At 41.4% G+C, this 1,153,433-nt stretch overlaps 1 protein-coding gene across 1 annotated transcript; it reads left to right on the top strand.

Annotated features, from left to right (window-relative positions):
* The first annotated feature begins 561,921 nt into the window (after positions 1–561,921).
* Positions 561,922–1,076,684, top strand: ADGRL3 (adhesion G protein-coupled receptor L3). The gene is made up of 28 exons (XM_074823334.1): positions 561,922–562,870; positions 653,655–653,721; positions 736,292–736,416; positions 745,478–745,724; positions 802,145–802,165; positions 802,894–803,107; positions 860,636–860,745; positions 901,153–901,953; positions 934,116–934,196; positions 977,255–977,560; positions 979,757–979,860; positions 986,577–986,762; positions 990,561–990,599; positions 1,003,343–1,003,526; positions 1,004,332–1,004,454; positions 1,006,512–1,006,720; positions 1,007,413–1,007,589; positions 1,018,298–1,018,507; positions 1,019,020–1,019,240; positions 1,026,506–1,026,572; positions 1,027,990–1,028,081; positions 1,042,242–1,042,268; positions 1,045,570–1,045,738; positions 1,048,550–1,048,675; positions 1,051,274–1,051,370; positions 1,068,190–1,068,318; positions 1,071,770–1,071,787; positions 1,073,822–1,076,684. Exons 4-28 carry the CDS (start codon positions 745,670–745,672, stop codon positions 1,074,625–1,074,627), a joined length of 4,572 nt encoding a protein of 1,523 aa, XP_074679435.1. The 5' UTR covers positions 561,922–562,870; positions 653,655–653,721; positions 736,292–736,416; positions 745,478–745,669; the 3' UTR covers positions 1,074,628–1,076,684.
* Positions 1,076,685–1,153,433: the final 76,749 nt, after the last annotated feature.

The following is a 1,153,433-nucleotide window of genomic DNA, read 5'->3' as shown; positions in this document are numbered from 1 at the left end:
ATGATGATGATTTATCTAGGAGGTTAGAACATAGCATTCCAGTTCATTATGTAGTTTACGCTTTGGCAGATAACAAAAATGTAGATGAAATGCACACATCAAGTATACAAATCACATTAGCCTGATGAGATTTTAAAGGCTGATCAGTAAAAAAAAATTCCATTAGCTCTAATTGCAGCTCAAAATATGGAAGACATAAGAGTTCATACTTCAGAGTGTACTTTAAGTCCAAGGACACCTCAACCACAAGTCTTCTTTTAACGATTATCTGCATTGTTAACCATATTTCTACCTTATAGAAGTTTTGTGGAAGTAGCTTATAAAACTGGTTGTGATCTTCTGGGCTCTACAATGACTGATCAAGTCTTTTCAGTCCTCTGCTGGCCCAGAGCTGCCAACCATCTGCAGGTGCAGTCCTCAGCTCCATTCCTCAACTGCAATCCCAAGGGACTCTGTAGTTAGATCTGAGGGTGACCCAACCTTGCTCACTCCTTTGTCTCTCCCTTTCTGTGAATCAAATAAACTGAAAAAAGTCCATTCACAACAGTCCTATAATTCCTGGCCCCTAAGTCCTCCCAGGCCTCCTTCCTAACTTTTGACATCCAGGCAATAACAAATCCAGAAAGAGAGAGAGAATGCCTAAATAGACTCCTGAAGAAGTTCAGAAGAACCTGAGACGCATTTAAAAATAAGTAGACCATTGCCATTACTTTCAGTGTAAGCTACAAATTGCATGGCAGAAGAGAAAAAGCAATTCACATGATTTGGAGGACGTTTCTGGAACACCAGAATAGGTGAACTTCGGCTGAAATCAGTAGATAACGACTTGGTTTACACTGGGAATGTTTTACAGACAAGTTATAATGAAATATATGTATTAAAAATGTTAAGGGTTCACCTCAGAGAGTGGGGGAGTGCAAGAGTGAAAGGAACTCCAGTACAAGTGGGAGTTAGTTCCAGCAATTCAGAGAGATGACGACCTGGTGCCAAAATAGCGCTCAAGTTGTGGAAGTCCAAAGCACTCATAGCTGTGGATCCATGTTAGCTGTAAACTGCATGCATAAAAATAAGGAAACAGAAAGTAGTGTGGTGCACACGAGAGATTAAGGACTGTTTTTTGGAAGAGGGGCATGTGAGGAGGTGGGGGCTGTGTGTGTGGTTGGGGGGGGGGGGCTATCTGTGTAGGGCCCAGAGGAGGCAGTTCAATCTTCTACATTCAGTGCAAAACAAACTTTTGCACTCTACCAGGTGTTATCACTTAAGTCAGACAAAAATAATTAACTTTGTTTTTTTCTATTTTCTGAAGAAAAACATTATGCATGTCTGGCAGTGGTCTTAGTTTTGACACAACTTTTTTACCCCAGTGCAATGAAATGAAAAGATACATGTCCAGTGCTTCCCAGTGTTTAAGTGATGATAAAGACAGTTAAAGATTCATCACATCTCTCACTCATTATGACTGTCAACTGCTGTAAGTCAATAAATTAATCATTTCATTCATAATTTAAACTAGTCCTTTTTGTCTTCTTTTTGATCCCCCTCAGAGTTAGGATTTTCTTTTACTGCGGGATACTTCAGTTTGTTTGAAGATGAGGATGAAGCCACAAGCAACATTAAAAACTTCACATACAGTAGTCTTGCTGATTCCTTTTTTGCTACAACACAGTTTATATTAAAATACCGTTTGGGCATTACTGTCTCAAATCAAGTGAAAATACTTCAAAAAGCCAAGTGTTCTGCAAGGTAATATATTTCACATGTAAATCCCTTTCTTTTTCTTTTCTTGAGGATTTTTCTATAAACCTCAAAGAAAACATTCTGCTTCTTCCAAAATAGTTAAAACCTATCAAGGTTCCCTTTAAGCTATTTATCCAGTACAGTCCCATCGTAACAACTTTTTCTGTCTGAAAGCTTCTGTGGGGTCTTAGGGGGTGATCTATAAATTTCCCAACAGCAGAAAATTCAAAAACTCTAATTTAAAAGCTGGAGAAAGCATGGGTTTTGTTCTATCTAATTTCTATGTACTAAAACAGAAAATTACGATATAAAACAGAAGTTGAAGATCCTTCAGAAATGTTCTAGAGAAATGAGTGGTGGATCTGGATTTAAATTTTAGAGTTGGTTTCTACCAATAAAAATCTGCAACCTTTCCATACTGACTATGATGTCTTGTCATACCAGGGCTGTGTAAGGAACACATACGTACAGATTATAGTGGAGCTTTGAGATGTTAGCACCATCACTTAAATTACAGATTTACCAGTGAAGACATATACAAAGTGATGCCTGCAGGTTTTCTGGCCCTGGTAAATCAGGGTTTTTTTCTCTATGCTTGTACAGCAACTAACACAGAACAGTGCGTACCCACAATAGGGCTTTCCCACCTGCTGTGACAGTGCTCAAAATTAACAACACAAGTTTCAACAGTTGTTCAGAGAAATATCTCTTCATACGAGCATGCACTGGGTATGCACAAATTTAACAAAACAAGAAGCTATCAGGATTGGGAGAAGAGGGGTTGTTTTACAAGTTATTGTGACATTTTTACAGTAACATGGGTCAAAACAAATAATAGAGAAGGAGACATGAAGTTTTCTAAGAACAGCAATAGGTTTTATGCACTTCCAAGTTGTCATTATCTTCAAGTTTGTTATTGCCAGCTCAGAGGAGTTTCAGATGCAACTGAATTTGGTCTGGGCAAAACAACTGCTAAAAAGCTATTTCTGGCATGCCATGCTCCCTGTCACATGCTGCTCCTTCTTCCAGAAGTTCGTGTACCAGTGGTGACTCACAGCACACTATTCCCTCCTCCCTCACCCCATCTTGCCCATTTGATATGAGATGGAATAGTCCATTGAATTTATATCAAGGTGGAGATGTCCTTTTCCCCAGCCTGCCTGTCCACCGTACTTGGGCATGATGATGAAGAGAAAGAAGGGTCCAACAAATCCCAGCATCCATGCTCCCCTCCTACACTCCTGGAAATGCCACCTTTTCTCTGACAGCACACTTTGCAGCCCTGCCACATCCACATCTCCTCTGGGATTGCTCACTGCTGCAACGCAGGCAATAGCAAAACAGTAGTCTGTGCCACATGTACATGGTAATGAAACAAACAGGAGTAATGGAAAAACCTGCACTCATTTAAGGCCAAAACTCATTTAAGATTCTAATTTCCAAATTCAGGCATGAATGTTTGAAGACTTCAGTCCAAGAGCATACCACTGAAACATGATACATAAATAGTTCCATAACAACATTAAAGCAAGATAAACACTATTTCCTTGCACTTAAATCTTAAACTGCACAAGATACTCTGCAGCCAATTAAAACCTGTAACATTACTATGGGAATATAGCACTACACGATTATACATACAGCACTACATGGACAGTGATGGAAAGACACTGGGAGATGGATGGTAGATGGACAGTAAACTGTTTTCCTTGTTTTTGACAAGCTTTCTAATTCAGTGTTGCTAAAAAGCAACATTAATTATTTTTCACTATTGAAGAACCACTATAAAAACCCCAGACAAGATAGTTCATACTATTTTTTAGGATACAAGTTCTAAGAACTTTAAACCCCCCCCCCCCTTTTTTTTTTTTTCCTAGCAACAAACCATTGTTCAACTGTTATTCTCTATAAGTGTGCCAGCAGTCTCTAAAATTACATTTGCAGGTCCCGATTTTGAAAGGTTACCTGGAAGTTCAGTTACTACCACTTTCATCCTATGAAAAAGCTCTTCCACAATCTTCTTTACCAGCACAACTTAGATCTTCCCACTATGTTCAAACTTTTCCTAGTACAAATTTGTTTTAGAGTACATAATTGCATACATAAAATTGTCCTAGAGAATCTATTCATCTCCTTAGATCGTGACAGTGCATTATTTGTAGGGATAAGAAATGTCATGGAGATTTTCCTGAATGGCTGTGTGGAACTGGAACTAAATAAAATCATGCATTTAGTGAAATGAATAATAACTTTGTTCACACTGTGAGGTTTTACCCTGAATATTTCCATTTAATTTTAAGCATGCGCTGCATATTACACAATATACAAGTCATAAATGGGAAAGACCCAGGTAGTATTGATTTGAACTGACATAATCTTTTAAATTCTTTCCAGCCACAAAGAAAGACCAAACATTTAAGTTCATGGAAAACATACCCATAACTTTCTTATTATGTGCAGTTGTAAAACCAAGTAGCATTTCTAAACAACATTTTATATCATTCAGGATAACAAGAAGAAATGTTCCTCTCAAACAACCCGGTTTGTTGCAGCGTTATCCCTTTGAGATTGTCCTCTTCCTTTCTCTTGAGCTTTGCTTCCACTCAATTGCTCAAATAAATTTAGAAAAAGATGCCAAAAGTAAAAGGTCCTCCTGTGTTATAATGGGCCAAACCTTTATTATTACTATGCAATGCTTTAGAAGCGCAAAAGTTCAGGGAAAGATCTACTACTACCAATTTAGTGAGCATGCTGATTTCTGTCCACTACTGCACAGGACAGTTCGCAAAAAGCAGCATTTCCCTACAAACTTAGGCCATCAGTTCAATGGCAAAAAGGCTTTCACATGGGGCACTAAACACCCACAGATGACAAACTGTAAAAATACAATGTGTAGCAATGCTCCTTACAAAAGAGTAATAGGCGTAATTATCTTTCACTTTACATATTCCTCAATATACTCTCAGGTGTGAGCCCTTATCAACCTAACCGGATTGACAATTAGGGCTATGAAGAACAAAGCAAACAAAATAAGCTCTTTAGTTAATTATACCTAGATTTGTCTCACAGGTGTAGAAATCAGCTGACATGAAATCTAAACTTTTGTTTTGCAAAAATTTTATGCACATGTCTTTACTAAATTATTTTCATTTTTAACAACACAGTGGAACTTCTAAAACTTCTTGTTCTTCAGCTTCCTTCAGAGAATGGAATACAAGCATAATGAAATATTCCTCATAGTGGGAATGACACAGTGTCTATCAACAATCATGTCCACACAATTTCATGCATTTGACTCCTTGACATAACAGTAAGCACTTAAAACATTTCACATGGAAGTCTGAAATTAAATCAACTAGTGAGGTTAATCTACAGGTTCCAGGTGAAAAAAAACCCCACAAGTCTGACAAAGTCTCTTCTTCTGTAGTCATTTTTCCCATGTTATGGTAAGGATACTGCAGACTACTTGTTTCAGTGCCATAAAGAAACAAACAAAAAGTTTAAATATCAGAAGATATCTTCAAAAAGTATAATTTAATATAGAAAAAATATCTAAGCACTTTTTATAACAGACCACTTCGAGAAAATTTTGTTGCCTAGACAACTGATCAGAAGATACTGAAAATAATTCATACCATGCTATAGTTTTTAAATAGAGGAGGCAAAATTCAAAAGATAATTATCTTGTGTTAGGCCAGCTGATACAGCAGCCAAAACCAGACAAAATTTTGCAATTAGCATGCTGTCATAAATTCATACAAAAAGCAGAACAATCCAGCCTAAATACAGGTTAAGGATTATAGCTCTTAGTATAATCTAATTATATAAATCAATTGGACCTCTGTCAATAGAGAGGAAGAGGAGCTGTTAGAACCCCTGTGAAAGAATGGAGGCAGCATAAAAATTGCTATGAGCAATAAAACCAATATCTCTGTCCAGTTCACAATTTTAGGTATCTTAGTTATGAATTCATGTTCGGAGCTTGGCTTTTCAAAGTATTTTCTATGACCTTTCCCCACAAGTTTTTCCTGACTTTTATCCTTAGACTATCAGAGAGAGAATTACAGCATTGTTATTTTAAACTGGTAGTTCTACAATAAGAAACTTAATGCTCACCTTTAGCACAGACAGATTAATGAAAGACCAAAAAGCCTGATGGGCAAAAGAACGGATGCTATCAAATGCTATGACGAAAAGAAGAGATGAAGCTCAAAAATCATTTGGTTAGTCAAAAAAAGCAAGTCTAAATGACAAGAACAACTTGTCAGCTCACAAAATATAAAGGTCCTTACGTGAAAAGATCCTACGAACTTCATCACAGAAGGCAGAAAATCACAAGTATTGATGTAGTAGAATATCTGCAGCTATTTTAGAACATTTCATTAGTTATGCCTGCCTGAAGACAAATCAAGCAACTCAATGAAATCACTGTATTGTATTGCATGACAAAAAGACTGAATCAGACAGAAGACCCTAGAGATAGCTAAACTCAAAACACAGCTAAAGCAGAAGCCATAACCTGTTCAATTCATGGCCAAGAAAGCACAAGACATTTTCCAGGAACAGAAAAATTCTCCAGACCAAGTTTTTAAAAAGCCACAGATAGCATGCTGTTTTACAGTAAGGACACAGTTCAAACCAGTCAGATTAGAAAATTCTTTCACCAGAAGCAGAAGACACTGTCCGGTAAGCCACATCACCTTGGCCAAAAGGTGAAGCACCTTGTTCAACAGAAAGTAGAGCTCAATAATATGCTCAATACATTTCTACATATGAGAATACAGAAGACCAGACATCACTATTCGGTTGAGTCCTTCTCCCCTCTTTTCCTGTCTTTTGTTGATGGTTAAATAATGAGATCTTTCCACTAGTGATCTTTTAACTATTTTTAAGCCCCATCTTCAAATTGCTATGAGATCTGGAAAGACAATACGGCTCCATAATGCCGGAGCTAACATCCTACTGGAACTCATGATCTGTGTTGGGAATCCAGCCAAAGCAAGAAGGCACACATAATCAGAAAAAAATACTTTTTCCTTACATGTATTGTTTAGTCCAGTAATGAGTCAATTATGATAATTATTCTCAGATTTAGCACACCTTAATAAAGGCCTGCTGAAATATTTATGTGTATTTTACTAACAAGTTAGTAGCTCCATAAAGCTTACTTTGAATTAAGTTACAATTTGAAATAATTTCGTTAATCTTGATGTTATTTCTAGAGAAATTAAATCAAAAGATTAATCTGTCTCTTTACAGCAAAGGTTTGCAGCAAGAAAACAAGCTGAAGCTTTTCTAGAGAAATTACTTAAGAGTTTGTGACCAAGAGAATGAATAACATCTTCCTAGTGACAAAAAGCAGGCTTGTAATTTAGCATAATCATGTAACTATCTTAACAGCTTTTGTTAGCACAACATTAGAAATGTTCTCTCATAAAAAAAAAAAAAAAAGAAAATTCAGAAAACTAGAAACCCGTGGAAACTACCATCATCTTTATTCTTCTGATTTAATGCATGATATTTGCACTCATACAGATAGCACAATCTGGGCAAACATCACCTTGGCCTAACAGTGATTCTAAATTAAATACTTAGTGCAACTCTAAACTATCTTTGACTTAATTGAATGAAAAATCAGTTCATAAAATAAAGACTTACTTCCAAGGATTAATTGTCCTCTATTGGTCATTATATAATCAGCCCTTTGAAAATAAATAAATTCAGACACTGAGGAAAAGTGGCTTTTAAATCTTGGGTAACTGAAGGGTTTCTATTCTCCTCAACTAGAGCAGGAGAGGCCTAGGTGAGAAAACAGAAGAATTTCAGTATAATAGAAATTTTGAAACACTTCTTCTTCACAAAGCATGAAGATCAGCTTAAAGATTTTCTTTCTAATTTGTCTAAATATTTTCTTTGCATACTATAATACAAATTCTAAAGATACAAACAAAACATCAGAAAACTGAAACAAGAGAAGGAAAGACAAGCCAAAGTACATTAATGCAACTTCAGATAGAATGCATTTTAGCTAGGAAAAAAGTGAAACTGAAGCACAGTCAAAAGTTGCACTATCTAAAAGTTTTAGCACAAAGTTTTCAACCGACTTTAGCTGCTATATTTTTCAGCAACAATTCTGAAGAATTTTCTGCCACAGTTGAACAATAATCAGATGTTTTTTACCTTGAAGTTGTGTTAATAACAAAAACTCAGAAGTAGAAGAAACTACTTCAACTGTGAAAGCAGCTATACAAGTTCATGTGGGCAAAACAGTGGGAATGAAGCAGACAGGAGGTCTGGCATCACAGGACCAGGCCAGAAGACACACTTGACCCTTTCTGATAGCACCGTCAGCTCATGTTTGGACATTTGTAAAATAAGCTTTGTGATACCAAATATTTTAAAAGAGTTCTCGCTGCTTCAGTTTTGGAACTGTGAGCAACACCAACTACCATTTAAAAATGGAGGTTTTTAGTTTTGCAATGACAGCAATTAAAAGTTCTCTGATATCACAAGTCAAGCAAAGTCAATTTTTTTAAGTTACTCTTGACAGGAGAGTTCATATTTTCTGAGCAGTTTGGTTTTCTTTGTCACTAGAAATGTCCACAAATTCATGTCCGGTCACTTTCTTGTTGAATAACAAAATCTAACTTGACCATTGAGCTGAAATGTTAGGCTAGTTCATAATCTCTCACCCTCTAAGGCTTCTGAAATCTTTACATAACAATGAACCAAAAGAAATGCATGAAGTGTGGTGTCCGAAACCTGACTTTCTACATACTTTGATACATGTTCAACAGCTTTAAAAAAGGGGGCTGGGAGGAAAGGGCAGAAATGGGGAGCCCACCAAACCAACCCCTACAACTTCCATACAATCTGGGAAAATCCTGAGCCTCTGGAACTGCAGCATCTTTCTACTCCAACCTTTAAAGTTATTTTCAGCAAGACATGGCAAAACGTCTGATGAAGCTGCTACCACACATTTGGCCACAAATGTCTTTATTTTCATCTACCCATCACCTCTCTTTCAGATGTTCATAACCATATGGCTTCTTCAAACTACATGTTAACTAGGAATAGTTATCCTGATTAGGAAACACCAACAATCCCACCTGCCTTGGGATTCCAATCACATAACTCATTGTGCCTTGATTTCTGGAAAAGAAGTGTTGAAACTTCAAAATGAGCTTTCTTAACCGACATGGTAATTTTAAAATTTTGAAAACAATGCTTGAAAGAAAATATCTTTTAGATATTTTGGTCAGGATTACCCAGTAATTTGGAAACTGAAAGGTAAAAGCACCAAAGATCACCCTTGGGACAACTACAAAAACTTGGGTTTACCTTCTTCTTTATGCAAGATAAATGAATCAAAGAATATCAGTTTGAGAGATATAGGCCCAGTTTTGGGAGATATGAATCTTTCTGGTTTAAAATGGTTTAAACAAATACAGGTCTAGATAGTTATAAATGCTTAGATTACATCTGAATGCATCTGTCCGCAAGGAAGGCAGGGCAGGGTTATTACTGAAAGCAGAATTCAGCTTCACACCTGTGCTTCTTGAGAGAATATGTGTCATTAGCATAGAAAGTTTGTTGAAAACTGCTTGTTAACGCAAGAATCAATCCTAGGGTGTATTATTTAGACTGGAAGCACAGAGCTAACTGTAGAAGCCAAACAAACTCTTAAACATGACATAAAAAACATTTTGAAGACAAGAACACAAACAGAATGAAACCCGATTTCCTTCATAGCAGCAATGATTCCATGAAATTGGAACAGAAGTTCAGATTTACAAATAAGGCCCATGTCACAAGTCAGATGGAGAAGATAATTTGACAGCTCACAAAACAGCATGGTCTGGGGGGTGACTGTTGCAGATGTATTTATTTTATATTGAGAGGGGGCAAGCATTCAGTTTACCAGAGAAAGAAAAATAGTGATTTGCAGCAAGGATACAGGGAAGAGTGAGTAGAAACAAGGTTTTTACTTCAGAATAGCCATGCCCCAACCTTTGAACCTACCCCTAGCTTAAAAAAACCAAAAACATATCAATGAGTTAGTGTTAATTTACAGCTATGTCTCTCTATAATGGTGGTTTAGCAACTAAATGCCAGGAAAAACGGTATTGTAAAATCAGAGCAATAGTTCCCATCCTAATTTGCTTGAAGTGTCACATTTCTGTTTCAGATCTAAAAGGGTTCGTGTGCTCAAAAGCTTGTCTGATTTCCCTCCAATTATATCAGGTACTGTGCTTCCAACAGAGCTTCATCTTGCTTATATTCCCAGTTCACCACAACTGTGACAACCTTACTATCCTGAATTTGAATTTTTTTCTGAACCGTCCAGATTATATGACAAATTAGCGTAGATCCTTTCAAAAAATATTTAGCAAATGTGAAGTAATATAACCACAAATGACAGTGTGTATGAGCAGTACCACTCCACTTCTAAAAACTTTGTTTGCTCTTTGTCATGGTTTAAACCTGGCTGGCAGCCAAACACCACGCAGCCACTCGCTCACCCTGCCCCATCTGGGGGAATGGGGAAACTAATTGGAGCGGTAAAGGGAGACTCATAGATTGAGATAAAAACAGTTTAATAATTGTAATAAAAGAACAACAACAATAGAAATTACAAACGGCTAATGCACAATGCAATTGCTCACCACCTGCCAACTGACAGCCAGCCTGTTCCCAGCTAGTGATCCTGAAATACCAAGATCCTGCAATCTCAGAAGTAAGAGAGAACCCCCTCCTTCCTAGCCACCCCTCCGTTATATACTGAGCATGATGTTACATGATATAGAATATTTCATTGGCCAGTTTGGGTCCAGTGCTCTGGCTGTGCTCCCTCCCAGCTTCTTGTACACCTGCGCACAGGCAGGACATGGGGATTTGGAGAGTCCTTGATCTCATAGCAACAACTGAAGACATCAGCGTATTATCAGCATTCTTCTCATACCAAATCCCATACTGAAACCAAACCACAGCACTACTCTAGCCACTAAGAAGAAAAATTAACTTTAACCCAGCCGAAACCAGGACACAGTCTCCTTGCATGCCAACTGCTGGCATTAAAACCCTAGAACATTAAAAATGCTCCAGACTCAGCAATTACACCAGATTTGATGCATAAGCAAGTTTACCAAGGAACCTGACTATGAACTTCAGATCAGCTTTTCAAAACAACTTGCTATGCTAAGATTGTATAAGAATGTTATCAAAAAGCACACAGAAGTCCTGATGGTTATAAAGAACGTTTATACTGCTTAGAGCAATGGACAGAGACACAGAGAAATCATTATACCTTTGTGAAGCCTTACTAAACACTCTGATTTCACAGCAGCCATAAAGAGGGCTAGACATTGGACATGAGTTAAAAAGTATACAGAGCTTTCATTACATTAAGCAAGATTACTTTATTCACCTTAATAAGAACTGAGCTTGCAGTGCATTTATAATCTGGTTTGAGATACTTGCAAATTAAGTAATAAATGTTTAAGCATTAGATGTTCTTACGTGACACTTCCGAGGCCTGATTGCATTTTTCAAGGTATTCGTAAGGAAGTTTATACTTAACTACATTAGTGATGGAAACATGTTATCCAGCAGAACACAGTACACCTAGCACACAAGTATGTAATAAGTACATATAGTTCACATATACTATAAGCATTACACAGATTAGGGATCAAGATAAACTGTATTCTTGAGATGACCCCGTCAGTATCGTCTCACCACTTGTTGCCTAACTCTACTTCATTAAAAATATAAAGAGTTTTAACATAAATTACTGATAGAAAATTTATTAATTTACTTCATAATTAATAAAGCCAAACTATGGCATGGATTTTAAGAGGAATTATGTCTACTGAAACAACAAGTTACCATTTGAAACATTATTTATGAAGACTTAATGAAACATATCAGTGTTAGTAACAAATACTTTGAAAGCAGACTGCCCAATATACCTGTGAAGATCACATCCTACTATCAAGGTTCACTGGCTTACATGTCTTCAAAACTCTGCAGCTAAGTCCAACTGAAAAATATGACAGAAATTCAGAAGGTATGCTTTAAGGATCTGCAGGTAAGGCATCACAGAGAGAATTAATTCTCTTTCTTGATATGAAAAAATTATTCCATTTCAAAACAAAAAATGAATACTTTTTACTGAATAGAAAGTCAGTATTGTATGTAAAACAGAATTTTAACTTGTCAAATTTAACTTGTTTTGGAGACCAAATTAATTTTTCAGCTTTACTTTTTAATCTTTTCATAAAGAATTTTTTAAAAGCCAAAAATACATCAAAACAGATGAAACAGAACAGATGCATGTTGTATGGAAAAAAATGCAGTATTTTACCCTCTGAAAAGCAGCCACTTTAGTATCCTTAGTACATCTGCATACACAGACACTTGAGCACACAAATAAAGGTAATATAGAAATTAAATTAACATTTTGCAGCGTCACACTCACTGCTACCTGGGTCAGCAGGGGCGGTGAAATTCCCTAGCACCAGGCTAGGTTACTGACTTAGTTTCCCCTCCTCTTCCAAGCTAGCCACATCCAGACAGACAGGATTTCAGTTTAACTCAGACAAAAGTCACCACACAGCTTTTTAATCACATTGAGTCAATTTTTTCCAACAGTTTTTCTGATCAGCTCCAGTTTGGAAGTCAACCTATACCTGTATTGAAGAAAATGTGTGCTACTGTCACAGGCACTTTTGGACATATTTTTCTCTTTACACATCAGTTCCCAGTACTTAAATTGGAACAAACATCCTTCCTTCCTCTGTCTTGTCATCTAAGATTTTAGTTTCTTGAGTGCAGTGACTTATGAGCATTTCCAAGCCTTCCTGAAGAGAGTTCTGAATTCAGCTGGGGCCTCTGGATCCTGCTGAGACTCTGCGGTGGGTGGCAGGCACACAAAAGTACAGTGCAGGATCCAAAGCAGAAGTGATTCATGCTGAATTAGAGCTCTTAAGATGTCCTCATTAAAAATTCCACAGTGGCTCTGCTTACCATGCATGGAATTCCCTAAAGTACTTGCATTGCATCTGCCACCCAAAAATAATTAACTTGCATGCAGCAAATCAGATTGGTTGTTCCCACTATGTTCTGTTGTTAAAGGGATATGAAAAGGGTAAAAACACCAAGACAGATCAGCAATTACATCACCACACAAAAGCACAAGACAGCAAAGACTGTTTACATTTCAGCACTGAAGGAACAGATGAACACAGCTACCACACAGCAACACTGCAAGCTCTGAAATGATTTACATGTGAAAGCATGTCCTAAACTCCCTCAGAGCTTTCCTGCCAACACAAATTGTAGTGGCTTAACTACAGCGGTATTGCCAGAACTCTATAGCCCAGTCCACAGCGTACACGTCGTTACAGGAGCACAAAGATGCTCCTACAAACTGACGTAAAGCCACACAAGGACAAGGGATCGTTACAACAATGTAAATGCATCCAACTTAGGAAGACTGTGCTGCTTTAACAGAAAAATCACAACCATAACTAGAAGCATCGTATTTTCACACAAGCAACCTGCCTTTCAGATAACAGATATGCTCAGGCAGCCAACACAAGGCAAAAGTTCAGAGAAACAAGCAAAAGGATCCTGAAGTAGGAGCAGCAGCTCACAAAAGATGAAAAAGAAGGGAGGTACCCAGCACAGCCATTATGCAAAACTCACCTCATTGCTAACCAAATATTATTGTATTAAAGCTACAGGATGTCACAGAGGTGCAGTTTTCAGCTGACTAGCTGCCAAAAAATATAGAAAAAAATTAGAAAAATTTATGCACGGACCAGATTCTTACTGAAAAAAGAGAACACATGAAACACTTGGCAAATACCTTGATTATACGTTGGAAGAAACAAAACCAGGAAACCAAGATATAGTGTGTGCCCAGTGTGAAGGAAAAGTATTTGTACTTAATATGTTGATAGCATTATCCCATAGCATTTCAGTAAATACAATCAGCTGAATTTGTAGCCAATTGAGTTATCAGTTTATGAAGAGCTGCTTAATAGAGGCAGTGCCATCCAGGCCAATTACAAATCACATATCTTAGGCATGATGGAAAATGATTCCAAATCACTATGTTAAAATCCAACATAGACTTCCCTCAGCTTGCTTTTCCATCACCTGTATATTTGCACTTTTCATCCTGCTTATCTGTTGCCTAAAAAAAGCAACGGTAACAATGATTTTGGCTCAGTCTAAACATACAATAGTGCTGGGATAATTTCCTGTCTACTTAATTGAAGGGATTTGGATGCAAATGGTTATAAGGGAAGAAGTTAGCATCATTTTCTGAAAGTTTCAGCATATAAAAAAAAAACAGTTTTGGGCTTGTCTACTCATTACACACAAAGTACTCATTTGGGAATAAACAGACTAGAACGCACAAAAAAGTTTTCACATCTTTAGTATATTCAGATCACATGGAAGAAATAAAAAGAAAACAAGCTGTAATGCCAACAACATACCATTACAGCAAAGCCTATACAATAAGCCAGGATAAAATAGAACTATAAGGACATGAACATTATTACACTCCTGATGCCCAATTTGCCAACATTTTGTGTCAGCACAACTGATGTACAATTTATGCCTTTTTTTTGTTTTTCTTCTAACAAATTCTGTTTAGGCAAAACTAAATCATATGTGAGACATGTCCTTTGCACTCCCAGTAGGACTGTAATATGCAGTTTGTCCAATATAAAAACAATATTTATTTAAGAAAAAACTAATGTTTATAGCCACCAGGTGACCTGTAAAGGAATTTGTTCTGAAACAAATCCTATATTCAGGGTTGCTCATTGGTTGTAAATAATTTTCTGAATATTCAGCGGTAAGAATTTCAGTGGGCTACATAAAGCTACTTTTTACCTTAACATCCTAAGGGCGAGTTATCCTGTCTGCCGAGAATACTGGGAACTTGTCTTCTTTCCTTTGAGGAACACTGCAAAAGAACAATCAAACCACTGAAGTTAGCCTTTTAGCCCCACCGTGTTGCTGCCCTTGAGAGCTGCTCCTTTTTCACCCCTAGCAGAAGACACAGCAATGACATAGGTGGTAGATATGTTCAGTACATGTTCAAATAGATACCAAAGTATTATCACAATGATTAAGTAACTGAGCCTTCCTGTTGTAAAATTGCCTCAGAGAAGTGCTTCATTCCAGTGCTTCAGTTTAAATTTGCAAGAACTCACCCGACAAATGTAAAGCCAGCAGTGGTCAGTAGGGAGCTGCTACCATCTACCTTCAGTGATTGACTTAGTAAAATAATTGCTTCTTCACTACTCTCCAGGAAAAAAAAAAGCTAACAAAAACATTAACACCCCTGTTTTGCAGTAACTTGTATGATAACAAATAAAATTTATTTTTACTATACTGATTAAGGTTTGTATTGTGTAAATCTATGAGCAAATAGGTACATGCAATACAAAGAGGGCTACTGTTAAGAAAAAAAAAAAATCATTCAAAGTAAGCTAGTGAAGTCTTAGGACATGTCGATCATTGATGGAACAATAGAACAAAATTAAAATAAATTATCCAAACACACTGACGGAAACATTCCTGAAAACACAGATATACAGAAAGATATTGGTTTATGGTACCAAGACGTTTTCATCACCAGTACCATTAGATTCAGTTTTGCATCTTGAAATGAATATTCCAATTGGACGTTGACATAAAGCTGAACTAAATGAAGCATGAAGTTACAGGCGGGTATTCTTAGGCTATTTGCTACTTAAGAGCATCTGCATTTTTTCCACGAGGAGTTCTCAAATTACTGTATAAATATCAAGACTATATTTTACAGATGGGGAGACCAAGATGCTGAACGATGAGGTTTGCTGTATAGGAATAACAAGAAGTTTAGTAATAGTAGTTTCACACCTAATAGGGCTTAATTCTACCTCACCTTTCACATGAGCCATGCTCACATGGCATGACTATGCAAATACTTCACGAGTGGCAGGGGATGAGTTGCCAGCCAAGATTATCAACTCTTGCATGTTTTTATTTCTCTGCCAAATCCTCTCTCTAGCTGTAAGTTGTCAAACAAAGACCATTAAATTCCCTTTGTCATAATAAGCAAGAGAGACTAGTGAAATGTTCTTGCAGAGTTCAACCTAATCAAAAAGAGGTGTTTTGGTTTTTTGGGGTTTTTTTTGTTTTGTTTTGGTTTTTTTTTTCCTTTGTTTTGTTTAAAAGGATTAGACAGGTGATTATTTTCTTTTCTATTTTATATGTTCTCCTTCACCCACCTTTATGGCAAGAACATTAAAACAACTTCACCATGGAAGGGAAATAAAAAAGGATTTAAGAAGTTAGCTTCTTGGAGACCACACTGCAACAATATCCCAAACCCTGAATTTGGTAGCTAGACAACTAGACAGCTGGGGAAGATGGAGAGAGTCACATTCAGAGTCCTCACCCATGGACTGTTTTCATTGATTAATCATTTGCTATAAAATACAGAAATAGTCCCTGGTACACAGAGAAGAATAAAGGATTGATTCCAACTTTCTGTTTTATTTTTAACACAGAAACATTGTTATGCTTTTGAGCTTTTTCTGTGCTTTTTGAGGTCTGTAAAGATATATGCATACAACAGTAAAGGAAGTAAATAAGTAATCCTCTACATCATAAGGTAGGAGAGAAAGCTAATTCTAGAAGTTTCGCAGCATTAATCAGTACTTTCAGAGCTGCACTTTTGCAGATTATTTTATAGTAAACTTAAAAGATGAAGCATCCAATGGCATAGCATACTGAAGGAGATATCTTTTTTTTCTGTAAGAAATAATGATTGTTAATTTAAAGAATAATTCATGAAGATAGAAGAAACTATCTTTCCTAAGAAAGTCTTCATGTCAGGAACACGTTAAGTAAGAAAAATTTTAGGAGAGATGGAACTGCAACATCTGCAAAGTGAGTAACAAGACTTTGGGATAAGTGAAAAAACAGCTACTTCCACCAGTATGCATTCTCAGAGATTAAAAAACTTCACTAGCTGCTATGAAGTGCTGACAGGAACCACGATCAAAAAAAAACCCCAACAAAAAACCCACAACAGATGTTTGCATCAAAATGAAGTCTAAAAGCTCAAAGTTTGAGAGGGAACAGACTTCCAAGAAATAGAGCTTTTACATAATGAAACCTACTGAATATCAAATAATTTTTAACCAAAAAAAGGAAATAAAATAAAAAAAAATAAGATATCAGAAATGTGTATCATTGTCGTTTTTGTGGAAAAAGTTAATGCCAAAGCCATGAGTTTAGGGTAGTAATTTCTCTTTACTAGCAACAGTATCGGTGTTTCAGACTATGAAAAACAAAAAAGAAGTTTGGACTGTCACGATGTTTGGGGTTTTTTTAGCCTTAATTTTCACCAACAAAAAACGGATCTCCAAAGTCAATGAAAACCTTCAATCCATTCTATTTGCATCCACAGGTATTCCAATCCTGCACATTTCCCTCATTTCTTTACATGAAGCTCCTCCAACAGCAATTTCATGTATTATTTCTAGCTGATGCCACCACCTTTGGCAAAGAACAAGCAAAAAGCCAGAACCAGCAAAGGTCTGAGGTCACACAGAATCTGGCGAGATGCGTTTTTTTCAGTCTGTTTTGCAACTAGATGCAATATTTTAATGAAATATCGAGACAGCCTCAAGTCCTGAAAACTTCAGGCACAGTCCGCATCAGAACAGTTACTCAAAAATCTGAAAGACGAGTCTGTTAAGGACAAGACTGTTGTGAAGAGGCGGAACCAGAGGCAATACAGAGTAACATTAGCCAGTCCTATCATGAGAGGAATCTGCCCAAAATCTTCAAGAAGGGTTTGTAGTTTCTGGTACTTTCAAATTTGGGAGGTCCAACTAGAGACACGCTTTACAGCTTCAAGAAATGTTGGGGTCATATATGAAAAAAAGGGTGAAAATCTTCCCTGAGTAAATTTTATGTCATCCTGAGTTTTTATAGTCAGGATTTTTTAGATTGGGAGAATGAGTGGCAATTAAAGCTTTAAGATCCCTGAATCTGGCCTTCCACCTCTGCATCCTTTCAGCTACTCTTCTCTGCATTGTTAGTTATAGAATACCATATTTATTAACCCTTCCTCATAAATGCCCTATGTAAAAGCAGGGACAAGATCAAACAGGAAAAAAGTTACTTTTTTTTTTTTAAACTCAAAGCAATCAATTATCTCTTAAGAATCAGAATGTTCATTTCCCAAAAAATGGTGATGCATTAAAAATTAGGTTAAAACTATTACCTATTTTTTTTAAAGCAGCAAGAACAAGCTAATTAAGAAGTACAGATTTGTTTACACTCTTTAAGACAGATATACAACAGACGAGGGAAAAGTGCAGCAGTTTTACTTAAAGCATGAGATAAAAGGATACATTTTATATACAAATAGCAGTCAGGCAATAAGATATACTCTGTGTTAAACAAAGACAGAACAACAAATCTATAGGCAAGATTTATAGCTGTGGGGCACAGTGGTCAACTTATGAATTCCTGAGAACAGATTGAGGAGATAAAGCAGCTTCAAAGAAAGACAAGGCATTGTTTTCTCAGCTAATCTTTTCACAGAGGGTCTTTCAGTACAAGGCTACCCACGAAATACAAATTTTATCTGGGAGTTGGACTTGATGATCCTTATGGGTACCTTCTAACTTGAGATATTCTATAATTTATAAAATAATTGCCTTTTTTTCAGTATTAGCTTCAGCAAGATACCCTGGAGGTTTTTGACACCAATTTCTCTTAACCATCTACCTATATTTAGACCATGGCAAGCCCCTAACCATGTAAAGGAAGAAAATCACAGATTTTACCACACAAGAAAGTTCTTAAAACAACCCTGAGCAGACTCAGCTCTCCAGGGTGCAATGAAAGAAAAAAATAGGTTCTTTAATTAAGCAAGTTGTCTGGTTCACATGCTGTAATCATTTAATCATGGAGTACTACTCAACACTTTCATCAACCTGCCTTGTCTCTTATTACCCATTTCAAAGAATCATAGAATGGATTGGGTTGGAAGGGACCTTCAAAGATCATCTAGTTCCAACACCCCTGACAAGTGCAGGGACATCTTTCCTTAGATGAATTTGCTCAAAGCCCCATCCAACCTGAATTTGAACACTTCCAATGACAGAGCATCCACAACTTCTCTGGGCTCCAATGTCTCAACACCCTCATTGTACAAAGTTTCATTCTTATATCCAACTTAAATCTCCTCTCTTTCAGTTTAAAACTGTTGCCTCTTGTCCTGTCTCTACAGGCCCTGGTAAAAAGTCTTTCTCCATCTTTCTTATAAGCATCCTTTAAATATTGAACAGCCACAATAAGGTCTCATCAGAGCTTTCTCTTCTCCAGGCTGAACAGTTTCAACTCTCTCAGCTTTTCTTCATAGAAGAGGCATTCCAGATAATTTTTGCATCCATCCTCTGGACTGGCTCTAACAGGTCCATGTCTTTCTTGTTCTGGGAACTGCAGAGCTGGATGCAGTACTCCAGGTGGGGTATCATGAGAGCAGACCAGAGGGAGAGAATCCCATCCCTCGACCTGCTGGTCATGCTTCTTTTGATGCAGCCTGGGATATGCTTGACTTTCTGGGGTGCAAGTGCACATTGCCAGCTGATGTCCAACTTTTCATCTACCAGTATTGTCAAGTCTTTCTCTCTAGGGCTGCTCTGAATCCATTCATCTCCCAGTCTGTGTTTATCATGGGCATTCAGTACACATTTCAAGGCCACAAGCCCCTGCTCTACAACTTGGACCCTTCAGTGTTATCACAGCATATATAGCTTACCTCATCAGAAAGGAAAATAGCCACTGTGCCTCTTTTCCATCTGATCATTTTGCTAGCATGCAATAAAACTCACCAATTACCATGGTGGGCAGGACAGATGCAACTTTAGGGAAATTAATTTAATTTATTGCCAATTAATAACAGAGTAGAATAGTGAGAAATAAAAAACTAAAACCACCTTCCCTGCCACCCCGTTCTTCCCCAGCTCAGTGTCACTCTTGACCCTTCTACCTCCTCCCCCCAGCACAGGAGGATGAAGAATGTGTTTCACATCTGAGGAGGATGAGGAATGTGCTTCATGTTCGCTGCTCCTTCCTCCTCACACTGTTCCACTGCTCCAGTCTGGGGTCCCTTTCACAGGATACAGTCCTTCATGAGCTGCTCTAGTGTGGGTCCTTCTCTAGGGCTGCAGTCCTTCACAAACTGATCCAACATGTGTCCCCAAGGGGTCACAGGTCCTGTCAGAAAATCTACTCCTGCATGGGCTCCTCTCCCTGGGCCACAGTTCCCACCAGGAGCCTGCTCGTTATGGACTTTAAGTACCCCATCCTCAACTTTACTTGCTGTTGTATCATGTCTGAACTCTTTAGTCACTCAGAGAAAGCAGTGTTAAGTGCTCAGTCTTAACACTGGATGCATATTTCTCACAAGACAATGCAAGATATTATAAAAGCCAGCAGAAAGCAGCTGAAAAGAAAGGTTATATGAAAAATAGAGCATGTTAATTGAGATAAATAAATGGCCTTTAGGAAGCAAGAGAAAGGAAGTAACTGCTGCCCTTCTGCTCCTTTTTCATAAGCAGTTCTTCCACAAATAATTACAAGGCACTATGTCAAGCATGAAGCAGCAAAACACTTGAGCACCAGCAAGCACTTCTTTAGTCCTGTTCTCATACAAATCCTGAGCTGTTCCTTTAAGTAAAGATGGTACTTCATATGGCAGCACTCTGCCTCCGATAGCATTGCCCTTGCCTTACTGGTGCGTATTTTGCAACAGTTTGGAGGCTGGAGACACATGCTGAAATAAGAGACCTGCACATTCATCTGCTGATGTAGGCAGGTTTTTGTTCTCTAGCTATAACATATTTGGTAAAAGTAGCACACCATTTGACACCACGGATGCCCCCTTGACAGAGTCCAAAATTCCTATCTGCAAATGGCACACAAGAGGTTTAATCAACACCTGAAAAAAGGAGAAAGGAAGCATCTGCTGACCTGGTCTAGCCAAAATATAGACAGTTTCATTCTTGAGATGAAGCACCCATTGATGTATTTCAGCAAGCAATCACCTATTTTGTTGCAGAGAAAATGCAACGCAACCAACTGTCCCTACTAAATCAATCTATCCTGAACTGCTTTCTTGAAGCTGCAACCCTCAGTGGAGGCTGGGACCTGCTAAATTAAAACATTAAAATATGACTTAAAGATTTTAACAGTAATCACCATTTTATAAATAGTATAACGATTTCCCCTGTAGCCAAATCTCCATATGTGAAACAACAAGCAAACATTTCTGTATTTTAAATGTTAACTATTCTGTAGGCATACCTCATTAAAGATAGTATCTTGTTAACATGCCAAGTCTCAAATAGCTGTACTATAAGAAAGAATATTGGGTCATATCCTCAGCTGCTGTAAATCATTGACTTGCTTCAACAGAAATAACTCAATGTATATCGGCTACAGATCTAGCATGTTGTTTATTGCTGAACTCGCATAGATAGAAGTGCTTTGAAAAAGCACTGAATATAATGGCCCTGTCATTCATTTTAGGATTGTATTTTCATGATGACTGGTGAAAGCTGGTTTTTTCTTTGCATTTTCTCAGCTTTATTGGTAGCAATTATGGGTGATTTTATGTCTGTTTATAGAAAGTTGTAATTGAAATAGAAAACATCTTTAATTGATGTGGATATTTGTTGTGCTGAGGACTTGATTGCTGACTCAGAATTTGATTGAGAACACCCTTCCTAAATGACTGGCTTCATATCTCATAGATCTTAGATGATAGCAGAAAGTCTTTTTTGACTAACATTTGCTTACACTCACACACACACCCCCCCCAGAAATAAATGCAGTACTGGAACAAATTTCCTGCCATCACCCGTGCTGTTTCTATTCCTTTCTACTGCAGTAGTTGCACTACCCCTGACTTCAGAGCAGTTTTTGACAGAGAAGAAAGGCTGGTTCTATAAAATAGGTCACCTGCAAACTTTGAACACTATTTCTATCTCAAAGTGCATCAGATGTCTTCAGCCCTTCAAGCAGGTATTAGTATACACTAGGGAGGCATAGGGAACACCATCTTCACCAGGTCAAGGATCCTGGTAGCATGATAGAAAAGCAAAGACAAGTTTGATCCATGCGACCTATACATGTGTCTTCCTTCTACCCCTACCATTTCCATTTCAGTTCCAATACACAGTGAGACAACATACTACCTTTAGATGTCATGACTGCAGAGAAAAAAGCCAGAAGATTGTTTTTATGAAGCTGGTCTCACAGGACATCTCCCCACCTGCAACAGTAGACTGTGACTAAGGGGATCAGGCTCTTCCACAAAACATCCAGAACAAAACGCGTGCAGGATATTCACAAACACCAAAGGTGCTTCCATATTTAGAGGTGCCCATACCACAGAGACATTAAATAAGGAACTGCAAGCACACAAGGCCAAATTTCAGGCCATATACCTTCCTAATTCCAGACAGAGGCAGGTGTTCCTACCACTGGTAGATTCACCCCTCATTCAGTGTACACACAATTCTTTTCCTTTAGAGAACTGATATGCTCCCTTGGAATTACTGCAAGCCTGTGCTTGCTAGTGACTGCTCTAAGATCACCTTGATCAGACATACTGCCTAAGAACTTTATTTCCTCAAAGATGGTAGAGACTTTCTTGGTCAACTGGAGAAGCAACAGCCTGCAGTGCGATCTGGAATCAGCAACAAAAGACTATGGGTCTAACATATGCAAAAGGACTTGCACTGCCAGGAGGTCTTTAAAACGTCTTCATTTTACCCTGATGCACTGCAAGAAACTAGGTACAAAGGAATGAAGTTCTTTATTCAGGAGCCACCATTCACTACATCTGCATTGCTGAGGTATGAGAGAGGTTCCCACCTGTGGTAATCCAGCAGTAATAAGTCCCTGAAGTAATTTTGCAGGGCAAATATCTATGCCTCCAGAGAAGATTAAGACAAAATGATTGAGTGGATTTCCTTGGGAGCTTGCAGCACATAAATTTCCTGTTCTTTAATGACAGGATTGATTATAAATTTGTCTTCAAAATGTGGCCTTGTTTAAATATGTGTGATTATAGAAAGAACTGTAAAATAATAAAGAGATGCATGATGAAATTTAATAAATAAAAAAATTATGATCTATAACCATCTTGGTTTAAAAAAAAAGAAACCACAACCATGAACAGATCCTTCCAAATTTCAAACTGAATTAATGAAATAAATTACCAGGAAAGCACTATCTGTATGTTTATTTAGACACTTTCTTCCAATGAAATACCTAAGTACTTCTCACAGCAGTTGGATAGCACATCAACCAAATCCACTCTTCACTGCTGAACTTTTAAAGACAGGTTTTGGAGGTCTTTTCTGCATTAAAAAAACCACCAAAGCAAGAAACAAAGGCTCTGTCTGCATACCACATGATTTGGAACAGGTTTCAGAATTCAATCTAATGCAAGTCTCCTAACCTGACTATCCCTAGACTATCCACTGTAAATACCTGGAGGTAATTATCAAAGTCCAAAATTGCATTTTCAAGGCTCAGCTCAGAACTTCTCCCATGCTGTCTTTTTTCATATTGCACAAGTCCATCTGTTTTAACAGCAGAAGTAGGCATGCTGTCAGGCAGATGGCATTCAAACAGACTGAGCATCTGAAAAAATGTAATACTGTGAAAGAATCTTGCTTTAACACCACCTCCTTTACTGACGATCTGCTGGAGGCAGATAAAGCTCCCATCTGGGATGAGGGAAACCCCATCTCTCCCACTAATACTCTTAAATAGTACCCTGAAGGATTCTTCCTAACAACTTTTCTCAGGCACAATTTAGCAAAAGCTGTGAAGGGGAAGAAACCTTGTTTGGTGCTTGTATGATGTCACCTGCTTTCCATTCTCCTATTACTTTCTACCCTTTCCTATATCACCTCTTGAGTATCTAAGAAGGTGTATGGCTTGTCTTTCCTCCTCTTTGTACAGGGGGCAGGCTCATATGATCTGTTTAGATCTAGAAAATCTTTTCATCATGCAGCAATGAGTAGTTTCAGTTGGAAGGGATCTACAATGGCCATCTAGTCCAACTACCTGACCAACTCAGGGCTGACCAAAAGTTACAGTATATTATTACGAGCATTGTTGAAATAACTCTTAAACACTGACAGTCCTGGGGCATCGATCACCTCTCTAGGAAGCCTGTTCCAGTGTTTGACCACAGTCTCAGTAAAGAAATGCTTCCTAGTGTCCAGTCTAAACCTACCCTGGTGCAACTTTGAATCATTCTCACATGTCCCATCACTGGATCCCAAGGAGAAGAGATCAACACCTCCCTCTCCACTCCCTGTCCTCAGGAAGCTGTAGAAAACAATGAGGTTACCCCTCAGCCTCCTTTTCTCCAAACTATCAAACCCAAAGTCATCAGCTGTTCCCCAACAGACACGTCTTCCAGCACTTTCATCAGCTTTGTTCACCTCTTTTGGACACATTCAAGTACTTTCAAATCCTTAATTTGTGAGGCCCAGAACTGCACATAATTCTCAAGGTGAGGCTGCACCAATGCTAAATACAGTGGGATAATCACCTCTTTTGACCAGCTGGTTATGCTGTGTTTGATGAACCCCAGGATGCGGTTTGCCCTCTTGGCTGCCAGGACACACTGCTCACTCATATTGAGGCTGCTGTCAACCAGCACCTCCAGATCTCATTCTGCAGGGCTGCTCTCCAGGCACTCATCTCCCAACTTATACTTTTGCCCAGCATTACTCAGTCCCAGGTGCAAAATCTGGCATTTAGCCCTGTCAAATTTCATGTCATTGATGATTGTCCAATGCTTCAGTCTATTTATGCTCCCTCTGCAAGGCCTCTCATCCCCCGCAAAAGTCAATACCACCTCCCAGTTTAATATTATCAGCAAACTTGCTAATGGTGCATTCAACTCCTGCCTCCAGGTCATTGATAAAAATATTGAACAGAAACAGCCCTAAAACTGAGCTATGAAGAACAGCACTGGTAACTGGTTGCCAGCCAGATGTAGCTCCATTCACAACAACCTTTTGAGCTCTGCCACTCAGCTAGTTCTTCACCCAGCTCACTGTGTACCTGTTCCTCTCTCCAGTTGGACAACTTGTCCAGAAGGATGCTGCGAGGGACAGTATCAAAAGCCTTACTAAAATCCAGAAAAAAACCCTGCATCCACTGTCTTCTCTCATCCACTACATGGGTGACCTTATCATAGGAGGAGATCAAATTAGTTAAGCAGGACTTGCCCTTTGTGAACCCATGTTGACTGTGCCTGGTGATTGCATTGTCCTTTTTCCAGGAACTGAGGTCAGAATAACAGGTCTGGATTTCCCTGGGTGTTCCCTCTTGCCCTTGTAAATTGGAATAACATTAGCTAGCTTCCAGTCAACAAGGACCTCCCCAGACTCTCCAGAACTTTGGTAAGTGGTCCTGCTGTAACATCCACTATCTCCTTCAGTACTCTGGGATGAATCCCATCAGGCCCCAGGGACTTGTGAACATTCAGCTGATACAGCTGGTCCCTTACAATCTCAGTGTCCACAAAAGGAATGTCACTGTTCCCACACTTGTGGTCCTCCAACTCAGAGGTCCAGAAGCCTAAGGTCCATCAATATTATTAAAGACTGAGGCAAAAAAAGGATCGAATGCCTCTGATTTTTCTTCATCCTATTTGTCAGGTGACCATCTTCAGCAAGTATTGGTCCAATGTTTTCCTTGGACTTCCTCTTGCTATTAACATACTTAGAAAAGACTTTTTTGTTTTCTGACATAACACTGGCCAGTTTCAATTTTAGTTAAGCTTTGGCCTTTCATGTCTTCTCCCTCTCTCTGTAACCTTCTTGTGAAGCCTGATCTCACTTCCACATATCACACAATTTCTTTTTTTCTCCCGAGTTCCAAGAGGAGTTCCCTGTTCAGCCAGACAGATCTTCTGTCCCAATTGCTTGATTTGAAATGCATTGGGATTGCCTGGTTCTTAAAAACTGACAAGCACTCATGGACCCTTAAGCCCTCAAAAGAAGATTCCCAGGGAACACTGCAAAGTAGCTTCCTGAGCAGCTTAAAATTTGCTCTCTTGAAATACAGGTTAGCAACTCTGCTGACCTTTTTTCTCATTACACCAAAAATTTTAAACACAGCCATTTCATGATCACTGTGGCCAAGACAGCCACCTACCATCACATCTCCCATGAGTCCTTCTCTATCCACAACAACAAGTCTAGGAAGGCACCTTTCCTCATTGACTCACTGAGTACTTGTGATAATTTATCTTCCACAAACTTCCAGACTTGCTTGTCACAGCAGTATGGTATTCCCAGCTGATGTCTGGGAAGCTGAAGTTTTCCATAAGGCCAAGGGATACCAATTCTGAGTAGTGTAAATGCTCCCAGTAACATTGCCAGCCTCAGGTGGTGCCACACCATCCCTACACTTACTTTCAGCTCTCATGATTGTATCTACTTCCCCCAACAATTCTAGTATAAAGCCCACTCAATCAATCTTGCCTGTTTTCCAGAAAAGAAACATTTCCCCCATTGGGACAGGTGGATACCATCAGGCCCCAGCATACCTTGTGTCTCAAAGACTCTCCATGATTCTAAAAACCAAAGTTCTAGCAGAGGCATCAGTCCTGGAACCAGGTCTTGATCTCTTGGACATGTCTGTTTCTTCCAATGTCTCTTCCCATTACAGAAGGATTGAGGAAAACACTATTGGTGCTCCTGAATCCATTAGCATTCTTACCAGGGCACTGAAATCTCTTTTGGTTGACCTTGGACTGTTGCAAAGTCAGTAGTACCCATGTGAAAGAACAGGAGAAAGTAATAATCCAAAATCTGTACTAAGCTCACCAGTTTTCTGGTGAGTTCTCTGATCCAGACCCCAGGGAGGCAGCAAACTTCCCTGAAAAAATGGTCTGGTCTGCAGATGTGTGCCTCCCTTCCGCTCAGGAGGGAGTCACCTATGACCAGAACTTGACATTATTTCTTCTTGGTGCTGGTCATAATGCAGCTCTTGATGCAAGGGGTTGGTTGATCTGACCTTGGTGAGAGAACTTGCACAGATTCCTCTTCCTCCATCTCATCATGCCCTTTGTCCACCATATCCAGAGCGTCATACCTATTCTATGAAGGTAGCTCAGAGGGCAAGGAGGGGCTCTTCTTACAGCTCTGTGCAGTAACTTGCTTCCGCTCCTCCCTATCCCTCATATATCACTGCCTTCGTCCTGGCACAAAACTGATATTGGACCTACCTCAGTAGTGACCATGCTGAGTTGGCAAGTGTGTACCAGAGATGGCAAGGTACAGCTCTATTGGTCTATCTCTTTTTCAGACTCCCAGATGCTCCTCAGTCAGCCCACCTCCTCCTGAAGATCAGCCACCAGGCAGAGCAGTTCATCTACTCGGGCATACCTCCCATAGGTGTGCTTGCTACCATCCTTCATCTCTGGGGCTAGTCCCAGGCACACCCTGCAGTCTGAAACCCATGTGGTGGCATGCTCTGACTGGAGCTCTGTCTGTGTGGCTGCATTGGTCCTGCTGGGTGCTGGAAGCTCAGGAGAAGCAGAGGACATTCCTTTTTGCCAGGTGGTCACCATGCTGTCATGCACCTGCTTGCCTGGAGATACATATATGGGTCCACTACATCTAGTGGCATTGTTTATCTTAACCTGTTTAAATCAGTGGAATTGGAGAAAGTTTCAGGTGGGTTTTAGGGACTCTTTCAGGATACTTATACAGGAGGGCTCCTTAAACATTCTGCCATTTTTCCTCCAGTGAACCCACCAACAATTAACATGTTCTTTCCCTCTCTTGCATCAAGCATCAGCCAAATTTTCATGTGCCAAAGTTCAAACTTCAACAGAAGTACAGTAATTTAGAGCAATGGAAAGCCTAGACGGACCTAACGCTACAGATTTCAAAGAGGTTACTGCAACATTTGTCAGGAAGCAAGCCTGTTGTTCACTCCTGTGCCCTTGAAATCTACTTTAGATAAAAACAGCAATGGTATCTCTCTCCCTCTTCTTTCTCTCAATTCTTTTTAATGTCACATTGAAATCCTAAACTAGAGTTAAGGAAGACATGGCACAGCAGCAGTGTAGAACTCAATGGACAGCACTGCTGCATGATTTATTATCTAGTCACAACAGCCATGGAAGCCAGTCACCACCTCACTGCAGAAAATATTTAGTGTTGACAGCACGGCCATCTTTCCCAGCTAAAGCATCCTTTTAATAAAAGGCCAGACTATCCCACCACAAACCTTAATTCTCTTCACCAGTCTAGGCAAGGAATTCCCTTCTGTTAGTTTTATCCCTGCACTACATTCATCATTTATTCATAATAATGCTATGGCATGCAAACAAATCAACAGCACAAGACACTATGTGAATGCATTTCAGCTTTTTCCTTAATACTTTTGTGTTTAACCAATACAGATTTATGTTGTTTTCTATGAAGGCATATTTAATAAGGCTTAACAACAACTGGAAAAGGTCCACAGAAAGTCACATAAACAAGATCCAAGGTGTTTTGACAACCTTTTAATAGCAACTAGCACCTTCAGAAGGCCTTGTCAGAAAGATACTCAACTACAAACCTCTTTCCATAGTACTTTTGGTTGTTTTATCCTCTCTCTTCTAATTAAGCTGATAAGGACTCTCCCCATGAAATAACATGCTCAATGTAACAAAAAAAAGCCTCAAGACCCCTCAAGAAATCTAGCCCAAACAAGTGAGAACACTAACTCTGCAGGAGTCACATACCATTTCAAATGTTCCAAAAGTCTCATCCCTTAATACTAATAAACACATATTTCTTGAGATATTTTTAATTAGCTTCATGTCATGAGTGGGGGAAAACAACTGCAACAATCATAACCATTATTTTCACATAAATTTTTGTAAAATTATGAGTCATACTAGCAACAAGCTTTTCTGGACTAAGAAAACAACATTTCCTGCAAAGACAGTAAATGTCTTAAGACACTGTTTCAAAAGTGAGCATGCTTATTTTTTCTGGCAAAGAGTGTGCCAGAAAGAGTGTTCTGTTTTTGTGCAAACAGCTTATTAGAAAATAATTTGTACCACCCTTACAACTTTTTGAACTAAACTGTAATGTTTTCAGTAGATGAGGAACTGTAATAATTAAAAAAAAATAAATTCTGCTAAACTGTCTGAAGTCTTGAGCAAGGTATCCTATTAACTTCAGCTATGTCTCCTGGTGAACAGTAAAATTCAAGCAATACTGTCTTTTAGTTTCGTTTTACAATATTTGCTCCACCTCCTTTCAAAGACTTGATTGATACATAAATTCAAAGACAAAGTACTTTAATCTCCTGTAGAAACACAGGAGCATTTTTTTTAACAGCTCTTGGCTTACTGTAGAAGGATGGCTCTTCCATTAGATAAATAACTGAAATAATTTTATTTGGTACAACTTCCTTTGGGGATGCCCAAGATCTTTTGGGGATATTTTGGGTCTTGTCTAGGTGTCCCACCAAGAGTTAGCATGTACTTTCTCTCCCACACATCAAATATCAGATAAACATACTTTAAGAGGGTGCTTAGGAGATGGGTGACACAAATTATGCCTAAGAAGAAAGCTGAAAAAAAGCAGGACAAACATCACACAAATTGGAGCAAACATACCTGAGTCCTGCCACCTGTTACAAACAGAAATTGAAGGGAGGCAGAGCGGGATACATTAGGCATCATAATGCTTCATTCAGTCTTCTACTGAGTGGGAGAAAGAGATCCCAAGCTAGTGGAGACCCAAACAAGTAGACCTGTCATCTTTAAGAATACATAGCTTTTCCAGAATCAGCACCAGCACATTACCACCTATATACACTGCTGGTAGGCTTAAGCTGACTGATTACACATCTAGCCTGCATATTCCTGCTTCTATCTTAGAGGTCAACACAGACAGAACCAGTTCAATTGTGCTTGCCTGCACTATACGGGCATGCCTACAAGTCACTCTCTTGTTTAGCATGGTCATCTGTAATGGTTTAAACCCACCTGGCAGTCAAACACCATGCAGCTGCTTGCTCACCCTCCCCCACCCCCAGAGAATTGGGGAAAGAGTTAGAGGGATAAGGGTAGAGAGACTCGTAGGTTGAGATAAAAGCAATTTAATAATAGAAATAAAACTAAAATAATAATGGCAATAATAGTAATTATAGAAAATACAATTGAGTAATATAGTGGGATTGCTCACCACCCACTGACCATGGTCCAGCGCATTCCGGGCTAGTAATCCTAGAGAAGAGAGAATCCTGAAACCACAATCCCAGAAGCCAGATTGAGCTTCCTGATCAACCCTTATCTATATAGTGAGCATAACATTAGATGATACAGAATATTCCATTGGCCAATGAGGGTCCATTATTTTGGCTGTTCCCCCCCCCAGCTTCTTGTGTACTTGTGCACTAGCAGGACATGAGAAGTTGAAAAGCCCTTGATTTTTTAGCAACAACTAAAGTCATGAGTGCATTATCAACATTCTTCTCGTATCAAATCCCATACTGAATCCAAAACACAGCACTATTCTAGCTACTAAGAAGGAAGGGAAAAAAAAAAAATTAGCTCTATCTGAAGCCAAAACCAGGACACACCAAAATCTTTTGGCAATGGTCTGGAGGTTAAGTTTAAAAAAAAAAGACCACAGAAAATGGGGAACAAGGTCCACTTTCTGAAGCAGCTTCTCCTAGCAAGCTTGGTGCAAAAGAGCCTGCTAGAATCTTTTGATTTTGAAGAGAATCACTGCTTCAGTAACACATTACCAAAACCCTTGAAATACACAGGTCAGAGCCTGCGATACCCCCCAGCCAAAGTCCAATATATATCTTACAATCTTATCAGGTACATCCAGAGGAAAGTAGCTCAATAAACTATAAACTGTGTACTTCATGAATTATGTTGTGCAACTGCAACCTTTAACTCCAGCTCGTCAAGACATTTACATAAGTTTTGGATTCAGTCTATCTTAAATCTATACTGCTGAGTGCCAAAAGCCCAGACTGCTATATTCCCTCAGCCCTATTGCTCTTTTGAACATAACATGTTAATCAATGACAAATAGCTGACTGAATAATCAATGTTTCATTGCTACTGATGGCTTTTTCAGATAGCTCAGGAGAAAATTCATAATTAAGGGTAATCAACTCTGAAAGGCAAGGATTCGAAGGAAAGATTTATATTCTTGTCAACTAAATATTGAGAAATTCCTGGAAGTGAAGAAGTTAAGCATGAGCTAAGTTGCAACGAGATTTATGTAACCTGCCTTTTCTTTAGGTCTTGTTGGCTATTACCCTACAAAATAAGGAAGGCCAGCTCCTTAGCCAACTTGGAAGCAGACCGGAAACCCAGGGTTTTTTTTCTCTGTGCACAATTAGACACACATCACTTCATGGGAAGTTTGAAAAGGTCCTAGAAAATCAGCATGATATCTGTGCAGAACACAGTCCTATGACCTACAGCAAAGCACAGGCCCAGTGCCCCTAAGATAGCAAGGACCATAATCAGTTAACATCCAACTTTATATTTTACCAGCTCTAAACCGATCATGTGATCACACCTGGTTGGAAATGTGTCTGAACTCACCTCTTAGGTTTTGGGAAAAGAGATTTGTGCCCAGTTCTCCACCCCTTCCTCACAAGTTCTCTAATCCCTAGAGTATTCAGTCTCTATCCATTTCAGGCCTGAAATGAGTCCTCCAGCCTCCATCCATTTCAGTTCTTCTCTATACTTTGAGAACAACTTCCCTGGAGAGAAGAAAAGGAGAGAACTGAATCCAAATCCCTGATGTCCTGATACACATGAATCACTAAACCAGCTCTTGCCAAACCAAGTTGAAACCCCTCCAGGAATCAATAAACTTTAAGTAACAGCAGCAGCTCAGTTCTGCAGGGACAGAGAAATAGCAACAAGCTGGCAGTGGTGAACAGCAGTCAGGCCTTGCTAACTACCTTCAGCTGGGGCAGTGCTATTTCCAAGGGATAAAAGGTTTCAGCTTGTAATCATTTCACACTTACTTCCCAAAATATTAACCCTGGGGGGTGGGGGGAGGTGACCTGGAGACAGAAGCAAAGGGAGGACAAAAGAGCACAAGTAAACCCCACATATTATGGAGGTGTTGGAATTAGCACCACTTCCCCATCCAGGCACGTTTTCTGGTAACCGCAGCTCGTTTTGTTATGGAAAAGAATGTGGCTACTTAGTATCGGGGGAGGATTTCACAACTGCAGGGGGCAGTAGCAAGACACCTCAGGCCAGAATAAGGTATGATTTAAAGTATGCGTCTTTTCTTATTACAAGATGTGTAGTTATCAATCTCTCTGACCATATAAGGGATTGCTTTACAATGCACTCCAACACTATTTGTTCTTTAAAAGCAACCTAATCTTTCTTGTTTCTCTACTTCCTAGAAGGGCAATACAACTAGAGGCAGAACCCACCCCCACCTAATATGCTCTTACTGAAATCAACAGTAAAGTTCATAGCTGCCAGACATGATCTCAGAGGGATGTTTGGAAACAGTGAGGTTAGAATATTTCCAACAGGTAAGCAAAGGCTGATAAAGACAGCCTTAAAGTGGGTCTCACAATGACTCAAAAAAAATAAAAGAACAACATAGAATCATAGAATAATTTGGGTTGGAAGGGATCTTTAAAGGTTATCTCGTCCAACCCCTCTGCAATGAGCAGGGACATCTTCAACTAGATCAGGTTGCTCAGAGCTCTGTTCAACCTGACTTTGAATGTTTCCAGGGATGAAGCATATACTACTTCTCTGGGCAACTTGTTTCAGTGTTTTACCACCTTCATCATAAAAAATTTCTTCCTATATCTAGTCTGAATCTACCCTCTTTTAGTTTAAAACCATTACCTCATGTCTTAAGAAGAATGTGAGCCCCATGTCACTCTGAAGAGAAACCTCATGGCTCATTTGGGGTCCATGGGAGAGATCAAATTGGGAGAGAGTAACGATTAGAAAGAAGAGATCAAATTGTGTGAAATGAGCAGAAATAACACCTAGTCAACTAATTAACCTGATCCTAAAGTATTTTTATCACAATTCTGAGCCAGACATGTCGAAAAATGGGACAAAACAAAGCAGTTCCACCACTGAACAACCCATGGTTCACTATTCTGGCACCAGGAAACAGCTACAGGTTAAACAGGAAAGTCCACATTAAACCCATTTAATCTGTCTACATTTTGAGGGATTACTAAGAACCACAGGAACAGTCCCTCAGAGTTTCTGCAGAACCGAACTATGTCAATCAGGTTAAATACTGTTTGAGACCAGAAAAATAATAAAAAAATGGTTACCAAATTCAACCCAGCTTAAACAGCACTGTGTACACAAACTGCAAGTGAGAAGTGGAGAAAGCATAACACTGTACTGCCTGGAGGAGCCTGTGAGATCTTCTACATGTCCACGTGCAATTGCATATTTCAGAAATAATCTGTAGGTACAAAATATTTGAATAACAGTCCTAAACCATATATTTGTGTAGCAACACATTTTTGTTTAGGAGAATATAGGAAGAAGATAAAATAACTTGGGTCAGAACTCCAAAAAATAGACTGTTGAATGAGCAACAGACAATATTTTTTGAAGAGTAAAAGGTCACTCCTTTGCATTTTTAAGAATATTACTGCCAAGACAGACAAGTCAAATACAATGAACATGAAAATAATATAAAACCAACACATGGGCAGTTCTGCTTCAAAGGCCAATGTAAAAAATGAACAGTCAGAGTACAGCAGAAAGTTGTTTGTGGTTTCTTTGGGGTTTTTAAAATGAAAATTGATCTAGGGACAGGAAAGAAAATGAGCCATAATACAATAGAGTTCAACACAAAAGGATTATTCTGAATACAGGGGAAGACTCCCAGTAACTAAACTTTTATGATTTAGACTCTGTAAAATTACAACTAACAGTGACTTTCATCCAAGAAACTGCAAAAGAGAATAAATGAATGTAACCTTTCAAGGCAAGCATTTTTACCCTTATTCTGATGGAGGACAAAACACTGCACAGTATGATAAATGGACCATTCATATGCATCTAGTATTTACATAATATTGGACAATGATGACTCTTATCAGACTTCAATGAGTGCTTAGTTTACATAGTCATAAGCATATCTGAAAATACAGCCCTAGTTTTTGGACTCCTCCCATTCTCAGTACTTTGGTTCACACTGACCCAACTGAAAATAGCTTGGATTCAAATTTTCAGTCCAGAGTCACAGAGACCTAAAATCCAGACATCTCAGTCTAGGCTCCCAAGGCTGTGGAAATCAAGACACTATACCCTTTTAAGACCTACTACCTTGTTGCACTGAAGAGTTCAAAGATCAGGCAGATAGCAGGACCATAAACTCATATGGATCAAGTAGAACAGAGGACAGCGTATTTCCTTGTTACACATGAACAAGGCCTCAGTTGAGCAGATGCAACATGCAGCAAAGGTAGTTAGAGAAACAAGCTACCCTTGATACTCCAGGCTTTTCTGTATGCAAGTGATAATATCTTTCCATTCATAACCAAAAACATAGGTAAACACTCCCAGCGTGCCTCCTATGAGTTACAGACATCTTTGTACTTGGAATAAAGTTGCCAAAAGTGCAGAAGTATTTCAGAGTTTGTAAGAAGAACTGGCAAGAGTTCAGGCACTACAGATAAAGAAAAAACAATGATGAATTCACCACTAAGTTCAGACACTTAGAAGCTTAGAGTACAATGAACACATAAGGAAAAAGAACCTCAGGAAATTTTGAAAAATACTTTTATACATTTATATAAATATATATATAATATATATGGTTTTCCTCAAATAATAGCCCTGAAGTTTAAAAAACAATTCACTGAAGCATGCCAGTTGTTAGTAGACCTATAGAGCTTGTCCAGCAAAAGTCCAGTGAAGTTAAATTGAGTATTTGGTACAACTGGCAAACAACACTAAGAAACAGAGCATGAATGGTAGACTATTTTGACAGGGGAAAAAAAGAAAGATAAAAGTAGAACAACCATTCAAGTCCCTGAAGATCATGTATTCATTGCTGATGAAGTAGAAAGTCCACTTACCTAACTTAGCTGCTTAATTTAATTCATACTGAGACCAATCTGAATTGTCATAACCTGACTGCAGAACTACCTTAAAGTGATAGGAATGACAGATTCCTGATTACATGACATCACCTCTCAGAAATTTGTAAACAATTAGATTTTGACATTGGCAGTGCTACCTGCTAGGACACCACCTGATGTCTCTTTGCTCTGGACAGTCAGCTCTGGAATATAATGAGAAGCAATACCTGCCCTATTTATTTATCTGGACTTTGAATACACATGATGAGTATCAAACATCTACAAAGGAAATGCTCAGTTGCAGCAGCAGTATTCTGACAGGACTTAAAACTTCAGTCCTCACATGCTTGACTTCTGGAGCTCTTTTTGCTTTGCTTATTGTGGCCATGCAGAAACAGCTTGTTATCTGTCATAACTGTGCTATTCAGAACAGGAACTGAATAGTTGCCCATCCCACAGAAAGCAGAATGCATGCAAAGAGTGGCTGCCGACTTATCAGAAATATATTTCAAGGCACCAGTAGTGACAAACATGAATAACCTATCCTCTTCATGAAAAACTGCTGGCAATATTTCAAGCCTAGCAATTGTTTTACTTTGTCAAGGCTGTCTTCAGAAAAAACAGAGGGTTTGAAACTTAGGCCAAAGTGTTCCAACTTGTATGCTTTAAGATGTCACTGACATAAATCTGTATTTTGGCACCTAAGTCCACATGGCTTTATTTCATCACCCACAGCTACTAAAGGCTTTGACACGAGACAGGTACAAGACGCAACACCTCTATAAATCACAATATTTTTTATTTACACACCTACTTTCAGTATAAAACCTTAAGGAAAAAAAAGCTTCTGAATCAGGAAAGTGCAATTGTCCTCCACCAATTTTGTCCCCAAACATATGATGCAGTTAAAAGAGAAAAAAACCTCATGAATACAGTAGAAACATGTTAAAGGTATTTCAGAGTTCTTATGAAATTCCTTCAGAGACAAATACAGAAGTCAAGTCAGGTCTCTAGGTGAAAAATCACTCTGAATTAACTCATTTACAAATGTTAATATAAACATGTAGCATAAATATGCTGTGAAAGATTACTGTAGTCCAAATACTTCAAGACAGATCACAATGCATGACATGTAAAATATTCTCTTAATAATCCATTACACAGGTAGGCTTTTGTTGCTAGAAGTACTGAAAATCTAGTAGGAATCAGCAAAAGTATGTACCACTAGACAGAAGCTTACAAACTCAATTTTTTAACACGAAGAACACTTATCTAAATAGAGATTCATCATGTTATACACTTGTGTTTCTTTAATATCTAATAAAACGTTAGATATCTACATATAAGAGAGATTGATGTACATTTAATAGTACAGATCCACAATAAAACGTTCACTGGATTTCAGTGTCAATCACAGCAGACAAGTTCAAACAAGTCGGGAAAGAAAAACTGAGCTCCCTTGTATCCTTCAGCTAAAAATCAAAACAAGCTTTTCCCTGAAGTTGCCAGAAGCACCAGGTTCTCCCATAGCACAGCTGTAGACAACAAATACAATCAGCTTACCTGCACTGAAAGTAGAAAGCAGGCCTAGTAAGAGTGCCTCTGTGTTGCTTTTGAGTAAAACCTCTGTGGACAAAACCAAAGAGCAAACAGGAACCACCACTGAGGGGTACAGAAAACTTAGAAAAGTCACTGAAATCTGTGGCAGCTGCAGAAATTGAAAACAGTTGAAGGGGTCTCTATAGCCTCTTAACTACAAAATCATGTGGTGGCACTGCAAACTGTACCTGCCAGCAATTTAACTTCCCAGACACAGGGAGTCAGGGGGAAGGACACATCAGAAGCATATGTTCTATTAGGCAGAGGTCTTTGGAAGCTGTCATCTAATAAAGAGCACCTCTTTCAAGCACCTTAGGCATGCATAGCATTATTTCCAACTTCCACACATGCTTCCTATCTGCTTTGAATAAATCATAAATTCAGTTAACTTTTACAGGATTGCTTCTTCAACTCCATGCTTTGTGTATTAGAAGCAGAAGCACTGACATCTCTTCTCTCAGGGTACTTCTGGTTGCACAGGAAAGAGCAAATAAAAGATGCTTTCTTGCCTGTTTTTGCATTCCAAGGAGATTTAGACACTTATCTATCCAAATATGCAGATGCCTAGGCAACCTTACCATGAGAATGGCTGGTACATCTGCCTACACTAATCAGAATGTATACTTTAACACTCACTTATTTGAAAGAACATGATTAATACAATAGAAATATTTGTTTAAAATGTTACCTTGGTTAAGCATGTTGAAAATTAACCTCACATTGAATTCCTGCAGTTGATGCTTTCATTTACATTTCACATGAGACTTAGATCCCTTGTAAGTTTGGGAAGTGGTGTGTGCATCTTTGGTTTTTTATAAAGCTTTTAGTGTTCAGGGGTTTCCTCCCAAGTTTCACACTTGGCAAGCAGTTGCAGGCCTCTCAGTGATTTCCTTTTTGACATTTTATTTATTAAAATACTCTAGACACAGTTTAGTTTACTTTGCAAATATTTATTATTGTTTCACCTGCCTTTAAATGAAAACTGTGTGCACTTGAAAGCTGTCTATTGCTACAGCAGCATCTGCAAATATCTGTGTAACCTCTGTTGAAATTCTATTTGGTAATTTCTTGCAGCAGTATTTCTTCAGGTACCATAGCTGATACTCTTGTAAATTCTTCAGTAGCAACTGCTTTAATGGAATAATTTTTCTTTGCTCCTCCAAGCTCTGGGCATAGAAAAACCCCAATGCCACTAAGTTTTCCTAGATCAATTTCATTGTGTATTTACAGATTTAAAAAGTGAGGAGAGAGCAAGAGTAAAAAGAAGGTAGCTTAATTTTCTAGTACACACTATTTTGTGTAGCAGAGACATGTGTTGTCCCAAAACATTTCTTAACTTAAAGCATTCAAGATCCTCCTGTGTCACTCCAAAATTATAAGGAGCTTGCAACCAAGAATCAGTTAAGCCAGTCTAATAGGAGTCAGGTTTTTTGGATTATAAGGTACTCATGAGATAAAAAACTGTCTAGTTTTACACTAGTTTTACTTTCTTTAGTTTTACTCATCTGACATACAACTTAAACCAAACCCCTGTGATATGTTCAAATCCATGTCATCTAGCAGTTTCCTAGCTGTTAACAAGGTTAACATCTTCATAAAAGCCTCCCTATTACACATTGTATTCAGTATTAAATTCTTACCAAACTTCTGGTAGCCCTCAACCTCCCCTCCACGGTTGATGGTATATTCTCTGCTCACAGTTTCCCTTTCCTATCCCCATTCCACTATGGTCTGTTCAGCTTCTATAGAAATTAACACAGTAATCTTTGGGTTTTACATCTCTTACATTGTCTTCACTTGGGTTAGATACTTGCAAAAGTTTTATTTAAAGTTACATAGTTTGTGAAGGCAGCTCAATATAAGCATCTTCCTTTCCATACCAATATTTTCTAAAGTTTGTCTGATCAGAATCTTGAAAGTGTTTTCTGTGTTGGGTGTGTGGTGGGGTTTTGGTAGCAGGAGAGGAGGCAACAGAGGTGGCCCCTGTGAGAAGCTTCTAGAAGCTCCCTGGGGCAGGTAAACCTGCCCAATGAAAATAGGGCTTGGCTGCTGAAGTGTAGCAGCTCCTGATTGCCTTTGCTCTTGGGGCTTCACGGTAGTTGGGGCCTTTGGCCAATGGGAGTCGCTATTGACCACAGATCAGATTCACCTGCGTATCAATGGAGTCCCTTGGGGGCACCATTTTGAGCTTGTTCTCTAGAGTAGTATGCTGTGGTCAAGGACTCTCCCCTGAGGTTAGGATGCTGCCCAAGGAAATTCCTTGAGGTGACTTGGGTTGAGATACTGCCCTGAGAAGTTCCTTGAGGTTAAGAACCCTCACTTGCTAGGTGAGTGATAGAGTGTTTTGGTTTGTTGTTAAACTCTAGGAAGTTGTTCTGTTCTCTTTGCACAGACATTTGAACCTGTAATTTGTGGAGGGCTAGTTAATTGTGTTGACAAACTGAATTTTTGGTGGTTAGTAGTTTGAGAGCCTCTGTAACACTCCCCTAGCTCCAAGTCAGACTCACTTCTGGCCAAGAATGGACCAGTTACTTACGGTGGCTGTACCTCTGTGATAACATATTTAAGAGGGGGACCCTGGGAGGAGGAGTGTGAGGGAAATACCTATGTAAACATCAAGATCAGTGGAAGAAAGGAGGAGCAGGGAAGGTGTGCTGGAACAGAGATGCCCCTGCAGCCTGTGGTGAGAGGGCAGGCTGTGCCCCTGCACCCATGGAGGTGACCAGTGGAGTAGATGCCCATCTGCAGCCCATGGAGGACCCCACACCAGACGATGTGCCCAAAGAAGGCTGGGACTCTGTGGGAAGAAGCACTTGCTGTTGTAGTTTGTCACTGGGATCACTGCAGCATGCAGGGGTGACCCACACTGGAGCATTTTGGGAAGAGCTGCAGCCTGTGGGAAGGACTCATGTCATAGGAAGTTTTTGGAGGACTGTCTCCCATGAGAAGAATCCCATGATGGAGCAGGGGAAGACTGTGAGGAGTCCCCTCCCTGAGGAGGAAGGAGCAGCAGAGACAATGGGTGATGAAATGACTGCAACCAACATCCTCTGTGCCACTGGGAGGAGGAGGTAGAGTAATTGGGAGCAAAGCTAAACTCATGAAGAAGAGCAGGGTGGGAGGAAGGTGTTTTTAAGATGTGATTGTATTGCTCACTGTCCTACTGTAATTAGTAAATTAAGTGGTGGTGGTGTTCAAATTTTATGTTCTATTTTTCTTCTCTGATTGAGTCTGTCTTTTGCCTGTGACCATAATGGGTGAGTTATTCCTCCCTGTCCTTCTTTTGATACGAAGTCTTTTATTTTATTTTCTCATTGGCATCCCTGAGGGGAAAGGAGTAAGAGAACAGCTGTTTGGTGCTCAGTTTCCCTCTGGGCTTAAACAACAACAGTTTCCATTTACACATACAAGAAGTCTAAGCTAACATAATTCAAATATGGTGCTGTATGTTATGGACTGTTATGATTGCTCTGAGCACAAGTATAGTGAAGATAAGGTGGAGTGTCTTTGCGCTAGAATCAGGGGGAAGGACAACAAGGCAGATGTTGTAGTAAGAGTCTACTATAGGCCACCCAACCAGGACAGAGAGGTGGATGAAATATTCTACAGGCATTCAGGAGAAATCTCATGATTGCTTGCCCTTGTTCTTGTAGGAGACTTTAACTTCCCAGACATCTGCTGGAAATACAACACAGCAGAGCGGGACCAGTCCTGGAGATTCCTGGAATGTGTGGAAGATAACTTCCTGACACAGCTGGTGAATGAGCTGACCAGAGAAGGTGCCCTGCTGGATCTCCTCTTTGTGAACAGAGAAGGACTGGTGGATGATTTGGTGGTTGGAGGCTGACTAGGGCACAGCCATCATGAAATAATAGAGTTCTCTATTCTTAGAGAGGCCAGCAGAGGGGGCAGCAGAACTAACATCCTGGACTTCCAAAGGGCTGACTTTGTCTTGTTTAGGCAACTGCTTGACAGGATCCCTTGGGAGATGGTCCTGAAGGGTATAGGGGTCCAGGAAGGCTGGGCGCTCTTTAAGAAGAAAGTCTTAATGGCCCAGGAGCAGGTGGTCCCCAGGTGCTGTAAGAGACACCCGTGACTGAGAAGACCACCCTGGCTAAACAGGGAGCTTTGGCTTCAACTCAGGGAGAAAAGGAGAGTTTACAGCCTTTGGAAGAAGCGGCTAGGCACTCACAATGATTACAAAGATGCTGTGAGGCTATGCAGGGCAGAAATCAGAAGGTCTAAAGCCCAGCTGGAAATTAATCTGGCTTCAGCAATCAAGAAATGTTTCTCTAAGTATGTCAACAGCAAAAGAAAGACCAGGGAGAGCCTTCCATCCCCTGCTTGATGTGGGAGGAAACATGGTAACAAGTGATGAGGAGAAGGCTGAGGTACTTAATGCCTTCTTTGCCTCAGTCTTTAATAACAAGACTAGTTGTATTGAGGGAATCCAGCCTCCTCAGCCAGAAGACAGAGACTGGGAGAATGACCCCCCCACAATCCAGGAGGAGATAGTCAGTGACTTACTGCATCACATAGACATACACAAGTCTATGGGACTGGATGGGATACACCCGAGGGTGCTGAAGCAGCTGACTGGGGTGCTCGACAGGTTGCTTTCCATCATTTACCAGCAGTCCTGGCTGACTGGGGACGTCCTGACAGATTGGAAATTGGCCAACATGATGCTCATATATAAGAAGGGTCAGAAGGATGATCCGGGAAATTACAGGCCTGTCAGCTTGACTTTGGTGCCTGGGAATCTGATGGAGCAGCTCAACCTGAGTTCCATCATACAACACGTGCAGGACAACCAGATGATCAGGCCCAGTCAGCATGGGTTTATGAAAGGCAGGTCCTGCTTGACAAACCTGATCTCCTGCGACAGGGTGACCTGCTTATTGGATGAGGGAAAGGCTGTGGATGTTGTCTACCTTGACTTTAGTAAGGCCTTTGACACTGTTTCCCACAGCATTCTCCTGGCAAAACTGGCTGCTTGTGGCTTGGAAAGACATACGTTTCACTGCGTAAAAAACTGGTTAGATGGCCAGGCCAAAAGAATTGTGGTCAATGGAGTTAAATCCAGTTGGTGGCTGGTCACAAGTGGTGTCCCCCAGGGCTCGGTTTTAGGGCCACTCCTGTTTAACATCTTTATTGATGATCTAGATGAGGGGATTGAGTGCATCCTCAGTCAGTTTGCAGATGACACCAAGTTGGGTGGGAGTGTTGATCTGCTCGAGGGTAGGGAGGCTCTGCAGAGAGATCTGGACAGGCTGGAGCGATGGGCTAAGGCCAACTGTGTGAGTTTCAATAAGGCCAAATGCCGGGTGCTGCACTTGGGCCACAACAACCCCCAGCAGCGCTACAGGCTTGGGGAGGAGTGGCTGGAGAGCTGCCAGTCAGAGAGGGACCTGGGGGTGTTGATTGACAGCTGGCTGAACATGAGCCAGCAGTGTGCCCAGGTGGCCAAGAAGGCTAATGGCATCCTGGCTTGTATCAGAAATAGCGTGGCCAGCAGGGACAGGGAAGTGATCTTACCCCTGTACTCAGCACTGGTGAGGCCGCACCTTGATTCCTGTGTTCAGTTTTGGGCCCCTCACTACAAAAAGGACATTGAATTACTCGAGCGTGTCCAGAGAAGGGCAACAAAGCTGGTGAAGGGTCTGGAGCACATGTCATACGAGGAGCGGCTGAGGGAACTGGGGTTGTTTAGTCTGGAGAAGAGGAGGCTGAAGGGAGACCTCATCGCCCTCTACAACTACCTGAAAGGAGGTTACAGAGAACTGGGGATGAGTCTCTTTAACAAAGTAACAAGCGATAGGACAAGAGGGAATGGCCTCAAGTTTCACCAGGGAGGGTTTAGACTGGATTTTGGGAAGCATTTCTTTACAGAATGGGTTGTTAGGTGTTGGAATGGGCTGCCCAGGGCAGTGGTGGAGTCCCCATCCCTGGAGGTGTTTAAGAGTCGGGTCAACATAGAGCTGAGGGATATGGTGTAGTTGGGAACTGTCAGTGTTAGGTTAATGGTTGGACTAGATGATCTTCAAGGTCTTTTCCAACCTTGATGATTCTGTGATTTTGTGAAATATGGACAAAGCACATGAAGGCTTATAAGGTACTTACACAATAGATCCTTTTAATCAATCTGTTATTTGTTTCTGTGCACTAACAACTGATACTATTAACAATCCAGCTCATCTGATGTGGAAGTTACCGGTTTTGCCTCTTCATGGACTTCCTCCCACCACTTCTGTTCTTCTATGCAGTTCTGAAGACTCATAACCATGTAGAAAAAGATTTAACTAGTACCATGTAGTACTAGAATAATTTATGGGCTATCATTACAAGAACTAGTTTTAAACTGAAGCCATAGTGAGAACACTCATATAGTGAGAACACCAAAACCAGACATCTACAGATCCATGCTACACAGGAAAATATCTGCTGGATTGACTGCAGAAAAGAACTCCACACAAATAAACATCCAGATAGCTATGATTTAAGCATCAATTTGTCTGGTCTGTATACCAAAACCTGCACTGTGGTGACCAGAATGGAGCATTGGTTTATGAGCAGAAAACAGGATCTCTCCTGTAATATGTTTTAATTGTTTCAGGTACTGCCACAATATTACTAAAAAAAACTTGCTACCTAAAAGCCAAAATGAGACATCAGCCACTGGTTATGCTTCATCAATTGAAAGTACTTTTCTGAAGTACCAAACCTTTCTGTTGAACAAGTTTTGTTTTCATCCTCCAGTTTTCTTAACTTCAAGTGAACAGTTCATACAAAAGCCATTCCCATCCCATCAGTGAGATTGGTCACAGAAGTAAAGTTGTCCATATATACAAGGTGCACAGAATACATTAGTAATCATCTATCATATATGGTGTGTGCAAGTTACTGCACAGGCCCTCCAAAAAAGACAACAAATCTTTATGTAAGTGCAGAACTGCAAGATTAGAGCTGAAGGTCATGATCTGCCACTGGATTACTGCAACAAGGAGCATTATGTTGCACAGACTTATAGTGAGTCTGAATTTGGCTCAATGTATTGTGAAGGCCACAATATTCTGTCTGTAAGCCTCCAAATAAAATTATTTTCTCTCTGCATTTGTACATACATGTAAATTAGGCTATTTCAAACCAAATGAATTCTATCTTACAATAAGTGGTTTGGGCCAAGAGTTATGCTGAAGATATTTCCCATATGAAAATACTTAGCAAGAAAAACTTCTGTTTCATTAAATGTACCTTAAATTAAACCCTAAATACAGTATAAGAAATCGATCTGATAACTTCAGTTGAGGAATACCCTTTGAAATTATTTTTCTTATGTAACATCAAGAAGTATTACAAAAATACATTTTTATGTCCATTTTACTAACTTGCCACACTTTTTATGAAGTTGCTGATTAAAAAAGAAAAATCTAATTTATCAAGTCTCAGGTAAGAACACAGTAGTACTCCACGTTTAAAATACACCTTTAAGAGAATTAATTCTGTTTAATAAATAACTTTCTATCAAATTATTACTCTCTTGATTATTTTAATTAGAATTTGTCAAATATACATTATTTCTACTACTAGAGTAGGCAATAAATTATTTATGCACTTAGTTTTATATGGCTTACAGGCTTGACAAATTGCTTATTCAGAATGACTAACTACTCTATCACTTTCTAAGTATAAAGAGGGCAAAGCGTAAAAGAATCTTAATAAACTTACTAAACATTGTCTATGTACAGAGTGAAATTAAACAAATTAAATTAAAATTTCAGTTGCACACATGACTAAGCAGGAGAATGTTCTCAGGGTACCAGAGGTTAATAATAAAGTGCAATGAATTTAATGACTAATTGTTTCTTGCTTCTAGAAATGTCTGCATTTTAAAGTAATTTCCAATGCAAGCTCAGGGCAAAATGTGTTCTTTTTGCTTTTTCTGGGACACTTGTTCAATCAAAGCAACACAAGTAACAGAAGTTACTCCACCCTGCTCCATATATGTCCTCTACATATTAGTGCCAGGTGTCAAACAGCCTAGTTCCTCAATGTAAAGGTCAACATGGTAGGTGTACTTCAGTAGACTGTCTCTTAGGTTACCAATAAATGCCTTCACGAAGCTCTAAAAGGAGGACCTGTACTGTAATGTCTCCCCAATATGTGCTTCCAAACATCATCACCTGTTGTTCCAGCTGCACAGGGAACAACAGACAGTAGAAGGTCTATTTTCACATTGTCAGTACACCACTGGGTCTCACCCACTCTTACTTCCAAAGGAATATAACCACATCATTTTGTTGTGGTTAGGCCCAGCCAACAACTAAACACTACACAGCCGCTCGCTCACTCCTCCCTCGTCTCCCAACAGGATGAGGAAGAACTGGAAAAAAAAGGAAAACTCGTGGGTTGAGATAAGAACAGTTTAATAACTCAAAATATAATAAGATAATAATAATAAAATATAATAATTGCAATGAAAAGTCATACAACAAAAAATGAGAGAAATAAAAACTGAAGGAAAAAGGAAAAAAAGTGATGCATAATGCAATTGTTCACCACCCCCTGACAGATACCCAGAGAGTCCCCAGGCAGTGATCCGCCCCTGTGGCCAACTCTCCCCAGTTTATATACTGAGCATGACATTCTGAGGTATGGAACATCCCTTTGGTTAGTTCAGGTCAGCTCTCCTGGCCATGCTCCCTCCCAGCTTCTTGTGCACCTGCTTGCTGGCAGAGCACATGAAACTGAAGAATCCTTAACTTAAGATAAATGCTACTTACCAGCAAAACATCAGTGTGTTATCAACATTATTCTCACACTAAATCCAAAACACACTGTACCCGCTACTGAAAGAAAATTAACTCTGTTCCAGCCAAAACCAGAACATATTTAAAAAGCCAAAGGCACTTCAAGATCATGCTCTTTTATTCCCTACAGAGAAAAATCAAGCCAATATAATATTTTACACATAAGACTGAAATCTTTTCAGAAAAAAAGGACAGAAAAGAACTGGAAGATATACAAGAAGGATATCATGACATCCAGATATGGTAATAAAGCCTTCCAAGGACAGTTTCAGCTGGATGGGGTAGCTAGAAAGAGTAAAGCAACACAGACTGTAGTAATGAGCTGTAGACTGACACACAGAAACAGTTCTGTCCTTGAAGGGTGAGCACCAGAGCACCAAAGGCAGCCCTGGATCTCATTGTGCCCTTTCTGTCAAATTACAAATCTGTTTACTATCAGAAATCTCCATCATATCGGTTCTTTGGCCAATAATCAAGTTACCTCTTATCTTTCTCCTGGATAGACAAGCAACCTATTTGATTTAGTTTTTACACAAGGCATGTTTTCCAAAGACCAACTCAGTTTTGCAATTCTTTGGTGAAAAACAGTACATCTATTTGAAAGTTGACAACTAGAATGTGCCCAGGTATCAGTAGTTTGCCGTACATATTTAGTTAATATTTCCTTGCTCAGTCCACTCAAACTGGGGTAGCATGCCAGATAATATTTACAGGTTCAGAAAGAAACAGAAGGAGGTCCTAGTTATACCTACTACTAACACTGCTATTTCTCCTAGCAGCCTCTTTAAGTAGCCACATTAATTTCTCATGGAGGGTGGTGAAGACGTGAGTAAATAAAGTATTAGAAATAACATCTGCTTGATTTTATTTTTCTTGACAGAAGTTTAGCAACTGAAGGAGAGCAGGAAATGCAAAATATTTTCTTTAATCCAAAACAAATTACTTAAAAAAGTTCTCAAAGAAGAGTGAGAAATCATATGTTTGGGTTTGCGTGGCAAGGTTTTGGTAGTGGGGAAGCTACAGGGGTGGCTTCTGTGGAGTGAAGCTACATGGGTGGCTTTGGTGAGAAGCTCCTAGAATCTTCCCCTGTGTCTGACAGAGCCAATGCCAGCTGGCTCCAAGATGGACCTGCTGCTGGCCAAGGTTGAGCCCATCAGCGACAGTGGTAGTACATCTGTGATAACATATTTAAGAAGGGGAAAAAGTTACTGTGCAACAGCAACTGCAGCTGGAGAGATGAGTCAGAATATGTGAGAGAAACAACCCTGCAGACACCAAGGTCAGTGAAGAAGGAGGGGAAGGAGGTGCTCCAGACACCAGAACAGAGATTCCCCTGCAGCCCATGGTGCAGACCCTGGTGATGCAGGCTGTGCCCCTCAGCCCATGGTGGTCCACGGTGGAGCAGATCTCCACCTGCAGCCCATGGAGGACCCCATGTCGGAGCAGGTGGATGCTCGAAGGAGGCTGTGACCCTGTGGGAAGCCCACGCTGGAGCAGGCTTCTGGCAGGATCTGTGGACCCACGGAGAGAGGAGCCCACGCTGGAGCAGGCTTCTGGCAGGATCTGTGGACCCACGGAGAGAGGAGCCCACGCTGGAGCAGGTTTGCTGGCAGGACTTGTGACGCCGTAGGGGGCCCACACTGGAGCAGTCTGTTCCTGAAAGACTGCACCCTGTGGAAGGGACACATGCTGGAGCAGTTCGTGAAGAACTGCAGCCCACAGGAAGGACCCATGTTGGAGAAGTTTGCAAAGGTCTGGGTCCTGTGGGACGGAACCCTAACTGGAGCAGGAGAAGAATGTGAGGAGGAAGGAGTGGCAGAGACAACATGTGATGAACTGACCGCAATCCCCATTCCCTGTCCCCCTGCACTGTTTAGAGGGGAGGAAGTAGAGAAAATCGGGAGTGAAGTTGAGCCCAGGAAGAAGGGTGGGGTGGGGGGAAGGTGGCTTAAGGTTTGGGTTTATGTCTCATTACCCTACTCTGATTTAATTGTTAATAAATTAAATTAATTTTCCTCAAGTCAAGTCTGTTTTGCCTGTGAGGTAATTGCTGAGTTATCTCCCTGTCCTTATCTCAACCCACGAGCCTTTCATCACATTTTTTCTACCCCTGTCCAGCTGAGGAGGGGGAGTGATAAAGCAGCTTGATGGGCACATGGCATCCAGATGCGGTCAACCCACCATATCACTCTAACTTCAAAACAGCTTTGTTAAAGACCGTCACATACTAAAATCAGGCCCACCAACTGTAAAGATGATGCATGAGAGAGAAGATGCCACATGGATCCCCTGTGCTGCCAATAGGAATCAACTTCACATCTGCCTTCTTTCAGCATCCATGTTGTTGGAGACTCTTGTTTTTCAGGAGGACACTGATCATCTTGGTGAGTAGAAACAAGTTCCAAAGAAGGCTTCCACAGCTCAGGCTGAACTGTCTCTCCCATGACACTTGCTCTAAAGCCACCCTAGGCCTTTCTTTAGCACTGCAAGGAACGTAAAAGGAAATGTTCGTTCAGGTCAAAGACTGCAGTTTTGTCTTGATGGGGTACTCCCCTTGAAGCTTCATGTATGCTCAAACCCTGCAGTACACTACACCAGAGAAGTAGCTACAGCCTTTGGACTGCCCTTTTACAACAAGGGAATCACAGCCAGCCTCAACCTGCTGCTTTAGGAGCTGCTACTTCATCTTCATCAACCAAAACATTTCCTGAAGTGTGTCTTGGTTTCTCCTTCAGAGATGCCAGCCCTCCTCCTTCTTTCCTTAGCTTCTCAACATGAGTTTCTAGGCCTGTACAGAAGAGACTAATACTCCCAAGCTTCACTGAATGTTGGCTAAGAGCTTCCACCAATAGCTTCTCTAAACCAAAGATCCAATGGAGGTTGCCTGCCTAACACTTAAGATTCTTTTTAAGCCTTCAGTAAGACTGCTAAACCAGATAAATACCCTTAAATGAGTGACCTTCACCATAAAAGTGGATACAAGGCCAGAGATGCAATGAGAGTAATTTTTAATGAGCTTGAATGATTCCTTACAGAACACCCTGATTTTTCCTCTCCTGTGTTGTACCCAACCTCTTCCTTCACCATTCACATATTAAGCAGCTCTGCCTCAGAACAGTCTGTTTTTCTAGTGAAATTTGAGCTGTGCTTTAGGGCTCATTTTAACCAATAATACCTATGCCAGAGCCGCTGAACTATCCAAATAGTTAACTGGTCCTGGATGACTGTTTCTCTTGCACTACAACCAAGCAGAATCTCAGTATTTCTAGAAAGAAATAAAGATTATGTCTTAAATGCTGTCAGTGAGTGTGAAAAGGAGCAAAACCCAATTTCTCCTTCCTTCCTCCAAAGCAGCTAAGCAATAAATTGGGATTTCTGTTTGTGCTGGATTACAAATTCACACTAATGCAAACTAGCGCTAAAATCAATCACCTGGGTGCCTGTTCAGATAAGATCCCTTGACCTCTAATCCTGATTTTCTACTACTTCTTAAGAAGACACAGACATAGAAACATTCAACTAGCAGGGAAGCTTCTTCTTTCCAACTGAAAAATAAAGTGGTAGGGTGCAGAAGGAAAAAAGTGCAGGAAGGTAGAAGGAAAGAGCTCACAATAAACAAGGCAGAGGACATCTTAAATGATCAAAAGACTATTCAGTTAATTTCCCTCCTCCGCCACCAAGTTTCTCTACGACCTTGACCAAGTCAGTCATGCTCAGATTCACAGGCAAGTAACTACAGTTTGTGCCAGTGACAGTTCCGAGACACTCCCAGTGCTTCCTGACAAGCCAAACCAGAACTGCTTAAGCCATGGCTTATGTTAAACTTCTGACCAACCACTTGACTAAATGTCACCACAATTCATAGGCCAAGATTTCTCCCAGCTATAGGGTGAAGTCTCATCTTATACGTAATTTAAAACACGCTTTTTATACGGGACACACAGAAGACAGCAAAAGTAAGGTCAGCTGCTACTCATTTCCCAGCAGACAGATCATCCATATAGAAAGCTGTCAGCCCATGTTTCAAATCCTTTTTCTGTCTGGTGGGATTTGAATTCAGAATTCTCAAATCTCCAGTGAATGACATTGCTTCTATCACTTTCAAAACTGTGGAGAAGGCCTGTGATGAATATTCCATACTGTACAGAATATTTAATTATTCATTGACTCCCTAAATCTAGTACACAAGATGCTCACTAGGGAGATCTGCACCCCAATCCCTACTGAATTCACTAATTAATTTTGTAAAAAGAATTCAAATTAGAGTGTCTGAGAAAAGACCAGCTCACAGTTCTTCATAGCCAAGCATTAAAAGATTGTACCTGTGAACAAGTTGACATGAGCTGAAAGCCCACAAACAAGAGTTTGGAATTTGTGTGTCATGAAAGCTGATAAAAACACCTCTGATCACTAGACTTGTAGGAAAACTGAGAGGTGGAACAGAAGGTTGGAAAAAAGACAGGGAAGAGGATGTGTATTCTGAAAGTCACTTACAGACTGCAAAAATGCAGGAACTGATGCAAGCCACAGATCTCTATAATCGGCTTCCTCCTGATTAGTTTAAACAGGTTCTGCCTCTGCTTCAATGCTGATGTCCAACACATGCTCAACTATATCTGCTATATGTAGACAACAGTGGTATCTTTAAAGACCATTTGCCATATATGGGACAAATTACAACAGCAGAGGAATTGGCACAGGCTGAAATTTAGATCTATATCTTGACTCTATCTCTCTCTCACACAAAGAGAGAGCCTAACAAGCCTTTCACACATAAGTATAACAATACTTTGAGATACTCAGGATATAAACCTGGACTTGGCATGCTGTCACCAGTGAGGTAACAGCTCCTTTCTACTGAAAAAGAGTCTCATGTCGAAGTCTCAGAGTGCTCAGTGCTCAAAAATTCACAGTGATGAGAGCCAAGTGATACTCTTAAAGCTGAAATTAAAAGCAATATATTGGTTTTAGCTATCTGTTCCACAAGCAGCATAATTAATTCAATCTTTTATATAGATTGCCGTGAGATTTAGCCACAAATCCTCTGACAGGTAGAATCAACTTTACATTGGAGACTTAGAAAAATATGGAAGTGATGGATGGACTGCTAGATGGATAAGGAATTGACTGAACAGCTGCATACAAAAAGTTGCAGTCAATGTCCAAGTGTAAACCAGTAATGAGTGGAGTCCCTCAAGGATCTGTAGTGGGACCAATACTATTTAAGATCATCATTAATGACATAGTGGGATTGAGTGCACCTTCAGCAAGTTTGTGGAAGACACCAAGCTGAGTCATGCAGTTGATACACTTGAGGGAAGGGATGCCATCCAGAGGGACCCTCACAGGCTTCAGGAATGTGTCCATGCAAACCTCATGAAGTTCATCAAGGCCAAGTGCAAGGTCCTGCACTTGGGTCAGGGAAATCCTCAATACCAGTACAGACTGGGGGATGAATGCATTGATAGCAGCCTTGCAGAGGAAGAGTTGGCAATACTGGTGGATGAAAAGTTAGACATCAACTGGCAAGATGCACTTGCACTCCAGAAAGCCAACTGTATCCTGGGCTGCATCAAAAGAAGCACGTTGAGGGAGAGGATTCTCCGCCTCTACTCTGCTCTCACCTGGAGCACTGCATGCAGCTCTGGGGCTCCCAGCACAAGAAAGACATGAACCTGTTAGAGCAGGTCCAGACGAGGGCCACAAAAATGATCCATGGGCTGGCATGTCTCTCCTATGAAGAAAGGCTGAGAGAGTTGCGACTGTTCAGCCTGGAGAAGAGAAAGCTCTGAGGAGATATTATTGCAGCCTTTCAATATATAAAGGAGGCTTATAAGAAATATGGAGAAAGACTTTCTATCAGGCCCTGTAGTGACAGGACAAGAGGCAACAGTTATAAACTGAAAGAGGGTAGATTTAGATTGGATATAAGGAAGACAATTTTTACATTACAACTGGTGAGATACTGGAGCAGGTTGTACAGAGAAGCTGTGGGTGCCCCATCATTGGAAGTGTTCAAATTCAGGTTGGATGGGGTTTTGAGCAACCTGATCTAGTGAAAGATGCCCTTGGCAGAAGGGTCGGATTAGATGATTTTTGAAGGTCCGTTCAAACCCAATCCATTCTATGTTTCCACGATTCTACATGGTACAAACATTCCCTAAGTGAGGGCACTACATTGTAGCTAGTGAGACTTTCTTTTTTTTCCCCAAAACTGGTACAAGCTATGTTGAGTTCTGATATTACCCTGTGAGACTTGGTTAACACTCATTAGGTGGGAACTTGTACAGAAAAAGACAGACAATATAATTCTTTAAGCTTTTTTTTTTTCTGGAGGAGGGGTGGGATATCAACAAACTAGAATTCCAGCACAAATACAAAAAACAAACCAAACCAAACAAAGATGATTTACGTCTCTTCTGAAAGAATCCTAAGAAATATTTTCAGAAGGCATTACTGTTAGAGAGAGAAGAGTTCTAGTGATAAGGGGTCCAAGAAAACATTACTGCTCCAAACCACTGAAGTACCACATGGTTTTCCAAAATTCCGTCAGAGCCGCCCTATTTTTCCTGGCATGAACTAGTTGCATAATTTAACATCATGCTTCTGATTTATAGTGTTATGTTGCTTGACAATCCTATTTTATTATTTACAAGAAAAATAAAAATAAACCAATAAACCACTACGCCTATTTCAATTAATACAAACATCATGAAAACACTTTTCAAAAACTGTATTCTTGCAGACCTGATAGGTGTTACCTACTTGTCACTGAATGCAGACTAGTATTGCTGAGCTTACACAGCAGGAATGCCTATGATTTCATTTCATCACCAATGCTGTTGTACAAGGGGCAAACAGGCACACTAGGAAATGTACATGTGAACAGCAGGGAACTAAAAAGGAAATGCAAACCATCTCCAGCAAGTTCCAAAGTTGTTCAACAGTATTTGGCACCTCAGACATCTTTTTCTACAAAAAACATTTTTCTACAGAAAAAGGAAAGCTTCTTCTACCTTCATGTTTTTCCATATGAAATTATATAGAATTTTCTGGCTACAATTTCCCATTTCTGAATCATTTACAATTTTCTGCTACAACAGGCTTCACCCACAACACTGCAAGGTAAAATACTGCTGCTGAAAATTGTGCAGATAAGTGCACACTAGAACTATTGATTTAAAATTCATTAGGCAGAACCCAGAAAAAATGATTTAGCACAGTCTAGAATGCTGACTTCAGAAATCATTTACCTTTGATTAGCAATCCCTTTTTTTTTTTTTTCCTTTTTTCCTTTTTTTTTTTTTTTCTTCCACTGGGGCACATGCATATATACCTCTCCCCTGAACTGTGTCCAATCTGGCAGTTTAGCATAAACTGCTGCCAATAGCCCAGCCCTGCAGCATTTTTCATTGCATCAGGCAGCAAGTGCTCTGGTTTCATTATCTATGCTTCACTACACATGCTGGTGACTCTGACAGAGCCCCTGACTTGTTTGACTTCTTTCAACAATGTTTATGCTATGCTTTGCAAGACTTATGTTATCTGACATCTTTCAAACCTCTGTTTTGTACTTCCGTATACAATTTTCTGATATCAGGCAGCTCAAAAAATGTAGACTTTTCTCTGATGATCTCCAATCTCCTTGTAAGAAAATATTTCAGTGCTGCAAAGTCTAGAGTGGACTTACAATGTGTACTATTCATCCTAATCCTTAATGTAACAGGGGTTCCAGGAATATAGAAATAGTTTCTCTAAGGCAAACTAAAGTATGTATCTCCATTTGTAAAAACATGAATCCAGGGAAAATAAGTGAAGAGTAGAAATCTTCATAAGCACTGAGTTCCCACTGCTGTGTCTAACACAACTACAAGTATCTACGACAGATTCAAGAACCAGTGTTTCCCAGCTCTCAACCCCCAATGCTGCATGCACAAAGGCAAATTTTCCTCTTATCTTTCCTATAAAACACATATTTGAACAAGAAACAAGTTCTAAATATCTGTCCAGCAAGTCTCAGAATCTGAAACACATGAGCAAGTTCTTAACTCATTTAACATTTACCCTCTCCTGAAGATATCGACAAGGAAAACTACACGTTGCCACAATGCTTTTGGCTTTGTTCTTCTGGAAGTCTGTGTGGCTGACAGCTTAAACAGGCCAGCTTCTTGTTTCATGTGGGGGAATGGAAAATCTGAATACAAAACTTTGATCAGGCACTGGTGAACACTTCAGGACTACTTCTTTAAGTTGAAGGAGCCCACAACACAAAACATTTTGAAGAGGACCAAATGCTTTGTACTGTGCAGGGTTAACCACCTTCGGATAAATGGGGAACACACTTCCCTATGAGCATCTCTTTGTACAAATGTTAACTCTCACTCTCAGAAGACGCTCTGCCCTTAGGATTATGAAATCATAATAAGCTAATAAAAAAATTTGCTATCCAAATGACCTCCAAAACAGTATCTGATTCAGAGAGGGACTACTGAACAGGGAGAGAGGAAAATCTGAACAAAGGGGATCAGCAGTTTAAATACAAGGGTTCATTTGATCAAATGAATTTTGATGAAAGGATATAGCACTGAAAGTCAGGCACATCTGCTAGAATTTGATTTAGGAAAAAAAGCACGGGTTCCAGCTCCATGAAGGAAATGTATTTTTGTCTACTTCTGAATTAAGTATGGAGTTTTAAATGAGCAAAATTTAGAAAGGATATACCTAAATTTCTCCTCAAGAGAAGTAGTCTAAACAAAATTTTTAGGGTAGTAGGGTGACATTAGAGAAATTGAGGAGTTTGTTCCAGCTTATAAGAAGACCAATTTTTAAGTCTTACGCAAGCAGAATATGCACCCTATACATGGATCTTGAAATGGTCAGGTCCCACACTCAAAACACACTGACATGATGCACATTCAGAATCTTTAGGACACCATCACATTTCCAGCAAGAGGATAATTAAGTTGCTTTCCTGAGAACTCCTAACTAGGAGTCAGTAGAGTTGCCTCTAAGACAAAACAAAATAAAGCCCTCTCTACTGTAATACTTGAGTTTTACTTGGAACTTAAAGGAGAAACAAGAACTATGTTGACAGTATCATGCAAGCACATAGTGATTCTCAAGAGATATCATGGATAAGCACAAACCCATAGGTCTTTATTCTTTGCATCAATATAATTATTTCCAAATACTAGAATTAAAATAGGATTACACATAATTATTCAGTAGCACTGAGGAAGCATAAAGAATGCCTATGTTTTCCTAAGCAATTCTCTTTACACCCATTCCCCTCTGGCTGAATTTAGTTCAGAGAAGCAGCATAAATGTACCTAAGAAGAGACCTTCATCAGTCCCAGCAGGATTCATGCATGTTTACACTCCCTCTTCTTTGATGCTGTCCCTGTCTATAAGGCTTGTAAAACTGAGTGAGCACTACACCAGAATGGAAGCACATGTCCTCACTACCAGTTTTCCTGTAAAATGACCATAAAATGGCCACAGATGGCCACAAAATGTCCATTTCCAGTTCATTTAGTCCATGACTTTGGGCTCCATCTGTTATGGTGGTCACTCAGGACAGAGGAGGTGGTGTGTTGCATGGAGTTATTGGGCACCAAAGCCAGCTCAGATTGAGTCACTCCTGCACTGCTTCTTGTAAGGCTTGTCCTCCATTGGTTAGGGTGGTTCCTGCTATAGTAGTTCCCATAACATGCAACTCAAATCCCAGGTTACAACAATTTAGAGGTATTTCCATTACAATCTCCATACCTGGTCCCTTTGGACCAGACCACAGGGTTTAATATTGCAATGAACTCCTCTCCTTCCTCGTCCTCTGGCTTGGACTTACCCACAGACTGCAGTCCCTTAGGGGTGTACCTGTTCCAAGAGGAGCCTTATCTATGAGCCACAGTCTCTTCAGGGGTATCCCTGCTGCAGCATAGACTTATCCACAGCCACAGATGCTTTCAGGTGCACCTGCTCCAGTGTGGCCTTACCCACAGCCACAGTCCCTTCAGGAATGAACCTGCTCCAACACAGCCTTACTTGTGGCTGCAGGCCCTCCAGGGGTGTACTTGCTCTGTCCATGGCCACACGCTTTGAGGTGCTCCAGCATGACCTCATGCATAGCCACAGATGCTTTGATGTGTACCTTCTCCAACATGGACTTATTCTTGGGCCACAATCCCTTCAGAGGTATACCTGCTGTGGCACAGACATAACCACAGCTGTGGCACAGACGCTTTGAGGTTTATCTGCTCTGTCATAACTTATCCAGAGTCATGGTCCCTTCAACTTGAGTTCACACTGTAGTTCAAGCCTGTCCAGTACAGCAGCACAGAAGTAACAGGGATGTCCTGGCCATCTTCCAGACCAAGCGCATGGCCACTGCTGTTATCAAAATGTTTCCAGGCACAGCAGAGTAAGGGGATAAGCAGTACAGCAAGCAGTGAAAGCAAAAAGCAGCCACTAATGAGCACTAGACTCTACTATAATGTAAGGCAAACAATCCCCATGGCAAGAACAGAAGCCTGCCAATTAATAGCTAGACAGCAATAACAGCTATGAATTTGATCTAGCACATTCCTATCAAATATGTCATTATCTTGAAATCTCTGAGCCCAACATTGGGTGCCAAAATGGACTGTTGTGGTTTATCCCCAGCTGGCAACTAAGCACCACAGAGCCACTTGCTCACTCTCCCTGAGAAAACTCATGGGTTGAGATAAAGGCAGTTTAATAGGTAAAGCAAAAGCCAAGCATGCAAGCAAAGCAAAATAAGGAATTCATTCACCACTTCCCATGGGCAGGCAGTTGTTCAGCCATCTCCAGGAAAGCAGGGCTCCGTCACGCGTAATGGTTACTTGGGAAGAAGAACTGCCATAACTCTGAGTGTCCCCCATTCCTTCTTCCCCCAGCTTTTTATTGCAGAGCATGAGGTCATATAGCAGTGAATATCCATTTTTGGTCAGCTGGAGTCAGCTGTCCCAGCTGTGTCCCCTCCCAACTTATTGTGCACCCCAGTCTACTCATTGGAGGTGTGGTGTGAGAAGCAGAAAAGCCCTTGACTCTGTGTAAGCACTGCTCAGCAATAACAAAAACATCCCTGTATTATCAACACTGTTTCCAGCACAAATCTAAAACATAGCCCCATACCAGCTGCTATGAATAAAATTAACTCTATCCCAGCCCAAACGAGCACACCCTGTCACCCTGTAAACCTGGTCCTTTTATTGTGTTTGCATGGCAAGGTTGGGGGGGTTGCTGCAGAGGTGGCTTCTGTGAGGAGATACCAGGAGCTGCTCCCATGTTGGAGAGAGCCAGTTCCATCTGGCTCCAAGAAAGATCTCGTGATCACCAAAGCTGAGCCCATCAGTGACTGTGGTAGTGCACCTGTGGTAACATATTTAAGAAAGGGCAAAAACCACGGTGCAACAGCAGCTGGGAGAGAGGAGTGAGACAAACAACTATGCAGACCCCAAGGAAGATGAATTCCAGCCACTTGCCTGGAGACACATTCATACTCATGAGACAGTCTTCCTCTTCCATACACACTTTTATTTTGGTATTCCTCAGCAAGTTTTATGCAACAAAACTAGTGGTTAGAGAAGATAAATATCTTCTCCAGCTGTGTTCAGTGTCTACTGCGTTAAAGGAGAGCTAAGAAAATAGCTAGCCCCAAAGCTCTGTCACACCTAAACGTGGGTTAGGCTCCGTGATGGTCATCCATGCCAAACTGTTTTGATCTTAGGGACACTGCAGACAAGCAGAATTTTACTCTCCTGGCTAGCTACATGACTACACAGTTTCTATTTCAGCAATAAACGTGAAAGTTTTGGACACTTGGAGTAATGAACTAAAAAAGCCAGCATATTTCATGGCAACTGAAGAAAGATACTGGGACACAAGATCATGGGAAGGAAGTGGGCATACAGTAATTTCATCCTTTATGTTTTTAGACACAGAGGCTTTGTCATTCCCTTAGAGGTACTCTAAAATCCAGAGAATTACAGTGTCATTCAAAGAGGGAAATTTCATTTGAAGTCTTCCCGTGTTGCTGCTAATTTCCACAAAAGGCAGAGAAACAGAAGATTGCACCCTGCCTGTTTTTATCCTTTATTTATTTAAAGCATTCTAAAGTTTAGAAACAACATTCTAATAGTAAAAAAATAAAGCTTATGAAAGAAATAACAATGAAGGGCTGTGTTAAATTGTGGACTTTCATGCAAGCTGCCTTCATGTTTTTTAAGAACTGGGACATAACAGACTATGGCATCCTATGAGAGCTCGTAGTTGCTGGCATATTACCAAGGGACCAAAGATAAATAAATAAATCATAGGCTGTAATTAGGTGGTTTACGTGCAAAATAGCCCTCTGAGCAAAGTTTAGCACCTGCTGCTGTAGTTGATATAATTTTTCTATTTTTGTTCACCTTCAAGGTTTGGTAAGCATGCAGGAAGATCAAATAAATCACCATCTCACCTTCACATGAATCTAGCAGAAATCTCTTTAAATCCTTAATTTGGTGGAGAAGGCAGGCTGCAAACTACAGCAGTTACCAAGTGTCAGCCTCACTATGTCATTCCCCATTCCTCTTTCACACAGTAGGAAGAGCCAGTCCCATGATGTAAGGGACTCCTCTACCGTCTTTCATGTTAACGTACAGAGAGCTTGTACTTAACTATCAATTTCTTATTCAGTCATATGATTTCTAGAGTCATGCCTCATATAGACATTCTACAGAAGCTTAGAAGCAGCCCCTTCTTCACACTCCACAACTATTTGGCCCTTGCTGACAGCGAGTCACGCAGTGACGGTGTCCTAGACTACCATGTGATTCTGGGCAAATAATGGCAGGATTTACATCAACTGCATAACAGTTGGGATATTTTGATTTTTTTTTTTAAACACTTCGAAATATTCCATTACAACACAATCCCACACAGAAGGCTATAGTTATTCCACTGCAACACTCTCTCCACAATATTCTGGGGTAGTGTAAGTTTTCTGTAGCCCTGACAATTACTCCATGCACTGAGGTAGTAACAGACTTGTACAAGTTGCCTGTCTTATCATGTCCCCAAATTTCCCTTCCAATCAGTGGATGTGAAATTCCCATAAAATGAAATCTATATAATGTCTACCTTGATGGTAGACACTACCCGCTGTCTACTTGCTGGTGTCTACCTTGCACTAGCAGCAAAACATATCGTGGAGAACAGAGATTTACAGTACACAGTGAACAAATAGTTCCTGTATATAGTAAATCCAGTGAGTCATTGTCACACTGACTCTTGGTCTTTTGGAACCGGCACATGTAGATCAGCAGAAAGTCTTCTGACACCAATGGGGTAGAATCATGATGCCGCGCTTCTCCTAGTAATAAGTATTTTTGAAGAAATTAAGCAATGGACATTAAAAAGACAATGTTGTGACAGTGTGGGTGTCAGCAGATACGGTTAAGTTAAAGCTGTCCATTGCAAATTCTCAATTATTAGCATCCATCTATGGCTTATATGTATAAGCTTTCAAGATGTTCTTATACTTACTTTGCCCCTTCTTCACAGAGAAGCTTTGCAGGTAAACGGCTTTTCTAGTTGATAGCTGCTATGAAATCAAAAGCTTTCCAAGATGTGACATATCGTCTTGGGCATTTTAAAGGCAAATACCACCCCAGTGAAAACCACCAGAAACTTCTGAAAAATCAGGAGAAACGGAGCTTTTCCAAGCCATTTAATTTACTTAGTCATGGTAACATTGCACATTTCAGCTGCATTAACTGAGACTAAGAAACTAAGAAGCTGGGAGATAACCAAGACTCTTCTTTATAAGAGGGGAGGAACTTTGCCAAACCATTGCAAACTGAAGACAGGTAAGAAACATGTTGTTATCCACAGCTGTTCTTTTCCTTAATCCTTCTGGTGTTTCTTCTTTTAGACAAATCAAGCCTAAAGCTTAGATTTATATGTGCATTTAAGCTACATTTGAGTATCACAAGGTACTCCTAAAGATCTACATCTCTTCTAGAATTAGTCTGCTTTCTAAAAAATCTGACTGCACCTTAACTAACTGGAGAATGGGGTCCTCTCAGGTTTTGATCTGAATGTAGCAGAAGACCTGGATAAAATATATATATATACATACACACACATCTTATTATATATATATATAAAAACATAAAAATCTAAACCCTTATGATTATTAAAAGAAGTAAGCTATATAACCATAACAAAATGTAATGAATATTCAAGTCTAGTTCTAATTCTGGAACAAGTTCTCACCTCTTTCACTTCAGTCCTTAAGAGAGTTAATCCTAAAGTTACTGTGATCAGTTATATTGTAGCTAGATATGGTTAAAATATTGACTTCCTCAAAGTTTGTGTTACAGTTGTCTTTGTTCAAAAAGAACTCCAGATATTTCAATAAAATGTTCTGAGAAACAAGAACAATATAAGTATCGAATCAGTTAACACTGTGGTCTTGAAAGACCATAGTTTGTCACCATAGTTTAAAATAATATTTAAATTTCATTAGATTAAAACCAGAAAGCAAGCACTGCTTTGAGCACAGGAGAGATCTAAATGACCTCCAGAAGATTTCTCTTCCACCCTAAATACTGTGACTAAGAAGGAACACAGAAGTTGTATTTCAAGCAAGTTTTCTGGCAAACCTGCTGTGTATTCATTCTTGACCAGTCCTACATTTGAGTTGTTACATTCACAGCTAGGCAAAATAGTCTTTTCTGTAAAACTAAAGTTAAACAACAATAAGCATTGAGGAAAATCTAGGGATTTTTTCAGATTTTTTCCAATATTTTCTTTTTTTCCTAATTTTTCCCATTTACCCAGTATTCTTCACCTGCATCTCAACTGCATATGCAAGAAAGCAGGATTCCTGATCACTGTTAACTCTTGCTGGTCAAAGCACATCCCACTTTAGACCAGCTGAATATGCCATGTTTCTTATAGACTTATCTTTTAACCCAAGATGAGGAATTTCAGTGTTATATGGAAAGACACAGGCAAAGAAGATGAGCCACACTTTCAGATACAGAGGAACAGCAGCAGGCCTCTGTAACAGAGCAGCACCCTACAGTACAGGGGTGCTTTAAGGCTTCTAGAGAAAGTGAATTTACAATTTCCATGGAAATGAAGTAACAACCCTGCAAAATTAACTCATTCATACAGTGTTGTCCACAGTAGCTGCTCTGGTCAGGCAAAGCCATCCTGCCAGAACCTGACTGCATGTCTGACAGTCTTTAGGTCATTCAGCAGCTAAACTGCCCAGGGTTGGTAGGGGAATAAACTCACACAGTACACAAGGTGCACATCCAAACACTAACTCAGTGGTCTGCCAGCAGTCATTTATATCACATCTTCTGAGAAACTTCCAGAGTTGTTCTTCCTCATTTGTTTCCCAACACACAGGCCTAAATTTAGCTGAGCTTCAGAGCTCTTCTTTATAGGGCTCTGACCATGTCGCTACCTCTGGCCATGTTGCCCAATATATGAGATATATGAGAAAAGAAGGATTTGGGTATGTTATAATCCATAACTAAACTTTTTTTACAGCTTGTGGAGCCCTAACGGTGTGTTCAGGAACCCTGGGGAAAAGCATTAGACAAGTCAGCTGTACAGCAGGTGAAGCAGAAGACTTTCATACTATATAATTCTCATCCGAAAGCCTGGGTTCACGTTTCCTGTAAGATACCTGCATGAATACCCACATACGCAAAACGATTCTGTAAAGGAAATGTAAAACTAACCCTCCACCACAGATGTTTTTTCCTTTGTGCTGCCACTGGCTGGGATTTCTCCTTAAAACATACCATATTGCCTGAGGTTACAAAAAGGGTCATTAAACAAAAATCCTTTCTGGCTCAAGAATGTGAGCCCACAGGTTTGTGGTCAGGTAGGAGAAAACTGCTGGGACACTCTTCTTTGTCATCTTACCCCAACCTGGCCCTAAACAAACATATTTTGAATTACAGCACATTGGCTAGTTTCTAACAGTTGTGCAAGTCTGAAACAATAAGGAAAGACCTGCTCATGTGTTCAAGGGAGCTGAAGCAGTTCAGTGTTAACAAAAACACAGGACTCTTCTCTCAAAAAAAAAAAGTCTTCTGAACCTCAATCAAAACTTGCAGTTTGGTTTCTTTTAATGGTTCTGGACTAAAATGTATAAAGATTTTAATTAAACCCTAAACTTTTGTTGGAACTAAGCTGATATTGCTGCCTTATATTAGATGGATTCCTTAAAATTAGAGGTGGGGTGATTACATTTACGTGTTTCTTCTGCCACATTAACACTTCCTTTGTTGCGAAGCCTCAGTAATCTAAGCCTCAGAGAAAGCCAGCAGTTCAATCCATGCAAAGCATCTGAGCTATGATCCTCAGATCCCAGGCTAAAGAATAAAGGGCCATGACACATGAATCATTCCTCATACCAGATCTGGCCCAATTCTCAGATGGGGTCAGTGTGCTCAACCCAGTAGTTGGTGTAAATTGATATAGCTCTGTTGATATAGCTGCTCTAAAATGCAGCTGTCATTGCTGGAGTCTACAGGATTTCTAATCTTATAGAAGACGGTTTTATAACTGCTGTCTGCTTCATTGACTCACAACTATAATTTGGCCAAGCAAATGAGTGCAATTTTGACATCCACCCCTCAAAATCCATTATCTCTTTGCAACAGTGTACAAAACACTGAAACATACAATGTGGGGGGGAGAAATCAATGCAACCCTATAATCATATTATTCCAAGCATCTATGTTAAGTCTGCACATATCCTTTTCCATTCCCAGTTTGCTATCAATTGCTATCAATAGCCTGCTGAATACCACAGGCAGTGGGAGGGGAAAGATGATAAATGCACACAGCTTTCTTTGTAAGTGGGCAATATTGTGGACATACTGTTGGAATAACACTGGGATCGGCAGTCCTCTGCTTATTACTGAAACTTTTGTTGTATGTTTAAAGGACAAGAACTGATGGCAATAAGTGTTTCACACATTCTATAACAGCAGTCCATCCAGCTTTATGTATTTATGCAACTAGGAAAAAAACAAAAGTTAAAAACTTTTAAGAAGTTTTGAAACTTGTTTGTAGCTACATGGGAAATAGGTTGATGAAACAGTTCAACGCTGAAATAACCAGGCTTTGTGCAAGAAAACAAAGTATATTTGCACAATTCTAAGGGCAGAAATCCTGTTTTAAAGAAAAATAGACACAATAGAACCCAAAGTCACAAGTGGAAAGGACAGCTCCATGCTAATTCTTTTTTATCTCCAGAGACAGACAGATGTTGACATTGTTTGACCAAAACGTTAGCAAAAGCACTTGCAAGAGAGTTGCCAGGATGGGCAAATTCAGTATCTTCATCATTCTCCCATGTTCCACAAATTTCATTAGTAGCCAAGTTTGGGTTTTTTTTGAAATTCTAAATCATTTTTTTCATGTTTAAACTTTTATTGGGAAACAGAGAATTAAAATATTCCCAGAAAAGTATCTTTTGAACTAGCTTAAGGTAAAATATCAAGTCCTACTTCTAAAAGTTTTCCCACCACCCAGAACCAGAAGGCCTGCACAGGGCAGTTAACTGACTGGGTAGCAACCAACATTTCTAGTTTCAATTCTCTTCCAGAAAAGAAAATAATTGCTTCACTTTTTCATTTTATCTTTACATACTCCGGGCATGTAATAGCTATGGTGAACTCCAGATTATTCATGTCCTGGTACTTTATGACCTGTTGGGTAAAGAAATCTCAACCCAACAGCCCCTACATAGATTTTTATTTGCCAGGAAATATCTAACCCTGGAATCAATTATTGGTTAATTATTCTATAAATTTAAATCCATATAATTAAAGAGACTTGTTGGGCTGGACCATGCCACTTGTTCTTAGCCAACTTTTAGGAAGAGCTGTCAAAGCACTGAATTTAACTCTTTCCTAGGAACTTTTTTTTGGTAGTATTTTCTACATACATATGACCAAGCTGTGAAGATACAGTCGTCTCCTCCTTGCATTTTTTGTGGTATTTCTGTGCCTCGGGAGGAACAGTCGGTGTTAATTCCAGTGCTGCACTGAAGACTACTTTATGGCCAGATTGCTGCCTTTGTCCTGCCAGAGGAATCAGCCTCACCTGCCTTCTCCTTCACTTTTCTGACAGCCTTGAGAAAGTTGTGTGTGCCCCCCTCCCCCATTTAAGAAAGAAATCCTACAGACAACCTCACTGTCCTTTCATCTTTTCTTTTACACTTCACTTCTGCCATGACAACCAAAAGTACTTTCCCAGACACTTTTTTTCAACTGCTCACCACTGCCTCAGTGCAGCTAGCACCACCTGCCATGTCTGAGTTTACCTTTTGGGTCTCTGCAAGTCTTAATTTTGATTAAGTTTATACACTTCATAACACTGTAGCTTTGATAACTCTGTAAATATGGAAGATTCCCTTGATAAGACATGAGGTATCAGCCCCTTTGTTGGAATTTAAACAGGTCTACAACAAGTAGATGAGTGGAAGGTATCAAGAGCCATCAGCATCTGTGGAAAGACGCAGTTTCTGTTACCAAGGGCTGTTTAATTTAGAACATTTCAAACTACATGACAGCAAAAATCCTCTTTTCTTTCCACCATATCCTAAGAGTGGAGGACTAGCACTGAGATGTTGCAACTTCTGCGTGTCCTTTTTCAGCTTCTTCCTTTTTGGCCTTTTGTTAGGGATACTGGGCAACAGACATCCACCTTTTACAGAAGCAATGTAGTCTCCTGTTTTCTGCACGCTCAACACCATCTTAGCTATTGAAGCTTCTCTATTTAGAGGGCATGGTCTTTTAGACCAATACTTTTCCTGTCACAGCTAATAGGGAAGCCATTTTTTAAGCATTGCCTTTATACTTCTGCCAATCTACAACCCACAACAAGAGCTTCAGTACTTAGCAGTTCTCACTCCTCCTAGTGCTTTTACCCATCATTTTCCTCCAAAGCTTGGTGACAGAAAGAACAGTTTTCTTGTTAGCAGCTCAATCACCATGGTCAAAGCTCAACCATATTCCTCTACCTCACTTCTTTCTTCTTCCTTTCTTTCTTAGATACAAGCTTCTACAGCACCTTTTATCTTTGTCTCCCATGCTTATCCTTAGTGTGACTTCTGTGTTCAGCCAGCATTCTGTAATCCTTGCTGGGCAAAAGCATCACAATTATCCTTCCCAATGCACTTCTCAGACTGGCTCCCCTCTGCCACTTCTTTTCACTTTTTTTTTTTTTTTTTCTCTTTACTTCTCCTTGTCCATTGTTGCTCAGCATTTCTGGACAGAGTTCTGACAAAAATCTCATCTAAGCTCTTAACTTCCCTGTTCTGTTAAAACAAATTAATCTGTAGAGAGTTGGATGACCTTGAAGGGAATAAAGGTATTGAAATGGGGGGCAAAGGGGTGAGAAGAAACAGCTTGCTGGTGGCAGCTTTTCTCAACCACTTTCTCCAAGGGAAGGAGGAAATGATAGAACACAGTGATTTTTATCCTGCAAAAATACTTCAATCATTTTAATATCCATCCATGGAGAATGGATATTATGATACAGTCTGTTGCATATTGTAATGTCTTATCAGTATGTACCTCTTTTACTAGGGAGAGTGGTATTCTATTATAGTCCACTGGTGAACATGCATTAAAAGGCCTGAGCTGCAGAGTATGTGAGTGTGGCCATGCCCCAGCAACACTAATTCTTTTGTTTATGCAGTTAAAGACCATTCATTTTGCCTGGAAATTCCCATTTCAGTCCTTGGTGTTTTGGCCACCTTCTCATTCTCACACAGTTCAACTAACTTATGCCTGATTCCTTGTGCAAAGACATCAATGTTTGTTAGGAGTTGCAGTATTTTTTGTTAGACCAATTGATACATCTAGAAAACACAGATGATCTTTCAGGAAAAGCCTTTAATTCTTATTCGATTTTTCACAATTTATCTCAAATAGGATATTCTTTCAGGTGTTGCCCTAGTTATATCTTTAGAACATCTTGTCTGCACTCCTTGTACCATACCAAACACAAAACTTCATGCCTAGAGGAATGTGGACAGGCTAAAAAAAATATACTGCTTTAAGTGAAAGTGCATTTTTCATGCTTGTGTTCAAGGAAGAAGAAAACACCAGCTGGAAAACAAACTTCTGTTAACTAAGCCAGCTTGAAACATTTGTACTTTGTTCTTTGAAAACATGCTGTCTGGAAACACTGACTTACGAGATATAGAAAGGAAAGAAAAGAGCATTGGAAACTAGATGAGAGGGAAGATGCACACATCAGTAATTTATAGATATGTGTTCAGTTTGATGGGCTGGCTTGGATCCAAAGTTTCTGCAACACCGTTATTCTGTGGAGAGCCCAGGGTTCTCTGAAATCTGAATGTGGAAAGGAGATAATTCACCGTTACATATTGCTATCACCTCAAAACTGAATATCTCCTGATATGGCATAAGCATGAGAGCAGGCAGGAGGGCTCCATTTGTGATAGCATAAACCAGTTCTGAGTCTGATCAGGTTTCTGTATGGTCCCACACGGTCATAGTTGTGAATTTTGATATCCAGAGGTCATCAGTCAATCATTCAATTGGTTTTACTTGGATACTGTTGTGATGTCTGCATATTCCCCTGGACTTTAATATGCATCTCTGTGAAGCAGGAAAGGATAATCTCCAACGGGCTGACAGCTCCTAGCAGCACAGACAGGCTTAGTGACTTCCCAAATATCAAACAGCTCTGTGGCAGAGCAGAGATGGTTACAGCTGGGGCTTTCCAGAAGATATAGGTACAATAAGGAAACAGAAGTCCCTGCTCGTAATGTTTTGAGGCTCTTTTGTGTCACCTTGGGTCATTGCTTCAGGAATTCTGAAACCACAGAATCCCATAAAAAATTACCAATCAATCAGTATTAAACTGTCCCTCTTCAGGGCTCAGCAGCAGGTGCCAGAACATACTCTCTGAAACATAAAATTATTTGAAAAGATTTGGATTTTTTCCCCAAAGAAAGAACATTTGTCTGATAAAAATCATCAGAGTACCAGCGATGAGGTAATACCATGTTGGGGAGGACAGGCTCATGACACTCTTTCACAAAAGGCTCCCTATCCTTTCAAAAATCATACTGAATTGACACCTGCTATTTCAGAAAAGCTTAGTACTAAGCAACCTTTGCCCTTAAGTCTAAACAGCAGAGAGCTCATCATTGCAGACAACTTACTGGTTATCATTCAAGGAATTTGAATTCTTTGAAAATCTAGTTAAATGTTCTGGTGCTTTTTCCTTCATAAAGATCCATCATAATCATTGCCTTTTCATAACTTAAAAAAATGCAAATGAAACAATTAATCTTTTTTTCAGTTTAATACATATATGATTCCCTTACCCACTCTGCCCTTCCTCAAAAACTTCCAGTCCATAAGGAAAAGCTGAGTTGTAGTGTTAAAAGATGTGTGAAAAGTATACTATCTCTAATGAAACATTTGGTTTTGAAGTATATGTCAAAAATGCAAAATCCCTCTTGAAATGGGATTATGAACGTTTAGGAGCTGTGTTAGGTTGAACAGATTCAGCTAAAAATTAAATTACCCGCCATAAGAGCAATCTTTCTGCTGAATGCCCTGCTTAAAGCAACTCTGGAAGAGCACAACAAAGAAATAAACACATCTCTTGCTTCAGAAAGAGATGATTAAAAGCTTTTTTCACTCATTTAAAGCTCAGCTCCATATGGAGTTGAACAGTTCTATGATGTGTGGAGCATTCTTGAGGTCTACCAAGTCTTAAAGGGAGCAAGGGAGCTCATTGGCATTTCAGAAATGAGCACATTTTTTCAAAGCAGAGGCTCCAAAAGGACAAGGCAGAATGCTTTCTATTCTTTGCAGTATTCAGCTTCTTAAAGAAACTATTTGTTATTGATTTTCATCAACTCCACTGGGCTTGCAACTCAAAGCTTGAGCATAAGGGTTATTTTGGAAGCAATTATTAAAAATAATATTCCACAGGAGTGCAAGACTGCAATTCAGATCATTGAAATTATTTATTTCTTCGTAACTCTGTCTGATTTTGCTTTCAGCAAAGTCCTTCTCAATTTTATCACCTCTTGCCTTACTGTAGATTGTGGTTTTTTTCACAATTTTGGTGAGTGCTTGTTTCTTTTCAAGTCCCATTCCTGGACTCCTATTTTGTGGTACTTTCAGCTTCATTCAAACAATAAAAACAACGTTCTGGTGGAATAAGGTTTCAAAGAGATGGGCAAGGGTGATGTGCCTGTGAAACTCAGGGAATAATGAAGGCTGTGACTGACCACAGCTGTTGCAATAAAGCTGACTTACCTCAGCACAAAGGGGACTCAAGGCTGGCTTTTGTTTTAAAGAAGCAGCTACCAAGAGTTGAATGGATGAACTGGTGGTGTAAATGTTTCTCTCTGAGTTCACTAAAGAGCCGTGACCCTTCTGAGTTAGCCAGACTAGCAAGAGGGGTGTTAATATACAGCTCAGCCCAACATAGAGTATGAAACCTGAACAACTAACAAAAGAGTTTTGAAGAGGGCTTGAGCTGTCTTCAACCCATGTATTCCTTCCAAGTGACTGAAGATGCCCAGCATCATGATGATAAGCATATTATAGAGACCAGTAATGGAAATCAAAATGGTATTGTGATTAAACTGTACATTGCAATTGCTATATATTTTGCTAAGTGTAACTGACATTGATATTGCAATATATTCTGTCTCTCTTCAGAAATCCAGTGTAACATTCACTATCTTTAAATAAGTAAATTTGATATTAAATATTACACCCTCTACATGTGGAATATCTAAAAGAACCTGGTCAGAGGGTATTGAACTCTGACAATGGTTGTGAATAAACAGCTGAAAAAACCCAAAAGGTTTAAAAACAGCTCAAAGAGGTTAAAATCTAGAAGAAACAAGCTTTCAAATTTTTTGTTTAAAATGTTATGGTTATTAAATTAATTTCATAACTTTGTGAGTCGTGAATGCTTGTCCTGGTGGAATAATATTCTGCCTGGTGGGAGCTGACTTATGGACATGGCATTTTCCCCCCATCTGAAGCAAACTGCACAGCAGTACATGTCACTTTTTGAACTGACTCTAAATTATACTATATTTTCAAAGGCACTTTTTATTTCCTTTATATCCACTGTTAAAATTTCTTGCTTAAATAACAGATGACACAGTAACTTTGGATATAAATATATCTAGTAATATAAATATTAGTAATAGTAATCTAATATATATAAATGTATACTTTGCTAATTTAAGCTGTTTATTTTACTCCTTGGATAACTAGACTGAATTTAGACAGTTCTATGTACAACTGGTCAGCAGCTGCAGCAATTTTTGTGTGCAATGTTTGACACAAGTTCTGAAACAAATGCTTTCGCATTTCAAAGAAATAATTTATGAGAAAAATGTCTCTTCATGGCCTTGTGTTATTGTTTATTCTTTTGATTTCTCGCCAGGTGATGTGCCATAATTAAAGTAAGTTCTAGCTTATTGTATGGGAGGGAGAGAGTTTGGGAACCTTGTACTCGATTTATTTTTCACAAGCCTGATAATTAATTCAATGTCTAATGTAGGTCTTCTGGGAAAAAAAAAAAAAAAACAAAACAAACAAAAAAAAAACCCCAAACAAATTCAAAGTCTGTTAGACTTTTGGACCAGGTCCTCAGCATCATTCCGCTAAAGTCAATGGAAATGTGCAGAAGAACATCAGCAGAGGATTTTCTATCCATGACTTGGTTTTCATGTAAAGTCCCACCTTTGTGACTAGCAACATATACTGTGCAAAGTTTTTTGTCCATTTGATTATTTATAACAATTAAATGGTTGTAAGGGATGAATCTAGTTCTCTCTTTAAAAAAGTGTAATTGAATTAGAAGTGTAATGGAACTAGAGTACTTTTATGTTGTTTTGAGAGTGGAACATAGCTCCATTCTGCCATGACCTTTGACTTAGTCTTGGTTCAAATCAATTATATGATCAGTTAAATTGATTTCTAGAAAAGAACATAAAGGAGGCAAAGAAAAATGACTTCTACTTCTCAAAATGCTAATTTTTGAGAGCAGCCTAGACATTTGGACAGTGTTCCTGTCAAGTTGCTGCCAACTATGTACAAATATATCCTGACACAGAGAGACTGTGATGAGGCACAACAATGCAAACATCTCTTACGAATATGGTTGCCCAAGGGAGTTAGGCTGCTTATACATTTGTGGAAGCAGGGCTTTATGCTGCTGACCATTTGTGAATTGTCATGCCTTAAAAGAAGAAAAAAGGAAACCAAAGGTTGTCATTATGGTCTACTTTCTGTCTCATCTGTTTATCTGTAAGACAAAACAAGCAACATTTAACCTGAGAAGTTGTCTAGATTCATTTAAGGAAATCAGACACTCAGCACTGCTTTTACTAAGTAGGTCAGAAAATTCTCCAGGGCATCCAACATGCATTTTGTGTAAACATGAGTTGGTAGGCAAATGAACTAAAAAAATGGACACAGCTGATTTAGCATTTACATCATGATCTTTTCTTCGGATTAAAAGGAAACAAGAGAAGCTGTAAGAGTCTTACTACTATCTTAGTTAAATATACCTCTTCCATGCTGTGAAAGGGTTTCTCAGAAGTCCTGTGCATTGTAAGCTTAAGTGTAATAAGAGTGTACATTTCTTAAAGCTGCACCTTTAAGATGTAAGGTGTGTTGCACCTCACCCCCGCTGACACAGGCTTTGGATATTAGCAGCCCATGTGAAGGGGGTTCGAGCTCAGCTATCACACCCAAAGCATAAGGACAGTTTGTTTTTCCAGATGCTCCTGGGTTGATAGTGTCTGTTAGGAGATAGGACATAAATCCATAGGGCATTAAAGGCTTCGTACCCCAAGCCAGGACTCATCAGTCAAAGCTCTCAGTCTCTCACACATTGTAGGTATACCTCTGGCTAATATATGCAGGGTTTATGATAGTTCTTCCAACAGCTGGGTTTTGTGTGGCTAAGCTGATTTCCCTTCTTACTCCAGAAGAGAGTAATGGAAAAGGATTAGCAAAATCAATGAGTTAGGTGAATTTCAAACCATGACACTCCTCTCAGAATGTTTCTTCTGATTTATGTGGGCTTTGGTGAAGGGAAGTTTCTACAGGTATACTTGAAATTGCTAATGTACAGGGACCTGTAAAGTAGGACATTTAGTTCTAACATTAACCATCAGTTTTGTTTTACTAGTTTTTATTTTTCCCATATTTTACTGCAATGTATGTAATTTCATTTATACTTTTTTTTCCTAACTACCCTCTGTAGTCATTATCCACTTGTAAGATGATTTGAAACCTTTAACTCCTTGCCTAGTGAAGATAAGACAGACCTCGGACAGTCTGAAAAGCTCCCTGAGTAGATCCCTAGTAGCAGGAACCTAAAAAAACAAGTGTCTAAGAAGACGCCGGTGTCAAGATAAGCAACTGGAAGCTGGTCTAAACTAACTTACTTGGAACAAACAGGAGCTGAAGGACAGATGAGGTAACTCTATGACATATATGGACACGAGAAAACTGAAGCTAACTAACAGACAGTGTGAGGAAGACTATGTGGACCACTAAAGAAGTGGAGAAGACCCTCACTCTATTTTTACTACGCATGCTCAGACTATGTAAATGAATTCTGATAATTCATTAGCATAAACCTGCCTTTTCTAAGAAATCTGATGAATATGTATGCTTTTTGTGTATATTAATCAAGAGTGTTTTGTTAGTAGGTGTGGCACTCGTGGTGGAGCAATCCCCAGCGTTGCAAATAAAGAATATCCGCTTAACAGTTATACTCAATTCTGACTGTTGAGTGAAGCTCTTTGTTTCATTATTGTGATACAGTCAGAGCCCAGCTCTCTTTAGGCTCAGGGGCTTGTTTGAGGTGGTGGATTTCACCAGGAAGCAGGACCCCTGTGGGGAAGTATTTGTAGAGCTAAGCCTAGATCTTTCTTCTTGTTAAGTTGGCTGTATAACATCAGACTAGCTCCCACTGAACTGGATTCTGAACCCAGTACAATTAAATCCACTTTATTATACTAATTTCTTGGTAATTTACTAAGCAATTTACTCAATAATTAACCTATCCAACTGTCAGTATTTTGGTTTTGATGTCTAGATTTTTTACTTGCCTTACACATTAGTCCTGCTGTACAGTACCAATCTGAGACCTGCTTGCAAGTCTATTGTGTTATAGACACTTTGTTTTTCTCAGAAACAATTTCTTAAATGTGCATTTCTGAGTAATAAAAGTTGGTTTTATTAAATTTGAGTGTGATACTGTTACAGAGGCTCTCAAATAAACAACCAACCACCAAAAATTAAAAGTTTATTGTCAACACAATTAACTAAGCCTCCACAAATTACAGGTTCAAATGTTTGTGAGAGGAGAACAGAACAACTTCCAACAACCCAAAACACATAACAAAGCACAAATCCTTCAGGTTTAAGGACAACCCAAAACACTCCATCACTCACCTAACAAGTGAGGGCTCTCAACCTCGAGGATCTGCTCAGGGCAGCTTCCTGACCCAAGGCACCTCAAGGAGTTTCCTTGGACAGCATCCCAATCCAAAGGGAGAGTCCTCAAACACAGCCTGCTGCTTCAGGGGACAAGCTCAAAATGGTGCCCCCAGGGGACTCCATTTATACCCAGGTGAATCTGATCTGTAGTCAATAGCAGCTCCCATTGGCCAAAAGCTCCAACTATCATGAGGTCCTGAGAGCAAAGGCAATCAGGAGCTGCTACATTTCAGCAGCCAAGAAACCCTATTTTCATTGGGCAGGTGCACCAGCCACACAATCCACCCTGTGACTATGGTCATGATTTGGCTGATTTCCTTGAAGTGGTGGTGCAGTCACCTCTTGCTTCCAAGGTTAAAAGGGAGTGCGGTCCTGGTGAGCCTCCATACTCATTGTGGATTGTCATCCTTAGATGATTATACAATCAAATCTTAAAAAAAAACCTCCAACCTCCAATACAATACAATGTATTACAATCAAAACTGAAGGAAGCTGATTAACCATTCGAACAAGGAAGATTCAAACATATCCAATTAACCAATTAATGCTTAATATAGCAACAATTACCTCGGGTCTCTTGCCACTTTCTTCATTTATTGACCTAAAGTGGCATTAACACAATAGCACCAAGTTCAATTACATTCTTCTGAATGCTGCCAATTTCACAAGATTCATTCACCACCACGTTGCCATCCAAGTCTTGATTGTCCATATCGATCACCATCATCATTGCCAATCAGAATGCCCAAGTCATCTGTTCCTCCAGGATCCTAACAAAAAAACAGAACTAGGCCTTGGATTAGAAGCTGGGCATCAAGTTAAAAATTAGTAATTATCCATTGGGCACTAATACGGTGAATTCTTCCACCTTTCCCTAAGGCTTCCCAAGCATGTCAACAATGTCATTAGCCTGAGGATAGTATGGGGAGTGCAAACCCACTGTATTCCTTGTGTGCTCGCTCCTCGACCACCCAGGTAGTAAAGTGGCTCCTGTTACCTGATTAAATTGATTTGGGTGTTTCTTTCTCTATCTGCCGTGTGTGGCAATAATGATCTCACTACACACAGCACTTCCTCGCAGTTTTTCACTGCCCGACTCCCACAGGAGGGTGGGGTCTAGAGATGTTAGCCCAGATTTTAGCGAGCTTTTGAGCCAGTGTATAGCAAGCAATTGTCGGCGAGTGCTGATATCCCTGGACAGGACATGCAAAGGTAAACTGCCCGCCGTCCCCATTCCGACAAAGGCACCAGTCCCAGACCTAGCGGGTGGCTCCTGCAGGCCGTGCCCAGCCCAGCCAGGCCCTGCAGCTGACAAAAGGCCTGGATGGGCATTCAGCTGCCCATAATCGACTGCTAATTGTGACCTTTTGTTTGTTTTGCTTACTGGTCACACCTGAGAATTATAAGGGAAATGTGTACAATTTATAATCTTTTTTCAATATCATTAATCACCTCAAAAATACCCTGTTTGGCAGCAGCTGGCAATGGACATTGAGAGACAAAGGTAACTTCTGTCCCCTTAACTCTAAAACTCCACACTCTGTCAAATTCCACCAACTTCCCCGGCTTTGTTCCAACTTTCTCACAACTGCCCCGGATCAAACCACTTCTCCTTCACCCATTACACCCATTACTCCCCTGTGGGGGAGAAGGGACACAACTATACTTCTGTAATAACTCCTCTATCAACATCCTGCTGACTATGCCAATTTGTTACAGAGTTCTCAATAAACAACCAACCACCAAAAATTAAAAATTTATTGTCAACACAATTAACTAGCTCTCCACAAATTACAGGCTCGAATGTCTGTGAGAGAACAGAACAACTTCCTATGGTTTAATGACAACCCGAAACACTCTATCACTCACCTAACAAGTGAGGGCTCTCATCCTCCAGGATCTGCCCAGGGCAGCGTCCCAACCCAAGTCACCTCAAGGCATTTCCTTGGGCAACATCCCAACCCAAGGGAAAAGTCCTCAACCACAGCATGCTGCTCCAGGGGACTCCATTGATACCCAGGTGAATCTGATCTGTGGTCAATAGCAACTCCCATTGGCCAAAGGACCCAACTACCATGAAGCCCCGAGAGCAAAGGCAATCAGGAGCTGCTACACTTCAGCAGCCAAGAAGCCCTATTTTCATTGGGTGGGTGCACCTGCCACAGATACATTCTCTCCATACATTCAATGGGCATCTTCTCTGAAGGTCTTTCAAGTTACACAAAGTAATGTAGCAGTTAACAAAAAAAATACCCCAGATTAGGAGATCTAGAGGAAAAACCCTTTTGTTTCTTCATTATTCAGACAGTATCACATGTGCTAAAGTTCTGAAGGAATAAACAGCTGAAATGATTCACAAGGAACACATTTCAAGAAAGGGTGTCTCAGAATACATTCCTGTTCAGAATAGCATATGTTGGTTGGGCTTTATGTTAAACTTTAGCCCTGTTGAACTCTACCTGTTAGGCTTGAGCAGATGCTTACAAACAAATACATGTTTAGTTTAATTTACTATCCTGAACTGCAATGGACTTCAGCATAAGAGGATGCCAGACTTGAGATCCAAACTACAGCACTTACATAGGGAATCCCACAATATCAGGAAGACATTAATTAGGCATAGATAACATGAGAACTCTGGTTCCTCCTACAGTTAAAAATCGAAATAGGAAAGAAAAATCATCTCGTAAAAGCAGCTCTGATATCTTGTCATTAAGGCATAGGTAGCATTATTGACAGGCACAATGGTTGGTACAGTGATCTGAGGGAAGACTGAAGCAGATGTGGGACAAGACATGGGCTGCTGGAAGAAGCTTTAAATATCCATCAGGTTAGACCTGCAGGAGGCTGTCACCTTTTATAGTGGTATAGTAACTGTCCTTGACTATGAGGTAGAGGGAGACACAGGGGCCTGTAGTGATTGCAAGAGTTGCCACTCTGCTTGAGGTAGAGCAGTATCTGCAGTTATGCCATGAGATTTGGGTTTTAGCCTTGCAGATCCTTTCTTACATGCAAAGTCATTTGGTAAGCAGATTGGTGACCTGCCAACTGGCTACATTTCACATGAGATGTCACAGAGCAGGAGTCAGGCTATGCTGCTGAGCAGCAGCTGAAAGTGCACATTTCCAAGCTGCACTCCATGCTCACAGGACCCCTTCCGGAAAAGGCCACTGCAGAGGTGTCATTTCATGCCCCACCCCCAAACAACATTGCCCTGACAGTGTGCTCAACTATGCTCCTGCAACTAGGTTAATCATATATTATGTCTCAGAGGAATGTGACTGTCTTGCATGGCTAAAAGATGTCGTTGTATTGTTAAAGCAAATCAGTCTTTAACGGGAATATGAAGAGGTTATTAGCTTGGCCTCTTTGAAAGATGTTTTTGAAAGCAGGTTCAAGTTAATGACTATGCAAAAGGATAACTGAAGGCTCCTGACTTCCCCTTCCTCTCTTGTGAAAAACTGAGACTACATCCAAAAGTCTTTCTTTTTTCTTGGCTCGGCTCTATTATTCAAATACAAATGTCAAAAGTAGCACACACACACACAAAAGCTACCTCAGGCCCAAAGCAGGCTGCAGAAGACTTTCTTCTCTGCTGCTCCAAAGACTGCTAGAAACCCACTTGCTCCCTGTAATTCTGCATTTTAACTGTGCTACTTTCTACATTTATTTGCTCAGTCTCAACTGAGATTGGCCCAAAGAAGAGAACTAGGCCCTTGATATGTGCTGCTTAAGTTCCACTTTGCATACAGGGAAGTAACTAAACAAGGAGCAATTTTGCATAGCTAGGTACAAGCAGACTTTCCAAAGGTCCAAGCACCTAGGATCACCAGTAATTCAAACAGCTGCTCAGCCCTTCTGAAATTGTGACCAATTACTTCACAGCCTAAATACATGCAAAGTTCTCTGGAACATCCATACCAACAAATTAATTTCACTAAGGTTCATACAGCAATCATTTGTCCCTGTACACATAGTACTTTCATTCAAGTACAGAAAGAGCTAAGATAACATGTTTCTAGGTTAATGTCAGGGTTTAGTTAACATTAATAAATTAGATTCCAATTTCTGCTTTTTGCTTGCAACGGTTGGTGTACCCTGAAATAGAAGCTTCCTGATTCAGTGAAGTAAGATATGCAGCTAATGTTTATGGTCTGCATTGTTGATGTTTGGTATAAAGCAAAAGCATGTCTAGAGAATAGGAACATGCTTTCTTATGATAATGTGGTAGAAATTATTAACAAAAGCATGAATATGTGTATCATTACCATTTCTGATCTGAACAGATCTGCAGCATTTTGGACTTTACAGGTGTTCACTACCAGAGGGCAGAATTCATGAAAATTCTTTCTTTGATGTGCTTTGGTTTCTTTACAAAAAAATTATGAAGTCCCAATTCTCTTAAAAAAGCAGACAAGCATTTTTCCTGACAGTGCAGGAGTCACTTATTGCCTCAAAGGGTGCTTCTCTTCCAGGGCATTTCAGAGCTGAGTTACCAAATTTTTCCATGGCTGTGTATTATGAGTCCCTGCATTTTCCTCTTATCTTTGTCCTTTCACAGACAGAGAAGGATTTGCAAAACTGTACTCCATTGGCTCTACCTGAATTTGGCAGTGACATATGCATGTTGTTTGATTGAAGGATACAATTTTTCTGCTTTCTGGCTTTATTAAAGAACTCGGTGCTATGTAAGACAGACTTCAATAGCAAATAGCAGCTATATCCAAGTTGTAACAGTTGAAACTGAACAGTTTGTTAGTTTGTCTTCCTCTTTACATTGAAACAAAAGGGATGCCATGATTGACCAACTTCCAGCTGGTGAAAGTGACAACCAAGTGTATAATTTTCAAGTAAAATCTTCCAGATGGTCAGCTAAAATGCCAGTTGGGGCATGTTAAAGCATTATATTTGGACTTTCATATATTGGCAGTTGCTGAGCTCACATTACATACTTTCAGCACCAAAGTATGCAAGCATGTGTAAACCATGGTAAAGGAATACATAGCTAACTTTAACTAAAGCTTTAAGTTAAAACAATAAGCTAAAGATTACTTGAAACAAGCCACTGGGAGGATGTGCTGAGGTTCCTCTCCCATTCAAGGCAGTGAGGATTTTATTATTCAGTATGATTAGAACCATATCTTAAAGTAGCATATTTACTACATATTGCATATAAGAAACATGACCAGCATCACAGTTTATTGCAGTCTGAAGGCAGCCATGCAAATCCTTCCTCCTCTGTAAAGAAATGTAATCTAGCTCTTTTTGCTGACATACAAATTTCAGTTATGGTGGTGGGACTTTGTGACAAGGAAACTAAGCCTATGATTTTCAAAACATCTATTTCCCATGATTTTTCATAACATTTCTGTACTTGTTGCTCTCATTTATCTTTGAAATCCTAGTCTGACTTCATGGATAGTCCAGCCTGACCTAGCTGAACTGAGAACTACAAATTAATTACTAGAATGAAGTGAGCAATTAATCATCAACAAAAATCTGATTTTTTCTTGTTAGTATATTGTCCACAAACAAGCTGCAGTTCTCTTAGCTGTACTTGATATTAAACATAATTTAGTAAACAGTTTTGATGAATAATTATCATTTTATTATAGGTGACTCACAAGCAGTTCATAGTAAATATTCAATAATCAGAAGCTGAGAGATTTTTCAGTGGGTACCCAGAAAACATGGCTTTCTGAGCAGGTGAGGATAGCTCTTGAAGTAAATTTTCAGTGTAACTACTCCCTTTCACATTCTTTTCCTGTGGATGCACAACTGTTGACAAGACCTAAGTGTCTTATCCTTTTACAAGCCACATGACGTCAGTATCTACTGACATCAGCCATTCACTAGCCTTGTTCTAGGAGCATTCTTATTTTGTGGCTATCTAGGATGATGCATAGAAACACAATTTAAAGTTCTCCAGGATTTTTAGGCAGTCATAGTTCCTTCTGCCCCATTACACAGGCCAGAAACAAAATAGGATGTCAATAATTACCCCACCTTATTGCTAGTAACCACCTGTGCGATGGATTAGAAATTCATTACATAGTTCTTTAAAATTAAGTAAAGCCCCTAATGGAACTTAACTGCATCAAAGCTGCAGAGAACTGTTGCCCTAATAAATGAGATCAGTTGAACTGAAGTTCTGCTCTCTAGCATGGAACCCCCTCCTTATCATTATAATAGGTAGGCTTGTACTGTCATCCATTAGCTCTGTTCTCATTGACCTGCTAATTGAATCCTTTGCTAAGTAGGAATAAACTAGTAGCTAACCCATAAAATACAAAATGTTCAGAAAGACAATAAAAAAAAATACATTTTGTCTCAGTAAAAGAACTGAAATTAGGCACATTGTAATTCTGAATCTATTCATAATAAGGGCATATAATTACAAGCAAGCTGGGAAATATACCAACTTTCATTTCCAGCCAAGTTTCATCAACCAAACATTTTCAATGATGTGCACAAAGAGCAGAAAGCCACTTTGTAAATATTTCCATGTACTTGGGGCATTGCTGTGCCCTTCTGGGCTCTTTCATGGTTAATTCCAGAACATGGATGCTCACAGATGCAGAATGGGCAACATCATTTCTAGTTCAGTGTCCATGCTGTGTTTGTCAAGCCATTGTCAATAATCTTTGCATGCATTGCTTAACCTCAAACAAATTTGGCAGATGAGTCAAATGTACAAAGATATTAAGGCCTTACAAGTTTCATGAAAATAGCTATGCCTTTGGTACATGTAAGCGGGCTTTGCATCCTATTTAATACCGAGTTCACTGACACACGCACATGGACAATCCAGCTTCCTTCTCTGAGGTTCTTATTCCTTTAAACATAAAGTATAATTGTGAAGACCAAGCAAGATGTTTATCAAAGATGAGTTGCTATCCAAGTAACTGGATCCTCTGTCTTCAGCGTTTATTCATTTTAAGATGAGAGAGCATCTAGCATAGATGAATCTAGCACAGATTCATCAAGGCACTAGCATACAACCCAGATCAACCCAAGTTTGTTGTCCTCTTCTTACAGAGAATTCTTGTGGAAGTTCTGGTAAAGTGCAGAACCTCTCTGGGCATCCGAGTTTGAGCTTTTCCTCACAAAGAGGCAGTCACTGCATCCTTTAGTCCTTCATCTAGTCTGTCTCTCTGCATCTGGTACAGCCAGAAGTGGAAACCACTGTTAGAGTCAAGGACAAGCTCAGTTCTAGAAGCTGAGGAGCCAGGACATGTACCAATTCACAGAGGGAAACAGAGGCACAACTAGTGGCCAATCAAAGCTGACTTGAAGCTAGTGAATTGGAATAGAAAAGTGCAAGCTAGAGCAAAGCACTGAGACAAGACCTGGCACAGCCACACAGTGTTGAAGATGGCCTTGGTGTAAGAGTCTGAACAGCAGTTAAACCTACACCAGGCTTCTCTAAATCCCAGTAGCCATGCAACCTAATCTCTCATCAGATTTTCCTTTTAATACCCTCCTGTCCTTGTCAAGATATTTGGCCAGATATGACTGCTTTTGGAAATATTCAGATGAGTGACAGAGAATTCAAATACCTTTAGGTTCAAAAATGAAAAAAAGATGAAAAGTAATTCTATTCAAGAATTAATATTAATTCAAGAATTAACTACATATACTTAAAAGTGGGAAAAGAATCAGCTCCCCATGATTAGTAACTTACCAATGGAGGTAAAATTTTAGATTCAGAAGTTTGACAGGAGAACAGAACACATGTGACATGATAAGGTGGCTTGGAGTCTATTTGTTGATGAACATAAGCATTTTACACTTGTGTGTCAAACAAGCTCTTCACCCCACATTTTTTCCCATGGCCGCTAGGTATCTGAATTGCAAGCTCTTCTTACAGTAGGTGGGAGGACTGAGAACTTGAATGACTTCCAAGCGGCATCCAAGTTGGCACATCTTGAAAACTTAAGCACTTATGAAAGTTGGTGGCCATAAGAGTAGGGCCATATAATATGTGTTCCTTTATTTGCTGCAAATGAATTATTAACATATACAAATTGACCATGACAAAGAAACCAAAAAACAAACCAACCAAACTTCAACCCTCCCATCTCCCCATTTGGAGCAATACAGGTTGATGTCAGGAAATTATACTTCCCATCTCCAGATGATGCAAATGCATCTAAATACATCAGATCATCTGGGCCAAATCCCAAAGGGCTGGAGGAATGGAAAACCCCTCACACATGCAGTCTGTGTAGCTACACTCCTTCCTGTTTCTCTCTCTGTGCCCCCTGGGTCTATCAAAGGCCATTCAGGCAAGAGTAGGAATGGAGATGCCAGTCATGCACCTCCAGTCCCTGTGTGCTCACCCCTGCATTTGCCTCTAATGATTCTTTTACCAACCCAGTTTCCCTCTGGCAACATGGAGGTCTGGCTGTGACCCACTCAGTTGTGATTGCTGCCACACTTAGTAACACCTCTACCCTTAGGCCTACCATTGCTCGACCTTAAGTTTCCTCTTATGCAAGTAAGTTTGGCATTCAATTTATTTATTGGAAGCCAATATTCATGCAAGACCCATAGAACCCAACAAGAAATGAGTAGTAGGATTGTTGTGGTTTGAACTCAGCCGGCAGCCAAACACCACGCAGCCAGTCTCTCACCCTTCCCCCGCCCAGTGAATGCGGGAGGAGACTGGAGGAACACAAGGACAACTTGTAGGTTGAAATAAAAAAAACAAAACCACAACAGTTTAGTGTTTGTAATAAAACAAAACAATAAGGGAAAGTACAAATGGGTAATGCACAACACAATTGCTCCCCACTCGCCAACTAATACCAAGCCCGCTCCTGACCAGCAGTTCTGACAGAATGAAGATCCTGCTGTCGCAACTGAAAGCAAGAGAGAATCTGCCACCTTTATATACTGAGCATAATGTCACATGATATGGAATACTCCAATGACCAATCCAGGCCCAGCACTCTCGCTGTGCCCCCTCTCAGCTCAAGGAAATTAACTCTATCCCAGCTGAAACCAGGACTCAGCCAGAACGTGTATACATGACCGCTTTTTATCTCACTGCTCTACCACCAAGGCACCATCAACAATTCAAATCCTGTTGCAAATGTTCATCCTTTGACACTGCCTGGCTCCCAGGGGCTTGAGCTAATACCTTTTCAGTTCTGTCTGCTTCCATCTCTCACATTTTCCCCAGAATACATGCTCTTATGGGTACTGGTTTTCCCTCTACTACAGAAAATGCAGGTTCCCCATTTTTTTGGGTAGTGATTCAGTCCTAGCTACTGTTTGCAATATGCTTTTGAGACACTTGGAGAAAAGCCAGTTTCTAAACGCTAAGTATTATTTTGTTATTGTAATATTATTGTTAATTTTGTATAATTTTGTTATTGTAATATATTCCCTTCACTTTAAAAAAGGCAGCCACATTTCCCCTCTGAAACAGAAGTTTCCATATTAAATTTATCTATTCTATCTTTAAAAGGTGTCTAACATTCCAAGAAGAAAAGAATAGAAATGTCACAGCATAAAATACAATCTCTTCTTTGTGGAAAATTCTGTCATATATTATCTGCATACTAAATCTGCATGTGAATGGACAAGTATTCATGGTGAAATCATTAAGCCTTCGCAGGGTGAAAAGAAATAGAAATAGTTTGAAAAATGAATACAAATACACATGCAATATGTGGGTTTTTTTCAGCATGGTATGTGGTATTTTTCTGCTCTGTATTAGTTCAAAATGTGAGGACAGGGGCTTAAAGATTTGGAAGCATTCAAAAATATTCTGATTGGAACCAGAACTAGATCAGAAAAACAAGTAGGCTTTGATCTACTGTACCTTAACTCCAGCCAAACTCAATGAGTCCTCTGTGAGACCATTTAAAGTGCACGTGTAAATCCCTGCTTGCCTGAGGCAGTCCAGAGTAGCCAGAACTGCAGAATCCCTATCTGCTTATCATCTCATCCAGACCAATTCTTTAGCCCTCTTTCACAGGAAAACATTATTTTTCCTATCACAGATCTTCACAGCATGATTTATTAAGTGTCTCCCCTTCTTTAAGCTGTAGCCCTGTAGTCATACCATAGTTGCTATGCAGAAGTGGTTGTATTGAAATATCAGCACTGTAACTTATCTAACAGAATATCAGTCTCATCTTGTTCTGAACTTTAAACAAAACCTGTCAAAACTGCCAAAAATTTTAGGTCAGCTCTCCTGTTGCAAAAGCCTTTTAAAAGTAATTATAGTGGTGGGAATGTGTAAGGAGTTCAGGTGGATAAGAATCCCACCTTTTAGTTGCTGTTATATTTGTATTCATTGCTCTGATCAAATGTTCACAGTCCCACTGCTCTGGAATGACTGAGACGCAATTTATTTCATCTTAGTGATTTTATTTCACATATTTGAATATAAAACACACAGGAACCAATTTACCACCTACTAGGAAAAAATAGTTTAGAGACAGTCATCCTCAACATCTGCAAAAGGTAAGAAATGTGCAGGTTATTCTCTAAAACATCAGACTACTTATCAGTTAAAGAATTACAGGTGCTAAATACAGCAAATTCTCATTTCACCCAGATCATGAGACAAAGTTTGGTTCTTTACATGTTTTGCCTGTTAGCAGCAGAAAGCAAGTTATGTTTCAAATGTAATATTGTTTATGTATGTGCTCCTGTTTCCTTGAGGATGGAAGAAGTCAAGTACTGGAAGATAACTCCTTTGTTCACAACTATAACCCTTTTATTCATCATCCTCTCTTGAAATGTGCTTATGCTTCCTCTCATTGTTGCTCCTTCTCTCAGACTTATTTCTCAGAGCCATGCAATTCACATCTCAGCAGCTGGGTTTTGGGTAGAACTGTCTCCTGTTTTGAGAAATGATATACAGTAGAGAGCTCATGAATAGAGCTGCTTTCTGTTATTCCTTGGTGGAAAATAGCTGTTAGACTTCCCAGCTTCACCAAGTTTGTCTCATCACACTGAGAAGGTAGACCACAACCCTTACACACAAAGAATAAAGAACAAGTGTCAAGGGATGTCTTAAAAGGAGCTTGCTAGGCCTTGAGTGCACTAATAGGCTCTAACTGCCCTGAAGTCTCTCACCTGGGACTGCTACACACATTCTCTTCCCCTGGACCTGTGAGTTCCTGGCCTATAAGCCTGGTCTGAGCTTTGCTGTAGGTGACTCTATGTCTGCTCTTGCTGTCTATTGAGCATGGCTCGCTCACTATTCTTTCTGAGTTATTCTCAGACCTGCCTTTTCACCTTGTATTTTTCCAAAGGTCACTCCCTGTTATTGTCACTGACTCTGTATGGGTGCTACGGGTTTATGTCCTTGCTGGTGAGGTAACTTCCCTACATGTGGGGTCTCATAACTTGTCTTGGCTAGTAGAACAAATAATGATTTCAAATGACAGCTACTAGGTTATCTTTATAACTAAATGCCAGCACCCAATGGTACAAAGATGTTGCTGTAAACTAGTGGGTGGGGTTCTTGAAATGTTTCATATCAACAGCACTCTAATCATAATGGTGTGTAACTTTAGGTCAGCATATTATGAGTGCATCTCTCTGAATCATCTGGTCCCTTTCACCAGTTGAAATGGGTTGAAAGCACTTTTTAAATTTTTCTTCAGTGGTAGCTTTACTCATTAACTGCTCTGCTCTCATGTTTCACCTTGTAGATGCAAGACCACATTTGTAATATTTGTTTCACTGCTTATAAGTAAAACACAAGAGTGAGATTGTCAAGTAGCAAAGAAACTGTTTCCCTGTAGGGGCTCTCTAGAAAGAAAGCCTTCTACAGAGCTAGAAAAGCAGTAACAAGCAGTGTCTTGATGGAGGAAAACTTCAGGTGTAACCTGGAGATAGTTCTTGTGCTAGATACATAATCACTGATATCTTAAGAGTAGCATCTGTTTTGTTCACTGTTTAAAAGCACTGTGAAAGCAAGGACTGAATTCTGCACTTCATTTTTTTTATGGCATTAAAAGCCCTTGCTTGGTTTGACACCTGCCACCCTTTCAAGATCTCACTTGTCTTGTAGCTACAGCTATTTTACAAGGCTGTCCCCATGCCTTTTCTGGATTTCCTTATGATTTTTGTTCTGAATGATCAACAAGGTAATTTTAAAAGGATTATACTGAATGGTGTCATCCTCTCAGCTGCAAGAAGGGTCACTGCATGGTGTAAAAGCACATTATAAAGTTATGGGACTTGGTTTGAAAACAGATGAGGGAGTGAAGCAAGGTAATGTAAGTAAAATCATAAAATGAATTTTATGTATCATTAATTCTGATAACTGGTTTTATTACTTTGGAAAATTATTATGGCAGTCTGCTACAAAATACTTAACCTAATTTAAATTTCAGAACAAATTTTTTTGGCAAATCACTGTAAGCTATATTTTTAATCAATGGAGTGGAGCTAATTTAGATTTCAGATGCTTCAAAAATGATGAGTTTGCTAAGATAAGCTTTTTGTATTTTCTTGCTGCTATATTTTAATGTTGTTATTGGGAGAAGAACTTAAAATGTGACAACTATATTCTCACTCTGTATGTACAAAAACCCCCTCAAAACCCTGAACACAAATTCTAGCAATGTTTTTACATAAAATGCTGTATTTATGTAGTGGCCTCAACTGAAGTTCAAAAGCTAATTACTTACCCACTAACTGAGTTGTTGGTAGATTCAGATCATTCAGGGTCTATTTCCTTTTTCCTGCCATGACTGGCTTATGTCCAAAATTGGAGTAAAGCTTAGGAAATGAATGTTTTCTCCCCCCACCCTAGAAGTGACTGTCTTCTCCCATTTTCTACCAGAATTGTTCTGTCCAGCATAAAACAGCAGAAAGCAACAGAGGCAGCTTTGGGTCTTCTGTCTTACTTCTGTAGTAACTTTCTAGTAATGAAAATACTCCTTCTGATATAAGGCAGCAAGGCCACTTCGTATCATATCCTCATTCATATATACATTGCCATTTAACCTGAGACTATGTTGTATTATGCTAGCACAGTCCTTACAAATGGCTGCAAGACCCTTTGACTTTTTGTATATCGTGAAATATGAGGCATTTGTACAGAATGGTTTTGTCCGGGGAAGGCAGAGTTTCCCTAATTTCTCACTACCTATGTGACATCTAGTAAAACAGTACCCATTTTATAGGAGCAGGCTCTATTTCTGCATGCTCAGAGAAAGTCTGAAGCTACTGTTCCTGTTTTCATCTCCTTTCAAATAATTGGGATTGCTCCTTTTGTAAGTTCTATGCCCAAATGCCTGGTGTTTAGGACTCTGCATCCTTGATTTAAATGCTTGTATGAAGATCTGAGTTCCCATACCTCAAAAGATATTTCTTACTAGTACTGCCTTTTGACTTATTTCTTTTAAATGGGCTTTCAGTTATGCAAACACAGGGCAGATTATATCTCTCTTTTAAGGCCAGTTGGAAAATTTATAGATACCTGAAGGATATTAACTTTGGGTTTTTATAGTTTGTTTTTTTTTTTTTTGTATTCAAGGTCAGAACTATTTTTCCTCTCTCTGCTATAGCATCTAAAACATACAGGTCCCCAGTTTTTTGGGGGCTTCTAGAAATGTCGTTAATAAATTCCCTATTACCCCTGAGAGGAAGTTGTTCAGCCTGTGAAAAGAATCTCCTTTTTCCCACATCTCTAAACAAACAGTAGCTCTTTTGTATGTTTATACCAATTCAAGGAGCAAGCTCCAGCCTGCAGTTAAAGCTGAATTGAGGTGTTGATTTAAAACAGGGTTCAGCTTTGCCTAACATAAAGATACTTGGTTTATCTATGAACTATGATGCTGTGAGCCAGAGAACTCTGCAGCGTACCTATTATAGTTTTAATTTTGTTGAGGATTTGGAAAAAAAAATATTTGGTTTTCTTTTCTGGGGGCTATGTGGCAAGGGTGATCAGAGTGCTGCATTCTTTTCTGCTTTTCTCAGTGTATCAAAAGCACATGAGATCAGCTCTTCTTGCCATAGTAAATGGAAGATAATTAATGGAAAGCCTAGTGTATAATCACTCATGCCAGCAGCTGACAGTCCTTGTGAGAAGGAATGTTCTTTAATATACTGCCTGCCACATGTCACCTGTACTACTTCATATCAATTTCAGTCTTAGAGGGCAACATATAAGCACCAAACAACATGTTTCATCCAAAATAGATCCATAAAATACATCCCACTCTTATATAACTATTTTTGTCATTGACACTTCTCTGTAATAAATGCATTCATGGAAAGTGCTTGTGTGTGTGAAAATCAAAAATAAGAAAAGAAAAAAGTTTTAGACTGAGATAGTTGTTGGGAAAAATTCAGGAAAGTTATCTCCTATCATACTCAGCCTGTTCTGATAAAATGTAAAGCACTCTGTTAGGTAGGGTTTTCTGCTTGTTAACAAGAGTGCTCAGATTACCCAACACAAACAAGTTGTAGATGAAGTGTCATGAAACTTTGCTCTTCATAAAAAGTCACCATCTGCCTCACATTCCATTTTTGATTCAATTACTGTTTTTTTGATGAAGGTCCAAACTTTCAATCCCATGCTTTCAATGAGGTAAGTAACAGCACTTAGCTTCCATAGCATTCTTCTACCTAGAATATTTATGTTCCTTCACCTTTTATATTCCTGGTGTAGCTTTGGGGCTTTTTTTAGGCAAGTGTTAACATATGATGAGGAAATACTCTTTTTTTTCTCCACTGTGATTGTCTAGATGTGGGGTCCTTTTTGCCTCAAAGTTTTTGCAGGTGGAGAGTCCTCAGTCTACTGCAGAAGGAATGGTATCAGCTTCACAGAACGCACAGAAGCCAGTGAAGGAGAAAGATGGTTCTGGATACCAGAGTGTCTTAAGATCCCATGCTGAATGCCCTTGGGAGTGATGTTGAATTTTGCCACCAGCTTTCTCTGTTTCTGTCTGTCTTCCACCCAGATTGCTCAAGGGCCCATGAGGGATCACATAACCATTTCATGCCTGAGAGAATTCAAGCGCATAAGAACCATATACAGTCCTTGTTCCTGCAGAGCTATGGTTTCACCCCTTACTAAATTAATCCAGTCAAACAACTGCACCTAGGAGTAAGTGAATTTGATGGGTCCCACACTTCTCTTCTGAAGGTTTTTTCAGAACATTATTGCTGTCTTTGCTTTCAGTTAGCTAGCTGTTAGAAAACTGTTCAGTACAGTGTGAGACCTCTATTTCCCAATAAACAGGAATTCCTTCCTCCCCTGTGACTCCGTGAATACAAAGGCACTGTGGCCTCCAAACATCCTGAAGGCTGGATCTATGTTGAGATAGTTCCATCTTGCCCACTTCCTTTTCCTGGGACAAGTGTAGGAGGAGTGGTGGTAGTAAAGGCATACACCACAGGAGGAGTGGTGGTAGTAAAGGCATACATCTTACTATGCTGCATGTGCTTGAATGATATTCTTGGTTGCCTGTGGGGATGGATCTGAAATTAGACTGTTCAGGCATATTTAATGCACTGGAATCTTTTCTGAGATGCTGGAAGAACCTTAGGTAAGTGTTTTCACCTCTCTGTGCCTCTGAGGCACCTCATGCTGTCTGAATTTTTTAGAGAAATGGAATGCATTTCAGGCCAGGGCTAGACTTGACTTTATCCTGTTACAACTAACCTGAAGGAATTCCCTGCAGGAATCTCTTTCTTTCTGATGAGTTAAAGAGTAGAGGAACATTCAATCATTCATGGATGAAAAAGAGGCACTGGAAAATCACACAGGAGTTATTGTTGTCTTTATGTCTGTTGGTTCATGACTGAAACCATTCCTAATACTACCTGGTCACTTCTGCATCCTGAGTTACTCTATAATGTCTCAGTGTATCTCTACCCAAAGTAATGAGCTGACAGCGTTTGAGATCTCAAGCCACTGACAACTAGTCTTTGGAAAGATGCAAGTGTCTAAACCTATTAATCTTTCACATAATGTGATCTGGCTAGCATAATTTTTTTCCCTTGGTCTTTTTGTCTATACGTCTTTATATTCAGCCCCCTGGCTTGGTTTCCTGTCTCAGTGTCACTCTGAATTAAATGTATTCCCTCCCTTTAAATCAGTCATGTTTGTGTTTGGGATGTGCTGTAATTCTCTTGCATGTCTGATGATCATAGTCTTCACTTGCCTTCATTTGCCCTCCTCCCCAGCTTTTACAGATGAGCTTTCCTGCCTTCATCCACAATGATGTTTGTACAGGTGAGAGTGCATGTAACTGCTGAGTGGCACTCCTTCGTTAACATAAAGCCTAGAGGCTTGTGTAAATCCACAAGATTCACTGATTTCACCACATTTCTGTCAGTTTACATGAGATGAACTGGTCCAGAGTTTCTCTTCCTGTCTCTCCCATACAAACCTCTGGAAAATCTCTTGTGTGCAAGTCATGAAGAAACACTTAGCCTTGTCACCTCTTTAAATTGAAGATTAACATAGACAGATGACACTGTGTAAGCAAAAAAGGAATGTCTAATTCCCACTCCTAAAATTATGCAATAGAAATACTGCTTCCATGTGCGAGCTGACTCAGAAAGAAACTTAAAGGTGAATTTTAATTTAATCCTAAACCGGAAGCTCTGAAATCTGGAAGCTAAGCCTTTCTGAAAGGCTGTGGGACTGTGGCTCTCAACACTGGAGTTTTAAAGGCAGGAGACAATTAAGCCTGAGTTCTGTTTTCTTTCAGTATCAGCTGGGCTTCTACTGCACAGATCCTCCATGTTACTGAAGTGGTAAATCCTCTTAAAAGCCACAGAAGTTATTTAACAAAATGTTGACTTCAATCAGAGCACTTAAATTTGGATGCATCCATTGAAATCACTTGCAAACTCTGAGAGTATTACCTATGTACCTTCGATAATCTGTGACTCAGTACCTGTAGCACAGATTTTTGTCTGACTTAACATGGTCAATACCATCATGAAGTGAGTGTAGCTGTGTGAACTTACATCTGTGTGTCCCAAAACCTAGCTATTAAACCAGCCAGTTTCAATCAAATTTGACAGAATAGAGGAGTAAAAAATGTTGTATTTGACAACTTTCATGAAATTATTGGTTTAGGCAGTCAAGAAAGAACCTCCTAAAACCTTCAGGAGGGAAACACAGCAGTACATTTTCTGCCTTGTTGGATACTTAGAGAATACACCAGAGGGCAGTTCCCCTGCGGACACGAATCTCTCTAAGACTAGGCTTCACTGTTTCTGTAGTCAGAAATCTCATGGTAAAATTAGCCATTTAAAAATTCAGGCATAGGCCTCTGAAAACGTTTCAGTGGCTCTGCATCATTTCTGACCCAGTCTAATACCTTGGGAAAAGAGTTGTTAGGTCTTTCTGGAAAATGGAATGAAGAACTTAAACATTTACCCACTGAAAGGTGATTAATTAATTTTCTGGGATGTTTTCTATTTGGTATAATTTACTGTAATGCATCCATCAGGACAGTTAATTTAGTGACATGAGCACAACTTGAAAAAATGCCATGTCAGTGAAAGTTAACATCTTTCCCTACCTTATGCTGGAGATTACTACAAGTGGTTCATTGTTAGATGTTGTGGTTCCCAGTGTCACCATAGTTCACTTGAGGAAGCAGAGGTGCTGACTGACTAACCAGTGCCTGTGTGCTGCTTGATTGGTACCTTTTTGGATTAACTATTTTATAACTGCCCTTTCCCTCTAGGAAACCAGGCAAAAAAAGCAGTTTCACCTTCTTGATGCATACCGCAAATTGTCTAAATTAGAAGAGGATAAATTCTGTTCGCTCAACAGGTAGTCAACAAAACTTGACAGATCTTAAGCTCTATCTTTTTTTTTTGAGTTGATGATGTGTGTACAGCAGGACAACATACAGCAAACTCAGGAACCTGCTGCTGCCATAGGTGTTCTAAGAGATGCAATTTAGTCCATCAGCTGCAGTGTTTCCAATCATGTTGGCTAGTTCAGCAGGATATACAAGGAGTGAGGCATCCTCAAGCAAGATGCCACCTCAGTAACATCTTTGGAGATTTGCAGTGGGACCTTGAGGCTTAATGTGAGGGATGCACTGTAGAGTGGAGTGTTAAGAGAGCAATTCTCATTCCTTCGCTCATGATGGTCATTGGAAATTGCTTGCTTTTCTCTGTCTTGTGTAGTTGAAGGGCTGGTGAAGAGGGTCTGCATAAGATTCCACAACTGGCAGAAGTTGTGGCAGGGGAGCAGATTCACAACTGCTCCATCCCTTAGTGTAATGCTGTATGTTGTTATAGATCCTCAAAGTAGCTCTGAGCTAACCAGAAGAACTTTGTGGAACAACACAGCCCAGCAGCTTCTTGCTACAATCGCAGTGCAGCTGCAACATAGCAGCACTGCCCCAAGTAATTTCCCTCATAGGTGGGCTATGGAACATAGCGCATAGAAGAAATGTAATGAGCAGTCTAGAGGCTGCTGGTTCCAGCGTACCTGAGGCAATATATGGAATAGATTGCAGTGATCTTGTAGCTTTTCCTTGCCTAGACCTGCACAGTTGATTAGTTGCTTAATTTTCATTAATCTAACAACACCTTTGTACTCTTCGCACTTTGTCGTACTTCCATGTATTAGCATGAGTCAGTTAAGACTCTTGGCTTAACTCTGTGCTGCATCTGTGCTTCAATTTCTGTATCTAGGTGTTATTTACCACACAAATTTTTTTTTTGTTCTCAGACTTATTCAGTTTCTATTTTACTTTGGTTTCATTTTCTATCTTTTGGCAATCTCCATTGCTTTGCTCCTTCAAAACCTCATTAGTATTATTTTTCCAGAAAAGAATTTTGCGTTCTGCCAATTTTTTTTTTTATTGTTGAGAGGAAATATAATTTGTCCCCAAAGCTATTATCTTACATTCCTCTTAAATTAATGAAAGTACTGTGGATATGAACTGGCTTCCTGGACAATGCATTTTAGCCTTTGGTTCCTACATTTTTCTGAGGGATTTTGTGGAGTGATGAACTGAAAAACATAAATAGGACAAAAGTTCGAGTGTCATCACATTGTTTTGTTTATTGATAAAACTTGGCAAGGCAAACACTAGACATTTTAAACCAATTCAGATTTTGGAAGTGTTTCATCTTGTTGGAAAATTCTGTTTATTTTTTGCTTAGTTCAAGAGTAACATCTTCAGAGATTGGACTGCAGACTAAAATGTTAGATCTGTGTAACCTCTCTGAATGGAGACAGCTAGCAGTGGCGTCCTTCAGATGTTTTCCATTGCTTCTCTCTTCTGAGGAAATGATGATAGTAGCATCTCAGTTCTCCAGGATTCTCGCCTTACTGCGTGCCATGCAAGACCTCCTTCCTCTCTAAGCAATGTCTTTTAAACGGATTTGAAAATGACCCACAATGACAGCTCCTTTATTGCTTTTAGAAAGTATGAAAATACATATCCTTAAAACATAGTTCTCCTGGGGTGGTTTGAATAATGTACTTCTACTTTACAAATGGTTTCCAGGTAATGTACCACAAGGGAAACCCTTTACGCCTTTGAAAGCATATCCCTTGCGTGGTATATATCAGCCCTGAGATACATATCATTTTTTAACAGTATCCATTGTGTTTAAACTTTCTTCTGTGCACACACCATTTCCTTATTACTTACTTTTATGGGCAGTGCATCTGCAGTGTCCATTGCATAGATTAGTGTTTACTATCTCTCTTAATGTGTTTCATTTAGAGTACAGCTTTATAGTACATCTTCTTTTTTTTTTTTTCTCCACTGCCTTACTATAAAATACTGCTGTTTGGCCTCTGCTCATGCATGCATCAGGACTCTGCATTTTTTAGAAAAAGCCTCTTCCTGTTGTAGTGACCTGCTCTTTTCCAGTGCATTTTTTTTTCCAACACTGTAAGTCAATTCTTGGAAGAGTTAGCTGAAAGGATAGGTGAGAGAACACAACTAAATGCAACCTGGGATGATGTAGTGAAATATCAGGCCTGTTGTACTACAGTAAAAATCATTTTCAGAACTCAAGATCAAAATTACTTACAACTCTAGTGTAAAGAAGCTGAAAATATGAATTGCAGCACAAAAATCTCCCTGTGTTTGGGCTGAGGTTCCCTCTCACCAAGTGCTGCTGGCAATGTATTAGTACCCCACTAATCTGGTCATCTGACAGACAGATTAAGTGATCACATTTATCTAAGGAAAGTAATGGTTTGCATCTGGCTTCTCCTTGTGACATGAAAAGGATCTGAGTTCCCTTTTTGCCATTAGGGCTCTAACACAAGTACAAGTGCAGACTGTAGGTTATTATACCCAGGACAAGAATAGGTGAATAGTTCACACAGTATTTCCTGAGCCTTTAAAGTTAAGCTACATAGCACACTTAATCCTATCTGGATAGGGCTCAAATTGCTATTCTGAAAATAGTGGTGGCTCAGGACCTGCTGAAGATGCTGTTGACCGTTCAATGCTACAGTGGCAATCTCTACTCTGTTGCTGGGGCCAAAACTGATGTTGAGTCTTGGTCAGAGGCCACAATCACATCAAGAACTTCAGTTACCAAGGAAGGGCAGGGTGGATTTTCTGAAATTACTGGCATACTAATAAAATAATAGATGTATACAAAGAAATTGAGTTGCTAGGCATTGGCATATGTGATGTATTTGGAGAGGAAAGATCCTTTAATACTTAACAGAAGTAATTATTCATGCTTTGTAACTGAGGCTGAGAATGCATTCTAAATGATTTCACAGTTGCATTATCTTTTACTATTTTGTCTGAATTGTCTTCTTTTTAAATAAAGAATGGAACATACCAGAAAAGGTAGTACAGATACTGCTGGTCACCTAACCATTATGGGCATGGAGTTCTTTCAGAAATACTGTCTGTATGGAAACTTCGAGATATGAATGCTTGTCTTCTGTCTGGTTCAAATCAATGTGCTTAGAATAGGTAGATTTTTCCAAAAACAGGTGGACAGGGAATGTCTCTCTCCGCTCAGCTTCAGTTCTGTGCTGTCTTTCTGACTCATCACATTATCTTACCCTGGGGTAGGGCATGCATTCTTGCCTTGCATGTCATGGTGCAGTGGTTTTTCTCCTCCAGTACTGTTAAGAAAGACCTTAACATGGAGTATGCCATTTCTTGGGCGGGACACTTAAAAAATGCCAAAAGATGCTTCTGACTTGCAGCAACTTCACAGTCAGCCTTGAACATCAAAAATTAGAACGTTGTTAAATCTCTCCTGAATGGCTCAAATACCAGTCTGCTCTTTGCCATAAGGTAACTCAGGATATTGCTATATTTTGGTAGCAACTGTGAAAATTCAAAGCCAGAGCATTTTCTACAGGGGTGTAAAGAACCAGCATTTTGTGGCAACTTTTCTCACAGTTTCTGGTGTGGATACTGTAAAGGATATAACAGATGAAAAACCCAACTACCTATCTGTAGTCAGAATACTTATGTGAGGACTGGACATGGAATACATAAAAATAGTCTACAGCAATGTTGAGTATCTGACAGACTGAACGCATCACAGAAACTTGTGATGCACGTATTTCCTAGTAGCACAGGAACAGAGTGCACTAGGGGCTGTCACTTTTGCCATTTGTCCAAAGGAAGTATTTTATCCCCAACCTGTTTTCCTTTGTTTGGAAGACTAGAAAGTGCAGGATTAACTTTGTGTTATAGGAGAACCCTGAGAAGATGAGGTCGAACACACCTCTGTCATCCCACGTAAGCAAGAAGGTACATGAAAGGTGACTAAAGGAGAAAAGCCGTCTTCTGTCAAGCATTACTCTCACTAAAGGACTTATGTAGTCCTGGTCTGTTATATATAAATTTTGACATAAAACTGGAAGACCTGTCCTATAATATATGTGCTAGTGGAAGAAGAAAATGGCTGGTGCCATTGCACTTCCCAAGGCTTTTCCAGATGCTGCTTCTGTAGTGGCAGAAATGGGAGCAGTCTAAACTCATTTTGTCATTGCTTCCTGCAAAGGAAGGAGGAGAAATATTAAGACCTTTAATTCTTTCCTTTAGTTTTTCAGTAAGACTGAGGTTTTAGAGTGTTCCCATTTTTTCAGCAAGGCGATCTTTCCATGGAAAAGTGTTCCACTGGAAAATTTCATGACCAGCTCTACCGCCTACTAGCCCTAACTTCTTTAACACCCACCATTACATATGAGGTTGAGAGTTTCTTCCAAATGGGAAGACATAAAAATCTTGTCAGTCTCAGCAGCCTTAGTTTTGGTTTTACTAGATTCTCAGTAGTTTATCAGCTAGCAAACTTTTTCAAATAATCTCTGAGAGACCAAAAGATCTGAAGTTGTACACAGTTATTAGGCTGACAGAAGTTATACATCAGGGAAGATAATTCAGGGATTAACCAGGGCATATCTAATACTAAGAAAAATATGTTAATGCAAACTCAAATCTTAATATGTTCCCATTGAAGTTTTCTCCATGTTGTCATTTTCAGGAAAATGTGCATATCAGATTCAAGTCATTTTATAGTTATTAGTTCTTATTCCTTAAGTAGGACTTTAAGTATTTCTTAATGCTGCAATTTTTCAGTTTTGAAGAACCGGGCATTTCAGTTCACTATCAGAAGAGAAAGTCAAGGTAATAGCTATCTGCATGGAATGAAATTTTAAAGATGAGAACAGAAGAGTTTATGTAAAAAAACTAACATCACACTCTCAAACAATATTTTGAAATGCCTATACAAAACAGTATTTTATGCTTCAGGTCTCTTCAGTGGAGAATAAAAATGTTATTGGCTTTCCACATAATTAGTCACGTAAAAAACCCACACTTTCATGCTCAAAGTTGCAGTTAGTTTTAGGCCTGAATTCATCCACTACATTTATGCACCACCTTGAGATACTGAAGCCAAACAACCAGCCATTCAAGGCTCATTCCATCAGTGGAAATACATGGGCACATGTGACCATACATATATTCATTTTCATTTGCCCTTTGTACATGCCAGAGTCTCTCAGCTGAGTTTATAGGGAGCTGAGGACAGGTATGTTCTCCTTCTACAACAGGGTGACCCACTTATTGGATGAGGGAAAGGATGTGGATGTTGTTTACCTTGACTTCAGTAAGGCCTTGGACACCATTTCCCACAGCGTTCTCCTGGCAAAACTGGCTGCTCGAGGCTTGGATGGGCACATGCTTTGCTGGGTAAAAAACTGGCTGGATGGCCGAGCCCAAAGAGTTGTGGTGAACCAAGTTAAATCCAGTCAGTGGCCGGTCATGAGTGGTGTCCCCGAGGGCTCGGTTTTGGGGCCACTCCTGTTTAACATTTTTATTGATGATCTAGACGAGGGGATTGAGTGCACCCTCAGTAAGTTTGCAGATGACACCAGGTTGGGTGGGAGTGTTGATCTGCTCGAGAGTAGGGAGGCTCTGCAGAGAGATCTGGACAGGCTGGAGCGATGGGCTAAGGCCAACTGTAGGAGTTTCAATAAGGCCAAAGGCCGGGTGCTGCACTTGGGCCACAACAACCCCCAGCAGCGCTACAGGCTTGGGGAGGAGTGGCTGGAGAGCTGCCAGTCAGAGAGGGACCTGGGGGTGTTGATTGACAGCCGGCTGAACATGAGCCAGCAGTGTGCCCAGGTGGCCAAGAAGGCCAATGGTATCCTGGCTTGTATCAGAAATAGCGTGGCCAGCAGGGACAGGGAAGTGATCTTACCCCTGTACTCGGCACTGGTGAGGCCGCACCTTGATTCCTGTGTTCAGTTTTGGGCCCCTCACTACAAAAAGGACATTGAATTACTCGAGCGTGTCCAGAGAAGGGCAACGAAGCTGGTGAAGGGTCTGGAGCACATGTCGTACGAGGAGCGGCTGAGGGAACTGGGGTTGTTTAGTCTGGAGAAGAGGAGGCTGAGAGGAGACCTCATCACCCTCTACAACTACCTGAAAGGAGGTTGCAGAGAGCTGGGGATGAGTCTCTTTAACCAAGTAATAAGCGATAGGACAAGAGGGAATGGCCTCAAGTTGTGCCAGGAAAGGTTTAGACTAGATATTAGGAAGCATTTCTTTACAGAACAGGTCATTAGGCATTGGAATGGGCTGCCCAGGGCAGTGGTGGAGTCCCCATCCCTGGAGGTGTTTAAGAGTAGGGTCAACTTATTGCTGAGGGATATGGTGTAGTTGGGAACTGTTAATGTTGGGTTGATGGTTGGACTGGATGATGTGATTCTGTGATTCTGTTTTATGAGCTGACTAAGGCTATATCAGATAAGTCTGGGCCTTGTGCACCTCCTTGGTCTTGGATTAGGTGTTTCAAGAGATCCTTCACATGAGTACCCAGTTCCTATTAAGTTTGTTTACTTTTGTCCTCAACCACCGGTTTTTGCTTAGGCAGGATTTCAGTAAGCAGCCTAATGGGTGAAGTAACGCCCTTTCTATTTTAGCTTAAGTCAGGACACTTTAGTCTACAGCTTCCAAGCAGAATCTCATCCAGGTGCTAGACTGGAGAGTCTTTAGAAGGGTATAAACCAGTCCCTCTTTATCTTAATCCTGTTATTAAATTTTGTCTTCCACATGTTTAAGACTGTCCTAGCAGCCTTAAAGTGCAATCTCACAGTGTGGAGAAAAGGCCAATGCAAGAAACTCTCCTGGCTGAGGAAGGAGGGTTGCATTCACCTGCTTTCATGTTCCTTGCCTTTGAATGAAACCAGTAAGGATAACAGCCTGACCACCAACTTCACTGCAGATTAGTTGCTTGTTTAGTGGGATTAAGGTTCAGGTGGCACCTGCTGTGTGAGCAACCAAGGTCTGTAATGCCCATCTGCTGTTCAACTATTTTATTTAATAACAGCTGATGCCAAGCTCTAGACAAACTCTCTGGCATACTCAGTCTTTGGATCACAGCAGGTTTCAGATAAAGAAAAGAATTGAAATTGGGATGGCTGATACAAACAGATACAGTGAATCAACAGCCTCCTCATACAGCGGGCAAAAGGCAAACCAGAATTTGCTGCAGATTGCAGGTGGGCTAGAAGCCAGTGGTCTGTGCCAATTGATAACAGCAGAGATTTGGAGTCAGCTTGTGCTTTTTTTCTTTCAAGATGCACTGAATTCTTCATAGAGTCTAAAAAATATTCTATGAGAATGCAATTCAGCTAACATATCACTTAGTAATTAATGACTCTCAGTTGTTTTTTCCTCTTAAACAGACACATTTGCATGCAGACAGTATTTCTCTTTATGTGAGCCCTTCTGTTCCTACTGATCCCTCAGCTGAAGTCGTAACCCTTTGTTTGTGACATCAACATGGGTTGCTGTGTAGGTGATTATGATGTTAAGGAGAGCACATTATGACTTCAGGTGAGGAATGAACAGCAGGAGCAGACAGAATCGTAACTCACAAATGTACTGCCTGCATGCAAATACCCCCATTGTCATAACAAAAATGTTACAGTGAAAGATTTGCAGAACATGGAACATGAAGGCAGAAAAAAATAGTAAGCAGAGTGGGTCCCCAAAATTCTTCAGGAACCATAGGCTGTTTAAAAAACCAAGGTGAATGTGCATGGTTTCTTTGTGAACATGAGTTGCTAGGGTTTCCCATTTTGTTTATTCTTCTCTGAGGAAATACCTCTTCAGCCCAACTTTTATAGTTTTCAGTGTTTTTTCCACTTTTACAGTTTTCACTTCTTGTGTGCTTCGGTCAGCAGGCAGTTCTGTTTGAACACGACCTGGTTGCTTGAAGTCTGTGTTATATCTCAGACTTCTTCCTTGGAAATTAAACTTCAGAAAGTTTGAAGCCAGACTTCAAGAAGATGCACATCATTGTGTTAGGTGTTTGCACACAGAAGGTGCAGGAAGCGCAGGAAGGCTGTCAAAATTTTTTCAAATGTGTGCTTTTTAAAATTCATCACAGGGTTTTTCTGCAGCTGTGATGTACCAGTTAATTATCATACACCATCTTGATAATCAGGTAGCACAAATGGACCTCTGACACTTGCTTACTTTACTTAGCTGTCATATATTTTTGTTTTCTCATGATATTTTCTTGCTATTAGTAATAATAATTGGTAGAAATAATTGTGACTAGAAAGATCAAGGCTTCACTTCACTAGATATGGACACGAAAATAAATTATTCATTACCTTAAATAGTTTAGGATTCTGAGGATACCAGAATAGTGTTTTACTGAGAACTTACTACAAAAATATAACCCATTGAGACTGAGGTTTTCATCACAGCATTCCTACTGTCTTAAATGGAAATTATGTTCAAAACCCTATTCAGAAAACAGAAACTAGTTTGTTCATCAAGGATGAGGGTAAATGAAATCTCTTTAGCATATGTGCCATATCTTATTTGTATTGCAGCAGCCTATTGACTGTATTTCTTACTACCTGTGTTGATTCCTTACTTCTCTTTTGTTTGCTGGTGTTGCCTAGGAGACATTTCTGATTTTGTTACAATAAAAACAGTTCTCAAAATGAAAATAAAGTTGAAAAGCTTCAGAAGCACACTTTTTAGCACTGATTACAGATGGGTGGAATTCAAATACTGTTCTACACCTCGATCTTGAGTCAAGGTCACTCTTAAATCTACACAGCTGGAAAATTCTGCGGCTGGGGAAGTCATGAGAAATAAGGTCTGTTCCCCCTCCAATGGTGGAACAGCAAACACTTTTCTCCCCTCCTATTATTTGGAAAGCTTGCAAAATATTTACAACCAAACTGAAAAAAATGGAAAAATTGTCAATTTTCAGGTATACTCATACCTAAAGTTGATTGGAGTACCAATACTTTTATCTTTAACCTGTCCCCTATTTCAGGTGGGCTGAATATGTTCTCTGGCTTTGTACATAATGAAGTGACTCTCTTTTTGCAACAGTACTCCTTGTTGAGTTTGGCTTTGCCATTCTAGGTTTGCTTATACAAGGAACTCTTCCCTGATTCCTAGAGGTTATCCTTAGACAAACAAAGAATAGTGCAGAGATAATTTTCTGGTGAGCCCAGTCATGATTTGTAATCCCTGTACTGCTCCACACACTGCAAGACCAAACCAGAGTGCTGTGCTAGAATGCCCTTAGCTTCCTACTGTCTCCTTTCATTACTTTAGACTTTTTATCTAGCACGGTCAGAAGTAGCTCCCTTTTTGGAGGAAAATGCATAACACCTTGGATTCCTTTAGCCATAAAGCCTCCGGTATTAATATAACTGGACCTGTGATATAAAGTATGATATTGCTTCCTCCTGCTAAAATATCTCTTAATCTCCTTACCCATGGGTCAGAACCCCTTGATGTATCCTAGCAATCACCTGTGAAACGGGACCTTATGGGAAATGTAGTTCAGATGAGGAGCTCAGGTCACCAAATGAAACAGGGACCATTAGGTGGCTGAACTAAAACTGCCAGAAGGTACCACAACAGCATTTTAGAATCAGCTGAGGTACAGTTACACACCAGAACATATATTTATATTAAGATGTATTTGTGATTATATAGAGAATATTCATTACCCAGGGTCAGTGGCTTTCTATAATCTAGCTACAAAACTATCACTAAAACCTGACTTGAAAATGACCTACCAGCAGGTTTGGACATAGGGCAAAAATATTTGCATTTAAAATATATTCAGAGGTGGCTAGCTCATGCTTTCTTTACCCATGTAGTATTCTCTGCTTGCACAAAGATTTACCAGCCCTAGATGACAGGTATTAGTATATGTGGATGTATTGCACCACTGGCTTAAATGTTAAGTAGACCTCTTCACAGGTGAGCTCAAACTAGTTTTTGAACTGACTAGTATCTACTTTTTTCCTTTAATAGGAGTGGGGGATGAATGGGATGGTTATGACGATACTAGTTATTTTTTAGTTGGAAAGAAAAGGAAGATGGCGGCTGAGACTGAAAGGAAAACTTAATTCAGCTTGACTGAGCTGGAAATGGAAATGGCTTATAATGGAGACAGGACTTACTTAATGAATGACAATATTCTTTCCAATTAAAGGGGCTGTTTCACTGCTATTTCTGGCTCTGGATAGCTCCACTAGTTCCCAATACCCTTTGAATTGTGTAATAGAGAAAAGAATGAGCAACTTTCAACTTAAACAAAGAAGAACTCCCATTCGGCTATACTTTGGCTGTTATTATATGCCTACTAAGTCACACCGAAAGAGGTGAAAACATTGGCAACGATTTCCTGGAAGAATCTTGCACCTTTTGTTCTCTGCTGGAGAGAAAGCATTCTTCCTCTAAAAGAAGTAACAATATCCACAGGCTAAGTGAGATAGTCCCATAGGACACAAACAAAAGTAGGACTTATACCAAGAGCTGTTGGAGGATTAATGGTTTTTGAAATTGGATCAGTTATTTCAGTGTCTAAACACAGATTTTTTTTTAAACACATCTCCTAACTTTTCTTTTGGCCTCCTATAGCTAAACAGACAAGTAAGCCCAACTAAACAGAGCTTTGGGATAGTTGGACAGCTTTAACTGGTCTTGAAACTTCTGGATATAACCTAATCAGTGTACCAATGCTGAATATTAGAGGCCTTCTGGGCTGCTTTAAAAACCAATGAGATCAATTTTATTTCATTGTTACTTGGTATTTTCTCCCAAGACTTTAACTATCTCCTGATTATTGTTAGGGTCAGTCAGGTCTATAAATATGGACAGCTTGGCAAAAACTGGAAGATAAGGGTATGGCATGCTGTACAGTGTGAACTAATAGGCTGGACATTTCAAAACTGTCCACCAGGTTTGGATGCTCAGTTCCTATTAAAACTAATGAGAAATTGGACTGCTAGCTCATCTAGGCAACTGCAGGGATTGCAGCCATAGGACAAAGGGAAGTAACCAGGGATAGTGGCCAAAGGATTTAGAAAGACCAATCTTTCTTTGATGCATGAGTCGTAGGAGCAGAGCATCCAGGGCATGACAAAATGGGCCTTTTATCCAGGGGAGTAAGGATGGGTTGTCTTCTGCAGTTACCAAGTGGACAAAGGGCCTAGCAGGAGGATTTTTTTTCCAGAGAACAGATGGAGCCTTTTAGGAAAGAGGAAGAAAAGCGAATAAGTTTTGCAGAGCTGCTTTGTGTCAGCTTACATTGCACTCAGGGGCAATAGGCACTAGCAGCAATTAATGCAAAATAATTGCAACTGGTAAGTGGAAGGCAGGTATCAGACTCCACATGAGGCCATGCAAGACTTGCCCCAGGGAGGCTGATTTGAACCTCATTACAGCCCAGGCCCATCATGGTACTGAGATGCTTTCAGGCAACATTAGGTGTGCCACTTGATGAACAAAGGAAAAGCCAAGAGACTAATTTGTGTTTTGAATAAGTGTATTTCCATCCATTCCAGTTATTTCTGTAATATGAGGCTCTGTCTGAAGAAAGTAACTGAGGCAGAGGAATGTTGACACTTTTGTTTGAACCAGATACCTGTATGCTAAGACAAGCATGTGAAATGAGAGCTTAATGGCTTTAGAAAACAATTGAGGAAAAAATAGACAAAATGTTCTTCCATCTTCAGAACAAAAATGGCTGAGCTGTTCTGTCAATACCAATATATTCAAATACTTTTAGCCTTTTTTCTCATTGTGCACAAACTGTGTTTTGCATTTTCTTTGTGACTGACAGCCACTTTATTGGAAATGCATTTGAGCTTGACAAATCATGAGTTATATTCTCAAAAGTTCACAAAAAAAAGGCAGCCTTTTTTCTTGAGTTGCTGAATGTCATCAAGCTATTACTGAGAAAGAGATCCTCATGTAAGGAAAATCCTGGTTTTGTTGAAATTGCTATGTTGTCGGGCCCTAGCACTGATCATAAGAGGAAATGATGAATCCATGATGAATCTTATGTGCATGTGGAAAGAACTGTTACATTTTGCAATGAGAAAGACACTTAATAATAAGGAAAAAAAAATAATCCATGTAGAAGTCTAAAAAGTTTAGAAATATGATTTTTAAAATGAAACAGAGCCTGGGCCCCAAGTACGATGGTCAGAGAGTTCATTTGTTCCCATGGCATGTAGTTTTCTTCCAGACTTCAGACAGAATAGAATAGAAGAGAATAGAACTAGTTCAGTTGGAAGAGCCCTACAATGACCATCGAGTTCAACTGCCTGACCACTTCAGGGCTGACCAAAAGTTAAAGCATGTAATTAAGGACATTGTCCAAATGCTGCTTAAACACTGACAGGCTTGGGACATTGATCACCCTTTAGGACAAGACTCAGCCTCAGGCCTGTTGGGAAACTAGCATATATTTTCATGACATGTTATGCAAACTCCTGAACTGGATTTGTTAGGTACCAAACTGGACTTAAAATAGCAACTGAACAAAAAAGCAGGTGCATCATGGTTTGAAATGCTTACTTTGGACATGTTGATAAAATGACTGTGTGAAGCTGATGTTAATCTACTAGATATAGATTTTGATATCTTCAGGTGGGTGTCTCTCCCTTACATAACATATTAAGGCTTTGCTGTTAAGTCATTTTGTAGCAGTTCTGGTGCAACCTTCTTTTTTAGGTATAACTAGGGGTTTTTGGCCTGACAACTCAGATCTTCTTACTAATGTCTGTGGTTAGTCACTGTGGATGTGTAGATGGGAGGCTTCCTATACAGCATCACACTGATGTCATATGACCTTATTAAGCAATACATAGGCCATTCTGTTCTCTAGATCTATGGCACTTGTTGTCCTTCAGCTCATGTAGTCTCTCATTAATTGTCTGGGAAATTTAGAGGTGTAAAAGCAGTGGTCCTCATGTGTGCTGTGAGGGTTTATTCCTGTTTTGCAGAGGAGGAGCTTGATGATGTTAGAAGTCAGGTTTCTCCCCCAAATAAAATAAAGTACAGTAGATACAGCAGCTTCCAAAATAGCAATCTTCAAAGCTCCATCTTAGTATTTGGCTTCTTGGATGCTTTGTTCTTTGATTTTAAATCTTTCTAGATGCCTAAGAATGGATCTCTGTGCAGACTCAAAACTTCCTTTGTCTTGACAGGTCTGACTATGTTAAAGTTCCTGAATAAATCTGGGATGTTGAAATGAGGTCACATGATTCCTCTACCCATTTCATAGGCTGTCCCTAACCAGAGGGTAATATGCCTCTTCTGTGGCTCTTGTTCTAGGTCCTCAGTAGGTTGGTTTGTTTCCTAAACAGACTGCTTCATACACAATTAGAAAGTATCTTAAGGAAAACAGTCTGGGACTTGGGATTCACCCTCTCAGAAGGATGAATTGTCTGTTGAGGAAGGTCTCCCTTACGATTTCCTTGGCCATATGAATCATTTTTTTGCACAATGAACCAAATTAAGTAACAGTCTGGTGACCAGAACCTTCTGGAAGATGAGAGGGGAAATAAATCTGTGCGTGTTTTCCAAATGTGTTTTCTGATCATTAATTTTGCATTTACTTTAGTGATTTCCTGTTGAGTCAAGGTCAAAGGGATGTGTTGCCTGCCTTTTGGAAAGATTTCAGATCTATGCATTCAAAAAAAAGGAGGAGGTGAGGGAGTACAAGGTATGAGGTTGACCTCTATCCTCACTGCCTTCTGCTCAAGCAACAAGTTACCCAGAACTTGCCAACGTGTTGGCTGTTTTGAACATTATCCAGATGTATTTAGCTCCCACAATATCTTTTGCAAATGCTGTGTTTGAGCCTGAAAGTTAGGTGCTTTGGTGTCAAAGGCACTTGCATCTTTCTCAAAATGGCATACAATGAGCACCAAGGAAGTCTAGGTTCCACTCTAGCATTTTAATAAGTTTGTCCCACATAGAAGTTCTGAACTCCGAACAGAAAAGGAAGTGCAAAGGCTCAGAATCCTGTAGATCATTGTAGTACTGCTTTTTGTCACCTGAGAGGAAAGTGTTCACCACATGGCTTGAAAATTCAGTGCGATCATCAGTGTACTCTGCCATATTAGATATAGTTGCAAATTGTCCTGCATTTCTTTTTCCTGGTTATAATATGCAAAAGGTGTGGGAAATGTTTATAGTGGAAGCAAGGTACATGTTTTCTCATAATTCAAGCCAGTTCTGTGATCAGTATGACAATTGGTTTTGTTGTCAATTGACAGCAAGAGAGTTTGGATCTATTTAGGGAGAAAATTAATCTTTTAAAAGAAGATAAGCAAGAAGAAATGCAAGTGGCATTTTAAGATTAATCTTTAAAGGATTTATAATAGATTACTATAATTAAAATTATTGTAACCAGTAATCAAAGTAATTGCTATACCCTGGCCTTTCTCAGTCCTGAAAAACACCAAGAACTTCTCTAAAAAATAGACACTGCTTATTCTAGCTTCCTCCACCTCACCTATTTGGACTGATAATTTAATTTCAAAATAACACAAGGAAGAAATACTTCAGTCTAGATCATTAATTTAATACTTAATAGCTCCCAGAAACTAGGAAATACCTGCAGATAACATGATATACTCAGTTCCCAGCAGATAAAAAGGAGTTGTGAGCAACCAATCTAATTATTTAAATCTGCCTAACCAGGGAAGACTCTTCCTGTCCCTCATTAGGATTCTGAGCCACAGCTGTAGCCTGAGGAGAACAAAGATACAAGATGAAGGGGTAATGAAAGGAAAGTAGGGAAGTGTATACAGTTTCTTATTTTGTTGAAGGAAAGGAGGATAAATGACATAGCCAGGGGTCACAGAGGTCCAGGTGAAAGTTGTATTCTGTCCTTTCTCTGTGACTGACGTTGTGTGCTGCATGCTGTTTAGCATTTCTTTGTGCTGAAAGCCTTGCATATTTCCTAATGACACCTGCTCTGCAACTGGGCTAGGCAAAGGTGTCACATTAAAAAACTGTCTGTTGTGCAGTGACAGTCTTTGGCCAATGAGTCCTGCATCTGCACAGATAGAGTTGTGACAGTTCCTGTCTCTTCCTCTCAAACTTCTCATCACCCCTTTTCAGGTACACTCCATGCTGTCCAGGAAATCTTGTTTCCACTCTTCCTCTTGACAAAGAGTAGGTGTAGGCTCTCTGTTCAACCAGAATCCGTGCATTGTATCTTGAATCTGTGCATTGTATCTTGCTGCACCTGATTGGCAAGTTGTTGTTAGCACAAAATCCCTGTGCCTTGTTTGAATGCTTCTATACAAAGGAAGACCTACAACTTGAGAACACGGCCCTGAGTTGAGGGAGGACAGACAGATGTTCACCTTACTGATTTCACTCCTACTAACAGAAGAGATACCAAGGAGGCTGCTTAGAGGTGGGAGAAAACAGGTCTTCAATATTCCTTGCAGAGGAGGAAAATGGCTAAGTGAGGTAAAGGAATTTGGAAATTTAAGAAGGTAAACCAAAGTGGGACATGACCCAGAACATGGAAAACAACAGATGTCATCTCTTCTGGGACCCAAAGTTGGCTGGACTGCATGCATCTGTTCCATAAAGATAATGCACAGAAAGGACTTTAAATTCCTATAATTGCCTTATTGGAACAAGAAATAGGGAAAATTCAGATGTGCATTGTGAGATAATCAAACTTGTCCACTTTTCCTTACAGAATGTGGTCTTTCTTTCATGGTTCAAGTCCAGCACAGCAGGTTCCTGGGCAGGACTAATTCAACTGAGTGCACTCAGAGCCTCTGGGAATTTTCTTCCTCTTGTCCAAAGACCTAGCTGGGCATTTGCTCGTAGCAACCTACCTGGGGCGCTCTCAGTTGGCTCATCCTTGCTCTCCACTGCTAAATAGTGGTACCGGTGCTTTCAGGCAAGGCAAGTCACCCTTTGGAGAACAGCAGCATGAAAAGGCAAACAGGCTTTTGTGCTGCACAGAACAATCCACGAATGGTGAGCTACCAACCTGGGAGCCAAAGCCTGTGTAAGTAGGAGGTTCAGCATTGGTCTGAATATATAACATTGTTCTGAATATATATCCATATAGCAGGGATGGCTATATGGAAGAAAGGTCCCTGCAGCCTGAGTAGGACTGTGGACCCAAGGGAGACTGGCCCAAATGCTGCAAAGCACTGAACAAAGCTGGGCATGATGTGTTACTTGGTTTGTGTGAGCTTTATGACCTCTTCTGCTGGTGCTATGTAAAACAAAGAGTTGCGTAGAAGTTGGTTTTGAAAAGCCTGTGCACACACGGTATACTAACAGCTATTACATGCTGATGAAGAAATGTGCTCTATCCAGCTGGATGGAGGTCTATGTGGTGTTGCATTTAAACCATGTGAGAGTAGCAGACTGATGCTGCATATCCAACACTTTATGCCATGTCTCTCTGCTCTGTTCTAGTACAGGCTGGTGCATATGGCCTTTGCTAATGATGCTTGACAGCAGTTCCTCATTCTGGTTCAGTCCCAGGTAGTGATAGCAATCTAACAGCACTTCAGCACAGGCAGTGAGCTCTTACAGGTACATATACACCTATCAGTTTAAAGCTAACTTTATACCTGGGAGACATTAATTGTAGGTGTATTACACGTTCCCTCTCTCAATATATGTGCTATCAGACTAATTATTTTATATCCAATTTTGGAAGATGAAATTATTTTCTGTGGCTAGTGTTTAATATTTCTCCCTGGAGCCTTTCTTTATTTTTTTCCTCCGCAAATCTGAGTGCCCATCTGTTTGGGACTTCTAAGGTTTTGGACTTCTCACAGTGCAGTCATGGGATGCAGTTTAATATGCTAGGCCAGCCCAGATTTATCTTTTTCAAGTGATCACTTTCGTTAGGTCTCTTGTTTAGCCTGCTTGTTACTCTTTACTATGGTTTCCCTTGTATATGCATATGTGAGAGAAAAAAAGAAGACTCTACCCTGCCCAAATTTAGGCTGCTGACTTGCAGGTTTAAGGTGCAGGCCCAAAGAGATGTATTTCCAGTGACAGCTTCTTGTTCTGTGCAGGGTGCTGAGGAGGGAACATAGGGCATGCCATCCCACAAAACTGTGAAGGAGTGGATTAGGAAGGCTGAATCGAGTTTTCTCTGCACTGGGGCAAATCTGAGGTAAATAGACAAACATATTAGTTTCAATCACATTAAGTTCTTTGGGAATATGAAACATTTTCATGGGTCTGTGTCTCAGCCACAGTTTATTGTCATTCAGCCATTTGTCATTAGGATAAATGACTACACAACCACAGAGTATAGTCCTGGGGGTGATTTTGTGAATGGGGAGTCTACCCTGACATGCAGGAGACTAAGCCTATATCTGTTAAATTATGTAATTTGGGCTTGAGCTTGGATGGTAGTTGAGACTCTCACATTACTGGTGTTACTTGTTTGGCTTATGACCTGGTTCATTTGATGAGGGTGGTCCTCCAGTCCAGGAAACCTGGACACAGGGCTGGACCAGAAGAATCATACTTTACCATCAGCATAGAAATAGTGAACTCAAGAACTTGAGTCCAGATTCTAGCAGTATCAAGAGTAGAGAATGTCAGATGGGAGGTTCTGGGGCATTGTCCTAGAATGAGAGATGGAAAGTGAGAAATTCAGGAAACATTAGGATTGAATTTGGTCAGTCTTTCAATAGGGTTGTGATTTAATGGCTCCCGCTCATGAGTTCTGGGTCACTTGATAGATTGGTCCAGCTCTGTGACCCATGGACTATCAGAATCCTCCCTTCTTGATGCTCTCTGTGAGTCTTCCCTGATCTAACAGAAAAGAGTAGTAGCTGTGTGGCATGTGACTCTTGAAAGGATTTAGACAAGAGACAAGTGAGTAATTTTCTGCAGTTAAACTAGTGTACTTCAATGTGTTGGAGCCAGGATTTTCTTTTTCTAGCTAAGTCTTTAACAAACAGGACATGAAACAGCAGGAAAACTGGCTTCCTGCCAAGAAAAGGGCTCTATAAAGTTCAATGTATTTGCAACTTTTGCTATTCTAGAATGATAGCACTTTTTCATATATATGACTTGCTTTTAAATAAAAAACCTTCACTTTACATCCTACTTAATTCTGTATGTAAAGGTCTGAAAAATATGTCAATTATTTATTAATGTCAAAGTTAATTTTAATAAGTAGATGAAAAGGCCAATTGGTTTAATTTTTATGTTTTGCCAGTGGTAAGGACTTCTTAAAAATGTTTTTGTTTACAGTAGGAGTTAACATTTTATATAACTGCTTGAAATTTATTGCTCATAGGCTCTGAAATCATTACCATATTATTGGCAACAGGTATCGGAACATACCTGTGCTGAAGGGTTAGCAAATCATTACAGTTAAAATGACTGAACAAGATATTCAACATCATGGCAGGCTTCTCTCTCAGTCACACTTTAAAAAGAAAGTCTGAAACCCTAAATCTAGTCCTAGAGAAATGGATGCTGCTTTCTTTTACTCAATTGAATGGGTGCGCTGGTCAAATATCTGAGGATATCAGGAGACTGGGTGCTCAGAGGCGAAGCAACGATGTATACAGGTGTGCTTGCTGCCAGCGAATTTCTTGGTGTTGTTGGTGCTTCTGCTTTGTTCTGTGCTAGTAGAGGTTTCAGGGCTATGGCAGGACTTGATCTGGGTCTGATTAACAGCCAATACATGTTAAGCACTGCTTGCAATTCAGAGCTGGGAGCTGTGCAGAGTATTGAGTGCTAACTAGTAGAGTGGAATTGTCATGACAGATGTTGCATTAACTATCTGTGATTCTTTTAATTTCTGTTTTCCTTTATCAGTTCTGACACCAGGTGGGGCAATACTGATTTTTTAATTTTCTTTTTTCCCTGCTCTGATTCCACAAAACTTGTCTAGGAATCGGAGCTTGTGGTTTGTGGGCCTGTTTATAGAAGTGTGCCTATTTACAGCTAATACCAGCATGCTTGAAAGAGTTTTGCTTTGGGACATGGATTCTTTCTTTAACACTCTGAGATCAGGAAGGTCCTGACCTGCAGTGGGAGACCACTAATACAATGCTGGGAAATCTGGCAGTTTGGTTTTCGGGACTATGTTCTGTCAGTTTTAGATCCCCTGTGAAGTCCCATCTTAATGGGACCCGTATGGAACCCGATTGATGCTTCTTGCTGTACAGCCCCAGCTGATGTACAGGACCGCTCCACTAACCTTAAAGAGCTTCATTTCATGTACCCATGTGACTACTGGGAGCACAGAAAGTGCCACTGTTGCTCTGATTCTCTGCCTGGCAGTGTTCAGTAGCAGAGGATTCAGAGCAAAGTGCACGAAACTTCTCGGTAGGGAACTGTGTGATATCAGGTAGCTAATTGAAGGCCTCTGGGACTTATGCTGTTAAACTGGTTAAGGACTTGGGAAAATCATACGCTAAAGCCACATGGTGGCCACATGCCATATGCCTGCACATATTCGTGAGACTGTGAAAAACATAATAAACATGTATCCTCAGTATATTTTCTGTCTCTAAGTAGTATTGTTCATAGCTAGTTCATTACTTAAACTGTCTTTCTGACAGCAGTGCTAAAGCAAAGAGTTGCCTTTGGTATACATAATGGAATCTGTGGCACTGACATTTTTGAAGTGATTCAGGTGGTTAAAATCTGATATTAATACCATGGAAATATCTCAAGACTGTGACTTTCTCTGAGTGAAACTCTAAAATATGTCTGCATTGCAACTTACTGTCATGGTTTGAGCCCAGAGGGAAAATGAGCACCATGCAGCCACTCATTCACTCCTTCTCCCTCAGGAATGGGAATGAGAAAATAAAGAAGGCGGCTTGAGAATTGAGGTAAGAACAGAGAGGGATGATTCACCCATTAGGGTGATAGGCAAAAGACAGACTCGACTGGGGAAGAACATCAAGTTAATTCAAACACCACCACCACTTAACAAGCAGAGTAGGACAGTGAGAAATAACTCTGGTGTGGGGTACTCCATAGGCTGCAGGGGCACAGCCTGCCCTCTCACTGTCAGCTTCAGGGGAGTCTCTGCTCCAGTGTACCTCCTCCCCCCACTCCTCCTCTTTTCTTCCACTGACCTTGGTGTTTGCATAGGTGTCTCCCTCACAACTCCTCCTCACAATTCCAACTCCTCTTGTCAGGTTCCCCTTCTTAAACATATTATCACAGACGCGCAGCAACCATCACTAATTGGCTCAGCCTTGGCCAGAGGAGGATCCGACTTGGAAATGGGCGATCTTCAAGAAGCTTCTCACAGGGGCCACTTCTGTAGCCCCTTCTCCTGCTACCAAAACACCCCACCACACACACAAACCCAACACACTTGGTTACTCAGTCATCTATTTTGGCTCTTCAGAGTTTCACAGTGTGGTCAATTGCTTGATGCAGCCTGGGGTCAGATTGCCTCTGGCAAGCTGCTTTTATGGCAAAGACTTACAAAAACTTACCTAAACTCAAACTCTCCCTGCTAGAGCCTCAGAAGATGTCGACATCCAACTTCTCCTATTAAGAATAGTGGAAGCATCTGATGCTGCTGTTTGGCTGCTTCTTTTTGACTTGCCACATGGGAGTTGTGCCCTTTCAGAAATCTGGTCTGTGCTGTGTTGAAAGGCAGGTATAAGGAATTATAAGTCTATGTTATAATGTGAGCAAGGGCACAAAGCAGGACAAGCTAACTGTTTTTTCTGGCAGCTAACAGCTCCCATTAATACCTTTTTTAATCTTGTGTCAAAGATACAAAAAAAAGAGTATTAAAACACTAGGAATACCAAATGCTAAATAAGATTTCTGGTTTTTGTAATGTTCCTTATTCTTTTTCCTTTTAGAGTCAGGGACTTTTTACAGGAAGAAAATGTTTAGATCACTTTTAAAGCCTTCTAACTGCATTTTTGGGAAGAAGGGAAGAAATAATTGAGAAGGCCTGGAACTGTTCCAATGCCTATCATTAAGTCCTTGATGACAAAATAAGACAAGACCTGGAAGATGATGGATAAACATAGCAAAAGTGCCAAATGTGTTGCTGTTTGGTATTTTTTTTCCTTGCATAGTCGCTGCTGGTAGAAAGGTTCACATGAGGTATTCTCAGTCACCCTCTAGTCTGAGTTCCAGCAAACATCAGCTGTTTAGGGCATGCCTTTAGATAACCACTTGAATTCATGCTTGTGCTGCAAAAGATACATATGTGATATAGCCAGCTAAGGTAGTATTGACAGAAGACAAGGGGTAGGAGTAGGGAAGAGAGAAAAAAGTGGGGAAGAAAGAGTATACATGAAGGAAGCACAACAAGAACTCTGGATGCTGGCTGTTATTACACACTGGTCTCAGATATTAGTTTTGCTCAAAAAAACCTCTGTTTGCCTGAAATTGTTCTTTTTGCTGAGACTTTTTCACTCTTTCCATAAACAGCAGGCAATACTCCATGCTGTAAACTTGGGATAAGGACTTAGTTGGACTTTTCTTTTGAGTTGGAATAGGTACACTTAGCTCCTTGTGTCCCTCACTTCCTCCATTTCCCTCACTTAAATAGAGCAAGAGAAAGTGTCTTGGGTTCCCCCTTGTGCAGCCTGTTCAAGATGCTGTTTGGGATTGAGGCAGTGATGCCTCACAGAAGACTTCCAGATTGCAGGGGTCTCTAGGAGATTGTGCGTGGGAAGCCAGGAATATAGATCCTGCTCCTTGTCATCTATCTACTTCTAGTATGTGATCTCCCAAAGTCATCTTTTCACTTATGAGCTTCTGAAGAGGTTGGTGGTTTGTACAGCTGCCCCATCTCTTGCTGGTTTTGACTGTTGATTAGGTTGATTCTTTCCCAAATATTCATATATTATTTCACTCATTTTCTTTTTTCCTCCTTTAATTGACTGCTTGTCATCTTAACAAAGCCCTTGAATAATGTAAAGAAAATTTTTGTCTGGTCTGTTCCAGAAAGGATATTTTCCTCTGCTATTGTTGTTCTTAATACTGTTCTTTGTGGCTGTACTATTTGAACTTGTCCTCCTCACAACAAACTACAGAACAGTAGCTTAGCCCACCAGAACATAAAGAGCAAAACTTTTCCATAAACTTTAAATTCCTCTGTAGAAGGATGTCTCAAAATAGAGGGTGATGGTTCAATGGGTCCTGCTGAATGCTTGTTGCTTCTGGAAAATCCAACTTTAAATATCAGAGTCTCATTGCCTTCTCTCATTTCTATAAATTAGAACCAAGTCTGATAAACTAAGGATCTCTTAGTTGTTTTAGCTTTCTTGCCTCTCTCTCCTTTAGCCACTTTTCTGTCTTGGTTTTAGCTTTGAAGTCTTTGCTTGTATGCGTACTTCTGTGTACCCCCAAAAGACTTCTAAATTAAGTGAAAGATGTTTTATCCATTGTATCTCAGTTTATTTCTTTCACTCAAAAGCAACATTTCTCACACTTCAGATTTTGACACGCTTCTCCCTTCTCCCTGTGTCCCCTCCTCCCCACCAAAAAAAGGAAAATTGGCCAGCCTTTCAAGAGCTTTATGCTAGCAGCGTGACTGATCCTGTCTTGAATGGAACAGCAGCTTAGGGGTCATGACTCTTACTGATATTCCATGGGATCTGGATATTTTTGTATCCAGATTTTCCTTTCCTTGGACAGAGAAGGGTGGGGGGAAAAGCTGTCATTTTTTGAGAAGTCAGGATGTCAACTAATGACCTTTTTGTCTTCATGATTCTTGTGTGGAGTCAGCCCCAGACTGTAGGCAGCAAAAGGTGTGTCTGATGGGTATTAAGGACCTCTGTGGAATGAGTGTCTAATAGCATATCCTGTGAGCAAGTCATGGATACCATAATCAAATTTGCCTATAAATCCTTGTCCAGCTGGTAGATCAGTAAGTGTTTAAGCATAAAGGCTGCTTATTAGCAGTCAGTCTCCAGTAAACTCAGCAACTAATTAATTTAATGCTTAACTTTGACACTAGCAATTCAAACTATTTTTGTTTATATGGGTAAGTGACACTGTTCAGGCAGCATGCAGGACAATTAATTTAGACATGTCAATGGCTGTAAATGTTCTGACATAGTTAAATTAAATATTTTTTGCCTGTTGCACTGCTTTAGGCATGTCTATGCAATTATGATAAGTATGTCTTGGCTCATATGCTTGCCAGTCTGGAGTGTGATTTACACCATAGGTGCTGAAACAGACTAGGTTTACTCAGTTTTGCTTGGTACATAAACTTTTTGAAATTTGACCCAATTTAACTATGAATTTGCTAGTGAAGCATGTACATAATCAAAGTCCTACAAGCATAGGGAAGTGGTGTCATGAATCACATGGCTGATCAATGTGTTAGCCTTTCCTTAGGCATTTCTCAATTGGAGAACAAAGATGAACTTGGTATTTTGTGGCTAGAATTGCAGTAAATATCCATGGACGGGGTGAAAAAAACCCCAATGTTTTCCTTTCCTTCCTCTTCATTTGAAGGTGCTTCCTCAGTTCCCTAGCTCACTGGGGTTTCCACTGGATTGCCTGCTGTTTCCCAGATTTCTAGAGCGCAAGAGTGGCAAAGGATAGATATAGAGTTGGTATGTTGTGAGGATGTTTCTCATTTTCTTTTGAGAGAAGGTGTCCATGGATTTTTTTTTTAGGCTAATAGAGTGGTAATGGGATTTATTTAGAAAAGCCAGCAGGTGTAAAAGTAGCTATCTACAGAGCTGCTCTCTGTCACCTAACATGCTTCAGATATTCTAGCCATATCTCCTGGGACTTGAATAGAGAGGAGCGGTCTGATCTCTTCATCATGTTTTTGCAGGTTTGGGTTTCCAGATATCTAAAGAGAGATGCTAGATCAAAGTGTCTCATTTGGGAAATTGAGATTATAAAGGATGTTTGATCTGGGTGTTCCCAGATGTATTAATCTTGTGGGATGTTCAGGGTGAACTTCCTGACATGTAGTACTGAAAAGAATCTGCAGGGAAGATGGAAGACCTTATACTGTGCTTCTTAATGCACTGGAGGAAAACAAATGGCACAATGTTAAATTAAATGACCACAAGGGATGATTGAATATGTAAGCTGTAATTTTAGATGGGATCCTCTGTACCTAGAAGACTAGAACAGGATGAATGATTGATCATAGGATGAATATTGTCAGTCCTCCTTCTCTTGTCTTTGTTCTTATATTCTATTCAGATACACCATCTGGTTTGCTTTTCTGAATTTTTTGTTGTGAATTTTCTTCAGGTCTCCTGTAGGTTCACACATCAAAAGTATTAAAAATAGAGTAGAAAAATTTACCAAGTAAACTTGAAGTCCATTAATATGAAATGTACATACCTGGAAATGCAAATGAAAGTCAAGCAACTTTATTCTTGCTTGTTCTGTCATTTTAGAGGATGTCACCGCAGTAGAAGTTAATGCGTATTTGGTATATGCCCATATGTTATGGAAATGCAAAGCTGGATCTGTGCAGTTAGTGATTTCACCAGTGTGGTGGGTTAACCTTATGTGGCTGCTAGATGACCACCAAGCTGCTCTCTCACTCCCCCTCCTCAGCAAGACAAGGGGGAAAATATGATGGAAAAACTGGTAAGTTGAGATAAGGACAGGGAGATCACTCACCAATTAACATCATGGGCTAAACAGACTCTATTGGGGGAAATGAATTTAATTTACTGCCAATCAGTAACAGAGTAGAATAGCAAGAAATAAAAACCAAACTGAAAATGCTTTCCTTCCACTCTGTCTTCTTCCCAGGCTCAACTTCACTCTTGACTCTTCTACCTCCTCCCACCAGAGGGATGAGGAATGGAGGTTGCAGTCTGCCCATAACACTTCATCTCTGCTGCTCCTCTCTTCTCACACTGTTTCTATGCTCCAGTGTGAGGTCCCTCACAAGGGATACAGTCCTTCATGAACTGCTTCAATCTGGGTCCTTCCCATGGGTTACAGACCATCAGGAACAGACAGCTCCAGCAAGGATACCCCATGGGCCACAGGTCCTACCAGAAAACCTGCTGCTGTGTGGGCTTCTCTCCATGGGCTGCAGCTCCTGCCAGGACCCTGCTTTAGCCTGGGCTCTCCATGGGTTGCAGCTTCCTTCGGGTTACATCCACCTACTCCAGCATGGGATACTTGAGTGGATGCAGTGTGGCTATCTTTTCCACCATGGTCCTTCACTGGCTGCAGGGAGGACAACGTGCATCACGGTCTTCACCATGGGCTGCAGGGGAATCTCTGCTCTGGCACCTGGAGCACCTCTTCTCCCCTCCTTTTTCACTAATCTGCGTGTCTGCAAGGCTGTGTCACTCATGGTTTTTTCTCACTGCTCTCTCTTACAGGTTCTGTTCACGTTTGTTTCCCCTTTTCTTAAATATGCTAGCACAGAGGCACCACCAAAGTCACTGATGAGCTCAGCTTTGGGCAGCAACAGGCCTACTCTGAAGCTAACTAGAACTGTCTCTGTCCAACATGGCGGCAATTCCTGGTGTCTTCTCACAGAAGCCACCCCTGCAGCCCCTTCCTGCTACCAAACCTTGCCACATAAACCCAACTGCTTGTTGTTGTACAACTTGTTATTTGCTTTCTATTTTTTAAAAAAATAAGATGTGGTTGGTGAAATAGTGGCATGTAGCAGAGTCAAGTTAGAGAGCAAGAGGTAGATATTGGAGCTTAGAGAGGAAAATACCAGGCAATTGCAAGAGCTGATGATACGTACTATGTCTACAGTAGCCTTGGCCAAGGCTAGGGAATGATATTCAGAAGGAAATATGGGAGGGAAACAGGGAAGTGTGACCATCCTGAAAAGTAGACCATGAGCTTCAGTGTTGATGTGCCTTAAGAGTTAGCTACATGAAGTAGTCCTGCTGATTGCTCTGCATCATCCACAATACTTACAACTGTATCCCAGGCTCTTGCTCTTGAGTTTTTTCAAACACCACAATATTGCAAGACTTCCAACTGAAATCTGTGAGTCAGCATCCTGGGAATAGACCTGTCAGACAGACAGGACACGTGATACAGAGGATTCCTTATCCTCTCTCCACCTGGTAGAATGTTGTGACTTAAGGAACAGGGGGAAATGGTGACAAGTTCCTGCCCAGTGTAACAGACACATCTTCTCCATGACTACCCCACCTTCTCAGGTGCCCTTGTATAATAGGTACCAGGCTCTACAAGTGGATCCAAACAATAAGGACAATAGTCCACCTAGGTTGGAGGTGTTGCAAAGGTTAAGACGGCCTATGTGCCACATCAAAACCACTTCCATAAAGAAAAAAGATGGGTCATTGTCATAGAAGACTCTCTTCTGTTGGAAACAGAAGACTCAGTATGCTGACCAGACCCACTTCTTAAGGAAGTTTGCTGCCTCCCTGGGGCCCAGGTTAAAGATATGTCGAGTAAAATTCCTACCCTGGTATGACCTTTGGATTATTGCCCATTATTAATTTTTCATGTAGGCAGTGATGAAGTTGCAACAAGAATCAAGAGAAACTTCAAGACCTTGGGACAACTGCTTAAGGGTTCAGGAGTACAAGTAGTGTTCTCCTCTATCCTTCCAGTTGCAGAGAATGATGAGGGAAGAAACAGGAAGACCAGCTGATCAATATCTGGCCCTGTGACTGGTGTCACTGGCAGAATTTTGGGGTTTTTGATCATGGGTTGGTCTACATGATACCAGACCTGCTGGCAAAAGACAGGGTACACCTTTCTCAAAGGGTAAAAGAGATCTTCGCACCAGAGTTATCAGGGATCATTGAAAGATCTTTAAACTAGATTTGAAGGGGTAAAGGGATAAAACCAGGCTCACTAGATATAAACCTGGGGGCAGCATGCCAATGTTTGAGGGACGGTGTGCTAGTGAGGTCCGTCAGTCTGTTCCATGATGTGTTGAGTACACTGGAGCACATTTGAAATGTCTCTGTACTAATGCGCACAGCACATCTCGGTGGAGGTAGGGGATGGAGATCCATGCGGTGGGAAAGATGTAAGGGTTGTCAATGCATTAGAAGCCATGGAAGCACCTGAGAAGAGTCACATATAAATTAAGGCCTCTTCCCAAAAAAGGGTGACAGGATCAACAGCCCAACTGAAGTACATCTACACCAATGCACACAGCATGGGCAACAAGCAGGAGGAGTTTGAAGCCATTGAAGCCATCACAGAAACATGGTGGGATGACTCATACAATTGGAGTGCTGCAATGGATGGCTATAAACCCCTCAGAAGGGATAGGCAGGGAAGGAGAGGTGATAGGGTAGCCGTGTATGTTAGGGGGAGTTTTGACTGCCTAGAGCTTGATGATGGTGTTGAAAGGGTTGAATATTTATGGGTCAGAATCAAGGAGAAGGCCAACAAGGCAGATACCTTGGTAGGAGTCTGTTATAGACCACTCAACCAGGATGAAGAAGCAGATGTAATATTCTATAAGCAGCTGGGAGAAGTCTCACAATAGCTAGTCCTTGTTCTCATGGGGAACTTCAACTTACCAGATGTCTGCTGGAAATGCAATACAGCAGAAAGGAAACAGTCTAGGAGGTTCCTGGACTGTATGGAAGATGATAACTTCCTGACACAGTTGGCAAGTGAGACAACTGTGTAAGGTACCCCACTGGACCTGTTGTTTGCAAACAGAGAAGGACTTGTGGGTGATGTGGTTGTTGGAGGCCGTCTTGGGCACATCAATCATGAAATGATAGAGTTTTCAATTCTCGGAGAAGTAAAGAGGGGAGTTAACAGAACTGCTACCTTGAACTTCTGGAGGGTAGACTTTGGCCTGTTTAGGGGTCTGGTTGATAGAGTCCCTTGGGAGGCAATTCTGAAGGGCAAAGGAGTCCAGGAAGGCTGGACATTCTTCAGGAAGGAGATCTTAAAGGTGAAGGAGCTGGCTGTCCCCATGTGCCAAAGGATGAACCGGTGCAAAAGGAGACTGGCTTGCTGAACAAACAGCTTTGACCGGAACTTAGAGGAAAAAAAAAAAGAGAGTTTATGAGCTTTGGAAGAAGGGGCATCAACTCAAGAGGACTACAAAGATGATGTGAGGTTATGCAGGGAGAAAATTACAAGGGCCAAAGCTCAACTAGAGCTTAATTTGCCTCAATTTGTGCCAGGGGAGGTTTAGATTAGATATTAGAAAAAATTTCTTCACCAAATGTATTATCAAGCCACATGAACAGGCTGCTCAAGGAAGTGGTTGAGTCACCATTGCTGGAGGTATTTAAAAGGCATGTAGACATGTCACTTAGGGACATGGTTTAGTAGTAGACTTGGCAGTGCTAGGTTTACAGTTGGGCTTGGTGATCTTAAGGGTCTTTTCCAACCTAAATGATTCTATGATTCTCTTGTAGTGCTACACAGTCAGTCTGATAATCCAGTAAGATGTTTAAGAGTTATTGCTCTGTATTTAAGGAGTTAAAAGAACACCTGTAGGTTCATGAGATGTACCTTTTCTTTATGTTATTTCACATACTCATATCATTCCTGTCACGGGGGCTTTTCAGTGAAACAGGAATTGTGAAGCTCAGAAAGAAAACAAAACAATGGATATGGTCTGTGCTTGTGTCTGAAAATGAAGGAAAGGAATAAAGTGTTTTCCTTTAAAGTGTCTGGTAAAAATGTTTAGGCTTGTCTGACTGGACTGAAATATTTTCCAGTATAAGAGCCACAGAAGCAAAAATGCAGATGTGAGACTCTGAAGTCCTGCAAAGTACTCCCTGGAACCTGTTGCAGCAACATGATACAGAAGGACAGGAAGAAGGAGGGGGAAAAAAAAAAAAAAAAAAAAAGAAAAGGGCAGCATTCTGCATGTAAGAAAAAAAGGAGATGCTTGTCTGAAGGAGAATATAAGAACTGGACCTCATACATTAAGGGAATAGGAGGACAGATGCCTTTTATTCTTTCAAGGGTTCAGGCATTTTGATAAAGACTAGAAAGAATTTTACATCTCAAGACTTCTGGTTTTTTTTAAAAAAAAAAGTTAAGCCTGTACTTTTAAAAGTAAAGCATTTGTCAAAAAACTTCAGAAATGCTTAAGATATGAGTCTTTCAAACATTTTTTTTTTTCTTTTTTTTTTGCTTTCTAGGAGTAAGAACTACTTTCACCTTTCTTCCAACAATGAAACATGATATTTCATGATATGGTGGGAAACTTGCTGTTTTTCCCTGAAAATGAATTGAGAGACCATAAATGTGTTTCAGAAGCATCTTATCTTTCAGCAGCTGTGAACATCTCTGGGTAAGTGAGCATGTACAACTTGCCAAGCTATCCATGTTGGCTGTGGGATTTCTGGAAAGGTCTCTGTGATGCAGCAGTCAGTCTTCATGTTAACCTTCATGTCTACTTGTGATGACCATCTGTGCTGACAGTGTCTTGAAAAGAGAATTCTCCAAGGGTCTGTGCAGAAATGCAATTTTTTTACTTTAACAGAGATCTAAGCAAATACCTGATGAGGTATCATGGTGAGAATATTGGCTTATGTCAGGCACATCTAAAGCAGATAATCTTCATCTCTCCTTCATGCTCAAATAAATTAAGTACATAAACATGCTTTGGAATATCAAGATGAACAGGAGTGCTGGCATCATATTGTTTGACATATTATCCTTCTGCCCACAAGTAGATGACTAAACTATAGACTAGACTAGAGTAGACTAGAATAGGACTATTTCAGTTGGAAGGCACCTACAACAGTCATCTAGTCCAACTGCCTGACCACTTCAGGGCTGATCAAAAGTTAAAGCATATTATTAAGGGCATAGTCTAAATGCCTCTTAAACACTGACAGGCATGAGGCATTAACCACATCTCTAGGAAGCCTGTTCCAGTATTTGATCACCCTCTCAACAAAGAAATGTTTTCTAATGCCAGGTCTCACCAATACCAACAAGGTCATGTTTCTGTGAATTGACCAACACTTCCAGTTCATCCTGTTTGTTTCTCATATTGCATACGTTGATGTACAAACATTTCAGATGTGCTCCTAAACCCCTGGAGTAGCATAAATGCTCCCAGTAGCATTGCCAGCCTCAGGTGGTGCCACACCATCCCTTACTTTCAGCTCTCATGATGGTATCCCCTTCCCCCAACAATTCTATCCCACTCAAGCAGTCCTGCCAGTTTTCCAGAAAAGATGCATTTCCCCCATTGGGACGGGTGGATACCGTCAGGCCCCAGCATACCTTGTGTCTCAAAGGCTCTCCATGATTATATAACCCAAAGTTCTGACAGAGGCATCAGTCCTGGAACCAGGTCTTGATCTCTTGGGCATGCCTGTTTCTTCCAATGTCTCTTCCCATTACCAGAAGGATTGAGAAAAACACTATTGGTGCTCCTGAATCCATTAGCATTCTTACCAGGGCACTGAAATCTCTTTTGGTTGACCTTGGACTGTTGCGAAGTCAGTAGTACCCATGTGAAAGAACAGGAGAAAGTAATAATCCAAAATCTGTACTAAGCTCACCAGTTTTCTGGTGAGTTCTCTGATCCAGACCCCAGGGAGGCAGCAAACTTCCCTGAAAAGATGGTCTGGTCTGCAGATGTGTGCCTCCCTTCTGCTCAGGAGGGAGTCACCTAAGACCAGAACTTGACATTATTTCTTCTTGGTGCTGGTCATAATGCAGCTCTTGATGCAAGGGGTTGGTTGATCTGACCTTGGTGAGAGAACTTGCACAGATTCCTCTTCCTCCATCTCATCATGCCCTTTGTCCATATCCAGAGCCTCATACCTATTCTATGAAGGTAGCTCAGAGGGCAAGGAGGGGCTCTTCTTACAGCTCTGTGCAGTAACTTGCTTCCGCTCCTCCCTATCCCTCATATATCACTGCCTTCGTCCTGGCACAAAACTGATATTGGACCTACCTCAGTAGTGACCATGCTGAGTTGGCAAGTGTGTACCAGAGATGGCAAGGTACAGCTCTATTGGTCTATCTCTTTTTCAGACTCCCAGATGCTCCTCAGTCAGCCCACCTCCTCCTGAAGGTCAGCCACCAGGCAGTTGGGTTTTCGTGTGTGCACACGTGTATGTTTCAGCAGATGAACAGAAAGTCTCTGCACATGTTTAGTTTTCTCCCTCTTATTCTGTAAAGAGCAACATTTCTTGGCTGACACATTTTAGTTTGGCTTGGTTTTTATCCCTCTTTCACTTTCTTCTATTCACAACTGTTGTCATGAGTCCTTGAAGTACTATTTTTCTTGTTGAGTTCCCAACAAGAATGTAGAATGGTTATCCATCAGTAAGAGGCTCACATTGGGTTGACCCTGCTCACCAGCTAAGTCTCCACTTAGTCTCTCACAACAGGACTAGGAGAGAATCAGAAGAGCAAAAGCAAGAAAAACTCATGGGTCTAGATAAAGACAGTTTAACAAGTGAAGGGGAAAAAAAGAAAAAAACTCCAGTGTTGCAAAGGCAATCATTCACCACCTTGCACCAGCAGACTGATGCCCAGACAGCATATGAGCAATGGCTACCTTAAAGAAAAGCCTTCCCTCAGTTTTATTGCTGAGCATGACATTAGATGATATCAAATATTCCTTTGGCCAGTTCAGGTCAGCTGTCATGGCTGTATCCCCTTCCACCCTCTTCTCCATCCCCAGCCTTCTCACTGTGGGGGGCACACTGAGAGACAGAGAGAGCTTTGACACTGTGCAAGCGTTGTTCAGCAGTAGTCAAAACATTGGTATGTTATCACTACAGTTCTGGTCACAAATCCAGAACATAGCACGATACGGGATGCTATGAAGAAAATTAACCACCCAGTCAGACCCAGTACAAGGTTGACATCAGTGAGGAGGATACCTTATATTTCCCATAACAAGAATATAATGTTTTATTAAATGTACTGTTTGTCAAATTAAAATTGGATATTAACCAATCTTTCCAGATGGAAAAAAAATAGAACAAGGAAGAAAAACATTGTCTAGAGTCATATGCCTTAATGTAAGGTTTTCTTTCTTCTGTTTTTCCATTTATAGTTGTCCATTGGGCAGTCAAGTGCCACCCTTTAGCTGACTTTGGATTGGTGCTTTCTGGAATAGTATGAGTTCTAAAACTCACTCTGAAAATGTTTCATGGATGTTACCTGAGCTTTCTAATCCTGGTGGCTTCACACAGAATTACATTTCAGGCAGGAAGATGGCTATCATATCCAGTGATGAGCTCTGGCTCCATTGGGACCCTGGAATACAGGGTTTTTTTTTTTTTTCTTCTGATCTCCTCTCCCCTTGTCATCTGCTATAATTTTTGAACCTGTTGGTTTAATTTGATTATGAGGTGAAAAACCTCTATGTTAAGCTTGTATCTACTTTTATGAGGATAAGTGGACAGGTAGGAGAGGGATACCCTATTATGGAGAGATTGCAGAGTGAGCTCAATTTTTTCAGATACCAATGGGTTTAAGTAGGGCAGAGATACTATAAATACTTTAAATATAGACAAAACTTCAATGGCTGTATTATTTACCAGAGAATTCATCCAAGAGATGCAAGGCCAAGAGAATCAGACTGATATGATTCAGTTCTCATAGTGATACGTTTCTTTGAAGAGAGAAGTATGCTGCCATTTAAGTTTCCATTAGAAATATTCACTTTTGTTGAATAAACAGGTTTTCATTCTCAGCCAAAAGGTTATAAATTCTTCTTTTTGAAAATTAGAGTTTTCCATAGAAATTTGAGATGCTTTATGAAAAGCAATTTCTTGTTGGTAAGACAGCTATTTTGACTGAATGTTTACTTGAAAAAAAAAATAGGGTAAAGTCCCTCATTGCCTTTGAGTTTGAATGCCAAAGGATAAAACCCTGAATGTTAGGAAAGCCAGAAAAAGAAAAAGGAAGCAGCGGATGATGAAGGAAACTGAATGGAGGTAGGACGTGCATGCCAGTGTGATAAAGGAAGAGCTTGCTTTCCTTCTGTATTTTGGCTCATTGTGAAATATTTTTCACTTTTGGTCTAGAAGATATGGTCCATATTTTACTTATTAAATGGTATGAAATAATAATTCAGCTCAACTGAAAAGAAAACAAGTCAAACTTTGCAATGGGAATATTATTCCTGTTTAAGTCTTCTATTGGTTACCTGAATTTACAGGAGAAACTTCAACCACTTAAATAGGTTGTGCAGTGTGACTACAATCAAATTGCAAACTGCCCAAGCAATTTATATGGATAGTACATGCTAATAAAACGTCTTTGAGCATAGACAATGAAAGCAGGTTTTCTCTCATGAGATGAAGTCATGTTGCAGATCAAATTCTTTGAGAGATAGAAGCCCAATTTGAGGACCGTATTTATGGCTAGATTTGTTTGTTTAGCCAGAAATGGTTCATTTGTCCCTTACAGGTTTATAGATGGTGTAAGATGACAGATCATCTTTCAGCCTGGACTGCTTCCCTAGGTGAAGTGAGAGTATGTGTTTTTTATAGTTGCCTGTGTCTTCCCATTTAATGCCCATGTAAGGTTGTTCAGATTTCAAAAGCAATATATATTTGCGATGTCTTCTGTTTTTCATGGGAACTGCCACCTGCTAAGGTATCTTAACTAAGCACCCATAATCAATCAGACTGCTCATCTTTAAAATCTTTGTCTAAACATGATACTTCAAGGTGTGCAGTTTCTAAAACCCCAGATCCAGATCTGTGGTCTGTCCCATACATTTTTTTGTTTCTTACGTATCTAGTAACCTACATTGAGTGAACTTGCTGCTAGGGAGGCTTGCTGAAATGGAAACTCATGTAACAACTGGTTCCTAATGGAACAACCTGCTCATGCTGGATACTGGTTTAAATGTCATGTAGTGAGAACAACCCGAGAATCACAACAAATTCCCCATTAGGTTTCCAGAGCTGTACAATTTCTGTGAGATCACTGCATTTTACATGGTTGCCAATGTAGCACACAAGCTAATCACACGCTGCTGGGCTATTTGATATATTTAGTGCAGAGATGTGGACAGAAGAGTGGGCCTTAGAGTAGAACTGAACAGGGCTTTTAAAGAAATTGAGCAATGAAGTATTGTAATTGGCACCTGTCATTTGGGTTATGTTTCCTGGGTTGCTAATGAGATGAAAGGCAGTCAGAGGACAGAATGGCAACAGTTATCATTGAACTTAATATCCTGCAGATAATACTACCTCTTTCTCCCAGGAGATGACATTTCTATTATCTAGGCCACCAGATAATGTAACAGTTGTTTTGGAGACCTTCCTCCCAGACAAAATTGCAAGCAGTATTTAAAACTAAAAATACAGATGCAGCTACTCTTGTAAATACCCTTTTCTGTCTTCAGTTGTAAATTTTTATTAATTATTGAGAAATGTGTTTTATTCACCCATTGTCACACAGGAAACACCAATGAGTGGATTAAGTTCTCAAGAGCTGTATAATATTGAAAATTGGATCAGGCTTTTACATGTTTTCCAGGTTAGGAGAAATGCCCATATTCAAATTGGGGAGCAAACCTCAGACACATTGAAGGCTGGAGATTTTAAGGAGCTTTACATTTGTGTATTGTAGAAGATGAAATTGTATGAAAGTGCGATTTGGCATATTTTATTGATGATTCAGCAAAAGAAACTCGAAGCAAGGACTACAAAGGGAAAACTGATAGATACATGATTAATGATATTTCCTGACTTTGGTGCTCAATTCAGCACAAAGTTCTGGAACTGAAATGTAGACATTTCACATTATCCTGGTCCTATCCCGGTCCTGAGATATTCTGGGTCCCATATGAATTACTTATGCCTACAAAGAGGTGGACAAAACCAGATCTGGATTTACATCAGTTGCTAATTGTGCAGCATAGAATATTCAGTACCAGTAAAGCTACTGATCCTCACAAAGCCTTTGCAGGTAGGATGGCTTGAAAAAAAGACACAATAAGCAGACCCTTAACCTTCATGGCCAGGGGAAGTCATAATCTTCTTTTAATCCCTGGGATTATTTTTTGAAATAAACAAATTTGCTACTGAAACAAAACTAGGCAATCCAATCTGTCCAGTGAGCCTTTCTCCTCTGCTCATTGAAGGGGAAGACACTATCTCACACATCACCTCTGACACTACAGCAGTATTGCTATACTTGTGCTTCCTAGGAGCTGGGGATTGATTTCAAAGCGTGCCACATCTACAGTTAAAACCTGAAATGCAGAAGGGTGGGATCCCAATGTGCTGGTTCTTCTGGAAACTGGCCTGGCTCTCAGGGTCTGGATTAAGTCCCTTTCCTCTCATGCTACTGTTTTCCTGGCAGAGACATGTCCCCAGCTATCTACATATGTATGACTATGGTCTTCCAAAGGGTACTGAAGCATATGTGAATCTTGAAAGCTGGTGCTTTCTTGTAGTAAGAGGGCAAACAACCGTAAAATCTCTTCCCAGTTTCACGAAAAAACATCTTCTGACTTTCTTGATGTGCCTTTTCAGTTGCCTTACCTTGCCCTTAATTTACTGTTGAGGGTGAAGGACATAGTTGTGTAATTATTTATTTATTTACTATTTTGGCAAGCAGACTGTAGGTTGTCTGGAACAGAGTTCCCACTATGACAGCCATTTTTAATTTCTTTGAGTGAGCAGTCTCTCCTTTCTGACACTTTTCTGTTTGAAAGATATGATACAGTGTGATTGAGGAGGCAACATGATTAGCCATGGCACAGCCAAGATCACTAGATTTTTTTTAGCTTTACACAAACTCGGCTCTCCCATTTTCTGACCTATGCATATTTCATCACTTATTCAGTCACATTGGAATAAAGTGTCCAGATATAAACAATTAAAAGTCTTTTTTTTGTTTTCATATTATTGGGTTTTAAAATGATCTCGTAATCACTTAAATGGTGAGTGTCTAATATTTTGCTTTGTTTTTCTCAAGGCTCAGGACTGCTAAATACTAGATTGCTGCAAATTATTTATTTTTCTAGGTTTTTCTGTAGTATGATGGTCTCCTTTTAGACGAGTCTCCTATTAGAGGACAGGAAAAAACCTAATTTAAACCCATTCCATCCCAGAAAGCTTGGCCAATAAAATAAAGTTTGAAAGAAAAGACATGTTCTTCTATTCAGTGTTTTACATCTGGGAGAGTAAAATAGACTACGTGTGCTAGCTATGCAAGTTTGTAGGTGGATAAACTGAGAGGAAGTGAGCCACACCAAAGGTTGCTTACTGAAGGTCCTACAAACATAAGGGAGTAAGTACCTTTTCGCTGATGACCTCCTGACTGGATGTTTCATGCCTCAGGCTATAATGCCGTTCTTGTCCTGATAGGAGGATATCTACTGCTACTACTCAAAAACATGTCTCTGAAATATCGATGAACAGGTGCACTTTGGGATGAATGCATAATAAGAACAAGAAACTTATTAGGACAAAACCATTTTAGTGTCTGATTAATCTAGGTAAAGTTTGAAGTAAGGGGTGGATGCTGAAGGGGACTAATCCATTTCAGTGAATATGCAAGACAATATTGCTGAAGTTGATAAAGATGGGTCTATATTTAAAGTGAACAGGATTCAGAACACGTTTTGTGACTTATTATGCAGAGAAAATTATTACTGCCCATTAAAGAATTACCTTTCACACAAAATGGAAAAGTTGATTAGTGCACCTCAGAGTGGCTAGCTTCTAAAATTATAAAATTAATGAATGTATGAAATATTTAATTTCATACATAAATATCTGTGAATAGGAATTAATTACTGCATGCAATAAAAGTCATTTATTGCACATAGAGGATCAAATATTAAACATGTGCTGAAGTAAAAATGTGAGCATTTTCATAACTTGTGTGTATTTGATTAGTATTTCTGTTGAAGTTTTTTGTTACTGTATAAAAAACATAGATCAAACTCAGTAATAAGATAAACTCTCTATATATTTTCAGTATCTGTGGAAGGTTAATAAAAGAAATCCTTGTTCCTGGAGAGGATAACTTGTAAGTGCAATTGACCTCAGATATCATTGGGATTGCAAGAAATTAATGAAATGAAAATTATGCTTAAGAGTTTACAGGACTGTAGCCTATGCTTCCATCATAATGTAATTTCATGCTCTTGGACTGTGAGAATACATACAACATCTGCAGCTTTTGCAACTCTCTCAGATAAATGGTACTCTCATATTTTGATTTTTGATGCATAAATTCATTGATCTGGCAAACATGTACTTGATATGCCATGGCTTAGGTTGTGCTAATCTTTCAGCCAAATCCTTTCATTTGTACTGGATTTACACATATGTTCTTGTATATCACCTCAACTCCCAGTCTTCCTCTACTACATGAAAACTTTTCAAGCAGTGCATGTAGCTAGTTCTGCTTACAACTCCAACAATGCAGGTTAAATATTATGTAGGTTGAAATGTGCAGGAATAAGTTAGTATTCTTTTAAACAGCTTAAGCCAGGTAGTGCTAGTTCCTGTGTCCTATGAAATTTTTAGAGGGATTGGTAAGAACAGCATGTCCATATGTATTTAATTGGCAGTATTATTTGGGATTCAGCTGTGCTAGTGTCATTCTTTTATTGTGTTTAACAAAACAACAACTGAAGGTGAAAACAGATGCAGTGGTCTTATGAAAACAGAATTGCTGCCTGCAGCTACTGGGCATGCAAGAAAATTGATCATTTTGGGGAAAAATAGGATTACAAAATGTCTGACTGCTTTGGGAAAATGGACTTGCTGGTGGATGTCTGCTGAAATAAACAATACAGTAAGGCTTTGAATGCTCTTAATCATTAATAGTGTAAATGATAAGAAATGTTGCTGGTTTATTGATTGGAGTGGCTGGCAAAAAATTGTAACTTAGCTGCTCTTAAGCTTGAAGAGAAAACATTTGCTGAAATTGTAGAGACTGCATTTCCTCTGCTCTGCTGTCCAAAGCCTTGGAGGTCCCCTGTTATAAATGAAATCCAGAAAAAGAAATAGTTTCTAGATGGTTTTTTTATTTAAGAAAGCTAATAAAGCATTGATGGTGCTTGAATAATTTGTCAGGTTCATCATTAGTCTCTGTAACCTAGAATAGAGAAAATAATTGCCTTATTGACTGGTGGCAGTCATATCTTGAAGCTTACCTAATTAAAGCTTATCTGAAAATTATAACATACTTCGAGTCACTGTCTCCAGAGGAGAGACTTTTGACTGTAGTTACAAGTTATCATTTGAGCTGTTGTATGCAGTTCTATTTTGAATGAGACGTAGCAAATATCACAGGATGGTAATAACCTGTGTTAACATGATGGTCTATAACTAGAAGCTAACAGCAAAAACACCCCAAGAAGCACCAGAAGTTACTTGCAATTTCTAGGCATAAAACAAATGAGACCAAACTGGCATTTTTGTGAGGTTCAGTTGTGTTCTGTGGCAATGCCATGTTCAAAGGTAACTTCAACAAATCTTGCCATTTAAGCAAACTCTCTGACATCCTGATCATAACATATATCACAGGTATGGGGTTTTTTTCTGAGGATGGTAAATTATCATCCTGATACATAACTTAACAGCATTACATCCTACAAACAAGCTCTCATGGCAGAGACTGTAGTTCTGTGTTCATGAACTTTTATTGAGACTAAGAAACTCAGAATACTTTGATGGCAGATTTTCATATAGGAGGTGGCTCACAAGGCTTCTCATACAGAGTAAAAGCAATCAACATATGAAATGGATGCTCATAGAGGAAGTCCTTTGCAAATTTCTTGCCTCCTCAGGACAACACTGTGCTTCAAACCATAGACAAGTTCTGAGGTTAGTTTTCAAGGAAAAGTTTCACCACTGTCTCTGACTACAGTTTATGAATTGCTAGCCTGAATCCTTAATGCAATGAAAGGAGAGCTAATATTGATTGTTGCCTCCTTGCAGGGATGGAGAGATTTTTGGGTACACCTTGTAATAGTAACAAATTAGGGTGCCAGCTAACAAGAGAATAGATACTGTGGTGGGAGGTACACTTGTGAGACTGGAGCCAGAGGCAGCTGATATATTTTACTTGAAGGTGATTAGGGACTTTTTAACCCACAGGTATTGTGGTGTTCATCGAGGCTGTCAGCAAATGTTACACACATTTAAACATACTCCATTGTTTTTCTGGGAATGGCCGGGTACCCTGTGGCAGTGAATATTAAACAGTTTCCTCTGAAGCATTTAAATAACATATGTTTTAATTGCAGTAACTGTTCATTCTAAATACCCTGCAGTATCATCTTTGAATTCAAGTAACGTTACAGACAGTGATGGTGTAAGATTTATTTTCCTGTACTGATGGTAAGTGGAAATGAAATTTGATTCCCATCTACAGAAGTATCACTCTTTGCACCTTGATTCCTGTATTCAGTTTTGGGCCCCTCACTACAAAAAGGACATTGAATTACTCGAGCGTGTCCAGAGAAGGGCAACGAAGCTGGTGAAGGGTCTGGAGCACAGGTCGTACAAGGAGCGGCTGAGGGAACTGGGGTTGTTGAGTCTGGAGAAGAGGAGGCTGAGGGGAGACCTCATCGCCCTCTACAACTACCTGAAAGGAGGTTGCAGAGAGCTGGGGATGAGTCTCTTTAACCAAGTAGTAAGCAATAGGACAAGAGAGAATGGCCTCAAGTTGCGCCAGGGAAGGTTTAGACTAGATATTAGGAAGTATTTCTTTACAGAATGGGTCATTAGGCATTGGAATGGGCTGCCCAGGGCAGTGGTGGAGTCCCCATCCCTGGAGGTGTTTAAGAGTAGAGTTGACATAGCACTTAGGGATATGGTGTAGTTGGGAACAGTCAGTGTTAGGTTAATGGTTGGACTAGATGATCTTCAAGGTCTTTTCCAACCTAGATGATTCTGTGATTCTGATTCTGTGATTTTCTGAATAAATGCTATCAAAGTTATCAGTTAAATGCCACATTACTACAAATGGTGGAAAGATATATCGAGGCAATCCAGAAATTTATGTTGTGTTATTAGCAAAAATAGCCTACAATATGATGTAAACTTCTTAATAGACTACGTAAATTTAACATCAGCAGTGATATTACAGCATATTATTTAAGGTTCTGAAGTATGTGTTAAACTGGACTCACTTAAGGGCTTTATTATAAAATAATGTGAGGAAGAAAACTGGATTAAACCTGGAGCTGAAGTGAGGTAGGAAATGGGCTTCCCCTCTGGAGTGTGTGTCTGAAGGAGGGAACCAGCAACTGCAAAACACAGGGAAAGATCTCTCACTGCTTGTGGATTAGTATGGTTACCTACTTGTCTTGGAGGAGACTTCATTTCAAACAAGTTGCTCAGACAAACCAAGCGCTTGAACCTTTTGTCTTATGACTCATTGCTCTAACCCCTGGCTAGCCTGCAGTTGATATTTGCCTTTGACTTTTACTCCAAGCTCCATCTTAGAGTCAAGAATTCATTTCAATCTAAAGATTAATCAAAGTGGTAGACTTCTACAGTTGCTTATCAACATTAATCAATTTTTTTTTTACTAAATAAGCTAACTTCTCACTCATTTTGATAGGTTTGTCAAGTGGAAAAAGACCAGAGATAGTAGAAACTAGTTTTTGAACCCCAGGTTTTCCTTTTTTTCCTCTCAACTTTTTGTTGGATTATTTTTTCAAGAGGTGAAACACCATGCAGCCTTATCGACTCTTTTCCTCCTTTTAGTTCCATTGATAGCCCTGTCATGCCTTGACTGTTACTCTTCCAGTGAACTGATAGCCTTGAGGAAGGGATTTCTTTTAAACTACATTTATTAAAGACCTAACATCAGCAACTAGGATATTAAACCTTCTTGTTAAAAGCATTACAACATTCTGTGCCACATGGGGGAGAGAGGATGCATAGTAAACAAATGTGCTCTGATGGGTAGAGAGTTGAGCTTTATGAAGCATTGTACAAGTGGATTAATTTCATGGAGAAAAGTGTGTTAAGTACTATTCAGGGTAGAGCCAGATCCTGGATTTTGGGTTTTTTTTTCTTTTCTTCTTTGTCCCTTCAAAGGGTCCTGATAAACCTGGGTATAAGAGTCCTGGAAATTACATAGGTCAATAGCTTTAGCAACAGAAGCCTTCTGGGCCCTTTCTAGCAGAAATTCAGGCAGGATGGCCTACCCAGGGCTGGATTAGTAGCATGTGAACAATTGTTATGCTGAAAAAGGAGGTATAGACCTGTTCTGGGTGAGAGGTGTCACATCCAATACAAAACCATAGTGTTTAGCGAGAAGGATGGCATAGCACTATACTACAAAGCAAGATACTGAGCTAAATCACAAACCCATTGTCAGGGTCAGTGTGTGAGGATATAGCCATGCCAGCCTTCCTGATGATGTCTGGCCATAAAATGTGAAGGGTTTTAATAACAATGTTGATCATGGGGAATTGAGGAATTGGGAGAAGAATGATGGAGATACATTCTGCTATCAAAGGACTTAAAATAGATCCAACATATGATCATAGAATGGTTTGAGTTGGAAGGAACCTTAAAGACCATTTAGTTCCACCCACCCTGCCATCAGCAGGGACACCTTCCACTAGACCAGGTTTCTCAAAGCTCCGTCCAACCTGGCCTTGAACACTTCCAGGGAGGAGGCAGCCACAACTTCTCTGGGCAGCCTATTCCAGTGCCTCACCACCCTCCCAGTAAATAATTTCTTCCTTATATCTAATCTAAATCTATTATCTTTCAGTTTAAGACTGTTACCCCTTGTCCTATCCCTACATTCCCTGATGAAGAGTCCCTTGTCACCTTTCTTGTAGCCCCCTTTAGGTACTGGAAGGCTGCTATAAGGTCTCCCTGGAGCCTCCTCTTATCTAGGTTGAACAACACCAACTCTCTCAGCCTGTCCTCATAAGGGACATGTTCCAGCCCCCTGATCATCTTCTTGGCCTCCTCTGGACCCAGTCAAGCAGGTCCATGTTCTTGTTATACTGGGCGCCCCAGAGCTGGACACAGTCCTCTGGGTGGGTTCTCAGAAGAGCAGAGTAGAGGGGGAGAATCACCTCCCTTGACCTGCTGGCCACACTTCTTATGTTTAGCTGCTTTGGGAAGTTTACAGACATAAAACAGTAGAAATCCATGTGGTTCCAGGTTGTTTCAAGTCACTAGACAGTGGTTTTGGACTTTGAAGCTGAATATCTCAGAGACACTAAGAGAACTCAAAAGTACTTGTTAATGCTGCAAGGCCCTCTGATGCCAACTGGGGTGACACAAGCTTTTGAAAAGAGGTTGTTTTATAAGAGGCACTGTTGCTGACATGCAGAAATAACTTCAAAGTGCACTGAAGTGGGGATTTTGGTAGCAGGGAAGGGGGCTACAGCTCGAAGCTCCCCCAGCTCCAAGATGGACCTGCCTCTAGCAAAGGCCAAGCCAATTAGTGACGGTGGCTGCACCTCTGCAGTGACATATTTAAGAAGGGGAACCTGGGAGGAGAAGTTGGAGTTGTGAAGAAGAGTTGTGAGGGAGACATTTATGCAAACAATGAGGTCAGTGGAAGAAAGGAAGAGGAGGAAGAGGGGTAGATGTGTCAGAGCAGAGACTCCCCTGCAGCCCATGGTGAGAGGGCAGGCAGTGCCCTGCAGCCTATGGAGGTCACTGGTGGAGCAGATGCCCACCTGCAGCCCATGGAGGACCCCACGCTGAAGGAGATGGCTGCACCCAAAGAAGGCCAGGACTCTGAGGGAAGCCCATACTGTATCAGTGACCACTGGGAGGACTGCAACACACAAGGAGGGACCCATGCTGGAGCAGTTTGGGAAGAGCTGTAGCCAGTGGGAAGGACTCATGTTGGAAGAAGTTTGTGGAGGACTGTCTCCCTCGAGAGGGACCCCATGCTGGAGCAGGGGAGGAATGTAGGAAGTCCTCTCCTTAATGAGAAAGGAGTGGCAGAGACAACAGTGATGAACTGGCAGTAACTTCCATCCCCTGCTCCCTTGCTCTGTGGAGGAGGACAAGGTAGATAAATCGGGAACAAAGCTGAGCCCAGGCAGAAGGGAGGGGTGAGGGGAGGTGTTTTTAAGATGTGTTTATACCTCTCACTATTCTACTCTGTTTGATTGTTAAATTGTTAGTGGTGGTGCTGTTTGAATTAAATTGATGTTCTTTTTCTTCCCCTAATGAGTCTGTCTTTTGCCCATGACCATAATGGGTGAGTCATCCCTTTCTGTCCTTATCTCGATTCCTGAGTCTTTTGCTTTATTTTTTCATTCACATTCCTAGGGGGAAGTAGTGAGAGAGCGACTGTGTAGTGCTCAGTTTTCCTCTGGGGTCAAACCATGACAGTCTGCTATCATCTGGGATGACTTTCAGATCAGAACAGCTAAAAGGATAGTCCCAGCAGCACTAGAAAGGTTTATACTTAAACAGTGTTTCATATGATAGGAAAAAAGCTATGCATACCATTATGGCTTCATGCCTGCTAACAGTCCTCTGGCCTAATGCTATCCTTTCCCCTGACTCTGGAAATTATGATCTTTCTCATGTCTTGTTAGAGTACATGAAATTATGTTTGTAGACACTTGTGTACAGTATAATTGCATCTGCTCATAAGATATAATTCAATGTATATTCCCTTTCACACCCTCCTTTTTTATTTTTCTGTGAAATGGCCTCACCAAATGTTCCAGAGCAAAGACAATCAGCCTGTTTCACTTCCAGTTGTCTGCTTCTGAAACTTGGAAAGTAATGGCCATGCATGATCTGATTAGCTTCCCGTTGATACCATCTAGCAGCAGCTTTTTCAGTATTTGTGTTTCTTAATCTAATCCAACATATAAAGTCAAGCTCAGTGAGGGATAATTAAATTCATCTCTTTCTTGCAACCAGCTGCCCAGCAATGTCCAGCACATCTCAAATGTGAGAATGTCAGCTACCAAAAGAGAAATACTGTGTAAATTCTTGGGCTGGGTCCCATGCTGATGTTGGAAATCCTTCTGGTCAGTACAGACTGTTCTGTGTGGAATCTAAATGTACAGCAGCAGTCAGAAAGAGACGACAACACAGTGGAGTCCGTGCTGGATCCCCCTGTAGCTTCCCAAATGGATGTGTACAATATGGATTTCATCATGATGTTTCCTTTCATCCTGCAGACTATCTCTGTGGAAACTCAGAAGGGCTCTGGAAATTTGGTATGACAGATTTGAATGGGACTAATTTTTTAATTGGGTCTAAAAAAATGCCTGTAGTAAGGGTTAAATGAAGGGCTAAAGTTATACTTCACAGATAGCAAAAGTGTAAGTAATCTGTGACACATGTCATCTCAGATATTCATGAAGAAGTCTCTGTGGTGTTCTACTTAAATTTTAAAGTAACAAATTACTTCAGTACTAATGGACAGGACTTAAAAATGAATAAAATTAATCTTGAGGTGGGAAGGGAATTAGAACAAACTACTCTGGACTCTGTGGTCATTGTTATTTTATTTTCATCCAACAGTCTGTATGGAAATTATTATTTCACACATGTGCAGCATTGTCTCTGAATGGATCTTTAGTTTTGAATCTGTGGTATGACTTGTACGTACAACTAAAGAGCTAAAAGGCAGCATTGCATGTTAATGGCTTGAGACTACACTCTTCATGGTTACAGTGAAAGTGTAGAAAAATCAAAATTTAATATTAGCTTTTATTATTTGGACCTGTTTGCAGTTATTCAGTAGTTCTTCCTTTTTACAATCACATATCAAAGCATGAGTGTGGTGGGGTTCACTTGTTTCCACTTCCCTGGTTCAGGAAGACTGCCTTCACTGAAGGCTTTGGAGGCATGCTAGGAACTCAGACTGTGTGTACTGAGTCAGTTACATTGCAGTTAAGTAGTATCATGCATTATGGCATCACTCTGTACATTACTATATGTACGTAGTATCAGTAATGACCTCATGCATGAGCTTGTCCTGGAATTTGCATGTGAGATCAGACTAAAATTTATAGACAGGTTTTGCTCTCTCTCCCTTCCTACTCCAAAGAAATGTGTCTTCACAAAGAATGAGCAATCTTTTGAAGTAGCATTTTGAATTTTCAAATATGTTGCATTTCTGAATGAGAGGGAAGGACACTGAAAAAGATCACAGCAAAATAATACAATCTATCACAGAAACAGACACACACAATCATCAACCTTATCAGAAACTTACAATTCATACTCTACTAGTTAAACACTGACTCCAAAGTTAGTAAATAACGGTTCAGAGCATTCTCTGAACTCTTCAACCTTCAGACTGAATTGTTCAGTAGCTCATTGTTCAATGTTTAGGTTCCTTGCTTTGTTTTTTGTTGTTTTTCTTTTCTCCAAGAGTAAGATTTAAAGCATCCTCCTTTTTCAAAGATAAAAATCTTCACACAACACACTGAAGGCATGGAAACTGCCTTTGCTCAATGGTTAAATATGTAGTAAAATTAATAAAAGATGAAATATATGCTTGCCTGAGCCTCACATAATTACTGCCTGTGTTTTTTCCCCTTATGACAGCTCCTTAGAAGATTAAAATTTGTTTTTATTAGAAATTTTGGCATTATCTATCAGTTATGGCAAATGTCAGAGTCTCAGGTTGGAGTTCAGGCTTTATATGGAACTGTAATGCAATTTCAATTCATTACTTATATCTGAGTTTCTGGTTGGCTGTCACATGGCATAAGTGTAATATTAAGCACTGAAGACAACACGAACATGGGAGGTTCTCCTGAGCCTGGGTTGCCATGTTGCCCTGATCTGTTGCAGAGCAAGGAGCACATTTTTCTTACAGATGACCTGTCGTGATTTGTGCAAGATATAAGGGCATTTACTTTAGGACTGTCTCAACTCTGCATTCCTAAAATAACCCTGAAAAATAACCTGTATCTGTCTCATTTATGTTGGTGTAAATTAAGGGACGTGATATTAAAACAGGTGAAATAAGAATCTGGCCCTTGGCATGGTGTAAAACGTTAGAGTTTTCTTATGAGATGTGCAAGTTGTTACAAAGACTGTCCTTCAGAGCATGACCTGACCTTTTCCTTGAGAAATGCTTATGCAACATATCACTTAAATACTAAATTACAGCTACAAATAGATTGTGCATAGAGCTATTAATTTGGTTGAATGTCTAGTTGACATCAATAAATCTAACTGACATTATGAGACCATTGTAATAGTCCTTATTGATGGGTTGCAACAGAAATTTTCACGAGCTCCTTCATTAGTAGTAAGTCAGTTAACAAATAAAGCTAAGTACACTTGATTCTGTTCTGCTCAGGCAGATGCTTGTGTGCTGTCCACTGTAAGCTTACCAATTGCTAAGGGAAAGAAGACATATCCTAGCCTAAAGCAAAAAAGTGACTTGGCTAGCCAGGTAGTGTATGTCTCCTCATGGAGTATGCATGCCCACCATATTAGCTTCTACCTTGAAGTTGTGGGCTCCAAGAGGAGGGACCAGGGAAGGGAATTACTTGGAATTTCTCTACCATCTGCTTCTAACATATGTCAAGGACTGAGGCAGTGATAGGAAAATCCCAGGACTTCATCTTTGCTCTCCCAAACCCTACCCCTTGCCCTTTTTTCCTCTAAATCTCTCTCTGCCTGGTCTGGTATAAATTTGCAGTTATCTTAGACAAACATTACAGCAAGTGTTCTTTGCTCTTGTTCTCCTGACACCACAGCTGCCCAGTCCCCCTGACATGTTGTGCAATGACCCTGAATACTAGATGGTTCAAGAAAGAGCAGAAAAAAATCCTACTTTGGTCTGTTTCTGCTAGGGACATGCTCTCCATGACCAGTTTACCCCTAGGTCTTTTCCTGACCTTGATGTATCCTGCAGAGAGGTAACTGCTGCTTTCATCAAGCAAAGGTCTGTAGTACTCTGGTTTGTGAAAGCATCTGAATGTCAACAGTTGTACCAGGACACAGCTCTTTCTGATGGGAAGCTATGAGGAAGCAAACTTCTCATGCCTAGGTGTGCAAAAAGAACTAGAATTGCCGGAGCATGAACTGTGAAAAGCTTGCATGTTACTCCATCTCATGAGAGAATTTTCCTTAGTCTGAACAGGGGAGTTTGATAGCTTTCACTATAGAAATTTTCTTGAAGGAGGAAGGCATCACGCAATTCTAAACAGAGTAATCTTCGCTACATGAAAGAATGACAACAGGAGATCTAGGCACTTATGGTTTAAGTACATTCCAATCAGGGAGATCTCCTGAATGCAAAGAAAACTGATGGAACAAGTTCCTCTAGGAGGTTCTGGAGTTTGTATCCTTGGAGAGAGTCAAAAGCCAGATGGACGCAGTCCTGAGAAACTGGATCTGTGTGGCCCTGCTTGAGCAGGGCGATTGGACCATATAACCTCCAGAGGTCTGTTCCAACCCTAACCACTCTCTGATTCTGTGATAAACTACATTTATGTCAGCATGGCAAAGGCCTGAGGATCACTGTTAGAATTACAGTGTTCAGAGACAGAAACAAACTTTTGGATATATTGATGTAAAATACATATTTATATATACAGGCTCAGCTAAAGCTATATATGCTTCTTTCCCTCATTATTCAACATTGAGATAAATGAGCAAAATAGTTTAGCAGGATATTTTAGCATGCTCCTAAGTTTAAATGTCTGAATGGCTATTTCACAAGTGCTCTCAAATCAACTCGGTGATTTTAGATGCCCAAGTATAGCTTTGGAAGCCTGACCTGAAAGGTTTTGGTTTTATTTTTGAAGGTTTAAGATTTTTGGAATGTTGTTTCTTCATGTACATTTCCTTTCTTTAACTGGCAATTAAGTCTTTATCAGTCATCACTACAAAGACAACTAAGAGCATTACAGGAAAAAAGCAGTATCTTTTTCTGTTCTTTGTGGAATATTAATAACATAGCAGGCTAAGGTCTCATTCCAGAACCTCTTTTGTTGGCAACAGTGTATATGCTACAAGCTAGAAAATGAATACTACAGGAGGCAAAATAGATGAGGTCATCTCAGGCTTTTTGGTGGTTTGAGGTTTTCTTAGGTTTGGTTCTTTTTTCTTCCAGAAAAAATGGACAGGTAGTCACAAAAGTAGCTGCCATCTGAGTTTGTGGGGAATAAATGTTGGGCATCAGTTGTGTCAGTTTTTCATTTTCTGTCTAGAGGAGTATATCTGAAAATATTCACTGCTGCGGGGGAAGAAACATATCTAGTTGGTCCTTGTTGCAGCTTTTCACATTCCTGTGCAACTAAGACAAAGTAATCACAATAAACCACAGATTGCAGTGTCACTTTGACATCTTTAAGTATTCTTCTTTGAAAGCAGATACAGAATCAAATGCCAAGCCTAGCCTTGATTGACACAATATGCTGACTGGCAATGTTGTACAGTCTCATTTCATTTGTTAGATTTGCTCTGATGGAAGTGAAGATACCTCAGACTAAAAATAATAACATAGTTCTGTCGTGGCCTCCAGGCTTCTCAGTTCCCTTTAGTGAGACACAGAATGTGAAGTTTTTAGTTGTAGGAGGTTGGACCAGGTCCCATTCTGTTACTCTGCATGGTTGTTGGCATGATAACATGGCATGACATGTTGCCACAGCATGCAGTGATATGCTTGCCTCTTTCTGTCATAAGCCCTATAAATGCCGTATGAAGATAATTTTCTATATCTATCCCTCTGCTTCTTTTATTCTTTGGAAGCATTGCCTCCTTTAGCAAAATGATAACTTCAGACAAAAAAGCTGATAGGACTGTGAATGTATGAGAATATATATATACATATGTGAATGTATGAGTACATACATGTGAATGTGAATGTATGTACTGTAATTTTAAATAGATTGATACTTTCTTGTCTGGATTTTTCTCTGGTCTGTCAATGCTATAGTCAAGAGCATTTTGGCTAAAGGTTGATGCACATGTGGCTAGGCTGTTTCTTTCCCTATTTTACTTCTTAGCATGAATTCCTCAGATAAGCTCTGAAATTAAAGGAGATGTCTTGTCAGTGAATTAATCTGTCCTTAGTTGAGGTCAAGGCCCAGATAGCTCTTTTAAGGAGTTAGGGAAAATGTTATGAAAACAAACCAAGGAAAAACTTCGATAAATTGGCTTGGTTAGTTGAGGTTCTAAAGAGATCTGAAGCTCCTGTGAATTACTTAGGTACTGCTGTTGATGGGTGCAGGGGCACAGCATCTGTTCCATCCCTCTCAAGCCCTGCATGCATATTCCCTCTGTACCTTGTGACAGTTGGGTATAGTAATGCTGAAATGTGTCAAGGTGATCTGCTGCTTCTGCCCTTTAAGGAAGCTGTATATCTAACTCAGCACTTACACTGAACCTGACTAAGCAGGACACCTTTTTAATCAATCTATTCTTCTTAGTGAGAAGCATTCCTTATTAAGTTTACAAGATGACAAGAAAAACTGATTTGTTACCAAAGTTAATGTCATAATTTCTGTGAAGTAAAAGCACTATAGTTAATGCTATGATGAGGTATCACTAATAGCATTACTAATTATAACTGCTGCAAATTTATAAATAGCAATAGAATATCATTAAGTATGTGAATCATGAAGAGCTAGCTTAATTGTGTCTTGTCTTGTTATCAGATACACCAAAATTAGTCTTAGATTTGCAGTGGTTGGTAGACATCTTGATCTTTTGCTTCTTGAATTTTCCATAAGGCCTTACAGTCTTAAAAGGAACACACTGCTTTCTTTACATTAGCATTGCCTCTCCAAATATTCTTTATGGAAGTTGCGCAGCTTCAAATATACAATGGGGAATATATTAAAATGGGGAGGGGGGAAGTTTACAATACACGCCCACTATATATCATCTGTGAGGCAATAAAGTGCAGTACTAACAGTTAAAAGCCAATTGATTCAAAATAAGATAGTTCTTTGTCTTATACTTAAAATTTCTTATCCATGAAAAAAACGTCAGGATTTCATTACTTTACACAAATATTTCAATATTGCTGCAGGATAGATATCGTCATTCTCTCCTCTCCTGACTCTGCTCTACAAATGTGGGGCTCCTTTTTATATATTGCTGTACAGATCAGCTTCTGTCTTATACAGATTCTCTGTAATCTTCCATGCTTCAACCCCCAGCAGTACTCTTTGCCTTATTTTGTTTAATTCACATGTGAGGCTGTGAATGTGGCCTGAAAACACCCTTCCAAACGTGCCTCTTGATCTCAGTAGGATTTCACAAAGAGGCACAGATGCAACTGTGATATCAAGATTGTAATTTGCCAGGCCCCTTTTAGAGGTTATTTCAAAATTTGCCCATGGGCTTTGGGAATTATTTAGTGTCTCTGTATATCCTCTACTGTTCATAATCTCCTCAGAGCTAGCAAGGAAGTAGATTGCATGGTCATTTACACTGCAAGCACAAAAGGAAATTTAAGACCTTTTATGTGTACAGCAGGAGCTAGCTGCTGATAAGGAAGGTCCAACAAAGAGTTTGAGTTGTATGTTATAATCTGAATTCTGTATGATTTTTTTTCTTTTTAATTTTTTTTTCCCTTTCTTTTTTTCTTCTTTTTTTCTTTTTAAACCCTTATTATCTTTAAGTATGTTTTCCCAAGGCCTATAATCCTTGAATATCTGTTCTGAGAATAGGATAGGTCCTTACTATATTATTAAAAAAGAAAAAGATATGTGAAGGACAAGCTGGGGCTGCAATTACATACTCTGAGGTTACCGTGCATGTTGTTTTACAGTTACAATGCATTTCTTTAAACACATTTGTCTCAAAGTTAATGTCAACCAAGGCATTAATACCAAGACTCCAATTAATTCTAGTCACAATCCAAAATCTTGGCCAAGACAATTTGAAATTATGAAGCAAAAACTGCACTGATGTCTTTGGGCTGCTCTCAGAGAGGTTGAGCAGTCTTTTTAGATGGGGCCCTCAGGTGAATTGACTTCTTCCATCTAACCCTGAGAAAATCAGTGTGAAGATTTCTGGTGATTTAAATAGGAGACATGAAAGGTCTTGCCTACAAATCAACTTCGCAGCTCCCAGTTTATGAACTTCCAACCACATATTGCCCTTGTGGTAAGCAGAATCTTAAAAGAACTTGATGTTGCCAAACAAACCACATAAAGATAATTTTTGATACAAGTTTTCAGGTTCTTCTATAAGCCTAAAAGCACTACATATATCTTTATGTAGTTTATTTGAAAACCTCAGATTCTTTTAAGATCCAGTTTCTTCTCTAGCTAAGTTTCACCAAAGCAAGCCATGGCACATATGTATGTAAAGTACTATAAAAGCAGAGTAAATGAATGCTGGAGATTCAGAGGAACAAAACTCAACAACCCAAAACAATGTGCATGTACAGTGGGTAACACTGCCCGATGATAGAGTCCAGCAGAAAAAAAACAGTGTTTTCTCAGAAAAGTCTGTCATAAGCTTGGTTCTACAGCTAAAAAAGGGATCAAACTTTCTGAAGGGCTCAATCAAGGCTAGTCAGCAGGGTTATAGAACTGGAGATATACCACAGTACCATTTTATTAAATGGGTAGAATATAAAGTGCCATCCCCATTTCATATTCATTCCATGGAGGTTTAATGAAGCTTCACATACCAGTGTCTGCAGTCACCGACACTCGCATGAATTACCGGCATTTCCTTAGATAGCAACTTGTTGAACCATCTGTAAAAGGGTCCAATAGGTTTCTTCCATGCTTAATGGAAGAATAGGAGTTGAATTGCCATGTTGCTAACCAGGCAAATTAGTCCAAGCTCATTTCAGTCCCTGAATGGGAAAGTAAAAGACAGGGTGGTGATTTATGGGGGTGGTTTGCTCAGCCTTTTAATTTCTCCAAGTTCAGGCCTATCCAGACATGAAGTGATTTTGAACATTCATTAATGGTGACACTTCCCAGGATGTCACCGTCATGGATTAGAGGGGGGGGGAAAGAAGAAAAAAGACATGTTTCCTTATAGACATTGCAATCCAGGCACTGAGAGCTTTGAATAAAATGTGTCTTGTGGTCTGGGAAGAGAGAAAGGATTCATAAAATTAAATATTATTTGTTCATTTGCACTAATGGCTGCAAAGCTACAGAAACTGAGACCAGGTTGTAAAACTGGTCCTGTGAACCAGCTGTGAAAGTGACTTGTCCCAGTTACACACTGCTTCTGGTTTCCTCTCCATTACGCCAACAAGCAATGGTGTGTATATTCTGTTATTCCACAGGCAGAGGAAAGTCCTTTAAATTCAAATCAGTTATGCACGCTTGTTTCACCTGCAAGATTTAAGCACTTATATATAAAATTATTGTTTGCTTTTAATTAAGAAAATATGCAATGTAATTTGTTAATGTGCTTTATATTGCTAGACATTTTAAAAAAACATACAATTTGCATATATAAGTGCAGGACTATTGTATATCATACTGGAAAATAGAATTGGGTTATGGTGTACTTCCACCTTTCATGATATTTGAAGTTATGGAGTTATGGAATTATACCACAAAAGAAACAAGTTTCAAATAAGCTTCATGGCTAGACGTTGATGAAAAAGATTGGACAGTTCACCTATAAATTAAGCTAGCAATTTCTCTCTCCTAGTTTGACTCCTGTCACTTAAGGATCTAGGCTTCCTTAAGCCAAACTGTATGAATAATGCTGCAATATGTTCTGAATTAATGAAAGAATACTTCATTCTCTCACTACTGCTGGAGCAGAATTAAAATCAGTGCTTTGTAAAAGAGCACTTGGGTTTAGATTTCTTGAATACCTAAAAGCTTTTTTTTTAGCCATAACTTCCAAGATGTTAACAAAATACCTGAAATACACATCTGTCATGTTAGCTATACTGCAACAGTTTGGGGCAGGCATTTCTGTACTGAAAAAAATATCCTGAATAGTTGTGCTGGAGATTGCAGTGCTAAAAATCATGTTCTTTTTTTCAAAGAGAACAGAAATGCAATTTATCTGATTAGATTTATTTGTTATTGAACTATTTGACCTATTTCATCCATATTAACCAGTCCAAAAGAGACTTGTTAACAGCCTGCTACTTCTCAGTCTGAAGTCAGTGATGACTATACTTGCTTTTCCTGATACCACACCTAAATCTTCTATTTTATCATAAAGCATGAAGAAAGAGAACTCTGGTAAAGTTTCAAACAGCTTCTGCTAAATGATCAGTTAGTATTTTCTTTCAAAGACTGAGATTTTAAATGCATCTATGGTTTCAAATAAATGAGAATAACTATGTAATACATAGATTTAGTTCACTAAATTTAATTGGTAAACATCTTTCATATATATTCTGCCGTGTAAGAAGTGTTAACAGAATTTTTGCTTTATTTGTTCCAATACAGCTATAATTTGGCTATATATGTATTTTTAAATTTTGACCAAAATTTTAAAAGAAAACTCTAATTAATATTTTCAAAATATTTCTAAGAGGAAAAAGCAAAGAGAACTGGGGTAAACTTGGTGTTTGGTACCAGTATGTATCCGACCAAAGACTTTGTTTATACCTTGAAAATTTTGGTCTGCTTCTTAACAAATCTTCTAGTGCTGCTGACTTCAGTAGATGAACTTCCTCTCTCACTTCTCTCCTCACAAGCCTTGTGATTGTTTTTCATGTAGGCACAGCAAAATATGGTCTGAAAAATCTCAAACCCAATCAAAACAATACACTTGAGCATGCCAACCCCATTCCCCCATCTCTATTCCTCAGCACGCCCTGCTCCATCTCATCCCATTCCATCTTGCACTCTGATAGCCTTCTCCAGGATGAGTCAGGTAACTGTTAATCACAGCACTTAATGCAAGGTACTCTAATGCTGCTATGAATGAGGGGCTCAGTGGGATGAAAAAGATTTCAGGGGCTTGGCAGTCATATGAGTGTCTACTCTTAATGCTTATTTTGAGCAAACATCCGCACTTACTAGATACTTGTTTGGACTTTGCTGTAGATGCTCTTTGAAAGCAGAAAATGGGAAAAGAATTTAAAGATAAAACAAGTATCCTATCAAAGCATTTATAAGTATTTGAAGCTTGAGGCTCTGAAAACATTGTGTGTATACTAAAACAAATGCAACTAGTTAACTGCAGGCATTACTTTTAGGTATAGATATAGCAGAGTAAGCAGATATGATGCTTAAACACATGCAAGGCTAGTTTTTCAAGAAGGAAACTTTGAAACTTAATTTTCACATTAAATTTTCTGGTGTGAGTATTCAGTTTTTCAATTTAAAAATATCATTACACTCACACTGTTTGTGATCTCATCCAGAATATAGAGTTTAAGCCTCAGAGAGTGATATGTCTTCAAAGAGACTTAGAATCAAAAGTTTCCACATCCTACCTCTAAGAGTCAAGCTATTGCTATTCTCAAAATTGCCAAGGCTGAAACAACTGTATCTTTTCTTCTTTCATGTATGTTTTCTGTCTCAGTGATGGCACAGAAGAACTGACAGGCCTCGGAAGAAATTGCATGTGTGGGGTGTTACATTCCTTTTCCAGGCTGATGAATCTCACTCTTAAGCTGTTCCTGTTGCTAAAGCCTTTGCTCATCTTGTCACCATCTTCTGACCCCTTTTTGCAATGCTGTTGTGTCTTTTCTGAAAAAATCAGAGCTCTATACAGTGCTGAAGATGCAGATGCTCCCCAGATTTGATGCCATAATCTACTCTTTACTCCTTTCCTAATAATTCTGAACTTTTCCTTTGCTTTTTGACCATTGCTGAACACCGAGCTGATATTTTCATGCAATTAGCTGTTACTACCTTACGGTTCCTTCCTCAGCGCTAACAGGCAGTTCAGAAGCTGCCTTTATATACTTGTGTTGGGGTTGGTTTTTCTTGTTTCACTTTACAGGGAATTTTATCTGCAATTTCATTGCCTAGTCACTCAGTGTCCTTCCCCCACTCATTCGTTCCTCAATATATAATTAGATTTGTAGGTTATAGGCTGTACTAATCAACCTCCCACAGAAAAGGATGTTGATTGTAGCGTGGGTTCCTTAGATACAAGCTATGACTCTAGATGGAGTCAGCAGTTTTCGTCTGGGTCAGGCTGACAAGTGCAGCTGAGTTGTTTTGCTTCTCATCAGTATTGGACATGATGGACTCCTTAAAAGCAGCTGGACACTAAGAGGCTTCAGTAGGGTTTTTTTCACCCTTAATTTCCCCTGCTCCCTTTCTATGATACAGGATCTTTCATAAGCATTGAGTTTGTGGGGAGAATACAGGTTAAGTTTGGAAAAGGCAGAGTAGATTTCCAACGCATCCTTCTGGACCTCAGACTTGGATGTAGTTAACAGACAATTAGAGCTATGAATTAGAGCTGTCCTTAGTGGTTTGCCACAAACTCATCCAGTCCCAGTTTATTCTGTCTTCTCATGTGTCTTTTGCTTCTTATTATCTCAAAATGAAGATTACAGTAGATGGGCTCCAACTTTCACAGAGTGTGTCTGTAGTACATCGCTGCTTATTTGTCCCAAGTCTTGATTTCATCAATCACTTTCAAAGATTAGCAGATCCTCTTGCTAAGTTATTTGTACAGAGTTGCTCTGCAGGCATTAGGAACTGTTTCTGCTTTCCATTTAAAACCTCCTGTGGCAAAGGGCACTTACATAAGACTTGTTGCTTTGTGATATTTTCTGCTATAAATATAGATGTTACATTAAGTCAAACCTCAAATGTGTAAGTGGTGTCAGTCAGAGGGGCTGGTTTCATGCCAGCTGCCACAGAATGGGCAAATCTGTCCCATCTCTCGGTGACAGAGAGAAGGACACACAAACAGGTAGATGAGGTCTGCCATAGGAACATGTTGTACTGTAATATCTGTCAGGGATGAGGATACTTTAAACTATGCTTCTGTATTGACAATATCTCTAGTGAAGATTCAGTAATTGCTGGCATAGGAGAATGTGTTCTGGCAGTGAAGCTAACTTATTTCATAGAAACACGACATATAAAGGGAAACTCCTCTTCTGCGGGCATAAGTTGCACTGGTGGTAACAGGACTTGCTGGCATTGTTACAATCCATCCAGTGCAAACCAGGCCCTAGAAAAACAGACATTACTGAAGGAACAAAATAGCAAGTAATTAATTGCTAAGTGGAGAATAATACACCCAATGTTTCCAGAAAATGGGAGGAATGCTTTAAAAAAGCAACACATGGCACCGAGTTGTCCAAAGGGTGGAGCATCTTGCGTGCCTGCTTTTCCACCTGTTTTCTGTGCTTTTCTTCTCATAGAATTAGAGAATCATAGAATGGTTCGGGTTGGAAGGGACCTTAAAGATCATCTTGTAAACACACACCGCTGAGTCATATTCATTTCCCATCCACTAATACCCCCAAGTCTTTCTCTGCACGGCTGCTCTCAATGCACTCATTGCCCAGCCTGTATTTGTGCTTGGGATTGCCTCAACCCATGTGCAGGACCTTGCACTTGGCCTTGTTGAACTTCATGAGGTTTGCACGGGCCCACCTCTCAAGCCTGTCCAGGTTCCTCTGGATGGCACATCCCTTCCCTCCAGCGTGTCGACTGCACCACACAGCTTGGTGTCACTGGCAAACTTGCTGAGGGTGCACTCAATCCCACTGTCCATGTTGCCAACAAAGATGTTAAAAAGTGTCAGTCCCAATGCTGACCCCTGAGGAATGCCACTTGTCACTGATCTTCACTTGGACATTGATCCATTGGCCACAACTTTTTGAGTGCGACCATCCAGCCAATTTCTTATCCACCGAGTGGTCCATCCATCAAATCCATGTCTCTCCAATTTAGAGACAGGGATGTCATCTGGGACAGGGTCAAATGTTTTGCACAAGTCCAGATAGATGACATCAGTTGCTCTTCCCTTATCCACCAATGCTGCAACCTTATCGTAGAAGGCCACCAAATTTGTCAGGCATTATTTGCCCTTAGTGAAGCCATGTTGGCTGTCATCAATCACCTCCTTATTTTCCATGTGGCCTAACATATTTTCCAGGAGGATCTGCTCCATGATCTTGTTGGGCACAGAGGTCAGACTGACTGACCTGTAGTTCCCTGGGTCTTCCTTTTTAAAAATGGAGGTTATGTTTCCCCTTCTCCAGTCAGCAGGAACTTCACCAAACTGCCATGACTCCTCAAATATGATGAATAGTGTCTTAGCCCCTTCATCCAACAGTTCCCTCAGGACCTGCAGATGCATGTCATCAGGTCCCATGGACTTGTGCACCTTCAGGTTCCCAAACCTGATTTTCTACAGTGGGCAGTTCTTCATTGTCCCAGTCCCCGCCTTTGCCTTCTGTGACTTGGGCAGCGTGGCTGGAGCCCTTGTTGATGAAGACTGAGGCAAAAAGGTCATTGAGTGCCTCAGCCTTCTCCATATCCCAGGTGACAAAGTCTCCCTTTTCCTTCTGGAGAGGACCCACATTTTCCCTAGTCTTCCTTTATCATCGATGTGCCTATAGAAGCTTTTCTTGTTGCCCTTGATGTCCCTGGCCAGATTTAATTCTATCAGGGCTTTGGCCTTCCTAACCTGATCCCTGGCTTCTTGGACAGTTTCTCTGTATTCCTCCCAGGCTACTTGGCTATGCTTCCACCCTCTGTAGGCTTCTTTTTTTGTGTTTGAGCTTGTCAGGAGCTCCTTGTCCATCCATGTAGGCCTCATGGTGTTCTTCCCTGACTTCTTTGTTGTTCCTGAGCTTGGAGGAGGTGATCTTTGAATATTAACCAGCTTTCTTGGGGTCCTCTTCTTTCCAGGGCTTTATCCCATGGTACTCTGCCAAGCAGATGCCTGAAGAGGCCAAAGTCTGCTCTCCTGAAGTCCAGGGTAGCAAGCTTACTGTGCTCCCTCCTTCCTACCCTAAGTATTTTGAACTCCACCATTTCATGGTCACTGCAGCCAAGGCTGCCCTTGAGCTTCACATTCCCCACAAGCCCCTCCTTGTTGGTGTGAAAAAGGTCCAGCATAGCACCTCTCCTCATTGGCTCCTCTGTCACTTGGAGAAGGAAGTTATTATCAGTGCATTCCAGGAACCTCCTGGATTGCTTATGTGCTGTTGTGTTGTCCCTCCAACAGACATCGGAGGGGTTGAAGTCCCCCATGAGGACTTGTGAACGTGAGGCTCCTCCTATCTGTCTATAGAGGACCTCATCTGATTGGTCCTCCTGGTTGGGTGGCCTGTAGCAGTCCCCCACTACAACATCTCCTGTCCCTGCCTTCCCTTTAATCCTGACCCTCTCAGCTCTCATCTTGGCTTCTCATCCATCCCCAGGCAGAGCTCTATGTACTCCAGCTGGTCACTGACATAGAGGGCAACCCCTCTCCTTTTCTCCCCTGCCTGTCCTTCCTAAAGAGCCTGTATCCTTCCATTCCAACCCTCCAGTCACAGGAGTCATCCCACTATGTCTCTGTGATGCCAATAAGATCATAGCCCTGCAGGTGTGTGCACATCTCTAGCTTCTCTTGTTTATTCTCCATGCTACATGCAATTGCATAGAGACACATATTGTCCAAAGTATTCCTCAAATATTCTCCAATGAATTCTGGTATCTGCAAACCCTGTCTTTTACTGCATAAAGAACAAAAATGAATGCTTTACTCTAGAACCAGTAACCTGGGGCTCAACCAGTCACACTATCCTGTATGCTATATGTGGAGCAAGAAGCAGACTTATATCACTGGCTGGCTCCTGCTTGCCCCAGTGCTGCTGACACACAGTCTGTTTTACTAAGTGGCAACAGCAGCTGGAGAATCATGGACACATTTGCTCCCTGGTAAATGGGAGCATATGATTAACAACCTTCTGGCCCTGTCCTCATTATGGGCCTTACAGCAGAGTTTCCAAGAGGAGAGTTTAAGCCGAGATGCTGCTAGATGAGGAAATTGTGTGACATGATCATATAAGGTGGTCTTTGTTGTTTCAGTAACATCATAGACTTTTATGAGGTTTCCCTGTGAAGACTGAAGGTGTCTTTAGGTCTCCAGATGCACTTTTAACCGGAGATACACCTCTGGATTACGCAAAAGCCTTTCGCACAAAATAGGCTATGAAAAGATGTTGGGAATTTGGAAAGCATCAGAAGGTATATCTCAGTGACAACATCCTGAGACATTGCTGACAGAGTGCTGCCAAAGCAAGCTGAGGAACTGGACACAGGGTAATGGCATCAATGCGTCTCACTGAAGGGTGCATTAGTGACTCCAGCAGGGAGAAACCTGGTCTCATATCTGTGCTACTTCCACATGGCAAACACACCCAGCAGAGTGACCGTACACTGGGAAAGCTTGAAGTCAGTGTTCCAAGGACAATGGAGACTTTTAGAAACATTGTTTTTAAAAAGACATAAAACCAACAAAAAAACCTCACCAAATAACTCAAACCCCCCAAACCCCAGAAAATTAACAAAAACCCACACCCTGTTCATGTCAGGGAAGTTCAGAAGCAGGGAAAAAAAACCCATACCCAAATATTTATGAACTTTGATTATTTCTGGGGAGGGTGGTGGTATATGTTTTGTTTTTCATTTTTTAATGTCACTTGGTGATAAGCCAGCAAAAGTGCCAATGCTTAACATTGGAGCTCCTTGGCTGCAGCAAATCTAGAAAAGAGATCATGCTTAAATTGATGTGCAGGCACAGCTGTACTTAATGGTGTTAAAAGAAAAAACCAGCATAATGTTTTTGGCATTTGTATTATACCCAGCAAACATGTCAATAGCAAGAGTGTGAAAAATAATGGAAAAATAAAATTTATATTAAAAATGAAACAGCCCTTTGGAACTGAAAATTAATAAAATAATTGATTCTTTTATTTTTCTTCCTTGCTGGACTATTTGTCAAAACTGGCACTTTTTTTAATAAAAATGAGAACACCAGCAAATCTATATTTATTTTTGGTTAGAAAAGCAACAACATTTAGACAAATAGATGGCTGGTTCAATTCTGGGTGTGGCATCACCCTCAAGAGCATAAAGACAAGCTCTACATTCACTGTACAGGACAATAATTTGTGTTAACTTCCTATGGGGACAAGACATCCCAGTAGCCAAAGTATGGTCAGACCTAAGAATGCTCCTGTAGCTAAGTGCTTTCTATACTCCTAAACCTGACAGTATACTCTGTGGTTGGGCATGTTGTAGAAATTCTTCACCGCTCCTTACTGAAGAAGGAGTTTGGTGGAGCTTGAAGCTGTCGTGTTGTGCCAACTGCCTGTCTACATTGCCTCAATACCTAACATCTAGGTTAGGCTTGCGAGCAGGCACAGCCCCATCTTGGTAGATATGCATGAGTGAGAGCAGCCTGGAGACCATGTATGTGCAGCAGGTAGGGATCATAAGGTCAGGAATGCCAATGGGGAAACTCAAGAGGGCTTTTATTATGGAGCTCAAGTGATGATAGAGAAGGCATAGGGTATCAAGCACTCAGAAGTCAGATTTTTCTTTGAAGTGACAAATGAATGGTTTCTCTGCTTGTGAATCTAGAACTGAGAGGCTATTGAATTTCTGGATTTTGAGGAAATGTTGAAGGGATGAAGTGAAATCTTGGTAGCTTTGACTTTAGATATCTCAGGAAAGAGCAGCAGTATGAACCTGTATAGACATACTGTTGATTTCTTTATGTATTTAATTGGTTAGTCAGGTTGATGTACTAAATCTTTGATTGTGTGTTATTTTTGCATTGTTTTCCATTGCTAAGCATGTCATAGTGTGTCATCTCAATGCTATAACTGGGCTGTAACACAAGTCAGGTACAGAAGAGCATAGAAGTTTTCCAGCCAAACTAGAGCTATGAAAGAGCTGTTAAGACAGAGACCAAAGGAGGCTGTTTCAGAGAAGAAAGTTTGTGAAGGAAGCAGCAGGATAGTGTGATCGTCCAGTGGGAACTGAGTAGGGGACAAAATTAAAAACCTGAGAAGTCAGGACTGATTTAAACAACAAATATTGAGAACAAAGAAGAGAGTCTTTTACTTTGTCACCTGCAGGCTAGCATTTTGAGGGGTTATGTTGTGAAGTTTTCTTTCCTGCAATCAACATGACTGAAAACGCTGTTAAATTTCTTGATAAAATGTGAAAAGCGAGCAATGCTGCAATGTCTGCTTCTAAGGACACAGGCAGGAGATTTGCATGAGGAGACGAGAAGCTATGATCCTCTTTGAAAGACAAGTTTTCAAAAGGTGTGTGCATTTGTATCTCCTATTAATTTCAATGGGAAATATAAATATACATCAAGATAGTATATGCCTACTAATTTAAAATGAATGTCTGATGCTATAATGCATACAAGGAATCTGATTTATTATATTAGGAGCAGAGCAGATAGACAAAATTTTAGAAGATTAAACAAATACATTATGTAACTTGATGAATAATCAACAGTATAAAGTTTGTTTATGTCCCTATAGCTCTGGTTAGTACCCAAATATTATGCAAATTTATATCCTAACACTGCACCTAGCTTAACAATGTATTTTTATTTCAGTGCTTTGCTGCTTTGTACACAGCTTTTGCTGTTCATGCTGTCACACAATAGGTCTTCTGATTGCAGCATGCACCGTAATTTAAGCCTTGATTAAAAAATGCACTCACTAATGGATCTTTAATGGAGTTCCTCTTTAACAAGGAAAGTAGAAGTGATAATTAATATTGAACACAGGAAGGCTTGATCCTTATTGATGTTGAATAATTTTACACCTCTCCAGCATTGTAAAGATTCCTTAATGTATGACATGCATTTCCAGCCATGCTAAGATACACTTGTACTAAGAGTAAGTACAGAGGCTTGGGGAAGAGAAAGTCTCAGATATTTTTTATTTTGGGGCTTTTTTCATGGGGAGAGTTGGAGGCAGTAACTATCTCTCATGGAGTTAGCAATGTGTGAAAGGAAGGTAAGAAAATAAGCCTTCTACTCTGCCTCCTGGGGGATTTAGTCACAACCACACAAATGTGTGGAAGCATGCTTCAACCCAAAGATGGGCTCCTGAGCTGGTCAGAAAGTGATATTTGTTACAATGAAAAATCTCAGTAAAATCTAATATTATCTTTTTGGTCACACCAACAACTTCCCTTATGAAATTATATTTTAAGATCAACTTTTAAATTACATTTTTACTTTAAAAATATCTTTTAAATTAAAAAAAAAACCACAAAAAAACAAAAAAACAAAACAACCAAACCAAAACAAACAAAAAACCAAACCAAACCAAACCAAAAAAAAACCAAACCAAAAACCAACAAAGTTCTGGAGGAAAATGTTAACCAACTGTTGTTTTTTCATCCAACATGTGGAAACCTATACATGGCAATACTACGAGGGACTCCTCTGCTCCCCCTAACCTCATGCCTGGCAGTACAGACATTGTGGACAGATTCCTCAGCAGTTCCTTGCTTTGAGTTACTGTCTGATGTAAGTCAATGCTTTGTGCACTGCCTAGAGCAGCACTGGTGAAAGTGAGAATCTATCTATGGTTTTTATATAAGACTGAGCTTATGTTATTTACTATATTATCATTTATTTGATTTGATACCATGTATACATATCTATATATACAATCTTTATATCTGTGCTTCCCTCCTTTCTGTTATTACTGTCTGTCTTTTAAGATGTCCAGACAAATCAGTAGAACAGCTTTGAGACGATTCTATGTGTTCTGCAGCTAGACAGCCCCCATGCAGTGAATGATCCAGAGCTCTTTCTATTGCCAGGTCCTCTGGTCTCATTCACTGTTCCTTATTGTTATTGCCTGCCTATTAGTGTCATGTTGTGAACAAGTCAGATGCCTTATCCTTTTTCCTCCTTGCTGAAAAATGATGGAAGCTTTTGCATGACTTCTCATAATTTGCTGAATTTCCACAGGGACTAATATTCCCTGCGTTGGTTCGGGCAACTCTGTCTGGATACAATTATCACAATCATTTCCCCTGGTACCATAGGCATCCTCAGAAGATCTGGGGTGAATAGATTTATTTATTGCTGTCAACAAAATCCTTTCTATTGATGGAAAAAAATAGTTCACATTTATCTGTGGCTGTCTTCTCCATTTGAGTCTGTGTAATCCTTCCTCAGTTCTGTTTCTCTATGGAGAAGAAAAGTTGTTTAGATGAACACCCTGTCCTTTCATAACTGAGACCTGTAGCAACATGCAAACATCCACAACTAAATTAAAGACCTATACTTTTGGGAACAGACATAATGATTACAAATTCAGAGACTGGACTTAACAAGTACTAATGAGGCTGCCTAACTAAGCAACCCTCTAATAGGAAGACTTGTGTGTTCTGATCTGTACGTATCAAGGTTTCAACATAAGGGTACAGTGCCAACTTAGCATACTGAAGTTGTCTCAAATATGTTTGCTCTGTTTTATTTTGGGCCAACAGTAAAGACAGAAGTGAGATGCTCTACCTGAGAAAGACTCAATCCAATGTGTGTTGGCTTGCAGACAAGAACTGGAAACTGGGGAATCATTCTTCTTCAGAGAATTCCTTCAAGCCAACTCTTTGTGTCTTGGTTTTCCTGTTAGAGTGTGAGTGTACATCATATTTTAATATTCTCATTTGGTTACAATTCATTAAAAATATGTGTGTGTACATCTAAGCGTGTATAAAGGCAGAACACAAAGAGAAGGATGGTGAAGCACTTGACATTCTTCTCTTTATTGCTCTGCTTTTTCCCCTCTGCCCAGCTCCCCATTTTACAACTTTCCATTCACATTTCATCTGTTTCCTGGGACAGGACTTGAAGAAATGAGGTCCCTGTTAGGTTGTCCAGTTTGTCAGCGTTCTGGCATGGCTTCTGTATATTTCCTAAATAAGGAAAAATTTAAATAAATAAATAAATAAATAAGCAAAGAAACATTTTCAGGTATGTAAGATTCAGATGTGTTTCTTATATCACCTCAGTCTGAGACTTTGTTATGGGGAATCTCACTTGCAGACACAAGCTTATACACATCCTTCAAACAACCATGGCAGCAGCATTAAGTTAATTTTGTAACTTTAAAAATTATTTTAAAATAATTGTGGCTTATCTTTCCTTTCGCTTTGTTATTAAATGGAAAGTTCCTAGAGGTAAAACATTCACAGAAGAGTTAATAAATGTATTTGATGCAAAATGAATTTTGCCTCTCTCGTCTGCCTCTCATATCCTGCTGGTTTGTTAGCAGAGTATCTAAGCATCTAAGAGAGTGTTTGCCAGAGGTGGCATTCATTTTCTTTGGCAGCAACACTTCCTCCTTTTCCTTCTTTCTCCAAAGGGAATTTCTTTTTTTGCTTCAAATCCTTAAATAACTTCTCTGTGCAGGTATTGGCATATGTTGTCATCTTAGTAACAACACTCAGATTTTCCCAGTATTTAATTTTTTTTTCCTTTCAAGCTTGTATTCGAAGTTGGTTTTATTTTAGAGCTAGCAAAAGTAACAACACTCCTTCCAACCCCCAACTGCTTGTTTTCTATTTAAATGACAGAATATTTTTGAACAGTGAATGGCTAATTAGAGCCATTGCCTCAGGGTCTACTACCTCTTTCAGGGAATTTGAGTTACAGGCTTCAGAAGGATTCAGCATACAAAACAAGTAGATTTTGGTCAAATCAAACAGCACCAGAAAAACAAATAAAGCAGTTTGAAAAAGTTTTTTAGCTTTATTTTTGATGCCTATAGGACAGGAGATGACTCTTGGCTTCCGCAGAGAAGTGAGGATTTAATAGAGGCAGGGAGTCTAGGATCTCCACTGACCACCTGGTTATGATGTGTTTTATGCACCCCAGGATGGGGTTTGCCTTCTTGGCTGCCAGGACACACTGCTGACTCATACTGAGACTGCTGTCAACCAGCACCTCCAGATCCCTTTCTGCAGGACTGCTCTCCAGCCACCTCTCTCCCCATTTATACTTATGCCCGGCATTACTCTGTCCTAGGTGCAGAATCTGGCATTTGGACTTGTTAAATTTCATCCCATTAATCATGCCAGTAAAAGAAGTTTATGTTTTATTCTTGGTTGTCAATAGACCAAATGAGTCTTCAGGATTTTTTGCATGAAACGGTACATTCTTTCAGGTTCGTGCTCCAGCACAAATATTTCAGGGGATGCCTAGGGCAAGAAACTGGTATTTAACATATAGGTAACATACCATACCAAGCAGTTGTATACCACCGCTGCAAGCAGCTTGAAGTTGCTTATTCCAAGCCATCCTTTCCACAGAGTACAGATGGCAGGAGAGAGGAGCAGCAAGCAGTCAGACATCATTTGGCATCTGGGCCTCAACACCAGCCACATTGGAGACACAAGCAAGGCCAGTTGTTAGCATGTTCTTACTGCCTGCCCGCTGCCAAGGGAAGATGTCTGCTAAACCATTGAGAACAAGAGCAACCAGGAGCTCATCCCACTTCCCCTTCCCCTGTGGAGATGACACAGGCATACTGCCAGGTTGATGTTGCGATGTGGTGACTCCTGTAGCACTGCAGGTATTTCAGAGAGACTCAACATCTTAGTGGTGTGCTACCTAAGTCCAGGCATGATGTATAGAGTCTGGAAGTTCAAGACATGCAGAGCATCAGTAGAAGTTCTTTTGTGAGGCTGTAGAAAAGGACATAATGGGCTTTTCTAAGCCAAAAACATTCCCTGGAAAACCAACATATACCCCAGTAAAAAAATAAGCACAATAAACATTTATGGTCTAGTAAGCAAAGACTTTCTACATCATGAGCAGACTAGAAACAGAGATATAGGTTTCTTAACAATGATCTATAGAGAAGAAAACATAATTGTTGGGTTAGCAAGCAGAGAAAAAGTATTACATAGCAAGCCTATTGAAGACTTTTTAATGACCTGAAAGAGAAAACTGGATTAATCTAGTGAAGTTAATAAAATTTGAGAATGATGTAAATTTACTTCAGAATCTGCTTTCTTCCATACATGCCATAAGCCTAGGAGGGTTACAGTCTGCTCTAGAGGCTAGTATCTCCACAGTTCCCTAGGCTTTACTTACTAAGCTGCTCAGCTAATGAATCAACACTTTTGACCCCTCATATGTGAGAGGAATAGCGTGGGAACCACTGTTCTCCCATGCCAGACCTTATTCACACATCCTTACTCAGCGACAGCCAACTGAAAAAGGTCACTGGTCCTATTTGCAAGAACTTGATCTATCAGCTTTCTTAAGATCTGGTGTCGCTGTTGCTCCCCAAAGTGTTTTTGCATAAATCAGTGTTTGCTCTCTTTAAAATAGTAGGTCTTCACTAGCTCAGTTGTTTTCAACCAGAATGGGTTAAGGAGCTCTTGTACTGTTGTATTGGATGCTTTGAGCTTGTTGCATCTGTTGAGTTGTGCCTGTCGGAGAGCCTTCAGCTGATACATCAGCAACTAAATGGGAATATGTGGAGCAACAATAGGTGGTTTCTACTGCACAGAGTACAAAACATCAAGTGATGCTGTGAGAAATGCTTAGTTCTATGGCAGCCTGAAAACACGTTAGACTTCATGGCTGCAAAGTCTGTCTCACTTCTGAGCTGTTAAGTCTCTGCAGGATTCAGGCAAGCATTAGTCATCCTATATTTGGTCTGTGTTTACAAGATTATTACTGTAAATAGAAAAGCATATAGCAGGGTTTGTTCTCAGTTTTGGTTTGTGTGTGTTGGGTTTTGTCTCCATCCCCCAAAAGCTAAAATTCTGGAGCACAATTCTTTGTACTTCTGTACTCTGACACACTTGATAAATGCTAGACAAAATCAGATTATAAATTTTTAGTCTGATTTTTTTTTTTACATTGACGCAAGATTTATACTCTTTCTTGTCATTTACATAGCCCTCTTCATCTCTATTATGAAGTATGAAATGAGTAGAGTCCTCACTGTTGTAAATGGGTGATATTTTACAGAGGCTTTTTGAAGATACATGTCTAGAAAAAGATAGGACTGCTATATGTAGTTTTGGTCTAGTCTGATTAGGCAGCATGTGGCTCATATTGCAGGAAGAAAGTCAAGGGAAGGATGATGAAAATAGCTGGAGAAAAAGCAACAGTACAGATATTGAAAAGTTTCAGGGAATAATAAGCTTAGAATGCAGAGCAGAAGGTCTGAGATGGTCAAAACTTGAGTATGTAATGAAAATTTGATGTTTCTTTCTCTTTATCTTGTCATGTAGTGACAAAACAATAGGTATATATTAAGTAAGGAAGACAAGGAGGGTAAAAGCTTCTTTTAAATGAAACAGCAAGCCTATAGCATCCATAGTTGCTATGAGAGCTGGCAATAAAATTTAAAGGATTTAATAAGAAATAGCCCCATCTCCCCAGTGCCAAAGCCATTGCTAGTAAACTGAGTCATATTAAGTTAGAAGTTTTGAGATATGACTGCCCTTTTCAGGACAGTCAACGGATATCAGTTTCTTAATGAGAGTCAGCTGGATGAATGATGTATAATATGGTACACTTAAGTCTCTCATTCTTTCCTTTGGTAAATGGCCTGCAATTGTGTTGAGGGTTGTTCTTGCTCAAAATTTAAAAATATCAGTGGAATTTTCTTGAGCCATGACTCAGGAAGAGGTGAACTCAAGTACTCAGACCTTAACCTGCTCTGCCTGCGTAATCGTCACCTGAATTCTTTCCAAATGCAACAGTCAGATTTATGGCTGAACATTTGGCTTTCTGCAAATATCTATATACAACTTCTTTTTTTTGAGAATGGTGACTGTTCATGAAATGTTTACAGAAGGTTACTGAAAATACCATCTAAGGAGCTGTCTAACAGCTGTCCTATTCCTTTGTTGTGTGTTTGATCACAGAAATTTGTCAAGATGGGACTGGAAAATGTTACTGACCATATATGTATAAATCTAGCTGTTTTTATTTGACTTCTACATTTTATGGTAAAAGCAAATTTACCCCTTCTGTACCAGGATGACCCCAGCTACCCACAAGTGACACCCCACTCTTCTCTCACTTTCACCCCCATGCTTTTTCACAGCTCTTATACATAGATGAGCAAACACTTGTGTTAGGTGTCCTTTGGATGTTGATCTGAAAAGTGAGCCATATTCATTTGCAGTCAAATATTGTCATGAGTAGCCTGAGGACAGCCTGCCATGGCAAACAAATTTTTGAGGCTCGCTTTCCAAAAATTAATTCTCTTTCCATAAACTAATTTTCCAGGTGCAGCAATTTTGAAAAATTCAACCTTTTTATTTTATCTCTCCAGCAATATCTATTGAAATAGTAGTAAGAATACCCTTGTTTTCCAAGTTAAACATTTGTACTCAGTTACCATTAAGATATGGGGGCTGAACTGATTGGTACTTCCTAGCTTGAAGGGGCTGCTGAAAAATCCAAGGAAGTCTGGGACACAAAAGGTAGAAATTGTACTGAATGAACTTCATTTTGGTGACTGCAGTTTACTGCAAATTGAAGATGGAAAACTGGTCCCTTTTGGCCTTTCCAGAAGATATAAGTGATCCTCTATTCATGGTTTTTTTTTTTTTCCTTTGCATGATTTTGTTACAATGTCCTGAATACAATATTTTGCAGGACCTAGCAAGAGGAAAGCCAGATAGAAAGATTTATTTTTAAGCCCAGAGGACACGATTTTCAAGAGCACCTAACTTTTTAATGGGATTTCAGTATCTAATTCCTCTAGGTGTCTTTTACTGTCCCACCCAAATACCTCTGGTATTCATAGTAAGTGAAATTGCGAAACCCAGTAATATTTCACTTACAATAGGTGGAGTTCTTGGCATCAGAGATTATATTTAGAGATTTGCCAGTATGACTATTCCTGTCTCTTTTTTTTCCTTTGAATTGTCTGACCTTTATTGTACTTCACCTGAAGCTCTCCATTACTCCAAAATATAAAAGCAAAATCCTCAAGTGATTACCAAAGTATGAGTAATTCAGTACTCTCTTCTACCTGACATCCACACAAATAAGTTAAAGCCAAGTAGCTACACTCACAGGAAAGTGAGCAAGGGTATTTGAGCTAGGAAAAATATATGATGCCAAGAGAGACTTTTCTCTGACTTGCTGAAGTGCAATATTAATTTCAATTTTCAAACCTCTTTGTTTTAATGATTAGATGGTCCTTTGAGGATAGTTCACCTAGAAATCCTATACAGAAGTAGCTTGCTGTCCCTTGTTTGGCTTATTAAAATGCTGATGTTTGCAATTTAAAGTATTCCTGATTTATATATAGAGTGCAGACTGCATGCTGCTACAGAATTATTGATACTAAAAATAAACAAGAAATTACAGAGGAGAAAACACATGTTCAGAGACAAATACAATTAAATAGCTAAAGAGTTGCCTCTCCAACCCTATTCAGAATATTTGAAATAAAAACCGGTGTCCACTGACCTCTTCCTTTCTCTTGCAGTTCAGAAGATAGTAAGCTATGACTAGTCATGACCTCCTGGACTTTCACAGCACAGCCTTCACCCTCAGTATGGAGAACACCCTACTCTCAGAAGTCCACAGGTAAGGTGAGCTTGGTGCAAGGCTACTACCAAAGTTGAGGTATGGGTATGTGCTGGGAATGCAGAGGACCTACAGGCCCAGCTAAGGCAATGGCTGCATTCCAGTAATGAGTACTTTTGGCTGCATACATCTGCAGCACAGGCAAGAGTATTTTGGGGCCCCAAAGCTTCCCCCATTAGCATGTCCTAATTCTTTCCTCAGATCTCTGCTTGAGCACATGTTAGTTTCCATACAGCTTTGATGCATGACAGAGACTGCTCATATGGACTTGCTGACAGAATTCCTGGAATTTTAGGGTGAAACTTTTTCTCTTGTCCTTGCTTCTGTCAGCCAGTTGATGTCAACAGTGGCTTACAAAGTTTCTGACAATACTGAAATGCTGGGGGCTTCTGCGTTCGCTACCTTTGTCAAGACACACTACAAAGTTGTGCATCTTTGTAGACCTATCTGCAGATCATTACCAGTGAAGAACTCACAGAATATGCAGAGGGAAGGTGATCAGATTGGGGGAATTATAAAAATGAACTCAATCAAAAGTCAGGAGCTTGCACTAATAGGCAGGCAAAATGACAGAACACTCTTTGGCCAGAAAGTGGTTGTTTATTGTACAGATACTGTGCATGTCACCTCCTCTTTCCCACTTCTCTCCTCGGGAGACTTTGCATAGCAAACCAGTTGCAACTAAAAAAAAGAACACCTTATTTAATGATTTCCATATATTTTTAGATAAGAATTCCTAGCTTTCAGATAGGGAAAGTATTGGTTGTTACCATGAAGAAGGTGAGCCTTAGGGTGAAATGCCAGGAATACTGAATAAACAACAGAGTGAGAACTCACCTGCAGAATGCATGTGTTATTAAAATATTGCGTAATGCATCCCAATCCACCATCTCAGACATACTGAGAACTCAGGGAAAGCTGGGAGATAAAAACATGTTCTCTTTTTGTTATTAAATTCTGAACACTGTTCTTGAAGACTGGAAGAATATTACATACAGTTTCACCCTGACACGTTTTTAGCAGCTTCATATCCATATTGCATGTGCATACCTGATATCTATGAGACTACAACACACACAGTTGAAAAGAAAGGCAATGTAGCTTGTGAACCAAAATGCCCTTAAATCCTCTTTAAAGAAGCTGCTATCTCGGATTTCAGGACCAAAATTATGCCTTTCATACTAGAAAAGCTTAGTTCCATATCAAGTCTGAGGGGTATTCCCTGTGCTTAACTCTAGCACTTCACTGGGGTCCAAAGACTGGGAACCATTCTCCTCTATCAGCCACAGAGACAGAGTTGCAGGGGCAGTTGAGAGCACCTGAATTAAGCTTCTCTTCTCAGTTGTCTCTGGAAAGTCTAGGATGACTTAAAAGGACATTTAAAGATAGGAAGCATGAGTAACCGCTCTAGGTGTTCTCATTGGGGCTGAACTTTAAGGGTAATAATTATGGATGAAACAAGGAGGCAAATGAAAATAAGTAAATTTTAAGTTTAAAAATATTTCGGCAAAAAGCAGTAGTGATGAAGGTTCCTCTCAAACTTAGGGTTTGCTTTGGAAAGGAATAGGGTCACGAATGTGGTAAAAGCTGAATCAATAAAACTTTCTGGTTTAGACACGGCTTGTGATGATAACTTTGCTTTTCTTGCATAATGCATGGCAGGTACTCAAATGGTGCCAAAGCGAAGCTAACAACCAGAACTTCTGAAACTGTTTGTCAGAGAAATGTACTTTGTAGATGTATGCCACTGCTTCAGGAATGGAGAGTATTCATGTGGCCTTATGTCAAAGAATTGCCTTAGCTGGCTAAGGTAGCTGGGCAGTCTTAGACTGCTTCTCTGGCAAATGAAGAGAGAGTATCTTTACTGAAATGCCATTCCAGATGACCCAAAATAGACAGTTACCTCAGTCCTACTGCTTCCTGGGATGAGTCTCTCTCTGCAAGAACTGGAGAGGCAGTCTTAGAGAAAGCAGCCAGATGAACCTGTGCATTGCTGTTAACCTCCTATAGTCTAATACATAATGGGGGTAAAATAAGTTCTGATATTTTTGTCTCATGAGGGCTTGATTTTGCAAGCTTAAGAGCATTTTTGTGTTGTTTGTTCAATTGTTTGATGCAATGTTAAATAAAAAGGGCAGTAACCATTTAAGACTTTTCAGATTCTAAGTAGATATTACAACCAGAGAGAGCACATATTGAATTAAGATTATAGTAATCTTTAGCTTTCAAGATGAAATGAAAACCTGCCCAGGGAATCCTTAATGGATACCATTACAAAAAGCATAATGTGAGCATTGCCTTAACTTTAAATTTCCTGCTGAATGTTTACTAGAACTCTGTCAACATATCTTTCATGTTTCCTTGCCTATTTGTTCTGCTCCTTCTTTTTAATAATAACTCAGGAACTTGAAAATTAAATATGTTTTATTATTAAAATGGATTTCCTCTCTTTTTTTTTATACATACATTTGCTTGTTGTTACAGTATTTCTTCAGAAGTGCCAAGCATCTGGCTATAATATGGCTAGGGCTTTTTAGGGAGCAAGAGGAGTTATGAAGAAAATGTTTGGAAAGATATAAGGAACTACAGCATAAATACTTTATAAGCAATGCCTAGGTCAGCTTCAAGACATAAAATATGAAGGTGCAGACCCCACTCTGACAAGGTTACAGAGTTGAACCCTAATCCTATGACAGGTTTTTTTAAAGTTGAACTTAGTTCTGCAGCCAAGGTGGTTTTCAAATAGATTTTGGGTTTGTATTATTGAAAAAAAGGAAGAAAGTAAATATGTGTAGACCAAAAAGTGCCATGTTTATCAAGGACATTTGTAAATAATATTATTTGTCCAACCAGGAAAAATATCTCCCCTTTTATTTTTCGGCCTTGTAGGGTTTTGCGTATGTAACACTGACCCTTTCATGATTCTGAACCACTCACTGTCACACAGATCCCTTATATTTACCCATTTGGAAAAGAATTGTCATTTCCTACCTTCTTCCTAGTAAGATGGGCAAAATAATTTAAATGGGAAAAAAGGATCTAAAAGTCTAATATTAAGAAGAAGGTCCTTTTGAAAACATACATCTTCTAAAAGAATAAGATATATTTTTAGTCACTTGATTGAGACCATAAAATTGGTATTCTTAAATAATATTAATTTCTTATAGTATGTATTTTAAACCTTTTTTTAAATAGTAATGAGATTTTAGGATCTGCAGTGTAATGCATGGGATAGCATGTGATACTTGTGTTAAAATATCTCGAGAATCTTAGGTTCACAGCTGCAGCTGTAGATTCACATCAGTTCATGAATTTTTCTAAACAAATGGGTCACATCCTAAAGTGTTGTATGTCAATGAGATAGTATTGGCTTTGATGAAGCTCAGAAGGGAAGTTGTGCATGATCTGTTCAGTTAAACGTTCAGTTGGAAGGGACTGCTATCCTCTTCATCAGATTCCAACCTCTACCACACAGAGGCCTTTAGCGAATGCCTTGGAAGAAAAAAACCCTTCTATCTCTCTGTGATATATTTAGCTAAATGGGTGATATTACACAGTACAGGGAAAGACTTGTCTTATTTGAGAAGCAAACAGGAATCATTTGTTCCTGGAAGAAAATGCAGTTTTATATTGGTTGTGAATTTTCAGACTGTGACATTTGTGTTGCACAGACTTTATGCTGGTCCTCTCCATGGGCGAACTTTATCCTTTAAGATCTTATTCTCTTTTGGATCTAGAGTGTGCACTGTTTTTGCTGTGTTTACATACCTGTGTCATTGATTGTGCTTTCTTTCTCCTGGTGTGAAGTTGATGGGAGTTGTGGGACTTGATTTCTAATTCTATGCTGAATCTGTGTCTTGTTATCAAGAGAAAACGAGGGCATGTATCACCTGACTGCTTTCACACAACATTATAATTTATAAATATAAAGGTTTTGCAGTTCACTGGAGATAGAAGGACATTAAGGTAGTGATAGATGCTGTGGAACTTGATATTTAGCAATTGCCAATCATCTGAATGTGCTTGTTCCTGAGCATTATAAACAGTTTATTGGTTTTGTACTCCAGACAGACAGAATGTTCCTCTGGCTGAGAACTCCCCAGATATTTCCTTCCTTTGCTTGGTAAATGAGACCGCCTCATCTGAGCAGCTGTCGTGAGATGAGACATTCCATTTAACTCGTATCTGTAAGCAGTGAGGTGAGGTACTTTGAGAGTTTAACCTGCTATCCCAGTTGAAGGTGCCTGCCTGTTTTGTTTGGAAAAAGGCTCCTAAAATAGTAGACACGTTCAAAGATCCTTTCCCATAAGAGAGGAATATTTTGCAAGGCCTTTCTCCATGGTAGGAGCCAGGATAGAGGTGAGTTGAAGGAGCTGTTCTGGTTGACAGGTTGGTTTTTGTTACACCTGAAATAAGTTGCCTCCACTGTAGCCCCTGGGCAACACACAAATAATGAGTAGAAAGCCTATTATAGCATCAATGAAGGAGGGAGGGAAAGGGAAATGCTCTACCCATCAACAAGGGACTACAGATTTGCACATAGAGGAGACTCATCCAACAGCTCACGTAACACCTGGGGCAGAAATGGAGCACAAATTCAGATCTCCTGAGTCCCAGCCAGTATGTCTGGGCCTGTTGCATGGTACTATGCATCTTCCCACCATTAAAAGGTTGCTCCTTGATTTGCTTCTCTCCATCATGGCACATTGTGGAACTTCTTTACTACAAAGTGTTGTTAGAGTAATAATAATTTATCAGTCTTACTCAGGCAAAAAATTGCTTTGAGTTACAAGCTTCTAAGCACTTCATAAATATATATTCCTCAAAATCATGTCCTTCCATACATCTCGTTCCCAGGATAACAAAGGGGAAATAGTGTGCTAACTATGCTGGGAATATAGAAAGAGTGTCCTGTGAGTTGTCACCATTGTGTCATGCTGCTGGGGAGTGGACTTGATGTAAATGTCCCAGATCCGCAGAGATTTGGCACCCAAATGTGCAAACAAGGCATAACTCTTAGCAAAGTAATGCTTTTATGAAATGGAGAGAGTATAAAGATAAATCGTGGTCCCAGGCCAATTACTTTGTTCATATTATTTCACTCAATTGTGAAGCCCATTGTGTATTCCAGATTAATTGAATATTTGCATCCTTAATTAGAGTCACTATTAGGGAAATTAAATGGCCATTTTTAACAGAGGACAATAACTGTAAACCTGCCTTTGAAACCACCTCTTATTCTTGACCTTGGGGAAAAAGATAAACACATATACCATTGACATGCTATAGTTGATGCAGAGCCCATGCAGGAGACAGGATGATGCGATAAATGTATTGGGGCCATGAAGGAAAGGTGAAAGTGCAGAAATGCAGAAACAAGCTCAGTGAACAGTGAATTTTTTTTTCTTTCTTTTTTTTTTTTTTGTTTTGGTGGCCAAATAAAAAAAACAAAGAAAGAAATAAAAAACAACCTAGGAGGGAGGAATTAGTTTTACTTGGACTGAAATAGCTATTTCTGGGGACTTGGACTGAAGTGAGAGAACAATGACAAAACAAAATATGTATCGATCTGGAAAGTTCTATTTGACCTGAACAAAAAGATTCTAGACATCTCCAAAAAAGAAAAGTAGCTTTATAATGAAGGCATACTTTTTGAAACCAAAGTCTCAAAAATATAACTTAGTGTCAAAATGAAACAGCCCACATAGTTCATGAACTAAGCCCAAATTAATGAGAAGAAATCACCCAGTTTTAGAACATTCACGCAATGCTCCTTCCTGGCTACCAGCAGTTTTTCTATCACTTTCATTGTAAGGTCCCAGATTTCTTGAGTGCTCCACAAACACCCCCTAGAGAGCCATGCTGTCCATCTCAGACATGTTGTGTCCATCTCACCACCCATTTGACCTGGGTATTGATAAAAAGCTCTGTGCAACTGTGCCTTCAGACCAGTTCGATTCCTCTGCCCACAGTGACAAGGGTCTTCTGTACCAATTCCTGTCTCGTCCTGAGAAAATACTGATTTCTTCAGAGAACTCAGGGACTGATCAGTGTGCAAAATCCACCTTGACAATCACAGATTGGAGACACTTTGTGTACTTTGCAGTTTTATTTTCCATGTTTGCGGATAAGCTCTTGCATATGAGAGAACCTCTTCCTTTCCTGATCTAGTAATGCTTCCTAAGAGGTTTTGGTAATTTGCACATGTCTCATGCTAAAAGGTTATTTCCCCATACCACACCACCTTGAATTCCACGACTGGGGGATCACGTGATTTCTTGCAAACGATATTTACCTTTATTTGGTTTTAAATCAAGCAGATTTCTAATTTTGTTGTGAAGAAAAAGCTTTTACAGGTTAGTCTAAGTGCTCCCTCAAGGCACAAAACTCTGAAAGCAATGATAAAGGAAAATTGCGGAGTTTTTAAACATGATTTGTGGAGGCAAATGGGTGATTTGTTAAATTTTTATTTTGAAGAGTGTATTGATGCTGGGAAGTCAGGAGGTGGAGAATAAAAGAGAGTTTTTTTCCTAGGGTTGTTCATCAGAGGAGGAAGAAATAGGTGGGATTACTCTTTGGATCATTTATCCATACCTGTTTTTGATATTCCTTATTAACCACTATTTTGGTTACAAAACCGAACCACTGCAAACTACTGTGAAGTGATCATTCATAAAGTCAGGCTACTCCTGTCAGGCTACTCCTGCCATGACTTCACTGTCAACACCAGGACTGGGGCCAAATACAAATTCCTATAGAAATTTAGCCTGAAATAAGGTTTCTCTGCTTGGAAATATTTTCATCTTCTTTTTCATGGAGCATGGTATATGGTAGATCCATCTTTATCAAGTGGTATTAGCTCAGGAAGAAGGGACAAATTAAAATAGGCTAACACACTGGTACTCAGAAACACATGGTATCTTGTGGAATGATTTACTTTCTCGGTATCTCAGCTGCAAAACAAACAAAAGCAACCCCCCTAAAAGTGCTTGTTTCTGCAGTTTGCTGCCATGGGTCAGGTTAAGCTGGAAAACAAGAATTTCACTTTGGCTCCTGTGTTGACTGTATTCCTGGAGGAATAAAACATACTTCAAGTGTTATACAATCCACTGACTGAACTACAGATTTGGGGTCAGAACAAAATGTCTGAAAATTTACTGAATGACCTGAAGGAGTAAATAAGGGAAGATGATGACTGCGAATATGTATATGCAAGAAGCATACTTTAAAGTGGTGCTACTGATAAAGAGATGAGGTGTTACAAATTTCATTGCTGTGTAGAAACTCTGTGGCTAAATCATTGTGCCCTGGGTTTGAAAATTTATCAATATAAAAAGTGAAGAAGTCTTGTTTCCTTCAATTATGCCTGTAAAGCCAGAAATAACAGCTCTGAAATACCAGTGAGTCTGAGACTACGATCACCGTTAGCCTGTGCAATGATGGGATGGAAGCACATTCTCGTGTGTCAGCACAAGTTATGCTGTTCTGATGAGTGAAGCTGTCAGCAAGGACACATTAAGCCAGCTGAGTTAAATATCCTCATTTTCTACTGTGCTCTTTGTCTCCTTTTGCCAGTGAATTTGGACAGCAATCATGCAGATGCCAGCAAACAAGTGTACCAGTTTCCCAGCTGGCATAAGCCAGCTTCATTCCCTTGACCCTAACAGCAAAGGGTAGATTTACATGATCATAGTGTCTGACTTGCAGAAGATGTTGGTACCTTGAGTGAACATCTTGGAAAAAAGCTATGCTTCAGCTACTCAAAAAGTTATTTTTAAGGAATAAGAATTTTTTCTTTCAGCATGGAGCTTAGGAAGGAGTGTTTGATGAAAGGAAGGAGTTTAGGAGGAGTGTTTGATGAAAAAGTTCTTCTTTTCACTGGAAAAAAAGCAACAGCTTTCTTCTAATAGTTAAAAGCCAAACAAATGAAAAAGAAGTCCCTTGATTTTAAATAGAAACTTGAAAAAGTTTTGATGAAAAGAGTCCTTCCTTTTAATCTAATTTAGGCATTAAAAAGTGCAGATACTATGCTTTCCTTCCCCTCTACTATATGATCTTTACCCTCACCACTGTTAAGACTACATCTTAAGTAGTGTGTCCAGTTCTGGGCTCTCCAGTACAAGAGAGACATGGACATACTGGAGAGAGTCCAGTGAAGCTCTGCACAGATGATGAAGGGACTGGAGCATCTCTCATATGAGGAAAGGCTGAGAGAGCTGAGATTGTTCAGCTGAGAGAACGGAATGTTTTGGAGGAGATGTTATTAATGTGTACAAATATATGATGAAATATATAAAGAAGAAGGAGCCAGGGTCTTTACAGTGGTGGCCAGTGACAGGATCAGAAGCAATGAACACAAACTGAAACACTGGAGATTCCTCCTGAACATGAGGAAACACTTTTTTACTGTGGGGGTGACCAAGAACTGACCAGAGAGATTCTGAAGTCTTCATCCTCTATGATATGCAAAAGCTATCTGCACGTGGTCCTGGGCAACTGGTTCTGCGTAGCCCTGCTTGAGCAGGGGTGTTGGACAACATGATCTCCAGATGTCTCTTCCAATCTCAACCATTCTGTGATTCTGTGATTATTATTTTTGCCCCCTGTATATTTCACCACCTGTCAATTCCTTCTCTTGAAGCAGCAACAACTCAACACCAGATAGGATGAGGGACTGACATAGTGGAACAAGACAGAGCTTCTGAGTACATATTATCACAAATGTGTGAGGCCACTGGCACATGCAATCTTAGGGGTGTCAGCATGTTTCAAATAAACCCATTTGTACTGTGATTCACACATATGAGAAGATCTAATGTAATTTAACCCAGTTCTGCATTTTGGAAGGCTAGGTTCAGTAAGGGCTGGGACACAGGTTATATCCAGCTGCCACAAAAATATATTCTTCAAATGTTGCAGAAGAAAAAAAACATGCTGAAAGATGCTTTCTTTTCCCTTTAAAATTGTAGCAGAGAATGAAAAAGTAGTAATTTCTTACCTATGCGAAATCTGAATCAAGTGGGAATCAGATCAGAGTGACACATTTCAACAAATGTGTTTAAATTTAAATTAAAAATAACTTTCAGCACTTCTTTAAGAGGCAGACTTCCTTGTTTTTCAAAGTAATAAGGTCAGCAAAAGAAGCATAATATTTATTATAATGAAAACATATCCTGCCCCCTCTCCCAACTGCTTTAGCTGCAATTAGGTGTAAGGGATGGGGACATGTAGTGACATGGGGACAGTTGCTAGGATGAAAGAAAAGAGCAAAGGAGATGTATCCTGATGGAGAAGGTAAGGAGCTCTTCTCTTAAAGTGCCTCTCTTACACATTGTGTGATGATTTGCTTCAAAGGTAAATGTCAAGAATTATCCATATCTAAAGCAGAAATCTCTTGATGAAAGGAGGTGAAGGTGTCAAGTTAATGGAGAAGCATCAGTCCACAAAGCCAGGCTTAATTTGATGGCTAATTTGTTCCCTTTTCCTTCCCAGGAATTTGATGGGTTTGCTTTCTGGCATGTTGTTTTACCCTTTAGTGAGACAGGTCTTTTTGAAAAAAATCCCTTGACGTTGTTCACCTGCCCATGAGATTGGTTAAGTTCTTTGCACTTCTTCAGCACTGCTTTCCCCAAGCATCCAGTAGTAAAGTGACTCAAGAGACTCTGAGCAACAGTTTCGTAGGAATGAAGTTGTAGCATCAAAGAGTAGAAGTGAGCACCCAACCTGAAGCACACAGACTCTCAGTGTCTTTGGATACACAATTCCTCCTGTGTTCCACCTCTCCTGAAGCCCAAAACTAAACCCTTAAACCTGCTGCCTGATCTTTAGACCTGGTTAGCACTGAGTCTTTAGACCTAGCTGCTAACATTCATGAGGGGAAATGTGATTCAGAGCCCCAAGTCTTTCAATCTCATCCCAGAATTACATAGATTTGTTCTTTGTTCTTTCAAGTATTTTCATATCTTTACTGAAGTATCATGATAAAAGCTGGTGGTAGTATTTTAGATAAGACCTTACTAGTGCTGAGTATACTGGAAGCAGTTATGTCACAAGAGATCTGTCTCTTGTCTGTGTCTCCACTGTCATGCTGTATTTTACCACATTGCTCTGTGCTTTCATTAGGTATTATAACAAAATTAAGCAGATATATTGGGAAGTAGAAAATTTAAAAGCCCTTAAGTGTTTTTGTTTTTAATGAAAAGATATAAAGCAATGCAATTAACGATAAGTTTCACACAATGTGAGATAAGTTAGGGAAATTTTGATGTACAGATTCATAGGTATCTGGCTTTCAAGAGCAGAATTTGGATAGCAGTTGTATAAAGAGGACAGCTCCTTGAAGATAAGGGAACAGCTAACTAGCTTTCCCTCCTCTCTACTTCCTAAAGATAAGGAATTATCTTTCTTCTGATCATACACTTAAAACATATGTAATGTAAGATAGGGGTAAGTTTGTCCTCTTTAATAGAACAAAAATGCTGATTAAGTTTTGCTTTTCAAGAAGTTACCATAAAGGGGGTATTTTTCTTCCATTTATAAATGCTGAAGAACAGAAAAGGAAAACAAAAGGGAGCATTATTTTACAGGTTTGCCCTTCCAAAGTTTAATGTAAAGAAAAATAATATTGCCCCACTAAGGCTTAAAATGAAGGTTTTCTATTAAATGACACTTTTTAATGGATTTTGAGAGAGCTGATTGATATTTTTAAAATGCTTTGGTACAAGTGGTAAGCTGAAGCAAGGTACTATACTGCATTTACAGTTTTAGTTTTAAATATTGAATAACTGTGTACAAGGATTATTAATAGAAAGGATGATTAAATAATATATTGCAAGCTTAAAGGGAAATTACTACAACGTTGATCATAATGTGCTGAGTGTCATTGATTTTCTATATATGAAATGTAGAAAAGGAAAATTAATATAAGCTGCAAACAAGGAACAAGTAAAAATATTTTGAAAATCTGTAAGCAGATGCAGAGATTTCTTTGAATTGCTTGATGTCCAGCTTTTCCCACTGTAGATGGTACAGAGCATTCATTAAGAACTGGCTGTTAATTATGGTGACTGAATAATAGGCAATGACTATGATGTCTAGAGAGGGTTAATTAGTTAAATTAAAAAGCTTTGAGGAGATTTTTATATGCCTTTAATTTTTACTAGAGGGATCTAGTGAGTGGAATAAGATGTTCTTTGCTTCTCGCTTTCAAAACTTAATCATGATGAAGACTAGCAAGGGCAGAAGGGACACTCTGTTTCTACATAAAGAGAGGAGATTTGAATGGTAGGTACATGATCCCCATACTGCAGAGTACAGGTGATTTGGCTGCGTTGCTATAACCTTTCATTCTTTTCAAAACCAAATAAGGAGTCAGTGCACAAAAAAACCACTGACGGGCAGCACACAAAAAAGTTTTATGCAGAGTCCTTCAAATGCTGGGGTTTGTAACTGATTTTCCCTAGAATTTCATTGGCATGCTGCAATGTCTTCTTTCATTGGTGATGGTTTCTGTTCTTTTTTCATGTCACTCACTTTCCAAAGGGGGAAAAAAAGTGAAAAAAAGGGAAAATACGAAAACTTAGATAGGCTAACATGAATGACAGCTGTTGAAATGCAAGACACTAGGGAGGGATCATCAGGGTGAAAGAAGTTGTATAAAAGCAACCTGGTTTTTAGCTCAGCTTACAGCAGTTCTTGCTGCAAGGGCAAGGAGTGAGATACAGAAATCACTCTTAGGCTTTTCTTTCTTTTTCTTCTGTGGGTAAACTTACTCCAAGACAAGCATCTGAAAATAACAGACTTTCTCTATATCTCTGGTTCAATTAAGCACAATATTATTCCTCAGTATTCTTGATTCTTTTGCCTATGGTCCAGAATTTGTCATGGCCCAGTGCACTCTGACTCTTTGTATGTCAATCACCATGCCTCAGTCACATGAGTCACCCCAGAGAACGGTTATGCCTCTGAGTTTGTAACCCCTCTTGAATAACGTGGGGTTTTCTGCACATGTCCAATGGTCACCTGACTCAGATCCAGCCTTGAAATCAGACTTCCAGCTCTTTGGAATCTCACCTTACACCTAATGGGTGGGTAAAAAGAAAGTGTCCATGTCTTTCCATAAATCGAGAGCTGTCATGGTTGGAGCCCAAAAGGCAACTGAGCACCACCCAGCCACTCATTCACTCCTTCCCTCTCAGGAATGGGGAGAAGAAAATACAACAAAAGGCTTGGGAATTGAATTAAAGACAACGAGGTATGACTCACCAGTTATGGTCATGGGCAAAAGTCAGATTCATTAGGGGAAGAAAAAGAACATTAATTTAATTCAAACACTAACAACAACACTTAACAAAACAGAGTAAAACAGTGAGAAGTATAACCACAACCACATCTTGGAAACACCTTCCCCCCACGCCTCCCTTCTTCCTGGGCTCAGCTTTGCTCCCAATTTCTCTACCTCCTCCTCCTCCCCAGCAGCAAAGTGGAGCAGGGGGTGGGGGGTGCTGTCAGTCCAACCACTCCTTCCTCCTCAGTCCTCTCACACTTCCCCTGCTCCAGAGTGGGGTCCCTCTCACGGGAGACAGTCCTCCATGAACTTTCTGTGACATGAGTCCTTCCCATGGGCTGTAGCCTTCCCAAACTGCTCCAGCATGGGTCCCTCCCACATGTCACAGTCCTCCCAGCACTGAACTACAACAGTGGGGCCTTCTTACCACAGAGTCTCGGCCTTCTTCAGGCACAGCCACCTGCTCCAGTGTGGGGTCCTCTACGGGCTGCAGGTGGGCATCTGCTCCACCAGTGACCTCCATGGGCTTCAGAGGGACAGCCTGCCCTCTCACCACAGGCTGCAGGGGAGTCTCTGCTCCAGTGCACCTTCCCTGCTCCTCCTTTCTTCCACTGACCTCGGTGTTTGCATAGGTATTTCCCTCACAACCTGTCTTCCTCTAAGGTTCCTCTTCTTAAATACTTTATTGCAGAGGCACAGCCACCATCACTAATTGGCCTGGCCTTGGCCAGAGGTGGTTCCAACTTGGAGCCAGGGGAGCTTCAAGAAGCTTCTCACAGAGGCCACCACTGTAGTCCTGTCCCCTGCTACGACACACCCCCCCACACACACACACACACAAACCCAACAAAACAGCACATGCATCTAGCTAAATTAGAGGCTCCCTTACTTCTCTTTCTCCTTTTATTTTACCCAGAAAGCCCAGCACTGTTATCTGTGAGGAATAAAGTGTGTCTGAGTTTTCTTATATTCAGGCAATCCACCCAGACAATGTGCACACATATTTTAATGACAAAAACACTTGATGTGCCTCTGTTTGGCAGAATACTCTATTACAGGTTTGTCAGTCATATACAAATTGCTATCTGGAAATTAGGATTCAGCTAGCAGGAGGAAATGAAATGATCTCACAACAGGCCCATAAAGGTGCAAAAAACTGATCTGCTGATAATAGAGTGATGGCATGACAGTAAACAGCAGGACTGGAATAGCTAGATGTCCCTGGCCAGGTGAGAACTGGCTTTCTATGTTATGAACTAATCCTGCTCCTATTTAACTCTACAGATTCATTTGGACCAGAATTTATTCTGTTTCATTTCCTACTGGGAAATTGGACCAAGGGGACTCTTTATGAAGGCAGTCTGCCTTCTTCATGGTTAAATGCACTCTTTGTTATCTTTGCTTTAGAGAGGAAAACTTTATCCTAAATAATAGACTTTGGTTATGAATTAAGAACTCTGTTGCCTAGGCTTCTGCTACTCACTTCCATGATAACATGGACTCTCATCATTTTTCCTTTCCCTGAATTCCAGAAGGTAAAACACTTCAAAAAAATCTTGGATAAATCTCTACTTGTCTGGCCCAAACAGCAAACTGTCCAGACTGAGAATGATTATGAGTAAAGTCCTTGGTGAATATGAATGAGGATTGCATTATTCATGGTACCTGAATGGCATTATTTAACTGATTATAATTATACAACAAATTAGAAATTTGTTTAATGTAAATTTTCCCAGGGCAACATTTCACAAATTTCTGGCAAATCTGGTTACTGTTAATCTTCAGTTACTGTGAAAATATAAAACAGCTCTTTCTGCTCCTGGCTTATTTCCTAGTTTGCTGATGCATTCAACTTGATTTAAAAAAATAAAAGGAGTATTTAATTGCAGTGAAAACATTGTGAAGGCCCAGTGACATGGATATAGAAAGTGTAAATCCATGAGCGCTTCCCTCATTACTCAGAAATTCAGAGAATGCTTGCCTTTTCAGTACTTGTCTCAAGTTGACAGGTATCAACATTTCATCTTGAATATAGGTAGCTGTTGCTTGCATTCTGTATTCCATCAGTCCATGGGCCTTTCTCTCTGCTTTTGTTAACTTCGTAAGAATTCTTCTTCCTTATGAATTAAGTTTTGTGTTGTTCTTTGAACTATGAGCAAATTTTCATGCAAGTTTTGAACAGAATATCAATTTTGCATACACTGATTTCTGAATTCTCAACTTCAGATGCTGTAAAGGAGGTTGTTCTTTCTCAATACTTGTTCTTTACATCTCTAAATATATGACATATTTGGATGTACCAAGTTACTAGTATTTTTTTTTTTTTAATATAATTCTTTGGTATGTATGTTTGTCACCCTCCACTGCACAGTCCACTGCTCCTCAAATGTGATTTATACCCAAATATCTAAACCCCAGCATGCAAGATGAAGATAGAGAACATCACATCAGCTGTGTTACAGGATTATCCATATGCCTAGATTTTTGTATCTATCTGTGGGTCTAATCAGTGATGTCTTTTAAAAAACAGGATGCTTAGTTTGCTTAATTTTGTTTCTAGATAGAATAGCAATCATCTGATGTTCTCCATGCCTTGATGTGTTTTTCAACCTGTGTGCCAAATTTTGGCGTAGATGGTATCTTACCTTTCTTCATAGTTCATATGAAAGTAGAGGAACAACTGTTTCTTAAAACTCAGAAAATGTTAACATTTTGTATAATAATAATAATAATATGCTTGAGCATTTGTTGGAATTTTCCTTATTTCATTAATGGCTGAAAGGAACTATGATTGCATTGCTGTGTGGCAGCCATTCTGAAATCAGCTGTTGATCATAGACTGTTTCTCAGTTCACAGAAATCATCAAACTTAGACTTTACATGCTTAAAACTCTCAAATTCTTAAAACTAGTGTACTTATAGAGGATGGCAAATTAAATGTGAGACACAGAATGAACTGGTTTGCCATTGGTAAATTCAGTGTTTAATAGCCATCAGTTTTTAGCTAAAAGAATGATAGAGCACTTGGTGAAATCTCCTACTGCTACATGTATTTTTGTCTATCCATTAAAACCATGTGGAAGCTATGTCTTTAGCTGAGTTTTGTAATTTTGAAATGCTTTTTCTTCTGCAGGAGAACAAAAGCTTTTTATGTAAATGTTCTGTTAACTGAAATGTCCCTCAAATAATGCAATTAAGGTTGAAAAATCAATATATTTCATTTCATTTTTGAGGCTTTTCTTCGTGATTTTCTTTACTTATGAAGTAAAGAAAATAATGAAATGAAAAGTAATTTAAAATAGAAGATTAGAATGTTTTGTTCCACAAAGGTCAAAATAAAATGTTTTTACCTACCTAAACATTTTTTTCAATTTTCATTTAAAAAAAAAAAATAAATCACAAAACACCTTACTTTTGATGAACTGTCATTTTTTATATAAAATCTATACAGGAAGAAGAAATCTGACTAAATGTGTAGAACGGTAGAAAGACAGTTTTCGTTGTGGTCAATCTGAAGACTTGCACAAATGGTTAAAGGTTAAAAGAATTAATAACTGCTACTGAAGTCAAAGAAGGGAAATGTGTGAAAGGATTGTTATATATCTCAGCAATCTCATATATGGGGTGAGGTGGAGGCCTGAGGACAGCAGGTGGAAAGCCACAGTCTGCAGAAAGAGACCTTCCTACAGTGACCATGAGTAGCACAATAACATTTAAATACCAACATCCAACTTGGTTTCTCTTCACGAAAGGAACACAGAAGCAAAATGTTATGATGCTATATACCATGCAAATGCACTTCATGATCACTGTTTTAGCCACAGCAATACTGATTTCAATACACATGTCCTGGGGTCCTGCTGTGTCAAGGCCTTGCAACACCACCGCACAGTTTCCTGTTATTTACTTTTAAAAATATTTTTTCCCATAAGTAGCATGTTATATGTTTAGATGTGGCAGTACCATGTTGACATGAAATTGCTGTACTCCCTGAGATTTCAAATAGATATGTTTTATTTTCCACATAGAAGCAATAAAGTCCATGAAAACCATTTGGAAGATACTAGTCACCATGACTCTTTTAGATTGACACAACTTCTCCAAGCCTTGCTAGCATAGTTCTCCCTAGCTGACACCCTTCTCAGTCTGTCCACAATGCTATAAAACCCAAATAATTGTAAAGGGGATGATTGTTCTGTTTTTGGCAAGAAACCAATTGAGCAAGCTTCAATTAATTTACAAGCAAGACTTAATTCTGAATATGAGTATTTTTTCTCTGTTTCTCATCACTAAATATATAAAACACAGGACCTGGGATCTGGTCTGGGGAATGGCAGATAGACCCCAGCTCTGCCCCAAAAAGTTAAGTGAATTTTTGCAAGTCCACTTTACCATATACTGTCTCAAATTCCCCATCTGTAACGTAGGGTATATTATTCTAATCTTCTCTTGTGATGCTGTGAATGCAAATGTCTTCACACAAAATAAGTTTTGCTGTAACTGCCATCACTGAGAGCACATGCCATCTGTTTCCTTAGCCACTCTTAATAACTATTTCCTTACACACTATAGATCAGGCTACAAAGCTCATCCCAAGATTTAACAAGGTAGATGGAGTGGGTTTTGTTGGCAATGGTATATACGGCACATTGTTTTGGAGAAACAATTTGGGCTACTCTGGGCATTGAGATTAAACATTACATAGGTATAATTTTACACAAAATGAAGGGTCTTCACTCCAACTGTGGGAAGAACTGGTTGCCTATTTGTGGAGCCCTGGGAAGGAGGTGCTTCCTCTTTCCTATCTTACAGTCCTCTTGGCTTGCTCTTATGAGATATACAGGTACTGCCCCACTTACTCTTCTTTTCATGTTTTTAATCTCCTTTTTCTCATTTGCTTCTCAGATTTTTCCTCCCTTTACCATCTCCTACTCCTTGTATTCTTCTCTTTTTACCCTGTCGTAGTGTATCTATCTCCCTGCTTGCACTCCTTTTCTGCCAGCCTTTCTTCTATGTCTTTCCTGACCTTCTACTCTGAATGCCAACTAATAGAACATAAGAGAAAAGGGGACCCATTTTAAATGGGGGCAAGCTTCTAGCTTGTTAGAACCAACAGGAGAGAGATGCTGTCTTTATTTAGGGACACACTGAAATCAGTAATGATCTGACCAGATGGTGTTGTGGGAAACATGAGCAAAGTGACCAATGTGAGGTGAGGTGAAAGAAAACCAGCTCAGAAGAGGGAGGATGAAGCAGGCTTGTCTGCAATCTATTTGCAGCATGCCTTCCACTTGCACACCTCTGGATGAACTGTCAGTTTGCCTTCTCATCTGAAAGCACATCTATTTCCACACATTTTTATTAGAGCTGGCAGCTTGTCACTCCAGTGCATCCTTCTTTTGCAGTGCATTACATGGCACAACATAGTAGCGTGATGAAATGAAATGTCAGACCCGCATCAGATATATTTAAAGTTATATGTGCCTGTGTCCAGCAAGGGAAAAACTATTAGATCACAGAGTCATTTCTCTAGGTGATATGTATGGTTATGAATCACGCATTTGCCAAGACTAGCTAGCCTTATTGTAACAGGAGGCTCATCTATGTCACTTACGGTTTCAGTACCATGAAATCAACATGAAATAATTGTTAGACAATTTCGCATTTGTTCATCATTATGTCACTGGCAAAAAAGAACAGTCATAGTCAGGAGCCATATGTGGAAGTTGCATAATGAGTGTATTGGATTGAGCCAGACAGTCAATCAGATGGGATTCCAGTCTTTGCAGAATTTTTATTAGGGAGCTACAAGAAGCTGAAGTGACATTTTCATTAATAAATTATTCTATTGACATTGCTGGGTAGGTTTCAGTCATGGGAACACAACAGTGAGTGAGGGTCACAGAGTCTAGCATGTAAGTCTAGTCTCAGAAGGCTCATGCTCTGTTTCTGGTTCTGGCTGTGACCTGCCCTGGGCTTTAGAGGAGGCCCCTCAATTTTCTGAGAGGGAGATTCAGTTGCAAGTGAAATTTTATCATTATTTTTAAAAGGCACTTTTAATCACAAAACCATTTCTTGATGATTAAATTTTCCTATTTTCAACAAAATGTTGTTTTCATGTTTGTTTGATGTTTCTGTTTTGTTTCTTTATTTTCTTCTTCTTTGTTTTTCAACAGAAACAAAACTTTATTTTTCCAAGTACCTCTATTGCTTAGCTAGTGAGACTGCAGAGGAAACTTTTTCAGTGGTAGTTTGACCAGTTTTATAACTGCACATGAGGACCCAGCTTCAACCCATGCTTCTGAATACTGCTGTAATAGTCTAGAAGCCCACGTCACTGAAAATGAAAAGAGTGACGATGGATAAGGAAAATACATCATTTAGGACATTTGGGCACATACCTTCATCAGAGCTGCATGGGATGACAATGCATAGCAGGCTCATCAATGGCTGCAAGTATAGCAAAATAAATTACATCACTTATTCACTGTAAAGGTTCAGTGAGGACACACCTGCACAGCCCTGGTTCATCTCCCTTTGCCTGATTTCCTGCAATTATATTATATTTGTTTTCCCTTACTATTGACAAACTTTACATCTTTTAAAAAGTTTTACAAATCTTTACAAACTTACTTCTACAAGAAGGATAACATTCCCATACTCTTTATTTATTTGGTTGTAGTTAGATATCTTTGTTTTGAAGGCAAGTTTGAATTTTGAAAAATTGAGCTGAATTTGCTTTTTTCCCTATTAGCTTTATCTGTAAGGCTGACAAGTTTTTGTGAGAAACAGCTGACTGTCTCTTCCTGTTAGAGTGGCAGTAACTCCTTTATTTACAAGGGGTAGATAAAATCTAAATGTACATAGACTTGTTTTAAAGTTGATTGGAGGGTTTGACATAAATATTAAAGTGTCAGTGTGTGTGTGAAAGATCAAAGTCTCAATCCTGAATATATAAGATATATTCTTTTTAGCGATGGGAAAAGAGGTAGTGATATATAACACTGCTTGGGTGTCTCATTTCACAGTGGCTGTTGGAGGAACTTCTGAGAAGAGAAGCCTGCTGGACCACTTACACCACCTGTGAGAGAAGTAGCTGGACTGAGGGATATGGGCAGTAGTCAAGGCATAGGAAAAAACTCTCACCTGTGAAAATCTGAGATCCAACAAACAATTTCATTAGATATTCAGCCTTTAAAAAATTAAGCTATACCCTGCATATAGGTATTCCAAAAAGCCCAGATCCTACTTAGACAAGCAAATAAAGTTTTCAGATGTGAAAAGGTCTTGCATGCTGTGCCCAGCCTTTTCATTTAGCTACTTAAACGCTGAGTGCCTTTAAAAATTTGTCTAACTATTTAGGTGCCTGTAGTGTGATGACTCTCCAGTATCTGACTCTGACCATCACCTTGCTCCCAGTGTCACCAGCAAACTAGAAACTCTACAGCAGCCTCAAATAACTAAAAAGGAGAGGTTTCTATTAGACCAACGATAAGAGCAATCTAATTCAATATCCCCCATTAGGTGTAATTTAATATTAATCTTTGAAGGACTGCAGCCTTTTGATTCTCAAAGTGTAGTGCGGTGCAGACATTTATATTCAGGAACTATAACCTCACTGTGGAATTTATAGAGAAAATGCCTTGACTTTATGATACTCAGGAGGTGGTATATTTTGAAATTTTTGTCATCTGCAAAGTTGTGGAAGGTGGTTCGAGTTTACAAGATACACATTTTAACTGAGTATTTTTATTTTTATAATTATTTACCTGTTTATTGGTGGTGAATGGGGCAGGTGATACCTCCCAGCGTTTTTCAGCTTGTTTGAAATTTAGGAAAACAAGATATCAACACAATATTCAGATGTTTTCCGTCTCAGATATAAAGGGTAGTTATGGTTAGATTTTTTGTCATGATAAGCTTGCAAATGAGCAAGTGCAGCACTACTGTTTCCCTTAAGCTTTCCCTCAGAAATCTGAAATTTTGAGGAAAAAAATCAACATTTTGCACAAGTTACTGCAGCACAGTTGCAATATGGCTGGCTTCCAGCCGATTGTTTCCAGTGAGGTGCAGGCCAGACTGACATACTGCAGCCTGCTTTCCCCTGGACCATAGGAGTAGGTTTTTTACAGGTGTAAATCAGCATTCAGAATTATGCCAGCTGATACTAACTTACTTTCATCACTCTGAAGACCTTTTCAAGTTGCTTTTATAATTAAATACCTTTACTTTTCTTTCCCATACTTTGTCTCAACAATGCCAACTCTGTTTAGTTTTCACTCTCCTGGAGACAGCAGTAAAGGGGTGTGTGCTACATGTTCCCCTTAAACAGCCTTGATTTTTTTTCAAGGTTCTGAGTTACACACTATTTGAAGATACCAGTTTGTAGAAGAGGAGAAGCTCAGTGGTACTGTAGCAGACTTTGATTATAAGCCAAGATCTGCCCTTTTGAAACACCAAAATAAGATGCTTTTCAGAGTGTGCACCGTCACCAATACAGAATTTAATCTGTGATTGTTGTTTAGCTTCAGTACCTTTCTTTCTAATGGTATAACAGAGCAGATCTTAATCTTTAAGTGAATGAACACCAAAGTGGAGCAAAACTCCCTAGTTATCCCTCCTTGTTAATGGTAACATATTCTTCAGAGCTTGACATTAAAGGGGTTCTCAAGTCGTGCATAGAGTCAAAGCAAAGGGGCTGGAAATGACCTCACAGAGCCTCATATTCATTTTTGTACTTGCTCATGCTATCCTGAGAAACATGGATGTTTCATCTCTAACTTGCATTTTCTTTTCTTTGGAATGAATGGTTGAAAAGTCCTTTTCTGTAGTCATTCATCCTGACTTTGCCAAAGAGAAATCACAGTTATTATAGAATAGTCAAAACCTGTGTAAAAAGGATTAGACAAAAGTGCATCTGAAAGTAAGCATATTCAGAAAAATAAAGCTACAGGATAGTAAAATTCCAGAATTTTAGAGATTGCCTGAAATCTTAGCATTTATCAGGTTTTCAGCTTTGCAAAAATGTAGGTGCTTTTAAAATGTATAGATAGATAGATAGATAGATAGATGGATAGATCGTTGCATTCCACTCTCCCCTTTTAACTTCAGGTAAAAATAGCATGATAACTCCTTCTAACCTTAAGATAAAAACAAGATTTTATATTTCAAACTATTTTCCATAGAATGTCTTTCATCATCATATATGTGCTCCCAGGCATCTTACACAAGTGTATTTATGTATGGGTCCTGTCCTGAACTGGATTGAGTGCTTTGAAGATGATAAACTTGGGAAGCTGATTTGGAGCACAGTTACATGGAGTTCTATATAAAAAGTGTTATGAAACAAAGCAACTTCATACGTAAGACAGAAAAAAGTGACTCACCTGATTGATTGTCTCACCTCCCTCAAGAGAAGATGATGGAAAGGACTTTTCAACCATTCATTCCATGCTCACCTTTCCATCATCTTCTCTTGGGGAGGAAACATATAATGACATTTAATTTTCCATCATTTCTGCAGAGTCCTTCCAACTGAGAAGCAGGCAAGGATGTAATTTAATAGCAGGTACATTTGTCCACAAATATTTAATTAGATTCACAATTAAAGGTCTTTTTGATGACCATGTTCTGTAGATGTGCAAGAGTGGAATTTTACTGACATAAATACTGTATTGGAATATATCATATATCGAGGTTGCTATGTTTAAATATTCACCAACAATAGTTTGTTTTGAAGTCAGGTTTGTGAAATTTCCACTTGTGTCATGCTCATTACTTACATAAGCCACACAATAAAGGAATAGCATATGAAATCACATAGCAGAAGTGATTAACCAAGAAAGTAACTGAATATTTTGGCTGGTTTGCCATCCTGACTCCAAAGATATTAAAACAGCTTTGAATATTAAGGTAAGAATTTTTAGTATGTCTTTTATCAATTCATGGAGAAAAAAATGGAAACCAAAATTTATCCCAAAATATATTTATTGGTAATTTTTGTTTCTCTCAGCTCACAGTATGTAAATGCAATTTATGAATTGCTCTGAAATCAGAGTACAAAGGTAGCAAATACATGTTTATTTACCTTCATTCAACTCCCATGTTCTCTTCAGTAAAATGTTTCTCTGTTAAAACTTTCAAAGCAGTGTAAGAAAGTTAGTTTGCGATTCCATTGAGTCCTTTTAGGACCTAGCATATCCAGTATATAGATCTTAAATTCTCAGTGTTTGGTGGCTTATGCCAGTTTTGTATTTTTCCATTAAAAAGAAACAGAAATTGTTTTTAAATGAGTGTGTCACCCTGAATGTCACTGCACAGCTCATAAATCCAGACCTTGTTTTAATTTAGTGTGTCAGAAAATGACTCATTTGTTCATTACGACATTAATTCATTCAGAACTCTACTTTGTCAGGAAGCCCAGCTACTATAAAACTAATAATCTCAGACTATTTACTCTCTGAAAAAACAAGTATTCTTCCTTCTCATGATGCGTGGAAGCATACCTGGACTAGAAAAATGGGTTATGCTTTAAATTCTGTTGGGGTTAGTACCATCAGTAACAAGTATTCTTAGAAAGCATGATCTCTCCCTACCCAAATTCATTCTGGTAGGTTAGTTTAAAACAATCCTACCAGATTATTAAAATGTGATCACTGTATTAGGATATTTCTTTATTAGTTCTTTGTTTTCTGGGTCTTTGCAATGAACTGTGATTATGTTTCAAGCTTTTCTTCATTTTCCTAAAGGGTAATAGTACTAGGAAATTTTGTGTTTTGATGAAAGTTGAGATTCTTAAATAGTATTTCCTTGACAGATGCAGTGCTTGTATAATATTTAAGCATCGTGAGAAGTATGGTGATATCATAAGAGTTGGCAACACAATAGTGAAGTCATTTCAAGAGATACAGTTATAAGTGGGCATTGCGTGTAGTATAGGCAGGGAAGGTTGGTTACATTCATATATCTTTCAATATTATTTATTATCAGTACTCATCACCAAAACTTGTAAATAGGTATACTTTCAAACCCAGCTTGTCTTAGTTGTGCCTCCTCTATTACTAGCTGTATATAAAATCTGGAAGAAAAATCTCCCCTTCCTAGACCAATGCAGATCCACTCTGGTAAAATCTTTTGTTCTTCTCCACCCCCCACCCCCCCCCCCCCCTTGTTCTCATCAGAATTTCAGTGTAGGAAATTCTGTGCTTTGGGAATATTATACTGCAGTTCAGGAAGTCGTGGTCAAGTTCTACTCCAAGCATTGTTGTTTTAAATGCAGAAAAACATTATTGACTTTGGTGGAATTTTTCTGGCTTTACTCCAACACACTGGAGAGCAGAGCTAGCCCTTTGCTGTTTCATTTGACCATGGTAATCTCTTTGACTGTGGATTCCCAACTGTTTGACTCTCAGAACAACATCTTCTATCAGGATTTCAAAGAACTAATCCTGTTGCTCTTCTCAAGCAGCTGAAGACCTTCTCAGCTGTCAGTTCTGCTTCCAACCTATCACTGCACTGTTGTGAAGGCTATGTTCTCCACAGGAGGAGTTCTTGCAGAGAAGCAGAATAAGCATATGTATTTGTGGATTTTGCCTGTTCTGCCGAATACACACAGCTCTGAGGAGAACTGATAATCCTCCCATTCTGCCACAGAGAAAACAAAGCAGGCAGCATGGATCCCAGTAATAGAACTGACAGATTCAGGATGTATAAAATGCCTCCAACTGGAATAAAAAAGACAATCAGTACCCTTTGTTCTTCTTGCTGATATATGAGGTGCTTTGGTTATCTCCTTTGTAGTTTTGTTGGAGAAACAGAACATTACTTCTAGAAAAGAAGAGGTAGGGGCTTAAGGCTGTCAGACTCGTTCTTGACCCTGCTTCATTTGGAAAGGTGCAACTGATGGATGCCCTTGGAGAATGATTAGGACAGCAAGGTCTTTTAGCTGGTGCCCATGACTAAGATAGAAAGCTTAACGTAAAGAATGGAAAATGGTGATCTTACCAAAAGTTGTTGTCAGTAGAAATGCTGCTGGTATAGTGATGCATAGTATTTTTAAAGACGTTGCATTTTTTTCCAGCAGGTGCTGCATGGAGAATAAACTTCAAAATCTTTGGTTTACACCCTTCATCTGAATCTGCCTCAGACAACACTGTGCTTATGCAGAATGTGAACCTGTGTGAGATTTATTTTGATCTAGGCACATGAAGTGCTAAGGCTTGGACAATAAGCCCAAGCCAGAGTTGACCTATAGATGAATCCTGTACATTTTATAACTGATAACCATTGTGCTATTAGGTATTATACTAAGTTATAGCAAACCAACTGTTCTGATATAAAAGGTGGGAATACTGAAGCCTGAGCAACAGGCCCTGAACTGAAACTGCTAACTCCGCATGTAGTCATTAGTGAAATATGCATAGAAGATGTAGCTTAAACATCATAAAACATGTCTATCCTGAATGTATCCTTCTATTTCTTTATGTGTGAGCAAGATAACAAGGCCACAGAAACAGTTGTCTGGCCTTGTGACCTTGCTCATAAATTAACTAGATAAGCAGGGAAACTCCCTTAGCTTCTCCCTTAAGCCCTGGCCAGGCTCTGGGGGGAACCTAACTGAGATGAAAACCAGACATTTCCGCTTAAAACAAAGGTGTCAGCTATTCTGGCTTACTGATTTTTAGGTATATAAGGCTGGGCCCGCTCACAGCGACTTTGGAAGCCTCACCTGCGGGTGGACGCACCGCGTAGGATTTCCCACTTGCAGGGAAAGGTTCTCCAAATCCTCGCTGTAACCGGGGCTCCCCAGCGACTGCGGATCTGGATGATGGTAACGTATGCAAGTGGTGATGTATCTTTCTTAATCACTATTCTCTCTCTCAGGCAGTAATGATTTGATGTATTACCCTGTATTTTCCTATTTGTTTAAGCGCGCTACTTTGTCTTCTCTTACTGTAAGTTTTCTATATTATTCTGTTATATTATTTAGTTATTTCTAGTAAATACACCTGCTCTTTTCACTCTGGTGTCTGAGTTTAATTGATATCCCTGATCAGCAAAACATAAATTGGTGTCAGAAGTGGGATCCGACAAAAATGCCATTATTTAAAGTAACCATTGGATGTTTTAAATTGTATGAAAAGGTACCTATTGAAAAAGGAAAAGAAACTACAAATTCAAGTAAACGAGGGTGGATTTTGTTAACTGCATGTAGAAAACAACACCAGAGTGAAGAGAGGCTGTTGTTAGAGTGCTCCCAGATGGAGCGACAGAGATGTGATTTGCAGAGTCAAATAGTGATGTTGCAATGCCAGAATAAGTTGTTTGCTGATAAGCTGGATACTTATCAGACAGTGGCAGAGAAAGCTGCGGTGCGAGTAGCACAATATAAGTATAGGAAAAGGAGAAAGTGTAAGAAAGTTCATGCAGTGATTGCAGAAGCGAGTGTGCAGTGGGATCCTGGTAGAGATCCTAATATTGGGCAAGCTGTGAGGAAGGATATGATAGAGGATTATACACAGTATGAAGTAAATTATATAATTGAAAGATTTAAGCAGAGACCGGGGGAATCCTTGCTCTCTTGGATGGTGCGTTTGCAGGATCAGGGAGTAGCAGGGGTAACCCTAGACGCAGGAGATTCTAAAAGGTTTTTGATTTTAAGTTCAGATTCTTTTGTGCAGGATGCATTTCAAAACAACACTGAGGATATTAATTTGTTAACACTGGCTGCTCTGGGATGTAATACCAAATATCCTACAGAGAATGATTGGCTGGCATCTGACCGTCAGTGGTATACTTTGCGAGATTGTATACAGCGAATGAAAGAGGAAGGGATGAAAGCAGCTGTTTTTGTAGGAGACGCTGACTTTATGATGTGGCATCCTTTGTCGGTCACTATGAGAAACAGAGTGATTCAAACCGTTCCACTGGCATATAAAAATGTAATTATGCCCCTTTGCATTAATGAAATGGGGGATCCCCTCGATGAAGTAATAGAAAAAGTGCAACAGTTACGTGACCTTGAAGAGTGGAGCCCCCGAGGGAGTGCAGGGAATCGAGATACTCGAGACAGCCCTAAAGGCAGTGAAAACAGGATTTCTCATAAGGAAATGTTTACGGCTTTGTTAAAAGACAGCATGTCTCATGAAAAAATTTATGGTATTCCAACTAACGAGCCGTGGCGAATATATACACAGAGAGGGCTGAATAAACCTAGCAAGAGAGTGCAGAGTGCTAAAACTAAGGATCCAGGGACAACTCAGCCTATGGCACCCCTTCTCGAACCTCAATGGGACCCTCCATCTGCCCACGGAGGGCCCCCCGTGAGTGGATCACTGGTTCCGGGGGTGAAAGAGGATGGGGCAGCATTTTCTGACTTGTACCCTTTGCAGGAGGCAAGGGAGGGGAATCAATATTATAATCAGCACATATGAATTAATGGCCAAGTTCCAGGGCAGTGAGTGCAGAAGGACCGATGGCCCCATGTAGAACTTAAAGTTTTGGTTTGTTTTTTTTTTATTTTTTTTTTATTTTGTTGTTGTTTGTTTGTTTTTTATCTAGAACAACCAGTTCCCACAAACTGTAAATACCCTGATTGAGGATGGAGCAGAGGCCTCCTTAATATATGGGAATCCCAGGAAATCTAAAAGACAACCTGTAATTATTACAGGTTTGGGAGAAAAATAAATTAAAACTGTACAAACACAAATGGAAATGAAAACAGGAAACCTCCCAAAATTATTATATTCAGTCATGATTGTCCCCATTCCTGAATATAAAATCAATATAGACATTCTAAGAAGACTAACTTTAAATCTTTCTGATAGTCAGTATCAATTTGGAGTTAAACCCTGTATTAGTACCAGACCTGTTACGGTCAGCAAAGTAAAAAAAAAAAAAAAAAAAAAGCCTCCTGAGCAGATCCTGGCTGCAACTAAGTTAGTTACAATGAGGCAATATAGAATTCTGGGAGGACATGAAGAGATATCACAGACAATTAGAAATTTATTAGATGTAGAAGTTTTGAGGTGGCAGTCTGGTGTGGCCTGTCAAGAAAAGTGATGGATCCTAGAGAATGACAGTGGATTTTAGAGAAGTAAACAAACATACTGCACTGCTTGCAGCAGCTGTGCCAGACACTGTCACTTTAATAAAAGAAGTTCAGAAACATCCAGGAACTTGGTACGCTGTAATAAATTTAACTAGTGCATTTTTATTTTTTATTTTTACTATCCCAATTGCAGAAAAGCATTTGCTTTCTCAAGGGTGGCTGCAGAGCCCCACTATCTGTTATAGAATTGTAGCTGAACACTTAGATAAAATACAGCTGCCTTCTCACACACAATTAAGCCACTATATAGATGGTATTTTGATTCAAGGAAATGATGAGGAGGAAATACAACAAGTTCTTGAATTAGCAGTAGATCATATGAAACAGAAGGGTTGGGAAATTAACTCTGCAAAAATCCAAGGACCGTCTGAGACAGTGAAGTTTCTGGGAATTCAGTGGCATTGTGGGCATCAAGCCAGCCCCATATGGCCCTGACCACACCAGAAATCCATCCTATTTTACAGGACAACCTGTCTTAGTCAAATTCCCCATGGTGGGAGCAGTACTATTAGTATTGGATACCCAAATAAACAAGTATACCTGGAAAGCAAAGATGCTCATGGAAAGGAGCACGAAATTAATACAATGTGGATTATCCCATCTTTCTAATTATAACCCACTTCCGGTTCTCAAAATGAACCGAGAAGCTTTTCTTTCCTTTTTCTTGCAGGTAAACCCCCCGGAGAAAGATATCCTGAGTCACGACAGGGGATCCTTATGTGAATTTAAATTTTTGTATAGTGTTGATGTTCATTGTCTTATTAATATTTCTAAGATGTATTGTCTATCATTGCAAAAATTGCTTTGGGTGACTGTTCCCCTCTCCCTTGGTTCTGGGGGAAGCACCGGCTTCCTAAGTGTTAACCAAGAATGGGAGGAAAACGAATTTGTGGATTTAAGTCAGTTACCAGTATTATGAGCAAACAACAGACACCAAATCAGGGGAAGGTCCCTTTGCTAATGGGGCCTGGGCTTTAAAAGGTCATTACTGGGCCCATGAAGGCAAGATGGAAATACCAAGACCTAAACCACACATGCACTCTGGGCTGGGGGCATGGAAATTCATTTTCCTGCTGCAAAGGCAGACCCCAGCTCCAGCGAGCCAGACCATCTTCAGCTCCACAATTGACAACAACAACCAGAATATTTTCCCTTGTGATATGTATGTGTTAGTCTTATAAGTGTCCATGTAAAACATCCTGTAATTGTACTTGTTCATGCAGACAACCACCTTCTTCCCCCAATCCCCAAGGACCGGGAGTACATCCATTAGGCCCAGCGTGGGACACATTTTAGTTAAATATGTTTGGTTAAAATATTGTTAATTGACATTGTTATTGTCACTGTTACCTTTATTATATGTTTGGTTAGGATGTTGTTAACCATTGTCAGTGTTAATGTTGTTTTATTTGTTATTTGTAGTGTTATTGCTCATTTACCTTTGTTTAAATCTGGGATAGAAGTTTCTAGGCCCAGATGACACATACGCTTTAGGATAAAGGGGCGTGGAAAGAGATTTTCCTGCTGTGTATGCTGACCCCAACTTTGTCAGAGCAGGGCAACAGACTGCGTGGACTACCAGAGCCACAAACACTCAGTGATATATTACCAGAATCACGGAGAAATAATGGATAATATGTTAGTAATAATTTCAATGCACTTTATAGCCTGAGCCTTGATAATAATTTTCTTATTTGTTCTTATAATACAACTTTTTTGTCCCTGTGAATGTCAATCATGTAAACTGCCGTTGTGTTCTTCTACTGATTCCTTGCAACCTTAAAATCGGTTTGTAGAATGTTTTGGTTTTGTAGAGTTAGTTAATTTTGAGCATGACATGTTTGTTAGAGATGTTGTTAGCTATGTGCTTGTTAACTGAAGATATTCGTATTTGTTAAAGATATTGTTAGTTACATGTTTATTAATGGAAAATTTATATATCTGTTAAAGATGTTATTAGTTATATGTTAGTCAGAAATATCGTTAGTTGTCATGTTGCACGCTATTTCTGTCCTTTCTTTCTCTTTCTCTTTATATCTCTATCCTTTGTGCCACCACGAGGACAGCAATGTCAAGCCATGGGGCAGTGTGAGAGACTGTATTGCCTTGACATTGCTGCTGCACCACTACCACTACCTGACCTCAACATCCTGTCGCCGTGAAGGAGTACGCTCTGAAGGAGATGAATTGTCCCCGAAGAAACCACTATATCTGCCTGAAGCCAGAACAACATCATCCTTGGCAGTGCCTGCCAAGCTGCGCTTGTGCACGAGCCAGGTGGAGAAGAAATCAGGGTGAGGAAGGCGTGCGGAAGCTGAAGACACCACAGGCCGACACCCCTCCTCCAGTACGACCACTGAGAACACCTGGACATGTGCACCTGGAGGAACACGGAGCGGCACGTATGACAATGAGCTCCGTGGAAATGGGTGGACTCTTTGGAGAAATTGTGGGGACTTGGACAATAAAAAGACTGCGTACTCCTCTCTCAGGGCTCAGAGATGAGATTTCAGGAGAGACTGAACCAACAGGACATCACTGGATTCGTGGTGGTAACTGATTTTGCTGCATCTCTTCTGTTTGCTTGCTTAGGTATTCTGACTTTTTCTTTCTTCTTCCCTCTGTCCTATTGCTATTATTGCTTGTTACAGGAAATAGAGTTTACAAGGTTGCATGGTATCTAACCTCGTTTGTGTCTTAAGATCACTACTAAGATCATTTAAGAACCCTCCCTGATATTGGATCGGGACACGCCTGACAAAACATCATCAACTGATGAATGAAAACTAATGTCACTAACCATAGAGATGGTTTGAGAGCCATGATTCACCTATAGGTCAAAGGACCGAATGAAGTGCTAAGGCTTGGACAATAAGCCCAAGCCAGAGTTGACCTATAGATGAATCCTGTACATTTTATAACTGATAACCATTGTGCTATTAGGTATTATACTAAGTTATAGCAAACCAACTGTTCTGATATAAAAGGTGGGAATACTGAAGCCTGAGCAACAGGCCCTGAACTGAAACTGCTAACTCCGCATGTAGTCATTAGTGAAATATGCATAGAAGATGTAGCTTAAACATCATAAAACATGTCTATCCTGAATGTATCCTTCTATTTCTTTATGTGTGAGCAAGATAACAAGGCCACAGAAACAGTTGTCTGGCCTTGTGACCTTGCTCATAAATTAACTAGATAAGCAGGGAAACTCCCTTAGCTTCTCCCTTAAGCCCTGGCCAGGCTCTGGGGGGAACCTAACGTGAGATGAAAACCAGACATTTCCGCTTAAAACAAAGGTGTCAGCTATTCTGGCTTACTGATTTTTAGGTATATAAGGCTGGGCCCGCTCACAGCGACTTTGGAAGCCTCACCTACGGGTGGACGCACCGCGTAGGATTTCCCACTTGCAGGGAAAGGTTCTCCAAATCCTCGCTGTAACCGGGGCTCCCCAGCGACTGCGGATCTGGATGATGGTAACGTATGCAAGTGGTGATGTATCTTTCTTAATCACTATTCTCTCTCTCAGGCAGTAATGATTTGATGCATTACCCTGTATTTTCCTATTTGTTTAAGCGCGCTACTTTGTCTTCTCTTACTGTAAGTTTTCTATATTATTCTGTTATATTATTTAGTTATTTCTAGTAAATACACCTGCTCTTTTCACTCTGGTGTCTGAGTTTAATTGATATCCCTGATCAGCAAAACAGCACACTAGATTATTTGTTATAGCACTCTCTAATCTTGATGTGAGTTACATGCCTCAAAATGTTGTTTGAAAAAGAGAAGCTTTTTTTTGAAAACCAAAATGCCAGGGAAAGAGTGGGTGTGTATCAGGATTAAAATCAGTCCCCTTAATATATTTAAATAGTGAAATATTTTCTTTTAATTTCTAATGTAAATGTTAATATATTAGTCTGACATTTTCACACTTGTTTACAGAGCAGTACTTGTTGAGAAAGCAGGGAAAGGCACATCACATGTGACTTTTAAACAATACGGAAACATTTGCTCATTGACAACATCTGGGCAAATTTGGATGCGATGTTCTGTAGCCAAAGGTGCTGACACTGCAATGAACATATTGATGCTGGTGTGATGCAGCCTGCTTTTTTCCCCTTACAGAGAAGATGGGGAAGAAGAGAAGCAATCCTTGTTTTAGAGTGGAAAGAGGTAGGAGGCAGAGATGGTTTCTTTACAGAAGGAAAGAGAAAAAGAGATATAGCAATGTCCTTTCCTATGCAATACTTCTGCTCCCCTATTAGAATATGTGGAACCTACATTGAGATCTGGTAGTCAACAACTATGGCATGAAAACGGTCATTTTCAATTCGGCACTTAAAAAGACACTTATATAGTATTATTTTAATAGGCTAAAACTACCCATGTACTCAAACAACTACTAATCAAGCAATCTCCTCTTGTCCGTTATTCTGGAAGATTAACAGGCTTGGTATGAAGTCATAACCTTCCCAAAGAATAAAACCCCACCCTGTTCCCTGCAGAGGATGGCTGATTTTGAATTGTCCTGCAATGAGCTGTATGTCATGAGTCATTGACTACTCTATTGTCTAGCCTAGTTCAGCTTGCTACCCTGCAAGAGACAGCCATGGAGGGGGGTCTAATTCCCCATCCTGCTTAGATGGAGGAATCCTCTTGTCTTTCTAGTATCTTCTTGCTGAGCCAGGGCTGTTTCCTGTGGGAAACTGTGGGAGGTGACTGAAGGAATGGTGAAACCTTCTCTGTTACAAGCTTGGGCACCGGTGGTATACACAGATGCATTCACATCACTTCTAACTATTTCTGTAGAGAGTAAGAGAACCATTTTTGTCAATATTGTCACTTTCTACCATTGGTGGGGCAGAGGGTATGTCACTTACTGGGGTAGCTGGTTAGGCCCTGCTAAAAAGCTTAAAAAAAGCCTTCTTCATGAAGACTCCAGCTTCAGCAGCTATCCCTGTGCCGTGCAGTCAGTTGTGGTAATTACATGGCATGGTAGTGCTGGCAATATTTAGCCCCCTTGGATTCTTCTGCTTACCAACCATCCATTTTTAGGGTCATTTATCACTTACTCTTCCGCCTAAGCAGTTGCATTGCCTGGTATGGGGAACATTACTGTCAGAGGAGTCAAACTTGAATGCAGGTGAATGAAAGGACAGTTCCAACTGTGAGAGTGAAGAATGGGCACAGTGCAGAAATGCACAATTTCCTAAGCTATGGATCAAATTTTGAATTTGCAGCTGCCTTTGATATTGGTTATATAGGCTGTTGTTTAGTTATCTCAGAATAGCATCCAGAAATCTCAGCTGGGATTAAAGCCTCTCAGTTATACATGAAGCACAAACTTCAAGGCAAGTAAAAAAGATAGCCAAGACATGTACAGTTGAAGCTGGTGATCAGGTAGCTGCAAGGCTCTGCTATGCTAAATAAAAAGTCTATCTCTACAGCTACATTTTTCTCCAGCTACTCAGACCAACTGTGAAACATGCTAATAACCCCTGGTCTGCCAGGGAAACCAAAGGAAATGCAGGGTTTTCCTTGGAGAACTCTGCAAACTGTTTCTTGAGTGTCTGTCAGGCCTTCTAACTTTCAGGATGTTCTCAAGAATAATTCTTCTGGTAGATGAGGAGAGGTGGTTAATTTAGTCTGCTTAAGGACTGTGGGTTAGAAAGGTTTATTGTCCTTCTGTTGTAACATGTTTGTATTTCCAATTTGCTTAATGTGCCTGGAGAGTTGTGATAGACACTCTGCAAATCAAGGTAAGGCAATCATATACTTAGTTTTTGCTATGAATTAATCACCTCAAAGATTATGACAACCTCATCTTTCCCTCTTCTCCTCCCACACTGTTTCTCTCTACTTACAGTACCATTTTTGGTCCAATGAGCTGACATAAAACAAAAAGGTGCATGGCTTGAAACAAAGAATAAGAACCTGCAACAGTTAGGGTGATGAAAGAAATGGATTTTGACACTAAACACAATTAAAAGTTGCCACGAAGATAGGTGAGTCCACTGATATTTAGTTCAGATACTGGCAGAGTTTCATCAGGTGTGTTCCTGTTAAAGAGGGAAATGCTTCAGCTGAGTTTCATACTAACAATCCTAAGGCTACTTTTCTCCCTCATTTTAAATTCAACCACAACACAGATTTAGTTTACGTTGACAGAAGCTGAAATTTAGGGCAGGTATGGTGGTATATCTTCTGTTCTGGAAATTTTCAAGGTTTGCTTTCTAGTGCAATAAGGTAACCTGCAGGATAGAAAAGAGAAATGAAACTCATTAAAAAAAAAAAAAAAATCAGTTTTTCTAAGCCTGTTCTGACTTCTACATTTAAAAAGTGAGGGTTTTGGTTGGTGGGGTTTTTTTGGGAGGGTACCTTTTTTGTGTCATCAGTTTGTGTCCTTGTGCTCTCTGAAATGTATTTTTCAAGACTGCTTGCTTTCATTGGATGCCAGTTATTTTTCTACTCTCAGAGCAATGGCTTTCTAACCAGAGGCAGACCCAGAGTTAAATCCCAGATCCAGCCACTTCCTCAATACTGTGGATATTTAATATCTGAATATTCTTCTTGTAAATGAGCCTTCCATTTTTGAGTGTATTGAATACATTGACCTGGGGATTTTGAATAAAAAAACCACACAAATATGCTAGCTGGTTGGAATCTGTTCTTCAGAGAATTAGCATCTACATTTGAGTATTAAATGACCCAATAAAATTTGTTAGCATGATCCTCATTCTGTAGCAGTTCTGATTACTATGTTCACAGCAAACGTGAATTTGCAAATAAGGGGAGGTTCTGTTTGGTTCTCTGAGTTGATGGGATGCCAGATTTCTATTACAGATGGACTGTAATAGAAAGTATGTTTTCCTATTAGAAGAACTATATTCTGTAGCTGTAGGAGACAGCAAAAAAGTGGTCTCTCATTACCCCTTTCTACAGATAAATCCATGATGCGTATTCACTAGAGTTTATTCATATTGATTTTTCATTTTATAAATCACTTCACCATTGCAGCACCTTGACAAGCTTACATATTAAAGCACAATATATTAATATTTACTTGCTGCCTAAAAGCCACACACAGACTCTCCTTACTGTCTAATGATATTCAAGCCTGAATGAAAAGAGGTTCAAAAAGGTGATCTTTACAATGGGACTGCATCTGATTTATAGTCCTGAAATGGGAAATTATTATAGTAGTAGTAATATTCTTTCACATAAGCTGTCACAAGTGGAGAGATGCTTGGCCAGTAAAGACCCGTTTTCTAAAAGGGGAGAAGTCAAATGATTGGTCCTTCAACACCCAGCCAAAAAGCAGTTATAAAAACTTGGAAAAGTTTCCTCAAGATGTCAAGAACAGGAAAGGATGTCTAAAGAGTGCAGGAGAGTAGGGAAAGGTTTTATTCCCAGATGTTTTCTTTAGATGTGAGCTCTGTCTAAAATAACAGAGATTTTTTTTTTTCCCTGGAGCTTGTACTTCACGTCTTAGCTGTTTAAGACAAAACCTCACAACTGTGGATGCCCCAGATGCACTGGGGGTTGGTGCACTTAGGGAAGCCAGCCCCAAGGAGTGGGACTGGAGACCTTCTCTCGTTGTCTTCTGGGGAATCATCTGTCCCTCTCTTTTGTCAGGGGCTGCAGGAGGTTGCCCTGTTTTCACTTGTTCCTTGGTACAAAGGACCGTGCGTTCCTTTCATGAGGTGGTTGTAGCCTGGTGAGTGGGGTGTTATGGTCTCTTCCCTTCTCCCAAAGAGGGGAAGTATGGCAAAAATGTTGCCTTTTGCGTTAGTGCATGAGGTAAGGATATCTGCTGGGCACAGAGGTGTCTGTAGAGCTTTCCAAAAGCTTTTTTGAACATGTGCTCAAACTATTCTCCCCCACCTGGTCACACATTTATATTTTAAAATTAACTTGTGGATGTGTAAGGTTTATTTGAGTCTGTGTTAACACTTCTGTGAAATGAGTTCTTTACTCTCTGCTTAGAATAATGTGTATGTTCTGAGGAAATTTATGAGTTTATCTTTTTCAAGTAGTTAAGGGTTGCAAATGAAGCAGTAGGATAGAGATGCTACTTTTATTCAGTGATTTGTAGCTATTTATAAATTTTCCAAGATTTCTGCTTCTTTGTTTTTTTTTTTTTTTTCATTTGTGTAAATGAATGAAAATGTAGTTTTAGTGAAATGGTGTAAATGGTATTATGGTTGAGAGAACTGTAAAAGGGTTGGTTGAATTGATGGTAACAGCATTCAGGATTTGTTAGGGATCTTGATTGTCCTGCCATCCCCATGGTCTGCTAGTGACTGCCTCCCTGGGGTCAGGGCTTTGTAGGCCCATGGTGTACTTCTAAAAAGAGGATAAAGTGGCTGGCCAGACTGTAGATTAAATCCTAGACAGAGTTGGGACTCTCTTCCACCCTTAGCTGAGGTTAACCCTACCTGAAGCTTAGCTGTCTAAAATGCTAAGTTTCTTAGGCTCCCTCTGTAGCTGATGAATTAGTACAAGTTCTGTCCAGAGTGCAATTCCTCCTAACCATGTCAAGGAACTTGCTTTTCTAATAAATGAAGGAAATTAAAAGCTGAAGCTCAGGGACAGGAAGCTTGTGCTAATAACTTGGAGAGCACTCTTGCAAGGCAGGAGACTGGATGAAAAATATGTTCAGGAGCAATGCTCAAAGTCCTTTCTCATCTATAAAGCTAAAAGTACTTCACAAAAATCTGTTGTTTTTTGGTTTGGTTTTTTTTTTTTTTTTTTTAACATTCTATGTGTATACAGACACTAGAAGCAATTGATGCAAAAGCTGTGTTATAGTGGATAAAATCTGTGTATTAAATTGGAAATCAAGTTCTTATTACCAGGTTTGTTACAAATTTTTGGCATCACCTTTGATGGGATGTTTGGGGCCATGCTCCCTGGAAAGTATACTTTCCACCAAGGCACTTACATGAAGTGATTAGGGGTTTCTGCTCATTCCCTGCACCCAGCAAGGATTTCTTTAGAAATCTGCTCATGTTATTCTGCTTCCTAAGAAGTAATAAAGTGCTTGCTGACCTATGGCCTTTCAACTGTCTCTTCTGCTATTGCCCCACTGGGAAAAAAAAAAGTCTCTTTAGCTGGGGATAGTGAGTTTTCAGGCTCTTATTCCTTCATGCATAGGAATAACTAGGTCCACAGGGTTCTCTTATTGAATTAATACTTTCTTTTTTTAAATCACTGCAATTACAAGAGTTTTACTGTCAGTGCTGCCAGCACTTTTTCTCCTTCCTAGATGTTACAAATACTTCGGATTTTTGTCAGAAGGGTTGTGGTCCTGGTGTTTCTCCTTCTGAGAACGAGATCTCGTGGTCTGGCTACTAACAGAAGTTACTGTTGCCTATATGATCTGTAGTTACCTCTTTGATCACTAGAGGTTGTTGTGTATATGCAGACTTAAAAACTGCTGGCTCTTCAGAGATGCCACGGAAGAGGGCTGAGGAATTGAGGGGTTGAGGGGGGAGAAGGAAGGGATTTTGTTCATATGGGCTGGGGAATTTTGGTCTTTAGGGGAATGGTCAGTAGTATACTCTGCATTTTGTGTTCTTATCTTGTAAGATTGAAAATTCAAGCTTCCTGCTTCTTTGTACACATATAACTGCACTGGAGCATTAAGGGACAAGTTACAAAGTCAAAAATAGCATCCTCTGCTCTAAAATTATTTTTAATAACTTTGTGGCTTTGGAGAGAATTTTCTCTACACCGGACCTTGAAATGTGGTGTTTCTTCTCACAAGACTGAAAACATTCTCCACTGGTCACAATTTTTGGTTCTTGTGATGACCTCATGTGGGCTTTCCTGGATCAAGAGCAGAGATTCACAGGATGAAATAGTGTAACTTCTGACAAAAATGGCCATTTTTTTTTTTTTTTTTGCTTAAATGACCAACATATTGAACTGTAAATGCCAATTTGAAAACAAACAAACAAAGCAACCCAAAACCCCACCTAACCCTGCATTTTCATCTCTTCACCCCCACCCCACCCTTGATCCTCCTAAGCAGAATATAGGTCTATTAGGTGCTGTTCTGTAGTGGAAACCCAAAGGTCAAAACTTAACAGGGGAGAGGCTTTTATCCATTAACACAAAGTGAAGACAGATTTTGTTGTTATGAACCGGTATGGGAGCAAGCCGTTTGCAGGGAGATAACAGGTAAAACCTATTGGACAGACAAAGAGTTCCAGGAGACAGGTGCAATATTACTCTCTCGTTATTTCAGGGCGGTTGAATGACAACTTTGCTTACATACTTACCACAGGTGCTGGTGCTTCACTACCTATGGCATTGGTTAGGCAAAAATAAATGGGCTTATTCACCCCTGATGCTATCTGATTTGTTTCCCTGTAAAATGAGAGGAAAATGCCACCCTCTTCCTTCCAAATAATAGTATTTTTTTGTTCTGATGGTTTTGTTACAATGTCTTTCAGAGCTATGATGCTACATTTGAGGCAAACCTGACTACAGTGTCAGTGTGGAGTGTGTTTTGCATCCACCATGGCCTATGACCTTAATTTTGCTATCAATCTGCAATCATTTTGTGCTTGGGCTAGTTTAAATCTAGCAAAGCCATGCTAAAATCAAGGGAAATACATGTCCTAAACCAATCATAATCTCCCTGTTTGTTCTTACCCTGCTGTATTTGAGGAGTTCTGAGGCCAAATTCGTTTCCCACCTATTGTGTCTGTTTTAGAACATACATCTGAGGCTACCTGGGGGGCCATCAGATGATTCTTAAGGTTGTGCATGTGCATCTGGGGGCTGTTTGATGGTGTGCTTTAAAGCACACTCATAGCATCTCTTACCTGCAGTGTTGCTAGACTTCAATACTGCTATCTTTATATGTCTCCTCCCCCCTTGAGGTGGTGGTGTTTACCCAGGGATATGAAGAGTTTGGGAGCTGCTGAGGAAGCCTGAGTTAGAACAGGCAAAGTGGCACCTGGTCACCAGAGGAAGGTGACCAAGAGATGTGGGTCTCTCCCTGAGCCTCAGACCACACCAGAGCTGGTTTGGGTAAGCAGAAGAGGACAATCTACCCATGGATGCACATGGTAGTCTCTGTGCTGTCCCACTGGCTATGTGCAGTTGCACAGTTATTATCCTGGCTCAGACAGAGGCTCCCATTATAGCTGTCAATATGGGTGTCTCTTATACTGAGAATGGTTTCATTTTTGACAGCTCAGCTACAGCCTCTCTGAAAGATTTTATTAGATAAAGGTCTTGTTTTACAGCTTAATTTAACTAATTTGGATCAATATCTAACAGGACTTCCTCTGGTTTTCTCCTTGCAAGCACAGCTGTGACCCAGTCCGTAGCCTGTCCTATCTCTTCTGAGCTGTTCATTTCACAGTGTCAGCAAGTAAATTTGTATGTTGCCAGGTCAAAAAAACCCGCCTTTTTAAAATTTAGAGTAATGAGTAGTACTTGCTTGGAAAGTGAATGACACCTCAGGAAAGACCTCTTATATTTCAGAAGAGCTGTGTCTGATCTTTTCATAAGCAGTTCTGTCTTGCTCAGGAAACATATATTTTTTCTTTTTTTTTTAAAACCAGATTTGTGACTAGAAGGATTTCTAATTTTTATAAATGTTTATTAAAAAAAGAAAAAGTCATTCCAACATTTAGCCACTAAGAGTGGTACCAAAATTGATTGGCCTTACAGATTCTATCTGGTTTTAGTCCCTTTATGGTAAAACTGTAAAATTAAATTGTTCTGTGTAAATAAAGCTGGCCACACATGTGGCTGGCTAGCTGCTAGGGAGGTATTTTTGGAGTGACCTTGAGGCTGAAGACATCTTGCAAATTCTGCAAAGCACAAAAATGCAACTTCGTGGCCTGTTTGGAATAAGCAGGCCACCTGCCTGTCTCTGAATAACTTGCTTCTAGTAGTATCTGATAATTATATAAATTAGAATAAATAAATAAATGAGTAGCACAAAGGAGTTCCAGCCAGTAAGTCACCTTCTTTGGGGGACAACTTAAATGCCTCTATGCAAACACACATAGCATGGGGAATTAACAAGAGGAGCTAGACACATGCACACACCTGCAGAGCTACGATCTCATTGGCATCACAGAGACATAGTGGGATGACTCCTATGACTGGAGTGTTGAATTGAAAGGATACAGACCCTTTAGGAAGGACAGGCAGGGGAGATGAGGAGGGGGGAATCACCCTCTAAGTCAGTGACCAACTGGAGTGCATGGAACTCTGCCTGGGGATGGATGAGGAGCCAACTGTGAGCTTATGGGTCAGGATTAAAGGGAAGGCAGGGACAGGAGTTGTTGTAGTGGGGGACTACTACAGGCCACCCAACCAGGAGGACCAATCAGATGAGGTCCTCTATAGACAGATAGGAGGAGCCTCACGTTCACAAGTCCTCATGGGGGACTTCAACCCCTCCGATGTCTGTTGGAGGGACAACACAACAGCACATAAGCAATCCAGGAGGTTCCTGGAATGCACTGATAATAACTTCCTTCTCCAAGTGACAGAGGAGCCAATGAGGAGAGGTGCTATGCTGGACCTTTTTCACACCAACAAGGAGGGGCTTGTGGGGAATGTGAAGCTCAAGGGCAGCCTTGGCTGCAGTGACCATGAAATGGTGGAGTTCAAAATACTTAGGGTAGGAAGGAGGGAGCACAGTAAGCTTGCTACCCTGGACTTCAGGAGAGCAGACTTTGGCCTCTTCAGGCATCTGCTTGGCAGAGTACCATGGGATAAAGCCCTGGAAAGAAGAGGACCCCAAGAAAGCTGGTTAATATTCAAAGATCACCTCCTCCAAGCTCAGGAACAACAAAGAAGTCAGGGAAGAACACCATGAGGCCTACATGGATGGACAAGGAGCTCCTGACAAGCTCAAACACAAAAAAAGAAGCCTACAGAGGGTGGAAGCATAGCCAAGTAGCCTGGGAGGAATACAGAGAAACTGTCCAAGAAGCCAGGGATCAGGTTAGGAAGGCCAAAGCCCTGATAGAATTAAATCTGGCCAGGGACATCAAGGGCAACAAGAAAAGCTTCTATAGGTACATCGATGATAAAGGAAGACTAGGGAAAATGTGGGTCCTCTCCAGAAGGAAAAGGGAGACTTTGTCACCTGGGATACGGAGAAGGCTGAGGCACTCAATGACCTTTTTGCCTCAGTCTTCATCAACAAGGGCTCCAGCCACGCTGCCCAAGTCACAGAAGGCAAAGGCAGGGACTGGGACAATGAAGAACTGCCCACTGTAGAAAATCAGGTTTGGGAACCTGAAGGTGCACAAGTCCATGGGACCTGATGAGATGCATCTGCGGGTCCTGAGGGAACTGTTGGATGAAGGGGCTAAGACACTATTCATCATATTTGAGAAGTCATGGCAGTTTGGTGAAGTTCCTGCTGACTGGAGAAGGGGAAACATAACCTCCATTTTTAAAAAGGAAGACCCAGGGAACTACAGGTCAGTCAGTCTGACCTCTGTGCCCAACAAGATCATGGAGCAGATCCTCCTGGAAAATATGTTAGGCCACATGGAAAATAAGGAGGTGATTGATGACAGCCAACATGACTTCACTAAGGGCAAATCATGCCTGACAAATTTGGTGGCCTTCTATGATGGGGTTGCAGCATTGGTGGATAAGGGAAGAGCAACTGATGTCATCTATCTGGACTTGTGCAAAGCATTTGACCCTGTCCCAGATAACATCCCTGTCTCTAAATTGAAGAGACATGGGTTTGATGAATGGACCGCTTGGTGGATAAGGAACTGGCTGTATAGTTGCACTCAAACAGTTGTGGTCAATGGATCAATGTCCAAGTGGAGAGAAGTGATGAGTGATGTTTCTCAGGGGTCGGCATTGGGATCAGCGCTGCTTAACATCTTTGTTGGCAATATGGACAGTGGGATTGAGTGCACCCTCAGCAAGTTTGCCGATGACACCAAGCTGTGTGGTGCAGTCGACACGCTGGAGGGAAGGGATGTGCCATCCAGAGGAACCTGGACAGGCTTGAGAGGTGGGCCCGTGCAAACCTCATGAAGTTCAACAAGGCCAATTGCAAGGTCCTGCACATGGGTCGAGGCAATCCCAAGCACAAATACAGACTGGGCCATGAGTGGATTGAGAGCAGCCCTGTGGAGAAGGACTTAAGAGTATTGGTGGATGGAAAACTGAATATGACTCAGCGGTGTGTGCTCACAGCTCAGAAAGCCAACTGTATCCTCAGCTGCATCAAGGGAAGTGTAGCTAGCAGGTCGAGGGAGGTGATTCTACCCCCCTACTCCACTCTTGTGAGACCCCACCTGCAATGCTCTGTGCAGTTCTGGGGACCCCAGTATAACAAGGACATGGACCTGCTTGAGCAGGTCTGGAGGAGACCATGAAGATAATCAGGGAGCTGAAGCACTTCCCTTATGAGGACAGGCTGAAAGAGTTGGGGTTGTTCAGCCTAGAGAAGAGAAGGCTCCAGGGAGTCCTGATAGTGGCCTTCCAGTACTTCGAGGGGACCTACAGGAAAGATGAGGAGGGATTCTATCAGGAGTGTAGTGATAGGACAAGGGGTAATGTTTTTAAACTGAAATAGGGTAGACATAGATTACATATAAGGAAGAAATTCTTTACTGCCTGGAAGTGTTCAAGGCCAGGTTGGATGGGGCTTTGAGCCACGTGGTCTAGTGGAATGTGTTCCTGCTGATGTCAGGGTATTTTAAAACTAGGCTATCTTTAAGGTCCCTTCCAACCCAAACCATTCTCTGATTCTATGAAATTGTGAGCACCAAATGTGGGAATTTTGAGAGACTCTCTGTGGTAATTTTGATGGAAGGAACAGTGTCTCTCCAGAAAGGACCTCTGCATGATATGCCTGACTGTCCTTCATATATCATTCTGGGACCCTAGATCTGTTAACCTTCAAGATCAAAGAGGATGCTTCCCAAACCTTTTGGTCTGCTCAGAGATGAGAAGAGAGCATTCTGAATGTACTGGTTGTTTCTTTCAGCATGGCTTAAAAAAAAAAAAATAGAATGCATCAAGGCAGCTGTTCTCCCTATGTCTTCTTCCCCTCCAGTCTTTCTCTGTCCCCTCTCCCCCTGGTTTAGGACAGAAATAGATTTGCAATATGGAATTGCAGACCTTTCTTTGTAAAGCCCATCTTTGACTCATGCAAGATGACAAGGAAACATGTGTTACAGATCAGTGGCACAGAAAGTCATCCTTCCTGTACTAGAACTACAGGTACGGGGCAATAGAAGGAAATGTGGAGTAATCCTGAAGTGAATCATGGCTGAAGAATGCCCACAAAATAAAATAAATTTGGGAGTGAAACAGAGGCATAGCTAAAAGGAAGGAGGAGGAGAGGTGGTACTAAATGACAATTTAAAATACTGTAGGCTTCAAAGGACAGATCAGTTTGAACAACACACTGCTGTTCACTCGGGTGCTTGTTCAGAAAGCAAACAGGCTGCCACGTATCTTTGCGTTAATTTTGACCTTGCTCTGGCCAATGGAGAGGGATCACTGTGTCATGAGTGGCAAATGCTTGCATTTTAAAGCAGTTTACAAACTTTTTCATTACTTTGGTTTTCTTTATAGAAGCCCAGCCTGTAGAGGAGGACGTATAAAAGCATGACAGAATTTAAATGAAAATCCACAGTAGTCCATGTAGAGGTGTCCTGTCTCCCAGTCTGGGTAGTAAGGCCCCCTCCTAAATCAACTACATTTATGGTAGACCTAAAATGATGTAAGAGCATTTTACATTCTATTTTGTGTTCATTTTTATTAATGCTCTGAATAATAAATCCCTCCTTTTAATCTTTATGCCCTTAGCTCCTACTTGTTTACCATTTTAAACTTCATAGGTTTTTTAGTGAAGTTTGCTTCTTTAACCGTGAAGTAGTCAGGGTTTTATGTAATTATGAAGTCCTGTGTTTCCTTAGAAAACTAGGACACAGATTTCCCGGGAGGAATTAGCAAATAATTAAAATCTTGAGGAAAAGAAAATAACAATGAAGCATCAGCCAACAGGGTTACAGGTCTCTGATGTTTGACAGCATTTTGATTTGGTTTGTTAAGTATTTCAGCTAAGGGATGTTCTGCACTTGACTCTGTGCTGCTGTGTTGGGGTTTAGGAAAGTAGATGCACGAAGAACTGAGCTCAATGAGTTCTGCCCTGCATCTTCCAAGGTTACTATATACCCACCTGCTTCATAGTTTGTCATCTCTTTCCTATTCCATGTTGTTCATTTCTTTGTCCTCTCTTTTCATTCACTTTAGGCAATCAGTATTCACACCACTGTTTGATACCTCCTGTGCTTCTGCCAGAGGCAGAATGACATATTTGTGCCAGTTTTGCCTTTCCTTGTGCTCACCTCTGTGTTTATAACTCCAGAAAACAAAGTTTAAGGTGACCTTTCTTCCTCTTTCATCTTCTCTGGATGGGACAAAGGTTATGTTTTCATTAATCTCTACTGTAAAATCTGAATTCTGGGAAATTTTGCTGTGGTGTCTCTTGGGAATATTTTTATATAAGATGCTGTATTAAGTTTATGTGGCAAGGCTTTTGTAGCAGGAAGGCACTGCAAGGGTGATTTCTGTGAGAAGACACCAGGAGCCACCCCCATATCTGACAGAGCCAGTTCCAGGCAACTCCAAGACAGACCTGCTGCTGGCCAAAGCTGAGCCCATCAGTGACATTAGTAGCACCTCTGTGATAACATCTTAAGAAAGGGTAAAAACTACTGTGCAACAGCAGCTGGGAGAGAAGAATGAGAAAATGTGAGAGAAACAACTCTGCAGACACCAAGGTCAGTGAAGAAGAAGGTTGAGTTGCTCCAGGTGCCAGAGCAGAGATTGCCCTGCAGTCCATGGTGAAGACCATGGTGATGCATGTTTTTCCCCTTGCAGCCCACGAAGGACCACAGTGGAGCAGACATGCACCTGCAGCCTGTGGAGCACCCCATGCCAGAGCAAGTAGATGTGCCCTAAAGGAAGTTGTGACCCCATGGAAGCCTGTGCTGGAACAGACTCCTGGCAGGAAGTGCGGCCTGTAGAGAGGAGCCCACGCTGGAGCAGGTTTTCTGGCAGGACCTGTGATCTCGTGGGGGACCCACACTGGAGCACTTTGTTCCTGAAGGACTGCACCCTGTGGAAGGGACAACACTGCAACAGTTCGTGAAGAACTGCAGCCTGTGGGAAGGACTCATGTTGGAGAAGTTCACAGAGGACTGTCTCCTTGGGAGGAACCCCACTGTGGAGCAGGGGAAGAATATGAGGAGGAAGGAGCAGCAGAGACAATGTGTGATGAACTCACTGAAACCCCCATTGTCCATCCCCCCATGTTGCTTGGGGGGAGGAGGTAGAAAACTCAGGAGTGAAGTCGAGCCTGGAAAGAAGGAATGGATGGGGGAAAGTGTTTTGGGGTTCATTCTTATTTCTCATTATTCTATTCTGTTTGAATGGCAATAAATTAATTTCCCTGAGTCAATTCTGTTTTTCCCATGATGGTAATTGGTAAGTGATCTTCCTGTCCTTAGATCAACCCATGAGTTTTTTGTTGTATTTTTCTCCCCCTGTCTTGTTGATGGAGAGGGAGTGATAGAGTGGCTTGCTGAGCCAACCAAGGTCAATCCACCACAGATGCCTTGTTTCATTTCTCCTCAGGACTCTGAGCTCTGAGATCAACCTATATATCTCATGGTGCCCATATCTCCCTGCAAGATGAGCTTTCTTTTTGCAAGTATTGCCAAGGGAGAAGATAGAGCAAATACTAGAGACATAAGGCATCTGAACTACAGTGCCCATATGCATAGAAACAAATTGCTATCTTAAAAGTTCAGATCTCATACAGAACTTCTTGTGGTTTGGTTATTTGTGTAGTTTTTCCTTTTTTTTTTTTTTTTGTGGAAAGAAAGCACTTTAGATTTAATATTTTTTTTTACATATTGTATTATGCCATCTACCTGGTAGTGCTTAATTTCTGTAGAAGCAGGTGCAGTGGAGATCAGTATTACAAGACTTACACTTTGCTGGAGATCATACATTGACTGTCTTTTCACCTAATTACCTGTGACCATCTCGTCTTAATTATTTAAAAAAAAAAGAAAAAGGGACTTGGTAATCACATTTGGAGATGACAAGGGAATATCTGTCCATGCATTGCAACAGGCTGCATATTACATGTTAAACCACTGCACACCTCTGATGAGAAGCAATTTGAAAGACAGTTAAAGTTAAGAGGTCTGTGCGTTTATATGTGCATAATAGCTATACATCTCTGAGGTTGTCTTTTATTTTCTCCTCTAAAGAATCATCATTCAGTGATCGCAGTCTGTCATGTTGAAGGATTGATGTAGAAAAGCCAGCTAAATTGTAACATTAGAAAGGTAAGAAGCAATGAACTGAAGAATAGGCTAAATTACTGACCTTAATTTCTACACTGAAGTGTGTGACTAAGAACACATCAGTGAATTATGCTCAGATTTAATTCTGAACTCAATATATTGTATTAGTGATTTTTGGAATCCAACCCATCAAACATCAGTTATGTGTGTTAGTGAGAGGTTTAGATAGGACTCAGTAGCCTTTTTTGTTTTAGCAGATGAATTTATTGCTCCCATGTGGAAAAAAAGGAGTGTCCTTAGCTGTAGCATTCAGGTAAGAATACTGCTGGTCTTCTGCTTCAGCTGTGAAAATCTGTGCCTGAAACTGTATTACATCTTTTAGTTGTCACTGTTCCTTATACACTAACAAGACCTCCTTGCTTTAAAGGTTTTTGTAATACCCCAGGTAGCCATTGATGCTAGGAGGTTGAATTAAATGTTTCCTATATCCTAATAATCTCAGAGATTCCCTCTGCACTAAATAAAATCCAGCTCATTTTGCTTCCACACTGAATTACTAATCAAGTTAGTGAAAGGCAAAATGGCTTCAGCTTGCATGGAAAGCTGTAGAGCTTTTGGTATGTTGTAAGCAGAGTAGAAGGAAATCCAGTCCATGGGCCTGATGAAATGAATGCTGATTCACTGTTAGCTTTGGTCTCTGGCTGGAAAGGTTGGCTTATTCCTTACAAATATTCTTTTTCATCTCCTTTACAACTCCTTTCCTGAAAGTATGGGTATGAGTTCTCAACTGAACATAACTGAGTTATGGTGACTTAAAAAGCGTCTGCTTGCTGTGGCTGGGCCTTGGTAACCAGCTGTGTGATTATTCTGACTCTGCTCCAATTCCAGAGTAAAATATTGTTAGCCCTAATGACATCACTGGTTTTTGAGATAAATGTAGACTGAATGTAGACTATTATTTCCTTCCTTTTGAGAGTATGGATATCTACATGTATCCTGAGGACTTTTTATTGAGAGGCTTGCGCAGATCAGGATGGAAAGAAAGGCCTGCTGAACTGCAGAGGTTAAAACACCACTGAGGATACTTATGGGATGCTAAGTCACAGAATAAGGTTTCAGTCACTTATTGCCTCTGCTGGTGGGGTCCACGTCTGCTGCAAGACTTTCATCAGAATCAGGCTCTAAAAGGTTTGATAGGACATGGATATTAATCATGTACTGCCTTTATTACTCAAGGGGAAAAGCTATTTTGTGCTCTGAGTAATTAAGTTCTCATAAACATTGACTTTTTGTTTGCTGCCTGATTTACTGAATCAGAGATTGAAGAGAGTGCATAGCATATGCCATCTTTTTACTTAGCAACAGTCTGCGTAGCTGCTACATGTACAGGGAGTTTGTTCTCATATATGCTGCTGGATAGGTGTTTCAAGAATCAGATGCATGGGATTTATAAATCACACCCACAGACAGTGATTATCTTCTGTACAAAGTAAATCTAGTATAGTCTAGAATAAATATTTATTAAGATAAAACTTTTCTGGAATCTGAAATTGCAGTAGAAATAGCTTGGCTAATATCCTGCATGAACCTCTCCACCTTTTGATTACACAAGCATTTTTCACCCCACCTTACTGGCTTTTCTTGACCTGTGCTTTCCCCGTGGGCCTGAGCAGTGAAAAGTGTGCCACCACAGTCCTATGCAAGAACAACTAATCAACTACTACAAATTACCATTCAATTACTGCTGACGTCTGTATATTAACCATGTCCTGCTGTGTTAGCCAAGTCCTGTCAGCAATGGTAGGAAGGTTTGGTCTATGTGGGATCAATTCTTTTCTTTTGGGGTTGTTGTGTGTGTTCTACTATGACAAGACCATCACATGCCTCATGGAGAGCATGTGATCTTGGAATAACTCTCTAAGTTGTGTGCAATGAAGGACTAGCAAAATAACTGAATAACTAAAAGAATACCACCACCTCACCACCCCCCAAAGCAAATGTCAAAAAAGAAAAAATAATAATAATTTGCATTCTTGCAACAAAATATCAAATCTGAGATATTTGCTTGTGTGGTCATCGGCTGCTGGAGGAGGAGTTTTGGTAGAAAACTTGCAGCCATTGCCAACAAATATGGCAGCACCTACTACATGCTGATGGGATGTTGCACAGTTGTTACTCCAATGAATTATTTGAGGTCATCTGCATTGAAAGGTTTTCATGTTATTAGAGGGATGTAGGCCATATAACAGAGTCTGCTACTTGTACCTTCCTGGGTAAGAATTTGAATGCCAGCAAGAGATGGAAATTGCTTGCTTTATTAAAAAGCTGGTGCGTAGTGGGAGAGGGGGATTGCAGGCTAGTTAGAGAATCTTTTCAAAGGCATCGGTATGACTTCTATTTGTCTGGCCTGGATGAAGATATTTTTCAGTCTGTAGAATTCAGGTTTTTTTAGGCAATGCATTAGTGGAGACAACAGCAAGGCCTCAAATGAGAAAGTCTTCCATCTGAGAGAGATAAGCTTGTCCAGGTGTCATGAAGAGGAGTATTATTTTTGAGGGAAGTGCAATCCATAGGCTGGCAGTGAAACATGACATGAACCTGCTCTGTGACATTCAAAAAGGAGATGAATGAGGAAAAGTTGTAGCAGTTTCTTTTTCTACTGCTTCTTTGAAGACAGCAAGAAAAATCTTGTCTCACCAGTCTCCTCACTCTCCAGAAGTTAGGTTAGTGTTCAGTTTGCTTTTGTGCTGTCTGGTGTAGGAATTAGACACTTGAAAATGGTAGACCTGAGGAAAAATACCCTATGGCCTGAGTAGTAGAGTTTTTTTAAAAATTACAAAAAAAAGTAGATGAAAAGAAAAAAGGAAACCATCCGGGTTCTTTGCAGAAACACCTGATACTTTAATGTCCAGCGTTTTATCTTCCTGTTCGTACCTTGTCCTGTGGTGAAGACCTCACAGTTTGTCAACACAATAATACTTCAGAATGGAAGCAGAAAGGACAAAGAAAAATATGAAGAACAAGTCACCAAGTATTATTAAACTTTCTTAAATGTGTTAGGAACAAGAACACAGTCAGGAGATTTTTACATTACTTCAGAGACAGCTGGATAAGCAGGTACAGAAGGGGGGGGGGGGGGGGTGTAGTTGCTCCTAGCACCCGTTGAATCGAAGGTTCAGTGGCTTGTCTTGAAGAAAGGAAAGTTTCAAGATTTTCCTGCATTGCCTTCAGCACCCCCTCTGAAGATCTTCTTTACCATTGCTTTAATTTTAATGGTACAGATTAAGAGTAAGTAATATATGGTCTCCAGAGCAGAGAGAATTTAGCAGTGCTATCTCTGGTATGTGTATGAAACTGAGACCTGCAGCTGTTATTGTTCGAGTAGCTGGTGAATATCCTAGTAATTCTGAGTACGTTGTGATATCTAGTCAAAATAAAGAGGAATTTGGGGCACTTTGGAAAGCTTGTTTCTCATCATCCAAGTTCTTATATTTGAGTATGATTATTGCTTATGAAGAAGCTGACGCTTGGTCTCTGATCACAGAATCACAGAATAGTTGGTGTTGAAAGGGTCCTCTAGGTATTTTCTAGTCCCACTCTGCTGCTCAGAGCAGGGTCAGCTAGATCCTGATATATATTTGGTATGAAAACAACAATTCTGGAAGGGAGTTATGTAGTGTGACTTGTCCTGAAAGTTAGAAGGCAAGATTTAATGCTCCAGGAAAACTTGACAGTCTCTGGTCCTACATTACTAATTCTGCAGGTAGAAAAGCTGAAGTTCCCATCTCAGGAGTCCAGTTTTGATGATGATTCAGATTTGTCTCTAACGTTGCTCTCAAGCACACACATGCTGTCTCGATCCAATGTCGGGGGAGGTTTCGATATGATCCCAAGAGCGAGATTAAGACACAAACGAGGTCAAACACCGTACACCCAAAACAGTTTTTATTATTAAAAGTGAAGAGGGGTAGCGATAGGACAGAATGGAAGGAAAAGACAGAAATAAAGCAAGCAAGCATCCAGAATAGAGTTGCAAGAATAGTCACCACCATGGATCCAGTGGCATCCTGTTCGTCCTCAGTCTTCAGTTCTTCAGTGGTGGGTGCACACAGATCTAGCTTCGATGGTGGGTGCACACAAAGTAAAGCTTTCTGTTGCTTTTAAGTTCATCGTATCAGCTGATTAGCATATCTGACCACCTTTAGTTTTTCCTCTAGTCCCACAGGTTTTTGCTGACTTCATGCTTCTTGAGCAATCATCCAGCTTCTGGGGCAGAAATGCTCACCTTTTATCAGTTCATTAGCAATGCATGCATGGTGTCTGGCTGTGGTGGCTTGACCTTGGCTAAATGCCAGGTACCCACCAAGTCACTCTATGACTTCCCTCCCTTCCCCCTTTTTTTCTCAACAGGGCAAAAAAGAGAAAGAAAATAAGATAGGAAAAAAACCCAACCCTTGTGGGTAAAACAAAAGCAGTTTTAATGTAAGCAAAGCGAAGCAAAGGTCTGCGCATGGAAGCACAAAGAAAACAGATTTATTCTCTACCTCCCATTAACAGGCGATGTCGGGCCTTCTCAGGAAGCAGGGCTGCAACACGCATAGTGGTTGCCTCGGAGGACCAAGGGTGACCCCACCCCCTTCCTCCTTTTTCCCAGCTTTATACTCGAGCAGACGTCATATGGTATGGAATATCCCTTTGGTCAGTTCGGGTCAGCTGTCCTGGTTGTGTCCCCTCCCAAGACCTTGCCCACTCCGTCCCACTGGGAGGGAAAAATGTTGGAAAGAGCCTTGGTGCTGTGTAAGCACTACTCAGCAGTAGCCACAACACCAGTGTGCTGTCAACACTCTGCCAGCTCCCAACATAAAACACAGCACCATGAGGGCTGCTACAGGGGAAAACCAATTCTGGCTCAGCCAGACCCAGTATACTGGTGTACACAATAGAGCCACAAATGGCTACACGATGGAGCCAGTGATGAACATTTGGCTTCACTCAGTCCGGTCTCCCCCTTTGAGGCTTATCTAAGGAGTTTCACAATGCAACTGCAAGGGAGTGGGGGGGTGCATCCTTCGATACACTCTGGCTTCCTTGGGTGAGATTCCTTAGACTAATCCAAAGGCCACAGCTTGTCCTTGAGGTTTGCACAGACACAAGCAAGCTTTGAGACAGTCATTTGACATTTCAGTCTCTCACACATGCCTGGAGATAATGCCTTGTTTGGGGTCCAAGATTAAATTGTTTTGCATTACATCACATCCTTCTCTAGGTCACTCTGTCAATACAAAGGGGCCAAGTAGAATTTGTTTCTAAACTGAAGTACTCTTTACAAAGTGACATAGAAAAACAGGCAGGGTTGTTATTCCTACTATGAACGCAACATGGAAAATCTGTGACTAGTATGACATGATGTTTGTTACCTGCATAAATGATTTATGGTCTTTTAATTCTCGTGTTTAAGCTTGATTGTAACCAGGCCCTTGTGGTAAGTCAGATACTTCCTAGTATCCTGAAAGAAAGAAGTCCTCCTTTAGACCCCACTAGTTTTGTTCTGGAAGGAGCTTTAACTGTTCAGGAGCACTAAATGACAGGCTTGCAGATTTCTGGATTGACTGAGGAGCCAGTGATTGATAGGAAACCCTCTACCTTGAATTTGTCTTCTCCCTTCTTCCCCTTAAATAAATAAATGGCAGCATGACAATGATAGCGCAAAGCAAATGAGTTTCCTTGTTTCTCTGCCAGAACTAGGAAGGCAGAAGATTATAATACAAAGTGACTGTCATGTTTCAAACCCTGTGTGCGACAGAACTATTACTGGCCTTGCAGTCCAATGGGTATCTTGCTAGCAGGTGTGGATTTACACTCCTTTAGAGTTTAAAAATACTGTGTACACATTCTTTAATATGCAATTTGGAGTTCATAAACCACTGGGTCATCCACATTCAGCTGCCATGTGCCTCATGTTCTCAGGCTGTCTTCTGCTTCTCTGACTTCCCCATTCTCCTCCCATCCTCACTCCAGTTACATTACATTTTTGACCTTCAGTGTTTTTTCTCCAAAAAAATATATACAGCTGTCTACCCATCCTTGTCACTAAACTGCTGTTTTACCTTGAGGCAGATACTAATATGCATATGTAATACATGCCAGGGCTGAGGTTCCTACATAGTTTATACTCACAGCTCAACAGTGTTATAGAGCTCTATTTTACAGAGTGCTGACAACTTTATGAGTTCACTTTAGTTTGTATTCCAAAGCAGTTGCTTAAACCGCAAATTTTCCTTGTTTGCTTACAAATAAGCAATTTATTGTTTAAATGAACCCTTTTTAGCACTTACTGTTACTCCCTTGATACAGGGTGTTTAACAACTGTCATGGGTTTGTCTTGCTATCAGAAATTATCATAAGAAAGGTACTACTTTCTTAAAATGACAGAAGCCAAGATTGCTATTTTCCCACTGTACGTTGCAGCCCAAGCCGTTCAGGCACATTCTACTTACTTACATGAGCAATCTGATTTCGAGGGGACTATGCATGGGAAAATGATAGTGCATATCTGGGTGTTGGTGTGATTCTGACTATGATTAGACAGCTATGCAACCTGTGTCATTTTGTTCAGTTCCAGTTGCTGAAGCTTCATGTAACACGAGCTGTTTTAAATCCAAGTAGAGTGGTAGGTGCACAAAAGCTACAGGTTTGTTGTGAAACAACTCTCTACTGGCTACCCTTCTTGTGCACTCACTACATTCAAGAGTTAGGGAGTTTGCCAAGGGCTGGATATTGAATACTATCAACAAAATCCTGCACCTAAAGCAGGGGAAATAGTCCTCTGCTTTATACCTGATGGACTGCATTTCATTGAGTCTGGTATATTAAGGTTTCAAAGTTCAATCAAGCTTTGATTCAGATATTTTCTTAGCCACATTGAACACAAGAACTCCCCAGGTACCTTTGGTATTACCACATTTATTACGGTGGATGGTACAACTTCTTATCAGTAAGAATAATAGAATCAGGTCCTTGATGTTTCTTCTAAAAATAACAAAACAAAACAACCACTTTGCAGCTTCAAATGTTCTTCCTTAGTAGTTCCTGAAAACCAAGCATTAGAAGTATTAAAATTACGAAGACTAAACAACACATTGTGAGTTATTCTAAGGCCACCAAATTGCCCAATAGGACAGATAGTTGTAGAACTGACTTGCATGGAATATATCCTCCATGAAAGCATTTAGGTATTAAACATGAAAATCTATCCTAAAAAACTAGATGTTTGGTGCTCTTCTGAAATGTAACACACACTTCAAGACATCTTGTTTTCCTGGCAATAGAGAATAAAAATCTTAAGATGCATGGATGTGTTTCAATAACATCCTAAATGGAATGATAAAAATTGGCTCCTTCTGGAAAAGTGCTTTTTCTTTTATCAGGTACATTATGCTCGGTATAAGAGATATGCTGATACTGTGCTTGTTTCTCTGACTGCTCCTTATTTCCTTACCAGTATTAAAGATTGACATGGAGAAGGGGGATGGCTGTTAACAAAATCACCATGCTGGGTAAAACTGGTGTCATGATGAATCTGAGTTGAGGCTCTCAGAACTCTGACAAAAATGTCCATCATGAACCGTTGATAAACTTGCTGCCCTGCAATGGTAAAAGGATAATTTGCTGTTGTTGCATTAGGTTAAATACAATATTGTCTTTTCACAGTACCTTACTTATTCTGAATTAGATTCTGTCTATCTTTCAGCTAGTGTAAACCTGGCATAAACTCTGAATTACTAGTTTGGCTAGCTAACGTCACACTTGTGTTGAATATATCAGATCTAAATCAAATGCATATTGGAAATGCACCTACTGGATAGTTACAATTACAAAGGGACAGCCTGGGAATGGAAAGGATAAAATTGCTAGCTGGCAATATCAATCCTTTTCTAATCAAATAAGCAGGTGACGAAATGACTCAGAAACGTCTGATAATGGGTTTATGCCAGGTCCTAGAGGAGTTACTAAACGCATACCTTTGAAGTCCTTGAATCATTCTCATTCTGTCAAGGGACTGCCTCAGGGTGGGTGAAGTAGTTTTATTTCATAATATTTTCAGAGTACTAAGCTCCAGGAACTTGCTGACCTGCAAGCTGGGGAAGGAAATCAAAATAAACATACAGTTGCCTGTGTACTCCTAAAATACTGTGTCTGCATTGAACAAGCCAGGAGATCTCCTTCTGCTCTTTTCCAGCTTCTTCACCGTTTAACACTTTCTCCCGTGTTTTCTTGATTATACTGGCACAGCTGGTTTTGCACCTCTATGAAAAACGAGACCCAGGAAATGGATCTCAGCGAAGCAGTGTGAGCAAAGCATGTGAGTGGGTGTGGTATGTGGGTTTGGGTTTTTTCTTTTTTTACAGACCCCGCTTTAAGAAACTTTAGCAGAGTCTCTATAAAATGTGCAAGTTTCTGAGATCAGAGCTTTGCCAGCTGAGGGAATTAGAAACTAGGGGGTCCTAAATGTTGTTTGATCAACTGGAAGCTGAAGATTACTTACGCTCTCTCAGCTACAAACGCTGGTTGTTAAATGCACTTTGCATTTAAAGATTAAGCATTAAGGATTAAGCATTAAGGGTTATTATTAGTTTAAAAACAGATGGGTGGCCAGATATATTTTAATGACAATAAACAATAGGAAGGTGATGTACACACAAATGTAGCCGTTTACAAGTGTATAGGGGGGGTCTTTTAACTTCCTTCTGTCCCTCATTATCAGGAGATAATGGCAGCTCATACAGTGTTTTCACAATGAAAGGGACCATTTGAAGGCAAGCAAAGTAACCTGCAGCTACCATGAACACTAAAAGAAACACTTTTTACTTTCTCACTACTGTTAAAAGCTCAGCTTTAACTTGAGAGGGGAAGAGGTAATTTTGGAAGCCTGTTTAGCTTGATTTATTTGTGGCTTGAGAGCTCAAATACAAAGGCATATTTGTCATTTAATTCTTGCTACAGGGCTTGCCAAATACCCCGGGACTTTAATGAACCTGGTGGGGAGACTTCTTTACTTATGAATATGCTTTAAATTAAAAGTACCAACTGGCAGCAGAATTTTGAAGGCTGGGTGCACAACAGGGGGAAAGAGCAAATGGTAGAGCAGTGCTCATATCCACAATTGAGGACATTTTTTATCCCTGGAAAGGTGTGCCCTTATGGAGACTTTGAACAGATAATTTTTTCCACCATGCTGCTCCTTGTCCTTTTTCCTGAATGCTGGAGTTAAAAGCCTGCTTTATTGTTTCTCCATTTTTATGTGTGCTGTGTATCAGAGTCAGAGCACCTTAGGCAGTGTGCACTTGGCTGCCAATGCAATGGGAAGCAGAAGGAACTTTGGAAAAAGTTGACAAATAAAATTCAGCTCTGGAAATTATCTGCCACATAAGTCACTTCTTCCTTCTTTGTTATGGTAAAACTGAACTCCTAATGATCTGTTGAAAAACAGAGCAAAACAGAGAGCCCAATCCTAGCAAAGACACAGGCAGGGTCCTGTTGTGCAGGTGGGCAAAACCAGTCAGGTTTTCTTTGGTAATAATAATCATAGAAACGACTTCACTCCTAAGGTTGAAGGCAGTCATGTTTCCTCTCTGGGGGAGGGAAGAACTAATTCTTCTTTTCTTCTCCTCCCCTTTTTGGACCTGTTGTTTGAAACATTCACTTGGTGCCTCTTGCCTCTGCTGTGCCTTGCTGTAGCCTTTGACATGGAATTGCCGCAGCATCAGTAGCAGTCAGCAGTATTTGCAGGCAGCAAGCCCCGTGCCCCAGCTGCCACATTGAGGCTTTCCTATTTTTGGACTCTGACTGGTCCCTTGGGTTGGTGCAGATCACAGTGCATGTGCGAGCCCCGTGAATGTACTCCAACCTCTTCTGCCTCCCAGGTAGATTCCCACATTTCTCTCAATATAGGAATCCTCTACACTCCCAGAGGGGACAAATGGTTATTTCTCTGCTTCTTGAAAGGTAGTAGGAAACCATTTCACTTCTGCCATTGTAGCTAAACAGGGAAGTCAAGGGTAAGCTCCTGGAGGTCGGTGATAATTATCCATTTGTATCTTGTTCATAAGCATCTCCAAGCAACTGGTGGGCAAAGGGATCATAGATCTTCCTTCATTCATCAGGTTTGTGTCACTGATCTAAGAAAGCCATTTTGATTCCTACCATTATAAATACATGATACATCATTCAGCTTGCTTTGAAGACACAAGTCACAAAGATATGAAAGGAATTGCCATTGCAAAGTAGGTAATATTATGCCTTTGTTCTGCCCTAATCCTTACAGAGGATGAGTGTCTTGTGCACCTGGTCTTTGGTTACAAATATCTCAGAGCATGGCTAGTAATTTCCTACTTATTTGTGAGGGCCTTCTAGCCTGGTCAAGTACTCACCTGATTCATCCACAAGTGCTACTGCAGAGGTGTTATGTTGCTACTGCAATGTGTAGTTACTTTGCTTCCTTTACAGGAGAAAGTTAGTTACTTGCTTTGTTGTCTTCGTATCGTAAAGAAAATGTACAGTGAAAAAAAAATGTATGGTGAAGAAAAAAGATATTTAAGAATCAGTGGAACAATTAATAAAGCAGCAATACCTAGAACTTTGTAGCAGTTTACCACATGGTTTCTGGAGGTTTTTTGGGTGTGTTTCTGCACAAGTGTGAGTTTACTTGTTTATTTTCTTCCTTTACCTAAAGAATGTTTGCAGGTTTAAATCACCATTTAGGCTAATGTGTAAGTTCTTTCACCTTGTTACAAAGAGCTATGAATGAAAACTAAGTAGCTGGTGAGCAGGTATCATTAATGAGGTCAGAATTCTCAAATACTCTATGTTTCCTAGATGGCAATGGAAGAGAGTGTCATGGCTTAACCCCAGCTGGCAACTAAGCACCATGCAGCTGCTTGCTCACTCCTCCCCTCCTCCTGGTGGGATGGGGAGGGGAATTGGAAAAAAAAGTAAAACTCATGAGTTGAGATAAGAATGATTTAATAATTGAAATAAGATAATAATAATAATAATTGCAATGAAATGAAAGATAACAAAAAAAAAAAAAAAAGATAAGTAAACCCCAGAAAAGACAAGTGATACACAATGCAATTGCTCACCACCCACTGACCGATGCCCAGCCAGTCTCTGAGCAGTGATTGCCCCTGGGCCTGCCAACTCCCCCCAGTTTATATACTAAGTATGACATTCCATGGTATGGAATTTCCCTTTGGCCAGTTTGGGTCAGCTGTCCTGGCCATGCTCCCTCCCAGCTTCTTGTACACCTCCTCACTGGCAGAGCATGGGAAACTGAAAAGTCCTTGTCTTAGGCAATACTTAGCAGCAACTAAAACATCAGTGTGTTATCAACATTATTCTCACACTAAATCCAAACCACAGCACTGTACCAGCTACTAGGAAGAAAATAAACTCTGTACCAGCTGAAACCAGGACAGGGAGTGAAATGACAAGGGAAGCTCTGAGAAGTAGAGATGGCTTTAGCAACTGGAGAAAATTCAGCACAACAAAAAGATGAGCTCTTGGAACAGACAAGAAAAGAAAATGAGATTAAAGTGCAGACGCTTTGCCAGACCTGCATGTGTGTGGCTTAAATGGGGCTTTCATTCATAAATGGATACAATTATGTATTTATTTGTGCATTTTTCAGAAAAATAATTGGCTTCAAGTTGAATAAATGCAGGAAGTTTGAGAATGACAAGGGATGATGCAGAATATTTTTCAAATAAACTAACATAAAATAAGTGCTAAGATCTCTAGATGTTAGCATGTTGAGACAGATGAAAAGCTGTATCTTTGAGTGTAATAGTATTAATCCTTTATTAACTCTCTCAACTTTTAATTTGAGGCACAAGTGAAGGCATTGGGGAGAGATCCTTTTTTTGAGGGGTAAGTGTTGTTTCTGAGATGTAGTTAGGGTAGCATTAACCCTCACTCTACTTGAAGTCAGGCACTCCTGATGACCTTTAAATTTAGGGATATTCACCTTCATCCTGCTGCTAACCACATTCATGCTGCTTCTGGATTCTGGGCTGAGCAAGCAGTGGGGTGTGGCAAAGCAGTGAGAACCAAGAGCTGAGTTTTGCTGCTCTTCCAAGAAGCATTTCCGCCTCTATGTAGGTACCCAGGTAGTGCTAAGCAGCCAAGGCCTGGCCAACAGGTGATTTGCAGGGTTAAGATGGCAGTTCTACAACAGTCAAGAACAGGACTTGCTGAGGATGTGCATATTTTGCAAGTCTCTAATGTTTAGATGAGCTTTTGGACGACAAACTGAACTGAAAGGAGCCCCTCTGCACTTTAAGTAGCACAAGAGGCTGTCCTGTAGAAACTGGTTAGGTTGCTACCTCTTCCTCAAAGCTGGTGCCTGTTCTTTTTTCTTTTCCCTCTACTTTTCATAGGAGAACATCTAAATAGTCACATCAGCTGAGGAGAAACATTGAATAAAATGAGCCAGGATCATCTGCAGAAGTTAATTCTCTGCCAATTTTCATCAGTTTGATTTCATTGTAGCTTCATTCGTCCTCATGGAAAACAATAACTCTGTTCTTTACCATCAAACATCCCAGCTTCCAAGCATCCAGCTCAGACTGAAGGGCATAACTGAAATCTGTAGTTGACGCATGCTGTGAAAGAAATCCAGATCCATTTAAATAGCTCTAGGAAAACTGCCTTTTCCTTGTGCATTAAGCTTTACCAGCTGCAAAGCTGTAAGGACACTTAAGGATTCAGTAGTTGCGACTTCAAAGACAGACAGACAGGAGAGCTGAACTATCCATCTCCACATGCTCCATCTACAGTCTGTTTCCCTTTGACATAGTATATTAACATCTGGGGCTGCTAATTGTGCTTCATAAGTGCACATTGTAACTGAGTTGCCAAAACCAAAGGTATTAATCTCTCTAAGCTTCCCACTGGAGGTTTATGTTCCCACAGTTGTACTGAATTTCAAATTGGCTATTGTGTGGCCACAGTAAATGAGGGGACAGAGATTTCCAGTAGGGAACTGTGACCTTTTTTAGAGGTTAGTAAATAGATAAACCAGTCTATTGTCTGTGAACACAACTACTAAACCAGTTACTGCTCCACAACCTTAATAAAGGATCAGTGGATAGTTTTGTTTCTGTTTTCAACCTCATAACCTGTTATTCACTGTAAGATTTACATGAGTTTTCAAACAAGTTATCTTATACTGACATGGCAGGAAATTCACATGGGAGTTGATCGTAGTGCTCATATTATCTGTTATTCAACTGCACCATGCTAGCACAGTGACTAACATACCGGGTTGGCATGAGGTCTGCATTTAAACAAGTTTCATAGAATTATAGAACATATCATTTAGGTTGGAAAAGACCCTTAAGATCATCGAGTCCAACTGTAAACCTGACACTGCCAAGTCCACCACTAAACCATGTCCCTAAGTGCCACATCTACACATCTTTTAAATACCTTCAGGGATGGTGACTCAACCACTTCTCTGGGCAGCCTGTTCCAGTGCTTGATAACCCTTTTTGTGAAGAATTTTTTCCTAATATCCAATCTAAATCTCCCCTGGTGCAAAATGAGGCAGTTTCTTCTTGTCCTATCACTCATTACTTGGAAAAGAGACAAACACCCAGCTTGCTACAACTTCCTTTCCTGTTGCTCTTCTCTGGACTTGCTCCAGCACCTCAATGTCTGTCTTGTAGTGAGGGGCCCCAAACTGAACACAATATTCAAGGTGTGGCCTCACCTGTGCTGAACACAGGGGGACGATCACTTCACTAGTCCTGCTGGCCATACTGTTTCTGATACTGATTCTGATACAAGTCAGGATGCTGTTGGCCTTCTTGGCCACTTGGGCACACTGCTGGCTCATGTTCATCTGGCTGTTGACCAACACCCCCAGGTACTTTTATGCCAGGCAGTTTTTCAGCCACTCTTCCTCAAGCCTTTAGCGTTGCACGGGGTTGTTGTGTTCCAAGTGCAAGAGTTGTTGAACCTCACACGATTGGCCTTGGCTCATCAATCCGGCCTGTTCAGATCCCTCTGTAGAGCCTTCCTACCCTCAAGCAGATCAACACTCCCACCCAATTTGTCATCTGCAAAATTACTGAGGGTGCGCTTGATTCCCTCATCCAGATAATTGATAAAGATATTAAAGAAAACTGGCCCCAATGCTGAGTCCTTTCAATGCAAGTTAATTGATTGTTCTAAAACATGTTTATAGAACAGCCAACACATAATTCTGCATCACTGGCAACTTGTCCTCAGGACGTGAATGGAAGAGTTTTGAAAGCCAATTTGCTTCCTGTTATAAGTTGGGCTTCATGCCTGCATGATGGGGTTGTGAGTATGGAGATCTGATGCTCCCTGTGCTGAGGATGAGCAGAGCTACAGCACCACACGTTAGAATGGGAAATTTCACAGCATCTGCCAAGCTGTGCAGAACCTCATCCCAATCAAACTGCATTTATGGAGCCTGTGGATTCAGGAATACCAAAGATGCTCTCTTCAGATTTTCTTTCTTGTCTTGCAATACATTGGTGGGTTTTAGTATATGATTTTTTTGCTTGTTGTTGGTTTTTAGTCTGGTGCTAGTCTTGTTCTTTGACCCCACAGGATCAATCTATGGTAACTCTCTCATTCAGATATGAATTTCCCCAGGACTGCTTTTTCCTCAACTAATTCAAAGATCTGCAGTATTAACAGACAGGAAAAGTTGCTTATGCTGTTATGAGCTCATCTGGTCAGGAAGTATTTAATTCCACTGCTGGATCTCTCTCTAATCTGCCCTGAATCATGCATACATGATTGCTCATAATAGAGATTTCCAGCAAACCACAGACAGTAAGTACTGAGGGCTGCTATGCCTATTTGTCACACATCTCTATTTTATCAATTTATATCTTCTTGATAGTTTTATTTTACATCTCAATTCAGTTGTACTTGTCACTTCTCTGCCTTCTTCATGCACTCGCTATTTTCTCCTATTGATTTTCTCACCTACCCTAGAATCTGCTTTGTATAAGAAAATATACAGTATCCGTGTCTCTAGTTGTTAAGTTTATGCAGTGCGAAAGAGCTTTTAAGATACTTGAGAACTATTCAATCTCTTCTTTCTGTACTAATGGCATGGATAATAAGCGTATAGGCACATCTTAGGCAAATCTAATGATAAAACAGTTTACATAGGTATCCATAATATACATGAACAGTCAGCTTTTAGCTGTAGCACAAGGTTATATAGAATAAAGCTGCAGTTACTGGAGTAATAGTTTTTATCAGTATGTCTTAAACCAGGGTCAGGGATTCTGAGTGGAGTTTTGTATAGGTGCAACAGTTTTATTAGCACAAGTTTATTGTGGATAACTTCCTGTGTTGTAGATGATGGGTCAACCTGCCTGGGATATCCTTGAGACTATATGTTTTGTGACTTTGTAAGGTGGTCAGTATTGTCCGTGCTCAGACATCACTTTACTCTGTTAAAATCTATTGTAGAAAAATAGTCTGGTTTTGAGAGCGTTTGGTGGTTTTTTTGGGGGGTGGTTTGTTTGTTTGTTTGTTTGTTTAGTAAAGCCTAACAAAGTGAGAGTTTACCTTCCACCTCCTGAAAAATTACATATTTCAACATCTTCTTTCAAAAGATATACTTCCACTAGGAAAAAAAAAAAATCTCAGAATGCTGTAAGCTGATAAATTCTCACCTCAAGAAAGGAAGAGCACTTGGGGTGAGGGAGATTAGTTGCCAAAGTCTTTAGCTGCCAGAGGCAACTAAAATCCTAGATGTGACCTGGAAATCTGCTAATCATGTGCTTCTGGTGGTTGAAGCTTCTTGGTATGTCACTGGATCAAAAGTAACCTATTCTATACCAGGACAAGCTTCAATGTGAAACTGTTACAGCCAAGAGGCTGTGTGGAGGGGAAAAATAAGAGAACTTTTTGAGAAAACTCAAGCTGGTGCTCCTGGTGGGCTGAAGACAGAGAAGAATAGAGGAGAATGTTTTGAATGTCCTGGCAATGCTCCACTTCTGTGGTCATACTGTAATCATAGCATCATACATACATTTATTATTAATTAGCACTAGCTTTATACCATAATTCAGCAGAAACTGCCTCCATTTTTTTCTCATAAAGGGATGAAAAAAAGCTGTGTTTCTAGTCCCCATTCTAGTCTCTGCTTTACACATCCTCAGCCAACATGGGTCAGGTGTGTCAGAGATCAGATGCTAGTACCAAGGATTAGCTTCAAACCACTTGGGAGAAAACATATTACTCTACTTTGACATACCTGCTTTTCCAACAGTCCCAAGACTAGAGGTAAAACAACTTAACTAATATATCTGTTTTATTCCCTCTCTAGTTGCTTCAGAAATCCAATAGCAAAAAGCATCTGGGAGGATTCAAAGACTGAGTTTAGCCAAAAGTGAACAAGAACTAGCTAGCTTTTGTAACCCAGACTGGATTAGCAGTTAAGGCTAAATCAACAAAGCAGTCAGGAGGCAGACAAGACATACCCTATAACACACATCTGAGTGACAGAAGAGAGAAATTTTCTTTTGAAAACATACTAAAATATTTAGGCAAGAGAAGCTTATGTTAGAAAGAAGATAATGGGCAGCTGGGAGACTGATACTTTTTGACAGTAGCAGGAATTAGTCCATATTTTAGAGCCTTTCTTTAGGATAAAAACTGGAAAGTTTCAAGGAATCAAATGTATATGCTATTAAAGCAAGCAGTATAATTTTTGCTGTAAATCTAAAAATGGGAGGGAAATCCTGAAGGATAGAAATGAAGAGATGAAAGAGATGAAGATTACAGATAAAGAGTATTCTATTTCTGAGGCTTTTCTTGTGCTCTTTTAAATTTAATTCTTTGTATTTATAAAAACCTCCTACAAACAGTGGCTCAGGCAGTGGGTCAGCTGTAGAGAAACAGGCAAAGGCTGAAGGACCTTCACATATCTATATTTTCTTTCATATAGATAATGACTATGCCACATCCAAGGTCTGGCTACATCTTTTCTACACTCTCGTATGTTGTGATCTGCACCCCACTAAAGGAAATAGCCATAAGTGATCTGCATGAACTTTGGATCATCCGTGTTGCTTGATGCTTAATTCATCCTGCACTATGGACAGTAACTGGCTGAGTTCCTTCCTGAGAAAGAGTCAGATATAGCATGGCTACAAGGAACCAATGTGCAACAGCATACTGTGCACTGTAGCCAGCCCCTTTCCTTGAGGCTGATGACAGCCAGCTGCAAAAAAGATCAAGGAAAAGTGTGTGGTAAATGGGCAAGGAAGTGAAAATCAAAGGGCAACAGGCAAAAATCTGCGTGGTATTGTCATAGAGAAGATACAAATGAAAACCATACCATGTCTGTATCTTTCACCATTTCAGTGAGGTGATGGGAACTAGTAATTCCCTCATGTGCGTTAGGCTGAAGATGATGAGTAGACTTTTCCCCCACTTTCCCCCCAAGCTAGATGTGCTTGAAACTGTTATGGGAGCAGAGCCAAGTATGTTGATCCCTAACAGACAGGATTATCCATCTGGAGACAGGCTCAGTAAGCTGAGTTTGGAATTTGATTGTTAACTTGCCCTTCTAGGAAGTAAGTAAATTGAATGGGATCAGTTCATTAGCATGACAGTTCTGATGCCAAGAACTGGCTGGAAGTTGAAAAAGGAACTGGGTCTTTCTGTGGGTCTTTCTGTACATGTCATGAGTTGTCACAGTGAACAGCAAAGCAGTCTAGAAGAGATGCCAAACCTGGAGTTGAGTCTGTTTATTAGAGATCAGCAAACGGAGACAGATGTAGATGACTCCTAAATCCTTCCACAGATGAATCTGATTCTGTCTCCAGTAGGAAATTGTATTTGAAGAAGCCTAGGCCAGGCATGTGCTCTAAATTGAGTGACCTAAATCAGAGCTGGTGGATCTGCCTGCCTGTCTGGGAGGAAACCCTGTTTCCATGAAATTATCCTGAAAACTGAGGAAGGGTGCAAGTATTTCCAAAATGCATTTGTTAGCTGCAGTTAGAAGTCAGATTCAAGGCTTTATCCAACAGATAGTCATCTATCTTTTATCTTGAGAACTGAAAGCATTGTATTTGTCTGCTTGTTTAAGAAAGAAAAAAGAAAACCAAAATATTTGGGAGTGTAATGATGTGGCTGCTCAACCCAAAATGGGGCTCTGAACATTACTGCTTTTTTTCCCCCGTGTTTTATAGTGATTGTTTCCATTTGTATAGTTGTGAAAGGACAACAATAGAATTTTTTGATCCTGTCTCTTATGTGTGTCTCTGTATTTCAGGTACTACCTTGCTGCTGTAGTTCTCCTGTATCTTGTGCCTTATTTGCAGAATACCTTTCTTGTTGAACTGTGGTATCCTCTTGAACTTAGACACTAGGTGAATGCTGCTGTCCCTACTCAGCTAGTTGTTTCAGTCCTCTCTTATAGAGGCTGGTTTCAGTATTTGGTTTCACCTGCATTATGCTCTTTTGAAGGGTGAAAGTTCTTTAGGCAAACAGATAAGCATTAATGGTGCTAATCACAGATACCTTTTTGTAGTCATTGTTTCCAAGTTCAACTAAACTCTTGATGAAAAGTGTGCAACTTCTGAGTTGTAGAGAAGGGCAATGTTATTTTTGCTCAAAAGATGCACAACAGTTAAACATTTTTGTCCTCTGCAGCATGAAGCAAGTCCCTCGTCTAACTGTTTTTCCTTTTCCTTGGGAAATAATATTACAAAGAAAGTATTGAATAAGATTGTACCTGGGATGCCACTGTATACACCATGAAAATATAGATAGTGGTAACTCCCCAATTCTGAAGTACTCATCTGATGTTTTCCCACATTATTTTCATTAACCAACTAGTCAGAAAATGTATGCAACCAAGTTCATGTATAAATACTTCAATAATCCCTACTGAGGGAGAATAAAAAGCTGACAGCAGAGTGGATAACAGGTTTCCTCTGCTTTCTGGAAAAAAAAAAAAAAAAAAGCAATAAACTATTTTATCCCTAAATAATCTGGAGCACATTTAACATTGCTCTTAATTCAGATGTAAACTTCAGGAGTTCTATATCATGCATATTCCCCAGCAGGTTTCAAGTACGTTGCTGAATGGGCCAGAATTCAGGCAGCTTTCCAATAGCTCTGCTAACACAAATCATTACCACCTTCATAGTGACAGATTTTTGGACAGTGGCATTTCTTTCTCTATGGAAGGTACAGCCTTAAGTCCCGCAACGCACCCTGGGTACTGATCAATCTGGACTTTGATGGCTGTTTCACTGTGCATGTGTCACTCTCCAGGTTCATACAATCACTGCAGAATGGGTTAGGGATGCCAGTGTGCTAGACAGTCAGCTATCTCCTTTCCGTTTGCTGTTCCTTCCCATGCAGTAATGCAATATTTGTGGTTTTAATTAACTCTAAGCAAATTCATTACATGTCCATCCTGTAAAAGCATAGTTAAAAAGGTGCAGATGGGTGCATAGATAAGGCCTTGGGTTTTTTAGAAGGTGGAGGAATGTTCATGCTGAAAATTGCAGATTTTGTAGGAACTGTGCATGTACCTGGCTGGCTTTCAGGAGAGTTTAATGCATTTTTGCGTGCCATTAGGTGTTTTTGTTCTAGAACCTGAGGTTCGTATGTGGTCTAAATGGCAAGATGTCAAGTTTGTGACCATGCTGGATGCTTTAGTGTGGACAAACTTAGGATACTCTGCTTTAAAATGGAAACTCTGTTGTCCATGTACATGTGTCAGATTTTTTTTTTAAACTCCATACCCACCTGGTTGTCTGTCCATTATGAGTCCTCTGATTAACTCTTTTAATTAACTCTGGTTTCTATGGAGAGGCAGCACAAGTACATGGGTTGCAGACTGGATAAGAAGCACTGAATCGTTGCAGGCTGTCCCAGAGGTAGGCACCCAGAGGTGAAATTACTCAGAGGTGAATCTGTATGCATCCAGACAGATACTGGGTCTCACTGGGTCATGAACTGGGAGCATGCAAGTGGTGGCAGCAGCTTCCTAAGGTGTTGCTCAACTGCAGCTGATCATGTGGCAGTTTGTTCCAGCTCTACTACAGGACAGAACTGAGCTAACACAAAACACAGCTGAAAATTAAGGTGCTTAAATGTTTCAAAGTATTTCCTACTGCTACTGGACTGAGTTGGGTTCCCTTTGTTCTATGTCCTGACCACTGTTACAGTTTCTGAAAAGACCCTGAAGGAGTGAGTGTAAGTTAACAAATCTGAGTTCTTCCTATCAGTGGAAGAATCCTATTTTATGTGGATCGCCCTATGAAAGTCAGATGCACACGTTTATTTTGTAACATATAACCTGTAAAATAGGAAGTGTTTATATCTGTGGGCATATAGATGGATATTTTAAAGAAATCTCTATAGATATGTACACACAGAAAATTAACAGAAGCATCCATGATGTCACAGGCATTTTTCAGTCCTCCTGCATGTTGATGCTGTAAAGCTATAATAAAATATGCTTGCAAAGAGAAGCTAAGTTTAAATGAAGAATCCACAGTCATCAGTGAGAATATTTAGATGAATGCTGCACCCAAGAAAATATGGATATGACAGATCACCAGTTATCTGTGAAAGGCCTGATAATACATCATGGTCTCTAAGCCAATCTAGGAAGCCAAACTAAACATGGATACAAACAGTAGAAAAGACCACATTGAATGCATGAAGAGATGTTATTAAATGGCTGTTTATCTCAAAGACGCTAGGCATTGAAATACTATGTCTAGTATTTTTCTAGCTAACACCTGCTTGAAGGAGCCTGTTTGGTCATACTGATCTCACAGGCTGTAAAAAAGCCTTGGGCAGGGAATTTCTGAAGAACAAAATGCCAAAGAAAGGTTGTTTCTACTTTGTGGGTTTTTTTAATTTATTTTTTTTTCCCTAAAGGTCAGTTTATCTGCAACTTGATTATTCATGGTGTGAGGGAAAGCAAGAGATAGTAACAGGTGGTGTACTTTGGCTTAGCTCTGACTTGTGGGAGGGCAGTGTGGAAAACGCTCTGACCTGTGACATTTGCTGCTGAAGCTCCAAGGACTATTCACTGGCTGCAGGTAGTTGAAGGCATATATCTTCTTGACCTAGGTGTTGCTAAATCAGTTGTAGTTAGTTGCATAGCATAGTTAAAATGCAAGACCATGTGGCACAGTGTAATTTGTGTGACAGAGGGAGTTTCTTTGGGACTCAGGTGGAAAGCACTGATCATAGTAGATCTTGCTAAGAGTGAGGGAATCTTTATGTTTGTTTTGAAAGTGGGTACTTGGTAACCAGGTATTTCTGGTAATCGTGGGAATACCATCTGGTTTTGTTGCCTTAAACTCCCCAGGGTCTTGATATGACAGGTCAGTGATTTGTTTGAAGCTCTTAACTAAAGAAACTGCATAATCCTGAAGAGGCATGAGCACTAATAGAAGAAGTACTGGATTTCAGGAGAGCTGAGATCAATTCCTGGCCTTACTACTGTCCTACTAAGTACCTGGGTACCTCATATTTACTCTGCACTTCAGTTATACCCCCAAGAAAACTGGCAGAGGCAGCCTATTTCTATAAAGCCTCTGAACATCTCTTCAAGTTAAAGCATCTTCTTAACATCGTGTGTTGCATGAAGGTGATAGTGAAGCTGCTCCTTTAAATGAATCCCAGGCAGAATCTCCTGGGTTGCTCCTGTGGCATTAAGTCTTCTAGGAAAGAGAATTTAGGTGCTCAAATGGAAGCACTGCAGAGCCCACTGAGAGGGCAAGCGCAGGCATCTCATCCTAGAGTGGCCATCTAAAATAAGTCATCTGACTCCAGCTCTGGAAGTACCAATTTATCTCCACTGAGTGGAAAGGATTGTAGAGGACTACAGCAGACATTCCTAATGGTGTTTGCCAGTATCATCATCTTTTTGTGAGACTTCCCCCTTTACCTAATTCTAGTGCAATCCTCCACTTGTGGCAGTTGTTACTTTTGGGTTTTTTCCAACCTAACATGACAGTCTTGCAACAGAACAGTATTCATGGGACCTCTATGCTTTAAAGGATCAAATCCTACCCTGTTCCCTTATTTAGGCTCTGACTCCCACTGAAGGCTAAACCAAATCTGAAGGAGGAATTGGGTAGGTTTTGTCTTTTTTTTTTTTTTTTTTTGTCTTCTGTGAGGGGAGAAGGATAAAGACCAAGTTCTAATAAGATACAGTCAAAAATTTAAATGTATCTAAATGCAGGAGGAGTGAATTTTTTGCTGCTGTGGGAGTTTTACATTTGCATATCACCAGAGACTGTATTTCCAAGTTCAGCCGTCCCTTACAAACATGCAGAATATAATTTTTGCACAGTGCTGTGTGATGAAAGATGGAGAATTGAAAATGTATGTCCATATATGTTCCCGGGGCTGTTGTCTGCATACCAAGCCTTATGGATTAGTTGCCAAATGATGCTGCCATTTGATGCCTCATCTGACTTCATTAAGTGAACAGCAGTCCAGTAGACTTCAGTAAGAACTGTGCGTGTGTATAACCCTGGGAAAAAATTGTCTCTCAGTCTATCAGAATCCATTTTATCTTCTGCCCTCTCTTCAAACCACAATAAATCAGGGACAGTATATATAATACTGTAATACAAAGAAGAAAACTGAATCTGTGGCTTTGTGTTCCTTTGCTAAAGTATGGGCTTCAGAAAGAAATTAGAATCGATTTCTTTAAATGTCTTTGTCAAGAAAGAGATGGGTCTTGCATACAGAGGTTTTGGGTCTTCCTTTTTATTGTAGCTCTTTTTATCATCACAAACTAGCACTGAAGTTTCTCCTAAATAACTTTGGTAACTACATCCACACCAAAAAAAAAATGGAGCTGCCTTTCAATTTAGGCTTCTAGAAATAGTCACAGATTTTTATGAAAGTCTGTTTACCTGTAAAGTCTGCTTTACTGCAGACCAGTCCAGGCAGTGGTCATTCATCTATAATAAAAAGAACACAGTTTGTAACCCCTTTTAAATATGGATGAATGACAACCCCCCTTTCATTATGACTTGTTACTTTGATTTCTCACTTTAAACCAAGTTTAACACCAAGGTCCTCCAAACTCTTCTTGCCACATGACACCCCCCCACACCACACCCCACCCCACCCCACCCCCCCTCCGGGTTGACTTGTTGCTTTCTTGTTTATTTATGGTTGTTCTTGCCATGTGCCTAAGCTAGAAGATGTCAAGCATTTTCCCTAATGGATAAACTGGTTTGCAACAACCTCACAAGAATCATCCTCTCACTGGTGGTGCATCAAGCATGTGCAGCTGCTGGGCCTGTGTGGCAGACAACACAGAAGGGACAGGTGAGCAGGATGAACACTGTGAAACATCAGCTGAAGGTGTTCACCAAGTGAAAGTGTTCCTAGGGCTCCTGTTAGGCCATTCCATCACAAATCTTGTTGCAAGCCTGTTCTTTAATGCGTACTGAGCAACAGAGAGGTATTTCTTCTGAAGCAGTTTCACTTGGTGAGCAGCTATTGACTTAACTCCTTAATATTAAAGTTGCATTGCAGACCTGGGGTGAATGAGAAAGCTCTGACATACTTAGTCTCACAATTTGCCCTGGACCTCCAATATGAGAATATCTATGTGATTACCTCCTGCAGTGCAGAGTAGATGAATACTGCTGTCTACAGGTTCATTTCCTTCAAATGCTAAGTATGAGCAGCTGACAGGTTGAAGGTGACAGATCAACCATCAGGGCTTCTGTGGTGCTGTTCACTATCCTTAATTCTGAAAGCAAAACTTAGGATGTTAATGGATTTTTGTTGCTGGGGATCCTCAGTGATAACGGTTCTTTCCCCTTACATCAGTCTTTGTGGTTTGCCAAAAAGAATGCAGAATTTCTCTAGCATGTCACAAAGCTAAATTTGGTCAGTCTGAAACATATAGCAATGTTAAATTGGGAATGGCTGGAAGTAACCAGGGCTTTCAGGAGCAATGGGATCATACAGCAGTGCAAAATTAATTTTTTGCTTGCTGAAGATGCTGGTAAAGCCATTTTTCTAGTCACTGTAAGAAACTTAACCCCAGCTTGTGGAGCTTTTCCCTTGGCAAATAATGTAAATAAGTTTAGTGGGAGTAGGTGCATGATGGCTGTCAAAAGTGCATTGAAAGGTAGAAAGACAACTGGAAGGACTGTGTAAGAAAGTTGATAAGGTAATATTCTTTTACCTTATGTAATAGCTGCTTGTCAGTTCTGCATGACCTTTGAGAGAGGAAGAAGGAGTCTTATGTAAGGGTGGGAGGCTGGGAAGTGTGAGGCTGGGAAATGGCAGCCTGGATCACAATACTGAACAGAACAGCTGGGGAGGCTGAAGTTCAATGGGTGCATAGAGCAAAGAAGAAAGGATGCTCTGTGCTCCAGCCCTGTAGGCAAGGACCACTTGTAAATGATGTTATACAAAGCTCTGATCACCACTAGTGCTCTTGTGTTGATCTCCACGTGAAGCTTTCATTATCTTTTACATTATGATTTGAGCGCAATTTTCTTTGCAGTGATGCCCTTCTATAGGGATTTTAACAATATGCATGTTTGGATTTTATTATGGTGAAGGTAGGCATTTGCATGAACCATTCAGAAAGTTGAGCTATGAATAAAATGCATTTGGAATATGTATAGCACCGTATCACCTATGTAAATGCTGGCAGTTGTCCCAGTCATGAGACATACTTCTATCGATGATATGAGACCTTATTGCAGTCAGTGTATTTAACCACAGTCTGTCGTATACAGTAGTTGGCAAGAATGCTTAGTACATGTTACCATCTAGAGGTTAAAACATAAGCCAGCTTGCAACTAGAGTAGTAAATATACTTCTTATAGATATGGTAGTAACAGTGAACTTAGCATCTTGAAAGAGCCTTACAAGCATAGAAGGTTGCTTTAAAACTCATACCTGTCATACAGCCCAGCACTGGTACTTACATCACCTTTCTTAGAAAAACTCTAGAATAAACGTGTCACTAACTTTTAGACCTATTCTGAGGTCAGGTGTGAAGGATATTTCATTTAGGAGAGGAGCAAGATCCCAAAGTAAGGACTGCCTCACTGGAAATACCATCAGTCAGCCCTTGCTCCTGTGAGCCTGAGGGCTGTTAGCTTAAATGCATCAGCAACTGCTAATTGCTGTAGTACAGTAGGAGGAGAGAGTCAGTCTCCAGAGCACTGCTGTAAGTTAAATAATAATGTCAATAGTGGTGTGTAAAATAGCTAGATGCCAAATCTACATTAGGATTTACTTGCTTTGCAGGTGTTAAAAGGGTGGTGCTTCTCAGTATTTTTTTGTCTGTGATTCTGGCATTAAGCAGCAAAGAAAACTTTTAACCATGAGTCTCCCAGCATATGTAGATTTTATGTGATTACTTGGATAGTGGTGCTTGCAAAAAGCCTTAATTCTGGAATTTACTTTTTTTTCGCCCTACGAACGCCTATACTTGCTGATTATTGGGTCATGGTCAGAGGTCACCTCTATTGTTATTATTCATTCAATGAGCAAATAAGGTTAAACCCTTTAACTGCCTGCAAGTTCTAAATGAGCCTGAACTGATTTTTGTGCAAAATTCTGCTGTGGTCTCAGAGTTAGTCAACTACAGCAGGAGTTGCTGGTTGCTCTAGAATTTCAAAATGGAACCACTTTTTTTTGGACTCTCGGTATTAGGAAAAGAATCATGGATTCATTAGAATAAAGGTGAGGCATCATTGCCTTAAGAAAGAAAATTAAAAAAAACCCAAAAAAAAACCCACCCCTGGGATTCTCTTCTAGAGCTGTTTGGGAAAACATGCTTTTTTCCCCATGGACAAGATACTTATGAATGCTTAGTTTTAAGAGGAGAAAGTGCTGCTTTAAGGTGACATTTTGAACAGAAGTTATTTTTGATGAAAAACTTTTGAAGCAACTCTAATATATACAGATTTGAAAGCTTAACTTCACTCTACTGTGTATACAATCTTGACTTATGTTGTTTTTGAACTGTCTGGATATCAGATGATAAATATTTTTCATTGCTGTATGCAGGTATAGTCCAGAAGGATTTGTTTTGTGTTTGGGTTGTTTTTAGGAATATTGCTGACTGAATTGTATAATAACCTTAGATTGATACCATGGCTTTATACAATCAAATACTGTCTTGCTGAATAACTTGGGGTGAGAGTAAAAACATGCAATAAATTGTAGATTTGCTCTGTTTTTTGCTTTGTCACTATACTGTGCTTGAAGGAGTCCTGAAGCTCAGACTGTTGTGTTTGGCAGATCGCTTCTAAAACAGCAACTTGAATAAAATCATCCCTGGCCTCTCTGATTCAAAATGAGTCCTGGTCATTGGGGAAAACTCTGCTCAGTAGACTGGATAATGTCATCTCACACTGTTCATTGGAGGAATTAGGGAAGGAAGTTAGATACCTTTCTATATCAAACAGCTTTCTAATGGGCATTAAAAGCTGCTTTACTAGTTACTGTTCTCTCTTTAGAAAACACTGCTCAATATTTATAACTTTATCATGGAATTCTCCATATTTTTAAGGGCTAGATTCTCAGCTCTGCCTAACTGCACTGTTGAATGAGCACGTGTTTGGGGTTAAATCCCACACTTGCTCCATTCATTGCTGCTGTAAGGGATCAATTAACGAAGGGTAGGATTTTCTTTAATCTACACCTGGCTCCAGCCTTTATGTGTGCATGCATTTGAATATTCTTGGACAGATACAGGCTGTACCTAACCTAGCATATAAGAGATTTGAGTATGAAGTAAAATAAATTTCTATTGTATTTCCAAATTTGTCTTCCTCGCTAATTAGCATAGCCACAGGCAAACACAGATAGGACTTTAAGGCAACCCAGAGAAAACCTCAGAAGATATAACCATTAGAGAGGCTGTGTCATTCCAGCTAATAAGGGTTTTTTTTTTCCTCCTCTCCATTTCCTATCCTATTAACCGAACTGTGCTTGTGAATAATGGTTTTAGAAGTGGACCTGTACTCAAGTATATCTTGCCAAAAGTAATCCTAATTAGTGTACATGAAACGCTGCCTATTTGGAAGATCACATTTCTGGATATATATTCTTTGTAAGTGTAGCAATTACATATTCAACAATCAGTTACTGTTACCTGGCCGTAATATTATAACACGCTGACTTTGATGTCGTCTCTTTACATTGCCTGCCTATTCACAGCATGTTGTTTTAAGGCAACATAGAAGACCAATTGATGTGAAAGTGTTTTGGAGTCTTTGATGTTCAGCTGCCACACAGAAAATGACTATAAATCTGTCACTGAAACAGGAACTTTTGCTGCTTTTTTTTTTTTTTCCAAAAAGCTACCCAATGTTTAAATGAATTAACTAGGTTTGATGCACTTTTTTCTTTATGGAACAGCTGTCCATCATCACTAGTGTTACTCAAAACACTTTTCTGACAATGAAGCAATAATATTTGTAGAACGCTCTGATGCTAGGTGACTTGTAAACCAGCTGCACCTAGCACATGGACCATGGAAATGGAGATGCTGCTGCACTTCAGTAAGAAGTGTACTGCCTTCTGGGATGCCAGACTGCAGAACAGAGTCAAGCTGAAACGTAACCAAGTGCATGAAAACAGATACTGAATAATGCAACAGGGAAAAAATCTACATGTTTCTCTGCATGTGGCCAAACACATGCTCCCTCCTTCCTTTTTGTCATCATATGACTTTTTCATGTTAAAGTGTCTCCATCACATCAGCTAAGCCTATATGCTACATTTTGCAGCAAGGGTCCATCTGCTCAAATACTCTGCCAATCTGAGTTGGTGGGGAATAGGCTATATCCTCCTACAGTTAATGTAGAAGAGACCAGTCATTAAGAGAACCAAGCATATCACTATCCTGATGTGGGAGCCTGGTGTGCCTGTTCCTGCAGGTACCTCCGATATACCCATGAAGAGGATATCCCAAACACACTAACACTTATGGCTGTGCCTCCCTTGCATAGCGGCTCTGCAATAGTAACAGTCAGACAAGTTTCCATGTTGCTTATTTTGAGCAGCTCTTGCAAAATGCATCCAGTGGATCCAGCACTGATGGAGGAGTCTGGGAATGCATCCTAACTTTCTAGGTTTGACTCAAACTTCCTCTGTGGCCTCAGGCCTGTCTTTGAGATCCAGATACTTAAAGCATTTGAAGACTTACAGGCTTGGGAGAATCTGAGATTAGTCTTTATCCACTCTGTCTCCAGCTTTCAGAAGGGCAAAACCAGCTATTGTCTCCCTTTACCTCTCTGGCACAGGTTTTGTAATGTTTGGTATCACATGGGGAATCAGTGTAAACTGGAAGCTTTTCACTGAGGAGGACTCACAACACTTGCCATTCTCTTCTGCTTGCCAACAGACAGTAACTAATGCTACTGGAGACTGTGCTTTTTCCTGTTCCCTTTGATATCTACTGCCTGCACTCCTGCAGCCTCTCCAAGGAGGACAACACACAAATGAATGTTGGTTTAGCTTTGACTGTTATATGACAGATTCAAGTAAATGTTCAGACTACTTACTAGTTCCAGATGCAGTGGCTGCCTCCTATTAAAATATATAATCTGTAAATGATCAGTGTGGTATGGAATTGAGTAGGCTGCCTCGCTGGGCTACTGTTAGACAATAAAACAGTATCTGCAGAGAAAGAAAAAAAATTAAAGCTGTTTTGGGATTCTCTGCTGTTGTTCTTGCTCTGACCTGCTCTTCCCTGCATTCAGCTCATCTCTCATGATGTGGCTGTGCAGACTATGACCTCCTATTTCTCTAAGCAGATTTCAGTAGACAACTATATGAAAAGGCACTGCAGAGAGTGCATGACATTCCTTTCTGTGTGTTGACTAAGAAATAAAAAACAGCAGAACCTTTGCAATACATCTTCAGCTAATGGAAATTGGAATAAAAACTTGCCCCAACTTGCCACATCTGGAAATCTGGGAGGGAACATGAGCACTATTTCATCCCAGCTACCCTGCTTAAATTCCATGCTGAGAAGCAGAATGGTCTTTCTTCTTTCACTGGGATGACTGCAAGGAGTTCCCAATTCTGGCAAAAGTAGTGGTCAGCTCTTTAAAAGTCTGTAACTGTATTTGATGATGGTGATGATAATTTTGTTCTGCACAATCTACTTGCCAGTCATGTCCTTATTGGGAGCAAAGAAGATCACAAGTATCTCATGCTTTCCCCAAACACACATTTTTGTGTGAAAGCAAAATCCATGTAGTGGTGTAGCTCTCACTGCTCTCCTTCTCTATCACCATCAGACCATGCTGTATTGGGCCTTGTAATTTTGTAATATGAATTCATGACAGTCCATAGGCTGCTCAAGGGAGCTCACTTGTTTGCTTCCATACAAGGCAAAATACTTGAAAATGCATCTTTGATTTCTGTGGTCATCTGGTCAGATCCATGAGAAAACTTATAGCCCAGCAAGCAATACCTCCTCTAATGCTCAGACGCAGCGAATGTTTTTCTTACCGTGTCAACAGCCCTGCTAAATAGTTTCCAGCATAACTGGGGCAACTGGCAAGCTTGGTGGTTTGTGCTCACTCCTGGCACCTCTTGATAATCAAGAAAAGTTGCAACCTAGAAACCCTACAGAAGGTAGCTGTGTATAAGTGTTAGGACTGACGAAGTGCTCATTTAGAGTGGTTGGCCAAAATGTGACTTTATTTAGAAATTATTCTGCGGCGAACAGCACTGTTTCAGAGCATAAATGTAGTTTCATTCAAAACTAATCCTTTCCTTAAAGGAAAGATAACTTTGGATTGTGTACTAAAGGTACAGCATAATAATACGAATGTGTTTTGGTTAAAAAAGTGCATTGTGATTGTATTTCCAAAAAAATACCTCTCAACTTTGTGGATTTAAAAAAAAAAAAAAAAAAAGAGTTATTCCTAATAACTTTAGAAAAAGGACTTGAGGGAGGAGTTGTAGATAATCGGCTTGATTGTTAACCTCATGTGAATGCATTGTGGTCACATTGGTCACATTGCTATATCAGACTGCCATGTGACAGGACAGGGAAAGTGATGGAGTAGATCACTGGGAGCCCTGCTAACATGTTTCTGTTAGAGTTCTTAGATCTGAGTTGCCATTTCAGTCACCTTGGCTGCAGAGTGACACAGTACCACTAATTTTATGGAAGCTAGATGTAAAATGCAAATAAAACAATGATGAATCAGAGCTCTTATTCTAGCTAATAAAAGTTGGGCTTTATAGTGGGTTTAGGGCTTTTTTTCTTGAAGGAACTCAAGAAATGAGCTCTTCTGGTAAGTTGGGGAGCAAACAAAAGATGTATCAGATTGTCCTCTATAACTGATCTGGAGACAGTAAATGGTCACATCTAAATGCAAGTTTGTACTAAGATAGCTATACTAGGTTAGAAAGAGATGTCTCTGAAGCAGTGCAACTCTGCTGTGCGAGTAGTCTGAAATCAGTTTTGAATGTCATCTTGTGATTTTTAGTTTTGAAGAAAATGCTTCCAAGCTGAATCCCACTGTAGCAGTAGTCAGACCCCTCAAAGGGAACTGTCCATATTTTCTACAGCATTGCAGGGAGCAGTCAGGGGCTGTTAGACCAATAAATCCATTTTTAAAATTTGCTGCTCTTGTGTGTCCTTTGGGAAAGCGTGGCCTAGAGTAAAATCCCTATCCAGGCATGTGGGGGAAGTGAGCAAGCAGCGGTGTGGAGCTTAGCTGCCTACTGGTGTTAAACCACAACAAGGAGGTTTTAAGATGTGGAACAGTTTAGAAAGTTCTCACTTGCTTTGTTTCTTCCACCACCAGGAGTTACTCTTTGTACCAGCCACTGATGTTGATCTAAGTCTGAGCAGCCATGGATCTGTGCTACACTCCTCGGGCAGATCTGCCTGAAGGCTGAGCCACTTTTTCAGCATAGGGTTTAGTTTTTGTGTGGACCTACGTCAGGAATGGATTCAGCACCCACCCTTGTGAATGTTGTGTGGAATCAACTGAGTCTGCCTGGAGGCAGTTGAAGCAGTTGGAGAAGAGACCCTTCACCTGCATGAGTTATCTGTCTGTACAACCACACACCCAGCCAGGGCTGTGGGACTTGGTTCATTTTTAAAAATCTGTCGTCTCATTAGCAGTTAGTTTGCTTTCTTTTTCTTCTTTCTGAAGAAAAATAATAACTATTCCCGAGGAACAAATATGAGCTGAGGCACTCTTACACTTGATTTCACAGCCCAAGTATTGTACATTAACTTTTTATTTTTAATTTTAAACTACACTACTTCTTAAGCTGAGATAAACTAATAACAACTCACATTTAAACAAGGTGTCTATCCCATCTCCTGTGTTGCTTTGACAGGGAGATAATTAGGACAGCTCATGATTCAATAGACGACTGTTCACTGGGACTTTGAATGGAGACACCAGCACCCTCTTCGCCCAGCACAGTCCTCAAAAAGCAGTTGGATGATAATTACTTTCCCTCACTAATAACTCTATCTAAATTTCAACCAAATACCCAAAGATGAAAAGCTTCATAGTCTATTACAATTCACTGACCTATCTAGTTCAGACATTTAATTTTGCTTTAGTGCTCATACTTCCTGCCAAAATATCTGACACTTGAATATTTTTTTAAAGTAAATTTACTTGGAGTGGAAAAATGTAGTGCAACATAGTAACGCTGAAAGTATGCTTGAATCATGAATCCTTCAGTAGCGCTACTGGAAATTGTCCCTGTCTGTGTTGCTGTTTGATTGTTTTTAAGTAGGTTCACATAAGGCAATTTCTGCTGGTGTCCCTTGAACTGAATCAGGCTTTGCATCTGAGCTTCAGCTCAGTAAGCCCGATGCTGCATGTTACAGAGTTTACATACTATTCCATGCTTTATCATGTTGCCTTGCATATTCATAGGCTTTAACACTTTTTGGGGCACGCAGGAAATTTTATGGAATTGGTGGTGTCAGAGCTGTCCCAGGACTTGAAATACTTGCTGCTCTGAGGTGATTCTGCAGTATCACCAGTACTGGTAAATAATTCAAATTAAAGTATTTTCCTCTATAGGTACCAGTATTAAGGGGACTTCATTTACTTTCTTTCAATGGTTTCATCCTGTGCTGTTCTCACCCTGCATTATTCATGTGCAACCTTGCAAATTGCTTCTAGTTCTTACAGCACTGATATAAATCATAGGGCCATTTTCTCTGGAGGACTTCAGCCTTAAGCTCCACAGCTTGTTTTCAAATGAAAACCATGTTCAATTAAGGTGATTTGTTTGCTGCACAAAAATTTTAGTATCTCATACTGCCATTTATAGAGAGGGAAAACTGAGATGGTATAAACACAGCATGAGTATTTCTTGGGTTTTCTGCCTTCACCCTTCATGTATTTCTTTTCCAGACATTTCCAGCTGAGATACAGTCTGCTGGAAGAGGGGTGTGATGACAGTGCTACCAACAGTGTAGGCTGTAAGGTGATCTACTTTTGTAAATTACTATAACACACCACAATACATGGTTGCTTGTCTTATTCTATTCACAGAAGTGGTTAAAAAACTACGATGCATCTCGTACACACTGGCTTGAAGTTAGGGTCCTAAATAAATAACCTTGTTTTCAAGACTGCTTGCTAGATACTAACCAAAGGAAAAGTGGAGCAGGAAAAAATGGTCCTTCACTAATACTGTTGGCGGGGGGGGGGGGAGGTGGGGAATAAAATTGTTTTGAAATAAGATATTGTCTGCTTTTTTCTATCTCTTTCACGGGAGGAGTTAGAAGGATATTTGGTAAATGAAAGTTCAAAGTGCTCCAGGGTTTTGTATGCTGGTGGTCCCGTATTGGTCTGCTGGTTCTTAAGGTTTCTGCAGGGACTGCCAGTGGCTTAGCTCATTGCCCTGCTTTGGGAAGCTCAGCCCCCTGCTTTGGCCTTGCTGTAAAAACAAATTGCTTTGGCAAAGCATTGGCCTTGCTCAGAAAACTTCTGGCTCTCATTCCTGTAAAACTGGTCAGGTTGTCACTGCTTTGCTTCCAGACACAGCCCCCATAACAAAGCTTGTTTGGCTGAAAAAGGTGGAATTTCTCTTTCTCCTGTCTCAGGGCATATCATCTGGCCTGTGAGATGCTGTGGGATCAGGAGACCTATCTGACATGTATCCCTGGCACTTCTTGCTGCATGGGTGGCTTTTCAGCCAATACTATGCAGTTTACCAGAAGGGAATACCACATAGCTTCACTCAGACCTTTTGACTTTCAGCAACTCTTTCTTGGCTCTGTGTGTTCAAGCCTTTTGCTTCTCACGCTGTAGCTAAGCTTCGTTCTCTGTTGCCCTTGCCTCTGCTCTGTTTGTGCCAGAGTCAATGACTACTCTGGGGCAGGTAACAGAGAGTTGGCCAGGGCATATTCCTGGGTGAACCTGTCACAGGTATGATCTCTGGGCCAGCTCCTCATGTGGGAAAAGCAAAATTCCTTCATGCCTAATACTCGTGAACTTCCAGATCTTACACTTCAAGAAAATAGTTGATCATTTTTTTTCTCTCTTCAAGAAAACTAGTACTGTTTTCAGGCTTTCTTTTCTATACACTGAGGCGTTTGGTTTGTGGGTTTTTTTCCTGATTTCACTATTATCTTCCAATGTTTACCATCAAAAATCACAATTAAGGGGAGTTGACAGGGTGAAAGAAATTGTCACCATGTCCCATGAGGAGAGAGAGAAGTATATTCAGAGTGTGTGTCAAGTCCATCCAAGCAAGAGCCCTTCAGTGTTGTTAGAAATTATTTCAAATTACTTTTTTTTAAGAAAAACAATTATATAAAATAATATATGAAACACTGACTTGAGTTAATCATATAAGATATTAATTTTGAAATTAGAGTAGACTTTGAGTTTTGTTATTCAAATTAATTTAAATACATTTCTCTTGACTCAATTTTTTTTACTGTTGTGTAACAGATATGACCCATTTAATATCATCACAACTTCTTGTGGGAGGGTGAAATGTTGAATATATCCACATATGTTGAATACTGTCAGTTGTCTTGTGAGGTAGTAGCATTAACAGAGCTATTCTGATGTTGTATTCCATGTCTAGTTAAATGGGAAAGACAAAATACAGGGGTCCTTCAGCAATTAATGTCTCACTGGATTGATAAACAATTTCTACAGTATGCAATAAATAAAATTCCTGTCTTTTTATATACTATCAGTATTATGTCCCTTGTCCTGACTGGACATAGAGTCATGGTTTTGAATCTGATTCACTATGATTGTATCTTTAAATCTTGTATGTCTGACTTGCTGAGGGCTTGGAATTTAGTACAACATATGAAACTGGGAGTGGCCCTTCTTATGCTAATAATATCACTGACTCTCAGTTGTAATTGTCTTGGGCATAATAGAAGTAGATGGATAAACTGAAGCAGTAAACCTTGAGGGTTTTCACATCCCCATTACACGTATCCTATGGGATTTACTTCAGGTTACATTTTGCTTGGTCCCATGGTCCAGACTTCCTGACTCAGCACCTGTGGCTTTGCTTGCTCTACACCACAGAACACAGTTTGAGTGCCCATGTTATTCCATGCTGAGTTTGGACAGCATTTGTTGCTAGGTGTTGTGAAGGGAGAGGTGAAAGATTTAATGCTGAAGCTGTATCAGCTCATCCAGAAGAACAGGCAAGGGATGGTAGGGGAAAGAAGAGCTCAGAGGGCACAGAGAGCCTAGTAACAGTAAAAGGAAGCTAAAATCATCTCAGGACCCTGCCATATAAAGGTGTGATGGGGCCTGAAGACCCAATTGCAAGGATGGAATTATGTATGAGGGGTCTGTGAAAGGTCTGCAGAGCAAATGACTCTTCCAGGGACATGGTGTAGAGAGCTCATGGTGTAAGAGAAATGAGGGCTTGGTAGGTATGGTGTGAGGGAAAGAGGCAAAGGCTAGGAAATCTCTCAGCTGTAAATTCCTGGAAGCGATGCAAGTACCTTGAGAAAGTATTACTACAGGCTTGCCTTGTTCTTAATTTTTTCCAGTCACCTGCTGTTGGCTCTATTAAAGATGGGACAGTGGGTCTTCCCTGACACTTGTCCAGCTCAGGATGAACATTTTTCTGTTTTTCCTTCACTTGAGGTGAGGAAGTGGTTCTAGTGTGGGAGATATAGAGGTGGCATTTGTATATGCCCTCATGAGAGGAGCAAGTGGATGACTGGATCAGGTAGGACTGGTATGTTAGCAGCAAAGAAATGAGGACAAATGAGGTGGGAAGATGGTGTTATTGGAGGTGGTAAGTACATAAGTGAATGGCAGGATACAGAAGAGAAGCATGCGTGATGGCCAAGTGTATGAGCTGAGACATGTCTGTATGCTGGGAGCCGTGTTGCACCTTAGTGTAGCTGTAACATTCAGGTCACAGTTGCAGTCATGTTTTCTGCCCCACACTCCACACCCCACCCCCTCCCCACCCTCATTTTCTCTGCTTTTTTGAATTTTGTTGTATAAACTCTGTCTCTTTCACAAAAGTACCTAGCCTGCATCTTGGGAAAATGGAAAGTGCAACAAACTAACCTATACAGCCAGGGCTGTTCTTGGATGCTTCTTACACTTTTACCCAGTTACGCAGTGGTCTTTAGCTAACAACAAAACCAAACCATAGCAAAGTTCATTCTGACACTGAATAAGGGAACACATCACTCACATATACACTGAAGCTTTTTGAAGAGTAAGGAAAAGCAGTGGTGCACACAGGTCTGTGGCTATAGAGCTGTACAGAGGCTATAGTACTGTGGCAGCCTGAGTTGCTCCAAATCCTGCTGCGTGCATTTTCAGCTTTAACACGCTTCTGTGCACACTTGATTGATTACTTTGTTTGTGCAAATCTCCGAAGAAAGAGTCAGTGAAGTCCGGCAAAGCACGACAAAACCGATAAAATGTGGGAGGCTTGATAAGGCCATTTGTTGTCACAGTCCTAGGAGGATGATCATGGACTAAGACTAAAAGGCGGGGGGAAGGGAGTGGGTGTAGAGGAGGACATGAAAACAGGTTGTTGGGGAAATGCACTGATGGGTAAGAGACTCACTTATAACTAGCCTATAGAATTAGTACCTATTGTGTGTAAAAAGAAGGGTAATTAGGATACTGTGATCAAACTTAAATATGTATTAGATATATGAAACTGTTATTTTTCTCTAGACATGATAGATGTGAGCTTAATCTATATGTTTCTGTGAAATTTCCCTTTCTAGATGAGCCATTGTGTTTATGTATATATGTATGTATATTATCTCTGCATCTGTTGTTAATCACTTGGTATTAATGTGACCAAAGCCACCAAGCTCCAGTCAGAGACTGGAGGAAAATCTATAGGGTGCTAGAGGGAGTTTATAGAAAGCTGAAGGGAGTTTTATGCAGCTAATTAATATAATCAGTTTGTGGGGGAAATAACAAGACAGAGACCATTAATATTTAATGTAGGGTAAAATGTAAGTGTGTTTCATTATTTAAAAAAAAAAAAAAAAAAGAAAAGTTGGGTGGAATATGTATTTGCCACTAAACTTCTTTTTCATAAAAGTCTTAAAATTGCTGAGAAGCTGTTGTGGGTTGGCACCACCCAGCAGCCAAGCACCCACACAGCTGCTTGCTCACTCCCCTATCCCACAGAATGGGTAGAAAATAGAAGGAAGGTGAGAAGACTCGTGGCTTGTTATAAAGACAGTTTAATAGAGAAAGTGAAAGCTGCCTACACAGACAAAGCAAAATAAGGCATTTATTCTGTATTTCCCATGATCTGGCAAATGTTTAGGTACTTCCTGGAAAACTGGACCTCAGTATGCTGATCTGTTCATTGAGAAGACAAGTGCCATAATAACAACTGGTCCTCCCTCTTTCTCCTTCTTTCCCTGAGCCTTGATTGCTGAGCACTGTGTTATATGGTATGGGATATCTCTTTGGTCTGTTGGGGTCAGCTGTCCTGGTTATGTCCCTTCAACTTCTTGCCTACTCCCAGCCTACTCGCTGGACAAGCAGAATGGGAAAAAGATAAAGCCTCAAACACTGTTCAGCAATAGCCAAAACACTGGTGTGTTATCGATACTGTTTTAGTGATCTTTTGACACAGCACCATACGGGCTGCTGTGAAGAAGGTTATTTCCTTCCCAGCCAGAGGGGGAAAATGCCTTCTTAAATACAGGAAACTCTTGATGAGCAAAGAATGATTCTCCTGTACTGCCGCATGACGTGACCCTGACTCCTCAGTGTAACATTGCAGTAAATTTGCCCAAAGTCAAGGCAAGTTGTTAGGTAGAGTCAACAAAAGGGTTCTGGCTGGGATTACCAACCAGCACTTTGGGTAGATGATCACTCCAGTCAAGGGGAATGAGGCACTTTATCCTGAGGATATTGGTATGTTACCCTCCTTGGCTACCAGTCAAATCCAGTAAAAAATCATCCTTTTTCACCAGGATGGATAAAAAACTCAACTTTTATCACTCAGATCCTCATCTTGAACAAAGTGGCTTGAAATTTGTCTCCACACTGGACTTCTGGAAACTTACTGTCAATGCAGCATAGTTTGGGCCTCCACTAAAGCCCGTTCTCAGCTGGGAATCCTGGCTTGAGGAGGAGGGTTGTGGTGCATTTTCAGTTCCAGAGGCCAGTATAGTAACAGCAGTTACTTCCCCTGGGAACTGGGTCCTAAGTGGGATCTTGGACAGCTCAGCATTTCTCTAAGGAAAGGGAGAAACAGGCTCCCCCATTTGTGAATGAGAGATCAATATATGGTTGCCACAGCATCCTGGGGAGACATTCATCTTGCAAAAGGCTTGTCTTGACATGAAAGTTACTGGTGGGTTGTGGGGGTGAATTTAGAACACTAAGGGTAGACACTGTAAGGTAACATGTAATTGTGCTATTAGTGGAAACTGGAGATCTGCTCTTCCTAAGATTTCTGTCTTGTCAGGACACATAGGCTTTTTTTGTAGACATCAGTTCATAGCAGGAGCCTAACTCAGAGACCATCTAAATTACCCTCTGTAGGAGTTATTCTCCCCTCAAGCAGGAAGAGATCCACCTCCCAACTTGAGTGGAAGTCTGTGCTTTGTGTTGTGCTAGGTAGAAATAAGTACTGTGTGGCTGTAGTGTTTCCTTAAATAGTTTGTGAGATCTCTGACAAAGACACAACAGCCAGTATTCTCAAGGGGTGTGTATATGGGGTTGGTTGGTTTGTTTTATGCAGTGTTAGTCTTTACAGAGCCTTTACAGTATTCACTTAAAATAGTTTGTGACCTGACTTGACACAATACTTAACCTGCAAGTAAGATTTGGCTCTAGAGCTTTATTTGCAATAGTAAACATATTACTAGATAGTAGTACTTCTAAACTGATGTATATTCTGCACTCAAAAACTATCGATGTCTTCAGCTTTAGGCAATTGCCTCTAAAATCTAAGAAGTTTGAGGAGAAACTTCTAACTGAAGTAAAACCCACTGTTTACCTTCAAGTTTGCTATACAATTTTGCTTGTTCATACTGAAACAATCACTTTTTCTTGTTTTTTGTGAGAACACTGTGTGTTCAGGAAAATAGTTAACTCTCAAGACTTGGGCAAAAGAGAATGACAGAAAACAAGGTATTTACATTAGATATTTGCCCTCAAAGTCAAACTGTGATCTGTGCTGTACTTCTCTTATCTTGCTGGTTTTACTGGAATGGCAACTGTAGCTCCACAGCAGAATTTGGTATATCTCTCTGAAGAGTCACTAACTTAAAAACCATAGGTTTATAGCATACCTTTGTTTTAATATGTAGTACATCTTCATGTACTTCATGTCTATGAATACACACATCCCTAGATTCACACATTATGCTTGTTCCTATATATGTAGTTTCAGAATAATCTCACTCACTGACCAAGATAAAGAAAAATTGCCACAAAACCCAAGGACTGGTTCAGCTTTTTCTGTAGCAATGCATGGTTTGAGCACCTTGACCTTTAGGTGCAGAGTATAACCCTCTGACAGGGGAAAAGAAGATAGATGATACAGAAATCTTGCTGGCTCTCAGCATACATGTCTATGCACACCATGAAGGTATGGGCTGAACCCTTTGAGCTCTAATTCTTTAAGGATTTAACCTAAACACTGCTGTCCAAGGAGGAAATAATTTCATCATGGCTTTTGACTTTTCATATCATGTTCATAATTTAAAAGACAGCTGCTTCCTAACACCAACCAGAGGACAGCCAAGTTTTGTGCAACCCTTGTGCATAAGTAGTTATTTTCCCAAGTCAGGAAATACAGCTTTGTGTTGAACAATGATGTTAGTTGGTTCCATGATCTCAAGGCAGCATGACTCTTGCATGCTTTCAAGGATTAGTTGTAAAAATTTGAACTCAGCCCATGTTCTTTGGAAAACATATCTGGCCAGTCCCCAGCAGAGAATGCTGGATGTAATGGTTAAAATTTTGCATTTAAATTTTGGGGCTGGGTTTCTAGAGGAATTTGAGGTACAAAAAAGGATTTCCAAAATGGGCCAAGGACCCATCCCCCTTAGAAATCTTGATGAAGTTGAAGTGACTGAATGATTTCAGGTAAATGTTCTTGTTCTCACCCCATGAGGTGCTGGGCTTGATGAATGTGAGTGCCCTGGCACACAGCAGGCTGTGTTCAGTCTGCTGCATTTTCTCCTGCCAAATAAGCACCACAGTTTTTCTGCTGGGCCTTTGGTAGCTGCTCCAGATGAGGGTTCTGCAGCACTCTGTGCCCTTGCCCAGAAAAGCTGCTCCCACAGGCCTTGACAGGTCCCTCAGCACAGTTCCTGTCCTACTGGTGTGACACTGGACTGTCGTCAAGAAGCTAACATTGTGTTGTGAGCATTCATCTGTCCAAAGCTCCTGCATTCTTGTACAAGGTGATCATCGCTTTCAGGAGATGCAATGCCCCCTTGCTCTCACCTCTCTTCCAAATAAAAGCTCTTGTCAAGTGTCCTGTAGCAGGTGTCAAAGCATTCACTGGCATCTATTGAAAGGGGAAGTCAAGTCTGAACATGTGTTCAGTCTCTGAGACTGGTCAAGGCAAGTCAAAGAATGCATGAGAAGGCCAGCGCAGTTGTTAGCAGCACTACACTGATGGCCCAAAATAGCTAATGCAAACATCTTAGGAAGAACTCAGAATGGCCCAAAGGAGGCATAAACATCCCTGCACACAAATGCTTCTGGGATGTTTAATGCCATTATTCTACATAATACTTCTAAGAAAAAAAGGACCAGTCTAGGAGGGCTGCCAGAAAATTAACATAATGTTTCTGCTTCCTTTATGCAATAGTAACCAAGGGGATACCAGGAGGCCCTATAAGACAGTGGTGCCATTTGATGTCAAGTCTCATAGTTATGAGTTGTGCTACAGATTATCACACACTCTGGTTCCAAGGCTGCCATAATTTAAAGGGGGAATATTAAGGTCTTGTCCATTTCTACACCACAGATGACTTAATGTCCTGCCAGTTATTTTGACATGGGATTTTGGTTTTCTCTAAGGAATGGCACTACATTATACATGGGCCCATAAACACTTGTGGAAAGGTGCTTTACTTTTTTCACACAGATTTTCTTTCTACTTTACCGAGATTCTGCTTGGAAAGGTTGTTTGTGTGAGCAAGTGTTTACATGATGGCTGCCTAAGGATATTGTCGTTCTACTTGTCGACCTCACTGCAAACTGGAAGCTTATGCCAAAGCTATGAAAACCAATAATCTTCTTTTTATTATATTATAAAGCAAACTGTACTAAACACATATTTCCTTTAAAATAAAAGGTACTGTTCTTTATTGCATTTTCCTAGTAAAACCAACTTCATTAGTTTTATTGCACCATTTTTACTCATTAAAATTTAATAACATTTGTTGATCAAGGAACGGAAGCTAACTACATTTTTAAATAATTCAGTACTAACTTACTCCCTCTAATATATGAAGATGCTACATTGCTTTCTGGAACATTTTGAGCTGAATTCCTAAAGGCACTTCAAGATTTTACTGGGCTCCCTTGAATTCATTTAACTACCAGGTTTTATCCTTCATTTGAGGCTCACTTTGTGGCTGGAAGAGTCTCTAGAGGGAAGGAAAAATGGAAAACTTCAATGTTCTGTTCCTGTCATTGCCCAGACTCCAAATGCAATTGTGGATCTCTCCATATTGGCTAAGTGGGGAAAAAGAGTCACATCCCCTTTTCTTGTATTAACTGATGAGGTGCTTTTTTTATGTGATCCACATACTAAAATACTTATTTACAGTGGAATTTTCAAAGGATGAGGATATCTTAAATAAAAGGAAAGGGTCTGATATCACCAAAACCCTCCTCCTCTCCTGCAGCATGTAAAAACAAACTAAAGTTTTGGGAAGAAACAATGTCCTGGTCCAGTCAGACTATTTGAAACTGGTTTTGGCCTCTTTGAGCTTCAGAGTTATTTCTTAATAAAGATCTTTACAGGCAGTCTGAACAAGATCTAGGGTAAGAAATAAGTACATGTTCTCACATGCTAAGGGAAACTTGTCATTGGTGGAACTCGGTTGTGATGCTGGTGGGTGGGCTCTTTGTCACCAAGTCATTTACACTGATCAGGATATCTTCCTAAAAGACATACGCTAGCCTCACAGAGCATTTACTGAAAGACTGTGGCATGCACTTTACTGAGGAGAGAGACTTTATTGATTTTCAGGGTGATGACTGGCTACTAACATTGTGCCATTAAAATGTCAGCTCAGGTGGTACGATCTGCTCATTAGAGTATTTCTGGCAGACTGATAAGTGTTGTTGACATTTGTGGGAGGTGCAGCAAGAGCTGCTCTAGTGCTCCACGAAGAGTTCTGGTCAAAGATGAACTTGGAGAGGACCTGATGAAAGAGGAACTCTGTGGATGAGAGGAGGGTGGAGGTCTCCATGAGGAGAAACAACAAGAGCCTCACCAATTTGGACTGGCAAATCAAAGACTGAGGAAACACTATCTGGCTTTGTAAACGTCTCAGATGGAGCAGCACCAGAGGATGCGAAAAGCCTTTGCAGACAAAGGGCCAAGCTGTTACAAAAACAGGAGGGTTATCATGTGTTTTTGAAGTGCAGAAATTAGGAGGAGGTTCCTGCTACCTCAACGACAAGTTTCAGGAATGGCTACCCAGTGCAAGTGCTTGGGGCAAAGAAACAAAATAGTTCTAAGGGGAAGCATTTTAGGCCTTTGAAGAAAATCCTTTGAGACCAGACTGTCAGTAGAAAGGTGTTGCCTTCAAAAGGAAGTCGCTTTCAGTTTCATGTTCTCTATAGTCATGAGCCTTTTGGCCTAAAGCCTGGCATGTCCAGGGTATGTACAAGGCAATATTACTCATTTGCTCACAGTGAAATCTTACTGTGAATCCACATTGAAGCCTAAGAGAGTAGCTACATTTCTACCACAGCTTTGCTTCTGTTAGAAGATTTCTCATTGTTTTGCTCCACTGTTGCACACCATCTCCAGAAGTGATGTTGCAGCCTTCAGATTACTGATTGACTGGCACTTTGACAACACTCCCATAATTAACAGTCTTTTGTGGGTGATAGTAGTAGAGATATCATAGCTTAATGATTCAGCAAAACTCACTAGGATTTTATAGATACCTGGGGTTACAGATGTGTAATAAGTGCTTCTATTCCAGCTCATTTCACTTTGAAGCAGTAACACAGACTCTACACTAAAAATGTTGTTTCTTTGAACCAATTTGCTCAGTTGAACCAATGTTTTCACTAAGAAAACATGTCACGTGCTTTTATTTGAAACAGACCTTGAATGTGCATAGCTTCAAGAAGGTTAATAACATTGGGACTTTTGGAGAATAAATAAGAACAGAGTTCATTTTCTCTCCTAGCTGTCAAATGATGCAAATATAGCTTGGAATTATGTAATGATTTTAAAGGAAATAGATTGTCTACATGCCAACTTTTTAGACATTCATGGAATTATCTCATGTCCAAATTTACACTATCCTTCAGTGCAGTTGGTTATTTCAGGTGATGCTTGCTATTTTCTTATACTTAAAAAGGATTCTGTTAAATTAAACAAAGAGCTTCTTTGGGATTTGTGTTTATCTTCTAGCTCTTTAAAGGAATTCATTAAGGTGTGTAAGAGAAATAAGAGTAGTCTCTCTACTAAGCATCTTCAAATAAGAGGTGGTGAACAAATACACCATATTGGTTAAAAAAGGGTAATGCAAGATGTTTTCAAAAAGACCTGCTTACAAATTAACTTCCTTTTTTCAGGGCTGATCAGCTCATAAACCTAAAACTTCCCAGCTTTGGCACTTCCATATTTGTAATGTTAGCCTGTGTATACCGTTAGTTGCATCATAATCAGTTGTGCTGTTTGTTTACAGAACTTGGGTTCCAATATGGCAGGATTTGCACAGTGACAAGTGTACCTTTTCAAACAAATAGGGATGAAAATCGAGGTATATGTGTTTGTATTTGATTAATAAAGATGACGCTGTGTAAGCTTATCACACTTGTTATGAAACTATAAATTGGGAGCTGTTCTTACCCACTTACCAGTTTGGAATTAGATAGTAACAACATGAGGCTGTTATATTAACAGGCAAAATGAAGTCTATTTGCTGGGCCCAAACTTAGTTCGTTGGAGTCTGACAAACACTTCTAACTTAAAGAAAATGAAATAGTAAAATTGTAAGAATTTAGAGGGACTCAAAGGCATTCTGCTTACACTATGTCATGGTTTGAACTTGGCTGGTAGCCAATCACCACATGGCCAGTCGTTTACTTCCCCCCCACTCCCTGGTGAAATAGGGGAGGGACGAAAAAAAAGAAATTCATAAGTTGAATACAAAAAAATTTAGTAATAGTAACAAAACAACAGTAACAATAGTAAGTCCAAACAGGTAATATACAATGCAGTTGTTCACCGACCAGCGACCGGCAATGCAGCCCGTCCCCAGCAGCGATCCTGAATGCACCAAAAATCCCACCACACCAACTGGGAAACGGAAATGAGAGAGCATGCGTCTCCTTTATATACTGAGCATGACGTCAATGATATGGAATACTCCAATGACCGATCCGGGCCTGGCCCTCTAGCTGTGCTCTCTCTCAGTCCCAGAAAAGTTAATTCTATCCTGGCCAAAACCAGGACACACTGTTTGAAGCCCGTGGCAAATTAACAGTTGCCATTGTCATGTGGGACAAGTACTGCATTGTTCTAAGTGTTGTATTCTAGAGTATAAATAACTCGGTAATTTTAAGAAGTGGTTACTTAATTTCCATGCAGGCAGTGTTAGGCCTTCATCAGTGCTTTTGAGTATGCTCTTTATCTTCTATCTCTTTAGACAAATTCAAAGTCTTGTGCACCAGAGCTCTGGCTATCCTCTGAGGGTGTTGAAGTGATATTTTCATTTCTGTGAATACAAGACATGGCAAAGAGTCTATAGGTGGCAGCCACTTGCAACCTAGAAGGGTCCTCCACAATAAGTCTTCAATGAAACATAAAGTATTAACACAGTTGTGATGCTGAAATGGCTGTGACACCATAAAAACTAAAGAATTAAGTCATAAACTCTATGGCTCTCACCTCAGGCTTTTCATTTTCATTATGAGGAGACCCCTTGAATTAAAAGAGTTCAAAATGAACCTCTTCTATGTCCAGAAGAGTAGATCATCTGGAACTAATGACTACCAGTCTACTGGATATTGTTACTGCCAAACCTTTCAGACTGAATGCTGGATCTCTTCAGAGTGTATTTTACAGCTGACTGCTAATACAGTCATTGCTTTGCCTATGGTCCAGATCCAGGGATTTCTACTGAAATGTCCAACCAACCTCATAAAGGCCCTGCAGATGCATTTGATGGTGATTTTTCCAAGCACAGCAGCGACTCTGTATATTGGCTTGATAGTGCAGAAAGGTTTTATTCAGCATTACTAATGAAAACAGGTATTTTGATTGATTTTCCTCTATTTTCCTTTTGGTTAAGAAAGAATATTCTTACACTTTTGAGTCAGGAATTAAAGGTCTCATCTGCCTCTCCCAAATGTCTGTAACCTGGTGGCACAACAAAATCAAAGCCTAAAACTAAATAAATAATTTTTTTTTTTTCCCTGGGATACCATGGTAGGTGTTTGTCACACAATTTGAAGGAAAGCCTTCTACAAAGTGGTGTTTTCTTAGTACTGCTAATCCAGTAATATAATTATACAGGCCCCTATTTCAGAGGAAGTGATAAATTGCAGCTTATGTGTCTGAAAACTTTGACAATGAATCTAGCATTTGATTAAAGCTGAGTATCAGCATTTTAGAGTCAGACGTTTAAGTGCACAGTGGTAAAATAACTGGGCGCCTGGGTACAAAGCAGATCAAAAATGGGTTTCTTCTTCGGGGACCTTAACAAGTATTGAGTGCTGCTGGAAATGTGTCTCCACTGGGGATAAAGACATTTACCATCTGGCCCATGTAGATATACAGAGTGCCCTGGGAGACTGGAAAGATCAGGTTTTCTTCCTGTGTTTGGCTTTGGGTAGGTACCTGTAATTGCTTACTAATGTACTTCCCACCTGCAGAGCCAAGGCAGGGAGAGGAAAATGACAGTTCTTTCTCCTAGGAAAGCTGGGGAAGTGAAAATGGTCTTGATCACCTTGTGTGGTGGTACTATGCTTAAGATGACCTGGGACACATGACAGCACAACTGTATTTTTCAGCTGTACTGGGTCATGTGTGTGATGTCCTGCAGGGGCACATATGAACAGGCTTGAAGTGTACTGGATGATGACTTCAGGTGTCCTGTACACACCACTCAGGTTTTACTTAGTCCACTGGTGGCACTAGAGATGGAAAGCAAAAGCAACTATGACATTTAAACTCATCTGATGTGGGTTTTTAAAGACAAATAAAAAGTGAGATAAGGTGGCATCTTCAGCTTGTCTATCACAAAAGAGCACTGTTAGAAGAGGAGGGTGCTTCAAACCATGCAAGGTGGAAGAAGGTATAAATGGTGAATGTGAATGGAGACAAGTTGCTATACTGTATGAGTTTTGATCTAGAAAGTGCTGAGGGCCTACACAATGCTGTGCAGGGGTATATGAAAGGTAATTGAGTAAAACAAGCCCACTATTGGCAGACGTTATGTGCTGCAGCAATTTGCATCTTAGAATCGTAGAATCACAGAATTGTTTAGATTGGAAAAGACCTTTAAGATCATCTAGTCTAACCATTAATCTAACACTGCCAGGTCCACCACTAAACCATGTCCCTAAGTGCCACATCTACATGTCTTTTAAATACCTCCAGGGATGGTGACTCAACCACTTCCCTGGGCAGCCTGTTCCAGTGCTTGATAACCCTTTTTGTGAAGAAATTTTTCCTAATATCCAATCTAAACCTCCTCTGGTGCAATGAAACGGTTTCCTCTTGTCCTATCACTCGTTACTTGGAAAAGAGACCAACAACCATCTCTCTACAACCTCCTTTCAGTTAGCCGTAGAGGGTAATGAGGTCTCCCCTCAGCCTCCTTTCCTCCAGACTAAACAACCCCAGTTCCCACAGCCACTCTTCATAAGACTTTTCTCTCGACCCTTCACCAGCTGTGTTGCTCTTCTCTGGATGTGCTCCAGCACCTCAATGTCTGTCTTGTAGTGAGGGGCCCAAAACTGAGCACAGTAATTGAGATGTGGCCTCACCAGTGCTGAGCACAGGGGCATGATCACTTCACTAGTCCTGCTGGCCACACTGTTTCTAATACAAGCCAGGATGCTGTTGGCCTTCTTGGCCACTTGGGCACACTGCTGGCTCATGTTCATCTGGCTGTTGACCAACACTCCCAGGTCCTTTTCCACCAGGCAGCTTTTCAGCCACTCTTCCTCAAGCCTGTAGCGTTGCATGGGGTTGTGATCCAAGTGCAGGAACTGGTGCTTTGACTTGTTGAACCTCACACGATTGGCCTTGGCTCATCAATCCGGCCTGTTCAGATCCCTCTGTAGAGCCTTCCTACCCTCAAGCAGATCAACAGTCCTGCCCAACTTGGTGTCATCTGCAAACTTACTGAGGGTGAACTTGATTCCCTCATCCAGATAATTGATAAAGGTATTAAACAAAATTGGCCCCAGTACTGAGCCTTGGGGAGCACCACTTGTGACTGGCTGCCAACTGGATTTAACTCCATTCACCACAACTCTTTGGGCCTAGTCTTCCAGCCAGTTTTTTTACCCAGCAAACAGTACACCCATTTAAGACATGGACAGCCAATTTCTCTGGGAGAACAGTGTGGGAAACAGTGTCAAAGGCTTTACTGAACTGCAGGTAAACAACATACACAGCCTTTCCCTCATCCACTTAACTGGTCACCTTGTCATAAAAGGAGATCAGGTCAGTTAAGCAGGACCTGCTTTTCATAAACCCAGGCTGACTGAGCCTGATCACCTGGTTGTTCTGTATGTGCTGCATGATGGCACGCCGGATGAACTCCATAACCTTCCCCAGCACTGAGGTCAGACTGCAAGGCCTACATTTCCCCAAATCCTCCTTCCAGCTCTTCTTATAGATGGGCATCACATTTGCTAACCTCCAGTCAACTGAGACCTTCTGGGTTAGACAGGACTGCTGATAAATGATTGAAAGTGGCTTGGTGAGCACTTCCGCCAGCTTCCTCAGTACCACTGAGTGGATCCCATCTGGCCCTGTACACTTGTGTGTGTCAGGTCACTAACCATTTCCCCTTGGATTATGGGGGCTTCATTCTGCTTCCCATCCCTGTCTTCCTGCTCAGGGGATTGGGTACTCTGAGGACAACTGGTCTTACTATTAAAGACTGAGGCAAAGTAGGCATTAAGTATTTCAGCCTTTTCCTCATCCTTTGTCACTATGTTTCCCGACACATCCAATAAAGGATGGAGATTCTCCTTAGCCCTCCTTTTGTTGTGAATGTATATTTTATTGTCTTTTACTGCAGTTGCCAGATAAAGCTCTAGTTTGGCTTTGTCCCATCTAATTTTCTCCCTGCATAACCTCACATCATCTTTGTGGTCCTCTTGAGTTGCCTGCCCCTTCTTCCAAAGGTCATAAAATCTCTGGTTTTTTTCCTAATTTCTGGTGAAGGCTCTTTCTTCAGCCAGGCTGGTCTTCTCCCCCACCAGTTCATCTTTCAGCACATGGGGATGGCCTGCTCCTTCACCTTTAATATTTCCTTCTTGAAGAATTTCCAGCCTTCCTGGACTCCTTTGCCCTTCAGGACTGCCTTCCAAGGGACTCTGTCAACCAGACCCTTAAACAGGCCAAAGTCTGCCCTCCAGAAGTCCAAGGTAGCAGTTCTGTTAATTGCCCTCCTTACTTCTCCAAGAATTAAAAACTCATTTCATGATTGCTGTGCCTAAGATGGCCTCCAACCATCACAACACCCAAAAGTCCATCTCTGCTCGCCAACAACATGTCCAGTGGGGTACCTTCCCTAGTTATCTTACTTGCCAACTGTGTCAGGAAGTTATCATCTTTCACACACTCCAGAAACCTCCTAGACTGTTTCCTTTCTGCTGTATTGCATTTCCAGCAGATATTGAAGTTGAAGTCCCCCATGAGAACAAGGACTAGCTATTGTGAGACTTCTCCCAGCTGCTTATAGAATATTACATCTGCTTCTTCATCCTGGTTAGGTGGTCTATAACAAACTTCCACCATGGTATCTGCCTTGTAGGCCTTCCCCCTGATTCTTACCCATAAACACTCAACCCTTTCATCACCATCATTAAGCTCTAGACAGTCAAAACACTCCGTAGCATACAAGGTTACTCTACCACCCCTTATTCCTTTCCTATCCCTTCTGAAGGGTTTATACCCATCCATTGCAGCACTCCAGTTGTGCGGGTCATTTCACTATGTTTCCATGATGGCAACTGTCAGTTTTCACACTGTACAATGGCTTCCAGTTCCTCCTGTTTGTTGGCCATGTTGCATGCATTGGTATAGATTCACTGTAGTTGGGCATTGATCCTGCCACCTTTTTGGGGGCAGAAGCCCTAATTCCTACATGACCGTTCTCAGGTGCTTCCATAGTTTCTAACACATCAATAAACCTTTCATCTTTGCTGTCATATGGATCTCCATCCCCTACCTCCATTGAGACAGCAGAGTGAAGGACCTTGCTAGCACATCATCCCTCAAACCTTGGCATACCAGCTCCAGGCTTATCTCTAGTGAGCCTAGTTTTATCCCTTTCCCCCTTCAAATCTATTTTAAAGCTCTTTCAATAAGCCCTGCTAACTCCTGTGCAAAGATCCTTTTCTCCCTTTGAGACAGATGTACCCTGTCTGTTTCCAGCAGGCCTGGTGTAGTGTAAACTGACCCATCATCAAAAAACCCAAAATTCTGCTGGTGACACCAGGCATGGAGCCAGGTATTGATCTGCTGGTTCTTCCTGTTTCTTCCCTCATCATTCCCTGCAACTGGAAGGATAGAGGAGAACACTACTTGTGCTCCTGAATGCTTAACCAGTCATCCCAAGGCCCTGAAGTTGCTCTTAATTGCTCTCAGACTTCTTGTTGTAACTTCCTCTCTGTCTACATGAAAAATTAATAATGGGTAATAATCCAAAGGCTGTACCAGGGTAGGAAGCTTTCTTTTCACATCTTTAATCCAGGTTCCCAGGAGGCAGTAGAATTCCCTGAGAAGTGGGTCTGGTCTGCTTATTGGGCGTTCTGTTCTCTTCAGAAGGAAGTCTCCTATGACAATGATGACCCATATTTTTATCTTTATGGAAATGGTTTTGACATAGGACATAGGCCAACTTAACCTTGGTGACACCTCCAAGCTAGATGAACCATTGTCCCTGTTATAGTTCGGTTCCATTTGCAGTGCTCACTGCTGCCATCCGATACTGGCATAAGAGTAAGGAACACACTGAAGCCTGGCACCAGGATGGCAGCATGTTCCCACCACAGCTCTGTCTGGACAGCTGAGTCACTTGTGGTGGGTGCAGCACTTAGAGAGGCCATAGCTTTTTTCAGGGTGGATACCATTGCTCCCTGGTCAAGCTGGCAGGGCTTCAGTGCCCTTCCTGCATGCCCTTCCCAGCTTGTTTTATAAATTGTGGGGGAGCTTGGCCACTGTTGCTCCTGGCCCTTCCCAGATCCTGCCAGCCACTGTTATGTGACCTGTGGGCTGCTGGCAGCTCTCTTGGCTCTCCCTGAGGTTTCCCTGGTTCGGGAAACTGCCCTGTGCACCACACTGGAGCACTCCGCTGAGGGTCATACCGGTAGCAGATCTGCTCACCTTAGTGACTGAGTGTTTCACTGGAAAAAGCCTGTGAACTGCAAAAGGTGGAAGATCATGTCTGCAGTAGGCACTAGTGAGGCTTAGGAGGGGTCTTGGCCAGGGTTTGACATATGCCTGACTTTGTGTTTCTGCTTCAGGCTCCCCAACTGAGAACCCTTACATAGACTGCCACACCCATGTTTTGAAAATCTAGCTATGTTGTCCCTTCTCATCTCATGTGTATTCTTATTCAGAGCATTTGTGGGATTAATTTTCCCATGTTGCCCTGCTCCACACCCCCTCCCCAAGATTTACTGCACTGTTAGCTCACCCCACATCTGTGGCAAAAAGTTCCTTGAATGCAATAGGAAATCCCAGCAAAAAGAGACTGAAAGCACTGCAAATGGCTCAAGATAAAACAATTTGCTTGTGGATTATTTAAATTATTCTCAACAGCTCAGGCTGTACTTAGATACCCTTAATTTTTGTTTATTTAGTATTTATTTAAACTTTTCCCCAATGTAAATTCCTATGATGTACAGCTGCCCTTTTGCCTTAGCATCCTTGGAAGATCCAGTATATAGGAAGCATAATTTATATGACCAGAAGGCACATGTATGAAGGGGGCAAACAACTGATAGCATGTCTGCATTCTTGTTTAATTTGGTCAAGGAACTGGAATAAGTTTGGATGAAAACTTTCCACATTTTGCAAACCAGTTTTCACTTGAAATACTGATATATATATATATTTTTTAAGGTAATGACAAATTATTTGTACTTGAGAAAATTATTTCTGAGGTGAGGAGGAGTTCTGGGAGATTTTGTGTGTGTTTTATGGAATACTTACTTTGGCTATTCAAGAAAATAAGTATTTCACCCAAGTGTGGCATCCTTGTGCTATAATGATTCCTAGGAGCTATAGTTCTGTTATTTTCCTCATCTTTTTTTCTGATTCAGGCTTCCCCATGATACCGCTTTTTCAGTGTCTGATGCAAATGTCTCATCACTATGAGACAAGGGTCAAGAGGGCAAAAGACACTGAAGCCATCTTGGTTCATCAGATGCCATGTAGTAGTTTTCTGAAATGACTGTTTCAATTTTCAAACTATTTGGAGTTTCAAACTGTCACTGGAAAAAAGAAATCTCAGTTCTGTAGATGAAGAAGCAATAATTATTTTTTCCAAATGGTTTTAGTAGTATAAAAGCTGCACAAGTCATTTTGACTATGACTGCTATAACTTTTAGAGAATCCTTTAGCTCTTATTGTGGGACTCTTTTTTTTTTTTTTTCTTTCCACCTTTCAGAAGATGTCCATAACAGTCTGTGGCAGTCTGGCTGTACCAGCCTAATCTCCAAGGGAAAGTGTTGGCAGACATTTTCCAAAGGTTTGTTTTGTGAGCTGTTTTTTTTTCTGAGAATGTAACCTTTAACACAGGCTCATCATTAACTGCGGTCATTTAACATGAAATGCCAATAACAGGGTATTTTTCCCAGTTACCATAGCAACATCATAGAACATCAGAGGGTGTCAATAAAGAAAAATCCACTGAAACAGTATTATTTTTGGGCCACCTCTATTAAGACAGTTTAGTTTATCTAGGATCAGGTGGTGATGAGTTTAGCTTGTATTTTTGTTCCTTCATGTGACATTTGGAATGTTTGTGCATGTGTGGCCCTTGGTGTATATTGCCTGCCTAGTCATCCCCCTGCTCCTCTCAAGGACTCCTGTGCTAAAGTGAGTTTGTAAGGACTCATAAATCCCCCTGCCTTTCAGCTACCTGCAATCACTGCAGTTCTCCTGCCCGATGAGAGGGAATGTCATTGTGAGGGGAAGGGGGCTGCGTCCAACAAGCCTTTTCTTTTTCTCTCTGCCACTTAATATAACATGACTAGGAAGTAGCTGTCTCTGCACTTCTCCAGTCCTTATATCTCATCAGGTATTCAGGACCCTTTGCCCTTATCCTGACTGTGCTTGTCAGGCAGGTGTTTATTTCGGTTCAAGACCACAGACCTGCTTTTCCTTCTGGCACATGGAAGACCAAAGATGAAAACACCTGTATAGTTCTCTATAGTTTTCTCCCCCCACCACCAATGAACTACCGTCTGGAGGAGGTGAATGGAAGAGAGGTCTACCTTATTTCTTGAAAGGGTTTGAGACAAAACATCTTCAGTATAAGCCATCTGACAGCATCAGTTCCTATATTGGAAAAGCTGTGCAAACATTTACATAAGTGACCTCACTTCTTTTATGAATGTTGTCCTTGCCCATTAACCGCATCTCACGATACTTAGGGTCCCATGGAAACAGAACTAATTAAAGCAACACTCACAAAAGCCAATGTAAATGTTACATTTCAATGCAAGCATCCAGTACCTGGATACAAAACCACATGCAGAATTTAGACTACTACAGAGAAACAGAGTGATTTCATTCTAGTTTTTTGATATACATGATGCTTGGAAAAAAATCACTGAATAACTAAAAATTATATGTGAGTTCTCTGTAAACACTGGACGTTATTTAGAACAAGATGTTTTCCTCCCACTGTCATAAGGAAATACCAATGCTCAGAAAAACCTAATTAGTGATGGACCACTAGGCAAACTCAGTATAGTTCTGTGTTCACCTGCTCCCATATATAAAGTAATTCAGTTGCAAAACTGTGATGCTGACATAATTTCTACAGACTTTCCAACAGTAGTGCAAAACATTAGAATAACTGTGTGCAGTTACATGTTGTTTCCTATTTTTCTATCATTTTCCCACCTGATATACTTCAATATATGTATTCTAGATGTCAAATTTTCAGCTTCTTTTTCCACTACTATGCATATACCTCTTGAATATAGGGGACAGTACGATCTCTGAGACAAGATTTATTTACTAGAATGTGTCTTCTTACTACCAAAAATTTCAGCTTAGGATTTTTAAGAAGTCCCCTGAAGTACTACCAGAACGGGAAAGGTTTGTCCATTTTGAAAAATAAAAGACTTCAGTTTTGTATGCTAGAAGCCAGTCTCATTGTGATACCAATATAAAGAGGCAAGAGCTTAAACTGTCCTCCATTCAGAAGTGTGTATAACTGTCATAAAATGGAGCACAGCACACAACAGTATGAAGGAAATTATTACACAACAATTGGAAAGAAATCCTAGTAGTTATAGTTATTAGGACTTGGGGTTAAAAATGAAAAAAAGACCATTTTCCAGTTTAGCCTCTAATTCCCCCATGTACACTTCTTGCCTGTAGGTATATAAACAAGCTTCAACTACAAGTGGATTACCATACTGATAAGGTGGTGTCAAAACACTTTGTTACTGTATAATTTGATCCAGAGAAACATTCTGAATTCAATTCAAGTGGTCACAAGTTGTTTGAGTTTCTGCAGAGAAGTGCATTATGAGTTCAGAAAGTCTCACTGCTGAAAGGCAGAAGAAAAGCTAAATAAATTCATAGTCTGAACACAAGCTGGATAAATTACTAAACAAAGTGTTCTTTCCACCAACAAATTAGAGTTGCTAGTCTGCTCCTGTGTAAGTAAAATTGCAAAAGTGACCTCTCTTTTTTTTTTTTTTTTTTCTTTTTTTAATATGCTTAACAGAAGAAGAGATAAGTTCCACTTACGATTTTATATAGAGTCATCCAGGGCACAACTGAAAACTGAACTTTAACTGTAGCTGACTGAGTTAATGGAGACTGTCAGTTATTGAATAAATGACTAGGAATCAGTGGCCTACAGAATATCACAAAAAACTCTGAACCAATTTATTCCTGAGCTGTTCTTTAAGGGGCCTCATATCAGGGATGTCACCGAGAGATTACCGAGTCTTGTACAGTCCACTGACTATTATCTGCTGCTGTTGTTTCACGTGGGCACCAGTGATACAACCAGAAGCAGTCTGAAGAGTATCAAGAAAGATTACAGAGCCCTGGGAATGGCAGTAAGGGACTCTGGAGTGCAGGTAGTTCTTTCATCAATCCTCTCGATCAAAGGGAGGGGTTTTAAAAGGGCCAGTTGAATCTGGCAGATCAACAGTTGGTTACAGGACTGGTGCCACAGCCAGGGGTTCAGCTACTTAGACCATGGGACTCGCTTTGAGAAACCTGCTCTACTGGGGGCTGATGGGGTCCATCTGTCAGAGAAGGGGAAGAACATCTTTGGTCAAGCTTGCCAAGCTGGTGAAGAGGGGTTTAAACTAAAGTGGCTGGTGGAGGGGGACCTCAGTCCATTCCACTCCTATGAGTTTGATGCCAGTGTCAGCAATAGATGCCTGGAGCCTGCAGAGGGATCACAGGTCAAAAGGAGAGCACCTGAAGAGCAGCACAAGGGAGTCCCAGTCAGTAAGTCAGCTTCATCAAGGGCCCAAATTAAATGCCTCTATGCAAACACACATAGCATGGGGAATTAACAAGAGGAGCTAGACACATGCACACACCTGCAGAGCTACGATCTCATTGGCATCACAGAGACATAGTGGGATGACTCCTATGACTGGAGTGTTGAATTGAAAGGATACAGACCCTTTAGGAAGGACAGGCAGGGGAGATGAGGAGGGGGGAATCACCCTCTATGTCAGTGACCAACTGGAGTGCATGGAACTCTGCCTGGGGATGGATGAGGAGCTGCCTGAGAGTTTATGGGTCAGGATTAAAGGGAAGGCAGGGACAGGAGATGTTATAGTGGGGGTCTGCTACAGACCACCCAACCAGAACGACCAATCAGATGAGCCCCTCTATAGACAGATAGGAGGAGCTTCACATTCACAAGCCCTGGTCCTCATGGGGGACTTCAACCCCTCCGATGTCTGTTGGAGGGACAACACAACAGCACATAAGCAATCCAGGAGGTTCCTGGAATGCACTGATAATAACTTCCTTCTCCAAGTGACAGAGGAGCCAAGGAGGAGAGGTGCTATGCTGGACCTTTTTCACACCAACAAGGAGGGGCTCGTGGGGAATGTGAAGCTCAAGGGCAGCCTTGGCTGCAGTGACCATGAAATGGTGGAGTTCAAGATCCTTAGGGCAGCAAGGAGGGCGCATAGCAAGCTTGCTACCCTGGACTTCAGGAGAAGAGACTTTGGCCTCTTCAGGGATCTGCTTGGCAGAGTACCATGAGATAATTTCTGAAGGGAAGAGGACCCCAAGAAAGCTGGTTGATATTCAAGGATCACCTCCACCAAGCTCAGAAGCAATGCATCCCAACAAAGAAGAAGTCAAGTAAGAATACCAGGAGGCCTGTATGAATGAACAAGGAGCTCCTGGACAAGATCAAACAAAAAAAGGAAGCCTACAGAGGGTGGAAGCACAGCCAAGTAGCCTGGGAAGAATACAGAGAAACTGTCCAAGAAGCCAGGGATCAGGTTAGGAAGGCCAAAGCCCTGATAGAATTAAATCTGGCCAGGGACATCAAGGGCAACAAGAAAAGCTTCTATAGGCACATCGATGATAAAGGAAGACTAGGGAAAATGTGGGTCCTCTCCAGAAGGAAAAGGGAGACTTTGTCACCCAGGATATGGAGAAGGCTGAGGCACTCAATGACTTTTTTGATTTAGTCTTCACCAGCAAGGGCTCCAGCCACACTGCCCAAGTCACAGAAGGCAAAGGTAGGGACTAGGAGAATGAAGAACTGCCCACTGTAGGAGATCAGGTTTGAGACCATCTAAGGAACCTGAAAGCGCTCAAGTCCATGGGACCTGATGAGATGCATCTGCGGGTCCTGAGGGAACTGTTGGATGAAGGGGCTAAGACAGTATCCATAATATTTGAGAAGTCATGGCAGTCTGGTGAAGTTCCTGCTGACTGGAGAAGGGGAAACATAACCCCCATTTTTAAAAAAGGAAAAAAGCGAGACCCAGGAAACTACAGGCCAGTGAGTGTCACCTCTGTGCCCAACAAGATCATGGAACAGATCCTTCTGGATAGTTCTGGAAACTATGCTAGAGCACATGGAAACTAAAGTGGTGATTGGTGACTGTCAACATGACTTCACTAAGGGTAAATCGTGACTGAGAAATTTGGTGGCCTTCTACAGCATTGGTGGATAAGGGAAGAGCAACTGACGTCATCTACCTGGACTTGTGCAAAGCATTTGACACTGACCTGCACGACATCTTGGATTGTGAGCAGACCTGTGGAGAAGGACTTGGAGGAATTAGTGGTGGGTGGAAAACTGAATATCAGCCAGTAATGTGTGCTCACAGCCCAGAAAACCAAACGTATCCTGGTCTGCATCAAGAGAAGTGTGGCCAGCACATCATGGGAGGTGATTCTTCCCCTCTACTCTGCTCTCATGACAATGAGTATGGAGTATTTTGCCCAGCTCTGGGGCCCCCAACATAAGAAGGACATGGACTTACTTGAGCAGGTCCAGAGAAGGCCATGAAGATGATCAGAGAGCTGAAGCACCTCCCTTATGACAACTGGTTGAGACAGTTGTGGTTGTTCAGCCTGGAGAAAAGAAGGCTCCAGGGAGACCTTATAGCAGCCTTCCAGTACTTAAAGGAGGCCTACAGGAAAGCTGGGGAGGGACTCTCCATCAGGGAATATAGTGATAGGACAAGGTTTTAAACTGCAGGAGGGTAGATTTGTATTAGATATAAGGAAGAAATCCTTTACTGTGAGGGTGGTGAGACACTGGAACAGGTTGCCCAGAGAAGCTGTTGCTGCCCCCTCCCTGGAAGTGTTCAAGGCCAGGTTGGACGGGGCTTTGAGCAACCTGGTCTAGTGGAAGGTGTCCCTACCCATGCCAGGGGGCTTGGAACTAGATTATCTTTGAAGGTCCCTTTCAACCCAAACCATTCTATGATTCTATCATATAAAATATCCAGTGCCCATGAACATGATGATCTGAGGCTTTTTCTCTGGATAACAGAAGCTGGTTTTCAGGAGCTGAGATTGCACAAGTGAGGAATGATCATTCTATGTTTACCTTAAAGACACCACACTGAGTTGGACTGACCTTTGATCTGAACTATTGGGGCTACTCTTGTGTTTTCCCATACTGAACATGGATATTTCTATTCTTTTTCTGTTCCTTGGTCACTGTCTTTTAAAATGGAGAAAAGATGTCATGAAAGTTCCCTTAAAATCTTATGGTCAAGGTGTGAGCACAAAGACAGTGTAGACAAGTACCCACTGCTGTTTAAAAAAACAACAACAACAAAAAAAACCCAAACAAACAAAAAAACCAAACAAAAAAAACCCCGAAGGCATGAGAATTAGACATGTAAGGCAACAACTTATTTCCTGCTTTGCATATAATGTTGCAGAAAGTTCTCTGAATCATAAAGATGCAGGCCACCAAATTTTTAGCTTTCCAGATTACTCAGGAAGTGTCACCTGTCATCAGATCTGTAAACACAATGCTGACTGCAGAGGAGCTTTGTATTAACATAAAGATAACAAAAATTTTTTCATGATGCAGTACTTTTTCAGGTTGTTATAAAGGATTGTGCATTCAAATATGAACTTCCAGTGAAAGAGACAGACTGCATGCAGTTTACAGTTTTCCTATAGAAAGTGCTTTTATTTATTTTGCTAGCCTATACATAATATCAAACTCACAGTGTCACTTCATGCCAAGAAAAGTGTTAGCACATGCGCATCTTCTCCTGTCTTCTTTACCCAAAGAAATCACTTTAGAAGAATGCTGAAATTAATAATTTCAAGGAGGAAACCATTGTAACTGCTAGAAATTAATCTATGTACCTGTAATTTCATCCTTACTCTGACAGTGAATCTAGTTACATTATCTAATGTAAACTAATAGTTCATGGTATCCATAGGGATAGAACAGGATAACAATGAATATCATATAAGTAACTATTACAGGCTATGTGACTAAATCAGTGTAACTAATTCTTAGCATAGCTAAAGCTATAAAATTACAAAATATCAGATATATGAGGCAGAGAGGAGTTAGCAATTTTCAGTTGCAAAAGGGGAGAAGGCAAACCATGGGTGCCCTCTAACCAATAAGTGTAATCAACAGAGAATGGAATGGTCATATTGAATTATCTTTTGTAGATATCCTTTTATTGGTAAGGGTAAAGGTAATAGAAAAGGGGTCTGCCACTCAAGTGTATTTCCCATCCGCAGATGTCTGAAGTGTTACTGAATAGGTGAGGTGGGACTTCTGTTCTAATAAGTTTTTCCCCTGCTATTCTTCTTGATGTCATAGTCATCACTGACTGCTTTTCATTTTCATTCTACAGGGGCATGATCATCATACACATCATGACCTTGCTGTGTCATTACATATGCTGCACTATCCTGTAGTCACTGTATTCTATGATTAATAAAATCCTTTTCATACATTATCATGAAGATCCAGTTTTCATGGGTAGGTTCTTTGAAGTCTCCTGATTTTTCAGCTAATATCTGTCCACAGTTCTGCTGTGGTATATGTGAAATTATTCTGATAGGTAGATTAAGGATGAATTTTAGGAGCTGGAAATGTGACCATGGATAGCTGTAAGCACTGGTAGACGCATTCATCATGGTGTGGACCAGGGAGCCAACTTTTCTGGCCCAGAAGAAGTATACTTCACTGTAAGAAGCTCTAAATCTGAATGGAGGTGCCTGCCCTGCCTAAAGCCACTAAACTGTGCCACATAGTAGTATAGATCTTAAACAAACAAACAAAAGAAAGCCCTTCAAGAAGCAGCTATAGGTACTGTCATAGACTATTGCTTGCTGCTTCTAATAGGACACTTTGTTCTCAAAACTTCTGTGACTGCTGCAACTTTGAGTCCAGGCACATTGTGTTCTCTACATTGTTTTATTTTCATACTACTTATGGGGCTAGGCTGTGATAATTCCTCTTTGTACAGTTGGGAAGAAACAGGCTGAGTAATTTGCCTAAGATCAAAGTAGGTTGTTGGTGGGGAGAAAGGGCAAAGATCCAAACCCACATCTCAAACAGTAAGCTACAGCTTAAAACACACAGACTTTTCTTTTTCCTCATTAAGAGATATCACTTGCCTCCCTCCTTTGAGAACTGTCTGGGTTTTATTCTACATTTAAAACTGAGATTCACCATTCAGGTTACACTGGAAAAACATGATTCCTCCTTAATTTACAGCACTTATTTTCTCAGGGCAGAATGAACTTTAATAGAATTTACAAGCAAGCCATTAATTAGTTTAGGACTGAAAATTAACTTTAAGTTTCGTCTTTTAAGAAATTTAGCATCTGTGCTAGTATTTTTTTGTCCTGAAGGTTGTTAGTCAGAGAGTAACAAAACCTCTTCAAACTTTTCACACCATTAAAAATAATTGAAAATTTGTGTAGAAATTAGTTTGCAATTAAGTGAAATTATTGATGATAATTTCTTGACTCTGTAATGATGAGTTTTAGAGAATGTATAATGTCTCAGTAATGTGGGTTTTTTACCCTTAAGTTACTCTCAGCCTTAAAACTACCTTAGCTTTGTTTATCTGGTAATTGGCACCAAGGGGAGAATTTGGAGTACATCATCCAACTGAATTTGCTCCCGGTCCTTTTCTCTCTCCCAGTCTCAGAAATGATCACAACACTTCTTCTGGGGTTTGAAGTAAGGCTGGACTTATCTGCATAACACTCCTTCCTTCTCTTTCTTCCCCTAACCAGCCCTGGGATGCAGAGCCCCAAGTTCTGCTACAAGTTGCTATGAAAGCAACTGAATCATGGGCTGGAATTATTTCAAGTACCTTAACAACAAAATATACTGCTCCTTTCTAAACATAAACTGGGTGGATCACTTGTACAGCAGAGTTCACAGCCAGTGTGCTGACAGTTCTCCTTTGTCCTGCCATGCATCCTTCGATTAGCTGCATAAAGACTTTAGATCCCTAAATTGAGCTTGTACTGATGCACTCAAGGTGCTGTGCCTTTGAACATGTGATTGTCACACAACCAAACTAGGGCACAGCGATCATGAAGTAAGAGAGTTCTCTATTCTTAGAGCGGCCAGGAGAGGGGGCAGCAGAACTGCCATCCTGGACTTCCAAAGGGCTGACTTTGTCTTGTTTAGGCAACTGCTTGACAGGATCCCTTGGGAGATGGTCCTGAAGGGTATAGGGGTCCAGGAAGGCTGGGCGCTCTTTAAGAAGAAAGTCTTAATGGCCCAGGACCAGGCTGTCCCCAGGTGCTGTAAGAGAAGCCGGTGGCAGAGAAGACCACCCTGGCTAAACAGGGAGCTTTGGCTGCAACTCAGGGAGAAAAGGAGAGTTTACAGCCTTTGGAAGAAGGGGCTAGTGACTCAGACGATTACAAAGATGCTGTGAGGCTATGCAGGGTGGAAATCAGGAGGTCTAAAGCCCGGCTGGGAATTAATCTGGCTTCAGCAGTCAAAAATAACAAGAAATGTTTCTATAAGTATGTAAGCAGCAAAAGAAAGACCAGAGAGAGCCTCCGTCCCGATAGACACAGGAGGAAACATGGTAACAAGTGATGAGGAAAAGGCTGAGGTTCTTAATGCCTTCTTTGCCTCAGTCTTTAATAACAAGACTATTTGTACTGAGGGAAACCAGCCTCCTCAGCCAGAAGACAAAGACTGGGAGAACGACCCCCCACACACAATCCAGGAGGAGATAGTCAGTGACCTACTGCATCACATAGACACACAAAACTCTATGGGACCGGATGGGATACACCCGAGGGTGCTGAAGGAGCTGGCTGGGGTGCTCACCAAGCCGTTTTCCATCATTTACCAGCAGTCCTGGCTGACTGGGGAGGTCCCGACAGATTGGAAATTGGCCAATGTGAAACCCATCTATAAGAAGGGTCAGAAGGATGATCCGGTAAATTACAGGCCTGTCAGCTTGACTTCAGTGCCCAGGAAGCTGATGGAGCAGCTCATGCTGAGTACCATCACACGACACATGCGGGACAACCGGATGATCAGGCCCAGTCAGCATGGGTTTATGGAAGGCAGGTCCTGCTTGACAAACCTGATGTCCTTCTACCACAGGGCGACCTGGTTATTGGATGAGGGAAAGGTTGTGGATGTTGTCTACCTTGACTTTAGGAAGGCCTTTGACACCGTTTCCCACAGCATTCTCCTGGCGAAACTGGCTGTTCGCGACTTGGATGGGCATACACTTCGCTGGGTAAAAAACTGGCTGGATGGCCGGGCCAAAGAGTTGTGGTGAACGGAGTTGAATCCAGTTGGCGGCCAGTCATGAGTGGTGTCCCCCAGGGCTGGGTTTTGGGGCCACTCCTGTTTAACATCTTTATTGATGATCTAGATGAGGGGATCGAGTGCACCCTCAGTAAGTTTGCAGATGACACCAAGTTGGGTGGGAGTGTTGATCTGCTCGAGGGTAGGGAGGCTCTGCAGAGAGACCTGGACAGGCTGGAGCGATGGGCTAAGGCCAACTGTAGGATTTTCAATAAGGCCAAATGCCGGGTGCTGCACTTGGGCCACAACAACCCCCAGCAGCGCTACAGGCTTGGGGAGGAGTGGCTGGAGAGCTGCCAGTCAGAGAGGGACCTGGGGGTGTTGACTGACAGCCGGCTGAACATGAGCCAGCAGTGTGCCCAGGTGGCCAAGAAGGCCAATGGTATCCTGGCTTGTATCAGAAATAAGTGATCTTACCCCTGTACTCGGCACTGGTGAGGCCACACCTCAATTCTTGTGTTCAGTTTTGGGCCCCTCACTACAAAAAGGACATTGAATTACTCGAGCGTGTCCAGAGAAGGGCAACGAAGCTGGTGAAGGGTCTGGAGCACATGTCGTACGAGGAGCGGCTGAGGGAACTGGGGTTGTTGAGTCTGGAGAAGAGGAGGCTGAGGGGAGACCTCATCGCCCTCTACAACTACCTGAAAGGAGGTTGCAGAGAGCTGGGGATGAGTCTCTTTAACCAAGTAATAAGTAATAGGACAAGAGGGAATGGCCTCAAGTTGTGCCAGGGAAGGTTTAGACTGGATATTAGGAAGCATTTCTTTACAGAACGGGTCATTAGGCATTGGAATGGGCTGCCCAGGGCAGTGGTGGAGTCCCCATCCCTGGAGGTGTTTAAGAGTCATTTTGACATAGCGCTGAGGGATATGGTGTAATTTCTAAAATCACATCAGAATCTTTCCCTCTCTACCCAATAGACTAGTTTCAATTGGGTCAAAAGGAGGTGGCCTCCAGCAGGAATTTGAAATAGTCTTTTGGTTTCACATACTTGAAATGCTTCAGTGTCATGGCTCGACTTCCTGTTAAAGGCCAATACAAAACCACGGCACAGATCATTCTCAGGACAGACATGTTTTACAAGTCCCACACCACCCTGCACCTGTGCTGTGTGTTACAAAATGCCAAATCTAGGCTCTCTGACTGTTAGCTGCATTGCATTTGTTGTAGTAGAGTACTTGAGAAGCCACTGTGCAAAGCATCTCCAAAGCTTGCCATGGTTCAGTGTGTCCATATGCCCTCTACACATGTTTGGAATGGAAGAGCTGTGAAATTGGAGATAATGAGTATCTTTAGCCCAAAATGCTGTGCCAGTGAAAATAACACATTTGTGAGCTCTACAGTGGAGCTGCACCTGTCTCTGAAAGAACACAACTTTACATCAGAAGGCTTTGGGCTACAGACTTGTCCCAAGTCAGCTGAATTAGCTCCCATGAAGATATTAAACCAGAAAATGCTCTTCTTTCAAATAAAATATAACAACTGTAACAAGTGAAGTGCCTGTGCTCTGAGGATGGGACAAATATCAAGGGTAGTTTAATTATGCCATGCAGGCTGAGCAATTTTTTTGCCTCAGCCCTCTCTAACAACAGTGATGGAAGCTCGTTATGACAGGAAAGAGAGAATATGAAGGGCAGGGAAATGGAAATTACTATATTCAGAATGTACAGAAAACACCAAGGTTTTAATTAATTTATGGGATACTCAGATGTTCATCTCACACCACGTACTACTCTTTCACTGCTAATACTTACAGTTTTCAAGGGTTGAACATCCCCCATGGAGGACCTTGAGGCATATTGTGACAGCAGCAGTAAAGTACAACCCAGTTCTCAGTCTAATTTTTCTAGTTCATCATCTTCCTTTGGAGCTGGCTACCCCACAGTGTGAGCATAGATAGAGGCAGCATGCATTCCCTTATCTTCTTATACATATTTCCGAAACATCTGCTTGTGGCTAACACTATCAATGCAGTGGCAGTGTCCAGGGGAAGAACTCTATTTCTCCCTGAGGCTGAGGTCTGTCGTGACTTATGACTTTCAATGGGACCACATAAAAATAATCTATCTCCAGATGAAAGGTAGCAGATTCTGAATTTAAGGAACTAATCTCTGGTGTGCAAACATGAGATATACAGATTAATAACAGATTAGTGGAGAAACTTACTTGAGACTAAATGTGGAATGAAAGGCTACATCAAGTGTATCATACACCATCCTATCTAGATGCCTGTCATACCTGTAAGTACAGTATTTCAGGAAGGCTGTAATTGAAGGTTTAAAGAACATAAGTATACTGTCAGTTTGTAACTTCCTCATGCATATGCAGTGCTAAGGGATTCCCTAGAGTTTCAATTTATTTCAAACCAGCAAAATAATTTGGCTGAAGAAATAAATGCCCAAGCCGGAATACTGAAGAAACAACCCAGTTGGAAGTGATGTATAAAATGCATCCCAAAATTAGGACTGCAGTTTCTAAGGAATCCAATGAAAAACTTATATAGGGCTGTTTCCCTACAACCATATGATTTCATGCTATGTTCTCAATCCAACAACAGTGACACCTTTGAAATTATGACATCGGATGGAAAGCATCACATATAGGCTATGAAGAATCTTTGGGTGTTTTGTTGTATTCTTACATGTCATTTGTGTTTAGTACCTAGTATTCCTATTTTCAGGAAGGCTAGAAGTGTACATTTGGAATAAATAAATAAACCTGTCAAAGAAAGAAAGCTGGCAGGTAATCTGAGAGACTTTAAGAGCATTCAGAAAACCTGGAAATATTGCTAGGCCTGCAATTAAACTGTGATAGTTAGTGACACTGGTTTAGCTTTTTCGTTTTGTATCTGATGTCCTTAGCACCTAGTCCATCTGACACATGAAATTTTTGCCATGAAAAGACCAAGTTATGAAAGCCCACCAAGGTAACTCTTGGATGTGAACTAGTTCAGAGTTTAGAGGTAGATATCATGATCTAAATCTATGTCAGGAAGATGGTACAAGCAATATTGGTTTAGAAGAACAAAGCAACAAGCAAAAGGGTGTTGTCAGTACAGCTGAATTCACATTTGACTTACCCTGAAACCTCATAGTTTGGTACAAAGCTGAAACAGATTCAGTTCTGGTTTTACACAGCTAAACCTGATCAAAGCTTACAAAAGCCAGATGGCCATGGGCATTCCCCATTCTTAATATGACAAAAACAACATGAAAAAAAAAAAATTCTGGTATTAGAAACAGGCAGTCATTTGTTCATATTTTCTATACATTCTAACCAAGAGGAATTTCTTAATAAAAACATGGGAGATGCCTTTCTTAGTAGTGTGTAGGGGTTTTCATGTGGCTATTTACTCATCTGGAATGAATCAGTCTGGTTGCCCTAATTTCAGTACTGCAAGCAGAGGCAGAAAAGACTCTTCTGATTCTTTACAGCAGGACATCATGCTTTCTGTGTATAAACATGTGACTGAATGGAAATAAGGGAGTATATGCTCCAAAATAAAATGTACTGTATACCAACAGGAGGCATTTCAGCTGGTGTCAGTAATGGTTGATGTTCAATTTGGTGTCTTCAAGTAATCTAGAGATGAATGTAGCTGGCCTTAGGGGTGCTTCTTAATTAGAAACACCAATGATCATTGCTCTGAATAAGAGGGGCAGCCGATTGCTTAAAAATTGCTTAGGAAACTCAACAGAAATATGTAACTCCTGCAGAAAAGAAGTGGATTAAGACTTTCTTTTCCCAGTATTGCAGACCTGAGACTTACGAATAGAACACCACCTCTTTTCGTTGGCTGGATCTGAAGTTTTCTGGCAGATCAGCCTGTGTGTCAAATTCTGTAGCTGGCTAAAAAACCTTCAATATGCAGTAAGGAAAAATTTTCTAGAAACATCTAGATGTTTAACCCTATGTTAGCATTATGAAAAAGTTAGTCCTGGTGGTGTGGTTCTACTGCCAGGTGGCTTCACAGTGAAGCAAACTGAAATAAGCTCATGCAAAATTATAAATCTAAGCCATTTGGCTGGTGGTGAAAGGAATAAAGATAGATACTTGAAGTAAATCATCTTCCTCTCTGAGCTGTGAGAAACGAGGTTTAGATTTAACTGATAAACAATGCCAGTAGGAGTGTTACTAGTTTTTGGAGATGTTAGGTTTGGTTCAAAGTTTCAAGTGCAAGAGCTAAGTAGTTGATGCATGTAGAAAATGTTCATTTGGTAAAACTTTCAGTGACATTAGTGAGGAACAGTAGTTTGTACTCACCATGAGACTTTCCTAGGAAGGTGTCAAGGAACCTTGCCAGTCAATAATTAGGTGTAATAGTGGCTTCTGTGCAGTTTAAGAATTTTACTAGCTTGGATATAAGCATACTGAGATAAAGCAAACATTCTTCTCTTGTCATTATTGCTTCAACATGCAAAGAAGGAGATATTTTCAGGACAGATGGGGACATTGTCAACTACTTTGTTGTCATCTTAGTCTGCATGAAGGATAAATCTGGAAGACAGAATAATATTTACTAATGTAGAGCTTAGCTACTTTTGAACAGCTTTGTCCTATTCCTACAAGAAAAAGTTTTCTACAGATGGTGCCCTTGCTATGCTGTGGCACTGTTCTGTGAAGATGACAGAGACATGGATAACTATGTCTCTTTCTCTACATTCACAGGGACTACATTCATTTTAACCATAGAGTCAGTCTTCCTGGGCAGTTAGCAGATGCAAAACTCTTGGTATGGGTCTCAAGTAGTAATTGTCCTGTGAGATTAGACTCACCAGGAAAAAGGCCAAGCAAGCTTACAGGAAAACACAGAAGAGGTCTTTGCTTTAATTGGGACAACACAACTTTCTTCCCAAACTTCCGTCTCTCCATGGCTTCTCTCCTACCATGTAGCAAGGACACTAGAGAAAGGCACACCGTTAGAAGGTACTATGGATCTTAATTTGAAGAAGTATCATTCACTTCTTAGGGGACAGAGAATTAGGTTCATTTGACCAGGTAGAGATTTGTGTGTATGAGCTGGTCATCTAGACTCTGTAGAGGAGAAAGATGGTTCTAGTGCATAATTTAAACTCAACAGAAACTAGACATTTGAATTAGGTCATATGAATGAAAGGCTAAAAGTGCACATTTTTCTTCACTAACAAAGGTATCTAGACCTAAAGCAGATATATCTACCTTTTAAACATATCACATGAAGCAAGACATCTTCCACCTACTAAATTCCCTTTCTCTTGAAGGTCATCATTGCCTGTAAGCCCTAGTGGACCTCAAACTAACCCTGTGTTACATTACCAGAGAGGAAGAAGATGAAAAAAATACAGAAACATGGACTAGAGTTTTCTAAAAATGAGTTTCTGGGAACTTATTCTTGGCCCCACTGTTACCATGGGAAGTTCTGACACTGACCTTGCTAGGGTCATTAATTATCAATGTCACTGAAGACAGAACAGGTGCCCAGCCCTGTCTAATACAGCTGTATCTAATCTAGCTCAATTTAGCACAGCATATTGCCGTCTACCAGTTGCTCAAGGGAAGTTCCATTATAGATAGAATAGAGATGCAAATTTTATCTTTAACTTGAAAAATAGTAGACAGATGTATCTTACTCCAAGGCCAGTCCTGCTCCCCTCCCAGCTCTGCCACTGTTTGTTATTATCAATGCTGTTGATATTTTCCAACACTTAGTTTACCTGCCCCTGCTGGGCTGGAGGTAATTTATAAGAAAAATTGTAATTAAACTTTTTACATAATAAAGTAACATTTCAAGCTCTAATAAAGCACGTAAAGTGTATAGGGGATTTGAGAAAAAAAAACATATCAAGGCCAGCAAAATTCTTTACTTAACTCAAGAGAGTGTCAATATAGTTTTCTTGGATCACCTGCTGAGTCCAACGAGTCTAGTATTTTGGCATGGCCAGTCATGACTCTTTCATTGTAGTCTCTAAAAGATGAAGAAGGGCTTATCCCCTGATTCATGATGGGTCTAATGTGCTGTATGCTTTTTTCCTAACATTTGGCCTGACTTCCACCATTTCTTTCCCTTCTTGTTCACATTATACATAGTGCTGGAACTGGAACTTCTTGCTATTAATTCTTATATAGGGTAAATGAGCATTTAAATTTCTTATGATCAAGAAAAAGGTCCTATAAAGTTTGACATGTTGGAAAAGAAGAAATGAAACTCTCTTGATGATAGGTTTTAAGACAAGAATGGATCTGCTTTAATACAGTCTCCAGTAAATAGTTCTCAGCAGCCTCAGCAGTTCAGGGAGTTGCTGTCATCCTTGTTTTGCAAGTGAAAACTTTGAAATGCAGAGAGCTACCCAAAAGAGAGCAACTGTATTGAGAACAGTCACAAAGACTCCCTGCTTTTTGTTCCCAGTTAATCCAATAGCCCAATACAATGTGCAGAGTGGGCCTAAATTATGTTTACAAAAATTAAGTGCCTGACAAAAGGGAAGGTACCTAAATGGCATAGGAGGAGTTACAAAAAATTGTGTTAGTCATTGATAGCAGTGAGAGGCTGCAGGACACTGAGATGTCTGAAAACGTGGCTTTTCCTTTAATTCTTTTTCAGATCTGATGCAGATTTGAAACAATAATATTAATCTAAAAATGAAAGCAACCTTAAAAAAAAAAACAGTAGGCAAAGCATCAACATTGTCATAAGAAATAACGTGGCCTTCTGATTTTAGTCTTGAGCAGGAAGAAGTAACAAGGGAAAGATGTTGTTGCATGTATTGGGACAGGGAGTAAAGGGAATGCTCAGGTCTCTCACCTGTAATGTCAAAACCAACAGGAGAATTGAGACAGAAAATGGCAAGTTATGTATGGCTGTCCTTTCATTGAATGAGGAGGGAGAGCAAGAAATGTTTTAGGAAGGCTGGTGGATGAGATGAGCTATCTGCAAAGTGTAAATTCCATTGTTGTTGAGTGGGTGGAGAGGAGAGACCTCTCTTACCTGGACAGAGTTGGCAGATTTTTCACACCACTCTACCTGGTGAATTTTTAGTGGAAGGTGATACTGTTTTTCTAGTGCTCTTGACCTGGGTGACTGTGTTGCCAATTCAGTGAAAACCATATAGAAAGAACAGATCTGGTTTCATATAATTTAATGAGCTTGTGAGTTTTAAAAAGGAGTCTAATCTCCAGGGTCATCTTCTGTTGAACATAACAGTCAGTAGGGCAAGGAAGCAAGTAATGGGAGGAAGAAAGAAAGAAAGAGATGGGAGAAGGAGAGAAGAAACAGAGGGAAGAATAAAGGCAAGAAGAAGAGCAAAAAGGAATCATCAAGAACGAGAATGAGTAACTGTGGGTGCTGTTAGGAGCTTGGAAGCCAGGTTGTTCTGAAGAACAGGGGAAGTTTGCCATTTTGATACCTTCTTCTTTCCTATTGATACTGTGAGTGCAAACATGCTGGAAAGTCTGTGCATAAGCATGCTGTAAGGGAAGAACAGAGTATGGTGGGCAAGGTACTGATTACCTCTGTCCGGAGAGATCATTACAAACCCTTCAGTAGGAAAATACCTGCCAAACATAAAAGCTCTCCTTGTAAACTCTTCTTCTTAGAGGCTGCACTCAAGACCTGCAGCCTAGACAGGTCACCTGATCCTAGTCTCAGGATACAAGAAGCTCTGAATGCATCAGAGGGTTAAGAACCACAGCAGGATGGTACTGTGTGCTCTTCATTTCCCTGGGACATCTTGTTGATGAGGCTTGCCAGAATCAGTGGCCAGGAGGGTTTCAATCCATTTGAAATAAGCCTGATTGAAAACTTTCCACTGAGATGTTGAGGGATTCTCCACAAGGAAAAACAGCTTTAGCAAAAAACTTGAGGTTCATGTGTATGTTTCTGCAAAAAAATTATCTCTTTCTCAGGAAAGGGGGAGAGAAATGTTGAATGAAGGCACTTTTTGTCACCAAACCAGAAGTAATTTTTCAAAGCTTGTAGCTGCCTTCGGCCAAAAGGCTTTTATGGGTGTTTGTCTTTTTGGCAGCTGGTAATACGCTGAACAGTTTCATGGGGAATGAAATTCTAAATGTCTACAGATTTAATATTTCTCTTGCTGTTATCAAACTATGATTTCAGGTCAACTTAATGGAAACTTGATGTGATAAGAGTTTTGTACTTGGAAGATTAGTATTTTTATATTACTTGTGGTTTTCTTTTGTTTTTTAGACTTTGCTGCTCAGCCAGGAAAATAGTGTTGAGTGAATTTAAATTAAGAGGAAACATACGTGCACAGAGGTTAACACAGGAAAAAAAATATGTGTGGGGGGGAAAGATTTAAAAACTGTGTCTATATTGATGTTTGTGATTGTGCTCTAAAGTTACACTTCTAAGTTCTAAAAAAAAAAAAAAAAAAAAAAAGGAAAGATTGGCAATGACAGAGCGAGAAAGGAAGATAAACACGAGATACAAGCAAGTCCCTTCTAGTACAATTTCTTTAAAATAGACTGCTGATTTAGATTATTTGCAGGCATCTAGGCATTGAGGTTATCAACACAAATATCTTAATTACATTCCCACAGCTGTTACAAACTACTGCTTCTTCTTTATCTACTTTTTCTTGAAGATGTCTTGTTGAATCTTTCCTAACCAATTTACTTTCTACCAGTTTGGAATTCTTCTCACTTCTAAAACTTATTCCATTTCCTATAATCGCTTTACATTAACCCACTAAGTTCTTTGTTCTTGGTTCAATTGTTACTGGAGTGGGAGAACCTCGTATCTGTATGGTCCATTCATTAGTCTGAATAAATGAGAAGGAATTTTCTACAGGTGATGTGCTTGCGATTATTATTTTCTCTGCTCGAAATTGTGAACAAATCACAGAAAAAATCAGCACATTGATCATGCAACCTTATTCCTCCTGCTGAATAGAGGGCTGAACAGAGAAAGATGTTGGTTGTAGCAAACCACCATAGAAGAGAAATAACAGTGCAGTGGAGAAGTGCATACATTAAATGTGACTTACACCTATTCTGTTTGCTTAAGTGCTCTTCATTTTTTGGGCCTTGGCTGCTGTGTGCTGAGTTTTTCTGAAAAATCTGGCAACTTTACTGAGATGAATAAATAAGGAAAGATTTCAAAGGGATCTTGGAAGTATTGTTCAGTTTTCAAAAAACACTGTGTTTATTTCTCTGTGGAACTGTGGAGTGGAATGCTAAAATTTGCATGTTCAGTAGGTCTGGTTCAAAGTGATGTTAACTATTTATTGCTTTTGTATATGCCTGTGTAGAATGTATGTTTTATACTTAAAAAGAATATGCCAGATGAAATCCTCTTTTTTTCTTAAGCATCTTTGGTGCATTTTTTGTGAGAAAAACAAGAATGTGAACATTTGTGAACATAAATTGCCTCATCCTCAAAAAACACAAGTAAATCAAGACTGTTAGTGGAAATGTTGCTCCCAGTCTTTACATTAATATAAACATTTGTTAAGATTAACCCTCCTGCCTTACTCCAACATGATGGAAAAAGTTTTTTAAAAAAAATAAACTGCTGAGAAATGCCACAGCATTGCTGTCTGTGTATTAACATAGATGGGGAAACACAAGAAGCTTTGAAAGGGTTATTGTATATAAATGATGAATCAGGAAATACATGTACTTACAGTGAAATCTTCAGAAAAGTTGGATGCAGCAGCTGACTGGGAAAACAGGATTTCTGTTGTGTGAACAAGTGTTTCAGTGCTTGTTTTCATCCTAAACATAAGAGACAGAGATGGCAGAAGTGTTGAAATATTGAAAATGGTGTTATAAATACTTCTGGGGGGAAAAAAAATGTTGGGCTTCATGCTGGTTGATGCTAATCTAGAAAGGACAGTTTTGCTCCAGTATGTCAAGTGAGCTGTAATGCTGATACTGCCACCCCTTCTCTTCTCTGAACCAGGCTTTCTGACCACAGTCTCTCATAGGAATACTGCCATGTCCAGTCTTGTCTCACGAAAGCCAAGCAAACAGAATTTGTTTCAAAATACCAATTTTTCTCAGTATTTTCTCCATTCATATTTGTCTGTTACTCCTTCTCAGCAATTTTTTGTTCATTCTTACTTTTTATTTTCTATTTTAAAATTTTTTAAAAATTGCAATTAAAGAAAATAAAATAAAAAGGGGAGAATGTGATTTTTAAGTGAACATAATGTTAAGGGTTTTTTCAGTGATTGAGGAGACTATAATAAAAAGCTTGATATTTCTGCCAAGAATTTAACTGTCTGTACAAACGTGTTTGCAGTGGAGTGGTGTTGTATGGTGCAATAGAGTACTTCTTATCCAAGGGGATGTTATAATAACAAAACTGTTTTCCTCAGATGATGTGTTGTCATAAAACTCAGTATTATCCATATGAGCACCAGTTCATAATAAAGAGTAATGGGTGTATAAAGTATTTTAAACACATTTTGATTCTGAAATGGGTCATGAACAAATATATGGGATGTTAACTTTTCACCTCCGCAACATTTCTGTAACCATGAAATCAGATTAATTTAATGGCATGTAAAGTTGTGTAGCCAGGATATGGAGTGAGGAACATCATGTGAATCTGAAACTTAGGTCCCTAACTGTACTCCCCAGGGATTCCTAGGGTATCTCAGGTAGCACTTTCAGCACACGTTGGTTCTCTTGCTCTTTGCAGTTTTACCTTAGCCAGGTGATGGAAATGCTTTCTTTGTTGTCCCCACCATGTTGCCCTTGATCTGGAGGGCTTGAGCTTGGAACCTCAGGCCTCCCTTTCTTCTCATAGCATCTGGCCAGCTGAGAGATGTGGAGTCCAAGCCCAGAGCATCAGGATCTGACCCAGGAGTTTCCACCTGAAAATAAGCTTGTGAGGCACCCAGCAATACCAAAGTGAATGGAGCAAAACTGGCACCTCTACTTCGGGAACAGGATCCTAGGTAGTAATGTTTACTGTATGAAGAAAGTGTCAGAAAAATAAGATTGCTGGCAATGTCAGTTATTACCTAAATTTCTTGACAGCAGTCTTCCAGATTTGCAGTGCTGTTTATTTCTAAAATACTTCACCCATCTCTCTTCTAAACAGAATTGTTGCTGCTTTGAAATAGCTCATAGTCATATTAAAAGGTTGGTTAAATGTTTCCAAGCATTAACAGTATTAAGTTCAAAAATTTTTGAGCCATTTTGTAGTAAAAAGAACTTCTTTTCAGTCCCAAAATGTGACAGAGGCCAGTTCAGTTCCCCCAAGATATATTTTTGCCAAACTGTAAACAAACAAACCAACCCCTCAAAATCCAAGAGTTTCCAGTGTTGAATGACAGCCTTTTTACTTGTTCCCACTAAAAGAAGGCCTGTGGTTCCTGGTTGGATCCCAGCTCTGTTTTGTTACTCTGTACTCGGCACATCCAGCCCTGCAAAACATTTTTCCTACTTTCAAACCACTTAGATGAATAGTATGCATCTCCTCGAATGCACTCAGCTAATGTACCATTAGCCGCTGGCATAACTACTGTAGATCAAAAGTGCTTTGAGAATATTATATTCTATAATATTTGCTCTGGCAAGGCTTTTGCAGATTCTATTTGTGGCTTTCAAGCTGCTCAGCAAAGAAAAAGAAACAACCCCCTGTTACATGCAGGACTTTTTGAGTCTCAGAGAGCAGAAGTTACTCCTTGGCTCTGAGGGACCTGTTCTGCAAAAAAAAACTAACCTCCCCCTCCACCATCATCACCATTTTAATATCACTACTATGGTGCTGATTAGACTTTTTAAGCAACTTGTGTTTTTAGCATCCATGACAGAGAATTTAACTGTTGCAGCAGTGTTCTGTTAAGTAACTGAAGCAGCCACAAGGGACTGCCTGGCTCCAAGCTCTCTGTGGAGACAGGAGGAGATCCTCAACAGCTTGTCCACAGTAGCTGATGATCTTATCCCTTATGTTTGTGTTTTGCCAAAGTGTAAAGCTGTGGGCAAACATAATCTTTCAGCTTCAGCTGTGCTGTGTGAGCAGGGTACTTCCATGAGCTCCTCATGTCTGAAGGAAAGCCTGTGCAAGGTTTAGCTAAGGGCTAAAGTACAGGCAAACCTCCTCCTCAGACCAGAAATGCAGCAGTCACACAACAAAAAATCATTAATCTGGTGTGAACATGATTGTATTTGTTCAAATAGTTTGACTCTGTAGGCACAGGTGTAATGCCACATCAGGTCCCCTCACCTGAGGGGAAGCAGTGTGGTGCTGCTGTATGACCCAGCAAGATTCCATCCTGATGCTGAGGACTTTGTGCCAGCAATAAGGCTGTGATTCTAAATCCACTGCTGGCTTCATGGTTCAGACATCATTTAAAATATAAAATAAGCACAGAAATCACTATTTTGTTTTGGGGTTATTTCTTTTTTAAAAAAGAAAGCCCTTCTTTGAGGTCAGATGAAGAATGTTTCTGCTCAGATTTACTCACCCAGGAAGCTGATGGAGCAGCTCATCCTGAGTACCATCACACGACACATGCGGGACAACCGGATGATCAGGCCCAGTCAGCATGGGTTTATGAAAGGCAGGTCCTGTTTGACAAACATGATCTTCTACGACAGGGCGACCTGCTTATTGGATGAGGGAAAGGCTGTGGATGTTGTTTACCTTGACTTCAGTAAGGCCTTTGACACCGTTTCCCACAGCATTCTCCTGGCGAAACTGGCTGCTCGTGGCTTGGATGGGCACACGCTTTGCTGGGTAAAAAACTGGCTGGATGGCCGGGCCCAAAGAGTTGTGGTGAACGGAGTTAAATCCAGTTGGCGGCCGGTCACGAGTGGTGTCCCCCAGGGCTTGGTTTTGGGGCCACTCCTGTTTAACATCTTTATTGATGATCTAGATGAGGGGATCGAGTGCACCCTCAGTAAGTTTGCAGATGACACCAAGTTGGGTGGGAGTGTTGATCTGCTCGAGGGTAGGGAGGTTCTGTAGAGGGATCTGGACAGGCTGGAGCGATGGGCTAAGGCCAACTGTAGGAGTTTCAATAAGGCCAAATGCCGGGTGCTGCACTTGGGCCACAACAACCCCCAGCAGCGCTACAGGCTTGGGGAGGAGTGGCTGGAGAGCTGCCAGTCAGAGAAGGACCTGGGGGTGTTGATTGACAGCCGGCTGAACATGAGCCAGCAGTGTGCCCAGGTGGCCAAGAAGGCCAATGGTATCCTGGCTTTTATCAGAAATAGTGTGGCCAGCAGGGACAGGGAAGTGATCTTACCCCTGTACTCGGCACTGGTGAGGCTGCACCTCGATTCCTGTGTTCAGTTTTGGGCCCCTCACTACAAAAAGGACATTGAATTACTCGAGCGTGTCCAGAGAAGGGCAACGAAGCTGGTGAAGGGTCTGGAGCACAGGTCTTATGAGGAGCAGCTGAGGGAACTGGGGTTGTTGAGTCTGGAGAAGAGGAGGCTGAGGGGAGACCTCATCACCCTCTACAGCTACCTGAAAGGAGGTTGCAGAGAGCTGGGGATGAGTCTCTTTAACCAAGTAATAAGCGATAGGACAAGAGGTAATGGCCTCAAGTTGCACCAGGGAAGGTTTAGACTGGATATTAGGAAGTATTTCTTTACAGAACGGGTTGTTAGGCGTTGGAATGGGCTGCCCAGGGCAGTGGTGGAGTCCCCATCCCTGGAGGTGTTTAAGAGTTGTGTTGACATAGCACTTAGGGTTATGGTGTAGTTGGGAACTGTCAGTGTTAGGTTAATGGTTGGACTGGATGATCTTCAAGGTGTTTTCTAACCTTGATGATTCTGTGATTCTACCCCATTCAGATTCTTCTAAAACCACTCAAAAGTGGTTTTTCCCAGCCATTAAGCTGTTTTGTTTTAGATCAGGTGCATGTTTCACTTCCTTGACATTATCAGATGACTTATAGGGAGAACAGCTAAATGGGAAAGGTGAGCTTATGCATACAATAGAAAGCTCAAGGCCAATTCCCAGGTATATAACAGTTGCTGACAATTTCACATTAATAGGCTTATTCACCACAGGGGTCTTCTGTGTATTTTCTCTAACTATGCAGTCAAGTAAAACTGCAGTCCTGAGCACTTGGTTAGTGTGATTGTCTCTTTGACACAGCACATAGATAAGTAAATTTTGCAGTAGTGTAAAGTTCATGTCCCAGCATTATACTATCACTTATGAGAGTATATGTAATGTGCTTCTTAAGGAATTGCTGTTCAGTTGGAGTTGATGAGCTCAAGATAAATTATACACTCTGTGTCTTATAATTTTCCCTTAAATTTTTGTTTCCACAAAATATAAGAAGGTTGAACAGTCTTTTCAGAGGCCCAGCTCAACTTCCATTGCCCCTCACTCTAACCAGGTATTTTAACAATGACTATAATCAAGAAAATAGAGGTGGTTTGCACACTGCAGCCTCTTGTATTATCACATCTCCTTTATGGATAATAAACGCTGACAGGGCCTACAGGCTGTTAGATCCCATCTATTTCTGTTCCCTGCCTTCTTAAATGTTGTCGAGGCTGATTGCACACCCTTCCCTGACATGAGATGAGTTCTTTCTTCCAGCAAAGTGTGAACCACACATAAGAAAGAGTGTCTCCTGATGTTACTCTTCATTATATCTTTCTTTACCATTTGCTGCAATAAAACATACAGTGAAGCAGGTATCTGAAAGATAGCAAGGTAAAGGACAGTATCTGTAGAATGTTTTCAAAATCAGTTGCATTCCTTAAAGGGAGAGGGTGTGTAATATTGTTCTTTTTTTTGCTATAAAATCCTGTAGACCTTAGGTGTAATGCTTTTTTTTCTGTTTAATCCACCTATATGTTGATTTATTCTATAGATTGATTAATTCTCAGAGATGTGCAATTATTTTCAACCCAGACCTCAACTAGTGTGAGCTGTGTCTTGACATGAATCAGTGAGCAGCGTCCTGACATCAGTCCAGCTATTCTGCTTTGTGCTGGCCAGGATATGGCCTGTTGTTTCTGGTTAGAGGAAAGGAATTACATTTTTCACTGGGTGGTGAAATTTGACTTCACTCCAAAGCTCAGAACATGGTCTAACAATTTTCCACAGAAGATTTTTTTTAGTGGAAAAAATTAATCATTTAGGCTTGTCTTAAAATGTTTTGCTAGTGGTATCAATTCAATGTTGACTTTATAACAAATTCATGTCTAACAAAGGAATTGAAATGAAAAACTTCTTCAGACTGAAAAATCAATGTTACGATTAACAATTTTTCAGAATGTTTTCTCTCATCAAAAAGAACAAGTGAATATTTTTTGCTCTATGTTGTTTCAGAAATATGATGCTCATAGCCTCTTTGTCTTATGGTTGAACTTCTGGATAGAGAGGAAATGCCACTTTCCGGGAGGCTGTAATATTTAATTATGGTTAGGAAGAACTTGACAAGCCATGAAATAAAGCAAGATGCTGGGTTTTTTTCTTTTTTTTTCTCTTTTTCTTTTTTTTTAATTTAAAAATTTTTTTTTCATCCCAGGTGACCTGATTTCTCAGAAATCTCAGGATTTGTGATAGCCTGTCTTTTGTTCCCCTTCTCCTTCATCTAATCATATTCTTCATGGTATAATTATTCTTGTGTGGAACTACTCCTATAATATATGATGAACATGTAAACTTCAGTGCTAATCACTGAGCCGTGAAATGTTTCTTTACAGATCATTCCTCCTCTCTCTACCAGCAATGAACCCATATAGTCAGTTTTTCAGTCTCTCTTGCTGAAGGAGAAAGACTGCAATTTACAGCTCACCCTGGCTCAGGAGTGGAACAACATGGCTTCAACCAAGGAGCTCTCTGAATCATCCAGAAGCAGTGGGCAAGGTTCTGGCAGTTCTAGTTGTGTGACTGAAATCTAATGAACACACTCTAGGGTCTTTGGCAGATTGGCTGTGTGGGCTTAATATGCTGTGGTCCTCCTTCCCCCATGGCATGCCTTGTCCTCCTGCCTGGGTGTACTTACCTTTGTGCCATGATTCCCACACTATTGCTCCAATTTGGTAGGACAGGGTAAGGTCCTCAGCCCCTATAGCATAAGGCACCTTGGTAGATCTGTGGGATCAAGGCAAGACCAACGTGGAGGCAAATTTGCCTGCCTCTGCCTTCATTGGTTCTTTCCGGCCCTGTCTGAAGCAGCTGGCGTTGGCCCTTCTTAAAAAGAAGGGACTGAGCTAAATGAATGCAGTCTGGCACATCCTGTGTTCCCAGCCAGCACTGTTTGTTCATGAACAAAGAGGGATCTGCTGTTTGTTCACTTTTCGCAATGCTTTATCATTTGGGGATGCATTTTTCACGGAGAAAAATATATATTGAAAGTACCTGAGGCATTCAGACAGGCTCAAAACTCCAAAGAAACCTTTTTGCTTAGATGTTCTGCTGGCTGAATCAAATAGAATGATAGAGATAATAGATGTTAATTTATACCACAGGGTGTCCATGCCACGTTGCCTCCAGGTATTTGGGGAAAAACCCAACATTCAGTTAAATCCAAACTCGCTTGTGTAGAAGCAATCCATATATCAGAATCCTGCAGATAACGAATGAAAGGAAAAAGGAAACACTTGATGGTTGTTAAAGAGGGCATGTTTTGCTGTATACATCCAGTGTGCTTCAGGGTGTTGTGATGTGAGTGCCATAAATTTTTAGAAAGAAAATTCACCCTTTCCTAACTTCCTGTGAGGCTTTAGCACTGTTTATACCCCTCTGAATCAGATGCCTGCCATATGGACCTGGTATGTGCTCATACCAGCGCTCACAACAGCCAACCTCCTGCAGAGAGGGGTGATGTCTTTTCTGAAGGATGCACTGATGCCAGGACAAGGCACCCATGTATTCTGGAGAAGGATGGCTGCTTTTAGTTGCAGGGACAGTGTACCTGTACCAATCCTTGTATTCCCCTGTCCCAAAACCCTCTGTTCTGCTTCACTGCAATATATCCTGAGCCTGCCTTCCTCCCCAAGTCCGTCAATCAAGGAGTGAGTCTGCAGCCCAGGTTGCATCCTGAATGTGATGAGCAGAACTGGGCAAAGTTGTCATCACATCAAAATTCACTCTGCAAACTGAATCTGTCCTTAGTTTCTTTTGTATTCTGGAAGCTCAGGTCAAAATCACTAAAGTTCCAAAATGCTTTGAGGAATCCCACAGTTAAGTGAGGTTGGTTTGGAAACTGTTCAGAATCCAATCCCTGTGTAGCCTCAGCCTGATGTTAAGTTAGAACACTTGCTTTGAGTTTTGCTGTCCCAAGAGGGTTTGGGAACTATGAAGCACATTTGTGGCACAGGCCAGGTCAAGATGCTTTATTGTGTGTGCACTGGGAGACCTACCTCCTCCTCCAGGTTTTAAAGAAAAGAAAAAAAAAGAAAAAAAAAAAATTTGTGAAATCACTTGCGATTTCTCTCTAGGTCCTGGCTCTGCAGTTTTACCTATTGTAAATAATGGTAGACAGCTTTTGGTTCTCCCTGCATGCGACTATCTGTCAAGAAGCCGTGGTCTTACTCTCAGTCACTGGAAGTTCAGATATCAACAGTAAGCACTGGCTTCTGGAATCCTGCTTTCTTGGATCACAAGAGGGAGAAGATTATACCTTTTGGGAGGTAAGTGCATCTGTCCTATACTCCCACTTGTTAGGGAAAGGCTCCAAGCATAGAGGAGAACATGCTCATGCTGGATCTGGTCAAAAAATATACCTGATGGTTTGGGCTGACTGGTATGCATTGGAGTCAGTTTGGAATCAAAGAAGAAAGACAGATGAAAAATGAAAGACCATCTCAGGAACTACATCGGGGAGGTGATTATTTTAATCTCATTTTTAAAATTTGGTTTTATTATATCAGAAGGTTTTATGGTTATGTGCTAGCTTTCTTATTGTCTGTAAGAACATGTGTGTATGTGTTTAACCAATGTCATCATTTCTGTACAAGGAAAAGAAGTTGGGTTTTACTACATAAAATGACTGCCAGCAGTAGGATACTGGAGATGCAGAAATAAGCAGTGTTGTAGTTTGGAGATGACTGCATGAGGAAAAGGGAGAGCAAGAACATAAGAGAGCAAAGGTTTTGGACTGAAGCATTTTTCTATTAAAAATGAAAGATTTGGCAGTGTAGTACATGTATATCTAACAATCTTGCCAACTTGTCTTGGATACAAAAGTATGTGAAAAATCAAAATGTTATGTCAACATTAAGTGCAACTTTTTGGAGTTGCAATAGTTTCATTCTGTTGATTCAGAAAAAAACAATAACCAAATCAGTTAAACCAGTGGCACATAATCATTCACATGAAAATGGAAGCTCAAGTGCTGATTCCACTTAAGCATGAGTCTCCTTTGTGGAATTTGGAAAGGCCTGGGGACCATATAAAGGACCCCAGGAGAGCTATGCTGTGAAAAGAGCTCTGAGTGAAGAGACAAAGCTTAAAAAAAACATGCCAGGCTTCAAAAGCACTTGGTTCAGCTTAGGCTCATCTGAAGAAGAGTTTTGACTCCCTAGAGAGTTTTGAGAAAATCTAAGGAAAAGGGACTGTGTGATCCATGGAGAAACTGAATGCACACCTACCTTTTTTCAGGAAGGACTATCTCCTTCTCTACTCTTGCTAGCTACGTGATAATTAAAATACATCTATGCATAAGAAAACTTCTATCTTCCCTGAATAAGAGAAGCCTTGAAGACCTGGAAAAGGGCATTTAATGTATTTTTGAAAGTATTAAACAACTTCCCATGGGATCCAAAGCGATTTTTAACTTGTCAGTGACTACAAAAGGAGTAAACCTCCAGCTCTTGTTTTAGATTTCCTCAAAATTACTATCTTCTAGCAGTTATTCAGAACTCCCAGAAGGATGAGAACCAAAGTTCAGTTTTATCAAAAGTTCAGTGTCATGAAGGGATGAATAGGAGTGCTAGAAGGATGGTTAGGGATGATGGTTGATTGGCAATGATGATAATGGTAGGGGATGAATTAGCTGGCATGTAGAAAGAGTGTTCTGCGCTATGGCAAAGCTTGTGGGGCCAGCTACAACTAGCTGCCACATAACAGCTGTCACTCCACATGTCTGGCTGACTCGCTTTCTCGAGACTGAATTAAACAGTCCTTGGCTTGTGCTTCCATTTCTAAGGAGCAAAAATATCTATGTGGCAGCTTTCAGACTTGTCTCCTGCAGCAGGGATAGCCTGTAGGCAGGCTCCCTGTTATGGGGGACTGATCTTCATCCCAGCAGCAGCTCCTGCACCAGACAAAGAGCAGTCCCCATGCTCAGGACTCTGCACTGAGGCAAGGTGAAATGCTAGTCTTTCCAGTCTTGCCAGTTGTGGTAACCCCTCAGCTTGTTTGTGCTTACTAACCTGCCAGTGTACCCCAAGAGCAGTATTTCCCCAGCCAGGTGTTTAAATCAGGATTTCAGGCAAGTGAGCTGCAGGTGACAACCTAGATAGTAGGGTATTTTCCAGGAATATCTTTTGTATGCTCATGTTTAATAAACTGACAGACTGTCTTTTATTACTATGAGTTGTTTTTGCAGTGTTTTGTTTCAGCTGTTCTGTCTTACCACGAAGTTTTTCTCACCTGGCTTAGGAGAGGCAGGAACTCTGAAACAATCTGTGAGAAATGCAAATAGCCTCATCCAGACTTGGATGTGGATTTTCATTACTCCAAAAGGCAATCTTCTTTCAAACTGGGGCTTTTTCTCTGTCCTTGAAAGAGACGGGAGCTAGTTGCAGAATGCAAATCTGTAGGAAAGTTTTCAACATCCTGCTGTGTGATGGCCTATACCTTGGATTTAATTTCAGGTCACTTTCTAGCACTGGGTATTTCATTTCTCATCTGTCCTATGAGTCCTACTTTACTGTACAATTGTTGATGCCTCTGAAAGCTCCTGCCAACAGTTTACCATCTGTTTTAAACTAAAACCATTTAGTTTCTCTCGATGTGAGACAAAACCATCTGATATGAAAATATGAACAGTAGGTGGCCAACTTATCTCTATTTAATGTAAATGAAAACTCACAAACAGTATGCAGGGGCTTTGGTAATGTTCTCCATTCATAGACCCTTCCAGAGAGTCTCATTTAAAGCTAAGTGCAGTCAACTCCTAGTGTGCAGGATTACAGCTCCTCTCCAGCTCAAGAGACTATTCTTTCATCATCACCACTGTTCATTTAAAGTACATGTGAAACTGTGAGAAAATCTTGTTTTCTTGTTTGAAAGAATTCTCAGATTTCTTATTTTGTGAGTCTTTAAGTTGTTTGTACTTATGCTCTTGGATGTTCCTTAAGTGCCCCTGGCATGAATGGAGAGGGAAATGATGGCTCAATATGTCTCTTACAAGAGAAATGAGGACTGTCAGGTAAAATTAGCAGGAGGTAGGTTGAAAACAAACAAACAGAGGCAGTTCTTGTGTGTGGCACTCCTGGTCAAAGCTGCACTGGCTGCAAAGAGTTTAGGGAGTGACAAAGTAGAGACCAGAAAGGTTAATGGAGAGAAGTACACTGTGAGGGTTTCTAAGGCATAAAAATAATGTCCAGCTCAGGAAGCTGGAGGTTGGGGAGCGTATGACAGAAACATCTCTATATGTTTGATTTATTCTGATATTCCTCCCTAGAATATCTCATTTGGCCACTCCCAGGATCCAGAGGCCCTTGGTCAGAGCTAGCACAGGCTAGGGATGCAGGTTGGGATGAAGAGTGAGTCACAGGATTGACTGCGCTTGTGGATGGGCTGTGTACATCTCTGTTGGACATGGCATGGAGGGCAGGCGTTGGTCCTGCTGCTGTAGACATGAACTGTGCTAGGTCTATGCTGTCATCTGGGGGAAGAAAGTTTTCCTTCGGATGAACTGACAGTGACTTCTATGTGACAAAGAAATCCTCCCCAAGCCTTCTTTGGCTGAAAGTAGCCTCGGCTTTCAAAAGTGCTTTTCATTACTTTAGGCCATTTTCTCATATTAGGGTTCTACAATAGAGGCAACAGTGAGTTACTTTATATCAAAAATACACAATTCAGTTGAGGTGAATCAATGTGAAGCAACAGAGAAATCAATAATGATGCATCATAAAAGCTAAAATCTGTAGGAACGCTGTTTTCTGGTGGTGCTGGATTTTAGCTGAAATAGTGACTCATCGTTTGAAGCACTCCAGCAGCAGGGGAAAAGACCTCAGAGCAGGTCCCAAATTAATTAATTTTGCTGGGCTTCTTAGTTGGGCTCCCTGCTGGTACAGCTGGAACAAGAGGCAGGAGTAAAGAGGAAGGTGAGAAGGGCACTGAGGCAGCTAGAAATCTACAGAGAAACAGAAAGGTGTCCAGAAACCGTGTCAGTTAAGAAAAAAATGTCCTGGAAAAGTAGTTGAATAAGGGAGGATGAGACCAGTCCATGGTGTGTTGCATTGTGATGAAATAAAACAGCCGCAGTCTGCAAGCTCTGGTCACTTAGGAATCAGGTCAGATTTATGGCTTTACATGCTACTGCCCTCTATGTTTCTGTCATACTTTTTAAAGTGATCTAATGACTTAAGGGAATATTTTTCAAAAGCTACCATTGGGAGATTTAGGAGCACACATCTCAGTTCCTCTCAAAGGCTCTTGTGCTCCCAAATTAAGCTCTCTTGAGATCTCCCTAGTAACCATTATTTATAATACAGCTCAATTGTAATGGTTGCATCTTAATTTTTCCCTTTCATTTATGAAATATTAGTGATCATTTTAGCTGCTTGAAAGATAAAGGACAATGGCAGAAATCGTATTTCTTCCAAGTTGCATTTTTAGTATTAGTTCCTAGCCTGCCTTTTTCATCATTCCTGACTTGTGAAATGTAACTGAACCAGTGATAGAAGGAGGGAAGAAAGGGAAATCAAGTATGTGTTTGATCAGTATTGGAATACATATCAATTCCAACCCAAATGCTTCTGTCATTTTCCAAAAAAAAAGCATATGAAGAAAGAAATTGTATAAAAGGAGAGTCGTCTGCACTTGCAATCAAGATCATCATTAACAATAATTAACAGCACAAAATAAGGGATTCTCAGGGGAGTAAACATCTTCCAAAGATAAGGTAATGGTCTTGTATGTTGTGAGTGATTACAGTACTTGATGCCTTGATGACAGCACTTCAGAGAAGGCACTGACAAATCAGTGCATTATGGTAACATTTTGAAAAGGCTGTTCTATTCGCATGTGCACACATATTTCTAGAGCAGAATTTTCTACCTGACCTCTCCTCCTGTTTCCAAGATGCAATATTTTATTCAGCCTGATGGTTACATCTTAATTTGCTGGGTTTTCGTTTTGGAAAGAGAATATATCTGTCCTTACTCTTAAGCAGAAAAGGCCAAACTTTCAGTCATCTGCAAATCAAGTGTCCTTCAGTCTGGTTAGCCCAGTTCACTCCAGGTGACGATCAGGTCTAGTGACTGATTTATTTATGATCAACAGCAAAATCTGAATCCAGTTTTGAAGCCAGTCTGTCTGTTTGAAGTTGGGGGCTGGAGAGGAAGGGGAAAGAACTAGCTTTCTATTCATGATGTCAGATAGCACCTGACTAAGCTGTTTCAATATTACACTGTGCCTGAGCGCCATGCTGCTCAGAACTGTGGATCAAATACATGTGCTGAACAATAAATATGTACCAAAACAAAAGCCCCCAAAGTAGTATTGACATGGGCTGCATTTGATAGCCATATAAAAGCATAACAGAAGTGTAATCTTATTCTCCTTTATCTTTTGTATGCTGATAGTCTGATTTCTCTTTCCTACCATGATTAAAATGTCATGTTCTATTAAAAAAAAAAAATCCAGATAGATGAGTCAGCAGGTCACTAACAGTGGGTTTGGTTTTTGATTGTTTGAGGTTTTTTCCTAAGGTTTTTGTTTTGTTTTGTTTTGTTTTTTTTCCTAAGGAGATTTATTATTTTAGTTAGGAAAAAAATTGGAACTAACATCCAAAGCACCACAGCCCAAGTTGAGAACACAAGCAAGAAACAGGTTGAATGGACAAGCAAGGAAATTTTTCTCCCTGAACATCTCTATCAATGGATTGAGTCCCAAGTAATCACTTAAAATTCCTACTGCACCCATAGGTCCCTCTTTAATATTACACCTTACCTCATCAATTGAAAATATTCTCACTTTACACTTATGTTCCTGAAATTACTTCTCTGTGTGGTCTGTTTGTCACAAATGATACAAAATATAATTTGATTTCAGTTCTTGGCTCATATACTAAAAGCTTCTTGTGCTCCTGAACTATCCTCTAGTGCTTAATAATGTCACCTCTTTTTTTTTTTTTTTTTTTTTTTAACTTAGGTGAGGTACTAAGTCAACTTTAACATTACTTCTTTTTCCTCTTCAGAGATCAGAGTATGAAATTTAAACAGACCCTTCATGGTGTAAGGAAATGATGCTCTGAACACTGTTCCACATGTGAAGCTATAAATTTTGAACATACACCCCACACCCACTCTGAGAAGCTCCAAGAGTTTCTCATAATGGCTGATACCACTGCAGATCTAGTGAGAAGCACTGTCCTAAGACCATGCATATTGTTATTGCACTCAAAGGTATTTAAGAATGCATTTAGAAGTCCAATGGAGCAGGACTCATTTCTCAACTCTCTCTTGCAACTGCTGTCCAGAAAACATATCACAGAATCACAGAATCATCTAGGTTGGAAAAGACCTTGAAGATCATCCAGTCCAACCATTAACCTAACATTGACAGTTCCCAACTACACCATATCCCTCAGCACTATGTCAACACGACTCTTAAACACCTCCAGGGATGGGGACTCCACCACTGCCCTGGGCAGCCCATTCCAACACCTAACAACCCGTTCTGTAAAGAAATACTTCCTAATATCCAGTCTAAACCTTCCCTGGTGCAACTTGAGGCCATTCCCTCTTGTCCTATCGCTTATTACTTGGTTAAAGAGACTCATCCCCAGCTCTCTGCAACCTCCTTTCAGGTAGCTGTAGAGGGCAATGAGGTCTCCCCTCAGCCTCCTCTTCTCCAGACTCAACAACCCCAGTTCCTTCAGCCGCTCCTCGTATGACATGTGCTCCAGACCCTTCACCAGCTTCGTTGCCCTTCTCTGGACACGCTCGAGTAATTCAATGTCCTTTTTGTAGTGAGGGGCCCAAAACTGAACACAGGAATCAAGGTGCGGCCTCACCAGTGCCGAGTACAGGGGTAAGATCACTTCCCCGTCCCTGCTGGCCATGCTATTTCTGATACAAGCCAGGATGCCATTGGCCTTCTTGGCCACCTGGGCACACTGCTGGCTCATGTTCAGCCAGCTGTCAATCAACACCCCCAGGTCCCTCTCTGACTGGCAGCTCTCCAGCCACTCCTCCCCAAGCCTGTAGCGCTGCTGGGGGTTGTTGTGGCCGAAGTGCAGCACCCGGCATTTGGCCTAATTGAAACTCATCTGTCTACCAAGCAAGACTCTTTCCTTTTGAAAGCTCTCTTGGATCTTGATGTTTTCAGCTGTTAGAGATAGAAGAAAGCTATACTTCTGAAAAAAACAGCTTCACAGGGTGCAGAAAAACACTAACTCCCTCGGGTGCCTTGCAGGGAGTGTGTGTGGGGTCTTGGTCCCCTAGCTGTCCAGACTGTGAGTTTGGCTGGAGCACGCTAAATATCCTTTCTTGTCTGTATGTCCAGCTGCCCCTTCGATGGAAAGTAGGCTATGCGTGACATATTGCTCCTCTCCTAAGAACTAGTATAAAAGACACTTGACAGGGACTCATATGTGAAATTCCTTATGTGTGACTACAGTTAGCCTGATTTAGTGTAAATATAGTCCATATAATTCATACTGATAACCACTTTAATGTCTGCTAAGACTATTTTCTCTACGTGTAAATTGAAAGAGCCAGTTCTGCAATACCTTTTAATTAACTCTCCTATAGAAGCTGCAAGAATAGTTTTTGTTGATGATTGCTTGTTGATAATTGCGGTGTGAAAAGCTCTTTATACAGTAGGCTTTATATAAAACCTTTCCATTTAGCCACTCTGTAAGCAAAGTGTAATAAAATAGGAGTCCTCTCAGGATGTGTAGTACACCTATTTGCCAGTTGGATTTTCAAAGGCATAGGCTGGTCCCCAGTTTACCCACCTTTGACTTGATACAACTTGTGCTGCACCACTAAAGCCCGTCATTCTCAGCTGCCATGCCTGATCCTACTGTGCATTCAGCACAGAAATAGCTTCCTGAAACACCCAAATAATTTTCTCATCATAAGCACATTTCAAATGAAGAGTTTTGCTGAGGGGATTTGATGAAAACTTCATTCTCAAGCTCATGTTACTATTCCTCCCTTGCCAACATTCAGATCGGACTGAGGGCTACATGGTTTTAAACATGAAGACATGAAGCGTAAGGCCATGAGCCTTATCTGTGCTTTCTTGTTCATACACATTCATGACTCAAGAGATGTTTTTCAGAAAGTCATAGGGGCTGTGTCACCCTTAGCAAAATCAGGTCACTTCTGAAAGATTTCCGTTTGGTACTTAGGAACTGAATTGCAAGCAGCTTTTGTAATTAGCAGCAAGAAAATCAAAATTTTGGAGGCTGCTCCTGGTCAGATAAAAGTTAAGCACATGCTTAGATTTAATAGGATATACTGAAAACCCACTTGTGTCAGCTAGAATGCTTATTTTTATGCATATATTTATGTTTAAGCATATGTTTACTGTGAAATGGAAAACTTCAAATAGTTCTTTTAAATGAATTGTGATTTCATTAAGAAATAAAAGATCTCCTTATGATAAGTGTGGTAAAAACCCCCTGTGTTTAGATTTGCTGCTAAAGGAGAAAGAAGAGTGTCTTTCTGCAGTGTCACTACTACACTGAATGTTAAAAATAACATGTAACCAACTTCATGTCAAAATGTCTGTGAAAGCATCAGAGTGAAGACATGTGGGAGGGAATGAGTTGTAATTACGATCAGATGAACACTCAGTTTTCACTTTACAGAGAAGATGGGGCCAAACTCTTCTTGGAGGTGTGCAGCATAAGGACAAGCAGTGCTTACATATTGCAGCACAAGCTAATTATTACTACATGTAAAAAAGTCCTTGCCAGTGAGAGCAGCTGAGCACTGGAGCAGGCTGTGGAGTCTCCATCCTTGGAGAGTTTTGAAACTCTACGTGACAAGATCCTGCAAAATCTCATTTAATGGAGCCCTGCTTTGAGCAGCTTTGAACTTGAGGCCTCCAGAGGTCCATTCCACTCTAAGTTATTCTGTGATTGTGATATTAACATCAAGCAAGGGAGAACTAAATGCAGGAATGTAAGATAATGCAGCAGGGCGCTGAAAGTGATGCATAGCTGGACATAGACTTCATTATTGAGGGGACCATAAGATATCTGAAATTATTAGAGTGAACTTCGTGAAGACTTTGGGCTCCTGAAACTGCACAGTATGTGCCAGGTGTGATTTTCTGAAGTGCTTAGATGTCTGTTGCTGGAATTCAGGCCAAGAGGGCCCTCTTCATTTGGAGGCATTTTGGATGCCTTTAAATATATTTGGAACTCATTATTCATGCAGGGACCTGAGGGAAGCAACCACGTTTTAAAAAGTCATCAGCCTTTCCAATCATACTGGCCTCCCTCAGGAAAAATAATTCATTTGGAAGCATCTATCCCATCATCTGCTACCCCAAGAGAGCTATGTTGGGCTGGGTGAAAATTTTTCATAAAAATCATTGGATTTTTTTAAGAAACACATCATCCGCCTAAAGAATGTCTCTCTGGAAAATCTGGGCCTGCACACATAACACCTCCTTCTCTACAATTTCTTATCTTCCTTTAAGTAGTTCAAAGTCCTACTTCATCTCACCTGAGGGACAAGAAGTTTGGGACTCACATAGTAAGTCAAGTCAATAGGAAAATTTTGGCAATTGAGCACCAGTTCTGCCCTCTTTGTTAAAAAGTCACATTCATGGAGGTTTTTGTGTCTCTGTGAAGGATGTGGGGCCTTTACCAGAATATTAAATATTTCAGAAATCTTTATTTCAGTTGTCTCATGCATTATGATATTTAGGATATAGATCCAGCCAGATAGTCTGGGCATCTCAAATTCTTTAGGCCTAAGTCTGCCAGAGCCTAGGTTGCTCTTAGGCTCATGTATTGATAAAGTACAGCGTAGAAATAAATTCACAGCTTGCTGAATTTGGTTCTCTAAGATGAACTGTGATTACACACAACTAAACGAGCACCTCTGTCTACGGAAGTGTCTCACAGGATCATTCTAAAATGCTTTAGGAATATCCTAAATCTGACTGAAGTCAAAAAAAGCTTGACAACTAGCTTTAAGAGTCTGAGTAATGGTAGGAAATTATTTTAGGAATCCCACTTGAAGCTTCTATTTTAGGATCAACTGCTACTGGTGGATTGATGCAGAAAAATATTGGGAATATTTTGAAAAACTGAGAGTAAAATTTTGCTTTGACCTTGTTCACATGCCTTTTGATCTACTTCTCAGCCATAGATAAAATTTATACAGATGTCCATGAAAAGCAGGTTTTTAAATAAATCCATTTGCCTTGGTAACTATCCCAACATGAGAATAATTAATCATTATTTCATCATCCAGTTGGGGAAACAGAATCTGAATTGTGTTACTGTGGTAACTGCTCTTGCTGTTTGACTACACATTTGGGAATATCACATTTTGAAAAAGACTCTTTACATCATTTGTGGGCCAAACAATCCTCTTCTTTCCTGTTTAAAAAAGGAAATTTTAATGTAAATATGCCAAGAGAAAAGCCAATGCTACCCTTCTAAAGTGTACACCACATCACATCTGGTAGGCTTGGACATAATTAATTACAAGTGGAATGTAAAGAAATGACATGCCAAATTCTTTAATGTAATTCCAAATCATGCCTTATGCCAATCTCTCACTCCCTGCCAGTATGAGCTGATGTATCCTATGGATGGAGTTTGATGTATTCTGGCACCTGAAAGAAACTGTCAGTAGAATTTGGAGATAAAAATGGAGAACAGGTGCACAGCTCCTAATAGAATTTACCAACTCCAGGATAACACTTGCTAAGGGTTGTTTGACAACAAAAATCAGTGTGCGCTCCAGGAGAGAATGGTAGCGTTATCCAGAGAGGAGACAAAAATTCAACTCCTAGACGTCTCCCTGCCCCTATTTGTCTGTGAGCAAGCCGCCTTCTTTTTTTTTTCCTCCCTTCCTCCTACTTACTTGCCCTTCTATTCCCTGGTCCTAACACTTATCACTGACATCCAGACATGGTGAGAAGGACCATGCTGAAGTCTGTAGAAATCCTATTGACTTTGAGAATGGTCAGATTCTTACCAAACCCATGTACCTAGATGAAGTGGTCATGATCTGAACCATGAAGATAGAGTACTGAGGCTGAAAATCTGCTCATTTGAGTGGACAAGCCAGGTAGCAGAGAGCAGCAGAGCTGCTTAAAGTCAGGATCTGAGCCTGGATCAGAACTGACTCATCTGAAGCCCTAACCCCTATACTGCAAATTCCTGGGAGACAGTTCAGGCTTCAGGTCAAGCATGCTACCCAGTTTGACACCCTGTCTAAAAATGCAGTTGGTGTTACTGGAGGGGAAGCCATGTATGTATTCAAGAACACCCTTATCTCCTCTTTGGTTCGTATTGGAGCTCTGTACTTAGTCCAGAGACAATGATGTATCCCAACACTTGAGCAATAAGACAACTTGAAGCCCTTGAAGGACCCCAGCATCACCTGCCACAAGGGCATCCTGAGCTTGAACAGACATAAAACTGCATACAAGGGCAACATAGACAGAAGGTATATTGTCTTGCAAGCCAACAGCTTCTTTTCAGTGCAGCTGTAGCTTCTGTGTACACCAGAAACAATTAGTAATTCCCATCAGTTGAACATGAGCCCTACGAGGTTTTCTTACTCTGGTTTCCACCAGTCTCTTTCAGAGACAGACTGGCTCCATGTTGTGTGTGTGCTAACACCTAAGCTTTAGCTTCCTTTAATTTCAGTGGTGCCAGCTCCTGAGTAAATGTATGGAGAAGCCCATGTTGGTACATGTCATCTTTGCAGTCCTGTTCAGAGGCATCTGCAGTTTCTCTTTCTCTAGAGCAGTGTCCTCTATTCTTATTGCTATCACAGTGATAAACCAGGACCAATAACAATATTCACCCACTTCACTGCCACGGCAACTCTGTGAGACTCCAATAAAGACCACGTTTCCCCTAAAGCTGCCTTCCATCTTGTCTATTTTAGGCATCAATTCAGGAAGCTCTTCCCAGTTAAAAAGGCATATACACTTCATGTCTTAGGGCTTTCTGAATATAGATGCTAGCATAGTAAAATTACAGAGGAAAGGTAGTTACATGAAAAAAGGCCTTTTATGTATTTTGGCTCAGATCAAATGTTGAAGGGAGCATCAGCTGGCACGAATTCTTTCAAAACCATTTTTTTTAGATTTATGTTTAATACCTGGCAGTGCAAGCACATAGATTTGTGAGGACCAGGTCCTGCGCTTCACAGCTGTCAAACCTTAGGCAACTCATTTCACCTCTTAGCTTTGAACAGGATCTACTGAGGCCAAGGATTTTCTTTTCGTATGTGTTTTTTGAGTGCCTTAGGGACTACAGCCCTGACCTCGGATAGGATTTGACATTCACACCTAGACAGTGTGTAACTGCTGTTCTAATAGCAAAAGCTGTCTGGTGTCTTTTTAAATCAAGCAGTCTAGTGCACCTGTATTAGCTTCTCTAGAAATGCCATAGGTTTCTGTGTGCAGAACAAACTCTGCTCCATTGATTTCAGTAAGCTGATCAGTTCCTTGAAGCACTACTTTTTAAGGCAACTAAAATAGAGGTTTTGCTATCTAAATTCAAGCATCTAGTTTGACAACAGTGATTACTTTGTTTTACCTCTGTCATGAATGTAAGATAGCATGAACTGTGTTTAAATAGTTGTTTTATGCCTGCTTTACTAGAAGTACTGACCAATAGAACTCTACAGTTGGATATCGTTCTGCTTTAAATCTGTGAGTCCTTCAGAAAGTGATATAGAGTGGCACTATAGGGAGATTGGATACTCTAAAGGTAGTAAAGGTTTGGTTTAGGTTAGACCTGCATAAATGATATTTCCTTGATAATTGAGTAGTTGAGGAGCAACTAATAAAAACAATAACTTGTTCTAGTTCTGAAAAGGGCACTACAATGAGAAGAGCTGGAACAGTGGATAAGGACACACACATATCAACAGAGACCAATCTTTCCAGAAGGTACCATGACACCTTAGAGTTCCTTATAAGCTCTTTTTTGTTTCTACAGTTTGAAGGGTATGACAGATAACTATTATGTATCTATCTCCCAAATTACAAGTGAAAATGTAATCAAGCTTGAGATGATTTTTGTCTTTGTCTACCATATCTGGTTCAATCTCCAAAGCTCCTGGATGTATCAAAATATGGAGTATCACCTGGCTTCACTTTCTTGATAACATCAGCAAGACACCAGGAGAGTTCAACTTCTTGCTTAATTGGCCACATTGGTGAAAATAGATGTCCAAATTTCTATATGTGAATATTTGTGGCTATAGCTGAGCAGCAACGTGCGCTCCTGGTGTCCAGCCAGTCTGAAACCTTAACTTACTGAGCACCATATGGCTCCTGAAGCACAAGTCACTGGTTGCATCCTAAGTAGCCACTGCTATGTGCTCAGTACTGCTCCTGTCATGTATATCCCTGATCCAACTGCTTTTAAGAGCAATTCAGAGCAATTAAGCTCTGAATTAGAATTTCTGAAAAGAGCTCTTGGTAAAAACTGACAAAGTACTATGGGTGCTAGTTCTTGCCTCCATTTCCTTTCTGCAGGCAACCTCATTGTCTTCTGACTTTCCCTTCTCCCCGTCTTGATGATTACTGTGTCCAGGCTTTCAGTACGACCAAAATGTAGCCTTGACTGCCTATCTCTCTGCAAAAGCACTTGACAAAAAGGAGTGTTCTAGGGAAGTCCATGCATTCAGACAACCAGGACACATCTTGTTCCTTACTCAGCTCCAGTATTACTCCTTTGTGTGCAATGTTCAGCATTATACCTTCTTGGCTCCAATCCAGCAGAGCACTTAAACACTAGATCTGGGCTTAGTTTTTCACCTTCAGTTTATTTTTATTTGAAAAAAAAATATCTATTTAGCAATACAGAAAAGTTTCCAAAATCTGTTCCAGGTTTGCTGAATTGTTCCTGTAAAAAATAAAGTAAAACCAATTTTTAAACCAATGTTTATTTGGCATTTTTAAGGGTAATGTGTTTATTTCTCTATTAAAAACAACTGTGTCTGATAGAGGAGAAAAAAGCTTAATGGAAGATCCTATATGGAGGACCAGGAGGCAGGTGTCCTCCAAAAAAGGAAGGAGGCAAGAACTGCTAACTCTGAGACTGCCCCAAAATGACATTTTTGTAGGACTTTTTTCCATGGTGATATAAATACGCAGACTCATCTCACTCTATCACATGAATAGCATGTTCAAAAGTACTGAAAAATATCATGGGTCAATTTTTTCCAAAACAGTTTCTGCCAAACATATTTGCCAAAAACTTTTTAATATCTGGCTGTTTTCTGAGGCACATGGAAATGTATTCATTTGGAAACTTCTCCTTCAGCCCTAGAAGAAAGAACCACTCAGCCAGTAGCAGAGCTACCTGCACACAACAAAAAAACATGAAATTAACCATTTGGTAATTCAAAACCATGAGTAACAGAGTATACCAAGCCTTCTTAGGCTTATTAAATAATTTATTTTCAATTTAAATTACATCTCTGCTCATAAACTCGTTTCTCCCCACTGACGCTATACAACTGATATTTTGTCTGTTGAGGCAAATCCATCTATTTCTGGCACTGTTCATCTTTGTCCTCATTCAACACACTCCCCGTGACTCAGTGCCAAGTTACCCTGAATGCAAACAATGTGTCTGATATGCTGATGATGTGTTATCTTTCTAGCCACTGCAGCAAGGCATGTGATTTTATATGCTGTGTCTATAATATCAGCCTGTTCCCACAAGAATCAGTGACAGCCAGAAACGGGGAATGTGTTTGCATTAAATCAGGAGTGTGCTGAAGCTAAAGTCTGCCACTTCATGTGGCTCTGGCCCTTGGTGGTCTCTTCTTCATTGAGTGTCTGTTTGAAAAATGATTGCTCTTGCCACCCATTGATATGGCAGATGTTACACCACGATACTTCAAAGAAGGGCTTCCAGTTCTATCAGTTTCCTGGGGTCTTTCCAGTTTCCAGGGGTCACTGGAGTGAGGTTCTTTGCCTCATCACAATGGCCCTAATGCAATTTTAATCTTTGAGAAATATTTGTCCTGCATGTTTATCATTTTGGGACCCAGAGAAGCAAAGATCAAGCAAGTAGGAATGCACAAGGTAATGACATTAACCTGGGTGGGATGAAGCCTAGCTTTGGTCCTTGTTCCAGGAACAGTCTTTGCAGTTCGAGTGAAAGTCTCTGGATCAAATGCAAAACAGGAAGGATCCTCCTCCCTTTAGTTTTAGTGTCTCCAGGCTTTTGGTGTGGCTCAGGGTCTGGTCCAGATCACTGACTCTAGTGCAGCATCACCCTGTGGGAGAGTTCACTCCTGCATACAGGCAGAACCTGAGAGGGTTGGGCACCATGTGGATCAGGTGACAGCTACGCAGAGGTTTGGTGTCTGTTGCTGGTCACTAGATGATGGATGTAGGGACTTTATGGAGCAGATGAGTATGTAAGGCAAGCAAATCAGTTAAGTAATTATAGAAATGTTTTTCCTGTTTTCTAAAATCTTGGCATTGCTACTACCTTCCAATTATTTTTTTTTCCCAGGCTGTGATTCTTGGGCATCTTTGTTATGCTGTAGAAAGTTTGCTGTGTGCTGTTTCAGGCAGTTAGGCTATGTTGTGGGCTGGCTTCCTGCATGTTCTGATGTGATTAGTTGTAATGCTGAGCCTGAGATTTGTAGGCTGTTTATCAGATTGCCTTTATAGACCCAAGATGTCATAGAGGAATGAGCTAAAGGAGACAAGGAAAATGATGTTTTACATTCTAACAGTCTGTGAAATCCAAAACTAGCATGAGAGTAACCAGAAAGACAAAGCTTACAAAAACATGGTTCCTTGAAACATCTTATGACTTCACCTTTAAAAAAGTATTCTATACCATTTCAGAAGGAATTATCATCTGTGCTAGATGTGGATCTGATCTGTGATAACAGATTAACTTTCACTGACTTCAGTCACGTGACAGTGTGTTCCCCTGAGCTCAGTCCTCGTTGCTGTCTTGACTTCCCTCAGATTTGTAGGAATGCATTGAGACAAACACATTTAGCTGACTGTTCCCACTCAGAGCTTGGTTATGTTTATCTCAGTATTAACACAGGGTGTCATGTTAATCTTAATGTAGTTTTTCCTCAGCTAGTGATAGCTCCAAATCAGATTATTGTATAAAAATGTACTGCTTTGAAATGTTTCTCTAGATGTTTTATGTTAATTCCATTATAATGGACCACAATCAAGGCAATCATGATGGTAGCAATTTTCACTGCTTTTATAGAAATTGAAGATAGCTTGGCATGTGCCCAGAAAAATGCTTCTCCAAACACAAACAGACATCAACTCCTGTGTTCTTCGTAACAATAAATGTTCTATAACCTTCCATAAGTCTGGAGCCCACACTGGAGCAGGTTTTCTGGCAGGACCTGTGACCCCAGGGGGGCCATTCCTGAAGGACTGAAGCCCATGGAAAGAACCCACACTGGAGAAGTTCATGAAGGACTGTCTCCTGTGGGAAGGACCCCATGCTGGGGCAGGGGAAGAGTGTGAGGAGGAAGAATTGGCAGAGACAAAGTGTGATGAACTGACTACAACCCCATTCCCCATCCCCCTGTGCTGCTCAGGGGAAGGAGGTAGAGAAATTGGGAATGAAGTTGAGCCTGCGAATAATGGAGGAGTGAGGGGAAGGTGTTTTTAGATTTGTTCTTATTTTTCATTATTGTACTGTGATTTGATTAGCTATATATTATATTAATTTCCCCAGGTCAAGTCTCTTTTGCCCATGATGGTAAATGCAGAGTGATCTCCCTGTCCTTATCTCATCCCACAGGCTTTTTATATTATTTTTCTCCCCCTGTCCAGCTGAGGAAGGACACTGAGAGAACACCTTGGTGGGCATCTGGCAGCCACCAAAGGTCAGCCCACCACAGCATGGTGTCCCTGTTTTGCCATGGAGAGGAGAAGAGCTGGAGGTGGAACTCCTCCTCTGGACCATTCTCGTTCATCAGCAGTGCCGGAGCAGAGCTGGCCCTCAGCTGCATCGAGTGGTCAGGAGAAAACAGAAGGAAACTTTCTCCTATGCTGGACAAAGGGATCCCAAATGCTTGGATAGGGAGGAACTTCAGAGCCACTCAGCACCATCTTGAGCTATAGCTATTACCATGGGTGAAATCCTCCAGGGACAGTCCACACCTCATAAAGAGCTTAAATTACTTTACCAGGGGATCAGAGATCAGGGGGAGAAATTTCCCACTGCCTGCACTGCCCCTTGAAATAACTAACCTTGATGAGGACATACTTGTAGCAGGATGCTCTTTTGATATGACACTTATGAAAACTCTATTTCCCCCACATTGCCCACTGCTAGCATGGCCTCATGAGAAACCACCATATTTCTCCTACGTCCTTTTGTACTGCTTATGCAGGTCAGAATTTTTTGTTTGTTTGTTTTAATTGTGTTCAAAGCTGATGACATTTTTTCACCAAGTAAGCAAGAGATAATGGCAATTTGTAAAAAGGTTCACTTATGGCAAATAGGCTCTATTTTGCATTTGTTACAAGCCAAATTGTCTTGTTGTTACCCACTAGTATTAAGTGGCTTTGTTTAACAAAGATTTTATTGTTGTTCAAACAGGTCCATGGTAATATCTTTGAATAGGGTGAAAAACCAATGCCATAATTGTGAAGAATTAACTCCAGACTAAAGCAAGGAATTTTACAGATGCAGATTAATACTTGGTGGTACACACAGCTTTTGGCTCCCAAGGTTGTAATGGGGATTAAGTACACAACCTGCTTTTATATCAATGTATGATCACATATTATCAGCTTTGTCACTTCACACACTTACAACTTCACACACTTGTGTGTAATTTCACACACTTGTAGCACAGGTGTCTTGTTTCAAGTGCATTTCAAAATGGGGGAACTGAAGCAAAATGAAAATCAGATGACTTGTCCAGGGTTGCCCAGCTGGTAACTTCATGGTCCCAGGACACTGTTGGGCCAACAAGCTTTCTGCTAAAAAAACCCAGGATATTGCCCTGAAAGATTTTCACAATCTTTATTAAGCTCAAACAGTCAGAGAAAACAAGGATGCACTTGCTGATGGCACAACACCACCAAGGTCCACATACTAAATTGAGTTATGGGAAGGGCAGGCAGTGATTGGTACATGGGTCTTCCATTTAATTCCTCAAAGTAAGGCTCAAGAGAGCTGCATTGCACCAAAGGACAGAAGCAGAAAAGAGCAGATGTATGAGAGATCTAGAATTACTGGAGGTGAGGTCTGTGGAGAGTAAATTATTCTCTCTCTACAGATGAAAATATTTCCTTACCTTCCATTTACTACAGTTTATAGTAATTGAGCTTACAAGCAAAATTGAAATATGTTAGAGAGAAAGCTGACTTCTTTTGTCATTAGTTTAATCATCTGTCTAGTCTTTACAAACCCCAACGGTTTGTAAAGTAACTGGTTTCACCTCATAATTTCTTTGGCCTTTTGCACATTGTCTTACTTTGTTTTATTTTATCTTATTTTCTTGGGACAGTCCATCCCTGAATTGATTAAATCAATGCAAGGAAAGTATGGTAGGAAGGAATTAATTTTTTTTTTTCCTATGGGAAGGCTAGAGAATCAGCCTGATAAATCCAGGGGATCCTTAGGACTAATGCAGATGCAATTAAGGTTATACACATTAAGGTCTATGGCCACGTATCTGCTGTCTCATGTGTGTGAAAGCCAAGAGTGCTCTGCAGACTGTCTCTGTACAACTTCTGCAGGTAGGGTTCGAGACCAGACTGGACTAGGACAGACACCATTCAGGTTACCTACATGTTTCATCGGCATTTGCTGGAGGGAATATGAAGCCTTACTTCCCATAATTATGCAGCCACACAGATTTACTGTGAGTGTTCAGAAGACATGTGGTGGTGTGGTGGTATTCATCCTGGGCATGGCACACCCAGTGTGTCTACACCACAAGTAGTGTCTGTCTGTGTGAAGGGGTAGCAGATTTCCACTCACCTCTCATGCTCTGAAGTTTTTATCTCACCTTCACTGCTGCATGGTCAAGGTTAGGTTTGAGCAACATCATTGGAAAACCCAGGTGAGTCAGTCTCACCTCTGTGACCAGCAAGATCATTGAGCAGAGCCTCCAGGAAAGTATGCTAGGGCACATGTAAATTAAGGAGGTGATTGGTGACAGTCAGTATGGTTTCACTGGCAAACCATGCCTGACAAATTTTGTGGCCTTCTACGACAGGGTTACAGCATTGGTGAATAAGGGAAGAGCAACTGACATAATCTTCCTGGACTTGTGCAAAGCATTTGACACTGTCCTACACGACATCCTTGTCTCTAAATTGGAGAGACATGGATTTCATGTATGGACAACTTAGTGGATAAGGAATTGGCTGGATGGTTGCACTCAAAGAGTTGCAGTCAACAGCCCAATGTCCAAGTGGAGAGCAGTGACAAGTGGCATTCCTCAGGGGTGAGTGTAGGGACTGGCACTGTTTAACACCTTTGTTGGAGACATGGACAGTGGGATTGAGTGCACCCTCAGCAAGTTTCCCAACAACACAAAGCTATGTGGTGCAGTTGACACGCTGGAGGGAAGGGATGTGCCGTCCAGAGGGACCTAGACAGGTTTGACAGGTGGGCCCGTGCAACCCTCATGAAGTTCAACAAGGCCAAATGCAAGGTCCTGCACATGGGTCAAGGCAGTTCCATGAACAAATATAGGCTGGGCAATGAGTGGATTGAGAGCAGCCCTGCGGAGAAGGACTTGGGAGTATCAGTGGATGGAAAACTTAATATGAGCCATCAACATGTGCTCACAGCCCAGAAAGCCAGCCATATCATGGGCTTCATCAGGAGAAGTATGGCCAGCAGATTGAGGGAGTTGATTCTCCCCCTCTACTCTGCTATTGTGAGATTTGAGCAACCTGGTCTAGTGGAAGGTGTCCCTGGTAATGGCAGGGAGGTTGGAACTAGATGATCTTTAAGGTCCCTTCCAACCCAAACCATTCTATGATTCTATGATTCTGTGATTCTATGATTGGAGTGGAGATGTTCTCTTAACCTCTTTACCCTTCAGTCCTTCTAAAGATGGAGCCTGGAGGAGTTGGAGAAAGAGAAGATAAGTGTGATCTGATACAAATGATCATGTAAGACATGCATAGGATTCCTTTAGGCCAGTGGATGACAGCTTTTTCAAGCTCATACATTATCACTGAAATGGAGAGAGCCAATAATGAAAAAAATTGAACTTTTCCCTCTTTGTGCCGTAATTTCATAGTTTTTTGCCTGAAACACTGGGGTTTTGTGTTACTGCAATCAAGGACAACAGTTATACAAACAACTTCCATCACTTGCTAGTGGCATCCATACGAAAACAGTTAAGAGTGTGTTTTCAGGGCTTTTTCCTTATGTTTATTCTGATGATCAGAGGGGAAAACTAGGCCAGTCTTTCTACATGGGCAGACTGGGAATACTTTTAGCATCGTGCAGATGAAAATAGCCACTGACATACACATTGATAGCCATCATGTCTGGAGTCTGTAAGTAAATGTGTGTTTCTAACCCTAATGGTAACAGGGAATAGATGCAGTCTGCATCTGAAAAGACCATCTGGAGACTGGGTCAGTGCTTAAGGATGTGGTCAAGACAATGGAGCTGTTACACAGGAATAACTGACTAAAAAAACCTCAAAACCAAACAGGGACTGCTTTCCCTCTTATGTCTGTCTAAACACATTGGAGACATTTCTACTTGTGGGACAACCTGACTGCTGGGAAAGGCAGACACCCTGTCAGAGAGGTCATTGCTGGAAAGAGTGTTTTACTTTTTGATTTTTTTCTGAAACCTCTATTTCCTTGCTTTCTGAGAACAAGCACCTTGTGAAACCTTCAGGAAACGGAAGCAGAACAAAACCTCGGCTCAGAGCAAAATTTTGGGGTGGCAGAATTAAATCAATGAGGTGAGGTTGCAGCAGGTTGAAGGCAGTTTGCACTGCCAGAGCAGACAGACCCAGCCCTGGAACAGACTGCTTAAGGGACAAAATTATATTGCATTTGATTAGAACTAAATTCTAATCAGAAAGAGCAGAAAATCATCTAGGATATACCCTAGCAGTGGGTTTTTGAATATTTCCCTGCCAGACTGCCATCAGACCTGCACATGTTTAACTTTTGCTGACAGTTTGCACTTCAAGGATTACCCATATAAAAACAAAGACCATGTACATACAGAACACCTTACTGTAAAAGACTCTGTAAAATAAAAGGAAAGCCTTCATGGTCAATACCTTTTTCAGAACTGTATTTAACACTAGATCCAGCAGCACAACAGGAAGTAAAACTGTGGCTATCTTTACTTGAGGAAACCAAGACTGTAAGAAAAAATAGACATAAAAAAGTAGACATGTATAATTCAGTAATACAGTAATTTTTCAAAACCTTAAGAATAAGGCTCCTCTAATAATCTCAGGAGATCAAACACTTCTTCCAATCATCATAATTACAGGGTAAGGATTTAATGTTACTACTGTTCTTATTCTTAAATGGACATTGCTTTGCACAAAATAGAGATTGGTACAAAATAGAGATTAAAAACCGTGAAGAATCAAATCTTCTATCTAGCAGCATCATCTTTATTCCTAAAATGGGGTAAAGGAAATTTACAAAGTTCAAAGATTCTGATGAGTCATTTTTCAAATACTTTGCAATTAAGTCTTCTTAGAATTAATCTCTAAATTTCATCTCAAATTAGGATGAAGAGTCCATTTTTCTTGTGAAAGAAGTAATCTCAAAAATGTTGCTTCAGGAATTTAAAAAACTATCAAACAGTTTTCATTTTTTTCCTCTTTGAAAGACTGAAACACTTCCTCAATACAAGATATGTGAGGAATGTGGGGTTTTTTCCCTTACCTTTTTCTTGTCAAAAAAAATCCCTTAAGAAACAGCTTTGTTTGTAACATTGAACAGCTATTCATATTAAAAAATCTTGGTGGCTTTTGAATGTAATACTGCTTGTTAAAATTACACCTTAGTGAGCATTGGTTTCCAGCCTACCTCTGTGTAAAACAATCCCTTTCTCTTAAACACTCCTCCCCCCTATATTCTTTCACAGTCTAAAGCTGACATAAAGGCTAGTACTGATGAAGAGAGAAACTTAATCTCATAGGTCTAGGTGACAGTGAACTTTGATGTGGTATCTGAGAGAGAGGTGGATCAGTAGTAGTTAAGCAGTTCAGAGAAAAACAGATACTAAATCAGGATTCCCCTTCCCCATCTGGTGAGCTGTGGAGTTCTTCATGTTGGTTGCTTTAATGTATTTTTCAGATCTCTGCCTTCCCATATGAAGAATATTTATCTCATACATTAATGTGCTAGTAAGCGATTTTCTCTTAAATTGTACAGATTCTAATCACTGCAATTTTTCAGTGAATTTTTGAAATTCTTTTTCATTACTTCTGGTTTTCTAACCACAGAATGAATGCAGAAATCAATCCAGTTTAAAGTTGAAATCTTAAAAATCCTCTCTTAACCTCTGAACTGCAAAAAACATGAGGTCTGATTCACAGCTTGTGTGGATCAGGAAAAACAACACTCCCACACAAACCAGACCCTTAGTACCAGATTTTACCAGTGTAGTCACTGAGTATTCATGGTGAAATCAGGAGAAGGAGTTACTGAGGCAGAGTCCGACCCCAAAAAGGAGAAATAAAGAGCAACTCAAGAAATTCTGACACGAAAGAATGTCTTCTTGCATTTCCTAGAGGTCCTTTAGATGTCACACCATATTCAATTATAATGTATGTTCCCATAGTAACACCACTTTTCTTAGTCAGTTTTGTTTCTGAATACTTTTATTAACTTTTTGAGCTTAAATGCAATGATGATGAAATATATTGCATCAGTCAAGCCGAACTGAGGGAGAGGGTAAAAAAAATCACAAAAAGGTTTAAAAAAAAGAGGGAGAAAAAGAAGCACAACAAGGCAGTTTTAGGAATGGGCAGTTTAAACAAAAAGAGTTAAACATTCAAACTTAAGTCATAAAGCATTTTGGACCTCCCACCAAACATTTTTTGATGTGTAAAGTTACCAAAGGTTAGCATAGGAGCACGATAAATCTCTGGTTATAGGAATAGTGGGTTTTTTTAATCTCCATATTGTATGTAAACAGTAGTTGATAGAAAGTAGCAAAGCATATATAGCTTTGCTTTTGGACTTTGTACGTCCAGTAAAATTGCTTATGCTGTTCTGCAAATAGTTTCCCATGCACAGCCTTTCTACACCAAGCTTCCAGCATATTCATGCTAGACAGTCACAGCAGTTGCTTCAGTGAAGATAACACCAGCATCTATCAGAGGCGGAGCTCTGCATCTCTGCTTGAATACCCCTGGTCTGCAGAAGAAAGAACCAGATGTTCCTTGGGATCCTCTTTTGAAGACAACTCTTCCTGTAGAAGTAGGAACATAAGGGAGAGAGCCCTTTTCTGAGTGTTGCCAGCTGTAGCAGAAGGAATATACATACTTGGTTCACTTCTTATTATTGTAGCACACAGTACAGTGGATAAAATAGAATAGGATAGATTATATGAGTATGCAATTTCTCCTTCTTTGAGGCCTTAGAATATGAAACACTGAAAGATGAGATTACATGGAGGCCCACAAAAGTTATATCTTGTTTACTTCATATGACATCAGGTGAAATCAGTGAAACAGTTAATGAAGTTTAATGAGATACATGTGTGTCAAGGATAACCCCATCCTCACAGTCACTCCTAGCTGGAAGATAAAAACATGTGTGAGAGTTTAACATGAATTATCATGGTCTGTGGCATCTCATGCAAATCATACACCTGGGCAACTTTTCCCCACCTGGTAAATTCCCACCAGGAAGAACTTGCCATATCCTAGCAGCATGTCACTGTCTACAACTGGGATTTTCTGTAATATATTTAACCTTCCCAGCTGAAACCTGCTTTTTTGTGGCAAGATCCAGCATTAGCTTGTTAGAGGAGAGAGGGTCAGCTTCATCTCAGGCTTAAGCTTCCTTCTTGAGAGATGTGGAAGACACTTGAGCAGCTTTTCATATTGCTTCATCACCATGGTGTCTGAGTCCTTTGATTGAGAGGGAATGGTTACTTGAACCCAAACACTTTCTACAGCTAAGTCAGATGGTTAGCATTGGTTATGTCCTCTAGTTCTCCCAGTTTTCTATAAGAGAGAATGACCAATAGTGTGTTCCTCTGGTAGGCAGCTTTTAAGTGTACACAAGCCTCTATGTGAGTGAAGACAAGGTCAAAGGAAGGTTTCTTGCACTTGGAGGTGAAAACACTGAGAGTTTTGATGGTTCCTGGGCTTCTCTGCAAACTTTTTTCCAAAGGCTGAGACAGTTCCCAGGATGTCTGGTCTTGCATGCAAATAAGTTTTCCTTTTCTAAGGAATCTCTAATGGAGCTCTTAGGTTGCAAAAAGAAGTTTTACACCCGGATGGAAGGAATGTGTTTCCAGACTCTCTGTTTGACACTCTCCAAGTGAATGAGCTGATCTGGGTTTTCTGTCACAAAGCATATGGTCAATTAGGCTAAAATGATCAAATTCATGTTGCTCCAGCTTTGTAGTGTAAAGTGTTCCTCACCTTCACTGATATGTTAAACCAACATACTAACTCCTTGGGCTTTCAGAACTGCTTCCCTTTTTGTCTCACACCTCTCCAAAATACTGATGCTTTCAATACAAAAGAAGTATCCATCCAGGCATGCATGTTGCCTTGGGACTCCACTGAATGTCAGCAGTCAACAATTACCATCATTACAGTGAGGGAATGCTTTCTGGTATACTGTCCTGTTGCCATGCCAACTCCAGGCAACCCAAATCACACACAAAAAAGAGAACTTACTTAAAACTTTGCAACCTATCATGGAGGATATGAAAAGGATTCATTCATTCATATTTTTGGGGAAAAAAATAATGCAAGGCTTTTGCTTCCTTGTTTTGATATCTGTAGAGTTCAGTATCATTTTCAGTGGTTACTAGAGTCTTTAACAGCTCTAATGAGACAGAAAAAGACAAATCCCCTCTGCTCACTAGCCCCCATATAACTTTTCAGGTCACTACTATAAAGCTATTTATCAGTGATTTCCCTTTCCTCAACCTGGGGGATTTAATAGTGCTAGCAAATTGATGTTTAACTCACTGGCTATTAAAAGTACTTGGGTTTTGTTTAGTTTTTTTTATTTTCAGTTTTCACTCTGAGTTTGCAAAAAGTCTTGTATTGTCCTACATGTCCACAACAAAATGTAAAGACAAGATGTATTTTCTCTGAGAAATAAGCAGATCTGAAAACTTTACTTGTTTGTATTTGTGAGTTTAATAATGTTCTATGTTTCTTTAAGGATGATGTAGCTATGCTGGAATGTTTTACTGAAGTATGAAAAAAAAGGAAGTGACTTATAGATACCAATAAAATGGCACCCTATGTCCCCAAGCTAGGAAACAACACGAATTTCATTAAAAATTATATATATACCCTTACCTGATGCAGTCTATTAAATTAATCAGGTGCAGAATGCTCCATGCAGATTAGCATCATCCCAAAAGATCTAAAAATAAACACAAGAGGCATTTTAAATCCCTGGTATTTGCTAGTGAAATATTGTTCTATGATGTTTTGCTACAAAAAGGCACATGCATTGGCAATCAGTTACTCATTGCCTCAGATAGTATCCCCAATTTGCCTTAATTTTCTTGCTTCTCTGTGTTCATAACAACACATTCCAACATCGTGTGAGTGAGCTGAAGCCATGACCTAGAGCCGCTCCACCTAAACCTCCCATTTCTGACTTTCTTAATAGCAGGCAGGGTGCAGCAGGGCTTTCACCATTACCTTCCCAAACACCCAGTTGCCCAGGAATTAGCAAATGGGATTTGGGAGCAGGGAGACTGGGAAACGGGTAGGGTCACAGGGAATTGTGCACCATGACATAGCTGGCATATAGGCCTTGTGTGGCATGCTGACAGAAAATATACCCACCACCACCACTGACAATGGGGACCTCTAGGCTCTCAAGGACAGAGCAGCAGCTTTGAGCTCCTCTGGGGCAGTCCAAATACCTGCTAAGTTCTGCTTCCTATTTATATCCTTCTCAGTTCCTCACAACGTTTGATTATGGTAGGGAATCATGTTTTAAAGACAGAGATGCATTAAATGAAAATTACCTTATTTATGTGCTGTGCTGGGTAGTAAGTTGCCATAGCCTGATCTGTTGATAAGGTATTACAAATAACTTCTCTAAGAGGTTTTCTAATAAATTATTGGAAAAGGTAGCTATATTGAGTGATCATTTTACCATTTTGTGTTTTTAAAATAATTTTCAAAGGGAAAATGGTATTCTGTTGTAAGTTAAGTTACTTAAATATTTGTGAATGGGATTCTAAATCTTTGGGTCTGTTATACTTGTGTGTGTTTATAAATATATGTATCTATATATGTAATTGACGAGTCCTCCTGTGTTTAGTCATGTCACAGAGGAAATCGCTGCTACAGAATGCTGTACTATAAAACAGCATGGAAACACATATAAAGATGTGAATATATATCAGGGAAAAAATTAAGCTTGAAACATTTTCATTTGTGTTTAGGGTTTAAGAATAAAAGCTGAGAAACTTGTATTCTCCCCTAAGGTTTCAAGGCATCACATCTAGATTTACTGGAGCTCAGGCTTTTATTCCCATCAAGTTTCAATCTCTGTTAGTAACATACAGGCAAGTGGTGTTGCCACATTGTTCACACTACTAAAAAGGAGTCATTTTACATTAGTGGTTTTGTTCTAAACAACCACCTGTTTCTAGATGAGGAACAAATCAGCTTACCTCCACAATCTGGTGCACCGAGCTCCTAAAATTAGACAGAGATAAATATGCATGGCCAGGCTTCAAGATTTTTTCAAAAACTCACATCAGCTGCTCAGCTTCCTGTGAGTTGAAAGGCACTTTATAAAAGCGCTTCCCACTCCTTGGGACTGACATTGAATCAAAAGGCCAGAGAGTTGGCACACAACTTGAAAGGTATTAGGCAGGATGCACTATAGAGCAGAAAGTCATGGCAGAAAAAATCTACTTTTGCCTGAAGGGAAAACCACCTAGAAACTTATCCTCTTCTGTACTATTTGGGACGCTCACTTTTTACCTGGTAAATTGTCAAACCAATCCATGGCCCATGAGATTGCAGCTTCTGTACTGTGGCTAATGGTTTATTACTGTGGCTAGGGGATCAGGCCCTTTATCATCACTTTTGCATAGCTGCAACATGACAGGTAGGTAGAGGAAAAAATGGGGGATCTTCTTCCTGCTTAGCATGTGCAAACACTAAGGTATCTTTACAAAACTTCTTTCTGTTTATGGGGGTTTTTTTTAAAGTTTCAAATTACATTCCTAGAAGAATGTCAAGGTAAGTTCTCTGGAGATGAGCTCTGAATAAGAAATGCTCTTTTGGAAGGAAATCTCATTTGAAAGGGTGCTGGAGGGAATAATTCCAAGTGAGTGGGTATTTCTTAAGGCTCTCTTCTGTTCTGCCATCACTGTTATAGCTTTGCATGCTGCATCTTGCTAAGGAAGCCAACTTCATCATGCCATTAAGTCCAGGTTGTCAAAAATTGCCCCTTTGGTGGTAAAAACTAGCATTGACCATCATTATGGAAATATTTCAAACATGTTTTCCTGTCAGCTGAAATGGGACCTTTCTACTTTGTGCCTCCTGCTCTCCCCACAGTTATCCTCTGTTACCAGCCAAGACAAGGCGAGCAATTTCAACACTGTAATCCTGGTCACTCACCCAGCCTGTTTTGCTCAGTAGTCATTCTTGTGCCTTAGTTAACATTCATTAGCAGATAATTGTTTGCAGACCAAAGGTGGGTATACTGTAATTAGAATCTTTCTGTCAATGAAGGTTTCATATCCTCTAATGAGTAGGTAGATATGTACACTGCTACGCTCCCTGCATAAGTATGAGTATTCCTATCTTGCCACAAAATAGGCCAATTAGTTTTGCTGTTGAGGTTTTTTTTGCGCATATGTGTCTGTTTTAATAATGAAGCACCCTCCATGAAATCCTTCATTTTCCTGATAATTTTGTTTATTGAATGCATCTTTGCTATCATGTGGCTGTAAACACTCAAACCTTTATCCTTTATCCTGCTCTCGATGCATTTTTTATTATATACTCTGATAGTGCTTACCATGGTAATGCCATGGATCATGACTGTAGCACATGCTGTCTTAGCAAGTGACCAGTGTTTTGTGCTGCAGTGTGACAGGTGGCAAGGTCACCTTCTCACTTAGCTTCTCACTAGCTCTTCTGCAACAGTACTGTATAACTCGGGGATTTTTCATGTATAAAAAAAATGTGTGTGTATTATAACACTTGCCTCCTCTATGCCACAACAGAACAGCAATATAGTAGCATGCTGTAAGCTACCCCAAGTTCCTTTTCTTTGTATGGTCAGCACTGAGCATGTGAGGGACAGAGAGGTATTACTGAGTGACACTGTTCCAGCCATCCTTGTTCTTTTGAACAACTTCAAAAAGCCACTGGAGTGGTGAGTGGGGATTCAATCTGCTAGCAAAATAGATCACTCTAGCAACAGATATTCTTCTTCCCCCAAAGTGCCATCCTCCAGAGACCCACTTCAACAGTGTTGAGTTCAGTGCTAGGAAGGTCTTCACAGGCTTAATGTATGTCAGCTTTTCAAGGCTAAAAAGATGATCTTAAAACTTTTGGGAAAGCTTCTACAAACTAATTCCCAACACTGCAATAGAACTGCCAGAAGTGAGTATACTTGGATATGAGACCTTAAAACTCTAAGCTTTTGAGTATAGTGTATTTTAGTTGTTCTAACATCTGTATCATTGGATTTTATGTTAACCTTACACTTGATTGCCATGAAAGTCTGCATGTTTAAGTCTTTTGCCAAGTCATGTCAGGTCCTAACACTTGTGGTGTAACATTCTAGACTGAATTTGAATAGGGGTCTCTTGAGGATTTTTGTATGGAAATCTAAATAAATGTACATTGTTTCTAGTGAGCAGGAAATCCTATCCTTCCTTTCTGAACCAAACTGAGCTATGATTAAAGTGTCCCTATTTGCAGATCCCAGCAAGGGCAGTTCAGTGGAAGAGGTAATTATCTGGGTGTGCTTTTAACAACTTTGCAGCTCCATGCAGTTGAGGGGAGTGAGGAGGTGCAATTACTGGACATCCAGTTCTGAGTAAGGCACAGTTCTCAGGTGAGATCATAAGACAAAACACTTCACCCTTGTCAGGCTGGCAATTTTCAGCAAAAGTTTGTGGTTATATTATTCCTTATCTGAATTAAATTAATGTTTCCCTCTCCCTCCCCCCCCCCCTCCCCTTAGTGTTTCTCAGTATCATTTGAGTCTATGAGCAGGCAGAGAGCAGAGATGTGGGAGGGTCCAGAGGTGTTCTGGGGCAATTTAGCCCTCATATGAGCACCAGCTTGTGCACAAGCTGCCCTGGCACACCATGGCACCAGCTGGCATTCCAGTCAGACAGAGGATGTCCCTGCCCTTCTGCCACCTTCCAAAACTAGATGTCTCAGGCTGTTTCTTCTACCTCTTTCTGGGAATTTTTCTCAGCTGTGTTCTCCATTCTCCCTCTTCTGCACACAGAAGTGGCATTATGCTTCAGCACTCAGTAATTTAATTTCTCCCGACTAAGCTCTAGGTGGGAAAGATATGAAACTCATTCTCAAAGCAGATGAAGGCTGCACAGCAAAGTGCCCCTCTAAGGCCCACAGGAACCTGACTCACCAGCTCAGCCCATTTTTATGGGGTACAGGTGCTTGCACACAATCCAAGGGCAGCACTTTTGCCTTGAGTTGGACAACAGTAAATAGCACAACTCAAACACTGTTTTCAGGTGGATGGAGGTAGATTTAGAGCAGAGGAGAGCTGCTTATCAAGGGGATCTTTATCATCTGTCTCTGTGGTGGCCATGAATGTGCCATCTGAGCTCTGAACCTGATTAGCTGTAGCAGCAGTGCCCTCCCAAAGGAACATCCAGTCTAACTAGACAAGGCAGCTTGATATGGTGGATAGGGAATGGATCTTGGGCCCTCAATTCAAAGGCCCTATTTCAGTGCTGGGAGAAGAAGGGAGTTTGTACACCACACCAATAATTTGGTACAAGGTCTTATGTGGGACTGGCCCTAATTCATTTGCCCAAAGACTTGCCAATAGAGTCCTCCAAAGGAAGTGATCTAAGCAGTCCCATGCCCATTGCCTGAACTGCACAACCACCTCTGCAGTAAAGCAGTAATATTACAAAAGAGGAGAGATCAAACAGCACTGCAGACAATCTTTTCCTCCACCTCTGCAAGAAGTCTGTGACTAAAGATGAGTAAATCATTTATAATTAATTTTATTGATAAATTTTGGCTGGTTTCCATTAGTGAAGGGCTCACAACATGACAATTTTCTCAAAGGTACTCAGAATTACTCACTGAATAGTGTCTGTAAATAATCCTTAGTCTTTAGCTTATTCATGAACTTGCAAATCATAAATGTCAGAAAATAGAGCAATTTTGACTGGATACACCCATCATATGGCATAGTCTTGTGTCCTGATGAAATCTGTGAAATACTGCAAATTTTTGAAACAAACTCTTTCTATGAGATATTCAGTCTCCAGCTTTGGTGAATATTCTGGTGCATTCACTATTCTGAAACAATGAATCTTCTTGTAGACAAACTCATTTGCAAGCCCACTAAGACCACTGGACATCTCATTTGTTTTGAGTGTCATGTCTGAGATGGTTCCTAGCTTCGAGCTGATTACCCTCTGTACCTGCTAACTGTGATGGGGCTGATTTCCTGTTGTGGCAGATATAGTGAGGAAAGGGTCACAAGAATCCACTGATTTCTCCTCCACTTTTGTATAACTCAAACCCTCTTTAGACTTCTAAGAAACCTAAATACCTCTAAGAAGTGCTACTTCATCGATTCCAAATAATTTTGCTCCCTCATCCTTGTTAATCCCCTCTCTCACTCAGCTTCATGCCATCCTGGCATTTACAGCATGCCAATGCTCTGTCTCTTTGGGGCTATGTTTAACAATAAAGCAGATGACTGTACACTTTAAAAGCTGCATACTTCACATCCACTTAGCACACAGTTTAGGGTCCCTGGATCCTAATACCCATCTCAGAGAACTGAGGGGGAAACTGCAGGGGTACTTCACAGATGGATGATGCCAGAAGCCTCCTGGTGTAGGACTGATTTGGAAGGATGGATTTTCTGAGGCATCTGTCACCTGACCCACCCCAGACATCTACCTTAGGCAAGCTAAATACAACCCTTGAGAACAGTGGGAAGAAGCAATGCCATCTCTCACCTGTCTCAGTGTCTGCATCTGTCTGGTCTTCTGGCTGCTCTTGCAACTGAAACTGTCCCCCTGCTCTGCCCAGAAATTTTGCTTCACATCAGGAATACTGTTACAGATTATGCTGTCTGTAGGTACGAGAATAATTAGTTCTAATCATGGTTATTATCTTTAGCATTGCTGTTGCTTGCCCTGGACTTTTCAATACATTTGCCCCAGAACCAGATGATCTGGCTAGCTATGAAAGGGTGTGGGTTCCTTCATTTTTTTAGTGAGACACAAAACAAGCAGTTAACTGTGAGAAAAGCAGATGTACTTAAAAATGGCTATATTTTTGAGAGAGAAGACAGCTATGCTTGTACACTAAACCCTAGACAGGAAAAGCAGAAAAATATGGTTGCTCTTTGGGCTCTAAGGGTCTCTTGTTTACAAGGCAAAAGCACTCTGGCTCCTTGTTGCAACAGGGAACAGAAAATGTTTCCATCTAAAACCTTGCCTGTCCCTTTCACTCTGGCACAGAGCTCTGCAACTAATGACCTAATTATCTGTTTATTTTGAACCACATATGGCTTTGTGCAGCGCAAAAAGCAAACAGCCAAAGGTGGATGACCCCTCATGAAAGGAATCAGGAGGTCCCCTGGAAAGGCTAGACCAGACCCGTGGCATGCTTTAATCGTGCAACTCACCCACTCGTGTCTTTCTTTGCAATATTATCACTTCAAGGGTCTTCCCAAGCTTACATTGACTTAGTGAACATTCCCTCACTGGCAGCGTTTCTGGCTCTTTGCAGGATTGAGAGACCTATTTTACTTTCATTGCTTTTCTTTGCTAATCTATGTTCTTTCTGAGTATTCAAGTGCTTGACTGGAAGCTTAACTAACTTAACTGTTAGGAACCATGCTCCACTTCTGCACAGAGAGTCATATCAAAGCTTGGCATAGCCAGTGAGAAGTCTGCTTTGGCTGAGATTCTTAATAATGAAACTTAATCTTTTCCAGTCTGGTGTGGTGGTCATCAGGGAATCATGTAAATTGATCATTTGGGTCACATACAAAACCAAGCTGATGGATAATACTGTATCCATCTTACTCTGCAGCTATGACAAGTTACTGACCCTTTTAAATAAAGTTGAAAAATATCTTAGTAGAGTAGGTGAAAATTTGTGTTGTTTATTTGTTTGGGAATTTTGATCAAAAAGAGCCCTGTAGCAATGATATTTCTTTCAATTACCTTTTGTAAAAGAACTAATGTTCCTTTGAATGCCATTGATTTGCAACAACATTCAAAACGAAATTATTTCGTCAACCATCTTTTGCAGTTTCTGAATGTTTTTGCTTAAAAATAAATGGGAATAGCTCATTTTATCTCAGCTTTTCATTCTCTTGCCTTTTTCTAGAGAAAGAGAGTCTAACAAAGGAAAGGCAGTTAAAAAACAAGAATAAGTAGGTCTTGTACATCAAAACAAAGTGAGCCATATTTAAAGAACTCTTTATAAATTAAAACAGTCAGTGAAAAGTTTCCAACATTGCAAATCATCTTTGAACTGTTAATTTTCTCTATAAAATTTAATTGTCCTTTTTTACTCTCTCTTTTTGCAGTCAGTGAACATACACCAATATCTCCTTTCTTTTAAGCTAAATAAGGAAAATTCATGTTCTCAGTATTTACCTTAGAGATACACTTTTAAAAATTCTTACTGTCCTACAGTTTTTAATGCGTAGCTGTCACCAGATGAAATAGTATGAAATCTTTATGGATTTGAAGGCCCAAAGTTACTAAATGGACCATTTAATTAGTCTACTTTTGCTTTAATTTCATATACCACGTAGCAAAGAGAAAAGAATTCCAGGACAGTTCTCCTAATGTCACCGTGAATTACTGCAAATGAACAACATCAATTCCCCTCTGAAATCCCTGTTCCTAGGAACAGTGGCAGAATCAGACCTGACTTCAGTCAGTATTTAACTCAGTCTGGCAGTGTCTCTCACATCCTTTGAACCTGCATCACATTTCTCAACAAATGCCCTCAAAAAAGTTCAGCCAGGAAAAGGGATAATCTTATGAGGAAAAGTCTAACTGTGATACTCAGTTACTATATGTTCCCTAAAAGAATTCATAAGTCACCTCAAATAGAAATTGTTTCTTTTTAATTTATTTTTTTGTATATATATAAATGCTTTCTGTATGTTTCATGGGCAGCCCCATGGGGGTTTTTTTGTCCACCACAAAATCCTTAAATGTATGTTTGTATGTAGCCCAGTGGTATCTCCCAGGGATGTAAGCAATAAGGGAACCTTTGGTGACTGCCTTAAGAGGTAAATTGTGTCTCCCTCCTGTGCAGATCAGCAAAATTGCAGTGAAGTGAATTTGTAATGTAAAGAAATAGCTTGCCATTTCTTCTCTTCTTTGAGAAGCAGATGTACAATGTTAGTTCCATTTGTTACAGTCTGTAAACACTAAAAATCTCCACTTTTAACATATCAGTGCCTCTCTAATGGCTCACTGGAGAAGGAGCTGAAACTACCAATTCATCTTCCAGCAATTTGCTTTGTAAAGACAGCATTGATAAGGACTCTCAACAAAGTAAACAAGCTTGTCTTTTAAAAGACAACTGTCTCCCTCTTCCAAATTTCAGGCCAAATGTTTCCTACAGATTAATTTTTATGAGGGTATCATGACCCTCCTGTAGCATTTATTCTTCATCTATCATGCTCCTTGCTGAGAGTGTAGGAAAGAAATAAAGGAACCAGAAAGAACCTCTCTCCTATCAAGTTGTGGTCTTCTCTTGTCAGGGTTTTAAATGCCACCACCAGTGTGGTGTAACTGCAGGCTCAGTAGGATGCTCTCAGGCTTCTGTGGTAATGTGCATATACCTAGGTGACACTCACCACAAGAAAAACATTAAGGTGATGGAGCTTGTCCAGAGAAGGGCAACAAAGCTGGTGAAGGGTTTTGAGAACAAGTCTTACGAGAAGAAGCTGGGGGAACTGGGGTTGTTTAGTCTGGAGAAAATGAGGCTCAGGTGAGACCTTTTTGCTTTCTACGACTACCTGAAAGGAGGTTGTACCAAGATGGGTGTTGGTTTCGTCTCCCAAGTGATAGGATGAGAGCAAATGGCCTCAAATTGCACCAGGGGAGGATTAGATTGGATATTAGGAAATATTTCTTCACTGAAAGGGTTATCAAACATTGGAACAGGCTGCCAAGGGAAGTGGTTGAGTCATCATCCCTGGAGGTATTTAAAAGAGGTGTGGATGTGGACATGGTTTAGTGGTGGACTTGGCAGTGTTAGGTTTGTGGTTGGACTCAACGATCTTAAAGGTCTTTTCCAACCTAAATGATTCTATGATTCTATGACTCTGCTATCTGTACCTGTGTGCTTTCTTGGGAGGAACTCCAGTCAGTTCACAAACAGCCCTGCTGGAAAGCCAATATGCCCCAAGTTTTGGCCCCATGCTACTGTCCTGTTCCCTGGGAGTGTGCTGTTTGTCAGTGCTAATTACAAACATAGCAATGCTCGATTCATTGGGAGGTAAGAGAGGCAGATGGCATGTTCATTTATTAAAAACCAACCCACTCCTTCTATCTGCTATAGCTCTTTGTGCCTTCATTAGGATTTACATTCCAAATGATCAGGGATCCAATAAGCCAGCATGGCACCTCATTATCAAGGACATATCTTCAGGTGTCTACCTAAAGGGAGAGTCATGGATTTTTTCCACTTCATATCCTTCATTTTAAGAACCTGCCAGCTTGCTTTATCTCTGCTTACTTCAAAGTTTCTAGTTGTGTGAATGCAGCCTCCAACTTGGCAAAATGCAAACTCAAAACTTTCAGCTAATTTCAAATGGTACGCACTGAGAAAAGTGTGGAATTACAAAGCTCTGACTTGCTCAGTGGAAGTGTTTAATTAACCATTAACCAAATATCTTTTTCATGCCTGGGACCAAGAAGGAGGAGAAGACAGACAAAGCTTTGTAGGCTTCCAGCTTATTCCGGAAATCAGTGGAAACACATTTAGTTCTGTTCTTAAACAGATGCAACAATGTTAGTTATGGCTCAGATATGAGATGCTGAGAGCAACAGGGGAGGGTAGGACCACACATCCTCTCTGTGAAGATCAGGTGCGGGACAATAATTAAGGCATAATCAGAGTATCTTCCTGATGCTTTCCAATCACCATTCAGCTAATAATGGTTTTATAGATTAAATAGCAAGTTGCAGCTAAATTATGCAAGTGCAACATAAAAACAATACTGAGATTTAAAGAAATTAGGTAAACTTAGTGAATGAAGCATAGCATCTCATTCATATTAATCTCCAGCAGACACCTGGTTGTTTCAGTCACTGATTTAATCATTTGCTTGCCTAAGTATTTTACTTCCTCCTGTGCATTCTCTGTTACATTCTTCCCTTCAGCATTCGCCTCCTTCCTTGCAGGTGTTCCCAAGGTTAAAACCCCAGCCCTCACCCCTGTTCCTCATGGTAGCTTCTGGGGGGGAAAGGGGTTAAGGAAAAAAAAAAAAAGCAGGAACTAGAAAACTGCTAGAGAATGTGTACATACACATATACATGTACATATACACACACTTACATTAAAAAATATCTGAAATGTACCATTGTCCTGGTTCAGCTAGGATAGAGTTAAGTTTCCCCAGCAGTGGGGGAGAAGCTGTAGCCGGGTTATTCAATACCATGCTGACGTCACCTCCTGGCACCCAAGCGCAGGAGCGTGGGAGAATCGGTGAGCGCATGGGCTATGCAATCTCTCTGCTCTCACTGCTGTATTGGTAGATATCTTGCTCTGTTCATTGTTATTACTGTTATTGTTATTGTTGTTGTTGTTGTTTGGTTTGTTGCTGTTGCACTGCTGTATTAAACCTGTCCTTATCTCAGCCCTGGGGCTTTTGTATTTCACTCCCTTTGTGGGGGAGGGGCAGCGGCCGCGTGGTCTCAAACCCTGGCGGGGACTAAACCACCACAACCATTAACCTCCATTATCTCTGTAGAGCTACATCCACTGGTAGAGGTTGGCAGCAAAATAAAATGCTTCTGTGTTTGAAGACTGTTTGGTAGTTATGCTCGCTGCAGAGACCCACAGCAGACTGGTCTGCACTGCCAGGAAAGTAGCTGGAAAACCAAGCATAGTCAAATCTGGGCAACCATGCGGCAGCAAAGACAGACTAGTGCCTCCACTACTATCCAGTATGTCCTTGCACTGGTTATGTAGGATAATGGAGTGCAACTCAGAGTGAATGGCAAGTCAACCTTTGCACATCTTATAAGCACAAGCCCCTTGCTAAATGCAGCCCTAAGCTAACAGCATGAAAACAGGCAACTACCAAGGTTGGGTTGATATTGGCGTGTTCCCTTGCTTCTGTCGTCAATGTTTTTGCTTGTATCCTTAGTGTCTTGAATAAATATACTTGGGAAATTTGGGCAGGACGTCATCTTCTTGTCAGACAGCAATACTGAGAGCAACAACACAAGTCTTTTAAAAGGATCACATTGCTTTAAGCAAGTAGCAGGGACCAAACTACAGCTATGGAGGCTCAGTTCTGGTGCAGCTCCTATTAAGGAGCACATGACTGTGCTGCCAACAAAGCTCTGTAATTGCAACTCCACTCTCTGACAGAGCAATGAAAACATAAGAAATGTTAACTGATCATAGTTGTGAACCCCTTTACCTTGCTGTCTGAGATATTTGGTTTATGTCTCTGAACTCTTGGTTGTATGAGGATTTTAACTGCTGTCACAGGCTTAGGAAGACTGGTAATACTGAGAAGAGATGTTATTGAAATGTGAGAGGTTTGAGAAGAATCAGGAGTTATAAGAAAAAATTCTCTCTGCCATCCTCCTTTTCAGTATCAATCTTTTACATGTAACTTGCACCAGGGAAGATTTTTTTTTCCTAAGAAGAAAGAAATTATGCATAAGTAGAAAAAAGAATGGCATTAAATTAGCAAAGATAAAATACTAATTATGGGAAAATGCAAAGCAGGGAAAGAAATCAATTGTGAGAAAACAGCATAAGAAAAGAACCTCTTAGTCTTGTCAGATGCTTTGTGGGAGAAAGTCTTCAATCAGAAATGTGCTGATACTAAATTATCCCTGGATCTGATCTAGCTCTAATAATTGAAAACTCCCACTGCTGGAACAGAACCAGCTTGCTGAATGACCACTAATTTCTCAGACTGGATATTAAGTAGACAAAGCTGTTGCACGTATCTAACCAGATTTGTATTTTTATTCCATGACACACTACATCCTAGACTATGTTATGATTAAAAATTATCAAAGCATGCTCTGTGACATACATAGATGAGATGTGCATTTTCTTTAGCACTGAAGCATTTTCTTTTCTGTATTTGCAGCTGTGATTATAAGCTCTGAAAGCAGGTTTTCAGAAAGATATATTAGGAGAACTGTCCAGATTAAACCATTTGTTTGTTTATTTAATACCTTAGTAACAACTCTAGCCTCCAGATTTTGTAGTTCTGTGTCTGTCAGAGAGCTCAGTGTGATTTTGTAGGTAAGGCTTGCATATGAAGAGGAACATTCTTTACTCTTTCTCTCCACCTGATATTTGTGTGTGTCATTCCCCCAATACCCAAAAGAAAGACACACTATAGTAACTGTGGTCCCAAAACTTCTGAACTACCTTTGTCTTTTTTTTTCCCCAGAAGGAGAAAGATACTCAATTTGAAAGACAAACTGTCTGTTCTGCTTGTGAAATAATATATAGGAAAAGGGAACAGAAATAAGGGCTACAGATAGAATAAAAATGTTGCTCACTATCATACACTTAAAATTCTTGAAATATTTTACCTACTGTGACTCCAATAAAATGTTAAAAATTCAGTAAATAGTTATTACTGCAGGGGGACTTGGTGTTTATCCTTTTTCTCCCCACTAAGTTGTTTCAAACTTTTCTATTATCTTACCGCTTACTCATTCTGAGGCAGCTCTTATTGCACATTGCTCCCTGTCATCACTGGAAATTTTCCAGCGTCACCACTGAGAGTTGGATTTGTCCTGTGTATCCTGATTCAGGGCAATATGTGCATTTATATCAGTATAGATTAGCTTTAAGGTGAGTGCTTAATTTTAAGCATGTAGTTATGCACACATTTGATGCTGGGTTACCTTGTTGGATTACAATTTGAGTAATGTAGATTCAATGCCACTCTGTTCAACCAAACATGTGAATCTGCATTGGAAAGCAGTCAGGGAAAGGTGATGCCAAGAATTACTGCAGCTGAACAGAAGCTTAGTGCTCTATCTCAATACTGTCAATTCTCCTCCATCAGGAAAACTTCTTCAGTGCTGTCTTCCTGATTAACTGATTCTCTAAGGGAGTTATGCACTTGCTACTAACCTTGCTAGTATAAGTGGCTGAAACTGAGACTTTATCTCACAGTGCACCAACAGGTTCTCATGTGAACATCCTTTAGGAATAAAGCTGTTTTCTTGCAAGAAATTATATACAATAGCTTGAAGGAGCAAAAAGGAGGAACCCCTCTCTATGAACAAAAAGCATCTGCTCTGCACATTGTGCTGTGGGAAAATCCATCCAGGGTCTGCCCACTGCTGCATGAAAGTAGAGTTCCCAGCATCTGAAAGGATGTAAGGTTTTCTCGCTATCAGTCTTAGTTTTATTCTTATTAAAACAGCTATTTTATTAAGCCAGTTGTTGTCAGGCCTTTCTTACTGACATCCAGGCAGAATCTTTGCCATCCTAGAATCATCATAGAATGGTTTGGGTTGGAAGGGACCTCCAAAGATCATCTCGTTCCAACTCCCCTGCCATGGGCAGGGACACCTTCCACCAGGTTCCCATCCGACCTGGCCTTGAACTCTTCCAGGGAGGGGGCATCCACAACTTCTCTGGGCAACCTGTTCCAGTGTTTCACCACCCTCACAGTAAAGAATTTCTTCCTTATATCTAATCTATATCTACCCTCTTTCAGTTTCAAACCATTACCCCTCGTCCTACCACTACACTCCCTGATAAAGAGTCCCTCCCCATCTTTCCTGTAGGCCTCCTTTAAGTACTGGAAGGCTGCTATAAGGTCTCCCCAGAACCTTCTCTTCTCTAGGCTGAACAACCTCAGGTCTCTCAGCCTGTCCTCATAAGGGAGGTGCTTCAGCCCCCTGATCATCTTCATGGCCTCCTCTGGACCCACTCGAGCAGATCCATGTCCTTGTTATACTGGGGGCCTCAGAGCTAAATGCAGTCCTCCAGGTGGGGTCTCACCAGAGAGGAGTAGATGGGGAGAATCACCTCCTCCATGTGCTGGTCACAAGATATGGTTAGCTTTCCAGGCTGCCAGTGTATATTGCTGGCTCATACTCATTTTTTCATCCACCAATACCCCTAAGCCTTTCTCCACAGGACTGCTCTCAATTCAACCATCGCCCAGCTTGTTTGGGATTGCACTGTTTCTCTCTCTCTCACTCTTACTCCCACCAGTGCAAAACAGTAGTCCACAGGGAAGTTCTGCTGGGAGCATAACAAATGCTTCTTCATGCTTTCTGGCACACAGCAGAGCCAAAATAAAATTTAATTATCAAATATACTTTAAAAATTAAATGTTATTTGTTACTAAACTTTTATTCCAACTTTGATGAGCACAGCTTTCATTATACTCTTAAGAGAATGATTTATGACTGCAAAGAAAGCTTTCTGAACTGGGATTTTTTCACCTGCTCTGCAAAAGAATGCAGTCTAAAGTAAATAATGAATGAATGAGAGGAAAGTTCAGGGAAGAGAGGATTGTGGGCATCTTCTTGTCATATGTCTGTTGCCAGGGAGACTGTCTATAGTGTGTATCTATAGTGTGATTGACAAGTGCAAGAAGCATTGTCCACTTGATGTACTCCTAGCCTGATCATGGAGACCTCTCTGGGCTTGACTAGTGCCATACTAAGTTACCAAATGCAAAATATATTTCCAATAACACTTACCACCTGCACCTGGAGAACCACAGTTTGTATAGAGAATAAGTCCGAACTTGAAAGCAGGTTTAAAATTATCCCCAGGATGTAATGTAGCTGTGCCTGAATATCATGCAGCTGGAAGCCTTTCCCACTGAAGGGTGATGCACAAAGAAGGCAGAGCACAAGAGGCAGGATATACAACTTTCATCTTGCCTGAGTGCTTGACACTGAAGAGGAAAACATGGCAATGGGAGTTATGAACTTGTGTCTAAAATATAGACTCAAGTTGTGCCTTGAATGCAATGGAGATTGCATTAACAAGGATCAGCACTTGTGAAATTAGATAACAACCCTTATGCCATGCCCTGCATCAGCTGTAGGGGCTTACAATAACATTGAGGTGTATTTGACCCTGGTCAGCTGACAGGACAGCAATATTAGTGACAATTTGTATGTTGCTTGAATCTTCCTGGGTCTAGAATACCTGCTGGAGATATTAGAGAGGTTGAGGAAAGAAAGGCCTCAGACACTTTAGTTTCAGGCTAGTGAGTACACCAGTAAGGGCTCAGTTTGTAGCAAAAAACACAGAGCTGTTTATGTTGGGATACTAAGCTTTGAATTGAACTGAGATGGAGGAATAGCAGCAGGGTATCACACAAAACTGAGCTGTTACATTTCATCCCTTTCCCTTTTCTGCTCAATAGACCAAATCTGCTCCACTTGTAATTCCACTATGGCCTCACTGCTGGATGACATGTAGATAATTATGTCTGCTATGAAAGTAACTTGGCTATTTCATTCCATACCTTGGGGGAGATGTTGAGGAAAGGGATAGTGCTGTGTAATGAGCCTCTCCTGTGGTGCCAGGGGAAAAGAAGGATTCAGAGCTTGAGATGGTTCTGGATGGCTCAGGATGAAAACAGATGCATGCCTCCAGGGCTTGCCAAGCTGGAAACTCTCCTCCTCCTTTATCATGGTTCAATCTTACCCATATGTAACATGCCAAGGCTGCTCAGTTTCATGTTTGCCAGTTGGGAGAGATGAGGCCACAATTCTCTTCCAGTCTGTGAAGCCTGATCCAAGGTGTTTTACTTTGACTGACAGCATGCTAATAGCACAGTCTCCCAGGACAACTGCCATCACAATTTGGTCCATTTCAAATACAGTTGTTCTTGTAATTCTGAACAAACACTGTCCTGTTTGCTGCTCTGTTATGTGTACAACTTCATGTGGCCAGACAGTAGGAATGTTTGATAAGCCTGGCTACTGTAGAGCTAGCCAAAACAAGGGACTAGTGAAATGGGTCAATCCAGACTGCAAGTTCTGAGGCATGCTCAACTACTAATGTCATGTTATGTCTTAACACACACATGGCCACTGCTTCAGCTTTGCCCTGACCTCCATCAAACCACCGTGCCATTCTGTGTGTTCCATGAGGAAATCCAAAGAGTAAGTGGTGGGTGCAAATTTGCATAACATTAGCTTGCATGAAAGTGACCCAGATAGATCTTATTCTGTTTAATTCAAGCTGAAATTGCTGGGGGTTATTATGTAAGAGTTTTTTCCATGGCACCATGTGGATGAGAGGTATGATATGGAGCTGAGCTGCAGAAGCCAATGTAATGAAATTATTGTCATGCTCCTGGGCCTCTCTGCAATATGGGGTGGTGCCATCTGTGAGACACAGCTTGCAGCTGGGAATGTTGGGTGAAATTCCTTGTGAGTTAGCAGCTAAGCAGGAGGCTAAATGGCTTGCTCCCTAGCAAGATCCGCATGCTCCACAACCTGTAGCTCCAAGACAGCCCTGTCTGACTCTCTCACTTCAGAGATCTCCATGTTCTCAGAGTCTGCAGAGACAACGCTGCTGCAAGGCATTCCCGCCAACAAACCTCTGTTCCTCATTACAAAAGGTTTCAAGCAGGGCCACAAGTGTTTATTGTTTCAGCTAAAAATAAACAATTTTGAAAACACTCCAAGAAACAACTTTCTTCATCCAATGTCTGTAAAGTTTTTAAGAGAAAATATTTCAGTGATCTTTCTCTTCTATCAGCTGGAATTTGGGCAAGTTACATTTAAAAAGTATTTGAAAATGTCATTCTTGTACTCCTCACCTTGACTCTTGTCAAGACAAGGTTCTTCACATCTTGTATGCATTGTCAGCATTCATTTTTCCTCTAAAATTTTGGAACCATTATTACTCATCTATTTCTAGACACTATTTCTCTAACATGACCTTTGATGTCATGAAACCTAGTTATGGGAAAATAAGGGAACAAATCTCTGCCCCAAAGCAAGAAAATCAAACCCAAATACCATTTTTTAAATGTTCATTTTCATGTTTGCAACAAACTATACTGTTCATATCTCGGGACCAGTTAGGCCTGAAGAAGACCAGACGGACATATTACAAATACAGAAAACAGTTCTTGTCAAGTTAACATTTTGAATGAAGTACCAAGATACCTAGTTGTGAATTCATTTTTATAAATTCAGAAAATTTGTTAAGATAAGATTTAGAGAAACAAGCAAACCTTAGTGTCCTTACCTAAGTAGACTTCCCAGAATCATTGAGGTTCTGACATTTACTAAATTATCTGGAGAGTAGAGGCTCAGGGTAACAACCAATATTCTTAATGGTAGTAGTCCAGTATTTAGTACAACAGGATGTCATACATTACTACATTTTATTACTGGTAATCTTTTTTATTATTATTGATATTATTACTACATGTATAGTATAAATCTATCTCAAGTTTTAAAAAAGAATAAAATGGAAATCCTTCATAATTCCACTGTGGAAACCAGTGAAAGCTACAAAATGTTACTTTCTAATGACTCAGAAAGTTTCAGATCATATTCAAAAAGAAATCATGGTCACTATTCATGCAATGGGTGCTTAGAGTTTCAAAACCACTATTACTTTCAAGGATTCTTCTACACTGTGATAATATAATACCTTGGCCTTTAAATATCTAGGAGATCCCAAACTTGAGGAAAGGACTGCTAGTCCTTCAGAGTGCCATGGGATGGTAATATGAAGTAAGAGCAATAATGGGTGTTGAAATGAAAAGTTTGCTTTCTATCAGGACACCACCACATGTTTCTGTGTTCCTCCACTGCAACAAATGATGAATGATTTTTTTGTAGCTTCAGAAAATTGCTTCCAGTAACAAAGGAGAAAAGAGAGTAAATATGAACTGCAACATAGAAGCAGGTCCTGCTTGACAAACCTGATGTCCTTCTACCACAGGGCGACCTGCTTATTGGATGAGGGAAAGGCTGTGGATGTTGTCTACCTTGACTTTAGGAAGGCCTTTGACAACATTTCCTACAGCATTCTGCCGGTCAAACTGGCTGCTCATGGCTTGGATGGGCACACGCTTTGCTGAGTAAAAAACTGGTTGGATGGACAGGCCAAAAGAGTTGTGGTGAATGGGGTTAAATCCAGTTGGCAGCCAGTCACAAGTGGTGTCCCCCAGGGCTCGGTCTTGGGGCCTCTCCTGTTTAACATCTTTATTGATGATCTAGATGAGGGGATCGAGTGCACCCTCAGTAAGTTTGCAGATGACACCAAGTTGGGTGGGAGTGTTGATCTGCTCGAGGGTAGGGAGGTTCTGTAGAGGGATCTGGACAGGCTGGAGCGATGGGCTAAGGCCAACTGTGTGAGTTTCAATAAGGCCAAATGCCGGGTGCTGCACTTGGGCCACAACAACCCCCAGCAGCGCTACAGGCCTGGGGAGGAGTGGCTGGAGAGCTGCCAGTCAGAGAGGGACCTGGGGGTGTTGATTGACAGCCGGCTGAACATGAGCCAGCAGTGTGCCCAGGTGGCCAAGAAGGCCAATGGCATCCTGGCTTGCATCAGAAATAGCATGGCCAGCAGGGACAGGGAAGTGATCTTACCCCTGTACTCGGCACTGGTGAGGCCGCACCTCGATTCCTGTGTTCAGTTTTGGGCCCCTCACTACAAAAAGGACATTGAATTACTCGAGCATGTCCAGAGAAGGGCAACGAAGCTGGTGAAGGGTCTGGAGCACATGTCATACGAGGAGCGGCTGAGGGAACTGGGGGTGTTGAGTCTGGAGAAGAGGAGGCTGAGGGGAGACCTCATCGCCCTCTACAACTACCTGAAAGGAGGTTGCAGAGAGCTGGGGATGAGTCTCTTTAACCAAGTAACAAGCGATAGGACAAGAGGGAATGGCCTCAAGTTGCACCAGGGAAGGTTTAGACTGGATATTAGGAAGCATTTCTTTACAGAACGGGTTGTTAGGTGTTGGAATGAGCTGCTCAGGGCAGTGGTGGAGTCCCCATCCCTGGAGGTGTTTAAGAGTCGGGTTGACATAGCACTTAGGGTTATGGTGTAGTTGGGAACTGTCAGTGTTAGGTTAATGGTTGGACTAGATGATCTTCAAGGTCTTTTCCAACCTAGATGATTCTGTGATACCCCTTGTAAAATTATCAGTAATAAAATACCAGAGATCTGTGCTAAACATGGCATTATGATTTGTAATCAGGACAAACATGACAACAGTGATATCAAGCAATTGACAGTTGTTTTTTGGTTCCAAACCAAGGGAGCTCTATTCATGATCCACTATTAACATTCAGGGCATGATAAGGTTGCACAGCTTAATGGATTCTTTCATGGTGGGGTAAGCATTGTCCTGCAGATGTTTACCACTGCTAAGTATTATCACCACATCTTTAAACACTCCTGCATTGCTTGCTTTGAGAAAAGGAGAAAATGAACCCCCCCACCCCATCCCACCCCACCCCTCACATCTTGTTAGAAGAGTAAACTCAAGTGACCTGCATCTAACAGCTAACCTTGTTTATGGTCCCTGGGAGTTGGCTTTGTAGTCACAGACATGAGTCTCAGAGCTTCTGACCCTGAAGTGATCCACCTAGAAAACTCTAGAAGTTCAATTAAACTTAGGTAGCCCACCTCAGAGAAATTTGTCTCACTGGACAAAGAAACCAAAGTAGACAGCTTTGTATATATTTTCCTGTGTGCCTCCATAGTCATTCAGTCTGCCTAAAACTTGCTTGGGCAACAAGAGACAAAGCTCCCCAACAGACCTATGAAAACCAAACTGGTTGTATATAGGGATGCTCATTTGTTGCTGTACTAGTATTTTTCCTTTGCAAGAACAATTTCCCAGCTAGGACCTGAATGCTGTAATCACTGCCATAATTAGTGAAAATCACTTGCTTTGAAAATAACAAAAATGTTATCATAATCGTCAAAATGATGGTTTGGTAATTTAGGAATACTTGTTATCTTGCCAGCAGTAAGTTGTGGGCCTGATCTAAAGCCCAGGATGCTCAATGAGAAGCTTTCCATTGGCCTCAGCAGGTCTTGGATCAGGCCCTGCATTAAGATATGGGAAGAAAACAGCCATTGCTGTAGTGCTGAGATGGTATGCATGAATAAAGTACAAGTGCTCAGGATAGTGAAGTGGTTCCTGGATGTAACATGTGAAGTATAATAGCATCCAAAATGTTACATCAACGCAAGACAATATTATTATTCCAGCTATTAGCAACTGGGATTCACAGGCATACCTACTATTCATTGGATGTGCATTCTGCTTTCTGGCAGCATTTTAAAACTCATTAAATAGAATATTAAACTAATCATGATAAACAATAAGCCAGATTTCATTACATTCTGTTTAATTACGAAATCATATCTACTTAGTCTTATAAAAGCAAATTAGTTGAAATGCAAAGTGTCTTTACTGAATAGCCATGTAAGGTAAAAGCTAAAGTGGGAAGGCAGGAGGTAAATCACCCAGTCAGTGCAAAAGGATTTAGGTTCACCCTTCTTGTTGTGTCCCATAATAAAAATGCCTTCCCCCCAGATATCAGGGGAATGTAACATCTAAAAGTCTAAACATCTAAAAGAAAGAACCACTCATTTTTATACTGGGGTTTGGTTTTATGACTGTATCTTAATCCAAGCAATTCCCTCACTGCTGTTCTACTGATTTATGACTGGACTGCTATTTATTTAGTGGAAAGACATCCTATTAGGAAATGATTGTGTCCTAAGGAAACAGCAGACAAATCACACCGAAACCATTTTTGAGATTACTTGGTAACACTTATTAGTGAAATTAAAATTCAGGAGAAAAGATTTTGATAACTGCTGAAGCAGTGGCTTGCATTTCCAGATGGTCTGCATGAAAGTGACATTCTACGCCCCTTGTGATAATATTATGGGTTGGCAAGTGATTGTGCACAACATTTGCTTATTTAATTAATAGAGGGTTGCACATCATTCAGCAGCAAAGCCTGTGCACTCAGCTTCACTCAAAGTCATATGTCTCAAGTAGGGATTTTGAAGGATTTAGGCTCTCCTGTCAAAACCTGCACTCTTCAAAACCCTCATCAGCTGCCATCTCCCACAACAGAATTCACAATTTTCAACAAAAGGCACAACGGGACTCTCCTGGCATTATATGTGGAGGAGGAAAAGTATTGGTAGACACTGCTACCTTTTAAAGCACAACAGAGAAGGATGGATCCCATTTCAAAAAAAAAAAAAAAAAAACCCCAAAAAACAGCTAAGGTGTTGGAACATGCATACTATTGGGAAGAAATGGCAGCTAGACAAATTATTGTGCTTTCATAAAGTCCAGCCCCTTAGCCACTACCTTTCAGGACAGTAAGGTTAAAGGCACTCCTGCTTGCTTCCTTAGCCTCTTACAAAAAAAGCTTTAGACCTTCTATTTCCACTAACAACCAGTGGAATAGTTAGCAAGCTGCACATAGGCACAAACTCTTAATGATTGGAGTAGACTTACAGACAACCCAGAAGAAAGAAGAAAAGGTGATAAATTCATTTGCAATGGGAGCAACACCTATGTTATGAGATAGTGAAGAGCAACATGAATGCATGTGCATCATAGCTGTTTCTACAGCATGTACTTCATACTTCCATACCTATTTCTGTCTAATAGATATCTTTTGTGCTTTGTTCTTTTCTTGGCTCCCCTACATCACTAGCATTTACTACAGAGTTTGCTTTTAGTGAGTTTTATGTTCTGGGATTTTCAAAGTGGCTTAAGGCTATTGACTTTCAATAGGATTTGGGTAACTAATTGCCTTTTCCTTTGTACTTTACAAATTCCAGACATAGCTCTTCTATGAGTTCATTTTAGTTTTTTATGACTGAACTTCCTGAAATGTTACACCCCCCTTGAAAGGAAACAAACAAACAAACAAACAAACAAAACAAACAAAAAAAACCACAACAAAAAGTGCCTGTGTTTCTTTTTAATGTAAACCAAAGGAAATAGTTGTCCTTCCTTTATATGTCCAAAGCTCTTGGTCTCTTATCTATTTCAGTTAAACAATCAGACATCAAATGCATGAATTCAAGTCTCCTTGAGATCTTGATTCCAGCCTGGCAGAGGTCTGGGTGATAGTCTTTCTCTGTAGTGCCTTCTCAGTGTGTGCCATGCAGTGGTGGTTTAGAGCCTGTTAAAGGGGCCAGAATGCTGAAAACAAAATAAATATAGTCTTTGGGCTGCCCATTCAGCCAATGTGCTTCTGACTAGAAACTTTCATTTAATTCTTTCACAGCCAACCTACAAAATCTATTGCTGTCTGTCAGATTTGACAAGCAGCTTTGACCTCTAGCTGACATAGTATCTTGTCTTTTGTCTCACTACTGGTTAGCTATGAGTTAAACCCAGCTTACTGTCAATCTCAGAAAGCAAAAAGCAAGATATGGTCAGTACAAAACAGAAGTAAATCATTCACCTAACACTGTAGATAGATACAACAATAAAGGGAAAAAACAGATATTTTGTAATGGTAGCAGAAGTTCTCCAAAGGCATTCAGAAAAACAGAACAAGAGACAGAAAGATTGCATGAAAAAAACAAACTGCAGCGTAAGCTTTTGTGAACTGCTACCTCAGCAAGAGTGAATCAGTTAGATGCACAACTGAGAGAATAGCATGTATAAAAGAAAATAGTAGAAACCAAAGGTTGTAGGTAATGGATAAAATGCAGGAGGAGGTGGAGACAAGCATTAGTCACTGGTTATAGTTTGTCCTTTTTCCTATTTATCTCTGCCTTTACTGATCGTGTGGACCATGCTCTGGCTTCAGGCACCTCAGTGCCCTGCTCTGCAAGGGATGGGGATAACTGCAGACACCACGTGTGCTGTAAACAGTTTTGAAAACAATTTACACAGAAAGAGACTTCACTGGAAATGGAAAAGGAGTAGGAATAGAAAAGAAAATAGAATATTCTGTAGCAGCTTTTTTGTGCAACACGTTAGTGCTGTGTGACTGTCAGAGGAAACACTAGGACAAAGACACCTCCCTTAGAGTAAGAATTATTTAAACTCCTCCAAAAAGATGTTAAATGCAGTTAGCAACTTTTTTAAGGTCACACTAGCTTATGGAGGACTACGTTTGCCTAATAAAAGAAAACTAGCCTCCTATTCTGTTGATTAAATCATATAGAGGCTACAAGATGACCTTGTGACAGCATAACTTGTGTCAGTTTTAAGTTTCCCATTCTTTTACCTTAAAAACCATCTCCAGACACAGGGATCTGCAGAAAAGCAAGTATACCTGAACCTATGCCTAGTCAAGGGCATTACCTCTCCTATAACCCAACTACAGTAACAATACCACTAAAGGATGGGTATGAACTGTTTATAGATAAGAAATTATTGATGCCAATACTGGCTCCTTTTCCCTTCCAGGATTCCCTGAGTAATGTGTCTCAGCATTATCTGTCATATACTTTGGAATCATGGTTGCTGTTTCTCAGCTTCCTCGGGCACAAAATGTGACACTTGCTGATTGAGCTATCAAAAGAACTTCTTTAGAGTCACATGTTTTCAAACCACTGTGGCACAGGTTCAGGAAATCACCCTTATTCAGCAAAGCTCTATAGCCCTTTCTGACCATGTATTTCTTTCTTGTAAAGGTTAAAGGTGTACATCTCCACCAGAACTCTGCAGTTTGAAATAAAGAGCCAGCATTTGTAGGCTGGATTATCACAGGTTTGGAGCTCTTGTGAATTAAACAAAGAGAATAAGTTAAATACACACTAAACAGCATTTTACAGACTGAAATTCCTCAGAACATTAGAAGGTCATCTAGAAAAAAAGAAAAAAACAATAACCACCCCCCTCAACATTCCAGTTAAAAGTCTACTTATATGGCATCTACCATTTAGGTCCTAATTTAATATTGACCATGGCACCTTCATACCAGGTTGTATTAATTTCCAGAACTTAAGCTGAACAGTCATGCTGTCCAGCTGTCTTGAGAAAAACATAATGTAGAACATGGGTAACTGCTAGGCTAATCCCATTCTCAAATCAGAGCCTGTTTAATACACAGGGAAGGACCTGTAGTTTCTGCTAAGTAAATGGCAGAGGAATTGATTGCAAAAAGATACATGATACATGACAGATTCCACCTTGATAATAGCATTCATGTTGGGAAGGAAGAACCTGAGATGAGAGAAACAATGACAAAGTAGTTTTCCTCAAGTGGATATCCCCAGGTTATAAAGCTCACCTTGTTCAAAATGGCACAGACAATTTAATTACATTAGTAAGGAATTTCTGGTAAGTCACTTTATAATTAGGCAAATTTGAGCAGATATGTCAGCAATTACCAGCACAACTACATTCACAAATTGCAATTTAATTGCTTTATTGAGTGTCAATGCTCTATATTTGGGAAACTATCACATTTCAGGTAATCGTAACGTACCAGCATGACAGAAAGCTAATAACACATATAAGCACATTCCTTGTATTATTCCTTCCACAGTATTATAATGAGCTCTGAGACTAGAAGTAGCTGATCAGCACTTCATGATTTGTGATCATATATTAACATTCCAAACAATGCCACTAAAAATAATTCATTTTGCTAAGGTTATGCCTAAGAGTCTTGGACAGAGGAAACTTCCATCCTTCATACCCATCTCATCTGCCTCAGTAGCTCAGAGCATCTCATCATGGAGTTTCATGTCTCCTCAACTCCATGTCAGTTTAGGGCAGAAAAAACATCCCACTAGCACCCTCACTGGGTCCAGTGACTCCAGACTGGTCCATACCTATATGCTGGACTACACCACTGCAGAACAAATCTTGTCCTAGAGGCTAACGCAGCATGAAAGTCAAGGGCCTGAGTCAGTCCATCATCAGCTCTGGAGTCAGCCCATCCTGTTTCCTTGGACAGGTGTGCCAGATGTGTTGGAGGAGAGGAGCCTTAGCAAATTCATCTCCTGTGCAAAACCACATGCTCTTGCTTCCCAGCCATTTAAATTTTACGGTCTGGCCTCTCAGACCAACAACTATGTTGTTGTAGCACACCTAATGTAAGGAAGATGGGATTTATCTCAGGACAGGTCTCTGAGGAGGGCACTATAAAGACAATCCTGTGCTGTTGTGGAATGAGGGAAAATCTTTCCTAAAGTTGCTGAGTGAGTTCTTACCCACCAGGACAGCAGAGGACATTGAGACCTGTAACCTTTTTGTGCTTCAGAAGTGTAAATATTGGTAGGAGGGGTGCTTGAATTTACAGTCACTGTTAGAGAGGACCCAATACCATTTCTTTTCTGAGGACATCAAGCCTTAAAATGCATTTGAAGCTAGGAAATTGTTTCTAAAGAGGGACAAACTGAGCTTTAGAGGCTTAACTTATTTAGGGTCAGTTAGAAGGAAATTTTAAGATAGAGTGAGAGAAGATCAGTATTTATTAGCAGAAGGTAATATTTGCCAGAGATCACTGGTATGGCATGCAGTTCAATCTAGACCACCTAGACCTTAAAAAGCTGCTATATCTTGCTAGTGCTTAGTCCAATCTGTGAAATCACTGGTAAACTGATGTTATCTTATGGGGAAAGTCATGCTCTAAGGGAGAGAGAACTTCTGCATTTGTGTCAAGTACACTCCACTGCCAAAGTGCAGAAAAAGTGCAGAAAATTCCTACCACCAGCTAATAACCACATTGTACTTTGCCAAACCATGGCTAAAAATAAATAGATTAATAAGTACTCCTAATAGGATTCAAACCTAAAGAAAGCTCTAACTTCTTTCCCCCAAAAAAGACTAAGGAATAAGAAGGTGTCATCCAGCAACTAATCACCACACAGCTGCTTGTTCACTCCCTACCACGTGGGCTGAGGGAGAGGATGAGAAGGGCACAATTAAGAAAACTTGTGGGTTGAGATAAAGACAGTTTAACAAGTAAATCAGAAGTTGCACGTGCAAGCAAAGCAACATGGGGAATTCCTTCAGTACTTCCCATCTGCAGGCAGATGCTTAGGAGAGCAGAGCTCCACCATGTGTAACAGATACTTGGGAAGACAAATGCTGAATGTCCCTCCTTCCTTCTTCTTTCTCCCAGCTTTTATTGCTGAGCATGATGTCACGTAGTATGGGGTATCCCTTTGGTCAGTTGGGGTCAGCTGTCCCAGCTGTGTCCTCTCCCAACTTCTCGAGCACATCTTGCCTACTCACTGGCAGGACAGTGTGAGAAGGAGAAAAGGCCTTGACTTTGTGTAAACATTGCTCAGAAGTAACTAAAACATCTCTGTGTTACCAACACTGTTTTCAGCACAAATCCCAAACACAGCCCCACACAAGCTACTATGAAGAAATTTAATTATTTAATTTAAAAGCAGCATTTTCACTTACTAAAAATAAGAAAAAACAAACTTCATTTCCATATCCACTTTTTAGTTTTGGGGCTTTAGTTCTTTAAATGTCTTCCATCATTTAATGAGTTTCTTCATGACAACAAATTGTGATTGCATCTTTCAACCCAAGGGCATATCAAAGTCTAAAGCTGTTTCATCCTCTAGGGAGTTAGCACCTAAATAATCTGACTGAATTTTAAGTTAGGAAAAATTACAAGACATTTAAGCCCTGTACTCTTCTGACCCTACCCAAACACTTCTGATCTTTATACGCCTGCTACTTATCCAAAATCACACATTGTCTTGATGTCAAAAAGCATTTTCATTAAAAATCTGGAACGTCTATTACAGACATGCCACCTTTGCGTCTGCAGGCTGAAATTAAAGTTATTCTAAGTGGTTGAATAATATGACTAGAGATTTTACAAGCAATCAGGAGCTGGTAGGAGTTGTAAATTAGAATAATTATGACACAGATCAGTGTAAATTCTTGTACTAACCAATTACCAACAGACAAAGTACAAACTTTATTCTGTACTTCTGTCTGCGGAAAAGTATGAACGACCTGGCAAGAATTTATGCTCTAGAGAAAGGCTGATTGGAAAGATGATTGGAGAGAGAAGAAAATATTAATAGGATACAAAACCCTCTGCTGTTAGGATATTGATACTTATTTGGTCCAGGGTCAGCTGCCACTGAAAGATGCGCTCAGGCTAATAATGTTCATGGATGTTGTAGTCTCCAGTTTTGTTCATAACAAAATGGTTTATAATGACCTATAAAATCATAAAGTCATTAATTAACATCTACTTTGGAAATCTGAAGAAAGAATCTGAAAGATGGAACTAGAAATCTGCTAGGGACTGCCTGGCTACTCCAAACAGGTCCAAACCATACAGATGTTAAAGAAATACTTTGAAAGTGAGTTATATAGTGCCCTAAGTCTACTCACCAGACCTATTTGACGTCCATCATTGTCGCTTTCAGATAAGATCTGGATATTTGTATTTATCTAACAAAGAACCATGCAACTTTGAGAGCCAAAAAATCACCTTCACGTAAAAACTGTGCTTTGCTATGCAACAGCATCTAATACACTCTCTTGTCCTGGTGCATTTATAATCCCATTTTTCATTGCTAGCAGTGCACATTTCTGAGACTTCTTCTGAGGATGGAGCTTCAATTGTAATATCCGTCTGTCGGGGTAACAATAGACACAATGCCAGACATCTGATGTTATTTGCTTAGCAAATGGGAGTTTGTTTTGAAGTGAAAATTCTGCTAATTTTCAGAAATACTTACATTATGAGAATCATCTTGACAATTTAGTGTTTACTCTATCAAAAGATACTTTTATTTATTTTCTCAAATGTGTCTCCTGCGTAGTTTTCCATAGGTCTTGACAATCTTTCTTGTCTTAGTTTTTTCTGCTAACATCAGTCAGGAAGAGTTTTTCCAAATATGAACTTTGTGTTCATTCAACAGGTACTCTTAAGAGCTCTCTATGATAATTGCATTAAAGTTATATTTTCCCCACTTGTGACATTCAGTTCCTCCCTCCATTTCTCAGCTAAAATTTATTTCCTATTTGTGACTAAGCACATTCATATAATTTTGAGTGTATGAGTCTGCACAAATGCATGCTCAGGAATGAATTAAACAGAAAAGGAAAACACATTATTTATGCACGCAGACCCTATATCATGTCACTAGTTACAGTATTTTAGAAGTGTCTATAAAAGAAACATAATGCTAAACTATATAATATGCTTTGAATGTGCTTACAATTCATTGAACACATTTCTATTTGTAGCTGAACTAAAAGTAAGACCACAAAAACCTTTAAGATATACTATTGATTAGTAAGAATACAACTGATTAGTAAGATCTTTTTTGTTATTTAATTTTAGTCTTATTACTCTAAAATTGATTCTTTCAATACAAAAAACCCCATGTAAATTCCACCTACCAGCTATATCAACTATTCTACAGATCAGCTTGGTGAAATGAAAGGAATAGAATAGCAAATAAATTTGCTGCAGACAGATGTCAAGTGAAACAGTCTTACCTTCAGACAGAAAGTGATGGCTTTAGGCTCACACCAGCCAGGAACAAGACCTTGGGCTTGTAGCAGGTAGATAATTCCATGAAAATATCAGTCTGATATTTCATTCTTCAATAGAAATAGCAGACAAACCAGCAGCAGTCAAAAAAGCAAATCAGTTTTCAGGATTTTTTAGGAAAGCAGTAAACAGGAAAGATAATTATGCCACCATATCTATCAATGGTTCTCACACCCTTTTAATACTGCATGCAACTTGGAAATGGAATAAAGTCTGAGAAAGGCAGCATGGGATATTGAAACTCTGGAGCAGCTCCCAAATAAGGAATGACTGACTGAGTAGACTAAATGTCTCCATCTTGGGCAAGAGACAACTGAAGGTAAATATGTTAGTGGCTACAAAACCATGAATAACATGTGGAGGACAGAGACTGGCTTCACTCTCTTCTAGTACAAGCACCAAGAATAATCAAATGAGGACAACAAAAGCCACCTGCAACACAAATTAAAGGAGGTGGTTCTTCAGGCAACAGGTAGTAGAACTACCTGTTCAACACCCTTCCAAAGGACCTTGTGAATGAAAGAAGTTTACATGAGTTCAGGGGAAGACTGGATGAAAGACTTGGAAGAAAACCATGAAGGCACTTCTAAACAAACAAAATATATCAGGAAATGCCCTGCTCAGCAAGTGGTCCAAGATCAGCGAGGTATCATATATATTTTGCTGGAGACAGAAAATGGGACTAGATGGGACCTGTGAGCTGAACTAGAAAAGCTGTTCTTAACAATGCTTTCCACGATTTAATTTATCTGCATATATTTCTCTACATATAGTTACACTGCATAGTTCTGAGGAGTTCAAAGAGCACCTCTCTCAAAAAACTGCAGGCAATAACCTTTCCCAGGTTTCATAGAACCATAGAATAGTTTGGGTTGTAAGTGACCTTCAAAGATAATCTACTTCCAACCCCCCTGCCATGGGGGAAGAAACCTTCCAGTAGACCAGGTTGCTCAAAGCCCCATCCAACCTGGCCTTGAACACTTCCAGGGAGGGGGCATCCACAACTTCTCTGGGCAACCTGTGCCAGTGCCTCGCCACCCTCACAGTAAAGAATTTCTTCCTTATATCTAATCTAAATCTACCCTCTTTCAGTTTAAAACTGTTAACCCTTGTCCTATCACTACACTCCCTGATAAAGAGTCCCTCTCCATCTTTCCTGTAGGTCCCCTTTAAATACAGGAAGTCTGCTATAAGGTCTCCCTAGAATCTTCTATTCTCTAGGCTGAACAACCCCAAGTCTCTCAGGCTGTCCTCATAAGGGACATGTTCCAGCCCCCTGATCATCTTCATGGCCTCCTCTGGATCCGCTCAAGCAGGTCCATGTCCTTGTTATACTGGCGCCCCCAGAGCTGATCACAGTACTGCAGGTGTGGGGTCTCATGAGAGCAGAGTAGAGGGACAGAATCCCCTCCCTCAGCCTGCTGGCCACACTTCTCTTGATGCAGCCCAGGATACGGTTGACTTCCTGGTCTGTGAGTGCCCATTGCTATCTCATAGACAGTTTTCCATCCACTGATACCCCCAAGTCCTTCTCCACTGGGCTGCTCTCAATCCACTCACCACCCAGCCTGTATTTGTGCTGGGGATTGCCTCGATCCATGTGCAGGACCTTGCACTTGGTCTTGTTTTACTTCATGGTGTTCACACAGGCCCACCTCTCAAGCCTGTCCAGGTCTCTCTGAATGGCATCCCTTCCCTCCAGCTTACTGACAACACCACACAGCTTGGTGTCGTCAGCAAACTTGCTGTGGGCGCATCCAATCCTATTGTACATGTCAAAAACAAAGATGTTAAACCGCACGTGTCCCAACACTGACCCTTGAGGAATGTCACTCATTACTGCTCTCCACTTGGGCATTGAGCCATTGACTGCAACTCTTTGAGTGCAACCATCCAGCCAATTCCTTATCCACTGAGTGCTCTGTCTGGCAAATACATGTTTCTCCGATTTAGAGACAAGGATGTCATGTGGGACAGTGTCAAATGCTTTGCACAAGTCCAGGTAGATGACATGAGTTGTTCTTCCCCTATCCACCTATGCTGTAACCCTGTCGTAGAAATTTCAAATTAAGTTCTTTTGCCACAGTGTTCTTGCTTACTCCTCTCAGAAAGAATGCCACAGCAAGGAGATTCCTGTGTCCTGAGATTTTCTGAACATGTCAATTCCCTAATTTCCTGTATTGAATAAATACATTGCTTTTATTTATGATGTTGACACCCTAAGCACTTTGTCCATGGGGACCTGTTCCCTTCCCCTGGGGGAGAGAGGGGGAATGACCCTGTTTGAGGAGATATAAGTCAAACAAATTTTTTTTTCTCTCCAGAGTATGGGTTAGGGCTTTTTACACATATGAAGAAAAGTTATATACTATTAATAAGGTATTATTATTATAATCAAATGAGCTCAGATTTTACTTCAAGCACTTTTCAGAGATTCAATTCTATTACATTTTGCAAGGATAATGAAACACAATTAGTAGAACTTTTCAATAGTATGGCTTTTCCAGATCTAGAAGCTTGACCAGGTGCAAAAATACTATGGGAGAATCTTGGTGTAAAGTGAGGGAAAATGGAGTTGGTGGATGTCATTAGCTCCTAAATTTCAATGTTCTTTCAGAACACAGCCATCTTCCAGATCCTAATGAGACATTCAATGCTTGATCTGGGCTCTGAATACAGTATCAGGAGGGCAACCAGTAGTGTAAGGCTAAATGTTGTTATGGAAGATTGTCAGTCATAAACTTCTTCTCATGCCTTTTGATCATGACCCTCTGCTAACATACCCAGGTTTGACCTGCCATAAAGGCTAATTACACTCATAATGCCTGTGCCAGTACTGTCAGACATGGGTCCCTTGCTCAAAACTGAGTGGGTAAGGTCAAAGCAGAAGTCAACAGGAGAAGAAACACCAACAAAAAGAGCCTCTGCACCACCACCAGGGAAAAAAAAAAAAAGGCACACCAGAGAAGAACAGAAACTTTTCTGGGAGGATGCACACAAGCTAAAAAGGAAATTTCTATGGGAAATGCAGAAGTCACATCCACACAGCCTGCCTCTACAAAGCCCTAATCCTAAACCCATCTGATGTACATAAACCTTAGCAAGCCATAGAGAGAACTCTGCTAGTCCAAATACTGCCAGCGACAGGAAGACAGAGCAGTCCAGATAGCCTTGACTGCACCAGGATTGTTGTACAGTGGCAGAAAGATGTTGTGCAGAGCTTGCCAAGAATTTTATGCTCTTTGACATCTGCCCCAGCTTGTACAGTAAAATGCATTGTTACTCTTGCCCTTGTTCACCTTGACAGTGTGCATAAGGTTGTTTCATGAGCCCACACCATAACTAAAAATCACCATCATGTGTGATGTGTTGGATAGAGAGCCTGAGCTTCACAGGCAGCTCAGTTCTGACCCACATGTTGGACGGAAAATGCCCCCTTACCCAAAGTTTAGTGGTTACCAGTTGTAAAGGGACTGCACAGGTTAATGGTAATGGGACCTAATAAATATGTGCTTTCTTGTTCATGATCTGATGGATTTCAGCTGAAAGGAATAGTGGGATCTTGGTAATTCTGAGAAGTTTGGGTGATCTGTGAAATCACTTGTGGACACAGAAATCACATGTGCAACACAGGAGAAGGATGAGGTTTTCATTTTGACAGATGTGATTAAACTGCTGTATGACACAGACCTCTGCTGACATAAAGGTTAATACTGTTAAGTTCTACTGTCAAATGTGTGGAATCTTTTCATGTGCTGCTTTATAGTTTTCTTTGTTATTTATCTGTTTACATCTCTCAGTTTCAGAACTGATTCTAGGTGAAAACTAACAGCCATGATAACTCCTCATTTTATCAAGATGTTCAACCTTGTCTTCTTACCCTGGTTCCTGGATTCATGTGATTAGTTAAATACCTTTTGTTTTATCAGTAGAGTTAGTTTCACATTCTGGTGACAGGATTGAAAACAGCCACCTCACTACCACCAAAAAAAACCCCACCTCACCCTGAAAATCTGAGTAGAGAGACAGTAGAGTCCCTGACCACTACTATCCAAAAAACTGACAGGAAGCATAGCAGTCATCTTTTGCAAAATGTACCCAAAACTTACATATTCTTATAATTTGAAGTACTTAATCTATTGTTTTCTGAAGATTTGGTGTGGATAAAGTTGCACTTAAGTTGTTAACTGCTACACAGAATTTTTCTGATACCTACACACAGTATTTGCAATGAAGATTACTTACTTTGGACTGAAATTCTGAATAAGACCAATGTGCCACCAGTTGTCACAGTGCCAGGATCTGACAACTAAGGCTGATACAGCATAGTATCACTTTCAGGGCAAAGTTTTTTTAGAGATGGAAGAGTCTTCGATCAAGAAACCTGATGAATTGATTCCATTGTGATACATGGGCAGAGAGTGAAAGCAGCATACTAGTCATTACTGAAATGAGATTGTGGAGTCAGAGATGAGGTGGAAGGGAAGAGTAATGAAATCAAGGAAGTTAAAAAAGGGGGGGGGGGGGGAGAAAGAAGGACAGGCAGCTGCTTATTTAAAATATTACAATTGATCAGAGTTGACTGAAATTATCAGTCACAGTGGGAAATAAGGGTGTGGGGAAGATGTTTTCTATTACTTCATGTAAAAGCTGAATGCACCTGCAAAAGGGAAGAAAGGGAAGTAGTATTGGAAAATACCTAGAAAAAATCATGGTCCAAACAAAAAGCCTTTTATTTTTCAGAGTTTGGGATTTTCTGGTTTTGTTTGGGGGAGGATGGGAGTGGGCTTTTTTTCCCTGCAGGAGTAATAGGAGCCATGGGAGTATTTTCTAAAGTAAGAGTATACAGATTACATCATCACAATTATTTCATAAATAATCCCGGTCTTTCTCAGAGCAAAAAGGTAAAGATACATCAACTATCTTGACTTACAAACATACAAGTCAAATTCAAGACAGATTCACATGTGTGTGTTCAGTGGGTCTCTAAATAAGGGCTATATCCACCCAGGTGCTTCCATCTTTCAAACAATAACATAATACAACTCTGGCATTTCAGGTGGTAATGTGCACAGTGAAATTAAAGTACCCATTGATAAATGTGGATTCAGTTACTCATTTGACAAAGCAGCATCAGGATGGTCAAGGGGAAATAAAATATGTATTTCTTTGTGTCCTCTCTTTAGCAAGTCAGCGCTGGCTCATGAAGTGCCACTGGCAAGTGTAGCTGGTGGTTCTCACTAGCTGTCTCAGGCCAGTGGCCACAGAAATGTACAGAAGTCCACTGCAAGTGAGGACATACTTCCCCTGGGAAATGGGTAGACTCAGGAAAAATCAATGTCCATCCAGTCAAGATGGGATACACTGAGAGACAGTGATCAAAAACGTTCTCAACAGAGTCAAACTGTGAGATTTCCAGTGAGACATCTAGCATGTAGAAGAGTTTGTGAAGCAAATGGATTTGACTCCCAAAAGAGCATGAAAGGTAATAAAAAGAGCCATGAGAGGTTGAAAGATTTTATTACAGTCTAAGCTGAGCGAATCTCCCTGCATAACTTAGAATAAAGGTCAGGCTTTCTTTACCAAACTCTTGAAACATGTACAAATCAAGTAGACAGCATTTATCTCTGTTATCATTTCTATTCTGATAGTAAAAGTAAGAAGGCTGAAAAAGAAAAAAAAAAAATGGTAACATAAAAAAGAGCTTCCAAAACGAAAAGTTAAGAAAGGCTTATCCAGGAGATAGCTCACTATGGAAAAATGATTCAATAAATGAACTTAACACACGTGCTTGCATTAAAACATATATTTACTCCATACTGTCCTGGTTTCGACCAGGATGGAGTTAACTTTCATTGGAGTATTGCATACCATGTGATGCCATGCCCAGGGATATAGGGGGGCGGCCCGGGATTTTCTGTCTGGCCGGGTGTGTGTTGCTGTGGGGGGTGGTCGCCGCGCTTGGTAAGCCACTGCTGCATTTTACCCATTTGCTTTTTGGACTCACTATTGTTACTGTTGTTCTTTTGTTATATTTAGTAAATTCTTTCTTTTTACTCAGCCCACGAATTCTCTTCTTTTGTCCCTCCCCTATCTTACCAGAGGGGGGTGGGGGTGGGGTGAACGGACAGCCACGTGGCGCCTGGCTGCAGGCTGAGTTCAAACCTCCAGTTTTTGACGCCCAATGTGGGGCCCGAAGGCTTTTCTTTTTTGTTTGAGATAACAACAAAACGGGTAAAATGTGGATTGCTTGGCTCCTTAAGATCTTATCACCTCATTTGCAATATGTGTTTCCCATGTTGTTGCTCACCTTCCGTGAGAGCTGGGTTAAGATTCTGTTTCTGTTGTACTACGTGATGGCTCATCTATGATAGTGTGCAGTCATCGGTCCTGGGGCTATGGGGAGGCCTGGCAGACTGATTATATCACGCTTCCACAAATTCAGCATGGCAAACACTATGTGCTTTCAATGGTGGAAGCAGCCACTGGTTGGTTGGAAACTTATGCCATGTCCCATGCCACTGCCCAGAACACCATTTTAGGCCTTGAGGAGAAAGTCTTATGGTGGCATGGCACGCCAGAAGGAATTGAGTCAGATAATGGGACACGTTTCTGAAACAACCTCATAGATGCCTGGGCCAAAGAACATGGTATTGAGTGGATATATCACATTCCCTACCATGCACCAGCCTCTGGGAAAATTGAGTGATACAATGGATTGCTGAAAACTACACTGAGAACAATGGGTGGTGGAACTTTCAAACACTGGGACGTGCATTTAGCAAAAGCCACCTGGTTAGTCAATACCAGAGGATCTGCCAAGCAAGCTGGCCCTGCTCAATCAAACCTCCTACATACTGTGGATGGGGATAACGCCCCCGCAGTGCGCATTAGGAATATACTGGGGAAGACCATCTGGGTTACTCCTGCATTGGGTAAAGGTAAACCCATTCATGGGATTACTTTTGCCCAAGGACCTGGGTGCACTTGGTGGGTAATGCAGAAGGATGGAGAAGTCCGATGTGTGCCTCAGGGAGATTTGATTTTAGGTGAGAATAGTCAATGAACTGGACTGTCAAATAGCCCTGTTATGGCAATTGGTGCCTTGCAACATCCCCGTGCCACATCCACAGCCTCCTGCTCCACTGACTGGGCCAACTCCACCTCATTCCTCCAGCCTTATAGACTGTCATGACAGATGGAACCCAAACTTATAGACTAAGTGAACTCAGAAAACATTGTGGAAGGATGGCCCATAGACTAAGGGAATGACATCTGTGAGACCTGAGAAACAAAGGGGTGGTGATTCCTTAAGATGTACTTGGAAACCTGAGCATAACGTCAATGGTATGGAATAAGGGGTGGAGACTGTCCTGATTTCGACCAGGATGGAGTTAACTTTCATTGGAGTATTTCACACCATGAGATGTCATGCCGGGGGATATAGGGGGGCAGGCTCTCTCGGGCGGGCGCAGGATTTTCGGGTCCGGCCTGGGTGTGTGTTGCTGTGGGGGTGGTCACCGCGCTTGGTAAGCCACTGCTGCATTTTACCTGGTTTTTTTTGGACTCACTATTGTTACTGTTGTTCTCTTGTTATATTTAGTAAATCCTTTCTTTTTATTCAACCTACAAATTATCTTCTTTTTGTCCCTCCCCTATTTCACTGGGCGGGGGGGGGGGGCGGGGGGGAGGTGAACAGCTGGCCACGTGGCGTCTGGCTGCCGTCTGAGTTCAAACCTCCACACATAATTATTAGAGAAGTTAAGTCTGTGCTACATACCGGTTCAGTGGAACCAAGGTATACATACAAGATTAAACATAGGTTCAAATAGTTTGCTGAATCAGGGCACAGTTTAGATGTCAAAGAAGTGTGGTTCTGCTCTCTCTGTGCTTAGTAAATCTGATAGTGGTGTGCAGGTTATCTCCCTTCCGTGCCTCTCAATTATCATCTGTGGGAGTACCACAGTGTAGCTCTGACATACAGACAACTAATGAATAATTCATGAGACTCTCAGTTATTATTTAATCACGGCTCCTTTATGAGTTGATGGAATTTGTGTTGACTTGATACAAAGGGAAAATAGCACAGCACTTTCTGACATGTAACAGTGAAAACAAAGCTAAAAATAAACTAAGTTAATATTAAAAATATGAGAAGTTCAGAAGAGAGATATAAAGTGATGGTTGAAAACTAAACACAGACATTTGAAAGACTTTATCAAAAAAGATCAATGTAAAAGCATAAGACAAAAATGTTTATTTCTATGGTATGATACTTCTATTCATATTCATGTAGAGGATCAACTTCCATGAATGTCCCATGAAACTAGTGATTAATCTAAGGGTCAGAACTAAAATGAATTGCAAGCAGAATGAATAAGAAAAACATGTAAAAATCTGGCCTAAACAATTTTTTTTTCTAAATCTTTTTTTCTCTAAGAATATTAGCAGCAGTATGGAAACTATAGGCACTCAAAGATGAAATTTTTTCTTTGGCTACTAAACTCCTATCGTCAAAGTTAACAATCAAGGCTATGAACTCTAAGGTTAACAACTTTAATAATTTAGTTATTTGAATTAATTTGATCCAAGGTTTGTTCTTCCAGACCATTGTTATTATGTCCAATCTTATGTAGAACCACTCAATACTTCAGATTTCATAACATCCATGTGCCAAGCCTCAACTCACTGTGCTCATACTGCATTATTTAAACTGTTGTAACAGGGCCTGATCTAAAGGCCTTTGAAGTCAATGAAAAGACTCCCACTGACTTCAAAGGACTTTGCATTAGGCCCAGAGTAATTTTTTTGCAAGGCTTTTGTACTTGATAATATCTGATGTGGTATATGGTAGGGAAAGAAGGTGGAGGGAAATTATTGGCAGTTTTAGGAAGTCTTCTTCAGAAAACTTATTTGTGTACCTGAATATTTCAGGTCATTCAGTGGTTAATCCAAAACTGCATTTAATTTAGTGTAGGTCCTTCTGAAACAAACCCCAACAAGACTATATGGCATTTCTTGGCAAAACCAAAAAAAAAAAATCTTTTGGACACCATGCTTAGTTTGTCATGTCTCCCGGGGTAGTATTTTTTTATACTTATGGGTTACTTATTTATCTGGATTTTTTGTTTTATACAAAGGTAATTTTTAATGAATAATAATGTTTTAAAATTAAAAGTCTGAAAAAAATCATTTCAAGAGTGTCAAATTCAAATATTTTGGGAATTAAAAATTCATTTTGAAAGAATTCACTGAAAAGCTTTAGATATACAATAAAATACTTGCCCAAGCTTTTTGCCTATATTTTCCACAGGTTTTACTTGATTTCTGAATAGGTTTGATCTCCCCCAAACTATATTTCTGTTAGTGAGTTTTCACTGGGTGCCAAATATAATACTTAGCCATAAAAATCTAACTGCAGCTAATTTCAGTGGAAATCCAACTTGTGTAATTCACAGAAATCTTTGCCCTTATTAATCTGTCTGTCTGTGACTGATGTATATTTTGAAATTGGTTTCTTTAGACCTGCCGAAGCTCCTATGTATCACAATTGAATTTTATAACTCTTACACTTCACAGTGAGTCTGCCTTTGTTTCAGACCTTTGGGATATATGTATCTTTAGCTTCCCATCTTTTCCTTCCCTTCTTCTAAATTTATGTGCAGGATTCACATACAGCATATGCTGAAGTATTTAGCGGATTGTAGCATGGGCTGGTAACCTTCCACCTTATCACCCTTCTGCCTTATGTGTAGTAAGATGGGGGTCTTAGCAAGAATTAAGAATATTTTACTTTCCCTTTTTATCCAGCTAGACCCTCCAAAATTATTTGGAGGAGGTAGTTTACCATGCAATATACATGCAATCTTCATAACATTTTCAAGAACATAATTTTTCATCAGTAATTTTCAGGTCAGCAACTTCTTTCCACAGGTATGTTTATGTATTTTATCTCTTACACACAAAATCTTGAGCAAATGCAGATCAGTTCTTTCAAGATCAGCAATAAAAAAATTTATCCTTTTAGGTGTGATTTATAATAAAACTATATGGTTTGTTTTCTTTTACTTCCACTAGATAAGTGCCTGAATGAGTCCTTGGTGTTTAGATTACAGTTTAAAGGGTGTGATCCAAAGTGTACTGAAATAAGTAGAAATCTTTCAGTTGACCACAATAGGCTTTTGATCAGAATTCAACACATCCAACAAAATAATTTCATTTACTGTCAATCTGGTGTTAAAGGCTAAATTCTCTAATGGGAAAACTGTGAGCTAACAACTTCAGTTTCCAATTGTTAAAAGGCTTATATATAATTTATAATGAAATCATAAATACAAGGCATTTCAAACAGGAAGACTCATAGGAATGCAAGTCAAAAACGATATGTTAAATATTTCCTAGACCTAGAAAAATAATTTGGATGTGTGTGCCTGTTTTGCAGGCTGTGGAATCTTCTTCAGTAGTGGGCACTGTCATGCAGATCGCATGGTCTAATGACCTCCCCTCCCACGGTAAAGGTAACGTCAGATAAAAAGCACCTTTCACAGCACTTGCAAAATAACACTGAATCCAGTCAATTTCTTAAATAGAACAAAGCAGAGGAGTGGAAAATGTGGTTATTCAAGGACTCAACAACCCCACATGCTGCAGTTCCATCCTGGGGAATAGTGTCCCCCTTGCTCTGGCACTTAGCACCTTGCAAGTGTGCTGACTTCCAGCTAACATGGTGGCTCCTCAACTTGATCACTGACAACAAGCACACCCCGTTTTCAAACTGTTCCTGTAGCACCAACTGAAGCTGACAGCCTGCTGAAAACCATCTCTGGTAAACAGCCATGCAATTCCAGTCACCTTACTGGATTGACTTTAACTGATTCAACTACCTTGGATTTGAAGATGACAAAAGTTTCAGCTCTTTCAGGTATTGATGCTATTCTGTGTCCTAAAGGCTGTCAACTGGAGGGAAATTATCACAAGCAGACCACCTGGAATTAAATTTGAGACTGTGGAGGCTGATATTTTTTCCTGCTGAGAACCAGGACAGTGCACACTGATTCATGGAAGAGAGAAATGTTATTATTCCCAAAGAGCTTCCTCGTTATGCTCAAATGCATATGCCATTCATCACTTTCAATCAGTATTACTGACAAAGAGAGGGAGAGCTCAGGGCATAGCCACCATGTACAGCCTTTTTACAATTTCTAATTTACCAAACACAAGATATTTGTTCCTGCTTAGCAATGACCTTGAGGTGAAACAGGTAACTAAAAACACCCATTCATGTCATATATTCCAGGGCCTCAAAATACTGTATCGTAGTCACAACAACAAACCATCAAAAGGAACTTGTTCGTACAAAGGGTTGGAAAATTCACCAGAATAAATATAATCATCTACCATAACTTGATGACCACAAAAATCTAATAAATACAGAAATATGTATAGGAAAGGCATAGAGAATTAAGATGTCCCTAACACCTGCATTTTTCAAAAAACAGTGCCCAAAACACTTCACAGAATCAAAGGATAACTGAGGTGGGAGGGACCTCTGGAGATCATGTAGTCAACACCCCCTGCACAAAGCAGGGTCAGCTAAAACAGGTTACTTAGGACTGCATCCAATCAGGTTTTGAATATCTCCAAAGATGGAGACTCCACAATCTCTCCGTGCAGCCTGTTCCCATGTTTGATCAACCTTAGAGTAAAAAAACTTTTCTTATGTTTACACAGAATTTTCTATATTTCAATTTGTGCCTATTGCCTCCTGCCCTGTCACTGCATACCTCTAAGAAGAGTCTGGCTCCATCTTCTTTAGCCCAGCCCTCCCCCCCAGAAGATATTTATGCGCATTGGTAAGATTCCCCCTGGGAGTATGTCTTGATAGCTACATCTATGTGGTCAATTTACCTTGCTCCCTTTTTTGTACTACAGCGCTGTCCTCAGACTATGCTACATGAAGGTCTAATGGGCAAGGCTACATCTTATCAGATTAAATCAGTTCCTGCTTCCATTTCTAGCTTTGTGGATCATGCTGAGCAATTCATTCCATCTTCATGTTCTTTGATTTTCCTTTCTGCAGTTTGAGGATGAACTGTTTTGGGATTTTGTCTGAAAAGTGCTGAACAACAGGCCCACATCTGTCTTGTCAGAATAACATCTAGCATGTTTACAGAAGACCAGCTGTCATGGACATTCTGGGAAACCAAAGAATATCAAAACATCAGGTCCTTGAGAGAAGGCCTGAGAGGTGTGTAGATTTATCATCTTATTGATCAAAAATAGGACAAAGGAGTCCACAAAAATAAGGCTTAACCATGAAGAAGTCCCTGGTATCTCTAGAGCCATGGCTTCCAACAGGCGTATGTCTACTATCAACTTAAAAACTGTCAGTTTCTCTCCCCTCCTACATTCTGTAGCTTATTGTTTGTGTCAATGTCCCTGGAACTAAAGTTTTTGCTAATATTCAAGTGAAATTTCCATGATTGTAATTGCAGCTTGCAAATCCTTGTCCCATCCTGAATGAACAAAGAACAGTCTATTCTCTTGCTCTTTTAAATATTTTGAAGACAATTATAATGACTCCTTTTTCTATAGAATTTAGACTTTATCACCTCAGTTCTTTCAGGCTCCTGGGATGTTTCTGAAGATCTCCTGTCACCCTCTATCACATCCTGTGCCTTTTTTGAAGAGTAAAACCTAAAACTAGAACAGCATTTAAACTGGGACCTTGCTGCTAGAAGAATGGAAGATTTACTGTTTTCGATATGACAACCCTTCCCGGAAGTATCAGATGCCTCCTGCCAATAGGAGAACAAAGATGGAGAGCCTTCAAACAGGATGAATAACCACCTGTTGATCTGGCTTATGAAGGAACTGTGATATCAGCATGCACCCATACTTTCACACATTTACAAGATGGGGAGGATGTCAGTTTTCTGAAAATGCATGGGAGGTTGAGTAGAAGTTGCTTCTAAAGCAGCATGAATCACTTCTTTTTAAGGGATGAGGGATCACTCAGAATATTATAATGAGACACATCTCAGTCAGTGCACAAATACAGGTCACCCATCACAGATATCTTTGTCCTTCCTGAAGGAAGAAATAAATTCATTATACAGCAGGTTTCTCAGCCCCTGGGTAGGCTAGGCAGACCAGCAGCAGAGTGCCCAGCAACACAGACTATGTCACACATTGTTTCTATTGTTGTCATAGAGACTACAAGTCTCCAAGTAAGTGCAAAAATCGTTGTGGGTACAGACAATGAAGACGGTGATTAGTATAGATCAGAGCAGGAGCGGGTACTCACTTCTTTGGGTGGCTGTTTTCTAAGATTTTTATGCCAAGTGGCAATGAAACCTCATGCCCTTCTGCAATGACACATGAAGATGAGACCCCATCCATAAAAACAAATTTGTCCGTGGGTGGGTACATACATACATGGAGAACATTGGGAGTTTTGGTGCAGATTAAGCTTTATGTAGTAATGTTTTTACTTCATCATCCACCAGGCACTAGAATGTGAGCTGAGAGATAAGGAAGAGCAGAGTTAAGGAAGCAGCAGTAAGTTGGGCCTGGCTGTGCCAACTTGTTTCACACCAAAAATTGGTATCTAGTTCAACTTGGTCACTTCCTTGAAAACAGAGAACTCTACAAACTTAATAGTCCACTGTATTTGAGTAGAAGAGGTATTAAACAATGTCTCACAAGAGCTGATATCCAGGTGTCCAAAAAGAGAAAAGCCTGTATTTTTTTAAATACACACTTTTTATTACTTTTTTTTTTTTTTTTTTTTTTTTTTAAACTCAGAGCTGTCTAACTTGATGATGTTTTCTAGCCCAGTTTTGGATAGGTGGAGCAACAATATCTTTAACACAGGTAGCCCTCTCAGTAGGCATGAAAGGGACCTTGAATCAAACTGTAAATCACATCTATATATCTCATTGGTTCTCTGCCTTTGAGGTGTGTCTAGCAGAACAATTACTTGTCATCTCCAGCAACACCATAGCTTCTTTATTGAGCAGATAGCAGCTGAGAGAAACAGCCACAACATCATGGGGGCAAATGGTTTATCCAAAGCCCATTGCAGGCTATTTCAGATTCTGTACATCAAAGACCATGCAGGGAGCCATCACTATTTTTCTCAAAACAGTGTCTGTTTTTTCAGTCCTGGGTACCTATACGTACCAGTCTCCGAGTGTAATAAAACTCTCTCAATACATTTAAATAACAAATTCCCTCAGTGAGTCCTAAAATGCTACATTTTGGCATTAGTATTACAAAGCATCCTCTTCTGGGGTTCAAGCCTTTGGTGAGCAATTTGAAGTGTGCTATGACTAACACTGTAAGTTTGATGCCAGTTGTATCTTGAGACATAATACTTGTGTCATGCACGCATAATAAGCCTAGTTCATGGGATCCACCCTACACACAAACAATTGCACACAGAACTTCTGGCTGCACAGGGCCCTCTATCCTCACAGCATCAGTGCCAAAATACAGTCACCCCCATTACTATCCTATCTATAATAAATCCCTAACCCCGTCAAAAGTAACGTTCCCAACAAAAAATGAGGAAGATATTAGATTTCTGCATAGAGTGACTATTATAATTTACCCAGTTAGCTCATACAGTATCATAGAACAGCAGTGATGTATCATTGATTATGTAACATCATAGACCAGATCCCTCCTTCAAGTCCAAAAATTAAACAAGCACTTCTCAGTTAATGTTGTTTAGAGGACCCTTCTGTGTCCCACTGAAAATAATTTCACCTTTTTCATCTCAATCCACAACCTTGCCTCTTCAGGTCCTTATCAATGCCATCATGATTGTGCTTCTATCATCACGCACTGCAGTTTTTACAATATAATTTTGTAAGAGGCACAGAAAACATGGTGCTCAGGAATATGATATGGAAGGGATGTTCTGCATTTGCATGTTATGAGCAGAAAATGACCTTGCAGTGAGAGACAGAATGAAATATTGCTTGTTCGAGTAAGATAGATTTTCCCTTTCACCCTGGCTGTGAGGATGAGAGGTTGATACTATCCTCTCACATCACAGGAGAAGATCAGGTTTGAGACTACCTGAGGAACCTGAACATACATAAATCCATGGGATCCTGAGTGCCAGGGTCCTGAGGGAATTGGCTGATATAGTTTCCAAACCACTCTCGCTCATATTTGAAAAGTCATGGCAGTCAGACAAAGTCCCCAGTGACTGGAGAAAAGGGAAACATAACCCCATTTTAAAAAAGGGTAAAAAGGAAGATCCTGGGAACTACCAAACAGTCAGCCTCACCTCCATGCCTGGTAAGATCATGGAACATATCCTTCTGGAAGATGTGTTGAAACATATGAAAGACAGGGAGGTGATTAGAAACAGCCAACAGGGCTCCACAAAGGTCAGATCATGCCTGACTAATCTGGTGGCCTTCTACAATGGAGTGACTGTATCAGTGGGCAAGGGAAGAGCTATGGATGTCATCTATCTGGGCTTGTGTGAGGCCTTTGAAGTGGTGCCCCACAAAACTCTTAACTCTAAATTGGAGAGATATGGTTTGATGGATGAACTGTTAGATGGATAAGGACTTGGCAGGATGGCTGCATCCTAAGAGTTACAGTCAATGGCTCTATGTACAAGTGGAAATCAGTAATGAGTAGTGTTCCTCAGTGGTCCATACTGGAACCAGTACTATTTAATATCTTCATTAACACCATAGTGAGATTGAGTGCAGTTTCAGCAAGTTTGCAGATGACACCAAGCTGAGAGGCACAGTTGATTCACTAGAGGGAAGGGCCATTCAGAAGGACCTTGACAGACTTGAAGTGGGCCCATGTGAGCCTCATGAAATTCAACAACTCCAAGGGCAAGGTCCTGCACTTGAGTCAGAGAAATCCCCAATATCAGTACAGACTGGGGCATGAATGGATTGAGACCAGTCCTGTGGAGGAGGACTTAGGGATACTAGTGGATGAAAAATTGGATACAAGCTGGGAATGTGTGCTCACAGCCCAAAAAGCCAACTGTATCCTGGACTGCATCAAAAGAAGTGTGGCCAGCAGGTCAAGGGAGGTGATTCTCTCCCTCTACTCCGCTCTCGTGAGACCCCACTGGAGCACTGTGTCCAGCTCTGGGGCCCATAGCAAAATAAAGACATGGAACTGTTAGAGCAGGTCAAGAGGAGGGACACAAAAATGATCAGAGAGCTGGAACACCTCTCCTATGAAGAAAGGCCAAGAGAGTTGGGGTTCAGCCCGGAGAAGAGAAGGCCCCAAGGAGACCTTGTTGCAGCCTTTCAATATATATGTAAGGAAGATGGAGACTTTTTACCAGGGCCTGTAGTGACAGGACAAGGGGCAACAGTTTTAAACTGAAAGAAGGTATATTTAGACTGGACTTAAGGAAGACATTCTTTACAGTAAGGGTGGTGAGACTCTAGAACAGGTTGCCTAAAGAAGTTGTGGATATTCCATCATTGGAAGTGTTCAAGGTCAGGTTGGACAGGGCTTTGAGCAACCTGGTCTAGTGGAAGGTGTCCCTGCCCCTGGCAGGGGGGTTGGAACTAGATGATCTTTGACGGTCACTTCCAACCCAAAACATTCTATGATTCTATGTGAACATGTCTGATCTAGCCCATGTTTTGATTTATCACCTTCTGGAAAACTCTTACCTTCTGCTTCACTCAGATGTATTCTAAAGAACAGGATTTTTAATGAGAAGAAGGAAACTGACACATTCGTGTTTGCACAAATCACTCCTCCTCCACAATGGAGATGGGGGATAGTATTTAAATGTTTTTTCTGCACCAATAATTTGGATTCCTGTAGCAAAAAATTAATTTGTCTCTTCTCTGTTGAAAAGAATCCAATGTGTTTTCCTGGATCCCAGCTGGACTAGCAACAGAGAAAGAAGCAACAGCACACCTAGCTGAAAAAACAGAATACAGAGCTCTTCCAAAAGGCAATTATATTTTCATCAGATCCCCATGGCAAACATGTCCCTGTTGTGCTAAACACACTACAAGAAAAACTTGAAAGACAAAGAAATGTCAAATAAGTAATGAGCAGAAATAAGTTATAATAACCATATTCATGCAACACAGGACAGTGCAGTGCTATTCATGGAGAGTGGATTAAACAGCAGAAGTAGTGTAGCTTCTCAGTGGATCCTAGCAAGAATCTCTCCTTTCCTCTTCTTTTTCATATTCTTATGTAAATATCTTCTGCTGATCAGCAGCGCCAAGGATGAAAATGAGGTTACTGGGCTAGAGGGATCTTCTACTATGAAGCACTCTCCTGTGTTATTAAGACCATGCTTCTACTCAGGTTCAGAGCCATGGTTATATGAGTACTCTACTTTCAGAGCCAGGATAAGTACCTCGAGCACAAGATCAGTTGTCTTTGCATCATGGACTACTGTAGCAAACGTTCACAATGATCTTCCTGCTCCCTTCCCCCAATATAAGTATCCATCACACAGTTCCATTTCTGTTTAAAAAAAAAAAATAAATAAATCACACTTATACTGGCAAAATATGCACTTGAATCTTTTTACCTGAGTTTTGAATTGCTGGTTCAAAGCAGAAACTGTACCTGCAAATGCCTATCTTGTGCTTACAGAAGATAAATGTAAAGGCACACTGCTTGGCATTTCTTATTCAAAGCTTGGGTACAAAGATACAGGTGCTAATATCAGTGGCACATAATTCATTCCTGCAGTGATATTGCCTGATTAACCATCTGCTACTACATCAAGAAATTTGTTACCTTTAGTTTAACCATGTTGTGTTCCAGTTGATCTGCATTTTGGTTTATGAAGGAATATTGTGGCAAAAGCACTAATGGTTTATAAAGCTGGTAAAAACAGCAATGATTGTAGCAGGAAAGGAAAAAGGCAAGTGAAAATATTTTCCTGTTGCCTGCTGTCTGAAAATAACAATAATACTTTTAATGGTGAATTCTTCCTATCACCTCTACTTACATATATCATTATTTGGAAAAAGGAAGCTGAGCTTAAAGCAGAGTGATTGAGGTTTCTGTCAAAATTAAGCAAGTTCAGGTACTGAGTAAGGAATTAATTTAGTTCTGATGATATTCAAAAAGGAGGGCAGAATTCAGACTAGCATACAAGCAGAGGCCTTCTGGCAGGGAGATATAGTACAACCACAAGGGACCCAAAGAGATCGAGAAAAACTGTCCAGTCCAAAGGAACAGAAATATTAATGCTTACATCAGAGTTAAGTCGACAGTTCCCTTTCAGCCGTTCTCCTCACAGCCCTTGCTTGCCTGAAAAGTTATATATATTATTGAATAGATTTGTTTCAAACCATCTGTTTAAGAGCAGGAGCTAATGAAAAATAGAAATGGCCTTGGAACAATTAATGGAAATAGTGCCATTGAACGAGAAAGGACTGAGAAGCCAGATGGCTGATGTCAACTCTGACTTACAGCAAGAGAAACTTGCCTGTCTTTCCCCGCAGAGAGAAGCAATTAACTATGGTGAAACTACATTGTCAACTGTCCTCTCATAGCCTGCATGTGTTGGAGGGGAGGAAGAAGACAGGCGTAGCTCTCCTTAGATTTAAGGCCTGTTGTGTGCTTTCAGAGCTTAGCAGAGATTCATAGACTAATCTTCACAAGGTGGATGAGCAACATTCTGAGCAGACCATACAGTTTCCAGGAGAAATCAAAATATCATCATGATCTGATCATACATACCCCATACTCTCCTTAAGATAAAGTGCAATGAGGAGTGGTACAGAGCTTGACTGCTCTTGCTCTGTACTAGCGGACAATTCAGCTTTTATATTGGGCTAAATCCTTATGTGGATGCCAGTTGAAGCCTTTTTTGAGAATTTGGGTTGTGTTTGCCTGCAGGATAAGATCTGTTGAAATTTCCAGTCATTTTGGCAGAGCAATTCCAGAACTACAACAAAGAAGCCCATCAGAGAATACTATAATTTTTTAAGCTAGATTTTCCTTTCACTTTTTTTTAAATTTTTTTCCGATTCCTAGTGTCCCCTCCTCAGCTCAAAATCAAGGAAATTAATAGATCCATAACAGAGATAGCCCAGACCACAAAATTTGGCTCCTGGCATCAGTATTAAAGTATTACAAATCCAAACTGTTGCTGTTACACCCTCAGGAAGATGCCATTCACCTCTATGTTTCAATATAAACATTTATTCTTTCACCTATAAGGTTCTGCCTGAATCTTAAATACTATTTATCATTCTGCAGGGCTCATTTCTGAAATGCAGAATGCAGTCTACAAATCAAATAAATCTTTTGGAACAGAATTTTAACTACATATAAAATTTTATATAAATATGTAAGAATATATAAATATAAATATATATATAACATGAAATTAAGAACTCACTAAAAGAAATTCCAACAGTTACTTGACAAGTGCAATCTAAGCCATTAATATATCATAGAATGTATTAAGATACAAGTCAGGATTCCTATGAAAGGACCTTGAATTTTACATCTTTGTGTTCATAGGTTTTAAATTGATATCAGAATCAACATGTTAGGCTGTAACAGAGTTTCCAGTTGAATTTCAAACACATCCATTCCTATAATGAAAAATATGGTATTGAAATATGCCATGGAAAGAGATATAAGGGACAAAAGAAAACGAAATAAGATTTTTTATTTCCTGCAGAGAAGACAAGGAAAACACTGACTTTTTTTCCCAGTAATGCAAACATTAATATTACAAAAATACGTAGCCAAGACTACAGTGTACTTTTCCCAAGGGTAAGAAGGAAACAGGAACAGAAGAAAAAGCCCAGATGAAACAAATGAATAGCCAGCTCTAGCACATGGAAAAGAAGCTAGTGTAAACTAGTAGGATATTTAAAGAAGCATGTCTTCATGGGGAAGGTAATCCATTTTTCTCCCATGCTTGGCCATGCCATTGAAATATCAGCAGATCACACAGCTAAAAAATAGGGAAAATAGGAGTCTGCCAGAGGTTACTCTGAGTAGCTATTGTTCCTGTTGAAAAGTAATTTTTCATGTACTCTTGTCATGACCATCAGGCTACAGCAACTAGCAGTGCATGCTCTGGGTGTTATTATTCCATGAACACAACACTTTTCATTTGTCATGTGATTATTAATCACATGCTTCTGCTCTCTGGTAGTGACCAGCAACTATCCTTGCATGAAACTGAGCTTATGCACACAGAATACTTGAATCTTTTGGCCTCTATAGTAGCATGCATGACTACGGTAGGGATTATGAGCAACAGTAGCTAGAGGTGTTATAGATAGTATAGTTCTTCCCCAAACGTAAGTGATGCTCATCCTGCAAAAGCATGACTTGCAGCCTTCAGTTTTGTGTAGTGTATGTTTTCATCAACAGCAGTATTAGAAAACACCCAGTGAAGTTCCTGGGAAAAAATTCCATGGAGTAGGAGGAGCTGATGAACGTATTCCACCAAAATGCCCTGTTTTTCCCATAAAAGTTGAACCCTCCAAGTTATATTCAATAATGTTTCCATCAACATGAATCCAAACAATCTCTGCTGCAAACTTGCCAGCTACTTAAGAGTCCCTTCAAATCAACTGTCCCAAGCCCAAGAGCCTAATCAGAAGGGTGTATAATTACTGGTTGTTGCAGGAGACAAGTTAATATTTCTTCTTTTACAGGTACGTTGATGATAAAAGGAAGACTAGGGAAAATGTGGGCCCTCTCCAGAAGGAAACAGGAGACCTGGTTAACAGGGATATGGAGGAGGCTGAGATATTCAACAACTTTTTTGATTCAGTCTTCACTGGCAAGGGCTCCAGCCACACAGACCAAGATGCAGAAGGTAAAGGAGGGGACTAGGAGAAGGGAGAATCGCCCACTGTAGAAGATCAGGTTCAAAACCATGTATGAAACCTGAAGGTGCACAAGTCCATGGGACCTGATGAGATGCATCCATGGGTCCTGAGGCAAATGGCAGATGAAGGGGCTAAGACACTATCCATCATATTTGAGAAGTCGTGGTAGTCCAGTGAAATTCCTGCTGACTAGAAAAGGGGAAACAACCCCCATTTTTAAAAAGGGATAAAAGGAAGACCTGGGGATGAGTAAGGAATTAGCTGGGTGGTCGCACTCAAAGAGATGTGGTCAATGGTTCGATGTCCAAGTGGAGTATGCTAAGGAGTGGTGTTGCTCAGGGGTCAGTGCTGGGACCAGTGCTGTTTAACATCTTTGTTGGCAATATGGACAGTGGGATTGAGTGCACCCTCAGCAAGCTTGCCAATGACACCAAGCTGTGTGGTGCGGTCAACATGCTGGATGGAAGGGATGTGCCATCCAGAGGGACCTGGACCGGCTTGAGAGGTGGGCCCATGCAAACCTCAGGAAGGTCAACAAGGCCAAGTGCAAGGTCCTGCACAAGGATTGAGGCAGTCCCAAGCACAAATACAGGCTGGGCAATGAGTAGATTGAGAGCAGCCACTGATACTTGGAGGTATCAGTGGATGGAAAACTGACTATGAGCCAGCAATGAGTGCTCACAGACCAGAAAGTCAACCATATCTTGGGCTGCATCAAGAGAAGTGTGGCCAGCAGGCTGAGGGAGGGGATTCTGTCCCTCTACTCTGCTCTCATGAGACCCCACACCTGCAGTACTGTGATCAGCTCTGGGGGCGCCAGTATAACAAGGACATGGACCTGCTTGAGCGGATCCAGAGGAGGCCATGAAGATGATCAGGGGGCTGGAACATGTCCCTTATGAGGACAGCCTGAGAGACTTGGGGTTGTTCAGCCTAGAGAATAGAAGATTCTAGGGAGACCTTATAGCAGACTTCCAGTACTTAAAGGGGACCTACAGGAAAGATGGGGAGGGACTCTTTATCAGGGAGTGTAGTGATAGGACAAGGGTTAACAGTTTTAAACTGAAAGAGGGTAGATTTAGATTAGATATAAGGAAGAAATTCTTTACTGTGAGGGTGGCGAGGCACTGGCACAGGTTGCCCAGAGAAGTTGTGGATGCCCCCTCCCTGGAAGTGTTCAAGGCCAGGTTGGACGGGGCTTTGAGCAACCTGGTCTAGTGGAAGATGTCTCTGGTGATGGCAGGAGGGTTGGAACTAGATTATCTTTGAAGGTCACTTCCAACCCAAACCATTCTATGATTCTGTGATAAGGAGCCTTAATTCTATGATTCTGTGATTCTGTGATTCTATGATAAGGAGTAGAGAAACCAGTAAGTACCTAGGAATTTAGGAAACACACATTGAGATCCCTGTAATGTATCAGGCAGAGGTAAAAATTGACATTGTCCTTCACCCCGGATGAATACATAAGACACCAGAATCAGTGTGCCTCTTGCTGTCTACATTATTATTAATTACTTATGAAATAGGGCACAGCTGCAACAAGGAGACAGGAAAAAAAGAATCATCCTAAAGCAATCATTAGCCCAGCAGTTCAACATCCCCAGGGAGTGTTCTGCCCTGGCAGTTTTCAGGTGAGTCCGCCATTCCCTCCTTCTCCTTATTCCACAGCCTGTCTATGCTGGGTTTGTGTGGCAGGCTTCTTGGTAACAGGGGAAGGACTACAGCAATGGCCCCTGTGAGAAGCTTCTTGAAAGCTCCCCTGGCTCCATATTAGACCTGCCTCTCCACCAAGGCTGGGCCAACTAGCAGTGGTGGCCACGCCTCTGCGATAACGTATTTAAGAAGAGGAACCTGAGAGGGGATTGGGACTTGTGAGGAGGAGTTATGAGAAGGACACCTATGTAAACACTGAGGTCAGTGGAAGGAAGGAGGAGGAAGGGAAGGAGGTGCGCCAGAGCAGTGACCCACCCTGTATCCTGTGGTGAGATGGCAGGGCTGCCCACCCTGCCACCCATGGAGGTCCACGATGGAACAGAGATCTTCCTGTAGCCTGTGAAGGACCCCAGGTCAGAACAGGTGGCTGTGCTTAAAGGAGTCTGGGACTCTTGAGGGAAGAAGAAGCTCCCATTGTTGTAGTTCAGTGCTGGGAGGACTGTAACATGCAAAGTCCATCCCAACCCGTCCTGGGGAGGAAGAAGTGGCAAACTGACTGCATCCTACATCCCCTGCCCCTGTGTTGCTGGGAGTAGAAGGTAGAGATATTGGAAAAAAACTGAGCATGGGAAGAAGGGAGGGGTGGGGGGAGGTGTTTTTAAGATGTGGTAACACTTCTCACCATCCCATTCTGTCTGTTAAGTGTTGTTGGTTTTAGTGTTTTAAATTAAAGTGATGGTTTTTATCTTCCCCTAACGAGTCTGTCTTTTGCCCATGACCATAATGGGTGAGACACCCCTCCCTATCCTTATTTTTATTCCTGAGCCTTTTGATTAATTTTCTCCTTCCCAGTGCTGAGGGGAGGGGGTAAGTGAACAGCTGCATGATGCTCAGTTTCCCTCTCGCTCAAACCATGACACCATCACATCCTCCTAAAGAATGTGGTATGGAAATGAAGAACATCCCTCTAGGAAATTTTTGGTTTGGTGTCATCTAATGAGGTCTCTCAGATCTCTCTCTCCCATTATCCAAATACTCAGAATGTAGAGAGACAGAAATCCAAGTTACAGAAACATCCCACTCCACATGCCCAAACTGCTAGCCACTTTTGTTTACAAGACATTATTCATTGCCAGCCACTGAGCCTTATCTCCACTAGTGTTTGTCTTCAACACAGTGGAGGATGAAACTTGTCTCTCTCGCCTCCTTGCTGGTATGACAAGGAGAAAGGTTGTACCTGCCAGCATGGTGAAGCAGAAAGCCCAATTCCTGAGCAATGCACAGAGGTTTTGGGAAGAGAATGGGCAGGTCAGGTACCATTACTTGGTTTCTGACATTTCTACTATGATATCCAATGGGCAACACCTTCTACAAATCATTTCCTGTGGTTCTATGACCACTGGCAGTTCAGAAACATTACTCAAAGACCACATTTTCAAACTCCCCTCCCAGCCTTCCCCTGTGAAAGTAAGGAATCCATAAAACAGGGCCAAGGTATAATTTTCCTTAGTCTCACAACTTGCGTTTATGATATGTGCTTATGCAAAGCACTGACAAAGTACTAATAAGGAACAATGACATGTATCTAAACAAAAATGCCAGTCATGGAGAACCAGAGACAAACTCACAGTCACAGCCCGACACAGACAGGCCTGCCATTGTCACCAGAGACAACACTGGGTGGCAGTCCTATGAAATGATAAGCCTGCAAACACAGGCCTTAAAAAGATGGACACGTGTTTGTTCTTGAAAAGACTTTCTACCTGGCCTAGTCACTGGACTCTAAAGCATGCCAGGTCCTGGTGAAGAGAACATGTGTGTTTAAACTGTGTGGAGGCAAAACCCTAAAAGTCTGCTAAGTGGGTAAGTGGATTCTTCTGCTGCTGAGGTTTTCCCTAGATTCATCTAAATTATGTTACCAGTTTCCAGGTTTAGTGAAAAATACTGACCATAACTTGGTCATTTCCAGCAGGAGAAAATTTCAGATTATTATTGTAAATGCCTTTCTATACTGAGAAGTAATTTACTGAATGCATGAGTTATTGTTGTCTGGGTTTGGGGAAGCAAATACCACAGTGAAGTGAAACTCTCATTTTACTTGCTGTCTTCCTTTTTTTTCCCCATAAAAAGTAAAGTTGTTGAACCCTCTGAAGGAGGCTGCTGTCCTTTTGAGAATACAGCTGGAAGCATGCTTTCTCTTTTTGACAAAACTGTTGTGGGGAGGTTTTTTTAACTTTCTGAATTTAGTGGAAAATGGTAAAAATAATGGGGCAGCGGAAATAGTTTGCTAAATACAACTGTTTTTTGGTTTGATTCATTCCTTTCCTCCTTAGCCAATAATTCTTGATAAATGTGGTGGGGGCTGAAAATTAGGGTTGAATTGAATGGGGTTAGTAAAACAATGAAAGAGGAAGTGGTTTCAGTCTTGAAAGACCACTTTCTTTTTGATCTACAAGCCAGAGCATTTCTGGAAACAATGGTTTTGTTTTGTCCTTTTAAAATTTTCAGTGAAACAAATTGTAATAATTCTGACGAGTTCTGCAATGTACCCAGTTACTGCTTTTGCACATGGAGTAGAGGCATACAGTAGAGGCATGCACTTGTTGCAGAAATATCTGTACCATCTGCTACAGGACTCAAGATCCGCCAGGTAAGAGAGGGCATGAAGCTGGGAAAATTGCAAGTTTCCTAGACATCAATCAATAAAGATCAAAACTCCTAAGAAGACATCCATGTTATCTTGGAAGAATAGTGATTTGAACATAACTCTTCTTTTTGGGAAACATCCTTTCATTCTCTGAAGGATCTTCACACCCTCCTTATGCCCAACACATTATTCAAAATAATTTGTGCTTAACTGGAGTCATTAATGTGAATGTCTACTATGAACAATCCCTCTTTTACCCATTATGTACACTTAATTATTAACTGCCGGTTTTATGCTCTGATCAATTCCCCCTCCCTTTCTGCTTTCTTCCTCACTCCCCACCTCCAGTTATCAAATATATTCTTTTGAGACTATCACTGAGCTAGGCATTTACTGAGCAGAAACCTTCTGTTTAGAATAATGAACCACCAAGAAGTTGTTTGTTTGAACATATAGAGAAGTCTCTTCATCTATTGTGCATATGGGTGATTCCCTTTAGTATTAGTGGTCATATTCTGAGTGCATTGAAAAGTAACAAGACTCCTATGGTCACTCAAATGCTAAGTCTGCCATCCACAAAACAAGGAAAATGTAAACCCTGTTTAATCTTGTTTTCCAAGCAAGTGGTTTTCTAAAATGGCAAGTCAGCCCATAACAAGTGCTGCTTAACTGCACATGACAGGTTATAAAGCACTGATCCCATCTTCTGAGTGCTTTCAGATCTACTTTTCTGACATTCTTTAAAAATGGTGAAGAGAAAGCAAAAAGAAAGAAAAGAAACGTTAAAAAAATGAAGAAGATCCTCCACACTTTGTGCTTCTCTGTAGACAAAATGGTCATTGGTTTTCTGAACTGTCTTTTCAGATGCCACTTCCTGAAAGGCATCTGTATCAAGGAATTCCAGGAATTATCAAGGAATGTTTTTTATTCATTCTGGAAATTGAGAGTTAAGTACTGCTCTATGCATGACTTCCAGTTACTACAGTTATTTAGGAAACTAGATAAACTACTTTATATATTCCTTGAATGGATTGCTGAAATACTGGTTTCTCAATTTTTTTTACTTCTTTTTGCAACTCAGAGGTTTTTTTCAGTCTTACTTTGCTAAAATCCTCAGAGTATCAGTGGAAATAAACTGAACATTGAAACATTACCCCATGAGAAACAGAAACTCCTGTGAAAATAACAAGATGAACACTCTAAGATGCAAAATCCAGATCCATTAAAGGTGTGGTGCTCTACAGAGGATGCTGCCAACAAATTAGAGCAGTAAAGCATAGATAATGCTGTGGGATCCTGGGTCTTGAGGCACTTAGCACAATTAAATCCTACATACTGGGAACTTGCTTGGCTTACTCCTATCAACAGGAGGACTGCTTTCTACATTTTTCTTCAAGCCAGTCTGTGCTAAAGATGGGAAAGCACATTTGCCATAAGGAATGGACAGTTTGCTAATCACCTAGTCAAACAGAACAGAGGTGAACACCTGGTCAGCTAAAAGGATATTAGCACTGACAAAAAGGTAAATATTCCATGAAGAAAAGGTTGACTTTGTTATTTTGGAGCACCCTAGTTAAAAATATTTGATCTAGTAGATTCTAACTGTGTCCTGGTACCACACTGTTAAAGATTACCACTCAGAAACATGGGGTGCCTTAAGAATAAACAATCACCTTGACATAATGTTTATCTCAAGTCATATTAGCATAAAAGAAATAAAAATATTCATTGACAAAATTCCAAATTGAAAATGCAGTTATGAGAGTTTATGAAGTCACAGGAAAAGAAACCATAGAGAAACTGCTCAACTTAGTAGATTTGTCCTAAGAGTTTCCCTTACTGTGTGTGGGCCAGTTGATGAACTCAGATATTCACAGCTTTCAGATTGCCAGTCTAATTCTCAGCCATTTCTGCTTCCTCTAGTTGTGCTTAGAAAATAAGACTACTAAGAGTAGACTAGCTCTTGTACTCCATTTAGATCTTCACTGAGGGGGAAGTGGCATTAAATCAAAGTGTCGTCTTCTGCATTCAGCTGCCCACTGGCTTAACCAAGATTAAATACATTGAACCGATCCAGTAGGTAGCTTCAACATCATAGTCCTGGACTATTAACAGCTGTCAGAGAATGAGGCACCTTGGACACTGGTGACCCACAAAAGCAGGACTCTACTTCAGTCCCCACACTCCAGCATTGCAATCAAAAAGGTATGAAACTTTAACAGCTGTAGACACTTATGAGCAAGGTCTGTAAGGGTAAAGTGTACCAGCTGCCCACAGTGGATACTGCAAAAAGAAACAATGAATTCTCATAGTGGGTTACTCTCAGTTAAGGGGCATTGAGGTGCCCATCTGCTGGCCTGACAGGGAATCATGAGAGGAATGCTGCCTTCTGGGAGCTAAGGTCCAAGATGATGCCCAGAGGGTGCCACAACTTGTCAAGAGCACAGACTACTTTCCATTGCTACTCTTTCATGTGGGCACAAATGACACAAGCCAGAACCTGGGCAGAATCAAGGAAGACTACAAAGCCCTGGGGGTGCAAGCAAAAAGTATTGGTGTTCAAGTTATCTTTTCTTCCATTTTACCAGTTAGAAGAAAGGGTGCACCCAGAAATAGATGTATAATGCAAACCAGTTTCTGGCTTCATGCCTGGTGCCATCATGAGGGTTTTGGCTTTTATGAAAATGAGACATTCTTTGATGACTATAGCCTGTTAAGGAGGGATGGGATCCACCTGCCTAGAAGAGGCAAAGGAATCTTGGGCAACAGGCTGGCCAACTTGGTGAGGCAGGCTTTAAACTGAAGTACTTGGGGTGCTGGGTGCAAAGTGGCAACAGTCACGCCATTGCAACCAACTGGGGAATAAGCCAGACCAACCAGAGCAGCAACAAATATTCATTAGCTGCCTCCCAAGATGAGAACCAGAAGACCAACCACCTCAAGTATATGTATACCAATTCATGCAGTGTGGGGAACAAACAGGAGAAACTGGAACTCTGCATCCAAGTCAGAAAGTTATGATATCACAGGCATAACTGAAACATGGCGGGACAACTCACAGGACTGGGAAGATCATGATGGATGGCTATAAGCTGTTTTGTAAAGACAGGTACAGAAGAAGAAGAGGAGGACTAGTCATGCTCTACGTTAAAGAGAACCTTTAATGTGTAGAAGTTAGCTACAGTGATTGTGAAAGCCCTATCAAATGTCTCTGGGTAAAGATCAGAGGGGTCATCTCCAAGGAGGATCTTACAGTAGGCATCTGCTATCAACCTCCAAACCAAGACAATAAATCCAACAAAAGAATATTCAGGTCACTTAAGCGAGCTTCAGGTCAACAGAACCTGGTTCTTATGAGTGACTTCAACTACCCAGACTTTTGTTGGAAGAACAATACAGCAGCTCATGTATCATCCATCAAGTTCCTGGAATGCGTAGAGGACTGCTTCCTTATACAAATGTTAGATGTGCCAATCAGGAATGAGGCACTGCTGGACTTGCTACTCACAAACCAAGAAAACCTGCTTTGTAATATCTCTGCTAGTAATAGCCTTGGCTGCAGTGATCACAATATTGTGGAGTTTGGGATCTTGCTGAGCATGCTGAGTGTTAGTACTAAGACAAAGGTTTTAGATTTTAGAAGAACAAACTTCAGCTCACTCAGAGCTCAGCTGGGAGGGATTCAATGGGAAGCTTCCATGGAGGATAAAGGAACTAGCAAGTACTGGGAGTTTTTGAAGAACAGTCTCCTGGAAGCACAAAAACAGTTCATCCACTTTAAAAGTAAGGGAAGTAGGGCTCAACTGTGAGCTTCTGAGTCTGCTCAAAACCAAGAGAAGCATACCAGAGATGGAAAAGCGGACAACTACCTATTGAGAACCACAAGGACATTGGCAGGATATGCAGAGATGCAGTTAGAAAAGCAAAAGCTCAGCCCAAATTGAAATTGGCCAGAGATGTCCAAAACTACAAGAAAGGGTTCTTCAGGTAAACAGCACAAAAGAGAAGGAAAATATTGGCCTGGTGTTAAATAGGAGAGGTGAATTAGTCACCAACAACACTGTAAAAGCAGTTTCTCAACACTTTTTTCATCACTGTCTTTACCAGCACCAGGCCTTGGGAACAAAAATCCAGGTTGATGTAAACACAGACCCACCATCAGTGAAGGAAGAGTTGGTATGTGAACTATTACAGGAGCCTGACCCCTACAAATTGATGAGCCCTGACATTATTCACCCAAGGACATTAAGAGGGCTGGCTGACATCATTGTGAGGCCGCTCTCATAATCTTTGAGAAGTGTTGGAGATCGGGGGATGTTCCAGAAGACTGAAAGAAGGCTAATGTCACCCCCATCTACAAGAAGGCCTTAAAGGAGGATCCAGGAAATTACAGTCCATCAGTCTTACTTCAGTGCCTGAGAAAGTTATGGAGCGAATCCTCCTGGGGGCTATCACAAGTCAGATGAAGCATGTGATTGGGAAAAGCCAGCACAGATTCACCAAGGGCAAATAGTGCTTGACAAACCTGATCACCTTCTATGACAAAGTATTCTGCTCATTTGATGTGGGGTAAGCAGTGGACATTATCTATCTGGATTTTTCCAAGGCTTTCGATACAGTTTCCCACAACTTCCTCCTAGAGAAACTGATTCATTGCCATCTAGACAAGTGGTCTGTGCAATGGGTGAGGAACTGGCTGACAGGCCTCACCCAGAGGGTGGTGGTAAATAGCTCCTTTCAAAATAAGCTAGCTGTCACAACTGGGATCCCCCAGGATTGATATTGCGCCCAACATTGTTTATTATCTTCATAAGTGATCTGGATGATGGGATCAAGTGTACTCTGATGAAATTTGCTGATGATACCAAACTGAGTGGGGAAGTAGACACTTTGGAGAAGAGCCACCCTGCAGGAAGACCTGGATAGGCTGGAAGAGTGGGCTAACAAGAAACTTATGAAGTTCAACAAGGACAAGTGTAAGGTCTTGCACCTCGGAAAACACAATCCAGGAGTGCAACACAGTGTGGGATCTTCCTATCTGGGGAGCGGCTCTCTGGAAAGGGACCTGGGGGGTCCTGGTGGACAACAAGCTCAATATGAGTGAACAGTGCACTGCTGCAGCAAAGAAAGCCAACAGGATGCTGGGTTGCATCAACAAGGACATCACTAGCAGAGATAAAGAAGTCATTATCCCACTCTACTCAGCACTCATCAGGCCACTCCTGAAATCCTGTGTTCAGCTTTGGTCCCTGTTATACAAAAAAGACGTGGACAGGCTGGAGTGGTCCAGAGGAAGGCCACAAAGATGATCAAAGGGCTGGGAAGCCTGCCATATGAGGAAAGGTGGAGAGAACTCGGTTTGTTCAGCCTTAAGAAAAGAAGACTTAGGGGAGACCTTATCACCATGTTCCGGTACATAAAGGGCAGCTACAAAGAAGGTGGAGACTTCCTTTTTACAAGGAGTCCCATAGAAAACACAAGGTGTAATGGGTACAAGTTGCTCCTGGGGACATTCTGATTGAACACAAGAGGAAAATTTTTCACAATGAGAAAAATCAGCCACTGAAATAATATCCCCATAGAAGTGCTGGATTCCCCAACATTGTACACTTCTAAGATTCAGCTGGACAGAGCACTGGGCCATCTTGTCTAGACCATGATTTTGCCAAGAAAGGTTGGACCAGATGATCCTTGGTGTCCCTTCCAACCTGGTATCCTATGATTCTATAATTCTATTATTTTCTTTGGCAATGCTGATATTCGTCCATCAGTTGAATTTTCAGCAAATTCTTATTTCACTGAAGGTAAGTGTTCACTCTCAATACAGTGCATACGTTCACTGTAAGGCCTTCCCATAACCAAAGCACTGTGGTTTCATCTAAAATTAGATAATTTTTTTTCTGTCTACAAGCATGTGTGGCTCATTACTGGATCTTAATAGAACCAAGGCAGGATCAATTAAAACACATGTGACCATAAAGTGCTTGGGTTGATTGATCCCAGCTATGCTTCTGAAGTATTCCCTTACAGCATGCAAATCCAGTAATCCAAAACCTGATTATCCCAGTGTCATAGTTTGAGCCCAAAGGAAAACTGAGAACGACAAAGCCACTCACTCACTCCTTCCCCTTCAGGGATGGGGAAGAGAAAATAAAAACAAATTTTCATTTTCTTGGGAATTGAGATAAGGATAGGGAGGGATGACTCACCCATTATGGTCACTGGCAAAAGATAGATTCGATTGGGGAAGAAAAAGAACACTACCACCACTACCAACACTTAATTTATCAATCAAAGAGAGTAAGACAGTGAGAAATACAGCCACATCTCAAAACACCTTCCCCCCACCCCTCCCTTCCTCCCGGGCTCAGCTTTGCTCCCAATTTCTCTACCTTCTCCCCCACAGTGTTGCAGGGGGGCAGGGGATGGGGGTTGCTGTCAGTTCATCACCTGTTGCCTTTGCTGTTCCTTCCTCCTCAGGTGAAGCACCCCTTGCACTCTTCCCTTGCGCCAGGATGGGGTCCCTGTCATGGGAGACAGTCCTCTATGAACTTTCTCCTATGTGAGTCCTTCCCACAGGATGCAGCTCTTCCTGAACTGCTCCAATGTGGGTCCCTTCCATGGGGTGCAGTCCTTCAGGAACAGACTGTTCTAGAGTGGACTTCCCTCAGAGTCCCAGCCTTCTTTGGGCATAGCCACTTGCTCCAGCGTGGGGTCCTCTATGGGCTGCAGGTGGGCATCTGCTCCATCAGTGACCTCCATTGTCTGCAGGGGCACAGCCTGCCCTCTCACCATGGGCTGCAGGGGAGTCTTTGCTCCCCCACTTCCTCCTCCTCTTTTCTTCTAATGACCTTGGTGTTTGCATAGGTATGTCCCTCACAACTCCTCCTTACAACTCAACCCCTCCTTCTCTCAGGTTCCCCTTCTTAAATATGTTATCACACATATCACACACAGAGGTGCAGCCACCGTTGTTAATTGGCTTGACCTTGGCACAGAGGCAGGTCTGACTTGAAGACAGGGGAGCTTTGAGAAGCTTCTCACAGGGGGCCACCAGTGTAGCCCCCTCCCCCCCTACCAAAACCCTGCCACACACAAATCCAACACACCCAGACAGACACATATCCAGATGAGAAAGGATGATATATAAAGGAATGAAATCAAGAGTCCTAGATGATTTCAATCCACTATCATTTGCAATTGCTGTACCTCTATTCAATTTAGTGAACACTCACTTGTCTGTGACAACACAGTAAACTGTCGTCTGAGTCAAAATTTGAATCAGATAGGCTTAGTCCTTAGGTACTTTACAGGCAACCACTGCAGGAGTTTCTCCAAGAGACTTACCAAAGTGAAAACTCAATAGTGGCGTATCAGGGGGATTTCTGCTCCTATATGCACAATGCTGGCAAAGTTCTGTGATGTTCACAATACCTGCAATTCTATTGAGAGTTTGAAGCATAAGCATGTCATCCCTGGCATTAAGCAGCAGAAGAAAAGGCAAAAAACACTGCCAAATAAGCAAGCCCAAAAGAAATAATTCATGCAACTTCAAAATAACCTAAAGCCAATCTACTGTCAGTTTGGGAGATTAATGCATAGAATATGCATCTGAATGCATCCCAGATTTGCAATCAAATTGCAATTCTGTAGGGCACTGTCATTATAACCCATTCACAATGTGATATGTGAAGAATTTTCTTAGAGCAGCTCAGAAATAATTTCCACCTTGAATCTTCAAATTCCTTTGGAAGCATCTCAAACAAGGAACTGTCTGTAGCTGTCTAACTTCAGTACTGAACCACTTGTCTGAGACAAGGGAGATACAATGCAGCCATACAACTTGAAGTCATGCAGATACCTAATGTTTGCAAGGACTGAGGAGATGCTGCAGCTTTATTGGAAATACTGTAGAATAGGTGGGCAGCTGGATGTGCTAGTTATTACTAGTTTTACTTCAGAGCATAGAGAATAGTGGAGCATGTATGTAATGTTTACACACATGGTTCTGATGGTTAGACTCTTCATCAGAATCTTCATGCCCAGATGACTAAATAGAATTACCTTCTTTTTTTTTTCTTTTTTTCCAGATACCTACAGAAAGAATGAGGTTGTAAATACATCAGAAATGAAGTAATTTTCAGAGGAGATGAGAAATTATTTGGAAACATATTAACTATTGCTTGAAGCAGAAAGTTGGAGACCAGAAAAGAATCAACAAATCTCACAGCCACATTCATAATGCATGGCAGCATCAAATGGATTGTTATGAAAGAACCCAAAGATAGATAAAGAATCTGATTCCTGATGAAACCATACCAAGCCATCTGTCTGTATTATTGATGAAGTGAATCTAGTCCAAAGAATAAATGGTGTTTTTGCAGAGCCTAAGGAATGTGCCTGGTCATTGGGACTACATGGAGAAAGTCATACAACCGATGACTGATTCAATATTTGGAGGGAGACATCAGTAAAGTTGCTTGGAGATACACCTGAGGACCTAACCAAAGCATTCATTCCAAGAACATAATGACAGGTCACAAGAGCCAGTTTTCAATTAGGCCCAACAATACACCCACCTCCACAAATTCACATTTGAACAATAGAAAAAGAAATGAGGGAGGCTACATGACCAATTTCTAGATGTCACATGCAAGTTCCTTTAACATTTAATCAAGACCACTATGAGGAAAGTAACTTTCCTAAATGATCTCATAAAAAGACCATGTTATTGGGTTTATTTCCCATGCCTCTGTAATGGCCACAGAAAAGTGAATCATAATCACTGCAGAAGGTACAACTACCTTTGTCTCTATTATGGCTTTTACTAGAGTGTATTTGCCCAACACAATCCTGGTATCTGAATAATATTCACTAAAATTAATGGATAGCACCTTTCTTTGGGATAAACAAATGGAACATACATGCTGTATGACTGCCATACATTTTGGGGTACAAAATGCCAGTTTTGAAGACAAGAGAAAGGTGGCACCCTGGAACTCATGAAAAGAAGTCACACTTAACAGATCATGTCCAAACTGGGAAAAGAATGAGAGCTTTTAACAGGAACTCTTTCACACATTGCAATAATTCATTTGCAATCTGTAATCCCATACAAGAACACCAGCTGGTGTCACTGAATGACATTATCAATTCTGCAGCAAGGATGAGGAAGTTGGCTCTGAACAACTTCCACCTTGCAAAGGCTGCATATTCTAGTACATACCACACATGCTGCATGCAAGTCATTCAGTAAGGATGCTCTGCCATGCTCTGTCTAACAAGCTGTGGCTGGGTGATTGTTGCCAAAAGACTCAGAATAATCATCAGACAGGGACCATCAGCACCTACAGCCATCCCAAAGTTTAACAGATGCAGTTCCTGTTGAAGCAATGAACACACATGCTTTGGGAAAGGGCTTGTGCATGGACTATAAAAGTTAAAAAACAGTGCTCACAGAGTTGAGGTTAACTTTTTACCATAGTGTGTAAGGTCATTTCAATGAATGTTTTGAGGGAGAAATAAAAAAGGGTAATTATGTAATTTAAAATAATCCAGATAGGCTGAGGTTTACATCTCTGAACTTTAACTTCAGACTTTCTTTACAGACAGAATGAGACACCAGCCCTCCAGATGGTGATTCATCCCATCTCTGTTGGGAGGGAATGAATCAACCTCTGGTTTTAGTGCTCTCTTTGCTAATTACAAAGAGATCCTAGATGATTAGCTTATAGTTACCACTCTTTTAATGTTTTAAAATTAGATGAGGTGAATGCTACTCATTCTTTGTTCCAGATGCCATACGGTTCATCCAATATTTTTTCATAATGGAAAAATACTCTTAATCCGTATAAGTATTATCTGCCTACTGCTGTACAGAACCTCTTTAGGACAATAAAGGTACACCTTAAGCAGTAAATAAATAATTAAATAAATTTATTAGCAGATGAGACTATAAAAATAGGTGACTAAAGATTGTCTCTGCTAATCTGTTATTCTACAAAGTTTACTCTGATTATTAGAAGTTAAGATATACAAAGGCTTCATGATGACTTCATCTCAGGTGGTATCAATACTTAAAATTTCTGGCCTAGGATCACTGACTGCTGAACTACATCAATTCAATAGTGTTTCATCCCCACAGTGAATTTGGGAATCATGAAAGATGCTTCATTAGTAGCCATGGTTGCTGTCTTTCTGGAGTCCATCCCCCCTTTCTGTCCCTTTCAAATTAAGAATTCAAAGAGGAGTTCAGTATAAACATTTCCTGTAGGAAGCTAGCTAGCACAGCCCTAGCAAGTCACCTGTATTGCTCACTGCAATTAGAAGGAATAGTGTGACTGAGAAAAGCAAACTGTTTTACCTAGGCTTTACCAATTTTTGTCAAGTTTCTTCTTCCCTGAGAGAATTTTTCCTATCTCAATATTTTCCATATTTATTCAATCAAGTGTTATTTTATCCAAATTTATGGTAGGTAAACTAGTTATACTGAGCAGAGCATGATTCTTTTCTCATGGTTTAAAGCATTGCTGATTTTTATTATACACTCCATATAAAAGAATCATCTTTCTATTGTGAACACACTCAAGTACTAGCTTCTAGTTATTTCCATTTTTCTCCTCTAGTTTAGGATGCAGCTCCTCAAAATGGATGACATTTATTGTCTCTTCTTCTCTTCTAACTTATTTTTCCACTTCAGCTGCACCTACTGCAATGGAAATTTGAAACAGCACAGCAAGAAAATGAAGCACAATATCTTAAGTTTCCCTGTTACCTCTCTAATTTCTTTACAAAAAGCAGGTCTTCTGCTCCATTATTATTATTTAGTGGTTTGTAAAAAATAGATTCATCATCTTTGAAATTTGTTCTACAAACAAGTCATTCCTTTTTAAAAGAAGTTCTCCATTAAAATATTTTATATATTTGTTATTCTGTGAGACATCCTGATATGTACTATTTAGGGAAAAACCTTTCCACCAGTTCCAAAACTAAAGTAGCATACTGCAAAAGCTCCATCCTCCTGAGTTCACATGGTCTGAAAGAGGGTGGGATTAGGTGGTCATGTATATAGCCGACTGATGTTAATAGCGTGAGAGTTTGTAGATTAAAAGGGAACTAGAAGACAGGCAGCTTTCTTTCCCTCTGCCCTTACCTCCATTTAGATTCCTCTACTTGGACAATTCTGAACTTGCAGCAAGATATGATGCCCTCCTTATGTGGAGTGTGGCTGCAAGAATGTGGTAAGAACACTTACAAAAGTAAATTTCTCTTTAGTCTTTAGGGTTGGGGTTTTGTTTGTTTGTTTGGGGGTTTTTTGGTGCAAGTTTTTTCTGTTTTGCTTTGTTTTTTCAAATCTCCCTAGTTGTTAAGGATGGGGATTACAGTTCCTCTGATGTTCCTGTGCATGTGCAGTTCAAAATTAAAACTTCCCTTCTAATAAACCCAAATGTTTTCACTGGAAAACTGTAGTTGTGGTGGACAAAGTTGCCTTTCAGAGGAAAAATGGAAACTGGCAGGTTGCTACCTGCAAGCCTGACTGTTTCTATTTTCTTGTCTTGAGACAGACTCCTGGAAAGTCTATGCATGTATTCTCTATCATCTTCCTCACTTGTAGTTTCCAGGAGAAGATGGAAAAAGGCATATGAAGGAGCACAAAAGACAGGATTCAGTCTCCTGGAATTTGCCCATGGATGTTTATTGTCTGTTGAAGAGTGAAAAGGCAGTAAATTGAAAACAGATATCCTGATTATTTTGAAAACTTTCTCCAATTAAAATGTGTGTGTGTGTGTTTCTCATACAAAGTTACTTCAGAGGCAAAGAAATGCTAATGAGATTGCCTGATGATTTCAGAGTAGTTGTTCAAAACTATACTAATCGATGAGGACATAAAATGGGAAAACATTCTCTTTTTCTTACTGATTCAGACTACAACCCAACTTCCCCACCTTTAGAAGTTCTTGAAAGTTTTTCTGTTTGTTTCTTCACTCTGGACTGGTTTTTGCAAAACTTGAATATGTGGCAGGCTGTCCCTATAGTTAATTCAGATGTGCTGGTGTCATTGCTAGCTCAAATGGATATGAATCTATCTAGAGTCATCTAGTTCACTTGACGTAAAGTAAATGAATTTTTGATTAGATGGTTTCCTGTGAATCAGAAACTCTGCTAATTTTCTATTTTGAAGTATCTCTATTTTTTTTTTTCATTTGAATGAGGGGTGAAGGATTTTCTGCTTCAATTATAAACCACTTTTAAAATTTTTAATTTAGATGTGGGGAGAAATATTTTGGTGGCATTTTTCTAGTCCTGATACTCATGCATACTCTGAGCATCTTTGTTATATAGTTGCAACACAGAAAGGTCTGAGATAAATTTCATGCAAGAGAAGTTCTGCCCCCCAACCTAATCCCCTTCTCTTCTGAAAACAATTGCTATAAACTGGATAGCTTCCACAGCAGAATATATGTATCTCAAAGAAAGAAAACTGAAAGCAGAATCTATATACTCTAGTCTATTATTATTTTCTGGGGAAGTAATTATGCAGAGATAGCTAGGTGCTTTCACCTTTCTCTCTTAATATTTCCTGCCAGGAACAGCTTCTCTCTGTTATGCTACCTATCCAGTGGATAGAAAAAGATATTTAATAAAAATGTCTTTCCAGCATAAAGTGGTTTCTTAAAAATCTTCATTTCATTAACTCTCCTACTTCCCATCCAAAAATGTTATACGTATCAAAAAAACTGGTGTTGTTGACCAAGTTCTGAAAAACATCAAAGAAAATTAAAATGGGGAACACAGTTGGTCTAGTAATTGCTGAGTTCTTGTGAGTACAGCCTGCACCTCAAATAATTCCCATCCTAGTGCTTCTTTGGAACAACACCTTCAGTTCTGTCTCTGTTTCCCTTTTGGCCCTGCTCTCTCAGATCCATGAAGACTTTGTATGATAGCATTGTCTTATGCTTCAGCAGGTGACCTTCAGATCCCTCACTGTCCAGCCTATGGGTATAGGAAGGGAGTGAGGGCTTTTCTGGGTGTGAACAAGACAATTATGGAGGACAAAGATCCAAAACTGGCCACATGAAACAGTTGTGCCCACTTTGTGGGGGAGGCAATGACCCAATCAAGCCATGTCAGTGAGATTCATGGATGTGATGTGTGAGGAGCCTAGACATGCATGGACATAGCTGGTGATTGCAGTAGGATTCTGATCACCACCTAATGTCCACCATATGGACAGCTGTACCTATTGTGGACACAGAGCCAACAGGAATGAGAGACATCTACAAAAAGAAATGAACTCTTCTGACCAGTGTCAGAGACAGACAGTCCATACCCCAAACTGCTGACCATCGCCATTGGAAAGGTCCCATTCACATGGATTACTGTTCTTAAATGTTTCTGACTACTCTCATTAAAACTATTATTAAAATCATAGGGCTACCTAAACAGGATGAAGAGGTAAAATTAGCATTCTTTATTATTAGGATCAAAGACATACTTTCACAAAGCTAGTCTAACAGCTTGTTATCCCTTCTTTATTCACAACATCCTGCCTTTGGCAGAATAGTGTGTGCAGATTTTAAAGGTATCTCTTCTGAAAATGCTTATATCCCATCAGATACATTCTCTGGTACCTTTACAGCTTCATATTAATTTACAACACGAAATTGTCATATATATACCACTACACATGAGGAGTATTTATTTGACTGGTGAAATATTAGTTCATATTTGTTTAATTTGCTTCCACAATAACACTACTAGTAACCTCACACAGACCTTATAAAAATCTCAAAATCTTCAGCATCAGAGCAATCCAAATTCATAAGTGTTTCAAGAAAATGTTTTCATAAGGCACTTTAAGCCACTTCTAATCTAATCAGTCTACACAACCCAAAGTGGTCTCACCATATCATCCCATTAGCCAAAAGGAAGCATTGCCTTCCAAACCAGTGACAAATCATTACATATCAACTTACCCAACTTCCTTTATGTGGTCTAGGAAATCTCCCAAACATCTAGACCTCCTGAGAGATCCACTTTCTCTTCACATGCACTGTTTCAGGTGCCAAATTTGGTAATTATAGAGCATTTTGGGCTGGAAGGGACCGGACAGTTTAGTTGGCAGATGCAATACTATTGGTGCTACAATAAGGATTTGTCTGTATTCCCATAGTGTCCTTACAATTCAGAGTTAGATTAAAACAAACAAACAAGCCCAACAAAACCAACAAAACCCAACCTCCAGGGAATTGATTGCATCTGCTATTTTGCTTTTTGCCAGAAGAGGCATAATTCTCAAAATTTTTATTCATTTTAGTGAATAAAGCAGTGCTATAGAAGTTCCTCACTGATATCAGCTTCCTGTCATTATGGAAGAAAGATAAGCCTTGCAAGATGTTTTCCATTACTTTTACGCGTGTTTTCATGTAAGCCTGGGATTCACTATACATTACCCAAGAAGGATAGTCATCACACTGCTTGCAAGAAAAGGTGAATTAGTGCTAAATTTGGGCAAAAAAACAACACTTATAAAGGGACAGTTGCTTTTCCAAAAATTTTCCTGCCATAAAATCTTAGCACCTCTGGAGAAGGGGAAGGCACGGAAAGAGCGCTTAAGGAAAGCTGTATGATATAATAATTTTAGATACATTAAAATATATAATATACATATTTTTATATATTATATTTATATAATTCTGAGCTTCAGTAGGGTGCAGCAGTGAAGGACCATATGTTTTCCTCATAATCATCACTCACTCACCTCTGGCTTCTGTATTTCCTATAGGGAACCAGTTGTTAAAAAAAATTAAAAATCTGATTTTTCAAGCAAATTGTGCCGTGACGGTGTTGAGGGAAGGTAATGCCCAGAAATTCTGAGCAATATAATTAGAGTTAATAGAGAGGGATCAGCAAAATCATGTAAATTGTAATAATTTGAACAAAATGAGAGAAGCAGCAAAGACATGTCTGTTGCCCAACACAACACAAGTCAGTGTGCTAGGAGCAGGATATCCACCCAGTTGCACTTTTCAGCCAAGAATGAAGGTCCCAAAGCCTTATTTCCTTTAATGTGATCCTTCCTGTAGCTGTAACCTTGCATCCTCTTTCCTAGATGTACCCTGGAAATCTCCCAATAGCAGGGTTAACATTGTTTATAGATGCATAAAGCCGTGTTCCCCTTCAGAGCTACTGTTCCCATTGACCTACCAATTTCAGTCACCTCTTTTAATCGTTTGCACTTAGGTGAGCAGAAAAGGAATGTGAAGCCTCTGTTGTAATCATACCTATAGGGGTGCAAATATTTACATGCTGTGCCTGTACTTTCAACTGGCCCTACTTCAGCATTATGGTGAGGCTGTGGTTCCTTGGTTCCTTCTCAAGAAGGATCCTAAAGAGATGACCAGCATGGGCCAAAACATTAGTCTTGATATATAGGAAAGATCATGGACAATTCACACATAGCAAGCCATAGCCAATTGGGCTTCAACAGTTTCTGGTGAAAACTTGAACTTATTTTCCTATTCAAGAGCTAAGGGATTGTTATGCATTTTCTTCCTGTAGTAGTAAAGCTACCCAGGAGGCAACACATTTTGACAAAAGAAGGAGGTCCAATTTTAGTTGCTTTCTGTAGTGTGGATAAATCTGACCCTATGGGACAATAAAGGTGCGAGGCTTGTTCAATATGCCATACAAGAAAGACTTTTTAGATACAGAATAGCAGTTTAAGTATTCTTTGAGAAATCTGTAGAACTGTTCAATAATACAGTTACAGAGATAAACAATGAGTAAATAGCCAGCAGGAAAGAGAACTAGGAATATGTGAAAAAGAGGAAAAAAAATGTGTTTTCAGATTAAATTAATGGAGACAGATAGGCAGGAAGATATAGACAAGAAGACTGCTAGAGATGGCCAGTGAAACAAAGGAGAATGCTCCAGCCATGAGTATCCATACTTTTTTCCTTTTGCTGCAAATCCCAGAATGTTTTTTTCAAAGGCAAAAGCATCATCACTGCCATTTTGCAGGTGAGCAAACTAAGGCAGAGCAATGTGAGGTGACATGACAAGAATTGATAAGCAGCTGAGTCAGAAGTGAGATATAGGTTTCCCTGCCTGATACTTCTACTGCCATGGAGGAAGAATATAAGGGGAGCTACAAGTCCTCCTCAGGACCAGAAGTGGGACAAATATATGTGACATATGACTTCACCCTATTTTCTAATCCTATATCTCAACTCTCTTTCCCTGAACATTTCTTGCGGCTCCCAGAAAATACAAGATACAGGGCTGAACAGATAATTGATCTGATCCAGATTCTCTCAGGCTATACTAAGGTACAGGGGCATTTGTCTGATGCTTTGAGAAATAGGCAGGATTCTTCCTAGACATACTTTCTTTAAAGTTTTGAGAAGACAATGTTTCATTACTTCATATTTTAATGACTGCAAATTTCAGAATCTTGAGACCCATCTATACTGATTTCTGGGAAAATGCTAGTAATCAGCCTGAGGGAAAAATCAAAACAAACTCTTCAAAGCAAATATAATACAAATTTACAAAAATCAATTCCAATAATGTGACATTTCTACCTGTGGCTGTTCATATCTTGTATAAAAGAAAAGGCAAATAATTTTTTTTAATCACCTCAAAAAAATAATAATAATAAAAAAAGCTGATTGTGAAAACAAAAGTACTTGAGGGAACAAAGTGTCAAGGCACAATATTCTCATATCAGCACTGCCAGTCTGCACTCCCACTTTTTGGGGCAGCAGATGTTGCTTGTTATCGGGATCTCCAACAGCTGGGTAATCTCTCTAGCCTCATCCAAAGCACACCAAAGGCTATGGAACACTCTCCTTAGTGGTATTTTTAATCATCTTTTTCACAGCCAGTTTGACAGAGGTAGGACCCTGGCGGGGAGGGAAGGAGGCATGGAAGTGTTCATGGTGCTGTACTAATCTGACAATCTGACTTCTCCATGCAAACCACGTGCTACTGAATACCACTGAGTTCTTCTGAAGAGATCACATTTTTCTGAAATCTTGAAATTGTTCTGAAGAGCTAGTTCAAGTTGTTAATTGTTGTGAGCAGATGCACAGCAATGTCTTCTTTCAAGGAAATGCATTGATCTTTCGTATGCATTTTGAAATGCTTTGACCTTGTCATATAGATAATGTACTATAGATTTTATACATATAGTACATACAGGTTCATAAATGAACAGCCCCCTCCCGGGAAACATTTTTACATACACGTTTTCTATAAGATAATATATATAATGTAACAGAAGTTTTTTCTCCAGTTGGCCATTTCTCCCACATTTACTGAAGGTATTCCACCAACATTTTATTTTCTTCTGTGACTCCATTTTATGTTATGGACTTGAGTAAGCAGGTCATGCCTTACTGTGGGATGGGGGAAGCAGTAACACTGGTTGATTCTGAAGAGTAAGTGGCACACTGATCAATTTGATCTTTGGTGAAGACAGGACCCTAGAAATACATCTCATGGTTTTACTAGCTCACAGTTTTTTGTTGACAAGCCAAAGAGTCACTGACTCAGACTCGATTCAGACAGTGGCTGGACTTGCAGCAAGCTTTACTGATGTGTTAGGACAAACTGTGAACTCAGAAGACTAAGAACGATGCAGGCCATTCCTGACATATGTACAACTCAACAAGATAATGTACAAAGATGGGGCACTCAACTTCTGTTCAGTGATTGGATATGATATTACATCTAACTTAGCTATACAATGATTCCTAACTAGTCAGAGCAAAGTGCTTTCTTTATCAGGAATCTCATCTGATAATCTGCTCTCATGCCACATGCTCCAGATAGGAGCAAATGCAGTGCTCTTACTAAATTTGTCACTTACAGTAGGTGAGTATCTAAGTTTTCACTCACCATACCCATTGTTATTTTACCTGCAATGATGCCCTTTTGCCCTGATTCTGGACTGCAGGACAAGAACAAGGGCATCTAGCCTCTCTTATTTTAGCTACATAAATTTGAAAGCTTTTCAGGCATAAGAAAGTGCTTCTTCAGTCCCTATTCTTCTGCCTTTCTAAGGGCCCCTCCAGCATTGTGTCTGAGCTGTTGCAGTACGCCTCCCACCCTAACGGTGGCAGAAAAACCCTACACTTCACTCCATTGACTGCAACTGAAGCAGACTACATCAGGGAAAAGTAACAGGTTAGGTATATCCTGCCCTAGGGTTTCAAAAAACCAGCCAGAAAACATCAACGAAGTGAGAGATGCTCAGTATATCATTGTAAGGGAAAAGACCGCAACTGTATAATTTAGAGGTGAACTCGGAAGTTGCATAAAAGACTGAGCTAAATCTATAAATGGTGAAATCAAGAGGCCTTATTGCTCATATCCCCCAAACTAGAAGAAATGCCATAAAATTGTCAGGCACTACACTTTACACAGATAAAGGGAGGGAGGTCTGGTTGCTTGTCTTTTGTTTATTTTAAACACAGTTCTTTCCTAACCTTTGGAATTAATTGTCAGAAGACTTGGTATTTTTAGCAAGATCTAACAACAAAACAGAGTTGATATCTTTGTGGATGCCTCCTGAACAATTACAGTAGATGGGGAATGAAATGAACATGTTCACATACTGATTTACAGGCAAAAGACTGACTATGTAAATACAGGTGTTTGCTTAAGACTGGAGTAAAAATTTGGCAATATTTTTTAAAATTCACTTTCTTCTAGTAGCAAGTTATAAAATTCCCTTGGCACAGTCACCTTCTGAGTCAGCCAAAGCTAGTCATGCATCTCCTACACTCATCCTATGGTTACATTATACAATGTGACAAGTAAAACTAAACTGGAATCAAATCAATCACCTGATGCTAACACAGAACATTGTTAAAAAAAGAAAACCAAAACTGTTTCTGATTACAAGTAGCAGTCGCAAACTTAAGGCCTTGCTACAATAAATCAAGTGTATCATCCTGCATTTCATGGAGCCAGGAAAGAACTTTGCTTTGGTTTTTTTTGAGGGGAAAAAAAAAAAAAAAAAAAAGGAAGACGAGAGTTCAGCATAAGCAACTCAGGAATCTGTTTGGTTTTGGGTTTTTTTTGATCCACCTATGGTGAAATAGAGTCATCACTAACTAATGTTAGTCATATTTTCATTGTTTATAAGTTTATACATATATCAGATAAATTGATCTATTGCAGCAGTGACAAGAGCAGCATTGAATTTTCTCATTATGACCAAAATACACCAAGTGCTTGTAACTTACCAAATTTGATACTAAGCCTCCACTCTCAAAAATGTGTTGATATAATTTATTCTTCAGAAATGCTGAAAATAGGGTAAGGGAGAATTTATGCTAAACTGGAGCTCATTCACATCAGTAACAGTAGCGTGATACTGCTTCTGTAATCACTGGGAAGACTCACAGAATTCATGAGTCAGGTTAAGTTGAAGAGAAATTTGGAATGTGTTAAAATTGGGTGAAATGCAAAGACAGTGTGCAAAAGAAATCCTTGTCCTCTTGACCAGGTAGTAACCATACTGCCCAAATGCCCATATGATAGCTACATGATATGATGAAATACAGATTCATCTAAAAAGTTAGTTTGGAAGGGACTTCTGGAGGTTACCTAACCTGACATTTGTCTCCAATCACAGCCACAGGCAATAAGAGCCCCCATGTGATGCCAAGAGCAGGAGCCTGTAAAGCTGACATCAAAGAATGCCTCATCCATGTCTGAAAGGTGCAGACAGGGGTCACTTCTGTTACTCCTGGTGGTGATTTAATACACATATGTAATTGAAAACACAAATGGGAGCTTGTGTTGTTTGGCTTTAACAGGGCCCCTTTTGAGAATGGTACCATGTGACTGGACAAAAAGGAATGACACCAATCAACCCTGCAAAGATAGAGTTACAGAGTGGGACAGGGGAGCAAATACAATTTAAAAGTAAGATTGGAGTGTGGCTGTGGGGAGGGGGTAAGGGCCAAGGAGGAGAAGCAGACCATCAAAATAAGGAGAGTCATGAGAACTAACATTGCTTCTTTTTCCTGGCCAAAAAACAGTCCAGGTGGCCACGACTTCCTTTCCATCTGTCATGGTTTAACCCCAACTGGCAACTAAGCACCATGCAGCCGCCTTCTCATTCCTTGTCCCCCAACACCCCATTCTCCCCCGTGGGATGGGGAGAAGAATCAGAAAGAAAGGGGAAAAAAAAGAAAAACTCATGGTTTGAGATAAGAACAGTTTTATAATTGAAATAAAATATAATAATAATAATGGTAATGAAAAGGAAGACAACAAAAAGAGAGTGAAATAAAACCCAAGAAAGACAAGTGATGCACAACACAATTGCTCAACCCCACTGATTGATGTCCATCCAGTCCGCAAGCAGTGATTGTCACCTCCCAGCCAGCTTCCCCCAGTTTATATACTGTGTGTGACATTCTACGGTATGGAACATCCCTCTGGACAGTTCGGGTCAGCTCTCCTGGCCATGCTCCCTCCCAGCTTCTTGTGCACTGGCTTGCTGGAAGAGCATGAGAAACTGAAAAAATCCTTGACTTAAGATAAGCGCTACTTAGCAACAACTAAAACATCAGTGTGTTATCAACATTATTCTCATACTAAATCCAAAATACAGCACTGTACCAGATACTAGGAAGAAAATTAACTTTGTCCCAGCCAAAACCAGGACACCATCCTTATTGAAGCCTCTTGAGGAATTTCTTAAACTACATTAGAAATCAATAAATGCACAAGTGCGGTGTCCTCAGCTGAATGGCAATGGCTTCAGGAGAAACTGACTCCAGAAGAGTTTTCGTCTGCCAGGATGTAGAAACGCAAGAGCTGCCTAGCAGATCCAGAACGCCCAGCACAAACTCCTGTTCCTGGGAGAGGGGCTGTCATCTTACATGTAAGAATCCATAAAGTGATAGATACAATTTGAACCTTAATAATGTTTATCCTCATCTCTCAGGTGGAAGATATTAAATGCTTCAAGGTCTGAGTGTTTGGAAGAATCCCAAAGACTTTACAATTTGATGCTCCTTTAGAAGTGCCACTGTAACACAGGACCTCTGCCTTCTTAATAAAGTGAGCATTCTTCTAACCCCTGTTAAGGCTGCTAGATTTCAAGCTTCTGATGGTCATGGGAAGCATAATCTTAGTGTGCATGTTGTGCAGAAACATTCATTTCATCAGAGGGTTTACGCTTACTTGCTACTGTCTAGAGTTCCTAGTTGCTCCTCTGCAGAGCAGTTGCAGGTTCCCCTTCATAATATTCTTTTTTTAAATTATTTTCTGTGTTTTTATTGTGTTACCTTTGATTGCTTTAGTCATTGAAGTTGTTCAATTAAAATCAATGGCAGTTTCAGCATTACTTTGAACTGCATCAGTCACACACCTAGCCTGTAAGCCTCAATTAATACAACCTCCTTTTTTACAAACATTTTTCCACACTCCTATTCATTCTTGTTGAACCTCAATTAATTCTGCATTATGCTTTTTCAGATGAAGTACCCAGAACTGAACATAACTTTTGAAGTAAGGTTGAGCTACTAATATAAATAATGGCATTTATAATTGTTTCTATATTATTCTTTATCCTCTGGCATCCTTCTATTTTGTTGTCTTCTCTTACCAAAGCTGCAGACCAAGCAAAAGACTGTATTGATCTGTCAAAAAATCTTTTGTTAAATTGTTTTAAAATCTCATTCTTCTAACTTTACCTCATAGCCTAAGGCAAAGTCTTTATGATTCTGAATTCTTAAAAGCCCCCTAGACAGCAACCATACCTAATACTGCTGCAACATTCATTCAGGAGATGATCAATAGGGTTGCACAAGCTAACCACAACATTTTGAAATACCATCCCTTGTACCATATGACTAGTGTAGAGGCTGCCAAAGGAGAACAGAGTGTAGGAGGAAGATCTTCAAAAGCTCTTAGCTTTGGACTGAAATCCATAAAATCCAGTGGGAAGCTCTTACAACTAAAAGGTTCTCCATGTCTAATGCATGCTTCTGGAAAGGGAGGATTCTACTCCCTGGATTCCTTCCTGTTTCAGGACCTGTTAAGGTCAGGTAATTTTAAAAATTTAAGCCTAACTTGTGCTTTCTTAAGCAACCATACACAAAAATGCTGCTTTCTGTAAAGAAAGTCTTTGCCAAGAACTTGAAACATATTACTGTGCTGCGGCTGCTTTTCAACATCAAGGACCTTCTCCCATCTCCCGGTTTTCCATGACTGTGAATGCTTGTCTCATGTCACTAGAGTACTTTGGAGGGGGAAAAGGGATAGGCTGAGTATTGAATTTATTAGCTTTCTCCAGGGAAGGGAATTATTCTTCTTATGTGTTTCACTTTGTTTGTTCATGTTTGAGCTGAATATATGAAAGTGATGTACATATTTCTGTACCTGTGGCTAGCTTTAGAGAAACCCAGTCCTTTGCCCAGCCTTGGTGGGACTCAGTTTTGTATCCACACTTGATTTTCCTGGAAGTTGGAATTTCCTTTTGTCTGATATGAACTGTGTGGATGTGGCAAAATCACCGAGTCCAGCATGAGGTTGGAAACTGTTGCTATCACAGTGCCAGGAGATAATTAACTCAGCAATGTTAACACACATGCTTGGCATTCGGTTATCAGACAGGGTGGGAACAGAATGTGACAAGATTTCCACCACAGTCATCTACTGACCCCGCCGTCTGCTCTGTCCCAGCTGCCCACGCATCCATTTTTCCTCTGCAGCCATGCCATCAGTTTGTTCAGATATCAGTGAGCAAAAATAGAAAACTTAGGTGCCAGGAAGCACTATGAGAAACCCATGCAACTCTACTTCATCCTCTTTCAGGGCCCCATTCCTTCCCCTGGATCCCCAACAACTATCCACTGTCCAGCTCCCCTCTTCTCTTCATGTTGACCGACAGAACTCTTGAAGCTGATTTCCCACTTCCTAGGAAGAACAAGCAAATCTCAGAAAGATGCACATGATGTGAAAATCTCTGTCCTTAAAATGAAAGCTCATTGAAAAGGACAGCAGAAGTGATATTTAAATGTCTGTGGTTCAAAAGCTCTGTGTTAGAAACCCACCATTTTCCACGTTTGGTGCATTTGGCCAAGGAAGACTGAAGTGAGTTGTCTAAATCAGCTTTGCACACAGGGGGTCTAAATGGCTTGCAAATATTTCATTAATGACAATGTAAAATGCTCTGTGCCTCAGAAATGGCTGAAATTTATCTTTTTGGAAGCAATGTCTGTGGGATTTAGGGTCTCTGGTCACAAATCTTTCCTTCAAAGCAGCATCTTTTAGCCCTCGATCATGATGTTAAAAATCCCAAGAGAGGCCTGCCACTGTATTTGTTATTAATTATTATTCATTCATCTCTTTACCATCTCTCGCCCTGAGAAAAGTGTTGCCCATTACTTGGCGAAAAGTTCAAACGACAGAGCAATTTCTTAGACAGCCTGGATGATATAACAGTTACCTGAATGAATAATTTATGCACAGTTCCACCTATCTGGAGGATGTTTTATAAAGTAGAAAGGAAGAAGACAATACCTCAAAAAAAAAAAAAAAAACAAACACCAAAAAAAACCCCACAAACCAAAAAAACCCACCCAACCAATAACATCCCAACTCTTAAAAAAAAAAAACAAAAAGCAACCCAACATATGTCCTCAAGATACTTTGTATTATTTCTGTTGACACAGTAATAAGTTTGGTTAATTCTTGTGAGTGCTTTATATTCTGTAAACAGTAATTATTGTTATATGCTAAATTTTCTAATGTATCCCAATTAAACAGTCTCCCAAGGGAATAAAGAGGACTCTCCTCCCTGGAGGAAAGTAGAACCAGTAAACCAGATTGGAAGTCATAGTATGAATCTTGAAGCAACAATATTGTTTAAAAACAACCCACAACATACTTTCCCTGGCTTGGGAACAACAACAAATCAAGTATGTTACTATCAATGGAAGAAAAAAGTGTAATGCTTCTAAAAAAGATATGTGAAAGGCAGATTTTAAAAAATACTTAGCATTCCCAGCAATTCCAATGGTATCTTATGTATGAATCTGAAATGGCATTGAAACCCTTTGAAAATCCGCTTCTAAATGCTTGTGTCAGAGATGTTGGGCAGTGAGTCCATTTGGAAAACCATTGGCAAGTCCTAATTTTTGGAGTTGGTGTGCATCTACAGTTCTCACCCCTTTAACTTGGATAAAGAAATGATTCTTGCAGTTTGATTCTTCCACATACAAAGTCCAAACTTAATCACCTAAACCAGGGCTTCTTCATTTTTAAAAATACTATAGAGGGCTGCCTAGAATGGCTGAGCTATGAGCAGGCAATCTGGTCTCAGAAGGGGAGAAAGACAGCTGCATTTCAGGATGCAAGTGATGTTGATTTCATTGGGCAAATGTGAGATATTGCATGAGCCAAAGCCAACACCAATTTCATAGGAGAAGGGCTAGAATTGGGACAAAGTCAAGTGACACAGCTGGAGAGATGGTGATACTGTGGGCTGGGATCTGAGCTTATTACAACAGATATGGAAGTGGGTTCTAATACCTCAGTGTTTGCTAGAATAAAATTGTACATTTAATCTTGGAATACACCCTCAGCTACAGAAGCAATGATTGCTAGTAAACTCCCAGCCTAATCTTAATCAATATTTTTTGAACAAAATGTACAGAACTGTAAGAAATTCATAATATCTCAGAGAAACTGACCCATTCCTATGCATGTGTGTTTGACTATTTTGATGATATAAAGCTAATATTTAGTTTCGATAGAAGGGAGGGAGTTTCAAAGTGAAAAGGGAAGAATTAAAATGAAGAAATGGAAATCACTATGACTTGCATGATGAAAATATGTTCATTGCATGTCAAGAAGGTCAGTCTAGTTAGCAGCATCAGTGTGTGCAAGGTTTGGAACAACTGCATATCAAGTAGAGTGCCACTACCTGGAGGTCTAAGGCAAAACAGAAGTGAAAAACAGACTCTGATAGTAAATCCTCTATGCCCTTCTTTGCAGTGCACCTTCTTTATATTCCAAGCAGATACAAACAAACCCCATATTAGTTCTCTCTGTAGTAATATTTGTTATGAAGTGGGATCAGCAGTATTCCCTAATCCCCATTTTTATTAGTAGTCCACAGTAAAATATCAAAGTGACAATTATAAAGTACTGAACCCGACTACATCAGCAGAAAGCACATCAACATGCCAAGCAACAGTTCTTCCCCTAAACCAACACTGCTTTTTGTAGGAGACACTTCTTTTTCAGGCAGCCTCTTAAAGAAGTGGACAGTATTTGGGATAATTCCCAACTATCAAAGACTGCAAAGCAGGCAGAAGTTAAAGAAGACAGTCAGCCAAAATATTTCTTTCTTTAACCCTGAGAAAGAATCCTTTGAAAAGTGCCAGGGTAGATTTTGTCCATCCTGATTATTTTGAATAATACTTTGTTCCCCAAGTCTACCCATTGAAATGGAAGTGGAAATACTAAGAATTTCCATCAATGTTGCTGGCTGAGGGGACTAAATATGAGAAGAATGAAGATCATGTTATAAACTTAAAAAAAACAAACACAAACAAACAAGAAATTGATGGACTCAAGATAAATATATTACAGGGTAAAATAAAATGAAAATCTTCTTTCTTCTCATTTTTATTTTATCCACTTCCTGTATTAAGAGCAGAGGGCTCTTTTCCACTCAGAAACGCCTCTTTACAATAAAACGTGCTAATGTCCAGACCCAATTAGAAAAGTGTTTTTCCCAACATCATTTGGCTTTAGTTGGATTGCTATGGTTTGCTACCTTTCTTATGAATCAGCACTCCTTTTCCATTGCCCATCGCTTTCCATACAGTCTGGTCTGTTCTGCCTACCCTGGGCCTAAAAGGAATAATGTGAGTAGCACTGGCCCTACATCTGCCTTCACTGAGGATCTCCCTACCCACTAATGTCTGTACATCTGACAAAACAAGAAGATGTGTTTTTCTCACTTTGGAGAATTTAGGACACATTGAATAATAAAATATTTGCTCAGAGCTATGTAAAATATTTTAATATTTAAGTATTTACATATAATAGTAGAACTTAGAGGTTCCAAATAAGTATGAGAGATACTCTCCTGGGGCCCTATACAATGCAGCTGAAACTCAAACTGAAACACCTTAGGATGATAACAAACAACAGATGGATGGAATAGAAAAAGTGGAAAAAGAAAAAGAAAAAGGAAATAAAATCACATAGAAGAATAATTAGAAGGCTAGTGTGCTATGGACCTTGTTCTTATAATTTTGCAGTACTCTGTCCCTACCAAAGTAACACAGAGATAGAAGGAAAGTATGAGGTGGATTTGTGACATTTGTGAGTCCGCCCCACAAATTATAGTTAGATGACAGAAACAAGTCAGAGGACAGGGCAAGCAGAAGCAGAGGTTTCAGATAAAATGGCTTAAGAGATTAAACCTTTTAATGGAAAGAAAAGTAAGCAGAAATAGTAGAATAGGTGATTTTTCCTTGTAAAAACCATCTCTGGTACTTCCAGGGTGAAACTGTTTCACCCTGCACAGGTTTAGCCAGCTATTGGGAGAACATAGGCTCAGTCTCTGAAGAGACTAGTGGCAGAAATGTACAGCATGGTCTGATTCTCTAACAGGTGAAAGAAAATCCAGAGGAAGCTTGGGTCTTCTTTTAGCTGACTGCTGACTGCTGCTTTCTGAGAAGCTCAGACAGGAGCCCCAGGTTACATCGTACAAACTCGAGTGGGCAAGAAAATCAGGACTGTAGAGAGAAACACAGCCAAGCATGGGACAGGATAGAACAAAGTTAGAATAAGAGGGGAGCAATACTAAAGGGGAAGGCTTTGAAAGAGCAACAAATATACTGCTAGGCATCTGTAATGCTGAGGACAGAAAGAGAGAAAAAAGCTGTGGGAGATCAGCTTCTACAGAAGTAACAAAAGGCAGTAGCTAGAATGAAAGAAAACAGGAGGCATAAAGAGAGAAACTCTTTAAAATAATGAATTCAGGTTTCGCATGCAGATGTCATTGCTGAAGGCCATGTTACCAACGAATGCCGCAGATAGGCATCTTTTAAAATTTATTCAGTTTCGTGAGGTTGAAATTGGCATTAAAGAGCCAAAACACTGTATTTTCCTTCCACTGTACTATATGATCCTTACCCTCTACTTAACACAGGTAAGGCCACACCTGGAGTATTGCATGCAGTTCTGGGGTCCCCAGCACAAGGGAGACATGGAGTTATTGGAGACAGTCCAGCAAAGGGTCACAAAGATGATTAAAGGACTGGAGTATGTCTCATAAGGGAAGCCTGAGAGAGCTGGCACTGTTCAGCCTGGAGAAGGGAATGTTCAGGGGGACCTTGTCAATATGTACCAATATCTGATGGGAGGGTAGAAAGAATATGGAGCCAGGCTCTTTTCAGTGGTGCCCAGTGACAGGACAGGAGGCAGTGGGCACAGACTGAAACACAGGGGTTTTTTCACCCTCTGAACATAAAACACTTTTTCACTGTGGGGGTGAGAGCACTGGCACGGGTAGCCCAGAGAGGTTGTGGAGACTCCCTTTTTGGACATATTCATGTCTGGACAGGGTCTTGGGCAGCCTGCTCAAGGAGGGAGGTTGGACGAGATGACCTCCAGAGGTCTCTTCCAACCTCAACCATTCTGTGATTCTGTGATTCTGTTTTACTGTAATGAATAAACCAATGGATCGGTTAATAAATTTTCATTTTAAAGAAAAAGCAGTAATGTTCTTAGAAACTGTCCTACTTTGTCTCTTTAAACATGATGTTACTTGACACAGGTTGCCTTTAAACTCATTAGTACTGAAAAAAGAGACAAAAGAACATGTTTAAAACAGATGAAAGAGCTTACACCAATACTTATTCCCATGGCTCACTGCAATTTTTAGGTCATATACATTTTCACATGACAACTATGCTCTTTTTGGTTTCACTCTGTATTGCTAAGGAAGTCATAAAGGCTTTTGAAGGGTGAATAGTTGATTAGTAGATCTTTTAGGGTATGTATGTTACCAACATGAGCAGCATGCGTTTATGAAAATATCAGCATGAAAAGTTATATACAATTATAAGGAACCTCTTGACTTCTTAGAACTTAAAACAATTTGCTGGACATCTATGAGTAATTATTAATTTTAAACAAAGTATTTCTGTACACTTCCTTAATACTGTGTACAGCTACCTTCTCATACCAATAGCTGAAAGGATAACAATACATTCAGTAAAGGAGGAAAGGTCTGGCAATTTTGAGAATGTCATGCTAAATCTGTTACAGTGTGACTCAGAAACCCAGAGGTATTATGGCATTAAAAGGTACAGATGCTGACCAAGATTTCCAGAACAGCCTAGAGGCTACAGTCAGTTCCATTACAGGCCCTAAAATTAGAAGGGCTGCCTAAGGACTAGGGCTATCTATTGACTGCATAGGAAGTCAGGGCTTGAATACTCATGGAATACTCAAACAAATGTTTGAATCAATCACCACATGGGAATAGAGTCTTAGGTCCCTAACTCCTTTAACTTCCCTTAGGCTTCTGTACAAACAGTCTTTTCAGAAAATGTAGGTAAATTTTTCAAACGTACACATAAACTACACAGTTCCCAAGTTGGGAGTGAATGCAGTTTTCCCAAGTGTTGTCGGTAGAGGCATGTCACAGTTGGCTTCCTGTACTTTTTGCAGCTCCTGCAACAGCAAGAATATAACCTCCTAATGTTGCCTTTTGAACCATTCTTGCTTACAGTTCTATTTTTATTGAATATTTGATCCAATTGAATTTTTATCCAACATCATCAAGTATATCACTCATCTCTGGAGTTATATACTGTAGGGATTTTCATAGCTTACCAGTAGGCTGGGCATAACAATAATTCAATCTTTCCTTTATTTTTATTTACTCTTCTTATTTCATGCAAGAGATTTAAATAAAGTGTTTCTAACTGGAAAGGTGAATGCCTAAATTGAAACCCTTTTCACTTATTTTCTTTTCCAGACCTCGTAACATTACACTTCCAGTGCATCCTCAAACTAAACACAACATCCCTGAAAAGTGAAACATGGTCACTTTTCAGGGATGTCTGTTACACTTAAGAACAAAAGAAAAACATCATGGTAGGTCTTACTCAAATATCTTCTGCTTGTTCTTAAAAATATCTGTTAATTTAGCATGACAGCATTGAGGACTACTAGGATATTTTTGTATTTGTATTTGAAAATATTAGTAAAATGAAATAGTGTTTAACCTTTCTTTTTGGTGAACATATATCTTACTATCAGCTTTGGAACCGATACAGCTATGATTTATTCAGAGAACATGATCGGTAGTGACAGAATACAGGAATCCTTGGGGTTGGACTCACTGATATAGCGTGAGGTTTAAGAGGAAATTACTTCTAATGTGTGCCATTAAAACCTACAATAGGTCTTCTTCTGTTGTCTCAAATCTTGATAAGGAGAATGTAATAATGCTGTTGTCTGATCTGTGGTTTGGGTATAGGGAAAGGGTGGCAGCTAGGTACCGGCCCACTCTAAACTAAACACTTGAGTTTGATGCTAGGGTATCCTTGCATTTCCATACTCCTCTTTCAAATCCCAAAAAGATAGTACAAGAGTAATTAACCAGAAGTCGCTGGTAAACAAGAACAGAATACAGTTTGCACTGAAGAGATGAAAAAGAAGGTGTGTGTAAGAGGACAGGGTGAAAGACTGAACGAATCATAGAATGGAAGGGTGGGAAAGTGAATGCAAAGTGTCTTCAGCACATCCTTATGGTCAATCTGCACACAGAGTACAGACTTTTACATTAAGTAAAATGATAATTACATAGTTTTATACAATATTATTATCACAAAGTTACCACCTTTCTCGACCAAGTATTCCTAGCAACAGTTGTTGTAATCTGGAGCACAGGAAAGGAGAACAATAGTGATGTTGTCATTGCATATTTATTAGGTTAGCTCTGTTAAGTGCATATAGCTAGAAGGCATTGCCCAGGCTAGACACTCACAACAATGGTTAATTCCTGGAAAACATTAAAAAAAAAAAAAAGAAAAAAAAAAAAAAGAACTGTTTTAAACAACTGATTTCTCTCCAACAACAATAAAAACCCTGTAACCAAATTCCAGGAGTACAGACTTCTCTTTTTTTCTGCCCTGTGGTACACTGTCCTATGCCAACCAGACCTCTCAACACTTTCATGAAGAGTGACTCCTTCACCCCTTGCTCCATAACCACTGAAAGAAAATAAGGCAGAAATCTTGTAAAGTAAACAAAAAGCTTTTTATCGGTTCACATTCACTTCATTTTGTTTAAATAACTATGATTTTACTGCTATGTTAATGAATGCTATGTAGAGCCACCTGAACATTTTTGTAGTTACTTATTAAGTCACCTAACAAAGAAATGAAACTAGCCAAGGTGCCAAACGGTTAGCTAGTCCTCAGTTAACTGATATCCATGTAGCTAGGGGAGAGGGGTGATACAGACAGATTTTATGCACAGAATCTAAATAAAATAAAAATTATCTAGGCATTTTTTTGTGTATTATCAACTTATTCTTTCCTGATAAGCGGGACAGCTAGAACTCCCTCAAAATTTTGCAAAATAGGAATGCTTCTTTTCTTCAGATGTTCCGTGCAGATGGAGGTACATGGGGAGAGATACAGATGAATAAATATGTACAGACATATAAACTCACAGAGAAATATGTGATAAAGTGGTGTGATAGAAAGACTTGAATTCATATGCTACTCCCAAGAGGCGGACACCAGAAAAGTGGCCATTACTTTCTAAACATATGTGTACAAATTTCTCATTCTATACAAGCCTCATTACGAATTCTGTATGTACCATCTGTTTACACTTCATTTATTTTTAAAAATTTCAAGAAATTATAGTTATTATGTGTCACCCTACCTAATCAGCAAGTGCCTTAGATACTATCAGCTCAGGTACATTCGCTGCAGCCAGAGAAAAATATGTATCCAATACGTTTTTGACGTCTCCAACTTTTTGACATCTTGCTAATAATTAATGGTATGAGCATACCAAAAGCGATACCTTTGATGCTGTCAGGACCTAAATCATATGCAGTGCATTGGTGTGTGGTATACACTTCCACCACCAGTCAGAAATTCCTTCATTTAGGATTTTGGACTTTTGTTCTGTTACTAGGCAAGGAGAGGATTTTGCCTATCCTGGGCCCCAGTGAGCTTTGGTGGGAGAGAAAGGAGAGAAATTGTGCCAATTAGAAAGAAACTGAAGTTAAAGTTGCTGGGAGGGAAATAGTCTGGGCAGAGTTTAATGAGAAATGTTAAGTGCAATACTTAGTCTGGCCTTGCAGCTTATCACTGCACCACATTCTCAGAGACACACACACACTCTAAATCATCAGTGTAAAAATGTGTCATATGTGGTTCCTAAAATTCAGAATAGTTAACATTATTCTTACTTTCATGATTGTGTTAGAAATATTAATGTAGCAAAGATTGCAAAGCAGAGCATCAGACAGTTCAGAAATATCAGAACTCACTGGAATTCCTTTTATACATGAGCAGTACTGTCTAGTGGTTAAATACATGGCAACAACCTGTTTGCTAAAACAGCCTGTTGAATCCTAAACTTAGTTTAGCAATCTGATGCTCTGAAGTTTTTTAAATGACTTGGAGAAAAATCACCACCTTCTGGAAATGTATTGCCCCTGTGAGTATCCAGCACGTGCTCAGAGCAGTGAGAGTCCTCAGGGATTTCAGCACAGCACACAAGAAAACCTCTGTTAAGCTCACATGGAGGATGATTTGTCAGAGACTTTAAACCTGGACACAACTTAAAATTTGCCTAGGGATGCCAGAACGTATCTCTCTGAGACCAGACAGCTGTGCTGAAAGTTCCTTTTGGAGGTAAAAAAGAGCTATGACTTTCCAGCAAAAAAAGCCAGAGAATGAATGCTCCCTAATTTAATCAATCATTTTAGCTGAGACTTTAAAATAAGGAAAATGTAATAAAAACATCAGACGGAGACAAACTGCTGTAGAAAGTGTTGGCTGGGAGTATTAAAATATGTCAAAGTTGCACCTAGCCAATATAGGCTGCTATAAGGTAAACTGTAAGGTAAACTGAAGCTGTACTTGCTGTGTCTGTTTACAGCACCACTGCCATAAAATGTGCTGTGCATTACAGGCATTTTAAATAACTGTTTACTCAGCACTGTCACCCACAGCAGTCTTGGTTTCTGAAGGCTTTGCAGGGAGGATCTGTTTTTGTAAGAGCTGTGCGATGACCGTGTAGACGCCTGCAGTCTTTCCAGTCCTGAAATCTCTTAACAGTTCCAGTGGAGAAAATACATTATTAAAAGTGAAAGGCTGGTTAAAAATATCCACAGACTGACAATCCTGTTTATACCAGCAGTGTAGAAATCTGAAAACATGGGAATTCCCATTGAAGTAGAGAGCTGACCCCTCAAAATTCATATTAACATCTAAAAATGCTAAATATCCCCAACTAAACAGCTAAAAACCCCAACTGCCGCCCCCACCCCAACTGCCCCCCTGCCCCAGTGGCAGCACCTGCCCCAACCACTGCCCAGCAGCAGCTCCAGCTACACCAGCCCTGCCTGCACCCATGCCAGGTGCCACCAAGGTGCCCCATCCGGCAGCCCAGCCCAGGGAGAGGGCTAGCCCCAGCTCAAAATCAACCGCACAGAAGTCAGCAGGAGAGGGCTTTGCAGCAAAACAGGCTTCTGGTGTTTTTTACCCATCAAAGCAGAGTTGAACTTTAGGGCAGTCATGCCAGGTTCCTGCTATGCTCACAGTCATTCCATCTTGGTGCTTGTGGGCTGGACAACACAGGAGCAGGAAGTTGGCTGCGAGACACAAAGGGAAGGGCAGGAATAAATGGTTTCCTTGGGGCAGAGAGCTAACAGAGGAGAATGCTGAGGTGCTGTGCCAGGGTCAGCCCAGCTTAGTGCATTTGTTAATTTTCTAACAGAAACTGTGCCAAAGTGACAGGAAGGTTAAAAGCACACTGAAGCAATTTAAGGAAGAGACCAAACAAACATCAGAGAGTCATTGTAATTATCTCCAACTTAGACATTATAAATCCAGGAAATTCAGAAGTAAGGTTTAATTTAAAATAAGTAAGCTGAGGTGTGAAAATGTCCTACACCAACAACACAGAAACTGACTGATTTTACTGAAGCTATGCAGTAACAATGCAGTGATGATTAATGCATAATAGATACTGTGACTTGAGATCAGAATACAATTACTTTAAATGATACATTAGATTTTAAAAAAAAATATAATTTTGCCCCATTTTGACTCTAGAGCTTTCAATGAATGCATAGAACATTTGAAGAAGCTGCATAACAATATTTTTTCCTGGCTTAAAAGGTACTGATGCTTAATACTATAGCTATAGGAGAATCCAATTTTACATTAGTTTCATCTCATAAATATGTTAATGTTTTCACTTAGAATTTCACATAAAATTAATTCTTTGCCCAGTCAATGCTATAATTCCAAAGAAGCAAGATATAGTCTTCCTCTGTAGTGAAGAGACCAAATCACTGCTTAACATGCAAACTCATCTTGCCTTAATGAAGAACCAGGACTTTTGTAAAATTTGAAAAATGGAATGAACAGTCACATGAAAAAAAAGGAGCTCACCTTCCTTTGTCTAAATCAGACCTTATCAGCAATTTCAAAGAGACATAAGCAAACTAGGAGAATGGGAAATGCAATACCAAGTGAAATTTAATGTTGACAAAGTAATGTATGCAGTAGAAATAATTTGCATTCCTACTAAGATTTAAATTTGCTATTTAAACCTAAAAAAAAAAAAAAAAAAAAAAAAGCTAGACTATTCCTCCTACCCAAGAGAAGCAGAGCTACAAAAATTTTAAGATACTAAGGAAACCTATTCTGAAAACACTACACCAGTGGTGGGTCTTCATCAAAGGGGTCACAAAGCACTATATGCCAGAGATAGAAACTGACCCTGGGAATTAACTAAGTGTAAAGAAATGTCTCTTTAAGGAGAGCCAAACACACATGAGCTCTTAATTTTAGAAAACAAAAATGCAAGACCTGCCATGCTAAAGGTACTCACAGTATCCAAGGGTAAGGGATATTGTTGTAAAGTTGCTGTAAAGGGAAGCAACTTTTTTTCACAAGCAGGAATTGAAATCTAAAGATGGACAATTCAAAGTTGATTATGAGAAAAACTTTCCCACCCTACACACTCCCTTGTGAAACTCATTGCTACAAAGTGTTGGTAGAATCAAGAACTCAGAAGCATTTAGGGTAAGATGTGGCTATGGAAACAGCTCAGGATTTTATACTGTATCAACAACAAAGTGCTTTAGAAGGGATATAGGCCTGCCTGGCTGTCTGGTCATTAGCCTTCTATCTCTCTGAAATATCAACTAAAAGCTGCTGTTGAGGAGAAATACAGGCCTGGATGGACCAATCATCAGATTCAGCACCACAAGATGGTGCTCACCCCACCACTGCTTCTCTGCTGTGTTTCTATGGCATAGCCACCAGTGACTTTTTTTTAAAACCTGTTCTTTAAAGCATGGCAACCTTCTCACCATCCATATATCCAAATATACCTCACATACGAGACTAATTTCTCAGATCAATCTTTTTGATTTTGGACATGAAGGCAACAAATCTTCTGTAATCATCTTCCATCTAAAGCATGGCTGTAATGGGATGATGCTATCTTTTTCTTAAAATGCATCCTAATCACCAATCTGTTTATTTCTTAAAGCAAGAAGAGACCATTGGATGATGTAGTGTTACTTAACTTATTATGCAGGTATATAGCATTGGAAGGAGCCTTTTTTGCAGTACAGTTGTCTTTTTACTTTTCACTGATTCAGAGAAGTGTTTCACATGTTCATGCAAGAGATTAGCATCTCTGGATGTTGTCTTGTATTTGTAACAAGCATGTTTGGACAGTTCCTTTGATATCTGTTGACCAAGGCTATTCTTAAAGTAATAACTTTGCTAAACAAAATATGTCCACATTTAGAGATTGTTTGTGACGAGGAATTTAATAGATCTTTCAATGTTATATGTTAAAGAAACTTAATTGACCATGAGAATAAGCACAAGTGTCTGCAAAATGAGAAATTTGGGTTCAGTTCCCTGCTTTAAATGAAATAAGATTTCTTAGCTTGAGCTCAGAGTTATGTTAATACGGTCATCTAATCCTCAAGACATCCACCTCCAAGCATGGATCCTCTGATATTTTTAGACTAACTCCAAGGCAGATAGCCAGCCTCTCAGTGATGACTTTCTACCAGTCTCTTAGCTGGATGCCAATACCTGCACAAAACTGCTAAGCTGCCATTAAAGTGGGACTCCTGGGAGAAGGCAAGACAGGGAGAGCAACACTGCAGTGTCTGGAAGGAAAAGAGACATTGCAGGTTGCTTGCCACAGCCTTGTTGACACAGTACCTCCCTCTGAACGTGTGTTGGTACACCCAGGGTTAGAATGAATCAGCACCGCAATATCAACACCATATGACTCTCCCCATTAGTGAACACCTGTTGATAATTTAATAGCCTGAAGAACAGCTGAAAAATGAGACTCAGTGTTGGCAGCCAGCACATCTATTCAGCAGTAAATCTTTCCTCTTCAGTGGTTATTCAGGGCACTTGCTACTACATTCTTGTTTACAATGGCTTAGCTCTGTTGATATTTGTGTGTGAAAAGAACACAAGAAAAGGAGGCAAGGTATTATCATCCTAGGTATGAGAAAGCTGTCTACCTCCATGGCATGTCAAAACTAGAATTAATCACAAATATGTAAAAAAAAAAAAAAAACAAACAACAAAATTTAGCAAAAATTTTTTCCATAATAAAAAAGTCCCCCAAAGATATTTTACATGGAGGACAGAACTGAGAGGCAAAACCAGATACTTCCCACCACAAGAAAAACTAGAGGGCTGATCTAATCCCCTTCTAGTCCCTGAGGAGAGAGAAGTGGACATGTCCCTTTACTGAGTCCTTTGATGAAAAGTGTTGAAAGGTCTCACTTCATTTCTAATGTGGAATGAGAACATATATTAAATAATCTTCAGTTCCTTAGCAGTATGGATGCCCTGTTTACCAGTTTTCTAACCCTCCACTGATGGGTGAGCAGGGGGCTGAAAGGCACCTGTATAACTCAACCTAGTTGCAAAACTTCACAAAGATGTTTGCAGACATGTCCAAAAGTAATAAAAGTGCAGTCCAGATATGATATCTAGTTTGAGGTTGCTGTTGTGGCTCTAGCCAGATTGAGTTAAATCTAAACACATTTAATCTCTGAAAATTCTGGACAAATGTCCAGTTGTGAAATTTCACCAGAGTATATTTTGGAGATTTAAAGGAGGGAAATTCATTATAAAGATAGCACTATTATGAAGGGAGGGGACACTGGTGCAGATAGTCAGCAATAATAGCTGTACATCACTATATTTGCTTGTGGTTTCCTAAGTCAGTAGAGAGTTATTGCTCCTCTTTTGGAAGCCCTCCTACATCAAAGGACATACTTCATAAGTATGTGAGCAACAAAAGAAAGCGCAGGGAGAGCCTCCATCCCCTGCTAGACGGAGGAGGAAACATGGTAACAAGTGATGAGGAGAAGGCTGAGGTGCTTAATGCCTTCTTTGCCTCAGTCTTTAATAGCAAGACTAGTTGTATTGAGGGAATCCAGCCTCCTCAGCCAGAAGACAGAGACTGGGAGAATGACCTCCCCCATTCCCAGAGGAGATAGTCAGTGACCTACTGCATCACATAGACATGCACAAGTCTATGGGACCAGATGGGATATACCCGAGGGTGCTGAAGGAGCTGGCTGGGGTGCTTGCCAAGTTGCCTTCCATCATTTACCAGCACTCCTGGCTGACCGGGGAGGTCCCGACAGATTGGAAATTGGCCAATGTGACACCCATATATAAGAAGGGTCGGAAGGATGATCCGGGAAATTACAGGCCTGTCAGCTTGACTTTGGTGCCCGGGAAGCTGATGGAGCGGCTCATCCTAGTACCATCACACAACACATGCGGGACAACCAGGGGATCAGGCCCAGTCAGCATGGGTTTATGAAAGGCAGGTCCTGCTTGACAAACCTGATCTCCTTCTACCACAGGGCCACCTGCTTATTGGATGAGGGAAAGGCTGTGGATGTTGTCTACCTTGACTTTAGTAAGGCCTTTGACACCGTTTCCCACAGCATTCTCCTGGCAAAACTGGCTGCTCGTGGCTTGGATGGGCACACGCTTTGCTGGGTAAAAAACTGGCTGGATGGCCGGGCCCAAAGAGTTGTGGTGAACGGAGTTAAATCCGGTTGGCGGCCAGTCACGAGTGGTGTCCTCCAGGGCTCGGTTTTGGGGCCACTCCCGTTTCACATCTTTATTGATGATCTAGATGAGGAGATCGAGTGCACCCTCAGTAAGTTTGCAGATGACACCAAGTTGGGTGGGAGTGTTGATCTGCTCGAGGGTAGGGAGGCTCTGCAGAGAGATCTGGACAGGCTGGAGCGATGGGCTAAGGCCAACTGTAGGAGTTTCAATAAGGCCAAATGCCGGGTGCTGCACTTCGGCCACAACAACCCCCAGCAGCGCTACAGGCTTGGGGAGGAGTGGCTGGAGAGCTGCCAGTCAGAGAGGGACCTGGGGGTGTTGATTGACAGCCGGCTGAACATGAGCCAGCAGTGTGCCCAGGTGGCCAAGAAGACCAATGGCATCCTGGCTTGTATCAGAAATAGCGTGGCCAGCAGGGACAGGGAAGTGATCTTACCCCTGTACTCGGCACTGGTGAGGCTGCACCTCGATTCCTGTGTTCAGTTTTGGGCCCCTCACTACAAAAAGGACATTGAATTACTCGAGCGTGTCCAGAGAAGGGCAACGAAGCTGGTGAAGGGTCTGGAGCACATGTCGTACGAGGAGCGGCTGAGGGAACTGCGGTTGTTTAGTCTGGAGAAGAGGAGGCTGAGGGGAGACCTCATCGCCCTCTACAACTACCTGAAAGGAGGGTGCAGAGAGCTGGGGATGAGTCTCTTTAACCAAGTAACAAGCAATAGAACAAGAGGGAATAGCCTCAAGTTGTGCCAGGGGTTTAGACTAGATATTAGGAAGTATTTCTTTACAGAATGGGTGGTTGGGTGTTGGAATAGGCTGCCCAGGGAGGCGGTGGAGTCCCCATCCCTGGAGGTGTTTAAGAGTCGGGTCGACTTAGCACTGAGGGATATGGTGTAGTTGGGAACTGTTAATTTTGGGTTGATGGTTGGACTGGATGATCTTCAAGGTCTTTCCAACCTAGACAATTCTGTGATTCTGTGATTCTGTGATTCTATGACATAGCCACAAACTTCATCATGGCAATTACAGTCATCATTAACAGTTTGTGAAAGCTTCTGACATGTAGCTCAGTTTAGAAACACAGCACTAAAATAATGTCCTGTCCATATGACTTTTTGATGATACTAGACAATGTTATCTATTCTATTTATGCAGTAAAATTAAAAACTAAAAAAAAAGTTCATAAAAGAATATTTGAACCATTTTTCAAAGCTTTAGAAAAGTCACAGTTCCAGTTTCTACATATAAATCTCAATGATTTTGGAAAAAAAAACCCTAAAAATGCTAAGAGCATAATACTTCATGAAAAGCTTTGCACAAACTAGGGCGACACCTTCAGATATATCCCTCTCCATTAATTTCGCTTCTTGATAGAAAGGTTTTCATCCTATATTCAGATCATGGGCCTTTACTTACACTTTGAGTGTAGACAGAAGTTTTCCTGAAGTTCCTCATTCCCAAAGATAAGGATTCATAAGGATTTCAACAGTATGATCAGATTGATGGGTTCAAAAACTCAAACCCCTGAATCCAGATTTTTATAAAACACTGTCAGGTAATTGCTCTGTTTACTTCACAAAAATAAATAATACCATTTAAAAATACCAGTTTAAAAAATACTTTGGAAGATTCTTAATGCAATTTTTGTTCCCTTAGGGTAGGATTCATCTCATCTATATTTCATCATCGGAAAACTGGTGTCTTGTCTCAGCTAGACACTCTTTGGATGCTTGCTGAAGGAATTTTGAAAATCATAGAGGCAGTTCAGCCTACTGAGGTACGATGGATTGTTTTGTCCACAGACTGTAAAGGGAACAGCAGAGGGGAATAGTTTGGACAAGATGCCTAACATTCTAGACTAATCATGTTAAGCGAAAAGAACACAGTTCTCCATACAGATGAGAAAAGCCTGCTTTAAGGTGCCAAACAGTTACAATTGAAGTGCTGTCTTACAGTTGTGCAGTTACAGAGGAAATGGAATAATCAAATAATAATACAGGAACTTAAAAAAGTTCTCGGAAATCATTTTTCAGTCTGTTCTTGTTACAGGAAAGTCTGTTATCTCTAGCCATTTCAAGGCTTTTAGTAATGTACAATTTACAGATTGCCTTGGGTCATGAGGATACACACCTTAAAAATAAAATAACTAGTGGGAGACTGAATTGAAGGTTACAAGTATAGGTGAAAGTGGTTTTTTCTGATCTCATTAGATAATGGTCTTCCTCAATTTTGAGACCACTCTCATTTGTGGACACAAAGGCAAAATCTTTTCTTGGGAAGGGAGATAGATGTGAACACTGGGGCAGTCCTGCTAGGAATAAACTTTGCTTTCCATCCACACCAGAGGAAAGCTTTAAATCCCCCAGCTGTTTAACCCTGCTCTTCCCTTAGAAAATCAGAAAGGATGGTAAACTCCAGCAATGGAATGGGTGGCTGCTAGCAAGAAATACAAACTTCTTCAACCCTCGCAGTCTGCTCTAGAAGAGAAGAAGTGCTCACAGCCCTAGACTAAATGCAGGGTGAAGGAATTCATGGGTACATGCAGCAGAAAGTCAAAGACTTGTGTTCAGTTGAACAGAACACATGATTGTGACCTTTCTAAATGTGACTTGAGTGAGCAGTTGCTGATGGGAAAGAGAAATTAATTCTATCACAACACTTGGTGTAGTTGATATTACTCACCCACACTTAATTTCTTATTATTTCTTCATAATATTTTGTTGTGTTTCTGAGAGAAGATTCTCAGGCAAGACAAGAGAGTATCAGTCATGGTGTCAAAGGAGAAAAAATGTTAATTATTCTCTTTAAAGTCACAATGAATAACATCAAAGTTAATGTTATTTCAAACAGTTCTGTAGCTTCATGGATGATTTAATGATGATTGCATTCTAGTGAATTTTACCATGCATGATGCCTCTATTTGAGTTTTGATTTAGTTGATAACATATCCTCTGCTAACTTCCATCCAGGAAATTGTGATTAGTAAGGTGAATTCTGAAGCGAAATATAAACAATTCTTTCGAACAAATTAGCTTTAGTCCAAAAAAAAAGAGAGAAGTAGTACATTGAAACTAGATGGTTCATAATGATCCCCAGTCCCTGGAAAAAGCAGAGTGAGGATGTATATACTACCTTCATTCACATTAATAGCTCTCCAGTAAGTTATTATCATCAGACCTAGAAAAGATAGTAGAGAAAATTCTGAAAAAGGAAGAGCAGATAAAACTGGAAACAACCAGGCAATACTACTTCATCCCAGGCAGGTAGCATATTTGCTGGCATTATAAATGGAGATTTCACTAGTACATTGAAATTAACCAGAAAAGTTCCCATTCAGTAGGGTCTCTGGTTCAGTATTTACAAGGCAGAGGTCTTTCAGACGGTGCAACTTTCTGTCTTTAGTGGCAACGGGGCACTACAGCCAGATTAGACTACGTTAATCACCCCACTGTATGTCAGGCAGCCATAGAAATGCTTTGATACTAATGGGCAAGGACAGCTGTCTCAAAGGTTTCTGCAAAACCATGATCCAGGTACGACATTAGGATGGCTTGTTTGCATAGAAAAGTTGGCAGCTATAGCTACTGCAGGTAAGGAAAAAACAAAACTGATTCTATTTTAGTTATGCTGATATAACATCTGCATCAATGATTACTATTCTAGAGAAAAAGTCACTCTGTTCAGCAGTAACAACACTTTACTCACTAGAGTAAAAACAGACCAATGCCTGATTTTTTCAAACTAGAGAGTGAATGGTCTCTTTTTTTTAAAAAAAAAAAAAGAAAATAAAAGAGAAAAGAAAAGAAAAGAAAAGAAAAGAAAAGAAAAGAAAAGAAAAGAAAAGAAAAGAAAAGAAAAGAAAAGAAAAGAAAAGAAAAGAAAAGAAAAGAAAAGAAAAGAAAAGAAAAGAAAAGAAAAGAAAAGAAAAGAAAAGAAAAGAAAAGAAAAGAAAAGAAAAGAAAAGAAAAGAAAAGAAAAGAAAAGAAAAGAAAAGAAAAGAAAAGAAAAGAAAAGAAAAGAAAAGAAAAGAAAAGAAAAGAAAAGAAAAGAAAAGAAAAGAAAAGAAAAGAAAAGAAAAGAAAAGAAAAGAAAAGAAAAGAAAAGAAAAGAAAAGAAAAGGAAAAGAAACCAAAAACTGTTCTGCAAGTTTCACCAAGGGGAATAAAGAAAGAAAAAAGGGGAAAATCAATTTTTTTCTGTGTTCTTGCCATTGCACCCACACACTAAATAAAGGAATATGGAGGAAAGACAGGTCTAAATCACAGGGGAAAAACATCAAAGCCAAAAGTAAATCTTCTGATTGAATTGTAATGTTCCCATGCCCTTTCTGTAACATTTTATAATGAAAATGTTTCATTTACTTGTTCTGGGATTTTTTTGGTTTTGTTTTGTTTTGTTTTGTTTTGTTTTTTTGTATGGAACAAAAAGGACAGGAATCTGGGGGAAACATTATTCCCTTGGTGGCCCCAGGCGAGTGGGAGCCACGGGGGAACCACAGGTGGACAGAAGAGAGGAAGTTGTGCTGCCACACATGTTAATAACATCCATGCTTATACGTAGGCAATGCCTCTTGGATGTGCAGTTGGTGAGGAAGGAGAAGAGGAGGAAAAGCATGGAAGCCCATCTGACTGTTGACTAGCCCATGCTGGCTAATTAACTGACAAGCCAGCAGTCTGACAGACATAACTTATGAAGAAGCTGAAGTGAATGCATTTGTTGTGATAATGAAGTTAGGGACATTAATTTGATAGAGCATCTGTTTAAGGACTGTAAGTCTCCCTGATGACACCGCAGTTTGGTGGGAGGCTAGAAAAGCACCAAGATGCTGTGAAGAGTAGCTGCTGTTAAGAGGAGCTCTGCCAGGAATAGGTAAGTGTGGGTTGAAGCAATCATGATTCATGATTAACTTATGAAAACTAATCAAAAGTCCTGTGGGCTATCCCTGGACCCCTAGTGTATTCAAAGTCTCTCACAGAATATATCCACAAAGTCTCTCAGTATGAAAAGGGTGTTACATAAACACGGAGAATGATTTCTAAGGGACCTGAATGTGAATTTGATGGAAAGGGCTCCTGTACAATTCTGGGATTGGTAATATCATTGCCTTTCCCATGACAGATGCCTGTGAGATTGACTTGTTTGCCAAATCTAATCCAGCAGGTTAGGATATGGTATGCTTTCAGATGCAAAATCAGATTTTAATAGCAAATCAGAGTGATTAGAACTCATCAAAAAAATCTTCCCTTGACATGCCCAGGAGCAGAGAGATGTTGGGTGTCCTGCCTTTCTGTTCTCATTTCCCTCCTCCCCTGCTGCAGTCAGATGCGTGTGAAAAGTAGACAAGGTCAGACAGAGATGCTCCACGTGGGTCACAGTGGGAGATGCTCTCAGACTGGTCAATATTAAGGTGGTACAGCAAGAAACAGGAACAGTAGCTTTAATGTAATCATAATCCGTACATTTTCCCTTGAAGCCTGAGAATCTGATAATACTCAGTGCTTGCTGAGCTTTCCAGTTTGGCCACAGAGCACACAAGGTTTATGTGAATCACTGTCAGAGGGCAAGTTTAAATTGTGATAAGTAGCCTATATGTAAAAGCAGTATTTCTGCATCAAGTAATAATGCTGTGTTTCCTGGGAAAGGAGTAGTTGAAATCCATCCCTTGTCACACAGTAACACGCACAATAAATGTAATTTTAAATCCATTACAATGCTGCCAAATACATTAAACAAAAATATACAGAGGATTTATCCACCAGAAGATTTACAGATTTCCTGAGTAGTACATCATTATCAGAACTGTCAATTTGAAAATAAAAATTGTCAAACCATCACCGGAACATAATAAAAGCTGTGACAGAAATACACAATAGCTACTAAGTTTTTTTAAAAAAAAGCCCTCAGCAAACCCACTCTACACATAATTATCACCTCTGTAGACTGCCAAGGAAGCAGTAAAGTACTGAAGGATACCAAAAAGAGAAGTGCAGTATCCAACATAGTTAATATCAGCACCACACCAATTATTACGTGTAAGTGCCATTGAAAAGCAGACTGTTGTGCATTTAATGATGGAATCCAGAGGGGCTTGCATCCAAAAGAGATAAATTTCCAGCTAAAACATGATCATTTGTTCTCATATTTTTTCATCTTGAATTTGGATCCCTCGCTGGACTCCTGACTGGTCAGCCTCACACTTGTTAGCCTCCTTGGTTAAACTGAGAGAAAGGCAAGAAGTAGTTTTGTCACAGTCTGTAAGTAATTATAAAATAGAGATTTCTGTCACATAGCTGTGGGTGAACGTTTCTTACCTAAAAGCTTACCAGGTTGATGTGCTCAAATTCCAGGAAGCTAGTCCCATGCCTTCCCTTGATCTGAGAATACTGCCACCTTTCCCTTCCACCTTTCCCTCATGATCCTTCCACCCCATTATTTCCTGGTAGACACAAGATTATATTGCAGTGCTGTTCCACAAGACTAGGGCTGTTGTTCCCTGATTGTCTAGTAACTTAAGCACACCTTTCTCAGCTCCCAAATCTTGCAGGTTCTCCAGATTTATAAATTGACCCTCCAAGGACATGTGGTAGTTAAAAACAAACAGGCACAATGCCCACAGAAGTTATTCTATACATAGTTGATCTGAAATCTGATAGTATAAGATATATACAGTGTTGTTCTATAACCCTAACTCAATTTCTTCATCATGCCTGGCCATTCTTTGAAGATCAGTGAGGATTTCTGAAGGAGCTTAGAATCATTCACTTTGACATATCTTCCTCTCTGCATCACATGAGCTCTTTTTTCCTAAGATGCCCACTTCTTAACTTGTTCACTAGTTGAGACAGATCCACTTACAATAAAAGCATGCCCTGCTCCCTGCCCCTTATCACTTCTTTGTCATTACATTTTTAAGATGATACACCAACAGCTGTTTACAAGGAATTCTTTTGCTGTAGACCTGGTCCCTTGCAGGGAAGGGCTTACCCTGTGCTGTTACCATCTCACTGCTTCACTGGGCTTCTGCTTGGATAAGAGTCATTTACTGCATTATTTTTCATGTTAATTACATGTCAACTCTTGGTAAAGTTTCACTTACCACAGAAGTAAAAGATAACAGAGAAAGCAGCCAGTGTTCCATTCAAAATGAGAGTTTACAGTTTCACACTTAGAAGCATAAAGAGATCTGAATAAGTGGTTTATTAACAGATCAGGAGGAGTCATAATGAACTCTTATGGCTGAGAGCTAAAGCAAGACTATCCCAAATTAAAAGCAGCCTTTTATACATGGAGGAAATGTAACCATTTAAATGACTTGGCAGGGGCTATGATTTCTGTGTCATTTTAAATCTTCATGATAAGCTTGCAAGTCCTAAAAGATCTGTGTTGGGTCCTCTTCTCAGGCCTGTACTCAGAAGCAGTCTGGACTGATTATCAGAATATTTCCTGGCTTAAAAAACAGTAGATTTACTTTATAGTGTGGTATGGTGGCAATTTCACTGAAACCATAGAGAGCTGGTCTATTAAATGACTGACCAGATTGAAAGAAAATAAAGGGACTTCTGTTGGGTTAGTATTTCTTCAAGAGTTTGGAGATTCAGATGTGAGGGTCTTCACTCTGGAATTTAATGAAGGCAACATTAAGTTGTATGTCCCCACTGAATTTCCTGTGCTGGGGATGCAGAGTTTTGAAGTCAGTGCATAAACCAATATTGGCTTAAATGAAACCTGGTGAAAAGTTTTATGTGCTGTGACACAAAATTAAGTGAAATTACTGCAGCGTAGCAAGTTCACTGTGGTTTAGATTAATGCATTTTAGATATTTAGATATTTGCTGGTGGCAAAGAATGCTGCTATAGCCAATTCCTGTAGCTCAGCTGATGTGTCATTAAGCTGTGGTACTTCTTCTGTACAACTTCATGCTAAGCTTTTCCCAGCTGTTGGTGTATCCTACGTTATGATCAGCTTTGTATTATTAGACTGCAGCAAGTGCCTTTCTGTTTGCTTGTAACTTTATTCAGCTTTGTAAATTGCTATTTGGTCTCTTAATACCATGTCTTGTTAATGTCATCCTTAAACTGTTGTACTCAGTAGACTGATTTGAGTTAATGCCCAGAATGTCCTTAGCTATCCTGATTATTTATTCTTGCTGAACCTGTATCCCAGGTACAGGGACCTGTATGTCCTGTGTATGACCTGTGTATGTCACACTGTTACCTTTACAATATCATTATTTATTAACACCACTTTACAGATGGTGAATTGAAGCGATGACGTGGTAATGATTGGGACTTTGAAGAACCCAGCATACTTACTCCTGCTTTAAAAAGGAAAACTGCAGTATGTCAGGTAACAGAATCAAACTCTCTCAAGCACAAATACCACTGAAGCCATGCAAGCACCCTCACTTATGTTACTACTCCCTTTTACACAGGAAAATCCCAAAAGCTGAAGCCATTTTTGCAGTACCAATATAATTTGGCTTTATTTGCATATTGTTGTCCTATTGCTTTTGAAATTCTGGCAGCCACAGATAGGTGTCCTGCTTTGGCTGTGGACATCTAGTCACCCTAGAATGGAGCCAGCAATGCTAATTAATTCTAGCAGTACACAATGCCTTGTTCTGTACTGTCATAATTCACTGAAGGCAGTGAAAGCTACACCCTTCTCTGTGAGATTTCAAGCAAGCACTTGATTGGAATATTACTCTATATGTATTTCACGTTCTTCTTTAACCCTGATTTACCTCAAAGAAAAGTTCAATTGCTTATAATTGGAATAAACAGCTGGTTAATTTAGCTTGCTGAATAGACCTTTAACCACAAGGAAAGCTTAGTATTTATTGAAAACACCACCAATTTTGTGTATTGCATATTCACTGCAAAATAGTTTAAATAAACCATTGCCTTATCTTCACTTCCTCGACACCCACCCCCACTTCAAAACCCCACAAACAAACAAAAATCAAAGCCAATATTCTTCAGTTCCAGTAAGGTTTAACTGCCTGATAACCTTAAGTGCCTTTGAAAATACCTGGTTTAATGGAAGCAGTGTTTTAATAAGACGGGTAGCAAATTCTTCACATCAGCGGAAAAAGATAGTAATTTACAAATTTCAATTGCTCTATTTTAACAGTCTTGGGGTAAAGTGACATTTTCAGTACAGGTGCCAATTATTTATGTGTTCAGCTTCTTCCATCACTGGATTCACCTCCATTTCAGATTGTTGCATAACATGCTTTTAAAAGAAAAGTTCAGCTAGTGGAACCCAAAGCTGGATAGCAAGACATGGCTAAGTGAAAATATAATTTCAGTGACAAAAGTGATATACCAGAATATTGTGGGGTGAGAGGAGGGATGACGACAGAGGGGACTCAGTAAACACACCCACAGACTTAATTCATATGCACACCAGATCATATCATTAAAGCCAATTTACTGGCTTTCTAAATTTTCCTGTTGGATAACACAAGTATTGTGATGGCAGCAGCAAGAGGAGGGTGAGTAATAACTCAACAGTAATTTCCCTAGTGCCTGTAAATAACAAACATTGTTAGCAAATGAGTGATGGAGGTCAATGGGCCATACAGTCATTAGATGGTTTAATGATATGCTGCAGGTTATCTCAGGGCACAGTGCACTAATGACATTCTCAGCCTTCCCTGCAGCAAGTAACCTCTGCAACCTGAGATAAGCAGTCACACTGCACAATACAATACAATAGCAAATGACCCCAACAAGAAAATTTCTCTTCTGGTTGACATTTAATGTGCTAGCATCCATCAAAATCTGTTGTGAGAAGAGCGCTGTCTTTCTTAAATCTGTTTTTACTAACTGAGAAGCTATTAAAGGGCAGAAACCAAATGTCCTCAGACTTGTGCTTATGGGTAGAGAGGTAATCAAGTCAGCTGGAGAAGAATACCTAGCATGTAGCATCTTGTTTTGTTTTCCTGGTTGTTGCTTGCTTCTTGTAAAGGCATAGTCCAAGGAGAAAAAGTATGAACAGTATGGTCTGTTTTGTGCTGGAGGTCATATTAAAAGATCATAACAGACCCCATAGTCTAAAAGTCTTTGAATTTATGAAGACTGCGGGGTCACTTGTCAATGGCAGGTTTTAGAATGAGATGGTAGCCTAAATTATCATAGCAGATTTGACATCAGTGTGTTAGGTAGGTATAAAATGGTAAAGTAACTTCAGTTTTACCCCGGAGCTGAAGGGAAACAAATAGCAGGGACCAGGTAGTCAGCCAGGGTAGGGAAACAGTGATTTTTTTCATCCTGACTATAGCATCAGTAACACCATACTGTGGACATAGACCCTGCTTTGCTTAAACCAGCAGACCTCATGCAGCTTTTTCTCTTTGTTACCCCTTCTGTGTCAGTACAGAGAGGTGACTGTTCAGAGCCTCAATTACTGTGGATGGGATACAGTAAAACTAGGGATGTAACACCTTGTAAAACAAAGGCATGAATGACACTGTGGCAAAGAAGGAACAAGACATCCCAGACTTGGAGTTTCTCAGGAGAGACACTAAAAATGGAACAGAAAAGACTCACTTGAATTCTTCCATGACAAGAACATTTAAGTATAGGCAGTATATCTACTATTTAATTGATTTAAAATAACTTCAATATTTAATTATTTCATAAAACTGCATTTATTCAGTGTTAACAGTACTGTAATTTAAAAGCAAAAAATGTAGTAGAAAAAGGGTCTGAGAGCACAAAGGAGATGGGGAGTAGAGACTGGAGAACCACTGCATAAGTTACAGGAATCTCTTTTCTCTTGCAATGGAAAGGCTAACCAGGAAGGTCATGAGCTGGAGGCCACTTCATCTGACTTGTATTGCCTGTTACTCTGTCATTTTTTAATATGTGATCAGTTAATGTATGACTGCAGTAGTTTGGGTTCCTACCTATTATCACTGCCTCACGCCTAAAAGTAGTAGATATATATAGCAAGGAGACTTAATAAGCTGAAGTTGGTGTAACCACGTTAAATTTCCAACTGTCATGGTTTAAACCCATCCAGCAGTCAAACACAATGCAGCTGATTGCTCTCCCTCCCCCACCCAGGGGAATGGGGAGAGAATTGGAGGGATAAAGGTAAGGAGAATCATAGGTTGAGATAAAAACAATTTAATAATTGAAATTAAATAAAGTTAAAATAATAATTATAATAATAATAGTAATAACAGAAAATACGGACGAATAATGTACAGTGCAATTGCCAACCACTGCCCAGCCCTTTCCTGGCTAGCGATCCCAGAGAAGAGAGAATTCCGAAACTGCAATCCCAGAAGCAAGAATGAGCTTCACGGTCAACCCTCATTTATATACTGAGCATGACATCGTATGATATGGAATATTCCATTGGCAAATTTGAGTCCATTGCTTTGGCTGTGCTCCCTTCCAGTTTCTTGTGTACTTGTGCACTAGCTGGACATAGAAGTCGAAAAGTCCTGATTTCTTAGTAACAACAAAAACCATTGGCATATTATCAACATTCTTCTCATACCAAGTCCCATACTGAATCCAAAGCACAGCACTATTTGAGCTACAAAGAAGAAAAAAATTAGCTCTATCCCAGCCTAAACCAGGACACCAATGTCTTAATATCAGACTAGACTAGTAAACTCTGTAATACAATTGTATCAAAGTCTTAAAATGAAGCAATATTCTGATAATGAAATACAGTCTTTGTTCCCTGTTCAGAGCACATAGGTACTATTAAATTTCCTTAAATTACTGGAAAAGCCAAGCAGTGGGTGTTTTCCATAGTAGTATCCTCTGTTACCATTATCCTGATGAACTTTGTGAGAAATAATAGACAAAGTTGCAACACAGATCATTTATTTTTGACAAATGTTATGCTAGAACATTGTTGGGAACACCAATGTGCAATTTGCCTGACTTTCTGGGAGGAGGAGTGAAGAAAGGAATGTGCACACCCAACATCTTGCACACACAGAGTTGGTGAGACGAATATAAAGAGGACAAAAACTGAAGTGAAATTTTAACATATGCTATAGAGCAGACTTGTCCATTTATCAGGCTTCTTGATGGGCAAGATTTCCAAAGGGCTCAGCACTCAATAGATCCCATTTAGAATAATTGAACCATTTCACTTTGGTGCCAGATAACATGATTAAGTTTTTGAATATCTCACTTGATTCACTTGATATTAACACTTCAAAAATTTCCCAAAGACCAGAAGTAACACTTTGCATGCCCATCCTGGGTGCCACTGCATTGCATATACGTTCCTGTAGCTTTGAAGATCTTATTGAACTCTTGCTTTGGCAAAACTAGTGGCCATTCCAGCAACAAGATGATACAACCTTTTGTTGATAACTACATTAATTTTTGTTGCTTTTAGTAAAAAAAAAAAAAAAAAAAAAAAAAAAAAAAAAAGGTAGACCAAAGATGCAGAGAAATTAACCAGAAAATAAATAGTTCAGGTGAAATATGGTTCTCTGTATGTCTGTGTCTCATAACTGGTTTACTTGGGTGAAATAAGCACAATCTCTTACTGAAGCCTTTCTCACACCTGTAGTACCTTCCTCTTCCGCCTACATTCTCTAGGAGTTTAGCTAACACTGCAGTCATATAGAGTCTGTCTCCTTCAATGAGCACCTACTTCCAGAGAAGTCATAGGAACACCGCTCTGCTGGAGACTTTGGATTCCTTAGTCACATTTCGTTGACATCAACCAAAGTGTACAAAAGTTATCAGAGGACAATAGACATATAGACTCATGCTGACAGCATGATCACCCAAGTCTTGTTTCCATAGGTTGTCAGGCTACATAGTTGAAGTCAGGCATCTGAAAGCTAGAAAATGACATATCCTGCTAACTGGGCAAAAGCATGTCTTCACAACTGTAGATGACAAATACAATTAGCTTTTTCTACTTTTTTTTTCTTAGATATTCTGAAATTTTACAATGCAACGAACAGGGACACTCAATTCACCACTGCACCTCTGAAAATCAGAAGCTTCCAAACCACATAACACCTTGTTCTTGGGTTTTGCAGGATTAACCCAATTACTTGAAAAACACCTGGGAGCAGATGAGAATATGACTTCCAAAACAAAGCATGTATCATGTTAGTGGTTAAGTACTGTCTATCTCTTGCAAGTGAGATTTCATTCCTTTATAGTGCTAATTCCCACTAAAAATAATGATAGCCAGCAAAGACTGGGTGTCAAGAAAACATTAACATACTGCAAGTGCGTTGCCAGCAAATAAAATAAGGACTTTAAGGCCAGATAGTCTGCAAGGATTAGACTATCTGACATGGAAATGGGAGCTTTCATGTCAGAGCATGAACAGGGAAGACACCTAGACATACCAGTCAAAACACCTAGATGTCAGATCCAGGAGCAGTCTGTTGCAGTGGGGGCTTTTTTCCAGTGTGGTATGCACAGGTGCCACCAAACTCCCCCTCACCTCTCCCCTCACACATGTTTTCTCTGAGTTCTTTTTCTGTGTAGCTAACATAAATCTTTCAGAGGCTTCCAGAGCCATGACAGAGCTCTGCAGAATGGGACTGTGACCCTGACAGTGCTGCTCATTTAACACCCTTGGGGAGTCAGGGGAGATAAGCTACGGCTGGTACACACCACAGCAAAATGGAGCAAGCCCTTGGAGTGCAAGTGGATGTTTCTTATTTTAAAACTCTGTCCAGAGTCCTAATTGTGTGGACCAGCCTTAGTTTTTATGAAGTCCAAATCCTGGACTTCACTCAACTCTCCAGCTCCTATGACTGAAAGGAAAAGAAAAGCCTTAGGTAGAGGTTTGACAAAACCCCACAAGCTTATCCTTATTATGTTGCCTCCCTACAAAGCTGATATCTGTCATATCGATGGACCTTCAGTTTATTTTGTTTAATTACCTCTAAGTACCTGTTCCTAAGTGCTGGAAGTTCCCTCTTTTCTCCCTCCTCTGTTTCTCATTAGCTAGATGAGGCACCAAGTGCACGAAAGGCAGATTTAGGAGATGTTCCCTGGTTTTGCATGCTTTGCAGGACACAAAGTGAAAGCTATTGAAACATCCTGTAGCTTGGTGAGAAGCACACAAGAGGTTTTTGTTTCCTGAGTACAATGACAGGAGTCACTGTGAATAAAAAGGAGGACAACCCAATAGGATGACACATATATGAGACAGTAAACAGGGTAATGCCAACCATAGATGTCCCTTCTAATGTGAATGGGATTTGCTACAATAATTTAATGTCCTGCTCTGGAACTTACACAGTTTTTTTATCAAAGCTTTCTTAGCTGCAGGGCTTAATTAACTGGGATTTTATTTTGGAGGGGAGGAGGAGTATGGAATTGTCTTAAACGGGAGTCATTCCTTTTTAAAATCCCTCTTACTCTACAGCAATCGATCACATAATTATGTGTAATACATTCTGGTGTAACTCAACCTTTGGTCTGCACTACATGGGGGAAATTAACTAGCAGAAGTAGTCTGTAATAACTTCCGTTATTGCTATTTTGGTATAATTTAACTATTCTGGAATAACTCCCCAGTGCAGACATTCAGTTCCAGAATAAAAGTAATTTTATTCCAGAATAATTACTTTGCTTCCGAGGGAGAATAATCATTCCAGAATAGTCACTTTTATTTCAGAGTCATATGCGGGGAGTTACTTGGGCATAGCTTCCCAACAAAGTTATTGTAGTGCCAGTAATTTTCTCATGTATGCAAAAATGTTAGTAGACTTCAGCAATGCTGTGTCTTATCATACTTATCTGTGTTTACATGTAATCTGCATAAAATTAGGCACAAAGATTTAAATTAAGTGTGTTAAGCTGTGTGAATTTTCTTTTTTACCTTATCTCACACATAGACTGTCCTCTGCATAAATTCTATGATATAATCTGTCAGTGTAATCTGAAGTTTATTTTCTACAGTTTACAAAAATAGTCAAACAGAGAAACAAGCGTACATGCACACACAAATCTGGTTTGAATTTGGGAACTGACTTGGTAAACATGTAAAATGACTGCAAAGGCAAGTTTAAAGCAATTATATGGAAAAAATCCTCCTAGAATATCCTCCTAGAACCTATGCTAAGGCATATGGAGGACAGGGAGGTGATTCAGGACAGACAGCATGACTTCACCAAGAGCAAGTCTTGCCTGACCAATCTAGTGGCCTTCTATGATGGAGTGACTACATCAGTGGACAAATGAAGACCTACAGATGTCACCTCTCTGGACTTCTGTGAGGCCTTTGACATGGTTCCACACAACATCCTTCTCTCTAAATTGGAGAGAAATGAATTTGATGGATGGACTGTTCAGTGGATAAGAAATTGGCTAGATGTTCACATCCAGAGAATAGTGGTCACCAGCTCAATGTTGGGATGAAGATCAGTAACAAGTGGTGTCCCTCAGGGGTCTGTGCCAGGAGCAGTACTGTTTAATATCTTCATCAATGACATAGATAGTGGGATTGAGTGCACCCTCAGCAAATTTGCAGACAACACCAAGCTGAGTGGTGCAGTTGACACACCTGAGGGAGGAGATGCCATCCAGAGGGACCTGGACAAGCTTGAGAAGTAGGCCCAGTGAACCTCATGAGGTTCAACAAGGCCAAGTGCCAGGGTTGGGACAAACCCCAGTATAAATGCAGGCTGGAGAATGAAGGGATTGAGAGCAGCCCTGCGGAGAAGGACTTGGGGGTACTAATGGACGAAAAGCTGGACATGACCCAGCACTGTGCGCTCACAGCCCAGAAAGCCAACTGTATTCTGGGATGCATCAAAAGAAGTAGGTCAAGAGAGGTGATTTTTCCCCTCTACTCCATTCTGTTATGACCCCACCTGGGGTACTGCATCCAGCTCTGGAGTCCTCAGTACAAGAAAGACATGGACCTGTCGGAGCAGGTCCAGACGAGGGCCACAAAAATGATCAGAGGAGTGGAACACCTCTCCTGTGAGGAAAGGCTGAGAGAGTTGGGGTTGTTCAGCTGGAGAAGAGAAGGCTCCAGGGAGACTTTATTGCATCTTTTCAATAGTTAAAAGGGGGCTTGTAAGAAAGACGGAGGACTTTTTAGTAGGGTCTGTAGTGATAGGATAAGGTGTAATGGTTTTGAACTAAAAGAGGATAGATTCAGACTAGATAAAAGGAAGACATTTTTTATGATGAGAGTGGTGAAACACTGGAACGGGTTGGTCAGAGAAGCAGTAGATGCCCCATCTCTAGAAACGTTCAAGGCCAGGTTGTGCAGGGCTCTGAGCAACCTGATCTAGCTGAAGATGTCCCTGCTCATTGCAGGGGGGTTTGACTATATAAACTTTAAAGGTCCCTTCCAACCCAAAATGTTCTATTATTCTATGATTCTATATTTCAGTCATAGTAAGCTTGCAGTCTGAATGAGCCAGAAGTACAAAAGCTGAACCTTGGAGATAACATTAATTCATTGATTTTCATAAGTGTAAAGAGTAATCATCTGGTTTTTTCTGTCTGAAGAAATTTTTCAGCAGGATTCACTAGCGGTTTGGCAGTGCTTTAGACAATGCTGTGACAAAAGTTGAAGTTCTGATGTTTAGCATTTGATTATAGTTCAGATTACAAAGGGCCAGCAGAAGTTTGGAGACACATCCCTACCTGGTTAGCCAGAGACTTCCTCCGAACTGGTTTGATGTTAAAAGAACATTCGCATTGCATCTCAGTCAAATCCTGACTCTGGGCCTAGATGCAAATTAATAAAAATTTCCCGAGAATTTTTCAGTTCCCATACTTTCAGTGATGGGAAACTGCACATAAAAGCAAACAAACAAACAAAAATGTTACTTAACCTTAAACAGAATTCTATCTATAAATTCAAAGTTTAAATTAAAAAAAAAAAAAAAAAAGAAAAAAGAAAGGAAATCTCTTATGTATAAACAATAATGTTTTCTTTCAAATCATATCAGAAAGTGAAGTTGGTAAACCAGTATTTATTTGAGGTTAGAAACATTCTTTCATAGTTATCCTGATGTCTGTGAAAACTATGTATTTTGAGTAGGATCCTGACAGCTCCTGAGCTTCTTCTGTCAGGCACTCAGCACCTGTCAGAAGCAAACCCTTAGGTACTTCTTTTTAATACACAAATTTATACATACTATATGTTAAGGGAGTTGGCAGGTAGATAGATTGCTGTGTATTTTGAAGAAATAGTAAATTTTTCTTCCAGTGTAGTTATAGACTGCTTTCACAGTCATTAAATCCTATTATAACTTTATATTTCATTTCTATTGGAAAGATAGTTTTAGACTGAAAATTGCCCAATCATGCTGAAAATGAATGAGGACATTTCTGCAAAGTTTGAGGAAAAATATTTAAGATTATTCTGGAATTATTATAATAAATTTTGCCTGGATTTTAATCATCTGTTCTTCAGTTCCTTCAAATTTTCAAGTACTATCACCTTGGGATGAGGTGACTGTATTCAGAATGCAGAGTTTATATTTAAATTAATTAAGGAGTTGAATTGGATGAGTTGGGGACCTTTTGGGGGATTTGGCCAATGATTTTAGGAACAAAATCTCAAGCCGTATGTATGATGCCTACCTTCTTTTTAAGTTTGTCAAGACACAGAGTATACTGTTGTCACATGACAGTCTAAATTGAGTTAAAGCACAACGTAATCTTAGTCTGTAGATGTAATCTAGAGTATGTCTTCTGCACATCTCTTCATTCTATAATTGAATGTATTAATTCAAAATCTCAAAACATCGCACCTGGGAACCATGAGATATTAAGTTGTTAAAAAAAGATACTTTACAAGACAAGGAGGTTTCCTCTGGATAATCAGCATAGTTACAAGAATACGGAAGAATTTATTTATATGGGTATTTAAAACAATTTACATTCTAATCCATTTCATTCAGAGTTGTTTTCATTTAACAGATGGAGACAGTTTTGCAAACAGCGTTCGCACCTGCAGTGTGAAGTACCTCTTTTTGACTATACATTTTGGTGGCAGTAGACCTACAAAGTGATATGAATGACATTACTGTGATGTCTCAGAAGTAACTTTCTAAATGTTAAAAACAGGAAGCTGACTGAAAAGCCTAATAAAACAATATGATGGACCACTCCCTTGCCAACTTATATTTTCTGTTTTTCACAATGATGCCTGAAACTGGCACATGTATTCTGACTTTAGCTGTAACATTCAAAAATAGCCCATTTCTTTTGCTTTTTAATTGTTTTTGTTTTGCCTCAGAATTTTGCATGCCTACTTTCAAACCAGAATGAGTTTTTCTATCCCAGATTTAAGAGTCAACTTGATAAAATATCATTATTATTGCAACAGTTTTACTTTAAAGCTGAACTAGCATTCATTAAATTTCATAAATCTTTATTTTTACAAAGCTTGATACTAGTTTGCTATACCAGTAAGAAACGTAAAAAAATTGCATGAATCGAGGATGTGCTATTTACACAGAGAAAATACAAACTTGTAGGGCAAAATACGTGAATAATCTAAGGCCTGTTAAGGGATTTAGGGTTCTTTTTAGATTTATGGCTGGTAACAGCCCACTCTGAACAGTACTCCTGCCATGTACAAACACATTCCTTCACTCATGCCTGATAAAACATACACCAATTCACAACTGCTCTTTTTCAATAACTTGACTGGGATGTTTCTGTGTATTGCTGAAGATCACAGAATTGCTGCATTTACATTGCAGACCGATGGTGATACTAGAGTGTGGCGCAATAGTAGAGCAGCCACACATTTTCTTTCAGTGTTTCCTGGCTAGAAATGTGTACTTGTGCTGTGTACTTCTGAGCCCAGTGCTTTGTGAAGTGTCTGATTTGCTGTGTGCAAGCACTACCTTTGCAGGAAATCCCAAAACGTCAGATTTGTTGAGTTTGACTGGCAATTCTGCATTTTCAGAGTCAAGCCAAAGCTCTGCTGATCTGATAGGTTGATAGGATTCCAGCAATCCCAGGTATGTACCTACATTCCTTCTTCCAACTGGACAAAAAATTTCAGCTGGAGAAAAAAAAATGCCATTTAGAGAAATCTAAATGTTCCACGTCCAAAATTGATGGATTTGTACTATTCAGCAACTCTTTTTCTAGGTCAACATCATTCTTGAAGGCTTTGAGTCAAGTCATGAAGTGTGTTATATGTGGGAAATGGCGATTTAGTTATATGCAGTGAAGAAAGTATATGGGTGAAGAAAGGGGGGAAAAATTTGCAAACTTACCCAGAGACGAGAAAGATAAAGCAAACTCTATGTAGACTCTTGTAAGAGTGCTCTTTTCATTTCAATCACATACACATCTCAAGCATAATCCACTCAGCTGCAGTGCATAGTTGTACATCCATAGTGCCTGTGGATACCCATGCTCAAAGTGTGGGGCTAGAAGCACCTAGGCAGTAAATACCTGGATGATTTCTTCATAAGTTTCCCCCAAAACCCTGGCAATAGATATGGGGTCTGCTGCTGGTTGATATAGCAGACCTTATACAAATGCTCTCCCTAATAGGGGCAGAATCACCCTTTCTCCAGTGGCTGGTTGGGCCAATACCTGCCTCTAGGAGCTCTTGGAAGCGTAAAGACACTATAGATCCCTATGAGTGGTTGACAAGGGAATCCTGAAGGTTCAACAAGCCATAGCTTCTTCAGTCTCACCTCCAAAACCCGGCTGGATACACTACAGGGTGAAAGATGGAAGAGGCTGGTCAGGTTTGGACACTGCCCACTGTGGATTTTTTTTCCCTTATACTTTGAAAGGGATTTACAAGAAGTAAATTGAGCAGCTGGCTAGAGCTACATTATCACAGCACCGGGAAATTTGGCAGGTATCATCATATTTTTGTGTACTAATGTCAGGCTTTCTGAACTGCTGCATTATTTGTGCCCTGTGGGAATGCAGCCAATATTGTCTCGGTATCACTGGAGCAAATCACAGAACAAAACCTGCTGATGATTTCCTGTTTCATACTCCTTATCTGCCACTCTGTTGCCAGTGATTTCATGAAAGAGATATCACAGCCGATCCAGATGTACTGGACACCTGATTTATACTTCATTACAAGCCACCCCCATTGCCTGGTCTATTTGCCTTGCTCTGGTATGCATGCATGGTTTTGATTTTTTTTTAAAAAAAAAAAAAAAGAAGAAAAAAAGAGCATAAATTTTCAAAGGCACTCAGCATGTGTTTAAGCCTCTAGATAAAGTGTCTGCATTTTCAGCGAGAATTTGGTTCCTAACAGCTTCCACTAGCCTGCATTAAGCACCCCTAAAATATTGGGGCCTTACTGTGGAGAATGATCTTTTTAGACATTCCTGTCCTGTACAGTTAAAAAACAGACTGTTGAACAACCACCCCCAAATTGTCCCTTTTCCTATCTGGTGCAAGGACCTTACTTTGCAGACTATCACACATACAATGCACCTGTCCTTGCTTCTCATCCTGGCTACCCTCGTGAAATTCAAAAGCATATCTCCTTTTCCATATTTCCTCTTGATGTCTCTCCCCCTGGGACACTGTGTCATACAAGTTGAAGAAGCAACCTATGTAACAGAGAGGGATACGGAATAATGCATCATGTTAAATATGTTAAGTATTCCAAGGCATTACAGACCTGAAGGATTTCAAATAAAAAGAAACAATTGCCTGATTCCTAAAAAAAGTTATAAAAATCCACAGGGAATTTGATATTTACACCTGAGCTTTAATAATGCCTCCAATATCTGTTTGATGTGGAGGAATGTGCACAGTTATGGATGTAATGTTAAGGCTGTAATTGCCATCAGTTTTTTAAGAGTGTCGTTTTGAAAGGTCAGACTTAACATTGTGTGCTTTGGGGATTTTTCACTCTTTTCTTTTTCCTGTGGACATTGACAATGGCAGCAGGGTTGAGCCAAAAGATATCAGTATCTTCTGGTAATTGACTCTCTGCCAAGTGACAGCAAAGTAGGATTTTCTTTGATTTTCATGTTGCTTTAGCTTCATGGCTTCCCTGATTTTGCTGGTTGTGATGCTGTGTGCAGCTGGACACACTCAGTGCTGAGGACTGATCTACAGAGGAGTTCTGGAGAGCTACAGTGAACCACCTAGAGGTTTTAACACAAATTCAGGTAGAGGGATGCAGGTCAAAGACCATGTGATGTACTATCAAGTTACAAGAAACCTCCCACAATATCTTCTTCTTTCTTTTTGCCTAGAAATTTATTCCCAGAATGCACTAAGAACAGTACCAACATTGATTAGACTAACTAGGAAACAGAGCCACATTCTTACCCCTTTATAAATTTTTTTCTGACTTTTATATTATTTAATGTTACTCTGATGGACTCGTTTGTAGTGTGCTGAAAAACAAAGTTCACCACAAAAGACCAGTGCCTAATCATAAGAAAGAGAATCACTGGGGAGAAGGTAATGAGGAGAGTCTCCAGTACAGCCACAGAAATCCAGTGGCTGTTTAAGTATGAAAATTAATTGACATTGGAGAGAAAAGATAAATGAAGAGGACCTGTTAAATTTAGCATTCTCAAGGCAGTGCCACCAGATCTGTTTAATGGCCAAGTGTAGGTAAGCAAAAGGAATTTTTTTTATCAGATATGGGTCCCAAGACTTCCTGCATAACCAGAAAGAATACCAGCTTTGAGAGATAAGTTTTGTACATGAAACCAAAAGGAAGCAACACTTCAAGCCTTTATAAAAGTTCTGGGATTTTTGAGTCACACAAGCAATGTTTTTACAGGAAGAGAGAGTTTGCACCACTCATAATTTAATGTTAGTCTCTGGAGGACTTCTGAGGGCTCATATACAAAAGACAATTAGAAGGTCTTGACTAAAGCTTAGGAAAAAAACTTAAAATGGTGTCAGTCTGCAGAGCAGAGACAGATCAGTCTCAGCATGTTGGAGAGAAAGCTCAGTGCTCAGTGGATTAGATTACCAAATCACAGAGTCAAAGCAAAATCAAGAGAGCATAAGGAGCCTTAAAAAATCAGCCAAGACTGGACTAGAATAAGGAGCATGAGAGATTGCTTGCTTCCCATTTTGAGCACAAACATAAGTAGCATCCAATCTTGAGACAGAGCTAAAAACAAATCTTGAAAAAAGGAAAGGTTGTTGTTTTTGTAGAAAATGGATGGTGGTTGAAAATATGACTGAAACCAGCTTTCACAGAAATAAAATGTACTGTAGAGGGACAGGAGTCCACATTAAAAAAAAAAAAAAAAAGATAGAGGAAAGCTGAAATAAATGTAAATCTGGAAATAATGAAGAGAAGGCAATTGTCCAGTATATATGAAAATTTCTCATGGAAAAGTCCTAAAATAAATATTTTCAGTATAATTAAAGTTTGATAACAGGAGAAGAGGTAGAATAAAGAACACAATATGATTTTGTACATATAACTCTGCTCAAGAGAACATAAGATCCATGACCCAGCTTGTCAGAGATTTGTATACATTGCATAAGGAACTTGCAATGTTATCCCAGCTATCCAGAAACGATGGTGTTTAGGGTTCTGATGCATGAAACGGATATTTTCTAGATAATGCATACCAGTTATGATAATGTCAGCTAAAGGATTACAATCTGACAGTTCTGAATCTAAGAGTTTTGCAAGGTTTATTATCTTAAATACACTATATTAAGTGCAAGATAGCTACAATCTAATAATCTGTTTGGAAAACAGTGTCTGAATTGTTAAGGGATGCTTTTCCTAAAAGGCTGGAAAACAAAGTTCCAGTCTAGTTAGTACTCTAGCTAGTCCTATTAAATCACTGGGCAGCACCTTTGAAATGCACCCTGTCCCTTCCTGAATTGTTCATAGACAGTTGAGAACTCAGTTACCTGGTAGAATGATCACTTGTGTGACCTTAAAGACTATTGTAAAGTTTTATAATCACAAAGAAGAAAAAACAAGTTGAAAATGTGTTTTGATGGAACGTACATATAAGTCTGTCATTGAACCAGCAGCTGGAGTGAAATGTAAGTGTGAATACAAGCACTTCTCACAGAGATTTGCCTTCTTTTTAAGAGCTGCATTCCGAAAAATTGAAAGACTTCAGAGAAACACCTTCACCTTTTCGATCACAGTACACAAAGGGAGATGGACAGAATTTTCTCTGGCCCAGTCTATGCCAGCTCAAAAATAGGTTGTCTAGCCTGAAACAGAAAGGATTCATTTAGAGATGATTCAGAAAGGATTCAGTCCTAGAGAAATGTGTAAATTAATCTCTGCAGAGAGGCAGCTGCCAAACTTATTTGACAATAAAGGGAGGCTAGAGAACAGCTCAGATTGTATGTCTAATATGAAGATGGCTAAAATTAGCTGTGATGGATCCCATTAAGAGTTTTGAAGTTTCAGATCTCATGAAGGGAACCAAAGTATCAAACAGCATTGGTAGAGGTTGCTAACCAGCGCAGTATGGGACTAAACCCCACAAGGTACCTCAGGTATCTAGGTGATGAATGAGACCTATAGAGATGTACCCAAGAGTTCTTAATGCATGAACTACATTGCCTGCACTAGCTGTCACTGTAAGGGGTAAGTGTAAAATAATTGTCCCATTGAGGGGATGAAAGATTTTGATTTGAGCCAGTGGCTGTTAGAGCTCCAACTTGTTTTATAGGCTCTAGAATAAGTGAAGCAACACATAATGTTGCTTAGTTATTATGAACAATGAACAAACATCTTCAAACCCAGCAAATTCAGTGTTAAACATGAAAAAGCTCAAACACATTAAGACTTGGAAGTGCATGCTCTTGGCACTAATGAAATTTTAACTTGTCCCTTTGGAATATCATGCAATACCAATGTGATTTCAGCAAAAGCACTTGAATACCTTTGACTCAGATGAAACGAAACCATTTTGTTAAAGACACCATGATTTATTTTCCTGCCTTCCACTTGCATCAGCAAAGAGAAATTATCTTGCATGGCTGCTCTAATCATGCATGCCCACACCGTGAAACTTCACCTGCGTTTTAAAGAGTTTGGTTTAATTCATTGGAACATGTAAATTAATGGTTTACTTGTAACGCCCTGGAAAACTCATCCTGTGCCCAGAGAATAAGTGCTGTCAGCTTGCAGAGGTTACACTGTGGTTTTATAACCCCGCCCTTTGTTAAGAACAAAACTTCAACTTTAGGACGCCATGAGCAAGTGCCTCCAAAGCCTAGAGTAAGGTTTCTGAGGTCAGAGTCCACTGCTATGCTCCCTCCCCAAGCCTAATCTGAAAAGAGTTTCTTTTCTAGAAGTCTTTTACTGCTGTTGACAGCCTGTATCATATGTCTTCATTTAATAGCTGTGGCTTCTGCTAAGTTTATTTACTTGCCCCTGCAGCTTTGAATGAAGGACTGCTTAAATTTAATTACTTTCTAATGTAGCTTGAATAGTAAATGTTCAGCTGCTAATTGATAGCTCCTTCTCAATGAGGCTTTGTATCTCACCCTGGCCTGTCCCCTCGGGTGCTCTGGGTAACCTCATTGTTAGGATTGTTGATTCAAATGGAAATGGATACAGAAATTCAGATTCTACACTGTGCAGTGTAGCCTAGCAAATGCCATCCACTTCTAACTTTCAGGGAGATGTGTTCAGAGGGGAACAAACAACTGTGCTGAGGACAGGAGTGCATGGATTGCATGTCTGAGAAGCTAGATTGTCATTGCCTACCCATCCCTTACAACCTAATCCTTGTTTAAAATAGGTATGGGTGAATTAACCAGAAATTCAACTGAAGACTGAAGCAGGTACAGTCACAAGTTCAGCCCTCCAGTAGCATTGTCAAGGGACAACTGGCCAGCATGAAAAACATCAGCATAAACTTTGCCACTAAATTGAGCAATAATGAGCCCAGGTGCTGTAAACAGAACTGTGAAATGATTTTTCCTACTTTTGAAAAATTCTCAACCACAGATTGCTTTGTTCAATATTAGGATAAACCCAAGCATCACACCAGAAGGGTGTTTCCTACTTTCACCTGGGATGGGGGAGACTGAAGTGCAAGGCTCTGGTCTGAATCAGGCCCTCTCAGACATGTATTCCACTTTCTAGAAGTGTGTCCTGACTACAGTGGACCTTAGACTGTTCAAGAGCAGACAACCATCTCACCAACAGTTCTGGAGGAGGGAAGGACAGTACAGTTCAGACAAAAGGTAAATAATAATTTAGGGCCCATACAGTTGGCCAGGTTTTAGTCCAAAATTAAATGATCTTGCCGAAACAGAAGTAACCATTATGCATTTTTTTAAATGGGAACTCAGTATCAGAAGATAAAATCTTTGCTGCAACAAGCTTGGGGAATTGTTCAGGTAGAAGCAGCAGCTACTGGGTGATGCTGCAGGATATGAGTCAGCACCCAGAGATCTGGATGAAACTTTTCATATGAAGTGCTAAAGAGATGCACTGTGCAATAGTAGCACAGACAGACTACTTCAGATGTCATTGACTGCTAAAGTACTCAACAGTTTTTCCCTTTGAAAAAAAAAAGGGCATGTAGAAGTTCCTGTACATGTCACACTTACAGAGAAGCAAGTAGACACAGCTTATTCTTGTACGCTCAAGTTTTGCACTGAATGCCTGATAGGAATACTCCAGGAAAATCAGAAGTGCAAATACAAACCTTATAACTATTTCCAGATGGCTGAAGCTATCATTTCACTCAGAAAGCCTATTATGAGGTCTTTGTGTTATTATTCCAACAGATGTAAAATCAACATCACGCTAGGCACTACACTAGAGAATATTCAAAGGCAATTGTCCAAAGTTACTTGGGGGTTTGGCATAAATCGTATTCTCAAAGAAAAGGAAAAGCTTGTTCTTTGTGTCGTAGTATAAGTAGTCTAGAAATGACATCCTTATACTGTGATTGTAAGCTCCAAATCTATAGCAGTGTATCCATGCAGTTGTGGAATCTGCTTCCTGTACTCTGGAAGTACATAGATATTTATGGGGCAACCTTGCTTGTACTGAGTATAACATACAGCGCTACATGAAATATTTGCTTGTTCTGGTTTGCTGGAGCAATGGATAAACAACAGCAAGCATCCATTTGTGTAGTAAGATTTTCAGTCTTCTGTGATCATGCACAGAATATTATTATTGTATACGGATTTAACCAGACAACATTTTCAAACAAAAGTAGTAGCCAGACATTCTTGTCAGAGATCAAGATTAGTCAGAAACACATTCACAGTTTGTTACTATACTTCCTATACTTTCTGCAGTTCAGATGAATTGCCAAGCAGGTTTGTTTGGGTTTTTTTTAAGAAAAGCTGTTCTTCAAAAATTCTCTCTTTGCTTTATAGTTTCAGTGGAGGTAAAACAACTGTGCACATGTATGTTTCTGAATGTGTATCTGCACTTTCTTGTAACTGTATTTATTTGTTTAGTTCATTCATTTCTTCCTTTGTCTTTTCATATCTGCCCCCAACATGACAGAAGTTGCTGTGCTCAAACAAACTTGTCTCATCTCATTGTCTTTCTCGGTTCCTCCTTTTCATATGACCTTGGCATACTTTCTTCTCTGTTGCCATTGCTAAATATTGTTTTCTCTTTCAGGTTCAACTTTTTTGACTTCTTTGCTCCCATCATCACTTTTATGATTCTTCTTTTAAAACCTATCATAAAAATCTTTCCTTTGTTTTCTGTTTTATGTTCCTGTCTTCCCTTTCCTTCTTGTAAAAACACTGCCTGTTTTCTCCGGGAGCTATTAGGTGTCATTTACTGTTTTAATGCTCTATTCCTTTGTTTCCTTTATACTACAGCTTTAGATAAAAGAGGATATATAAAAATATACATAGTTTTGAAATAATTAAATATAGTAATAGAAAAAATACAACACAAAAAAGGGGGAAAATAGACTCCAGTAAACTGTACGGTAAAGGGTAAATGCTGTTAGCTTATTTTGGTACTGGACCCTACTGAGATCCTACTTTGCTCCACACAACAGCTCTGATAATGCAGTGAACATCTGTGGCTGTATTCCTGTAGCTGTGTGGATGCTGTGTATACACTGTGTATACACCTCTTTCTGTGTGTAGGAGGGAGGCAGAATGAGAAACTATGAGCAACTGTTTAGATCAGCCTTTACCTCTTACTACAATACTTTTCTTAAAAATATAAAGTGGAAATGCAGGTCTGGCTGTATAGACAAGAGTCTTTACAGCATTCAGCCCTTACAGTTTAGGATTTTAGAGGTCCTGCTGACAGCCTTTCCTCTGATTTTCAGCCTCTGGTTTCTGGGCTGCTGTTAGCACTCAGACTTTCATTTTACATTGACTATGTTAATAAGGGATTTCTGACATCAATAAATCACAATCACAATAAATCACAGGCATAATCCAGTTGGTCAGAAAACACCTGAAGTATTTGAATTCATTCCTTCCAGTGGCAAATACCTTATTGCAATGTGTTGTCAGCCCCAGAATGTAGTATCTTCATCAGAAATTTAAGTTCTAAGATGACACAATATTTTTATTATTAATGATCAAGTCTAGGTAAATGTGACAGAATATTTCAGCTGAATATTCAGCATTTGCAAGGATGTTCTCTGATTGTTTTCCACCATTAATTTATCAAAGACTGATCACCAGAAATGATGAAATATGGATAGTCAGATTGGAGGGAAAACTAAGATTAAATTCATGTTACATGAGGTGGTTTTTTAAAAAAAAAAAAAAAACCTTTATTTTCAACCACTAGATGAACTTAAATAGGGTCTAGAGCTCAAATTGTCACTTGGCCTCCATTAAGACCTGTTGTCCAAGTGGGTCCAGTGGAGTAAATGAATAAATGTAATTAATTGAACGACACAATCCAAACTAAGTCTGGAGTTCAGCCCCATGTAAAGCATCCACTCAAAGCAAAGTACCCCTGCCTGAAGTGGAGATTAAGTAAGATTTTAAAAGAGCATTAATTCATTAACGTTGCCTGAAATCTAACTGAATACTTTCTAGTAACCAACAGATTAAACATTACATTTTACAAACTGCTCCACTGACTAAATGAGTCATTAGATGAAATCATGCATGGTAGTGTACTTCACAAGTTCTTAAACTTTAACTTTCACAGTTTTATCCAGTGATTGTTTAATGTAAAAAAGAGAACATCCTTACCCAGAAAGCATGTGCCCATTTCCCAGCTGCTGTACATCACTTAGCATTAACTATCCAGGGTGACTGCCCAAACCATTAGGAGAGAAGGTCACATCTGTTTTCACTCTCTTTTTCTGGTTATAGGCTATGCTGCATAAAGCCAAGAAAAAAGAGTGGAAAACACCCTTTCACACAGACCACCTCCTTTCTGAAAAGCAGACAGCCTGATGGCTATGCAGTTCTGTTGGGCAATAGAAGACATGGTGCTGAACCCCAAGAGGCAGAATATTATTTTAATATTCATCTGCATCTGCTGCACTTTGTGGGAACGTACACACTTCACAAGCATCTGATCATCTCGTGCGGTAGTGGGTTTCCTGGTAGACCTCCCCATGTGAATCCTTGTGGAACGTACAGAGAGGAGTACCTGATTTCTGGATCAGGTTAGTTATGAGAAGATATGTGCCCTACTCAAACAAATCCATCTTCACTTTCCATGTCCTATTATTCTGTTTCGATTTACTCCTAAATCAGCTCTCTGGAGTCCCAGGTTTCTTCCTGTCTTTCCATGGTGATTGGTATTTTCTGGTACAGGAATTTCAATTGCTGTATTCTCCACTGTCCTGAATCTGCCTTGGGGGCTAAAATTCGCCCTGTATACATTGGAAGACTTGTTTACCCTAGTAGAGCTGTACTGCTTTACGGCAGCTGAGGACCTGACCTACCTTTAAGAAGTATAATTTGACAGCAGGCAATCTTTTCAGAAAAAAAAAAAAAATTGTTTGTTACCTAGCTGTACACTGATATGTTCTTTCATTTCTGCAACTGACACCTAAATGTTTAAATTCAACACCCAGCAATAACATAGGTGGTGATACTAAAAGACTTTATGTACTCCAAGTAGTGCCTTGGCATAAATCCTTGAAGGCTCGGAGCCTTAACAAATACAACTGACGTACATGTATTGGTTCATAAATTCTGTTTATTACATCTTTGACTGCCCTCTGTTTGGTTTCAATACTGTCCTCTGCATGCAGAAAAAGATGTTCCCTTACAGCTTATGCATACTTTGGTCCATTTTTGCTATAGTAAACTGAAATACCAGAATAGTTTGGTAGCAGTAATTTTTTGAGTTTTGTCTTTACAGTGACAACAAACATATTCTACTGAATAATCAAGTAAGCAGATATAAATAATTAAGAGTTTTTCTTAATATTTTTAGAACTTGCTAATTCTGGATGGATCCTGGCATATAGAACAAGAGAATGCTTTGTAAAATCCCCTGTTGTATAATAGTAATGTTACCATTTTTTTCTTCTCACTTGACTCACTGCCTCTTAAAGTGCAACATAACAAAGTCAACCTACCATAGTAGATTTTTAATCAATGACTAATTAACCATTCAGCTTCAATTTAAAACTAAATTGTTTCCCAAAATATTTTTTAAAATTTCCTGGATTAATTTTTCCTTCAAAAAGGGGAGGGTTATTTAATTAAACACCACAGGTTTTGCTTTCCAGGTTTTTGTCATTTTTTTGGATGTGGTCTTACTTACTGTGGTAACTGGCAAGCAACCCTGCTACAATAAATCAAAAAGTACAGCTGGGTGCCAAAAGAAAACACTTCCAATGCAGCTCTTCTGTGTAGCCACATGATTTTAACTGATATTGACAAGCAGTACATTATGTCTTGGGTGAGAAAATTCAGTTGATATTGAATCACACAAAAATGAAAAATAAATGAGAGTATTTTTCAAAAATAAAAAGAAAAGTAATTTTTTTTAGAGCTCCCAAGGCTTTGAGGGTGACCATTTTTCTACTTGTGCATATTCTAACAATAACTCAGAGAGATGCATTTGCCATTTCTGCCAAGAGGGTACTGTGAGCAGGGCACATGATATTTAATAATGCTGGACTCTCATTCTGACCGACTGTTGTGACTTTCTTTTCAAACCACTGCAGGTCCTTCATTCATGAGTGCTTTACGCACTTTGGCAAGGATGAGATGGTTGAATATATGACATCATTGCTGCTAACACCAGGAAACAAAAGAGGCACATTTGCATGAGAAAGGTGTTTTTTATGTAGCAACTGAGAGAGGGAGGGTCATAGGTTCATTCCTCTGTTTCCAGGCCATGGATAGCACTATAAGCTTACCATGCCTTATTGTGTGGAGCTCAGAGTCAGCAAATACAGCGCTGGGCCCATTGCTGACTACAAAAAGACCATTATCCCCTGATAACAGTTGTGCTGGCTATGACTTTTGCATGACACTAGGAGTTCATTTCATGTTCAATGGCTCTCTGAGAGAAGCACAGACCATTCTGCCTCTTCTTTGTATAGGTTTCTTCAGTGAGGGGAAGGGACTGAGAACAGGGGGAGTTGGATTGGTTACTGTTACTGTCAGCTAGTCTCCCCCACACAGCTACTGACTTCATTTGACCTCTTTATGGTAGCAGATGCCATGCACATGCTGTGCAGGAATGAGTAGATGAGGCCTTGAATCACAGGAGCAGCTCAAAATGCCACGAGGACCCAAAGATACTGCTTCCTGCAGCTCAAGAGGCCCATAGTATGCATGACCCTACATCAAGAGGGGATATTTTGGCAATTAAAACATTTCAGAAATCTTGAATTTCTTTTTAATATATTCCTCCTAATACAGAAGTCTTGGATCATACAATAGCCTTGAAGAAAAGCCTATGGATTTGCTTTTGGTTTGAGAAAAGAAGTCATGATATGAGATGACAGTTACGGATGTTTGGAAATATTTTTGAGTGGCTGCACAAGCAGATATTCTTCTCAGCTTCAGGGAGAAAATGGGAAGCGTGCTATTCCTTGTCATGAATTTTGTGTGACTAGGAGGGAGAGGAGCACTTTTAGGGATGCTCTGCAGGCTCAGGAAGCACATTCTCTGGACATGGAAATGGGCAGAATTTGAGCCAACTCACTCCCTTTCAGCAGCATCAATGTGATTTAGTATTGTGCAAGGTGTATCAAAAGGACTTGGTGAAATTGCAAAGAAGAGGTACATCTAGGCTTTTTCTATAAAGTGACATAGTTAATAGGAAGGACTATAGCTCCTCACAAGATTATAGGTAACTCCAAAGTTATTTCTTTAAATGGATATTGAATGGACGGTACTCTTTAAAGTTCAAATCAGGCAGCTTTAGACCATCAAAAGATTTAGATTAGTCTCTTCTTCCTGCATACTCTTACAAGCTGGAAATGTCTGTCTCCGTCAAAAAAATGTCAAAGCCCTTTCCTAGCATTTTTACTAGCTAGTTGACCAGAGAGCAGCCCAGATATTGCTGCATCAGTAAAGTACTCTGAAAGGGACACTGTCATCTTAAAACAACAAAGGCTGTATCTAAATTAAGAGTCATAGTAATATTCTACTCTAGTGTCTCAATGAAATAAGATCAGCGATTCCTCCCTATGCACAAAAATCCCAAATGGGCCACAATAACCACTTGATTTACCACTGCACCCTCGGTGACCCTACCACAACAAACCAGCACATGTTATTGTTGCTGTAATCATAAGCACAAGACAGAATGCTTCACAGAGCAGGATATTTATATAGCCAATGTGTTCGACCGGCTGCTCAAAAGAGCAGATGAGCACAGCATTAGAAAAACACTGGGTGTGTTTGTATGATATGCCTGTGTATGTAAGACGACTCAAAACACTCTTCCTCACTTGAACTCAGGCAGTTTCCAGTATTTATTTACCTGTTTATGTATTTATTTTAGTGGCTATTTGAAATCCCTTCTTAAGCTTAGAAAATCAAGCCTCCTATTTCATCATTCAGCTCTCTCCCTGCCATATGGTCTCTCTGATTCATCCCAGCCATCAGCTGGTGCAATGCACAGTTCAGGGGTGTTTTAAGTTTTACCATATTTAAGGGCAGGAGGATTTATATGTTGCTCATCTTTTTGATGTTCTGGACTTGGATGCACCAATAACAACACTCATTACTGTCTGAATTAAGGCTATTTTTTTCTCTCAGAAGAGGAGTCGATGCAGGAGATGGGAAGGAGAAAATGGGCAAGCACTTATCTTTAGGTTGCTTTTGTAAAAGTATTTCAATTCCAATTCTCTTATGCTCAAGGCTGTGAGACCTGTAAATGTAGTGTGGCATACTGTCTCTGTTGCAAATTTAACCTAATTCCTTCACAGTAAATGAAGCTCCATTAAGAAGGAATAGACCATGCTGTGTACAAGTGATTTAAGCTGCAACTGCTGGTGTTTGGTGTTATATTTACTCCCCAAAAAGTTTATCCAAATGTGTTTTGAAATGTAGAAAATAGATGACATTAGACAGCATTATACACTGGCCTGTTCTGTAAGTACCAACAAATCATTCAAATAAATAGCTCTACAGATGGAAATGCAGACAGGAAAAGCATTTTTATAAAAGGCACAAGATAGGGTGTTCCCACTATGGAGACTCGGTGTTCACACTTTCCCTGTTCCCCAGAGGCAAGATAACACTTCTCTGCCAAGCCTCAAATCTTGAAGTCCAGAAGTAATGCTACCACCAAGGCCAACACCAATATCTCCCATGTAAACAGTAACTAGCAGATAGACCTATCTTTGTATTCACAGCTGCTTCAAATGTTGTGCACACATCTTTCAGCCACCAAATTCACTGAGATTCAAAACATAGCTTACACTACAACATCAGGTGGACCCATATTGGAGTTTTAACCAGTCACCAAACAAACCACAGAGAAGAACAAGTAAGCTGGATCAGAACCATACAAATAAGTGCAACCACTGGAAAAACAATGTGTATTTTCACTCTGTTTAAAAGTATAGGCCACAGAGGGCTTTATCCAATTTAACAAATTGTTTTCATGTTCAGAAATGTTTGCAAGGGGAAGAAATCTGTTTTCTGATGAATAAAAACTGTTTGAATGGTCTGACTGATTAACATTGTGTAATGTTTACACAATACTTTCTGCACACATTTGAGCATTTAAAAGATTTGTGTATGTTAAATTGCATCATTCAAATATGGCCTCATATGGTTTATAAAATCCATGTAAGAAAACAGGAGGCAATTATCAGAGAATTTTATCCTCTTTAGTCTTTTGGACAGCAGTATAAACAACTTTATAACTATCTTTGCACCCTGTTTCAACTAGCGAGGAAAGATATGATTTTGGATGTCCCTAATTCAAAGGATAGAACATATTTTTTTCTTTCTTATTGTGTATCCAAGCAGAACAAAAATCTCCAGTCTTTTACCATATAGAATTTACCTTATATATTTGACTCTGTCTAAAAAGGTAGGTATGACCTCCATGGTCAAGTGGAAGACAAGATATTGTAGCAGTTGAAAAGATGTGTTGCACTTGTTACTTTTGAGATTCAGCTATTATTATGAGTCTGTTTAGTATGTGTTTGTCCCTAAGAGTGCTTCTACAGTGATAAGTTTAGAAAAGATCCATACTGAGGGTTGGAGGGCTGTTGAAGGAGATGCCTCTAGACAGGGGGACACATTGCATTTATAGTGGATTTCAGTGAAAGACTCTAGATCATAAATGTGTCATTTATATAGTCTTAGGTAGCGCATAAGTATAAGCATAAGCATGGTGGAATAGACATTTAAAATATCTTCCTCAAGGTGGCTCATTAAAATTCAGCCATATTGCAAGACCTTCTGTGTGATACAGCTGTGCCCTCACTGTCATATATGAAAGGTGAAGTTATGTGTGAGAATGAAAAGAAGTTGGCTGATTTGAATTTCTGAGGGTTAGTCTCCACATTGTACATACTCAGGGTAGGTTTGGGAGTGTCAGTATGTGAACAGGTCACAACTAGGTTGATCCTGAAGTTGGGATTATGTTGTGTGGTTTATGAAGGAAGTCTGCTCTGTCCTGCAGCAAACATGCCCCTTTGGCAAGCACAGGCTGGAGGACAGTAAGAGTGCAATGAGTGGGAATGCAAGATTTTCCTTGATGGAGTACTGGGGACAGTATAGGAAGTCTTAGGTGCAGGAGGAGATGCTACGTAAGATGACATGTAGCATCCTCTTCAAGTTTTATCAGCCTGATCAATGTAGTCTTTGTGGATCAAGATGTTATAGAACTTTGTTCATCTGCTGGCTTAATCACTATGTAAGGACAGTGTTTTAAGCACTGCTCAGGATTGTTTTCAGAAAGAGACTGTGATGCTACCTTTTTATGCTGGATATTTCAATGCTCATTCTTATCCTAAAGCAGTTACTACAGCAGCCCAAGGTGGGATTTCAGCTAGGCTTGTCAGTCAGGCTCCTTCTATAAACTATGGAGAGACACATTTACCTGCAGAGGCAGAACCATGCTGTTCTGTGTAAAGCAGATGGGAAGTATTATTTGGGGATATCCATGATACTTCTTTAGGTGCCTGTAGTTAACTGAAAAGATTCCGTTTTCTTATCAGACATCCTTTTTCCAGCGAGCTTCTTCATGAAAAACTGAACTGTTACTCCTTCATAGATTGAGATTTACAGGTTTCCCCTTCCAACCCATTGGCATGAAAATGTTTAATGGTGGTATTCCTCCAAGCTCAAAGTGTACAGTATTTCACAAGGAAATGCAAGTCCTCCATAATTTCTGACAAAAGTCTCCTAACAGTCTTCCACCAGAAAGAGGACTGAAGAAAAACCCACTCACAAAATCCAGGAGTAAATTACTATGACTCCAGGAGAGTGGATGTTTCCAGTAGAACTCTTTGATTAGTTGGGCAATTCATCCACAAATATTTACTGAAGAGGAGTGAGCTGGCATTGGTGTTTTGTAGTCAGTCTCTATCCAGATGGTCTTGCTTCAGTCACTGGAGCATGACTGTCGAATTTCTCTTAATTTGCAGCAGCTAGAGTTGAGCTAGGGCAACATAAGCTTCCTGCTCATTCTTACATCCAGGCTATCAATCCCTGGTCTTGCAGTCTTGGCTCAACTATTCCTTTTTCAGCATCTTCCCAGCCAAGAGCTTCCTCTTCTGATGGTCTCTCAGGGCTGAATGAAATTCATCTGGAGTGAGGGAGAAAAGGAAAGGGCATCTAAGCACAAGCAGCTCAATCACCACGCTGTTATCTGTGACAGATTACAGTAGTCTGATTCCTACGAAATACTGCAGCATACACTGTCTAGCTCTGTCCTGTTATCTTGTCTGTACAGTTTGACTGACTGAAGCATTGTCCATCAGCCCTTTTTTAACATCATTGCAAGCCCTCTGCAGATTTAGACCATATCTGGTATGCCTAAACTACATTTTTTAGACTTTACTTCAAAAAAAGGCAAAAACCTGACTGTTTCCTTTCAATGGAAGCTGAGATTAAGACAGCCATGTAACTTTAGGAACTGGAAGACTTCTGAAGGCCCTATAGTCTACCCTAATCCATCTTTGCAGATCATTATCTCTTTTCATGAGTTTATCAACAACAATCACTATTCCTTTAAAAACCTGAGATGCTCTGAAGGTAACACTGTCAAAGTAAACTCTGCATCCAGTGCTTACTAAATATCAATAATTTCCAAACCAGAAAAAGTATACTGTACTGTTCCACATCTAATGTTTTATAGAAAACTAGTGTATTACTTATATACAACAGCAGTTAATAGAAAAATAAAACATGGAATTTGCTGATAAGCTGTTGGTTATCCCAGTATTCTTGTCAATTGGACAGAGATCTACATGGTGGTGAAAAATGAGAGATAAATTGCCAACCACAAACAAATTTTGCCAGTTTATCTTGCTATCGGTGATCAAGCTGCTAATATAACATGGCACTTTACTTCATTAGCAGTGAATATGATACTAATAAGTACCTCAGGCAATTAAAACAAATGCTATATTCTATTAGGTTGCTTGCAGTCAGCACTTCAACAACCTAGTGAGCATATATTTCATGCAGTCCACACAGTAGTGGTGGACCAGGATGAAAACATGACCCCAGAATGAAAACTGGCTACATTTTTGGTACTTCTCATTTTGCTGGTTACAAAATCCTGTCAGGTCTGTGTAAAAATCTGCTGAACACAAGAAAAAAAGGTAGGTGGGTGTTAATAAGAATGGCTTGAAAGCTTGTTAATCTAAAATCCAGATGATTTTTATTAAAGAATTTAGAAGTATTCTCAAAGTCAGCACCAGCTGCCATAATTGTTTAGATGCTATGGCAACAGACACTGTGAAAAGCACCAAGACAGATAGCTTTACATCACTTTTCTTCATTTGACCATTACATTCACTTTGATTCATATGCACCTACCAGCTGATGTTTTAGATTCAAGTTCCAATGAATTCAAAATCTGAAAAAAAGCTTAGTTAAAACATCCATGCTTCACTCGGTTAAAATGGAAATGCAGCATACGCTGCTAGTCCATGCCTTATATCTCACTAGCTATCATCCCTTTGTCCTCTAACCCAAACACAACTCTTTTACAGCTTCAAAGAATCCTCATGAAAAGTTTTGATAACCAAGTGTGAAAAAAGACATGATTTCAAGATTAATCCAAGTAGGTCTTGGAGACCTAAGAACGGTCCTGTCACCGGTCTACTAGCAAAAAAAAAAAAAAAAAAAAAATTAAAAAATTAAAAACTAAAAAAAACCCCAACAAACCTTCACAGGTGTTCCTCCCTAGGTACACTGATAGTAACAAATATCTTGTATGGCAAGGTAAGAGTTACACATATCTCAGATGTTTTGTATGTGGCAAATTACAGGTTGAATAATCCTCTAGCACCCCTACCTTCTAGGCTCTGAAACTAACCCTATTGCCCCTTTAGCTTCAGTCTACCTCTAGAGAGTAAAGAAAGGCACTGCTAATCCAGTGCTAACAAAACAAGAGCAACTAGGCTAGCTGGTATCTGAGCTCAAACAGGATTGAACGAACCTATCAGCAATGCAGTTAGGTGGTGACTACAATTTAAATTAGATAAATGTGAAGTGATACGGAATGGGAGGAAGACCCTGAGTATTTTTCACATGCTGCTAGGATCTAAATTACCTAGAGCTCTAAATTACTTAGAGTATTTCAGGAATAGGATCTAGCATTCATCGTTAGCAGGCTGATGTGCTGTTGAGAGTTCAGAACAAGGAAATGATTGGGCAAAATAATTAAATTGGCAAGGTTTCCTAAAGGAAATATTGAAACAGACTAGGATTTTATAATTTGGTGATACATTTTTGTTTCCCTTAATACTGTATGCAGGATAGCCTGTCTCAACTCCAAGCTCCGGTGTGCCACAGACAGTAAAGCTTTATATGGACAGGGGATAAGAGAATAGAAGAGAGATTAAATATTGAGAACAATTAAAATAACCAAGGCTGTTTATTTTAGAAAGCAGGAGTGTAAGAAGGACCACCTAAAATAATGAATAGTTTAGGGGATAGAGATCTGGTACTCCTCCACAGCCAGTCCCAGCCCCATAACACAATTACAAGAGAAGAGTTGATTAAATTGGGAGGCAGAAAATGTGAAATAAACAGAAGGGAAAGTATCTTAAAGTAGCACATTACGAGCCCCTGGAATTCAATGACACAGGAAATCATTGAGAACAAGTATTTAACAGGATTTTAAGAGGGTTGAGTTATTTATACTGACAAGTAAAAGTTTTGTGCCTACATGAAGTTAGGTCAAACATGTAAGGGACTTTAACCCTTCATGGGGAAGGAAGCTGTAGGTAGGGGCTTGCAGAGAGGCATCTGGATGCGTGAAGCCATGGGCGATTCTGCCTTCCTTTGAACTTCAGGGATGACAGATACATTAGGACAGCCTTCATATTTATAGCTCTCAGGAGCTGCTGAGGAAGGAAGCAGGAGAAGACATTCTGGCACTTTGCTCAGATTTTGACTGTAGTCAGGATAACATGTAAGACACATGTGAGTTCTTCCTAAAGATACTAAAACTCTGGAGATGTAATACACATGCACCTAAAACTCACTGGATGCCAGGTGCTTGCCTGTGAAAGCTAGACACCTGCTAACTGGCAATGCTGTCCCTCCCTGCTGTTCCCTCAAGGTACACGTAATCACGTACACTCGGCTACACAGAAAAGACTCTGAAGAATAGACACCTGGATTATTTTTTTTCAAATGATCTGCAAAAGTTGGTTAGACACTTGCACACAAAAAAAAATTTTGCCAGGTCATACAACAATGATGAGAGATTTAGAAAAACTGAGTGAAATTGCCTAAACTTCATAATTAAAATAATGTGGTTTCTGTATTATAGGACTTTGTCCTGAACAACAAAAGCAACATGATGTTGGCTGTCTTAGTACACTACCCTTTTTCAACAGCTTTCAGCTGGGCCCTCAGAAGGAATCCACAAATATCCTTTAAAATAGGTAGGTAACTCTGCTAGCACATTGGTCTTGATGCCCAGATCTTGATATGTTCAACTATGTCCTTGCCTTGATATGCTCACACTGTCCATCTGGTTTAATGTCTCATCAGGCCAAAATGTCTGGCTGTGGAGTTGAAACAGCTCAGTTCACGTACACCAGCATTCAGACAGATGATGAAAAAACTGGTACAGCTTCTGAACACAAATGCCTGAGAATGTCTAGGTTGGGATTTTAATCCATTGTGGCCTTCACTATGGCTAAGTGTTCTGCTGTCATACTTTATCCATAAATTTATGTTGTAAAATGGTAAAAAAATATAAAAGCTATAAATGCTGGTATAAATTAAACAAACATCATTGTGTTTTCTGATACAAAAACATAAAGAGGAAGAGAAATAGCAAACCAGAACTAGAGTTTGAGAGGAGGAAAAAAAAAAACAAACAAACAAACAAAAAACGCAACAGGAAGTGTAGGTCACTAAACAAAAATCTAAAAATGTAACAGAACTTTTGTTGAGCTCTTTTAGTTCAGCTAAAAGAACAAGCCAGTTCTAAAAGGTCCTAATGATTACCAAAACTACACATGGTAAGGAGAAGAGCTATAGAGCTGCGCTCTCCCTTGCAGCAGCTGGAAGGAGGATATCATAGGGCAAAGGATTTCCTAAGCATTTCATTAAAATTTTAAACTTTCTATAGAAAATTACTGGCTTTGAGAAAAATTACAAGAAAAAGCAACTCACTCTCAATGCACGTCTCTGTGAGTGAAAATAGCTGGCCTATATCCTGTTGGTGAGCTTATTTAAGCGGGCTGTAGGAAGTTCAAAATGCTGCTCTTCTAAGGTGTCTTTTTTATCTCAGGCAGGTGGCCTTATCAGAGCCCACAGAGATATGTTTGCTTCCTTGGTGGCTATCAATCTTCATATCAAGTGGAAAAGGATCAATTAGCAAGGCTGCTTATGTAGCTTGGTGGCCAGGGTGCATTCTTCATAAGACTCACATTAAATGATGGATCTGTCCCTTATGACTACATAGCTGCTGGGTATTTTGAACTGCACTTTCAAAATTTTGTGAAAAGTATGGGAGAGCCTAGATTTTGTTTTGTTAAAATGCTGTTTTGTCCACTCTTAAAATGGAGGCAATGATATGGTGACAACTGCAATGTTTTTAAATATGAAATGGCACTTTTCCTATGCCCTTCTGTGGTGAGACACTCCTGACCTCAGGTATAGCATGGGACAATGAAAAGCGCTTAAATAATGTACTTGCACTGCTTGCATAGGTGCATGGACTAACTCACACAAAGAAACCTGTATTCAACTGCATATAACTATTTGCAGATCACCAACATTTTTAAGACATGTCCAGCTTTGTATGTAAAGGACATGTGTATGTCAACCTGTCAATCCTACAGTTGAACAGAGAAGGTTCTATCCCATAAATAAGGCACCCCAATGCTAACTTGGGGTAGCTCTTGTTGGCTGGTCCAGGGGTGTTGCCTGGCAAAGGAGACATCCTTACGTCATGACAGAGAATATGGGAGGTCAACAATTTCCCTGATGTTCATCATCAGATAAGCTTGATCATTAACAGTGTTGTATCTTGCCTACGTAGCAGGTGAGCTTTCCCCTTTTCCCTTTTTCTCATGCTTAGATGGCTTGAGTTCCGTTCAGGCTTAATTATACTGATTGATTTTCAACTTATTTTATTATAATAAAGTTGGTTAGACTCAGTCCTTAGTCCATTGCCATTTTATCATCTGATATCCAAAGAACCCTTTGTCATGTGACACCTTCTCAGTCTTCACGGGGTATCTTCACTTCAGGGAAAGTCAGTTGTAGTCCCACTCCCAGAGTGTTGTCTTGACAAGACCTAACTGCCCACATGAGAGGCAGGCTGAAGGAAAGGAATCCAGTAGAAAGCAGTCCTCTGTCCTTCCAGGTTGAAAATTGAGCCTTATGTCAACTATCTGCAATGCTGGCAAAGGCCACGACAGAGCATGTGTGCTAAGTGCCCTCTCACAGCAGGGAAGGGGATCCACAGTCCACTGGGATGGAAAATGTCTGTGGGGCATTTCAAGGTGGATAGTGCTGTAAGAGAAAAATTAACTCAGTGGGCAAGAAACAGCTGGATGTGGATCTTTCTGATGCTGCTCCATGTCACTTAGGATGTGTATGAGACACTGTTATAGTAAATCAGGCTGTTTCAGCATCTTTCAGCTGGGATCACAAGACTTTAACTGCAAGTTAGAAGGCCTGCATAGATGACTTGGTAGGCAAGCTGCTTCTTGCCTTTTGCTACTGGGTTTATTTTTATAAGATGTTTCATTTGATATTTGTCCTAGTCTATCAGGTTTCAAAAAGTTAAATGTAATATGTTTGTACAGATTTTAAAATGTATGTGCAAGGTGAATGCTAACTAGTTTCAGATTCCTGAGGTGATAAACTCTGTGAATCAATACAAGCTCTGTTGCCTGCGTGGCTTTGCTTTATGGAAACACAACGGTATCTCCATAATGATGAGCCTGTACCTGATTTAAAAAAAAAAAAAATAAAAGAAGGGAAAATAGATGGTGTGGGTGGCAACATGCTGCTCTTCTATTGAAATTGTTTCCAAGTTGTTGAAATGGCAAAGTATTGTCTCATCTTGTACACATTACTTATATCACACCCGATACAGAGCCTGTTTTAATGTGGTTTTATTCAGGGTTATATTGTTTAGCTTTTGCAAATCAACAGTTATGAGAAAAGGAGAAATCAAAGTACTGCACACTGTCTCACATTCCATTAACCCAACTGAAGCTACAGTGAACAGATGTGCAGCATGTTATTATACAAGTCATATGATACTTATTTGAATGGGACACTTTCAACAAGAAAGCATTCATAATGCAACATTATCGCTGCTATAAGGAATGTGACTTACTGAAATGCAATATATTTTTTTTAAAACCAGCTGAAACTAGGTACATTACCAAGTTTAGAAATCCTATTAGGCAGTGTGGTATACACCATTAGCTGCCTAAATACCTTTGCACTGTGTTGCTCTGGCTCTTGAGAGGTATTTAAATGTCTAATTCCCAGTGACATCGCTAGGACCAAGGTGCCTACATACCTGCGAGTGTTCAGGTTTCCTATAGCATAAGGATAATATTTTAAAGCCCAAGAGGCATACTTATTGCGTACAGCCTTATGAAAAACCTTTGCACTTACATATCTGCTGCATCTCACAATGGCTTTTGTATTTTTCATATTTGCTGTTAACTTAGGTGCAGATTTAACTCCCAGTGAAATCAGCAAGGCCTAAACTCAGACCTAGGGTTAAACACATGCTAATCTATTCTGAATGAGAAGAGAGTACTGAGTTATGGCATCACAGAGGGGTAACTACCTGATATGGACTTTGTGGATTTTCATTTGGGTTTCTAAATTGCTTGGTGCATTGTCAAAGTGTCCCTTTTAAGAGCTCTGGAGAAGCATATTTCCTTCTTTTTCAAGAGATTGCTTTCATCAGCTCCTGCACAGTCCCTCTAACTAAATCAGTGCCTCATTTTAATACATTTGACACAATAATGCTCTGCAGCTGCACGCAGAAGCCACGGATAAACAGAGCACTGAATTAACAGGCCTCTGAAAACTTCCCAACTAAAATTCTTGACAGATTTTCTCAGTTACAGAAAAAAAAGGTAAAAAAACCCACAAAACCCTAATAAAATTTCCATCAGTGCTTTATCATACATTTACAATACAGATCCAAACAAGTTTTGTTTTTTCAATCATTCTGATTTTCTCAAAGGCATTTCATTGATATTTGACCCTTCTGACACACATTTAAAGGCACTAATTACCAAGACTTGGGACATTTCTAAAGGATAGGGGAACAGCACTATTAAGGCTCATCTTCACACCTACTTGCCAACTACTCAGATACAAAAAAAGGATTTTGGCATTTTAAGCAATTAGAATTGCCTTCAGTCAAGACACAAGCCTGTGTCAAGGTTGAAGTTTCAATTTAAGTAATATTCCTATATTTAAATATCCTCTTTTATATCACTTGAAAGATTATATTTCCAACCTGAACCCCTCCACTGTCTTCTGTATGTTGCTAAAGATTTCCCAGTAATGCCTGATTACTAAGTCTGAGGTCCTTCAGGATGACAAGTGCTGTGGTAGATCTGTATTATTGTAAGAAAATAATTTTTATTTAATTCGGTTAAGTAATTGTGTGAGGAATATTTTTTTCCTATGAAAAAATAACTTTTCAGTTAAATGGAAACTTGCACTAATTATATTTATAATCAAAATACATCCAGTTTATGGTAAAAGCTTCATGTTTCAATTGCAATTGGCTATGAAATACAAGATAAATTGCTTTTGGTTAAGACTTTTGTAGAGGAAAAACATTACTTCCTAGCTATTTCTAAATTTGCTCCTGATCTAATCAGGGTAGTACAAAAGAAACAAAAGCCAAGAGAATGTAAAATTTAGCCATTAATAATGCACATGCAGTTGTCCCCCTGGAAGGAAGAATAACCTGAGAGATTCATGTCAGATTACTTTATGTACAAATTTGCCAGATATCACGACAACGGGTGTAACATAGAAGCTTGTGTAAGAAACTTTGCCACCCTTGCAGACAGCTGCACCGCTTTAATGCAATGTGCTAAATGAAATTTTATGCCCAGAAGATTCAGTTAACTTCTGAGCAATGTAGTCTCAGCAATATTTAAAACTCACTCTGAAAGTCTCTAGCTGGCAGCTGTTTTCCCCTCACCAAGTGTATTTCTTTTCCACGTTTTAGGTCAATTTTCAGTTGCCCCTCTACTGTGGTGGGTCATAGCATGTGAATCTCTCTCCTTTCCTGATCTTTGCCTCCTCCAGTTTTAGACAAACACCTGCAGGTATCCACTGGCAACTTTCTCTCCCTTTCCTCTGGCAGATAACTTTTGCTTTGGCAGCTATTTTTCCAAGGTAGTGCTTGAGTTCAGGAGCCTATGCACTGCACTGTAAAAGAGGTGTAGGGCAATGCCAGTGGCATATAATATGGAGGTATCACATGTTTTTACACAGTCAGTACTGCTGTTGTTGCTCCCCTAATGTGTAGTTTCATTCATATCTACTTTGTTCTTCTGTATCATATTTGTTGCTGTACTCTTCTGCTACAGAATAAGAGGTTACGAGGGCACAATAATAATAATTCTCTATAGTTCCATGCATATTAAATCTCAATTATCTTCCACTTTTCAGCAAGGAAAATTTGTGCCCTACCAGGTCCGGGGACGAATGCTTCCCAGTCCCTAAAATCCATGGCTACCTGTCCTGGCAGGGCCAATTTATACCTTTATTCTGCAAAAGTAGGTAAACAGTGATTTAGAATCTGCCACATAAGAGTTCAAAAAGTTATATCCTAGCCTCTTTACATGGATATTAAACTTCTCATGAGATAATAGCTAAGAATGGGGATTCATCTTGATGTTCTTGCTCAAAGGTTCAACTGAAGCAACTGTTCAGCAGCTCAGCAACTGGTGTGTGACAGTTACCTACCTATTTTCTGCCAAGCAGAATTCACTGATACATTCATTTGTTCATCAGGATATCCAGGTGCTCCATGTATAGCCTGAGCATATTTATACTCTTTGGGCTGGAAGATGTTAGGTAAGTGTGCAACATTTGTGGTGACAGTAATATTATGCCTTTAAAATTCCTGTTTAATTTTCCAGTTTTAAAGGAAATGGATTCACTCAAATAAATGGATTATAAGGCTGGGATTTTCAGAAGTACTTAACTTTGGCCTGTATCAGCTATGTGAACTCCAGGGGGAGTCTTCTATTGACACCAGTGCCAGCAGAGTCAGGACAATGATGAGTGCTTTGAAAGACTCCATGTACACACACATTTATTCAAATTTATTGTGTAAGGTTAAGTTGAAGGTGCACATATCAGAAGTACTCAGCAACCACAACTGGGAACAGCTTCTTTACAGAATACAGTCCTTGTCTAGAGAAATCAATTATCATTAATAATAATTGTTAGCACTACTGGAGTACCTAGATGTTCTTCCCGAAACCAAGTCCTACACAATGGGCTCTGCCCGAGCCCCTGTTAAAGATAAGATAAATCTCCTAGCTTCAGTGGCTCAGAATTGGACCCAGAGAAAGAGAGAGTCTGTGACTCAAAAACCTTGTCTTCTAAATCAACAAGACAGACAAAGACTGACTGAAAACAAATTTGTCAAACTCGCAGAGACACCCAACACCTGCTGTCTTCTGTTCACCGAGCCAAGCTAAACCAGGGCTCTGATGTGACTACCTGAGCAACTGAATAAAGATGTAAGCACATGGCAGTGTATTTATCTGAATCCTCGGTCACTGTTTTTGTGTGCAGAGGTCCAGAAATATTGCATGTCTTTGTTGCAGGGATATGAGACTAGGACTCTGCACGCATCACAAGCCATTAGAAAGAATGTGCTTGATCATCCCAAGATATCATTGATCACTTTTATTAGAATGCTTTTATTTCTTAATTAATATTTTTATTTCAATCTTAGCCAAGAAAATTTTCATCAAAGGCTACATACAGAACATACCACATTTGAACTTCTAAATGAAATTTTTTTGACTAATAAAAGCCCATCTGAACAACATTCTCAGAGCAAGAAAACAACTGCAGATTCTCCCTTATACCCAGAGATGTTCAGCCTTTTCAGACCTTGACAAGAAAACTCTCTCTAATCTTTCACCTCTTCTCCCTCTCCTCCTTCAATTTTAAAAAATAATGTCTGAGTAAAGAAAGATACTCAAATAAAACTCTTGAGTGTGCACTAAAAAAGAAAAAAAACTCACAACAAAATCTTCACTGGGGAATTTCTCAGCAGAGAAGTTTGCTATGAAAATATAAACATACAGAAACCAGTTCCTGGCTTATTTTCCCTGTCTGAAGGATAACTCACTTGCACTTTTGTGTTCCTCGTTAGACTCAGGTGGAACAGTTTGACCTCTGGTCCAACTCCAGAAATGTGCTTGAGCTCTCCTTTTGTCAAAGGAAATCTAGAAATATGTCTACTTTCACTTTCATTCAGTAGCAGGATGAGTGGTGGCAGGCAAAGAGAGCATTGTCAAGAAGTGGTGGGTTGGTATGGGTGTCTGTGAATAGCTCTTGGTACATGTAGTGATCCTTCCTTTCCTCTCACCCTTCTGCTGACAACAGAGGGGAATCAGGTCCCCTGAAGGACAGTTCAGGGCCAATGAGGTGTGAACTTGGTTTGAACTGCCCTTTTCAGGAGTCTTCATCTTTCTCCACAGGCCACAGAGGGAGCTGACAGACACTGTCTACTAGTAGTCACTGTGAATATATTCACAGTCATTCAAAGTGACTGTGAGTCCCTGGTCAAGACCCTTGGGGGGTCCTGGGCTAGCTGGATCACTGGTGTGACCCCTTAATGCAGTTTTTGTGTCCTACAACCTCACCTCTTACAGGTGCCTCTGTGGCACATCCCACATTACTGATGGAATACAGCCAATGCAAGGTAACTACAGCAAGAGGAAAGCAGCAGATACTGGCATCACACTGCTATTTCCAGCCCCGTCTGGAGGCACCTACATTGTACCAGATCAAATCCGGCTCTCCTTTGAGAGAAACAGTCCTTATTAATTTGATGACATGCACACACAAAAGTTCTGGATTCCTAAACAACTCCCCCAGTGCCTCCCCCATAAGCTGAATAATAACCATCTGGTGGAGCAATTTTTAAAAAAGTACAGAGATGCCAGAATTTGCTTGGCAAGGTTTTAATCAAATTGAAGGAGGCAAACCCACAAACAACAGTCTCCTTCACTCCACAAGTCTGATTCATCCACAGACACCATCCCTCCTGTGCTCTGGAGCAGACAGGTGTCCTGTGGGATAAAAAAAACAACACAGTGTGTAATTGTTTTGTTAAAAATCATACTCACTGGGGAGCAGAATAATTTCCACAGATACTTATATTTCTAGCATTCCTCAGCTCCCAGTTCTTGATTCTGAAAACACTTAAACCTTGTGCATGTTTGGTGTTTTTTTTGTGTGTGTGTGTGTAACTGTAATTGCTAAAGACTCCCCCAGTTTTATTTCAGTTTTGATTTTCTGTAGTTTACTTGCATTTCAAATTTTTATCCAGTGAGTTTCTAGGTGAATACCAACTATTCAGATTTGGAGTAAGGATGTTTACAAATGAAGTCTTTCTTTGATAGTGTTTCTTTCACAGTCCCATGTGAAAAAGGACCATTTTGATGCAGTTTGGATCAGGCTCCAGCAGCTGGAAAAGATGACTCTACAAAATGTACATTGACATCAAGGTCTTATGCTTTAAAAATTACCTTTGAACAGATCACATGTAGACTATTCTGACTCCTTTCCCAGAACTAAGTCTTTTATAGGGAATATTACAGAGTCACAGTTGCAAAGATGCTTGTATGCTCTCAGACCAGCTTTGAGAGAGACAGAATTATAGCATACTCTGGAGTTGCTAAGCCTTCCAGAGCTGCTTCTATGCTCACACAGGCAAGTGTCTGGATTTTTTTTCTGCTATTGCTTGATGTTGAGCTGGAATGAGAATGCTGTGTTCCTTTATATGAACAGGCATTGTCTGTTTTCATACTGTAACATCAGTGCAGCTAGAGTCCTGCCTGAGAACTGAAACTGTCCTGCACTTGTGTAAAGGCATAAGGGTTCCTCCACACCACAAACAAGGCTTCTCTAGTGTGGACAGTGGGTTATAGCAATCAATCCATCTTCAGTTCAGCTCCTCCCATTCCAGCCAGTACTTACACTACCACTGCAGAATGATAGGAAGGCAGATAGATGAAACCAAGGGCTAGTCTTCAGTAATTGGCAGCATTCAACAAATATAAATGTTAGAAAAGATGTTGTGCTTGGCTGAAAGGTCAGGCCCCTGCTATCTCTTTATCTCGATGATCAATTTGCCAGAGTTTGCATTTCGAGGATTTTAATCTCTTCCCTACACAAGGGACACAATATTTCATTTAAGATAAAGGCCCTTCTTCAACACCCCTCCCACAGCAGGGTGTTTATTTTAATACCACATGTCAGAATTAATCAATCTGGGTTTCTTTCAAGGTTAGCTAAAGGAATTTTATTGCATTTGAGTAGAGAATTAATGCTACAGAGCAGAAATAGCATATCCACTCAAAGCAAAAGTGCTTTGGCCTCTGGAGTTAATGGAGAGCCCTCAGCAACCTGTGACAGATTTTGTTAATCTTTTGCCTAAATTTAAAAGAGCGTAGAAATAATTTGACACCTGAATCAGAAAATGAGGTTGCCCCCTTTCCCCTTTTTTGCTCAATTTCAGAAGATGTCTGCTCTGAGCAGCTGGATTCAAAGTCTCTCTTAATATTTAAGTTATATTAAAAAATCCACAAGTCATTGACAAAATGTTTTCAGTAAGTCCAATGAGTTGGCTGTTCATCTTGTTTCCTCCATACAGTAGCTTAAGAAAGCTCTATTTGTACAGCCAGGAACACAGCCCATTGAATTTGTACTCCTGCAAATTGGGCTGAATTGCTGCACATGCTACATCCACCTTGATTACCCTTAGGTACAGTGACTGTATTTCTGATGGTCAAAGTTGAGAAACTTTTGTTTCAATGCTTTACCTGAACTCCAGAGAACAAAACTACCCTTGCTTTATACTTTTTAAGTGCCACTACTTCCCCCCCATTCAAACTCTACAACCACATCAGCATGGTGTAGGATGGGAAGATTTTTCCCAGTAATGGGTCATCTGACAGAGTTATCAGGAAACTCCAAGCACATCGTTTACATTTTCTACCAGAAAAGCCTTGACAGTGTCTGTGCTCATTCATCTTTTTCCCTCACCCCACACCCAATTCATCATACTGAATATTCATTCTACCGGGCTGCTGGTTCCTGATAAAAAACAGGGGCAGCACAAGTTGCCTCAGGAAAATGTCTTAAATCCATTTCTTACTTGAATGAAGAAAAGAATGTTTTGTTTGAGGAGCTAAAAAGTGAGGGAACATTCCAGGCATCCTAAAAGTAGTTACCAGGTTTAGGTTATGTGAGCTTGGACCATCCAAGTGAAATCAAGAGAGATCACCCTTGCCATTTACTATTGACACCCCTGACAGAGTGACACCCATATTTTTACAAATGTAACAGAGATTTTCACAGCGAGATTTACTGGGATTGGTTGCAGAACAGGGTAGGAATTTTTCAGTAGTACAATTTTGCCTACTTCTCCCCCATAATATAGCTGTATTCTCAAGGTTAAGTGCAGCCAGGTGCTACTAACCTATATTGCTAAATATAAAAGTCCCAAGTGGTTGACGGCCTTTTGTATTGTGTTCTTCACTTCTGTGTTTGCCTACTGTGAGTAAGTGATGAGTAAAAACCTAGTAAATATTGAGCAATTATGGTGGAATTAGAGGTTTTTTTAAAAAGCATTTCATTAAAAAATTGGGGTTTTTTTCTTGAAATATACTTGGAGGAAGTGCTGATGAACCAGATCCTCCATGCGACTAGATGGTTTGGGACTTGGTTCAGATACTGTCTTACATTTAGCTGAAAGGATTTAGTCTAATTTTTTATTGCTAGGAGTAGTAGTAGTATTTCACTGCTTTGGTTTGTTCTTGTTTTGCTTTAGTTTGAAGTCAGTTGCATCCCTTTCTTAGACTAATACCAAATCAGATATCCTCTATGTAAGTAGTGCAGTAAAATGCTTTGGGGGGAAAGCAGCTAAAAAACACTTTCCTTCTTGCATTGATTCTCTTTCTCCTTCTCACATGCATGTCAGCTATTCTATAGACTGAAAAGCACTTGTGTCCCAGAAAAGATGAAAGAATTGTATGTGTGCCATAATATTAATCATCCTTCTAATATTACAATAACATTTGGAAAAACTCCCATAACACTGGATCACTTCTAAATGACTATGTTATTTTTCTTAATAAGAGCTTTCATAAACCACTGTTCAGCCATTAACAAAAACTGAGTACTTGTGCATGCCATGAATTCAGTCTGCTACAAAAAATGTTAGTTTTCATTGACTGATAGGATACGTGATTGAAAAATGTACTTCTTTGCCATAAGAAAACTTATTCTGTGAACTGAAGCAATGTTTTATAATGCTTCTCCACAGCTACGATTTTGGCAATACACTCAGCAGAACAAGCTCTGAGACAGGTGCTTGAAAACTGTTGTGTTATTTGGTATACTACTTCCATAGAACTTGTTTAGCATAACTTGCTTAGCATTAGTAGCTAAATTTGCTGAAGCCCTAGGCCACAAGCTGTGAACTTTCACCTAAATATGTTGAACGCTTACCTAGTTAAGTAAAAGAAGGTCCCAGAGCCTGTTCAAGCTGGAAGGAAGCTACAATCAGCAGCAGAAGCTGCAACCTTAAAGATAAGAAACCTGCTGCCTAGAGATAATGAAAAGGACCCAATCAAGAATGGGAAGACCCCAGGCCCTAATATTACTGTTGATCCAAACTGTTGCATGAGGTGTGGGGAACTTAGATTGTAAGGGTATAATTTCCCAGGAATTTCTTTGTTCAGTGTCCCTCTTTGGAGGCACTCAGCTTGAGCTGTAGCACTAATAAAAGAAAACTTTATAGAAAATATTTTTTTTTATGGCTTACGGAATCAGAGGAAACCTAGAGTCGAACCCTGTTATGGTGGCTGCCATGCATAATTTCCATGACAAAGTTTCAAGCACTACTTCAGGAGTTGGCTCCATCACTGAGCTTCATTGGCAATGTAATTGGTCTCTGGTTTAGATGGAAGAATTGCAGTATTCTATGCAGCATGGTAGAAATGACGTTTAAATCAGGTTTCTTAAATATGCACATTTAGTGTACTTAATTGACTGTAAAATAATTATTCTGTGCTGTATAATTATGTTGTGGCAGGGAGCAAGGCTTCTAAACATCTCAAAGGCAAATGATTACAGGCCCAGAATGAAGACATTATTCTCTCCTAAAATATACAGTAAAACAACAGAAGTGTTTTATCTCCACAGTGAGGTCTCTGCATCTGACTTGAGGCTATATTTAAGAAGATCCTCTTAATGTTTTCTTCCTCTCATTTTCTACCCTTCCTCATACTATTTTAATTTAGCAATACAGATGGAAATACACTTCAAACTATGGGCAGGAATGAGGATTAAAATCATTGTATGGCATCAGTGGCTTCAGCTAGATCAGAATATCTTTGTCTAGTCATGTGAGAATTTCAGTTGATCAGAGAAGCAGGCATCTCCTGAGTGTAATTCAGGACACAAGTTTGACGGTGAAGGCAGATGATGTAGCAATATCCCTTTGAACACCTATCTGTGGACTGACTAGAGTTAAAGATTGCTTGCAAGGAAGATAGGAAAGAAATCTGTTTTCCTTTTCTTTGAGAATGTTAGCCTAACACTAGGGGGGAAAGTGTAGGGTGAGGGTGTATGAGAGGGAGGAAAGATGGGAGGAAGAAAGTCTCTTTTCCCTAATGTGTCTTGCCCATGTCCCATGGGGAGGGTTGAAGTTGGTGGCTTGAAGGGAAGTGACTTTGTGTGCTTGGACAGAAGCACCATTAGCCCTTTTGGCATGGTAACTGTGCTGCGAACTGAGCTGTGATCTTCAGCAGCACTTTATACTTATTTTCCTATCTACTTTTTGCTGGCTTAGAGCAGTCATGGTGTCATTAATCAAATTGCAATTCCTAGTGAGGAGTTGGACACTAGGGATCAGAGGAAACACACTGAGAATCAGAAAATAATTTTGTCAAAAGCCGTTTTTTTGCCTTGCCTTATTCTCTACTTCAAATCCCCCCTCCACCCCCCCAAGCAGCAGAAATTACATTTTTCTTTGAAATAGGATCCCTCCCTTGAGGGAGAAAAGCCAACTGGGATCACCAAGCACCGTTATATTTCACAAAAAATGTAGTAGTCTGATTTCCACAGCCCTCCTCCCCATCTGACACTGTTGGTTTATTTGCAAAAGTATCATCAATCCAAAGCAGTGTTTCTTCACATAAGTGTTGCCATATTGACCTCTATAAAAGGTTCATCAGGTCTTGTATCCTCTAACTGGATGCTTAGGGAGGAGCACAGAGTGTTGAACAACAGTCACATTTCCAACTTGCTTTCCAAGAGGTACTAGGTCTTTCCAACTGCAAATCTTTTGTTGCCTCCAATAGTATTTCCTAGCAGTCACATTCTACGGACCACATCATTCTGACTCCTGAAAGCTTTTTTGGTATGATTTGACTTTCTTTCACCACACTACAAGACCCACCTTGTAACTAACTAGCCTTATGTTCTGCTCATCAAGAGAATGTGAATTCATGGAATTAGGGCTGCCTCTGCTTATCATGTGTACATGGGGATCTGCATGCTATCATCATGTTAAGAAGAGAAAATTAGCAGATACAGCAGTGGGAACAGCTGTATTCTAGGTTAATCTTATCATGAAGATTTAGTACCTCTTTCTTTCCACTTCTGAAAAGCTTGGGAGATATCAGTTTATTAGAGGAAATGTTCTTCTGGGATACTCTGCAAAACAGTGTGCTCACCATGAACTGGACGGGATGGGAGCTATTGTCTTTCTTCCACTACAGATCACAGCTGGAGAGAGATCTTTAGCACTGGAACTAGCATTTTTGTTAAGTCCCATGTCTGGCCTGAACTCAGCTACCTCGTTGCGCTTGTAGGTGGCTCATTGCTGCACAAGAGTATGTCTTGCCTGGCCAAAAGGGTTTTTTTGGAACAGGAATATGTTCTCAAAAAATGTAACATGGACATTGAAAACTAGAATATTATGCTGTTAGCATGCAGGTTTCAGCCTTGAACCAGAGAAAGCATCTGTCCCTTTTCTAGGGACCTAGATGTAGAATTGGTGAAAACTCTCTAAAACCCTTCAGGAGCAAAAACATCTGGAGCTCCACTAACAATGAGATGTGAGAACTGAAATATTTGCAACCCTTTTAACTAGACAAGGATTGCCATAGGAGAAGAAAACCTGATTTATTCTTTTGATTAATAATAAATCATGTTGCCCTTTCAGTAGACATCTTTAATGCTTAATATTTGTCACATATCTTAGATAATAGAATACCCCAAATATAGCCCATTAACTTTAAGTACTGGAGGACATTAGCAGAACAGTCTTTTCTATGTGAATAAAAAAACGGAGACAGATTTGATAAATTATTGGTCATGGAGAATTTGAACAGCCCATCTTCTCCATTCTCCAAATGCAATAAATTTTTTAAGATCAGAGTGTATGTCAAATGGAGTTCATAAAGTGGAAAATGACACTATTTACTTTCATCAAATAAAATGCTGTCAAAATTTATGGCTCTGCACCTCAGAAATCTGTCTGAATGCTACTGCTATTTTGTGTAACACTTTAGCAACCCAAGCTAATAGGGCTATAAACCAAGTTACACCAGCAGAAGTTCTTAAAAAAAAATAAATTAAAAATTCCAAATTCATAACTTGAAGCAATACTCCAAGTTTTTGACTGCTGAATAAAGGAAAATGGTATAACTTTTCATAATTAGCAGAGACAGAAATTTCTTCTAAAGTCAGCTGAGAAACCTGACCTGTATCAGGACTATTATACACCTTGGAATGAGATGTGGTGACTTTAACCATCTTAACATGCAGACATTCACATGTAATGGTAATAAAACAGTCCTGTTTCAGCTTTGTCAACGTGATATTTCATTGCACTGTACCAGCAGGATTTCTTTAGTATTCATCCAGAAATCACTAGATGTGGCAGGTACATCCGTCCAATGAAAGCAGAGCTTCTTGGCTGCTGAAGTGCAGCAGCTCCTGGCTGCCTTTGTTCTCAGGGCTTCACGGTAATTGGGGCCTTTGGCCAATGGGAGCCGCTATTGACTACAGATCAGATTCACCTGGGTATAAATGGAGTCCCCTGGGGAAAGCCATTTTGAGCTTGTCCCCTAGAGGAGCATGCTGTGGTTGAGGGTTCTCCTCTTGGGTCAGGATGCTGCCCAAGGAAACTCCTCGAGGGGCTTTGGGTTGGGATGCTCCCCTGAGCAGGTCCTCGAGGTTGAGAGCCCTCACTTATCAGGTGAGTGATAGAGCGTTTTGGGTTACTGTTAAACCCTGGGGAGTGGGGCTTTGTTCTGTGTTTTGGGTTGCTTTTAAACCCTAAAAAGTTGTTCTGTTCTCCTCTCACAGACATTTGAACCTGTAATTTATGGAGAGCTAGTTAACTGTGTTAATAATTAATTTTTCATCAATGGTGGTTGGTTGCTTATTTGGGAGCCTCTTTAACACTAGAACAGTAACAGGTACTGTATCCCTGTTCCAACATTGAGGCATGGGCCTATTGAGTCCCCAGTCTCATATTTCCAACTACAATGGCCTTTTATACTGTGATAATATAGTCATCTTGATCCACCACAAAACTTTTTTTTGTGCTTTTTTTTCCCCTCTGCCTGGCAATGGCCAAGACTGATTGGCATTTACCATGATTTTCCCTTAGTCTTCTAACTTCTGTTCTACTTGTCCATAACTATACTATTATTTTAAAATTAATTAATATTACCATTATTGTTAAAAAATAATTAACATTATCCTTGTTAAAAAAGATGGATTTAACAGGGGAAGACCCAAAAATACCCTTGCCTACTCATGAAAGCATCCAAATTCACCAGATGCGGTCTCCAATGTCATCACCAGTCCTGAAAATAAGCTTTAGAGACTACTGTTGGGAAGTGCTCACAGCAAAGTGAAGTACTTATAGGTAGGGTTTACTGTCCTCTAACTGCTCCTTTTTAAGGATGTCACAAACTTTTATTCTCTTCTTTCTGAAGTCTGGAAATAGATATGTCTACTGCAGGTGCACTTTGGAGTGAAGCTGATTTGTCTCTCAGAAAAGCTTGGATGCTCTTAATAATAGCAGAATGTATGGAATAATCCACGTGTAAAAGGACTGATGCACGGTGGTGGCTCTATCTTCTGCATCTGTCCCCAGATTCCCTTATTACAAATGCCTTGATTGGAAGAATCCAGCTTGAATACAGGTTCATCTAGTTAAAAATTCCAGGTGTAAGATTAATGCCATTGTGGGTAATATTCTGATCTACCTTGATAGATGCAGCAGCCTGGTAAAACATCAGTAGAAGTCTCAGTTAAAAATCTGTGCCCTATATTAGAAAGATAACATATATATAGTCATCCGTACTTGTGAGGAGTACAACTACAAATACAGTTAAGTTTCCTTCTGTAATGTGATGCACTGAGCAGCTGGAGATCCTTAAAAGTCTAAATGGTGAGTTGGCTGTTGTTTTTACTACCTGACTCTCTGACTAGCTCCCATTTCTCTCCTACAGTCTGTAGTCAGATCATCCACCCACTATATGAGCAAAAAGCACCAGACTGGGTTCTATGACCTGACTTTCTCTCCAGTAATGTATATCAATCTGCTACAAGCCCAGAAATGAACCATCACTTGGCCAAGAGGCAACAGAAGGGAGACAGAGTAACCTGCATGAATGCAATAACTTTTGGTACAGAGCCTCCAGCAGCAATAGCTCCCCTTGATGTTAAACAAGAACCAAAGTCAAGTTAGGAAAAACATTTTTTTTTTTTCCTTTTAAAACAGTTAGGACTGAGGCCTGTCTTCTTTTTTCTGTGCTCTAGCTAGGAATTCTCAGTTAGCATTCTTGCTGGAGGAAATATAATACCTGTGCTTCCTACTGTCGAAGAGTCTGGGCAGAGATGAGCCACCAGCTCCACCCACACATATATACACAAATCCATCTTTAAACTCCCTGTTTAATTTGACTAGTAATCAGCGTGGGTAGCTACCGTCTGATAATTATATGGCATTGAGATGTTGTTAGCCAGATTTGTCCCATTTCAAGACACTTTATAGATTTGCATGATGATAGGCAAGGGATTACAGCCAATCATGGGCCAGAGAGTGCATAACATACCCTCTAAAATGAGTCTGACACTTATCGGCAACTCAACAGGGCTCAGAATTTCAAGTGTGAGCAAATAAGGTTGCATCCAGAAAATATGGGCCTGTGTGATCGAACAGCTTTCACATTACACCAAACAGAATGCTACCATTAATATTTATACACTGAAACTTGAGATCTGTGACTCAAGGAAGGACAGCAAGTTTATTATTAATCGGTGAGAAGTACTGTTTGTGGTTCTGCAAAAGAAAAGTAAACAAAATGCCTTTTTTCGATGCATGATCTTTGACAATAAATAATTATACTTAAGATGCATATCCTACAAACCTTTGTAAACTAATGCAACATGCAATAAGGACTTTCTTTCTTACCTTGGGATTAAAATTCAGCTTTTTGTGGTGAACTTTCTCAGCAGCACTAGAAACTGAGACAGGGAAAGACTCAAAGCCTAATTTATCAGATTGTAACCATAAGAAGAAATTCAAGACACAGGGAGCTATTAGCTTGACCTGTCCATACTCTGTCATGATGTCCTTCATGCCCTTCAGAAAACATCAGGCATGTTTAACATACACTCTCACTTCTGAAAACCAAATCCATCCATGCTGAAATCAGTGTGGCTCTTGCCGTGTGGAAGCACTTGCACAGTACAGGAACAGAAGAATGCTGTCATGGGTGTGCACAATACTGCTTGCTCAAGTGATGCTTGGCCTGACCCACACAGCTCACTGACAGACTACTGGCTATGGATCATACCTTTCCTTCTCCTTGTAAGTCCAGGGTGTTTCCATTCATACATCACACATTCTGAAGCTCCAGCTTTTCATATTATTAGTATACCTGCAGGAAATTATTTTTGCAATTATCAGCTGCTTCAGATTCACTCTGACATTTAATCAACTACAAACACAGCTTATTGCTTGATGTGTTCAAGTGCAATGAACATTATCCCTTAAATAGCACATCTTGTTTTATGGTTTAATTAGTTACTGTTAAAAGACATTATCTTATTGTATTCATGCTTGTCTAGATTTTCTATTTGCTGTAATTAGCAGATAAAATAGAGGTATAGAGCATTAGCACAAATCAAGTGTATATAATTTCATCCATTCTAACAATTTACAAATAAAGACATTTTTCTAGGGTAATGACAGAGTAAGAAGGTTCTGAAACAATTAACAGGTTCTGATGTTATCTTAGAGCACGCAGGTGGAGCCAAAGCAAAGAGCATTTTTTTTTATAAAAAAAGCACAGCACAACAACTGTTCAGAAGTACAATGTGTTGTCACCCACTACATTTTTCAAATAACTAGGACTGAAGTCATGCAAAAGGGAGATATTCTGATCTTATTTCAGTGATGGAACACAATAGATGGGATTTTCTGGAGGGCTTCATCTTGCTCTATCTAAATCTACTCCAGTCAATTTTGGGAGAGGGATCAGGCTTCAACAGTCTTGTCCATAAAGGTTTGCTGGCTGTGTGTTTGCTGCTACCTCAACAGTCTGTATAGTTTACCACACTCACAGTGCATAGTAAAGCTGGGAAGGCAAATATTGATCTTCTCTCTTTATGCTGGAGGTGGTATAATATACATTGAAAGAGACAGATTAGGGCTCCATTCCAATAGTTCCTACATGATGTGCTTAAATATAATTGTGAATTATCCCAGCTGGTCAAATTGGAGCACAGAGTTTTTGTTCTGCCTAGCTCAGATGTACTGCAGCCATTGGGGAACCTATGGACTATTTGCAAGTCTTGCAAAAGGCAAATAAAAATAAGCTGGTTTTCAGTAAAATAAACTCATTTAACAGCAACCTACATCTCCATTGGAAAATCTAGAGGTACTGCAACTCAGAGATGGATGAAAACTACATGTCTAATTCAGTATGGTCCTCTTCCAGAATTGCTATCCCTAGAAACTATTATAAGCAGAAGTGCTTTGTGGATTACAACACAGTGCATGAAACTTGCTGCCAGTGCAATGCTATGGAGATGTTTAAGACATCAATTCAGCAAACATTCATTGAGACTTGAAGTATGTATTCTTTATCACTGAAGTTTGAAAATACTCCTGGGCAAATTTTTTTCAGAGGATAGTAAACTCAAAAATGTGGTTTCATGAATTTTTGGGCTGAAGTTGACAAATTGTTTTGAGGAAAAAATTGCAGGCTGTAACATCAAAGCATTTCAATGTTTTATAAAGTAGAGTTTTTTTATTTGGAAGTGCTGTTCATAATTCAAAAAGGAAAAAAAGATCAACAATCTGAAGCCCTAGGAGAATGTATTTACTTTGAGGATTGCCAACATGTTGCAAATGTACTCCACTGTTTCCTGTTGGATTTTTGGCTTAATAAAATTTGGTTTCTATCTGCCCAAACCAACACTTTCTTTTTTATTTGAACACCACCACCACCTTTTTTCACTCTATTCTTTACTTTTCATTCATTTCCAATGTTTTCATGTTGCAACCAGGATATAATAGAGTTTCAAAACCTAGCAAGTCACAAATGAGTCAAATATGCTAATGCTAACGTTAATCATTTTAAGAGGTTTGCAGGCAGGATTAAAATGCAGCAATTCTTTTAACAAAGGAAAAAAGGTTGATCGGTCCCCGCAGCCAAGCTTATGCACCACCAGCTTTTTTGTAGGGGAAGTGGTTTTTACTCGGCAATATTCTCTCGCACATGCAGGCTGAAGACATTCATTGCACTTATTTCCTCTCTGTCCCTCTCCTCCCCTAGCTTCCTCCCAGTTTATATCACAGTTCATGGCTGGCTGCAGTGGCTGCGTTCCCATAAATCCACATTTATCACTCTCTGCCCACCTATTGGAGTTGCTTCTGTAGTCACAATTGAGTGATTAATTAGAATCATCTGGGGACACACAGCTCATCACTGTTCCCTGTTCTGGGAATTCACTTGAGAATAACATCCATAACCAGATCTTCCAGAACATACATACATGGAAATGCCTTGAACGGTACTTCTTGCATACATTTTTCTCTCCCACGGGCATGCTGTTGACCTTCAAGCTCTAGCTTATTTATCTCATTTCAGACTAGTTCTGCATGCTATTTATTTTGCTATGTAGGAGAATGCAGTTTGACCCATCATTGTAGCTCTGATGTAGAAAATACCCTTTCTTCTTCCTTCCAAAAAGGAAAAGTCAGATGGGTTTTATTTTGAGAGATTAATGAAATATATTAAAATCATCTTTAAATAAATATGTGTTATAAATTTAGACCACAATGGACTATAATTCACTCTTTATTAATTATAGCAAGTAGAATATGAGCAAAGACAGCGCTGGACGGCAGGGGAGTCTGCGCTCCGCCAACTGCCGTGCTGAGTAGTTCAAACAGTCCCCTTTTTATACATCTTTACTTCCCTGCTCATGAGGTAGTGGAGGTACTCCGCGCATGCTTCAGTTGTTGTTAGGGGGGTCGTTTCCTGCCTCCTGGTATTTGTTGAGGCTGAAGTAAGAAGTCTTCCCTCTTTGTCTCATAGTTGATCTTTTACTCATATATCCTTATATGGGCTGTCTTGTCCTGTTTCTTGTCGCTTTCCTGGAAATCTGGTGTTTATCTTGCATGAGCAGTATCTGGTTCAGTTTGTGTGAGCGATTACAGTTATCTTATCTCACACAGGCGGCGTCCAGTGGTTGTTTGCATGAGTGGTTTCTGTCGTCTAACTTTACCTTGAGCTTAACATAAATCTTAATAAACAATACCTTAGTCCATAGTTTCTCACAATCCCCCCTTTTTCTTTTTATCCTATTGTTTATTAGGTGCTACTTTCATCTTCATTCTTGTAAACAATTTCTTTTTCACAATTTTGACATTTATTATAGCACTCACAATAATGATTTTCGCGTGGCATAATACATTCACAATAATTTTCATCTTCATTATTAGATACACTTTCATATTCTACTCTCGAGGTTAAAATAAGCAATTTAGCTGTGTCAAACCGTTCTTTAATAAAATGAAAAATATAGCGTAATATACAAGGCCCAAATATAAGTCCCAGGATCAACATAATAAGCGGTCCTGCTAAAGCCGACAACAAAGTGGTTAGCCAAGGTGAAACATTAAACCAGTTTTCATACCATGACCTGCCCGCTTCACGATCCTTTCTACGTTGGTCTAACCTTTTCCGAAGTTCGGACATGGTGTCTTGGACAACTCCCGTATGGTCAGCAAAAGAACAACATTCTTCATTGAGAGCTACACATAACCCTCCTTCCTTCAAAAATAATAGGTCTAATCCTCTTCTATTTTGTAGTACTACTTCTGATAAAGACTTTACTGAAGTGGCTAAATTTTGGATAGATTGTTCTATTTTCGCTAAATCCTCATCTACAGCCATTTGCAAACCTTGTAATTCCTGACCTTGTACTAGAGAGGCTATACCTGTGCCTGCTCCAACTCCACCCGCTATCAGTAGTGTAGCTAGGGTTACCGCTGTAATTGGTTCTCGTTTTTGTCTATTCCGGTCTCCCTCAAAGTGATGCAATATTTCTTCCGAGGTGTGATAGATTAGACGAGGAACAATAATTACCTGCACGCAAAACTGAGATTGATCAAACGCACTTAGAGATAGACAAGGCGTTATTCCGATGTCTGAACAAACCCATTTAGCTCCTGGTGTCGGGATAGCCCATTTGTCCTTTTGATTTTTGTGTTTCTCTATATTGGTATTAGTGACTGTTCGGTTGCATAAAGGCTGATACTTTTCGGGCACTGTACCTATACATTTTCCTTGACCCGTTACTAATTGAATAGTAATTCCTTGCGTATGATTCCTCCGGCCATCCCATGGACATTCTCGTGGGTTTGAACCGTTAGACCATCGAATCCTTCCTGGTTTTCCAATTGCCTCAAAATATGGTGGTCTAATATTATAACATAACCAGCATTCTTCAGTTAAATTTGGTTTGCTTTCATTAAGGGTACGATAAGAGGCTTGCATTAGATTCCATAAAGGGTCTTTGGATTCTAACAACTTTAAATCCCTGGATAAGGAGAATTCAGTCATGGTACCATTAGCTGTTTTCAAGAAGGAGTCTGGGGAAGGGGTTGCGATGTTCACGGGGACAACCTTTTTTTTAGAGAAAGTGGGTGGATTCAGGACCGGATTTGGTCCTACTGGTAAAGGATCGTGGGGTATCCTTTCTTTTATTATTTTGAAAAAGCTTCCTCTATCTGCTCCAGGTTCCCAATATCTAATTCCCCAGGTACGGCCAATTAACCATGTGTCATCTTCTGGTTGTTTAACTTCAATTTCTATTCTGTCGCATTCTGATGGAGATGATTTCACCCCCCTTACAGATCCCCAGACCCCGGAGCCGTCAGATCCATGTTGTGGTGGAATGCAACCTGGAGGTCCCCAAGTGATACTTATATATTTGTCTCCTTTTGTTGGCCAGTCTGAGGCTATTGTCTCGCAACCCCAATAACCGCAATAAAAATGGCCTGGATAGTTGCAATAACTCTTTCCAGGATTGGAAGCTGGACACACATAGAAGGCTTTGGAGTTGGCTTCCGTCGCCTCCCAGCCTCTCTGGATATCGACCGGAATCATTGAGACTAATTGGACAGTAAAATTCCAATTTCCCGGAGAGGTCTGATTTTGTATTAGTCTAGATTCCTGTAAGTTATATAGTTTCCAGAGCATTGGTTCATGGGGGTTTCCATTTGCTTGGGTTATTATCAGTAACAAAACTAGCGGTATACCAGAAAAAAAGGTGTCTGTCAATTTTGCCAATTTAAGTATATTTTTATCATCCCTGGGGAAGTTTGGCCATTGTTGCTTTTGTGTCCCATTGTTCTGATTCTTTTCTCCACAGTTTGTTCCTCCTCTGCCTCGCCCGTCGACTCGGTTGCTTCGAGCCACGGGGTGTACCATCTTCTCGGCAGCAAGGGAATTCTTCAGGAGAACAGCTGTTTTGGGCTTTCTGCCTGTTTATATAGGCTCCCCACTTTACAGCTTTAACTAATGGGATGAGGCAAGGCACAGTTGGTACTTCCCTTCTTACACTTTATAGCCAAGATTTCAGTTACAAAGGGGATTGGTTCATTGGAATAGTAACAATAATATTGGGGGTTTATTCCTTTGGTAAAAATTTCCCACCACTCATGGGATTCTTAAATAATTTCTTGTTTAGATTCTGATTGCTTTGATTTTCACTCAGTGAGAGTTCTTTGGATTTTCCAACACTGCGTGCAAACCCCTATTGAAGGGTATCCACATTCACAGTGAGTCCACCATTTATCCTGGCATACCATACACTTGGAACAAGCAAACGGATAACAATTGCGGTTCAAATTATTATACTTAATTCGTATATCTAGAGTGTTTATATCAACATATTTTCTATATTCAATATTGTGTGGTTGCATGAGTTTAACAATTTCCTTTAGTACATTTTGTATGCTTCCATATATAATATACGAAGAGAGAAATAATTATTGCGAATATAAACAACAATACACACTTTATACCAAAAGGTAATGCGACAAAATAATCAAGCAAAGTTTTTATCATTACTTTATCTTTTCAGGGTTATCTTGGTGTCACCTGGAGTACTGATTACTTTCCAGTGGGGTCTTGTCACTGGGCCTTTAACGCGACTGGCATGAGTCCATCCACGCTCAGCAGTCCGGACAGCTGTTTCTGTTGTAAGCAAAATAAGATAAGGTCCCTCCCAATTGGGTTTTAGGGTTTCTTCTTTCCATGTTTTAACTAATATCCAGTCCCCCGGTTTGAAAGTGTGAATTTTTAAGTCCAATGGAGGTCGTTGCACAATCAGCCCATGTTCCCAAAGTTTGTTACGATGCTCTGCTAATTGTGAAACATATTCATTAATTACATGATCTCGAATTAAAACATTTGTTTGTGGACTTTCAATTCTATAGGACATTCCATATACCATCTCAAACGCTGATATTCCTATATCTGCTCGGGGTCTGGTTCTGAGTATTAATAGTGCCATGGGTAGGCACTTGATCCATGATAGTTTGGTTTCTATCATTAATTTAGTCAAAATAGTTTTGATTTCTCCATTCATCCTTTCAACTTTTCCCGAACTTTGTGGATGCCATGGCGTATGGTATTCCCACTTAATTCCCAGGTTTTCTGCTAGATCTCTAACAATTTTTGACACAAAATGTGTTCCTCTGTCTGAGTCGATTACATCAGGTACTCCATATCTAGGTATAATGTGTTCAAGTAATACCTTAGTAACCTGGTTAGCAGTTGCCTTGGAGGTAGGAAAAGCCTCAACATAATGTGTTAAATGATCCACCATTACTAATAAATATTTGTAACGCCCTACTCTGGGTAGTTCAGTAAAATCCACTTGTATGTGTGAGAAAGGTCTGTATGCTGGGGAACGTCCTCCAAGAGGTTTTTGTCTCGTGTTGTTTCGATTAACCTTTTGACAGGTCTCGCAGGCTGCTGTGACTGTCTTTGCTATATTATATACGCCTATACAGGCAAACTGTTGATTGAAATGATCAACTAACGCCTGGGTTCCCCAGTGGGTTTTACTGTGTATTTTTGAAAATATTTCGAGTGCTATGCCCTTCGGCAAGACTTCTCTCCCATCTGGTAATATGTACTTACTATCCCGTTCCTTAGCTCCCATTTGTTCTAGTTTTTCCTTTTCTGCAGACTCAAAACTCAAATTTTTACTAACAGGTACTGGTTGTATAGTCAAAATCGTATTATAATTGCCTGCCACTCGTTTTGCTTCTATATCAGCTGCGTTATTTCCCCTGACTTGATAATTTGTACCTCGCTGGTGTCCCTTTATATGTACAACTGCTATTTTATTCGGCACTTTCAATGCCCCCAGAACTCGCCGAATTAATTCCGGGTGTATCAATTCTTTTCCTTGTGAGTTAATAAATCCTCTTTCCTCCCATATTTTTCCAAAGGTATGTACCACTCCAAACGCATAGCGTGAGTCTGTATATATAGTTCCATCCTTTCCCTTCAGTGACACTAATGCTTTCCACAATGCATACAGCTCACAGGCTTGAGCTGACCAGCTGGCACTCAGGGGGCCTGATTCTATTGTCTTAAATTCTCCTTTTTCCAACTTAACGATGGCATATCCGGACAATCGTTTACCTTCCACTATTCGTGATGACCCATCTATAAATAATACTTCCCCACATTGTAGTTCTTCTTCTTCTAAGTCTGGCCTAATGCGTGTCTGTTGTTCAATTGTTTGAAAACAATTGTGTAATAGTTCATTACCTTCTCCTGGGTACAAAAATTCAGCGGGGTTAACTGCTCCAATAGTTTTTAGAGAAAATTTAGGGGATTCTATGAGTATTCCTTCATACTTCAATAGTCGGTTATCTGTAAGCCATTTTTCCGCTTTTTGTTGTAACACTCCCCTGATGTTATGAGGTGCATATAAGACAACTTCTCCATTAAAGGTAATGCGATTCGTTTCCTCAAGTAATAAGGCAGCAGCGACAATGATTTGTAAACAACTTGGCCAACCCCTGCTCACAGGATCCAACAGCTTCGATAAGTATGCCACCGGCTTCTTTTGTCCGGCCCATTCCTGAGTTAATACTCCGAATGCCGTTCCTTCATGTATGTTAACGAATAAGTGGAATGGCCGCTTTAAATCTGGGAGGCTTAAAACCGGTGCTTGACTTAGCTCCCTTTTGAGATTAGCAAACTGCTCTTGATCCCGAGGGGTCCACTTGAGTATTTTGTCTTTAGACAATTGTTCGTATAAAAATTTAACTTTAAAGCTGTAGTTCTCTATCCATTGTCTACAATACCCAAATAGCCCTAATGCCTGCCGAATTTGCCTCTTAGTGACAGGCATAGGTAATTCTAGAATTCCTTTAATGCGCTCTGGGTCCAATATTTTTTTGCCATTAAACAAATAATGTCCCAAATATTTCACTTTTTCCTCCACAAATTGTAACTTTTCTTGTGATACCCGTAGTCCCTTTTGTGCAAGAAAGTTTAGGAGTCGAATGCTTTCTTTTCTTACATCCTCCTTATTGTTCCCTGCTATGAGCAGATCATCTACATACTGTAACAGCACGTTTCCCGTTTGTACCTGGTATTCTTTTAAGAGTTCTTCCAGGGCCTGTCCAAACAGATTAGGGGACTCAGTGAACCCTTGGGGGAGCACGGTCCATCTCAATTGCTGTCTTCGGCCTGTCTCTATGTCTTCCCATTCAAAGGCAAAATAATCACGGCATTCTTCTGCCAATGGACAGGCCCAAAAAGCATCTTTTAAATCAGCCACACTATACCAGGAGTTATGGGGTCCTAGCTTGCTTAACAGTGTGTATGGATTTGCTACTACAGGGAACCGGGTGATAGTTCTTTTGTTTATTTCCCTTAAGTCATGTACAAGCCGATATTTTCCATTTGGCTTCCTTACAGGCAAAATAGGAGTGTTAAAGGGTGACATACAAGGTTCTAAGATTCCTTGTGTTAACAATCGATCAATTTCTGGTTTTAATCCCCTCCGTCCTTCTAAGGATATAGGATATTGCTTTACCCTTACAGGTATGTGGGGTTCGGAAATTTGAATTTTAATCGGTGGGATTTTTAATTTACTTATTGTATCCGGAGAGTACCAGACATCGGGGTTGATTTGGTTTTGATCATCCATGGTCAAGGGATAAGCAGACACCGTTAGCTCTTGATTTTCTACTTTGATTTCTAATTGTAGTTCAACAATTAAATCCCGTCCCAACAGATTAAATTCTGCTTCAGGGACGAGCAAGAGTTCACCCATTCCAAATTTATTTTCAGTTTCGAATATCACATTTTTGATTTTGCTTACTTTAAAGGGTTCTCCTTTTGCCCCTATTACTTGTACTTTTTCAGGGGAAGCTTTACATCCCTCAGGTATTTGCCTAATAGTCGATTTCTCAGCCCCTGTGTCTACTAAAAAGGTGAACTCTTGTTTATGGGGACCTATTTTTAACTTTATCAAGGGCTCATGATGACTCCGGTCCCCTAAAATATAGAGCCCCTGACTCTCCTATTCTGCTTTCAATATTTCCTCATCTCTGATCCTTTCTCTGCAATTCTTCTTTATGTGTCCCTTCTTTCCACAGTAAAAACAACATCTCTGTTCCTTCTTTACTACTGCGTTCCCTTGTTTTATTCCAGCAGATCTGTGTTCACCAGTCCGCCCGTTGCGATCCTCTCTGACAGCTGCTACCATCATTTTTACTTGTCGCTTGCTGCTCTCTTCTTCCCGCCTTACGTAGACTTTCTGAGCTTCCCTCAATAATTCATCCAACCCTCTATTTTGCCAGTCTTCTAGTTTTTCAATCTTTTTTCTGATATCTTCCCATGATTTTGCTACAAACTGAGTTTTTAGGAGCGCTTGCCCTAAAGGGTCGTCTGGATTTACCCCAGAGTACAGTTGAAGGACTTTCCTCAGTCGTTCCAGCCACTCAGTAGGGCTCTCATCTTTCTTTTGCATTTCATTAAATGCTTTACTGATATTCTGGCCACGGGGTACTGCTTCTCTAATCCCCTGAATTACTATAGTTCTCAGATCTTGCATATGAGTTCTATGCACCGGATCCTGATTATCCCAGTTAGGTCTTTGGAGTGGCCATTTGATATCTGCTTGGGGTCCCTGGGCATGCTGAACATCCCACAGTCTCATTCCTGCTCGTCTAATCATATCTCTTTCCTCGGTAGTAAATAATTGACCAAGGATAGATTGCATCTCATCCCAAGTATAAAGGTTTGGTCCCAAAAATTGATCTAATCTTTCTGCCACTCCAAGTGGGTCCTCAATCAAGTTTCCCATCTCGGTTCTTTTAAAATCTCGTAGGTCAGCCGAGTTTAGGGGTACAGAAATATATCCAATCATAGGCTGAGGTCCCCCCATGGGCATTTCCCTTAGAGGATACATCTGAGCTGCCCCTTTTTGACTTCTAGTCATGCGTCTAGGAGGAGGGGAAGACCCTTGTTCCGACTCCGGTGGGGGAGTGGGAGCTCTGGGGACCTCGGGAGGGGCTACGGGAGCAGGAGGAGGAATGTAAGGAGGGGGGGTTAGAAGGGTTTCGTCTAACTCTTCCTGCTTTTTCTTTTGTTTAGTTTTTACTTCATTCAGTGGGTAAAGTTTAGCTCCCGGTCTTTTTATCCATACTTCCGCATACTGACTCTCCTCCGGGTTAAGGGGTTTTTTATTATTGACCCAGAGGTTTAATTGCTGTCTTACCCAATCTTCTTCTGACCCATAGACTGGCCAAAAGGTATTTTTAGAAATCTTCTTCCCTCCCCATATCTTAGTACAGTATTCTATCATTTTCTGCTTATCTTTCCCTAGGGTTCCAGGGAAATACCTCCAATTGTTTAAGACATATGCCAAAGGGGTATTTTTAGGTACAGTGTGTACCCTTCCCATGGGAGTCGAAGGCTTGCTGCCCTTCGCCCCCATCTTCTGGAATATCCACAAACATACACTCACTCACTCCCCTTGTTCCTGGCCCAATCCCTCGCGGGAGATGGGAAACGCAGTACTTAAGAGTCCACACTCGCTTGGTTCAGTATATCGAACCTCTCATTTGTTATATTCCAGGAAACCCAGTCCCGCCCGAACGGCAAACCTGCGAGCAAATTCGCAATATACTTACGCGTCCTGCGTCTTCGTCCGGACTCCCGTGCACAGAATTTTTATGGGATTTTACCGGTTTTCTCCTTTGCTCACTATTCTAGAATTTAGGTTCGTCGGTAAGGTTGAGGTAGGCTGTCAGTCGCGGGGCCGCGGATTGCCGCGGGGCGCCTCCCCGGAGGACAGAAGCCCACCGTTCCTTATCCGAGTCACGGCACCAGGAATTGTTATAAATTTAGACCACAATGGACTATAATTCACTCTTTATTAATTATAGCAAGTAGAATATAAGCAAAGACAGCGCTGGACGGCAGGGGAGTCTGCGCTCCGCCAACTGCCGTGCTGAGTAGTTCAAACAGTCCCCTTTTTATACATCTTTACTTCCCTGCTCATGAGGTAGTGGAGGTACTCCGCGCATGCTTCAGTTGTTGTTAGGGGGGTCGTTTCCTGCCTCCTGGTATTTGTTGAGGCTGAAGTAAGAAGTCTTCCCTCTTTGTCTCATAGTTGATCTTTTACTCATATATCCTTATATGGGCTGTCTTGTCCTGTTTCTTGTCGCTTTCCTGGAAATCTGGTGTTTATCTTGCATGAGCAGTATCTGGTTCAGTTTGTGTGAGCGATTACAGTTATCTTATCTCACACAGGCGGCGTCCAGTGGTTGTTTGCATGAGTGGTTTCTGTCGTCTAACTTTACCTTGAGCTTAACATAAATCTTAATAAACAATACCTTAGTCCATAGTTTCTCACATATGTTTTAGGACTCTGTAAAAAAAAAAAGCAACAGTGAATACATTAAGTGGAATATTCTAATTTCAAACTAGTTAACTTTGCAGATGTTGACAATCCATATTGTAACATAATTAGTCAATTTATTATACACATTATAAATATCAAGAATCACAAGGTTAAGAGCATGGAATCCCTTATAGTCTGTGTTGCATTCCAGATTATATTTTTTTCTATTGTTTTAATCTGAGAACTTCAATATACTGAGTTTATTAAATCTTACTAAATAAACTGCATATGGGTAGAGGGGAGATATGGTAGATGATATAAAGATCTTGTGCTCACTCCTTCTGAAAATATTAGTATCTCTTCCCTGGTCTTTTAGCCAACTGTCCTAATTCATGGTTTAAAGAGATGAGTTGAGCATCATCAAGATCCTGTATAGGAAGCAATGCCATGGAAAGTGTTTATGCGCTTGATGGAATCTTTCTCACATTGTTAGCAGGCTTTTTTCTATAATGAATTGATATTTATGTTTTGCTCCTTATTTACTGGCATATGGTGGTATTTTCTACTCTTTAATTGCCAAACATGATTCAGATTTCCAGGACTATCTGTTGGAGCTGGACACCTAGATCATAGAAAGGGGTTTCAGCAAGGCACTCTGCAGAAAATCCTCAGAGATCCTACCACAATCATAAGTGATTCTGAAAACTGCTAACCCCTAAATCAGCTACAGCTTTTCTATCTGACCACATAGGTCTCTTGAGTCTCAACAGCTGCATGGTCATGGCAGGTTTATTCTTTCATGCATCTTGTTTTGGACAGCGGCTTTGTGAGCAAAAAGTTGCTTGTGTAGGTGTTCAGAGAAATCAGGCATCAGAAACTGGGAATATCACTGAAGTCAATGTGAGTTTGGGCACATGAATGCATAGGGAACAAACACCCTTCTGCCTTCTTGTTTTAAATTTCCTTTGACACTATATAGACTAATACCCTCAGAAAGCCCCAATGACAAAGCCACAGGTTTCAAACCATAAAATCCTTCCAGTCTAGTGTCATTTACACAACTTCACTAAAGTCGTCTTCTGCTGATTAACTAGTTTATCACTTAAACCAGTCATTTAATAGTCCACAAATGTCTGTGATAAAATGTTCTGCTTGCAATTATTGTAATTAGGCATATCTATAATTTTAAATCTGATTCTGCATGCATCTCCAGAGATTTAATGTTTCAAGGTAGATCACCAAATATCTGGTTGAGTTAATTATTTGAATAATCTACAGTTTAGACACTTAATATTATACCTACGTATTCCTATGTGTGCCTGCATTTTCTGCTTGGGTCTACATAAGTTTGACAAAGCTACAGGGAGGTTTTGCTGTTCGTTGCAACGGTATGATACAAGGATGTTGTTAATCCATTGCTGCTGTGGTTTCTTCTGTCCCTGGGTAAAATACATTGACATGAAGACTGTGGGTCTGGGCAGTCAGGGCCTGCAATCGAGAGATGAAAAGCTGACGCTACATGAAATTGAACAATTAAGTTAAATCTCAACTTGTCACTTTTAGCATTGAAAATAAAGTGACTCTGTATCTTAGCTGTGGTTCCTATCAACAAATCCAAGATTCCTTCAGGTTTCAAGGGGGAATATTTCAGTCTAGTGGTAGAATCTGGAATTAAAATTAACCCAGATGCCTTTGAAATCAGCCACCTAAGCATTTAAAGGAGGCCAGGGAGATCATCACTGTAACTTTCTTGTTTAATGGTCTTGTCTCTAATACGTCCTTTTAGGGAGGAGAACTGATCACCTAAACCAGTTAGCCTAATAAACATATGAATCCTTCACTCTTAGTCTGCTGAAGGAAGAAACAACCCGAATGCCCACAAAATATCTTTTTTTGTTGAGAAGATATGGATGGAAGAATAGCACTTAAAGATGAATGACACAGATTTTTGGAGATGACTGTTGTGGTTTAACCTCAGCCAGAAACTAAGCCCCACACAGTCACTTGCTCACTCCCCCGCAGTGAGATGGGGGAGAGAATCAGAAGAGTAAAAGTGAGAAAACTCATGAGTTGTGATAAAGCCAGTTTAATAAGTAAAGCAAAAGCCATGCGCACAAGCAAAGCAAAATAAGGAATTCATTCACTGCTTCCCATCAGCAGGCAGGTGTTCAGCCATCTCCAGGAAAGCAGGGCTCCATCATGCATAACAGTTACTTGGGAAGACAAACACCATCACTCCGAATGTTTCCCCCCTTCCTCCTCCTTCCCCCAGCTTTATGTGCTGAGCATGACTGCATAAGGTCTGGGATATCCTTTTGGTCATTTGGGGTCAGCTGTCCCAGCTGTGTCCCCTCCTAACTTCTTGTACACCCCCAGCCTACTCACTGGTGGGGTGGTATCAGAAGCAGAAAAGGCCTTGACTCTGTGTAAGCACTGCTCAGCAATAACAAAAACATCCCTGTATTATCAACACTGTTTCCAGCACAAACCCAAAACATAGCCCCATATTAGCTACTATGAAGAAAATTCACTCCATTTCAGCTAAAACCAGCACAACGTCAAAACAGCAATATGCTGTACAGTAGCTGGAAGCATGTAAAACTTGTGGATGGCAGACCAAAAATGGAAGTGAATAATACTTTGAATTTGGTGTCAATGTACAGATAGATTTGCAAATTGAGCCTGACACCTATTAGTGTGATGTGACTTCAAAATGCCACTTTCTTCCTACATCTCATGTCATGGAAAAGACTGGCAACACTGCATTGTAGCTTGCTTGGTGTAGCATTGGGAGCTTTCTGCCTTCTACTGTTTATCAATATGGTCTCATCTAAAACACTGAAAGAGTCATTGGCACTGTCACTCAGAAAATTTCAGTGTCCTTCCTCTTCCTCACTCCTCTTCTTCCTCTGCCTTGTAGGAGATACAGCCCTTCCCTTCCTTCTAGATACAGATCACTGAGATCAGGAACAGGCAAGGCAGCTCCTGAACTGTACTGAGAAGCTTTAAGTACAAGATAGTTATGATTCAAGATAGCACTGGAAGAATGACTCCCTTGAAATGAAGGGGACATAGAAGACTGCAAAATCTATTCAAGAAAAGAAAACAACAATCCTCATGATCAGTCAGTCTTGTGATTTGGGGAGGGAGAATAGAGCTGACCTGTGATCTGTAATGTCTGGAGGTTGTTGTTTATACTTAATCTTCACTTCCATTAAGAAGAATTTTGTCTTTCAAAATAAGATATGAAAAAGATTCCAGTGACTGCTTTCTCCCACACAATAAAGGTAGTAAAACATTAGGTTCATAAAGGTCACTATGCCTTAGCAGAGTAGGAGGGATGGATTTCTATTACTGGCTTTCCCTCCCCTCTTTGTTTTTGAATGAATCACATGCTGACATAATTTGAACTCAGAAGACACTTGATGAAAGGATAAAGCATTTGCTTTACCCCACTGTGCTTGCAGGCTACATTGGACTGACAGAGGCATTTCTATTTACAGAGAGGGGAGTGACGCAATTCACCCCTGAAGATTTTAGCAAAGGCTCAGGAATGTTGAAGGGGTTGGGAGTAACATGAGACATTCTCCCTCATCTGTGCATCTTGGGGCTGGGAACAAAGAATATGTCTGCCACAGCCTTGTGTGCCCTTTTCCTGATGTGCATCAGTAAAGAGGGCAAGGGCTAATCTGGGAAACTACAGAGGGGTCATCTCATCCTCAGCTTGTTTACATGTGTCTTTTGAAATTGCAGCTAATCCTCAAGCAAGCAAAAGCCTGCAATAACCCAGCCCTTCCTCACTACACATCAAATAGACCATCTTTTAAGTTCTCACATGTGAAACTGTACTTTTTAACAAGTATTTAGCATAAAATTTTTCCAAGCGGTGATGTGCAGCAGGCAATTCATTAAGATGTATATTCATCTAATTGAGTGTTTTCCACTTACAGTTGAACTAAGGTATCATTTGGCCAAAGGCCAGATGTGAACTTATGAAGTAAGGTATGTGTCACATTCAGCACATCCTAAGTCCTGCAGTACAGAACTATGTATTGCAAGGCTGATGTGAGCTTGGGAGAAGGGCTCAAATTGAACAGTTATGATCTGCATTTTCATTGCTACCTTATGCACTCCTGAGGCTGTAGGCACACAACTCAAGTCAAAGGCAGTCTTTGCTATGGTCATTATTTTTGCCAATAGAGGTAGATGAGAATAATATACATATCGCCTCTGTTGAGGCCAGATGTTAAACCAGTTGCATACAACTATAAGTATGTACATCTCTAAAGAGAAATATGAATAGCAAACATATTGTTTAGCACAGAAAAAGGTAGGAGAAAGCAATCTGAAAAATTATGGATGCCACCTGACAAAAGGTAGCTCAGAGAAGTTCACTGAACCTAAAATTTTGACAGCACTCTAAAACCTGACCCTTGGAAGATGCATTCTTTACAGCTACTATACATCTATGGAAAGGTTGTGTTTTCTGTGGTGTGACTGGCTTCTTGTTGCATCTTTGTGTTTTCCTTCCTGTAGAGAAAAGGAAATAGAGATTCCCAAGATGAGATTTTGAAAACAGTCAGCATGGGTCTATGTTTGATCCTGTCAAGGCAAATAGAAGCCTTATGTCTGATTTTTGGAAAGGAGCAGAGTTGCATTTGCATTGGAGGGTTTAGAAAACACTGCCCTGCTGTTTTCAATCAGTTCTTTACAAAATAATTACCTGTATTTTATGTTCTACATGTTGTTTCACAGCCTTTGTAAAACATTCAGAAGTTTACCATTGGAAAAGGCTGGCTTGTGTTTTACAACACAGAAAAAAAACCTACCAAAAGGTAGTATGTCTAAACTTAATAATATTTCCAATTTCTATTTGCCTGGCCAGTCAACTGATAGCTGGTCAGGCTCACGAAGTCAAAGCACATGTGTCTCTACAGTTAAATCCCATCAAGCCAGTTTTTCAGGGTCCTTGCCCAAGGAGCTTGAGTCTTTTTCCTGTTTCCAGCAAAAGTGACTCTCAGATGGAGCCCAATGCACTCTTATTTTCCATAAGTAATGTTTTCAAATTGACAGCCTAATGTCTTTGGAAAAAAAAAAATTCTATAATTTTTTTCACAGCACTTGCTCAGATAGCTCTAGTCTCCCTGTAAAGCATATAATAAGCAGTAATATTTATTGCAGTATAAATTTTAAGATACAGCAAAACTCCTAAGGAATAAAAGCTGTTCCTTTGCTTCTGGTCACACACAAAATACCTATTATGAATTTCCACTTTCTGTGTGTGTCAGGCTATTCTTTGGTTCTAGCTTTGCCCTCAAAACTATACATGTAATTCCCAAGCAATGCAAGGAAAACCTGTTAGCTCAATGGGAATCAATGGGCAAGGTAAAAACATCAGCCTCAGTAGGAGCAAATGGTCTGATGGGAAAAAAATGCTGGTTTTTTTTCTCAAAAAGGCCAAAAGGGAAACCAATGGCACAGTTAAGAGAACACTGTGCAAAGGAACTAGCCCAGTCTTTGACAGATCTTATTTTTTGCCATCTCCCACCAAAAAAAAAAAAAAAAAAAAAGATCTAGTCTATTTTAAGTGTCCTTAGGACAGCTAAATACTTCAGTCTTCCCAAATGAGGGATGTGATCATCTGAAGCATTTCGGTTGCTAAGAAACTTGCTAACACTAAAGCCAGGACAATGCATTCATCAGGCTCCTGCATTCATTAAGGCATCCTTCCAGTGTCCTGTGCCTTCTGTGCTGTTGTGAATTGGCTGGAGGTTGAAGCTAATAAGCTGGTTCCATGCTCTGAAGGGGCTGCAAACAGCAAACTAACCATTTCACTTCTTTGCAAGCTCCCAAGCACAGGGCTGCCTGGGTCAGTGAAGTAAAGCTTTGGCTTCTCATAATAGGGAGTTTCACCCAAAGTGAACAGAACTGAAAAATACTAGGTAGTTATTTCAGTGATCTTTCACAAAACAGTCCTGCAGAACTTCAGTGTTCATCACTTGTCTGTAGCTGGACAGGACTCAATACAGTTCATTAAATCAGCAAATTTAATAGAGAACGAAACTTTTTAAGCCACAGTATCAAATGCCAAAAATGTTGAAAAGAAAATGCACAGCATGGACTGTATAAAAGGGTTACTTAAAGGTAATATGATTTCCCCATATATTACTGATTACCGTGGCACAGGTTCAAGGAGTTAAATGATGCTTGCTTGAAGAAGTGGCAGCTGATTTTTCCAGAGAATAAGTAGGATACTAGGCTTTTAAGACTGGAGAGTTCACTTGGGTAAGTCTGTAATTGGAGAAAAACATCAGGGGTTAGTAACCTGAGCACAGGACTGGTCACCAGGATCACTTGATAAATGTATATTCCCTGCACAGCTTTGCACAAATTTTAAATTTCTTCCCTTAATTGGGGGTGGGGATAATCAAGGCATTGTGAACAAAAATGCATTGAGAATAATGCATTTCAGTCTATGTAGAGTTTTCCAAGAGATCAGTGATATCCTTGAAATGGCTGAAATCTGGACCCATTTCCAATTATTCCCTGCTAGTAAAAGTATTGTATTTCTCTGAGGCTGGTACGCACTGACCTGTACTCCTGTCTCCACATATGGTGTCCTTTTTCCAGAGAAACGCAGTAGCAGCAGAACACCTTGTGATTGATCTCCTTTGAATGTTAACAAGCAAAGAACATGCCATTAATAAAATCTAAAGTATGAAAATCTATCTGTCATCAGTATGATGAATCTAGCCCATAATTCCTCAAATCAAATCCCTCAGTGAAAGCAATGGCTGTTCACAGATCAATTTGTCTGTGGATTCAGAGTAAATCAAAAATGAACTGCCCAGAAGCTAAACTTTGAGTCTGTCTAATTGAAAAAACATTCCAGTTGCTAGGCTGGATTATTCACATAGCGTAAGTGTATGGCTTGCTTATGCCTACAGCTACAGATTGGAGTCACCATTTTTAAACACTATTTCCAGCAAAAGTGGGTGCTCAGCGCAGAAACGAGCCATTGCACAAGGAGTGAGTTTGATGTGGACATTTGCTGTACGCCCCACCATAGCCTCTGTGGGACCACTACAGTTTGTTCCTTCAGAGATTTCTTTGTAATTGAGTATTTTGCTCCCGAGCTGGGGAGAGAACAAGATCTCTACCTTGCAGTGGTGGAGACAAGTGAGAGATTGGTGGGCTTCAGTGAGATCAGCTCCAAAGGTTGAAATAAAATGGCCTTCTGAAGCCTATTCTGACCCACACATCAAATGTTCCCCTATAGCTCCAGAGTCAAGGGCCTTAGACTTAGCCAGTGAGCCACTAATGATATGCAGCTTACAATTAAGATACCACTAATGAAAGGATTTAAGATCAGAGGGTCTCTTGGGTTACAATCTATTATAGCTGATTTTTTTGTTTTGTTTAATTTTCCAGCCAAAAAGAAGACATTAGGAATATTGCCTTACTGTAATGACAAAAAAAAAAAAAAAAAGAAAAGAAAAGAAAAAGGGCAATCTGCAATAGAGTTCTTTAACCTCTAAACCAATGATGAGTATTTAACCACCTTTCACTATTCTTGTGCAGTAGCTTTCTTTTAAGTACGGACATGAAGCATGAAAACCAGTAGATACATGGGTGGTGATCTTGTTTTCCCATGACTTTCCTCCTTCACCCCAGGAAGTATTTGTGATCCCAGGTAGCTGTACTTATGCTGCCTAAACAGTGCAGGAAGAAAGGCATAAAATTGGAAGCAGAAAAAAAAAAACATTTACAACTTTGCTGTTAAGAATTAGCTATTAGGAAACAGTGCCCTGGGTTTGTTCCAGTAACTTTTTCATGTAAAACTTAGAAATAACTCAATGAGGACGGACAGGACTTGCACCTTTGCTACCTGAGCACTCTGCCTGCTATGCTGCCTCTCCTGCTATTACCAGTCCCTGAGACTTGAATTCCCTTCTGCTAGATGGAAATTTTCAGCAGCTCAGCTACTCCAGCTCAAATAGTCTCTTGTCAAGTGATTAGGTAATTTACTACAGGTCCAGCCCTCCTCCTCCACCCTCTGCTGCGTACCTTTATTGACAGCTCTAACCTCTACACTATTACAGAAATGTCCAACTTTTCATGGAAAAGACTGAGCCCAGCATCTTATCCTAAGTACAGGACAGCTTTCCAGTCCTTCTTTCTAGCTTTTCAGATGCATCTGACTAAAAAAGTGTTCCTGTCAGTCCCCTCTCTCCAATATTTGATATTAGATGGTAGAAGTATTCCTCATCTACGTTCTCTGTTGAAAATTTTCTACTGAGACATGCAGAGGCCTCATCTCTGGTTCCTATCTCAACATTGTGGGCTTCTACTCCTGGGGCCTAGCTATTAAACTCTAAGGTTTTATACAAATGAGCAATGCAAAATTGAAACTACTTTTTTGTTCTGTCCGTCTCCAGGATTGTCCCTCTTTAAACTCTCAGAAAGCATTTAGTGTATCTTCATGCTACACTAGCCTGTGCAAAGCCTTCTGTTGTTCTTGCTACAGTGTTGAGTATGAACAAGCACCTTTTGGGGAATGTGGAGACACCAGATGATACACGCCTGGGCCAGCTGAGGATCCAGCCCGTGATCCCCAACCACACTCCTACAACAAATCCTGGCACCTGCGTAGTCCCAGCCAAGCCATGGCTCTTCTTTAGTGCATGTGTGCAACAGCAAGGATACCCTGTAGATTATCTTATATGGTTCAAGCTGAACTATATCAACATGCACAGGGGGAGTCCTGTCCACCCAAGGTGGTGATTAGCTCCAGAATGATCTTTGGACTTTGCAATGCTTCTGGCACTTTTGAGCATGAGGTGCTGTTGGCTAGGAGGGAAGACTTGGCGGAAGGATGGGAAACAGCACTCTGATGTCTCTATTTAATCACAACCATATTTTGTTCATTTTCATCTCTAGAAACCACTTAATTCAATATGGATACACAGCTACAAGCAAGAGGGAATCAGGCTCTTATTTTACAGATCAGGCACCAGTGGAACTGAACACTTACTTAACTTCATGAGGATTTCATGTGTTAGACTGTGCTTGCCAGAAACAAAGAGTGGGAGAATCCCCAAAATTAAAAGCCAGTGTCCAATTCAGCCATTAAAATCTTGCAGAAAAGCAGAAAAGTTTGTACTGCTAAAACCCAACTGCTAGAGAAAAGAGGAGTAAGGCAGAGGAAAAGAGAGGTGAGCCCTGAGAAGCAGTTTCCCAGTGCAACAAAAACACATTAAGAAATAAACTTTTACTAAGAGTAGTGAACAGCAAATATGGCTGATCAGGGAAATGCAGGGATGGATAAAGAAAAGAAGTATGTATGAAGACAATAACCTTGTAGATGAAACACTAACCTTGTGTCGATCAGGGAACACAAGTTACAGCCTTAGAAAACCACTAGTGAAAATGATACCAGGACTGCACAACCTGTGAAGACAAATAAAAGCTTTTGCAGTCATATAAAGTAGTAATCTTGCTGAGGGAACACTGTAGGCTTTGAAAGACAGGGCAGGCATACAGAACCAGGAATCTCAATGACTTCCTTGCATCTGCACTCACCAGGGAGATTGGAGGAAGCAGGAATAATTTTGCTGCATGCAGACAGGGAAGGAGAAAAATAACTAGCAAGTGAGGAAGGTACCGGAAGAATCAGAAAGGAATTAGATCAGTCAAAAAAACTTCAGATAGCTCCAGGTGAAAAGGATCTCAGAAGGAATTAGAAACAAAGCATTTGCAGACATTTGCAATGGTTTCATTGATGTTAGCTAGGGACTGGAGAGAAACTAATCTGATACCCCCTATTTAGGATGAAAATGAGGGAGGAGCCATGAAAATACAGCCCTTTACCAAAAGGTTAACAGATGTTTTCTAGTGAATTAGCTGATTTTGCTATCTGCTGGGTGAGAAAATGCAGATTGAACTCTTTGTTCTTAAAAAAAAAAACCAATCCCACTACAACAAGCCTCAAAAGAATAGAATTTTTAGGTCCAAATGAAGTTCAATTTTTTTTTCCTCAACTGCCTGTCTGCTCTTATTTCAGAAACCTGGCCTTTAATAAATGTCCTCATGGCCCAACCCTGCTTTCAGTTGGAGACTGCAGTGAAGTCACAAATCTGTGATGATGACATCAAATTGTTGCTATGGAAACAATAGTTGCGTCACAGATTCAGTGTCAGTATTTTGCCAAGATTCAGAAGAGAACAAGAAAGGCTGTGAAAGCATGCCCTTTGTGAGCAAGTATATGAAACAATAGTTGAAGGATAACACCATAGTCACTGTTAATTGGAGACACAGATATTTTTAATCTTGATGCCTCACGAAAATGTAGTAACTGCCTATGAAATGTGACAGAGCCCTGGTTTGTCTCTTTGCTAGGGAACATGAATACCATGGAACTTGTGCTTAAGTGCTACAAGGAGTATGTGTTTTGCACATTGGATCTAAGATCAGATATTGCCTCTGACACATTGATGCCAGTTTTTTGCACTTATGTTAAAATATGTGAGATTTTACTTTAAACTTTAGTTCCTGGCAACACACGGTTTTATATTAAGATCATAGCTTTTGCTTAAAATACATCTATGAGGACAAATTTGAAAGTATGAACCAAGCATGCCCTGAAGGAAAATAAAGAGAGACACAAACTTCAAATTTTTTTCAAGAGAACTCTTTTGTCTTTTAATTCCATTTCATTTTCTCTAGGGCTGGCTTCTGATCTTTTTTTCTTTGCTGTTAACAAAACTGCTTGTATGAATTCATGTGAAATAGAATTTGAACATTACAAATAACATACCTGCACTTCTTACTTTCAGTCACCAAGGATAGAAGCTGACACTTTCTAACATAGTTGCTCTAATTGCTGCATACAACTTTGTTGCTTGGTTCTGTCCTGCTGTGTGACTGCTCTAACCTTGGTGGGTTTCTGTGATATGTAAAAATGGATAAACCAAAAGAAGAAAAAGAGCAACTTGGCAGACCATTGAGCTTTACTTGGGACCTTAGTAGGTTAAAAAACATCTACATGAGCTTTTCTGCCTGCTTCAGAGCAACTTGGAAAAATACAGCACAGAGCTCATATGTGGATGGAAGTGATGCCATTTTTAAACTATGTTTGTACCTTCCAACTTTTGGGGACTTCCAGTGAAGCAGAGACAAGCGCAATTTCTATAGCCCTAGGGCCCCTTCTGAATTATAGTGGCTTCCTCTGGTTGCTCTGTAAGAATTAGCACCATCCAAAATCTCTGCAACACTGCAAGGAGGTGTCAACTGTCTTCTGCAATGTCTGTTCTGATGGACCCCACAGTGGTCAGAAATGGGGTGGTGTACACCTACATCCCACCACATCAACATTGCTACCCAGGACTAAAGGCAGGTTGAGGAGCTCTCCCTGCAAAACCCAGTCAGTCTGAAGGCATCTTCTGCAGTTGCCAGTTCTCCCAACCATGCCACTGGTGAATATGCCAGCAACATATTCCAGCTGTCTATCATTTTAATTAAAAAAATGCCCAAAATGCAAACAGACTGGAAAACTTTATTCCATGTGCTATGAAGACTACTGAGTTGAGGCTGGTATCTGGTTTTCCTCAGAGTTTATTTAAAAAATAACTTCTTTTTTTCTTTTTAGAAAATTTACTATTAGCCCACAAATCTATTCATTATCGGCTCAGCTAGTACCTTCTATTTGCTGAAGTCAAACTTTTATTCACTAAACCAAAGGGGTACTAGTTTTGCAACATCCCTGGCTATATGCAAAAACAACAGTAACAGAAAACCCTTGTTTTCCTTTCCGCAAGAATACTTGAAGAGTAAGCATCTTGACAAGCCTTGGAAAGGATGCAAGAACAATCATGCACATCTACCAGAAACTCCAGTTTGTCCATCCAGCAATGACAAAACAGCCGGGCTCTGAATCCTGGAGAGTACCACTCCATTATGGCTGTGCTGAAAGGAACACATAAGAGCAAGCATCAGATCTGTGGGAGAAGCAAAATCAGCCAGTAGATATATGGAGAGAATACAGCACACTGAAATGTGGTGAAACATTGTAACTATTAAATAAAAGGCATGTGAAATTTATTTTAAAATATAATCTGTAGAAGGGGTGTTCAGCTGTACTAATTTCTCTCAAAGCTTTGTATTTAAGTGTATGTGTTTAACATTAAGTCAGATTTTCCAATGCCAAAAGCAAAAAGTGACATTGTTTCCAGATGTAGATTTTAGTAGATCATGTCTTGAATAATTAAGGGCTGTCAGATCTGAGCAGGCTAGTAATTGAAGCTCTATAGAATACAGTTTATTGCCAAACAATACCAGGCCTTCAGTGGAAAGCAGAAATCACATCTCTCTGACACAGGCTTTTTATTCTGGGAATAAACTTGGAGGTATGGATTGAAAACATCAGATTTTCATTCCAAATGGAAAAGTTAAACCAAAAAAAAAGCAGTTCCAGGGAACATTCTTTATATGTGTTGTATTATTTGTCTCCCCACATTCCAGTGTTTGCTTGTTATCTTCTGTTGGAAAATACATACAAATTATGTACTTTCCCTAACCTACTCTACTTAGTCAGAGGAGACAGACCTGAACATCAGCTGTTTGTATTCAGCTCAGTGCTGCTCAAAATAGTTTACAGTTGAGTATAAACTGAACCATCAGAAATAGGATCTCAGTCCTTTGAAATGTCAGCAGATCAAGTTCACTGCACAAGCAGGAGCTGAATTTTCAATCCAGAAGGCTGCATCATTGTCAAAAGCTCAAGATTATTTAGGTGAGCTGATTTACTAACATGGCAACTAACAAGATTTGTGCTCCAAAGTTTGATTTATAGTTTGGATTCATCTTGTCAGACCAACTGTAAATAATATGTGCTAAGAGCAACATTTTAAATGGTCCATTTTCAGTTTGCTCAGATTGCTCATAAGCCCACAGCAAGGCTATAAGGCATCTCAAACATCAGACCTAAATTCTGCTTTGTCCTGGGCTACCATGTAGAAAAGCAAAAAAGGGATACTGGCAAATGGGATGCAGGTGGCTTGCAAGAACCTGACCCAGCATCTGCAAAGGCTAAGCATGTATCCCAGCTCAGGGTATACTGGCTCACCTGCTCCACTAGTTGGACAGGCCCATGATGGACGGAAAGGATCAGACCAGTGGCTGGTCTCTTCCTCTTCTCTTTACTGACACCTAGGAGTAGGAGCATCTAACACTGATGTCATGACTTCACTGAAGCCAATGGCAAAATGGTCTTTAACTGCAGCAGGTCTTTGGTTTTACCCTAGGGGAGAATAAAATGCACATGCTGTTCTCTCAGTCTGCCACACAAAAAATGAGGTGACTTGGGCAGATTTGTCACATCAGTGCTGAGGCTAAATCAGAGAGCAGAGAAAGGCAAAAAAAGGCTCGCTCTTTCCAAATCCTGTCAGACAGCTTCACAAAGTTGTTCTTTCACATGTTCATGCCTTTACTCTTTTATTGTTGACTAAATCTGAATATCACAATGAAAAAACCAAAGAAGTGTTGAGATGAAGAATCTTTTGGTTTTTCTTTTCATTTTCTAACTTTAAAAGTTGCTGTGAATGTTAATGAATTAATAAAATAGAAACACATTTTAGAGAGAAGGCAGTGCATTTTCAGTCAGGTTTGGAAGTACAAATTACAGTTCAGGTACATAACATGAACTTAAAGTAATGATCTGCAGACAGCTTCCCACAGGGAAATCAGTGCTATATATAACAAAGCCAGTTTGCTACGTGTTTTTCTGTCTTCAGCATGCTTGAATAGGTAGAAGTTCATCAGGGCGTAATCAGAAAATGTAGCAAAGGCAGACAAAGCTCCACAAATGGTTGCATTAAAAGGCTGCATGCCACAGGAAAATGTGCCCCATTTTCTTCTGGATCCAGTGGCTGAATGGGTTAAGCATGGGGTGTGTTCTAGGCTGCATTTTCATACCTGCACTGGACTCGAGCTCCTATAAAGAGATGCCACGTTTCTTCAGATGGGTGGCTTCATTTCAGCAGCAGGCAGACAGGTCCTGTATGCAGCTGCCGGATGCTGCCGAGTTGCAGTAACCCAAGACAGGAGGAGCTGTATCGCCTTTAAAGCCCGTTTGCATGTGATCAAAAGGAGAGCCAAGGCTCAGCATCCCAGAATCTGCTCTGCAACATCCCCACACCCCAAAACAACTTCCCTAGCAAACCTTGAATCCTTAGTACAAAGGAGTCATTGAAAAGCAAACTATTTTAATCTGTGAGATAGGAAGAGCTGACAATTCTTGGTCTTTAGTATTGATTAGATAATCAGTTGTTATAATGATGGTTAAAACAGTCAAGCAGGTGCTACAAATACCACGGTTTTGATTTATGGATGTGGAAACCTCTTCATCTGCATGCTACAGAAGAATGCAAAGCTTTACAGTATTTGTTCTCCAACCAGAGAAGTGGCCAGGTAGATTTTTGTGGGATATTTTTCCATTTGCTTTTTGTGTTGTAAAAATGGAATATATCACAGACTGATGGCTAATTTGTGAAGGCTAATGATATGGTGCCAAATGTCTACCCCAGATCTCCACCTCCAGTGCTAGGGGAGATGACTGTATAGTCTGTAACCCAGGATAACTCACCAGGCTTGCTAACTTACCATGTCAACAGGGAATGTTTATCCTGCACATACGGGATCAGTTTTACCTCAAGCAGTTTGGCACAGAAGAGCTGATAAATTCACAGCATGTGTGCAAACACTGCTTTCAGCAAAATATTTTCACTTGTATTCTGGGGATGCTCAGATGTGGCTGAAGAAATCTCCACGAAGTGAAAGAGGAGATGAAGCCATGGAGTACACATTAAGGAGAAATCACAGCTGAATCATGCATGATCTTTCAGCTGCATCAAATATCAAGGGCTTGCCTATTGCAAGGCAGGAAGGAGGCAAATTAATGTGGCTGTAACATGAACAAAGTCTGGACAATAGTAATGATAATGATAATAACTAATAAAAGGAGGCAGTACAAACACAAGAAAGCAAATTAGCATGATGTTGCTCAGAGCAGCTTCAAAATAGTCCAAGAAAGATGCAAAGATCTGTGTACATAAGGAAGTAAAAACACCATTTTATCATGCTAAACCAAGAAACTTATCCCCAAAAATTAAATGTAGAGCTCTAATTGATGCGATTGAGAGACAGTGATGATAATCCGAGTACATAATGACTGTGATGGGAGCATCACAATGTAATTGCAATGTACTTTTTTGCCACAATGTATCATTACACCACCTCTGTTCCTTCGGAACAAATATATTTATTTGAATTGAAGCATGTAGATTCCCAAATCCATTTGTTTCATGCCAAAAGCTGCATGCCGTCTCCTGTCATTGTGTCAAGGGCTGCAGTTGTGAATAGCTGTGACTGTAGCACAGTGTTTGTTTTTGGCTCTGTTTCATATCTGCACCCTGAAAATCAGGAATTTGCTCAGTTTGTTAACTTATCTTAACTGGTCGAGGGAGATCAGAAAGCCAGCCATATCCTGGGCTGTAGCAAAAGGATGACCAGCAGGATGAGGGAGGTGATTCTGCCCCTCTACTTTGCTTTTGTGAGACCCCACCTGGAGTACTGTGTTCAGCTCTGGAGCCCCCAGTGTAAGAAGGACATGGACCTGCTCATGCGGGTCCAGAGGAGGCCACGAAGATGGTCAAGGGGCTGGAGCACCTCCCTTATGAGGACAGGCTGAGACAGTTGGGGTTGTTCAGCCTGGAGAAGAGAAGGCTCCAGGGAGACCTTATAGCAGCCTTCCAGTACCTAAAGGGGGCTACAGGAAACATGTGGAGGAACTTTTTACAAAGGCTTGTAGTAAGAGGACAAGGGGTAATGGTTTTAAACTGAAGGACAGTAGATTTAGAGTAGATATAAGAAAGAAGTTCTTCACCGTGAGAATGGTGAGACACTGGTACAGGTTGCCCAGAGAACTGTGGCTGCCCCCTTCCTGGAAGTGTTCAAGGCCAGGTTGGATGGGACTTCCAGCAACCTGACCTAGTGGAAGGTGTCCCTGGTAATTGGAACTAGGTGATCCTTAAGGTCCCTTCCAGCCTAAACCATCCTATGATTCTATGATTCTATGACCTATGGGGAATGTCCTGCAAGGAGCCATAATATTTCTTCCGCAAATGCAGGTCCCTTGTGTATAACAAAACTACCTTAGTTGAGATGCCTGATGACAAACCTCCTCAGTGAAAGGGGAAGCTGATTTTTCCCTTTCATCATTTAAATGCTTCATCTATCATTTTCATCTTGTGTAAAATGAAGACAACACTTGTCGTCTTCCCAAAGGCATCATTAGACCCAGCTCACTAGTTTCCTCTATGAGATTCCCCAGATTAAAGTATAATGTAGAGATGTGTTATTATTATTATTATTTCACCACTATCAAGAAATTACATGCAGTCATAAGGCAGATACCCAAGAAGTAAGGGAGAGGCAATATACTTTTCTCTGGTATATTTTTATTTCTGTTATATATGTTCTATAACTAGTCCTGTCTCTGCTAGACACATAGCTGTATGCTTGCCGCTACTGTCCTGTGACATGTTACATCACTAGTGAAGATATGTAGTTGAAAAAACATTGTTTCTTGCCATATTTTCCAATGGAAATTTTTTCACCTCTCTTATAGCAACTTTCCAAAGATTGCTTTTGTTCCTGTTGGTGGAAATAAGAAAGAAAAAGGAAAACTGACATCCCTCCATTTTATTTTTTTGAAAGAGAAATGGTTGGCTTCTAAAACACTCCTGAAATATTTCTGCCAAAGTACTTTTCTGCTATGAACTTGCAAATTTTTTCTTAAAAAAATATTTTCTCTTAAGAGGGCTTTTTAAATAAATGAAAGAAAGAAGCAGACAAAAATTTTAAACTGCTTTACTGACCACATATGTGCTACTATTAAAATCAATAGTATGTGTTTGTAATGCTGCTTGCTATTATTCATTAAATCTGTACATGCATTGCAAATCATTGCTGTGAATCAATGACAGACCTTTCTAAACTTTTTTTATATAGAATTATGGGAAAAAGTAAAATATCAGGACTGGGAATCCTCAAGATGCCTTCTTCAGCCATTCCCAGAAAGAAATTATGATAAAATAAGGATTTCCAGCAGAATACAGGCATGAATAAACAGAAACAACCTATTTCTGTGGAAACAACTCATCTAAAACCTGGACAAAGGAAGCAAATGAGTGCCTACCTGACTATATATCATTTATAACATGAAGTCAGTGAGGTTAAGCATTCACTGATGGGATGTGGCTGGCTCCCCAGAGCAGGAGCACTGTGATCCCCAGCTAAGGACAAGCCCAGACACATGGCCCAAGTGTGCCGAGGTGGGCAGATATCTCCATCCCAGTGTCCTAGGCCCTTGGAGGCTGGGAATTAATTTGCTGTTGTAAAAGGGATGGTGACAGTAGGAGTATGCCCTTAGGTACTTCTCTTGTGATTCAGGACAGGGCAGCATGCTTGAAAGACTTATTAATGACTGTAAATCACCTGGGTGCTTTGCCCTAATGATTTTATAAATTTTATATTATTTATATTATTTTATAGATTTTATAGAATTATATAGAACGGCTAGGGAAAGATGCAACTGTATTTATTGCAGCTAAAATGTTACCGGCACTCAGAGTGAAGATCCTAGAGCATTTGAATTATATATTTCCTGAATTAGCACTTTTGTTATTTCCCCCTGAATTGAAATTTTCTGGAAAGCTAGAGCAAACACAGAGCAAATATAATTCATATTGAAAACATGAATGCATGTTGTGTTTGAGGGAGAAAGAATGCACTTCTCCTCATCCTTAAAATAATCTTGAATTTTTAAGAGGTTTTATAGGCGGTTTACAAGAGCTGGGTACCAGCAGATCCTACTTGGCAAGGGAGGCAGGCCTCCTTGAGAAACCCCTGTGAGTGGCCTGATGAAAATGAGCTCAGGTTTGGCCAAGTGATGACTCTTTGAGAATAGCATTTTGCATACATGTGGCAATTTTATTTTTTTTTATATAACAAAAGCATTCAGAGTGAATATAAGCTGTTCTCTGCATGCATGAGCAGCTAACTGACAGGCAGGCTGAATGTTCACATCTTCTGAGGTAAGTGCTGAATGAGCCATATTCTTCTTTTATTCACTGCTTAATAAAAAGCACATAAAGAGCCATATTGCTCCACTTGGACTCCTGCAATGATTGAAAAATGAGGTTAAGCAAGCATGGGGGGAGCACTGTGGTGATTTAGAGGTTGCCACAGACACAGAAATCTCAGAAGGCCCTGCTGTTTTCTCTCCAGATCTGCTAAATGCAATCCTGCAATCACCCTGTGCTAAGGCAGAAGGAGGTGAGAATCCTCCTCCCCCTTTTGAAAAGCAGAAAATACCACAAATGTCCAAAATCTGGCCTCGAGACCATGGATTGTAGCATTCAAGCATGAATATGGTCACTATGTGGATTCTCTTTGTGGATTACTGAAATTGCCAAGTGTAGAGGGCTTTAATAACTTGCCATGGCCTTAGTGCTAAAAAGACATTTTTTTTACCAGTTCTGTGCTGGATGTACTAGAATATGACTTAATCTTTGTAACATTAATTCTGGATTGCTGTGCTCTTGATTATGTAATTTGTCAAGATGTGCTACTTAAGGAAAAGCAGGCTCTCGGCACAGCTTCTCACATCACAGAGTTCAGCAGCCAAATTCCCAATGCAAGCACTGATTTTGTATCAGCTGAAGGTGACAAAAAAGTGATACTTTCCACTTCTGTGTCCAGTTTGAAGTGTCCAGACTGATCATTTTGCAGCTGACTGGTTTTTAATGGCCAGGCTCCAGGTGACATCTGCATGGGGGAATAGAAGAGGAGGGATGCTTCCTGTGGGGACGTCCTCGGGGAAGGAGCTCTTGTAGATGCTGGACTCCTCTGAGTATGACCACTTAAGGCTGATGGGATTTTGTTGTTCTTAATGACTTCTTGGGCATCCACAACCCTGGTTAGGTATATTTGCATTTCTGAGAGCCGCATCCTTTTCTCATAGCAGGGAAGGCCAGAACATATACGAACTGGTCCCATCTGCTTTCCAAAATGTGACAACACCTGGCAGTGCTAGGACTCAGAAAAGGATGGAGAATCAGTACATTTGGAGGTCATTTCACTAATTTACCCCAGGCTTTCACACACATCCTGACCAAGCAAGCTGCAATGGAAATTAAATACTAAAAGCTAGCATGCTTACTGTGCTTTACTTTCATAGATTTCCAAGAACTTTCCATAGACAGGTAAGCATTATCTCCATTTGACCGAGAATGTGTCTCTGGGGCACTCAGAGACTAAGTGGGCAATCCAAAGCATTAGGGGCTATTATTACTATTTGTTTTCATATTGTATCACCGTCAAGAGAGACCCATTCCTTGGTCAGTTCCCTATTCAATACACAGTTACAAAACTAAATGACAGTTCATGCACAAATGAGCTCATAACCCAAGTAACGACATGTTTTAACAGCAAATGTATTCAGAAAAGCCTTCTGTCTTTTCTGGTTAGGAGGAAATGAGGCTTTTTTCCCTCTGTCAAAGGCCTGGCAGGAGTCATCTTTCACTTGGACACATCCGTAACAAACAGCTCTCCCTGAGACTGACCACAGACAGTACAGCAAGAAATGAACCTGGTTGCTGCATTGAAAGCTATTTTGGGGTGCAGGGAAGCAGAGGCATTGCATCAGCCTGATGTACTCCTCACCACTGGGGATATCGGAGACGGTCCTTTGAGCTCCAAATATTGAGCTGTCTCAGACTCACCTCTGCTTTCACCTGTCCAGCCATGATCAGGACAGGGCAGGGAAAAGCAAAAAGAAAGTGTCGGCAAACATCACTGTACTGTTTTTCTAAAAGTTAGCAGTTAAACTCTTAATATGACTGGATATGCATATAAGCACAGGTAGAATGATATCTCAACGTATGTCTGTATTGTTCCAAAAAGAGACAAAAAAGAAATCCCAGGTGGCCTTGAAATTACAGAGTGTGTGCTGGTGGGAGCTTTTAAATTCCTTCGTAAAATGCTTCACATCCAGAACAAAATCATGTCTAAAAATAGGTCCATACGAGATATGTGATGGCATTACTCTATGCGAGTTCATGTGCGTTTGACAAACATGAGAATCACCAAGCAAACTATAGGTTTCATGCACGATGCTAAGTCATTTAGTTTTTGTGACTGATCCAAGTTCAATTCTTACCCTGGAAGAGAAAACATTGATAGATCACAGAGCAAAGCAATTGTTTCAATATAGTAAATTGAATCCAAACATGAAAATAAGATGGAAGACCTATGTTCCAGAGCTGTAGGCACACCTAATTAGAGCTCTCGGCTGCAGACTCCAGAGAATCTAAATGAATGGGGAATGATATATTGCTAGAGGAAGTAAAATAATCTGAACAGGAAAACAAGGCATAATTATGTTCTAACAGCTTACTTCAAGATATGTAAAGATTATACTGATAGTTAAATGATCTGAAATTCTACCAGTGGAACCAGAAACATTTAAGCACACTGCTGTCCTCTCAGGCACTATAAAATCACAGTATTGCTAAATAATATTATTACTTCCCATATATAAGCCAGCTGGTTTGCACAATTGCTTTAAAGTCCTTGTTACCATACTTTGCTATGGTATGACAAGCCTGCAGTATCTGACAGATGAGAACTGCAGACCTCAATGCAACCAACCAATGCAATGAAATGTTTTCAGGTTTTGAATGGACATTATTTTTGCCCACAGCGTATTGAGAGCACTATAAAATTGTAAGGAGTTATCAACAGTAACACTATACTTATGGTTGCGACATAGCTCTCTCGCAGGTAACTTTGCTAACAGGACTGACACCTGGTTCTTGTGAATGCAAATGGAGACTGTTTGTGACTTAGTGTTCATAAAACACTGGGCAAAGGAGACAAAGAAAATATTAATTCCCTTTTGACAGATGGGGAAGAGGATAGAGAGACTAAGAGCGTCCCTACCAGAATCACATTAGGGTTATTCACACTAATGGCAAATAAGTCTACATGACTACACAGCAAAGCTGGGCGCTGGCCAAGGGTAATTAGCATGGGTGCCAGAAGCAGGATGGCCATGTTGGAACGGCACCCAAACTGGGCCCCATTGGGGAGCACTACCAGACTGACACTGGCCAGCTCAAGGGCCTCTTCATGATGCTACACTGGGCAATGCAGCCATCTCCTAAACAATTTTCCCAATGTGAACAAAGCCCAGATCACTGAAGCTTCAATGCCTTTAAAATAAGAGAAGCCTTTTCATGTTGACCTGCTTAATTTTGATGAGCATCCTGCTCATCTTTATTCTCCTGTCCTTTTCATGTCTGCCATCTCCAGCCTTGCAGCAGTAATATTTGAACATGTGGGCTGTTTCCAACCAAGCACGGTGGAAGTGCAAAAGAGATATGAAAATGTCTTTTTGTTTCATGCAGACAGAAGAGCAACCCCCTAAGTACCCTCTGATGGGGGCCACAACATGAACTCAACCCTGTGATTAGGCACTGCAGGAACCAGGACTTTGTGTTTCACCAAACACAGAATGACTTATGTTACTCTGGCAAAATTCAGAGGGCTGCTATAGGAGAGATACCTACAATGGCTGTCTTGTGAGACTTCTCCATCCTACCTTCCCTGACTTTCTAGATATGCAGTAAAGGCAACAAACAGCTATCAGCCAGGACAATGTTGATAATGCTACAAGGCACAGGTAGCAATGCAAAGAATGGATAACCTGAAATCAATCTGAAATAAAAGTCCAACAAGAAAAATGTGGGATAGACACTGATTTCTCCTGACAGGCAGCGAGTACCCAAAGTGGATGGAGTGCTGTCACACAAATAATTAAGAGGAAAGATATTTGCAATAGAAGGAAGAGAAAAGTAAGTAGATGGAGCTTTAGTCCATGTTAGGGGGATGACCTAAATAAAAAGAAAAAAAGGAAGGTAAATTAAGCTGAAACTAAAGTCTAAGGGAGAAATGCTGACGCTGATCTATAATTAATTGACAAATACCTTTTAAAGCCAAGACATACCAAATAATAATCTAATGTGATGTCCTGCATTAGAGCTGTGAGGAGGACAGGATTTTGAGATTTTTGACATTCTCCTTTTTTCCAGTTAAGACCTAAAGCTGACTATTTGAAAATTCTCCATGGGAGAAAATGCTGAAAAGGTTTGTCTGAACTCAGGAAAATGGATTAAGAAGAAATAAACTAATAAAATAATGGAAATTTGTTTTGATTCACTAATGTTATTTGAAAAAAAATTTTAAATGTCATCATAGACCCTAGCATGAAACTTTTGAGAATAAAAAACTGACATTAGGTTTTGAAAACATTAAAAAGATGAAATTCAGAATTATGGGAAATTTTTCCCCTGTAGGAGAACATGTGTGAAATGAGCTTATTTGCAGAGTACTTCAATTCTTATGAGAATAAGTTTTCCCATGAAGAAAGATGCTACTCAGATTCTTCTAGGCCCACCTTTATCCCACATAGGTCAGACTAGAAAATCCTGCCCACAGCTCACATTTTTCATCTGTGCAAAGGTAGACTTTTTAAAAAGATATCTCATAGGGGCAGAAAAGCATCAAGGGATAAAGAATTCAACATATTCTCAGCATGACACTGAAAGATTATGAACCAAGCACTTAGGAAGCACTCCAGGGGACAAATGGATGAGAAAAAGACTGACCAAAAAAGGGACAAAATTGTATCCAACTTCTGCAGGCTTTTTAAGAAGAAAAAAGACCTCGTAAAGGAGGTCTCATGCAGAAGGATTCAGGCCTTGTCGCAAGGATAGCACACAGTGATTTCTCCCAAGTGGCTGAGAAGATGGTAGACCACAGTGAGGACTTCCAGTGGAAATGGTTTTGCTGATGGCTGGGCTGTGCACTGTTGTCTCCAAGTTTATGCCACAATGAGTCAGGGAATATAGCCTCAGGATGGTGCAGAATTCCTGGATGGTGTGGGTTTGTTGGGGTTTTTTTCCCTCTCTCTGTCAAAGACTGGCAGCAATAACCCACCCACAAAGTTGTGGAGGTGACTGATGGATGGGAGTGCTGCTGAATCCCTAGAGAAGGCTGAAGCAGCAGGTGGTGACAATCAGGGTCAAGAATCACAACACTGAATGTCAGGTCATCTAAGGACCCGCTATGTGAATGGGACACCTCAGGAAGAAGCATTTGCAGCAGCAAAGCTAAAAAAAGCTAATCTGTTTTACTTTGCATGTAAACAAATGAAGAGCTCCCACACTGGTACTTACTACAGTACACAGGAGAGTAAGTAACTGAGGGGTTTTTAACTCCTAATCCTCTTGAATGAGATCACAGTTACATACCCAGCTGTGCACCTTGCCTGCACAGGGTTTTCTGTTGAGCTGGGAAGAGTATATCCCTTTTAAAAGCTTTTTTACATTCAGACACTGTTCCAAGTTGCTTAATACAATAACAGAGTAGCCAAAAAAAAAAAAAATCCTAAAAGAGTAATGCAAAAAAATGAAATTTGCACATTGGAGAATTTAAAGGAGTGAAAGATTCTCTAGAGTTTCTCTGGTTTTGACCCATTCTATAATTAACTGCAGTATAAAACGTGTTCCAAAATAATTGCAATCAGGTTAGAAAATGTCAGTTGCTCACCTGTACATTCTAAAGAAGTGTCTGGGTTGTGCTTTTAAAGCCACATGAAAAGAAACTCAGCTAGAACCTTTTGCAATTCAAAATATTTAGCTGAATGACATGAAAACTAATCCTTGGTTTATTATTAGACATGATAAAAGATTTCTGAACATCCTGGATGTTCATATTTTTCTTCTGCTCTTTTAATGCAGTGCTACTCTGAAAAATGACTTTGTCAAAAATGTAGCTGAAGCTTTTAAAAGTGAGAAGTGGTTGTGGAGAAGCAATACAAAATGCTTTGAAGAGGTCTAATGTTTGGAGATGTGTGCTCTGCTCTTTCTCATTTACACACCCTTTGAGAATGGCATCAAGTCTAATGTCCAAAAATTGAGGTGCTCAGAATCATTAGTCTCCCCTGAAAACCTGAGCCAGCTTCTCGCTCAGTGTATCTGTCCTTGGTGCATAATCAGTTAAAATAAGAGGCTTATTTCAGACCCTGAAATAAATTTTACTGCTCCCATCAGTTCCAGAGCATCAACAAAGCAGTGAGAGAGTGCAGTAGATGTACTGGCTTTTTGTGTATACATTATCTATTGAGAACACTGCAAAACAGATGAACTACTTCTGCTTTTGACTGTGGAGGTTCCTGGTCTTGCCCTTAGAATCACACACCACCAGCAGAATTGCTAAAGTTCTGGCTGATACCTTCAGTGAAAATTTGATGACAATGGCATCCATGTGCCTCAGGACCCAAAGGCCATACCTATACCATGGGACCAGCAGCTCCCATTCCTAGAGAGATGGGGATAGCAATAGCCTCCCTTCCCAGCTCTGAAAGTCAGGGCAAGGAAGGTAAAAAGTGTGACTGCTGAGGAAGGCAGGAGCTATCCCTGGCCTTAGGTGGAGGGAACCAGCATCCTAGGACATGACACTGATCGCATTCACAAGGCGATTAGAAACAGTCAGTGAGGCCTGCTGGAAATTCATTACTCACGAAGATGTGTGAAAAGGAACAAACAGATGATTCACAGGGAACAGACTGCTAGCAAGGCAAGCAGCTAAGGAAAAGGAACCCTTTTACTTGTAAAGGGAGCACTTTTGATGCAGGATTTAGTAAGATACAATAAACATAGCACTCCAGAATGATATTTTGACAGAGCCAGTTTTTGGAACCAAATCACATGCTAAGGGGCATGCTTAAGCAGATGCTGAGCAAAATCAAATTAGGGCTGGATTAAAATGATGCTTTGAAATTATTTTAGTGGTTCTTATTGATTAGGAAATGTAATTTTATAGGACAATATTATGTATAATCAAAATGCGGTCATAAAGAAAAAGGTCAGGATATTACTGAGAAATGGTCTTTTATCTTTACAGTAGTTAGCGAAGAAGACTAAAAAGAGTAAAACTAAGCATCTTTTCCCAAGCACAGGCTACTACTTACCCTTAATTTTGTTAGCAGAATTAAAAGAATTTATTCAAACCACCAAGAGCTGTATGCTTCTTTGCCCTTCTGTGTATACTTCTGTCAAGATAGATGGAATTTCATGCCACTATCTTAAATATTTTTCTGATTTCACTTTAATAGAGAGGTGATAAATTCTGTTTCATCACATCTTGTACTGAACAGTCATGTGCTGAATGTATTTGGCTTAATTTTATTAATTGTGAATAATTCACGCCCCAAATTTGGAAGATTTTCCAGGTTACAAATCTACCTAATAGGTGCCTCAGTGAAGGCAGCTCTGATTCGTAGGACACAATGGGAACAGCATCACACAGGATGGATCCCTGTGCAACCCCTTTCTGTATCTGTGCTCATGTACCCAGAATTTTAGCTGGCATTTCATAGATCATATTCACCCACTGAGGAGGAGAAGACATGTCCTGCTGATAAGGGAGTCCCAGGAATTAACATTATGGAAAAAATGGTAGGAAAAACACAGGCAGTGTTTGAACCCAGTGCTATTGGGTTCAAACAAGGGCAAAGAGGTGGTTCAACCTGGCCTGAGAAAGATGGTCCACCTTCCATTGGCAGAACCAGTGGTTTTCGCAGATTGCTAGCAAAAGAAAGGTCACGGAGCAAAAATGGTGGTAAAAATGAATTCTGAAATTTCAGAAAATGTTTATCTAGATGGGTACTACTCCATTCCCTCAAGTTGTATGAAAACATCTAATTCAGTAAAATATAAACGTTTCATTTTGATAATAGCTGAACTACATCATTTGTTATCAAAATTATATGCTGGATACATGTAATAAAGGAGGTGTGTAAATTCAATATTATCATGCATATTTTATTATGCCATGCAAGCTGAAATGAACAGAACTGGAAAAGTAGAAACAAAACACATTCACGTTATTGAAATGGAACATTCATGCCTTATCAAAACAAAACAAGAAAATAGAAATGGTTCATTTAAACATTCTCCTGTCAAAAAAAAAAAAAAAAAAAAGCTGAAATTGACATCCTCCTGTGAAATGTTTTGATTTTAAAAATGCTTCCTTCTCTGCTGGGAAAAAGCGTTCTGCAAAAGATGTCTGCCTGCTCTCATTGCCAGATACACGCAATGTAGCATTGATTACAATATTTTCTAAAATGGAGATCAGTCCCGATGGATATGACTTGTTCCAAGCCTCTCTACTCCAATTTGGAGATGCAGGCTGAGGTGCTAGCAGTGTCCTTGTGAGAGGTGATTCTTGAAATGGTACATCTGGACTGGTCAGGCTATGCACACAGCAGGTCCTCTGCAAATAGTAGAAGAAAGGATCTCAGCATAATGCAATTGTAAATTAAAATTACTGCAAGTGAAAGCATTCTAACTTCTCTGAAACTACCTGACACTAGTGAGCAGATATTTTAACATCTACTCCAAAACACATAGTTTTCAAGTTATGGAGAGGCTGGAGGACCTGATTCAAAGCCGTTGGTCTGTTGGTTTCTATTTCCTGACTTGAAAGGACTTTGCACCCTAAGAAAATATGATAAAAACATGCATGTTTTTCTATGATGCTTGTTCAGCCTGCTGCTCCCTTGAAACTGGTCCTCCCCAGTCACATCCTACCAGCCTGGTTTCCCCCTCCCCTTGGCCCATTAACATCAGGTGATAACTACACCTGCTCAAACACCCAGGCTGAATGTCTGAGAGAAAAAACTTCTCCCAAATCCATCCAGAGAAACAAAGTCGACTGAATAAAAATAAGTGGGAGTCCATCTGACAGCTCTTTGTATGAGCTCCATAAATTAGTTTATTTCGCATCACTAGCGCACTTCAGGAACAGGAAAGACGAATGTGCTTTCCTATCCCTCTGAGGGGGCTTGTAGCTATAATTAAGAGGGTATTATTGCTGAAGTCTAATTACATTCTTTAAAGTGTCTGATAAGAGCATGCGAACAAGTGTTTTAAAACTTGATTCCACCACTGGCTCTTTTATCCACGCTAAAACCAGCCACCAAACAAACAAAATCTGGTGGAAGGCAATCTCACATGATAGCTTTTTTACTGTTCTTCCCAGCAGGAAATGCAATGGGACAGAGGAGCAGGGAAGAAATAGGCAGAATTTTAGATGTATTTTTGTGCAACTGAAGGTTTCCTTTTGGTTTTTTTTTTTTTGGTTTGTTTTTTGGGGTCTTTTTCCAGTTCAAGAGCTTTTTCACTTTAGTAACAGTGATTTACATTTGTACAACACTCTCAGTAGGGGCTAGCTGGGTTCATTGCATGTTAATCTTAATCTGATTACTACCACTGAAGTCTCCTTTGACTCCTCTTTTATGTCCACTAATGTGATCAGATCGTGAGCAGTTTGAGATCAGGGCAGCATACCTCCTTTTTGTCCTATAGCATGTAGCATATGAAGACTTTATCCTCTGAAAGAGGTTTCCAGACACTATCAGAGTACGACAAATAATTCGCACAGTGTTTGCTATCCAGATGGATTGTATTCTGCATGTTCATTTGCTTGAACGCTGATTCTTTGTATGCATTTTTCTCAGACATACCCAGGGAATGTACTGCAGTTTACCTATTTTTTCTCTTACTTTTTTTTCTAACGAAATGTTTCTTTGACCTTTAAAGACTAATGAAGGCAGACGACAATGTTCACAAAATGTTTGTCTTAATTGTTTTGGGTGATGTGGCTTCACTATGAAACTTATTTCAGAAGCTTAATTACTCCCAGTGCTGCATTTACAGCAAAGGGAAGTTATCAAATGAGACAATGAACGGAGTTCAGTGGTTTTGATCTTATTTTCTGAAATCGGGCGATCTCACGCTCTCACCATTTATTAATACAGATCATTTCCTCCCATTTCTCACAATTGAATTGAGTTGCTGTTTGCATGCTGATGGGGCAAGTAAGTGGGGAGCTGTGTTTGTCGCTGCCTGATAATGGATGAGAGCCGTTCGTCCAGAGGCAGGCGGTTCCTCTGGAGGCCCTGCAATTTGCCAGAATATATTACATTTTTCCAAGATTATTGCACGGCAGATGATTAATATTGCATGCTCAAATGGCCTTTTCAAGGACTGAGCGGGGAGTGGAGGGGACTAAGGGAGAGCCTCAGAAGACTAATTTCCTATCTGCACGTTGTGATAGAAACGCATATTTGCAAACAGCATTTTGTAACTTGACAGTATAAAAAAGGGAAGCCACTGAGCAATGTGTAGCCAGAGGAAATATGTCTTCAGTTGACAAAACCAGCAGAGCCCTGTTGAAATCAGTGTGGCTCCAGTGGTTTGCATCAGTGAAGAATCTAGCCAGAAAGCTTACTAGGGAGGTGCAGCAAGGAATTACAATAGGTAAAGCAGTAGTTTCAGCAGGATGGGGAAATACAGACCCTAAATCAGGGCCAGCCTGTGGTGTGGACTCTACAGGAGTATGCAACTGGAAGAAGGATGCCTAGAAAAGGTAGGTGCTGTCTGATCTGCAGTAGCAAAGGAGTGCGCTGCATCTCAGTTTGAGTGGGAGAGGTGAGGAAGAGCTGGTAGCCATGGGCTGTACAGAGTGGATGAAGGGCTTCAGCTGGTTTAGGGAGGCTGTGAAATATGTTAAAGATGTGCCTAAGACTACATTGGCCTTCGTAGTTAGCAAAGACTTCTGCAAAACCCATAGCAGGGGGATGTAATACCAGTGGAAATGCTTTAGCAGAGTTGAGTGGTGTAGGTTTGACAGAGAGTTGTACAGATCATTTCTCAGCTCTTGCCTCTTTGGTGCAGTTCAGATCATGTTTTGCCAGTGTTGGAAAGCAAAGCTTTGTGTAAATGCCCCCACATGACTGACCTGGATTTAGATGGACCTTGGATGGGCTCTGTGTTCTTTATAGCTACAGCAGCAACATTTTTGTAGCATGTCTTCTACCTTTCAGGCACAAGAACTTGAACCAAATTCAGGTATGAGCCTAAATAATGTGAGAAAATGTCTAAGATGATTCACTTCTCCCTTCTATAGCCTTTACAGGAGCTGTGCTCTGAGCACTTTTAGCTAGCTGAATAAATCATGATTCAAAATCCAAGGAGCACATCCAAACTGGAACTGCTTCCCTCTCCTTCTACTCGCGTGTCCTCCTAGCTGTGCTAGCTGCAGACAGGTTGTGCTATTCCAGAGATGCACAAGTTTTTGATGCCACCTTCTTTTGGCCACTGATTTCTATGTGTATTTGGCTTTTGCTTCTTACACTTTCTTAAATATACATACTGCTCCAGTCAAGGTTCTCTCTAGGTTGATACTGCTAATGTTTTCCTGTCACAGGGAGAAAGGGGGTGTATGTGCTGTACTGGTGGACATGGGTCTTCTACAAACAACTACAAAGGCTGCATATAGTGTTTACTATCCTTAAGAGATCAGCCAAAATCACACTTAATGTATATGCCTGGCTGTTTGTATATTATTTGCTTACCAATTACTTTCTATCTAGATAGGGTCTGGTAACATCTAAGCATCATCATTTATGCTTCACCTGTGCTGCCAGCTCTGAGCTGAATGTAAGGCCACGGAAAGTAGTTCAACTCTCAACTTCCATGTAAGCAGATACTTGTCCAATTTTGCATGCATTGCACGCTAAGTGTATTTCTACAGGGGTCTACCTAGATATGATTTATATCCTCCCAGACTTCAACAAAGCAGGTTGCTTAAAGCAAAAAAAGATGCTCAAATGTTTTTGTCAAACAAGTATGGTGAGGTCACTACATTTGTGAGGGTTGGTTTTGGTTTGGTTTTGGGTTTTTTTTTTACAGCTTCTTTTTTTTTTTTATGCTGTGGGTCCAATTTTGTCACAGAACTATTGGTCTGAAAATCCATCTTTTTGTATTTGATGCTTAGATTATTCACGTATTTCTTGTCCCAGGAAGGATGCTGAAAACTTAAGACACTACCAAAGAGTCCTAGGAAGAAACTGGTTGTAGCATCACACAACACATGTGAGACAACCAGATGATCAGGCCCAGTCAGCATGGGTTTATGAAAGGCAGGTCCTGCTTGACAAACCTGATCTCCTTCTACCACAGGGCCACCTGCTTATTGGATGAGGGAAAGGCTGTGGATGTTGTCTACCTTGACTTTAGTAAGGCCTTTGACACCGTTTCCCACAGCATTCTCCTGGCAAAACTGGCTGGTCGTGGCTGGGATGGGCACACGCTTTGCTGGGTAAAAAACTGGCTGGATGGCCGGGCCCAAAGAGTTGTGGTGAATGGAGTTAAATCCAGTTGGAGGCTGGTCACGAGTGGTGTCCCTCAGGGCTTGGTTTTGGGGCCACTCCCGTTTAACATCTTTATTGATGATCTAGATGAGGGGATCGAGTGCACCCTCAGTAAGTTTGCAGATGACACCAAGTTGGGTGGGAGTGTTGATCTGCTCGAGGGTAGGGAGGCTCTGCAGAGAGATCTGGACAGGCTGGAGCCATGGGCTAAAGCCAGCTGTAGGAGTTTCAATAAGGCCAAATGCCAAGTTCTGCACTTGGGCCACAACAACCCCCAGCAGCGCTACAGGCTTGGGGAGGAGTGGCTGGAGAGCTGCCAGTCAGAGAGGGACCTGGGGGTGTTGATTGACAGCCGGCTGAACATGAGCCAGCAGTGTGCCCAGGTGGCCAAGAAGGCCAATGGCATCCTGGCTTGTATCAGAAATAGCGTGGCCAGCAGGGACAGGGAAGTGATCTTACCCCTGTACTCGGCACTGGTGAGGCTGCACCTCAATTCCTGTGTTCAGTTTTGGGCCCCTCACTACAAAAAGGACATTGAATTACTCGAGCGTGTCCAGAGAAGGGCAACGAAGCTGGTGAAGGGTCTGGAGCACATGTCGTACGAGGAGTGGCTGAGGGAACTGGGGTTGTTTAGTCTGGAGAAGAGGAGGCTGAGGGAAGACCTCATCACCCTCTACAACTATCTGAAAGGAGGTTGCAGAGAGCTGGGGATGAGTCTCTTTAACCAAGTAACAAGTGATAGGACAAGAGGGAATGGCCAGGGAAGGTTTAGACTGGATATTAGGAAGTATTTCTTTACAGAATGGGTTGTTAGGTGTTGGAATGGGCTGCCCAGGGCAGTGGTGGAGTCCCCATCCCTGGAGGTGTTTAAGAGTTGGGTCGACATAGCTCTTAGGGATATGGTGTAGTTGGGAACTGTCAGTGTTAGATTAATGGTTGGACTAGATGATCTTCAAGGTCTTTTCCAACCTAGATGATTCTGTGATTCCATGATTATATATGATGCTACTAACAGTGAACGTTAGTGGAGAAACCCATGCACCCTGGGACCCTTGCCTTCCTGATAGTGTTTCTGTATAGCTAAACTTGAAAATAATTTTTTGTTTGTTTTTTAAAAATCCACATGCATAAATTGATGACTCTGAGACTGCTGTGTTATATCAGGGGTAGGACTGTAATCTGGGAGCAATGTTGGCTTACTTCCTCACCATCAATTACTCAGCAAATATTTGGGAACAGTGAACACTTTCAATAGAAGCTAGAAGGGTGAATGGGAGTGGAAAAGGTCATGTTCCAGGTGATTTATCTGCAGGAAATAATTCAGCTACTTCTTGAAACCACTTCTACATCTGGCCCTTTGATTGCCAAAGTATTCATTCTTTCTAATGCAACAAAGAAATGCTTATGTGAAGAAACAAAATAAAGAGCTGCTACAGTAGAGCAGAAGGCAGGTAATTTAAACATGGCAAATCTGAGATGTCATGGGACATGTACAGAAACATTCCTTTGTTCCTTTGTCCTTCTCTCCTTTGTGGGAACAAGCCAAGCCTTAATAGCAAATGTGTTAATTCCATTTCTAAGTTAGCTATTTGGGAAGAGGTTTTGCACTGTTGGGTGGCTGCCCCAAAATCAAGATTAAGTCAAAGAGATATTACAATAAAGGGGAAGGGGGCCATGACACAACTTCCATAGTGGGTCTGTTCTGTGCAGATCAGTAAAGAGGCTTTGTTGGTGTCTGATCATTGACAGTAATGCATGACGGAGGAGTGCAGATCTTCTTCTGACTGATGCTAGCAAACTCTTTGTGAACAGTACACGTTCTTTTGTACTGTATTTACATAGCTTAAAGGAGTTTTAAAAGGTCAAAATCCAAGCAGCATACACTTAGGAGCTGAGAACTACATACAATTGTGTTGCTGCTTCTTAATTACATCTTCAGAGTGTTGGGGGTTTTTTTCTTCTTTTTTTAACTACGGAGCTTTCAGAGACAAGAACTTCCCCTTTTAAAATTTATGAGTTGCAATGGGGACAACAGACCCCACAACTCATCTGGCAAGAATGCTTTTAAACCTCTGTCCTCCTTTATTTGCAGAGGAGGTAGTTGTAAATGGTGTAAATGTTCATCACTTCAGTACTAACAAAGTTGGAAAGCATTTGTTTCAGAGTTACAGGAAAAGAGGACAAGGAATGATACTGTTGAATAATTAAAGACTAAGGTTTGATATTTTGTGCCCTAAAGCAATGCCTGTTTTATGTTGGTTATATTGAGAGCTAGCTGAAACATACTTAGCTGCATTTTGGACCACAGCTTGGGACCATAAGACCTTTAACAAGCCCTCAGGATATTACCTCAGGAGGGAAAGGCTCCAGCTAGGCAATCACCAGAGGACAGAGCCACACGTACTGAGTTAAGAGTATAAAGGCATCAACTACATTAAAGAGCAGGTGTGCAGTGTCCTGTGTTTGCTGTGACTGATCAGGTCATCCTAGAGTTGAGGACACATTGTCTTTTAAATGCTTATTATGGGATGTGTTGTCCTTGCCAAGTGACCATGTCCATCTGTTACAGATGCTCTCAAATAAACAACCAACCACTAAAAATAAAAAATTAGTTATTAATACAGTTAACTAGCTCTCCATAAATTACAGGTTCGAATGTCTGTGAGAGGAGAACAGAACAACTTTCTAGGGTTTAACAGCAACCCAAAACACACAACAAATAACTCTATAGGGTTTAACAGCAACCCAAAACACAGAACAAAGCCCCACTCCCCAGGGTTTAAAGGCAACCCAAAACACTCTATCACTCACCTAACAAGTGAGGGCTCTCAACCTCGAGGACCTGCTCAGGGCAGCGTCCCGACCCAAAGCCCCTCGAGGAGTTTCCTTGGACAGCATCCTGACCCAAGGGGAGAGTCCTCAACCCCAACGTGTTGCTCCAGGGGACAAGCTCAAAATGGCTCCCCCAGGGGACTCCATTTATAACCAAGTGAATCTGATCTGTAGTCAATAGCGGCTCCCATTGGCCAAAGGCCCCAATTACCGTGAAGCCCTGAGAACAAAGGCAGCCAGGAGCTGCTGCACTTCAGCAGCCAAGAAGCTCTGCTTTCATTGGGTGGGTGCACCTGCCACACCATCACAGAGGGCACTGCATACAGCAAAATCCCATTCAACTCTATCAAGTTGTTTCTGTCAACTCTTTCCCTGGGCCTAAAACATTTGGCGTATAAGCTAGTAATGAATCAGCAGCTCATGTAGACAGGACGTTAGCTCATATTCATTCTTGCCAATAATCATTAGCCCTGTAACTGATTTACTTCAGCGCAGTCAATGCATAGACTACACTATCAGCTCAGAGAAGTCCGCTGTGAGGCCTCTACAGCAAGTCAGACAAACCCCTGAGTTATCCCAGCAGGTCTCATAAGCAGATACAGTGGTGGAGAGGACCTGCTGTGCTGTTCATTCCCTTTCCAGCCGTCTCTGACCCCCACGGGTTTCTGCCATGGTCAGAGCACAGGTTGCACATAGGCAGTTGGTGTTGGTCTTTCTCTGCTAAGCTGTTTTTCAAGAAGAAACAAAAATGTGCTCATTTATTACCAGTTTCTCACTACTTGTTGCTTGCTGTTAGAGAATCAATTATCAGTGCGATTTCACCTGTTTGTAATATCTGATTGCTTAGATCACTGCCAAATTAATAGTTCATTTTGGCTGTAGGGTTTTGATTGTGTTACTTTGATAACTGTGGGAGCAAAAGGCTGCTTTGTTCTTCTTCAGGAAATAGAGGCTGGCTCCTCAGTTCAGGCTTTTGACAAATTATCCACAATTTATACTGAAGGGTCTTCTGGATCCCTTGCAACTTTGTAATGGCTCTGATGCAGAAAATGGGTTCCTTCAAGTGTTTTTCCTCAGGGAGAAACTGGCTGGGGAACAGTCACTGGAGAATAAGGTGTTTGTGAAACAAGTCTCAAGCAGCTACATGGGAATAACCATCCTGCCTAATCTCATCATGCTCTTGGGGAGGTATGTGGCTTCCCAGCAGAGCTCATTGCACATTTGCTATCTCAGGGCCCAGCCACACAACCCAGATAATGCAGTTCATCAAGATACTGTGAGTCAGCTGAGGTGCAGTAGCTGCCTTTGCAATACCCATAGACCCTGCCAAAAGCAATGTAATGCAGCTTAACTTAATTCTCATTCCTTGCAGGCTAAATTAAATCATTTTATTGCATTGGCCATTGGCTAAAAACACGTACACATGGTTTTCTCTGCAGCTCTGTCCGTACATGGTGTCCTGTCAAGGGGTAGTAAATTGAACTCTAGATTAGATCCTCCCAAACTTCTTCTTCAGCATATTTTGCAACAGCCTTCACAAGGAAGGTTGTTCTGTGACATGCAAGATTTCTCAGCCTAATACATTATTCTGTAACCTCCTGCTCCTACTAAATAAAACGTGTATTTTAGTTTACGGGAAATTGTGGACAGATGCTTCATGTGAGCTTGCAGAGTGATCCAGGTGTGAAGCCACATCGGTGTTGATTAAATGTGTTTCTGGTTTATTTTCTGCCTTCTTATAGTGGGGCAGAACAGAGCTAGCAAACCAAAAGAAAAAAAAAAAAAAAAGAGGTGGAAGGGAAGTACAGGCATTCAAGTTTGCTTTTATGGGTTTTTTTTAAGCTCAGATGAAATAAGAAGGAGGCAAGGGGTAACAAAGGAGGATAATAGGAAGCAAGAGGTCTGTGGGCTTCCCATTAACTCACCTTTTATTCATTCCCACTATTGTACTCCCACCATCCTGACTGAACTGGGGGTCCTAAAGGAGGCTCTAACACTAGGATGTGGTTTATGTGGTAAGAGGTTCTCAGCCTCTGTCCTATTCCTTCTTTCTCACGGGACCACAGGAAGACCCACGCTGTAGTTCCTTTGTGCTCTTCCCCTTTTCCTCTCCTCTTGATAAGGTGATATATTTTGCCAAACACAGCGAAGAAGTAGTATGCAGAGAAACAGGCAGGTCACTTCACTCCTTCTGCTGGGACATGTAGGCTGGCTTTTCAACCAAGACTGGAAGGCATCTACTCCTGCTGGGTGCAACTCTCTTCTCGTTCTTCCTTTCCCAAATCAGGGTGAAACTCCTCATCAGCTCAGTAAGATCCAGGTGGTGCCAGTGACAAAAACTCTTCAATGCTTCTCCTCTGCAGGCCATTCCAGGGAACAAGGATGTCACTTCATTTTTTATTTTTTTTTTTCTGTTGCCAAGCTGCTGGAGCTTCAAAGCAGTTTCTTACTGCCTGTGCTTTCATGCAGTTTGATGCCTGTGCTTGTGGGGTTTATACATTAATGCTGGTTTCAGGCAGTCTGCAGCAGTTATTTAGCTCATTCCACATAGGGCTAAAACCCTCTAAGAAATATAAGACCTTTAGCTAGTCTGGCTTAATTCGATTCAAAAGACCATCTCACAGGATGAGAGTAGAGAGATCATTAGTTCCTTAGGTCCATGAGATGGCAGGAATTAAAGAAAGTTGCTCTGCTACTCTGTGAAGTAGTCAACACTCATCATTAGAGAGGGGTAGGGGTAAGAAATGGTCTTTTCTGATCTCTTCTTAAGGAAGAATTATTTTCTAAGCACAAAATAGAGAATATTTCTCTCTTGATACTTCTGAAAATGACTAGTGGAATTTCTGAATTAATGCAATGTAATGAAGGGCAACAGAGCAGTGAAACACATGTCCTCAAATCCCCTTTCAGCAACTTCTTGGAGATACGAAAATGCTGAAGCTCTGGAGCCTCTTAATGACAATTTCAGCTTCAAAACCACCCCTATTTTGACACTTAAAATGTTAGGTTCCTGCCGTCATCTTGCTGTGATTGTGCCATGCCATCATGTTTGAGAGGAGATGGCACATTTCCTTCTAAACACTGCATTTAATCTACTTACAAAAGGTATGTTTTTTCATCCATTAAGCCGAGCTCTCTGATCAGAGCTCTTCAGAAGGAGTCTTATTTTGTAAACAGTGTTTTGCTCCAAGGACAGGAGTAGTTTAAACAGATGAATGTTCCACTGCTCCTAGAAGTCTCAATGCCATCTCCTCTGAAACAAAAGCAGTGGGTGTGACTCATCCCTGCAATATCCCAGTTTTATGCTGAAATCAATGGGGGTATACAGGATAAAAATGGAGTGAGTAATGCAACAGTGAATTATCTGAGCAAAAACTTGGGGTCTGGTAGCATCCACCTCTGCAATGTTCCATGGAGTACATTGCTGATTAAACTATAGGTGCCACTGCTGCCTTAAATTAGTTTTCCAAACTGCATGACGGATAACTTCCTCATGGTTTTCCTGGGATAGTAAGAAAGTGGAAGAGTAAAGGTGTGATCTTGTCCTTATTTATTTTTAATCTTTTTTTTTCCTGTGATTTATTATCTGAGACACTAGATTTTCCCCTGAGAGCTGCGGTTCTTTGACACATCTAGTGAATATCACCATTTATTTGTCTAGACCAAGAGATCTGAGCTTACAATATCCAATGTTACAGTGAAGTTCTTGCAGGCTCAGGGAGTTTGTGAAATGGAAATTCCTCTCCTGTTAGAAGAATTCTGCTTTCCTTGGAGAAAATGTCGGGAACATCTTAATGTCTTTGTTTTGTAAGCACCTTATTTTTATCAATGCTCTGCAATTGTTTCATATTCTGAATATTGTTTTTTCAGTCTGCAAAGGTTGAGGGAGCGATCAGGAGTTATCACATTGCCAGAAGGTATTAAAAATATAAAGGGTGATGAGAAGGGCTCAATGTAACTACTAAGAGCATATAAAAATGAATATAAAAATGAATAATATGCAGCTTGACAGTTTTGATGCTGTTTCCATTAGCTTTATCTATGAAAGGTACAGCAACTGCCTGCCCTGCCAGGTAGTGCTCTCATCTACCCCGACTCACTGCTATTTGTCTCTTTGCTTATCCTGGCTTCAGCCTCAAACCCCAGCCTTCCCCACAGTATCCTGACCTCCAGTAAAATGAGGGGAAGGAAAAAGAAAAAAAACCCAACAAAACAGCCTAAACCAACTCAAAACTGTTGGAGTTACCTGTGTAATGCTCCCATCATGAAGAGAAGATAGGTTGTTTAGGAGCTTATGTACAGGCTTGTTTTGCTGATTAAGGGTACCAGTTAAACTTGGACACCAGAGTGAAAAGAGTAGGCGTACTTTACTAGTGATAACCAAGTAATGTAACAGCGTAATACAGAGAACATGCAGTAAGAATAAGCAGAATAGTGCACTTAAAGCAACAAACAGAGTAATGCATCAAATCATTACTACACGAGAGAGAGAGAGAATAGTAATTAAGAGAAATACATCACCACTTGCATATATAATCATCATCATCCAGATCTGCAGACGCTGGGGAGCCCCGGTTACAGCGAGGATTTGGAGAGCCTGTCCTGGCAAGTGGGAAATCCTACGCGGTGCATCCACCCATAGGTGAGGCATCCAAAGTCGCTGTGAACGGTCCCAGCCTTATATACCAGAGATCGACAAGCCAGAATAGCTGGCACCTTTGTTTTGAGCGGAAAGTTTCTGGTTTCATTCTCCTGTTGGATTCCACCCAAAGCTTGGCCAGGGCTCGGCGGGGGAGACCAAGGGAGTTTCTAACAAGGCCAAATACTTAGGTTCTCAGTCTTGAAGAAGGCTGCAAAAGGAAAGTCGGATACATTCTCTCCTCTCTACTGATTATATTTTGTCTTTCACTAGTGAGTTTACATATTTTACTAATGACTACATGCTAAGTTCGCAGCTTCAGCTTGGGGCCTGTTGTTCAGGCTGCAGTATTTCAATACTTTAGCACTTTTTACACCAGAATAAGTGGGTTGTTATAACTTAGTACAATACCTACTAGCACAATGGTTATCAGTTATAAAATATACAGGATTCTTCTATAGGTCAACTCAGGCTTGGGCCTGTTGTCCAAGCCTTAGCACTTCAAGGCTGTGCTTATTCAAAGATGCTCACATGTCCGACCCAGGAAGCACATTGATCTAAATCTCTGCCTCTGAACAACAGAGATGATGAAAATTTCAATGCAAAATGGCTGGCAAATGTAGCCAGATACCACTGGGTGAATCACCACTGCAATCCACCAGTTTCACAAGCTTGTAGCAAAAGTGACTGGTGATAGTTTTTCCCAAATAACACAAAAATTACGAACGTGGTATTCATAATGTCTCGAAGTAAGTAGTCTTGAGACTGGTCAATATGGAGACAAATATGAGCAGTTTCTGGTTAAGTCTCTGCACTAAATATTTATTTAGACATCTGATTGTAATGTATATGCCTGATAAAATGGCTCACAGGATGTGAGTAGACAGCACAGAGCATACTGTCCTCATTGCTCAGCTTGAGAGAGACACAGGAAGGTTACTTGGGTTAGAAACTGGGTCAAGCAATCAGCCAAGGAGCTGGGAACAACAATGTTATGTGCTGTCAAATCAAATTTAACCTGCTAAAAATACGAGCAGGGCGGGCAGTGATCTTGCTGGTTAGTTCAGTGCCCCTGCTGCCGATGAGATGCTACTGATACCCTTTAACTAATCAAATATATATTTAAAAAAAAAAAAATAAACAGAACCCAATCCTCTAAATGAGAGCAAGCTCTAGAAGAAGTCCAGGTTTTATACCAGGAAATGTTAAGAAACCTTAGTTGAGAGAGCACAGGTATTTAGAAGTGGAGCCTTCTATACCTAGATGTAGACACCAGCAGTGACAACAGTCAGCACTTGACCTAAAGCCTTACACGGTATGTTAGTATGCTTTTTTTGCAGTAGAAAATGTGTAAATATGACTCCTCTCTCTGTGTAATGGAAACAAATGATTTTAAGCATGAGATTAAAGATTTGGTTTTATATGTTCTTGAGATTTATTTTTTTCTTTGAGGGGGCCTAGTTGTGTGGGGGTTTTTTTAAATATAGTTGATGTTACCAATACTCTGAATCTTAAAAAGAGAAAATGACCTGAAACAATGGAGTACAACCTGACTATTTTCATTTCTGAGTCAAACAAGAAGCAAATTTTAATTGACTGTAAGTTACCTAGATTTTTAACAAATCCTTTTATTTGAATAATGCATTTGTTAACACTCATGATGGGGTTTCATTTTAGTATGCAGATTTGGCTCTTTTCACCTGGGAGTTCCTCTGAAGTCTTCAGTTTCAATTTGGCCGTCTTCATGTCTGTGTTGAGGAAGGAACATAATGGTGAAAACAGGCTTTGCAAAACCTCTCAATCTTGGGTTTCTGCCCAATGATACACTAGAGGACTTGGTTATATGAATGTGTATGTTCTTGAAGCATCAGAGATGAAGAGAAATGCAAATCAGCACTACGTTTACAGGAGATTTTCCTTCCCTTCAAAAACACTGCTGTAATATGATCTCCATTTGTTATCATGCCAGTTGGTATGTATAGGCTATGTCTAGCCTACTTCAGGTGTCAGGTCTGAAGAAGGCCTCATACACAGGAGCTATAAAAGTTCAGCTCCTTCAGTCTGCAGTGAATTGAATTTGGTGAATCAGTAATCTCACCTGTTTTTGCAATCCCATCTGCTTTTGCAAATGGTAACATTGGGGCCCCTCTAGAAGCACCTTTGAGCTAATGTGTGCCTGACCTGTCGATGGTGGGGTCACCTCTGTAGATGGCATAGATGGAGTAGATGGCATAGATGGAGATGACATAGATGGAGGCTGCTGGGACAATCCTTTGGTGGTTTGTTCCTGTCTGAATAAAGGGTTCAGGAAACATAATTTCCCACAGAACCTGTCCAACAGAAGACTGCTATTTTGACATGAATTTATCTTATGGGTGCAGTGGCAATATTCACATAAAGTGTTGATTCTATGTGTGTGTGGATGGTAGGGGACACTGCTTTTAATACAACAAGAAAAAGCAGTGGATGGACAGAGAATGTTTTAAGATTTTTTTTCCCCACAGGAAAGAAAGAATGAATCTTCATTTTGGTTATATTTTCTTTAAAAAAACCTCTTACTTTTTAAACTTGGAATTTTCCTTTCTATCGCTTTTTGGCCTCTTTATATGTTTTAAAGTTTATCAGCATATTGAAAGATGGAGGCTTTCAAGTGTTTGAAGGCTGAGACTACTTTCACTGAAGTCACTGGGAGCTTCATGACTAATTTTAGTAGGGAGGGGGAAGGTGAGCAATCCTTGGCAGCTGACATCAGACAGGGAGCTGAGTACCTCTACGATTGCTCATCTGTTGACAATTCAAGAGTATTTTGCTATCTTTAAATAGATCACATAAAAGGTTGCTTCTAGACATGCCTCTGAAAACAGGAGGAAACTTGCAAAAAGATTCCTTGGCTGCTCTGGTTTTGCTTCTTTACATCTTTGCTTGGAAAAACTACCCACTGATTTCTTGTCTGTTCTTCATCATGTACCACTTTTGTCCCCATCCTTCACTCACATATCTGCGTATGACTAAAGGTCTTTGGTCCTCTGTGATCCAGCTCTTTAAACCACAGAAATGCTGAGTGGAAGGGACCTCTCGAGGTTATTCAGTCTAATCTCTCGCTCAGTCTCTCCTTAAACAATATTTGTGCAAGAACCTTAGGACCATCAATCTTCTTTATCAAGTGACAGCATCTGATGAAAAATTCAGGACATCTGCAGCTACGTGATCACTCCAATTTAAAGCCCGTTTCTCTTCCTCATCTCCTCTGCTTACCTGTAGCTATGGTAGGCTGCCAAGCTGATGGCTACTTTCATTTTTTGTTCTCTCCCTGTCCCTCTCTTCCTCCCCACTGGGTTGTCCAACTTTTTGTCAGTTTGAAAGACTTAACTCCTCCTCTCTACAAGTCCATATGTCCCTTCGATATTATGCAAAGCATTTTTTTCTTTTAAACTGGGCGCAAGACTGTTGGGCACATCTGGAAGAAGATAACAAAGCACCACAGAAGATAGGAAGCAGTGCTTTGTTTGCCTTAATGCCGGAGCACTCTAAAATAAAAAATAATCATCTGAGTCATTCCATACCTGTTCTTCCAGTAGCATATACCAAGATAGCAACTGCACTGCCTGGTGATTATGATCATAAAAATAGAATAAAAAAGCTTGCTTGTTCTTTCTACCCATCTCAGAGAACAGGACAGCCATAGCATGAGTTTTCCTTAGTCTGAAAAGGCTGCCTCTTCCCTCTGCTGAGAAAGACAAAGCCACGGACATCATACTGGGACATGTGGGAGGCAGAGGGCTACAGGAATAAATGCACTTCCTGCAGCCAGCGCTGCTGCAGAGTTGTTGATGCTGGACAAGCACTGTTGAAGTATGGACTTTGAGGTACAGAAGACATGGTGAAAGGTGGAGAGGGGAAGGGTGTGCTGAGATGGTAGGCCTGGGAAAAGAGACCAAAGCAAAAGGAATTGTGGGGTGTCCTCTGCCAGGGAGCTGTGGTGCTGCTAGGCTTCCAGACAGCATGATAGCTAAGACAACAGCAGAAACATTCATTAGAATGACTGTTTTAGTTTTTTGGACAATTAGCCCCATAATTATGCCACTTATTTATTATAATAGCCTGCAGTTAATGGATGCTATACAAGGGAATTAATGACTCCCAATTATTTTAGAAATACCCTGAATATGCCATCTTTTTAAATAATAATGTAAAATGTCTCTGCAGGATGTTTAAATAAGTTGCAGATTGCTGACCACTGTTCAAAGCTATGCTTGGTTCTCAGAAAGTCAAACACACATAGGAAAAATATCTCTTGCCATGGGGCTGGGAGCAGGAGCCCAAGGCTGCTGTGTGCACTACCACAGCAGGGATGCTCTTCAGCTCTGTAGCAAACAGTGTGCATCAGTCAAGGTCCCGCTAGGGCTTTGCTTCCATCAACAACAGGGCAATACGTTGCCCGCCTCAGCCTTGGCTTGGTTTGTGTCCTGCCTCTTTGTCAGATATAGATGGTGTCTTTGCCTACGGGCTGTGGCAGGCCTATTTATGATCTGCTCAGCCCAGACTGTCAGAGGCAGTTAAGATACCTTCACCCAAGGAAGTGCTACTTGTTATTCCCTTGTTATAAAACAAAGGTCATTTGAACTGAAAATACCTCTGTTGCTAGCTGAAGTGAGGGACACTTCTGTATAACTGCTGAAGCAGCACAGGGGCCATGGGCGTGAGGAAGGAACAGAAGCTGGAAGCTACCACGGCTGTTGCCAAAGCACAGATGATGGTGACTGAGTTTGTGTGGATAAATCAAGCAGCGTAGCTCTCCAGCCCCCAGCCCAGGTTTCAGCTGGCTGATCCAAGGCTCCATTTGGTGCAGTGGAGCTGTGTGACTTGCCTGATTTCACTAATTGCCATTAAGATGTGAGAAAATCCATGAGCTAAAAGACCTGCAAGATGAGAGAAAGGGATAGTCAGCAGGTCCAGGGATTAAAAAGGAGTACAGCCTTGACAAAGGTATAAAACTCTAAGGTCAAAAGCAAGGAAGAAGATGGCAGTTTGGCAATGTCAAGCATCAGCCTGTTCTCATGCAGCAACGCAAACAGTGCCTTCCCCACCCACTGTGCTAGAAGGAATGAACCAGCTGCCTCACTGGGGTGGTGAATGTGCCCATGTTAGTCCACGCTGGAGAGCCAGAAGAAGAGCTGCTTCAGCAGTTGCTTTGCTGCCCTACCCTGCTGCCCTGCCTGCACTGGTTGTACTTTGCAATCAAAATTAGTTCCCATCTCCAGCTCCCTGTTCATGCTGACACAGCAGAGAGAAATGAGTGGTCCAGCAGTGGCTGCTTAGCGCCACACTGCTCTTTTCAGATACCCACAGCCTGCATTAAGGGATGAAATGCCATGTGAACCCACAATAGCTTTACAGATCTGAGGTTGCTCTCAGCAGGGATGCAACTTTGGCTCGGTGGTTGTACAACCTCTGTGTCCCAGCCAAGACCAGGACCGGGATATGTGAATCCTAACTCCAACAGCTATGCTAATAGTTATGCTCCCCAGTCCACAGTGAATGTTTTACACTGATTCGTATAGAACAACGTGGGCAGCTGTAGGCCTAAATCTGCAATATTTAATACCTCCATTAACTGCCTTTATATCAAAGGGGCAGGATGGTGCACACCTTTGTGCATACCTTGGTTTTGTGATGCTCTGCTATATTTTTAAAGAAGGACAAACTGTTCCGTTCTACAAAGCAGCACCTACTGAATGAGACAAACCAGCCAGGTACTTAAAATTAAGTGTGTATGCTTGCCTAATGGTGGCTAACCTCTAATGGACTGAAAACTGTGTAAACCTGACAAATTCAATAAAATAAAGATAATTATGCCTTCTGTGCCAGGCATTTTTAGAACATGAACAATGTGTGTTCAGGAAGAATAAAGCTCCATTGAAACTACAGGGGAAATAATGGCACCTAGTATTCATGGGGCTGTAACAAAATATTGTTTACAGATCTCCACTGGTTGTGAAATTATCTATACTGAAGAAACTGGATGTACTCTAAACCAAAGATTGAAGGAGCATAAAACATGTAATATTGTAGTTACAAGGCACATAAAATCTTATTGGATCTGTGATAAATATTTGTGCCTGAGCAATTTTACTATTTTACAAACTACTTTCCCTGGGGGATGGTTAAAGAATACAAGGACACCCTATTTATCAGTTTTAAAGTCTAGCAGCTCCTAAGACCTATGACGAGGGTGTAATGCACCTGTTCTCAAAAGTGTCCAATTAATTGTTTAGTTTTGTATTGAAAATATTCTTTTTTGATTAAAGCTGCTATCAGTGGATAGATGTATCATCTCGGGCTGCATAAATAAAGGTAGAATAGGTCCCTAAAGTGATGTTGTTTTGAAATTGAAATCATATATTAAAGAAAACTTCCCATGGGGAATAGGGAGCCCACAGTGCAGAGTTTAATGGAAACACAGATACTGCATTCAGTTGCAGTGCAACACTTTTGGAAGTTGTCTGTGGGACTTGGAAGAGGCTGTGCTGCACATTTAAAAAGTGTTTACCTGAAAATGCAGGCATGTACTTTCTGAGATTTGGGGATGGGGAGGAGGGCATTTGATGATGGAGATAAGACTTCCTGTGTGGCAATGAAATGTTATCTCCAGTCATGTATTTTAAACTCCATAAGGATCTCGTCTGAACAAGTAATTTTTTTTTTCCTTTTAACCTGGCCTTTTATGCGTTTACACCAGTAGTTTCTTAGGTATTTGTCTGTGTCCCTCATTGATTGTTCCTGGGTTTAGCCTTTTCCCCCTTCTGAAGAAGTCCCCACCTTTCTTCATGTATGGAAGGAATTTAAAATATTAAATCTAAAATAAATTCTCTCTGTAGATTATTTTCTCTCTTCCTACATCACTTTTTTTTTTTTTTTTCAAATCTCAAGCTTGCTCCTAGCTCTCCAAAGGAAGAGCTTACCTTCACCTTTTTCTAATAGTATCTTATCTGCCAACTTCCTTTTCATTCACTAAACAGCATGGAGGTTTATCCCTTGTTCTTGGAAACAAGTATTTCAATCATTCCTCACAAAAGTGCTTGTTAATTACCTTTCAGGTCAAACAGTCTCAGGATGTGGTTTGTGTGTTCACATTGAGTCATCAGTGTGGCTTCTGAAGAATTCATTTGGAGGAGAAAGCAGAAGAGGCTGACGAGTCACCACATCTGATCTGCCACAATTATATTGGGGAGGGTGAACATCTCTGAGCCTGGCACAAATCTCTGTGCTGCTGAACACCTGGCTGACAGTATGTAAGAAAACAGAAAGATGAGTTAAAATGGTGTCCATCATCATGCAGTGACAGTGCAGGAGGTTTGGTGTAGGGTTGGTGCTGTGTAATACAAGGAGCTATCAGTATTGCCTCTCTCAACAAGAGAAATCTTCTATCCACCTTTTGGGGAGGAATGGAGAGAAGGATGGGGTAATGTTTTAAGGAACTGGCATATCTGCATGGTTTCATGTTGGATGGTGACAAGAACAGCAATATTTGAGGGAAGTTGTTTCTGTGTCGGAAGCAAAGCCAGCTAAAAAGCTACCCAGAAATCTCGGTGTTGCCTCTTGAATTCAGAGCATACAGAGGATTCAAGGACTGCACAGCCCTTTGCTCACTTAGACTTCTGTCAGATGAACATACATTCTCAAGGTATGGTCAGCAGCCACATATCTACAAAAGCAGGGAGCAGTGGGGAGAGGCGGGCTGCCATAGACTTGCAGAGCAGTTCCATATAACATACGTGTGTGTGCGTTTGTTGCCGCCTATACACTATTGCTTGCACCCCTGGAGCTGTTTTGGAAGTTATAGTAGAATATTTTGTATTATGGAGTGAGTGCCACAACATATATGTTCTGCTTCTCATAATGCTGAAACTGGAGAACGTAGCAAGTGGATTAAAGTAACCTAGTCCTAGCCAAAATGATCAAAGTCAGATGGCTCTTTTGACTAGGCGGCTTTTCAGAGTCACTGATGGGTACAGCCCCACCGAGGCAGTTTTCCCCATCTGCTGCAGTCTGGTCATTTGGACAGTGAAAATGTTTGGAGAATTAAATGCCAGGGCAGGAAACTCAGTGCCTCACAGCTGTAAATAACTTCATGGTATCCCATCTGCTTAAGCATCCTTAACTGGCTGATCACTTTCTATTAGTTATCTGGTCAGGGCTGGGATTAAATTAAAGTCTTGCAACCCACTGGGATAGCTCTCACAACCACAGGAGCTTACAAACAATTTGGCCACTGGGCCACTCTAGGCAGCTCACAGAAGCAGAGAGGTAAATTCAATTACTAGATCTCTCACTCATTTAATTTCTGGAACAGTGACTTAAATAGACAAACAAAGGTGTCCATAGTTAAAGCTGAAAGTCTGATTGAATGATTGGACCCGCAGCACACCACATGGTTTTTATTTTGATGTTGTGCATCATAGTTCTGAGCCAATAATGTGTATTTATTACTTCTTGGCTTGTATTGACACGCCACTGGGGAAAGCCCTTGCCTCTAGCTGCTCTTGACAGACTTTTAAAATAACAATTTTGCTGCTATCTTCATAACCAGAAAAAAGTAGCCAGAAACAGGAGATGTCTAATCACATCCAACAACAGTCATCACTCTATCTTTCCTGGTCTCTAGTAGTGTGAGGAAAGAGCAGCTGCATCTTGCATCATGTCCTGAGAACCATTAGCCCATAGCCACTAAGGAGTGATGCAAAATGCTGGTAGGCTATGGCAAGCAACTAGTCCAGGCTAGAGGCTCCTGATAAATTCAATCTGTGTAAGGAAGCAATTCGTTCCTACATCATCATTATGAGGAGCAGGGAGAAGGTTGGCCTCACTTCTCCCAGGTTTAACTTGTGCCTATGTTTGTTCTTAGTCATATGTCTATATTTCTTACAGAGAAAAGCATCAAAATCTGAATTCCCCATATTGCAGTGTTTATTAATTCTGTTCAGTTTTTTAAAGGCAGTAAATATTAAGTTGTAAGCTCAATGGAAAAAGTAATTTTTCAGTTTAAATGCATGCTTTGAGTCAAAGACAGACTGCTAGACAAACCTTTCATCTGTACAAGATGTTGTATGCCAGCCTAACTCCTTCCTCAATGTATCTGATGCAGTTTTCCATGCATTGTCTTCAGTAGGACAAGGCTGGTTTTTTGCAGGGTGCAAAAATGGTTTGCTTTTTGATCTGACAGGCAATCAGTTCTTCAACTACTAAAGACAATAATCTGAATAAGTTTGATACAGTAAAGGAAAACCCCAGGCTAGATCCTTTGTCTGTACCTGAGCTCCAATGCAGTCAGTAAAGCAATGCAGACTGCTGTTGGGCAGGGGCCTGACCTCTACCCTTTAAGCTGTGCAAAGCCTAAAGCTGAAACACAGCATTTAGCACTCCCACCCCTTGCTGCAGGATGGAAGGGCAAGGGTTCTCAGTCTTGTATCCTTGCTCATCTAGCATCTCTAGGACAACATTGGGGACCGGTCCCACCAGCTATTTGCAGACTTGGAGGGTGGGCTGTTTACCATCTTCCCAATACTGTCTGCAAAGCAGGGAATGTGTCTGCCAAAAATGAGTACCATCTGAAGATGACCAGCTGCTGGAGCAACACTCTTGCTCACTATGTGTGCAACCCCAGCAAGTACTGCCCTCCTGGGTATTTGAGCACAGTGCATCTCCTGTAGTCCATGCACTCCTTGTCCACATTGCAACCTTGCAGCCAGCAGGTCACCCATGCAAGCATTCATCGGGACACCCGGGCAAGCCAGAGCAAAGGCATGGCATCCAGTATGCCAAGAGGGGCATGTTTGTTCAACCCAGAAGGTTGTCACTATGCTCTGGTGCTCTGGTGTCATGGAGGTGATAAATGCTGCTGGTCAGGAAGGCATTAGTGAAGAGACAACGTAACTGTTGCCTTCCCTCAAGCTTGCAGGCAAAATGCCCCTTAGGGCTCCAGCTTCTTGCTGAGTTGGTCATGGAGGCTCATGAGAATTATATGGCTTCCTTGATGCTAGCCTGGCTACACTTTATTGCTTCCTCTACTCATGCTCTTTCCTAAAGCTTTTATTGAAGGGAAAAGCAAATGAGAAAAAGTTAATGTACAGTAAACGATTTGATTGTGACTATTGCTATCACAATCCCACATGTAGGTCATCGTTCTCTTTTGCTAGCACTTTTCTGGGAAGTTGCTCTGATAAGTTAAATTAGTGGGTGCTGTTAAAGACAAGCTGATGGGAGATCTTGACCTGAACATTGTTCTTTCCTGGACAGGAGAAAAGAGTTATATGGGAACATAGCAAGAAAACATGTTGGAAGCAAGGGACCGAGATTTCTTCCCTGTTGAATATTATGTCTCCATCAGTAATCATTAAGCACAATATGAGTGTTTTTCTTAGCGTCTTTCAAATTAAAAGATAAATGTTTTCATCCATGTTACCACTGAGAAAAAAAGGAAGAGATGATCAGAGCTATCAGTTTTTGAGAACACCTACAACAGGCATGGTGGAAAGATAGAAAACCTGCCACAAAGTCTCATGTAAGAAAGACAGGCCATGCTTAATCAAAGCTGACACAAAATCAAGGCTTTTCAAGGCAATACCTGCAGTAAAAGATAAGTATTCAGACACTGTCAGTCTCTGCAAACATCTCCTGGTGCCACCAAGTAAAAAAAAAATTCTCCATCAGCAATATGTGATTTTTATTCCTTGGTACATGTCACCACACAAACCTTTCTCCAAACTTGGCTGCAGAAATTTCTGAGAAATGAATTATCCAGTGCTTTGGTTCCACAATAACATTTCTGAGGAAAAACCACAGCCAGGGAGAAATGAAGTTAGAAAGGAGGGCACAAAAGAAAACTGAGGTACCAAAGCACAATTTAGCAAGACAGACAAGGTCAAATTTTATCTTTTTTTTCTGAAATGTATGTTTATCCCAATAGATTTCAGCAAGGCTGGAAAAAAGTGACCAAGAAAATAATTTGTCCACAGTCCTGAATTATTTTGATGTCAAAGGCAAGCCTTGGTGTCCAGAGAGGAAGCAGGCAACTCATCTGTAGACTGAACAGAGTAAATATGAGCAGTGGTAGGCTATTTGGGGCAGAGGTAAAATGACCATTAGAAACTTTTTTTCTTTTTCTCAAGTTGCTTCCAAAGACACATCCTGAGTGCTTTGATACTTCCTGATTGATGGGTTAAAATCAACACATTGACAGAGTGCCAGTTTTGGCATAAAAAAGTGCACTTATTGTTCAAAATGCTTATTTTTAAATACTGTATTTAATGTTTGTTTCACGTGCCACATGCTGAGTAATAATAGGAAAGGACTCCATAGTTTTCAAAAACAAATCAAATAGACCAAACAAATCCCTTTTGGATATGAAAAGAGCAGTTGGTGAGACCACTATAAATGCAACTGTGCTTTAGGTCTGTGCTCCCAGACTCATTACTTAGTGCTTTCTCCAAACTTCTTTTTGGTGGACAGTGCTGCTTTAGCCAAGCTGTTTGTTGGCCACCACATCTTTTCTTTAAAGTCATCGTGGGGGCAGTGTCTTTAGTGGTGATTTCCCATGTCCATAGGCTTACCCAGTTTAAGTAAATGACCAAAATTGCTAGTGTTTTCAAATCTGTTGGATATCGTATGCCTTTGGGGGTGGGGGTGGGGGTGGGGGTGGGGTGTGTGAACCCATTCTTTTCCCCTAAGGTTTTAGGGAGATGCCTCCATCCTACTAAGTGGCACAATGTATTACCAGTATAATTGTTGTCTCCTCAAATGGTGTCCTGACTCAATGTCAACCTCGATACCTTACCTGTTAATTAAAGTCTTGGGTTGTTGATCCTTCCATCAGCTGCCCACTGCTTCTGCTGCCTTCACTACCTGGCAGCTTTGTCCTGATAGCTTCACCTTGGGTGGTCATGCATGCTGCTTTTCACAGTTGGCACATCTTGTCACAGTGCCTTACTTTGTTCTAGTGATTGCTGCTGTCTTGTCTTTCCCTAATATTCCACCAGCTGTTGCTATTTGGAGCATTTTGCTGGGGTTTCATCTGTCTTTCCCAACAGTTCCTTCTTTAATATTAGAGCCTTCTTGCTCACAAACAATTCTCTCATTAGGGATTTGTTAAAGTTTCCAAAGCTGTGTGCAAATGCCAGACTTCTAAGCAATATAATGTAAGAAATTAGTTTCTGTTTCTTCTGCTGCTTGATTACTGTCTTGTTTCCTAGAGAAACTGCCTGCTATCTTCTCCTGCCTTGGGTCTCACATATAGGATCATCCTGCTGGCCACACATTTTGTCAACTGCTACCAAAATAAAATGTTCAAATCTGTTCTTGTGGAATTTTGTCTCTGAAAAAAAATAAAATTAAGGACATTTTTTCCTGACTTTATGTCCATAGTTAGCTCTGCACAATTGGATGGTATGATGAAGGTCCAGCTGAATATCATCAGACACTAGGTCCTTATTCTGGTTATTGGCCACAAGTACTTAAGAGTGCTAACACCTCAGTTACTGGGCTTCTCAAACTCCAAGTGATCTTGCTTTTTGGAAAATAGAGTTGATTGATAGGTTTTGATTTTGTTTGCAGCATGTTAAAGTGCAGCATGTTTGTTTGCAGCGTGTTAAAGTTTAAAAGTACCTTATACTCCTTCTCCTTCAGAGGCAGCACTTGCTTTCTTTCAAAGAATATTTGTTTCTCAAAAGGAAATTAAAGATTTTATAATGTGTAATTCATGTGACTCACAAAAATTTGCGTTTTCCAATGATTTCTACAAAAGCCTGAGATACTGGATCCATGGACATGCTGGGGAGCATTTAATAGCTTCTTTTCTAATATTTAGATGTTATATCTCTCATATCATATGTTGCTTGGGGAAAGAGATATTTCAGTGGCCTCAGACCATCCTTTGAGAAAACAGATCTCTTTCCAGTTCATGAGCTGGAACAGGAAAGCTGGTCATTTCTTTTCACACAGTTACAGCCCAATTGACCTTGGATTCTGCCATGCACAGTTTCTGCTTATGGCTTCATTTTAGACCCAGCATCTCAGAAAGACTTAGCATTTGTTCTTTTTTTTTAAAATCAGTAACTGTAAATAGTTACACAATGACAAGTTACACTTGAATGACAATGACCAATGCATTTGGCACACTTTTCTTCTTCCTTAGATATTTTACTGTGTTTTTTTTACTTCAGAAATTTGTTTGTACCATTTTCCTCCCCCAGGCCAGGTGTGTATCTGTCTTCATGTTCTAAAAACAATATATGATAAAAGCAACTTCAGAAGTAATGCAGAAATGGTTTAAATACTTGCTTTTTAACAACAATTTCTAAATACCATTTAGAAATAAAACATAATATACATATTTATAAACAGCAATGCCTCTGAAAATGAGAGGTATTGCTCCATGACTGTCTGCCCAAGAGGAGACCTGTAGACCCACGAACACAATCTGGTTGTTGGCTTGATGTTCTTTCTGTCTTACCCACCTTTTTTGGTAGAGCAAGTGGTGCCCACATCCTTGCACAACAACAGGCTGGGGGAATATTATTTCCATTCCTCTGGGGAGGGAAATCTTAAAATGTGAAGCATGTATCAGTAATTTACGCCATACAGCACAGCACTTCTTGGCATGGTAGTCTTCACTGCTAGCCTGTATGCTTTGCTGGTCTTTAACTTGACCTAACACTATCTGAGAAAGTACATGGCTTTCTGGGTTGTGACTGAGTTCTCAAACTATGCAGAGTCCCGCTTTCAGTCTTCTCCATTTGAAAACTTGCATCTATATCCCATGCCACATGCAGTGGCATGAACTTGTCCGTAGACTTGCAGCAAAATGCTGTATGGTTCTCCCTGGAGTCTTGTAAGCTGCTTGTTGCCTCTGTTTTTGTAGTGTACCTTTCAAACGAGAGCACAAGGGCTGTGATCCATCATCTAGCTCTCAGCCAGCTTCTAAACTTTCCCCCACCCCCAGCAGAGAGCTTGTTGAAGCCACAGGCTGTCAGACTCAATTATTTGTAAAGCATCTTAATAGGACTTGCAGTTTTCCTAAAAAAAAAATGCTCCATCAACAAAAAATGCCACTAGGGTCAATTGTCCTTTCTTTAAAATTGGTTTCATGGAATCCATCTCTCCCCAGGAGATTTGAGGCACTCCTGGAAATACTGCATAATCAACTCATGTCTTTGCTGGGGACTACACTACTATGAAATCAAATAATGTTGTAATCTCAATGTGAAAACCAACTTCAGTCAGCACCTTTGATCTCAAAGGTTTGAGAGTGTCACTGAAAGAATTACTTTGAGCCCAATAGTCTTCCAATCAAATTGCAGCAAGCATTGACTATGATCTCTCCCAAACCTGCAACCCAAGCCAGAAAGGGCCTGGGCAGGTCTTAATGAGAGGCCTCCAAAAAAGACTTGTATGACATGAGAGAGATATTTTAGGAACTATTGCTTTCCTCAAGGGCTTTCCATAGTCATAATACTGCAGTGTGGCTTAGTAACTGCAGAACTAAAGGGATTACCTGTTCCACTGCTTCATGTAACTGTGGTCCAGACCATTTGTGCCCTACAGCAGTCCCATGGCCTCATTTGGAAGAGCTAACTGGTATCTTTTCACTCAAAACAAGACTTTCTCTGCAAAATGAGCTTTCATGGTAAGGCATAATTCTTGTTTCCCTTTTTTTGGGGGTAAATATCTTACAGAAAAACAAGAGAGAGGAAAATGCACTTTTTTATTGCTTTGGTCAGTCTTCACCTTTTCAGTTTCATTTTTTCATTGGTATCAAAGAAGGCTGTTCTCACTGGCATTTTTTAAGATGAAAAAAATTCCTATGAAAAATAATTGGTGTTTTTCAACTGCCTACATACAAGAGTCCTATAAACTCTAATCCTGCAGTTGAGGCTATTAACCCATATTTTTGTACCCTAGCAGAGCTGTGTTGAAATCAATGGAGCAGAGCACATTTGACAGCAAGAATGATTGTAAGATCAGTGGCCAATTAGGCAAAAAGCTCAAGACTGTTATAATACTGGGAACTAAAGCACTGTCTTCTTGGGTAACAGAGCTGAATCACTGAAAAAGAATCCACATGGTTCTGTAGAAAGGCACCAAATACCAGTTATAACACATTTTAGTGGATCTTGTGGAAAAAATGTCTTTTTGACAATATTTCGCAGTGGTTTCTTAAATGATTATATCTAGAGAATAGAAATACACCACAGCTTTTTGTACTCAAGTTGATATTGGGGTGAGAAAAATATTTGTTTTTCATCTCTACCAGTTTTACTGTGCGCTGTAATTGCATCTTGTGCTGCGCCAGGGGACGCATTCAGCCTGCCTTGCCAGCTAGCTTCCACTGAAGTTATGGGAATTTTTATTTGATTATCATAGGAGAACATTTTCATATAATGTCTGTGTTTCAGTCACTTCCTTTTAAGTATTCCTTTGCAAGTGGTTAATGATAATGATAATCTGATAATTTTTTTATGATTATATTTTCCTGTGGAAAGGCCAGGCAATTATGTTGTTCATCTGTGTTCCCTTATTCCCCCAAATTTCTGGACCTTTTTGACCCCTCTAAAGCATATCTGACACAGCACAGATTTTTCCAAGCTTGTAATTTTCTGCAGTTTGTGGAAGGAGGCAACTGGTCTCACTGGAAATGGCTAAATGAAGGTGATTTGGGGATGAGCCAACACTTCGTCAGTCATCAGGGCCATGGCACAGGAGGGAGCCATTAGAAATAGTCTGGCTATATGAAAAACTCCAGTTGCAGTTTGTACTTTCTTGCATACCAAAGCCAGTCTGCTCTCAGATACAGAAGAATTAGACCAGGCATGGGCAATTGCAGAGCCCACAGACAGCGCAGCAAATGCTTACAGCATGCAATCCACAGGAAAATGTATCGCATTGGGGTTTTGGGCTCTATTGTGCTACAGTTGAAAGAGCAAATACCTTCCATGCACAGAGAAAAAAAGAGGCCAAGTTATGATGCTTTGAAAGTGATCAGTAATTCATTAAAGGAGCTCTAAGTGTTATTAACACGAAGAAGTCATGATCTACTCACAGATAGTCTGCAAGTACAAAGAGATGAAATACAACAGATAGTTTGTTGTACAGTAATCACTTTGTTCTAGCTATTATTTTTGCCATATAATTTATTTCTCTTTTCCCTTTCATACTGTTTCTTTCTTTTTAAGATTATTTCATATTTGTCTTTTCTTATTACATTGTGTGCATTAAAAAAAAGAAGTACTTAGATGCTTAAACAGCTCATTAAAACCTGCATGTAATCCTCTGTCTGGGACAAAAACTGCTGCTGTGTTCAACAGCTCAGAATACTGTAGCTTTATCAATCTTTTAAAAATCTTGTAAATCACTACTGTGGGCTGTCTCTAGTTTCTTGTAAATCAGGTGAATCACAAACCAGATCTCTTGATGAGATTGTCCAGGCACTTTAACTGTCTGTACAGCTTCTGTCTTCATCCACTCCTGTGGTACAAAGCCTTTTCTCCATAATCACTGCCACGCATACAGCCTGGAGTTTCTGAATTATTGGAAGAGGAGAGTGAGGCTTTCAAAGACAGCATTTTCATGCTTATAAATTTTATACATGTCATCTTGTTCGCGAGATATATGCAGGTCTCCTACAATATCTGTGACATCCATATCCTGCCTTATAATCACACTGTGCCACAACCATCACAATGATTAAAGGGATTACTTTTTTTTGCTTGTGTGGCGAGATTAGAGGAGTTCAGTTAAATGGGAGAAGAGTGATGAAGGAGTGCAGTTATATATCATGATCAGTTGCAGGAGGAGGTCTTTAGAGGAGCCCTCTCTATGCCCCTGAGGTCTCAAGGAGCAACATTTCCCAGGTGTAAGGGAGAGCGGGCACCTGTCTCCCATCCTCTTCCTGGGAGACCCTAAGACTGGGTTCTGCTTTTGAAGCAGATACCGTCCTGAAAAAAAGCCTGCAGCAAGACTGCAAAACCCGTTGGACAGATGTGACACAGACATTAGGTAATGAAGAACCGGTTTGATGGTGGCACTGGGAGGGGCAGTGGCTGCACCACACCATGGGGTGGGGAATTATGCCTCAGCGGAAGGCTCTGGGGTAACGCACGTCTCTCCATCCCCTTCCACCCGTCTAGCACCTCGGCTCTTCCCACCTATGTGGTGCTGTAACTTTGCTGCTGAGATTCACAGCATTTTCTTTTCTGTTCCTATTTCTACCCACCGTCCTGCCCCTGCACTAGTTCTCCTTGTCAGTGTGTCTGGTTTTAGACAGTGGGTTTGATTGCATCATTTGTTTATAACAAGACTTCATTGTTATTGTAGTAGAGACAATAATACCCTTTGTGTATCTTCTACCTATAATTATTAAAATAGGATCTGGGGCTGACTCTGACTCTCTGAAGGGGCACAGCTGCAGGGCCAGACCTGGGTCTTATGGAAGTCCCAGTGGCCTCCATTGAGTCCATGGTCCTGCTGTGACCCTTCCCCTGACACTGAGGCTTGAATACTCAGATTACTGTGCATCTCCTGGTCTCTTGTCCCACAGAAAATGTTAGTGAGGATAAGCTTAAAAATCACTCAATTTAAGCTTTCTACATACTATAGCTTACAGACCCAAAATGGATCACTAAAATGTTTGTAGTTTGCTTGGAGAGGAAACTGAGGAGAGTAATTTGTGACAGTCCCTGTCTAACTTCAAGGTTACCAGAGCACCAAAGACACATCTTTAAGCTCAGCGAGGAAATTCTGAATCAGAGATGTCACCTTGCCCTTAATGCGTCCTGTTTTTCCCAGGCACCAGTACATCTCCCATTAATGTGTGATAAATGGAACAGATGGGCTGCAATGCTTGAGCAGGGAGACAGGTTACAGGGAGGCTGCAAGGCTTTGACTTCGACTTAATACTGTTGGCGTTGCTTTAATGTTACCCCTTAGCCGTCTGGTTTTAAAGGGCAGTGAGTCTTTGTAATAACACCACATCCTAAACTGCTGGACAAAAGGCACCCACTGCTACGTGGTCTTAGCACTTAGGAAAACATTGTAGCCCTCATAAATAAAGACACAGTGAGCCATCACCTGGTTTTTTGGAAAGTCTGCAGCAGATGAGGATGGCTGAAATCAAAGTACCCACTTCCTAAAATCCCTGCCTCAATTTTCTCTTCTGTAGCCCCAGACTGGTAACAGCTTCCTGCCTATCAGGGATGCTGCAAAGATAAATTATAGACTTGCTGGATTATGAGACAACTTAAAGTGTTATTTTTATTCTAAGTAGCACTGTTTAAACCATAATGCCCTTGGGAAGAATTTAAGTGGCTCCCTACCATCTTACACTTGCATTCATTTTTAAGGTAGATCACCTTTACCATCTCACCCTTGTCCCCAGTGTTACCGGGCAGATTACAGCTGTGGTTTTCAAAAACAACTTTCTAAATCCTGTTGTTGGCCACAGCAGAGGGAAGGAATTTGGCAGGGAAGAGAGAGAGACACTTCTCCGCTTCCCCTGTCCAGCCTCTTTTTCCCAGTTTCCCAGGCAGTTTGGCTGCCTAAACTCTATTACATCCCCAGCGTGTACAGAGTGGGCTGCGTTTTGCATCCTCCTGATAATGAGGATAGCAGAAAAACTTAAAGTTACCCCCCAGAGCCGTGGAAATAGGATGTGAGCAGCAGCTGTTCTTGAAGGTGGTGGCTCAGCTCTCTCCCTTTCCTGCGCGTTGAAAACTCGAGAGCAGCTTCCCATGCCCGTGTGGCTGCTGGCAGCGGGTGAATTTTTCTCTAATCAGCAGAAATGTTTCCGCAAACTTCCCTTTGAATTTAAAGGAAGGTGGCTTTAATATGTGCTTTTAATATCTCCTTTGCACTGAGGCCAAGTTTGGACTCGGTGATTATTTTCAGATGCTCAGATGCGTTGCCCGGTAGAGGGAGCAGAGGGAGCACTGTCTATCCGCAGCCTGTGGATGCCGTGCATTTGCAGAAACGCTCCGAAAGCCTTCCCCAGTCCAGGCAATCCTTCAGCGTTTCTCTGCAATCCCGTGTGTAGGTCAGAGTGGGTTAGTGTGCCACTGAACCACGCAGACACAGCGCCCAGGAATGAAACAGCCTTCGGCCTACCGGGTCCTGCATGGACACTGCTGGTGTAGCCGGATAGACAGAGCATCGGCTGCTGGGGTCCAGTGCTTACAAGTGCTTTGTTAATACCTGCTTATTTAAAGAATATATAATAATTTATTTAAATAAGATATAACAATATATTTAAATAATACAGACCAATATTTTAATATATAACAATTTTAATACATTATTTAAATTCATTACATAGTAATATATAGTAATCACTAATATGTAGTCATTAACTTAACACATAATAACATTTATCCTTTGACAAATTTGGGGTTGATTCACAGGGACAGTGTCCTGTTTCCCCTAGGGAGCAAACAGTGGGCACAGCTTCACAAGCAGCTAGAGCACACTTAATTCTCATCCTAAGGACAATTTTCACCCTGTTCTATTTAGTTCTGCATATTGGCCAAGGGGTTTGCTGTACCAAGGTCCCAGTGGAGCTGGCGACGGAAAGCTTTTTCTGCTTGGAGGTTAGGTTTGTTCACTGGAGGTGGGATCGGCACCAGTAAGCCTGCACTGCTCATGCTACAATAGACAACACATGCACAAAGTGGAACAGAAAAAGTTAGTGCACACCTCCCTTTTACCAGCTTAGTTATGACTGTGAAAGCCCATCTAGGGGTTGTTATCTAATTAGTTCACAAAAGGTTGTAAAAGCCATTAGATACATATTCAGAATATTACTTCATGCATTTGCTAAATAGGAAAACTAAAGATAGCATCAGGTTTCCTGTAAAGCAGTCTGGCCACACCAGTACAAATCCCCTCCTGTTACAGTAATGCCAAAATCATTATTGCTATTGTATTTAGGTAAATCTCTGACTTCAACATGATTTTCTTCTCTTTTTTTGGAAGTTAAGAAATTAAAAATTGTATGTCACAGTGAACTGAAAAACTGTTGTATATTTTATGCCAATACATTGAATAAGCCAAACATTTTTTGCTCCCTTGTATTATTTTCATGGCTTTAATTTAAAGAAACAATTTTCCCTGAAATGAAAATTCCCCCCAAAATTTCAGACTTTCAGTTATTTGAAGCAGCAAGGAGGGAATATTTTTTTAAAAAGTCTTTCAAAGAGTCCCTTTTTCTCTGAGTGACAGAAAAAAGAAAAGGTACAATTAAAAACCCCACCCACAACAAATATGGAACAAAAGTTTAAAGCCTCCCATTTGGCTCAAGTATCTTTGGATTAGCCCTCAGGGGACAGGCTCTGCTCTGACTTGCTCCTCTCTAATTCCACAGTGATTTGAACAGGAGGTCTTTCATCCTCTGCAAACCTTAGTAAACAAGCTAATTAATCACTGAACTAAATGTGGGCTTTTGTTACTAATTTGTTTTATTTCAGCCTAAATACGTATACAAGGTGCAAAGCATTGGACCAGAATAGTTAATGGAAGAGCATATAGGGAAGCTAGTCTACGTTTCTATTTGTGTTCAACAACAATAATTCAGGAGCGTTTCATACTAGAGGCATGGTTATGAGTTACACAGGCTAAATCAACTTTTGAAATCAGTAGGAACAGAGTATGGAAAAAATCCACGCTATTTCAATTCCAAGAATTACTGGATAGTTAACCAACCTCTGAAAAAAATGTTATCTGGATTGACACGTTTCCAAAGTGTATTCTGATTTTAACTAAACCGTATCTTCTGACAAAGAAAAGGTTTGTTGGAAATCTTCCAGTTTGTACTTCATGTTACTAGGTTTTTTCCTCTTGCTTTTTTAAATACAATTTTTTTGTGCACCATAGTAATTGGAATAGAAGTAAGCGTGTGTTATTCTTCTGGCAGTCATATTCCCCTCAGTGGCTTTCTTTTAAGTAACAAGACACCGCAGCAGTATGAATTAAAAGGCTACACATAGGCACATCGGGCGGCTCTGATGATTTACAGGGTTGGTGGTTAATAACAGGTAGCTTGTTGTGATGGCTCAATTGCCACCATTACATCGAGACTGAAAGTGAATATATGTGTGCATTTACCATTCCTTAAAGATGCATTCTATTCGATCAGCAAGGATTGCTTCAGCTTTTTCAAAAGTATCTGATGGAAAATACCTTTGTTCCGTGAATGGGAGTACGTTTGCTTTTTGGTTTTGCTTCTCTCCTAGTGCTTTTTTTTGCAGCTATTTCAAGTTTGAGTTGTCGCAGGTGCCATCTTGGGAGACACTTGTGTGAGCATCATTGAGTTCTTCATCTATGGTGTTTTACACTTTTAATAGCTCCACGGAGCTAACACCTAGAAAAGGTACAGTTATTAATGACAATCTGAGATGTAGAAGAAAAATAAAATCATGGTAACAATCAGAGCATTGGCCATTAGTTCAACCCAGGGTCCAAAGATGTATGATGATCTTCAGAAACTTTTCTTTCTCTGTGGCATACCCACAAGGGATTTTTCAGCTCACGTGACGTTACATGCACAGTGGAGCCCTGTCCTTTACAACCTCAGGAGATGGCTACTTTTTTTTTGCTGCACATGGGTTGCTGCCCTGAGGTTCAAGCTGTCTGGTGTCTGGTGCCATAGATGCAGCAAATGAAAGCCAGGGAGTTTTGCAACAGGGAGTTTTGCTACATGCAAAACACAAACTAGAGAGCTAATTAAGCACCACCAGGCTACCCACTCACTTCAGGAGATGTTGGGCCTTTAGCAGAAATAAGCACTGTTCCTGGGAGTGTAATGACAGATATTTGCTATCTGTACAATTAGAAAACCCTTGGGATCATGAAAACAGCTTTGTGAAAATACAATTGCAAGCCTTGTTCTCTGCCATGCGACTGCAGGGTGCTTCCTACTGTACTAACACATAGTACAAACATGTATGCTGATGTGAACTGAAGGACACAAATGGAAATAAAAGACGTGGAGTTACTTAGTGATGAGATCTGACTCCTGGAACCTACATGCTAAGCACTGGTAACAGCTTGAATCTTCAAAGCCTAAAACAAAAAAATAACATAGAGGAAGCTGCTGGGGTAGGAGAACAGCAAATCACTTAGTTTAGGCTTTGTCTGGCATTGAGGTGTCTGCACAGAAATTCTTTGCATCAAGCCAGAAAAAAATAAACTACAGGTAGCAGGGAGAAAGCAATGCAGCTAAGCGGAAAAGATGTAAAACTCAGTTTCCTTATGTACTCCTTTTGGAATGGGGGGAGCAAGCTGTCTCATACACATGTACATGCATGCATACCCTTTCTAGTGGTAGAGGTAGAGGCGAGCCTGGGAGGCGAGCACTGCCATGGCTCCTCTGCATGCTCACGTCTCCCAAGGGAACCCCCTCGGTCCTGGTGCCCATGGGGAAAACAGCCCCTGTGGCACTGCTGGGATCAAAGCTCGTGGCTCCTCTCTCTCTGAGCTGATACACCTCTTCCCTGTTAAGCATAAAAAGCTTCAAAGTCATGATTTCAAGCTTGACAGTGACCCCCTATGAAAACAGGTCAGGCAACTAACTCATCATGAAAACCACTCTTTTTTTCCCCTTCCTTATCTCATTCTAAATCTATTTCACCTTTATGGGGGATTAGATACCAGCAGGGACGTGTGTGATGCCTTGTTTCATGGACTCTATGAATCCTTCATTTTTCCCCTTTCCACTTCATCTAAGCTCCATAAAAAGCCCGGGAAGCATTACTTTAACAGTGTGATGACAGTTTAATTACATCAAGACTGCAGCGAAAGGGGGAGCATTGGGATCGAAGGCATTTGTGGTTTAGAGTCAGGATGTTTGCTGCTCAGCCTTCTTCCAGCCCACCTATGTAAGGGCAGCTCGGGGGCAGCTGCTCATACTTGCATCTGGTTTTCCCTGCAGGCTCTGTGTCCTTTCAAAGGTCTAGTGGCTTATCTATATGATGAGGTTAAGTTATGGTTTAAGCCCAGAGGGCATCTGAGCACCATGCAGCTGCTCATTCACTCCTTTCTTCTCAGGGATGGGAAGGAGAAAATAAAGCAAAATGCTTGGAGATCGAGATTAGGACAGGGAGGGATGAGTCACCCATTATGGTCACAGGCAAAGACAGACTCGACTGGGGAAGAAAAAACAACATTTTAATTTGAACACCACCACTTATTTACCAATCAAAACAAGAGTAGGACAGAGAGAAATACAACCACATCTTAAAAACACCTAAACACCTTCCCCCCACCCCTCCCTTCTTCCAGGCTCAGCTTTGCTCCCTATTTCTCTACCTTGCAACTCCTCCTCACAACTCCAACTCCCCCACCCAGATTCCCCTTCTTAAATAATCCATCATCGCAGAGGCACAGCCACCATTGCTAACTGGCTCATCCTGGTCCAGAGGTGGGTCTGAGTTGGAGCTGGGGAAGCTTCAAGAAGCTTCTCACAGGGGCCACCACTGTAGCCCCCTCCCACACTACCAAAACCCCACCACACACAAACCCAACACAGGTTACAGCATCAGTCGTTTTTTCATTGCTTTCCATCTCTGAAGCTTGTGATATTAAGGTTTGTGCTCAGTATTATCTGAATGATCAGTGAAGAATAATAATGCAGGTACATTGCAGCCATAATCCTTAGCCTCACCAAAATCGATAGCAAAACTCCCACTGACTTTAGAGAAAGGCAAGATGGCACCTTCAACTTCCCATGAAAAAAAAAGAAGGAAGCCTTAAATTAGTAGGGCTCTGTTTTAAGAGCAATTATTCTGGTAAGAAAAAAGTGGTTTTCCCCACAAAGTCCACAGCTATTTAACTTGGAGTCGCATCTTTTCTCACTGTGTCTGTTTTACAACCCTATAGAGTATGATGGAGAGCAATGAAGCTAGTTGCTATAAGTAACATCAGGGAATAATGTTTAGGCATTTTGACTCCCACTTTTCCACATGTCTCAGATTTTAATGACTACCAAGAATTAAACAAAAACACACACTTGTTTTTCAGCACTAGTTTATGTATGAAGGTGCGCTTGTACCAGTATGCACACTCAGGAAGCACAGGTGGGGGACATTTTATAGACCTTTTCCCAATATCTTAGATCAAAGGCTAGTTTTCAGCTGGCTATTTAGCAATCTCTTTTAACAAAACACACATTTGCTTATCCTATTCTTTATTTGCTATTTGTTACCTTTCAGTTAATGCCTTTCTTTTGCAGTATTCTCCATTCTTTTGTATTTCTTTTCTAGCATTCTGATATATGCATATATAAAGTTTTTTTAGAGTCTGAGTCTGGAGAAAAAACACTGAGACAATAACACTTTGTTGTTTGATGCCACCATCCACTGCATCATCTCTGCAACACAAATCATCCTCCTTGCTATGCTCTATCTTCTAGAATAGATGTTAGCTAAATCTTGCTCTAACTCTTGCATTAGAGAGGAAATATGGTACAGGGAAACTATTTCTTACCTTCAGTATTTCCAGTCTTCTATATTTAGGTCCCCTTTAACCTTAGTGTAGGCTTGCCTTTAATGCATTGATTCTCAGTGCACAAGCATCAAGCAGAGAAGTGCTATGCATCCCATATTCCAGACGGACAGCTAAGATACAGACACTTACCTAAGGTCACGTGGGACTGATTGATGGAAGATTAAGGACTTAAACCCAAGTCTTTCACACACCAGCAAACTACCTCCAGCACCAGACCCATCAGACACTTCAGTTTGTGGCTGTCAAGGCCCTGCCTGACTTACACAGACACTTTCTGGAACGTCTCCTGAAAAATGCCCAACTTAACGCCTGGGGTCCCCCTACCTTCCCCACTAAACATGTTGTTAGCCATTTTAAAAATCAGGTACCAGAAGAAATCCAGGTGATTTGTGATGCAAGTTGGGTATTTTTTCGACTGAGACCAGCTGGATTTTCGTGTATGTATTGGGTTTATGTGTTAAGTTTTCAGTAGCAGGGAGGCTGCAGGGATGGCTCCTGTGAGAAGACACCAGGAGCTGTCCCCATATCAGACAGGGCCAGTTCCAGCCACCCCCAAGATGGACCCGATGTTGGTCAAAGCTGAGTCCATCAGTGTGCTTGGGGAAATTAACTTCCCCAAATCAAGTCTGCTTTGCCCATGATGGTACTTGCTGAATAGTCTCCCGGTCCTTATCTTGACCCACAAGTTTTTCATCATATTTTCTCCCCCTATCCAGTCGAGGATATAGAGTGATAGAGTGGTTTGGTGGGCACCTGGCGGCCAGACAAGGTCAACCCACTGCAATGTAATTATCAGTCTAACTTGCTCTGGTGAGACTATCTGCATTACTCCATAGAGGTGCTATGGGTATCTGGGCCAACATTTGCTCTTCTCTGAGCAAAGATGAAGCTAATTGAATTAACTCTTGTATGCCACATTAATACTGCTAGAACTGAAAGGAGGAAATGGCCTCTTGAGCTTGTACAATTGCTGCTTTTTGTCTTAATGCGGAGCTCTTGTTTTTACAAAATTTCCTAGCAAAAATAATAGCATTGATTCATCTTTAACATCATCTATTTTTTAAACTCTGATAAACATGGCATAAAGAATTAAAGTGGGTTACCCACATGAGCGCTCTGGAGGCACTGAACATCAAGTGGTTTGCCTTTGTCACCTCTCTGCCACTGCAAGTCACCCAAATAAGCTTTCCTGTTACAGAGCTAATGATAAATCCGCAACTCTGAAAGTACAGCTTTCTATCTTTAGGTTTCAGCTATGCTTTTCTTTTGTGTGTATAGCCTATTTATGGAACACTGCTGTTGAACTTGAATGCAAAACAGAAAACTGTTCTTGCCTAAATTGTCTATAAATACCCTCTGGAAGAGCTTAAGGGGTTTTACTGTCCGGGTTGTTGTGAAACCCTCAGTGTGCTGCTTTGCTCAAGTGTTTGTTTATTCCCCACTGAACATCCATCTTCTGTCTTCAAGAAGTGACCTCCTGAAATGTATATTCCACCTCTTTGTATGAGACTGCTATTTTTATATAACCCCAAGAACATTGTTGCTGTATGGCCTCCATGAGGCAAGAATATACAGAAGCATATGCATGAAGATTACCTTCTTGGATATACCAAGGCACAGATGAACATACAGATTTTTTTAGAAAACTAACAAAGGAAAATATTTTAGCTGAAATAACGTTGTAAATTACTAGACTGAAAAGACCAATGTTTACCTGTCCCATATTCCCATCTCCAACAGTGGTCAGAACTGGATGCATATGAGGACAATAGAAGAAAATGCACAGTGAAATTGTTAGGGGATAATTTGTACATAGGAAAATTTTTCTCATTCATTAGGTGTAGATTCATGCCCTTGAGCAGAAAGGTTTCAAGTATTTTTCAAATTCTGGGCTTTGGGTTTGGTTTAGGTTACTTTTTTTGGTTTGATATCCCATGTAACCATCTCACCCTCTTCTTGCTGGAGTATTGTGTCAACAAGTTGTGTAGGCTGATTACTCAACAAACACGTAGTTCCTTTTAAGAGTTTTGATTTACTTGTTTTTTGACTCTTTGACTGTCTTTGGAGCTTGAGCTGGAGGTGGTAAGAAGTGGATCCCTCTGTAAAACTAATGACTTTGACTTCCCAGTGCATCATCCTCTATGGCTTGAAGCAGAGAGGGGTAAGGACAGTAACAAGGCATCCTGCATAATTCAATCCAAGTTACATAGAGCATTATAATTGCTCTTTTCTCCTCCTTGTGATTAGGTTGTATGATGTTAGTGAACACTCCTGTACTTTGTGATGGGGTTGTGGCTATGTTGCAGGTACTGCCCTCACCAGCCTCCAGCAACATGGAGGGTGTCACAGCTCTTCATCATAGCTGAGCAACCCAATCACAGAGTACATTGTCCCAGTCATGGGACAAAACTGCAAATAGTGGTTTTGGAAAACACAGGTGGAAATACAAAACGATATTTCTGTCCATGCAAATGTATGTGCTTTTCCAGAGGGTATTGAAGTAGTAAAAAGCAAACTCTTAATAGGCCAAGAGTAGAACAAATTTTATTTCAAATTTAAGAGAACATTCAAGAGGAGAAAACTGCAGCCTACACTGAGCCTCATTTGACACTGGAAATATGAACATTGGACAACATAGCTTTGATAACAGTAGTGTAATACATTTAAATTTGCTTGGGTAACCAAACAGAAAATTTCTAAACATAAGTAGAAAATTGCAAGTTAAATATGTTATATTTAAATTTAAATTATCAACTACCAGCCTTATTCACAGATGAGTCAGTCTTTTTATCTATTGTAGGTCAGTCAGTTGAAAACCACAGAGTTAATACATCTCCTTCCCACAGAAATTTATGGCATTTTGACACTGGGGGGAGGGAACACACCTACAAATAAGAAATACTTTGCAAAACAAAATTTAGATTTACTCGAGTGCATAATAATTTGAGATTTTGTTTTTGTAACATGTGTGTATCAATTCCTACTTTTACATCTGTTTAATGTTTCATAATGTTAAATAATTTTCAAGAAAAGCTCCATTCAAGTGAAGTTCAAATGAAATAAGATTTTGTCAAACAAGAACAGTCCTTGGATTGATGCAGCTTAAAGCGAAGTCTAAGTAGTCAGAAATCAGCCCCAAAAATTAAATGCTGGGTTTATAAAAAGCAGTGGGGAATATGCAATCCAGAAAACAATTCACCCAGTTTTAAAAGGACAGAAATGTCCACTTACGGAATTGTGCAAGAAGCTAAATATTCTGACATCACCATCTCTTGGGTAATATTACACTATGGGTTTGTCTGGTTTGGTCTTTTTTTTCTCCTCATCCTATACAGCTCAAGTCCTGCGAGTACTAAATGCCTTATGAATACTCTTGTTTGATGTGGCACTCAAGTCTTTGCAGGGTTGGAGGCTGTAAGTAGGGAGGGGTGTGTGTTACCCCTCTGGGATGCCCAGAACAGAGAAAGACACAGAGGCCAAGTCTACCTTGGGAAAAGGTAACAGTAAAAGTGGGGTTTTCACTGAGAGTCACCCATTGCCATGTTGTGTTTCATGGGATGCTTGCTAAGTCAGGCCAAGCTTCTTCCTGATCATGCTTCATCACTAGAAATAGTGGTTTCCAAGATAAATCCTGCCTTCCTTACAACAGTAGGATTATGCAGGTATAAAGGAGAGCATAAGTAGGCCCACTAATAAATCCTCAGTACAAGCCAAAACCCTAGTAGACTTTTGCACAGCATTTAAGCAAAAGACAGAGTCTTCTGGTTGGCAGTGGAAGTTTGCCGAAGCTTTGTTAATCCTCCCACCAAAAGTGCCAATTTCTGTATTTCTTCTTGTTTATATTCAGAACTCCTCATGTTTAAATTTTGGAGGAAGCTCCAGGACTGGAGGACAAAGAAATAGTAGTAATAAATAGACATGAAAATGTGGTATAAAATTGGGGGACTCAAAATACCCTCAGATGTTGTCAGAGCCTTAACTCTTTAGCTGCTTTCTGATGTTATTTAAAATAGCAGCAGAAGTCAGTCAGTGATTTAGATTCAAGCAGCATGCCTAGTGCCTTCAGGCACTAGTAGAGGTCATGTATTGAAATGCTTAGACAGACTTAGGTTCCCAGCTCAAGACCAAGGAAATAAAACTCCTGTATCAAAACGCGTCTCTCAGGCATTTTGTTACAACAACATTGTTTGTTTGTTTGTCTGAACTGCTTCATGTCTAAACAGGAAGGAGGACATAACCTTTTGGCAAAGGTGTGGAGAAGTGTATCAGGAACATTTCTTCATGTTTTCAGGGTGGGTGGAAACCAAAAGTCAGATGTGACCCCTAGCCCCATGTATCTGTGCATCCTTCTTCCCCATGTCTCTTCCCCTAAGTCTGGGCTCACTTGTAAAAGAAAAAAGGACAGTTCATTCTGCGCTGAAGTTAAGTTGGCCACGGTGTACAGATGTTATTTCAATGGCTTGGTTTGTGCAATTAAATATGCACTTTAATGTGCATAATCTGAGCAGTAGGATTGATTTAATATCAGTGAAGGAACCTTAGCTCTTAGTTTTCATGAATTATATGTGTTTGAGTCATGAACCTTAATGCTGTGCTAATGTAGGCATTTGCATGTAATGACACAGCTAAGCTGAATAGTCCGGCTTCCTCCTAAACTCTTAAAAGTTTTGTATCTGTGAAAAACTCTTGCTGCAAATACGAACAATAGCCGGTAGGTTTCCTGACTGAAATGCTGTAGACTTGATCACAAAAAGAGAAGAAACCCAGCATCAACAAGATCTGGTTAATTATTTGACATTTTTATGACTGTTTGCTTCATATATTATGCTCCTTGTATCTAGAGTGTAATAAAAATTAAATAAAATCAGATTATTTAATATTCATATAGAAATATTACTACAGAAGGATGCATGACAGATTCACCAAAGAGATGACAGGAACATATTTATCCCAGATTCTTTAAATGTTTGGGTTTTTTAAAAAAATAAATTAATCAAACAGTGTAGACAGATCTGAAGGAAGATATCAGAAACATTTGAAACAGACTTGCTCTGACAAGGGGGTATAGTTGAAAAGAGCCCTGACTTTGAGGGGCAGACCCTAATGCCTTTCCTGCTGCTGAGGTGTGCCTTTCATCTTCAGCAGGCCCATTGCTTTCATCAGAGCTGCTGCAAAATGTGAGGTTTTGTTGCTTGAGGTTTTGCTGCATTCAAGGTGAGGGCTCACTAGTGAGAAGGATCACGCCACAGCATTCAGGGCTTGTGACACCATGGTGTGTACTCTCCTGAGTAAGCATAGGGGAGTGCTCACACCAATGCTATAGAAACTGGTCTCCTGGGGTGGGAAGAGGGCCACCTCCAGAGAGTGATGTAGAAATCACCATAAACTAGGAGTCAGACTCATAACAGTGTGCTTGAGATGATTGCTTATTGGAGATAAGTCTCTCTCTCCAGTCCCTGCAGAATAAATCAAGGAAGCCTATGTCCAGCAAGGCACAACAGTTATTTTCCTGGTGCTGCTTGATGTGAACACCACAATCATGACTAAGGACCACATTCTCCAAGGTACTTTGGCAACCAGCTCCCAATGTCTTCAGCAGGAACATCCAAGTGTGGTTGAGGATATGGGAAATAGTTCCCATCACCATCAGTATGGGCATATAGTGAAACCTATATGGAGGCATTGAAACAATGGAATAATTTATTGTTTCATTCAGTGTGTATTGAATCTGGCATTTATAAATTTCATAAATTCCAAGAGATTTACACATATTTAGTTGAAAGAAAAAATAGTAATTTTAGTGATATATTAGCATGATTTGCTAATTAGTTGTAATACTTTCTGAAAAATATTTGGTTCAGAACACTAGTAGTAATTCTACTTCCCCTAAAATTTTGATCTAAGCATTTCCGGCTTTATCTCAAGCTGCTCTAGTCTTGTCTTTAGAAAGTCAATATCAACAATTCCTTCTTTTTAGAAAAAAAAAATAGTAGAATTTCACATCTTTAGAACTGACTTAGTTTTTTAAAATTACTTTGCATTTATCTAAAATTTAAAAAATCTTTTTCACCTAAAAGTAGCTTTCAAATTTCAAAAATACATTGACTAGTTCTATATTTTTGACAAGGTTTTGTAATAAGTTATCTTGTTACATGCAAAGATTAGCTGCTTTTTAACCTCATAACCACCTGGAACAGCTAAATCTTTCACAACAAAGACAGACATATAAAGGTATAAAATGGAAGAAGAAAAATACGACTGTCAAAGGAATATCAAACCTTTCAGCTTGAGGGTTAAGTATGGGCATTAAAAAGAATCCAATTAAAATTGAAAACAAGGATGTACTAAATTGCCCAACTGTAATAAATTCATTATGTATGGATAAAGGAAAACATAACAATTCATAATAAATACATGTGCTTCTTAAATAGACTTGTTTGTAAAAATAATTAAAGTAGATTATTCTGAGTTCCAGACACATGTTCTCAGTAGTCTGGCGGGTTTAGCAATGCAGAGGTACCAGCACTGCTTGGTGAGGTGGGAGATGTGCAGTAGCAGTGATGTATAATGGGATAATAACCTCATAGCCTTCTATCTAAAAACCAGGAAATAAAAGTAGGAATCAGATGTTTCTCATCATTAAACTTCAAAAACTATACCTTGCGTTTCTGTGATTTTATAGCTGATTTAAATACTAATTTAATGCTAGGTTTTATCTCCCCTCTTGTACCAGTATGATGCAATAACTGGGGTTAGATTTTCCAAAAACCTGATCTCCCTATTTCAGCCTCTAGATAATCAAGTTTTCAAAGCAGTTTATGCCTGGCAGTTCCCCTGACAGCAAGGAGAGAAAGGAGGAGTCCTTTTGTTCCAGATACTCTTACAAAACCAGGGTCACTTTTGTGCTTCAGCTACACAGTTCAAACTCTAGTAACAGCCATGGTCAACCATAAGGTTCATAAGCTTCATAAGGCTCTGACATGTCTGTGAAATTGTGTATGTTAATATAAATTATTTTTTTAAAGTACAAGACAGAAGACTTTGCTTGAATGACCACGTTTCCTTTCCTCTCCCCAGTTTCAGGAACTGTTTTTCTCAAGGTTGAGAGGAATATAGTTGCTGTTGGTTGAGTAAAAAGGACATGGTATCAGAAAAACAAAAAAACAGGATCAAGAGAAAAAATAAACCAAATAAAAGCAGCCAAAATGGTAGTGATCTTATAGGCCAGGGGAACTACTGCAGTCGTTTCACCAAAAGGCTTTGGTTTGCTAAGAATAGTGTGTGAAGTATTTGCATGCGGACAGTGTCAGAGGGCAGACTTACACAATGACTGGGATTGCGCAAAGAAGCTGATTCATCAGGGTCCGGTGCATTTTTAAGAAGAAAATCTAGAACGAGTGCCATTATTTCAAAGTACATTTCTCACTCACTGAGTCAAGATTCCCAGGAGCTATGAAAGGCAATCATGCGGTTCTCAAGTGATTGGAAATGTCATTATAATGTAAAATGCAGAAAACTTAATCCCCATCACTTTTTCCACAGCTTTTTTTCCTGCCTGGACAGATGTTCCTTGTCAGCCTCTTCAAAAGTACATGGACCATAATACAGGCTCACCGTGGTCACTGCTAACTGGTGGTGTTAGTCAAGTATTAGTTAAAGGCAAGAACAGGCACAGGGAAACTTTTACTCTAAATAAAATACAAGTGGCTTACTGGTCAATTAGAGCAGAGAGATATTCTAAAAATGAGGAAATTAGGTAAAAAAACATATTCTCTGTGTAGTAGATGGTGTAGATGGTAAACAGCAGTATTCGGAGATTATTATAGCCTTTGAAAGAAACGGCTAAGACAGGGCACGGGACAAAGGGAGCTCTGAATCCCAGTGAAAGGACCTCCAAAATGCTTCAGTGCTCATAGTAAGAAACAACCCAAAGAGCAAGGAAGAGCTCGTGCTCCAGATATGTTTCAAAACACAAATCATTTTGGTCCTGTGTCTCCTTGGAATTTTAGTCTGCTGGGTACAACCACCTCCCAAGGCTGCTTGAAGAGTGGATCTTGGCATGATGAAATGCATAATTTTAGCTATAGATCTGACACTGTGAAATTCCGCTTGTGTGTATTGCTCCTCAGATTTTTGCAGAATACTCAGTCTTGGATTTTCTCAATTTCCATTTAAGCCAGCCCACCCTACCTTCAGAAAATGAAAGAGTCAAGCCAAAAGCTGGTGTGACACAGGTCCCCCGCTTATAAATCTTACAAATCTGAGGTCATAGTGATCATCTTCCATTAATTTTTCTATTTACCACTTTTACAGTTCACTACTTGTTGGTCTGATCACCCTTATCAGGCAAGTGTTTGCTTTATTTTGAAGAGAACAAACTAAATATCAATTGACCCCAACTTGGTCACAGTTTTTTGTTGTCATACCTGTTTTGCGACTCTCCTGCCTAGTTCATCACAACACAAAGAAATAGCTTTGTACAATCAGGACTATGAATTATATGCAGTGTGTACTTTATCTGCAGTAATCAAAAGCCACTACCATTGGTGGGCTAAGTCAAATAACTTAGTCTCCCTCTAATTCTTAGAAGGCAGGTATTGACATGTCAGAAAACAACCCCACTTTCATAGCGCTAATAGTCAAATTTCTCCTCAGAAATCCCAGGAGGTGTCTTGGAGAACTAATTTCCCTGTCTGAGAAACTGTGGCTCCTTCTAGGTGCTGTAACACTTTTCAGCAAGTGCAGGGGAGTGGGAAAGTTTGCAGGATTACTTGAGGATAAAGAGTTATTTTCATTAGGGAAAAAAGATGTAATTTCTAGGAGCAAAAGTCGTGTTGCATAAAACAAGCCAGACAGCCTTCAAACCATTGAGGCTGAACCAGAAGCTGTCAAAATCTCTGTTACCAGCTAAGCAATGCCTTCTCATGTCAGGTGAAGTTCAGCCCTGCAATCTTTGTGGAGAGTCATAAGCTCTGGTAACCATCAGCAAGATTAGAATCATCAATTCCTGCTAGTTTATATAAGTATATAATAAATTTATATAGAATAGAATAGAATAGAATAGAATAGAATAGAATAGAATAGAATAGAATAGAATAGAATAGAATAGAATAGAATAGAATAGAATAGAATAGAATAGAAGTGTTTATAAATAAAAATATAATAAAAATATAATTCCTGCAAAATATAATTCCTATACTAACCCAAGCCTGCTTTTCCCCTTATCATAACAGAGCTGATTTCATCCATCCAGAATGAATTACTTCTGCTGCAAACCTGTGGCAATGAGCAGGCCTCTCCAAAGGGGAAAAAAGCAGAGGCAAAAAAAGAAAGGGGGAATCTTTCTAACAACAAAACAAGTTCAAACCTGAATTCCTGACTTAGGGTATAGTCATGCAATGCTCCAATTTTTTGACTGCCATGGGAATGGAGCATGAATAAGGACTACATATAGAGCCCAACCTGATTAAAACATATAGATAAGGAATGATAAGTTTTCAAAAAGTGATTGATTGCGAAATGGTAAAACAAGCAGACATTATCACAGATTTTTCACAAGGGAAACATACTTCTTTACATTGGTCTCACACAGAAATATACTGTCTCAAGTTTGTTAATATCATAGAATCATAGAATGATTTGGGTTGGAAAGGACCTTAAAAATCATCTAGTTCCAATCCCCCTGCCATCACCAGGGACACCTTCCACCATAGCAGGTTGCTCAAAGTCCCATTGGACCTGGTTTTGAACATTTCCAGGGACGGGGCAGCCACAACTTCTGTGGCCAACCTGTGCCAGTGCCTCACCACCCTCACAGTGAAAAATTTTTCCCTTACCTCTAATGTAAATCTACCCTCTTTCAGTTTAAAACCATTACCCCTCATTCTATCACTGCACTCCCTGATAAGGAGTCCCTCCCCATCTTTCCTGTAGACCCCTTTAAGTACTAGAAGGCTGCTCTAAGGTCTCCCCAGAGCCTTCTCTTGACCACGCTGAACAATCCCAACTCTCTCAGCCTGTCCTCACAGGGGAGGCGCTCCAGCCCCCTGATCATCTTTGTGGTCTCCTCTGGACCCGCTCGAGCAGGTCCGTGTCCTTCTTATGTTGGGGGCCTCAGAACTGAACACAGTACTCTGGGTGGGGTCTCATAAGAGTGGAGTAAAGGGGGAGAATCCCCTCCCTCAACCTGCTGGCCACACTTCTCTTGATACAGCCCAGGATATGGTTGGCTTTCTGGGCTGTGAGCACACATTGCTGGCTCATAGTCAATTTTCCATCCACTAATACCCCCAAGTCCTTCTCCACAGGGCTGCTCTCAATCCACTCGTTGCCCAGCCTGTATTTGTGCTGGGATTGCCTTGACCCATGTGCAGGACCTTGCACCTGGCCTTGTTGAGCTTCATGGGGTTTGCATGGGCCCACCTCTCAAGCCTGTCTAGGTCCCTCTGGATGGCACATCCCTTCCCTCCAGCATGTTGACTGCACCACACAGCTTGGTGTCATCGGCAAATTTGCTGAGGGTGTGCTCGAAACCACTATCCATGTTGCTGACAAAGATGTTAAACAGCACTGGTCCCAATACTGACCCCTGAGGAATGTCACTCATCATAAAAGTTTGCTTATTATAATGTCTCATTCCTTTAGGTATCTTTATTTTGATGAATTAATCTTTTGCTGTTAGGCTAACTCTTGACATATTTTTCTTTCTATTTATTTTTAGAAACCCCTCAAATTAGAACAGTCTGGAGGGGGTCGTCCCCCACCCCCCCCAAAATAACATCTTCACAGAAAATTGCAGCTCCCATCAACCCAAGGCTACTCATGAGTCTGTGTAAGTTCAGTGAACAGAGACAACCGAATGCAAAGAGGAAAAAATTAAGTGCAAGCTAGAGTACTAGAAGAAGATGGTGAATATATCCTTTGTAGTCCAGTTCTCAGAGAATCCAGTGTTTTGGTCCAAGCACCATACAAACAACTTACCAATACATAAGAATCATATTGCAGAAAAACTGTAGTATAGAAGAACCAAAGTATAAGAAAATGTTGTAGTGGATTTGCCCATCCCTCCAATATCCTCCCCAGTGAAATATGTGTAGGGCAAGCACAATGTGGTGGTTCCCCAGAGCACTCTTCCAGATGCTGAAGGGTGTATTGCTAGACCTGGGGTGGGTGACTTGGTATTTAATAACTCTTAAAGCAATTCTTTTCTTTGAATGTGCCCCATCGCTTTTTCACATGCATCTAAGTTGTCAGCAGCTACACCGCTCTGTGGCGATGAGTCCCCCAGTCTAATGCCATGTGTCGCGAAGGAGCACTTCCTTTCTTTGTTTTGAACCTAGCCTTGCCTAGTTTCATTTGATGCCTTCTAGTTCTCAAATTGAAAGAGACAGGGGACATCGATCCCTGTTCCTGTTCTCCATGCCTTCTGGTGATTTTATGGTCCTAAGCCAAATCAGAAATATAAAAGGATGCCCTTTGCTAGGATGCTTTTTGTTACCCACAGCTACACTATAAGGGCTGCATGTACACAGGGCTTTACAGTGGCTGGGAAGGGTTTTCATGACTATCAATGATATGTGGTGAGCCCAGCTGAACCGAAAGGCAATGGGTCTTTCACACTGGTGCACCTAAATAATTTATATGTCCTCTTTTTAACATAAATTCATCCCAGAATCAAAATGCACAAATTCACCCAAGTGTCACCTGCAGGATTTGAATTTCCCAGCATTATCTCCATGTGTGCATCTAAGATGACCAAATCCTTAGACTGCTGTTTTTCTAAGTGAGCAGGCGGTTTGAGGGTTTTGACATGACCTTTCACAGTTTGGGATTTAATGGCTTCTAGCAGGGAGCTAAAGCAAAATGCCATACTGCACCAGTGATTTCAACTCAGCTCTGACAGTTTGCACAAGCCAAGGATATGGCCCCAAAGAAGGTATTTTCTAAATTCGTACTTTTCCAAGAGCAGTCATGGGGTATTTATAGGCCTTGCAAGACCCTTGAAGCAAATGTGAAGGAGTGTCCTTGTTCCTAGACCTCTGCCCCATGCCAGGGAAAGCAGCTTTGTTTTAGCTTGTAAAAAGCTCAAAGAAAAAAAATCACCTCTGTCAGTAAGACTGGGAGATGGGACAAGAGTGACCATCCTACACTGCTGTGGGGTGGATGGGAAGAGTTTGGCACTTAAACGATTACCAAAGAAACAAAATCACCTCACTTTTTCTTTAAACTTCATTATAGTTTAAAATATATACATAGCTTAAAATATATATAGTTTAAATATAGACATAGTTTAAAATACAAGATATAGTTTAAAATATCAGAGCAATAGCAAGATTAATGTTCTGCCAACTTTTTATCAATTGGGTTTGGCAGTGAGGTTTTAAAACAAGCTTGTGTACCATAGTCAGGTGTCCCCTTCCACTGGGGTCCGAAGGATCCTGTGGTGTGTGACTGGTGTTTTCCAGTGGAGTAGGACTCCCTACAGCAGTAGGTGTATATTTTTTGTCTTTTCTCCAGAAGATTTTGTCTTTTCTCCAGCTGATTTAGCTGTTTTTTCTAAGTGTCAGGAACTCCTAATGATTAAAATAAAATGAAGGACTGTCATTTAAAGACTACCTGCAGTCTGATTCAAGGTCTGGTTAGCCCATCCACAATTCTTAATGCAATCACCGTGCTATATATATCTCAATGATTCTCCTAGTAAGGACTGTATGTTTAAGCAAATAAGTTATCAATGGCAGATAGGAATGTCTTAAGAAATTTTTCCCTAGTCATGAAATATTGGGTTCTCCTGGCTTTTTTGTTTCTACATCCCATGTTTCTCAAAGCACTGTTTCCTTCCAGTTTCTTCAAGTGCATGATCAAATGCCAAGAATCTGGCAATTGTTGTGTCTGAGAAGAGCCTGGGTGGGCTCTGGAGACTCAAATGCAGAGGTGCTAGAGGCAGCATTTCACTGCCCCTCACACTGGGTAGTATTTTACCCATTAGGTAGCCACACTGTAACCCCTTGCCTTCCAAAGGAAGGAAAGAGGACAATGTGAAGAAAAGTCCTCAGGCAGCTGCACGGGGAGGGACAAGGGTGGCTGTGGTCCTCCACACACCAAGTTAAGCACCCCACCACCAGCCTGTCAGCAGGGCGGGAGAATGATTATTTGTGCTTTGCCTGCAATCCAGATCCCCAGCTGCATCCCAGCATGGTCTGCTGCAGAGCCTCAGTGAATCACACCCAGCATCCCTGTAAACATTTCCCTTCAACAACAGCCCTGCAGGCCGCCACCATGTATTTGCATTACTGTACAAATACTTTCTGTTGTGAACAATGTAAAAATCATTGCCCATTGTGTTTCAGCTCCTTTAGCGTCTTCTGAAAATAGAACATACACTGAAGTAGTGTAACGTTGTGCTTCCAGTCTGGGTTTGGGTTTGGGGGGGGAGTGTGATTTTGTGTGATTTTTTTTTTCCCCGCTATTTTCATCCTCTTTCAATGATCTGGTGGTGAAGCATCTGTCACTGTATAGCAACCTTTTGCACCGATGTTGCTGCTTCTTAGGCACTTGAAATGAAACATCCTCTTCTTAGCAGAAGGTTGGATTTTGGCTACCGGCTGCCATACAGGAATCGTTCCACCTGCCTGTGAGAGGCAGGTCTTTCTGGGGCATGGCAGGGCCACTGTTTAGCAGCCTGTGACACTAGGTCAATAAAATAAAAATATTACATCAAGCTGAAAGTGCAGGGTAAGCCCAGATGGGCTGAGTGCAATACAGTTCAAACTGAGATTTATTTTTCCCTGTGTGCATTGTGTCAGTTTATATCACAGTGGCTTCGGATTTTTTGGTTCACTGAGGAGCTGGCTTACAGTTTCACTTTTAATTTTTGTATCTGTATTGCTGTAGAAACTGGGATTCCCTTTGGAAATGGTGGCTTCTGTTGCTAAAAACATGACTGCTCTGCAGCCACATCCAACCCTGCGATGGTGTGTGTGGATTCATACCACTTACCCCCTTCTACTACAAAAATAAACCAATCCAGCACCTATGTGCCAGTAAAGCTTCACCTCAAAAAGAGGTATGAAGGCATCCCAGCTGTTGCATATAGGAAAGGCCTATAGAAGATGCAGACATGTTGGGATGACTCTGCTTGTCCTTTCAGCTCCAATAAGTGCAGAGCTAGTAGGAGAACAGTGAGCTCCAAATGTGTATATATACATGTGTGTATATGCATGTATGCATATATATGTGTATATATATGTATCTATAAATATATGTGTGTGTGTGTATGTGTATCCATATATGCACATATATGGGGAAACAGCACCTGGGTTGCATGGAGAGGAAGGTCAGGCAGAGATGGAACAGAAAACTTGCTAAGGAGTCTTGCCTTTCTGCTGGTACGGCACGAGTTTCCTGAAAGAAACAGGAAGGAGAAAAAAGCTTTCAAGGAAGAGTCCTGGGAATTAAGAAATGCATGTATTAATATTAGAGAAATACGGGCAACAGATCACTGGTTCTGGATGATCCTGAGGTATTAAACTGATTTCCCTCCCATGTCCCAACCCAAGTGTCCTGGTTTTGGCTGGGATAGAGTCAATTTTTCTTCTTAATAGCTAGAATAGTGCTGTGGTTTGGATTCAGTATGGGATTTTGTATGAGAAGAATGTTGATAATACACTGATGTTTTCAGTTGTTGCTATGAGATCAAGGACTCTCCAAATCCCCATGTCCTGCCTGTGCGCAGGTGTACAAGAAGCTGGGAGGGAGCACAGCCAGAGCACTGGACCCAAACTGGCCAATGAAATATTCTATATCATGTAACATCATGCTCAGTATATAATGGAGGGGCAGCCAGGAAGGAGGGGGTTCTTTCTCTCTTCCAGGATTGCGATTGCAGGATCTTGGTATTTTGGGATCGCTAGCTGGGAACAGGCTGGGTATCAGTTAGTGGGTGGTGAGCAATTCCATTGTGCATTACCCATTTGTACTTTCTATTATTGCTATCATTTTATTCTATATTTCAATTATTCAGCTGTTTTTATCTCAACCTATGAGTCTCCCTTTACCTCTCCAATTTTTTTCCTCATCCCCTGGGCAGGGGAGGGTGAGCAAGAGACTGCGTGGTGTTTGGCTGCCAGCTGGGTTTAAACCATGACACCAAGTAATGTAAGAGGGGAAAAAAACAGCTAATGTTGTAATTTTTTTCACAAGAATATTTGAAGAATACCTTTTGTTTGATCAACTAAAATCAGCTTTCTGACAAGGACAAAGCCATTAATGACAGAATAGATATTTTCTTTTTAAAAAAAAGTAATAAAAATCAATTTCTCAATGAGAAGTATTTCAAGAAAAAAAATCAGCCTGATTTTCTACTATAGCACAGCAATTACTACTGAAAACTCAAAAACAACCAGGGACCCATCAATATATTAGTGAAAGGTGAATATGATATTGATTTTCAGAAGGAAAACAACAGTAAGAGGTGGATGTGCTTCACAGCGAAATAAATCCTTACAAAAAATGAAAGAGCCAATATCAATGGAGTTATCATTGAACATATAAAAGTAAAAGAAATGTAGCATCTCTGACACATCTCATAAAGAATAAATCTCCATGGAGAGAGATATATATATAAAAAAAGAATTATGAAATCAGTGAGTAAAAGGTATTTGGTAAATGTGGTATCATAAGATTTTTTTTTTTTTCTTGGACCCCCTATTTTAAAAATATAAACTGATTCAGAAACTCTGAAGCAGAGTTATGCATAATACAGAAGCCGGGTGTTTGTGATCATTCATTAGAAGGAAACCAGCCCTCAAGCATTGACAAACTCTTTTATTTTGTTATGAAAATTTTTTGCAAGATACTTTTTCTGGTTAGGCTTAGTAACAGTCTCATAAATGCTACACTTTTGCCATTTTATGGTTTCTTTATTGGCATTCTTTAAATATTCACTTAGCACATAAGGGAGGTGAAACAGTACTGTGTCATTTAAGTAACTGATCACATCACAGAAAGTATTAGTCTAGAACGTATTAGTGAAATTTGCCAGGAACCCACATACTAAAATATGTTTTCATTAAGTGTTTCTTGAAAATTTTCAAGTAAGAAACAAATCGGTAACAATCAGACTGTTAGTACGTACTTCATGAAGGAAAATAAGACACAAATTCATTAATAAATTATTCACCAGCTCTGCTCTCAAGTGTGTTGAGAGCTGGCAAGAAGTCCATGGCAAAGGGTAATGCTGAATGACAGCACGTAAAACAGAGAGGCACTATCAGGTAGCATAACATAGAGATTAGTGGCAGGTCTTGACTTAGTCAACATCCTCATTAATGATCCTAAAGAAGAAATAAACAGAAACATAATGATATCTGTGGATAGCTGGGAGGAACTGTGCATGTCAGTGTCAAAGAAAAGGGAATAACACAAAAGAAACAAGATGCATGGATGTCAAATAAAATAACACTGCATGCTAAACATCAAATTAAGAAAAATATTCCATGCATACTTAAGATGAGAACCACAAGCATGTCTCAGATTAATTTTCCATCAATTGCCAGGCACTGATAGGCAGGTAATAATCAGAGTAACACCATAGAAGTCGGTGGAACCACCAGTGAAGACTGAAGGAAGCATGGACCTGACGAACACCCTCTTGTTAAGGAGAGCAGCAGAGAGAGCAAAAAGAAGTCTTTGGTGCTACATGGTGAGGTGCATCGTTTGTGTTGCAGAGAGGCAGCAGTTCTTCTGACATAACTTACAGCAAGTCATCATCCTCTGTAAGACACCTCATCGATTATATTATCAGTACTTTTAAAAATCTGTAAAATTACCATTTGAAATGTTTAGAGGTGAATAATACCATAAATCTGTAGACTTGAAATGAGGCACCTAAAGGTGGTAAATTAGTAAATTACTTAAAAAGGTTATTTGCCCTGGCTGTCCCACACCCCATACTGAGGAAAATGTTGCTGAGGCCTCAGAGTGCTGTTTTCCCTGCTGTTTGCGTTAGAAGCCATTCATGTTTTATTTAGACAGCTTCAATCAATGTGTATCTCTGTTTTATTTTTCAGTTAAATCCTGCCAGTGTAATCAACCTCGTCTGCAAATTGTTCTGAATTGTCAGTAAGTGACTGCCTTCCAGTGTTGTAAACTTTGTGTAGTTAATTGTTCTTAGAGAATACAGAAATATTTCTTGGTAGCAGAGTAATCATTTATGTGACAATGCAATGGTGCTGTGTTTATTTTGAATACAAAATTCATCTCACACAGTTGGTTTTGGTATTTTTGCTGTTAGGTGCCCTACAGGTTGTCCAGTGGAAGAAGCGTAGAGGGGGAGACATCTGCTTTGATTCTTTAAAAGTAGATTGGGGACAAATGGGAATGATGGATCAATTTAGCTAGAAAAACTTGCTCGACTAAGGGAAGGTGCCTGGATATGTTATTAGCCGAAGATAGAAAGCAAGTAGTAGGAGTTAATAGCTGTTCTCGATGCTGATGGAGGTTGCTGATGGGGTTCCTAAAAGCTGTGTGCTAGGACCTGTGCTGTTCAACATGTTTATAAACACTCTGAAAAAAGACCAATTTTTAAAATGAAAGGATCTGATAACCACAAAAAAAGTTGGTCAGGTTAGTGAAAATAAGGATTGACTGAAGATTTAGCAAATTATTTTTGAAGGTGGAGATGCTGGGTAATAAAACAGCAGGTGAAACCCAGTAGAAGCAAGTGTAAAGTGATACACCTTGTAAAAAGCGATTCAAGGCTCATGAACAAAATGGGCTCTGAGCTGGCTTTAACTGTCAGGAGCAAGACCATGAAAACATCAGCTTAGTGCTTGAAAACACTGAATAAAATTGTAGGAGATTTCAGGGAACAGATAGAGAACAAACAGAAAATACTCTTAAACACTGGTACAAAATCATAGTTCATCCTTATTTTGAACACTGCATGCTGCTCTGGCCCCCTCACCTGCAAACAAATTATGATGATAAATTCAGAGGAGAGTGACAAAGATGATGGAAGGTGTGGGGCAGTTTCTCCATGATAAATGAGCAAGCAGACTAGGACTCTTGCTGTGGGTCAGATCTGACTGGGAAGAGACAGGATAGTCTCTTGGGGCCACAATACTAGGAGGAGCCAGATGCAGAAGAAACCCATGGGGGTGGTGGGCTGCAGCCTCATCGAGGTTTTGCCGGGGCTGCTTTTATGTGTGCTCAATGTCTGCATGGCCTCAAGAGAGACACAGCACCAGATTGTGCAGCAGAAATCCAGCGAGCATTACTAAATGTGTAAAAATACCACCACGTGTAATTGAGATAGTCCCTGAAATTAAAACAGGTGGGAGAGTACTTGGGAGAAAGTACCATGAGTGCTTGTGCTGTTCTTGCTCCTCCCTAAATGTGTGCTTAGGGGCACAGCTGGAGCGTGTGTGTGTGGTGGAGGGGCGATGTGTAAGCTGTTTGCATCCAGAACATGAACCATATGTTGCTTTTAAATCTTCTGAGCAGCCTTGTCTCCCTGATCAGACCTTATCTTTAAAATGATGACCGGCTTCTGGGACTTCCTTCTGTGCTCACTTCCTGCTTCTGCGAACCTGAACATGACTCTTGGGAAGCATTGGGGATTGACAGCTTCAGCAACTAAAAAAAAAATAGACATGATAATCACTGTCAGAGAAGGATTGGAAAGAGAAACTGAGAGCTTAATTATGGCCGCAAAGGAATGGGCTCTTTGTAGGAGAGATGATAAAATGAAGACAGAGGGAAGGAAGTACAGACTATGGGAATTGCAGTCAGGTTTTGGAGGCTATTAGCAGTTCTGTTTATGATCATACCAATACAGCTAGAGATTTTTAAAAGGTGCAGTCTAAAAGGCTGCCAAGTTGTGCACCATGCATTCTGCAAGAGCCACAGAATAAAATAGCTTCAATACAATAGGATAGTAGTAGGGGATGTGTTGCAATCTTAGTCCAAGTGAGAAACACTAATGCCTAAAAATCCCTTTGAGATTTTTTTTTTTTCTTGCTGTTAATGGCCATAAAGTATATGCTAGCAGATCCAGTATGGTGGCCTTGGAAAGGAAGGAAGGACACTGTATCATTGGGGACACTGCTTTTCCTCTTCATGCGAATGCCAGACTGAGAATGCAGGAGAAGACAAACATACATGATCAGCAATAACAGAAAGCATAATAGCAATTACCCAAAAATTACTTGGGAAAACCAATACAGTACTGTGTACTTTAGAAACGTAAACCATGCACCTTCCCCAAAACAAGTATCAAACATGGTAATAGCATTCAAAACTCATTGATAGCTGGATCTGATTTGGACCCCCTCAGAACCTGGATGGTGGAGAAGAAAAACAATGACAACAGCAGATACAGCGCCCTGTGGTTATTACTAACACAGCTATAGAAATGTACACTCATGTTTAGCATTTATATACTACAGATAAAAACCTGGTTGGTTTTGATGAACATTGAGATGCAGCTGTCTGTAACAGAAAGAGATCCAACTTGATGAAGCCCAATATTCTTTGTACAAGGAAAGTTATGCATGAAAGGCAGCTAAGTACAAGTATGTCCTGAAGAGCTGAAATGCACATTTCTGTCTTGCCCGCTCCATTCCCTCCAGTTTCTGTGCACAGGATCAGCTCTGCAGCCAGAGCTGACAATCCAGCTTCAACCTCTGTTTAACCCAGGTACCAAAGACACAAATGAGGGTCCCCACTGGGAGGGTAATATCTTACTGCCCTCCCTGAATTAGATAGCTTTATTTCTTTAGGGAAGACCCTTCCCTTTCAATCCAGGTGTAAAAGTAAATACATTTTTCTTCAACGGTGTAAATGAGGGGGATGCTCAAGGTCAGAAAAAGAAAAGCCAGCAGTCTGCAGGTGTTTGGTCACAGAGCCAACCTACAACATATCCATGTACATGTCAGTCCTTGGAAGGACACCAAGGAGCAGGCAACACTAGAGCTTTGAACCGGCTGAGCTAGAGAACAGCCACTTTCCTGATTAAAAGGGAACAACAACACTTCAACTAGCCCATCAATAAGGTCAGCAGTCCTAATAGGAATCCTTAGTTCAAGACCTTTAATACAGAAAAGCATGAGTGTGAACAGCTAGTATTTAACAGAGATAACAAGACAAGTAGTGGAAGTAATTAAAAAGAAAACAAAAAACCAAACAAACCCCCCCCAACTACACCCCCCCCAAAGCAAACAACCCCCCCCAACAAAAAACCATACAGCTGTGTTTTGACTTGGAACAGAGCATTGCAGGGGCCAGTGTTGTTACACTATGCTTAGACTGATTGCAGATTTCATGGGCAGAGCTGATTCGTCCCTTCTTTGCACACAAATGCTTACTTTCTTCAACAAGGAGTTTTATGGGCTCTATTTAAAAAGCCTATTCTATGGCAGTTTCAAAAAGCAGAAGGCAAGTTACTTATAACCTAGATTTAAATTTATGATGGGCATCCGGGATAGATCATCACAAAGTAGACGTTTCACTGTTTGCATCATATTGATGCTAGTCCCCAGTGACACATCTGGGATATCCAGTTCCCAGAAACTGTCATGAACAAACATGCGGCACCAGGTAAGCAACACTGGAAAACACAGCTGCACCGCAGTTCCCTTGCTGCACAGATCACTTGAGTAAGTTGAAGCTGAGTAAGGCGTTGTTGTGGTCTGAACCCAGAGGGAAACCAACCACCATGCAGCCATTCACTCACCCCTTCCTCCCCAGTGCTGGGAAGGAGAAAATGACACGAAAATCTTGGGAATCGAGATAAGGACAGGGAAGGGTGGCCTACCCATTATAGTCATGGGCAAAAGGCAAGCACTTTGGGGGAAGAAAAAAACCATCACTTTAATTCGAACACTAACAACAACGACACTTAACAGACAGAGTGGGGCAGTAAAAAGCAGTACCACATCTTAAAAACACCTCCTCCCACCCCTCCCTTCTTTGCCAGCTCAGTTCAGCTCCCTGATATTTCTACCTCCTCCCCCCAGTGGCTCAGGGAGCAGGGGATGGGAAGTTTTCAGTCAGTCCCACTGCTTCTTCCTTTTTTGGGGGTGGTGAACTCCATGCATTCTCCATGCTCCACATGGCACCCCTCTCACAGGAGATAATCCTCCACGAAATCTCTCTGGCATGAGTTCTTCCCATGGGCCGCAGCATTTCCCGTGCTGCTCCGGTGTGGGTCATCCCTGCATGTTTCAGTCTTCTCAGCACTGAACTACAACAGTGGGAGCTTCTTCTCCCCTCAGAGTCCCGGCCTTCTTTGGGTGCAGCCACCTGCTCCAGCATGGGGTCCTCCATGGGCTGCAGGGGACCATCTGCTCCACCATGGACCTCCACGGGCTGCAGGGGCACAGCCTGCCCTCTCACCACAGGCTGCAAGGGAGTCTCTGCTCCAGTGCACCTTCCCTCCCCCTCCTTCCTTCCACTGACCTCAGCGTTCACATAGGTGTCCTTCTTATAACTCCTCCTCACAAGTCACAACCCCCTCCCAGGTTTCCCTTCTTAAATACGTTATCACAGAGGCGTGGCCACCATCACTAACTGGCTTGGCCTTGGCCAGAGGTGGGTCTGACTTGGAGCCAGAGGAACTTTGAGAAGCTTCTCACAGGGGGTCACCGTGTAGCCCCCTCCTCTGCTACCAAAACCCCACCACACAAACCCAGCACAGATGTACCAGAGGAAAAGGGTGTACTGGATAACACAAGTAGCTGGATGCTATGTGTACATTGGTGTTCTGAGCTCAAACCACTGCAGATACATAATCTGAAGTTAGCTGAGGGCTGAGCACAATGGCACACTATTTTGGAAAAAAAGATCGTCTTTGTGGTTGTCCTCAGTTTTCAGAAGCAACTGTGCTCTTAAGAGGTAAGAACCTGCTGACAACTGCCTAGGTTTTGCTTTGAGGACAGAACTGACACGATCTCCAACTCATTTGTAGCTTAGCAGTTGAGTGCTGAAACAAGAATTTGCTGCTTCTGTATGTTCCTCCATCTGAGTGCCTTCATAGACTGCAGTTCTCCATGATGTGTAGTATTGAAGAGCACAAAAGATGAATGAAAGGCAAAATTCCCATTGCAGTTTGTTTGGAAAATCTAACTTAACTTCTACCATTGTTAACGGTATTTGGGAGTTTGACTGTGACTGGTGAAAGAGCCAGGTGATACAGGACACATCAATTTGCCAGTCAATTTACAGGGGCCTAGTATTGGATACAAATCTCAAAAATATATTGAGTGTCACATCTGAAAAGCAATTCTAATGCTTGGACCTTATCCCCTGCCTACAGCTCTAAGCATCTCTTCAGTATAATAATATTCATATTCTCCAAATCACTATGCCGCTCTCATCTTGGCTCACTGAGAAGCTGTTGTGTATATTAATCTGTGTGGTATGTCCTATACATTAGGGTGTCTCGCTTAATTTGGAAATCTTAAAATGCATACTTGAATTATTGATTGTACTGCTCAGAAGATGAAATGAGATGGGGTGGATTTTAGAGTTATGAATAATAAACTCCTGTTCAGCCAAAGCTACCAAGTGATGAGTTGGAGCTCAAAGAGATGCTACCACTACACATTTTATACATGCTAATATCATGCTACCTACAGTTCTTGCTAGATATTTATTTTTCTTAATATCCATGAAGAAGTAGGGATTTAGGAGCACGATTCCCACTGGCCTGTGGTGAGATTTGTGCCTGAAAACCTCTTTTGAAATTTTTTCTAGATATTGATTGCTGTCAGATTTCCATTTGGCTGAATAGGTGTTCTGAAATGTCCCTGACCCCCTTTTCTTGCTGGTTGATAACATTTTATAGTCCAGCCTGTTATCCTTCATGCAAGATGTTAGGTACATCTTGCCTGCTCTTCTTTCCCTTTCAGGATTCATTTCACCAAGCCTTTCTCAGCCTCTTTCTTCTCCAGCCCGAATTAGCAGAAAACTAATTGGGTTCATCTATAACCATAGTTATGAACATCCAAGATTACCCAGCACTTGAGTTGCCCTTTTTGCGCTGTTACCATACCAGTACGTTGGTAATGGGGCACTCAGCATTTCACACAGCCCTCAGGTGTGGGTCCACTGGCCCTTTCCACATTTCAGTCACCTCTTCTGCTTTGTTCTGTGCCTCTGATGGTACATCTCAGTGTTTTGTTTGCTTTCTCTTTGGCTGCCAGATACTACACTAACTATCTGAACATTAGATCTCCTATTTGTCTCGGATCATTTTCCTGTGACCCTATCAGAGGAAGCATTAAAGGATTTATAAAATGAATGTGTGAAACAAGGATGTGCCAATCAACTGTACAGAAGGGGATAAAAACATTATTTCAGTGACTGCTGATACGAGTTAAAAGAAAACTGAACTTAATAAAAAGTCATTCTACTGATTTCTGAAACTGAGCCCAGGAGGCAGAAAGATCATGGAGGAGACCAAAAAGATCAATTGCATGTCTCTGCACAACAACCCATTTCTTAAAGCCCTGATTTTTGGTATAATCCCTTTGACTATGTTTTGACCCAGTCTTATTTGATCTATGTTTTTTTCTCATTAAATTGTATGCATGAGATAACCACTCAAAACTTCACCTTACACATGTTTCACCGAAGGGAGCTTTTGTTGTATTTGGTACAAACCACTCTACCTGTTTTTATTATTTAAAATCTTCAAAATTTGTCTTTACATTATTGATTTCTTTCTTTTTGGAATCTGATTTACCCTTAACCATAGCATTTAAGTCTTCAGAATAATTAGGATCACTTTACCACTGCAGTATAACCTCAAGTGAGAAAGATAATTTCCTATTCAGTTTAGAATTTCGCCATTAATACCATGAATACTAAATTCATACCACTGCGGTCAAGGTCCTTGGAGAGCACCTTTAAAACACTGACTTCTTAGATGTGATCATTTCCTACTTTTGTTTCACAAATGGCTTTAAATCCTCTCACAGTGTTGCAAGAGTGGTATTTTCCCTTGGTTTCTTCTCTCGATCCTGCGTGCCAGCAGATAGGTAAGATAAGTGGTTACAGATGATATGAGCATTATAGGATAGATGGCTAAGAGTACTCCAAAAGCACCGTGCCCAGCAGTCCCTGAGGGGCAATACAATATTTCTGTTAGTAGCTCAAATTTCTCTCAAGCCCAGCAAGCAATGTGAATTAGAACCTTACTCTTCTGGATGTCAGCGTAATTCAACTTGCACGCTAATGTTGCGATGGATGCCAGGGGTGGATTTCCTCATCTTATTCATGGGAGATTTTGGTTTCTTGTAACATGTAAAGGCTCCGTGGTCCTGACTGGTGAAGTCATGCTAAGTTGCAGCATGCAGCATATGGCTTCAAGTGCCCTATAGATGAAGGCCAATACATTGGTTTCCTAAGAAGTATGGGCACCAAGTATCTATGTGGTGTTGTGTTGGTTTTCTATGAAGAATATCATATCTTTCTGAATGACAGAAAAGTAAATCAACAAGCAGCCCAGAAATTACTGTCCAGCTCTTTGGTCCTAAAAGTCATTCTGTCTCTTCTACTTGTCAACCCTAGCCACTGCTTTTGCTGTTTATTAGATTTCTCCTGGTTTCCCTGAACTTGTCTGACTTTTACCAGCAGCTGCAACCAATAAACCCCTTTGCCTTCAAATTTGCTGCCAGTCCCAGGGAAATCTCTCTGGCGGCACAGCTTATTTTACTCTGCTATTTCTGCTTCCTGTTGTTTCAGCAGTAACTATGTGGAGGGCATTTAATTGCTCTTTCATTTAGCCTGTCTGAAATGTACTCAGCACACCCATCTGCTTTAACGTGGCTTCTAGATCAAAGCCCCCCCCTTTTACAACAACCAGTTACATCTTCCAGCCTAACTTATCCACACATAAAGAGAGGCTTCAGCCCCTATTGGAAACTATAACCAGAACCAGCTCTGAGGATTCATGACTTCAAATCAATGAGAAAAAAACAACCTATTTTTTTTAAAGTGATATTCTATCTACGATTTTTATTTTCTCCCACATTATTTAAATACTCGAACAACAGAGACAGATCACGCTTTCCAAACAGTTGAAATCACTTGGAATCATACAGGAAGGCTGCATTGTTAGGTTTCAATTAAGTTAAATTATTAATGATTTTTGTGTCTAATTGCCTTATTACCTCAACTACAGACAGATTCAGGTTAGCAGTTCAGATAATTCTTATGCAGGGCCATTTTGTAATCCATGTCTAAGCCACCAGTCACCACCAGACTTCCGCAGGTTTGCACAGCCTTCCCAGTTGCAATGGTATTGTGATTGGGGTGTATCTGGGCATGCACATCTAGAGTGGCAGTTTGCTTGGACAGAATATCATGGTTTTCAGGGCAACGCCCTATTCTGAGCATCTGTGCCAGAAAGTCTTCCCATGTACCTACTGCCTACGATTCATGAAGCACTGAAACAGCACCACTGCCCACCAAAAGGGGAGTACAGGGGGAGTATTTCTGCTATTGAGAGACTGGGAACCCATCTTCTGCTGTGCAAGGCATTGGACTGAATTACACAGGCTTCAAAGAAATCCATCAACTGTAAATTAGGGACTGGATGCTCCATGGCACTTCCTGTCCTTCGTGCTGCTCTGATGGTGCCAAGCTACTGTACACCTGCTTTACCTGGCCAGTGTGCCGTGGCTTAACCTACCCCTTAAGGGAGAAAGCATTTTTTGATGTTCCATGTTTTCAAAATAACAAAAAATAATTATGTATTGCATTTCCTATGTAATATGAGAGGGGGTCTTTTGTTATTTTTTTGCAGCTATTCTGAACACCTAGAAAAATGGTATTCAGATGAAAGTGAAGGTACATATCAGAGGGAAGAGACTGCAAAAGAAAAACCAATGTACTAATTGTCCACAAACCAATCATATAAATCCCCACATTTTCACTTGTTATAGAACGAAAAATGAACATTAATCTAAGAAATGTGCCATTAAAGTCCTGAAAGAGTCTTACCTTTGACCAGTATTTGATCCTTATGAAAGCAAAAGTCCATGAGAAAAATGCAACGTCTTTTAAAAACAGTTTAAATCCAACTGAATCTGCAAAGACTATAATACTTTAATCAAATTATGTAGGTATGTCAAGATGTGTCTCCTCAGCAACTGAAAAGCATTATCACCATGACACTTTTGGACATTGAAAACCACCATGCACTAGTTTTTTTCTTCCACTTGCCAAAGGGTCTTCATGGTTTCATACAAGATGGCAGCATGACAGCTGCTTGACTACCCAAGCTAGCCCCAGATGTCAATCTCCCCAAATCAAAGTTGAGTGCTGGGCCATGAGGCATGTGCAGGGAGAAGCAGGATGGGGTGGGAATCTTCTGCCCCTAACTGGGGTGAAAGCAAAGGGCTTTGGCATGCTCAGCCCACCCAGCATGCCTGCTGGCACAAACCATACAGCTTGTGATGATGTTGGGATGAGAGAAGCATTGCACCATCAGTCCCAGTTTTAGGTAGTCCTGCCTGAAGCCATGAGGTTTGAAGAAGTGTCTCCTGCTTGTCTTTGGCACCAAGCAATAGCTGCCTCTGCTCAGCCTAACTTTTGGATATCTACTTCTATATGCATCTTGAAACTAGCAGTGCTGTGATTTCTTGCAGTAAAATCCCTGGGTGACTAAATTCTCTAGGAGGTTTGTAACCAGAGCAAGCGGTGGGAGAGAAAGTCATCCATCCCCATGCAATGTGCCCTGCTCTGTTGATGGAGAATTTATTCACCAAGGGGTTTTACCAAGTGAAACTGCTAGCTTTCAGACACATGTAGAGGTAGATATCCAAAGGTCAGACTAAGAGTGTGCCTCGGTGCTGATTTCTGCTTGTGAACTATTCCTTATTTTGTAATTTTGCTTGAGCCCAGTGCAAAAGGTCTCCTTGAGGCTCGTGCCTGAAAACAAGCATGGGAAAAGACAGCATGCAAAAACATGAGGTGTTCCCCTGATAGGGAGGGATCTAAGAGTGCTTTCCTAAACTGACGTTGCAGAGGAGATGACGAGGAGGAAGAAGAAAAGACAGAATGTGGAGTCTGCCAGGGTCTACTTCAGCATTACTGTCTATCATTAGTTGTTAAAACGAGTTGTTGAAGTCGTTAAGGGCTCCGACTGTGGGAATTTTATGATGGAAATGTGGGTTTATGAGAGATGAGTTGAGTTTTGCTGGATCTATAGCAGGAAGCCTGTGATGTTTGTTTGTATCACTCTATAGCATTTGTTTTTTACTGTTAATGTATTTTTGTCATGACAATACTTCACATTGAAAAAAAAAAGGTGAAAACCAAACAAGCCACATAAAACTTTATCATAAAGTAAAGAAAACACTGTGAAATATATTTCATGGGGGATAACTGGTTTAAAAAAAAAAAAAAAAGCGAGCCTGAAAAGCATAAATGTGCACCAATGAACTGGTCCAGATGACATGCATCTCTGAGAATAAGGTAATTCATTACAGAATGTAATGGCTCGGTGACAGTTGTTTATGGAAGCTCATGGAAATCTGAGAGAATGCCAGAAAGCAAACAGGACACAGATCTTCAGAAAAAGAAGAAGAAAAAAAAAAAAAAAGAAAAAAAGAAAAGAATCAGAATCACAAGCAATTACAACACACTAAACCTAATTTTAATCCATTGTAAAATAATGAAATGATCATTAAAGCTCCTGCATCTACCTGGGAGATAATGGAATAATGAACAGCTAACAATGCAGGCGCTGCAGTGCCAGGGTGGTATGTGTGACAAATCCTCCCGAAGAAGAAAATGGATTGGGGATCCGAAATACTGGGTGAACACATTCAAATAATACAACTTGAAATGGTGATTTTTTTTTTTAGTTCCATGGGAGAAAGCGTTCTGGAAACCTCTAAGGCTGCAATTTGGTCCTGTTACAGGCTTTCCGGTGTAAAACACTGCACTGAATTTGAAGGCCTAAGGGCTGGCCGTCTCTGCAAGCAAAAATACCTGATGATGGATATGATGATGGTGATGATGGATATGATGGTGATGGATATGGAAAAGAATAGGAGTAGATTATAGAGAGTCTTACAAAATGATAGAGCAGCACAACAAATCAATGCACTTCGGGGTTGCTGGCGCAGGTAAGTTATATCCTTTGACTTCAGAGAATAACTGATCTTTATGTAATCACACCTGGGATATGGCATTAAATTGCAATACCTCATTACCCATCCCTACAAAACATGAAAGAATTTGAGGGAATTCAGATCCTAAGAATAAAAATTATCAGACTCTTGGAAAGACCGATACACAAGGAGAGATTAAGTAGCTTAAATATATAGCTTAACTAATCAATAATTAAGCAAGGGAAGGATAATGGTTTAAAAATATGTAAGAAAAGGATAATTATTTTGGATGATGCATGGTCCCAATTCAGCACAGTGCTTAAACACATGCGCATATCCATCAGCCCTGCATAACACTGACGCACGTGATTTCAACGGAGCTTAAGCACGTACCTAGATTTAAGCATTCATTGAAGTACTTTGATTAATTGGGGCCATAACCACAAGTAATGGTATGAAATTAAGAAACGGAAAAATGTAGGTTGAACAGCAGGAAAATCTTCCAAATAGTGAGATATATGAAACCAGGGAGTAATCACTCAGGGGAATTGGTGGAAACCTGGACACCTTTCAAGTTTCACTGGACAAAATACTGGGAAAATATCCTTTAGGGAATAATCTTGCTGTTGCCTCTGGGGACCACAACTGTACGACCTAATGCAACTTTTCTGTCTCTAAGATTTTCTGGGCTGGCTCGCAGCATTAAGCCTGAGACATGATTTTAATGAGCAATGATAGCATGACAAGCTGGTGGCCTTCTGAAGCTCTTCTTATCTTCCCCCACAATTCATTGGGTTTTTTCCATCTTCATTATACGCAATGCTATGAGAGAAAACAACACAAAACCACCACACTTTAAGCCTAGTGATGCTTTGTCTTTTTTCCACTCACTGACTAAACATTGATTTGATTCTCACCTCTGCATTAAAGCAGAGCTTAAAGATATATAGCAAATCTAATTTTAACTTGTAGGGCTTTGCTTAGTTCCCAGAGCATGTGTGGTGAATATCATCAGAGAGGTAATCATATCTTGAAGAATCTCATATCTCTGAGCATCCCAGCAGAGGCAGTATTAAAGATCTGGGGGTTTTGGTGGTTTCTTTGGGTGTTTTTTTTTTTTGTGTGTGTGTGTATGTTTGGGTTTTTTTTCTCCATGTTGCCCCTGGAAGAAGGGCCGTTGCAGAAAAGGACTTTCCCAAGGATGGAGCGGAGATTCTCTGAGGGTTTTTCCCACTGGGGAGAACAATTTGGGTGAGCCAAATGAGAGGCCTGAAACACAATGGCTTTTTAATTGCTTTAAAACCTACTTTTTCTGGAAGTAAACATTTGTAGATGGCTGTGCATCATTCACTCTGATTTTTGGGGGTATTTTGCAGCCTTGTGGGAAAGGCTAGGTGTTCTTTAACATGACTGCAGAGGTCTACTGAAAACAGAAATGGTTGAGACAGATCTGTTATAACTTTTCAATTTTTTCCACCCCCACTGAATTTCACCACAGTCAACATTCTTCCTTTATTTTTGCAGTGTCAGTGAGATAGGCCCTGATTTTATTATTGGGAAAACAGCGTTTATGTTTATGGGTCTTAATTTTCCACAGCACATCAATGCAACCAGAATAGCAGTTCTTAACCTAAAATACACATTTCTGTGCCTGTCTAACTAGCGATGCAGCTAGGAACACGTGTGAGCATCCTCCTGACTCACAGTCTGCGTTAACAAATGAGATTAATTAATTCCCTTATCCCGCTGAAAAGGATGGTCCTGCAAGGTCTCGGTCATTTGAGATCCTTAAGAACTTGTTAAAGAAACAGCTGGGTAGGATAATAAATGAAGTGGGTCTTCCACTGGCGTGGGCTGGCTGGCCTCCTTCGGGCCCTTACAGATCTCTTGGCTATAGTTTTTTTGAGTTCAAAGCCAGGAGTCCAGTGGCGTCTCCCCAAATAGGTCTGGTCGCTGGGATAAGGTCTGGAACACTGTATGTGTCAGCACTCAGGCAATTGGAAAACTGCATTTTTTTTCTTTTCTTTTTTTTCTTTTTGTGTGAAAACAGTTTGATTTGTTTGGGTCCTTCTCTCCAAAACTAAAAGCAAATGGACAATGTGGTCTGGGAGAAAAGTGTTTACTGTGTTCCAGCCAAGGACCATTATTTCCAGAGGTCCCTTGTAAGCATTTTGCCTTGGCGAAAGGACGCGCCAGGGAAGGTTTAGACTGGATATTAGGAAGTATTTCTTTACAGAACGGCTTGTTAGGTGTTGGAATGGGCTGCCCAGGGAGGTGGTGGAGTCCCCATCCCTGGAGGTGTTTAAGAGTCGGGCTGACATAGCGCTGAGGGATATGGTGTAGTTGGGATCTGTCAGTGCTAGGTTAATGGTTGGACTGGATGATCTTCAAGGTCCCTTCCAACCTAGACAATTCTGTCATTCATTTAAGATAACGAACGTTAAAAGAAAGGCAGACTTCTTGTCCCTGTCCCGGCTGTCCTCGGCTCTCCGAAGAGTGGGGATTTACGTTTCCCTCCTCCTGGGGACCCCAGGGCAGGAATGGAGTGTGTCCCCCCAGCCCCGGGTTGCTGTGGGGCAGCCCTGAGCCCCATCCCTGGAGAGGCTCTGTGACCAGCCGGCAGGCTGGGACTGACCGCTTGGCTGGGGGCAACAGGCCAAGCAGCCAATCAGGAGGTGGGGAATCCAGCGGGGCATGGTTCTGCACAGGAAAGAAAGGCTGCGATTGGCTGCCTGGGAGGGGAGCAATAGGCAAAGCAGCCTATCGGGCGGTGAGGAAACCAGCCTGTGGTTCTGTGCAGGAAAGGCAGGCTGCGATTGGCTGGACAAAAGCCCCAGCGGCCAATCGAGAGGTATGGAATCCAGTAGAACGTTCTGCGCCTGGTAGGCAGGCTGCGATTGGCTGCCTGGGAGGGGAGCAATGGGCAGAGCGGCCAATCGGGGGGGGGGTTGATCCTGTCGGGAGGGGGCTGCGGGGCAGGTCGTGGCGGGGGTGGGCGCCGGGGTTGCAGAGGGCCCGGGGGACGGGGCAGTGCGGGCCCCGGGGGCGGGGCGGCGGGAGCCCCCGGCGGGGCCGGGCGGTGCGGTGCGGTGCCGGCCGGCTGCTAGGTGGAGCCCGCGTCCGCGCAACCCAGATCCGGGCCCTCGCCGCTCCCCCGCCCCTCGGCTCGCCGCCCGCTCGGCTCCGTGCGGCCGCTGCCGGGCAGGGCAGCAGCGCCGCGCCGCCCGCCGCCGCCGCCTCCCCGGGCCCCGCTCCCCGCTCCCGGCTCTGCGGGGGACGCGGGTGCTGCGGCTGCCGCCGCCCCGGAGCGCCGCCGCCCCCTCCTCGTGTGCGGTGCGTGTGCGCTGTGCCGAGCTGAGCCGGCGGGGCCGCCCGCCCGCGGCCATGGGCCCCCCCCGCGCCCGCTAGGCACTGCGCGGGGCGCGCCCGCGGAGCCGCCCCCCCTTCCGCGCCCGCGGAGCTGCCCCCCCCCCCCCCCCCCCCTTCCCGTCCGCCCGCGCTCAGCCACGCTGGGGCTGGCGGTCTCCGCAGCGGGAGGAGGAGGAGGAGGAAGAGGAGGAAGGATCTGGGGTGCCGGCGGAGCCCGGGGGGCTGAGGACCACCCGCCTCTCTCTGCGCGGGCGCCTTTGTGTCCCCCAGCCCCGGCGGAGCGAGGGGCCGCGGGCAGGGGAGCGGATGCAGAGAGCGGCTGGTGCTGGAGGGGGAAGAGGGAAAGGGGGATGGTGGAAGATTTCTCTCCCTTTTTTTTTTTTTTTTTTTTTTTTGGTGGTCTCTTCGGCAGCGGCTGTTCCTCCCCAGCAGCAGCGGCAGCAGCAGCGGCAGCAGCAGCACAGGCAATGACTCTGCCGCATACGAATCGCCCGGCCGGTGGTGCCGGCTCCGGAGACATCGCCTTGCTCTGAAGTTGCCCACCTGGAGGAGGTAAATCGGAGCGGGGCTTTGGTCCAGAGGTGTCGGCGACGACGGGGGAGAGGAGGGAGCGATCGCCTCCCCCATTCCCACACACCCTCCGTCCTCCGGGAGGGAGCCTGTGTAGCAGAAGAATACGGCAGAAAAGGAGAGACTTTTTCTTCTTCCTATTTTTGTTCCCTTTTTAATTATTATTCTTTTTTAAAAGATTTTTCCTTCCTTGAGGGACGTTCCCTGCGTTTCATCCCCCCCCTTTTTCTCCTGGCTGGGGGCTTTGGTACTGTGGCCAGGTCTGCTTCCTACCCCCACCCCTGGTTTTAATGGCTGGATTGTGGCAGCAGCTCCCTGCTGCAGGTTGTTGAGGAACTGATGGGGACTTGCAGCTCAGGAGCCGGAGGTGACTAAAGGTAACTAACCACCCAACGGATGGATGCTCACCAGCCTGGCCGGCAGTCACATCCTTGCCCGGTTGCGTTGGGCTGAAGGGTGCCGGCCGCCCTGGGCACACGCTTGGATTGAATAATTTCGTAATAAGGATAGTTTCCCTTCAGGGGGGCAGGATCCTCCAGGTAACGGGGGAGTGTCTCTCTGGGTCTGCATGCTGGCGGGAGGGGACGGACAGTGGGGACAAGGGGTGTGCTGCTGGTTGGGAAATGCCTTGTGGGCTCCGGCCGGGTTTGGCTGTGGACAGCTAGGGTGGTGAAGGCGGTGGGGAGATGGAGGAGACCTGGTAGGTTTTGTTCTCGCTCTCCCTTCTGTTTTTCTGTGAAAGGCACCACGTTGGACTGGTGGGTTTGCTGGTGTTACACTGAGAAATTCCTGAGTTTCGTGTGTGTGTGTTCTCCCCCCCCTCCCGCGCCGTTCTCGTGCCCACCCCTTCATGGATCTATGTTTCTATTTAATTGCTGAAGGGTGCCTCGACAAGCAATCGTTTTCCTGGATAGCAGGAGGCAGAGGGTGGGCAGGGGGCATGGGTGGGGATATTGCCGAAGTGGGGGGTGCATTGGGGGTTGCGTGTGTGTGGATATGGGGTGGTAGGGTCAAGGTCTGCATCCAGCCCAGTGGCCCCGAGTTACAGGTAGGCGCGAGCTTCTCTTTCCCTTGCAGCCAGAGAGGGAAATGTATGGTCCAGGTAGATGCATTGCTAGAGATGCTCAGACCTTCCCACCTCCTGCCTGTGAGATTGCGTTTGCCGGCTCTAACAGTACAGGGCTGGCGTTCGCCAGAGGGATTTTTGAGCAAGAGGGCCGGTATGTATGGTTGGAGGAAGAAAATAGCTTTTTTTAATGCCTTTTTTATTTTTTTAAACTCTTGGTTTATTTGCTTGCTTAATTATTTATTTGTGTTCTGCTTGCAATCGTCTTTTGACTGTTTAACTTGGAAATACGGTTATAAGGCTGATGATCACTCCCTGCCATGAGCCAGAGAGCAGCCCTTTCCTCTTTCCCAGTCTACAGAGCCTACCTCGAGCTGGTGCTCTTTATTGCTAATGAAGATGTAGGTACGGTGCCCCAGAAATGTGCCCTGGCTACCTGGGGGATTATATTCAAGGACTGAGTTTGATCAGCAGCGTTCTGTCCAGAGTTGTCCATAGAAACAACGCAGTCCCCCTGATGGTTTTTTTCCACCCTTTCTGCTACAGACAGGCAGATGTTTAGTTTGTAGGAGGGATGGCGAGGTAGGAAGGGAGACTGTCTTTCTCTCCCTTTCCTGATAGGCATGTGATTCTTCTCTGCGGTAGTGAAAACAACTTGTATATGGCCAGAAGCAATGGATTGTTGTCTGCTTGTCACTGTAGCATTCATTGCTTTAGCCAAAACAACCCAGTCTGTTGTATTTACTTTCTTGTTTAGATCACTCATTAGGAGGTATTAGCATTTCCACTCTCCCAGTCCTGGTTCCAGGCAGCTAGCTGCTTAGGAGGAGGCTGAGATGCAGGAAAAAAAAAAAAAAAAAGGGGTGAAAATGCCATCTGTGTCTTGATATAAGGCAGATAGGTAGTCTGCTAGTCGTGGTTTCTTTCTATATTATAGTACTGATTGTTCCAGAGCGTTGGAGCAAGATTTTCAAAGCTGACAAAAACCCCAAATCTTCCCTGGAGTTAAAAATGAATAAATTCCATTTTTGTTGTGGAATGCCATCTCTTAAAGAGACTCTTTAAGCAGCCAATGCTGCCTGCTTGGTATTGAGTAGTAGTGTGTGCTTTGTAGAGCTCATTTATCATAATTTCCAAGGGTTTGCGATATTAACAGGCTTCTACTGCGTATTCATTAGGAAAAATCCTTCCATGCTTTACCCATGGGGGTAAACCAGGTGTTGCAGGTTAAAACAGACTGCTGTCAAAAAGTCTGCAGTTGTCACTTAAGAATACCAGACCAGGAAGGGAGAAAATTTGCGTACTGGTGCTGATGTTGGGTGACAAAGTTCAGTCTAGGGTTCCACTGTAAAGCCGTAATTTTTTCTAAAGGTAAAACAACTGCTCTCAGATGGCAGGAGACAGTCCCCCTTGTTGTGGTTGAGACTGCTCCTGTTGCAGCTCCTTAAGAGTACTTTTTCCTTATTTAGCCTTGGTTTACTATAAAGTGACTGTTGTCGCTGTAGCAGAAAATAAAGTGGATACAGATCTCTGGTGTGTCTGTTTCCAAGAGGACTGAAGTTTTTATAAAGCTAGTCTTGGCCTGTAAGTTCCGTATGATTTTTATTATTCAATAAAATATGAATTTTCCCTTTTCTTCTGGGGGCTGTTAGAAGAGGATATGTTTAATTTTGCATTTAATTCCAGAGCAAGCTAAATGGCAGTGCAGACTGATGACAGTGAAAACACCGAGTCCTGCTTTGAGGGACAATGAGATTTTATTGGTATGTATTAAGTTTAAGGCTAGCAAGTCCTCTCTTGGATGTTTTGTTTGACAAAAGTAGGAGCTGGGTTTTTCTCGGCACCCTCCGGGGATGGTGGAGCAGCTAGTGTAGTTAGCTAGTCTAGGAAATTTGTCCCCAAGCACCTGCTGGGTTGATCCCCCTGCTTTGTTTGCCGCAGCCAGTGCTCGGCTGCACATCCCACAGGTTGGGATGCCATGGGGGCCGCATCCCTCCCTGCCGGAGGTGATGTGGTGGAGGTGCTTGACGTGCCTATCCTGGAGTTACATGCAGAAAAGATTTTTTTTTTTTTCCTCCCGCAACAGAAAACAAATTGCCCTGCCTGCCGGTGTGAAAACGAAGCTGGTGCCCTTTGCTGGCCAGGAGAGAAACGCGAGCAGGTTTGTAGGTGGAGATGCAGGCACGTGCATCGAGTTGATGAGCAGGGTGTCTGTGTGCTGCCCAGCATCACAGGGCTGTTATAAAGATAAATAAAGATTTAGAGGCAGGTGGACCGAATCATCGGCCAGGACTGGAGAGGAGTATGCATGACCTTTAGCTTTGGTCAGCACATCAGTTGGAGGGCCTGATGCTGTTGTCAGGTTTTTCACATTCTGAGCATGAGCATATGCATCATCAACATGAGTAAATGAGATGCATACAGGAGAGTGAAGTCTTTGTAAATGGAGTAATCCCGGGAACAGGTGATTTATTATTACATATTTTAATACTAATAGTGTTGGGACTGGTGTAGATTGACTAGGAAACTATTTCATGCATGACACAGTATAAAGGATGGGCTGAAGATTGATGAAAGAGATGGAATTCAGGAAGCAAGAATGGATCAGGGAAAAGCTAAAACATGGAGGATGGGCAGGAGGCTTTTTATGCTTTAATTTTTTTTTTTTTTAAATTATGTTATTTGGAGTTTGTGGAACCAGCCCAATGTTGTGATCTGAGTGATTTTGATAAAACTTATTACTGCATCATAAGAGAGATTTGGAAGAACAACTTAGGAATTATTATTTTGGAGCAGTGATGATCTATTATGAGCTAGGCATCACAATACTGATGTATTGCTTGGGATAATGCTGAGACACTAGGACAGCCCTGCAAAATAAAGAAGTGTTTTCCTGTCGCTTTTGATAATGGGCTGCTTATTGGGATGGGATGCAATTGGTGAGCATTGAAGTTTTGAAGAGATGTTTACCATAGTTTGTGTGGACTCCTAGTTCTCCCCTGATGGTCCCTTTCTTATTCGACAGATGCCCTCCTGATGGAATGTGAATACTAGAAATGCACCATGATGCAAAATTTTGGGTGTCCATACACAAGTCAGTCTCTGCTATGTCTATAGGCAACGCTTTCCAGTGTCTGTAGGATGGGGAGCTAGAAAATGTGTCATTTGTAACAGTCCACTCTGCCCTGGGGTATTTGTAGGAGCATAACTGTCCTGGGCAAGGCAGTCTGGCATACTGCCCTCTGACAGTGTCATTTCCTGGGGTCACATCTGCCTTAGCAAATCTTTGTCACAGTCCTCACCAACACTTAATATAGGGCTCTTTGATCCCTGCTTGGGACGTGTGTGAATATGTCATCATTTTTGTAGGTGCTGAGATGCTCCAGCGCTTCCTGAATCATCTCTAGGTTAAAGGAAGCACCCAGAGCAGGCTGCTGAAGTAGAAGAAGGAGGAGCTTGCTTTTAAGCATGTACTTTTAATTCTTGGCTACTTTAATGTCAAGGAAACCCCTCCTACTCAAATCTGTGATGTGATTCTGTCTAAGATGTTATCCCATTGCCTGTTTTTAGCCTTCCAAGTTTGTGGTGTAATGCTTGCTTTACGTTCCTCACTAGATAATGTCTACAGCGAGCAGTCGGAAATGCATGTGTCTCCTGGGCGCAAGCTAAACGTTCATTTTTAAGATGACTTCGCTAAGGACACCTTGACACTATAACTTTTACTTAAGCAGTCTTTTCAGAGAGCCTTCTGATTTTGCCTATAAGGCAGATCAGTCATTGCACCAAGCATCTCTAGCTATAGCAAGGTGGCTAGTTTTTTCAGGCAATAAAAACTTAATTTTAATTGTGTTCTGGATCATTATTTTACTTACTAAGCAGTGCTCAATGTGGAATTTTTCCCTAGTCTGTCTGAAACCTCCTCTGGCAGAGAAATAAGCACTAAACCATTTTTAAATGGCCTTTTCCTTTCTGTCTTTTTTTTTTCTCTTTCTTTTTTTCCTCCCATTTTAAACTTTTCTTCTCTACTTCTTCAGGCCCACTCCCGTCCAAGGGAGGTATCGCTATATCTGCAGTGGGGTTCCCGCTGTACTCAATGGAGTGCTTCTGTTGGCTTCCCTGTGAGGGAAAAATGCTCAAGAATCTCAGGTGTGGTATCTTCTCAAAAGATGCTCCAGAGTCTCAGATTTGGTATCTTTTCAAAAACATTCCCCTGCTTCAGCATCATGTTTCTGCTAATTGTGTTGTAATGTCTTTGCCAGAGGTGGCATTTCAGGCTGAACAAAGCTCTGTACGCAGGTGAAGGCTTGAAATCTGTGCACACTTCTAAAATCTGCTTATGAAAACAGTTGAAAACTAAAATCAAGACATTTCCATTTGAGACTTGACAGCTTTCGGTTCCAAGGGTCATGAAATAGATACCATTCTGAAGGAAGCGAAAAAGTGTTTGGAAGCTGTCCTAATTAGGCAATATGAAGTTATATATTTCATTTAAATGCTTAATAGTAATAAACTTTTACAGAGTATCCATTGATATATGGCCTCATACTATCAGAAATGTTTTTTTTTTTAAACGTACCTTCGTCAACATGTGAGTAATTACATAGGAATTATTTCAGTGGTTACAAACATAATTCTTCAGCAGTCTATAGCACAACTCCAATTCATTGCAGTGGATACCTGACAGGGAACAGCTTTGAAATATTTTGCACGATGTTTTGAGTTGGTTGGACCATAGCTTTGCTACTATTAATTGTAATAGCTTTACTGACTTGATTGCAGTTGCATTGATTTATACCAGGTGAGGTAATTGATTTTGAACTTTGCAACAGAGTTATGTGTTTCTAAAACTTACAGCGAAATGTCATAAATGGAAAGGATCAACGTGAATGTTTTCTTACAGCAATGCAAAGTTAAAATGAAGTGAAATAGACCTCTGCTTTGGTAGAAGTGGTGCTTAAAATGGTATTGTGAATTGTCCTACTATAGAGTCCTGCACAAAGGTGCCAGTGCTGTTCTGAAAAGAGATCTGGTCTAAACCTGGCACCTTTGAATAAAACTCTTAAGTGGTTTTACACCAGTGGCAAGTAGTTTGCTTGTAACAGTCGTTGCATACAATGCATATGGGTTTTTACAGTAAGTCCCTTTCCCACTCTGTGGGAACCAAGAATCTAGTTACAGAGGTGAGGACACTGTTTAAAGAGGGGTAGAAACATTCTGACTAATGCAGTCTCAGCACATCCCTTTATTATACGCAGACACATATATGGACTCATAAATATCATGATTTGGGGAACAGACACAGTTCTTAATTTTTTTTTTCTGTCAAACTCAGGGAAGTGAAAAAGTTATCTAAGAATTGCACCTAAACCCAAAATGTGTACCTGCATCTCTGTCTGTGTGTGCGCATACATGGGTTTTGTTTGTGAAATGATGGTGCTGATGCATAGAGTTTTTTCAATTCTGTTGCTGAAAAAACTTCTCTCCCTATTGATTTTTTTCTGATTCTATTTTGAGTTCTTGAGATGTAGGTGCAATGATGGACAATAACAACAAAATAGTTGTCAATGGGCCTGCAGTTTTTAAATGTTAACTGAGATCCTTGGTTAGTAGTCCAACATCAAAATAAAACAACCACATTTTCAGATATGCTGAGCACTGAGCAACCGCACATTTTATCGGAGTTGGTGCTGGTCCTTGCTTACTTGCTGTAGCAGCCTGTTCCCATTCTGAAGTTGCTGATCCCAAGCCTGCCTTAATGAGAATTTTTTTCACTGCCCTCAGAGTGCAGAAGAGAGTGTCACTGTGTTGCTGAAGTGCTGTTTGCAGCTTTCTTTGGGGATGTCAATATTTTCCTTCAAGCGAGGAGCAGGCTGGCTGGCTTTGGGCTGATCTAGGTTAGATGGGCTATTTAGCTCAAAAGAGCCCAGCACCAGGAATTGCAGAGCTGTTGACATTGGTTTTTTTTGAACGTACCTGGTGTGTTGTGTTGGAGGACACCTGGAGGAAAGGGAAGCATTAAGCAGAAGTGACACCCCCGTTCTGTTTGATGGGTGGGTCTTGCTGTTTACAAGCCCTGCAGAGGCACCGCGCTGCCTTGCTATTCAGCGCCATGTCGCAAACCAAGCCTTGGCTTAAACCCGTGAGAATAGGGGAGGGACCTGAGCCCAGTTTTTGATGTTCTGCATGGGTGGGTATCCTGAATACTCAAATGCATTCCAGTGACAGCTGACCCTGTAAGGAGATTTTCAATAGCTCTCTGGGGTTTTTTATTTTCTTTTTTTTTTCCTCTCTTTTTTTCCCCTTTATTTTTTCTTTTTTCTTTTTTTTTTTTTACGCCTATTCCAAAGACTGCTGGGGGAAGGTAAAAAAAAAAAAAAAAGCACTCATCATAGTTGTCTCTTTGAATAGCTTTTACTGTTGGAAAGAGTTGAGGAAAATTTCAGAGATCATGTTAACTCCTTTCACACTGCCTTTGCATGTGTGTAACTGACTGACACGTCATCATTTCGAAATGGCTCAGATTCCTGTCACTCACTTCAAAGGGGACAGGTTTTTGTTGTTTTGTTGGGGTTTTTTTCAGCAAGATGTATGCTGCAGGTTTTGTATTCAGCAATATCTGCCATGTAATACGAATCCGTATTTGCTACTCTGTGTGTTTTGTATCTTTTGGTTTGGTTTTTTTTTCTTTTTCCCCCCCTCCTTTTTTTCCATAGTAACAAAAGGCTTTTGGATTCTGTCCTGAATGACTTTTTATGTTAAGGCTATCTTGAGGTACACAAAACTGGTCTATAATCCTGTAGTAGATGGCTTATCCAGACTATCCAGAGAACAGCCATTCATGTTTCCAGCACACCACAGATTACTGTATTGGACATTGCACCTCAGCTTGACCTTGTTGGAACTGTCTGTGGGATCTAAAATGTTATTCCTTTGGATTTAGGATATTGCAGTAAAGGCCTTTAATCATTTGGAAATGTGGTTGTATATATCCTGCTTCCTTCCAAGGGAAATTACAATGTGACTACTGCACTTGCAGCTCCCACAGCACAGACGTCTTCAAGAAAATGTCATTTTGGATTATTTTTAATGGATGCAGGTGTGTGGAGTGGCTGTGTGTCTTCTTTTTTTCCCCTCTCCTTCCTTTCCTTTTTTTATTTTTCGAAAGAAGGACAGTAATATTACAATCGCTGCGTTATTTGGTACGACTCCAAAGTGATGTGTGTCTCTTTGTGTAAAATTCATCCTGATAGGTATTTGAAATATAGCGATTACGCTGCATAGAGTGATAACTTGTGACCTTTTGACAAGTGATCCGCAATTACAATTGTAATGCAGTTTATAGATCTCCTTAAGTAGGTCACCAATTTGCAATGAGTCTTTCTAAAGTCTGTGCGATGCATTTTGATTGTGGGAGTGGGGAGTGCTTTTCCGTATACCATCACCAGTTTTCCAAAGGAAGGCTAAAATGCGACAAGGGAATTATACCTGTGCAAGTACCCTTGTTTTGATGAGAAATACGGGTGTACATCACTGAGTGTGTGAGGGTATTCCCACATGAGCAGCTCTGTGTTTGCAGTGGAGCTGAGACGTTGGGTAAAACTTGAGCACCTGTAGAAAGATGTTGGCCAGTAGACTCAAGCAGTTGTTTATGCCAGCCTAAACTAAGAAGTTGTAATTTTTCCATTCAGGGGGGAGAATCTGGACCTCCGCAGTGTCTGCAGAGATCTTTGTGTTAGGGAGAATGGGATATGGTGGGGAACATATCTAAGAGCTGCCTCGCTGTTTGTCTCCTCCAGCTTTGGGAGCAGCAGATGGGGGGTTGTCTTCTCCAATGCTTTTACGCTTGATCACTCCCTCATCCCGTGCAAGCGAAGGGCAGACCAGCATAACCCATGGGCCAGGCTGTAAGGGTGAGGATGCCAGCCTTTGTTTGACCATTTTCAAGCTGCAGTTCTGAGCACAGCGAGGGTCCAGGGTTCCTCCCAAGTTCATGTAATTTGAGGGTAAAGCCTATTCCAGCAGCAGTCTTTGTGGTAAAGGTGGCAACTTCAAGAGGTAAATAAAAACTAACAGCCAAAGTAATAGGCAAGTTAGTGAAGAATATCATGGAAGTCTAGTCTGTAGTAATGTAGGTGTATTTTGCAGTAGTGGTAACATAATGCTGTTTCTTTGAGCCGGTTTCTCCTCTTATTATTACTGTAATGAAATAAATGGCAAAGCGTATGTTGACCTAGGGGTGCCAAGTCCTCTCCTAATTTCTAACTCAGATAGGTCTCTGCTGGGCTGCAGTAGGAGCTGTAGTCAATCATCAAGCGATAATCATGTGGTGTTTGTTTTTTTTTTTTTCTGTAATTCTTTGTTGTTTTCTTTTTCTGTAAATCACTTTTCCTTTTATACTGTAGACATTTGTGTGGGTGGTTCCTCATTGACCACAAAGATGTGTTTTTTGTTGTCTTTCATTTACGTTCTCTATTGAATTAGCAGTTTTGTCTGTCACACTTGGGTGGGATTCTGCAATGATTTAATTTAAAATGAAAGAGAGATGTCTTCATTTTAGGGAAAGCCATGGCTAAGTGGTGAGAATAAGCAGGTCTAGCCTTTATCAGAAACCCTAATTAGAAGAAATCCCATGTACGGTTGACCTTGACTATTGAGACAACCCTCAAAGAAGAAAGAGCACTAAAAATTAGTATGCTGCCAGTGCTGCACTTTTATTATTTGACGTTATTAAGCAAACTCGGTGTGTATTTCTTTTTTGAAGCGTTTGATTAAATATGTGATCTTATCTTCGTGAAATGGCCCGCTGGGCTGCAGACAGTGGTGTTCAGAAATGAAATTTGTTTAGAGCCTCTGAACAGACATTTATTCAATGAGACCTTTCTTGAGTAATAGATGTGACAGTGAGATAGCTGTGCAACATGTTTTGGGGTTTGGGTTTTTTTTTTTGGTTGGTTTTTTTTTTTTTTTTTGGTGTAGGGAGTTGCAATGTGATCAGGGAGAGAAGGTAACACAAGTGCACAAGAATGAGAATAGGGTGTATTGTCATATGTTGATATATATATGTTGGGAAATTGTCAATTGTCATCAGAGGCTGATTCTGTGAAGAGTTATTTTTGGGCCAAGCTTTGCATGCTTCAGGAGCTCCCTGTTGGCATTTTGTGAAAATAAAAAAACACCCCACAAACAAAAATCTGCAAACAACAAACCAGAGAAGCATTGTAGTTGACTCTTGGGGTCAGTGCTGATGTCCTTAAGCAGGTCTTTGGTTTATAATAGTCCCATCAAATCAATGAGACTAAGAGAAAGAGGCCAGTCCATGCATAAGGAAGGCAGGCTTCACCAGAGAGTGTTCACCTCTGCTATTGTGTCCAGCGATGAGAAAATGTGAAATGTAGGTAAATATTCTCGTCTTCCTTGTTTTTTTCATTGGAAGCACAGTGCTTTCTTATTAGGCACAGCTGCCATGGGGACCCTCCACCAGGGAAGAAATACTCTAAATGGGACTTCTAGTTTTGAAGCAGAATCAGAGATGTAATGATATATATCTGTTTTTCCAGCAAAACAGTCAACTTCGTTGTAGCTTTCCATACAGCTCACAGAGATAAGATTTCACTGAACGTGTGGACTGCACAGGATTTTCAGCTGTTGACACACGATTACATGCCTTGCTTTTCCCAAGATGAAGCTGAGAAGGAACATGAATACCTGAAACTTTTTTTTTTTTTCCTCAATAGTGGACTTATAACAATATACTGTGGTGATCTCTGAGGGCAAGAGATGTGAATTTTTCTGAGCAGCTTAGTCTTCCCCTGTAAAAGGGGTTTTTTTAATATGGGAAGTTTGCTTTTGAATGAGAGGAGTCCCAGAGTGCCTTTGCTGTAAAACTGCTTTTTGATCAATCCTCATCTGCCTTGCTGCTCCCCTACATTCCTACATTGTACAGCAGCTGTCTTTACATTAGGTTAGATGCTGATTAAGTGATTTCTCCTTCTAGAGGTAAAACCAAAACCTTCCCATACAGGAGTTGGGAGATGTGAGCTCCATGCCTTAATGAAATGCTGAGGTGCCAACTTAGGCGACCTCCAGCATTTGATGCTCCAGCTGCTCATCTTCCCTGCTCTTTGGTTAATGTGGTTGTTTTTCTTAAAAGCTATATGGCTCTTGGGACTTTTTGATAACTTTTAATTACAGAGACATTTTTCTTTTCCTGGTGCACAGCTAATCCCACCAGATGCCAAATGTAGATTTGAGAGGCTGGGTGTAAAGTACGGGAATTCATGTGTCTGGGAGCCCTGGGTATTTTGCACGATGCTTGCATGAGCTTGAGGGATAATTTATGCTTGTGAGGTGATTTATGAATGTGGTATATTGAGGAGTACAGCCTGTAAACGTGTAGTTTACAGTCGTATTTTAAGGGGCTCTTCCATAGATCTGCAGCTGGATATGAGTTGTCTTTGTAGCCCAGACGGCAAGGCCAGAGCCATGGGTCAAAGACCAGCAAACATGATCCTCTTGAGCATTCTAGGTGGTGTCCCAAGGGCTGAGGGGTGGTGCTGAGGGTGGTGAAGCTGCCTGCCGTGAAATCATACCTGGGATGGTGGTGGGCAGCAGGGAAGGGTAGAGGCTAGTAGATCCGCTTTTCTAACCGCATTGTTGGTTGCACAAGGATGACCGGTGTTCTTGGCTCTGGCATGAGCTCAGTGAGGTACTCAGACAGGCCATGCCTCATCTGGGTACCTGCATGGAAGCTAGGTTATAGTCCAGCCTTCAAAAAACCCCAAGTGTTTAAAAATGGTCCTTTATGCAGAGGAAACTTGCACATGAAAGCACAGCCTGCTGGAAGAAGTAATGGTCCCATTATGATCTGGTTAAACTAGAAGTCGGTCAGGAAAATGAAGATGGAAAATTCGCTGGACTGAAGTCTACTTGACATCTGTTCTTCTACAGAAGTAACTTGGTCTAAGTAACTCCATACGTAGTGGTTTCTGAGCAGAGTCTGGTAAATTTGTTTCTGAACTGGGAATGGTAACGGCATATTTTTTTTTTTTTTATATGTAAATGCTGCAGAGTTATAGCATTTTACCTAATTTCAAACTTTCTATGGGACTCTAAAATGAGAAGAAAAATCTATCACAGATAAATTTCTAGGATGGCTGTTTAAAAAGGGAGGTAGCATTTTTTACTAGTGTTCTGTTGCTCCTAAAGCTAAGCCAATGTTTTTAATTAAAAAAAAATTACTTGCTGCACATGCTGGGTGTGCTGATTGGGGTGGTGCACATGGTGGAGGCACCACTGATGCTTCCCTTCCTGAGAGATGTGGTGGCCCTTGGCAAAGGTTCAAGGGAACACTGCTGCTCCTGTACCAAGAGGTATTTTATGGTCCCATTTCCCTGTCTGGAAGTCACCTGTGCAGAGCTTGAGGACTTTGTGCAGTTGTGTGGGCTTTGGGGCTGCAGTTCCTGCTGAAGGTCCCACATGTGCCAGCACTTCAGGGGCAAAACCTAATGCTACACAAATGCCATAAGGAAGGGAAAGTTCCTCCTTACAACATCACCCTAGGACTCAAGGGAAACCACCTGGCCAGGCATTACATAAAACCTAGAGAAGAGGATAGTGCCCATGCTGGAGTAGCATAAGGTGTCTTGCCGCAGTGCATCCTAGTTATTCCACTTGGCAACATTGTCTACTTCCTACTCCTGTGAATTTGTGCCGAATTTTGTGTAATATGCCTAATTTTTGGTGTGTTAGGAGCAAGGGACTAGTCACAACCATGCAGTTGAACGTGTGTGTGTGTGCGCAGTAATAAGGTTCAAAGGTGGCTGTGTAATTATGTTACGTTTTCAGCCTCCTTGCTAATTTTCTGCTGACTGAGGAGAGAACTGAGGATCCTTTTGTGCCTTGATGAATTTCTTCGCTTCCAGCAAAGCAGGGGCTGACGCCTGGCTATTCCAGCCTTTTCCCAGCTGGACACCTACTCTCTTTTCTTCACTTCCATTTCCAGACTCATTGCGTCAGACAGCCAGGGTATGTAAAGATGATCTATGTGGATCTACTGATGCTATTGTAACAATGAGCAATTATTTAAATTAAGCAAGCAGACATCTTTCATCAAAAGGGCAAGATAAAATAATAGCAGGAGTGCCACTTTGTTTAATGCAGGTCTGTGGTCTTGGTACCGAGATTTCAGCAGCTGGCAAGATACTTCATCATCTGGGAAGACCTGCTGGGAGCCACAAATTAATCATGTCGTGATACCTTGACGTTGCCTTGCAGTGCTTGCACTGTGGTGTTCAGCGGTAGGTGCTGATGTTACATCGTGGCAAAAAAGATACTGTCGTGTGCCGATGGAGGAGGATGAGCAGATAGCCTTGTGGTTGCCTCCATTTTCTGGCTGCAACAAGCTTATGAAGGGAGGGGATGTTTTTTTTTTTCTCTTCCCTTTTGCCTTTTCTCACTGCCTTGTATATCGGTTCTCATTTACATTTTAGGATATCAGGCCAATGAAAAATGTATTTCCTGGTTTTTCATATTGGTATGATTTTCATGTCCTTGTCTCTGTACTGCTCTTGTCAGATAAGTGTATAGCGAAGAGGCAGGTTTTGCTTTTAAATTGAGAAGAAACAATCTTCCCTTCTTAATTTAGCTTTAGCCAGTGCTCTGAAATCTTCGAAGTGATATGGAAATGTCCCTTAGTTTGCGTGCTTGGCTGAAGGCCAGCAGAGGTTTTCTTGTGTGGGCTTGCTTTGTTTGTTTTCCTCAAAAACTGTGTGTTGATTCAGGCCAGTTGCTGCTGATAGAGACTTTGGATATAGTGTTTGTAGCTAATTAAAAATAGCTGCTAATTGAGAGCTGAATGTTGTGGACTTGAATTTTCCTGCACGTTAGCTTGGATAAGAGTTTTCCTGGAAAAGTAAAGACTGATTCTGCTTGAAGAGGCTTGCAAAGATCTGCTTTGTTCAATTTGGAGACACATTTGAAAAGTAATTTAGTGGTAACTCATAATATCGCTAAAATATGTGGGAAATTGAAGTTCCTTTAAAAAGTGCAACATCTTGTCACTTTATTTTACCTATAAGTAATAACTTACAGGTTATTACTTACATATGATTAACAGGGCCATTGCCTGCAGGTACCAGCAGCAGAAATACTGAGTTCAGCTGTGCAAGTGTGGAATGGTGTAATCCCCTCGTGCCACATGATCTGTCTGCTGAATTTCCTTCAGTCCCGGTGATGACCTTTATCATTTTGTATCTCTTCTCTTTAGACAGCTCTACATATGCCACTGATTGAAAACAATGTTTGAACACTCCAGTGGGAAGTTGCATGTGTACAGTCACTTCGCCAAAATCATGATGTGCCAGAGCCTGTGAATTTTGGAGATCCCTTAGAAGTTGTTGCTATTCCGGAAATAACACCTGATATATGTTGGATATAAAAGGAACAAAGATACAAAACTTTTTATTTATTTATTACTCTATGCAGAAATAGCGGATGATGCTTGAATCCTACTTGTGTGTGTGTGTTTTATACTGACAAATGCTTAGCTTTTCCTTACAACTAACCTTGGCTCCAAATTGCTTGATCTTCTGCTGGCCGCTTTTTGATGCGTATGGCATTCTTGCGAGTTTACCTTTTTCTCTTCTCCCTGAAATAACTGAACAAAATTATTTGAGCTGGTCAAATATCTAGAAGAGCATCCCAGTGAGCAGCCTGCCTGCTCTCCTGGTGCCTGCCTGCTCGCTGCGTTGGGCTGAGCCATGCAGAGCGAGATGCTGCTGCAGCTGGAGAGCATCCACCGGGGCATGTTTGGTGGTCGGCCGGCGGGTCACTGCTGTGGTTTGCTAGAAGATAAGCCTGGGGTGATTAACAGGCTCATTAGCAAGCTTTTATTGCAGTGCTGAAGTGTGGTGCACAGGAAGCAGGCATTGTTCTGGCTTGTTTGTTTAGCGAATTGATATGTTTATATTTTTTATTCTTCTGCACCCCACTTTTGCTGGGGATTACTGTGTATGGTGTTTGTGGTGTTTTGATTTTGTGGGGTTTTTTGGGTGGGTTTTGGCTTTTTGTTTGTTCGGGTTTTTTTTGTTTGGTTTTGGTTTTGTTTTTTAAAAGGAGAAGGATGAGTTTTAGTTTATCTGGCTGAACAGAGATGTCTGTATGCAAGCTAATAATAATTTAAACTGGCCTTCTAGCTAATGGAAAGAGGCAGGCACTGCTGAGGCATGATTCCTTTCCTTCTCATGTAGACATTTAAAATAGGTCAGATGAATTGCACCCTAAAAAGCTTATTTCTCTCCACTGACTGTAAAGAAAGCCTAAGGTGACAAAGTCTGATAGAGACATTTACATTGCAGATACCTCAAGATGGAGGAGGTGAATCCCACCCCAGGAAATTACTCTCCTTGGCTTGCAGTGCATTTCCAATTTAAATGTGAACGTGCATGATAAGCTGGTACCTGAGCTGATCCAGCGGGGAGTGCATGGGGAGGAATTGAAATGGCCCCTGGTCTTCACAGAGCTTGTGCCCTGAGGGGGAGCTCTCACTTACTCAGAGGAGGACTGGCACGAGTTGAATTGGTGTAAGGCATGTACCTTAAATATCACAAAAATAAATGCAAGTATGGTGGAAAATGAGTGATCCCTCCTGTTAGTTTTTGTGCAGTCCTGTACATTGAGAGTGGGACTCCCATTGTGTGCTTTTGTACCTTTATTGCTTTTTTTCCCCAAGAACATGTAGTAACCTGCAAACCTGAGCAATTGCACTTCTAGTCTCCCTTTTTCTTTCAAGGACTGAAACTTAAGTCTGTGAAAATGCTGAAAAGGCAGATGCTGGGAGCTGTGTCTGCCTCAACTCATGTGGGAAGGCATCACTTGGGTAGGTGCCCTGGGATGCCGAGCCCGTTGGTGGGAGGGTGGGAGAGGAGCTTCCCAGATTGCAGCTCTAAGCTTCTGGTCCCTGACAAATTAAGGATTTATCTAATGAAACTATCTCCTATGAATATGGTGTGCATAGATCCTACTAGTCTCTTAAGAGTCAAAAAAAAAAATCTTTCTACCCTCCTTTCTTGAGTCTCCAAGAGCTGCAGTTTGGACAGATGTTCCAGTGCAAGTTTTGGCTGCTTCCCCTCCACCCCCAAATCAAACCCCTTCATTTTGCCATCTGTTTCTGTGGCTGTATGGGGAACCAGGCTGGGAAATGAAGCTCTAATTTTAAAATCTGCATTGGGTTTGTAGCTCTTGCTGGGCTGTTTTCGCCTGGGATTGGTTTCCTGGCTGGTTTACAGCTGATTTTTGTGTAGCTGCGTGGTAGTAGCACAAGCTGCGGGACCGTGTAAGGAGTGCAGAGCTGCTCAAAATGTGTATGAGGTTTTCTCTGGGGTGTTGGTGGCTCTCCCAACTTTCCTTTTTCCAACTGTAGGTGCTCTGAAGGTCAGTCCCCAATATGTTGGCTAAGTCCTTTGCTCCAGGGAACACTGAATGTAACATATATATATATGTATTACACCTGTATATGTGTGTAGGAATGTGTACATATATACATGTATGTATATGTGTGTATATATACGTATGGAAACTTGCTAAGCAAGGTGTGTTCTGTTCTCTTTCTTCCCACTCTTTCTAATATACTCTACTGGACAGAGGTTGAACCTCAGCATTGTGCAAACTCATTTTACAACTTGCACAGAACTTCGAGAAAGACACGAGAGCAAACTGCATCTTGAATCTTAAAAGCAGAGCTATGTATGCATAGCACATGCCCAAATCCATCAATATTGCAGATACATAGCACTAAATTCACTCACCCCATTCCTAATTATTTGGTGCTGGTTTCTTCTCTGCACTGTTGGTTTTAATTTTTTTAAGCAGGTGACTGAATCCTTGAACAGCCTTTCATTTTGAATTGGATGGAGATGGGGATTTTTAGGACTGTACTGCAATAGTAACACACTGCTGGTGACTGGGTTGGTTTTGGTTTTTTTAACAGCTGGTATCATTTCTGTGATGCCATTGTTTGGACGAGTTTGCCCTCATTAGAGGACTAAGGGAAGATTTCTTTGTTCTTTAGTCTTGATGTAAAATGGCGTATGTCACTTTCCCTAAATAAAAGGAGAGCTGATAGAAATGTTTAAATACAGAATGTCAGCTAATGATGAAGGAGCATTTAAAACTTCCCTTGTTCTGAATAAGTTTTGAATGAACAATGAAAACAAAGCAGATGTTGCTGAGTGTTTACTTCAGTGTGGCTTAAAAATTCAATTTCTGCTTTACATTCGTAATTGTCAGATCAAATTAAAAAAATCAAAGGCAAGCCACATGGGGTTAGATCCAGTAAAGGACTTTGTATGACTCATTGCCTAAAAACAAGAAAAAAAAAAAAAGGGATAATATTACTTGACAATTTTAGCTGCCTTTTCTGGAGATGACCAATTCTGATTCAGGAGATTGAGAATGTTCTCTTCAGGGTTACTTGGTAGCCCTTGGACTTGATAATTTTGCTTCAAGTCCTTGTTTATGAAGCATACTCATGCCTTCCACACTCTTATGAAACTAGGAATGTCTTTCATTACAATGATCTCTCTCAGATTTAGGGCACTTTTTATGATTTGTTTGTGTCTGTTTACAGCGTAGTCCTGTTGATTTGCTCCAATTGCTGGGGATTTATCAGTGCATCATACATCTTTACTTACTTTCAGGTCAGTGTTACCCCCTAACTACAGTGGCCAAGCAAAGTGCTTTTGCACAGACCTGTTACTGAAAATTTCTTGAGGTCATGAAGACATTTGTGTTCATTTTGAATAAAATTAATTTGCATAAAAAAAGCCCTTTGAACAGCGTGAAGGCTATAACTTTGTAAAGCTCTTAAGTGTGAGTTCAAAATCTGTCCTGCTCCAGGGCAGCTACTTGCAGTCAGAGCCAGGATCCAAGGGATTTAAACAGGATATTTTAATGATATCTTAGTTGAATCTTCTTTTCAGTAATTTTTCTAATATTTGCAAATTTGAAATCTGAAGAAATCCTCCTTTTATTGGAGAAAACTAGGTTTCTGATTAGAGCTTGTGGTACACTAGGGGCTCTGGTCAATACAGCTTTAGCATCTTCCTCTGTAAGAAAGAGCTGATTGAGCCTGAATAGCATTGAGGTGTCACATTTTGACCAGCCTTTCCTACTGAAGGACACACTTGAATAGAGAAGGCCAAGCACCAGCTTCTTTATGAATATCGTCGTGTATTTCTGCAAATCTGCTAGTCTCTTGTTGTGAGAATCTTAAATATTATTGTAATGTAGGCTTGTGTTCCCTCTGGTTTTACAGCAGCTGTTAATACAAACTGTTCATGGAGCTGCTCTGACTTCTGTAGTGTTGATTTTTAAAAATTATTGTGATTTCTTTAAAGGTTCTTTTATTTTAGAAAAGATGTAAATTTGAAGCTCCGCTAGTAAAAATGGGGCATCGGGACTGGTTAGCATGCACATGTGAAAAGGACATTTGTAGCAAAGAATAAGCTTGTTTACAGAGCAGTGAAAAGTTAGAAGATGCACTCCCAGTAATTGTATCTTAGCAAGACATCAGTCTGATTTCTACAGATTGGTGACGTAGTATTTTGATATTTTTTTTCTACAGGTGGCTCTTTAAAGCTGAAATTCTGAGTATATGCAGTCTCTGAAATTCATACTGCTAGAATACATTGAATGTTTTTTAATATTTGGCCTTTATAGCTTATGTATTCTTGTGAATAGTGTTTCATGCTGTTCAGGAATGGCATACGTGCTTGCTCTTTTCTTGCAGTGATTTATTTCTCATATTTTCACTCTTTTGTTTAAAAACAAAATCTTAAAAGGAGTATGATAATTACCAGTTATTAACCTTCATTTGCCATTAGTTGTGTTGAAAGCTGGCATCACAAATGCTATGAGCATTAAGAAATGTTTTAATTAGGTCATTAGACCCTATGTGATTTAGTGATTGCCCAGAGAGAAATGATAACAGGAAGAGGTGTTAACAGGCAGAGTCTTAATTCAGCAAAGCATTTATGCAGATGCACTATTAGGGCTTAAATCCTCCCATGCAGTTGAGTATAGGCTTTGCTGGGTTCGAGCCTAAAACAGATTTCCATCTCAAATGGGGAAGGCTCAGCATCTTGGCAGAAGTCTCTAGTGCACTGCAGCTGGTGAAGTTGGTGAGTTTTGGCTCAGTGGGCACCATTTCTGTGTTAGCTGGAAGCGGTGCTGCATGGTGGGAATGTCTGCCTTGGTACTTTTCCTTTGCTGTGATTTCTTCACTGGGAGCGTTGTTAATCTGCTTGGGGAAAAAAAAGAAAGGAAAAAAAAAAAAGTTAAAAAAAAGGAGCAGGTAATAAACTAGTGTATTCTATCTCAGACTGGAAAATGACATCTTGTTTCTAATTTACTGCCCTGAGCTTCAGTGCATACTTTCACTGTGGCAACATAAGTGTGTATTTTTATCAATATAATAGAGCAATTCTCTGTGCTGGGGGGAAACAAAATAGTTTCCTAAAGGACCCATTGACTGCCTCGATTTTCATGTCTTTCCAGTGAATAGCTTATAACAGGAAATATTGGGTTAGATTTCAGAAGTCAGAGAAACCCTTGACATTTGGTTGGGGTGATGTTTATTTGTCCTGCTTTAATAAAAAGGGGAAAAGCTTTAACGTACTGATTTTTAAGAGATGTTTAGTAGCCATGAAATGTCATAGAATCATAGAATGGTTTGGGTTGGAAGGGACCTTAAAGATCATCTAGTTCCAACCCCCCTGCCATGGGCAGGGACACCTTCCACTAGACCAGGTTTCTCAAAGCCCCGTCCAACCTGGCCTTGAACACTTCCAGGGAGGGGGCAGCCACAGCTTCTCTGGGCAACCTGTGCCAGTGCCTCACCACCCTCACAGTGAGGAATTTCTTCCTTACATGTAATCTAAACCTCCTTCTTTCTGTTTAAAGCCATTAACCCTTGTCCTATCCCTACACTCCCTGATAAAAGTCCCTCCCCATCTTTCCTGTAGGCCCCCTTTAAGTACTGAAAGGCTGCTGTAAGGTCTCCCTGGAGCCTTCTCTTCCCCAGGCTGAACAACCCCAACTCTCTCAGCCTGTCCTCATAAGGGAGGTGCTCCAGCCCCTGATCATCTTTATGGCCCTCCTCTGGACTGGCTTGAGCAGGTCCATGTGTTTCTTATGTTGGGGGCCCCAGAGCTGGACACAGGACTCCAGGTGGTGTCTCACCAGAGCAGAGTAGAGGGGGAGAATCCCCTCCCTCAACCTGCTGACCACACTTCTCTTGATGCAGCCCAGGATATGGTTGGATTTCTGGGCTGCAGGTGCCCATTGCTGGCTCATAGTCAATTTTCCATCCACTAATACCCCCAAGTCCTTCCCCACAGGGCTGCTCTCAATCCACTCATTGCCCAGCCTGTGTTTGTGCTTGGGATTGCCTTGTTGAACTTTGCCTTGTTGAACTTCATGAGGTTTGCACAGGCCCACCTCTCTGTGAGCCTGTCCAGGTCCCTCTGGATGAATTCCCTTCCCACCAGCATGTTGACCGCACCACACAGCTTGGTGTCATCGGCAAACTTGCTGACTGTGCGCTCAGTCCCACTGTCCATGTCGCTGACAAAGATGTTAAGCTGCACTGGTCCCAACACTGACCCCTGAGGAATGCTACTCATCACTGCTCTCCACTTGGACGTCGAGCCATTGACTGCAACTTATTGAATGCAACCATTGAGCTAATTCCTTATCCACTGGGTGGTCCATTTGTCAAATCCATGTCTCTCCAATTTAGAGGCAAAGATGTTGTGTGGGACAGTGTCAAAAGCTTTGCACAAGTCCAGGTAGACAACATCAGTTGCTCTTCCTTTATTGAAGAGTGTTGTAACCCCATTGTAGAAGGCCACCAAATTTGTCAGACACGATTTGCCCTTAGTGAAGCCATGTTGACTGCCACCAATCACCACCTTATTTTCCGTGTGCCCTAGCATAGTTTCCAGGAGGATCTGCTCCATGATCTTGCTGAGCACAGAGGTGAGACTGACTAGCCTGAAGTTCCTGGATCCTCTTTATTTCTCTTTTTAAAAATAGAGGTTGTGTTTCCCCTTTTCCAGTCAGTGAGAACTTCACTACACTGCCACGGCTTCTCAGATATGATGGGTAGTGGCTTAGTCCAGGGTAGCGAGCTTGCTGCATGCCCTCCTTGCTGCCCTAAGGATTTTGAACTCCACCATTTCTTGGTCACTGCAGCCAAGGCTGCCCTTGAGCTTCACACTCTCCGCCAGTCCCTCCCTGTTGGTGTGAGCAAGGTCCAGCCTAGCACCTCTCATTGTTGGCTCCTGTATCACTTGGAGTAGGAAGTTATCATCAATGCATTCCAGGAACCTTCTGGATTGCTTATGCCCTCCAGCAGACCAGGGCTTGTGAATGGGAGGTTTCTCCTATCTATCTGTAGAGGGCCTCATCAGCTCGGTCTTCCTGGTTGGGTGGCCTGTAGCAGCCCTCCACTATAACATCTGTCCCTGCCTTCCCTTTAATCCTGACCCTCTCAGCTCTCAGTTGGCTCCTCATCCATCCCCAGGCAGAGCTCCATGTACTCCAGCTGGTCATTGACATGGAGGATGCCACCTCCTCCTCGTCTCCCCTGCCTGTCCTTCCTAAAGAGCCTGTATCCTTCCAATCCAACACTCCAGCCATAGGATTCATCTCACCGTGTCTCCATGATGCCAGTAAGATGTCATATCCTCTGCAATTGGATTGTAACTTTTTTTTTTAGAGTACAATCAATAAGATTAATATTTTATCACGTATTCCCTTCCCACCTTTAAAAAGTGTTTTGCCAGGAAGGAAGGCTTATTTAATGGTTGTACAGGTCAGTGTGCCCTGTGTCATGCCCTGATAACTTTTGAACCTGTTGCCAAATTTGATTACCAGAGGAGAAGGGTTTCAAATTATTTTCTTCATATTCTGTGAAAGCTGATGCCCATGTTTTCATAACCTCAAGTTTTTTTGTTTTGAGTTTTTCTTTTTTTACAAGTGGAGGGTAGTGAGACCTGATCCTCAAATGATGTATTGAGACAGGGCTATAAGCACCTTCAACAGGGCTGCGGTCTATTTATATCATCTGAAGCCTGGCTTTAATTGATGGATTTTTGTACCTTTTTAAGTGAACATAAATTATATGAATGCTTTACAGTCCAAAGTAATAAAAAATCTGAATTGTCACCATTTCTTCCTAATTGTATCACAAGACAGATTCCTGAGTAAAGTATGCACATAAACTTTTAGCCCATTGAAATATGCATATATAATTTAATTTGCATACATTAAATTCTTAGTTTCATTAATGATTTAAGATTCTTTTGCAGTTTGCTCTGTCACATTTTTTGCTTGATTGAATTGCCTATTCTATTTAAATCAGACTTGGTAATATTGCTTGTGCGTTACAGAATGATACTGGTAACTTTGTTGGACCTTTTATCAACATGAGTGATTTATAACTGGCTGCAGTGTATTATTAGCCAGAGATATATTACAATGTAAGACTTCCCCAGAGTGAAAATTTTAAAGTACAACTAAGATGGCAATTGCAGGGGATGTAGCTGAGAAGGTGAGGGAAAGAAACGTTGGCACCTTACATCAAAAGAGCATTTTTATATTAGCACTGTTAAAAAGGCAGTAAACTCGATTTGTGGTTTCCTTATAAATAAAAATATTAACTGGTATAACAAATTCAAATAGCTTTTTTTTTCTGTTATGCAACAGCAAAACAATAAATGCAGACTAAAAAGAAAAAATAAACAGTAGCATGCTAAATGAGTGAAGAGCCTTATTTTGCTGCTGGCTCAGTGCTGGCTTGTAAGCTGCTTTTTATTTTTGCTGGGATTGTTTCTTTCAAAGTTTGTAGGAGTATTGCCCCACTGAGACAAGATAATTTTATTTTTTTGAGGGGGAGACTTCCTGTGCCTCATGTTTACCAACAGGCATCCTTCTGACACATAGTAAACATGATTCTTAAAAGGTGGCTTCATGGGAGGCTGTTGCTGTTGGGATGCTGTTGGGTTGCATCGTCTCTTCATCCACTCAAAATCTCCAGTTACTACCAGTTTCTTCTAATTTCCTTGGAAACTGGAGTAGTCAGTCTGATTGTCTGATAACCCAATAATCCTATCTCTGGTAAAGACCAGGAAGAGTCAGAAAACTGCATGGGTCACATGCTGGCTTTCTGGATGTGTTGCGGTGGGACTTGTCCCTGTTCAGAGTTGACTTTCTCATGACAGTGTCTGGGTTTGGTACTTTCAGAACTTGAATGGATTTCCAGGAGCTCCTGACCCACCTTCACGATGTCTCTGGAGCGAAGGCTGTTTGAAGACAGAGCTCTTTCAACACCTTGATCTCCTCCTTCACCCAGAAATGCAAATGTATTTCTCCATAATGGAGCAGCTCACCGAATCTCTATCCAAAATTTACAAGAACTGTTGAAAACCTAACTTATGGTGTTAGTGTCTAGTGGCCAAAAATAACCAGAGAGAAAGACAAAGCAGTGGAATGAACAGAAACGCCTACCTGTGCGGCACCTGCCTTTCCAGAAAGGGGTGGAGAAGACTCCCAAATTCAAGAGGGTCCTTGTCTATTCAGAGCTACTTTATCTGTGGAGCACCTGTACCATGGTTTCCAAGTGCTGAAGAAACTAATCAAAGAAGCAGCTGCCAAGAAGGGTCTGGGAAGTGGCTGCTTCTTTCATGGAGAGAGTGAAGTTGTCATGCAGGAGGGCTCTTCCAGAATGAATGAATGGACATGCTGGGCAGTGGGAAATCCCTCAAAAGAAAAACAACGACTGGGGACAAAATGTAAAGCAGCAGGGGCTGGGGTAGGAATGGGTGAATCGGGGAGCCCTGTGTGTTAGTTCCAGGCATGTGCAGGCTGTTTGGTGGGGTTCTATGATCTCAGTATGGGGTAGATGCTTTTTGCATCCAGGTTTGCATCCTGCTTTTGATCTTTCTTCCCTGCCTACTATGTGTGCTGAAATGGGAAGCAAATCTGGACTGTTCTGTCCAAGAGGTGGTTTAGAGTAAAAGATGTAATTGGGTTGTAATCGCCCATGAGGGCCCTGATCCTGTACGTGCATGTGTCAGCTGTAGAAGAGAGCAGTCCCATTAAGCTTAAAGTGGGACATCTTAGCTCTTTAGACGCACACATGTAGATTAATGTGCTTGCTTTGGTTATACCCTGAGATGTTGGTTAGGGCTGGTCTTGAGTTTCAGAGGTGCTCTGATTATAGAGAAGCAAGGATTAAAGAAGGAATAAGAAGGAAAGTGGACAATTACTGAGAACAGAGAATTCACACAGTGCTGAAAAATTCCCTTTTTACCGAGTATCAGATATTCTTGGAGAACATACTGACACTTGCTCTTGAGTACTCCCAGTTTGCACTTTGATATTAATTGAACCAAGGACTAAAATTCCTGCTTTGTTGATTGATTTTTTTTTTTTTTCATTTTAAACTGATTAATGTTTTCATTTGAATAGCACTGCTGACTCTGCAGAAGATGTGATCTTTTAATTAGCAGATGTCAGGATTAGCATTAGTGTTGAGCTGTAATTAGCATTTGTACGCATAGCAAAAGACCAGGCCTCAGCTTGGCAGCAAGGAGAATGAAATTATAGGTAGTGGTCTAACTTGGCGCTTTCCTGCATATCTGTAATGTTTTTTTTGGAAAAGTGAAACCCACAAGTATCAGGATCAAGGCAGGAAGTCTAGTGGATTAATTGCTGATAGAAAAATTACATATAAATTATTGGTATGTGTTCTCTGCTACTTAAATCATAAGTTTTGTTGGCCTAACAGAATTTAATATATCTAATTGTCACACACTGATGCTCTTAAATTGAAGGCTGCAAAGTGGTAATAGTTTCTTGGCTAGACTGCAGCAGCAGTGTACACAAATATGGATATCTCTGGGAATGGTATTTTGTGAATAGAGGAGACTTAGCTGAAGCAGGTGACATTCAGGACTCTTAAGAGTCCCACTTCTGATTAATTTAAAGAACAAATGTATGTTGACTTTATGCTCCTATTTGCAGAAGGGAGGGTTTATGTGAGTGGGGCTGTATGGGAATGTAGGAGAAAGCAGGAGGCAGTGCTTTTATCACAGGTCAAGGATATATAGAGGGACCCAGATACAGAAAGTAATGAAATCTAGATGTCTCCAAGGAAGGAGACTTCTCCTCTTCTGCTGATGAAAAACCAGCATCATCCCAAGTCAGTGGAAAGAAAACATCATTGACTAATGTGGGATTTAAAAGCTGATGATTGGTTATTGTGGGGAATTCAGTAGCATTTTATCCATGCGAAGGAAAAATAGTCCTTTTTAATGCTGCCAAGGTAATTAAAGACAATGGTGATTTTTGTGACCATTAGACAAAACTCAGGGGTTCTGCTTTTTGATACACCAAAGGAAAAAAAGGAAGCTACTTGATTACAGGGAGTTCAGAAATGGAGATTTAGAGTTTGCAGTTTTGGTGCTTGGAGGAAAAAAGGAGCCTTCTGTACAGCACATCTACGATTATGGTCATAATGTTACAATATAAAATGAATTCGTGGTGTTCCCAGAGTGGATAGGAAAGCAGGATCCTATTCTTGGCTTGTGTGTGTGGGTCATTCTTTCTGTTTTTGGTTTCCTCATTGCATCTAAACCCCATTGAAGTGGGGTTAATAATTCTGACCACCTTTGTCAAGTGCTCTGAAACTCTTCACTGACAAGTGCTGTATTATGGTGGTGAGTTGTTTCTGATTGCCACTTCTTTGTGGTTTTAAACTCTATTGGAGATAAACAGGACAAAGAAAAAGACAAATGTTATATATGTGAAGCTATGAAATGATGCTTTAACAATGAAAATCTTTTGGGAGAAAACATAGAATTGAGCCTCAAATCCTTTTTTTTTTTTTTCTTTCTCTCCCACTTTAAAGCCCAATGTTTACAGGTAACAAAAATTTCAAATGCTTAGAGCAGATGACAGGCTGCTCCACTCTTGCATTTCTACCAGGGAGAAGCAATAAAGTTTTAGCTATCATCTTGCATGTATAAATAATATTGGTATGCATACCGCCCCCCGCCCCAAACCAACTTTCTCTTGCATCCAAACGCCTGCTTGGATCTGTGGAAACAGTCATGAGTGATCCTAGGCACTTAACGTATGCTGTTTTGGGTAGGTTTATATGATTGCATTTTACCTTCCCTCCAGTACTTTACCTATGAAAGGAAACAGAAACGCTATCAAAGACAAAGGCTTTTCAAGGTGTTGACCTTTGAGGGAAGAGCGTGGTACACGTGTGGCAGTGTAAACCCTCAGTGATCATTCATTAAAATAACATTAAAAGAGATGGAGTGTCTGATTTGTCAAATGAAGAAGCAGTACATCTCACCTTCCAGCTGAATAAATACAGCTTATAGTGGAGGGTAATACTGTCATCATAATTGCAGTGATATTATTCCAATGTACAATTCAATAAAACTAACCACAGGAGTGGAGTTATCGATTTTAAACTCAGTTAAAAGCAGTTCACATATTCAGTTCAAAATATTTCTGATGAATATCAGCTCTGGTAATATGATTTCCTTCATTCAGTAGCAGAAAAGGAGTTTTTATCAGCCTGAAAGATCAGATAAAATGTTAGGAAAGAATTTGATTTTTGCTTGATTGTCCTGAGCAGACGGACTCCTTAGCAATGAGAGCACTTTGTTTTTTTCAGTGTACGCGTTTCTGGTGCATCCCCAGTTTTTAGCGTGTATTAAAAAAAAAAAGAGGATTACTTAATGACACGTGTCCAAAGGCGAGGGGTCCTTTTTTGCTCGAAGCTGCCACTGCTAGTTGTAGGCGTGATTATTTGTCATGTAAATGTCTGGCTCAGACCTCTTCTGAACAGGAGGAAAGAGTCTGTGGTAATTACTTGGGTTTTTCCTGGTGTAATTAGCAAGTAATCTGCTGTGACATCTAAGTACAACATATGTAGTCAGTGTGCAAGTAAATATGTTGTTTAGTGAACTGTAAAGCAATGTCGCCCTTTTTTAAGTGGTATTGCAGAAAAGCCTTTTGCATACGCTGGCTCTCATGGGAATTTTTTCCTGCTCATTCTCCTGTGTCCAGGGAAGAGCAATGAAGCTGGTGAAGGATCTAGAGAACAAGTCCTGCGAGGAGCAGCTGACAGAGCTGGGGTTGTTTAGTCTGGAAAAAAGGAGGCTGAGGGGGAGACCTTATTGCTCACTACAACTACCTGAAATGAGGTTGTAGGGGGGGTGTTGGTCTCTTTTCCCAAGTAATGAGTGGTAGGATGAGAGGGAATGGCCTCAAGTTGCACCAGGGGAGGTTTAGATTGGATATTAGGAAAAATTTCTTCACTAAAAGGGTTATCGAGCCCTGAAACAGGCAGCCCAGGGAAGTGGTTGAGTAACCATCCCTGGAGGTATTTAAAAGAGGTGTAGATGTGGTGCTTAGAAACATGGTTTAGTGGTGGACCTGGCAGTGTTAGGTTGGACTTGATGATCTTAAAGGTCTTTTACAATCTAAGTGATTCTGTGATTCTAAGAGGCCATTGAAACATGAGGATGCGACAGAATAAATCATTTCACGTGAAGGTGAAAATATATAGAATTGACATTCGTTTCTTCATCACGGCAGGATCACTATTGCAATCCTAAGGCCAACATTGCCCTTCTTTTTCTCTCCCATTGTCTTCTTCCGATTCTTTTTTCCTTCCTGTTTTAAATCCACTTTAAAGAGGGCAGCAGGGCGATTAGGCGGTTAATACTTTGAGGACTTAGAACTTGCAGTAAGTTTACTAGTTTGTTAGTTCCCTCTTAGGCTAAGTTGTCAGAGTAGCTATTGACTAATTGTATACCAGCACTGCTTTTCTGTAGGAGAAAGTCTTAGAAAAAATTCACATGTCAAAGAAAAGGGGATCCAGTGTGCTTTTTTTAACCTTTTTTCTCCCGTTCTTTCAAGAGTTGTGCTCGACCCTTTCCATTTTATATAGAGCTTTTACCAAAAAATGATATTTTTTTCCCCCTTCATGCTCTCCTTTTGCGCATACTTGCTCACACTGCCATACCTGTTCTGTGCTTACATGCATCCTTCTGCTTTGTGGCAAGTGTTTTACTGAACCTCTTGCGGTAGGAGCAAGCCGGCTGTATGCAACCTGCTAGCTGGCCTGAGATCCTTGCTCTGTCTGAGATTGCTTTGTCATGCTGAACCTGAGATGTAAGACGTATTGCATGTTGCTTCTGAATGTGATGGCAGGAAAGCAATTGATAGCCGTAAGCATGTGATAGAAACTTTACATTTGAGTCCTTGCATTTGACTAAACTTTATTTTTTCCTGTTTGGCTTCTTCACAGAGATGCAAATCAGTTTTTTCTTTCAGCAGCAAGTCTAATTGATTTCAGAGTAAGGAAGAAAATAAAGCTGGAGTTCACGGTGAACATTATTCCTCCTTGAAATGTTCTGAATACTAGAATTTATTATACATTCCAGTTATAAGGAGGGCTGTACCCTGAAGAAACAAGAAATGAACAGTGTCTGCACCGGCTCATGGCAAGACCTTGTTCATCAGGCTACACCTCATTTTCTTTATCTGTCCTTGCGTAAATACCAGGCTGCTGGAGTTGATGGTACCCTACCTGTGCCAAATATAGCAGCTACCCCACCTCATTTGCTCTGCATAGGTCAGGTAATGCTGTAAATGGCTTGGGGAAGGAGAATTCAAACAATGAGATAAGAATTGTCCTAGAAATGGCTCTTTGTTGGTGATTGAAGCGGTTCCAGCCCAAAGTCAAAATCCTTAACTCAGCTGGCCACAAATGTAAGTAGTTTGCAGTTAGGAGTGTAACCTTGAATTTGTTGTTAATGGTATCTTTGATAAGGCTGTTTTGGAAGGGAATTTCCAATTTCTTACATGTTCTCAGAGGTTGTTATATTTTTTTTCACACTAGGGAACTGCAAAAAAGTGTTGTGGAATTTTTATGGTACCCCTTGAGGCGAATTAAACACACATTTGTGCTTAAATGCATGAAAAATGCATTGGGCAGAGTCCTACTGCAATATGTGGTTCTACATGGAGTCTGCAAATATGCATCACAAGCAAATTCCTTATATACACTGGCACCAGGACCAATCCCAGGAGTTTGCATGGAGCACCTCAGCCTGGCCTTGGGTCCATCCCCCAGTCCAGCTTTGCTGTCCAAAGGTGGCCCCTGAGCTCAGACCCCTGAACACTCCCATTCCAGGATGGCTACAAGACAATGCTGAGGCTGTTTCTTACCACACAGGGGAATTTCACTCCCTTGCAAGGAGTCCTTCTGTCCCTGGCATTCCTGCTTCCAGTTTAACCCCTTCTTGTACTTGGGCCTTCTTGCCCTCTGTGCCAGGTCATTCCTTGGTCACAAATTACCACTGCTGAGCAGTTATAATGAGAATTTCCCCTTCAAAAGCAACCCTTGCACAGTATTGACCTGAATGACCATTCATTTCATTGGGAAGACCACACTCCATGCTATACCGTCAGTGTGCTTGCTTTTTATATCAAGAATGGAGTTTAAAATGTTGCAGTGAACAGCCCCTTTGCAAGTTGCTGCTTCCTGCTTCCTTGATCATGGAAGTTAGTCTTTCTCAAATAGGAGAGTTTGTTTTTTTTAGAAATGGGTTTCCTTAGCTCTTCCCCACTGCATGACCTCGCCTCACTTTCTCCTGATTTAGGATTTGTTACAAACTCAGGAAGAACGTTTTGAACAGCCTCCAGCGATGCTGCTGATGGTACTTACCTGTGCAGCATCCTATTATAATCTCTTGCAAAAGTTTAGGTGATTAAAACATACATTCATGGCTGTGCTCAAATGTTGCAAAGTTGCTCAATTTCATGAAGCACGATTCAGTTGCTGTCATGTCACTCAGAATTTTTATGAAGATTTTTTGTTTTGAGTTTGAAATTTTAAAAAGTGTAGCTGATGCGCTCACATCTACTGAGCGCTGACAGCTGCACAATGTGAGACACAAATGCCTGTCTAGCAGCATCCTTGTGAGCCTCTTTGCAAGGTTGTGCCATGATCCTGCTTTGTAAAAGCAGTCAAAAGCTGGGACTCAGGGAAACAATAGCAATAGAAATCAAAATAGGGTGTTTGAGGTTGCACTGAAGGGAAACAGTGCTGCAGACACCCAGGAACTTAAATGGCTTATTTCAGGGTCCCATTAATTTGGTCTTATTAACATGGTGCAGAGAAAACATTTTTTGCTTGAGTGAATGAGGGTGGCGAAACTGCTGGATTTCAGTTGGCTTGGAGTTGTGATGTATTGGGAGCAGAGAGCCTGCAGATACTGTGGTGCTGAAGGGAGGGTATCATGCAATGTCTTCAGGCCTCTTGTAAGTCCAGGTAGGAAACAGAAGCAGAAATGAGCCCTGCAAAAAGGAGCCTATATAGGGGTGTGAGAATGGTTTACTTGAGAGGTGATCAATATGCAGAGGAATTACTGTATCGGACGAGGTGAGCTAAGGTTCAGCTCTCTGAGGGGAAAAAAAAAAAGCTGCACTGATATAAACTGCATGTGTATAAGCTGCAATGGTTTGGCCGTTTTCACCTCCTGGGGCTCAGTTATTTGAGCAGGTGGTGGGAAGAAGCTCTGTTTGTGTTGTGGGTGCATGTGCAAATTCATTAGCCTGAGAAAATATCCCCACCCTACCGATACCGGATCAGTTATTTGAGGAGGAACACTGACCTTTCCACTTTTAATTGTGCTGGCCCCTCACAGGAACAGTCATCTGAAGGGGTGCCGCTCTGCCCTGCCAGGCAAGGCTGGAGGGCTCTTATCTTTTTCCTTCCGCCTCGATAATAGCACTTGTCATCTTGCCGCGCTTGTGGATTTTTACACAGCTCGGCATACTTTCCAGCAGACACCAAAATATTAATTATAATGCTGTAAAAATTAATTGAAACACAGCATAATCTCTGTTAAGTAAGGTCACTGAAATTGTCTTAAAATAGACCCCTAAGAAATAAGATGAAACCTCTCGACAGAGAAGCTTGGCAGATTTCCTGTGCCAGTCCTCTCGAGATGCTTCCTATTGCCATTAAAGTGCATTCAGTATTTTTGTATTTTCGTTTAGAGCACCTGCCATTTGGAGCAGCTTTCCTATCCTGCTCATCTCTGATAACTCCATTAATAGTATTTTGGCTTCCCCTTGCCCAGGTAGTGGTAATGGGAGCCAAGCACTAACCAGTGGTATCTTTGTCTGAGTGTTGACTCCTTAGGAGAAGCCGTGGACCCATGGAGGACATGGATGGAGATCCAGTCTGGCAGTTCTTTGATTTCCATCACAGATCTCATACCTGAATGTAATGATCTTGCAAGGTTTTCAAGCAGAGCTGGCAGAAAACATTTGGTTGTTAGTGTCTACCCAATGCCTACAAAACTGGTCCAGCAAAGTGAGTAGAAGGATAAAATCTCACCAGCTTTCCAGTCACCCCTGACCAACTGTTTTATGGTTTTTAGGAATGGCAGCCGTGTCTTTTGCATCCCATTTCAAGCCAGCTAGTACTAAATCTGGTTAGATTTGGAAGCAGAATCCATGTTTATGCTAGGGATTGTTTGTATTTCGTTGAATTTGCTATAAATTACACAAATAAATATAATAAAAATAGCAAGTTTCAAAAACACTTTTTCTTGCAAATAGATGGTTCATCACTTCAGTACCACAGTGGGATGCAAGCTAGCATTTTAAGGATGTTTCCAGTGATGTAGTTACTTTAAGAAATTCAAGCTCCCATGCGGTGTGATAAGCCTTTAATTGCAGAGGCTGTGTGGATGGGATCTCTGACAGTTTGCAATTTGGGGTGACATCTGCTATATTTTATTTTATTTTAAGGTAAACTGCTGCCTGGAAAGGTAAAGTCACCTCCTGCGGTCAGAGAAGATCTAACTGGACCAAACAAACTTCCCGACATGTAATAGTGTGACGTTTTCCCAGCTCTGGTTTTCTCTTTCAGTGTTATAAAGTCCTTTTCTCTGACCAGAGATCAATGGCCTGCAGAAATAGTAATGTTCAAGTAGAAGGGAAAAAATAAGAAAGAGAAGAAATCAGAGCTTCAGGTGAGCAAAATGAAAGCACGGATGGAGGAGCTGCTGTGTTGTCCAGATGCTGTGATGCTCTGTGCCTTTCACCCCTGCATTCCAAAGACAAACCATTCAGCAACCGTGATTTTATTCTTTCCTGTTGATAAAATCTGTGGGGAGGAAATATGTATGTGTGAATCTAACTGTCCTAAAGCTAATAGAAGAAGGTTGCTTGGACATCACAGCTAGGTGAGAAATAAGGCCCCGTGCTGGTGCTTCCAAGGTGCTGGCAGCTGCTTAACAAAAGCACATCTGAGAAGCAGGTGGAGAGAAATGTTTTCTATAGGCAGGGTCAGAAAAGAAATACTCAACGTTTTGCAGGAGTGGGACCTGCACATTTGGAGCAGAAGACTTGAAACACACCCTTAGCATTTAAAAAGAAATGTGGTAAACTTGACTGTTGTCCTTCCTCCTCTTCCCAGAGGGCTATGAATAGGCAAGGCTTTCACCTGCAGGCAGTGCATATCAATATCAATGCATTGTGGTGGGGGAAATGTCCTTTAAATGCTGGGAATGGTGATTAATAATATTAATAATGGTCATGAATAGGCTGTCCCCCTTCTCACACAGAGCTGGTGAGAGGTAAAAGGCTACAGGACTTCGGTGGGGAGAGGAGAGAGCTCAGACCACAGGCAGCCTGTGCTAGGGATGGTCTCTGCTTTTGGTTTCCTTGGTTTTGTTTTCAGTAAAAATTGTGTGGTTTCAGAAGGAGCCTCCTAAGGGAGAGAGGATAGCAGTGTTGTGTATGAATTTTTAATTCCCTCATATGATAGACCTTTAAGAAAAAAACCTGGATGGCCTAGTACTTAATGTTTTCTGTGATTTTTGTTGATGCAAAGATCACTTTATGAAGTGTGAACTCTAGGCTGCCATGGTTTCTGGACTTATGCAGCAGTCAGGGAAGGGAATATGTTGCAAACTGCAGTGATTAATCCCAGCAGTTTGTTAGACTTTGAGGAGGCATGCCTTGCTATGGAGAAGTTGAAATAAACCACTGCAGGGGAATCTGAAAATCAGACAGCAACCTCCTCTTACATATGGCTTCACACAAGGCATCTGAACTGCGCTATATCCATCTCTTTAAAATTTGTGGCTAAACTTTGCAAGAAGAGAGCGATCAAACTTCATGTTGTGATGACAAAGGGTGGATCCACGGCCAGAGCGATTAGAGGCTCAGGTTATCCCCTGCAATTGCCATGCTGTAAATATTCAGTCCTTCTCCTTGCTCTGAAGCCAGCAGCCTATAACCCTTTTAGAGAAGAAATGTGACGAGGTTGTGAGCCAGCAGACCCATTTGGAAATGTATTCTTACTCTGCTGTTGGGTGTTACAGCACTAAAAATAAATTAAAAGGCTCCATCATAGCATATTATTACTAGTTTATGATGCAACTTAGCTGCTGATGGACAGTCTATTATAACAATTCCTTCTGGCTTCTGACAGCTCACCAGGTGCTTGGAAATGTCAGCTACTGCCCCAGGATATACGGAGAGGTTTTGGTTTAATTTTCAGGTCTTCCATGCTCTCTGTGGATTGAGAGTAGCGGGAAGTTGGCCCCAGGAGTCTTGCATCCAGCTTGTGTTTCTCAGTGTTTTCCTTAGCCTGCCTGAACAGTGCTCTTGCAGACCTCATTGCTCTGTCAGACTGGTGGATTTTGGTGCGTTATGGTCTCCTCTGCTGGTAGACACTTTTTTTTTTGCTTTACTGACTCCACCTCATTGTGTTCATATGCTGCCACTCCTTTTTTTTTTTTTTTTTTAATCTTCAGGAGGGGCCTGCTCAGCCTTACTGGTATGTTTGGTAGCTGTGTAATTAGAAGGCTAAAAATAATGTCCTGAAAGCAGCAGTTTCACAGGAGTCATCTCAATTTGGTGACACTGGGCTCTGATACGTTTGCTTGACTACGAGCCAAGCTGGTTTAAGACAGTAGTGGGTATTGGGCATTGCCTTTCTGAGCAGCTACTGTTTGCCTATGCATGGTGCAATATAGCTGAGATCTGGCCATCCAGCCCCAGCTCTGATAACGCCAACGTGCTGTGGATGGAGATATATTGCACTCTGTGTTTATTTAAGATTTATTATGAAGCTTACCAAAACCCTACCCAGCACTCTTAAGTATCTTGGTGCGAGCAGCAATGATACAAATCAAAGAACAAACCTCCTGATCTTTGTCTGACAGCCAGCAGATCTCAGCTCTATCAGCAGTAATGCTTTTATCCTTAAAGATAGTACTGCAAGCAGTATTCATTATATATTTTTTAAAAATTATTATTATTTTGCTTCCTTTCATGCAGTGACAGGCCATAAATTCCTCTTTGTCTCGTGCTGGTTTTTATTATTTGTTTGTAGTGTACTCATTCCTAGAATCTGAACCTGAATCAGGACCCCATTAATGCTGATTTTTTACAGACCCACTGTAAGAAAGGAGCTCTCTGAAATACCGAGGAAGCCTGTTTTACCACCTTGCTTTATATTTTGAATACGTACTGTTCTGGGATAGAGTTTGAATGAAATAAAGATTTCATACTATGCCGTTGCACCAGGTGAAAATCCTCTTGTTGCTGATTTATCATAGTTTTTATCATGTGTCTTCCAGTATGCTCTCTTTTTCATCAGGCTCCATCCCTTAGATTTGTGTGGTCCTAGGGGAATCTTAGCATGTTGGTTGCTTCACCTTATAAACTGCTTGGAAAACTTTTCATTATGGATCTTAAAAATGGTGGCACCCAAATACAAGCGGAAAGACTCCCTAAGTTGTTGTCTTCAGTTGTCTATTATTTTATGAATCTCTCACCTGATCTTCTGGGGGTTGGTTTGTGACCTTCAAGCACTGAACACCTGAGACACCATCAGGGTGGTGGGAAGTCAGGACTGGCTTTATATCAATATAAATGCACAGAAAACTCATAGGTTTAACTTATTTGTTGTCATTTTAGTCCTCTTTTGGTGACCAATTTCAGTGAACTGCAGAGGAGGGATAGCTACTTAAAAGTCTGACTTGTTCTGAACAGTTTCTTTTAAACTTTCTTTTGCCTCTTAGGTGAAATAGGGAGTAAATTTATAGCTATGGTTTGTGAGCCATGCTTAGCTCAAATGATAATAAATTGTTAAATGAGCTGCTATTGGCTTTTGAAGGGAAGCAAATACAGCCCAGTACTGAGACCAGTGAACTTCCAGTAAATGGTGAATACTGATAGTAAATAAAAATGCACGAGAAAGAGATTTCCGCTGAAGGCTTTTAACCTTCATTACAAGTGCTTTTTTAAAAACTCTGAGACTATTTTGCTTTATATATACGCTACTTTTGGACATCCTCATTTCCCAGTGGATTGGCTGGTCCAACATGTGGAAGGTTTGAGGTCATGCTGTAGGAGCAGCAGAGACACATCTGCCCACTGGATTGGATGTGGATGTACATCAATACGTGTATCTGCAGAGGAGGAGGTGGATGTGGACCTAAGCAAGCTTTAAACTGAACTGTGTTGGGTCATCTGCTGGGCTAACGCATCTGCTTTGCGTGTGTTCACAGCACAACCCAGCTGTGTAGCTTGGTGTCTTCTAGCAGGTGGTGCTCAGGAGCACCGGTTTGAGGATAACTTAGTTGTATGATTGGGTCCCTGGATCCCAGATATGCTCCTACATCCCTGTGGGTGTGGTTTCCAGGGAATTTTTGATGACAGGTTTTGGCTTTGCATGCCAATGTGACAGTTACCCATAGGCTGACCTACAATGCTGCTGGCCGTGTTGATCACGTGGCTGATGAAGTCAGTGGTGGGTGTCACCACAGGCTTAACAGTGCAAGATCACATACCGATTTAGGGAAGGACGGGCCTCAAAATAGGGTGATTCCAGCCTCTGCTATTGAAAATAAGCCATGGAGCAAAGACCAGAGGCAAACAGCATGAACTCTGAAACCTGGCCCCTGCCTGGGTTGGCTGAGGGTGTGTTGGGCAGTCCAAGTCCACGTGCGGCCGAGAGTTTCCCTGCAGGGTGGTAGTGAAGTTGTGTTTTTCTCTTCACTCGAGGCTGAGCTCACATAGTTACCTTGGAAGGAAAACAACTGTGTCTTGTTTCGCCTGAGTTTTAGAGAAGAAAAGGAGGGCTGCTGTGCTAGGTGGAGGTGCCTTGGTGGGCAGGGTTGGGCCCTCTGGATCACGGCACACAGCCAAAAACTGGCATTTCTGGCCCTGTGATGGCTTGCCTTCAATAAGAGGTAGGAGTTTGGATTTATTCTCTTTGAGTCAGTGAAAGAGTGTCTAGCTGGTTTTGGGAGGGAGTAAAAGACATGTGTGTAGATGTGTTTATCTGGGTGGCCAGGGGTCACTTCTTCATTGCCGGAGCACAGTGTGGCTCTTTCACTTATGTATTTATTTGCTAAATAAAAAGCTACAAAATTTTGGAGGAAAGGCTGGGAATGCTGATTTGGTATCTGAATGCCTTCCACATCCATGCTGTGTGCAGCCAGATGCATCTTTATATCTCATTTTTAAATTCTAATTCACGATGCTGTAGATGAGCTGTGGGATGATGGCTGACATTTCACCTCACTTCATATCATATTATTTTTAATCAGAAGCTAGTGCTCAACTTTTAAATAAACACTGGTGAGTCAACTTCACTGGTCTCATCAAGTGGTAGTAAGGATTGTGATTTTATTCTTTGCAGCATAATTAATCACAATGCCTAAAAGTGACATTTTGACCATTAACTTTTGACACCATAAACTCATTTTTTGAGAATTCTTAACAAAAATGATATGCATAAGCATTTGTTTATGTCCAGGATCATGTTTGCAATTGACAGGAATCAAATAGTTTTCTGCCCAGGCTGTAGGTGAATTACTGACCTCACAGAAATCAGTGGGATTTTTATGAGTCTCCGGCCATTCCTGTCCTCCAGTTACAGCAAGCTCCTTAGGAAGGAGGAAAACTTCAAAAGGAGGACTGTGCTATCTTGGAGTTCTAATTCAATTACTAGAACTTGTCCTTCCTACCCTGTTTTCCAAATTAATTTGTAACTAATCTTTTAACAAAACACAAAATCTGCAGGTCACCTGCAAGAAGGGGTGTTATTTCCATTTAATATTTTCTCAACAGAGATACAAAAGAAATGCCCCACAGAGTTAATCACAAATATCCATTGAGAATAAACATGCAAAATGTTACATCAACAGTGTTCCTACGTATGCAGTGCTCCAAGCTCTGCTGCTATTAATAATATGTTCAGAAGGCATGGGTGTGCAAAGGAATGAAGATGTTATATACATATATATATATATATACCCACCAACTGTATAACCTACATGCTAGACTTTACATAGCACTGTATCAGTTTTATTCTACTGCTGCCTGCAAGACTTCCCTGGACTTAATTACATGCTAGAGGATCTTCACAGCCTCAAATGGTAAATACATTATTAAAAGGAAGAGCTTGGCAATGGCACAAGCTACAATCAGGAGTGCTAACTATAAAATGTTGGGTGACAACTTGTCTTTGCCAAGCTCACTTGCCACACAAGCACCCCAAACCATCCTGGCTGCAGATGGAAATATAGTTAGGTCATCAGAGAGAGAATGGATGTGTAGCCACCTGAACTTTATTTAGATAACAAACAGTTCCCATACAGAAAATCATCCTTAAAAGCTGAGTCCTGGGGATTTCTTCAGAAGAGAACCCGCAGTTGCTTTTGCCCCCGGGAGCAAAGCAATTTGTTTGTGAGAGCTGGTGAGCAAGCTGCCTGCTGCTGGCTGCGAAGGAAGCAGTGCTGTGAATCACTGCAAAGGGTTGAACTTTGGAAAAAATCACATTTTTTCATGTCAAAGCTGGGTTGCTTGGATTACCTTTGGCACCACAAAGCTGCTTTTGCCCCCTGCTCCCGCTCCGCTCCCCATTTTATTCCATATAAAACAAGACCTCTTTATGGAGGAGAGAAAATTCACCATAATGAAAGCACACCTCTAGGTTCAGACCTGTTTTGTTGGGCTTTTTTTTTTTTGCTTTGCAGTTTTATAAATACCCACATGGGAGCTCAGCTTTAAGTGTATCCTATATAGAGCTCTGTGGGTATCTGCTTTACAGACAGGTGCAGCTCTGGCAGCCTCACGGGGCTGCAACCGTTCCTAAAATATTTTTGGGTGCTTTTATCTGCGAGAGCAGTTACCTGGGTTCAACTGCTCTGACAGGGAAAATTTCATGATCTAGCAACTTTTAATGCTTCACTGCCCTGCTAGCACAGAGAGTCAGCTCAGATCCCAGCATGGGGCATTGCAACCAGTGTTTGGCTTCAAGGCAGGAGAGAGAGGCCATCTAAATCATCCCACTGCCTGCTCTGCACTCCTGGCTGGCTGTGTTTGTCCCTTGTTCAGCATTCATCAAAACGCTGTGCTTGGAGAACAGATTCGCCGTGCTCTGTGGGAGCCTCCTGCAGTGCGGAGGAGCAGCAGCATCCCACCCTGGCTTAGCGCTTGGAGGATACTCGGGCTAGACTGCCAGTCGGGGTGTGAGGATGGACCTTTACTCCACACCTTCGTGCCTGTACTCCATGCAGAGAATATATACGTGCTCTCCACTTCATCAATTTGCAGTGATCAAATTACTGTTTACATACCTGGGTATGTGCATTGCATATACGTGCTTGCAAAATCTGGGTGTGACCAAAACCGGCACAGCGTTCTCCCTTGCCGGCATTTTGTCTGCCCTGTAATAACATCAAATTTGCCTATTTGCTTTGCAGGTCCCAGGGTAATAACTTAAGACGGTCTCACTTTCTGGGCAATTTGAAATGCTAATCAGAAATTTTAAGTATCTGCTTCTGGGTGAGATACAGGATGCCAAAATCAACATTTATCCATTAAAGTCAATCTTAATTACTGCAAAGCCAAGTATTGTCTGTTCTGACCACAAGCTTCGCATTGGGTTTCCTTTTTACTATTTTTGCCAGTTTTTGTCTGTATAGTGAATCACATTCATACTTACTTTCTTTTTAAAAAAATCTGATTTCTAATAAATATATATTGCATCTTTTTTGGGGGGGCGGAGGGATTTCATTTTGCTGAAAATGTAAATCCAGATTCAAGAAATATTTTTTCTTTTTTTCTCAATTTTAGTTTCTTGGTGCAGTCCAATCCTCTTCCTCCTTTTCGTCCAGAAATAATAGCTTTTGCAGAGTACTCTCTCTGCTTGAAATGCTGTATCTACCAGCTTGACCAGATTCCTCTTCTTCGTAATCAGCACAGATGTCATACACCACCTTTCTCCTCTCTGGATCCAAGACTACAGTGATTTTAATGGGTTTAAAGACAACTTCAGCATTAATAACAGCAACATTCATTTATTTCTATTGCTTCTGACAGGTTATGCAGATACTGCAGTTATTGTAACATTGTGTGTGCTTCAGATATCAGATGTCCTTTGATAATTTTACAAGAGGTGTTTTGCCTAATTTTTTCGTCCCTAATTAATTCAGGCTGTCCTTGACGTCAGGGCAGTGTGGGGTGCACATGCCATGGATTCCCAGAAAGGGCTTTAAATTCCTGGGCTTGCTGGGGCTTGCAGAAATAGCTCCTTCTTGCCTCCAATATAAACCAGCAGCATCTCTGCTGTCCACACCCTGACTGGTCCAGGGTGCTTGGCTCCTGCTCCCCCTTGGCTCTTCCCAGCCTGGGTAGGGCAGTGGCTCTGGCTCTCCCTAACCAGCCATGGGTGACCCCAGGCAATGCCCCTGTCCAGCCTCATTCCTGCTCTCCTGGGGTATATCCTCAGCTTGTAATGCTGGAGAATTTCCCTTGAAAGGGCTTGAGGAAGAGTAAATGTTGCGGACAGACTGAAAAAGTGGCCCTCTTGGGAATTTAATGTGTTAACTGCGATTAGCAGTCGGGCAGCATTGCTCTTATTGCATTAGTTGCGTTGTACTTGTTTGATGCTAGCAAGCACACTGGATGTCCTTAAATTCCTGTTTTTTGGTTGGTTTTTTTTTCTGTTTTCTGTATTTGAGACAACATGGAGCAAAAGATTTATTTAAAAATGCCAACAGAAACAAAGAGTAGAAAATGAAATTAAAACGCAGTGGAGGCAGAAGCTAAGAAATGAATCAGATTAAATGAAGGAAAAAAGTGGACTTATATATATATTTTTTTTAATTTTAAGGGCATCAGATTTTAAATATTGAAAGTGGGAGTAAGCAAAAACTATTAAGAAAAAAAACCCTCCTTACCAGTGAGGCTGGGCGCACCCAGCTGTGCTCATGGCAGGTTTTTCTGCAGGAGTAAAGTCTGTGCAGAAAGTCTTGGCACAGGGCAGCCTGGATTTTGTTGGCCCCTAGCACAGCACCCGCGTACAAACAAGACTTTGAGCTCTGTGGTAATTTCAGGGCTGGGGAATGCAGTAATTACAGCCAGGGAATTGGTATTACACCAAGTTATTTTCTAATTGTACTGTACTTCACTTGCAGAGTAGAGATTATTTCCAAGCCAGTTACTCCTAGAAGCTCTCTGTAAGCCCCCGTTTGTGTGTTTGGCAGTAAACTGTGTATTTCCCATCTTCTGTATGAGAAACACAGCTTTTGCAGGAGCATTGTCTCTACAGGGAAGATGAGCCTTTCTGAAGCTCTGTCCTGGCACCATTGGCAAGGTGCTTTCACAGACCAGCTCTGGAAATCACTTATGCCTTTACTGGTATCAACGTTGGCCTCTCCTCATTTTTATCTTTTCACCATGTCATCCTAAAAGGGCTGCTGCATGCCTTTGATGTCTTGCTCATTCTGAGTAGAAACCATAAACAGGGAGGTGAAGGCGACCTAGGCTGGTACCCAGCAAATGCTAACAAGATTTTGGGGTGAATCTTGAGTTCAGCAAGACCCTTTGCAGCCTTTTAGGCAGGCGTAGCTCATTTTCTGGAGTAATGCAGAGTGGCTTTTAGGTATCCCACATCACAAGATGATGCAGCTGATGCTGTGGCTGTCCTTTACTCCTGTTTTTTACTGACAATGCAAAACTGCTTTTTCTCAAGTTAGAGAAGAGTTATGCCAGTTCTTTCTTGCTGGTTAATTGGTTTATGCTTTATGGTAGCATTACATGTCACATAGTGTTGATGGTAGGTAGCACCCCAAGTCATATCCCAGGAGCACTGTGCTGGGGGGGCTGAGGACATGGCGCTCACTTGCAGCATCAAGAGAAGGTTATTTCTCTTTCTTGCTTCTCAGTTTCCTGGGTTCTGCTTCCATCTGAAGACCCTGAGATAGGCAGTGTTGGTGGCTTGACTGCAAATGACGTCTGTGTTCTGTTGTCTGGTTGGTAGGCTGTGGTCCGTACGTCGCTCTTGAATTGAAGGAGATGAAGGTGGCTGTGTGCAGAAACATTATTTTACAAGTAAGGAAAATTGTCCCAATCATACTTATCAAGTTTGTTGCTTTTTTGGTCAACCTGAAACACCATGTATCTTTTTAAAAGGCTGAAATTACTCAAAATAACTGGATTTGTAGTTTTGAAAGTCAGTTGTAAAGTAATTTTGTGATCATTTTGCTGACTGAGACAGCAGCATGTTATATTTCTGCTCCTCTTGTCCCTTAAGACCTTCATAAAATGAGATCTTCTACCTCATGAGCCTGTCAAAATGGGCTGCATTTTAAAGTAAATATGAAGACATCAGTGAACATAATTTTCTTTTGAGTTCAGTCTGGGCCTAATGGCTTTGACATAACATCCAGTTAATTTTGCTCTAGGCTTCTGCTGCAATCTATCCTAAGGAAATTACTGGGGATGATCAGATTTCATTGTGAGAGATGAATGTTGCTGAGTTGCCTGTTTTCTCCTTGCTGGTATGGTCATAAGCTGGGGCTGGCTTTCCAGAGAACTTGCTGGGAGGTTTCACAGAAGTAGAGGTCCTCCATGGTGAGGAATACCTGCCTTGGTGTCTTCCACCCAGGCTGGCATTGCATGTGGGTTTAGTACGACACTGGCTCTCTAAATGTGTGTTCCCTGGCCAGAAGTAGGTTCAATGCCTCAGAGCCCTCCTTGAGTAGTTTTGGGGCTGATTCCTCCTTGCTCTGCCAAAAAGCCTTTTATTCATCCTTCCAGTTCTCAGTCGGCAAGTGCAGTACAATGCTTTCCTTGCATTTAAATACCACATAGGTGAATGTAGCACATTAAGCCACTAGGCTAGCCATGTTTACTGGCCCACAGGCTCATGTGTTTCATGGTGGAAAGTCATTGCATTTTGCACACCAGCAGTGCTTTGCGGCAGAAAAGCCTATGTAGAGCTTTTTTGCCCCGGAAATTTTGTCAGTTAGGTGTTTTGTTAGGTGTTTAGCTTATAACTTTGGCAAATGAATGAATGGCTCAGTTGCCATGTTGTAATTAATCCAAAATGGGCTTGTGTTGACTATCATTTGTGCACTCTTTGGTGGTGGTCCAGCTGTGTGAAGTTTGCTGTTTCCTTCAAAAAAGCAGTTTAAAGCTGAGAAAAAATAGGGGGAAAGCCACTCCTCTTAATAAAGAAAAAATAAAACCAAGTGTGTGTGCGCACAAGAAGCAAGAAAAGTGGAATATGAGGGGAAAGAAGAAATAAATCAATATCCCTTGCTGACTGGGAGCAGGGCTCATGTAACAAATCCTGACGAAGTAGGACTCTCTTCCTTGTTTTCACTTTAACACAGCAAAACATACTGCCTTTCTTTCCCCACAGATTGGTCCTCCTGTGTGAGCTGTGGTCTTGCCCAGTACAGAACACAAATATGTAAAATTATTTGGTGTTGGTAGGTTTGATAACACAGTGTGTTTAGAGTCAAAAAGAATATTCTGAACAAATTGGTACAAGGACTTTGATCTGAAACTACTGTACTCTTGGATTTTAAAAGCAGTAATTTTGGACTTTGAGTCTCAATTTAGTCTTAAAAGGAAAAGGTTGTTTAACCTGAAAAGGAATAAAATGGAGCACAAGTTTACTACCTAGCATCTAATATCTTTGCAGAAGACATGTTTTGCAATAATGTTGGGGGTTTTTCTAAGTTTTGTATTATCATAAAATAGTCTTTTTGAGTAAATTATTTAATCAGAAATGTTGGTAATATAACATAGATTTAATTTTCTCCAAAATAGTTTTTTTTGTTGTTCCCCCCCCCCCCCCCCCCGAGTATTTATAGAAAATCTTCCAATTTTGTGTTTTCTGTGGAGAGAAGTTTTATAACTGGTTCAGTAAACTCTTTCATGCTTTCACTACAGATATCATTGCATTTTAAAATGTTAGATTAGGTTTTCTTAAAAATCCAACAAACGCAGTCATTTTTCACAGGAAGTAGGTTTCCATTTTCTGCAGGCCATTACTTTATTGCACTAAACAATAAGGAGGCTGGGTGCAAGCTTGGCCGGGCAGTTCCCACATTGACTGAAGGATGTTACCGGTGCTGGTCTGAACCAGCTGAGCTTTGCTGGACTTTTGACCTTATTCATCTCCCTGCATATCCACAGGGCAAAGCATTTAGCCAGGAATGCATCCCGTTTTAGAGACAGACAAATCCCCCACCCCTGCCGCCTGTATTTATCACTGCAATTTCAAGAGTACCAAGATAGTTTGCATCAGTATCACGCAGTCACCGAAACAGTTACTGAGGTATTAATTTGTTGTTGCAATCAGTTGTTAGTCGGGATTTGCAGACAGTCCTAAAGGTTGGGAAAAACTCGATAGATGCCATAACGCTGATTTTCAGTCCTCTCTGTAGATCACAGACTTAACCATATAGGTTGTGCTGCCCAGCCAGGTATTTAAATCCTCTTAGCCATAGACAATATGCCCCATTTAAACACTCCATGTCATGGCTGGTTAAATCTTGCATAGGTATCTTTCTTTTTATGTTAAAGAAAAAAAAAAAACCAACCTCTTTTGAAATGAATGTTTGCATTCCTTCTTTAGTGGCTGTGAAAGTTGATGTTTCAATGGGAGTCTTGCATTGTGGGTTTCTGTGTTAATGAGATTGAGTGAAGAAACCTTGGAATATGCAAGTGAAAATATTAGCAGAAATTACAAATTTAGATATTTTACTAAGTATCTTAGTGAGCTTTTTCAATCTTTCTACTGATTTATCTTTACTTTCTGCTTCCATGTTATTTTCAGTGCCATTCTGAAAATCAGTAATGAAAAGAAAAACATTGCTAGAAAAAGAGAAAATGTGGGGTTTTTTCCTTTGTTTTGTATTATTATTTCCATCTCTTATTTCTTTTTTTCCTCATGAATTAAATGATAGGAGCTGAACTGAGCAGTAATTTATGAACTTTGTGAAAAAGCCTCCCTTAAATAATATGAAAGTTTGATTCTGCATTGCCTTTGGGGAATATTTTTGAAGGTCTGTGGCTAATTCTTGTTGATTTCAGTGAGAAATAGGAGCCTAAACACCTTTTAAAAATCTTTCTGGTAGCACTTAGGGCACTTACAAGTCAGTGGGATTTGTGTGCTTATGTCACTGAAGCAGTTTTGAAAATCACATTTAACAGCTTTGGAGGCAGACCCACCACTGGAAGCTATGGGGATTTGTTTTACTAAGTTGCTTAGGCGCTGCTGATAACCTGAAATGATTGCGAGTTTCCTATTTAAAACAAATTAAAGTCCCCTTCCTTTGGCCAAGGATCATTTTTCACTGTCTTTTCTATTTCATGGTAGAAACCATGGAGGCCTTTCGTGTTTCCAAGAGTAAGGCAGGACACAAGAAGCTGCTTTTCCCTGAAGTGATATAGAAATCTTAATTACAAAGACTGAGGAGAAGAGAAGCATTTTACTGTTAATACAGTGTGTATTATCACTCCTTAGGCAAGTGGGCAGATCAATTCTTATCTGACTTTAAAAATAAATTTGTGCTCAGATTGATCCAGGGCTCTTCTGCAGGGCTGGTCACAGCCTGCTTGCTGTGAAAGGCTGATCCTGCCCCTGGCTCCACTGCTTAAATGTACAGAGGCTGCTGCTGAATGCCTGGGTCAAGGTATGTGTCTGCAAAGCCTCACATGCAGAAAAATCTCAGATTTCAATTCTGGGTGGAGCTGCAAGCTTGACATGCATTTTTTCCATCCCTTTTTTAAAATTTATTATTTTTTTATTTGCATTAACCCGTACATTTAGGGGAGGAACAGAAGTAAGTCTTGTAGCAATGTGTTTGAGAAAGGTTTCCTTGGAGAAATGCTGAACGTAGTTTTGAAAGAAGGAATGGTGCCATGTATTGGGAACAGTTTTTGCTTAAGGGTTATTCTGGGTGAAAATTATTCGTTCCTAAAACAAACCTCATTTATCCTCTATCTTCTTTCTGTGTACAACCTGCTTCCCTGACTACTGATGGGGTCCAGCCAGAGAAGTCATTAAAGATAGGCTGGATGGGAGAAGGGTCTTTTGAAAATCTGCCCCTAATGCTAGAGCATTTAAAAAAATACGACTGAGAAACTTCACCAGCTGTAAGTGGTGTTACAGAGCGTGACTATCATTTTCCACACCCATTAATCTTCCATCAGGGTTCGTTGGGATACCTTGAGCCAGGGTTAAAGCTAGTCATGTGCCAACCCTGGATTGCACCATCTCCTTGAATCACAGCCTTAGTGTGACAATGATTTTAAACTTACTAGAAGGCTCTGAGTGCCTGTAAAAATATTTCTGAAGCGTTGGTTTCCTGGAATAGAGATACTTCCATTGGCTTCATGAGGTGCATCCACAGGGGGGGCCAAAATTTCCTGGTGGTTTGCAATTAAGAGAACTTTATAATAATAAATGCTGGAACAAGCTGAAAGAAAAGTGAAAGAAATTCAACGAAGAGAGCCTGCTTTGGCTCCTAGGAGAATTTAAATGATCGTTACACCTTCAATTTAGGAATTAAGGGTTTGTTTTCTGAATATTGCTGCCAGCTAGCATGCTTGGGGATGCTGTAGGAAAGCTTAGGGATTCACCTGCTAAATTTAGCTCTTCTCCACTCCTCAAGACTTCTGCTTTGCTTCTCTCTCAAAGCATTTCTGAGCAGTTGTTCCTGCCTATAAATACAGGGAGATGTAAAAGAGGTAACATAACCCTCCTAAACACACATACGTACTTATCACCCCTCTCACCAACAGTATTTTCAGAGATCCTCCAGACCTTAAGCCCCTGCGCGAGGTTTCTTCAAAGGGGAAAACTTTCAGAGACTTAAATACTTTCTTTGAAACGGTTGTAAAGATAGCAGCTTCTGGAGCAAAGCCCAGCTTTTGCAGGAGTCTGTTGGCCAGGTGTGAGAATCCATGGGCTGCTGGCCAGTGTCAACCCAACATATTAGGTCTGCTGGCCAGTGTAAACCCAGTAGAGCATCTCCGAGGTCTTGCAGCTTTGAGTCTGGGAAAGGAGTCCTGCCAGCCCCGAAGAAGGGGCTCTGAAGGTGGAAACAACCACAGTTAGTTTAGGAAGGATTTGCTGGTTTGATATTTCGCCATGGGATGCTACTGGCATCTCTGTGGAAAGGCTGTTTGCTGCCGTGCTGAGGGTCCTGATTTCTTTCAACTATTTAAAAATGTTAAATAAATGTTCAATGAGCAATTTCTATAGCAGTTCTGGTTTATCTTCCAGACTATCTGGTGGCATCAGTCCAATTGCTGTGAAATCTTGACTAATAGTATAAGCATGTTTTAAAGTGCCATTGCAAAAATGCCGTTGAATTTTATATGAATATGAAGCCATATTGGCAAAGGCTAAATTACACTCTGGCTTTAGAAAATAGGGTGGATGCCTGTTCTGGCATGAACTGATCCCAAGCTGGTGTAAATTCCTGAGGGTGGCTATTGCATTTATTGCTAAGGTGGGTGATGAGTTCACATGTCATCTGTCTTGCCCTGGGAGCCAAAGGCAACGTGTCCCTTGGGGCTGGCTTCAACTCTTCCTCCCCTTCCATAAAGCTCTGGTACTGAGCATGGACCCGAGATCTTTCCTGAGTTGGGATGGGTATGGTTTTAGCTGAATCACACTCTTGTCTCAAAAAGCATCACTGGCCATTCCTCCAGCTTTTCTACAGCAGGGAGAATTTTGAATCAATCTGTTAATTTTGATGTGCTGGTACCTTGCCTGTAGTGACATGAGCTTTATTGAGTGTGTTTGCTTTTCACCTTTCCAATGATTCTTCTGGTTGTCATTAGCCCGTCTGGGTGAATGGAGGAGTTGGTGGCTTGGCAGATCACCAGCTGTGGCTTCTGCTCCATTCGGAGACAGAGATGCTTGCACCAAGGTGGCTTTTAGTTTTTGGTGTTCAACTTGTGTGACACTCTTCTCCCCAAGTGCTGATACAGTAAATCTTTGCTTAGGTCTGTAGTTTTCTAAACTTGTGTGCAATGCATTATCAGGATGGTGCTACAGCAGTCTGTAAAAGGATGCTTGCTGTGCATTTGTCTCCACCATGAAATCAAGTGCAAGATTTTCATATGTTTTGCATTGATGCTAACCATCTTGGTGGATAAATAATGCAATTCATCCTATAATTTTCCCTACTAAGAAGTAGGGTTTAAATACAGTTCTCTTTTGTGAGTAATTTCAGTATCAGTTGCCCCTGGGTTTATTACTCTCCTCTGATTTACTGTGAAAAGAGGTGGACACCTGAATTTTGGCATGTCTTGGGTTTGAAGCTGCTTCACTTACAGATAGTAGATGGTGACGGTTCTATCAGACAAACCCTGTTAAAGCTTGTTCATTTCTCAAAATGCAAACACAGACAGCTGCTCATTGCTTGTTCGTGTCTTCACCAATTTTTAGAGAGATGGATTTGTCTGATTATTTATTAACAGTTGTATGATCACTGTCAAAATGTCTGATTATTTATCATTTATTATAATAATAATCATCGTAATAATTACTTTTAAATTTTAGTTCAGTGTTTTATTCATGTTTCTGAATGGCCTGACATCACTCATGAAGTGTCAACAGAAAATTTAACATAACCAATTAGGAAATAATATTACTCTGAAATAGAAATCTGAGCATCCTTAGCTATAGGAGGAGCCATTTCTTCTCTACTTGCTTGTTTTGACCCTCTTTGCTGTCACAGCTGAGCACCTCACAAATTTTGACATGGAAATCTTCCTGTTATGTTGTTTTACAGGTGGGGAGCTGGGGCAAGGTGATACACCGAGTCATGCAGGTGCCCTGAGTACATCAGAGCATCTGTCTCCCCTTCCACTCAGCTGTGCACCCCCTGAGCCATGGAAATTATGTCTGTAGCTGTAACATTAATGTAATGTGGTGCTGGTGGTGGAAAGTGCGATTGCAAAGTGATGCTAGAGCCCTACGCAATTTAAAGCACAAGTACTTGAGCTGGGTGAGCGGAAATTGAGGGCTCACCCCCTTCCCAAGGCCTGGGGTACAAGGAGAAAAAACATGAAGGAAGAAGAGTATCTTGGTCTGTGCTTCCCCAAGGGCTAATACAACACTTAAAAATGCTGCCACCTTCTTCACACTGGTTTTTAGTCCCCTTGGCTTTCTAGGAAGCTTTTTGCTGGTCTGCAGGTTAGCAAGTGGTATTCACATCCCTGAACCTTCCCCCGTTAAGACATGTAATTGTCTGCATGTGAAGGAGTTTTCTGAGAATTTTATTTCCCAGTTAAATGTTATACCTACTGGACCTGGTAATTCCTTTTTTAAAAATTCCATTCGTTTACTAATATCAGAAGGAAATGTTGCAAGACAGGGGTTTCTTAGTAGCATGAATTTTTTTTGGTTTGTGTTGTCCATGAAAGTAAGTGAAAAGCCGCTTAAGCTGGACTCGGGTCTCCATGTACAATAGAGGTCCCATTTGGATCTCTTCGCATACCCTTGCAATGAAATAATTTTATGTTTTCCTTTAGATATTTTCGTTCCTACATGTAGAAAAGATGTAGAAAAGGTTATTGAGAGTTCAGCAGCCCTCACAGTCCTAAGGAAAGGAGAAAATTAGGGAGGCACGGGAGGGAAACGCTGTGATCTGCTACATGCTGAACTGTTGAGCAAAACCTCCCAGTGAAGCTTGTTGGTAACCTCCTTCCTCTGCTGGGAAGACAGCTTTTGCAGATATTTAGGACATGCACCAAACTGTACCATGAGCCAGGAGGATGGGGATGAGGTGAGCGACAGAGAGGGCTTGTTCCCATGGCCAGTCAGCCTAATTGCTGGCTAATGATCCTCTGTGGGTGAGCAGTCTTGTTAAGGGAAGATCAAAGAAACAAGATTTTAAGGTTAGTGCCACTTTATCACCTCCAAGCAAAAACCTTGGCACTGAACAAGGGCTTCTGTTTTCAGGGCCACCTGGGAAATACACTATATTTTTTCCCCCTCCTGGTGATGGCAAAGCTGGTGGGTACTGGTGGACAGTTAAATAAACTCTTCCCTGCTTTGGAGATCTTTGCAGCATTTCTGATCTAAACTCGTTTGTTCAAGCCCAGTTTGAAGGTAGTTTTGTGTGTTGAACAAAATCGTAATTCTCCAAATTCTATGCTCAGATGACTAAAGCCTAGTTATAGAGATCTGCTTTTTAATGTGTTAAGTAGGAAAAATTTGTATCCAGAGAGAAAGTAGTCTAGAAATGCATGTTATTTCAGTCAGGTACCAGTGAAATACTCATTGTACTGTGCTGACAAGATACCTAAACACTTCATACCTTGGAGCTGTGCATGGACCAACACCACTGTGGGCTCAAGGGTGGCCTTTTTGGTGGGTGCTTGAGATGACATGCAGAAAAGGAATGTTTACTTGATCCTTTTAAAGTTTCAAATTCCCACATGTACATAGCTGAGGCATCATTATGATAAGAATCTTGAAAATTTAAGAAGCACAAAGCATGTGTTTGTACAAGATGGGCAACTTTAAACATTCATGTTTTAAGGCAAAAGCTATTTCTAGAATTTATCTTCTTGACCTACTGTGTAAATATAGCATGTAGTTCTAAATATAACATTTCTATAAATGACCATTCCTGTTGCCAATAATAGGTCTTATGCAGCACATTGCCATGACACCTGACTGAAGTAGAAGTTTTTAAAAATGTGTGGATAAAGTTGCTGTTGCTTTGCTTCTTGTGGTCATTGCCTCCTGGACTATAAAAACACATAATGATGTTGTTTAATGTGACATATCCTCTTTCACCATATTGACATTTCCATTTTAATGCACTATACCTGCCTGGTGAGGCTACCTTTAATGTGCACCACGAGCATAAAAATCATCAGCAGAAAAGAAAAACAGCTCACTTGAAGAAATGATAGCTAATTTAGCATCATATTACTTCTGGGAAAGTTTTATACGTGAACAAATGTTGCAGTTTTTTGGAGCATGCACCAAACCTCAAAATGTGTTCTGCAGCCAGCGTAATAAAATGGTGATTGGGCCATGGAAAAAATGCTGCTTCTCCCAGGGGGAGCATCGCTCCTTCTTATTCATTTAGGCTATGACTGTTTTAAAGGAGATGCAGTCACAGGATGCTGAGGTTAGATTATGCACGACCACCACTTAGGAGCTGAATTTCAATCTTTATTAAATTGGGTGGAATAACTTCAACCTGAGATATGGAAGGAGAGGAGGGAAAGTGTCTAGAGATGCTAGGGGAATAGACCTAGAAAGGGCCAGAGGCCTTGGGAAATAGGGCTCCCGATACAGGGAAGTGCAGCAGAGTCCACTGTTTTCAGCAGGGAGCAGAGCTCATTTTGTTGCTGGTTTTATTTAGCTGTAAAATTTGAGAAGAGAGAGGGGAAAACCAGTGAGATTTTCCTTTTTTTAGTGCTTCTGAAGACTACTGAGAGAGTTCTAACTTGCAACACAAAATTTAATAGACTCCTAGTGCATAAGGTAAAATACCATCCTTGGATGTCTTGGTGAAATAAAATCATACTGCCAGAGTATTCCTTCATGCAGAGCAGCTATTTCCCCCCTGCCCTGTGGGCACTGTGGTTGTGTGCCGCAGTACGCAGATTAACTGGAGCTTCGTTTTGCCCAAAAAAACATCCACATCTTCCTACGGAGTTCTGACAAAGTGAATTCATACCCCCCCCTTTTTTTTTTTTTTTTTCTTTTTTTCCACAGAAGCAGCAGCGATTGAGCTTTGGCAAGTGTAAATAAGAAGTGACATGGTCGGCAGGAGCGACTCTGAATTGGCCCTTGTCTTCCATTGTGTCCCTCGCCAATTAAAGGTCATTTGCAGGGCACAGCAATGGGGACATAGGGGCTAAGCCTATTGTCCACACATTAATGACCACTGAGATCAGAGGCAGCTGAAAAATTCGGGGGCCAAACCCAGTTCTCGTATGCTGGCAGGATGAAGGCAGGGTGATGCTGGGAAAGGCACATGAGCATTCCTGCCTAATGATACACGGCGGCCACTGGTGCCCAACTCTGCTTGATTTTCCCCCAAGCTACCACTGGCTCTGTTACCTTCCACTGTGTCTCATCGGTGGGATGCTCTTTGAGGCAGGGACTCCATCTTCGTGTTGGCATTGCTGTGCAGATAGGATCCTGAAGGTGCTGGGGTGATAAGAGCAGACCCACTTTCCAATAGCATGTAACCCCAATGGTTTCTTCCTACACAACAGTCCTTTGGAAGGTGTCAAAGGGCTTTGAAAGCTGTCATGGTTTGAAGGTTGTGGCACCCTTGTGGATGAGCTATTAGGGTCTTCGTTTTAGATATGGCAGAACCAAGTAGAGACATGTTTTTACTTCAGCATGGTGAAGTCTTTCTGCCAAATTTTGAGGTGGGAATGCCATGAGAGCTTAAAATGGTGGTGTAGCTCCAAGTGATGCCCAGAGCCAAACTGTGCCAGTGCAGAAATTCCTAATAAATGCAGAACTTTGAGGGGTGCACTGATTTACCCTGAGCTGGGAGGAGCAGCCCTGTTTGGGGGCATCTGCTCCTGTGTTCTGCTGCTTTACTTGCTGTCAGGTTCCTGCATTTTTGATATTTCTACTGTTGTTATTTTCCATTCTGGTAATATTAGAAGGCAAATAGTGAAGAATATTTGTTTCTCCACTGGGGAATCCACATACCTTTTTGGAGGCTCGATACATAAGAGCAGTGGAAGTCAGCAGCTCAGATACAGTCACTGCCATGCCATATATCTTTATCCATAAATTACCATTGCTGAAGGCAAAAGGCTAAAATGGGGTTGACAGGGAGGGATAATAGGTCCGGGACTAGAACTGGGAGTTTTCTTAAATGTAACACAAGGTAGATAGCAGAAGGCTTTTCTTTGAACGTGCAGGATGGGTGAACTCTGACTGCAGTGTTTCCACAGTTTAATGTTAAGCTTGGGCACGATCTTTTGAATTTGTAGCTGAGATGGAGGAAGTAATGGTGCAAATGTGCCAGACAGCAGAATTAATAACAGGTGTTAAAACCATATTTCAAGAGACGCCACTACTTGGAAAGCATACTTCTCCAGCCTCTTCAAGTCTGCATTGTTTTGTAGGGGCTTTATTTCATGTTGCGCATGACAATTTGATAGCATATTTCTTCATCTTATGTTCTCTAGGCAACTTCTCAATGTTTCTGTCGTATCTTGTGATTTTTTTATAATGAATCACATGCTTTTATTTTTTTTTTTAACTTTGGCACAGCTCCTGAAATTGGAATATTTAGTGCTAATTTCACTGTTCATTAAAAAAATAACTTTCAGCAAGAAAACCTAGCACCCAATGTCAGGAAAGGTGCACTAAAGTCTTTGTAAAGATATGCTGATGAATCTCTCTTTTTCTCTAAATGATACTACTGCCCAGGGGACTGAAGGAGGCCAGGAACTGAAGATGCTTTTTAGCCACAGGTTCCTGCTGCATTTTTACTGTAGTCTAATCAGTGTTTCCTTAGAGAGATGGGATGAGCTGATGAGGCACCTGTAGAAATTAATGGCAGCACGACTTTCTTCCAGGTCTGAGTTGCATCCCAAGGTGAAACCCTGGTTCCTTTGAAAGGATTGCCAAATTCTCATTGACTCGAGGCAGTCAGGGTAGCACAAGCAGTTTTTATTGCACTGCTTGCAGCTACAGTGTTATAATGATTGGCAAAAGAGACACCATAGGCAGTATTGACTTCAGCTGCTGCAGTAGGAAGTGCGTGGTTTAATATAATGAATGCCTAAATGCAAGAAAAATTAACTGGTGTAATTGTCCTGTGGAGGAGTCCTTTACGCTTATCCCTACAAGTGTGTGTCATGGCCAGGCTTTTGGCATAGATCATCCTGTGGGCAATGGAGCCTGTGGGGTGCTAAACCCTTGCCAACACTTCAGGTGAGTGTCCCAAACAGGAGGAGGAAGGAGAGGAGTCAGATTCGTCCTGTGGGTGTCGGTCCCTCCTTTCCTTGCCCAGGAGTGCCGTGCTTCTGATTTACGGTGCTGCCTTTGGGTTCAACATCAGCATCACTCGTGTCTGCTGTCTAATTTCTCATGCTTGACAACCTTCATGGGTGAGCTGGCTTTCCACTCCTTGATCCAGCGCACTTCTTGGTTTATTGCTCACACAACAGTCTTTTAATTGAATTTATATTTGTTTGGATAGCACTTGTCAGTGTGGCATGAATCTTCATCAGGTTTGCTTGTCTTTCGACGACTTCATATGGAATCCCCACAGTAAGTGTTCTGAAACCGGAAGGCTTGTTTTCCCTCGAGGGGAAAGGCAAGCTGCTTTGGGGCATGACTGTCTTTTTTTCCCGTGCCCATCCAGTGCCTTATACCATCAAGCTCTTGTCTCATACTGGAGACACCAGTAATAGGGTTGTGATTTTTTTTTTCTTTTAAATGCAAATTGAATACTTACTTAAGAGAAATGTAACTGTGGTTATTTTTAATACTGCTGAAGAAGTGAGATCAGCTAAGGGGCCACGGCTGATGGAAAGCCTGGGAGGAAGGGGGTTGCATGGTTGGATGCTTCCCATTTGCATGTTGGAGGACTAGAGTCTCCCATGGAATAAGCAGCTTCCCCTCTTGCAGAGTCTGGGCTGAAAGGCTTAAGACCTTGAGAATTACTAACACAGGAAACATGGTAACAGTACTGGAAAAGGGATAAAAGAAACAGGACCGTAGTAATTCAGTTAACAATATGTTCAACAGAATACATTCATAATTCTTTATACTTGGGGACACAATTTGCTTGCTGTATTATGCCAGTAGAGATAACCCTTAATTCCTTTCCTATCCTGTTTTTGAATCATTTTGTTAAACAAAGGCCTTTGAGTCCTCCTTTGTTGCTGAGAACAAATGGTGAGATTTTGGGGACTGTAGCTACTTTTGTTATTCACAAATTCCAGAGCCTTTCAAAATTCTTCATCATTCACATTCTGGGCTTCACCACACAATCATTCATTATGTCAGCAGCTGCCCTGGGAGTCTCACTTCAGCTCATTCAGCCAAATAATAAGCACCGGGACAACTGCTTCTGCATTAAAATAATAATAAAATAATAAATAGAGGTCCTTGCATGTGCAGAAAAATGTGGCTATCTTCTTCTTTTTGACACAATCCCTGCCTGGAAGTCAGTGATCAGTTTTGCACAGCATCTGTGTTGAAATGAACCTGGGCGTTCAGGAAATTATCTTTCACTGAAGGTTTCAGTATGGCCAAGCACTTAAGTTCTGCCCAATTTCTGGACACGTTTTAAACATGTCTTACTTCTCAGATGTCTTTTTTGTGTTCCAGTCATTTGACAGGAGGATTTGCGGTGCTCACCTGCCATGCCTTTGCAAGGTATATTAACATATATGCATAGAGATGTGAAGATAACACAGCCCAGCAAGCAAAGTGGTTATTTGTGATGTGGAAGCAGGATTGCAAATAAGTGACCAGAACTGTGAGTTTATATTTTTTTGGTGTAACTGTTTTATTTTTCCAAGTGAGTGCATTCAAGGGGTGAATAATAATGTTAGTGTGATGCTTCGTTTTTCCTTTTTAATTAGGATAAGGAGTGCAATTTACAAAGTAAAGCGGGATTATTCCTTCCATCTCCTGTGCAAACAGTTTGCGCCAGCTTCCTGGACAGATGTATGCAAATATAAATGTCCAATCCGAGTGCAAGGTAGCAGTGCTGCAATCTCCCTGGTAGTTGATGAATCCAAGCTGATTTTATCCAGATGTCATGCTGTCCCAAAATCTGAAGTGATATACCTTGCCTGCTCCATTGCCTCATTCATCTAAGTGGAATTTACATCCTGATTCAGCTGAGCAAAGGAAAGCCGCCTAAGGTTTTTCAGGCACGTATAGCTTTCGATGCATCAGCCAGGCTGCGCGCGACGTTGCCACCTTTTGCTGAACTCTTCCCGCCTACACAAAGAGTGTCACATGCAACTGAAAACCGCTATTGATTGTGTGGAAGCAGCTCGCTCTGTTAGAGGAAGTCATTTAGATGTCTATGGGAGATGTGTGGAAGAAAATTTACTAGTTCTTTCTTTTTTTTTTTTTTTTTTTTTTAAACTGAGCATGAGGACTATACGGAAGTGAACAGATGTTCCCCAAAGGCTGACATTAGCCAATTGTAAGGCTGGGTCTGAAAAGGTTCAGTAAGGATTTTCTCTCTGAGCACAAATACAAGGTCTGGACAAAGGTTTCTCATTGTCTCACCCAGCAGGCCTCACTCCTTTTCCTAAATACACTGCGTAACAAAAAGAGAAAGGGAGAAGAAAAGCATTTAAATTGTGTTTGTGGCTGTTGTTCTTTTTGGTGAAATGCAAAGAGCTTGTATTTTCAAGTGACATAATTTGTTTTTAAATATTAGGCCAGCAACAGGAGTCTCTTGTAACCTGCTGTCTCCTCTGTGCCTTGCAGACAGGAGACTTTCCAACCCAAAGCTGAGCTTTGATCTGCACAGTCTTACTACAACCATGCTGTGTCCATTTCGTTTTTATGGTCAAGCCCTTTCTTAGCCTATTTCTTTTTCTTTTTTTTTATTTGAGTCACAGGAAATGTCCTCAGCTCTTGTACCTCACCTTTGGAGGAGAGACTGTGTTTTCTTTGCTCCTTGAAGAGCTGCTAGCCCAAGGCAACCCTCTCTTAGCTGGGCATCCTGTGGCAACATAACTACCAGTTATTTACCTGCATGGTTTGTTGGGGTTTTTTGGGGGTGGTGGTGATGGAGATCTGAGTTTTGTAAGCCCTCATGCAACTCTAAACGCAGACAACAAGCCTGTCCGAGCCTTGTGAGCTGCATTGCTAAATTGTCATGTCAGAAGACAAAGAGCCTTCTCCTCCCTCCTTCCACACCCTCCATATACCCCAGTTTCACTTCCAGCCTTATTCCTTCTATTTCCACACGTCCCTACTTAAGCCTCTGCAGAGGACGCTCTCAGCCTATGCCTTCATATAGCTGAAGCATCTCAAAAGGGTACAGTTTTGATGACTTTTGGGTGGCCTGGTCCCCTGCCTCCATGCCCAGCAACTCCAGCGTGGTTATTGGTAAAGTAGCTCTTAGTCAGTCCCTGGCTTCTTTGCCTCTTATTAATTTGTCTGCCCAATCTTTACTTTTATGAGTGTTTTTCTGCTTTGTGTTTGTGCCTTTACTGTGGTGCTTGTGGGTGAGGTGGGAAAAGCCCCTTTTATCCCTGGCACTTGCCTGGAGGAGAGCTGGAGAGGTGGTGTGAGTGATGGTTCCTCTTGGCTGAAGTCAATGCTGGGCTTCACCAGTGGATACAGGCAAAGGGCTCTTCCAGCAGTTCATCTTTCAGGCAGTCTTTGTGAATCTACATTAAAAATCCCCTCTTACCTTCTCCAGGACACCCAAGGCACAACATTGCAAAGTGAGATGGGCTGCAGTCTGCATGGCCAAATCTAAACATGTCTTGCACTAGAGCTAGATATGCTCGATACAAAAGAAAAAAAAAAAAAAGGCAATAGATTGTGATCGTGAAAAGTTTTTTTGCAAGATTTCCCACTCAGTCATTTTTCCAGGTTTTGAGTATGAACTTCCTAAAAAACTGAAGTGCTGCCTGTCTGTGCCATAGCTTCCCAGACTTTGCCCAGCATCCTGGTGCAGTTTCAGCACTGTATCGGCTTGGCAGAGCCTTGTGTGTACGCTGTCTGCGGGGGCAGATCAATGTTCATACTCTGACGTGTGTTCAATTCACATTTTCAAAGCTGGGAATGAAGAGTAAGGCCTGATCCCCTTTGTGTTACACAATTTGACTGCTGGGACTCTCTTTGCAAAATTAAACACAAGTCTGAGAAGAAACATAATTACATCTTTATTCAATCGCTACAAAAGTTATGTAGAGGCTGTGAGAACTAGCATAATTTCTGCTGGCCTGTCCTCTTGGCAAGCAGTTTGTTTCTTGTACGTGCTGGTGGACCCTGCGGATGAATCACTCACTGGATTCTTCTGACTACATTGGCTCAATCTCTGCTGACTATAAAAGGAACCTGGTGAGTATTTAGGCTACTGATGGCTCCATTTTGGCCACCAGCCCTTGGGCAGCTGAATCTTTCATCTAAGACTCATTAGCCTATGAACTGCTGGGACACGGTGGTCTGAACACCAGGAACAGAGGAGACTGCTGCCTCCTGCAGCTGTGCCACCCCAGGAGGTGGATTGCAGCCCTTTCTTGGGGGGCTATGTGAAGCCAAGTTCCCTCCTTCAGCATTTAAGCTGCCCAATGGGAAGCGTACCCTGAAATTTAGTTTCCTCTGGGCAAACCTGTCAGTCAGAGCTGTGCCCACAGGTCACGTAAGAAGGTTTCTCCATTCACATACCCTCCGACGGCCCCATCCTGGGGCTCGGGGCAGCTATTGCTCCTGGAGAGGGTCTGAGGTTACAGTAACATATTGCACAAAATATGAGAGTGACAAAGCATGAGGTTGCAGCAACTTTCCCATGAATTAAACTTATTATAGGTGCAGAAGCAAATGGTCTATCTGCCAGTCCCATTACTAGAATGGACATGGTATCAACATGTAAGAAATACACTCTTTAAAGATGTATAGATGACTGCATTAAAATCCATACCTGTTTGGTCACAGCATGGTGTCACAAGCTATCCTTCGAATTTCAGCAAGCTTGAGAGCTGCAGGAGAAATAGTTGCGTGCAGGACGGGGTGGCAAGGAGCGATTGATAGCACATCCTCTGGTTTTCCTGTGCTCCAACATCCCTTTTCCCTGACAAAGGCAGCAGCTGTTGCTGCTGTGCACAGATGTGGCAAAGTCCTCCAGGTAGGGGAGAGCTGCCGTTCTGTCTGAGGAGCAGCTGCTCTTAAAATTGTTATTTTCCTCTGCTATTTCCCCAAGCTCTGAATCTCACTGATACCTTCTTGTATGGTGTCTTGCCTTTTCCAGCCTTCTCAGTGTACTTTTTGCTTGTCAGGGAGGCATTTCTATTTTCTTCTCCTTTGAAGAGGTGAGAGCTGAAGGCCTTGCTCTTATTTTTGGAAGCGTCTCTGCAGTGTTTGTATCCAGTTTAATTTGTCTTTAGTGTGCTGGGTGACCCATGAAGCCAGGTAGCCTCCTCTCTTCCCCTGCTCAGCCTCTCCGCATACAAGCTCTGAGCTGTCTCTCCAGATCTCCTGCATCTGATGCATTTTGATTTTTTCATGGCATGAGTTTTCATGTTAGTGGGGAAAAATTAATTTTAATCTTGTAGTTTGCACTTTACTTACCAAAGTCAATATTTTTCCCTGTTACCTGCCTTCGATCTAGATACCAGCTGAGTTAAAAGGTGCCGGTTTGACTTCTTTGACTTTTGCAATTGGGTTGTATGGACTTTGATCCTCTCTTTGGTTTCCTACCTCTGCTTTTACATTGAATTTATATGTGCCTCCTGTGGCTCAGCCGTGGCTAAGAAACTTCACTGTGGTGTAGGTGTGGATTTAGTTTTCCAATATTTCTGCTTCTTGGCTATTAGGAAACCCCTTCTCTTAGCACAACTGGTGGTCTTTGCTAACTTGTTTCATCCAGGGAGGAAAGGCATATCTCCGTTAGTGTCTTTGTTAATCAAGCATCTTGGCTATGATTCTGTTTTGACAGAGAGCACTATTTTGATGCAGCACCTCCTGTATTGTGATCTAGAAGCTGCCTGGCAGTGGTTATACTTTCAAGTGGCAAAATGCTACTTTTCTAGGGTCTGCACCTTTGGTATGCTCACATTTGAGTACCTGAGCTCACATGTTATCACTATTTTTAAAGATTCTGGTCCTTGTTCCAGTACCCTTTACACATCCTTCTCCTGATCATAAGGTTATATTTATAGGTGGTGGAATATTTTTTCAGAGAGAGAAAGTTATTTTCATGAGAAGTTCTTGTTTTAAATCAGAGGTTTGGGGGAAAGATAATTGTTTCACATTCCCTAAAATATCATCATAATCTTTTATTGTTACCGCTTCACAAAATACTTAAATGTGAATAATCATGTTTCAGTAATCAAGGAGAAAATGAGTCATTATTTGGGTTAATATATTTTAATTACTGACAAAAAGCAAGTTTGCCTTTTTGCATCCTGTAGCACTTACACCTCAGGCTGTTGGGACTCCCATGCATGTTTGAGAGCCCATCATCCTTCAGAGATGCCCGAAGGATCAGCCCCCTTCATTCACTGTCATCTCTTTGAGTTCAAGCACTTATTTTTGTTTCAAGCAAAGGACAAAACTGAACTAAAACCTTGTTCAGACTGTTTTTTTCTCACACCAGAGTGGAACAGCTTTGACCATAAATCACATGGAAGGCATTTTGGTTCAACACCCTGTCTCAGTTTTCCTGAGCAGAATGTGATAATGGAGGTTTTAATTTTCACAGTACTCTTGTTTGACCACATTCCTCTTGCTGCTTTGATGTCCAGTGATCTCTGAGGATGTCCTGAGTCAGTGCTGGGCCACCCTTCACTGAGCCCTGGCTCCTCAGACTGCTTGCTTTCCTCTTAACCTGTTGGTTTGAGTTGTTCCCAAAACTGTGTGATCTCCACAAGCTGCAGGGTAGCATGGAAAGATGTTGTATGTCCATTCTGTATGACAAAAACCATTTCTGAAAATGGTCTATGCGCACTTGGCCAAATGAGAAAATACCCCTGCAGTGGTGGTCTCAAACCAGGCTAACAAGAGAGGAAGGAGAAATTAAATGTATAGATTTCAAAGGAGCAAACCCACCTCGTGCTTGCAGTCCGGGGCACTTAACATCCCTCCGTTTAACCCACAGACCTATATGACCATATTTATTTAATCTGCTTGTGTCCAGGGACGGATGTACTGGCAGGGACTCTGTGATCTTTAGCTTTGCAATTAGCCCTGTCTCCTGCCCTGACGAGATGCTGGTGGCACATTCCCTCTCCCAGCAGCTGCGTGGGTTGTGGGGCTTTCTGGCATCTCCCACCCGAAGGAGAAGCTGCCAAGTTTTCCCACATTTGTGCCATCCCCTGCCTCCCTCCCAGGCTGTCTGATAACGTAGGCATGATTTTCTCCCATGACCCTGGTGAAATCAGTTTAATGCGAGTGGAGGGTTCAGTCAGAGCTTCATCAGCCCCAGGTTTTATCATCCATAGTACTTAGAATAATATGATAGCAAGACCAAGGATGGGAGAGCTGCAAGAGCTCATGAAACCAAGGAGGTGGCTGGGTCAGGATGTGGCCCCAGCTCCATAGGACACACATCCTGGCTATCAATAACCAAAATTTTTGTGCGTCCTGACTTTTCTGTAAGAGGGGTGGTTGTTCCAAATGCTTCCTATTGGCCTGCGTTCCTAATGAAGGCTGCAGCATAAATCACCCACCCTGAGCTAATGATGGCACTTTTACTGCTGATTTCAGCATTAAGCTAAAATGAGATAATTTTGCAAACCCTGTGCATCGCCACCAACACATCTTTAGTGTTACTAAGCAAGGTGTATTTTTAGTTGTGATAAGCTTTCTACATGCAAACAAAGCAAGCAGCAAATTCTTCCTTTTAGTTGTAACAGTATTTTTATTTGTGTGACTGTGTGTGTGTCAGGAAAAAAAAAATCCCATTTCTTCCACTTATGCTATTTAGTGTAGAAAGGATGGGAGTGTATAGGCTGGTTTAATGCAGATGTCAAAAACTACTATGAGGAGAAAACTGGTTGCAAAAGAACAATATGCGAGGTCTTCAGAAAAGCGGCAAAACCCAAGCAGTGATATGTTTGAAAGAAAACCTCCTGCAGAGGATAAATTTCCTCAATATAACTATACTTTGTCAAGTTACTCTTCTTGCAGTTTGTGGCTTTGTTTAGTATCAGATTGCCTTCATCTTGCAGGCTTGTGCAACTGGAGTTTATCAGGATTGAGTGACATGAAAGTGTTTGCATATTCATAAATAAGTCTTTTTAAGACTTCCCAGTGGGACTCTTAACTATGCTTAGTCTGTTTATCCACTCAAATCCACTGCCACAGTGTTTTAAAACTTGAAATCATAACGGCATCTGAATTTCACTGTGAAATAAAATATCGTAAGTGAGGACACATGTTAGCAATCAACACAAGGTCTTCCAAATGAACCCTTGTGCTGCAGGACGGGAGGCTGTTTCCAGGGAAGTATTGACAGGCCCTTGATCAGTTGAAGCCTGGGGCACTGAAATTCATCAGTAGGCATGGAGGTTAACGCAGAACAGGTTTTGGAGGTGCTCAACACTTCTCAGTGATGGACCAAATTATTTTGGTATCTTAACTGTAGCTGGCTGAGCTTTGTCACACTAGGTGTAAATCACGTCATGGGGAAGGTGCAGAGGTAAAAAACAAGAAGGAAAGTCTGCTTAAATTGTGCATCTGGAGCTATCACAGCTTTTTTGCAGTCTCCACCTGCTGCCGAGTGCTGATGTTTTAACTGGCACCAAATTTTCCATGTAGAAAAAGAAGTCTTGTTGAATTGTTCCTCTTATCTCACCCCTTCTCATTTTAATACAAGCTTTGGCCAGTCTGTAGGATTGCTGATTGGATTTGTTCAGTTAACAGAGATTTTCATGTTACAGAAATGAAAATTCAAATTTTTTAAATTTTATTGCTGGATAGCTGAACTGGACAACTGGGGATGAACTTTTCAGAAGATAAGAAGCAATGGATTAGAACTAGGAGTCACGGCTGTGATTTTCCAGCAGACGGGAGATCTTGTGGGTCACACTTAGAAGTCCCACTTGAGGCTTTTTAAAGAGGTTTGATTTTTAAAGGGCAAGTATGCAGCATTTTCAAAATAAAAAACCCCAAATCTGATGGCAAATTGCTTTGGATACTGAAAGGAGTAGTAGTTTTTGAAACAAGCAACTAGATGATTTGGAGGTACTTGTTATAGGAGAGAGAAGTATAGAAATTATAAGATGTGGTGCATTACAATACTAGGTGGAAGCCCTGGGAAAAGTGCTGCACCCTAATAACATAAAGCACTGCAGAATGGAGGAGCTGGAAACAAAGGCATGGGAATATCTTTGGAAAAACATGGTGTAGTTGGCTAAGGTTAGAAAAGGAGGAACGCCTCATCTGTTCTTCTTGAGGGCAGAAGGCAACTTGTAAAGCTAGCAGGTAAAATTCTCATTTAATATTTTTAATGCTTAATAGGAATTCTGTGATTTGTAAAGCTTCGGGCCATATCTGTATATATATATATATATTTATTGAATTGAAATGACTTCTACTTCCAGGCTGCTATGAAGTTCCTTAATTCATTTGGCACGCCTTGGCCAATACGATACCAGAATACTAAGAGAGACCTCTGATCCTGGTGTGCGCACATTATACTCTACTGTATAGCAGCCTTCATTTCCTAGCAGTACTCTTATCTTCTTCTCCTTTAAAGCAATACAATTTAACTTCGCAGGCCCTGTCATCCAGCAGTAATTTTCTGCCACTGCAGGATACCAATCCCCTGTTTGCAACTCAGATGCATTTTAACACTTTAGCCTGTTAGCATGCATCATTGTTTGAGGACTTATGTAGATGAGGGACCTGTAAGCTGAGCTTCTGAAGACTAAATTCACTGTCTTGTTTCAAACATTCAGCACTATTTTTACCATGGTTACTTCATTTTAGTTCTTGTCTTACATTTACTTTTTGACAGATTGAAAAATAGGCAAAAGCAAAAAAAAGCTCATCTTCCGACATCTCCCTATTTTTAAATGCTGTTGGTAGTTCTTGTCTTATAGCTAGGTTTGCGTGGGATCATTTAATATGGTTTTGCCTACCACAGAGTTTTATATCTTTACCCATTGATGACCAAATTTGGTTTGATTTGATGTTTAATTTACTAAGACAGAGGAAGACGGTTGGACAGAACACAAAGAGGGCCTGAGAACAGTAACAGTTGGGAAGAAGTGTGTGTGCAAGTAAGAGGGCTTAAATAGCTTAAAAAAACCAAGAAGAGAACAGAAAATGAGAGAATAAAGAGAAACAACAGGATCTTATGCAGAACATTGAAATGTTCCCATGTGCATAAGCTCCTGCTTTATGCTTGTGGATGTGGGAAGTGAAATCAGTACGGCTGTTGATTTTTGAAGGATCAGAATTTCACCTGTTAGAGCTGGGAGTTTCTCTTGGTTTGTTATTTTTTGTGTTAGGCTTGTGTGTAGGCTGGATCTTTCAGTGGGGAGGCAGATGTTTGGAAATCTGTGCCTCTTGCTATGCTACAGCTTGTTACAATGTAGTGTTATTCATTGACTTTGTGAGCAGTTTTATTGTCACTGAATTTCCTTTTCGTGTGATTAGATGTGATTTTTAGATTAACTATTTTTCTTCCTTTTTAAAAGACACATTGTATTACTGTTCTTTAAGCCCTGTGGAAATCGTTCCGTAAATAATAAAGGTTCTGTAAATAATAGATGTGTAAAAAAATCTGCATTAAAAAAAGTCAAGAACTCTTGATCTTTACCAGATTAAGCTTTCTGTTGTTGCAAACCTGAAAAGTGGTCACCCTAAGCAGTCACTGTAGCTTTTCAGTGCAAACAGACCAAGTCCCACACGCGTGCCTGGTTCTCAGTTTCTCCCCCTGCAAGTAAAATGGATGTTTTGTCCAGATCAAAGCCCCATGTTCCCAAGCTGGCATGTCAAGTTGTGCGTTTGCACAGCCGTTCCATCTGCAGCAAATTGCCCTGTCCAGAAGGTGCCTGTGGAGTTTTGGGAGCGTTTGTGTGAGACTCCGCACGTCTCTTCCCACCCTGCTACCCCGCTCTGCAGTGGCAGCAATACCGGATCCCAGCATCCCTTCTTGTGTGCTGAGGAACACAACTAGGCATTGCGGGCCAGAGAAGCAAAGGAGAAAACTGGTTTTGGTGCAGGTTTCCCCAAGGAAAAGCTCTTTTCCTAGGACCTGGTACTTGGCGGAGAGGCCCATGCAACTGTGTGTCCAAAATGGACCTTCACCTTTTTGTCTTTGCTTCAGAGCTGTTGCAACTTGATATGGATCCAGCCCTGGTTCCTCTTTTAATGCTCTGAAGAACTGATGATTCAGTAATATCCATGACAGTGAGCGTAACTGGGAAAGGAATCCTTCCTCAAGAGCCTTTTTTTTCCCTTTGACTATTTTTAGGACATGTTGTATTGCCTCACCTCAAAGATATTTTTTTTTTTCTTAAGAGTGTGAAGGGCTAGAAGCAAGCAGCAATGCATGGCAGCATGGGGTCTACAAGGAGCATAGCATCACCAGCTGTTCTCCATTTACGAAGGTAGTGCTGGTGTGGGGTCAGAGCTGAAAGCTGTGGTGTCTGGCATGGGTGGAGGTGAAGAAAAACAGGGGAGCACTGGGAGACAAGGCACCTGCAGCAGGAAGGGCAATCGTTACCTGGCTCAGAGAATTTTAATTAGGGAAAGATAGGATCAAAGGATGAGCTGTTCAGGCAAGTTGTCTTTTTAATGCAAAGCACATCGCCTGAAATAAATTTGGGGTGGAGGAATCAAATGGTAATTTTAATGATGCAGCAAAACGTAATGATGAAATATAGTTCCTCAGGGGCTCTGTTTCATCATAGTGTGTACCTTTAAAAACATGGGCTTCAGGGGGTAGAAATTGTAGCATCTATCTGTGCAGGCTTTTATTTGACATGGTTGGGTAGGCTATTGAATTCCTACTCCCCGCCTTTAGCTTAGCTGTGTACTATATGTTCTCCACAATACCTCAAGCTGAAAATTGATCTCCAGTCAATACCATGCGATGATTCGAACCACTCCTGTAATCAGCGCTGCTCGTTGAATGAAATTCGTCGTGGGAGGCCTGATTATTGTCTCCGCCAGGACTGACCTGACTGAAAGGGCTATCAGACTGTCTGAATTTGGACACTTTGGACAATTGCCATCAGGAATTATCTATGCTCCCAGAAAGGGCTAAATTGAGCAGAGATGAAGTGCTGGTGTTTATTGATTCCTTTTTTTTTTTTTAAACTTTCTTTCTTTTTTTTCCTCCACTCCTTCTTACTAGGTAGAGCAGAGGCAGCTTTAGCTAAATGCTCTGAGGGTTGAGATAGCATTACTGCAGCAAAGATGAATCTCTTCTGACCCCATGTCAAATTGTCTGCAGCACACACTGCGAGATTTCAGGGCTGCTTTTTAAGGAAAGACCATTTGTCAAAAACTCTACAGCATGTAAAACAGCCTCATGGTCCTCTCAGATATGTGCTGTGGTCAAGGTAAAATAGAAGAGTGCCACAGCACTTACAAGTTTGTGTATCAGCCTCAATACACAAGTTTTTGATCTACAGGTACAGGGAAGAGGAGCTGAAGCCTTCAAGTGCCTGGTTAGAGAGGGGTTCACCATGCAGATGTGGTTTCTTTAGGTCACTGGTTGGGATACCCTCGTCTTACATTATGAAGCTTTCTGGAACTGTATAACCAAAAGGCACATATTAGACCAGCACAATGAAGGAGTTATTAGCAGTTACTAACATATAGACACTTGACACTTGCTTAGATAATGCCTTTTTTTTCCTCTTAACCTTTGTACAGCAGTACAGAAAGTGGGGCAGATTTTTTTTCTTGCCTTACTGGTATGGAAATTTCAGTTATGCTGATATCACCTATGTTGGGAAACCCTTTTTCCTCTTACAGCATGCCACTGATCTTTATTAAAGTGTATTTAAAATAGTGATAGCAAATGAAGTGCAAGTATCACAACTGTATTTACTTCACAGAACATTTTTAAAGTTAGTGTGGATCAGCGGATGTCAAGCTTTAATCACAAAAAACCAAAGTAAGGCTTGCTAGTGAAACTGCACCACCGAGCACTGTTGCCTGCCTACCTGAAGAGCTTTATGCATAGTGCATGGTCCAGGCTTGCTAACAGCACCAGCAGCAACTCTTCCGCCTCTGACTCGAGGACCTGTACTGAAATCTTAATTCACTGCAGAGCTCTCATTGATGGGTATGGACTTTGCTTCAGTTCCATTTTGTGGAGTGCAGTGGAAGCTTTAAAGGCCTTCAGGCCAAAGTGTCCACCCAAGGGTGTTGTGCCTGTTTGTCACCAGATAACCTCTAGTCTTTTAATAGAGTTAAAGCTTTGTGGGCAGGCTCTGCCCTTGCTTAATACCATGGCATTGTTCCCATTGGCTTCAAAAGGAGGAGGCACTTAGACTGGGACTCACAAAGGCCCTTAGGACCCTAAGTCCCATTCATTTCCTGATTTCAGTGGGACTTAGAGTCCTAAATCCCTCTGTGAATCCAAGCTGTAATGCTCTACTATCTAGGCACAAGCATTAGCAAGAGTTCTCTTTTTATCCTCTTAGCATGGTAAGCCTGGGAAGTGGAGCTCCTTATTATCTTCCCCATGCTCCTGAAATAGTCTGAAAATATGTGTAGCTGTTTAAATATGGAAGTTATCTTCTTACTTGAGTCTGGATTATCTTCTCTTTTCCAGAACTACAAAACCAAACATGTCTGCATGACCAAGCTCCTTTCTGGGCTGAAACTCTGCAGGATGGGTATTGGGGTAGACAATGGGTAACCTGAGTGAAGGCAGAGGGGTACATCATTGCTTTAACCCCTTTCTGTCCTTCTCCCTTTCACCCAGCTTGTTCTTTTGGGATGCGCATGAAAATCATCTACGTGACAAACCCTTTCCACACTGATAACCACGCTTTGGAAGAGCTCTGTGCTATAGTATCCACGAGAACTTGATCCACAGTCCCTGTGCAGAAGCCAGGTACTCATCAGTGGGGCCATGAAAATCAAAACTTCAGTAAAAAACCTTCATAATAGCCTCTTACTGTCATTCTTTCAATGCCAAATGAGTTTTTTGCATCTGCTTGCTCATTTCCAAATCTATTGATGATGGGCCCGGTGCTCAGCTGATGCAAATTAGCTTAGCGCCACTGAAATCAGGTCAGTGATTGTGTTGCTTTATCTCACCTGAGAGCTGATACAGGCTAATATAGGCTGTCTGGTTCTTCTGTGATAAACACTTTTCTCTCTGTAGCTATCTTCACTTGTTCAAGAACAATGTGAGTCTAGAGATGATTTTGAGTAAAAGAGAGAGCTGTATGATGTGTTATGTCAAAAGTAAATAATGTATAGGTTTATAGAGGATCTAATGATTAGATGTTGGCATATATTCTTGATAGATTAGGAATCCTTATCCCATTAATGAGTCAACTCTTAGCCTCTGTGATAAATAGCATTGATTGACAGAAAAGCAAAATGATGAGATGTATTCTCTTTGCTATAACGTTCCTAAGAAACGAGGAATTTCTAGTTCTGAAAAATTCTTTCACCAAAGTAAATAAAACACCCAATCGATCTACAGTTAGCCCAGGGATCTGCTACAGAGGTGCAGCTCAAATCTTACCATTTACAGCAAAGTCTGTTTGCAGCAGGTAAGGCTTTAACTTAACTGATTTTGTATCGATTTTCAAATCCATAAAATATAAGTACTCACCATCTTCCACTGTTCCAGGGGGGGAACGAGGTAGTAATAGTCATGAAGTTGATGGGAATAGAGAATGTAGCATGGTCTTTCATTTAGGGGCCAGGGGTAACGCTGCTGGGCTTAATTCTCCTCCCCTAGTGAGTCTTCCTGCTGAGCCAGGATGAGCTTCTCCAGGGAGCACTGCAGCGTTGAGTTTCTTTGTCCTTCTGTCGTGGATCACTGGTTTTAATGGCTTGTGCCACAGTTTTCTCTACAAACAGGGCCCTTCCTGCTTTTACGTAATCTTGCTAAAAAGGAGTAAGTCCCAAGTGCTGCACAGAGTTTTGTAACTGGAGAGGTATTGATGAGGGAGGTTATCAGAAGGTTTCGCATCCCTTGAGGGACATATATTCTCCGTGCTTGATATCTGTTTGATTACCTCATATATCATTTGGGTTCTAAAATCCTGAGAGAGGCCTGGAGTACAGCTCTGAAACGCTCATTTTTTTGCAGGGCGTTTCGAGGGATGCTTTTGTTTTTCTTGCCGAATTACCAACTCATGATAGCAGAAAGCAGCATTCCAGGAGGATGCACAAAGTACCTTACTACAGTGTTTAGCAGCACTGGCCCAGACATCAGAGTGGGGAGGGCTGGCCTTGTGGTGGGCTCCAGACTGTAATTCAGGTGACCTGTGCTCGCTTGCCATTGATTTTTCATCTGACCTTGCACAAGGCAGGTAACCTTCTCCTGCCCCAGCTGGCCATCTGCACCGCAGGGACAGCGCTACTGCCTCTTTCATGGTCTTTGTCCTCAGACATATTGAATATATATTGTTCAGGGCAGAAGGGGTTTTACTATATATGCGTGTAGTACTTAGCGAGCGGAAGCTTAGGACTCCACTGGGATTTTTGGGTACTATGGTAGTAGTAAAATAATGAATGATACCTTGCACGCTGCTTTCCTCCCACTTTATCACCATTGCCATCCTGACCCTTTTTCTGCCTATAAAGCTAACATATTGGCTTTGAAATGGTCTCCCATGACTGTTAGTCTGTGCAACAATTGACAGGTGATACGTAGCTTATGGAACCGATGGACATTTTGCATTTTTATTTCATTACTGGTTGCAGGTACCTTGATTTGGGAACAATCCCAGCCTGTAAACTCGTTATTTGCTGAAGCTGTATTAAAAATTCAATGGAGTAGCAAAAAACCTGAAAGAAGAGTAACCCGGAATGACCTTGAGAAGTTTAAGGTGTTGTTCCACCATCAGGAATCATTGTTGAAGCTTTTGCAAACTTAGTTGCATCCTGGCTTGAATGGATATACTGGAACAAAACCTTAAAATGCTTGCTTGAAATTCTATAATTAGACTTGCTGGGGAATGGTTATAGGATATATTAGACTGAGTGGCTCTTAAATAATTTTTTTAAAGCAAATTCATCTGGTTCTCAGAATTGCTTTCTGTAGAACTGCCAGTTGCCACGACCAATGGGGCTCTGGTGACTCTTAGGAATGTATCATTTTAAAAGTGATTAGAGATTAATTAAACAGAGCTTCATCATCTGATGGAATAGCTAAAATACACATTTGCTTTATCGTAAGTTGGCAATAAAAAAGATGTATATGTTCTCAGTGGCCAGAGGCGCAGCCACGTATTGTGGAGGCAGCATGCCGCCCCGTTGACTCTTTGGCAGCTTCTTCAGCTCTTCCCTTCATGACTTTGGTGATGAGGCAGGAGCACGACATGGCCAGGTATTGCCTCGGGCATCAGGGACCTTTCACTCAGGGCAGGGGGAATGATCATGGTCCCCTTTCAAGAGACAGCCAAAAATTTGATCTTTTTTGGTTTCCCTGGGTAGTAGCTTTTCTGATAATGAGGAGCTTGGATCTGTCTATTTAATCCCAGGCTCTAAAAGATGACGCTTTTCTTTCCCAAATTAGCATAGAAGAAAAAAGAAAAAAAAAAAGATGTCTTCGGCACATGTGTCTGACTTTCACTGGCAACTTCTTCTTCTCCAACTGTTCATCGCTAAAATGTGCTTGTCGGGGGTGGAGAGCAGGGTTGTAAACACATGATGTTCTCCAAACATGAAGCAAATCTGGTGTTCTCCCCCCACTCCCTATTTTGAATCACAACTGATTTTTCCTTAACCTCTCAGAAATAGTTTGAAAATCCCCGTTGTATGCCTTTAAAGGATAAGCATAACCATAAGATCCTGGGAGCTTACTTAATTCAAAGTCTTTATGGCTCATATTCATCATGGTGCTTTATTATATACCTTCCTTAATTTTTTATTTTTTTAAAAGTAGATATTCCTATTCCACCTTCTCCTGGAATTAACAAGGTCTTTGTCATTAGTGATTAAGATAATTCAGGTAATGAAAAATCACATGAATTTTTAAAATGGTTCCACTTCATGCTTTCTCTCTTCTTCTCCCCTCCGCCTCTTGTTGATTTAAATCCCTCCAATTTAAATGTGTGAGAAAATGTATGGCTATTCAGGTCAAATTATCCTTCAGCAATGTTTTTTATGTTTTCAATCTTACTCTGATATCCATATGTCAGAATTTTGGAAGCTCAACTTTTCTGATCCTAATGTCATTTCACTTTTTGGCTGCAGGAAGCAATTGTATCCTTCAAAGGATGGGAGCAGAGATGCTTTTGTAAGTGCAGGAAAAACAGCCGGGATGCTGTGTGCATGTTCAGGTTGCACACTGTGTGCTGAAATAGGCAAAGGCACTGGATGTAGCGCCACACTGAAAAGCCAGCATTCTTGGTGCATCCTTGCTGATACTCTTCATCTTGTCTGGCTTGTTATTCCTGAAGCGTGAACAACCTATGTGTGATCAAGCATTGTTTACTGTGCTGCTTACGGTCTTCAGCGATGCTGCCGCTCCTTCAAATACCTGAGTGCAGTCTGAAGCGCTGCCTTGTGCCAGTGCATCCCACTGGCTCCATCGAGAAGGCTCCTCTATCAAGGTGCCACTTGTTTCATGCTGTTTCCTTTCCCCTCGGGCAAGGTAGTAAAACAGTTGGATCTCTTACAGGTCTATTGGAAATCCTGTAGGAAAAAAGGTAGGCAGCCCTTGGTGGAAAGTTGACTGGGACCTTCTCCTGTAGCACTTCAGCATCATTGTGCTGCTCTCAGTTCTTACTGTATCTTACTTTTATTAAGATCTGAATAAGAAAACCAACCTTAGCTGGTTGTAAGATGTTACTGTGCAGTTTATTTCTCCTAACCTACTAGAGTGTATCCTTGCCTGAGGCAATACAACATGCTGTCAGATTGTCTGGGTAGAATTATACCAAACAAAGAAAAGAAGGCAAAAAGAACCTTTCTTTTTGTCATGGCCTTAAATGCGGCAAGATGGCAAACAAATCCAGTGTAAACCTTTAGGCAGTCTATGCCTTTATTGCAGCCCTTGAAAACAATCCAGCAAACAGGCATGATCTGTAGTGAATGGTGAAAAGCTGTTTCTCTTTAGTGATGTCTCTCCAGCCTTCAAAGACAGGTGAAATGACTGGTGAAAAGAGGATTTGTGTGTAGTCAAAGGGCCACCCTTTATCCTAAAAATGACCTGATTGCCTAATTATTTTTTTTCCTTAACCAGCTGTTGTTATAAACAGCAGCTTCATATAGACTGGAAGGGTTGAAAATGTATGTGTTTTTACATTGCTCACTTTGCATTTCTCCTCTGTACTTCAAAGATTCCCTGTTTCTGGGCTTTGTTTCTTGCCTCTCCCTTTTTTCCTCCCCAGGCAAACAAAAACCTCCAAACTAAGCCATTTTGTCAGGGGTATGAAGATCTCGGGGTCAAGTTGCCGACTTGGCAGTAGCATATCTAAAACTTCTGATGTAATATTGTAGAATGAAACCTATCAAGTCAATGATGCCTCCTTTTAAGCAGGCATTATGTATCCTAGTCCCAAGCACATTTCGTGCCAGGTGTTCTGTATATATATCTGCATATACATATATATATACACATATATATAAGTGCGTGCATGTATATATCCACTAGGAAATTTAAGTAAACTATTTACAACAAGGTCCTTAGCTTGTGATGATATCACGTCGCTAACGTTCACTGCACCCTCCTTGGCACGTTTACAAGAGAGTAGAAAACAGGCAGACACCTCTGCGGCAGTGTTTGAGCTTTGTAAAGTGATCTGCCGGCTTTGCTGGCAGCTGCGTTTTGCAAACTCATTTTGGGCACCCTGTATGCCCCTGCTGGTGCTCGTGATGGTGCAGGAGTGGGCACCCAGGGCCTGGTTTTGAGGGGGTCTTAACCTAGGGAAAAGGAGGGAGGTTTCATGTTTGCTTTCTACTTTTCATGGATGGGGCCACTTGTAGCCTCCCTTTTCCTCCATGAAAGATACTGCTTTGAAGAAGGATTTTGGGTTGTACATCAGTACTGCACTCTCAACTTTTGTTTGCAGTATTTCCAAATAGCATAAGGGATTAAATGCAACCCTGTGTCTTGCTGTAACATGCAAGGAGAGGACTAAAGGGGATTCCCATCTGTACTAAGCACCTGCCAGCAGAAAGGAAGCACCAGGACTCCCCTCTCCTGATACTCTCAGCAAGGTTAACCTGCTCAGTAGCTGAGGGTGAATGCTTTCTGAAATGCCTCCTGAAAGCCAAGTGCTCAAGAAGTTTAAGAAAGGCTGAAATCAGTGGGCTTTGGGCATCTCAAACCCTGCCCCTTAGTACTTCTGCAATCCTGTGTAGCCTCACCTGCTGATCCCTGTCCCACCCATCTAAGGAGGGACAACAGATGTTCAGTGAGCAGCTTCACAGTATTTTGTATTCCCTCAGCTGTTGGCCTCATATTTTATTCCCTGAGAAATATTGAAATGCTGAAGATAGTTATTAACATAATTTTGACTCCTTTGTGCTGTTTGTTGCAGATGTATTGCTGTGCTCCAGAAGCAGTGATGAATTTATTTTCTCCTTACCCTTGCAAAATATCTGTCTGTCTGTCTGTCTATCTATTTACTTGGGTGGCTCTGCAGATGGGGAAGTCAAGGCTGGAGAACTCTACCGGCCGGCTGCAGGTTTGAAGTCAGACTTGCCTGCATAGTGAGTGTGTGTTGTGCTCTGTTTATTCAAAGCACAGGCTCCCCTGACTTCAGTTGTGGTTTTATGTGCACTAAACTTTTGCAGTGGAGATGCTGGGTTCCCACTTCAGCTTTCTGACAATTTTTATTTTTCTGGAAGTTCAGCTCCCACTTCAGCTTCTCACATTCACTCCTGTTCAATGGTGGGGCCCAAACCAGAAAAGGATGCTGTTGGTTACGGGGAAGGCAGGAATGCTCTCAACACCTTCTGCTTCAGGACAGCTCAGGCCTTCATGGAAAGGTCTTAGATATGTGTGCATTGAGCAGAAGGGAGCAATGCAGAGGGACTGGAACAGAAGTAGAAAAGGCATCTGGCAGCATGAGAAATAGCCAGCATCCTTCTTACTGGAATGTCCGGTTTGGGAAAGCCAGAGACGTGAATTAATTACCTTTCCAAGGGGCTAGAGCAGAGAAACTGGTAGGTCTTCACTGAAGTGTCACTGAGCGCTCAGTGCCTCCCAGTGCTCACCTGCCGTCATCTTGCTGGGTGCTGCCAGCTCTGCCTGCTGGGCTCTGCGTGCCTCTCAGCCCTGCTGTGTTCTGCTGAATAGGCTTTTTCCTTGCACAACTGATTCATTTTCCTGCAGCAGAGTCCCTCATGAGTCTCCCAGCCTCAGGAATTCGTCTCTCAGCCTTCAGGAGATGCTGCCTGCAGGATTCAAAAATAGCATCCAGCCTTCTGCAGGGACTCCCTGGCTGGGGTAAACAGAGCAGCTCTGTGCCTTGGCTCCACCAACTTCAGTGGCCAAGCATCACCTCTAGGCACTTTACTCTTATTTACCTGTGTAAAAAATTTAACTGGCAGTTGGAGTTCTTGATTTCTCCAAAGCCTTAAGCTGCCTCTGGCTGACTTCCAGCCACAGCAGAGGAAGGGAAGCCTGGCCGAGCAATGCCTGCTTGCCCTGCTATGGTGACTCTCTCGGGGCGAGGTGAAGGCGTGTTTTGTTCCAAATGCAAAGAGGCTCCATGCAGCTTGCAGGGGATGTGTTACTCCCTCCCAGTAGAGCAGAGGAGTTATGTGGGTCCAATTTTCTCACATGGGAGAGCAACACTGCTGCCTCCCCATGCCAGGAAGTTCTTCCTCCCTGGGAAATGAAATAGCTAAAAGGAATAAAAGTTTGTGTGGAAGCAAGCCTCTGGTTTGGGGTCCCATTGCTTTCTTTTTGCCTTACTGGTATTTATGGAGAGAGATTTTTTCATTGTGGAGGAGGTGGAAAGGAGAGGAATGCTCCTAAAATGTGCAGTCCTTCCTCTTAAATATGTGTTCCCTGTGTTGTCTTGTTTCCAGGGTTAGGCATAATGTAGCTATCAAAGCCTACCCCTTGACATTGTCATGCAGTGTAGCATATTTTTGCCCTTAAGCAAGGGAAACAGATGATAAGCTGAAGCTAGCCGTCCTTGTATTCAGAGTGCCAGAGTGGGGCCAGCTATCCCTGCTGCCACGGGTGTGCGCCTGCTGCGGACTCCTCGCTTTCCTCCTCGCTTTCCATTAATCCGTGCCATGTGCCAGCTGCTTCTTTTCAAGTTGGTGCAATGTCCTAGGCAGTTACGGTGTTGGGGCAATGGTCAACCTACTCTTAGTCCTGCCTCCACAGTCTGACAATGAGGAGTGAGGAGCTAAAGCCAAGCCAGGAGTAACTTGTGGACCAAGAGCAAGCAAGTGGGTGCCTCAGCCTGAGAAATACTAACCAAGAGCAAACCCTTTAAAAGCAAAATACCCTCTCTTCTCCAGTCTAGGAGGCTAAAAGGTCTTGATATCTATGGAGGACTCATGGTCACTGCTGGAAGGTGACGTGTTGTGGCCCTTCTGCCCACTACCAAGTGTCCCTTCTCTGCCAGCCTTCTCTCTAGCAGGGAGGAGGCTACCAGTGCAAACGAACATTATTGTCCTCTCTTAAGAAGTGGTTTACCAGTTTAGTTTGCAGGTAGGCATCATGTTTTAAAGCTTTAGTAGAAGAAGACTTTGGCTGGTTTGGAGATGTGCTGTGGTGTCAATTTGTTTGTTGCCTGTACTTGTGCCTCATCTTGCAGGCATCCTACCATTATGTCCTTGTGAAGCAAAGTGTTATTCTGTATTTCTTGTAGTGGTGAGAGATCATATTTTTCTTCCCATTGCTTGTGTGTACACAAGTTTCTGGGTTTTCTGTAGTTTTGATAGCAGGAAGAGTGCTGACTGATAGATACAGACCCCCATCTCAGACTTTGCTCCCATGGAAATGAGTGAGGACCTCTGCTCTTGACTTCAGAGAGTCCTGAGCAACCTTGGCGGCTGAGAACGCACAAAGTATGGTGCAGGTCAGGAGAGGAAATGGGAGAAAAAGGAGCATTGCTGTGTGATATCTGCAAATCAATTTTGAGAATTTTGTTTTCCCTTTTGAGCATTCAGCCAGGTAGCCTGCCTTCACCTTCTGTTCCCAAGAAAATAAGAAGGGGAAACCACTGCGTTAGCCAGAAGCAACATAGCTGCAGCAGGAGCACCGAGCGCACCCAGCAGCCTTGTCCTTCGCACCTCGCAATTGCCTGTTTGACATTTGGAGTTCCTGGAAAGCTGTCTGTGCTCCTACTCCTCTCTGAGGGTTGATGTTTGCAGAAGGCATGCGAAATCCTGCCGCGATGACTTTAATGAGCACAGAAGGTTTCCTGCCTGCTGTCAGAAGTGTCAAACCTCTAGATTGCCCTCAAAGACCTGGAGGCCTTGCATCACTTTCAGACTTTCCCACTGTCAGAGTATTCTGCTTAACAAATATCCCAAAGACAACTTTAGAGCCATATGACCCTGATTGCAGTACAAGGCTATCAAATGGTTTCTCTCACCATTTGATTATTTTTTCTTTTGCTCTTTTTCTAGAAACTGTGGGCCTGTGCCTTGCCTGCCCTCCCCTCCAGTCCCTAATACAAGTCCCGCAGGAAATACCAGCAACGTTACTCCTTTCAGAAAGGCAGGTGTGTCGTTTGGCTTGACAAAGTTCATGCCAATACATGGGACTTTTCTAGGGTCAGTAGTGGTTGATTTTGTGATCCAATCTCCCATCTTAAGTAACTGGATTTGGTACCCAGTTGGACAGAGGTTTATATGCTACATAGGTAGGGAAGGCAAATATTTGGCCAGGCATCAGAAACTGTTCCCCGTGTTGCAGTGATACTAGATCCTCTTTCCTTACAACGTAGCCACTGAGTTTCATTCATCTCTGATGGTGAGAGATGTACCAGCTCCTTTCTGTGCTGTATCCCTTGCTGTATTCCTGTTGATGTAGTCTGATTATTTACTCTTCGAAGTGCTGTGACTAAAAGAGAGAGCTGACTTGTAAGCATCTTTGAGGAAAAGCAATAAGTCCTCTGTTATTTGGGAAAAAAGAGGAGCTGCAAAAATGGTCCAAGAGATCTTATCTGTAAAACAATTATTTATTTGCCTTTTTTTCTTTTTTTTTTTTTTTTTTTCCTAGTTAGCTGGATGGAATAGTATTTTATGAGCTGTGTTAACTAAATCTTGGCTGTGAATTGACTCTGACTTGGAAACTGCTCTGAAACATAGAGATGAGCCAAAGTGTGATCTTACTGCGTAGTGTCCAGAGCTGCTGTTGATCTAAAATGTTTGCAGCTTGCCAGTGCTCAGGTGGTGGGTGGCTCTCAGCTCACCAGGGTGCAGGACTGAAGTTAGGCGAAAGCACGTAAATAGTTGGGAATTAGGGGACCGCAGACGTGCTGAGCAGGACCACAAATCATGCGTTAGTTTGCATTTGTACAGTGGTCTGAAGATGATAAATACTGTCTAAATGTTCACTTGAACTTCACCATGAATTGAATCCAATAGAAATTTGGTTTGGACTTTATTTTCAAAACGTTGCAACTGGACAAACACTTTTTGTGGTGGTTTTCTGCTTTTGGTCATTTAAATATTTATGACAAATATGGGGAAAATGTTCCATTAAGAAAGAAATCTTGCCGTATTCAACTGACTGTCTTAATATTTGGTTCTGTGGTGTGACTGTAGCACCAAATTCTGCAGATTCCTGTCCTTTAGTGGTTACAGTAAAACATGTATGATGAGACAGAGAAGGGTAATCAGAGTTAGATGTAGTTCTTCCCTGCACCTTAAAAATTTTGTTTGTGACAGGAGTTACCTCTAGTTTCCCACTTTCTGGATCGGGGCACAAACTAACCAGCCATGGCTGCACTCAGTATGGTCAGAGCAGTGAGCTGAAATCCTCTGGCTGGTGTTACAGAGAAACCCAGAGCAGCTGAGCCATCAGTCCCCTTCCATCATGGAAATGAGAGAATCTGGGCCAGGATTCAGGGGAACGCTGCCCAAAGTTAAGTTTTAAAACACAGCCTCCTGCATCTCAGACTTGCAAGCCCCCAGCAGCTCCTGTGGATGTTGAAAGCTGCTTTGGGAGCCTCAGCACACCAGAGGATGAGGCCACTTTATCCAGGTGACTGAAGGCAGTTGGCTTCGGGACTGATTTTGGGAACCTCAGCCTGCATTTCTGGGGGGTTTATCTTCTAGCAGCCCAGACCCGTGTTTGTAGCAGCAAGGATGCTGCCTGCCTGTTCAAGGTCTGACGTGCAAGGACCTATGTGGTCCTAGCAAACGATAAAAATATATCAGGAGGTTTGTTGGGTTTTTTCCCCACTCCCAGTAAGCCTTGCTGGGTAAGAGAGTCCCTCTCAGTTTAATTTCATTGTGCTCTTCATCCTCCTACTGTGCTGTGCAGAATCTCAGCCTTTAACATTTTTCACCTTGTTGAATTGACCATGTGTATTACTACAGTGAATGAGTCATCTGGTGTATTTAAATGCAAACCTTAGGAGAAGATAGCTCTAAAATTGCCTTTTCTACTGAAAGCTGATAAGCTCATTACATATGCAAAAAAGGGTGCGTATATCAGGCAAAGACAATATGTGACTTGGTAGCAAAGACCAGTCTGAAATACAAAATATATGTAACAATGAATTTAAACACCTTACTAAATCACAGCTGTGGCATTTTATTAGACATTGTTTCATAAACTATGAAAGCTTTAGCTATCATATAAATCTGTCTCTTAATAGGCAGCAGTTACATTTCTTTATAATTTATTTCTCTGATAATGCTCAGCAAATACGCACCTTCCTGGCAACGCCGTTTATATGCTACATTTTGTTTATCACTGCAAGTCTGAATTTCTTGCCATGCTCTCTCTGCTGGTGCCATATGAATAACAGAAATACAGTCCAGAGGTTGTGAAGATAGGAGTTATAAAGAAGTCCTTGTGTTGCTGGCGCTAAGCAAGGGGTTGAGATGGGCTTCTGCAAGCAGCTTCTCATGTTTCTCATCTGGGACCACCCACTGCTTAGGGTTTGCTTAGCAGTGAGGTCAGTGGGACCTCTTAGCGGTTCAGAATGAACATGGTAAATACACATCAGCCATCAGGGATTGCTGGTATCCCAGTTCAGACCAGTTGCTATTATTTTTATTGCCCTAACGTGATGCTTGCTTGAGTCACTTGTTCCACACATGGGTATAGGTGTGAATGTCTTTGATAAGTGTTCCAGGAGATCCCAGCCAGTAAATACGTAATAAATTACAATTTGAGGATGCTGAACATGACTCATGATGCTGGTCAGGTATGTGTGCAGACTGCCTTTCAGGGTGGTTCTCACTTCAGCTGTCATGGTCCCTCCCCTGCTGTCTGCTGTGGAGCAGCAGTTGTCATCCAAGAGCTGTGATGGGTTTGTCCATCCTTCTTTTGTTTAGGTCATCAGTGTCTCACCACCAATTCCAGTCAATCAAGAGAGTGGTATCCCCCAATCCAAAATCTACCAAACGTTTTTACATTTTTCTGTCCAGAGTTTTTACTGATAAATCTAATACTGGATAAAAACATACCGCCTCTCAATATTCTGCTAAATGGCTAGCACTGTTTTTTTTCATACTGTTTAAACAACTATAGTCTCCCTTTGTCATTTGTCTGATGTTTTTTCAACCAATACTCTTGCTTTGGTAAAATGTTTTGAACACTGTTTTCTCTGTTTATACTTCTTCATATCAATGAAGAAATGCCAGCGGGAGTGGGGATGGACAGAGATTTCTCTGTGATGTTCTGGTGCTGTTGCTTCTTGGCCAAACGACCTCTGTAACGGTTCATGCAAAAAGAAGGGAAATTTAACGCTTTTTTTTCCCTAATTGCTAGAGGTATGCCTTCTTTTTTTCAGGTCAAACCATTAGTAAAATCTCGTTTTCCATGTTAAGGAAAGCCTGAGCAGTGCTTATCATTTTAAGAGTCAATGATTCCTCTCTTGTATCTAAAAACAAGCCAACTGTCAATAAAACTGTGCTATCTATTGAGACCTTCTTGTGCAAAACTTCCTTAAAGGAGCACCTGAGAAAAGTGCACTTTTTCTTAATGCTTTTTTTTTTGTTTTTAAATTCAGAAGGGATTAGTAATTTATGTGACTTGAGAAAAACATATTGGCCAAAACCAACATGTTTGAAAGATAGTCAAGTTCTAACTGTCGGCTCCAAATGAGTGCAGTTTTCTAGAAGTCAAAAGTATCTGTAATGTGGGCTTAGAGTGGGTACAGAAATGTCACCCTGCGGATTGAGGCATTTGTTGTCAAGGACCACCACACAAAAGTTCCGATTTACCTAAAACCAATGTCTCTGCCAGTTCCTGCAATAGGTTTTTCTCACAGCCGTCCCATTCAGTATGTCTCTGTAATTTAAATAAGTAATTTAGCTCCTTTAAAAAGTATATGCTTGCCTGAAATACTTTCCTGCATTTTTAATTTGCTTTTGCTTGTGTCAGACTACTGATGACATTGCGAAATGAAATGAATATTTGATTGCAGAGTTTATAACAAATGCAGGTCTAATTGCTTTAAACCCGTTGTGTTTATATATCTGATGCCATGAAATTTCTTTTGGAAAAATACAGCAAGACCCCAGTCTGGCAGGGCCCTTCACCACATCCTTAATTTTCATCCGCATTAGTTTTACGGATGCTGCTGAGACTCCTCAGTTATTTGAAGCTGAGAAGAGAGCTGGATTGTTTTCCTTCTGCAGAAGTAATGCTAAGGTTTAAGCCCTGTATTAAGGATGGTGTGGCAGCATACACCAGTGAATCCTGCTGTTTCAGAGTATATGTAGAGTTAAGCACATGCTTAAACTGTGCAGTTGGATACTTAGCAATGCTTAGTAAATGTACCCATCAACTGAATGAAAGAGAAGCCTACCAGGAGCATCCATCTTGCCTGAGATTCAAGAAGCAGCTGAGAAATCAGCATTTTTGCTATTTGGTCAGGTGTGTCAAATGCAAACAGCAGCTTTGCAACAGAAGGACTCTTCTGTCACGGATATTTAAGCAAGTTATTAAAACACTTATTCTTGTCCTTTCTGTGAAAAATTGTGGTGAGTAGCTGAGAGATGATTTGTTTATGCTGGCTAACTGCAAACAAAACTTTATCATTTACCTTTTAAAAAATTTAGGGTGAAACCAAGCAAAGAAATTTAAAAAGTAAAATGAAAAAAAGAGAAACTGTTGAAAAGCAGTGACCTTCTCAAACACACAGGGAAAACGTGCGTTAGTGAGAGCTGGTTGTGTGCTACCTCCAGGAAACTAACATCAACAGCAATTAAAATACATTTGTATGTTCCAAAAAGAAAACCATTATTGATTTGATTCTTGGTTACCCTTTTTATATCACAAGGCACAAGTTGAGGCATTTGTTCTTAATTCCAGAGATTTTCCTGAAAAGGAAGGATTATACAAATTGCTTGGCTGGAGTTGAGCAGGTAGCAGTGCAGCACCTGTTTTACTTGTGTGCCCGTGAGAAGACCTCTCTGTATGGTGGGGTGATGCTTCACCCGCATGGGATGGGGTGATGTACGTGAAGGCCAGGCTTGAGTGTCTAAACCTTCATTAAAACTCTTGCAGAGTGATGGAAGAAAGCTCCTGAGGATTTTAATGGGATTGCAGGTATGTGACAGATGTTGTTAGGGACACTGTTAAAGGTGCAAATGCCCTACATCAGAAAAGTCTGCTGCACACCTAGAGAAGCTCTTGTTCCCTTTTGGCTCAGGACATGTCCAACACTTGATCCTGGAGCTGCTAGGAGCCAGGGTCTTTCTGTTTGTAATCTGTTCCACTTTCTGGTGCAAAGAAGAAAATATTTTTAATGCGAAATCCATTTTAAAACACACAAAAAAAAGCCCCTACAGCTGTTTGCAAGCTGTTCGGAAGTATGGCATATTAGAAATAGTCCCAGCTGAAATGGATTAGCAGGCAGAGTTCAAGTGAGGAGGTCAAATGTGTAAACTGAATGCAATTTATCTTGTGGCACTGCAGTTTATCACATGGTTGCAGAAATAAAGAAATACCACACACATGCACATATTCACACCTAATAATTTAAGAATAACTGGAAAAGGTCTTAAAAGACTTTAAAAGGCTTCTGATGACATCATGCTATCTGGGGTAATAAACCAAAGATGGTTGAAGTCAGTTCCAAAATAGCTGTAGCCAGAGATGTCTTTATATGCCTGTCTTTATATATATTTCATGTCTCAGGACAAAGGTATTGAACACTAGTATTGCATACTAACTGTTTGGGGACACACTTGTAAGATTTTTCCTCTCCTGGATTTCTTCATGCTACGTTTAATTTTTTTTTACATTTACAGAAATCCTTTAGTGTCCAGATTAGCTGCATTTACAGATCTTTAAAACTTGTGGGATGCTTTGCCCCTTAAGAAACCAAAAGAAAATTTTGACAGGGCATGACTGTGCAGTTTCCTTGGAGCCTTTCCTTTGGGAAAGTTTTATTTTCTGCTTTAGGGGGAGCAGGAGACTTCTTCCCCCTCTTTTTTAAATAGTCATCATTAGCTAGAGGGCTTCTCTCTGAATTTGGTTAGTAGATCATTGGACAGTTGAATTCATGAGGGTATCTGCGTAGAGACCCTCTGCTTCTCTGGTGGCTTCAGATCCTGGTGGTGAAGGATTTCCAAAGCCCATGCTTTGCCAGTGCCGTAATGTGATCCTTCAGTGTGTCGGGACCGCATGCGGTATTTTCCTTGACAGGTTGCAAAGCTCATAAAATGAGCTCGTAGAAGCTCATTTAAAGGTCATGGAAGATGCTAATGAAAATCTTGGTCATCCTGGGACTTGTAGATTGGACCGTGTGCCTTGAAACAATGCAGCCTGTTAATAACCTTTAGTCTTTCATTGGATATTAATATCATCTAAGGTTGCACATGTCTGTTAATCATGCTCTGATGTGGGAAGGTATTCCTCTGCACTTTGAAAGCTGTTTACTAATGTCACCAAAATAGAAAAGGTGATGGGCCTCCTTATGAAGGAGGTACTGTGACTGGTGAGACACTTGGAATTAAAAGGTCAAGATAATTTTGCATTCCAGTCACATTGGATGCTAAGTTTAATGATAAGGACATTTTTTGAAAGACACTTTAGGTGGCATAAACTGCAGTGAAGGATGTTGGTGTCACATTAATAATTATTATTTAGAAGTGTGACAAACTCATCTTGGGCAGCCTCTATTAGGCACAATCTCAGAATGAAATTTAAAGTAGAATGTAATTTCTAGATGCAGTTAAAAACTTGTCAGAACAGAGAAGCAGCCACTTTCTGTCTCACTTTCAAAGTACTGTAACGAAGTGGCTCAGCCTTGTATTTTCCTACCTGCAGCTTGAGCATGGGCAATCCTAGTGCAGTATCTGATGCAGTTGCGTTTCTAATGCATTAAGCTCTGATGTTGTTTTTGGAGGAAAAATACCCCAAACTTGTTTTCTGTGGTAATTTTCTATGAAGGACTTTTTTAAACAAGTCCCTGAAGTATCAGTGGCCCTTATTTCAACCATAATCATTTCAAGACGTGATCCCTGCAGAAAACTATTGAGTTTGAAACTCTTTCTTATCCTTGCCTGCCAGTTGCTTGGGGGATAGTAACTGGAGCATGTAGCCCTCCTTCAAGCATGTGCTCCCAGGCTGCATATTTCCAAACTCCTCTTTTGCTTTTGCCTGCTTATCTTTTATGTTATTAAGGAACTTGATATGTGCAAGAAGTGCCTCAACAACAGCCTCTGGGCTTCTTTGATTTTAGACCAAATCCATTATACTTTGCTGTTTATGCATCCCCATCCACCACTTCCAGGGACCCCAATCTACTTCTGGCCCAGGCAGCAGCCCCTGTAATTAGACCATGGATAGACTTTTTAATTGTGACCCATCTAGCACCAAAGGGGAACTTCTGTGTCCCCCAATCTGGTTCTGCTACCTGCATTTCTAAGAGCCATTCACCTCATTTCATGTTAACAAAATTTGGGGGATGGTGTTAAAGGGGAGACCATCAATAGGGCAAACATAATTATTGTATGCTAGTCTCCATGTTTTTATCTGACATTTCTCACAGGCCATTTAATAGCAGGTCTGTGAGTGTTTTGTCTTGAGTTCTCTCCAGGCTGGCCTTTTCAAAGGAACTGGTGGAGGCTAAGCAGAGAAAGCTCATTTTAACGCAGTATTACTGGACTTGATGCCCCTCAAACCCTTGGCGCCAGTGACTACGCTGAGATCATGTCTTAGTTCACGTATAGTCTGCGACTCACGGTGACCATCCCTATCTGCTCTCCACAAGGTTCAGTGAGATCTCCGTAGGACCATCCCTTTGGCAGTGTGTTTCCGTGGCTCAGAATGCCCTTGGGCTGCGAGCTGTGGTGGACCTTCACAAGTGCCTCCCCAGCTGTGATTGACAGCAATACAGAGCTGGGGTAGGCGCCCTGCAGCTCCTATTTTTGGTTACAAGTGTCAGGATAGGGCTGCCTGGTGGCCTATGGTTCAGCTTGAGGGTTGAGCATGTCCTATCACCCATCATGAAGCCAGTGGTTTAGATTTTAAAGAAAACCGTTTTGGGAAAGGGCAAAAATCTATAAACCAAAATTAAAACTAACTGTGTATGCACAGGAGAAAGGTTGCATTAACTCTCTTTTTTAAAGATATTTTAAAAAATCCTCATAATGTTGACTTAGCATTGAAAAAATGGAGCCAATATGTCCTAAGTTTGGATGCTGGTGTCTGGTGGGATTTTTGCTTTTTGTGTTGTTTTGGTAAAGATTGGAAGAGTTCTACGGTTGTGTAGTGCTATGCATTTTATGGCACATTTAAATGTCTATAACATAAATAGCTTTACCATAAGAAGGCATAAATGTCAGCCTATTGACACATTATAAAGACACAAATGGAATGTAGCCTGGCAGACTGGTGCTGGTTTTGAGATTTAATGGTACATCTGTATCATTTATCCCAGTGGGAAATAACACAGGATGTTGCCTTGTAATTTTTTACTACTGTATAATAAAATGTAACCATAATAAACGGTGTCTAAGCAAGTAATGCAGCAGATTCTGGATTTTGTCCAGTGTGTCTTTACCACTTATCTTAGGTTAGCTTTGCCTCCCTAACTTTAGGCAACATGAGATTTTGATTGGATACAAACTGAATGTGGTTCTCTTTAATGTGTTACGTACATATCTATAGAGAAAGAGACCCTCCTGTGCCAAATGCATCCCATCTCTTAATTAGCTGGTGTTAGCAGTGTACTGATTCATTCCCCTTTAAATCGCTCACATCCTAAGTTGAACTGCCCTTGAAAGGGTCTGTTCTGCATTTCTGCACTTCAGGAATGCCTTTGCAGGTTGATTGCTTTCCCAAATGTCCTTACTGTGATATGGTGTTATGTTCAAGTAGCCTTTTGATGAAAACTTGAGCAACGATATTTCATCGAAGCATTATCAGGCATGCAAATTGAGAGCAGGGGTTTGGTGGGTTTATGTTGGTTGAATTTAACTCATCACGTATTGTCTGCCCAGTGCTAATGGGGCATCTTGCATATCTTTCAGCATGCTCGGGAGGTGCTGTGTCCTGCCCGGTGCCAGTCCTTCCCCAGCTGCAGTGTCTGGGCTGTCGCATTGCTGCAGGCTGTGGTTTTTTATTAAAGCCATGAGAAGTCTGAGAAAGGACTCGGCATCCATTTAGGCACTTCTGCAGGGGCCCGGTAATGCAGAAGGGCTTTCCGGGTGCTTCCTAGCATCTGGCCCATGATGTTCCAAGTGAAGAAAAATATAAAAACATTATTCTGTGCGTATGAGAGTACTGCACATTTGTAAAAAGACAATTAACATAGAAATGAGGGAGGCTTTTGATTCATCAAGTAGATTCAACAGACTGTGTCATTTCCTTGATTTTCATTTTAATTAGGATTAATCAGTTTTATCTCCTAAGGTCTTTGTAGGGAATTTACACGAAACAGAAGACTTTGGTCAGCGGTGTGCCAGTGTAATAGCCCCTACTTGAAGAAATCCAGCTGTGGCACGTATACCCAGGATTAGATTTGGCAGGACTCCAGGCCCCCTTCTCCTCTCACATTAAATGCCTTGCTGTTGCAGGGAACCCTCTGGGTCTTCCAATACCAGGGCCTGGGCTTCACGTAGCTGCCTGGTTGCTTGCTTCTGAAATCACTTGGGACAGGTATATTGCTTGGAAAAAAATCCCCGGGATGCCAGCTTGAAATAATGTCTGCTTTCTGCTCCAAAGACAGGCACAAAAAGTCTCACTTAACCCCAGCAGCTGTTGGTCCTGACAGCTGGGAGCTAGAACCGGTTGAGACAAAATGAAGCTGACCTTTTTCTCCTCAAACTCAGTATATTTCACAGAAGCGTATAGGTTTGGATGGAGTTTCAGAGGTTCTGTTTGATATATTAAAAGTGGAAAATGAGGGAAAGGATCCAGGTGGTCATATAGGAGGGAGAGCAGCATCCCAGTGGCCTCATAGGGGAAGTGGCAAGGTTTAAGTGTGTGTTCTGCATGATGCAATGCAGAAGCATGACTCCAGCACACCTTAGGTGAGTGTTGCTGTCCTAGTGTTGGGTGATGTCCTCTTTTTCTTCTTTTTTTTTTTTTTCCCCCCCTTTTTTCCATTTTTTAAAGATCTCTTTCTCATCCCACTGAGGAAAAATCTTTGAAAACTGTGGCAAAATGAAATGAATCTTTCTAGTGGAGTTGCTAGATGTATTTATTAGTGGACAAATTTCATCGTGGAAATTAGAGTCATTTGCAAACATGATAAGCATTTTTTTCTGGTTGTTTTTCTGTACCTAGAATAGATGTCTTACTTTGAAAACTTCCATTTAATGTGTAGGTGAAAATTTAGCTTGCAGTTTGTTTCCTTAGTGGAAAGGATACAATTTTTCCAGAATATATGAAATGTAAATGTTTTCCTATCAATTATAGGAGAACAAAATTTCATCCATGTGGGCCCTACAACAGTAAGTATCAAGGGTAGGCTTTAAGAGTCTTGTACACTCAAATAACAGATTTGAAAGTCATTAGGCATATGAACAAGAAGAAAATGGAGACAGAAGGCAAAAAATGCTGAAGGGAAGATCCTACTGAAAGCCCATGAAGTGTTTTCAAGCTTACAGAAATGACCTGCTCCATTCCTGTTACACAGAAGTGTTAAAATGAGAGCAGGCGACCCCTCTCCCCCAAATCATTCATCTGTTATGTCTGCGATGTATTTAGACTGAATCCTTTCCCAGATGCTGCAGATCTGTCAGTTCCAGGGGAAAATAATGGAATTTTACCATTTGCTTTGAGGAAGAGAGGACTGGACTTTCTCCTGCTGTCTTTGGCAGGAAGGAGCAAGGAGCTTTCCTGTCTGCTCTCTTTAAATATCGCGTCTTTTTAAGCTTTTTTGCCAGATAGCCTAATTTGTGTTACTGCAATATATCATGTTGGAAAATTACAGAGGTTAATGTACAGCACTGTGATACACAACCATAATGGTAGACTCTAATGTTTTTTAAATGGTAAACCAAAGGCATTCGTAATACGAGTTGCAGTGAATTGCCTGCAATTCTTGCCAGAGATTAGTTTAGCATTGCTTTTAATATTTTATGCACTGAAGTTGTTTGCAAAGACTAAAAGCTTCGTTCACTTTGCACACTCGTGCTTTGTTCTTTCCCTGTGCAAAGCGCAACAGAAGCACTCTCTTGCTGATGAATTGTATGGCCGGAAGTTTTATTAAATTCCAGTTATATGGCCTTGGAAAGATTTTTCTAGTAATCGGTGAAAACTGTATCAGATTTATGGTGTCATAACTGGGCTGGGTAGTTAGAAATCTAACCTTTTGTAATATCACTAGTTGCATATTAATATTTTTGAATATCTAAACCACACATGAATGACGTAGGAGGTTTTGACTTTAAATGTTACCGTAGAGATTTGACTGTACATAATCCCATTAAAATAGAAGAGTACAAGATAAAATGATCCATTTGCAATTATAATTATGCATATCAAGATTGACCATTCCTTAAAAAATTGGAAGTGCAAGGTGGAGAAGGGCACTTGAGCAATCACTCTTTGTTGAAAGCATTGATGGAAGAATAAAAAAATTGAAGGGGATCGATTTGTCAGTAATGTGCACAAAGAAGTGTGGGAAGCATTTCTTTGGAAGGTGAAGGGAAGGTAACTCTTTTCGCTGTCATGGTTAGCTTTGCTTGGAGAGTCACCACAAAAATACATGATCAAACACAGACCAGCAAGTAGCACTATGAATTACTTAATCTGTTCTTGACACTTGATAAATAAAGTGTATTAGTTGATCAGCTTAGTATTGGAGAGTCTGAGTGGCCTCATGAGTGCTCCACAGAGGAGGTGGGTTTTGTTCTAGCTCCGCTGGTGGCCTGCTGTTTGACCTTGAACAACAATTTTTTGTCTCTGTGCCTTTCTTTCTGCTATTCCTTGATTGCCTTGTCTTCTTGAAGGATGAGCGCTTCAGGAGAGAGATTTCTTTGCATTGTGTTCTGTGAACAATGAAGTCTGAGCCTAGCCGAAGCCTCTAGGGGCATCTCTAACACAAATTATAATTGTTAGCTTTAATCACTTTCATCAAAAGAGCTTGGTAATGGAGGATGGCAATGTGCAGGATTTGGAAAGATCTGTAGGGTGCATGTTAATTAAGTCACTGTAGGTGAAAGTTGCTGATTTAGTTTCATAGGACTGATGCAGAGATGCTAATGCCCAGAAGTGATGCTTGTGCTGCTCCATATGGGTTTTCATCTCCAAAAGCGTGATGCTGGGTGCTCACTCCTCTACTTGAACAGAGCCAGAAACAAGGTGCTTGGTACGTTTTAGCAAGCAGGGCTTTTTCACAAGCCTCCTGCTGGTTGTCTAAAGCTTTCTGTGTTTTTTTGTGGGTCCCTCTGCTGCAAGCACGAACAACTGAAGTTGGACCACTTGGCTTTCTGCAGCGAAGACAGCTGCTCGAGGGTGAGCCATCCCGTCTTGATGGATTCTTCTCCCAGCCTTTGCTCTTGCCGAACAGAAAGTGTTTATCGTTGCTCTCCCTAATAGCAGCTTCTGTTTTGGCATGGAGGTGCAGCAGCACGCTGGTTTGCAGATTAATTGCCCTTCTTCTGGCATCTAGTGATGCAGAGCAGCATGCCCTTGTCCTATTTGGGTGGATGCATTACTCACCATAGCAGAGGATTTAGAAATATTTAGCTGTATGAATGCCAGCAGTCATGTTAGTAAGACGGAGCTGTGTTGAAGTATCTACATTACCCATTTAGCAGCAGACTCTGCAGGTAGATCTGCAGGGTAACATGGGATGGAGCAAGGGAGAGAAGGTGATTTCCCCTCTCCATTAACATCTTAAGTGAAACTGCTTGCCAAATTGTCCAGGAAGAGTATAACTGGGGAAGAAATGACAAATGCTTTCTGAGAAAAAGTACTGTGGCTTTTAGAGGGGAGCAGCTTAGTTGAGTGGTATAGAAAGCAGTAAAAGAAAATAAAAACGAGCTTCCCTTGCATATGGGGCAGGCACTGTACTACTGGGAGTATTAACAGGAGGCAGAGGTAAAGCAATGTCTCTTTCTTTAGTGTGTTTATTCTATCTTTTAGGCGTTAGAATCTATCTGTTCTAACGCCAAATCCCTGTAGTTCCCGCAGTGTACCCACTGCCAGTGAGCACTGACTCTCTAGCAAGTATATTGCAAGATCTTTGCTGTGCAGGAATTCCTGTATTGTTCCCTTCTTGTTTTAATAAGAACAAGAATTCCCCAAACTGCATTTGGAATCTGCATAGAAATAGCATATGGCAGAGGCCAACTCAAGGTTATACATTTGGCATTTGGGGAGGGAAGGCAAGAAAGATTTACCAGTCAGTACACTCACATTATGATAAAATAAAGGTGAGCTGGGAGGAGAGCATGTGCTGAATCCTAAAACGACACAGAAGAGCCATAAACCACTGTATGTTGTGCTATCTCTAGCCCTTTACTCTCCGAGCAGAAGTGAAATCTGGGGTATCATAAATGAAACAAAGATCTTGTTTTAATTTCATTTAAAAAGCCATTGCAAGGTAATGGGGTAACAAACATTAACTTCTTCAAACTAGGCTAACCACCATTTCTCTGCTCTATACTGCTGCCATCAAATCAGAGTTATTCTCCAAAAGCTTCTTGGAACAAGGTAGAGGTTTTGCTATAAACCACAAGTAGAGTAGTCTAAACAAATGGCATTTTTCCTAGAAATAAAGTATATGGATGCCCTCATGACATGTTGCCTGGTCTGCTCTGTACTTGTGAAAGTGTTTTTTCCTACTGAAATTGTATATATTTGATCAAAATCCAAGGCTGAAAACAGCTAACATCTGGAGACTTTTTCATTTGTACAGTGAGAAATAATAGCTGGTCTTACCCTGAGTTTGCCTGTAAATTTCTTAGATGGTCCAAAACCTGTTTATTGCTTACAGAGGCAATTTTGCTGACAAGCGACCTGGAATAGGTCTCTTTTTCTTCCAGAGCATCCATACTTGCCTATTATAGAGAAATCACTCAAAAAGTGGCATGCGTGCTGGACTCTCAAGCCTTGTTTTAAGTTTTAATTTACTTGTCTGACTTCCAAGGTTACTGAATGCAAGCGATTGCTCCTTTAGTACATAAATAAGATGAAGTATGCGTTGGGGACCAATGCCTCAGCCTCCTTCTTTTCATACTCTCAGGGGAGAACCGGCTGAGGAATGCATAGAGCTGGGGTGAAACTTCTTTTTTGGCATCAGAGATTAAAGTAGGACTGTTCTGGATCAGCTGAGCTGTGAAACTGGAGCCCTAGGACCACTTTCTTGGTCTGCAAAATTTTTAAGGTATCGGCTGATCCAGGTTGTGGGACCACAGCAGCAGGGAGAAAGCTGTGCTGCAGTCCCTGTTGGGACAGGCTTAGGGACCTGCCACTGCAGCTGGAGCAACTGGCACCAGCTTAACACTGGATCCTATTTTAGTCAGACTTTATAGTTTTTCATTTTAATACACTTCTTCCAGGTGAAATGAGCTGTATTCTCCCCTACAGCTTGCAGAAAATGAGCTGGGCTTGTAGTTAATGTTGGAAGCAAAATTCAGGCAGGAAGACTCCTTGCTTTTTCCCTTGCATGGGCTTTTTATTTTATTTTATTTTATTTTCTAATTGTTTAATGGGGTGGGATGGGATCCTGGGGTCCTGTGCCATCCAGCTTAACTCTGACAAAACTGATTCCCACCAAAGTTTCATCTGTAGCAATCCCAACTATGAGGAGCATTTTTTCATGTGTAATTAATCCTAATAAAACCAACACTTCCAGGAGGCTGACTTGGATCCACGCATTTCATGCTTTTGTTAATTAATGTTACATTTAGCATCTAACACTATAGTTAGAAGAAAAATGCTGAAGATGTAAGGGGACAGACGAAATTTAAACTGTTACTGCTGAGGAACTGGGATTAACGTCCTTTCAAACTAGGTATTTCTTTATTATTCTGGTGCAGCAACATCTAAAAATCTCTGGTAAATCCCCTAGTATAACAATAGTTTATCCAGATCACATTGGAGTCTGTTATGGTCAGGAGATACTCATGTACCTGCATGTGTGTTCAATAACTACTTGTATCTCTAAGGTTTTTTTTTTATAATTGGCAATGATCGCTTCCACTGATTTTTCATCCAACTGTTGTTGGTTATGTGCTAGTACTGTCTTCCTATACAGAGATGTGTTTTGTAGCGATTAAAAATTCTCACAGACTTTTAAAAATAAGATCTGTTGACCAAAACCAGTTGTTCGTTGCTGTATCCTCTGGTGCATGCATAGCAGAAGGTTCGTGAGTATCTAATAAGTCCTCAGAGGCAAGTATAAATGTTTTAAAATCTTTGTCTTTTTCTCTTTGCTTCCAGAAATGCTGAATTTGGTACTCTGCAAAAAATAGCATGTGGATTTTTAGCACCTGAAGAACAAGAAAAGGTAATTACTGGACCTTATAGTCTAGCCTCGTTTGTTAGCTGTGCTAAAATATTAAACTGCTCGACCTGATCACGTTGCATGAGCCTACAGCACTGTCTCTGCATATGAGTTTTGTGTATTTTCAGTTATGCAGGCACAGTTGTTTCTTGAGAATATTCCTTTATGGAAAGGGAGCAGGGGAACAAAAGCAGCAGAGCATGAAAATGCTGAACCCACATGGTAGGGAACAGCACACCGTGAATTTTTTCAGTGCATGTAGAAGTGAAAAATGTAAAAGAGGGGAAAAAAAATATCAAGATTTATATGTGCCAACAAAAAAGACTGTGGACTTCTCTATATTTGCAAGACTGCGTAGCACAGCCTTGAAGCATAGTGGGCAGGTATCAAAGGAGGCTCAGTGTTCATCAGTGTTACAGCAGCCTCGTCATGTTTCGGTGACGGAGTAACTTGTGGGGTGGTGCACCCTGCTCCCGAGGTCGTGAGCTCCTCTGCTCCTGCAAGCCTGCCTCTTGCAGTCGAGTCTCTTGATCCTCTTGGGTCATGACATTTTGCTTGGGCAATGCAGCTCGACAGGGCTGTGGCTCAGTTGCTGGTGTTAAACAAAATGCTGTTCATCAAACTTTCATGAGCCACCTTGCCAAGGGCTGCATCTTGAAAGACTAGGCTCCGAAAAACAGCGAGGAAAGCTGTGCTGCTCGGTACTGCTGCCATCTCCTGTATTTTCTTCCACCTTCTTTCCAAGGCTGAGGTGTGAGCACCCCTGCAGGACCTTGTGTGGTTTTGCACTTTGCTCCTGTCTGGAGACAAGTGATGTAAGAGTTGGGCAAGGAGGGCATGGCCATGTTGAAGAGTGGCAGTCGTGCTTCAGCTGGTACATCCTTCCAGCTGTACAGTGATCCAGAGAAGGGATTAGGACCCCATGTCTGCCTTAAAGCCTGTACATGGCTTCATTATTACTGCGAATAACCTAGAGGAATCTACATGAACTGAGCCTTTCAGTTAGTTTTTGTAATAATTAATATAATACCTTCAGAGTGAGAGGAGATGTATGTAGATGCCACAGTATGGAGAGCAAAATATATAATGTATAGGTCTGTACATTTGAGTATAGCAAAGCAAGCATAGTGGGATTTAAAAACACAAATGTGAAGAGATACAGATAGATGTTGCAGGGGTCAGAAAGGCTGCAGTATGAACACGTAACATGTTCTTGTGAGACACTTCAATTCATTGCTTGGGTTTGAAAAATGCATGTGAGTGACATCTTGTGTTCACTACATCTGCAGTGCCATACTGCTGATAATTAGCACGTGCATTTTAGAGGCAGTATAAAAGCCAAGATGACAAATGCAAACAAATCATAGGGTGAACCAATATTACCGCCTTCATGTGTCAGCATTACAATTTGCTGGAAGCCCATTCTCCCACCCTACAAATGGAAGCACAATCTCAGTTCTCAGGAGAGATGTTGAAACACACTGAAAGGGCTTAGATTTTCAACTTGCTTTGATCCTTCTGGAATTTTTTTGTGGTGGACTCTGCCCACATCAATGTAATGCAGAATTATGACAGGAGAGGAAAAATAGGTGGAGGAAGAAGCTCTAGGAGCAAATCAATGCTTGATCGGAATGCATTAAGTTTTTAGAGAGCAACACTCTCCTGTAGTTTGCGCTCACTGTTTTGAATTGCCTTCCATGTGCTAATGACTGGGATTCGTTTTGTTGGATACTTCCATTAGGATTTACAGTGGCATTTATAACTCTGTAAAGCCTTGTGTCGCTATCTCCAGCTCATTTCTCAGCCCTGGGACTGTCATGTTCGGGCACTTAACATGTACAGGAAATGTAGGATAACTTTACTGGGGACTCAAATTCATTGCTTTGAGTATAAGTTGGTTTATCCATGTCAAAAAGAATGATTGAAAAATCCAATTTCTTTAAAATAATGAATTTCCCAAGGGGAATAATGGAAAGGCGGTTTATACCTTTCTCCCCCTCCAGTATCCTGTAGATGACAGGAAGACATGATGTGTTGGCAAAGAGGAAGACTGTGCTGCACTGTTGAGTTTCACTCAACACTGCTCTTTTATAAGAAGGTGAAATACTAGCCTAAGTTATCTGTGCAATTTAAAATTATCTCAATGAATCCAATTGTTTATGTTTATTTATGCTTTTGGTACAGTTGTAAAGAGATTTTTAAAAAAATCAGTATTTCTTTTTGCAAGTAAGAAACTAAAAATACCTCCAGATTCTTCATGGCTAAGTGCTTTCTGAGGACTTAGAACAAAACTACCCACGCTTTAATGCAATGTGGCTCAAACAGGGGAATTATTCCCACTGGGTTTCTTAAAAGCTATAGATATTGTTTTAAAGTTTAAGCATAAGCAATATTGTAAGTAGATAAGGATATGTATGTAGCAAAGAAACGGCCACTCACGTTGTTATATTTGATCAATGTGTCATTTTTATCAGCTTCTCCTGTTCTCTGAGGTCAGGTGGTTGCACGCAATTTTTTTTTAGCCTGTGAAAGGGATCCCACAGAGTCATTTAGCTCTGTCAACTGTAAGAGCAGGACAACCATGAGCTCCGTAATTCATCCAAGCTTCAGCAGGATCCTTTCGTTTGGTACTGCGTGGCACTAGGTTGCAATGGCCGGGCTAGGGACGTATCAGACATATTTCATTGTGTTGAAGAGATGCTAGCTGCTCCGCGTGTGCACCGTCCCGTAGGAAAGGCTTTGCCCCATCTTATGGGAGAGGTGACCTTGATGGGGGTGTTCACCCCCATGAAACAGGCGCCTTTTGCAGATTGAGTGGATTTCATGCTGTGCTGCTGTTAGCATCAGCAAACGGGGTACGAAGCTTCAGAAATTGAGACTGTGCTTTTATTCCCTGTGTGGCCAGTCCAAAGTAAGAGATCCCAAGGCTCAAGGGCATGAGAAGCTCTTTTTTCTTTTGTTCTCGGTGCCTTTTTTTTTTTTTCTTTTTTAAACCGGCTGGCCATGACATTAAGATTTCTAATTAATTTAGAAACCACAGGCAGTTGAAGAGAGTGAGCAATGTAATAACTGGGCCATGGGGCAGAGTAAAAGCACATCAATTATTCAGGCAGTAGCTGCTGCTTATTCCCTTCCCGGAGCTGGGCTGGCTGTCAGTGTGTGTCAGTGATGCTGCTAATGCCCTTCAGAATTTACATGCATAAACAGTGGCCTTTTAAAATCTGCGCGAGGATAACTTCCGCATTTCCAACGATAGCTGCCAGCATCGTGCTCTGTCTGGCGAGTGCTGGGGGCTCCGACTGGTATTTCGGGTGCCTAGTTCAAAACTGGGATCTTGGCAGGCGTGTCCACCGGAAGCTCTGCCCCAGAGAAGTTGCTCCTAAAAGAGGCTGAGGGGCAGTCCGAGCCATGGGAAGAAAGAAACAATCCTGCTTTAAAATGCAGATGGTGTCTGAGAGTGTTCTCTCTGGGTGAGTGAAGACCAGCATCTTTTATAATGCATCATCCCCTCCTGCTATTTTTGTGATATCCCCAAAGCGTGCGGTACAAGGATGCCACAGATGCAACGGGCTGGACCTGCTGCAGTTGCTCTAAAGGGATGAGGGACAGGAAGCATCCTCCTCCTCCTCCTCCTTGCTGCTGTGGCTATTTCACATCCTGGACTTTGGCTTAGCACTGGGAAAGTTTGAAAACCAGGAAGCTTTTCTCAGTGCAAAGAACTAGATTCACAGGACTGCGGTGATCATCTTACATGGGTGCACTGCAAAGTCTCGTGTTAGGGATGCCACAACAAGCAACACTGATTTCTGCATTGAACCAGCAAGGGGACTGAAAATTGGGGAACCTGTTGGATTTCTCTGCTGTGGGCTACAAGTGGAGCACAAAACCTTATTTTCCTGTCTGGCTGACATGCTTATCCCTACTGCTGGAGACAGCCACCTTGCTTTTTAAAAAGTGGACTAATTTGTGAAGGCAATGAAATAAAATGAGCCTCACTAATTACTTGTGCCGGCGAAATGACCAGTTTTGGTTCGGAAAACACTGGCTGTAATTAACGATGAAAGGCTTTCTTCTCTGATCTGTGTAGCCATTTATGAATCACTTCTCCCCATGGAAACTTTTAAATGTGTCTCACTGGGGAGCCTGGGGAGGAACAGGTAAAATGGATTTGCTTTAATAGCTGCGGTTGTAACTTAAACACTTGAAATGATATTAAGCATCTTTCTCCATTAGCATTTCATGTTGATCCTGATGATATACCAGCCGAGGCTAAGACAGGATCAGCGTTCATTAAATGGAAGAAACTAAACTCCGTAGACAAATGCTTTGTCTAAATGGGGCCTTCATTGCACTGAGAACAAGAATGCAATTAGCTGAAATGTTTGTTTACAAAATCTAATTCCTGGGGAGTATCTTCTCAGATTGCCGCTTACATCTCTTGAACTGGTTTTGTTGACAAGCCTTGCAGATTGACAAATTTTGCAAAACTCAGTTATAGGATATATATAATGGATAGGTCAAACTTTGCATGGTAAAGCTGAACCCAGCTGAAGAGTAGGGGCTAAGCTGCAGATGTGCCAGAGTTTTATTTGTGCATTCCCCCGTCTATTTTACAGTTTACAGTTAGGTGCAATTAATAATTGTTAGATGTTCCAGATATTACATGGTGTAAGCTGAAGAGAAGCTGGAAATTGTGCAGCGCTGAGTGTTGTTATTGCTATCCTCCTGTCCCCCACCTGGGGCCTAAACCAGGGAAATCATGAAGGGGTTCCAGCTGGGTGAGGATGCATCTCTCCCAGGGCACCTGCATGAAAAGCGTCCTCCTGGCTGGTTGAGAAACATGGACACCCTCAGAAGGTGATTTCTCCCATGTGAGTTGTGATCTGGAAATGCTGCTTCTCCTTGGGATAAAGAAGGAGCCAACGGGAAACATAGCTGCTGCAATCCAGATACTAGGGTTGTGGGGGTTTTTTCAGTTGGGTTTTTTTTGAGTGTGTGTAGGTTTTGATTTTTTTTTTTTTTTTGTTAAATTAAGGCCAGTAACGTGATTCAGAGGTTATATGTAGGTGAAGGAGAAGACAAGGAAAAACTGTTGTAGGGAAATGTAAACATGGCCTGTGGGAGCCAGATGAGAAAAATGCTCTTGAGAAGAAGAAAACAGCTTACACCGCTTTTAATATCGGCTGTGCACGAAGGGTCGGGGCTTGAGCGCTTTATTCTGTGCCTTCGCACAGGTGATGAAGTGCCAACGGTGGGGTTCGATTTTGTCGCTGCATAGGGTTTGTGGAGTGTGAAGGATCAGGCATTTTGACCATGTGTTGATACCAACAAAATAGCACGTATTAATTTTAAAATGTGTAATAAAACATTGCTTTGCATGCTAGGATATGGTGCAGCAGTATTTATTAGCTCATTTTCTTCTTACTCTGTGGTGGCTCTACTTTCTTTGCAGTTATTTCTTGTGGCTTCCTTGCAAGATGAATAGTGTGTCTGGACTTATCCATCAGGTGACATTGGGCAAGTAAGCATTTCCTGGACACATTTGCCTTGTGTGTCTGGTGGCAAACATTAAACCGTTACCAGAATAATACAATTTCCTCCCCATTTGCTGAATACAGGATATTAATGGAATAGTCAGTATAATCTGTTTGGCGATGGCTTATAGTCATGTTAAATGACGGGGAACAGACTAATGAAGACCATCCTATTGATGGATAAGGGTTACAATTTACCAACCCCGCAGTAATTGAAATAAAACAAAGCTGCTTTTGCGTAATTCACAGAGCGGTAGGCGATGCGCAGGTATGTCTCTGCGTGTTGTACCAAGTAGGGCTGCAAAGCAAGGGGGTGAGCTCTGGACCTCTGTGGGAGGTTGGGATGGGATGGGACCACTGCAGAAGCACCTTACCTGGTTGCAAGAGGTGAAGTCTCAAAGTCTTTCAGACGTCATAGCCGTGACTTGTTAATGAGCTCATTGCAGTGTTGGGGGCCTTGCTGCCTCCTCCCGTGCAGGTGATGCTCCCTGGCAGCGCTTCTCCTCCTTCAGACTGCAAAAGGGGAGTTGCAGAACTTGATGCAGGGGCTTGCTCCTTGAGAGGGGCTGCTCAGAGGGTCCCTTGGGGTTTGATGCTAATATAACATTTAAACCACCACTTCTTCAGTGTCGACACTGGAAATGACAAATGCTTTCCTTAATTTGAGAGAAGAGTGCCCAGTGTTACATGCCTATATATACCTGAGAGTCTATTCTCAAGACAGTGCATGGGCCTATCTCCTTTGAAAGCTAATTGCACTATTAGGAGAAGATCCTGCTAACTTAATAAGATATATTTATTTGTGACTTAAGAGGATTTTTTGCTGAGGTGAAAGAAATCCTGAGCAGTGCCAAATTTTATTGGAAGTTATTGTTCTTCCTTGTCCCTTCTTCTCTCCCCATGTCAAAACTGTTCTGGAAATTGAAAATATTTCATAAGATTGAGGCACACCAATGTAATTGAAGGCAGGCAGCACTTAACTGAGCTGTAGGGGAATTCATCGTGCAGATGGCTTGAGGCTGATTTTTTTTCTGTGGAATAGTCAGTAGGAAGCAGCATTGCCAACAGGGCCATATACACTAAAGGTATAGAAAATCCAGAGGAACGGAAAGCACCATGGCTGAGGTATCTCGCTTTGACCCTGCTCCGCCATGACTTTAGTCACCACCCCAGGTGCTATCAAGACTTTGGGACAGATCAAGGGTTTTATTGCCCAGGTCTGTCTTGGGATGGAGGAGAGGACCTGGGGCCAGGCTGACTGCATCTACCCCTTCCTCAGTGCCCCCCTCCTCCTGGCATCCCACAATGCAGATCACCTTTGTCTCCTCTGCACTTCCACGGACAGTTACACAGCTATTAGGAGCTGGGCCTTGAGGTTTTGTACCAGCATGATTTGAATTAAGTCTAATTTAGACAAAAGTTGTAAGAGCTCTCTCCCCTCCCTCCCATGCAAAATAAATTAGAGAGTTTAAATGCAGTGTGTCTGGCTTGGAGGCATTTCCCTGTGGTTTATTGCTTTGCTTTTATTGATGGGCTGTGTTTATTCTCACACAAACTGATTAATTTGTACTCAATGATTTGTTTCACAGAAGCTGTTTGCTTAGGGATGAAGGCCGAATTAAGGGGTTCTTATGGGGTGGAAACTTTAGTTCCTACAGACTTCTTCAGATCTCGGTTCTGCTCCCTACAAAGTTTGTAGAGGCTCAGATAAACTGGCCCTTGACCAAGCTGGGAAGATGCAGTCTACCAAGTAGCTGTAGGGAGAGCAGGAGGATGTTAAATTCTAGACATCTTTTGAAAATTTAGGGATGTTCTGCTGAAGCAAAACGATGGACCTTTTAAAAATTACAAGATGATCTGATTCTGCTTCTTAATTTTCAAAAATAGGAACAAAATAGGAACAATCAGTCCAATTATATGAATATATGAAGATATGCTAGGTACAGTATTAGATATGTATTTTTTCGTTATAAATACACCCCCAAGGAATCATTCTATTTTTAAGATGAACTTGGTATTATGGTAATGTAAAAGTCTATAATTTGTAATTCCAATTGTAGGTGAAGAAATTTAACATGTCAGCTTCTCTATTCATTACCCCAACAGTCAAGACTAACAGGCTGTTCCTTCACCTTCGCTGTCAGTCATTTAGATAGACCAATTATGGATTCTGTTAAAAAAAAAATAAAATACATGTATCTCAAAAGAGAAAACTCAACAGAAGAAGGTTCAACATATTATTTTTTAAAAAAACCCCAGGTCTGTAAGGGTACATTTAGTCCTACGCTGTATGAGCTTAATGGCCAAAGCTCTCCAACTATTACTGTGGTCTTTCTGGAGGTGCCATATGGACTAAGTTGAGAAGTGGTTCTCCAGTGTTTGTGTGTTGGAAAAGAGCTGGTGACAGCTGACAGTCACTTCTTGTACCATTTAGAAACACCCACTGCCTGGCAGTTTTTTTTTTTAAAAAAGGGAGGAGGTGAGAGATAAAAGTCCTATATTGGTATTTGGGTCTTGGTTGTGCAGAGCTGTTCATGGATGCTGAAGAAAAAAAGCACATTCTGACTGGGTTGAGGTTGCTATTAATTTTAAATGTTAGTTTTTGGAGTTTTGAGCCTTAAGGTCTCCAGTGAAGCACTACTTTAGCACTGAATTTCGAGGGGACTGTTTCCTTTTAAGATGTAGGATATAATTGCATTGACCTCTGTTCCACCAGTGCTAAATATTCAACATGTTCCAAAAAAATTCCACGGAACTGGAAAATCAGATTCTTTTTTGAGATGCATAAATATAGTCACAGGTCTAGTAATCTTGTTTTGAAACAGCAGCATTCCTTTGGGGTAAGTTTATTATGACAAAATATACATGGCCAAACTTAAATATAGTTAACCTAATATGATTAGACTGATTTAGAGCAGAGGTAGGTCAACACTAAGTGCTTTTGAAAATCTCATCCCCGCTCTCTAGAGATTAAGGCTACGAGTGCAGAGCATCAGCCTAAGTCATGCTAAAGAGGCAGAAGGGATGTTTCTCAATGGAGAGAGGCTTCAGTTGGAAAGCAGGAGCACGAAACAGACTGGAGGGGTAAGAAGGAACTGGAGCCAGATGGGGAAATATCGAGCTTTGCCCAAGGCACAAGGCTTGGAAGTTAGCCCACTTGGTTGCATCTGTGACTCTCTGCGACAGGCAGTGTGTGTATACAGGCAGACTCCTGGGTTTTGAGTGGGTAGGGGCATCCTCTCCTCATGTGTTTTGAGCAGTACTGTTGCACTGAGGGAGTACAGATGAAAAACTTGAGGTTGCCGGCCCCAATTTTCTCTTCAGTTTACCTTCTTTGAAAAAAAGGCTTGTTGCAAAGGCGGTGTCCTTGGAATATGTAACACTGGAATCTCACAACATGGGAACTCCTTTTTGGTGTAACATTTTCATTTTAATACCTAGAAGTCCAGCACTATTTTAGGCATTTCAGTGTGTAGAGTCTTGCTGTTGCACATGGGAAGAGGTTTGAGGGCTCTCCTCTTGTATCTCTGTGAATAGCTAGTACAACTGATGTAGTCAAGGTGTTGAAAACATAAGGTCTAGCAAGGCCATGGAAAGAGTATTGACACCCTCTGCATGCATGGCTTCCTACTGAAATAACTGGAGCTGTGTTTTTCTGAAGTGAGTCTGAGTTTGGCTCCTAGATCATGTGAATGTGATGAGATACTTGGCCAGATCCAAGCCATGCAGCATCAGTCCCTTTGCAGTCAATGAGGCAACTCATTCTAATACCTCACCCTCAGATGATCTTGCTCATTGCTAGTGCTTTATCCCACACAAGTCCAGCTTCTCCCATCAGCTGTGGGGTCCCGGCATGAGATGCGTGCAGTCTGCTGCTACATCCTGTCCTCTCAGCACCAGCTGTGTTATTGCAAGCCCCAGAGGAAGGCATTCTTGCCAGTCTCTATAATATTTAAAGAGTCACTTTGTCTCCCCTTATAACTATTGCAGTTTATTCAAGTGTCAGACTGACTCACCAGTGAAACTTTCTCTTGGATCATGTGTTTGCAAATTTAAGAGGAATTCTTGCTATTGAGAAAAAAAGGAAATCTAACATAAGCAGTGAGTTTAGCCCTTAAACTGCAGCAGCACAATGCCTTTTGGAAAAGCACACAACTGCTTTACGTATAACATGTGCATGAGTTAAACCTCCTGGGTTGCTTTCTGTGATCAACGTTTTTATACAGGAGCATACACATCTCAGTAAGTGGATCTAAACCTTGTGAGGCTTATCCTTTGAGACTGACTTTTGCATGTCCATATTATATGTAGCCTGCAAAGGACTGGAAAGATATTTTGTTGGTGTATGTGTATCCCTGGGCTGGGCCTGGCACCTATATATAAGAAAGAAACCCTGCAAATGCTTAAGGCAGAGGACAGAAAAGAAGCAGCACATTGAGTAAACAGATGGGGCGGGCCAACATTAAGAGCAGGATGGTTATACTGAGTGTAATGTGCAGAAGTCACAGTACATCAGCTGGCTAATCAGTGCCGAATGATTTGTAGGCATCTCAGCAGAGGTGAGTTTTAAGGAGGTTTGAAGGAGAATGGTGTCATGGCTCTGCAGATTTGTAATCTTCACTTGCAGAAAGAGGGACTCTGGGAAAAGCATGAAGGTTATTACTTAAGTGCTGCTGTTCTACATGTTTCTATATATTCTTTTTCTGTATTCTTTTTCTTACGTATTTTTTATTTCTTTTTTTAAATTCTTTTTTCCACATTTTCTACAGAGTCTCTCTAATGAGACAGGGTGATCATGGGCCCAGATGCCGTGCTGCAAATGCCATTTTTTAAACCAGCCGAGAACTTGGCCTGATACTTAGCAGTCGCTTAGTACTTTCATCTTCAAAGTACTGTGCAAACATTAATTAATTCTGCTGGGGAGCACAGAATAAAGTGCTGCTGGAATAGTTATGCAGACTGCAAAGCTGCGAGAGATGACAAGGACAATATTGCTGGCCTTGGAACGTCTTATACTTACATACATAATTTGGTAAAGGGCCCCACAGGTGGTTTCATGGGAGAAAAAATCTCCTTTAGGTGACTGTTTTTTCCACTGAGTGGGTGCTTGGTATTTTCAGAGGAAGAGGGTATCTCCCTGCTGCTGCTGCCCTGCTTAGAGAGATGGGTGACCTGGGATTTCTGTGCCCACAGCTACCCCTTCAGATGGGTTCAAGTTTACAGAGACAGTAACCTCAACAGCCAGGCAAATGCTCTGCGGATGCTCAGTGCTGAGGTAGAGAGAGGCCACGCAGAAGTCAGGGCTGCAGTTGCATGCTTTTCACTTGGCAGATGTATAAACTGCTTGTGGCACATGCAGATTTGGAGATGCACAGTGCTCCATTTTGCATGTGCGACTCTTTGCATATGCAGAATCATTTTTCTCCTGCGGACACCGGCTTTTGCAGGACTGAAAAAGCACTGCAGAGCTGCAGAAAGGACGGTGAGAAAGCCTTTCATCTGCTCTTAAGGACAGTGCCAGCAGCCTTTGGTGTGGGCTGTGGTAACCTGCCTTGGACAGGATGAGGAGTGCTTGTACATCACCTGCCTCTGGCTCTGCACAGGCAGGACAGCAGCAGCTGAGGAGCGTCAGCAGCAGCATTTCAAATTGGTACAACCACTGATGTTTTCCAGCTGCACACCTAACTCTACCTGGCATGAAGTGATCAACACTGCTCGTGCTTTGAGACTTGTGTGGAGCACCGCTTTTGAGCAAAGACACAACTCCGCAATCTTTTAACACTGAATCCACTCAACCAGTCATTATATTATTAAAAGGAACTTTTAAACGGTCATGCCTATTGATGCCAAATTATTAGCAGTGAACCATGCGAGCCTTATATGACTTGACTAATGCTGTATCAATCAATTCCAGGTTGAAATAGGCATCAAGGGGCGAGGAGGTGTGCAATTTGTTGGTACTATAAGGGTAAGTTGGAATGGGAGTGCTGATGGGACCAAAAGGAAAGGCAGAGGGATGCTTGATACCAGAAAATAACATGGCTGTAAAGAGATTTTGCTCATTGGATGTCTGTCAGGGATTGGATGCAAATCTGTGCTTTGGTCTGAAAGCTGGAGGTGAGACGTGTCTTCATATTGAGTGGAAACAGGTCTTTGAACAAAAGACAGATTCAGGTTGACAGGATGGGAGCTGGGTTTTGCCTTGACTTCACTGACCTTGCTCACACGAGGCAGTGGGGGAAGCTTTAAACTTCTCGCACAACTCATTTGATAGCACCTAACACAATGGCAGTTTTTAGAAGCTGTACAAATGCATTTAGAAAAAGTATATTGCTTTCAGCTTTGGCAAAATAGGTAGATAAAGTGTTCCTGACTGCAGGTTTGCAGATCTATAGGTACCTACTGATAATTTTCCAGATTGATTTTTCAAACTGGTGAGTTAAGGAGCTGGAGAAAGAAACATCACGACTTTTCCAGCATACATGGCCTGTGCATTTAGGATAGTAAAATTATATCTAGAGTTGCACAGTTTTAATTTCCCACTCTTCCTAAAACTTCAGTAGATTAACGTGCTCAGAAATATTTCTTTTTAATCTCAAGATACTATCATGCCTAGGTTTGCATGAAAGGCGAGGCTGGATCTCTTGTGGCTTGCAAGCTGTAATCAGAGATGTTTATATAAAATTTTAGTGTTCCATCACATCTTACCATCTCGGGACTGAAAAAATAAACTTAATGAACCTAGATCAGACAGATTTGTGATGGAAGTCCCAAAGAAGAGAGAGGATTTGCAAGTAGCTGTGATTTTGCTGTGTGATTTTAATTTTATGGGCCCCTGTTGTTCAACGTTTTCTTCAGAGTAACTAAGAGTTGCATTAAATATTAAACAAACGGTGTGATGATTCATAAAGAGGGTCATGAGCTCCATATGTGAGTTAGAAATTTAATCTCCAGCTGGTTTCACTATAATCCGTATCATATGTCCAGGATCAGAGAACTCCAGTGTCTTCAAATAATTAGTTAGTGATCAAAACAGAAAAAAAAATTCCATTGAAACAATTTTCTCTTGGAAAAGGCTGTTTCTTCAAAATAAAATTGCTTGTTAAAGCTCATCAATTTTAATGGCATTTTCTTTTGAGCGGAAGTAAGACAAAAATAAATTTGAAAATGTCAGAATGTCTTCTTGATATTTGCAGAATTGATATTTTTTTTAGTTGTAAAATGACTTTCATTTAGAATTGTAACTCTTACTCTGTTTTAATAGGAAAAGAGGAAAGTGAGGCTTTTTCTTTTCATCGAATGTAACTTATTTTAATTAACCTAAAATGTCTTTCTTTCTAGAATGTTGTTTCACCAAAAAGGAAAACTTGATTATCTTTTTTCTGATATCTATATATAATTTTAATACTAGTTCAGGTTAGGGAAAAAAAATTAAAATCTCTAAGTCTTTTCTTTGGATTAGGAAATTAATTTTTCTCCTACTTCCCCCTGGAGCCCTGGAAAAATACCTGTCAGCCATTCATCTCTGAGACATATATGCTGAGGTTTTTCCCAGGACTTGCAGAGATTGCATCCTCTGCATGACAATTACAAGGTGATGCTGGGGGATGGCACAAGAGTTAAAAACTTGCCCATCCCTTATAGCGGCTGCTCACAACACAACGCACACACACACAGAGAAAAGTCCAGTGTTCATCCACAGAGTTTCCCAAGGTGTTTTCCTATGTTGCAGGTGGCTTTTAGCCTGCACACGGATGCACACAGGGAGCTTACATGTTGGCTCAGTTGCATCTTGGCTTTGAGCTATAAAAGGTTTTTATTTGGGGCGTTTGATCATCAGTGGAGCTAAATCCAGCTAAATCCACACAAGTGGTGTTCCTCAGGGCTTGATGTTGGGACCATTTCTGTTCAGCATCTTTATTGATGATCTTGATAAGGACGTAGAGTGTATCATCAATAAGTTCAGAGATAACACCAAGTTAAGTGGGAGTGTCGATCTGCATGAAGATAGGCACTACAGAGAGACTTGGATAGATTGGATCCATGGGCCAACGTCAACGGGATGAACTTCAACAAGGCCAAGTGTCAGGTCCTGCACTTGGGCCACAACAGCCCCATGCATCGCTACAGGCTTGGGGAGGTGTGGCTGGAGAGCTGTCTGGAAGAGAGGATCTGGGGGTTCTAACTGACAAGCAGCTGAACATGAGCCAGCAGTGTGCCCAGGTGGCCAAGAAAGCCAACGGCATCCTGGCTTGTATTAGAAACAGTGTGACCAGCAGAAGTAGGGAGGTGATAGTCCCCCTGTACTCTGCACTGGTGAGGCCACACCTTGAGTATTGTGTCCAGTTTTGGGCACCTCAATACGAGAGAGATATCGAGGTGCTGGAGCGAGTGCAGAGGAGGGCAATGAAGCTGGTGAAGGACCTGGAGAATAAATCCTATGAGGAGCGATTGAAGGAGCTGGGACTGTTTAGCTTGAGGAAGAGAAGGCTGAGGGGAGACCTCATCACTCTCTACAACTATCTGAAAGGACATTGTAGAGAGGTTGGTGCTGGTCTCTTCTCACAGGCGATTAGTGATAGAACAAGAGGGGATGGCTTTAAACTCCAACAGGGGAGGTTTAGACTAGATATTAGGAAAAAAAATTTCACAGAAAGAGTGGTCAGGCAGTGAAATAGGCTGCCCAGGGAGGTGGTGGAGTCACCATCCCTGGATGTGATTAGGGGTCGTTTAGATGAGATGCTGGGGGATGTGGTGTAGGAGAGAACTTTGTAGAGTAGGGCTGATGGTTGGACTCGATGATCCCAAGGGTCTTTTCCAACCTGAATGATTCTGTGAGACTTAAGTATTGAATTTACACTCAAGAAATACCATGGAGGCAGCGGAAGTGCAGGTCCTGTTGCGGTGGGGTACGATACTTCATACGTGGCTCTTATTAAGGAGCATTGCTGTTGCATTTAGTTGGTCAACTCATGAAGCAGGTCATAGCACATGCTTGAACTTAAGAAGCAGGCATATGGATATGCACAGAATTGAAGTTTTAATGCCTGTAGTGTCTACAGACCTCTGAAAATACTTAGTCTCCTATGGATGAGGGCTGTCTTTATTGGTGTGTGGCTTCTTGGGTCTTACCACTTTGTTCAGAAAGAAGTAGGGTGTGATGTTTCCTGTCCCTGTGCCAGGTTGGTAGGATCTAGGAGGTATAGGAGAGCTGGTGGGATGGGATCTGGGAGATTACTGGTCCAGTCTCCCAGCCAGGGCAGGTCTCTTGTCAGTGTGAGACCAACTTGGTGGTGGCTTTGTATAGCTGTATCTTAAAAACCTCCAAGGGTGAAGATAGCACTATCTCTCTGATTACCTGTCTCAGGGTATGGAATGCTTAAAATAAGAGAAATGTGTAGACTTGATTAAGTTTTTGGGGAAAAAAAATAAGGCCCAATTTAAAAACCAAAAAAATCAATCTACTTTGCTAAAAACATGGAATTAAGGAAGCATGCAAATGGTTATGCAAGCAGAAGTTTGGTATCTAATTGTAAATTAGATAGATAGACAGCTGCAGGATATCGATAGACATATGGCAGGAATGTAAATAGTTTGCTCGCACTTTAGTGACATCCTGGAAAGCTGTGTGTAAACTTTCTGAAGTGAAGAGAGAAAAGATGATTTCCTGGAAGAGAGAGTTTTCGAGAGAAATAATCGCTAATAAATAATCTGTGTCCCTCTGTAAGGTGAAAGTTTTATTTTGGCACTTGCTTAGAAAGCAGCCTCTAATCAGACTACATTTTCTCATTTGTCTGACAAGCAGCAAGCAAGCTGGAGAAGGCGCTGGTTGCACTGTGTAGTTGGAGCTGTCGTAGATCATAGCTAGCTCTTCTGTGGGACCTGCCTACTGACTTCAGCATAACCTCCTGGCAGATGCTTTGTGTCTACCAAGATTTAGGAAGATGACAAAGAGGAGGGTAAACAGTTGAGTAATTCAAGAGGGAGCATCAGATTCCAGAATGTAAATTCATATGGCAGTGGCCAAAACTCGTTGTACTTCCACCAAACCTAATATGTAAGACTTGCCTGCATACCAGCTGTAGGGGTTGCTGCTACTTACAGAAACCTTTAAAATAGTATCCTAGTGGAGTGCAATACTGTGAGGCACTAATTTTGGCTTATTTTGCAAGCCAGCAAAACTGTCTAAATATTTCATGCTCTTTCATTAATAGTTGGCCATTGTATGTTTTGCTTTGCATAAGGTGACACTATTGAGGCCATAAAAATTCCCAATCTAATGATAGCTGATGTTGATTCTCATATTATCTAGAAGATATAGCAAGTGTAAACCTTGAATATGATGCCTGATTTCTGGATGGGTGTCTAGTGACTTACTTCTTAAATAATTCTTGTACAGTTTGCAGTGGGCCAAGTTCTGGCCCTGTTGAGGTCAACAGTAGCTATTCCAGTCTACTTTGTTGGGATCATGCATCTGCCTTAGGGACAGATTTCAGTCCCATAGCTTGTTAATTGTAATTTTAGTCAAAGGGTCAGACTTCCTTTAGCTGCTTGATGTTATTTTATTTTATTTTTTTAAATAAGACAATTTCCAAAGGATACAGAGAAGCTTTTATGGAGTGGAAGCAGTGAAAGGAGAGTGAGGGAAATCAAAGAAATTCAGACATCAGTAATGTTTCAAAAATACATTTCACAAGGGAGTTTTCCTTAACTATCCTTCAAAGATGACATGATGGAAAATTTGGTTATTAATCAATGGTGCTATCTCTCTGTTGGGTTCAAGATCATTTTTTTTTTTAAATGAAGATTAACATCTGTTTCAGTCTACAAAGTATTTTTAGAATTGTAAAACTTTAAGTAACCGTAAATTACTTAAAGTGCATGGAGGATTAATGCAAGAAGAAAAAACACTTCAAGCGTTGCTTTTGAAGAGGTGAGCTTAGGCTGTGTAGTGATGGAGTTATATCATCGGTATATCCTTACCAAATAATTGCAAATATATAGTGCAAATCAGTCCCTGGAATCAGCTGACATAAAAATATACTCTAGGGTGTTTTATTACAGCAGAGCTTGAGAATTGCAAAACCAATTTTCCATAGAAAAATTACTTTTAATACGATCTGAGTGCCATGATTTGCTTCGTTTGAAATGCTGTAAGTCAAGCTGTTGCTGATGTTCCTAGCAGACCTCTGTAATTCTACGTTTATTTATAAAGGCTTAATTTATAATAGAAATTATGCTCAGTGCTTGTAAATAAGAAATTGGATTATTTCGTGTGTGTGTGTGTGTGTGTGTGTGTGTATTTAACCAGATAATTTTCCACTCATGAAGTAGGAAGGAGTGGCTCCTATCAAAGGTAATTGCTTTCCAAAAGTTACTCTGAAAGATGGAAAGAGATCTCTATTTTCTCCTTCTTCACAGCACGTTTCTGATTTGGTTTGCAGCAAGCAGATGACCTTGCAGTGGCCGTAAAGCTGTGTATGTATTTTCCCTTGACTAGACTTTGGTATTTCAGTAGCCACTAACAGCTTTCTCAAAGCACTTCTGTATTGGTGTTTCATTAAAAATGATAGTAAGTTATGCCCTGGTTGGTTGTGGTGTCACTATTGGCATTTTAATGGCAGGTCATTGACATTTTAATGACTCTGCAAGCTCAGTTCTGCTCCAAATGAGTCTAGAGAACAACATGATGAAAATCTCTTTGCTTCCATGTTTGAAATTATTTGTTATGGGAGAGGTACCTGGTAGCGTTGGGTGGTTCTCTGACTGTCAAAACCTCGGTGGCTTTTAGTGCTGGATAATGGATGCTACATAAGACAGGGTTGTAGAGTGGATACAATGTCTTTTCTTCTGGAAAGACTGGTTAATATTTTTGTTGCTGGGTTTCTCTGGGAAGGCTAGATAAAAGTTTGTATAGGTAAAAGAAGCCCAATGCTTTCTTTCAGTCTTACGAAGCCTTAAGTAACTATGCTATCTTCTACTGTGTGATTCTGCACTTACATGGCTAAATCGAGTGCAGTGAGTAGTGAATCAGGCTCTGAAAGGATGCTTAGGAACAAATTCCTAAAATACTAAAACCTAATTTTCACCTGCTCCAGATGGATGGAGCATTCATTCTTTGCATCCTCCATGGACTTCCCTGTAGTGAGACTTTCCTGTCTTCCCAGTCTCCTGTTTTCCATCAGTATGGATGTTTGTGTCACTATCTCCTCTCTTCTCCTCTCCCATCTCTAACTTCCTTCTATTCAAATTTGTCTCCTTCTCGAGTCCCCAGTGTGACTAATAGGCAGCTCTGTGAAAAAGTTGGTTTTGTATGAGGTTTTGTTTCAGCAAAACCATTTTTGATTATTACTTGCACACTTTAAAGCCCTCTAAGGTGTTTTCCAGTGCTTCAGCAAATACGTGGTCATTATATTCTTCTTCTGGATTTGTCTTTCTCTTTGCCTGTCTTTCTGGTCTGAGTCCCTTTTAGCCATGCCAGATGTCACCGTGCTACTCCAGGAGCCTGTAGGTCCCATGCCCCATCAGGAGGATTCCCCGGCCCTGATAAGGAAGATGCTCACTGGCAACGAGATGAAATCTCTCTGCTGGGAGATGCCCATTTCAGTTCCAGCTATGTCCCGTTGGGGCTGCCCTAAGGCTTATAAGCTGAAACTGTTTTCTGACAGCGGAAAGGTAGAAAGGAAAGGGGATTTGGCTGCTGCAGAAAATGTCAACTTTCATTTTTTTTGAGGTGGGAAAAATTAAAAAAAGAAAGACCACTTATAGTAAAGACCATGCAGAAGAATTTAACATCATTCCGGCTCACGCTATCCTGAGCTAGGTGGTACTTCCCAAGTACTGCGTGGGTTTTCCCCTGCCAGCTGAGCTCCCTGCTTGCCTGCTTTCACCAGGATGCTTTCCAGCTGTGTGACTTCCATGCTACCTGCTGGTAGATGAGCAAAGGGGTGTTTTATCAGGGGAGCATGGGCTAGAGGAGAAAATGAAGCATTTCAACGCTGCAAGAAGCACTGTAGTGGACAAACTGATAGAAGGCTCTTTCTGAGATAGTTTTGACTTGTTTTCAATCTCTTTATGTTTCCTGGTGGGAATTTTGGTTTTGCTTAATACTTTTTCTTCTTGGAGAAATGTCATGAAATGTCAAAATTCGTGGACCTTTTCCAGCTAGCTCAGTTTTTGCCCTTCTGGAAAGACGAGGGTAGAGATAAAAACAAGGTCAGAGGGATTGTCTTGCCTTTTTGCAGGCTGGAGGCATAATTTCTAGGTAGAAGATTCAGGGTGTAAAACTTTTTCAGAAGAGCTTAGCATTCAGAAGCTCTCATTATTCTCGTTATATGTGGCTCATTTTGAAAAACTGGCCCCAGCTGGAGAAGCTGAGAACTTTTAAGAACTTATTGCTGAATTATTCTACCTATTTTAAAAGCTGGGACTTACTTTCTTGGATAATACCTGCTGAGAGAGAGAGAGAGGGAAAAAAAAAATTCAGAAAATATCTCCCTGCCCCCACTCCAATATATAACTCTCTGCAGTGCCAGTTCCTACTGGCTGGTTGTCTTCATTAACTTATTTTCTGGATTGGTAGAACTGAAGTTTGCATATAAATTACATGTTTACTAATGTACATTTTTCTTTTCCATTGTTTTGGATTGACAGAGACTTCACCCTCTGGGCTTGCCATGTCTCACTCTCTCACGTATCGAGGAAAGCTCAGAAGTCTTTCTCATACTTATTCTCCATTTTAAAATGAAAATGTTACACGTTGAAGTTGAGTAGCGCTGTCTTCTTTAAGGCAATATGCAGTTTTCACTCAGATCACTTGCTCCTGTGTATAATTTATACATGAATCATGAATTATGTTTGGATTCTCAGGAAGCAAAAATAAATTGGGTAGAGCCACATCCAATTATGTAATGAATTCCTCACGGTAAAATTTACGGCAGGGATGTTGCAAAGTGGAACGCTGATAAAAGATTTCCAAAAGATTTGTTGCAGTATCTCCTGATAAAAATAAACCTCTGTCCATTTTAGGCATAGAAGAGCCATTTTGATTCAAACAATAAAATATTTAAAGGTGCATGGGATTGTTTTTCATTGTAGCTTAAGTACTGGTGCACAGATCAAGGAGGAGAAGAAACACTTGATACAGTCTCACCGAACAAAAGCTCTTTCACAATGGGTCATAAAGAACCTGCAATATAACTCTTTTTTATGGCTCTAAAAGCACATTCTAGGCTACATCTAACAGATTATATTTTGAGGAGCTGTTTCCTGACCCTGGACTTGACTTTTTTAAACTTTCTGTTGAACCGTGCCTTACCGGTCAAAATATGACTTGTGAGCTTTTATAAGGTGAGCAAACAACTGGTGGCAGTGCAAGAAGGGTTGGTAATTTCACCTGTGTTTGTGGCATTGATTTCTTTTAATAGCTTTTTGTTTGCATTTCTTCCCACGTGTTTCTCACTGTGCCTTGACATGTTGCTTTTGATTAATTTTTCGGTCAGTACTCAAGTAGCCCGGGCTTGGGCTGAGTCGTGCAGGTGTTTTTCTGAGCAGGACATCCCTACTCTTTCCAGTGGAATGTCATTCTTCAATACCCATAACGTGGCTCCTAAAAGCTGCATATTGGTTGCAGCCGAAGGGCAAACAGATGGATATATCTGTGCCATTTGTATTAAATCTCCTGATGCTGCAGCTCATATTAGAAAAATTTTGTGACAGTGACCAATGACTTGTACCATATAGACATCAATAGCTATTAAGGGAACACTTTCCTTTCTTTGCTTCAAATTTCCTGCCTCAGCAAATCTTCATGCGACTTTGCACCAAAAAAACATGTGTCTGCACGGCAGGGAGCAGTCTTCGGCATGGGAAGCAGGATAGCATTATCCCAAGAGCTTTGCTTAAGCCATGTGCTATCTTCAAAGCTTAGGTTTTAAAAAAATAGAAGTGCAGAGATGGGCATTTGAATAAGGAGGATGTTTTCCTAGGTGAGTAGAACATCTTATCTGCTCCCATGGCTTAATACCATTTCATTGATTAATTTATCTATTAGATTGACTACATGAAATGTGGAAGCACACCTATGCAAGGAAAGAGCCTGGGGCTTGCACTCCTGCCGGTTTTAATTTTGCCGAATGCTTTAAGGGTAAAATCTTGGTTTGCTCTCAAGCTGACGATGGGAGGTTTGCTGTCATCTTCAACAGGTTGAGGATTTCCCTGAATAGGATTAAGGGGGATGTGTGACCTGATAGAGTTCAAGGTCAGAATGAGGAAGAAAACGTCCTGACTTTACACAAAAGCAGCCTTAAGCTCTCAGGCCAAGAGCTTCTGCATGGCCTGATGTCACCTCTCCTGACAACACCCACATGGGCCCCTGGAAGAGGGTGCTGGCTCTCAGGGGTCAGCCATTCCCACTGCCCCAGTTCCCACATGGCTGTATGGAAAGGTGCAGGAGGCATGCTTGGGGTGACCTCAGGAGAGGTTTCTAACCAGAGAGAATGGTCTAAGCAGTCATTTAGGTGACTATAATCTGTGGTTTGCATCAAAGGCTTTATAACAGGAGCATTACCAAACCAAAAGGCATGTCTTCTGATGGGGTCTTCCAAAACTCAAACTGAATTATTCCGTTCCCCTACATTTCCTTTGGTGATGACACAAGTCCAATTTTATCTCATCTGATGAAAGCGATTTTTGACAGGGCTGTTCTTCAATATATACCCAGTCCTAATCATATTGAATTTTGTACCAAGTGATTTCCAGCTGGGCAGGTCAGAGCGGGGCTCATGGGAGTTGGATGCTTCTGTTCCAACTCTTCTCGAGCTATGGGCTTGGTGAAGGCATTCTGAATCAATGCTTTTTTGGATATCAAAAGCCAAAACAAAGTTTTTAGTTCCTATATAGTTCCTGCAAGTTTACAGCTTTCCCTATAGTCTTAGCTAAGCAAAACTTGATATATTTTTTTTTTCCAAGTGCAAATTCAAGCTGAGACAATAATTAGCATCTTGTTTGTTTGTCACCTTGCAGGAAGAAAGGTCAAATATAGTCAGCCTGAGAACTACCTTGCCTTTCCCCCTTGAAGCATTTAATTAGATTTCTCATGTAACGTAAAAAAGAGATAGTACTTTGAATACGGCAGTCAGAGCTTGCTGGAACGGCTTATCCGTTTAAGACTTGTTTTTTCTCCTTTTATTTCTTGCTGGCGTCATAGCCCAATTTGTAATTTTTCTGAAAAAGTGACAAGTTTAAACACTTAACCCATCTTGCAGAGAATAGGCAGGGTTTTTTTCTTTTTTGGAAGGGACATCTGTAAATCATCACAATGTACAAATAAAAACACTGCTGTATAAGACAGTAAGAGGTGCTTTAGAAAATGCCCAGAATGAGAGTCTTACAGCTTATGTGTATTTTTTTTCCCCAGGAATACATACATAAATGCTGTATGCATAGCTCTTTGAAAATGAACTAATTATTTCTTGTATTTTGCAATATTTTTTTGCCTGTCTCTCCTGGTTTTGAATTTTTTCTTCCCCCCCCCCCCCAGAGGACAGGCTTGCTAGATAACTGGAACTGTACATGTTAGGCTAGGAGCTCGGTTCAGTGATTTTCATGATGGGAAGCAATTGTGAGGAGGAGATAGGCAGTATGCGTTGGTGAGTTACAGACCAGGCTTGCTGCATGTCACAACAGCTGAAAAACCCTGAACATAGATTTTTATATTTTTTTTTTTCCCCTTCACTCATGTCCTGGTTCATTGGAGTGACAGCTGGAAGGATGCTTCCCTTATTCTTTCTCCTGTGGTGCAGTGATCGCTCTGCCTGCGTAGGGACAGCCACCAATTTTCTTTAAAATCCCAATACAACTCCTCACTGTGCCCAGTGGACTGAGCTACCCTGTGGGTATCTTTTACCTATGTGTATGTACTCATGCACTGTTTCAAGTGTGCATTAAAGTGCACATTCAAACCAAAAAAAGAGGTTAAGACAGCAGAGTGAATTTGCAGTATTACCTGTGTCATGGTATTAAAACTGGAATTTTTCTGAAATGTCTTTCCCCTGTGTGTTGTCCCATCCATTTTATCTCCCAGACAAACTGGAGTTTGTAACTGCTTCTACTCCTGGTCTTTTTGCTGTCATAACTTTTACTAGTAATGCAAAGCCCCCGAGGGGATTAGCCAACCTGAACATTTCAAATTTTAAACTTCAGTAAGTCTTGAGTTGTAAGTAGGGAGAAAAAGCCTTTTGCAGTCATTTTTAAATCAACTTACTATCTGCCCCACCATACCTTCCTCTCCCCCTCCTGTAGTAAAATTGTATTTTTTGGTGAATGTAGAATGAAGATCCTTGAAGGGAAAAATCTTGCTCATCCTTCCAGGGCATGGAAAGATGGCAAAGCCCAGAAAATGCCAGGACACAAGGAGGATTTTTCAGAGTCTCCTGCATGGTGAAATGCTTTTGTGGACCCTGACCCTAAATGGCATCTTGCAGTCACTAATTGCACCTTACTTTTAGACTGGGCACCTAAACCTGCTGGATATAAAGAGGGGAGAGTTAACAGTCTCAGGATGTAGATCCTAGAAGCCACGCTCCAAAGTGTATACCATTTTACAAAGGTATCAAAAGCCAGCAGATCTCCTTGTTCATAGCAAAAGCTGCTTGGTGGCAAATCGCTAAACAAAAAAGAAAATGTTTATGATAGTTTCGTTTTGTTTTGAATAACTAAGTCATGTCTGTGAGGATGCAGAGGCATGCAGAGCGGATCGACTCTTTCCAAAACCTTCTTCAAAAATGCAGCAGTATTTGGTGTCAGAAATTAAGACACATACCTTAACAAATGCCCACGGGCTGGAGTCTGTAAAAATGAAGAAAGGAAGACAGATTTACTGTCATACCTGGAAGGGGAAAAAAACCCCATTCTTAGGAAGTGGAGAAGGCAAAAGTGGGCTTACTGCAGTCAAAATAGTACCATGGGTTGTTTTGTGGTGGGTTTTTTTTTTTTTTTCTTCAGTGGTGGAAATATACCAGTTTATTTCTGCATAACACATTTGTATTCATGCTGCTTTACCACACCATTAAAATAGCAATTCAAAAGTCAATATTATATTTAAATGTCAGACGATTGAGATTTCAGTTATTTCTTAGCAGAAGGGTTCCCAACTGAGAACATACTGACTCATAGTCTCGTAGGTGGGAATAGGCCGTAATGGGCAATTATGGACTAAAGGGGCAGGGTTCTGCAGTGTTCATTTTATTTGTTTATTCAGAATTATTCAACACTTTTTTTGAAAAAAAGGAGTCCTTAATGGGTAATTGATTTCTATAAGCATTTTGTGTCTACTACATTGATTAGTTATGATCTTGTAAGGCGGTGTATGTTGAAGTGCATTTGCTGATCTGGTGATGTTTGCTTGTGACTTTGTATTTCATTTTCCTGCATAGTTAAGTTTAAAGTCACTGCAAACATTTTGCCAAGGAAATTGAGTAAGATACCTTAAGGTATTTGGAATCTTAAAATTGTCTGCTAAAACCATGAAGTGGTTTGGTAGGAGTCATTGGCATTGAAAGTAACCCTGTGTGGCTGGTTGTGCCCATATTTTCGATAATCTTCAGTAACTCATCATAGTAATGAGAAGGAAAAGGCTTTTTGAAGGGGGTAGAAAGTAGCTAGAGGAATATCTGGGTGCTGTGAACTCATTGACTTGATTGTGGAATAAAGCATGTGTGTTTGTTACAGCAACCCTTCATCTGGCTTTGAAGCAGGTCTTGTTTCTACTACATCTTGTTCCAAGAGAGGGAATTAAGGAGTCCCACTTACTTGAGTAGGAGTAAGGTATTTTAGTAAATAGCTCTCTACTTCATTAAAAGGAGTTCTTCATGTCAAGAGTAATTTTCTTTATTCTAGAACAAAATGGGGTGTTGAGGAATTCCTTGGCTGTATGTCAATAAAAGGGAGCAAGGAGGGTGAAAAATGGTTTTATGCTATCCTTGGTTGTTAGTTCCAGTCAGCTTAAAATATGCAAATTAATAGCGCAAACTAAGAGCCAGATTCAGATGTGGTGTATTGTTGGAAGCGCAGCTGTAATTCTCTTATGATATATTAAAAACCAGAAACACCTCAAGCTGCATTAGGTGGTGTTGATTGCCAGTTTCCTCCTATATAAATGCCATTAGATGCCTAAAGTTACAAATTGCTTTAATAACTTTCACAACTGATTGGTAATCACCCTGCAGTTAATGAAATAGGGAAAACACCTCTCGCTAAATGCATTGTCTTCATTTCCTCCTGCATAATTTCCAAAGTGTAGAGATAATTTTCAACAAATTCCATGCTAGAAAGGTCATCTGTTAAATTTTACTCATATTCACATTCCTATTTTCCTTTCTCAGTTCAAAAAAATATATATCCAAGCCAGTTTTCCCATGGCACGTTTTCCAGTGTGGCTTTGTGCGTATGCTCCAGCGTTTGACTGCTGATTACCTCCAAGGAGATCTTTGCACCTCAGTGGAAGTGATGCTGAGGATGAGTTTGACAGAGCTGTTCTTGCTGTGTGTCCATCCAGGCAGATGGAGAATCATGCTGTAAACTCCCATAGCAGCGCACTTAAGCCTTATAAAACCGTGTGAGCTGGAGAACTGCAATTCAGGATAGACTTGTTTGGATGGGGTTGTGGGTCTTTTTGTCCCCCCAAAGTGATAAGAGTTACAAGAGTTGGTCTCTGGAAAAGTCCCATAAAATTGTATCGTCGTTTAAGGATAAAATTAGTGGCCACTAGTTAATGATGCAGGAACTGAATACATGGCATTGAACTGAGTGCAACACTTTACCTCTTGCTGTTGCTAGTTTTCAGAGGCATTAATGTCCCTTAACAAACATCTGAAGGTAATTTCAAAGGGTGGGGGAGGTTAGAGAAAAGAGCACAGCGGTGTTTTATAGTTGAGATTGCCTATATATTAGACAGCTCTGACAGAGCGTGTAATTAATTTTTTAAGTGTTTATACTAAAGAATAAATAACTAGTAATACATATGGCACATTATAGATGTTTCAAGTGCACTGTAGTTGGGCTAGATGTTAAGCTGTGGCTTTGTTGTGGTTTTGAATAGAGTTAACATAGGTAAAATTGGCCATTTAGGCTCAGGTTTTCTCAAGTGCAGTTAGCAGACACTTAAGAGTCTAAGTAAGGTGGCCTGGCTTTGGAAAAGTCTTAACACCCAGGCTGTTTGTCAGCAAAATTCAAGAGCTTGATGGTGGTTTCTGCCATCCTTGCGGTCCTCAGAAAAAATCAGCTGATTTCTCCTCTGGTCTTTCTACTGATAGTTAGTATCTAAACAGGTGCTGAATGCTTTTGAAACCCTGGTCCTTAGTTTTTTATATGATCTATAATTTTATATGCAGTGCATCTAAGAAGAATATGTATGAATCATATACACATACAGGAACCAACACAGAGGGATGATTTTAATATAAATCCCAGTGCTGTCTGTTTGTTATGTTCTGACATGTTGCATAGAATAATTCAAATATTTATAGATGGTAGTTCAGCTGGTGCTTTGCTTGCAACATTTGCCTTTTTTCATGTCTCAGTTGAGCCGTTCTTCCTTCCTTCCTTTGCACTGTGAAAACATCGCCTGTGCCCAGCACTGTCCTCCTTCTTCATCCTCTGGAAACTCAAGCCATGAAAAACACATCTCAGGGTCTGGGGTCCCATTTTCTGCCCTGGTCACTGAAGCCATACCAAGGAACAGGACTGCATTTCTTTGCCACATGCTCCATCAGGAATGGAGAAGTGTGCTCTGGTTTCTAAGGAGTGTGCCCTTTTGGAGCTCCTAAGGCAGAGGAGTTTGTTTAATGGCTCCTTGTATACAGAAAGTAAGTTATGACTATTCTAGATGTGCAGTGATGGTTAGAAGGGTGTTAACATCTGCATTTTCATGCCGACCACACAGAGTGTCTTGGCCTCAAAGTCCCACCCTGGGGGGTTGCTTTGAAGCAGCTTCTTTGCACTGTAAAAAAAGGGGCTTTTGTCCTGCCAGGGAAGCCCTGAGGTGCCCCAAGAAACTTTGAGATGTTCCTGGAAAGCAAAGCTGATATAATTACCCATAGAGATTCATGTCTGTCATCAGCACTGGGGGGAGAATTTAATCTACATGTATAAAGTTGTCTGTTTAGGAAGTTGCACATTTTGTGTGTTTTTCTTTTTGCTTGTGCTTTAATTCTTCACCGCCTGGCTGGGAGATAGAGAAGCAGTAAAGTTGTCAACATTGAGAAGTGTGGTATAATATTAAAATGCTATAGTTTCCATTGAACAGATGATGGCAAGAAGTTATTTTAATACGTTTGTTGAGAATTGTGCTTTCAAAGACTCTTAAATTATTGCAGACTGCTTCTGGGATATGTATGGGAAACAGCCATTTTAATTAGGAAGATACGTTTAGAAATGAAAAGTCATTTTTTTAAAGGTAATTTCCTTCGTGAGTGTTTTACTGACCACTTGAATTTATTTACCACACAGACCTAGCGATAAAATAGGTATTTATGGGTTAGTTTTTAATTAGAAATAATGGCTGGTAGAGTTGAAGTGATTAATCATCTTATCCATATAGGCTGCAGTAGTCCTGGTGAAAGACAGTTGTATCGACAACTTAGAGAGTGATCTAACTTCATGTTTTGTCCTTAAACAACACCACCACCCATGCACTCATGTTTTGACTTGTAAGATGAGAAATCAGGCTGTCTTACTCTAGTGAACTTCACATGCAGATAACTAAAGAAATATCAAAAAATGCTGGGGTTTTGGCCTTCTGGATGTCACTGACATTCATAAATACGAGTAATTAAAAGAGTAAACCAGTGACGTGGCTTTATTTCTGCATGCAAATGGCACTTGGAGGGAGTCAACCGATGGTGACAGATTTATGGTGAGAGTATTTGTGACAGCAGGCTCACTGCTGAAACGCTTGGGCAGATGCAAGTATCGTTTCAGGAGGGAACAGAGATTTTTAATCAGACTTTTCTTTCTTGGTTGAGAAGCGTGGGGATAGAAATTACAAGAAAACCAACTTAACAGCTTTAATGGCCTCACCAGAAAAAGGGTAAGAGTTTGGGGAGCGTAGCACAAGGAAAATTTTGCATGTAATGCCAGTTAGCTTTATTAAGCTTTGTGTTGAGTGCTACATTTCCTTTACCCCCTCTGCCCAAGGAGGTTTTTACTCCGTATTTCAAAATGCAGCATGTAAGAAACAAGAGCCAGCGTGCGGTGCGGTATACATTTTAGCACATAAGAAACAAGAGCCAGTGCATATCATTTTCTGGAAAGTAATGAAATGTCATGGCAAGTGCATGAAATAAATGTATTTTTATGTACTCATTTTAACAATCAATGTAGTGATAAGATTCGGCTTTTTATTAAAGGGTCTTTCCAGAACTCTGCGTCCAAGCATGAGCTGTCTGACTGCTACTCTAATGGCTCTACCTATTTTTCACTCTGAAGGTGTGCTAATTATCTTTACAAGAATGAAGGCACTTTCTTCCTTTTCAGTATCCATAGGAACCCGTCAGGGATGAAAAAGCCTGGCATTTTGATTCCCAGCTTTTGTTTCCCTAATCAAAAATAAAGGCATAATGGACGAGAAGAAGCAATTTCATTCAGTCTTGTCATCACGGCAAGTTTTATGATTAGCCTGAATCCCACTGCATTTTATTAAATTATGGCTTTGTTTGAGTTTGCAGCATTGCTTCTTCAAGGAGAGCCTGCTGGAGCCAACTTGTAATAATCTGTGTTTTCTCATAAGCTCAGTGTTCACCAAGTGAGCTTGAAATTTTTCACTGGCCTGCCTAATTTCTGAGTTTGGTGCAGAAACCAAATCACCACCTGCCTGTGTGTTCCTTCCTGCCCCATCCTGCAGATTTGAGCCCATTCTTGCTAATGTAGGCAAAAGAGAGGCAGGACTGCATCACACCACTTGCTGATTTTGTTAACAAAACAGGCTTTGCAAAGCCACTACAATTTGCATCTGGAAAATAAAAAGACAGTGCAGCACGGTCCACTGGGAGATTTTTCATGCCACGCAGGTATATTTTCAGAAGCAGTAATCAAATATTCTGGAGCCGTACACACACGGTTTCTGGTTTAGCTGTGGTTCTTTTGTTTTGTTTCGGATGAAAGTGAATTACTGTTGTTGCTTGCCTATTGAAGAAGTCCATTCACAGGACAACCGAAATGGTAAGCTGCTCTGAAAGTGCTGTTTATTGACTTGAAAATCAGTTGAAAGGCAGTTTTGTCATCCTCTGAAACTTCATATGGCAGTTCATGTGTACGGCCAAAACCCCTTCATCTCCGAGGGAGGCCTGTGGTAGTCGATGCTGCACCTTGGCATGTGTGCGAGAGCCGCATCATCACTGATGGGATGAAAAGAGATTTATCACCTATTTCTCATTTCACTGCCTGCTCATCGAAAGAGAGCTGCTTTGTGAATAGCAAAAGTCCCTGGCATCAGGGTGAATGCACAAAAACTGATCAGATAATCCAGTAGACGCGTAAAAAAAAAAAAAAAAATCTCTGGGTCCATCTAGGTATAACTTAATGCCCATAATGTTGCTAAGGTCATATTTATGTATTTATTTTTGTCCTACCTAATGTTGTCTGTGTCTGCCTATAATGTTTTTCTACTGATTATAGGGTGAGAACTTTGATTTACTCTTGTAGAAACCTTCCCAGGCTGAATTTTCTGGCACTTCTTTTCTATAAAGAAGCTTCTTCTTTTAAATAAAACGTCTTGAATAGTCCTTTTGAGTAAGGGATCCCTCATTTCCAAATGTGTAAGGTTTCTCTTCTGTTCCCCCAGAGCATGCCAAAATCAGCGCAGAGATGGTCATTGATTTGCGTGGGGGTGAAGGGCAGGTTTTGTTGGCTTCTAACTGCTCACATGCCCATGTAGGAGTGAGTGGCCTCACAAGCCATTTTCTTTTCAAAGGTCTTTGAAAAAGCTGCAAGTGAGACTTCATTTATTTGTTAGACAGAGATTCTATTTGATAGTTTACAGCCAGTATGTATGAAGTAAGTATGGCTTTCATTAAAGAGGAGACATGTATTTTATCTTAGCTGAGGAATGGGGAAACATGGGCCATAAAGCCAATATTGTAATAGAATCTCCCTTTTTAATAGCAAGCTGTGTGCTGCACTTCTGAAAAGCCCAGAGTTCTGGGGCTGAGCTGATCAGAGCTCAGCATGCTTTTTTTTTTTTTCCCTGCCTTATAACCCTTGTTAACTTTTCAACTTGTCAAGTACGTGGTGGTTTATGAAATTTTAAAGCTAACAGTATGCTGTGTAGGGATCACAGCGATATGCTAGACTTTTGAGTGCATCCTGAAATGAATAAATCATGAAGTTGTAGAAAGTTGCAGTTGAAGAACCCAAACCTGGATGCTTGAAATATTATACCTGGTTTTGTGTGACTTTAAACAAGAATCAGGACTGGAAGTGGTCCACGCTAGAATTGGAGACCAGCAAAAGGATAAAAAACCAAAGGTATCTGTGGACCATCTCTTCCAGGGCAGCAGACTGATATTTACTGACCTTAAGTGGAATTATTGTTGATGGAGTTGGTTCTCTTCAGCTCAAATAGGTAGATGTGATCGCACTGGAGATGGAAATTGCCTGGTCTGGTTTCCTCCTAGAATGGCTTCCTTATAAATTAAGATAATCCTTCGTTTGCTGCTTCCTTAGTTGATGACCTTCCTGTATTTCGCTGAGTCTCCATAAAGATGCTGCAGGTTATATTAATTTTTTGCTGGAATCCACTATGGATTTAGCAGTTACATGGAGACTGTGGGTCAGGCAAGGGTTGCATTAACATTTCATCCCATCCCCAGCTCTCCAGTCACCTTTCAGTTATTTCTGATTTTCTGCAGACTTGAGATGAGTGGCTGATCTGTCTCATGCTTGCATCGCTTCTTATTCTAGCTTTCCCCTTCAAAAAATGTGAAAAAAAATTACCATTATGGCTCTGTGTTTCAAGAGGGTCTCCATGGAAGTCATGCCTTGTCTTGTCAATAGGGACACCCAGTGATTCACGTCTTTTACTTCATGTCCATGAGTAATCTCCCTGACTTCAACAGGATTACCCAGGTGTTTAAAATAAGACTGTGTTGTAAAGGTCTGTGGGATTATGAGCCCAGAAAGATCGGTTGTGTGACTAGTCATTGAGATTTTCTTTTAATTTCTCTTTTTACGAGTTTGAAAAGTCAATAAAAAATAATGCAAAACACATGCATGATTAAGGCAGGGGCTTAGCTGCAGTTCTGCTGGGAAGTTTGCAGTTAGGGTTTCTGGAGGAACCCTCTTGTGTTTTTCCTTCGTTATGTGTTTGCACTGTAAAAAATGTGTATTATGTATCCACATATATGGACTGATAACATTCCATCTAAGGTCATTTTTAACTGAAAGCAAATCTATTTGATCAGTCTGGCTGGGTCGGGTGGACACTCCACTTTGCCTTGGTTTTGTGTGGTTTCCTTTTTCTCTCCTCAGTCATTTCTTGATATCACTCTTATTGCTGCAGTTTCCAAATAGCTTCCAGTGGTGCACATCTGTGTGTGCCCTTTCATCTCCTCCCCAGGGAAAGAAGGATGTGGAGTCGAATGTTTTGGTTGGGAAGGTTTATATAATCGTGCACATGCCTATGTGGGTAATGTATATATACGTGCTATACTAGAAAAGGGAAGTAAGTGCAAAATTACCCTTACACCCCGACCTGGAGGTTCCTCCACCCAGAGCAGCTGCCAAGAAACTTCTGCCTCCTCTGCAAGCAGAGTTAACTAACTGCAAAATTATATACCCCTGTCACTCCGTGGGTGTCCTGGGTGATCTTTATGGCCATAAGGGCCACTGAGGATCTTTGCAGTAACAGCAGACTACATGATCTCCACTGGAACATTTTTAATCTTCTGCAGGCTGAAAAAGGTTAAAAATCACTGGGTGATTTGTGTGTGTATAAAGTCCCAAATTTATTCATCATGCAGTCGTCTAGACCCTTATTCCAGATTGTCCTCTGGCTCTGATTGCCTTGTGATGCTGTGGATGTCCTACCACCATCCCTCCCCTTCAGATGCTAAGGGGGACCATTTTTAAGAGTTTATACGGGAAACGTTAATACTGGGAAAAAGTAATTGGAAACAAAACCACTATGTATACGTATTTCATCTTAATTTCTGAAAATTGATTTTAGATTTTTTTCCCCTGTGAAACATTTTTAAAATGATATCAATATTAACCTGCTAACAGAACTTCTTTATTTCTGCGAAAATGGTGTTTGTCTTGGGGGTGGAGACTTACGCAGCTGCAAGATAATGTAGAATTTGCGTGTACCTAATTTCTGATTTAAAAAAGAAAATCTCTCAAGACCAATTGTTAAGATTTGAGGATGCTGGTGACATGAGATATATGTATGTCTTAGATGTCAGCTGGGAAGAAAGAAGAAGAAACATTTTGTTTTTATCAGTTCCCATCAACATCGCATCGAGGAGACGTGTGTGCAGTAGTGGCAAACACGAAATCCTCAATAGGGATGTAAGAATAGTTCTCTCCCACACACAGCCCATATAGAAAAGGGAATGGGGGGGGTCTAGTTTTACATCTCTTCTTCCATGGTGTTTTTCGTCTCCTTTTACTTCAGTTAATAGTGTTCTTGAGCTGGTTTCACTGAGACGTTCCTTAAAGTGGAATAATTTGAGCAGGCAGTCGTTCTGTCCTTGTCTCCCCCTCCCCTCCCTGGCTCTTCAGTAATTGCATCCTGGTTCATATTCATTTGGCGTGCTAATTGTTAGAGTTAAGAAATAAGAGACTTGGCAAGATGCAGAAGAATTAAAGTGATTGCCCTTTTGTCTGCAGAAACAATGGAAGCTAATAATTATTACTGTTATATTTTTGTTGTTAAAACTTCTCTCTCCCACTCTCAATTTCTGAGACCTGTTTTTCCTTTGACAAAAGCAATCTGATTTGATGTACATAGGCAATACTTCAGAATCCATCACTCACAGCCACAGCCTTCCCAGCCTTCTATATATTAACAAGCAGATGTGTCATCCAGCAGACTGCTCAATAATAGATCTTTTTAAGAACTGCTTTTCCTCTGTGGAGTTCAGGTACTCCAGAACTAGAATTTAAGCACTGCTTTCATTTTATATAGAGATATCAGGAGATACTCAGCTTTAATGTAGAGTTGTATATTTGCATTTGCAGAACATTTTGTCTTCCTTTATTCTCTTTGCAGACGCAAGGTTTGGAATGCCAAATAGCTCATCAAGATATAGAGTGTGCAGGGAGAAAATGATGTTAATGTCTAACCGTCTGGGTTTTTGTTTTCTTTTTTTAAATCTTCTTCCTTACATCGCTTTCAAAGGAGCCTAAGGAACTCAGAAGTACATCAAACCTAATGTTTCTTTTTGGTTTTGTATCGTTCCTACAAATTTGACACCAAATTTGACAGAGCCATCCAAAATGTCTCATCCCTGCTGTTAAATATATAGAGAAATTACAGTAGCCTTCTAAGAAGACGTAATTAAAAAAGCCTTAATGAAGTTAAGCTTCTTAAAAAAAATTAAAAATTCTATTCACTCAGCATACGTCTGGACACTGGCTCATGCCTGCCCACTCATTGCCGAATTACCAGTTTTTAAGTTCCAAAACTGAACGCACTGATCTCTGGCAGTCTTAGCTGGGGGAGACACGGTAAGCCCCAGTTTTCCCCTCACCTGGATGCTTGCTCCCTGAAGATGCAGGAATGCTGCCCTGGCTGAAGCAGAACTTGGGCCTCATGGGCTCACTCCAGCAAGCATCCACGCGAGTTTGCTTTGTTGTCCTGCAAAGCCCTTACCAAATGGTTTTTCCTGTCCACACTGGCCAGAACCCTCCATATTTTGATGAAAACCAGAAACCTACTTGTTTTCTATTAATTTGGTCTCCTCCTGCCTTCTGCTGAAAATAAACAGGTCCCTGACTGACAGGAGGTGACCCAGCTGGAAGAGAGTGAGGATGTAAAAACGTGTTGGAGGGAAGGGAGAGGGCTGAGAGCTGCTGGGACTGCCAGCCGGCTCCCACCTCAAGCCTTTCCCCTGGATCCTCAATGATTTTAAGGGAAATCAGTCTTTCTACTTTCAATTTGCAAGGGGCAAGTTGAAGTAACACCTAAGACACGCTGACGACCAGAAAGGTGCTGTAATACAAACAGCAGAGCATGTTGTTATTATTATAATACAAATATTATCCAGTTCCTGTAACATCTGGGAGTCCCAGATGTGAACCAGGACCAGGTGTGCTAGGTGCTGTATGAGTGCAGAGCAGAGAGGGGCACCTGCCTCAAAGCCCCCTCATTATAAGGAATTGTTATAGACAGGGTGTAGAGAGACTGTGGGACAGTGATCCACATCAGTTGTCAGCCTCAGCATGCCAGAAGGTGAGATACATTAAAAATCCAGCATATAATTGCACTAGAGATGCAAGTAGAACTGTATGTGTTGATTTTAGTGGCAGTTACAAGGTCAGACATGTTTTTTATACCCTACTCGGTACATATCTGTGTCTGTGGGACTTCAAAACCAGATGTGGGGTCAATCATCTGCATTGCAGCAAGGGAGGGGTTTAGGGAAGGACCAGAAGGAGGTTCTCAGCAGTGAGTAGTTCTCTGCATGCCAGAGTAAGAAAAAAGCATGTTTGTTTGGTTTTTGAATGCAGAAATTCAGGGGGAAAAGTTGCTGTTAATGGCAGAGAACAAGTACATCTTGATAGCAGAAGAGGTGGTGTTCAAGTTGGAGATAAGCCATGAAAAAAACCTTCCAGCTAAAAGCACAGCGTTTATTCTGGATGCGTAAAGTAGAGGTAACCATGAAAGAAAAACATGGAAGTGGGATGTGGTCAAAGCAACAAGGTGCAGAAGGGATCTTCATGGCAGCATTTTGAAAGAAAACAAATGCGTAAGACGATTTTCTGCAAGGCCACAGGAGAGGATGTTGCAGTAACCAAAACAGGAGTCCTTGGAGAGGAAGGGCTCAAACTTTTTATGGAGGTGTGAGATCCATAAAAAAAAGCTGTGAGTGCCTTCTTGGGCACAGCAAGGAAAATTTGTGCATGTACAGCACATAGTATTCCAGGTGTACTCTGGGTTTTGGTGTGCTTGAATAACCTTGCCTGGACTACGCATAAAGTGGGACCACAGCAGAGCATAAGCAGGGCCACAGTGAGGAGGCCATCAGTGAGTGTCCCTGGGGAGTAGAGGGAGAAAGACAAAACTGGGTGGGTGGGGGAAGTGGGTGGCAGATGAAATGCCCCTCCAGGCTGCTTCTTGCATATAGTTAATGTTTTTGTAATGAAAGCTTACTGGAGTGAGGGAGGGCTGCATAGCCAGGCTCCCTAGCACAGGAACAGCATCATTTTGAGCTGCAGGGAGTGTGCTTTTCTGAGTTGCGTTATGGCACTCAAGCTGATTTTAACATAAGATCTTGTGTGCAGCATGTCATAATTCCTGTTTTGTTTAACTCTGTTGTTTTCATTTTTGAGTGAAGCAATAGCTTTTAATTTTTTTTTGCTTGCACCTACTAATTAGTCACCCATCCACTTTCAAGTTGTGTTTAACAGCTGAATTTTACCTACCTTTCCCTAGGCAGCAGGCTGATCAGCATCTTTTCCTCTGTCCAGCTGCCAGTGTTCACAAATCCTGAAAAAAATCAATTTATATCTTTCTCCCCTTCTTTCAAACGTGATTGAAAGCAATCAGTGGGTTCAGAGGTACAGGGTGGGGAGGGAAGACAAATAAGAGAGACCAATAAAGGGGTGGTTGCATTGCTTTCGCTTCCTTAAGAAACGTGCAAAAAAAGGTTACACTGCAAAATCTGGGAGAGCTGGAGAAGAATTACTTTTTGTTTTAAACAAATGTAACTGTTTATGTGGGGTGGGCTTCCCCCCCCCCCCCCCTTTAATGTAAATGTGGTGGAACTTCTGCCGAACCTTCAAGGTAATTAATCTTCTTATGCAGTCATGATATTTGTAATTTGATGGGTTTTAAAAACGAAGGAGCATTGCCTGCCTTCTGCAACTTGAAGGAAGCTTGCTCGCAGTTGCAAGGCAGGCATGCGAAGCACCTGGCTTGGTGCAGAACTTTGGCGGTGGAAAGACTTCTTAAAAATTCTTAATTGATTCTAAAAATTAAGTCATTATGTAAATGTTTGTAATTCTGGGCTGCTCTGAGAAGCTTCATTAGAGGGAATACAAGAGCAGGAATTAATTTTACTTATGTGTAACGAAGAGCAGACGGGTCCTAAGGAAAGGCTGCAAAGTGAAGGCAGAAGAAATATGCTTGCTCCCCCTTTACCAGCTGTGCTCGTGAGATGCCATTTCACAGGGATTTGCTTCCTTTTGGGTTTTTTTTATGGGGGGTGTCTGTGAATACATGGCACGAGATTACACTTTTATTGTCTGTTGTGAATCCCTGGTAAGGGTAGAACAATGTGGAGGTGTGCAGCCAATGCTGTGTTATAGGGAAGCATTAGGGGCCTCTATCTCTACCAGTAATGACCAGTTAATGACCACTGAGATAAGCTAATGAGAAGTCAGGGCTACTTAGAGCTTTAACTCATTGTTTCCTGACCACCCACAGACAAAGAGGCTATTATTTCTATGTTTTTATTTAATGAATATTTCAGATGAGTACAGGACTAGCTTCACGTTGTGGGAGGGTTGCCTGAACATTTTGCTTCTAGCCTGCGAGACACCTTTATAAAATCATGTAACTGGAAGAAAATCCCAGACCTTGGTGGTGACTGGAAGAAGTTTGTTCAGTGGCTGCTCAACTGGGACAGGCTGGTAGGATTTCTGAGGGGACTTGGCACCAGCTTTGTTGTTGATGCTCTTCAGACCAATGGCAGTGAAATTTCAGGTGTGCTTCTGCTTAATTTGCTGTGCAAAGCGAGGCATAGATCACACCATTTTCACTCCCACGAAGTAGAGTTCACCACTGAAAAGCCCCATAGGTTTTGCTGGGCCAACTCAGTGAGAAAAACAAATACAGAAGAAGATGGTAGAAGAGGTGTACTCTCATGTCTGTTGAACATCAGATTTTCAAACCAGTAGTCAAATAGGAAATTCTCATTTATTTTAATAAATACATCTGAGAAGCAGGGACTTTAGGTGAAATCCTGTCTCCACTTGAAGCTGTGGGTACATTATCATTTAATGTTGCTAGGATATATGTTGCACTCTGTACGTTGAGTTTTTTGGGCTTCGCTGGGCACCTGGTATTATCTCAGAGCTGGGTGTTTAATGACTGGCTCTAATAAAAGTTATTGACCTGTCAGGATGGCAGAGAAGAAGACTTGGAAGGAGAAAAGGAGGCTGGAAAAATCTCAAAAGAGTAGAGACATCACCTGGACTGTACAGGCGATGCTATTAGCAGTGAAGGGAGAAAGGTGGAGAAATCCAGATATGATGCCACTAAATCCAGTTGCCTTGTTCAATAATAACAAATGCCCCAACCAGCAGTTGTAGATGGGACTTTCAGCAGCAAAAAACACAAGTCAGAGGAAACATGTGGCACCTAAGAAAGCTCTTACAGCTGCTGGCACTGACTGCTGACAGCCCAGGTACATAACTTATGCTAACGGTGGTATTCTTCCACCTGTGGCACCTCTGCCTCCATCAGCAGCAATGGTTGCTGCTACTGGGGCCTGTGAGCGTGCTTGGGCAGTATGTACCCTTTGTTTTAAAAAAATCAAACCCCTGTTTGCATCCTCCTGCACAGCCTAGCACAATGTGACAGTGTGATCTCTCCAGGTTTGATAATATGGGCTTCCTTTGTCTGCGTTTGGGGTGGGTTTATTAATGAGCTCATCAGTGTGGCTGCTAAGCAGAGTGGTAGGAAAGGATAGACAGGCAAATGCCTTTTTCTATTGCCCAGGCATCAAATATGAATGCTTTGTAATGACAGAAAGGAACAGAGAGGGGAGCCCTTGTAAATACATTTAGAAGAGGCTGTGGAGGTAATACAGAAGCAGGTTTACATTTGTGGCTTTCGGAGGGAAGGACAATTAAGTGTTTCCGTGCATGCCCTGTACTGATGCTCCCCTTCCTGCATCCTGGAAGCCTTGCTGGGTCTCCATGCACCCCTCAACCCACACAGCACACACAGGCTGTAATCCCTCAAAAAGGAAAGGAAAGGACAAGGACCAAGAAGTTGTTTTGCTTTGGTGCTGCAGCTGAAGGAGATAGAGGGGAGGTTTCACTGGCTGGGCTGCTCATGTGTGCTGAATTTGAGCCCCTAGCCCTGCCTTGTTACCCTGGAAGGAGGTGTTATGGCTCCCAGCTGTGTGCAGAGAGGAGGTATTTAGCTTTTAGCCTTCTATGAAGCTGAATGCTAGAAGAGGTCCTGCTTTGCAGCAACTTCTTGTGGTGCTCCTGGCTAGTGATGGTAAGAGAGGACTGGTGGTGGTGGTATGTGAAGCAGTGGCTTAGTAATTGCTAATACTAATCAGCAAAAAGAGAAATGTGCTTTTTCAGGGCTGTCTTTGTGAGGTATTTCAGGCTTTCTTTCCCAACAGAAAAGGGGTTTGGGTCAAAGGAAACTGATGTGTTTGCAGTATGGCCCTGGGTCCATACCCACTGGCTGTATCTCTCATGCATGCCTGGCTGGTATGGGGTGGTCCTCTCTGCTACCTTCCACTCCTTGATGCTGTCACTGTCCCTCCTTTTGCCTAAAATGCTGGTGATGCTTTCAAAGGTATTACAAAGGCTTAATGTTTGTCTCGGGTATGCAACCCAAACTGGGCTGTGCCCAAACCTAAGATGCTCTTAAGTGAGAACTAATAGCTCTTAAAACAAGTGTCCCTGGGTGATGGTTGTAATGTTCGTTAGCCAGAGTTAGAAAGGAGAAATGGGAGGTGAAGATTGCTTTATTTGCTGCCTCATATTGTTGCTCTTTGAAACGGTTTATATTGTTTTGGTTACTCGGGGAAAAGCAGAGGCAGGACACAAATAGACTGTGGTTAGCTTTGCGTCTCTGAAGCCCTGCCTTCATTATTATGCAGTGCAAGTGGTTGTTGGCACAAGGACAAATTCCACTGTAAATTATGCGTGATTTACATGAGAAGCTCATTAATTCTCTAACACCGGATTTAGATGGTTTCATTTGTAAAGGGTGTCATTTTAAACACCCCTCAAACATATTTCCCTCTATCTGCTGACTCAGAGTGTGTGCTGAAAGATGATAAACAATAAAGTGTGTATGTGTTCATAAATACATGCACACAGACGCACATTAAAAAATGGTATCAATTAGAAGGTACGCTCTGCGTTTAGTAATGGTGCCTGTGATACACAAATTGGCTGCCTGTTTAATAATTCTGCGGGCCTCAATATTTGTATGTTGTAGACCTTGCAGGTTCTTTGTGTTGTGCTTATTGATGTGGAGGTAGCACCTTTTAATTTTGTTTTTTAGTATTGAACCTGGATCCTAATGCTTATTATCTGCTCTTATGGCCCTTGTTATAAGGGCTTTCTCTTCATGGGCAAGCCTTGCACTGGCTTCAGGAGCAGCTAGACTTGATCCTGAACAAGCAGTACAGTTCTGTGGGATGAACAATAAACAATTTTTTCCTTTTTCCTCATATATTTCCTGTCTTTCCCAATTGTGTTGAGTTTATGTGTGTGTGTGGTGGGGTTTTGGTAGCGGGGGAGGGGTCTGCAGTTGTCTGCAGCGTGAGAAGCTTCTTGAAGCTCCCCTGGATCCAAGTTGGACCCTTCTCTGACCAAGGCCAAGCCAATTGGTGATGGTAGCTGCGCCTCTGTGATAACGTATTTAAGAAGGGGAACCTGGGAGATGGACTTGGAGTTGTGAGGGAGATACCTATGCAAACACCAAGGTCAGCTGGAGGTAGGGGGGAAGGTGTGCAAGAGCAGAGACTCCCCTGCAGCCTGTGGTGAGAGGGCAGGCTGTGCCCCTGCAGCCCGTGGAGGTCAGTGGTGGAGCACATGCCCACCTGCAGCCCATGGAGGATCCCACACCAGGGCAGGTGGCTGTGCTGAAAGAAAGCTGGGACTTTGGGAAGCCCTCACTGTTGTAGTTCATCACTAGGAGGATTGCGGCACGTGGGAAGGACCCACGCAGGAGCAGTTCGAGAAGGGCTGAAGCCCGTGGGAAGGACTCATGTCAGAGAAAGTTCGTGGAGGACTGTCTCCTGTGAGAGGAACCCCATGCTGGAGCAGGGGAAGAGTGTGAGGAGTCTTCCTCCTGAGGAGGAAGGAGCAGCAGGACTGACTGCACCTTCCATCCCCTGCCCCCTGTGCTGCTGAGGGGGGGAGGTAGAGAAATCAGGAGCAAAGCTAAGCCCAGGAAGAAGGGAGGGGTGGGGGGAAGGTGTTTTTAAGATGTGGTAATGCTTCTTTCTCACTGTCCTGCTCTGTCTGTTGAGTGTTTTTGTTGTTGTTACTGTTTGAATTAAATTGATGTTCTTTTTCTTCCCCTAACAAGTCTGTCTTTTGTCCCTTACTATAAGGGGTGAGTCATCCCTCCCTGCCCTAGTCTTGATTCCCTAGCCTTTTATGTTATTTTCTGCTTCCCATTCCTGAGGGGGAAGGAGTGAGTGAGCATGGTCTCAAACCATGACAGTCCTTTTTGGTGCCCAGTGTTTAGGCCCAGCCAGCAACAAAGCACCCCATGGTCGCTCACTCACTCCTCCGCCTGTGGTGGGGTGGGGAGGAGAATTGGAGGAAAAAAGTAAAATCTCGTGGGTTGAGATAAGGACAGTTTAATAGAACAACACAAGAAGAGAAGAAAACGGTAACAACAATAATACTGATAGAATGAATATATAAAGTGAGTGATGCACAAGGCAGTTGCTCACTGCCTGGTACCCCACACTCATCTCCTTTCTGAGCCATGAGCAGCCCCCCACCCCTGTAGAGCTCCTCTAGTTATATACTGGGCATGATGTCAGCATGGTGTCAAATATCCCCTTGGCTGGTCCTGATCATCTGGCCTGGCTGTGCCCCCTCCCAGCTTCTTCTGAAAATTAACTATATCCTAGCCGAACCGAGGACACCAACTCTTCTGTAATTCAGGAATCTGACTGAAAGAATAGTTGGGGGGAAAAATAATCTCTCAGTGGAATTAATTTTTTTTTTTTTTATTGGGGACTCTGTCTCTTGCTCCAGGGTAGATATGGCCGATAGGCACACCAGAAGTAGCCGTTGTTGCAGCTCATATATTGAGATAATGTAGTCCATACTTCCATTTAACGTTGCTTTTGCATTAAGCAGCATGACCCTTCTGTATTAGCTGAAAGAATTATGTGCTCATTTTCGGCTTGTACTTATTGTTTTAATCCAGCATCTGGAGCTACGTGTTCTCTGATATAGGGCTGATGCCGAAATTTGGACTATGTGTGTTTTATCATACATTCACGTGCCATTCGGGTTTAAATTGCAGCTTATAATTATTTTAAATGGGCAGTTGCTCTTTAGAAAAATCTTAAGCTTGACGCAAACAATAAATGCGGGACAAGCTGCCAGACTCACCTTTGAAGTCTCTGGCCTAAGGAAACTGTTCCTTGACATCTCATTACTTTCCTTCTCTTATTAGAAACAAATGTGGGCTTCCTACACATGGATTAAATATGGCATGAATTAAGAAAGCTGAGGTAGACAGCAGCAAAAAAGGAGAAATTATGCTGTGCTCTGCTGTGGTTTTGTTTATCAGGACATAAGTCTGAATTTATTATTTTTTATGACTTGTAAGTTAGTACAAGGAAAGAAAAAGGAATAATGTTTTTTCCCGCAACTGTCAGTCTACCATTCCATATGCATTTAAAAAATTTTGCCACAGGGAAAAGAAAAACATGCCCATCTTAAGTAACCCCAACATCCATAGTGGTTGTTCCTCTTCTGCATGTAGCAGGGCTTTCCTTGTTTTGCGTGAATTTTTTTCCATTACCTGCAGAAAGTAGTTTTGACTCACAAGGCATGGGGAAATGTAGGACAGGGTTTTGACAGAAGAGGATGGAAATCCTGTAGCTCTGCTTGTGAACAGCACATGTCAGACCTTCCCTGACCTTTTTTTTTTTTTTTTTTTTTGGCCCTCAAACTGGAGTCTTTATACCACTTGCAAGGAATGGATAAACATGTTTTTGAAAATAAGGAGTTTCTATGCAAGAAGTTTTGCTGAAAAAAAAAAAAATGTCAGCATTCTTATCTAATTTATTTGAGGAAAATTTCTGGGGGAAAAATACCGAAGTAACATTGTACTATTTTCTTTTGCCTTCAACAACTTGCTGCTTGCAGAAGAGCACAAGAAAAACATTTTGTTTAATTTAACAAGAATTGCAAAGGTGGTGACTATGCCTCCCCTCTCTCCCCACCCCATCTTGAACTTGAGATGTGTTGGCCAGGCAGTAGGATGGGATACACATGGTAATGGATTGCAAACAGCTGGAAATACTATACCTAAAGTAAATGTTTGGCAGGATGGAACATTCTATGCGGTGCCACCCTGCATACTGTATATATCGGCCACTGACTGTAAACCCTGTATTGGCTTGATTGTTTTTCTGTAGCACTTCTTTTTTGAAGACACAGCACTCATGCAAGCATAGTACAAATTCTTCTTATGTTGTTGTTGGTTTAGCTTGGCTAAACTTTAGGTCTGGAAATCCATTTTGAAATTATTTAATGTTTTTTCTGAGGGAATATGTGTCGGTCAGTTTGGTACCTTCATGGTACCTTCAGAGGGCACTTATGACTTAGCCAGCTGCTCCATTATAGATTGAGAAGGAGGTTTGTGTCTGGTGCAAATCTGTGCAAGTATCGTGGAAAAGACTGATAGGAGCAGTGCCAGATCATACCATGTGAAAAGCTGATCCCTGCTGTTAATGGTGCTCTCAAGCATCATGTTTTAACATAGTGTTATCTTCCAGTGTAGACAAGCCCTCCATGAGATCTTCCTTTCCTTTTCCCAAGCCCATCATGCAATATTCTGTCTTTAGTGGAATATTTTAATTCTGTCTAAATTTTTATGAAAACTATATCCATAGTTCAAAATGCAAGCAGAGTCGCTAGTGTTTATTTCTTTCTGAGGGTAAAGGTAAGAGCTGCTTTGGTTTTAGTTATAAACACTGTTTCCATCTTGAAAAACATACAGCTCTAGGTAGGAGAGATGGACGAAAGGTGGGAGAGAAGAAGAGTTATCCTTATTTGACAGGGACTCTACTGAGGCAGAAAGGAAAACCAAAGATCCCTAGTTTTGTAGACTTACAAGTCTACAAAATAATCCCATTTAGAGAAACATAATGGAATATGGGAGTTAAATTTCCTCATATTTCTCTAAGGGAAAGCTCCAAGAACATTTTTTAGCTTATGTTCCTGGTACATACGAGGCCAGGACAAGTATTTGCCAAAAATAAAGTAAAACACTGCCAACAAACTATTTTCTATGTCTGTATATGTGTGTATATTCATATATATATTAAAATAAGAAAAGTCTTATCCCATCTTTGCGCACTTCTCCATATGAGGACACTTGGCTTTGGTTTCTGCAGTGCTGTACATGAGCAAGTGTGTATGTAGGTCATTTTGATCCCAACCAAGGTACTGAAGAAAATCAGCAGTTAATGTTATGCAAAGTGGAATGAGGCGAGCGTGTCACCTGTAATATGACAAGGTATTAACTTCTTAAGTCAGAGGAATGATCTGGACAGGCTGGAGTTTTAATCTGACTCTTGACTGTTGTGCCAAATAGATTTCAGCTAAGTGAGGAGAATGTTTATAATTAATTTTGGAGCGGTTTAATTTTTACACATTAAGCAAATTGGCATCTTGTTTTAATCTCTGAGACAGGGAGGCGATTCAGCATGAGTCTGCATGCGATTTATTTTAAAAGAAACTGGTTTAGGGACTCTGATGTCACGCTTGGGGTTGAGCTGGTGCTTGGCATTCATGTGCTGTGGTGTTCTCTTCCTCAAACAGCAGCTTCACGGTGAGGTGAAGTCTGAAACTCTGAGATACACTGGTGAAACTCAAAGGTTACAAGCCTGTCTCTTTTCTCTTTGTGGTGGTTTGATGCTGGGTAACTCTGATGACATCGGTCGCTTAATGAGTGATACTGTTGTAATAAAGTCCTGGAGACTAATGGTGTTTGCAATACTATTTCTCTCTGGCTGCTGCTAAAACCTCACTGTTAGACTCTGCCCACCCTTTCCACAGTTGAACAAACATCAGTTGAGCAACAACGGTTTTGCCTTTGGTGCTTGGGATCGCAGTTTATTCTTCTGTCCAAGCAGTAGCCAAACCCAGGTGTGGTCAGTTTCCAAGGTAGGATTAAATCTAGTTTATAGCCATATGCAGGAGCGCTAATGAGTGGTGCTGTTAATACACAAAGTTTGAACAATCAGTTGTTTTAACCAAATGAAGAATTAAAAGGCCAGGGGAGACGTAATGCAGCACATGACAGACATGGTCATCCCTTTATTGATGCTATGTATAGTTCTCTATAGCTTATGATATTCCTTGCCTTATCTTTGCTGAACACTAGCTGTTGTGCCACCTTCTTGCTGGACCTTCTCCTGCAGTTCACATCTTCTGGTCTGCCCGTGCAGAGCAGCTTGTTTTATTTCTGAGTTAATGGTTATCTTGAAGATCTTTTCTCTTGGGGATTTTCCTGGTGAGTTATAAGTAACTTGTGTTTGTGTTTTAAAATCTGGTCCCGCTGAAGTTGCGAGGGCTGAAAATGATTATGGAGGAAACACGCTAGTTCTTCAAACCGTACAAATGGTGTTTCATCCCCTTCCCTCCCCCCCCCCCCCCCCCCCGCTTTTATTTTTTTAAGGATCCCTAAATAGGAGCTTTTTAAATCAAAGCAGTAAGGAGCAAAAGTGTGGCGCAGAGTTATGAGCCAGATGTTGGTCACAGTAACTCAGGTGCGCCATTCCCCAACACCCACTTAGCTTTCCCTGCAGCGGTTCCCCGAAGAGGACCTGGGGGCTGGATGCAAGCTGAGATCAATCCCCAGCCTCTCGCATCTGTTTGCTGAGGGCTGGAGCCGTGTGTTAAGTTGAAGTTGTGTGAACTGAGAAACTGAGACAGCGTGACGTTGGGAGCATGCCTGGATCTTGGGAACATATTGCTACAGCGACCAGAAACCAGGCTGCTCTCCTTGTGCCAAACCAAAGTCAAAAGCCATGTGGGTTTCAAAACATTTTTTAAAAAAAGAGTGTTAAAGAGTAAGCTGGATTTGATGACTGATAACTTGTTGCTCTTGCCCTGCTATTTGTACTCTCAGCTTTGACTTGTGCTGTACCCCTGAGGTCTCGCATTATAGGGAGCTGAGTATGTGTAGCAAAGAGCTGAAAATTTCACCAAAATACTGATGTCTTGAAGTGCAGGATTGAGGAGTATTTCTGGAACAAGTAGTACTGCTATGCTTTGTTGGCTCAGGGTGAAAGAGAGGGAGGAGGGATATTTCTCATAACAGTTTCTCCTCTGGCTTTTCCAAAGTTTTCCTTGGGAGTCTGGCTGGGAAGTCTTTGGATGTTGCATTAAGCATTTTAGTTGGGAACTGCATGTAGGTGCTGTTTCATGTCTGTAGCTTGGTAGACAGAAAAATTAAGAAACAAAGGAAAAACTGTATTGAACTTTCTTGATTTCTGACCCAAAATGTGGTAGAGCATAGAAGGGGAAGCTTTCCATGTAGAGTGGAGGAGGAGGAAGCTGGATGTGGAAGAAGGCCGTGCTTTTATTTTTATACTTCCAAGACATAAGACCCTAAATTTCTTTCTGTGAAAAGAAAGAGAGAGCATGGTGGGAGCAGACTTAATTCTGGGACATCTACCCCAGTGAAGCTCTTGCTGGTGATTAGGTCCATCTTGAAATCAGCCTTTTTAGCAAACACATAATTACTGGAGCTTCATACCTAGTTTGAATGGTTAACATATGATGTCCTTACACATTGTTTTTCTTGCAGCACGTTTTTCCCGGTAGTGTGACTGCAGGATTTACACACTCAGTTTGTTGATGGTGTGTCACCTGACAGTTCTGGTATAGAAAGGTTAAGGCTGCTTGTGGGGCTCGTGAAGACAGAAGATTTATGCTTGAGCCCAGCATTAGTCATGCGAAGCTGTTTGCAGACTAATTTGGCACTAAATCTTGTCTTTTTATTAACTAGATGCCACCAATTTAGGCAGTTCAACTTGTGCACCTTGCAATCAGGCTGATGAATCGGTCAAAAATTATGACATTGCAGGGCTTCTCCCCTCCAGACAGCCTGTTTTCTTCTCTGAATGTGGGCAGGATGACTGGAAAATACAGCTAAGTGAGCAGAAAATGCAGGTCAGCTTCATGTTTTTACTGGAGCAAATATCTTTCTATAGGGGGAAATCTGAAAAATTTAGAACATGCTGATAAAGTTTGCATTAGAAACTCTGCATCTCTTGCTCTCCTGGTGTGCCTGGCAAGGGTGATTGTGAAGAGTTATGTTGCACTTGGATTTCTTTTGATACTGAAACTGAATTAAAAAGGCAATAAATGTTACCAGACTTGCTTTCTCCTTTTATGTTTGGAAGATGATCAGACACTGCATAGGACAGCATCAAAACTAAAGGAGGTTTTATCAGTCTCTTGAGCTCAAGCCCCCTTCAGGGAGAAGGTTTTTTGTCTTTGTACGGAGGTGGGATCATTGGTTTCCTCATCTGCAGCTGTCTAAGTGTTGTCGTGGACCTAATGGGAATTGCTAGATTGTTTTTTCATAGTTATATTATTTTGTCACGAGCGTGATTCTTGGTCCGAATTCTGTGGAGCTGAAAATGACTGATGGGGCAAACATTCAGGGCATGTCATGGTCAACAGTCTGATGGAAGAAGTGGGCAGGAGTATATTTATGAGCCCTTACCCCTTAGCTATTTTCATGAACCTAATAAAAGGTTTTTTGATTTACTTCTTTTTTCTTTCACTTTTGCTGCTTGTTACTCTAAGGAGCCATACAAAGTACAAGGAAACCACCTATCCAAAACTGCTACTACAGCTGAGAAGTTAAGCCATGACCTCAGCTGTGAATTTGCTGCATGCTTTTTTTCAGTTTTTCTTTTCCCTCTCCATAGCTCAGCCTTATATGACTATGATACCCATAGTCAGCTTATGGGTATCCAGAACAGCATGTTACTTCTGGTTATGTTTTTGGTAATGATCAATTAAAGATATGACTACAGCAAGTCAATCAGTCTGATTTATGACCATCCCAGGGTATTTTTTTTTTTCCTCCCCTTATTTTTTCTGCAGTGATATAAGATGGAAGAAAATACCTTTCCAATTTTAAGAGTTAGTTATGAAGAATGAGTGTTTGCATTGGCTGTGCACAAGGACAAATGCCACCTGGACCTCGGTGGGAAGTACTTTTGATTATTTTAACGTGGATGATGCTCACTCAGCTTCAGAAGAGAGCTCCCCTGATTGATATTTTTAATGAGCTAGGGGAGAGTATTAAAACTGCTTGCCTATCTACCTACAAGCCCTTGGGGTAGAGAGCTAAATCACTGTGAAGCATTAGAAGTAGAAGAGGTTATCTAACCAGGCATTTTCTCTGGTGTATATGGTATTCATGTATGTGCATATCACACTTTTTCTTATTTCTCTATTTTCTTACAAAGCAGCATGAATGACTGTGCTCCTATCAGCAGCCTTGAGTAACTTGTCTAGCCAACAGCCTGAAAACAGTACAGCATGCCCGATTTCCTAGCTGGTTTGAGCCACTGAAACAAATTGTCTCCTTTTTTTTTTTTTCCTACCCTAAGGATATGAAAGGGGAGTGTATGTGGAAGAATGAGTGTTTGTGGGATATGGTTGTATGTGTGTATTTGTTGTATGGGCTGATAAATGTCCAGGACAACCCAGAAGGATTACCTTTGAGTATGCTACTTTATAGTAAAAATAAACAGAAAACCTTTGGTAGCAGAACTTAATGGAATCAAGGAAAATATTGGATTCTGGGTGCTATTGTGAAGTCCTTTTCATTGGAATGGAAGTGGCATAATCAATATGTAGCTCTTTGGCTGTTAACTCTTCAGATTTAGCTGAAATCACATTAAATGGAATAGATTTTATTCCTGGCTCAGGCAGAGGGTTATATTTAACTGAACTCTCTGGAAGTCAACTATTTGGGAGCTGCCAACTTTTCACAAAATGATGATGCCTGTAGCTGTAACCAAACAAATCATGATATCGTTTCTTTGTCATTACTGATGTGGACCCTGCTTTATAATGAACTAAACACAAGTTCTGGTGGCATGCGTCCTGTTTGCTCTTCCTAATTCTCCCATTGATTTCTTTGCCCATCTGGCCTCAGGTGAGCCTTGTCATGCCTTTCCTATCCTAGGGTATCTTTGCAAAAACCGATCTCCCTGTTATTGATTTGAAAACTTCTGCTTTTAGCAAAGTTGCAGGCCAGCGTTTTGTGAAGGTCAGGGTCTGAACTGAGTTTGCAGCTGTGGGGAGCATCTGTAACCAGGAGAGATGTCAGTGGGAGCAGTTGTATTTACCACCACTGCAAATGGCGCCTGACGGTTTTAAGTTCAATTCTCAAACCGAGTCAGTCTGTATTGGAAATCTACAGGTAAGAAGACTGTAATAATTATTTCTATTAGTTACTGAAAAAGCTGTTAATAGATGCATTCAGAAGGCCTTAGAAACCAATACTTCTGATTGCAAAACACTTTTAAAAAGTTATTTTTGTTTCTTGCAAAAAAACCCACCCCACCACACAAACAAAATTCAATCGAAAACCCTCTTGCGTTCTGGAGATGCTGTCATGAGAGGGGCCTCCTAGGTAGCATCTGTTCACACTTCCCACATATTGTGTAAATATATCTACCTCAAGTATTTAATCTTCCCAGAAGTCATGCTTGCCTCTCTTCTCCAAACAAGAAAGCTGGAATCCTCTCCTTCCTCACAAAACCCACCTGTAGCTTGGCAAACTACCAGCTTAAGGTTGTTTGGGTTGGGTTTGGGGTTTTTTTGATAATGCTCCAATTTTAAATTTTGCATAGAAGCTGTAAATGTTTCTGGAGTTATGAATGATCTCATTTCCCCCTTTCCCTCATTCCCCAGGAACATTCCTAATAAGTTACTCAGTTGCTCTCCCTTCTGAACAGGGAGAATTTCGGTCATAAATAACGCAACACTTGAAACTGTAAATAATGTTTGGACAGCTTGCGCTGAGGGTTTCCCAAAGGGAAGAAACTATTTTGTCATGGCAGCATATCATGGGGCTGTCCGGTGTCGTGCTGTTGCTTCAGAGCATGCTGTTACGTGCGCAGAGTGCCTCCAAGTTTCTGCAAGTTGCTCTGTGTTATTTTTTCCCCCCAAGGACTCCTGAAAAATTGGCTTGTGGGATAGTGAAGTAAATCATATAGATTAGAGGAGGGGAAGGAGAAGAAGGAAGGAGGAGAAAGAAAGCCACCAAATACTTACTGGTACTAAGAAATTCCATGCTGAGGCTGAAACTGCAGCCTTATCTCAGGACTTGGTGGGGAAAAAAAAAATGGCAGGAACATATGTCAATGACAGATTGCCAACCTTAGCATTTAATTCCTGGCATTTTGTGGGCTTAAAGGATTTGCTGACAAAAAAATGAGGGGGAAGGGTTGGATGCGGTGTAATTTCCTGCATGTTCTTCCTGAAGGGAGAAATCTCAACCCATCTTCTTTTATTTGAATATATTGGAAATAGCCTGAACAGTTGTAGTTTTTCATTAGAGTAAATACCTTTGAGTTATGACACTTTCTCTCTTTTAAAAGCAGTGTCCAAAGCATTGGAGAAGTATGTATAATTAAATACTTTCCTTATTTGAACTTCATTAGGAGGCAGTCTATTTCTTTCTTCCTTTGACACCTCTGAGCTATGTAGACTCATGGTCTGTTAAAACATGCGTGTTTACAAAGACGTGAATAACCCCAGTCTGCCTGTTCTGCAAAGATGTATGATAAGTGATATTTTGAAAAGTTCTGAGAAGCATGACAGTGAGGATAGTAAAAAAGAAGCCCTATATTGCACCCAGGTGTTTAGTAAGACAGTAACTAGCCACAGTATATAAAAATGGTGTGTACTCCCTCACTTTGCCTTTTTATCTCTAAATCTCTATCTACCCATTGACTTATCCTTGATCCGAAAGCTTCTAACCTGCTTTTGGTGTGGACCCTCAACAGGGAACCATTTTAAGCAACTGAAATCCTGCTGAACTCTTGGGAATTTCATTTGGATAGCTCTGACTATTATGCAAGGAGTAGACAACCTGGGGGAGGCTATTAAAACTTCTGTGGGAAAACCACAAAACAATTTGAATATAAATTATGGGGGGTTTTTTTGTTTGGTGTGGTTTTTTTTTTTCCCTTCTCCAAAGCAATTCCTGGAGGAAGGAGGTGGGGATTAGAGGGCTCTTTTTTCTTTGGGAGGTATGACCTGTTTCTGGCCAAGGAAATAGTTTGGGAAAAGGAGAGCATTGCTTCAATGGAGGTTTTGAAGCATTTTCAGAAAAGGTTCTTCAATATGTAAAAGATCTCTTAATATTCACAAAGGCCCTAGATCTATTTAAGTGTGCATCAATCTACTGCTGTTACTGAGCAAGAGTACGTGGAAACTGCTTTTAGGGGTTGGGTCCAGAGCTTGCAAGTGCTGGGTTGCAGTTTTTTCCCTTTTTGCATCAGCATCTAAGGAGAAGGCAAAGGCCTTCTCTTTTGGCTGTATATCATCTCAGTATGCGGTTTGGTGAGTTTGAGGTCCCCTGGTATTACAGAAGGAATACACAAACTTGACAGGTTTTGGGTTTGTTTTTTTTTTTTTTTTTTTCTGCTGATGTTGTAAGTTTTGCAGGCTATAAGGTTTGTGCTGGTTGTGGTGGGCTCCACCTAACCTGTGCAAATCCGAGACTACAAAATGTGTCTGGATCCAAGTTTGTTGATATACCTTGTAAACTCCGCAGGCGACACCTCCAGTGAAAATTAAAATACTCCGCAAGCTCTTTGTTTCAGGTTTTATTGAGCCGACAAACTGCTCTAGCAAAATGATATGTTTTATAATCTCCATGAGTTAGTTGTTCATTTCAGGGCTCATGAAATTTAAAAGCTAGGCAGGCCAGTCGGCAGTACTTGTAAAGCCCGTGAGTCTGTCTTTGCAGGTTGAGAGACTTGAAAATCCCCAACAGAGTGTGGATGTCCATTATAATCTTCATGGATCTACCATGAAAGGGTTGGAGGAGTTTGCAAAATTCTCTGGTAAACCAGAAGATCATATAACCACACATAGCATGCCATTTCTTTTGGTATTCTGTTAGGGTCTTAACGTGCTGAAATCCATCCTTCTTGGGCTCATAAGAACTACAAAGCCTGTGGTGAAGGCAAGTGGTGTTTATAATCCTGCTGTGAGGTTCCGTGGGCTTATGTCCACATGCAACTGCCACCATCTCTGCTCCACTTTGTTTGGTTTCCCTGGCAAAGTTTTAGTTATTCTCATCAATCTTTCCTCCTGTGGATTGGGTGACTTAAGCCTGGTCCTTGGTAAAATGTATGCATCTCTTTGAGCAGGTAGAGACCCTGCATGAATGGGGTGAAGGTGCATGTCTCTTCTTCTCTGTAAAACATGTTTGAATGTCACATGTAATCACAGACTGTGGCAGTAGTGTGTCCAGCCTTGTGGCATAGGCATGAGCAGAGGAGAGAGAAAAACGTGACTTAGTGTGGTCCACTAGAATTGAAGAAAGGCAGTAATGAAATATTTGCTTGCTTAGCCCTGTGGCAAACCCCTGATAAGAAGTTGAGAAGTTTGTCCTTTTTGGCACACATAGATGGGGGAGTTTGGGGGATGATTACATACCTGAATGCACAAATATCACGAGGTAAACTATCTTGTGATGCTTTCCTGAATTGTGCTTGTATTTAAGTCCCTAAGTGCTAGAGAACAGGCCTAAAATCCCTTGCTTTTCCCATTTAGGGCAATGACAAGGTAGAGTTGGTGCATGGAGGCGCTCTAGTCTATAGGCAGGTGCTATGTGGGACCCCAGGGCAGTGAGATCTAAGTATTTCCAAACCTGACTCTGTTTTGGTATATAGTGGTTGCTGTGTTCTTTCTGCCTGGATGAAATCTTTTGCCTGAGGCTTTCATTAGGATTAGCCAGCAAACACCACGTTTTGACTGTCGAGGACTGAATCTAGACTCTTGAGGTAGGATTCTTTCCCTAAAAGAGGCTCACTGACTCTAGCTTATGTGCATGCACAGGCACATGTGTACGTGCATACTTTCTAAATTCTAAATTGCTACCAGCTTTTGAACTTAAGGGGAGGACGGAAGGGCCAGGAAAACCAAAATAGAAGAGAAAAAAGCCCACCCTATCTTTCAAGTATCTCAGGATCTCTTAACAAAACCTGCATGCTTGCAGGGCTCATTTGGCATTAATGAAGCATTGACAAATATTTTTGCAGCTGGATTAGTGCTAGTGAAAATGGTTAGTTTTGGAAGGACCTATGTACAGAACTGTGTGTTGCTTAATTTCAGTTCCCCGGACTGCTCAAGTCTGCGAGAGCACGCAGAGGGCTGTGGCAAAATGGTTGTCCACTCCTAATGCTCTGGGCTAGGCATCCCCTGTAGGTGATGTTTGAAGATAATAGCATGTCTAGACCTCTGGTCTAACCTAGGATGGCTGTTTGAATGAAGAGATAATAGATGTTTAAAAGTAGCTTTTTGTTTCCCTTGATGCTATTGTGGCTGGAGTGTGTGGTGTTCTCAGTTAAATGAAAGGAGGAGAACATGCCCAGGAGTGTGTGAGAAGTCCAGGAGAGCAAGTAGCTTTTATTTTCCAGCATTGAGAACGGATGGTTAAACCCTGACCATCTTGCAGTAATCACAAAGGGTTTCACAACAGCAGAACCAGTGTCTTAGGTATCCTGGAAAGCAGTACTGGGGCAGCTTGCAATGACCCTTGTCATGGCTTGGTGCCCTTGAAGTCCATGCAGGTGTGTATGACGTGGCTGGAGGTGGGAGCGGGAAGTGAAGGGCATAATAATTCCTCCTGAATGCTGTTCAGCTGCTTTGTGTGCAACTGATAATTCAGCCTTGATGTAAATGACCACATTTACCCCTAAAAAATAATTTCTTAGTGAAAATAGCAAGCCAGGTACTTTTTCAGAATTTGTCCCTGTTGTATCTCTGGAGTGATACCACCTCATACCAGGTGGTAGTAGAGTGTTTATTTGTAGAAAGAGAGCAACCAGGTTGGGAAAGCAGGGCAGTTTGGCTCTGGCTCCATCTCTTAGATGCCCTGAATCTTTGTTTTCTGTACACTGTAATACATAGAGGGTTGTGGCTTCGAGTTAGCCCCTGTGCCCTGGAGCTGTGGTATGCCATGGACCATCTGCCTTAAAGGTATTTCCCGTTAAGGATATTGCCTGCCTTTATTTTAGGTTCTGTTCCCTTTAAACTCCTAAGAGGATTGCATAGATAGTGTTTCATGGAATAAATTTTTTGTTTCAATATACATTTATTTTGAGGGAATAATGTAAATGTATGCAAGTAGGATGCTATTGTGCAAGAGCCGTGATGTATTTATATAAAGTATTAGAATGTGGAGGGCTTGATTTATAACACTCAATAGTTAATAGCAATAAGTCATAAATAACAACATTAAGCGTACTGGGTGTTTGAGATCCCTGCTTCTTTGTGCGAGTCAGTGGATAGGAGGATGGCAGGTCTGTTTTTTCTGTATGTACCTTGTGGACTTTCATACACTGGTTTTACATCATTATGCCAATTCAGGGAGGCAAAAGCAAACAGTTTTAATTTTGGGATTTTGAAAACATGGGGAATAGGGGAATTTCTTTCCCTCCTTGTCTGTCCCTACATTCTTCTTCTTTGTTTCTGAAAGCAGCCCCGGTACGTGTGCCTGCAGAGTGCTGCACTGGAGCTCCAGCTCTGCAACACTGCTAACTGATGGCAGCAGTACACGTATGAGGTGAGGAGGTAGTTGGAATGGCCAGTAAGATAATTGCAAGTTGAAGAACTTTTTTTTTTTTTCCTTAAAGGGCAATTTATTATGCAAGTGTGTCTAGGTTTCTTGTGGCTGTAGGGTTTTGCAGTGAGATCCAATGAAAAACGTGGAAGGTAGCTGTAAGCTATGCATGGGAAGACTGATATTTATTTATTCACTTTAGATCTGAAGCTGTGCCTGCAAAATCAAAATGCGTCTGATCTCAAAAAAAATACCCACTGTTGCCAAAGCCAAGTAGGGAATGGGAGGGAAGACCCAGGGGCCCAGCAGAGAGGGACTGCTCGGGCGGTACCACTAGCTTTTCTCATACCCTGTTCCTGGGAACCATGGCCAGCCCTGATGTTGGCATCTGGGGAATGAAAGGCAAATGCATCTTTGAAGTGAATTTTGGGGACAGGAAAATAATACCACAAAGAAGACTTGGGAATTTCTGATTTCTGTAAAATGGAATTATTTGCTTCTGGTTCTGCTTCCTGTATTGAATTTAAGACCCAGTAAATAATGTGTAAATTATTGCCTCTGGAAGTAGAAAAGTGGTATTATAGCAGGAATAGTTAGTGATGAAAGACCGCTGGTGATTGGTAAGCCTTTGAACATTAGAGTAATGTGCACTATCTAAATAGATAGATGGTTTGCCTTGGTTAATTATTCCAAGGATGCACCAGTGACATACAATCAGGAGATGTCAGAAAAGAAAGCATCCATCCTTGAATGGCAAAGCATAATTGTTATAGACACGATTGATAGTGGCCAGTATTGGGCTCACACTAATGGTTGCTCAAACTGTTAGATTGCCTTTTTTTGTCATATCTCAGATTTGGTCTGACAGCAGCAAACATCTTCTATCAAAGTGTTACTTTCTTTTCATTTTTTTTCCCCCCTTCCTGTTCTTTTTTTAGTCATTTGGCAATAATTTACTACCTTGCTTAGCTTTTTAGTCAGTTGTCTCCCACTCCGGAAAGCCAGGTTTCTTAAGTGCTTCTATGATGCCAAGTTAATTGCCCGAAAATAAGTGCTTGAAGATGGATCAAGTATTGTCTCATCAGCATTCAGCATCCCTCCCAGAGCATGGGAGGGGGAAGGAAGGCCATGCCAGGAAGGTCTGAAGAAAAGATGGGGAACAAAGGAAAGCACAACTGTCCTGCAAATGGCCCTGGTTAGGGTGAGCCAGGAAAGCTCTCCTTGGATGTGACTGAATCCTTACTCGTAGGTTATCCTATGAAATCTCATCAGAGCTGCAGTGTTGACACAGGTGGAATTGATCTCTCTTCCCCAAAAATGAGAGGGGAGACTGCTTTTGGGCGGCCCTGGTCTTGATTCTTTCCTAAGGCAAGAGCTGAAGTACGTACCTACCTATTCAGGCAATACTTGTGTCACCACTGCTTCATTTTCTCTGCCTCTCTATAGAGCGAGGCGGAGGGAGTCAGTGTTCCTGACTTGTCATTATGGTGAGGATGATTTCTAGATAAATGAGCAGTCTCAGAGTTATGTCTAAAATGCGAAGATACACAAGAGCCATTGTACAGTTAGAAGTGGGGAGAACAGAGGGAAAATCATAGCTGGTGCCTGCAAGTCCACCTTGCCACTGGCATGTAATGCAGTCAGATGCAGCACAGGACTGGATATAACTCAGCACCTTTTCCTTCTTTTATTGCCACGGGTGATACGCAAAAAATGAACAAAAGACATAGCCACTGCAAAGAAACCATGCTTGTTTGTGGCAGGACAGGAAGGTTTTTATAGGGTAGAGCACCTAGCATCCTCCTTTAGGCTCGCAGGGGATTTTTGAAGGAGCTGTGGGGATAAGAAGCAAAGACAAATGCCCAACCAACATCGGTAACAGAGACTTTGTACAGTGACCACAGTGCAAGTTGAGTCCTGCTGAAACCTGTGCTTCAGTGTTGGGAAGGTGCCAGCAGCTCCTTGTGAGAACATGACACTGTTTGGGGTACCCAGCTGTCCAGCCCTGCTTATCACCTCAAGTTGTGCTCCCCAGATCTGGGGAGAGGAAGGGGCCTATCATCCCCTCCAGACTTGCCAGCACCACTGGGGCTTTGCTTTATCTTCCTTTGCTGAAGGAAGGAATCCCAGGCTGCGGTCTGGGATTTAAGAAATCCTCTACTATTTCAGGGCTGAAGGGTATTGGCAGTGCTCTTGATCCTTCCTGCCCCATTCTTCCTCTGATTGCTTACGCTCAGGTGCTTTGGACTCTGCATCCCGAGGGATTTCTTGCAGTCCTCTCTTTCTGGGAGCCACTGGGTAGATATATGTCTCTGACAGCCCCCTTACCTGACCTCAGTGAGTTTCGACACCTTTTCTGCTTGCCTTTAATCTGGGAGAGCCTTCCTGCTCTGGAGAAGGAGCAGGCTTTTATTCTGGCTCATGCATTGTCAGCAGATTTGTTAACTAAGCTTTATATGTAAAACCTTTAATAAATGCAATGTCAGCACTTTAGAGAACCTGCCTGACTTTCACGTCCCACTGGCAGGGCCTGCAGTCAGAAATACTGTTCTTGCACTAGCAAATTTGATATAGGCGTGTGAATATCTGTGTAGCCTGTATTAGTCACTTTGGAGAGCATACATATTATTTTAAAACCTATTCTACCTTTCAGCCCACATCTTGAGATCAGAAACATTGCAGTCCTTTACTTGATTAGGCAGCACTGAAAGTAAATAATTATAGTTGAAAAGCACTCTGAAAATATTAAATATTGCTTTAATAAGTGCTCTCCATCTACATTTGTGCCTTTTGTCAGATGTGCAGCCCTCGATTAACCTGTCAGCCTTTCTTTACCGTTCATCTGTGAATGTTATGCCATTTATCGCCTGCATTTTTGAAGGACCTGTCACTGCTGTCTCTGTGCAGCTCTTCCATATGTCATTTGCCAAACAGGTTGGGGATGGCAATAACCAGAAAGGAGTGTAATGAGCCAGAGAGAGCCCAGCACGCCTAGTGCATATATTCAACGGCATGCTAGGTGATAAATTTGCACGTATACCTTTGTTGGTGCTCACACAGTAATGTCAATTCAATAACATCCCTTCAGGACAGTAAGATGGATTTTACATTTATAATGAATGAGATAATTTGATTATTGTTGCTAGCAGCAAAGAGGTTTAGAGATAGTCCAGTTCTCAGCCCTGTGAGAAGCAGAAATGATGAAAGAAACATTGCGGCATTCCTCAGCACACATTTGATCCATCAATCACCCAGACAAAGTGTGCACTCCTAAACCATTAAAGTGTGACATCTTCTCCTCAGACTTTTGAGTTTACTGACTTTAAAGCAGCAAGTCAATTAGTAAGCCAAACCTAGGCTGGAAGGAGAAGAAAAAACACTATTAAAATACTAACTTGACATGCTTAGGTTTGTTTGATAGGCTAACAGACTGCTAATATTTAATTTAAAAAACCTGGATGCTGTCCAAAGCAAACTTATGAATAGCATAAGTCATATTAAAGCAAACTTTCATTAAGCAACAGCTTTCTCGTAATTAGTTTCAGCAGAAGGATATGGTTTCAGAGAAACTATGGCATTTCTTTATTTCGGTAACAGAGCTTTCTGCTAAAGGTTATTTCCAGAGGGTTACTCATCGCGTGGTGTGATGAAATAAATGGGGGACTGATAAATCTGGAAGAAAAATCTAGACCAGGAGTCCAGCTCCTGTTCTCTTCCCAACAGTCCCTTGGACATGAGCATTGCAATAAAATTCAACCTCTATGTGCAGTCACGGGGGGATACTTCAGGGGTGATATGTGTTGGTCACAGTTCTCTGTTGGAAATGCCACTCTTAGTTACTGGCTGAATGACTGGGCAGGAAGAAAAGTGCAAGCAAATACAGTGTAGAGTGGTTCTGAAATGAAATTGTCTGTTTAAATGACAGACCAAGGTAGTCGAATGGCTGTATTGGAAATAGCTGCTTAAAGATTTGACTGCCACACGAGATGCTTGCAGCCCTCATGTGTTTGCACCCCACTGAGTTGTCACAGTGGCATGTGCTGTGGCCAGCAGTGGATTGTACATGTCCCTGGGGCCGGCTGTACTGGAAGTCATAAAGCTTTGTTATCAGAGGCTTTGGCCTGGTGTAGTATTTATGCTTTTGCCTTTCCTTTCATAAGCTGCATGAAGTTACCTGCTGATGTGGGGAGGAACATACACAGAAATATCCAAAGGGAGTTAAAAGCCCAAATTCTCTTGTCCAAACTGTCCTCAGTTAATAGAATTATAAACACACGCATCCAAAAATACAAAATGTATGCCAAAATAATTAGACACGATGATGTGTAATTAGTGACTTTTTTCTTTTATTACAATTATTTTTGTGCACTTTCCCAGTAGTTCCAGCATTTGACCTAGTAAGGTCTCAGAATGATGAGGAGCAAGGGAGGTTTTATTACTCTTCAGCATGTGTTTATTTTCAGTGTCCATGCCATAGAAGCCATAATATGCATGTGTGACAAGTGTTTGTATTTACTGGGTGAGAGGAATGCATTGTGGGAGATAAAGGGGTCAGTGGGTGGTGTCGGCAAGAAGCATTGGATGTGGCCCTTGTCACGAGTCCTACAGCTGTTCCTCAGGCATGGGAGTTCATGTTCTTGACGGCTTCCCCTCCCCAAGGTCTTCAGATTGGCTCTTAATTGGCAATCTCATTAGCAGGCTTGCTAACAGGAGGGAGAACAAGCCAAATTTGTATTCTGTCAGCACTTGCTGTGAGGAGTCAGTAATCAAATAGCTTTTTTGCAGTGTCTTCTTCGATGTCTACTTCTGATGGCTCAGGTTTGTAGGCCTGCTATAAACCCCAATAAATATAACAACCATTAATAACTGATTGACCAAAGGGATTTATGTAATCACGGGATTACAGATGCTAATTCCTTTCTCCAGTCATGTTTCTGCATTTTATTGATCGGGGAGCTGGCTGTAAAACTGATTTAAACTAATGGCGTGACAATGCAAGGGTGGGTTTAGTGCCACTTGGATGCCAAAAGACTGCTTGGGTTGAGTGATGCTTGGGCTGGTTTCACAAATACTTGATGAAGGGGTGGGAAATCTGTGTCCTGAGGAAGGCTCCTCCAGGAGTTGCAGACAATCTGGCCTAGTAGTCACCTCAGAGAAGGTGGCTATGCCAGGCTGGAGTAAGCCTACCTCCTTGCAGTCTTTGCATCTGTGAGAGATGTGCTCTGTTGTAGATACCCTTTTTTCTTTGAATGTTGATGTTCAGGACCCTGTTTTGTCTCATAAGGCAGTTAAGCTGTTTGGACTTGCTGGTTCCAAATGGGATTTAAATGTTTTTTTGATCTGGGAGATGGGTCCAGGGAAAAGGAAGAAGTGTCACCCTTCTAGAAGGGAGATTGGCTGGGAGGGCTGGAGCTGCTAGGGACTGTAATTGAAGGTCATAGAGGAGGACTGGGGCTGAGTCCTCACAGCCTGCCTAAACCTTGGGCTGGCTTGGCATGAGTGGTCTGTCACGTACGGGGCTGTGAGACATCACTTGCAGCAAAGGGGCCACCCAGTCACGACTGTCCCTGATCCTAAGCTTCTCTGTTTTCACCAGAAAACTGAATTTATTTTTTCTGAGGTATTAGTGAAATGAATGCCAGTGGCAGGGAAGTTTGGTTTGCTGAGCATGGGATGGATGTTCCTGCATTAGTAAGGTGGAATTACTCCACGTTGTAGAGGTGCTATGAATAAGGATCTGTGAGGCACTGTAAGGTAATGCTTTCTGGCTTGTTGCTATCTGCTAAAGACGTGCAACTCCAGGTAAAGTGATGAGATCTGGACCGATCAAAATGTATGTCTGCTCATCAGTGCTTTAAGCAGGCTGTGGAAAGTGACTCTAATGAACCATCTTTTTTCCATCTTAAAGTAAATGAAATTAAACTGAAAAAAATGCTGAATAGAAAGCATCAGATGGCAGTGGTCCACAGTCAGTGTTTGTAATGTGAAAAGTGCTCTCAATTCCCAAGGCAGAGGATGCAGGTGGTGCCACGTGTGCAATGCCTTTGAATGCTGAATGCTCCAGCTACATCTGAAAGGTATCAAACCCATAATCTGAGCAGTGGTGAGCGCCTATCAGCTCTGTCAGGCAAAATCCTCTGTGAAAAGTGGCTGCTGGTAGAAAAACAGACAATACACAGAGATGAAATGCTTTTCATCTGTGTTTCTGAACTGGATGTTTTTTCCCCAAGCTTAATTTTTTCGAGGTTTTTTTGTGAGTTGTTTGTGTTTTTTGTTGGGTTTTTTTGTTTTCAGAAAAACAGCACTGACAGCCACATAGTTACTGTGGTTATGAAGAAAGCCCAAATAAAAAGTAGAAGTGAGCTTGCTGGGTTGATGCTCTTGCTTTCTTGTGCTGTGGTGCACAGAGCAGAGCTTTTTGTAGAAGCTGTGGATGCCATTTTCTGCTGTGTCCTCCCATCTGACAGCAGAAGCAATTCCCAAGGGCATCGGAAGCCTTTGCTATCCAACTCTGGGAGCCAATAGCCTTGTTGTACTATTTTGCTAGGCTTCCAGAAGTTAGGCCTTCCTAAGAGCAAGGGTTTCTGGACAAGTTATTCCCATTTCTGCTCCCACCCTGTTGCTGGCCACATCGTGTCATCTCTGCTGGGGCTCAGTGCACGGGCGGGCACAGCTGAGGGGGAGCTGCCCTTCCCCAGAGGGAAGCTCACTTTGTTCCTTAGCAGCTCTGCGTCTTATTGCCCTCCTGAGGCTTAGTTGGTATAAAAAGTAATATCCCAACTCTGTGTGTCTGTTAATTATCATCTTCTTTTTTTAATTTACCAGCAGATCAGAACTGAGTGTTACGACTTAAATGTTGTATCTGGGCTCTCTTTCAGGGGACAGCATGAATGAGCAGCAGACGCTGGATTAATGCCTTGTCCTAATCTCCTTTTATTTGCAAATATCCAGTTCCTTGCAGATGGCTCTGAACAACAGAAAGCATACACGGCCTGCCTCTGGGGAAAATTAGGTTGTTTGTAGCCACTGCTGTCTGTGTTATAATCCCCGCTGGCAATTTCTTCTTTTGTTACCAGAGCAAGGGTTCAGTGGCACTTTGAAGGCACAGCATGGCAAGGTGGTATTGGAAGCAAGCACTCCTTTGGGCTCTGAAGCAGGATGGTGGAAAGAGAATGAAGAGGACTTTATCTCTTTAGAGAGCAGGAGGTTGTGCTTTTTCTTCCCATCATCCTTTCACCAGTTCCATGACAAGGGGATCAGGACAACCAGCTCATGTCCGCATCTCTCCTTGTAGCATGAGATGCCTTCCCGTGGCAATGGACTGACTCTGGACCTAATTTCAAGCCAAACTGTCAGTTCTCCTCGACTGCTGTCCCCAAGTTTAGCTGATGTATGTCAAGGCAGTGCTTATTCGTGACTGTATCTTCAACTTGTCAGAGCATGATATGAGAAATCAAATTTGATGTGATGAATTAAGGGCAGGGCTGGGCAATAACTACTCTTGTGAAAGGTGGGGGGGAAAGCTGCTTATCAGGAGATGGTTAATCATGAAAATCAAATGATCAGATTAATCTTTGTGGCCTGGCTGTGTCTCAAAGACTGCCAACAGAAAAATGCAAGAAGCTTCCAATAAAGAATAGGTGTTGCAGCCTGAAGTACTGGGTGGTACTGTTAAAATTTGTCACCACTAGCTATGCAGCAAGACGATCTTACTGTAGGTGTCAATGTCACATTGTTAGCCCAAAGCGAAATGCTTCTTTTGACTCACTGTGTAAGAAGACAGGAAATTGCAGAAGATAATTAGCTACCGACCATATATCACTAGGATACCCAAGCCAGCTTTCTGGATACTGCCTAGGTAATCTAGGAGACAGCCTGTTTTTTCTTTTTATGCGGGGAATTTCTGGGCTCTAAAGGACATCTCCTTTCTTCTTATGCCTTTGGTGGCACTGCTGCCTATGAGGCTGGGGTGCCAGTTCTGCCTGCAAGCCAGTCCCAGGGGCACTGCAGTTTTTAGACCATGGAGCACATGAAGGTGAGGCCTGAGCAGAAAACTGCAGTGGCTGCAGACAGTTGAGGAGAGGATCTGATGTCTTTGCCTTTGATGTTAGCGAAGTCCATCAGACCTTTGCTTTGTGGCTGCATGCCTGTTAGGGCTGGTAGCTTTACTAAAAATAATTGAAAGTTAGGCTTCTCTATTGCTTGAACACCTTTAAAGGTGGGATTAGTTAAGTAAATTGTTCCTATGGCAGTTTAAATCATATTGAAAGTCTGTGAAGATAAACATTCTAGTACTGTAAATTGTAATTATAATTGCAGCATGAGAGCTGCTTTTGATCAAGTCTGTCATGGCAGCAATAGCAGCGAAGCTGTGGAAGGACAAGGCTCCCTTGTCACTCTTTCTGGCACTTGAGTCAGGTTGATTAAACATACTGCAGGTATGTTGACATGTGTTAGTTGCACCTTTGACAGAAATATGAATGTGCCTTGAGGTTCCTGCATTTTTGGAAGCATGTGGTTTATCTTATTTAAAGCCTAGAAATTGAAACAAGTTGTGTGCATCTTTTTTCCCCTTTACAAGCTGACAAGATCAGTCCAATATATGGGCTCTATCCTAAATCCTCTGCCATCAGTGGATGTTCCACCAGGTATGGGCACTGACGGGATGGAGCCTGACTCTGGAAAGGAAATGCCTGTCTTCTAAAGCAGTGCTTTCAATGTAGCCTTTGTTCCGTTTTCCCCTTTTCTCCTTTGTTAGAAACTTTTGTTCTGTAATTGTATTGAAATTTGCAAATGTTTTTTGGGTGCAATCTGTAGGAAAGAAGCTCAGCCAGATGTGTTCTCATCCACATGTACCCCTCTAGCTGGTCTGAGTCATCTGAGTGCCTAGTGTATGTTGTTGTCTATGCTGGGCCCTCTGAATTTTAGGGCAGGAAGGCTGTTTTGTTAAATAAAAAATTAAATTAAATTTGCTGTTTCCAGATGGCAATTAAGAGATGTCCAGGGTTTGTGCCATGACATCTTGTTCTGTTGTAACTGCTTTCTCATGCTGTTGCTTTCTGATCCTCTCATCTTTTCGTGGAAGACTGCTGCAGGTGGCTCTGCCCAGGTGTAGCATCATAGGCAGCTGACTTGAGGATCCTCTTGAAAGAAAGGTGGATTTTTTCAGTGTTGAACAGACTATACTTATCTCAACTTCACTTAACCTACTTTTTAAAATACTGTGTTCCTGTCCCTTTCCTGACACGTCTCCAGAGCTTACTCTGTGTCTCTGAATTCAGGATGTTAAAGGAGCCTTTGCAGGTGAATGTCTTCCTTGGAAGGAGATTTGGTTTTGGTGTGTGTGGTTTTTTTTTTTTTTTGGTTATGGGACATTTTGTAGATTTGTGCAGTGCAGGTTGAATCCCCAGCTATTTTGCTATTAGCTCCTGCTGGTTTTGAGTGTTGAGACAGATCTATCCCTGGGTAGCAAGAATATTGCAAACCATGTCGCATGTTGTCCGAGCACGTGAAAAAAAATTGAGTTTTGGAAGACTGCATGAGCTCCTGCTGCAGGATGGGGTCCAGTCCCTTACCGAGGTCCAGCTGATGGCCTGCAAGTGGATTTTGGGTGGTTTGGGGAGCAGAGGAGGCCTACTTTGTCCCCAAGCTAGCTATGGTGATGGCAGAGTGGGGATTGTCCCATGGGCCTTGTCCCTAGATGAGCAGTGGCAATTTGCTGCAGGGCCAGCCATGATTCTGCAGCCGTGTGAGCATCATTGCTTGAGTGGCTGTTGTATTTGTTGCTGTCTGTGGGACCGTCTGGAAGGGATTGCTGCGGGCCAACCCTTGCCACTTTGGTGTAGTCTCAGCTCTGCCTGTCTTAGGACTTTTTTGGCATTCCTGCTGAGGGGTGCACACTCGTACTGACCAATACTTAGGAAAAGTGCCTTGGCACTGGTAGGGGTTTTTTTGGGTTTGGTTTTTTTTTTGAGCAAACTTCCAGTGTCTAATAATACCAAGGCTGATAAATCTGTAGTTTGGTACAACAGATCAAGGCAGTGCTGCCTGCTCTAAGAATAATGCTGTCTCCGAAGCACATGGAGTAGGATTAAACGGTTTTCCAGCAACTTGCTGCCATCTGTGCAAACCATTTCCTAAAATAATCTGGTAAATGCCTGTGGGAAGAGCCGCAAGTCTGGTTGTGTTTGCAAACCAGTACGTTAGTCATTGGTCCTGTCTGCAAGGTTAGATATCGGCAGCCTAGGTGGAAAGACAGCGATAGGAGTATGGCAGGTACAGAGTGGGTGCATGGGGTAATGCTGACTCTTTGGAGGTGGTGGGGAAGGAGAGGCAGCGAGTACCAGAGAATTGGGAGGTTTTGAATCCTTGCTCAGCAGAGATGCCTCCCATAGTATCAGTGTTACTAAGCAGAGATTGGCCATCTACGAGCAGTGCAGCAGCGGTGGTGTTATTATTAAATGATCTCTGTAGAGATGAGAGGCTGTTATTTCTACAAATTCACTTTGAGCGAGATCCTGCGGTCTCTGCTTGCATTCAGCAGCTTGGTTTTCTGAATCCCATGGGTTTTGGTGAGAGCTTTTGTGTGCTAAACCCTGCTCAGCTTGAATATTGGTGGAATAATCTGGTTTTATTACCCCAAGTGTTATATTAAAACTCTGTAATTAAAAGGGGGAGAGGGATCTTCAAAGCATTCTCCTTTTCATACTGCTGTCTTGTTCAAGAAATGTATCTTTCGAGAGAAGCCTTCACACTGAAGTGTGCATCTCTGCAGAAGGAAAAACAAATACTGACTCTGACATAAGCTCCATTCTTCCTTGAGGCCTGTGAGATAGCAGCATAAAATGTGACATTTAACATCAGCCTTTTCTAAAGGCTTCTGGATAATTGTGAAAGATCCCTTTGTTCAGACCAGTCACTTTTCACAGCTCTTCTGCACAAACTCTGGAGGGGAGGATGAAGAGCAAGGAACCCTCCCCTCTGGTCTGGGAAACACTGTATTAAGAAGTCTGGTTTTAGCATTTGTCTTACCTATAAATTGATAAGGTTTCAGCTGTCTTGCTTGTTTTGTGTCCTTTTTGCTAGAAACTGGTGAGTTCATGACTATGAATTCAAATTTGCTATACTGATGCTTGCCATACTTGAAATGAGTTGGGACTGTGAAGACCCCAGTCCTGCAAAATGGTCTGTTATTCTGATGACCTCTCTTTTTGTAAAAGCAGGATTAGTCACTATAGTTTATTTGGTGTCCTGCCATCAGCTGTCAGTTGTTTTATATGGAAATTGTGAGCTTTTTGAGGTAGAAGGTGTCATTCTGGCTACTTGAAGTTATACCACCTAGGGCAGCGGGGCTTTGAGCCAGGGCTGAAGTCTTCATTTGACTGAAATTATTATAGGGAAGGCATTTTGGTTTGCAACTGGAAGGCTTGAAAAATAATAATAATAATAAAAATCTTTTAATTGTGGTTGACCGGTTCTCTTTTAATGGTCTGAAGTCCTTTTCTGAAAGACCAGTGAGTCATTTTGAGGCTTGTAAGTAAACTAGAACATGCTCTCCGTTAGAAGAGTGACCTTAAACCAAACCTACAAGTTTTAGCACTGTAAGTGGTGAGAAGCACTTACATCTGGATTGAAGTTGTAAATATTTCTCTGGAATCATGAGAAAAAGGTGAGGGGGTTATCCCAAGTCACAGCCCTCACTGGGGTGGTGCTGAGACTTTCCTGAACTTTCTTGGAGGCTTGAGCTGAATTTCAGATTCCTGGTGAAACCTGAATGCAGGTCAGTCAGCACAGTGCTGCATCAGAGAGGGTAACAAAAACCCTTGCTCAGTGCTATTTATAATCTTTTAATTTGTATTCTGGCCTGCTGAGCTCTCCAGGGGGCTGAAATAATGGTGACTGTAACTCAGCCCCCAAGAATGAACCAGTTCCAGCAGGGTTGCTCTCTTCTGTAGCTATTGAGTCCAAATTAAACAATCCTGTTGACCTGTCTTTCCTCCTCTCAGAGGGGCCTTATAACATGGCACAAACACAAGCAGTGTTTTTAACAACATGACTGCCACAAGTAGGAAGAAATTTGGTGTAGTTGTGCTTCCTCCTGGAAGATTCCCAAAGCCGAGGGTTTTAGCAGCACCGACCTTCCCCTCTCTCCATAGACTGTTTCGTTGAAATCAATGGGATCTTGGCAGTGTGTGTGTTCTGAGGGACTTAAAAATGGAGCAGAAATAGTGGAAGGTAATCTGAATTTGGAATAAACTCAAAGCAAGGTGCCTGTAGAGTAAGGGGAGCTGTAATCTAGTGGGGTACTTGAGAGCTGGTGACTTCCTCTGTTGCCCTCCCCATTTTTCCTGTGTTTCCATCTTCAAAACCATTGTGTGCCTTGATGGCTTGTTTTATAATATGTAAGTGATGGAGATTATTTGCCTGGAATTTTGGATCTGGCTATTAATGGGTTTTTACAGCTAGGAGAGACCATTAGCTCATCCACTTTAACCTCCAGCATGTCACAATTCTTTGATTTTCCAAGGTGCTTCTCTCTGGATCCCTGTAGCCTTGAGTTTTAGGTAGTCTTAAGTATTGCTGTTATCCCTACCCTTGTTTGTACTCAAGAATATGTTGTTATATATAACTCTTGGATATCTCTGAACATAGCCACGTTGAGGCACACTATCCCTCTTCTTCCCTTAGCACAGCCTCCAACAGTCCCTGTGCAAACAGTATGTCTGAAGGTGGGCAGTGCTGGGCTCTTGCTTCTCTGGCTATCATCCCTGTACTTCTTACAAATAATTTTAATGCGTATGTTTTTGTTGTGTTTTGTTTTTTTTTTTCTTCATCCCTCATCTTTTTTGTTGAAGCTTCAGTTCTTTAATTGAGGTGCTTTGTCCACTAATCATTCAGGGCTGCTTTTGGTCTTCTAGTTACTTGCAGTAAAATGCAAACCTTTTGGATGCATGGGATGTAGGGCAGCAGTGTGTGCCTGCTTTGAGTACTCACCTTCTCTCCCAAGTGACTTTTAAATGTGATACTATACTGTTTGTTTTTTTTAATAAAGATAAGGTGTGTGGCTGTTTAGAACTGTTTTTTTATATATGGTGAATCTATAATACTTTTATAAACCAATTCTGTTAGTAGTGATACACACAGGGTGCAGCTGTTGTGAGAGCTGTCTGCTTCTTATACAAGTAACCAAAATAAGCTGAGGGAGGAAAGAGTTGCAGATCAGAGAAGGGGACTGATTTAGGATTTTGCACCACTCTTGCTGAGTGCAGTTCTTGAATCAGAAATTTAAGGTGTGCTTTCTCACGGAAGCTGTACTTACAGCTAGATACCTGATTCATGGGCAAATTTCTGTGATATACCCTGTGCCGATACATCATGGTCTACGGGCACACGTTTGCTGTTGTCCTTAAAGGGTATATGAAATAATTAGAGATAGCTTGCTCTCCTGTGAGAGCTATGTCCTGCTTACTGTGGAATTAAGTGTGTGTACAGATTTACGAGGGAATGTGATATAACTTGTTTCAGAACACAGTATTTGGGACAGTACAGTGGTAATGCTGGTTTTACAGATATGTTGTCAGATGCAGAGTTTTGTCCTGCTTGCAGACCATCTCTAGTCTTATTTTGGCCTTATTCCCACAGTCTTCCTTTAATTATAGTAGAAGCAATTTGGTCTCAGGAAATAGGGCTTTTTATTGTTAAAATTTATTATTCTAATTAAAAAATCTATGATGGCCAAGATAAAGTTAATGTTTCGTGTTTGCAGCTAGGCATCAGTTCCCCGTTTATTCATATCCATCAGTACTTCTCTATTGTGCAGAGTGCAGTTTGGATGAGACCGCAACACAGCACTTGAAAATGATGAAAGAATGTCTACTCAGGCTAAATCCTTGCCTGTCTAAGGCAGTTTTCTGGTACTTGGGTGTATTGGCCCTTTTGGCCTTGAGCAGAGTTTAATGAGCTGCTGCTTAAGAGAGCAGAGGGTTCCTCTGGCTTTGTTGTGGAAGCTCAGAGTCTCTGTCATACGCTCACAAGAGAGGATGGTGGCTGGGGAAGACATGTTGTGCTTTTACTCGCAGGAGCGGTGACTGTTGGTTGAGCAAGCCACTGAAAACGACTGTTCAGAATTGCCTCTTCCAGCAGTTTCATTGTGAAACTCTCTGTATTTGGTATCTTGAAATATCAGCTCGTTCAGTCCCATTACTGCATGAAAAAGCAGCTTCTGATTTGGTCTCTGAGCTGTGGAGTGAACAAAAAAAAAAAAAATCAACAATTCAGAGAGCTCTCTGGTAAGGGGAAACATCTCCTCTTCCTCTCCACACCTGAAAAAACTACAAGGTAAAGAACAATCCAGTCCGTCCTTAAGGGGGATGTGTGTGTATATTCTTTTTCTCCTTTAAAAAAATTCCCAATTTTTGAGGCAAAGAACAGTAATATTTGAGAGCAGTAGTCTGAAAAACAGAAGCAAGTCAAGTGCATTAGGGAATAGCACTGTGGAGAAAGAACAGAGAGTGAAGGTAACAGGCTGTATTTGCCCCATCGTGATTGTTTGTTTTTTGGTTTTGGGTTTTTGAGGGTTTTTTTGCCCAGCATCAGGCATGGAGGTGCCAGCTCCTGGAACCTGGCCCTTTGATACTGCAAATTCTTTTTGTTCCTGTTCTGTGTTCATGCTTCTCTGTGCTGATATATAAGCAGGTGAGTGGAGGCATTGCAGCAGGTAAAAAAAGATAAGTCATGAAATTTGATCTTGCATTTGTTACTCAGTTGTTCCTGCATTAGGTGCAATGTATGCTGGGTTCCTCTAAAACCTGCCTTAAAGTAATATGAGCTTAAAAAAAACCCAATCATGCATGCATACATGCACACTGTTTACTGCTGGTCAGTAAACCCTGGGGAGAGGTGTTTCATCATCTGCTGGCTGAGAGTTTAAAACCAACAAATCCATTCCCTGTGGAGATAAAGCTCTTGTGAACAGTTCATTATCATAGTCTCTGATTTGCTCTTAAGTTCTTTCCTTCAGAGAAGCACCTGTTTAACAACCCTCTTGTGTCAAGAGCCTTGGGAAGATCACTGCACGTTTATGGGCTGTGAAGGCTGGCAGTAGGGAGGAGAGAGAAAGGGGTGTGTGTGTGTGTGAGTGCTGTTGCTCAGTGTGTGCTGACCATCCCCTCCGCCTGTTCAAGTGAGCTGCTATGGGAGATGACATGTTATTTCCCACCTCCATGCTAACAGAGAGCATCACCATGTGGGGCAGTGGGATGGCAGCTTTTGCTTGCCTGCTGTATCTGCCTCCTCACAGGTGGCTGGGATTTGTGTTCTGGGGGGAATAAGCATGGCCTTTTGCACAGGCAAAAAAGAAAAGTGTTCATGTGCTTGACCTGCATTGCAGTGGTGCCTGGCAGTTTGCTTTTTTAGCTAATGCTTTGATGTGTATTTTCAGAGCGACTGTGACACTGTGAAGGAGGGACAGTGGCTGACCTGAATTTTGGTGGAAAAAACAGGCAGGCAGTGTCATCAAGTGCCAGAAGAAATTGAGGATAGACTGGCAAATGATGTTTTATCTTGAGAACCTCACAACTCTTGTTTCTCTGAACTGCTAGTGTGGTTTCCAGTTGTTTTCCCCCTCCACTGTAAATAATAAAACCTTCCAAGGAGGGGGGCAATCATTTCTACATTGTAGAAAGTGACAAGATACACTGGTACTTATATAAAGAATGGATGCTTCACTGCTTCACTTTTTTCTTTTTTTCTTCCTTTTTCTTTTTTCTTTCTTTTTTCTTTTTTTTTTTTTAAAGTTCTTACACCTCTGACTTAATGAAGGCTGTTTCTACAGAGGCAGCCTTTTTATTGCACTGTCTTCTACAGCCTATACTTGGACTAGGTAAAAGTTTATAACACATTAACAGTGGTTTGGTGAAGATGCTGGTTATGTGTGCTATGCTGAAGAGCAGCCTCTTTGCATAGAATCATGTAGGTTGGAAAAGACCTTTAAGATCGAGTCCAACCATAAACCTAACACTGCCAAGTCCCCCACTAAACCATGGCCCCATCCACACCTCTTTTAAATACCTCCAGGAACGGTGACTCAACCACTTCCCTGGGCAGCCTGTTCCAATGCTTGAAAACTCTTTCTGTGAAGAAATTTTTCCTAATTACCCAATCTAAACCTTTTCTGGTGCAACTTGAGGCCATTTCCACTCATCCTATTTCTCACTGGGAAGAGAGACCAACAGCCACCTTGCTACAACCTCCTTTCAGGTACTTGTAGACAGCGATAAGGTGACTTGGTTTGGGCTGGGATAGAGTTAATTTTCTTCCTAGTAGCTGGTATAGTGCTGTGTTTTGGATTTAGTGTGAGAATAATGTTGATAACACACTGATGTTTTAGTTGTTGCTAAGTAGCACTTATCGTAAGTCAAGGATTTTTCAGTTTTCCATGCTCTGCCAGCGAGCAGATACACAAGAAGCTGGAAGGGAGCATGGCCAGGAGAGCTGACCCAAACTATCTAAAGGGATATTCCATACCATAGAATGTCATACCCAGTATATAAACTGGGGGGAGTTGGCTGGGGCCAGATTGCTTCTTGGGTGTCAGTCAGCAGGTGGTGAGTAATTGCATCGTGCATCACTTGTCTTTTCTTGGGTTTTTACGTCTCTCTTTTTTCTTATATTCATTACTATTATTATATTTTATTATTGTTATTATATTTTATTTAATTATTAACCTGTTCTTATCTCAACCCATGAGTTTTACTTTTTTCCTAATTCTCCTTCCCATTCCCCAGGGGAGCAGGGAGGAGTGAGTGAGCAGCTGTATGGTGCTTAGTTGCTGGCTGGAGTTAAACCATGACATAAGGTCTCCCCTGAGTCTCCTTTTTCCCAAACTAAACAACCCCAGTTCCCTCAGCTGCTCCTCACAGGACTTGTTCTTTAGACCCTTCACCAGCCTCATTGCTCTTCTTTGGATGTGATGTGGTCTGTAGTGATGGGCCCAAAGCTGAACACAGTAGTTAAGGTGTGGCCTCACCAGTACCTAGTACAGGGGGACGATCACTTCACTAGTCCTGCTGGCTGCACTGTTTCTGATACAAGCCAGGATGCTAATGGCCCCCTTGGCCACCTGGGCACACTGCTGGCTCATATTCATTTGGCTGTCGACCAACACCCCCAGGCCCTTTTCCACCAGGCAGCTTTCCAGCCACTCTTCCCCAAGCCTGTAGCATTGCATGGGGGTGTTATGACCCAAGTGCAGGACCTGGGACTTAGCTTTGTTGAGCCTCATACAATTGGCCTCAGCCCATTGACCCAGATTGTCCAGGTCGTAGTTATGTTGGTAGCCAACCTGAAGAAAATGCCACCAGCTTCCTCCCCTTTTGTCAGCTTACTCCATCACCTGTTTTCTGACATTTCTCAGTTGTGAGTAGTGTTGCAGGGTTCTCTCTAGAACATGCCTTCCCAGGGAAAACAAATAGTTAACTTCTCCCTTCTGCCTTGTCTCTGACTGAATGTCTGTGGTTTCACTACTGCAATTCATCCAGCTCAGGTGAAGGTGATGCTAGGGTAGCTTCCCCTTAGCCTCACATCAGTTGGAGTTGGATGAAGCTGACTTTGTTTTGTATCTCTGATGCTCCTCCAAACAGTGTGACAAGTTTTGGGCTTTGTGCTCATCTGTGAGCTGAATCCTCACTTCCATCTTCAGCTTGTGAGACTGCAGATTCATATGGCTGATGGCTACCTCTCTGCAGGAAGTATTGTTTACAGGATACAAACTCCAAAAGCAAATCTACTGTTGAAAGAGATTTTCTAAATTATTGAGTCTTCCAATTTTGTTTTCTTATTTCCAAGAACCATGTGAGCATTTAATGCCCTCCCTAGTCCACAGGAAATGAACTCCAAGTTGAATCAAAGGACATCCCATGGGAGCGCTCTCTCTGTGAAACGCTGCTGGAAAGTGAATAGCTTCTGTGGTGGGTTTTTTCTTACAGCATACATATCCAAGTCCCTCTTTTAAAAAGAGGGAGTGTTTTTGTTGTGCTTGTTCAAGTGCTCCAAACTTTCCCTTTTCTGAATGAAAAGAAAGAAGGTTCTCTTTGGTATAGCAGTACTTTTTTTGCTTGTATAGCTATATGTCCCTGTGACATCCAGCCTGGGCCAGTGTTGTATGTGGGTCTGCAAACCTGTACAGAGCCTGCCTGGCTACAGAGAGAGCTTCCGTTCATCTTCTTTTCTGCTGCTGTGTCACCTTTTAGTTGTGTTATGCTTTTGTAGGTTTTGCTTTTTAATCAGGCTGCAAATCACTTGGTACTTTTTGAGAACTGTGTAATAGTGATTTGCTGTCAACCTCTCAAAGCTGCAAAGAAAGTTAAAATAAATTCTTACCAGCACAAAGGGTGATCACCTTTTGATGAATAAACTTACAGGCAGTTAACATAGTAACTATAATGTCTCCAGACATCTGTCCTCTCCCTTTTGCCAGCTCTCCATATGGCACAGTTTGTAGGCAGAGAGTAAAAAGGAAATCCCTCATGAAATGTGTTGCTGTGTTTCATGGGACTGTTCCCTACACAGCCGCTGCCATGATCCAACCCTGAAATTGGCCCCATACACGCAGAGTAAGGTGGTGCTTCTTCATAACCAAAGCCCTGCAGGGCTTCAGAGCACAGAAGGTACCTGCTGTCACAGCATCATCCAATGCTCTGCGAAAGATAAAACTGCTCATGAGCACAACTTTGTTGTAAGGAAGATTTTGCTGCTTATGGAGGGAGGGTGCATTGTGGAGGACAGTTAGGATCTTCTGGGTATGAAGATAGCTTTTCTCATGCAGAGAGGGCACTGGGGATATTTATCAGTGAATTCTCTTTGTAGTTTTGGAGCTCAGACAGCCAGATAGTCTGAAGACATCTGATATGGGATGCACTGTGGCTTGAACCCACTGCATCTTCAGGAACAAAAACAGTTTTGAAAGTGGCTTTTGCTTTAAATTCCCATGTTCTGGGTACACAGCAGGAAAGAACTTTAAAAAAAAAATCTAGAACTAGCCAGGAAAGAATATAGGTAGTTGATAGGATGGATAGAGAGGAGAGAAAAATAAATAAATGCTTGCTTATTTGTTTATTTTTAGTCATTATCATAGACAAGTCTTGCTTGGATGACTTTTTTATAATTTCTCAGGGGCTGATGGCAAAAGCTAGTCAAAATATGTTTTGCACCCATGTTGAGACAAGGTCTGTGTGTGACTTTCCTCTCATTTCTTTAGATCCTAAGCAGCAAAGAGATTGCCAGATAGTCTGATAAATGGTTTCAGGATAACCTGGTCGTAAGGATTTTGTGAGCTGTTGAGGATTAGGGGCTGGGATATAAACATCTGATGCTTTTGTAAATTGGCTTCATCACCCTCTTGTGGTAGTGAGTTCCCTGACTTAGGTGGGACGGGGAATTTCTTCAAGATGTTTTCATTTACTGTTTTTAACACTGCTGCATGACCCTTGATCTCGTCTTGGAGAACGTCAGTGCCCAGGCTACCTGAGTCTCTGCACATTGTGACTGAGCCCCTTCACTGTTGCTTTGGAAGTGGTGTCTATGCTAAATGATAATGCTTCCATCATATTATCTCTAGTTGGTTCTACTTTGAGCCTGAATCATTGGTTTCCTTTGCAGTACTGGGATCAGGAGACTAGATTTGTGTTGAGTTTTGTAGAAGCGAGGAGGCTGCTTGTTAGCATGCAACGTGTTCCCCCTTTTGAGATTGTAAAACTGCTTGTTAAATTAGTTCTAGCTACTAACTAAAGGGGTGGTGGACATTTAGTAGTCAACTCTGCGTTCGTGGACCTAAATAACGTGTTGGTTTTACACTGACTTCTACAATATGAAAGGAAAGTATTTGCCTGCTGATAAGAAAATTAAAGCACTGGGGAGTGAGGTAGGGAAGAAGCAAGGGAGCACAGGAGTAGAAATAGGGGCAAGAAGAGGGAAACAAATGACTGCTGGCTGGGTTGTAACTGTACTTTCTGACCTAAACTTCCTGTATGTCCAACTGTCTGGAGTCCTTTCATATGTCTTTGAATAGGTCAGCAGTATTATAGGTTGAAATCCCAAAGATTGCTTTATTCAGCTGAGAAGAGGAAGTATTTGAATCATAAGACTTTGAGCATAGCTCATTATTGCAGAGAGGGGGTAATATAAATTGGGGGAGCCATTAACAACGATTAAAATTTATCATAGTGGTACCATAATTGGTACCTCAGCTGAGCGAGAAGTGAAATACTCCAAGCCAGTTGTATTAAGTGTTCATTTCTGAGAGGCTGACAAAGATTTATGGCTTCTTTTCTGTAAGTCCCATTTAGTCTCTGTAGCACTACATCTTTTACTGATGCACAGAAGAAACAGGTACTGTTAATGGCTGGACCATTTTTCTGACGGGTATGTTTAAAATCTGATTATTTTGGAGGAGAGGGAGAAGCAGTGTAGACCTTGGGCTACCTTTTGCAAAGGCTGGATTGTTTTTAGAGTACTTCTGTAGGTGTTGGTTGACTTCTTAAATGCAGCCTCACCTCTTGACCTGGTGAAGGACAGCAGCTGTGTTCTCACCATGTTTTTTGGCCTGCTGTGACACTTTGGGACTCTCCAATGGTTTTGAGGCACTCAATCTCAGATGATGAGTCTTCTGCAAGACGTTATTCCTAACTTGCCTAGCCTAAAAGCTATATTAGCAGTTTAATGGCCTCTTGGTACACCTGATATGTCCTGGATTGGGGTCTGAAAGCAGTACTGGGGATCTGCGTCTCTTCTCCTGGGTGGCCAGGAGCCTCCGTGCTGGTTTCCACAGAGGGGCACCAGTGAGTACAACTGTTTTGTGCTGTGGGCCAGCTGGTCACTGTGGACTCTGAGAAGGGGCGGGAAGGAGGCAAGTTGCTGCTTGGGGGCCATGGAAGTGAGGCCTTGGGGTCAGGGGTTGTTGTGGGGCCCAGGGGCCCTGGTGGTGAGGCCTGGGGAGGGAGGCCCCACACCGCCTGGGGCTGGTGGCCCCCAAAGAGCTGGTCTGAGTGCCCTGAGGTGGTGCTGCCCCTGCCAGGGCCTCTGTCCTGTCCCCCATGAGGGGAGGGAGCAGGGCTGGGGCTGGCAGCCACAGTGACCAGGCAGGTCTTCCCCGAGATGCCACTTGCTCGGGAGGTGTGTGGGACCTCTGCAGCCCCTTCCTACCCTTGCTACTTCTGCTAAAACCCCCAAATCTCCGCTTGTTAAATCCCTTTGGAGACCTCTGACACTATGTTGAAGGCATCCTCCCCAGCACCCTGTGGGGATGCACTCTGCAGCAGGAAAGCACTAGTAACTGATGTAGCCCTTCATGTTCCAGGCCTTTTTAAAAAATAATTTAAAGTAAGACTACAAATTATTTTAAAATTTTATATGAAAAATTGTCTATATGTACGATATATATGTATGCAACTTGCATATATTTTTTCAGGAGAAATACACTTTATCTGTCAGTACTTGCTGCCGCTGTGGTCTTTGAACTTGTAATCTTCCTAAACATCTCCTGACCCTCATAGCTGTCTAGCTGGTATTTACTGTTTTACTGATGTGTTTATCCCCCAGCTATTTTCTAATCCTGCCGCGGTTTTACCCTGAGACTGGAGGAGCAGTGGGGAGGGAGGGGAAGGAAAGTGTGTTCCCAGAAGCCTTTCACCTGGCTGGGAAGGAAGACGGGGACATATGAGTCTCCAGTGGTTGACAGGCTTTTCCATCTGTGGATGCATGTTAAAATAAGTCCATGCATTAATTTTACCTGGTTTTGTCCCCGCATAGTGATATCCTTTGTCTGCACTCCCATGTGCTCAGCAGGAGCACTTTTCAGTCAGGCAGAGCGTGTCACAAACCCATCCAGGTAGCCTGGCTGAGTTGCCTGAGGTTGTCATAACTAAGTGTTCAGCCTGATAAATCCGCAGCAGAATAATTTAAAAAACAATTTTTGTTCTTAACGTATTTTGACAAACTTATAATGCAGAACATGCTACCAAGGGTTCTTGTAATTATCTAAGTGTGACTTAGGTTTTTAGGAGGTATTAATTAGGAGTTTCGGTCTCTGGTTTTCCATTTTGCAAGGTGATAGAAATGTTTCAGAAGGTGAGGAAAACAGTGTGGAAGTATAGGTCTACAGAATCAATAGGTTCACATTGCTGCTGGTTTGGTTAGCGGCTTACCAATATTGGCCCTGAACAGTATTGATTTAGTTTTCTCACTGTCGCTATAGCATAGCTTTGCTTTACACCACAGAGAGACAAGTTGCATGTTTTCAGTTCACAGTGATTTTCATGCAGGCTGCCTTTGGAGTTGCTAGCCTCCCAGACACAATTATTGGCTTTGTGAAGATGAGCTCTTGCTTTGCTGGTTATCCCTGCGATCATTTCTGTCCTGCCTCTGATAACCATGCTGTGGTGTTCCTCAGTATTCCTTTTTGTCCTTTTGCTTAACAAGGGAAAACCTTTTCAGATGCTGTTTGGTTAAGAAGACAGAGGAACATGTTTTAAGAGTTGGGGCTTGCTGCATTTAACAGGAACTTTGCCAGTTTAAATTACAGTGATGAGATGTAGAGATGCTGAAGGGCTATGAGAAGGCTTAGTCTTGAAGTCTGGACTGCAGGTATTCCCTGAAATTATACATGTGACAATGGCTTCATTAGATAGGGTGAACCATTCTCACTTAAACTGGATAAAATCCTGCTGCTGACTGGAAGATTAGTATTCACAAATGAATCAAAGGTGCTGGCTGTTTTTACAAGGAAAGGTACTGTAACGCTGCGGAGAGGAAGGCACAAGGAGGTCCTATGGATCAAAAGTACTATGCCAACTAATTCAGGATTCAACCCTTTTTTATTTTCATTTCTTTTCTTTTTTTAACAGACAACCCTGAGCTTTAATTCCAATTATTCCTGACATGAGCTTTTCAGGTCTATAGTGTTCGCTTGGACAACGCTGCCATGCATAGTAGGGAAGACTCTGATGCTGCCTCTCCAGTACCAGTCATTTGTAGATGAGAATAGCAAGACCTAGATTAGGTCAGAGAAAGATCAGTGAAAGAACACTTTAGTCTCGCACCTCGCTTCTTTGAAAGCTAAACATTAGTGAATGTGTTTCAAGGCAGGTAGGAAACTAAAGTACGTAGAGGGAGCTGAAATGCAAGAGAGTCTTGCAGAGGTAAGTGCTTGAACTGATTGTGCGGCACTTGAGGATGGCAATTCTGGAATGTGCTTCGCTCTCTTGCTTCTTTTCCCTACTCCCTGCTTTTTTTCCTGAGTAATGCTGAAGTTGGTAGGGATGGACAAAAGAACACGTTGCATTCATCCTTATTGCTGGTACTGGTGAGTGTGCCACCAGGGAGTAGACCCACTGTTTGACTACCTGTTCTGGTTTAATTGTGGCTAACTTCTTCTAATTAATCAATAAGGAAAATATAATTCTGGGGAGATCTGTGTTCTCCACTATTCTCCACCCGTTAGCTTTCTGTGATGTGTTGGTCTGTACTTCTCCCCTCAGTCTTGTTTTTACCTACAGTGGTGAAAGGCAGCATTTCTGGGGAAAAAGGCAGTGAGTTTGGGACTGAGCCCAGCAGGGTGGAAGTTCTGGGTATTTAAGAGGTGAAGGGTACACAAGCTGAAGTATATTTGGTAGTAGGAAAAAGCGCACTTGAAAATGTATGTGAATTTTGCATTGGAGGAGGATGGGGGAGAAAGGATTTGCCTTTTTGGTGAGGGAAGCATAACAGAAATATGATGGGGAAAATGGGCTCATGGAGGGCCTTCCAGCACCAGCCTTCACTTGCCGAAGAATGGTGATTCCTCCTGGTTCTCCTTTCAGCTCATAGTAGGCTGCTCAGTGGTCTGACCATTTAATGCAACAGTGATCTGAGTCATCACATTGCACACATCTCCATTGAGTAGAGAAAAAAATCACTTTGTTGGAAATTTTGATGAGGAAAAAAAATCTGGGAAGTACTGTTTTCTCCAGCAAACTGACTTTTTTTAAATCAAAATCTTGTATCAGACAGAATGTTTCAACACAACTGAAATATTTTCTGTTAAGAGCACCTTAGTTTCTTAAAATGAAATGCCACGAAGTGAAACATTACCAGAAAAAGTAATTTCTAACTGGGTAATAGGAAAAACTAATTTCAAAAATACTGAAATTGATTATTTTTCAGGAAATCTTTTAAGGAAAAAATAAAATTCAGAAAAATGTCATTTTGATCAGCAATGCTGGGGCAACAGCAAATCTGTGTCTTCTGCTGTTGTGTAGAAGAGTTTACATAATTCTAATTCTTAAAGAAGAGGTGAAGGTAACTTTTCCAGGATATCCCTGACATGTGCAGGTTGGTTGAAAAGTTCCTGCCATCCCCCAGTCATGTGAGCCAAGGGCCTCTGGTGCCTCAGAGTGAAATTCAGCTCTGTTGCTGGGTAACCTGGATTTCCTTGCCTCCTTCCTCTTCAGGTCATGTGGCTTGTAAAGACTTCAGGCTTATAAAAGCACCTAATTTTCTTGTGTTTGAGTGGACAGTGTTTGTCTCAAAATGGGAGGGTTTTTAAAAAGAAGGGCAGTTGTAAATGGGAAGGAAATTCCTGGATGTTTCCCAGCCTGATTGCCATGAAAAGGCATTTTTGTTGCCCGCTGCCAATATGTGACTCTGGAACTCAAGACTCCTCACAGGTGAAGACTCAAACCTCTGACATTAGTGGACTTCTCTTTGCCCAGCATTGCTGTCTCCCTCTAGCTGTGACTGAAGTTGTAAGAAGGTGCTTGTTTGGGTTCCCCCCACCCACCTGTCCTTCACTCTGCTGATCTGAGCCCCACATCAGTGGGTTTAATTCCTAATGTAGGAGGAGGAAATCATGCATAAATTCCTTGATAAAGTTCTGATAGCAAAGTGTGTCCCACATGGGCTCTCCCTACTCTCTCACCCTAAAGCTATATACAGTCTGAAATCTACTGGCATGCAGTGCTTTGGTTTATACCTGTAGATTTCTGAAGTGTTTGATGCTAAACTGTTACTGGTGATCGCATCTGATTTATGAGTGCTATTTCTGTTTTATTCCATAATGAGACAGCTCTGGCTGGGATCTTGGTCTGCAGGCTTGTGTATGATACACTGCTGAATTACACTGGCTGCATTTGCACTGAACATTTACTCTGGGTAAAGGCAGTGTTAAATTGTGTGATCAGAAGGGACACCGATGTCAGGAAGCAACCTACCCCTCTTGGTCTCAGAAGACACTCAAGTGTTCCCTCCCTGTTTCTATTACAGTCCAGGCAAAGCCTGAATGGAAAAATGATACTTTGGAGGAAATTAATTCTAGGTATTGCTCTTTTTGTTGATGGTCAGTTTGGATCAACAGGTCCTGACCTTCCTCTTAGCTGAAATACAGTTTTCTTTCAATTCAGACATTGCCTCTTTGGGGTCTCTTTGCTTTGGAAGTGAAAGTTCTATAAATGTAAGGTAAGCAGTGGATGAAAGGATCTTAATGTTAGACTTTTAGCCATCAGTTGGCTCTGTTACATCTGATAGATTTCCCATCACAGGCGATCTGTGTTCTTGCTTGCTCAGATCCACACTGGTGCCAAGTGCTAAACAATGACACTATCTATCTTTCTGCACAATTTGCCAATTTTGGTTACTTTCGAAGCCCAGTATTCCTGCTCTAGCCTTGTGAATCTCCCTTATAGGGAGAACAAAATGAACAAACGAGTGATTGCTTTAGCAAAATGTTTAGGGCTGATTTCTCTTTGTCGTTTATCCCCTTGTTTTATAAACTAGAGTGCTTACCCTTACAGTAAAATAAGTCAAAGTAAAGATGTAGTAAAAAGTAGTCACTTGTTGTTTACCATGAATGGCTTTTCAGATGATTGAATGAAATACTCTATTGCAGTTCCACTTCCAGCTATGACCTTAAATAACAAAGGTTTTACTTGCTGCTTGCTAGGCTTAGTAAGGGTAATGTTTTCAAAGGCCCTCTCTTGGTTGTGCTTCTTCCTACAGAAATCAGTGGGATTTTGCCAGTGACCTCAGATAAGTTAGCATTAGAGCAGTGCTTTTGAAACCCTCTCCTGCAGAGGATGAGAAATGTGGTCTTCCTTTCACAAGGAACATTTCAGGAGATATCAAAATTCTCCTCCTTCCTTCCCCCAAACTCATCTTGCATATCAAACATAGCTACATTTTGGTATTTATAGAGTCCCTTGCAAAATATCGCAAGAGACAGGCCCATACATCAGATTGATTATCTTGCCTTATAGTTGCCAGAGGTGCTTAATTTCTTGTTTGGAATTGAATGCGATTGCTACAATTAGATGATTCTTCTCGACTACCAAGACATCTTGCTTTTTCTAGGTGGAAGCACTACATTAAGAGTAAAATCAGAAGTGGACTTACATGCTTTATATGTACCACCACAAATAAAGGTGTTACTGCAAATTTTACAACTATTATACTTGGGGAATATGGAAATGAGACTGTTTACTGTTTTCTTAGAAATAATGGAAACTGAGTAATTAAGTTCATTGAAGAGTCTCAGTGGTATAGCCATCCCATTTCAGTTTGACTGTATTTGATTTTGCCAGATGCCTGTGACTGACATGTTTACACTGTTTTCTTGATTATTTTAAGTTCAGTGTGTACTTAACTTCCATAACATTTTACTTTTTTAATTGTTTCAGTTTGGCAAACTACAAATGAGATCATTGTTGTTGAATACAGTCACTCCAGTCCTGCAACAATTTATCTAAAAGACTAATTTCCATCCCTTAATTTTAGGGGGAGTCAAGCAGGAAAGTAGGAGTAGGTTTACTTGGGGAAAGAGGCACTGAGAAGGTAAGAAGGTTTCAGGGTTTGGTTTGGGTTCCGCTGCCGCCCGTGCTCCCCCCCTCCCCGTTCCTTCCTTCCATGATACTGCATCATTTTCTGGAACTTTAGATAACCTTCTGTGGTAAGAACTGCCTTCAGTTTTCCTGTGGATTTTTCAGTGACTGTTACTATATAATAGGCCATTAAGAAATGTGTTTAATTTGAGGCTTACCAAGGCAGGCACATTTGCACATCTAAGACTGGCAAATTTCAAAACGGGTGTATTTTCTCTTTTGGCTGGTTGCTATGAGGCATGAAAACAGGGCAAGTGTCTTGCATTCCTTACTCAGCTGCCCAAGACAATTCTCTTAAAAAGCACGTTTGTCCTGATTGTCCTCGCAATTAATTTCTGCAGGAAATCACTCAAGGAATTAATTAATTTTAGCCTTTCACCCACCCAAACGTTTTATTGTTTAGAGATTTTATAGTACCCTGTAAAAAGCACATATACTTACTGGAGTAAGATCTTATTTTGCAAAACTTGCTTTTCTTTTGCAGAAAGCAAGTATTTTGTCTCTAAAAATACCTTTTGCCAGAATTAGGGGGCCAGTCCCTTTGGAGAAGTGGTCACTATGTTGGTCTTTATGATGCCAGGTTGCAATGCAAGAGTGGAGGCTTCGTCTGTGAGCTGATAAAATTCCAGCTGGGTTTAAATGTTCTGTTTAGTTAAGATCTCTCTTGTAGTTTCAGCTGGAAATATCTGGCCTTTGTTTCACTTCAAAAGGGAAAAGAGAAATTTATGTGATCTGTATTATATAAATATTTTATCCATCCAGAGTTTCTAGTATTAAATGTTTCCTTTGTAGCACCAAGAGAAGAGTTGACTTTCAGCTGTCATGCAGTGGCCCCTTTGGACTGCAAATCACTGTTGTGTATAGTTGTATGATGCTCCTCATTAGGAAGGAGACCAAAGATGTTGCAGTCAGACAGCTTGTCTTGGAGGGGGGACTGTTGGCTTGGGGTAATACCACAGTACCTTCACACACAGCTGAGCCCTCATGTTTTCACTGGAGAGGGGTTTAGCAGCATTTTGTACAAGATTGGTTAGTCTTGTCCTCCAATGTTGTGAAGGCAGTAAGAGGGATGCTGAAGATATTACCTCATTTCTGTAAGGTTTGACAGGAGCTTTGCTATCCAGTTTGCTAATTGAGTTTCTGTACTAAAGTAGTAGCTTGGAAACAGACTGGGTTCACTGCTAACCTAAAAAATCTCCAAGTACTCCTTCGGAGAGGGACAAAGGTAAGGTATCTGCAAATCTCTGTGGAGGGCGTGGAAATCTTTTTGTCAGAGACTGGACTGGGTCCAGTTGCTCTTATTGGTAGGGCTGCTCCTGCAGGGATTAAGGAAATGTTGAGTATTTACCGCTTGTTATGGAAGTCAGCTGGAAATAGTCCACTTGCTGGCTAAAGCTTGGTTTCAGAGTTGAAGGGCACACATGGAAATCACCAGCCACTATCTCTTTACACCTCTATTCTCTGCAAGAGAGTGTCTTCCTCCCATTCTTTGTTGATTGCATAATATGAGGGAGGGAAGCTGTGTTTTTATGTGAGAATGCCCAGGACCTTTCATAACTAGGCTTTGGGTTAGATGGTGACCTCTGTTAGCAGAATATAAATAATAACAAAAGTATCTGTGCAGAAAATGAGTGCAATAATTAAATGTTTTTTATTTTCTTTTTTATTTTCACCCCCCACACACACCCCAGGATCAGAGAGTCTGGACTCTTGATTAATGTACAACAGAAGTCATTAGTGTGCTAAAATGTGAAAAAACAGGCTCTTTGTTATTACTACACTTACATTTGCTGTAAGGAACAGTAAATACTTTTTGTTCTGTTATTTGGCCTCTTGCTTTTTCTATTATTCCTGTGTATGTAGCTCATTGGAAAATACCACACCTAGAAATTTAGATGCAACATTTATTCTTCCGCTTGCATGTCTCTTACTTTTTTATGATGTAGAATGCTGCTTCTGTGTTATTGTCCTGCTTTCCCAGTCAGTCTATGGATTGGTTTTGCCTCACTTTCCTGCTCTTTTTATATTACATCAAGTGCTCTTTGTTTTTTCTCCTAGCAACCCACTGGGCTGCTCTATTGTCTCTAGGTCTATGAAGAAGATTTTTTTGTTTGTTTTCATTGTAGGTATGAAAACTTAAGGTTGACTGCTTGTGTTGAAAAATGCGACAAAGTTTCTCACCTGCTAACGATAATTTCTGAGAGTGTCCGCAAAGAACAAATCTTAGCTAAGATTTCTCCAACACAGCAAGGTCAGGAGCTTTTAATAAATCTTACTTCTATAGAGACTTTTTCTTAATTTGCATCATTTGGTTGAATAATGTAACCCTCCTAATATTTTCCAAGCCACTTACACTTAACTAATCACTTACACTTATCTTCAGCATAAACCTCATTGATTTTATTTCTCATTGAAAACATCAGTAGTAGCAAATATGATCCTATTGGCTCACAGTCTATTAGAAATAAAATTATATTAAATGTCTTGTGGGGTGTGAAGAGGTTAAGTCAAGGAGAGTCGTCTGAGAAAGTCATCCTGGTGTAAAACATAAATCTGGTTTATATTTAAACTACATGTCACCCACCAGCCAAAAATAGCAATGATCATTAAAACCCAATTTGCTGCTAAACATTAATAGACATTTATTACATCATAACAGTTCTGGAAGACAATTAAACTTAACTTTTTCGTAGATAACTTTCTTGTAAAAATATGTTATTCACCTGGCTTTTGTGATTAATCTCGTTTGCCAGTGATTTTTGTTTGAGTGTGTGTGGTGTGTGTTCAGAGTTGTGTGTGTAGGTGATCTCTTGTTACTCTAATTCTTTCAAGAGCAGTACATTTTAAACAGGAAAAGCACTTAACCTTGCTTATACTGCCTGTTAATTTCCTAATCGGCCCAAAAAGTGAAGGAAATTACACTTTCTTAGTGCAAAACAAGTAATATCTGTTACCATCCATTTGTGAAAGGAATAGTAAGCAAGAGCAGAATAAAAAGGTGCTTGAGACATGTTTTACAGATAGGAAATAGATTACAGCTTTGCTGCTGTTTTCACTGCATTTGCTCAGTGAGGGGGTACTCTTTCCCTTTTTTATTACTGCACATGTGCAAGTAGTGACTGGAGCTGGAGTAAGTCAAAGGCTGAGGAAATCCAGCGTTGTCAAAAAGTACTGCTTCGTGTGACAGATGCAGTTGTGACCCTGGTATTTTGGTGCACGTGTTGCTGTCTGTCAGGTCCTTGCTGCTGTGGGCCCTGTGAAAGAAGCCATCGTAGAGGCCAGGCTTTCTGCTTCAGCTCAGCAGCACTCAATTCTCTGTAGCTGTTGATGTCTTTAACTCTGCTGTTTAACCTTCATATCCAAAGCGCTGTGGGGCCAACTGGGCTGCAAAGGAGTGTGCCAAGAGGTGGACATAAGGCAGTCCCTTCCCCCTTCTCTGAATTGCAGGAACCACAAAAAAGGGTTCACCATTGTCTTTGCAAGTAAGATTCTTCTCTGGCATATGCCACTTTTGGAGAGTGAACAGCTCTGAAGGCCTGTGTACAATCCTCTTGTTCTTGGCTGATGTATGGGGAGGTGGAGGCCACCCATGTGGGATTTGGGCTGCCTCCTGATGAGCTGCTGGGAAATGAGAAATGGCCCCCACCTGCATTCCCCTATACCCCACAGGAAGAAAACCCACTCTCAAAACCCAATCTTGCTGTGATGGCAAATGGCACTAAACTCTTCTCTCCCTCTATATCTGCAGCTGCTGAACAATTTTGGGCAATGTAAGTTAAAGGGGTCCTTTCTGGACAGAAAGAAGAAAGGAAGAAAATTAGAGGTGGTATGAAGGAGACAGTGCGGGAAGGGAGAGATAGGGGATAGATAAATGAATATTGAAAACTATTTTAAAGGCTGCATCCAGATGCATTAATGAGTATTCCTCATCTGGTCCCAATATCACACTTCACTTAAAGATGCACTAGTTGAACTCTCCTGGAATTTTCTGTCATTTCCTTTGGCTAATTTTCTCCTTAAAGGCTGTCACTTCCTCAGGTTAAAGCAAGACCCAATGCAAAATCTGTGCTGTCACAATTACAGCCATGGTAAGACACTTGAATAAATGGGGCCGTATGTATGGAAGAGGTGATCCCTCGAAATACAGCCTCTGCTAATGGTAGCAAAGGGAAGTTAAAATTATGCTGACCCTGGCGATAAGCTTGTCTCCATTTTCAATGCACACACCACACATGTTTTATTTGTCACAGAAGAATTGCCAAAGGCTCTGTGGAATGCAAATAAGCATTGCGAGAGTATTGTCAAACCCAGGCTTTCAACATCATGAATCATTCACAGAAAAAATTGACATTTGATTAAAAGTCATGCGAATTTCAAATCAAATAAATATGTTGAGTTATGTTTATTTACCACTGGTTTACTAAGCCTCTGAGCTGCATTTGGGTCCTATTTTTCAGCTCTTCTCTGTAAGGAGAAATTTACTTGAAAGCTGAAATTTTCATTATTGCAAGGAGCTGCCACATACTGAGAGTTTTGCAGTGAAATCATAACTGTTGGCAATACTGTGAGGAGTGCTTGCCTATGTATTATTTTCCCTCTATAAAGATGTGCTACTAACTAAAACATTTGAGAAAGGTGGTGTATTACATAGGTATAATAAATTTTTGAGAAGGACATTAACACTTCCCCAAAAATTTGCAGAACACTGTTGTAATAATTGCTGTATACGATGATGAAATAGGAGTGTTTCAGGTAGTCAGAAGTTTACGGTGCTATGCAGCTTGCTCAAAGAGCTACTTAGCTTTTCCCAAGACTTGTAGGGTTTTTCCCCTGATGGGGTTTGGAGTGGTGGGGAGGCTGACTTGCTTCTTGCCAGCTGAGAGCTGCTTTAGCAGGTGGTGCTTAACCAGTGAGAGTACCAAGTTTTTCCTAATCAGTTTTCAGAAATCCTGCTGATCCTAGGGGTGGTAATGCAATACAAACATTTGCATATTTTACCACATCCTGAGATGATACTCTGCACCTTTTGAAATTTTGCATGTGTTATCATATATTTGCGTACATGTAGGGACCTTGTGAATGAAGTGCCTTCTTCTTTTAAATCTGTAATGAAGTATATTGCTGAGGATAACCAGTAAGCACTTAAAGAAAGGCTGGAGCATTCAGTAGCTGTGATATTCATGCATATGATTCAGTACAACCTTTCTAAGCTTCTGGACCATGTTTCCAAGACTCTTCCTTTTCTCTCTGTTCCTTCCCCTGTCATCTCATGTGAAGTCACAAGATGTGTGAGTAGCTTCACTTTTAGTTTGGTTATCATTTTCTGCTGGAATTGCTTTGATCCTGGATTGAATGGGAAAACCAATAAGCCAGCTGATAGCTTAAGTTCCCCTTTTGACCTTTGGAAAAGCACAAAAGCCTTCATTTCACCTACACAGGAAGAAAAAAAAAGCTACTATATTCAGCTGGTTTGTGTTCAGGTGTGCTCTTATCAAAGGCTTGATTAATCTGAAATGAATTAACTCAGTTAACGCTCGAGAGTTATTTTGCAGCGAATCCCATAGTACATTTAGAGTTCTTTGTCACTTTGAATTATAGCCTAAACCAGTGGTTGATGAGGCTTGGTTTGAGCTGGTTCCTTGCTGCCTCGTCTGCTCCTCTCAGGGGGAGTGTAAGTAGCACTGCAGTGATACCTGAGAATCTAGGGTGAACACAAATTTATTAGACGTTGCCTTTGTTGCTTGCTTTTAAGGTTTTTAAAATTACTTCTCAGAGTGCTATGTAAGATGTAAAGGGGAAGTAAATGGGAGAATGGTCTTAGGTTTTCAGAGAGTACGTAGATGAAATGAATGTTAATATACAGGAATGTGCAATTAGGGGCAGTGGCCCAAGTGCTCTTTTTAAACCTTGTTTGGAAATAGGGACTTGAAAATACCATGTAGTTTTGTGCATATGGGGTGAGAGGTTTGAGGAGTTTCCTTCTGAGTTCACAGCCCCAGCAGAGACATGAGAAAGAATGGGAGCAGGGTCTGTGGTACAGAAAGAGGACATAGATGTGAGCAGGTTGAACCTCAAGTTGGTGAGTCCACTCACCCTAAGAAGACTCACTGTGTCTCTCACAGTGCAAATCATCTAGCAAACTTAAAACCTGAAATGAAGAGCCAAAAGCCATGGCTGCCACTTGATGTTTTGAGAAACAATAGCCTGTTTTCCTGAACTCTGTGAGAACTCTGACTTTATGAGCATTTGCAGTATAGCATGAAACTTCTCCTGGGATAAATGCAGACACAGATAAAAGTTTACAGACAATTCAATTTATGTGTCTCAGAAACATGTTCCTGACTTCTTAAAAATGCTTATGCTAAAATCTGCCCATAAATAACCACGTCCCTGTAGTGGTAACTTAAGCGAGTGGCTAGGAGTTGAAAGTGCATGTGGTTCCATTGAAATGCCAGGAGTGCAGCCTGCTTCTGTCCTGCTCCCCCTGTGTTATACCGTCAGTTATGTCTGCATGACGTTTTATGTGGCAGGTTGTGTTGCTGCCACTGCAGAGTGACTGTGGAGCTACATCCTGAGTACCTGACAGGGAAAAGGATTTGAAATAGGGTAAAGTTGTAAAGAGATAGGAGGGACAAAACTTTTTCAGTAATGTTGCAAAAAATAAATGAAAAAATGTGTTTTTCAGACAACTGATGACCAGATGTATTGGAGCAATTCTTTTGTTTAGCCATTTATAATGGGAGGGGCCATGCAGGTCATTCTTTTACTTAAAAGAAATTTTCTAACATTAAATTGCAGTTAATTTACTTTTGCAGATTGCATGCTATCTTTTTCCTTGCTTGGGTTATTTCTCTTCCCTTTCAGTGAAATTCTGAAAACATTGGAATAAACTGTCTCCAGTAGCAGATGCTGAGAATGGTGATCTAGCTTGGCCCATCAGCTTCAAGGAGTTTAATTACTTCCAAACTTTCCCCCTTGTAAATAGTGGGTTTAATCAATAGTTGTTTGAAACATGTCTCTTATTTTCTACTTAGTAAGCAACTTCTGCCAAAGGAGGAGATAAGTGCAGGAATCTTTTCTATTAAGAGATATAGAGTAATCCTTGCATCACTGTTTTGTTTAAGCTGGTTTTACTCTGCACACTTTCAGGGGTGGGGAGAAAATTGCAGCAAGTAAGACTGGATAAGAAAAAGAGGGCATTTCTATCTGGCTTTTGCTAATGAGCCCCCTTGTAAAACACTCTTGCACCTCCTGTGGCCATACCCCCACTCTCTGGAAAATGCTAGATACCTGAGGAAGGCAGGCAGCTTTTGCCATGTGAGAAGGGGTAGTGTCCAGCTTTGTGCAGGTGCAAATGCTCATGTTTGGAGGAAGGCAGTAATTAAGTGGATTTCTGACAGGTTTGGCTTGTGCTGCTCTAAATTCTACTTTGAATTCAGCCTATCTGTTCACTCACCAGATGAACTGGTTTCCTTTTCTTTTTCACCCTCCTTGTAGACCGTTGACAGATGAGCTCAGAAAATGCTCCATGTGCTGCTTGACATCAACTGCTGCAGAACAGACTTGGGTAGACGTTGAGTTTGTCAGTGTATCTATAATGCTCTTTTATGAACAACGCCTTGACGAATACTTCACTGCTCATCTCTTCATCACGAGGCCTTAGTTTCCTTTGGCTTTCTCCTATTCTGTCAGTACCGCTTTGAGTTGGATTTTTGGGAACTGCCAGCATGCAAATCAGGTTTGGGTGACGCTTGGCAGCAGATCAGACTGTGAGGGTGTCGGGGGCAGCCCTATGGGCAGAAAGGTCAGTGAGCAGAAGAACTTTCTTTTAAATCAATGCAGGCTGTGTTGTCTTTGTGGTTTGTTTCCAAACCCCTTAGGTCAAGTGTAAGCCTTAAATTTTTCACTCTGATAGTGTATCCCCTTCTTGCATCAATAAATGTAACACTCTGCATTGAATAGTTCACAGATATGTGCTCTAGTTTCTCTCTTTGGCTGTACTTTACCTGGAGGGAATCCAAAGATTAAGTTAACTTTGTTTTGCAGGCCTCTTTCTGCATCTCATAATGCTGCTTGAGAGGGGTTGTGTGACTTAAGAAAAAGGGTTCTTCCAGTAGTTTCCTATCTAGCTGTTCCCCTGCAGATATCCAGTTCACAAGCAGATTATGATTATTTGATTGAATGAAATACAAAACCACCCAGAATTTTGTAGCATTACAATGTGTTTGGTTAATATAGTGGTGCCCCATGTTATTAAACAGCTTTGGCATTTCTCCAGACACATTGTGGATTTGTTAAGATTTGTGCATGAGCTTAAGCTTAAGAGGTTGAAGTCTTTGTAGGAGCAGGCTTAGGGGCAAGGCTGTACCAGCCAGGGTGCGCAGACACAACCTGACAGGTTGTGTCCCTGGCTTGTTCTACTCTGGCAGAAAGGAAAGTAGGGCTTGGAATATTGGGCCAGATTTACAACCAGAGTAAATGGTGCATAATGCTGAGCTACTCCTATCATCTCTGTTTTGCACTGGAGCTTTTTGACTGGATATTGCTCTTTCTAGTAGGATAAAACATTTATTTGTGGTTCTGGTGGTTGCAAGGCATTAGTTCCCAAAATTAGTATTTGGACTCTGCAGAGGGCGGGTGAATCCTTTTGTTCATTCAGCCCCAGCCCATGAGACCATAGAAAAAATCCTTGAATCCTCTCATGCAGGAATATATAGACAGATAAAAACAGTTTTAAAGACCACTGTGTAACTATTTTGTTGACAATCATCCCTTCTCTGGGATAGGTAGCATAATTAATTTGTGGCTTCTTCAGTTTACATCCAAAAACCTTTTACTGCACCTTAATGTTATCTGTAAGAGATTTAGATTAACGAGAACTTGATTCAGCTTAAACAAATAAAAATCAGAAAACAAACCTCCACTCCTTCACTGCCTGCCTGAGTTTTTGCTTCAGGGAAGTGTACCTGAGCTGGGATAGCCTTCCCACGTCTCTGTATGCCTTCTCAAATTTTGTAGTGAAAAAGCTTCTCACTTCTAAAACTACAGAAGATGCTGTAGAAGAAGCATTCATAAGTAATGGCCAGTGGTGTAGTTTGGTGTGTACTGGTAGCTTCCTAAAATATAAATGGAAAACTTGATCGCTGTTTAGAACGTATGATTTAAAATATTCACGAGTTTTCTCCCCCTTTGGAAAACAGGCTTTAAATATTATCAGTGACCATTCTGATTTAGTCGCAGCTCGAGCAAAGTTTTAATTTCAAGGATGTCTATAAAGAAGTCACTTGACTGCATATTGACCTTGGGCTTTTTAGTCACCCCAGTTAGAGCTGAGAAAAAGCTTTGGAAATTAAATGTTACATTTGGAGTGAACGAATTACAGGGATAGACTGCGGAGGAGAGTAGAGCAGGAGAAAAAATCTTGGCAGTACAAGCAGATATGTTTATCAGAAAAAAATGCAGCTTCCTTGTAGACTTTGGTTCTGAACAATGCAGGGTTTGATTTAGTTGATCAGCAAAGATAGGAGGCAAAACAAAGGCCACTTTGTCATGCCAGAGTTTCAGAAATATACCCACATCACAATGGCATGCAGCACAGTTTTTGATATAGCTTTTTGGCTCAAACTGGGTTTTGGGTAAGAACAAAAGTTGGCAAAAACAGCTTCTCTGCTCAGAGAAGAATAACTTCTGTTGATCAGAGATTTTTTGGAGAGATTTTTAATTAGACCAGTGCTGTGAAGGCTGCAGAGTCTAGGGAGTTCAAAACAGATATGCAAAGTACTCTTCAATTCCTCATATTTTATCATCATTTTAAAGTCAGCAGAGAGCTAAGTCTCAAACTGATGCCATGGTTTAACTTTGTATAGTTGTGTTTTTCCTGCCAAGTTTGAGTCACTGTAGCCATCTAGCCCCTTCTTGAGAGATTAAAATGATGGGAAGCTGGAATACTTTCTCCGATTAAATGAGTAAGAGCTTCTATTCAAGCATGGATTCAGATTTTCCGTGTGCTTTCCTGTAAGTGTGTGGGATGGACAAGACCATTATTTTTAATCCTACAGTGAATAACTGCGGAGCGGTATTCGACTAGGAGTAAGTGTCTGCAGTCACTATATGGAAGTAGCTATAGGGTGAGGGTGACTTTTAGGCTCTACTTGGGTTCAAAGCCTGGTCCAGATTCAGTGATTAAAAGCCATACAGGGCACCTCAAATGGGGAGATAAAGAGACTTTTAGGCATATCATCAGCAGACATGCTCCCAAACCATTAATTACTGATCCCACTGCCTGGTATCTTGGTGTTAGCCTCAGAAGCGGAAACATAGGAGAAATGCAAAGGGGAGTGAAAGGTCTTAGCAGAAAAGAGTGCAATGCCTGGCTACCTGGGGAAGCACTGGGCTCAGTTCCTGCCCAAGTCATTCAGGACATGTAGCAGATGTATGCATAGATAATTTTTGGCCAGCGTGTCCTCCTGCATTACATAAAGTGCAGGAGGTTAAAGAACAAGTGGGATTGTTGCCTGGGTGTCTTATCCCCTGCGCTGGGACCAGCCAAGCTGATGTGTATGTGTTTACATATATTGAAAAAAGGTTTCTTTTTGAAGGGAATTGGGAGGCAGGCCAGGGAGTTCAGCTCTGTCACAACTCTCAGTTGAGTTTTCTCCTAAAGCACCGTGCTTCCAATACATGCTCACAGGTATGGCCTGGACCAAGTGGCAGTGACCTCTCTTGTTGGCAGTTTGTTGACTTGCCAGCACGCTGGCAAGTGTGCTCTTTCAGGAGCTTGCATTTACTCTTTGACCCCCCTGTATTTGAGGGGTTTGGGTGAAAAAGAAGTGGCTGGGGTGGAAACTTATTTCTGTTTAAGAGATCAGCACAGAGCCTAGGCACCAGTTAAACCCATTTCAGCTCTGGAATGTCTGTTGGCTTGTGATTTATAGACATCCAAACGCTTTCAGGAGAGTTGCACCCTGTTTTAGAAGTCCCATGTACATAGGATAGGACCTGTTTTTTCTAGTCAGCTTTCAAGCCTGTGGACTCTCTGGACCCCTGGGCATCACTGTTCCAAACTGCTGTCTTAAGCCCTGTTTTGAGAGAGGAAGCAGAGCATTAATGATGCACAAACTGGCACTCTGCACAGGGACAAGTTTTAATTTCTGTTGTACGTTGGAATGTGCGTACATATGAAGGTCTGGGGGGTGGGGGAGACACGTTTGCCTTTACAGCTGTTGGCAGCAAAGAAACACAGCAAGACTTGATTGAAAACACCTATCTTACTGTTTTACTAACTGCATTTTTTTTTCCTTTCTCATTTGTAGGTCTCAGACTCTGGATACTGGTTGTGGGATTTTTTTTATTATTATTATTATTTTTTATTGTTTTTTTTCCCCTTTTCGGATGTGAATTGAAGGCCAACAGTTGAAGTGTTGGAAGCAAGTGCAGGAGGACACTCACCTTGTTTTGTTTGAACCCTCGTTTGCTGGGATACTTTCAAGCCCTCGTTCACAGTCATGTGGTCATCACAGCTGCTGTTCTTCACAATGCTCTTAACACCGTTAGCCCATGGTGAGTGAGAGATGGTGTAAATTTGCCTATGGGAAGGGAAGAGAGAATAGAAAACAACAAGAATTTTGCCTACATCTTTTACCTAATGGTGTGGTTTTTTTCCAGGTTGTTGATTTCTCTCCTTACTTCCACCCCAGGTCTTTGAATTCCCAGGTTATGTTATGACTAGTTAAGCCGTGAAACAAAGAGCTCTGGTCACGCATAAAGATTTCTGTTACCAAGTTTAGCTGCTACGTTAAGGCAGACTTTCTTCCTCATGCACAAACCTATTCTGTTGGCTGTGTGTCAGTGGGATTGTCTCTCCTGTCTTCTGCGTGGAAATGAATTTCCCTTCTGTTAATACTGCTCAGAAAGGGGCTGCATGTTCCCCTTCAGCCACAGCTCCAGGGTGTGGGATCTTACTCATCATCATGTTAGACTGTGATGTCAAGCATATTGCAGCAGATGTTTCCACGCTCTGCTGAAAGATGGAGGCTCCCATTATCTCAGTGGCCTTGAACCAAGAAGAACCAAAATCAGTGTAGTTGCCTTAGCCTGGCACACTGTGTAGCCCATCTAGCAATGTGGAGTCATTAGGTGCAGCACCATGCTGGACAGCTAGGCTGCATCTGAGAACTGAGCTAACAGTGTCAGACACAGCTGTTGTGCTGCAGGGATGTGTGAGTTTGTGGTGGGTTGACCCTGGCTGGACACCAGGTGCCCACTAAAGCCACTCTGTCACTCCCCTCCTCAGCTGGACAGGGGAGAGAAAATACAATGAAAGGCTCGTGGGTCGAGATCAGGACAGAGAGATCACTCAGCAGCTACTGTCATGGGCAAAACAGACTTGACTTGGGAAAATTAGTTTAATTTATTACTGATCAAATTAGAGTAGGATAATGAGAAATAAAACTAAATCTTAAAAACATCTTCCCCCCAATCCTCCATTCTTCCCAGGCTCTACTCCAGACTTCTCTACCTCCTGCCCCAGAGTGGCACAGGGGGATGGGGAAATGAGGGGTGTGGTCAGTTCATCACCCATTGTTTTTCTGCTGCTCCTTCCTCCTCAGGGGGAGGACTCCTCACACCCTTCCCTGCTCCAGCGTGGGGTCCCTCCCACAGGAGACAGTTCTGCACGAACTTCTCCAACGTGAGTCCTTCCTGTGGGCTGCAGTTCTTCATGAACTGCTCCAGTGTGGGTCCCTCCCATGGGTTACAGTCCTTCAGGAACAGACAGCTCCAGTGTGGGTCCCTCATGGGGTCACAAGTCCTGCCAGCAAACCTGCTCCAGCCTGGGCTCCTCCCTCCACGGGTCCCACAGGTCCTGCCAGGAGCCTGCTCCAGCATGGGCTTCCCATGGGGTCACAGCCTCCTCCAGGCACCCACCTGCTTTGGCATTGGGTCCTCCATGGGCTGCAGGTGGAGATCTGCTTGCTTTTAACCTTCAGAGGGGTGCAAAAGGACAACCTGCCTCACGATGGCCTTCACCACGGGCTGCAGGGGAATCTCTACTCCGGTGTCTGGAGCACCTCCTCCCCCTCCTCCTTCCACTGACCTTGGTGTCTGCAGAGTTGTTCTCACTCCTCTCTCTGGCTGCAATTGCTGTTGCACAGGTTTTCTTTTTCCCTTCTTAAATATGTTACCCCAGAGGTGCTACCACTGCTGCTGATGGGCTTGACCTTAGCCAGTGGCGGGTCTGTCGGACATAGGAAAGATTCAAGCAGCTTCTCACGGAAGTCACCCCTGTAGCTTCCCTGCTACCAAAACCTTGCCACACAAACCCAATACAGAACTCTAGCAGAAAAATTTGGTCTTTTTATTAGGCAAGCAAATGTTAAGTGAAATCTGACATGTTTAATTCTTTGGAGTAAGATTTTGAGGCCTGGGGGGTTTTTTGATATGAGTAACCCAAATGTAGGCCCCAGAAGTAAGTTGCCAGGTTTCATAAGTGCTGAAGGGTTTATAGGAGCTCCTGTTTGCAGTGATGGTTGCTAAATGCTCAGAGCAGAGCTTTGGAAAAATCTTGCTGCATGATTTTCATGATGCCTAAATGGAAGGTGAACTCCCCCAAGGATGTAATTTTTAAATACTGGTCAGTGGGAGCATGTCCGTAAATAATGTGACTTTCTTTATGTAGGCTGTGGGCCCCTGTGTTTAAAATATTCATCAGACTTTTTGTTTTACATGCACTGTGTACGTGCTAAAACACTAGAGCAAAATTTTACAGCAAAGGAGGTTAAAAAAATGAAATATGTGTAATGGGCTGAACATACCTATAGAGCACAACCTGTCTGCTCATATCGCTTATAACACCTTTGGGCACAAATGTTATCTGTGCTATTGCTCTTCAAGCAAAACTCCTTGCTGACTTGAAAATTAGAATGACTGTTTAAACTGAGCCAACCAATTGGGGTGGAATGAAAGAGCTATTAGGAAGGGTGCTCTCCATCCTTCTCCAGGAAAGTTAAATGGTAAATGTTTTGTAAATCTTTATAATTAAACAATGTTAACAATTTAAATATGCCTCTGGCGGTTCTGTTTTAAATTCACAGTGCCACTGTAGCTGGAAAATTCTGCCTGATAGTTGCAGTAAATGAAAATGTCACAAGTATCGTAGGAGTTGTATTATGCTACATGTGAGCAAACACCAGACATGTAAAAATTAGGTGCCTGGAAATATTTCTACCCTTTATATTCTTCTACAAAGTAAATGTACAGGGTGTGGCTTTTGTAGTTTTTGTGTGGTTTTTGTAGCAGTTGGTGGTAAATCTGACCATCACGCATCTAACCAACACACGTGTTATCTGATCCCTATAAATTGCTAGTGAAGGTGTGGTAGAGGCTCACAGCTAGCTTTGAACATTGGGGTGTGAAGACATTTGGTCTGAGCCAAAGGATTTGGTTTTGTTCTTCCTGTTTTGATGTCTAAGATTAGCTGGGATGCAGCTACCATCTCCAAACTTCGGCCTGTTGCTTTTCTTGGGGGAAACAGGTACTGAGCATGTATCTGGTTGTTTGAGGGTGGTACGTTCCTGATACTAAATGAAGGGAGAATACTGCAGTTTAGCTGTGTAATGTGATGTTTGAGTATGTTTGGTATCAGCTAGCACTGGGCAGTCAAAAACCCATCCAGTTTCCCATGGGGACTGAAGAACATGCACATAAAAATCAGAATTGTATCAAAGATTGGAATAAATAGTCTAATGGGGCTTCCAAGGGTTTGAAATCAGAGACTGAATGTCTGATGGCTTTCAGGTGCTCTCCCTTGCTGCCCCTCTCCCTGCAAGCACCTGCAGAAGGCTGCCTAAAGTGAATGGCAAGCTGGCATCAATGCCGAGGTTCTTGCTAGCCTGAAAACAGTATATGTATGTTTAAACACATGCCACAGCCTCACTTTGCATATAAAAATAGTCCAGTTAAGCCCTGCTTATTTTCTTTAATAATCCCCTTTCACTGCATATAGAAAACTTTCATATTTTATGCTTAAAAGAACTCAAGCATTTGAGTTCCTGTTTCATGGGCTGGAACAACTCCTGTCCCCTGTAGTGATTGCCAGAGTTGACACAAACTACTTCTACTGACTGACCTTGCTGCATCTCATTCCCTTTTTGAGTTTCCTGACACAGTCTCTTCGTCTGTAGTGGTAGCTATGTTATAGACAGATTTCTTAGGCCAGTGATCTCATAAATTTGTTGGGATTTATTTTTTTTTTTTGTTGTTGTTTTGGGGTTTCTTGAGGGCTTTTTTTTTTTTTAGCTATCTTATTTCTTGGAGTATATTGTGTGACTTGGGTTGTGATGATAGGTGTGGAGTCAAAGGGTGTACGACTTCAGAGATCTGCAAGATGAAAAGTAATCTTCCAGGATACTGCCCTGGTACAATGTCATCTTGTTGATAAGCTGTAGAAATAATGAAAGGGGAAAAAGTCATGAATCCTTGCAGTTTCTTGGTGCTGATGTTAATCTGCTGTATCCTAAATGCACAGGCATTGTACTGGCTGGTTTTACTTGGACTGCTCTGATCATAGCTCATAAAAACCTGAAACCATGTGAAATACTTGAGATAATAGCAGATTTGAGTAGTGGATGGTTTCTTTACTGTTGCCCTTCACTTGAGTGGAAAATAGCTTACAGCTTGCATAGACAGCAGAACTCGGACTAGTGTGGAAGCCCCCCAGAAAGCTATCCCCTCTCCTAAGCTCTGGCAAAACCTGTAAAACCATTTGTTGGATAAAACTAAAGCTGTTGTACAAAATTAGAGAATTATACAAAATAGAAAGCAAAAATACCAGAGAATAAAAACAAACAAACATAAAACCAACAAATCACCAGCAACAACAACAAAAACAAAGGCTTAGTCATCCTTTGCAAGGGCTTTGCTATGGAAGGGCTTTTGCAACGCTGCATCCTTTTGGCCCCCATTTGGAAGCTTTTCCCAAAGCATCTGAAGACTTGGACCCCCGGGAAAGCGCTCCTTGTCTTGCATCTCCCCATGTACACCTGAGCAAACTGATCCTCTTTGTCTGTAATGGGGTGGATTTCCCGGAGGCACTTTCTGGAATGAGCAGCTGTTCTTATCTTCCTTAGCCTTCCTCCCCTTGACCCCAAACAAAGCAGATTTCTCTTTACCCACAAATGAACACTGTCAAAGTTCACCAGCGACGAGACAGACGTGACAGGCAGCAGCTCGGTTTGCAAGTCTGGAGAGATGTACACCTGCTCTGTCACATTGCTGTCATGCTCATGTGTGGCTGAGAGTTGAGATTTAAAACTTCCAGACTGCTGGACAAAAATAATAATGGAGATAAAAGGATTCAGAACTGCATGCTGCTAAGAGCAGGATAGGAAGGATACCATAGTGGTCGCTGTAGGGTGAAATTTTGCATGTCTCCAAACAAGTAACTTATTCTAGGCTTTGGAAAAGAGCTGAAGGCCTGTTGTATACAAAGATCTGTATCATCCCATCAGATTGTTTTATTACTATTTAATTGAAAATTATTTTATGGATTGTACTGTGTGCATAATTTCATGATGGGCAGTGAAGAACGATTATTTTTTTTGTTGTTGTTACTCTAATGCTTTAAGAGTCTAATCCAAAAATGGACAACCATTTACTATTATCAGATTAAAGGAATAATCCAAATTGCCTAGTTTCTGTTGGAGATAGTTACAAATGCAATAAAGTCAACAGGCATGGCAATCTGCCTGTTTCCTCTGATGCTAAACTTTTGCCCTGCGGTTGTGTCATGGGAGTGAGCTGTCAGCATCCTGGTTCCTGCTTGGGCAAAGTGGGGTGTCAGTTGAGGGGGTTGGTTCTTCCTTGGTCTTGCAGCTGCCTGGGGTTATTTTTTATATGTTTTAACCCTGTATTTGTTAATGAGTTGCAGACTGTTCCCTCCTGATGATCCATGGGGTTAGTTAGTCATTGCCATGATTACTTAAGTTTCTTAATCTTTTTTCTTGATATACAATGTGATTTTTCTGGGCTAGAACCACACACTTGCCCAAAACTAAGCAAGACTGAAGCCAGGACAAGTTAGGCAATAATATAACAAAAACCTGGCTGAAATTACAGGACAAACAATAGGTATCTGACATTAGAGTAGTTTTGCTATTGCAGCTAGGACAGGCTAGACGAGAGTCATCTGATCCTAGAGCAAGGTCCAAGTGCAGCAAAGGTTTCTTAAATAACTTTGGTGATGGAGCTAAGTTTAAGCTAAAATAAGTTCTAGTTCTGACAAGGCCTGGATCCTGGTATTTTTATGAAACTTAAGGCCTACTACTGACACTTGACAGCACCAAACTGTCAGGGCTACCATTGCTGCTGGCCCAATTCTGAACTTCCAGAAAATGAGTTGCCTCCAAGAATTTATTTATGCAGATTCATGGCATAATTGTAAAGTGACCTTCCTGCATTTAGGGCCGAGTGCCATCTTGTCTCTCTGTATGAGAATTTGTTCAAGATGGGGCTGAACAAGTTTATCGTTTGCAGAGCAGAAAATGAAATTTGAAGTCCTTTCTAGTCATTGCAGCTGCAAGGAAGAGAGCCTCGTCTGCTGTCCTGTTCTCACCCTCTGTGCTTCTGTGCCATCTTCACAATGTTTCTGGGAGACAACCGTGGTGAGGGAGGGCTCTGTCTTTGTGAAAAGATGGCGCTCAGAGGTCAAGCTGATCTCTCTAGGCACTAGCAGGTCCAGATGCCAAGCCAGTTTCTGTGGGAACGGTGGAAATATTTATTACTGAACAGCACTAGTAGTTGCCTGGTGACAATGATTCTGTTAAAGCAAGCAGCATTATCTTTCTTGGGGGAATATATGATGCGAACAAGCTGGTCCTTGGTGACAGAGTGCTGTTTAATGTGAGCTGAACATTTGCCTCACTACTATTTTAATATAGTGGAAATACTGTCACTGCTTAAAATACATACTGTGTTTCTTTTATACTTGTACAAGTGTTATGTTAGCTAGTGAATGGTGGATAATTGCCTTTTACTACAATACTCTTTATATAGTCAAAATGAAATACAAGAGACATGTTTTATTAGTTGTGAAATAGCCAAGTTGACTTCCAGGCTTCTGCCTAACTTCATTGTTTTAAAAAATTAATCATCCTTGAAATATTTATAATATTTGCTATTCTTGGCAATTTATATTACCTGCAGCCGTGCCACCTTTTCCATAGTGGAACAAGTGATCGAGGAAGGTTTTTCCTGATAAAAAGGGGTGGCTGTTCTAATGGATATACTACAGTGCTTTCATTAGCAGCAATGTACTAAAATTGGGAGTATTTAGTTCCCCATCTGATGACTGACCAATCTATAAGCTGATAGAGGGTGAAATTCAACCTTGCAAAGACTCTATACACTGTTTAATTCTTGCTTAAGCCATTAAGCAGTGCAGAGGTCTGTGTGCAGAACCACTTCTTTCATGTCTGAATTTCACACTAAATAAGGAAGATTTTAAAGGGATTTTCTGTTTTTTTTTCTTTTTTTTCTTTTTTTTTTTTTTTTATTCAGTGTTTGGCAAGTGTGTCTGCTTATAGCATCTTCCTGTGTTGGGGAGGGAAACGAGATCTTGTACTATATTCACTTGCCATTAGTACCAAAGCATGCTTTATTTGGGACATGCAACCCTTTGCAATCAGCACAACTCTAGTTGCAATGAAGTTGGAGCTATAGGATTTGAACTATAGAAGAAAGCTGGTGTCTAGGGCCCAAACTAATGCATGGCATTTATCCTTTCCTATAGGCTTCCTAACACAAGACATACAGCAGCATGACATGTGGGTTTCTTTCTGAGCTACAGCAGTAGGAAATGTGCTTGCTCTCACAGCAGTAAGAATGGGGGAGTTGTGCTACCCTGCAGGCCTATAACCTCCGATGCTTGTTTCATTTGTAACTGTTTCCTTGCAAGACTAGTTTCTGATCTCTAGTAACCAACTTCAGGTGCTCTGATTTTTTTTATTTTCTTTTTTTAGCGTTTATTAAGCCATAAGATGTGACAGCATGTGAATTACAGTGTAGTAATTCACGCCCAGCACATTCAGGCACAACGATGAAGGCCAAATGGCCTCTGTGCAGCTAAGTGTGAATTATTGTATCATAATTTAGTTCCCATTATATTTTACTGTGATTATAAAAATGTTTTTGTTATTGGACTTCTTTAAGAACTATTACTTTTTAAAAAACAGAATTGAAAAATGCAACACAGATCTTGCCACAAAGAGGGGTAAGTAGCTTTGTGAGATGAAGAGTTTTGCTGAATCCTGAAAATATATTTGTGCAGTTATTAACCCTAGGTAATGAATGGGTGTTATGGTACAGACATGTACTGTCTGAAAAACTGACCTAACTGTAACTATTTGTTACATATCAGCTGCCAAGCAGTTGCTAAGAAGGATGACTAGGTTTATTTGTTCCTATCCTGGTCTTGATTTGCTCTGGAAACCTTAGCTCACAACCATCTCTTAAGCCATCTGATGTTCTCTGGTTCAGGCTATGCAAATGCGCACATCAGACCCTCTTATTAGGGCTATCACGTTTGCTTTCGGTCCTAGCAAGCACTCAATAAATAGAGAAGATGGGTTGTCTGTGGCAGTGTGGAAGAGCAGGGGAGGGACCAAGCTGGTATGTCTGCTCTGCAGCATGTTGGAAAAAATAAGCCAACCTGGAAAGTGGCTTGGATGGTACTGGAGAGGAAAAACAAAAGGGCCATGAGTGCCTTAAACAATTTTCTCAATATTTCTTTGTCTTTCTACAAACCTCTAATACTCTTCTTTTTTGTTGAAGACAAAAGGCAAAGCTCATGCAGTTAAGGTTGCTTAAGGGTTATCAGGATAAAACCCTCTTCCCAGCGAGCTGTTTTTGAAGAAATGAATGAAGAGCAGCCATGTACTTGGCACATTATTTATTGAGATGACAAGATCTCTGGGGCAATGCCTGGCTGTCTCTTTCTCTTGGGATTCAGGAGGATGTTGAGTTTATTCACCCACACTGATCCTGATGTCTCTCCTTCACTAATCCCTGGCTAGCCAGCACTGTTAGATAGCTGTGTCCCCAACTAGTCCTTGTCATAGCTAAGCACAGAATAAATAAGCAATAGTTATTACAGGTGGACTCTTCCAAGGGACTTGCTCTTGGACTAAGTTTTACTTGTGCTCTCAGCAACTTGTAGCTGATCAGGATATTAATGGAGCCAGGGCTGTTTCCCTTTTGTGGGATATCTGGATTTCAGGAATATTGTAGTGGCCCAATGAAAAACGATGGTAACTTTCCATGTAAGCAATAAGTTTGTGATATAATTATTATGGTTCGGTTTTAGATAAACACTTTAAAAAAACACCAAACAAAAAACCCCAAAATAGCCAACCAAAAAACCTGCATGACTTTTCCAAATAAACACATCAGAATAATCTTTTTATATGTCTTTTTGGAGTTAATAACGCTAAGCAACCAGGACTGAAAAATGTAGTGGGTCAAAGCTGACTAATACAGGTACAGGTGTCCCTTAGCCAATACCCAGAGGTACCACGCAGCACCAGGAGTACCTGCAGCTACCTCTGCCCTTGAGAAGACCGCTTGTCCCCTGTTGTCTTGGACATGCAGGATACTCCAAAGGGACTGGTTTGGGGGAAGCTGAGGTTGAATGAGGCTGGTTCGGTAGAGAATGAGCAGCAGAAGTGGGCAGCTTCCCTTTCATCATCCCAGTGAATAGGGGTGATAATTGCCTACCCATTCCCTGTTTGCTTTCACCTATTGTGTTAATACCTGAATGGGAAAATTGAGATCTATTTGGCTAATTGTGAATTCTACCTAATACTTTGCTAATTCTGAACTTCCAGATAAAGCTTTTATGTAGTGAAGATGACAGGCAGCTACCAAGGGTTGGAGAGAGCCTGCTGTTCTGGGCTGTGTAAAGGGGTTTGATGAATGAGGCTGTACATCTTTTCCCCAGTACTTGGAGAAGTGCAGGACCTGAAGACGGCTTCAGAGCCAAAGTATAGCTGCATAGTGCTAGGGCAGAGCCACCCTTTCCAGCAATGCAGGTGGGGAGCCATGCACAGGTTTTGAAAGCACAAAAACTTGATGTGCCCATCCTTCCCATGCAGCTGTAACACCTCCTTTCTGGATGTGAATATGCCCACAAATGGAATGTCACTGTTTCTTTTCTGAATAACTTTAGCTATACTTAAACCATTGGAGTTGGAGAGAAAAAAAAATTATTACTTCTGAGGGTTGTCTGGCCCTAGTTCTCTCATCCATTTCAGCTGGGCATGCTGAAGTACTTTAAGCTAAAATGAGAAAAGAGTGAGAGTGAGGGAATGAATTATGGCCACCTTCATTCTCGCACCGCCTCCTCAGTTGCTGCTAACCTGCTCCCACAAGATCTGGGCAAATCTGCTGTTTTCCTCTGTTAGGAAGAGCACCCTTGGCCCAGCAAGAACAGCAAGCAGAAGCTCTTTATTGCAAATAAAACTGCTGATTCCCTAGAAGAAATCTCTAACAACCATTTTATCAACTCTACAGTCATGTTAAATGAATCCTAGAGCCATCTGATGTTTATTACCCCACGGCACATTCGCAGTTGTTCAGTTGGTTCCTTCAGTGATCATGATTTCTTGAATTGGTTGTGTTGTTTGGTAATGTGGTTTTATTTGAATTTGGAAGAGATTTCCTGCTGCTCAATGAGCAACTCATCTGGGAAAGACGATCTGGGAAAGAAAGAAATTAAAAGCGTGTTGGAGAATTCAGAAGCTTTTCCCCACTTTGAATTTCCCCGATGCCAGGAAATTATTTGGTGCTGGGCAGCTCCCCCAAATATTCTCCCAGTGCCTAGCAGGACTATCTCTGTTCTCTCATGAATCTGCTCCAAGCTGTGGGATGCTCAGTGGGTTTTTATGCAATGCCACACAGATGCTGCAATCTGCCCATCACAGAGAGTGTAGGACTGGGCTGGTGGGTTTTCAGTTACGGTGCAGTATTGAATGCATACCATAAACTCAAGGAATTGTAATCAGAGCAACATCTACTTTTATACCATTCCTTGTGCTTTGCCATATTGGGCTGCTTTCTGCAGTGCCTGATAGTGTTGGGTGCCTTGCTACACATCATGAGATGTGAGCTTGTTTCACGTAAGATTTATGGATGCTAAAGATCCTTCCCAGTCAGTCTGTGCGTTAGAGTAGGCAGAAGAAGAGGTAAGGGCTAGAAATGTGTAATTCGGGTATCATCACTCCCTCTTATGCCGTAATTTGTAGAAAGTGAGATGCCTGATGGATTTTTAGAAGCTCAGTCACGTTGTCAGTTGTTCTTAAATCTCCAGAATGTGGAGCCATAAATAAATGGCATTTCGATACTGAGTCTTTAACTTGCCATGGAATTTGGATCAGACCCTAGTGATTCCATGTAAATGCACTTTGAATCTGGTCTGCTCAGCCCAGAGGGGTTATTTTGGGGAAAGCTGAAGCGTAATATGGAAGAGATTGTATCCTGGGCTTGTCTTCACATAATCTTCTCTCAAATCCTAGTGCTTGTAGTGAGTTGACCAGGTTGTGGGTTGTTCCCCTGCCCCAAGAGCTGCAGTACTGCGTGTGGTCCTTACTCTCTTGGAAGACTCTTCCCCTTCAAGCTCTCCTAGGAACAATTAGCATTCATCAGTGCTGCTGATTTAAATGAGAATTTTTAAAATTATTTTTTCCCCCTCTGCAGCTCTTGTTGCTGAAGATCTGCCTCCAATTTTTAATTCACAGTTGTTTTGTTTCTATTACTGAAATGCTGGAGACTGTGCTAAGAGTTGATTTAGTATCAGGAGAGCAGACGACAAAAAGAACTAGCTTTGGTATGTCAGTCCTGTGTGTAATACTCCTCTCTCTAAAGGGGTGGAGGGGGAAATGTGCATGTCAGTGTATAAGCAAGGCAGGTAGACTGGCTGTGCTAGCTGCCTCCAGTTGGAGTGGGGCTGGGAGATTAGCTCCTTTGCAGTTCAAGGTGCGGATGAACAAACCCATGTGGCAGTGTCTCTCCAGGCAGGGAAAACCAGGGTGGTGCTCCACAAAGTCAGGGGCTGGTAGTAACTGTCAGCTGCTGCTTGCCATGCCTGTCTCAAAATGTATCATCTCGCTTTCCCTAATATGTCTGCTCCTCTGCTGGAGGGGAGCATTCGGCACTGGTGGTGACAGACGTTCGTGCAAGCAGGTATCCCCTTTATTCCACCAGAGGAGGCACGGCTCCACTTTGCAAGACAGATTCATGGCCAAGTCCTATTTATCACTTAAAACAATATTTTGCCAGCATTGCTGCTCACTTCTGTGTGTATGTAATTTGTAGTATGTTTCAAGGAAGAATGCCTACTTGTAATAGTTGTAGGAAAATCCAGGTCACTGAGTTTATTTTTGTGTGTGTGTATTTATATATATATTTATGCATATGTGTGTGTGCGCTTTAAATATAATTTTCACACTGTATATATAAATAAACCTATAGAGAGCTGGTCTGTCTAAACTCGGAATTATGCAAGGAACTTTTAACATGCCTTCATTTCATTGACATGTCTTGAAATCTAGCCTGTCACCGCTATTTGTAATCTTATAGGCATATGCAATTAAAATTTTTACTATTAGGTATTACTCTGGGGGAATTCTGAGGACTAGGAAATCTAATAATGTTTAGTTTTTTCCTTAATTTGATTGGAAAAAATAAATAAATAATGTGGCCTCTTGGTCAGATGCCAAATACATAATGAATTTGTACCATCAGCAGACACCTTAGAGTCTCTGAGCCCTGCTGAGAAAAGTACTTGGAAGTCATGTGTTACAGTATCAGACAGCCATACAAAAATATAAAATAAAGTACTTGCTTACCTTTACGTTTGTGTCTGGCAAAACAGGTCTGGATCTAAATTCTGGGAGCTGATGGGCTCTTATTTTGAGAAGCTACTTTGGCATGTCCTTAGCATTTCTACCTCTTTGGACACAGAGCAGTCGCCCTGAGACACTGTAAGCATGTCCTTGCATCCTGACAGCTACAATCCCTGTTTCAGGCTGTGCACCTGAATTCACAGGAGCCTTAGATTAAAGGGGTGGAAGACAATAAGATGGAGGAGATGAGGCATAAAATGGATGAACCTGTATGCTCTGTTTAGTGTCCTTGGGGAACAGAATTAAAAATGGGGGCAGGAATCCTGTTTAGTAGAAACCCAAATGGTTTAGATTATTTGCTATATGCCATGATTTGTAGCACTGGTGCCAAAAACTTCCTAGCAGGCCCCAGAAGGTGGGACTGCTCAATTCTGATGCCTGGCTCAATGTGGATTCCTATTTTGTCCTGTGTACTCTTTGCCCTGGTGATGCTGGCTGTCCCCCATTCACCTATGTAGTATCTGAGCCTTTCCTGCCTTTCTCTCACTAGGGTGTTGAATTGTGGTCTTTCTCTTCTAAGCAGCCAGTAGTTCTTGAAAAGCATAGTAACTTAATTATTTAGGGTCTGCACTGATTAGCCTCACGTCTTGAGGCTATGCAGGCTCTCAACTGTGGAACATCTGGTGACAACCCTGTTTCTTGGGACCCTAGCCCTTGCACAAATACAGCCTCTTTTTGGATAGTAAATATGACATGTGAAATTCTCTAGCTCTTGGGGGAGTGCTGACATGTTGAACTTCATTATCCCTCATTGGCCAGTTGGCAAAATACAATCAAGAATAACTTTTGAGGAGGGCTGGCATGTCCAATATCACTCTGGAACACTGTTAACGGTGAGAAGCTTAAAGAAGGACAAGCTTAGGGCACAGAAAAGTTGATACAAGGAGATGGGATCAGTCTGTCTAGCACTCATGAAAATGCAGTACATTAAAGAGGGTAAACTGACATCAATGGGAGCTGTGAGGCAGAAACCTCTGTGAGAGACTCACAACCCGTTCATGTGCCAAGACCATTTTAGTACACTTCACTGCAGCGTGTGTTGTTTTTTTGTTGGGTTTTTTTTTTTTTTTGATGGTTTACACTGGGGTATGGCAATGTAAGTATCTTACGGAGGTGGTAACTGCAGAGCTGCCAAATGTTCCTTAGTTTTTATAAATATATTTATTGGTGGTTATACAGTAATAATGCTTAAACTGCTACAGCATTATGTGCGAAGCCAAATACGTGTATAAGATGTATAGTAGCCAGATATACTACCTGGAAAGTAATAGAAATGCTAGTTAAAGCTGTGGGGAAAGGGCTAGTTAGAGCTGGAAAGTAATAGTAATGCTAGTTAGAGCTGTGGGAAGAGTCACAGCAATGGTATTTTTTCTGGGGAAGCCTAGGGAAATCTTTATGAAGCGGAGTATGTGGCTCTGACAACGTAAAAAGAAATAAAATGTATTTGACTCAGAGTTTGCTGTGAGTTGCAAACCCCATGGCTTTGTGTGTGTGGTGTTCTCTTCTGGTCAGGCTCCTTGTCTGAAAGGTGTTTCCTGGGGTGATCCACCCTTCCCTCAGCGGGTTAAGAGAAGAGGTGCCAGGCTTGACCATTTGAGTTAAGCTGTGCAAAATGAAGACCATGTATGCAGACACTACAAGTTCCTCAGTCTTTGAGGGGAGAGTTTGATCAAGTTTTGCTTCTATTAGATTATAGAGTTCAAAGCAAAGTTTAGGAGAAAATCATGCAAAGAAAGGAAAGTGAATGAACTGTGAAAGGTATGTACTTCATGCCAGTAAAATGATGCTATTGTATACTAGAGGGAGTGAAGGACTTCTCTCATTATAAAGATCCTGTATAACTTACAAACATTATAATCAACTTTATCCCTTCCTCACCTTCATTCCCATCCTGCTTCCCAAACAAGGAGCAGAGAACCCAATGCCCATCCCTCCCCCCACCCCCCTCTTTAAAATACCAAACCCAGCAGATCATCTTGTCTGTGGAGAATTGTCACTGTTCCTCAGAGACTGTCTCCAGGGTAACTTTGTTTGTGAGGTTCTCAAGGGGATGCTGCCCTTCAGACTTTGTTCTGGGAAACAAAGCTTTTGTCTTATGCCCTCAAATACATTGCATTATAATGCTCTGAATATATCTGAGCACTCACTTGAACCCTGCGGAATGCACAAGACTGTCATGCCAAGGTGGGTCAAGATCGAATAGGTGTCAACAGGGTGTCTTGTTAGCAAATATAACTATGTATTAAAATAGACATTCAGTGAAGCAAAATACTGGCTTGAATACAGAGGTTTCTGGTTTAAAAGCACGCTCTTTGTTTCGAGATGTGTTGTTCAGAACAATTCCTCTCTTCGTATTGTTCCTTGCTGAGTATTAATTGATGGGCAGTTAACTAATTGACTCCCTTTCAAATAGAGAGCTGTAGTGAATAATTTATTATGTGACTAGGAAGTTATGTGATGTCTGAGATTGTTGGCATAGCACATGCAAGCTATCCCTTTAGCAGGAAGAAAGGAACATAAGAAAGCATCTTACTTAACTCTTCTCTTCCAACGTCTGTGCAGATCATACATTGACATTGAGAAACTCTTTTCTTAACATACTGTGTCCAATGCAAAAAAACCTGTAAAGTCAGAAAACTTGTCTGTCTCTACTTCTAGGAAATAGTCTAAAGAGATTTCTGTGGTGGTTCTTGGGGGAGATACTAGTTAAACAAACTTCATCATTCTGAAAAGATAGCTTGTTTCAAGGACAAAGGAAATAATGGAGACTGATTCCTATTTTGGATTTTCCTTTGCTGGAGAAGCTAGTAGGGTCTGTCTCCACTGCCAGGCAGCTCACTTGCATGAAACTTGCAGAATTGAATTATGCTCTGTCTTTTTTGCCAGACAGGGTTCCAAATGAACAACAGGCTAAAAGTGGTTAGGTCTACTGTCCAGCAGACATGGTCTACAAGCTCATATTAGCTTCAATATCCTTGGAGAATAAGCCAAAACAAGCAAAAAAATCATCCCTTCTGGTATGCTGTTGATTCATCGCTGCCTGCTGCTTCCTTGTGTGGATGGCATCTGCTAGCTGAACTTCTTCCCCTTCTCTGCATTAGCAAAGTTGAGGAGAACTGTAGGGCTCATAGTCTTCTCTGACCTTGAATGTCAAAAGTCAGTGTTAAGGGCAATGTGGGCTGTTGGTGTAACCAGGCAAGTTCAGTGTAGCACTGCAGAGGCCTCATACAGCCATGTGCTTCACATGATCATTACAGCACGAGTTGTTTCATAGGATTAGCTCCTGACTGCATATAATCTGTCAACAGCACTCATGGCTGAGCAGAAGGAGGATGCTCTGGAAGTCTTCATAGAGTTGGGAGTCTATGAGGCAAATGCTATGGCACCATTAAAATTACATAACGATGCTGTTGAAATGAAACCTTATAGGGTGCTATTACAGATAGGCCTTCATTTTCACAAAGTTTCTGGACTTGACACCAGTTTCCTTAATTTGACGCCTCTTTGTTCAAACAGAATATCAAAATGGCACTTAAATTACACTGTGAATGAAGAGCTTAGTAATAACCATGCAGTGTAATGTGTTTAAATTAAAGCACAGTGTTGTTTCAGTCTGGGGTTTCAGATTTAACTTTCAAATGCTTTTCATCTCCGTATTGCAAATTTGACAGATGCCTTTTACTGGTAGAATGTTGTAAAGACTATTTTCATTTATCTGACCTAAAGGACACAAGGTTTGTTTGCGTTTGGGTGGGAGTTTGCAGCACAGTGAATTAGCAGTAAACTGATACTTTAGTTCTTGTATTTTTCAAAAAATAATTCCTCCCAGGCTTTGATTTTCTTTTTCTTTTTTTAAAGTATCATAATGTATTTATACACAGCGTATATTTTTTTCCAGATAAATCCCATTTTCTGTTCAGGAGATCATATGGAAATTTTCAGAGTAATTGGCAACACTCAAAAAAAATATTTGCAAAATAGAAACAGAATAACATTCTTTGAGACTAATTTTGTATTCCTTTTGGATCATAACTTGAATGCCTTAAATTTCATGTGTGTAGAATGTATCAACATTGATTTGCAACGCAGACACTTGGTGTGCTGTGTACCTTATGGATATGCTTGGTACTATTAGTATTTGTATCCGTGCTATTTTATTTTATTCCACCTTTAATTCTGATGCTAGTAGAAGCTTAAATCTGCAAAGGCAATAAAGAAAAAATGTGAAATGTTAAAATCCAAGTGTCCTTGGCATGGTGAATCTGACTAAACATCCCCCACTGCTGAGGTGCTATAACTTCATCACGCTTGTACTCTGAAGCCTTAAGAGCCACAGACTGCTTGCTGGATAATTGTAGATTATCTAGCACAACATCTTTGCAGGCTAGGTACTGTCTAAGTACATTTCATTTTTCATTTCATTTAATCTTTCTTGTGCCAACATCTATTGCTCTCTGTCATTTGTTGCTATTTCCATCTGCTTTGTGGTGGTGGTGCGATCAACTATTTTATCTTCCCTGTAAACATTTCTCCATTAGATTTTTTTTTTTTATGGATGCTGTGGTTTCCACTTGACAGCTTCACGTGGGGGATCTGCGTGAATGTGTCTGAAATGTGGGCAGCTCTCCTTTTTTGGTAACAATGTAGTATTCTTACATGATATCTACTGAAACCTCAGAGTTGGCACTTGCAGACGCGAGTGGTATTTTAATAAGTGAAAAGCAGAAGTTAGAGTGAAGAATTTGAGGAGGGAATAGGCGTCTGTGTGTCTTAACGCTCCTAACACAGAGTAATTTTTCACAACTGTGGTTTCAGCTACAATCTCTCCCAAAGGTCATTTAGCTATGAGAGGGAAGCAAGGAATTGTCACAGTAATGCTGTAAATCTGCCTCTGGGGATGCTGCACAGCTGCAGCACAAATGGGCGCTGGATGGGGATCGATTTCTGAACACATCATGGTGTGCTTTATATGGGACCCTTCTTGATCACTAGGTGCTTTCTCCTTGGGTGATCTGCAGGTAGGGGAGGAGGCAAAGAACAACTGTGAAAACTCTTGTACCCTAGCAATCTCTCTCCCTTTTCACCTGGGCTCAGAGGGTTTATTCGTTTGTTGATTAATCCATTCATTTTCTAAATGGGCTGCCTACTTTCTCTGACTGGTCTTGGATGATGATAAATTGAGGAGGCAGTCCTTCTCAGAATAACACTACTTTTGGCAACATTCCTTGCCCTAGGTGATACTTTTCTGCCTGGTGAATAGAGTGGTGCTAGAGTGGTATCTGAAAAGGAGCAACAGCTGGTCTTTGTATGCATCACTAGAGATGGGAGAGGCATATGGTATCGGGGATACTCTTCCTCGAGGAACTGAGATAAAAATGGCTAAACCCAACCTTTTTGTTCATTGCATCCCAGTGCTTGCTAAAGTCTAAGCTATCCCCTTCTCTCTTCCCACCTCTGTGGAGAATGATCTTAGGGTACGTCCAAGAAAAAAATCCAGGAAAAATATTTGTTTTAAGCAAGATCTGCCCTTAATGGCTCTTACTGAGTATTTGCCTAATTTGCATCAGCTAGTTTAATAACAAGCAGGGTCATCATCAGAAACAGTGTACACACATAGATTCCTGTAAAGATGCACATAGTTTCTGAAACTCTTGACATTAAAGAAACTCGGTAAAAATGCTGAAAACTTTCACAGACTAATTCACTTGACTCATGATTTAAAAAAAAAAAAAACCAAAGAGTTCCTATTTTGAGGTTTGACATTTTTCCTACTGCAGCATGATTTTTTTTTCCATCAGAGCCAGCTGTTGGCTGAGTTTGGTGGAGACATATTGAATATGTGCTTGTTAAGGAAACTCTGTATCATTGTGAGGCTCCTGGAAACCTCTTATGGTTCATTTGCCTTCAGTGGATGGAGAAGAAACCCACATGAAAAATGGGATTCTTATGTTTGATGGCCAGGACAGAAATTTGAGCTATATAAGAAGAAAAATAGTTATTTCTTTTAAATCATTTGGGTGTGGGGGTGTAAATTTTCTAACTAAGGGGAAGCTTCTAACTAGGAGGAAAACTCTTGACTAAAAGCAGCTCAGATTAAACTATATTTCATCATAAGTCCAAATGAAATGTTTTATATTCCCTTTTAGATTTTTTTAAAAATAAAGTTTCAGTCTAACATTCTCCTAGATTATTTCAAAATAAATTTCCAGAAGGTACTCGATGATTTCAGAACTGCTTTTTGGTGACTAGACTATTTAAACTAAAAAAAAAATTACCACGTGTTAGGCAGAAAAAACTCATCTCCTGCATCACTGAAGTGGGCTTCATTGACTTATATCTTGTGATATTTTGCAGCATGCCTTGAGATATTTAGTGTTTTTTCTTAAAAGACCTACTGTGTAGAAATAAGTTATTTCTTAGGCTTTCAACTTCTGTTTAAAAATAAAAATCCTGTATTGCCCTCAGTCTAGTTCAGGGAGCCTTCTGAAGACATGGCTTAAAGTTGCTGCCTCTCTAAAAACTAAGAATATGACTTGGGTGACTACAAATAGTGATGTGCGTGTGGCTATGAAGTTCTCTCTCACTGTAGGCTTTGTTTTGCTTTCCTGTTTGCTTCTTGTGAGATTCTTGCTAGTCTTTAACTTAATAAAAATTAAGGTTGTGTGCTAAGGGTTGTGGTTAGTGAAGAGAGACTTACTTCTCTGGAGACACCGCCTGCATCTTTTTTAACCTGAGTTACATTAGTAGTGGCTTAGGCTGTAAAGGACACCTGAGGTTGGTAGTGGATGCAATTAAGTAATAGGAAATTCCCCCTTACAGAGCTGGTAGGATGGGGCTGTTGCATGCACAAATCCTAAGCCTTCAGTTACTTTTCATGCTCTTTGCATTTTCCTCCATTGCTGCTTTCCTACTCTGTTTCAGTGTGCCACTTCCTCTCTCACTAGCTACTTGTTGCTCTTGCTGCTCCTTGAAGGGCTGCTGGTACGTGTGGCAGAAACGGGATCTGGGTCAGGGGGCTGGAACAGCTAGGAAAAGTGATAAGCTTTGAGAGCGATTACAGGTTTTAAAATAAATTAAAATGAAATCAAATTGCCTATTTTAGGAGGGCGAAGCAAATGCTTTCGAATTTAGGCCTGTACTGATGTGGGCAACACTTGAGCAATACATTCAGTTGATTTGACATCATGGGGTAGTTCAGTAAATGAATGATGCCACCTGCTAGTGTTTGATGTCATTTGTTGATGTCTGTATAGAGCAGGTTTTGGGGAGCTGGAACAAAGGTAGGTAGAATGTATAAACAACAAACAGTGGATGGAGGGCAACTTTTTTGTCAGCTTAGAGCATGCTACACTCTAGAACACAATAAACAGCATATAACTGGTAGCTAGAACAAAATACATCTGAGGAGCAAAAGTGAATTTTTTTTTTTGCTTACTATGCAGATTGTTTTTCAGTGTTGACTGCTAAGGCTGGTGTGTTCAGGAAGACAGGTTTTACAAGCACAAGAACTGCTCATATGTCATGTCAGACTCACATTGCAAAGAGACAGCAAGCACTCAGGTGCCTCATCCTGGTGGGTTTTGCATTTTAGGAGGTGATTTGCCCTTTACTTTTTAATGTTCTTCTAGGCCTATTGTAAGACAAAGTCAGCCAGAGTGAATGGATGGGGAGCAGCAGAAGTCCCCAAAGGCTTTCACGACCTGCAGTGTCTGAGCAATGATCTCCAATGTCTATGGGTACCAAAGGCACACAAATATATCTTTCCGTGATACACTGGATAGCTTTGGCTGACTTGGACTAATGTGTCAACTGACAGCCACTGGCATATAAGCAACACAATTAAACTGTGGAGTTTAGAGTTAGAGAAATTCAAACCTGAATAATATACTTTTTAAAATGTATTATTTCCTACAAATTCTATGGTATAACTGGCTGCGAAGTCTGTTTGTTTGCATGTGTATCTGGATGCAGAACTGTGGTACTGTTACTGACTTCAGTAGTAATGTAGACTCCCAAACAGTGGGACAGTGCGGTACAATCAGAAGACTCATGGAAAAATGCAAGCTCTCGATGCTAACCAGCTTGTAGGAAAAAAGGTATGAAAGTACCTTTACATGTACGTCAGTGCTGAGGAAAGATGCCAGAAAGGTAGTGTGGCATGTGTGTATTTGTCAACATAGATGTCTCTAGAAGTCTATTATTAATTAGAAAAGTGTTCCACTACAAATTATGAAAATTAGCAGGAGACTGATTTCACTTACTCTTGTTTGCTCTCATTAACACTTTAGCATAATGTGCACTTCAGTCAAATAAAGAATGGAACCTTTTTTTGTGCCTTTTGAGAGTGCCTCAAAAAGGGCCTTGATTTATACTCTACTTTTTACCCTAATTAAAACTGATGATTAAAACATGCAAGTACCTTAAGATGACTGTGCTAAAGTGATTTTTTTTTTATAAGCTGAATAATGTTTAATGTTCAGGGTAAAACTGTCTGAAAATGGAAGTACAGCATCTCATTATGTTTTGTATTTAAACTTAAGTAATTAACATCAACACCACCACTGATTGTGGATATTATTGTGGAAGATTATACACAGTTACTGAAATAACATATGAATGACTGTTCAGAAACACACAGCCTTGGGGCTTGCATCTCTAATATGGAATAACAGTGTGGCAGCCCTGGTCTCACCCAGAACTCATCACACCTGACAATGTGCCTGTCATGCAATTTGGAGAGGCAGTTGCTGTGTGTGTAGAAGTGCCCAACTGAGCTTTATCTTTGTTGGGTCAGGTCGTGATGGGAATGAAGAAGCTTCAACAGCAGACATTCGATGTGACATCTTGTGGCATTTGTGACTGGATCTTTTGCTATTTCAGCCTAATTGCCAGATTAAAGCTGTCCTTATCAAGGCCCAAATCAGCATTTATGTTCTTGATAACACTTCTCCACCTCTCATTTTAAAAATCCCAAATTTGCTATTGCTGTTTGAAAATGCAGCCTTGCTTTTGTTTGCATTTATGTTTTTGCTGCTTCCACTCTAAGTACAGAGGCGTTTGCCTTGCATAAGCAGGGCTCAGTCCCTCTTCTTGCACACTCATAAGGGCTCTTCTTTGCAGCCAGACTACTCAGAAGAGCAGAGGCTGGACAGGAGAAATTGAAATCTTGGGGTGAAGGGGACTGACCATGTGCTGATCTTCCTTCTCCTTGATAGCATTGTTTCCAGCACTTCTTGGGACTGCATAGGGGACTCCCCAAGTACGTGGCATCCGTGGAGATATATGCGTGTAGGGTGGCAAAAAGCAGGCAGGCCATCATACACACTTTCCTCCTTGGTACCATGGCATGCAGCAGGAGTCTGCAGGAACGAGCCCTTGGTGATGGGTTCCCAACCAGTGGCTATTGTACAGTGCAAAAATGTATTTTAAAATGCTGCACTAGCACTCCTGCTTTTTATGCACTGCTGTCATGTTATTTGAGATGAAAGGCTCTGTTTGACTGTCATGCTTACGGTGCATGATTTGGTCTGATTTGATTTTAGTTAATGATTTAGACAAGCCCCATCCCATGGTTTAGGGATACAAGAGACCAGGCAGAGCTCAGTTCTGTGAGGCGCTATGAAGTTGCTTTGCCAGAAGCAGAGTAATCTCATTGCTGGATGGCTTATATGGGAGCTCTGGGCAGCTCTGAGGATTACAACCATTATTCCAAATTTTCAAGGCATTGCTCTGGGTCACATTATCTACATGTGATAGGGGAAGTGGGTACAGCTTGTGCTTGGAGAAGCAAGTAGAGATAAACATTAACTCTACTACCATTTTATAAAAGCCGTTATAAACCATCTCTTGCAAGAAACACGCACACACAGAGAGGTAATGCCACAATGTGAGTGATGGACTGTTAGAGACCCTGGTGTCCACAGCATCTCCAGTGATGTGACACGGTCTGTATTTAACTCTATGAACAAGAACAGTGCTTTACCATTGTCAAATTGTGTCGACAATTCACCAGGGGAACGAAACCTTAACCTTTCTTGCTGTATTACATTGGGGGTATTTGAAGGATTTTAAATAATGAGACCTGCTGAAAACAATTCCCTTGTCTAAACAGAATATAAATGCTGTAAGTGCATGGCTGGTATAATCTTGAGGCTGCTTTAGCTTGTCTGCCTGCTTGACTGGGAACAGTGTTCAACCAGGCCCTCCATAGTATCTCTCTCAGATCCTTTGCTCCCAGAAGTTGCTCACTTCTTCATTCTTGGGCAGGAGTGATCTGATCACCCCTTTTTTGAGGACAGCAAATCTAGTCTGTGTGCTTCAGGGTCTTATGTTGCCTTTGCCATGGTAGTATCCAAACACTTGGTAATATTGCAGGGACCAATATGAGAGTCAGATGTGCTGTCCTCTTTGCCCAGGAAATGAACTGTGATGAGTGGAAGCCTTGCTCCAGTTTGGTTATTAAGAGTATTTTCTGTAGCTCTGAGATGGATGGTGTGCCCAGGCTGTAAATACAAAGGTAATCCTCCAAAACAGCATGGCTGCTTCCAGTTGATTACAGAATATGGTCCTTGGCCCATCCTAAGGCCTTTGCCTTACCTAGATGCTGGGAGAGAGATGTTGCTGGATCTGAAACCCATGCCAGGAACAGTGCTAACAGTTTGTACCTAGATGATCATGTGCTACTGTTTGTAGCAGTGTCCTGGCCTTTTTTAATTCGCTTGTGTAACTGTAATCTCTGAGATTGATGCTTCTTTTGGCAGCGTTTGCTCTGCTTTGCATACGTTGTATTCTCACATTCCTTGTATTCTCTGCATTCATACGTCAGAGGAGCTTACCTTGGCTTGCACCGACTGTGGCGATTTGCTTGGATAGACAATCCTGTGTCAGTTTGGAGGTATCACAGCTGCACCCACAACACTTGGAGATGCTTGGATTTTGCTCCAAAAAGCCTGCATAACCAGTGGAATCTGGAGGCAGCTCTGCTTTGCTGTGCTCTGCCCGGGTGAGCCATGCCTTGCAACTGCTGATTGACAGCTGCTTTGAGGCCTCGGTGTGACAGTTGACACTACATCAGGTGGCACCAAACCAAAATCCCTGAACGAGATCAGGAAAGATGATCTGAAGAGGAACTGATCACCTGGATCGATCTCCTACAGAGCTACAAATGCTGTGGAGCTCTAGCATCCCTCCAAGGGACTCCCTCTGACAGGGCCCTGTCACCCTTTGGGTTTACCAGAAAAACTCTCCCCATGGCACAGTTCCTGCTGTCGTCCATGCCAGCACACCTGCGTTGAGATGCACAGATGAATTTGCTAAGAGGCTCTTACAAAATTTTGGGTCATTGTTTAAATAGCTCATGCTGTTCCGAAATGTGGATGGGGAAGAGGATGGTGTAGGTGATACCATAAAAGGAATGAAAACACTAATGTGAGAATATTTTTAATTTTTTTTAGAGATGTAACCTGCATGTTTTCACACTTCACTTCCTTGAAAAACAGGAGGTTTTAGCCTTCTATGCTTAATAGGTTGCAATGAAACAGGATCTCTAATTTTGCTTATTTGAATTATTGTCCTTGAAACATATTAGGTTTTTACTCTGTTTTATATCTAAAAGGAAGTCATAATCGCTCGTACATTTATCTAAAGCATAATAGCCTTTTGTTTCTGCTACTCACTCTTCCTTCAGGGGGAAAATAGGTATTAACTCTGCTTAGATTTTTGCAGTTGTTTACAGTTTAGCACTCCTTTGTACAGTAAGTGTTGGATTAGCTCAAAGCTCTCAGCTTCATTGTTTGGCACTTTGGGACATGGAGACACTCTTTGAATAGGTGTAAATAGCAGTTTATGTGCATGGTAAACTTTGGGAAGCAGTTTATCTGAGCCTTGTGGTGGAGAGCCCATGTTGTGTTGGTGGTGTATCGCATTCATCCAGGTTGGCTGCTCCTTCTCTTGACTGCCAGAAGGAGTGAAGGGAGATAAAATGAATGTCTCTAGTACTCTTTGGCTCAGCTTCCTTCACATGCTGTGTGTTTCTTTTGGCTTTAATATATGGGTCTGATCCCCAGAGGCAACTCACCAGTAGGTTGCCTCTGACCTCATCCCTTAGGACTAGGCATCATGGCGATTGGATGACCCCTAAGAACTGGGAAGGTGTTAGTTGTTGGGAGGATTTGGGCAGTGCAGGAAGACCTGAGAGACAGACAAGTTTAATTTTGAAAGTGCTAGAAAATGCCTCGTATTCTCTTGCTGTATGCTTCTGAATATAATTAGTGCAACATTCATAGCTGAAGAAGCAAGTATCTGATGAGAGATTGCTTTCTTTTCCTGTTTTGAAGAAGGCTAATGATTTAATTTTCCTTTCACTGTTCCTATACATGGCAGTTAAATAATTTAGTTGTTTTGCTTCCTTATTGGAGGAAATCTCTGCTTTAGAAAAATGAGGTCTGTTTTTACATTTCATTCTCATAGTAAAAGGAATGTTGAAAGGAATTTCACTGAGTCAGTGAAAAATAGCTCTATTACAATAGCTACTAAAGGTGAATCTTAAAATTTATTTTTTAATGAAGTCATGAAAGGCACTGGCAATATTAACAGTCTGCTTTGGTCTCTTTCTTTTTTTAATTAAAAATAAATCTTCTGGTTCCATTTATGTTAATGCACTTAGTAAATAATTTGGTAAAGAGCAAGCTGCAGGAATGAGGCTTGGAGTTAGCAACCAAAAGAGGACTTTGGCTGTATTGTTTCCGAAAGACTTTTTTGTCTTCTAAACGTTAGAAGTTTATGGTCCTTTAAAAGGATCTTCACACTCAAGGTCACCGTAAATCCGTTGTTGCAGGAGTTAAATGTGCTGTGGATGCTCTGAGCCTGTCTTGACATTTTGAGTGAAACACACAAGGATGCTCTCCATGTCCACAACACTTGCTTCTTCTCATCAATCTCTTCGCTGGCTTTCTTTTTCTTCCTGTGTTTTGGTAGAGTTTCTTATTTCCTCCTACTTTATATGTCAATGAATAATTTCTTTCTTCTTCCTTACCTACTCCCCTCCTCTTTCCAGCTGCCTTTTGTGCAAAAAAACCCCAAAACCCTGGGTAACTTTTTTTTCTCTCTACCTTTTTGCTCTGCTGTCAGTCTCTTCCCTCATTTCCAGAGTGACCCCTTGCCCTCTCATGCTTGAACTGTTGCTCTTTGTATCAAGATGTGTCAGAAATTAAGTTCTCTAGGGCATAGTGTGTCATCTGTGTCATCTTTATTTGCTTGGGAAGGTACCACAGACATTTATGGCAATGCAGTTATAGTGATGGTAACAGCAAAAGAGAACAGCAGAGTGGCTAAACTCTGCTGAAACTTTGTCCTTTTTTTATAGTTTTGATGAAACAGCCTGGATTAGGGGGAATACTGAAGGTTATTAAAAAAAAAATTCATGAAACACTGTTCCTTGCATCCCTGCCTAACAAGATCTGATCCTACTGGCATTATATCACTGACAGGATGCTGGAGTGCCATATTAATGTCAAAAGCATTGAGATAAATGACACCTACATTAATTGGGTAGGCATTTGGTCTCAACTTGAAAGCCTAACATTTTTTAAAGGTGTGCTTGGGGCAACAGGGGAGTAGTGTGTCGAAAAGTTACTGGGCTCTGATATTAACCGCTAGGTATGTTAATGTGAACACAAGCATTGCTTTATCTGTAAGGCTTGCGTTGCTGGAGAGGGAGTTCAGGGATGCTGTGCACATCGCCTGAAAGGAGATCGACTCTGTATATATCAGGTTTTTTCAGCTGCAGTCCCTTAGCACAAGGGGAGCTGTACACAGGCAATATGAGCTGCCTACTGATCAGGCACACAACTCCTACTCAGGCAGGGATTTTTAGGGAGGTTTAAGGGAGCTACAGCTGGATCCAGAAAAGTAATTAAGCACTTCAGCTGACACTGAAATCTGTGGGAAGTTAGGAAGTGAATGAGATGTCAGAACTGTAGTACTTTTGTGGATATCTATGTTAGGTTTCAACAAAGCAAAAACTTTTTAAAAAAAACAGCTCTAAACTATGCATGGTTTTGGATCATGATGCAGATATTTTCTTTGAGCTCAGTAGTCTCAGCAGGTGATAGAGATGGCGGGCTCTGACTCCAGAGGCAGTGAAGAAAACACATCAACTGCCCGGCTCTTAAAGAGATTGTAGTATTTGGTTGCTCAGGAATCTGTTGAACAGAAATGCTCTTTTTGATGGTGAAGCGGTCACATGCTTTGACTAAGTTATTGTGCTGTAATGTCACCTTCCTGGTGACAATATTGCTATATTTATATTTTTAAAATTCCTGCTAGCAAATTAGAGCTAGAAAAGGTGGTTATTCTCCCTCTGCTGTGTTGGAAAAAACATGGCTTACTAAATTTTTTTTTACATGGATAATCAGTTACACTTGTGCAGCTCCAATAAATACCATCAAATTGCACAGCAACAACTGTGGTTTAATTTGCCCAGAAGAACTTCTATTACTTATGATGATGTGCAAAAAAGGTGTATCCTGGGCTGATTTTCACCTTCCAGGCTCATTTTTGGGGGGACTGACAGTGAGGCATTGTTGTTCTCCATTTCCATTTTTTGAAAGAACTCTGAAAACCTGCAGTCTTTGTGTGTATATGTTGCACACATTTAATATGGAAATTACAGAGACAATAAAATGAAAGCCTTGGCAAGTCGGTGGGTTTTTTTGTTTGGTTTTTTTTGTTTGTTTGTTTTGGTTTTTTTTAAACCAAGCTGCTTGTTGAATCACACTTGCAGGCTCCTGCTGCAGCCGGGAAGTGAAATTGGTAAAGAATTGAAATTTCAGCTGTCTCTAGAGATGTGCAGGGTTTTGGAGATAAATGACATTAAGGGGACATTTATGGTCTATCTAATTTTCCACAAGTGGCACCCAGGATATACTCATTTTAACTTAGCATTTGTGCTTCAGATGATTTTATGTGCCAAGCAGGTCCTGAATAAAGTTTGAAATCTGTTTACATTTTATTTTATGGTGTTGATTAGCTAACAGGTTGATATTAACAAAACCAGGAGGTTTTGATTGTTCTGCCCTATGCTCAGCTAACAGAAAGTGTCCGTACTTTGCCCCAGGCAAAGTGCAAACCAGCAAGGGCATCGCGAACGTATGAGGCAAAACTTGGAAGTAACTGGTGATATCATTTCCCTGATGAGATTGAAACTTTGTCTTTTCTACAGACAGAAAGCAAGAGACTCACTAGTACAGAGGAGTTAGCTCAAACCAAATGCTTTGGCACAGCTGGTATTGTAGATTCACAGTAGTCTCAGAGCTGGAGGGGATGTCACTGAGCCAAAAGGGAGGTAACCAGCAGGAATACTGAGCCATGCATTTATTAAAAACAGCTTTAATGTGGTGCTCATCACATAAATAGCACTGACTGTATCTTCAAAACAATATAAAAGCAATAATGTCTGTGGGGGGAAACACAGGGGAGAGTTTATCAGCAGTAACATTAATAACCCAGGACTTGGGTTTTCAAGTTGCAATTAGGTGCTCAACAGCTGTGACCTGCTGGACTTGCCCATTACTGTCAATCTCGGGAGCTGACCTCTCATGCGCAGCTCACTGATATCCACCTAAAGGTCGCCTGCAGCAACTGGTCTTCAGATACTCAACCATCAGCTCTGCTTATGCCACACTGCATATCCTTATATTAAAAAAAGGCAATAAATTGTTAATACAGCTATCATAAATCCAGCTGTTCAGCCAGGCTTTAATGAGCGTGATGATCACTACACTTGTGATAACTGGTGCTCCCCAGATTGGCAGATTTTTGAATGGTGGTGTTACGGTGTGTCCTCTCTTACAACTTTGCAACTAGGTGAGGTCCCAATGCAAGAAGAAACTATTAAACTATTTGATGTGAAAAAAACTTTAAGGTAAGGGAATAAAATTCTGCAAGAACCTCCTGGGAGTGCTGTCTTTCCTCCATATGGTCCTGATGGAGAACGACCAGGTAGACGCTCACAGTTCAGATTTTCCCAGTTGAGTCAGCGTTTGACGGGAGCTGGAAAGAAGGATTTTTTAAAAATTTTTTTTTTCAGATGTCATGAATGTCAGAAGCATGGAGTGAAAATGGCAGTGGTAATTTTAGCTCAGAGGAAAAAAGGGTTTGATGGTTTTGCTGATATAACTGCTTCACCTGAGTCTGGATTTGTGTTTTGTTGCAGTTGTCAGAGAGGTTACTTTCACCAGAAACAAACAAACAAACAAATAAAAATTGGAGATCTCTTTCCTATGCTGCAGCTAGTTCCTAAGATGTTTGATTTGTGGCAAGATTTTGCTGTGGGCAGTGGGGATTTTTTTTCTGATCTTCTCTAAGAAATTAAAATTTATGATAAACATAGCTGTTTTTCCTACACCGTCTTCTATTTCTCGTATTTAACATTCATTAGAGATGGTTTGTTCCACAAAATCCTAATCCTAAAGGAACTCAGTAGAGTGTGGCTGTGCGCATGACTGTGACAGTGCACATTCCCTATCTGCTAGGAAGAGTCATGCTTTTTTGATCATGCCAAAATGATTTTGAGGGGAAAAGAAAGGAAAATTTTCCCATTCTGACTGGAATGTTAGTGTCTCAAATTTAATCAGTGAATAATTTGGGAGTGGGAAAAAGGGCATGAGAACTCATCAGTGAAAATACTGGATTTAGGGTCTTTGGAAGCACTGCATTTTAAACTTGATTGAAAAAAAGATTAATACATGCTTGGAAATGAAAAGGCATTCAAGATTAGTTTAATCTCTTCATTTAGAAGATGTTTAAGTTGGACATTTTGACAATTTGGAAGTTTGTTTTATACGCATTTTTCTTTTCCCAGAAAGATTTCTCAGAATTTCCCCTCTTCCCATGAACAGATTGAGTTTTGACAGATCACCATTTTCTGATGAAAGAACAAGTTTTGTCAGAATATTCTCAGCCAGCTCTTCTGGGGGCTATACATACTGAACAACACCAACCTGACAAGCATACTTTCTTAATCCACGTGTGTGTCAAGTAAAGCATAAAAACAGGTGCATGTTATGCTAGAATAAAATTTTAGATTCTGTGTTTTTTTCTAACTTCTTGGTATTACCAAGGAACAGTGTGACTTGAAGATGAACCACTGATGGTTCATCTTCATAAAACCACGGCACTTCGGTTTTAAACAAAATGTAAAAATAGGTAGTTTTGTACACTTCTTTTGTACGGAGAAAAATGATAAAATCTGGTGAAGTAGTAGCAAACTTTTTGTTACTATATTGTGTAGTCTGTCACGGAACACACTTATGCTATATTGGGTAACTTGCAAATTATTATCTTGTAAGGAAAGTATTTTTACACGTGGCATGGCTTGTAGGATGCATGCTTACTTTTCTTTCAGAAAAGCTGCTGTCCTCAAAATTGAAATACTGGTGGTGTAGCCTGAACTTTTCCTACTTGTTTTTGAAGTCTACTCTTGCAGAAGAGTAAAAATGAGCTGACTCTTACCTAGAAAGAGTATTTTAAAACATGGCTTTAAATCACATCTTCCCCCCCGCCCCCATCCAGAAATAGGTATAATATATTCCTTTTAAGTAATGCAAAAAGGCTGTATAAAAAAGATAACCATGTTACAGGTCTTACAGGTGAGGAGAGCAGAAATACAGCCAGGTGCAGTAACCCGTAGGTCTCTGGTAGGCTGATGCAACCAAGGGTTGGCCTTAGCCATGTTGTCCTGTTTGCAATTAGAGATATAGGGTGAAGCTGATTTCCTCAAACCCTTGCTCACAGAGTCATGTTCTGGATGCGGGCTCCAGAGCCAGGCGGCAGTTGCTATTCTGAAAAGTGCTGTTCCTGCAGCGGATGGCTCTTTCTGCTCATGTTGGGCTGTCCTGCTGTGTGAGGTGGTCTCGGATGGCTGCCAGCAGCTCGCTAGCCTTGGGGCTACCCCTCCATGAGAACAGGCATAGGCGGCAGTACCGCAGATACGGATGCCCCGGTTTTCACTTTAGTGGAAATGTGACAGTTATTAATCATCATTCTTACATCTTTTAAACCACATTGTAAAATGGTGAGTAGACAGTAATAGAAGGAAGAAACCATTCTTTTTTTCAAATGCGTGTTGCTTCTCTTCATTGCAGCATGCGATAACCCTGCCCTGAAAATTTGCACAGTTTTGGTCCACAAGGTCCTGTGCACCATCCAAGTCTTGTTGGTCGGTGGATTGACAGTTCACTGGCTTGGAACAACTGTGGAATAGCTGCTAAAGCTTTGGTTGGTTCCTTGTAGACTAGGGTTTTAGTCCCTAAGTCACTTCGTCCTCGCCTTGACACAGTGGAGGCAGCTCCTGCGTGGTTGTCCTGCAGACAGCAAGGAGGATAGTGTCGTTCATGTAACCTTCGTGCCTGAAGAAAGGGGTAGGCAGAAATGGTCTGATAGTCTGGGGTGCCTGGACTGGGAAATGCTGTCCTGGACCAGGCTGGAAGGTAGTGATTCTCTTGCTTTTGCCTTTCCCTTTTAAATTTTTTTCATACATTTTTATTACCAGCCCCCACCCTAACTTTCAGACATCTTTGTTACTTTTTAGAAGGCGTATATTTTTCAGTCCCCTAAAATACAATGGTACAGAAACTTCAAGCAACCTGAAAGCTGCAATTCCATGCTCCTTAGGGTAGTAGAGAGGGAGAAGGAGTAATGCAGTAACCTAGATAATATTTTCAACCGGGTGCTGCTGTATGTCACATGATTTCGGCAACTTCTGCTAAGCAAAGTGACTCTTCTGAGGTTTCTTTGGCTTCATTTCCTTACTGCAGTGAAGCCTTTTTAGTCCAATAATTTATTGTTTCAGAGACTTTCTTCCTCTGATGGTTCTTCATTGGCTATGCTATTTGAGGACTTCGGCAGCTACTTTCTGAAATAGTCCTGTGATTACGTCTGTCCAGGCTGTTACTGTATTTCACTACAGCTCTTTATTTTCCATGTATTACATATATTTTTGTATAAATATTTAAAATGCTTATAAAATGGCATTATAAATGCATGCAACTTGGTAAGCTTTTTTCCTCTTTTAGTAGGCAAATCTTGAATGGCAGTGTACTGTGTAAAGTACTACCTTATTAATTTTATGCAACCTATAGATTTCATTAAAATGTGGTAGAAGAGTGCCTTTGGTATGTATGAGGAAGCAAGGGCAAAGCTTTCATGAATCATTGTGTGGATCTCGCATGAGGTTTGCTGGGAGAAGCCGTAAAAGCTGAGTGATCTGCATTAATAGAACCGTGCTAGAGATCACAGGAAAGTGTTTTATTATATTCCTGAAGTATTGTATCTTTTTTTATGGTGATTTCAAACGGCAAGAAGAAAATGAAGTCTTGAAATTAATTTGACTGTTAAAATGTAACTTTGCTATGAGCTTACAGTAGGACTGGTAGAACAATTAATTCTTCTTACTCACTGACAGAGCTGTTTGACAGCTGCACCACCTGGCTGTGTGTGGGATAGACAGGATTTGATCAATATTTATTTTATAATTAATCCCTAGGATGCTGGCCCACATCCAGGAAGAAGGAATTTAGAGGTTTTTGGTTCTGCAGGGTTGCAAGCAGTGGGTGGACTGGGAAAGGTTTTTTCATGACTGGAAAGCAGAGCATGATCATGTGGACTGGCTCTTCTTCTGTTGTGGTGGGATATCCTGAGACTTGAATACAGTCTTTGGATTAATTGGGCGTTGCTCATTAATTGCCATATGTGTCCACCTATCAGAGCCAGAAGATAGTAGCTTAGCAAAGTACTGAATATACTGGATTCCTGCAGTATCTAGTATGGGCTGATCTGAAACTAGAGCTTCTTCTGTATTTAATAGGATTTCTCTCTTTTGTCTTGTTACTATTCTTACCAAACAGGTAGGAAGTTAGTCATTAGAGAAATCTCCTTTCCTTTACTCAAAAGTCAGTGACTTGGTGGGATGCACAGATACAGACCTGTACATAACATGTTCCCATATGAAGCAAGACTAACACTATGCCAAAGAAGAGTATAAGGATATACTGGAGTCTCTAGCCTGCCCCCATTTCCACTGCTTTTGTGCAAATGATGAGACAAGCCATGCTCCTGTGATCGCACTTGACTTCAGCATGTTGGTATCGGGGAGCTGTTTGTTCTGTTTGAATCCTTAGGTTTTAGTGATAGAGGCAGGTAATGTGTTGGGTTCCTGTTGAATGTTTCCCTTAGTGATTTTTAGCTTTAGTTGAAGGATTAGGCATGTAAGATGTGTTCTCCCCTGCTGCCATTGCTACTTCCCTTCAGTGCTATCATTGAACTCAATAGGAGTGTTAACATAGAGTTCAGGGAAAGCAGTGTTAAGCCAGTGGAAGCTTTGCAAATCTATTCTTTAGGAAATAACTTTTTACACTGATGTAATGATATCTTATTTAATAGATCAATAGGGTGCAGGAGAGAAGAGAATAACACATGTATTTCTCCAGGTTTTCTTTGCATAATAGCTGGGTAGAAGTTGACTTACGTTAATTACCTCTAATTTCCCCCTCTTTCTCACAATCACACTCAATTTTTGTTAAGGGGATGCTGGAAGACACCTTACTTTACTCTTTCTTCTGTTCCAAGCAGTGATAACATCCCTAAGGAAAGCGTTACTGGATCAGGCTGAAGACTTGCTGTGACCCAGTGTCCTGTCTCTAACAGTAATTAGCAGCAGATGGGGTGAGGGGAAGAGCAGTATGAGACTAATGGCATGTCTGCAATTGTTCTCCTGGCATACATTCTCTGTTTCTGATGTAAAGACTTTCTAATCTGGAGATAACATCTGGACTGTCAGGTTACACCACTGATGGACCTTGTGCTATGTGAATTTGTCTAGTTCTTTTTGAATGTCTCTTTGGCTTCTACATTATCCTGTGTCAGTGAGTTCCCAAGGTCGTTATGTGCAAAAATACCTGTGCTTGTTTGAACCTTGCCACTGTTTTGGCTTCTTTGCCTCTGTTTATTGGCTTCCTTCATTTATGGTGTTATGGCAAGTACTGAACAATTATTTCCTATTCACCTTCTTCATACCATTACCAATGTTAGACATTTCAAACATACATCCCTCTGTTGTGTCTTTTCCAAGCTGAAGAAGCTGTTTCAGTAGATTAATATCATGCTTGTAAGGAGGATATTTAGCTTTTGCTTGGGAGGAAGCTATTCCCCCAAGGGGTGTGCTGTAGTGACCAGCCTCTGAGTGAAGACTAAATCAGGATGCTTCTGTGATGGGTCGGTTGTCACTGAAGATGATGTGACCTGCTGTTGTACCTTCATCTTAGGCTGTAGCTTTTTTGCAGCGAAGGATTCATGCCTTGCATCTGCTCTGTAGAGCTGAACTGCCTTATCTCCTCCTACCTGTAAAGTCAATATCTGATCTTTTAGTGACCTTGCTGAAAGCTAGAGGATTTATTAGGAACTTCCTTGATGTGGGAATTCTTGCAAGGGATAATGCTTAATAACAGGGATTTGCCCTTTTGGACATGTGCATGCAGGCTGCTTACCTGTATGCCTTGCAGCAGAATGCTGCCTGTGTGCACTCTGACCAGTCCTGAGGGCTGTCATGGAGGCAAGGGGAAAGGCAGAGCAGTGACTTTTCTTTCCCAAACATTTCCAGCTCTCTCAACTGGCTAGCAAAACCAGCTAAGCTGATGATCCTGCTTTTGTACAGACTTTCCTTATGACCACTGATGAGATGCTTGGGCTCATTTCCATGTGTCAAGAAGCCCACTGAGATGGCTGATGAGTGGGAGCAAGGTGCTTGCATGCTGCTGTGGCAACAGTGAAGGTATACCAGAGATGCTGACTGCGCTGCCAAACTGAGCCTCGTAGGGAACACGCAGCATGGGGGTGAGCACTGGCTTTTGGCTGAAGTCCCATGTCAGTCCTTGCACCGAGGCTCATGCCAGTTTTTCTGACCACTCCTTGTGGACCTGACCCATAAGCCCTTCAGGCCTTGGTGTATAAGGTGAGGACAGGAGTACTGCTCTGTCTCTTACTGCATGGCAGGCAGTAAAATGTGAAATGCGCTCAAACGCTGTGGGAACTGAGCTTACATAAGTGTGTAAAATAGCCTTGGCCGGGAACTGCATTTGTCTTCAGACTCCAGTTAAGGTCCTTATGTTGCTCTGTCAATGTATATGCTGGGAATAAGTCAAGATAACAAGGTCAATATCCAGAGAAATTGAAAACACCAAACAGCCATCAGGTGCTAGCATTTATTTTGAGGAGCTAAAGTAAGGCATAATCTGGAAAACTGGTACAATGGTGTAGTTACAAGTACCTATTTTTTAATCTCTTTTAGACCTTGCCTCTCTCCATCCTGTTAGTGTTGGTGATAGATGACTGCAGGATCATTGAACAGCCCTGAGTACTGCTGTGAATGGAGCTGCTGTAATTTGCCCACTGTGTTTTCTGAGCTGTTTTTTTCTTTACTATTTCTTCTCTTTTCTTGTTTGCCTGCTTCCTTCTGTCTTGCCTACCAATTTCTTCTGGTTTGAGAGCCACATGGGCATCCTGGAGAGTGTTGAAAGCCAGTACTGATCACTTAAGACATTCTCAACAACTCTAAGAGAATGGAAAAGGTCTCAGGACCTTTTCTGTCCAGTTGTTGTGACCACTTTGTTTCATGAGTTCTCTGTGCCCCTAATCCTGAAGGCAGCACAGGTTTACAGCTACAACAAAAAGAACACCCACCCAGAGCCATCAACCACCTAGCACATACATGTGAAAGATGTATTGCAGACTCTTTTGACAGGATTGCAGGAGATATTTTTGTGGCAGCCCCTGTAAGTACATAGGAGCACTTGCACTGAGACAACATGTTCACATCTTTGCTGACATGTAGGAGAAGCTGCAAGAGCAGGGCAGGTATATATTGTGCTTCTCGCTAGTACTTACCCAACCACTGGCTGTTTTCAGTTTCTCCAGCCTGATGTGCCCCTACAAAATGTAGCGATCCCCACTGTGTAGTGTGGAGGTGTGCTCTGTTAGTGTTGATGTGCTGCCCAACCACCCTCACACAGGGCCCAGACCCTGATTTTGGGCAGCTGGTTCGTAGCAAAGGCAGGTCTTGCATACAAGGCAGTGCCAGTGGGATGTTCTGGGTGGCGAGTTCTCTGCTTGTATGGGGAGAGGCTACTTGTAGAGTTGCTGTCTCTGTGTGTTTCAGTTGCCACCACCGATTCATCTACTAACTCTTTTTGCATGTGTGTACCAATTCTGCCTCCTTTAGCGTCATGTGTTGCTGAGGTGCTGTTTGTGGGGGCTCCCAGCACTGTGAAGAGCCCATGCAGTGTGATGGGGCAATGTGCCCACTGAGCCAGGAGCGTTTGACGGTCTAGTGTCTTCATCAGCAGCTTTCTAGGTGAAGATTTGGGGAAAATGGATTTATTAACATAAAGATGTTGTACCATTATGCTTGTTTTCTCTTCCATGTCTTTCCTAGTGCTTTGTATTTCTTGTATCCCTTTTTCTCTTTGTTTCTGAAGAAATCTCCATAGCAACCTCGGTGGAGGAAAGAAGCCAGGCTAGGAGAAGCAAGAGAGAGGCAGCCTGTGAACATGGCCAGGGTGTATGCTGTAGTTGTAGCTCTACCTCTGCTGATTCTGTTCCTGAAGTAACTGTTCAGGTTGGAGTATTACCTAAAATATGAAGCGTAAAGTATGGTGGTGCCAATGAGACCCACATGGGGCAAGAATTACAGCAGTGCTGGTTTGAAGTGACCTCTAGAGATCTGTAGTCCAAATTCCTGCTCGAAGCAGGACTGTTGCCAACCATACATCAACATGAGAGTGATTAAAAGAAGAAAAGAAAACCACAGTCACCATCAAACTAAATTAAAGAGCTGTATGCAAGATCTCATACACAGGAAAAATACTTTCATTTTAAACAAAATTCCCTTGCAGGAACAGGGTGGTAGAGAAAGGAAGACATGAGTCTGTGCACAGACCTGCCTGGAGGATAAAGATAATAAAACAACCATAAAATTTGCTTCCCAATTTATGGGAGAACAGTGACCCCAAGGTATGACTGAGAAGCTGTTGCTGGGAACACTGATGAAGACTGCATGGGGTTTGTGAGTGTCCTTGCCCCAGGCAGAGCAATACCATTTCTTTTGCCCAGAACCAAGATGCAGGAGAAGGCTGAGATAACTCCATTCGATAGCTGACAACTCTGACTACAGCACATAGTTTTTGGAGATATTAAAGACTACCTATTAGTGAATCCACATGATGCATGCAGGTTAGCAGGAGAGAGGGAGGAGAGGAAGCTAACTGAAAGACCCAGTGGAGGGCTGAAAACCTAACACAGAAGCACACGTGGGCTGCAGGAACCCAGAGCACAGGAGGTACGGACCTACTCTTTCTGTATGTGCAGTGCTAGAGAAGGTTGCCAAACATTCAACTGCTGTATTTGCAGCTAGGCTGTGAGTTAACAGCCTATTCAGTTTGCTCTGGATTGCCAAACCAGCTGCCGTGTAATCCCAGCCACGCTGATAAATGGAAAATACAAGCCTAGGGAAATATGACCAAGCCTTGGTGAGATACAGTGCAATCATTCTGTGGCTAGCAGGCAAATGCAAGCATGTTGTGATAACAAGCCCATGCAAGAGGAGAGGTTTTTGCCTGGAGGTTTGTGCAGCTGATGTGCAGCAATACCACTTGTGGCAGGGCATGGTTGTAATCCTAGGACAATGCTGAAGAATGCCCTGGAGCAGGGGGGCAAGAGCAGATATCTGGGCCCTGTCCAGTGTTTGAATATAATATAAGGATGCAACTGAAGGAGATGATAGAATCATAGAATGGTTTGTGTTGGAAGGGACCTTAAAGACCATGTTGTTCCAACCCCCCTGCCTTGGGCAGGGACACCTTCCACTAGACCAGGTTGCTCAAAGCCCCATCCAACCTGGCCTTGAACACTTCCAGGGGGCAGCCACAGCTTCTCTGGACAACCTGTTCCCATGTCTCACTACCCTAACAGTAAAGAATTTCTTCCTTCTGTCTAATCTAAATCTCTTACCCCTCATCCTATCACTACACTCCCTGATAAAGGGTCCCTCCCCATCTTTCCTGCAGACCCCCTTTAAGTACTGGAAGGCCGCTATTAGGTCTCCCTGGAGCCTTCTCTTCTCCAGGCTGAACAACCCCAACTCTCTCAGCCTGTCCTCATAAGAGTTGCTCCAGCCCCCCAGTCATCTTCATGGCCTCCTCTGGACTCTCTCCAGCAGGTCCATATCCTTCTTGTGTTGATGAATGTCTACAGGGCAAGGTGAGGATAAAAATAAAAAGAAGCATCTTTTCTTGGCCTTGTCTCCTACTCCCTCTATCCGTGCAATGCCTGTGTGGCTTCTGAAACAAAGTGTTGCTAATGCTGGTGGAGAAATCATTGCATCCCTTGAGACTGCTCCATCCTTGATGAGCTGCTGACAGCATCAAGAGGGCCCTTTAGCAAACTGAGGAGTTGGTCTAGTCCAAGGCCATTAACGAGGATGCAGAAAAGAAGCTGTTACTGTTGCCAAGGAGAAAATATACACTGCTGTTTAACTCTTGACAAAAATGGCCGTTGCTCTGAGTTATGTCAATCTGACCAGGAAGTTATTAGGGTGTTTCTGAATGCACTCGCCGATGGCAGAAGGGCTTCCAGGCATGGAGATGGCAGCTGATGGCATTCGTATGGCAGGAGCACAAAGATGCCGCAGAAAATGATCAGTGGGAAGTGCAATGCCAAGATCTGTGTGCCCCCAAAGGGGGAATGATGCAGAGTATGGGTAGGCTCACCCAACAGAGCCAAGCTCTCCACCACTCATAGCCTCCAGTCTCCTCATCTCTTACCCGCTGTCTTTCTGCCCTGCTTCCCTTGTTGAAATGATTGAGGGAGGAGAAGGAAATGAAGAACAAAAGTCCCCCAAACTGCTGTGTGGGATCCAACTAAGCGTTTTGGTTGAGCTGAAAGGAAAGGTTTCCTGTAGGTTCTGTTTGTTTATTTATTTTGCATAGCTGTTTTAAATTGCATTTAAAGAAATATAAAAATATCTTTTCAAGGTGTTTGTTTTGTTTGGAAGATATTTCAATGGAGTAGTGTTGTCTGTATGTTTAAAAATGAGAGGGAGAGATATTGTTTGAATATTACTTTCCAGTTCTGGTGTGCCTTACAGATTGCTTTGTTCAGTGTGAATCTGGGAGAATAACACATTTGATCGAAACAGCTGCCACAAACTTCTGCCTATGTCTTTGAAGTTAAGTGAAGTTGTGGCACCTCTTTATTTAACTCTGCTAATAAAGAGAGTTTAATTTTAGGAACATGGTATTTTGTTGTGTCCCTGCCTGGCACAAAGTACATGGAAATAAACTCTCGGTGTTTACCACATTTACTGTGCTCTGTGTGCATGTGCTGAATAGGGATAGTGATGCAATAAACATTCACAAAAATGGGAATTGCCCTTGGGGTCCTGGACCCAAACCATGCCAGTGGGGGACTGGCACTATGGAGAAAGGATAATTTCCAGGACTGTCTCCATGTGTGACATCCATTAACAGGCATCAGTCAGAATAATTTTATATTTGGTCTTGTTTTCTTGTTGCCATTGGTGAATGAAGATGGAAGCAGAAAAGGCTGCTTACAAAATGCCTCATGGGGCTGCTTACAAAATGCCAGCTGGGCCTTTGGAAGCTTTTTCCTGTACTGCTTAAAAGGTGAGGCTTCCCCCCCCGCAACGTTTTTGGGCTGTCAAGAGCCCTACCATAGCCTGGAAGAGCCTCTGCTGGATCTGTTCTGGGTCTGTCAGACTTTGTATCTGCTAGGATGGCCTCTCACACAGCACTTACAGCTGGGCCACAAACTTATCTCTGCAAAGAGAGAAACGATCGGGTGACAACACAGCAGGGAAGGCTGACGTGATGTTTTCCTCATGTGCTCTTGTTATGTTCAGGGACCTCCCAACATGCTGCTAAAGCTCTCCTGTCTCCTTTGGTGTTGGAGCAAGGACCAGGCCTGAGCCAGCTTCTAAGTTTGGCTCACGTTGGGCATCCCCTGCAAGGTACATGCGGGGAGCCATCACTGTGTGGGAAAGAAATGGAAGAGAAGGGTGTGAGCACCTTGCTTTTGGGTTAGAAACAGGACAACAGATGAAAAAAGTCGGTTTAAAGTTGGTGTGGCAGTTTGCATTACAGCCAGGTTTTTAAGAGCTTATCTCCCACTTTTTAGATGGCTTATTTGTTTAATTCTAGTCAGTTCAGTGAATTAAACTTTTTCGCTTCACCTCACTTAACTTCTGTGTGCAGAGAGGCCTAAGCAATTGATATGACTTCTGCTTTTTGCGGCTGTTATTTTCTCAGGCGTGTTTTTGATTACTGTTGTGTCTATTGCAGTTGTTTGTTCTTCAGCAAAAGGAGGCAAAGCGCTCCTACTCTGTATATATTTTATTCCTTTGTCCTCATATGCATCAGTTAAGAAAAAGAAGCGAGAGTCCCTCATTGCAGACCTTTCTCTCAAAGGGGCTGGGTTCTCATCCATCTCTTAACAGGCATTAAAAGCAGAAAAGTAATATATTGCTTTGCATTTACTCTGGAAGTAGCTGATTTTGAAATTATAGGAGAGTCATCTCACTGAGCAGCTGAAAAACTGGTGATGCTTGCACTACTGCATCTCTGCCGTTTCCGTGCTTGGCTTTTGACATAAAGCCCAACTTGCCCAAGGCATGGTAATATCCCAGCAAGACACGCATGTGCTGTTGCGCCTGCATAACATAAATCTGTAAGTTAACAATGCAGGACTGTTTCACCAAAGTAGCTGACACCCAACACCCTTTTTTCCCCTCATTTGTCTGTAGCAGTAAACAAACATTTTGGATTTGATTTGTGTAACAATATTATGATGTACCCATCTTATTGTAAGCTTCTCCTGAAACCTCACTGAATAGCAGTTGACATGTTCTCCGTAGCCTGTTTATGGCAGTAGTGGGGGGACTGATTGGCATGCTGTCTTCTCCCTGTCTGCTGGTATTAGTATTCATATCAAAGAAAGCTGCTTGGTTCCCTTTCTCCTGGGCAACTGCAGGAGTCAATCACTGCTCCCTGATGTGAATGGCAACAAAGACAGAAAAAGTGTTCGTTGATTCACAGCAAAAGAGCCCAAGTGGGTGCTTTGATTTCAGAGAAACTCTGCCCTGCAAGGGATCTGCAAGGTTAGTCTGCCAGCATTCTTCCGAATTGTGACTCCCAAAGTGTTTTGGCAATAGAGTGAAAAATAAGCAGGCAGGCTTCATGGATAATTTTACATTAATAACAATGACTTATAAATGCCAGTGTAAGACAAGTGATTCCACTGTGAGAGCCAGACCATCATTAAAATATCTAACTCTGCAGAGGGGCTATGCTGGTGGTAAATGGGTTATTGACTTTCAGCTCCTATTTTGACTAAAACTACATACAGGATGTAAGGACTCCAGCAAATCCCAGTGCCGAAGGTGGTAATGTATTCTGTAAATCAATAATATATTAGTAATAAAAATGACCAAAGCATGCATCCATTAAGGATTCATAATAGAAATTTGTTTACGTTATATACTGCGTGTATTGATTACTGCTATTTAAAGATGAAGTATGTCTTTCAAGCAGAGTGCTTATATATGTAGCTGCCTACATTTTAAATCCATTTATTTTTAATATGAAGAACTTCATACATATTTCCCCATGTTACCTAATAGAAGGCAGTATTTTATATTGTAAAACAGTATGGGAATATAAGTATGCTGAGAAACCACAAGTAGATGTCCAATGTTGCTGAAACCTGAATATTGGACCTGAGCAAAATAATAAGCAATATATGTGGCAGTTACTGTTTGAAGCTTGAGGATTCCAGGTAGCTTAAATTTTTCTTGGCTTTACGCCTTAACATCGAATTGCTCACCTTTCCCTGTTGTGGTATAGTGTATAATGTAACAATGGCATAATATAGTAATACTGTGCCCTGCTTTGCCCGAGTGGCAGAGACAGATTTGTGGTACAGAGCTGCCAGCACAATGGAAACCCTGCTTCTATGCAGTGCTGCTGGCTCTCTGCAACTCCCCGCATCTGACACGAGCGGCTGCACAAAGAGGACTTACGGGACCATGACAGGGTTGGGGACACTTGCAGCACCATGACCGGGAAATAGGATTTGGAAAATAATGCCCCCGACCCATCCTAGTAACATCATACCAGGACCCTAAATGCCTCTGCCATTGATTTGATATTGTAGGGTGTATGCCGCAAAGACTTTACATAACTGATAGCACCTAGAAACCAGTTAATAGGCTTTGGAGAATTATAATAATTTATTAGATAACCATACTGGAAGGCTGAATTAAAAGACAAAGCAAAACAAACTGCACACATAAAAAAAACCCTAAAGCAGATAAACCTACTAAAAAATGTTGTGCCATACATATGCTTTCATACATCCTCATAAACTTAATCTGGTTGACTGGTCCAGGGTCCAGTGTGTCTTCAACAATGAAGAGGTACCTTCCGTAACGATGAATGGTTGAGAAAACAATTCACATGCCATAGCTACAGTCTTTATGTCTCACTGCAGCAAATAAAAACTGTTTTAGATTACACAGATTATGGTTCATTATGAAAACAAAGGAAGCCTCTCACTGAAATCCCATCTGTTGGTTTGCATTAAGCAATTCCCTTCCTCCTCCTTGCAGTGTTTTATTCGTAGGAATTCAAAGAAGCTGTCCTGGAACGTTTTTTGTCTATTCACAACCACTAGATAAAGGCAAGATACCTCCTTTGCATGGATGAGCGCAGCAGGTATCTGCATAAAAGCTGAGTGAGGGTTTTTTTTGGTGGTGGCGGTGTTCATTTTGTTTTGTTTTGTTTTTTGTTTTTTTTTTTTTACTCTAAGATAATAAATTCAGCGAGTTCCATGCTGCCAAACATCCCCCTCTCTTCCTGTTTTCTTTCATCCAAATCTTCATAGATCTTTAAAATACAAAGAGACTCCTATGATCAACAAGCCAGACTGTTTGCACAATAGAGATCTCACCCAGTAATTTGTGAATCAGGCTCCTGTATCTTCTCTTTGAGCTGTAACGTATCTTCCAGAAAAATACTCAAGTCATGATTTAGGGACTTGAGTTGATAAGGAATACATCATATGCCTAAGTAAACTGTTCCATGGTAAATTACTCAGGCTATTGAAAATATGTACCTTATTTTTAGCCTGAATTTATCTGGCTTCAGCTTCCAGCTCTTGTATCTCCCTGCCTTTTTCTGCTAGATTAAAGAGCTCCCTGTTTTAAGAAATACCTTACCTCTGTAGATACCTGCAAACTACAATGGTCTTTTAGACTAGTTAAACAGACTAAACAGCTTTGGTGTCTTACTTGTCAAACTGGATTTCCAGACTCTACTTGATTAGTTTTTATTTTTTTTTTTTTATTAAGTTCTTTTTCAAACCCTTTCAAAGTTTCCAACACTTTTTTTGAAGACACTGCAGTGTACATGTTCCAGTAATGGTCTCATTAATACTATATGCAAGGCAATTTCATCTTCCCACTTCTGCTTGTTACTCACCTCCTAATACTCAGAGATCATGCTTGCCCTTTGAGCCACTCTGTAGTGTTCAAATTCTTACCAATCATGAAAACCGTCTTGTTTTAGAATGACTGCTTGTGAGGCTGTGGTCTTGTATTCTTGCATGAACTTGTATTTGTGTTAAAGCACAATCTGCTCAGAGAGTGTATAGATCAATCTGCAAAACCGACAAGGTCTATGTCATTACTTAACATTTCATCAATTTTTGCGCCAGCTGCAAATTTGGCAAGCTTTGAGTTTATTTTCTTTCAGATCATCAAGAAGTGTGTTGAATGATACTGGACTGATGAGGTTCTTGCTGAACTTCCAGAAATGGTTCAGCTGGGATGACAATTCCCCATTTAAATTACTTTTTGAGAAGCAACAGCTAATGCAGTTTTTCTGTGTGCAATCAGACTTAGGTCCTTGTTTCATAGCCTTGATTTTTAATTTTTTTTTTTTTTTAAGGCTTGCTAGTAGCAATGTGCCAGTGTCCCAGACCAAGCTAAAAAATAGCAAGGTGCCCCTAAGAGGGTTGTGGGGTTTTTTTCCAAATTCACAGATAGAAGACATCTAATTCTGCAGAATAAAAAATACTGTGCTGTTTGCTATTATATCTTTCCTAATAGCTGATAGAACAAAAAAACGCCTCTTTAGGACTGTGAATTATGGATGCATCTGTTTGCTTCTTTCCAAATACAGATTGGAATGAGTTACTGAATATTTGTAGGGGATTGATTTTGTGCTTGATAACTGATAGTCTTTGACCTATACACCTTACTATTTCAAAAGTCCTGCTGCTTAATATTTTTTGCAAGTATAATTTTTCTTAGACTGATGGTCCAGTTATTTCATTTGTATTTTAAGCTTTTATTACTGCATGTTTGTGTATCCAAAATGTAATTTGTGTTTGTTAACTACATTGCTGCCTTTGACTTCTTTTTTTAGGTGAGGGTAGACTGTTTAATGAAAGAATCTTTCATGATTGCAGAGTTTGGGGATTTTGACATTTGGAACTTCTTAGTTTGTCTGCATTTTTAACCTTAAATCTTCTGTTTAATTTTGTGTGAAATATTTTAATCTATGAGGAGCTATCTCAGATAAAACCCTCAAGTATATATGTTACTGGACAAGACTGTTATTTTCTAAGTTAAATTGGTTTGTGGCTATTTGCTCGTAGGTATCTGGGTTTTGGGGACTTGTGTGTTGTGGGGTTTTTGGTCTATGATCAACCTATTTGTTTGAACAGGATCCTATATGAAATTACCCGGAAACAGTCTCACTAAAACTTCCTTAACTTTTTATGGTCAAAAGTAGGCATCAATACTTCATCGGTTTTGCCAGTTGTGATATGAGGTTTCCAGCATATACTTCCCTGATAGTAATACAATGAACAATTGCAGAGAGGTATTTAGGAGTTGTTCTTCCTCATTTGTTATCTGAGTTAGGGGCCTTAGGGCAACACTCCACCAGCACAGCATCCCATGTGTTAGCACCTCCACCAAAAAGAAATAAGGGCAAATGTTGCAGTGCATCGAAAACAATTTTTTAGGGAGGATGGGCTCAACAACAGACTTGCTCAGTGACCTTTGATATTTTGCCCAGGTAGTTCCTCCCCAGCCCCTGCAAAACAATTTATTAACCCTACACAGTTTGAGGTGCTTTATTACAGAATAACAGGGGCACGGAAGAACTGTAAGTAGAAAAGTCTGATTTCTTCTATGAAGGTTTTTCCTCGTGCTCCTAAAGTGCCCTTGGAGGGCAGTGACAGTAGTATGCTTCCTCGAATATGAACAGCAAACACAAGATGATGGAAATATGCAATAATTTTATTCTTAGAAAAAGCAGAAAATTCTAGATGTGAAGTATAAATAACTCTAGAAGAACAGCGCTTGAAATAGGTACAGAAGGAAATGGGTATTATAGGTACAGGAAAAAGTGCTTGAAATGGATCCTTCGTTAGATAAAAGTCTGTTTCTATTTAGAAAGTGCACTTAAATGTACTGTAACATAATTACATTAGAAATTTAACTATTAATCTCCCAGAAACAGTTCTCTGGAAACCTTTCTGTGGTGCTTTTTTCAACTCAGAGGAATCTGTCAGAAACTTTTAGCGAAGAACAGTTCAGAAGGATTTGGCAAGTGTCGCAGGTCAGTGCCAGGTGGGGGTCTTGATGCCTGCAGGATGTCTGCCTCCCAGTCTTGCTGGAGGGTCCCCCTAACCCTGGAGTGGGGTCCTGGGGACTCCTGCCCTGGATGTGATGGCACCCCAACCTCACCCATCTGCCACACTCAAACAATCTGAGTGAAGCTGCCTAGGCTGTCTTCTGTCCTGGAAGGTTAAAGCCAGGACTCTGTAAGGCTAAGGTCACTGTTACTCAAGGTCTCCTAAATCTCCCCTGGCCGGCAGGGACTGCTCGGCTGTGAGTGCTGGATCCTGCATCTCTTCTCGCTGATCAGGGAAACCGTCTGCATCGGATGCTGTTGCATGGCTGAGCTGCCGTGCCCAGGTGTGCCTTAGTTAACTTTGGCCTCCCAGTTCTCCAAGGATCTCCTCTGTGTTGTACCCTTCTGTTTGGGCATCATCTGGTGTCCCAGCAGCGCTTCTTGTCTGGGGCTTGAAAAAGTCCTGCTCTTTCTGACCCTGGGAAAGGAGGGATGGAGTCTTTCATCAGGTTATTTTGTTGAAAACTTTTCTTTGCCTTTAGCCCTGAGATCTCTCTTTGATTTTGTTGGACAGTTAGGTCCTGTTTTTTATTGCCAGAGAGATCAGCAAAAGATTTTCTTCTATCCTCCACCTCTTGGAGGGGAATTTGGAACAAGAATAGTGATTGTGTTTTTTTTAAAAAAAAAAGGGGGGGAGGAAGAAAAAAGTCTTCCATCCATCATAGCTGTTTGCAGTGGGTTTTTTTCTGAAGGAAGTTAGATCATTTTTTTTCAACCAGATTTTCATTGAACTGGTGAACATTGTGCCCTGAAGTATAATATCTGCATCTGTTTGTTACCCATGCTTCATGGCTGCCCTTTTCTGTACCACTGTACGTCCTGTCTCTAATCTGCACGTACTTCCTCTTCTCTTTAAAGTGTCATTTGGGGTACAGACCCTCTTTTTGTTCAGTCGTGCACATGGGTGTCTGTGAAGGAGCCCTATGCTTTCCCACAGGACAAGTAATAAATCATGATATCCAGTGCTGTAGGGACTTTCATAAAACAGGGTTCCCTTTTCACCAGTACCATGATGTTTTTTTACTGAGTACAATCTCTCTGTGACTATTCATACTTGTTATTCCTGCTTTTTAAAATGCTTTTTAGACTATTGTTAACCACTTTTGAAGGCTGGAGTAGAAAATGAGTGGAAATGTGTATCCTGGTGTCCTCTAGTTACTTTAAACTGAAATTCTGTTGTGTGGAGGGCAGGATTCAGAGCACTTACTGCAGATAAAAATGTTGTAAGGCGAGTTTGGCCATGCTGCCGTGCCCCAGCCACCGTGGGTTGGTGATGGCAGTCCTGGTGATGCCGCAGAATAAGCATCACCTCCCTAGTGTGAAGCCCAGGAGCTCTCATCTCTGTTGCAGAGCTGTTCACCTGACTCTTCTGGGAGCAGTTAATCTGTTCAGAGCATTTCTGGGAGCATATAGGTGAGCATTATTTCAGATATTTTTGTGGCTCACCTTGAGATGGGCAGTATTGTGTGTGTATGTGTATTATATATACACTCATATGTGTGTATACAGTGTTTCTGGAGCAATATTTCCACAGGCTGTATTAGGTGGAAAAATAATTTACCACAGTGTTTGCTGTGAGCAGGTGGGTGCAATAGGAAACTTCTTCATTCAGGATTTTAGTTTCCTAGTAAGTGAACCATATTGTGGAGTTAATTTAATTCATTAGTTTTAATGCTTTGCTATTTTCCACTGAGGAGAAGGGCTATCTGCAGGCAAAAAATGTGATTTCCCTGAAAATCTGCTTTTACTTGGAATATATTTCCACTTGGAGCAAGTGTACTCATTCCCCAAATTTAATTCTCCTATTGTTCTTTATTTTTAAGACTGGGGGGAAGTAAATGAAGTTGGCCACCACTGTTCAGACAAATGCCTATGGTTCTGCAAAGCTCTTCTTAGCTGCTAGTATATTTGAGGTAAAATCTTTTGCGGTCGGAGGGGAGTTACATCACAGACTATGGGGAGAGTCATCATTCAGAGGGCTGCAAAGAATGGCTTTCCACAGCCTACTTGTAATTCTTGTTAGCGTATCAGCAAAAAAGGATCTTAGACCTCATGCATCTGTTTCTGAGATAGAGCTCATAGATGTCATGCTATGGAAATCCAGCAGCTAGGGACTGGGTTGTCTTTGTAGTTTACTCATAGATCTTGCACCCACTGGTTTCTAAAAATCAGTGACCTTTAAGGTGTGCTGAGTAGGGGACCCCAAATTTCATCTTGCTGTGTAGAAAACGACACTTTCCATTTTGTCTGTTAGATATATGTCATGAATTTATAGAAGAGTGTGTGTGTGTATATAAAAAAAATATATATATAATGGAGTACAATTCTGGAAGGCAAGATCTTAAAGCAGTCTCAGGCTTCTTTATAAAATTTGAACAGAGTTATGGCTAGTGGAAAGAATAAATTCTCTGTTGTTATTTATGGCAGAGACTCAAAGGAGCTGTGATGTCTAAAACACCAAGAAAAATAAGTTATTTATTTAATGTTCTATAGTTTAGCTATATTACTTCCTGAAGATGTCTAGTCTTCAAGGTCTGGGTAATTTCTTGTAAAATTAACTCTAAAGGAGTCATTCTTGGCTTTTGGTGATGTAAAGCAATTGGTTTAAATGATAAATATTTGAGGCCCCAGATTTTTGTACAGATATTTGAATGACAGGCTCCAATAGTTAGGGAGAAATTATTCTCTTTTGCCTGCCTGTCTTTTTCTCTGGACAGTTCTTCAGATTTCACACAGTTTTCCTTTCCAGGCAATACAAACTTAAAAATAGATTTACTGCTCTGGTAAACAAGTCCATAAACAGCACAAAGTAATCCTCACTCTGCTGTTCATCATTTCCTTAATAATGCAGATATTTCTACGGGAGCTTTAATGTTACCCTTCAGAGGCTATTCAGGGAACTGTAAATCAAAATTAAACTTCAACTTTGAGGAGGTGTTACTTGGTAGGAATCTATTATTTGCAGTCACTCTGCTGTTCAGCAAAGCTCCAAATACATCCAACCTGTCTGATTTGCATCAGCTTTCAAAGGATTTCTGAACCTACTGAGTTCACTGGATCTCTTCCTGACTGTTGGAATTTGGGTTTGGGTTTTTTTTTTGGTTGGTTTTGTTGGGTTTGTTTTTTTTTTTGGTGGTGGTTTGGGGTTTTTTTGGGGTTTTTTTGGTTTTTTTTTCTTCCTCTTTTTTCATTTTTTTTCTTCAACTCAGATCTGGTCTCTGTTGTATGCAGCTATCCTCCATGGCAGACCATCTCTGACTTTGGAGGATGCATTTGGGTCTCTTTCTCCTTCAGTTTATCCTTGTCCTGCTTCCTGTACTCAGGGCTGCCGCCTCCCAGTTTACGGTGGTACAAATGATGGAGAAGAGCATGTCCTCAACACTTGGGCAATATCTGTCTGGGGACACCACTAAATCCTATTGAAGCCCATTCTGATGACATAGTTAAAAAGCTCTGCTGGTAACAGGAAAGTTATTCCAGATTTGCATTATTTTAGCAAGGGTAAGAATTTAAGCTAGTGTTTTAAATGGAAACAATAATAAAGTGTAATATTAAATGAACTTATGATTTAATATGAAATCTTAAAATGATAAACAGAATCTTTTTTCCTTAATGTTCTTAGGCTAAACCCTTGATACTCATTTATTTAACTGACTCTATGATTATACCTACTATGGTGGTTTATAAAAGTTTTTATCTGAGATTAAAAAATTAACCTTACTAATGGCTACAATAAAAAGCTACAGTGGAGTAATTTAAAATGGGTCAAATTTTGTTATTACTCAAATTCTACTTGCTTCACCACATTAATCTGTGCTGCATTAAATTTGAGCCTTCAAGGTTGTTCAGCAATGTCAAAGTCAAAGCTTCCCTCTTTTGTTTTGGGGGTTTTGGGTTTGGTTTTTGTTTGGGTTTTTGGGTTTGGGTTTTTTTTGTGGGTTTTGGTTGTTTTTGTTTTTTTTTTTGAGACAGTTAACTGTTTATTGTTACAGCAGTAACTTTGAGTTGGTAAGTAATAAATGGCATGTTTTTCCTTACTGAAGGCCCCAGTGTGATTTGTGGTATGTGGATTTGTAAAAAGAACTGATCCCTGTGGCACAGAACCTAACGCTTCCTTTATTGAGAACATGAATGTCTCAATGTTATGCACCAGGATCTGAAACCCTGATATTTTAAGTGATGTCACTGTTAGGCTGGAGGGCACATTTAGCATAAGGGTTCGTTATGCACTGCAGTGCAGGGCTTCAGCCGCAGACACTTTCCCTATCTGTGCACTGTTTTCCTACACTTGAAAGTTAATTCATGTGAAGGAAGTCTGTGAATTTAAAGAGCAGTCGTATCCGAGTATCTTCTTGTGTGTGCCTTTCATTACAAATGAGATGATCCACTGCAAAGGAAAAGATACTTGGGAATAGCATTTTCCCATGATAGGGCCTAAATATTAATGTACTTGCATTCAACCTTCCCCTTGGAGACAACATTTCATTTGTCTGTTGTTCTCAACTTGTTGCTTCTGCTTTAATTAAATTCATTTAAGTGACATTTAGCTCAGGCTGGGACTGTGCTTCTGACCTCTGATTTGAAGGTAGGTTGTCATGTGTTTTTGAAAAGCACAATAAATTCAGCCTTCCTTCCGTCCTTCTAAAAATCTTTTGCGCACTTTCTATGACTTTAGCTAACCTTTTCTGAGATGATTCAACTCTACCAGCACAGTACAAACCTCTCTTCATTCCCGCTGGTTTAGTTTCTTGGTGGACTACTGAGTTGGCCTGCCTCATAGGAGGTTTGGCTGGGAGAGAGAAGCAGGACCCACTCTCCTTTCAACAACAGTGACCTGGTCGGTTGGCTTACCCTGGAGCCCTGCCTTTTTGTAGCATGGAGGGTGACTCTTGGTGATGCCTTGACTTGCAGTGTGCTCCGGTGTAAATATTCACTGCAGAGTTGTTCACTTCTCTAAGTGGGGGATTTGTGAAGATGAGGGCTTGTCAAAATGAGTGTTTGTTGCAATTCTCAGTACTTCGCATCACTCACTAATGAGGCAGTGGCCTGTGAGTCCCAGAAGATGGGAATGGAGAAACAGAAAGGAAGTGCAGTACTGCTGTTGCACTGTTTTCTCCCACAGGTCTGATTCAGTTCAATGCCACATTTCCCTGGGCCAATCTGCCTTCTTGCTTCTCACCGTCTACATGATCTCAGTTGCTTCCTACTATCAGACTCCTCCATTCATAGTTACCATCTGGTTTCTGGGGTCTTGCTCTTTTATCACTTCATCTCCTTTCCTCACAGGGCCTTGCAATGACCCATTTCCCTTGTGAACACCCATCCTTAGATGCAAATGCATCCACTTCACTGTTCTTTCCTTTCTGGTGATCTTCCACCAGCCCTCTTTGCCCATTATATGTGAATTTCTTTTCCCTTTACCCCTACAGGAAGAGCTAATATAATCCTTTTTAGTAATGAGAAAAGCTTCTCCATACTTTGAGGGTTTGGGAGCGTGAGGGGAGAGAAAAAGGGTATTTACCAGCTGAGCATGGCAAGGAGATGAGGAATATCAGTGGTGCGGAGCATGAGCAGCAGCAGTGCCCCTGGATGTAGTTGTCCAGTACTTAATTCTCTGGCTGCTGTCCCTGGGCTTTCTGGGCATCCAACGGGTGGTGGAAAGGGTCAGTTGTTTCTCCATCGCCCTTTTGAGACCTGACCTCTAGGGTGTCTAGAAATGTGAAAGAAGATCTGTCATGAAAATAAAAGGTGCTTTCCAGGAGACTGGTTCTTGGGGACAGAGGCTTTTTTCCAAGATGTGCCGTTTGAGACTTGGCTAGGCTTTTCATTGTGCTCCTGTTTGCATCCTTGGCTGTGTCACCTTGGAAGATGCACTGACTGTGTGTGGGTTTGGCAGCCCCCATAGAAAACCACCTCTACATTTACTATACCCTTCTCCTGTGTCCCCTCTTCATTGTGGGGGAGGGTGTCAGATATAAACATGCTGCTGAACATCTATTGTGTTTTCACTTACATAACCTGGGAGCAAATTGTTAGCAAGTGTCACTTGAGTGTTATAATGGAGGCAGATTAAACAATTTATGGAACCATAAGATAGTTGACCTCAACCTCCACATAAAATGCACAGGGAAGGGTATGAGGGTTTTTTTAGCTTTTCTTTGGTTGGCATGGCTGGGGTGTTACACAGCATTGTGTTTCTTTTCTGTCTTTTTTTGTTATATACTCCATCCCACACTATAAGTCTGCATTCTTGCACTCCTGCAGTTTGTGAAGTCTGATCATAGCTGGCTGTTTGCTGAGTAAGGGGGATCACTGCTTCTGGTGAAGGTGCACAAAGGAAAGTCACAAATTGTTTTTGATATCTTCTACAAAATAAGAAAGGCCAAGATATCCTGGGGGCATGTGGGTATTCACTTCACATGGGGAAACCCGGGCTGAAGCCACATTCTTCACCTTCTGAGGAATATATCTAGTTCTCTTCTTCGTTTCCCTAGCAAGTAGATTTTGGAGTGCTTAATGGAGGAGATCAGATAATTTTCCCATTTTTATAGATGAGACAGCAATCAACCGAGGCACAGAGGGGAGAGCCAGGAGTGGAGACCAGCACTGTCTGGCTCCAGCCTTGCACTGCTGGTGGCTCCAGCCGTTTGGCCACACTGGCTGCCTTCAGTCTTCATTTTCTCCCCAGGGGAGCTGGATATGGATGTTGCAAGCATTTGCTGCAATGTCTTGACACCAGCCATTGTCTGTAGGATGAGAGCAGAAAAAAGGCTTTTCCATCCTGTCCCCCTAGAAAAGATGCAGAGTTCTTTGCTATTTGATTTGTTGTCACGATATGTAGAGAAAGTGGGGGAGAGAGAATAGTATTTCCATATTTGTGTACTAATCACAAGTTTTCAGAGAACTTTGGACCAACCAGGTTCTTTAAGCTTGTCAGAACTAGATTGGTATTTGTGAGCAATGAAAATACTGGGGAACGGGGGTATTGTACACTGGAGAAATGTTTGTTGTCACTATCTTTAACCTGAGTTTTTGTTTGCTACTAATATTGTTGTTGAGATCAGAAGCCAGGTATACTTCGGATTAAGGAAAAGGGAGACAGAGAAGAAGCACTCTGCAAATAAATGCGCTAATGAGACTTTGTATCTTAATAGGGAAAAGTAGGGCCCTGATTTAGAAAAGCATTTAAAGCATGTGCTTCTCTTCAGGGAGTGATAGAATCATAGCAGGCCTATTGATTCAACAACTGAAAGGGATTTCAGCTCATACCCATACCTGAGTAGGCTTCAGAATAAGGGGATGAGGGGATTTTTTTATTACTACTTTCTGATATTTTTTTCCCCACAGAGTCAAGGTGAACTGTGGGAATATTAAGTACCACAAAATTACAAACACAGAAGCATTCCTCCAAATTAGTAGGAAGCCTCTTCCCCCAGTGTGTTGTGTTTGCCTCTGGGAGCAGTAAGTCAGGTATTTAGCTGGGCAGACCAAATCATGTGCAGAGCTTGTGAAAATAATTATCTCTACATTTCCAGCTTTTGTTTCACCGCCCTTAAATATGCACTGAAATTTCACTCCGAATATTCTGAGCCAGAACATGATTTTGCTGGGAAAATTGCATATAAAACCTAATTAAAAGCATCATCCCACACTTTTCTTTTAAAAGTACATCTACTACCATCATGCCTCTAAATGTAACAGAGCTCAACAAGTCTCTAGCAGCCAATAAGACACGTAATTTAAAGGCTATTTCAGCATTTGATTAAGCACACAGTGATAACTACAAGCCCATGCCCTGCAGGCATGACAAGAGGCAATTATGTTCTGAGGTCAAAAGCGAGGGGGAGAAAAAGCACAAGATTTTGATGACTTACTTAATTTTCCAGCTTCTGAAATTAGCAGAGACAGAGAAGTTCTAAATCGCGCAGATAAAATCCTGTCATTATCTTTGCCGTTTCACCCTCTGCTCTCACTTTGCCCTGCAGAAGCTCAGGAGGATGATTTTCCACCAAATGGCTGCACTTAGAAAACTCAAGCTGGCACACATTTAAATGTTAAAAAGAGTGTTTTTCAAAATCTTTAAGTTCTGCTGTCTGTATTTAGATGGCTGTCTGCACATAGGATCCTGGAAAAAGACACCTGTTTTCCAAAGTAGTGAGCATCCATCAGCTCCTCTTGACTTCAAGCCAACAATTAGGTCACTTATTTAGGAGATTAAATAAGGAGCTCAGTGATAGACTGCAAAGATAGGGAGCTGCTCAAAAGAGAGAGAAGTGTATTAATGATTGTGCTGTGTATTTCACAGATGGATTTCGACGTATCTTATTTCATAGCAAAAAAATCTTTTTTCCTCACAGGAAAACCAGTAAAAATGTTTAAGTAAGATTATCATATAGGAACGCAACATCAAGAAGTGTGCCTTCAAAGAGATAAACAGCCAACCTCTAATCTCTCTTTGGAGTATTTATTGCAGATATCAGGGTAGAAGAAAAAGCCATGCAGAGCAACTGATTGGTGGGGGATGGCAGGATGGAAAACATGTGCCACTGCTTTCTCCTGTCATTGTATTACACTATTCAGCTATTCCTGCAGTTTGTCCAGGGCATCACATTCTTTTCTGCCATATATCCAGGAAATAAATGTTGACTCCATGACACCACAGTGAGGTGCCTGTAAATGAAAGCTGCCCTTCTAATGGCAAGCAGTCAAGTGATTATGTGAGAAACTAAAAGGTGAATTCCAGTAAACAGAAAGCCACATCTAAAAATGTTTGCATCTGTCCAGAGGTTCTTTAATGGGAAATAGAACATGAGCTGTTATTTTGGGGGAGGGGTGTTTGGTTTTGGTTTGAGTTTTTCTGGGGGTACTGGGGACTGACATACATGCAATTCTAGTAGATCAGTGCCATAAAGTGTCATGTACAGGAGAGATGCATGAGATAGAAGAAATGTGCTCTCAGACCTGGTACAGAACCATGTTTTAACAGCTTTTACCCAAACCTCCATATTTTCATATTAACTGTGAAATCCTCCACCATAAGCCTGAAGTACTGCATCATCACTGTTGATAGGGTTGCTGTGAGATTAGGATGCTATCTTTGCCCTCAGATAAACTTCTATTTTAATAAAACCATATTGCTGGTAGCAGTTCCTAATGTCTTATTTCAATGAGAGTTAAAATTAGCTGCATACGTGCAGGATTGCTGTTTGACAAATACACCAGGTTTGTATGAGTGAATTCCCAGACAGTTAATTTCTGTGTTTTTAAGCTAGATTTTCCTCAACTATCATATAATTAATGCCTGCTTTCTTTAACAATATATAATAGTTACTACCAAAAAAAATGCATAGGAATTAACAGCAAAAAATATAATTTTCTGAAGCATGTGGGTCAGAGGTTTGCAGTTTTTTCTGTAGTGGGAACTGTAAAAAGTAAGGTTACTATTAGCAACTGTCTTTTGCCATTTTTGTAGCCTACAGTAGCCTTCCAGAGAAAAAGATCCAAATTGCCTAAGATCTGAGCTGAAGAACCAGGCCAAACTATAGCCCCAAACAGCTAGTATTGACTATAAACCTCATTTTGCCATTTTCTTGGCAGTTAATATGAGTCCTCTAAATACATGGCAGGAGGAGGGAGGGCACTTGGCCTCAGCATTCTGCCAAAAGCTGCTAGAAACCTTCTGCCTCCTGCGTTGCCAATCTGCTCAGGTTGAGTAGAGAAGAGGCTCAAAAAGAGAGCTCACCATAGCTCTTTTACAAAATCAGCAGCCTGGCATGAGAAGTTTTCTGGTCAGCACCGGGCCTGTGAACACTGAAGGTAACACAGACAAATACAAACTCTCCCTCTGTTGCCACAGAGTCCGGTGTTTCGCAGAGCAGGGGCTGCTGCAGGCTTCTGTGGATAAATCCTTTTAACGTGGTTTGTAGGGCAGACTAAAATTGCTGGGCCTTGCTGTCTCTGGCTCTCCGACGGGCTTATCTCTTCTATCAAATGTTGTCTCTATGTCCTATCCTTCCTCCACTCACCTACTTTCTTGTTGATTAGTGACATAAAGCCAATGGTAAGAACGAGGTATTGCGCCTCAGAGGTTTGCACTTGTCCTCCTGGCTTCCCTCCTTCTGTAAAAGGATTACACAAATGTATGGTGCAATATGAGCTCAGGGCAAAACTGTTTTCTCCAATCTCAGGGATGGAGGACATCTTACATGATCCAAACCCTAAAGCTATGCTAATTGTAGAAGCTATTATTTGAGGATAAATGCATGTCTGTCTTGAGAGTTTGGCAATTAGACCACAACTCTGGCACATCAGTAAGGATCTGATATTAGAGTAATCCCTACACATTTACAGAAATGGGAATGTTTATCTGATCAATAATAAAAATCTAAATGAGACAACTGACAATAATAGAAGGCTTCATGGAAATTAGAGTAATGTGTGGACTGCTGCCTGCCAGACAGACAGAGCAGCCTTGATACAGTTAAAGGGTATACCAAGAAACATCAGTATACTCTTCTTTCCATAAGCAAACTTGGCATGCATGTACCATATGGAAGTTTTATGGGACAAGAGCGCATGGGAAGGGATTTTTGATTTTGGGGAGGGTATTCTGGTGGTTTTATAATGGGGCTTGGGGGAAGGTGAGTTTTTGAAAGATCCTCAGTGTCAGATGGGCCCTGTATCTATTAGAGGGTTAAACCTTCCCTGACCGTTCTGTGACCATCACATAGACACAAGCTTTGTTTATGTGTTGAATTTTGTGGCTGGAAGTAGTACAAAATGGATCCAGAAGGGCACATCATCCATGCAACTGAAAACCTTTTTGGTGTGGGTGAGTTTTCTTTCTCATGGAATAAGGAAGGGACGGGGTTGGCTTTTGTTTCAGCTCATGGTTGGTGTGCTTGGCTGGAAAACAAGTATTCAGTTCCAGCTTCATCGTGGATTTCCCATGAGATCTTCTGGAAGCCGCATAACCCTTCTGTGGCTGAGACGAGAAAGGCAACACGTAACTACTTCATATGGATATTTGGAGGATTAATACATTTATGTTTGTCAAGCTGTTGAAGTTCTCTGGATCAAAGAGGCTGTAAAGATGGGAAATATTATTGCTTGTTGTCATGTGAGTTTATTTGCTAATACTTTAGGGCTTTGTTTTCAAGGCATCTCAAAGCATGTTTCTTTTTTCTTTTGCAAACTGTAGCCTGGATTTCTTTTAAAACAGGTAAGATTTCTGAGAGCTCTTTAAATTAACTTTACAAGTATGTGCCAGTATTGAACATCCAGGCAGGTCCAACACAAATCTGAGACCAAACTTTAATCACCCAGTGTCACATATATTGGCTTTCCATGGAAAATATCACCGCAGGGCCCAAACTTCGGGATGGTTGCCAGAACCCGCAGGCCATCCCCTGGCACACTGCAGGCTACAGCAAAAGCCATTAGGCTTGTGTTTTCTAAGGACCAGGAAAAGGACCAGGAGCAACACAGATGTTATTACATCTGCAGTAGGACAGATGCAGTCTTGCTGAGCAGGTGGGATCCTGGTGCTTGTATTGCTCATTGTCAGAAAATTTCCCCTGGTTGATCAGGTACAACACAGGACTGTAATTTTATATATCAAAGCTTTTTACTTGGTAAGTAGAAGTAATAACAATGCCACAGCTCCTGTTTATCTCTTTCAATAGAGGATTTCTAAAACCCTGTATAAAAGGGATCGTTAGCTTATTTTTTGAGATGAGAAAATCAAGTCGCTGAGTGAGAAGTGATTTCTCTGGGCAGCCAGCAAGCCAGGGATTGGACCCCATTTCTGCAAACCATAGCTCAGTGATACCAAAACTATCTCAGTACAGCACATGGGATAAAAACTGCTGCTCAACATTGTTCTGCTTTTAATCCTAGCCTCAGTGTGGAAAGTAAACGTTTGCTGTGTTTCTGTGTTAATCCTTGCAGCTTTCAGCCGTGCCCCGGTCCCTATGGCTGTGGTCCGAAGGGAGCTGTCCTGCGAGAGTTACCCTATAGAGCTTCGCTGCCCGGGAACAGATGTTATCATGATCGAAAGTGCCAACTATGGGAGGACTGATGATAAAATCTGTGACTCTGATCCTGCTCAGATGGAGAATATCCGCTGTTATCTGCCAGATGCCTATAAGATTATGACTCAAAGGTATAACATTTAATATTCTTTGTTTGCTGACTGTTGTTTTTTTTAATCCAGTATGTACACACTAGTTTGTGTGTGTGTTTGCATGAGAAAATGCAGGTATTTAGTCTGTATGTATGTGCACAGAATTACAGCTATCATTGCTAAACTGTGGGTTTAACAGAGCTGGGTTAACATCACACAATGTAAATAACGTTTACTGTGAGTACTACTAATCAGTTATCTTGATACTTGCTGCATTCCAGTTTTACCTCTGAAATGCCTAAATATCAAGTCTCTTAACCTGTAAGTGAAGTCTTTCTCAAATGCACATTCATTGGTTTTTGTGCTGCGTTGAAACAGATGTCCAATAATCTCCTTTAAACAATTAATATTTTGTGTACAGAATAACATTTATATTTTCCAAAGTCTCCATCATTCATTGTGATTCTAGGCTTAGTTCTAGGGAGGATCTGAATTCCCAGTCAAGGACTTGTATTCACATTGGATTTGCAGAAGATTTACTAAATTTCTCTATAATAACTATAGCTGTTAACTGTGGCTACTGTATCTGGAAATGGTAACTGAGATGCACGCTGTGTAGATAGACTCCTGTATTGCAGAGCCAGGGCCTAACAGTTTATTCCAACCTAGAGGTATCCTGGTTATGAAAAACCTTTAACTGTTGCTGAATTTTTCAGGATATTTTCTGATGTGAGGTGTTGCGGGAAGTATTTGTAAGTCACAGCTCTTGACATGTCATTTCATTCAGTACATTTCTCCTAATAACTGCACATGAATAATTATTCAGATCATTTGGCTGTTAAATAGTAACAGAAATTAGTATTTCAGGGTATTAATAATGGTATTGACATAGGCAAAGTGTTGCTAATTGAAGTCATGACAACAGTGTTTGCATGGTGACCTAATGGCTAAAGCAGTGCAAGGTTTTAATGGAGTAACCTAGACAATTCTGTGAGATGCTTTGCACTAAAAATGGAGTTGTGTGAGCAACAGAAAAGAAAGCATAAGTTTCATCTATATTTGACATGCTAACATCTATTTTTGAGCTCCCTTTAGAATTGCTCCATGTCAAGGATTTAGATCTCAAAATGCTGTGGGGTCTCGTGAAAAATGTCCTCGTCAATGCATATGGTGATTGTCCTATAAGCCCATTCTTTAAGTTGAACCTCCTTGCTTAGCTGGTTGAAGTCTTGTTTGTAGGATTGCGCTGGTTACATTTTTCAAGACAAGCAGAAAGGGTAACAACGTGCCATCCGCCGGTCCCTTGGATTCGGCATGGTTTTAGTGGAATTACTGTAATTCTCCTGTTCAGGTTGTTAGTGGCTTCAAGCAGAAACCCTTAATCCTCTGCATATTGGCAGAATAAAACCATGTCATCCCCTTTGTGGGCTGTTACAGAGTACAAAGTATTAATATTTTTATATATACATAGTAGCATCCTCCAGGCACTAGCTTCCAAGCCAAATACAGAGCTCTCCAATCTTCTGGTCAGTCCCCATGTGTAGCAAGTCTGCAATAAAAATTAGCCCTTTGGTCAGGGAGGGCACATAATCATATTTGTGTGCCCACGGAGCTGGGATGAAAACTCACATTGCTTACTCGGCTCCGGATATCGTCACTGCGGACTCAAACAGCTTGGCAGAGAGTTGGCAGGGAAGTGCATTTCTGGGGCAAAGCATCTCTGTTTTCCCATTTGGGGCAGAAAGTGGTGCTGTAGAGGACAGCCACTGATGGGGTATTTCTTTCAAGGGAAAAACAAATCCCTATTAACTGAATATTAGTATCTGTGGGGCCTTGCCTCATGCCATTTATCAGTGAGGAGGCTCAGGAAAGGGTGGTGACTCTTTCCATTTAAGCCATTTGATGATCAATTTTTGTGAAGAAATGTGCAATCATGTTATTAATTGGGTACTATTGAGTTTCTTGGAAATAAATACAACCTGGTTCTAGTTAAAAGGAAGGTTAAAAGGGGGAAAAATACTCTACTTTGCATTTTTATGTCAGTCTCATTTTTTTAATCTCCATTAATTCAAAGAGTTGAAACAATTTAAAAATAAAACCATTAAAATGAAATCTGTTCTTAAGACACAAATCAGTCTGCCAGCTCACAGCTCCAAGTACGCCTTATAGCTGAGCCTCTGAAAAAAGTAGTTTAAAAGGAAAATCGTGACAGCCTAGTAGTTGGGGAACTAACTATGGCATTTCCTTCTGAAAGCCTCTACCTGCAAAATTAATCAATTCAGCAGTATTTGGGTGGCTTTTCAGATGAATGCAGGCTTTAATACAATGAGCTTGTCTTTGCTAACGCTGCGGGGTGAGGAAGCAGCGACTGGGGACTAAAGATCCTCGTGGCAGTGTAACCCGCATGGTAATCGAAGCTGTCTGTGTATGGAAAGAAAAACGTTATGCGCAGTGCATGCTTATTATGCATTGATTAATTATTGCAGTCATAAATACACAACCTCCTTGTAGGTTTTATAATAAGTTGTCTAACTGCTGGCAGTTTTTAATCAACAATGCTATACAGCTGACTTAAATATATTATGGCATGGCTGTGGGTAGGGGAAGAGGGAAAGGTGGGAAGAAAAGTATGTGTGAGACAGAGATGTTTTTAGTATGTGAGTGAGGCTGTGCGTAAGCAGATTTATGGTAGATATTAGCAATTGCTCCCCCCCCACCAAAAAAAAAAAAATTGAGCTAGCATGTTCCTTTCTTCTGTATGTTTATTTAAATTAATTTTGCAGACGAGTAGTGGTGTTATTTTGAAAGGGAAAGCCATAAATCTGATGGTGTGTTTGTGGAGCCCCCTGAGCAGAGGGAACACAAGGAGTTCTTACTGCAAGCGTTGCCCTGAAAATCTCTAAAATCTTCGGAGTATTGCTCTAAGTAAAGAACATTTAAACAGCTTGTGGGGAGCTATTTTATAGGAAATTAAATCTCTGTGGCCTATTTTGTTTTTTAACTTGCCAGCTCTTCCTTCAAGCATTCGAGCAGCAGCTGCCCATAAAAGCTCAGAGAGTGCTTTATGGACTGATGTTTTTCTGATATGATTACAGAAAAATGTATTTCATAGCATGTTTGCTTTGGAGAAATGTCTTTTTGAGGGCTGTAACAAACAATTAAATTCTAACCATGCCCATTGTAAACTGTGTGCACTGTACCATGGGAGACTTCGCTATGTCCTCCCTTGAGCAACTGTGCCACAGAATTAACACATCATCCATTCAAACAGCCGGGGTTCTCTGCGAACAACAGGGAAAAGCAGCCTCCTATTCCCGTAAGAGTTTCCTTTGTTTTTATAGTGTTAACACTGCCGTTTAGTCTATTAAAAAAATGCCCTAAAGAAAAAAAATAGCTTTCAGCATGCTCTCTTGAATTCCTTGTGGATGCTTTCCACCAAGGAAATGCCCAGCTCAGAAAGACAAAATCTGTGTATTACTTTTTGTGTGCTGGTGGTTTCACTGCAAGTCAGTGGAGCTAGTCACCTCATAAAAGTGCCACGCAAATTTAAGGCTGGAACTCAGGCAAGGGAATTAAACGTTTAGTTGCCTCCTTGATTTGGACAAACAACGCCAGTGCGTGCTTCTTTTGAAGGCAAGTACTTAAGCATTTTGTGTGATGAAGACCTGGCCATGTATTTTCCTGGGTTGAAGCCAATGGAAGGAAGAAGATGGATAGATCAGGTTTTGCATACATGTTTGCAGAACTGTGCACTGTCGATACCTCCTTTGTGTTTAACTTCGTAATTTGAAACACTCTGTTTTACTGAGCTTCTTATCCTTCCCTGTAGGTTTAATCTTGAATTTTGAAATGGGGGGAAGGGGGAAGTCCAAGTAGCAAAGCTGGCATGTAGGTAGACATACACAGAACAATTGCATTTTTTTGCTTTAAAGGCAAGATCAGAGTTTTCCTTTTGCTTTCCAGATACCAGGAGTAAAGTGATCCTTGTCTACCCAACCATTGTCTGCTACTCTTAAGCTGGAGGAAGAAAAGGAAGGATGGAACAATAAGACAAAACCAGCAGGCATAACAGAAGATAGGGGAGAAATGTTCACAGGTCTCAGCAGCTTTTCCCAAAATCAAAGCAAAATTGCTTCTACCTTTTCAAAATCTGGAAGGTAGAAAATGTGGAAAGCTCTTTGCTGGGGAACTCTCTTGTATCTCTCAGCAGCTCAGAGCTCAGTTTACAAAGGTGGCAGCTTTTGCCATTTGCCCCAGTAGAACATTGCAGAGCTCTTGTGTGCCCCTATTTGCCACTTCTGGCTTGGGGATGAGGGCTGAAAGCTGCTCAGCGCTCTCCTCTCTTCTTCCCTGAAGAAGACCCATTTTGTGTCTCACAGACAAGGTATCTCTTAGCCAGAACTTCCCCCTGCTCACAGGACAGAGAAACTGTGGCTCCTCCAGCAGATGTGTAGCCTGCACAGTGCAGCAGGACATGTACCCTCTGCTCTGCTGCAGCTGGTCATAGTGCCGTCTGTCCCTGGCAAAGCACCCTGGTGCAGTGTGGGTCAGGGCTGGCAGGTGGGGGCTGCAGCTCTGCTAGTGTCCTCCACTGGCTGAGCAGATACAGAATTTCTAGTAGCTCTGAGAGAGGCACAACTGGGAAGGGACTAGATGCCCTGCTGGGCTGCAGTTGCGTCGCTGAGCTAGTTTCCTTTGGGTTCGAGTCTAATTGGTGTGGTTTGTCCCTGTGGTTTCAGAGTCTGCATTATTGATGAAGCATGCAGGTCAAGACCTAGAGTTAAAAAAAAAAAAAAAAAAATGCAATTAAGAGCATAAGACTGTTGTCAGCTGCTTGATGCTCTCAGATTTTCATTTAGTTTCGCCAGAGGGCCTAATCCTTTTATGTGAGGAAAAGAACTCACAACTCTCCCAGTAGTCAGAAGGATGGCAGCAGACGCTTTGCACAGGGTGGGTGAGAAGGGAGTTGTATGAACCAGCTTGCATTACACTGCAAAGATTTTTCATCTCCTGAAGGGCTGTGTTTTGTTAATGTTTTTGGTTGATGACCTGAAAAATGCAGGAGTCTGAAACGAGTGCCATTATTATTGTAATAATATTGCATCTCATGGTGTGCTGTTATTGATGCTATCAGCACCTGTGATTTTCAAGACACTTCTCAAATGCCAGTGATCTGCTCTTGCGTTGGAGAATAAAGAGGTAGGTTATCTGTATTTTACAGATATGGTAATTCACATTAATCATTCATAAAGTGGCCACTGGTTTTGATCATACCAATTTTGGTATGTTCTTTTAGAGTCTTTTATATTAAGTAGCTTGTCCTGGTGCATGTGGGGAGGATGCATAGGACAAGAAGAGCTGCAGACCTGGAGTCTCTGTAATGACAAGGCCATCAGTAGGACTGAATGAGCAGACTTCAGCTGAATTGCAGCACAGTTGTGTCATGTTCTACAAAATTAATGGCGTATTTCTCAGAAAACAGCCCCCTGCTTAGACGTCATCACCTCTGACTCGGATACTGAATGCCCCATTTGGTAGGAACCCCTCCACCTTCCCCTGCATGCTGAATACGTTTCGCAAAGACTGCCAAGATACTACTCATTTTTCTAAATTTGTTATCACACAGATGGCCTGGGAAGTGCATTTCTGAAGGACTGAGATTTGCAATGGGAAGGTAGACTTTACTGTTTCTGGGAAGCATAAGTCTGGTGCTTTGAGATCTCCACGTAAAAAGCATCAGTGTGGAAAACTACTAATGTTTCAGTTAAACAGTAGTTTCTGTAACCAGTAGAAATGAATAGAGAATACTGAATCTCACGTTCCCTGAATTCTGATTTTAAAGGCTAGAAAACAAGCCTCGCCACTTGGTTAAATAATCTATTTTCTCACCATGCGAAAAGATATTTTAAATGAAGCAAAATCTACTAATCTCATCTGTACCTTTACCCTGGGACAGGGGCACATATACTATTACTAAGAGGGGAAAAAAAATAAAACAAACAAACCCCAGTAAGCGCTGGTGGAGCAGTGTGCACTGAGCTGTTGAATCACTCTGAAAAAGGTCACTACTTCCCAGCCTGTACAATCTTAATTTATCCTACCTCTTCCTTTCCTGAAAATGCTTTCAAACCCAAGCAGAAGAGTAAATTCTGAAAGAAACAGCCCCTGGAATTGCCCTGATGCCCTGGTAAATTAGGGCTTGTCAGACCATGCATCTCAGCTGATTGCAGCTGCCATGGTAACAGATGAGGAGGAGGCAGTAGTTTCTGAAGGTAATTAGGTTCCAAACTGTGGAAGGCTGTGTAGATCAAAAATAATGCCTTAGGCTTCCCTGGGTACTAGTTGGTAGCTGTGGCCATCTATAAAACACCACACTTAAATAGACAGTTGTGTTGTGTCATGGCTGCTGGTTTTTGGTTGGTGTCAGCATGTGACACCGATGCACTGTCATTTGAGAAAATCCAGGCTTGGGCTTAGAAAGCAATGTGCAACGGTCAGCCTCCATGGCCAAAGCGAAAGCCCTCCTTAAAGTGTGCAGGCTGGAGGAAGCTGGAGGAATTAATCACTGCTGTTTTCTGAGACCATTTCAGTTTGCCAGCTATTTTGTTTTGTTTCGTTTCATTTTTTTCCCCCTCACTGGCCTTAACTGTCAAACAGAAGACATGGGATAATCTTCTGGATAAATCATGTCTTGAAGTGGCCTCAGAAGTGCTGAACACATGATGTGCTGAAAACCATGCAGGGAAAATCCAGGTTTATTACTCCATCCATTACTTTACTAGTGTGAAAGCGGCTGGCTCCGGCCTGTCAGAGGGAAGGGACTTGGCCAGCCCTTGGCAGCCTGCCGCGTGTAGCTTTTGCCAGTGGGAGAAGACCTGTGTGAAACATGCTCCTGTCATCTGTTTTTTCTGAACATTTGAGGCTTGTTGAGAACAGCAGCTATTAATTTGTACCCGGGAAGGAGAGTTGAGCAAAGATGGAGATGTTGCTGACAGTGGTGTCCACTGGTTGAAGCATATACTACATTTATTACCACGTTGCAGGAGGTGGGTGCAAGCACGTAGAAAGCCTTCCTGTAACTGCAGTGAAGGGTGATCAGGGAAGATGCAGCTCTAGGCCCTTGGGTACTGTTATCTATTTTTTTGCGGAAACAGGTTTTGTACCAGGAAAAGCATTGTCCGAGGTGCCCGAAGAGCAAAGTTTAAAACCAGGCATCTGCATGCTGCCCGTGGCACCTCTTGCCCATTGCCTAAATTGTGCAGGCAATGAACATCGAAGATGCTTCTGCTCAGTCTTCCTACATCTTCAGTCTGCCTGAACGTGACAGCCTTAAAAGGCCATCACAGGGCTTGGTCTTCAGATGCTTGGTCTTTTTGTCACAAGGCTTAAATTGATTTAGAGCATTGCAAGATAGTCTATAAGGTTTATTCAAACTAAATGGACTTATGCTATCTTTAGATAACAAAGAAATAACTTTGAGTAGAAAGATACATGCATGCTCCTTCTCCGGTTAGTATTTCAGCTAGTAATAATGGCTAAAGGGCTCTGAGGTAGGATGACTTTGAAGTAATGCATCTATATCAGTTTCTTTTGCTTTTTTCTTTCTTCATGTACAAAAGAGTACAAGTTAGTCTGTGCCTGAGGTCAAAATTGGGTTTATACACAGGGGATTGTCTATTCTCAAGGATATTTCAAAGCTTTCATTCAGCACATTTTTGACTGCATCATTTGTGGATTCTTTGGAGCTTGAACTCCTTATTCCATTCCAAGACATGTAAAACCAGCGCTGGCTTATGGCATACCCTCTCTGTGTGTATGCTTGGTGTTTCCTGCAGAGAAGTACAGAAATCCTCTCTGCAGACCTCACTCACCTTTGCACACTTGCAGTTTGGCATCCACAGCGTAGCTTTGGATTTTGTGTGGTCACTCGGCTGATACCAAATGCAAACAGGCAAAAGATGGGTGTTAGGCACAAATCATTTGCTTGCCACTGTCAGAAATACAGACTGACACAGGCAATGTTCCTGGATCATCAGTTCAACATGGTCCTTAAATTTAAGTGTGAGTTTTGTTAGTGGGATGAATTGAAGTTTATTTCAACCTCTTTGGGGAAAAGAGGGAATGAATGGCTTTTATCGGAAGCAGTGACCCAAGAAAAGGCTTTGCTGCCATTATGATTCAGGAGAAGGATTTTATGTATCAGTAAGCGAAGTGCATAAGAGATGCTGGTCTGCATCTCTGATGTAAAGGAAGGGCAGGATATGGAATTTATGATTAGAGCCATCTTCTATGCATTATGCATAAGATTGGTGTCAGTTATATACAGGAGAAGCCTTAATTCAGCTGGAGTCCTGCTGACATCGTAAAGTGGGAGACAGCAAGTAGTTTATGGGCAGTAGCAGAGCCTCCGGACTGAATTACGGCCTCAGCATTCAGTCCGTTACTGAGAGTTGCAGTTCATAGTAGGCAGTATATTACGTGCTTTTACCCAGAGTAGGACCAGCGACAAAGAAGGAAAAACTTTATTGCAGAGACGCTGTGAGGAATGGGAGGTGGAGTTATGGGCAAGAGAACTGCAGAAAACTATAAAACTAATGCAACGGAAGAAGGGAGGATTTGGAACTGACTGGAAGAAAAGATGCCAGAATGGGATCAGGGTTTCCCCACGCAGTCACTGGTCTACCCCCGTGCCCTGTCCTGCCCACCTCAGGGCAGGACACAGCATGCCTTAGTGGGCAGGGACTGTCTCTGCCACCCCCAGACCTTTTTTCGTCCTGATCCCTCATAGTTAGAAATGGACTTTCACCCCAGTGCCCGAGATTTTTAATATTCTTTCTAGATTTTCTTTAATAGAATTAATTGCAATTGCTGGATATTCTTGCTGGCCATATAAATGGCCAAATCCTTTCTGAGTCTCACATCCCTGGTCAGGATGACTTCCAGGAGCTCTAAGTCCAGCAGCTTAATAGCTTATTGTGTGAAAAATGATTGCTTTTTGTGAGGTTTTAATTTCATTGCGATCCCTCCTCAGACTGTGAAGACAGAGGCATCCAAGCTACCTTTTCCATTTCTGTTCACTACCTCATATGTGTTTGTCATATTGCTTCTAACTTACCTGCTCTCCAAGGAAGAAATATTTCTTTCAAATATTTCTTCATACTGGATTTGTTTTGGGTTTTTGTTACAAGTGTGTGAAGTTTCTTGTTGTTTTTCCCTGAATACTCTTTAATTCTGCATTGCCACGTTTGAGACAAGATGAGCTGTACAGCATTCCAGTTCAGGCTGTATCATCTACCCATACAAAGGCAAGATGTTATTTTTTTATTATTACTTGCACTTCCCACCCCCCCACCTCCCTGCCCCCACCCCGTGAAGCCTACTCAAATGCTGAAGGTTTTCTTTATTTTAAGCAAAACCAAAAGGACAGAGGAGAGAGAAAAAAAAAAATTGTGATAAATTTGAGAGTTTGAGGCCATTTCTGTTTGGAAAGCCTGCTTCCTCTCTTCCTTTCCCCAAGTGGCTTTGAATTATGCAGAATGTCCCATTTGACTCAAGAGTATTACAAACCACACAAATATAATTACGTCCTTCCCCAAAATGCCTGTTCTGTTCCTGATAAATTATTAGCTCTCTTGGTCACTTGGAACAGATTGTTCCACTTAAATGATTACAGTGGTGTCCAGCTAGCACTGATGGAAAGAAAATTTTGGTCCTTGATGCTAATACTAGGAAATATGTGGAGTAAAATATAAAAACAACCGTTGCGTTGGAGGGAGCAAGGTTAGTTTGGGAAAAAAATACAATGCTTATTGCAGGTGTCCAGGGTCTGAATCATGCATATCAGAGCACAATGCTCTTGTCAGGGATGTTGGTGGACTGGAGGTATGCTCAAGTTGTTACCTTGAATGAGTTTCCCGTGGGTAACGGAGTATTGCATGTACAGGCAGATGATTGATTAATCTTCACTGTTGATATTTGGGGGAGCAGGGAAGAAATCTTTAGGATCCTTTTAAAATCTGCCTGTGTCAGAAGCGCTCCTTGGCACCCTTTTGAATTACTGGTAAGGTTGCTGACAGCTGAATACAGGCATCTAATATCCAGGACACCTTAAAAAAACCCAAACCCCTTAACTATACATACACACAAATAATACAGGTCACCTTCAGTGCAGTGGATTAGACTGAGCTCTGGAAAATCAATTTCAGTTGATTAGTTGCACTTGTAGCTAGATGTAAAGAGTTAAAGCCTGGCACCAAACAATGCAGGCTAATGCCTGTTGTGTCAGGCTGCGATCCAAAAAGCACTTTGGTGCTTGTGTAACACCATGTGCATGACAGGAGCTGTCTGAAGCCAGTGGGGAGGTAGAAGCATTCCAGAAGATCTCTGCAAACTTTGGTTTTGTGGCCTGGATGGCATCCAGGCAGCACGAGCACCCAGTGGGTCATCTCACCAAGTTGCTGGAAGTCAAGAAGACCTAAGGGCAACTAAGCAGCCACCTGCTTTGCTGCAAACTGCACATGTGAGCGTGTTGACAAGCCAATTGTGGATGCAGTCTTCTACGCCCAGAGGTGGCTGAAGTGAAACTGAAGTTTTAAACCTTGTCAATTATTTAAAAACCAAAAGTATAAGGAGTGAAGGGAGAGGAAGAGGATGGAGATTTTCTTTTATAGTGCTTAAAAGGCACCTCATTGCATCAGCTTACAGATTCTGTGCCGTTTGACAGTGTCCTCCAAAGGTGTGTTTTGTCAGGAGACTTGGGTGGGAGTAGCAGCCCCCTATAACTAAAGTATCCTTCAGGAGGACCCACGTATTAGTGCTAGTATTGACAGTAGGTGAAGTAAATTTCTTTGTCTTAACAGCCTTTCTCTGTAGCTTAAATTTTAAGGGTTTAAACACTTAGAAGCACTCATTGCTGCCAGGAGCCTGACTCCCACTGAACTGACAAGAGTTCTGGGTTCCCAATGTCCAGAAATCTCTTTTGGAAATGGAAGTTCACTCTTAAGTGGCTCTAGGGCCTTTTAATATTTTGCTCATGATCTAATTTGGATCTTAAGTATACCAATTTGGAAACAGCCTGCCTGACATCAAGCTCTGAGTTTTTAAACTCGTATTTTTTAATAAGATTAACTTGCTGCAGTTCTGATACAGTCTTCAGTGAAAGCTTATTCAAATTAAGAATCAGTCAGAGGGGAAGTAGCCTCAAGCATAAAGTAGGAGTGAGGTGGTGCCAAAAATCAGGGCTCCGAGAGGCTCTGTTGTCTCACCCTTCAGTGAGAGCAGAAACCTTTAGCTGCCAAATGGATGCACTAAGGGGGAAAAAAAGCATAATTAAGAGGTGAAAAAAACAAATATTCCCTTTTTCAGCTGTCTTTTTTTGAGATGTACACAGTTATGCAACAAAAATGGATACATAGTTCAAAAACTTTAATTTTTGAGACTCTAGACTATGTATTCAATATGTGGGAACTGTGTACTTTCTTACATGTCTGCTTGAATTATCAAGAAAAATTCACAAAGTAGAGCATGGTCACTAAATCGAATGAATAAGTAAGTGAGTTTGAGGAGTATTCCTGCCAAATCTGTGTTTTGCGGCTCTTCTGCGTAAAAGAATTAATTAAATGTTTTTTAATCATGTTAGTTTTTTCCAGTGTTCCCTTGCATTTCAGCAGCTGAGTATCTCCACCATGAATTTAATTTCCTCAGTGTTGGTATGGGAAATCGTGATTGTGTAACCTCTTTTGACCCAAGGTTACATCTTAATCCCTTTCCTCCCAGGGCAACACCCTCAAGTTTGGCAAGTACAGTGCAATTTTCAAATATGTACCATACTGATAACATGTATATGGAATCAGGACCCTTCTGGTTGTGATTTGAATTCTGAGCATGTCAGGCATTTTTTCTTCTTCCACGAAGAAGAAAATTCTCAGCAGAGTTTTCATGCATAATTTCATTCCAGTGTTTCAGCAGGACTAAGGCAGCTGTGAAAGAGGAATGTGATATCAAGAACCCATCACTTTTTGAATATTGCAAATTTTATTAAGGGTGTTATAGGAAGGAGGAAATCTATAGGACAGACAGGGCTTTGGTCACAGTCCAGTGTTGCTCAGCTAGAAGAGAAACAAAGCCACAGTGGCTGGGGTGCTAATTTAAAGACATGCTTAGCATTGGCAGCGGGAATGGCTGGAGAGCTTGGTTGTGAGTATGAGGCCCTGGAGTAAATGCTGGGTAGTTTTGAAATGCCTGTGCTGCAACAGGAGCCATGGTCAGGTGTTGGTTACACAGAACTGGCCCAGGAGAGGGCTTAACTAGGACTAAATGGTACAAAAATGCTTTGACCACACAGGAAAATAAAAGATTTTGAGAGGCTGAGATTTGCAGGGGTATGTCCTTTGTAGCTGTGATAAAAGTGTGCCTGCCCTGTCTTTGGCGGCAGTTAAAAATATACTGAAAAGCAAGACGGTCTTCTGCTAAAGTTGGTTGCCATATGATGTAGGCTGGGTATCTCTGTATGGATAAAGGTATTACAGCAATGGTTAATTTGCTTGCAGAGCAAAGAGTAGCTGGTAAATTTTCTTTCTGTACGTTGGCAGAAGTGTGCAAAATCTAGTTTGATTACATTAAGCATTTCTTCTATGCTTTTTTCTTCTTCCAGATGGCTATTGCCAAAATAGACAGTATACAGTATGATGTTTTAAATATATGCATTTCTTTAATGTGCAACATTTGGCATGTTTGTATATACATCTAGGTTGACTGCATATATGTAGAGAGGAATATACATATGAGAAAGTACAGCAACATGTGCACAGAAAAAATAGCAAATTACAGCCTTTTTTGAAGAGGAAACTTCACAGTTCTTGCCTTTCATGTACACAAAGAGTAGAACTGATTTAAAATCAAGAAGGAAGGCAGAAGCAGCTCGCCACCTCTTCAGAGAATTAAAACCAGTATCAACATCCAGAAGACCCCATAAGTGTTGCAGCATACTAGCAAATCCAGATTGTTTTATGGTATATGTATTTGTTGGTCATTTGTTTTTCTTCAAAACCGCAAAGCAAGCAAGAAAGTTGCACTGCCCTGGATGTCTGTTAAACCTGTGCTGCTCCACCACACATAATGCTGAAAAATTGCGTTCTTAATATCCCACACAGGTGTCATGACTTTCAGCTTGGCACCTTCAAACTTTTATGACTCCTAATCTATGAACTCACACTGTGACCATATATCCCACTTTTGCCCACAGTGCATAAGACCGTGGTAGGCAAATGGGGTCCAAGGGAGCTGCTCCATAATATGCCCAAGAATTTAGCCTTTGACTTCCAACTACTTAAATTTTTCCATCTTATCCAAGCTTTTCGCTTTATTATCATCTCATTAATAGGCAGTGGAGAAAGCTGTAACTCTTGCTTTTAATACTTCCTATTTTATCCTGGCTTTACATCTGCTGGATTTTTTCTTTCTTCCTAGGAGCTTCTCAGTGTCCTTTTGCTCCCAGGTGATCACTGTGTTTTCTCTGTTACTTTGAAACCTGTGCTGTTGTTGCATATTTCTAAGTAATCCTTGTATCTTTTTTTTAATGTGGTTGCAGGGACTTTTATTAGACTGTATGGAAGTCTAGGTCCTGAACTGCTCTAGGTGAGCTGTGCTTTGTCAACTACAGTCAGAGCACCCTGATTGCAAGTGCTGAGAATCTGCCGTGTTCAATACAACCTCTCTGTGGCTGCACCAGCAAACGCCTTCCATGGGGATAGCACCACCAGGGCAGGCAGTTTCTATGTTCAATTACTTCTGATGACCAGCATTATAACAGGAAGCGGATGGGTAGGCTATCTTCGCATTCAGATTTGTCACTGAACAGGCAATCTGTATCTTGGTGAGGTACATCGCACAACTGGAGAAGAGGGGATTTCTTTGAGGTTGCATGGTACGGAATTAAGTTAATACTTTAAGTTAAGTTAATACTTTACAAAGCTTTTGTTCTGTGGCTGGTTCGATCCCTTTGATCTTCCCAGCTCCTAATGAGGTGGAGCCCCTGAATTTTGCTGTGTCCCTGTCAGTGGTAACAGATAAATCTGTACTCATATTCCTGGCCTTGAGCTGTGCTCTGAGATGGCAAAAACCCTGAGTGTGGAGGCTCTTCCTGCCATTTCAGTTCAGCTTTGAACGAGCAGTCATGCTTCTCTGAGGCTCTGAATAACTTGAGATGATGTGCAAAGCAATCTGGGCAGCGGAGCAGCAGATACAGGACTGTATGCACAGGGAGCAAAACCAAAACCAGATGAGTTTATAGCCTGGGAAGTGGTATTGTCTGTAGTCAGTGATGTTTCTAACCATGTTTTGGAGCATCAGAAGCCTGATTCTGGAGGGTCTGGGGTAATTCAAAGCACTGTTGTGCATTAGTGGCCCAGTTCAACTGAGAACATTTCCTGAGTCACAGTGGTCATCCTTGTGAGAAAATGTTAGCAGGATCCAGCCTATCACTTTTGAAGGTCCTTTGCTGCAGAGGACCTCAGAGAGGACAGAGAAGGAAGAGAAACGTGCTGGGTGATAGGGAGAATGAGGAACGTTTTAGAGTGAAACTTTAATTTGAGGAATTGGCTTTTTTCATCATGTAGTAAATTAATTAGTCATGTACACTGCGGAAGTTGATTTATAGCTGTTAACTATATTGAATTGACGAACATAGCTTCTTGAAATTTAGTGGCCAAAATTAAGGCCTCTCCAGGCATTAATAGATTAGACCGCTTAAAACAATTTAATTATTTATCCTGTGCAAATGGGATAGGATATTTCTAGAGTGATGCCTGTATTGCTTTAGACATATTTTAGTATACATGTGATTAAAGCTATGTTTGTAATTCCTACTAATTGACTAATGGCATGGAGTGGTGGAGGATGGGAAGGACCTTGGCTGAGGCTTTAGAACTTTTTAATTTGGGGACTTTGGAGGAAAAAAAGTAAAAATAAATCTCAGTCCAGTTTTAGATAATGTTCTCTTCCTCTGCTTCCCATAAACTCTGTCAGCATCTGTTTGTAAAGGAGTTAAAGGAGCAAAAAGGGGGAGGCTATTAATAGCACAGTGTGTCTGCATTAAAACACAGTATTATGCATGTATACTGCTATTTTTATTGCTGTAGTATGCAGATCAAGTGATGTCCCATCATGATAGGTTCTGCATTTACATAATTCCCCACCTGGAGACCTTAAAACATCAGTGTATTTTTTTGCGAGTGATCATGTCACGCAGTCGTATCATCTCCGAAGGAAATGACTGTGCTGTAAGTGGCTCGTCCTTAAGTGCTATCCTATCCAGAAAGAGAAGGAAATAATTAAGATGACATGAATTATGTAAAACAGACTTGAATAAAGAGTGACAGAAGGGCTGGCTTTGACAGCTGGATGTTAAATGAAATTTGTTTCTGTTGTTATAGATGCATAGACTGTTTTTAAATGTATAATTTATTTAGATTTATTTAAGGGGTAGAGGAAAGAAACAAGAAATCCCTGATGCGGAGAATTGAAATAATGAGTTGCTATACACACATAAATAGTCATTACAAAATATTTTATTGGTCTATTTTTGTTGTATTTATAAGGGCATTTTAAGACTCCTTGAGTCTGCATTTTACATGCACACAAATACACGCTGCATTTTACCCAGCAATCCTTATTGCGTGCTTAATTGAGTTAATAGCAGAAAGACGTGAATACTCCTGACTGCTCCAGCTTGGCTCTGGGGAGAGAATGAATTTTTCATCTTTTCCAAAAGAGGATTTATCCTGAATGACTGTATCTCAGACTGTGTTTTATTAATCATACCTTTAAGGAGGCCAAAGCTGTAGGTATGGGGAGGCTTTCTACTCTGAGCTGCAAGAGCTTTAGCTATGAAGTCAAAACACCTACAAAGAAGTACTTAAGTTACATTATAATGGTGGGGGGAGGCAGGGATGGCGGGGAAGGGCCATTTCCAAAAAAAGGCTTCAGATGGTTGGCTGGGATAGAATTAATCCTCTGGTTAAGATCGTATAGTGCTTTGTCAGTGTTTCCAGCAACACTGAACTAAGGATTTATACAGTGAGGAGAGGAGTGATTTCTTCTGGGTTTGTTAGACTGAGTCATGTCAAAACTCATCTATTTGCTCGTGACTTTTCCACTTACATTATATGCAAATACATGCTATCACTATAAATTTTATTCTTTATAAAGAAATTATTTTCAAAATTCAGAGTATTCATCAACCTGTACTGATTTTATGGAGATTAAACTAGAGAAGTGCTTAGGACATGAGTAGTCCTGAAGCAGACAATTGTGGTAAAATTTGCCTTCAGGGCAAATTCTTGTCTCCTCTCCTCTCTGATCCTTGCTGTCACTGGCTTAGTAGGTTTCACCAGATAATAATAATATGCATGTTGTTATCTATTCTCTTTTTTTGGTATCCTAGTATTGTGTTAGAGCTCTTGGGCACCCTTGGGGCAAGTGGCATAGGTTTCTCTTCTTTTAACCAGCTGCCTTGCCAATACTATGCTTTTGCTTTTCTCAGTGCAAGCACCTTCTGGGGTTTTTAAGGCTTATATATCAGTTCAGTGTAGAGAGATACTTCTTTTTCTGCCTGTCTGTGGTGTTTACTTTCCTGTAAGTTGTTTGGAATGCATTGATGTCACTGATACTTCTACTTCTGCTGATCCCTTTTGTTGCAGATGTATTTGATGCCTTTGATTGCTGCTGACAGCAGGATTGTCTGATAGTCTGTATCTCTGGGTGATTGCTTAATTGCCTCTATGACACGGTCAGGAATTTGTCACTTTGGTCCTGAAAATCATAAAACGTGTGGTTTGCTCAGGGAAAACTCAAAACCAAGCCACTTTCTTTCCTACTTTTTATTTATAGTCCCCAAATTGCCTCTGAAGTTGCTCTTGCATAGTAAAATGGAGCTAGTTTCCAGTTTGATAAGCACACAGACAGAAATGCTGAGGGACAGTGGTGTGGTCGAAAGTTCTGATCCCTTCTCCAGTGCAGACACACCGTTGGCAAGTTCAACAGAGGAAAGAGGGCAGCTTCCCACACAGAATCACAGAATTGTCTAGGTTGGAAAAGACCTTGAAGATGATCCAGTCCAACTGTCAACCCAACATTAACAGTTCCCAACTACACTATATCCCTCAGCGCTATGTCAACCCGACTCTTAAACACCTCCAGGGATGGGGACTCCACCACCTCCCTGGGCAGCCCATTCCAAAGCCTGACAACCCGTTCTGTAAAGAAATGCTTCCTAATATCTAGTCTAAACCTTCCCTGGCGCAACTTGAGGCCATTCCCTCTTGTCCTATCGCTTATTACTTGGTTAAAGAGACTCATCCCCAGCTCTCTGCAACCTCCTTTCAGGTAGTTGTAGAGGGCGATGAGGTCTCCCCTCAGCCTCCTCTTCTCCAGACTAAACAACCCCAGTTCCCTCAGCCGCTCCTCGTACGACATGTGCTCCAGACCCTTCACCAGCTTCGTTGCCCTTCTCTGGACACGCTCAAGTAATTCAATGTCCTTTTTGTAGTGAGGGGCCCAAAACTGAACACAGGAATCAAGGTGCAGCCTCACCAGTGCTGAGTACAGGGGTAAGATCACTTCCCTGTCCCTGCTGGCCACGCTATTTCTGATACAAGCCAGGATGCCATTGGCCTTCTTGGCCACCTGGGCACACTGCTGGCTCATGTTCAGCCGGCTGTCAATCAACACCCCCAGGTCCCTCTCTGACTGGCAGCTCTCCAGCCACTCCTCCCCAAGCCTGTAGCGCTGCTGGGGGTTGTGGTGGCTGAAGTGCAGCACCCGGCATTTGGCCTTATTGAAACTCCTACAGTTGGCCTCAGCCCATGGCTCCAGCCTGTCCAGATCTCTCTGCAGAGCCTCCCTACCCTCGAGCAGATCAACACTTCCACCCAACTTGGTGTCATCTGCAAACTTACTGAGGGTGCACTCGATCCCCTCATCTAGATCATCAATAAAGATGTTAAACGGGAGTGGCCCCAAAACCAAGCCCTGAGGGACACCACTCGTGACTGGCCGCCAACAGGATTTAACTCCGTTCACCACAACTCTTTGGGCCCGGCCATCCAGCCAGTTTTTTATCTATCGAAGCGTGTGCCCATCCAAGCCATGAGCAGCCAGTTTTGCCAGGAGAATGCTGTGGGAAACTGTGTCAAAGGCCTTACTAAAGTCAAGGTAGACAGCATCCACAACCTTTCCCTCATCCAATAAGCAGGTTGCCCTCTGGTAGAAGGAGATCAGGTTTGTCAAGCACACCCTCCACTCCTCATCCCAATTCCACCCAGAAACATGCAGTGTGTGGATCATTGGGATAATTGCCATTCTGTGTTGTCCTAAAATAGAAAGCATATGCCTATTCAGGCCAAGAATTAAGTTGCAATAATAGTATTTCATTGTTGTGTACCTCTGTTACCTGTATTGGTGACAGACAAATGAGAATTTCAGCAGGGCAGTGGGAGCCAAGTTGTATGGTCAAAGCCTCTGGCATTTCTTGTGTTCCTACAATTTTGTTTCTTGTGTGCTTTCTCAAAAACAACCTGAATAAAACAGACTTTCCCTCAGTTGACATGTGCAGTAGATTCTGTTATCTGAAACAAGAAGCGATGCCATTCAAAAAGTCTTTCCTGTGATGAAAAAGTTGGTTACCTGTTTGTGTGCCTAGATGTGTACTTAGATATAGAGAGGATGGATTGTCATTCAAATGCAGTGTGATAATTATTCTTTAATCATTGTTTGCCTGATTGTGTTATTCTTCAATGAAAACTGTTCTTTCAGCTTGTCAAAAGAGAAATGCCACCTTGAGATCGCAGCCCTGTGGGCCATTCCTGCAAGGCTCAAGAGAGGACTGTGTTTCTAGTCATGAAATGCAGAATGTTGGGTGAGGTTTTTGTCCACCAGTGCCCTTTCTCCACAAGTAAATGCATGCATTCCAGAGAAGCATGGCTCCATCCCATGCCAGAGATGATGGCTTTGTACTAGGTGATCACAAAGTGGGGCATCAGTGGCATTGGTAGCATCCACTCACAAATGTCACAGTGCAAGAAGAACCTCTCCCAGATCCTTGGTTGGGCCCTGTGGCTGCATCAAGGCAGCAGGAGAGTTTTGGCATCTTCACAGAAGGTGAGACCAAACTGGATAGGAAAGCTGGGTGTGACAGGCATCTGCCACGTCTTACGTGAAGTTGTAATTTGTCCCTATTTGTAATTTAAAGGCACTGGGGTTTTGGCCTTATGGAATGGCAAGCATTGAATAAAGTAAGGACAGACCAATTCCTCCTCTGCAGTCCATTTTAATGTGTGCTTTGGATCAATAGAAAGAATGAAACACTTGTCAGTGCAGAAACTCTGGGAAGAATGTGTTGGGGAGACTGACAACGTCAATACTAGAGGAATATATTTGTCTCTTGACTCTCCAGAAGCCAAAAGATGGTGTGATTCAGCTAACATAATAAAAAAATGTGCTAGCAGGTCCCATTCAGATTCCTGAAGATGCATTTTGTGTGCTGAATCAATGTTTAGATGAGTGTTGTGAGCAGGGAGAAGTACCCTCGATAGCCATTTGCAACTATTACTGCCAATAACCTTCAGTTTCTGTTCAATTTTCTACTTGTAGGTTGCTTGATGTGGAAATGGGTGCTATATATTAATTTTAGCATTAATTTATGTGGGACAGGTTACTTGTGAACAGTAGTAAAATTCTATTTCCGAGAAATATTAGAAAACTTAATGTTTGTGACATTCTTGTGTATTAAAATACGTGGTTACATCAATAGATGCCAAAAAAACATATTGGATGATCTGTAAAGCTCACTTGGTATCCTTTCCACCACCATTAAAAAAGTAATGGGGAAGAATGGCAGTGTCTGTATTAGCAGAGTCATCATTTTAATTAAATATTGTGTCCTTTACATTGTTTAATGAAGATCTTTCTGCACATAGAAGTTTGCATCCGTACCAGATAGCTCTTTTGCTTGAGAAGTACTTCTGCCTCTTAGAGAAATTTTGGTCGAAAAAACCTTCCCAGATATTGTAAGCATCTTTGAGGGAGAAGAGATGTGCATGAAAGCCTGGTGAACAACTGGATCATCTTATACAGTGCTGGATGATATGGTTTTGTTGGTGTGGGGCTTTTTGGGGGGAGAGAAAGGTTGCTGGTGTTACCTGCTACGTGGTGTGTACTAGCAAACTGAATTTAGAGAATGGTGAGAGAGCAAGACACGCAGCAGGCACAACCTGAAGGCAGACAAATTTGGTCAGTATTAAATGGAGTGATAGCAGGGATAGAAGTCTGTGTGATGTCTGAGAGAGATTTCTAGGAAAGTATTTTGGAAAGGAGCCTGGAGAGAGGATCTGAGGAAGAAGAGGGGGAAATCTTCTGGGTGAAGGTAGAAGAGCTCACTTGATACGGATGCAAACCTTGATGTGAGTTGTCAGGCATCTAACTCAGTGATACTGTGTCCTCTGGGGCATGGAAGAAAACAGAGGCCATCCCTTACTTCCATCATATCCCAGATTAGATTGTGCCCATGGGGGAGATGTAATTTAATTATCTCTGAGAACTTCAGTGTCGCTGAGACACTGGAGTGGCTTCACAAGCATCCCTATGACTTCACTGTGCATTCGTTATCCCATTCCGCGCTCCTGTCACGCCTCCCGCTTTCCAGTTGATAAGAGCCTCTGCCTTTCCATTTGGTCGATTAAATGCTGTAAATTCTGCGATGAGGGGCAAAGCATTAAATTTCTCGAGTGCGTCTGTGTGTCTTATCATGGAGCCGCTTCCATGTTGTTAACAGTATTTGATTCATACTGAAGGAAAATTGATGACCTGAATCTTCCTCACATAAGAGCTTCATTGTTAAGATCTCTTGTTCTCAGTCACCCCCTTTTTTGGGTTTTTTTATGCCTTCCCATTCAATTTATCAAGCATGCTTTCAGCAATCAAAGGCTAGAAGATCGCTTTCATTCTTGAGGAAGATTTTCTGTCATTTTATCAAGATGCAGAGCTCCTAATTCTCTGAAGAAAAGCTAAAGAAGCAGGGGCTGCAGCTTAGCACTGTCTCCCAAGTCATATTAATGGAGGATTGCCAAGGTGACAACAGACCGTTCCTGGTAAAAGAAAGCTCCCTCACATGCTCAAGGAGCCGTGGGTAAAATAACCTTTCTCATTGCATCAGTGTTTAATGCTGAAATGCACAGAGTCAGCTCTGGCACACGGTAAACTGCTCGGGGAGGAGGCTTTGAAATGCTTGACTTCGAAGCCATAGAAGGATTGTGTGTGGATTTAAAAGAATAAGGAATATCAAGGGAGTCGACAGATGAAAGAAAAAAGGCAATTAAAATCGGTCAGACAGCATCAACCTGAGTTCATATAACCTGCTTTAGAGAGGGCAGATTTTCAGGTGGATTTTATAGCCTGAGTTGGCTGGCTCTGTGTGGACAGGCTGCTCTCACCATTAGACCGAACTATTTTTTCATCCTTGTAAGATTAATTCTAACTCTTTGCTGTTGCTTAATACAACTAGTACTTCTCCCCAGTTTATGTAGACCCAGTATCAGGATGAGCAGATTTAGGAAAACACAGGAGTAATTAAGGATGCAGTTAGCTGTGGAACGGACCCACACTCAATTTTAAGTGTGTGCTCAAGAATTGTCTGGAAGACAGGCTTGTTTGATGTTTTTTAAATGAGGCCGAATAGGTGGATAATCCAAATGAAAACAACTTTTTTGCTGTGTTTCTAATGATGATACATGTGACTCTCTAGTGTTTTGAGGGATTTGGCATTTGCTGTTTGTACAACTTCAGCTCTAGATGAAGAATGGTAGCATGGTTTTTGGTTCTGTTTTGACAATCAAAAGGTAGAAGGCTTGTCATTTTGGAAAGTGTGTTTGTTGGGGAGTAGCAGTGAGACTGATTATTTTGCTGCCTGCCAAACCCTTTAAAGATGGGCTGGTTAACCTAACAGCTCTAAACAGGAGCTGAGAGCCTTGGAGAGTTTGATCCAGGAAACGTGACAGTCGTTATATTTAACCTGGTGCTGGATATTTTAGATTTACACAATCAAGATGCATGCAATTGCCATTTATTGGAAAGAGGACTGAAAAAAAAAAAATCATACAAACTTAATTGAAAACATCTATCTGCCGGTCACCATTTCAATTTTAGTCCAACTGGTAGGTCTGCCTGCTGTATGGCAACTGTAGTGCACAACAGAAAAGGGGTAGGGTCATTAGCAATGCAAACACAGTTATGTTAGTAAAAGGGGGAGAAAAAGTAAGAAAGGAGGAGGAAGGAAAAAAGAAACCTACTTCACTATCTAAATTAAATACCTTAATCTATCCCTTGCTTGACTTCTGTAACCTGACAGCTTTCACTCTGTGGAAGCTGTTGTCTTTGTAACCCCAGTAACAGTGGAGATTTGTCTCTCGAGTTTTCTCTCATCGTTGGCGCTTGTCACTGCAGCTCTCCCAGAAAAGCAGGAGAAACCCTTTGTAATGAGTTCTCAGTCATCCTGTATGTTTCGCTCTATTTTTGTCCTGCTCCTTTTTTTCCTCTTTAATGCCCTGGGTAGTTCAGCCCCAACCAGGAATTTCTCTGACTCTAATCACCTCCCATCAATCTAGCCATTCCACCTGATAAGGTAGTACAGTCAAATAGCTTCAAGGTATATGGCATGAAAACCACTGGGATATGGTCAAAAATTGCATTTGGTGATTTGCCAGCTGGGATTTTTGGTGCAGTCCATTTGGATTTACCATGGTGATTTTGGAATATTTGCTTTCCTCTTGTTAGCCAGTTTTGGCTTATGCAAAAGTATTACTGAAATTGCTTTGACACACTAATTGCATTCAAGTTGGGGAAGGAGGGAGCGTAGAAGATCCTGAATAGTCTTCCAGATGCACTTAATATACAGCAGTCTTAAACTAGCAACCTTTTCATTTCTGTAATACTTTAAAATAAACATGTTGAAGCTTTTTCAGTTAGTGCTTTCACCCTGTTTTGTTTTCTGATGGTCATAGCAGGTAGCATATGCTTTCTTCATTAAGGTTTCTTTGTTCTTGTTAGGGTTTTTAGATACTTCTTGCTAATTGTTGGTTAAGTTGCTGCGGAGCGCTCTGCAGAATATCCTGGGATCCAGGCTTTGATCCAGCCATGGTGCTGGCTTAATTTAATCCCTCTGCACAGCTAATTTATCTTTTACTTACTGTTTTCAAGATATCAGAGCTAATTACTGAGAATGCTGCGGAGAGGGGTGGTTTTGGTGTGCACTAGAGAGTGAGCAGTTAAAGTGGAATTGAGAAAACATCTCCCCTCTTTTGTTGTCCATGTGCAATATCACTGCTATCACAGGTCTCTTACTTTGAAGTGTTCTTACAAACCTCAAGTCAAACCCCAATTATTCTCCATTTTCTGTGCATGTTTGCCATGTGTTGTATATACCTATGTCTTTTCCTCTGATGTAGGTCATAAAGCTGAACTGTCAGGTACGTTTTGTTATGAAACATTATGTCTGTAGCAATGAATTGTCTTCACTAAAGTCATTTTCACTTCAACCAGGTTTTCAATGAAAGTTTACAGACACTATAGTTCAGGCAGGCAGCCAACGCAGAAGGGATTTCTGTTTGTATTTCTTTATTTCAGTGCCAAAGGAGGATTAGCTTATGATGAAAGGGGTAGAGAGGTGAGCTAGAAATGCTTGACCTGGTCTTTACTAGATATTTGCTCATTATTTTCTTTTGAGCGTTCTGCAAGTCCTTCTTCATGTGTGTGGGTAAGAACAGGTTAAAAAATGTGTAGACCTGCCAAAGTTTTACAGATCTATTTACTAGCTTTGGTAAAACAAGCTAAAAGAAATCCTCTGTATTTTTTTTTTTTTCATTTATTTGCCCATCCCCCCACCCAACCCCATCCCCCACAGGATTTTGGGGTTTTTCTTTCCAGCCCACACATGTGTAAATGCCTGCTTGGTACAGGAGACATTTTCTTAGTTCATTAGCTTGCCTTTCCAGCCCTGGCTTGTCAGTACCCCTGACTTTGTGCTGTGTTCAGTGCTTTGTTGGGTTGCTTGTGACCATGTTTGGGTGAGTGCTGCAAATTTTCTGTAACATATCTGGTAATTTACTTGAATGTAGCACGAGTTGGAAGATGGGAATGAGCCTTTGATCTCTGACATTGTGATATCAGCAGGGGAGAAAATAAAAAACACTTCAGAGTCAAGATGTGTTAAATTAGTTGGAAAGTAAATTGACAGAGAGTTGGCAACAAATACATGCTATAAAATCTCTAACCCTTTGAGTAAAGTCTGGGTATTTTCCAGCAGTGGAAAGTAGTTTGCCCTAAAGCTTTTGTCTAAGAAAACTGGCTAGTAAGAGCAAGAGCGAAGGCTTAACATTTCTGTTCTATATCCAAGAACTTCTCTGGGGATACCACAGCATTGTTTTAAGAAAATGAAAGTTGTTAATACAGTGAGAAGCTCTTCACATCTTTTTTGGAATTCTTAACTATTTAAGGCTGCATTTCCTATTAATAGCCTATCAGGCTGCTGTTTGTGCCAAAAACTCTCCATGCCCATCTTTTTGTAAATCAGTTTGGCTTCCTAATTCACTTCCCTGAGCTGCATAGTAAATGAAATGTTCATTTAACAACCAAAATATTGCAGACTGTTGACACTGTCAAATGGACTAGCACAGTAAGGCTTTGAAATCTCAGCAGTATTTTTATGATACAAAGTATAATCAACAAGCTACACTGATCCAAAAAAATCCACCACCCCCCAAACCCAAAGAAAACCTGAAGTTTTTGTGAGGTGGGAATCCCCCTGCTTCACACTTTGGAGGAATGTGTGCATTGCTGAGATGGTAAATGTGGCCTGTAATATAAGTTGGTAAGTTGATTTCTATATCCAGTGGCTTTTGTTGAAGTTTCTGAAATAGCTATTTAATAAGTGTGCGTATAAAACCTTTTGAATCACTTCGTAGAAGCCTTCCTAGAATCCCTGTCCAGAAGTCAGCTCTCTGGGCAGAGACAGTGCGTGGTCTAAGTAACTTGTGTGTGGATTTCTTCTGCACAAAATCTGACACGGTCTGTTTGGGAAATGGTATGTGTAAATCCTGAATGCATTGCAACAAGGAAATGTGGAACAAAATGGTGTTGTTTAAATTTAGGCCAGGAAGTTAGAGCCCATCAAGGAGCAGCTCTGAATTAAGGCAGCTGTGCTGGGCACAGAGGAGAGCAGCCAGGGACAGAAGACAGAAGGAAGATCAGGAGTTAAACCACTTAATCAAGTTGTTGCCCCACAGAGAACTATCTAGGATATGGCCGTTCTCTGCATGTGCACATGTGGTAGAAGTTTGTATGCATGGTTACTCCTCAGTCTGCATGTTTATGTTTTTTTTCCCAAGGATTCCTCTTTTTAGTAAGATCAAACTCAATTATTGAACTATAGACTTCCTTCCTTAAAACCCCATGTGCCTAGATTTCCCAGTAGTCTGACTGGAACACAAGTACCTGAGTAATTTAAACAGGTGGCCATTTACATCATAGTTACCGTGGTTGTTAATGATAAATAACAGGCTCAGCTTGCAAACCCCAAGAATATCTAATTTGCTTGCCTGCCTGCAATGTATTGTCTTCTGTGCAGAATATAGATGATCCTGCTATTACAAGCCATAGAAAAGAAATTATTTCAATTCATCCACCCTAGTCCTGGACTCACTTGCAAGCTATCTGCAGGATCAGGGCCATCTTTTGCTTCTATGAGGACAACTGGTCTTTACCAGCTTTAGTGATATCCCAGTTTTGCAGAGGGGAGAGAAACCCTGGAGCAGCTTTCTGAAGTTTCCACTGTTAGTGATTTTGTTTTCACCTTCAGCAAACTGGCTGTTTTTTCTCCTTAATCTCTAGCTGATGAAGGCATGTAATATTTGACTTTGATTTTTAAAACAATATTTTTACACCAGCTATTTAAAAATACTTTCAAGAGGAAGATTTGTGCTCAAAAATGTCAGAAAAAATGTCACTTCTTTTTATGTAGTTTTTTTTCTTTAATCAATGTCATGCTTTTGAGGGGATTAATGCATGATGGTTAAGCATCTGTGGCAGTGCTACTCAGTAATCAGCATAGGTTCTTCGTAAGGAAAACATGATTCAGGTGAATCTTATTTCCTTTTCAGCCATTTCATTAAAAAAACATATGTCAGAATACTGAAATAATGATCTATTATCTGTACTCTTTATAATCCCGAACACTTCCTGCCTTTCCCTGTATTTCTTAGGTATAATATATAACATGGTGAAGAAATAAAGAATTATTGTTACAATGAAGCAATAGACTGGCAAAAATAGTATGATAAAGAAAACATCACTATCTTACTGTTAATTTGGAGTTAGGGCATGCATCTTTTCCCACTTATAAATTCCATATTTTTGGTTGATTTGTATGGTTTGCTACCCACAAAAATTATGCAGAATTGAGTAGCAGGAAATGCATTTATATAAAGCTGTTTTCTCTTTTTAAATACAAAAACTATGAAGCTGGATTTTAATGCAGTTTCTTTTTTTATAAAATCCTCCTTCAAGGTATGGCAGATATTGGGGGGGAAAAAATGTCACTAATTTTCACTGGTAATTAATCTGAGTTTCTTTATCACATCATTGTACTAATCTTAGTAAGCATACGCTTTTACGTATTTGAGACTAATACTTTGCAGTTTATCTTTGTTTTTATTAAACTCCGTTAACTTGTAAGCACAAAAATACTTTTTTCCTTGTGGGTTTTTTTTTTTTTTTGAGATTACACATCTAAACAGTTGGTCAAGAAATGTAATAACAGATTTTGCCTTGCTTTATATCCTTTACACCATTACAGTTTCCAATATCATTGCTACTACAAACTTGCATTGGCATTACACAGCTTTGATTCTAGATGATGAGTTGACAGAGGCAGAGAGTAATTTGGTTACAACTACATTTTTTAAGTATGCCAGCCAAAAAAAGAGATAGAATTCAGTTGACCATTAATAGTTTTGTTTTTCGGGGAAGGATGTTTCTTTTCTTTGATCTATGAAAGCTTGTCTCCCAATAGATACTCTTGGCTGCCTTCTGGGGAGCTTGGAGTCATAACCTTTTTGTCTGCCTAGAGACATCTTAAAAAAACACATAAAACAAAAAACCAGCAAAAATACAACATAGCTTAGCATGTAAAAGCTGAGCATTCACTTTAAACCTGCATATCACAGAAAATGTGCCCTGAAGGAAATTTAATCTAAAAAATTTTTATACAGTTAAATCACAAGTATTTGTTGATACCACATTTGATATACTGACCATGCCAGTAGCCTCTTGTGTGAGTGAATATAGTCTTTATTTTGAAACCTTCCTACTAATTGGTAATGATATTAATTCATATTTGTTAGGAAATTGCTGCGTCTTGTTAGTTAGAGCTGCTGAACACTGAGGAGCATTGGGGTGGACTTGGCAATAGAGTTGGCAGTCCCACTTTGAATAACTCAAATTGTCAATATGGTGCAAGAGAGCAGTGTGCGGATGCCCTTGTGGAGAGTTATACTTTGGTAAATATTTTTTTATGTGTTTTGTGTTACTTGACTAAACTCCCCTTGAGGGAGAAGTACGTATTTAAATTCACCTTGCAGTTTGAGCCTGATCTCTTTCTGCTGCTTGTTGCTCTGCTTGCAGTTTCCAGGCTTCTCCTCACCATCAAAGATGTCTAAGTCAAGAATACTAATGATGTGACGTCCATTGTAGTCAGAAAGCTTTATAGGTAGTTATCCTGTTATTAATTCTAGCTCCTTGTTGTTTGGGTTTTTTTCATCTGAAGAACATGATATTCTCCGTTTCCTTAAGTGACAGTGATGCCACTGTCCCATATGCCTCTGTTGTTTAATAGTCTCCTTTTCTGTGTTGTTTACATATTACTGGTCATGCACTCATTTTTAATAGTTCACAGAGTAAATCCATGTTCTGTATCTTTTGGATTAAACTGCTTTTGGTCATATCCAAGCAAGCTGCCATTACAAGCTGCCAGAACTTGGACTACTTTTGTTCAACATGTTCTGTAATGACATAAGAGTTTTGGCACACTATGTTGTAGAGACCGATTTCAGTCAGTGCTGTCTAAACATACTAGATTTCCCATCAATTACACTGCTAAATCTTTGACAGACTCTGCCAATCTTTGGGTAAATGGTTCCCAATTCTTCATTTTGACAGCCAAAGGAGGAGAGGGAAATGAGAACTACTTTGTACAGAATGTCCAACATGGGAAGCATGTGTAAGTTTTCTTAGCTGCCTTTTTCTGCAATTAAGAAATGTATGGTGGGTTTTGGTTGTAGTACAGTTTCTTCAGATGCTTTGCATCAGAAATCACAGAATCACAGAATGGTTTGGGGTTGGAAGGGACCTTAAAGATCATCCAGTTCCAACCCCCCTGCCTTGGACAGGGACACCTTCCACTAGACCAGGTTGCTCAAAGCTCTGTCCAACCTGGCGTTGAACACTTCCAGGGATGGGACATCCACAACTTCTCTGGGCCACCTGTTCCAGTGCCTCATCATCCTCACAGTGAAGAATTTCTTCCTTATATCTAATCTACCCTCTTGCAGTTTAAAACCATTATCCCTCATCCTATCACTACACTCCCTGATAGAGAGTCCCTCCCCAGCTTTCCTGTAGCCCCCTTCAAGTACTGGAAGGCCACTATAAGGTCTCCCCAGAGCCTTCTCTTCTCCAGGCTGAACAACCCCAACTCTCTCAGCCTGTTCTCACAGGGGAGGTGCTCCAGCCCCCTGATCATCTTTGTAGCCTCCTCTGGACCCACTTGAGCAGGTCCATGTCCTCCTTATATTGGTAGCCCCAGAACTGGGCACAGGACCCCAGGTGGGGTCTCACAAGAGCAGAGTAGAGGGGGAGAATCACCTCCCTTGACCTGCTGGTCACGCTTCTTTTGATGCAACCCATGATATAGTTGGCTTTCTGGGCTGTGAACACACATTGCTGGGTCATGTTGAGGTTCTCGTCAACCAGTACCCCCAAGTCCTTCCCTGCAGGGCAGCTCTCGGTCCATTCTCTGCCCAGCCTGTATTGGTATTGTGTTTGATTCTAATTTAACTTAGTAAATCAGTTCTTTCTTTTTATTTTTTCAAAATTATTTATACTTATTTTTAAAATGGGTGGTGTATTGTGTTTTATTTTCAGTTTTTAACCAAAGAGGTGTTTTTTTGCTGAATGAAAGTGAAGATAACTGTCAGTATATGTAGCACCGAGGATTTCCTTGTCTTGAATCTTAGAGGTACTATATTTCTCTCTAAGGCATCTTTGAAGCAGCGCTTCAGTGATAAGTGCAGGAAGCTTCCAGCTTCATGTCCATGACTGTCTACTTGATTCTTTCCTGCTCAGAAAATTAGCTGGAAGCTCTGTGGAAGTGAGCGTTTAAATATACATGAGTTGCCTCATTGCCTGCACCTTAAACCCAACATTTTCCTAAATTACTGGACTCCTTGTGCGTGTGCTATGCAGTTTCACTAGTGCCTGTACAGTGTGCACAGCCAAGATTTCTGGACATACAGTACCTTCAACTGGGCTACCAGATGTCCAGACATCCTCTGCATTCAACATTACAGATGTACAGGCAGTCCTCAGTCATCCACACAAAATTTCTAGGAAATCTGTGCAAAGACCAAGTCTTATAATGTGCTATTATGTTATTTTCAGTCATACTCAGAATCCTCTCTTCTTTCATTTGTTGGATGGTGTCTTGTCGTGTTTTAATCCCAGCCAGCAACTAAGCACCATGCAGCTGCTCACACGCTCCTTTTCCCCCCCCGCCCCAGTGGGATGGGGAGGAGACTCATAAACAATTAAAACTTGTGGGTTTGATAAGAACAGTTTAAAATTGAAATAAAAATAAAATAATAATGAAAAGGAAGATAACAAAATGAGAGTGAAATAAAACCCGAGAAAGACAAGTGATGCACCATGCGATTGCTCACCACCTGCTGACTCAGCCAGTCCCTGAGAAGCAACCTGCCTCTCCTGGCCAACTCCTCAGGGATTATGTGCTGGGCACAACATCATATGGTATGGAATATTCCTTTGGCCAGTTTGGGTCAGCTGTGCTGGCTGTGTCCCCTCCCAACTTCTTGTGCCCCTCCAGCCTTCATGATGGCAGGGCATAAGAAGCTGAAAAATCCTTGACTTATGATAAGTGCTACTTAGCAACAACTAAAACATCAGTGTGTTATCAACATTATTCTCACACTAAATCCAAAACACAGCACTATACCAGCTACTAGGAAGAAAATTAACTCTATCCCAGCTGAAACCAGGACACATCTTGAATATGTTATACCTGTACATTGGATGTGTGTGTATGAATATTACATGTGCATGTATTTTTATAAATGTATTTTGAAAAAGATGTGTGCGTTTATAACCTATGCCTATAGGCTAAGTAAAGTTGTGCTTGAGACTAGGAACTTAGTATTAGCATATCCCTGTACATATTGCTCTGTGTGAACATGTACAGAATTTAATTCTATTATTAGGAATATGATTTTACACAGTTGTGATTAACATCTGAACATAGTGGTTGAAACCTTGTTCCTATTAAAATCATTAACTGTCTACCTGTAGGTACTCGGGAATGGTATTTCAATAAGCATAGGTAAGTCATTCGAGGAAATAGGAAAAATAACTAGGGAAAATAAACCTGATTTATTTTATCAAGGCTATTCTTTATTAGTCCTTAAAATAAACATTATTTTCATTGGCTCACTTCAGAGTTAAGTGACCACTAAAGACAGGAGTCAGAAATCATTTAGCATACTAGTTCATTGCAGCATTCAGTGCTGCTGTTACTTGCTTTTATGTGAACACAACGGTTAGATAAATTAATGGAACTGGAGTTGTTTTGAAATGGTTATGCCAAATGGAAGTAGATGGTTTCTTTTTGAGCTTGCCTGAAGAGCAGTTTTTTCGGTTGGAAATGTAGACCTAGGTCTAATGAAGTGTAGCTTATCACGGGCTCATGTCTGGCCCTTCTTTTGCATTTTGCAGCTTCCTGTGCCGTAGAGACCTGGCTGCAAAAAGTACACTACTAAATTGCTAGCTTGTGCAAAATAAAAGGTTAAGACAGTCTTCATGCCTCTCTCCTAGCTATTTGCTTCAGCCTTTGAGACCCCCTCGCTGTCATTTTTCTAAACTGTCCCCTTTTGAGGGTGGCCAAGAGGGCAGGACAGGCAGCCTGCCTGAACCCCTGCGCTGCTGTGGGGTCATCTCTCTGGGCCATGCTGTCAGGACTCCTGAGTCCCTTTGTAGCTCTTGGAAATTTGGGCTGAAGTTTGAGAACATGCTCCCTCCTGTAAATTAGTAAGTTGTTATTACTTTGTTTTCAACAACCAAGTGGCTTTGAGATTCTTTTTTGGCAGGGATTTTCAGTGTCTCCCCCTCCCACCCATCCTTTATTTTTAAATAAATGTTTTCTTTGGGTTTACTTCAGGTTAAGGGATTTGTATTGTGTGCGACAGTGACTTACAGCGAGGGAATTCTTTTTTAATCCTTTAACTATCATTGAACAGGGAAGGAGCTTGTTCTTTCAAGTTGATGCAGAGAAGCATTAGTGATGATAAAAGGATATATTTAAAAATGGCTGAGAAAAGCTGTATCGCTCTTTCCACCTTTCCTTATCCATAATGGGCTTAGGAGGAGCCTTCAGTCCCTCTTACGGCATGGGGGTCTTCATTGTGGCTGCCCTCTGAGTGGCGAGGAAAAGTAGGGGAGAGAGCTCCTAGCATCCTTTTTGGAGCCTGATTAATGGCTCAATCGAAGGGCAGAATCCTGTGATGTGCAAAGAGATTAATTAATGATATGCACACACAGAGCTTCAGCACTAAAATAGGATTTTCTGCTCTTGATTGTCCAGTCCTTTTTTTTTTTTTTAAATTATAAGAAGGATGGCATTTCTTACTTACTTCCTGCAACCTTCGATCATGCTATTAGTACAGCTTCCTAAAGTATGTGTGAAAGCAGCCGCAGTCAGTAATTTAGCAACATAGACACACACTCATGACAATATGGAGCAACACCCCAAGAGTGATCTGTAATGATAAAGGGCTAGAGGATGAACCTCAACACACAGCACATCTTTAAATGTCAGCCTCTAGTCCTTGAATCAGACTTAATGTTAGCAGATCCTACTCATCTTTGGATAAGTTTTGGAAAGAGAGGGTTTCAAAGATAAGACTGAAGGCTGGGACCTGATTCACTGTTTCATCTGTGTGGGGTTACTAAAGGAAAACGATTTTGAATGCAGTCTCAAACTGGATTAAAGTCATTTTAAAGAGCTGTTATGGTTACCTCTGAGCATCTAGCACCAAGCCAGTGATGGCCAGAAATGAGTTCTCATGCCCTGTGGGTTGCTGATTGACAGAGGAATAAAAGATTTAACAGAAATTACAATCCATCTGGAAAGGATTTGTTATCACCCACGATGGACTGGAGTCAACAAGGGATTTTATTAATTCAATTAATAAAATCTTTTCTCTCTTCCTGCTGAAAAAAAAAGATTAGATAAGGTGGCTGAAAAATAAGGTGTCAGTGATGGGATTAGAGAGGTTCCTGCGATTTTTCAGTCATTTGCTTTGAATTAAACAGCATTCAAACTTTCTTTAGGGGCACCAGTGCTCCACCCCCCGCACCCCTTAGTTTCAGGCTATAGTTGTAGACTTTCTAATCAGGCCTGGTCTGTGCCCCTAATTTGAACTATCTAGAGGCCATTTTTTGTAGATTCTATTTCCGGCAGTGTGTTTGGGTGTTTGCCTCCATGTGCCTTTGTCAGCTGCTTCCTCAGAATTAGAGCCCTGATCTTCCTAGAGTCCAGTCTGCCTCTCTTGCCTGCTAAACACCCATGGCTTGGACTTGGCTGACTGTAGTCACACAACTCTTGCCAGCAGGATAAGACCCACATACTGGTTTGGGGTTTTTTTAAGCACTCAAAGATTTTTGCTTTCCTTTTATTTTGAACTAGCTCCTTATCAGCAGATGCACACCAAACTGTCTGGGAGTTGCATTAAGAACTAGGTTTTAGGTGAAAGCTTTATTAGTTCTATCTGTAATTAAGTGATTTGTTGCAAACTCATAAATCTCTCCTCCCTCTTTTCTTTTGCCACTGACTAGCTCATCCTTTCAGCTTCATGTCAGGCACTCCACTCCCTGCTTCCTTTCTAGATCAGGTTACTTTCATTGTCTTCTTTCTTCTCACCACCTTGTGGGTTTCTTTTGCTTGTGGGTTTGATTTTTTTTTTTTTTTTTAAACAACTTCTTGTGTTCCTCCTAGCAGCCTCCATTTCCACAGTCTTTCTTCAAAGAAACTTGGTTGTCTTTGTCTCTTTGCCGAACATCTTCCTGTCAAGTCAAAGCTCCTGATTTTAGTCTGGCTCTTGACCCTAGCACGATTTTGGCTCTGTTGCTTGTGGGTAAATTAGCTGGTTCTTCCTTCTCTTTGCAGTTCTTTTCCTTTATATATCTCACATGTCCCCCATCAATCACCTTGTGCCAGCCTCAGAGGCTGTCAGGAGAATTTGGCACCTCCCGCTTCCCCCCTCCTCCTGGGGATCCCACTTTTGGACTATTCCTTTATTCCTGCCGGAAGGACTCACAGCTTCTTTTTGTGTGCTTTGTGCTCTGCAGAGCTGGCCCACTCCCTTGCACACCTCGTTCTGCCCTTGGTGCATCGTCCTGCCTGGCAGCAGAGATGTTCCTTCCCTGCTAACTGCAATGAGCTGTGCTTAGGTGGTCTTCAGCCTCTGTGCTTCTTGGTGCCTTTCACTTCTTATTGCCTGACTCTTTATTTCCTGCTGTAGTTCTCCATTAAATCTATCCTATGCCCTCACTTCTTATGAATGTTATTCTGATTCATATATGGTTGGAAAAAATACATTTAAGCTTCAGGGAGAAATCAGGACTCCTCAGAAGAGGAGACTTCCATTATGAGAAGTATTTGGAGGGGAGAGGGTGGTAGTGCTAGTGGGAGCAGGGATGTTAAAATGACTTTGGAAATCTCAGCCGGGTCTTTGAGATCAAACACAGGGGTGACACTCCTGAAGATCTCTGTTGCCCTTTTGATCATCAAAAATATTTAACTCTCACTCTACCTGCCTGGGATTGTGGAAGACCTCCATCCACTGAAAAGTCCTGTCATTGCCACTGCCGTCCCATACCTTTATCCCACCCTTTCTGCAGTCCTTAGCCAAGCATGAGTTATGCTTAGCAATATTATCCAAACAGGGCTGAGGCTCAGCTAAGCTGTCGTGACTTTGTATGCTATTTTTTGTACACCACTGTTTTGAGATGAGAGAAGCAAAAGGAGTTAGGCTCATATAGGCATTCAGAGACCTCTATGTCTTAATTCTTAGGAAGTGTCATTAGGATCCTTGGAGATATGCTGCAAGCCCACCATCCCGTAAGCCAATCTTAATGTGCTCTTTTTGTCCTGTTATCCATGAATCACTCCAGTAAGCAGTCTCCAGGTTTGCTTTCTTTTTACTTGGTCAGGATCCGCACCTTGTGTGCAGCCAGTGGAATCAGTCTTGACTCTTAAGCAGCCTGCCAGCACTATCTGTAGCTAATTAGAAATCTGTTCTTACGGTCAGGTTTTCCTTTCAGAATGTTAATTAATTTTCTGAACCTCTGTTATTTGGAGGAATGGGACCACAGTGGCAAGATAAGGAAGATCTGGCTTCTTTTCCAGCTCTGTTACACTTCTGGATTCCCATCCTCCTGCCTGCTGATCAGCCCTGCGATAGCTGGAGTGGGGACATAAGCCAGCCCTGGGAGAAAATGCTCTGTCTCTCTCCTTTTCTTTTGATTTTATGTGTGTGTGTGTCCGTGTCCCACCTTTATTTTGCATTCCCACCTTTATTTTGCATTCTCTTGCAATATCGAATTGATTCTTTATGAGGCCTCTGTGCTCCATTTCTTTCTGTGTAGAAAACGTCAGTGCTGTTCAGCATCGTTGCTCTGTCACACGAGTCTTTGGGGTCAAGAGACTGGCTCTGGGTTCATGTCCTCTCTCTCTCACTGCCCAAACTCCTCCAGGGCAGTCTGTGACCCCTTCTGCCCATGCAACCACCAGGATGCTCTGTTGGATTTTGGGGTGTGCATTTAGAGCTGTGAGTTGGAGAAGGAAATGCCCATAGCCTCTGTAAATTCTGCAGCATGTCATGTTGTTTTTCTCCTTCCACCTGCAAAACAGAGATAACTACTCTTAACCCATCTGTATCAGAACAGTGTTGAGAGATTTAATTAGCTGCTGTCCCACAGGGCTTTGGAGGTGTAAGGTAATCTGAAATATTTTTAAAGGTATTACTAAGATTAGCCTTGCTGAGTTTTGTTCTCTTCCCTGTACAATTACCATGCAGATGTACCCAGTATGTGTGCAGATATGAAATAGTTAAGAGATCTTGTGTGTTCTTAGAAAAGACATCCCATTAAAACAAAACAACACATCAAAGTGAATTAAGTCCTTTTGAAATAATCTTTCTTACTGTATGTGGTTTAGGACCAGCTGAACCCTCTGAAAAGCCAAAGCAGGGAGTGAGAGAGGGAGAGAGGGCGAGAGAAAGACACTTATTTATGTGAAGTCTGTCCCTCTGTTCGACTTTGTACAGCCAGAAACTGAAAGAAAGGCTTCCCTAGTGTGTCCAAGTTTCTGGTGAATAGCTCCTTTGGGTGCGGAAGTGAGCGCTGCAGATCCTTTCAGCCGAATGGAACAGTTAATGAGTGTTTCTCTGTTCTGCGCTGCTGGAATGAGACACATCCCTCTTTCTAGGTCACTAAGTTAATCAAGTCAAGGATTTCTGTCCATTGTCCTTCTTATCAGTCACAGCTGCATTTGCATTAGGAAGCTTTCTGTTTCTTTAAGCCTCATTCATGTACTGATTAAATCCCTTTCCAAGTCTGCAGAAGCAAATGTCTATTGTATTATATAGCCATCTCCCGACCCAAGTAAAAACAACATACAGTAGAATATGTTTAAAAGTAGATGAAAGGAAAAAAATAATTGCTTTGATTTATCTGATCCTTGATGATAAAACATGGGGGCAAAACATGTGGAAGCTTATGTTTCTAATGTGTGATTTTTACCTTGATGTTGGGTAGCATCAATATCAGTGTGTACCTGAACAATCAATCTAAGGTGGAAAGTGAAATTGCTCTTCTTGAATGTTTGAGTAAACATGCTGTAGCATCTCATAATAAACAGCGGTAGCCATTTGAACATATTAGAGAATAAATTGGTCCTGACAGCACATTTCCAATTCGCAAGGATGACTGAAGGATAAACTTGAGACAAAACCACAAAACTGACTACAATTGTAACCAAACAGTTACACTCACTTTTAAAAAGCTGACAGTCTGCCTGTTCTTATGTTTTGGTTTCCCCACTGATTCATAGTCTCGATGTTTGGAGGCATAAGCTAAAATATCCATCCTATTGATTATGAGTACAGTTTTAGACAAAGTAATGAAGGTTTCCTTGTTTTCTTCTGACTGCTGCAGCCTTCTCGCATCCCAAAGGGGGCACCTCATTGCTTTTTTTTTTTTTCCCCCCCTCTGAATCTCCTGAGTTACTGGGGGATGTCGACCTTAATCTTTTGCCAGTACAATTCTTGCTTTTAATGGTGTAGGAAAAACAGCTTTGGTCGTCGTCTGACCTTTTGTGTGACCACTTGTCTGTTTTTCAAACCTTCTTTGACGGTGTTGGGAAATACCTTTTGGGGAACAACACTTAGACTTTTTTTTGTTGTTGTAATAGCATCATCTAGGGTTCCCTACTCAACAACCATACTTTACCCTTCCTCATAGATCTTCCTGCATGTTCCTTTATGAAGGGTTTCTCTTACACCATAAGCAATGCCCTGAAGCTTGGACTTTTCCATCCTCCCTCAGCCTGGTGAGCATGTATAGGTTCAGGTCCTTTGCAGCATAGGAAGGAATTCCTTTTGCCCTCATTTTCTTTCACTGCTCTCAGACAAATACTCAGTTCCCCTCAGCCCTGCAGTGTCCTGATCACAGGCCTCCCTCAAAAAGCAGCCAAATGAAGGTCAGCGATGCCAGCAGACAGAGGAAGGAGCAGGGTAAACCTCAGTAGTGGCTATTGCAATACCAACACAAGCACGGTCTGAACAGCAATGGTTATCCCAGTGGCTGCTGGGTGCCCTTCCACTTCTGCATCTGAGGAGTTCAGGATCTTCTTGGGGAGGACAAAATCACCCCATAAAACTTCTCATTTCAGAATGGGGGTGATATTATGAGAGCTAAATGCACAGTGGCGTACAAACTGCTCATCTGAAAAGGCGTTACAGTGCAGTTGCACCAACCTGAAATCTTTTTCTCTTCTCATGAGCATGCTTCCTGCAAAAGACTCCGGTTATCTCTTGCTGAGTAGTTCCTCCTAGGCTGCAGTGCAATCAACATCTTGTGTATGCTTGTTTTTGCATTTTAATGCCCACAAATCTACTCAGCCAATCCTCTGAAAATACTGTAAGCATCCAGAATTAGGGACCAAGGAGGTGCTTTGGCTGGCCGGTGAGGTACTGAAGATCAGTGTCTCTGCAATAACCCTCAAAAATATATATACATGTATTCTGAGGGACCATATAGTAATCTCAGGCCAATTTGAGGTAGCTTGTAAGCTGGTGAAAGAGGGCTGCATTACTTGGCATTTGCTGAGAGCACACTCGGCTGCTGGAGAACAACTATGTATTAAGTTAAGAGAAGAAAAAGAAGCAACTCTCAGTTACCTGGAGACCAATTATTCTGTGCTGCAGGAACTTCTGCCATTGTGAAGACAATGTAAACCACTTCTGAATCAATGCAAGATCAAACATTTGTAAATTGTCCAGAAAACTGCTTTTGCATTGAAAGAAATGTTTCTGTTGAATCAGTATATTTTGCTTTTCAAAGCTACGTAATCAATGTTAATGCGAACACATAAAATACATTTTAAACTGGAAAGCTTTTTCCTAAATGACAATGTGAATCAACATGTTCCCACACAACATTTTGATTTCACAGTTCATAATTTTCCAAGGGAAAACAGTCCCTTAAAAATATTTGGCTGTGACAACTATTTGGATCAACTGCATTGATATGAAACAACGCGGTTGTTTTTTTCTGTGGATGTGTACGAGTGTCTGAAGAAACACAGAGACTGGAGCAGCACGGCATTTGGAGGTAATAGCTGTGGATTCATCGGGGATCAGTGGTAGCTCCATGGGATCTGTATTCACCAAGACCTGCTAAGGATCCAGCTCATTAAATATGCAAGATAAAACTATCTCAAACCTCCAGCATACTTAGGAGCTGATGACGGACGAGCTACAGATTATTTGAGTGGTTTAATTATTCTTATCATTTGTCCACGTTAACCTGTGGTTTCTAGAACTGCACTTTGATTAAAATTATTTGATTAAACAGATGAGTTGACAAGACAAATGTTCCTTGGAGCCCTCTGAAGTGTGGTACAAAATTACAAACCTTTTTCCTGCTTTGGTTTTCATTCCTGCTTTCTCTCCCACCCATAGCCAAGTGGATTCAGGATTAATCAATAGGGACTTAAACACCTTTTGGAGAGGTATCTTATGCAAGAAAGCATGTCAGCTGTAACTGAAAGAGGGAGGGAATGGAGTTTCTTAGTAGCTTTTGCAGAAGACCATTGTAATTTTTTAATTGGTGAAATAGTTATAGATGTTTTAGCTCCCTGTTTAACATCAGCAGTGGAAAAAAAATAATCAAGTGGAGGCTTTGGTGAATACAAGCTCTCAGTCTCTTATGTTGATGATGTTCAGGCTGCATCTGAACAGAGACATCTGATTCCCTTTCGTTGCTGTAATCAGGATTTGCCTGAAATGGAGGGCAGTACAGGAAAAGGCAGGCAGTGTGAGAGAGGATTTGGAGTGGATGGTGAGGGAGATTCCAGCTTTGTGCCCTTGTAATTATGCTGTGAAGCAATGTGGAAGGATAGTCTTAAGAGCAGATGTTTAAGGGTATATTGGCACCAGAGGAATCAAAAGCTGAATGGGATTTTCCTGACATGAGGGAGAAGTCTCTGAAAACCGCTGAACACTGATCTGCAGGCTGGTCTGGGTTGGACCGTTTTGCCGACGCAGTTCGTTAACAGCATAGGAAGAAGTTGTGCCATGCCACTAGGGCTCATAATTTCAGCACAGACCTGTTAGCAAATAATTTGTTTTGCCAGGGTAGCCAGTTTTACGAAGAGGATGAAGAAAGCTCTGCCAGCAAAAGCCCTCTCATCAGCCTCATTTATTTCACCATGTTGTTGAGTTCATTTAATTTGGGTATGGCTATGCCAAAAAGACTTTTTTATGAAGCAAACATTATTCTTATTAAACACAGATACTAAACCAGATTCATCATAATTTGTGATACTTTTAACAAGACACATTTAAAGTGGTTTGCTGACTTTGCTCTGTGTGCAGACCTTGGACAGAGGCTGGCTCCTTCAGACAAGGTCCTCTCTCTTGGATGGCACAAGGCTCCTGGATGCTTCCATGATTTCAGAGGATCATTTTGAGCATCCAAGGCTCTTGCAGAGTCTGCAGGCTAGACTGCGAAGTCATCCGGTTGTGTTTCAAAACCACGGGGGTACTTTGATCCCCCAGTGGGGGTCTCTCATTGGACTGATACAGTAAAAATAATTGTCCTTGTTGAAAATGGTTATGTAATGAGAAATCTGGTCAGATTTGATAAGTGTACAGCTCTAATAAAGTAACATAGTGATGTCAGACCACCAGTGTGGCTGAGCAAATGTGCCATATGGCCCATTATTTACTTTTTCCTCCTAAAATTTATAGGTGAAGGTTCACCAAACAGGAGCAAAGAGCTTTCATTTTGCTGTAAGTGCTTGTCTGCTATTTCACTTGACGTAACAAGTTCCAGGTGAACAGGCAAAATGACTTTTACTCCCCTAGTTTTTTTCAGATGCAACCAGGTTTTTACACTTACGTCATAGCAAGAAAGTGCTGACTGTTTATCACATCCAAGAGTGTCCCCTTTAAAAGGGAATAAAAATCTAAAGCAGCCTATGACCTAGTTTCTTACCACTGGGCATCCCAGTACTCCTCAGCACAAAGGTAATCACAGGGGAAAAAACAGTGAGTTTGATTCACTGCAGTGTTCCTGCACTGGGGGACTGGAGTAACTGCCGAAATTGATACTGCTATTCCAGTGTATAAACAGAGCCTTGCCAGTGTGAATTTCTTTCCTTGGAAACAAAGTGGGCATGGATTTACTCACCTAGTCAGTAGTCCTCTTAATTTTACTCGTGTGAGTAACTGTTCTTGGCAGGGGCGTAATAGAGTCTACACTTGCGGCCTGGAGAAATTTATTAAGCTTTTTCTCTAGAGCTATCTGCCTTTTTTTTTCTTTTCTTTTCTTTTTTTTTTTCTTCCTGTTTCCAGTGAAAACTGCCTTGTTTGTCACAGGTCATCCCACATCCCTGCAGCTCACTGTGGAAATGGCAATAATTCAGCCACTTGGGTATGGATGTCGGACTTTTCTCCCCATTGTTTTGTACTTTGCTTTGTTTGAAGGCAGCAGTTAAGAGGGCAGGATGAGTAAAGCTACGATTGCATGGGATGCAAACGTACCTTGGCTCTTTAGGTGTTAATACCATTCGAGGAGCAGCATGGGAGTTCTTCAAAGTGGAGCAAAGGCAAAGTGGGTAGGAAGGAGGAGCAGGGAAGGAAGGAGAGAGCAAGGTCAAAATGCCAGTAGCTGCCCCTGGCAGCTTTTGGCAGCCTCATCAAAAGCGAAGGACTGAACAGATCTTGAAAATACTATCCCAAGATGGTAGAATATGCTGAAAGTTGATGGAGAAACAGCAGGATGTTTGCTTCCTTGTTGTCATTTCCATTTCATTTTTGCTGATGAAGAAAAGACATCTATTGTTTCCTATACAAATGGGAGTTACTGATGTGCTATAGCAGAGCCATGGGGGTCTCTGAGCTGTCTTTCCAAACCCTTTAGTGGCACTAAAACATCTTTGCAAATATATATGTTCAAGTAGAAGAGAAAGGGATGAAGCTGGATGTGGTTTGTTTAGAGACACCAAGGAAAAAGTCTCAAGATGTGTTTCTCTGCATCACAGAGTTGAGAACAGATCTCACCGAAGTTAATGCAGATTAGTCGTATGATGTTCAAAGAGAAGAGAGACCCAGGATTTTGCTTCGGTAGGCATGTCAAGTCCTGTAAAGGACAGTACCATGGAGGTGTATCCATGCTCCAGATGAGTTAGAAATGGTCTCTGTAAGCCCCAAGGGCCGCTCCACTGAGTTCTCTGTGCACCAGTGGGGCAACACACGAAGGCTTCAGTTACAGGTGCTTGAGTGGAAGGAGAGGGAAGAAAAATGGTAGCTTTTTTTTTTTTCCCCCCTCTTCTATCCCTAGCATTGTTAAGAGTTAACTGAAGTTATGGTTTTCAATTTGTGTAATTTACTCCTGCTTGGACACACGTGTTGGTGTTCTAATGTGCCTTATTCAGTTTTATCATGTCAATTAGGAGCAGGTACAAACTAAAGCGATTCTGTCACTCTTAACCAGGGGTTTGCATCAGCCTAACAAAATCAGTTTAATTAAATCAAAAACTTCTGCATTCCTCAAGCAGTCTCCCAAAAAAGTGCCTGTGCTTGCACATACGTGTGTGCAGAAGGTGCGTGTGTGCTGAATGTGTGTGCCACCACGTGCAAGAAAGCAACTATCTAAATATCAACCTGCATATCTGTCTGGGCATTTATAGGTTGCCAATTACTCCAATATAGTGTCTAATGGAGAGATGTAAATCCCCCTATAAATTCAGCTCGCTGCTTTGGCGGCTTTGCTGACAGACTAGTAAACAATTTCTATGCAGAGTGCGATTTTCTAGTTTAGGATTGGAGCCACTTAGATTAGAACTCAGCGTTTTAGTGAGAAATGTCTAAAACGTTTACATAACCTATTTACATATGAATAAAAACATTACAGGCTTTATATTAACCGCCCTTGTTGTTGCTCATTACTATGCATAGAAAAAGGCATCAGCATTTCTAGTAGCATCTACAAAATTATAAATATGTGATAGAGTAATTACTGATTTGGAAATCCAAATTATATTAAAATGATTGTAGCATCTGTGTCTCCAAAAACCTCTCCATTTGTCAATTCTAATCTTTTATTGCTTAGGCAATAAACACGAGTCTGATGTCTGTTTGCACAGTTCTTTATGAATCCCACACCCATCCTTCCCTGGAAATTTAAAAAGAAAGTGGAGGAAGGAGAGGTTTTATATCAAGGTATCTGAAATTGGCCCCCAGCTGTTTCTCTCACCTTTTCTCCATCATGCACCCTCAAAAATACGGGAATTGATGGTAGCTCTTGCAGATTTATCTGAAGCAACCAGGAGTTGCCAGGAAGATCATACTGGAGCTGATGAGATTTTGCCCTCATAGTAAAAACTGCCAAAGAAGTTTCTTCCAAGAAACAAAGGGGTTAATTTGGGGCTGATCCTTTACTCTTTTAACTGCAAACTGGCTCAAGTCAAATGGTTGTGAAGCTCCTGTAAGCCAGGGAAGCATTTGGTGTGCTCCATGGCATGAGTGAGTAAAACTCAAGCCTTACTGGGGTGACTGTGATGCAAAGTAGACACCAGGGACAGGTTCTGATGCCCTTCATCACAGTGGTGCTTTACTTCCAGAGGAGACCCCGTAGATCTCAGCAGGTTTAGGTAGCAGATTTTACACATCAGTATTTTTTTTTTTTTTCATCTGTGGATCTCAAAAGGCTTTGCAGGGAGGTCAGTATAATGCTTCCCATTCTGCAGAAGAGCAGAGATGCCCACCCGCACAGGTCACTCTGGCTCACAGCAGGAATCACAGTAGAAGCTCCTTTGCCGCTCCTGTCTCATCTTCTGGCCACTAGAAGACACTGCCCAAGGGAATTTATTCATGGTTCACTCAGCTGTGGTTTAGTCCTGGACTAAAATTCTGATCGTGGGAAGTCAATGGGAGACGATTTGCCTGGAAATAATGTGCTCGCTAGATACAGCGGGTGCTGATGTCATGGGTTCTCTGATAAGCTGAGTGGGGATTGGCAGTGTCACACTGACCTTTGGGAACGGGTCCATGTTTTTGATGTTACCTGATGATGGCGAGTGAACACTTCTTCTGAAGTGGTATGTTTTCTGTCACACATTCCCCAGTTTTAGCTGAGCCATCCGTGATTCCCCCCTTGGCTTTAATTATGGTGCCACCTCTAGTTTTCATCTCTCTTTACACCTTCTGCTTACACCACACAGGGACTTAAAGGCCTGTATATGCATAGTAACAGTTCTGCGAGATGAAATGCTGCTGTATAAATAAAGCATTCATCACACCTGCAAGGGAGGTTTGAATAAAATCCCACATAGTTTTACTGCATAAGCAATGAAAGATCGGAAATGACAAATGGGTTGACAAATGGTGTGCAGTGCATAAATAGCATTATTTATTTACTCAGTCGTGTTGGAGTAAGTGAGATGAAGCTTGCTGGCTTTGAGAGCGCTGTCAGAGTATTTGTAAAGGCAGAGGCCGCAGGATCAAGCCTGAGCCCCTGGCACTAGCAGGTAGGTAGCCATTAGCTGGAAAACTGAAGCGTCTCCCTCCCAGGCTGTGCAGTTGCAGGGAGTGACAGATAGGATGAGGCTGGTTGGGACAGAGGGAATTTCCTAGTTGGTCAATATTTTAGGGTTTGCCTGTCAATCTGTTTGCACTAAACTGATTCTCAGCACTGTCTATATTCCTGTACTGGCTAATTCAGTATACTGAGGGGCTCTGGCTATTTATACAAAACACTTCAAAAAGCCTGGAGTAAGATGAATGGTGTTACGGGCACTGATGACATAAGGAAAAACCTCATTTTCTCAGCATTTGGAAAAGAATTGATTTTCCATAGATGCACTGAGAAGAGGAAGGAAGAGTTTTGATGTCACCTGTGACTTAACAAGTTAGTCTTGTTTACATTAACAAAGGAAATAAAATGCTGTTAGTCACCTATTATTTTTACTGCCTTTGGGGTTAGCATTAGTGAGGATATGGAGAGTATCTTTAACCCCAAAGCTGAATTGAGATGTCCTCACTCCTGACTGCTTACTCCCTAGCACCTGAGATACCATTCACCACTGCTCCTCATTACAGCCAGGATGCAAAATGGACTACCAAAATATTGCAGGATTTTAAGTCACCACAATTTTAATGGCATTATGTGGAACTGAATGTATCATTTTTTCCATTGCTGCTCTTGCCTATATGTTAATTGTTCAAATACTCACCAAGCCAGATAGCAGCAGAGCCTGCCTGATACTTTACTCTAGCAGTCCAGTATACACTAGAAAGCTAGGATGTAATTTTCAGCCCCTACCAATATGTTTCCTCAATTACTGAGAAATAGCGGAGCCTTTGTGAAGAGAGGAGGCTGGAGAAGAGAAGGGCGTTCAGCTAGAGGATGGGAACTAAGGGTTTACAGCCATCCATGGAATTAAATCCAACTCTTTTGGATCCTGAACAAAATCCGTGGTGCTGAACTACTGCAGAGAGGAGGAACAAAGTACGTGCAAAGGACAAGGCATCATCAGACCAGTATGCTCAGCACTAATGGTCCTAATGGAGTGCAGGATTTAAGAGCTTCTTGTGATTTTTAAGCCTGGGAGGTGTCACAGCATTATTAACAATTAGTTTCCGTGAGTTTTTGAGCTGATGCAAGGGCCCCTGTGTCATGAGGCTGGGGGAATCACTCCTTGGTCACCCTGGGGGAGCACAGCTGTCACCTCTGTGCCCATGTCTTTGTCTCCTTGAGAGAATAGGGAGCTTTATAAATGTCAGCAGGGCACACATGGAATTGGATGTGACAGAAAGTCCAGTAGCAGCTTCATGGTCTCAAGCATCCAGCACAGAGTTCAGTAGGACGAAAAGCCAGTTGGCAAGTTACCCCTTGGCTGGGAAACACGGCAGGAGCTGGCATGTGTTCAGAAGTTACTTTCTGGTTGTGGTGCTAGGGCTGAAGAGCTGCCCGGCCACAGCCTCTGCTCGGCATGGGACACTTTTTGGGTTTTCTCCCTCATGGAGCAGAAATTTTCCCATGACCTCACTAAAGCTTCCAGGGTTTGTCTGAGCATCCGTGGTCAATTCAATGAAAGTCCAGAGGTTCTGGACAGCTGGTGAATGGTTTTGTCCAGCTGTTTGCAGTTTAAGTGCTTGCTTTCATTACTTGTACAAGGCTGGGGACAGATTTTCTCCTCAAAACTGGATCTTTTGGTATGTCAGAGCAGGGGAGCTGTTTGTGTGAGGGGAGGAGAAGAGGAGGGCAAGACGAGCATTTTAGGGAGGAGTGTGGTGCGTAGCTGAAGTTAGGTACAGTTACAATGGATGAGTGTAGCTGAGTGTCAGTCACATGTACGGGGTGGTCCTTTTTATTAACAATGTTTTAAAATCTTAATATTCAATGGAGGCTTTGGGTGGATGATCTGGGGAGTCTCTTTGGTGACATGAACTGGTGAAACTCTTTGTGTCTTTTCTTGATATGGAAGTATCCTTCATTGTACATTGCCACTACCCAGCTCAGACCCTGCGAATGGTCAGTGGTATCTGTAAATGACTGATCACCCGCTGAATTCACTGGGGTGTGGAACAGGCCCATGGGGAAGAGCAACTATATGGCCAGCAGTATGGGTTTTCTTTCCAGGAACAGGTTGGTTTTTTGCTGGTTGCAGTGAAGTGAATAGTTGATGCCTTCCTCCTGGCAGGGCTGAAGTTCTCATGACCCAGTGCATGATGTGGCTGGGAGTAGACCATATTGCACAGGTACAGTAGGTCTCATAAGATAACAGGGCAGGTGTCAGAGGCTACGGTCCTCTCCACCTTGCTGATAGCTAGCAGAACAAGCTCACCCACCTTGAGGAGCATTAATGCGTAAAAATACCCTGTATCTTCTTACCCTCAAATGCAACAAGGAGGAATGAGATAGTGGGAGCCACATTCTCTTGGGAAACTCTACTGCCAAATTTGAAAATTTCACATGGCTGTAGCAGTGCAGCTTCTTGTCACAAAATGGAGGATTTTATTTGCTTTTATTAAGTAACAGAAGCTTAATTAAGTTTCTCCTGAATGTAATAAAGCGATACAGCTGAATGTAGGTCAGTCCCAAGTAATTGTTTCACTGCTTTAGCAGCTGTTTAACTAATGCTCAACTGTTAAATAAGAATGCTGAAAATCTAAAAAAAAATTTTTCTTTTTTAAAGGGGCTAAGTGGTCTCTTTCTCAAGGGACTGCAAGGTTAGCCTTGGCCCTTTGAACCTAATTAATCAATGGCGAGGCTCTCTGAATGCTGGCTGTGGAATGCTCTTTAATTGCTCACTTGTGCAGTCATTTGTTTTGTTTAACCTGCAACGGATTAAACTCTGTTAAAAAGGTCCTTGCTTCTGTCATAGAACAACTCCAGCCATGCAACAACAGGCTCTCTGCTTGATTCCCAACCACCCTGGGGACGTGGCAGGGAGAAAGGGAAGGACGGCTCTCCATGCTCCCCCTTGCCACACCGCCTCGACCCACCGCTGTTTTCGTGGGTCCCCCCCCCATCGCTGTTGGTGAGCTTCCCAGGGCTGTGCTCTTGGCACGGGGAATATCATTAGCTGTTAATATAACCCAAGAATTCTCCAGATATCTCCCTCTCTTTCTTTCATTAAATGTGAAACTTTAGAGACAGAAACTTTAATGATTTTCTGTGCGTGTGCGTGTGTGTAATACTGTATGCTCCACTGGGACCCCTCTGGCATCCCACATCTCTGAACAGCTGTCAGGCAGCTCAGATTCTTTTCCAAACTGCCAATCTCCAAAAATATTTCCTCCTCTTCTCAAGTATGGAATTTCGCCCCTGAGTCAGAGGGTCTGTGCAAAGCGATGGCAGGATTTGGTGACAAAGTTAAGGCTGCCAAAACATTAGGGCCAGAAATAGGATCTTTTATATTAGTTGAGGGGGGGACCACGACTGTGAATTTCTAGGCTACAGAGGGACTCTGCTTTCACTTCCAGCCCCAATAAATTGTTTTGAGACAGTGTGTTTCTTGTAATACTTGCCATTAACATTCAGAAGAAAGCTAGATCATTTTAAGATGTTTCAAAAAGGGATGTTAAAATTTATCTTCCTTTTTATTAGATCCACTGCACCAAGGCACCCAGTGGCTTTAGAAATGTAAGTAATGAAAGGCAGAGAACAAATGTGAACTATAGAAATGATTTATGGAGACATCTGATGAATTTATTCTGCATCTTTACCCTTTCATCCATCTCCCTGGACTTCAGCTAGTATGTCTGAGCAGCATCAGTCACATATTTTAAAGTTGTCTTGCTGGAGACATGCTCCATGCTCTTCAACATGGGTTTTGCAGTTTCTGCCCCACTTAAGGCTCCCATGCAATCCTGGGCAGGCAGGGTTTTTTTCTGCAGAGCTACCTGGGTTGGATTACCATGACATAGCCTGCTGCCTGAAAAATGCTTAATAGCTGTCAGCTTCACCGCTGTCCATGAGAACTGAGGAGTCCCAGGCCATGTTCAAATACCTGGGCCTTTTTGTAGCTCCTCCAAGAAGAACCAAGCTCTTTGGAAAAATTCAGCTCCAGTGGGAGGCAGAGCCTTTTTAGAAAATTTGACCTTTGAGTTTAGCTTCCTCAAAGGAAGCTTTCTTACGTACAAGCGAGTTTAATTCTGTGAGTACAGCATTAGGCAGGCTCTGTATTATGAAGTAGCCAATCCTCCACTAACAAAAGTATTTTCTGCATCTTCACAAAGAAGACTTGAGGTTTTGCAGAAGCCCTGTGGCTCTGTTCCTACCAGTTGTTGTCCCGCAGACGTTCGGAGGCCATTTTCCATGTGATCTCTGACTTTTCCCAGCTTAGTGCTGAGCACAGCGTGAGAAAGCCTTGCTGGAGCTGCTGGACAGACATTCTCAAAAATGCATCCCTCCATGCCCTACCATGTTGCTGCATGCAGCCACAGAAAGTTCAGTGCTATGTTTAGACATTTTGAGAAACTTCACAATGTCGGTTTCAAGTAATGTCTCTAAGATAGGGCTTTTTTTTTTTTTTTTTTTTCATGTTTTTGCTCCTTACATTTGCGTCCGTATATACTTTGGCTGAGCAAATGCCGGGCTGGGAAGTGTATGAAGGTTTTGTGATGCTATTCTTTCTCTTGAGCTTAGAATCAAAGTGCAGCCTGCCTTTATTCAAGCTTTGGGCTGAAGATCAAAGAGACAGAGTTGGCTATGTTGGAATAAAATAAAAAAATCCCTTTTGGATATCAAAAACATATTTAGTTCATTTCAGGATTATTTTTTGAGAAAGTTTGATTTGTTTCTGATTATTATTTGTACTGCTTTAATGACCGAGGCACAGACAGGGGCCAAGACTCCTTTGCACAAGGTACTGTACAAAATCAGGCACCATTAACAGATGTTGCATTAACAGCGTTCGACCCTGGCAGTGAGTTTGCTTTACTCACTAATATTATTAATATTATCTTTTTGTCTGGACTGATTTAACCATGATACTAAAGGCATAACCTGTCACAGGTTGATCCTACGTCTCACTTGGTAGGGAAGCATTCCCCCCCAAGAGGCTGAGGGGCAATTGCTTCCTTAACTAAATTTATGGACTTTTACTTAAAAATCACCTTAGTATCATGCCATTGACAAGAGCGATGAAGAGAGAGGTTGCGTTGGGTTTTAGAAACAGTGCTGCATGGATGCCTTCGGTTCACTCATGAGTTCATCAGGGAGTTGCCCAGCTTTGACCTCTTGCACTGTTTGGACGTATTCATTTTTGTTTCATTCAGTCATTCAATTATCATGTCAAATTTGAGATGGAGTGCAGTACAAATTATTTTGGCCCCAAACCTTTCTTTAACCCTATTCACAGAGGTGAAAGGCTAATACATTAAACCTACCAGCCCATGAATACAGATTACTTTAGCCCCTTTAGAGACAATATTCTCTAATCTCAGTTTTTCTTTTTGCAGGAATCAGTTAGTGGCTGGGACAGGGACACTGGGTGGTGATAGTAAATGGCAGCATTGCGGTTTTTACAGGCTGTGTAATTCCTTCTACTTCGAGAAAACATGGTGACTAGTGAAGGGGGTTGCAGTGGAAGTAATACTGGATTTTCCTTCAACAACATGACAGAATATCTTTTTAAAATCTTTTTTGTTAATATATTTAAAAGGTTTCTAAATGTTCGTGTTCAGATTTGCTTTTTGCTCAGTCAGTGCTGAGCAGCAGGTTCATACCTCGTGGTGCTACAGGGCTGCAGCGCCTTGGTGTCAGCACAGTGTTGGCTCCCAGTGCTGCTGACTTGGTGGATAGGTAGGTGTTGGTAAACTGAGGGTCTGAACACGCTTCAGAGCCGTTGTACAGAAAATAATCCTTTGCCACTTGCTTTGGCTATTCCAGCTCTGGGTAGCTGCACTAAAGAGTTAAAAATGGGCTTTAACTTCCATTGACTTGTGTTAAAATGGCAATGAGGACAAAGTAATGTGGAGTGCCAGCTGAAATTCAGCCCAGACCTCCTTTAGCCTTTAATGTGACCTCCTAACCCAAATTAAAAGCCAGATTGTTTTCTGTTCACAGTTATTTTAACTAGTGTTAACTCTGGCTAAACCAACAAGCCTTTTATTGGTTGGTTTGTTTTAGGTGTTTACTCTTCTCTCCAGATATCCTGCCAATGTTTTGTAAAGTGGGTTTTTATTAGGGTGCTACAGAAGTTTATGGAGTTGGAAGAAGTACCTGTAAAAGGGCAGATGTGGTTCTTTAAAAGATGAGCTTTACAGCCTTAAGGCTTGCCTGGTTTGGTTTTCAGTCCTATGGACCAGCATCCAATAAAAGACGTTAGCCTACGCTGCAAACCTGACCTTGCTTGTGTCTTAGCTCCTTACAGCTGGAGCAACACTGACTGCTTTAGACATGCTCGGTGCAGATTTGTTTTCAATACTGACCCAAACCTGTCCAAATATACCCAAAGGCTTGGACAGATCATCATTTCATTGTTCTTGCACTAATGATGAGTGTTTTTTCCACCAGGCATTCATTCAGGTTCCCTGTTGCTGCAGGGATGCTGTAGCCAAGCACATTAGCACAAGGCACTTGGCAAGTTTTCCTGCTGGGGTACACGTTCATTGCCTTTGGAGATTTAATCTCTGTCCTCACTGTGTTAATTGCAAAGACATGGGACAGAAAGAAATCCAAGGAAACTATAAAATGTAAGAGACATTACATGATGAAGCACAGAGGAAAAAACTTCATTTGCTTGGGGTGACCCTCTTTTGGAGGGTGATGATGAGCCAGGGTGCCCCCATTGACGGGTCCTGCCCCAGGCTTCAGATTTCTGAGCTGGGGAGTCCCTGGCAGCAGAGCAGATGCAGGGGTGCCCCAAATTGCCATTAAATCTGTTAAATCTTGTGAATTTGCTGTTAAGTGCTTCTTGTTAAATGTTAAGGACCTTATCAGTGAGTTGAAACAGTGTAATTACTTCTTCTTTTTTCCTACATAAAACTGGTATTTAAATTATTTCCAGGACCTGTTTTTCCATTTTGCTCTCAGGCTCTCCATAATATATCAAGGTAGTCCCCTCAGTGACCTTTACAACTTGGATTTGGTTTGGCTCTGCAGGATTTTTCTGCTGTTTGGCTGGCTGGAGTTTTGGTGTGGTTTTGGTGGTTTGTTTTTCTTAAGTTTTGCTTTACTCAGTGTAATAATCAGAGGAACAAAATGGTTTGAGGCTATAGAAAGAGGACTCTCTTTTCCCAACAAACAGCATAAGCTTTTACAATAACCATAGCAGTTTAAATGTGTCTCGTTGGCATATCTCCACAAAGGCGCTTGGTGAGGCTGCAATTAGAGTGCTCTGCCTCTCCTTGTATTAGTTTGATCACATAAGAAGCAGCCTATCTGACAGCTCTAGCACCTGGATAGATAATTAAAACCCGTCAATAAAACAACAAAATGCAGTGTGTAGTGGGACTCGTCTGTGCTAGCATTAAACACCGCAGATAATTATATCACAGCAGAGGTTGGAAAGCCAGCTTCTCCATGCTCTGAAAGATCAATAAAAAGGCCCATTCATAATGAAGGAAACGTTAGAGAAACTGGTTTTTCATCTCCCTGTCATTAGATCCTTTGCTTTTAAGGTTTTGCAGAGGCAGAAAAAGATTCTGTTGAGGAATTCTTTGTTTCTGGGAGCTAAACAGGTGAAGGATTTAGCTTTGCTTTTGTGCAGTGCATTATTGAAAGCAAATGTGGTAAACCAAAGGCTTTTCTCAGGGTGTGCAGTTCTGTTCTCCCCTCTCCACCCTCTGCTGCCTCCCTTTTCTGCTTGCTCCCCCCTCCCTTATTTGCAAGCCATCGTGCTAACTCCACTTATGAGTGAAATTTCTCTTTGCTTCCTGTGTACTTTCTCCAGGGCGTTATTTATTTATTTATTTATTTCTCTTGGACCTTCCTAAAGGGTGGATTTGAAAATATCACATATTGACAGGGGAGAACACAGTCCTGGCTGACTTATTTGTTGTGACAGCCTCTTTCTTAAAGCAGTCATCCAGAGAGGAGATTTTTGTGTTCCAGAGAAGGAAAAGGATGTCTTGCAGCATTGCCATGAAGGATAATGAATTAAGTCTGTCTCTTACTGTAAAACCATTAGAAAAGTATAATAGACCTTGAGAAAGAGGCTTAGATATTGATGTCTTGGCTATATTAGTGTGCCTAGGCACATGATGGCTGACTTGTCTTTGCAGAAAAAAATAAAGTCTTTGTAAAGTAGGTGTTTCAGTTGAGGGGAGGGGGAAAGAGTATCTCTCTTTTGGAGACCGGTGCTCATAAACACAGGTGAGCTGGTTTGGTCAGCACACATGGGCATTAAGAATCCCTTGTTATAATTTGCTGTAGGTGAAGGGTAGCACCAGCTATGATCAGGGTCTGTTGGCAGCAGCAAGGAATGGATATGGCCGCTCAGTGCTTCCCGTGCAAATCCAAGTTCATGGTCACATAGCCTGAAATTTTCTGATCTTCAGGGTATTTAAGAGCCTAACCCTGAACTCTGACAGCCTGACTGCAGATTCAGAGGGAGTGGGTGGCTTCCCCATTTGTAGTGGGTTCCAGTACACCCTGTTTGCAGGAGCTCTTGACCAAGTTGTTGCAGAAGGCATTGTTGCACCTCAGAAGGCTTGCCTCTAGAGGATAAGGACCAGGAGAAAGAGGGTGTGTTGGGGATGAAAGGGATGTTTGAGCCTCTAGGCTTGTTGTGGACCTGTGCACAGAATTCTGGTTGCTCTTCTCCTGGCATCACTAGCACGATGGGCGCCTGCCCCCGTGGTTTTGGCGCCCGTTTTTCTTGTCTGGGGCAAATGATCCCCACCCAGATGGGGAGCTGGAGGACTTACTGTTATTGCGCCTGTGATGATTAATGCTGAAAGGCTTTTGTTTGGGATTGATCTTTTATTTTGTGCTGCCTTTGCACTTTTGTTCTGGCAAACATATCGCCCTAGACATGTCTAGCCTGATGCTGTTGACATGTCTGTGCTATTAAAGTTTCTGGAAAGGCCTAAAATTAACATCACCTGCCAAACTATTATTTTTTCCTTTCTTTCTCTTTTGGTAAATATATCAACAATGTCAGCATTGGAAAAAATCAAAGATGTCAGAGCAGGAATAAACAGCTGTTTATGTCTTAAATTGTTTCTGCCTCACTATCACAAGATGACCTTGTCACTTAAAAATCATAAAAATGTTGCCAGGGAGAAGAAATGGAAGTTTGCTGAAGGGAAATGAAGTTTTGGTGTTGTGGGTTTTTTTTAAGTCTGAACCAAGAGTTGCAAGTAGAGTTGAGCCCTGCAGCTGGTTCTGAACTCAAATGCTTCCTTCATTCTCACTGCTATAAATGCAGAACAAATGCCACATGAATTATTATTACTGCTTCACATTAAAACTCTTGAAAGTCATTTTCCACTAGAACTGGGAGAAGTTCTGCAAAAATAATCCATGTTTTCTCTTATAGTCTATGTGTTACACTAGATTGACACCTCTCTTCTAGGATAAATATTTTTCCACATCTGAAAGAGAAAACAGGTACCTTAATAAGTGGGAATAAACATAGCTGGAAAGGAGGCATAAAGCACTACTTCTCTTCATTTTTCTTTTTTCTTGTGACTGGGACAATTTACACTTTTCCCAGCACGTATTTTTTTTCTCTCCAAAACATGCATGTGAATAACGTAAACTTCTGTTTATGAGATGCTGGGTGCTTAAAGGCTGCTGAGTACATTGGACTGATTTTTAGAAGGGTTTTGGGGTATTCTCTTTTCCTGAACATACAGGAATGTACGTTGCTGTCAATCTCTCGAGTCAGGGTGAAAATGCAGATCTTGGGTTATGCTTTGGTTTCTGATCTCTTGGTTGGTAGGTATCTGTGCCTTGGCAAAGTGGATGTGATATACTGGCCTCTTTATTGAGCACAATGCACCAACACAAGTGTTTACAGAGGAATGTGGGCATTAGCAAGTCACATTTTCCGTATTTTGCAAAGCAGAAAATGCAGCAGACTTTTTGCCTTGCTAGCCCAAATGCTGAGGCAGCACAGTGAGTTATTTCTGGTGAGTTGTGTGGACGGTCTTGGTCGAGGCAATGTGTCCACGAATCCCAGCAGCAATTAACAGAGGTGACCCGAGACATGTAGGGTCTCTGAGAAGCGGGCTCTATCTTCACATGCCCACCGTGCACTTCAGGGAGCAACAGGAAGAGAGGAATGACTGCAGGTAGAATATAGGCTATAAATTCCTTGTCAGATTTCATGATAAATGGCAATAAAGGGAACTAAGACCACTTGAGGGCCTTGTTTAATTCTTCCATGTCTCCAGAACATTTACCTTAAAATGTTGTGCAAACTAATAAAATGGAAGCTGCTTTTTTAATAGGCATAAAATTGTCTATTTGGTCCCTCAAATTCACAGATTCCTCCCACAGTTCTCTTGTTTACCTGGTGTCAGAGCATATGGAGAATGAGAAAATACCCCAAGAGGCCAGGGGTTGCTTAGGAAAGTTGTGACATGAGGGCAACTCGGGGGAAAGAGAAGTAGTTTCGTTTGTAGAAGCTGATGAATCAGTGGTAGAAATAATGCTTGTCAAAAGATGGTAGTAAGAGGTATAGATAGGTGTAAGAGAAGTGGCTGTAGTTTTCTGGAGTACAGTTATGCTAAAACCAGTGATGCAAACAGTTCCTGCCCTGTTGGAGGGGAATCTAGCAAGATGTGGAGCTGCCGTTTCTAGCGTAAAGCTAAGGGGCCTGGGTAGTGTGTCTGCAGTTGCCCTATAGAAGATAAATTCTTTTTATTAATACTTGAGCTAATGCATGCAGTGCTGGTTCTTACTGTGAATTGTAACTCCAGTAGTTAGTAAAGGTCTTCCTTCAAGAAAGGAGGAAAAAAATGGAAAAAAAAAAAAGAAGGAAAACCAAAGAACCCCCAAACAAAACAAAAAAATAAAAACAAGGAATCCATGTTGCATTGACTGGAAAGGTCAATACCCAGTACTGAGCCTCACAACTCTCAGGAGTTTGGAGTATTACTAAGACCCAAGCACTAAGAAGCCCCGAGATTCAATGTATAATCCTGTGGTTTAGAAAGAAGAGCTCATGGGCTGGTTTGCTGGGAATGGGGTAAGGCACAATTTCATGGGTTTTTTTTCCCCCTCCCTTTTCAAGGCTACAGATGTGTCTTCTTTTACACATATCTTTTTCTGTGTCACTTCTTGTGTGTCGCTTAGTGTCACCTGGGCCTTTAATCTGTCTGGAAAGAAATATGATAAAACTGAAAGGACCAAGAAGCTGTTGTGAAAGTGGGGAAAAAATGTGAGCAAAAGCACAACAACCAGAGCTTTAATGATAAGTGGTTTTTACCTCTTTCTCCCCCTAAAATTTTCATAGCCTGATGTCTGACAGTAATAGTTGGTTCAGCAGGTATTAGGTTTTTTCTAAGGATTTTAGTCCAAATTGCCCTCATCCCTTAAGTATGCTGGAATAGGAATCTGCATGTTTCACCCTGCGGTGATAAAAGGAAACTTGAAATGACAATTTGGGAGTTTTTCATTTGGTTTTCTGTTGTTTCCCCTCTAAGGTGGCACTGACAATTTGATCTCACCTTCTTTTGAAGTTTCTATGCTTGGTAGGCTCAGTGCTTTGCCATCCCCCGATCCAGGAATGTGCAAGCGAGCTTCGGGACTTGCTAGAGTTGGGTGGAAAAGCCCGTACCGACACCCTGCATTCCCCACTCAACCCCTTGTATCAGGTACTTTTACTCTCTTTGGTGATATCCCAGAAGGCAGCACGCATTTGGGGAGGTTAAAGCTGGTGTTCACAGCCTTCAGCTTTCAAACCAAGTTTTGAAATACTGGTTATGAACCTGGAGCTTTCTAAGTTTCATGTTTTCACTTCTGTTTTTTTGTGTCCAAGTTCTTGCATAAAAATAAATGGCCACAAGGAAACACTTGGCCATTCAAAGCAAACACTTCCTTACAGACAGAAAGAAAGAGAACGGGCACAAATGAACTCTAAATGTGTCTGTTCCTCCCCCCACTTCCAATTCCTCATAATTTTGGTTCCTGACTCGTGATTTTGAAATACATCTTTGATCCATTGCTCTTATTCTATGTAACGTGGCCAGGGATGTCCCTGCAGCCAGAGAGGCTATTGATTAGGCCAGTGCAATTGCTTTTTGAAAGGCACATTGAGCTCGGTAAAGGATTTTTGTTGAAAGTGAAGTTTTGGATGATGTTCAAATCCTCTCCTGGAAGACTGCCCACTCGCATGGTCCAAGCTACCTGTGATATTCCAGCCAAGGCACCTGTCTGTAAGTAGTGAGGGTGAGGACAGCAAAATTATCCTTTACGTTAATAAAATTGTTTTTCTGTGTATATGATAAAACTAGTCACTTGCTGTGATAACTGTCATCTTTCAAGTAGAAAACACAAGAATGTCCTAGCCCTCTGGATTATCTGTTATCCAGCAAAACAGCCTGATGAGCAAGCGTATCAGCTCTTATTAATCTTTCCATAAAATTAAAGAAATTACAGAGCTTAAGGCAGTCACTAATGAATCAATTTTAATTTATGGGCTCAAATAAAATCCTCATTAAGGCTGACAAACTATAGCCTCAGGTAAACATGAAGCATTTCCACTGCAGGCCTAAATGAGTTCTGTGCTGGATGTCACGGCTTCTGCCAGAAGAGCAGGGGGGTCAAGGGTCCCATGTCACATGAGAAGAGGCAGCATCTTAGGCAAAATAAATGCAGTGGTCTAGCCCTTAGGAGGTCTCTTTCTGGCATGCAAAAGCATAAAAATGAAAGACTAATTATATTTCTCTCTCTTGCATGTTTGTTTTTTTTTTTCTTTAAACAGAGGATTTTTCTCCATAGAACTGCTGTTTGTTAAGTGTTTTTCCTCAAAATTCACAAAAGTTTTACATAGAGGTGCTTGTACTATAAAGCAGAGGCAAATGTGGGTTTCCACACATGCACAAATTAGTCACCCATGGACGTGAGTCATAAGTGCTGCAGGGAAAGCATCTTGCAGGGCCCAACATGTGTGTGTGTGCTCTTAACCTGAAAGATGCTCGCTGCAGCGGGCAGGGTCACTTCCTTCTCTGTGGGGTTGTACAGCAAGATCTTTAGTGAGAACAACGTTCACTTTTGGAAAAAATACATCATCACAGGAGATGCATCCATACTGGGCAGAATGATTGAATAAAACTTAGCCATTTATAACTAACGCAAGTGTGTTGGCTGTGTATGAAAAACTACTATTTTGGTTTTTAGACAGCTTATTTGGTGATTTTTTTTTTCCCCACTCATGTTGCTGTTTCTAGTCTTTGCTTTGCATTAAACAACATTACTCAAGATGACAGTTTTTGTGGGAACATTTTATAAATATTTTGTAAAATGTATTTGTTATGCCTGCTATAAAAATATACAATGATTATTTTTGCCACAAATTGTTGTTGGTTTAGTTTTTGTATTTCGTTTGGTGGGGCTGCTGGTATTTAAGGTTAGTTGAGGTCACTGTGATGGAGTTTGGTTTTCAAGAATTAGAGAACCATGTACCTGTAATAATTTTTTTAAAATCTCCCTCTCAGTTTGGTTTTAAAGAAATACCTCCTGATGCCGTTAAGAACTGCTAGGAGGAGAAGGAGTTGTGACACCATGCCTCTTCCCTTTTGGCAATAAACTGATGAAGACATCGGTATTTGCCATCAGCCTTTGCACGCTCTCTGGCAAGCTTCCTTAGCTGATGCTGAAGGTCCTGGCTTTTGCATCTTCACTCCTGTTGATACTGGAGGGGCCACTCAATGTCTTGACCTGTCCCTCTGTCTGGCCTGTTTTATGACTCTCTTTTTTCTTGCTTTTCAGATGCAGTAATCGAACCCAATGTGCAGTTGTTGCTGGCCCTGATGTGTTTCCAGACCCTTGCCCTGGGACGTACAAGTACTTGGAAGTGCAGTACGAATGTGTCCCTTACAGTATGTATCTTGATGTATTTGCATTTGTTTCTTTAATAGAGATCTGATTGATTGTGGAGACTGGGCCAGCCTTGAGCTTGTCTCTTGTTGCCCAAGGGCAAGTAAACGCTCAGTGACAAACCACGTGCATCATATGAGACTGAGCTGATAAGATATGACAAATTGTCCTCTGTGCAAGGTTTGTGCTTAGGTTAAAAATCTCTTAATAGTGCCCCGTGTTTTCCTTGTTGTACAGTGTAACAGTGACATATCACCTTTTGGAAAACACTTGGGAAGCCCTGTTTGTGAAAACAGACAAGAAGAATGAAGCACCATTGCTAGCTGAGAGCTTCTTTTTCCAGTTTTATGCTTGTAATTGTATAGCAGAGCGCTTCAACCGACCTATGTCCATGTAACTGGTGACATTTGATAAGTGCCTTAAATACAGTATAGTATTACTGAGGAAGTAGAAAGCTAATGTTTTGGGATATTTGATGTTTGATGGTAAAAAATACTAATTTATAAGCTCCCAAAGTTATGAAGGCAAATTACAGGAGAGCCATTTAGCCTGAATTTTTGAGGGTAGACAGACAGTCATCTGGGATTACAGCAATATGCGCCGAACGGGAAATGTCAGAGCTACAAAAAGTTAAGCGCACCTCAGAATTTGTTTTCTGTAGAAACCAAATTTGTTAGACACAGTTATGGTCCTACTGTCAAAAATGGCATACCTCAAAAAAGAAATAACAACAGTAATACTAGGAGTGCATTTTTTATTAGACATCGTAAAGGGCCGAGCAGTGAATAACAACACCATTTCTAGGTTTTCAGTTTGAGTAGGCCAAAACTCATAGCATACCTCTCAAAATAAAGCAGGTATGAGAATGGATGCTTTCAAGCCACTGAGTTGTATTGAGAGAGCATCAGGAGACTTCAGTTTGCTGAAACCCAGGATGTGGGTCAAGGACTAAGAGCATCTTCTTCGTTGCCTTAAGCACGGGCTGCAGGAGAGCAAACGTGGCTGAGAAATGACATGCACGTTGTCTGGAGGGGAAGCGAGAACTTACAACCCCTTGGGTGGTCCCCATCCCTCGTGCAGGAGGTGGCCACCTGCCTGCTGCTGCAATGTGGAAAGGCTGTGTGGGGTTTTGCTGTTGTGAAACTGCAAGGTGAGGGATGGAGCTAAGACCACTTTTCTGAGCAAAGAGGACCCTCTCTGCTGAGGGACTTTGTCTCTCTGCTGGTGGGGGGCTTGGTGTGTCCATATTTGATTTTTTTAAACAAAAATGTGAAGCTTTTAAATGCAGTGATGGAATATTTTTTATGGGGTGAGCTATTAAACCCATGGAAAGAGTGACATCAGGGGCTTAGGGTCTGCCCTAGCGAGCTCATACCAAATTACCAGTTTGGAGTTATTCCACTCTAAATGAGGTCTTTCACATTACAAATGACACTGTGCATGGGGAGGGCGAGCGGAGATCGATTTCTACTTATCATAGCAGGTTGTATTTCCTTGTGATTTGTGATTTGCATAAGGTATGCTGTTCCCTCCTGAGACTGGGCTGGTAAAGCAATAGTCATTACCTAGTACCCCTCCGTAGCCTTTGTTGCATATAAAACAAAGAGGAATAGTGGTGCCTTGTGAGAAAGGTAATATGTGAATATTATGCCCCGAGGTGTTAATCGGCCCTGTGTACAAGATGTAAAATAACTCTTGTGAGAGGTTGCTTAGTACCAAATGTACAGTAGGGATTGAGTATGTTTTAATGATCTGAATGTGGGAAGGAAAACAACAACAACAACAAGCCATGCTGCTTTTGCAATTAAGTTAGTAGCTTTGATGGCTGTTTATGAATCAAATATAGTGCCTCTGCGAGTAGAGTTAGGGGTGGGGAAACAAGGGGCGAGCATGTTGCAGAATAGGATTCCATCTCCTGGGCTTGTTGTTCTGCATTGTCCTGGAAATTTTGGGTCAGATCTTCGTGTGTTGTTATTCAGTGTAGCACCAGGGAATTTGGTTGTGTTCAGGCAAACTGTGTCCCTTCATCTCCAGACATGGAGTGGGAAACCTAGGGCTCCTTTTTATTCTTCTACCTCAGTCTCTTGCCTGGCTTTGTTACTGCCTCCATTTCTTCCCTCTGAAAATGGTCAGCTCGACCTTGTAGATGTTCCTTGCCTGGGCCCCAGGAGTACCCAACAAGTGAAAGCCATCCGACTGATGGGGAAGGTGTCAGTTCTGGACAAGGAGGTCAGCAAAGGGTACGATTGGACCAAAGCCACACCTGGTGAATGAAATCTGTTTCCCCCTCAATGCCCTCAGTGATGCCTCTACCATTTGCTGTGTGTTTGTTGGTGCCCTTGAGTTCTTGTGACCGAGCCCATGTGCTTCAGCCCCTCTAGCCAAATTTGGGCCGTTGCCCAAGTCCTTGCAGGTCCAGCTTTCATAGCATTGCTACCCACATGCAGCCGCCTTGCGTGATGCTTCGCTGGAGCAGGGAAGTGGGCTCTAGAGGCTCCCTGATGCTACTTGCTGCTGGGGAAAACCCTTCCTCGGCCACCGACATTTCCATGGTGGCTTTGTGCACCAAGCCTTTGGTGAACAGCGGTGTCTGCCATATGGCTGTCTCCTAAAGAAACAGAGAAGTTGCATAACAAAGGAATTAATATTTCAGTGGGCATTTGTACTTGTGTGCAATTCCAGCTTGCTTCATCTGGTTGGATGGGTTACCCCTAACGGTTTCAAATTATTCCTTATGGATGGAGAGTTTACCCAAGCTCTGGCTCAGCAGGAGAGGGGAGCGTGTGAGCGTCTCAAGAGAGCAGTGTTGAGGAGTCATCTTTAACAGATGTTGTTAGGACTGACCTTAGGCGCTTATGCTCAATATAGTGCTAGTGTATACGCTTCCTCAGAGAAAAATTCTGGAAGATTTAAAACACCATTGGGTAGCCTGTTTCTCTTGCAATTTTGTTTATTTATTTATTTATTTATTAACTCTTGCACCACTAACTCGTATCATTTTTAAGAGGAAAGCATCCCGCTCCCCTCTCAGGAGGGGGGAAAATAAACCTCTTCTAACTTCAGTAGCTCATATATTTTAAAATGTCCTTTATATTACTCTCCACACCACATTCCTGTCTGTTCACTGGAGATACCCCTGACAAGGAGTTTCATGAGGCTGCAGTTACTCTCAACATGTGGGGAAGACAACAGATGATTATGCAGATAGCCCAGTTCTCTCCTCATTTTTCTCATCCTGTAGTCAGTTTATGTGATGGCAGATGCTGTCTGCAAAAATGGACAGTCATTCCAAGGACCTCTGGACTTTTTTTGTTGCCCTCTGACAATGAAAAGCAAGTGAAAAGCAGATGAAAAAAAAAAAAAAAAGATTAAAAAAAGCAGGTGAAAAGATACCAGGCCTAATTTGACAGGCTTCAGTGGCATCAGCTGTCCTATTTTTCTGGTATCGGAGAAAGTCACCAAATTAATTTTGTCTTTCTAAAAGCAGGCCTTGGCATATGACGTTTATTTCTCTGACACCTGCTTTAAATACTGCCCCTTTTCTTGCAAAATAGTCTAGTTTTCTTAAATTGAATTTTCTTTTAATCATTACTGATCAAGAGAGCTTTTCCATGGTTTTATATTAAATATGTACTACTGCAGACCTGCAGTTTGCCATTGCCAGAGCTGTGGACGCATAGCACGTTGCGGAGGGATGTCTGAAACTACCTTTTAGGCTGAGGTATGCTGTGTGTAAGCATGAGAAACCTCACTTTGCAAGGGTCCCTTTGGTCCAGTACTCTCTTGTTGTCTCCTAGTGCATCCCTTCCGTCTCCCCTTCTTCCTTTATGTGGCAGTGTTAAATGGGTAATGGGAACAGCAGTGGTGGAGGTAGTTTTGTGAAGCTAGGTCAACACTCTCATTGCAGAAACACTTCAGTATCTTCTTCTGGTGCTTGTACAGTCCTGTTGTCATGGTGCCAGTACATCTAGGAGTGTGATTTTTCTTATTTCACCTTTGTAATGTGCTAAGAGACTTCCCATTTTACTCATGATCCAGCAATTTATCTAATGCTGTACATGAGACTGGTGACAAGCAAGAGAGTCAAATTGTGCAAGACCAGAAGTGGTGAGAGAGCTTCTGAGCTAGTTGTCATTTTAAGTGGGCAGATTTTCTATTGATAATCTGATAAATCCAAACCAACATGTTGGTTTTCCCTATGCAAATACAGCCTTTGTATGCATGTAACACTTTACAGCTGAAATCCTCCATGTTTTAGTAGTCCTGCATGTATTTCTGAGATGGTTGAAGAGAAAAAACAACCCACTCGAGGCTGACGAGTCTCCTGCCCTTTGCTTTCCTGAGCACACGTGCTCTGTGGGCCGCAGCAGTGCCACTGCCCTTCCTGGGTGATACCCCAAGTCAGAACAGGGAGGGGATTTTCCAACATGTGAGCAGCTATCTCCCACTAGCTCTGACTGAAATTTAGGGATGTCTGCATTTAGATTTTACTTCACTTTCAAAAAAGGTGCAAGTTGAAAGCACGATACTAGTTTAAAGGGCTTTTTCTGTTTGTTTCCCGCTAGAGCAACCGTTCTGGCTTCCAAGCATCCAGTGTGGTGTTGGAAAGAGAATTTAGCTAGCTGAGTCAAATTTGTTTTTCCTGGGCTCTCAATTCCCTTAGGTTCTAGGTTTTGGAGTTCACAGAAGAATTTGTGCACTGTTGTCCTTCAGAAACAGTATGGTTTTTAATAGAGACTTGGAAAATTTAAGGCATAGTGCAGGACAAAGTGGAAAAAAGGTGGGGGGCTCAACAAGGACAAGCCCATTGCTGCACTGACGGAAATGATGGGAGCAGCAGGAGGAAGTGAGACAGGTGCCTCGGGCATGGCATATCCCACTGTGATGATAACTTGCCTTGCACCCAGGTGACAAGTCTTACATCAGCTTTTAATATTGGGGAGATCTATTCAAAGGGCTGTTTCCTGCAAGGGAAAAATATTTGTGGCTTCCGAGGAAGGATGAATTGTCCTTCCTTTCCATTCTTCTGAGTAAATGGTCTAATAAATGTTACAAAGGCACCAAATATCTTTGGTGCTTACAGAGGTTTTCCTGTTTTCTTAATGCTAAGAAGGGGAAGGAAAAAAACAGCGCTTGAGCATGGTTCATCTTTTCTTAAGACTTTTTTCTTTTTAAGCATGGAACCTGAAATCAAATTTCCCAATTGCTGTATTGATGGAAGGAAAGGCCATTTCTTTGCTAGAAGTATTCCTTTTATTGCTGACAGAAGAGTAGATGGTCTCACATATTGCCTCACAATAAAAGTGAGGGATGGTAAGTGTGATGTGGGAACAGAATTCAATAAAGTTTTATTGTATCACAAGTGGACTGAAGTGCATTTAAAAACATTAAATGAAGGCTCACAATATCTGCTCCGCTGGACCTTAAGGCCAGTGAATAGACAGATAATTGAATAATGACATTTTTAAGAGAATACAAGCACTAGAAAGCAAACTGATATTTTCATTGCTCCAAGATTGCTGGTGGAAAGGGAAAGAGGGGGGAGAAGCTGGGAGAAAATTGCAATCTGAAAACAATTTAATGAGACCACTTTTCCCAAGAATATGGTTCTTAATTATTTCTGGAGTGCTGTAAGACCATTATGTGGATTCCAGGCTTTCCCCGTGTGTGTTTTCTTGCCGCCTTCCCTATCGCTTGAGAAACAGTGTTTGCCCACTGAGAGCCATGCTGTGTTTTGTTAAATAAATGAACTTGTGGCTTCTCCAGTTTTCTTTTGCTCTGGGTTTTTGGTATTTTTCTGTTCCCAAGAGAACTTGGTCCCCTGGGGCCCACTGGTGAAAATGGCAAGCGTTCCCACTGGGTTAAACCCAGCTGTTGGCACTTTGGTCAGTAACGAGTGAATTCCCCCCTGAAGCCAGGTGTCCTTTGTTTTATTCAGTTAAATAAATTATTTGTGTGCATGGGCTAGGAACAATAATTTTAAAACCCCAACAAAACAAAACAAAAAAACATAAAAAACCCACCAGACCTAACTACCCATTATGGTTATTTCTAAGCAAAGAATCTTTACTTTGTATCCTGCTGACAAATTGCCTTTCTTCCAAGGCATACAATTTCCTGGGCATTGCAGCCAAAAAACCCCTGTTTTGTATTCACTGAAATTCCCAGCTTTGCTTGTTGGTGCTTTATCTGCAGAGGCAGAAATGAAGGACATGTTACTTCCCCTATCACTCTGCTTTCACCGTGTGTTTGTGGAGAGAGTGCACCTATACAACAGCCAGTTGGAAAGCACTCTTAATTAAAATAACCTGATATTATGGGGCTTTGCGAACCTGGAGGCTGAGCTATCTGCATAGGTGTGTGCAGTTCTCAAGAAGAGGAGGAGAACAAAGTGCTGAGAGCTGGGGGAAATAAAGGTGTTTGAAAACTTGAAAGTAGCCTGAGATGAGGGAAAAAGGTGAAATACATGACAACGTGGTTCATTTTTGAATCTGAGATGAGTTTGGTTTAAATTAAAGGAACAAGGTGATTTCAAGTTTATGTGCCTGTAAAGCATACTAGTTTAAAGGTCTGCTATCAACAGGAGCTCTATGGATTTTCTTGTGAGGAGAAGTTAGATAAATGTTAGGTAATCTCCATAGTGTGAAGTCCACCTCTACCTGCTCCATCTATAATTACCAGAGGGCTTCTGTGAAAAGCCAGCTCCTGCTGGCTCCTGTCATCTCAGTCTTTTCCTCTAAGTTGTGGGCCACTTCTTCATGTCTCCCACTTGTGCCAGTATGAGTCCTTGTGTGAAAAGTAATTTTTTCTTTTCTCTGTTTCTGTTTCTCTTTTGTGAGTGTTTAGCTGATCACCTCCTGAACTAGCTCACCACTCCCCAGTCTCAGGATTAAAGTATTGAAATGTCTCTGTTCATTGATGCATTTGGTCTTTACTCTGTGTGTTGGTTCTGAAAACTGTACCTACATACAGCAGGTTGTGCTTCCATGTATCTTTTGAGTTGCACATGCTCTCTTTATCAGAAAAGTCACCACAGTGCTTCTGCTTAATTGTATTAGATCTGAAATGCTGCAGGGGAAAAGAATTGGAGTCTGTTATAGCCTGGGCACCTATGAACTTGTCAGCTGATCATGGGGTGTTTTATTGCACATTTGCTGTCAAAGTCGGTAAGGACATAATTTGATGGACATGTATTAGTACCACTTAGAAAAATAACTTGGTAGCATACCAGCTGAACAGGTTGTTATAGTAGAGTCATTGCAGTGAGTAAGTGTAACTTCAGTCATATGAATGTTTGAGAGTCGCTTCTCTGCCCATCATATTTTAAAATTGCGCTCCTAATTAATCATCAAAGTGAGACAAACCTTAAGAAGAGGTCTGACATTTAAGCTGGACATCTACAGGCTTTGTAGGTGTTGAAGATCTTGCACTCAAACACAGTGAAAATCGAAGTGTTGCAGGAGGTGGCAGGGGAGAGTTTAATTTGCTTGCAAGTAGGCAGAAGGATGCCCACCACCCCTGTATACTCACTTTTCTTGGTCCTATTATGAGAATTTCATTACCTCCAGACTTTTTCCAAAGAGTTGCAACATTACAAAATGGCTTATTTTAACTGAAGGCTGAACTAACCCATTACATGATGAACTATGAGTGGACCAGCCAGCAGCATGCTCTACTGCCAGGCGTCTGAATGGCATGGCGTGTTGGGCTACATGAGGTACAAATTAAACACCTGCAGTCTGAATGCCAAGTCTTAGGGTGAGGAATGTGTATTTTTATTTACTTTTTTGAGGCAAATTCAAAACTTCCTTTTCTGTTCATTTGGAAAACACTGAGCATCTTTTGGAAATGTTGGACACATTCAATGCAGGTGTGAGAAACAGTAGGAGTGGCAAGATTCTTCTGGTGTGAAATTTTGGGTATTCTGGTGATAGATATAATTAAGCAGGAGATTAGTTTTTTCCCTTCCAATTAATACTTAAGTAGGTGGGAAATTAAATGGGTACCAGTGGCAAGTTTGCAAGAGTAAAATTCACAGACTGAAGGGAAGGTGGGGGAATGTGGAAAGCATGACAGCAGTTTAATGTTTGGGTTTTTTTTTAATTTATATTTTTTTTAAGCAAGTACAGCTGGGAGAAGGTTTCTTTCTTTCTTTGGAAAATATAAAAAGATTTCTGTGGTAGAGCAAGAGAGGCAAAATTCCCATCTCTATCCCTACCATCACGTCATGCACACAAAGTTTACAGTGTGGAGATCCAGACTTTAAATAAGTCAAAGACTTTACCATAGATATGTTATGTGTTTCTCACATTTAATGTTTTTCTTGATGTAGAGCACTGTCAGTTCTCCCTAGGGCCTCTAGAATTGCTTTATTATGGAAGCTGAGGGTGGAAAACTGTGATGAGTAGTGTAACTTACCTCATTTTATGAAGATTATGAATATAAGGGAGTACCTTAATTCCTTGTGTGACTTCTGAGCACCATTTATTCCTTTCCGATCTTGTCCCAAAGTAGCTGAATTTTTAATGAAAAAGTATATATTGTTGGTTTGGGTTTAGCATTTAAACTAAAAGTTGCTTAAAATTTTTCAATCTGTTGCCTGAATGCCTTTGGCCTTTGAGTCTGAATCAAAGGTCATTAAATCACAGGGAATTTTCTTTCAGTGTCAGCAAACTTTGGTTCAGGTTCCCAGTAACTTGAGGCTATCTGAAGTCATTATTTTTTTTTTGAGAAATTCACAGCCATTTCTGACAATAGTAAATGACAGATATTATCTCAGCTAAAATGGAAAGCGTAACCAATACTGGGCAGAAATAAGAGTGAAGTTCTGGTCAATTCCTCAATATATTAATAAGCTATAATCCCCTCAACAGAGTGACTGATGGTTCCACATCCAAATAACGGAGCATCTTTCTGATGTCTGAAATAGATTTGTGTTTGCTTAACAAAGATGTTGACAGAACATAGCAGCCTAGCCCCTGCATGCATGCTTGTCTGGAGTACCAATGGGAAGAAACCACTGGCTTTCAATTGTTTGTACCAAGCTGTATTTTTCGTCTATTTCTGATGGTCTACTACTAGATATTTGCCAACAATTTACTGTGTAAACATGACCCCATACTTCCCAATTGTCTCTAAACAATTCTGTCATCATTAAGAGGAATATATTTCTTTCCATCTTTAAAAAATTGTTGTCTAAATTGCAATGTTATGTCAAGCACCCTGTGGATACATTGATCTGGATTTCATACATTTTAGAACAGATCTTCATGGAGATAATACTTATATTTCCATATTTTATTCATATTATCCTTTCATTTCTCTCTCAAGAAGTACTGCAAAGGTTTCTTTCATTGGTGCAAGCAGTGTAAGGAGATTAAGACCATCCTTGCCAGGTGCTATTATAAATCCACAAAAGAAATGAAATACATTTATTGGGTTTTATTCTGGCCAATGGGGAGAACAGAATATGTGTATCCAGTGGTTGAGGATTGAAGTTCATTTCTTCTAGCATATGAGGGAGGAGGAGGGAGGGGGAAATTTGAGTGTATTAAGGCAAATCCCTTTAGTGTGTGAAATACAAAAACGCATCTCTCCAGATCTAAAAATACAACTTTGTTGAGTTTCTTTATATTAAAAGGGCTCCCAGGAAGAGAGCCAAATGCATCTGAATGTATTACTTTTTTACTCATTTCCTCCACTTTCCTTGCTAACAACATTTCCAGTTGACTTTTAATAACAATATAGGCCTGCATGAAACCGCAGTAGTTGTATGTACCTCAAACTCTGGCAAAGGAGACAGAAACACAGACTGCATAACATTTGATTTTGGTTAGCTTCTGTCTCTGTTTCCAAGAGGAATGAAATGGGAGGAGGATTTGTGGAAGGCTAAGGCAAAGGGGCCCTCCCCAGGGCATCCGTTTGCAAAAACAAAAAAAATCAACTTATGCCTACAGGTTTCCTATCCCAAACCTCACCCAAAAAATCACATGGCATGTCATTTACCCAGGCTGACTGCCAGGCTATGCAGAAATGTTCTTAAGGGCTTTTTGGGGTGTGTCTCGCTTTTTTAGGGGGTGAGGTGGGGTGACCAATTCAGGTTAAAAAAGGTTTATTACAATTGATTTCCCAGGTGAATGTATTGCTGAGGGTCTAATCTAATCTCCTCCTCCAAAGTCTTTTTTCCCCTCCATGGGTAACTTATATATGTCTGACGTAGTTTTAAAAAATGCCTGAATCTCATTTATCTTTAATTTCTGTGTTTCACTCTACAGGCACACATAAAAGGATTTACATTGGGTATTTATCCCTTCCAATATCAAAAAGCAAATTCCCTTCCAGATCTCAATTTTCACTGATAATCCTCAGAGATGTATAATTTTAATTTACCTTGCAGATGACATCTACCTGGTTTGTCTCTCTGCTTCTATGAAGGTATTATTCAGCATCACCTCATTAACTTGCTGGTTTTTTTTCCTCTTGTGTGTGTGTTGAACGGTGTCTATGAGTGAAACTATTGTCTTGTCCTTTGCTGGAGAGCACATGCTAGTTCAGCAGAGGCTGGAGCTAGCACATGGCTGTGTAATCCAGCCAAGTCCTTTCTTTTTATCCCAGGAGAGGCAGCATCGGGCCTTTGTCCTTTTTGCTTTAAAAATTAATAATCACAGATTTTTCAATTTAAGCTCTTGCAAAGGCTTGCAGGACCACACAGACGGACACTCACGCACCTGAAAGCTTCCAAAACCTCTGATGTTCAGGTTTGCAAAATAATGGTTCTGCTAAACAGAACGGGAGCTATTGCGCTCTGTGTGATTTTGAAAATGAGCCCATTATATTTAGGTGCCCTAATGAAAGCTAAGCGCCCCTGGAAATCTGCCTTTAATGTCTACATATGAAACACTCCGGAGTTATTCCACCGATGTTACTATTTAAAGCAACAAATTGTGCATTTAAGTGCTATTCTGAATGCAACCTTAAAAGATGGTTCCACATTTCTGCAGCAAAACTGAAGGGATGTGGGGAATGTAAAGTCCACGTAGCAAATGCAGACTCAGGTTTGAAAATTTGACCCTAAGGAGAAGAAAAATCAGGAAACAATGCATAGGTGATGTTGGAGATATTTTTTATTGGTAAGACTTGGCACAAAAATGTAAGATAAATGACTTTGATATTCTAGCCTCGCTTGGGAGAGCAGAAAGGAGTGGCTAGTGGCTCTCTTCACTATAAAATTACACTATATCGCTACTGGTGGTCTTTTTCTTACCTTAGGCTGAAATTAGTCCTGCCTCAAGTATAATTGCATTTGTATCCTGTTGCTGCTTTGGGTATTTATACTTGGGTTGGCAGTGCCTGAGAAAGGACAGACTCTTTAGTTGATAGTATAGAGCTGAAAAGGCGGAGGCATCAGCTGTAAAATGTAGCAGGGAAAATATGGTGGTATCCAAGTACTGCCATAGGTTTGACATGGTGGGGTGTGTGCGGGGAGTGCCTGCAGTACATACAGGCACACCTGTGTTGTCTTTGATACGGACTAGGAGATGAGGTGCAGAGGCATGAGCTGTAACACAGGAATAAATTTACCACATGAATATTTGTACAAGGCACAGTTGTACCCCTGGTTTCACTAGGGCTTTTCCCATTGAGACGGCTGGGATGCTTATACCTAGGCATGTGGTTAAATGCTTGATGAATGTCAGCTTGCATGTTTACATTTTATATATGCTATATGCAAATAACAGAAGCCTAATTTGGGGGTCACTTCATGTGCTGAGGCTGGATTTTCGAAGAAGGAACAAATGGGCCTTTGTCCATTTAAAGACTTGCTCAGAAGAGTGAGCATGTGCCATGTACTTTCAATGAAGTCAATAATTAAATATGTTCCAGATGACTCTGGTGAGGGAGGATATTACTAATCATCATAAAGTGACAAATCTACATTCTGTGGTACTTTCAAAACAAAAAGTCAGTGTTTCAAATAGAATCCATTCAAAATATGTCCTGGTTCAATTGTCATGTTTAAGTTAAATTTATGTCTTAAGTTTTGGAGGGGTTTTTTTTGGTTTTGTGGGGGGTTTTTTTGGTTTTGTTTTTTAAAAACAGGCTTAACAAAGCTGTAGTAGTTGAGTTGCCTTTGAGCACATGCTTTTGATGAGAGCCTGCTGAAACACTTGGGAATTTTCTTGTTGACTTGGCAGGAATTTGGATGCACAGAGTGAAATTGGGCAGTATTAAAATCAGTGCAGCCTTGGTTATTAAACAAAAATCAGTGCAGCCTTGGTTATTAAACAGAGTGAGTCTAGGCCTTCAGATTTGTGAGTGGAGAAATTTGTGGTACAGTGATGATAATAGGGAAAGATATTTCCAGTGTGAAGGAAAGGCATTTCTTTCTCAAAGAGGACTGCTCTGTCATCCCGTGTCCTCTCAAGAGACAAAACTGAATGGCCATTAAAGTCTCAAACCAGTCCTAGAGTACACAAAACAATTACTCAGATTTTTCCTTGATACAAGGAAGATTACAGAGCTGTGGTTCTTCCAGGAAGAAGACATGAAAGGCCAAAGCTCAGTTGGAGTTGAAACTGGCCAGTGTTGTGTCAGATAACAAGAGGGCTTTTTTAAGTACATTAATAGTAAGAGGAGGTCTAAAGAAAACATTGGACTGATACTTGTTGAAGATGAAGAAAAATCAGAGGCATTCAATGCTTTTTTTGCCTCAGTCTGTAATAATACCGATAGACCTTGGGCTGCCCGGTCCCCTGAGACAGAGGACTATGAGTGTGGGCACAGTGACATTCCTTTTGTGGACACTGAAATTGTAAGGGACCAGCTGTATCAGCTGAATGTTCACAAGTCCCTGGGGCCTGATGGGATGCATCCCAGAGTACTGAAGGAACTAGTAGATGTTACAGTAGGACCCCTCTTGATCATCTACCAAAGGTCTGGGGAGACTGGAAGCCAGCCACCGTCATTCCAATTTACAAGAAGGGCAAGAGGGAAGACCTACAGACCTGTTATTCTAACCTCAGTACCTGGAAAAAAGGACAGTGCAATCACCAGGCACAGTCAACATGGGTTCACAAAGGGAAAGTCCTGCTTAACTAATTTGATCTCCTCCTATAAGGTCACCCACCTAGTGGATGAAGAGAAGATGGTAGGTGTAGTTTTTCTGGATTTTAGTAGGGCTTTCGACACTGTCCCTCACAGCATTTTTCTGGACAAGGTGTCCAACTGTGAGATGAGTGGACTTACGGTGCACTGGATGAAGAACTGGCTGAGTGGCAGGGCTCAAAGGCTTATAGTGAATGGGTCTACATCTGGCTGGTGACCGGTCAACAGCACTATTCCTCAGGGCTCAATGTTAAGGCTATTTCTGTTCAATATTTTTATTAATGATCCGGAGGCAGGAGTTGAATGCACCATTAGCAAGTTTGCTTATGATACCAAACTGGAAAGTGCTGTTGACACTCTTGTGGGACAAGATGCCTTGCAGAGGGAGCATAGATAGATTGGAGCATAGATAGATTGGAGCATTGGGCAATGATTAATGGAATGAAATTTAACAAGAACAACTGCCAGATTCTTTACCTGGGACAAAGTAATACTGGACACAAGTATAAACAGGGAGAGAGGTGGCTCGAGAGCAGCCCTGCAGAAAGGGATCTGGGTGTGCTGGTTGACAGCAGGCTCAATATGAGTGAGCAGTGTGTCCTGGCAGCCAAGAGGGCAAACTGCATCCTGGGGTTCATCAAACACAGCACAACCAGGCAGTGAAAAGAGGTGATTATCCAGCTGTATTTAGCACTGGTGCGGCCTTACCTTGAGTACTGTCTGCAGTTCTGGGCACCACAATTTAAAAACATGTGAATGTACTTGAATGCATCTGAGGAGGGCAACAAAGCTCATGAAAGGGTTGGAAGGGATGTCCTGTGTGGAGTGGCTGAGGACTTTGGGTTTGTCTAGTTTGGAGAAAAGGAGGCAGAAGGGCAACCTCATTGTTCTCTGCAGCTTCCTGAAGAGGGGACATAGAGAGGGAGGTGCAGCTTTGAACATTCCCATGGAATTTAGACTGGATGTTAGGAAGCATTTCTTTACTAAGAGGGTGGTCAAACACTGGAACAGTCTTCCTAGAGAGGTCGTCAATGCCCCAAGCCTGTCAGTATTTAAGAGGTATTTGGACAATGCCCTTAGTAACATGCTTGAACTTTTGGTTAGCCCTGAAGTGGTTGGACAGTTGGGACTAGATGATCATTGTAGATCCCTTCTAACTGAAAATATTCTGTTTTATTCTAAAATATGCCTTGTGTATCCTTGCATTTTAATAGTTCTGTTGACGCAGTCAACTGCTCTGCACAGTCACACAAACATCTAGCAATTTGTTTATTAACTGTTTGAGGGAAATGGTGCCAAATTATTAAACTATTTGTGCCATGGAAAGATGCTGACACTTTGTAATGACTCGATAAATGGGGCTTCCAGAGCGCCATGTGTGTGCCTGGAGACAGTTGGCCATCGTTGGCTATAATATGTGGCAAGGAAAGCTCCAATGAATTGCTTTGCAGCACTTCTTCATCTGCACTTCGATACTCATGTTTAAATGGGTTTTCACAGTCAAACTCAGACCAAATCTTATCAATTATGAATGGCTGCAACAGATGGTATGTATTATTGTTTTTAAGAATGAGTGATACGTTTCAAATGAGAAACACATGTTGCTCAGCAGCTTTAGCTGCCACTTCTGAGATGGAAACCAACTCCCTGACCCCTTCTTTCCCTCCACTTGTTGGATAACATCCTATTTTAATAACCTGAAAATGAAGACCATGAAATATGCCGTGATCGAAAACTGTGAGCAAACATCAATTCCGGTGTAAGAGGATCCTGCTTTTTTTCATCTTGGTGGGAGCTGCACCTGTCTGGGCAAGGGTGAAATTTGTGTTTGCAGCACAAGTATCGATCAGCCTTTCCCAAGGGACCTTGAGACAGAGAAGTTCTGCAAAACTTCTTACCTGAAGTTTCAAGAAGTTTGTACAATGTTATTGCAAGGGGCCAGCTGGTGGCCTAAGATCAAGGTGTATCATGATGATGTTGATGGGTGCTTTGTCAGGTGCCTGACTTTGCAGAAAATACTGTGTATTCCTTCAGTAACCCAGTTTTCCTTCCAGTCTACATCTGTCACATTGCTTTCTTTTAAAAATAAAACAATTGCTCTAAATACAGCAGGTGAAAGGTTGTTGCGGAATAAAAGCCTGGCTCTTGAAGAACAATCCAGATGACAGCAATGCTGTTGTAATTCATTTGAATCCAGATGACTGCAGCCCAGCAGTCCTCAGAAACTGGACCAACAATCTTCGAGACTTCATTCTCTGAGCATGTGTCTATTTTTACTACAGACATAAAAGTCTATGCACATGCCTTATCTGGAAACAAATAAACTGTGTAAGTGTCTGCAGGATTGGTGCTTAATTTGGTGGAGAACAGGCCGTTAAAAATCTTCATCGCTTTTACAAAATATGCTACAAAAACGTTTGCTGGCTATGATGCAAAATACATCATTAAGGCACATACTGCCAGAACAAATGAGCCAAAGGTATTTTGTGATAGTAGCCGTTAAAAAATAAATCACAATCATTTGCTTACTTTCTGATTTATAAAATTGCTACAGTGTCTTGGCTGAAACTGGGAGTAGAAAGCGTGTATGTTCTTCCTCTGGCCTTTTAAAATTCACACTTAACATTCATAACACAGCAAAATATTCATTTCTGTGTCTTAAAACCAATCATATTAGTTATTCCCCTGCTGAATTTAGTGCTTATTCAAATGCACTCTCTGCTCTCCTTGAAAAGAAATTTTGGCTCAATTTCTTTAGCGCAAAGCCCTTCCTTAGTGCCTAGATAACACAGTGTTATCTTATTCTGTAATGCTTCACCATACAAAGCAATCTAAAACCCAAGGAAGCATGCCAAGAGACACTGGGCAAAAAGCCCTTATGTAAAGTTTGAACTTCTTTCCCTTAACAGTGCAGCATTTACACAGCTCTCTCTTCAGGCAAAGAAAATAAATAAATCAAAACAAAGCTCTAAAGTTAACCAAGAAGTTTCTTAAGCGCTACTTTTGATATTTATTTTAGTAGGAAAAAAAATTTTATTTCACTTTTATCAGACTAAATTAGAGGAATTCTGCAGTACTCTGGTAACAGTGGGACAAACTCCGTGTATTGTGTTGTTGGTCAGATCTGGATATAGAGATTTTCCAATGTAAAAGCCCATTTTTTGTGGTGGGATTCGATGCTCTATGGGTCCTGCCTGCTCTTCTGAGGGACTGTGGTGAGCATCATGCAAGGCCTAAAGGATTTATTTTCCCTAGAGCTCAGGGCAAGAAGAGGTGCACCTCCTGTTACCCAAATCCTTCTGCCTGAAGATGCACAAGAGATGCATCTTTTTCCTTCTTCTCTCCCACTTGTGATCATCCTCCCCATGATGCTTTTGGTCCAACACTGAGCTACATCTTTTACTGTGAAGTCAGTTATCTTTGCCATGCAGTTTGCAGGCTGCAAAAATCTGAGCAGGTTGAGAGACTCATTGCAAATCAGGATGTGTGGGAAGGAGCCCCAGGTACCCAAGATTTGCTGTTTCTTGTGATATCAGAGTCCATGGAAATTAGGTGTATGAATACCATTAAACAGTGTAGAGATGGGAGTTATCTGCAAAGCGATTATTTATCTCTTTCCTTTTCCTCTGCCTGAATTCAGGGAGGTTCTATTAAAAATTCACCTTTCCTCTCCCCTTCTGTTCTCTTTCCACTTCATTTCTTGCATTCCCACTTACTCTATCATAAATATACCTGCACATCTGTGACTGTGGCTTTACAAGCTTCAGTCTCTTAAATCCAAATGCTGTTCTTTGCAGCCTCATTCAGGAGCAGAGGCTCTCCTGGAAAACAAGGCTCTGGGAGGATATTGGCTTGTAGAGCATTGTATTTATTATTTATCGGTCAACTTGGACTACTTTTTCAGTAAGTTTTTCTCATCACGCCAGCAGAGAGTCCCAAAATCATTCGCTCCCAGGAATGCAGAATTATCCTAACTTAATGTTTAGATGTCTTCTGTGGTACCAACGGTGTGTTTTACGTTGGTCAATCAATAGGGTCAAGAGGCGAGAGTTTGTCTGGTTTCTATCACTGTTTGCCTGAAGTCAAATAGGTAGCCAATTAGATTTTCCAATATTGAACGAGAATAGAGTGGTAGTGTCAGCTCTTCTACAAACGGATATTAAATGACACGATGTAAAAGTGGCTAAAGATGATTCACAGCAATAATATGACCCAGTTATGTGTTTATTGCATTTAAAATACAATTGGGGGGTTGATTTCATTGCCAGTTGTGTGGCAGTTAATGATCAGTAAGAAAGCATCAAACTGAGAACAACTTCTGTTTCTAAATACAGCCTGCCGTGCTGAATTTCAGATGTTCCCAGAATGAATTGTGTGTCTGTAATGGATCTAAAAATAAGGAAAAATACACTTTTATTGGAGACTAACAGTATATGTTCACCGTAAAACTTCTTAACCTACAAAGAAAAATCATAGACAGAAATGATGGACTTGCGTCTAAATGCACATAATTGCTCTGACCTACAGCTTTATGACTCCTGATTAACGCTGGCTATAAATGAATGTCCTAATACAGTTTTGAAACCTACGAAATTAGCAGTAGAAGCCAAAGTTGTTATTTCCTCTTCAGACCGACATTTTTACTGCAACCATTAGTTTTAAAAACATCAGGCAAGCTCTTTACCCAAGTGGTCTGTCCAGTATCACAGTTTTAAAAATTCATTTCTGGAAACAATTGCACATATGATAAACATCAGTTTGAAAATTCAATTTACTGCATAAAGAATTTGGGGACAAAGTTTTTCATAAAACAAAATAAGTCAATTAGAGCCTTCTTTTCACAGCCTGCAGGTTTTCTTTCAAGCAAAATAGCAATGATTGGTTTTGGTCTATAAAAGCATAGGCATTAAAGCTCCAAAGAATGATGTGCTACAGAAAAATGTTGAATTGGAGGTACCTAAGAGAAAATGAATGTTACAGGGTTTTTTTTCCTTTGATTTTAGGTTTTATTATGCACGTGGCTTGTTAGTTCCATTTTAAAAAATGAATATGCAAATATCTCTTGCTCTAAAACACATTTTATTTGAAAAACCAGAAATCCTTTCACACATTAATTAAAATGTAGCAGCATCCTGATGTCTCTCTTCACCCAGTACTGCAGCAGAGACGTTTCTGTGGTGATATGTGGCAGCTTTGTAAAAAAGCATGGCAAGCTGGGTGATGCTCTGGACAACATGCAAAGAAAACTCTTGCTTTACTCGTCTTTCTAGTTGGGAAAGAGTGTGATATGTGGGCCTGAATTTTGGAGCAGTGGATGCTCCCATTGGGCTGTTTGGGCAGGCTTTTGCCTTCCTTAAAATGGGGATGGAGCAGACAACAGAATTTCAGCATGGCTGCTTCAACCCTCAAGCCATCCTTTTACCTTAAATCCAAACAAAATTTGTTTCAGTTTCTCAGGGAGATGCCTGATCTGTCATGCTTGTGCAGAGGCAAAGCTTCCTTAGTTAGTAGTCCAGTACCTAGTGGAAGAGCTCTTCCAACTTCATGGTCTGCTGGACCTCAAACCTAATTGACCTGGACTTAAAAACAATTCGATACCAAGGAATTGCTAGAATTATAAATACTCTGTTGTGTGTACCTGCAGCATGCAATTGAACTAAAAGCCCCAAAAGTTTTGGTCTAGGCACACAGTAGTAAAGTGTTTTTAAAAACCCAATCATGTCTCTGTACAGTTTAGTCTGCAACAGATGATTAATACAGCCTTGTTTGATGGTTAGCCTGCTAAAGTTGCTTTGTAGTGGACATTGCATACTGCCTGCACTATTCCTGGCTGCTCAGGCAACCAAGTAATTGTAAAAAGATGAGTGAGAAAAATAGCAGGCTTGGCAGGTGAACCTCACGAGTGAAATAATAGATTAAAAAAATTATCTTCTTCCATTTAGTGTGAAATCATCATTATTTAGAATTTGTGGACACACTTTCTCTTTTTATACAGAAGAGCTAATCCTTGACTGTTTCACTACTAATGGAGCAACATTTACAAATCCTGTGTCTATTTATTTACTTGGGGTGGAATTTTACCAAATGTATTGATATTAGGGTTTCATTGTGTTTAAGCAAATTGACCAGATAAAATAATAAAAAGCCTATTGATTGCCGGCCCATGCATCTTTGGTAAGTGTAGAAGATATAAGCTGTTCTGAACTTCTCACAGTAAATTGCTTTTAAAGAATTAGAATTATATCAGCTGGAAGACATAGAAGTTGAGTAACCAAATAGGATTTGATTGCCGTTTGTCTGTGTCCCATCATTTCTTTCACTTCCTTTTGTGTTCCCTGCAAAACATTGAACTCATCGATACTGATGATCCCACTTCAAGGCATCCTAGGAGAAGGCAAGCTCTCCAAGATTATAAAGATCCTTTGGACCAGTTGTGTCTAGATGTTTTATACTTCAGTTGGGAGTGCTGCAATGGAAGTCGTAGAGAGAACAAGACATGCCGTGTTTTTCATCATTCCCATTTTCCTCTTCCTAATGGCCTTCCTAATCCCTGGTGTTAGATTTTTATCGTCTGGAAAGAAACAGTCTTGGCCTTACAGTGTGTCGTGGTTTGAGCCCAGAGGACAACTGAGCACCAGACAGCTGGTCACTCACTCCTTCCCCCTCAGGAATGGGAAGGATAAAATAAGAACAAAAGGCTTGAGAATCAAGGTAAGGATAGAGAGGAATGACTCAACCGTTATGGTCATGGGCAAAAGACAGACTCGTTAGGGGAAGAAAAAGAACATCAGTTTAATTCAAACACCACCATCAACAACACTTAACAATCGGAGTAGGACAGTGAAAAATACAACCACATCTTAAAAACACCTTCCCCCCACCCCTCCCTTCTTCCTGAGCTCAACTTTGCTCTCAATTTCTCTACCTCCTGCCCCACAGCAGTGCAGGGAGGCAGGGGATGGGGGTTCTGTTCAGTTCATCACATATTGTTTCACCCATTGTCTCTGCTGCTCCTTTCTCCTCATGGGGAGGATGCCTCACACACTTCCCTTGATCCAGTGTGGGGTCCCTCCCATGGGAGACAGGCCTCTGCCTACTTCCTTCAACATGCTGCAGCTCTTCACAAACTGTTCCAGCATGGGTTTCTCCAACATGTCATAGTCCTCTGAGCAACAAACACTGGGGGCTTCCCTCAGTGCCCAGGCCTTCTTTGGGCACAGCCACCTCCTCTGGCATGTGACCCCCCCGCCCCGGGCTGCAGGTGGGCATCTGCTCCACCGATGACCTCCATGGGCTGCAGGGGCACAGCCTGCCCTCTCACCACAGGCTGCAGGGGAGTCTCTGCTCCAGTGCACCTCCCCGCCCCTTCCTCCTCCTTTCTTCCACTGACCTCAGAGTTTGCATAGGTGTCTCCCTTGCAACTCTTCCTCATAACTCCAACTTCTCCACCCAGGTTCCCCTTCTTAAATATGTTATCTCAGAGGCGCAGCCACCATTGTTAATTGGCTCAGCCTTGGCCAGAGGCAGGTCATACTTGGAGCTGGGGGAGCTTCGACCCTTCTCACAGAGGGTCACTGCTGTAGTCCCCTCCCCTGTTGCCAAAACCCTGCCACACACTCAATCCCAACACACAGTGTGACACTGGTGCTACAGACTGCATTTCTGTTCCATAGGTATGAGATCTCCCTCTCTATTCCTCCGTCTACTGGATATCACTTTTAGAAAAAGTAATAGATGTGCTCAGTATTCTTCCTATTTAAATTAGTTTGATCATAATGTATCTTTTCTCTCCTCGTCCCCTTTCTCTCTTTAAAATGTTCAGTACAGGACTTATCTGACATGAACTGAAGGTTTTTATACTGACTGTTGGATACCCCAACCATCTTGCCCATCTCTAATATGTGGAATTAGTCTTCGACAAATTGAAGAGTCTCTGTTCCTCCTTTGTTTGCCCTAAAACTGCAGGGTAATAGCCTATGATGGTGCTATAGATTATTTTAATTTTAGCTTACAGTTCCTTAACATGTATGGTGCTAGTTGTTGTTAATTTTTCACTCTTAACAAAGCTTCATTTATACACCTGTTTGCTTAAATTGCACACATTAAAAAAAAGTGCCTTGTTTTTAAAGATTTTTTAAGCACTTTTAATTACTTCTTTTATAAAATAAGATTTTTCTCTTTCTAGTTTCCTTCAAAACATGCACTGAAAATTGCTGAATGGCGATTCTCACATTCTGTGTATGGAAACTGTTCTGTACAAGGGACCTCATGTGTAACAGTGTTGAAAATCTAATCAGGAATGCTTCATAGAGCTGCGAAATCATTGCTGGATAGAACATTTTAACAAGAAAGCGAAGCTGTAATTGCTAGAGAAGGTCATGATTGCAAACACTGTGTTGACTGGGTGTGACTTGGATGAATCCTGATGGTCCAGAAGGAAAACCAGTTATGCCCTAACCTGTTCGCCGCTATTTTCCATCCCAGTTTTCCTCTTGTGAAACATAGTCATTATGTGGCTAAAGGTTGGAGACAAAGCAGAAATTCTGATTACAGTCAACAAGCTCAGCATTCTGCACACTCAGGTCCCTGGCGTGATGATATTGTGTACAGCAGTGCCATTTTCCACTATCGACTTTGTGAGCAGGAGCCTTCCCTGACCCGCACTATAAATAAAGTCCATGTTGTATGCAAAGCCTGAAGCCCCCTTTAGATTTATTAACAAAGAAAGCAACAAAAAATAGCATGCTGAGCCGCTCCTAGGGCTCCTCCCCAAGGACTGCACTGTTCAGAGCTGAAGTCCTCTTTGCACACCAAGTGTGCTCTTCATTTATCCTCCATACCAGGAGGTTTTTCAGAGCAAATTAACCCTTTCCTGGAAGAAACTGTATCCCATACAGTCTCTCAGGTGGGATTTGGTGTTTCCTTTCATCTCAGTCCTCAGCTAAATGACTTTTTGTATAATAGGCAGATTCCTGCTGTTATAGTAGGGAGATTCAGAGTTGAAGGTCCTGTGACTCCTAAGCTATTGTGTGCATGTCACTCACATCACTGCATTAAGGCTACCCTTGCAGTTGTGGCCAGGCACAGCTGAGAACATAACAGAGGGCCTAACTGGCTGTGCCCCACTGGTACCTGTCTATCTTGGCATTTGTTTTCTTGAAGCACCTAAACATCTCATTTTGTTCTCCCCTGCTCTGAATGCCACCCCTACGTGGTCTCACAGTGATCCTGAACTCCAGCTCTTGCTGTCGTGTTTTGTACTTCCTTATGGTTCTGGTCTGTGTTTTTTGAAGGTGGCATCTTGGTGATCCTTGGCCTCCTCTGGCATTGCTAGGAAAGAAAACAGAAGGCCATTATCCAGAGCCACTGCAAACTGATGCAGTTCTGGTGGTGGATATTAAGCATGTATCCTTCCCCATGACCAAATTGGCATCCATCAGTCTAGTGTAGCTCTATGGCATGTGCATATGTGCAAAGCCACTTCCAGTTTGACTTCACCTTGCAACCTAAGAGTCTTCTGCTGTGCAGACATCAGTAATGGGGGAGAAGGAGCATCAGTGAGAGCATCATGTGTCCTGTTGTTAGAGACAGGAAGGATGGTGGCACCCTTGGATCATTTGCCAAAGGGGCTGTGGCTCCAACCCCATATTGTTTCCCTGTGTTTGATATCCATCAAGCAGCAACACTGTTTCCATCCCCAGCTGCCTCAGACCTCGTTCACAGTGGGTCACCAGTGGTGACCATGCTGGTGGCATCGCAGCAGCTTTGGCTGCTGGAGATGATGGCTGTCACCTCCTCAGCCATTCCCACTCCTGGGATGGGCACCGCCAGCAGGTTCATGCAAAGACAGCTGCCCTGACAACGGGGTGCTGGGGGTAGCTGCTTCTGAGCCTTTGCCAGCATCATGGTGGGTTGAAGTGTATCCAGAAGGCAATTGGCACTTTGTCCAGAGCATGACCATGGTCTTTCCTCTTGGGAGCTGACTTACGTAAAAGAGGAGCAGCTGTGTTGTGCACTAGCTTTAATCTCCTGGTGGCTTTCCAAAGTGCAGGCTGTTCTGGGAGTTTAACCTTGTAATGGCTGAGGCCAGGCCCAGCTCTCAGAGGAAGAGAAACAGGCTTTTGATGAGCTGAAGAAGACAGAGGAGCATTTCTTACAGGCTTTTCTCCCTCCTGCTGCTCAACAAATCCAACTGTAGAATCGGATCTATGGGGGGGCTGTCGCTAGGAAGTGCTTGGCCAGTTGACACCTGAAACAATGCTTTAAGGTAACAAACCTTCTCAGTTCCTTAGAGCAGGTCTCACCATGACCAGACTTTCCCCACTCTCAACCAGACTCTGCTGACAGCAGCTGACAGGCAGCTAGGCGGGTAGCAAGACTGTGAGAAAATAGCTCTGAGTTCATTGAAGAGACATCAACGTTCAAATCTGACCACTGCATCCTCTCCCCTGAGCAAACATGATCCACAGGAGTTCACAACATTTGAACCTGTGGGTCTAGAGGAACAGAAAAATTAACTCGTATACCTGCTTGGTGTTTCTCTAAAGGGAGACTACCATGCTGTCATCCCTCCAATCACCCTTAAAAACACCTGGGGAAGGTGTCTTTGCTAGGCTACACACAGCACACTGAGAGGATGCTGACAGCATTTGCAATCATCATCCCTCAAGGTTCGCTCTTTAAACTTGCAGGTTTTCATAGTTGATATTGCATTATGGGAAAGAGCTGGAATACAGATTTGGTACCATTTCCCAGCTCTGCCATGGCTTCCTTGGGTGAAGCAGGTAATATTTTCCTGCCACTGTTCCCAAATGGGAATCTTAATCAGTCTTTAATTAACCCTGACTATTGTGTTTGTTTAGCTTGACAATCTATTGGGAGAGCAGTCTTTTCTCACGTTAGCAGTGGACTGCTGCCTATTTCTGCTCTGGCCCTGGGATATTGCTATAGGATAAGTACTATCAAAAATATCAGGACATTTCCTCTCCTGGTATCTTTGCCATCATGGCAGTCACACCCACAGTGAAAATGCAGCTTGTTGATCCACAATTTTGACTAAGTTTTGATTCCCAGCATGCATAACAGGAGTGTTCAGAGAAGCAGTTTCGCAACATCTGTGAGGCTTGTGTTTAAAATAGGATTAAGAGGAACAAAACAAGGTACATCCATGAAAAAGCCAGTTTTCTTCATGGTAAGGTACGTCCATGAAAAAGCCAGTTTTCTTCATGGCAAAACCCAATGTTTTGGGGAGTTTTCATATTTTATCTAGTGTTTGTATTATTTTTCTAACTTTGAGCAAGTATAAACAAAATGCTTTTTATTTCTGAAGGCCTTTACCTAAGAGAATCAGCATGACAAGTTGAGAATATGTATATAGTTTTAAAATTAGTATTTGTTTTCCTGTGAATGTGAGTCATGAAGTGATTGTTTCATCCCTTTCTTTAGGAAAACAAGCTTTGTTCCTTTTGGCTGGTATTTTCTCTCTATATTTGGTTGTGATGCAGTCAGAGATGACCAGAATTGTAAGCAGTGATATAAGTTTTCTGAGAAGAACTTAAAATTGCAATTCCAACCCAAAGTGACATGTAGCTTTGGATAGAAATTACAGATAATTTTAAAATACCTATTTAGGTGTTGGTTGATTGGTTTTTTTAAACATACACATAGTTCTCTTAGAGCCCCCACTCCCCCCAAACAAAACATATAGGGAGAATAAGAGGAGATTTTAATGTGTTCGTGCTGTTTATACTGTGGATGCTTTCTCCTGGCTCCCCTCGCTCTCCACGAAGGAATAAGACATGTTCAGCCAACGGAGGTTTATTGTGGGACATCCAGATCTCTGAAGAGCTCTGACGTACTAGACTTGTCATCTCAGCTTTTCATTGAACATATTTCTTCTGTCCTTGCATTCATGCACGGCTGTGCATATGTCAAACACAGTTTCATTTCGCTTAATTCACTACAGATTGTGCCATGAGCACCTGGTCCAGTTTTCCTCTGACTTCGTTGCACGACTTAGAGTAAACTGTAAAATCTTTGGGTTTTCTTCCCTTTTGCCATCCTGAAAACTGGAGTAATAATATTGCTAGAGAGTTTGTGAACTGAGAATTGCTGTAAGCTAATGGACAGTGAATTAAATACCTGGCCAGCTGTGCCAGGTCACTGATCCTTGCTCTGCCAGGGTTTCAGGGTGTTGGCATTTGTGCTGGCTTCCTTACCTGTAAAACAGAGATATTACTTGCTCAGGTGCTGTTCAGAGTAGCTGTGTAACACCATCTCTTTGCATTGAACGGAGAGTCCAAAAGCCATCAGTCGAAGGTGTATTTTGCAGACTGTCAGAGAGGTCCACTGAAACATCTGGAAATCAGCAAAGCAGGCTGCTTCCAGGTTGCATTTTTTGCCTGTTGGCCACGACAAGAGCAACGCCATAGCCTTACCCAGAAGGTTCCCCATGGCTTAAAAACAGAGGCATCTGCTGGGGTTATGAACTGCTTAGCAGCTTGGCTCAGCAGCGGGGGTTCCTGTAAATCGATCAGATCTGTCTTTACCTATAGATTTCACAGCTGTCGTGAGGAATGCTGTCTTTGCTGCACAGCTGTGCGAGTGAGAGCAGCAGAAGTGCTGGCTGGAAGAGATGAATGTGTGGTCACATAAGGAGAGGACAGGAAAGCATGGGGTCTTCTGGATGTGCCTTCACACAAGAGGGATTTGGGGATTTTTGCAGGGATGGCTATGGCTTTTCTTTGTTCTGGTGCACCCTGAAATGCCATGTGAAGTGGCATTTCTGTGCTCATTTTTTATTCCTTTCCAATGGCATGTTTCAAGGGCACATGTTCTACTGGTTGAAATCATGAATCAGAAGAAAAGGTCCTAGTCCGTGAGCCAGACCAGCCTGGACACTGCAGCCCAAGGGTGGGCTCCTTTGCTGGGAGCTGGCCTGGGGTCATCAAAACCTCAGTGCATACCAAAGGGCAGGATGGGCCCTGCTGCTGCTTCCTTCTCCTCCCCCACCCCCATGTCAGCTGTGTCTCTCAGCTGCCTGAGAGCATGCAGTGCTGGAGCTGTCCCATCCATCTACTTATTTTCCTTCCCCGTTTGAGTGTGACACCAGAACAGGCTGCACCAGCTGCCGAGAGCCCCCGGCACCCCCTCCTTTAGTTTTTAGAGAAGGGCAGTCTTTCAGCTGAAGTAATACGTACAGTTCATCCTTTCTCTGAGTCTCAGGGCACACATACAATCTGCTATTATTAAGAACATTGGTTTTGAACCAAGATATGGGCCATCGTCTTTCTGAAACTGCTGAGTACCTGCTCTCTCTAAATCAGAGCTCTTTTTCAAAAATATGTTGGTGGTCTGCTAATTTAGACTAATGTCTTCAGTGCTAAAGATCAGGACTTCCACCTCAGTCAACCCAAGTAGAGCCATCATGGGACTTTCTTCTTGTTTGTCTGTTTTGTGCATTAGTTCAATGAGAACGTAGGAACATACTGAAAGTTCTTTAAATTTTTATAGAAGTATACATTTGTGAAATACCATGCTACAAGAGCTCCTTCTAGCAGTAGGGTGGGCCAGCCACAACCCCACACTGCTCTTGCCTTCAGGTCATGGTGAAGATACACAACATCCAAGGCTTTCATAAGCCTGTTGAAGCCAGTTGATTAAACCCTTGTTGGGTTGTGCCTAAGTATGATCTGAATTTTATAATGTGCTATCACTGCCAAGAACACATGTTATTATTATGTTGGTGTTTTGCTGGTCATCAGAAACTGCTGTCTCTGAGAGGTGAATGTGGAAAAAACAGGATGGGTTAGCAATGATCTGTGGTGCCTACTAGTTGTATCTTGTTAGGCGGTCTCTAGGTTGTGTTTCCATACCAGTCTTAATGGTGATGCTTCTTAAACTGTTTCACTTCAAATTCTAGCCTGGTGCGGTCTCTTCTCACCAGCCTTGGGTAACCTAATTGTGCTTATTTTTGGTCCAACGCTTCTCAAAAGCCCTTCCCTCCCTCCCCCAAGGTTATTTAGTAATTTGGTAGGAAGGTGAATCTTCAAAAGCCTCTCCCAGGAGATGCTGTAAGCTGTGCTTGTGCTGTTCATGGGCTCAGGCCATGGCACACTCCCATCAGATCTGTTAGATGAGGCCTCCTGAATGCAGAAAAGAATGACACAGAGTGAAAGGAAAGGGCTGAGTCCTCTCCACCACCATATCAGCATGGCCTCATTAATGTCCCTCTGGGAACCTCTGGCAACATGATCGTTCAACTCTTGTGGCTTTGTCTCATCTAAATTGTCCAAAAGAGATTTCAGGAGAGAGAGCTCTTATGTGAAGCAGGAATAGCCTTGGCATCTGGCTCTGTCCCCTAGACCTCTCAGAGTCTCCCTTAGCCCTTTTCCCTATTTGCAGATTACTAAAAGCTGGACTGAAAACTGAACCTTACCCTTCATTCTTTTTCCACTTTGAAGTTAGCAGGATAAATAAGTGTTGTTTTACATAAAAACCAAGCCTTAACAAAGTAGACAGATTTATTGAATTACCTCATAGCAAAATGAGTGTGCTTCATTGTCACTTTTTTTTTTTTTTACTCTAGCAAGAATATTTCTTTTTAATCTATTGATGCCATGGGGAAAAAGCTGCATTGGCTATGAAATAGAGAGAGGGCACCACACACTGACCGCTCCAATAATGTGCACCAGTAAATATCGTGCAAGAGCTCAAGGATCCTAATTTTCAAATATATAATATATTAGAAGTTAAGCTGTTGCAAAAGCACACAAAAGACTTCTCTGAACCTTCATAAATTCTTATGCTTTAAATTAGAAATAAAATATTCTCTTTTTCATTAATGGCGAAAATGATAGGTCTTAGCGGTGCCTAATAGTCAGTTCATTGCAAATAGTACCAAATTTCTACGTACTCACTGCATATATTTTATTGCTGTAATTTGTGGTTCTCCCAAGCAGAATAATATTTTTACTTCACTGAATGTACCAGTGCAAGTTAAAGGTCTCAGATGTATTCCTTTAAAGTGACACTTCATTCCAGCTAGGTCCCTGCTTTATATCGGTACTTATTCATTAAAAAATAAGTATAAAATATAATGTCATCCTTCTTAGTCCCAGATTCAAACAGTGGGGAGCCAAATCCCAAAATGCATAAAGTGCTGTCTATTCACACTTGGGATCAGAGCACGCATTTGTTGCAAGTTACTCTCCCTTAATGCATTTATCTGCGTGCTTGGTTAAGTAAATACACCCCGGTGCCAACCTGTCAAGGGCCTGCTTGTGCAGCAGCCTCAGCTGGTGGCAGGCTGGCTTGCTGCAGCCTTGCCAAGAGCACTGCAGGGACTCCCGGCTTCATTTCTGCTCCTCAGTCAGCTCTGCAAGTATGTGAGCGTTTTCTGCACTGTTTGGTAGGTAATGATTGATGGGTGCTTGGCATGGCAGGGAGATGAGTGAAACAGAGGTGAGGAAGATGCTTGTGCACAGCAGAGAGAGATTGACTCAGCTGAGGTTTGAGGACACCCTAAACCTTCAGCAGAACCAGCACATTTAATGTTACCTTCTGGTCCGGACCTCTCGAGGAGGCAGCTATGCCCATCTGTCTTGCACTGCAGAGGTGTGCACACAGTCTCTCCCATCTCCCCGGCACTTCTGGAGCACGAACTGGGGAAAAGGCATGGGAACCTTTCACAATTTGGCAGGGCGTGATCTCCTCTGAAACATCTGCCTCTCAGCTGAGATTTTGTTGACTCTCAGTACTGAAAAACAGAGCAAAAGAGAAGATGAAATGAAGACTCCTAAGCAGCTTTCTGCAATACTTGCTTTAGCGGGTTGTAGATGAGATGTGTGTCAAGACTTCTGCAGAGTCGTTTCTTTAAAGTGTTTTGGGAATGTGCCTCAAAGTGTAAGCTATGCCAGCACCTTTGTGTTACACATGTGAATGTATGTGCGTGTGACACGCATTTGGGTTAATTATTTAAATCTTAAAATGTTGGAAGTCAGTCCTCTGCATATGAGTGCACATATGTGCACACGCACACATACAGCACAGTTGCGTTAATTACTTAAACCTAAAAATGCTAAAGTCATGCCTTGATTCTTTTTTTTCCTTCTTCTTTCAAATAGCAGATGTCTTTAAAATTTACACCAGATTGTAAAATCTTGTTCCAAAGGACCAGTTCCTGAAGAAGTCCAACGACTCCTTCCCCTGATCTTCACTTGCTCTCCAAAGTGGTTGTGGTAAAATCCCACCTCCCTAGCTACTTAGTAGGTGTTCCCCCAATTTAGAGAGGAGAAAACAAATGTGTTGTTTGGCTTTGTGGAAATCCTTTTCAGATTTTGATGGGCATTTTCCTACAGCATCCAGTTGGAGACACTTAAGAATAAGTACTACTGAGAGAGGCAATTGATGCAAAATCTTTCCTTACCATTTTCTCAATAGCTAAAAACAAGCGGTGTTTTACCTACCAAAGCTTTATTAAAGGAAACTCAGCCATAGCAGCCAGTGTCAGCAATATGCCTTGCAATCAAACAAGAAATATGGTAGATACTCCAAGACATGAGATAACTGCCAAGGCTTATTGCAGAGCAAAGAGCTTTTCAAAAAATGTTTTCTCTGAAGAGCATCAGATTTCACTCACTTCTCACAGCACAGACATGCCTTGGCAATCATGATTAGCCTCATTTGGGCCTGTGGAATCCATTACTTTATAGCTAGTCTCATAGCTGGCAGGATGACAAACAGTTTATTCCTCTTTGGAGAGAAATCGGACCAAAAGACACAGACCTTTAATTCAGCGTTCCCCCACCTAAGACATTTTTCCCTTCCCACTTACTGCTTAAGGCAAGACACCTAATGTTTGCCTTGATGGCTCTGTCAGGTTCTTGACATCCCAGATTTATCTCATGCCTGCATGAGAACAAATCTTTAATGAACTTCAGGCTTTTGTTCCTTTTAAAGTCAGGCAAGGAAGATATAAAGAGCTATGCAAATAATAATTATTCTTAATTAGCTACATTTGCCTAGTTGCCAAGTGATCTTTCTGTGTGTTTGACATCCCAGGAGGAGGAAGTAGTGGGGTATTTATCCTGCTCCATTTACCCGACCCAGTTACATGTGGGCTGAATGACCAAGGGGAGTAAGACCTAGACTCACACTTGCTTACAAGAGCTCTCTGGGGTTAGATTTTATCAGGCAAGGTTATCTCCCAGACAGCTGTTTCATTGTGGGGTTTTTAACCCTTCTGTCAGTCTCTCCATGCGCCATCTCTGAGCACTCCTGGGCTGAGCTGGCAGCACTGGGAATTAGGTGTAATGTAGGTTCCTGCCCTGGAAAGCCATACTCAACAGGCATGGAGGCTGAAACCCTGCTGCCAGCACTGCTTGGTCCACCTCTGCATGCACAGAAGCCTTTCTTGATGGAGGGAAGCAGCTTCTTGGTACTCACTTTGTGCTCAGACGCTTTCCAGAGGGGCACCATTAAATAAGTGTCCTAGAAAAATGCTTGGTTATCTTTCCTTTTTTTTTTTCTTTTTAGATCTGGAGTTGTAAGAAATGAACAGTAATGCTTCTCTCCCCTTTTATAGAGGACCTCATAGTCTGGATGAGGTTTCACACCTCCATTGGAGGGACTAGATATCCACATCTCGCTCGTCTTAGCCACAGGGCTGTGTTGCAAAAGGCTGGTAGGTGCTCAGCATCAGGATCTTCATTGGCAGCAGGAGCCAGCTACAGAAAAAGCACTGCAGAGGGTCAGCTGTGCAGTGGTTACCTCTCTTTCTGGATCTGTGCTTTCAATTTTTTTCTTTTTTTTTTTTTTTTTTTTTTTTTATGATGGGAGAATGATGTCCAGGTGGCTGATTCTGCTGTAATTTAATGGCAGCTCACTCATCTGCTGTTGTGCTGGAAACAATAAGAGGCCAACTGCCAAGGAAACTTTGGCTGAATGACTTGTACCCGTAATTGAATTTCACACAGTACTTGTATGGTCCCTTTTTTCCCCTCTCATGCTAACTCATCTTTCTGCTTCTTTTTAAGTGACAAATTTGAAAGGAAAATTCTGGTGCACAACAAGTTGAGAGAGTTGCAGTGAATTAAGAAGTTACTGCTGTTTTTTGTACAAACTGGTGACAACAGGGCGATGTGCTACTGGCTGCAGGGTCACAATGGAATTCTGCCTGGCTCATTTTTCTGCTTGTGATGGTGGTGAGCAGTGGCCAGTGCTCTGACAAACACTTTGACTAGCATAAACAATCTTTTTCGTTTCCCAAATTCATGGATGAATTGGTTTTTCAGGTTGCTTTATCTCTGGAATGATGCTCTAAACATAAAATCTCATCTACAGAAGAGATTTATACACATTAAAAAAGTCAGATACTTCTGAAGATGAACTTTGAATATAACAATACTTGCTGCTGCTTTTTTTTCCAGTGCAGGACTCATTATACCTTAAGTGAATTATCTTTACTTGAGCAAAAAATATTTACCTCTTGGAATAATACATTTAGAAGTGCAGCACAATCACATTCAGTATCTGCTGAAGCTGATGAAGTGTCTGCTTCTTCAGAGAAGCCAGTCACTGTGACTGCCACTGGAATAATAACAACAGGAGAGAGGCAAAGACAGAATAGAAATTATTCATGGAATTTCGGGAAAAACGAATGTTTGCAAAACCATTGAGAACCATCTCACTGATCTCTGCTCTACACAACAGCTCAGCACTTGCAGGGCCAGGCATATAGCAGAGTTTTTACTGTTTAAACCCAGATCTCAGAATCCCAGAGTTTCATTGGCTTTCTGCAGGACTGATACTTTTTTTTCCCTTAACAAAATATTGAAAGGCATAATTTTTTGTGGGCTTTAGTACCTAAAATTAGGAAATGAGGTCATAATAGTTAAGCTGCTAGAAAATTTGCCTCATGGGGACAGTGCCATGGAAAAGCATTTGTAATTTCTTGAGTTTGGGGGAGAGTCCATGTGAGGGCTCAGGCCTCTGATGCCTGTCATTCATTATATGAATGGCTAACAAAAAGATGGCTTTCTCCCAAAATAGCCTGAAGTTTGATCTATAATACATAAGGCAATTCTGTAGGAAACTATAACTTTTTTCCTCTCACAGAAACCTCTAGTGGACAAGAGTTAATGTATATTAGTGGTTTCCTGGGTCCTGATGACTGTAAGTTACACTGACGGGTGTTTTAACATTAATAATTCTTAGTATTATTTTAGTGAACATCTATTAAATTTAGTTATTATGTATTAAAAAGCAGACTGAAAGCACTGACATTTTAAGGAAGCCCAAATTAATGGTTTGAAAGGTTTCACAAATTTATCAGATGAATGGAAATCTAAGGGGAAAAAAAATCCACTTACAAAAAACGACAGTTTTGATTTCTGAAAATCTATAGATACCATATTTAAGGATCTAATTTAGGTTGTGGTTTGTGAAAGCATTTATGGATTATTGACATTTGCAATCTCCATACTTCACAGCAAAATTAATTAGGAGGTGATAATTTTGGGGATCTGTTACATGAAGCCATTGTAACACAAGGTAGAGCACCTTCATTCACTGATGCCTGGGTATTATATGAAAAATGTAATTTGTAAATGGAGCAAGTGAGATTATTCCTGCCTTTTATTAAATAAAGGATTAGCACTTCATTTGCTGTAAAAGGCAAGCATTTCTTTGGTGCAATAAATTAATATTTTTTTTTCCCAGTCTAATGGGAGGGAGTATAATGGACACACACAGGTATGTACAGTCAAGGAAAAAGTACTCTGTTTACTGAAACCTTAAATTTTCTTGGAAATATAAATAATGTTACAGACTAAGTGGGTCCCGCCATTATAATCATTTGAACCTAAACAAACTTTAAAACTTAGCTTGTGGAATAGTTTTGTCTGGTGGAGAACTGCAATGGAGAGGCTTGAAGTGGCGTATAGTTCTTTCATAACAGAAATTGGCAGCTGTGAGAAAGTTAATTCATGGCAATATAATTGATAATAATTTCTTCATTCCTTTGGCTAGAGAATGAAAGTCTGAGTGCTTTACATTCAAGTGTATGGACTTGGACTGCAAAGCCAGGTAATGTTAGTGGGGTCTGTTCCCCATTTAGCAGCACGTACATGCTTGCCGTTGGCACAAGTGAAGATCCCCCAGGTAAAAACAAGTGGTGGGGCATGAAGTGCAGTCTGTTATGTATTTATTTATTGTACCTTGCCAAGGAAGCTGATATTGTTCTTGCTCTGAAAAGGAAGGAAAATGATTTCTAGAAAACCTGTCGTGTTGAGGGGAAAAAATAAATAAAATAAATTTTAAATCTTAGTACAGTGGGATTAGGTGGCAAAAAATGGGAAGATAACAACAGTATTTGCAAAGTGGTCTTAGAAAACCTAATGCTTCCATTCTCTGGGCTTGCTCCTGAGCCAAGACCCAAGAGTGCTCTCCCTGTTGCATGTGAAAACTTTTCACATTAAAAGCTCGTGAAATGAGTGCTTCACTGGGGTTAATGGGACTGGAGCTAAATTCTGGATTGGGCTCAGCTTGATGTGGAGAATGGGGATGGAGGCTGGTCACTGTATCTTCGGTAGTGAGGGCAGTTGCAATGAAGGGACTGAGACCAAAGACCACTGCCTTGCTGTTGCTTTTCCTTTACCTAAAGGCAAAATGTCATCTGACCTGCTGGCTACAGCTTGCTGCAGTGGATGTGACTATGGTCCTGTTATTAGGGTGTTCGAGGTCCAGCAACCACCCATCTGCACTACAGTGGGACTCCAAGCTTTCCTAGAAGGGGAGGGTGGATGAGAGAATTGGTGGCATGTGCTTTGTTTTTGTGTCTGTGTGGTACAGAGTGAGTACTGAGCTTGTGGCCTTTTTTGTCATTTTAATCATGCGTCAGGAGAAGAAAACAAAGCAGAGATGGGTACTTCTGCAGCATTTTGAACTTCAGGTTGCCAAAACAGCTTGTTTCATATAAATGCTGAGCTAGCTCTCTAACTGTTCTGGCAGACCGTATGTGGGGGTTTAAGTGTTTTAAGTACAAATTAATAAAAGGAGAGTATTTTCATATTTTCATTTCCTGAGTTTAGATATATTTATTTTAGATCTGCTGCTGCAGATTTCAGCTTTACTCCAACTGTGCTTCCCCATCAGGATCTGTCTACGTACCACCTGCGCTTCCCAATGGTAGAGCGCCACGGGTTTGAAACGTGTATAGGTGTGGTCCTCTTCAGCCTCACTGGCTGGGTGCTGGGGTGGGGACCCAGAGGAATGATAAGGAAGCTGACCACTCTGCAGTATCTGTGCCTCACCCTCACGCTGCCTCTGATCTGTCAACTGCTGCATTTCTTCAGGGGCCTCAACCACTTTCTTAAGTTTTAGATGTTGGGAAGAGAAACTGCTCAGGACCTCATGTGCACTATTACTATTAGCATGACTGGGAATACATCCTACCTAACAGCAGATTTTCCTACATCCTAGAGGACAGAGCTTCTCTAGCACTGACTATGGGGTCCTGTCATCAATGATCTGCTGAGCAGGACGTGCTGTGAATCTGATGCTGCCCTTGCCTCTATATTGCCTAGTTGCCTAGACTACTGCTTTCTATTGTGATAGCTAAAAGGAAGTCTATTATCGACATGTGCTTTGGTGCCCTGAATTTTGAACATGTCTCTTCTTTACTTTAACCTGCTTTTAGTAGAGAAACACTGAGACTCCAGCACCCAGTCATGTCTTCAAAAAAGAAGAGCACCTTCATTTCCAAGCAGGCTCTACATGGGTGCACTTCGGGGTGCATTGCTAGGTTTGCAGCTTCCTAAACATGTTCATCTTCAACTTAAAACCCACAGATGGGGTGTGTGTGTTGGGGAGAAACACGTACATTGGGAGAGCTCTCTGTGGGTGCTATAGGGAAGTAGCGCCCTCAAGTCAAAGGTCAAGAGTTGTGGGCGCTTTGCTGTTGACACAAGGCTGGCTGAGCAGCTTGGAGTCTAGGGGTTAGAGAAAGAAAGAAAAGGCTGTAGATCCCAGACCACTCTCGAATGAGGAGCCCTGGTGCAAGGCACCTTTCAGACTTTGTTTTATCGTTAGAGGGAGCTTAATGGTCAAGTCCAGCACAGCAGGGCTCAGGGCCAAGTGGTGAGTCAGCTATGTGATGATCACCATCTTGCACCATGGGTCATCTGTTGGAGCAGGGCACAAGGCCAGTGCTGCGCCTTCTGGGGATATTTCTCCCTAGTTGGTTCCCTAGTGCCACGGCCGCTTTTCGGCTTCACCTCCCACGTATCTGGTCAAGCTGGTTGGTGGAGGCAAGATGCAGCGGTTAGCCACGTCTGGCATGAAGCACCCTCAGCATGGCTGAGACACTGCATCTTGTGACACTATGGTCAACCTCAAAAACCTGTTTTCTTAGTCCTATTTTGTCGTTAACTACATGTTTAACATTGAGTCTCTGCATATTAAATCAGTTTGACCTGTGAAGGACAGGAACATGGAGTGGATGACACTTATTCTGCTATTAAACAGCAGTTCTGAAAAAAATCGGCAAAGTACAGGGCATAACTTTTTACTTACTTTTGAATTTGACTTTTAACATCCCCCCTACTCAGATAATTTTTTTCAGTTTTGTGCTCCTGTTGCGGGTTTGAAGCAGTGCCAGGGAGAGAGCTCTCAACAGGACTCTGCCGCTGCGTGCTTCTGCCTTAAATAGTTGAGTGCAACTCAACATGGTGGTAAGAAAATGAGCAGTTAATGTTGTTCAAGTGTTAATTGTGCCAGAAATTAAGAGTGTATTTTCAGATCCTCAACCCAGCAGTACTAAGAGCATTTAATTAATTTGTTTGTGCAATTTCTCTGAGTGGGTGGCAGGAATCTGCCTGATCGCTTGGCTCCAGGTGCAGCAGGGGCAGGCTGTAGCGGTCAATGACCGCACATCGGCCTCGGTTTTTCTTCCGTCTGAAGAAACGGGAGAAAATCAGGGTACATGGAAAGTCTTGTTTGTAACTCCCCTGGCAAGTCGTTCTTGATTTCCTTTGGGCCTCTGGCACTGTTGAAGCCAATGTCACTGGCCTGCAACCAGCGTAGGAAATCGAGGTGAAATACCCTTGTTCTTCTCCAGTGCAGCAACAGCAGGAGTGGAGATCTCACTGCAAGAGAAATAACTGTGTATGTGTGCTTTATGTGTAGATCCCTGCAGGAAGGTAAGGTACCTCCTGTGCTATAAACAGTATTTAAATTCTGTGGACTAACACAGGCATTGCAGAGATGTAAAATTGTCTGTAATTGGGCAAAATTTTTAAAATTCTTCCAATACTTTATAAAGACAGTTTTGCAGTGATATTTTGCATGATTGAACAGATAATCAGACCCTAATTAGACCCTTCCTTTTAAAACGTCCTAGCTTCCTATGCAACCTGTTCAAATAATATGATGTCCCAATATAAGCTGAGTAATTACTGAAATTCAAAAGCATTAAGTCCTAAATCAGCAGGAAGAAAATACATATTTGGGATACAATGGAAAGCACCATGCAGGAGGTCACCAAAACACGTACCGTGTCTGGAATTATAAGAGAGCTGGATATGGCACTGACCGCTAATAACACATACGAGATATTCAGGATAAGGGTAATCAATGCTTCAGGTCACTCAGCTCAGCTGGTCATGAATATATTATCTCCTGCAGAAGCTTCTCTTTTCCTGCTTTACAATATCACACTGTTGTTTGAGTGCATTACAAAAGCTTTTGCTTGTTTGGAAATGTAGATTACTACCTTCTATGCTGCCAAAGGTATGGTATACCATCCGCCAGAAGAATCAGATTTGGAGATCTGTCGTGTTGCTTCCTTTCTTTTGCCAGGGACATTTAGTGTTTTTCTGAATACTTTACTTACTGTGGCCAGCCACAGTCTGGGACAGGGAGAGCAATTGCTGTGCAGGTTTCTCCAGTTGCTGGGTCTGGTGCCTTTTAATTTTGCTGGCTCTTTCCCTTTCAAAACCAGGTGCTTCCACTGAAATGCATGGTCTCTGCTCCCTAGAGCCCTGACAGCCACATGGTGAAAACATTTGCCTTTAACCTTAACCTGTTAGGAGGTAGAAAGGAGCCTGAATCAAAGCCCAGGTAAAAAAGACTGTTTAAGTTTGGAAGCATTAATTTTGGGAGCTGCAGTTGGCTCTGGATGTACACCTCCCCGTACGGCAAAGTGCAGATCCACATGTCTAGCCAATGCATTTGCAGTCTTACCCTGAAATCATTCTTCCATTGAGCCTGCAGTTTCCCATCCAAATGAATGAGACTTTCGAATGCAAAGGGGTTTGCAGTCCCAGCACCAGAGGACAGTCGTTTGGCAAGTTTCTCAGTCTGGAAGGGGCCAGAGTGAACTCTGGGCAAGCAAAAACAAAGTGTGCGTGCATACCTTTGCATTCCTGTCTCGCTTCTCTGAACAGAGATCTCTCAGCTGTCAAAACCATACTGTTTTGCTGGCAAGTTCTCACTTCCCCCTCAGTGATATTTTATGGTGCCTGTCTTCTCCTACACCTTCAGGGAAGAGGCCCTGCAGAACCATCAAACCTGAAGGTTGAGGGTGCAAGAACCTGTCTGGGGCCCCACAATGCTGGAAGAAGTAGGGACTGTGCCACAACCCTTTTGGATGAGGGCTCCCAAAGCCTCTCACAGGAGGTTTTTGGCTATAGAAACTGGTACTGAGTGTTAAGCAATTAATAAGTGCACTGCATTTATTTATTCTGACTGCAAGGGGCTTCATGTGAAGGGACGAGCCTCTTCAGCAGCATTATGATGCATGGTGAATAATTCACATAAAAATATCCATCAGGTTCTGAGTTGGGCTTTTTAAATAGTGCTTAGAGATTTGTAACTTATTCACACTGTAAGTCTTCAGGATCTTATAAATCGTGTAAGTACTACTTTTTTTTTCAAGTCCTACTAAAGCTTATTTTTTCTGAGACATAGGACAGGACTCTGCGAACATCCACCGATGTGCTTCATTTGACTCTCCCGAGTTCTCTGTTTGTGTCATAAGGGAATATTCTCCTGCTTAAAGTAGGGATCTCTATTTTACAGGATTTTGGTGAAATATATGAAGATGTATATTCTATAAAGTTTCTCCCTGCAGTTTTTATTCCATACGTAAATCTGTATCAGTCATATTTCAGTGTATGGGTATTTTATTTTGCTCTATGAAACTAGTCTAAGGTTGCTGCTGAGGAGGTAATCTCAAATAGTTCAGGGGGCCTGGTATGTCCCAAGTGTTGGTTGTTTTTTTTCTTAAAGATTTTTGTAAAGTTAAAATATATCTGTATTTTGCTCAGCTTCTCTGCATAATGTCCAGTGTATATCAGAGGAAAGGCTTTATATATATATAAAATGTTCACATACTAAAGTAAATTAATAAAGCTTCCTTTTCATTTGAAAGAGGTAAAGAAAAGTACCTGGCCAATACAGTACCATTAATCTATTCTCTTTTCTCCTTTCTCTCTTTACCTCTCTCTCTACAATAGAAGTGGAACAAAAAGGTAATTAAATACCTTTCAAATTATATATATATATTACTTATGTATAGGCTAAGTTATTTAACAGTTTAACGTTTTAGTTTAAATACTTTGTCATTAATTCTCACTACTTTTTTGTTAAAGTTTATTTAGTATCTCTGCTGCTCAACTTCACCGGATAATTCATTTTTGCTGAAAAGTTTTTACCAGTGCCACTTTTTTTCATTCAATTTCTATTCAAAGGTTTAGATAACTCACTCTTCTCCTGCCCCAAAGTATTTGGAAAGTGTGCATATGTACATATGTGCATAAGTATATCTAATTATGCAATAAAAGCCTCTTGGAAACAGCACCCCTTTATCAGAAACTCTGGGTGGTTACTTAGACTCCAATAGAGCAATATACTTTTACACCAGTTACTAAATCTGATTTTCCTCCTGTCTTGCTCTCCAGAGGGTATTACCAATTTCTTCATTTCTGAAAGTAATTGGTTATGCTCCAAGCAAGGAGTGCGAACACGGGGTCCCATCTGCCAGCCCCGTGCTACCAGAAGCGTGTGGTGGGATACCTCTTCATGCCTCCCTGCTGCCCATCCCATCATCATGGTTATTGTACTACATGCTCACAGAGACCAGCATTACAAATAACCAACAAATATTCTCCCGTCATGTGCAGCACCTCCAGGTCAGGAGGGTGCTACTGGGGATGACGGGGGGCAAGTGAGCCAGTTTCGCTCTGCAGCACCCCTCCTTTTGTCTCCCTGGCCAGCCAGCATTTTGATGTTGGCATTCCCGTGATGCCAAGGTCAGCCAGGTGCCGGCCAAGCCTCCTCCCAGGTGTGCTGGGCATGCCCTGGCCCCTCTCAGCCCCCCCGAAGTCTGAGCAGCAAAGCACCCCGGTTAGTCAAACCACTCCTCTGTGCTCCTCTCATGTAACAATAGAAGGTATATGTTTTTAAGTTTGAATTACTACTATATTTAACAGGACATTTTTTAACTGATTAAAATCTAGACTTTGGGTTCCTCTCCAGTGAACTTTATTCTTTTCCTTCCTTCTTTCCTTTCTTCCTTCCTTCCTTCCTTGTCTTTTCCTTTCAGCATCCATACATCATTCGTTTTTAATTGTGTGGACTGCATGTTTTGTGTGTCCTGTAACAGCTTTGAAAGGCTCATTTCTAGTTATATTGCAGATCTGTAGATGGGTGTTCCCCCCAGCTCCCTTTGCTTTAAACGCTCTTCTGAGTTGCTAAGGGATTTGCCTCTGCTTTGCTATCGGTACCCTTTAAATATTTAATATCGCTTGGGCTGTAAGGATCGGAATTTCTTTCTCTTATTTCCATTTCTAGGCCACTCTTCTGTGGGCTGTTCAAATAAATATGTGGATCAATTCCCCAGGAGTTTACCCCTTCACCTAGTAGGTACAGATTCATTGCAGAATATAATCTGGAAATTCAAACCCAGAAATCCTTTGGGGGTACATATTCATTTCAGAGTTTACAAAGGCGAGTGGTCCAAGTAAGTACACCTGCAAAAACAGATTTGAAAAGCAATAAGAAAATGAGCCACAGTTGATAGAAAAAGCAGGGGGAAAAAAAAAGTCAGTTTCGTGGAGCAAATCTTGTTCTAGAGACGTGGCCAGCAGGAAGGCTAGTCTCCAGCTACAAGGCATTGCTCTTGGGTTTCCTCTGATCTCGAGTGTGCTCTGCTCCAGAACTAGAAGCTGTTGAGATGGTTGGGCCAAATGCCCCTGAACTGTCATTAACTTTGTTTTTTTGTTTTAAATTCTTCTCCTCTCTGACAGTTTTTCTTTGCCCTGGACTGCTGAAAGGAGTATACCAGAGCGAACACTTATTTGAATCTGACCACCAGTCTGGTGCCTGGTGCAAAGACCCTCTGCAGGCATCCGACAAGATCTACTACATGCCCTGGACACCATACCGGACAGACACGCTGACAGAGTACTCCTCCAAGGACGACTTCATTGCTGGGAGGCCAACCACAACCTACAAACTCCCGCACCGGGTGGATGGCACGGGGTTCGTGGTGTACGATGGGGCTTTGTTCTTTAACAAGGAACGAACCAGGAACATAGTCAAGTTTGACTTACGGACAAGGATAAAAAGCGGGGAGGCTATCATAGCTAATGCAAATTACCATGACACCTCTCCCTACCGCTGGGGAGGCAAGTCTGATATAGACCTGGCTGTGGATGAGAACGGGCTGTGGGTAATCTATGCAACAGAACAAAATAATGGCAAAATAGTCATTAGCCAGTTAAACCCTTACACTTTAAGGATTGAAGGGACATGGGATACTGCCTATGACAAGAGGTCAGCTTCTAATGCCTTCATGATCTGTGGGATTTTATATGTGGTGAAGTCTGTGTATGAGGATGATGACAATGAAGCCACAGGGAATAAAATAGACTACATATATAACACTGACCAAAGCAAGGATAGCATGGTGGATGTGCCCTTTCCAAACTCCTACCAATACATTGCTGCTGTGGATTATAATCCCCGGGACAACCTCCTTTATGTATGGAACAACTATCATGTCGTGAAATATTCCTTGGATTTTGGCCCACTGGACAGCAGAGCAGGTAAGGGTTTTAATACCGAGCCAAAATCTGAATCGGGCTTTCTATTTTTCTTGCAAATAGGATGTAAAACTGAAGTACACGCCTCTTTTACTGATCTGCCTGTGTTTCTGTAAATTAAGACCCACCACAAGACCTACAATGGATATTAAGACATTAATACATGCAGAATACCTTTTTTTTAATCTTTGTCTGAAATGAAATAGAGGAAGGAGTGTGCTACCCTTAGCTAACTTGAAACAGTCTCCAAATGTCCACGCTCTTGTTCGCGTCACGGGGATAGCATTCTTTTGTCCTTAATTGAATTTTCCTCCATACATCAGATAATCTTCCTTTCTGTAGGAATTTTGGCAAAACAAAGCATGGAAGATGCTGTCGCTGCGAACGGCCAGGGGAAAACTGCCAGCCAGTTTAAATGACTTTGTTCCATTAAGCTGGGGGAGTTTGGGCTGTTCAGGGAAGCCACCACTAATTGCAAATGTGAACATACACCCACAAGTGTGTGTCTAGAGTGGAATCGACAACAAAATCCTCCTAACTGTTGGTTTCTTTTCTTTAAAGTTGCTTTTTTTTTTTAAAGCATTTCATGACTTACTGTGACTTACTATACTTTCTCTAAGAGAGGAGCATCTGGCCCCCAGAGGATTCTGAGCTTTTCCACCTTTTTTCCTGTTAGAAATTAGGCTGGTAATTACTTAGTTGGGTTATATTACCTTAACTTTATGAACTTCTTCATCTTTTTCAAGTATTATGTTCACAGTCACCACTTTATTAGTAACACGACTTAGCCTAGGTTGTGGTCAAACTCACATGACAGTGCAAGAATTTCCAAACAGCATTTGCTCAGTCATTTTCAAATGGTTACTGCTGTACACAATGTAGTCATAGTTATCAGGTAGTTCCTGTGGTGGACTGTGTACTTCAGAAAGGCAGAAGAAGTAAGAGGAAAGGCAGAATTAATATAATTTGGACAGTAAACTATTTGATTCATAACATGGCTATTCCCAAAACATTATTTTTTGTTAATAAGAAACTCGGAAGTGGATGAGTGGATTCAGGGCTTCAGATTGCAAAAGAGAAGTCGAGAGGTTTCTGTTGCTGAGCTTTTCTTTTTCTTTTCCTGTGTGCAACCTGTTATTTATATAAAAAATGGATCAAGTGATGCTGAAAGAAACCGTGGATATGAAAAACTGGGGAGAGATAGAATAAAAGTAGTAAAATGGCAGTGAATTTCTCATTTTTATACAAAAATGCAAGGAAGAGGAGAAGGAAATCTTGAAGAGACAGATGAAAAAAAACCCAAGTGACTGTTAAGAGAGGAGCAGGGACATTTTCAATGATGTTGACCTCTGCAAGATCTCATATGAGCAAAAAATGAAGTAATACTTCTCATTCTCCCAACTTAATGATGAGCATGTACTTTCTGAGTGGTGGAGTGAAGCAGCGCAATTTGTGAGCTATCGGTTATCCCCAAGGAGTGAAAATCAATTGCATCCCTTCTATTTCACGGAGTTTCTCTCCTTTTCAGTGAATTATTTCCAGGTATTACAGCAGACTCTCTGCTGCTGCTTTTTCACGTGGTGACCATTGTCAGTAATAGCATCTTTAATAAGAAAAGCCATAATCAGTGAAAAAAACAGATTTTGTACTTTCCTATAAAAAAGGAAATGGTTCTTCCCTTTTTACCAGTCTAAGCTGGTGAGATGGGAGAGCAGGTGAAAACCTTGGAAAGGGCTGAAAGTCTGTGAGGTGCAAGGATTTGATTTGTCCTTGTGTCACTCTGGTTTGAAGCCCTTTTAATTTCACTCATGTTAGGAGGAGAACTTAAAATCCTGCAGTGCCTCAGATGGAAAGCTTGAAGCGGTTTTGGCTTTGGGTGGTGACATGAGAGGGTTAATCTGGTGTCAGGGAATCTGGTGAGCCTTCTCTGACATTTCTTTCATGCAGATTTTGATAGCTTTGTAATGTGGGCACAAAGCTGAATTTTACATGCGTTTCTCTTCTCTGAAAATTGCTGGGATTTCCTTTTTGGCAGAAATGCATAAGGATCCCATTACCTCACTATTTTATGGGTTTAGAGGACTTTTGAGAGGACTGCTCCAACAGCAAGTGAAATTCTTGATGAGACAGCTTGAATGGGCCAAGGCATTTCAAAACGAAGAAAAATACCTTTGCAAAGGGAGTTCACTGCTCCATTACCTGCACAGCCTGATTAGTGGGAGTGTTATTTTATGAGTCAGTCAAACAGAAGCACTGATTTTGAATTGAATAGGTGAGCAAACACTTGCTTGACACCAGGTTTTTTGCAGAGTGGAGCTGGGAGACCAGATCTGCGTGACTCTCTCTTCCAAGTTCAGTGCAACATTTTCTGGTTAGCACCAAATTTCATGCTGCATTGCTTTATGTATAATACTAAATATATGGCTGGCTTAAACTCAGCTCCTCCACCAAAGAGCAGAACAGAAGCCAATGCAACACTAGGAAAGCAGTGAAGACCCAGGATATTTATATTTGGTTATTTAGTGATTTATTTTTTTACAGAGTGGACTGTGGCTATGTGTTTCCCCTCTTCTCTTACAAAATCACCAGTGTTTCTTGGTTAGAGCAAGGCAATGTTCAATGCAGCCATTTTCCACAGGGTTACAGTTTGAGTAGCAAAATATGTAAACAATATCTGCTTAATTAGAAAATAAAAGAAAGATTGTAAAATTGATGGGTTGAACAAATGGTTGTTAAAAAACAATTAAGGGTGAAGTTTTAGGAGAAGAGCTCTTAAAACGAAAAATTGGTCTTAACAAGAAAAGTGATATATTTAGCTACCTAAATAGCCAGTAACATATTTGAAACATATTTGAAATCTCTGGTATCACATATTTCAAGGATATCTAAAATAAAAAACAGCTGTTGGGGGCTCCAGTTCACTCAAACATTTTCAGTCTTTTCCCAAACCATCCAAGGAAAATGGAAGGAGGCAGGAGTTGCTTAGCTTATAGGAAAGGCAAGGATCACATCCTCTTACTCTTCACAGTGATTAACATTTTCTATGAGTTTTAATTAAAGGTCTGTTTGTGCATGTAGGTTTGGAACATATTTGAGATCTTCGCTGTTGCAGAGCTTCTCTCACCCACTGTTTGAAAAAATGGGCTTTTACTTCTCAGAGTAAATGAGTGTCAAAACCTGGCGTTTCTGTGCTCAGCTTCTGTAGCAGCTGAAGGTACAAGGCAAGACAAAATATTCTGAAGTCTTAAGTGAGGCACAAAGCTGGATTCAAATTGATCTAGAAGCAGTTCAGGGCTCTTGATTGAATTAAAACCAATTGTTAATTTTTCTTAGAAGTGGGAAAAGCTGCATTTTAAGGATTTGCCCCGCTCAATTGTTTTTCCTTTTGTCTGGGGTTGTTTTCATTTATCTCAAAAGCAGTTCTGAAAGCAAACACTCCCCAGTGCCTGCAAATCCCAGGAAACCTGTCATTAATGTCTACTTTCAAGAAGTGAACTTGAAGATACCAAAAGCCTTTGAAGCATATTTTCTTTGAGCTGTTTGGCCTTAAAATTAGTTTTTTGGAGAATGCTTCTCCATAAATGCTCCTGAGCTTTTGGGTTATTTCTTTGTAGCTGTTTTTGAGTTTGCTAATTTGAAGTGATAGTGAGAATAGCTCTGCAACTCTAGCAGTGTTTTCTATCACATTCTTCAAGAAGCTGAACCCAGGAGAGTGTTCAGGTTTGTTATTTTTTTTATGTGTCCCACTAGAAACGTGTAGAGAGGGAAATGAAATGCTGTATCAACAGAATGAAAAATTTTCTGCAACCTAATCAGTCTTAATATTCACCAGAGTTACCTGTTTTAATCATCACCCACTTGTGATACAGTCTGCATAAACAAATTCGAGAAAATATCAACAAATCCTCCTCTCCAAAAAGGTAAAGTGCTCCCATCCTGCTTCCCGGCGCTGTGCAGCATACAAACACGCATCTCTCAGCTTTGCGTCTCTGCACCCCCCGGGCAGTCATGGCTCCTGGCTGAGTACCAGGTAGGGGCTCCTGGGCAGCAGAAAGACCAGAAGAAGAAAGTTTTGTCTTTTAAACGCCAGAGGTGCCACATGCCAGTGCTGGCAGCTCTTGTGCGGCAGCTCAGGATACGCTGGCTGAGAGTTTAGACCAGGGGTAGGGACCAAAGCCTGTCTTGTAGCTCAGCAGTGAAGAAGTCCAGGGAAGAACCTGAACCAGGATAAGGATCCCTCTGTGCATGTCCTGGATGTCCTGGCAGCTGTTCCCAGTGACATGAGAAATATAGACCACCTACTTTCAAGGACATGTTTTAAATTATGTCCAGGAGACCCAGGCATTACAGTATGGGCTGTTTAATAGATGTGTGAAGTCAATAAATAAATATGCCCAACACATAAGGAAGACAGGGATATGATATAAGCCTTCTAATACAGCCTCACTGTGCTGAAGTGGCTTCCATAGATTGTGTATTAACACTGTGGACTGCCAGTCAGGTAATCAAATGTGATATGAAGCTTCATCCATATCTGTGATATTTTAAAAACCTCAGAGGGTGCATGTCAAACCTTTATCCTCCACATTTTGTTAAATATTGTGGGATGCTCTCTTAACATGTGATTACAACCATTTTATTCAGTGAGGGTGGCTGGGTTTGTTTTTTTTTCCTAAAGCAGCTTAACAATGCAGATAAGGTGAACCCGCTGTCCTTATAATATGCTAATTAAGTGCATTGTGTCTTGGGTAAAAGATGTGGCAGTATGGTGATGAATAAGAACTTTAAACACATATGACACCTCGTTAAAATGTAATTTTCACGTCATAAATCTGAGGCTTTTCCTTTGACAGATGAGTAATGTGGATAGTGGGCAGAGGATCTTGAACGTTTCAAAGCTGTCACGTGCTAATAGGTAGCAGAAAGCGGCTTCCTGCACTGCTCGCCTTTAGCGCCCTACATCCTTGCCTGGGAAATGCATCAGGAGGGCTGCCGAATCTTAAATCCGGCTTGTGCACAGGATATGAATTGCCATCGCTTTGAGATCCCGTTGTGATAAGACACGCTTAGTATCTCTGAAGTTGAGTTCGGGCTGCATTTTAAAAGGCCAGCTGAGCCTTTTCAGTTAGCAGCTTCTCCTGGCAGACACGGGCCATTTTTAGGGAGATGCTGAGTGTTTAATTGCAGCTTCTCCTGTGCTTTTGTTTTCCAGTTGCTTTCCTCCCATCTAGGAGCATCCCTAGCTCTCTCACTCCCGTTCCTCTTCATTGCTTACAGTGACAGCTGCTGGTTGCACAGTGTTGCTGGAGGTTTTCAGAGGGATCAGCTCTTGCTTCCAGAAGCCTCTGCTAAACACATACCGTGACTGGGGCCCTGGCTTTTATCCTCTAATATTTGCCCATATATGCGTGTCCCATTTATTCTATAAATATTTCAGTCCCTTTTTGCTATTTAAGATGTCTAAGTTTGAAGGTGAAGAAAGCATCACAGAGACTCTTCATCTTTTATGACAAAGCTGGCATCTCAACCTACATTTGCTGGCCAGCCGGTACCTTAAGCTCAGAAGGACAGGAGGATGTTTCACCTAACTGGGGTATGCTGGGATCCAGAACTGCATTTGTTCCCCATTTTGAGGCCTGATCTGTCTCTTCATTTTTATCCTGTTTTACATTTTTGTAAAGCAGTGTTTGATTAAAAAATGATAAAAAAGTATCATACCAATGGACACTTTTCTGAAATTAGGGATTCCTGCTTTTTGTCAGGAAGGCTGGAGCTTGAGCTCTTTCCTCTACCTTCTCACAAAAAATCCTTAAAAAGTGCCAGATCCCTCAGCTTCAGAATGCTCCCTTTGTGGAGCATTTCATAAATACTAATACTGTTTGGTTAGCACAGCAGGAGTATCTTCAGTGCCTCTCCAGTACAAATAAATATGTGGTTGCTCCCTCCTCCTAAATAAAAATGTACTTCTCTCAGTAGGACCATGGAACAGGAGGTAGCCTTACCAAATGAGGTGGAGCAGCCCTCCTTTTCCTGGAGTCACCGCTCCTACCATGAGGCACCTATTTGAGCCAGCCTAAGAAAATGGTACAGCAGACCTAACCCGCCCAGGAGATAAACCAGGATACTTCTTTATCCTCTTCGCAGATTGGTTGTTACCGTTGCAAACCAGATGGGAATCAGCTGTAAGACCTGCATGCCATGAAGTCACAGTCAGTATTCATGGGCTGGAGTCCTGTTCCCATGGGCTCACAAGCAGGAGTGCTTGGGGACTGGACTGGTGGGTAACTAGGATAGTTGAGGGATAGGGGAAGGGCAGCAAGAGACAAAATGATTAAGCTAAACTTCACTTTCAAGCTTCAAAACAAAAGGAGGCCAGAGACTTCGGCACTTCATAATCCTGTCAAACGCCAGGAGGGGGAAAGCACCTTGCCAAGAACATGTCTGAAAAGCTGAGGCGGCTGTTCCTGGCAGCAAGCATGGGATGTACTGCTGAAGATAGCGGGGTGATTGCATAGAGAAAAAAGCATTGACTGTATATGAAGGATAGCGGCTTTTCCTCTTCTACAGTGAGTTCTTTGACTTGAGGAACCAGCCTAGAGTTGTGATTAATTTACATTTCATTAAGTTCAAGACCACCGCTCGTCACACTGACATCCACCACAGCTTATCAATCTGATGCAAATGCTTTGCAGCAAACCCAGCTATGAGTGTGCCAGCCCTTTGCGTCTGAGCTGGTTGCCAGAGGCAGGAAGCAAAAGGTGACACATAGCAAATGTCCAAGGCTGCCTTTTGCAGGAGGAAGGGACTGCCTCGTGTACTAGAGACAGCTTTTGAGCGTTGGATTTTTACACATGATTTTTAGTGACAAATGCAGTGTTTATCCCTTGGCTGGCAGATTTTGCTGTCCTGTGTGCAGCAATGGGGGGTCTGCACAGGGTTGGGGGTTTAGCCCAGCAAGAGACTCCAGGATGTTACATTTTTGAGCTGTTGCCTCTGCCAGCTCCTCTCTTCCCATCCCAAAACAGGATTATAACCTGCCAGGCTTCTTCTCAAGGCGTTATCCTCTTAGTTTAGATCATATTTGTGCACCTGATTCCTCAAGGCTGGCCCTATGTGGTGCAAACACTTTCTGCTCCCTGCAGCTCTGCTCTGGCCTGGCTGCAGAGCCACCAGCCTGGATTGGGGTGTGGAGTCCTGGAAGTTTTCTTCATGTGCCAGCTTGTTTTTTTGCTACTGTGTTTTTAAAATGAGCAGCCTGTATTCCTGCTCCTCACTGAAAATACCTCCACCATGGCAGCTCATGAGTCTGGATCGCTCTCCTCGCTTGTCTGCCACTGATTGTGTTGGTTCTGGAAATGACTACTGTAATATTTTTAGCAGCACTTATTAAGACTCATCTCCTGAAGTCTAGTTCAGTGTTGCTAATTAACTTCTTTGATGCCACCAGCACTCTGCAGTGCTGCCGTATCAGGTTTTCTTTCTTTTTTTTAACCAATAAAGCCAAGAAAGCAGATGTGGATGCCCTGCCATATTCTGCTTTAGAGCCAAAGCAAGCAGAGGATGGATTGGATGCCCTCATACTCTGGTCTTGATACACAAGGTAAAGAGGAGTAAAAAGCTCTTTAGGAGTAAGGTGCAAAATTACTGAACCTTTATAGGGAGGCTTTACAGAGCCCTTCCTTGACTTCAGGAAGTTCTGGTGATGCCCTTAGCATCTCCTCATCCTTCAGATGTGGCAGCAAGTCAACTTCCCAGACACGTAAGGTATAATAGATAAAAAGTTCCCAAGGTATATGTGAGGAATGGAAAGGCCAACCTTATCCTCAAAAATCTCGCTGGACTCTCACAGTAGGGTTGGATGTGATGGATTGCTTATAGGAAGGGAATTTAGGTTAAAGGTACAAAAAGCATCCTGGTAGCTAATTTGAAGATCTCCATTCTCTGGGAGAAATGGGACCAGCCATGAAGGGCTGTGAAATGCTAGTTGGTGATGCTGTCAACAACATGACAGGGGAAGAGGGGTAGATCCCAGAAAAAAGAGATAGTAGGCACTCTGAAGCACACCTTCTCAAAGTGCATTTTGGCATTAGTAACTACACTAAATCAAGAGAGTTGGGTGGTGAAAAAAACAACAAGAATAAACCAATATGCATTTATTTCAGGTAAGTCTGCCAGGTGTGCATGAATAAAGGCTGATATAATGAGAAAGTTTTGGGGGCAAAATAATAGAGTTCCTGGAGAGTTTCAGCTCAGCCATTATTCAGACAAATCCTCTGAAACTGGGGGGAGTTTCGACTAGGGGCTTCAGGAATGAGTCTGCAGTGAACTTTTGTTTGCCCTGGAAGGAACTGCATTTTGATAGTGAGAGGCTTTTTGACCTCCTAGTTTGTGTCTAAAGCATCCAAAGAGGGTATATAAATATAAATTGTAAGCTGGAACAAATAGTGAATATCCATATGAATTTGAGTCACCATATCTGCCCTACATTTTTATGTTGAAAAGACGATTTTTTTAAGTGTGTACTTATGATTGGAGGGCAAAGCAAATGATGAAGGCTTAGGTGAAAGAGCTGTGTCCATTAAAACAATATAGCGATTGTTCACTGTAACAGGATTTCTTCACTGTAAATAGGATTTTTTCTTGATTAAAATGTGCTGAGAAGAAACAGGACTTGAGGCAAATTTCACTGAAACATGGGATTCGTTTTAAAGAGACTGTCACTGAATAAGCAAACCGTCTGTTTCATGTTATGTAGCTCCTTAGTTCAGTGTTCTCACAAAGTACCATCTACTTGAGGCTCAAAAGGGATGGCAGGGGGAAAGCAAAGAAACATCAGAGCTGAAAACTATAGAAGTTATACACTGCCCATGACAGAAGATGGGAAAATCAGCTGCCTTTATACCAGTCTGAGCTGACTTACTGGGGTGCCATTCATGCTTCCCTCAAATAGCTGGAATAAATTAACACAGCCACTGGAGAGACGAGGCATTCGGCAGCTCTGCAGTTCTTTTTCATCTGTTGATGTTTAGGCTGGAGGTGGGGAAAGGGCCGCCTGTGTGCTGCAGGCAGACAGAAAAAGTAGAGGCAGCATCAAGTATAGATATGCCAGCAGAGAAGTCTTTAGTCCATTTGTAGGGTCTTTCCAACGTACCATGTGAATAAGAGATTTTGTGAGCCCCTGTGTATTGACCTCAAATTCAGTTGCCTCTCTGACTGTGTTAAATAATTCCCTCTATCCAAGGCATGCATGAAGGATGCTGTGTCTCGCTAAGGTCAGTCAGCCTGAATTCATGTGTTTTGTGCTCTTGTACTGCTGAATTAAGCAAATGACTGGTAGTGTTAATGTGAACACAGGCTCCAGGAGGAGGGAAATACTGAGGGAAGGCTGCATGAAGAAGAAAAGGAGGCGATTTTTTTTTTTGGGGGGGGGAGAGGTAATAAAATATATTTGCTTGACAGGAGCATATGTATACACTGGAGGGACTAACAGCAATGAGTATTTTTGGCCTTCTCCACATAAAAGCTTGCTTTTCTCACTGGACAGTGACTGCCAAGTATTTTCTTGGTGCAATATTGAGTGTGTTACAAGTTATTCACAAGAAATATCCTTGGAGTGACTGGAACAGATTTTATTGATAAAAGCGTTGTGTTCTTCACCATGGCAAGTATCAGGATAAGTAAGAAACGCCAGCACCCAAAAACCAAGCCAAAGTGGAAAGTGCTCTGGAAAGTTTCTGGTCGATTCGTATAGTTTAAGGTGCAGATTCATCCAATGTTGTGTTGGGAGAGGTACCTCTGCCTGGTGCCTTGTTTGTAAATATAAGCTCTCTTTATGGATAAACAAAATCTCCTCCTGAGCTCAGTGGGAAGTAAATGAAGCTTTTGGGTAGCCTAAAACTGCATAGTCAGAACATGGTGTGTTGTGTAAGGCTGCTGTAATGTGTTCTTATCATATAAATGAGTTTAAATTGACTCTGGTATGAAGAGTAGAACAGAGAATTAAATTAGATTAATAGATTTTTTAAGACCAGAAGGGACCATTAGCTCATTTAGTCTGACCTCTGTAATGCATTCGATTGGATTTCATCTGCTTCCTCTTGTACTGAGCCTAATGACTTGACTTTAACTAAAGTGTACCTTCCAGAAAGGCACCCAGACAATCAGTGCATCCCTTCATGGAGTGCTTTTCTTGGTGGCTATTCTGTTCTAGGGTTCAGGAGGTAAAATAATATTCGCATTATAAATGTTTTGGTTGTACTGCCTGGTCAGTGTGTCCTTTTGCATCATACATAAAGAGTCAAAAATGCGCTTCTTGAATTCACTCTTTGCACCTTGCTCAGATGGTGATCAGGAGGTTGCCTTCTGTGGGAGTTACTGGTGGGTCTGAGCTTTTAATTTTATTTAAAGATGTTACAAACTTGTTACATGAAGTGGGAAATTCCTGAATAGCACAAGAAAGCAAATAATTCACTAGTAATGAGAAAATAGCTTTCTGGGCACTGAAAACAAGAAAGCCTTCTACTTTCAGATGTGTACTTTATGATGAGTGTCACTAAATATGTCTGTAAACTCTGCTTTTTAATTAGAAGAAATTAACAATCTGCAGAGCTTGCATACTGCTCTCGTAGTGCCACTCCATTTTTATTTGAACCGGAGTGGTAGGGAGTGACATTTAAATCTCAGAGTTTGTCATCAAGTTCTAATTTTCTCATTGATGAGAACATCTGTCCATTGGAAAGGGTAAAAACTCGTTCCAGCAGTTTTTCCCTAAAGTATTGGAAGATTTCATTCCAAGTGGGTTTTCTGATTATTGGTTTGGGTTTTTTTGCCTTTTGTTTCACACCCTCTTTGTAAAAGACCCTGTATTTACACTGGGTAAAAAAAGATGATGATGCAAGGAAATTAACTGTAGAGGATACAAGAAGCACTTTGGTAAATAACCGTTAATTTTATTAAAAGTGTTGTTACACCACATTTTTCATGTCAAAACAGATTGGCAAATTCTGGTGAAAAGAGGTTGTCATTTTCTTAATATGCACATATAAATTGGCTGCACTAAAAAAAAGTCTTAATTTGATTTGAAATACTATTCTGTCAGAATGTATTTTTTTCCTTCTAACACCATGGTTTGTGATATTTTGGATAAACTTTACCTTCAGGCATTTCTTTATGGTTATTGACCACCTGAGAGAGGCTTTATCAAGGCTGTGGCTTCATTAGATTAAGCACTGTGAGAGCAGCTGTGTTACCCCCTCTTTCTCACATTTTCATTGGAGAGAAGAAACCTTAATGGGCATGTATCAAGGAAGGCTAGGGAAGTTCTGTCTTCCCTTTACAGTGTAATTTGTGACCACAATGATCTTGTGCATGTTTGGAAGTCATTGTCCCAACGTAGTTGACAGCGTATGCACCAGCTGTAACCAAAGAAAAAAGATTCAAATGACTGAAATGTCTTGGGGGCTAGCTGGTATAGGGTAGTGCCAATGGGAGTTTTGCGCTGCTTATTTCCATGCAACCTGATTTGCACATCGTAGGAGATAAGCGTCGCCTTGCTGAACCATGGCCTTTATGTGTTTCATTAAATTTCCCCCTTATGATGACTTCTAGGTTAGGGGGAAATGATGTGAAGTTTCCTTCTACAGTTAGTGGACATTTATCAGTGACAAATGTCTTTGCTTTAGTGAGTAGATCCAGAGCTGTAAAAGCCGGTCCTTATCAGATAAAGTTTTTGTTGCAGTGACCTTACCGTCCTCTTCCTGCTCTGATTTGAAAGCTGATTTTAATCTGCAGAAGGAATAATTATTAAAAATATAGCATGCATTCATACATTTCTTTAATTCATCTTCCCTGGAAGCCTTGTGAATACAGAAGCAGGAGACATGGGCTTGTGCATACCCGAGGTTTATCCACAACTTGCTGGTGTGACGTTTAAACGTGATTCTTGATTCTGTGCATGGACTGCAGAGACCTGTTTAGCATCATGGTGCTAACCTGATTCCTCCAAAGTCACTTTGCAATGTGACCTATTTTCTTGCTGGAGAAGCTTAGAGGAGCCAGTTGCACCTTCTTTGCCATGGAGGTAAGGATCTTTCGAGGGAGCAGAGGCATTGGTGTTTTGGGAGGTTATCTTCTATTGTGTAGCTCAGGGCTGGCCAAGAATGCCCACACACCTCTGTGGGTGTGTCTTGCCACAGAGGTTGCCTGTTAGCCATTGTGGGTCCTGTCAAAAAATGTCTGAGGCTGTGGATATCGAACAGGGAACCAGGGAAAATGCGAGGCTTGTGGCTGGCTGCAGGTGAGGTCCTTAAACAGTAGTAGTTTGAAGATGGACCTAGAAAAGGGTCAGAAACTCTAGAAGAGTCTCTGTGTATCACAGAGTTGCCAATAATAATAGTATATCTCCATTAGATGCTTGATTCGTCTCCTCTGCCCCTTTCCAGGTATTTTTTTAACGAAGCCAAACCCTTTGCTGATGGCCATGTATAAGGAGAGATGACATCAAGGGGAGAGGAGGGCTTAGGCAGCCTTTCTTCCACTTGGAAACCACGGAAAACAAACCAATATTTTTGCCTGAAATTAGAAAAAAAAGAGAGGATGTCAAGTTTTATGAAATCCCTTAACATGCATGGCAGAAACTCTGGCCCATCAGTAAAGGTGACACTTCCCATAGCTGACATGACTATTGAAGAGACATCTTTGAGCCTTTTAGTAAAAGTATTTATTTGTTTGTTTGTTTAGAAACCTATAAGAAAGTCCTTTGGATGTTTCCATATGGGATGTTGATGTTATTTTGTCCCCTCAGTATCTTTATAAACTTCATTTGTTGTTGATTCTAGAGATCTGTTTTACCTATCCTGGGCTTGTCACTCTTCTACTACAAGAAATTGATCATTGATTTATTTATTTTTTTATTATTGCATATTTAACAATAAAACTGAGTGATGTTCTGTTCCCAGCTGAGTCTCCAAGGAATGCAACTGTTTCTCATTATAAAGGGAGAAAAAAAGTAATTAAATTTTAATTATTTTTCCCTTTTGCCCAAATATCTTCACACAGTGCAAATTAAATAAAATTATTTAACCATGACAAGCACTTCTGCCAATTAATCCCTGAGAAGTGAAGCTGGAAAATGTATGCCACACACATGCAGGCAGTCACACACAGATGCCTGGAAAAAAGAAACCCAAAGGAGTCTAAGACAAGCACGAGTTAACCAGCCCAACGGAGCCATGAATGGGAGTTTAAGCGATAGTGACATCCATCCGCGAGCTGATCTGAGCTCTTTGCAGCTTTCCATCTGATACTCTGAAGAATCTTTTTCCCTTCTGGCTTAATAACTAAAGATTAATTGAAGTTCAAGAACTCAGTATTTCTAGTAGCCTTTATACTGAAATTTAAGATGGGTAATTTAACTTTGAATTGATATTTTTTTCTTCAATTTGAGCTTTTAGTATGTGCATATTTTTATCTCAGCTGCGCTTGGGTTTCCTGAATTACAGGCAAGATTACCAAGAGATATTAATTAGACAAATGTGTTTATTAACAACATAAAGATTGTTGTACTGAATGCATGAAAACTGGATCCAGTTACTAGAAAATAAAATCTTTCAGGCAATTTCAAAGCATTAAAGAAAAAATTCATCTTGGCTATCTGGACTTTTATATATATGGTTTCATTATCTATTGAAAAACACTGGTGCTTTTTGTATGGGCAGTGCTTCAACGTCAGTTAGCTCTATTTCTGAATTTCAGCAGATTAAAAACTCTACTTGAAGTCAACGGCCATGTCCCAGGGAAGCAACTCTTCTCCAGAAAGACCTCATCTCACTGCTATAGTGAGGTTCTCATGCGCAGGCATCTGGAGAGCCTGTGAGATGGTTACTGGCTTTGTAAAAGCCGTACCTGCATCTCTGAGATGTTTATTTAGGCCTATTTTTTATTCAGACTTCATCTTTTAGCAGCTGAAATCAAACATTGAGCATAGAGTCATCTGAAGCTACTGCTGGAGGAAGTACTATTGACAGCAAGTCGTGCACATTTTAGCTATATGTATATACGTGTGTGCGTGTGTGTATGTATAGATAGATATTTGCACATTGATTAGATATATTTGAAAAAGTAGGATTTGCAAGCTGGTTCAGTTGCCAAGGTGATTTAACTAAATACACATTTATTCTCATGGAAGACAGGGACATACTCAGTAGCTTTACAGACAGGGGAGGGTTTTTTCCCTCCTTGGATGAAGCTGTCCCAAGCAACGCACATGTTCTGATAGATACAAGCATTTGGTAGGCTTCCCTGATTCTATTCAGACATCAAGATGTTATGCAGACCTAATTAATTTGATTCCACACATCACTCCAGATACAATATAGGGGATTGATATATTTCTATCCCTTTACCTATTTTCCCTCCTGTAGGATCCTCTAGGCAAGACTAGGTGGGCTTTGGCAGAGTAGCAAAGGTTCTTGACTCTGTTGGACAACATCAGATGGCCAATACTAAGCTTAACAGGAAAGGAAAAAGGCCCAAACCAAAGTGGGGCAGCAAGACTCTGAGGGAATGGGCATTTTTCCTGAACTAGGTAGTTTTCCTGTGGTTTGCAGTGAAGCAAAGGCTTGGTCCTAACTCTGACACCATTAGACTGTCTTGATTTGCTAGGCAGTGGTTTCCAACCTCTGATGTTTCCAAGTACAGTCACTGCTTTGAAGAGGAGAGAGCATCAGCCTGATGGAAATTCAGAGACAGGTTTTCGCAGGCAGGAGAGGAGTCATCCAGGTGGCAAATGGGGACAATTGGGAAACCGCTGCTTTCAGCCTCCTCCTCTATTAAGGTTGAAGCTTATATCACCCTGGGGCTTAGATGAAGAAAACTGTACATTTATACTACAGCACACCAATGAACTGTCAATGGAAATTTTTTTTTTTTTTTGGTTGGAAAATGTCCCATTGATATAAAATCAAAATGTTTGTGGGAACTTGTCCTTTTTTTGGCAGGAAAGTATCAAAACAAGCCTTTTGGATGCTGCTGTTGTCATCAAGAGTGTTCAATTGTTGTTATATTACAGTTTTATTGTTGCGTTTAACATGGAACATTTTAGTATGACCTAAGGGGAAAAAAATAAGTTCTATGGAAATGAAAGATTTGGTGACCCTAGAGTCAATGTTGTTTCAAAGTCACAATCCTTTAGAAATTTTAGCACGTCACCATTTCCTTCAGAGGGCAGGTTTTTCTGACCAGCACTCATCTGGACTCACATTATGGTCCCTCAGCCCTGCCAGAGCAATGTAAAGCTCTTGTTGATTTGCGCCCTGTACCCTGGACTCGCTGCATTTTTAGACCAAGCAGAGAAACTGTGATTTAGCTACCTAGAGGGGATCTATCAAGGAATATTCCCTGCCCTTTCTAGTTGGGCCTATAGCTATTTTGTGGCTGTTTCATTCTCTACCCTTTTCCATAGCTCATAACTTTCCCCTGCAGGTGGCAAATGCTGGAAAATCTCAGCAGTCCTTGCTGAACTGACCAGAGAGAGTCTTAAGTTTGCAGATCGCTGTGTAGGAAGATCAGTCACACATCCTGCATTTTGCTTCGGGGGAAAAGGAGCAAGCGCACTAAGCAAATTACTGGGTGATTTATTTATTTGCAATTCTGGGATGGAATCTTTTATCTTCATAAATCTCATCTTAGGATAGGTATTGTAACTACGCCCAGTGGTGATACATTTGTCTATATAAAAATCAATGCCTTAACTGTGCATAGGGAGAAAACCTTCGTGTTTCACCCTAGCTGCATTTGATATCCAAACTTAACTAGGATTGTCCAGTGTTTAGTTACATACTAAGATGTAGCTGTGTGCTTCATCTGTATTGCTAGATGCAGGGGCTGAGATTCAGCTACAGGCTTGCATGGAGGGATTGGCATTTAGCGGGGAGTGTATCGTGTGCCAGATTTTGTGATGGTTGGGTGCATCACACTAACAACAAATCAGCAAGAGGAGCTGAGATGTGCATGATGTGGTTGAAAATGTCAAATGCCACAAGTAGAGGCATGACAGAAAGGTGGCCAGCAGAGCTAACTGTGAATATGGCCTTTTTTATGAGGCCATAGTTTGTTGCAGAGCTAAGCACAGATGACTTTGGTTAAAAATTAGCCTTGGTGCCTTTCCAGGGTATCTCTCTGAATGAGAGTCAGGGATGGATCCAGGCCCTGCATCTTCCTGAGCTTGTCTGAATTTTTTTCTGAATTTCCTGCTTTCCTAGGAGCACAGACTTGCTTTTCCACTTGATGTCGTGGGGCCCTCCTCCTCCAGCTGCACTGTCTCCTGAATGCTTTAGATGCTCACTGTTTTCTGGCTAAGTCATAGTTTAGACGGTTGTGATGTTTTCTCATTTCATTGCACCCCACAGTAAGCTTATCACCTGCTCTTTTCTGTTTGTATTAGTGCTGTATTGATAGTATTTTAAATTGAATTCTGGACCTTTGTTTTGAAACTGGGAGATGTGGACCAGATCAAAAAGGGTTTGCTGGCGTCAAAGTATGTCTACACAATTGCTATCTGACAGCATCCTATGCTTTGGTTATAAGTACTGATCAGTTCTGATGTTTCCAGTACATTAATTTATCTGAGACAATTTTCTTAGCTAAAATTTGAGCAGCAGGACCGCTGACCTCATATGACCCTAATTTCTTCATCTTGGAGGCATCCTACTCAATAGGAGATTGTTATAGATGAGATTGATGAAATTTGGGCAGGTGATCATCAACTTGGGGAGATTATGATAGAATTGCTAAATTCTCCTTTGTCCTGTGCCCACTGAAAATGTAAGATGCATCAGTTCACTGAATCATATTATTTTAGTTCAGAAAAGCATCTGAACAGGCTGAACTTTATCAACGGGGCTGAAGACCCTTACTAGCTTCTAGAGGTCGAAGGGAAACGTCAGGTATCTGCTTGTCCTCCCATCTCTCCCTTTTAGCCCAGCTGCCTCTGGTGAAGAAGCCTACTGACAACTGAGAGAGGAGGCCAGCTCAGATGAGGATTGTTGCTAGCAGTCCATCACTGTGTTGCAAATCCCTGTGTTGTATCAGAAATCACTGTGAAGTGTCAATTTTTGCCTCCCTGCACAATGGCTTCTTCCCAGCTGAATGCCATTCATTACCATTTATATCTCCAGTCTTGTCCCTCTCCAAGGGCCGGATCCACAACTCAAACGGAAAGACACAGCCTTGCTGAAGGCAGTGAAGTTGCAGCCATTTGCACCACCTAAAGATTTGGCCATTTGTCTTGAAACTGGCTTATCATCTCTGCAACCCCAGGGCATGTTGCTCCTTGCTTGCTTAATTGCCAGTTTAATCAAAACCTGACGTGCTGTTTCAAATATGATTTCTCCCGCTGAACAACTCAAGCTGTCACAGCGTTTCTGTGCATGTGTCTGGTGTACACCATGAATAGCTAAAACGTATGGCTCTATTTTGTGATGCCATGAATCCAAGCAGACTTGAGCTGTCCAGGCGCTGTGGTGGCTGTTTAACGATGTTCCCGTTCCCAGTGTATCATTAACCTCCTTGTGGGAGGTTATCCCCAGCAGAGCTAGTAGGACGGAGCACAGGAGCGCTCATCTGCTCCACTGCAAGGTCCAGAAGCCTGACTTTGTTACCAGATTTCTGGAGGTTTGGACATCTGGGGCTATATTCTGCTTTCTTCATTTTCTAAATGCCACACCAAAAATACGAATTTTCAAAAAGGCAATCTCTACATTTTGCTCTCTCAAGTAAAACTTAAGGGCTGTCAACTCTAGTGACCATGTTGTTGAGCTCAGTGATGGTTTTTCCAGAGCCTCAGCCCCTGTGATTGCAGGATTTTCAGTTCTGTTTAGAAGTACAAAAGTCTTCTTGCATTTCTATGCAGAAAGAGAAGCTTTAAAACACAGTTCCTGAAGACTTTGAGGCACAGCAAGGAACATCCTAAATCCATAATATTTATTATTTCTTGTGGGCTTTATTCACTTTTTGCTTAAAAGTCCTAGGATGTAATCTCAGAATTTGAGGGTGTCTCTCCTGGCTTGTACATGCTTGAGGTTGACAGTGAAATGTCTTCCCAGCACCGGCTTTTGATCAATGTCATTTCAAGCACCTGACAAACTGAGGCTTTTTCACAGGTTGGTTTTTTTCTGGTTCTCCTGGGAGCTCTAAGCTTGTTCCGGTCATTTGTAACCTTTGTAATCAGCTTCACTGAGGCACCTGGAGAAAACCTGCTTCCCTGCTCAACCAGCTTGTAAAGCAGAAGGTGTAGGTATTTGCCCTCAATTCACAGCACAGATATTTTATTGCCCTCTGCTTTTTCTTGCAGTTGCTCCCTTCTTTTGGTCTCACACCTTAATAAAATCTTCCAGTGGTTTTTAAACCTCTGCTTATCCTGAACAGAAAGCTGCCTTTGTGTCAAGTAACAGGCAGTTTGCAATCTGGCCTCTCATCTGCATGAAACTAATTGCAGATTTTTGGCTGGCTTCTTACAAAGGAAAAGTTTTCAGAGGACTTTCTCCCTGAACATAGCGAGACAGGATCAGATGCCAGGGTCTCCAACCTGCTGTGAAGGCAAGTCTTGTCCATTTTGTAGATGTGTCAGCATTTTTTTAATTTTTTTTTTTTTTTAGGGAACTTTTCTCCCCCATTTACTGTCCCTCTTTGCTTCTGTTTGATTTGCCTGGAAATAACAACAGCATGATTCCTCAAATCCTGTAACTTGAGAAGAAACCCCCATCTCTAATTAAGTCACCCCTGGAGGGAAGGACAATGAAAGCTTGAACTCCTGCACAAAGAACTTGCCTGTGCAAAGGAGCTTAAACTCTGAAATAGTAGACTGGCACAGAGAGCAGCCCAGCCACCTTCCTCAGTGGCATTCCCCTCCACCTGCAGAGGCTGGAGAAAGGAGGTAGACTTGGCTGAGGCTTGCCCAGGGTTCAGCTCATTTGTTTTAGGACCAATGGCTGGTGTTAGAAAGGTGAGTTTATGCTGCTGTGAAGGTGTCACTGCCACAGTGGGGTCATACCAGATTTTTTTTTTTTTTTAATCTCTTTTTTTAATTTATTTTCTTTAAGCAGATTGTGCTGCTCCAAGAATCCCTCTGCAGCAAGTGGGCTCATTTGCAATACAGGTTACTGAAAGCTAAATACTATCTTCTATCAGATTCTTGTGTACACGCCATTCTTGCTGCAGTGGTCACTGAGCCATTCAACCAATGTTACTTCAATTGAAACTATCACGTCAATCAGAGCTGGAATGGCTGATATTATTGAGACTGCATATTCAATCCCAAGGAGCCGACCCAGAAATCATACCTCTCTTTCAGTGGCACCAAGCCACTAAATTCTATTAGATATAACCCTAAACAAGATGGATTAAACAGAGCTGCTCTGTCCTTTCCCTGATCCAGAGAAGACAAGCGTGTATCTATCCTGGGCTCCTCAGCAAAAAGGTAGTTATTACTGTTGCTCAGGGTGAAGCTAATTCTTTAAAAGTTGTGAATCCTATGTCATTCAGATACCTAGTCAGAAATACTGGCATTTCTTCTTCCTTGCTTGGGTTGCAGGAGAGTGAAGGAAGAGCTTCATGTCACTGACAGAGGCCTGGTTGGCTAGAGAATTGGAGCTTGAGTTTGTCAGTTCTTCAATGAAAAGATCATTTAAGAAACCCAAATGCAAGGTTAAGGGTTAGCCTGTTAGAGGAAGTTCAGCTTGAGATAGTGGTCAGGGCTAGTATTTGTGAATATGTAAATCTCTACGTTCATTAAAGCAGCTAAGGGGTTGTAGCTCTGAAAGGAAAAAAATATTTCTCTTGCATTGGGGTATTTCAGAGGTGATGGAATATAGGACTAAGGACAATTTGAATATTGTCTGTTGCAAAGGAAAATATTCAGAACTAAAACTGCCCATTAATTTTACAGCAGCATATTTCACTGCAAAGAGCAGGAACCTGAGGCAGAAGGAGCTGAAAGCATTTTCAACTGAGCTGAAATACACCACCTTTTGGGTGTCCTTTTCAGACCCCGTGATGTCATTTTCAGTCATGCTGTGTGTCTCCTGTAATCCTTTTTGAGGCCAGACAGACACATCAGAAACAATGTAAGCGTAACATGCCTCTTCGCCCTGCATGTATGTAGCTAGGTCAATGGGATCAGGAAATTTGTCTGTGCCTTGGGACCCTTGCCCCAGTGCTGGCAAGACAGAGCAGTGCCCTTGCAGACCTGTCTGCAGCCCTTGTGGAGGACAGGCATCCAGTGTGACTCATATGGTGCGAAGGAGGCTCAGGCGAGAATTCATATGTATTATTCAAGAAGTACCAATCAGGATCTTATTGTTCTAGGCAGCGTGCAGACTTATAATCAAAACTGTCATCCAAAGGACTACAGTAACATCGTGGGAACCAAGATAAGAATAGTCCAGAGGCAGGCTTGAAGGGCCATAAAGAATTTAGGTCCCAAATAGAGAATATCTGATACTGAAAAACTGATATTTGACCTTGTATGAAACATCTGGTCTGTAGAATTATGTTTAATGTATAGACCCATATTCTGCACATGGTTATTTTGGAATGAGTGAGCTTGTGCAGTTTCTGAACCATTGCAAACTTTTCAGTCCCTGGCTGTGTAGAAATAAGTGTAGGACAGCAGCATGAAGGGAACAGATGGTGGAACCACCTGTGTCGTTCCTGGCTTTGTGAAACAATGAAAAGGGACACGGTGACGTTTGTAAAGTCGATAGTTGACTTCACCAAAACTAAAATTGGTAAGCTACAGACTTCAAACCTGTTTGAATCTATAAACCAGCAATGCTGCTGCATGGGTCCTAAAAAAAATAATAATAATAAAAAACCATTAGCCACATTGAGCATGGGTTCCCCCAGCTGAGTTTACAGCAGGTAGATAAAGAGAAAAAATAAACAGTCATCACCGTGTTTTGACACTTAGCAAGACAGCAGTCCATCGAGTTGTAAAGCTATGTTATGTGCAAAGGTGAAAAGAATGCAAAACCAACACAGCCCCAACTTGTCTTTGCAAAGCATTTTTGGGCTGCTTGCCACTGCTTCACCTTATAGGACTGGGGATTTCTGGAGTTTCCAATCGAAGTGATAGAAAGAGATGCTCTTTTACTGACTGTGACAGGAGCACGCTTAATCTTTGCTATAAAGCAGTAAGAGTGCTTCAAGGATTTGACCGTCAAAAATGGTATTCAAAATTGTCACTGATGCGGAAAGGTTACAGATATATTCACAGCTAGGGACAAGGTTTAAAAATGCTTAGATTTCACTTTCTTTGGGCTGAGGAAGAGGGAGATGATTCCTAATGATTATTGAAAAAAATCCCGGTAAGGCTTTCTTCGGATGGCTGATCCAGCAGCTTGCCTGTTATTGACATTGAAGATAAACTCAGGCCTAAAAGCTCTGCTTCCTATGCTGTTAGTGTCTGCACCAAAAATGTATTGACTCTGCCCTTGCCGGCAGTCAGAAAGTCCATATGCAGTTCCTATATGTGATTTACAAAAACTGTTGTATTCAGATCCTCTATCCATATGCAATGGGGAGTTGAGAGAGACTTTTGAGACCTTTCTCTCACAGGTTTCTCCATTCAGTTAGGTTAGTGATGAAGAGTACAGCAAAAGTAGGTGATCTCCCCTCTTCTTCCCCTTCTCTAAGACTGAACAGAGAACATGGATTCTTTAGGAGGCTTTTGATTAAGAAAGAAAACATGAAAACAGAGAGGAAGTCTGTCAGAGTTGGATCAATTTGCCCAAACAGCTCAGTTTTTCAGCTGACAGCATTTTAGCACTCAGAGGGGAGTTGTCAAAATCCCTCTACAGGCAGCCATGTCCTTCATGCTGAGACATACCTTGTATTATCTCAAAAAGAAAGAAGTAAAGAAAAAAAAAAAAAGAAAGAAGATGAGGTGGCTTAGATTACTGTTCTTTTAGGTCATGGAGAAAATACCCTTATTTCATTTTTTCATCAAATAACATAGTGTTAATCTCATTTACTGCTTGATCACTCACTTTGGGATGGAGTTTATCCACTCTTGCAGGGACTCTGCACCGCAGCTGAAGCTTGGCAGCAATCTGAAAGCAGAGCCAGGCAGGCTGTACTGTCTGTCTCAAGGCTCCCATTGCAGATCAAAACAAGTGATTAATGAAGTTAGGGTGCACTGACCCGCTTGGAAAACAAATTACTCATTTCTTTGCACTTCTTTAATGAGAGCGGTTGATAAAAATACCTGTAATGATGAAGACTGCTTTAATGCTTTATTGTCTGGCAGTCCTTTCTGAGCTGCAGTGAGGAATAGTCACAGAAACCCATGGAAGATAGGAGTTAAGGTTTGTGTGGTATGTGATCATGTGGCTATGGAAGGTGGAGTTCATTAAGTGGGAGAAGAGGATGCACTTTGGGTGCCAGAGAAGCAGTCCCATGTGCTGAAATTGTTTCTTGGAGGCTGGCAATCATGAGTTCCTGGAGAGGGACTTGTCTGATGTAGAAGGTGAGTGGAGGTGAGGTCTCACTTGCTTTGGAGGTGACAGAGGAGAGAGGATCGCAGCAGAGGTATAGGCAGTACCAGGGAGGTGCAACATGGGGATGGAGACCATGCTACACACACAGAGACATACAGGCTGGAAAATAGAGTCAGAATTGGAGGGCACATCTCCTACAGGCTGTCACAAATGGAGGAGGGTGGGAATGACAAATTCTCGGACCACATCTCACAATATTTGAAACCACAAGACACTTCAATTACCATCTCCGGGCTGATGACTCAGATCTACCTGTCTGCTTTGGACGTGTCTCCTATCACGTAATCCAGCATCTGAGCTGATTTCTCTGACAACCCGCCTGGATGCTTTGCCACTGAAATTTAAGCTCACCATGGCGAGAGCTACTGCCCGATTTCTTCTTTTCCCCCACTGCTCCCCTTTCTGGGTGAACAAGAGCAGCACAGAAAGACAGGACTGTGTCCCAAGTTCTGCCCGCAAGGAGTAAGCGTGCTGTAACACATTTGGCTTTCATTAAAACCCTTGACCTGGAGTTGTGAGACGTAGATCTCTAAATTATGCTGGCAGGTGGATTAAAAGCTGTCTGAAAGGCAGTGAATAAAGGATGCAATTGGTTGGAGTCTCCCTGGGGCAAGGAGAGAGTCTGGTGTGGGGATGGAGGGGACGTCCAGATACAATGCCACTACTGTTCCCAGGTGCGGTTTTATGTTACGGTTAAACTGATAGCTGTCCACATCCCACCCCTGGCTCTTTTATTCTTGCCCTTTCCTTTGCATCAGATCTGGCACTGCCGCCACGGCAGCCTGAATTGGTTCTGCTCATTGAGCCAGTAGAAAAGTAGTAATTATTGTTTTCAGTGGATCGTTTTCCATCAGATCAGCTCTAGCTCACTCTGTGATTGCCTTAATTGCGAGATCTGCTGCAAGGAAGGGGATGGAAACGCCTGGCCATATCCCAGGGGAGGGAAGACCACTGTGAAATGGGTTAGCTTTAACACGAAGCTACACCCTTGGTTAAGAGTGCCCAGCTAGGAGAGATGGGGGAGACAAGAAACATGGGCAATAGTGAGAGCACAGCAGCAAAGGGCAGGCCCTAAAGGAGCACAGGTGGGGGAAAAAGAGCAAGCAATGGGGGAAAAATAAGCCAAAAACATCTCAGGCAGGGGGGCAGCAGGATTCCAACCCCCACCCTGTCCCCCAAGAAAGGGAAAACAAAGGTGAAATCTTTTGATAGCAAGGTCTGCTGAGAGGGAGTGGTGGGCAGCCCTGAGGAGATACCTTTCAAAACAACATAAGGAACAATTTTGCCTCTGCAGGAGATGAACTGGATGGCTTTGGCTAGGTTTCCCCTGAAAAGGTCCTCCTGACTTCTCCATCCCAAGTCTTTTCAGGCTCATCTGAGGCAGAACAGGCTGGGCTTGACCCACTAAGGCAGTTGGAAATGTCCTGCTTGACTTTTGGGACAAGAACAGAGTAAGGACGGCAGGAGCTGGCACAGCACTCTTCGTATCAGATTAAATCTTTGAGAGGTGGCCAAGAAAACCTTCCTGGGCTTTGCTGTACTCACCGTTGCAAAATGCACTCTAGGTGCTTTGTGGTTACTGATATTTGTCATCTGCCCCAGGGCTCTGAGGACTGCATTGCTCCAAATCCCTCGGTCTCCTCTGCACCAAAATCACTCTCTTCCTCCCCCCCTATTTTCCAGTGCAGGTGACTGGTAAATTGTATTTCATAGCACACCAAGCACATCTGGGAGGGGAAGAATAATATGATGTGTCGTGTTTCTTTAGCCTGCTGGGCAAGCTTTCAGGGAGCAAAGCTCAAAAAATGTGCAGCCCTGCAGGTCAGCTCCCTGCCTCAGGCATGGGGAAAGCCAGACCTGGATATGGCCTTCCTCCATGTGCTGCTGTATGAGGGGAAGATAGGAGGTCTTTAACATTGTTTAATTATAATGGCACATGTGAAATATTTTCTGGGTTTTTTTCTCTATCTTCCTCCCTGGCCCTTATACCAGGCACTCTCATACTGCAGGGTAAATTCTGGAGCAAGTGCTGGAGGATGCAGAGCATCGCTAAAGCCAAGGTGCTGCTAAATCAAATGTTTTAAGTCCTTAACAGAGGGGTGAGGTTCATCTAAACAGGAACTAGAAATTACAGTGTTTGCCCAGCAAAACAAGGAATCTCAGTGTGACTTGAAGAAGCTTCTTCGTCTCTGACTTCAGCTGGGACATGAGCCCTAAGTGCTCCTTTGAAAATATGCAGTTGCCACTAATGAAAAGCCTCCAGTTGCTTTAGCTACTATAATAGGCAGGTTTTAACCCATTCCTTTGGCATTATTTTGGTCCTTATTTTTGCCTGTAATTCAAACATAGCCTAGGCCCTCCTGGATAATGACTGTCACGTGAGGGCAGTTTGGTCTATTTTGATTTCCTTTGTCTTATGGTCAAGGCTGGCTGTTGTGACAGATTCAAAGCAGTAATAGCACATCCTTTGAAAAGACTAGTCCATTTTATCATGCTTTCTGCTCGCACAAGCACACTGCCAGGCACTGCTTTTGGATTTGCATTTACTCTAAAACACGAGATGCATGTGTGACAAAGACTTAGCCAAATGTCTCCTCAGCTCACCCTCTCCCTGTATCCTTTATCGAGGTTTCTGCCTCAGCTCCCAGGTTTTCTTCACTTTTGGCAGCCCTGGTGGCTGAGCCTGCAGGTTGCTTTGGTCAGTACTGGGGAACTCAGCCACAGCTTGGGACAGGGAGGTGAGAACCCACCTCTTGACCCCTCTCTTTGGAAGGCAGAGAAGCAAAATGCATATATCAAAACAGGTTTTCAGTTAAAAAAAAAGAAAAAGGCAGAGTCCTGCATGTCCTACACTCAGACTTTAAATTACACCTGTAAAATAAGATGCATGAGCACACAATATTGGCATTTGGAAGAGCTGCTATTATATACATTTTATGACCTCTTCAAAAGCAACGTACAGTTAAACAACATACAGAGTTGCAATATTATAATTTTGCTCCTGTCAAGAACAGTATGGGGAAAGAAACATTTGCCTGTTATGCTGGCTTTACACAGGAGCCTTTCCTCGGCGTGGATTGTAGGCTCTCTGTCAATGCCTGTTGAGGCTGCCGGTTTCAGTAACCTCCATTTTCAGAAGGCAGCCATGACCAGGAGCCAGCAATCCCTCCACACGCAGCCACATTTGCAGGTACCCTCCTTTTCCTGATGCGCTTGCTAATTTAAGCTTGCAATGGTTCCTGGTGTGAAATACAAGAGGCAAAATGGCAAGAGAGCATAGATAATGTAGTAGGGGAGCATCCTTTGGAAAAGAGGGTTTTTGTGTATTCAGAGGCATGTACGTCTTCAGGGGAAGGACAGGGAAATAACCCTGGGAGGGAGAGAAGAAGAGGGAGCAGGTGAGTTACTGCTACCCTAAGGAGTTAAAAGGGCAGTGAAAGAGAGAGAGGTACAGATGAAAGAGAGATACTCCATAAAAGTCCATGAATAAATGAAGCAGTGGACAGAATCAGTGCTACCTCTGACATGTCTGAGTTAAGGAATGGCTTTGTAAAAGCTTTATTTAAAAAGAAAGCTTTTAATGCGAAATGGTAAAGGGTGGGCAGTGAGGAAATGATGTTTTGTAAAGATAGTCATTGGTGAAAGGCAGAAAAAAAGGCTGCTGGAAGAAGTCTGAATATATGGCGAGTAATAGGTCTGAATGAAATTTGTTTAATGACATGTTGAAAGAGTTTGTTAGCAAACCTAGCAGCTTTTTAATTTATCTTTCCATATGTTTTTATATATGCCTACATATTATTGAGTTCAAAAAGATCCATGAGTAGAGAAAAAAGGACCAAAAAAAGGTACTAATTTTGGAAATTAAAGAGGATGAGAGTGATGATCCTGGAACTTGCAATCCAACAAAGCAGAATATAGTCTACATTTAGATAATAAATTAGATTTTTGAAAAAATCCCATTAACAGTTAGAAGATTACAGAAATGTGGCCAAAAAGTAATGTTGTTCTTTACAGATCAGATCATCACAGACAAATTGGACTGCTTTCAAAAATGGAATTTTTCAGTTCCATGGAAAAAAAGGCCACAGCATACAAAGTATACTTTATCTTTAAAGATATTAGTAAAATTGTCAGTATGTTTTCCAAGACTTTTCCTTAAAATATATATTCAGAGTACCTAGTGTGTGCCCATCCCATTGTTATTAAAAAAAAAATTTATATGAAGAACTGAAATCAAAGTCTCAGAAATCGATGTGCAGTTTCATGGTTATTAACTTAACTCGTTAGTGATCCAAGCGAGTGGGCAAACAGAATGAGGAATTAAGTCCATGGAGGTGGCTGTGTTTGGAGGTGCTGACAACAAGGGGTATAGGAGAGGCGGTACATGGGAGCACCAGGTCGTTAGAGGTACAAGCACAAAATTAAATCCTCTGCATGAAATGCTAGCTAGGCTAAGAAGGATCTTGAGAACTGGTGAGCCTATGGAAGACAAATACATACCAAAAGAGGCTGGAAAATGGGTGGAAAACTGAGCAAGATATGCACTCTGACATGGCAGCAAAAATGTTGCAGTGATCGCCCCCGAGGACAGTAAAGAAAGGGGACTCTCACCAATGAGACAAACAGTTTGAAGCATGTATCTCCTGGTCGCTTCTCATTGCTGCTGCTGGAGCTGGGTCAGGCACGGCGGAGAACTGCAGTTCAGATGCACGACTGTCCATGTCCACCATGGTACCATGGGCACTGAGCAAAGAAGCAATAGGAGAAATTGAGGACCAGCCATTTTTGATTTTAGTTATTTTTATGTCATTGCCAGTGCCAGAGCTTTAGCAGACAAGTCATCAGATGTTTAGGAGGTCTCTCATCAGATATATTAAAAAGGTTTATTTTTCATCCAGTAAATGTTGATATTCTTTCTCTTTGCTTTTGGGGGTTTGAATCTTCCAGTCTTATGTTTCCTATCCAGTTTTTTCTGTAACTGCACAGTAAAATCTCAGGGATAAAATGAGCAAAGGCCGGGCAGAAAGGTTTTCTATGTGCATACATGACAATATGAGTTGTGCTCTAGAAAAATCAAATTTCACAGGCACTGGAAACTTGACATAAGGTCAGGAGGGAGGTCTGCCCTGTTACATGCTACAAACAGTGGGTACGTTTCCAAAAAAAGGATTGGGGGAAGTGTTTTTAGTAGATAAACAGATGAGACTACTTTGCTGCTACTTTCCTTGGTTAGTCCATGCATTCGCAGATTTTTTTCTGTAGTTTTATATTGTGGCATCTGTAGATGACTAAATCACTTAGGGGCAGATTTTTGAAGATGTGTGGATGTTTATTTTCTGTCTGTGTGCATCCAGATCCCTTTAAAAAAAAAAAATCCCTTAGGCCAAGCTATTATGTTTCATTCAGCCTTCACAAAACATTATCTTTGTTCTTCTAAGTTACTGGCTTTTTAAAATGTGTTGCATCTCTCATGTGTCAGGCCTGAAAAGAATGGCCAGCCAGGCACTTTCTAATCTGCAAGCATCTCCCCTATTTCATCTACCTGAGGAAGGTTGTGTCACCAGGTAGACTTTCAAGGTCATATCTACATTTTGCTCCCAAAAATCACTGCTATCAAACATGCTGCTTTTCCCATTGCCACAGCACGTGCATATGTCCTGGCTACTATGGATGCCATATGTCTGTCCTCACTGAGAGAGGGGGCATGAGCAGAAGACACATCCATGTCACATTTGCTGTTTGCCCCATCTCACCTGCGACAGTTTTGACATTTATGCGGTGTTGGCCAGACCTGAATCCCTGTGGTATGATACAAAATAAACAGACAAGAACTGACCCACAGTTGTCTTCCAGCTTTAACCCTTGTTGCCCATTGCTCCTCTTGCCCTGCTGTTGCCGCTCACAGGGAGCCATGGCCATCGGCTATGTCGGTGGCCAGACCTCACCAGCAAGAGGAATAAGGGCAATGGAGCCCAACCTTAGTGATTAGATACAAAATTGGCAACTTCATCGCACGTTACTTTGATGATTACATTTGATTGCTGTTTACTTTTTTACCTGGAAGCTGGCTGTAGAAACACCAGATGGTTATAGTCAGGGTGGGATTTGGAGAAGGCTGTGCAAGCTGTTATGTTACAAGCCATGCTCAACTTTCATGAGCAACAGACACATCTTGACCTTTGGTATTTTGTCAGAAGCCATCTTTTTTTTTTTTTTTCCTCCCTATTTTTTTTAAATAGCTAAAAACTGAGCCAATTATTTAAAGAGGTGCAGTTATTTCTGGAGCATCCTGCAAAATTTGGAAAAGACCTGACAGCGGCCATTTCTTCTCCTATAGGCACAGGTACCAGGCCAGTATTGGTTAGCATGTGGGCAGCTATTCAGGTTGAAGAGCAGTCAATCAAATAGGCTCATGGTTTAATAGATAGGCGGATAGAAATGAAAGCCTGACAGCTGGAGAGATGGTCACACAGGCAAGGGAGGCCATGTCCCACCTCCCAGTGCTGCACTGTTGTCAGCTCAGACCCAATATGCAGAAAAAACAGCTGAAGAACTGGATGATTTGGAGAGGGAGGTGTTGAGTGTTTCTGCCATCTCTTTTTCCATTAAGGCTTTCACACTCCCCTTTTCAAGTGTTTCTCTGCAGTAGTGGGAGCTGAAAAGAGGGAGATTGGAGTCACTCATTCCTAGAGCTGGAGCGTGAAGTAAGCATCTGAAACTGCAAAATTCACACAAAAGGGACTGGGAATTGGCGTCACTTGGCAAAACTTGACCTGTAGGTCTTTGAGACTGACTTGAGCTGCACCAGTGATATCAGCCTCAAAATCTTGCATAGGTTCAATGAATAAAATTGTGGGTTTTTTTAATGGAGTCAGTAGCAAAACTTGTAATAGCGTTAAAGCCAGAGGACCATTGTTTTTATCCTCTAGTTTGTCCTCCTGACTTCTCCATGTTTTCTCCATGTGTCTGTACCAGTCCCATTGCTAGGGCTCACTTCAGGCAACCCACCCTTGCCTCCCTTCTCTCAACCCTCTCAGATGTCACTGTTGTCAATAATAGTAAAACCAAAGAAAAACTGGTTCTCTTGGTTAACAAGAATGTCTACAAAGTATCTTATTCCTAAATGTGTAATTGGGGGCCGCAGATAACGGTGGAGAGCCTTTGTTCCTCATATGGGAAGACTGATGAGTTTAAGCTGGCATTCATGCCGAGAAAATAAAGCACAACAATTGTTTGCATTGCTTTTTTATAGAGAGAATATTAAAATCCAAAATTTGATTTATTAGCATTGCAAGAGCATACAGTCTAACAGAAGTCAAATTTGATATTTTTTTGGAAGTAGCGTGTTTTGCATCAACAGCAAGTAGATAAAAGCTTTCTGCAACTTGTTTCATTTATCACAAGAGAGCATTTGATGCTACTGCTTCCTCCATATTAAGTAAAAGCTTTTATAAAACATTCATAAACTTCCATAGTTATTACTGAATTGTAATGAATGTCTAAACAAACTCAGATGTTTTGTAGTCTTTCGTATACTGTGCATGTACCTTCTTCACTCCAGCCTATCCCTTTAAGCCTGCAGAATCATTCTTTTTTGTATTTGGGATCACTTGGTCCCAAGACCAGGTGATAAAAAAACTAAACAAAAACAATACCAAACCATGTGCTAGCAATGTTCCCATAGGGCAAAAAAGGCCACCAGCTTCCTGGGCTGCATTAGGCAGAGCATTGCCAGCAGGTTGAGGCAGGTGATCCTGCCCCGCTGCTCAGTGCTGGTGAGACGTACCTGGGTGTCGGGTCTAGTGCTGGGCTACCCAGTACGAGAGAGACAGGGACTTACTGGAGCCAGTCCATCAAAGAGCCACAATGATGATTAAGGGGTTGAAGCTTCTCTGTGTGGGGAGAGGCTGAGAGAGCTGGGACTGTCTGGCCTGGACCAGATGTGGTCCAGGGGATCTTACTGATGTGTATAAGTACCCGATGGGGGGGAAATAAAGAAGATGGAGCCAGGCTCTTCTTAGAGGCACCCAGTGACAGGACAAGAAGCACAAATTGAAATATGGGAAATGACACTTAAATGTCAGAAAAAACTTTTTCTTTTCTTGTGAGCGTGGCCAAGCACTGGTACAGTTTGTCCAGATCAGTTGTGGAGGCTCCATCCTTGGAGATACTAAAAATCAGACTGGACACTTGCCATGGGCTCTTGTTGCCTTTGGGCTGGACTACATGATTTCCGGAGCTCCCTACCAATTTCAGCTGTTTTATGTTTCAGTGGTATCTTTGATGCAGCAAATGGGGAGCCTGTCCTATGGTTATAAGGGCACTGATCCTGCACATTGAGCAGCTTGGAGTCAGAGCAGACCATCTGCCCTTTCTGCTGCAGAACCAAGAGCTATTAAATGATGACTTGTGCTCACTAATGACATCAAATGGATTTTTAACATGTAAACGAGAAGGGGAAAGCGGGGTAACTCGTTATTAACTATGGGTTTGCCTGAAGCAAATTTCCCATGTTAAAGCACTTAAAAGCAAATATAGAATTTATGATGTGTCAGTAGATTTTAAACCTGAATAACGTCCAGTTGTTGTAATGGCTAATAATGCAAATTATCTGAGTCAGCCTCAGCATAAAGTGATAAATATATCCTGCCCATTCAGACACACTTCTTTTTTTTTCCCCTTTCCCATTAATATTTTATCCCCCTGAAGAGATATTTTCAACATATAATGTGCACCAGCATACTGCGCTCGTGGTATTCCTGGATGTCATTACAAAGAAGTCCAAAGACTGTACCGCTGCTCTGCTGTCTGTGACGCTAGCTTGGAAATTGCTTGGAGCAACAACAGCAAGTGTCAACAGGGAGCTGTATTAATTATTTGGAATGTGTCTCATAAGAGGAATCAACTGCTTTTATTGCAGCACGAATATTACTTGAAACGGGAAGGTTACTCTAACTGTTATCGTAATCTATGTGTCATTAACTTTCCATGTTTAGAAAAAGAGATTAACAACCCTGTAAATTGTTACAGTAAATAGATGAATTATAACAACATGTTTTTATTATAAATGGAAGTTTCTAGGTATAGTTACCTCCAAATTACTGGAGAAGAATTGAGTCTTTAGCAGCTAGGAAACTGCATGGTGGTAAAAGCGATACTGAGCTCTGCAAACTGATATCTGCGTCTTCTGCAGGTGGGAAAAACAGATGCAGTTGTACTTCATACCACACTTCCTTCAAAAATTGCTTGCTTTACTCTTTAGAGTGAGATTAACAGATTGAATGGGCTTGCATGAAATCAGTTGTCTTCTGTGGCATATGGCCTTTTAAGAGAACAGCGTGCAAAATGTACATGGTAGTGGGAAAGCAGGTATAACTAAAATTCAGCATAGTACCCATGTCTGCGTGGAAAAAGCAAAACAAATGAGAGTGTTTTCAACTTTTCATCAGGTGTCTCCACAAAATGGAAGTTCATTGTGAAAAATGCACAATAGAACAAAATATTTACAAACCTGTTTTGAATCCAGTGCCATAAAAATGCTGTATGTGTAATTATAGCCCTAATAGATCTCTGTAGGAAACAGCAGAACTTAAAACACTTATTTGTCCACAGGGCAGGCTCACCATGGGCAGGTTTCCTACATTGCCCCACCGATCCATCTCGATTCGGATCTGGAGAGACCGCCATCCAAGGGTGAGTCAGTGATGCAGTCTCCATGCATGTGCATTGCGAACCAGCCATAGCCGTGAGTTCATATCATTCATTTGTTCATAGAGCTTCCATGGTAAAGTTACTACCCTCCATACAAGGACGCTCTCAGGAGCAAATTAATTCCTGCAAGAGAGCTGTATGAGAGATGACCATGTCCCACATGCCCCATTACGTAGCTTTGAACATACCATCTTCTTCACAAACTGTTTTGCTCTTCCCACTAGTTTACTTCTGCAGGGACGGGTATACCTTAGGTCCTGCCCTCTGCCTCCCTCCTTTCCTTCCTAAAGGCAGCACACAGGCACAGGGGACTGCTGGCAGGATGCAAAAAGGCAGATTTCACTTGCCCCTTAGGTGAGTAAGGGTACAGAAGTGGTAGTGTGGTGGTTCAGGCCTGGATTCAATCCGTGTTGCTGTTGCTCAAATTTTTTTCTAGAGCTGGTGAGGAGACATGTTCGCTCTAGAGGATGACTCAAATTTTACATGAGCTGGTTGCCCTTGGGAGCAATGCTAGTAGCTGATACGTATGGAGTGAGGCCAGAATAGCCCTGCTAAGATAGGTGCCTCTCTTGAATGGTGCAAATAAAGTGATATGAATGTGATTTCTCTACCCCATTTGGAGGATCGTTCTCTGGCTGTGTTGTGATGAACCCCCAGTGTTGCCCCAGTGTCCTGGGAAAATGGGCTTGGCCCCTGAGCAAGCATCCAGGCTGGTGCACCTCCCTTACACCTCCCTTGGCTCCTTTTAATTAGGTTGTCAATATTCGGGTAGGATATCAAAATGACCAGTTTGTCCTTCTTGGAATGGGTAATAGCAAAGCTAAAATCAAACAGGTATAGGAAGGGTTTCTTGGTCAGCTCCAGAAATGTGTATGAACATCAAACACAGGGAATGTTGTGGAAAAAGAGAAGGGGAGGAAGAGGACAGCCAAAACGTGTTAACAGGGAGATACACTATAGCCTAGATGGGGTTTTTCCTTCACCCTACTCTCCAAAGGGTGCTACGGTGGCAGAAAGGGTACAGGATTGACCTCTGTAGTGATTGTCGCCATTCTGCCCAAACACTGTAAGGCTGCAAGTATGTGTTTTTGTGTGCACATGTTTCTCTTAAGTGCTCACGATTGAAAAATGTAACGTGTTAATGAAAGATTAATCTGGATAGGCGCACTGTCATTATGTGGTATGAAGAAAGCTGTCTTCTAAACTCACTTTGTTATCCGTCTCTGATAATCTGGGAGACAGAAAAACCTTTGTGTCCGTGAATTGCAGCTGCAACTTCAAACCCTGCTCCTCCAAATGGCCCAAGGACTTTGTGGGCTAAATGAAAGCATAATGTTAATGTTCTTGGCGTGAAAGGCTCCCTTAGTTTTGAGTGAGCTTTTCCACCAGCATCTATGTGGCTAGATCTGTAACTTGATCAGTAAATGTTTGCTGGGTTTTTTCCCTTTTTAAGTGTGAATGTGTGTTTTCTTAGCTGATGCAGTAACAAAAACTAAGGAATTGACTCTTGCTGCACAGAAGCAGCCTCAGTATTATTATTCCTTAGTGGGTTCTCTTGCATCTCTGCAAGATGCAACCATATGCTGGGTGGTGGAGCTTGGTTGTGAGGATGCTGGATTCATACTCCTCTCTCTAAATCTGGTCTTGTTGTGAGTCAGGCTGGTCATGTACATCTGCTGGCAGTCTGCAACCTCCATTCAGCTTTGAGTGAACTACCCTGAGATTTGACATGTGCATTTGAGATCATCAGCTTATTCTAAGCCACTTGACAACCTCCAGTTCTGTGGTAAAATTTAGTACATTGCTTTATAGCAGAGCACTCCAGTAAGGCAGAGAAAGTTACAACTTCCGGGACCTTCTTGCTTTGTCTTTGATGTTGGATGTGATGATTCAGAGCTTCGTTAGAATAGGTCAATGTAAATCCTTGCTGTGGAGTCTGGAGCAGCCTATGGAAGACTCACGGACACTGGAACAGCAGCAGCCAAAGAAGCTATGCCTTGCTTTCTCCAAGATAAGAGCTAAAGACTGCCAGAAACTTCAGTGATCTGCCGTTCGTGAGGGCATAGCTACCTCTGCAAGATGAATGGCATTGCCACTAGGAGCAGGGCAAAGTGGGTCAGGAAGAAAGGTTGCAGCACTTGCAGAGAAGCTAAAATGGAGTTTATCCAACATAAACTGCTACATTAACTGCATCCACTAGGGCTTCCACCCCCCCCACCCCAGTTGAGAGATCTTAAAGAAAGGGCTGCTCAGGGTGGAAGGACTGATATTACTGCTGCTACATACTGGTGAAAGGACTTGAATCCCTTGTGTAACTTAATAGGAGAGGGCCAGGGAGGCAGCCAGATCTGAAGGCATCAGTCTATTAGCTGGTGACTAGGGGATGTTAAAAACATAGTAATTGGTACTGTCTCCTGGGGGAAGAGCAAGGTTTTCCTCTGGCCCTGGGATCTGGGACGTGTAGCTCTATTTATGCATCTGTTGACTCATTTTCAGCCTCAGTGCCCAAAATCCATTAGAGTGTTGTAATAAATATTTTTTTTTTCTAAGTATGTGAGGGTTATGAAGTTTTTTTGTTTAGTAGCGTTTTCTGACACCTTAGGACATGCTCAGGTCATGTTCCAAACTTCATCCCATAAGCACAAGAGCTGTTTTAAACAGAGGCAAAAGCACCTCTGTCCTGAAGCTTTCGTTGATTCTCCACATTTCCAATAGCTGGAACTCTTTAAAAAGAAGAGCAGCATTATGACAGTCATCATAAACCACTAATGCTTTTGGCTGTTGCTTTGATGCTCTTTATTTCCCTTCTGCATTCCCCCTCGCACTGAGCTGAACACCAGGTGCAGGTCAATGTTGCACTTAGTGTGGCAAAAAGAAACCACTGGACAATTTTAATTGTAATAAATGTAAATAGAGCCAGGGTAGGGATATAAAAGCATCTTTCCTTCCTGTATTATTAAAAAACAATACAGCTTTAGTGCTCCAGTGGGTCTACGCAGTTGCAATTCTCATATGGCAGATTTATTTGTAACTGCCTCTTCCTTCTCCTTTTTAAAAATTTTATCACTGGTGACATTTACACACATTGTTTATGCATGCAGGGCATTTTTACCTGCCTTGCAGAGTCCTGGTGCTAGTAGTGAATAGAGTATAAACTTCAGTAGTTTACTAGTACATTAGTGTCATCATGCATTACAGGGTAATTACTCTGAACCACTGCTCTGTACAGTAACACAGTAATGACACTGTAAATCACTTAATAGAAATGAGGCCCTGAATCAGCATTTTTTATCAAGATACTTCTTGTTTCCCCACCCCCTTTTTAATTTGAGGGTGCTTTAAAATTACTTCCCATTAACCATTATTTATACACTTCCTCTCAGTCTAATGATCCGGACGTGATTACATGATTTTTACACAACTGTTTACACCATCCATATGCAGAATAATTTCAGGGGTAGCAGAGACCTCTGGTTGTGATCTCATAGACTTAATATTAAACCTGTGTTTAAAAATGGAACGCTGGTTACTGACAGTAGCAAAGAGTTTCATAGATGAAGGTGATGCTGATACTCTGGCTTAGAACAGGATTTTATGGAATTATCATATATAGCAATAAATTAAATTTAGTGTTTGGACTCAAATTCTGCCAGGTACTAAAACAGCAAATAAATGAATTAAACTCACTGAATCCACACACTAAAACTATATAGAAGCAGATTTTAGCGTATATGTGGAATCATATTAAACGTGAAATATATGCCAGGTGTTTAAAGCTAGGCAGTCTGAGGAGCTCTCCTCCCCTGTTGAACTAGTGTTTTGCAAAGGTTTCCTTGAAAGTTGAAGCTCAGGGAGTAGTTGTCTTGGAGATTGATACGCTTGAAGTCAATACATTTCCAAAACATGAATTGATAAGCAAAACTGTGTGTTGGTCCCCAGTTCTAGAAATAAACAGCAAATAGAGGAGGGATGGGACGTTCTCACCCTCTGTGCAGATTTCTCTAGCCAGGGAGGTTGTTTTGGCCCCAGTTAAGGCACTGTGGGTTTTTTTTCCTGTAAACCTCAGTTGTGAGATTCAGCCTCCATAGATGCAGAATCTCTCGCTACCACTCAGGAAGCATGACAGGGAGTCAAGCCAGAGGTTTTGTTGGTTTTCCCTCCTGTCTGCTCCAGCTCAGTGGTGTGTCCCTTTGTGCTTTCTTCCTTCAAAAGCTGGAGCCATTCTGCCATTTTTCTCCCCCTTTGAATTTGCAATGCCAGCGGGAGAATTGTTCCTGAACGTCAGCAGCACTGCAAAGTCTTATTACCAAAAATAGACCAGGTTTTTGGATACACACATTCTGGGTCTTTTTTTCCCTTTTCTCTCCCAAAGGTCGCAGAAGGGGTCGATGGCTTTGCAGATGATGTGGGAGGATTTGACAGCTGGACCCATTGCACAGCCCAGGTCCTCCTTACCAGGTCCAGAGAAAAGGGACCACTGGGCAGCGAGGCCCAGTGGCACTCCTTGCCTTAATTCAAGCTGACACACAGGGTCATGCGTCCCATGCTCGCCAGGCCCTGAGACACCAGCTCTCCTTCCTCTCCCTCCCTGGGTTCAGTGCTGCAAGAAAGGTGCTCTTCAGGAGTCCCTGCTCTGAACCGATGGTGGCCAGACAACTCCTGTTTCCAGGTTTTTTCATTTTCTGCCTGAGTTCCCTGGGAAAGCCATTCCCTCAGCTCAAGAGTCCTTTACAGTGTCCTGCTGCTTGTCTCCCATGTCCCGCTTTTACTTATCCTGCTCCTTCCCTTTAGAGTTAGTTACAGCTATATGTTTCCAGCTTCTTAGGGCGATATTATTTTCCTGCCATCCTTCATGTGGGAGAGTCCAAGGGAGAGGCTAATTCGATGTCTTTGAGTCAAGACAGGACCATGCACTGGATGCTGGTTGTGGTCCCCCATGCTCGGGATCCTCATTCTCTTTTTTCCCTATGTAATGCTGAAGTGCTATATAGTGTTCTGCTTTTCCTCAGTCATGTACAGAGTTTTCTTCTTTGCTTTTGCTCAGCTTTTTTTTCCCAAATATGACTGCTCTCAGGCCTTCCCCTTCACGACTGCGCTGAGCCCACCAAAGGATCTCACTCCCTCCGACATGGCGTGTGAGTGGTCATTGCAGCAAGCCAACAACACACATGCAATATTTTCCCATCCCATGTGGCTTTCCAGTCAAGCAGAGTGTATAAGGCATGCAGGTAACTGGTGTTGCACCTGTCGGATGACTGTTCAGCGTACCTGCACAGTCAGTGGAAAGGTTTTGCAATGACTATAAGCTTTGCATGTACTGTGAATTTTCAGCTGCCTTGTTTAGAAGAAGTCTGCACAGATTTGTTTGTTGGGTTGCTTTGCTGTTTGTTTCTTTTTTATTTGAACTTTGCTTTTTGTCATGATGAGCAAGTTCATTTGAAGCCCTCAGCCTCCAGGCTGGAGATGAGTCTTCCAACAGCTCAGCATGGCAACAGGGTGGGTTTTGGGCAGTGTGGTAGGTGTGCACGCAGAAATGCTTTACCAGGTATGGAGCTTGTTTGAGTTGTGAAGACGGTGGAGGGGTGAGCTCAGATACAAGGATGCATAGCTTTTCTCGGTCTTGTCCAGAGCTCTCCAAAAATCTGTCGTTGTGGCTCAGATCCGTACCAAAGCATTCACCTTCCTGGACTACACTGATTTCCCTGAAGCAGGCAGCTGCTTTGAATGTGGGCCATGCTCCATATTTATTAATTCCTCATTAGGTAGCATGGGTGGTGATAACTAGTATCATAGCTGGAGTAGCCAGAGCTCCTGGAAATCTTGCAGCCAGCCTGCAGTCCTCCTGTTTGCTTGTTATCATCAGCGAGGTCCCACTTTATGTCCTGTAGCTATCCATAGTCAGAAAGAGTTAATTGCATGCCATTCGCCGTTTTATTTTTTACTATGGTGTTGAACTGTTGCTCTTATTTCTTTGGAATGTGTGTTTTCATTGCAGAGGGGCACCTCAGGGCATTGCTGTTTATTTATAAGATAACAACATTCACTCTAGCAGAAAGCTGGGAGCTAACAAAGTCTCTCAAGGAGGAGTGCTAAATCCTGTATGGTGGTGGAACTGTTCACAGTATTTACACCTGAAAATATTTAAGGATTTTGGGGAGTGGGGGGAACAGTCTGAGTGATGTTTAACACCGTTTCCATTATTCCTAGTCATCTAAAAAAAAAAATAAATAAATTCTTAACTAGCTTTTTGTGCCAGCTAGCTGCTGCCTTGTAAAGTTTTGCTATGAAAATCAGGATGAACTGTGATTTAAAGATGCCTTGAAATGTTATTCTTTGTAGGCTGTTTGAAGCTACCATACAACCTGATAAGCTCAAAATGGACATAGACATCCACCCAGGAGATTTTTTTGACAGTGGGTTTCATTTTCTGCTGTAGTAAGTTGTGCTGCTTTGCCATCAGCGGTGGAAGTTTTCACCCAGCTGACAGTGGCAACAGCTGGAAAGCAGAGTCAGCTATGGTGGTGCACCCTCAAGCATCACTAATCTAAAGTGAATGTCCTATTAACAGCTTGAAAAAAAGCTGTTGAACCAATTCAACATGGAAAAAAGAGCATAGTGATGTATACAGCATGAGACCCTTCTCAAATTTTTTTTTTTTCCTCTTTTCTGCCAGACTAATTTTTGCCTACACTTCTCTTTCTGAAATATTTATAGGGCAAATAAGTGTTTTAAATGAGCAGATGGGGGAGACATAAGACAAGCTGTTAAATTAATAAACATGTGTGGTGCTTTATCAGTAAGGGAGCCCATTTTGGCATTTCTTCTGGATGATTTGTATGGCCTATCACCATTGCACCTGGTGCAGGGACAAGAAATGGGCACTTAATAACCAAACAATGTGCAAACTCCTTCCATTATAACTTCATTATGTCAGATATAATCGTCTATAACTAGATGTCAAATACATAATTTATGTCCAGCTTCCCTGTGGAATAGTGGCCATATGAATGAATGACCCCATTAATGGGAAGGAGCTTTTACTGTAACTTTTCTCCTCCTGGTACATGGTCCATTTTGTCATCTGGTATTAATTCTGAATCATTTCAGGGCTGCAGAAAAATGCCTGTTATATTTATATTTGTGTAGTGGGAGAAGATGGCAAATAAATCATATGAGAGATCAAATTTCAGGTCCACTGATTTCCTAAGCCATATGCCTGTTTAAAAGAGAATAGGATTGGTCTGCACTGCTTTGATTGAGAGGCATAACTAGCCTTCATTTTACCTGTCCAAAGACATTAAAAAGGCGTACAATGTGAGGTGACACTTCCTACGGAAGCCCTCTGCCACAGAGCTTAGCCACTGGAAAGTCTTTACCTGCCACTGCAGCCATGGTGCTTGCATCCTTTGCTGTATGTTCCATCTTCTCTCATGTTATGTCATATGGTGCCTATTTATAGAAGTGCTCCGTGACATATGTGAATTGTGTCACCATCACCTGGAAGGATGGAGGATAGGGCAACAATGTTTTTCTAGAGGAGTCCTTTGAAAACATACACGTGTGTTAGATCAGGACATAGGATCCCAGTTGTTCCGTGCAGGGCCTGTGGAGTGGATATTCACAAATGAAATAGGTACAAATTCAGAGGATTAGGTTGGTGAGTGTCCCTTTACGAAATACCTTTTATACATTTTCATGATCTAATTTTTTTAATATATGACCTTGTGGGGTTAAAACCCTGGTGTAAAGCAACTCTAAAGCTGAGAAGATGGTTTGTTAGTAATACAGCTAGGAAGCTGCCTCCGATATAGCACTTTTGGTATATTATTGGTATATTGTTACTTAATGAGAAAACGTGTTTTATTCTGTTGCAGCTACAGGGATAATATTTGTTTTATTCTTCCTCAAGTATAAATCTGGGTGAAAAATTATCCAGTTAACACCATTTATAATAGTAGATGACTTTTTAGTGTCTGATAGAGTTTTCCATTGGTAGTACAAAACTATTTTAAGACTAGATATTGAAAGGTATGTTTACCTAACAAAATATTAAGGTTTCCTGGACTTGTGACTTGGATTTCTGAGTGACATGTGTGCTAACATATTTACGGTGGTGGAATATCATGTTACATCTATAGCATCTTGTCCTGGCAAATACTTTCTTTATTCTTTTCATTTTCTGTGGTTGTTATTTTTCACTGTGTATATAATGTATTTAAAGAAAGCAGTTCACCCTTACAAAACAAATGTAAAAAATGTGTTCTGGTTTAAGACAAGTTAGGAAAAGCAATGGATAAAAACCTGGACTATTCAGTGGTGTAGTCTGGCTGCCTTCCAATAAAATGCTGAAGTATCTTACTACTCAATGAGCAAGTTTAGTGTGTTCTCATCGAAGTTCATCAGACTTAAGCTGTGCATTTCTAGAAAGGCAGGCAGCCGATTTCCCATACAAGCAAATCATGTTAGGCTCAGACATACTGCTGTTGACAGCACTGAGTCAAAGAGTTTTGTATTCATTTGATGGCTTTTCAGCTGTGCAGTGGGATTTTCTGTAGGTAAGCAGGTTTTTTACAGTGCTTGGCTCTTGGATTCGTCTTGGGTTGAACCAGAAATTGTTGAAAATGAGAGATTTCCACCAGTCAGTGGGCTGATGCTTTCTAAAACCTTTGGGTTTAGAGCCTGCTTTGGCCCTTGACTTTCCTTAAAGCAGATTGTTGAATTTTGATTCTTCCCTTTGTGTGTTGTTTGTTACAGAGGCATCCTAGTGATGTGATATAATCCATTCAGAGGGAAATTTATGCCCGTGAATTGGGTACCTCACTCTTGAAAGGCACTTTTGGAAATCCCAGCCTTAATAAATGCATACTAAATACTGATTTACAGATAAACATGGAGCCTTGTTGCTAAGATTGTAACTTGGCTCCCTCATAAGAGGCCTCATGATTTAAGCCTTCCAGCCAAGTATATTTGGCTTGATACTTGCAATACTTGCTCAGAAGACAAGGACCGATACCCTTTAGCTCCAAATAGTTTGTTATTTTCTGCAGATTGGCTCGATGTAGTTCATTCTCCTTAAAAACTTGCAAGAAGCAGTGTTTAAAAGATCTTGATTGTCTTTGAGAAGAGATACTAAGGTTGGTTAAATGTAATTATAAGTGTTAGAGGGAGAGCATGAATGAGGATGCAACAGCCATGGGGCTGTTGGCCAAGGAGCTTTCAGGGATGGAGAGAACCAGCTAGACTTGGGGCAGGAAGACTTTGCCCTTACCCAGCTGAGGATGTTGTTCTTTTTGCAGATACAGTACACGAGGAGTCTTATAGAGGGTTCTACATGAAGCATGTTAATTTGTAGCAAGGATATCCCTTGTTTCATTGCAGCTGTTTTTTGGTGAAAATTGCTTGTTCATTTTTCATTAAAAAATGACCGCGATTATGGATGCTGTCATGGCAGTCTTCCCTTTAGATTTTCTCTAAGTTCTGGTTTCATCTTTATTTCATTAGGAGTGCTGCTTTGCGCAGACGTGTGTGTGTGTGTGCATGTCTGTATTATGCCCACAAATTTAGTAGTAGACATGCAGCAAAATAATACTGTTACTGAGTAAACAATTACATTTCATTTTCTGGAATAAAAGGGAATGTGTGCCCATAAATCTTCTTCTAAGTAATCTGCGTTGGAGAGTAAAAAGAAGATGAGGTTTCTAAATTCACGAAGGCTCTTCACGGTGGAATCCTGTGTGCCGCTGAAGTGTAACAAGCTTATTTATATTTTATTGTGCTTCTAGATCAGGCTGCATTATTATGGGCTGCATTCCCCTGACACTATAGCTGTTGCTAAGGAAGAGGTACATTATGTTAATATTTTGTGATCATAACTATGCAAGCTGGGTTCTGTACATTGAAGAAGTTAAGGGGGGGAAAAAGTGAAGTTAATGCACCATTTTGATTAGAGCCTCTGCAGATTGTCGCTCACATCTAGAGACAAAAAGTAAGCTTGAATTTGAGAAGAATTCACTCAGAAAAAGGGAGAAAACCAAACAATTGAAAGAATATGTTCACTGAACTTTAAAATTGCTCAGCAGTAGGAATCTGGAACCAGTGCTGCTAAGACGGAATCTGGCAGAAGCAAACTGAATGCTTTTACCAGACACATTCAGGAAAGAATTTCTCAGCCTTCTTGTGCCTTAATGTGGTTTTGATCATGTAAACAGAGCATTCATCCTTAATTCCTATTTCCTGACCATTTCCAGTGCTGGTGTCTATTATGTGATTTCAGTACCTTCTGATTCATTTAGGTTGGTTCACTAAGAGCCTACAATCAAGTAGGAGCCAGCACAATACATAAAGTAAAATGGCAACATAATGCATTAGCTTCAGTGTATGGAGTCAAATAAGGCCAGAGTCACGAGCAAGATACTGATGTCCATGCTGGTTATTTAAAAAAATACACTCTACAGACTGTATTGATGAGTATTATAAAAATGTTTACACAACAAATAAAATAAACAAGGAAGGATCTTGGCATTCCTCCTAAAGGAATGTTCTGAACTGAGTTTCCCCTTTCAAAACTGTTTTGTCATTAATACTGCTGCCAAGGCATGAAGCAGCCACAGAGAGGGAGGACTGGATGGGTAGGAGCTCATCTCAATTCTGGCATGCCTTGCACCTAGCTGATTCGACCAGGACGGTATCCTCAGGAGTATCCAGGGTTATCATGGCCATTACACCTGAGAACAGAAAATTTTTACCTCTTATTACTACCTCTCCCACTTTCAAACATTCAGTGCACCAGAGCTGGGTTTGCACCTGGATTGGGTACAGTGAGGATTATCCCCTCTTAATCTCAGCTCCTAAATTGGGAGGTGTGGAGCAAGCAGCCCGCCCAGCTGAGGTCAGTCCTGTTTGCTGGATCCCTGGCAAGCTGCGTCTCTCAAGCAGGGCTGGGGCTTGCCAGCATCCTAACACTGTTAGTGTTGTTTAACATCAGCTTCAGCCTCTGACCCTGCCATGATGAGCAGAGCCACTTTTTCTCCCTTCTTCTGTCCTCTCCCTCCTCACTGTCCTTTTTGCTCAAACCTTGTACAATGGGTTCTCTGACCCTTAACAGGTCTTTAGGAAAGTTAGTATTACATTTTTCTATTCAAGGCTGTAATAATTCATGTTATACCTCATTGTGCACACTTCATCATAAAATCCAACGAGAAGCTAAGGTGCCTGGCCTGGGAAGTGTCACTCGCTTGGGCAAATTAAATATAGTGTGAGACAAAAGCGGGATGGAGGGTGGGAGGGAAAGGAGTAGTCAGCCCTGGGAGGCAGTGGGTACTTCATACTGGAGGTGTGTGTTGTAAAGAGGAAAATGGGAAGAATAGTGATGAGCTACCAGGATGTGGATTGGGGATGAGGTCAAGGGGAGAGAAGTACCAGAGGGTAAAGACAGGCTGCATGGTTTGGACAGAGAGGATTGGCATGGAGGGCTTGTTGGGCAAGCCACACAGCTTAGAGTAGAGGAAGGCAAGATGAGATTGAAAGGATGGGAAAGAAAAAATCTTTTTTTAAAGAATACTTTTATGTAACATATAGAGAGATTTAAAATCCTTTAGCTTCGGACAGTTGAGACTTTCACTGCCTCTAGCAACTATGCACAGACTAATCACCTAACATTGATATTGCTGGTTTCCTACCCCAGGCACCCATTCCTGCTTGCTTCCTTCTTCCCAGCTTTTGCACCGAGTTGCTGCAATTCAACAGCAAAACTCCGGAGATTTCGTTGAGCATCATTAACCACTCCTAACCTGCTCTCTTGTCAGTTACATAGAGCTCAAACCAAACGTCAAGAGAAGCCCAGTGTACTCATCCATATTTTTAACCTGTTGAGGTCTCCTTTTCAGCCTGGCCACACAGACCTTCAGCTCTTGTCCTTTTCAGATCGGCGTAGCTGTGCCTGCTTGTTTTCAAGGCCGTGGGCAGAGATGTTCAAAGTCCTTGGCCTTTCTGTAATCTAACCCATGGTTTTAAGAAGTGTGTGCCCCCTTATAGCCTAAGGTTTGTGTTTATCTTTAAAGCACGTTGCTCCTCCACATTGTGTTTGGCTAAATAACTGCAGCTTGGTGTAGATATTTCGCATAGAAACTGACAGGGTTGACATTGTGAGTGTTTTGCGATCATTTGTTTAATTAGCTGAAGCTCTCTGGGGAGAAGTTTATGAAATCACATACTCCCAAAGTCTAATTTAAATCTGTTTTGCTTTTTTTTTGATGGACAGCTCATAATGCAAAGCATTAAAAAAGGTACAAGTGAATGGAAAGCAACAAAACCCCTTCTGTTAATGGGCAGTGCCTCAGTAACAAACTCACCCAAATACAGAAAGGAAATTACATTGGGTAAAATGACCTACAAGAGGGGAAATTGGAATTAAGTCTGCGCAGCTGTCTTGTCTTTTTTCTTTTTTTTTTTTTTTAACCTGTACTTCCCCTCTGTTTTCTTTTAGTGCAGTGCTTAATTAAGCTTCTCCTTTGTTTGGAGGTTAATTCCTTTTCTAATCTACAGCTATTTTTACAAAGGTGTTCATTACTGGAGCGAAAAAAGGCTGGAGACTGGAGAGTGGCAGATGCTGAGCCATATTTAGTGGGAAGGGATTTTTTGCTGACAGTGAAATCTCAAGGCCCCGCTTTCAGATGCAGGGCTTCTGTGTCAGCTCTCCTCTGCTTTCTGTGAAATGGCTCCTGGGAGGGAGCTGAAATTTCTTCCATAGCTGTCCTGTTTGATCACTTATGGCACTTACTTAGAGCCCTTTGTGCACCGCAGACCCTGAAAGTCCCATCTGACTCTGTAGAGACCACTGGTTCCTTTTCTGATACTTACCTGCCCATTGAAATCACTGAGAAATTAAGCTCCTAAATATTTAATGAGATCCGACTTGATCTTCGTGAGTCCCTATGGAGCAGTGAGCTCCTGCATGCATGGCCACAGTGTGCCCTCGTTGCTCAAGGTAGGCTCTCCTGCTTGCTGACATAGCAGTGCTTGGGGTACCTGAAGTCTCTGGTACTTTGCTGTAGCATTTGTAGAACATGCAGAGCACACATTAATCATATAAAAGTATTTATGTTGCAAGAAGCTGGGGTAGCAATGCTAAATTTTGCTGCTGAGCTGCAGTGCCGGGGAGCGGACAGCACTGATAGAGCAGGGGCTGGCTTGTCACAGGGTTGTCAATCTGTCTCTCTTGCATGTCGTGCTTGCCCTTGGAAATGGAAATGAACACAAGAGCAAGAGCTAAAACAGCTTTTAGAGGAATAAAACTTGTGGAAAACCCAAAGGAATGACAAAATGCCCCAGTAGTTAAAAGCAGGACCCCTCTTAGTTGGCATAGTCCTTTTAGGAGTAATGTGGTGGGCCACATCTCCAGGCACTGTTCTGCCCATGCTGTTCTTCACCATCCCATGGCATGGTATTAATAAAGGGTCACTCCTTCCAAACAATGGGAAAATTTGGGCATGACCTAGGAGCCATTGCTTGTCATCTGAAGACCAGATTTCATTGTTATGTTTCCTTGTTCTGGTTATGTGATTAGTCATTTCAAGCATTCACACATGTATCTAGTTTCTATAGAAAATGAATTTTAACTGTGGCACCCTCTAACCTTGGGGCTATTTACTTCACATACTACTCTAAGAAATGGGAAATGGTCTTTTTGGTTCTGTAGAAGCTCTAGGTTTATGGGAAAAGAGAAAAAGCAATTGTGGAGCTGGTTGGTTATTGCTGACACAGCATAATTAATGTGCAAATATTTCTGAAATCAGCAACTAATGACAGAAATACACGTCCTATCCTTTCCACACAGAAAATAAATGGAATTATACTTTAAAGTACTTTTTGTTTGTTGTGCTCTCTAGGCACTGTTGTTGGTAACCTACACACATGGGTAATACATTTTGCACTTTTTCTTTTTTCAGAAGAATTCATAAGATGAGAAGTGGCAGCAACGGCTCTAGGAGTATTGAGTTTTGCAATCAGTAGCTAGTGAAATTAGCATATTCCTTATGTTTTGTTTGCACAAATTAGATCCAGAAAACATGGTCCCAGAGGTGTGGTTATGGATTTGAAGAGAACACTGGCATGGAAAGGAGGGAAAGCATGTTAGCACAAAGCATTTTACCCCCATTCGTAGCTGGCTCAAAGCTATAAGTCTTGCAAAAATTCAATAGAAGTAGAAAAGCAGAAAAATGTGGGAGGAAAGACAACATAGGAGAAAACAAAGAGCTGTGTGCACAGCTAATTAGTACAGATTGCATTCAGCAGTGCAAGAGGTGCTGGGAGGATACTGAGCATATTATATCAGTAGCAAGGATGGAGGAACAGAGGTGCATGCCAAGCAAGTTAGGTTCTCCCACCCCCTGAAATTGCATCTTTGAGTGTTTCCAAACATAAAGGTTGCTTTTCTGAGGTAAGATTCCTGTCCAAAATACTTTCTCAGTGCTGGGCTGCTTTAAGAGATAGTAGTGCCTGTCCCTCCTGCCATGGTAGGTTGGCCTGGTAGCATCCCTCTCTGGTAGCTCACACTCAAAGAGTGCAAGTAGGTTCAGGCCAAATAGCAAAGCACTTGTGTTGCTGCAAGCACTGCTGTTTGGGACTCTGAATGGATTTTGAACAGATGTACAGACTCACACCCAGCATGCCTGGAAAGGACTGTTCCTCAACCAGGCAGTGCCAGATCAAAAACACTTGTCAAATACCTGTCTCCTGACTGCCCTCGGGCCTAGAGGTTGATGCAAGGTGAGGACAGGTTGCATCCATGAGTTTCAAATCTGGGTGTTTGGCCACTGCATCTTGTGAGGGGACTGAGCTTTAGTTTCTGGCTACCTGGTGGTGTTTGAAGTGTATCCACCACCTGGCACCTCCCTATTTCAAGGACAGCAGGATGGGGTAAGACCAAGCATCCATCTATGGCTTGCTAGAAAAGGCAGGGCAGAAGGGGCTCCTAGTGAAGTGCCCAAGCTACAGTTACAGTCCTGGATTTTTTTCTCTAGGCAAATCCCGTCTGGGATGTGGTGGTATTTCTAGGCTGTTTTTCTGATCCACACTTCCAGCCCAATCCCCACCATATTGTCTATGTAGAGCCTCATACCAGAGGCATTGACCACCTCTGGAGTGGTGCAACATGGGGAAGAGAGTGGTCTGTGAGCACCTCAGCCTTCAAGTTGTTATTTGGATATGCAGCAAAACCAGCCTCTGCCCCAAAATCCTCACCCCCCAGAGGGCCTCGGTATATAAACTAGCATTTCTCGGACTCCAACACCAAATAGATGTAAGTAATGAGCAGCTTTTATTGACCGTAATTGCATTTGAATTAACTAGATGCCTGTGTAGTTGGTGGCTCCTGCAGCCTGACATCTCTCCTGCAGCACTGGAAACCTCATTGCTTTGTCTCGCAACAGTTCCTATGCCAGGAAGCTTCAGAGGGCACAGCTCTCTTGGCATAACTCTAAAATAACTTGGCAAGTAAGCTTCAGAGGCTTAAACTTTTGCCCCAGCTGGGATACATAATGATCTAGCTACCTGCACTCTTTGATCTTCCCTTTGTTCTCTGATTTTCACAGAGTTATCATTTGTTCACACACCCAAAAAAAAGGAGGGGGGGAGGGAATAGAAGGGGAAAAAAGGAAGAGGATTGGAAACACTCCCTGCAATTTGCAGGCAGGACTGAGATGCAGCCTTGGCTCTGCTCTTTGTGTCCTCAGGGTGGTAGTGCAGCTATTGCTTCCCCGTGCCTTGCTGGCTGGCAGGGAGAAGGAGGCACATCGTACATTTAATTTGCTGCTTAGAGGTTTGTTTTAACCTGCAACCCTGTATTTAAATGACATGGATGCATCTGCTCGTGTGCTTTGTTTCCTGAAGCTGTGTCAGGGCTGGTGGGGCGAGGTCCGAAGGGGGCATTTTTGTGATACCGTGCTAGATGAGAGGGTTTGGAGTCGGGGACCGCAAGTCAATGTCAGATCAACAAGGATTAGCGCAAATCTCTTCTGCCACTCTTGCAGCCTCAGGAGATGGGGCAGGACTTCTGTGGGCAGCTGGCTAAAGCTACATGGGTGAAGAATAAAGAAAAAAATATATGGGGAACTTTTACTAATTCCAAAGATTTTTTTTTTTTCTCTGTGTCCACTTAAAGTCTGATGCAGTTTATCAGAAATCTTTGAAGAAGCTAATATTACCAACTGGATAGCTGGCAGTTACCTATACAGCACTTTTCAAAAGGCAAAAGTACTTCACACAGTTACAGCAACAGCCCCAAGCAAGGGTGAACCACAGCCATCCCCAGCGTAGTTATTTAGGCTGTATCCCTCAATACTTCTTTTGTCCTTAAATTTCTTTTGTCAGGGTTTGTTCCTAACGCTGGTGTGCTGCTATTCTGAAAAGTGTGGTATTATAGGAGAAGATAATCACATAGTGGGATTTAAGCTGTTGCAGAAGGGAGTGTAGTACATGATCCACTTAAAATGATGAGTATAGCTAGAAGTCGCAGAATTTTACAGTGCACAAACTGTAATATACTTCAGGTCATCCGTCTTTAGCAGGAGGGGTTCAAATCTGTGGAGCTTTTCAGCCTTCATCTATGAAATCTCTTTAGCGCTTGGGTTTTTCATTTGGCTTTCTACTCTATTTGATTGTGGCCATGTTTGAATAATGTCAGAGCGGAAATTGGTTTTATTGGACTTAATTTTGTCCACAGCAAGATGTATGTTGCCTTGAAATATGATGTAATTCCCAAGCAGAAGAAGATGGGCTTCTCTTCAAGTCAGACCTCGGCTCTGGTGTCTTGGGTTTTAACACACCAGGCTGCAAAGTAGCAGGAAATTGTGGAAATTGCAAGGTGGAAGTGGGTTTAAACGGCAGTAATCTCTACTCTTGCTTCATGGAGAGAGCTGCAAATTGCTACTCTCTCTTGGCTCTTGTCCTGATGCAGGTTGTTGCTCTGCTTTTGTTTGATGGTATTTCACCTTTTCTTTAAGTGGAAAAGGTAAATTATAGGGAAAAGAAAGTTATATAGCACTGTGGGGAAAAAAAAGGATCTGTCCAAACACCTATATTGTTGGATGTGGCTAACTTCTCAGATAGGAAAAACTTCTTCCAAGTGTGGATGCCCACAGAGATACTGGCTGTGAATGAGGAATAGCTGAAGTCTTTGATTGAATGCGGTTGATTGAAAAAAAAACCAAGGAAACATGATGCAAAATCTCCAAAAGCCCTGAAATCATTCATGGCTCTTCCAGCAGCCATGTTCCAGGTTGAAGCCTCCCAGCTGCCACACTTTTGTCTTAAAAACCAAAGCAGTAATCTTGGCCATGTGAAAAACTATTTAAGCAAAAAAAAAAAAAAAAAAGGTGTTGCTCACATTTTCTGGTTGCTATGGTTTTTGGAGACTGTGGTATTCACTGCGTTCTAGATGTCAAATAGAGACACTGCTAATTTCACCTGGAAAAGTAGTAGGATTTTCTCTTCTTTTTAAAGTGAAGATTTTGTCTGTTTGTTCTCAACCTACAGTTTCTGGGGGGCTGCCCGTTGGTTTATGGGTTTTGTGCGCGTGCATGCAGAAATGACACTGAATAAGATCAATAGTGAGTCTGTTGGTTTCTGATTAATAATGCTGGGGTTTAACTGGAGTAGCTTTGTAGTAACTCAATGCAGTGAATGCCCATATCAAAGATAAAGGGTAGTGAGCCAATTTTTGGCTAGGACTCACTGCTTTCTCAGCAGGCAGATTCAGCAGTTATACAGTGAGACCAATCTGACAGCGACACAAACCCCAGAGCCTGAGTTTTTGGCACAGGGGCTGGAACGGTACCAGCTAGTTCCCGCAGAGGTCAGAGCAGATGATGCCACAATGCCTTCTTGCTTTAAAAGTCTGTGAACCAGTGCAAGAAGTAGAATCTCCATTTATATTTTGAAGACGGATGGTTTATTCAAGTGTGGATACTGTAATGGCATTACGGTGGGCTGCGTTATCCTTGCTGGATCCTTCCAGCTTTGGCTGGAAATTAAATTTCCCCTTGCCTCCTCTTAGCAGTACTTGGGATTTGGTGCATTTTTGAACTGTGGATATATTCAGCTTCAAAGGGATTTTGCATCTGCACGTGGGAATAACTGTCCTGTCATAATGACTGTGGCCTTAAAATTTGCCATTAACTAAAATAAGAAGATTGTCTCATAGCTGCACGCACATTTTATGAAGATGTTTCTCTTACCCTACACAGTGTTTTGAGGGGAAAAAATTTATAACTAGGATCCAGGAGAGGCTGTGTAAGTCAGAACATGGTTTGTTTGCTCTGTGTTCAATCTTTCCTTGAGCCCAGCGCAGTTTGTCACTAATCCAGCTGGATTTGAGCTTCAAGCTGTAATGTACCAACAGAAATGTATAGTGGGGTACAGGTCTTACCGGGTGAGAAATGTGAGAGAAAGAGGCTGTCCCAGCACAGAATTGCAACTGGGAATTATGTTCCTCCTCCCTTTCTCGAAAGAGATCCTGGTGGTTGCACACCACTTTAAATAGGAAAAATTTGGAGCAGGGGTGGAGGGAAACACAACTTACTGGACATGAAGTAGTACATATACCTGCGTGTTTTCTGAACTGCAGAAAACAGTGTGGATAATAAATTAATTTCGTTTTTAGTTTTGCTGAATATTCCTTTTCTCTGCTAAAAGACGCATTTTCTTTTGTTTTTGACACCTGTAGCCATTTGCCGCACCAGTGGAAATGGAGGGTAAAAATATCCCTATGATAATTCGGTAGTACTTTACATCAACTGTGCCGTCACTTTGCACAGGCATAAAAATGACTAGATGAGGTACAGAAAATCAGTCTGTAAATCCGTAAAAATCGTGGGTTTTCCGCATCTACTGATTTTCCATTGTCTGTATTCATTAACAGAGAGCAAAATGGATGAATTAGTGCTCAGTTCCAGGCAGCTGTTCATCTAACTTCCCCAAGCTGCACATGCTGAGGGTGTTTAGGATATTTTCACTTGTAAAGAAATCAAAAAAATCCCCAGCGTCTGTTATCTCTCCCTCTTTCTGTGTAGACTTCAAAGGCCAGGGAGTTCACTGCTGCATTTTGTGCTTCCCTGAAGCCTGGCTCTGATCACGTGGCCACCTTCAAACAAAGATTTCATACCGAAGAATGGCTTTTCCAGGGATCCTTCCACTTTCCGAATGGTTCCCAGACCTCAGCCACCAACAATTCTGTTGGGGTGTACATTTTCTATTAAGAACAGCCTGGGAGGTGCTGAGCTCCGCTTGCTGTGTTGGTCCTGCTGGAGTGTGTGCAAAAATTAAGTTGATGACAGGGGATTTTTGGACTTGGAAGAGCAGTGGGAAAGCTTTGAGCCCACTGTGACAAAGTAGTAAAAGGACCTCAACTGGCATCTGTCACTTACTGAGAGGTAGTAAACCTTGATTTTTTTGGTTTGGTTTTTTTTTTTTTTTGAGAAGCCATCATACTCATCCTGCATGTTTACAAGGATGGGGAAGGCTGTGGATTAGGCAGCCTTTGGAAAGAGATCTGTAGATTCATAGCCCATGGCGAGAAGGGATTTGGAGAAGGGTTGGGAGTGTCCCACTGCCCCAGGCGCAGCTGGAGGAAGAAGCCAGGAACCCAGGCAAAGGCCAGCTCACACACAAGGACCTGGTGTGTGCTGGAAGGAGGGTGGAAAGAAGCTATACATGATTTCAGAAGGAAGCATTCGCCTTTATCCTTTGGCCTAAACCACATTGGAGAGCAGCGAGACGAGCAGCCTTGCCAGCAGAGCTGAACACGAGGGGCCGTCTTGGACAGGAGACCGAGGAGACGCAGTCAGGAGAGGGACAGATGCTTGGATCCGCCTGGAAAACACAATTGAGTAATTTGGGGTACGGATGGCATGTCAGAGAGAAAGGCTGCATAGATTATTAATACGGTGGGTGGCTTTCTTGGGAAGGGGACTTCTGAAGCTGTTACTTTTCTCCCTTTCTGTGGCTCATTGCTGCTGATTACAAGAGGAAACGAGGATTATTATCGATATTAGCTATTTAGACACTAGAGATAACTCACAGTGCTGAAAACTGAACTTCTCTCTGATTAAAATTTAATTGCTCCCAAGCTTCCACTAGTTACTTGCATTAAGTTTCAACACCATCGGAAAGTGCTCATCAACCAGTGTTGGATTTAACAGGAATTTGGCAGATGTTAGTGAAGTGCTGGAGGAAATCCAAACCACAAGATCTGCGGCATATCATATGTTTGAAAATTTGTTGGCAGCTGAAAGAACTATCACAAACCTGGAAATAGCAAGAACTGGTCACAGATCTGTTCTCATCAAACAGCCAAAAGGTTGGATTGTCACCTCCAGCACCTGGAAGACCAGCACAGGTCATGAAGTGCTGTGTGTCAAGTGTCTGAGTGAGGTGTAAAAGCAGCAGATATTATATTATTGGCTTTTAGAGTGCTCTATGTGAGGAACATTGGTATCTCCATGGAAATCTTCAGGGGGAAGAAAAAAAAAAAAAGCAGTCTGTTCTGAGGCAATTTAGCAAATTAGCTGTGTTTTATAAAACTTGGGTTTTCATCACAGATTTTCCTTCCTCTTGAGGACATTTATTCAGAAACAGGGTCCTTGTTCGCTAAGAGACTAATTTATTTCTGTTACATATTTCCTTCCTATTGCTCTCTGTCTGTGGCGTTGTAATCTTCAGCACTGCTTAGCTTTTTGTCAGCAGGATCTACTCCTGGTGCAAGGAGAGGACAAAGACAAATAGCTAACAAGGTTTGATAAAGCTTGATCCATTTTTTCATAAGTATATAAAAAAAGCACTTAGCTTTATATCAACGTAGCAGTATGTAGTATTATGATAGCCTCAACAGCTGTAGCACAGTGAGACTGCAGAGGGAGAAGATGCCTCTTTTAGACAAACAGGAGCTGAATTAAAATTTAGGATGGTATAAGTCCTTTTCAAAGACATGCTTAGTTGTGTTTAAAAAGAAATATAACGCACTTCATAATTTAGTATCTGTCATGTTTTAATGCATGCAAGTATCTTGACAGTGGTTGTGGCAGAAGCTTGTATGGAAAAAAATAAATCTCACCTTAAGCTTTTTTCAAATGAAACATGTTTGGTGGAGTTAGTGCAAAAGATTAAGTCTGATTTACCCCTTGTTGGGACTGGACTGATGGGCACAGAGATAGAGCAAGACCTGCCTTGTGCTACTGCAGCACTTGATCCCTTATATACAATTTCATTTCTTCTCTAGTATATAGCAAAATGCATTTCATATGCTCTCATCCTTTTTAATGTGACCTGGGGTCAGCAGATCTCTGTTGCTAGGTAGACACTGCTTGTGAGAGATGCTGGATCCCTGTGTTAATCCTGTCTCATCCTTTGGTGCTGATCTGGCTTTTTTTCATCTCTTGTGGAGAATGTGAGTGAATGAGGGTTTAAAAGTTTGGGTCTGTGGCTGGGAAATGAGTGCAGCCCATGCTAGGCTCTTAAGCATTGGTTTAAATAACCTTAAGCATAGGCTTAAAAGCAGTACTGAATTGGGGACTATATGCTGCCATGCTCTGCCTGTCAGGTTAACAAGTTTAGTATGTGGTAGTCTGTTTCCTTAAGGTATGTCTTGTATTATTACTAATACTTAATACAGTTTTTATAGAAAAAAGGCAAATCAAAATACTTCAAAAAGTATCAATCCCTTTCAGTTCCAGATACAAAACCCATCAGTGCTTCATTTAACATAGTATTTTCTGAAGTTTTACAAACTGTTGTGCAAAGTAATTCAGAAATACATGGGTAGAAATTCTATTTCCAGCAGTGAAAATTGTTCAAAAGCTGATAAGAAAGGAGATTTTTTTTTTTTTTTGGAGCACCAAAGACGATCAATTTGGAACTTGAACAGTGACGTGGGAGGCAGAAGGTACATGTAGGCTGGCATGGGGCTCTTTGCCAGTGAGTGGGGAGAAATAGGGCAGCACAGGCTTTCTTCAGGTTTTTTAGAGCAAATATGAAGCAGATGTTCTTTAGCCCTAAGACACTGCTCTAACCACGAGCACTAATCTAACCTGACTGTAATAAAGGCTGGCCCTGCTTCTAATTCTGTCCAGAAAATGCAAAGAGACGTGTACAGAGATAGCAAACCATGGGAGAGATTTCAGCCATCTTGAGCTATTTAAAGTGTGATGGGCTAAACCATTGGGTTCCCTCTGCCATTAAGGGAGAGGGGCACCTCCAGACTGAGGTTCAGAAGAGCACACGCCAGAATTGAGCATTCCTGTAGATGCGTGAAGAGGATGTTTGTGGTTTACTGGAAATTAAAGGTATTTGAGGTGTGATGTAAATACAGCAGTCAGTGCTTGCCATGGTGCACTCAGGATTTCCCAATTAGCTTGAGTGAAATAGGGGCCTTATTCTTTCAAGGCTTTCTTGGATCTGGCCTCATATGTGCAACATCATTAGATTGGACTCCCAGGCCAGTACTGAGCCTGTGCTATGGGAAGATGAAATTCAGAGGGAAAGTAAGACTGAGACCCCTAAATAACCTGATACTGAAAAAGCCAGTGCTCTTTTAAGGCAGTGGGAGATAGTGCTTTCTTAGTAATTTTAAAAATCAGGCCACTTGTTCAGAGACTAGTATTAGGATCCTGTTTATGAAAGTCTTGACCTAAATGTCTTATCCATTGTGTCTGCATCTTTTTTTTTCCTATGGGAAAACTAATGAAGTGGAAAAATTAAGGAAAAGGGAAGTCTGCAAAGTCCTGCTTGACACACTCTTAAGGGTACAGCCTGCACAGGACTCAATCCGTACTGCTGGGTACAGCCATTCCTCTTGCATCCCTCCCTGCCGTTTTGCTCTCACTGGGGCAATGTTTTTCTAAATATTCGGAGCCCAAAGAATTTTCTTTACTTGGTTAGGACTGTAACATTTCGAAGGGACTAATTTCAAACAACAAAAGAGCCTAAAATTGTGCCTGATTCGTGAGCTCCTTCACTGACCCATGGAGCAGGAGCTCCCTGAGGAGCATACATTTGACTTTCTCTCTCTTGGCACATCTCTGCCACAACGTGATGCTCTCAGGGCAGCGTTTGGATAACTGCCCCACTTTTCAAGGTCTGAAACACTTTTCTAGCTCTCCGTAGCTCTTTCCATCCTTGGCCTACCAGCCTGGGAATAAAATGGGCCTTTCTTTACCCAAGAGCTCGTGGAAGATGGCTATGATGTGTCAGGTGTGCGATGGCATAGTCTTCGCCAACACCTCATGCTACCTTCAGCATCGTAGGCCTGGAATAAATATCCATCTACTCTTTCTGCAGCCTAAAGCTTCTCTGCATGAATGTGATAAGACAGATCCTTATCTGTGTCTCTTGCTGACTGCCCAAATGATGGGCCGTGTTCACAAAATCATTACCTATCATCATTCGTGCCATTACCATGTGCTAGCTGTGCATCTGCTGCAGCTTGCCTAACCTTAGCTGCCAAGGATGGTGTGGACTGAATACATACTTCACAGAGAAAACTGAGGATGCCCTGCAACAAGGAAGGTTTAAACAGGGCTTTGCTGTGCTCCCATCTTGCTGCGTGGCAGGGTGAGACAGGCAATGTGGCAAATTCTGCTGACACAGCTGTTACATTGTTAGCAATCAGTTGGAAAGTTTTGTAGCCTATTAAGGATGCCCTTGGCTTCAAGTTGGGTTATTAAAGGATTGAGTGTCTCCCAATTTACTTTTTTTTCTAGTATGCTCTCTTATTGTTGGCAAAACCAGGTCTTTGCCTACAGTTCTGATAGACCACACCTAACTTAAAGAAGGTCAAATCACAAACATTTCTATGGGTATCAATTTTGGTTTCATTTGCCTTTTTTAAAAAATCGCTTTTAAAAATCGCTTTTAAAGAATATCAATTGTATTGAGACAGGTGTTTCAAGTGCAGATCTTCTATCACGTCCTTTTTCATGTGCTGTTTGATCAGATGCGGTTAACTCTAATTGTAATTTGTTTTGTGGAGGAAGAAGAGTATATACAAATATATACACACAAACACAGCTGTTTCATCTAGCGGTTCTGGGGGTGGGGAAATGAGTGTTGTTTCCACCCTGCAATCAGACTTTAGCACTACCCCGCTGGTTATGGCTCTCCAAAGGTGGAGAAAGTGGTAATTCAGCAAATATTATCATTGGGATATAACACATCAGCCAGAAAGAAGGCTCTTTTTCTCCCTTCCCTGTACCCTGCTGCGTTGAGTTCTGCAGAAGGAAAGATGTTGATAAATATTAGAAAATGCCTGGGATATTATGAGCTTAATTTGCACTTGGTGCTCAAGTGGGCTTCCTTTGGTCCATTAGACCCTTACCTGGAGTACGAAAAGGTTTGTCAGGAGAATTTGAGATGTGTGCTGGGGATCCGCAGCCCTGGGAAGAAGGGCCCTATGGGTACCCCTCCTGCACAGATGCACCTAGGAAAAGCAAAAAGCAATTTATAAAACCCCGTGGCTCTAACAGAGCAGCTGAGCCTTGGCATTCCCAGGGGGTCTGCAAGCAAACAAGGGACGAGACCTGGCTTGAACAGAAAATACCACTGAAGCTGATCCAGGTCTTTGTTGGGCTGACCCAGTTGCCAGGTCTGCCCTGCAGCCATGACAGCACTGGGGAATGAGTTCGTGGGCAAGTGATGGTGGTGGTGAGCTCCTGCCATGGTGAAGTCATGGAGCTGCTGCACATCTGCTCCATCATTGTCATGCCCTCTGGGCATGGTCGCTGCAGGGTTAGAAGGAAGTGATTTCCCATTCCTCTCAGGTCTAATTTTTTCCCTCTCCAATAGGATAACCCTAAGTGGCAACATCCTGCATCTCCAAGGTATCCTTCATCCCAAGGTAATCCTTAAAATAAATTATAAATGAGAGCTGAAGGCACCACCCCACACTGTAAATTGTGGCCACTGGACTTGTGACAGGAAAGGGGGAGGGAAGATCAGATGTCAAGTCAAGGAGGTATCCAAAATTATTGGCATCGGGAGTATCCTTGGTTTTGGAGTTAAGAGAACAGAGAGCTGAGAGGCAGGCCTGAGGCTGAGGAGAGATCCAAGTCAGGATGTGTTTGCCGGTAGAGGCTCTTCTGGGAAAGGAAAGCAAATGGAAAACAATGGAGAAATAAAACTGGAAGAAGCAGCTCGTTATTCAAGGGGAAGATATAGAAGTGGTTTATAGGCAATGACAGGTGAGACAGGCAGGGGTAAGTTTTGGAACTGACCCGGGATGAGGAAAAGAGCTAAAAATAGTGATTTAAGATCCCCTTTAGTGGAGGTGAGCCAGCACCATGCCCAGAGAGCTGTAATGCAGGTTCCACATGAATGAGATTTTATTCAAAGTGCAGGAAGACAAATCTGGATAAGAGGGAGATTGGGGGATTTCTAAATGTTAGTCTGAAATTTCAGCAGGGATCCTATCACCTCTGAGGGCTCGGCCTCACTGGCGCAATATTTCTGTTGGCTGATGAAGGCAATCTAACACTGCATTTCCCACTTGGAGGATCCCTACAGAGAAATTGTCTCTGAAAGGAAAACGTTCAGTGGCACTGGCTTAGCTCGTACTGCTTTCATCCACCCTGTTTGGGCCTTTAAGATTTAGATACTATCAAAAAGGAAAAAGCTATCTAGAAAGGCCTAACTTAATATTAATTGTAGGAGGAAGGATTATTAAGTCAGGTTGGTCCTTGCGCTTAGCTTCATTCTCATTTACACCCTCTGCATCCTCTTTTCCTTGTTCCCCAGCTCTAGTCTGTCTCATTCAACATGCTCTCAGGCTGGCCTGTGTCAGTTCCACCATGATTTTGTTTTTCATTTAGGCAAACACCACAGCGTGGACTTGCCTCTGCTTGACAGAAAGGGACACGTAATTTTCTGTTATGTTGTTATCAGAGTCCTGCACGCTTCAGCTGGCAAACAGATTGTCAAACATCCTTGAACAATATTTGCTCAGAGTACAAGAGAGAGAAGAAATCTAATATCTGCTTTTAGATTCAGTTCCTCCTTTATGTGTTTTATTTGGTTTTCTTTGCACACACTTAAAATTTCCTTTCTATTAGACCATATTCAACCTAAATTGCTTAGTGCGATTTGTTATCCAGTGAGTGCTTGCTCATGTTTAAAGTTGGCTGGATTGAGAGCTGATGTTTTCTCCTTATCTCCAGCCCTGTCCCTCAGTGGTGGTGAATGTCAGTGAGTAGTAGCTCTCATAGAATCATAGAATGGTTTGGGTTGGAAGGGACCTTAAAGATTATCTAGTTCCAACCCCCCTGCCACAGGCAGGAACACCTTCCACTAGACCAGGTTTCTCAAAGCCCCGTCCAACCTGGCCTTGAACACTTCCAGGGAGGGGACATCCACAACTTCTCTGGGCAACCTGTGCCAGTGTCTCACCACCCTCACAATACAGAATTTCTTCCTTACGTGTAATCTAAACCTTCCTTCTTTCAGTTTAAAACCATTACCCCTTCATCCGATCCCTACACTCCCTGATGAAAGTCCCTCCCCATCTTTCCTGTAGGCCCCCCTTGAAGTACTGGAAGGCTGCTATAAGGTCTCCCTGGAGCCTTCTCTTCACTGGGCTGAACCCCAACTCTCTCAGCCTGTCCTCATAAGGGAGGTGCTCCAGACCCCTGATAATCTTTGTGGCCTCCTCTGGACCTGCTTGAGCAGGTCCATGTCCTTGTTATACTGAGGGCCCTACGGCTGGACACAGTACTACGGGTAGGATCTCACCAGAGCAGAGTAAAGGGGAGAATCACCTCCCTTGACCTGCTGGCCACACTTCTCTTGATGAAGCCCAGGGTACAGTTGGCTTTCTGGGCTGTGAGTGTCCATTACTGGCTCATAGTCCTCCAAGTCCTTCTCCACAGGGCCACTTTCAATCTACTCTTCGCCCAGCCTGTATTTGTTTATGGGATTGCCTTGACCGATGTGCAGGACCTTGCACTTGACCTTCATGAGGCTTGCATGGGCCCACCTCTCAAGCCTGTACAGGCCCCTCTGGATGACATCCCTTCCCTCCAGCGTGTTGACCGCACCACACCTTGGTGTTGTTGGAAAACTTGCTGAGGGTGCACTCAATCCCACTGTCCATGTCTCCAACAAAGATGTTAAACAGCACCGGTCCCACCACTGACCCTTGAGGAACACCACTCATCACTGCTCTTCACTTGGACTTCGAGCTGTTGACCGCAACTCTTTGAGTGCAACCATCCAGCCGATTCCTTATCCACTGAGTGGTCCATGCATCAAATCCATGTCTGTCCAGAGACAAGGATGACATGTGGGACAGTGTCAAATGTCCTGCACAAGTCCAGGCAGATGACATCAGTTGCTCTTCCCTTAACCACAAGTGTTATAGAAGCTATCAAATAAACAACCAACCATAAAAAATTAAAAATTTATTGTCAACACAATTAACTAGCGCTCTGCAACTATTCAATTACAGGTTTGAATGTCTGTGAGAGGAGAACAGAACAACTTCCTAGGATTTAACGACAACCCAAAACGCAGAACAAACAACTCCTTAGGGTTTAATGGCAACCCAAAGTGCAGAATAATGCACCACTTCCTAGGGTTTGACGACAACCCAAAACGCTCTATCACTCACCTAACAAGTGAGGGCTCTCAACCTCAAGGACCTTCTCAGGGCAGCATCCTGACCCAAGTCACCTCAAGGAGTTTCCTTGGGTGGCATCCTGACCGAGGGGAGAGTCCTCAACCACAGGACACTGCTCCAGGGAACAAGCTCAAAATGGTGCCCCCAGGGGACTCCATTTATACCCAGGTGAATCTGATGTGTGGTCAGTATCATCTTCTGTCATGACGTGGACTGGAAGCCCAGAGAATTGCAACGGTTCTGTGATCCCCTCAAGTTAAATTAAGGTGAAACGACACCAAACGACCAGTTAAAATGTTTTACTTGCAGTAGAGAACAATTTAAACTTGGAAAAGGATAATAAGCAATGTGATCTCTTATAAATCTATAAGAAAGAAAAGAAAGGAAAGGAAAGAAAAAGAAAGGAGAGAAAGAGTCAAAGAAATACAGATCACCACCCCTGGATCCAGCATTGTCTCAGGTCCAGTAGTCTTGGGTGGTGGATGTACACGGAACGAAGTTTTCTGTTGCCTTTTTAAGTTCATCGTATCAGCTGATTAGCATATCTGCCCACCTTTAGGGTTTTTTTCTCTGGTCCCACAGGTTTTTGCTGCACCCAGCTTCTGGGGCAGAAATGCTCACCTCTTATCAGTCGATTAGCAATGCATGCATGGTGTCTGGCATACACAATGGAGCCACAATGGTTACACGATGGAGCTACTGATAAACGTTTGGTTTTGCTCAGTCCATGTCTGCTTCTTCAAAGCTTATCTAAGGAGTTTGACAATGCAACTGCTATGGAGTGAGGGGTGCATCCTTCAATACTCCCGCTTCCTTGAGTGACATTCCTTAGACTAATCACAAAGGCCACAGCTTGTCCTTGAGGTTTTCTGTGTCCATGAATGTTTGAGGCATTTCTTCCTTACAGCTCCTATTGGCCAAAGGCCCCAACTACCGTGAAGCTCTGAGAACAAAGTCAATCCATAGCTGCTACACTTCAGCAGCCAAGAAGCCCTGTTTTCATTGGGTGGGTGCACCTGCCACAACGAGCGCTGTAACCCCATCGTAGAAGGCCACCAATTTCGTCAGGCACAATTTGCCCTTAGTGAAGTCATGTTGGCTGCCACCAGTCACCTCCTTATGTCCCATGTGCCCTAGCATAGTTTCCAGGAGAATCCGCTCTGTGATCTTGCTGGGCACAGAGATGAGTCTGGCTGGCCTGTAGTTCCCTGGGTCTTATATATTTCCCTCTTTAAATATGAGTGTTATGTTTCCCCTTTTCCAGTCAGCAGGAACTTCACCAGACTGCCACAACTTCTCAAATATGATGGACAGTGGCTTAGCCCCTTCATCTGCCAGTTCTCTCAGGACCCGCAGATGCATCTCATCAGGTCCTATGGACTTGTGCACCTTCAGGTTCCTTAGATGGTCTCAAACCTGATCTTCTCCTACAGTGGGCGGTTCTTCTTTTTCCCAATCCCTACCTTTGCCTTCTGTGACTTGGGTGGTGTGGCTGGAGCCCTTGCCAGTGAAGACTGAGGCAAAAAAGTTGTTGAGTACCTCAGTCTTCTTTATATCCCAGGTGACGAAGTCTCCCTTTCTGGTCTGGAGAGGGCCCACATCTTCCCTGGTCTTCCTTTTATCACTGACGTACCTATAGAAGCTTTTCTTGTTGCCCTTGACATCCCTGGCCAGATTTAATTCTATCAGGGCTTTGGCCTTCCTAACCTGATCCCTGGCTTCTCGGACATTTTCTCTGTATTCCTCCCAGGCTACTTGGCTGTGCTTCCACCTTCTGTAGGCTTCCTTTTTGTGTTTGAGCTTATCCAGGATTTCCTTGTTCATCCATGCAGGCCTCCTACATGTCTCTCAGGGACAAACATCCCCATCGAAAACAGCAGCCTCTGAAGGTCTGAAAGCCATGTGTGGCAAATAAGTGTCAGGTCAGCATGCCCCAGTAGGTACATTGTAGGCTGCTCTTAGAGATGTTCTTGAGTCCCTTCAGTACAGGGTGCACGTTGCTATTATTGAAGGCACAATCTCATCTGGGAAGCATAATTCACATTGCTGCCCCTGGAGCTGAAATGATGCATGTTGCTGAAGTAAAGTTGCATCTCCCTTAGTTACAGCCCGTTGCCTCGTTGGAGTCTGTTTGACCAGGCATCTTGATCTCTATGAGATTTCTGTGCGCTCTGCTCTGAACAAGAGCTGCAGATGGCAATGATTTAACTGAATCAGCATCGCTGTTTTAGCTCAAATATGAAGTTTAATAAGGGAAAATAACAGCTTCATTTGGAAAGATATCTTCTGGGCCAGGGGGACTGACCTTGTGCGAGTGACTGCTGCCAAGAGGATTAGAGTTATATGTTGTGCTCAGAAATGTACTGTGGACATGCTGAGCTTGGCTCAGAAGATGGGCAGAGTGGTCCCTTCAGTCCAATACCTTGTCTGCGCTTCAGACTTTGCAAAAGGAGATTCCTCAGGGAATAACCTGGATCAAGAGAAGGGCTCATTCTTTTGCATTAACCAGTAATTTCTTCATACAATAACACAGGAGGATCAAAGCCTTCACCATCCTCCTCTTGTTTTACTGTAATCCTTGGCACGTCTCAGTGCTTCCCAGGAGTGTGTTGTGGACTGTGACGAACAATGTCCTCTGCAGGAGGAGAAGGAAATAGGGACACTGGTTTGTCCGATTGGGATGGAGTTTTCCCCTGCCTCTACCCACCAGCCTGTTCATAGCATCCATACTGTAGCAACCATCCATTTCTGGTTATCCATGGAAAGGCTTAAGCCTTTCCCAGAACCAACTAACACCTTGAGGAAAGGTGAGCAAATAGATGAGATGCTTTGCAGTTTCTTTTGTGTCCCAGAGATCTGCTGTAAGAGACACTGTGTTTTTCAGGAGACAAAGTCAGAAGTTGCTTGCTGTTGGGTAGCATAATTTGCAGCCGAGGCTCAGGCATGGAAATCCTGATACAGTGTAGGTGATAGCGTTGCTGGAACCTGTAGGGTCCTGCTGTCACCAGTGTTGTGAGGACCTCCAAAGAGCACCTCGGGTCTCGGGCAAATTGAATGTCTTTTGATGCTACCTTTTCCTGTCTATAGACCGGCTGACTCAGATTCCTAAATCAAATCTCTCTCTTTTTCTCTCTCTTCAAGCAAATCACATTTTCCTCTGCCTTGGAACAATCTCCACAGCAGCTGAATGGAGCGGGCAAGCCACTTGCCACTGCAGTGCTTACACTTGTAATTTCTGTTTTGCTGAGCGGCTCCAGGTTGGCATGCCAATGAACTCTTGTGTCTCTGATCAGTGGTCAGTCAGGCTCTAGCCTCTTAAAAAAATACATTGTCTAATATTTATTTGGAGGTTTAAAACATTTCTTGACTTGCTTAGTGCTGACCACAAGGGCATATCACAGGTGACCTTCTTCCTCCCTTCCCATCTTAAGCCTGACCCCATACTAGAAAGTCTGTTATTTCCTTCAATTCTAGATGAGTTCAGTGTTATGCTCTGCTTTTTTTAGTATTCCTGGCCTGACAGATTTCCTCTCATTATAAATTATTCTGTCTGCTTCATCTGCATGCTTTTTCTCATTTACATTTAAGATAATGGAAGAAGAGTTGCTTTTGATGAAATAAGTGAGCTAGGTTTTAAGTTAGCATTATTATATAATGAGAGTTCTGGCTGAATAATGTAAAATATTAGGGATTTTGAGGTTTTTCTTGCCTGTAAAGCACTGCTAGAAAAACTAATATACTTCTTCCCTGCAAATTGATGGAACTTCTTGATGCACGCATGGAATGTGAAAGGCTCAAGGCTAATAACATTGCAGGTCTCAACGCATGTACGAAATGGTCTGCTGTAAAATATTTACAAAACAAAATATTTGACGTATTTGATGCTGAAGAGGGGAAAAATTAATAATCGCTGTAGACTGGTGCATTTATTTTATGTTACCTGTGAGAGCTGTAAAGTGAGGTTTAGGCTGTGTGCTAGAGGCATATGGTAGCTCTTTAGTCCTGTATTGTAGCAGTAGTTTTATCCTATACTTAAAGTACTATCTGTAAGTATGTAAGGGTCTCTGCTGTATTTCAGAATTGGATGCGAATTGCTTGACTACTTTTTTTTTTTCTCCTAGTTTTCTGTTATGCTTTTGAGTCTTACAGTCATATGAAGATACATTCACATTTAGCTAGACAGCAGGTATATTTTTTAAGATACGTGCATTGGACCAGGTCAGACTCTTTCATCTCTCCTCTCTCTCCTCTTTTTTCACATGTTGAATATATGCATCTTTTTTTTTCCTTATGAGAGACATGATTCTGTTGTTCAAAGTATCGCATTTATGCTTTGCAGTGACATCAGGTACTTAATTTTATGGCTGTATACATTATACAAAGGCAAGGAGATTACACAGCTTAAAAATTTCTAAAGGATACAATTTACTTTTTTCATTTCTTTGTCATCCTATTTTCTTTTCTTTTCTTTACCAGTTTCCAACTTCCTCAGATTCTGATGATGCTCATGGGGATCCACAATGCGTTTGTTAGTAGCCCAAGTGGATCAGGTGCAGTTTAGGCTTCCAGGCCAAGAGTACACTATGGAAAATCCCTATTCTGGCACAGCAGCACATGGATGTTCCTTTGTGCATTTGGTGCCTCTGGCTTGGACCAGTAATTCCTCTGGGCATGTAAACTTTAGCACCTGACTGCATGCAAAACCAGGATAGGCATACAGCTTTGACCTAAAATATATTGCTTTTCAGTACTACTATTTACTTTCATGTAGGGTTTTTTATGCCCTTCTTTTCTGTGGGCCCAATTCAAAGTCCTACAAGGTCAATGGGTATATTCCTCGCTTCACAAGAAAAAACATGCTTACATTGCAATGTGCTGGTCTGAACTAGCCATTAACAAGAATAATCTGAAAGCTAACAGATGTAAAGCTAGAAATCAGTGTTGAAGGTTTTTCCACCTTGGGCTTATGTATTGTCATCTTGTCATCAACCTCTCAGGTAAGAGCTTGAAACTACATCTTGGCCAATGCTGACTGCATGAGAGCTGGTAGCCCTTAATGGCACAGAGCCAAACAAGTTAGGTTAAACCTCCTTTTCTGATATTTGGATGCTGTTCCTTCCTGCCTCTCAGCTTTCTGCTGTGACTTTTCAACTGTGATGACTAGCCATGGCAATGCCTGCAGCCCTGGAGCCTTCAGGCTGGAGATCTTTGGCATCTCTTTGAGATGCTGAGACATATGAATACATATTCAACATCACTACCAAGCACCCCAGTGTCCTCCCTCACCAAACAAACAGCCTCCGGGACACAGATGGGGGATGCTTGCATGCCAGGTTTGTTAGGACATCAGCGTGGACCTGATAGTGTACCAAGTTGCCTGTATCCATAAGTACCGAAGCCTAGTATAAAAACAGGAGATCCTTGAAAGTGTTACCCAGTTCATTTCACCTTAAAATGCCCTATATATTGCAGTTTATTTATTTGTTATAAATCCGCTTTACTGAAGCAAATGTGGTTTTCATAATTTTAATGAGTCTCTTATTGTTGAAGCCCGCTGCAGAACATCAGATACCTATAAAACAAATTTAGATGCCAGTCTTGTAGTTAAGCATTGTTTAGGCAGATCCCTGAGCTAACGTGAATACAGCTATTAGAATTGAGTTTTACAAAATATTGATGTTTCTACATAAGTAATAAACAGTTTTAGAAGGGAGCTAAGCAGCAGTTTAGGGTTTTTCAGGGAAACTGCTTTATTTCTGAAAGTAGCTGAATATTGATATTCTTACAATTGAGTTTTGTCAGCTGCTTAGGATTGGCTCACGTGAAAGACATTTTTTTCTGTTTAGCACAGGCTTGTTCCCTCCCTTCTTTCCATCTGTCACTCCAGGAGCAGAAAGCAAACTGCTAGCAAGTTTAGGGAGAGGGTTGAGCTAATCCAAGCTCCAAAATGACATGTGGCCAAGAGGCTGAAGCCATGCTTGCCCTCTGATTTACAGGAGGGGACTTGACAGCACATCCACACCCAGGTGCACCAGAGCATGCTCAAAGGATGAGAAAAGATGGCCTTTCTCAACATTCCCCTATTTCTGCTGGTTTCAGTGATCAGCTTTCTACAAAGTTCAGGCTGTTTTTCTCATAGGAGCAAGAATAAATAGAATAAATAACATAGAAGCTAATGCAGTCAGACTGAGTGCTGCAAGTGCCCTTTGGCGGCTTTGGAGAAGGATTTGGTTTTTTGAATCAGGTTTGAAATAACCAGTGGGTTGTAGCAAGAGGAGAAAATAAATGGGTTTGGTGAAAGACAAAAGGTGAGCTTTTGCTGGCAGGTTTATCATTCCTGTTGCTTTAGAGGATGCTAAAAGTACAGTATGGATATAACATTTACTGTACAGACAGAAGGCCCTGCTTTCAGGTCACCCATTCATGTCTGGAAATGCAGTATGACCTTCATGCTAATGAAGTCAATCCCAACATAGGTTAGAGAAGGAAGGGTATAAGCAATCCTAACTCCATCTTTGATATTTTGTGCTTTATTCCTTTTCCTCTTTCTGACTTCAGCTGACCAGTCCACCCACAGTGTGTTTGCACTTAAAACACTGGGCATCAGGGCTGATTTGGAAGCCCAGCAATGGTACATGAAACCAGGAGGGACCTCAGATCCTGAGCCTCAGAGCAGCTAGGATCAAGGGATGGTGCACGTGGTGTAAGGGGCGATGCACAGTAAGCTCAAAAAGCAGCCTTTGTGATTTTAATCTGCCAGGCAGGAGGAAGCAGGGCCAGGCAGCTTTCCACCCACACCTCTTGCACACGTGCATGCGGTGGGGCCAGGGAGCTGATTTCTTGTAGTTCAGTGGGTTGTCTCCTTGGGTTTGCTCGTACTATGCCCTCTTCCTCAAGATAACAGCATAACACAATCAGGTTTTAAATATTAATACAGTGATCACAGGAGTGTAGCTTGGAAGCACCGAATCACTGAGAATTGAAAAGTCTAATCTGTCCTTTTGAAAGCTGTCCAATTTCTTTTTTATTTACAGCATTTGAACCATTTCACAAATTGGAAAGCAACCATCCAGCCATTTCACAGGCAGATTATGATATGTTTAAAAGAGTCCAAGGCATTTATCTGAATGCAATTGGCCATCTTGCTGACTAACATCTAGATTGGAGATATTACACACACAGATGAACAGAGACTATTGGAAGATGATAGTTTTCTCTTATTAAAGTTGTGTTTGTAGCTTGCAACTGAAGAAATGTTTCAGATAGCGGCATAAGCTGACTGCCCTTGGCCCTCAGAAGGACTCATCGTGTTGGTTGGCTAGATCAGAAAATGCTAGGGCGTGAATAGTCATTTTATGACTCCTGCACTTGCTTCCATTCATTGCAAATACAGAGGTGGGGAACTGCTGGAGAAGGACAGGCTCCATCTGGCACTGCCTCTGCAGAACACATGCAAGTTGTTCAATTAAAGATGGAGAAGTATAGGCAAAAGGCAGGAAACACCCATTAGATGAAGCTACATCCATTGCCAAACAGACAGGAAAAATTGTTTTTCCCCCTTAGCAGCTATGTATGTGCTTTGTTCTGCATAAAAACTAAAAGGTAGTTTAGTTTATGGATAAAACATATATGGTTGAATTAAAAGGGAAAAAACAAAAAAAACCCCACCCCACACAAAAAGACCAAACCAAAAACAAACAAAAAAAACCCCAAACAAACAAAAACCCAAAAAAACCAAAACCCTGGCAGTCTCAGACTCCAGTAGATCTCTTGAAGCTGTAAGCATAATGCTCACGTGTCTGCACTCTAACATGGTCTGAATGAAAAACTGACAGCACCTGTTATTGAAATCAAAAGTGATTTCTCTAACAATGGGATACTGGGGAATTCCTACCGGGCTTCTCTTTAATAGAGTTTGAAGGATTCAGTTTAGAAGACAGGGCATAAGATCTGCACCACTGGCTCTGATGGATGTGAATCACACCAGGGGACAGAGATTGTTTAGGAGGTTAGAAGTTCACTCATACATTCAGTAATAATATGCAGCTGGTGTGCCCTTAAAAAGAAATGGTAGGCTTCCCCCCCCCCCCCCCGTATGAAATAACCTGTGGTTTGAAAAAAAATAGTAGTCAGATTTTATATGTTCATATCCAGAAATTCAAAATAACTGCAACCACATCTAACAGTGTTTTTGAGAACTAGAGCGTTTTGAAGCTAGATTGAGTAAAAATAGCTCTTGAACTGAACTCTCAAACCTATTAGATTTATTAGATTTATAATAAATCCTGATCTACTGTCTATTAGATCAGCTCTTCTGTAATCTTTTCCTGTTTACCAGGCCTCCTATGGGCATAGTTCATCTGCATTTCCAAAAATATTACAGCATGATGTTGGAAAAAATGCTGAATTTTTGTCTTGCACACAATGGTCCAGCTAAATTTCTGTCTGAACATTCAGAATAAGTTGCAAAGTCTGGAAAGAGCAATATGGCATTAATGCCCTTGTTGAATGGGTGCAGAAGTGTACAAGAGGTTCATGAAGGTGGATTTAACAGAGGTCCTAGGTAAGGAAACAGAGCTAAGGCTTTAGGAACTGTCTTTGAATAGAAGAGGACCATGGTGAAGACAACAACTGATGTTCATGTGCTGTATCAGTTAATTTCCTGGTATTGCTAGATATGCTGATGTGCTGTAACCTGTGCCAATGACAGTTAAAACATTATCTGATGTCTCTAAAGTTATGCATTTTAAGTGGGATCCAGTAACTTCTTGGAGAAGAATGGGTCAGAGAGGAAAAGAAGAGAAGAAAAAAGCAGCTTCTTTTATTCAAATGACAACTGAATTGGGGACCTGACACTAAGAGCTCGTGGGAGGCAGAAAAAGTATTAAGCGCTCACACACACACACAAAAAGTCCCACAAAGCATAAAGTGGATATTTCACCGAAAAACAGCCAGGCTGCTGTTTGGGTTTTTATTTTTTCAGGCAAAACCTGGAAGTTTGCAATAATTGCTAGAATGTTTTTGGTAAAACAACCTTTCCATAGCAATCTGGTATGTGTAATGAACAGTTGCTCATTGTCAGAAATGTAAAGTTTTGATTCAAAAGGGCTTTGGTAGACATATTTTTTGCCTGTTGGAAATTGGTCCCATGTGGTGGCTACTTTGAATGTATTAATTGTCTTGCTGAGAGTTGTGGTGCAGTGAGAAAGGAAGAGTTGGGGCAGACTGACTGGACTTCAGTCTGTTGTGATGATTTTGCACACTTCAGTTCTCATTCTTTGTTGTTTAATGTTAAATACTCAAACTGAGATTCAGAGGAAAAACCCCAGTGTGTTAAGTGATTCCAGCTTGAAGTGCATTGAAACAGCTGAATTTGCACCGTGTCTTGGACCACAGCTGTAGGTTTCCCCCTAGTACAGGGAACTCAACATCTGGCCCATATCCATTGCAGCATCTGCCCAGGCCCAGCAGAATAGTCACATGTGGGCAGAGTAGCCTCAGGAACAAAAACTGATCCCCTACTGGAAGAGGTAGGAAAAAAATTCCAGAAAGGGTTTTTCTATTTGGCAGCAGTCCACAAAGGAATGGACTTTTCTTCTATCAGATGCAGCATCCTCCTCCTCTGCTATTTCAGATGTTAGGTAAGAGGGAGGAAAAAGATGAGCTATGTATCTGTGTATCATACTTGATATGACTTTTTTAGGGTGGAGGTCTACATGCAATTGTGTTGTTGAAGATAATGTGCCGAGTTGAACAATCTGATGCCATCTCATATCTAATCTTTTCTTCCCACCAATGGTTTTTGCACGCCTTTTGTCAGTCTCAGTCAATAAAGTTCCAACAACAACAAACACAACCTCAACCCTTCCAAAAGCAGTGCGTGAACTTTTATGTTCACACATGATTCTGGCTCAGCTTTGCCAAGTAATGGCATTTGTGACCACAGGGGAGAGCTGTTCAGATGGTTGATGTGAGGTGTGCTTGGCCTTCACCTGCAGTAAAAATAAATCGTAGTTTCTCTCAAACATGTGAAAGGAGCTGTACGTAATTTAGGGGATAATCTCACCTTGTTGATTCTCTGTCCCCACAGCTCCTGGGTGGCACTAGCATGTGGCTTTTGGTCTTCCAGCAGACATCCAACACGAGTTGGTTTTGCAGGGTAATGTCTTTTGTGGTGTGGTTTTGGTATAACGTTGCAATCCACCAGTGTGTTAATGACTGGGTTGATGGATACCTGCTTATGCAGCTCTAGGGATAGTACCGGATGTGCAAGGCTCAAGCTAGGTGCTCTTTGACTGAAGTCATCCTTTTCTGTCACCTTACAGGGAGTTCCATGAAAAGCAACCCCAAAAAAAAGGCAAAAGAAAATGGGGAATATATTTCTTTTCAAATAATATTTTTTTTCTAGGGAGTTTCAGAAAATGCCTGTAGAAAACTAATTCCTACAAGCTGCGTTTATGTGACAGGGAAAAGGAAAACAGCTGTGGTATAACCCTCCAACTGTTTTAGGTCTGGGGTTTTTTTGTGCTGTTTCTTTCAAGACATGCCTAAACCTTCTCGTTTGCTATGTAAATACAACTTGCACCATCTTTCAGTAGAAGAAGAAATAATAGAAGGGGATGCTGTAAGCAAAGGATGTGGTTGCCAAATCTGAAAAGTGCAAAACCAGCGGAGAGGGAGGGAGGGACCTTCAGGTTTTGTGTTTCTTGCAGCCTTTCAGAAACCAGCAATGCTCCATTTGTCTTAGCACAGCAACATCATGTGTAAATAATTGTGAATGCAGCCCGGACGTGCTCAAGAGGGCACTTGGATTGTTGTATCCTCCCGAAGATGTTGAACTCCTCAGATTAGTTATACCTCAGTTGCTCGACCATTGCACCAGCTGCAGCTCAGGGAGCAGGCACAGGCTCTTGGCCAGTGGTGACCCAGCACGTCTGCTTGAGCATCAGGCTTGGGAATGCAAAACTCGCCAGAGAGTGAAGTCATCGTGGTTTGCTTGGACCTTGCACACAAAACTTGGAGTGGGGTCTCTCCTTCCAATTACATGAGCGAACACTGGCTCGTAAACGGGTAGCCCTCAGGCTCAACCTTTGGATTGCAACCCCCAGGGGAGAGCTTGATGGATATCTTTTGTCATCTGTTACCTAGCAAAAGCCAGTGAACCTCACCCAGGAAATCTTGTCTGCAATTTTTGCTCGAGGGCCACCCAGTTGTCTTCATTCATGGGACAGAAAACGTATGACATCTCTTAAAAAATATTTTCAGTTATTGAGTACACTGGGTCATAGGCTGGATACTTAGGTGCCAAAAGAAAAAAATGAGAGAAAAGGTAGCTTGGTAGTAACCGCAAGTAGGCTTGCTTGCTATCAAAGCTGCTTTTGTGACAGGAAAACACCAGTCAGAGTCACCTGGAAAAGCAGTCTCCCGTGACTGGGAGCACCAGGAAGAGGTGAGCAGAACAGAAGGTAAGATGACATGTGTGCTGGTTTTTCCTGGTGACAGATAGGAAGCACTGGTCTTAGGCCATTTGTGTGTTTCTCATGTTAAGCCAGGAAAGGGGAAAAGAAGGAACTGGGGGGGAAAAAAGTCAGACCCTTATTTATTTAAGATTTTTCCCTATGAGCAAATCCTTCCCATGATTTTCCTCCCACCAAGCAAAATTCCTCCTCCAGAGCTATGTGTAAAGGTTGGGAAATAAAATAAAGGAGGGAAAAAACTGAAAAATTTCTTTTTCTTGCTCGTCAATGTGCCAGGAGTAGAGAGAGGCTCCTCCGGGAGTTGTAATTACTCCCCTGTGGATGCTGGAAATGTTTTGAGTTTTTTTTTTATAGCTGCAGCTGTAGTCTGAAAGATGGCAAAACTTAGTCTTGTTATTAGTGCCAGCTCTCTAGCTAGAGCAGTGGAGAAAAAAGTGAAGTATCACTTCGGGGTGTTTCTGGGGAAGAGGTGTTTCCACAGCCACAGTTTCTTTTCTTGGGATCACTGTGAAAATACCTGTCCCAGTGCTGTGCTTCATGGAATTGAAGTCTGCAAAGTTTTGGATTTGGAGCCTAGGAGTAAAAACTGAGTCTTGCCCAAAAGCTGTCTTTAAACTCTTAATATGGCAATGCATAATAAAAACAATCAGTAAAAGTAAAATAATCAAGATTATACGTTTCTAATGTAATAGTGTTGATGGTTTTTAAAGGCTAGTCCTTGTCTATGAGCAAAGATTGTATTATGAAATATTATCTGAAGAACCCTTCTGTTAAAGCGATGCTGCAATGCTGCTTTTCCCGGAGTTAAAAATTCACAGTTTATTGGCAGCCTGAGTTAATCTGGAGGTTTGATCTCTGTTCTGTGCTGTAGGATTTAGGTAATTTTGCACAGGTTGCAGTCTTTTCATGGTTTTGCTTGGATTTGAGAATCATTTATATGTAAATGATCCTGATCTCGTGTTCTTTCCCTTCTTACCAATTAACTTTCTTTTAGAGCACACAGTTGTGTGAGCAAAAGGCAAGCAGTGCTGCCTGGGGCCAGTGAGACTGGGTGACGTTAGCATGGTGATCATGTTCGCTGGCGCTCATTACCAAATTGACTCGCTGAATAATCAGACCTTTGAACTGAGTTCAGTGGTATCCCATCCATCTCACTCTGTTAGGCCACTTCGAGGCAGCTCTTTTATGTCTTCTTATAAATTGTCCTGTGTAAATGGTGGAGGTGTTTATTTTTAAAAGCAGCAAGAAAGCCCAGTTGAACAAGAAAAAAGGTTGGAAGAACAAGCCCTCAAAGAGTTTTCAACACTAGTGCCAAGGGGTTTATGAAAGATAAAATAACTCATTTTTTTATGGCTAAAGGATAATGCCATTAAATCCTTTGTGCCTAGCTGCTGCAGTAAACTTGCCAAAGCTGTTCCAAAACCAACACGCTGTGGGATAGTCAATGATTGTCAATGAAAACTAGGCTCAAAAATGCAACACCCCTGGATGTGGATCAAGAGGAGCTCCTGGGTCCACAGTATCTGTTTCTATGTGCTCACAAATGACTGTAAGAATGATTTTAAGGGGCAGTTGCTAGTTTTGGCTTTGAAACTGTATCCGCTATGTCTACTTGGTACCTCTGCACCTGTAGTGCACAGCGTAGGTCATTTTGCAAATGCAAAATACTTGTTATTGCATGAGTAAATGGGAAAATCTCTGCAGATTATCTGTCAGGCTAATCATTATTATGAAGAAATAAAATATGTACTTATGGCAAGACTTGCTGTAGTAAAACCAGATAATATTTGCTGAAGTTCTCTACAAATTTTAATCCTCCTTGTAAAGTCAGATGAAAATCATTGTTCGGTGTTCTAGCACAGCTTTGAGCAGAAACTAGAAGAAATCTGTCAATGTCTGAAGTATTTTGCATTGTATTTTTTGGAGTTCATTCAAGCTCAGGGCTCATAGTGAAAGGAAGGTGGCACGAGAATTCTGGAAAATCTGATCAGTGAGCTCAGTAGACCTGACTTCAAATCAGTGTCCTGGTATTCAGGTGGTTTAGTGCCTGTTGCACTATTGTTTGCCTTTTCGGAGCCTGGGGGAGAAGCTGCTCCTATTTCCCGAGGGATGGTAGAGCTGGGATTTTTACACTGAATGTTTTCTTGAAAAATACTGATCCCTCGGAAGATTATGTATATGATGCTGCTGAGTTTTAAAGTTTGAGGAGAGGGTATCTCAGCCTTGGAGTAAAATTGCCTAAAACCAGAGCAAATGTGTGCCTCGACTGCCATGTTATTGATTACTCTGGGGCAAGAGAATTGCTCACAGCACCATGGGTTTAAATTACTTAAATAACAAAAAAACCTTTCAGAATGGAAAAATTCCTATTTTACACTAAAGGCAGGCATCTCTGTGCTTGGAATAGGTTGACTTGAATGAATTCCAGTGACAGCAATATCATTATACATTAATAACTAATATTGCATAAATAGTGAGCGTGGTCTGCTTCATTGGACCTAGAAGAGAGGACAGTCTCTGTTCTCAGGAGCTTGCAGGCTGAGCCTGCTCACACAACTAAGTTAAGAGGCTGCTCCTCAGGGTGACAGGGTGATTCTCGCATTTAATTTTAATTTCTTGCTAGGCTGGAGTTCACACATGGCTGTCTTTAATGTAGAAACTCCTATTCGTGTTGCTGGACCTGGAGCAACTGTGACTCTGAAGGATTTTTGGATGCTGGAAGAGGTGGGATATTAGGGAGATGTTGTGGCATGGGAATTAAAGAGAGAGTGATATCAGATAAGCATCAGACAAGCCTATTCATATGGCTTCCTTACCTGCCTTTCCCTGACAGCCCATGTTTCCCCAGGCATGGATTGAGGGGACAGTTGTGAATATCTGGCATGGAGTAAAAAGCGTTACGTAGAGAGAAGCAGGAGGATGCTTATCTTTGGAAGAGGAAAAGGAGGTGGGAGAAGCAGGCTTCTTCACAAGCTGTATGCGGTAAAGCACGGCAGGGGCGATGGAGGAGCAATCGGAGGCAGCCTGCCTCAGTTTCCCCACCTGAGATTTCAGGTCAAGCCATAAAGAAATCCATGTGAAACTCCAATCTGTGTAAACACCTTGGTCTAAATATCAGGCAAAATAAGGTAATGATAAGGTGGGGGATGCCTCAATATTCACCGCATGCAGTACATAGTGCCAGCTATTACAGGATGTAGGCTGGGTTAATGCATTTCTAAAGCAGGTTCCCCACCTCTTGCAGCTCGACCACTCATCAAAGGTTTTAAACGAAATCGCCTGTTAAGCATTAAATTTTCGAGGATTTGGCTGGGCTGACGTGCACCTTTGCATCTGCCACGTGCCCTGCAGCTCAAGGGGCCAAGTGCTGCTGTTGGGATCAAGCAGCAAGGCATGAACCTGAGAGAAAGCGAGCAGCTTGTTCTGGAGAACAGCCTTGTGTTCATCCCTCTGTGCACTGCTGTTTTGGGAATGGATTTGTGGTGTGTTGTTTTTTTTTATTACACCATGGAAAATGTTTTTCTGTCTGACCAGCTGGGTCTTCAACAACACTAAAAAATTAAAAGCACTTCTGTGCTAGGTGTTCCCTAAAAGATGGAAAATAAGATTTTTACATTAAAATGCCAGGAAGAAAAATGGTGAGGGCATAAAGTGCTGCTTTATTTTCATCAGATGCTAGTGCTTTTGGAAAATCGGTTGTGCTCCAGCGGTCATTACCCCCCTGTGTGCTTCTCTCACTGTGTGCTCCAGCTTCTCTCTGAAAGGTGGCTGTGCAGAAAGCCTTGCATTAGCTGTAGTTCCAACTACACCCCGCAGACCACCACAGTTGGAAGAGGGGACATCCTCAGGACCTAGACTTGAGTCCCTTTTTTCCTTCCTCTCTTTAATCAGCTCTGCCTTCGTTTCAGGAGTATCGACATCGGGGGCTCTAGGCCCCGGGAGCACCACTGTCAGCACCACACCACGAGTGGCCACCAGCAGCACAGGTCGCCCCACCACCACCTCAGTCTCGGGCAGGAGGAACAGGAGCACCAGCACACCGTCACCCATGGCCGATGTCCCCGACGAAATGACCACACACCTCCCACCCGCCTCCTCCCAGCTGCCGCCAGCCGGCGCGGAGAGCTGTGACCCCATGGAAGCCCGTGATATTATGTGGTCTCGGACTCGGCAGGGCCAGGTGGCAAAACAGCCGTGTCCCATGGGCTCGATAGGTGAGTCGAGGGGTGGGGGGACACGCCAAGCCATCTCCATTTGCCCATGGGACTTAAGTGTGCAGCCAGGTTGCCCACGGGCCCCTGTGGCACACATGCTTCCATCAGTGGAGCATGCTGATGCCTTCTGTCAGGTCTGTATTGCCTTGCCTTAGGTATGGCAAGCAGCTGGCCAGAGTTGAAGCCTCAATATGCTGAGCACATTGTGCAGGATCTTTGGCATCCCAAGCTCTGGTCAAAGGAGAGTACAGACTAACAACCTTGTGGAGTTGAGCTTGATGTGCTATAAGAGCCTCTGCCTCCAGAAGTTATGTATGATGCGACTGTTATCCCTGGTTTTGCTTGTATTTGTAGCCCCTGGGCTCATTGACTGATGCATTGATGGTGGATGCTTTGCTTGGTTGGGGGGTGGGGACCGGGGGAAATCAACAAAACTTACATTTTGAAGCTCTGTGCTGCACTGTTTGCATTTCAAAGGCCATGGCCAGCATTTCGAAGCACAGGTATCCCCAGATCGCACTCCTGAACCAGCATGAGTGATTTTTCAAACTGCAGCCAGCATCCAGTGTGATCAGCAGGGAAAGCAGGGGGAAAACAAAGCCAGACCTTTCAAAATGGTTTATTGCTTATGGGGTTTTGCTCCTTTTCTTCTACTCTTCCCCCCAATTGTTTTCTTCCAAGAGGCTGCTTTTGGAAATTTCCTGTCCAAATTAAAACACGGTTGGATGAAGAATGGGTTTTGGCAGATGGTTCAGTTTGCTGTATTTTAACAAATGCAGTTTTCTGAAAGTATTTATTTTTCAAGCTAGTCTTGGTGTCCAGCCCCAAGAGACCACTTGCCAAGAAGAAATCAGAAGGTGAAGGAAATTGCCTGAAAATAAGGGCTGGAGTGAGCTGGCTTGCAGAGGAGACTCTGTGTTAATTCTCCGCTCCATTGCCCTGGAGAGCCATTCACACCTGTGTATACGAATACTGACTCTCTCTTGAATTTGGTGAGGTCAGACTGATAAAGTGTACGTTAAAGTATGAGGGGCGTGAAAAGATGTCAGTGGTGAGAATAGGTAAAGAACATTTTTGCTGTCTTTCCCAGCCCCACTTGGTAAAATTAATGCAAAAAGTATCATGTGGTTCTCAGAGAAGGGAAAGGATAGTCTGAACTGAAGCTGTGAAAAGAAGAGAAAAGATAAAAAAGAAAAATGAAGGCTGGATGCGGGGAGCCCTTTTCTAAGCACAAGAGCTAAGGACTAGATGAAAATAGCTAAGTTAAAAAATAAATACCCAACTTGTTGATAGGGGATGGCAATAAGCCTTTCCCATCTTTAATTTCAGTGATTCATTCAACTTGTTAAAAGCTGTGGTTTATTAGCAGTGGGCCTCTTCCAACTCCCTTTGAAGGCATGAGCAAACTCTCACTGGTTTTAATTGGTGCTACCATCAGACCTAGCCTGTAATTCACTCCTCTGCTGAAAAGTTCGGCTCTGCAGGGCAGAGCACTTTATAGGATGCAGAGTCTTTAATCTACGGGTACCAGCTTCCTTGCTTTTTAAAGATCTTTAACTGCACCATTTCAGATGCATTTCTCCTTGTCTGGAAGGGCCTGAGGCATGTTCCTGTCTTTTGCAGCAGGGATCTGGGTGGCCCTTGCCAAACAAAACTTTCCTCTAAAGTCCCCCTCCACAGCTGGGGGTGGACAGTGAAACCCAGCATTACATCTTGGCATTTGTAGCATTTAAACTCTTGTTGTTTCCACCCAAATGTTTTAATGATGATTCAAAGCAGCAAAATCTTCATAAATCAGCAAGAATGTCGAGGTGCAGTGTCTGATCCTGGGGCGGAGGGGTGGTGGGGCAGAGCATTTGAGGTGCTAGCTCAGTGTTTGGGATCCGGCTTTGATTTCTTAGTCCCTGGCAGCTTTCCTGCCTGGCCTTAGGCAAAGCCCTCTGTCTGTAGTCTCTGGTGAAATGGAGATACCCCTGAACTGCCTCATGGGTCTTTTATGTTTTAGGGCCCCTAAGCATTAAGATGATGGGAGACAAGGACACTGAGATGACTCGGAAGAGTCCTACTGAGGTGCTGAATACTAATAAGCTCCCAAGCTTTGCACGAGGTGTCCGTCATGAAATGAAGCCTGTGACATGGGGTCCTGGGGGCAAAATGCAACCAATAACACTGAACACAGCGGCATTCCTCTTCCAGGTGTTGCAACTTTCCGGTGTCTTGCACCAGATGGGATGTGGGAGCCCCAGGGACCTGATCTCAGCAACTGCTCTTCTCCCTGGATAAACCACATCACTCAGAAGGTAAAACTGTTCATGTGTGTTGACCACACCGAGTCTAAGCACTGTCTTCCTGATCTCCCTGGTTGTTTTCACAACAAGGAACCCAAAGTGACCAACAGTCACGCATAAAGCAGGAGCTATGCGTAGTAGCCAGGAGTTACAAGGAGAAAGCAAGACTGTAAACATCTGATGGAAATTAAGGCAAAGAGGGTGAGGGAAAGGCAAAGGAGAGGAATTGGAGAGTAGAATTAAACTAGAGTGAATGACAGTTCTTGTTTGTGGGAAGAAAAGGAGGAAGAGGGAGGAGAAGGTGGGTGGACATTTGGAAAATACCGACTTACTACAAAAGGAAACTTTCCCTTTCACGCATCCCCAAGGATTTTCTCATGCCACGCAAGCACAGGATAAACCCTGTAGCTGAGAAATCTTTACCAAAGAAAGGCAGGCTCAATATGAAATGTTTGCATTGCACTTCTGACTTTCTGTTTTTAACTTCTGCCCAAATTGTAAAAGAACTGATGAAGTAGAAAACAATGCCGCAGTAATGCGTATCTTTTGACTCTCAAGTCCCTTGATGAATGTTTTGTAGCACTCCATCATTTGTCAATGTTAAAAGTGCATTAACATGTGACAATAGAAGTTCAAGACAAGCAGAGCTTATTTGGTAGCAATATGTTGAACGTTTTTGTTATTAATGCACAGTGGTGCTTTCAGCTGATTTCATTACAAACAGAGACCAGATGTGTGTTTACGCCATAGAGTCTGTGGTCTGAATCCTTATTATAGCAATTTGTGGGATTTATTCGCTCCTTTAGCCAGAGTGAGCCAGTCCTAGCGTTGCGGGCTAGCTGTGCTGCTGCGCGGTAGCAACACTGAACTTCTGGAGAGCCAGTGCTCACTGGTGAAACGGATGGGGTGACCCTACAGACAAGACTGTCTTTCTCCTCCCTGTCCCCCATCTTAACTGAGGCTCAACAACCTGCAAATCACTAGCACGTACACCTCTGATCATCCCTGTCTCACTTCATCTGTATTTATACCTGTCCCTGCCCAAAACCAGGGAAGACATCAATTAATGTGGGGCTGCTGTGACATGATGCAGCCATTACAAAGCCTGTGGTCCTTCTGTCCCGTGCGGGAGGGTGGGCAGCTCTCCTGCCATACGCTCAGCTAGCTGATTAATAAAGACTGCCTTTGTTGGCATTAGCAGCTGTGCAGCTCTTGTTTTATGACCTACGTACTTATCCTGGAGGGGTTAATATTACTTACTCTAGCCATAATTCACCCAGGCAGCTGGGAGACCTCTTGCTGCTCAGTGAAGATGGCTAGGCCGTTAACCATTAGCAGAGGGAAATAATAGCCTGCACTGATGAAATCTCCATCAAGGTTAGGCTTATTTGATTTGAAACCCCAGCTATCATTTGTGTAACAAATGATCCCCATTTAATTTGTTACGTGCTTTCAAAGCAGGCTAAAATTGAAGAGCGAGGTTTTCAGAAGTGCCCAGCAGGTTACAATTGGGACTGATAATTTTTTCTACTATTTTTATTCTTCTGGAGGAATTAGTTATGTTCAGCTTTGGGAACCTTCCACCAGTCACTGGAAAGGCTAGGGGGATCTGCCAGATGACTCTGGATCTAAACTTTTGATGCCCGAGTGGGAACCCAGAGGGATCTTGGGATATATGGCCCAACATCTATGGAAAGCTGCTAAAAAACATCAAGACTTCCCAGGAGTGACTTTTGAGGGGAAGGCCCTGCCAGGCTTGCTAGGGGCTTATGTTGGGGTTTGCATTCAGTAAGATCCTCACAGCAAACACAGTTTTAAATTACTTATGAAATAACCAATAGCTACTTGGCTTCCCTGCCCAAGCAAGAGGCTTGGAAATCATCACTGTGCTTAGAGATGGAGACTGATTTATCCATAAATCAGGCATGATTTCTCACATACCTGCCGTGGACAGGACACTTTCCTGCCCCAAGCTTGCAGATTTGCTACAGCACCTCTCTAAAGCTGAAAAAGGAGCCTTCCTCCTCTAAACCAAACCAGCTTCTCTTCTTGCTGTGGTGGGGGGCAGCTGGAGGAAGCAGTAAGCCAACCATGCCAAGAGGACAGGGGGTGGTCGCACCCTGCAGCTCAGCTACCTGAGTCCCCAGCACCTGAGTCCTCCTCGGCCACCCATCTCACAGCATCCGCAGCTGCAGCACAGCTTACAAAATGGGTAGAAACTCTTCTTTGGCAGCCAGGGTTCATACCTGCTCAGCGTGTCTTCATTCCTAATCTGCTTTGTCTCCCCAAAATCCTCTCTTCTGTCGTTTGCTCAGTCCAAGCTGCTCAGGAAGAAGGGTGATGGGTCCCCTGGAGGGATTTCAGCCAAGCCAGAGAGGATGGTAGGGAAATGCTGTGCTTGCTTTCACGTCTCTGCAGTGAAGTAAGGATTATTACTTGCTGCTTTTCTTTCTCCTGCTGTGCTCAGACCATACATTGGGTGTTTGCCTGCTTGCATCATGGTATTAGGTTTTACAACCCTCTATTAGCTTCCATTAGAGTTATTGTGCTTGATGGAAGATCAGAACAAATGTCTGCTTCAGCAATTCATTGGCCTCCTGACATTTACTTTAACTTTATTGTTGGTGCCTACCATGCCCTCGTAACGTAGCAGGAGAATAAACTTGCCAGTGCGATTGAATTATGCACTGCTACCTGGGTTATTTCCAGAGTCAAGTAGTAAAAGGAAGCAAAAAGGCCAGCTTGGATACATTGCATTGTCCTGATCCTGAGGTCATACATTCAGTCTCAGCCTGTTTGTTTTACCTCTTGCTTTCATCAGTACCGTCCTTGGCTCAGTGTGTGACTTGCCTGAAAATATCTTTTCCTCACCACAGCTTTCAGCTGTGGGTGCTTCCTGGGAGGAAAGGCACCACTACACTCAGGTTCATACCTCTGAAAGAGGGGAGGCCTTTTTTGTAGCAGAATAGAAAGCGTTGTGTCCTTCATGAATGCATGAAAAGCTTCTAACTGTAAATCTAAAGCACATGCCATCCATGTTCATACTGTCCTCCTGAACAGCCTAGATGATATAGTCACAAAGAGCAGATAAACCTTAGGGTTCAAAGTACTTTCATCAGGTCTTGTAGATCTGATTGGGTGTGTCTGGCAGAGAGAGTGGGGTTTTGTGGAGGACATCACCACATCATCGTCTCCATTGCAGTCCTGATGACACCAAAATTAAATCCTCCATCTGCGTTGCTTTTGAGAGTAAGTTTTCAGACTGCCATGTACTGGATGGAACAGGTGCTATGGTTGGCATATTATTAAAGGGACATTAAGTGCGGTTTCAGTTGTTTGAATACCAATAGTTTCAAAACCACTTTTTCAGTGTTCTCCAGCTCTTCTATATCGCATGGAGAATAGCAATCCAACTCTGTTGGATAACCAGTGTTTATAACTAGTTAGTTATATCCTTAGTTATATCATCCGATAAAAGAAAAAAGCAAAGTTGAATGGAATGAGATGTTCGTCCTCCAAAGAAAAAAGAGGATGGTAGATATGCTCTGACTCTTTTCTGTGAATGCACACATATATAATGAAACCTTTGCCAGGGAAAGAAAATGGCCATGAAGGTTTCTCAGTGTCAGAAGTTAGCCCACAGCCCCTGTTTCAGCCTTGCTACCTGACTGTTAGCAGCTGATGGTGCCCAATGAAACCTGTCAGATGTTTTTCCCCCCAGAAAATAACATCAACTCCATGACCTTTCCAGCTGACTGGTCCATCTGTATGTCACTGTTTTTAAAAAGCCCAGCTCAATCTTTTCATACCATCTTTTTCTTTTTTATATCGGTCAGCCTCGGGCTGCAGGAAAATATTTTTGCCTTTATGACCACTGATGTTTCAGCACATTAGCTCCCTTCCCAGCATACTTTCTTATTTCTTCTGAATTTTCTTTCCTAAATACTTCTTTTCTGCAATTTCTCTCATTTTTATTCTACTGTCCTCTTCTGCAGTTGGTTCCCTCTGAGGAAGGTAGGGCTGAAGCAGAAAGCGATGCTGCAGGAGGGTCATTGTTAGTCTTTCCAGACAAAGCTCCCTGCTTCTATTCCTTGGTGTATATGAAAGAGCCAGAAATATATACCATGCCTAACAGCTATTATTTCACAGTCTTTTCAGTCTTAAGAAGATATGAGATAGGCCTGGAATATTCAGCCGATATTTGGGACTGATAACAGAAGTTGGGTTTTACGGGACTGCATAGGAGACACTTCAATTTCAGTGGAAAATGCTCAAAAGAATTGGAGAAATTAGCATTAACATGTCATATGGCCATCATTTTGGGTACCTCTCACATTATGCACACAAGTAGGATGGAAAGAGTCTCAACACTGTTGTAGTGACTTGTAGCTGCGTTTTCTGGGTGACAATGAATAGGTTTGGAATGAGCATCAGTGCTAGGAAGTAGCTTCATCACCTGTCAACCAGACACGTTTTCCCAAGGGAGCAGCATATCTGTGCTTTCAAGAAACCTGGGTGTGTGAAATGAGTTTGGGTAAATACTTCTGTGTCCCAGGAGCTCACAGATTTTGAGCTTTAATGTGCCTTTTCTCGGGCATTTCTTCCATTGTTGACTATTTTGGGGTGTTTATTTGGTCACACTAGAATTCCTCCAATTTGCGGTTTGTAGGATCAGTCCTTCCATAAAAGGAAAGGATTTATTGGTGACCAGCCCGCACCACTTTTGCAGACAGGTAGGAACAATGGCAGCCTGCATAATGCAACAAGAGGCTTATTACAGGGAAAGAAAACTCTTGGGTTTACTTTTGTAACAGCTGAGCAATTTGCTTGTGAGTATGTCAGTTTGCACAGGTGTATGGTCCAAGAGAAAATGTATCCATTGAGTATTGGGTAGCGAGTTTTTTTTCTAAGGTATGTGTAGAAAACTCGTGCATTCCTGCAGTTTTCTGCAAGGCTTACATAAACACTATATGTCATGATAATCTCCAGTGAGGAACTGCAGGAAAATATTGAAATTTATTTCTTTATGTAAAGGGATTTGATGCAGTCATTCTCCTGGGTGCCAACAGAAGAGGTCAAAATTCAGCCTCTATGCTGATGCTTGACTTTCTTCAGCTGCTTAGGAGAGCAGTAAGAGTAGGATCTGGTTTCTATGGCATTAGCCTTGTGTGTAACAAGGAAGAAATAATTCAATTTCTGAATATATGTTATCATTGCTCTAATGGGAAGAACAGCACATTATCTCCTTTATTTATCTTATCTATATCATCATATGCTTTAATTCTCTGAAGATGAGCATGGAACATCTTCGGTTAGATTTCATTAAATCAGATGGGCTGTTGCTGTCAAATTGATGGAAGTAAGTTATTCATTTATAACTCAGCTAATTGATTTACAGAGAGGTAGAAGCTCAGCCTGCAGTCTTTCCCTAGAATCTCGCTTTTATAATATGCACCAGAAATTGAGGGAACAAGAGAAATATCTGATTTCTAACTGTTGGAAGATAAGACAATTGGAAATTTCACATGAAGAACTCAGCAGAGTTGGTCATTGAGCCTGACAGAGAAGCGAGAGCTTCATTTAAATGTCATCCTCTGTAATTTCTCTTTATCCCTGACATATTCCCCATAGATATGCATTCCAGATCACCCAGTGGTATATAACAAAAAAAAGACCAGCAGCCTGCAATAGTATTTTGGTAGTGGGCTACCTGTAGAAAGTAGATGGGACCGTCTGCCCTGTCCCCAGTCCCTGTGGCATAGAAGAGGAAAGGGGTGCCAGATAGGGAGAGCAAACAGAACAAGAAAGGGGGAAAAGCCACAGAGGGAAAGAAGTAGTTTCCCAAATAATTACACAGTGAATTTCGCTGCAGGTGATTAGCAAGTTTTATGGCTCAACTAGACAATAAAAGTCTTTTAATAGAAGATTTAGCCAAGCAGCCTACTTGGTTTTCCTTTCCAGTGGGCCTCTGCTTGAAGCCTTAAGCCTTTTGCTTCTGAGTTAGCATGCTTTTATGTGCTGAGAATCACTAGCCTCGTTACAGATGTAGTGGTTAGTGTGGTAAGAAGCATGTCTCCTGCGTGCAAATGCTAAGTGGTAAATTAGCACCTGATTATTAATCCACATGATGGGAATTGTGAATTTATCTGGGTTATGTCATCTATTTTTATTACTTGTACAAGGAACATTTTTGCACAGGAGTTGTAACAAAAATCATCTCTTCACTATCAAATAATCTGGAATCAGAAACTGCTCTTTCTTTACAGGAGAGACTATTTACGTGGTTTGTTTTTTTTCAAGTGGCATAGATAAGGCAATGGGACAAGCTAACTGAAGCCCTCCCTAGGATGGGCATCCAATGGAAAGCAATGTCATCTTTGGTTGCATCTTCTGTAGTGCAAAGAAGCAGCTGCCCCTCAATTCCAGCAGTGCCCTGGAAAATCAGAAATTGTTGTGTTGAAGCCAATGTGGCGACCGTAGCTGGAAAAACCACTTGCATTTAAACCATACTCAAAACACTGTACATGATCAAACCACGAAGACTCGTGCCGTAGTTTTCTTCCTGGGAACTTCTCTTCCTCTCTTATTTTCTTCCCCTTTTCTTCTCTCCTCTGCTGCTGCTTCTTGTGGGGAGTTGACTCACTTAACACTGTTGGGGCTGGAAGGGACTGGAGTAACATCATACTAACAGCCAGCGACAACCTTTTCCTCTGTTTTCTCAATTGCAGATGAAATCGGGGGAGATGGCTGCCAACATTGCTCGGGAGCTTGCGGAGCACACAAAAAACCACTTGTATGCCGGTGACATTGCGTACTCTGTGTCCGCCATGGTCCAGCTGGTAAACTTGCTTGATGTGCAGCTCCGAAACCTGACTCCGGGTGGGAAAGACAGTGCGGCACGCAGCTTAAATAAGGTAAAAACAAAGGGGCTTGGGAAGGGACAGAAGGCTGAAGAAGGGTTTGGCTCTCCCTGGAGATCTATTACAAATGTCTTTGTGAATGACTGCCATTTTAGGGCAGTGATTCTTTCATAGTAGACAAGAGTATCTGGCAGTTTTTCGTTTACAGTGTATTTTATTCTGCTGAGAAACGAAACAGTTGTAAATGCCAAGTGTGCTATTGGTGCTGGGAAATGTATACCCTTAGATGTGTAGATATATGAACTCCAGGTACTTCACTGTGGTCTCAGCTCTCATAGCTCAGTATGAGAATAACTCAAGTGATGCCACAACAATTATTTTGGACTTGTGCCAGTGTGAATGAGACCAGAATTTTGTCCAGCGTTTCCAGTGCTGAATCGGTGAAATACCATGTAACATGATCCAGAAAATCTGAATATTTAAAGCCCCAAAAGACAGAGAGAGTCTGTATTTTGATTTTTTCATCTTGTAACATTACAAGATGCTGATGTGAAGGTCAAATAAACACTTATATGCATGAATATAAACAAATAAAAGCAGACAGAAACATTTATTTACCCTGGAGATACATTTACCAAAGGCAGATAAGATACCATTTCTTATTTACACTTAAGGTCTTCAGGATGGTTTAGTATTAGGTGGCCTTTTTAGTGATGACCTGTGACTTAGCCCAGAAGCACCTTACTGCATGATAATAGTGTGGTTTCTGTGCCCCCTGATTGAGAATTATTAGTCCTTTCATCATTTCCAGAATTAAGTGGAATTACTACATACTAAAGGTGCTAGAAATTGCCAGTCGTGGGAGGAAGTACAGGCTGTAGAGTCTGTAAGGATACATCTAAAGTTGAGGGTTTCCTTGGTCCAAGGCCCCCTTCATCACTGAATCTCATGTAAACTCATGGGATAGGACTTATATAGGATTCAGATGGTGAATTGTGCAGGCCTGGTCATCAGAACAAAGAGCAGCTGAACCCTGTGGCTATGAGCACATGGTTATATTGGCCATCCGGTTAAAATAAGGCACAGAATTTTGTTCTCAGCTGCATAGTTGGTGCTGACAGCCCTGGCATCCATGTAAGTGAGAACAGAATTTGGTCCCAAGGTTATACGGGGAATAAATGATCCCAGCTAAGCCTGAAATTTCTTGTGTGTCTTCTGAAGAGAAATGCTTTTCAGAGAAGTAACATTGTCTTTTTTCTTGTAAGTTATTATTGTAGATTTATGTTGTTTTAAATGCAGAGGGCTTCTGGATTGTTTAAGATTACAGTCGCATGGGAATTGAAGTCCTGCATCTCATGTGCTTTGCATGTGCTGTGAATTGGGTTATACTGATGCTTTTAATTAGTGCTGCTTCCAGCTATTTTATAACAATGTAGGTAATAATTGTATTAACTGTTACATCGGCATAACATTATTTGTTATAGTCATACCATGGTTCTTTGTTTGAAATGATGGTGATGTCTGACAATATCAGGTAAAACCAGCAATTAATGTCACCTACTAACGGGATTCATGGTTGTAGTCTGCTTGCTCTTCTGAATGTGCCCTAGCCACACCCAACATTTTGTCACTTCAGCTTTGCAAGCACTTATTTTTCATCTTTTTATATCCCACCTTCTGAGATTTGTTTCAATTACATTAAATGGGGTTGTATCACAGGGGCAGGTATGAGTTACCAAGGGGAGGGGAAAACTGGGCAAGGCAGAGCTCCTCAGCTCGGCTGTCACTCCTGGGGTCCCCCTTGCAGGTTTTCCCCCCCTGCCATCAGCTTTGCACAAGCAGCTCATACAAATCAATTGCACTGCTCATTAAAATTCTGGACCGCTTGGAGTCCTGCAAAACAGCGATGCGAGTCAGTGATCCAAATGACAGGCTCGATAATTTACTTGCTCTCATTCCCCACTTAATTCTTTAGAAGAGCAACTGCTCTCTGTTCATTTAAGAATGCATGAATTCAACTTGGAAGTAGTATTGGGCAAACAAAAGGCAGCAGAGTTACTGCTCCATTTTCCCCTTCACTGATCAAGAGTATTTCCAAAAAAAAAAAAAAAAGGGAAAAAATAATTTGCAAAGAGTTTTGTTTAGTGCTGTTTAGTCAGAAAGAAGAAATAAAGTAAGCACTAACCATTAAATATTCTTTTAATCATTAAAGGAAATGTGCTGGGGATCTGAAAGCAATCACCTGTGCTGTTTTGTACTGGGTTTTTTTTTTTACAAGCTGATGTACAATGAATTGAAATAAACTGGCATAATCAGAATTTTTAAAAGCCATCATCTTTCAGGAGCCACTTTCCTGTCACTAAAAGCTTTATGCTTTCCACTGGATCAGGCTTAATTAAGGTAATAATTGTTCTATTGCAGACTGGCAAGACCCCCATGTGGATAGCTCTGTAATTTTTAGCAAGGCTTTCTTTGATCTCCATTTGTTTCTGTAAAGTCTTCATACTGGCCAAGTTTACCCAGAGGAAGATTTCTACTGTTACAAATTGATGAATTAGAAATTGAAATTAGGCATTGCATGATACCTGGGTGTATTTTGTTTATTTCAGAGCCTCAAAACTCTTGGGGACAAATTTGGCTCTCAGCTGTACTAATGGGATTGCACTGCTGTGAGTTGAGAGCACAAGTTATCCCGAATCTCTATTGATGTGCAATTTCCAACCCAGGCACATCAGCAAAAACAAACCCAGCCAAGCCAGTCACTCTGAGCAGCCTGATTTTGTGAGGTTTAGTTGCACCTATGCAGAGCTTACCAATTCATGCTTCCTGCTGCAGACTGCTTGCAAAGTCCCAGGAAGATAAATAAGTGCCTGTTTCAATGTCATGACACACTAAAGTGCAGTTATCAGGCAGGAGGCATGCAAGTGCATATCAAAGTACGGTCCTAAATGTGGGTCCTGTGGAAAAGGTGGGTTTCTTTGTGAAGAGCTATTCAGCGTATAAAGCATTTAGGCCCAGGAATTACAAAGGAAAGCACAACTTGGTGTGAGAGGACTAGAAAATGCATTCCTGGAGAAACAGTTTAATCCAAATGGGAGAAAATGGCCTCAACTGGAAATATTACAGATTCCCATTTCATTGTTACACCCTCTTCAGTGGCCCTTTACTCTATCAGGAGCCCTGGGCAATGCTCTCTCCTTCAGTGCAGTGGGTTATCACACTCAACATTTGCCCGAGCTGGCTTTAAGGAAGCTCACAGCATTGAAGCTGGAGCGCTATAGGTTTTGCCTTGAGCCAGAGACCTGAGCAGGTGTATCAGGATGGGTGTGTATAGGTCCATCCTGTATCAGAATGCAGTTCTGCATACATCTTGCTCCCTGGAACTGGTCCTGCTCATCCAAAGCTTTGTTACACTTCACTGTGCCATCAGCACTGTCTGACTGCAGAGCCCACGCTCCTCTTATGTAAATAACCATCAGCCCCATCCTTTCCAGCCTTGGTTGATGTGGAAATATCATGTGTGATTTCCAAGCTGTAAGAAAAACATCATCTCTTGAACATCTCTACTTGACTTCACTGTCTTCTACCATCTAACAGCTTCTCTTGCAAAGTTGCCAGTCTGTGCTTTACTTCACTGAAAAAGGACTAACTCATATTTCTGGAGCCAGTCCTTCCAGCCTTCCACTGCGCCTAACTCGCATGCTTCCTTTGGTTTGGTTGGTTTTCAGGAGCTGTTTAAGAAAGAAATGAGTTTTTTTTCATAGGCATTTTCTTCAATTTTTTTTTTCCCTTGTTCTGTCACTAACTTGTTTTTTCTATTCCGTCTTTAATCTGCTGTCTTTATGGACTCAGCTTCAGAAAAGGGAGCGCTCTTGCAGGGCCTATGTCCAGGTATTTCTTGTGTTTTTAATACCCGTGTCCAGTTGTTTGACTGAATGACTGTGAAGTGGGTCTTGTCTCTGTGAATAATATGATTATTACCATCTTTGTGGCAGCAAGTTCTAAGGTTAAGGTTACAGGATAATAATTTCATTTTTCATCTTCCCTCACCTGCTCAGTTGCTGTCAGACTTGACAAAAATTTGGGGCAAAATCTCTAGACCAGAAAGTGGGGAAAAAACACAGTAGAGATCTGACAATACTCATCTGGCCATCAGAATAAGCAAAACAGTATGGATGTGTGCAAGTAAAGAGTGTAAAACTCCTGCTCACGGGGGTGTCTCCAGATCAGCTGGGTTTTGCTTATGACATGTCACTCATATAATTGCTGCCTGCATTTCCTTAGTTTTCTTTCTTTCCCTCTTACACTTGCAAATTTAGAAACAATTCGAAATGGCAACACTCGGCATGAGGGAGGAGGTAGGATCGTAATGAAATGCAGAGTGTCCTTACAGAGGGATGTAGGAAGGAGAGGAGTGCTGCAAACTAAATATAGGATTAGGAACATAATGTCCCATAAAGTTCACCCAGCTGTGGCCTGACTTTTGTAGGCTTACATTGTGTTTTACGTGAACAAAGTCAAGCCCCAGCTTTTTGGAAAGACCTGCTTGTAGGCTTTTCAAGAGTGGGGCCTCGGGTTGTGTTATTTATCCTGTCACCTTGCCTAATAGCATTTGCTCCAGTGACTTTTATATATACCTGTTTGTATACTATGGGTGAGTTAATGCTACTTTTAAGAAATGTGAACATTTTACCGTCTAATTTCTGTCTTGTGCTTATGAACGTTGATGTACTTATGGGTGGTTGATCATTATTTATAACTGTATGTATAACATGCAGAGGTGTGAAAATGAACCCATTGTTTCTGGAGGGGTCTGTCTATACCTGAATTTTCCTGCAAAATTCAACTTCCTGCAGTCAGTATTGACTTCATCTTGTGAGCACATATTTCATTTAGCGTGTGGGATTAGATGGTTTAGATTTCTAGGACGTTAAAAATCAAACAGTATCCCTCTGTGCTGGTAGGCTGGCTGTCTTCCCTTTGGACATGGTCATGAGAGAAGGTCACCTTCTCCCTTCCATATACATTAATGGATAAAGATGAATTATGGAGTTACACATCCCTTGTCTGGAGTGACTTCTCTTAAGATCCCAGAGAAAGTAACTAGCATCTGAAGGAATTTAGGAAAGTTTATAGTGCAACACTCACTCCCAAGCTAGCTGTCTTGTCTACTGGTACCACTGAAAACGTGGTGAGGCTGGTCCTGTTGGGGACCATGGAAGCTGCCTGACCCATAGTTGTCCCTTCCACTAGCTGCACGGGCATACTCTACAGAATTGATGCATGGTCCTGGTCTTGTTGTCTTCTTTCAAACAGTAGTGAATAGTGAGTTTAATATACTTTACAGAAATCTTGGTATTGATAGAATATATCCTGAATATTCTGCACAGTCTTCAGTTTACCCTTAATTTCAAGAACTTCTTCCCTTTCACTTGGAAAGGCTACTTGTGTGCTTAAACATTAATCATGCGCCTACCTCTTTAGTAGACAAAAACTGATGAAAGCTCATTGCCTGAGCTGTTTAGTATAAATATGGACAAAGCTGGTAAATATATTGAAGAGGACAGTCCTGTAATGGAGGACTCAAAGAATGAATTAGATGACCTAATTGAACCTTTCCAGCTCTGCTTTGTATTATATGGAGGTAAAGTAATGTATCTGGACATGTTTTCATACAGTATGTTTCCATTTGGAAAATCATGTAGCTAAAGTCATCAAAAAATCTTGTGAGGGAGAGTTTGGCTGTAATAGCAATTAAATGTGACGGCAGATATTCCTGTTACAGGCCAGTTATCCTTTACCAGGCCGTGAAATGTCTGGGCTGGCTAAGGCAATTTAGCAGAGATTTTTCGACAAATCTTAAATGATGAAATACTGGATTTTGTGAAGTCAATGGAAGAAGGGAAGTCACTGGGAAATATGCCACTGGTGGTAGAGAAATAGAGTCTTCAACCTTGCTGACATGATCTCCTTGTGCTGATCCCATTATTGTGAAGAACATCCATGGCTGAATTCGGCTCACAGGGCTGGAAGTGTACCGTCAGTCCTGTGTTCCCTAAAAGAAGGAAAGTGCCGTACAAAGTCTATGTGAGAGATGTCCAGCAATTGTAAATATCAAAAGTGCAATTGAGAAAAGGTGGCTTTTGGGGAGGAGGCATGTGACTTGAGAAGACAATAATCACTAAAATCAGAATTACTGTTTTCTTTGGGCTGATAAATTTAAGTAGTCATGACAGAGCCCCTGTAGCAATTAGGGTGTAAAGTCCTCTTGAGTCCAAAACAAATGAATATAAATAAATATGTAAAACAGATCTGGAAATTTTGTGAGTTATTCAAATATGAGAGTGGGAAATGCTGTATCAGATTATTATCTCATCTCTCTGGTTAACTTTATACTTAAAACAAATATTGATTTAATTTGTGCTGTGTCACAATATTTGTTGAGTTAAAAGCTCAGGGATGTTATTTACTGGAGATAGAGGTTACAAATGCAGCTCCTTTAGTTGCAAGTGTGGTAAATGATCTTTTTTGTCTCAAAAATCCAACGAGAACCAACCTGACAGGTGATGTGATAAAATACATACTAATATAATGACTGGACAATTGCTGGGAGACTTTTCAATCATGGTGATATTTAAGAAACTGCAACATGGGCTTTAATTCGTGGTACTAAGAGTCAGCTTAGGCTGAGCTGTCCAATGTGGATATCCAGGATGGTCAGAGTGGCCTCAGAAAGGTGCTCCATTAGCTAAGGAGAGCTTGAACCCGATGCATGGCTTTTTGGAGAGCAGAGATCTACATCTCTCATGCCCACCTTTCTTCAGCACACTGTTCTTGCACTCTATTTTGGGAAAGGGATGGAAAAGTCATCATGTGGGAGAATGAGTCACAATGGGTGACGCATTTGATTAGCATAGCTTCATTTGGTGACTGGTGTGTGACGTAAGCCTGTCTGGATTTTCTGTAATTTTTTCAGAATTTATATTTGTTCATTTTCCAAAGGCGTTCCTCCTTAAACTGAAACATTGGAGTTGTAGAAAACACGAAACATTTGTTTTTTGGGGGCTGTGAAACTGGGTTTGGTGTCACAGATTTCTTCCATGCCTTCAGCAAATGGCATGTGCTTGCTATTTCTCAGCTCCGCAACTTAAAATGCCATGAGTACAATTCCCCTGGCCTCTGGGAAGGGAGGTGGGGTAGTAAAGAAAAGAAAAGGCTGAGTACTTATACAAGTACTCATATATTGCAGTAAGTGAGGCCATATTAACACATAAAACTTAAACTTGGGGGAAAAAATTAGAGTATTTTGCTGTAAGATTTAGTAGCTGGAAGCATGAGCTGTAATAAAAGCTCATACCACATCTGGGCATGTAGTCTTTTTATCACATATGTGCACCTGATTGCAAAATCTGAACTTACCTCCTTGCTTCTCTTGGATTTGTGGGATGGAGCTCTGGAGCATTGGGAGGCCAATGAATTTCCCTGCTGTGCCAGCCAGTGGCCTCTTCCCATGTGAAATTGCATGCTGCATTTGGGATGCAGATCTCAGAAGACAATAACTTCACAGGGTTCCCATTCTTTTTGGGTTTTTTATTTTTTAAAGCCAGTCTTAGTGGCTTCAAAGGTGGAGGCTGGTGAATACAATAGCTAGCCTGAGTGGCAGCTTTGTAGGAAGGGTGGAAGAAGGCAGCAGAGCATTGCTTTTCTGGCATTTTCCTGGTCTAATGGTGTTTGCTGCGCTGGTTCCTGCCATCCTCCGGGCTGTCCTGTAAATCAGCTTGCACTGTTTTGTAATTCTGCACTTGTCTGGACAGCAAATGGTGAAGATTATGGAGGTGCCATCCTCTCCATGAAGATCACAAGAGCTTCTGGTTGCAGGTATCATCTGAGCCACCAATGCAGTCGGTGTTGAGCTGCTGATAGCAGGTTCCAGGTAGCAGTGGCAGGTGGTTGCAGTCAGAGTTGTCCTCCTGGTTTTCCTGGAAGTTTTCTGAATGCTTCACGCTTGTAACGTGGGCTGTTTGAATAGCTGTACTAAGCAAAAAATGAAAGGCTTTCCTCAGAGGATTCAAGGCATTAAGTTTAGAGTTGAGTAGAGGAGACTTTTTTTTTCTTTGCTATCCTAGTAGCTCTCAGCAGATAAAAAGGTGCATCTGGGATTTAGCCAGTACTATTTAAAGTGGATTAATTCTGTTTGTCCCACTTCTCTCTTGCTTGCATGGCTGGTCCTAACTTCCATGAAGACTAAACGAAAGAAACTTGTAGCTCTGAGAGGGAGCATAAATTGAATTACGCTAGGTTTACTTGTGTTGTTGTTCTGCCTGTGACAAGAAAGTCTCTAACCTCCATTTATATAGAAAGGAGCAAATTAATGAAGATTTTCAAGTTCCTTGTTTGGTCATTTAATTGGCTGTATGACAAAGAGCTCTGCAGTGCGTGTCAAACAACTTTCAGAGTCCTCTAATGATTTGTGCATTGCTCGACTCCTGATGCTATTCTGCGCAGCCTGTCAGGCAAGGTATCGTTGTTAAAGTGGCTGGAATAAATTGGCTAGCAGTGTGCATACAATGTCGTATATTAACTATAGCTACAGGGAGTACTTTTAGCAGCTTTTTCAAGAGATCGAGATGTTTGCCTATCAGCATCAAAGTGCCCCAAACTTTAATTTAATATAATTAAAAGGACATCTGAAAGAAGTGTGACTCACAGCAGGGTTTTGCAGTTTGGTAGCCCTTTGTTAAAACTCTGTGAACTTAATATACTTCACAGCTTGAGAAACGTGCATTTGATTTGTGTCAGCAAGAGTGAAACTAGAAATTCCCACCATGCGTGTTTCTGCCACGGTGACCCTGTTGTTAGGGGACAGGAGGATCAAAGCAGCAGCCTTGGGTTTGTCACCAGACTCCAAAATTCTTCACATAAGTATTAAAAGGGAAGGTGACCACATATTCCTCTACCTACAACTGAGCTACACCTATGGTTATGTGCCCACATGTGACATAGCGAAACTGAGAAAAAAAATCTAGTGTTTTCTGCATTTCTGTGTGCTTACTCATCTTTAGTCTGAGTCAGTCCTGGATTCTGGTGGCTCTGGTAAGTCTCAGTGTAAATTGCCATAGAGGTCAGTGGGAGATGTCCCTTTGATTTGGACCATTGGAGGAAAGGATGAGTCTCAAGGACTCCCTAGGAGTTCCCTTGAAAGCTATGGATATTCTGGCAGAGGCATTTCTTGTTTGCAACACATTTTCCTTTCTTGCTACAGCTTTGCTCACTTCCCCAGTGTAATTACTCTAGCAGTTGCTTGTATAGTCTCAAATCCCAAACAGTAGGGCAGCAAATACAGATGATTCATAAATGCAGTTCTCAGCTTATTCTGCAGGGAAGATCTCATTAGATGAAATAGATCGTATGTTATTTCCTTCTTCACAATCAATTCCTTTTATTTCGGTCCTATAGATGCCTTCTGACCTTAAAATATTCTTCCTCGTATACTAAGCAAAGCAAAACCATAACCTGTAATTTGTAACTTTGTTCTGTTTCTCAGATCTCCTATTTTTTTGTGTGCTCCCATTAGGAGATTATTGGTAGTTCAAGGCCAAGATCACAAACCTTGCATGCCAAGTGCAAGACCATTAATTCCATAGTTAAGCATTTTGTAGATAGCCTAATTTTAATAAAGGTCAGTGCCTTTCTTCTCACTACAGTGAGTTCTCAGAGCCGCTGAAATTCAGGCCATTTCTGAGTCAGTACAGTTACTGTAGCCACAGCATAAACATTTGCTGTAGAGTTGAAAGGAGAAGTTTGTGTGCTCTTTCTTGAGATCCTTTGCTCTCAATCTGTGGAGCAATTTTAGAAATTCCTTTGCAAGGTTGGGGGAACATCTTTTGCCTTTGCCATGAGTAGTAGGTTTTGGCTCAGTTCACCAAACCTGATACCATCAGTTGCCAATCACCACTCTGATACTAGATGTAGGCTAGTGCTTCTGGCTTAGTTTTGAAGGCAGAAGCGGAGATTAGCAGTAAATATTCTAATGATTTATTTATTTTTAAGCATTCGTTGCAGTTCATCTAGTTTCAATCTAAATATGTGTTTGTCCATTTCATTGAATATTATAATTGTTTTGTGAATATCTTATTGCTTTGTAAAAAGTCTTAACCAGTGGCTGGGCTTCCCTGTAAGAAATTGTCTCCAGTGTGCTTATGCTTTGACCAGAGACAAATTTTAATTTGGAATTAAAAGAATAAATGACAAGATGAAAAAACTTCTGAGGGTGAAGAGCCTTGTCAGACAGATTTGAAGGCACTTCTCAGCTAGGAAGTAGGATTTAATGCCATCATTTAGCCAAAATTACATTTTCCTTGTTTAGGAAGCTGAAGAAATGACATGTGCATCTATTTTTGACCCACAGAGCAGATGACTGTTCCAGTTTGATTGGTGACCCCTGTGTAGTGGAATTGGGGTGCTGTTCATTTGCCACTCTAAAAAGACACGTAATTTCCTGAGCTGATCCTTTTCAATGCAATAACCTTCGCAGAAGCAGCTCCTTGTATGCCCAGGTCCATGCTTTTATGCTGGTCCTCTTCTCCAAAGGGCCCATTCTGGCTGCACCAGGTATATTCAGAGTTAATGGGAGTTTCTCTTGCTTTTTCTGGCCAGCGGCGAGAATCGCACAACTTCCAGTAGAACTTGCCATCGATGGCATTGATTGTGCCTTTAACTCAATTAGTTTGGAGGCTTGCAAATATTGATAACTTAAGAAAAGGTTTTGTTTTAACACTGGGTGTTTCATATAAATACAGAGCAAAACCAGCTGTTCTTCAGCAAGGAAGCAGGTAAGCTTTTAAAAAGTACCACCACTTTCCAGTAGGAAAAAGGAAAAAAGAGCATAATGTTGTGATCATTGAACCACATCCACATTTCAGTGCATCTGCTCTCTGACGGGTTTTTCATTTTCACTGTGCACTGTGGACCTGAAAGGGTTTTCATGCTTTTTTTCTCCACTGATTTGCCATAAAACCTCAAGCTGCTATTAAAAAGTGGGCTAGTAATGTTTATGCATGCTTCGAATAAAGATGATGATGCACTCGTTTTGGAGCAGTACCTGGAAACCTCAGACAGGAACAGAACTTCAGACCATAAGCACAGCCTGAGGCTGTGTTTGTGTGATTGCACTCTACAGTCTTGGCGCTGCTGTTCTCAGGAAGAATGAGCAAACCTTTTTTGATGAGGCTGTGCCAGCAAACACCTTTGATACAGGAGTAGATGTACAAGCACTGCTTGTTTCATGCACCAGCCATGATTTTAGTCTACCGATGCAAAGCATGGCCTTGTTGCTGTAGATCCTTCTATCCTAATTTTTGAAAGTGCATTGCATTAAGTATTCCTGTGAGATCAAGGAAGACAAGTGTTAGCACTATGAGACAGGGCTTTAAAAGTTATAAAATGCAGATATTTTAATTAGAGATGTCATTGCAAAGTGGTGCTTTAATGCCCTGTGCCACTGTCCTCATTCACCCAAAGCTGCTATAGGAGGTAAGACCTTGATGTAGGTTCCGTGTAAAATAGTGTCTACAGTGTGTTCAGTCTCCTCTTAAGGAGGTGCCCTTTTGTGAGGAAGGACAGTTTGCGTATTTGAAAATTACTCAGCAGAAGGATTCAACCAATATTCCATGTAGGGCCTGCTGGTATTCACTTGCCGTGAAGCAGTATTTTCTCCAGTCCTAAGGTTGTTGTGTTTTTTGTTCTTCCATCAGCTGCTCAGCAAGAGGCTAAAATGAACTATAAAGGTTTAGAGAGGTCCTAACTCCAGGAGAGCTGCTGGTTTTCTAAGATTAGAAACCTTATGCTTAAACTCCATAGCACAACACAGTCTAGTCCCAAGTTTGGCAATGAGATGAGTATGTCTAACATCTCTTAGTGATTTCCAGTGTTGACACCCAATTAAGACAAATTTTACATTACAGAATCTGCTTTTGTCAAAGAGCAGTGTCTTGGACGTTGGTGTGGTGAGAGATAAATAAATGAATGTGGTATCACTGGATATATACTCCCCTCCAAGGTTTAAACTGTGTGTCACATAGACAGATATTCTCACTAGACTTTTCTAGAGGGGGAGAAGGTAAAACTAAATGAACAAGTAAAATTCAGTTTTACGGAATGAAGGAGGTGTCACAAAGGAAATCAATGGGATATGTATGATTGGCCTTTTAGTAATGCATAATTACTGTAAGGCTCCTAATTAGTCGCCTTTTGACAATACATTTTTTAATACCAATTTGTAAGTGTCTGAGAAGGAAGGTTTACATTTTGTTTCTGTTTTGTAACCTCGGGACAAAATCAAGAAACCATAAGCGTATGCCCTTATTTGTGAAAAAAATCTCCCTCTGCAATTTATTAACATTTATTTACGTTGAGTGTACACTCTCTGATGCTATATAACCACATAATGAAAGGGATCACCATCATGGGATTTGTCTTCTATGCTTGGCATGTTCTTGCTCTTCTCTCGATGTCCAATTGTAGCCACTGCTGGAGACGTGAAAGATCCACTGAGTATTCTCTGACCCGGGATGGTTGCTCTTTACGGGCTTGTATTTAGGGAGTTTGGTTTTGCATGTGTAGGTACCCTGACATCACAGGCAGCATACCTATATATATACACTTATCTATCTCAGGATAGAAAGGCAGATGGGAAGTCTTCCTTCTTGGATCCCTTTTGCCATGCTCTTCTTCCCTCGTTTGATCTTAGGCTACAAACAAGTAAGCTATGCCTTGGAAAGCTTTCCCTTTATGTCATTTGAGTTACTTTTGTCCTTCTCCCTGGGCATACGTGTGCTTGTGCTGTCTGTTCATTAAGCCTCAGCAACCATGGCATTGGTTTGGTGCCATGCTGTGGGTGATGTTGAGGTATGCCTGGACTCCAAGCCCCACATTTTTATTTTGCATGAGCCTCACAAGGATGCATTTGGAAGAGGGATCAGGCAGGGGAAGAGAAGAAAACAACAGCAAAGGAAGTCCTTCAGCTTGTGAAGCAAGGACAGGGTCTTCAGTGAGGTGGACATGCAGCATCCTAGGTGTTGGGTTCTTCAGGGATAGGATTAATCTCATGTGACTTTGGGCACCTAAATGGGGATAATACTTGCTGGAGTTCCTTCTACTTTCAGTGCAGAGAGAGACTAGGGAGCATCTGGGCTCCTGACTTAGCTGCATGTTAAATTCTTGACGTGAGGTTGGGTGAAACTATGTCAGAGCTTTCCTAGCTCCCTCTGAAAATCCCCATCTTTATCAGGATCACCAGGGATCTCAGGTAAAACCTATCAGACCATCAGCTCCCAAGCACACTTGTCTCATGTCTTCTTCATTTCAAAGGTCCTCCATCAAGGCTAACCCTCCTACCACTGGTCACTGAGAGGCTTTCGTGGGAGCTTGGCACTGCTGGTTCTTCTACGCTGGAGCTTCATCAGACCACAAAGCTATTGGAGCAGATGCCAAACCCACCTAAACCATGACAGCTCAGCTTAAATGTAAAGGCACAGGCTGATCCTTGTCCTGTATGCCTGCCTTCCCACAGTTCCCGCTCCCCTTCCCAACTTTGCCCAGTTGGTGTCTCTGTCTCAAGAGACACTCTTGCTTTAACAGCTGTTTTGTTTCATTTAAACACCTACCTCAGCTCCTGTCCAAAATGCAAACATTTCATTAGCACCTCATCTCCTTGGCTTCAGCCCGCAGCACTCAGCCATAATGAAGTGCTGCACTCAGAAATATAATACGGAAAACACTTGATTAATGCACTGAGACAGGTGAGGGGAGTGACCCTCTAGGAAAAGCTATGGACTAAATTCATCTTGGATGTAATGCCAATGAAGACAGTCTACCAGCTTTGTTCAGATACGTGCTAAGGACCTGACCAAAAGTCCTTGGAAATGTTTCCGGAGCTTTTGCTCCAGATCCAAAGTGATGTGAAGTGGCTGGTTTCAGGTCAGTCACTTCAAGAGGATGGATGCTCACCATCACCACGTCCATTGGGTGGGGAGCACACATTGTGCAAGAAGTGGCACATTAGGCCTAACTGGTGTTCTCTCTCAAACTTCGCGTGCATACATGCACACACATTAAAAAAAAATAAAAAATAAAAAATGCATTAGAATAATTTTTCTGGGGAAGAATCTTTGCAGCAGATGTTTCACTCTAACACAAATATTTCAGCATCTGTTTCATGTTCTGACAAATAGGCATTACCCTCTAGGAGCTGGATCTGCTGCACAGACTCTTTCGACTGTTCAGATATTGATAAAAGTATCCAGGATGTTGTTTTAGCAGAGATTTAAAGACACCATTAGTAACTGAGCTAAATGGAAGCAAGGCAAATTGTAGTCTGCGTGATAACATTGAAAGGGGAGAAAAATCCTCATTTTCTGCTTTCCATGCATAAAAGATCTTTGTGAAAAAACATGATGTTGTGTAGAACCTGCACAGCAAAATAGTCAAGCTTTTTGGTCACCAGAAAAGAATACTACCTCCTTTTTGCCTGTAAAGAGATAAGCTACCAAAGTAAACTACAGAATTTTATTAAGAGCTACAGAGATCAGGCTCCCAGGTTTTAAAAACTGAAGAAAACACATTTAAATGATACGGATTTTTAGTATTTCTTCTTGACTGTTAAAGCCAACCAGCTTTTTGTGTGCACATATTAAATGTGTTAAGATGATATTTAGACTATTTAGGAAAATCAGTTTAAGAAATTGATTTATGGTTAATAAGTTCCACTTAACAGCAAATGAGAAAGGGATTCCTGTCTTGGATTGTAAAGGCTTGACAGCAAAAACATTTTTTCAGTAACACTAGAGGACAAGATTTTCAGCCATTTAGGTCTGCTTCAGTGGCTGAAGCATGGGTTACTCCATATGTTGGGAAACCAAGCTGTGAGACTTAGGAGAAATGTTGTCTATTAATCAAGGGACCAGGGCCGTAGCTGCCAGGGAGAGGAAAATCTGTTCAAGGTACAGGAGAGAACAAATGAGTTAATTGATGATGAATAACTGTAGGTAGGAGAGTAGGAGCTTTGTACTGTCAGAGGAGTCCAGTTCTGGCTCCGTACGTATAGGAAACATGGTGGTATGAGAAGCCTTCCAACCTCAAGGACAGAGATGCACATGGCAATGTCTCAGTGAAGTGTCTTTGCTGGGATTAAAAGCACCAGCAGTGGCAGGTCTAGCTGTCTTTGCTTCTCCTTGAACCTTGCTGTAATTGAAATTTTTTTGAAGGTCACCTGAATATAGCAATAAAATCAAATTCTGGTTTGATGTGATTATTGCATTGCACATTTGTATCTGACCATGACTGGTGAGTGAGTCAGGATGCCCCACACTCTCTGTGCCATGTGCTGCCATTGTAACACTCCTCCTGAGATGGGTTTAGAAATCCCGCCAGGAGTAGATACTGAAGTATTTCCACAAAAGTGAGTCCATGGGGCATCCTCTAGGCTTGCAACATGTTGAAATCCCATGTGAAATTCCATGTCCTTGCCTTGCAGAACAGAGATGTGAGTTTGATGCCTACACGTTCAGCGTACACAAAATTATTAAGAACAGCAACTTCATCTCAAAGGGAAGGTTGGTTTCTGCAGTCAGCATTAGCTGGCAGTGGAGGTGTTTCTTTGTGGGGCAGGCCTGCCTGGTGACTAGACACTAATCAGCAGGAGAAAGCACGATCAAAGTACATTTTCTTTTTCCTTTTCCTCTGCACAATCAGTTCTACCAACTGGTACTGCTGGTGTCATTAAAAAATGTTAGCTGGAAGGTAGTTGAGTCAGCTCTGGTTGGTATCTAAGTGGCAATTTTAGGTTAAACAAAACCTTCAGGTTGGGTAGGTTCTACTGCTGTAATTTTGCAATCGTGAGGCCAGTGCAGTTTCGTGTGATCTTGGATGCGCATCCAGATTAACCTGTGGGAAGTTCTCCATGGGAGAGCTCTTTGTGCATGGCAGCCCAGGGCAGAAGGTGCACCGCAGGAGGGACTGTGGGGCTGACTCCTTCCTGAATGGAGCATTTTGAAATGCAGTGTCTCAACTAAATCTCTGTGGGCGCCTGCTGCTGCTTCTCTGGATGAAGTGGAGTAACTCAACTATCTCTGTGTCTTCATGACTGCCTGCCAGAAGTTATGTGGTGGGAAACACTCTGAGGAGTGTAGGTCTTGCAGATGCTAAATACCTTCGTTGGATGCCCCAGCCCTACTCTTGAATTCTGGTGCTTAAGGTAGCAGCAACCTTCTTCACAGATGGGTTTTGAAATCTATTTTCTTGCATGTTTCCTGAATGATATCCTTATATTTCTGCCACCCTGCCCCCAACCCCTAATTCCTTCTTACTCCAAGCCCAGAGCTGCTGATCACGGAAGCAAAAAAGCACTATTCCCAGCCTGCATTTAGAATAAAGTCAACATTTCCTCCCTCTCTCATCTGATGGGATAAAAGATGCCTATCTCCATTTCAGGCTGCCCCAGTGGGTGGGGAAATGAGATGCTGTGCTCTCCCTATAAACTGACGTGTGTGGAGGATGGGACTGAGCATATGTCAGAGGTCTTGATAGTGCTTTAGGTTCACTAGGGCCTGTTCTCACTCGATCCCTCTCCCTTGCAGGCCATGGTGGAGACGGTGAACAACCTCCTGCAGCCACAGGCTCTGAATGCATGGAAGGACCTGAACGCAAGTGAACAGCAGCGTGCAGCCACCAAGTTACTCGACACCGTGGAGGACAGTGCCTTCGTGCTGGCTGATAACCTGCTGAAGACAGACATCGTCAGGGAAAACACTGACAACATCCGTAAGGGACAGATCCCATAAATACCGAGAGCAGCTAAAGGGAGAGTAAAGGCTGGAAAACCTGGCTTCGGTCTTGGCCCCTAGATTAACTGGAAAGCAATTTGTTAGATATGTCTTGGCCCTTTGTCTGAAGGATTTAAAAGTCTTTCCAAAAGCGCCTAAAGGAATAAGGCAGCTGTCTACCCTTTAAATCCCATGGAAAATGAGCACCTAACCTGCCTTTATTACTCCTAGCTTTGAGGGCAAAATCTGCACTAGATTGCACCGCTTCATAGGGAGATTGTTCATCATAATGCAATTGTGTTTCATTTCGTACAAATTTGTGTCTTTATTTGGCTGATTGTTGATTTAATTAAAAAACAAGCATGATGGAAAGCACCAGCACTCCCACTGTGCATATGTAAAATGAGAACAACTGTTCTTTCTATGAATACAGATTCTGAGCACTGATAACATTTACAGAAAGTACCAATTGCCAGTGGCAAAGAACTAACATTTTCAGATTTTCATTTTAACCATTGTCCTTAATATCCTGAGGTTCTTGTTTACAAGAACCGGTTGTCTTTTGTCTTCCAGAGAGAGTATCATTTATTTGCCTTTTTTTTTTTTTTTAATTAAATTTAAAACTTCTTCAGGGCAAAGATTTAAAAAGAAATAGGAGCCCAAACAGAGTCTAGCGCGAAACATTGTAGGTTGATTCTTCTGTTCTCAGATGGTCTGGAACACCATTTTGTAGCTTTGAAGTATCGTGTCGAAGATTATTTTGGTAGAGATTTTTTCTTAGCGTCGGTCTCTCTTGCAAACAGAGCTGGAAGTTGCGAGACTAAGCACAGATGGGAATTTGGAAGATCTGAAGTTTCCCCAGAACATGGGCCATGGGAGCGCTATTCAGCTGTCAGCAAATACCTTGAAACAAAATGGTCGAAACGGTAGGTTCAGCACTTCTGGCCACACCAGCATCACAAATCAGTCATGCTTTAGGCATAGTTTTATGTTGAACCGGTTGCAAGTATAGTATTAATTACTATGTTAATATTTAAATTAATGGCAGCATCAGTTGCTCATGCCCTTGACTGAAAGCTAAGTTGGCTGACTGGGAATGTATTATATTGCTAAGTGGTTCACAGCCTTCAGAAGTATTACGTGCTGGTAAAAATGCATCAGATCCTTAAATGATGTGGTTGTTGGGGCACAGCACTGAGTCCAGAGAAGTGCTTTTAACTGCTGTTGTCTGCAGTAGGAGGCTTCAGATGGGATAAGAGGCTTGTTTGAGTAAACTGCTTCACAGTGGGGCACTATACAAATATCTGAAAGGGGAGAGGGAAGAAGAAATAGTAACAAATATTAATAATGAGCCAAGGTGGCAGAAAAGCTTGATTAACTGTTATGAGTCTAAGTCTTCAGTGCCTCTCTCTCTGAAGCTTATGAACCTCCTGATATAGCATAAATTAAAGATGATGTTATAAACGTGAATGGTCTTCATGCTGCCAAACCATTTATTTACAGACCAGGAATTTGAGCAGACAGGTTTGTTGATCTCTACAGCCCTACTATAGACCAACTTCAAACTGCCAGGTTTTCTACTAATGGGCCTAAGATGCTCCTATTTCTGAGTTCCTTTAAAATTTAACCTGTGTGCAGGTGGAAAGCACTCTAGTACTTTGTGCTTTGGTCACTGCAGGCAAAACATGGAGTGATAGGGGAGTATTACAGCCAGCCCAGATGCATTAAAACTGCCAAAAATTTCTGACAGCTGTTGAGAGAAAAGTTTGGTCTGGTGGTTCAGAAAGAAAGTTTTGCCATTGACTTCCTTGATGGGATTTGGTACCTTTGCATGTAGGATTTGAAGAGAAGTATTTCTTTTAGAGACAGTGTAAAACTCAAGATGTGTAGCAAAACTCCAGTGGGGTAGCATTTTCACTCTGCTGTCAGGCTTGGAGATTTGCAAGGAAAGAGAAACTGTGTTGGCAGGAAGGAAGGGGAAGCCTGTATTTCTAAGCATGGTATCACTAGAGTTCTGGTCAAATCAGTACAGTCCCATCAATTGGCATCTGCTCAGAGGTCACCAAAGAGCTAGAAATAAAATTATCGTAGAAGGATTTAGGTTGGGAAGGACCTTTGGAGTCATAAGTGCTTCACCTTCCTCAGAAGCTGGGGTGATTCCTAAAGAAACAAAAAAATACCTCCCCACAACTAACGCATATAAAGGCAAACTAATCCCATTCAATTCTTATTTATAGCCTGTGAAATAACTTGCAAAACAGAAGGCAAACTGGATGGTTTCAGTTAAAAACAGTTGGCTGGTAGTCTGGGTTTTCTGCAGGCTACCTAATGCTGCGTTTTGTGGAGGAGGGGATATCTGATTGGCAAATTAAGAAAGCATATATATATTTTTAATGACATTTCTGCAATTTTGTTTTACCCTTCATGTGCAATTGGAATTGTGTTGGGAAGTTAAGTATTCCTTCTCCCAAATTTGTCCTCACACTTTTCTGAGGTAGTCTTAATTTATTAATGGACTGAATTATAGTTTTATACTGCATCTGTGCGACAGGCCAGAACGAAACATGTTTCCCAAGCATAGCCTGGAGGATAAAGTGTTATGTTAGGTGGGAAATGGGCCATCTGGCCTCTTCTCTCTGGAGCCAGTTACATCCACTGATGCCAGAAGTAAGCCCACCTTCTCTGTCTTCCACCAATCTGCTTATAAATTTGTTTTGAGAGAGGCAGCTCTGCCCTTCATATCTGTGGACTGCTTGTTGCACCTCATGGTGCTCATTGGGATTGGCAGGAGGAGGTGGATTTTCATATGCCACATCTTGGTCCTTTCACATTTTCTCAGAGGAGCTTTAAAGTTGGTTCAGAGAACAGATTTCTCACCAAAAAAAACCCAAACAAACCCAGTGTGCTGACCTGGCTATCTATCCTCTTACTTCTCTTGCCCAGTGCGCTGACCTGGCTATCTAACCTCTTACTTCTCTTCTAGGTGAAATCAGGGTAGCTTTTGTGCTGTACAACAACCTGGGCACCTATCTCTCCACGGAGAATGCCAGCATGAAGTTGGGAACAGAAGCAATGTCAACTAATCACTCTGTCATTGTCAACTCCCCTGTCATCACAGCAGCAATAAACAAAGAGTTCAGCAATAAGGTTTACCTAGCTGATCCCGTGGTGTTTACTGTCAAGCACATCAAGGTGAGTGAGTTCGAAAAGTGCTTCTTTTTTTATTTCAATTTCTAAAACAAAGTGATGCAAAAGTTGGCTGATGTGAGGCCCCCAGCAGTCCTTGATTAGATTTTGAATTATACATTTGTTCCTTTGCACTTTGTGTTATTTATGGAGAATGTCTCTTTTACATTGCATTAATAAAAGTAAAGAAAGAGACTCCTTTGAGCTGATGCCCATTGCTCAGTTGCTGACACACGTCATTCTGTAATTAAAAACTACCAATATATTAGAATGGACCATAATATTATTTTATCATGGTGGCAGGGGATATTAGAGGAAAGTGGAATTACGGTGAAAGAGGACAGCTAGTCCTCCTGTTAGCCAAGCGCAGTCATTGCAAAAGTTGATTGCTTAAAGCAATTAATTTCTCTGCTCTGCAATGCAAATGAAGCAATCTGGTTTTGAAGAGCTGGATTTAGTCTGTGGCTGAAATTAATCAAGAACAAAGAAGTTTGCATTAGCAAAGAGAGCAGCAACAATCTAACTTTCTCTAGTATCAGCAAGTAATACTTGACGTATAAACCACTTCTGATTGTTTATCCAAAATTAAAGGATGGGAGTTACAAAGTGCCTCTGGGAAAAAAAAAAAAAAAAAAGTGCATTTAGAAATGTCTGAAACCCTATAATTTTTATTGCATTTATTCATTTCTTCCCTGCAGCAGTCAGAAGAAAATTTCAATCCGAATTGTTCATTCTGGAGCTATACAAAGCGTACAATGACAGGGTATTGGTCCACCCAGGGATGTCGCCTCCTGACAACTAACAAGACACACACCACATGCTCCTGCAATCATCTAACCAACTTTGCAGTCCTGATGGCACACGTGGAAGTTAAGGTAGGCATCACAGATTCACAGGCTGCCAATGCACTGGGCAGGAAAAATGGTCAATGTAACACCATTTTGTTACTGCCAGTGTTGCTGAGCAGGGATATTGCTGTGTGTCAGTAACTAGTGGTAGAAACCATCTGGTCTAAATCTTCCTTCTGCTATACGGTGAAACAGGAGATAGTCACACCAATGTAAAGCCTGTCTTGAGCTCCTGGCATGGGCAGCTCTGAGCTGAGGATCAGTGAGCGACCAGAATTAGCTGTTGCCATATCCTTTGCTTACTGGTGTGGAACAACTCCTGGCTAAGTCCTTGCTCTTCAGGACCTCACTGTGCCACCAGGGAATAGCAAGCACCCTGGGTCGTGGGACAGAAGCATGCAGAGCCTACCTCGTGGGGTGCAAGTTGTGTGTCCTGCTTGCAGCAGCTCCAGATACACTGCTGCACATGTTTGTGTGAGGTGCATGTGTGGAGCCAAAAGTATTTTCCAGCTTCCAACTAGGGGAAAAAGACACAATCTCTGCATCTCACTATGTGACAGTGAGCTACACATAAAAGGGAAGCTCCTTACACCATCCTGCGTAGACTGTACATCTACCCAAGGCCAGTACATGATCAGCTAGTTCCCTTGCCTGCATTTAGGTCCATGGCGTAATTCTGGATTCCCACATGACTATCCCTACTGGAGCTAAAGAAGTTACTGCTGAAAGTAGATATTCCTCATGGTAGCAGTGGCTTGGGGAATGAAGTGCACATTTGGGATTTTATTCAAGAATGGGAAGAATGTTTGAGATGGTCCTCCGTTTCCTGAGCTGTCTAGGCTGTCTTTGGTTGAGAACAGTCTCAGCTGCTGTAGAAAGAATAGAAGGCCCTGATGCCTGAAAGATTTTGGCCTAGTGATTTTCTGTGTTGCCATGTCTCCATTTCATGTGCCTGGTGCTGCAGCTAAATCCACAGCTCTGAGCTAGATATGGATCTGACATCTTCCATGCAGGCAGAACATTTCAGAGCCACTTCCATGGCTGCATAACTGCAAAAGCTATTATGGTTTTAAAGACCTTTTCTCAAATAGTATTCCAGTGTCACTCCTTTGTATATTTTTGTTTCACTTGATAATCTGAAGACTTGCAATAAAAATATATATTAAAGCACCATCATGCATGACCAAAGCTCTGAAAAAAAAGAAATGGAAGCCTGGCAGCACATTTGCCACAAGAGCTGGGTCCAGCTGAGGGGGGCAGGATAGATCTGCTGCTGCTGCAGGATGACAGATCCATTGTATTTGGCAGGAGTCACTACTGGTCCCAGAGACATGCCATTAAATGACTGTGGGATTGTCCTGGGAGATGGCTGAAGAAATGGCCTATTCAGAGCACATGTTTACAGGTTAATGGCATTCTGCAGTCCAAGTCTGGTTCTGCCAGTGTCCTACAGCTTCCTGAATTTTCAAAAGAAATGTGGTTTTGGCTTGTTATCACCTGCCTGGAATTAACATATATACCTGAGTCACTGAAGTCAGAGGTTGCACCTGGGAAATGCAGATAGCTTTGCACTCCACTGATGTGAATGAAGGTGATCCCTACTGCATGCTGCAGATACAGGCTAGCGCTGAACAAGCCTCTTCCAAATCTGCAAGCAGGTCAGCCTTGTCTGCATGGCATTTCACCCAAACCATAATAGACTAATAGTGCTGGTGTTATTTCATCTTGCAGAAAGAGAATGTGAGACCCTTGCTTGACCATGCTCAGCCAACAGGTTGGAAAGAACTACAGCTGGAAGCTTTCCAAGTGCCAAGCCAGTGTGTTATTAGCTGGTGGGTGTTTCTGGATGTTAATGAGTGCCCTCAAGACTTTCAGGTCATGTTTTATCATTTGGCTGCAGCCAAAGTATCATTGCTGTAAGAGCCAAATTGGCTCCACTTTGTTGATTCTGATGCAACCAGACAGCTTCCTGGCATGTCCGCTTTAGCAATCATCCAGGTCTGAGGGTGAAGGGAGGTGCAAACATCTGCAACTCTTCCCTCCAGCTACTCACCACCTTGCTCTTCCTGGTGGCACCATCACACTCTGGTCTGCTGGTGGAGTGGCCATGTGGGTCTTGGCAGATCTGGGAGGTGGCTTGTATGATGTTCCTTATGCAGTTGAAATGAATTGATTTTAAAGTCTTGGCAGTAGAATACCTTCTGGTTTGGAAAGGTGGAGGTTTAAAAATAAATGGGGGTTGTTGTCATTCATTGACTCGCACTCATCTCTCGCAGGCATGCTTTTGAGCCATTTTCTTGTCTCGTGTCTTCTACAAAAAGGCATTCCTTGCCTCAAAGACCTTTTAGTCTTCTCGGAGGTGGAACAATCCTAGGGGAAAGGATGTTGCATGCTTGTGCAGGACCTCTTACAGCAGTGTTCTGGCCAGTGACTAGGATCCCTAGAGAGGACTGACGTACAGACAATAATTAATTTTCAGGGATTTTTGCAACAGAAACTATTTTCTCCTGTAATTGAGATTTGTAGTTTACTGCCTTCAGTTTGTTGGATTTTTGGATCCGTAGGGAGCATTTTTTGGTGTAATGAATATCCACAGCATCCTACCTAATGAGACCGAACACTGGGCATCATGGGGAGTGGACGCTGGAGTCCTGCTCCTTAATCAAAAGCCAGCACCAATTTGACAAGTGTCACTTCTGGTCATGAATGATCTCCCTTCCTGGTAGCATGGCAAAAGAGCGTGTTCTCTGGAGGAGACCTCGGTGGCTGCTCTGCAAGTTACGGGCTGGGATTTAATTATTAGCAGAGCGTATGTGGCAATGTGGAGCTGGAAGGTAGCGCTGCTGAGGAGGTGATTGATGGCCGTCTGGCTCTCTAGCATGAAACAGCAATATGTCTTTGTCCGAAGGTGCAGAAAATGTCATTGGCTGACCATGGTGGCAGGGATTTATTGGTGTGCTTCAAGAGTAGAAGTTGCTGGGATCAATTCCAGTCTTAATAGGACAGTACCCGATTAAGAAGAGGAGATTTTAAATTGAAGATGCTTTCTGCCTTTTAAAATTACTTTGGCCCAGAGTTTCTTATTTACCCATATATTTCAGTGGGGTAAATAACGGTGCCTGAGACCAAGAGCCTGCTGTGCTGCTGTGCACACAGGCAGGATGCATAGCTGCTGGGAAGAGCGATGAACCTGCACCTGCAGGTACCCTTCCAGCTGCTGTCAGAGCCCCAGCTATCACGTGAAGAGGACAGCAGGACCATAATGACCTGTGAACTGGACCTCACTGATGCATCCTCCTGGCAAGGGATGACCTTACAGACCTGCAGCATTCGTTGCCCTTTCGGACAATCTACCAGGAATAATGAGAACCTCCCTTTTGAGAGAGGTTTTAAGACTTGGAAACAAATCACTGTTTTCATCAGATAAATTCGTTTGGCTTGTGCTGTGGGAAAATTATTACAGTCTCATAGATATTTTGTTAAATTATGAGATATGTTTAACACAGATGAGATCTATGTTAAATATCTATCTGTTGTTTGAATTGGTAGGATATTTGTTATGACCCTTAAATGCTATAAAAACATGGTGGTTCTCATGCCATGGAATAAAGCCCATAGATAAATAAGCCATTCTACCTATGTAGTTGTTGCAGAATTATTCAAAATTTACAAGCTGTTTTTCATATAAGCTTGTGCTTTGCATCATATTAATTATAGCAGATGCATCTTAAATGTACCATGGGAAAAATATGCAGCCAGAAAACAAGTTCAGAGCTGGTGGGAAAATGCAATTAAAAAAACACCCGAAACGGAATAAGCAAAGGTACCTCAGGGTAGATAAATGTTGCTTATCACTATGTAGTGAATGCCAGAGCTTACTCTTCTCTTTAAAATAAATAAATAAATAATAAGGAGAGAAGGGGGGGGGGGGGGGAGGGGAGAAAGGTGTTTTAACTGTAGCAATTAATTGGAAGCTTTCAGATGTTATGCTATACCGCAAACACATTACACCGTGCTAATTATTTAAGGAATGGAAGCATAAGCCAAGCTAAGGAGCGAAAGGAATAAAAATATATGAAGTCTAAATGGATTGCAGTGGTCCATTGCCTAAAGCAATACAGCCATTTCAGATATAAAGAGCAAGCTGAAGTTATTGCAGTGCTGGCTTATCCATATATTAGCACTTGTGGGATTGAACAGCAGTGAATGAAAGCAGAAGTGGGTGCAGGACTGCAAAAACACCCTAACTGCAGAATTAAATTACTGAAACCGCTATGTAATGAATTTTGCAATACAGATTGTTTTGTACCATCAAAGGGGTTCATTCTCAAAAAAAAAAAAAGATATATTACACATTAGAAAAAGTAACGTATTCTAATATGTTATTAAATAAGAGCTGTTTTAATTAAGCAGAAAAGTTATTAAATGTGCTTGTCTTTAGTGAGATTTTAAAACTCAAAATTTAGCAGTCTTTGAGCATGTGTTAGGAACAGAGATCTGTGACTTTAATGAACTCCAGGAATAAGGAATTGTAAACAGCACATTTGGTTATACCTTTGATCATATATACCTATTAGGTCAAGTAATCTATGTCTATGGGGCCAATTCGGAGTTGTACCTCATTGCAGTCCTTGAGCTTTTTGTCTAGGTGAGCAGTAAGTCACTCCAGGCAGTTCCTTGAGTTCCCCACCCTCAGTTTGACACACGTTGTTTTGGGTTGAGCCCTAGTTATGTCTTACTGTTTCTAGTTCTGCCGGGTTGGACGTCCATCTTGCCAGTCCTTGTCTGTGCATTCCCCGAAGCATTGAACCAGATCTTTTCAGATAGCCACTTTTGGGTGTCCAACCTGAAAACATCTAGAGCGTGGCTTCAGAAAGACGTCCTCTGAGCCCTTGAATTCACAGTTTCTTAGCTCAGCACTTAGAGGTGTCAGAAATCAGAGCACACAGCAGCTTACTAGCCATGGCTTACTTTCCCCCCAGTCCAACGGGTACATATTTGCTTAGGTTCACCTTTCTTGACTCTCCAATCTGTGAGTCAGGGCTAGGTGCACAGTAAGGAGCTGTGCCGCATAGGATGGGGACAACATCGCCCCACAGGGTTTCCTGATCCTCTGTCCTAAAATACTCAATTCAAAGCTCCCATTGGCAAGTGCTAAGCTTTGCCCTATTTCTTGCTACCCCTTCCTTTCTGGCTGAGAGCAGGGTGAATGCCAGGACTGAAGTGCAGGTAGTGGCTGTGGTGTGGTGGAGTTGTGTCCCAGCTGTTTCCTGGCACTGGGCTGGGTAAGACCATTGGTGCGACAGCAGAAGCTGACGATGCTGTGACCAGCTTCTTTCCTGGAACTCAAATTAACAAGCTGGCAGCTTGTCTGTGTAGATGGATGTCTACACTGAGTTTGGCATAGCCGCCATAGCTTATTTCTCAAGTTGGAGATGCCTTATGAGTAAGCAGAGCTGTGCCACTTTACTAAATCCAGCCAGCACAGGAGGGTGGGAAGATGGATGCAATTATTGTCCCAAGCATCTCCTCCTCTCCACAACTGAATCTCTCACCTAAACTGCATCTCAGTTGCAGCAGTGTTGGTGAGTGCAATGGAAATGCTGGGCTCTTGCCACATGCCGTATCCACAGTAGCATTTGTAATACATGGTGGGGTGAGGTCTGTACCCATTTCTCTGTGCACACCTGCCCTCATACTGCTTTATTCTGACCATGGGGCTTTCTGCAGCTTGCGCTATCTGCTGCTTCTGGTAGTCACTGGAAGGCTCTTGCATTTTTGGGAGAAGTTTGTGGGAAAGGGTTCTGCTAGGAGGCCTTCATCTTACCAGGGAAGGCAGAGGAAGAGGAAGATGGTCTGTGTGGCCTGTGCAGAATATGAAAGCAGCTTTGAGGACTAAGACAAGGAGAGGAGAGGTGGCTAAACTACCTTGCAGAAGTGCTCAGGAATCTGAGCCTTATTTTAAATGGCCATGGTCAGAAGACAGTGATGTGGCATAGGAGCTTCAGGTGGGGATTAAGTTCTCTTTATTCCTGGCTTAGGACCTGATGGTGCCCATGACAGCATCACCTTTGCAGAGCACAGAGGGGATATGTACCAGGTCCATGGGTGCTGTGTCCACTGTGGAGCAGAGCTGCCTACCTCCCTTAGAGCATCCTGGGAGAAGAGAGAGAAAACACGTGCTGAAGCAGTGGGATCTCCCCAGCACGTATCCCTCTTGGCCAGCAGGATGAAAGCCCCCTCGAAACCTCTCATGCCTGCATAGCCACAGCAGTCAATGCCATTAGCCAGCCCAGACATGCTGCAGGAGCCCTTGGGTTTTCCTCCCGGTCCATGTAGTCCAGCTGATGCTTTTGGCACATCTACAAAAACATTTGGCTTCTTAAGTAGCCCTTTGAACTTAGCAATGAAGCATTACAGCCAGGGCATAGCAGTAATCCTCTCTCAACACCAGTGATGGGGGGAAAAAGGGCAGAGGGAGCCCACATGGCCCCAGATAGCTACAAATCCAAGGAGCAGCATCAGTAACGCACAGGGGTTCAAACCTGTCCCACTTGGGTCTCTGCCCAGCCCAGCACACTGCCAGCTCCCACCGGGCACGGAGCAGTCATATCTGAGCTAGTCGATGACACGGTGCTTTTATTTACTGCTTGCTTATTCCTACACCCCCAAACATATTACTCTTTCCATTCCTGGAGGGACAGATTAGGCAAAGGAATGTGTCCTTTGCTGCTGGCAGCTTGGTTTGGCTGCTGTTTTCTTCTACTGATGTTTTTAATAAGGGAGGAAATGGCTGTTCATCTCGGGGAGAGCCATTCTGTCATAAGCTGACATTCTCTGGGATTTGTTTTTATTAGCTCAGCTCTGGTGTACAGGCACTGCCAGAGCTGCTCATTGATTTTCCCAGCCTGGATAATATCTAAGCTGCCTGCTCACCCTGCCGTGGTTGCTACCAGGGCTCCCGTAACTCCTTCTACACAGGTTTCCATCAGCGCTCTCCTCCTGCTGCTCTTGGCCTCACTGGAGCAAAAGCGGGACTTTATTCCAAAGCCAGGGAAATCTTCTTTCACTGGGCTTTGGGTCAGGTTCATGCCTAAATCAAAAATGTAAAACATACTTAATACAGAAACCCTTTCACTGAAGTGGATTATTTTATGTCTTTCAATTACTCAATAAGTAGTTCCCGTGCTGAAAATAATCAGTGTGTCAGATTACCTGTAAAGTTAGCATAGCTTAGTGGTAACAAAACTCAGTGACTTGCATGCTGGGCCACGTAGCACCGGTCTTGACAGCCATGGTGCATTTGGGCAAGGAGGTATTTGATTGATGCTGTCAGGAAATTGTCCCTTGGACTGACATCTGGTATCCCCTGCGGGGTCTTCTGGATGCCCAAGGTCTTTGGGGAGATTACTGAGAATCAAGAGTTAACTGTTACTGATACACTGGTGGTTTCAGATGTATTTTACATGCCTTAGGGACCCTAGGGCTTGCAGGGTGCTGGAAAGATATCAGCACATATGTCAAAGCTATTTTATCCTCAGTCAGGGAGTGCTTGAACAGCACTGGGCAGGGTAAAGAGCAGATTTGCTCCTCTTGCATGTCTCTGCAGTTGAGGGACCAGGCTCAGAGACTGTGACCCAGGTACAAAACCTTGCTCTGCTATTTATCATACTTAACACTGGCACACCTTATACTAACGGTGTAAACTGGGTATGTTGCTCCCTTATTTGTCACACAGAAATCAGGTGATGGCAAGGATAATCAATGGCATTGAGGAGTGATTACCACAATTTCTCCTTTTCCCATACTATTCTGCTTCGTAGCCTGTGACAGTGCAGTATTTTACAAGTTTCAGTCTCCAGCAAAAGGCAAATGCCATTTTGTTGGACTTGCTGATATAAAAGCTAAGGATGTGCCTGGCCTGGGGGCAGTTGGCACTGCCATGGGAAAGATGATAGTGCTTGCTAACTCCTCCCTGATCCATCAGCACTGTTGTGGCACCTGAAATTGGGCATCCCAAACAGGACAGAGCACACCCAGCCTTTGAAATTCATCTCACTTCTTCTCTTGGACTGTACTAGAAAAGCTACAAATTCATATATTCCCCCCCCCCCCCCCCGCCCCCCCAGGTGTTTTTAAATTGATCTTGTTCCCAGTTTGTTGTTAGTGTTCCTTTTTGTTTGTTCTTTTGTGAGTCTGTTGAGTTTGGGGAGGGAGGTTGTAATTACAGAGAAGTTGTTTTTATGGTTGTTTTCCAGCACTCCAGGGATGGGTGTTATGTATATAAAATCAGTATTTTGCAATTAATATTAAAAAGTAATAAGAGTGATAATAATAATACAGCAATGAAGTCTGTGTTTCTTGCTAAGCATGGTGAGCTTTGTGGGCCAGTGGCCCTTCCCTGAGGAAGACCATGAACCTAGATGGCAGAATCCCTCTCCAGGAGCAAAACCACCCCTAATTCCTGCATTGTGTCCTAAAGTCAGCAGAGTTATGGTTTCGTGATAGACGTACAGATTCATCTCATGTAGGGGAAGAAGCTCTCAGAGAGCTTTCCCTGTGCCAGGCTAACTTTGTCTTGGGATAGATGAATCTGTGCCATTGGCCGCATCTGGATGGGATGGATGCATCTGGCCAAAGTCTGCCTGGTTTCTTTCTCCTTGCATCCACCCACATTAGGTGCCTTGCCCCACTTGCCTAGCCAAAGAGCTCTTGGTTGCTTCAGCCTGTCAGGGCGATCTACTCAGGTGAACTGGTGGGGTTGTTCAGGGAGATGTTCTTCTGCTGTCCTCCAGCAGCCTTGGACAAAAGAAAGAATGGTTTGCAAGATGCAAGGTTTGCATTAACGTTTTTTCACACTGACTTAAGAGGGTGGATGAGCTGGAATGACACTGAGATAAAGCAATGCGCAGCCACCAGGAAAATGACATGCGCTTCATCTTCTCAGTTTTCTGGGTGCTGCTGGAGGACCTGGCTGGAATCGGCATTTCTATCACGATCTACAGTGAGCACACAATGAATTCTTGCCTTGCTGTTGGACTTGCAAGTCCTAGTTTCTTAGATGTTGGAAATACTCAGGAAGAGCTGCAAGACCATTTGGGAAAAGGACCCCTCATCTCTCCACCTCCAAGTCTCCCTGGAGAGAAGACTTCTAGCATGGAAGAGATGGAGCGGAAAGTCGCTCTCCATCTTTCATTATCATTTGATGTCTATCACTCATGCTGATAAAGCCAAAGAGCTAAAAGGTTTGAGTTGTTTCTCATGGGTGCTGACATAGCAGACTGTATATCAGGAAAGGCCTGACATTTGATGTGGCTTTATCATTGGCAAGCAGGCAAAGAAAATGGATAAATTAATCACCTTTTCCCTCCATCTGTCATAAGCTTTTATCCCACAGGGAGGAAAATGTTTCCAGTTTGTCCCAGCTTTTTGAAGTGTGACACTATTGTATTTGCCAGCCTGCATAATGCCTAAGTCATCAAAATGCCAGAAGTGGAGGGGAATGTAAATACCACTTATAACACAGCCTCGTGGACCACAAAGCTGGGTTTCAAGCCTCCCTGGTCTTTTTGAAAAGCCCCCAGAGATTTCCAGCCAATCTTTCCCTCAGCTCATTGACTCTAACTTAGCCCTGAGCAGCCATCTCGTGACTCACCATTTATTTCTCATTTCTTATTTACATTTTACTAAGTAATGATACCTTTCATTTCACTGCATCTGGTGGAAACTTGAGGGATTTACAGGCAAGTTTTACAGTCTGAATAAGGTAGTGGGATACCCTCTGTGTTAGGGTCCCAGCACCCTCGTCCCTTTCTGGGAAGGACATGCAGTGTAAGACCAGAAGCAATCCATCTGTTTTATCAGCAAAGCCAAGGCACACCTATGCTGCCTCTCACAAATCTTTGTTGCTGGGTTGCCTAACTTTGCCACTGCAATGCCCGTGTTTACATGGCTTTGGGGTAAAACCATGTTACAAGTTCATCACAGGGAATCACCCACTTTCCAGGCTGTCTTAAAATCACTGTTCTGTTACAATTTAAAAGCAAATTCATGTTAAAAGGTCTGTCTTTTTTTCTGGGTAGTGTTTCAGGGATCAGTCTGACTTCCCAGGAGTTTTAAAATATAGCTCTAAGGTTTGAAAAAGAAAAGTCAACTTTCTTTCTCCTTCCTCAGTGAAAAAAAAAAACCAAACCAAAAAACCAAAGACTTTTAAATGATCTCTTTCTGTCCAAAGCCTCCAAGCTCATATGTCTCTGTGAACGTTCAAAGAGAGTCTTTTTTCACTGTTGGTAAGTGGTTGTAATGGACTTGTTGTAATCTCCGTGATGTTGTTAGCATGAAACGTTTTTACACTTGAATCACAGCGTTCAATGGTTCTTTATACTGTGCGTCCGCTTCTTTGTTGTGTGCGAAAGGTGGAGCTGCACACAAGACTAGCTATGACATCTTGATATTTTCAACAGCATCATCATTGCTTCTAGGATATTGTGGGGTCTGAGTCTGTTCAGGACACCTGCAGCTTGCCAGATGCCTTGGAATCTGTGTTTCAGGTTGCAGCTTTCTTGATGCAGGATTCAAGTCTAGGTCCATTTCTGCTATTGGTCTCTTGCACCACAGCTTGGTTAACAGATACACATATTTGAGAAAGGGTCTCAGACAACCTCACTCTGTGTCTGAGATGGATTAGAAGTCATGCAGCATGTGACCAATGATTTTTTTTTGGTTTTATCTCCAGCACAGCGATGCAGTCCATGACCTGCTCCTGGACTTTATCACGTGGGTTGGCATCCTGCTCTCACTGGTCTGCCTCCTGATCTGCATCTTCACCTTCTGCTTCTTCCGTGGATTGCAGAGCGACCGCAACACAATTCACAAGAACTTGTGCATCAGCCTCTTCGTGGCAGAACTCCTCTTCCTCATTGGCATCAACCGGACTGACCAGCCGGTAAGAGGCAAAGCACTTTCTGCTCCTGCCACAGGCCCTCGTCTCAGTGCGTAATGGGGTGTTTGACCATGCAATGAGATATGTTTCAGCACTGCTTTAATTCCATGCATGAATCCTCACAGGGTTGGGCCCCTAGTTGTTAACTGGAAGTCAAATGCTGATGCCTGCTGTGATTTCAGGGGCTTTATGTGTGTTGTTTGTAAATAACACGTGTGTGTATGTTTAATAAGCAGGTTGTAAAAATACACTTATGCTACGTACCTCTTTATATATTTATTTGCCAGATTGTGTACGTACCTACCTTTGTATCTTTTAATACAATTTATATATGCAGAGACGTGTCTATTTTAAAATAGTTCACAGACATTTTCCAAGTGAAAAAAAACTTCTTCCTTTGGAGAAGGGAAGATAAGAACTCCCTCATTAAACCTCCCAGTAAGAGTAATCCTGACTGTTACATTAATTCAGCATGTTACAAACACCTTCCCTTGCTCTTTTCAATCCGTACACAGATTGCCTGTGCCGTCTTTGCTGCCCTCCTGCACTTCTTCTTCCTGGCAGCTTTCACCTGGATGTTCCTGGAGGGGGTGCAGCTCTACATCATGCTGGTGGAGGTTTTTGAGAGCGAACACTCCAGGAGGAAGTACTTCTATTTGGTTGGCTACGGCATGCCTGCGCTGATTGTGGCTGTATCAGCAGCGGTGGATTACCGGAGCTACGGCACGGACAAAGTGTGAGTGAGGCTTGGCACTGCTTGGACCTGGTCAGGAAGGATGGGAGTGGGGATGACAAAGGGAGGCGAAGAGCCCAGAGACCTGGCAGGCAAAGGAGGCCTGTGCACGCAGAGCTCAGGCAGGAGGCATGTCTTGCCTTATCTCTGTGTCTCCAACACAGTCTGTGATGTTACAGAACAAATTTCCCACTATGAAATGATATGCAAAGGTATTTTCTTGGGGAAGTCAGTTGGGGAAAATTTTATCACATCATTGCATAATATCAGCAGAGGTGGCTGTCCCATTTCTCAGTTTGCTACTGTATCAGAAAGGTCATCCTTCTTCTCTAACCAAAGAGTATTTCTCATTTACATGATGAAACACTGCTTTATTCTTCCGCTTTTTTAAGTGTTCTATCAAATTAACAGAACCTGCAAGCAAAATAGGTGGTGACTGTGGAGTGCATTATACTCTTTGCAAATCAGAACAGCTACATCATTTATCATTATGAATATTCTTAAATGTTTTCAACATTGCTGAAGCTGGTATCAAAGCACAATTTAGATGATCATGCAACACCGTCTAATGAAAAACAAAGGGAAAATTGAGCCTTTGATTTTCTTTGCCAGCTTTGTTACAATAGCACTAACAATGTGTTTTTATTGACTTTTTTTTTTTTCCTTTCCCTTGTCAGGCTGCCTTTCCCCTGTCATTTTAACTGAGTTAAGGACTCAATCTGAAAGCATACATATCAATGAGCTAGTAGCGTTTTTAAAGCTCCTTTTTAGCATAGGTCAGGTCAGGTCATGGCAGCAGTTGATATTCTGTTAAATTCAACTGCAAAATTTTTGCTTGAAAGCTTATTGGTATACAGGATCCTGGTTCCTTGTGGAAGCAAATCTGTAGAGCAATGGAGCTGCTCATGATCCATGTACCAAGCAGGTAGGCTTGGACCCCAGCTGGATATTTGCATTGTGTTCCTCCCATGAGTAGGAGAACAGCAACTTGAATTTGTATAAATGTCATACTTTCTGGAAAGGAAATATCCCACACAGATAAAGGTAGGAGGGAGTAAGTTTTCAAGGATCTCTACCAATTTATTCAAAGTACTTTGACCGACTTTGACAGGCCTAGGAGGCAAAGAAAAAGTAACACAACAGCTGATTATAGTTTCCATCAGCTGCCACCTGCTTTCTTCCCCAACCAACTCTTCTGTTCACATCCTGTCTTGAGTGATATATAAGCCCCCATTGAATCAGGTATTGAAACATTCTACCTTGTCCATTTAGACAAATTTATTCTTACTGCGGTGTTTCTGTGGAGGACCTGTCTCTTCACAGTGGCTTACATGGGGCACATTGAGCCTCAAGCATGTTACAACCAAAGGGCCACGAGTCTGGCTCCCTGGAAAGCCAGCTGACATGCTCCAGCACATCTGCCACTGCTGAAGCTGTGTCCCCACCGGTCCGGTTCGCAGTCTGGTGTTTTAGTGGCTGCCTTCTACACTGTTCACCCTGTGACTTCTGTAGCATTACCATCACAGGGCTTCTAGCACCAGAGCGATCCTTTTCACTTCCCTCTCAATGTTTTGGGCTGCCTACCAGGAAAACCCAGCATTACAGCTAGTTTGCAATGCAAGCTAGCACCAACTGCATTCTCTCAGAGTTCTCTGTTTCTTTTGGGTGTTGGAAATGTCTTGCTTCCTTCCCTCATAGTAAAAGGACATCCACAAGCCCAGTGTATTTCTTTGGACATGAGACAGCAGTTGATTTGCATCTGCCCTCATCTTTGCAGAGTCCCTTGTGATGCTCTGTAGGGACAACCTGAGTACCAGTGTAGGTTCTGGGAGATAGCAGCACGCAGCATGATGCCTGTAGAGAGTGGGAACATACGGCACCTAACCACAGCTCCCATAAAGCACCATGGCAGCTTTGCATAACAGAAATGTTTCTGCTCCTGTTAAATGAATATATGGACCTTTCTGAAGCACAGCAAAATAAACATATTCCATGGGATACGCTGCCTTTTCCCAACAGGCCTTGGGTGCCCAAATGTTTCCATGGCGTGGGAGGTACAGGCAGAAAGTTTGGCTGAAATTCACTGGAGGCGAACAACAAAACTTTGCTATCTTTGTGTTGAGGAGGCAGCAGTCCTATGTCTGTGCCAGTAAAATTTCTCTCCCTCCCCACAGCATAAAGTAGTATTTTTAATGATTAAACGTGTATATATAATATTTTGCAAATAAATATTTACAGAGATTTGCAGAGCCTAAAATATTTATTTATAATCTCTAATTTCAGAGTGCACAATTTTATCACGTTCTCATAGTGGAAAATAAAAAACATACAATATGTTTTGTATAACTATCATGCTCCATCTGGTTGATGGATGATGATGTATTTTTCTGTATAATGTTATTAGAAGGGTAGAACTGATTAGAATTTGTAGTGAACTATATGCCAGGCATACATAATTTGATTGCAAGAAGTTGCTTGGTTTTGCCAGGTTTTGTAAAACATCCTCTGGAATATATTACTTGCCTCCCTCCATTATTTATTGCATTTGTTTAAGCAGGACTTATGGAGCTGTTAGTGTTATTTGTTTTTTGCCTGGCATTTGGTGCCACCATTCATACATCTCAGAATGATTTGCTTAGACACCCAATGTAGGTTTTCTTGATTTCATCTTCCTTTCTAAATCCAACCCTCCTGTAACGCATGCCCAGATTATATAGCCAAGAACAGGCAGTTGTTCTCTGTTTCTTTGCTCATCACTTGGTGCCTGTGATTTTCTGAAGCGATTTTGTGTAAGAGCAGTTCAAGCCACTCATATTAGGAGATTAATTTGCTTTTATAACCAAGCAGCAGCATAGTGGTTCCATTAAAAGATCATCCCATTCAAGCCAGCAGCGACTGTTCGTATGAGCAAGCTGAGTCGTGCTTGGCCCTTCCCCCCAGATAATTTGGAAATGTTTTTCTGATGGTAATTTCTAAAGTAAAGGTGAAAAGCAGGAAGCCCCACTGCAGACAGTGGTCCCCCAACATTGCCAAAGCGATTCTGGGAATGCTCACATGAACTTCCAAGTGACCGTTTCTTATGGGCCAGGTCTTCAGCTGCTGTGTCTTAAATGGCCATGTATCAAGTTTTGCTGAAAAAAAAAGATACTGGGATTGCAGTTTTAAAAAGTTACATCATTTGCCTTCTCCTGTGTGTTAACCAAATCCATCCATCTCCTGGCCGAAGCTGATGTCAGGCATCATGGTGGGCAGTGCTGTGAAATGCAGAAGGAAAATAGCATTTGCGGTTGTTGTTAGTGTTTGAAGATGTGTCTAAAATTCAGTAAAAGATGGGTTAAGACTTTAGCAGCCTCCCTTTGAGAGGATGCGCTCAAGTAGCAGGCCATCCAAAAATCAACAGCAAGAAGCTATTCCATATTCCCATACTGTCCTGGATTTCATATCAATGCCTCTTACAAACCTCAGAGGAAAGCAGCTATGCTTTGAATGGTTCAATATATTTTAGAAAACATACTTGTAGGTATATTAATCCACTGGTGATCAAATTCATCATGACAGGAATCTCTCTATGGTTTCTCCCCCCCATCTCCCCCCTTTTTGGTATGCTATAAAGCAGCATATACATGATAAGCAATCCAGCTGTCAGAAAGCAAAATGAAAGCCCGGTGTGTGCACGCAGCCTCCAAGTCCATCAGCCAGCCGCCAACATTTTATGCATGTTAATGTTGCTTGGAAAATAGCTTCTAACAACACAGTCTGTCTTGGGTGACTCCACTGAACTTGTTTTATTTTCAGTGTTCATGCTGGGTATTTGGAGGAGGAAGCATGAGCAATGTGGACACTGGACTGCCTTAAGCAGAACCTGTATTGCGCCCTTCAAAGGCACATCTTGTGCATACGTATCCCCATTACTGCACCCAGACAAGGAGGCTGTATAGCCACGTGAAACAAACAGCTGAGCTCCCATGAACAACATGATATGTTTAGGGCTCTTCAAATTTTATGGTCCAATGGCAGCTAATGATTGTTTATTAGTTATATTTAATGCACACCAGGGATAGTTTAGTATTTGATTTCTCTTCATGCAGAAAATAGAGTAAACTCTTTGTAGTCTTTATTACTTGGGAAAAGCTTTAGGTGAATATAGCAGCTTGTCACTGTGGAAAAGGAGGAAATTAAAAAGTAAAGGAAAGCAGTGCCACAGAGCTCGTTACGAGCACTAATATGCTGGTGAGAGTCTTGGAAGAAGCAGTGGGGTTTTGAGCAGCATTCCCTGCATCCGCAGATTTTCAGATAATCCAATCTGCCTTGTACTGAGCCCTGAAGCAGCTCGTTTGCTTAGTGGCAGCAAAGTCTAAACTTGTAATGCAGCAAGTCCATGTTCACGGTGCAGCTGCGCATGTGGGGTCAGAAGTAACTCAGCAGCCCAAGATTAGCAACTTTGGGAAGTGAGTTGCCTGATTGCTTCCTTGTTTTGAGGAGCTCATTTATGCAGCTCATTGTGCGTGTGGGTTTTTGTCTTTTAAGGGAAGAAAAGCTCAGTGTGGTACTTGTCTGATTAGCAATTTACAGCTCCTCAATGCAATTGGCGAGATGCCTGTGTTTTGATGTTTTGGTCTTAATTTGCATTTTTAATGAGCTATGACTTAAAACAGGTTCAAAGTTACATCTCTTCCTGATGACCACAAAAAACCCCAGCTTTTTTAAGTCCCTCTGCAGATTAGAGGCAGTCCTGCAGCTTTCCATTTAGTCACCCAAGACTGAGTGTCTTACACAGTTTCATAGAAAGATGATTCTTCTATTCAAACAAACAAAAAATGACATCACATTCTTTAAAGATGTAGAGAGGTGGGAAAAAGCCTTCTCTGATTTTTGCAAGCTGTACTCTTGCTTAGATGAAGCCATCTCTCACTGGAAGGGGACCTTTTTGCTCCATGCCTGTCCCCTGCTTATCCCGAGGGCAGGACCCGGCTCCTCATCTGTTTCCCATCCACAGCATCCCTCTTATGACACTGAATTGTGCTCCACAACCGAAGAGACAGATTTTTTAGGGGAATGGCGTGGAAAACTTATCCATTTGGCTGACTGGAAAGGAAACCAGTTGCTTCACGCTTCTTTACTCAGCCCAGCATGGCTTTTCCCTCATGCTGTATTTCAGCTTCCACCGATTTTCCCCGTGTCCCAATCTATATGCATTCAAAACCAGCTGCATCAGATGTGAGCATATGGCTGGCCATCATGCTTTAAGGAGTAAAGAGAGGGTTTATGTCTTTCCTTTTCCCTGGGCTTTCCAAGAGCCATTTCACTCTTTGTGCTGAAGGAAAACCAAGTTGCTTGGCAATGAAAATACACTGTGCTCCTGACTCCTGTGCAGCAGGGGCTGGGGAACATTTTAAATGTTAAACTGACAAAAAGTTCAAAATATTTTAATTTTTAAAAAAAAAAAAGCAAACAACCCTCTCAGTCCTCTCCCACGCACCGTCACTCTTATTATCAGTAGAAAAAAATTGTGGGGCTGCATATTCCCTGATTTATACGTGGCAGCTGAGGCATAAGCTCTAGTTATACTTTTTTCCTATGGGATGTGGTAGATATAAAGTCTGAAATGCCGTGTAATGTGTGAGCTGCTGCTATGCAGACATCTTTTTTCAGGGATGGGGGAGAGGGCTTTTTACAGGGACTTCATTATCCTTGAAACCTCTATTCCTCTGTCAAATCTAGTTGCAATTGGGCGACATTTCAGATGTTATTATGGGTGATACACAGATGTCATGATCGCATAAACCCTTTCCTATAGGAAATGAGACTCAAATAGTCTCTAGTCACTCGTGTTGTTCCATTACCAGCTGCATCTAAATCACCTTGAACTTCTGCAGCCACAGAGGAAACAAGATTTCCTCACAATTGCTCTGAAAGTCTCTGTTTGCCTCTCACATTAAGATTTTGATGCTGTCACATGAAGATTCTGGATGAACAGCTGCAGAGGCAGTTCAGGAGTGACGGTCACGGAAGTGATGGTATTTTAATTTGTGACAAATAGTGTTACGACCATATGTATATTGAAACATCTTCAACACTGACAAGACCTGAAATTTATATGGTCAGGGAGGGAAGTGAGAAGCTTTCTCTACATCTTTGAATTTATTCATCTCCTGGCTTCTCCCAGTTGTAGAGGTTCAGGGCATGTTTTATTCTCTCGGCAGGTGGCTCCTGCTGATCTCCGTGGGGCTGCTGGCACAGACCTTTCTGCCTAATGCAAAGTCCATTGGAAGGGAAAAAACATTCAGCACGTGCACTAGAGCTGTCATTTGTGAGAACTGCTATCTCTTCCACCATGATAAATTCATATGCACAGTTCCTGTCACTTGCCTAATTATGAAACTCCATCGGATGTTTAGTAGAATGGTTTTATGCTTTCTTAGTCCTCTGTGTATAAATGGAACTGTGATTTGCAGTGTTGCAAACACGACAAGACACTATTATTTTAAACATCGTGCAAAACTTTCTTGGAATTTATATTCGTCTGTCTTGTAACCAGTCACTTCCATTTTATCTTCCTGTCGCCTGGAATGAACTAGGAATGGAAATGTAATTTCCCAGGGGCCTTAAAAAATGTGGGGAGTATTAAATGCGGTTGAAATTAAGCGATTAATAATTTAGTTTTAAGCCATGAATCAACTTCATGTGATAGCGCAGACCATATGCAACCTCGAAACATTAGTGGAAACAAAACACTCCGGAGGTTCAGAGAAATAAAATGCTCTAAAGAGGAAGTTGCTGAACCTAATTAAACCTCAGCCTTCTGTTATCCAAATCATGCTTCCTATTTGCACCAAATTTGCTCTGATCTGCTTGTCGGAGAAATGTCATCTTGCTTGACAGCTGACAGACAGCTTGCATTGCATCAGAGCTGGAGAGGCAAGAGGAGCTTAAAGCAAAGAAGAAGCTCCATGGATGCTCATCGGACCCCTTCCTTAAAAAACCCCACAGTTTTAAGGTTTTTTTTCCAACAGATGCAGGAAGCCTTAGCAACTAGGCCTTGTGCCATTTTCTCCCTGCTTCCTCCAGAGGTAATTATCTTACTCCATCAATAGCGCTGTCAGAAATTGGGCACATAATTCAGCATTTAAATGAACAAGCAATGTAATATTTCCTGTCTCCCACCGGCGTGTTTTGCAGCTCACATTCTTCTCTGTCACTCGCTCACTCTTGATGTATGTCCTGGGTGCAGTCCTTGAATGCCTTCTCTCCCCTGTGTTTCATTACAGATGTTGGCTCCGACTTGACACCTACTTCATTTGGAGCTTTATAGGACCAGCGACCTTGATAATTATGGTAAGAACTCCTAATTAACTACTCCATCTCTCAGGTCAAGAAATAAAACTTTTGCTGTTCCTTTACTCTTTATCTTTAATTTACACAGATTAATTTGAGAAAGGCATGTTCTTCTTTGACCCCACCTGGCACAAGCAATTAGACGCTTATTACGAGAGGCTCTTGGCATTGCAAAATACTTGATCAAAACAGGCCAGGGATCTTTGGAGCGAGTGCTTGCTGAGTTTGGTTTCTATCACTGGACATTCAGAAGTGCCAAACTCTGATGCCATTCACTACCCCCCCCTTTTGAATTCCAGAGCAAAGCTTTGCATCGATCATGCAAAAAAGGGCAGTCTGGGATGGGGGGAATGAAATGAAGTCCAAACTGGAAGAGAGGTTTGATGGGGGTTTTTCCTCCCTGGCAGAAGTTGAAGCTTATGTGACTTCACGGTTAGCACATTGCCAGTGTATCAGCTAACACAGCAGCAAGGTAGAGAACCCAACTTTAGAGGCAGCTGGAGTTTTCTTATACTTTAATCGCTACAATATGGCTTAAATAAACCATCCTTTGTTTTGAATAGACTACAGTTTGGCTAACACAGCAAACCAGGCACTCTCACTTCAATGCAGACATTGTCCCTGCTTCTTCTGCTTCTCCTGCAACTGGGGGCTGTTTCATCAGCCTTCCACATAAGGGAGGGGACTGTGCCACCAGCTACAACTGTTAGGTTTTTTTCCCCCTTAAGCAATTCATTCATAAGGAAGATATCTTCCCTTTTTGATTATGTTGCAAACCTTGGCCTGGGCTTTTGGGGGAACTCCTTTCCAGGAATTGGCAGCCTTGGTAACACTGAGGCATTAAAACGCCATCACATCTTTTACAGCACAAATCAAACTCTTTTTCCTTTTAATTTTTCAGCTTTTCATTGTGCTAAGCATCTTCAGCAGTTGTGGTTTCCCAGCCCATCTTTCCATTACAATGTATTTAAAGTATATATTCACAGAAAAGGATGCTTTTTTGCTTCATTACAATGGGGCCACTAAGCAAGACGCTTGGAATGACTTTTCACAACTGTACACCTCTCAGACACAGAAGAGCTGTTACAGAAAATATTTTTAATTTTCCATAACATCATTTGAAGCACTACAGCTGATGTTGGAACCAGCCCCATATCAGTAACAAATGCACTGCCATGGCTTTGGTAATGCTGTGGCATCACCTGTCCTGCAGTCTACAGGCCAGCTCACCTTATAACATGCTTGGCAATTTTCTGTGATGCAGTCACTCTAAAACTATAGTGAGACCTCATTTCCTACAGCAACTCATTTGTTACAGAGAAGAAGCTGACTTTCTCCCCATCATGTTGTGCCATGTCACGTAATCCTCTTTTTTTTTCCCCTCCCCCCCCCCCCCCCCCCCCCCCCCCCCCCGCAGCTTAATGTCATCTTCCTCGGGATCGCTCTCTATAAAATGTTTCATCATACTGCCATACTGAAACCTGAATCTGGATGTCTTGACAATATCAAGTAAGTGGTTGGGTTTTTTTCTTTCTCTCTGCCTGTTTCTGTCTTTTGCTGTGTATGCTCCTGTTCCCCTCTGAGGAGCTTACAGGGGAACAAACTCCGCTGGCAGCAGTGATAACCAGGGGCAATATGCTGGGTTATGGCACTGCAGAGTGGTTTCTAATTGGTACCAACAAGTGGCTGATGGTGAAGCACTGTCTTTATTGGGATTTGGCTGCCAGTGGTGGCATTTTCCATGCAATGCATGAAGGAAGCAAAGTTCCATTTGCTGTCCTTGAAGCAGGTAACCTCCTAGTCCCTCTATGCAAAAGGAAATCATGCCTGATAATTACCAGCTAATTATTGCAGTCTCTACAGGGAAGGTGTTGAAATTGTTGATCATTACTATTTCTTTGTGCTCCAGGGGTGACAGCCTTACTTCTTTTCTGTTTGTTTTGGCCCTTGACAGATTTAATGACCCAAATTCTCCCCAGAATCTGATTAGTTTCAGCAAAGTTACTGGGGGTTTACTTGGAGGTGCCCACATTAGAGGATGTGCTTGCCAGCCAAGGCATGTTTTGCCCTTGGACTCTGTTAGCGTCTGAGCCTGGGCATCTTACTGCCTAGCAAGCTGTTTCATTGTATTGATAGAATATTAGTCTCCATCAGTGCCTGTTTATTCAAGTACCTCTGGTTTTAATTACTTGCTTCAAAAATAGAAGTGGGATTTCAGGTGCAGCACGTGATAAGATGGGGAGCCTGCTAATTAATAAAACCATCCAATGAACTTCAGGAGGAGGAAACTGTTGGCAGTCAGTGCTGTATTGCCAGCCCAGGAAAGGAGAGCATTGTACAACACAGCTAGAAGTTGGTTCTCCCATGGTGGGAGCAGGGGAAGAGGCGTGAGGGGAGCTTATTAGGAGATGACTGAATTGCATAGTTACAAGACAGTTCTCAGCGAGGTTACTGTTCTTACCACTGAGCTGCTCTCACAGATGCAGCTTTAATTTAAACTACGTCAGTCTTCCCTCTTAAACTTCCCAGGCAGACAAGGCTTGCAGTGCCACTGGCGTACCATGACCTGGCATGGTCCTGTGGATGAAGTTTTAGTTTCTTAGGCACAGCTGCTTCTTTGAGGGTTGTGAGGAAAGGGGGCTGGAGCCTGTACAAATGCAGGAGACCCCAGTGAGCTCAGGCACCCAGGGTGCTTGTTTGCCGTGTCTGTCCCTGCCCAGGTTGTGGGCAGGCTCTTCTGCAAGTGTGCCTCTGTATCTCCTGCCATCGCTTAGCTATAAAATGAAATTGGAGGAGCAGTCTCTCCTGGATGACCAGGACTGATCCCAGCGTAGTAGTCTTTCCTTCAGTCTTGGATGAGGTGTTAAAGGAATGGTACATTTAATAACACTTATTAATATGACTACTCATCATGCATTAGTGCTATGGGATTGCTCGCTGAGAACAGTCTTTCTAAGGTTACCCACACAAAATCTGTCTAGAAAGCTTTGCAGTATGACATTTAAATTAAAAACTGGGGAAAAAAAACAACAAAGCCCTTATAATTAAAGCAGAAATAATAATTGCCTACTGAATAATCTTGCTTGTGCTAATCTCTAGTATCTTTGTTTAAAATGCCAGGAGTTTATACAACCAGTTATGTCAATTATAATGTCATTGTAAAATATTTTATAAGATTCTTTGGCAGATGAGTGTCTATTCCTGATCTGACTTCTTTAAAACGTTTTGAAAACACAAGCCATTAAAATACTTAAGTGTGTTGCTGATACCCTTCCAAATGTGTTGCTTCATTACAAATTATTTTTTATGCTTGAAAAGACAAGAGAAACAAAATATAAACTCAAGAAGACCCCAAGCTCACCCTAGGAAGTTTATCAAAACAAAAATTTCAGAAGGGACTTGACTATAATTTCTGAATACCTAAGCAGGACAAAGTTAAGTCTCTAAATCCAAGGCATGTATTGTCCTAATATTGGATATGCTTGAGTTAGAAGGTGCAGATTTTTAACAAAGAAGAGAATTCACCTTTGAGGGAATGTTCCTAGGGGTGTGAGGGGCTTGCAATCTCTGGAAAACTTTTAGGTAAGATCATAGTCATCTTCTAGGTAAAATTGTAGTCATCTTCTAGGTAAGATTGTGGTCTTCTTCCAAAGTCATTGGCTCTAGCTCAGTTGCAAAATGTGGATGTGATACAGCAGCTCTGGAATAAAAAGCAACAGACCATGTTATTTCATAGGTGGCCAGGAAGATCCTTTCTGAGCTTACCTCTGTAGGTCTATATGGTTGGTGAAAATACACCCAGATCTGTTTCTCAAGACACGCACTGACTTTTCTGGCTCTCAGCATGGTCTCAGAGCCTTGCATCTTATCTTACTGGTTTATATTTTAAAAACCAAACCAAACTGAGGGCCTGCACTGGAGGGCCCCTTGCTGCCATCTGCGTATGACAGCTTTACGGCACACAGGGAGCTGAATGGGAGTTTGTTCTCCCAGTTCATTTCCTAGCACTGCTCAGTGTTAGGCTGTGGTGAAGCTCTCGCAACATAAATCCTGAGCCTGTTCAACAACAGCAAAATAGTTGATTCCCTATGGCAACATAAAAATAAAGGCCATAAAATATTTTAATAGGCTGTTAATAAGCGCCCCTGCAATCTGGTGCTTGCCTATGTCACTTTAAAGGTTAGAAATACATTATGAAGTATAGAAAATAGAGAGCCAAATAACTCCACTTAAATTAATGAACTTGATAAGGTATCAGGTGTCACCTGGGATACCTTTAATTACTGCACCAACAGAAAAGCCATTCAAAGGGCAGTGCCTGAACCAGATGCTGTGTGGCTGGAAGATTTGTAGGCACTGTGCAAAGTTGTAAAAATAAACTTCCCTAACCTTCAGGAACAGTCCCTGTATTATTATGCCAGCATGGGAGAATCTGACATTCCCGCGGTGGACCACTGGTTTCCTAGGGGTTACCCAGCAAGAGATTTGATGACTACAGCGTCAGTTTATTTTTTACCCACGTTAACTTTTCCAGCTTAGCCTAGCACTTTAAAGAGGGAAGTAGGGTAGCTATATGTGGGTCCTTCTCCCTGTGTCAAGAGCATCCTCCCTGTATAGCAGGTTGGTACTAAGTCTATTCAATGGATTGCGCCTGCTGAGACAGTGCGGTTCATGCTCTAGTCCTGCTTTTGAGGCATGTAGTCAGGAAAAGATGTCAGCTCGTGTACATGGGATACATTGTTTGGAGCTGTAAAAGTTTCTGTGACTGCCACCAATGCCAGGAGGGCAGACTAGCTCCCATTTCACAACACGTACCATCACCAAAAGCAGCATGCTTTTACCTAGAGCCTTTTGAAAAAGTGCAGTTTGACTTCTTCCTTCAGTACGTTAAAACAGAAATTTTAAGGATTCACCCAGAGTGGAGATCTCTTCTGCCTTTTAAAGATCTCTTCAGTATGAAGTAACGCAGACAAGGACACCAAAACGGTTGCTTCTTGGGTGCTGCGTGTAGCTTCTGCCCATGCCTCCCCAAACGCGGGGCAGGAGGGGATTTTCCTTCCCAGCCTTTTCCAATGGCTGTTTCTGGACACTCGAGGTCACTGTGGCCATTGCTCTTTCATCTTTACACAGCTTGTCAGCAAACGTAGGTGAGCAGAGATGGGCAGTGAGGAGCACTGTTTCGTCTTTGGTAGCTCTCCCACATCACTGGTGTCTTGCTCATGGCCCATTTGAGAGTGTAAGTGGCATGCAGGGGGTGCACGAAATTGCTTGTGAGCATGAACTGATGCACTGTCAACAAATGTAGCTGAGAAGGCTTTATTTTGGAGGGTTGATTTCCCCAGCCCTTACAGGCTTGCAGAGAAGACAGATCTTTCAAGCCAGGGACTATGCAAGCTTTTTAGATGGCAGAAGCCTGCTGTGCTGCTTGCATCTATAGCCTGCGAGTGGAGACTATAGGCGTATCAGTGCGGCATCAATGCACTCTTGCTAGCAGATGGCTCCTCACGAGGACGTGTTACCAGCTGGAATACTTTAGAGCAGCTGTGAGGCTGTTTTACCGGAGGTTGCTGCCGTGTGGAGTGATTTCTGGAGTCGAGCAGCTAAAGTCTCTCCTTCACACTTTTCCATTGTGCCGGGTAGATGTTAGATGTGCAAAATGTCTCAGACTGTCATAGACAGGAGTACGCTGAATCTTTTTTATATTTCACATTCCTGTAGGAAGCCTTCTGTGACAAAGGAAAATACATCTATATGTGAATAGTCCAGCATGGTTCTTCAGTTTTCCATCCATCATCTCCTTTCTGGGTGGTCAGGCATGTACTGTGGCTGCTTGTGGTCCTCTCACACCAGGTTTTCATCCAACCTGTGCCAGATGCTGCAGCATGACAAACCATCCACATATTTCCGGATGCTTAACCCCCATTCTATGTGCAAAATGGAGGATTTCAGAGGAACCCCCTCCCCAAATGCCTTTGTGTTGTGTGGCAGTACAGAGCTTGTTCTGCAGCCATTTAAATAGTGCTCATTTGAGTCATTGTGGCATTAGTAAAGGGGAAGAAAAAAGGGGCTACACTGATGGTAATCCAGATGGCTCTTCACCATACCTACTGAAATCTGAGGTCCTGTCTTTGCTGTATGCTGTTATTGTGCACAATGTGGGGCGTTTTAGTTACTGACATGTAAAACTGTTAAAAAAATGGGTGGGGAGAGCAGTTATTTAGTTAACAAAAGGCAAATCCTATGAGCGGATTGAAAGGATTCATCAACGGGGCCAAGCAGCTGCCACACCTGAAGTTACACAGGCCATCTCCAAATGGCTGGAGGGGAGAAGGTGAAACCTCCTCTTTCCTAGCAGAGACCAGAAGCCATCCTTTCTCTTCCTTACAGACGTAACCTTTCCTTTGAAGTTCCCGCAGGTGCCTGTCCCCTCTCCCCCCAGCGCTGCCTGGCCACGGTTGGGTTTGTTAGCATTTCCTCTGGCCAGACCAGACTTCCTGACATTCTTCTGTGCTGCAGTATGTGGCAACGAGATTTTATTTTATTTACTTTGGAAGGGTGACGCGTCGGCCGTAGCTGCCAAGTGCAGTTGTGGACCTGCTAAAAAGAAGGCAGGAGGCAAAGGGCCTTGTCAGCTCACTTCTCTTTTTGTCCTATTCTATTGCATTATCGGTTTAGTGAGGGTATAGCTTGGCTTGTGCCATAGGCCACCTGGATGCTTTTTGTAAAGCACAACTCACAGGGACCAATTCAAAGAGGAACATGGCAGGCTGTAGTCCTGGGTTTGTGCAATAGAAACCCAGCCAAAAGTCATCCTGGAAATTTAATTTTCTTTCTTTCAGACAGGGAGACCCAGAGTCTTAGCTGGGAGCTCCTTTTGTTGGTAAAGAGGCATTAATTAGGGGCCTTGAGATAGTTTTAATCCTGGTATTAATTACTGTAGTTTTGTTGCAGCTTTCTTCCCTCTTGTGGAAACCTGCTCCCATCCCATCTTCTGCAACAATAAAATAAGCACTATATCAAAAACCTGAAATTCACTGGAAAAAATTTATTTATTCCGAACATGCAGGAGATAATGTTTTTAGCTATTGTGCCACGTTCACAAGAACACACCCTGAAATCCCATTAATGGGGATGATGCAGAAATGTCCTGCACTGCAGCCTTCAGAGATCAATCCCCAAATGACCAAAACAAGCCCTCCTCAGCATGCTGGCTGCTGTGGGAGCTTCAAATGGTCTGGGGCTGAAGGCACACAGCCCTGATTTAATGGATAAATTAAAAAGTATTATGTTCTCCCAAGTTTCTGACTTGATACAAAACTCACACCATACTCCTTTATTTTTCATTTTTTTCCGTGGGAGTCTCTTGCTCACAGGCTTACAGAAATAAATCTGAGAATGTGCAACATAAAAGCCAAAAGTAGGAGCCAAATGCAAAGACTCAGCATTGATTATTACTATATAAAAACTTGCAAAGCCCAGTCCGGGCTGTTTCAGGGTGTCCGGCCCAGGCTGGGGGAGGCAAGGGGCGAGAAGCATCAGGCACAAAACTGAGAAGCCCCTTTTGAAAATATGCCTCCTTTACAAACCATTGCCATATCCTGCTCTCCCCATATGTTGTATGGGTGTAAGTGATTATCTGCTCATTTTCTTGCTTCAACATATGTATTTTATTTAAAGAGACATGACTAATCCCAGCCCCCAGATTAGCTTGTTGTTTCAGTCCTGTGGGTTTTCTTAAGTCATAAAAAAATCCTCAGAGTTAGGTAGAAAATTGAAAACAAAGGTTAAATAGAACTTCCAAAAATCATCTGCGGATATGTTTAAATTAAATCCTTGATTTAACACAGCGGTATTGTGCTGGCAGGAACAGAGGTTTACCAGTCTAGTTTTATTTACTCAGCTGATTGAAATGCAGGAGAAGTAAACATCCTGGGTTTGGTGCAGTGAGGACCGAGTTAGACTTTTGAAAATGCAAGATTCCTTCTCCTTTGGTAGGAAGAGCTTACATTACCGATGCAGAACAATAATTTGTAGCAGGTATCCTTTTACTAAAGGAAGATTAATTTGTGCTTTATTCTAGCCATTGGAAACAAGTGAAAGTAGGAAGATGTCTTTCTACTGAGCTTTAAACTCATCTCTTGGTTTCCAGATCTTTCTTGTTTAATTGTAAGACACTACACTTGGAAATAGTTTGTGATGCCAAAGGGTCTGGAATGGAATATTGCATTGGGTTCATCTGGGGGACTCAACTTGCAGAACAGCAGCAATTTAATCCTTCATTACTTCTGGGTTTGCGGTTGCTTGGGAGTGCACAGCAAGGACATGGTGCAACGAAGGGGTCCAGCTCTTGGGAGTGTGCCCAGCACAGCTTCTGGGTGCAGAAGGCCCAATCCTGTATCTTCAGCATTCGCATTTCCTGATAAAGTAAGGGCTGAGGGTCTGTGGCAACGTGCAGATTTCTTTGGAGCAGCAAGTGGGGAGAGGAGGTTACGTGCACCTATGCAGCTTCAAGGAGGTACATGCTTTGGCGTGAGTGGTGGAAAGCCAAGATATGAAGGGTTTGAAACACAAGCTAATGAATGTAATGCTTACAGGAGCCACAGTAAACCTCTGTTAAACATGACCCGAAATCCTGACTGGCCATTACCTGTAACTTACAATGTGAAATAAAATAGCAGTGCCTCTAAAGAATGAACTTTCTGTTAAGATTTTCATACAGCCCTGCTAACAAAATAGAAAGACTTAACTCAGCGGGCTGTTCAAGAATAGGGAGTTAAAAACCTCTCCTTCCCAGCCAGCTGTGCTATATGCAGCATTCCTGGACTCCACTGACTTCTGGGGACTGCAGGCTCAGATTACAGCAGCTCCAGGGATGCCTTTTGGAGAGGAATCATCCCTGGATTCCTGCTCCAGGAAAGGATAATCTGATCCTAGGGAACAAAAAGAGCCCCCAGCCTAGTGTTTGGGTCTGGATAAACTCGGATGTGAAATGAAGTGTGTGTTTTAATGGTTCTTGGGACGTGCAGGCAGCACATTCTCTGTCACCAGAAAACTTGACAGGAGTGTTTTGCAAGGATGACCAAATGATCTGGGTACTTCTGAAAATGAGGAATAGTTTTTTCTCTCCTTTGGAAAACCTCCCCCTGTGCAAAGTTTAGATGTTAGCCACAGAGTACTGAGCTGGGCATTAGAAACTGCCTGCCTCACTTTCCTTGTACAGGAGCTCAGGCTACAGTCTTTGCATTTTATATGGCCTTGGGAGAGTACCGTGCCTTCACAAGCCTGGCAGTTGACTTAGCATCTATCTGGATCCTGTGTAAGAAAGCACCATGCTTCCTAGTCCCTGGGTAACTCAGTGCTGCTCCTATATAGCTTCATCTGCATCTCTGGATGGGTAAACTTTGAACAGGCAGCCTAAACCAAACCCAGAAAAATCCGTTGGAGATGGCACAAAATGAAGTATTTATGAGCTTCCTACCAAGAAAAGATATGGCACATTTATATTTTGCCTGAGTGCAGAGTTTGTGAGCACCTAGGAGACAGAAACCCTGCTGGTGCTGAAAAAACTTCTGAGGTTGCACTTCTGTCTGGATGCCTTTTTTGCCCAGTGATGTTGATGGCAGCACCTGATTTTGTTTGTTGCAGTCTGCTGCTGAGTTTTTCAAAGAAGGGTTTGGTTAATATCTGACTGTCTGGGCTTTGGGTTTTACTTGTTTATCTATATTTTTTGTGATGGGCACCTTAATGTTGAATGGTGATTGTAAAGCACTAATCTTCCCTGTGACGGGGGAATTTCAGAATTAAAAAAAAAAAAAATCAATGAGCGGTTATCGATTTGGGAGGGTGTCCTGGAAGATATTAAATACCTAAGGTCCTTCTGTGAACCCGTAAATCATGATTATTGTTTTAAAAGGCCATACATTTTAAGTATTTTGTCAGCAAGCCCTGCTGATGCTATTTGGATAATACAAATGTATCTAAAGGCTTTGGTGAATCCATATCGTGTGGAAACAATATTGGATATGTGGTTACACATCAGTGTGGTTTGAATAATCATGCCATGCCTTTCGAAGTTAGGAGAAAGGAAATAAACAGTGTAAGTAATTCTGAGGGTAATTTATTACTTATAGAAAATGAGATGAGTTTAACAAAATTGCTCTTTCCAATTGCAGTAATTAAGAACAAATCTCAGAAAGCAGGCCATGACTTCCTCGAATGAGTTGAGGGGGAAAGGGAAGATGCTTTGCCTTTGGCAGAAATAATCAGGCATAGGTTGCCCAGATCCTGTGCTTGGATATCACGTAGGGCCAAGGAAGGTTTGGCCTCATTTGTCTGAAAAAAATTTTCAGAGCTACCGCTGGAAGTCAGAAGTGGCTTTCAACCTATATAAAATTTCCCTTATGCCAGGAGGTAGGACCCCAACCTTTACAGATCTCCAAGGCATGTAAATCCGGGGGTTTCTTCTGCAAATGAAGTGGTGACAGGCCAGGTGACCCCCCAAGATGGTTACAGATGTCTTTAGGGGACTGGCCACCTCCTGTGAAAGGGTGCAGGAGCCAGAAGATAAGACTTGGAAATGATGGCTTGGAAAGCCATGTGAGGGAGGTGGTGGAGTCCCCATCCCTGGAGGTGTTTAAGAGTAGGGTCGACATAGCACTGAGGGATATGGTGTAGTTGGGAGCTGTCAGTGCTAGGTTAACAGTTGGACTAGATGATCTTCAAGGTCCTTTCCAACCTAGATGATTCTGTGATGAATACCAGCAGCCTAAGGAAGGCGATTAGGAAGACATTTGGCTTCATGCCATCAAGGTGGTAACTTTGTCATGAAACGTGAAGGCAAAATCCTTTAAGCACTCTTTTATTGCTTGCAATTGATTTTTCTCACCATGAAGATGCTCCTTCAGTAATTAGCAATGAACCCATTTGCTTTATGAGGGGAGTGCTGGACTTTCCAACCCCTTCCTGTAGATTTTCAGCAGTTCAATAAATCAATCTTTTCTAATCCTTGAAATTTAAAAAAAATAAGGAAAACAAAACATGCCTACTGCCTCATATTGGCAGGCAGTGGGGAGACAGCATAGCACACTTTATTTTGTGTCTCTCTCATGCTTGCCTGCAGGAAACGTCTGTCTCTCTGCTTTATTTGCACAATATTAAAATTAATTCCATGGGTCTTTCCAAATGCTTTCGAGGGGGCACATCATCCATCTATTTTTATTTGGGTTTCATCACCCGTAACAGCTACTAAAAGTCCTGTGTACTCACTTCGGCGTTTTTGATTGCTAGCCAAACTGTTATTTTGGGGCCCGAGCACTGAGTCCATGTGCTTACTGAGCCTTTTCCTGCTATTGGAGAGATGGGAAAATACTTTGAATTGTCAAAAGAGTGATAAATTCAAGTTAGGTAATGTTAAACCATAAAGAGTTGAATAAAATGATAACACCTGAAGTTGATTAGTTATGAAGGGGTTTATTTAAGGCCCAGTTTTACTCTAAAAGTGTCTCAAAAACTACACTTTGTTAAATTAAATATTAAAAAAAAAAAGTAAACTCTTTTCAAAATGTAAGAAGACCAGACATTATTCATTTTAACTGAGAGCTGAATAGCTGCTTTTTGATAACAGGCTTTCACTGTTCAGCAGGATTGTAGGACCAGTCTGTGTGTGAAGGTAAATTCTTGACTTACTTTTCCTGCTGAAAAAAAATGAAGGTTTTAGCAATCCAGGATATTGCTAATCTGCATACATGGAAGTGGTTTTCACCATACAATATAAATTGCAGATTGTCCGTGCCTCTGTATTGGGCTGTCAGTGTATATTTTGGCAATTCAGTTGCCTTGTGTCAAAAAGGTGCATGTTGGGGTTTTAAAATGATAGGCAGTGCAAAAGGGGTTTCCTAGTTTAGGATGCATTGGTTTTGAAATTCCTTAAGCATCTAAACATAGCTAAATAAATAGCTAATTTTAGCAACTTTTAAAAAAAGTATTGGTCTGGAAATATCACAGGAATATAGAATATGAACAATCCTTTCTCATCATTGAAGGATAAAGTACTCTGGGAAATTGAAAGACATCTAACTTAAATAAGGTTTTGAAAGAGTTTTACATGATGTGTAATTAACCTTAAGAAGTCTTTGCCCCAAGGTAAAGTCAGGGCTTTTTTAAGATTAGAAAATGAATTAGGTATTTATATGGATCGGTAGACCATCCACTATCCATCATCTGGGTTGTGAGGAAACACAGGGGAGGTGAGGTAAGATTTTGCAGGTTAAAGGAATAATGCCACCACTAAAGATCAGCTTTTTAACTTCAGGTATTTGAAAGTGAAGCCCCCACCTAAGCCATCATTCAGGTTTCCTCTGCAGTCAGTAGAGAAAGGTATTTCTTCAGGGAATGGCAAAGCCTCACCTACCTTAAATACCTGTTCTTGTAGGGGATAAATTGCTCTTTGGGGGTACCAGTCTCCCATTAACTGTGGAGGGATCAGAGTCACATAGTTTAAATTCAATGGGCTGTATCCCTTACTGTGAGGAATTGGAAGAATTTGTCTAAATCTGGAGAAAGAACTTCAGATCTAGCATCTCAAGCTGTGCTAGGCTAGGTTTTCCAATGATTTCCGCTTCGACTATTACTTGCTTGTATTGTTAGCGAATATAATCTCAGTTTTCCAGTTAGCAGCTCCGTTTTCCTGTGAGCTAAGGCTCTTCCAACCTTTTCTCTTGTCTAAGTGGTGTTTTTTATGTATTGCAGATAATGACACAGTATTACTGCAGCACTGATAGGTTTCATGGACTTTACCAGGGGCAAAAAAACCCCATTCTGGAGTAATTTTTGTTAGACACAAATAGTTGCTTACACAAGATTTAAGCTTCTTAAAACACTTGAGTTGGTAAAATGAGAAGGAATGATCTGTATTTCATGAGGGATATAAGAGACTTAAGTCCTGCAGGTCCTATTTGTAGATTTGAAGTGTTTGGGAGTTAGGGGTTTTTGAAAATCTCATTTCTTTAGGCACCTGCTTGCTTTGGGCAGTGGGTCCTAGGCACATCCAGATTAGAAATGGGGCACAAACTGCTCAGGTCTTTTTGACGGTTTTCTCCTGAGATGCTTTGAAGTGTTAGCCTCAAGCTAAAAGGCAATCCAAGTTTACCAATTTCATGTCTTGTCCGTACAAATATGAAATGGAACCTTCAGCTGCCTTGAAGAAAGATTATTACAGATCACTGAAAAACTTTGCAGGGGTCTGGATGGCAGCAACAGAGTAAAAAATTTCCCTAATTCTCTCTTTTTATAAGCTATCACCAGTGACATTTCAACAGTAAAATCTTTGCTATAAAACCTGAGTGCTTGTGAACACAGTAATAGAAATTCATGCCCCGCTCCTGCCCACATTGCTGGGCTGGGAGCTCCAGACTGTCTCACATCTTCCTTTAATTTAATTGCATCGCGGGGGAGCTGCAGATCCTGTGGTGCTACACATACCACGAGCACAACAGGAACCTGCCCCTATGATCTTGCAGGCTGAGTAGATGAGAGGGCAAAGAGAATCAGGGGGATTTGACCAACACCATGCTACACAGCTGGAATGGGCTGGAGAATCCCGTTGGTGCAGCTAAGGGGGGAGTCTTTTAATACCAATGGCTTTTCTGTGTTCCTAGTACCTGCCCAGATGCATTGCAGATGCTGAGGTCACAACTGTCTCAGCCTATGATTTGTTAAGGCAAAGGAACTGAGCTTTCCTTGTGTCTTGGAAGCAGGGACTGAGCTCCCTGCATCAAGCCACCTCCTCTACTCTTGCTTCCTTCTTCCTTCCTGATCCTGATATGCTCTGTGCTTTCCCCATATGTTGTTAGATACTACCTTTGAGTGCCCTAGGCATTCAGATGTCCTCAGATGTAGTTCAGATGTCCTCATGCAACTGACAGATGTGGCACAAGATCTAAGGTGAGCAGCTGTCAGTGTGACAGATGATGACCAGGGGGGATCCCTGCAGGGGTGGCAGCCAGGGAAGCTGAAGGGACTGGTTGAGTGCTGGAGTAGCACTGCAGGGAGCGGTCAACGGCTAGGTGGGAATGGCAATGGCGGCAGGGAGGGCTACAGCCCAGGGATGCTGTAGATGCTGAAGCTGAGATAGCACTGCTTACCTGTTACTGACCTGGGAGCAGCTACCTTGTCCCCCATGGTGTGTTCTCTGCTTATATCTTGCTGCTCAGAGTACGGTTGGTGCAAGTGTTATGAGCATGGCCAGATCCACCTCATTCGACGACTGTTCCCTCCCTTTCCCAAAGACCCCAGGTGACCATGCCAGGGCAAAGCTGGGACTGGCAGCATCACTGCCTCTTCTGTTTCAGCCAAGGACAAGGTGGGGGGAAAATGGGAATGTTTTGCACAATATACTGTGTGAAACCACCTTCCTCCCATGAGGACTAAATCCTGCTCCTGTTGATGCCCCTCTGTGGTTTCAGGTGCATGTGAATGATGTGGAAGTTGTCCCTACATGGCTTTAGCCATTGTGAGGAGAAAACACAAAGCCTCACCTTGAACATGCTTAGTGTCCCTCACAGTCAGAAGTTACTGCTGAAAATCACTCAGCTTTAATGCAGCTTGTTTCTAACTCGAGCTGAAGCGGGTCACCTGCAAGCAGAGTGGTTTGTTTAGCAGAGGGTATAGCTTGATGGGTTGTCAGTATTGACCGAAGGAGATCTTAGCAGGATGGACTGGCACTGGCTACATTGGCAGGGGCAATGAGACGAACATATTGAGCCAGTCTCCGTCTCTGGCACCCATGGTGGCCGCTGCAAGGGATCGCAGGTTCAAAAGCTCCACACTAGGGGGGAAAGGAGGCCTGGGAACTGGCCTGCCCTCCCCATGTGTTACACATCACCCGTCACACAGGCAGAGTTAGGCACACAGCCTGTCCCAGGAGGCCAGGGGCACTCCCCTAGGAAAATAGCTGCCACTAATCTTGTGTCCCACAGTGGCAGAAGCTCATTTTGAGTGGTCCATCTTGGCTGCTTCTTCACTGCAGCAGGCTGCTTTGCACTCTTGCTTGGCAGAGTCCTTTCTTCGTTCTTCCCCGTGAAATAGAAGTAAATAGGTCAATACTTCCTGTCACCCCGGGCTTTAGAAGATCCTAATGCTGTTATCTCAAAAAGAAGATAACACTGCAGTCTGGCTCGTAAACTGGCAACTTGGGAGTTACACTTATGAAAAAGTAAATGGCAATAAAGAGGTTCCTGTAATACACTACAGCACCACAGACAGAGAGTGCTGAAGGCATGGCAAAGTTTTGCTACCTGAACACATGAAAGCGTTCTGTGGTGGCTACACTGGAGTTTCAAAACTCGTCTTCTCCAGAGATACCCATGATTTTTAAAAGAGATTTCGAAGTCAATTGACAGTTGTGTTATCAGAGCCAGGAGGGGTAGCTGTAGCTCGCAGCTAATGGTGCTCGCTTCTGTGCATGAAGCCAGCGTCCTTGGTTGTATTTCAATTCCCTGGGGCAGCAAGCCAGGCTGGCTGGTGTTTATCAGGAGCACCTGATGCCAGTCCGCCTTTGGTTTTGGTGATGGCTGGTGGGAGAAGGGAGGGGGACTAGCAGTTAGGTGTATTCTCTATGTCATTGTATTTCTAATGTTGGTGTTCTTGTCTTTATGTCTACGCATTCTTTAGCTATGAGGATAACAGACCCTTCATCAAGTAAGAATGACCTGAATGGCTGATAAATTTCATTTATCAGTGTGGTCTCATGAACCAGCTGTCAGATCAATATTGAAAAATCATTAAAGCTTCTGTCATTCACATTTGAGGCAGAAGAGCAAACTGCAGGAAAACGGTCAGGCATACGCTAACATGCAGAGTAAATGTGCTGCATATGTATTGCCAACAAATTGTCACTATATTGGCTTTATATTCTTTGATTGGACATTACTTGAATTCAAGGTGAATGTTCCAAAGTTACTCCTGTATCGTACAGACTTGTTATACCAATAGCAACCTTCTGATCCACTGTGCTCTGTCACTGAGAGTGCTTTAGAGTAATATAAATACAGAAGTAAATTCTCAGAAAGGTACATGGGTGGTAATCCCTATGATTTCTGTTGTAGTTAACGGGAGCAGTACAAGCAAATCTGTGTTTGGTGCATGGGAGACTGTCTCTTTACTCACTGGAGTACATAATTGTCCCTAATTGTAAATCTCTGATTTTCAATTACACCAAAACATGGATGGTTTTGTTTGTTTATTGATATAAAATTGCACTATGGAAAAGAAAAACCATGAAAAAGCAACAACAAGTCTGTACAAAGAGCAAAACAAAACCCACAAGCCGCACCAAAAAAACCTGGGAAGAAAGCCAAAAATGCCTAGACATTACATGCCTTTGGGCATCCATGCTCTTTCTCCTGCAACCAAAAAGTAATGTGCAGTAGCACAAAATAGAAACAAATCAACTTTGCAGTAGACTTTCAGTTTGTTCTTCTGGTGAAGAGTCCTTTGTGTTCATTCTTGCAGCATCATTCCCATGTTCTCTTTCATCACTTGGCTCTTTTTTTTTTATTGTGGATACGGGATGGAGCTATTCAAAGTAATCTCCACGCCCTCTTTATCTCCAGGTCTTGTTTTCTGAAGCACAACACTGTAACACGTACAGTTTGCACCCACAGATTCCTTTCCATCACTGAAGGTAGCATTTTTTCACTAAATAACTGTTTCGCTCCTGCAAACCTCTGCAGCCAAAGGCTCTTTAGGCAGGTTCAAGAACTGGCTGTGCTTCAGAGCAGAATAGTTTTCTGATATCCTGGGAATCATTTTTAAAAGGCTCTGTAAACGCAGGAAGCTTTTAATCGTGGAAGAGAAGAGACGGAGGAGGAAAAAAAAAAGTGTTTTCCACTTCATTTGTTCTTCTTTTTTTAAGGAAAAAAAATTATTTGTATTTTTTAAATTGGCAAGCAATTAAGATGATAATGTGCTCTCACTGATGGTGGAATCTCAGGGAGAAAAATATACCAAGCAGCTAAAGCTGTAAACTTTATCTAGTGGCTACCTTTCTGAAGGATTTCAAGAGTGCATTTTCAATTTGCATTGTGCTAAATATTTATTAGCAGGATTGACTGGAAATGCTTCAAAGCAGCTGTTCTGGTCTGCTAGATACATAATAGTGATTTTTAAAGAACTGCCTTAATAAGTGGTTACCTTAGGGAGCTCTTCTGGTTGTGTGGTTGAATAATACATATTTTATAAACTTCAGTGGAAGACTTAATGCTGTATTTTCATTCTAATACCTAAAGAAAAAAACAACAGAAAACATGAATACAACATCGATGTGCTTCTGTTTGTGACAAGCCCTGCTAAAGGGAAAAGGATTTGAGGCTGCAGCTGCCATGGTGTCTCATAGTGGAGATTGCCTGCCTGACCTCTGCAGGACTTATTTTTCCCCTAAGCTACTGCTGCTTCATCTTTTTCCCCCTTGCCCCATGCTCTGCTTAGCAGATGGAAGCCCAAAGACATCCAAACCCTGGCCAAGTTTCTACAACGCTGAAGTACCTTAGAAACGTAGGCAGGCTGTTGTCCCTGTGAGCCCTTCTGCAGCACCCCAGGCTGCTTTGGGGTGAACAAGGAAGCAGAGGTGCTGACTGGCTTCAGGCTTGTCTGCTTTGGGGAACCGAAGGGTTAAACAGTGAGGAAGGGGTGCAAAGATTGGGTGTCATTGCATTCATTTTTATGATGTTACACCTAATGATACCAGGGGAAGACAGATGAAAATCAAGGCCTTGAGGGAAAGGGCAAAGGGGTGCTTATGGTGCTGTTGGCTATGCACTTCCCGCTGTGCTTCCCAGATAGAAGTTGACTCCCTCCCCTATGCAGCAATTCCTTTAAAGTTACAGGTAATTTAGCATGCAGAAACTAGGGAGGTGGCTAGGAGCAGGACCCAGTTCCTACCCTGCTTGTCGCTTGTCACACTTCATCTCATGTCCTAGTATTGGAAGGTCAGTCTCAGAAGTTAATTTAGCAGATGACTAAATGTTATTTAGCAGGGTAACTTGGCCATCCCAGCAGAGCTTCCAGCTTTCCTGAAACTGCACTGAAGAAAATAACATGCAGCAACCATCCCATGTCCCCAGCTCTGTCTGTCCAAACAGTAAGTCTCTGGGAGAAGGCAAGCAGAAACTGCAGGCTACCCACATTTGCTTGAACAACATCTGGGGCCAAGCAATGGCTGCATCCCTAGTCTCGCTTCCCTCCCAGGGTGGAGCAAGCAATAATCTCAGTTTTGTAGCCAATGTAAAGAAGGATTGCCCCTCCTTTTCTCTGAGCAGAAGTGTGGCAGCAGCTACTGTTTTAGCAAATGCAATGTGTGAGCGCCTATACATGTATTTCCTCTCATGTATACATGTATTTCCCCTCATCACAAGGTGGAAGAAGTGTGAAGCAGCATTGCAGAGAGCCTCCTTGTGTGAAGCTGATCTGGCAAGTGGTGAGGGCTTGCCCACCTGCTTGTAGTTGTTTATCTGGCTTACAGGCATATGGGAGACTAGCTACAATGCAGCAGTACATTTGTTTTGGTGTTAAGCATAAAGAGGCTAATCCAGCTGGCACTCCTGCCCCATTGAAACCAGTGGACACTAAAAAAGTGACATTTAGAGTTGTTGTTTTGGTTGGTTTATTTTCTTTTCCTGCCATTTGCAGAAATAGCATCTACATGTCATTTACATACACACTGCTTTTACATTAAAAAAAAAGGAAAAGAAACATTGTGGTTACGAATATGCTTTCGTTATGATAAATTTCTACACTGCTAACATTTCCATTTCCGTATGTTTTCTCAAGCTTGAAGATTTGTAAACTGCATCCAGCTTGAAGACAACACTCCCTATGACTCATTTTGATGCGCTGTTTTCTTTTTGCTAAAATCATGGGCAAAGTCTTCCTGCTTGTAGATGTGTGCCTTTTGTAGATGAAAAACCAATCCCTTTTTTTTTTTTTTTGTTTCTCTTAACAGGTCCTGGGTTATAGGTGCAATAGCCCTACTCTGCCTATTAGGACTGACCTGGGCATTTGGACTCATGTATATTAATGAAAGCACAGTCATCATGGCGTATCTCTTCACCATATTCAATTCTCTGCAGGGAATGTTTATATTCATTTTCCACTGTGTCCTCCAGAAGAAGGTAAGACAGATGGTTCCCAGTGGCAAAAGAGGTAGTAATGGGGTGTTTTGTTGCCTAACAACCACAGCATAACATCATCAGTGTGCCCTGAATTCATCTCACACAGATTTATCTCTGTGCACCTAATAAGGGTGGTATTTAGACTGGAAACCAGCAAGATGCAGGGGAATGAACTGATAACGAAGATATGTGGCAGTGGCATATCAGCAGCGGGGGCACTGACAACGAGCAAGTCGGAGGCGAGGGAAAAGGCAGCTGACAGTTTCAGGGCTTTACGGCAGTGAACATGTAAAAGGACTTTGCCTGCTATCATCCAGATTCTCCTTCCCCAGTGTGAGATGGGAGCAACTCCACAAGCATCCGGAGGGTCCTTGTGTGGCTCAGTGCTCACAGCAAAGTGAGCTTTACATCTTCATTAGCAGTCCCTGCATGAAATCACCCATATAGCAGCATATATGGGTTGATGTTATGTAAGCAGAGGCTACATCCCCTGATTTTTTAAGAACTGAAGGACCTACGCTCTGCAACAGTTTGTTAGCCTTTGTATTGCGCAGTCCTAATGTGGGCTTTTGGAAATCTTCCTCAAAGCAAGCACAGTAAGTGCTTCTTGGTGGAACTTGAAGTATGCCCCAGTTAACATTTGCAAGATAGCAGTGGAGTAACTTAGGTAAACTCTAGGAAAAAAAAATCAAAATAAAAATCTCTTGTGTGTATATGTAGATCAAACTTACAACCTCTGACAATCAGTAATAAATATTTTTAAGAACCATTTTATTCTCCACTGAAATTCAGTAGTACGGAGCTCTCCAATTCTGTGCATGTCTGCTGGTAATTTTTTATGTACATCTTGGTTTCAAAGGGCAGTTTCTTTATCCAGTATAAACATAGGGAAGATTTATACATGGATACATCTGGGTCCCAGTTTCTCAGTGTAACCAGTGGCTTTTAGTGAAATGGCTTACTGGGTAAAGTCAGGGCCATGCTGAGGTCTGTTCTCCATTGAGAGCCCTGAGCTTGCTCCTGTGTTACCCACATTTTCCTGTACAGGAAAGGGAGATCTGACCTATGAAAGCAAGCAAAATTCATTGTAGCAAGTGAGTTCTGCAAGTGATACCTCTGGAAGGATCTGCAGAGCTGTGCAAAATGTCATTCTTGAAACCAAACGAAGACTTCTGGGGTTCAGAGTTTTTTGTCCTTGTCATTTCATCTCAAATTTGTGCATCTTAAAAAGCTTAAAAGCTTTGTTGAGATGCAACTGCCTGCTGATGATCCCAAAACTTTCAGCCAGAAAATTTCCAGGCAAGATGATAAGAATGTAGGAAGCATCACTATCGCTAATTAAACCGGCAGGTGCCTCTTTGACGAGGAGTTTGAATTTCTGGACCAGTCTCACTGGTCCATCATCTTTCCTCCAATGCACCTTGCAAAGGGTCAGTCCCTAGCCCAGCATCCTGGAGTGGCACCACAGCCTCCTTGGCTATCAGGGTGCTCACTCGGCATGGAAGAACCATTCTCTTTTTCTGTTTCAAGCCAGTCTACACCCTTAAACCATCACTGATGACTGTGGGATCGCTCCTGATTTACAGCTGCATAGAGGGAAGGAGAATGCAGCTAGTACCTTGCTGTGGGGTGGATGCATCTCTCTGACCCAAGAGCTGAGGGAGGAATTAATTGAGAGAAGTTAAAAAAAATAATCCTTTCCTATCTATCATGGGCTAGAAAATCAGCAAAAAGATGCAGAGAGGCAAGCAGTGGGTGGCTAATTAAAGCAATTGAATTATTTTCTCTCAGCAAAGGATTGATTAGGCACTCGGGCATATTGGGCACTCATGGTATTGTGTTTGTCTCAAGCACTTAAGGAAGAACCTAATGAAAAAGTTGTAATTTGCTATTCAAACAGTTGTTTCACAGAGTTTTGAAATGCTCGTAGATAGTCTGGCAATATTTCACAGCTAACTGCATGCTCCAAGGAATCTCAACTGGTGTTTTGGACATGCATGGGTATTTTGGGGCTTTTGTTTGTCAGTGGGCAACATGACTTGCTTTTGGCTTTTCAGTACAGTCTCCTCATTTTCAGACTTGTCCCATCTGGTTTCTGGGTATTGCTGCCTATAAAAAGTAACACCTGAAGCTCAGTCAAAGCTCAGATCCTGCCCTGGCACAAGTCAGTGTAATTTCCCAGAAGCAAAGGAGGTGGCAGGGCTTTACTCCAGGCAAGAAGATGTCTCAGTTTGATTGTGATGCCCATTTAAAACATGACTGCCTTGCACAGTGCTGTGGGAAAGCAGGCTCCGGCCACCCCTGTGCACTGGGAATTAATCTCTAGGGCTGCTGGCTTCCTTTAGTTTCAGTTTGACTGCAGGAAATAATTAAAAAAATAATAAAAATCTATAGCTCTTATATGTTTCTTCTGGAATTTTTCTTCTTAGTCCCCTGCCAGAAGCAATAACTTCTAGTACCTTGATAAGCCAGTATGCTAGTTTATATAAAATCTATGAGGATATTAATTTTCAGTCATAAATAGTGTATCTGTAGTTCCTCCCATGCTCCTTTGATGTGCCTCAGAGAAAGCTACAACCGACTGGTGTCAACGAGCAGCTTTGCTGCATAAAAGCAGTCCCTTACACCATTGTAAACAGTGAGCTCACATATTGAGAGCTGCAATGTGTAATAGGCTTCTTCCTTGCGTACTGCAACAGCTGTTGTTTTAATGAACCACTGAGGGTAAATCAGGGACTCTGTTGAAAATCGGAAGGTGGTGGGTTGGAGGAGGAGCTACCGCTAACTCACTTCTGCTCTTTCCTTGGCTAGGTACGTAAAGAGTATGGAAAATGCTTGCGTACACATTGCTGTAGTGGGAAAAGTACAGAGAGCTCTATCGGCTCAGGAAAAACCTCGGGGTCACGGACACCTGGAAGATATTCCACAGGCTCACAGGTAACTTGCGTTTCTTGTTCATGTCGCAGTGCTTTGCACCACCATGCCAATACCCTTTGCAGCTATGCTGGGAGGGAGGCTCCTCTTAGCAACAAAGGAGCTGCTCTAGGGCTATCCCCAGTGCACCCACAGAGATTTCCCTCTCTCCCAGAATTCAACACAGTGGCTTCCCTTGGGATGTGATGGCAATTAGTGCCTCTCCAAGATCCTTCAAATAATTGTGATGAGAATAAAAAGTCCAAATTTGCCTTCTAGAGGCAGGTGGGTGGTCATCACTTGAGCTGTCCTGCCCACTCTCCATGGGAATCAGGAACTGGGAGTATTTTGTTAGCTATGCTACACTGCAGTACATCCTTTAATCACAAGCTAAAGGTTGTTGTCACAGCTATTGCCATGTACAGGAATGATGCTGTAACAACCAAGTGGGTTTTTTTGCTAAAAAAAGACTACAAGGGTCTTGCAATAGCCTTCACAGTGGAAGAGCTCACTTTCTGGCATTCAGTGTTTTGATCAATTCCTTGCCTCGCTCAGTTTATAGATCTCTTAGGAGAATCCATTGGGGTCAGATTATCTCACTAAATTACTGGATTTGTTATGTTTTGGTCACCTGAAAATTCAGGTTTTGTGTAATTTGTGCACTTAGTAATTTTGAAGCTAACTTATAAGTACAGATGCAGATTTATGGACAAACAGTTCGTATAAAATGAAGAAGCTTACTTCTTAATCAATAGAAACCAAACAAATTTATTCAGTATTACTAATGGAAGTAATTATACATGACAGTTCCACTATTAAATTATGAAAGACATGCAGCGAGTACCAGTTTATAACCTTCCAGGAAAACCTAATTTGCAATTTGTGTCTTGGAGCAAATTATCATTTATTTTCAACGGTTTTCAAGATGTCATCCAAGAGCTCCACTTTGACATTTACATAGGTCTGGATGTTATGCAGGACAAATAACAGCAATAGAATATGGAGCCTCTCTCCAGTATTCCATCAAATCCCACAGTAATCAATAATGTCCAAAACTCACCATATCCAGCCACATTTAGGTGGCTGATTTGAAAGCCTTTGGTTTTATATAATTTAACTACTGGGTAGGTGCCCTCCTGTCTGAGAAGAGTTGACTTTAATGGGCCCTCTTGGCAGTCTCAGCACAAGAAAACACACCCTTTTGAGGGTGAATTGAGTCTCCTGGAAGCAGTCCCCTCATGGCAGGCAAGGTTTGAGGTACCAAGGAAGATTATTTTGCCTGCAGAAGCTTGTCCTTGGAAGGATGGAAGCACCTGAGATCCATTGTAGGCAGGAGAGACCTCACACTGGTGATGGAGAGTGGGTGGAGATCAGTCTGAGTTGTTGAAAGCATCTGATTCCTATCTTTTGAACAGAGAAGTCCACGAGGAGGAAAACTCCTAAGATCCTTTTTTTCTCTGAAAAGCACTTATGAAACAGAATAATTAATCCACAATGGATCATGTCAGAGAAATACAATAGATTAAATGTCCAGGTGAAAAATAATTGCTGTAAAAGTGCATGGGCCTCATGTCACATTGTGCTTCCATTTATAGAGGACTAATGCATGATTAGGAGATGCTGTTACTACATAGTTAATGAGTAGACTTAGGAGGCACTTTTCAGCTGTGACCACATGAGTAAGCCCTGGAAGATCTCACATGGCTAAGATCCCACTGCGGGAAGCACTGCATTTTTAGCAATTAAGAAAGACATGGTGTATCACGGCGGGAACCAGCCTTCCTGATCTCCCACACCACCTCGCACTACTTTCACGCAGCCCTGGGACATGTCCATCATACTCTGAGAGGTGAGGTGAGGGAGAGTTTCCTCTGGACATCTGGGTTCCCCAGTCATCTTCACATGAAGATTGTGATGGAACCACTCGCAAGATACATATTGACCGATTTTTTTATCTTTTGCAACATCTAATTGGGGAAGAGCAAGACAGTGGTGTAAAAGCCACAGCGGTAGATACTCCACAGCATATTTGAGAAACAAGACAGAAGGCCAACAAATTCGTAGCAGCAGAAGCTATACCACAGATGGCAAACCCATCGCAGTAGGGAACAGAAGTCATTCATTTGTGGGGGATTTTATTCCCCAAGATGGATAGTAGCTATAGAAGACTTCTGTTCATTCAGGGATACCAAGACAGAGATGAATTCTTCTGTTACACTTCACAAAAAATAAGACACAGGCTATCTGAGATAGTACAGGAAGCATGTGTGCTTCTGCGTGTAAGTTATTTTTCTGTTGTTTGGTGCTATATTGGTAAATCTGTAGCTTGCACAGGTCTGGGTTTCTCTTGTATACGATTTCTATTGCTTTTTTTTAATTAAGATGTAAGCAATCCAATTATGCACTCCTTTGAGGTAGGCATTTGTGTTATAAAGTTAGGCAGGCAGGGTCTGGCATACATGAGGTGGGTTATAGCTAAACAGCAACCGCTTGGTTACAGCTGGCTAGAAACAAGTCTCATCCTGAGCTAGACATGCCAATAGCCATCTTTAGTGAGGCAGAAAGAAACCTATCTGCAGCTGCTAAAAATTCATTACCTGCTGTGGTTCAATCCCTCTTCAGAGCCGGATTCGTAGGATGTGGAATGACACAGTTCGAAAGCAGTCCGAGTCTTCCTTTATTACTGGAGATATAAACAGTTCAGCTTCACTCAACAGAGGTAATTATAAACTGTTTTTCATATCTCTAACTCTTGTGATGGTTTTAAGGAGTCTGAAATGCGTTGCCCCTTTTCCCTCTCCCTCTCACCTCGAACAGCACTGGACCCTATTCTCCCACATAAGAAATGTTACAATGATAACTGGGAGGAGGTTTTGTGGTGGTTGTTGCCTTTTTTTCCTTTTTTTTTTCTTTATTTTTACACATGCATTTTCAAGAATTGTCATTTCTGGAGGGGAGTTAGGAAAAGCAAAAGGTAAATGAAATAAAGTTGAAAATAAATCTCCCCTTTCCCTCAGCAAACTGCTAGTGCCGGAAGCTGCTGAGGTGTCAGGCCTCATTGCTGATGGTGAAAATAGGCTGTTACGGCACTGTACAGCCTGTGTTAAGCATCACAGGAGTCCTGATTGGCCTGGGTATGTAGCAAAACTGTCATCTTTATAGGAGCAAAAATGAGCAGCAGAGCATAGACGTAAGAAAAAACTGTGCCTGGAACAAAATTGTCTGCGTTGATGTTAATATACCTAGTTTGAAGAACTGACTGATGTGAACTTTATAGACATCTGTGGAGGAAAGGCTATCAGAGACGTATATGCCAAACAAAATGTGGTGCCTGGCACAGGAGGAAATCTGAACAGCTTTTTTAAAAAGTCTTTTTCAGGGAGTTGCAGGAAAGTGACAGTAAGGGAATACCAGAAAAAGAGCCTCAGAGATAGGTTTCTTTCTCTGCCAGTACAATTACTTTATGGCTTAGCCTTGAGCAACCAGATGCCAAATTCTGTTTTGTGTATCTGCCCAGTTGATGCTGGAATTAAAAGGGGGTAGAACTGGGATTACTGGGCCCAGCTGTTCTCTCATGATGGTGAAAATCAAAAGTGTTTCCTGTCCTGATGGTTGGACTGCAAAGCTCAACTGAGAATTGAGTTGGGACTTTGGTTCTTATTCAGTCTTTATTTGACCCAGAATTCCCACTGATTTTAGGGTGTTTTGCCTGAGGATAGGCTTGAAGGATTTTGACTGTGCTGTTAGTAATACTGACTACCAAGTGCTGGGGAACTAGGGGTATACAGTTCAGTTCTCTGAACATTTTAAGTATCACCTAAATCAGTGCAAAGGGGAAGGCAATGTAGTTAACATGGAGATGTACTTTTCTCCCTTAACCCACTCTGGTGGTTTTTGTGCCAGGATATTTTCACTTCGCACTGAATATTCATTAATAAAGAGAGCTATAAGATGCTGTTACTGCAAATGGCTGATTTATCCACATACATTGCCCTCACATATCTCTCTGTCTTTGCATTGAAGACTGGAGAGCTACAGCCAGGCTTCTCTGGGGCAAATTTAGAGGGGGATCGGTTGTCGCACAAAGGCTACAGCAAGAACCACTGTTTCTCTCAGCCATCCATCGTTCCGTCTCGGTGACAAACAAAAATGTGTCATGCATGGAATGTTTGCTCCTTTAGTTAGCACAGAAGTTGACTTGCTTTCCAATGCAGCTGAGGCTACAAAGGGAAATGCTTTAGCAAACAGGATCTTCTGGGCTCGTCGGCAAAACCAAGGAATCTCTCCTTTTTCAGTTTAGGCTTTTTTTTCTGTGCAAAGAGGGAGTATGACCATAAATTGGGAAAGCTGTGAAGAGGTTTCAAGTGGGCAATCTTCATCCCAGTGTGGTGAGAGCCTGTTACTAGATGTGCCTGTTATTTAAAGGTCAGTTGGGAAATGAGCTGCCGGGGGAGGCATCTTCAAAGCGGATTTCATTCAGCTATTTTCCTTGTGTAACATCAGATGAGATGAATCACCTGAAGGGCCTGAATCTCTCCACTGACTACAGGAGCAGCCTAATAACTGTTTTGGAAGGGAAGCCATTTAGGTGGGACACTTAAGTGACTTGAATAAGTTGTACTATTATATTAGGGGCATCCTCCCTCTTTTTCACACAGGCAGGCACAATGTTGTTTTTTTAATTTTCTGGTAGACAGAATTATCTGCAAAATGGAGGTTAAAACATTTCTTTGGGAGTTAGCATCTCCAAAACAGCAGGTGGTCAGTTCTGGTAGGAAAATATACCTGACATCAACAGGAATCCCAACTGACAGATTGGGGGATATATATTTCACACTTCATCCTGTTTATTCCAGATGAAAATAAACGTTTGTGGTCTTAGGGCTTTGCATAAAGCATAAGCTGTTTCTTCCATCTCTCCAGAGAGAACTGAAGCCTGAACAGACCAGTGGGGCAATGTGGTTTTCACAGTTCTTGTCTTCGTCTTAATATTTAAATATATATCAAGCTTTAAAGGAGTTGTTTCATTAATATTTTATTTACAAGCATAGAATAAAAGCTCAGAGGAGTCAAGTGTGAGCCTTGAATTGTATGGTTAGTAGCCTTCCCTGCCCAAGGTTGATACAACAGACTTGCATACCTGTTCAGAAGTCTCTCTCCAGCCTAGACATCTTTTGCCTAATATCTGTATTATCCCAAATTAAACATTGCCTTCAGACAGCAGCTGCCTTTCTAAAACAGGGAGAAAATTATCCTTTCTCCCCAGAATCACCCCATTCTCCAGGTCCTGGCCCAACTCCACTTCTCCATGTCCTGGGCCAGCGCTGAGTTTTCATGTTTCTATCATGGGAGCAGAAAGCAGTGACACATCCTTCAACTGGGGTACTTTCTCATTTAAGCTTTTTTTTCCCAATCACATTCACAGTGCTTGCAGTCCCCTGCCACTTGATAACATCCCAGGCAAGACTGCTCTAGCTGTTTGTATTCCTGTATGATGACCAGCATCTCTCTATACCATCCCATCCCATCCCCCCTTCTTCCTCCATGAAGCTCCTGGGCATCCGTCTGAAATGTGGTGTCTGTGTTAGTGCATCCCTCCTTTAAACATGTAATTATGTCTTTTTCTGATTTAGCAGATATCACACTGATTATGGCTTTTTTTCTGCTCCAGATCCTCTTTTATCTACTACCCCCCCACCCCCACAAAGTAATTGGCCATAACGTTATTTTTCTTATTCTCATTTACCGTACCGGGAATTTCAGGCATAACCCCAAACTTGCCTGTTGTAATGTGTTCTGTAATGAAAACTATATTTACTCATGACTCCTAAGACATACACGACCATTTCAGATATCTCCTGAGGGTAACGTCTAATTACAAATTAGTCCAAAATGTTTCAGGATTTGTTTCCCCTTGCTGCTTGTTACAGCTTAGTAACGGTGTGGATTTGGGGTTGTTATACCACTGAAATCAGGAGGAAGGGAACAGAAACCAACCATGGATTTCCGCTTCTACCATTGAATGAAGAGCATGCCTGTCCATCCCATGGTCATGGACTCTGTTTCAGGATCCAGGAAATCCCTGTTCCTTGCACTCCCACTCTGCAACCTTGCCCAGTTTTTCCCACCATGAGTCTGGCTGGTTATTTCTGCCATCTATTTCACATCCAGCCTGTGCTCTGCATTTCTTTTCCCAGTGCTGAAAACTTGCAGGGATGTAAAAGCAGTACCAAGCTGATTACCTCATGAGTAGAAAAAACGAGTCTCCCTTTGCCTGTAGGGTGTTTGTAGTAAGTGGTCTTGATACAGACACTTGCATGCAATGCTATAAAACTGGACCAAAGGGGATACATGTAGGATGGACTATTTGCTAAGACTTACTACTTTGAAGACTGAAAAGTAGAATGTATGAAGGGAAAGTAGCAGACAGAGATTTCCTTTGTATTAGGTTCATGAGGAAAAAGCGGAGCAGATGACTGCTTGGTTGTATAATCAGATTTTTTTAGTACTTGGGCTAAGAAAAGTTTTTAAAAAGAGCTAGAGATTAAAAGCAATTAACAACATTACTGTTACTCCAATTCTGCTGTGCTTGTGCTTTGGTATTCGTAGTTGTGGACCTGTACTGTACACGCAGACGGAGCCAGCAAGGAAAATCAGGATATCTCTCAGCACAGTGCTGATGGCAAGAGGAGTGGATTGTAGGGGACCACTGTAAGCATGAGCACTGCTGCGGGGCTCTGAGGGTGCAGCATGGGTCTGAGCTTTGGGTACATCCAAGTAGCTACCTCAGGAGCACTTGGATAGCTCACACAACCTTGCAAACAAGCAGTCATAGCATGAATCAGCAATGCAACTCCAGCCTATTTTTATCCATGTCTTAGGTGAGACGTAATACAGTAATTACAGTCTCTCTTTGGATATGAGACAACGGGGAGAGAAAAAAAATCATCATGAACTGTATGGTTCTTTGTTACCCTTCAGGTTTTCAAGGGGGGGGGGGGGATATTTTTTTTTTCCCCAGAGGAAAAATGTACGTTACCTATTAAAGAAGGGAGTGATCCTTGTTCTGATGAGGCTCAAGAGCAGCAAAGACAAAGAGTTTGTCACTGGATTGAGGCAGTGCTTTGTTACAGGAAAATGCAGTGATGGAGCTATGTATATCCATTCAAGTTAGCAGATAAGGGGAACTATATCTTCATCCGTGGCAAATGCTTGCTGTATCTTAATGGATTTTCCCTTTTTGGAGAAATAAATGGGCTAGGAGTAAAGCCACCAGATTTCTTTGAAAATAGACACTGCTTCAGTAGTCTGTTGTGTTGGGACAAGTGCTCTACTCCCGCTGCAATGCTCTGAGTCTTGGCTTACAAACTAGACAGCAAGTTTAATAGTTTATTCCAATAACAGTCTTGCTAAACAAACAGGGGTATGTGCATCTCTTGCCTTTTGGATATATGCATATATGCTTTATGCCCCCTCACCCCCGAAGCGCTACACACTGTCCCCACCAACCTCATCCACGGAGGTCTCTTGGAGGGGTTTCTTGGTGGCCTACATTGCTGCTCCACTCATCCAAAGGGCAAGAAACATCAGGGAGCTGTAAGAGCAGAGTTGTTTCATGAGGGAGAAGAGCTGGGAGCTGAGCGGGACTCAAGCACAAGCCATGCCCTCACTGTTGGGGCATGGTCCCACAGGGACTTAAGCCAGCAGGCAGAGCTGGGTGCTGGGAGCAAGGTCCATCCACAGCTCTGGACAAGGTGAGGGGATGAACCAGGTCCAGGGTCCAACCCAAAGCAGCAGGAGATGTTGGTGAAGACAGGGATGGAAACTCAACTACAGCCCAGGTCCATGGTCCAGTCAGGAGACAGATAGGAGGCAAGGACTGGGTGCCCACGGCTGAGCAGGGGGTGTGGGTCCCTGGTGTGTCTCATCGGGTCTGTTCATGAGGGAGCACACCCTTGCCAGCAAATCCCGCCAAACAGTCATCGCAAAACCCTAAGACCCCCAGTATTGGCACACCAGCTACTATTCCTGGTTAGGAAAGCCGTATTCACTCCCTGTTTGTTCCCATGCAAATGGGCTGAAATGGGAAATGGAAATGAGGGTATTGTTTGTCCCTACCCCTTGCTTTTCCTTCCCAAATGCATAAATGTCATTGCATGTCTCAGCTTCTAAGTAGCGCTCCAGAATAAATACTTGATTTCCCTTTGCTTTATTATTTCTCCCCTGCGTTTTTATATCAACCACAAAGACTTAATCTGAAACGTACACAGGAAAAAGGGAAATTATTGCTACTGTTTTCAGAGATAATCAGTTTAATGTCAAATTCATGTGGATTTCTTCATAATGAACAGAACAAATTGAGCTCAAATTCAAACAGTGGGAATCTGAGTCAGAGAGGAAGATTAAAATGAAGAACATTAATATCCTGATTTCTAACCCAACCGAGACCTGATTGTTTCCTAAATGAAATCTCCCATCAAATTCCTCCCACCCACCCAAAAATATAATTAAGCTGTGATTTCCAGGCTGAAATTGTATCTATGCTGTTAACTCAGCAGGGATGACTGTGTGTGTTGCAGGGAGGGTGGGTGAAGTTTTAAATTATCTTCAGGTGGCCATATTATCCTGCATTTTTAGGAAGCAGTTATTTAGAAAACACAGTAGAAGGTGAAATTCTTCCTTTGGTAGGAGACTGTCACTCCAGAAGACGGGAGCTGCGGGTTAGTGCTGGGGCACTGCAGTGAGTCGGGTTTGGGTCGCTCTCCCCAGATCGTCCCTTTCTGCTCAGAACTGGGGGCTGCCAGATGTGTCTCAGTGCTGTAAGATGAAGGTGCTTTGGTTTAGCTGTCTGCAGGGGTGGTGGGTGTCATGATCTGGACATAACTTGGCAATACAGCAGTGAAAACAGAGTGGAGTTTGGTGTGATTAAAAGAAGAGACAAGCAGAGGAGGAGAGAAAAAGAAGGAAAAGGAAAGCAAATTAGAAAAAAGGAAAATCAAGTCAAGATTCCCCTAGGGATCTCAAACCCCATCCCCAGTACACATCAAAGAGCGATTGCTTCTCATTGTAGCCCATTTGCAATGCTGACCCTTTGCTGCCAGTGCCTAGGTAAAGCAGAGAGCAGGTGGAAATTTGGACCATGAAAGCACTACTGTTGTCATGCGTCAGTCTTTCTCAAGATGCTCATTCACTCCTTGATGGATTGATGTGACCGGTGTGACAGTCAGATTTCTGCTGAATTTATGTTGCATATAAAACAAATAGCAAGCAGCCAAGCTCTGGGAGAGGTGGAACCACCCCTACTCATCTTGATAAGACATTCAGAGGGCGCCATCAGCTGATCTATCACAGTCTGTCTAAACCCTTCTTACCTGCTCTGAGTAACACCTGTGGCTCTTCTTGTGACTTGAATATATTAGAGAATAAATACTTTCTCTGTTTTCTTTCCATTTATTTTCTTTTTACAGTTGGCAGCAAACAGTGCCCCAGTTTGTCCTGCGAAGTCAGTCAGTTTTCATATCCTGTCTTTCAGAGAGATGGTTTTATGGTGTGGAGATTTTTTCATTTTAAATTAGCAGGTTGTGTCTGTACAAACACGCAAGTTGGCAGGCAGAGTTAGTGATGACCACTGCAATTTTTAAGCATGTTTTCAAGTTTTCCAGATCACTTGTTCTTTTATTCTGTTCCTGTTGTGATACTGGGGTACAGTTTCAGAGCAGCAGACTCCCACGATGTCTAAGGTGCCTGCAGTTGCTTTCCTTGTTCGTGAATGCATCTGCAGATGCCTAGAGGGAACTCACCGAAATATTCCTGGATATAAAAATACTTTGCATTCTTCTTTTTTTCTGAGCACTAAACAGTTCAAAAATAATTGGACTAGAGAAAAGTGTTTGTCTTGTTGTGGTTTAACCTCGGATGAAATTAATCCTATCCCGGCTGAAACCAGGACACTCCTGCAGACAGTTTGCTCTTCTGAGTACCATCACTGCATGACTGGGGATGTGGTGTGAACCAAGAGGTGTGTCTATTTAAATCTGAGATCCCACTGGAGATGCTTTAAATGCTTTGTGCTCTGTTTTCAGTGATGCTCAGGGTTTTCTGGAGGTAAACGGAGAGGACTTCTCAAAGTTGAGCCTGGGATGGCCCTGGTAGGGGCATGTCCTAGTTTGGGCTGGGATAGAGTTAATTTTCTTCCTAGTAGCTGGTACAGTGCTGTGTTTTGGATTTAGTGTGAGAATAATGTTGATAACACACTGATGTTTTAGTTGTTGCTAAGTAGCATTTATCCTAAATTAAGGATTGCTCAGTTTCCCATGCTCTGCCAGCAAGCAGATACACAAGAAGCTGGGAAGGAGCATGGCAAGGAGAGCTGACCCGAACTAGCCAAAGGGATATTCCATACCATAGAATGTCATGCTCAGTATATAAACTGGGGGGAGTTGGCGAGGAGGGGTGGATCATTGCTTGGGCATTGGTCAGCAGGTGATGAGCAACTGCATTGTGAATCACTTGTCTTTTCTTGAGTTTTATTTCTCTCTCTTTTTATTATATTCCTTTTCATTACAGTTATAACTATTATTATATTCTACTTTATTTTAGTTATTAAACTGTTCTTATCTCAACACAAGTTTTACTTTTATTTCTGATTGTCCTCCCCATCCCACTGGGAGGGAGGAGGAGTGAGTGAGCGGCTGCGTGGTGCTTAGTTGCTGGCTGGAGTTAAGCCACGACAGGGCAGCAGCCTCTGTGACCATTCAGAGACTATCATCTGCTGATATGTAAATCTCATTTCTTCATCATCATTGCTTTAAATCTAAGACAAGGCACTTATCTCCAAAACCTATCCTTTTTGCAGAGTGCTGAGAGGAGTTGGTGCTTAACACTGTCCTTGCTTACCATTGCTGAGTCAGCAGGGGCAAGGTGCTGCATGAACCTGAAGGATGCAGCGATCCTTGCCCTCAAGCATCTGCCTTCCCACTGGCTAGCAAAGCCCTCAGTCCTGGGAAATTCAGTCTTTGTTTCAAGGGATTCATCAGTCTTGGAGCCTGGAGTCCTGTAGTTTAGCCAGAAATGGTAACAGCAATGCTACTCTCCTCCCGCCGCTGGAGTATGATTAGAAGTTCAGTTTCTATTCCTTTTTGGTCCAGGCTGCCACTTGAGAAGGGAGTAATGGTTTTCAGAGGTGCATAAGTGTCCCCTGGCTGTTTGGTGGAAATCAAGGATGAAGAAGCAAGGTGAGAGTCCCTGGCAGTATCTCTGCTAATCCAGAGTGAGCCTGCGGACTGTTTTGTAGCATCTTGTCCAGACACAGTTTCTTGAGTCCTGCAGCTTCTGCTCTTCCCTAGGGAGCAGAAGGTGTTCAAGAGTGTTTGCTGTCCCAGCACCACGGATGCTTGTAGTAGTGCTCACAACACCATGAAGAACCTGCAAAAGAAATTGCATGGTTGATTTTATATCAGGACTTTGAAATTTCCATTCTACCCAGTGTAGGAGGCTATTCCTTTATCTCCCCATCTCACCACCACTGGTATTTTCCTGATGAAGCTCTTGGTTTCATACCTCGTGCCTTTCTGCTTCTTCTGTTCCCTCTTGTAATCCTTACAGACTACACACATCCTCCCCTGACGCCATGAATACTCCTGCCTGGGGCCCGTCACCCCAGAGGGCGTATTTGGAAGGGATCTGGAGGGAGTAGTCCAGATGCAGTTGCACCAAATCAGCTGGGAGGGATAGCTGTTTGCAAGCCATAAATCTCTGCAACCCTGTTAAGCAACTGTTGGTTTGGCTAAATGTCAACATCTGGCCTCAAAATGACCCATCCTGATAATCACGTATGAAGTAGAGAGAAATTTCAGGTAGATGACAGCAGAGGAGTATTTTCTGTTTGTAAGGGGAACTCAGCATCCTTTTGGACTAGCAAATAACCTCTGCTGTTTTTTTCTTTTTTCCTTTTTTTTTTTTTTTTTTTTTTTCAATCGGGCATACATTTCATGCCAGGAGAATTATGATTTTCTGCATCGAGGATCAAAACTTATGAAATTTAACACCTATTTCTGCCTACGTGCAAAATGAATCCCACTGTCGATTGTCTTTTGGTTTATTTTGCCTCTCTGCTGCCTTGGACTGAGTTAGCTGAGATTTGTTGCAGTGATTTCAGTGAGTGACGTGACATTCTTCCTTTGGGAGATATTATAAACTGGCTTTGATTTTAGGATTGACAGCCATATAATTGGAAGTTCAGTCATTAGGTGGATCAGATTTAAAGAGGAAAAGTAAGGGCAAGGCAATTTCTGAAATCAGAGCAGGCTTTGGGGAGTATTAGATCCAGCAGAGTATTGCTGCAGAGCAAACTTAATATGATGACTGTGAAGGAGGAAGGAAGAAAGCATGGCTGCTTATATAGATTCCTGTAAGTATGGTCCAATTTCCACCATAGGCAGGTCTCTCTGCACCTCTTGGGTAAGAGCTCAGGTCTAGTGAGAAATAAGCATAAGCAAGAAGGATTGAAGATAATGCATGTTTGTATAGTTGAGGTACAATGACATATAAACCCTTGGAAGGGTTGGTGGTGGTGAAATGTCCCATCCTGGGACAGCATTTCTGCTCCAGGCAGTTGAGAAGGAATCAGTGAGTGGGTAAATATGTATAAATTGATGTAGACGAGCTGTGTGTTTTGAACATGGTCTGCAGATTATAATCCAGCAGAGGTTAGTTATCTGAAATCATTGCAGAAGAAAGGAAGGAAAAAAGGGGCGAAGAAATACTTTCCCTCCCCTGTCTCTGCATAAAAGCACAGGGTGTTTCATTTGGCAGAAGATGGCCCAGAGCTTAACAACCTCATTTGCTGAAACTCTATTTCGCTGCAGTCAGTATTAATAGCTTCTCAATGAATAGATTAGATGCTGCAAGTGACAACAAACCTATTTGAGAGAAATTTAATAGGGAGGTTTATTGAAGTTTATTAACTGAATCCTGTTGGCTATTATAAGAACACAGCTCAATAAATCTAAACGTCAGAGCATTTGTTGGAGGAAACCAGGAAAAATGCTGAAAATACCTGTTGTCCTCCAGCAAATATGTGTGATTTCACTTTTCATAATTGCATTCATCGTTGGAATAAATTGCAAGTGAACATGTGGAAGACCAGTATTCTTTAAATACTTGAAAACTCTGCCTGTAACACAGAAAAGGACACTGCTGAATGCTGGTAAGGAAAGTCACAAAGAAGACTAGAGGTTTGACTTCTACTAACCTACTTGGAATGTATTTTCTTTCCCCAAGAGTAAAGTGGAATAAGTAAGTTAATGCTAAGTGCTGTGCAGAACCAGTTAGAATTTACGAACTGAAGCCAGTGCAGAGAGGCTATTTCTGTAACATTTGAGTTAAGGAGATGAGTTGTTCACTATGGTTAGAGTAAGGCTGCATATGCTGTGGGGTTTTTTTATGGACACTTGGGAGAGGTTTCATCTCTAACCATATCGTTGAAGTCCAGGCTAAACCGTGCAGTACCTTCAGGTCCATGTTCTCTCTGCCTGTCACTTGTCTCTTTAGGGTGGTCTGAAGTCAAGTATATGAAGTGTGAGAAGTTGAGGAACTTGATTTATGGTGGCTGTGAACAGCAAGATAAGTTGGGTGCTTCAGGTGGCAGAACGAGCAGGAGTATAGCACCATGCCCTAGCCCTGCAGGAAGGGAGCTGCATGGTTGGCAAAATGGGGGGAAAACAGAAATATTAAGGTTGGCCAAAAACACAGCAGTACATACTTTTGTTATTGTTTATTTCTTCTGAAAACAAACCAAAAAAAGCCCAAGAAAAACTACATTTTGGGAGTGCTGGGTCAGAGGCAATGAAACATTTTGTTATGACTCAGATGTGATTTTTCTAAGCTATTTATTTTTGTTTCTACTCTAACGAAAAAATTACATCATACAAAAAAGTTAAAGTCAGCTTTCATACAAACCACTCTTGGAACAAAAAGTGAAAACATTTCATTTGGAAAATACTGACTTTTGTATGGATATTTTTGCAGCATTCAGCTGATTTCCCTAGTTCATCCCGATTAAATTTGTTAACTGGTTTGGTCTCCTTTGTCAGCAAAACTGCACTTCTGGCATGTCTGCTGGGCAGTGGGGGAAACCTCCCCATCCCCAGTGAGTTTCCGCCCTGCTAAAATGCACATAGCAAGGATAGAGCTGATTTTGGCATGCAAAGGTAAAGCTTTTTTGAAGCCAAAGAAAGTACATGAGGGCGTTGTTACCTATATGGACAGATGATCCCAGCTAAAGCAGTTCTGTTCAGGCCGTTTCAGCTCGGTAGAGCCATGCTGCCTGACACTATTTTTCAGCAGTCTGGAGGAGCGGTTGGATCCATTTCACCTCCTGTTGGGTAGACCATGCAGATGATTCATGTTAACCTAAATGCCTTTCTGTGGCTTTGTCAGCCAGCTACCCACAAGAAATTATTTGAATTTTGTTCCTGAATGATGTAATCTAGAGTCTGGCAATATGTGCTTGTCGTCATCATTTACATCCTTTGCTTTCAATGAGTGGGTAAATCATACTTGTATTTAATAAGGTGCAGTTTTCCCTTACAGTCGTAACACCAAACTCTTCTAAAAAATTATTTATACATTCAGTGTTGTCCTGCATCAAGGACATCAATTTCTGTCTAGAAAAGGAAGAAAAAGGTGCCATGTGGTTGCATAATGTCATTAAAATATCTACGTTCAATAGGCACACAAAGCAGCTAACTGTAGCTATCTGAATCATCTGTGTGTGGTCACAGTGATGGTAAATGTTGTGAGATTTTAATTTTCTTTGTCCTGGTTGGTTTACCTATCAGATTTTCTCAGTTTGCAAGTCAAAAGTGCAACCCTTCAGATCTCCTGAGCACACGCCATGGCTTCTCATAGCCTTTTAAACCCATTAAGAAAGGCTGGATCTTTGGTACTTGGATCAGGAGGATCCCTGATAATGTGAGAGGGACAGGAGCATCTGTGTGTTACCTGGCTAACTCTTGCCTTCTGTAAGAGCATTGTTCCTTTCTCCTTGTGATCACAATCTGTAAATCCTTCACTTGAGGAAATCCAGGATCAGGAAACCTTGAACTGAGCACTGGCATTACCAGAAACCTGAATTTGAATGTCATTTTGGATATCAGAGTTGGCCTGGTAGCTGTGTTTTGCACTGAACTGTAATCTTTAGTTGTATATCAGTGGAAACAAGGAGGCTTGGGACTGTAGATATACCAGTATGGTTGTAGGGAATATTTTTGTAGAGGTGTGTGTTCTGCTGTTAAATATGTTTGCTGGTTGCAATGATCTCATCACACTGAACAAGGAGATACCCAGGTGAGCCTGTGAGTTGGAAGCCCTATCATTTTTCCAGCTCCAAATTCATGCTCCCACATGTACAGAGTATGACAGGCTTTTGGAAATGCTTTCAATAAGGTATCTTTGACTAACAGAACTGAAGGTGTTTCAGTGCAGCTGAGTTGAAGGCAGTCACCCTAACTAAAGCAAATAAACAGTGGTGGCTGTGTGCTGGGCTCAGGTGCTTCAGGAGATGGCAAAGGAGGGGTTTGTGTAAGAAATGTTATTGCTCAAGTGTAGGGAAGCAAGGATGACACAGGGCTGTGAGATTTTTCTGGGAGAAATCGGTGTCTCACCACAGATGCTGAGAGCCGAGGATCCAGCCATAAGTGAATAAATAAAAATAAACAATTAACAACTGCTGCTTGCTGAGGATATTAGGCACATTGCCAACACCAAGCCAGACAGCTGATGAGGGTTACATCCTGAGAGCACTCTGCAGGGGAAGAGATTCGGGGCAGTCGACAGGCACCTGCAGCCCTGCTCTTTCTGCTTTTTCGGTCCCCGGACACGCATTGACCTTTGCAGTCGCAGCCCCGGCGCCTGGCCTTTGCTGCACACCCACACATGGGGCTGCAGAATAAGACTCTGCTTTCTCTCATGGTATTTTGGGAAAGCATGCCGTTTTGATCCTGTGCTTGCTTTACTGGGTTTTTGTTGGCCGTTTATTACCAAGGCCATTTTCATGCAAGCAAGAGTAGGTAGTCTACCTACTCTTTCTGCTCAAGCCTCATCTTGCAGACCTAATCCATTCTTCCTAATAGCCCTGTTGGTTGCTATAGCAATGATAAAGTGTTATGAAAAAGGCAGGATGATACTTAAATGTATGGCTGGTGTTACTTTTTTCTTTCTCCCTCCCGGGAAGGAGAAACCCAATAATGGGGATTTGTTTGGTGTATTATTGTTTTATCTAAAGCTTTAACTGTAGGCTCTTTGGAGCCTGAATGCAGTCCTTCTCTCTCAGCATCCTTTGAGGCTGGGAATGTTGTAGCTCTAGAGCAGTTAGGGAGAAACAAGAGTCCAATTTAATGAATACAAGGTACGTATCATTTTGGTTTTACGATGCCAAAGGTTACGTTTACTGTGACCCACAGAGAGTGTGAAGTTTGCCGTGGCCGGCCCACTGTGACGGGAACCAACCGCAGAGTGCTGAGGGCCCAGTTGGGTTTCTGAAAGTATTAAAAGGTAGCTGAACGTGTTAGCAGTGGGTTTGGTTTGGATTTGCATCAGGAGAATTACTCAGTACTGCCGTCGAAAGTGGTATTTTGATCAGTAAATTAAAAAAATCCTAACACCCTCAGCAATCAAGGGAAAGGAAGGCAGAAGATGACTGCATCTTTTGCTTAGTAGCTGCATACAGGAAAGGGTGGCTGTTTTGTTGTACCAAGCCTCCTCTTTTACACACCCAAGAGAGCAAAAATGACTTATGCTGTATTTTCAACTTTCTGCCAAGTTTATAGTCAGAATCATGTATCTGCATTAAAATTTGCCAGAAACTATCTGGTTTGTAACAGCCCAAAAGAGCCAGGGTCGTGTGAGTTTAGCTCACTTCAGAGCCCACTACACCAGCGAATGCAGGCGAGCAAAGTATTAAGTGCTGACACAGGTTGGTCCCTTCTCCTCTTCTCTTGTCACCTGGCAAGAGCATACCCTGTGCAAAACGGCTTGACCTGTGCAGCCATGGCAGGATCAGCTTGTTCCCGCCTGCTAGGGATCACTCGACAAGATCAGGCCAGGGATATATCAAGTGAGATGTTCTTTCTGGCAGTTTCCATTTAAAGATGCCTCAAGCTAAAGCATTCAAAACCACGCGGTGGGTATATTCTTCTCCATATCAAATCTCATAAGGACCAAGTTGGAGATTGGCTTAAATCTCAAACGGGAGGATTATATCACTTCGGGATTTATGGCTGGCATTAACACAGGACATTCCCATTACCTGTATAAAAGTGAGTCCCTTTTTGAATCTTTTATGGCTGAGCTTGATTAGAAGTGGGATGAAAGCAGAAACAATTCTAATGGACTTAGTACTCATGCTGGTTTAAAACTAGTGCAAGAAGAGAAGCGATTCCTGCAGCCCCTCATCCCAGGTATACACGAGATTGATGGAAAATACATTACCAGAAAGAACGAATTGACTCATTTACCTATTAGTTACATGCAAGGTTGCTTAGTTAAGCGTTCATATAATGTTTTCTTACAGGAGACAGCTTTGTTTCCTTATTTCCAAACACAACAGTTCATCTTGCTTTCCATCAGCATAGCCAAAAATATCAGGTGAGAGAAAACAAGTCTTTTTTTTTCAGCTGCATGTGTCAAGGAGCCTCCCTGGCATGCAGCCCCCATACAGCACTGCCTTCTACTTTGTCCTGTGCTCAAAAGACCGATTAAGTGATCTGCTAACACCATCTGCCTGGGGCTGGGGGAGGATGAGGGAGAGGCAGGAGAGCGGTCTGACTCTCCTCTACCTGCACAGACATGGCAAAACACTGTCCTGGGAAATGGAGACAGGCCAGCATACAAGCATCGCAGGAAGCAGCTCTGGCGGCCTCCACCTAGACTTAGGTTTGGCCATTTTTTGCTTTTTTAAAAATAATTAGTAGGGGTGAACTTTCAGAGAGGTCACCGCTAAGGGGATCTGTACCAGCCAGAAGCCCTTGGGGCTTATGTATCCTCAGCAACTCCATCAAAAAAGAAAAAAAAAAGAAAAAAAGAAAGAAAAGGAAAGAAAAGAAAAATCAGGTAATGAGTTGCAGAGAAGAGATTGTACCCAACACACCACATGCCTCACAAAGACTGCCTCCTCCATGCCACAGGGCCACCTTCACTCCTAAAAGAGCCAAGTGGGGTTTGCATACCCCAGCCGTTGACAAAGGCATCCCTGCCAGGATTGCTGGGTTTGGGGATTGGCTTTTGGTTGCTTGTTTGGGTTGGGGCTATCAGATGTTGGTGACAGCCAGGTGACCTGAGCCCTCTGACAGCCCTGTCCTGGCTAGCTCTAGCTGCCCCACCAAAGACTTACTTTCCTGGTGGAAAGGTTTTGTCTTAACAGTTTAGCCCTGGAAGTAAAAACCTTGCTGTGTCCTTGAAGTATTCCTGCTCTAGGTCTCTATTGATGACAGTGGGAAAGGCCCTGGGGGCAAGATTTTGAGTTGGTCATCTCTTTGGATTCCAGAGGAGATTTGGAGCAAGGGCTTAATGAGTGTTTTGGTCCTGTAGGTCAGCTAAAAGGTCAGGGGAAGGCTTTGCTTCATAGGTTGATGCCTACAGTAGGAATCAAGGTAGATCTTGGCAGCCATCTGCTAAGATGTGATGATCCTGGAAAGAAGCACAGAGGCTGCAACTCCAAGGGATAAACCAAAGCGGGAGGACAACTGCTGGCTGAGTGCTTGGAAATGACAGCAAAGAGGTCTGGGAGTGGGGAAACAAGGTGTTGGCAGGGCAAATGGAGAACCTTGAAACGTGCGTCTCCAGGGCCACTCTCACTCCTGTTAGGAACACCTGATGGAGCTGCAGTGCTCTCGCCTTCAGGGGTGAATTCAGGTGGTTGTGGATGTGCTTGACAGTGGTACCAGAGCAGTAGCTGAAGTCAAACTCACCCTCTTAGACATAGGAAACAGCTGCTCTCTGATAAACGCCAAGACCCTTCAGAGAGGCTGCATTCTCCATCCTTTCTTTTTAATTCTGCTTTTTCAATTTTAGATGTATTGCAAAGGAACGGTAAAAGAGATCCTAGCCCATAGTGGGAGTTGAATGTGCTGTTTTCTGTTAGTCATTATATATTTTTTTTTATTCATTTGGCACTTTCCAGAGAGTCTTCCCCCCCACATTGTGTAGGTTGCCATCTTCCTTTCTTTCTTTGTAGCAAGCATGTGGGCATAGCCTTGCTTACACTCTGAGCGACTGGGGAACCCACCATAAATGTAGCTTATCTGCTTTCTGATACATTTTCTTTTGCATTGGTTTGGATTTGTGCATCGTCAGTAACATCTGTTCTGCTTTAGTGGCATACAGTTTTCTGAGTCTAATTAGCTGGCTGCTTATAATCAGGACTATTTCAACTGTTGTCATTCTGAATGTTCTTTTTCCCTTTTTTTTAATACCACATTTGCCTGATTGACCTTTTTTGTTGTTTTTTTTTTCTCTGTCTTTCTATCGGGCTGCTCCAGGAGCCATGGCTAATCATCTTATAACCAATGCTCTGCTTCGTCCTCATGGCACTAACAACCCTTATAATACATTGCTCGGGGAATCGGCGGTCTATAACAACCCTTCTGTCAGCATGTACAACGCACAAGGTGTGCTGGAGTTTCTCTCTAATTTTTCTAGTGAGAATTCCATTTTCTATGGCTTATTTTGGCCCATTTCTTTCCTTTTTTTCTTCCTTTTTTTTTTTTTCCCTCTCCCCACACACACACACTTTGTTTTTTTGGAATTGGGCACAAAAAAAAGATCCCCTCCCCTTCCTTTCATTTCAGTGCATCTTCCCATTTTCTGAAGGCTTTTTTTCCATGAGCAATCAAATTCACTTTGAGAGACCCTTGTCAGTTCTACTTAAAGCATTCACAGTGGTTTTGATTTTGATTTTTTTTTTTTCAATCTCCTCGCTTTTGTATTGTTTTGGTCTTGTGTGTGTATTTTGTCAGATGTATCCATTCCTCTCTTTGTTGTCAGTGCATTTCCTTGTTAAACCATTCATTTCAGAAACAGGAACACCTTTGAAGGTAAGTGAAGCTAAAATGGCCTTTGCCACCAAAGCTGCTCTTGTTAGAAATGGTGTAGAGAAATGTGGTCAGTGGCGCACTGGCTTGTACAGGAAAAAAAATGCAAAATAAAGCAAAACTGCCCTTGATCTCTAAGAAGAATGACAGCTGAAGCAAGGAGTGTAGGTCAACTCCAAAGAGCAGAGCTTATATATTGTAAGAAATGTTTTGCCATTTGCAATAAGACATTTTATACGTGCTAGTAGAAAGCAACAAAAAAAATAGAAAAAGGTGTAGGGAAACTAGAAGCTTTTGCATATCCTCCTTTCGGCAATGCAAAATAAACAGGTAGAGTCAGTTGTACCTAATGGAGGTTTCTGCTGTAGAAATCAGTCTCGTCACCTATGTGTTTGTCTCTGCTCCGGCTGTGGGAAGTGACCATGTTTGTAAGCTGGTGTCCTGATGCTTCCGTGAGGGAGAGGCAGATGCATTTAAGCAGGACCTGAGGAGGAGCTGGAGATTGTGGAGTTCTGCCAGCTCCTGTCTCTTGGTGGCTCCATCCTGCTCTGCCACTTCCATGGGATTTTTTTTTTTGTCTTGCTTGCAAGGTGGCTGAATCGCTACAGCGTAACACTGCGTTCAAGCACAAGTATGTCAGCACTCTGTCAGCTCTCCACTCTCAGTGAAGGCATCCCTTTCCAGTAGAGGAACTCTAAGGAAAGGAAAATAATGATGGTTATAATGCAAGCACGAAAACCCCCTTTGGGGGTTATGTAAGGCATATATATATGCCACATTATATATGCCATGGCATATATATGCCATAGTTATATATAATATGGCAGCATATTGTTTACGATAGAAATAGATATTGAACTGTATCACTAGGGTATTTTTATTCAGAGCACAAGGAAAGCACATGTGTCTGACCTTTTTGCTGTTCATTAATTTCCTAGACTATGCTAACTCTGTGCAATAAATTTGCTTCCACAAATGCTTTTTTAAAAAGGGTTACTGTTAAACATGAAACGCTCTGAATTTTAAGAACTTTAGTGTACTGCAAATGTCGAAATGAGCTTTGATGTTCTGTATCGTTTCTTGCATGATAACATTGAGGTCTGGGGGGCTTTTAATTAAAGTGGCATCAAGTAATGCTGGATCAGCATTTGGCTTAAGAGAAGTCCTGATGTTCAGGTCCGGGTGCCTCAACTGAACCCAAGTGATTTGGGCGGAAATGTGACAAAAAGGTTTTATGTGCATTTTAATAATCTTGTATTCTTCTAATTTTTAAGACTAGCTTCTGATACAGTTACCTGAGCTAATAGCATTTTATTCCACAAAAAATAGTGTAATTGATTTGCAAGTGCTATTCAGTGCAACACAGTCAGATGGCTAACAGAGGAACCTTCCCAGGCTTCATCCGTGGGAGATGAAGAAAGAGAGCGGGACCAGTACTGATCCCATTTAAGCCCCTGGAGCTTTGCCATTGACTTCAGAGAGAGCAGAACCCAACCCATTCTTTTCAGGAGGCTGGAAGTTAATTAATAACCATAGAACTGATATAGCTATTACTTTTCAAACTGGTTACTGTCCCTGGACAATTACAAACTGAATATTAGGAGATCCTGCAGCAGAAACGAAGGTTAGCAAAACCAACCAGGCCTAATGGCCTCAGCAGTTCTTTGGGATTTAAGGATGCTGCACCAGCAAGCACACTAAAGTGATGATAGTGCATTGTAAAAGTAGACGATGTCACCATCTCTGGGTGTGCCTTGGCTGGGATCGCCTTGCGGTGGGGTCATCGCTGACTAACCCATTCCACATCACTAAGGCTATGATTTTTTTTGTACCTCCATCTACCAGTTCTGGTGCTGGCCACTGACAGGGTCAGAACTCTGTAAGAAACCTGGGGTCTGATCTGGTCCATCCCTTCCTTTTTCCCTCTCCAGTTACGTGTTTTAAAATACCCTCTCTGCTCAAGCTGAAGTCAACCCATCTGCGGTAGAGACTCACCAGGGGCTGGGAGCCCTAAAAAAACCCTTAGAAAGAGGTGGGAAATCAGACCCTAAAAGGCCAAAGTCCTATTTCCCAGTGGTGAAAGCAATTCATTGATGGGACACAGAGTGTAGAGGAAGGAGGAGATGGTAGGTGAGGGGTCTGGCACCCCGCAGCACGTGCCGAGCGCTCATCGCCGTTGGCAGCTGATGGACATGCATTGGCTCAGTCTCTCCAACACAGGAGTTTCTCAAATGGCCTAACTGCTTTCGTGAGAGCTAATTTTAAGAGAAGGCGGCAATCCCATTAACAAGCTCTGGTTAAACCCCAGCATGCCACAGACCATTGAAAAGTGGGAAGTACTTTGTCTCATCTGTTTCTTCTTGTTTTAACCCTTTCTTCTCAAGAACTTCATTTAGCGATGCCGTTATTTGAACTGCTGAAATGTCCGTATAGTTTGCCATGTGTTCAGTTAAAAAAAGAGCAGACTTACCAAAGTTTGTAAAATGCCAGCAGCCCTGTGATGAGCAAAGTCATACTCTTACAAAGCACTGTTACAAAGGATGGACGGCAAAACATTTTTAACAAGGAAATGGATTTCAGTTTCAACTGCCAGGGGTTATTATAACTAACAGTAAGTAAAGCCATTCAGTTTAAGACTTTGGAAGTGACGATGACAGTGCCTGTCTTTTCAAGCATGACCATTACCAGCTTTAGACTTTTCTTAAATTTCCAGGCATTATTTCTTGATTTGTGTTACACGCTGAACGTTTTATAATGGCATTGGAAAAAGTTTTAAATGTGATAATTTTTTTAATAAAGATGTAGTCAATTGAATATTGTGCGCAAAATAATTTTTCTGTCTAAAATGTCAATATTTTTAACCTGAAATAAACCATGTAACAAATTCATGTATTCTGGGCAGTGAAAATTATTTCCGTTAACTCTCTTTTCTGCATATCATCAATTTGCTTTTTATTCATGTTTCTCCTACTGTCGCTGTAAGCTTACTTGTTGTTTTTTCTTTCCTTTTCTTCATGCTGTCGTTTAGAGCCCTACAGAGAGACAAGTATGGGAGTAAAGCTAAACATTGCATATCAAATGTAATTTTTTTTAGTTCACTTTTATTGCATCACATATAGATGATGTAGTTAATAAAGGAAATTCATCTCACAGTTTTGAAATCAAAAGAATATGAATATACATGTATATATATGTGTATGCGTGTGTATGTATGTATATATATATGTATGTGTACATATATATATAGATGAGGTTAGATGATGCTTTCTTTGTTTATTTCTTGTTTTTGTGGTATCGTTTACCCAGCATAGTTTCTCATATAACTGTGCATATGATTTTTTTCTAAACTTGACATTTTTATTTGCGAGGTCATGGCATTTTTATACAGCGTGTTTCATTGCAGACCCCACTCTGTTCTCACCTGTGATGCCTCCATTTTATTTCCCCACCAAACCCCAGATCTATGCATTGGCAGCAGAAGTGCAGCACTCAGCGCCTCAATGCATACGTTACTCGGTGTGACCATCAGACAGATGCTGTTGTACCCGTCACCCATCACATACAGTCCTCCCCCCAAAATGCTCACTTTTCATTACTTCCCAAGCATCATGACTCAGTTGGAGAGCTTCCACCGTGAAAATAAATGGCTTTGCTCTGTGTCTGTGATGGCTAGTTGATTTTTTGGCATAGCTCCCTTGTTTGTTAGGAAACCCGGGATATGGCAGCACCCTCTAAGCTTCAGAAACCTAAAAGGTGACCAACACATTGGCATTTCACTCAAAAACAAGAAGAAAGCCTGCAGTAGCGCTTTCCAGCCTTTGACGTGCAGCAACTACTCCATCACAGATATAGACCGAATCCTGTATTTTCAGAAGGTACACATGCCATGTACCAAGCATGGTATGAGCAACTGTTCATCTGAAATTGTCAGCTAATGGCTCCTCTAATCCACCGCGCCTTGCTGGGAGTTGCTTGCCATTTTTTGGCAACGCCCAAAGCCCTTAGCTGAAAGGTCAATGTGTTATTTCATGCATCCCCACACCTGTACTCCTTCCAAGAAGGCCAGTAATCCTCAAAAAAGAAAGCATAGCGGCTTAACTGCTGGGCCTGATTTTCTTCTCCCTTGCCCACTCGTGCTGCATTGCTCTCAAAGCGCTTCCTCACCATCTTCCATAGCATGTTGGGAAAGAGCCAAGCTCTAGCCTTACGTTGGCAGTGTTGAGACACCTATGGAGATACAATAGTTAGTCAGGGGGCACCCTGAGACCCCATTACTCGTTGTAGGTTCTCCTGAGCCCACTGTACCGTGGTGGTGATGGTACTTGCTGTACCTTCCACTGAACCCTCTGCTTTAACTTGCAAGTGAAATGGGAGCTATTTTTAAAGGCTTCACAAGACCCCACAGCAACTACTTCCAACATGAGTTGTGTTAGAAAATCACCTGGCCAGTGTGGAGTAAATGATTTTGGCCTTGTGCTGGGAGAGTAGGGAATTTAGCCTTGTTCCAAAAAAGCCTGGGCCAGGAAGCACTTTGTGCATCCACCTTGCTAATCTCCAAATCCTGCCATTCAGGCCTTGTGCCTTTCCCCTGGCAGCCTGCCCAGCAAAAGGGGAGAGCAAATTTACTTTTTTTTTCCAGGAAGGATACACTCCCAAACACAGTTCAGGTGATGATTAACCTGGGCTGCAAATACTTTTCCCTCAGCTGGGGGGGAATTGCCCCCTTCCTCCAAAGCACCTGGAGCCAGGGCAATTGGGACCAGCCCAGGGTCACCTCTTTCTCAGCTCTCCCAAGAATACATAAAGCGCAAGAGCCGTAAGAGGTACTGGCCGGGAGAGGTTGTTCCTTCCCATCAGCTATTGCCGCATCAAGTCACATACTTGACGGCATTTTCCATTTTTTTGGTAGGAAGACCATAAGCAGGTTAGCTGGAGTTGCACCCTCCTATTTTGGCTGCGACGCTCTCCTCGCTGCCGAGCCCTAGCAGCCGTGGCAGCCTAGGAAGGGGGTTTGAGTGTGCACGTCCCGCGTGAGTGTCCTGTTTGTACAAGTCACCCTCTCTTGTGTAATGTTTTTCAGAGGGGCTTCTGAACAATGCCAGGGATACAAGTGTCACGGATACTCTACCACTGAATGGTAATCACGGCAACAGCTACAGCATCGCCAGCGGCGAGTACCTCAGCAACTGCGTGCAAATCCTTGACCGTGGGTACAACCACACCGAGAACGCCCTCGAGAAAAAGATCCTGAAGGAACTCACCTCCAACTACATCCCTTCCTACCTGAACAACCACGAGCGCTCCAGCGAGCAGAGCCGCAACCTGATGAACAAACTCGTCAACAGCGTGGGCGGCGGGAGCGAGGATGATGCCATCGTGCTGGATGACGCCACCTCCTTCACCCACGAGGAGAGCCTGGGCCTGGAGCTCATCCACGAGGAGTCGGACGCCCCGCTGCTGCCCCCCCGGGTGTACTCAGCGGACAACCACCAGCCCCACCTCTACAGCCGGCGGCGCATCCCGCAAGACAACAGTGAGAGCTTTTTCCCCTTGCTGACCAATGAGCACACGGACGACCTCCAGTCGCCTAACAGGGATTCTCTCTACACCAGTATGCCCGCACTGGCCGGCATGCCCATGACGGAAAGTGTCACCGCCAGCACCCAGACCGATCCCCCACCGGCCAAAAGCAGTGGCGGCGACGCCGACGATGTTTACTACAAAAGCATGCCCAACCTTGGCTCCAGGAACCACGTCCATCAGCTACACACTTACTACCAGCTAGGTCGAGGCAGCAGCGATGGTTTTATAGTCCCGCCAAACAAAGAGGGAACGCCCCCAGATGGCAGTGCGAAAGGACCCGCTCACTTGGTCACTAGTCTATAGAAGATTCAGCAAAAATTAAGCAAAGAGACATCAAAAAGCCCCTCCGTAACGCTCGGTTTACTGTTCTGAGTTAATCCAAACAGTGGTAATATTGTGTGTACTCCTAAATCTTCATGCTGTTCGAAAGGAAACTCGGACTTTTTTTACTGGAATTTTTAGGCCGGCCCAGAGAGGACAGTAACTGCTGCCCCCTACTCTTCTCCCCCCATCCTCCTTTCCTCCAGACAGACTTCATTATGTTAATGAAAGAGATAGATAACGGCACACTTCGTGGCCTTCTCAAGTTATGCCGTGTTTGTTTAAACAATCCTTGATGCTGTGTTGCTCTTAATACTGAGGACCTGATTTAAGAGGGAAAAAAAAAAATAAAAGGCCAAAAATGTGCATTTGAAACTAGTAGCGATGATGCATCTAGGTGGGAGCGCTGCACAAAAACAAGCTAGCAAAACTCTTTCTTACCAATCCAGATCACGTCATGGGTTTTGGTCACTCACAACTTGGGTTCACCGCAGCACCCTTTGCTGCAGGAGCAAACAAAATAAAAACAAATTTAATGAGATGGAAGGGAATCCTAGAATTCTGTGCTAAAGGCATATTTTACATTTTGCTGTATTAACGGATGATAAAAACTAATGGCAGAAAAAGAAAAGCGAACAATTTCTATGTAATGTACAGATACTAGCATTGCACATATAGTCTGCTTTCTGTTCCTCCAGAACTTGCGTCCCTGTTAATGTAGTGGAAAAAAAAAAAAAAAACAAAACTTTTTTCTGTTGTGCTGGTCTTGTAAGTTTGTCTACCAGTAGGAGCAAGGTTTTTCATAACTCCTTTTTTTTTTTTTTATTTTGTTTTGACTCTTCCACTGCCCCTCCCCTCTGTCCCCTCCCCATCCCAGTAAAAAAATCTCACTGGACAAAAAAACCCCAAGCATCACTTTCTAAGGACCATTTTTAGTAACACCGTCACCATTTCTTTTCAGCCAAGTTAGTCTTTTTATTTCCTCACTGTATAACTTTCTTCAGCCAGCGTATTGCCAGCAGAACTTTTGGCAGACTAGAGCAGGGCAAACTTCCCCGTTGACAGTGCACAACCGATCGTGACGATAATCCTGCGAAGCATTTTTGGCAAGCAGCCCCTCAGCCAGGCCGTAGGGTCATGTCCAGGAGCCGAGAGGTTTTTTTTATAGTTGTAGTGGGGCTTCTACAGGAGACGGCCATTTCCCTGGAGGAACGAAGGGCCTCCACAGCTCCATCTGGTCCCCGGTTTAGGCACTTGTACTGCAGTGGTTAAGAAGAAAATTGATTGATGCGTAGTGAGCTAAAAAGTACTTTGCAGTGATTTTTAAACACAAAAAAAATCTTCTGTTCATTATGTTTCCTAACAGGAAATTTATTTATTTGACAGGATTTTTAAGTAACATAGGCTTTCTGGAGGTAAATTAGCAGCACGGAATATGAATTCTTCTTTTTTTCTTTTTTTCTGTTTGGTTTTGTTTTTTTTTTTAATTTATGATCCATTTTGTACGGTCTCAACAGTTGAATGACCTCATTACTAATATTTGTTGTAAAAGTGAAGCTTGTTTGCCAACCAATAAACAACTGATCACGATTTAGAAGATACTGTATGTATGTACTGTACAATTAATCTTTCTTTTTTTGTTGTTGTTGTTGTTCTTCTCTACATTACTGTCTTCAGTACAAGTCTCAACTCCTTTACGGCATGGGTGAGCAATGCCAAAAAAAGGAGGCCTAAGCCGAGCAATTTAAGCACAAAGGTTACACAGCTACGGCTGACTAGAAGTATCAGGCTAGCGGTACTTGTTTAGGGGTGAGAACAACACTGGTCGACATTTGTTGCAGGTGATTCTAGGTCTGTTTTGTGCCTACTGTATAAACTAGCCAACGACACGCAGATGATTTGAGTATAGTATTTCATGTGTCGTACCTTTTAATCATTGTAATGATTTTTTTTTTTTTTTTTTTTTAATTTTGGTTCTTCTGAGATTAAAACCTGCTGGTAGCATGTCAAAGAGTAAAACAAGTCCCCGTTAGGCCTCCTCGGTCGTTGTTTGCTGTCTCTTTATTTTCTTGCTCCGGGCGTACTCAAAGCGCCATCGCCGTCCTTGGCCACATCGCCCTTCCCGTCTCACCACTACCAATGGCCCACTGGCGTTTTGCTGCTCTCCTCCAGCTTCCCCCTTCAAATCCCTTGGGAGCAATTAGGATTCATCATCAGGCTATAGAAAGCCACAAAATAGACTAGAAAGGTTGACAGCGAAAATAAACACCTCTGGACGCGCTCCCATGCCTTGGGCTTTGGGGTCTGGTCCTGCCTCCATCCAACTCCCATCAAGCTGGGTAAAAGTCAGAAGATTTGGAGGAGGCAGGTGATTGCCAGTGTTAGACAAGATATGCTCAGTGCTGCTCAGCAGGGACTTGTCAGGGGACAGAACCAGGGGATGGTGGTGTTTGGTGGCTTTCAAGGCCTATAAAAGAGTCTGGTTTGAGTTGCCTGAGTCCTTCCTGCAGTCAGGCACTCGGGCCAAAACATCTTGGGGAGGAAACTTCATTTCTGACCAAGCACTGATGACAGCTGTGCCTCTTGCCGGGTATATGTTTTGACAAGGGAGCATTTCCTATCGGGAGTCTGGGAATCACCTGGCTTCATAGAATAATAGCCACTGGCCAGCTGGGTTGCGCTCTTGCTCTTGATGCTGCCTCCCTGTTTCGTTTTATTTTCCATGCCAGCAGCGGTGGAGCTGGGCAGCGCGTGGTAGACATATGCATGCAGGTGAAGCAAGTATTTCAGACCCATGTGGTCATACCAAATCATGTAGCAGCCCAATGGAGGCTGCTGAGGCTTTAAGTACTTACTTTAGAGAAAGTAAAAACTCTTTTACTGTATTAGACTCCAGAAAGTTTTCCAGGGATATGGCGGGATTAAATTCATGCAGAGGGTGAGATACACCACAGCAAATATTGTCATGATAAAATGGGAGGCAGGTGATCAACACGGCATTTACCAGTGTGCCTGAAACTATGCAAGAACAAACCAGTGGTGGATTTGCTATGGGATGGTTGTGTCCTACTGAAAAATATTTGACTTCTCTTACACCAAATGGTCATTTCTCCCCAGCTTTTCTGTGTATTTTGGATTTATCAGTGGACAGGCTATTTTTCCCCTCTCATCCAGCCCTTGCTCAAGCTTTTCTCCACCAGCCTACCATGCCTATTAGCACTTTGATTGCAAAAAAACGCTGTTTATTTTCAAGCTGATTATTTCCGTCCCCAGGCTGTTCTGGCACCACAGGATTCACTGTTGGTGCTTCTTATAGCTTTGGAAACAGCTGAATCACAAAACAGAGGGGAAATAGATATTATTAATTATATTAAGCCAAAAATGGTTTAAGACTGTAATTTAGTTTGGTGGGGGAGCAGGATGGGGATTATTTTTGTCATTTTTTTCCCCCTGAAAACAGGCTTTTGTTGTGTCAGATAGTTGATTATGGGCATGGTGAAGGTTTCTGCTTGTGGGTAAGTAGCTTGGTAGATAGAGTTCTTATGCAACTGGCGATGTAGCGGTGTCTTCTTTGCAGACTGCAGCATGGGAAACTCACGTCAATGTTAAGTCCTCGGTGCCTCGGTGTGTAGGGAAGAGAGCTACAAAACTTCTAAGGTATTTATTAATGCTGAGCCAAGGCAGAGATGTCAGAAAATAGCTTGATGAAGAGGCAGTAGCGATTATAATATTAAATCCATAGCTATGCTTGGGGCATATAACTTTGCAAGCTGGGTTGAAGGGGATATTCAGCCCTGTTCTGGAGGGATCTTTTTTAGAGCTTTGTTTAACAACAACAACAAAAAAACCCAGATTTACCTTATAGGGAGAAGATTAAAGCTTCATCATTCAACTGCAATAAGCATCCAGCTTTCAATGAAAACCAAACAGCATAGAGGCAAACAGGCAATTCTTTGTCTGACAAAAACATCACCCTAATACCTAGACTCCCCTTTCTGAAACATGGAACCACCTTTAGGAGGCATGGGTGGCCAGGCATGTTTGGAGTGAGGATTGTCAATGTTGATCCCTTGCTTGAGGTGTCCTTTTGGAAAGCCTTGCTCACAGGTGGGAAGAGTGGGATGGAGAAGTGCAAGACTGTGCCTTGCATTTTCCTGGAAATCATCTTGGGATGCTTTGCAAGTTGTGAATCCTTTTTTTTCCCTCACTCTTTCTAATTTGCTCAGGGCTGGGTTCCTTTTCCTGTGTAATCGCATCGCAGACTGCCCCATAATGAGCTGACACACCAGTTTACTGTTCAATCACTATGTTTTCTACTGCTTAAGGACATTTGGCTCCACCAGGCAACACCTGCCTATTTTCTGCAAGAACTGGAAGAGACTGTAACGATCTCCCTGAAACATGTGAAGGAGAGACACATGCCAAGAAAGACTATGTAGGCTGGAGGGTTGCTGGGGATAGGGGGTATTCGTCACAGCTTTGGAGGCACTGTGTAGACAATATTACTTGTCATGGTGCTGCTCCTTTCTGCCTGTTGATTGCATTTAATTCCCTGAAATCTGTGGTTGTTAACCAATCTTTTTCCTTCCTCCCTGCCCCCAGGTACTGAGCAATGAGATGCTTCAGAGGGTGGGGGGAAACAGTGGCACTGGTGGAAGGCACTGTGCTCTTGGGGGTCCTTGCATGTCTCTGTGTGTGTCCCTACTGTCTGCATCCCCCTTCCCTCTTCTCTGGCCAACTGGCCTCTCTCTCATATACCTCCATATGCTCTTGATCTTGCTAGTTTATAAAGAATATAATACCCCACAGACTTGCCTTGACAACAGGGATAAAAAGATAGCTCATCTTATTAAAAAGCTATCTCAGGAAAGCCTAAGAGCACCAGCTTGGTCATCTGTCACACCCTGATCTCCTCCTTACGTTTCAAAAGAAAAGTACTTTATTTTTAGCTACCCACTGCATTCAGCTAGACTCTATGCAAATTTTATTTAATGAATATTTTAGGGTTTAAATAGTCTGTGCTCATGAACATTATATAAATGTCATGTCATCACAGGCTCTCTGGTAACGGGATAGAGAACATCCTGCAGCGTAAAGCTGAAACCAGATAAAATCAGTGATTAATGCTCCCGGGGAAGGTAGTGGTGGTCGCGTTAGTGGTGGCTGTCCTCATCAGGGACATTAGCAGCGCGGCCAGGGAAGAGCACCCAAAGGGGTACCTCCAGGAGGGCAGCAGCACCCCCCCCTCCGCACCAAGAGTCATTTCGTTCAGCACAGGCAGCTGGTGTAGGGCCAGTTTTGCTCTTCCAAGGGCTTTGGCAAGCCCTAGGGATGCATGGAACATACACCAAATCATATGTTGTCCTAGTGCAGGAGGGATGGTCTGTTTAATGCTGAAATATTGAGACTAGCTTGAAAATCTTAGTTTTTCACATCAGAATAGCTTTTTACAGATGCTTACTGTTCATTGTATTTGGTACACTAGACAGATGGTGATAGTCTTCTCCAGCAAAATGCCAACAACAAAAAAAGTAATCCTAACTACTTGCTGTCTTTTTATTTCTTCTTTCTCCATCTATTTTCTTTTCTTATATTTCTACTCCTTAAATGCACTATACACATGTAAAAACCCATGCTAAAACCTCAATAAATTAAAAAAAAAATTGGTATACAGAACAGTTATTATGTGCTGGAAGCAAATGCTTGATATTTTGACAGCATTGCTTAAAACCCCAAACAACAATGTAAAAGGCACAAACATAGCTTCTGCACAGCCTCCTCAGCTGGTGTGCATGGGAATACTTGTACAGATGACCCGATATCTCCGACTGCCACTTATAATCAACTGCATCTTATGTTACAACTTTGGAAAGGTTATTTCCAGCAGCAGGATGCTCAATGGGTAAATTATGGCTATAATAAAACTGGTTTCATCCTGTCTTCTCCCACTTCTCTCTGAGGCATCTCAGACAGAGTTTAATTCGGGTCCCCGTGGCAGGAAAGCTCAATGCAGGCGTGAGCCCTGCAGCTTTTGTGCCACACCAGCAGCAAAAGCTTCACCTTTCAGCAGGCACAAGCCTGTGGTAACATCCACTGATAAATGTTTTTGTGGGATGGATGTTGAAAAATAAGTGGTCAATGAACCAGGTAGAAGATTTCTGGGTATGCCACTCGGGAAGCAGCAGCACCTCACCTGGGACGTCACGCAGCACTTGCTTGCACAAGGGGGTGGGAAAATCGTCTTTGGGCAGGGGGAAATAAAAGAAAAAGCCCCTACTTTCTTGCAAGGCTTCATCCTTTAGCTGTAATGTGCCAAAAGCAGTTTCTGAGGCACTTTCCGTGGGCAGACAGGGAGAAGCAAGGGTTGTATGGGATTAACCTGCATGCAATGGGAAGCCAATTTGAGGCTGGCTGAAGCCTTGCTGTGGCTGTCAGGTGCCTGCTCTAGCTGGCCACTGGTTTCCTCATCTTAAAAAAAAAAAAAAGGAAAGAACGGTTTATAGTTTTCTGCCAAGGTCCTCGCCAGACCTTTTTTTGAGAGGGTCCCTCCCTGATAAATAGGTGAGCTGCTTTCAGTGCAAGTGCCTCGGCTCTGCCCTTTGGTCACCTCTGCCTCACCCTCCTCCTTGCTTGTGTTGCTACCATTCATAGATACAGATAGACGGCCTTATTGCTTAAGCTGCTGTAGATACCGGCCAGAAAGAGTGATTCATATTAAATAGGTGAGATTTTTGATTATTTTTTTCCCTGAGATAAACTGTGCACCCAAGCATTTTTAGCTGCTAGCAGTTTGCACTGCAATGCAAAGCAGCCTGCTGAGATAGCAGCAGTGGAAATGAAAGGAGAAAATGCATCCCACTGCTTGGGGAAAAAAAAAAAAAAAAAAAAGAGATGAGCAACAAGAAAAGGATGAAAGTCCCTCCTCTTTTGAACAGCCAAATTAGCCAAGATGGGAGATGCCCAAAAAGTTGCCAGCTCTGCTCCCCACGCTTTCCCTACAATATTTTCTATGCTGCCATGCAGAGCAACACAGATTTGCTGGCCCTTGGGTGGGTGGGAGATGGGGTGAAATGATTTATGCTTAGAAAATGGCTCCAGGACAACTCTTAATTCTTCTTGAATGTGTCGAGTCTATTTTAACCTCTCCCTGAAATATTATTTATAAAAAAGTCTGCATGTGTTCACCCCAAATGGCACATGGCTGCCTCTTCCCAACCTGCACATGTAAAAGGAGGCGTTTTCCTCCCTGGGACTGCAGTGATTATAGAGGCAGCTGTAAAGCAGAGCACTCAGGATGTGAAGTGCCCTTCAGATAATGTCTGATAGCAAAACAGATCTGTTTACTCTGCAGTCATTTATACTGACTATTTATTATTAAGGGGTGGGGGGAACCACAAAAAACACAGTTTGCTCAAACAAGTCATCCTGGGCTGGTACAAGCTGGTGATTGCAGCTCGGCTCTGGGTTCTCCTTGCTTGAGCTGGGCTAAACCCGGAGGAGCAAAGAGGCACCTCAGCGTTGCCTTTAATCTGGAGAGCGGTGGGTAGCAGTGGCTGATGCTGCTGGTCCTCACACTGTTTAACAAATAACTGGCTCAGGTGGGGACAAAGCCAGGCAAATCTGTATCACCAGCTTCAGCAAAAAGGGTGGGAGGAGGTTCCTGATGGAATGCTGGCCCATAAATACATTCACCTGCTCTAAGCAACGCTTCCCTTTCAAGGCAAGCCCAGGCATGCCATGCTTTGTTTGAGGGTGGAAGTGGTCTTAAAAATAACTGATGGTCTTATAAATAGCTGCAGGATCCTGCTTTGGGGCTTTACCTGTTCTCCCCTTGTTTTCCACAGAAAGCGGAAGGACACCCAAGCAGGAGCCAGTCTTCAGGCGAGTCACCATGGAAGACAGTGTCATCTAGGTCCCGGGGCACCCAGCGAGTCTGCCCTGGCAAGCCCACGCCGGTGCGCTGCCTCAGCTCCTCTGTGCCTCGATTTACCCATCCCTCACTTGGGATTGTGCAACAGGAGAGGCCGGAGAAACTAGCCTCGACCAAAACCCTCGGCAAACCCTCGCATCCCCAAGGAGAAAACAGCCTGGCTGAGATTCCTGCTGCCCCGCGCATGGCAGTGCCCTGGGAAGTGCCCTCACCACTTGGTTGCTCGCTTTTTTTTTGAGATGAGCAGAATGGGCAAAAAATGTCTTTTGTAATAAGAGATGAGTTTCATCCGCTCGAAATGTTGACTTTGCAACTTGAAAACACTTAAAGATGTCTGAGTGTGCTCAACCCCCTGTCCTGAGCCCCTCTCCATGCTCGCAAGCTGGGCTGTATAAAGGTGACCGTGCTGGATCCAGGCCCCTCTTGTAAATATGGACCTGGCTGTGTGGAGAGGTAATGAGGGAAGTAAAAGAGGGACAAAGAAGTAGTCCTTACACCAGAAGAAGCTAAACTTGCCGGCAGAGTACTGTCGCTTGTAAATAGGGTCTCTGGCACACGCATCCACTAGCAGTTCCGCTTGGCAAAAGCTTTTTGGGGGAAAGCTGCTCAGATTTTATTGTCTTGTGTAAATAGAGATATTTTTTGGAAAAAATGAGCCTTAGTATCTTGAAGATAGCGTTTCTCAATCAGCTCAGCTGGGGATGGATATATGGGAAACCACAGCGTCTGCCTGGTGGAGCTGGCATGGGGTCTCACAGCTGAGCTGTGCTGCCGCAGCGGGTGCAGAAGGCATCTGAAAGATGACAGACACATCTGGCAGGGAACTCGGCAGATGTTTCTCCTTCATTCTTGTAAACAGAGTGAACTCACTGGACCCATGGTCTCCGCTGATGTAAATACTCAGCTACAGCCCACAGAGGACTCGGGCTGCTTGGTGCAGGTGTGGGGGGGGTGGGATGGGCAGAAATCACCAGAGGGATGCAAACCCCGTCAGTGTGGTTCCCCCAAGACTTCTATCATTAAAACAAAAAACAACAAAAAAAGAAACCCTGAAGACTTGTTAATGGTGTTGGGCCAATTGTTCAGCTGGGTAAATGGAGGCATGCATAGACATCCATGTTCATGTCAGCCAGCACCTTATGTGTGCAGTTCTTCTCAGCATGTGTGAAAATGCGTGTGCAAGACCGTGCCCTGCATGAGTGGCTGCCAGTCAGCGCAGGTCCTCCTGTCTGTGTAGCCATGTCCATGACAGAAGAGAGGATATGGATGTGTATGTTGTACTCACCTTTATATGCCTAAACACATTGGAGAAGTCATAAGTAACACTGCCGGGTCCAGCTTTATTAGCATGAGCACAGAGTAGTGTCTGCATCTCTCTGGGAAAAAAGGCACAGCAGGCCAGGGGGGGCGGCATTAGCTGAGCAAAAGCTGATAAATCTCTGCTCTGCATTGAGTCATCATCTGCTGTCCCCCGCTGCGACACAACAGCAGCCATCTGCAAACGCTCCCAGCAGAGCAAGGCTGTGCTCAGGCATGGGTGTTTGCAAGATGCAGGCTGCTGCAGCATGGTACCTGATAGAAGCAGGAGAGGAGCTTTGGTGTTTCCCCTTTATCCTTCACAACTCAAAGCTTACTTATGCCTTATTTACTCTGAGTCTGACCGTGTGGATTCATGCAGCAGAGGGAAATTAGAAAAAAAAAAATGGAATTAGAAATTGAAATTGGAAAAAAACAGACTTAAGAAAAAAGAAGATTTTTTTTAAATGACCCACACAAGTCTTTCTTCAGCTTGGCATTTTGCAAGGAAGCAGGGCAAAGGTGGAAGTGTCCCCTCCCCATTAAAAAGCCAGATAGCATAAACCAACTATTGCACATGTTTAGCATAATGCTGGGGGCAAAGCCCCTATACCTTTGCAAGGAAAGGACAGTGGGCGATCAACAGAAACTGGAAGCTGCCTCAAAGCACTGAGGGGTTTGAGCATCTGGAGTAGTAATTTGCTTGCATGGCTCAAGGTGAGCTGCAGGGGTGGTCTTTTTCTCTTGGGTACTTGAATACTTCCTTTGTCATCCAGCTCTGTGGGGCTGCTGTTACCTAACAGCTGTTACACCTAACAACTGGCAGTGCCAAGCAATTTATTTATCAAACCATTTTTTTATTTACAAAACCAGCATAGAGAAGACACCATGCTTTTGTCTGCCATATGTGGACACCTCTTCTGTTGCCCACTTCTCCATCCTTGTATAGTGTCCCCAGGCAAGGTGGCCATCATCTTGGGGAGACTCAGGTTTCCTCCCCAGTGAAAGCTGTTGGCCATTTTCCCAAGGAGAAAAATAATGAAAAATATGAACAGCCCACCCTGTCTTTGTGACAGAAATGTTCTGAAAATCAGACAGTATATTAAGGAAAATAAATACCTCCAAAAATTTTGAAAGCTCTTGATCTTTCATAGTCATGAGGGAACCATCCTTATGGTTTCTACAGCCTCGAAGGGCAGTGCTAAATCCTGAGCCTGAAGCTGCCTGACCTTGGGAAGATCTGGGGTGCTGCATGGGATGAAAGGGGGCTGCAATTGCAGAAATTCCCTGTTTTTTCATGAGATTGTAGGAAAGCAGAAATCCCCTGGATTGGGTTGGGTGGGTTTTTCTCATTAGAGCCCTCACTATTAATTTCTCTCCCTGGACAATGCCATCATCCCGCACCTTAAACCCTTGCCATTATGTCCAGAAGAGTTATTCTTGGAGGCATTTGTGACAGCTTTCAATATCTCTCTCTCACCAACCCCAAAGAGGCTGACATCCGGTAGCTAATGGTGACAGTTGTAAAGATAAGCCAGACCAACCCCAAGTCCTAAAAATTATGAATCCCATCCGCTACCTCGGTATCAATGGTGCACAGGTTATGGACGGAGGTGAGCCAGTGAGAAAGGGAGGCAGATACTCACCAAAGAGCAGGTCCAGGAGGTGCCGTTACCAAACCCACACAGCTGCTGGGTTCCCCGGGTCAGAGTTTTGATTTAATCCAGCCCCAAGTCAATAGTGATGGACGTTTCACCTGCTTTCCATATCTTAACTGGACTTCCTTACTCCTCAGGCATGGAATGAATCTTAATACATTGTAATTACTGTACTCCTGGTGATGAACCGGTATGAAAAGCTATCATGGAGAGCATTAATAAAATGTACATTATGAAAAAGAACTCGACATTGTCTGAAATTAATAACGCACCAGATTTTTCTCATCCACGCCTGTTCATTACAGGGCTGCCCTTGAGTTTTCTATTAAAATGACTTATTCAAACTGCTTGTATAGCTGTGTTCAGCGTGAAGTTATGTGCTCGAGGTTTGCATCCCAGTTAGATGTACCGCATGAGGACTTATTAGTCTGTTACATCTTTGAGGCATTGATTTTAGTGACATTTATATAACGCTGGTATGACTAAAATGAACTGATTGATTCATGCGTATGGATTAGTTTGCCTAAGACTTTGAGGCTAGGTAGCTTTATCATGCACTGTAACGCCAGAATTCATCACTGTATTATTTACAAGAGACTGAACTGGCTGCATCTCAATAACTGAAGAGATCTTCACTGTTTTATTTATGTATAAATGTTTACTTAATCAGCCACCAATTTTGTTTAGCAGAATTTGTTAGCAAACGGAAATTGTAAATGATAACGTGGTTTCTATTTTAAAATTTATAGGCTTTCATCTATAACAAAATCCAAGATTTCCGAAGTGTCTTTGTCTACTGGCAATCAACAAGCTCTCTTGTATATGCTTTCTGGTAATTGCAATTAGCTGCTTCAATATTTCACATAAAAAAGAATACAACCCTAATACAGGAGATCTGAGTGGTAGTGTGTCAAAGTCAACATAAATATCCCAATACTTAGAAACATTGCTGCAAGTTTAACAAAGCAACAAGGAGCCACCAGCCAGCACAAAGGCAAGGAGCCCTGTGGTTTGAGATGGCAGTGGATGTCATCGCCCACTGGCTGTGGCTTTCCACTGTATCAAGGGGCAGGAGGATGCCACCAGCCAATGCCTAGGGACCAACTAATGCCAGTCTGCAAGGCCTGGCCCATAGACATGCCAGTATGGTGACTTCTGCTGCCTTCGCTTATGAGAAAATCCCAATTACAAATAAAATGAAGTGAGGCTGTATCTCAATTGTATGGGCCATATGCCCTGCAACAGCTTGAGGAAAACCTAGTCAAAGGGGACAAGGAAAGCATCAAAGTGCATCACGGCTGGGAAAGTAGCCGGGCTACAATGTGGGTTTAAGGGAATGATACTCGGAGGAGGCTTAATCCCAGGCTTCCCATTGCTGTCAAGGGTTTGCTTTGGACCACACCGCTTCTCCCGGAGACCACGAAGTAAAGAGACTAAAAGGATTTATTAAATGAAAGAGGAGACTTTCCTGTTAGGAGCCATTTAGAAATATTTTTAGCGCGGAGACACATAAGAAGTGACATGTTAGAGGCATATAAAATAATAAGTAGTGTCCAGAGATGGTGAATTGAGTGCTGCAGTTCACTGTAGGTAATACAGCACTACATGGGGAAACGAAGAGGTGAAATCTTAAATGTAGTTAAAGGCAATGCTTCATTACCCAGCATGGGCTTAACCCATGGACTTCCTGACCCAGTGCACCAGTAAGATGATGTACAATGACCTTCAGTAAAATACACTTTTTCACACTTTAAAGAAAGAAAAAAAAAAAAAAAAAGTTAAAAAAAAGCGCCTGGCATCTCCAGGCTCTTGTTGTAGGGTCAGAAAGAATTGCTACGTCTCTGAGGAACCGAGGAAACACACCTGCTGAGCCTTCAGACATACTTCATGCTGTTGTGATTTTTTTAACCTCTTTTTTTAGGTAAAAAATTACAATAGTGTTAGGTATGCCTGGGAAATCGCTTACCAGCTGGCAGTGCTAAAAGGGGAGTAAACCTTGCATGTCAGCACCCTGGGCTATAGCTTCAAGAGCGTGGACTCACAAGAGGGGGATGCTGGGGAGGTACATGTGCCTTGTGACCATTGAACTGATCGCTGCAGAGCTGTTGTTAGCTCACAGCACATGGGTAACATCACTGATGCTTTATTTCCGTGGCCAGTACATGACTTGTAAGAGCAAACCCCACACCTCTCCTGTGAACAAACCAAGAATTGCCACCACCATTCTGCCTTGAATTCACTTTGTGCTCCAACTAATATTTAAAGCCAAGCACATGACTTGTATTGCAAATTCGTACATTCAAAGGAAGGAGATTTATGGGTTGCTTGGGTTTTTTTAAATATTAAACTTCTTAGGGTAGGGGTGTGGGACCTAATGATGCTGTCTTGGTCAGTGATGTGGAAATGCGGTAGAGGCAGCTGAGCCTCAGCAACCTCATTTCACCTAGGACTAGCACTCACTCTTGGGGCACAGAACCATGTTAGGCATTTGTTGGAGAGCCTGTGATTGTGATCTAATGCAAGGGCCCTAAATTGAGTTTTGTGGGTTTGGTTTTGGTTTTTTACACATGGTGACACAAAATTAATTAAAAACATCTGTACAAGCTGAAAAGTCAGTATGCTTTATGAGCTATTCATATAAGAGGCAGCTCATATATGCACCAATTTTGTGGCTTTCAGGTTCTAGGACAGATGTTGAAACCTGCTATCCTCAAGCATGCTGTGGGCTGATCTTGTCCTGAGGCCATGGTGATGCATCAGATCACAGCCCTGGAGCTGAGAGTCTTTATCTCCTCTGAGGGGGGCTATAGCTCTTGGGTTAGACATGCCTTTGGGATTCCCACATATGGGCTCCCACTGTTTCTTCTCATATAGCTTCTGTCTCTTAACTGTGACTTCCATACTCTGCAGGTTTGTTCATCATTAGGGCAATTAGGAGATGCACCTGACAGGCTTAAAAAAAAAAAAAAATAGGTAACAACAACACAATTATGTTGTGTGAAGGCTAGGAGCTGCTTTAATCAGCTCTGTGTCTACCTGGATGTTAACTCTGGTTCCTAATTGGAGGAGTAACTGGCATGTCTGAGTGTGGCTTAGAGAAGAGACCCTGTAGCAAGCCCAGGGGGCTGCTGAGGATGGTTTCCTCTATGTAGAGCAAAGCGATGAAGCTGATAGTGCTTGCAGCAAATTTGTAACTCCTGGCTGAACTGGAGTCTAACCTTTAGAAAGATGCTTCAAGGCTGACTGCAGTTTTTGAGGAATGAGGAACCTGTTGTACCCCTTGGTAAGCTGCACCACATGCTAACTGTTTCTGCTGACATGCAAGTACTACAGTTTGCCTTGTGTCTCAGCAATTAGATTTTATTTCCTGTCTTATGCCCTGTTTATCCATGCTAATATCTCTCCTAGATCATTTTGGATAACACCTGCTGTGTAGGAAGGTATAAAATTGTAGGAAAGGCTGAAAATTTGTCACCGTAATGTCATCAAAATGGTCTCAACTAAAAGGTGTTGCTGCAGGAGTCTGATTTTTTTTCTCAAGCTTCCCTCCATGCATATGAGCTTTTAGTTAGTCATGTTTCAAAATAAAATGAAGGCATGTCCTTTTTTTTTAAGCTGTAAAGCTAAAAATGAAGCTGCTGTGTGCATGCTTCCTTCTGCTTGGATGCACTTGCTGGCATCTGGTGCTGTGGAAAGCTGAAGTCACTGATGGCAAGGCTAAATTCAATCTCTCCAGTGTGTGTGTTGAGGGGGCATAAATCAACATGTGCAAGGTGGGGTGTGGGGTAAGGGTAGCTGACCCTCATGCTGATGTGCTCTGCTTAGAGCTTTGCTGTCCAGCGGATGCAGCAGCTGCACAAAAGGGTCTTAGGAAACCTAGTTTTCCTTGCAAGATCCTTTAGCCTTCCATATGTGCTATTGTATGGATTTGCTGAGGTTAAAAGCTCCAGTGTGTACTCCTGCTAAGCACCACCCAAGAGGACCAGTGGCTGCCCGCTGCTCAGTACCTATGCTGAATATTAAGTGGCTTCCTAAATGTGATGAGGCTGTTATGGCTGAACAGCTTCACCATGTGCTGGCTGCACAGACGTCCAGCAAAGAAATCAAAGGCATGATGTCACCAGTATTTCTTATCTAAAATTAAATATCTGTCTTAGGTCCCCAGACACGCAGAGACTTTGTATTAGAAACATATACTGAGAGTTCAAACTCTGAGTCATCTCATATATATTTCACTCAAGCCAAGGGAATAGCAGAGAGAATAGACCTGCAAAAGAGCAGTTCTCTATTCTAGCAAAGATGATGGAGGAAAAACTGTTCAGGGAAAATACTAATGGATTCACAAGTAAAAATCTTGCCAATGAAATTGTGGCTCTAATATTCTGTACCTTTGCAGTAAAGCTGTGATTTGTTGCGGAAAGTGCAGCAGAGAATAAATGGGTCAACTCGTGCTCATTAACAGTGGAGACAGAGCAAGTGGCATTTAAAACAAACCCACTCTGAGAGAAAACAAAACAATGATTTATTCTGAAGTTGTAAAATGTTTGTTGTCACAATTAGCTTTTCAAAAGCTCCGTGCTGTGCCATTGCTGGGCAGGGTTAAGCCAAGCTTTGGACATGCTGGAGCTAAGGGCTGCATTTCTGCTGCACCTGTCCGCTGCATTGCTGGAAATGCAAGCTGGCCAATGCCGTGTCCTTTTCCAGTGTGTGCCACAAGTGTTTCAGCACAGTCATCAGGGGCTAAAATAGAAGACATGATGCTGGAAATTATTTGTCCCCATCTATGCTAAGGGGTAAACTTTGTCAGGCTCTGTGTCACCTGACTCGCATGTCAGCAGCTGCACTTGGGCACAGTGAACGTCTCTGGATCAGGAGCACAGTTCCTCTAGGGAGAGGATATTCAGGTGGTCAAAGACAGCTTTTAAGATCCCTCTCTCTTTTGACTCCTTGGTATCTTCTTCCCTATATAGGGTATCTTCTTCCCTAAATAGGTATCTTCTTCCCTAAATAGGGCCCCTATTTAGCCCCCAGCTCCATGGTCACTCATCTTTCCTCCCTGATTTCATGCCATGCTGCTCATTTGCTTCCCACCTGGGCAAGTTTATGTGTTGTGGGCACAACCTTGCACCTAAATAGTTTTCTCCAGGGGACCTACAGATGTTCCATACTCAACAAAAGGGTTTTCTCCTCCTACATGCATTTCAGGCTGTTTAGGTGCATGGAGGAGCTGTGCACTGCATTCCCTTGGGAGCTGGTGATGCTGCCCGTACAGGAAGGCACGTGGCAGGAGGCAGCACAAGGGCATCTCTGGAGCTACAGGGGATAAAATCCCTGCCCTAGGCTATTCTCCAGCTCTTACTGGATTGTAGCCCAGGCCTGAGGCCCAACAGATGCACTGTCAGGTATGAAGTATTGACCCAGGATTTGTGCTGGCTCTGTAATAGGAACCAATTCCCTTCCATAATACGCAGTTGTTGTGTTGCATAAAAATCATTATTATACATTGTGAAATCTAATTACGTTATTGCACACTGTGTATACACTAATAAAGTCAGTGTATGCAATAACACTGCTAGTAATAAACCATTCCACCAAAATTACTACTGCTGTTAATTTTACTTTCATTTTTTTCTTGATTTACCCTGAAGAGCAAGGCTTTCAGCTTGCTTGCTTTGGCAGGTGGATGAAGTGGCAAGACCTTACAAGGGTTGCAAGCACCCCACAGCTCCTATCGCAGTTAGGAGCATGTGAAGGGGGGGACTCCCGTGTTCCCCAGTCTGATAGCCAGTGGTGAGCCATGCTCCTCCTGAGGGTTACCAATCCTGTCCAGAGATGGGTTCAAAACCAGCTGGGCTCAATTGCTCTTGAAAGTGCCCCTTATCTCCACTGATTGTAAATCCTTGGGCACCTGTGTTCTTAGATGTCTGAAACCAGATCAGTTCAAATGCCTCCACCCCTCCACCACTGCGGCGTAGAGAAGGAGGAGGATAGATGGTCCTTAGGCTTACTTCATAGAAACATATCTGTATGTGACAGTGTGAATTTGATTGCACTGAAGTGGTCCTCACCAGCACTAGAGCCTAGGCAATGGGACCTGGACTCGGCAAGGACACAAATTTCCCAATTAGGCCAAGGATGAGGAAAAAAAGTAGGAGGAAAAGCAGCTGATCTGACATCTGAAGTATTGAGCTGAGAGGGACTTAGCTCTCAAAGAGTATTTTCAGTTGTCTGCTTCCCCACCATTAATTTCTCATTGTAAAGCTTGTCTGATGAATACAAGCTGCTGGTGCTAACCTGCTGGTCTCTTGCCCTCTACTCTCCTTACAAGCTGTCACAGAAATGCAATACAACCTCTTCTTAGTAGTGGAAGAGATGAAGAGGGGCTCCTTAAACACCTCAACATCTCCATGGGGGTAGGTGCAGAGTTACCAGCCATTACAATTCTGTTTGCAATGTGCCCTGAATCCATCAGCTGAAGAAATCACACTGGCAGCTGAGGAGAGACAGTTGTAGGGGTTGTGATGAACTTCTGAAGATCCCTTCTTTTCAAGTGTGGCAAATAAGCCCAGGGCTCAGCCAATGAAAAAAAAAAAAAAAATGAAAAGGTAATGTGTAAAGCCATGGACTGAGAAAAAAGTATTACTTTGTATTTCCTTTCCTAAATGATTCAGACACTAGAAGATACCTTCCTGCTGTCACCATCACAACATCTTCAGAAGAAAAGGGTATGAGCCTGCAGTGTTTCAGTATGTCTTTACTTCTAAATGAAATGGGATGCCAAAAGTTAGCCCCCAAACAACAACATTTACAGGAGAAAACTTGGTATTGCTTGAGTATCTTGAAATGCTTATTTGCCAAGCCAAAGGTTGTCTAGGGTCTTGGTGCTGGAAGCCAGCATAGCTGGTTCATCACTTGTCCTAATGTGCCAAGGCAGCTCCATGAGAGGTTGATCCTCGCATGGCACAGTTTTGGCTTTTTCGGTGTAGATCTTATTTTACATTGGATAGAACAGTGCACTCCAGGAACCCACATCCATAGGATCATCTCTCTCCTAGTCTAGTGTACAAAGCATCAAATGCACCATGCCAAGTCCCAGCCACTATGCTGCCCCTCCTCCAGGCACATCCATCCACATTTACCACTGAAGCATCTTGTAAAACAACAGTGATTCATCTAGTCTACTTACAGCCTGCCTGGAAGTGGCCCACGTATTAGCTTTTGCCTGTCTGTCTTGTTCAGAGAAAATCTGCTTGGAGACATGTATGTCTGTAGAGCACCTGTGGATCAAAAATGTGTAATTTCCATCACAGTGTTCAGACTGCTGATGACCTCTCTCTCTTTAATGCCACAAACTGTGTCTACAGATGTGTTGGAAGGATGTTATTTGTGCTAGCCAGTGGGGTATGAAATGCATTCTGGCTATAGATAGTTCATTTCTAGGCTGTCTACCCTGCCACAGGTTTCTCATGGAGATAGCTTTGGAGGAGCAGAGGCAGATGGAGAGAAGGTGCTAAGATGAAGGAAATGATGGGGGACTATCAGGGGAGAGGAAAATATTTATCTCTACTGTAAAATCCCACCAGTTATCAGACTGCATCAGGAAAAAGGGATGTGGCAGGTGAGCTTTAATTCTTCCACTGAATATTTTTTTAATAACTATGAGCTTGTAATAAGTTAATTAAAAATCTCAGTTAACTATTCAGTAGTCCTCCACTGGGAAGGTGAGCGTGAACTTAACTGTGTTCTCTTGGCCCCCTGAATTCCTGTTCTGCATACACGTTTCATATTAAGGATGCCAGCACTCCTTTTTCTGTCTGCTGCCAGTCTCAGAAAACACAGATGTCTATCTCTGGTAGCTATCTGACAAGCCTTCCTTCAGGAGGTGTTTGTCCTCTGGTTTCATTTTTCCTTCCTTCTCTTGGACAAAAGTCTGGGGAAAAGAGAAGTGCCAAAAACTATATATGTAAAATCAAAGGAAAATTGGGAGGCAATGAGGAGGGAGGTGACAGATGAGGAATAGGAGGAAAACACCATAAGCAATCCTATCTTCCTTTCCTGCGGGGTAAGAAGGTCAAGTTTCCTCAGCACATAGCTGAGTGCTAGTTATAGCTGTCAAGTTTGTATTGAACCTACTACCTGATTTTTCCCTGTAGTAAATTACTGTGGAAGTCAACAATATTTCTGCCTTTGTTGCAGAATCATGGCTATTGGATATAGAACAGACAAAAGGGTTGCCTTAATAAAGGCCTCTCCCCCCACTGGAGTGATTTATGAGCAGCATCGGCTTTCCAGGTCCTGTTGTAGCAGATATCACAGGAAGGAGTCTGGTGTCAGTCTCCCCTGGCCTGAAAGAGTGAATATTGCTTGTGGACAAACAGGGGCTTCCTGAGCCTGTTTAACTTCATAAATCATCTGGACTGGGAAACAGCAGCCAACACTGGTTATTCCAAGCTGCAGATGCTCAGAGCACAGGGGGTGGGGGGCCAGGAAGGGTCAGGAGACCTGAGGTCACTGCCTTGGCGTATGGCTGGTGTGCAATGGTAATACCTTACAGGCAGGTGTCTTTTTTTTCTTTTGCTCACCTGTTGATTAATCTTGCTCCACACTAATGGGTAATAATGCACTGTTAGTGGAGATAGACTTCCTCGCTAGTGAATGAGACTGAAGAATTTGTACACACCATAACCTTGCCATATACTTTGTGCCCTCCCTCTCTTTCACTACCACATCCTTTAACGACTGTGAGATTTTTCTAATTAGTTTCTAGCCTTTTCTTTTTATTTTTTTGGTGGATAATTCCAATTAGTCTCCCATACTGCAGGTGCAATTCAACCCTCATAGAAAGTTTGGTTACCTGCCAGTCCCAAAATTCAGTGGTTTCCTTCACTTACATTCTGATGCTGAGTAGTGACACAACAAAACTGCAAAATGCCCTAACTGCCAAAAAATGCTGTGATGTGGCATGCATGGCAATCCTCCTCCATTAATATCTGTTGCACCATTTGAAGGAAAACAAGGAAAATCCAGGCCCCTGCTAGAAACGCAAGCCTATTGAGGAATTAATGAATTCTCACTGTTTGGAGATGTGCAGATGCCATTCTGTTGGGAGTGCGCTGAGGCTGCCATAAAATCCCTTTGGATAAGACTCAGTAAACATCTGGTACCTTTTTTAAAAAATAAAAACTATAATTGTTTTAGGCCTTGTTGTCTGCCCATGCTGGTAATGTGCCTGCAAGGTCTAATTAGTTGACAAGTGACAAAAGAGGCTACTGTAGCGAAGGGGAGGCCGAGTGCCAGGATCGTTAGATAGGTTGGGCAAGAGCCACAGGAGCCGGCAGGTGATGGATGCAGGAAAGGTGTATTATCCCCTGCTTTGTTACAGATGCAAGGACATGAAGAAACAAAGCAAATTGATAAACCAAAGGCTCTACATTTTGCTATTCATCTTATGTAAAATTGGATCTGCAGTCTTCTGTGAGTATGATGTTATGTTCTTTAATAGCTGTTTAGTGCAAAAAAACCCCTGACCTTCAGCCTCTATTGAATAGCTCTCAATGCTTGTAAAAATAAGATGGAGATGACTGCACCTGAGTTTAGCATGAGTAAAATTTGTAAAAACTGGGCACTGATGTAGCTCTGTTCTTGTTTGCCATCAGTGATAAAATCCCCACTGACAGTCAGCAAAAGCTGGCTGGCAGAGCGGAGTCCCCTCTGGTTTTATAACCAAGTCTGCAGAACAAGATCATTAGCTGTGGACAGCAAAAGCTGACTTACTGCTTTGCTTGGGTGTCCTCCTTGAATTGTTGCTTATTCCTAAATTAATAAACTTATTATCCATATATTTATGTAGATACAATACATTAAAGATGTTGCTGCATCCTTTCAGGCAAAGAGGAGATCTGAGTGTGGGAGTGTCAGCTCTGCGCAGCTGTGGGAGATTCAATATGTTAAGAGTCAAATCATGTGTTACTGGTAAATGATTAAGAGGCAAGTCAGCATTGGCCTGTCAGCCCTGCACAGCTGTGGGAGATTCAATACTTAAGAGCCAAATCGAATGGGCAAGTCAGCTCAGCCAGAGAGCTCAGTTTGAGGAGCTTAGTGAAGAGCTCTGCTTGAGAGAACTCTGCTTGGTGAGCCAGGCAGGAGCTCTGTCCTGCGCTGGCTTGGAAAAGTGCCAGGTCTGCTCTACACTGGCCTGGAGAAGCAGCAAGACTTGGAGGAGAAGCAGGCCTTGGAAGAAAGATAAGTCAGCTTCAAGAAAGTATGGAACTGTTTTTGGGAGAGAGGGTTGATGACTGTCTAGTTGCTGATTTGCTTATCATGAAGTAAGAGCTAAGATAGCAAGAGCATAAGTATGTACCATTGTAATAATAAAGGATTTTCCTTCTGCACTTCAATGGAGAGTCTGTGCCTCAGTTGCCACATCTGAGCTCCTTAGAAAACTTTCCAGATCTGGGGTGGACTGGTACCTACTTCTCCATCAGTGTGATGACTACACTCTGACCATCTACACCAGGGTAGAGCTGGCCTTGTTGACTACACAGGGATGCCTAACATGTGAAGCTGTGGGTTCAGGTGCCATATGCCATTTCTTTTGAGTGTGCCAGTCCCAATGTTTGATTTTTTTTTTTATTTTTTTTTTATTTTTTTTTCAGTACTGGATCTACAGCCTGGCTGAGCTCTGCTTGGCCCTTAGCTTAGTTATGACACTGAAGGTAGATAGTGTTCACGTATGGATTTGAAAAAGCATTTTTAAGAAGCGTTTTAGCACTGCTTAGCACATTACTATAGACTTGTTTCAAGAATTAGATCCTCTTCTTTTGTCTTGGGTCCTCTTGAACAGTTAACATCAAGGTAACAAGATGAGTCTTCAAGACAGAGTAATGGTGGGTAACATGAATATTTCTTGGTCTGTGTTTCCCAGCACTCATGCCAAGATTGCAGTACATTTTCCTGGTGTTCCTGTGCAAATCCACTGGTAGATCTGGAGATTTCACAGCCGTTAGTCTCATACCTACAGCAACATCTGTCTCATCATTGCTAGACTCCCTGGACCACGCTGCAGAAGTGGATTTGGTTTGTGTTGAAGTCACCCTGAATCACAACTAGGGATGGGAAGGACCAGGTGCATAAAAACAGTCATGAATAAAATTACAAAGGGGATCATCAGAAGTGAAGATGAGATCATCACAGTATCTGCCATCAAATTCCAAGTCAATAGATACATTTGTTTCTTCATAGAGTCAATAGTTCCCTCCCATCTCCCCATTGCTCCACAGGGAGGACATGCTGTGGACAGTAAGGAAAATCCCATGAGGGACAAGGAAACAGCACCTCCCTCTCCTGTAAACCAGGAATAACCCCACTAAAATCAAACAGAATTCTCCAGGATAAAACTTTGTAAATGAAAAAAGGAAAGGTTTCACTCTCATTTTCTCCTGTCTGGGACACCATAAAATGGACATTTTTGAATTTAAAATGCTGTTAACCTTAAAACTGTGTCCAATATTTTTTAAAAAAATTAGACTCCCAAGTTCAGGTTTTGGCAGCCAGTTAAGTGGCCTGATTTGGTTTTGGTCTGATAAATGGGGGTGAAGTGATTGAATTTCTACACCCCAAAACTCCATGCTTTGCTCCAGATCTCAGTTTAGTTTATCGCCTCTGAACAAAATGAACGACATTTAGTGAAGCTCTCTCTGCCTAAGATACTGCTTTTAATTTATAGGGCAGCCAGAAGATGAGGGAGTGGGAGACGGATGGAAGCGGGTAAAACGCATTAAAATCTTTCAAAAGAAAGGCTTTGTTCTTCAAGAACAACAACAATAATACCTTTCCATGATACTCAGCTGCCTTTAATGCTTCAGTCCCTTTATTCCTTTGGAAACGGGGGAAATCCAAAATCCAAACAAGGCAACAACACTACACTCTTTATCTTTGTTTTCTTACAGCACAACACAATTCAAGGGCAGAAGACTTAAATTTTGATTTTAAGATCACAGGAAATGAGGTGCCATCATCTTTACATTCCTGGCATGATCTCCTTCTGAATTGAAAAGCCGGGATAATGATTATTATTTAAAAACAACAAGGATGACAAAGGCAAAGTAGGAAATGTGCTGTAAATGGAGAAAAAAAATTATCCTGGCACCACCTGCGTGTTTGTACATGTATATGTGTACATAAAAAAAGAAAAACCTACTGAGTTATTGAATACAAATGAGTCTGGCAAGAAGTGTTTTTTCCCCAAGCCGTTGCATATTCCACAATCCTGTCACAAAAATGTCTTTCCTCCCACCTCTGACTTTCTATTGTTGCTTTTCAATCAAAACAAAGTGAAAGGAGATGAAAAGATTGAAGAGGAAATGGTAAGTTATTTTCAAAGGTAATTTCTTTTAAATTTTTTAAAAACAAAACCCAACTTTTTTTTTAAATCATGTGCTGGCATGGTGACAAAAGTTACCAGTGTGTGCTCAGAATGATATTTGGTCATTTGTTTTGCTTTTTTTTGTTGTTGTTGTTAAAGAAGAGCAATGTTCATAACACAAGAATGCTGCTTTCCCAATTTCAGGAAGTCACAGACTGAAAAGAAAAGAAAAATAAAAAACAAAAAAAATAAAGTCCATTTTAGATGTCCTACCCAGTACAAAGTGTCCAGCCTCCTTGAGCAGCCCTGCATGCCTTGAAAACAGGACAAGCAGCAGAAGCAACGCCATAATATTGGTACAGGCATGAGATGAGCAACCGCAAAATTGAGCGAGATGTTCAGTCTAGTTGTGCATGTGAGTGCACATGGGATACCCAGCTAAAACCCTGATCAGTGCAGGATTAATCCCTATAACTGTACTTTCCAGTTTTTATGCAGTGACTTTTGCAAGCATCACCTAAAAGAGCTAGTTGTTGGCATGCACATAATTTGCGAGCATACTCGTTTCATTTCCTTTTGTTCCAGTGCATATTTTATAAGCTTATCTTATTTTGGGAAAGTTTGCCCTAAATGGTGCTTTTTGTTTTCACACATGTTGCAGCTGCAAATGCAGGCAGGGTTGTGCTGTGGAAGAAATGTTCTGTACAGTTTTTTTATTTTTTCTTTTTTTATGCATGAAGAGATTATTTTCTCCCAGCTTTTGAATCTTTTTCCCCATCTCTTCCAAGCAAATGCTTGCTTACCAAGAACTAGCACAGCCTGATAGTAGACAATTGTAGACAATTGTACCACAGAGAAATACAATTGTATGGTCCTCCATGAGCTTGAGGTTTTTATGTGCAAATAGAGGTCTTGGTTGACTGCCCCAAAGCCTAAAATCCCACAGAAATCAAAAGAACGGAAGAGCGTCCTTGAAGCGAAACATGTTAGAGCAATTTCCTTAATGGCAGCTGCAGTTTCCAAGCTTCATCATCTGTAAGCATCTATAAATCCACCCTGGGACTTCACAGGTTTGGCCAGGTTTGAAATCTCACCCTGGAAAGCTGTGGTCTTCTATGCACAAAGGGAAGGTGCAGAGGTCAATGACACTGCTTTGGGCTGTCAATGCGATACCACCACGCATCCTTTAGCATTTGCTCATGACGGAGGACCTGCACTCGTGTGGAACCTCCCTTAGCCGCAATGGTCTCCATATCTCCACCGCCATGCTCCAAACCTAGCTCTTGCCCTTCCAGCAGAGACATGTTGGCAGAGAGCCCATCCCCTCCCTGACGTACATTTTGCTCTCAGGTTTGAAGCCCCAGTTGCAGTGCTGAAGTAGCAAAACAGGAAATGCTCTCACGGGATGTAGAGCCTGGTTTGCTAGCACACCAGCAAGGACATCAATACCGCTGGGATCACCCCAAAATTACCCACATGATTCTGTGATGAAAAAGGACCTTGCAGGTTTGGAGCTGAGCTGCTAGAAAGGCTTGCTTTAAAGACCAGGCAATGATGAATCACCTGGATATGAAATCAAATGAAGGGTTCCCATGATGTTACAGAATCACAGAATCATCTAGTTTGGAAAAGACCTTGAAGATCATCTAGTCCAACCATTAACCTAGCACTGACTGTTCTCAACTACACCATATCCCTATGTGCTATGTCGACCCGACTCTTAAACACCTCCAGGGATGGGGACTCCACCACTGCCCTGGGCAGCCCATTCCAACCCCTAACAACCTGTTCTGTAAAGAAATGCTTCCTAATATCTTGTCTAAACCTTCCCTGGCACAACTTGAGGCCATTCCCTCTTGTCCTATCATTAAAGAGACTCGAGACTCATCCCCAGCTCTCTGCAACCTCCTTTCAGGTAGTTGTAGAGGGTGATGAGGTCTCCCCTCAGCCTCCTCTTCTCCAGACTAAACAACCCCAGTTCCATCAGCTGCTCCTCATAAGACCTGTGCTCCAGACCCTTCACCAGCTTCGTTGCACTTCTCTGGACACGCTCGAGTAATTCAATGTCCTTTTTGTAGTGAGGGGCCTAAAACTGAACACAGGAATCAAGGTGCGGCCTCACCAGTGCCGAGTACAGGGGTAAGATCACTTCCCTGTCCCTGCTGGCCACGCTATTTCTGATACAAGCCAGGATACCATTGGCCTTCTTGGCCACCTGGGCACACTGCTGGCTCATGTTCAGCCAGCTGTCAATCAACACCCCCAGGTCCCTCTCTGACTGGCACCTCTCCAGCCACTTCTCCCCAAGCCTGTAGCGCTGCTGGGGGTTGTTGTGGCCCAAGTGCAGCACCCGGCATTTGGCCTTATTGAAACTCACACAGTTGGCCTTAGCCCATCGCTCCAGCCTGTCCAGGTCTCTCTGCAGAGCCTCCCTACCCTCGAGCTGATCAACACTCCCACCCAACTTGGTGTCATCTGCAAACTTACTGAGGGTGCACTCGATCCCCTCATCTAGATCATCAATAAAGATGTTAAACAGGAGTGGCCCCAAAACCGAGCCCTGGAGGACACCACTCGTGACCGGCCGCCAACCGGATTTAACTCCGTTCACCACAACTCTTTGGGCCCGGCCATCCAGACAGTTTTTTATCCATTGAAGCGTGTGCCCATCCAAGCCACAAGCAGCCAGTTTCTCCAGGAGAATGCTGTGGGAAATGGTGTCAAAGGCCTTACTGAAGTCAAGGTAGACAACAGCCACAGCCTTTCCCTCATCCAATAAGCAGGTCGCCCTGTCGTAGAAGGAGATCAGGTTTGTCAAGCAGGACCTGCCTTTCATAAACCCATGCTGACTGGGCCTGATCATCTGATTGTCCCACATGTGTTGTGTGATGGTACTAGGATGAGCTGCTCCATCAGCTTCCCAGGCACCAAAGTCAAGCTGACAGGCCTGTAATTTCCCGGATCATCCTTCCGACCCTTCTTATAGATGGGCGTCACATTGGCCAATTTCCAATCTGTTGGGACCTCCCCGGTCAGCCAGGACTGCTGGTAAATGATGGAAAGCGGCTTGGTGAGCACCCCAGCCAGCTCCTTCAGCACCCTCGGGTGTATCCCATCCGGTCCCATAGACTTGTGTGTGTCTATGTGATGCAGCAGGTCACTGACTATCTCCTTCTGGATTGTGGGGGAGTTGTTCTCCCAGTCTCTGTCTTCTGGCTGAGGAGGCTGGATTCCCTCAGTACAAATAGTCATGTTATTAAAGACTGAGGCAAAGAAGGCATTAAGCACCTCAGCCTTTTCCTCGTCACTTGTTACCATGTTTCCTCCTGCATCTAGCAGGGGATGGAGACTTTCCCTGGGCTTTCTTTTGCTGTTGACATAGAAACATTTCTTGTTATCCTTAATTGCTGAAGCCAGATTAATTTCTAGCTGGGCTTTAGACCTCCTGATTTGCACCCTGCATAGCCTCACAGCATCTTTGTAATCACTGTGAGTGGCTAGCCGCTTCTTCCAAAAGCGGTAAACTCTCCTTTTCTCCCTGCGTTGCAGCCAAAACTCCCTGTTTAGCCAGGGTGGTCTTCTCAGTCGCTGGCTTCTCTTACAGCACCTGGGGACAGCCTGCTCCTGGGCCATTAACACTTCCTTCTTAAAGAGTGTCTAGCCTTCCTGGACCCCTATACCCTTCAGGACCATCTCCCAAGGCATCCTGTCAAGCAGGTGCCTAAACAAGACAAAGGCAGCCCTTTGGAAGTCCAGGATGGCAGTTCTGCTGCCCCCTCTCCTGGCCGCTCTAAGAATAGAGAACTCTATTATTTCATGATGGCTGTACCCTAGTCGGCCTCCAACCACCACATCATCCACCAGTCCTTCTCTATTCACAAAGAGGAGATCCAGCAGGGACCTTCTCTGGTCGGCTCACTCACCAGCTGCATCACGCAGTTATCTGCCACACATTCCAGGAATCTCCGGGACTGCTCCCGCTCTGATGTGTTATATTTCCAGCAGATGTCTGGGAAGTTAAATTCTCCCACTAGAACTAGGCCAAACGATCGTGAGATTTCTCCTAAGTGCCTATAGAATATTTCATCCACCTCTCTGTCCTGGTTGAGTGGCCTATGGTAGTCTCCTACTACAACATGTGCTCTGCTGGTCTTCCCCCTGATTCTAATGCAAAGACATTCTACCCTGTCTTCACTACACTTGTGCTCAAAGCAATCATAACAGTCCTTAACATGCAGCACCTATCCCATATTGGGGATGAGCCCACCTTTAAAATGAGAAGCCACCTCACTTTCTGCTGGTGTTGATCACAGGAACCCTACTTTCCCACAGCTTTTCTCAAAGAATTACAGCACAATCAATTAACAGCTTCAGTCCATCTGAGTATTATACATGTTCATGCCTTAAAGAATGTGCAACAGAATATTATAACAATGTTTAATAAAGATTAGGCCTAGAAAGGAACTCATTATAATCCTGTTATACAAAGCAAGGATATTTTGTGGGCTATAAATCAAATGTTCCCCATGACAGAAAGGCCTTCATTACCTTGTAAGCCAGATACAGTCAAAAAAAGCTTAACTATAAGGTATATGCTGCGATAAATAATACACAAATCAAAATTTAATTGCTAGCAGCCTGCCCGTTTGCTTGCAGTCATACAACCTCTCTTTCTTCCATGATAGAGCATGTGCAAAGCTTTTAGAAACTCCATGCATTAAAAGTGCAATTATGGAAACAATTTATAATCAATATGTGGTTATTAGGGTAACCTGCATGTATGGGATATTTTATAGCAATTATAATCCCGACAGTCCTTTCTGAGAGAAAAATTTGCATCTTGGTTTTTCCCTTTCAGGTTTCAGTCCCAGCAGTGCCACCTACTGCTGAGATAACTTTGCTAGCTGAATTTATTATTTCTTCGGGGGAAAATTTTCAGAGACCATTATCTGCAAGTGGAATGTAAGATCATAGAAAAATAAAAAAGGTTGCAAAATCTCAGCAATCTCTAACTAAAATCTCCCCACCATGGCTGAGACCAAAAGAAAAAAAAAAAAAAAAAGAAAAAAACCTCAGAAATCCTTTGTTTGTAATCTCACATTGAGGAAACCAAGTGTTAACCCTGGTCACTCCTCATTCACTCATGATAATTCGTTACTCAGACAGTGGGAATTGTTCCAGCTCCAGTGATTACCATGGAGTTACACCAGCTGTTATGAGCTGAACTTCTGGCCCAGAATTGTTAAGGAAAAGTTATGTAGAATTACTTTTTTATTTTGGAAACAAAAATAAATTACTTCTGCTAACAAAATCTACAACTTTGCTTATTTCTTAGTGACAGGAAGTTAGTTCCCTCTTCTAAGAATACTTATTAAGTAATCTGGTTAATGAAGGACAGCTGAGGTAGGATCTCAGCATCTCTGGTGTAAGTGCAAGGGATGTGGAGGTTCTGGCATAGCTTTACCAGACCACTGCAGGCAAGTATAGGCTTTAAGATCCGAAAAACAAGGAAAATGGTGTTTGTCTGGAATCAATCTGAGATTATCTCAGGTTAAAATGTGTCCTCTTCAGGTGGTACTTTGGAGGTGTTTGTGTCTCATTCTTCTCCAGTGCTACATCTCCTTCCTGTAAAAATAGCCTGTGGGCTGGACTACCTCCTCCAGGATGCCTATTTCCAAGCCAAAAGGGACATTTTTTTCTGTTCTGGGAAGGTCACTCTGGGCAAGGAGTTTCATCTGTGAGGAAGAAGGGTACAAAATGCTGTGCTGTAGCTAAGGCTAAGGTTTAGAGTTGTTTCCAGCAAGGCATTTATTACAGGGTAAGACGTGGAAAGCAACGAGCATTTCTCAGCTGAGAATGTCAATTTTGCAAACTGTTTTACTATTAAAATAAATTTTGAAATAGCACCACTCTGGAATTTATTTGTATATTCATCTAAGTGAAGAGAGATGTTTCTCCAGTGTTATCTTCACAGCATGTTACAGGTGAGGTGAAGTCCCACTGAACCTGGCAGACATTCCTTGTTTAGGCAGGAGGAGGTGAGTGGTATTTTGCAATAAGATGGCTGTAAGAACAAGATTGTGACCCAAAACAGGGTCACCTGAAAGGCTGGAGAGAAGGTAAGTGATTCGGGTGAAGAATGTTAGCTGGGAGCTGACAGAAAATGCTGAGGAGTGGTTAGTATTTAGTAGGACTGCATTATTTGCAAGCAGAGACTGAGAAGAGAGTAACAAACCTGTGGAAGCATTGAGAAAAGCATGGATAACCTGACTGCGAGATGAAGTCCAGAGGGAAGATGCTGTGGGGTGAAGGGCTTGGTGAAGAAAATCTTGAAAGTTTTCAGAAACCTGTGGTTTTTCTCTCTGGTGTATCCTTATTGCCTGTCACAGGAAGAAAAGCACAAGAAGGGGTGGAGATGGCCAAGCACCACCAGCAAAGCCCTCTTTCACAGAGGTTGCTGCAAGCAGGCAGGAGTCATAAGCAAGTAGGACTGGAGGTGATTTCACAGAGGGTGCACATACAGAGGGAGGCATCTGTTTTGAGGTAAGGGTTGTGAAGAAGTGCTGTTGCTTCTGTAAGATGACTAGTGGAAACCTTGGGATGGGGACAGGACCTATAATTGTCATTAGATACAGATAAACACGGCTAAGGCATCCTGCCTGCCTTAATCCAACCAATCCGTGATGCTGAGGGCTGAGCCCTGCCTTACTGCACACAGATGATGCTGGGAAGGTCCAGCATAGAGCCAGTTGCATGCTCTCTTCCTGCTTGCTGCTGGCCCATTTGTTGGTGTTTTTAGTACAACCCTGTGGATCATCACTGTGGGATCTCCCTGACTGGCACATCACCCAGTGGCTCACTTAGTGAAGCCTTTTCTAGTGGAAGATGTATGACCCATGAGGGTTGCAGGTTACTGCAGCTCACCACAGTCATTGTCACTATCTCTGGCTGGTTTGGTTTTATTTTGTTTTAATGTGACATGGTAGTACAATTTACACTACATTGTATGAGGGGGCTGCAGTGTTTGCAGCCTGCTGTGAACTGCCCTAAAGCTGTGTGCATTGTCTCCTGGAAACATGCCTGAACCAGGTTTTATTGTCATCTGACTTAGCCTACATTTGATTTATACTGGAAGTAAATTTTCTTAGCCCTCTCTTCCATTTTTATTTAGCACCTGAATTTCCCAAGCCCTAGCAGCCTGGTCATGATAGGGTTGGTTTTTCTGTCTTTTTAGGTTGCTTGTCCTTAACCGAGCAACCTAATCTGGGGCTTGTTTACTATCCATTTTTCATGATTTTGATTTAATCTTTCCCCCAAAGTGATAGGAATAGGGAGAACATCTGTCCTATAGGATCAACTTTTGGCAATATATATATTGGGCCTTATGTAAATCTCTGAAAAGTTCAGTGTAACCACATGCTTCTTCCTATCTTAGCAAGCATCCTCCATCACAATCCAGAAAACAATTTTATGAAGGGTAGTTAATGGTCGGTTGTTTTGAATTACCTTGGTGTCAGTATAACTTTTTTTGTAGGTGGTCAGAGACAGATGAGGTGGATCTGTCAGTGCTAGGTTAACGGCTGGACTAGATGATCTTCAAGGTCCCTTCCAACCTAGATAATTCTGTGATTCTGAACAGGAGAGATATGAAAGGTTCCCATCATCACTGGAAGCACCCAATTTAGGAGTCTGAGACAACACTGGGTGTATTGACCATCTTCAGAGTAGCCTTACTTCCCAGTAGGGACCATGAACCCTGGGATGGTGAAGCTGCTGCATTACACAACCCAGTGCAATGGGAAAAGTCTGCCTGCTGGGAAATTCATTGATGTTCCAGACTGATGTCCCCTTAGCCAGACTGATGTCCCCTTACCCACCCTGACAGGAATGGGTAATGCACACCCCAAAGATGCTTTTTCTTGACTTTCTGGGTATCAGCTAGATTGCTTATCCTTCCAGTAAAATTATTCCTTTTCATTACATTTCTCAAATGCACATCCAAGACCCTGCATTTGCCAAATGAAAAAAAGAAAAGAAAAAAAGCATTGATTGGGGAACTTTTTTCAGGGCTTCTTACAAGAGTGATTCTAGCACCAAGTGAAAAATAAACTTTAAAGCATAATTTACCACTGTCCTTTCAAATCTGCTCATTTGGCCCTGGCTAAATGTTTCAACCCAGATATCTTCAGCTTTTCCCTTGCCTGTGAGAGAACTTGAATTCCAAACACCCCCTCTGTACACCCTGTGTCTCTGCTGCGAGTCCATCTCTGGTCCACGGGATTAAATCTGGATGTTATTAAATTCTGCCGATCGGTGACAGAAGTGCCGTCAGAAAGCAGTGCTGAGCAGCTGCTTAATATTGTTTTGTGGTGATAGGGAGGCAAATGTCTTTTGCATTGGCTAGAAAAAGCCGTTTGTGTCATTCCTAGAAGCACTTTATTGTGGAAACACAGCTCGGAGTCATTCTTTACAGGCTGGTTGCCAAAACTTCAGCAGAAACAGAAAAGCTTGAAGATAATTAGCTAGACTGTCTCTAGCAGGTGTCACTTTGGAATTCATCATCGATGATAATCCTCAAAGATTGCAGAGAGGTTATCTGACTGGACAAAACAGGTCCACTATTCACATATTCCTTTGCAAGCAAACACTCTCCTTGCTAATGCACCAGCTCTCATAGGAAGCAGCTTGATAAATACAGCTGCAATTTGAACTACAGGGTAAAGAAAGAATAAATTGCTCTTTTAACTTAAAAAAACCCCAAACAAACAAACAAAAGAACACCCCCCCACTACTCCCAAACAAATCAATACAATGTCTTGAATCGGGAAAGGATGCTGCGTAATTGGAATACAGATCCTGCATGAAATCCTGATTCTAGTGTGAGGTATTTAATACTTTCTGCCACAATAAAAGAAGAGAATTAATGGACTCGGTGGGAAATCTAGATGGCATTTAGCTCTGAATCAGACTATTATTTTACACTTGGCATTGATAGGAGTCAAAATGAGGCCACAAGCCCAAGACTTTCTCAGCCCCTTGTGAGTGCCAATTCCCTTTATATTCCCATGATCCCTGCTTGGAGGCTTCCCTTCCTCCAGTTCTCAATCACAGCAGCAGCGTACTGAGGTAATAAATTATGAAGCCACTTCAGGCTAAATGTGGGTAAAAAATGTATGCATTTTCTCTCTTTTTAAATATGTGGCTATTGCACATACATGTAAGATGTAGCTGACAGATTATAAAATATATGGTAAAAAGGCAGATGTTTATTACCGAAAATTTATTCTATGAATGCATGCTTTATCAAAATGTGCTGCTTGCCCTATAAAGGAGGGATTTTTTTCTCACTGCTCTGATTTTTAAGGCATGCATGTATATTCAGGATGACTTAAATGGAGATGAGATCTCAATTTTTTTCACTTTCTAGGGATAAAAAGCTGGTGAATTTTTGCAATTTTTTTTTCTTTCTAAAAGAGCTTGTAAGAAATGAGGCAGGTGAGGGGAACATAAGTAAATACAACATGGGAAAGTCTCCAAATCCATCCTAGAGTTTATTTCCTAGGGGAGGATTTATTTGGAAGGCATCTTGACCGTTAGCTGTCTCAGAAGCCATCACTGCAGTGGTCCTCAGGGCTCCTTGGATGTATCAATAGGGCTGTGTTGCTGCCCCTCTCCAAGCTCAGTTCTATGCTGAGTGTAAACCACATAATACTGCATGTAGAAGCCATTATTTATAAACATGTGTCTGATGAGTCCTCATGATACCTTCAAAAGTGGTTGTATAAAGTTATGAATATCTCGCTCCAAGCCAAATGGCAAGTGAGAAGCAGAGACAAGGCTGGGATTCAAGAGCTCCCAGTTCCCATGCCTTTCATACAAATCCTGTCATACAAAGATGAGGTGTGAGAGCAACAAGACAACGAAAAAAATGCTGCTGATGATCACCACGTGCTGTGCACTCATTCTGATGCTATTCTGGATGCCTCCCTTCAAGCAATCTGGCTTTCCTGTTATCTGAAATACCTAAGGGTTGACCTCAACATTTGCAAATCAAGTTGTGGAGCAAATCAACAGCAATGTTCTTGCCAGATCCCACAGAGCAAGCATGCTTGGCTCAGTACCACGGGGGAAAAGGTACCCTCCAGTAAAACCAGATGATTGTCAGAAGGTAAACAAGTAGGAACCCTGCTTCTGGAGGTTTTGTCAAAGAAAGGGCTGTGGATCTGCACTGGGGAACACAGTACTATATAAGCAGCTCCTTGGCTTTGAGTTCACTGGTCGGTTTCATTACAGCCACATTTTTCCCTTTCACTAGCTTGAAAACAGATGCTTAGAGAGCTGAGAAAATCAGTTTGAGAAAGACTTAAGAGGGGTTTCTCTCTCCTTCCCCAGAGCAAACATTTGTAGCAAGGGATTGTTTTGTGATATTGCTGGAGCTGCCGAGACATTTCCAGGCTAGGGAAATCCCATCTGAGTACCAAGGGGAATGGCTCAGCTGTAGGGCTCATGTAACTTGGGGCTGGCTGGCTCCTTTCAGACCTGCGGTGTTTTATTTCAGAAGTCAATCATGCTCTGCAGAGTCTTGAGCTTAGCTTGGCAGAAGAAGAGTTCTTTTGTCCTCTCTATCTTCTCTCCAAGATGACCTTTAGCTTTATAATCTGATGGGCTCAAGGGTTTGATAATCTCAGATTTGTTGGTAGTGGATATCATGTGTTGGCAATCCCCAAATTGCGCAGTCCCATTTTAAAAATAATTGTGCTGAAGCAAAGATAAGCTATTGTCTCCAACTATAGTGTTTTAATAAAGCCAGTGTATGAGAGGGTGAGGATCCAAGCCAATTATAACCTAATTGACCCTCCTAAGCCTTCTTTCTTATCTAAAAGCTCATTCTTTGCCAGTGAAGCTCATGGTATCTGTGGCTTAGAAAATGTAATTTTTAATGACCCGTTATCTACAGCATTCCTGATCCAGATAAATAAATGCAGGCATCCACCTCTAGATGGATGATTGATTTAGTTACAGTGGTCATAATTGGTCAATTAGGGAGAAGCAGTCTACTAAAGCCAGTAAAATGAACACGAGATGGAGGGAGGCTAAGCACGGGATTTACCTTAACAGGGGAAGCAATTTAAACTAAGAGAATCCAGTGTTGCCTATTTAATACTCCATGGAGTATGAAAAGGCTTTCCAGAAATAATTACTCTCCATATATACTGTTGTAACAAGGAAAAATTAAGTCACTGGAAAACTTAAATCACCATTTTCCTGTAAGTTTTGATGGCTCATTTGGCATTATGTGTTGGAAGTCCAAGAGTGGAGAAGAAAGGAGCACACTGTGCTGATCGGCTCATGGGTGGGTGGCCTGCGAGCATGCTGCCAGCACATCTTGCTGGTTAAATCAGGGAAGAGGCATCCAGCACCAGCACACATCCTTGTGTTTGTTATCTTGTGTCCAGCAGTGCTACTAAAGGGTTCGGACAAGAGAGGAGACAGCAACACAGCTGCTGTGGCATGATGAGGAATACCATATAGCAGCTCGGGCAGAGAGGGAATTGGAGACTGAAGCTAGGAGCAGGTAGATTAATCCATCCAAAGGGCATACAGCGACTTGGCTGGATACATGATGTGAATTCAGAAGAACAGATTTGCTTCTTGCTTCTGAGCAGGAATACAAATGAGAAAATCAACTCCTACCACTTCCCCCTCTTAAAGACTGAAACAGGACCCAGTGCACTGTTCCACCAAAAGCAGAGCAGACTCAGCACAGCAGCCAAGCTTGCTGGGAGCTATGTTTGCAGGTTTCTCATCATGGATGTTTGCTCTCATTTTGTTCTGCTCACTCCCATAGGCTCTGTTGGTGGTGGGCAGCCGTTTTGAATCACTGAATACAGCTGGCTGGAGCAGACATCTGCTTTTCCTGCAGACGCAGCTGCTTTTGGGGTCAGGAATGCATCATAAGGAAGAGCTTTGCCCTCAGCCAAACCTTGCACTGGTCCATTTAGGGGATGGAGTGGAAAAGGATCTTTAGACTTTATTTAGTCCACGTATTCCCAGATTCTGCTTGAAGCTCCCCTGTGCAGGAGTCTCTCTTTTGCTGCTTACTGAAGAAGGCACTTTGGGTGATGGACTTTTACAGAGATTGGGTTAGGCATGTAGAGTTGGAAACACAACTATCTCAGCTTGCTGTCAGCAAAGAAACCACCTTACACCACACACCAATAGGCAACTGCCATAGTTATGAATTCATGTCCTACACTTCTGCAGTGAGATTTGTCCCCCAAAGTCTTCAGGTAACTGCAGCAAGTACATACTGACCTCTGCATCTCCTCAAACTGCCTCTCTCCCTGGATGTAGATGTCCCTTGGCACTGGTGCAGCAAGCTGTTGTCTGGTACATGGCAGGGGCAGCACATTGGCAGGGCAACATCAGTCCTTTAGAAAAATCCTGAGTGCTCATGATCCCAACGCCATGCTCAACAGGTCTGTGGCAAAGCAAGACCCTGCTGCAAAAGGGCTGATCAGTCCCCTGTGTCCCTCCCTGAGCAGCTTGAACAGCTCTGTTCTTTCCAACAAATGGCTCAGAGGCTTAGTGTTTCTTATTCTGCTCACAGTGACACAAGGGGGATCATGTGTGCATATGCTCACATATGTACGTGCATGTGTGTACCTACAGAAAAATTTGCAGGATTTCTTCTGCCACTTTTTGGGTAGCATCCTGAGGGGTTGTGTCAGGTGGCACTTTTTTTTTTTATTTGTTGGCTTGGGAGCCATAACCTTTTCCATTCCTGCCTGGTTTCAACACCTGCATTTCCAAATGAGCCTCATGGTGTTTCATGCCCAGTATTATTTGGGCCAGGCAAGCTATCAAGTTGGGGTCGCAGTCAGGGAGACAATTTGGTGCCATCAACTGCAATATTTAACAGAACCCAGCTGCAGCTTGCAATAGAACACATCTCTTTCTCCCTTCTTCCTCCCAGCCCCAGCTTTCAAAACGTACTATTTCTGCAAAACGTGGAAGACCTCCTCGGGGAGCAAACAAGAAGGGGGTGGCAGAAGTCACAACTTTGTGCCACTGGAAATGTCTTTGGGATTTTTATTTGTCTCTTTATCATTTGTATCCCATGTCTGACTAATCTCTGTGGGTCTATTTGCTGTTGCTCACCCCTACATGCTTGCTCTGTCTGGCGGAGGGAAATGGAGTAGTCCACTCTGGCCATCACCTAAAATCAGAAGCAATGATTTTATTAAATGGAAATAATATGGTTGTTGACAGAAAGAGGCACACATATAGCCCTAGGTACCAGCCTGCAGCAAAGCATGTACTTTGGGACACTGGCAGAGCTCACGCACCCTGATGGCAAAGGTGGTATCCTAGACCTCCACAGTGACTTTGCTGCTCCATCCTGAAACGTTGGCTTCTGCAGCTTCTCCTGACATAATTTGGCTTCAAAATTAAATTGCCAAGCTGTACTAAGCCTTTGCACCATGTGCACAAAATTGTAAGGGCCTCATGGCATTAATAACCCCTAATTGCCCATTCCAGCCTCATGTGTGTCCCCACCTGCACCACCCACAGCACCCATTTAAGCCCTGGTGCTGGAAAGCAGGTATGTGCTCGTAAGTGGTTTATGATGCCAGCTGAGCCTGTGGGGGTAAGTACTTATCTCCCTCAGGTATTATGTAGGTTGTGTGAGCCTTAGTGTCCATGAATGTCGTTAAAGGGCAGCTTCATTTGCACCTGTTTATGGTTGGATCAAAGTATGCAAGTCAATGCTGCTACCTCAGTCCCTGAGCCTTTAGTCTGCTGCTTGCAAAACAAGCAGAGATTAAGTAGCAGCTTTTTTGTCCTGTGTTTGTAGTGAGCAGTTGTTTTGTTTATGAGCATGATGTGATGTATTGTGGTGTTTATGCGATCCATGAATCATTTGCAAGTGCTTGTTCATTGCTCCAGTATGCTTGTTGGGGGTAAACCTGAGTCCCCTGGGGAAGCTACTTTTTCCTCTCTCAACCCACTGATGGCCCCCTAGTTTGTCTCTGTTCCTCAAAGCCGCTTGGAGGGAGACATCTCAGGCAATTCCCACAGTAAGGAAGCAAGGAGCTGGGGTGGCTTATTGCCTTGTTTGTACCTGCCTTGCACTTCTCTACAAAGTTGAAAAAATTCACCCTCCTCTCCCAAGCCTCATCCCTGCCTTGCATTTGTTACTCTTAATGTTGCTGTACCTGATTTCCATCCTCCTGAAACAATGCTCAGTGCTTCCAGCCAGGGGGACTGGCTGACAGGCTTCCTTGGAATAATCATTCCCTGCATTGATCAAGTCTGCAATGCAATCTCAAGGGAGGACAAGATGTTTTTTACCATGCAGGGTCTGAGATGGAAGGAGTTAACTGGGGCAGTTGTGTCAGATTAGGTGCTGGAATGGAAAATTAGGTTAGGAGGTAGAACAAGGCAGATGGGGGCAGGGCGTGGTTTGCTGTCTAAAATATAGCATTTTAATTTTTACCCATGTAACAGATAGTCTGGACTGAAGCAGATTCATTCTGAAAGGTAGCAAAATGAGGTGGGTTTCCCAAACCTTTTTATGTTGACCTGGATCTCTTGACATGAACACTGAGCAGCACTCCCTCAATACCTCTGTTTGTGCTGTCTGTGGGCATGGAGACTGCTGGGCTGAATCAGATTCCAGCTTTGCCCATCCCAGGCCTGTCCCTCTGAATACCACCAACTCAAGACGCTTCAGAGGGGCATTCAGTCAGCAGCTGGTGTTACTCAAGAGTAATCCTACCCTGTGGGAAAAGGAGGGGAGGGAAAAAAAATATCTACTTGACAGAAAGTGAAATAGAGCAAATTCTGTAGGAGGTAATCCCAGACCAGGTCTGGCACAGAGGGAAAAGTAACAAGGCAGCGCAGAAATCAAAGTGCATGGAGCAGAGCAAATGTGTGTGTCAGGAGACTCTTGGTGTTTCAAAAGGGTATAGCTAACTAATGTAGATTTTCCCTGTATATATATATGTCTTTATTTGGCTACAAAGATAGAAGAGGTGACATTCTATTTTTTCCGCGATGTGGCCCACCTATGGTATTCAATAATGTAATATTAGAGAAAAGCCTTTAGTATGGTCTTTAATAAAATACCCTGACCTGACAGGTAGGTTATTGACTATTATAAAGCTGTTAGATTTAACATGAATCTTCTGGCAATCCCTGGTATTCATCACATTTTCATGAGTAGCAAACGGTTGTAGATATTGCCAGATGTGGTCTCAGAGTGGAGAGCAACTGAGATAAAAATTGCAAAAGCAGCTAAATAATGCATGGGCTGAAATCCCACTTCCAATCAGACCCGGAGCATGCCATGAAAAGATTTAGTGAGCTACCTCCCAGCGGTTTGAAAGTCCCCCAAAGGGTTTACCCAGTTGTCTTGGGAGAAAAAGGAGTGGGCAGAAACTGGATAATCTGATCTTTATATTAATTTTATCACAGAGATTACTTTAAATCCTGAAACAGGAGATTTACCGTAGTATTTACCGTTACAAGTCCAGAGGACTACAGAAGTGTCTGATCCCAGGACTCACTGATTTTGTTTTGACTTGTTAACATCTTACTGTAGCCAGCATCATAACTCTTTGCACTGAATGATATGCTGCTTTCTTGTACTGCCTTTGATTTTAGCATTTCCTAGTCTTATTCTGTGCAATTTTGGAAAAAAAAATCTAATTTCTAATTTTCCTGGTACATAGTTTGGTCAGTCCTAATTGCTCTCCAGTGGAGGAGCGGGAAGGGCTGCTGTGGACTTCCCTGTTCTCTTTTATGTAACCACAGTTTCCAGCTTCAGTGCTTAAATTTGTTTTGCAGTCGTGCCCAGAGATGTCCCCTGTGAAAGTCTTAGTATTATTTCTGTAGGTAATGTACAAATACAAATAGTAAACCCCATGTCTAAGGGAGTGAAGCTCCTAAACAGAAGGGGCAGATTTTCAGACAGGGGTTGTGCTAAAACAGCTCCCGCTGGTGTCGGTGGGAAACATGTACTCTTGCAAACCACAGAGTAAACACACGTCATCTGATTCCCCTCTGCTGGGATCCTATTTAGTTTTTTTAATAGAAGATACTAGTGCACAGCCTCACTGCTAAGCATTGCTGTTGTCCAGGCTTGTTATACTAAGTTTTGCCTTCACCAGCTGACTCCTGCACCCCATGTTTCCATACATCTACTGCGAGCTGTGAACACTGTTGTTGCCTCTTTCCAGGCTTCTGAGTCAAATAAAAGGGTTATTTGAGCACTGAAGGAATGAACACATTTGGAGTGAGAGATAATGAATAAGTGGTGACTAAAACAGTCAAGGAGTTTTTTTAACAAATTGGTAGCATTGGCCAAAAAACTTTGGTAACTAGACTAAGCTACTCTCTGACAAATAACATTGTCCTAAAGAAAGTGCGTAAATATGCTGTGTGGACAACATTAGGTCAACTTGGAAGAGTTAACATCTAATCGCAGATTTGGTTTCCTTGATTGACAGACAATTTTCAAAAAGAGTGCGGTTTGTCAAGAAGTCATTCCCTTCTTCTTCCAGAAATCTCTCTTTGAAACCAGGGCAGGCAATTTCCTGCCTGTGATGGCATTCAAGACATGAGATACCCTTGTCTTTGACAGCAAAGGACGTTGGTTTCATTTGAGCTTTTTCCCTTATCACTGACAACAATAAAATTGTCAAGTGTGTGATTTGAAACATCAAATTCAGTGTGAACTTTTTGTGTAAGCAAGGGACATTGGACGTAATAACTTTTTTCTCCCATCTGTACTGATATATGGGACATACAAATTGACAAATGGTAAAGATTGGCTGATGTATGTGTATGGTAACTTATGTATAAACTATCAACAGACCAACAAGGTTATAGTGGAGTCATCTTTTGAATTTAATAATAAGTTCCCTTTGTCAGCATTGGTCCAAGGTAGTGATGTGATGCTTCTTAGGAGTGAAGACAAAGGAAGACTTCACAGCTGAGGAAGTGCCCATTTTAATTGCAGGCTTGGAAATACTGTCTGTCAAATCATGGTAGCATTATTTTATTTTTATGGAGAAGCTGGATGCATTTGAACCTGACCCAAAACCCCAAAGCCATCTCTCTCCATTCAGAACAAATCAATCATACTGAACAACTGATGATTTGAGTATTTTAGTTTCTGAGTGTCTAAACAGTGTGACTTGAAAGTCACCTGGAATTTACTGGTATTAGATTTGCTAATTTGAATATAAAAATCTGTGTGTTATGTAGAGACAAATGACATCTTTAGATATCCTTCCAAATACTGGCCTCAAACTTCACTTTGTCAGAGTGTAAGTGCTGCAAACTGTGGATGAGCTGGTTCATTGGGAGAGTGGACTTTGCCTTGTGAGCCATGACTTCAGTGTGTCTTATGTCAAATTGCTAACCTTTGTGTGATACATCAGCAGTCAGTGTTAGGTTAATGGTTGGACTAGATGATCTTCAAGGTCTTTTCCAACCTAGATGATTCTGTGATTCTGTGATCGTACAGCTGTGGCTAGGTGAACTGTAACATTAGTTTTTAACTCTGTATTTCAGTCCTTAGAAGGTTTTAGCTTGTCATGAGTATGACATACTCTTCAAGGTTTTGGTTTTATTTCCTTTTAAAAGTAAATAGGCATTGTCACACAAACACACCTCAATACACTTTAAAGTCAGTCTTTATTATGGGAATTATCTCAAACTCCAAGTATTAGTCTGTAGACTAAGAGCATCCAAATCCTTAAGCCAAAGTTGCTTGTCAGGAACAGGGACATGGTAAAAAGCAAATAAGGGGCAGAGCTTATTTCAGCTACATAAGAACCTGAAAAGCTCAGAGGAAAACTAAACAGACATGTGTTTAAATGTGATAAACTCACTGTAGTGCATAGTATATAATAGTAGTCACTTTCCATGCTTGTGCTTTTATCTCCACCCAGGTACAATGCCCTGCATTTTACCTTTACCACTGGGGTCAAGTACAGGTGCATGCATGGTTGGTTATAGAGGTGGAGCTGGCTGATGGTAACTTGTTGTACTGCCATAATCCAGTTGCATTCAACAGTGTGCTTATACCCAAAGCTTGACCGAAGGCAACCAGCAGCACCAGGAAGAGAGTGAGGGACGTTGCCTGCCTATGCTGAGTTGCTTCAGAACTCGTGGGATCCTACAGAGGTGACCCAGAAACATCACTCATTTTCATGTTAGCAGGCAACAGCCCCCAGCTAAGAAAAGTGTAGTGGTTTTAACTTCCAGCTTTCTTTCCACTCTTAAGTTACTACTACCTCCAGCCCCCAAAGAGCAAAAATACATGGCAGTACACTTTCCTTCTAAGAGCAATTTAACTTTTTGGTGCTGAGTGGTGGTGTTCTTATCTGAAATACAGGCAAAAGCCTGAATCTAGCAGAGCATTTATTTTACTTAGCAAAAATTATCCAACAGTAAAAGTATAGTTGCTGCCATTGGAAATATGACTGTTTGAATAAAAGTTATGGCAACAGTAAGATTCAGCTATGGTATGTTAATTTGAATCTGCAGTAAATCTGTCAGGATTGCAAGTCAGTTTAAGAGCTAAAATATAATTGTTGTAAAACACCGAACTGCAATTTATATATATTTTTCCCAACCACTTGTGGGCTAGCAATATTTCAGTTCTATAATCACAATTTGAACCTTTTAAAAGGTTTTTTATACAAGTCAGCAGAAGTAATATTTTATTACTACTCTTTTTGTGGGATTCTTTGAATGCAATACATTTTTGGGGAGGAAAATGGTCTGGGGATAAAAATCAGTAGAGACTACCTTATAGTTGCTTCTCTTTTCTGAAAGATAGACATGTCTGAGTGTGCAATGAACAATTTGTCAATCAATTTGGAGCTCAATGAAAATGAGTGTGAAAGTGGGGTTTTGTTAGATTTCAGATGCCATTTGACCCTGCAGACATGCTTTCTGTAATAACAGGTAGATACAATTTTTAAAAAAAAAAATAAAAATCCATTAGTAACCTAAATATCTTTTTTAGAAAATAAGCTTGCTTGTATAATTGAGTAGGAAAAAAAATCCTGTAAATGACTTTCAACTTGATTAAATAATTAAATTAGTGCTTTAGACTGTCAGCTTTCAGTCCCAAGCATCTTCAGGTTTTCCATGACAGTCAGCTTGACTGTTGGTTATTCAGAGTTTCCTACCCATCTTCTTGGATGAGCTGTGACAGTCACTGAGAAAGCAGAAAGGTGACATGAAGCAGGATACCTGCATCATGTTTTGAACATCTGGCTAATATTACAGTTACAAGGTGATCCTCGTATTGTCATTTGAGAGCAGGCAACACATCTGAAGAGCTGTGTGTGAGCATCACCCTCCAGCAGAAATGCTAAAGGTGATGGAGGAGAGGCTATAATGGCAGCCTACCCTTCAGCAGGCAAAGGACTTAGTGCCTCCTGGAGTGCATTGCCATGAAACTCATCTTTGGCTGGGTTTCCAAGAGAAATGTATTTATATACTGCCTGCCACCCTCAACACCCACCCCTGCCTACCCTCCACCCCCACTCCTCCCCCCAAAAATAAAACCAACAAAAAAAACCAACCAAACAAAAAAAAACCCAACCAAACATTACCTTTTAAGTCCTGACTGTTGGTCAATATACCTTAATAATGGAACAGAGATTCTCTGTCAGCTTTTAGATCAGAAGTATCAGCTTTGGGCAAAGAGATAAAGAATTTAGTATTGTCCATTCACAGGCAGGAGTTTCTGAAGATAAGTCCCTGGGGCCAAGTGCCCTTTATAGGAGATAAACTCATCAGGCAAGTTTTATGGGGACTGATGCTTTTGGGTGAGTCCTTATGAAATATGGGGCCTCGGGATCTCATGTACTCTCTGGTCACATCTGGGCTGCAGTGGGCTCCTGAGAGGGGTTGTTGCAGACAGCATGGTGTTGTCTTGAGTTCAGACACACAGGAGCTCCTCTGGAGATACCCTGGGAGCCACTTAAGGAAAAAGAAAAGGCAGCCTGTTCGTTTGTCCTTATTAGGAATTATTTTTCAAAAGCTCGTAAAGCTTCACTGCTCCAGAGGAAAGTTACATCTGCTAACTGAGGAGAGGAGGGAAAATTATAGTAAAAGTTACTCAGTTGAGGCTAATGTAGCCTTTTGAGTTTTGCAGTCAGATAAGTCTGAGAGATTAAAAGGAGAAAGAAAAGGATGGTCTGTGTCCCTAAGAAAAGAATAAATACCCCTTTGTACTCATTATTTTGCTATGTTTTTGTATTTTACTTCTTAGATTTTGGGGTTTTTTAAAAGCATTAAGTGAAAGGGGACTTGACAATTCTTTGGCAGATATTAGACAAGGCTGAATTAGTGCAGTGAGACCATTGGCCATCTGCGTAGCCTGGGCTGCTGTGACTTTCAAAGCTAACACACTTCACATTAATAGGTTTTGAAGGCCAGAGTCTGCACAAAAAATAATGAGAACCAGGGAAAATTTTTTTATTTGTATTGAAGAATGGCATTTCCTGCTTCCTGCAAGGAAGGGGCCGGGTGCTGCTTACACTAAGGTGATGGCCCTCTAGCAGCATCTCTGGGCAATTAGCCTGTCCCAGAGCATTTACAGTCCAAGCAGATAGGGAAAAACCACCTCAGCCAGGAGGGATAGGGAAGCAGAGGCACAGTGTGGATAATAGAGTCCCAGTGGCAGTCCCTACTGGCCCCATATCCAAATGAGGGAGTTTCTGGAATCCCAAGTAGGGATGATCCTCACTTTGCCTTTAATATTGCATTGCTCTTTCCCTGACCATGAAATTCCTCTTGTTTCAAGTCTAGCACCCATAAACTTAGCAATTCACTCTCTACAGACACATGTAAGACCCTGTCTCTGGGCCCTGGCAGGGTACCAAGGGTGCTCCATGATCATGTCCTGTGTGTCCCCTCCACCTGTAGGAAGGGCAGGTACCTGTAAGCACATGGGCCACTGACCCTCATTCAGGACCTGAACTGGTGCCTGCTGACAACTGCATTTCTGATTGAATATCTTTTTCAAAGTGAAGAGATTGCTGCACATAATGGGAGAAAAAGCCTTTCAGATCCTGTTTGATGTGGTCTTTGGGTTTCAGAATCAAGACATCATCTAGCTGTCAGCAAAACCAGTAGAAAACTTGAAGGAGAATCCTCTCTGGTTGCTATTTCCCTGTAACAAGAAGACAACAAGAAAGAAGAAAAGGCATTTTATCGTGAAGTCTCTCAGGCTTGCAAATGCACTCTGCCACCTACATGCTTTCTTTTGTTTGCATTGTGCTTGGTTTGGCAGGAGCCTGCTTCATTATCCTTCCCCATCCCTCTTCCCCTCCTGCTCCAAAGCAACACTGCAACTCCCTTTAAGAGTGAGGTGCAAGGGGTGAAGGTGTACAGTCTTCATCCTTGTGTACTCAAACAGAGGAGGGAAAGCAACCTGAGAGAGGCTGCAGTGATGTGTGCTCATACTACACAGATTAAGAGGGAGATGGAGAGTGATAAGGCCCAAGAGCATTTGAGGGAAAGGAAAAACCTTCATAAGACAGGCTGGGGATGTGTAATGACACCTTGAGACATAGTCCCAGCAGGTAATCACCACTGAGAAAAGACTTTGAATGTGCTGAGCTGCAGAGGGCAAGCATGATGGTCTGTTTGTTAGACCCTGAGAGCTGCAGCAAGAGGCTGACCAGTTGCCTCTACCTCTGAGCGCTCTGGAAAAGCACACAACAGCAGCTGCCCCTTCTTGCCATTTTTTCTACTTTTTATCACAGTTTGCTTTTACATTAGGTACCACACCTCTTTCCATACCGTGACTGCGTAGGTAAGGCATTGGTGGGGCTGGAGATCACAGATGGAGCATTCCCAGAGTTGGGTTGGCTCTGACATCCCTAGCCCATTGTGCAGGAGCAACAGAAACCCTTTTCCTGCCTGTTTGGCTGGACAGGGGTGAAGTAATTTCCCTCTAAATATAGCTCTGTCCACGTGGTGAAGCTGAGCTCCACTGGCATAGCAAAGGGAAAGCCAGATGGCTGATTCATGCTGAAAGGCAGCATGAGGGAGTAGAGAAGACAGGCAATAAATTGGCACAGTTACCAATTTCTTGGATGCCTTGGAGAGGGCATTTTACCTTTCTGTACCACTGTCTCCACTTATCCTTAGCTTTTCAAATTTTTTTCAGAAGGTGATACCTACTTGTCAGGGACTGTATCTCCCAAATGGGGATAATCACAGTATACAAAATTTAGGCGTGTAATACATTTAATCGAAGGAGGGAAGCAAGTTCATCCTTCTGGATATCCAAATCATCCATTTCTCTGACTATAGCAATCCTTGGCAAGTAAGTGTGGTGGTGACTTCACTCATTCATACCAAATCTGTGTGCTGTAGGATCTTCTTGCTACATATGGGATTACATTTCCCTTAAATCAGATGGGGAACACAAGGCCATGTTTATGCTGGTTTTGAGGACAGACAGCACCTGATCCAGCAAATAGTTGTGAAGGTCAGAGCTATCCCTCTGTGGATTTGTGGGTTTTTTGGGGGGAAGGATTTTTTGGTTTTGTGAACACAGACCAGCAAGCAGGCAGTTAACAACTCTGGGCTTAGTGCCATTTTTGACTGACTAGTAAATAAAGGTTTTCCCTCTTGTGGAGCCACAGGTCTGACACGCAGGTATTTCTCAGAGCAGATGCTGATATGGGTTTCCTGCTCCTAAACAGAATGAGTGGGTGGATTGGATCTCGGTTTAAGACTCAAAAATTGTATATTTTATACTCAGTTTTCCTCTGACCTTACCTGAGACCTCAGGCACTTCTCAGTCCTTCCTTTTTCCACTCACTCTGCCTGGAGGCAAGTTTTCAGAGTCCAATCAGCCTGTCTGCCAGAAGCAGCAATGGCTTTCTCTGTCCCCTGCTCCTCAAGCCAGGGACTCTCTCCAAGTCCAGATGTGCAGATTGCCTGTCCTGCCTATGGCTGCAGCTCTATTTCTAGAGCTGAAGCTTCTAGGGATTGAAGCCTAGTAGTATATCTTTAATTACTCATTTCTTGCACAGCAAACTAGACTGCTGGTCTGTCCATGGCTGGTTTAGATGTGTTGGGGATGGAGGACAAGAGAGTGTGACTCCTCACTGGATGTTCATATGATGGCAAGAAGGGGAGACAACGTTCATACAAGAAGTTTCTGTCTCTGCACTCAAGATTTGCCCAGGCTGTTGTGTTGCTTGGGCCAGGTCCTCTCATCTGCCTTGGCACACGTTAGCTTTGAAGGTGCTGCAAAGAAAAGTAAAGGGCCGAGTATCTACTAGTCAGAGTGCACTTGGGAAACTACACTGTGCCACCAAACTGTAACAAATGAGTTGAACTGCAAAAGTAGGGTGTAGTCTCAAAACTTTGAAGCTTTTTTTTAAACAACAGCAGTGAGTGTATTAGGTGAACTATTGAGAAAACATGAGGAGGGTAACAAAGGGCCGAAATACCATTTTTCTACTAAAAGCACACAAAGGTATTCCTTCTAGTGTACAGGTGGTTTGTATTTGCCATGAGCAGAGAAACTGAAGCCACCCTGTGGCACAGGCTTCAGGTGACACAAACATTGTTACAGGTGAGGAATTAAGTGCAAACACTTCAAATTATCACCTTCTTTGTTTGCAGCCAGAAGACACAAGCTAGTTGGCAGAAGAACTAAGAGGCACTGAGGTGCTAAACACCTAAAACCAAAGCGACAAAAGGTATGCTTAAAACTGCTGATAATATATGGTGCTGATAATATATGGTGAAGGAAACTGAGATTTGTCCTAGACTGGGGGAAATTAGTGCAGTTAGCTATTGGCTACTTGCTGAACATCAAAGTAACTCCAGCGTCAGGGCTGCAAGCTTGCTGACTTGCTATTAAACTGCAGCAAACGAGATGAACCCCTCCAAAATTTGCGATAGATTAAAAAAAATAGAACTCCAAAGCCTTTTAAGGATCTAAATAGAAGTTGCCACCATGACCTAGAAACTTGATTTAGTAATAGGAGGAAAGGTATAGGGAAAAGTGACACAAACCTGAAGCTTACAACAGCCAGTCCAATGTTACAGGGATTAAATCTGTATGGCTACAAGATTGTGTCACTATGCTCAGGCTATCGCTAGTTAGATCCTTGTGGTTCCTGGGATCCTTCCCCATGCCTCTGGGATGGTATGAGTAGCAGCTATCTGCTACTTGCTGTGCCAACCTGCAACAGTCTGGATCTAGCTCACAAAAATACTGTGTTTGAAGAAGGTTAGCATGGCAATGAGTATGTGTTTGCTTTTTCTTAGCTGTGCATTAAGGAAGACATGGGGGCAGAAACAGGGAGATATTACAATGAAGCCTCAAAAAAAGAAACCCTAATTCAACCTGGGAGAGGGCCGGCACAGAGGTAGTTGTGTAGATCTGGTATGTGCTGTGGATACAGACAGAAAAATGGTCTTCAAGTGCTCTGGAGTAGGGAGCAATGTTGCTGGCTCACTAACTGATTAAATGAAACATTGCCTTTCTGCAGGAAAATGGGGCCTTTGAGAGGTTCCTGTGCTAGCTGCTGTAGTTTATTAGACTATATTTAAGCAGAGTCCAGAAGTACAGTGTGCTGGCTTGTCTGGCTGTTGAAGCTAGCCTTTCTGATGACCTCTGGGCATCTTGGACCCTCCATGCACTTCTCCTAGCAGTGAGAGGCTGATTACACTGCAGAGTATCTCTGACATCCTCCTTGGAGTCTAAGGGAAGTGTAAAAATCTCCTCTGAGGCTTGCATTCTCCTGCCTCCTGGGCACATAAAAACTAGTGGGATTTTGGACTCCTAAATCCCAGAGAGTTTGAAACCTTGCTTCCCTGTGCAAAAGATTGACTTGGTTATTTAAGAGAGTCAGACTGCCAACCTCCTGCAATCCCTGCATAAGGAAATAGCTTCAGTATTGCTTGCTTTATTCGTCTACCATGCTGAGTTAGGAAGGGCTGAGCACTAGGCTTGCAAGGCAGGATGCAGGCTATGCTCACTCATCCTGCTCCAGCTGCAGCTTTATGGATGAAGTCATTCACTCCCCCATCCTGAGCTCCCTCCCTTCTCTTCACCTCTTGCTGCCAGGCATCAGTCTTTTTATACAGACAACACATCCATGGTGTAATTGCACCCAGTCTGGTTTAGTAAAATAAACAGACCAAGATTAACCCATTTACCTGGTCAGTCTCTGCTGCCCCAGTCCTGAACTGGTCTGGGGAATGGTGATTTGAGATTGCTGGCAAAAGCAAAGGAGTTTGAGTACAAGCTGCATGTGGGGGTAACCCTATGCTGGCCAGGTCTGGACATGAGCAGAGTCTCCCTTTGCTCAGCTGCTGAAGAGGAGTTTCAAATTGGGAGCTATTGTGGATTCACATCCTCCAGCAAGTCAGCATGGGGAAGACACAAAGAACATGAACCATGAAGTATGCACGTGGTGGGTTAAAATGCTCTCATCTTGCTGAGCAGAACACGTAAAGCATGAACATCTGGAACACGTGGGAGCTGTGGAGGCTGTAATTATAGGTATATGACACACTGGGTTACTGTGCTGGCTGCTGAGCCATTGGAGTTGTTTGAGCCTGGACTAACTTTGGTGCGATTCATGGTGTTAATGATGCACTTTCTTTGTTATGAAGGAAGAATCCTATTGTCCTTTCTTCTTTGTTTCAGTATGGTTTTGCTTTACGTCTGTTGAATATTATTATTTTGTCTCCAGTTTGAATTCATTTTTACAAATTGGTCCCTGCAGTGAGAGCCTGTATAAAGGTATCTTCTAAGCCTCCCTTAATGTCCCTGCATTTATCTTTTGAAACTAATAATTAAAAGGAAAAAAATAATGTCTGTGGATTTCAGTCGTGATGCCAGTTGAGTCCATTTTCTCTCTTGTTGGTAACTCTCTGATCTGACTTGCACCCACAGCAGACTGTGTTTAGGGGAGGGGAAAAGTGTTGCTGCTTTTATTTCATGTGTGGCCCGATGAGAATAGTAATGAGAATGGCAAAGCAGTTGCATTCCCAGTTAGCCAGCTACAAAGCAGGCAGGCTGAATCCTCAATGTACTGTCAATTCCATGCACTGTGTAGGCAATTAACATTGATACTGATATAATTAATGATGAGAAATGTCAAAGAGTTCGAGTACTTCAGTTCAGATGAGCACCAGAAGCTCAGATCCAGGCTTGTTTAGGAGATGTCTGAGTGGATCTTATAACCAGATTTTGATGCTGCAAACCACAAAGAGGCTGGGGCTTCCACCCCAAGTCTCATGTGTTCAGACCTCTAAAAAGCTCTAGGGGCTGTTTTTATGGAGAATGAGCATCTTTCTTCCATCTAATATGAGCTGTTTGGTAAGTATCTCATCAAAAGACTTACAACTGCTCTATTTTAGAGATGCACTGCATGGGTTTATTTACAATAGGTTATAAGTAATAAATTTTGAATTTATAAGGTAATGATCGAATTCTTTTTAGGGTGATCTCTGGAGCAGGCAAAAATACAGGGGAGAAGGTTGGCAGTGATGCCACAAGTAGAACTTTCCATCCAAGGCATCACCTCGATTCCCCTGTTTCATACCTTGAGGACAGAATCAGCCTATATATTTTCTGGAATTATGATTATTGAACCTGCCTCAATAGTAACTGCATTTCTTTGGATGGATTAAAGAAACACCTCCAACTAAAATGTCCAGAGAAAACAAGCATATATCACCTAAAAAAACCAAAACCAAACCAAAACCTAAACCAACCCCTCACCAAAACAAAACAAAAGAACCCAACTTTGGTTACAAGTCTGGCCTGGCTTGATCCCACCAACTGTTAGGTTCTTCTAGAATCAAATATGGAGTGGCCATGGCCAGTCCTGGAACTAGATGCATCGATTGCCACTTTGCTACCTCCAGCTGTAGGGCTTAGAGAACAGCTGGCCCTTGTAAAGTCCCATCTGCCACAAGCTCACATGGTTTGCAGGACTCGCACAATGGAGGACTTGGGTATTTCTAAATTGTGTGCATCTACTTATATTTAGCCTGACGAGTGTGTTTCATTGCTTCAAATTGGAGATACTTGAAAAAGCTAAGTGGGATGTCTAATAAACTTCTCCAGCACTGCTCCTCTACATCTTGCTTCATTGGACTAGATCTGATTATATGTGCAGCAGCTTTTTTAGGTCCTGTCTTACAATCATAAACATCTATTTTTCCTATAAGAGGAACACAAGTCACTGTGTTAATGACTGAACTGTCTGTCAACTGTAAAAAGGGATGAAGAACAGAACTGAGCAGCATGAGAGTCATTTAAAGGAAAGCACATCACAGTGTGTGGAGTGCAGCACAGAAATGCTGCTGGTGGGACACAATGCAGATTTTCTTCCTGCATGTCTGTCCTCAGAACGTAATTAGGTGTGTGCTACCACATGTGCACCTAAAAAAGTTTCTTACTGACAAGAATAGTTAAGTTTTAAAATAATGTGAACCAAAGAGAATTAAAGTAGTCAATGTTTTATTATCTAAAAGGAACTTTGATGTAGAAAAGTTGCATACAAACCAAATAATCTATTAAATTCACTTCATCTGTGGCCTGCTTGGTTTCAAAGGCCTTTGAGTACACTTTTACAGAGAAAGTTTTAGAAGTTCTTGTATTATAGGTAGCATTTAAAAAATCATGACTTACTTATTTTTTAATGACTACGCATACCCCTTGCCTCTTCCTAAGTTAGCAAACCAAACATCTGGCTTTTAGGTTCAGTGATGCTTGGATCATGATCAAAGGGAAAGGTTGCCAATTAACCCCCCATGATCTCTCTACCATGTGCGTTTGATGCCATCTTTTTTCCATTTGATTTATTTCATGTGAGTTTGATATTAAATCCCTTACCAAATTCAGATTAGCCATGGCTTTGCCATTGCTCTGACAGCACATCAAAGCTCTAGAGGACCCAGAAGGTTGACTTAACCACTGCCTGAGTCTTCACTGAGCTGCTCTGAGAGGGATGTATCTGTGTAAGGAATAAAGGGAATAGATGATATCTCTGCTCTAAAACTTTCAGAAAATTTAAATGGGTACAAGGTAAGACTGAGCTAAATTTAAACAAAAAGTACTGTGCAAAGAGTGAGTTACATACAGTTAAGAGGGGTTGTATGCTTTATAGAAAAATTACTAGAAAATAAGTAGCATCAGAGATCTAAAATAACTTGGAATAATTTCAGTATATATATTTCAGCAAAATGGGATACACTGTGTTACTAAAGGTAATATACTTGTTATTTGTATTAAAATAACAACTTTAAAAAGTAGGGAGGGACTACAAGGCACTGTAAAACTACACTCTATTGTCATTGTTATTATGATTATTAGTTACCTTTAAAGCAAAGGGGCAAACGTTCTCTTCAGTCTGTCTTGGGGAGCTAAACTACTGTCAAGAGCATGCAGCAGTGTGAAAAACATGCAGCTGATGCTTGAGAGGAAGAGGGGAACAGTTTACAGAAAAAGAAAAAAATGTGAATTTATCTCTTGGGGACTCAAAGTCTTGACCTCACTAGCCCAGTAGGATAACTGTACCATGATGGTGCCCCTTCAGCTAACCTCATCCTCAAGGTTGAGTTATTTGCCATTATGAGGCTACACAGACTGATCTCCGAGGTGTGAGGAGCACAAGTCAGAGATAAACGAGCTTGATTTTGTGTCATGCCATTGTCATTACAGTCATGACAATAGCCAGTGGTCTGGGCAGGGCTTTGCTGTCACTGTCTGGTGCAACTCTCCACATGTCCTCTCTGAAGACATAGGTAGTTTCAGATGCTCTGATGCCTGTATAATTTCATCTAGTCTATTTTGTGTGTTAAGGGACGATTTGGTACAAAATCTTGGGTATAGCAGTTGAAATTAGGATTATATCCCAAGGGTTGATCAGAAATCAAGGAAAACTGGTACAAATCTTTGGACCCGTGTCATGTATGGCTAGATTTTTTCAGTTTCTCCTTCAAATACAACTGCCACCTTCTGGTGAGCCAATTCATAATTTTTCCATTCAGGAGATCTCAGGAAGCTATTTCAAAAATGGAGTGCTTTCTCCACATGAGAAGAAAAAGGAGGGAGCTGTGGTTTGCTGAAAGGATAAGCCAAGTTTTGGGGGTGAGGAAATCCTTCGAGACCTTGAGTAGGAGTTATATAGGATGTAACCCCCTCCCCTGCTACCAATTATCTGTAACAGCAGTTGGCCATTCTTTACAAAGGCAATTGTACAAAAAAGTAAAGCATGATACTGTGGTATTGGAAGGACATCTCTTAAAAAGAAAAAAAGGACTTGTGTTTGAAAAGGAAGAAGGTCAGAAGAGAATAATATAAAATATAGAGCCAAGTGTGGTCACTTTCACAGCAATGGTCTGTTGGAGAAAGACCCTCTACTATAAGAAGTATGGCATGCCTTAGGTGATAGCTATGTTGTTTAAGGAGGTGACTGAGATCGGAGTTAGAACATGTTTCATTTTCATGCTTCTATTTGAGTTGTGCCATGTGGCCAGATATGAAAGCTTATATATCAGCTTCCTCTGTATGGAGGATGGGACAAGGAGTGACAGTTTTAAATTGCAACAAGAGGAATTCAGGTTAGGCACAAAGAAAACACTTCTAACAGCTGGCTACTACTGCTCTGGACTTGAGCCATCTGCAGAGGTCTTGGATTCTGCAGCCTGAGGTCTTGCTTCAGTCAGGTATGTTTAAGTGCATGTGTAAGTCTAAGTATGTAAATTGCCCCATTTGTTTTTAGTGTGCAATGAGTCTAAGAATGTTTATTACCTACAGGCTTTGAAGTCTGGGAATTTACTGACACAGTTGCTGTCAAATTCAAGCTTATGTGTGTGGGTGGAAAGGCACATTCTGAGATAGAAAAGTATTGTTTTTCAGCAGATGATGGGCATTATGAACGAGCAATGGCCAATATTATATCAATACTTAGTTTAAAAAACAAAACAAAAACAAATTAAAAACCAAACCCCACAACTCTTAAAACACACTTATGATACTCATCAATATCCAAAACACAAGTGTGGTATAGGAATGTGTCGAGAAGATGCACAGAGATTTTTGAACTTGCATCTCTGACATTTCAAGTTTAGTTTTCCCCTAATGTACTTATTCCATGCCAGCAAAACTGTTCTGGTTCCTTTCCATGAAAAAGATATTGGAAAAACCCACATTTTTCTCTGTACCCTGAGATTATTTTCAGCTGTACAGCTGTTTCTACATTTTTATTGTAGCACACTAACTCTTACCTATATCACCATCTTCCTCTCTAAAAACTTCCTTCCTTTCCCCTGATTAATTTATATTGGGTCTTGGGTCACATGAATGAATACATCTCTCAGAACTTCCTGTTAACAATAAGTGTCTCCAGACAATTTATCTTTGGACAAACCAACTTCCATAGGCAGATCATCAAGTTTTGTTCCAGAGAGGTGTCAGAAGTCTTGTGCTACTTAACAGTGAAATGGGCTTTGCTCTTTGTTAACCATTTTTGGGCCAGATTAATTTGTCCTTTACAGTGGAGTGCTAAAATGATGGATCTGAAAGCCACAATAGAGTTGGTATCAGCCACTGAACCCCTTTCAAAACATAGGGCAGAAAACTTCATTCTCTGTTACTCTTGTCAGTGAGCCTGGCAACCTTTCTTTACCTAAAATATAATTTCCATGAATATCAGTAGCCCTGATTATATGAATTTAAAAGGAAAGAAGTTGCAGTATCTTCTGACATGTCTGCTGTTTACTGGGTTTTGCTATGAAAAATCTTGTGCTTTACTCTCAGATGACCTCTTCCAGATTTGATTTCAACTGTGAGTACTCTTACTGCTTTGTCTTTTAAGAAAAAAAAAAAAAAAAAAAAGTTGATTGCTCAAATGCCATTTCCAGTCTTTCAACAAAAACGAGTCACTCGGAGCAGGTGAAAAGCAACCCTGAAATGGTAACAGAGGTATGAACCCCAGTTAGTCACCTGCAGCACCTCCAGTGCATGTCTCCCCCAAATTCTACATAGGCTGGTATCATGGTTTAAGCCTAGAGAGCAACTGAGCACCACTAAGCCACTCACTCCTTCCCCCTCAGGGATGGGGAGCAGAAAATAAAATAGAAAGATTGGGAATTGAGACAAGCACAGGGAAAGATGACACACCACTTATGGTCATGGGCAAAAGACAGACTCGATTGGGTAATAAAAAGAACATCGAATTAGTTTGAACATCAACGTTAATATACTAATCAAACAGAGTAAGTCTGAGAAATACAACCACATCTTAAAACCACCTTGCCCCCACCCCTCCCTTCTTCCTGGGCTCAGCTTTGCTCCCGATTTCTCTACCTCCTCCTCTCCAGCTGCACATGGGGGCAGGGGATGGGATTACAGTCTGTTGTTTCTGCTACTCCTTCCTCCTCAGAGGGAGGTCTCCTCACACTCTTCCCCTGTTCCAGCATGGGGTCCCTCTCAAGGGAGACAGTCCTCCATGAACTTCCTCTCATGTAAGTCCTTCCTACAGGCTGCAGCTCTTCACAAACTGCTCCAGTGTGGGTCCCTGCCACAGGCTGCAGTCCTCCCAGCAACAGACTGCTCCAGTGTGGGCTTCCCTCAAAATTCCAGCCTTCTTTGGGTGCAACCATGTGCTCTGGCATGGGGTCCTCCATGGGCTGCAAATGGGCATCTGCTCCACTGTGGACCTCCGTGGGCTACAGGGGAGTCTCTGCTCCAGCACACCTTCCTCACTCCCCCGTCCTGTCTTCAGCTGTCCTCAGTGTTCACATAGCTGTCTTCCTTACAACTCCAACTCCTCCTCCTTAAGAAGGTTACCCTTCTTAAATATGTTATCGCAGAGGTGCAGTCACCATTGCTAATTGGTTCAGACTTGGCCAGATGTGGGTCTGACTTGGAGCTGGGGGAGCTTCAAGAAGCTTCTCACAGGGGTCACTGCTGTAGCCCCCTCCCCTGCTGCCAAAACCCCACCACACACAAACCCAACACAGCTGGGAAGTACAGGAACCCATGGGAAGGCTTTTAGGAACAGAAGTTCCAAGAGGTTTAAGTTACTCTTGGCTATTACCATTGACATTTTCACCTCTGGACCTGAGCAGGCAGAAAGGAGGGCACCTGGGAAAAATGGGATGGGAATTTGGTGCTAGGTAGAGGCACAACAATGGGGCTGAGCACTTAAAAAACACACAAATTGTCCTGTGTAGCCAGACAGACTATTTTCTCATGGCAAACTTCTGAAGGCAGTATTAAAGTTGGTTACAGAAATACAGACACTTAGAGCTCAGTTTTCAAAATCAGGTTCTTAATTCAGCAATTAAACACCTGCACACTGATTAGTTATTCAGAAAGCCTGTTGGCACTTACCTCTTTCAGTGGGTGTCAAGTGCTAATTTTAGGTCTAAGTGCAGATGTAGGTGCATGATCAGAGGGTTTCAAGATTGGAAACCAGGCTCTTAACAACAACAGGTTCATCTGCCTGTGACTCCTCTGCACTGCACAGCAAAATCAGCTGAGAATGGGGAGAAGGCAAGGAATAAGGAGCACAAACCAGCTAATAGCTGCTGTTATGAAACTGTCAGATGATGACTTACTGCCTGACAAGGAAAATACTGTTCTGCTGAACAGGGCAGCAGGCTCTTCAGCTCCAAATTTATGACATTTCCTTACTTTTCTTCCTTTTGGTTTCTGAACCATTTTCCAGTGCCTTCACCTGCAGAGTGAGCATGTCATTTAACAGAGTATGGCACCTCCTGAACTCAAAGCAGCTGGTCACTGACACCCTTCTTCTCCCATGGAGTAGAGGCAGTGTGTCAAGAGGCACCAAGGTACTCTACCTACCAAAGGAGAAGTGAACAAAAAGCCTGAATGCTGCAGTCTGAAGGAACAGAGGAAAAGAGTGTAAGAAAAGACAGGCTGCAAAATGAGACGTTGAAGGTAGCAGGGCAAACACAGCTCTTGTCATCATGTTTCTCCCTGATCTGGGGACAGATGGCCTACCATTTCTACCTTGTGCTTCAAGATCCCCTAGGAGATGTGATCATGTATTTTCTATAAATCCAGGCTGACACATCAATAGTGTGAACTACATATATCACAGAATCGAGGTATGGATTTCTGCCTTATTCAATGTAAACCCAAAAAGAAAGGCAGCCTTGTCAGCCTCGTGTTAATATCTGCTGGAACATTTCTTGGGTGAAGGAAAGAAATCAGTTTTAGGTTGTGAAAGGGAGGGACTGTATTTCTGCACATATCCAGCCAGACATGGACTGAGAAAAAACAGCAATAATTACAGTATGTAAGGCTCAGGGCAGGGACAAGATGCCATAAACATATTTGTGCTGGACCTCTTAGAGGTAAAAGAAAAAACAACAAACAAAAGAGCTCAATGTGCTATAAAGAGCCTTGCAAAACCCAGTAAATTATGATAGCTCCTCTCCATAGAAAATTTAGCTCTTTTAAAATGAAAACCCTTTCTTAACCAGAGCAGGGTTCCTCATTGGGATAAGCAAAAGGCTGAGTTTTGTGCATGAAAAGCCAAATTTCCTGCAGTCTCGAAGGGGAGAGGAAGTGCTCTGATGGTGCACTGTCAGAAGTGGTGAGACTCCAGCCTCTCGCTCCCCATGGGTGAGAGAAGGATGGGGAAAACTAATGACCTTCCTTCTATCAAAGGGAGTGGCACTGCCTCCCAAATAACAGAGTGTCACAGGCTGAAGTGGCATTTTGGAAAGTTGACTGAGTTGGCCCTGGCCTCACTAGTGTGCTAGGGAGAACACAAAGAAAATGTGGTTTGGGTGCTGTGGGCTGCTGCAGCTCCAGCAGCATGGAGCCTTGACACCTCTTCTGAGGATTGCAAAGGTGAAGATTGTTGTCCTGTAGGGTCAAGATTTAGAGTTTTAATGGCTGATATTCATCTGTCTGTCATCAACATTTATCAAAGCAACATCTAGCATACAGAACCAGTCCATGACAGAGCCTTTGTTTTTGTTTAGCAATCCTTTTCTCTTGCAGTGAGGGGAAAATTAAACAGGAGGACCTATTTTCCTCTCCTTTGTTCTTCATCTGCTTACTCTTCCCCACCCTTTTGTTTGTTCCTCACCTCTGTTTTGAGTCTTGGCACTAGCTGCTTAGAAGTGTGAGTGACATGGACAACAGGCACCCAGAGCTGATGGGGACTAACATCCTGTTCTCAGCAAATATATGGGGAGCAACCACAGCCAGTTGGATTGGTGGAAAGAGGTCTATGATTATTATCAGTAGCTTAGCAATGCCAAAAATGACCTTGCCAAGAACAGAGCCCCAGTGAACCTGACACTGCTACATATCTGTTGTGGGAGCTCTCCCTCTATTCAGAGAGTTTGTGCTCAAAACAGGAAAGAATGGGAGAGGAAATGGACTGATTTATGAGGAATCACTGCAGGGTTAGAACATCAGGTCTCCTTTCTCCAAATCACATAACATTCTGGAACAGGCATCACCTCCTTGTCCTGTGTCATGCTGGTGCTGCTGAGCCTTGAGTAGATGCCCTTTCGTTTGGGGCTGTTGGTGCAACAAAACTTCAGTGATTTAGTTGCTGGGAATTTAAAAAAAAAAAAAAAAAAAAAAAAAAAAAAAAAAAGGCAAAAAATCCCTCAGTTCTTAGACTGCTTGTTAAATCCCACCATAGCTAAATAACATCTGGCTTTCTATAAATACAGCAAGCCAGTCATTAACAGTGGGACTATTCACTGTTTACAGAGCTGCATTTGAAAAGAACAGAAATGCAAAGTATTCATTGAAGTCTGCAGAGCATCTGCCTGCAATAGACTTCTGATAAATCCTGCCTTACACTCCAGTCATCTTCATATTCCAGTATTTTCATATCTTGTATATGACTAGCTGTCTTATTTTCCAGAGGCACAGGCATGTTACTGATGCAGGCAACATGGGAGTTTCTAATGTGCACAGAAATTTCTTGTGTGCAGAACAACAACCTTGGACCCCTGCTTCTATTTAGATATGTGCAGATGGTCCATCAGACCAAATCAGCCTTTTATCCAGGTAAAGCCCTTTGCTGGATCAGGACAAATAAACACAAGTCATGCATTACATCAGGGATTTCTTAGAAACATCTTAGTTGTCATCACACTGCAAATCCCAGCCCCTCAGTTCTGCATGGAGAAAGTCAAGACAAGGTCCGTGTGCAAAAGCAAGGATCTCCATCCTCTGAGGCAGAGCATCTTTATAATCCACAGTACCTGTAACATACAGTTAATCCACTAACATTGCAGTCCCTCTAGGAGTGGGCTGCCCAGCCAGATCATTTCAAATAGGTATGTTAAACCAGGCTTTTTTGCACATGCTGGAAGTAATGTAGCCTGGTTTTCACTGCCTTTTTCCTCTGCAGATATGTTGATGCTTAATAAAGCTCATTAGTCATTTTCCCAGGGTCTAAGGAGAGAGAGAGAGGAATTTTTCCCTACGTACTACACAACTCTGTTACACACACGTAGGATATAAGTGAGTGTGAGAGATTCATCTGTTCTGTTTAGATAAAAACCATCAGAGAGGTTAAAAAGTGGCCTTTGGATGGAAAGGCAAGGGTACATACAGTGAGATCCCATAACTATCCCTACCAGAGAAAAGTCAGACTGGAAGGGGATGTTTGCAGCCAATGCTAGAAGTGCCCAGCACCAGGACACAGTTCGTGTGCAGTAAATCGGCAGTGGTTTCTCACTCAGTGGGGCTGCTACATTAATGATATTTCCCAGCAGGATGCTTCACAGGAGGTGGCACAAGAGGGCCAGAGTAATCGCTTTTTGCTGTGAGAAATGCCAGAGAGCTGGCGAGGCTCCTAGCTGCTCTTGCAAAGATACGTTCACCTGCATCAAGATGGGCAGCCTCCATCACGTGTTGTAATTATGCTTAGAAAATGGCATTTAAGGCACTTGAAAAGGTGTTTCTAGCTGTTTCCTTTTCATAGTGAATAGACACAGGGATGGATCCTTGAACCTGTTTCTGCCTGCTTCGTGTTGTTCTCACCAGTCTGACCTCCTTTTCTGTAGCATCAGAGGTAGGAGCGAGGGCAGGTGTCTCCCAGGAGGAGGGAGCCTTTCTGAAGGAGCATGAATTGCTTTGCAAGGCATCAGGGAATGGATGGGCGTGAACTCTACTGCACCAAACTACTGAAACACAAGAGGAATTGAGGGTCCCTTTTTGGGGTTTGGGGTTGGGTTTTTTTTTTTAGTTTTATACTGCCATCCATGGTTTCAGAGCATCTTCCATATGACAACAATTAGTAATTCTAATTAGTAATTGTACAGAGTCTGTTAAATAAATATCCTTCAGGACTGTGCTGTTTCAGGGCCAGAATTTTCAGTATCACAATGGTAGTGCAAGGCAGAAAAAAGCCTCTTCTCTGGTGGATGCTGCTGGTGATGTGTTTTCTGATGGTATGGACTGGCCGGGTGTGGGAACTGGGAAGAATACAATCATGAAGTACATCTCCCAGGTGGTATTGTGACAGCATTACCAGTCTATCCATACACATGTCAATACACACAACCTGAAAGCTTTTCAGGCTTTCAAGAAAAAGCTGCTTAGAAACTTCTCAGTAGAAATAAAAACACACAAACAAAAACTCTAAAGGAAAAAATAACATGGATTATACTCAGCCACAAAATCTGTACAACAGATCTCCTGGGTGCAGTATGTTTATGGGGTGGAAGCTGTAGAAATTACGTCACTTGAATCACTGGTTTTATCACTGATTTTGCTACTTTCCCTTAATCGGTGCCTCTCTTCTGTATTGTAGCTTAATGGAAATAACACTGAAGATGATGAGATGCTCCTACTGACTTCAGTGATCTGTGGATCAGGTCAGCAGCCTCCAAAGTGCCTACAGGTTGGACATCCTATCTCAGGTAAGTCTGGGAGGTTTTACTGCCACTGTGGATAGTTAGCAGGAAGTTCCCATCCATTGCTTTCTTCCTGGGACACCTAGTGCAGCGGTGTAAAGGGAGTACATCCTCCTGCTTCATGTCAGTCCAGCAAGGAAAAACTGGGATAACTCTGAGTGGCCCTGGTCAGACATAGGTCAACTTATTTTTTTTAACCTGTGCTTGCCCTTGGCTATATCATGCACCATGAACTTGATGAGAGCTATGGTGGAAAGTGCCCATGAACTGAGCTTGTATAGGCTGTGCTCTCCCCTCACACTGTGTTCAAGCAGGAAGATGTGATGCAGGCTGAATGCTCTGAAACTCAACTCAGTAGCAGCAAGTGTGATAAAATATGCACTACTTAAATATTGTCAGTAAATCAAGGAAAGCTGTCAGAAATCGGTGTAACTTTTGATGTTTAAAACAGTAATGGTAGAAGCTATTGCAATTTTATGAATTTGAGAGGATGTTTTGCTTTTAATTTATTTATTAATTTCTTTCACTGCCAGCATGCTCTATTATGGGAAGTAAAACATGCTCATGAAGATATATTTTAAATTAAATAGGAAATTGGCATAGAGTGATAAAAAACAGTAACTGAGGGTGTTTATGATAAGCTATCTTCAGCCTGTGGGATTCTGTACATACAACATGCAAGCAAAATGTCTGGCTGAAACCTTCATGTCATACATCTAGCCCAGAGGGCAAGAAACAAGAAATGACCAAATTGGAAGGAGGCAGTTTGCTTCCTCAAATTAGGAAAAGGAAGAACAATCTGGATTTGAGATCTACTCACCATTTTATTTAAGGAAGAGGAGGATATAAGCACAAGGGGAATTTATCATACATTTTTATGGCTGGAAGAGACCCTCACACCCCAATCTCAGTCTGACTTTCAACCTAAAACAGACTGGGGAGACTTTGGTGTAAAGTGTATCCTCTGGTTTTCAGAAGTCATTGAAGGATCACAAGTCCCACCTGAAGAGAGTGATACCCTGAGGCAGCAGCTGAGATGTAAATGTACACAGAGAGACAAAGCCACAGCCCCAGGGCCCATCATCTCCACCAGCAAAACCACAGTTAAAATCAAAGCAGCAGCTGCAACTCACTTGTCTCCATGGACCAACACTCAACACCAGCCAAAAAACACTCCCCAAAGCACCTGCATGTTAAATCCCCAGGAAAGCACGGCTGCATTATTTCTTTCCCAGAGATTGGTGGGACAGTCCCAGCCCCAGCTGATTTAAAACTTTGGCTGAAGTATTAACACAGAGCAGGAGAGGAATGAAATAGAGCATGCAGGGGAGAGAAGTGTACACCAGGTCTCCTCTGCATCAGGGCAGCATCTCCTGTGGGCTCCTGGGGGGGATATCCCAGTGTTACACAGTCTACTGTGGCCAGTTGGTGTGCAAAAGTTGCACATGCTTGCAGGACAAGACAAAAACTTTCCTCTCCTTTTCTGAGAGCTTCCTCCCCTCCACAAAGCATGGCACTGCTCTGTCACCCTTGCAGAGGGATGTAGCCACATCATGGAGACATGCATGTGCAAACCCTTCTGATTACACCATTAGCTATATATAACCAACCTGGGATAAAACTGACTAAATGTTGGACATCTTCCTGAACTTAATAAATCCCTTTAAAACAGGGAAGCCCAAAAATATGTCTGGCATAGTAATAGATTACAGGAAATACTCTTCAGTCTGAGTTTAAAACATGGCCTGGAAAAAAGGCTTTTATTTTACCGCTGGCATAAACTCTGGAATGACTTTAAAGTGCACTTTATCTGGTCTTTCTATGATATAAACTTTTAATTAGTCATAATCAATGTAAGTGGGGAGAAGTGTGTCAGAGCACCTCCATGTAAAATGAGAGTTGCATCCCTGACCTATGTCAGCCTTAGGGAGGAGATAACAGTGGCTAGTAAATGTAGGTCTTGTAATACGAAATAGCAAATTAAGTGATTAGTAATTATTGTTGCTAATAAAATACACTCTGAAATCGGTGCTTTATTGTGTTAATAAATTTTTTTACTAGCTTTCCTCTGTAAATATTATAGCCTTACCATGTTGAGAGGCTTTTCCAGCCATAAAAAAGCAGGCTGAACATGACATTGGGTCCCACCCTAGAAGGAGGAGAGCATTTCTGCCCAGGCAATCAGTTCCCCTATTAAAGCCCAACTCGATTGCTTCATTCCTTACATAAACACTTGCTGCAGTGCAAAGCTGGTACTAAACTGACAGGATTGTACTGCATGACTAGTATGTGAGCCCAAACTGCCAGAAAAAAGACTCCATTTAACTTCAGGAGTCCTTGGACCTGTCCAAAACAGTAGGAGCCAACTCCCCTAATATTTACCCTCTAACAATACTCTAGTCTCTTGGCATTTAGGCTCCCTCCATGGTTAACGCAAAGTGCAAGTCACCTTTACAGAGCAATTGGTGTACAGCCAAAGGTATGTCATATATCAACAAGGGCACAATTTGAACTTGGAAATAGATGGTTTCATTAGGTGGTAATACGTGGAGTGTGACTGGCCCATTCAGGTCTCTCTTCCCTTGTTTGCTGACTTGTTTCTCACTTGCAGCAGGAATCAGAGGTGATCTGTCCATAGCACAGTTATACAATGGACAGACTCTTTTTGCGCCAAATACTGAGAGAAAATGCTTAAAGCAGTATGAGAAAGTATTCCTATTTTATTTCTGCAGAGCTGTGCCTCATCAAACCCCTCAGATCCTCCTTCAGAAAACTAGGATCCCGATGAGATATACAGTAGCCTAAGCCACAAGCCTCTATACGTGTGTGAGTGTGTATTTAAAACAGATTTTGGAGGGAAATGAGCCATCATTCCATTTTCAGTTCTTGTTAACTTTGCAAAGAGAAAATACAGGTCCTGCGTTATGCACTGCACAAACAAGGGATGGAGGGCAGAGTAAAATCGGGTGTGGAGGCACATGCCCAGCATCATGGAGCAAGGCACAGCAGAGCTGCAGGGAAAATTCCATGGGGGTAGAGGGAGGAAAAGCAACTTGAAGGAAACTTAGTGAGAAAACATACTGCCTCCTTTTTTTTTTTTTTATTTTTAATAAACCTAAAGTTACCTGGTGTAATATTAGGCACTTTTCCAAATGAGTGAGTTATAAATTGAAGGCTGCATTGCAGCCTTCACATATGACTGTCTGCCTGCAGACAGCAAAGTGTTTCCATTTATTGCCTCACTTTCTTACCTTGGTTCATCACCTTAATTTGCCACTGTTACCTGGGAGCTGACACCTTCCAATTACAGTTACATTTGCAATGCTGACAGAAAACATCAGGGCCTGGTTTTTAAATGTTTGGTCTCTTCTTTCCTGAGCAAGTGTTCTCCCTGAAGTCCACTCAACAGCCTGTTTCTGAGATTCTGATCTTTTTCACAGATGTGGTTTGAACTATTTAACGCTATAGTGTAGGGTAACCTGTGTGGAACCAATACAGTTTCCACTAAAAGTGTTACATACAGTTACTGGAGACCCCAGGTGTTACTTTGAATGTTTTATGCATTTATACCAATAAAATGACCTTGAAAATTGGATCAAAGTTTTCTTTAATGTTTTTCTCTAAATCAAATTGATCAGAGATTTTTGCAGGCATAAGCTACTGAATTGCTCATTGTAAAGTGGCTCTGTGCGTGCTACACTGATATGGAGACAGATGTGGAAAGAAACCTTGGAGAAGTCAAGGCTGGCAGTGAGTGAGGTAGATCAGAGAACATATGAGAGCTGCTGTTGCTGAGGAGGGCAAGTACAAAGCCTCCCCAACATGAGTTGCCCTTCTCCCACCTGCCCCTTCCTATGCTGTCCAGACACTGCAGGATTTGAGACCAGGAAGCGTTGGGTTTTTTTTTCTTTTTCAAAGCACCAGGTAGAAGATAGAGCTAAAGAAGAGACCAAGGGACACACAGATGCCAGCATGGAACATGTTAAATGAGCTGTCTGAAATTCATAGCCAGCTCAACAGAAATTCTACCAGTAATGGAGATGAAAGAAACCAACTCAATTTCCCATTCAAATATATGACAGTGGGTAGAAATGAAGTCTCTCCCATGTTACTCCTCACCTCAGCTGCTGATGCTGCCCGCTGACAACAGATGCCACAGTTAGAAGGACACAGCTCAGGAAGGGACTCTGGCACATCTGCCACCTCCTGTTTTGTGTTTTCTATTCAAGCTGCAGCCATCCTTCCTTTTAGTAGTTAGTGGCCAGCAGAAAAAAGCGTTGCATCTCTACTCTGTGCAGACACCTTCCTGCAGACTGAAACCCACTGCTGGTACCTGGAAGGAGACAAAGGCAACAGTGAAATAAATACCTTCTCCTGGGAGCATGGCTACTAGAGGGTGCTGGTCTCATCCCAGAGGGAGTGGAGCATCCTTGATCTGGGAGAAGCTGCACTGACCATATCAGGGGCAGTCTGGATTTTCTACTGGGTCTTGCTTCTTGTACCTTCATTTCCCCTTTAGCAGCAGGTTTCAGAAGGGACCTCAGTTTACATCCTTGGATCAGAGGCTATGACCTATTACTTAGTACTGCTTCACAAGATTAAACTGAATTTCTTTGGGTACTTAAATAGGGACAAGTCACAGGAAACTGCATGGATTTCTATCCTGCTGGTTGGATCTGAATGCAAATAGATTCTGCTTTTTAATCTCAGAATCACCTTTAAAATACAGAATAAAGGGCAATTCTTTCCTCTTTTCAAAGGAATTAAGCTTTTTGTGGTGTACAAGTTTGAGAATAAAGCAGGAAGGGACTGGTGGGACCGTGTGGTCCAGAAGTCATCTACTCCAGGCAGTTCCCTGTAGTAGTTAATACTGTTAGATTAAAACTAACTTGGCTTTTTGCTCCACTAGTCATCATAAAGAATTGCTCCCAGCCCTGAGGACCCATCTGTTTGGATGCAGTGGCGAGTTACAGTACCATTTCTCCAGCCCTATGAGCACAGTGGCCAGTTATTCCCAGGTGAGGTGGGCCAGGCAGCAGTCACAGCATAACCACAGGATGGATTTCAGCATGGGCAGGACTATGCAAGCATGCCACAGCCACATTGCCCAAGCGCAGCATTGCTGGCCCTGAAGTTTCATGGACAGGTGCTGGTAAGGACTCAAATCACTGTTTTTCAACGTGCAGAAAAGACTAGTCTCATCTGGTTTTTCCATTGTGAAACACAATGAGAGAAGTGGAGGTGCTTTCCTTGGGGCACTGGATCTCTAAGATAGAAGAAAAGACTCTGCAGTGGGTGGGACCAACCCACATTTATGTGTTGTTTTAGAGAAGACTATTTTCCACCATGGTGAGTCTGGGGCTGTTGCAGGCTGCACCACACATATATTTGCTGTTTCCCATCTAAATGTCATGCAGCATGGATAAATAACAAGCAGAGACACCTGTGCCTGCACTTCAGTTGATCATTTTCCTAATTATATGACATATTTAGGTGGACCAAAACATACTAAAACAACAGCTTAATGGGAAGCTGGTTAGACTTGTGTGACTGAATTGCTAATAAAATCACTGTGCACTTAGTATATTGTGGAAGACCCCAAAGCACCTATTGGATTTTGAGCCTGATCCTCTTTTCCCTTACACTGATGCAAATTAGGAATGACCTGCATCAGTCAGTGCCCATGTGTAGCCAGACATATAAAGGCTAGGAAGAGGTAAGTCATTAGAGATGGATGGGGAGATTAACTGTAGGTGAAATGCCCTAGAGAGCTTGGGTCACCCTGTTGCAGTTGCACACGGCACCACAGGCTTCAAAAAACAGGGAATAAGGAGTGTAAACCTTGGGCCTTCCTAGGGTGTTGCTGCCTGGTGCATGAATCTGACTACGTATAAGCTGGAAACCAGTTTGGTGGTGGGATAAAGGGCACGGCACAAGGAAAGAACAAAACGGTTTTGAAGAAAAATGACTTAAAAAATTATTTCCACGTTACCTGGCAGGACGAGGTACTTTGCCTTTCTTTACGAGCCATGGAAACAAGATAAAAATAAACTATGAATCCAGCCTTCTGAAACGGTTGGAAGCTGCAAAATGCTAACAAACATGCAGAACTGGGAGAAACAAAATATCACAAATGTGTGTGAAAGAGCAGTTTCCTAAGACACCTTTGTTCCTGTCTGTGCACAATGAATTGCTGTCCTTTCCAAGAGAGGCAATGAGGAAAAGAGAGCACAAGAGAGACCATTACACAGACTGCAAATGGGGACGGAGGAACACAGATCTTGCAGAAGACGTTTATTATAACTATCCGCTATCTGGGGCGGGAAGAGACAATTCTGGGAAGGTTTCAGTCTGTGTTTTCATCATGATTTCTACATGTGCTTCTACCCATTCTGCTGAGCATCCTGTTGTGCCAAGGTGTTTGAGTTGTCTTACAGCCTTTTATGAATCATGTCTGCGCTACGCAGGTTTTATGTTTTGAAGATCCATGAGATCTAATGAGACCTTTTCCCGTCTTCAGCATGGCGTGATTACTTATTGGAAGAGAAGCAGTTGGGTATGATATGAATGAATGACATAAGCAATTTTTTTTAAGGTGCTCTTTCAATTCTTCTTCGCTTGAAACTTCACATCATCCTGTGCCTGCTTTCCCCACTCATCCCATTGTAAAAGGGTTGATTTCAAAAGAGAAAATACCATTTTGAAAGACTTGTCTGAAATCATAGCTGACTGGCAGAGAGACAATAATAGTGGGAGATGAAACTAGGACACTGGACATAAGATATTAACAGGGGAGTTAGTCACATACACAAAACAGCACTGAGATAGGCAGATGTAAAACAGCTCTTTGATTTCCCACATAGCTTACTGTGGTGAACGACACCTTTTCTGAATGTCAACAAGAATACCTCCATGACCAAAGCCTACCAATGACCATCTCAAATGTAGCTCGCCACTGGCTTGCTGGTTATATGATCTATCTGGTTGGAGCTGGATAGAAATGGTGCTTATATATTTATTTCACTCAATTGTAGAGAACTCCAGTATATTGAAGACCACAAGATCAGTGTCAAAGGAAGATAAAAGATATAAAATGTATAATCATTTCACAGCAGAATTCCAGTATTGTTACCCTGCTGTCTTCTTTTTACAATACTGCTGGCAAGAAACTTTTAGATATTGCCTTTGAGGGCACCATTGGTTTTATTGCAAGGGGCTGCAAGCACAACATGCATGTGCATATTCTAAGCACAGTGTTGCATGTTTTAAACAACAGCTTCAAGGAAGCAAAACATCTGCAGAATTAAGAAGTGAGGTAGAGCACCTTTGAATCACTTGTGTTTGGACAGAGTAAAAGCCTGGCATTTCCCTGATCTGCCAGAGATATCCTGTGTTCCTTCTCTCAGACCACTTGAAAAAGGTACTAGCTATTCCAGAATATCCCAGATCTCCCATGGTCATAGACAATCACTCTAGGAGTTCAATATCATTGGTTAAAACATGGCAGTGCACTCTTTGTAGGGTCATTGTTGCAAGAAGCACATGAAAACTGGGAGATGGGCTGAAGGACCGATGAGATAGCTCTTCAGACATAAGGCAGAAACCAACTCCAAGATTGCAAGATTAAAAAAAAAAAAAGTAAAGCAAAGGGGGAGGTAGACCTCTAAATCTGTATATTAGATATGAAGCACAGCAGTAGGAATTACTGCCTGACAGCAGATGACTCTTTAATGTCCAAATTCACCCATTATTTAGATGCCTAACTCAAATTACTTTAAAAAGACTTGACAGGCTATCCTTTTATCTCTTTTTTTGCATTAATTTCTCACCTGTGCAAAGAAGAAAGAATAGCTTTACTTTACAGGGGTGATGCAAGGATAAACATATTAAAGTCTGTGAGGCTCAGTTAGAGTGCTGAAGAAAGGACAGAGCAAGTTCATTGCACATCAACAAGTGTGTGAGCTGTCAGGCTGGTTTTAGGGGAGAAATGCAAGGATTTAATCTGTGTGCAAGATGAGGAAAATAATTTGGATCAAGTTACAAGAAATGTTCATCTGCTGTTCACAGCTCAAACCAAAATTTAAAGTAAACACTCAAATATAAATTAGCTGCTGTTATTTTTTTCTTAATTTAGTGTTTCTTGTATGCTTTATCTTCATAGAACTGCTCCTACTGGCTCAGTGCCTTAACATACCAGTTTATAGGTACCCTCAAAATGTAAAACTCATTAAAATGTATATTGCAGCTGTTTTTCATCTCTGACAGTCAAACCAAGCACAAAATCAGTCCAGACTCACCCCATGTGTGTCACTGAAGCTCTTCACCAGGTGTGAAGCTAATCAGAAAAACCTTCCTGTTTTCCTTTGCCTCCCTCGTGGCCATACAGAGAAAAGGCACAGGCAGAAGCCTTCAGCTGTCAAAAGTGCTGCTTTGGCAGTTTCAGTTGTTTTCAATAACCATTGATTAGAGTTTCCCTTCTGCTGAGGTCAGGCAGCTCACCCTTTTCTTCACACTGCACCCATTTCTGGGGTCTGCAATAGCCCTTAGAGAGCTAGGGTGAGTCAGTGTTTAAGCACAGGGAACCCAGGAGTGATTATGATGCGATGCAGGAACTTTCCTACGTTGCAATATACTTTTTCAAATTTGTTCTTCCTCTTTTTCCCAGGAATTAGGATTTTTTTTTTTTTTGAGTACTTGCACAGGTTCTGAGTGTTTTTGCCTTCTTTCAAAGCATCAGGCGCTGGATTTTGTTAAAGACATGTTATTAGCATCACTGGACCTTTGAATCAGGTATGACAAACTCTACATGATGTAAAAGCAAATTGTACTGGGGCAGGGAATAAGATTATATTTGCTATTCTAGGCTTTCCATCTCTTTCTCTATCAGTTTTATTTCATTGACCCCTACACAGCTGCTCTTGATGTCTACCCCTGTAGGAAGAGAATTATTTTCTTTCTCTCTCTGAGCTTTGCAGTGCCTAAGGAGCAATTCAGAGGCTAAACTGGAAACTTTCAATATCAGTTATACCTTTACTGCTGAAATACAGCTGCCTGTGAATGGTCACGGGGTTTTTTTACTGCTAATAGGAAAAGAATCTCTTGCAGTTGTTAATTAACGTTGCTCCAGATTTATCATTATTTTAACAGGATAGCCTTGGGATGAATTTAACCCTTTGTTCTTTTGGAAGCAGTTTAAATGACTTAGCCTTGTTCAAGTGTGTAGGATGAATTGTTGGCTAGGATTTTTCAAAGGACAAGCCTGTTGGTGGAGACTGCTGCCCTGGTGCCACTGAAATCCAATAGGACTTCAGTACTGCTTGTCCCTGGGGTCAGACTCTGATTATCACAGTAATGGGTAGCAATTACCAGGCTTGCAATAAGTTGCAGAGGTCTATCATCTGAGAGTCTTGATTGCCTAGAGTGAGAATGAATTGCATTTTTTGACCCATTAGTGATCTCTAATTTTATGTGAAATACTGTTGCTTAATTCACTTATTGAGGTTAATATGGAAAAGCTTTGCTTACTTTGAATACTTTTCCTCTTAACATTTGCAATTAACAATGGTGCAGTAGGAAGAAATGGAAGATCAATAAAGGCTCTCTTATCTTTTAATATCCACCTTGTCAGGTGAATTTCTGTTCCCTAAAAGGCCCACGGTGTTGGATTTGTTCTGGAAATGGATTTTTTTGAGGCTGCTTGGCAAATTTCCATCACTTGTATGTCAAATTTGATCACTAATTCTTACCTATGTCAAAAGTTAATGGAGGACTGTTACGTCTGTAATCGTGCCTCATTGAGGAAGGGGGTCAAATAGGTTTATAGGGATGAATCTCTATTGATTGCTAGGAGTATTTTAAAATAATTGGATTCAAGCAATCAGATTATACAGTTATGATTATGAGATGGGGATATACAGGGTGACTTACATGTCTGACATAGATTGCATCTGATTCAGGTTCTTTTTGTCTCTAATATGATGAATTTTTACTCATTTCCTTATTAAAGCTGAGAATAATTAGAACAAGTTTTATGCACTGGTATACAAAATTGACTAGAAATTAATACAGTAATATGCATCTCCCAGTGAATGCATGGAGAAATGTGCCTTCACTTTTGAATGAGGGAATAAACTGTGTGTCACAAGCTGGACATTAATCAGGTCAGACTGCATCGCAAAAAGAATGCAGGTATCTCAGAGAGATACCTGCAAAGCATGAGTCATTCTCCTGTCTTCATAATTATTTTCTGGAGGGGGAAAAAAAAAAAAGGGAATTATGAACCATCTAAGTCAGAGGAACCCAGTGCAGAAGTAGCTTTACCTCTTGGAGAGCAGAGACCTACAGTACTACTCACCTTTAGAAATCTATATCCCCCACAGGGATCGCCACATGTTTCTGCAGTCATTCAGGAATGCAACGAGTGTGTCAGGACCTACCAAGACCCAAAGCTTTGGGGTTCTCCTAGGCAAGAGGCTGCTTTTACACTGTAGAAAGTAAACCCAAATTCATGACTCTAAATTGACATCAAAGACCAATAATGCAGAGAACTCAAAATGCATTATTTTTGAAACTATGACATTCTTGTTCTGTTTTCCTGGTTCTACAAGGACCAGCTCATTGTTTCAAACATGAGCCATCCACAACTTCAAATTCCAGTTTAAAATGTTCTGTTGCTGCTGAGACATCTTCAGGGCTACAGTTCTGGGAAAGCAAGCAAAACCCTATTGCTCTGCATTAACAAACAACACAGAAATTCATATTGCTAAGACTTTCAAGCAAGTAGTCAAGTTGTTTACCAAAAAATCTGTTTCTGTTTAAATTATTCCTAAGGATCCCAAGTTCCCTCTATTTTTCAGGTTACACTATGAAAAAACATTTACTTTTGTACACTTCTGATAAAATGCAGCCATTACCAAATAGTACGAAGTGAACACACATGCCATAACCCGAGACGTCATGGACTGGAAAATCAGCTCAGTTAAAGTGAGGGGAAAATAACACTTTGTGGCATTTTGGAAAATGCTTTGAGCCAAGCTAGTAGTCCAGTGATTTTTGTCATGTATGTCTTGAAGAGTGGAAGAATTGTCCTGCTGGGACAGATCATAGGTCCACCTGTCCCAATATCCCAATTTCAAAGGAGAAAGGAAAAGAGGATAAAGAACAAGGCTTGCATACAGTGGTGTCTTCCCAGCTAGTGCACTAACAGTTAAGACCAAAATCCAGAAGTTTTCTCAAGATCTCCAGGTTTAACAGTCGTAATTTGATGGTAGTCAATGACATATGACAAAAGCTGGGTTGCTGTACGTGTGTATTTCAAGGAGCTACTTGTAATACTGAGTGATGTTTTCTAAAAAATTGTAGAAAAACCTCATAAATCTCGCTGTGAGCCAGACTCCAAGTTAGCTGCTATCAAAAGAAAGACAGCGTGAAGCAAAGTGGGCTTCTGTGTCAGGAAAGGGGACGAACAAGCTTCCTTTTGTATTTTTAAATTGGCATTAACATAATCAGCCCCACTAGTACAATTTGCAGGTGAATAGTTCACTTATTCCTGCCATACAACCACTTTTTTTCATAGTCCAGACCCACATAGTTTAATTGCAATGTGCCATCCTTTCAAATAAATGGCTTATCAAAGGAAACTGTGGCAACCACAGGATGCAAGCACAGGAGTAGGATGTTCTGCTTCAGCAAATGGTACTGAAAAGGTTAAGGCTGCTGACACTTTAATGTTATTAATTAGGTTTTTAAAACCCTTGCAGGCCATTGTGCTGGAGGAGGGGTAAAAAGTCCTCATATCTCTTAGCATGGTTACTTCAGCCCTACTGTGGACTCAAAGTTACCAATTTACACTGAGTTATCTTCATAGGCAGAAACACTTTCCTTAAGTGAAAGTTTGGATGCTGTAATAACTGGTATATCCATAGGGAGATCTCAGCAGTGTTCAAACTTCCCACACACAGAGCCCCCAATTAACTCCAACCCTGTGCTCACCCTTAGAAACAATTGTAAAAGCTACAATGGGATAAGGAAAAATCATACTGCTTTAACTGCTTCTCTCTCCTTTCTGTGTCTTGCAAAATGTTTTACCAACATTTGCAAATTACCTTGTTCATATAATAAAGTCTTAAGTGTTGGTTTTACAGTTGGGTGAATAAAGGACAGGGATGGAGGGTCTCTTCCAATCCTCTTGCAGATTCGCTTTACCCCTTTTTAGCCCTGCTGACCATGTGCTGTTGGGAAGAGCTGAAAGCCTTCACTGGTAGTTTCTCAGTGAAAGCAGTTTTTCTTGCACAATATCTCAAGTTTTTGTCTGAGAAGCAATTGAGGTCATACCTGCACTGGTAATTAGAAATTGATCTTCAAATCATCCATGAGCAGGGACTTGCCAACCCTCATTAATGTGGCCTTTCCCAGCACTGCTGAGCTTCTGGGTTTCAGGGTAGCCTGTTCATCCCCATGCCCTGCCACCATCCACTTGTACTGTTATTGGAGCTAATGAGGGAGAGAGGCCTGAGGGTTACAGGACTCAAGCCCACTGAGTCATCTGGCAGGCACCTTGCAATGCCCTTTTCTCATTGCATTACCTGTGCATAAAGGCAAACCTGGGGGAGATGTGCTGTGCAAAAGTTGTTTCCTTGAGGACCCCTACAAAAGAGCCTGGGATGTGACCTAGTGCTGCGCTAAAAAGGAGCAGGGAAAGCCCAACCTGTACAGTGCAGCTAGGTTTGGGGAGAGCCATAGCAAGGGTTGAAGTGGTATAAGCTTCTTTGTAGGGATGCTGCAGCTGAAGGAGAACTCACTGTGGGGCAAGGTGAGCTGAAGTTTTGATGTGATGCTGTGGTTCTCTCTGTGCTCACAAAGATGACTCTGGCAAGCACCTGTGGCTTGGGTTGGCAAGCCAGTGAGTATTTTTTGATTAAGCAAGACCCCTTTACTCCTTTCACAGCAAGGAAGGATAGGGCCAAATTGCCATTGAACTAAATGAGGACCATGAGATTCTTTTCTAAACTTTGTATTAAGAGATTAGTGATTTGTAATGTATATTAGATCATGCTTTATTACTTCAGAGCTGGTCAAAGATATCTTCTCCAGAAGCCAGTTTTCCTGGGAAAAGCTACTTTTGCCTAAGGACAGTTTCAACAGAACCTACTATCTCACAGATTTGAAGGAATTTTAAGGAAAATAATATGGAAAGCAGGGGAAGAGGGGGACTCTCACAATTTTTTGGGGAGGAAAAAATCTCTCTTCTTTTTCCCTCTGAAATAATGAAGGCTTAAAAATAAAAATTGAAATTTATTCTGAAAGTTATCCCATCAAAAGGCCTCAGTTCCTCTGAAACACCCACAAAGCTTTCTCACGGGTGCGTATTACCCTTCATCCCCAGTGCCAGCGCTTGTAGCACCCATTGTAGGGCAGGACCTCTGCCTGCTAAGTGCTGTTCAAAGGCAGAATAAAAGGATAGTCTCTGCTGTAGTGAGTTTAAATCCCACACTCTTAGTCTTAATCTTGCTTGGTATTTTGAGTCCTGTGGCAGATTTCATGACATGGGCGCTGTCAAATTGCTGCCATTGTGAGGTTTCTGCAGCAAGTGGGCTTTCACTCACAATGCTATATTAATTGGTATTATGTTTTACTTTCTGGTTTCAGCATGTCAGTAATCTGCTACTTAAAAATGTCTACTCCCTAGGGAGAAAATAAATCACATGTATCTTTTGGAACCAATGCTGATTCAATACTTAAGAAATGCATTTGGTAATAATATTGGCTGTAATCCTCCCGAGAGAAATTAATTATAAACATGTAACAAGGTAATCAGGAAGCGGCTTTTGCTGTGACATTAAGCAAAGAACACCAAAATGAGCGGAAAGGTTGAATTGAATTAAAACCAAAGTGCATCATGTTTCCAGAGGCCAGATGGTATACAAGGCTGTGCTCAGGAGCCCTTGATGCAGGGGAGGGGGGGAAGGTGAGTTGGCTTGGACAAAATAAGGAAATATAGCATGATGTTGTTATGACTGCTGATGTGCCAGTCCAAAGATACAGACTGCTTCTAATAAAGTGGTGGATGCTGCTCTTGAGTTAGGATATACATGTGTGCCTAAATGCCTGTGTTTGCTTCTGAGGGAAAAATTCTCCTAGGTAATGAGAGAGAGCAAAACACCCCAAGGGGTTAAAATACTGTCATGATCAACAATAATGTGTTATTGCACTGCCCCTAATTTACAGCTACCTTCTTGCTCTGTATTTCTATTCATCCATCACAGATCCCCATCCACTCCTACCATGTCTCTTTGCATCTCTCCTCAAGTTTCCTTCCCAGGTAGCTGAAGGATTGAGTTTGTTCTCTTTGGCCTTCCTCATTCAACATTTCCCAGCACTGTAATACCAATTTATTCACCAATAAACCACAAATGAATGTGGTTTTGTTGGAGCAATTTCACATGTGAGCAAATAAAAAAAAAAAACTTTTCTGGTTTTATCCCTGTTGTTTGGATTTTTTATTAGCAGTGGGTCCTGTTCAGATGTCTGGAATATTAAAAGTATGTCCATATATACTGGATTAATGGGCTAAGCATAAGGGAGATGGTTAGAAGTATAGGGAGAAATGCAGCTTATCCCCTGACACGTATTTACCCCCAGCCACCAAAGCACAAGTTATGGATCTCTATGCTAAAAAGAACCACTGGTTAACTTATCCCAGGAACACATTACAGGTTGAGAAAGTGAGAGATACAAGAGCCGTTTGAAAGTGTAAAGGGGAAATTGGAGCAAGAAGTCTGTGCTAGAGTGTTTTGTCCACCCTGGAAAACCCCTGCTCCCCAGTGGGGCAAGGCTGGGGTGACAGCGGCTCCAGTCAGCTTTGACTCAGCCCCTACATAGCTGTAAATATTCTCTGTGCTCACCAAACCTCTTGTAAATGGCTGTAATGTTCACCTTCAGGTAGTTACTGTAAGTGACCTAAATTGCTTTCTGCAACATTTAAGTCCTTTCTTAAACCTTCCAACTCTGTTTTTATTGGGGACCAGATGGTTTTTACAGCTGTTGTCCAGCTATTCTTGCCCTCAGTCTTTATACAACTCTTCTTTTGCCTCTTTCTTTTCAATCTCACCTCTGGGCAATTACATCTATTATTTAAAAATATCTTTTGTGAGATTTGAAGTATGTAGGATAAAGGAAAACAGTTCAAAGAGAAGCAAAGAACACCAAAATCAAGATACTGCTGCTGTCTTTCAAGCAATGACAACATTGCCAGTTTTTTTTTCCCTTTATTTTTAAGAGATTAAAGCTGAAAGCACTGATGATGCAAAGACTTGCATGCATTTAGCTTTCCTAAGTAGTTACATCAACATAATTTGAATCATTTCCACTCAGCGTATTTGTGTTGCTTTTAAACAGATCATCATCCTTCGGAAAAAATCATTGCATCTTGCATAGTTCATTCTTCTAGCTATCTGTATAGGAGGTCCCATTTTTCCTTTGAAATACACTGTGGAGTGAAAATTCAAGGCTGAAATCCTTCAAGAAATGTAATTTGCTATGGTTGAATGGCTGGCTTCTAATAACATGACTTCTTTCACGTCTGAGGTCAGTAATTTGGTAACACATGCTACCCCTGATCTCCAGAAGTTACCTAATGAACATGCTCCCCAGAGGCTGGAAAAAACCCAAAGTTCAAGGTATAAGAGTAAAAATTTGACACTGATGTTGCAAGATGCTAGTCTCTACCTTTTAATTTAGTGGAGTCCACAGATTGCCAGGTCTCCCTGAAGGTCTGACATTGTCTGCTCTTCTCTATTTAAAAAGGCCTGGATGCAAAGAAATCCTCTACTCCATTGCACCCTCCTTCTTTGCTTTACCTCCAATTATTAGCAAAGGACTGATGCCCACCAGGCAGCCTGGCTTGGGTCTGGGTTGCTGGGCAGACAGGCATGCAAGGGGGGAGGCAATGCTGTCAGAAGGGGGAACCAGAACGTGCCAGGATGCTGGTGGGTTCATTATTATTAGTTTTATACCCCCATGAGCCTGCTTCCTATGAGTATTTGATAGAACCCGAGAAGGTCACTACAGCTTGTTTACTCTCCGTATGGCATTTTTGCCTGTCCCTGCTCTCTCTGCCTGTGCACGTGATTTTTTTATCCTTTAGCCCATGGCAGTCAGACAGATTCCCCCTTTTTCCCTGATTCATTCATGAAGGGGGGGGAAAGGGGGAAGAGGGAGATGGAGGAAAAAAATATAAAAGGAAGAAATTTTTATTATTCATCACAGGTGAAACGCTGTATGTACTCTGAGCAAATCTGAGGGGGAAGCTTTCCCTTCTTTTGTGCTTGTGTGTGTGAGTCTTTATGGAAACCGATTACCCAGAAATCGGTTTCCAAACACCCTAGATGATGGTCTGTTTACATTTCAGTGGGTTTTGCCAGTTCAGGCACATTAGTTGAGTTAGGCTGGCAACCCCCTCAAGGAGAAGTAAACTTATTCAGTGGGGAGTCATTAGCCAGCACAGATTAAAGCGATTGCCTGGATGGAGTGTGTTAGGCTTGCAAAAGGAGTTTTGCGAGGGTAATTGTCTGTATGTTTGTTTTTGGCTGGAAAAATCTGCCTGTGCTCAACTTTCCTATGCCTCTGTCCCACTCAAACCAATCCTGAGATAATTCTAATAACATGTGCGTGAGGTCAAACAGATCTGGGCTGTAGTCTGTGGTGGACAAAACCTGGTGGCTTGGTACACTGCAGCCCACAGAAGTTACCAGCCTTGGAGTGAAGTGGGCAGAAAGGGCCATGCACCTGCTCTGCCCTTGCTCCAGCCCAGGGTCTGGTGCAGCAGCTGATGTCCCTGTAAGGTGGATTTGTGTTACCAGTGTGACGGATGGGCTAGCACAGCTCCTCTTCTGACAGCTCATGGGGGTTCGACAGGGGGTCTAAACAAAGCTCTGGCAATGGTGTTAACTTCAGTGCAGAAGTTGATTGCTCAGTGAACCTGAGTCCAAGTCCTGGTCTGAAATTGTAGTCTTGTTCAGTCTTTGGCCAAGGCTTGACAGCCCTTTATACATGTTAAGTAATCTCCATTATTGATAAAGAAAAAAGTATTTTGATATTCCTTATATAAGTGAGGAAGCTGAGCCAGAGAGTAATACTTCAGACCAGACAAATGAGTTGTTCTTCTGTCATTAAAAATCCACTGTCTTTGGTGCAGCTGGAGAACACAACACAAACTTGATGGAAACTGTTTCAGCATTTCCTTGTGCAGCTGTCAGAGATTAACTCCCGGAATACAAAGTCCTCCTGTCATCTATCAGGTGGTCCCTGGCTCCTCGTGGTGCCAGCCTTGTTCTCTGACTCTCTCTGTTTACCTGCACAGGGTAATGAAGGTAGAAAATATTTTCTGGCATCTTGGGAGATCTGGTCCAGTTGACCAAGTGGCTGATGCCTACGTAAGCTGCCTGGTAAATCTGTGTTAAAAATCAGTAACAGGCTAATGTACTTTAGCTAATGGGAGAGTGGCTGAGAGCTTTCATGTACACTGTTCTTCCCTCACTTACATCCTTGTCCTCCTTAAACCAGCTCTAACCACATCTGCATCTCTTCTTAATCTTTTGACACAAGCTCCCTGGAGAAACATGATGTGCTGGTACAGCGCTTGTCACACTGCAGTGGACATGCATGAGATGTCACAGCAACACTAATACCCACTACTGCCACAAATAACACGGAGATAGAAAGATGAGAGAAACCATTTTGTGATTACTGCTGGTTTTCTCTCTCCATCATCAGGTGTCTAAGACAGAAGACACTGGGTACAGACTCTTAGTAAACTGTGATAGTTTTAATAAATTTAAACATGCTCAGTAGATTTTCCCTAGGGGAATTACTCACAAGGAGTAAAGATGATTAATGTGAGAACTTAGCTGGACAAAACAGATGGTGCAGCAAAAGGCTCAAAGTGTTTCATGTGTTTCAAAACTGCTCTTATTTGGTGCTAATGAAGAGATTGCGATCTCCTTGTATGTTAACTCTCCACTGATCCTGCAGCCCGTGCCCTGCTTTCTCCCTCCCTTCCCCTCACTAGGAAAAGTGCTGTCTCCAGAGCACTCTAGCTACTGTGTGATAACCAGCTGAGTAAAACAAGATTGTAGCTTTTAATAGACACAATGATCTGCTGGTGTGCAGAAATCATGACCTGCCTTGTCTTCGCTAACCTGGTCTTAGCACTTGGCCAAAACCCCACCTTTCTCCTAAAAGCACATTTGTAGGGGTGTGTGCTCTCAAGGTTTTTTCCAGCATGTGCAACTTCCCTTCAATCATTCTTGCTTGCAGGACATCACTGATGCAGGAGCAGTGATAGGGGCCAGCATCCTTGTGCCAGATCCATGTAAGACAGTTGCAAGGGGAGGACAGGGACAGCAGCCACTCTCTAAAAGCAAGCTTGCTGGGATGCCTGAGATGGTCTTTTGTCCTTTATCCCCTGCTTCATGCGTCTTCCTAATGCGCCAAGTATTAAGCCCTCTGTCCCTGGTGTCAGTACAAGACTTGTTATCGCTTTTCAACAGATCTGGCTCATGCCCATGTCTGCTGTCTAAAAAAGTGCAAT

This window comes from Strix aluco, chromosome 4 (genome assembly GCF_031877795.1).
Source record: "Strix aluco isolate bStrAlu1 chromosome 4, bStrAlu1.hap1, whole genome shotgun sequence".
Lineage (NCBI taxonomy): Eukaryota > Metazoa > Chordata > Aves > Strigiformes > Strigidae > Strix > Strix aluco.
This window is presented reverse-complemented; position numbering and strand designations above follow the sequence as displayed.

Excerpts from the sequence above, each read along its gene's own strand:
- ADGRL3 (XM_074823334.1), top strand. The coding sequence starts at position 745,670 with ATGTGGTCATCACAGCTGCTGTTCTTCACAATGCTCTTAACACCGTTA. Across the intron at positions 1,028,082-1,042,241 it reads GGATGTCTTGACAATATCAA|CTATGAGGATAACAGACCCT; the intron begins GTAAGTGGTTGG and ends CGCATTCTTTAG. Across the intron at positions 1,048,676-1,051,273 it reads GATATTCCACAGGCTCACAG|AGCCGGATTCGTAGGATGTG; the intron begins GTAACTTGCGTT and ends ATCCCTCTTCAG.